Genomic DNA, 1,054,689 nt, shown 5'->3' on the forward strand with positions numbered 1-1,054,689 from the left:
AAAAAATTATTTTCTGTGTTTGTGAATTGTGTGCGCAGTAGCCGCACGTGCATCAACAAAGTAGTGCCAAGTGTGCGCCTGTGTCATAAGTAAAGGGCCGGCTGGCTTGACCGTTAAAGGGTGCTGTAACCCCCGAAAGTACACTCCAGTCCAAACCAAAAAAAAAATTATTTTCTGTGTTTGTGAATTGTGTGCGCAGTAGCCGCACGTGCATCAACAAAGTAGTGCCAAGCGTGCGCCTGTGTCATAAGTAAAGGGCCGGCTGGCTTGACCGTTAAAGGGTTCTGTAACCCCCAAAGTACACTCCAAACCAAAAAAATATATATTTTCTGTGTTTGTGAATTGTGTGCGCAGTAGCCGCACGTGCATCAACAAAGTAGTGCCAAGTGTGCGCCTGTGTCATAAGTAAAGGGCCGGCTGGCTTGACCGTTAAAGGGTGCTGTAACCCCCGAAAGTACACTCCAGTCCAAACCAAAAAAAAAAATATTTTCTGTGTTTGTGAATTGTGTGCGCAGTAGCCGCACGTGCATCAACAATGTAGTGCCAAGCGTGCGCCTGTGTCATAAGTAAAGGGCCGGCTGGCTTGACCGTTAAAGGGTTCTGTAACCCCCAAAGTACACTCCAAACCAAAAAAATATATATTTTCTGTGTTTGTGACTTGTGTGCACTGTGGCTGCACGTGCATCAACAAAGGAGCAGCGCCAAGCGTGCGCCTGTGTCCCATAAGTAAAGAGCCGGCTGGCTCATTTCTTAAAGGGTGGTGTAACCCACAAAGTGCACTACTCTCCAGCAAAAATAAAAAAATATTTTCTGTGTTTGTGTGCGCTTTAGCCGCACGTATATATATCAATATAACATAAATGGAGGACCAAACTTTCTCTGATAAAAATAAAATAGGGAAAGATCAAGAACCACTTCCTACTAGTGCTGTTGCTGCTGCTGGGAGTTGTTCATCATCCCAGAGAGGAAGTAGGAACATCACTACTTTTACTAAACAATTGACCCTCCAACAGTCCCTAGCGATGAGGATGAAGTACGACAGCAGTCATCCTGAAGCAAAACGTATAACTGAGGCCTTGACTGCTATGTTGGTGTTAGACGTGCGTCCGGTATCCGACATTAGTGCAGTGGGATTTAGACAATTGATGGAGGTAGTGTGTCCTCGGTTCCAAATCCCGTCTAGATTCCACCTGCATCCTCAAAGCAGCAGCGACAAGCGTGCGTCTGTCTGTTAAAGGGTGGTGACACCCTCAAAGTGTGCTACACAAACAATTAAAATATTGTTCTTTTTTTTTCTGTCTTTGTGAATTGTGTGGGCTGTAGCCGCACTTGCATCCTCAAAGCAGCAGCGACAAGCGTGCGTCTGTCTGTTAAAGGGTGTTGTAACTCTCAAAGTGCTCCAAAAAATCAAAAAAAATTTTTTAATGTGTTTGTGACTTGTGTGCGATGTAGCCACACTTGCATCCTCAAAGCAGCAGCGACAAGCGTGCGTCTGTCTGTTAAAGGGTGGTGACACCCTCAAAGTGTGCTACACAAACAATAAAAATATTCCTCTTCTTTTTTCTGTCTTTGTGAATTGTGTGGGCTGTAGCCGCACCTGCATCCTTAAAGCAGCAGCGACAAGCGTGCGTCTGTCTGTTAAAGGGTGGTGTAACTCACGAAGTGCTCCAAAAAATAAAAAACTATTTTTTTAATGTGTTTGTGACTTGTGTGCGATGTAGCCGCACTTGCATCCTCAAAGCAGCAGCGACAAGCGTGCGTCTGTCTGTTAAAGGGTGGTGACACCCTCAAAGTGTGCTACACAAACAATTAAAATATTCTTCTTCTTTTTTCTGTCTTTGTGAATTGTGTGGGCTGTAGCCGCACCTGCATCCTTAAAGCAGCAGCGACAAGCGTGCGTCTGTCTGTTAAAGGGTGGTGTAACTCACGAAGTGCTCCAAAAAATAAAAAACTATTTTTTTAATGTGTTTGTGACTTGTGTGCGATGTAGCCGCACTTGCATCCTCAAAGCAGCAGCGACAAGCGTGCGTCTGTCTGTTAAAGGGTGGTGACACCCTCAAAGTGTGCTACACAAACAATAAAAATATTCTTCTTTTTTCTGTCTTTGTGAATTGTGTGGGCTGTAGCCGCACCTGCATCCTTAAAGCAGCTGCGACAAGCGTGCGTCTGTCTGTTAAAGGGTGGTGACACCCTCAAAGTGTGCTACACAAACAATTAAAATATTGTTCTTTTTTTTCGGTCTTTGTGAAATGTGTGGGCTGTAGCCGCACTTGCTTCCTCAAAGCAGCAGCGACAAGCGTGCGTCTGTCTGTTAGAGGGTGGTGTAACCCTCAAAGTGTGCTCCACAAACAATAAAAATATTCTTTTTTTTTTTCTGTCTTTGTGAATTGTGTGGGCTGTAGCCGCACTTGAATCCTCAAAGCAGCAGCGACAAGCGTGCGTCTGTCTGTTAAAGGATTACATCGGTGACAGCATCCAAGTAGGCATGTCAGACAGTCCGTACCTGTACTGGCAGGAAAAAGAAGCAATTTGGAGGTCCCTGTACAAACTGGCTCTATTTTACCTGAGTTGCCCCCCCTCCAGTGTGTACTCCGAAAGAGTGTTTAGTGCAGCCGGGAACCTTGTTAGCGAAAGGCGTAGGAGGTTGCTTCCACAAAATGTGGAGAAGATGATGTTCATAAAATGAATGATCAACTCTTCCAGGGAGACCAGCCTCCAGAACGTACAGAGGGACCTGTGGTTCCAGCAGGGACGAATTAATACTCTGTGAGGATGAGGATGTACATAACACTGAAGAGGGTGAGGAATCTGTGGATGAGGAGGATGAGAACGACTTCTTGCCTCCGTAGAGCCAGTTTGTGCAGGGACAGATTAATTGCCAGCTTGTTTTGTGGGGGCCCAAACGAACCAATCATTTCAGCCACAGTTGTGTGGCAGACCCTGGCGCTGAAATGATTGGTTTGTTAAAGTGTGCATGTCCTGTTTATACAACATAAGGGTGGGTGGGAGGGCCCAAGGACAATTCCATCTTGCACCTCTTTTTTTTCTTTGCATTATGTACAGTTTGTGGCCTAGTTTTTCAATGCCATCCTGTCTGCCACTGCAGTTTCACGCCTAGATGGGTCACGTGTTTGTGCCGCCCACTCGTGTCGCTTAGCATAGTCATCCAGCTACCTCGGTGCAACCTTTTGGACATAAAAACACTATTGTGAGGTGTGAGGTATTCAGAATAGACTGGAAATGAGTGGAAATTAAGGTTATTGAGGTTAATAATAGCATAGGAGCAGAAAAACACACAAATTCTGTGATTTTAGCTGTTTTTATGCTTTTTTTCAAAAAAATACAGATCCAAAACACAAAACCCAGAACCCAAAACACGGAAGGGTGGTTTTGGCAAAACCAATCCAGATCCAAAACACGAAGAAAGATCCAGATCCAAAACCAAAACACAAAACACGAAAAGTGGCCGGTGCACACCCCTAATTCAGACACACACAGACACATACACACACTGCCACAGATACACACTGACACAGATACACACACGGTGACACAGATACACACAGACACGGTGACACAATTACACCCACGCTGACACAGATACACTGACACAGATACATACATGCTGACACAGATACACACATGCTGACACAGATACATACATGCTGACACAGATACACACATGCTGACACAGATACATACATGCTGACACCGATACACACACTGACACATATAATACACACATGCTGACACAGATACACACATACTGACACTGATACACACGCTGACACATATATACACACGCTGATGCATATACACACATGCTTACACAGATACATACATGCTGACAGTAACACAGATACACACATGCTAACACAGATACACACATGCTGACACACATATATGCTGACACATATATACACACACATGCTGACACATATACATACATGCTGACATGCACACACATGCTGACACAGATACATACATGCTGACACAGATACACACATGCTGACACCGATACACATGCTGACACATATATACACACGCTGATGCATATACAGACATGCTGACACAGATACATACATGCTGACAGTAACACAGATACACACATTCTGACACAGATACATACATGCTGACACATATATACACACAAGCTGACACATATACATGCATGCTGACACAGATACACACATGCTGACACATGCTGACACAGATACACACATGCTGACACATATACACACATGCTGAAACAGATACACACGCTGACACATATATACACACGCTGATGCATATACACACATGCTGACACAGATACATACATGCTGACAGTAACACAGATACACACATGCTGACACAAATACTCACATGCTGACACAGATACATACATGCTGAAATATATATACACATGCTGACACATATACATACATGCTGACACAGATACACACATGCTGACACATATACACACATGCTGACACAGATACATGCATGCTGACACCGATACACACGCTGACACATATATACACACGCTGATGCATATACACGCATGCTGACACAGATACATACATGCTGACAGTAACACAGATACACACATGCTGACACAGATACATACATGCTGACACATATATACACACATGCTGACACATATACATACATGCTGACACAGATACACACATGCTGACACATGCACACACATGCTGACACAGATACATACATGCTGACACAGATACACACATGCTGACACATATACACACATGCTGAAACAGATACACACGCTGAGACATATATACACACGCTGATGCATATACACACATGCTGACACAGATACACACATGCTGACACAGATACATACATGCTGACATATATATACACATGCTGACACATATACATACATGCTGACACAGATATATGCATGCTGACACCGATACACACGCTGACACATCTAATACACACATGCTGACACAGATACACACATGCTGACACCGATACACACGCTGACACATATATACACACGCTGATGCATATACACACATGCTTACACAGATACATACATACTGACAGTAACACAGATACCCACATGCTAACACAGATACACACATGCTGACACACATATATGCTGACACATATATACACACATGCTGACACATATACATACATGTTGACACAGATACACACATGCTGACATATGCACACACATGCTGACACAGATACATACATGCTGACACAGATACACACATGCTGACACATATACACACATGCTGAAACAGATACACACGCTGACACATATATACACACACGCTGATGCATATACATACATGCTGACAGTAACACAGATACATACATGCTGACATATATATACACATGCTGACACTTATACATACATGCTGACACAGATACACACATGCTGACACATGCACACACATGCTGAAACAGATACACACGCTGACACATATATACACACGCTGACACATATATACACACGCTGATGCATATACACACATGCTGACATGCTGCCCCCCCAATACTTACCAGTGGTGAAGCTGCAGAGCACTTGGGAAGGAGAACTATCACTATATCCGTGTCAGGTCTCAGCCTCTCAGGATCAGCATGCTGCAGAATACCAGGAGGACTGCCTTGGAGGGGCTGCGCGTCTCTGCTGCAGCTCCCCCTACAGTCAGCACCAGCAGCTTGCTGCTGTAGTCATTCACTACACTGTACTGTGTACAGTAGTAGATTTTGTCGGAGGAAGCAGGGGGGGGGACGGCGAGCGGGCGGCGCGGGTAACAATGCCCTGGCTGGCGCCCCCCTCTGCTGGGCCTGCCACTCGCCCAGGGCACAAGCCCCGCTCGACCCCCCTTAGTTACGCCACTGCCCACTGGGTAGGTGTATTGCCTACAACAGCAGCAGCAGCACCAACATCTACCAAAGACAGTTGATACAGAGGCAGGCTATACACACATGCTGACAGCTGACACAGAGGCAGGCTATATACACATCCTCTTTGTATAACTGGTTTCACTAAGAGGCACACCGCTGAGAACCTCTTTGAAAAACTCAGGGAAATCATTGCTAAATGGCTTACCCCACTTGGACTCTCCTCTGGATTTGTGATTTCGGACAATGCCACCAATATTGTGAGGGCATTACATCTGGGCGAATTCCAACACGTCCCATGTTTTGCTCACACAATTAAGTTGGGGGTGCAAATTTTTTTTTAAAATGACAGGGTCGTGCAGGAGATGCCCTCGGTGGCCCGCAAAATATCCGGACATTTTAAACATTCGGCGACCACTTGTCGAAGATTGCATGACCAGCAGGTACTGTTAAATTTGCCCTGCCATCAGCTGAAGCAAGAGCTAGTAGCTTGGTGGAATTCTACCCTCTATATGCTTCAGCGGATGGAGGAACAGCAAAAGGCCATCCAGGGCTATACAACAGACTATGACATAGGCCATGGAGGGGGAATGGACCTTACTCAAATGCAGTGGAGAATAATTTCCATGTTGTGCAAGGTTCTCAAACCCTTTGAACTTGCCACACGTGAAGTAAGTTCAGTCACTGCCATCTTGAGTCAGGTCATTCCCCTCATCAGACTTTTGCAAAAACAGCTGGAGAAACTGAAGGAGGAGGTGAAACTGAGCGAAAGTATGTCGGACTGGTGGATCAAGCCCTTGATTCACTTCACCAGGATCCAAGAGTCGTCAATCTATTGAAACCTGAAAAATATATTTTGGCGACCATTCTAGATCCTAGGTTTAAGTCCTACCTTGTGAGTTTTTTTCCAACAGACCGAAATCTAAACTATGCAAAGAGCTGTTTTAAAGAAATTGTCATCTGCAGCCGCACGTGAAACACTATCATCTCCTCCTTCAGTTTCTGCAGCTGCCAGGAAAAACTCAATTTTCCTTACAGAATGCCTGCTGGTCATGCAGAGCATTCACCAAAAAATTACATCTGGTCGGGCCTGAGAGAACGGCCTACTAGTGACATGTCTTCTACCATGACTATGTGTGATACAGTCTCCATTCACAGAATGGTGGAAGACTATTTCAGAGATAACATCCTAATAGGCATGTCAGACAGTCCCTTTCAGTACTGGCAGGAAAAAGAGGCAATTTGGTGTCCCATACACAAACTGACTTTGCATTACTTAAGTTGCCCACCCCCCAGTGTGTACTCCGAAAGAGTTTTCAATGCAGCTGGCAAGCTTGTCAGTGATCGGCGTAGGAGGTTACTTCCTCAACATGTGGAAAAGGAGATGTTCATTAAAATGAATTACAAATTCCACGAGGAAGACCTCTACCAACAATTACATGAAAAAATTACAGAGGCGCCTATGGTGGATTGCAGCAGGGACGAATTAATATTGTGTGAAGAAGAGGATGTACACACTGATTGGCATGGCGAGGATGACGATAACTTGTAATGTAAATCCAGTTTGTGTATGGGATCATTTTCATTTGCATGTACAATGCACATTATCAGCTTGTTTTATGGGGGTCCAAACAAACCAATCATTTCAGCCACAATTGGCTGCACCCAATGAATTGTTTTTAATTAATTTATTATCAATTTAACAGCCAGGGGCTGCACCAATGAATTTCTATTTATTAATTATTCAGCCAGGGGCTTCACCCAATTAATTGTTTTTTAATTAATTTATAATCAATTTTACAGCCAGGGGCTGCACCAATGAATTTCTTTTTATTAATTATTCAGCCAGGGGCTGCACCCAATGAATTATTTTTTTAATTAATTTATTATCAACTTTACAAAGAGGGGCTGCACCAATGAATTGTTTTTTAATTAATTTATTATCAATTTTACAGCCAGGGGCTGCACCAACTATCAACTATCAATTCTTCAATCCTCAAGGGTATCCCAACCATCATCTTTGCACAGTCCTCAACTCTATTAATAATTATATCAATCGGGTGGCGTGGCTTGGTGGCCTAAGATGGTGGCTGCTTTTTGTAGAGCTCCACATCCATTATCCCTAAGTAAGTTCCCCTGCTGATCTAGAGGGACAAATCCGCTATTATCCCTTACCTGGTGCCCTGCTGAGGACATAGGGGTTCTGGTGAGTGCATCTGTGGGGCTCCCTGCTGGCGTTTCAGCCCGCAACGCTGCTCCAGAGGCCTGCCCTTGGTGTCCCCCGCCGCCATTAACCCCGCTCACAGCCTCCTCACGCGCCTTACCTGAAGCGGCATCCGTGGCTGGACCTATGCTCCCGATGAGGGGACTGGCTTCTCTGCTCATGGCCGCGGCTGGAGGCTGCTGAAGCTCACAGCCGCGTGACAATCCTCCTCTCCGTCAAGTGCTGCGGCCGGTGCTCTGGGACTACTGCTGCCTGTTGATTGCTACCTCCGGCTGAGGAGCTGTGGACTGTGGGCACATCGCCTCCTGCCCCCCCCGTGGGGTCTCCCGCCGGCGGCGCTCATAAGTGCTGGCCCGGGCTCCCTGCTCTCTGCTGGGCCTGCTGCATGCTGACTGCTTCCTCCTGTTAGCTCTGCAGCCCTCCCCTGCTGACAACTACATACCAGCCCAGGAACTTTACTATTAAGGTCTGTACTGTATGATTGAATTGGAGACCACTCTTCATATGTGCCCATCTACCTGTTACTGACCTTAGATACCTCACAGGATATCTCCATCTTTTTTACCTGGTATCTCTCAATAATATTGGCTGCCTTGCAATATATTTCCAGATGGTCCTCTTTTGCTGAAGCCCCACCTAGTGGACACTATCTACGACTACATCCCAACTGCAACTCCCAGATATGCTCTAGAGATACTCAGATCCGTTATATAATGGGATAACTCCAATCATACAAGCTCCGGGTGTGCCTTGCTGACAAGAAGTTACAACTACCCCTGTCCACCTCCCTATGTGTTCCTATACCCTATGTCCCTCTCCGCTAATATGCCTAGAAACAAAAAATCGGGCTCTCAAGGCCTTGTGTCCTATTTTAAAGCAAATCAGGCCAGCGACTCTCAAAGACCACCTTCTACCCCGTCTCTAGGTGGTGCTTCTGATGTTGATTCAGAAGCAGAAGATTCAGCAGCCCCATCTACCAAAGCAGATATTGCTGCAATCCTCACTGAGATGCAAAGTTTTCGTCAAACAATTCATGACGAAGTCCACAAGGCAATTTCCGGCCTCCAGTCTGAGATTACTGATATAGGTTCCCGTATAGATGCTCTTGAGAGGAAACAAGAAGATATTATTAATTTCCAACAGATGTCTGAACAGGATAATATCCAACTAACGCGAGACTTTGTGTTACTTGCTGACAAACAGGAGGACCTTGATAACAGGGGGCGAAGAAATAACATCAGGATTCATAATATCCCTGAGTCCGTTGAGCTTGCTCACCTCGAAGATTATCTCCTGCGTCTCTTCCGCTCCCTAGCCCCTACCATTCCGGATGATATGCTCGACAGAGCTCAAAGGGCCCTTCGACCTCGCTCCCAAGCATCTGATTCGCCGAGAGATGTAATTCTCCGATTCCACTATTTTAAGGTGAAAGAACAGGTTTGCTCCCAGGCCAGACGTTCTCCAGATATTGCCTTTGAGGGTGCCAAGCTATTAATCTTCCAGGACCTTTGTCCTCTTACTTTATCAAAGCGACGTGAAATGAAGGACATCACTAGAATACTACGTGACCACGACATCTGCTATCGCTGGGGCTTCCCCTTCAGTCTGCAGGTTCGATCAGGAGATAAATTCCTCACTGCTAGGTCTCCAGATGAAGCCCTACGTCTACTTTCTCAACTGCACCTCCCTCTCCTTACGCCTCCCACCACAAATGGTTCTTCCAAAGGCGACATGAGGCCCTCACCCTCAAGCGTCCCCGGATCCCCGATGAAGGACGTGGGGCTCATACCTCAACGAGCCCCGAAGAATGTATGGCATGCAGTTGGCGCTAGCCCTAATCCTTCCGCAGTAACCTGACTTATTTATTGTCCATTCTCTTCTACCTAATATTTTTCCCGATTTGGGAACTAGGTCCTTTTACTGGACTTAAAACTTCATTACGGTTCAAGAATTTATATTGTTGATGCAGATTTCAGGTTTTGCAATATTTTATTATATTATATTATAGAAATAATGTTTTATATTTCGGTTATTATGTACCCCTTGGTAACCCACTGTATTTCTTCAATTGTTTGTCCTCTCATTTATCTAGCAAGTCATCTCCCTATTATGTTACTACCAATATCCCCCATAGCCTTTTACCAATTATTTTTATAGATTTTGGGACAAGTATACTGTAGATCGGAGGTTTACTGTTCTGCTTCTGATGTTCCTATGGGCTACCAAATTTTACAGTCTGCCGTATCTATTTTTCTAGAAATCTCTGTAGAAATTCTATGCTGTTAGACTTCTATTTCTGATGTCGGCCAATTTCCTGACCTATTTTATCTACTGCCTTTCCTTGTCGTATTTAAATTATAAATGTGGCTCCTAGGAATATTTATAGTTTTGTCTGCTGTTATGGTTACTTTATGATGCTACTGTAATAGGCACAATACTTTTTTTTGTTGTTGTACTTACTGCTATTGAGCCTTATTACTTCTATTGTACTCCATCCTTGCCTTGCCTTATCAACCACACTACTTTTAATATGGATTCTGTAGGTTGCCCCCCCTCTCCCCCTCTTAACCATTTGTATTAATCTCCGACCCCTTTTGACCACCCTTCCAGTGGTGGTTATACTGCCACCCTCCTTCCCCTAATTCACCCTGTTGTTAATTGATTCACACCTGGAGCTTGTTTTCCATCCTACTGTATCTTCGTAGATTAGTGCTACTTCTTTGGCACCTTTGACCACTTTCCCCCAAGCAGTCATAATGACCGGCCTCGGACACTGTAGGATTTTTAGCCAACTACTTCCGTGGGTCTGACCACAAGGACGGGGCCTTCCCCGTTCCTCTTTTTCTCTTCCTTTCTTTCCCTATCTTCTCTTTTTTTCTTCTTTCCCTGAGACCGAAGTCCGGACTTTCTGGTACATTACTCACCTATTCTCTTTTGACCATTACACGTTAACCATTTTATACACATCCCCATGACTACCAAACTCATCACATTCAATGTTAGAGGTTTGAATAGCCCACAACGTCGATCCACCCTGTTCCATACTCTTCGCCAGCTTCAAGGCGATGTTATTTTTCTCCAAGAGACCCATTTCGCGGGCGCTCGTCACCCCGAACTGAAATCCAAATACTTCCCCTCCACTTACCATGCTTGTGACCCTTCCCATAAAAAGAAGGGTGTTGCTATACTATTCTCTCGTCGGGTCTCCTTTACCCCCTCCTTAGTTGTTCGGGATCCAGAGGGGCGCTATCTTCTCTTGGTTGGGGAACTAGATGGTACCCTTTTTAGACATTGAATCTCCCTTTCCTCGTAATAACTCTCATACTTGGCGCCTTAATGACAGGCTCCTTATGAATCCTGCCCTGCATTCACAGCTGGCCTCTGAGATTACAGAATACTTCTCTCTTAACACTAATCCTACCATCTCTCCCCAGCTTCTCTGGGATGCTCACAAAGCAGTGATCCGAGGGTCTCTGAATAAGTCTGCGGCTCTTGCTAGGAGGGCCAGAGGCAAGAGGCTTCTTGAACTTATGGATCTTGTTGCTCATCTAGATAAAACCCACAAAACATCAGGACTGGCGGATGATTACCGTAACCTTGTAGCCGCCAGGGGTGAACTTGGCCTCCTTCTTACAGCAAAAGCGGAGACCTCTCTTAAATGGCTTAACCAAACATTTTACAAGAAGGGGGATAAAGCTGATAGAATACTGGCGTCTAGATTACGATCTAAACTCTCGCAGAACAATGTTCTGACATTTAAATCTAGCTCAGGTGAACCTATTAGAGATCCCTCACACATTACTGAGGAATTTTGTAAATTTTATACTAATTTATATAACCTTGCGTCTTCTTCAGGTAGTTCATTACCTATTAAGGACTCAGTACAAAACTTCTTAGCCAGTTGTCATTTACCTAAATTATCCTCATCAGTCCTTGAATCCTTAAACGTTCCGGTTGAGACGCAGGAGATCTCAGAGGTGATAAAGAACCTTAAATCCAATACGGCCCCTGGCCCTGACGGCTTTACAGCTACCTACTACAAATCCTTTGCCTCCCTGCTCTCCCCCCGTCTTGCCGTGGTGTTCAATGGTGTGATGTCTGGTGGTTCTTTCTCCAAAGAGGCCCTTGAGGTGAGGGTTATTGTTATTCCCAAAGAAGGTAAAGACCATTCCAACTGTGCCCATTACAGACCCATCTCGTTGTTGAACGCTGACGTCAAGATTTATGCAAAGATACTTGCCAACCGCCTAAATTCAGTACTGCCTGACTTGGTCCATAACGATCAGGTTGGCTTTATTCCGGGGAGGCAAGCCAGGGACAACACCAGACGAGTTGTTAGTCTCATTCATTCCATCAATTCTACTCGAACCCCAGCTCTGGTGCTCTCCTTGGACGCTGAGAAGGCCTTTGACCGGATCTGCTGGCCCTTCATGTTTCAAACTTTGAGGGCCTTCGGCTTGGGTGGCAATTTTCTCCAGGGCATCTTGGCCCTATATTCTATCCCTTCAGCTAGGGTCTCCGTCAATGGTCTTCTCTCGTCCTCTTTCCGTATAACTAATGGCACTAGACAGGGGTGCCCTTTGTCACCCCTGATCTTTGCTCTTGTCATCGAACCCCTTGCAATCAAATACGCCTTGACTCGGATATTAGGGGTATGTCACTTGGGAAAACTGAATACAAAATATCTCTTTTCGCTGATGACGTACTCCTGACCCTAACTTGTCCTCATACATCTCTCCCGAAACTTTTCCAAGTTTTGACTGTTTACGGCTCCCTTTCAGGCTATAAGGTCAACTTTTCTAAAACTGAGTCTCTTGCACTCAATATAACACCTACGGTCTTGGATCTCCTGCGTCACAATTATAACTTTGCCTGGCGCCCCTCTAAAATTAAATATTTAGGTGTCTATATAACAAACATGACACTTTATACTCTGCGAACATCCCCCCTATGCTTAAAAAAATTAAGCTGGACCTTCTTCGATGGCGTGATCGTATAATTTCCTGTTTAGGCAGGATAGTAGCAGTCAAGATGAACCTTATGCCTAGATTACTCTACCTCTTCCAGACCCTCCCTGTTGCTGTTCCCAAATCAACTTTATTACAAATACACAGGTGGTTTGTCCAATTTGTATGGAAATCGAAACCTCCCCGCATTAGTTTTCTGACTCTTCGTTGTCCCACCACTAATGGGGAAATGGATTTCCTGATGTTAACCTTTATTATTATGCTACCCATTTAAGTCAGGCAATAGCCTGGTTTACATTATCTCAACCACCCCGCTGGGTGGAAATTGAAACTAAGTCGTGTAATGTCTCCTCCATATCTACAATTATAGGCTTGGCTGCACCTGATAGACCCCAACCTGCACGCTCACACCCGGTTATCTCCTTCACATGCTCCATATGGGATTACTGTAAATCCCATTTTAACATCACCTCCTATCCATCCCCCATTACCCCTATATGGTCGAACCCAGCATTTACTCCAGGTTTCGACCTTGCCCGCTTTTCTTCATGGATTAAAGGTGGGGTTAGGGTGTTAGGGTGGTATCTGATGTTTTTGAGTCGGGTGGATGCGCCTCTCTGGATTCCCTACAGAATAAATTTAATATATCTTCTGTCAATACTTTTGCTTATATTCAAATACGCCATTTTATTAACTCTTTTCCCATTAATTCAATTGACAGATCTCTAACACCCTATGAGTCCTTATGTCTCCGCAATCCTCTCATGAAAGGTATTATATCTGTTATTTATAATCTTTTATTGTATGGTAATTTACCAGATACACCTGGCCATGAACTTCAGTGGGAAAAGGATCTGGGGAGCCCACCGGACGAGGGCACATGGTCTGTGGTGCGGGAGAGGGTATCCAAATCTTCTATATCCACCTTAATAAAGGAAAATGCCTACAAGATATATTATAGATGGTACCTGGTGCCTACCCGCCTGCATAGAATGTATCATCTAGCCTCTGATCGTTGCTGGAGAGGTTGTGGCGAGACGGGCACCTACATTCATATATGGTGGTCATGTCCTATAATAGCTACATTTTGGGACGAGGTTGCTGTCCTCCTTTCGGAGATTCTTAAAGTACCACTGACTAAATCTTCCTGGTCTTTTCTCCTTGGCTATCCACTAGAGGGTCTTAACCCACATGCTGATAAACTCTCTTCACACATTTTAAATGCAGCTAGATGTTTAGTTGCAAGGCACTGGAAAGATATCAATCCTCCTCCTCGCCAACAACTCATAAATAAAATCTGGCATGTGGCGGCCATTTAGAAAATTTCAGTTTATCTCCATAACACCTCCCATAAGTTTCTTATAGTTTGGGGTGACTGGTTTCTTTATAATAACACCACACCACATGGATCCCTATCCTCAGGCTTTTCGAACCTACTACTTTGATGTCCATAATTCAGCTATTATTTGTATAAGTCTGGATTCGGTCTCCTCCTTAAATCCCATGTCCTCCCCAACATACTTTCCCCCTTCTTTTTTCCTCTTCCCTTTTCTTTCTTCTCCCTCTCTCTACCCCTCTAAGTAGTTCTGCTTTCCATTTATATATTTTTTTCAATGTTTTATATTTTGCATTGCTCTATATGATTTATTCTAATTAGAATGGCATGTTGATATATGTGTTCATATGATATCACGCTATTCTGTTGGTCTGAGTATTTCATATACCTCTTTATTTGAGTATGCATGTATAGTTGTATTATTTTACTTCTGTAAAATCCAAAAATAAACTTGTTAAAAAAAAAATAATTCTATCAATCAGTTTTGAGCCAGCAAGCTTTTGGCCCTTTAACTAGATGAAAAAAAATCAATATTGTGAGCTGTAAGGTGGTCAAAATTGACTGTAAACGAATGGAAATAAATGTTATTGAGGTTATTAATACTGTAGGAACAAAAAAAGGCCAATTTTATGTGATTTAGCTGTTTTTTTTTATTTTTAAAAAAAAAATCCAGATCCAAAACCAAAACACGAAAACAAAACACGGTGAGGTTTTGGCAAAACCAATCCAGATCCAAAACCAAGGGAGATCCAGGTCCAAAACCAAAACACGGGGTTGGCGCACATCTCTAGTATAAACGTGTATATATTTCTCACATCACAGACAGTCACTGCCTGTTTCTCAGACTCTACTCACTGAAGCAGCCACTGCCTTGCTACCTGATGGATGGTGCTCGTGCACCACACGAGTCCCACCCAGTCCTCCTTGCCTGCTGACTGGAGAGGAGAGAGACCCTGTCCTTTCACTTGCTGCGCTCCCCGCATTCTGCAGTGCTAGCTTTCTCATGATATGATATGGTCATCATCTCGCAAGAAAGCTAACACTGCAGAATGCGGGGGTGTGGCGGGTGGAAGGACAGTGTAACTGAGCGAAACTACAGCCTGCTCCAACACCACCAACCGCCCTCCGCTGCTCCCCCCTTGACCGCTCGCCCGGCCACCTGGCCATTTGCCCGGGGAGTTTTAAAATTGAAAACAAAAAATTGGCAGGGTCCAGGGGGTTGCTTGCTGGGCGGACGGGCGCCACCGGGCCCAAAAGCCAGTATGCCAAGCTAGCTGTGACATGTTTGCGCTAGAGGATAATGACCTATATGCCCTAAACTAAAGCTGACCACACATCTAAAGATGATCTGTCCAACCAGCCAACTAGTTGATTGGTTGGAATGAAAATCTGGTAACATATGGGAGTAAGCAATTTGCTCCTACATGCCAGAAAACAGATGAAAATGGACGTCAGACAAGTTTGTTAAATGTTTGATCTAAACAACTTGTTCAAACAACAGTTTTTGTCCATTTTCCGGCGTTAGGGAGCAAATTGCTGATTGTCATTTGCTTTCATACCTTACCAGATTTTCATTCCAACCAATCAACTAGTTGGCTGGTTGGACAGATAATCTTTAGATGTGTGGCCAGCTTAAAGCTGGGTACACACGTAAAGTACGGCTGCCAATGGAGCAGCTGGTGGATCCAATAAGGATCGGCCACAAGTAGGTGGTGCCGTGTAGTTAGGGGAAAGCCTCTGACGCGTTTCGCCCCTTTCACTCGTTGACTTATATCATGGACAGCCGAGCATTCTTAATAGCATAGCAGGAGCCAAGGGAGATTGTATGATTGTCTGTTCTCAGCCAACCCAGCTGTAGCATCAGCTCACCCCGACTGGAGAGGCCAGCTCCTGTTGCACATTGCGGCGCTATACTGTAATGTATTTACATTTTATTCATTGTGAGAGATCTCTGTTTTTATATTAATGTGTATAATTCATTATCATTTATTAATAATAAAAGACTAAAAATGTAATAAATAAATTAGTTTATATTTCCCAGTTTGGAGCCATGACTGGTTCTTGTATGCATGTGAATTCTTCTACCTCGCAGTAGATTTTTTTATATTAGCGCAGTCTGATACAAATTGTATTTTTGGTCTTTCTATGGGTGTTCACAAATCCCATCACTAAAGACTTGCTGCTTTCGATTAACTCTAAATTTTTGCACAATTGTTTGATATAATTTGACTTTTTAGATTAGCGCCGGGATCATTGGTTTGTTGTGAGAATTTTTAAAAAATAAGTTTAGGGATTTAAAAATATGCTAGTACCCATTTTCATGTACCCCAAATTTGATGGGACCACTTTTTAAAACGAAAAAAAAACCTAAGTGCTCTTCTGCATCACTTCTTTAATGTCGGGAAAAAAACACCTGCCGCGGCTATTTAAAAATGCGGAACACATTCTGCAGGGCTAAACGGGGGTACCCACAGTGATCCCCCATGTCTGGACATCATTAGGGGGGTCCCAGGATTAATTCCCGAAAATTCCCCTATTTTTCCTGATACTTACCTTTCCGCAGGCTCCTGTTTTCGTGGCTCCAAATTGAACATGGGGATAAAGCGGGCAAGCGCCCGATACTTTATCCCCAGAAAAGCTCCGATGTGGATCAAAAAGCCCAGCACTGACTTTTCGCTCTAATATTGAATACAGGCCTTAGATTTTCAAGACCTTTTCTGCGCATGTGCAGGACAAATCCTGCGATCTCGCCCACAGTCCCTCCCAACCCACAGCATGATTGACATGCTGCAGCGTTTAGGGACGGGAAGGGGGCGTGATTGGCCACCATTCCCGGAAACAGGGGCGTAACGCTCTTATCGGGAGACCTGTCCTTTGCGATATTCTTGGTGCATACCGCGGTAATGAATCACGGAATGTACACGAGGACAGGCGGGATGTACCGCATCGCAGATGCCATGCTTAGAACATCCAGCCCTGAAGCTGCAAAGACACCTTTTACTAGGAAGAAAACTGTACGCTTCAGGAATCTTTCTTTGGTTGTAGGGAACAGGACTGGCAACTAGCAACAGCTGGTGGGTGAGGAGGTAAGTATCCCGATTACTGATGGATCAGCTCCTCACACATGTCAGGCTGCACAATTCTTTCATTTTAGGTGCATGTTAGATGCTGGGAGTACAACTGGTGAGAGGCAGAGTTGTATTTAGGACATATCTGGGGGATGTACAACTGGTGGCGCAGCCCAGGAAGCAAGGCCGAGGGGGCTGCATGGTTACTGGCCCAATGGTACCCTGGAGAGGCAGTTCACCACCATATTACACTGTGCGGGGGCCTGCATAGAAAGGTGCATTATGCATCCTTACGTCATGCCCAATGCCCATCTTCCTGCTTCTCGCACACCCACAGCGCTTGTTGTGTGATGTCATGAGGTCACGTAAGCGCTGGGTGGGGGTGTTACAGCACTGCAGGTGATGCTGCTGCTACCGGGCTGATGGTGAGTGATCATCTGCTCCAGAGGTCCCTGATCTGCACTTCTAGACAGACCCTGTTACGGTTATTATCAATCAAGTGCAAATAACTAGATAATAATTACATTGTCCAAGAGTTGTGTCAAAGATACAGGTTTATTTACAGTGTTATAGCAAGTGGCACTGATTATTCATCAAGCGCAGTGTAGTCACAACTGTACATTACACCGAACAGACCAAACTTACATAAACATGTTATTCTCAGCTACAGTTATAGACGGTAACTAACAGGAAATTAATACATTAAACATTTCACCACATTCCAAAAGGCCCAAAAGGCGTCCTGTGATAGGCTCATCTTAGTACATTTCTATTAAAATCATTACCAAGTACAGACAGTTATAATAATGTTATGGTTCCCAACAACACTAATATTTCTTAGAAAAAGATAAGTGAAATTATTCTAATAAGATGCCATTATAGGTAATACCATATAAGGACGCCCACCAAACATCTAAGTCGAAATCATTAAGTTCATTTATCTCCTCCGTAGTGTAAGCACTTTTTCTCAATGCCCTGCAAAAAATATTTGCTGCAGGGCCGGAATAATAGGACAGGAAGCTTAATAAGGATCCGTTGGGGGAACACTACACCTTCATCCACCTTACAGCTCATAAATTGCTCACCAACTACTCCAGGGTTTTAGGGGCATATTTATTTATTGGCGGGTCTTTTGTTAATCCCACCAGCCTGTGATGGCCATCGCCGGGTATTCAAGCAAAGCATGGGCAGCAATTTACCGCATATTAACTATGAATTGCAACTGTACCTATACCGTAGGACGCCCCCTTATATTATCGCTCCAGGGTCTTACATTTATTTATTGTCGGGTCTGTGTGTTAATCCCAATAGCCTGTGATGGCCATCGCCAGGTAATCCTGCAAAGCATTAGGCAGCAATTTACTGCATATTAACCATGGATAGCAACTGTACCTACAGTATACAGTAGGCTGCCCTCTTATATTATCGCAATCCCAGGATAGCGATAGCAGATGTAATAAACAAGAAAATAATTTCTCTATTATTACAGTAAAGCATGTTTTTACTTTTTACATTACAACTATATTAAAAAAAAAATAAAAAAATTTACATTACATTTTTTAATTAGACTTTTTTCATTTTTACAAAATTTGCTTGTAATGCGCCAAGTTTCTGCTTACTGCTGCCGGCCAGTACCACCGGGGATTCTAGTATCGCTCAGCTGCCCCAACAATTTATTTTTTGTTAAATTGCCCTGAAAAATATTTTCTATTACCGCCATGATCAGCGGTAGAAAGTAAGTCTTTTCAGTACTATGTGATCATTTGGTCCCATAATCCTGGACTAAATTTCAATAAGCATAAGCTTTACAGAGATATCAAATTAATAAAGCTAAGAGGCATGCTGGGAGTTGTAGTACAACCCAACTTTGTATTATTATAAATGAGACATAATTCTATTCACCCCCTGCAAACATCTCATCCAACGCGTGCTGGCACAAAATATAATGCCTCTTATTGAATGTGAATATAGCAAATTAGTTTTATTTAAAATGTAGCAAATATATATCTATTTATTCTATACTTGTTAAAAATCACATAACACGTGTTGGTAATAAAACTTGCAATGTACACACAAAATTGTTAAATAAATAAAATACATACAAATAAACTTGGGATGGTATTTCAAAGCTTATTTCCTTTCCTTAATGTGAAAAATAAATTGTTCCTATCTTTGTCCTAATATTGCACAATATGGTTAAAAGGCAGTCCTTTGTGCTTCATAAGAACTGATTTTTTCTGCAAACAACGTGGTTCAAAAGTGCAGGTGTGCAGTAATGGTTTGTCAGGTGTGGTAAGAGCCTGTGGGGCCTATTTACTAAGCAGTGTTAGGAGACAAAGTGAAAGGAGATAAGGTGCCAGCCAATCAGCTCCCAACTGTCATTTTTCAAACACAGCCTGTGACATGGCAGTTAGGAGCTGATTGGCTGGTACCTTATCTCAGTTCATTTTGTCTCCTAACACTGCTTAGTAAATAGACCCCTTAATCTGCATTATCGGAACACAGGCTCTTACCACACCTGACAAACCATTACTGCACACCTGTTGTTCGAACGTTGTTCGCTGAAAAAAAATCAGTTCTTATGAAGCACAAAGGACTGACTTTTTATTTAACCATATTGTGCAATATGTGCAATAATAAGACAAATATAGGAACAATTTCTTTTTCACATTAAGGAAAGGAAATAAGCTTTGAAATACCATCCTGTTTGTTTGTATGTATTTTATAATTGTGATTTTTAACAAGTATAGAATATATATATTTGCAACATTTGAAATAAAACTAATTTGCTATATTCTCATTCAATAAGAGGTATTATATTTTGTGCCAGCACGCTTTGGATTTATATATAAGTTTGCGAGGGGGTCACATTTTTGCTGGCAGCATTAGAATCGAATATCCTAAAAGTGCGTATCCACTTAGAGATTTTTACAGGCGATTGAACGATAACGACGTCGTTAACGTTCAATCACTTGCAAATCTTGCATGTATCGGGCAGGAATCAGGCATTTAAATGTCTAAAACTAACAGCGATACGTGCGCCCGCTGGTCCTTTTAGACATCTATCATCGCCCGAACATGCTGGACAACCTGACGACATCGTCAGGCTGCCTATGTTCGGGGATGATTGATGTGCCTACACTGAATGATCAATCGTTCAGTGAAGGCACTGCATCCCCTAAGGAGACGACGTTACGATTACGATGTCGTAATCGTGCCATCGTCCCGGGATCTTCTAATGGATACACACCTTTATTATACAGCCGAATAAACAACTAGGGGAGTGCAGTAAACACCACAATCTCTCTTTAAAACATCTCAGCCAGTAGGTGCAAGTGAAGCACTGACTGCAGCAATAGGGCATATGCCTGCCGACAGGCAGCTATAACAGCAGCCAATCACAACTACTGTATCAGTATAAAAAGAGATGGAGAAATCCCACATAAATGTATAATTACAATGACGGTTTTTAATACACCAACTTGAGATCACATCCAGGCACACGGGACATCTGGTTACTCTACAGCGGAGGCGCTCATCTGTAGCTCCTCCCACTGTTTCATTCTATTGGCTACATCTACCAATCAGATGTCCCCCCTGTGATGGTGCCAGTCTCAGGTGCGGTTTCTCATGCTCATTTTTCACAGCACCTGACACTCCCATATATCTTACTATCTGTCCCCATACATAATGCAACATGAAGGGGCTCAGTGAAGGTGGCAGTGAAGGTGTGCAAGTGTTTCATCTGTTGACCTGGATCATAGAAGGACAGCTGTCCTGCCTCATAGTCCAGATATATCCCCAATTTTTTACGAGGAAAAGTAGGCGACTGAATCCGTTTGCTGTCATGTATCAGTAAACAATGATCATACCCCCCCTACACAAAGCCCAGGACTTGTCATTATAACCAATGTGTGACTGATCCCCTCTCCTGTCTATACTAGGATAGCAAATCCCTACACTCCACCACCCTGACTCACTGACAGTCACATCCAAGGAATGTCGCCCTGAGGAAAAGCTGGTGGTGCTTAGTACCTGGTTATAATGCTGAAATCTCTCTGGTGTTTCTGGACGGTTCTGACTTTGCACTGACCAGCTTGCATAGTTTATTGTACCATCAATATATTCAATGCCAACTGGTGACATATATATATGATTAGCAGCTGTGTTTATATCCAGTATTATATCTGTAGGTTGGTGCACATAGAGTCCTATTTTTATACCAGCTATAATGTCAGATCCTGCATTACCGGCTGCGTTTCCACCGAGTGCTATGTCTGTAGGCTTTGGAACATTGTTTCCTTTCTTTATAGCTGTGACTACATCACATTCCTCATTATCCGCTGTGTATACACCAAGTGCTATATCTGCAGGCTCTGTCTTTACAGCTGTGATTACATCAAATTCTGCATTACCTGATGGGATTACACCATGCAATATGTCAGTAGATTCCTGCACATAGATCCCTTTCTTTATACCGGTTATTATATCATATAATGTGTGTAATGTCTCTGAGACGTGACCCACATCCAGCTCTCCTACACCAGGGACCTGGTTATCATGTCTCTCTCTGTCCTCACCATCACACCAGTCACCTGTGTCTGGTTCCTGTAAGACAGTCAGTGGATCAGACACGTTACACAGCTCCTCAATGTGACATATCTTCCTGGACAGCTCGTCCTTCTTTATTTCCAGCTGCTGGATCAGATCAGAGACAGGGAGTGAAGCGCTCTGTTCCTGCCTGGAGACCTCAATCAGTACTCTCTTTTCCAGGTCTTTGAGCTGTCTCCTGATGTCTCTAAACAAGGCAGTGACTGTCTCTAGTACACCAGCTGCTTTTTCCTGATCATCTATTCTGCGCTCCTCCAGGCTCTGGACTCTTTTCTCAGCCTCCTCTTTATTTACTGTCAGATTCTGCAGAACATTTCTCAGTTTCTTCTTCTTATTCTCAGAGGCCTCATCCAGCAACTCCACCTGGTGCCCCCGATGTTCTCCAGCCAAACTGCAGGACACACAGATACAGGCAGCGTCCTCAGTGCAGTAATACTCCAGGATCTTCTTATGGATGGAGCATTTCCTGGTTCCCAGTGAAGTGGTGGGATCAGATAAGACATGATCTGCTGACTTGCTGTGTACTCTCAGGTGTCTATCACACAGATAAGCCTCACACAACAGACAGGACTTAGCAGCAGGCACAGGAGAGTCCACACAGTAAGTGCAGGTGATCCCAGTTTCCTCCTGATCTGGCTGAGTAGACCAGAAACTCCCCACTATGTTACACAGAGTTATGTTCTGCATCAGTACAGGACGCTCCTTACATTCTGCTCTGCAGTCAGGACAGGAATAAACTCCAGACCCCTCCTGTGTATCCAACACTTGATCAATACAGACCCGGCAGAAGTTGTGTCCACATCTCAGGGTTACTGGGTCTGTATAAAGGCTCAGGCAGATGGAACAGTCCAGCTCCTTTCTCAGATCAGCAGACGCCATCGCTGACAGCAGAGGAGAGAAATGAAACTGAAAGTCTCTATGATACCAGAGGATGGGGCTGGTGTTACCACTCAGATTACATGTATGTGCAGAGTTATACAGCAGCTTGTACACATAGGAAACATGCTGCACTCACTCAGCAATCAGTGAAGGTCATTTAACCTGCACGACACCAGTTACATAGATTGCAATCAGCTGTGTAATAGTCCTTTTAAACCCCTGCACTGAACCAGCATTCATATCAGTCATTTGCTTATGCAGCGCTCATGCAAATTATACCTTTTTTTTTTTTTAAACTTTACTTATTCCTTCTGACCTGGCAAATTATAATCTACCCATAATGTCCAAAAGAAATAAAAAACTTTTTTTGTTTGTCATTGAAAATGCAAATGAGGAGTGTAGAGGCCCCCATACATCAGAGATTGATTGCAGCAATCGTGCAATTTGCAATCGATTGTGTATAAAAATCATTCCCTTTTCAATCGATTGTGGCATCTCTGCAATCTGCAATCGATTGAAAAAGGGAAAGATTTATATACACAATCGATTGCAGATTGCTCGATTGCTGCAATCAATTGCTGATGTATGCGGGCCTTAAGCTCCACCTGGGGCAGGGAGTGATGTGAATGGCTGATATTCTGTGTAATGCACTGCGGTATATGTGTGTGTTATATAAATAACTGGTAATGAATAAATGCTTTTTTGCTGTGTGGTTTTTGGGCCTGATTCAGACCCACTCGCGAGCGGCTGTCCGCTCGCAAGTGGGTCGATGTTATGGACTGAGCATGCGCACGACGGAGGGAGCTCCGTCGTGCGCATGCGCCAGACGCGACGAGCGAAGGAAAGTCCTTCGCTCGTTGTGTCCGATCAAAGGGGGCGTGCTGTCAATGTTGATTGACAGCACGCCCCCTTTGGTGGGCGTGCCGGGGGCGTGCCTCCCTGACGGGGGCGTTCCCACGGAACGCCTCCCGTCAGAAGCCGGCCCACTGACATCACTAGTGATGTCAGTGGGAGTGATTTTGGCTCTGATAGAGCCAAAATCACTCCGGAGCTTGCGGTTGAAAACCTCAACCGCAGGCTCCGGCTCGCAAATTCGACCATCACAATGCACGCTCGTATAGCCTGTGGGTGGTGACCCACAGCTATACGAGCGTCCAGGAGGACGCTCCATGAAAATGGAGGCCGGCCCTCATTCAGAGCGTGCGCTCTGCTCAGAGCGTACGGCTCTGAATGAGGGCCTTTGTTTGCAAGGGACAATTTGGGGAGCCCAACAAGGCACGCCAGCTATATAAGCTACAGCAAGGGTTTTCCACATGTGGCCATCCAGGTGCTGTGGAACTACACATACCAGCATGCCCTAATAGCAGAACTGTGGCAGGGCATGCTGGCATGTGTTGTTCTGGAGGCCCACATGTTGAATACCCCTGACCTACAGCATCATAAGAGGGATCACTTACCTTTCTAACCCAAGACTGCGATGCACAGTAGTTTCCAGCAGGAAATATTGAGACGAATAACACATTTTCTCCTACATTTGCCACATAAAGATTCAAAAATATAATAATAATCATATTATTTTGTATAGCGCTTTTCTCCGGAAGGACTTAACCTAAAAAATAGTTGCCAGGAGCACCAACATGCCAACTAATACCACTTTCAGACATACGACATTCCCTGCTCAGATCCATGTTTTTCACTTCGGCAAAAATCCTAGATTTTACACTACACCTGACACCCGGGAATTTCCTGGTTCGTCCCCATTCAGACATAAATACAAAAAAGGAAAACAGTGCCTAGAGCGTCAGACTGCTGCTAAATATTATAACCAAGGTTCACCAACCTAAACAATCATGCATCTAAAAATTGGAATAATACATTGGCGCTGTCTAAAATAAAAACAACACAGAGAGATATATGAATCCAACTGTAGTAACTGATCTCGATCCTTCTTATATGAGTTCTCCACCGACTTGGAATGGAGCTGCTGTGTTCTAATTAATGTGGATAGAACTCACCAAACGGAACCCATACCGGTCCTAGAAAGGTTTCTTTTCAATTTTCTCCTTCTTTCTCCTACTCGTAATCATCACACACTTATTGAATAGGACTCACCTATTTGCCCCTTGTCACATTCATATAAAGGTATATTTATCGTGGAGAGGTTACCAACAGATGACACCTCAGTTTTTCCAAAGAAGAGAAAAATTAGCCTCTCCAAATAGATAATTTATTCCACAAAAAACATAAAACATGTATTAACCATGGGTAAACTCAGAACAAAAGATGAAAGCTATTATAAGCTGTTAGACCTCCTTACATAAACCCGGGAAGCAAGGTGATCTCAGTGAGATGGAAACAATAGCCAGATGACAAGTGAGTTCTTCTGTTCAGTTATATACAAAGTCCACCACCATCAACGCGTTTCAGACCACAAGGTCCTTCCTCAGGATGTCAGTTTTCTTTCCTATTGTAGGAGGACGCCCCATTCCCTCCAGATAGCCCTGCCCCATCCAAGCAGCCTAAAAATGGCCAATCAGAGGCCTCTAGGTGCGACTAGAGAGTAAAATCTCGGGTCACACCATTTAGACTTAATCCGGGTTGTCTACCCGTGATTTAAGTCCTGGGAAAAACCCTGGTCAATATCAGGGGTGCCGACCCCGGAACATATTCCCGGGTTGGTGCCTTTCAGATATAAGCGAGACCCGTGTAGTTTGGTTGAGCCCCGGCAAAAACCAGAGAATCTAGCTATGTCTGAAAGGGATATAAAGGACCACATCATCTGAAAGACCAGGCTCTTCTCTTTCCAGTGAGAGTACTGAGTTTATTGAATCCAGGAAGGGGAAAATCTAGAAAGTCAGAAAGACTTTCAAATTAATGAGCCCCTCATTTTTTTCTATATAAATATTTTTATTTTACCCACTTCCAGCCTTAAACAAAACTGAATGCGGGTGGGATCATGTTTTCTTGAAATAAAGGATTTCAACTTCCCCTATACGAGCGGTTCCCAAATTCCGCCATTGCAGTCCACATTTTAAGCATATCTAAGCGACTTAAGGACTTATTTAGTTCCTCGGTCAATTTGGTTTAAGAATCTAAACTCAAGCATGGCTATTCTAAAAACCTGGCCTGTAATGGTAGCATTTGGGAACCTCTGCCCATACCCTACCTGTGCTTCTGACATGTTTTAGTTTACAAATGTGTCCTCACTAACTTATCCTCAAATCGCGCTAAATAGCCCCGTTTGGCACGCCATGAACACTGCGACTAAGCCACGCCGTGCATCCCGTTACGCAGTATTGTATCAATTATGTGCGTTTCACACTGCGAATGTGATAAAGACACCATCACCCTGAGCACCTCTAGCTTCTTTGCATGACACAGCAATGTGCAACATGGATGCAAATAATCTGAGAAAAAGGCATGAGAATGGGGACTGGCATGACTGAGCCGCGTCCTGCATCCCGCCATGCGGCATCGTGTTTAATGCGTGGATTTACACTGCTACGACTAGCATCTAGCACACTTCAATCGCGTTTGTATGCAGCGGCAGTACGAAAAAGATGCTACGCGGTGGAGGATTTAGGTAACAGTGTAAAATTCCGAAACTTGCTACATGTGGCTCAGCGTCTAAGTCACATCATGCATCTTGTGCTATGTGCATACTTGCCGACAATCAGCTCCCACCTTCTGGGAGGGAGCTCAATGACTGCATACTGCGGGGGGCGTGGCCGGGTGATGATAAAGTAATGGGGGCGAGGTCCGGGGCATGACCACGCGATAGCGTCATCGTGGCGACGCCCCCTCTTCACAATACCGAAATTAACGGCGTTGTAAAGCAGGGGACGGGGCCACAATGACGCTATTCAGTGCAAATCGCGTCACCACCCTCCCCCGCTGCGGGGGTTTCTATCAATAGTGCAGGGGGGGCGGCGGCCGCCGGGAGGCTTGCCTGCCTTTCCAGGGGGCCGGGAGCGGCACCCGATATTCGGGAGGCTCCCGGCCAAATCGTGTGGGTAGGCAAGACTGGCTATATGATGTAAAAACAGTTTATAAATAAGGACACATTTGTATATTCAGGGCTGTAGCATCTGAAGGGTCAATGACCAATATTATAATACATTTATTATAACATTGGCCCAGGTGTGATTGGGACACATCCAACAGTATTATGAGTCCTCTCTGGTTTCCGTTCCTAGGGAGCGGGACCCTGCCAATTTGAGCAGAAATAGGCCCCTCCTTCCTCATATCTGCGTTTCCAGTGGAACGTTGCTAATGCTAGCTGTGACTTTCAAACCGCAAGAACGATTTGATGCCTATTAAAGATGGTACCGTGAACATTTTTGTGTCCCTTAAACTTAAGAAACTTGATACAATTTTTAAATGGCTCAAAATTTTATACACTTAAAACGCTAATCACATGCATGTTATTAATTATTAGAGGGCACGTTAAATTCATACCTACTTTTAACAAATCCTCTCTGGGAGCAGCCGGGAGAGAAGATGCTGCTTTCAGCTTCGGGGACGGGGCCAGACTGTAACCGTCTTCAGGCCACGCCCCATTTAGCGGAAAAGCCAGCGATTCATGGGTCCGTGAGGAGGGGGCTGGGCTCAATAGCGCGATTCGCATCATTTAGCCCTGCCCCCTCACTACGGACCCGCAAATTTCCCGTAAACTCTCCCCATCCTGCCCACTTCACTAGGATATACCTACTCTTTCTGGGGTGGAGGGGAATACCTGAAAAATCAGGAGCCTCCCTCCAGTGGCGTCACAAGGGGGGTGCGGGCCGCACCCAGGTGTCACCCGCCAAAAGGTGACACCAAGGTGCAGACTGACACTCCCCCACAGTGACAGGAGCCGGGTGCTGCACTTAATACTACAGTGCAGCACCCGGCTTCTGACACTGTGAGGGAGCCGACACGCAGCCCCCAGTAAAGAGCAGGACCACGGGGGATCGGGACGCAAGACCATGCCCCCATCCCACGAGACCACGTCTCTGGCCAGTGAGGCCACGCCCCTTTTCGGGAAGCTACAACGTCCCCCCCCGCACCGGGTGACACTGCGGGGAGGGACGCCACTGCCTCCCTCTAATTTCAGGAGAGTTGGCGAGTATGATTATGAAAATAAGTTTTGTCCACTAAGTTCTCTCTACTTTCCCTATTTCTTCTCAATGTGTAAAATGAAGCATGACCACACACCCAGCAGACATACAGTATGCAGTAAACAATTGTATAAACTGTATGCAATTTCTGCTAATTTTCTTTTAAAACTTTTTGTTTAATTCCCCGTGAAGAATTATACATTTTAATTACAAGCGCCAAACCAACGCTGTTTACAGATCACAAATTTGTAAGTCGCCTGTCGTCTGCTTTTTTTTCTTTTCATTCTGTTATAGTGCTGCAAATTCTCTTCAGATTAAGGAATATAATTTAAGTATACAAGGTTCTCTTTAAGGCAAAGACTGACCTACTGACTTATTTTCATACCTTGCTCCCACTCGGCTTGTTAATTTGTACTTTAGATATCATTCCCTGCCATCCTGTTATTTGTTAGTGACTGTTACATGTGGAGATAATTACAGTTCAGTTCCAGTAATGTCATTGTTTCCTGCTTAGAAACCAATTTAAAACCATTATACAGAAAAAAAAAATGAAAAAAAAAGACGAAACTCAAGAGACCAGCGTGAAAAGTGATATTTTCTGGGTCCGAAATTAACAAGACAAAATCCGTCACATACCTTCCACCGGAAGAGCAGATATACTACTGAATTGTGATACATATAAAAAATAAAATATATGTATATACTGTATGCAGTATGTATATATATATATATATATATATATTATATACCATAATGTATCATACTGCATCATATATGCCACAATGTATCATACCATGATGTATCATACTGTAAGGCAAGTGTCTAGCAACTGCACATAAGAGAGCTGCAAGAAGGTCCCCTCTCTCCCCTCAAATCTCACTGGCTGCCTGCTAGTTATTGACTCATTTTATCCTCCCCAGCCAGCACTATCAGCGCTTGGAGTTGTTGCTCTCTCCCCCCCACTGCCCCCCCCCCCTCTACACACACACACGGCTGGAGAGACACAGTGTGGCATGGGGCTAAAGAGACACAGGGGGTTGAATGTGGCAAAAGAGACATAGGGGCCTATTCATCAAAATGATGAATGATGGTGTGAACTTGCTGCTAGTTCAAACACAGTTTAGGAGACATTCATCATGCCTCCTGCCCTAAACTATCACTTCCGAAAACTGCTGTTTCTACGAAGAAGTTTTTCGGAAGTGAAAGACTTTTCTCCTAGTTTTCACTGCCTGTCTTCAAGCTGCGCATGCATCTTCATGCCACCGCATCTCCTTAGCCTGGCTCACCTGTCTTGTTTCGGGGAGTCCGGGCCACATGTCTGCAGTGCTCCGGAGCTGAGCTCTGGGGCTAGGCAATGCAGAGTGCAGACACGGCAGGGAGGGATCTGAATAGATCTCTCTGCTGTAGCTGCCATGTAAATCCTCACAGGCTGTTGTGTAAACAGCAGCCTGTGAAGGTTACCGGGGGCTGAACGTCATCTGAAAGTGGCGAACTCGAACCTATCATCATCACTTATTTTTCACAAAAGCATGTGTAAATTAACATTTTCACATACTTTTGTAAATAATAAGTGTCAGGGCTATTCATCAAGTTCCGAAAAAGCATTTTTTTTTTTTGGAAATTGATGGTGTTAACTGAAGGCCCCCAAACATCAAAAATCTCTAGATTAAGAAAGAGGCCGTTCATTGAGTAGTATATTGACACTTTAATTAACAAATCTAAGAATTAAAAACCTCAAAAAAAATGCTTATATTAGCTTGTAACAAAACCTCAGTGAAGACAGATGGAAATCGGCAGCCCATCTTTATCCTATCCAGGGTGTAAGCTCCAGGTGGGCACAGAGATCTCCATAGAAGTCCAGTCAAGTGCAGTGGATCTGGAGCCACCTGATGCATTTTGTTTTTCTCAAAACTGCCGCAGGGATGGAGCTGATACACAGTAAAGCAGGGCCGGTGCAAGGTTTCTAGCTGTCCTATGTGAAGCTACGTTAATTCTTATAAATAATAGTACAGAAATTTCTGGCGCAAAAGAATAAGATTAGAGCTGCCTGTTTCCAAACAGGGTTAACACCCTTTAACCCGAATACAAAATACACCAAACCAGAAAATTGAATGGAGACACCGGCGCTAAACCTTCACCACTAAGTATTCAAAGAAATAACACTTCTCTTCTTTTGATTGTCTTCTCTTCCTTATTCCAATTGGAAGTGTTAAAAGATCATGTGTAGAGATCTGGTAGAAGTATGGACTTCAATAGCAGTCTAGAGCTGGGTTTCCCAAACGCGGTCCTTTAACAGTCCAGATTTTAATGATAAGGAAGAGAAGACAATCAAAAGAAGGGAAGTGCTATTTCTTTGAATACTTAGTGGTGAAGGTTTAGCGCCGGTGTCTCCATTCAATTTTCTGGTTTGAAGGTACGTTAATACCTGCCTTGCTTCCCCCAATACCCTCCACTTCCTAAATACACGCCCACTCCAGACCACCAGTCATACACATTCAAGTCAGACTTGCAGCTGTGTACAGACGTACAATGAGAAAAGACACACATGCACACTAACAAAAATGCAACTCTACCAACCCTAATTCCCAGTACTGGAGTTATAAACAGAGTTACACAGACACACATATAAAGTTACACAGACATACTGATGTGTCCACATATATCTATACTACATTTGCTACAAGTTGGCGCTACACATAACTCGGGAGCTCGGTGTGACTCAGTAGCGCAGTGCGTCTATTCATGTGACTTGTTACCTTCAAATGCATCTTATTCTCACAGTGATGTGAATAGGACATACAGACAGCTTCTGCTGATTAAAATGACATGCGGCATGCCTGTATTCTGTGTGCGACTGCGGATAGAAAGCACTTTGAGAAATTAAATGATGTACTTCCCAGTCAGCAAAGGCAGAGTTTGTATATTGTTATTGCTATTCTGTATCGTGTCATATGCAATATATTATTTATCACATTCAAAAGACTTTTATAAACATATACAGCATATTTTTATATATTTTTGGGGTATTGAATTTTTAAAATTTTTCCTATTTTTCCTTTTCTTTATACTATTAGTTTTCTCTTCAGCATACTGTATAATGAGAATGGTTATACTATACATTAGACAGTATTATACTGTACTATAATCCACCACAAAATGAACACAAATTAGACAAGTAATACGAATCTGTTAATCAAAATGTAACAGTATAACTAAGATTGTCATTGTGAGTGTCTTCACGAGCCATGCTATCTGTCTCTCATGTTCATTCTTCCATCCTGCATTCTCCTCCCAGCTCCTGCTCAACCACCCTCAGCTGTTTCCCCCGCTAGGCTGATACTGTAGTTCAATTTCAACGTCAATTGGTGACATCCACAACATCTTAAAGAAATACATATTCGCTAAGGTGCCTCTCGGGCTAGTGTAATCCAATATTGGATTGCGGGTAATTGTCTCCAGACTGGGACCTGCACACCCTCGCACACCTGGTAGTGGGAGGAGCTTTAAGTGCCGAGGAGGAAAGATGCGACGGTGAACCGCTCGTGTGCAGAAGACGCATGTCGGAGGTTGCGTCTCTGTGGAGAGCCACAGACTGCGCTGGCGGGGTGACTACAGCTGAGCCCCCCAGGCTGGAAGGCCCAAGGCAATGGCCCAGCCAGCCTGTCCCTTGAGCCGTCCCTGCAGCCAGGACAACTGAGAACTATTAAAGTTTTAGAGCATAAATCTTGAGGTCCCTTTTTGGTGATCTTCCCTTGCAGTGCATGACAAACATCTAAGGGGGTGAAAACAGGGGCAGATCTCTATTTATTAACATTATTTTTACTAAAATAAAGTGAAAAGGGTGTTTTCACACTCTTTTCACATTATTTTAGTATCACCTAGAGTTATTACAGGGCAGTTGCAGTAGAATTCAAAAAAATTCTACTCCAACCCCTAAGTATCACTTATTTTTATTAAGCAGATCGCATTTCCCATAATCGTAATGGGAAATGTGATCCGACCACAGTAACTAAAAATAAATTGTAAAAAAATATCGGGGAAAGCCCTGTGATAATGCCACCTGGAGGTGGCGTTATCCAGGGTCTCCCCCAGTTACCGGGCTCCTACTCTGCTCTAAAAGGCAGAGCAGAGCCGGGAGCCGGCCCCAGTAATCAGCTGTGTGGTCTAAACAGACCGCAAGCTGATCTCTGCTAAAAAAAAAAAAAAAAATGTACTTACCTGACTCCATGGACCGGTGATCGGGGCTCCGGTGATGACTCCCCTCCGGTCAGCTGGTCTCCCATGGTGCACTGGGGCCCGGTCAGTATGGGGTATCAGCTGACCGGAGGCATGGAAGACATCACCGGAGCACCGATGACTGCAGGTAGGTGCTATTAAGGGAGGGGGGATCGTGGGGGGTCTGCGATTGTGGGGGGCGGGGCTTAATGACGGGGGTGGTGCTTAGCACCAGGAGGGGCAGCAGCGGCGGCCGGTCGGCGCATGCGCGGGGCACTTGTCACGGTATTTTTTGGTGAAAATATTGTGACTAGTGTGCTGAGGGGATTCGCAGGGACAGAGCTTTCTCGCAAGTTCTGTCCCTTCAAGGGATTTGTAGTAAATCCCTGTGATATTGCCTGAATTCGCAATGCGAATTCAGTCGATAATATCACACTACAATCTGCATTACATATGCGGATTGTAGTAAATAGAGCCCATAGGGAGGAGAGGGCCCGTGTGCAAACTCGGTGAGTATACCTCGGCTTTGTGCACAGATCTCCGGGAAAATGGCCACAGCACCATTTTCCCAGTGACTTTTGCTGCTATGCAGCGCCGGCGGATGTAGGACCCTCAAAAAGTAAGTATTATTATATGGGTGCAGGGTGTGGATCCCCTGGACCCAGGGACCTGTGTGCACCACACACCCTACACCCATTATAGGTACGTCAATGGGTGGGATTGTCAACAGTTACACATAGCCTTTAAATCCTCAGATACCATGCTTAGTATAGAAAGTTTGTACGTGGAGCTGGGGATTTATTGTGCTTTTCTTACAACATCCATTCTATTAGCCCTAATTGACTAAATTCTTGCAAATCACTTTGTACCTCCTCTCCTCACGGCTTGGCAGGTTATGTAATGATGTTGCCATCGCTAGTGCTGGATAATGAATAAACCGCAGGTAACATGTATTAACTGTGTTTATTCAGCAAGTCAGGGCCACTCAGAGTAGAAGGTGGGCGTTTAATACCGACTTTCCTCTAAGGCACATATGTAGCTCTTAGGACCTTGTGATCAGCTCCTTGATAAAGTGAACTCCTAAACCATAGTGGAAACATTTAGCAGAAGTGGTATGCCGGTTCTCTGCGGCAATGTATTTACTTGGTTACCATGGCATAGCACTTACGTTTCTATGCTTACAGAGAAAAAGAAAAAAAGAAACGTCTGAATTGCAACTTTTGTGATTTCTCCTATAAATAAACAACATCTATAATTACATCTACTATATTATTAATATCAGGCAAAAATAAAATGACTTTTTTTTTTTATTTGCAATCTGCTCGTCATTAGAGTTTAATTGGAGTTGAAAAGCATTTTCAGTTAAATAACAGCAGAAAAGTTCTTTATTCATAATGCTAGATTATAGACTATGTGCTAAATTATCAGAGGAAAACAGACACCTTCTGGCTATCAGAAAAGGTGCGCAGTAACCATTACATTACATTACAAGCCAGAAGGGCTGTTCACAAGACCCAAACTACAAGATCAATTAAATAAAGGACTCACAGGGAAATGTACTAAGGGCCTGATTCAGAGCCGGACGCTATTTGCGCTCGCTCGTTCAGAAAAAGGGGCCGGCTATTTAAATTGAGCGCTCGCTCTTTGTGGTCTGTTGACGCCTCTATGTCTGAGCGAGCGAACGAAACATGAGCTCGCTATTTTGTAAAGACGCCCCCTGGCCGCTCGCATCCTACGTCACCTCCGCTATTTATTTGATTAATCGAGTACATCGAAAGGCGTCTGAACTGCTCGCAGTGCTTGTGGTTGGATTTTTCTACCTCAATTATGCGAACAGTTCAGGCTAAGAAACAACCAAGTGACGTGGTCAATGACGCTGCTTTGTTAATTATGCACACCCTTAAAACGCCCGTTTTGACGTTTGGCACGCCTGTGTTCGGATCTCCACTCCCCGTTTTCAAGCACTTTCCCCTGTTACCACCCACAAACGCCTCATCCTGTCACTCAAATTAGCAGGCACTCGCTATTTTGCGAGCGCTCGATTTCTGACCGCAATGACTGGTTGGCGCATGCGCATTACGACCCATACGCATGCGCAGTTGTGCGAACATCGCTCGGAGTGAACGTGCGGCCGCTTACGAGCGGCTCTGAATCAGGCCCTAAGTCTTAAGGTGCGTACACACTGGGCGATTAGGAAAGACAGTACGATTACGACATCGTAATAGTACCGTCGTTCTTGATCACCTGTAGTGTCTGCACTGAACGATCAGTCGTTCAGTGCATGCACACTCCATTATTCCTGAACATGGTCAATCTGTCGTTATCGGCAGATTGGCCTGCATGTTCAGGCGATGGACAATGTCGGAAGCGCGCATCGCTGGTCGTTTTCGACATTGTAGTGCACGATTACTGAGCGATTGCACGATTACGATGTGGTAATCGTGCAATTGCTCAGTAATATCACCCAGTGTGTACGCACCATTAGGGGTATATTTACTAAAGGTCGATTTTGGTCGATTTTGTATTACAGGGTCATAGGGGGGTATCCAATTAGCTGCGCTAAATTACCACGGCTAATTACCTCGCCTGGGGCTATCCAATTAGCCCCGAAGTCAGCCTGACGCCTGCACTTATTGGGGTTTTTTTTTCGGGACCTGATGTGTCCCAAAAAAAATTCCACGATAATTGCCATTTTTTTCACCAGAAAAAAGGCGAAAACACATAGGTCCACAAAGTTATCCTGGCACCAATGTGTTTTCGGGAGAACTATCCTATAATTTCAACCGATATAATAGGAAAGGGTGAAAAAAAACACAGACGAAAATCGGGCATAATCGGAAAAAAATCCCCGTTTTTCGCTGATCACGGGGATCAATTAGCTACTGAACAATGTTCGGGGCTAATTGGATACTGCTCTAAATCCTACATTTACTAACAGATGATTTTGCCATAAATTTTGTAAACAATGTCAAAATAAACGAGTGATTTAGGGCAGAGCCGGCCCTAGGCATAGGCATTCTAAGCAAATGCCTAGGGGCGACTGGAATGCCTAGGGGCATTCCAGGGCTCTGCCGATGCCCTCCCCAGTGTTCGCAAATACGCGCTATAGCGCGTATTTTACCAGTTACCGGGTCCCCGGGGAAGCGCTGTGCTGTGGCCAATCCCTGACAGCTGGCTGCAGCACAGCGCGTCCCCCAGCAGAGACAGACACAACGCCGTCTGTTAGAGCAGCCAATGAGAGTCAGATAGACTCTCATTGGCTGCTGCTGTGGAAAGCCGTGCTGGGATCAAGTATATGATCCCAGCATCGGCACAGCGTCAGTGCCCGGCGCTGGGACAGTGTTTGTTCCCAGCGCCGGGTAAGCCACCGCGGCGGGTACCTGGTGAAGGGACCGCCTGGTCCCTTCCACCAGTGGCGGCGGGAGAAGCTTGGCACCGGGCGCGAGCTGAGCAGAGCTTGCTGCCTGGAGGGAGGAAAGCAAAAGAGCTATCGAAGCTCCCCCCCCAGCCTCTTCCAACGTGCGGGTAGGCGGCCTTAGGCCACCGTTATTTACCCCTCCCTAGACCACCAGGGTTGTCGGGCACTAGGCCCGTGGCATAAATTCAGGCAATAGGCCTGTAGGTATATAGGTGGGCACAAGGCCCGGGCTACATAGGGGGCATTAGGCCCAATTGAAGGAATATGCCCCCCCAAATAGGTGTGTGACCTGGGCATTAGGCCCCAGGTGTGTGACCTGGTGGGTCCCCAGTAGTTGACCCACCAATTTGCCCTTTCGTGATCTGGGCCTAATGCCCAGGTCACTCCTATTTGAGGGGCAGCTCTGGGGGACTCCTGGGGGCACTGCAGAGGGGAACTACTACTGGGGGTACTGCAGAGGAGGGCTATCACTGGGGGCACTGCAGAAGGGGGACTACTACTGGGGGCACTGCAGAGGGGGGACTACTACTGGGGACACTGCAGAGGGGGGACTACCACTGGGGGCACTGCAGAGGGGGGCTACCACTGGGGGCACTAATGTGCAGCATCATTTGCAAGGGGTATTACTGCATGCATAATGTGTAAAGGCTGGGCATTGCTGTGTGGCATAATGTGTAAAGACCGGGCATTAATGTGTGGCATAATGTGTAAAGGCTGGGCATTGCTCTGTGGCATAATGTCTAAAGGCTGGGCACTGCTGTGTGGCATAATGTGTAAAGACCGGGCATTAATGTGTGGCATGTGTGAAGGCTGGGCATTGCTCTGTGGCATAATGTGTAAAGGGCATTAATGTGCGGCATAATGTGTAAAGACCGGGCATTTATCCTTTGATAAATATGCCTATTACCTCCCCCCAGTGGTGCCTAACCCTAACCCCCCAAGTAGCCTAACCCTAATACACTCCGGGGGGTGCCTATCCCTAATCTACCCCCCGGGAGCTCCTAAATCTAACCCCCCCATTCTGGGGGGCCTTAACATACTTACCCAGGTATGAACGTTAGGGGTTCTTGCATCAGTATATGGACAGCTGGCATCCCATCCCCCAGCAATATAACTACATCCGCATTTAAACACTTAGATTGCTGGTGGGATTATCTGCTAGGGGGCACCAGGCAAAATTTTGCCTAGGGCACCAAATTACCTAGGGTCGGACTCGGCTCTGATTTAGGGGTATATATACTGAAAGTTGATTTGGGTCGATATTTGGTTGGTATTGTGTTCCGGGGTCTAAATCACACATTTACTTAGAGTTATTTTTTAACATCGTTTAAAAGAAATTATGTAAAAAAAATCATCTGTTAGTAAATGTTTGATTTAGACCTTGAAACACAAAATCAACCAAATATAAACCAATCATTGACCAAAAATCGACCAAAATAGACTTTTAGAAAAATATAACCCTTGGAGAGAGATAAAGTGAAGAGTGATAAAGTATCAACCAAGCAGCTCCTAACTATCACTTTACAGGTTTGAAAAATTACAGTTAGGAGCTGAATGGTTGGTACTTTATCACTCTCCAAGGCTTTATACATCTCCCCCCTAATAACATTCACAAATACATATAGTAAACAAGAGTGACATTTTCAAAGAGTGGTTGGTGGAATATTCACCCCATAACGCATCTAGCCATAAAAATTTCCATGTTTTGCCAGCAAATTTTTCCCTTTAGTGTTTCCAGTTTTGCTCCAATTACACCACTTACTGTATTCTTCATCACCTTAATACAAAAAATGAACCTTGAATAAAATAACATTTTCTTCGACACCCAAAAATGTACTTAATGAGTCATTGTCCAGTAAGCTCGTCCACTTACTATATGGTCAGAGTTTGAGGAGTGGTTTCTCATCTGTCATAGACATTTTATCGGGAGCTGGAGATCTAGAGAAAATAAAAAGACGAGTGATAAAACTTTATTTATTATACTGCACTGCAGAATTTAAATTTTTTTTTTTTTAATTATTTATATCTTATTAAAAATTGAAACAATTATTTGATATAAAATACACATGGAGGAAAAATATATTGCTATATAATAATGAAAGGAGGCACAATTCTTTAATTTATGATAAATAAGGAGGAGGCAGAGTATTTTATTATATAATACAATTTTTTTTCGAGTGGTATTTTCAGAATTTCTTTTAAAAAAGTGCTTTTAAAAACAAAAACGGGAGAACGATTTTTGAAATGGTGTTGATAGCTGCGCATGCACAATAGGACTCCCGGTTCATGAACCCGGAAGTCTTCTCTTTGCAATGGAAAAACTCTCATTGGAAGTGCTGTCCAAGGAAATAGTTATTCATGCATACTGGTGTTATTAAACGCCAGTATGCATACGATGAGGGGCCGGATGCATCACAAAGGATATATGGTATATACAGTGTCGGACTGGAGCATGAAGGGCCCACCAGGGAATGCAGTGGTAGGGGCCCAAGCTAAGGGGTGTGGCCAGCTACCAAATGGGGTGTGGTGAACCACAATAGATCGACTTGGCCAAACAATAGTGAGGACAGAGGTGTGTCAGGACCACTCACTTTGATTGGTAGAAGGGCTCACCTTGAAGCAAATCAAGCCCAAGTTCATCCATGATCCTGCTCCACACCTAGGAGGGGGTGGGGCCCTAAGGCAGGAGGGCCCACCGGGGATTTCCCCTGTACCCCTGTGGGCCAGTCCAACCCTGGGTATATAGATCCTGCCCTCTGTGCATTGAGGCTGCAACATAAATGAAGTTTAATATGTCCATAAACTTGTCAAAGTCGTGATCTGTCCAACAGTTATAAAGTATTTATCATATAATCACAGGCTTGCCTACCCTCCCGATTTGGTCGGGTGCCACTCCCCAACCCCCGGAAAGGCAGGCAAGCATCCTCGCTGCCATCTGCCTCGCTGCCTTTATTTTCCGCATTGTGAAGAGGGGACAGGGCCACAATGACGCGATTGAGCTGTCCCGCCCCTAGCCCCGCCCCCAATACAGAGTCATTGCCCGGCCACGCCCCCCCGCTGTATGCAGGCATTCACCTGAATGTCGGCAAGTATGTATAATAATATCAAAATGCTAATAGCAGAGATAGCACATGAGGTGATATTGAAACCTAAATTCACAAGTACAAGTTACAAGGAGCTGTTGCTCCTAGCAGCCAATCAGATTCCACCCAATCAGATATCAACTATCATTTACCTAACATGAAAATTAAAAATGAGAATGAGAGCAGACTTCTGATTGGGCGCTACAGGCAAAACCACTTTTCCTGCATTCGCCTGGGAAACAATTTTCATAAATGTGCTGATATTTCAAATTATGCTGCAAGTAGAATATTCATTCCTGTATAGGTTTATCTAGATGGGACGTAAACAGGGTAAAGACTAGGGGAACACAGAACTACTATTTAAGATGTCACATCCATGTCAATAACACATTATCCAGTCCAGCAAATTTTAATTTTAATTAGCACTATGATCCCTTCAACCCACAAGGCTTACATTTCCCATGCTGTAGCCGCTAATAAATATATAGACGCCACTCCAGGAAGAGTGTTCGGTGACATTGATGTATATACCTTTGACATTTGGTTTATGAGGGACAGTCCTCAAAACATAATTATAAATCACCTCTTGTTACAGATCTTGTATAGTTTATTTCACATGACATATTTATGTGGTGATCACTAATCAACATAATTACTGCCCAAAGAAAACTAAAGACAGCGCATTAAAGGCTTGATGAGTTTTTAAGCTTCATAACAATATTAACACTCGTAGTAAACAGTATTACAAGCAGGCAAAATATGGCATTAGCCCAGTCAGGGGGAAGCCCAGCTAGTGAGGCTCCCCCCAGCCTGACGTTATTTGGAGGCGTGCCATGCGGTCACGCCTCCAAATAACGTCACATAAGGGGCGTGGCCTATGGTAATTAGGCCATTCCCCCATGTTTTTTTGCGACGCGCGCCATGTGAGGGCGCCCTTTGTAGAGCTGGCGTAGGGTGCTCCGAACCCTGGAGCCGGCCCAGAGCCCAGTGGTCCCTAAACTCAGTTCTCAAAGCACCCTAACAGTCCAGATTTTCAGGAAATCAATAAATTTGCACAGGTGACTTAATTAGTACCTCAGTCAGTTCGATTATACCATCTCATATACACAAGCATGGATATCCTTAAAACCTGGACTTTTAGGGTACTTTAAGGACCAAGTTTGGGAACCCCTGCATTAGCGGATAAAGGGGACCCGTTAATTGCCCACGGTGGGACAGATGCATTCTACCAACTGCCATGATTTTGTCAAACTGTAAAGGAGTTCTACCCAAAAGTGGGCATTCTGGGGCGCATATGGGCGGGCAGGGTTTGGGTAGATTAGGGACAGGGCCTATTGTGCATTGTTTTGAGGTGTGTGAAAGTTGGGAGGTATGCTGCTGCTGCCAGTCTGGGCATGCCTAGGAAAGTGGACACAGGCATATGCGCCCATACAGACTTCCATAACTGACACGCCTGCTTGCGCCATGATAGGAGAATCAGTAGCGTTTTAATTTAAGATGCAAAAATGTTTACATACATGAGGTGTGTAGATGTTTCTGCTATAATAAAGCTGTATTAAACCAGTTTTATTGGTGCCTATTATATGAGTGTTTGTTGCAAATAAAATAAATGGTTAAAAAGTTTGCCTGGCGTACACTTTATCAATATTATCCTCTATTTAGCCACAAGGGGTCCCTAGCACCTTACAAAGTACATAAACAGAAACAGTATGAACAAAATAAGAAAAAAGATTAATTACAGTACAGAACATTGCAGGTCATGGACAAGGTGTATAAATATTGTTGTATCAGCGGTCATAATACCCAAATAAGCAGAGGGGCGGCAGACCCCAAGGGATAGGGACTGTTGTAGGCAATGGGGAGGAGATGATGGTATAAGTGAGGGAAGGAAAAGCACATGAGGGAAGAGGGCCCTGCTCGTAAGACCTTACAGTCTAAAGGGGAGAGACAGATAGGGGCGACACAGAGGGGAGAGACACTAAGCCAGGAGCATGGAGAGATGGGTTAGGATGAGAGGTGGAAGTCTTTGAAAAAGAAGGAGGGAGAGAGTTCCACAGGTAAGGAGCAGCATGGGCAAAATCTTGGAGGGTGGAGTTGGAGGAAGTAACCAGCTGGGAGGAGAGGCAGCAATCATCTGTGAAATGCAGTGGGAAGGCGAGAATGTAAAGGGAGATAAGGTCAGAGATGTAAATGGGAGAGGATTGGGTGAGGGCTTTGTAAGTGAGTGTGAAATGCTAGAATTGGGTTATGAAGGGGAAGGGGAGCCAGTGTAGGTTTTTTAGGAGAGGGGAGGCTGATGTCATCTATTTGGAGAGGAAGATTAGCAGCATTGAGGACAGATCGGAGTGGAGAGAGGTGGGAGGCCAGGGAAGAGTCCAATTTGGAGATGACCAGTGAGTGGATGAGGGTCTTAGTTGCCTCCGGGGTTAGAATTGGTCTAATCCTGGAGATATTTTTGAGATGGAAACAGCAGGACTGTGAGAGCTTCTGGACGTGTAGTTTGAAGGAGAGAGAGGACTCAAGAATAACTCCAAGATAGTGCACTTGCGAGCTAAATAAGATGGTGGTGCTCTCAATAGATACAAAAAATTGTGAGATCAATTGATAGGCCAATATATCGTTACCTGATCGGCAGGTGTGTACAAACGATATGTCTGTGAACGATGTCGTTCACAGACAAATCGCGTCGGCTGTGCTGCACAGCCGATGCCCAATATATTTGCAGATATATCGTTGCATTGTCCTGTGTGTATGGCTGACCCGTCGACGCACGATAGGTCGGCCGGCTAGTCTGTCAAGTAGGCGGACTGGGTTATGTAAATTTATGCTCACAAGGGATCAGCGATCAGACGGCATCAGCAAGGCACCGGATGAGAGCCGGGTGTCCTGATTTAATCACCGTTGCAGCAGAGGACTCCACGGCAGACAGCTTTGGCACAGGCTGGTGACGAGAGTCGTTTCACCGCGTGGGAGCAGCGTCCTATCAGGAGCCGCCATCAGCATGGGACATGTATGCAGACTATACAGGAGCAGTGATTGTGCACTGTCCGCAGATGGCACACTGTAGAACTAATGGCCCCAGCATGGGCAGCTGGGAGCAGGGGCCACAGTTACTGGGTAGCCCAGATGTAGGATACGCAATACAGATGCATGGGGAATACTGGCACCAGGCTCAGCATAGACCTGTATTATGGTAAAGCCAGCAGTAGGGTGAGAGAATAGGCCAGCCCATTATGTAAATATTTGGCACATATCATGACGGTGATCTGCAAGTGTGTACAGAGGAAAGATTCATTGGCCATTGTCTTTCTCAACAGATATATCTTTAGATGGCAGTGGTGGTTGGTCAGTGTGCATGAACAAACATCATTTGCAGATATATCTTTCAGGTGTGTACCCAGCTTAAGAAATCGCTGAGACATCCAGGAAGAGACAGCAGAGAGATAGTTGGAGATACGAGAGAGGAGAGAGGGGGAGAGGTCAGGGGAGGAGAGGTAGATCTGAGTATCATCAGCATAGAGATGATATTGGAGGTGAAAAGAGCTGACAGTTGTATATGATAACCGGGATGAATATTAAGATAATTGACACTTTTCATGGGCTTTTTTAATGTCAAAAAATTGTGGCAGCCATTTTCCAGAGGATTGACGGCATTTATTAAAACAATAAATAGACTACTTAGGGGCATATACTGTATACCTGCATGAATTAAGTACCCCTCATTGTATGGTCTGCTGCAATCCCTCTTTTTTTAACACAAAATTAGTCCTCATACGTTTTTATGGGGACTGTGAATTTGTAAGATTTTCCAAACTCCAAAAAGCATTTCAGAGCTTGCGCTGACAGCTAAAGGCATCTTTACATGGCATTACCCGTTGTAACCTATTTTTGCCACAATTTTACAGCCACGGATCTGATTGCGCACACGCATTGAGAAATCACTTCCACACCTTCCCACACATGGGTGTAACTACCATAGGTGCAAGGGGGGCAGCTGCTAGGGGGACCCATCTTCCTTGTCAAAGTTCCATGTGTTATATCAGAGATGCCCAAACTCGGTTCTCAATGCACCTTAATGGTCCAGGTTTTAAGGATATCCATGATATCCAAGTCCAGATAGTTAATCAAAAGACTGAGGGCCTGATTCAGACCCGCTCGCGAGTGCATAGCACTCAAAAAGCGGGTCGATGGTCGGCCAGTGCGCACGCGCGGCTTGCACAATGCGCGTGCGTGAGCCCCGGGGCTCGCTACAAAACGGGGCTGTCGATGTTGATTGACAAGTCGCCCGTTTTGTAGGCAGGGAGGGGGGATGGCTGGACAAACGGAGGCATTCCCGAAGGAACGCCTTCCGTTTGTGGGCGGCCCTACTGACATCATTTGTGATGTCAGTAGTGAACTTCCTGCTCTATTAGAGCAGGAAGTTCACTCGGGCTTGCGGGAACCGAGACCCTACCACAAGGGTCTTGTTGCAAGCCCTGTGGTCACCCACAGCTATGTGAGCGGTCTGGAGGCAGATTTTTTTTTTTTAAAATCCGCCCTGATTCAGAGCGAGCGCTCGCAAATAGCGAGCGCCTCTGAATCAGGCCGTGAGGTACTAATAAAAAAGATGTGCACTGTAGACTGCAAGCCCCAGAGAATTCTATGGGGCTGCAATGTGCCAGTATTCAGCAATCTCTAGAAATTGTGGCTTTCCTGAACTTCTGCATGATAGGCAACACCATCAAGAGATGGAATTACCTCTAGAAGCCAATGGATTTATTTACGCTGTAAATCTTCTATCGGATGAGGTGTTGTCATGTGTGCAAACCACTTATCATACCAACTTAAAATAAAGACACTGAGACGTGGATTTGGCAGATAACTTGATGGCGATTTATTGGAGCAAAATAAATTATTATTATTATTATTTATTTAAGGTTGTATGGTGGCAAAGAAAGGACGGCCAGAAATCAGCCAAATCTGCTATGCCAACACACAAACAACAAAAGGCATAGCAGGCGTAGATCGCCAAGAGTGCATACACATAACCATGTAACTCATATCATCAACAAAAAGGTAACGCTCACCCCCATCTTGACTTCCCACCCGTTTAAGTGGTGATACTGCCCCCCGTTAGGTTGGTACAGCCAACTACCAGTCAACGAAGGGAGCGCCCTTAAATCATAATTGCACCCGGACTGGTGACCTGCCGTTCTTTCCCGCCACCCAAGACAAACCTACTGCATACAACATTTATAGGGGAGGGAGGGCGGGAAATCTGGAACAAAGAGGGTTAAGCCCACACTTCAAGCCCATTATATAAAGTTCCTGTTGCAAAAAACGCCCCTAACTGCCATAGGCTAACTCCCACTAGTCATTTGTATACATGCCTGCCCCCATCCTAGAGGTTTAAAACACCTCTTTTCTTATGCAATCTTTCGGTTTCTCTAAACCTTCTATCGGATGAGGTGTTGTCATGTGTGCAAACGACTTATCATACCAACTTAAAATAAAGACACTGAGACGTGGATTTGGCAGATAACTTGATGGCGATTTATTGGAGCAAAATAAATTATTATTATTATTATTTATTTAAGGTTGTATGGTGGCAAAGAAAGGACGGCCAGAAATCAGCAAATCTGCTATGCCAACACACAAACAACAAAAGGCATAGCAGGCGTAGATCGCCCAGAGTGCATACACATAACCATGTAACTCATATCATCAACAAAAAGGTAACGCTTACCCCCATCTTGACTTCCCACCTGTTTAAGTGGTGATACTGCCCCCCGTTAGGTTGGTACAGCCAACTACCAGTCAACGAAGGGAGCGCCCTTAAATCATAATTGCACCCGGACTGGTGACCTGCCGTTCTTTCCCGCCACAGCAAGGTTCTGCTTAAAGATCCGCCGCACCGCCACCATACTGAGAACTACCCCAATAAAGCCAACTCCCCAAAAAGATCCCCAATAAACAAAGACAAACCCTCCACTGTCAAATGTACTCCGTTAGCCTTATACAAATGCCTAAACCGAAATTGGATGTTCCTATGATAAATGACCCGGCCATCATTGGCCATCACAAATTTGGCTACAACAAAGTTAAGCTTCTTCCTAGCCTCGTCAATGGCAGGAAAACTCCTCACCCCACGCCAGAACTGTCGAGGTACAATGGAAGACCACATTAATATACACGAGGGCCAGGCTGAGAGCACCCTCGACAAGTCGTTGACAATATCAACCCGTAATTCCACAGTGGGCTTTTGACCTAAATCATTACCTCCTAAATGTGCCACTAAAATACGTGGCCTACCAAACAACCTTGCATACTCCAACAGTTTGGGACAAAAGGAATGCCATCTCATACCTCTGAAACCTATCCAACGGACTCTAGGTGAATGTTCAAAAGTTGGAGCTTGATCTGAACTCATAAACCTAGCAGCCCAGAAAATATATGAGTGGCCTATCACCCAAATGTCCTTTGTGTCAAAGAGCAATCCTAAAGGTGGAGGAAAGCAGTAAAGAAAAATTAGTATTTGTCATAAAACAATAAAATGTTATGGTGTATTAATGGGATCATAAAGAACATAAGTGAGTATCTGCCAAAAAGAAAAATTTCTATTGATCGCCAACTTTACTATTTAAAGTGGCTAAGACAAACAGAAGACACAAAGGGGAAGAATGGGTGGAGGGGAATTGGGAGAAAACAGGTGAACTCGGCAAGAGGTAAAATAAAAACCTGCTGAGGGATGGACTATGACCTAATTAAATGATTGAGAATAGCCGAATTGAATCCGTCAGGTCAGGTAAAAATTGTAAAATCCCTCAAGACTCCCATTGCCAGCAATGGCTAGTAGCTAATCCCGAGTAGGGTGGACAGGGGTAACAGACCCGACAAGACAAGACATGAGACAAGACAAAAAAGAGGCAAGCATAAAATATAAACGTCACAGGAACAAACTGTGGTATGAACAGAGGACCTTAACGCTGAGGTCGAATGTAACTTTTATAACTATCGGATTTCCAATGCCCGAGGGCCTTAATTTCCGATGCTGAGAAACCCGCAGCTGCGGCTGAAGTTGCGGCTCCGATCCGAAACGAGTGTGTACCAAAGTCATGAGGCGGGAGACCTAAAGCTGATACACATCTCTTCAAAAACCAACCAAACTGGTATTTGGTAAGCGGAGTCCTGTCCAAATGTATGAGCCATGAGCCAGGGACATCCGGCCGTACCAATGCAAAGCGCGTAGCTAGTGTCACAGGGCAGATCCGTTCGTCCTTAGACGGACTCAACGAGATCCACCTGCCCTTACCAACCTGGTCGGTCTTTGACCGCCGAATTCGACACAGCACAGACCTTTCACTGACTGAAACATCCGAGAGGAGCATGGTGGCATCAACCCATTTGGAAGAAGCCACCAGCTCCGATACCCGCAAGGCGCCGTAAAAAGCCACTGAAAATGCCAATTGGATCAGGATCGCCTCATACTCGGTAAGAGCAATTCCGTGAATTGCCCCCAACACTGCCGGCAGCAAATGAGCATCCACAGGCCTCCTACGGTCAGCTACTGGCCGAGAGACCCGTGCCCAACCTTTTAAAGCCTACTTTTCGTAAAGTCAGGCTGACCCTTCAACTTACTATAAAAAGCAATGCCTGCCAAAGAGCGCGTGACAGAAGCCCTGGATCTGCCAGCCAAACGGAGACTCCAAATAAAAGAAAGCATCGAACGATGCTGACCCTTACCTGCTTGCCTGCTGCTACGGGAATAATCTTCCCATTCATGCCAAGCCTGACGATATGCTCGCAATGTGGAAGGAGCTAGAGACTGTTCTGCTAAGCCCTCCATGCCGGCTCGATGACCTGCCAAACATAAGAGGGGCAAAGCACCGCGTCAGCATCAGCACCAGGGGCCAAAGAACGGAATCTAGCCCACTGAAAACGTGATAACGCATCGGCTATCTCATTCTCCACCCCAGGCACGTGTCTTGCCTTAAACATGATGTTACATCGCAGACATGTGAGCACCAGCTGTGCTAGCAAGCGCAAAACCAGCAGGGAAGCCGCGCGTTGCCGATTGATCGCATGGACCACGCCCAGGTTGTCGCACCTGATAATGATGCTGCGATTGCGTAAACGGTCCCCCCAGATTTCAAAAGAAACCATAATGGGGAAGAGTTCGAGAAGGAGCAAATCCTTAGTCAAACCCTTCGTAACCCATTCCTCCGGCCAACGGCCAACGCACCAGGAGCCATCAAGGTAACAACCAAACCCCGTGGCTCCTGCTGCGTCAGTGAACAGCTGAGCCGCAAGTTGTCAGCGGCTGGAGACATCCACAACCGAACTCCATTAAAATCCCGAAGAAACGAAACCCAAACAGAGAGGTCCCGCTTAATCTCGGAAGATAAACGTAGCAAATGCCTTGGCTTAGTGACCCCAGCCGTGGCCTTTCCAGCTTCCGCGAAAAAACTCTGCCCATAGGAATGACCTTACAGGCGAAGTTCAATAGGCCAAGGAGGGATTGCGCTTGCTTTAGGGTAATTCTACTGGAACCCGCGCACTCCGCTATGGCATTACGCAACTTGTCGACCTTGTCGAGAGGCAGGCGGCAGGCGCCCGCCGAGGTGTCAATCTCGATACCTAGAAATGACAAGCAAGAGGAAGGGCCCTCAGTCTTGTCCGCAGCAACGGGAACTCCAAAATGAAAAAACAATGCTTGCAAAGAAAACAACAAAAAACTACATCTATCAGAACCGGCAGGGCCGACACAGAGAAAGTCATCAAGATAGTGGGCTATCCCATGACCACCGCAAGAAAATTCCATGCACCAGTGCAGGAAAGTGCTAAATCGCTCAAAAAATGCACATGACACAGAACATCCCATAGGCAAACACTTGTCTACGTAATATCCGTTGTCCAAGCGAAAACCCATAAATCGAAATGACTCAGGGTGTAAAGGCAAAAGGCGAAAAGCTGACTCAACATCAATCTTAGCCATCAGTGCGCCCGGACCATAAAACCTAACCACGTCCACAGCTTCGTCAAACGACTGGTACACCACCGAGGAATCCTCAACTGGTATAGCATCATTCACTGACGAGCCTGGCGGATAAGACAGATGCTGAATGAGCCTGTACCTTCCTGGAATCTTCTTTTGAACCACACCCACAGGGGAAATCACCAGATCCCCAATGGGAGGTTCCGCGAAAGGACCTGCCATGCGCCCTAAGCTAACTTCACCATCGACCTTCTCCCTAAGAATGTGAGGCAACTCAAACGCAGACCTCAAATTCCTAGGTGAGCCTGTGTGGACTTCCCTGCAAATAGGTAAACAAAAACCAAAACTTAAACCGTTTAACAAAAATTCTGCCTCCTGCGGGACCGGGTACCAATTCAACCATTTTGCTAACGCGGTGACGCGGACAGGGGATGGAGCTTTATTTAGCGCTAGCGCTTTTCGCTGGTTGAGCAGGCTGTTGTTGGGAACCCGCTTTGAAACACTTGGCAACTGGGTGGTTGCCACCGCAACGCAAGCAGAGGTGACGAAAAGGACACTTTCGTCCCTGCGTACAGGAGGCATTATTAAATGCGAAGCATTTCCCCCCAGACGCCTGCTGTTGGCCTTGACGAACCGAGCTAGAGGTTTTGCTTGTGTTGTACCCCTCATACGAAGGACGCAAAGGCTGCGTGACCTCCAGCCAAACCTCCACGTCCTTCCACCCTAAATCCATAACCTGTCTGCCATCCTGCTTGCGACGAAATTCTTCGTCATAAGTGCGCCAAGCCATGCCCCTGGCGGATAACTGCATACTGTGAATTAAATGCAGATATCTAATGACGTTCAGGTGTTCACTAGGACGCGTCTCCAAATAACAAGCCGAGAAAATGCAAAAACCGGCCAGCCAATTATTGTATGATTTGAACGCCTCTAGCCCTATACCGCCTTTTGCCCTGGCCGCCTTAAATGCCATCTTAGCTTTCTCGGTAAGAGCAAAGATATCGACGTAGTCTCCCTTACGTATCTTACTGCGGCAAGTTTCCCTTAAACCTTGTAAAACTGCGGTGTTATCGCAGTGTACGCCTGCGGCACCCTCCGACCCTTTCTCTATATTCTTACGCTTAGGGGTGCGATGCCTACGCCTCGAGCGCCGCCTTGCTTCCAGTTTTGCATATTTTGCCGCACGCTTGCGGGCTCTGCCAGCGCTGTCTGTGTTGGAGATAGAGGAAGCAAAAGAAGTTGTCAAGGAACTAGACTCTGATGAAGACCCACCTGAACTCTCCGATGCCACGGAATCAGAGGAAAATTGGGACGGCCCCTCCCCGACATCCATGTCCACCAACTCCCCTTCCTCGAGATCGTCACCTGAAACAGAAGAAAGAACACCCGCTGCCGCCTCTGCGGCAGGTGACGCAACAAACGCACTGCTCTGATTCAAACTCTGACTCAGTGGTAGGGAGGGTGCAGAAGCGCCTAAACTTTGCGGGGCCAAACTAGGTGCGATAGCCCGCAATGCCTGAACTAACTGTTCCATCTCCGACCCCCCTTGGACCCCCGCAGGGTTAGCGTAAGCGGGCGCAAGAGTTTGGTTAGGCAAAGGGCCTGCAGGTGGGGCTGCTAAAAATGGGGCAAACACAGCAGCCAGGGTAGACAGGGCAGAAACAATGGCTGAGGGTTCTGGCTGTACAGCAGTGGAGGGAGGGGCAGCAACAGGCAACACTGCAGGGGCTGACTGTGATTGTGCTATCATACTAGCACTAGGAGCCTGGGACAAGCAGGCCGCAAGATGGCTGCTCCGTCTACTAAACCCCGCCCCCGCTCACTAACATGGCGGGCGCCCCGCTGCGAGCGGGGAACGGGAAGGGCCCTAGGCACAGCAGAGCCCTGCTGTGTCCTAGATGGAGCTCTGTGCCCCTGGCGGGATCCCCTTTTACCGGAGGTTATGTCCCCAGTGTAGGTCGGGAGCACATGCCCGCGTACAGCTGATGCGGCGTGCTCCCGTCCGCGACTATGAGAGGGAGCTACAGCCGGGCCCGGGCTCAGCCGAGCCGGACGCCGGCGCGAACTCCTCTCTCCAGCCGCAGTGGCGTCAGGGGCAACACCCGCCGCATCCGCGGCAGGGGCCACCCCGCGACGACGAGACCCTGTTAGCCCAGCGGAGGAAGCAGCATCCGCCGCGTCCGCGGCGGAGGCCGCTCCCCCATGCCGACGAGGGACCCGCGGGGATTCTTGAGGGCCGCTGGAAGCAGCAGCCACCGCATCCGCGGCAGGGGCCACCCGGCGACGCCGGTCAGCATGCAGCACAGTGCCGGAAGCAGCGCCCACCGCGTCCGTGGCAGAGGCCGCCCCCGAACGCCGGAGCGGGTCCCTCAACAAAGCGGCTCCATGAGCAGCAGCCGCTGTATCCGCAGCGGGGGCCGCTCCACGACGCCGGGGTGTGCCTTGGTCACCATTAGGGTGGATATAACGGGCAGGAGGGGGCACAGAGCGGCGGGGACGCATGATAAGAGGTAAGACAGAATGTGGCCAGCAACAGGGAGACTAAAATGGAAAATGGACAGGCCAGGAAAGGGAGGGAAAGAAGAATGTAAGGAAAAGAAAGAAGAATATGTATAGGGATAAATAGGGAGAGATAAATCAAGCAAAAAGCACCAATGTAATCAGTATTAACTGTCAAACTCTGTCACTGACCGAAAAATCTGGAACAAAGAGGGTTAAGCCCACACTTCAAGCCCATTATATAAAGTTCCTGTTGCAAAAAACGCCCCTAACTGCCATAGGCTAACTCCCACTAGTCATTTGCATACATGCCGGCCCCCATCCTAGAGGTTTAAAGCACCTCTTTTCTTATGCAATCTTTCGGTTTCTCAAACCGTCAAAGAGGGATCCTGTTCAGTCCCCCTGACGATTGTGCGTGCGCAGACCGGTGGCAGTGCATGCACAAAAGGACTCCGCCGGCTAGAGAGGAGGGGGCACCAGACAGAGACTGCACACATCCTCCTCCCTTAATATGCCCCAGCCACCCCCACAAACTTCGACCTTGTTCCACTTAGCAAAAGGGGTCATAAGTGCAAATTGGGCTTCAGTCGGCATGGGAAATGAGAGTTAAGAAGGTGCACATTCCCTTGAAGAAATCAATACAGCTTGTGGAAGGTGCAAATTGGGTTTGCGCCCAACTCTTCATGAGACCCCCCCAGATGCACATACGTAGGGTACAATCATTAGCTCCTAAAGATCTATTAAATATTGGGGAAATATTTAGCAAACTTCTTGACACCAATTACTTTTAGGAAAAGTTTTCCCTTCGGAGATGAATAATTAGGACCTTCTGTCTCAGGCTGTATCATTATTTTAAAAGTCCCTCATAAACTTCAGAGACGAGAGAATTGTTCCTGCACATAATGGCACAGTAGTTATAACTTTTATTTCAATGATTTTTCTCAGTTAAATGTCACGACCATGATATGAATGTCTACGGTGTCAGAAACGGGTAAAATATTCCAGGATATTATCTCGTTGTTTTCTATTTTTTTTTTAATTAAATGACAAAAAATCTATCAAAAAGTAAAATGTTAAAAAAGTTTCTAAAAATCATGAATCAGTCTTTACGGCAAGAATATAAGGCTCATTCGCAAAGCTGTGAAAATACAGAGAAAGAAGGTGTTCTTCCCAAAACTATGGGAGGTGGTCCTCTGTGCACGGTGCTGACTCCTAATTAGACTGCAAACCGTTTTCAGGCACAACCGTCAATATAAGAGCAAAGTAACTACATTTTTCCAAAAATATTTCCCATATGATTATTTTAATGAAGTTATAGAATATACATTCTTTATATATATTCTTTACCAGTGATGGCTACAAACAGCAGTTAAACTACCTTTTAAAGTTCTTGTCCTTGGATGAGGCCATCACCTATAAGTGTGTGTTAATATATCCACACCTCACCCATGGACAGTGCAAGGTTTCTCGCTGCCTTAGGCAAAGCTTCTGCCTACCGCCTAATACCCACTTCTAAGGCCCTTACACAATTGACTTTTGGAAACTTTCTCTTACCATCTCTTGGCTGGCAAGGCTGCAGTCCAGATGCACAGATGTCTGGTACAAAATGCTGCCCAGTCTCCACTGCTGACCAGAGACAAGTGCAGGATTTCTAGAGGGGAGGAGTCGACATGTTACCTTTGGGATCAAAGCGATGCTCAGCGCGTCTGTGATACTGTCTGTCAGCTGTAAGCAGAGACTCACTGCATCGCCAGCCAGTCAACATCCCTTCTGCATCTGCCTTTTCCTGGCACTGGAAGCTTTATATTTGGCTTCCCACTGTGGAGTCATCCGATGGTGAACGTACATCTCCGATGTTACCGTGTCTGCATCTGTGCAGGACCAGGTCTGCGCATGTGCAGAACGGATCCTGTGATTATGCTCACAGACCCCCCCCACCCCCCCACCTCAAGCCGCAGCATGATTGATGCTGCGGCGTTTGGGGGGCGGAGCAGGGCCATGGCGGGTCACCTTTCCCAGAAACAGTGGCATGTCACCCCCGTTTTCTGGGAGGGACGATTCTGAGTTGCACGCAGGTCCGATTGCAGCAGCTTTCAGAAAGTGGATGGATTGTGAACAGCATGTCAATGTGACTATACACACGTACTAAAGCATAATAATGCATCACACTAGCCCACTTTTTCTGTACGTGAGAGCAGCCGTTATCAGTAACATTGCCACGTACACTTACCCCATATCATAGCGAGGGGGTGGGGCTTGCCAGGGGCCAAGAAGCAGCTGAATGCTTGGAGGGTCCTAATGACACTTTCTAGGCTGCAGTATGCCATTCCAGGCACCATGTCTGCCAAATATCTGCTCAATACCTGCGCCCTGGGCAGTGGCACAGCTCACGCACCCCTAGTTATGGCCCTGACTGAAATAGGTTTCCCATTGGCATACAAACGGCTCAGAATAGAATGTACCGGTGGCAACTGGCTCACTGCACTCCCATGTGACGGATCTTCCCTGTGTACTGTATGCCCAATTGACACCCCAAACCACCCATTTCACAAATGTGAGTAAATGTACAAAGCCTTGGAGACTGATAAGTTTGAGAGAGATAAAGCACCAACCAATCAGCTCCTGTCACCTTACAGGCTGTGTTTTGAAAAATGACAGTTAGGAGCTGATTGGTTGGTGCTTTATCTCTATACACTTTATCTCTCTTTAAGGCTACCCCATGCAGAGAAATGTCAGAGAGCCGCCCGCCTCAGGATCATGAAGATGCAGATGCTCGCTACGGCGCATGAAGCGTTTGCTGCAGTTCGCTAGACGCGGCTGCATTCGGACGCGGGACGTTGCATTCGGACGCGGGACGCCTCTCAGAATCAGGACCATTTTGTTCAACCTGCGGAATTAAACCCATTAGTGAATTTCTAGCTTTGGGTTTATTTGGCATTTTACGAAATTTAACCTAAGTGTTATTCAATAAAAACATAAGTGTCAATGTTTTCTTCGTTTTCATTTTTGCCAATACTTTCATCAGCGGGAAACAGCCAAATCTGATTTAATGATGGTATTAAATGAGATTTTATATCTTCAGAAGTTTCCAGCCTTTCCCCTGCTTATTAATCTCCTCCGTCTATCCTGTAATAGGTTATTGCTGTGAAATTAGACAGGTGCTATGTCTGCTGACTGCTTGCAACACGGATTTTATATTCATTTTTTTCCATCTTCATTATTTTTAATTTGTTTTGTGCTGTAAAACTTACTTCAGTCAGATTAAAATGGTCCTTTCATTTAAAATATATGTAGAGAAAATTAAACAGCAGAAAGTATTTTGTATGTTCTCAGGATTAAGACAAGTGCCTGTGAGTAGTTGAATTGGTCAGACTTATTACGTACTGTGTTATTATTACCTACAGTCATTTGTTCTTTTTAACCCTTTTGCTGTCAGAACATCCTTTGCAAAATTGGATTATTGGAACTCCTGCCGCTTCTTTGTGCTGTGATGGCTTCCTCAGGAAAAGCTCACTGTACTTAGAAAAAGAATACTACAACAGCGGGCATCACAGTTATGATGGCAGACGTGCGCGGTTGCGAATTTAGCGTAGGGGGATCATCTTGCTTACTGGGTCCTGTGCATGCACTGGGGCTGGGAGAGTAAAAGGTAAAAAATAACAGATCTACAGTAGCATAGAGAAAACATGAGCCATGTAAACAGGGGATGCAGTCAGGAAGCCGACTTTCGAAATGCCGACCGCCGGCAAGTCCGGCAGTCATGCATACCGTACTTCTCTCGGTCCTTCCCAGGGAGGGGGTCCTTTCCCACGGGGGGTGTAATTCGGGAGGCTGTGAGATAACAGCATCCCCGTATGAAGCAGGGATGGGGTAAAAACCGGAACGGTCTGGACCATACTGGGAGGCTGTAATCTCTCCCTCCCTGGTGACAGCCTCCCGAATGACACAGACAGCTTACGAATGACACACAATTACCGTGCTGTAAACAGGTCCCGGGTCGGAAGACCTGGGTTACCCATTTCCACTAAGCCTGAACAGGGTTTTACCAGAATAAAACTGCTCGAGACCCGGGAAGAAATACCTGGTCAATCGATCCGGGATTTTTTCCTAGGACCCTTTTCCACTGAGCTGCTACCCGGGTTGACACGGCAAAAGCCCAGGTATTTTGGCCAGTGGAAAAGGGGTATTAGAAGGAAGTAGGGATTCTGAGAGAGGAAGGAGTGTGGTTTGGATCTCTGCCCATTGTGCTGCCAGGTGGTTGCCTATAAGGTTAATGAGGACAGATTCCTTTACGCAGTGCACATACACACCCTGTTGACCCCATCTCTGTCAGCATCACAATGCCTTTTATATGTCTCCATTTATCCTGTTCTGTGTTCTTTTGGGTATCAATGTGTTAATATTTGAACATGGAAGATCCAAAACATCAAAAGCCCAATATAAAGGTAAACTGTAGATACTAAGCTTCAGGAGTGATTCAAAGCAGTCAATCAATGGTTACATGGAAGGGAAACCGCCGTCTTAAACACCTGTGTGTCCAGGGTGAGGCTGCTGTGTACTCTTGCCAGTCCCAATTGTAGGGGCTCCCAGGACTTATACATAACATGTGATTGGTACAGCTCAGCACTACAGAATGCTGATGTAGTCTTACTGGTGAAAAGGCCATAGAAAGCACACATTGGAAATCCCCTCTTACAATAATGTTGATGTGTTCATATCCACATCAAAAAGGTGGGTGAATGGTGCTACCACCCATGGAACTGGGCTTTGGGGGTGTAACTGTGGAACCGGTATGATTTACTGCCGGACCCCTGGCCGGCAGTTCAAATCCCGACAGCGGCAGCCCAACAAGGATGAAAATCCTGATCGTCCCTGTTTAAGTATTCGCTAACCTAATTGTACTCCCTAACCCTCCCTTAGGGGAGCCTAACCTTAACCTTCCCCCCCAGCGCCTAACCCTAATCCACCCTCTAAGTGCCTAAACCTATCCCCCCCTTCCCCGCCGCCTAAACCTAAGTCCCCCGCAGGATGCCTAACCCTAACCTCCCCCCCCCCCCCCCGCAGCTAAAACCTAACAAGTCCCGCTATACTCATGATCGGTGTCCTGCCTGTCGGGATTCTGGCGTCAGGATGTCCACTACTGTCGATATTCCGGCGCCAGTTTTCTGGCCGGCTAGTGGCATTCCGGTGCCGGGATTTCGTCAGCCGGGATGCCGGTTATAGGTATGTTAACTACATCCCGTTTGAGTAGATTTCCTCTTGGTTCTCTGGTTCTTCCCACAATCCAATAACATACTGGTAAGTTAATTGGATTCTAACAAGGAAATTAACCCTGGTGTTTATATGTCTATACAATTCAGAGATGGTTGGTAATGAAGCCGTGATCGCCGCCACTCAATAGTGGTTGTGGCAATATGCAAATGCTAATCTCAGCCTTACCTTTCTGTGGGACGCTGGGATGTACGAGCGCTGAGACGCCCATTTTCAGGCTCCGTGGTCTGTGCATCTGTGATGGAGAATTTAAACACTCCAACATCGGTTACACTATTGACATTTGCGGTAGCGTAGGGTCTAAACATGGTCTCTGAAGCATTGTATTTGCGATTGGGAAGCATCCCGCCCAGTATGCATTGCTCTATGTGACCCCTCACTGCAATGACGCTGCATACACTTGCCTTGAGAATTTATATCTATCCTGAGAGTTATCAGAAGTTGGGAAACATTTTTGTAATATTATACTCTTCCAGGCGAGCGTTGCATTATTGAGTAGCGTATTTAAATTTACATTTCAATGTCATTCCAATCGATGATTGGATTAAGGCACCCACCCCCCTAACTCTTCTATTGACCAAGCATGAGTGATTAGATCATTAAATAAGTTTACAAGTTTGACAATAAACACGTCAATTACTATCTTACAATTTATTCGTAGAATAAACACATTGACATTTTATGGTAAGATATTGACATCCACATTCTGCGGAGGCTGGGGCCAGACTCAATTCTTAAATACATTTAAAATCATGTTTCTCAAAGTCAGTTTATACATTCAGTGGACAAAGCACGATTACTTTGCTGGGTGGGGGTCCTATATTTATTTACAGTTATTTATATAACTTGGTAACGCCGGTATGCATTAAGGAGTGCGCAAAGGACCGCTCTCTCGGTAAAAGCGGTCCTTTGCGAATGAAGGTCTTCCCTCTGGTGTCATTCAGCGCAAACGCACATTGGACGTTGCTGGGAGGGATCCGATTGGATCACAGTCACAGCGCTCTGCGGATAGAAGCCCATAGGCCTCTAGGATATATAGGGTAACGCCATCTGAAGATGGTGTTATCCACTACATCCAAGCCCCGGCTTGGTGCATATGAGAAATGTGGTCAAACCCATTTTCGGGGTTTGACTGCATTTGTCACGTTACTGCATCCCTCCCCTAGTAAACATACACTCTAATGTGAAAAACAACTGGAATTGTAAATATTATTATTACAGCTTATGAATACCGATTAGTCGCTATTTGGCGCTGCAAGTCGCTTAAGAAAGAATTGCTTTCCAGTACAATCGTGTGGTTCCAAAGCACAAAAAGTTATTTATGTAAAAAGGGGTAACAATTAGAGTAAACAGCAATGAAAATAGTACAGCCCGATACATACGCGTGCGCACTGGTCCCAGTATATAGTCATCAATGCAGAAGTCTGTGGTCGCTAGAAGATGTCTGTACACTGAGGTCAGCACACAGCTTATATACCTTACAGGTTTCAGAGTTAACAAAGGGACAAATCGACAGGTTCTCATTGGTTCTTGCTTCTGGTCAATCTGGTCATTGGTCAGTTCATACGGTATCATCAGGGGTATGCCTCAGTCTTCCAACAGTCACATTGTGTAGCTTCCCGCCGGAGAACTGGTTAAAACTGGCTACAACACTGCATACAAGTAATAACATTTTATCCAATAACTCCCTATCATCCATAACTAGCGGACACATGATGCGGCTTCTTTGCCGATAGAAACGGATGTCTGCAAATAAACAGGGATTTAGTATGATACCAAACATGACATGTCCACTGTATTCTGAACCTTAGATCTTTTTTAATTACATCTCACATCATAATTATTAAATAACAATACCTTTAATAACTCTGATTATTATCTATAATGTGTGGGAACCATTTTATATGTATGCGTTCGCATATGTGCGTCTGTGTATGTGTATGTCTATTGTGGATTCGTATTTGTGCGCATTGGATTGCACCGACGCAAAGTAGCATCCTAGTAACACGTCATCCAACCACAGACTACTATATTGTCAGATAATAATTGTAAAGCGATCATATCCAATTATTTGACTTAAAAAAGCTATTAACATATCAGTGGGTAATAGACATTGCATAAATACGCTCAGAAAAGGTTTGTACATTTGCAAAACTCCTGCGTGTACATATGATCTAAGCTCCAGTGGACATAGAGAGAAATTGATATAGTCTGCCACCTAAGGTCTGTGGTTCTACTACCCCTTCATCTGCCTGTCCAGGGGCATAGAACAGGGGATGAGAGAACACCAACCAGACAGAAGGTAAAGAGAGAGAAGGCACTTCTGCTGCCTGAAAGAGTTAACCACAAAATCTTCCTGATACTCGTGACATTGCAGGGGAGGTTAAGTGGACCAGATGAGAGAGTGCCTGGAAAGGGACGGAAAGATACCTGTAAGGTTCAGTTTAAGGGTGCTCAATGTGGCTGCCCCGACTGCGTAGACCGGGTGCAGATGAAAATGCGCATTTCGCCCGCTAAGGGCTTGCTCACTGTCTTGCCTCGAGTAGTACAGTACATAAACAGAAACATTGCATTGAGCAAGGAGCGTGAGTTAAGATGAGAGCTGGAAGGCTTTAATAAAGAGAGGTAATATTTGAGAGCCTATTTAAAGCCTTGTAGAGAGGTAGAGAGTCTCATAGGCAGAGGGAAAGAGTTCCAGAGGTGGGAAACAGCACAGGCAACATCTTAGATACGGAAGTAGAAGCTGGTAATCAGTTAGGAGGAGAGGCGGCTGTCATTGGTGGAGCCAAGGTGGCAATGTCTTATAATTTAAAGATGTTTACTCATTTGTAGAAATGAGCAGTTCGGTTTCGGCTCAGATCTTCCCACCAAGTTCGAATCTAAGAATAAGGCAAAATGTCATCTATCCCAAAATCTCGGCTGATATCCGAACTTGGCGGCAAGATCCGAGCCAAAACCGCGCCGCTCTTCTCTACACATTTGTATCAATGAGGTTCATTGCAGCTATATACACGTGGGGTCTTGCTGCTACTAACCAGCGACATTCTCATGCTATGACCAATCAGAATGAAGCCTTAGGTTAGTTTCTCACAAGCATCCACAAGGAGCAGGTATATTCCTTATGGATTAAAAGACTGAAGTAAGGAAGAAAGAAGAGGATCTCCATGGTTTTAGGTAATAAATTGGTATACAAAATATTGGGGGAATCTGTGTTAGAAGGACCCCATGTGGAGGATTTTGCTATTACATCTGTCTGTGTACTGTGGCTGGCTATGGCTTTTGCTGGGGAACCTCTTTGCAGTTAGTTCTTGGGTATCAGCCTGCTATTTAGGTCCTTTCCATTTCCGATCATTATGCATAAGTATGACATTTTGTGTTACTATTTCTAGTCCTGTTTATTTTAATAAACAGTTTTGCAATTGTTTTTATAGCAAATAGACATTGTGGCTTTCTTTGTCATATTAAACCCCATTAAATATTGTTCTGTCTAGGGTTATTAAACAGTCCATGTGTCAGAAAGACTTTTGTTGTTTATAACACTACCTTAAAGGCATATAAATGTAGGTTTTACAACATCTGACAAAAATAAGTTGAGATGCACAAAGTGAAATGCACTGCAAAAGCACATTTTTGGGGGTTTGATAAATAACTCCAAATAAGTACTGTAGGTTGTCTTTGTTTTTTTGTAACCCCACAGTTTACAGTGCAAGACATAATTCAATGTACAGTATGATGCAATTAGAGTCAAATTCTGTCTGTTAAACCTAAAGCAGATTACAAATAACACTTCCTAAAATTAAAGTCACCACTCAGTAATTTGTTTTAAATAATTGCTTTTCAAATATTACCAAATGAATATTTATAAAATGAAAACCAAAATGCTAAAAAAACTTAAAAAAAAAATTGAGAGAAAGAAGATACTTATCTAATCATTATCTAAAGCCTGGCTGCTTACACTGCAACTAAAGTTGGGTACACACTGGCCGATATATTGGTCGATCAATTGATCGGACGATATATTGTGCCCCCATCGGCCAGTGTGTACAGACGATATGTCTGTGAAACCAGGTATTAGTGACGCATTGCCATATAGATATCGAAGAGGCATCGGTTCCTGATGAGCTGATAGACCTTATTTTCATGAATATCAGGTCAGACAACAAAGTGACTACTCCCACTTTGTATAGTTGAAAAGTCCACATGTGAATGTTGTTATGATATGCCTTTTTTATCAACATAAATATTCTTTAATACTTTACATTTTTAAGTGCTTTTAACTATTATCACAGTAGTCCATTTAGGTCTGTACTAGGCCTTTTTGCCTGCCTCCTCCGAGGCTGTACCGAGCCCTCCGCTCAGCCCCTTGATGAAGCGACAGATCCATGTGATGTATAGGGTTACCACCTGTTCCCCTTCAGATTCCAGGGCAGGGGGCGTGACCATGAGGCGTGGTCAGGGGAGTGGCCAAAACCGCAATAGGATTACCATTTTATATTTCAGATTTCAAGCTATTTTCTTACCACCAAACAAAATGTAACTATAAAATAGCACTTTGAGTTGGAATATAATAAAAAGAGTTGTTTCTTAACATTTCAAAAGTGCACAGATATATATTGGATGAGGGGCGTAGCTATCGTGGATGATGCAGGAGTGCAGTTGCTACTGGGCCTCGCTACTGGGCCTCGCCTTCCCCCCTGCACCCAGTTACGATCCACACTCCTCCCTCCATTAAGGCACTCTGTGGCTTGCAGACAGGGAAGTGGTGCCCCAGCTTGCTCGGCACCTGGTCTCCCAACCCCGCCCCTCCCACCCAATCACGCTGTCCATCTTGAAAGGCATGTGTATCTATATGTACTGTATACTGTATGATTTTTATTGGTGTGCATACGTTTACATTAACAGTGAGTGATTTTGTATCTTTTTTGTTATCAAAATCAGAACATTACATCACAGAGGTTGGGTCAGCTTTCCTGATCTCAGCAGTCAGAATCCCAACATCGGTATTCCGTCAGGGTTAGGATACCGACACCTGACAGTAAGTATCCTAACCCAACCCCTTCCCCTAACCCTCCCTCCCCGCTGCCTAAACCTGACTCTCTCTCCCTAGTGTCTAAACCTAACCTCCTCCCCGCAGCCTAAACCTAACCCTCCCCCCCTAGTGCCTAAACCTAACCCTCCCCCTAGTGTCTAACCCTAACCCCACTACTTAGTCGGGGTTAGGGCCCTCCTCCCTCATGTGATCTTCCTTCCCTCACTTTTTACCAGATGGTCCACATCACACACTCCAACCCCTTTAAATATACTTTCCTTATGGCCGCCTCAGAAGAAATCTCCAGGAAAATGGCACTGGTACCATTTTCCTGGAGATTTGCGCGATAGAGAGGAAAATGCTGCCTCCACCTTTTTCCACAAAGATATGCACAGTAGGCTGCGGCAAGGGGGTGGCACTGCCCTCCTCTCATAAGACTCCTCTATATTTCCATTTAGTGTCTAAAAGTTGCAACAACTTTATTTTGTTAACCCACTATTAATTAGAGATGTGCAGGCTCGTATCAATCCAGATTTTCATGGACAAAAGTCCATGAAAGATGACGTTTTGCCTCTTTCTGAGACACAAAATTTGGCGGGGAAAATCCAAATGTTCCGGGAAAATCTGAACCGATCCGAGCCTGCACATCTCTACTATTAATGCATGCACCCACTAGTTATCCTTGTGCCTCCGGCTCCCACCAACTAGTGCCTTTGTTACATGGTGTGCAGCGATTAAGGGTTCCCCTTAACCTCTGGGCACCTCTAAGCACCGTAGCCCATGCACCCCCAATAACGGTTGTAGTTCGCCACTCTATGTAATATCCCAATATGCATTTTCTGTGTATTATAAGGTACCACCTACTCTCAATTATAATAGAATTCAGAAATCCCGGGATTCTGTGACTGGTATAAAATTAGTCACACAGCCTGCTGCTCTTTCCCATTATCGCTGAACTCATTGGTGACTTCTGATAACCTTGTAATTCAGCGTATTGGGTAATTTATCCCATTTATAAATAATATTATGAGTAATGATTGTTGAAATCACCATGAAGGAAAATAAATGAAGAGATTTTACATTTACAAGCAAAATGCGACAAAGAGCCGTGAAAATAAAAAGGAACTGCTTCAGGTGCCAACTGGCATACACTGAGAGATGGCGAGAGATTTGTAAGGCACACAAGCCTGCTGGCAGTGTACAGAATTAATATGCTTAAAATGTAATGACTAATTTTAGATAAACACGCTCCATTATCCAAACTTATGTTGTTCTGCTACGGGTATAAAAATAATTTCTAAAAAAAAAATTAAATAAAAATATCAAAAGAAATAAAAAAAAAATGGTATGGTTAGACTGTTTTCATTGCAATCTGTACAATAATAGGGCTCATGTGTTAAGTGCAAAAAACTCGGAAGTGCTGCATATTTTATTCTACACGAATTAGCTACTTTTTGCAGCTCACGTGTACGAGGTTCATGATCCCATTTTCTGCTTTTGACAACTATTCCAATATTAACATTTTCAGTGGAATCATTTGTAGGAAGTTCTCACGAGCAGGGCCCTCCTCCCTCATGTTATCTTCCTTCCCTCACTTTTTTCCATCATCTCCTCTCCACTGCCAACAACAGCACCAAACCTTTGGGGTTCGGCCGTCCGGCTGCTTATTTGAATAATATGACTAGAAATGTGGCAAAACTACCCTCAAGTCTTTTGGTTCGGATTCGGTTTTGGATTTCTTATTTATAAAAACACCTAAAATCCTAAATGCAGGGAATCGCGGTTCCGTTGGAGGTGGTGGACCTAAGATGGTGCGATTGTGTAGTTTTAGTCCTGATTCCTCATTACGGGCCGGCAATTCCCGGTAATTATATGTCCATCCTGCCCACTTTACTAGGAAGTGGGCAGGATGTGGGAGAGCCGTCTACTCTTCCTGGTGTTTTCGGGGGACTAGCCGAAAAATCGGGAATATGCCGCACCTTCTGGGAGAGTAGACAAAGATGCACTTTTTACTGTTTCTGGGTTTTTTTTGTATGATTTACTGCGCTGCAGACCCCTCGTGGCCCCATATAAATAAAGGATCATAATAATAATATTAGTATCATTTAGATGAAAATGCGTTTGGTGGAAGAAAGAAATAGAAATGTGGAGTAGAAATGTCGCTGCAACGTCCTTTCTGTTATCATTTTAGGCCCAACCCTTAACGGATTTTACTTTTACTTTTTTTTTCTTAATAGAAAAACTTTGAACAAAAAAAGAAATCAGGAATGCATTAATTTAATGAGTCCCTATTTTTGTACGGAAATGTTTTTATTACAATGGGATCTGGGAGCATAAAAATGCATTTTCCAGTATAATACTGTGCCTGGAAGGATGAAAGAGTAGGATGATTGTTATTATCTAGTGAGAACCTGTATATAAAGTAGGGGTGAGCGGGTTCGGATTTCTGAAATCCGAACCCCCCCGAGCCCCCCCGATCCGAGGCCGATCCGAGTCAGGCTCGACTTTTCCCGCCTGACTCGGATCTGAAATGGAGGCAAAACGTCATCGACCCACCTTCCGGGTCTCGCGGGGTTTGGATCCTATATAAGGTACCCGCGTCGACGCCATTTTCTCACTCGGCTGTGGACAGTGGAGAGGGAGGGTGGGAGTTAGGGCTGGCTGGGCTGTGCAGTGTAGTGTAGAGTAGTGTTGTGCTGTGCTGTGCTGTGCTGCGCTGTGCTGCTGTTGTCCATAGGGGCTGTGTCCACTACTTCAAAGTCCATAGGGGCTGGCTGGACTGTGTTGTGCAGTCAGTTCTCCATAGGGGCTGTGTCCACTCCAAAGTCCTGTACAGTGTCCCAGTCCTAAAGGGGTGCTGTAGTGTTGTCCAGGGGGTGCTCTGTCCATCAGGGGTGCTCCCCCCAAGTGCTAAAAAAAAATATATTTTTTCTGTGTTTGTGAATTGTGTGCGCAGTAGCCGCACGTGCATCAACAAAGTAGTGCCAAGCGTGCGCCTGTGTCATAAGTAAAGGGCCGGCTGGCTTGACCGTTAAAGGGTGCTGTAACCCCCAAAGTACACTCCAAACCAAATAAAAAAATATTTTCTGTATTTGTGAATTGTGTGCGCAGTAGCCGCACGTGCATCAACAAAGTAGTGCCAAGCGTACGCCTGTGTCATAAGTAAAGGGCCGGCTGGCTTGACCGTTAAAGGGTGCTGTAACCCCCAAAGTACACTCCAAACCAAATAAAAAAATATTTTCTGTGTTTGTGAATTGTGTGCGCAGTAGCTGCACGTGCATCAACAAAGTAGTGCCAAGCATGCGCCTGTGTCATAAGTAAAGGGCCGGCTGGCTTGACCGTTAAAGGGTGCTGTAACCCCCAAAGTACACTCCAAACCAAATAGAAAAATATTTTCTGTGTTTGTGAATTGTGTGCGCAGTAGCCACACGTGCATCAACAAAGTAGTGCCAAGCGTGCGCCTGTGTCATAAGTAAAGGGCCGGCTGGCTTGACCGTTAAAGGGTGCTGTAACCCCCAAAGTACACTCCAAACCAAATAAAAAAATATTTTCTGTGTTTGTGAATTGTGTGCGCAGTAGCCGCACGTGCATCAACAAAGTAGTGCCAAGCGTGCGCCTGTGTCATAAGTAAAGGGCCGGCTGGCTTGACCGTTAAAGGGTGCTGTAACCCCCAAAGTACACTCCAAACCAAATAAAAAAATATTTTCTGTGTTTGTGAATTGTGTGCGCAGTAGCTGCACGTGCATCAACAAAGTAGTGCCAAGCATGCGCCTGTGTCATAAGTAAAGGGCCGGCTGGCTTGACCGTTAAAGGGTGCTGTAACCCCCAAAGTACACTCCAAACCAAATAGAAAAATATTTTCTGTGTTTGTGAATTGTGTGCGCAGTAGCCGCACGTGCATCAACAAAGTAGTGCCAAGCGTGCGCCTGTGTCATAAGTAAAGGGCCGGCTGGCTTGACCGTTAACGGGTGCTGTAACCCCCAAAGTACACTCCAAACCAAATAAAAAAATATTTTCTGTGTTTGTGAATTGTGTGCACTGTGGCTGCACGTGCATCAACAAAGGAGCAGTGCCAAGCGTGCGCCTGTGTCCCATAAGTAAAGAGCCGGCTGGCTCATTTCTTAAAGGGTGGTGTAACCCACAAAGTGCACTACTCTCCAGCAAAAATAAAAAAATATTTTCTGTGTTTGTGTGCGCCTTAGCCGCACGTATATATCAATATAACATAAATGGAGGACCAAACTTTCTCCGATAAAACTAAAATAGGGAAAGATCAAGAACCACTTCCTCCTAGTGCTGTTGCTGCTGCTGGGAGTTGTTCATCATCCCAGAGAGGAAGTAGGAACACCACTACTTTTACTAAACAATTGACCCTCCAACAGTCCCTAGCGATGAGGATGAAGTACGACAGCAGTCATCCTGAAGCAAAACGTATAACTGAGGCCTTGACTGCTATGTTGGTATCCGCCATTAGTGCAGTGGGATTTAGACAATTGATGGAGGTAGTGTGTCCCCAGTTCCAAATCCCGTCTAGATTCCACCTGCATCCTCAAAGCAGCAGCGACAAGCGTGCGTCTGTCTGTTAAAGGGTGGTGTAACCCTCAAAGTGCTCCAAAAAATAAAAAACTATTTTTTTATGTGTTTGTGACTTGTGTGCGATGTAGCCGCACGTGCATCAACACAGTAGCAGCGCCAAGCGTGCGCCTGTGTCATAAGTCAAGGCCCGGTTTGGACATCTGGTCCGGACTGAAGGACGTGCCAACAATTTATGACAAGTCTACTGTCACTGCATATGATACTGTCCTCAAAGCAGCAGCGACAAGCGTGCGTCTGTCTGTTAAAGGGTGGTGTAACCCTCAAAGTGCGCTCCACAAACAATAAAAATATTCTTCTTTTTTTTTCTGTCTTTGTGAATTGTGTGGGCTGTAGCCGCACTTGCATCCTCAAAGCAGCAGTGACAAGCGTGCGTCTGTCTGTTAAAGGGTGGTGTAACCCTCAAAGTGCGCTCCACAAACAATAAAAAAATTCTTCTTTTTTTTCTGTCTTTGTGAAATGTGTGGGCTGTAGCCGCACCTGCATCCTTAAAGCAGCAGCGACAAGCGTGCGTCTGTCTGTTAAAGGATTACATCGGTGACAGCATCCAAGTAGGCATGTCAGACAGTCCGTACCTGTACTGGCAGGAAAACGAAGCAATTTGGAGGTCCCTGTACAAACTGGCTCTATTTTACCTGAGTTGCCCCCCCCTCCAGTGTGTACTCCGAAAGAGTGTTTAGTGCAGCCGGGAACCTTGTCAGTGAAAGGCGTAGGAGGTTGCTTCCACAAAATGTGGAGAAGATGATGTTCATAAAATGAATTATCAACTCTTCCAGGGAGACCAGCCTCCAGAACGTACAGAGGGACCTGTGGTTGTGGATTCCAGCGGGGACGAATTAATACTCTGTGAGGATGAGGATGTACACAACACTGAAGAGGGTGAGGAATCGGTGGATGAGGAGGATGAGGACGACATCTTGCTTCCGTAGAGCCAGTTTGTGCAGGGACAGATTAATTGCCAGCTTGTTTTGTGGGGGCCCAAACGAACCAATCATTTCAGCCACAGTCGTGTGGCAGACCCTGGCGCTGAAATGTTTGGTTTGTTAAAGTGTGCATGTCCTGTTTTTGCAACATAAGGGTGGGTTGGAGGGCCCAAGGACAATTCCATCTTGCACCTCTTTTTTTTCTTTGAATTATGTACTGTTTGGGGCCTAGTTTTTCAAACTGCCATCCTGTCTGCCACTGCAGTATCACTCCTAGATGGGCCACGTGTTTGTGCCGCCCATTCGTATCTCTTAGCATAGTCATCCAGCTACCTCGGTGCAACCTTTTGGATATAAAAACACTATTGTGAGGTGTGAGGTGTTCAGAATAGACTGGAAATGAGTGGAAATTAAGGTTATTGAGGTTAATAATAGCATAGGAGCAGAAAAACACACAAATTCTGTGATTTTAGCTGTTTTTATGCTTTTTTAAAAAAAAATACAGATCCAAAACACAAAACCCAGAACCCAAAACACGGAAGGGTGGTTTTGGCAAAACCAATCCAGATCCAAAACACGAAGAAAGATCCAGATCCAAAACCAAAACACGAAAAGTGGCCGGTGCACACCCCTAATATAAAGTAGTATTGTTTTTTTTGCTTTGTTTTAATACAGATGTGTCCTCATATACTGTGGTTCTAGGCAGGGCTGTAACTAGGGTAGTGCGACCTGTGCCATGGCACAGGGCACCGCAGGGCAGGGGGCGCTGTACGGGCCTGTCAGTTTTCCTGTTTATTGTCATTCTCACTTGTAGCTTCCTCTAATTTTATCCCCAGCATCTCCTGGCCTCCTATCTCTTCCCTGGCCCTTCCCCATGAGGCCATGGCCCTTTTTCAGGTGCACTATCTTATGTCCCTAATTAAAAAATGAGAGGGGCGCCAATGCTCTCTCTGGCACAGATCACCAAAAAGTCTAGTTAAGGCTCTGGTTCTAGGTGCATCAAATAGCCTCTCTTGACGAGTCAGCGACCTCAAGACTTAGCCGTGGCAAGTGTTTGTTTTTCTCAAAATTTGTATCTTATTCACACTTCTAAAAGCTGCAACAAGTCACAAAACATCACATTAATACCATACACTGGGCCTGATTCAGAGCCGCTCGTAAGCGGCCGATCGTTCGCTCCGAGCGATGTTTGCCCAACTGCGCATGCGTACGGATCGTAATACGCATGCGCGAACCAGTCAGTGCGGCCGAAAATCGTTTGTTCGCTAAATAGCGAATGCCTGCTATTTTGAGTGACAGAATGAGGCGTATGTGGGTGGTAACAGGGGAAGGTGCTTGAAAACGGGGAGTGGAGATCCGAACGCAGGCGTGCTTAAAGGTCAAAACGGGCATTTTAAGGGTGTGCATAATTAATACAGCAGCATCATTGACCACGTCACTGGGTTATTTTATAGCCAGAACTGCTCGCAAGATTGTGGTAGCAAAAACCAACCACAAGAATAGCAAGCAGTTCATACGCTGGTCGATGTACTCGATTAATCTAATAAATAGCGGACATGACGTAGGATGCGAGCGGCCAGGGGGCGTATTTTTTCAAAAAATGACCGCAAGTTTTGTTCGCTCGTTCAGACATAGAGGCGTGAACAGACAGCAAAGAGCGAACGGTTCATTTGAATAGCCACCCCTATTTTCTGGGCGAACGACCGCAAATAGTGTGCGGCTCTGAATTAGGCCCACTGACCACTGGTGTTTGCTTACGTGTACATCTCTGTGTGAAGTCGCAAATCTGTGTAAGAAAGGTTCCAATGCAAGGAGCCGCGGCTATTCCGCCCTCCGTTATGCCGAAACTACGACTTTGTATGCAAATTGTACTAATTCCTTTGCGACAAAAGTTGCCACCTAGCGGCTGCGGAGCACTGTAAGTGGCTTTGTACTGTATGCAGCCACGATGCCACTCAGACGCAGTATTTAGTGAAATATTCGCTACGCTACAGGTGTCAGAGTGTCTCAATTGCGCCAGGTGCCTTGCACAGTGTGGAGTAAGGACACTTGGTATATGAGGGTAGATCTGTACATTGTTACCCTTTATTTCCCAAAGATGTAATAATGCAGCAATAAGGAATAGGTTTTTGTAGCTTTTTACCAATGCTCTTGTGCCGAGAAACAGCTCCAATAGGAGGTTCTCCTGGCCAAGACCTATAGGGGGGTATTTATCAAAGCTCGGAGAAAGATAATATTGTGAGAGAAGTATTAACCAATAATTTTTCAAACACAGCTAGTAAAGTTAGGAGCTGATTGGTTGGTACATTATATCTTAAGTTTTAATTTCTTTCCGAGCTTTGATAAATAAGTGGCAGCGTTCGCTGTCACTTCAGTGTAATTCCTGTCACTGCGCATGGCCAGCCATAAGGTCAAGCATGCAGAGAGCCGCTTCGCACAAAGTGTACGGAGGATGTCAGTGCGGAGGATGTCAGAGTGGGATTACAAGATCCCTACAACTGAGAATGTCTTCATAGGGACAGAGGGCCTGATTCAGACCTGTTCGCTAAGGTGCGGACGCACTCTATGGGCGATTTTCGCACGTTTGCACATGCATATGCATCAAAGGACGCATGCTCAAACCAGTCTCTGTGTCCGGGTATTGTGCGCTCGTAGTACACAGACTGGACGTAGTGACAGATAGCGCAGTTTGTGGGTGGTAACAGGGGAAGGTGCTTGTGAACGGGGGAGTGGATGTGCGGACGAAGGCGTGTCTGGGCATATAAACGCCGTTTTAGGGGTGTGCATAATTAGCAAAGACAGAGCCGTAACTAGACTTTTTGGTGCCCTGTGCCAGAAAGAGCATTGGCACCCCCCTCATTTTTCAAAGGGACATAATGCACCCAAAAAAGGGGAATGGCCTCATGGGGAAGGGCTAGGGAAGAGATAGGAGAGGCCAGGAGATGCTGGGGATGAAATAAGAGGAAGCTACAAGCAAGTATGATAATAATCAGAAATTTGACAGGCCCAAACAGCGCCCCCTGCCCTGTGGTGCCCTGTGCGTTGGCACCGGCCGCACTACCCTAGCTACGTCCTTGAGCAAAGAAGCACCATTGTACACATCACTTGGTTGTATATGAGCCTGCAGTGATCGCAGTGCTTGCGGTGGGGTAGGGTCTACCTCAAGCGCTGCGTGCAGCTCGGATGGGTCTCGATTTAACCGATTAATCAGACACTTCCAGGAGATGACGTGTGCTAAGTAGAGATGAGCGGTTCGGATTCTGTGGAAATCGAACCGCTCCGAATATACGGGTTCCGAGTCCACCCGAACGCTGTTCGGGTGTTCCCCGCCGGACTCGGATCCCCGTTCAGGGCCGAACGGCGGCTGCCTGATGTCGGATTCTCGCTAGAGAATCCGACATCAGGGCTCCTATTGTGTAGGGCAGACCGCTGTGATAGTGGTCTGCAATACACGGAACAAACACACAGCCGCCAGCGGCAGCTGTGTGTTTGTTATAGCAGCCAATGAGAGTCACACAGACTTTCATTGGCTGCTGCACGGAGGGAGTCGGCTGGAGCTCACTCATGAGCTCCGTCTTCCAGCTACCTCCTCGGCACATGGATGCAGAGCGGACGGCGCGGGAGCAGGGATTCAGGTAAGTTTTTTATTTTTTTTATGTGTGTAAGGGCCGGGGGCGCTACTGGGGGGCACAGCTACTGGGGGGCACAATTACTGGGGGAGCATACTACTGGGGGGGTCTGCTACTTGGGGGGGCATACTACTGGGGGGCCATTCTACAGGGGGGGCATACTACTGGTGGCGCCATTCTACTGTGGGGCCTGCTACTGGGGGGGCATACTACTGGGGGGCCATACTACTGGGGGGGCCTGCTACTGGGGGGGCATATTACTGAGGGGGCCATACTACTGAGGGGCCATACTACTGGGGGGGGGCATAATACTGGGGGCTATACTACTGGGGGGGGCTGCTACTGGGGGGCCATACTACTGGGGGGGCCTGCTACTGGGGGAGGCATACTACTGGGGGGCCTGCTACTGGGGGGGTCTGCTACTTTGGGGGCATACTACTGGGGGGGCCTGCTACTGGGGGGCATAATACTGGGGGCCTGCTACTGGGGGTGCCTACTACTGGGGGGCCTCTACTGGGGGGGAATAATACTGGGGGGGCCTGCTACTGGGGGGGCCATACTACTGGGGGGGCCATACTACTGGGGGGGCATGCTACTGGGGGGGCATACTACTGGGGGGCCTGCTACTGGGGGGTCTGCTACTTTGGGGGCATACTACTGGGGGGGCCTGCTACTGGGGGGCATAATACTGGGGGCCTGCTACTGGGGGTGCCTGCTACTGGGGGCCTCTACTGGGGGGCCTACTACTGGGGGCCATACTCCTGGGGGCCATACTTCTGGGGGGCCATACTACTGGGGGGCCTGCTACTGGGGGGGCATACTACTGGGGGGGCATACTACTGTGGGCATTGTGTAAAAGGGGCACTACTGTGGGCATTGTGTAAAAGGGGCACTACTGTGTGTCGTAACATAAATAAGAGACACTACTTTATGGTGTAATGTGAATCAGGGGCACTATGTACGGTGTAATGTGAATAAGATTGTGCACTGTGACTCCTTGGGCCGTAGCCCACTTTGTAAACAAGTACTCTGATTCTGCTGGCCGTACCCCACGGGTGGGTGCACTACTTTTTATTTCTGTCACTGCTGCGTGGCAATGTGTCATAGATGTGCTTTATACTGTGGTGTCTGTGTCGTTGTGCCGCTGCTTTGTCGCTTAGTAACCAGTCAGCTCACTGCAACCTTTGGCCAATAATGTTGAAAACAATATTATAAGCTGTGATATGGTCTAAATTGACTGGAAATTAATGTTATTGAGGTTAATAATACTCTAGGAAGAAAAAATAGACCAATTTATGTGATTTTAGCTTTTTTTGTAAATGTTTGTAAAAAAATCCAAATCCAAATCCAAATCCAAATCCAAAGCCAGTCACCGCAGCTTGGCAAATCCAAAGCCGGACGACGAATTAGAGCCAAATCCAAATCCGTCAAAAATGGTCCGGCGCACATCCCTAGTGCTAAGTAAGAAAGGTGGGCGGCTTTATCCTCCGGCGTGCGTTCGATCTGCCGTCGCTCTCTAAGGCACAGAGGGCGTCCTTCCACCAGACAATGCTATCTCGGCATTTGCATACCCGGCCTCTTTTAGCTGCGTGACAGCGCAGCTTTGCGTCCGGGTCTGAATGAGCTCCAGAGTGACTAATGCCATCTTCAGATGCCAACGGGGCCTGGTTCAAGTTCTGAGTAAAACATGATCTGCATATACAATAAAATTAAACAGTTCCACACATTTTCAAATGCTGCTTAGATGACCAAACACATCCCTGTAATGACAGAGATTCTGCTGTCTCCTTATAGAACACCAGTTTAACAAAAGGTTGACCAATCAATTCCTCAAGTAACTTAAAAACTACAATCAACTGTACACATAACACTCTCAAGCCCCTATTTACAAAATAAAAAATAATAATACGTTTTTATGGTAATGGTCTGCCAGTGGAAGAAACATTGGAAACTGTTTTAGCTCCATTAGCGACAATTTTTTTTTTTTTAAAGACAGTTTAAAGCATAATTATATAAATAAATTTGTAATTACTGAATAAACTACTTTCAAATATATTATTTGAAAAAATGATATAATAATACGCAAACCAAGTTATATATGGAATACATTTCTTGATCTTAAAGTAGCAATGCGTATTGAGAGTTGCTAAAAGTGCAAATACATTTTAAAAATGGTTTTATATTTTACTCAAAATGTCAATCATTAATAAATTATATTTATTTTATCCATATTATGTGCCTAACTGTATCATTGTATCTAGTATAATTGTCTAAGAGGTATAAGTGAGCACAGGTACACCCCTATACAATCTGTCCCGACTCCACAGCCCTGGGGGTGACAGTAGTATCCGGGACCCGAGCAATCTCTAATGAATTGCCATGGATGAGGACCCACTGTGCTGTTAGTGATCGGCGAATGCTTCTACTAGAGATGTGCGGGTCCGAATTTCTGAAATCCAAACACACCCGAATGTAGGGGTTCCCGAGTAGAATCAGGTCAAGGTTCAGATTCACTTTTTGTGTCCTGGTTCAAACCAAATCCCGGTTCGTATCTGTTGCTCGGATTAAAAAACCAAACCCGTGTTTTGGCCTTTTTTTTATTGATTTTTATCCGAATTCAAAACCAAAACCAAAAACTTGCAACAGCCGGCACCAACACCTGCTCCAAGTGCGGGGTGAATTTACAGGCTAATTTGCTGCTACTCCATTGTCTGAGGACCAGACTACCAATTACTTACCCTTGCCATTTGAGCGGGGCATTACTCTGCCGGCACTTGCACCCACTCCATCAGTCAGTCTGGGATTTTTTTCATATCTCAGGTTATTGGGGCCAGGATATCATCGCTCAAACAGGGCTTTCTGGATTTCCTGCCTGAGGGGGTTCTGACTTTTAGCAGAGGTTATTCACCGTAACAGTCACCAGCAGACCCACTGGGGCGTTATAGGATATCCATCCGCTGCTACGCACTACATCTATCGGATATTGTATATACCAACGACTGCTATAACCTTATGTAGAACAGGCATACGGTGTATTTTATTGTGTTTTATATCTTTCGTATCTCACACTTATTGGGCCAAATGTAATAGGATCGCAACATTGTATCAATGATATAACCACACGATTAAACTCAATTAACCTTGTGGATACGATATAGCGGGACCCAGCATAGACTTCAATGGTGAATTCTCACCATTGATGTCTATGGCGAACACAGGCTGACCGCATTCAGCCAATCAGAGTGCTGCTCCGACGGAGATGCCCACTGATTGGCTGGCGGCCCCTTTAATGACGGGGCACACGTGTACACACACATACCTTTGCTGTGTCCGGCATGATAAATTTTTTTCCCGGTTTGTTATGTTAACCCTTTGGATGCCTACTGTGAACAAAGCGGACGTGAACTACGCATAGGAGAGGTGAGTATGGATTTTTATTTCAGGTACCCCTATGGATTACTTCGGATACTAGGTGAGTATGTGTGAGTGTGAGTGTGCATGTATGTTTTATTAAAATTTAACTTTCATGGTGTGTTTGTTTTTTTACGTATTTCTTTAGTTGTGGAACTACAATTGCCAGCGGGCCCGTAATGCCCCGCATGCTGGTATTTGTGGTTCTCCAAATACCAGCATGCAGGGGAGGCTTGCTGGTATGTGTGGTTCTGCCACTAAAGATAATATTTAACCCTTTAATTTACACAAAACAATAACACTATCAACCCGGCAACCTCCACCCTGGGGTGCTGGGGATAGCCCCGGGCTATCAGTCTAGGCCTGGGGTGCCCTGGAGAGGGGGACCCCTTTATTGGGGGGTCTCCAACTCCCCAGGGATCCCCGGCCTGGGCTGACTAGCGGCCAGGGGTAATGCTTTGGCCGGGAAAACCGGTGAAAGGTTTTCCCTGGCTGCGGCATTATCCCCCCGCTAGAAAGAGCTCGGTGCTGGTTTTGGAATTTTCAGGGGACCCCTACTCGTTTTGTCCCCTGATTTTCCAAAACCAGCACTGGCTCTGCAAAGCCCTGTGCTGGGTCTTAATATTCAGGGGTCCCCTACGCATTTTGGTCCCTGTATTTTTAGAACCAAGACAGGCTTTATAAAGCCCAGGTCTGGTAAGGCTTTTGGGGAGGGGGTGCACGTCATTCGTATTTTAAAATACAGACAGAAGCCATCACGGATCTCACTGATCTGTGATGGCTTCTCTAAAACTCGCACCTTTTAATGCTACTCGCATTAAAAGGTGTCAGTTTACATAGTCCTACACTCGCCTAAACTCGCAAATGCAGTAGCCTCGAGCTGAAAAGTTTGCAGGCTATTGAATTTGCGAGCTTCAGTACAAACTCGCAAAGTGCGAGTTTGTACTGTTACTAAAACTAACTACCTATTACATTTGGCCCATTGTATTCATGCAATAAATTTGTTTATCATAAACTTTTAAAACTGAGGGCCGTATTCGATTAGACGCGAAAAGCCGTTTTTCGCAAAAAAGTATCGCCGATCGTGGGTTTTCACGTGGTCGGAACTTATCTCCAAATTCAATTCCAGACGGTTTTTGCCTACGCAGAAAGTCATGCACTGTAATAGGCGTAAAAGATTCGCCTAAGAATAACAGGAGAAAAGAAGAGCGATATGTTTATTTTGGGGTGCAAACGTGGGAAACCACTCAGAACCCTTGGGACAGCCCCCCCAAAGCACAACTGTGTCAAAAAATCCCAGAAAAAAACTTAAGAACACCCCAAAAAAGTACTTTCATTGTGGGGGTGAAAAAGTACAAAGTGTGGGGACAGGCATAAAAACTAGCGAAATAGACTTCTTAGGGGTCTGCAAGGATGGGTCAGGTGTTTTTGGGATTGCAGGTGGAATGATGGTGGTTTTTCACATTTTTTAAACTTCACTTTAGATACTATAAAAGATGCTAGCACCCATTTCCAAATACCCCAAATTTGACAGGACTACTTATTTTCACCAAAAAATACTGCTTAATGCCAATCTACACCACTTTAACAAGGACACTAATAACAAGGATTGTAAACAACTTCAGTACCCCAAACAGTTTTATTAGGGCTATTCGGACACATCTACATTGATCCCCAATGTTAGTGCATCTTTTTGGGGGGGTTCAGGCTGATTTCCACAATTCTGACAGCACTTTCCGCCTGAATTCGCCGCTTGCTGTTTTCGCCTGGTTTGTAACTGAATAGGGCGAATAGCCGGGACACGCACAATAACTTTCCATGTCCAAAACTCACGATGTCGGCGAAAAGTCGGGCAGGCGAAACTTTTTTGCGGAGGCGAAACTAATTGAATACGGCCCTGAGTCGGATACTATTTTGGGTTAGAAAAGACGCTGACCACACTTTTTTCAAAACCAAAACACTCGAGGGTGGTTTTGCAACACCAAAACCAAAACACGAAGATGAATCCAGATTATTTTAAACCAAAACACGGGGGTCCACGCACATATCTACTTTCTTCAGAGGAAGGGGGAACAAACTTGCCTAATAAAGGAAAAACTTATGCAGCCTGTTCAAACATGTTGGAGACTGGATTTGCAATAGAAACATTTTTAGATTAATATTGGAATAAAGATTAGCATTCTTCAGTGAGGTCATTGCATTTCAAAATATCGAATCTGATTCGCCAACTGAGGTTACACAGATATAACTGGGAAACACTGTACTTGTAAAGAGCTAAGTACAAAGTATTGTTTTTTTTTTCTTTGACAATACCTGGCCCTATATGGGCATTAAGAATTGCCTCCTAGGTTGTAGAACAATGGCTAAACCTGGTACTGGTTACTTTATAACGCATTTACGTCATTTATTATAGTTAGAGGAACATACTGTAGATTCCTCATTTTAGAGGCATTAATATCTAATTACACTATTAGCAGGGTACATTTTATGTGTTCGGCGCAAGTATCATAGGTTCGTCCATTTATGGCACATCTACAATGTAGTACAAACGATTAGTTTTGACAAGTTAGTGAGTCCTGGCGGTATATTTACTAAAGTGAGAGTTTTTGGAAGTGGAGATGTTGCCCATAGCAACCAATCAGATTCTACTTAACATTTATCTAGCACCATCTAGAAGATAATAGCTGGAATCGAAACTGTTGCAGGATATTGTCCAGTTGGTGCTGAATGTAATCTGCAATGAGCTTTGCTGATACACGGGATTGTCAAGCAACATAGGCATCCCAGGGGAGGACTGTTACAGGGATAACACTTGTGAAAGACCCATTGCTATTTATTACTTTGTTTTTATTAACGATTATTCTTTTGAAAGTGTCAAAGCAGAAAAAATTCCTGCCTGCAACATTTTATGTCATATCACCTTGTTTTTGAAGACCAGCATGAAAAGATGGGCACAAAGATCCCGTTACGTGCGGAAGGACATAATAATGATCCCTACAAAGCTTTAGCTAACAGGCAAAATATACGAAAGAGTTGTTAGCGCAAGAGGAATTGAAACGATGAATAAATACTTTGTGCACATGACATGGTTTGCATCTGAGCAACGAAATAAGTCAATTGAATTGTATTTGATGTGGATTATCAGGTTGGAAGATTACCCCCATGTGAGGGCACCTTAAATAGAAGGTTGGCGTGTGCCTCATATTTCTGTTGGGTTGTAGCGGTGTAGGATTAGTGTAATATGATGTAACCTATGCTGTGAGCCATGCTTCTGTGTAGCCAAAACGCTTCTATATCAGATGGCAACAGTCCAATCCAACTAGGTTGTTGGTGATTTATAGAAGTCGTGTGACCTCCAAGTAGGGTTCACCTACTTTTCGCAAACCTGTGAGTCAGAACTGCCTGTTTATATGGACTATCGCCCCCGCCCCCCCCCCCCATCTATTGGACAAGCAAGGTTGATCATCGTCGGCACTGCCATCGATGGTCGATGGTATTAAGTCATCGGCCAGAATCCATTGATGGTTTAATTGTTGCCTGCGCAGATGGCACCAATGCATGGGAAGGCAGTGCCTACACATGTACAGATTGCGTCTGGCACTAGCCATCGGTAGCCTCCCATTGACGGTTGAAGTAACACAGCTTTCCATCGTTGGGCGATGACCAACTCAATTGTCAAGTGAATTTCAAGGTCAACTGTTATTTCACAGTTTTACTGAAGATGGGGCAGATTTTGGTCATTCCAGTTGCACTTCAAGTGATATGTGTAGCAAAGACAATCAATATATCCCTGATCCTCATGAATAATGTAAGCCATATACAGTACTAGCTGAAGTACCTGGCGTTGCCCAGGTTTAAATCTTCTAGTTATGAAGTTAGGCATCCCAGACCAATTGCCACCCGTCTGTGAAGTTTTAATCCAAATCCATGCAGTGAAAGGCCCAGAACAGGCTCCCGGGGTCAAATTTCTACCAAGTGTACATCAACGAGAGGTCCGACCAGGACCCCAACTCCCCTAAAATCTGTCCAGGATCCAACTGGACCACCTTGCGTTTATCAGGAATTGCGTTATTGCGATACAGTTCTTCACGCTGGTACACTGGCCTGCACAGGTCATCTATTCAGGCTAGCTCTCGGGTTCCTGCTCTGCGCTGCTGTCTGCAGTGTACCCCATCTTCCCCAGGCTGCTGTTTCCCCGCTGGCATTCCCGCCATCTCTGGACCTGAGTGCCGCCATGACACCTGCGGTCAGCTGACTGCTGATCCTCCAGTCCCTGAGCCATTTGTGATCGTGTGACTCTGTGCTCCATTCAGTGTGGAGTGACCTTCATCCAATCGGACACATGGTAACGGACACCTGATCCTCTCAGCCAATCAGCATAACCAGGGGGGATAAAAGGATTGAACTGACTAGTAGTCAGTGCCTTGGACAACACGTCTCACTCCTGTGCTATGTTACTAGGCTCCAGACTTCTCCTTGTTTCTATTGTAGAAGTTCTTGCACCATCATACCCTATCCGATACCAGTATCATTGGTTCTTATCCGATACCAGCATCATCGGCCCCTATCCGATACCAGTACCATCGGTCCCTATCCAATATTCAGCCAAGTGGTACCTACTCAAGCACCTATCCGATTACCAACTTACCAGTTCCACATTCATCAGCTGTATCCAGAACCATCAATTCAACATTCATCAGCTGTAAGCAGAACCATCGGTTCCACAGTCATCAGCTATATCTAGAACCAGTGGTTCCACATTCATCAGCTATAACCAGAACCATTGGTTTCTACATTACCAGCTGCAACCAGAAACATCGGATCACTGACATTGGCTATTGCTATCCTTCTCCATTGTGTAGTTCGTGGTCCTGGGGGCTTGCCCTCAGTATCTTCGGAGAGTTATAGTTCAAGTCATAGGGAGACCCTTCCAGGGGGCCGCAACCTGCACATCAGACGCAGTGAAATCCACATCCTCTTGCAGGGTTCCCTGGCGAAAACCGCTGGTGTGTTTAGACTCCACGCACTTGGCTAGGGTATTAGTCAACTTCCTAATCTTAACTAGTTTTCAGTTCCCTGTATCCAGTGCTACCTCCTGAGTCCTGTCAGCCTGTGTCAGCCACTGAGTTCACTCTCGTTGTGTTCTTCCATAGTTCTGGTCATTACCGGGTCCTAGTGTCTGAGCTCAATCCTCAAGTCCTATACACTGCTGCCTGCTCTCCATCTGCTTGTGTATCTGCACATGTGCGGAAACTATATCAAACCAATCTCCAGATGCCGAGTTCCACCACTGAGCCACCAGTACCATGGTCAGGAGCACAAAACACCACAGTCCTGACAGCGTTAGTTTCATCCCAATCGGGGCAGGGTTGTCTGAATGCATAACTTGGCAGATAGACAAACAGACCAATTAATTGTATATATGAGCCTACAGCAAGCAGTATTATAAGGAAATAAATTGGTTATTTTGGATTTCCACTCAAACCAGTTAATTCTTGACTTTGGCTCTTGGATATCTTGAGGTTCACTGAAGGCAATATTTGCAAATTCCTCATAGTATCTCCTTGGTGGTTTTCTAATGTTTGATCTCTCAAACCGGGTACAGACTAGACGATATGTCATCCGATCTGGCGGATTGGACGACATATCATCCACATCGGGCAGTGTGTACCCGTTATGCCACAGACGATGCGTGCTCTCATGTGTTATCAACGACATCGCCCGTCGGACCACTATGCAAATCCGACAGATGATATCATCAGCGGGGGGCCATGCTGCTAATCCAGCTTCGGCAAGTGTGTACGCACTTCACGATGCCAGGACCCGCCACACGAGACATCAACTGGGTACACATGGTTAGCTTCAGAAGTTCTTTCCTATGGTTGGATGTCCATTCTGGGTTTGTCATGGTATGATTGTTTTGTAGATCTGGCTTGGGACCCCTGAGTCTGGCCGACATGCTTGTAAATCGAAATGGTTTAATCCAGCTCTGGCTCATGAGCAAACAGGAGGCTAGATACTATTGTAAGTGTAGGAACCGGATGTTAAACTGGAACCAGCGTGATGCTAGGAATCCCTCTCCTGGTACTTTTTCTGGGTATGAACCCATTGTTCAGGCAATGGTTTGAGCACTGGAGCTAGTTTAAATCGGGAGTGGTCTCTAGCTATTGGCCTAGCATACCAGGTGAGTGAACAGGTGCAGCAATTAATCACAGGGAGACGTCCCTATGATGTTTTGAAACAGCCATGAATGAAAGTCTGCACCTGTCAGCAATGCTAAGACCCAGATTCATGACAGGTAGCCCTTGGTTCAGACATCTCCAGCTACTGGCATATCCAAAGACATGTACTTTTTCTGCATTTCCAACTCCAACATTTCTACAAGTGGTGTAGTTCCTTGAAATATAACAGCTCTTGACTTAACAAACTTTCTAGTATTTGGCTTCTGGAGTCTGAACCCTTTACTCTCATGGCAATAACCCGAGCATGATACACTTAATGGACTTTGAATATAGCTTGCATCTTCTTTCTTGGGGTATACATACATATGCAGTACTCCCAAAAACTCTGAGATGTCTGGCACTTGGCTATCTTCTAGACCACGCTTCTATTGAGGTTTTGTCTTTTAATGCAACTGTGGGAACATAATTCTTCAGATAAACTGCTGTGGACACTGCTTCAACCCAAACTTGCTTGTTTAGGCCTGCATCCTGCAGCGTGCATCAGGTTTTCTCCACTGTGCAATTTATTCCATTCTGTTCTGGCATGTATACGATGGTCAATGGATGCTCAATTATATGCTTATTTAGGTAGACTTCCACATCTTTATTTAAACACTCTCCTCCATTATGAGATTTCAAAGTCTGTGACCAGTTTCAGGGGCGCATCTATAATGTGTGCGGGGCACATCGGCCCCTGGGTCGATGAGGGCCCCGCACTGCACACCCTGCACCCATAGTATTACTTACCTCTCCGGAGTCCCACGTCGGCGCGGGGCTCCAGCTCTGTAAAAACGACTGGAAAATGGCCGCCACGGCAATATTCCCAGTGACCTTCGCATACTCTATAGACTCTGGGCTTAGAGTATATAACTCCGGCACTGGCTGCGCACAGCTCAGTGAGCTGCCGGAAGGAGAGGAGAGGGCCATGTCGAAGACTGCACACGGGCCCCCTCCTCTCTAGAAAAGCCCCTGACCAGATTGGTTTTCTACAAATCTTTTTTAGCCTGTAATTTTCTTTATTACATTTGTCAGATGAAGTAAACGAGGTACTAACCACCTTTGTTTTTCTTTTCTCTTCTTTTTGGGTGGCAGGGGGCTCAAAGCATATCGTTGCACCTGGGCCCACCACTTGCTAGTTCCGCCACCGAGCATATCCCTTCAATTCAGTTTTCCTATCATATCACAGGTACAATACACCTGCCTATCATTTATTTCTGCTAGGAACAGTCATTTCATTGGCTGATCAGAACCAATATTGTTCAGTGTATGGGCAGCTTTAAGATCAATTAATTACTGTCATCTATATTATCTTCTGTCTCCGAATAAAAAATAGTTACAAAATCAAAAAATTCAGCTCCTCTGCAACACGGCAATGTGTAAGGAGACTGTAATAAAATACATATGAGGCGATTTAAAAGCATAATAGCGGCAGACAAGGAAATGTCAAATAAAGAGGTATTTTAAGCTGTAGTGGAAAATACAGTAACACTTGCAAATTGCTGACCAGATTTTTATTAGGCAACACAGAGAGTCCGTTTATGTGTCAGGAAATGAAAGAAAATGTTGTCCTTGTAACATTATATAGAAAATCAATGCTCTATTGGTGCATTTACTAGTGTTATTTTGTATTTATTTTTTTCTCAGGAAATCTGCAAGAGTCATTTCACACCATGGACCGCAGAGCCGCGCCGTTAGAGTACGCCGTCTCGTGATCAGGTTATAGGAAATAAAATGAAATGACCTGGGGTGGTATAGATACAGGCAAATACAGTATCAATTTCCAAACCAAAATAGTTTTTTTGGATGTCTGAGTTTTATATTCTCTCTGAGTTCTTCCTATTGCTGTTGTGACTTTAGCATACATAAAAATAAAAATTATATATATATATATATATATATATATATATATACACACAGTTTTTCTATAGCTCCACCCTGAACCAATTTCTCCCGAAATATAGCCCTGTGTAATATATATATATATATATATATATAAGTATACAGGGGGCACTGCATAGGCTGGCAGGGACTAGGCAGGTACTTATGACATCACTGGTTAGTCTTTATGACATCACTCGCACCTAGCAGGTAACAGCAAGTGTCTCTATAATATTCTGTTTTTCTTTTCAGTAACCTGGAGGAAAGACTGGCATTGTATTTTTAATTATCTGCGACCTGTGACAACCTATTGTCATGTGCGACAGATATCTAGCACAATGAGTGGGCATGTTGCTCATGCTCTTGGAGCATTCGCTGTGGCTGCAGGCGTAAGTGCAGCTCTCCATTGGTTTCTTTCTCGCGTCAGTAAGAAGGAAAAGACAATGAACCTGACCTACAGAGTGACCGAGACTTGACAGAAGATGGACAGTTCCCAAGGGATAGTCCTAAATGGCTTGATGAAGTGCCAGGAGAGAACGTTACGGTACCACAGGTCAGTGATCAGGTCGACATAAAGTCGACATCTTTGCCATTTAACGATCAGCTACCAGGACTCTCAGTAAGTCCTATAGAGTCACCTGGTGTTGCTGATGCTAATGATGATGTCCAAGAACGCCGTGTGGAACAGACATTTGACATGGTTGACACCTTGTTGCCACCGACTGCACCTACAGAAGAGACTGTCCTTGATGGGATTTTTTTTTACTTCCTAAAAGTCTTAGTGATAGTCTAATGTATAATTACTCTTATCAGTTTTTCTGCAGCAAACCCTCATCACAGAGTTGCAAAATTATTCAATTTAAGGAGATGTTTGGTCACGATCAGGGCCACCAATAGCTGAACAGGGCCTGGGTACTGGGGGGGGGGGGATATGTGGCCAAATGTGGGATGCGTGGCTAAGTCCCATCCGGAAAAAGAAAACAAAAACAATATACAGTTCTGCTCGCTGCTGTACCACTCTGCAATTCACCTGGGTCCCTGCCAAGCCCACCCAACAAGCACGGACCCAGCTAAACTATACCCACCCACCTTCCTCTTGATACCTGTGCTTGTGTGTGTGTGTGTGTGTGTGTGTGTGTGTGTTTGTGTACTGTATATGTGAGTGTTCAAATATCAAGAAAGTTATTTACTGGCGCTGGAATGTTCTGCTGTTCCTAGCAGCTATGAATAAAAAGGGGTAATCAAGCCCTTACAATATGGATAAAAAAGTGGTACATAAATAGCGCTATGACAAAAGATGAATGATAATACACAATAAGTAAATGGCAATGCCTGATATATTTAATATAAACATAAATTGATACACTAAAAAATACTTTAGCCTAATCCACATAGTGACCTCACAAGAAAGCCTGTTCCTATAGGCACTTCCGGATGTAAAATAACACCATACAGTAGGCACTGAGTACCTCTTCGTATATAGGGGACACAGGGATTGTCCAATGAAGTATAGTTACCAGTGTCTTTCACCGATAGAGGAATTTTCCTGTTGGTATAATGTCCATATAGGGCGTTCGGAATCCTCAAAGTAAACGGCGTATACGTCCAATGCCAGGCAAAAGAACAAAGTCTTTGTGGTGTATCCGGTAAGCTGGTTCAGGCTTTTACAGGTAAGGATGACAAGTTGGATAAATTCACTTGTGGGTAGGCTGGGTCACCTGACGCGTTTCGCTGTCTCAGTATGACAGCTTTTTCAAAGGAGGTGATGGAGTGTTGTGGTGGGTCCTTCTATACCCCTTTAATTACCATTGCTCGTTTGCACATGGAAAGCAATTATCTAATTAGCTTCTCTAGTCATAAAAACTGTTCAAAATTATAAACGAGGCAGAACTATATATCCAAATAGTTTAACCTATTTCACAAGAAACAGTTTTAATACAGATTTCATTAGATCATATGAAAAACTGGCATGACCTTCTTCCGTTTCATGTTCTTTATCTGGTCACATGATGTACATATTGTATCATGTGAACCTATAAGTAATACTTATTCCGAACCATGTGTCTCCCTGTAACCAAAGGGATTTCATTTTCTCTACGCCAATTTGGTCTACGTAATCACACGCACATAACCAAGTGACCATATCTGTAATAAACAGACTACGTGGTCACATGATCAGGATCACGCGATCATATTCAGCGTCCTCTGTGTACTCAGGTTACCATGGAGATACTGTTTGGGTCTCCATCCACGTCGGGTTCCACGTGTGATCCCACTGGTAACCAATTGTTATTTGGATATGGGAACTATGGGTTATGCAGTTGGTATAATCCTGAAGCATTTATTAATATTTTAGCCCATATACGGAAGGTCATTTAATTTTATTCATATCATGATTGTCATATGGTCATTACAATTAATACACACGTAATTCACAACTCAAAATATTAATTAGATACACCATCAACTGTTATATCGGAACCTCCATGTGATACGAAGTAATCGTATCTATACATTTCTATTTTTCCAAACAAATACATTTGTTTCAAAAAGTAGGTTTCTATCTTACAGTTAATATCTCATATTCAATTAGTCTATAATCATTCTTGTATTTCCCAGTATTCTTTATGTAAACCATCAATTTTAGTACATACTTAGACCTCATTTTTTGCATTATTTTTTTTAATACTTGATATCTTTAGTGTAAATATTTAGATAAAAAAAGAGAAATTATTTATTTGTTTAATAATCATCTATACGTGAAGTTGATTTCTATATACATTTTATTAATGTGATGATCCATCCTATAATATATCATGTAAGACTCTGGGATTAAGCATTTAGGATATTTATTTGAGAACAAATGAAGTCCAGCTCGGGTGGAAATATTCCAGCACATGCCATCACATTAGGGGGCATGTGTTGGGATGGAGCAATGGGAATGGAAAAGTTGAGTGGGAAAAGAATGGAGAGGGTATCGAACAGAGGGGGTCATTCAGACCCGCTCGCGAGCGCAGGACGCTCACAAGCGGGTCGATGTTACCGCAATGCACATGCGCACGACGGAGGGAGCGTGGTACTGTGATAGGAAGCGTGGTACTGTGATAGGATGCATGATAGGAAGCGTGGTACTGTGATAGGAAGCGTGGTACTGTGATAGGATGTGTGGTACTGGGATAGGAAGCGTGGTACTGTAATAGGAAGTGTGGTGCTGTGATAGGAAGCGTGGTACTGTGATAGGAAGTGTGGTACTGTGATAGGATGCATGGTACTGTGATAGGAAGCGTGGTGCTGTGATAGGATGCGTGGTACTGTGATAGGAAGCGTGGTACTGTGATAGGAAGCGTGGTACTGTTATAGGATGCGTGGTACTGGGATAGGAAGTATGGTACTGTGATAGGATGCGTGGTGCTGTGATAGGAAGCGTGGTACTGTGATAGGATGTGTGGTGCTGTGATAGGAAGCGTGGTACTGGGATAGGAAGCGTGGTACTGTGATAGGAAGTGTGGTGCTGTGATAGGAAGTGTGGTACTGGGATAGGAAGCATAGTGCTGTGATAGGAAGCGTGGTACTGTGATAGGAAGCATGGTACTGGTATAGGAAGCGTGGTACTGTGATAGGATGCGTGGCACTGTGATAGGAAGCGTGGTACTGTGATAGGAACCGTGGTGCTGTGATAGGAAGCATGGTACTGTGATAGGAAGCGTGGTACTGTGATAGGATGCGTGGTACTGTGGTACTGTGGTGATAGGAAGCGTGGTACTGTGATAGGAAGCATGGTACTGTGATAGGATGCGTGATACTGTGGTACTGTGGTGATAGGAAGCGTGGTACTGTGATAGGAAGCATGGTACTGTGATAGGATGCGTGGTACTGGGATAGGAAGCGTGGTACTGGGATAGGAAGCATGGTGCTGTGATAGGAAGTGTGGTGCTGCGATAGGAAGCGTGGTACTGTGATAGGAAGCGTGGTACTGTGTTAGGATGTGTGGTACTGGGATAGGAAGCGTGGTACTGTGATAGGAAGCATGGTATTGTGATAGGAAGTGTGGTGCTGTGATAGGAAGCGTGGCACTGTGATAGGAAGCGTGGTACTGGGATACGAAGTGTGGAACTGTGATAGGAAGCGTGGTACTGTGATAGGAAGCGTGGTACTGGGACAGGAAGCATGGTATTGTGATAGGAAGCGTGGTACTGGGATATGATGTCACCTTTGCAATAAGACGGTTCGTGAAATTTCATCCCTGCTGAATATTCCAGGGTCAACTGTAAGTGATATTACTTGAAAATTGAAGTGTTTAGGAACAACAGCAACTCGGCCACAAAGCGGAAGACCACGTAGAATTACAGAGCGGGGTCAACGACTGCTAAGGCGCATGGTGCGTAAAAGTCGCCAACACTCTGCTGATTCCATAGCTGAAGACTTCCAAACTTCCACTGGCATTAATGTAAGCACAAAAAGGTGCTTAATGGAATGGTTTTCCATGGCCGAGCAGCTGCGTGCAAGCCTCACATCACCAAGTCCAACGTCAAGCGTCGGATGGAGTGGTGTAAAGCACAATGACACTGGACTGTGGAGCAGTGGTAACGTGTTCTGTGGAGTGATGAATCACGCTTCTCTGTTTGGTAGTCAGATGGGCGAGTCTGGGTTTGGCAGATTCCGGGAGAACGTTACCTGTATGACTGCATTGTGCCAACTGTGAAGTTTGGGGGAGGGGGGATATTGGTATGTGGCTGTTTTTCAGGGTTTAGGCTAGATCCCTTATCTCCAGTGAAGGGCAATATTAATGCTTCAGCATACCAAGACATTTTGGACAATGCTATGCTTCCAACTTTGTGACAAGGACTATAAAGACAAAGGGCCTGATTCAGAGCCGGACGCAATTAGCGCTCGCTCGTCCAGAAAATAGGGGTGGCTATTCAAATCAACCGTTCGCTCTTTGCGGTCTGTTCACGTCTCTAGGTCTGAACGAGCGAACAAAACATGTGGTCGTGTTTTGGACAACTACGCCCCCTGGCCGCTCGCATCCTACGTCATGTCCGCTATTTATTAGATTAATCGAGTACATCGACCAGGGTAAGAGCTGCTCGCTATTCTTGTGGTTGGTTTTTGCTACCACAATTTTGCGAGCAGTTCTGGCTAAAAAATAACCCAGTGACGTGGTCAATGACGCTGCTGTTTTAAATATGCACACCCATAAAACGCCCGTTTTGACCTTTAAGCACGCCTGTGTTCGGATCTCCACTCCCCGTTTTCAAGCACCTTCCCCTGTTACCACCCACATACGCCTCCTCCTGTCACTCAAAATAGCAGGCATTCGCTATTTTGCGAGCACATGAATTTCGGCCGCACTGACTGGTTCGCGCATGTGTATAACGATCCGTACGCATGCGCAGTTGGGCAAACATCGCTCGGAGTGAACGAGCTGCCGCTTACGAGTGGCTCTGAATCAGGCCCAAAGTTTGATGAGTTTGGCGTGAAATAATTTGACTGGCCCGCACAGAGCCCTGACTTTAACCCCATCGAGCACCTTTGGGATGAACAGAAACATAGATTGCGAGCCAGGCCTACTCATCCAACATCAGTAACTGACCTTCTAAACGCTCTACAGAATAAATGGGAACAAACTCCCACAGAAACCCTCCAATATCTTGTGGAAAGCCTTCCAAGAAGAGTGGAAGCTGTTATAGCTGCAAAAGGGGGCAGCGGCTACGCAGATCCTTCGCAGAGTGTTGACAGGAGCCCCAGTGTGTCTCAACACCATTGCAGGGCCGTGCATAAATTATTCACTGTGATGTCCTACGCAGCCTGAGGCTGAGAGCGTGCGCTGAAGTTAGGAATTCCTGAGTAAGGTCAGAGCTTGTGCAAGTGTGCGCGAGGCTGCGATGGTACTCGATTGTACCGATGATTTCGCAGTCTTGCTAAACATTACGGATGTGTGTAAGGTAAAGTGGGCGTCCTTATGTAGTGCTGCGAGGGCATAGTGATTGCAAATGGATTAGCATATCAACGCAGTAAGACTGCGTACGTAATCGCTATTGCAATCGCAGTTGCAATCCGTAAGGGATCAGGCCCCAAGTCCCATGCGACTCTTCTAGCGTCAGGTGTCTTTTTTATTTTTTTTAACAAAAATGTGTCTTTTTATCACTTGATTATCGGAACAGCGCTCAGCCACATGTCTTCACCATAATTGCTGGTCACATGACCACCGGAACCCGGAAGACACCGCTGCCACCAGTACCAGGTAAGTGACCACTGTGCCCACCAGGGACATAAGGTCGACATTCTATAATACCGACATGCCATCTATGTAAACATGATGAATGTCGACATGCTAAGCATGCCGTCATGATGCATTTCAAACATCCCAACAATCTTATGCTGAACTTGTATATGTCAACATGAGAACCGTCAACCTAACACACCCCACCTGGTAAAATCTATTTGTGTGTAGAAATCTGTGGAGCCACTGATTCATCCACGAATGTCCCCATAATATTCACTTTTTAAAGCTCACCTAGAAATCTCATCCCTCAGCGCAAAATATTGCTTTCGCATTTCAGCACAACATGAAGCAAAAAGTCACAGCGAAAGTACAGTGTGGGCGCGTTCTGGGCGCATAGTCTCTAGTTGATCAAAGCATGGTTTCTGAAACGGCGAAAACGCAGCCTCCTGAATGGGTCTGATTTGTGTCAGCTATGACTCTGACCCTGGTGTAAGTATAAATGTTCACAGTGATGACTGCGCAGCTGCTAATGATTCACTACGGATCACAATATCGCGTACACACGCAGTTCAAATACGATAGCAAGCCAATCCACTGTGATCACAATGCAAACCCAGCACTACATAAGGATGCCCACTCTACCAGTGGCGTAAACCAGGGCAGGACGAGCAGGGCACGCGCCCTGGGTGCCATGGCAGGCCCAGCAGAAGAGAGCGCCGCTGGCCAGGACACCGTACAATCCCCCCCCCCAAACCTCGATTGCTCCCGGACTAAAAATAGAACAAAAAGGTAAGTGTGCATGTTGGTGCTGCTGGGGGACTGTAGGGGGAGCTGCACCAGAAGCGAGCAGCCCCTCCCAGGCAGCCCCTCTCTATACTGAGAGCGCGCAGCCCCTCTCTATACTGATAGCTGCGGGTGCCGCCGGAGGCGACTGTGACAGGGTCATTCTCTGTCCCCGGCGCTCTCTCTGCTCCGGACCAGCCAGATAAGACTATTTTTTTTTTTGCAGGGATATGAGGGGGGGGTCGGTCTGCCGCGAGGGGGGGTCGGACTTCCGCGAGGGGGGGACAGGGAAGGGTGACTTTTACTTGGCTGTCTGGCTGGCTTGTGGTGAATGGTGTGTGTGTATGTGTGTCAATGTGTGTGTATCTGTGTGTGTCAGTGTATATGTATCTGTGTTAGTGTGTGTGTGTGTGTGTGTGTATGTATATGTCAGTGTGTGTGTATGTATATGTGTCAGTATGTGTGTATGTATATGTCAGTGTGTGTGTGTATATGCCAGTGTGCATGTGTCAGTGTGTGTGTGTGTATGTATATGTCAGTGTGTGTGTCAGTGTGTGCGTGTATGTATATATGTCAGTGTGTGTATGCATATGTGTCAGTGTGTGTCTGTGTGTTGAGAGACAACACTGGGGGGAGGTGATGGTGTGTTGAGAGTTGATGCTGGGGGGTGATGGTGTGCTGAGAGTTGATGCAGGGGGCAGTGATGGTGTGCTGAGAGATGAAGCAAGGGGGGCAGTGATGGTGTGCTGAGAGTTGATGCAGGGGGGCAGTGATGGTGTGCCGAGAGATGAAGCAGGGGGGGCAGTGACAGTGTGCTGAGAGATGATGCAGGGGGGGCAGTGATGGTGTGCCGAGAGATGAAGCAGGGGGGGCAGTGATGGTGTGCCGAGAGATGACGCAGGGGGAGCAGTGATGGTGTGCCAAGAGACAAAGCAGGGGGGCAGTGATGGTGTGCTGAGAGATGATGCAGGAGGGGCAGTGATGGTGTGCCGAGAGACTAAGCAGGGGGGGCAGTGATGGTGTGCTGAGAGATGATGCAGGGGGGGCAGTGATGGTGTGCTGATAGATGATGCAGGGGGGGCAGTGATGGTGTGCTGAGAGAGGATGCAGAGGGGGCAGTGATGGTGTGCCGAGAGACGAAGCAGGGGGGGCAGTGATGGTGCACTGAGAGACGATGCAGGAGGGGCAGTGATGGTGTGCTGAAAGACAACGCGGGGGGGTGGTGATGGTGTGCTGAGAGACGATGCAGGGGGGGGCGGTGATGTTGTCCTGAGACGACGCAGGGGGGGCAGTGATGGTGTGCTGAGAGACGATGCAGGGGAGGGCGGAGATGGTGTGCTGAAAGACAATGCAGGGGGGGTGGTGATGTTGTCCTGAGAGACGACACAGGGGGGGCAGTGATGGTGTGCTGAGAGACGATGCAGGGGAGGGCGGTGATGGTGTGCTGAAAGACAACGCAAGGGGGGCGGTGATCTTGTCCTGAGAGACGACGCAGGGAGGGCAGTGATGGTATGCTGAAAGACAACGCAGGGGGGGCGGTGATGGTGTGCCGAGAGACGAAGCAGGGAGGGCAGTGATGGTGTGCCGAGAGACGAAGCAGGGGGGGGCAGTGATGGTGCGCTGAGAGACGATGCAGGAGGGGCTGTGATGGTGTGCTGAGAGACGATGCAGGAGGGGCAGTGATGGTGTGCTGAGAGACGATGCAGGAGGGGCAGTGATGGTGTGCTGAGAGACATGCAGGAGAGGCAGTGATGGTGTGCTGAGAGACGATGCAGGGGTGGGCGGTGATGGTATGCTGAAAGACAACGCAAGGGGGGCAGTGATGTTGTCCTGAGAGACGACGCAGGGGAGGGCGGTGATGTTGTCCTGAGAGACGACGCAGGGGAGGGCGGTGATGTTGTCCTGAGAGACGACGCAGGGGAGGGCAGTGATGTTGTCCTGAGAGACAACGCAGGGGGAGCGGTGATGTTGTGCTGAGAGATGATGCAGGTGGGGGCGGTGATGGTGTGCTGAGACGACGCGGGGGGGAGGTGATGGTGTGCTGAGACGACGCGGCGGGGAGGTGGTGGCGTGCTGAGATGACGCGGGGGGAGGTGGTGGTGTGCCTAAGAAGAGACGACACAGGGAGGGACATGATGGTTTGGCTAAGAGATGATGCTGTGAGATGATGATGATGTGGCTGAGAGACGCAGGGGGCAGGAAGTTACACAGGGGGAATGAGTCTGGTTGAACCGCTATTATATGATGATGACCTTGTTAATATTCCTACACAAACAGGCATCTTCCGGACGATGTGACCTGCATGAATAGTGAATACCGACTAAAGACGCCATCGTCCCAGGGAGGATGTATTTCTTCAGAGGTTCCACATTGTGAGAAACCACCATATAGGTAAGGTGCATATGGAATAGAAAGGAATGTTCCCAGACTAACAAGAAATTGGTGGTGTGTCATGTTGGCCCGCCCCATTTTCAGTAGCCACGTCCCTTTCATTGTTTGACCATGCCCATTTTTTTGCCGTGCGCCTGCGGCGTGCAAAACGTATTTTACTATGGGGAGGGGGGGGCGCAAATCTTACATTTGCCCTGGGCTCCAAAGACCCTAGTTACGGCACTCCGCTCTACCATACGGACTTCCGTAATACTTAGCAGAATAGCGTAACCATCGGTACAATCAAGTACCATCGGACCCATATGCACCCTTGCACAAGCTCTGACCTTACTCAGAAATTGCTAACAGCTGCGAGACCTCAGGCTGCGTAGGCTGTCGCAGTGGATAACTTATGCGCGCTCCTGCAATGGCGTGCAAATGAACTGGCACGCCTGCGTTTGGTCGACCACCCACCTCGTGACCACCCACAGATGGTACATCCTGTCAATCACTCTGCAATGGGCCTGCGTAGCCTCTGCAATTGCAGTGGCCGGCTCGCGCATATCGCACTGCGACGCATGCGCAGAGCACAACAATCGGCCGATTGTGTGCGTATTAGCAACTGCGATCCAAGCTAAATCAGGCCCTGTGTCCTATTGGTGAAAAACACACCCATATATATTCAAATACACATAAACAGCAGGATCGATGCTTAATAAGTAACTTTACACGACATGGAACCCTTGTTCTACATGAATGAAGACTGAGGGCCTGATTCAGACCCACTCGTAAGCGGCCGCTCATTCGCTCCGAAGCGATGTTCGCACAACTGCGCATGCATATGGGTTGTAATACGCATGCGCGAACCAGTCATTGCGGTCGGAAATCGAGCGCTCGTAAAATAGCGAGTGCCTGCTAATTTGAGTGACAGGATGAGGCGTTTGTGGGTGGTAACAGGGGAAGGTGCTTGAAAACGGGGAGTGGAGATCCGAACGCAGGCGTGCCAAACGGTCAAAACGGGCGTTTTAAGGGTGTGCATAATTAACAAAGTAGCGTCATCGACCACGTCACTTGGTTGTCTCTTAGCCTGAACTGTTCGCATGATTGCGGTAGGATGAACCTACCACAAGCACTGCGAGCAGTTCAGATGCCTTTCGATGTACTCGATTAATCAAATAAATAGCGGAGATGACGTAGGATGCGAGTGGCCAGGGGGCGTCTTTACAAAATAGCGAGCGCATATTTCGTTCGCTCGCTCAGACATAGAGGCGTCAACAGACCGCAAAGATCGAGCGCTCAATTTAAATAGCCGGCCCATTTTTCTAAACGAGCGAGCGCAAATAGCGTCCGGCTCTGAATCAGGCCCTGAGTCATGTACTACTGGAAGGGGAAACCAGCACATAAGTGTTGCAATGAAAACAACAACGTATTTATGCTTGGCAGAGAAAATAAGATGCTCCAAGCCACTTGGATACTGATTAGCTGCACGGCCCGGCCGTCATCTTCAATATAATTTCCTCTGTCTGCTGCAACTGTTAACACTTACTGTACTGTCTTTGACGCCATAAACCCAGTGCAATCCAGTCTCACGTCTGCCAGGTTCCACAAGGAGGCGCAGTGGGGGTGCTAGCTCGGGGTTTGAGATTGTGACTGTCTCAGAACAGGTCACAGATGTGCAATTTATTTTTATTTTTTTAAATCACAAACCACGATTGCATTTCAGTCTGACTCTGAATAAAGCCCAATGGGCGTACGTGGCTTTACGCTATCACAACAGGCAGGATATACTGTATAACGGCCATGTTTCACTTTTGAAATGCTACATAATTAACCAAAATTCATGTCTGTGTCTTGTGCTGGAAACTGTCTGATACTTTATAATAGACAGATGTTTTTTTTCTTCCATACTAGGAAGCAGAGTTTCACATTACAAAATAACATTTTCATCTTTAATGTGCATTATATGAAGTAGCGTAGCCGTACACACGCTCAGGCAGTCATTACTGTTTCCCAGGACATACCCTTGATAAATGTTTTCTCATTATACCAGCTCTGGGTGCTGTATTTGTTTGCATCCAGCAGTGAATGATACCGCTGTATCTACCTGTGTGAGCACAGATTACTATTTGTTAAACCTCTTATCACAAAGTCCCAGGCGACAGGCTTCTCTCACATGCTACGCCGGCACCTTGCGCAGGGAATTAATTGATAAAAGTTAGTCCCTTTTTATTCCGAATGTAGAAAATAAATCCCTTGTAATATCATTGTGACACTATTCTGCCTGCGCCCCGCTGGTACTACAATGGCCTCTACGCCCATGTTTGGAAAATAAAGGGAAATGGCTTAAAACACTCCATAACGCATAATAAGGACCATTCTAATCTAAGTACAAATGTCACTTCTCAGTGTCCGCCGCGCTCTGAAATTAATTTAGGACTAATTGTTCTTTGTGAGCTTGTGAACGCACAAAATGCTGTAACCGCTAATAACGTCAATTTTTAAATAAAAATGTTTTGTTTAATTTAATTGCTGTGTTCAATGAAAAGACTAATGATCTGTAGAGCTTATTTATAACATGGCATTTGCAGTCAGAGCCGTAACAGAGCACGATTGCGCCCTGTGCCGGCCCACGAATTTACGTCATTACGTCACGTAGATGGGGGCATGACTGGCTGCTCCGGTAAGTGCAGCGCTTACCAGGCGTCCTGAGGAACAGCTGCATATGCTGTGCAGGGTATATGGAATGTCCACAGGGCGCTTTGTGGGTGCTGCTAGCCAGGAGCAAGGGCCGTGGAGGGGAAGGGGGGGGGGGGGCGACAGTGTCTCTGCGCTCTGTGAGACGGCACTGGTCGCCATAGATGTGCGGTGAGGTCAATGGATGGGGCAGCACTGGCTGGTATCAGAGCCTGATATATATGAACCTGCCCCACTTGCACAGATCTCCCCCCCCCTCACTCAGGTCCCACCCCACGCAGATTCCCGATAGCACAGATCCCCCTCACACATATCTACCACTATCACAAAAGATCCCCCCTGGCACAAAAGATTTCCCTCACACACACAGATCTCTCCCTAGCAGCGGACCCTCCTCACCTTTTTCTCCTTTGTGTGTTCGTTCTGTCTGCATATTCCTTCCCTCCTCGGTGCTGCTGCTGCTGAGCTCCGATGCCTGAGTATTTCCTGGATCGGTCACCTGATCATCAGAGGTGTCTATCAGAGCTCAAGGCACGTCCCCTCATAGTGAGGCATGCCTCCATTAGATCTTTTTCTCTGTATTTTATTGGCTGCTTCGTGGTCCAGCTCCAGGCAGTGTCTGAGCGATCAGAGGAGAAGCTGAGTTCTGACTGCCTCATCTCTCTCTGTATTTCCAGGGAGTGCTGCAAGTTTAGTGAGTTTTGCCTATAAAAAGACGTGATAAAATAAGTTGTAAATATCTTCTATATTATTCTAATCATTTGTATACCTAGTTACAGCCCTGCTTGCACTTAACTACAATATCTAATCAGCTTATATGTAACCCGTGCATGTTAGACAATGAAAGTAAGCGTCTGATTGGTTGCTACTGCTGAGTGCAAATGTTTGTAAAGATGCCCAACACTGGGCCAATTCAGAGGTGGACACAAGGGCGATGTTTAAGCATACTTGCCTACTTTTAAAAAAGCATTTCAGGGAGATTGTGAAAGCAGCACCTATGAGCGCGTGTTACAGTGGGCGTGTACTGATAAATCTGAGAGGCGTGTCATACATGTGATGGGCGTGTACTGATAAATCTGAGAGGCGTGTCCTAAACCTGACTTACATCCACATGTAAACCAGCCCAAAAGCAGTCAGTAAGATCTGTTTGTTAATGAAAACACACTAATACTTTTCAGAAATTCATAGGGATCATTGTGCCTTATAATAACCAATGCAGGGAAATAACAGTAATGATCCCATTTGAATGTATATATCTCTGTTTTATAATATAGCAGCTTCATAATGGGGGTAAGGATGAAATGAGGGAGATTGCTAGACTCTTCAGAGAGACAGGGAGATTGCAACTATTTCAGGGAATCTCCCTGACAATGAGGGAGAGTTGGCCAGTATGTGTTTAAGTAGCTGAACGATTATCGGTTACCTGCGCATGCATCAAAGTAAAATTTCCACCGTTACTCGCGATGAGGATTCATCCACAAAGTGATTGACAGGCAGGGACCCTTTGTGGGCGGCAGTGGGAAGGTGGCGACTCAAACTCGTGTCACAGCTGTAGTTTGGGCATGTCTATGTCTCAGCCTGCCACCGCGATCCCGTACGCAGCATACATGGGCTTTGGCACCTCAGTTCCCATGGCCTCAGGGTTACTCATAAGGCCGATAATCGACTGAGTCTGTGATCGATGCTGCGTGGCCGATTCTGCGTCTTTGTACGCAGTCACCTGGACATGCAAAGCCGCCGGTGGGCATCTTAATACATTGGCGGATTTTTGCACAGCCGCTGCGTATGGATTCACAGTGGCGATGGCATTTGCATTCATCATTGAACCAGGCCCCTTAGTAGTAAATAGGGTTAGTAAATAAGACCTACAGCCGTCCCCTGCAGCATCTGTGTGTCATTACAGAGGCAACTGAGGCGTCCAAAGCACCAGACTGACACTACGGAGAAAGAGCTGTCCTGGCAGATACGTATAATAGGTCAGAGGGTTCTTCTACAACATAACAAAACACGTTTTTGCTAGGTGTAATGTAATGATAAAGTAATAGCAAAGTAACGTGCTATTAGTCTATTTTTATATACAGTAAAGACATAAGGATTGATAACAGATCAAGATTTTGGTCCTGTGAGCCCCTTGATTAGCAAAAATATGGCACTTACCCCAAAATGTAATCATCTCACAACTGGATACCAGATACAAGGGTGGTTCAATAAATAAGGTAACAAAACCTCTCATTGCGTCATTTATTATACGTATAATTAATAGTATGGCCTTGGCACAGATTATTTTAACACATAAGGTCTCATTAAGACCCGGTCACAAGCACCGATGTGCTCGCAACCGGGTCGATAGTTAGCCCTGCGCACGCGAAGCGGCCGCACTGTGCGTGCGCAAGCCCCAGAGCCAGAGAGAAACTCTCTCCGGAGCGCTCTACAAAAGGGGCGGCTGTCGATGTTGATCGACAGCTCGCCCCGTTTTGTAGGCGGGCCGGGGGGGTGGTTTCCAAAACAGAGGCGCTCCTTAAGGAACGCCTACCGTTTTGTGGGCGGCCGCACTGACATCATCAGTGATGTCAGTGGGGAGTTTCCTGCTCTTTCAGAGCAGGAAGCTCTCTGAGGCTTGCGGCTGCCGAGACCCAACCTTAGGGTTTCGTCGCAAGCCCCGATGGTCGCGATGGTGTTCACCATCGCGACCATCAACCTGGTCGGTCGTTAAGCTGTGGGTGGTAACCCACAGCTTACCTAACGACCAGGAGGCCGCACTTCAAAAATGAAGCGGCCACCCTCATTCAGAACTGAATGAGGACCATAGTCCCCATACTAAATGGTACAGCAAGGCATCTGTCCCGGCATAGAATAAATCAGTGTCAAGTGCCTGACGCCTTCCTGAACTTCACTGTCAGTTGTGAATCGCCTTCCACCCAGGTGGAAAGAGATGGAAATCACTCGGTGCCAGGTCAGGGCTGAGGGGAGGATGGTTCAGTTCCTCCCAATGGTAACGCCGTAACAACTCACGCGTGCGGTTGCCTGAGTGTGGCCTGGCGTTATCATGCAGCAATACGATGCCTCCTTCGCAGCAACCCAGGTCGTTTTTGATGAATTGTCCTCCACCACCAGCTCAATTAGCTGACAGCATTCACAGTGTCTCCATTGGTGAGGAAATCAAAAAGAAGCACGCCCTTGTGGTTCCAAAACACGGTCGCCAAGAACCTACTTTGCGGATGGAGTTGTTTTGAATTTCTTTGAAGTTGGGGACAATGCGTGTTTCCATGTCATGGACGCTCGCTTCATCCCCGGCGTCACATGATGCACCCACATTTCATCGCCTGTAATAATATGCTTCAGGAACTGCGCTCCCTCCTCATGGTACCGTGTCAAGGTGGTATCGCAGCCTCTAATATGGTAGCAGCAGAGACAGCTCTAATGCGGTAAAGCAGCAGAAGACGTCACACCTCCTGCATGCATTACTGGTGTGTCCTGCGTCCTTGGATGCAGCATCAGATCACCTGCGATCCCATCGGCCGGCGGAGTGACCATGAGGTCACGCAAGCCGGCCACCGCAGATGAGTAAAAGAGGCCAGGGAATCTCTGTCAGCCGACGGAGATCCTGGCCTCTCCACTCCCCCCCCCCCCCCCCCAACAGCATCACTGTCCTCCCAAGCCAATCACTGACTGTCTGCTCCCGGACTGCGTGCGGCATCGCAGACCCGTTCTGCACATGTTTTATTTCCAACTCCATTGCGACAAAAATACTAATCATGTTACGCCGTATGATGCAGAAAGAATGGTTGAATGAGGACACATCTATAGCACAATTTTGAAGCAGCAGGTTCTAGCAGCAGGGAATCACCTATTCCCTGTATGTAGGGTTTATACTCAGTTAACCAAAATTAGCTAAAGGCTGAAATCTCCTTTACATGTCACTGTGTAGTCAGAAGAACCTTATATTTGTGTTATATAAGCTACACCAGCCAGGAGATCCATCAGCAGTGCAACAAACTTGGCCAAAACTGTCCTTGCATCCACTGAAGTGATAACTATTAGGTTAAGAATGTCCCTCAGCTAATGAGTCACCAGGCCTATAGTCATTCTGTGAATACTGCATTTAGACCAAGTGTACCCATCCTCCTTAATCACCTTGGTCAATTCAGGGCCATCTAGAGAGGGTGGTCATTGGGGTACAGAAAAACCTGGGGCCAGGCTTATTGGGAAGGCCCAGAGTGGTCCCCGGGTCAGCTGTTGAGGGGGACAAATGTATTTTTAATTTTATTTGTGAGGGGATGAGGCCATGCCTCCCTGGTTTGTCTACGCTCTTTCCAGTACCCAGGCTCCGTTCAGCTTTTGGTGGCCCTGGGTTAATGTGCATCATTCCTCATATAGGGGCCTATTCATCATCAATTAATTTTCACAAAAGCAGGTGAAACTGCACATTTTCACCTGCAATTGTGAAAATTAAGTTATCGGCCATTCATCAAAACGGTAAAGCAGGAGATATCACAGATACCTCCTACTTACCTTCCTCTCAAGGAATGGCCCGCTGTCCCCATACACTAGTATCACAGATATCTCCTACTTACCTTCCTCTCATGGAATGGCCCGCTGTCCCCATACACTAGTATCACAGATATCTCCTGCTTACCTTCCTGTGGCGGAACGGCCCTCTGTCCCCATACACTAGTATCACAGATATCTCCTACTTACCTTCCTCTTGCAGAATGGCCCGCTATCCCCATACACTAGTTACACAGATATCTCCTACTTACCTTCATCCTGCGGAATGGCCCGCTGTCCCCATACACTAGTATCACAGATATCTCCTACTTACCTTCCTCTCACGGAATGGCCCGCTGTCCCCATACACTAGTATCACAGATATCTCCTGCTTACCTTCCTCTGGCAGAATGGCCCTCTGTCCCCATACACTAGTATCACAGATATCTCCTATTTACCTCCCTCTTGCAGAACGGCCCGCTGTCCCCATACACTAGTTACACAGATATCTCCTACTTACCTTCATCCTGTGGAATGGCCTGCTGTCCCCATACACTAGTTACACAGATATCTCCTACTTACCTTCCTCTCACGGAATGGCCCGCTGTCCCCATACACTAGTTACACAGATATCTCCTACTTACCTTCCTCTCACGGAATGGCCCGCTGTCCCCATACACTAGTATCACAGATATCTCATGCTTACCTTCCTCTGGCGGGAACGGCCCTCTGTCCCCATACACTAGTATCACAGATATCTCCTACTTACCTTCCTCTTGCAGAATGGCACGCTATCCCCATACACTAGTTACACAGATATCTCCTACTTACCTTCATCCTGCGGAATGGCCCGCTGTCGCCATACACTAGTATCACAGATATCTCCTACTTACCTTCCTCTCACGGAATGGCCTGCTGTCCCCATACACTAGTATCACAGATATCTCCTGCTTACCTTCCTCTGGCAGAATGGCCCTCTGTCCCCATACACTAGTATCACAGATATCTCCTACTTACCTCCCTCTTGCAGAACGGCCCGCTGTCCCCATACACTAGTTACACAGATATCTCCTACTTACCTTCATCCTGCGGAATGGCCCGCTGTCCCCATACACTAGTATCACAGATATCTCCTACTTACCTTTCTCTCCCGGAATGGCCCACTGCCCCCATACACTGGTATCACAGATATCTCCTGCTTACCTTCCTCTGGCAGAATATATATATAAATATATATATACAGTCAGGTCCATAAATATTGGGACATTGACAGAATTGTCATATTTTGTCCTCTATTCACCACCACAATGGCTTTGAAATGAAACAAACAAGATATGATTTAACTGCAGACTTTCAGATTTAATTTGAGGGAAATTACATCCAAATCAGGTGAACGGTGTAGGAATTACAACGGTTTCTATATGTGCCTCCCACTTTTAAGGGGCCAAAAGTAATGGGACAAACTAAACAATCCTAAATCTAACTTTCACTTTTTAATACTTTGTTGCAAATCCTTTGCAGGCAATTACAGCCTGAAGTCTGGAACGCATAGACATCACCAGACGCTGGGTTTCATCCCTGGTGATGCTCTGCCAGGCCTCTACTGCAAATGTCTTCAGTTCCTGCTTGTTCTGGGGGCATTTTCCCTTCAGTTTTGTCTTCATCAAGTGAAATGCATGCTCAATCGGATTCAGGTCACTGAATTGACTTGGCCATTGCATAACATTCCACTTTTTAGCCTTAAAAAACTCTTTTGTTGCTTCGGCAGTATGCTTCGGGTCATTGTCCATCTGCACTGTGAAGCTCTGTCCAACGAGTTCTGAAGCATTTGACTGAATATGAGCATATACTACTGCCCGAAACACTTCAGAATTCATTCTGCTGCTTTTGTCAGCAGGCACATCATCAATAAATACAAGGGAACCAGTTCCATTGGCAGCCATACATGCCCACGCCATGACACTACCACCATGCTTCACTGATGAGGTGGTGAGTTTTGGAGCAGTTCCAAAACACACCACCTCATGAGCAGTTCCTTTTCTTCTCTTCTCTTCCCATCACTCTGGTACAAGTTGATCTTTGTCTCATCTGTCAATAGGATGTTGTTCCAGAACTGTAATGGCTTTTTTAGATGTTGTTTGGCAAACTCTAATCTGGTCTTCCTGTTTTTGTGGCTCACCAATGGTTTGCATCTTGTGGTGAACCCTCTATATTCACTCTTGTGAAGTCTTCTCTTGATTGTTGACTTTGACACATATACATCTACCTCCTGGAGAGTGTTTTTGATTTGGCCAACTGTTGTGAAGGGGTTTTTCTTCACCAGGGAAATAATTATTTTGTCATCCACCACAGTTGTTTTCCATGGTCTTCCTGGTCTTTTGGTGTTGCTGAGCTCTCCGGTGCGTTCTTTCTTTTTAAGAATGTTCCAAACAGTTGATTTGGCCACACCTAATGTTTTTGCTATCTCTCTGATGGGTTTGTTTTGATTTTTCAGCCTAATGATGGCTTGCTTCACTGATAGTGACAGATCTTTGGATCTCATATTGAGAGTTGACAGCAACTGATTCCAAATGCAAATGTCACACCTAGAATCAACTCCAGACCTTTTACCTGCTTAATTGATAATGAAATATCGAGGGAATAGCCCAGACCTGTCCATGAAATAGCTTTTGAGTTGATAGTCCCATTACTTTTGGCCCCTTAAAAAGTGGGAGGCACATATTGAAACTGTTGTAATTCCTACACCGTTCACCTGATTTGGATGTAATTACCCTCAAATTAAATGTGAAAGTCTGCAGTTAAAGCACATCTTGTTTGTTTCATTTCAAAACCATTGTGGTGGTATTGTGATCATAGCTTTCCCATGCACCCTATGTGCAAACTCGTTTATATTAACCTGTGTCAGCTGTCTTTTTGGTAGTGTGATAGAAGCTATGTCAGGTGAGTGCCTAACCTTTAAAAGCCATTAGCTGGCAGGTGAGCTTTAAACCAGGTAACATTTTTTCAGTCTAAACTATGTGATAGCAGCTACCAGGTTTCCATCAGTGTGACGGATAGTGTAGGCCCTGCAGAAAGTGGGATCCCGTGATGGGGGCTGCGGGCTTAAATGCATTGATCAATCCATGAACCAAATCCCCATTATTTATACATCATTGTGAGTGTTTAAACATGGTGAGTGCTGGGTTTTCTGATTTTATTTATTTAAGCAATGTGGTCACAGGCCACTTGCACCCCAGTCCTGGGAATGACGAGTGCAGGTCTGCACCCCAAATCTAGGAGTGGCGAGTGCAGTGGATTTTTGACTTTATATATATATATATATATATATATATATATACACACACATATATACACACATATATGTGTGTATATATATATATATATATATATGTGTGATATGTGTGTGTGTATATATATATATATATATATATATATATATGTGTGTGTGATATGTGTGTGTGTGTGCAAATATATATATATCATGTATCATAGATTTCTACACACACACACACACGCGATCACACACATTATAATCCAAAAACCACATATTTACTGTAACAAAAAAAAACAAGGACATGTTATATGCCTGTTAAGTTGTTGGTCCTTTAACAAACCCCTTCCCTACCCATACATATGGTACACAGACATCCTACACCCAGACACAACTTACCTGGTTCTGGAGATTATGGGGGTAGTTATGACCACAGAAAGAAGGGGTATGCTGGCCACTTGGAGGAGAGGAGTGGGAGGCAGGCAGGAGAGGAGGTGCCAGTCTGTAATGGAACTCGGTGGCTGGTCTCAGGGGAGGAGCCAGCCACTGAAGCATAGTACTGGCTAATAGGGGCTAGCAGGCCTGCAGACAGCCGGGCCCAAGTGACAGGGGGCGTGGCCAAATCGCGGGTGGCGTGACCACACCCCCTTTAAAAAAAACCACACAAACACTTTTGCAGAGCCGCAAACCTCCGATCGCGGCTGCAGCGCATGGGGGGAGATGCAGAGCTGTGGAATACCCCAAGGCATTCCAGATGCCCTAGGCATTTGCTTAGAATGCCTATGCCTAGGGCCGGCTCTGCACTCAGCGTTAAGCCCATTGAAAATGCACTTGAAGAAAAATAAGATGGCACCCGCCTTCCCCCGCCACCTGACACCGCCGGCACCCCCCGCTGCCGACACCGCCGGCACACCCTGGCAGCATCCCCTGCTGCCAATGCCACAGCTGCCAACACTGCCTGCAGCCCTGCACTGCTGCCCCACATACTGAGGACACGGTCAGCGACCCCCACACTGCCGACACTCCCACACTGAGGACACCACCAGCACCCCTGCACTGCCGACACTATCAGCACACATGCACTGAGGACACCGCTGGCGCCCCCGCTCTGCAAACACCGCCGGCACCCTGCATTGAGAACACCCCGCACTGCCGACACAGCCAGCAATCCTGCACTAAAGACACCTCTGGCACTCCCACACTGCCGACATCACCGTACCCTTCACTGAGGACACTGCCAGCAACGCAGCACTGCCATTCCATGTACTGAGGACACCGTCAGCAACCCCGCTCTGCCGACACTGCTGTCACAGTAAGTGCACTATTGGTGTGTCCAACCCACACTGTATAACACACTGTATCCGTGTTGGAAATTAGAAACTGAACTGCCACATGTTAGTGCCGCCCACTGTGTCTCTTAGCTTAGGGCCTGATTCAGAGCCGGACGCTATTAGCGCTCGCTCGTCCAGAAAATAGGGGTGGCTATTCAAATGAACCGTTTGCTCTTTGCGGTCTGTTCACGCCTCTAGGTCTGAACGAGCGAACAAAACTTGCAGTCGTTTTTTGGGAAACTACGCCCCCTGGCCGCTCGCATCCTATGTCATGTCCGCTATTTATTAGATTAATCGAGTACACCAACCAGGGTATGAGCTGCTCGCTATTCTTGTGGTTGGTTTTTCCTACCGCAATCTTGCGAGCAGTTCTGGCTATAAAATAACCCAGTGACGTGGTCAATGACGCTGCTGTTTTAATTATGCACACCCATAAAACGCCCATTTTGACCTTTAAGCACGCCTGCGATCGGATCTCCACTCCAGGTTTTCAAGCACCTTCCCCTGTTACCACCCACATACGCCTCCTCCTGTCACTCAAATTATCAGGCATTCGCTATTTTGCGAGCACATGAATTTAGACCGCACTGACTGGTTCGCGCATGCGTATAACGATCCGTACGCATGCGCAGTTGGGCAAACATCGCTCGGAGTGAACGAGCGGCCGCTTACGAGCGGCTCTGAATCAGGCCTTTAGTCAGCCAGCTAGCTGGATGCAACCCAGATCCAAAATCAAAACACGAAAACAAAACACGGAGGTGAGGTTTTGGCAAAACCAATCAAGATGCAAAACCAGGGGGGATCCAGATCCAAAACTAAAACACGAGGGTCGGCGCACATCTCTAGTTGAAACTAAGTATGAGCAGGTTCGGATTTCTGAAATCCGAATCCCCCCTAGCCCCCCCCGATCCGAGTCGGGAACCGAGTCCGGCTCGGGTTTTCCCGACTGACTCGGAACTGAAATCGAGGCAAAACGTCATCATCTCGCCTTCCGGATCTCGCGGGTTTTGGATTCTATAAAAGGTCCCCACGTCCAGTGGCGGGCTGGGCCGGGGGGCAGGGTGCCATGTGCCCCCCGGGCAGCAGCGTCATGCGGGCCGCGGGCTGCGGGCAGTCTGTGTCACTGTGACGCAGACTGCACCGCGTGTGTAGCGCTGACCGGTCAGTGCTACACAGCACAAACACACAGCCGCCGGATCCGGCAGCTGTGTGTTTGCTGTAATCAGCAGCCGATGAGAGTCTGTCAGACTCTCATCGGCTGCTGCTGCTCCCACTGCGGGAGCCATCTTCCGGCTCCCGCAATGGGTAATGGGAGAAACGTCGTCATGACGACGTCTCTCCCATAATGTAAAGCGGCCAGAGGAGCAGGTAGAAGCGTCGGGACCAGGAGCGGGAGTTTCAGGTAAGTGTTTTTTGTTTTTTTTATTAAGTCTCTCTCTACTGGGGGGGGACTACTGGGGGAACTACCAGGGGGGGGATTACTATGGGGGCACTACCAGGGGGGTAGATTACTACTGGGGGCACTACAAGGGGGGGGACTACTACTACTGGGGGCACTACAAGGGGGGACTACTACTACTGGGGGCACTACAAGGGGGGGCTACTACTGGGGGCACTACAAAGGGGGGGACTACTACTACTGGGGGCACTACAAAGGGGGGGACTACTACTACTGGGGGCACTACAAGAGGGGGCTACTACTACTGGGGGCACTACAAAGGGGGGGACTACTACTACTGGGGGCACTACAAAGGGGGGGGACTACTACTACTGGGGGCACTACAAGGGGGGCTACTACTGGGGGCACTACAAGGGGGTACTACTACTGGGGGTACTACTACTGGGGGCACTACAAGGGGGGGACTACTACTACTGGGGGAACTACAAGGGGGGACTACTACTACTGGGGGCACTACAAGGGAGCTACTACTGGGGGCACTACAAGGGGGTACTACTACTGGGGGCACTACAAGGGGGTACTACTACTGGGGGGACTACTACTAGGGGCACTACAAGGGGAGGGGACTACTACTAGGGGCACTGCATAGGGGGGAGGGTTCTACTACTAGGGCCACTACATAGGGGGAGGGGACTACCACTGGGGGCACTGCATCGAGGGACCACTGCTGGGGGCTCTATATAAAGGGCAATACTGGGGGTACTGCATAGGCGGGAGACTACAACTGGGGCCACTATTTAAAGGGCATTGCATAAGGGTTACCACTATTGGGGGCACTGCATGGGGGGTGGACTGCTACTGGGGGCACTATATAAGGGGCACTGCATAGGGGGTACCACTATTGGGGGCACTATATAAGGGCCTTACTACTGAGGGCACAAGGGGCACTGCACAGGGGGGACCACTACTGGGGGCACTATATAAGGGGCTTACTACTGGGGGCACTGCATAGGGGGATATCACTACTGGGGGCACTACTGGAGGCCTGCATAAGGGTGTTCTCTCCTGTGGCACACGGGGGCACTGCATATGGGCACTACGACAGGGGGCTGCCCCTAATCTTTATTTTTACCTTACATTAATCCCATATGGACCCGCCTCCTCCCTGAAACACTTGAGGGGGTGCGGCGCCTTAGCACGCACGTTCTTCGGGCACCCTGGCTACACGCTACTCCTCTGCCAGGGCCGCCTGCATGCATTTGCCCCCCAGGCTAAAAGTTGCCAGCCAGACCCTGCCCACGTCAGCGCCATTTCTCACTCCGGCTGTGGACAGTGAAGAGGAAGGGTGGGAGCTAGGGCTGGCTGGGCTGTGTTGGGCTGCTGTTGTCCATAGGGGCTGTGTCCACTCAGGGCCTGATTCAGAGCCGGACGCTCTGACAGAGCGCTCAGTCTGAATCAGGGCCGGCCCTCTGGTTTTTTTGAGCAGCCTCCTGGCCGCTCGCATAGCTGTGGGTGACCACCCACAGCTATAGCGAGCAGCAATGATGATGGTCGCGATGGTCAAGACCATCGTGACCATCGGGCTTGCGACGAGAGCCTTGTGCTAGGATCTCATTGCCGCAAGCCCAAGAGTGCTTTCGGCTCTAACAGAGCCGAAAGCACTCCCACTGACATCACTTGTGATGTCAGTGGGGCCGGCCCCAGACGGTAGGCGTTCCCATGGGAACGCCTCCGTCTGGGCAGCCACACCCCTGGCCCGCCCACCAAAGGGGGCGTGCTGTCACTCAACATCGACAGCACGCCTCCTTTGGTACGAGACCCGGAGCGACGGTATGCCCGTCGCTATCCGGGTCTCGCGCATGCGCACGACGGTGCCGGCTCCATCGTGCGCATGCGCACTGGGCCACCATCGAACCGCTTGCGAGTGCATAGCGCTCGCGAGCGGGTCTGAATCAACTCCATAGGGGCTGACTGGGCTGTGTTGTGCTGCTGTTGTCCATAGGGGCTGGCTGGGCTGTGTTGTGCTGCTGTCATAAGGGCTGGCTGGGCTGTGTTGTGCAGTCAGTTGTCCATAGGGGCTGTGTCCACTCCAAAGTCTATAGGGGCTGGCTGGACTGTGTTGTGCAGTGTCCCATAAAGGCTGTGGTCCTAAAGGGGTGCTGCAGTGTTCTCCAGGGGGTGATCTGTCCATCAGGGGTGCTCCCCCAAAGTGCACTCCAAACAAAAAATTTTTATTATTTCTGTGTTTGTGAATTGTGTGCGCTATAGCCGCACGTGCATCAACAAAGTAGCGCCAAGCGTGCACCTGTGTCATAAATCAAGGGCCAGCTGGCTTGACCATTAAAGGGTGGTGTAACCCCCAAAGTGCACTCCAAACAAAATAAAAATATATTTTCTGTGTTTGTGAATTGTGTGCACTGTACGTGCATCCTCAAAGCAGCAGCGCCAAGCGTGCGTCTGTCTGTTAAAGGGTGGTGTAACCCCCAAAGTGCTCTCCACAAAAAATAAAAAATTCTTCTTTTTTTCTGTGTTTGTGACTTGTGTACGCTGTAGCCGCACGTGCATCAACACAGTAGCAGCGCCAAGCGTGCGCCTGTGTTATAAGTCAAGGACCGTTTTTGACATCTGGTCCGGACTGAAGGACGTGCCAACAATTTCTGACATGTCTACTGTCACTGCATATGATACTGTCACCACTGACAGAATGGTGGAGGATTACATTGGTGACAGCATCCAAGTAGGGATGTCAGACAGTCCGTACCTGTACTGACAGGAAAAAGAGGCAATTTGGAGGCCCCTGTACAAACTGGTTCTATTTTACCTGAGTTGCCCCTCCTCCAGTGTGTACTCCGAAAGAGTGTTTAGTGCAGCCGGGAACCTTGTCAGCGAAAGGCCGATTGTTGCATTCTACGCATGCGTATGGATCGCAGTGCACGTGCGTGAACCAGTCACTGCGATCAGGACTGCGATCTCAGTAGCTACGCAGACCTATCGCAGAGTGACTGACAGTAAGTGCCATTTGGGGGTGGTGACGGGGGGGTGGTTAGGCGAAACGCAGGCGTGCCAGTGCGTTTGATCGCCATTGCAGGGGCGTGCATAAATTAGGCACTGTGATGCCATAGGCAGCCTGAGCTATTGCTGCGTACCGGAGGGTTAGAAATTCCTGAGTAAGGTCAGACCTTGTGCTAGTGTGTGTGAGGCTGCGATGGTACCCGATATTACCAATGGTTTCCCAGTCTTGCTAAGGATTACGGATGTGTGTAAGGTAAGGTGGGCATACCTAGGTTGTGATGCGACGGCATAGCAATCGCAGTGGATTATCATATCATCGCAATGAGACTGCGTGTGTAATCGCAGCCGTGATCAGGCCCTCTGTCAGTACATTTACTATGTAAGGTTGGAGGAGCCTGTCTGTGGTGTAGAGAAGTGTCAGGATTACACAGACCTGGTCCATATGATGCTGACAACTCGGCTCCTTTATTCACCTCAGAGGCTTCGATCAGGTCTCTCTTCCTTTATTGCCTCACATCAGTTGGGCGGGTGTGGATTGAAAGATAGACCGTAAAAAGATCGACAATGTCTAGATAGACACCAGATGTTAGACCGTCAATAGGTCGACAGGAACAAAAGGTTGACAGGGACAAAAGGTCGACACACTAAATGTCGACATGTAAGAAGGTCGAAAGGTACAAATGGTCGACACGAAAATGGTCGAGTTTTTTTTTCTAACCTTAATCTTCACCGTAACCCCCCCTCCCCTTGGTGCCTAACTCTTACCCTCCTTCCTGGTGCCTAACCCTAACTGTCGGGGTAAGTGCCCAACCCTAACCCTCCCTCCTGGTGCCTAACCATAATCCTCTGGTAAGTGCCAAACCCTAACCCTCCCTCCTGGTGCCTAACCCTAACTGTCGGGGTAAGTGCTCAACCCTAACCCTCCCTCCTGGTGCCTAACCCTAATCCTCCGGTAAGTGCCAAACCCTAACCCCCCCTCCTGGTGCCTAACCCTAACCCTCCGGTAAGTGCCAAACCCTAACCCTCCCTCCTCGTGCCTAACCCTAATCCTCCTGTAAGTGCCTATCCCTTCCTCCTGGTGCCTAACCCTAGCCATTGGGGTAAGTGCCTAACCCTAACCCTCCGGTAAGTGCCTAACCCTAACAAAAAAAAACACAAAAAACCTGTGTCGACCATATTTGCTTCGACCATTTGACCTATCGACCATTTGTACCTGTCTACCTATTGACTGTCTAACATCTGGTATCTATCTAGACATTGTTGACCTTCTTACATGTCAACCTTTATTGTGTAGACCTTTTGTCCCTGTTCCACCTATTGACTGTCTAACTGGTGTGGATTAACAGATAGACAGTAAAAAGTTTGACAGTGTCAGGCCTGGCCAACCCGTGGCTCTCCAGCTGTTGTGTAACTACAAGTCCCAGCATGCTTTACCAACTGCTCAGTGGGAGAGTATGCTAGGTTTCACAACAGCTGGAGAGCCACGGGTTGGCCAGGCCTAGATAGACATCAGCTGTTAGACAGTCAATAGGTCGACTGGGACAAAAGGTCAACACACTAAAGGTAGACATGTAAGAAGATCGACAGGTGCAAAAATGGTCGACACATGATTTTTTTATATATTTGTTTTAGCCCTGATCTTCACCCTAACCCTACCCTTGGTGCCTAGCCCTAACCCTCCCTCCTGGTGCCTAACCCTAACCATCAGGGTAAGTCTAACCCTAACCTTAAAAAACAAAAAAAGCATGTGTCGACCATTTTCATGTCGACCTTTTGACACTGTCAACCATTATACCTGTGGACCATGTCTACCTTTAGTGTGTCGACCTTGTGTCCCTGTTGACCTTTTCTCCTAGTTGACCTATTGACTGTCTAACATCTGGCGTCTATCTAGACATTGTCGACCTTTTTACTGTCGATATATAGACTGGATCCCCAGCTGGGCACTGACAGCTGGCAGCTACATCATCAGGCCTTCCTTGATGGCTGTCACACACCCTGGGGCTGTCTCTTCAGTGACAGCCGCACCTCCGAACCACCTCCTCTCACTAAGGGCGCTGCCTCTGATACCACCCCACAGAGCTACTGCCTGCCGGGATGCGGCTTTCACACAAAGCCGCCGCCAGACGTCCCTTCAGCAGCGCAGCCAGCTCTCCTCAGCGGTCACCTCAGAACTCCTCTGGGTCAGAGAGAGATGCTATATATAGCCTCTGGCTAGGTGCCAGGATGTTTCCCGCCCACTGCGCCAGCAGGTTTAAATCTTTCTCAGCCCAACTGTCAATGGCTCCCTCAGCTGCAGTGTGTCAGGGGAGAAGGGGGGGGGGGCCTGCAGAGTATCTCACAGAGCCAAGTACCCAATGCAGCCCACACACAACAGTTTGCCTAAAACAGGCAGTATTTACACATGGGAGCCACATGGGTTCCTTCGCAGTCTGAGTGTGATGCCATCATTTATATGATCCTTTGGTGGGCTATAATAATTGTGTTATGATATGCATGTTGGACCACTTTGAAGCGCCAGCTCCAGTTGTCATGTGCTCTTATTTATTTAAATAAGTTTTATATTTGTGTTTTTGCATCGCTAAATGCATTATGGGGAAAGTAAAAAAAAAAAACATTTTCCAGGGAACGTAAATTATTCAGCAAATTTCGGGAGATTCTGGAGAAAAAAACAGAAATCACCGTCACTTGGACAGTAAATTTGCCAATCTCCAACTTCCAGCGCTGTGACTCGGGTTATAATGCAACTCTATGTATAACTTAGCAGCAAAAGCACCGGCCACCAATTTAATTGCAGTAAGCCCAGTTACATATGATTATATACCGATTGTACTAATTATAATTAAAAAAAAATAGGCAATAAACCTAAAATGCAAGTTTCCTCATCTAATATTTTCCATCGTAAGTGTCCCCAATGGGTGATGCTCCCTGTAGTACACAGCACTAACCAATAACTAATGATGCTGAAGTGCCACCTACTGGTCATCATCGATATTGCATTCTACATTGTTATTTACTTGACAGACAAGTGCATAAGAAACAAGGTAAGTTTCCTCTACATATCCTGAGCTAACTGGTGGCGCTATTGCTGTCTGGTGGAAGATCTCATTTGACCTATTATGGACGTAATGTACACTATATAAGTAAGGCTTCCATTAGTGCACAAAAGTCACATTCCCTGTAAATGAAGCAATTGATATCTATACACCGATGAGTGGTGTTTATTGCAGGGAACTATGCACCGAGGCACATACAGTAGTGTTTTAGCAATGAACAGATCAATGATTATCCTAAGCTACAATATTCACAGCTAAACTAATCAGATCTCACATGTCGCACGACACACTCAATTATGTCATTCATGCTCCACAATTCACTGCCACAAAATCTATTCCATACGTAGCATGTTTTACTGGCCAGCGAAGGGCTTCTATTTTATTTATTTTTAATGCAGAAATAAAAACGATTAATTTTGCCAAATCAAAAAAAAAAAACGAAAAAAAAAAACATTGTGGAATTCAGAATTCGTGTATTTTAATGATTTTTTTCCCCCATCAAATAAAATAATTGGTAAAAAAAAAATCTAATGTATTTTTCAATGTTTAGAAATGCACTTGTACATTTGGGAATTAAGAAATGCTTTGTGTATAGTCAGATTTGCACCCTCGTTCAGATATTTTGCACATTAATCATCCTTCCATTGTTTATTACAATTATTCCTATATAGCTGTTGCCTGGGGCTTTGCCCATGATGAAATCGCTTCTGCCAAAGTGTTTTTTATTTGAGTGTCCTAAATGTTTTGCTTTCTATATGGGTCCTGTCATGGGAGTGCCCACGTAACCAGCAGCGCTGTACAGACTGGTGGCGGCAGCGCCTTTACCCACCACTCACATTAATATCACTGTGTGCCCTGCGCACAGACTGCTATGTAGCCTATACTATTCACCCACCACTCACACCAATGTCACTGCGTGCCCTGTGCACAGACTGCTATGTACATTATCCTATTCCCCACCACTCACACCAATGTCACTGTGTGCCCTGTGCACAGACTGCTATGTAGCCTATCCTATTCACCCACCTCACACCAATGTCACTGTGTGCCCTTTGCACAGACTGCTATGTAACCTATCCTATTCACCCACCACTCACACCCACGTCACTGTGTGCCCTGTGCACAGACTGCTATGTAACCTCTCCTAATCACCCACCACTCACACCAATGTCACTGTGTGCCCTGTGCACAGACTGCTATGTAACCTCTCCTATTCACCCACCACTCACACCTATGTCACTGTGTGCCCTGTGCACAGACTGCTATGTAACCTATCCTATTCTCCCACCTCTCACACCTATGTCACTGTGTGTCCTGTGCACAGACTGCTATGTAACCTCTAATATTCACCCACCACACACCAATGTCACTGTGTGCCCTGTGCACAGACTGCTATGTAACTTCTCCTATTCACCCACCACTCACACCAATGTCACTGTGTGCCCTGTGCACAGTCTGCTATGTAGCCTATCCTATTCACCCACCAATCACACCAATGTCACTGTGTGCCCTGTGCACAAACTGCTATGTAACCTCTCCTACTCACCCACCACTTACACCAATGTCACTGTGTGCCCTGTGCACAGACTGCTATGTAACCTATCCTATTCACCTACCACTCACACCAGTGTCACTGCGTGCCCTGTACACAGACTGCTATGTAACCTCTCCTATTCACCCACCACTCACACCCACATCACTGTGTGCCCTGTGCACAGACTGCTATGTAACCTATCCTATTCACCCACCACTCACACCTATGTCACTGTGTGCCCTGTGCACAGACTGCTATGTAACCTCTCCTATTCACCCACCACTCACGCCAATGTCACTGTGTGCCCTGTGCACAGACTGCTATGTAACCTCTCCTATTCACCCACCACTCACTCCTATGTCACTGTGTGCCCTGTGCACAGACTGCTATGTAACCTCTCCTATTCACCCACCTCTCACACCAATGTCACTGTGTGCCCTGTGCACAGACTGCTATGTAACCTCTCCTATTCACCCACCTCACACCAATGTCACTGTGTGCCCTGTGCACAGACTGCTATGTAACCTCTCCTATTCACCCACCTCTCACACCAATGTCACTGTGTGCCCTGTGCACAGGCTGCTATGTAACATCACCTATTCACCCACCTCACACCAATGTCACTATGTGCCCTGTGCACAGACTGCTATGTTACCTCTCCTATTCACCCACCACTCACACCAATGTCACTGTGTGCCCTGTGCACAGACTGCTATGTAACCTCTCCTATTCATCCACCACTCACACCAATGTCACTGTGTATCATGTTATATAGTTAGGTAATGATCATGGTAATACACTTTGCAGTGCTTTAATCTATCAATTAATTCACTATAATTGCTTGTTAATTGCAGTAATTAGAAGCATGCTTTTTTATACAGTAGCAATTCACTGCAAATGATTCATAAAACAGTGTGGATGACTCAGTGATCTCTCGTTAAGAAGATTATACAAAGGCATTTAAGATTTCTTTAGGAGTAAGTTGTGCGATACCTGCTATTATTATTGTGTGATATATCCTATTGTTGCATGAAGCCATAATATTTAAGGGAATAGCTTTATTCGGGAACAATACCGTAAGTAGGGGTCCAGTCGCGCCTGGCACAGTAAAGGACTTGACTAACTAAAACGTCTCCTCAGCCGAGTTGTGACGGTACGAAAAAGACCAGTGCTAGGTTCTGCTGCTGCTCCCCCAGACTCCCGGACTTGCTCCCATGATCTGGAATGGAGCCCTCATCTGAAATAAAAACATTCAGCTCAGGCAGGATGGCCCTTCTGCCGTAACTAATGGCTTACTGAGATCACTGGTCCTGTATATGTCACAATTATTACATACAGTACACTTATACTTGGTATGACGTATATTACAGCTGGTTAAGTGCTGATTGTGCCCTCTTCATGGACTGGCCACATTTGCTCTAAAAGCAAGCATTGGCAAACCCTTCTCTAGAAATCCTGCATTTGCCCCCGTTACTGCACAGGACTATGGTGTATATTCTACAATGCGTGGCTGTTATTAATCTGGTAGAATATCATGCATTCATTAGTACTATTAATATAAATATATTTTATTAAAGGGCCCAGTCCATCCATCTAATGGTTAACCAAGCCTCTGTGAAGACTGGCCACACCCCTTCTGGAGGCTGGCCACACCCCTAAGTATGGGCCCTGTCACTGAATTCCCCCAGTCCCACACTGGTGTACATGTCACGGTTATTTCAGTTTAGGATGGATTACATGTCCCTAGAATGCAGCAACTCAAGAAATATTTCCAAAAGTTACAAGAAAATGAAAATAACAACATAAATAAAAAGAAAAACCTTCTGTATGAATTGTGATAAACAGGTATCACCGTAGAGCCCTCCTAATCTATACATTGTATACTGGAAACCAGTGATGCGCAAGCTGTGACTGGCAGGCCCGTCTGGACACTTTTTGTAGCCTGCAAATGATACAGGACAGAAATACTTTGCTGTATTGTTTCTCTCAGGACTTCCCACTACGGAGCCTCCATGATCTTGAGGACCTGAAATTAGGTCTGTGCACCGGCCACTTTTCTTGTTTTGTGTTTTGGTTTTGGATCTGGACCTTTCTTCGTGTTTTGGATCTGGATTGGTTTTGCCAAAACCACTCTTCCGTGTTTTGAGTTTTGGTTTTGGATCTGTATGTTTTTGGAAAAAAGCATGAAAGCGGCTAAAATCACAGAATTTTTTTTTTCTTCCTACGCTGTTATTAAGCTCAATAACATTCATTTCCACTCATTTCCAGTCTATTCTGAACACCTAACACCTCACAATATTGTTTTTAGACCAAAAGGTTGCACCGAGGTAGCTGGATGACTATGCTAAGCGACACGAGTGGGTGGCATAAACACGTGGCCCATCTAGGAGTGGCACTGCAGTGGCAAACAGGATGGCAGTTTGAAAAGCTAGACCTATGAACTATACTGTAACCGAAGAACCAGGAAGAAGAACCAATGGAATCATGCCAAACTGTTCTATTGTATTGCCTATCCCTGTAAGAGTATATATGTGGGCTCTCTAAACTTGGATGCCAGTCTTCTTGCCTTGCTGTTGATGGAGGTTTCTATATTGATGCCGGTATCTGGGTCCAGAGCGCGTGCGTATGTAACAACTGTACCTTGAGTCTGTATGATTTATTTGCGCTAATTGTATTTAGATCACAGCATGTAACCATCTGTTTTTATATTGAATAATAACTTTTTGTGCTTTGGAACCACACTCAAAGTCTGAAAGCATTTACTTCTTGTGCGACTCATTATGCTAAATAGCAACAATTTTAGAAGGTATAGACAGGTAGGAATTGATAGGTAGGAATCCATAGTTGGGGGCTCGCAGTGTGAATCACGCTACCGGTCACTTAGTAACACTCGGTAGTGATCTCTCAGCAAAAGGGTGGAGGGGCCATAACAGGAGAACGCATTGTGCCTTCAAAAATCTGCTACCACTTTGTTGCTGAGAGTCCGCTACTCATTATTGTGGTCTAAGGAGCGCTGATTAAGAATCCAGGGACAAGGAAGGAAAAAGTTTATTTCCTTCATTGATAGATTTTTATGTTTAAAAGGGGAAGTCGCACAATAGCGTAAGGGTAATAATACGTTTTGTGTAGTAGTCGCATTATTGTGTATGCGACTAGTCGCACAATAGCATATACGTATTTCCTGTATTGCTGCCACGTGTTTTAAACAAAGCCGTTGAGAGTGCACGGTGATAATGATAGATAGCATTGTTGTAAATACATTGATCAGTGTTGCCATAGTCTGGGAAAACGTGTATTTTTCTGCGCAGGAAAAGGGTGTGTAACAGTGAATATTTGTTGGTAGGGGATAACATGTTCCCTAGTTAAGGTTATCGTAGGACCCTAAAGTGCTAGGCGCCTGGTGTCGGCCTAGTGGCTCGGTAGTAGATACCGCAGTCTATACACATAAGCAGGTGTAGTTGTCTTTGTTGTAGTTTCGGCTCTCAGTGTGATTACAGTATTCAGTGATCAGTTAGGGTTATTTGAGCATTGTAATTGAACCACAAAGTTTTGGCTAAATTGTGATTGTGAACTGAATAGAGGGTGGACGAAATCACTGAAAAGGGTAAGTGTTATTGGAATGCCTACATGCTAGCAGTTGAAAGGTAGTCAAAAAGGGATTAGGGGCCTGATTCAGACCCGGTCACAAGCGCTGAGCGCTTGCAACTGGGTCGATGGTGGCCCACAGCGCATGCGCACGACGGAGCCGGCTCCGTCGTGTGCATGCGCGAGACCCAGCCAGCGACGGGCAATCCATCGCTCCGGGTCTTGCACCAAAGGGGGCGAGCTGTCGATGTTGAGTGACAGCTCGCCCCCTTTGGTGGGCGGGCCAGGGGGTGGCTGCCCAAACGGAGGCTTTCCCATGTTGGAGCCGAAAGCTCTCTGGGGCTTGCGAAGAACGAGACCCTACCACAAGGGTCTCATCGCAAGCCCGATGGTCGTGATGGTCTTGACCATCGCGACCATCATCATGGCCGGTCGCTATAGCTGTGGGTGGTCACCCACAGCTATGCGAGAGACCAAGAGGCCGCACCAAGAAAAAAAAAAAGCCCGGCCCTGATTCAGAGCAAGCGCTAGGTCAGAGTGAGCGGCTCAGAAGCAGGCCCTGTGTGCATGGAAGCAGCCTGGTTATTCTTCCATAGGTGTGTGGGCGCATCCTGTTAATATCGTCCGCAGGTAACTGAAAGTATCTTGACTGTCTTTCACCAGTCTAAATCTCTATTGAAAAGCTTAGGGTTCTCCCAGAATGGGAGCCAAGCAAACGGTAGAGATGTTAGATGATGTGCTGCTATTGGAAGTGCCGCTTGGGTCGGCACGGCATATTATGCATACTAGGTACGGTGCAATTAAGTACTGTGATGTATGGTGTAAAATGACGATGAAGAGTGTTAGACCGTTCTCCAGAATTGGCAGCTTTGATAAGGAGGTATTGAACAATGTTCGAGATAACATCTGTATGGTGCGTTCTCTAATGAAAAAGGTTGTGGCAGCGTGAGGCGGATGCATGGCTTAAAGGTGTGCACGCGACGCAAACTAGCATCGCGAGTACGTTACAGGAGAGTGCACGCACAATGCTAAACTGCTGTGTGTGCGCACCATGCGGAAGGTATTGCCAGTGGTTCACATGCACCACCACCAGCCTATGCGGATGGGGGTGCAGGTACAGTTGTTGAAAAAAAACATAAAAATGTAACAAGTAACTTGTACCCTCTATTGAGTAATCACAAAGGAAATGTTTATGATGCGGATGATGAACCTGTTGTTATGTCTGCCATTTCCCATGCTGTACACGTTAGATGCTCCACCACAACAAGCACAAGTGGTGCCGCCATCTTCATCAGTGCTAGTACAGGAAGTGATAACATCCACTGCACACATAGAGAAAGTTGTTAATCACATACTTAGCAGTAATAGACTCAATCCCCAGCCAGGTAACAAGGTCAAAGTAGCAGTGCGGCCGGTCTGCATCCCATCCGTACAATAACTGTTCCGAATGGGAATGCGGATGCGAACGGTGTAGTGCCCACAAGGGAAGTAGTAATGCACTGTCCTTGGACAAGAGCGGAGCTAAATTCCATAATGAATGATTCCCTGATCCTAAATAGGAATTAGCCAAATGCCAAAGATTTTTGAAAAATTTGGGTAGTGCTCATGAGCCAACCAATAAAGACTGGCGAGTGGTGTTAAGGGCTTGTCTTCCACACAATACCGATGTGAATAAGTTTATCACGGATTGCGTATTGGATGGAGATGGTCCCATAACAGACAAGAGTAACCAAGGTAACATTACCCGCATAATAACTCAATTGGGTGTATATTTTTCAATAGTAGTTAACTGGAGTAAAATTTTCACCATAAAACAAAAAGAGAGTGAATCTGCAGAAGATTATTGTAACCGAGCTCTGCAGGCTATCACCCAGTACACTGGGATAGAGGATATTAAAGATAGCACTCATCACAGGGGAATGATCATCACTGTACTTATGGATGGTCTAAAAGAGAATCTAAAGACCAGAGTTCAGACCTCACTACCTGGCTGGAGAGGAGTTACTGTAGACACGCTCATAGAATCCGCTATTGAACATGATAAAAACATCCTCAAAAAGAGAGAGACCCAGAGCAAGAAGCTAATGACTGTTAGTATTCAAGCTCTAGAAGGAATGATTGTAACATCACAACCACCAGACACACCTGCACAGCTACACGTCCTCACGAATCCTGCACCACCACAAACACAACCCTACCCCACTTATCACACACAGCCTCAAAACCCATACTATCCACAGTCACCATATTACCCTCAACATCCTTATCCACACCCACCATCTTCCCCTTCTGCTCAACCCACACAGCAACCCTTTCACCCACCCCACTCACAAAGGTGCTTTAACTGCAACCAAGTGGGACATGTAAGTAGGAACTGTAAGGTGAAGAAGGTAGGATCCCCTAACCAGGGAGTACCTGGATATCCCCATAAGGGATATACACAGAGTACAGGAAATTTACAACAGTCACCAGCTCCAATTGTGGACTTAAATGATGTATTGGAGAGTGAGAGTCAATGCTAGGGATCAGGTCATACCTGTAGTCTACAGATAGTCAGGTTAACGGGAAGTACTAGGGAAGAACCGGTGATGATGGTTGATGTAGCTGGTACTAAATATCCTTTTCTTGTAGACACAGTGGCGACCAGATCAGTGATAAAATCTCCAGCTAATTTACAGGTGACCAGCGAGACAGTACCAGCAATGGGTGTAACGGGTAAAGTGCAACATTATCCTTTAACCAAATCCACAGAGGTCACTATCGGGCCATTGCATACCAGGCATTCTTTCCTCCTGGCAGCAGCGGCTCCTACTAACCTACTGGGAAGGGATTTGCTATGTAAGATGGGATGTGTCATATATTGTACCCCTGATGGTATATTTCTAGATATCCCAGAGAGAGTTGCACACGAGGTGAGTGGACACTCCCCAAAGGATAATGTATCACTCTACCGGTTCAGGAAAAAATCCATCTCAGGTAGATGAAATGTTATCCCAAATTCCAGATTCACTTTGGACCAAGGATGGACAGGACACTGGATTAATAGCAAATGTAGCTCCCGTAATGGCAAATCTAAAAAGCGGTAGGCAAGCTCCAAAAATTCCCCAGTACCCATTAAAACAGGAGGTAGAATTAGGGGTTTATCCCATAATTGAGCGATTATTACAGCAGGGAATTTTAGTCCGTACAGCAAGTGTAGCCAACAGTCCTATCTTTCCTGTGAAGAAGAGTGGTGGGAGGGGTTATTTACCTGGTACAAGGCCTTAGAGGGGTTAATAAGGTAGTAGAGAGCCAATTTCCCGTAGTGCCAAATCCAGCTGTCACTCTTATGTGGATCCAACCAAATGCAACCCATTTCACTGTCATTGACCTCTGTTCTGCTTTCATCTCTGTACCTCTTCATCCTAACTATCAGTACCTATTCGCTTTAACATACAGGGGTGTACAATATAGATGGACACAAATGCCCCAGGGTTTCATAGACAGCCCCAGTATCTTCTCCCAGGCCTTACACTACTGTTTACAATCTTTTCAGCCTGCCAATGTATCTGTTCTAATACAATATGTGGACAATTTATTGTTATGTTCTGATTCATTTATGTCATGTTTAAATGATACTAAACGTTTATTGCTTAATCTCTCGCAAACAGGACACAAGGTTACTAAGGACAAACTACAGCCATGCCAGTCCAGGGTTAAATACTTAACCCTCGACATTGCCTAACCCAGGGGTTATGACATCTGACAAATGACAGAATCCAAGCCATACAGAACATGACACTGCCGCAGAATCAACAGCAAATTCATATCTTCTTGGGAATGTGTGGATACTGCAGAATGTGGATCCCAGGTTTTTCATTTTGGCCTTGCCATTACAGGACTTAGGGTCTCATTCAGAGGCAGTCGGAGGATGCAAGCGGTCGCTCAGAAACTGGGCGGCAACTTGCATCCTGACCACCCGCCTCTGTTGCGGTCGTTAGGCCCTAGACCACAGCTCGGGTGATGGTCGCGATGGTCTAGGGTAGGGTCTCACTTGTCGTAAGCCCCGGAGAGCTTCTGGCTCTGTCTGAGCCGGAAGCTCTCCACTGACATCACTAGTGATGTCAGTGGGGCCTCCCCCAAATGGCAGGCATTCCCATAGGAACGCCTCCATTTGGGCTGCCACCCCCCCGGCCCGCCTTCCAAACGGGGCGAGCTGTCAATCAACATTGACAGCTCGCCCCCTTTGGAAAGAGACCCGCTATGACCAGCGCTGTTGGTCATAGCGGGTCTCACGCATGCGCACGAGGGAGCCGGCTCCCTCGTGCGCATGCGCACTGGCAAAACATCGAGGCGGCCGTGCGGTCATAGACCGTACAGCCGCCTCTGAATAAGCTCCTTAGTCTCTTCCTCAAAGTCTGATCGTGTTATACACACAGAGGAATCAGAGCAGGCTTTCCTTAATCTTAAGGATAGTCTGACAAGAGCACCTGCATTGGGAATACCTAATTATGAAAAACCTTTTGATTTGTATTGTACGGAAGCTGATGGTTGTGCAGCAGGTGTCCTCACACAAAAACATGGTGATGCCAGTAGGCCCGTAGCATACTACAGTGCACAATTGGACACTGTGGCAAGATCACTCCCAACGTGTTTAAGAAGTGTAGCAGCAACTGCTCTATTGGTCAGTAAGAGTGAGGATGTGGTACTAGGCCATGATATGATTGTCTATACTCCCCATGCTGTATCTGCTTTGCTAAACTCTGCCCAAACCAGACATGTCTCCTCAGCTAGATTCACAAAATGGGAACTACCTTAATAGCACTTGGAAACATCACCATCAAAAGGTGCAGTACGTTAAATCCAGCTACGTATTTACCATATGTGCAACATGATGCACAAAGGGTGGAGAGAGGTGAGTCGCTGACGAAAGGTGAGTTCTGCAGCTATATTGATGCACATGATTATATGGAATATCTGAATCAAACCTTTACTGCAAGACCTGACATACGGGATACACCTTTAGGAAATGTAGATGTGACATTTTACATGGATGGAGTTGTCATAGACAAACTGACACTGGAAAGTTATGTACATGTTATGCTGTGGTAAATGACGACATCGTTATAGAGGCCGAACCTTTAGGCCCTCCACACTCAGCCCAAGTGGCGGAACTGGTGGCACATAAGAGAGCGTGTGAATTAGCAGAAGGTAAATCTTCTAATATCTACACTGACTCTAGGTACACCTTCGGGGTAGTACACGATTATGGCGCTCTATGGTGTCTGAGAAAATTTATGACAGCAGAAGGCACACCAATTGCACATTCCAGACATATAAAAGGACTATTGACAGCAATCCAATTGCCTAAAACAGTGGCGGTAATTAAGTGTAAAGCCCATAAATGTGAGGATGATCCAGTGTCACTGGGCAACAACAGGGCAGACGAAGCTGCAAAATGGGCAGCAGGGTTAAAAATGAATGTACCAACTGAACAAATGATGACTTTTCAAACAATTGACATGCTGAAATTACTTGAGATGCAAAATTGGTGTTCCATTCAGGAAAAGGCAGTCTGGAGGTCCAAGGGATGTGGGCAAGAGTCTTCTGGACTCTGGAGAGATGGACAAGGTAAGCCAGTGGCACCCAAGGCGTACTACCCAAGCCTGGCTGAGGCAGCGCACAGTCTGACTCATTTGGGAAAGCAAGGTATGTGCAAATTGGTGAGAGCGTACTGGTGCACACCGGGTTTTTCTTCTCAAGCGGAAAAGAGAGCAATGTCCTGTCTGACCTGCTTGAGGAAAAACATTGGGAAAATGATCCCTAACGAACCATCCCACATTCCTCCGACTGACGGACCATTTCAGGTAATACAAATTGATTTCATCCAATTACCACCCTGCAGGAATCTCAAGTATGTACTAGTGTGCACTGTTGTGTTTTCTTATTGGGTGGAGGCATACCCAGCTGCCACTAATACTGCTGCGTTTACTGCCAAGAAAATTGTTCAGGAGTTTGTATGCAGATACGGTATCCCTAAAATTATTGAGAGTGATAGGGGTACTCATTTCACAGGTGATGTTTTCCAAAATATGTGTAATCTGATAGGTATTAATAGTCGACTTCATACCCCCTACCAACCACAAACCAGTGCCAAGGTGGAGAGGATGAACAGGACTATTAAAAACAAATTAAGTAGAATCATGTCGGAAACTGGACTAGGTTGGCCAGAAGCACTACCACTTGTCCTTCATAGTATCAGGACAACTCCTAGACCCCCTCTTAATCTGTCCCCCTTTGAAATACTGTTTGGAAGACAACCTCATTTGATTATAAGTCCGCAGGAAGATTTGAAAGGTAACAACGAGGTAACTGTAAAGTATCTTATAACAATGAGTAAACAGTTAAAACAGCAACAGCAGAAACTGAAATTGTTGTCACATGATATGCCTGAAGCAAAATGTCATGATGTTGAACCTGGAGAATTTGTTATGATCAGAAATTTCTTGCGTTCAGGTTGTTTGACTGATCGCTGGGAAGATCCATATCAGGTGTTGCTGATGAGTACAACCTCATTGAAGGTGGCGGAGAAAGATACCTGGGTCCATTCCACTCACTGTAAGAAAGTTAACCAACCGGTGGAGATACAAGGTGGAGATGAGGCTGATAACGTGGACCTATCGATCACAAGCTTGTTTTGGGAGAGATAAAAAGGTTGCAGTGAGATACCTGAACTAAATAAATTTGTAGATCCTTGCTAGGGCAATGGACTGGTCTGCTGTGTTAATTTTTGTATTCTCTTCCAGAGTTTCCATCATCCTGGTTTGTTCGGGGATTTCTGTTTTTTGTGATAGGGGACCGTTACACGAGATGGGAGCTAATGGCAGTATTGATGGAGTGGTGTCGAGAGGAGGAGTGCTATGCCAATCAGGGGAGTGTCTGACCAATCTTAGTACAGTAATTGTTAAGAGATCTGCTATTCTGGATATTCAGAGACAGTGTGAAGGTCTAGCATCTGAGGATTATTGTATGTGTGAGTTCTGTGGGTCCGTAGTCAACAAGAGATACATCCAACAGTGTCAACCTAAGTATAACCAGTATTGGGATGGGTATCCTTTAGAGGATTATAATAGCATGGTGGGCAAAATTTTGAATCAAACCGACTGTTGGGTGTGCTCCCACGTGCCCCAATGGCAGCATAATGTAGGATTAGTGCCATTCCCATTAAATGTCTCTGAAATTTTAGAATTACAAAAAGGGAAGACACTGGATGGAAAATTTCTTAATACCAAACCACCCAATTTTAAACTCCACCAGTACCAGGCAGATAAAACACTTTTATGTTTAAACATCACCAACTCCAATGAACCAGGAAGTTGGGAGGTGACTGGGAATGACTAGACGCTGACCTTCTCACAAAGAGCTGACCGTGAGCCTATCAATTATGAACTGTTATGCACAATTAGGTCAGGTGGAAGACACTTCCGGTATAAATGTACACTGAGTAACACCAAAGAAATGGTTGGCTGAGTACCAGAAGGGTACTGTGCTAGGGTTTTACAACCAGAAACATGTATTAGCCAGATGGGAAAACCTGAGATAGGATCATTTGTGAGGGAAATGTGTTGGATGATCATGATGCATTCTATTCCTTATGTTCTCCCCGATGATGTATATTTTATATGTGGAAGGAAAGCAAATAAGTGGCTCTCTCCGAGTTCTGAAGGTTTGTGTTATTTGGGAAGAGTAGTTCCAGAAGTTATGACCCTTATACATAGTGAAATGCTTGGTATTCATAAAAACACACCATCACCATATCTTCACACACGGTATGAACACAGAGACAAAAGAAATATGATACCTGGTGACGTGCATAAAGCCACACAGTTAATTAGTGAGACAACTGGCTTTCAAGTTTTGGTAGCATTGGATCCCACCATGATCGCTCGGGGTACACTTTATTTTTGATATATATTCAAGATCTGGCTAAATGAATAGATAATATCACCGAGATGTATGAAGACACATTCAAGTATACAGGTAGGGAGTTGCAAGCTTATAAGAAAGAACTCGTGCAACATAGACTAGTGTTAAATTATTTAACAGCTGTCACTCTAGGGTAGTGCGTAATTTTGGCCACCCAATTTGGTGTAAAATGTTGCACTTACATTACAAACGATACCAGCGATCCCAAGGAGGTGATAGACCGGAAGATGGATGAAATTCTGTAACTAAAATGGGAATTTCGAAAGAACCATAATGCTTCAGTGGCTGAAGTAGAGAGAAGGTAGAGGAATGGGTTTCATGGTTGAACCCAGTGAAATGGTTCTCAGGTCTAGGAGAGTGGTCCAGGAAATGATTGCGAGCATAGGTAAACTCCTGATCGTCATACTGGTTGTCATCATAGTAATTGGCCTATGTGTCAGGTGTGTTCCTACTGTGTTGAAATTTGGAAAATGTAAAGATAAGGTAAACCGAAAGAATGAACTATGATGGTGGTCAGTAGTAACAATATGAGTACTGAGGTAAATGTAGGACTTCATTACAACCCTGAACTAGAAGGTACTATCGTATAATGTATAAGATTTAGACATGCATGAAATGTGTTATTAAAATGTTATTTTAAAACATCTTAAATAATGTAAGTCCCTATTCCCCCTCAAGACTTCCTTTATAGGATTGGTGCATCCCCACATCTTTCCCATCATCTCCCAAGGTCCGCGGTGTGCGTATAAGGGTAGTTTTATGTCCCCTCCTAGAGACACATTATTGATGGATTAAGAACCACCTTGTGCCATCCCATAAATTAACATTAAATAATATGTCATAATGTAAGCCTAAATTAATTTTAAAATCAGAGTATGATAGCATGTTGTTTGCTATCAAAGGGTGGACTATCGAAGCCGGATAATTGGCTGAGACAGGATAGGTTTAAAATGAATCTTAGCAACGCCTTTTTGCAAATGGCAATAAGACGCCATTTTGCGACTGGCCGCTCAGCGCCATTTTAGTGAATCTCGCCCATTATAAGTACATACGGCGATGCTATTATTTAGCGTCATGCGATTCCCACGCAATAGAAAGAAGTTAAAAGTCCTCACCATATAAATACAGAAAGTCACTAAAACATATACAATGATTAACCCTGCAAAACACATACCATGGTGTACTCCACAAACATGTAGTTGCACAACGCTAACTAACGTCTTTTCTCAATTCCCAAATACTTACACACTGCACACTTACATGAAAAGGTTCCCTAACATTAAAATGTAATATCAAGGTTTATTCAGTGTTCTTAATTATGTGAAATAAATGTTATTTGATATCTAAGGTTTAGTACATGGTAAGCAGACCGTGTTTGGTGTTGTACTGATCCACTGTGTCTTTGCAGATTTCCGGTACCATTGGTGAGAAGATCGCAACATGTGTCTGCAAACTATGGACTATGGAGCGTTAAACATTAAAATGTACTCTGTAATGTAACCAGCTTAGATTTAGTTTGCAGCGGGAAAAAGGACACAAAGGGCTATTGGAGGCTGGTTTGTGTCCATTCGAATTGACCTATGAACTATACTGTAACAGAAGAACCAGGAAGAAGAACCAGTGGAATCATGCCAAACTGTTCTATTGTATTGCCTATCCCTGTAAGAGTATATATGTGGGCTCTCTAAACTTGGATGCCAGACTTCTTGCCTTGCTGTTGACGGAGGTTTCTATATTGATGCCAGTATCTGGGTCCAGAGCGTGTGCGTATGTAACAACTGTACCTTGGGTCTGTATGATTTATTTGCGCTAATTGTATTTAGATCACAGCATGTAACCATCTGTTTTTATATTGAATAATAACTGTAATAAAGTCTAAAAGCATTTATTTCTTGTGCGACTCATTACGCTAAATAGTGACAATTTTAGAAGGTATAGGCAGGTAGGAATCGATAGGTAGGAATCCATAATTTGAATGCCATTGCATGGGTGTGCATAAATTATCCACTGCGATGCCTTACGCAGCCTGAGTACTCATAGCGTGCAATGAAGTTCCTGAGTATGGTCAGAGCTTGTGCAAGTGTGCATGAGGCTGCGATGTTACTCGATTGTTCAGATGGTTTAGCAGTCTTGCTAAACATTACGGATGTGTGTAAGGTAAAGTGTTATGCTGCGACGACATAGCGATCGCAATAAATTAACATACTATCGCTGTAAGACTGCGTGCGTAATCCCTATTGCAATCGCAGTTTGCGATCGGCAGTGATCATTTAAATTGTTTCATGGATGTATGGTCAACCTCATGCCGGGGATACACTATTTTTCGGAAAAAATACAGTGAGAAGTTGTCTGCGCATGCACCCCCCGCTGCTTGCTTGCCTGTCTTCCCCGGCTCGCTTGTCACTGCAGCTGACTGTCTCCTCTCCTGTCCCCACTAGTACCTGCCCTGGCCTCATTGCTGCTGCCTGGCTCTGTGGCCCCCCACTTCCCCCACCGCCACTGATATCATTGCTACTACCCCCACTGCTGCCGACACTGCACCCCACCGCCTCTGCCTTGCCCCCCCCATGCAAAAAAGAAGATAACACCTGCACCAGGGGCTGAGCTGTGACCTCCTCTGACTAGCGGAACAGCTGATGTTGCAGACTGGAGAGACACATGGGGGGGCATAAGGCTTGATAGACACAAGGGTGGCATGAGGCTGAAGAGACATGGGGCATAAGGCTGGTCAGACTCAGGAAAGGACATGAGGCTGTGGAAAGACACAGGTGGGGCATGAGGCTGGAGAGACAGAGGGAGGTATGCGACTAAAAGACAGAAGGAGCATGAGGCTGGAGAGACACGAGGGGGGCATAAGGCTCATACTGTCAAAGTATATACTGTATATTGACACTCATAGGGGTAAATTTCCTAAGATTCGTGTTGGTCCCGATTTGTCCCATTTTTAAACACGGATAGGATCGCCTGCTGGGACATGTAGTTCCACAAGTGCCAAAGGGCAGGCATGTTGGCACCTGTAGTTCCACTATAAAATACAATAGTTTGGAACTATATACCACATTAATACCCACATACCCATAGCGTAGGGGTGCGGGGAAGAGCCCCGGGCTTCAGCCTAAGCCTGGGGTTTTGGGAGAGGGGGGACCTCTTCTTAGGGGGTCCCCACCTCAAAAGCCCCAGCTTGGGCTGACCAACTTGGGGTGATAATGCTTTGGCCATGGAGACCCGGTGATAGGGTCTTCTGGCTGTGGCATTACACCCCAGTCAATTTCTGTCTGTGATGCTGGTTTTAAATATAGGGGGACCCCTACACATTTTTTCCCCCCAGCTCAGGAGATGGTGCATTTGTAACTTTTATTTAGTCCCCGATTTGGCTGCAAAAAGTACCGAATTGAGCAAAACGAATAATGGTAAATTCCCGATTTATGCTGAAGTGAATGAAAAGTATTTCAGATTTCAGTCGATGGTGTATTCATTTCTAGTTAAAAAAAACGGCTGAAAAAACGGCTTTCACTCCAAAAGATGAAAAAATCACCTGAGTTTAATAATAGTAAATTCACAAAAATGCACAACACGAATCTTAGTAAATTTACCCCCTAATGTCAAGTACAGTAATACAGCAATTACAGCAAAGCAGGATAAATTAGAACAAAGTATGTATATAAATGTTTTATAAATGAAACAATTACTTGAAAATGAGACAACTGCATTAACAGACTGCTACCATTATTCAACGCCACAGGAATGTTGTACATGCATAATACAGACAGGTATTTATATTATATGTATTCATTTGGAATGTACTATAATCTAGTCCTTCCATGACACAAGTGAAACCTATTGTTTGAAGGCTTTTTAGTCATGGAAACAAGGCAGGTGTCATCTAGAAACCATAAACCAGGCATTGCAAAGACTTTCTGAATATAAATGACATGTTTACAGGTTAAACATAGCAAATGGTAACGGTCACCCCTACTGTAGTTACACGTTTGTTTGTTCCAAATACTAACCCAAAAAAATTGAGGAAGTTGGTTTACTATTATGCAATAATACAGGTCAAAACAGTATTTCTTTACTGTTACATGTGATGCTGAGTTGTGTCATACATATGTCATACTAATGATAATGATCATTATTATTAGAAATGTGAAGTTAACTTATTCTATGAAAACTTATATTAGTAGAAAATATAACTTAGTTACATTACAGTTGGCAGCTACCGTATGGCTCAAGTCATACCTACAGTACTTTGCAATTTCATGGGAATGCAGTGTGATGGTCCACATTCACAATGATGGCAGTTATGATTTGAACAGTGTTGAAATGGCGACAGGCAACATGTCGACATGTTCACAATGTTGACATGTTCTGAAATGTAGATATGTCAAAATTCTGACATTCTCAAAATGTTGACATTAGGGTTAGGGTGCAGGATGGGTGAGTTAAGGTTAGGCAGTAAGGGGAGGTTAGGGTTAGGCTATGGGGGAGAAGGTTAGAGTTAGGAACTAGGGTGAGGTTAGGATTAAGCTGCAGTTGGGGTTAGGGTTAGACACTAGGGGGAGGTTAGGCTGTAGATGGGGTTAGGCACTAGGGGGAGGTTCGGGTTAGGAACTAGGGGGAGGTCAGGGTTAGGCACTAGGGGGAGGTTAGGAATAGGCTGTAGGTGGGTTGGGGTTAGGCACTAGGGGGAGGTTAGGGAAAGGCACTAGGGGGAGGTTAGGAATAGCTGTAGGTGGGGTTGGGGTTAGGCACTAGGGGGAAGTTAGGGTTAAGCACTAGGGGAGAATAGGAATAGCTGTAGGTGGGGTTGGGGTTAGGCACTAGGGGGAGGTTAGGAATAGCTGTAGGTGGGGTTGGGGTTAGGCACTAGGGGGAGGTTAGGAATAGCTGTAGGTGGGGTTGGGGTTAGGCACTAGGGGAAGGTTAGGAATAGGCTGTAGGTGGGTTTGGGGTTAGGCACTAGGTGGGGGTTAGGGGTATGAAGTAGGGGAAGGTCAGAGTTAGGCTACGGGGAGGAGGTTTGAATTAGGAACAGGGATGAGGTTAGGATTAGGATAAAGGTGGGATTAGAGTTAGGCACTAGGAGGAGGAGGAGGTCAGGTTTAGGCACTAGGGGGGGTTAGGCTTAGGCTACGGCAGAGGAGGTTAGAGTTAGGAACTAGGGTGAGGATAGGATTAGACTGTAGGTGGGGTTAGGGTTAGGCACTAGAGGAAGAAAGTTAGGGTTAGGAAATAGGGGGAGGGTACAGTACAGTTAGGACCTAGGGGGAGGTTAGGGTTAGGAACTAGGGTGAGCTCAAGGTTAGGCACTAGGGGGAGGTTAGTTTTAGGCTACTGGGGGGTTAGGGTTAGGAACTAGGGGGATGTTAGGATTAGGCTGCAGGTGAGGGTTAGGCACTAGGGGAGGATTAGGATATGGGGGAGGAGGTTAGGGTTAGGAACTAGAGTGGGGTTAGGATTAGGCTGCAGGTGGGGTTAGGGTTAGGAACTAAGGTAAGGTTAGGGGTAGGGATTCGGGTTAGGCATAGGAAGACTGTTCTCACCGGAACGCTAGTGCATCAGGTGACTCCGCCGGCACTGCTCATCACATGACTGCTGGGATCTGGAAGCCACTCTGAAGACACTACAGCTGTAAAACACATTCTATCACGTGGACCTTTCAACAGTGTTAACATGATGAATGTCAACATTGTCAGTATCGACATGAGGACCTAGTACACCACACCCATCATTTCATGATGAAGATTTTATTTTTGTCTGTCAGATATAAATACTGGAATGGATGCGTTCACAGTTCACAAGAAGTATTATATATAGATGCTGTCCACATACTGTACATCTTTCATGCATGCGCAATGGCTTACTATTGCTCGATCTACATAAATATCATCATTGCACAAATCTCTGAATCAGATCCTGTGTGTTTACTGCATGACTTATCTGCCTCAATAACATCACATGTCTGAGTCACCAGACTTAAAGGCCAGACTGATTAGACTCCAGGTGCAGGACCTGTTTACATGGCTCTATAAAAGTATCTGCATGTGCCCAATCCTGTCACTGGTCTATTGGAACATCACATGGCTGTATGGCTGTACAGTACTCAGCCCTAGAGAGGTTGATCCCTTATTGTAATGATTGCTGTTTGCCTTCTAACAAGTATATCATGTTACTGTATATTCAACAACATTTTTCTGGTTTGGAATCAACGTGTGGACTAACCTGCTTACCTACATCCGCTATGCACTTACCAACTTATAGGCATCTGCCAATAATTATTTAGTGATTATGCATGGCTCAGGGGAGCACCACTGACTAACCAATAGTTAACTACCAGCGTATTTACACAGGGTAGTTTGGGAGAATATATATTATTTGTCTCTTCAGTGATTATTACAGGTCAGTTTTGGGAGATTTGCCCTACACTTGCATCAAATACAGTATTAGCCTCTTGTTTTTATCCTGTGCGGATTTGCCACAAAAACCCCCTTTTTTTTTGTACGAATAATTATTTAGTAGAAGTTGCAAGAGGAAACGTATAATCATATAAATAAAAGTTGACAGAGGGTGGAATTCCATTTTAATATCTAAAGAATCCACTGTTTGGCTCCAGCAGCTTGTTTGGAAAACATGGAAAATGTAAATATGAAAACAAAAACAAAAGACAAATAAAACAGTAATCTGTCTATGTTAAAGAATATTGAGACTTTTTGGTATCTGTGCTCATAAAATATATTAATTTCATCTGTTTCTTCTTTATTATTTTCATATTTTCTAGAGGTTATAGGAGCTAAGGGCCTGATTCAGAGCCGCTCGCTGTTGGCGAGCGCTCGCTCTGAATCAGGGCGGTTTTTTTGTTTTGTTTTATTTGGCCAGCAGCTCGCAAAGCTGTGGGAGACCTCCCACAGCTTGTGCAAGCGGGCAGGAGGCCGTCACGATAATCACGACCATTGGCCTTGCGACGAGACCCTTTGGTAGGGTAGAGCAGGAAGTCCACTACTGACATCACGAATGATGTCAGTAGGGCCCCCCACAAACGGCAGGCATTCCTAAAGGAACACCTGGGTTTGCGCAGCCACCCCCCCTCCCCGCCTACAAAACGGGGCGAGCTGTCACTCACCATCGACAGCCGCCCGTCTTGTAGTGAGCCCCAGAGCGACTGAACTTCAGTCGCTCGCCGGGGCTTGCGCACGCCGGACGCAGTGCGTGCGCAGAACAGAAACATTTGGCCGCTTATGAGCGACCCTGAATCAGACCTTAAGTCTCTTATACCTCTCTGGACTCTAAGGTCCTAATTTCTGTGTGTGTTATCCTCCGCTGGACTCGGGGGTTCCACATCCGGACTTTTCCCTTGCTTTTCTTTTTCTTGCCTCATCTCTTTTCTTCCCCTCCCTTAGCCTTCAAGAGAGTCGGGATCCTACATTCTTTTATTCCCCCCATATCTAGCCCTGCTCTTTAAATCCACTAAGATCCCTCTAACCTTCGCTTCCATGAATGTCAAAGGTCTTAATAGCCCACAAAAGCGCTCATAGCTATTTCGCTCTATTCGTGGTCTTAAAGCCGGTATTGTAATTCCTACAAGAAACCCACTTTTGTGCCTCCTCCCACCCGTCTCTTCAACCTAAGCATTTCTCTAGTGTGTTTTATTCTTTCAGTCCAACTAAACATAATGGCGTAGCTATACTGATCAACAACAAACTCTGTTCATCACTCTGTCTTTACCGACTCCGATGGCAGGGTCATTATTGTGACCGGTAAATTGGGACACTTAGATTTGACAATAGCTAATATATATGCTCCTAATACAGGCCAAGTTCCATTCTTCAACTCAAGCCCCAGGGAGCTTCCTGCTCTGTTTGAGCAGGAAGCTCCCCACTGACATCGCTGCTGAGGAACGCCTCCGTTTTGGAAACCACCACCCCGGCCTCGCTCCGGGGCTTGCGCACGTGCAGTGCGTCTGCTGCGCATGTGCAGGGCTACCCATCGACCCAGTTGCGAGCACATCGGTGCTTGCAACCGGGTCTGAATGGCCCCCTAAATCTCTTAATAAGCACCTACGAGAATCTGGACTCTTCGACACCTGGCGTGCATTTAACCCCTCCTCTAGTGATTAGACTTTTTTTTTCCTCCCCTCATCAAACCTATTCCAGAATTGATCTGTTTCTTTGTTGTACTCAACTTTCCGGACACTTAATCGACTCCTCTATTCTACCTAATACATGGTCGGTGTCAGGGTTCAGCCTAGGATCGGCTATCTCTTACCTCCGTGCCGGCTTCCCCTGACTTCCTTGTGGTCAGACGCCTGGTGCAGTGAGGGTTGAGATGCTGAGTATTCTACCTTAGGTGCTTTTGCGGACTTCCATGGTCGGCTGTGTGTTTTGGGGATCGGAGTATTAGCTTCCATGCTAAACCTTACTCTGAGACTTTAGCTTTCTCACAATCCTTCAGTGTTTCATGTCCCTTCCCTGTATGTATTTGCATATGTGCTGCTAATTCTATTGCAGCTTTCCTGTGGCTATTACCCTGTATCACTGAAGTGTCAGATTACCTGCTGGTATTAATTAGCTCACAGCTGGACCCTCCAGCACATGTCTGTGTCAATCTGCTCTGTGTCTTGTCAGTGCAAATCTGCACTTGCAGTTAGCACTCTCCCAGTGTATGCCTATCTTCTCTATATGTCTTGTCTGTGCAATCTGCTCCTGTATATATTATTAGTCCCAGTATTTTGCCTTTGCCCAGTACCAGCATTTCTAGCTCTCCCAGTATTTGGCCTTTGCCCAGTACCAGCATTTCTAGCTCTCCCAGTATTTGGCCTTTGTCCAGTACCACATTTCTAGCTTTCCCAATATATTCCTTGAGTCCACTCTACTCTTGTATGTGCAATCCCCAGTATATGTTTGTGTTTTCCTGCATATTTAGCAAACTCCAGTACCTGCCTGTGTCCACATCTCCCTGAGCTGCTGAGCTAGTCAGCTCCTGGATTTCTTAGTGATTCTTAGTACATTCTCAGTAATCTCATGCTAGCCGGTGATCAGGATTTCTAATTGTGTTCCAGTGTATCTCCAGTGTTCTAGCAATAACTTAACGTAATATAGTTTCCGGTCTTCTGCCATTCCCAGGTACCTGTCCAGAGGGCCGCGACCTGCTCACTTGGTGCAGCGGAAAACCAAATCCCAATTGGAGGGGTCACTGGAGAAAACCACCAAGTGAGTTAGACTCCGCGCCTCTGGGCAGGTCTAGCCAAACCTGGGTTCGGCCGCAAATAGGAGACCTAGCCACAGTCACTCCGATAGTCACCTGAACCACCCAGCTCACCGTCCTCCACAGAGGATCACTTTCACCGGATTGTGACAGTTTGAACAGCCTAATATGCAAGCCGCCGGGTTCCAGGTTGAAGAAGGTTTTCAGGATTTACTCTTTCATGTGTCTGCACAGGAGACAGCTTTGCAATCCGTCAGACAGCAGCTGCAAGAACTCTCTAGTCAAATGATGGTTATTCATTCAGTTCTCGCTGCTTTGCCCCCAGACACACCACAAGTTCCGCCAGTGAATTCTCCACAGTTTCGTTCAGAAGTTTCAATTACCCCTACAGATGAAAAATTTTCTGTGCAAGCTAGTGAACCTCTCAAGTGTCCTCTGGTTCCCCAATTTTCTGATATTCGTGACCCTGAACCTTTCAAGAGTTTCTACTGGCTTCTAGAACAACTACAAAATCTCCGTCCCAAAATTTTTCAAGTTATTTCCAAGCTTTCTAGTGCTACTCCTGACTTGACTAACAGCTTTTCCAAGCAAACTAAAGTAAAACATCAAAGTTACCTGCGCCCTAAACTTACTGAGGTTGAACGTCAACGACGCCGGGAACTGCATCTGTGTTTATATTGCGGCTATGACGATCACTTTCTTAAGGACTGTACTCTGCGCCCACTGAGAAGTAGTGACAAGTGTGTGACTCCTAATGTCTGCGTTTTCAGTTCTCCCCATCATCCAACAGTGATTCCCGTTCCTTCAGTTACAGATAAGGAGGTGATGTCCACTAAGCAAAAGAAAGTTCAAGTTTTCGATTGCTACAAGATGCTTCAACCCTCGTCTAAGAAATATTGGGAGGATATTTCAACCTTCTAAAGTCAGGGACACTACTCATTCCACTTCTACTGGTCACGGCCTGGATTCCATTTCCATCAGTCCCAGCCCAGATTCTGCCTGTTCCGGTCCCAGTCCGGATTCTGCTTTTCCCAATACAGGACTCCAGTCAGTAGCCCCTGGAGGGGTCTCAACTTCCTTACCCCAGCAGGGGGTCCCAAATATTGCACCCCAGCAGGGGGTCCCAAGTCTCGCACCCCAGCAGGGAGTCTCAAGTTTCACGCCCCAGAAGGGGGCCTTCGTTTCAAGTTTCATGCCCCAGGAGGGGGTTTCAAATCTCTCACTCCAGAAGGGGGTTACAAGTGTTGTACCCCAAGAAGGGGCTTTCATTTCAAGTTTCACGCCACAGGGAGGGGTCTTTGTTTCAAGTTTCATGCCTCAAGAGGAGGCCTTCGTTTCGAGTTTCACACCCCAGGAGAGGGCCTTCGTTTCGAGTTTCATGCCTCAAGGAGAGGCCTTCGTTTCGAGTGTTATGCCCCAGGAGCGGACCGTAATTTCAAGTGTTACTCCCCAAGAAAGGGTCTCAAGTTCCATACCTCAAGAGGGGGTTCTGAGCCACTCACCCCAGGAGGAAGTCTGTGTTCTTGCATCCCAAAAGGGGGTTTTAGGTCCCATACTCCAACAGGGAGTGTCAAGTTCTGTACTCCAGGAGGGGGCCTTGAGTCTCTCACCCCAAAAGAAGGTTTCAAATCTTGTTTCCCAAGGAAGGGGCCTCAAATGCTATCCCCCAGGAGGGTGTTTCTAGTGTTATACCCCAAGAAGGGATTTCAAGTGTCACGCCCCAAGAGGAATTCTCATTTCAAGTTCTTTACCCCAGGAGGGGGTTTCAAGCCTCTTACCCAGAGAGAGGGTTCCTAGTGTCCTTCCCCTAGAGGGGACTTCAAGTGTCTCACCCCAGGATGGGTTCCCAGTGTAATACCCCAGGAGGGGATTTCCAGTGTTACGTTTCAAGAGAAAGTTCTTGTTTCAAGTTCTTCACCCCAGGACAAGGGTCCAAGTATCCTACCCCAGGATGGGGTTTCCAGTGTTATACCCCAGGAGGGGATTTCAAGTGTTACGTTTCAAGAGAAAGTCCTTATTTCAAGTTCTTCACCCCAGGAGGGGGTTTCAAGCCTCGCACCCCAAGAGGGGGTTTCAGTTTCCTCACCCCAGGAGGGGATTTCAAGTGTCTCACCCCAGGATGGGGTTCCCAGTGTTGTGCCCCAAGGGGGAATTTCACGTGTTATTCTCCAAGATGGGACCTCAAGTGTCTCACCCCAGGATGGGTTCCCAGTGTAATACCCCAGGAGGGGATTTCCAGTGTTACGTTTCAAGAGAAAGTTCTTGTTTCAAGTTCTTCACCCCAGGACAAGGGTCCAAGTATCCTACCCCAGGATGGGGTTTCCAGTGTTATACCCCAGGAGGGGATTTCAAGTGTTACGTTTCAAGAGAAAGTCCTTATTTCAAGTTCATCACCCCAGGAGGGGGTTTCAAGCCTCGCACCCCAAGAGGGGGTTTCAGTTTCCTCACCCCAGGAGGGGATTTCAAGTGTCCCACCCCAGGATGGGGTTCCCAGTGTTGTGCCCCAAGGGGGAATTTCACGTGTTATTCTCCAAGATGGGACCTCAAGTGTCTCACCCCAGGATGGGGTTCCAAATGTTATACCCCAAGATGGGATTCCCAGTGTTAAACCGCAGGAGGGGATTTCAAGTGCCTCATCCCAAGATGGGGTTCCCAGTGTTATACCCCAGGAGGGGAATTCAAGTGTCTTACCCCAGGACGGGGTTCCCAGTGTGATGCCCCAAGATGGGGTTCGTGGTGTTATTTCCCTGGAGGGGACTTCAAGTGTCTCACCCCAGGATGGGATTCCTAGTGCCATCCCTCAGGGTGGGATTTCGAGTATTACATTTCCGAAGAAGAGTTCAAGTGTCTTACCCCAGGAGGGGGTCTCAAGTCTTGTACCCCAAGAACAAGGGTTTCCAAGTGTTACTCCCCAAGATGGGGGTTCAAGCATCATACCTCCAGAGGAGGTTTCTAGTTATGTACCCCGGCAGGGGGTATCAAGTCTCATAGCCCAGGGGAAAGTCTCAAGTTTTACATCTCAAAAAGGGATTTCAAAATCTGTATCCCAAGGATAGATCTCTGGTTCTTTACTCAAGGAAGAATCTTCTAGTGTTGTGTCAAAGTCAAATGTTTTAGTGCCCAATCCGTTAAGAGGTTCACAGGATGATACTACCACTACATTTAAAGGTATACCTCAGGATCCATCTGATGTTTCTATGCCCATTCTTTTTGATGGAGATATAACGCAGTATTATGCCTTGGTGGATCATTTCATCGCTATTATGAAATCCTCTCCATGGTCTGAAATCAAGCCTACTAATGTAGTAAAATTTATAATTTCATCTTTCCGAGGTAAAGCTTGAGCCTATTTATGATTCAAAGGATCCGATGCTGTCAGATTTAGTAGCCTTTACTGCAGCAGTCATTAAAGAATTTGGTCCAACTTATCCTTACAGTTCTTTCGAGGATACTCATCTCAACAAAGTCTCAAGTTCTGGGGTACCACCCTCTGCTATTAAGCTCAGATGCATTTCTTTGAATCCTTCTCAAAAAGATCCAGTTCAAAAACAACCTGTCCCGAAGGATAAGACTCAAGGAGGCATAAGGATGATTAATTATAATACAGATTCTGACTACAATCCTGAGTAAGATGAAAAAATAATTTCGGTAGTTCCCGTGAAAGACACTTTGCAACTTAAGTCTTCTACTTCTAGTGGTTCAAAAAAGTCTCGGAAAAAGAAGAAGAGTCGATGACTTCCTGGTGACCAACCTTTCTATGACAAGTTGACCATTTTTTCCAATTATTTAGTCCCAATTGAAGTTTGAGAGATCATCTGGTAGTTGTGTACATTGTTCTTCTAATCTTCAAAAACATCTTATGTCTTCAAAGATTTTTGACTTTCCTGTGTTTTCAAGGTTTTTTTTTGTCTTTCTGAGGAGTTCCAGCTGAGCTTTTATGGGTGTTCCGTGATCACCCTAAAAGGAGAGGGTACTGTCAGGGTTCAGCCTAGGATCGGCTATCTCTTACCTCCGTGCTGGCTTCCCCTGACTTCCTTGTGGTCAGACGCTTGGTGCAGTGAGGGGTGAGATGCTGAGTATTCTACCTTAGGTGCTTTTGCGGACTTCCATGGTCGGCTGTGTGTTTTGGGGATCGGAGTTCCCATCAAGGGAGCCGCCATGACAGTTCCTCTCATGTGATAGTCCTCCTAACCAATGGTAGCATGATCTCAGTCAGCTGACGCTGTGCTCCAATAATCTGCTACCCCTGGGTATAAATCCGCCCCCAGAACTTCAGGAAGATGCTGTTCAACTTCGTTATTCCAAGTGCCTGTGTTACTCCCACTGTTGCTCTGTGCTAAATCCTTCAGCGTGTTGCTTCAGCCTGCTCACAGTTTCCCAGTTTCCTGTATTAGCTTCCATGCTAAACCTTACTCTGAGACTTTAGCTTTCTCACAGTCCTTCAGTGTTTCATGTCACCCACAGCTATGCGAGCGGCCAGGAGGCCGCTCTGAAAAACAAGAAGGACGGCCCTGATTCAGAGCGAGCGCTCTGTCAGAGCGTCCGGCTCTGAATCAGGGCCAGAATTTGGTTTGTATCTAGAATGGAGTATACTACTAGTTTATTGAATAACACAGTGAATAAATTCCACTCAGTATGGTCTCCCTGGTACTCCTCCAAGCAGTTACTCTTTCCGGCCTTATGTGAACCGTGATTCCTATTTCTACTACTGATTTTTCGATTTATTATTTTATTTTATGTTGTCCCGGCTCGCTTATACTCCCCGTCCCCCTCTTTACGTTCTAGCCTTCCCCTTACCTCAAATATCCTTTTACTGTACTTTATTTTCTACCACGTCATTTTCAATGTTTTTTACGGTTACTTAGGCTGTTTCCTTTTCAATTTCAAAACAGCTGAAGAACTTTTATTATGTTGTCAAAGGTTTTTCTCTCCTATACGGCTTCATGTATTTATACTAGATAGTGTATCTATTGTGATGCCAGATTGTTTTGCTGTTTATTTTTGATAAACTTAATAAACGATATAAAAAAAAATATATTAATTTCCACTTTACGGAGTGGGTCATCGTCAGAGACTGGCACGAAGGCAGTGCCATGAGAAGTGCCATGGCGGTCTGACAGGGAGAGACTGCTAAATCATTTTTGTGGAGCTGGAGACCTGCGGGAATTATTAGTTAGACGCGAGTGAGTAACGAGAGGAACAGTCAGATTACATTTCTAATTTTTCACTCCGTTGACTTTTATGTTTATCCAAATACACTGATTAAAGAAAAACTCTTTCCATAGAACAACATTAACAAAACTAAGGTTGTTCTCTAACCTGCCTCCCAATACACACACGATGCTGATAAAAAAACAGCGGCAAGCACAAACAGCATTAAATGTATGGCAGTGTGGCCCTAAGACTACTAGTCCTGAGCGGAAGTCCTTTTGCAAAGTGGAAATGGCTGTGGGACCCTCTCCACAGCAAAGAACTGCACTAAAAGTATACCCCCTCCACCCCCTTACCACATGACAATAAACCTAATATCGGCACTACAGCACTGTACATACTCAGTAGGAACCTTCATTCCACTCTACTCCCCCCCTCTGGCAGGCAATTGCTGCTCTTCTGTAAACCTGAAGTATGCACTTTGGCGGAAAGCTTGGCACACAGGGGCGTATCTATAATGGGTGCAGGGTGTGCGGGGAACACGGGCCCCTGGGTCCAGGGGGGCCCCACACCGCACACCCTGCACCCATAATATTACTTACCTCTCCGAAGTCCCACGTCGGCACGGGCGTCCGCCGTGGCCATTTTCCCGGTGATCTGTGCATACACTATAGACTCTGGGCACACTCTAGTGCCCAGAGGCTATAACTCCGGTGCTGGCCGTGCACAGCTCATTCCGCTGCCGGCCGCCGGGCGGAGTGGAGGGGGCCCGTGTTGATCACTGCACACGGGCCTCCTCCTCTCTAGAAACGCCCCTGTTGGTACACTTGGGTACATGATGGGCCCAGAGTTGTGTTTGCACAGTGCAGTGTCTGCTTTGCTTTTCAATAATTACCTCCTTAATTTCATAGTTAAATGAGGTTTAAGATATGAAGATTGTGCATTTAAAGTCTTTTTGCCTCTGAATTGTCTTTAGAGGTGTTGGAGATCAGACGTCAAGCTATACTTTCAACATGGGGCGAATATGGAGTTTAAAGTGACCCTGGAAAACAGTCTGATGTTGGGTACATGCGATAAGTTTGGCGGTCAGTTTTTGGGGTAAAATCAACCAGTAGACTGCCGGTGTAGGTGACACTATACAGCTATGGCGTCTGGTTCAGCCTGGTGCTGGTTATTGTAGAATTGGAGGAACCCTACACCGTTTTTTACTTATATTTTCCAAAACCAAACCAAGCTGAGAGGTCCAGGGCTGGTTATACAGGGATGTATCTATAATGGGTGCAGGGTGTGTGGTGCTGGGGGTCCAGGGGAGGGCCACACTGCACACCCTGCACCCATACTTTTTTATACTTACCTCTCCAAGGTCCCACATCGGCCGAAATAGCACTACACAAAACTCCTGAAAAAATGGCCGATGTGGCCATTTTCCCAACTTTTCTCGCATGCGCAGTAGATAAATCGCCAGGAAAATGGCTGCCGCGCCATTTTCCCAGTGTCCTGCGCATGCTGTCAGTTCACTGGCGGCCACCGAGGAGAGAGGAGTGGGCCCTGGACAGGGAATGCATCCTCTCTTAATACGCCCCTGTGGTTATAGATATACTTTTTTGTTTTAATTTAACTATTTCGCTGCTACTAGCAGCATCTAAACTAGCGGGTTTGAAGAAGTGTGTTGGTAATATATTATATTTTCTACTAGGCTTTTGATTTTAGGCTATTAATTATTGATGAAAAGATCCTATAGCATCTATAACATTATATAGTTTATGGAAACCGCCATCCTGTCTGCCACTGCCATGTGTTTGTGGCGCTACTTTGTTACTTAAGCCGGGTACACACGGTACGATCTGTACACCCAACGATATTGGTGAACGATTTTCCTTGAACTATGAGCCGAAAGCTGTCTGGGGCTTGCGATGAACGAGACCTTACCACAAGGGTCTCAGCGCAAGCCCGATGGTTGCGATGGTCTTGACCATCGCGACCATCATCATGGCCGATCGATATAGCTGCGGGTGGTTCACCCTCAGCTATGCGAGTGGCCAGGAGGCCATTCTAAAAAAAAAAAAGCCTGGCCCTGATTCAGAGCGAGCGCTCTGTCAGAGCGACCGGGTCTGAATCAGGGCCCATGTGTAGGAACTTTTGGTTTAGCCAGTAAGCTCACTACAGCCTTTGGCCAATATTTATTTATTTTTTATTTATTTATTTTTTATTTACTAACAGTTTTTTATACAGCGCAGCATATTCCGTTGCGCTTTACAATTTGAATCAACATTAATAGACCAAGACTGGGTTGTAAAAGACATACATAAAAGGTAAGAGGGCCCTGCTCGCAAGCTTCCACTCTATAGGGAATTAGGTGTTGATACACAAGGATAGGTGCTACATATTGCAAATTGGTCCAGCCCGATTGCAGAGGTTATTGGTGAGCTGTATGATCCAGTCACACAGGAAAGTTGGCCTAGGGTCAGGAGGATGTGAAATTGAAGAGAGAGAAAATGTGATAGGTGTAAACTATAAGGGAGTTAGATAGGGAAGCTATAAAGGTTATGTGTGTGGATCTGGAACCTGATAAGCTTGTCTGAAGAGGAGAGTTATATTGGTGAAAACAATATTGTGAGCTCTGAGGTGGTCAGAATTGACTGGAAATTTATATTATTGAGGTTAATAAAACTGCAGGAACAAAAACTGGCCCAAATTACATGATTTTAGCTGTTTTTTCTATCAATTTTGAAAGAAGTTCAGATTCAGAATCAAAAAATGAAACATTTGAGTGTGGTTTTGGCAAAACCAAAACACCATGATGATTTAGAAGCAAAACCAAATCAGGGTGTGCGCACAAAGGGCCTGATTCAGAGCCGAACGCTCTGACCAGAGTGCTCGCTCTGAATCAGGGCCCTCCTCCATGAAAATGGAGCGTCCTCCAGGACGCTCGCATAGCTGTGGGTGACCACCCACAGCTTATGCGAGCGTCCATGATGATGGTCGCGATGGTCAAGACCATCGCGACCATCGTGCTTGCGACGGAGACCCTGCGGTAGGGTCTCGCTGCCGCAAGCCCTGTAGTGATTTTGGCTCTATCAGAGCCAAAAGCACTCCCACTGACATCACTAGTCATGGAAGTTGGGCCGGCCCCAGATGGTAGGCGTTCCCATGGGAACGCCTCAGTCTGGCAGTCACGCCCCTGGCATGCCCACCAAAGGGGGCGTGCTGTCAATCAACATCGACAGCACGCCCCCTTTGGTGCGAGACCCGGAGCGACGGAGAGCCCGTCGCTATCCGGGTCTCGCGCATGCCTCCGTCGTGCGCATCGCAGTGGGGCAACATCGACCCGCTTGTGAGCGTCCTGCGCTCGCGAGCGGGTCTGAATGACCCCCAATGTTCTTTGCTGTGATAAAATCGATATTGCTCTCAGAGGGGCAGGTGCTTAAAACCGCACCCCTACATGTGATGTCATGTGATGTCATGTAAGTGGGTGTGGTCAAATGAAGAAAACAAAAACAAAACAATGAACTCTCTTTGCTTCATTAGATAGACCACAGGGCCTGATTCAGAAACGTAGCACAGCTGCTGAATCTGCGCCTGTGCTAAAATATGCAAAAGTCATCGTAAAAAGACGTCCACTGCCTGGTTCTCTAATCCGATGCTGCATCCGAAGACACAGCCATCATGTGATACCCCAAAGTAGCATCTATTGATGAGTAATTTCTCACCGTTCTAGTCGTACCTGTTTCTTCTAGTTTTCCACGCCACAGCAGACAGGCAGGTGGTTCCCAAACAACAACACAATAAATGACACGATAAATAAAATAGTGTTCACTTTACTAAGTTGGAACTCTTCAACAACTCTTGGTCTCCTTAAGCACACAGTTAGCACCAACACTTAAATATATATCACAATATGTAGCACAATATAATATATTTATGCAATACTTTACATTTATATCACATCACCAATTCTCAGGAATTACTACTTTCAGTTACTAAGTTGACAACCATACTGTACATTATCTTGCTGATCTAATAGTTAACACATGAGATATAGGCAATGTACCCACACAAAATAATTATAACTCTCTAAGAATGTTCCCTGGCCAGTTTTAGACGTTGGTGCACATATATGGGAAATCTACGACCTGAGTTATGTGGGCTCCTTTGTAATTATGTTCTGGTGAGTATGGGTGACTTTAGGGATTGTCCTCCTGTGATAGTCTGGTAATGCAGATTTCATTGTACACAGAAAGTGAGGGCTGCCACTGTCTGTGCTGCTCTGTATTGGTATAACCCTCTCCTGAGGTACAGTTGGAGCTCAGCACTATCTATCTCAGCAGTACTCACTGATTCCTTGTTTTCAGCTCAGCAACACTTTCAGGCTGCCAGTCTATGGAAGCCAGGACTTATTAGTGTCTCTCCAGGGTCTGCCCCCAGTTATGCAGCCACCTCCCTGGGTCTGCCTTGATGTGCCGTCAGCAGCAGGGACACAGCTGGATGCCTGTCTGGCAAGAAGGGGTGGCCAGTCTTAGATCCCAGCTCCACCTGGTCTGTACCTCCAGAATCTCCACCTCACACAATTCTGGTCTCCATCACACTGCAGCGTTCACACCCAGCCATTCTGTCAGCCAGCACTTCAGCAGTGCCGCTCCTCCTTCCCTAGAGGTTACCTCAGCTCTGCCCTGATCAACTGCCACCTCCAACTGTTACTTGCATTACCACCTGACACACTCATGTGACATTGTGCGCCTGACCTCTTGAGCAGTTGCAAAGACTGCTGGGAGTTGTAGCCTGCCTGTGTAATGCATATATGTAAGCGCAATGCACAGTATCAGCGTAATACTAGGCATAGCGGGGTATTACATACTTCCCCGCTGAAAATATGCGTGTGCTCACGCTGTAACATATAGATTCCAACATATAAATACCACCGTGCAACAGTCTTTTACATTTTTTTTCTTACAAGTAAAACTATGTACATCTTATTTTTGTAAAAATATTAACTTCTAAAGACAAATGTTTACAGGGTAGTGTGTATACTGAATAAGCCTAGTACCTTTGTTCCTCTTTCCCGACTTTCCCAAAAACCCCTGCAAAATGATTGCTATCTCACTGGAACATATTTCCGTATATTCATGGTCTGGGAATTTATACTCTGATGGAACAGACATTAAGGGCTCTTTGTTTGAAATATATTGTTCCTCAAGAATAATAGATTCACTCTTCTGTATAATAGAATCTCGGCAATTTGGTTCAGGGGACCCCAACCTCTCCGCTGTGGCTGAGTCGATAGCACTTTCAGTGTCTTCTCTACAATTAGCAGCACACATATCTGGTTGATTATGGTGGGCCATTCTATAATGGGTGTCATTCATCCTGGGTTTAATCTGACATAATGGCTCTGAAGGAGGTTGTGGTTGAACAATTCTATGTAGATTCTGCTTCATCACTTTACCATGTTCCTCTACATTTTGCCCAACTGTTCTTCCCAACAATTCACTTTGCTCTGGAACGTCGGGATACTGTTGTCTGTGTTTATATGGTCTTCTTGGATAGCATAGTGGGTAGTGATGCCTCTGGTATGGCCACTGTGGATTAGCATCCTCTCTCTTGGCCACACTTTCAACTTCTTCTGGTCTCTCTTTATATTCATTGTATTGATAGTAATGTGGAGGACCTCTGAAACGTGGGTAACGCCAATAATGATTGCGATTTACTGAATATTTGCTGCCTTGGACTGGAACACCACCAGGACCAGTTACATTAGCAGCTCTGACACCCTTCTATCGAATCACCACATCAAACTCAACTATCTCTCCATCTCCCACACTGCGGAGGTACTTCCTGGGGTTGTTCTGCTTAACTGCAGTATAGTGTACAAATACATCTTCTCTAGCGTCTGCTCGGTTTATGAAGCCATACCCATCTTGTACACTGAACCACACAACTTTACCCAAAATTTTCCTTGTGCTTGTTCATGGAACATGCTAGCATGTGGCACACTGACCACTTTAACCTGGTTCTGCAATACTGTATTTTGACCTGCATTTTTGGGTTGTTCTTCTTCCAAAGGTGGATCTATTCTCTCTTCCTCCTGTGGGCTGGTCCTCAGCCTCTGGTCTGTGTATTTTAAATCTTCTTGAGGCCACTGTCGTTCTATGTGACTGCTTCTATGATATCCATGATAAAATGGTCTTCGATTTGGATTGAATTGATCTTTTAACTGCCTTTTCATCCTTGGTGAGTTCCTCTAATTACTTCCAAAAGACCTTTGCTCGCTCCTCTGGTTTTCCCAATTTTCTTTTTGTTCTTTTTTCCAAGCTCGCAATTCTTTAGTAAAATCCGCTAAGTGGCTACTTAATACCTCAATTAGCTCTGGGAAACCCTGCTGGATTCCCTGAGTTACTGTGACTGGAAAAGACTCTCGATATTGGTGTTCCAAGACATTGTTAGGGCCTATTAACTGGATATCCATTTCTTTAAAGCCTAAAAATTAATCATGTGGGGCTTGCAGCCGAAGAAGTCACAATTGGGTTTTTATTGTTTCTCCCCTGATGCCTTCAATAAATTGTTCTATCAGAGTCTTTTCGGCTTGCCGGACCTCATCTTCATCTGCCTGACGAATGGCTTTCAAGGCTTCCTGAAGCCCAAAGGCAAAATCTCGTATCGTCTCCCCATGTCTCTGTTCTCGGGCATAAAAATTAATTTTTAATTCCGAAATAAATTTTGTTTCTAAGATAGTGGTTAGCCGATCCAGAATTTGCTCAACCATGCTCCTCGGCCAAGAATTTACCTCTCTTAGAGCAAGGCCACTCAATTGTCCAAGAAGTACTTCTATTTTCTGAGGCTCCATCAAGCAATATAAGCGGAACAATGACCGCATTTTACATTTGAACTCTGGAAGGTCTCCTGTCTCAGGTATGTGAGAATCTCCTGACTAACTCGGCAACCAAGGAGCTCCGAAGTAATAAAGCATGGTTATAGGTGAAGTGGTTGCTATGGAAGGAATTCCTCGACTGGGTCCATCTCCTTGACCAACTGATGCAGCGAAGGGTTGTTGCTCTGACTGTGACATCTTGTATTTACATGGAAGGGAGCCACCTGCTCTTGACTCTGTAGTTGATCCTGTTCGTAGACGCCAAAAATGTGATACCCCAAAGTAGCATCTATTGATGAGTAATTTCTCACCGTTCTAGTCGTACCTGTTTCTTCTAGTTTTCCACGCCACAGCAGAGAGGCAGGTGGTTCCCAAACAACAACACAATAAATGACACGATAAATAAAATAGTGTTCACTTTACTAAGTTGGAACTCTTCAACAACTCTTGGTCTCCTTAAGCACACAGTTAGCACCAACACTTAAATATATATCACAATATGTAGCACAATATAATATATTTATGCAATACTTTACATTTATATCACATCACCAATTCTCAAGAATTACTACTTCCAGTTACTAAGTTGACAACCATACTGTAAATTATCTTGCTGTACTAATAGTTAACACATGAGATATAGGCAATGTACCCACACAAAATAATTATAACTCTCTAAGAATGTTCCCTGGCCAGTTTTAGACGTTGGTGCACATATATGGGAAATCTACTACCGAGCTTTGTGGACTCCTTTGTAATTATGTTCTGGTGAGTATGGGTGACTTCAGGGATTGTCCTCCTGTGATAGTCTGGTAATGCAGATTTCATTGTACACAGAAAGTGAGGGTTGCTACTGTCTGTGCTGCTCTGTATAGGTATAACCCTCTCCTGAGGTACAGTTGGAGCTCAGCACTATCTATCTCAGCAGTACTCACTGATTCCTTGTTTTCAGCTCAGCAACACTTTCAGGCTGCCACTCTATGGAAGCCAGATCTCTTATTAGTGTCTCTCCAGGGTCTGCCCCCAGTTATGCAGCCACCTCCCTGGGTCTGCCTTGATGTGCTATCAGCAGCAGGGACACAGCTGGATGCCTGTCTGGCAAGAAGGGGTGGCCAGTCTTAGATCCCATCTCCACCTGGTCTGTACCTCCAGAATCTCCACCTCACACAATTCTGGTCTCCATCACACTGCAGCGCTCACATCCAGCCATTCTGTCAGCCAGCACTTCAGCAGTGCCGCTTCTCCTTCCCTAGAGGTTACCTCAGCTCTGCCCTGATCAACTGCCACCTCCAACTGTTACTTTCATTACCACCTGACACACTCATGTGACATTGTGCGCCTGACCTCTTGAGCAGTTGCAAAGACTGCTGGGAGTTGTAGCCTGCCTGTGTAATGTATATCCACGGTATCAGCGTAATACCAGACATAGAGGGGTATTACAATCGGATCAACTCTTTGACCATCGGACATCTGAGTAGCCCCCAGTTTACTCAGGATGTCCATGAAAATCAAGCTGCCTGGCGTTTTCTGGAATGCTCTGTGTCGCCACCCCCAAATTCCAGCAGCAGTCAATCATGCTGCGGCGTTTGGGGCGTTGCATCCGTCATCGCAGCCCAATATTTGCACACATGCGGTGCGGCTTCTGCGCAGATCTAAAAACAGCAGAGATGTGTGTAAGCATGGGGTTTACGTGTATCTCTGAATTAGACCCCGAGTCATTTAGATGGAGTTAAAAACTAGCGTGAGACCCAGGGGCTATATTACTAAAGTGCGGGTTTTTAGAAGTGGAGATGTTGCCCATAGCAACCAATCAGATTCTAGCTATTATCTTCTAGAAGGTGCTAGATAAATGATAAGTAGAATCTGATTGGTTGCTATGGGCAACATATCCACTTCTCTAAACCTGCACTTTAGTAAATATACCCACTAAAGTAAATAACAACCAGCATCACTCAGAAAAGGAGAACCAAATGGACAGTACTGCACATTGAACCCATCACCACAGTAATTTCTGAAACCTCTCGGAGACTATTCATACACACATGGCAATGCCAAACATAAAATGGAATAAAATAAAATGAATCTATTCAAAATTTAAAGAAAGTGAATTTTAATATAAACGTTACTTGTGTATCAGTGAATTTGTAGGTGCCTGCAAGGAAGCATAAACGTTTTACCCATAATCCCTCACACTCGGCGTATTGAGACAGCTCTTAGATAATAACTGTGACAGTAATTTTATTTTTTACTTGTATCTTCGGGTTGTGGAAAGTCTCAGGAGACGTCTGGATGTGATGCTGAGACGATCGCATCAGCGCCATCCTGCAGGTTAACAGACACTGCTAAAACTCTACTTTACTGAAGCTTTAAACTGCACTATGTCTAAAAAAATAAATAAATAAATAAATATATATATATATATATATATATATATATATATTTGTAATGTACCGGTATGATTTTGTGACTCAAGATTTCTAGTTGCCACTCACATCTGATCTTCATTGTTCACAGCACATGCTCGACGTTCACGTCTGCCGTTCTAATTAAGAAGACACTTTACATTTTTTTTAAAAAACAAAAGTTTAAATTGCCAAGAAGCATTTTATACATTCACCTGAACAGCAATCATTAGTATGTTCTAATATAAATGTCAATGCGCGCCATTCTCTTCACCTGTTTGAGGTTTGCCAGAAGCACTGGAAACAGGGGCGTATTTATAATGGGTGCAGGGTGTTTGAAGCACGCAGGCCCCTGGGTCCAGGAGAGGCCCACACCACACACTCCACACCCATAAAACTTACCTCTCCAGAGTCCCACGTCGGCTCCGGTGTCTGCACCTATAAAAAATGTCTGGAAAATGGTCGCACCGTCCATTTTCCACCGTTTGCGCATGGGGACAGTGGGCCATTCTGGGAGAGAAAGGTAAGCAGGAGATATCTGTCATACTAGTGTATGGGGACAGCGGGCCATTCAGGGAGAGGAAGGTTAGGAGATATCTGTGATACTATTTTATGGGGACAGCGGGCCATTCCAGGAGAGGAAGGTAAGTAGGGGATATCTGTGATACTAGTGTATGGGGACAGCGGGCCATTCTGGGAGAGGAAGGTAAGCAGGAGATATCTGTGATAGTTTATGGGGACAGCGGGCCATTCCGGGAGAGAAAGGTAGGTAGGAGATATCTGTGATACTAGTGTATGGGGACAGCGGGATATTCTTGGAGAGAAAGGTAAGCAGGAGATATCTGTGATACTAGTGTATGGGGACAGCGGGCCAATCCGGGAGAGAAAGGTAAGCAGGAGATATCTGTGATACTAGTGTATGGGGACAGCGGGCTGTTCCGCCACAGAAAGTTAAGTAGGAGTTATCTGTGATACTAGTGTATGGGGACAGCGGGTCATTCCGGGAGAGGAAGGTAAGTAGGAGATATCTGTGATACTAGTGTATGGGGACAGCGGGCCATTCCGGGAGAGGAAGGTAAGAAGGAGATATCTGTGATACTAGTGTATGGGGACAGCAGGCCATTGCAGGAGAGGAAGGTAAGCAGGAGATATCTGTGATACTAGTGTATGGGGACAGCGGGCCATTCCGGGAGAGAAAGGTAAGTAGGAGATATGTGAGTGTATGGGGACAGCGGGATATTCTAGGAGAGAACGGTAAGTAGGAGATATCTGTGATACTAGTGTATGGGGACAGCGGGATATTCTGGGAGAGAACGGTAAGTAGGAGATATCTGTGATAGTAGTGTATAGGGAAAGCGGGATATTCTGGGAGAGAACGGTAAGTAGGAGATATCTGTGATACTAGTGTATAGGGACAGCGGGCCATTCCGGGAGAGGAAAGTAAGCAGGAGATATCTGTAATACTAGTGTATGGAGATAGCGGGCCATTCTGGGAGAGGGAGGTAAACAGGAGATATCTGTAGTACTAGTGTATGGGGACAGCGGGCCTTCTGGGAGAGAAAGGTAAGTAGGAGATATCTGTGATACTAGTGTATGGGGACAGCGGGTCCTTCCGGGAGAGAAAGGTAAGTAGGAGATATCTGTGATACTAGTGTATGGGGACAGCGGGCCATTCTGGGAGAGAAAGGTAAATAGGAGATAGCTGTGATACTAGTGTATGGGGACAGCGGGCCATTCTGGGAGAGAAAGGTAAGCATTACCTTCTTGATGAATGGTCCGGACGCTTACAGTAATTGCAGGTGAGAATGTTCATTGTCACCTGCTTTTGTAGAAATTAAATGATGATGAATAAGCCCCATGAGCCTTTTGAGGCTTACTGCCCTTTTGTCCTGCAGAATCCAGTAACACCCATAGAAAGACAAAGAGTCTGATTCAGAGTTTGACAATATTGCAGCCATTACTGCGACTTAATGTTAATGACGGATCCAATGGGTATACAGATGCCCAACCACTGCGGTTCTAATCCACCTATTTGCATAAAAAGTCGCACATCGGTGAAACCATCAGAGATAGTCTGAACTGTGGGCACAGTAATAGAACCTATGAACTGGAATACTTTATTGTGGAATAATATGAACTGGGGGAACTATAAAGTGGCATAACATGAACTTTGGGCACATGAACTGTGTTGCACTATATGAACTGGGGGCTCTACAGTGTGGCATTATATCAATTGTAGCACTACATTGTGGCACAATATGAACCGGGGGCACTTTAATGTGGCATAATACAGTATGTACTGGGGACACTGTGTGGCATAATGTGTACTGGCAGCATTACAATGAGGCATATTGTTATCTGGGGCACTACAATCTGGCATTCTATGTACTGGGGACACTGTGTGGCATAATGTGTACTGGCAGCATTACAATGTGGCATATTGTAATCTAGGGCACTACTATCTGGCATAAAATGTACTGGGGGCACTGTGTGGCATAATGTGTACTGGCAGCATTACAATGTGGCATATTGTAATCTAGGGCACTACTATCTGGCATAAAATGTACTGGGGGCACTGTGTGGCATAATGTGTACTGGCAGAATTACAATGAGGCATATTGTTATCTGGGGCACTACAATCTGGCATTCTATGTACTGGGGACACTGTGTGGCATAATGTGTACTGGCAGCATTACAATGTGGCATATTGTAATCTAGGGCACTACTATCTCGCATATGTACTGGGGACACTGTGTGGCATAATGTGTACTGGCAGCATTACAATGTGGTATATTGTTATCTGGGGCACTACAATCTGGCATAAAATGTACTGGGAGCACTGTGTGGCATAATGTGTACTGGCAGCATTACAATGTGGCATATTGTAAGCTGGGGCACTACAATCTGGCATAAAATGTACTGGGGGCACTGTGTGGCATAATGTGTACTGACAGCATTACAATGAGGCATTTTGTTATCTGGGGCACTACAATCTGGCATATGTACTGGGGACACTGTGTGGCATAATGTGTACTGGCAGCATTACAATGAGGCATATTGTTATCTGGGGCACTACAATCTGGCATAATATGTACTGGGGACACTGTGTGGCATAATGTGTACTGGCAGCATTACAATGTGGTATATTGTTATCTGGGGCACTACAATCTGGCATAATATATACTGGGGGCACTGTGTGGTATAATGTGTACTGGCAGCATTACAATGTAGCATATTGTAATATAGGGCACTACAATTTGGCAATAATATGTACTGGGGCACTGTGTGGTATAATAAAAACTAGGGAACTGTTATGGGGCATAAAATGAGCTAAGGCACTACTACGAGGGATAAAATTAACTAAGGCACTACTACAGTATGGGGCATAACATGAACAACTGACAAGGACACATGTGTCTCTCTAGAAGCATTAGAGTGGAGGCCCCATCATGTTGCTATGGAGCCCGAAACATTCTGGCGACGCCCCTCCTTCTAGCTATCATTTTATAGAATGTACAGTACTTGACAAATGATTGGCTGGTTGCTATGGGCAACTCCTCCACCTGTAGTTTTTAAAGAATTTGATACATCTCCTCCTATGTACAGTATAGTTCAGTAATAAGAAGTGGCGCATTTTCCCACTGGGGCATTCTCACTTTGTCCATCAGAGCTGAAGCTCTTATGCTCAGTAGCCAGGGTCCCAGGCAGGTGAGAGCCCCACGGTGACCAACTCTGACAATAGCTGGTTATCTGTGCACAGCCTTAGGGTAGTGGGACTGTGTGACCACACTTACTAGGCAATGTGTCTCCGTCATTCTGCGTATGTGCAAGACCTCTTGTCAGCTCCCACATGTACAACAGAACTGAAATACCTATAAATGAGTAAACATCGCTTTATTTATTTTAAAAATGAAACAAAAAGTACTTAAGAAGTACATCTTTAATGCTGAAATAGGGCATATTAATTATTAATGGCGGTGTGCCTCCGACATCAAAGCTTTGCATTCCGGAGCTAAATTCCAATTGAAGCAGCCTTCATAGAAATCTATAGGGGCCGCTTTTGCGAATGAAAATGAGGATTGCTGCAGATATCTCCGATATTTTGCTGCGGTTCACCGTACATTGGAAATAAACAAATGTTGCAGTTGCCGGGATATATGTAATGTGACGCCCACCGACGTCTTTGCAAATTCAATCATCTGTGTACAAAGACGCAGCATCGATCTCTGATCCTGTAGCAGTTCCGAGTAATCCCGCGGTTGCGTAGACCGGCCACAGGAATTGAGACGCCGGAGCCATATTTTTTGCGTACGGGATCGCAGGTACAGGATGTGACACGCCCCATGAACGGTTGCGACATGCCTGCGTTACTAGCCGACACTCCATGTTACCGCGCCCAGCAGCTCCCTGACTGTCAAGCACACTGCGAATAAATTACTTGCTTCGGTAATGTACTTTGGAATACGCGCAAACTGCAAAGTCTGAATCAGAGCCACGCATTCAAGGGATCCTTAATATATCCGGATACCCCCGAAAACACCGGATAATCTGGAAATATGATTTGATAAATAAGCCCCATAGACTCTTCCCATTCATAAGTGACACTTATGGTAACCCCATAACCCATATGGTAGGTGGTAACCCCTTATAGGGCAGTGTGATGATAACAAGTCCCATCAATGACGAAAGCATGGCTATAAAGAATTTATATTATGCCTATTGTGGCAGTATCACCAGAGGTGGCACTGGTGAGCAGCAGATTCTGTGTGGGCAGGGGAGATCCGCCCACACAGACTAGAAAAGCATTGTGGGAAGATACCTAATGGCTGCCCAGTGGATGCAGTCCATGGAGGACTGAGGCAGAACCGTCAGACAGAGCTCATTGTGCCAGGAAGCCATTGGGGGCCAGTAGGCCTGAGCCTAGACCTGTGAGATACAGGGAAGGCCATCAAACTCTGGGCCTGATTCAGAGCCGGACGCTCTGACCAGAGCGCTCGCTCTGAATCAGTGCCCTCCTCCCTAAAAATGGAGCGGTCTCTTGGACACTCGCATAGCTGTGGGTTACCACCCACAGCTTATGCGAGCATCCATGATGATGGTCGCGATGGTCAAGACCATCGGGCTTGCGACGAGACCCTGCGGTAGGGTCTCGGTGACTGCAAGCCCTGGAGTGATTTTGGCTCTATCAGAGCCAAAATCACTCCCACTGACATCACTAGTGATGTCAGTGGGGCCGGATCCAGACGGTAGGCATTCCCATGGGAACGCCTCCGTCTGGCAGCCACGCCCCCGGCATGCCCACCATAGGGGGCGTGCTGTCAGTCACCATCGACAGCACGCCCCTTTTGGTGCGAGACCCCGAGCGACGTATTCCTCGTCGCTCGCCGGGTCTCGCGCATGCGCACAACGGAGCTCACTCCGTCGTGCGCATGTGCATTCACCCAACATTGACCCGCTTGCAAGCGACCTTCGCTCGCGAGCGGGTATGAATGACCCCCTCTTTGACTGAGCTATGGTACCTGCAAGGAAGCAGACCAGACTGTATGAGGCTGTGGCAGCCAGCCAACTAGAGACCAGGCTGGAGCCTGTGTTAACCTGCAGGAAGCAGGGATAAGCTGACTTTGGACTTTTGTTTGCAGACTAGCTGCACTTTAATAGTGAGGGTTCAAGAAGTGAGCTAGTGCCCTAAGAGAGGGCTAGGTTGTTTTTATTTTCTATTCTTGTTTCCTTACTGTTATGCTGAAGTAAAGCACCATTTCCTTTATTTTACTGGAATGCCGTGTGTGGACCCTCATTAAGCACCTAAACACTGCACCAATCCACCCTCTGCCGAGCCAATTACCCCCAAGCCGTCACACTATGTATAACATAAATTTACTGAATATAAGCAATTTTTGAAATAACAAAGAAAAGGCTGAAACTGCAGCTGAAACTGTGAAAATCAAAATCAGCCATTTCCACACTCAGTAACATTTCAAACTGGAAATAGGACACAGTAGGTACAGTACATGCCTATAGGCACCTGAGCACTGAGGGCCTGTATGACACAAACTCTAAGTGACATTACATTATACATGGTTTCGGCTGCCACAATGCGGCTCCTTCCGGCACATCAGAAGTAACTGTCCTCCTGGTTACTATTCAGAATCCTAATTATCTAATTATGCAGAGGAGTCAGAATATCCACACCAGCGACCCCTAGACACGTCCCTACTTTTATCTGGCGTGAATTCCGGAAACAAGTGCTGATATCGCATGAATATTGTTATATATCACTGCTGCACCTCCAGCAATAAAACTTGTCTTTCTTTCTTGCAAGAAAAATCAACAACGCTAGAACATCACAGTCAGAGTTTCTCAATTATTTGCTGTTAGTTTCCCAACATTAATATATAGGTTTGGGGTTTACTCGCTGCTATCTGGAGATCGACAGAACATTATTCTGTTTCAACTACATTTTGACAGATACATATTTATATATTCCGCCAAATACTTTCCAGAGCGTCTAATTAATGACAACTTCTGCAGCTTTTTTCCCCGTCATTACCGGATGCATTTTAGACCTTAGCGACCAGTACAATTTTAATCGTCTTTGCTGTCGTGTCAGTTTATCTGTGAATCCCATATTAACCACCTGTACTGTAGGGGGTATATTTACTACAGTACAGGTTTTTAGAAGTGGAGTTGTTGCCCATAGCAACCAAACAGATTCTACTTAACATTTATCTAGCACCTTCTAGAAGATAATAGCTAGAATCTGATAGGTTGCTATAGGCAACATCTCCACTTCTAAAAACCCGCACTTTAGTCAGTATACCCCTAAGAGTCATTTGCTAACCCAAAATTTTGTACTTATCATACCTTTCACAATGATCTCATGGTAATATGGGGTAGAGGCATGGCTACTGAACACAAGCAGTGTGGATGCATTAAAGTGGGCATCTTTCACATAAAAACGCTATTTTTATGGATTTTATGGAGATACCTCCCAACCTACTGTAAATCGGGATGAAGATGAGATGGGTGTGTATTGAGGTTTAAGAGGCACAGGACATTTTGTTTCTGTCCAGTATATATTTATATATCCATCAGCCATAACATTAAAATCACCTGCCTAATATTGTGTTGTGTAGGTTCCCCTTCGTGCCGTAAAAACAGCTCTGATACGTAGAAGCATGGACTCCACAAGACCTCTGAAGGTCTCCTGTGGTATATCTGGCAGCAAATCCTTGAAGTCCTGTAAGTTACGAGGTGGGGCGTCCATGGCTTGGACTTGTTTTTAGAGCACATCCCACAGATGCTCAACAGGATTGAGATCTGGGGAATTTGGAGACCAAGTTAAGACCTTGAACTCTTTGTTATGTTCCTCAAGCCATTCCTGCACAATTTTTGCAGCGTAGCAGGGCGTATTCTCCTGGGGAAAGAGGCCACTACCATCATGGAAAACCTTTGCCGTGAAGGGGTGTATTTGGTCAGAAACATAGTTTAGGTAGGTGGCACACGTCAAAGTAACATCCACATGAATGGCAGGACACAAGGTTTCCCAGGAGAACACTGCCCAGAATCACATTGCCTCCGCTGGCTTGCTTTCTTCTCATAGTACATCTTAGTGTCATCTCTTTCCCAGGTAAATGACGCACATGCACCTGACTGTCCTCAAGATGTAAAAGAAGATGTGATTCATCAGACCAGGCCGCCTTCTTCCATTCCTCCATGGTCCAGCTCAGAAGCTCACGTGCCCATTGTAGGCAGTGGTGGAAAAGGGTTAAAATGGACACTCTTACCAGTCTGGGGCTACACAGCCTCATATACAGCAACCTTTGATGGTCTGACACCTTTCTGCCATAGCCAGCATTAAGTTTTCTGCAAGTTGTACAACAGTAACTCTTCTGTGGGGTTGGACCAGACGGTCTAGCCTTCACTCCCCACATGCATTAATGAGCCTTGGGGTCTCATGATCCTTTTGCCGGTTCACTGGTTGTCCTTCCTTTGGACAGTAGGTACTGACCACTGCATACCAGGAACACCCCACAAGAATCTGCCATTTTGGAGATGCTCTGACACAGGTGTCCAGCCATCAGAATTTGGCCCTTGTTATAGTCGCTCGGATCCTTACGCTTGCCCATTTTTCCTGCTTTCAATCAATCAACTTTAGACTGTAAGCTCTCACGAGCAGGGCCCTCTTCCCTCTTGTGCTTTTCCTTTCCTCACTTATACCATCTTCTCCCCACTGCCAACAACGGCACCAAACCTTTGGGTTTTGCTCTCCGGCTGCTGATCTGGGTCTTGTGACCGCTGATGCGGCAATGTTTATAAACCTTGTCCTTATTCTACAATGTGTTGTACTGTAAGTCAAGTTGTTGTTTTTTTTTTGTGCTCTTATATTGTTACTGTTTATGTATATTGTAAGATGCTGAGGACACCTTGTGGCACCACATATAAGAACAGAACATGCAATATGCCTAATATAACCCACCCCTTGACAGCAGCCATTGCGACGGAATTAGTCAATGTTTATATATATATATACTACTGCTCAAAAGTTTGAGGTCACTTCGAAATTTCCTAATTTTTGAAAGAAAAGCACTGTTTTTTTCAATGAAGATAATATTAATCAAAAATACACTCTATACATTGTTAATGTGGTAAATGACTATACTAGCTGCAAACATCTGTTTTTTTAAAGGAATATCTACATAGTAGTATAGAGACCCATTTCCAGCAACCATCACTCCAGTGTTCTAATGGTACATTGTGTTTGCTAAGCGCGTGTGCAGACTAATGGATGATTAGAAAACCCTTGAAAAACCTTGTGCAATTATGTTAGCACAGCTGAAAATGAGTTTGCTCATTAGAGAAACTATAAAACTGGCCTTCCTTTGAGCTAGTTGAGTATCTGGAGCATCACATTTGTGGGTTCGATTATACTCTCTAAATAGCCAGAAAAAGAGAACTTTCATGTGAAACTCGACAGTCTATTCTTGTTCTTAGAAATGAAGGCTATTCCATGTGAGAAATTGCCAAGAAACTGAACATTTCCTACAACCGTGTGTACTACTCCCTTCAGAGAACAGCACAAACAGGCTCTAACCAAAGTAGAAAGAGAAGTGGGAGGCCCCGGTGCACAACTGTGCAAGAAGACAAGTACATTAGAGTCTATAGTTTGAGAAATAGATGCCTCACAAGTCCTCAACTGACGGCTTCATTAAATGGTACCCGCAAAACTCCAGTGTCAACGTCTACAGTGAAAAGGCGACCCTGGGATGCTGGCCTTCTAGGCAGAGTGGCAAAGAAAAAGCCATATTTGAGACTGCCCAATAAAAGGAAAAGATTAATATGGGCAAAAGAACACAGACACTGGACAGAGGAAGATTGGAAAAAAGTGTTATGGACAGAGGAATCGAAGTTTGAGGTGTTTGGATCCCACAGAAGAACATTTGTGAGATGCAGAACAAGTGAAAAGATGCTGGAAGAGTGCCTGACGCCATCTGTCAAGCATGGTGGAGGTAATGCGATGATCTGGGGCTACTTTGTTGCTGGTAAAGTGGGAGATTTGTACAAGGTAAAAGGGATTTTGAATAAGGAAGGCTATCACTCCATTTTGCAACGCCATGCCATACCCTTTGGACAGCGCTTGATTGGAGCCAATTTCCACATCTAACAGGACAATGACCCAAAGCACACCTCCAAATTAATGCAAGAACTATTTAGGGAAAACGCAGGCAGCTGGTATTCTGTCTGTAATGGAGTGGCCAGTGTAGTCACCAGATCTCAACCCCATTGAGCTGTTGTGGAGCAGCTTGACCGTATGGTACGCAAGAAGTGCCCATCAAGCCAATCCAAATTGTGGGAGGTGCTTCAGGAAGCGTGGGGTGAAATTTCTTCAGATTACCTCAACAAATTAACAGCTAGCATGCCAAAGGTCTGCAATGCTGTAATTGCTGCAAAAGGAGCATTCTTTGATGAAAGCAAAGTTTGAAGGACAAAATTATTATTTCAAATAAAAATCATTATTTCTAACCTTGCCAATGTCTTGACTATATGTTCTATTCATTTTGCAACTCATTTGATAAATAAAAGTCAGTTTTCATGTAAAACACAAATTGTCTGGGTGACCCCAAACTTTTGATCGGTAGTGTATATATATATATGTATTGTGGTGAGAAAGGTTGTCTCTCACCTGAATTGCCCACATTCTGGTGGAATCAGCTCCCTCCAAGGGATGCTGGAGTGAAACCTCTTCGTTCTGCGTTAGTAGTGGAAGTGTGGAATTCTAGTTTTTTTTCACATTTACACAGACCCAGCTGGAATAATAATTGGAGCACAGGAAGGGTTTAAAACTCCTACACACCTGATGCTCCTTGCTCCGGATGCTGGATAAGCTAGCCAGGCAATAGGCTTGGGGTGGTGGTTAGCATTAGGGTGCCAGGACCTAGAAGGTCCACAGAAACTGCAATTGTTGACGGCATAGCACAAGGAGTGCTGGGACATTTATTTTTATGTTGTTTGCTTATTTTCTGTTATGTGCCTGTGTAATCCAGGCCTAACCTCACGTATGCTAAGGTGCAGTGTCTGCTACCATTAAAAGACACTGGGCCTGATTCAGAGTTGGGAATAGAGGGCCTGATTCAGAGCTGCTCGTAAGCGGTCGCTCGTTCGTTCCAAGCTATGTTCGCACATCTGCGCATGCGTATGGGTTGTAATGCGCATGCGCGAACCAGTCAGTGCGGTCGGAAATCGTGTGCTCGCAAATTGTCGAATGCCTGCTATTTTCAGTGACAGGATGAGGCGTTTGTGGGTGGTAACAGAGGAAGGTGCTTGAAAACGGGGAGTGCAGATCCGAACTCAGGCGTGCCAAACGGTCAAAACGGGCGTTTTAAGGGTGTGCATAATTAACAAAGCAGCGTCATCAACCACGTCACTTGGTTGTCTTTTAGCCTGAACTGCTCGCATGATTGCGGTAGGAAAATGCTACCACAAGAATAGCGAGCAGTTCATATGCCTTTCTATGTACTCGATTAATCTAATAAATAGCGGAGATGACGTATGATGCGAGCGGCCAGGGGGCGTTTTTTCAAAATAGCGAGCGCATATTTCGTTCGCTCGTTCAGACATAGAGGCGTCAACAGACCGCAAAGAGCGAGCGCTTAATTTAAATATCCGGCCCCTTTTTCAGAACGACCGTCCGCAAATAGCATCCGGCTCTGAATCAGGCCCAGAGTGAGATATCTCTCAACTGATCATCTTGGTGACACCAGGCTGCACTGCAGAGTGGGGCAGATTTAAAATGTGCAGAGAGATTTAGATTTGAGAGGGAGGTGTCCAAACTGACATCTAAATTGTAGAGTAATAATAAAGCTGTGCAGTATTTGTGAGTTACATGTAAAAGCAGCCAGTATTTACCCTACATGCAAAAAAAATGCTGTATTTACACCCCTTGCATTGCAACATGGTTTGCCCAGGTACACAGTTAAGTGCTATCTCTCTCTCTATTCGCAACTCTGAATCAGGCCCAGTGTTTCACCAAGTGCCTGCCTGTCTGGAGTCCTCTATAGTGATTCTGTAATCATCCTGGTTTCTTTACCCTGTGAGACTGTGTGAATCCAAAAGATATAATAAAAAGAAAACAAATAGTTGTCATGGTCTCGGGGGTTTTGTAGATCTGGATCTGGGCGCCTGGGTCTAGCTACGCTTGTAGCAGAGTAGACGAAGCATGAGGCCTTGATAATGTTTCTCGTTATGCAGACTACTTCTATAGGCAGTGCCAGATTAAGGTCCACATGGGCCTGGAGCTGAAATTTATGAATGGCCTATTGTGTGGCGCTGCAGGGGAGTGTGATAACTTCTGTGGCAGTGTGACCAGTGATGTGGTCTACACAGGGGGCATGGCTATGTTCATGGGGGCAAAACTTGCGCCTAGCTTTAACAAATTTATAGTGGAGCTATAACAAAAAAGTTTTGTTTCTTTTGTGAAAGTGCAAACACAGCTGCCATCCGCGGCCTGCGGCACCTCTGGAGGTTATGATTGATCATAATCACCCCTCATAGATGCAGCAGCTCCCTATATGCATACACACAGAGACATATATATATATATATATATATACACACACACTGTATATAAACACTAATATATATATCAATGGGTTGGGTATGGGTTTCCAGCGCCGGCATCCCGCCAGGGTTAGGATAACAACACTTGCTGGTCAGTATCCTGACCCTCCCCCCTAGTGCCTAATCCTATAGTGCCTAATCCTAACCTCTCCTCTCTGCACCCGTAAACCTAACCCTCTCTACTTAGTGTCCAACCCTCCCCCTAATGCTTAACCCTAAGCCCGGTACTTAGTCAGAATGCCGGAGGTCAGGATGCCGGGACCAGGATTCTGACAGGTATGAGGATTCCAGCGCTGGCATTGTAAGCACCGGAATCCCGACTGTCGGTATAATGACCGCATCCAATACCAGTGAAGGCGACACTCTGACTGCAATTGTGGATCACACAAGACCCCCAAGATGCTTTCAATGTTTCAGAATTCTTTACTTAGGTTCTTTAATCATGAAAGAACCTAAAGCCAGGTACACACTAGGTCGATGTTGGACTGACCCGCGACCTGCTGATTTTTAAGTGTATACACACTTGCCAATCATCTGCCCGATGACCCGGCCTTGACAGCTGCACAGCAGATCGGATATGTCTGTGAACCATGTCGTTCACAGACATATCCGCTGTACACACACGGTGATGCACTATGGATATATCGCCTGTTCAGTGAAATGGGGGATATATCTATCAGTGTGTACCCAGCTTAAGTAAAGAGTTATTGTATTTTGAAAGCAATTGGATGTCCTGTGTGGTCCATAATCACCATCAGGGTCGCATTTATTGGCATAATTGTGTGGATGCCAACCTATTGCAGAAGTTGGCAATAAAGGAGGACACTGGCGCAAATTCTATTTACGAGCATGCAGGGGCGTTTTAAGAGAGGAGGGGGCCCGTGTGCACTCCTCGTGCGGGGCCCCCTCCTCTCTCCCTGGTGGCTGGCCGCCGACTGACGCGGCTGGCTAGCCACTGGAGCATTAGTTGACTCCGGGCACTAGAGTGTGCCCGGAGTCTACTACAAATGCGCAGAACGCCGGAAAATGGGCGGGGCAGCCATTTTTCCGGTGTTCTGAGCAGCAGTGACCCCCGACGCGGGACCTCGGACAGGTAAGTTTAAAAAAAATATGGGTGCAGTGTGTGCGGTGCAGGGCCCCCCTGGACCCGGGGGCCCCACACCGCACACACTGCACTCATTATAGATACACCACTGCGAGTATGGGAGTGCCAGGTTCAACAACTGATCTATATATATATATATATATATATATATATACATACATACACACACATACACACACTTAATAGATGCCAGACATTACACTGACCTGTGGGAAGGAACGCTGGTTATGCATGCTGGCTTCTTCTCACAGCAGCTCAGCCTCTGCACTCTGCTCAAAAGGCTAACCTTATAGTTTAATTTCATTGCGCAGGGAGAAGGGGAGTAGTGGCCCCTTGGGTGAAACGGCTGGGCTTCAGATGACCCAGGGAACCGGAGCCAATTTCACATGGTCAGGGAAGCTAGTACGACCGGGGGGCGGAGCTTCGGGCGGCATGGGGGCGGAGCCTCAGACTGCAGGGCCAGGGAGAGAAATTGGACAGTCAGTGACGGAGCTTCGGACTGCCGATGCGCGGAGGGGGGTGAATGGACCAGACTTCGAATCCTCCATCACTGCAATGTCGGATTCAAAGTAGTGCAGACAGTGTTCACAGGGATTTTTTTTCCTGTCTGCACTGCGTTGGGCCTATTTGAATGGTTGGCCTGGAGCTGGAGCTCCACCCGGCCCATTAGTAATCCGGCCCTGTCTATAGGCAGAGACAAGGCAGCTGAGTACGAGACTGATGCAGGTATCAGAAAAACCTGAGGAGGCAGTAGGGAAAATATAGGACAGACTAATGATACACTGGAGTCGGATGACTGTAAGTGAAGTAGGTCAGGCTGCAGGATTGCTGGACTTGGATGCAGTAGCACAGTAGAATCAGGCTGCAGGTGATGTTGGAGCTGAGTGCTTGCACAGTAGAATCAGGGTGCTGGTGATGTTGGAGCTGAGTGCTTGCACAGTAGAATCAGGGTGCTGGTGATGCTGGAGTTGAATGCTTGCACAGTAGAAGCAGTCTGCAGGTGATGTTGGAGCTAAGTGCTTGCACAGTAGAATCAGGCTGCAGGTGATGTTGGAGCTGAGTGCTTGCACAGTAGAATCAGGGTGCTGGTGATGTTGGAGCTGAGTGCTTGCACAGTAGAATCAGGGTGCTGGTGATGCTGGAGTTGAATGCTTGCACAGTAGAAGCAGTCTGCAGGTGATGTTGGAGCTAAGTGCTTGCACAGTAGAAGCAGTCTGCTGGTGATGCTGGAGTTGAATGCTTGCACAGTAGAAGCAGTCTGCAGGTGATGTTGGAGCTGAGTGCTTGCACAGTAGAAGCAGTCTGCAGGTGATGTTGGAGCTGAGTGCTTGCACAGTAGAAGCAGTCTGCAGGTGATGTTGGAGCTAAGTGCTTGCACAGTAGAAGCAGTCTGCAGGTGATGTTGGAGCTGAGTGCTTGCGCAATAGAAGCAGTCTGCAGGTGATGTTGGAGCTGAGTGCTTGCACAGTAGAATCAGGGTGCTGGTGATGTTGGAGCTAAGTGCTTGCACAGTAGAAGCAGTCTGCAGGTGATGTTGGAGCTGAGTGCTTGCGCAATAGAAGCAGTCTGCAGGTGATGTTGGAGCTGAGTGCTTGCACAGTAAAATCAGGGTGCTGGTGATGTTGGAGCTAAGTGCTTGCACAGTAGAAGCAGTCTGCAGGTGATGTTGGAGCTGAGTGCTTGCACAGTAGAAGCAGGCTGCAGGTGATGTTGGAGCTGAGTGCTTGCACGGTAGAATCAGGGTGCAGGTAATGTTGGAGCTGAGTGCTTGCACAGTAGAATCAGGGTGCTGGTGATGTTGGAGCTAAGGGCCTGATTCAGAGCCGGTCGCTATTTGCGGTCGTTCGTTCAAAAACAAGGGGTGGCTATTCAAATGATCCGTTCGCAAATTGCAGTCTGTTCACACCTCTAAGTCTGAACGAGCGAGCAAAACATACGCTCGTTTATTTGTTAAAAACGCCCCCTGGCCGCTCGCACCATACGTCATGTCCGCTATTTATTAGATTAATCGAGTACATCGACCAGCGTATAAACTGCTCGCTATTCTTGTGGTTGGTTTTTGCTACCACAATTTTGCGAACAGTTCTGGCTTAAAAAAAACCCAGTGACGTGGTCAATGACGCTGCTGTTTTAAATATGCACACCCATAAAACGCTCGTTTTGACCTTTAAGCATGCCTGCGTTCTGATTTCCACTCCCCGTTTTCAAGCACCTTCCCCTGTTACCACCCACATACGCCTCATCCTGTCACTCAAATTATCAGGCATTCGCTATTTTGCGAGCACATGAATTTCGGCCGCACTGACTGGTTCGCGCATGCGTATAACGATCCGTACGCATGCGCAGATGTGCGAACATCGCTCGGAACGAGCGTACTGCCGCTAGCGAGTGGCTCTGAATGAGGGCCTAAGTGCTTGCACAGTAGAAGCAGTCTGCAGGTGATGTTGGAGCTGAGTGCTTGCACAGTAGAAGCAGTCTGCAGGTGATGTTGGAGCTGAGTGCTTGCACAGTAGAAGCAGGCTGCAGGTGATGTTGGAGCTGAGTGCTTGCACGGTAGAAGCAGGCTGCAGGTGATGTTGGAGCTGAGTGCTTGCACGGTAGAAGCAGTCTGCAGGTGATGTTGGAGCTGAGTGCTTGCACAGTAAAATCAGGGTGCTGGTGATGTTGGAGCTAAGTGCTTGCACAGTAGAAGCAGGCTGCAGGTGATGTTGGAGCTGAGTGCTTGCACAGTAGAAGCAGGCTGCAGGTGATGTTGGAGCTGAGTGCTTGCACAGTAGAAGCAGGCTGCAGGTGATGTTGGAGCTGAGTGCTTGCACGGTAGAAGCAGGCTGCAGGTGATGTTGGAGCTGAGGGCTTGATTTAGACCCATTCGCTAGGCTGCGTTCACACGTTGCCTGCCAATGTTTGCAATGTGCGCATGTGTATGCAACGCAGTGCGCAAACCAGTCGTTGCAGAAAGACGGCTCGCTAGATTGAGTGACAGGACATGCCGTTTGTGGGTGGTGACAGGAGCTGGTCGATGGAAACGGGGGAGTGGTGGTGTGAATACAGGCATGTCTGTGCATCTTAACGCCGTTTCAGAGGCGTGCATAATTAAAGCGCAGCGTCATAGTACACGTCACATGGTTGAATTACACACTGAAGCACTCGCAGTGCTTGCGGTACGGTATGGTCAGCCATAAGTGCTGCGTACGTTTACGATGTTACCGATTGTTGCATACACTTCCTTAAGATGACAAGTATCACTAAGGGAAAGTGGGCGTCTTAAGACAGGCTGGTGGGTGTCTAAATACATACCGCGATCGCACGCCAAGATATAGTGGGCATGTTAATATCTTGCTGTGCAATCGCAGGATTTGCATACTTTGGCAGCTGACGGCTGCATGCGAACACATCTGGCGAGCAGGTCTGAATCAGGCCCTGAGTGCTTGCACAGTAGAAGCAGGCTGCAGTGAAATATGCTGTGAAGCAATACTGGAGCAGGTTTTCTGGATAAAACTGAACAGAATGATGAGAAGCAAGATTGGTACAGATTTTATTGATAGCACTGAACAGAAAGCAATTGCTGGAGCAGGTATTTTGGAATACACTGAGGCAGAATGCATGTGAAGTAATTACTGGAGCAGGGATACTGAACACACTGAGGCAGAATGCTTGTGAAGTAATTACAGGAGCAGGGATGCTGGAACACTCTGAGGCAGAATGCTTGTGAAGTAATTACAGGAGCAGGGATGCTGGAACACTCTGAGGCAGAATGCCAATGTGAAGTAATTACTGGAGCAGGGATGCTGGACCACTGAGGCAGAATGCTTGTGAAGTAATTACAGGAGCAGGGATACTGAACACACTGAGGCAGGCTGCTTGTGAAGTAATTACAGGAGCAGGGATGCTGGAACACTCTGAGGCAGAATGCTTGTGAAGTAATTACTGGAGCAGGGATGCTGGAACACTCTGAGGCAGAATGCTTGTGAAGTAATTACTGGAGCAGGGATGCTGGACCACTGAGGCAGAATGCTTGTGAAGTAATTACAGGAGCAGGGATGCTGGAACACTCTGAGGCAGAATGCTTGTGAAGTAACTACTGGAGCAGGGATGCTGGAACTCTCTGAGGCAGGCTGCTTGTGAAGTAATTATTGGAGCAGGGATGCTGGAACACTGTGAGGCAGAATGCTTGTGAAGTAATTACAGGAGCAGGGATGCTGGAACACTCTGAGGCAGAATGCTTGTGAAGTAACTACTGGAGCAGGGATGCTGGAACTCTCTGAGGCAGGCTGCTTGTGAAGTAATTACTGGAGCAGGGATGCTGGAACACTGTGAGGCAGAATGCTTGTGAAGTAATTACTGGAGCAGGGATGCTGGAACACTCTGAGGCAGGCTGCTTGTGAAGTAATTACTGGAGCAGTGGTGCTGGAACACTCTGAGGCAGGCTGCTTGTGAAGTAATTACTGGAGCAGGGATGCTGGAACACTCTGAGGCAGTCTGCTTTTGAAGTAATTACTGGAGCAGGGATGCTGGAACACTCCGAGGCAGGCTGCTTGTGAAGTAATTACTGGAGCAGGGGTGCTGGAACTCTCTGAGGCAGGCTGCTTGTGAAGTAATTACTGGAGCAGGGATGCTGGAACACTGTGAGGCAGAATGCTTGTGAAGTAATTACTGGAGCAGGGATGCTGGAACACTCTGAGGCAGGCTGCTTGTGAAGTAATTACTGGAGCAGGGATGCTGGAACACTCTGAGGCAGAATGCTTGTGAAGTAATTACTGGAGCAGGGATGCTGGACCACTGAGGCAGAATGCTTGTGAAGTAATTACAGGAGCAGGGATGCTGGAACACTCTGAGGCAGAATGCTTGTGAAGTAACTACTGGAGCAGGGATGCTGGAACACTCTGAGGCAGAATGCTTGTGAAGTAATTACTGGAGCAGGGATGCTGGAACACTCTGAGGCAGAATGCTTGTGAAGTAATTACTGGAGCAGGGATGCTGGAACACTCTGAGGCAGGCTGCTTGTGAAGTAATTACTGGAGCAGGGGTGCTGGAACACTCTGAGGCAGGCTGCTTGTGAAGTAATTACTGGAGCAGGGATGCTGGAACACTCTGAGGCAGTCTGCTTTTGAAGTAATTACTGGAGCAGGGATGCTGGAACACTCCGAGGCAGGCTGCTTGTGAAGTAATTACTGGAGCAGGGGTGCTGGAACTCTCTGAGGCAGGCTGCTTGTGAAGTAATTACTGGAGCAGGGATGCTGGAACACTGTGAGGCAGAATGCTTGTGAAGTAATTACTGGAGCAGGGATGCTGGAACACACTGAGGCACAATGTTTGTGGAGTAATTAGTGGAGCAGGTGTACTGGAACACAATGAGGCAGAAGGCTTATGAAGCAAATACTGAAGCCTAGTAACTGGAAAAAGCATAGAATGCTGTTGGCAATTCTGGAGACAGATGGCTGGAACAAAGGCAGGATGCAAACAGAACCAAGAGCAAGGTACTGATCATCACTAGTAAGTTGTTCTGGAAATGAACTGTCAGTAGTTCCTGGTTTAAATAGGCCATATTTAGAACTGATAGGTTGGATGAATCATGTGACCGAAGTTGCTGGAGACTGGTTTGTCAGAGAGGATCATTTGATACTCTCCAAGATGGCAGGAACTGCATGTTACAGATGAGTGACCGTAGGTCTCAGGGATGCCGCAGTTGGCCTGCAAGGACGCAGATGGCAGTAATGTGACACCAAGAGACCCCGATGTGTGATAATAGTGTAATATTGGTGGGATAGGGTGTACTAGGAGTGTGCTCTGTGCTCAATAAATGATTCTGCATACCAGAAAAGAGAACTTTGCAGCTTATCTGCCCGGATCATACGATGTTACAAATCAGATCCTCACTTCCCGTTTTTGGTCGATGATATTTCTCTTTGTACCATATTTGAAATAAAGAGATATCCACATAGGGCCTGATTCAGCAAGGAACGCAGTTGCGTATACGCACGCAATCGGTCGTTTAATTTGCACTGTGCATGAGTATGATGGGAACTGCGCAGAGGCTACACACACCCAGAACAGAGTCATTGACAGGAAGTGCCGTTTATGGGTGGTGGCGTGGGGGGTTGGTCGGGCGAACGCAGGCGTGCCAGTGTGTTTCAACGCCGTTGCATGGGCGTGCATAAATTAGCCACTGCAATACCAGATGCCTCCTGAGGTCTCATAGCGTGCACAGAAGTTGGCAATTCCTGACTGAGGTCTGGGTTTCCTTCACTGCGCATGGGTCCGATATTACTCGATGTTACCGATTGTTTCGCTATGTTGCCCTAGTATACGGATGTGAGTAAGGGGAAGTGGGCGTCCTTATGTCGGGCTGCGTACGCAATGTGGATGCAAACATTTACAGATCCCCGCTGATATTAGCAATGAAGTGTCGTGCGTACAAGCAGAATAGCGATCCGTGCTGAATCAGGCCCCCAGTGCAGTATCTTATAATAAAAACATAATCATTTTACACACACACATACAGTAACAAAACGTACAAGAAAAATTTAAATTCTGGACTTATCTGAGTGTTGATTTAATTCAAGACTGTACTGTAATGTCCTCTATATGTATCAGTCCGATGGCTATACATCCAGTTATCACTCCGGAAAAGGGTTGGACTGGCCCACTGGGGTACAGGGGAAATCCCCGGTGGGCCCCACTGCCTGTGGGCCCACCCCCTCTCCTCTAGGTGTCAGGTTTCAGACCTCACATTATAGATTGAAGCCACTACTAGTTGGTCAGCCACGATGTGGAGCAGGACCACTGATCAACATGGGGTCTTGGTTCCCTTCAATAGAAACTACACCAAGATTTGTCCAATGGTGAGACATTAATCTGTGATGGCTGGCCTCACTCCCACTGGTGGAAGACCACTCCCCTTAAGCATGGGCCCCTAAAACTGCATTCCTCCGGTGGGCCCTTCTTCTCCCAGTCTGACACTGCTCCGGAACAATATAAAGAGGTATCTCAGAAGAAGATTTTAATGGTGCTTATACAGGTGGTGTAAGAGGTAACATGTAATTGATTAAATGCTCCATCCCAACGTGTTTTGTCCTTCTTCCAAGACTTCCCCTGATGAAGTCCTAGAAGAAGCAGAAAATTAATGTTTCATTTATTGTAAAGTGACTAATATAACACAGTTGCAGCTGTTGCAGTGTATTCGCAGGAATTGGTGTGTTTTGCAATCAATCAGAAAAAGGTACTTGTCTAGTCTCAAACTTTTGGAGAGTGCTCCCGGAATACTGGGAGTGTAGGTCACTCACACCCAGGATCCCCCTCCTCTTCCATCTGATCAGGGATGGTGAGGACACCACTGCACGATGATGTAAATAACATATAATTTCATGGTAGGGGGTGAGACCAGGTCCCAGAGGGGTGGTACAAAAAATTGCCAAGTATTCCTCAAAGCCGTATGTACAATTGCTTTATCTCCTACCTCTTCATTCATGCTGGGAAGTCATATTTGTAATAAATATTGAATCACACTGTGCGGAAGGGATCAGTATGAAACTCCGATGCTGGAAGACCGGCAGTGAAGATCCCGACAGGTAACTATTTTAACTATTTACTAACCTAACCCCCCCAACCCTCTCTTAGGGTGCCTAACCCCCCCCCAAGTGCCTAACCCTAACCACCCCTTCCCCACAGCTTAAACCTAAGTCTCCAGGGGGGGTGCCTAACCCTAACCTCCCCCCCCGGGGGTGCCTAACCCTAACTCCCCCTTCCTCTAGCCTAACCCTAACCCTCCCAGGGGGTGCCTAACTCTAATTCCCCCTTCCCCTAGCCCATAACCTAACCCTCCCCCCCCCACGGCTGTCCGCGCCTGCCGCCCGGCTTACCTTCGATTGGTATGCCTGGTGTCGGGCTCCCGGCGTAGGTATAATGACAGGTGTCGGGATTTCGATGCCTGTCATTAGACCCCTGCCGGGATTAGACACTCGGAGAGCCGGCGGTTGGCCTATCGACCGTCAGCTCCCTGACTGCATCCTGTATGGAAGGCCATGATTTCAATATGCTTATCCCTCATTGGCCAAAGTGTTCCCATTTAGCAAGTTATTTTTTATTTTATTTTCCATGATCGGACTAAAGAGAAAAGAAGAAATAAGACATGGATGTACACTTATTGTAATTTAACAAAGAAGAACTGAAGTGTAGATATGGAATATTGTTAATTTTACTTTAAGTCCTGTAATTCTTTAGTACAATGTCCCTATAATTACTGACACATTTCAACAAATGATTTCAACATTGAACATTATCTGACATTATCCACTACCGAGTATTACTAATGACAAGGTTACTTGCTACTGTAGATATTATACTGTAACTCTGCTGTGGAGTTCTCAAATATACAAGGGCTGTACATGGAAAAGTTGCTCTCTTGGCACTTAAGTGCTCGCAGTAACTCATATGGAACCTAATAAGTGGCATCTTGTAATGATAATTGAGGTAGGTATGTGGAGCAATTAGATGTAATGCTGAAACACTTTATGAGATCATGTTCTGCAGTATCATCATAACACCATTAAAACAGAAACCAAACTACGGTTCTATTTCTTCACTGTATCTCATATCTATCCAGGGGCGGATTGGGAATTTAAAGCGGCCCTGGAAAAAACTTGGAAAGTGGCCCTATGTGTGCGCGCCAGAAAAGTGGGTGTGGTCTCGCATCAAGGGGTGTGGCCTAATGTGCCATTCCATGCCCGCAAGCCACTCCCCCTGTCTTTATCCATGCATACCCACAGTCCCTCTCTCCAGTGAACAAACACAGCAGGTAAATGAGTATTTTCTTACCTATATGATTTCTCTGCGACGGAAAACCTCTGAGAAAATGGATTCTCCCAGGACACGCAGTATAGTATTCACTATTCATGCAGGAGATCACATGGTCTGGAAACCGCCTGTTTGTGTCGCAATAAAGCCAATGTTATCATCATGCAGCAGAGGTTGAACTAGATAATATACATTGTAACAGAAGTTTTGGGGCAGGACAAAATGTGAGTTTCTCCTATCAAAAATGTTATATTAATAAAATATATGTGCTCATTTGGTACCATTTGCATCAGTGATATGGTTTCCTTAGAATTGTTGTCTTACTGATGAGTACTGTCCCCCAGTCTTTTCTTCTAATAGTACCAGTGGTCCTACCGTCCTCTATGTGTGTCTCCTGCACCACAGCCCTGGTGTGTCTCCAGCCCATCCGCCCCCTGTGTCTCTCCTGAGCCACTCTCCTGATTCACTCCAGCAGCACCCTCCTTTGTCTCCCCAATTCCATCATCCTGCGTCTCCCTAGCGCCACCATTCTGCGTCTCCCCAGTGCCATCATCCTGGCATAGCACAGAATAGCCCCCCTCCCCCACAGACAGATCATCATCTCGCCTTAGCACAGAATACGGTATGCAATCGGGAAGCCGACTGCCTAAATACCGGCAGCCGGCTTCCCGACTGTCATATCCCAGCAAGGGTGAAATGCCGGGCGTCTAGATGTAGACGCCCGGCATTTCCCCGACGCCGGGAGACCGGCGCCCGGCATCCCGATCGTAGTGATGCCAGGTGCCGCGAGCGGACAGCCGCAGGGGGGGAGGGTTAGGGCTCCCGGGGTGGACTTAGGGTTAGGCACCCCCCTGGGAGGGTTAGGGTTAGGCTAGGGGGAGGGAGGGTTAGGGTTAGGCACTCCGGGGGGGGAGTTAGGGTTAGGCACCCCCCCGGGGGACTTAGGTTTAGGCAGCGGGGAAGTGGGTGGTTAGGGTTAGGCACTTAGAGGGGGGATTAGGGTTAGGCACTACTAAGGAGGGTTAGGGGGGTTAGGTTAGACAATACTTACCTATCCACGATCGGGATTTCCAGGGCTGTCGGGCTTCCGCTGCACGGAACTCTGCTGATGTCGGGCTGCCGCTGCCGGGAATCAAACCGTGCGGCCGGCGGTATTTCATACCGATTCCCAGAATACCCCCCTTTCTTACACACAGATCATCTTCCCTTAGCACAGAATAGCCCTCTCCCCCCACAGCCAGATCATCCTCTTATGGCACAGAATATCCCTCTCCCCCACAGACAGATTATCATCTTCCCTTAGCACAGAATAGCCCTCTCCCCCATAGACAGTTAATCTCCCCCTAGTACAACAGATCTCCCCTCCCCCTCAGATAGATCAACTGTCCTTCGCACAGAATAGCCCCTTCCCCTACAGCCAGATCATCTCCCCGTAGCAGAGAATAGCCCCCCTCCACAGATCATTATCTCCCCTCAGCACAGAATGGCCCCCCTCCCACACACAGACAAATCATCATCTCTCCCTAGTATAGCAGATCCTCCCTCCACCAGATTATCATTTTCCTTTAGCACAAAATAGCCCCCTCCCCCACAGACTGATCATCTCCCCTACAGAATATACCCCCTCCCTCTCAGACATTATTCCCCCCTCCCAGCATGCTAAAATCAATCCATGGTGCAAAAATCATCCAAACACCATGAGCATGCTCAGAACAATCCATCAGGGCTGTAGCTAGGGTAGTGCGGCCGGTGCCATCGCATAGGGCACCACAGGGCAGGGGGCGCTGTTTGGGGCTGCCAAATTTCTATTTATTATCATTCTTGCTTGTATCTTCCTGTTATTTCATCCCCAGCATCTCCTGGCCTCCCCTATCTCTTCCCTGGCCCTTCCCCATGAGGCCATGGCCCTTTTTTGGGTGCATTATGTCCCATTGAAAAATGAGGGGGGCGCCAATGCTCTTTCTGGCACAGGGCACCAAAAAGTCTAGTTACGGCTCTGCAATCCATGGTGCAGAAATCATCCTAACACCCTGAGCAAGCTCAGAACAATCTACGGTGCAGAAATCATCCTAACACCCTGAGCATGCTCAGATCAATCCATGGTGCAGAAATCAGTCTAACACCCTGAGCATGCTCAGATCAATCCATGGTGCAGAAATCATCCTAACATCCTGAGCATGCTCAGAACAATCTACGGTGCAGAAATCTAATACCCCGAGAGGAAATCTGTCTAACGCTTTGAGCATGGTCTGTGCTATTACTCCACCCCATCCTGTTGCTGAGTCCTTGCAAAGTGCAGTATATCATGACTTATGACAGCTAAAACAGCCAGATTATTATGCTTCTTTGATCCTGATCTAGAACTACTCTATCTGCTGGTTCCAGTCTGTGATCCTTCATTGTCAGCCTGCTGGTCTTGGCCATCTATTGCTCTTGGCCTAAAGCTTCCTGCCATTGGATATCATTGCTGTCCTGCTTCCTGAAAGTCCCAGCAGATGCCAGCAGAGACCCTGAATATTGCTGTATGTCATTATGAGAGCCCATTGCTGCCTGGGTGGCTATCATCATTATATGCAGTACTGCCCCCCCTGTAGGCATGGTTACTAATCTTCCATGGTCGTATTGATGGTAATGTATTTGGGGCCAGCACCCACTTCTCAAAGTCGTTCCAATCAATAGACAGTAAAAAAAGTTGACAATGTCTAGATAGGCAACAGATGTTAGACAGGCAAAAGGTCGACAGGGATAAAGAAAAGGTCAACATGGATGGAGGTCGACAGGTACAAAAGTTTGCCACAAAAAATTGTTGACACCTTTTTTTTTTGGGGGGGGGGGGGGGGCAGGGTTATGAACTTACCAGAGGGTTAGGGTTAGGCACCAGGAGGGAGGGTAAGTTTTAGGCACCATGTGTCGTTCATTTTTGTGTCACCCATTTTTGAGTCGAACGTTTACCCTGTCGACCTTTGTAGCTGTTGACTTTCAACAATGTCGACTTTTTATGTGTCGACATTTTGTCCCTGTTGATTTATTTTCTGTCTAGCACCTGTTGTCTGTCTAGACATTAGCTATCTAATTCCTGTCTATCCTTTTATACCAAATCCTTTGCATACCAAGGTCACCATAATACAGTATGTTATATATATTTAATTTCCTGCATATTTAGAACTTTTCTCATCACTTAATTGTAGCACAATTATTGCACATAAGAGGGCGAAGTAGATGTGTATATATGTATTAAGTGTCAGACCTGTGAATGGTAAACTATGAATACAGTCTTTGTTCTTTGCGCTCACCTGCATCTTTCCACGCACCTGTGCCAACCCTGCATTTTGGGTCATTTAATTACCATACCTGCTCATCTGTTACTTATACCACAGTTAGTCACCCCTTCTGCCCTCCCCACCCCCCCCCCACCCCCTCCATTCAAAAAGGTGTGCAGGCACATCCCAATCTTAGAGATTGCATAATAGACAATGAATAATTTGCATCTGCATAAGCAAAGGACAGAATGGCACAAATATATCCCAATGTCTCTTGTGCTCTGTGATTATTAAATATATCTTCACATAACTGTGACACCTAATACTACAATTACTAAATGATCTCAGACAGGGCTTATATATAAGCATTCTCTTAATTGAGGGCAAGAGAGCAGCTCTTGTTTATACTGTACTGTTTACACTGTAACATAATTACCCTCCTGTTTCCCTATTTGTCTATGAAACAATAACAAGATGCAACAAACATTGTAACACTCACAATTATGGCGCTAGCGACAGGAAGAAAGTTATAACATTACAAACGTTACATTTATTGCAGAAAGAAGAACAGGATGCTCCTACAGTACCAGCCTGTTCCCTGGAATGCTATTTAGCTATATGATTCTGTATTCTAGGACAATAAGTATTCTCAAGATGTGTATATCAATACTGCAAATGTTGGGATCCTTCACATGTAACTTTTTTTTTTACAGTCGGCAACTCTAGTAGTGATCGGTGAGTCCAAAAAATGTTTGTGAAAATAGTTCAGAATAAAAAATAGAATGCAATGTATTAAATCTGCAGTATAGTCCTCTTCCTACATCTGCCATTAAAGGTTGTATAAAAGTGACATGGAAACACGTGGGGTCTGACAGAGGATTCACTCGCAAAGTGAGTGACAGGTAGACAGCATGTGGGGGAGGTAAAAAACGCTGGCGTGTCACACCAGTTAAACACGTGTCACACCAGTTAAACACGGTTTACTGGGCGTGCGTAACTTAGTCATTGCGCTCTTGCTCGCAGCAGGAGAACCCTCTGCGTGTCTGGAGCCCTGCTGTAGCTGCGACAGGTTAGGTATACTCAGAAGGCTGATGGCCGTCTTATCTGCGTTTGATGTTTGCGGTTTTGCACTTGAGCGACGGATGTGAGATGCTTTCAGAGGGCGTCTCTAAGCACTGGATGGCAGGGGAGGCATTAGCATATTTTCGCAATTGTGATCCGTGAGACCGCAGCTGAGTGGTGTTAAGGTGTTACCGTGGTAGTATATATATATATATATATATATATATATATATATAAATATTAGTGTTCATTCCAGCACCCTGCACCTGTCACAGTTTCTCTTTCCTGCCTGGTGCTTCTAAAGCAACAAAGGAATACATATGATTGACTGGCGGTCGGGATACCGGCTGTCAGAAGACTGACAGCGGCATCCTGATGTTTAGGATCCCGATAGGGGTCGGTAAGTAGCCTAACCCTCTCCCCAGTGTCAGACTGGGGCCCACCAGGAGAATGCAGTCATAAGGGCCCACTAAGGGGTTTCGCCACTCTCCGAAAGGGGTGTGGCCAACCACCAGAGAGGAGTGGCCAGCCATTATAGTAGTATACTGTATAAACAAAAAGTGGACAGCACGTGATGCTGATGTTTACATAGTTGAGCGATTATTTCATACAGCGTATGCATGAAAGTTTCCAAAAACCCATACGGCGCATGCGTAACCATGACTGAACGTTCAAAGGTGCTAATGCAATCTGGACAAATTCCCAATTTAAAAGTAAAAATGTTGAACTTGACATTAATGCTGGGTACACGCAAAGGGCCATATTCAATTAGAGGCGAAAAAAGTCCGTTATCGGCGATAATTTATCGCCGATGATGTCTTTTTTTCGCCAGTTTCACTTATCCCCATATTCAGTTACAAAGACTTTTCGCATGTGCGAAAAGTCTTTGTAAGAAAACAGGGATAAGTTTTCACCACAGAATAGGTGGCGAATAAAAGTGCAGAATTGGGGTTTTGGGGTGCAGACTTTAAAAAAGTAGCCTGCACCCCTTAGAATGTTCCCAAAAGGTATTCTGTGTCAAACAAATTTAAAAAATGTCCTCTGGACACCCCAAAAAAGGTACTTTCATTTTGGGGGCGATAGAAAAAAAAATAGGGGACAAACTTCAAAACTAGAGAAATCGACTCTAGAGGGGTTCCCAAGTGTGCGGCAGGTGTTTTCTAGAATGCGGGTGGTTGTGGGAGGGGTATTTTTGAAGAATTTAGAAAAATGACTTTAAGGACTTAAAAATATGCTTGCACCCATTTTCATGTACCCCAAATTTGATGGGACTAGTTATTCCCCCCCCCCCAAAAAAAACCTAAGTGCTATTTTTCACCGCTTGTTCAAAGCCGCATTTATGCACCTGCCGCAGCTATTTGAAAACCAAAATTACCTTCAGCTGGCCAAATCGGGGGTACCCATAGTGATCCCCCATGTCAGACCATCTTCTAGGGCGTGACAGGCTGATTTCCCCAAAAGTGACAGGACTTTTCAATACTTACCTTTCCGCCGGGTTCCATTTTAGCTGAATCCTAATTGAATACGGAGGTAAGCGGGCACATGCCCGATACTTTATCCCAGGAAAAAAACTTTGAAATGCCAGTAATTGATGTGTACCCAGCGCAATCTGTTGTGCATCGGGGGTGCCGGCATCGGCTAGTGCATACACACTGGCCGATGCCGGGAGCAATGGAGCGACAGTGGGGGCAATGCTGAATTCGGCAGTGACATAGCTGGAACACACTGGCCAATATGGACGATATGTCATCCGATCTGGCTTTAGAATGCTATAGGGAACACTGAGGGCTCTATTCATCATCACTTCATTTATACAAAAGCAGGTGAAAAAATTAGTATTCGCATCCCTCTGCCACTGCTCGGCTCCTACCACCAAGGCCGGCTCTAGGGGTGTTCGAACAGTGTGGTCGCACAGGGGCGCCACCCATAGAGGGTGCACCCCTCCCCAACATCCCTATTTCAGTGGGACAGTCTTGACCTGCTGTTCCACCCGTGGGTCGAAGTGGCCCGCGGCTGGTAAAATCGAGAAGCTGGGGACCCCCACCGCTGCAGCTGTGCGGCGGTGCCGGACCTCGGAGTGTGAATGGATGCCGCGCGGGAGAGGGCTGGGGGAAGTGACAGAGGGCTGGTCTTTACCCCCAGCCTGACGTTATTTGGAGGCATGCCATGCAGGCACACCTCCAGATAATGTCACTTATGGGGGCGTGACCTATGGTAATGAGGCCACGCCCCCAAACAGCGCGAGTCTAGGTCGCTGATTACCGGGCCGGCACAGGGTGCTCAGATCCCTGGAGCCGGCCCTGCCTACCGCCGTGAGTTTCGCTTCCGTGAAGCCAAGTTCACACATGCGCAGTAGCACCACGAGTCAGACTCGGCAGAGCTAAGTTTCACCGCTACTTACAGGGATAGCTGATTTTCGGACCAGCTGTCTCCGACGCTTGTGACTATAATTAACATAATGAATAGGCCCTGAGAGAGTTATAGGGGATAGTGATGGATATATGGGACACAGAAATATAAGGGACACTGAGAGAGGTATAGAGGACAGTGATAGATATAGGGGGCACTGAAATATAAGGGACACTGAGAGAGGTATAGAGGACAGTGATAGATATAGGGGGCACTGAAATATAAGGGACACTGAGAGAGGTATAGAGGACAGTGATAGATATAGGGGGCACTGAAAAATGTATATGGGACACAAGAGATAGAGAGGGGGTGATAGAGAATTTAAGAGACAAAACTGCCATTGACTTTGAGAGTGTGATAGGGAACATAGAGGACACCAGGAGCGATGTAGGATCACAAAGAAAGATATAGAGGACACAAATATAGGTATAGGGGACACTGAAAAAGGTTTAGGAGACACAGAGAAGTAAAGGAGACACAGCGAGGCATAAGGCATAGAGAGCACTGAGATAGGATTAGGGGACACAGAGAAGTATAGAGGACACATATGTATAGGGGATATAGGTATAAAGGACACAGAGGTGTAGTATCACTTATAATAAATAAACTACATAAACAGCATACTTAATGAGTCATTGCTATGAAGAAAGGTACCTCAGTATATAACAAGAGGCATAGGGGACACTGAAACATGTATAGGGGACACAGAGAGGTATAAGGGATACAGGTATAGGGAACACTGAGATAGGTATACAGAGGTATTCAATATGGGAGCGATAACATAGTTTTTTCGTTAATATCGCAATTATGACGTCATTATCGCAGGTTTTAGTTTTACACCGTATTCAATTTCAAAGACTTATCGCAGTTTTGAGAAGTCTTTGATAAAAAACGGGGATAACTTTTCACCATTGAATAGGTGTCGAAAAAAGTGCAGAATTGGGGTTTTGCGGTGCAGGCTTAAAAAAAATAGCCTGCACCCCTGAGATTGACATTTAAAAAAGAACGGTGTCAAAAAAAGTTTTAAAAAAAAAATAGGGACACCCCAAAAAATTAATTAAAGAATTGGGGTACAAAAAAAAAATGGGAAAAAATTGTTAAACAATAGGGAAATAGGTTCAGGGCTATTCTGCAAGTATGCGGCAGGTGTTTTCTAGAATAGATTTATAGCGGCAGGTGCACAAATGCAGAATTTTTAAAAACTTACTTTAGGGACATCAAAATATGTTAGTACCCATTTTCATGTACCCCAAATTTGATGGGACAACTAAAAAAACCGAAAAAAATAACCTAAGTGCTCTTCTGCATCACTTCTTCAATGTCGGGAAAAAAACACCTGCTGCAGCTATTTAAATCCCCGACTTTCAATTAAAGGCTAAAACGGGGGTACCCATAGTGTTCCCCCATGTTTTTACAACTTTAGGGGGGTCTTACAATTATTTTAAGGAAAAGTTTGTAACTTTACGCAAATCCAACTTCGGAGTTTCCCGTTTTCGTTAATTTTATATTGAATACGAGGATAAGCGGGAGCGCGCACCAGACTTTAACGCAGGAAAAAACTCCGATATGAAACGTTAACTTCGACAGTGAAGTTAATGTTTCATATTGAATACCCCTCATAGAGGACACAGAATTATAGGGGACACAGAGAGGCATAGGTACACTGAGATATGTATAGGGGATAAATAGAAGTACAGTATATGGGATACTGAGATATGTATAGGAGACACTGAGAGCATCATATGTATAGAAGTGAGTCTGGGGCCAATGATCAGTTACAGAAGGATCAGTGCTCAGTGTAGTCAGCCAGATCCGCAGCCTCAGTCAGCTGGAAGAGCAGCAGGCACAGACCCACAATGAATGAATAACTCCCATAAGGCTGCGCTGCTGATGAGCACCATGGGTCAGAGGAACATGTGATGGCCTCCTCTAATCAGAGCTCAGCACATGCTCCTCTGGCCCCCTCTGCAGAGTCTCATGGGATTTATTTCCCAGTAGTGCACTGCCCTGGTCCTCAGTAGCTCACCTGCCACCTGTAGCTGCTAGCCAGGTCAGTCAGACAGTACACAGACAGCCTCTGTCCTGGCCCCTCAGTCACTGTGTGTGTCTCCTGCAGCAACCTGGCCTGAGCTCCTCCCCCACTGACGTCACCGCTAAATCTGGTGAATGGAATCAGTGATGATGGAGCCTCTGCCTGCTGGTCAGTCAGCTGCCTCTGATGACTGCCCGGGAAGCAGCTGCTGTGTGCAGCCTGCTACAATGAACAGCGCTGGCGAGTTGGCGATATGTGCTAGGCCCCGCCCTCCCACAATAGAGGGCATGGCTATGAATCACCAGGGCCCACCAGGGAATTCCCCGAATCCCCGGCAGCCCAGTCCAAGCTTGCCTTCCCCCCCCCAAACCTTCCCCTGTAGGTGCCTAGCCCTATTCTCCCCCTGGTCGTGCCTAACCCTCCTCTCCGTGGTACCTAACCCTCCCTGGGTGGTGCCTATCCCTAACCCCCCTACCCGCAGCCTAACCCTCCCCGGTCAGTGCCTAACTCTAACCCACCCGGGAGAACCCTAAACCTAACCCCCCCATCCCCTGCCTAACCCTAACCTGCATACTTACCATCAGGATGCTGGTGATGTTGGTATCTTCATCTCTTCGGGATGGCGGCGTCGGCATTCTGACCATTGTTGTTATATTGACGTCTGGCATCCTGACCATATCCCGAAACAAACAGCTGAACTGCAGACTGGAGTGTGCTAGAAGCACCAGTGCAGAGAGCGGCACCCCAGGCAGGAAAGAGGAACTGCACAAGTTGTGCCAGGTGCAGGGTGCTAGAATGAACAGTAATATAGTGATATAGATAGATTTATAGATATGAGATAGATAGATAGATAGACACACATTGATTTAGCAATTATTTTACCTCTAGCTAATGTATATTTTCTTGTAACAAAACTTCTATTTGCAGTACAGCGGCCATTGTCACGTTTTGCAGGCAGTTGCATTTCCATGTCTGACCAGCAGAGGGCTTCTTAGGGAAAATGTCAGAAGTCTGATTATATGACAGAATAGAGAGAGCAGATCCTAACAGTTTCTCGATGTGAAGCATAATGCATTACAGAAACCCCTGGAGCATCAGACTCGGTAATCAGTATTTTGCATTCGCACAGAAGCCTAAACTGCTTGTGTTGTGAAATGATATATTAAATGGATATAATGCTGGATATCAGGGAAATAAAATGCATTAATCTAACAAATAACTCAACACTTTTGAAAATATTTATTAACAGTGTGATAAAAAGTCTCTGTTGTTATGCACCCCTGACTCTGAATGACGAATAACACGGCATCATGAATATAATGTCCCGGATTGCATTGGAGTGTAAATTAAACCCTGATTACTTTAAATAATGGTGAGTGATTGTTACTAGGTTAGGGACGGGATGCCGGCATCTCGATAGGGTTAGGATACCAACAGCTGTCAGTCATTATCTTAACCATCCTACTCCTACCCCTAACTCCTCCTCTGTGCCTAAACCTCCCCCTCCCCACCTAGTGCCTATACCTAACCCCCCCTCCCCGCACCCTAAACCTAACCCTCCCTGTCTAGTGTATAATCCTAACCTCCCCCTCCTCCCCTGTGCCTAAACCTCCCCCTCCCCACCTAGTGCCTATACCTAACCCCCCCTCCCCGCACCCTAAACCTAACCCTCCCTGTCTAGTGTATAATCCTAACCTCCCCCTCCTCCCCTGTGCCTAAACCTAACCTCCCCCTCCTCCTCTGTGCCTAAACCTAACCCTCCCTGCCTAGTGTATAATCCTCACCTCCCCCTCCTCCCCTGTGCCTAAACCTAACCCTCCTCACCTAGTGCCTATACCTAACCTCCCCCTCCCCGCACCTTAAACCTAACCTCCCCCTCTCCGCACACTAACCCTCCCCGCCTAGTGCCTAAACCTAACCTCCCCCTCCTCATCTGTGCCTAAACCTAACCCTCCCCACCTAGTGCCTATACCTAACCTCCCCCTCCCCGCACCTTAAACCTAACCTCCCCCTCTCCGCACCCTAACCCTCGCCGCCTAGTGCCTAAACCTAACCTCCCCCTCCTCCTCTGTGCCTAAACCTAACCCTCCCCACCTAGTGCCTATACCTAACCTCCCCCTCCCCGCACCTTAAACCTAACCTCCCCCTCCGCACCCTAACCCTCGCCGCCTAGTGCCTAAACCTAACCTCCCCCTCCTCCTCTGTGCCTAAACCTAACCCTCCCCACCTAGTGCCTATACCTAACCTCCCCCTCCCCACACCTTAAACCTAACCTCCCCCTCTCCGCACCCTAACCCTCGCCGCCTAGTGCCTAAACCTAACCTCCCCCTCCTCCTCTGTGCCTAAACCTAACCCTCCCCACCTAGTGCCTATACCTAACCTCCCCCTCCCCACACCTTAAACCTAACCTCCCCCTCTCCGCACCCTAACCCTCCCCGCCTAGTGCCTATACCTAACCTCCCCCTCCCCGCACCTTAAACCTAACCTCCCCCTCTCCGCACCCTAACCCTCCCCGCCTAGTGCCTAAACCTAACCTCCCCCTCCCCGCACCCTAAACCTAACCCTCCCTGCCTAGTGTATAATCCTAACCTCCCCCTCCTCCCCTGTGCCTAAACCTAACCCTCCCCACCTAGTGCCTAAACCTAACCTCCCACTCCCCACACCCTAAACCTAACCCTCCCTGCCTAGTGTATAATCCTAACCTCCCCCTCCTCCCCTGTGCCTAAACATAACCCTCCCCGCCTAGTGCCTAAACCTAACCTCCCCCTCCCCGCACCCTAAACCTAACCCTTCCCTGCCTAGTGCCTAAACCTAACCCTCCCCGCACCCTAAACCTAACCCTCCCCCCTTAGTGCCTAAACCTAACCCTCTCCCTCCCTGTGCCCTAAACCTAACCATCCCTGTACCCTAACCCTTCCCCTAGTGCCTAAACCTAACCTCCCCCTCCCCGCACCCTAACCCTCCTCCCCTAGTCAAGTCAACAGGTATCTTGCACTCCCAAAAGTTGTTTCAGCTGCTTTCTATTTAATATACTCATTAAAACTGACTATACATATGGAGTATTACGTTTGGTAGAAGCGTTTGTAATTATGTATCTATCATGTTGCTATTTGTGCAGTAATGTATCTAAGGACCAGAAATGTTTTGACAGACAATATCAATCAACACATATAAGACAGACACAAATGTTTAGAGCTCTTTTGTGAAAATTAAAATGTACTGGACTGAATCCCCGTCACCTGCAATGCGAGATATACAGAAACATGTGCAAAAATTAATAAGGGATATGCCGGACGCTTACCCTATCTTTCCCTATCGGTATCGTTCTCCGTGTTCCACTTATGTAGCGGGTGTGCGCCGGGTCCGTGGGCTGTAAGTAATCCCCGTCTGGCTGCCACTCGATCTGCGGTCAGCGCACCTGAATGTCCCGCTTCAGTAGCTGCTGGAACTCATTCCGGCAATGCTGAGCGCTCTCTGAGTGCCGCTCGTGGATGGAGACCGCACACGCCTAGAGATGACGTCAGGAGGGGGTCCAATAGTCTAATGGTCACCAACGCGTTTCGTCACTATCGACTTTTTCGGCGCTGGGTGTCTGACAGGTGTTGCATGGCCATTATTGTGCATATAGGGCCTGATGCAGAGATTTATGTAGATTAATTATTTATGTAAATCTCAGACGCTTATTGATCTGCGCATGTTCACGCAGATGATGTGAGGCTGCATCTTCGGATGCAGCAGCGGATCAGAGAAGTCGGCAGTGGGTGTTTTTTTTAAATTAAGGTGCCTCCTGCGCATTTTGCATGTGCCATTTCCGTACAACTGTGAATCAGCCCCATAGAGCAGACTTGTTTTGCATAGATGGCATAGAAGCCGAATTCACAGATAAGGGGATGTAAGTGGGCGAAGCAGGGGCGTTTTAAGAGAGGAGGGGGCACTGAGCGCTGTAGGTTCTGTATTCATGCCAGAATCTACTGCGTATGCGCGGGTCTCCGTGAAAAAGGCACCTGCGCCCATTTTCCCGGGGACATCTTTTCTGCGCATGCCGCCGCCATTTTCCCGGTGAGTTTTTGCTGCTCTGCAGCGCCGGTCCGTGTGCACCGCACACTTTGCACCCATTATAAAAACGCCTATATGGGGCGAAGCGAGTACCTCACAACCTGGCGCATTTGCTTCAAACCAGTAATTGTCGCGTTAAACCAACTGGGGCAATTCAATTCAGTGTGATGTCCGGCTGTGCAGCCTACCGGTTTCCTCCTGCGCACCTCTGCGGGGAAAAGATATTACTAGCAGAGAGCATTTGCCTGATCGCTCCGTCGGCGGTCCTCGCAGAATTGTGTCCACCTGTTCTACAGGAAACCACGTGACCACTAAAAATAGAATAATGACCTTATGTCGTGTAAACTGTCGTTAAGAATAGACATGATGCTTAGAATCCCAGAATAATAAAAATTAAAAAAAAATCTAATTACTGGGGAATGTTCTATACATTTTTTTGGGACACCATATTCCAAAATGTGTTGTCATCAGTTTTTCCACCTTTTATGTTTCATCCTATTCTATGATTAAAAACTGGGCTTTGTTCTGTTAACGCTGCAGTAAAACGTATAGAAAGTACATCTTACATAATAATAGAAAAGTGGGAAATTATACTGTCTGAAGAGAGAGGTTTACTGTAGGAAATTTTTCTTGATAAATCAGAATTTTTATCTACCTATCTTACCATCAGTCTTCTTTTCTTCTATCTATCTCATATCAATCTATCTAGCTCAGATTATTCTATCTATCTCATATACAGTATATCTAACTATCTCAACTATCTATCTCAGATCATTCTATCTATCTACCTACATTAAATATCTCAGATCATTGTATCTATCTAAGATCATTCTATCTATCCCCATTATTTATCTCAAATAATTCTATCTACCTATCTATATCAGATCATTCTATCTATCTATCTATCTATCTATCTATCTCATATCTATCTATCTATCTATCTATCTATCTATCTATCTCAGAACATTCTATCTATCTCAAGTTAATCTATATATCTACCTAACTCAGATTATTATATATCATATCTATTTATCTATCTCATATTCTCATATATGTGTGTGTGTGTATATATACATACATATATACTGTATATATGCTGTATCTGTATACCTATATGTCATATGTCTATCACGTCTACCCAATTTCAATCTCAGCTCTGCCTATCTGTCTATATATCCTATCTATAATATAAATATATGTCATACTATCTATATCTATATATATATATATATATATATATATATAATATATTACAGCGTGCGTATATATAAATGTATGCATGTGTATATATAGTATTCATGTATGTGTATGTATGCATACAGATATGTTGAGATAGATTAATAGATAGATATGCCTGCAGTGTAAATTGTCTGTCTGCTATCTATACATTTGTGCATATTTTGTTTTATTTATTGTACATTCATCTATCTCATTGCTGTTTATGTAATTATATATCTTATATCCAGGACCGGCTCGAGGCACGTGCTGTCAGTGCGGTCGCACAAGGGCACCAGGACAGCAACCAGGCAGCTTCAGAAGAGCCCCGCCCCCACCCATACACTGGAGTTATTGGTATATGCTCATAAGGGGGGAACGGGGGAGGTAAGGGGCGGAGGGGGAGGGAACGAGCGATAGTGTAGCTGCCGAGAAACGTAGTACCGCCCCTGCTTATCTCTAAGTGCCTCACCTGTCTGTCTATTTATCTCACTCATTCATCTCTCAGGTCACAAAATGTTAGATGTTATACATGGAAATACATGTGAAGAGTGACACCGTGTACGTGGTTATTTTTATCACACCATGAGAAAGATGAAAGACTGAGAATTGTCTGTTTAATTACTGTTCATATCAAATTAATAAGACAAAAATATGATGTTATTAGCTTGTAATTGTGACTCGTGTAAGTAGGGGTTCCACCCGTCCGGGAATACTCTGGACAGTCCGGAAATCAGCAATGCCATCCGGAGTCTGGAGGCTTGCTAATCCCGGGTGGTGCACTCTGCAAGGGACATTACTGTCACTGTGTCACTGGCTGGCTCTCTCTTCTGATCCGGCCTGCCAGGGAAGAGAGGTCTGGTGAGTCGAGCCTGCCAGCCTGCTGAGTAATCGGATTTGAATTAAAGCCAGAGGGACTCAACGAGGGCAAGTTATTCAAATGGTCAATCAAATCAATTGTAATTTGTCCCCATAAAGACTTCAGGTTGGGCAACCGGGCCTTCGGAGGTGGTGAATAAGCACTGCAGGTGGGGGCTCTGGTTGTGGGAATCTGGCATTTAGAGCATGAGTGGGCACTGAGGTATATATAAGAGCATTAGGGGCTTGGGGCTAACATATAAAAGAGAATGATGGGTCTCCGAGGCATATACTGTATAAGAGCAGGAGGGGTTTGGTGCTAACATATAAAAGAGCATGAGTGGGCTGTGAGGCATATATAGGGGCATGATGGGGCTCTGAGGCATATATAGGGGCATGATGGGGCTCTGAGGCATATATAAGAGCATGAGGGGCTTAGATATAGCATATAAAAGAGCATGAGTGGGCTGTGAGGCATATATAGGGGCATGATGGGGCTCTGAGGCATACAGTATATAAGAGCAGGAGGGGCTTAGATATAGTATATAAAATGGCATGAGTGGGCTGTGAGGCATATATAGGGGCATAATGGGGCTCTAAGGCATATTTAAGACCATGAGGGGCTTGGAGCTAGCATATAAAAGCCCATGAGTGAGCTATGAGGCATGTATAGGCGCATGATGGGGCTCTGAAGCACATAAAGGGGCATGAGAAAGCTCTAATGCATTAAAGGATATGAGGGGGTCTTTATTAGAATGGATAGATAATGGCCTGAACTTAGGGGGTTATTCAGACCCGCTCGTGAGCGGCAGTACGCTCGCAAGCGGGTCGATGTTCCCCCACTGCGCATGCACACGACGGAGGGAGCTCCGTCGTGCGCATGCGCGAGACCCGGCGAGCGACGGGCTCTCCGTCGCTCCAGGTCTCGCACCAAAGGGGGCGTGCTGTCGATGTTGATTGACAGCACGCCCCCTTTGGTGGGCGTGCCTGCCAGACGGAGGCGTACCCATGGGAATGCCTACCGTCTCAAGCCGGCCCCACTGACATCACTAGTGACAGAGCCAAAATCACTCCAGGGCTTGCGGCAGCGAGACCCTACCGCAGGGTCTCCGTCGCAAGCCCGATGGTCACGATCGTCAAGATCATCGCGACCATCATCATGGACGCTCGCCACAGCTATGCAAGCGTCCATGAGGACGCTCCAAAAAAAGGTAGGAGGGCCCTGATTCAGAGCGAGCGCTCTGCTCAGAGCGTTCAGCTCTGAATCAGGCCCTTAGTCTGCCAGATAAAATGGTTGTGACCCTACTGCTCTTTTGGCCACACCCCTGTCCAGGAAACTGGAAATGAAAAGCTAGTAACCCTACATGTAATAAGATCATTGCATCCCTGCTTATGAATGATGCACTGTAGGAGTGATGGGCACTGGTGATAGTAAGCAGACAGCACCTATAGCCAACGTCAGCATGAATGTACAGTACAGTATTATGTGCAGACAAGTAGTAGGTAGCACCTATGGCCTGTGTCAGCATGTATGTTCAATATAGTAACCTGTGCAGACAAGTGAGCGGGCTGCACCTATCGCCTGTGTCAGTATGTTTGTACAGTACAGTATCCTCTGCTGACAAGTGAGCATGCATCATACCTGTACAGTACAGTAACATATGGAGATAGATGAACGGGCAGCACCTATAGCCTGTGTCAACATGTATGTAGAGTACAGTAACCTATGCAGGCATGTGAGCAGACAGCACCTAAAGTCTGGCAGCACCTATAGCCAGTGTCATCATGAATGTACAGTACAGTATTATGTGCAGACAAGTAGTAGGTAGCACCTATGGCCTGTGTCAGCATGTATGTTCAATATAGTAACCTGTGCAGACAAGTGAGCGGGCTGCACCTATCGCCTGTGTCAGTATGTTTGTACAGTACAGTATCCTCTGCGGACAAGTGAGCATGCATCATGCCTGTACAGTACAGTAACATATGGAGATAGATGAACGGGCAGCACCTATAGCCTGTGTCAACATGTATGTAGAGTACAGTAACCTATGCAGGCAGGTGAGCAGACAGCACCTAAAGTCTGTGACAGCATGTATGTACAGTACAGGAACCTGTGTAGGCAGGTAAGCAGGCAGCACCTATAGCCAGTGTCATCATGAATGTACAGTACAGTATTATGTGCAGACAAGTAGTAGGTAGCACCTATGGCCTGTGTCAGCATGTATGTTCAATATAGTAACCTGTGCAGACAAGTGAGCGGGCTGCACCTATCGCCTGTGTCAGTATGTTTGTACAGTACAGTATCCTCTGCTGACAAGTGAGCATGCATCATGTCTGTACAGTACAGTAACATATGGAGATACAGTAGATGAGCGGGCAGCACCTATAGCCTGTGTCAACATGTATGTACAGTACAGTAACCTATGTAGGCAGGTGAGCAGACAGCACCTAAAGTCTGTGACAGCATGTATGTACAGTACAGAAACCTATGTAGACAGGTAAGCAGGCAGCACCTATAGCCAGTGTCAGCGTGTATTTACAGTATAGAAACGTGAGCAGGCAGCACCTATAGCTTATGTGAGTGTGTATGTACAGTACAATAATCTGTGCATGCAGCACCTATAGCCTGTGTCAGTATATCAGACATAGATGAGCGGACAGTACCAATAGCCTGTATCAGTATGTATGTGCAGTAACCTGTGGAAACAGATGAGAATGCAGCTCCTATAGCCCCTGTCAGCATGTATGTACAGTGAGTACAAAAAACTGTATAGACACATGAGCAGGCAGCACCTATAGCGTGTGTCAGCGTGTATGTACAGTACAGGAACCTGTGTAGACAGGAGGCCAGGCAGCACCTATTACCTGTGTCAGGGTGTACTGTATGTACAGTACAGTAACCTGTGCAGACAGGTGAGCAGACAGCATCTATAGCCTCTGTCAGCATGTATGTACTGTAAAGTACTTTATCCTGTGTAGATGGGTGAGTGGGTTGCACATATAACCTTTGTCAGCCTGTATATACAGTACAGTACACTAACCTGTGCAGACTGGTGAGCAGGCAGCACTTATAGCCTGTGTCAGCATGTATGTACAGTACAGGAACCTATGTAAACAGGTGGTCGGGCAGCACCTATAAACTGTGTCAGCCTGTATGTACAGTATAATAACCTGTGTCAGCATGTTTATACAGTACAGTAACCTGTGCAGACAGGTGAGTGTGTTGCATCTATAGTCTGTGTCAGTATGTATGTACAGTACAGTAACTTGTGCAGACAGGTGAGCAGACAGCACCTATAGCCTGTGTCAGCATGTATGTACAGTACAGTACAGTAACTTGTGCAGACAGGTGAGCGGGTTGCACTTATAGCCTGTGTCAGCATGTATGTACAATATAGTAACCTGTGCAGACAGGTGAGCATGCAGCACTTATAGCCTGTGTCAGCATGTATGTATAGTACAGTAACCTGGGCAGACAGGTGAGCAGGCCAGGCAGCACCTATAGCCTGTTTCAGCATGTATGTACAGTACAGTAAATAGTAAAGACAGAGAGCCAGGGACAGGAGTGAGCAACCTGTGGGTGTATTCCAGCCAGGAGAGGCGAGCTGAAGCATCACTGGAGGATGGAGAGAAAACCAGTCTCCCCCTTCCATCCTTCAGTGGTACTGCCTGGCTTTGAATGCAATGTGTGCTTGTCGTTCCCAGGCATTGCAGGATTGGTCCCTTCTTCCCATTCATGTAACCTGTGTGCGCCTCACTTGCTATGTGCATTTCTGTCAGACACAGGCGGCAGATCCAGGGGAAAACTCCATAGTGGATAGTGAGCGCCTGTTTCCATTGGGCTGAGCTGGACACTGAGCATCTCCAGGGGACATTGCAGACGCTGAGAGCTTTTCCTTGCACAGTTTGGGATTGTGGAAGGAGAGGAGAGCAGTCTGCCTGGGCACAGAGGAGCCTGCAGGATGGTAAGCAATGGCTGGATATGTCTCTGGATAATCCCTTTTACGGTTTAGCAGGATTGCATCCTCTGTATGGAGCAGCCTCATCCTTCCCCTTCCCTGTGCATTCAGCAGCTCCAGCTTACAGCTCTACTGCTAGCTCCCTGCATCATTGTACTGACATCCAGCAGACACTGCACAGTGCACACTGCTCCTGCAAGACATACATGTGGGATTGCGCAGGGATGAGCCTTACAAAAAAATGTTTCTAGATTTTTTTTGGGGGGGGGGGGGGGGAAGGAGACTTGAAAGTGGCTCCTGCTGGGATTTTTTTTCCCCCCACAAACCCATTTATTGCTGTGGTGGCTGTGGGTATGGCAGCTGGTCCTAATAAGACCTGAGCCTGGGGTTTTAAGACAAGTAGGATCATTATTCTACAATGTCCAGGAGCAGATCCTGGGCTGACACGGTGTAGCAGTAGCCGTGCGCCTCCGTGCGTCTCGACTTCCCAGGCACATTCCGTAGACGCCAGCGAGCAGCCGGTTTGCGCCGCGCAAACGCCCAGGCGCAGATTGAGGCGTACCAGCTTGCGTTGCCAGAACAGCCGCCTTGCCATTTTTGTTATGATACCTTGCTGTCCATATTGATCTAGGGCAGAGAGAGGGAGGTGAATTTGGGAAATATTTTAACCTCTTCTATGCCAGACCGCTGTGCTGCAAATCATCATAGGCCTGGCTACCTTAAAAAAAAATTATATTATGTTCATTTCTTAACCCTTTCATGGTCAAAGGTGACCCTTATTATACAGAGTTAAAAGGATTCATAAATAGACAGTTTGCTGGGTCCGATTAGTCTTATGTTTACGGTCTGTGATGGGCTTATTGTCTTTAGGGGGGGTGATGCATTTATTATATGGAAATATTCTGTATATTTGTGGCTGACCTGATTTTTGAGTCCAGTGCTTTCCAAATCCCTATGCTGAAGGGAAAAAAAAAAAAAGTCTGTGACCTGCTTTATAGTAAGGGAAGGAGGACGTGCCAGGTTTGCAGTTCTGTGGGTGTCAAATCTTTAATTCAATGACAAATGCGCATTTGATTTATTTGTTTGTTCTTGGTGACAGTAACACGAACGTGGGGAATTGGCGTCTTATAACTTGTCCGCACCTCTGGAGGTGTCTGAAGATTTCAGTCAACGTGTTCGTAAGAGCTGTCCCTCGTTTGCGGACGATTTGTCTAATTTCACTGTTGCGGGAGGTGTTTTCTTCTTGCTTTTCGTTAGTGTATGTCTGATTTTCTTGCTGTAAAGCTTAAATGAAGCGTGGTATTAAGAAAAATCATTGCAGCCTACCAGGAAAGAAAAATCAGTACTGTGCATCGTACAACGGCCTCTTTGGCAACCTAGAGACAGGGATAGTGACACGCAGAATTGATTTGTAATACAACAGACAGACAAAATGCAAAGATCATCACTTACTATAAACATAGCACAACGTTGGTAAAGGCTCATTGGCCTGCGGTGTACGGGGGACTACACACTGGAGTTCAGATAATGCTAAGATCTGCTGTCTGTCTTCTATTTACATATCTCATTTCCACAAAGCCATGGATCCCACGGCTGCTGGAAAATCAGCGGCTGGAGATATAGAAGCATTTCTCAACAGGGAAGTTTCTATGTAGCGTTTACTAAGTACAGACCATTAATACAAAGCCTACAGGCTTTGCGGCTTTGCATTACGTCTTTTGGAACATGGTAAAATAACATGCAGAGAGGTTTCTTCTATTGTATATTAAATTATATTTTCTTTTCCTGCCTGAAAACCTTGTTGTTTTTTTTGTTCCTGAAGTAGAGGCTCAAATTCGAGGGCAGAAAAATGTCTTTGATTCGAGGATAACGTGCATTGTAATGAAAGTAAATAGAGTATTATATAATGGATTTATAAAGTGCTGTTTAATGCATCTTTCTCCTATAGTAGAATGTCATCTTATGGATGTCACACATCAGGACCAATAGTCAGGTCTATGATAGGTCTGGAACCAAAATATTATGTTTTGCAATGGCAGAGCTAGCTGTATCCAACTCCTTATATAGGAATATTACTTTCTTCAGTAAAGAGTATAATGTTTATAGATTGCGAATTCTAGGCCTGATTTTGAGATTTTCCGCTAAAGTAATCGCAGCTGCATCCTCTCGCGGATCGCAGTTGCTAAAATATGCTAAAGCCTTCCAAAGCACAGCCCGCTGCTGCCTCCTCATATCTGTCCCACGACATGCAACAGCGTAAACATCGGTAACATCAACGCACGTGCGCAGTGCAGCTTTCACGCATGCTCAACATAGTGTTCATCTAGGTCCAGCGCCAGGCAGGAGGCTGTGCCTAGAAAGGGCCACTCCTGTGCACGCGGAAGGCGTGGCCACGACAAAAGGGGGCGTGTCTTTAAGGTACTTATGGAAATGCCGGACTGCCCCCATGTGCTCCTGTCTCCATTCACCGGCGGTTACCTCTGCACCACTATTTTCCCCACCTGCGGGGCACTGCGGCCCGCGGGTGGTGGAGGCACTCGTGGCCTATTTTACTGGTGCGCTGCCAAGAGGGGCAGGGAGCATTCTGGCCTTTAGAAATCAGGCAGGGCGCGGCGTCCCGCTAAAACAGCCTAGCGGTAACGCTATCAATATCAAACAATCACTCCATCTGCAAAAATATCGGCATTGCGTAAATCTGGGAATCGGGCCCTCTACGTACGCAGTATGTTAACGGTTGTTTATTACTTGGGGTCTGAGAGGGTGAACAGTGAAAAGTTATTAGAAGGTTCTGGGCCTGTTGCTATAACTATACCTACATGTTTTATTATATGTTTTTTATATAATTCGGAATACAAGGAACATCCAGTTTTGCATCACAGGCGTTAGCGAGCATTTTAGTTTGCCGTGTGTAGGTGGCACCTTAGTAGGAGAAGTAATAAAATTTAAGTTGTGCAAGTTGTATCATATTTAAGAAAATTACTGCCTTAAAGGGTAATTCCACCCAAAAACAAAAAATGGTTCTGCAAATTAATATTATAAAATAGCATTTATGCCAAATTTGTAATTTTGTATTTATGATCTTCCAAAGTGTGTAATCCATAACTGCTGGTGGACACATTTCATGGATATAAGATATTAGGGGGGAGATGTATTAACGGCAAAATGCGGTAAAACCCCCGAAAATGCAGTTTTTGGGGGTTTTACCGCATTCCCCATTCTGCTGCTTCGCGTCGCTAGGTAACGCCACCTTCAGGAGGCGTTACCCAATAGAAGCCTATGGGCTTCTTAGCGCGACGCTCGGGGCCGGGAGGGATCCGATCGGATCCCTCCCATGAGCCCCCGCGGCCCGCGTCCTTCTGCGCATGCGCAGAAGGACTTCTGGGTGTTCAACCCGGAAGTCCCTCTGCCCGGCCGCATCGCAAAGGACAGCTCTCATCGAGAGGGCTGTCCTTTGCGAAATCCTTGGTACATACCGCGGTAATGAACCGCGGTATGTACGCGAAGTCAGGGGGGATGTACCGCAACGGCGATGTCGCCGTTAATACATCTCCCCCTAGGTCCCATGGGTTTCTGCACCAGAAGAAGAACTGAAGGAGTAAGATAAGACTGATGTAGGGTAAGCCACAAGACTGAGAGGAGGCTTGTGTGCTGGTCATGTGATTTGGGGTAGCCAATACTGTTAGGGGGCGTGATGTTTCATTGAGTTTATTTAAGGCTGTAACTGGAAGGCCTAAGCCACCTTGTTTGGTGTGTTTTTCCCTCCCCACTTCCCATTTTTCTTGTTATGTCATTGTTTTTGGTATATGTGGTTATTGTAGAAAATTTTAGGCAGGAAAGAAATGTCAGATCATCAGTCTGGGTGCAATATTTGTCATTTTGGGTGCACTCCATTTCATTAAGAAGTAGTTTATTTTTACATCCGAACGAGGACAGTATCAACACCCTGCACGAGTGGGTATTCGTGTTAGAGGGTGGAGTTATATACCCTAATTGTAGTATATAAAACTGCATAAACACACAACGATTTTTTGAACGATTATCGTTAAACGATATCATTTAACGATAATCGTTTGAAAAAGTTTCAAAAGAAAGTTTCTGAGTCAAACGATGAACGATTATCGTTCATGCGCATTCACGTTTGTAGTTTGTAGTTCAGTCAGACTTGTCAACTCAACGATTTTCATCAAGTTAATATGCAAAAATCGTTTGCAGTTCAAAAAAATCGTTCATTACACTTTAAAAAATCTGACAGTTAATCGTTCATAAAATCGTTGGTAACAAAATCGTTGTGTGTGTATGCAGATTCAGGCAGTATCCGCCTGCAATGCATGTTACTGTCCTTTTCCATTATTGTTTTAAGTTGCATACACACACAACGATTTTGTTACCAACGATTTTCTGAACGATTTTATGAACGATTATCTGTCAGATTTTTTAAAGTGTAATGAATGATTTTTTGGAACTACAAACGATTTTTGCATATTCCCTTAATGAGAATCGTTCAGTTGGTCAGTCTGACTGAACTACAAACTACACATGTGAACGCGCATGAACGATAATTGTTCATCGTTTTAGCTCAGAAAATGAACGATTGAGCGATAAGCAATATCGTTATCGATAATCGTTCAAAAAATCGTTGTGTGTATAATAATAATAATAATAATAATAGCTAAATTGTGCATTGAGGGCATGAAGGAGGCGCATGCCTACTCCCCACCGGAAAAAAAGGGGAAAAAGAGAGAAGAGGGGAAAGAGAGAGGGAGAGAGAGAGAGAGAGAGAGAGAGAGAGAGAGAGAGAGAAAGAGAGGGAGAGGTGACATAACAGACTCAAAAGTTCATGTTCAAAATAATTCAATCTTTTTCACTACAAGAAGTGTTTTAATGGGCGCTGGTAAATTTCACACCTAGAAGTGGTGAAACTCCTAATTGCCATATGCTGTATGATTCCTAGTGTAAAGCCAGGGCTTATTTATAGCTCCCACCAATGTGTTGATATTTACAGTACATGGACCGGATAAAAGACCTCCGAAGCTCAAATTAAATTAAATAGTGAATAACATTAGTCGTAAAGTTCAGGTAAACTCACAATTTAAGCACAAGCAAATGTAAATGCTATGCACTAAATGAAATAAGTAATATGACTATAAAAGATGAAGAGTGTTTTAATGAACTAAGGACCTGACTCAGCGATGGAGACTAATGCGACCGCAGCCGCGATTTCATACACAACGCAACGGACAGGCACGCCTACGTTTTTTCTGACCACTCCCCGTCACCACCCCCAAACGCTGACACAGTGCCCTGTGTCTTATGTCAGCACCATTGCAATCAATGTACTAGGGTGGTGTGACGTGGCCGGTGTAAATATTGGTGTAGTGTGATCTAGCAGACAGGATCCCAACCATTCTCATTAGGAAATGCTTTATTCAGGCTTTGTGCGAAGGAAACTAAGGGGTAAATTTACTAAAGTGAGAGTTTTCAGAAGTGAGGTTTAGAAGCGATGTTGCCCATAGCAACCAATCAGATTCTACTTAACATTTACCTAGCACCTTCTAGAAGATATCTAGAATCTGATTGGTCGCTATGGGCAACATCTGTTCTAAAACTCACTTCTAAAGACTGTCAGTTTAGTAAATTTACCCCTAAGAGTAATGAAGTTAACAAAGATATTCCGAAAGGACACAGAGCCCTCTTATTAAGCCACAGCATAAGCAGAGTAACTTGTAGTATCGGGAATAACAGGACATGGCGAGATGTACCAATCCTTGGAGAGAGATAAAATGGAGAAGATGCCCATAGCAACCAATCCACTTCTATTTATCTAGTACAGTCTACGAAATGATAGAAGCTGATTGGTTGTTTTGGGCAACTTCTTCACTTTACCTCTCTCCAAGCAGGGCCGGCTCCAGGGCTAATAGTGGCCTGTGCTGGCCGAGTGATCTGGTGGCGTGGCCTAATTACCATAAACCACGCCTCCTTTTGTGACGTTATCTGAGGGGCGTGCCCGCAAGGCACGCCTTCAAATAACATCAGGCTGGGGGGAGCCTCACTAGCTGGGCTTCCCCCAGCCCTCTCACTGCACTGAATGGTCCCACACAGCTGCGGCGGTGGGGGTCCCCAACCCCCCGATTTGACTACCCGCGGGCCACTTCGGCCCACAGGTGGAACAGTGAGAAAGTACTGGATGCTGGGGAAGGGTGCCCCCTCTATGTCGACCGCTCAGATCCAACACCCCTAGTGCCGGCCCTGCTTCAAGACTTGATACATCTCAACCATAGATTCTCATCATAGCTGGACCATTCAATTGCCAACCATAGCTCCTGCCTAGGGCCCAGTGGGCACTGATTGGCCCAGATTGACCTATTAGCCTATGTTTTGATTTTCTTGCTAATCGGTGGGGGACAGGTGACTAAGCTAGTTTGGTAACTATATCTCCATGAGGTCTTAATCCCTCTATAGCTAGCAATGCCTGAGGATAGTGACCGTCTCTGCCGCTCCTCACAAGACATAGGGGCCCATTTATCAAAGTGCATTTGAGGTAAATTCCCCGAAAACACCTGTTTTCGGGGGTTTACCTCAAATACTAAGTATCCCCCGAATGTATGAAGGAGGGACCGCAGCAGGTATCTCCGATACCTGCTGCGATCCCTCCATTGCCGCCGGCAGCCGCCTCCCCCATAGGTTTCTATGGGGGATGCGATGCTGCCAAATGTATCAATATCGGGGATGCGAAGCATTCCCGATATTGACCCCAGCAGCTAACGCTATCTGAAGATAGCGTTAGCCACTGTGTCCTATGGGCACTTCCAGATCCCTCCGCCGACAATGGGCGCCGCTCATGTGCAGTCCTCGGGACTGCGCATGCGCAGCAGCCCGGAATGCGCTCCGGCCACATCGCAGGGACGGGCTCTTTTCGGAGCCCGTCTCCCTGCATGTGCCGGGTCATACATTCGGCCGGTATGATCGCATTTTGCAATGCGATCATGGGCGGTACTGCATGCCCTGATCGCATTGCAAAATGCGATCCTTAATAAATGGGCCCCCACAGCCCCTCAGCTAAACCAAGCTACAACTTCCAGTAGAACGCTCCAGAACTCAGCGATATACTGTACAGCTTTTATAACTTTGCCTTAAAACTCCAAATAAACAGATCAAGCACAATAAATCCAAACTTCTAACCCCCTCATACCACCAACAGCTATAAGAACAACCTACAAACCAATGCTTGACCTATCGTTTACAGATTCCAGACTCTTGAGTATGTGGGTTATAGAAAATAAGTGATCTTCGGCGAACATTATAAAGGCTACTGTATTAGCAGTCGCCAAGGAGTTTTGTGACCTTATGAAAGAAAAGGCATAGATAGAACTCTATGGGGTCAATCCAATAAGGTGCGAATTGCGAGCTGCTAGTTCCTATTTTCTCAGCGAATTTTGCAATCCAATTAGCAACTCCCACTGAACCAGTCAGACTGAATACGCGTTTTACCATTCGCACCTCCCTGTGGGAGAGAGATGGCAAGGAAAATCTTTATGTCAAGGTTAAAATATCGGGACACCATGCAGAATCCCTTGGACCCCCAATAATTTGAGGTTAAAAAAATTACCCCAAAATCAACATTTTAGTATAGACAGCCCAAATTTAATTATTATTTTTTTTTTAATTGAGAAATATATATTTTTTTTTCTTTTTTTTTACATTTTTCAAAACCACCTTTTTTTTTTCCTTATTTTATTTTTTTTTTCATTTTTTTGTTTAATTCTTTTGAGATTAAATGAAAAAAAGTAGTTTTTTTTTATAATTTTCTTGAATTTTTTTTTTAAAAGCACAAATTAGCCATTTGACACCTTCCAAATGCCCACAAACAGCTTTCTATGCCGTCCTGCTAACAAAATAATACATTTTGGGGGGGGTTCAGGATGATCTCCCCCCTTTTCCTGCACTTCTCTCAAATCTCATTTGGTAGTCAATGCGCAAACCTCCGCTACGAGCAGTGCAAATATTTTTTATTGGATTGGAGAATTCTCGGGAGCGCGCATCGATGTGAGGTCTGCGAGTTTCAAGAAACAAACTCGCTACTCGCAATTCGCACCTAATTGGATTGACCCCTATTACTCTAAGGTGCCATCTTATATCTGTAAAATTTACTGAAGGATCTTGTCACCCCTATAATGTACAAATAATCCCTTAGGACCCTGACATAATGACATGATTGGCAGATATTAATTATAGATGATGTCATAGCTACTGACGATGTATAAAACTATTACATATTGGAGTGCATAAATATAGTAATGTAACTTCTAAGTGCATAATTGTCATTAGATTATCACAGTGTTATTTCTGAACTTTGGGAAAATTACACATGTATATTGTAATGAATATAAAATGTACTTTGTTTAATGAATTGGTACAATGGAGCATAAAGGGTACCGGATTGATTTAATGTATTTAAACAGCATGTTGCCCACCGCTGCACGTCTTCCAGTAAAATTAGTGTTTTGTGTTACAATAGTTTTCTGGGCAATTTAGTTATTTCAGCTTCTCTCGCACTCTTCAAGTGGGATGAATTGTATTACACACACATAACAACATTAGTCACACAGTACTCCGTTGAGTGGTATGTTAAACACACGAATATATACTATATATAAAGAACGTATTTGCTATAATTGGGATTTAGGCCCTCATTCAGAGGCGGTCGTTAGATGCAAGCGGTCGCACTAAATCAGGGCGGCTGCTTGCATTCTGAACGGCCGCCTCCTTGTCGATCGTTAAGCTGTGGGTTACCACCCACAGCTTAACGACCGACTAGGTTGATGGTCGTGATGGTGATCACCATCGGGGCTTACGACCAGACCCTAAGGTTGGGTCTGGGAACTCGTAAGCCCCAGGGAGCTTTCTGCTCTGATGGAGCAGGAAGCTCCCCACTGACATCACTGATGATGTCAGTGCGGCCGCCCACAAAACGGTAGGCGTTCGTAAAGGGACGCCTCCATTTTGGAAACCACCCCCCCGGCCCGCCTACCAAACGGGGGCAGCTGTCGATCAACATCGACAGCCGCCCCTTTGGTAGCGAGCTCTGGAGCGACAGAGTTTATCTGTCGCTCCGGGGCTTGCGCACGTGCAGTGCGGCCGCTGCGCCGTGCGCAGGCCTAACCATCGAGTCGGTTACGAGCGCATCGGCGCTCGCCACCGACTCTGAATAAGGTCCAGATTGTGTTAGATTCTAAAGGTGTTTACTCGTTGCAAAAAGTCTTAGGGGATGCAACTGCAATTGCGCAAGCAATCGGGCGATTGTTTCGTTCTGCGCATGTGTATGCACCGCAGTGCGTAGTGCGCGAACCGGCTGCTGCGATCGAGACAGCGATCACAGTGACTACGCAGACCCATTGTAGAGTGATTGACAGGAAGTGCCGTTTGTGGGAGGTGACGTGGGGGGTGGTCGGCGAAACACTGTCGCAGGGGCGTGCATTAATGATCCACTGCAATGCCGGACGCAGTCTGAGGCCTGATAGCGTGCGATGAAGTTAGCAATTCCTGAGTAAGGTCAGAGCTTGCACAAGTGTGCGTGAGGCTGCGATGGTACTCACTGTTACAGGTGGTTTCGCAGTCTTGTGTGAGGTAAAGTGGGATGTGTGTGAGGTAAAGTGGGATGTGTGTGAGGTAAAGTGGGCGTCCTTATGTATTGCTGCGGTGGCATAGCGATCACAATGGATTAGCATACTATCGCAGTTGAACTGCATGCGTAATCGCAATTGCGTACGCAGTTGTGTACGGTAATGAATCAGACCCTTTGTTGCAATGATTCTAAAATCAGCTTCTCACAGTTCAACTGTACAGTATGGGGCTTATTAACTCCAATGAATAGGAGGTGAAAAAAAGTGCAAAAATCGTTATTTTGGGGTGCAAGCATGGGAAACGCCTCAGAACCCCCCACAGGACAAATAAATAAAAAATAAAAATACCTCAGAACACCCCAAAAAAGTACGTTCGTTTTGGGGGAGAAAAAGTGGGAGGACAAGCATAAAACTAGCAATGTAGACTTCTTGGGGGTCTGTAAGGAGGGGTCAGGTGTTTTGGGGATTGCAGGTGCATGTAACAGGTGCGTTTTTGAAGTTTTTTAAAAGTTCACTTTAGAGACATAAAAATATGCTAGCACCCATTTTCATGTACCCCAAATTTGCCAGGACTACTTATTTTCACCCCAAAATACAGTTTTATGCCATTCTTCACCACTTGTGCAAAAACGCTAATAAGAAGCAATTTAAACTACATAAGTACCCCAAACACTTTTATTAGGGCTATTAGTGCACATCTACATTCATTTCCTATGTTAGTGCATCTTTTTTTGGGGTACAGACTGATTTCCCCACTCCTGACAGGACTTTCCGCCTGTTCTGCTTTCGCCGCTTTCCATTTTCTCCTGTTTAGGAATTGAATAGGGAGAAAAGTGGGGACGCGGACGAAAAGTTCCCGCCTCTGAAACAAGCGAAGGAGACGGAAAGTTGGACAGGAGAAACTTTTCCGACTTTTCTCCTCTAATTGAATACGGGTCTTAATTTTAATTCCAGAAAATAAGTAATATATAGATGTTGTCCCCAGCGTGCCTGGGACTCTCTCTCTCTCTCTCTCTCTCTCTCTCTCTCTCTCTCTCTCTCTCCCTCTCCCTCTCCCTCTCCCTCTCCCTCTCTCTCTCTCTCTCTCCCTCTCCCTCTCTCTCCCTCTCTCTCTCTCTCTCTCCCTCTCTCTCTCTCTCTCCCTCTTCCTCTCTCTCTCTCTCCCTCTCTCTCCCTCTCTCTCTCTCTCTCTCTCTCTCTCTCTCTCTCTCTCTCTCTCTCTCCCTCTTTCTCTCTCTCTCTCTCTCTCTCTCTCTCCCTCTTTCTCTCTCTCTCTCTCTCTCTCTCTCTCTCTCTATCTCTCTCTTTCTCCCTCTCCCCTCTCCCTCTCCCTCTCTCTCTCTCTCTCTCTCCCCTGTGTTAGGGTGTTATTGGGTGATTATCAGGAGTGTCTGTGCTTTGAGCATGAGGTGGTATGTGATAAGTGATTAAATGTTTGGAGACTGTAGATGTGTGACATATATAGTACACACATATATTGTTTTGTTTTTAACTAGCAAAACAGACCAGCACTCCACAACGAACCCCGGTTATTTACCTGAGTGTCTTCCTAGAATCCTAGTAGGCAGCCAGTAGTAAGGAGGGACTCAGAGGACTCCACACACATCAATGAAGTGACGAGTCTACATCACACACACATACGTACTGTAAGTACTACATCACACACACATACGTACTGTAAGTACTACATCACACACACATACGTACTGTAAGTACTACATCACACACACATACGTACTGTAAGTACTACATCACACACACATACGTACTGTAAGTACTACATCACACACACATACGTACTGTAAGTACTACATCACACACACACATACATACTGTAAGTACTACATCACACATACATACTGTAAGTACTACATCACACATACATACTGTAAGTACTACATCACACACACATACGTACTGTAAGTACTACATCACACACACATACGTACTGTAAGTACTACATCACACACACATACGTACTGTAAGTACTACATCACACACACATACGTACTGTAAGTACTACATCACACACACATACGTACTGTAAGTACTACATCACACACACACATACATACTGTAAGTACTACATCACTTACTCATACATACTGTAAGTACTACATCACACACACATACATACTTTAAGTACTACATCACACACACACATACTGTAAGTACTACATCACAGACACATACATACTGTAAGTACTACATCACACACACACATACATACTGTAAGTACTACATCACACACACATACGTACTGTAAGTACTACATCACACACACATACGTACTGTAAGTACTACATCACACACACACATACATACTGTAAGTACTACATCACACATACATACTGTAAGTACTACATCACACATACATACTGTAAGTACTACATCACACACACACATACATACTGTAAGTACTACATCACACACACACATACATACTGTAAGTACTACATCACTTACTCATACAAACTGTAAGTACTACATCACACACACATACATACTGTAAGTACTACATCACACACACACATACATACTGTAAGTACTACATCACAGACACATACATACTGTAAGTACTACATCACACAGACACATACTGTAAGTACTACATCACACATACATACTGTAAGTACTACATCACACACACATACATACTTTAAGTACTACATCACACACACATACATACTTTAAGTACTACATCACACACACACATACATACTGTAAGTACTACATCACACATACATACTGTAAGTACTACATCACACAGACACATACTTTAAGTACTACATCACACACACATACATACTTTAAGTACTACATCACACAGACACATACATACTGTAAGTACTACATCACACACACACATACATACTGTAAGTACTACATCACACATACATACTGTAAGTACTACATCACACAGACACATACTTTAAGTACTACATCACACACACATACATACTTTAAGTACTACATCACACAGACACATACATACTTTAAGTACTACATCACACACACACATACATACTGTAAGTACTACATCACACATACATACTGTAAGTACTACATCACAGACACATACATACTGTAAGTACTACATCACACATACATACTGTAAGTACTACATCACACACACATACATACTGTAAGTACTACATCACACACACATACATACTGTAAGTACTACATCACACACACATACATACTGTAAGTACAACATCACACACACATACATACTGTAAGTACTACATCACACACACACATACATACTGTAAGTACTACATCACACACATACATACTGTAAGTACTACATCACACACATACATACTGTAAGTACTACATCACACACACACATACATACTGTAAGTACTACATCACACACACACTGTAAGTACTACATCACACACACACATACATACTGTAAGTACTACATCACACACACACATACATACTGTAAGTACTACATCACACACACATATACATACTGTAAGTACTACATCACACACACATATACATACTGTAAGTACTACATCACACACTCATACATACTGTAAGTACTACATCACACGCACACATACATACTGTAAGTACTACATCACACACACATACATACTTTAAGTACTACATCACACACACACATACATACTGTAAGTACTACATCACACACACATGCATACTGTAAGTACTACATCACACACACATACGTACTGTAAGTACTACATCACACACACACATACATACTGTAAGTACTACATCACACACACACATACATACTGTAAGTACTACATCACACACACATGCATACTGTAAGTACTACATCACACACACATACGTACTGTAAGTACTACATCACACACACATAGGTACTGTAAGTACTACATCACACACATACATACTGTAAGTACTACATCACACATACATACTGTAAGTACTACATCACACACACATATACATACTGTAAGTACTACATCACACATACATACTGTAAGTACTACATCACACACACACATACATACTGTAAGTACTACATCACACACACACATACATACTGTAAGTACTACATCACACACACATACATACTGTAAGTACTACATCACACACACATACATACTTTAAGTACTACATCACACACACACATACGTACTGTAAGTACTACATCACACACACACATACATACTGTAAGTACTACATCACACACATATACTACATCACACACATATAATATATTGGTCTGGAGAAATGGTAATGCTTGTGCAAGGCTAGAAGTGAGCGACCGTGCAACAGTGCTCTTACATAGAAGTCCCTTTGAAGTCCCTACTTGGTTACCTTCCCAGAACAGCCGGGAGGCTCCCAAAAATCTGGTGCTGCTCCTGGCCTCAAGCAGTGCCCCCATCCGTCCGACGCTTGCCACTTTCCCGAGTAAAGTGGGCGGACCGAGCAGCCATGGACGTAATTTGTGACTTTAATATTATCATTGTACAGGAGGGGCATACTCGATGACAATGTATTTCTTCTCCCCGGGAGAAGCCCAGGGAGGAGAAGCAGGTGGGCGGAGTTGGGGGTGGGGCAGTCAGAAATCCTGTCATTAAGCCCCGCCCCTTGCGTGAATTTAACGCACCATTGCCTTTGTGGGGCTAAATGATGCGATTCTCATAGAATCCTGTAATTAGGCCCCGCCCGCAACGCCCAGACCCGACGATCACCGCAAATAGTCTCCCTATTTTGCCTATTTTACTAGAAAGTGGGCAGAATGCGGGAGAAGTGCCTACCCTTCTGGGGGTGCGGGGGGGGGTTACCCGAAAAAACGGGAGCCTCCCGCGAATTCCGGGAGGGTAGGCATGCATGAGATGGGGATGTGGCCACACCCCCCCTGCACCTCTGCCACACCACACCCCTCCCCCACCCCCATTGCACTAACCCGGCTGCCCTCTCCTGGGGGGGGGGGAGCCAAAATGTTGGCAAGTATGCATTACTCCAACCTTTAGCATGTGCCCAATTTATATAGCACTTTCCGGGGCCTCCTTAAGGTTTTGATGGTTTGTCCCCGAATACATTTCTTTGTAATTTCTGAAAATATCTCCCATAGAAATCTGGTAGTTAATACATTTTTAGTAATAGCATAGGTATGATCTCCCTGACTCCCCGAAGAGTCTAGCAACCTCCCTGATTGCACCTTACCCCCATTATATACTTGGGAGAAAATAGAAATCTGAGATATATACACTACATTGAAATGGTATAATCAGTGCCATTTCCCTGCTTTGGTTATGGCACAATGGGGCAGATGTATAAAGCTGTGGAAAGTGATAAAGTGCAGAGTGATAAATGACCAACCAATCCGCTCCCACCTCTCATTTTTCAAACACAGCCTGTAACATGACAGTTGTGAGCTGATTGGTTGGTCGTTTATCACTCTGCACTTTATCACTTTCCAGAGCTTCATACATCTGCCCCAATGATCCCAATGGCTACATGTATTTTTATATAAGGTTTCTCGTAGCCATTTATATAGAACCCCCTGTAAAATACATGAGCAAGCCCCGAAAAGTATCGAAATGTTTTCACCAACAAGTAGATTTTACTAACTATTTTGGGTGTAAGGCAATGTTACATTTGGATGTAAGGCAATGTTATGACACGCCCGTGAGATGTAGCAGTACACGCCCACTTTACCGCCACGCTCATAGGTGCTGCTTTCACTATCTCCCTGACATGTTTTTTCAAACGTAGACAAGTATGCTCCATTACTAAGTAGTCAGCCCGCTTTTCTGATTGGTCAAGGGAAATTTGGCGCTCTACTAAAGTGACCTTGAGCAGATGTGTGCTTATAATGTGGCAACTTGAGGTGGAAAGATTTGGTGGCAACAAAGGCAAAGAAAATTTATTTAAAAAGTAAAATGTTCTTAAATGTAAAACATGTGAATTATGGGTATATAACCTGTTGTAAAATATCCTTAATAAAGATTAATGTGTTTTAAATAAAGATGTGCACAGACCCCCCTGTGTTTTTGGTTTTGGTTCTAAACCACTGTCTTGTTTTGGTTTTGGCCAAACCACCATTAAGAGTTTTGGTTTTGGATCTGAATTTCTTTAACAAAAAAAATATATAAAAAAAAGCTAAAATCATGTAATTTTGAACTGTTTTTGTTTCTACAGTATTATCATTAGCATCAATAACATTAATTTCCAGTCAATTTTGACCACCGCAGAGCTCACAGTATTGTTTTCAGTTTTTAGCGAGCGGACTGGCTAAACTAAGCAACAGATCAGCGGAACTAACACACGCCATTTTAAAAGAATATAGCACATCTATGAAACATAGCAACTTCAGTGGCAGACAGGATAGGGGTAGCCATCGGTGATTACCATCAATGGCACAAAAAAAAGAAACAATCTATGGTGAACCATCCATGATTTGCAACCCTCGATGGCCACCGCTACAGGCCCAATCAAAAATATGGACGGGGCTTAGCGGACGGAACGGGCGGCTAAGCTCCATTACATCAAGGCAAAAAAAAAAACCTATCGTATCCCAGTCATCCATCGATGCTGAAGAACCATTGGCTCTCTGCCATCAATGGTAAAACAATCGGTCATCGACAGTGACAGGATGATCTGAGCAGCTAACGTTATGGCATCACTTGCAGGGAGGGAGTTATAGGCAATCCGACATTTCCGGGATAATAACGTTTTGCCTTGTCTTGAAAACCAAATTTGCTGGCAGCGACTGAGGCATGCCTCTGTTCGATTCAGTACCCCAATATTCAGCTCTGTCGGATTTCTCCAAAGCCGAATCGCTCTTCCCTAGTTTTAAAGTGCCCACAATGAATATACAACTGTGGTACAGTATACTGTGTGTCGTTGTCTCAGACAACACAGAGGAAAACGCTCCTTATTCAGACAAAATAGGGTTAATTTTTCCTTGAAGTATAAGGTAAATCTATTCCCTATAATGTGATAGTGAAAGCGTTAGAGGATTCCAATGCCAGGATCTCATGTACCACAGATAACTACAGAGGATAAATTAATAGATCAATATCCTTTAAGGTATGAGCCTGCCGGCTGTTACCTGTCTGCCTGCCGCTTCTATGTACCGTCAGTCAAGCTGATTCTAAGTAAAAGCCTAAATATTCCACTCCTACTCTGGACTGATAGATTGGCGTTTCTGGGCATTGTGACAGCAAAATACGAACCACCTGCCAGCGAAGTAGATATTTGTACATCACAATCCAGTATATTTCCAGCACTGCCAGGTCTGGGCGAAATACGGTTTGGGAAGAAATATTCATTTATTCCTTGGTCACATGAAATCCTGCTATGGCAATCTGTTCTAGGCCCAATCTCTTTAGCCAAGCAGCAGTGATTCAACAAAGTGTATTCTACCTCAGCCAGTTCTAGGGCACAGTGGCACCGTGGTAAGCACTGCTGCCTCGCACCTCAGGAGTCATGGGTTGAAGGTGAAGTTTTTATGCTCTCATGGGTTTCCTGTTATGTCCCACGCTGCACGGAAAATGTACTGGTGGTAGGTTAATATATTCTCTCTGTAAATCACTGCATAATATGTAGGTGCTATATACTGTAAATAACTACTGATGGCCAATGGTTTTGCCATCGATGGCAGAGATATAATGGTTCTCTGCCATCAATGGCAGACTAAGGGGTCTATTTACTAAGCAGTGTTAGGAGACAGAGTGAAAAGTGATAAGGTGCCAGCCAAACAGCTCCCAACTGTTATTTTTCAAACTCAGCCTGCGAGATGACATTTGGGAGCTGATTGGCTGGCACCTTATCACTTTTCACTCTGTCTCCTAACACTGCTTAGTAAAATAGACCCCTAAGTGTTTATTTATCAAGCAGTGAAAACCTTAGAGAAGTGGACCAGTGGAGAAGTTGCCCATGGCAACCAATCAGCTTTGAAGTAATATTCATCAAGTACAGTCTATAAAATCATAGGTAGAAGCTGATTGGTTGCCATGGGCAACTTCTCCATTGGTCCACTTCTTTAAGTTTTTCACTGCTTGATAAATAAACCCCTAAGACCCAATGTTTCCTCCGCACCCCCGTGTACAGAACTTAGCCCCACCCCTGATGGCCTGCTAAGCCCCGCCTTCAATGCTGATTGGCCCGCGGGTCACCATGCCCCCCTGCAGCCGTGGCGAGTGTGGGGTGTAAACCGTCAATGGTTTACCATAGATGGCTTTGTACCATCAATGGTAATCACAGATAGAACCATGAATGGTGACTATCGATGGACAGCCCCACTGATGGCTGTCCCTAATTGCAGAATGCATGCTATTTTAATGACTAGTATCTATGTATTAATTTTTCGAGGTCTGTCCGAATATGACATGTGCAGAGGGAGCTGGTGGAACGCGTCCTGCCTCCTCTCCACACCAAAGGCTCCAACTGCGGGGGGACAGAGTGATGGGGGTGAGACGGGAGCGGCCTGAAATATGTAGCCTCCAGGATAAGTGCTGATAGTGAGGGTTGACAGGAGACACACACATGACACAGTATTTGCTGAGTATTTTTAGATTTGAGAAAAAGAATGCATAAATCTTAGCTTTCTTAATACATTGGACTATTACTAACATCCTCGGCTTCTTAATTTCGTGTCACTTGTTGGAAGCGTTCTTTGTGTGTGTTCCAGAACATTTATTTTCATTTTGTAAACTGCACTATAAAAATAACAAACTAACACTCGTAGCTAAGTGTATATCTGTTTAAATTACCTCCAAACATTTTAAATGTGTAAAGCGGGAGACGGGCAGGCCTCCACCAAATGGGTATGTTACACTAGATGTGACTGTCCCGCCCCCAAGCCCGCTCTGCAAAAAACACCCGCAGGCACCCCGAGCACCGTGGTGAGCGTGGACATACCTCCTTAATTCCACAAGCGTAAATTACCCTACATTTACCAAAATTGGATTTTCTTTCTTATTTTTTTTAGACTCGTTTCCGATCTTGCGCATGATAAATGTGTTTTTGTTTTTTTTTGTTGCAATAACTTTTTGTAGCTTTCATGCCAAGGTGCTGACAATACGCTTTCCCCTTTTTGACAAAATGCTCTGTATGTGCTTAATAAATACATGCTTCACTGACAATAACTTACAGTATTTTCTAATCCATACATTGCCGGGTTTAAGATGATAACGATGTCCCACATTGTTGAGAAAAACTAAATTCAATTAGAAAAATGAAAAACCATTATCTTTAAGGAATGCTGGCCATACACTAGTACGACCGGCATAAAATGAGATTCATCATACGATTTCCCTAGAACTCCCCGGCAGCTCCCTGGCTGTCCCGGCCGCACGATTTGGTGCTTTTGACACACGATGTACATAAGATCTCACGTACAATCTATAGCCCGATCGATCGTGTGCCTCACTAAAAACATGCAATCATAATAGATTTAAATAGAGGAAAATGTCACTCAAATGACGCTGCTCAGATGGTCACATGCGCAAATGCACGGGACGATCTGCATACGATTATGACGGATAATATGGGCTGCACGTCTGATTATAAGATACGATATAAGAGCGTCAGGAGCGTGCATCGGATCGTATTCCTACCTAAATGCTACACGATTTCCACACAACGCGTCGTACAAGGCGTCTAAAATCGAGCAATCGGCCCGAAATAGCTCTAGTGTATGGCCAGCATAAGGTGAAAGGAGATTTATTTTTCTGTGCACGCCACTAGGTGGCGCTAATTATGTTGCCTGCTACCTTTGATTAGCTCCCATCAGTACATTATAGTAATGCGTAGTGTACATTTCTTTATACAAATTACACGCTAGTTTGTTTTATTGCCCATTTTTACAAAAACAGATACAGTAAGACAGAGAAAATAAACACTTTACAGCTACCACTGATGGGTTTAGCACAGCTGGGTACCTAGAACGTTACATCCTGGTAGCAGACTTTACTCACAAGACGCCTCTATATATCGAATAACCGACTTCACAGGTAATGTCTGTCACTCTGCATCCACTGACTGTCTATCACTCTGCATCCACTGACTGTCTATCACTCTGCATCCACTGACTGTCTATCACTCTGCATCCACTGACTGTCTATCACTCTGCATCCACTGACTGTCTATCACTCTGCATCCACTGACTGTCTATCACTCTGCATCCACTGACTGTCTATCACTATGCATCCACTGACTGTCTATCATCACTTTGCATCCACTCGAAGTTCAGTCCTGTTAACTTAGAATAACTTCCATTCCGGTAAATCAGTCAATGGAATCCGGGTTAGCGCCATTTCACATTTCCCCATTTCCAGAAGAGATTTTCTTTCAATCTTTTGACAGCTTTTCATTTTTTAAACAAGGTTGGTGAAACCAGTGGGAGACGTAAGTGATGGGCAATTTACACGGAGAGACCAGCAGAGCCACTCTCACAAATCTCCATTTAGCAATCTATTTAAATAGGAGGAATCACCTTATTCCCTGATACTGTATTTCCCAGCTGTAGTGGGAGAACAGAGGCCTTATTAGCTCTGCATCACTTACTGTAAGCATTTCCCTGTTTAGCAGGACCGTTAGTCCAATAAACTAATAGGTATTAAAGCTCAGATAGGCAAACTGATACACTTCAGGGGCCACATGAGCGTCCATCTTACCATATAGAGTATGGCATTTTACCCATACTTACCGACATTTGGGCAGGTCGGTGCAGCAGGGATGGTGGGGGCGGTTTAGGCAGGCGGAGCGGGGGAGTGCCAACGCGATTCCGTCCCCGTCCCCTGCTTTATAATTCAGGTATTACCGCCTTATAAAGCAGGGCGTGGGGCTTCGATGATGTGATTCAGCGCGAATCACGTCATCACACCCCCGGACCGCCCACTTTTGCGGCAATCACGGGGGGGGGGGGGGGCGACCGCCATTCTGGGTGGTGGCGCCACTCTTGCGGGATGCCGGGAACGGCACCTGATTTTTGGGAGTCTCCCGGCAGTCCCGGGAGAGTGGGCAAGTGTGACTTTACCCTAAGTTAAAACCAGTAATAAGTCAAAACATGTGTGCACTATATAAATAACCATTAAGAAATAATTCTATCTGAAATTACATATCAGCAGGCATGTTCTAAAAGTGTTACACGCAACAAATATATCTGAAAATAAAGCATAATATGAACTGGGGACACTGCGGCATAATATGAACTGGGGATAGAGTGTGGCATGATGTGAACTGGTGGGGCACTGTGGCATATTATGAACTGGGGGGCACTGTGGCATAATATGAACTGGGGGGGAACTGTGGCATAATATGAACTGGGGGGGCACTGTGGCATAATATGAATTGAGGGTAGAGTGTGGCATGATGTGAACTGGGGCATAATATGAACTGGGGGTAGAGTGTGGCATGATGTGAACTGGTGGGGCACTGGCACAATATGAACTGGGGGGCACTCTGGCATAATATGAACTGGGGGAGGCACTGTGGAATGATATGAACTGGGGGTAGAGTGTGGCATGATGTGAACTGGAGCACTGTGGCATAATATGAACTGGGGGGGCACTGTGGCATAATATGAACTGGGGGGCACTGTGGCATAATATGAACTGGGGGGCACTGTGGCATAATATGAACTGGGGGTAGAGTGTGGCATGATGTGAACTGGGACACTGGCATAATATGAACTGGGGTTAGAGTGTGGCATGATGTGAACTGGGGGCACTGTGGCATAATATGAACTGGGGTTAGAGTGTGGCATGATGTGAACTGGGGGCACTACAGTGTGTTTAACACATTTCTGGCACTGGCAGTATTTGCACATTATACTTTAAGTGCTGTGGGTAAAAACAGGTGCAGGACATTATACAAGGGGTATTATTAATGAAATGTACAAAGAGCAAATGATATGATGTAAAGTAAAACCAACAGCAATGAATCAGATATTCTATTTTAGCAGTAGTGTAATAAGACAAATGAAAGCTGATATTTAGTTGGTGTGGGTTGTAGCGCACGTTCCAATTTATATCTCTGCTTTATTATATTGCACATATTAAATCTCTGTAAAGTACTTATCAGCCACCTTAATTTACAGTATTCACCTTCTGCCAAATTCCTGAAACCCTGCTCACTCTGATCTGATACATTCCATATGCGTTACGCAGGCGTCATGTTACATATTACTTCCGGACGGTACTTGGAACAATTTTATATCATTTTTTATGTATGAAAAGTCAATTCTGACCCAAAAATATTATAACATTTTGTTTAAGTAGAGTAAAGCTTGGTACACACTAGACGATATCTTGAGCGATTTGGCCAATTCCAAATTTCCGACGCACCAGAATGACATCGTTCATATCGTCCAGTGTGTACGCACGACACTGATGAGCGCTCGCGACGGTCGTACGTCGCATCCTCAGATATCTTGTACATACAGAAAGATCTGAGGATGTCGCCAGCAATGCCATGTTGCTGAATGCAGCATGGCCCCTGCTAAACCCCCCCTCCCCCTTCCCCCGCCGCCGCTCCATCGCTGTTGGCATCGGTAAGTGTGTATGCACACGACGTACCCGGCACCCCTGCCAAGTCCGTCGCTGACGAGGTCGGTACACACTAGACATCGCCTAGTCCGTACCGGCCTTGATAAGTAAGAAAAGTTATTTTGGATGTATCTGCAAAATTCAAACTCCGTATACTGGTCATTAAAAGCAAGGATTAATAGTATTATTATTATTATTATTATTATTATAATTTTATTTCTATAGCTCTTTTCTCTCAGTAGGACTCAAAGTGCTTTACATTTGCCTTTAATAAATACAAGAAAAGGGATGGAATGCAATATATACAATATTGGATGGGGATGTCTATAAGTCGGGTACATTAAGTCGACATTCACAATGAATGTCAACGTGGTCTGAATGTCGGCTTTCTGAATGTCAACAAGTACAGAATGTCGACAATGCGATTTGCAATTCACTTTCAATGTCTCAGTAACCCTAACCGCAGCCTAACCCTCACTGCGTGTCGACATTCCTGTGTCGACCTTCTGACTGCCTACCCTATACGTCTATTGGTTCAAGTTCTAATAAACAGCCACATAACCATCTCTCTACAGCATGCCTTACAAATGTGTCAGCATGCTGGAGAGTGAGAAATGATGCTCGCATTAACGTGTTACGCTCCTTGATGTTACGCTCCTTGATGTTCCATGATGGCAGCCAGCGCACATCAGGCAGCATAGATGCGGTCTTCTGACAAAATCACTGCCCATCGGTGCATCTGCCGTAGCAATTGGTGCAGTGTAGGAGACCTGCTCCCTGCCATCACATGTGAATACACTTGACCTGTCTGGAGTACAATCTGTATTAACAATGCATTAGGACTCTGGCTAACTGTAGTAGGGAGGAGGGTGGGTGGAGAGTGGCTGGTAAGCTGCAGTATTTTATTTTTAGCTGAGTGACACAATCTATTTTATCTACGAGACAGCTACAGCAGAGTAATAAATTAAGATTGACAGACTTGCGAATTCAATCAGCAAATTAGTTTGTATTCAAATTTATCGTTTGAAAAGTAAAAAATAAAAAAAGAGAGAGGCAGAGAGAGAGGGAGCCACGCGCATTAATGACCAGCATAACTTATTCATAGTGTTTTGTGTGCTGCAGATTCCCTCTGCTTCCAGGAGACACTGTTTACTGTTGCAGCCGCACAATATATTGTCTAATACAGACAATTACATTCCCCACCTGCTGCCAGTCACCACTTCTTTGCCTCTAGTTAGAGAAAGGGTGGACCGGTCCTAATGCCACTTTGCCATTCTCGAGATTGAGTTAATTATAGCTGGTAATGAAATCATCATTTTCCAGGCCCACAGGGAACTGGCCTGTGGGATGGTTTATCCTAAATTACATCAGAACTCGGTAAGCTGTATGTGATGTAACGTTGTGCCTATATCTGCAATATAACAGCTTTACTTGGCATGTTTCTTACGCAATCGGTGACGCTCGCCCGCTGACCACGTAAGTGTCGGGGGGGAAAGCGTTGCAAGACTTGCAGTTTACGGGAAAGTTTCCATTTCCTTAATTATGGTCATAGTTTTTTTTTTTTAGAAACCATAGAATGTTGCAAGGGCGAGAAAATAATTCCCATAGAGGGAATTATTATAAAGCTGCACCAGGACTTTACGCATGCCTGTATGAATTTAAAACACTGGAGGGGAGATGTATCAAACCTTTGAGAGAGATAAAATGGAGTAGTTCCCCCTAGCAACCAATCGGCTCCTGTCATTTCATAGACTGTGCTAGAAGCTGATTGGTTGCTTTGTGCAAAACCTTCTCTTTATCTCTCTCCCAGGCTTGAGACGTCGTGTTTATGATTCACGTGTTCATTGTATGAATCTTTACATGTGAGAGTTACCGCTGTTTATCTCCTCGCACAGACTCTCACTGCCTGGTTCCCTGGAGCAGGCTCTCACGTCAGGGCTAATGTAAATAAATCTGAATATGGCGGCCATGTTGTTTACTCTAGATACTTTACTGTGTTAAAGCTGTCAGCAGGAAGAATAGGCGGTGGATAAGAACCTAGGGTGAAATTCATATTGTTTGTAAAGCAACACAAAACAATGGGCTCTTTTGTTTATTCAAAAACAATTATATATAGTAATTTAACATGTAAAAAGGGAATAAACATGGAGAATTATTTACAGCACTGTGGTGTTAGATATTCTGTGGCGTAAGATGCAGCATAAATCCACGTGGTAAATATGAGATTTACCAGTGTCAGCAGCAGTGCTAAACTTATCAAACCAAGGGGTATGTTTAAGCAGCTGCTTTTTCAAGCTGACTTACAGGATTTAAAAGGGCAATAATATTAAATGCAGAACCAGGTGTATTTTGCATTTATTATTATTGCCCCTTTAAATCCGGTGTCCAGAACATACTTACAGCCAATTAATATGTCCTCTCCTCCATACGGTGGAAGTGGGCAGTATGCGGGAGATCCAAATACTCTTCTGGGGGTGCTGGAGGCTCCTGAATTTTCGTGTAGCAACCAGGAGAGTAGGTAAGTACTGTATGGTCCAGAACCACCAACATGCAGCGGCTTTGAAAAGCCACTGTTTAGTAAACATACCCCAAGAGTTGTCTGGTAGGGAATTATAGGGGTCTATGTACTAAACCTTGAAGACAGATAAAGTGAAAGGAGATAAAGTACCAATCAATCTGCTCCTAATTGTCACTTTACAGGCTGTGAGTTTGAAAAAGGACAGTTAGGAGCTGATTGGTTGGTACTTTATCTCTCTCCACTTTATCTCTCTTCAAGGCTTAGTACATAGACCCCCTAGGACTGAGAGCTCCAATAGAGCAGGGACAGATATGGATGACTCAAGGGCCCTCATTCAGAGCCGTACGCTCTGAGCAGAGCGCACGCTCTGAATGAGGGCCGGCCTCCATGAAAATGGAGCGTCCTCCTGGACGCTCGTATAGCTGTGGGTCACCACCCACAGGCTATACGAGCATGCATTTTGATGGCCGCGATGGTCGTGACCATCGCGACCATCGAAACTGCGAGCCGGAGCCTGCGGTTGAGGTTTTCAACCGCAAGCCCCGGAGTGATTTTGGCTCTATCAGAGCCAAAATCACTCCCACCGACATCACTAGTGATGTCAGTGGGCCGGCTTCTGACGGTAGGCGTTCCCTTAGGAACGCCCCCGTCAGGGAGGCACGCCCCCGGCACGCCCACCAAAGGGGGCGTGCTGTCAATCAACATCGACAGCACGCCCCCTTTTATCAGACACAACGAGCGAAGGACTTTCCTTCGCTCGTCGCGTCTGGCGCATGTGCACGACGGAGCTCCCTCCGTCGTGCGCATGCTCAGTCCAGAACATCGACCCACTTGCGAGCGGACAGCCGCTCGCGAGTGGGTCTGAATCAGGCCCAATATTCTTTGGAAAGTCATGTATAATATGTTGGTGCAATGCAAATAATAAGTAAATGAAAGTCTCTTAAATGCCTCATCTAAATGGCTGACCAGCCAACCAATCAGATTTGTAGTCAATGGTTTTCAGACCCGTCGTCTCTTTGTAGTTTAGTTAGTGCCATACGTCACTAGTGATGGGGGTTTCTGGGTTTTTTACTTCTTATTTCAGGATCTTGTTTTTGTTTTCTGAGGCTTGGGTGGGTTAAAGCACAGTCAGTGCTAGACTACACGGATCAGGAACAAAACAAAGCTTGTTTTTTTGTGTATTTTGTATATTATATAAGTGTTTTGGGTATGTTTATTCCAATTACAATCATAACAGATTGGACTGTAAAAAAAAAAAGAATAATAATTCAGAGCAGAATTATTCTCTATAATATTGCTGCTCAATAACAAATACTGGGCCTGATTCAGAGCCGCTCGTAAGCGGCCGCTCGTTCGCTCCGAGCGATGTTCGCACATCTGCGCATGCGTATGGGTCGTAATGCGCATGCGCCAACCAGTCAGTGCGGTCGGAAATCGAGTGCTCGCAAAATAGCGAGTGCCTGCTAATTTGAGTGACAGGATGAAGTGTTTGTGGGTGGTAACAGGGGAAGGTACTTGAAAACGGGGAGTGGAGATCCGATCGCAGGCGTGCCAAACGGTCAGAACGGGCGTTTTAAGGGTGTGCATAATTAACAAAGCAGCGTCATCGACCACGTTACTTGGTTGTCTCTTAGCCTGAACTGTTCGCATGATTGCGGTAGGAAAATCCTACCACAAGCACTGCGAGCAGTTCAGACTAGGGGTGAGCGGGTTCGGATTTCTGAAATCCGAACCCCCCCGAGCCCCCCCGATCCGAGTCCGATCCGAGTCAGGCTCGACTTTTCCCGCCTGACTCGGATCTGAAATCGAGGCAAAACGTCATCATCCCGCCTTCCGAGTCTCGCGGGTTTTGGATCCTATATAAGGTACCCGCGTCGGCGCCATTTTCTCACTCGGCTGTGGACAGTGAAGAGGGAGGGTGGGAGTTAGGGCTGTGTAGTGTAGTGTAGTGTAGTGTAGTGCTGCTGTTGTCCACTACTTCAAAGTCCATAGGGGCTGGCTGGACTGTGTTGTGCAGTCAGTTCTCCATAGGGGCTGTGTCCACTCCAAAGTCCTGTGCAGTGTCCCAGTCCTAAAGGGGTGCTGTAGTGTTGTCCAGGGGGTGCTCTGTCCATCAGGGGTGCTCCCCCCAAGTGCTAAAAAAATAATATATTTTCTGTGTTTGTGAATTGTGTGCGCAGTAGCCGCACGTGCATCAACAAAGTAGTGCCAAGCGTGCGCCTGTGTCATAAGTAAAGGGCCGGCTGGCTTGACCGTTAAGGGTGCTGTAACCCCCGAAAGTACACTCCAGTCCAAACCAAAAAAAAAATTATTTTCTGTGTTTGTGAATTGTGTGCGCAGTAGCCGCACGTGCATCAACAAAGTAGTGTCAAGCGTGCGCCTGTGTCATAAGTAAAGGGCCGGCTGGCTTGACCGTTAAAGGGTTCTGTAACCCCCAAAGTACACTCCAGTCCAAACCAAAAAAAAAATTATTTTCTGTGTTTGTGAATTGTGTGCGCAGTAGCCGCACGTGCATCAACAAAGTAGTGCCAAGCGTGCGCCTGTGTCATAAGTAAAGGGCCGGCTGGCTTGACCGTTAAAGGGTGCTGTAACCCCCAAAGTACACTCCAGTCCAAACCAAAAAAAAAATTATTTTCTGTGTTTGTGAATTGTGTGCGCAGTAGCCGCATGTGCATCAACAAAGTAGTGCCAAGCGTGTGCCTGTGTCATAAGTAAAGGGCCGGCTGGCTTGACCGTTAAAGGGTGCTGTAACCCCCAAAGTACACTCCAGTCCAAACCAAAAAAAAAATTATTTTCTGTGTTTGTGAATTGTGTGCGCAGTAGTCGCACGTGCATCAACAAAGTAGTGCCAAGCGTGCGCCTGTGTCATAAGTAAAGGGCCGGCTGGCTTGACCGTTAAAGGGTGCTGTAACCCCCAAAGCACACTCCAAACCAAAAAAAAAAATTATTTTCTGTGTTTGTGACTTGTGTGCACTGTGGCTGCACGTGCATCAACAAAGGAGCAGCGCCAAGCGTGCGCCTGTGTCCCATAAGTAAAGAGCCGGCTGGCTCATTTCTTAAAGGGTGGTGTAACCCACAAAGTGCAGTACTCTCCAGCAAAAATAAAAAAATATTTTCTGTGTTTGTGTGCGCTTTAGCCGCACGTATATATCAATATAACATAACTGGAGGACCAAACTTTCTCCGATAAAAATAAAATAGGGAAAGATCAAGAACCACTTCCTCCTAGTGCTATTGCTGCTGCTGGGAGTTGTTCATCATCCCAGAGAGGAAGTAGGAACATCACTACTTTTACTAAACAATTGACCCTCCAACAGTCCCTAGCGATGAGGATGAAGTACGACAGCAGTCATCCTGAAGCAAAACGTATAACTGAGGCCTTGACTGCTATGTTGGTGTTAGACGTGCGTCCGGTATCCGCCATTAGTGCAGTGGAATTTAGACAATTGATGGAGGTAGTGTGTCCCCGGTTCCAAATCCCGTCTAGATTCCACCAGCATCCTCAAATCAGCAGCGACAAGCGTGCGTCTGTCTGTTAAAGGGTGGTGACACCCTCAAAGTGTGCTACACAAACAATAAAAATATTCTTCTTTTTTTTTCTGTCTTTGTGAATTGTGTGGGCTGTAGCCGCACCTGCATCCTTAAAGCAGCAGCGACAAGCGTGCGTCTGTCTGTTAAAGGGTGGTGACACCCTCAAAGTGTGCTACACAAACAATAAAAATATTCTTCTTCTTTTTTCTGTATTTGTGAATTGTGTGGGCTGTAGCCGCACTTGCATCCTCAAAGCAGCAGCGACAAGCGTGCGTCTGTCTGTTAAAGGGTGGTGTAACCCTCAAAGTGCGCTCCACAAACAATAAAAATATTCTTCTTTTTTTTTCTGTCTTTGTGAAATGTGTGGGCTGTAGCCGCACCTGCATCCTTAAAGCAGCAGCGACAAGCGTGCGTCTGTCTGTTAAAGGGTGGTGTAACCCTCAAAGTGCGCTACACAAACAATAAAAATATTGTTCTTTTTTTTTCTGTCTTTGTGAAATGTGTGGGCTGTAGCCGCACCTGCATCCTCAAAGCAGCAGCGACAAGCGTGCGTCTGTCTGTTAAAGGGTGGTGACACCCTCAAAGTGTGCTACACAAACAATAAAAATATTCTTCTTTTTTTTTCTGTCTTTGTGAATTGTGTGGGCTGTAACCGCACTTGCATCCTCAAAGCAGCAGCGACAAGCGTGCGTCTGTCTGTTAAAGGGTGGTGACACCCTCAAAGTGTGCTACACAAACAATAAAAATATTCTTCTTTTTTCTGTCTTTGTGAATTGTGTGGGCTGTAGCCGCACTTGCATCCTCAAAGCAGCAGCGACAAGCGTGCGTCTGTCTGTTAAAGGGTGGTGACACCATCAAAGTGTGCTACACAAACAATAAAAATATTCTTCTTCTTTTTTCTGTCTTTGTGAATTGTGTGGGCTGTAGCCGCACTTGCATCCTCAAAGCAGCAGCGACAAGCGTGCGTCTGTCTGTTAAAGGGTGGTGTAACCCTCAAAGTGCCCCAAAAAATAAAAAACTATTTTTTTAATGTGTTTGTGACTTGTGTGTGATGTAGCCGCACGTGCATCAACATAGTAGCAGCGCCAAGCGTGCGCCTGTGTCATAAGTCAAGGGCTGGTTTGGACATCTGGTCCGGACTGAAGGACGTGCCAACAATTTCTGACAAGTCTACTGTCACTGCATATGATACTGTCCTCAAAGCAGCAGCGACAAGCGTGCGTCTGTCTGTTAAAGGGTGGTGACACCCTCAAAGTGTGCTACACAAACAATAAAAATATTGTTCTTTTTTTTTCTGTCTTTGTGAAATGTGTGGGCTGTAGCCGCACTTGCATCCTCAAAGCAGCAGCGACAAGCGTGCGTCTGTCTGTTAAAGGGTGGTGACACCCTCAAAGTGTGCTACACAAACAATAAAAATATTCTTCTTCTTTTTTCTGTCTTTGTGAATTGTGTGGGCTGTAGCCGCACTTGCATCCTCAAAGCAGCAGCGACAAGCGTGCGTCTGTCTGTTAAAGGGTGGTGACACCCTCAAAGTGTGCTACACAAACAATAAAAATATTCTTCTTTTTTCTGTCTTTGCGAATTGTGTGGACTGTAGCTGCACTTGCATCCTCAAAGCAGCAGCGACAAGCGTGCGTCTGTCTGTTAAAGGGTGGTGACACCCTCAAAGTGTGCTACACAAACAATAAAAATATTCTTCTTTTTTCTGTCTTTGTGAATTGTGTGGGCTGTAGCCGCACTTGCATCCTCAAAGCAGCAGCGACAAGCGTGCGTCTGTCTGTTAAAGGGTGGTGTAACCCTCAAAGTGCGCTCCACAAACAATAAAAATATTCTAGGATTACATCGGTGACAGCATCCAAGTAGGCATGTCAGACAGTCCGTACCTGTACTGGCAGGAAAAAGAAGCAATTTGGAGGTCCCTGTACAAACTGGCTCTATTTTACCTGAGTTGCCCCCCCTCCAGTGTGTACTCCGAAAGAGTGTTTAGTGCAGCCGGGAACCTTGTCAGCGAAAGGCGTAGGAGGTTGCTTCCACAAAATGTGGAGAAGATGATGTTCATAAAATGAATTATCAACTCTTCCAGGCAGACCAGCCTCCAGAACGTACAGAGGGACCTGTGGTTGTGGATTCCAGCGGGGACGAATTAATACTCTGTGAGGATGAGGATGTACACAACACTGAAGAGGGTGAGGAATCGGTGGATGAGGAGGATGAGGACGACATCTTGCCTCCGTAGAGCCAGTTTGTGCAGGGACAGATTAATTGCCAGCTTGTTTTGTGGGGGCCCAAACGAACCAATCATTTCAGCCACAGTCGTGTGGCAGACCCTGGTGCTGAAATGTTTGGTTTGTTAAAGTGTGCATGTCCTGTTTATACAACATAAGGGTGGGTGGGAGGGCCCCAGGACAATTCCATCTTGCACCTCCTTTTTTTCTTTGCATTATGTATAGTTTGGGGCCAAGTTTTTTAAACTGCCGTCCTGTCTGCCACTGCCACTCCTAGATGGACCACGTGTTTGTGCCGCCCACTTGTATCTCTTAGCATAGTCATCCAGCTACCTCGGTGCAACCTTTTGGACATAAAAACACTATTGTGAGGTGTGAGGTGTTCAGAATAGACTGGAAATGAGTGGAAATTAAGGTTATTGAGGTTAATAATAGCGTAGGAGCAGAAAAATCCTCAAATTCTGTGATTTTAGCTGTTTTTATGCTTTTTTTCAAAAAAATACAGATCCAAAACACAAAACCCAGAACCCAAAACACGGAAGGGTGGTTTTGGCAAAACCAATCCAGATCCAAAACACGAAGAAAGATCCAGATCCAAAACTAAAACACAAAACACGAAAAGTGGGCGGTGCACACCCCTAGTTCAGACGCCTTTCGATGTACTCGATTAATCAAATAAATAGCGGAGATGACGTAGGATGCGAGCGGCTAGGGGGCGTCTTTACAAAATAGTGAGCGCATGTTTCGTTCGCTCGCTCAGACATAGAGGCGTCAACAGACCGCAAAGAGCGAGCGCTCAATTTAAATAGCAGGCCCCTTTTTCTGAACGAGCGAGCGCAAATAGCGTCCGGCTCTGAATCAGGCCCACAGTCAGCGAATTGTGATATCCTCTCATCTCTAATTCTGGATTATCAGCGAAGGACCCCAGTTTCGGGAATCTGAATGACGCTGACTATAATGAGATGTCACAGGCCAGGAACTGATAACGGCGCAAACTGAAGATCTTGAAGCAGTTTTAATAAAGGAGGGGAGAGTAACAGACAATTTACACTGGGGAAGATTAGCATGATACAGTAAGTCATGTTCTGCTTTTAGCACCAGCGGAATGCACACACATAGCCCCGGAATGCTTGAACCCAGGTACATCAGTGACAGTCTCAGGGGCAGATGTACTAAGCTCTAGAACGTGATAAATTGGAACGTGATAAACTGCCAGCCAATCAGCTCCTAATTGTCATTTTTCAAACACAGCCTGTGACAGGAGCTGAGTGACTGGTAGTGTATCACTTTCCAGAGCTTAGTGCATCTCTCCCCTATTTACTAAGCAGTGTTAGGAGACAAAGTGAAATGAGATAAGGTACCAGCCAATCAGCTCCCAACTGCCATTTTATTATACATTCAAAATGTATATAGTTATTCAAATGTACAATACTCACTTGATAATATATTGTATGCATACATTTCTCCAATTAATATATCAATAAATAGCGAGTTATTGATGACATCACTTATAATTGCTGAGTATTTATGTCATAACTTTAGTGTTCAGGTACAATCGTGTAATACGAGGAATAACAATCTATTATGAGCAGTATGTTCCCCCTACAGTACATTATATAGATATTTGAGGTCACCTTGGGGTTCTGTGTCCTGTATAATAACATCCTACCAGCAGATTTCATAGGGTTACATAACACGTTAATTTAAATATCTGATCATTTACACAGAGGAGTTAGTTATGGATCCAGTGATATTGATTTAATATTGGATATTTTAGGTGACAGCTGTAAAACGACAAGAATTATGAGGTGTAGTCGTTGAGGGATGGTCTGCAAATACTTTTATTTGCTCCCACGCCTGCTCCTTACCTCACAATGTGATGTCATTGATACAGTTTGAGTAGATTTTATCGCAGCGAACGGCTCCCTGTGCCATCAAGTATTCTTTGCAGTTACATGGAATAAGATGAGCGATTCACAGTTAAATTAATCATAAAATAGCACAGATTGTACTCTTAATTCTTAGCCATGGCTCTCTGTTTGTTACAACGAACTGTACTCCATCTGTAGGGTGGATTTTACACATTACACGTATAGTGGCATGATAAGGTTACCGCACACTTGCCTACCCTCCCGATTTGGCCGGGAGCCTCAGAAAATATCGAGTGGCGCTCCCAGCCCCCCGGGAAGGCAGGTAAGCCTCCCGGCAGCCGCCGACCCCTCCTGCCCCCCCCCCTTCCTGCCCACTCCGAATCGCATATTTTTGGCCCCACCCCCTGCTTCACAATGCCGAGTATATTGTGTAGCGGGGGGTGTGGCCAAAATGATATGATCGCGTGGCCACGCCCCCACTCCACCCACAACCACGCCCCTGAATTTGCCGATCTGGCTGCCCCCTCCCAGAAGGGGCAGCCAGAATGTCGGCATCTCTGGGTTACCGTAGGTCCTTGGACTTTCTTATTTGCTATTTGAACTTCCCCTTAGCAGGGCTGAAAATTGGATTTTTGTCACCCAGGGCAAGGCCATAATTTGGCGCCCCCCCAAAAAATACAACATAGAGGACGAAAAGGGTGTGTGGTTTTGTGACACAATAATGCCCCTTATAACACATTATACCACACATTAATGACCCTTATAACACATTATGCCACAGTAATGCCCATTACAACACATTATGCCATACAGTAATGTCCCTTATAACACATTATGCCACAGTAATGTCTCTTTCAACATATTATGTAATACAGAAATGCGCCTTACAACATATTCTTCCAGAGTAATGCCCATTACAACACATTATGCAACACAGTAATGCCCCTTATACGTTAAGCCACAGTAATACCCCTTATACATTATCCCACAGTAATGCTCCTTACACATTATGCCACAGTAAGGCCCCTTATTCATTAAGCCACAGTAATGCTTATACATTATGCCACAGTAATGCTCCTTACACATTATGCTACAGTAGTGCCCCTTAAACATTTATGCCACAGTAATGCCCCATATACATTATGCCACAGTAATGCTCCTTACACATTATGCCACATTAAGGCCCCTTATTCATTAAGCCACAGTAATGCCCCTTATACATTATGCCACAGTAATGCTCCTTATACATTATACCACAGTAATGCCCCTTAAACATTTATGCCACAGTAATGCCCCATATACATTATGCCACAGTAATGCTCCTTACACATTATGCCACAGTAAGGCCCCTTATTCATTAAGCCATAGTAATGCCCCTTATACATTATGCCACAGTAGTGCCCCTTAAACATTTATGCCACAGTAATGCCCCATATACATTATGCCACAGTAATGCCCCTTACACATTATGCCACAGTACGGCCTCTTTTACCTTAAGCCACAGTAAGGACTCATCTCCCTTCTCTTACTTGCCAGGGCCGTGCGGTGGGTGAGCTCGGGGTGGCACTGGGACGGGGCTGCTACACACTGGGGAACTGTTGGTACTGCCCTCATTGTAATCTGGCGCCGTTTGCCAACCAATTGGAGCTCACGGACCGGCAGCCTCTGCTGATTGGCTGCCGGTCCGCGAGCACTGATTGTTTGCGACCAGCACCACATTAGACTGACGGTGTCTCTGTGCTTCTCAAGGCTGGGATGCGGCTCCAAATCCACAAGAGCAGTAACCTAGCCTCCTGGAAGCTTCTCCCCGGCACCCCCTCAAGTCCGGCACCTGGATCACGTGCCCCCTTAGCCCCCTCTAGTTGCGGCCCTGCCCTTAGGGAGTTACAGAAGGGAAAGTCCAAGGGATGAGTGCAGTGTTGTGACATTTTAAATATTGCATCTTTATGGCCCATACGGTGCAATGGATGTGATAAGCCCCACTTTTCCACGTCCTGTAAAGACATGCTTCATTTGGGAGAGTAGGCTGCACTCCCGAGAAGACTCCCCAAAAATCCATGTGTGGGCTGGAAATTCCAGGAGTGTAGGCAAACGTCCCCATGGCAGTATCCCCTCTTCCACACAGGTTCAAGGTGGAAAGTGCACAGCAAGTGCATTCTTATACACAGCAAGTCGCTGCTTCGTGTTACTTGCAATAACCAGCAAGAGCATCTACCCAAGTTCATCTGATTATACAGCAAGCACCTCGCCCCAAGACCACATTGTCTTTTGTCAAGGTCATTCTGAGTTTGAATGTGCAAAGCTTTGGCACATTTCTAGCCTTACGTCCCGGGCTACAGCTCCAAGTCCTGCTGCTAGAATTCCCCAGCACACACTGGTCTACAGAAAAATGGATTGGATGCATGTGACACTGTGCAGTTAGTCATGCATGCTCGGGGATGAGAGCGAGGGAATAGTTCTGTGGGCATGCCAAAAAATACAAGACAACACAGAAAAGAATAGAATTATGACTGTGACTAAAATAAGTAATGATATAAATAGATATACATGCAGACATATATAGGCACATGTTTAAACAGGAACAGCAACTGCTCCTTGTTGTGCTTTGCAAAATATGTCTATTTTCTGCGTCCTTGTGAGGAAAATTGTGATTACACGGTAATGTCATCATACAGTACACGCAGCAGCCTCTAATGATAAAAGGACACGTCTTTAGGGTTCTTAATGGCTCGGCATAACGTAATATCATCAGGGACAGTGGAGGTTTTTTTATTTTGTTTTGTTTTCCAGCCTTGTATCGCTGCAGTCTATTATTTTCAGTAGTGTGCTGAAAACAAGAGGTGTAGGAACCTTCCTATTGACTGGAATTGATGTACTCTAAAGTCGCATACTGTATAGTATAAGGCTTGGCAACCACTCCAGCACTCGGCCACAATTATGTTTACATTGCGCTAGGCATTGTGGGAGATTACCGGCCTCAGCAAACGGATTTCATGTTGTATGGATCAATACCTGAATCTGACCTGGCGTGTGCCTCTGGAAGTTCTAGTTTATAAGTCGTACCCAGTAATCATGCACTTGTGACAACAAAATGAAAAACAGCTCGGGAAACGCTAAGCCCGCTGTTATGCATCAGTGCAGTGCTATAGATACTGTACCTTTCACATTCATGTACACAGTTGACAGTGGAAGAACTCAAGTGAGTTTCATTACTTGAAATTATATGTTAAATCCCTGGTGCTTCTCCTGACTCATATGAATAAATACTTTGGGACTGTTGCAGAGACAGGGCCAGAGAAGGGTTCACCGGGCGCCCTGTGCCGACCCCACCCCTGAAAACGTGACATCACATGAGTGGGCGGGGCCACCGTCAGGAGAAAATGCAGGTCGCATGCACAGAGTGTCCTTTGGTTGCTTCAGGCAGCAATGAAGCAATGGCAACGGCCGCCGGGTGGCGTTCCAGGCACCTCGCTAGCCGGATGCAGGAGCCGTGCGGCAGCGATGGTGCCGCTCCCAGGTCCCTGCGCCTTGGGCGACAGCACCATTCGGACACCCCTCCCTACGGCCCTGTGCGGAGGTGAACGCAAGATGGTTTGGCGGATGTATTTCGCCTAGTTTGGCGTACACCAAAACAGGTCATGCGTGTCGTCAGAGGACATGTCGTCAGAATTGCGGGCTATGCAGAATTGTACACGTAATCACGCAACTGATGATAGCTGCAAAACCAACATATAGATATTGGCAGTATGGCCGCAAAAGTGCGTATAACTCTGCAAATGGATGAGTTACATATACGCATTTACATCCATGCATGCAATGCGGGAGCAATTGCGGCCATTTTGTGTTGAATGTTTACATTTTTAATAGAGGTGTGCGCTGGACCATTTTTGAGGGTGTTGGTTTTGGTTCTAATTCGTCAGCTGGTTTTGGTTTTGCCAAATCGCCGTGACTGACTTTGGGCCTGATTCAGAGCCGGTCGCTATTTGCGCTCGCTCATCCAGAAAATAGGGGTGGCTATTCAAATGAACCGTTCGCTGTTTGCGGTCTGTTCACGCCTCTAGGTCTGAACGAGCGAACAAAACTTGCGTTTTTTGGGAAACTACGCCCCCTGTCCGCTCGCATCCTACGTCATGTCCGCTATTTATTAGATTAATCGAGTACATCGAACAGGGTATGAACTGCTCGCTATTCTTGTGGTTGGTTTTTGCTACCACAATTTTGCGAGCAGTTCTGGCTATAAAATAACCCAGTGACGTGGTCAGTGACGCTGCTGTTTTAAATATGCACACCCATAAAACGCCCGTTTTGACCTTTAAGCACGCCTGCGATCGGATCTCCACTCCCCGTTTTCAAGTACCTTCCCCTGTTACCACCCACATACGCCTCATCCTGTCACTCAAATTAGCAGGCATTCGCTATTTTGCGAGCACATGAATTTCGGCCGCACTGACTGGTTCGCGTATGCATATAACGACCCATACGCATGCGCAGTTGGGCAAACATCGCTCGGAGCGAACGCGCTGCCACTTACGAGTGGCTCTGAATCAGGCCCTTTGCTTTTTTGACATTTTTTCCAAAAATTGGCAAGAAAAAGCTAAAAACCACATAATTTTAGCCTTTTTTTGTTCCTACAGTATTATTAACCTCAATAACATTCATTTCCACTCATTTCCAATATTCCATTTTGCGACTGGGTGAGAGCTGTCATACTTGCTTCCCCTTACAAAGGATTGTTTCGTATTCAGTTTTTTTTTTTTTTTTTTTTTTTTAAATAGTAGTCTTCTTGGTCCCCTTGTGGGATGAAGATCCATCCCGAGCAGCAGAAGCAAGCCTAGCACTGAAGGAATCCTGGATAGGGAAGGAGTCACCTAGCCTTAACAAATGGGATGCAGGATTACCTCTGATCATTACTGTGGATACAGGGAGTAGAGATTTCAGGTGCTGGGATCTAGTTGAACTTGAGAGAAGGGAGCTAGCTGATGATGGACTGCTTGTTGTAATTTCTTTTGCACCAGTTTCTGATGTTGTCGAAAACTTTTCATGAGATCGCTGCAAATGACGTAAAAGGGTGGAAGTTCCTAGATGGTTAACGTCTCTACCTCTACTTAGAGTGGTTTTACAAATGCTACAGATGGCTTGACAATTGTTGCCAGGATTTGGGTAAAAATAATTCCACACATAAGTGGTGCATTTGTTGGTCCTATGCCCAGGCATGACAATGGCCTTCCTCTTATCATGGCTAAGAGCTGCTTTCACTGGTGCCTGACTTACACAAACAACATCCTCATCCTCAACATCCTCTTTAGTGCCAGCATCAGCTACACAAATATCCCCCTCAACCTCTTGCACTTCCTCGGTGGCATCCTCAATGTCTATGTCATCAGCTATGTTTGTGCTGCTCATCCCCAGAGGGAGAGAAATGGTGGAAGGCAGCTTCTCTGCGAGTACAACAGTATCAGAAAGGTTAGGCTCACACTTCGCACTCGTGGACACACTTAGACTCTCCTCAGGGATTTGTGACATTTCTGTTTCTGAACGCACAATTTGTTCTACTGCCTTAGTTTTAGATGCGCTGACTTAGACCATCTATGCCGTTGAGCATCACCTTTAGTAGATAATGTTGAAGGACATCATGACTGGGGGCAGAAGCTGCAGTGACAGTATTTGGTTGCTCTTCTCTAAACTGAACGTTATCCATTTTTTGATTCGCAGATTACTGCAAGGCTTATATATGCACGTGAACAAAATGCACCAAACAGTACAATGATTTAATTTTTTTTTTTATGTCACAACTCTATTCCTGCGTGGATTGGAGCCACAGGTCTTATATATGCATGTGAACAAAGCACACCAAACAGTACAAACAATACAATTATTTAATACCATTTTTTTTTTAATGTTGCAGGCCCAGTTCTATTCAAACTGCGTGGAGTGGAGTCACAGGGCTTATATATGTATGCACATGAATGTGTTACTGATGGACACAGCACAGCATACAGAAGTGTGGACACCCTATACACATTCACTAAGTAGCATAGCCAGTTGTGACTTGTGAGTCTGGACACAGACTATACAGCAGAGTAAAGCGTAGCTTACAGAAGTGTGCACCTCCTATACACCTTGTCTAAGTAGCACAGCCACTTGTGACTTGTGAGTGTGGACACAGCCTATACAGCAGAATACAGAAGCATGCACCCCCTATACACACTCATTGACTATGTAGCAAAGCCACCTGTGACTTGTGAGTGTGGACACAGCCTATACAGCAGAGTAAAGCACAGCACATAGAAGCGTACACCCCCTATACACACTGACTAAGAAGTATAGCCACTTCTGACTTGTTAGTCTAGACACAGCCTATAAAGCAGAATACAGCACAGCATACAGAAACATGCACCCCCTATACACATTGACTAAACAGCACAGCCCCTTGTGATTTATGAGTCTGGACACAGCCTATACCGCAGAGTACAGCACAGCATTTAGAAGCGTGCTTCACTAAGCAGCGCAGCCACTTGCGAGTCTGGACACAGCACAGCCTATACAGCAGAGTTAAGCACAACATACATCAGTGTGCCTGACAAGAAAATGGCGCCAAGGCCCATCCGCAGCGCCTTATATAGAATCCAAAGCCCACAAGAATCCAACTCCACTAGGATGCCTCAAAGTGGAATCCAAGTCAGACGGGAAGACCCGAGCCGCCGCTCGGATTGATTCTCATTCCTGATGTTCGGGTGGGTTCGGTTTCCAAGGAATCAGAACCGCTCATCCCTAATTTTTAAATGGTTTGACCCTTGCCAAACAGTATACAGTATACACTCTCCAGTATCTAGGACCATAAAGGTTTAGCAAAGGACACGAAAGTGGTGCACAGTGTCCCCCCTACCATACCTCCCAACATTTCTGACCTGTCAGCTGGGACAGGGACATGGCAACATCTTGTTGGGGGTGTAGCCATGTTGCAGTGGGGCGTGGCCGTGACCAGGGGTGTACAATGCGTTTGTGAAGTACTAACTAGCTCCTAACTGCCATGTCACAGACTGTGTTTGAAAAAATGACAGTTAGGAGCTGGTTGGCTGGCACTTTATCTCCATCTAAGGCTTATCTCCATCCACTGTATCTCTCTCGAAGGCTTAGGGCCTGATTCAGAGCCGGACGCTATTTGCGCTCCCTCGTTCAGTAAAAAGGGGTGGCTATTCAAATGAACCGTTCGCTCTTTGCGGTTTGTTCACGCCTCTAGGTCTGAACGAGCATACAAAACATGCGGTCGTTTTTTGAAAAACTACGCCCTCTGGCCGCTCGCATCCTACGTCATGTCCACTATTTATTAGATTAATCGAGTACATCGACCATCGAGCATTTTCCTACCGCAATCTTGCGAGCAGTTCTGACTATAAAATAACCCAGTGACGTGGTCAATGACACTGCTGTATTAATTATGCACACCCATTAAACGCCCGTTTTGACCTTTAAGCACGTCTGCGTTCGGATCTCCACTCCCCGTTTACAAGCACCTTCCCCTGTTACCACCCACATACGCCTTCTCCTGTCACTCAAAATAGCAGGCATTCGCTATTTAGCAAACAAACGATTTTCGGCCGCACTGACTGGTTCGCGCATGCGTATTACGATCCGTCCAGATGCGCAGTTGTGCAAACATCGCTCGGAGCGAACGAGCGGCCGCTTACGAGCGGCTCTGAATCAGGCCCTTAGTACATGGAACCCTGTGTGTCAGGTTTCTCCACCCTTGCTTCTCTTTCTCTCACCTTTGCCTCATATTTGTCCTTCTCCTCATTCCCCCTCATTCTGCATTTTTTTTCCTTTTAAATTGGGAAATATTCTATTAAAAATGTCTTTTGCTTAATATGAAATATTGTCCCCCCTTCTAAACATGTACATTCCAAGCTGCAGACTCCAACCCCCCCCCCCCCCCCCCCGATAATGGAAAAAAATCATCTGCAATGTTACTGGCGGGTCATGGTTAGCAGGTCACATCGGCAGCGTGATTATTATTACCAGGACAGAATGTGTGATGTGTGTATTGAATGCTGTAACACAGTGAGTTCAGATAAAGAGCTGCAAATCGCTGATGCATTAAATGCTAACAGGCCACGGGCAGGAGGCTGCTGGCGCTGAGTACGTTTCTATACTGTACTGTGTAGGCTGCATTCCTAGCAAATGAACAGAAATACAGAAGAACAAAAATATATAATTTATAGGGTCTACAATTAAAGTCACAGATATCTAAATGATTTATTTAATGATGTAAAATGTGTACGGAATTATATGTCATGAAAACGGATGCCGGACTGTAGATAGACAGAAATTAGTTAGACAATGTCTAGATCGACTCCAGTTGTTAGACAGTCAATAGATCGACAGGTACAAAAGGTCGACAGGTACTAAAGGTCGACACACTAAAGGTCAACATGTAAGAAGGTCGACAGGTACAAAAGGTCGACAGGGTCAAAAGGTCGACATGACAATGGTCGACACAAAAATGATCGACACTTTTTTTTTTGGGTTAGGCACTTAAGATGAGCCAGTGTCTAACGTCATTCCCTACCATCCAACGTCATTCCCTACCATCCTAGTGGGCATGGAGGGGGAATAAATCCATGTGGCGAGCGAAGCGAGCCACCGTGCCCGCAGCGTGGCGAGCGTAGCGTGCCCGCAAGGGTCCGAATGGTATTTATGCAAAAAAATTTTTTTAAAATGTGTCGACCATTTCCGTGTCGACCTTTTCCATGTCGATGTTTTGTCCCTGTCGACCATTTGTCCCTGTCGACCTTCTTACCTGTCGACCTTTAGTGTGTCGACCTTTTGTACTTGTCGACCTTTTGTACCTGTCGATCTATTGACTGTCTAACAACTGGGGTAGATCTAGACATTGTCTAACTAATTTTTGTCTATCTCTTATACCACACCCCATGAAAACATAAGAGAGTAACATTTACCTACTGTAGGTGTGTTTTGGATGCATGACATTTGGACCACAATTCTCTATAGCTGTAGCCAAAGCCTATCAACGTCACCAGAGACCTCCATCAGATCCTGTCTGATATACATACATTACCTGTGTTCATCTGGGATGCAGACATGTAAGGTTTAAGATAGGAGGGGCCCTGTGTGCTGCGCACTAGGCACCATGTTTCCGGTGACTTCTACTGCGCAAACTATCCAATAAAATGGCTTCTGCAGCACCGATGTTGGACCCCGGAGAGGTGAGTATAATTATATTGGTGTGAGGTATGGGCCCAACTGGACTCAGGGACCCATGTGTGCGTGGACCCTCACCCATTATAGATACGCCACAAGATGCAGAGAGGCCAGAGGCTGCCTGAGATCTCTGCATCCCGGTCCAAACTAAACATCCAGCACATGCCACAGACGGACTTGAGTACCAATTATTGCTCCTTTATCTTCCTTGCATTGCTCCACCCCATTCCCAAGATGGATTGTCCATTGGGCTCAGAGGAGACCAGATTGCTTAGTCTGCTTTTATGTACTGGTTGAGGGAAGCAGACTGGGCCGTAACTACCAGTTGGCCAGGAGGTACTGTCCAGGGGCACTGGTTGAGGACATGGGACGTGAACAACCCAACTCAGCCACCCACAATTGTAATGCCTGCGGGGCCCATGGCCACCTGTTGCCTGCAAAGGACCACTGCAAATTACACCAGCCTTGGTTTTCCATCCAAGCTTCCGGGCTCCGTCATGGAGACTCCATGATGTTGCAGCCCAGTTGAGTGGTAGTTTTAGTCAAATCCTTCGTTTTGCCAGGGGCACCTAGACCCCTAGATATGAAGCTGGAAGCAGGTGCCCTAAACCAGTGTCTTGTCTAAGGCCCCATGAGGTCTTAATCAAGTTCTGCCAGCCTGCCCATACCCAGTTTGGCAAACCACTCTCTCCATCTGTGGTTAAGGTCCTGCAGACCTCTTGTCGTGGACTGGCAGCTTGTGAGGGTGAAAAAGTTTCAAGCAGGTGCCCCACTAGGTACCACCGTTGCCAGCTAGCCTCCCTTGGACTGCTGCGTAGGTGAAGATCTCCATGAGCCCTGTACATGTCTTCCAATCCCTCTTCACTAAGGGCCCGATTCAGAACCGGACGCTAAGCGGCGGACGCACGCTATGGGCGATTATCGCCCATCTGCGCACGCATATGCATCGCAGTGCTCGTGCGCGAACCAGTCACAGCGATCGGGAATCGTGCGCTCGTTGTACACAGACTACTTTGAGTGACAGATAGCGCCGTTTGTGGGTGGTAACAGGGGAAGGTGCTTGTGAACGGGGTAGTGGTGCTGCAAACGCAGGCGTGTCTGGGCGTCAAAATGGAGTTTTATGGGTGTGCATAATGAGCATGGAAACGTCATTGTACACGTCACTTGGTTGTATTTCAGCCTGCAGAGATCACAGTGCATGCTGTGGGGTAGGGTCTACCTCAAGCGCTGCGTGCAACTCCGATAGCTATCGATGTTACTGATTAATCATACATTTCCTGGAGATGACGTGTACTAAGAGAGAAAAGTGGGCGTCTTTATACCGGCGTGCGTTCGCTCTGCCGTCGCTCTCTAAAACATAGAGGGCATCCAAACATCAGACAGAGCGATCACGGAATTTGCATACCCGGGCTTTTTTTTGCAGCGAGAGAGCGCAGCTTAGTGTCCGGGTCTGAATCGACCCCTAAGTCCGTTAGCGTAGGATGGTCTGTTGTTTATTTCTTTGTATATGTAATTTGGGTTTGTTAATATTCTTACATAAAGGGTTTGATTCACGGATGTACCTTCTGTGCACTAATGAAAGATAAACTCATAACAGCAATATTTTATTTACAAGAGCCCTGTAAAAAAAAACACATAACAACAGAGACTATACTGCGTACATGACATAAATCTGTATAAATGAAATATGAAGAGGTAAAAGAATACTGATTTGCATTATAATGAAACATTGCATACAGAGCAGATTAAACATACGCGCGTTTTACTAGATTTGTACTAGAAAGGGTAACGCAGATGCTGATAATTACACTTTGCTGGCTGGAAGGGGAACTTGAAAGGGAAGATTACAAAGTAATAAATTAAACGCCAGAAGCATTAAATGCAAAATATGGCGCATATATAAATTTATAGCAGTGAGGATTGAGAAAATGTTTAATATATATAGGTGTACAGACAGGCTTACAAACACACATTAACTTTAAAGTGTGCAGTTACAGCTACAGAGACATTAATAGGACAAAAGTGAGTATTTATGTAACGTGGTGCAAAAGCAAAAGGTTCTGTAACCCTTAGTAACCAGATATTTGTTTTCTAAACTATACTTTGCCTTCTTTTTATACCTACCCACTGAAAGACATCAGACAGGAAGTCCAAGTAGGAAGGCTCTGTCTCCTAGCTGCGCAGTCTCATTATTTATGCCATACTGCACTGGGAGGCGGTATATACAACGACGCGTTTCGCTGTGGATCGTGACATCACACAGTCACTTTTGCAGGAAGGGTTTGTCTACCCTCCCAAAATGCCCCGAAATCAGGGAGTCTCCCAGACATTCTGACGGGGTAAGAAATTCTTTCCCTCCGGGGCTCACTACAAAAGGGGTGGCTGTCGATAGTGATCGACAGCTCGCACCATTTTGTAGGCGGGGTGGGGGAGTGGCTGGCCAACGAAGGCATTCCCGAAGGAACGCCTGCCATTTGGGGGCGGCCCCACTGACATCACTCGTGATGTCAGTGGTGAGCGTCCAGCTCTATTAGAGCCGAAAGCTCACTGGGGCTTGCGGCAGACAAGACCCTACCACAAGGGTCTCGTCGCAAGCCCCGATGGTCGCGATGGTCTTGACCATCGCGACCATCAACCTGGCCGCTCGCTAAAGCTGTGGGTGGTCACCCACAGCTTAGCGAGCGGCCAGGAGGCTGGCTCATTACAGAGAAGTGGCCGCCCTCATTCAGAGCGAGCGCTCGCATTTTGCGAGCGGCTCTGAATGAGGTCCATTGTGCGGTATATCCTGCTAGACATCACATCCCTACTGATCGCATATGTACTGACATATGTGATCAGTAGCGCAAAGGACAGCTCTTCCGATAAGAGCTGTTCTTTGCAATCAGCGCTGCGCCCTGAACTTCCGGGTTTATGTCCCGTGAATCCATCTGCACACGTACAGAGAGATGCAGCAGCCGCGGGGCATGCTGGGAGGGATCCAATTGGATCCCTCATACCAGCGCAATGCGGGAGAAGCCCATAGCTGGCGTTACCCTCCGCATCGGAGCCCAAAGTTCAATTAATTTTTAACCCGAACCAGTACATTTAAAATGAATGTTACCAGCTCTGTAACATAGGTCTTGCAGATATATAATAACATTAATTCTATAGAATGCAATATTTAACAGGGATGAAATCTGCCGTATCACAATTTTGGCCAGGGGATTCACCACGGGCTGCCAGGAGGGGGGTGGTGCAGGGAGACGCAGTCACTTCCAGGGCAGCTCCACCCCTTTCGCACGTCATGTCTGTCATGGCAAAATTTGGGACAGTTGACAGTTGTCAGGTAAGCTGAAGGGGGATAAGAGTGACAAGTGATCTGTTCCCTTTGGCCAGGTAAAGCTAATTATGATGAATATTGCTGGGCAAAGATTTTCTCAACAGCACATAATACATCAGCATGCCCCATATGGGCATTCCATTGCTCCCACTATTAGGATTTGTCTACACACAGAAGAGGCGGCCATTTTGTACCACAAACCATGATGTGTGAGTGTTGTCACAGGCTGCATTTTCATCGATCAGCCTTCATTTGGCTCCCTCCAATCTGGGTAATGTGCCGGGCAACTGAGCGCATACTATAACTTTAAGTTTTCTTTAGTTATATAAGTACCAGCATGGTATATAGGAGACACAGTTATAGGAGACTTTGCAACTGGGGCAGGGGGCCAACCAATGGGCTCCTAACAGCCATTTTTTTCAAACACATCCTGTAACAGTGACAGTTAGGAGCTGATTGGTTGGTACTTTATCTCTCTCCATTTTTATCTCTCTCTATTAGAACATCTCCCCCACATACTGTAATGTTATGAATTGCTGTTTATAAAGCATATGGTTAATATGGTTATTTATACTTTGCATGTAATTATTTCATTCCAGAATGAGAGGCTATTTGTAGCATTAACACACAAACACACACACACTAAAATAAACGTTTAATGTTTATAGATTACTCAGAATCTGCTGAAATGTTTCCCATTCCTATATATTTTACCTATATATTATATTATATATAATTTATCCCCCGCTCCATTCCCGGGTAATGCATTTCTCTCCTGTATTATTACGGGGGCCAGGGTCCTCAGCGAGATGTGGTACGGACAGGTGAACAAAGCCTAGAATTGAGCAGAGGCTCAAATAACAGTGCGGCGTTGTGGCTCTCGTACAATAGCCATTTGTGTAGTAAATGGCCACCTTTGTACTCTGGATCAGTCCGATAGCCATTTTACAGATGACATCGTGTTTTCTGCATACATGGAGGTTTCTAAACTAGAAATTGGAAAACAATATAATTAGATGGTAATGAAATATTCTTATATCATTCCCTTGGTGCACCTTTTATCATTCAGCCGCTTATATTGTTGTAATATTAATCAGAATTTCTATAGCTAGGTAATGACGGGTGTCTTCTGTGACAATGATGGGTTACCACCAGACAACCCACTCCCCCTTTGCGGACACGTAGGACAAAATATCTTAAATTTTTACCTCTCCGATCTGCGTCTCTCATCTACACTCATTACCTGCCCCCATTCATGGTTACAGGACTGATTTCAGGCTGCACCCACTCTGTGGAATGCACTCCCATGCACTAAAAGACTGTCCTCTAGTCTCTAAACCTTCCATCATTCCCTGAAAATTCCTCTCTACGGGCACCTTATCAAGTTCCAGAATGACCCACGTAACCTCCATAAGTTATCCTACCCAATTACATCCGTTCTATACAGTCCACAAATAACTGTACATACTGTATGTTCTCTCTCTACACTCACGGAGCGTACTGACCCCAGGCCAACATTGCTGTGTGACTGGATCATGCTTCCCACCAAGATCCTCTGCAATCTGGCAGGACCAACATGCAATACGCAGCACTTATCCTTGTGTACCACTGCCTATTTCCCTATAGAGTGTAAGCTTGTAAGCAGGGCTCTCGTAACTGTCTGTCTTGTGTTATTACTGTTTTCTTCCCTAATTGTAAAGTGCAACAGAGTATGCCGGTGTTCTATAAGTAAATGTTAATAAATATATACATAAGTTGCTGGCTATTGCCAAACATACTGAACTTATATGACATAGTTATCTGTAAATTCCAGGGACAGTTTCATCTTTTCAAGATTTGTCCCTGGAAATGTCCCTATTTTGGTTTATTGAACATTATGCAATTTATCTGATTCTGCAAAGTGAATGCAATTTTATCATCTCTTCCTATTGTATGGTCTTTATCAGAAATTCCAAATTTGTCCTCCTGGAAATTATTGTTAAATGAATGTTCACAATGACACAGTGAAGCGTCAGAAAAGGAAGATATTATTATTATTATTATTATTATTATTATTACTATTATTATCATCATTATTTTTTATTATTATTATTATTATTATTATTATTATTATTATTATTATTATTATTATTATTATTATCAGCATCATCATTATTATAATTTTATTATTATTATTATTATTATTAATAATTATTATTATTATTAATAATTATTATTATTGATAATAATGATTATTATTGTTACCAAACCAACTATATTCTACCACTGTATAACTCCCAACATTTATACAGAAAAAAAAACAGAGCAAAATAAGCCTGTTCCTCAAATCAGTCCAAACTCCTGATCACCCAAAATTCCCACTTTTGGGCAAAGCTCCCCAAACGTCTGTTGAAACTCCACCCTTTTAAAGGTCAAGACAGCCCCGCCAAACTCGGGACAGCTGGAAGTCAAGTAATTAGTGGAATTATAAATAATAATGAGAGATAGATACAAAGTAACTTATATTTACAAACTGGCTGTAAGGATAAATAGAGGCCTGCCCTTATGAGCTTACAATCTAAAGTCAGACCAAACATATGAGGCTTAGATAACCTCATGTAGAAATATAGACAGGAGGCAGGTACGGATTCAGGGACTGAGAGAGAACAGGAGTCCGAGGGTGGGCGATTATACGGATGCTGAGAGGAGAGAGAGTTTGTGACTTCAGAGAGACAGATCTGAATTATGTCAGCCTTACAACATGCATTAATTCCCCTTATGGTTGTACAAATTATTTTTCACCATTTGCCTTTTTATCTTTGGAAACATTAAGGCCTTGGTACATGTGGAAACGACCGAGCGCCAAGTATTAAATGCAATTACCGAGCATATGGAATAGACTCTCTCCTGATTTATATCTTTTTCTGAACAAAGCAAAATGAAATAATTAAAAAAATATTACATTACAGACTGTTTCCAGCGTGTTACCGTTGAATTGAGATATCTGCTTGCTCATATGCAAACTGCAGGCTGTACGCTGGATTAATGAATGTAAAGATGGGGAAGGAGCGGGGTATTCTGTAGGCTATAGAGCAGCCCGGGGGACAGCTCACTACTAATTCTGCTAAAAAGCAGGCGTGAAATCATACCGGATGCTAACATTGGAGGACATCTGTAAATAGCTTTTAAAATAGTGCCTGAAAGAAAAATGTATCCAAAAATATTTCAGTATTTGTCATAATCAGCACACAAATGTCTTATAAATAGATCATTTGTGTTATGACGTTGCCTTTACATTGTTGCTGGGGAGATGATTATATGGAGATGATTATATCCAAGTCATGACGGCTCCACCCAGGACTTTTTGTACGGGAACAGAGCATTAACAATATAATCCTGGGCGCTTAAAACATTTTTAGGGGTCTATTTACTAAGCAGTGTTAGGAGACAGAGGGAAAAGTGATAAGGTGCCAGCCAATCAGCTCCCAACTGTCATTTTGCATTTCACAGCCTGTGAGATGGCAGTTAGGAGCTGATTGGCTGGCACCTAATCACTTTTCACTCTGTCTTCTAACACTGTTTAGTAAATAGAACCCTTAATAATACAAGTTAGGTTATGCATCGGTGATGTTTCCCTATAGAGATACCCACAGACCTACTATATGTTTATCACCATACATTTTCCCAGACTATAAGACTTCCCCCCTTGTGCACTTCTCTCTGTAACAGGCTGAGCAATATACTGTATATAAGATGTCATAGGTTTTATAGCCTACAGCATAGCCCCCTCCGACAGGTACTCACCATTCTGCTTTAGGCAAAGTCGCTCAAGATACAAAAACAGAGGAGGTTTTGCAGATGATTTTCTTGGAATGGCATCTGTACGTCAAATCTGTACATTACAACCAGACTTTACTTTTAAAGCAACATTTTGCAGCAACATTTTGCAGATACGAACAGCAGGTAGAATTTAAAGAGCAAGGCGACTACTTATGTCGGACCAGAATGCTGTCTTGGTCGGCTCTCTGAGAATTGGTGGATTCGTTCATAGGGGCATAGCCAGTGGTGCTGCTATGAGCTAACTGGCATGATATGCTTTGCAGGTTAAACTTTTTGGCCTGTATCAGACCTGCTTGTGACAGTGTCCGAAACATGTGGGATGTGGTAATGAAAGAGTAAAGATATTACTAATTTACATAAGTCATCGTGAAATGTTACAGCAAGTCTGAATAGTGCATTTTATTACTGTGCTTCAGGAATACAAGTTTATATATAAAGGTTGAGTCTCCCATATCCAAAATGCTTGAGACCAAGACCAGGGGTATTTTGGATAACGGAATATTCCGTATTTTGGAATATTTGTATATCATCATTTAATATCTTGGACCCCAATATACACACAGAATGCAATTATGTGTTATATACACCTTATACACACAGCCTGCAGGTAATTGTATACAATATTTTCAATAATTTTGTGGCTCAAGCAAAGTTTGTGTACAGAAATTAAATTAATTTGTTTCATATACACATTATACACGCAGCCTGGAGGTCATTTTCTACAAGATTTTTAATAATTTGTGCCTTAGACAAAGTTTGTGTACATTGAACCATCAAAAATCAAAGGTTTCATTAACTCAGTCAAGCCAAAAATATTCCGTATTTCGGAATATTTGGATATGGGAGACTCAACCTGTATTGAGTAGTCATTTTAGGCCAAATATCTTTTGTGTAACAATAAGATTCCACTTGCTTATCAGAATTTAACTTATTGTACTTAAGTACGCATTAATCAATAATAGTTTATGTGGCAATAGATAGTGACAGAGGGTAACACTTCATCGCCAGTCACCATAGCTAAATATTAGGGCCCGACGATGTAGTCCATACTCCCTCATCCCTGCCTTCCTGAACATACAACAAGAAGCCCTGTATTATGCACACTGAAGCCCCATTTGTGTTTCATTGCACATGCTGTCCTTAGGGGAGCGAGGGAGCTGGAGGGTATAAAGCACTTGTTAGGGCGTAATTTTTACAGAGGACCTCAGCAGGTCATTGCCACATCCTAGTGCATGGCCACACTCCCCTAGTAACGGGGTCCCTCCGATTTCTTGGAGGCTCTGGTTTTCAGATAACAGTGGGCAAAGGCAGTAACGTAACTACCAGCACCCACTAATCGTGCCTGCACCCACTAATAGTGCAACATTTATGCCCCCAGCCCCTCACCTGTGGGGTGGCCGCCAGCTACCTTTCTAGACAGACATGTACTGCTTTACGTTCTCCATGCCAACAGCAGATTAGCACTTATTGTACATAAAATAAAAAGATAATATCACGGCTATATTTCAGTATTCAGGGTAACAGATCAGGGAGCCAGTAAGTAGGCTGAGAATTGGTTTCTTTTTTTCTGAGGAGCGAGAGCTTCTGTAATATAAACATGTTCAGTGTTGTGTTTTCCAACTATTTTTATACCTACATCAGAATTGATGTTAGTGCCTATGAATTATTTAGCATTCTACTTTCTCAGCAGTACTCTCCAGCGAGTTTCCATGGCAGAGCCTCAGCCGACTAGATAGCAAGATCAGCTGACTGACAACGCTCACAGTATCTGTCCCCATTCCCTGCTTCTCGGGGAGCCGTGCAGGTCCTGCGCTGCGACTAACGAGATAAAAGGACCCCGGCATTATAGCACAGTTACCACCACGGAGGAACGACACAGACAAAGAGCAATTGCAGCACTACACAACTAATTGTTTTTTGTTTTTTTTACTTGCTGCAAAATATGAGCAGATAAAAGTTTGGCCTGCAAAATGGACGAGGCGACCAAGTGCTCGGTTCAGTGTTTGCTCAGACCAAGGCCATCTTAACATATAGGCACACTGGGCAACTGTCCAAGGCCCCACAATTCTATGGGCCTTCGAGCAGGGGCAGGCTGGGCCGAGAGGGGGGCATCTTCATAGAGTGTGCGGCTGTTCACATTTGCATTCCCATGAATGGGTGAGTAAGGGTCCCAGTGCATTGCTTTGCCCCTACAATGTTGTTAAGACAGCCCTGGCTCAGACCTTTGCAGTTTGACCACAACAGCATGGAGACAGCTGTAGCGATGTCCCTCTGAGATGGCCCTTTTAGTACAGCACTTTCAAAAGTGAGAGTTTTTAAAAGTAAAGATGTGGTCCATAACATCCAATCAGATGCTACTTAACATTTAACTAGCACCTTCTAGAAGATAATAGATAGAATATGATTGGTTGCCATGGGCAACATCTCCACTGCTAAAATCTGTTACCCCTATTATATTCAGAGAATAATGAAACTGAAATCCTGAATCTGGCATCGTCAGAATGGGGATGTAATCGGGAAACCGGCTGACGTAACCCCGACAGCCGGCTTCCCGACTGCTTTATCCCGGCGTGGGTTAAATGACAGGCGTCTATATCTAGACGCCTGTCATTTTCCCGACGCCGGGAGACAGGCGCCCGGCATCCCGATCGAAGGGATGCCGGGCGCCGCGAACGGACAGCCGCGGGGGGGGAGGGTTGGGTTTAGCGCACCCATGCGGCCGGCATCAAAATGTACTGCGGATGTGTTGTACTTACGGGCCCCTGGGCCCAGGGGGGGCCCAACACAGCACACCCTGCACCCATATTATTTTATACTTACCTGTCCGTGATCCCGCGGCGGGTGTCAACGCTGCTCAGAACACCGGAAAATGGGCGCCGCGGCCATTTTTCCGGTGTTCTGCGCATGCGCAGTAGACTCTGGGTACCCTCTAGTGCCCGGAGTCTACTAATGCTCCGGTGGCTGGCTAGCTGTGTCAGTTGGCTGCCGGCCATCGGGAAGAGAGGAGGGGCCCCCTCCTCTCTTAAAACGCCCCTGTCTACGGGTACACACCAGCGTTAATTATGGCGGTATGTACTGCTATTAAAAAGATGGCGTTACCCAGCAGGTCCTAGCTACAGAATGTATCGCAATCCGGAGCTTTGTACATATAAGAAATGCGGTCAAACCCCAGAAAACTGTATTTTCGGGGGTTTGACGGCATTTTACCCCTTAAATCCCGCCCTGTATGCGTCAGGACCGCCAGAATGAATTATGTTATGTTATCTTATACTTTCACCAGCTTGCTTATGTTTTAAAACTAATAATGAATTGAAACAAAGCAGTAAATTAAAGTAATGGGTTGTATGCGTCTGTATTCTTGATATAATACCAGCAATTATCATCAGTGCTCACTTGCACCGTCCTTTAACTAGATTCAAAATATGCGCCCGGAAAGCCAACTCTGCGCAGCCCACGGTTAGGATGACACGCCGTCACTGAAACGTGCACGACTCGTGCATCTATATCCGGTGCTTGCGCAGTGGGAAAACGCTCGAGACACGCAGGCATGTATTCAGCTCCGCATCAGCCAGGTAGAAAATGTATGTTTAATATTTTCGTAAAAACTTCTTTAAGGTTCAGGTTTTTTTTTTTAGTGGCTCTTTCACATCAACTATATCTGGACGCAGACGCTACATTATTGTGGCTTGGACTTGTAGGCTTGGCTGGGCACCACGTCTCATTATGGTTCTGACATATCCAAACAGACACAGACATATATTCTGGGAGAGCTTGGAATGTAAAGCATGAGAGAGAATAGCGGCTATGTCATGCTACCCGCTCATCCACGATCACCGGGAAACACTAGTCAGCCATGTTGGCTGCCAATTCCCTGTCAGATATGCAAATGCAGATCGCCCCAGGGCCCCTTCCTCAAACTCTCTCAATATTATTATTATTATTTTTTTGTTAGTGCTCCATGACTAATCTTGTTCAAAGTAAGAAAAAAAAAGTAGGTAATTAAATTACGCTTTTGGTGCTTTGGGAGCGATAATTCTTGACATTTAGTTTAAATCCTCATTGTACTCGTAAGTTGCATCCATTTCATTCCCTGCGCATAAATGGGGAACGTTGTACTGTAATACAAAATTCTGCTTACCTGGCGGTCTGGGCGGGTCCCCTGAGGGCAAGCAGTCGTTACAGAGGTCTGATGCACTGGCTCCTGTATGGGGGTTACCCAGCTGGGCTGCAGATCTGTAATGGAATAAAACATTTAAATGCAGTTTATTTAAAAATAAATAAATCTTGGAATGTTTTTTTTCTGTAAAAAAGGCCACTAGGTGTCGCAGCCATACCCAGTCCCACTTGGAGACCATCGATTTTGGGTGATACGGATGACTCCCTCTACAAGTTTCCTGTTTTTTGACCAGCAACAGGTAACTCCCCAACTTCTCCCCACATTCCTACAGCAAGCCCAACGCCAGACTAACAATTGGAAGGATGAAGCTACAGCCCCAGGCCTCCAAATTAAAAATAGGCCCATCGTCACGACAACATGACGATGAGCAGCTGCCCAAATGGCCACACGGTCGGCCACATTTCATAAGTATTTATATTGTATTTCTATTTTCCTCACAAAATGATGCAATTTTTCTACATTTACATAGTTAGGGAAACATTGGGGCTGATCATGGCACTGGCCACACCCACATGGCACTGGCCACACCCACACAGCACTGACCACACCAACATGGCACTGGCCACACCCACACAGCACTGACCACACCAACATGGCACTGGCCACACCCACACAGCACTGACCACACCAACATGGCACTGGCCACACCCACACAGCACTGACCACACCAACATGGCACTGGCCACACCCACACAGCATCGGTCACACACGGGCCCCATTTATATAGTTTTTGAGGGGGGAGGCAACAACTACAGGGGTGCCTCTCACAACTTTGTCAACCCCTTTTGAAGAACAGTGTCCCAGTCTTCTGTTATCCTGGCAGTCATTATCTTTTCTTGATACCTTACTAAATATCAGCGCCAAAAATGTGGGCCCCAGCACCCGGTGCAGGCAACGCCCCCTCCACATGATGTCATACAGACGGAGCGAGGCCACAATCGCCTGAGGATGTTCCGGGTCCGGGAGCCTGTAAGGGCAGTATGTCTGAAGCATTGTAAGGATGCTGCAGAGAATCTGGCTGTGGCACCCTGCAAGGCAGATGCAGGGACCGCGGGTGAGAAGCGGTGCCGTCCACAGGGGTCTGCGCTCTGTGCAGTGGCACCACTCGCGCACCCCTAGCTATGGCCCAGCTAAAAATTATCACTGCTAGGGGGCAAATACTCAGTTAAGGAGCGTACACACTAGACGATATGCTCCCTGAGCGATATCGTCTAGTTTGTCCCCGGCAGGCTGTGCATGTCGTTCATGACATTGAGCACACCCGTTGAACGATATAATTAACGGTATCATTCAGCGCCGGGCTCTCTCCCACATTCCATAACATGCAGCAACCTGACGACATCGTCTGGTTGGCCTGCACGTTAACATGATGAACGATAATGATGAACGACCCGCGGGAACGGGTTCAGTCATCCACTTTAATCGCCCAGTGTGTACGCTCCTTTAGATGCATCTGTACGGGTGCAGCAGTCTACTTACTGTCATACACTAATGCGAGAATCCACCAGTGTATGCTGATCATCCGTGCGTCTGCGCCTGGAATGCCATCTCGCCTGCTGTTTTTCCATATGCAGTCGTAACAGTCATCATTAGTATCTGGGCATGCACCCACTGTAAGTGGCAATGTGATTCCCTTTATAACGGATCTGTCCTGCTCTGCCTGTCATGATTCAGATCGCCACACAACGGAGGGTGTCACGCTGACACGATTCACATAATCATGCCCAACGGTGCCTCACACAGCGAAACGCGTCATGTCGCCATGCTGTCACTCTCATGGGCATTGGTTCAGTCTCTCGTGAACATGTGAGTTTTCATTCAAAGGGGGCGATTCAATTCAGCGGTAGTCGAATAGCGCCGGGAAGGTGGTCCTGGAGCTATTCAATTCAGCACGCTGTTTAGTCCGACATTTACTAGTTAAGTCGGAGAATGCTGACTAAAGTCCCGGCCGCAAGGCTGTTTAGCGCCATGCTGAGTCGGAAAATAGCCTCGGGGCTGGCACTTTAGTGGGATTTCCCTTCGCAAGAAGAAATCATTTAGATGCCCTAACAGCACGGTCAAATGAATAGCCCGGGAGCTCCTTCCCAGCGTTATTTAACTCCCGCTGAATTGAATCACCCTCAAAGTGTCGACGGTTTAAGTGATTAAGGTTTAATTGCTTCGTACTTGCCCGTATCCAAACATCTATCTTCAAGCTGCTGAAATGAGTTGCAGAAGCAGATTAGTTCTGCCATTATTACAGTAATTTGGAAAATGATGGCGATTTTAATTTACTTTGATTACACTGTAACACAATTTATTACTTTTTGAGATGGAAATATTAATGGCAGCTAGGATGACCCAGAGGTTCACAATTCTCATTATGGATCAATTAGCCAGATTTATTTTCTGATAAGGATGGTTTACTCCAGAAACAGTGTCAATTACATACAGTCGCAAGTTAAATAAAATGTTCCGTTCGGTTTCAAGATGCCTGCTTCACTATTACGCACGGGTTGCAAAGCCTGTGCCTAAAATTTGTAATTAAATAATTGAATTTTATACAGCATTAAAAGTCATTTGCATCACTCTGCATGCTGGAAGTCTCCAATCTTTGCTGGATGACTTTGAATTACTGCAAAACATATCTTGATTTGTTTCAGTATATAGAGGTGTATTATATGGACAGGGCTAACTTGGAATGTTAGAATAGAAAGAAAATCGCTCCAAAGTTGTTTATTGATTACTGCCATATTTCTGGATGAGTTTGTCCCACATCCATAGCTGCTGAAATATATGAATATTGCCTGCCACCGTCATATGGGTTAGACCAAAGCCTGTCACACACTAAGGAAACCATCATAGCATTGTCCTGACATGTGACACTTAATCGTTAATTAATTAGGTGTGTCGCCATTTACCCCCGGTGACAGGCAGGCTCTGCAACAGCGCCCCTAGTGTTATAGCATGTGCCTGACTTCTCAGCCTATGTTATTGCATGTTAACGAAAACTTTACTACGCAAAAAATGATGAAAAAAAATGTAGTATTAAAGATTTATGCCAATGCAAACGCAACTGCAATCGCTTTCGGACCGCAATATGCTGATGTCTTCCAAAGCATAGCCAAGCACAGGGAGGCCCACTGCTGCCTTCTCAACTCCATCCGACGACGTACAACAGCGTAGACGTCGGTAACATCGGCGCAGATTGGGCAGCCACACAGCTTCAACTCAAGTCTGACCTGCCTCAAACACTGCGTCTCTGCTGACACGCTAAGACCTCTCATGCTGCGAAGAAGAGCGCAGTGGCTAATTTATGCACGCCATGAAATGGATTCCAACCAGTCAGACACGCCTGCGTTTCATTTGCCTAGCACCCCATATCTCCCCCCCGCAACGTCCCCCAAACACTGACTACCTGTCACTTATTTTGAGAGTGAATCCTCTGTGGTATTGTAATCGCACAACAATCACTACGAGTGCTCAGAACAGCTTTAATGCATGTGCAATAACTATCAATCGCTCAATCTGCGTTAATATCAGCATATTGGTACAGACTTGCCTACCTTTAGGCTGTCCCTTCTGGGAGGGGACAGCCTGGACGACACTCCTCTCACAGCAGATGGGCGGAGCGGGGGCGGAGCGGCTCAACACGTCATCGTGGCCCCGCCCCTGCTGTTCAGAGCCCGTAATGCAGGCACTGTACTGCGGGGGACGGGGCTTCGATAACGCGATTTAACGCGAATCGCGTCATCTGATCCCCCGGTCTGCATATTAAGTGGCCGGCAACGGGGGGTGTGGGATGGCTGCGGTTGGTTCCGGGAGACTTGCCTTGCCTTCCGGGTGGTCGGGAGCGGCACCCGATTTTCGGGAGGCTCCCGACCAAATCGGGAGGGTAGGCAAGTATGTAGGGTATTGTCATCTTCCGTGTTGTTAATAACAAGCCCTATTATAAATCACTATACTTGCTGGAAAAGTAGGCAAGTATTGCTTTTCATTAATGTCAGAGCGACGTTTTTTTCGTATGAATGCCCAAATCCTGTTTATCCCTAAGGCCCGTACTCAATTTGACGCGGATGATGTCATTTCGCCGGGCGAAACGTTTCCGCCGTATTCAATTCCAAAGACTTTTCGCCTATACGGAAAGTCAATGCAGTGTAATAGGCGGAAAAGTTTTGCCTATGATTAACCAGGGGAAAAAAAGTGCAGAATTGCGATTTTGGGGTGCAAAGGTGGGGATACCACTCTGCACCCTTTGTACACTCCCCTTTGATGCAAACTGCGTCAAAAATGCCAAAAAAAAACCCACAAAGGAGACCCCAAAAAAGCACTTTCAAAATGTTGGTGAAAAATTTCAAAGTGGGGTTACAAGTTCACAAACTATCGAAATAGCCTTTGGGGAGGGGGTCTGCATGTATGGGGGAGGTGCTTTTTTGATTGCAGGTGCTTGCTGAAGGTGCGTTTTTGGCTCTTTTTAATGCTTGACTTTAGCGATTTTTAAATATGCCTGCACCCATTTTCAAGTACCTCAAATTTGCTCAGACTAAAAAACCTGCTAAATGTTATTCTTCACAACTTGTGCAAAGACGCTAATTAGCAGCTATTGAGAGCATTTAAGCATCCCAGATACCTTCAGCAGGACTATTCGGGGGTATCTATAGTGATCCCCAATGTCAGTGTATTTTTGGGGGGGCGTCAGGCTGATTTCCCCAAACCTGACAGCACTTTTCGCCTGCTAGAGTTTCGCCGGGACGCGTTTTCACGTTCTTTGGGATAGAATAGGGCAAAAAGTGGGCGCGCGTATACAATGCAGGTATACAATGGTTGCCAGTTTTCCCATGTCCATTTGGTAGCTAGCTGTCTCTGTGCAGCTGCGGACATCCGGAAGTGGTGTCCACAGTTCAGCTAATGTGTGCAAACTCAAAGCTCCGAGGGGTCTATTTACTAAGCAGTGTTAGGAGACAGAGGGTCTGATTCAGAGCCGGACGCTATTTGCGGACGGTCGTTCCAAAAAAGGGGCCGGCTATTTAAATTGAGCGCTCGCTCTTTGCGGTTTGTTGACAAATAGCGAGCTAATGATAAATGCGCTCGCTATTTTGTAAAGACGCCCCTTTGCCGTTCGCATCACACGTCATCTCCGGTATTTATTAGATTAATCGGGTACATCAAAAGGCATCTGAACTGCTCGCAGTGCTTGTGATAGGTTTTTCTTACCGCTATCACTGCGAGCAGTTCAGGCTAAAAGACAACCAAGTGACGTGGTCGATGACGCTCCTTTACTAATTATGCACTCCCTTTAAACGCCCTTTTGACCGTTAGGCACGCCTGCGTTCGGATCTCCACTCCCCCGTTTTCAAGCACCTTCCCCTGTTACCACCCACAAACGGTACATTCTGTCAATCAAATTAGCAGCCCCTCGCTGTTTTGCGAGCGCACGATTTCCGACCGCAACGACTGGTGTGCGCATGCGCATTACGACCCATACGCATGCGCAGTTGTGCGAACATCACTCAGAGCGAACGAGCGGCCGCTTACGAGCGGCCGCTTACGAGCGGCTCTGAATCAGGCCCGGAGGCCCTGATTCAGAGCTGGAGGCTCTGACAGAGCGCTCGCTCTGAATCAGGGTCGTCCTTCTTAATTTTTAGAGCGGCCTCCTGGCCGCTCGTATAGCTGTGGGTGACCACCCACAGCTATAGCGAGCGGCCAGGAAGATGGGAACGCCTCCGTCTGGGCAGCCACGCCCTCGGCACGCCCACCAAAGGGGGCGTGCTGTCACTCACCATCGACAGCACGCCCCCTTTGGTACGAGACCCGGAGCGACGGCTTGCCCGTCGCTATCCTGGTCTCGCGCATGCGCACGAAGGAGCCGGCTCCGTCGTGCGCATGCGCACTGGGCCAACATCGACCCACTTGCAAGCGCCCAGTGCTCGCGAGCGGGTCTGAATCAGGCCCAAAGTGAAAAGTGATAAGGTGCCAGCCAATCAGCTCCTGTGATCTCATAGGCTGTGTTTGAAAAATGACAGTTGGGAGCTGATTGGCTGGCACCTTATCACTTTTCCCTCTGTCTCCTAACACTGCTTAGTAAATAGACCCCTGAATGCTTCTTCCATTGATGGATAAACGATTGAATGGTTGCGATGCAGTGGCTACAAGCCACACCGGATTTGATGTCGGAAGCCCGGCAACCATTCCATGCCGGGTTGGAGATGTCCATCCCTAAATAGAATCGCCCACCATCCTGCACTGCTGACTCCACTGCAGCAGCCCCACCTTCCCTGGTCTCTCCCCATCCCAGCTAGCAGTGGTTAAAACAAAAAATCTCCCTAAAGTTTTTTATTATAACTGTATAAATCAATTTTTTTCTAAAAATGTCCCCAAAATGTTGCTTTTTTTTTTTTTTTAAAATGAACAAGTAATGTAAATAAGAGTTATCTAATCCTTATTCAGTTTTTATTAACAAATCTGCATGTTTTCAATAGTTCTTATTTACATAATTTGATAATAAAAAAATAGACAATTTGGGGGACATTTCTGGAAAAGTTAGTAGCCAGTAAAGTGGGTAGAAACTCCTTTATTATTATTCATTTAAACAAATCTGTTAGAGATCTTGGGGTATATTTACTAGAGTGCAGGTTTTTTAGAAGTGGAGATGTTGCCCATAGCAACCAATCATATGCTATCGATTATCATCGAGAGGTGCTAGATAAATGATAAGTATAATCTGATTGGTTGCTATGGGCAACATCTCCACTTCTAAAAAACCCTCACCTTAGTAAATATACTCCCTTGTACGTAGCATCTTGCAACCGATTCCACAGCCGTGAGAGAAAGCAATGGTTCACCAGGTGCATTCTACCGATATTCTGTCCAAAAAATGTTTATTTGTTCCACATTTTTTCAGACACACGCAGACTTTTGGTGCATAGCCACTATGTATAACAACGTCGCTAACTGCACACCGCAGCAAATGCGTCCTTATTATTCAACACGTGATGTTTCTTGGCTTCCGTTGCGTCAAACTGCACAGACTGAAGATGGCCTGAGATTAGGAGATTTTCTTGTACCACGCCACCACCAGGATTCCGCTGGTTGTGCCGTAAACAGGTCATTTTGAGATGATTCCCATTACTTTTGTGAAGTGTTTCTGTTCTGTGAAGCAGACGCTGACCTCGGGTCGCACACAATCTCTAGGCGTGCGCAGTGTTTTCAAGACAGGATTAAAACAGTTTGCAAATCACACGGATGGAGTTGGTGTTTTAATGATAAACGCCTCAATGGCTGATTGAACGAGCAGGATCAAGCACTGAAAATACTTATGTTAAATACTAGATAGCTACCGGGCTTATGAAAGAACACTTAAAGGGCAAGCTGTTTGATTAAGGGCCTTATGCTGATTTATCTCACTGAGAGGGGTAGATGTAGTAAGCCTTGGAGAGAGATGAAGTACCAACTAATCAGCTCCTGCCATTTTTTTTAAACCCAAGCTGTAAAGTGACAGCGCTTGAGTGTTAGAGTTACACATTCCCCACTGTTCATAGGCAGTAACACATTCCCAATTGATCATGTGCAGTAGTATTAGATTCTACATTAAGCAAGGCCAGTTCTAAATTACCTACTGAGTATATGCAGTTCCAGGTTTTCCACTGAGCATGTATAGTACCACATCCACTACTGAGCACGGCAGTACCACATTCCCTACTGAATACGTGCAGTACCAGATTACATGCTGACATTGGACAGTACCACTTTCCCTACTGAGTATGGACAGTACCACATTACATTGCAATTAACTATGAACAGTATGACATTCCCTGCTGAGTATGAACAGTATCATATTCCCTACTGAGTACGAGCAGTATCACATTCCCTACTGAATATTGGCAGTACCACTTTCCATACTGAGTATGGACAGTACCATATTACATGCTGACTATGGACAGTACCACTTTCCCTACTGATTATGGACAGTACCACATTACATGCTGACTATGGACAGTACCACTTTCCCTACTGATTATGGACAGTACCACATTACATGCTGACTATGGACAGTACCACTTTCCCTACTGAGTATGGACAGTACCACATTACATTGCAATTAACTATGAACAGTATGACATTCCCTGCTGAGTATGAACAGTATCATATTCCCTACTGAGTATGAGCAGTACCACATTACATGCTGAGTACAAGCAGCACTATATTTTCTTCTGAGTATGGGCAGTGCCATATTACATGCTGGGTATGGGCAGTACCACATTCCATACTGAGTATGGACAGTACCACATTACATGCTGACTATGGGAAGTACAAGATTCCCTACTGAGTATGGGCAGTACATGATTATATGCTGAGTATCGGTAGTACCACATTACATGCTGACTATGGACAGTATCATATCCCCTACTAAGTATGGTCAGTACCACATTCCCTCCTGAATATGGGCAGTACCACATTACATGCTGAGGATGGTCAGTACCACATTACATGCTGACTATGGACAGTACCACATTTCTTCCTGAGTATGAGCAGTACCACATTACATGCTGAGTACAAGCAGCACTATATTTTCTTCTGAGTATGGGCAGTGCCATATTACATGCTGGGTATGGGCAGTACCACATTCCATACTGAGTATGGACAGTACCACATTACATGCTGACTATGGGAAGTACAAGATTCCCTACTGAGTATGGGCAGTACATGATTATATGCTGAGTATCGGTAGTACCACATTACATGCTGACTATGGACAGTATCATATCCCCTACTAAGTATGGTCAGTACCACATTCCCTCCTGAATATGGGCAGTACCACATTACATGCTGAGGATGGTCAGTACCACATTACATGCTGACTATGGACAGTACCACATTTCTTCCTGAGTATGGACAGTACCACATTACATGCTGAGGATGGTCAGTACCACATTACATGCTGACTATGGACAGTACCACATTTCTTCCTGAGTATGGACAGTACCACATTACATACTGAGGATGGTCAGTACCACATTACATGCTGACTATGGACAGTACCACATTTCTTCCTGAGTATGGACAGTACCACATTACATACTGAGGATGGTCAGTACCACATTACATGCTGACTATGAACAGTATCATATCCCCTACTAAGTATGGTCAGTACCACATTCCCTCCTGAATATGGACAGTACCACATTACATGCTGAGGATGGTCAGTACCACATTACATGCTGACTATGGACAGTACCACATTTCTTCCTGAGTATGGGCAGTACCACAGTACATACTGAGGATGGTCAGTAACACATTACATGCTGACTATGGACAGTACCACATTTCTTCCTGAGTATGGTCAGTACCACATTCCCTCCTGAATATGGACAGTACCACATTACATGCTGAGGATGGTCAGTACCACATTACATGCTGACTATGGACAGTACCACATTTCTTCCTGAGTATGGGCAGTACCACATTACATGCTGAGGATGGTCAGTACCACATTACATGCTGACTATGGACAGTACCACATTTCTTCCTGAGTATGGACAGTACCACATTACATGCTGAGGATGGTCAGTACCACATTACATGCTGACTATGGACAGTACCACATTTCTTCCTGAGTATGGACAGTACCACATTACATACTGAGGATGGTCAGTACCACATTACATGCTGACTATGGACAGTACCACATTTCTTCCTGAGTATGGACAGTACCACATTACATACTGAGGATGGTCAGTACCACATTACATGCTGACTATGAACAGTATCATATCCCCTACTAAGTATGGTCAGTACCACATTCCCTCCTGAATATGGACAGTACCACATTACATGCTGAGGATGGTCAGTACCACATTACATGCTGACTATGGACAGTACCACATTTCTTCCTGAGTATGGGCAGTACCACAGTACATACTGAGGATGGTCAGTAACACATTACATGCTGACTATGGACAGTACCACATTTCTTCCTGAGTATGGGCAGTACCACATTGCCCACTGAACATGGGATTTGATGAGGGTTTTATCCATAAACCTTTGAAAATCATCATCTCTGCCTCCATAGACTTAGAAATAGAAATCTCATCCACTGATGCAAATAAGAAAAGGCTAAGGTGTATATGTAATTGGGTGCGATTTTCGGCGTGATCTCAGCGATTAAGGCTGTAGATTTCAGGCGCCAATAATTTAAAAGGCAAAACAAGGCTGGGTTTGCCTTTTAAATGATCGCCGCCTTAAATCTACAGCCTCAATCGCCAAGCTTGCGCCAGTTCACAGAACTCGCACCCGATTACAAATATCCCTAAATGTCCTCTACAGCCAATAATTTGCTATTTACAAACCAGGGTAAATCAGAGTTTTATCAGGGAGTATTGGCAAGCCAACTGATTACTTCCTCCCACTCCCGCCTCCAAGATTTTGCCTGTGCTGCTCCTGACCTTTGGAACTCTCTCCCTCTTCCCATCAGACTCTCCACCTCTCTACAATCCTTCAAACGGGCTCTCAAGACCCCACTACTTCAGCAAAGCCTTTCTACCCCATCTGTGTCACCCCTGTTTGTCTGTCCCTCCCCCTTAGAATGTAAGCTCCTATGAGCAGGGCCCTCTACCCTCTTGTGCATCTCCTTACTATACCTTCATCTACTTCTTACTCTCTACCAGGGCACCTAACACTTGGTTGCTTTGCATTGTTGCTTATCTGGGTGTTATGTCGTGAATGTAGCAATGTATATTATCCATGACCTGTAATGTATTGTATTGTATTGTACTGTAAGTCACTGTAAATCAATCTATTTGTTTATGTACTTTGTAAGGCGCTGCGGAACCCTTGTGGCGCCATATAAATAAACGATAATAATAATAAAAACCGTCGCTGGTCAAACATCAGTCTTACTCTGTAATGTAATAAGGCACTTAATGGCTGATCAAACACGCCATTAAAGTTTTATTCCTGAATGCTAAACTGCGATCGCTGATCATGCAGGGGCCCGATGTCCTTCCTACAGCGCTAGCACCACCATATACGCACCGGTTACAGCTACTATAATACTGTATCTCTGAGCTTCCCCCACGCCTTCCTGATTGTCTTTCTTCATTAGCTCTTATGTCCTTTCCTATCGTATTATTCACGCACTTTGTTTGTTTAGACTGCACCGGCTTCTGCCGAGACTGACTTTGTAGGTTCCCTGACGCTGTAAAAGAAAAAGAACAATATTGGAACAGCAAATCTGTTATTTGAAGTTGTAAAAAAGATTGTTTCCATATGTCCCTAGAAAACATAGATATGGTTTAATAATGAGGGGGGGCATCGTGATTGGTTTTCTACACTTAATCGTCATTATCCCTTCCCACATCCATACTCAGTCGCATAAGGGAGGACACAACCCAAAACTCAATTCTAAGCACTGAATGACATTCGCTCAGATACTAGGTTTGATTGTCTGTCTCTTTGCTATCCCTCCCCCCCACCCCCCATTCACCCTTTGCACGTCATTGTTGATGTCTTGGACGTTCCAAATTTAAGTTCCAGCTTTGTAGTGTCATTCAGATTGCCGATTGCCAGCACAAATGGAGACCTAAATAATAGTTGTAGTTCCCAGATGGTTTAATGGTTGGGGGGGAGGGTCTGTACACACACAGTACAGTATTCCTATGTTGCATGAGCATCCAGGGTGGTCTATGAGAATGATACCACTTTCATACCAAAATATTTTTGCTTTTTGAACACAGTTCCAAGCTATGTTACAGCTGCTCACACCTCTTTCATACCACACCTTGGACCTGGGTTATTCCCGGGTTGACCCGTGTCACACTGGACCCGTGTCTGTCCTGACAAAGGTGTGAGTGATTAGAAGTGGATGCTTGTACTGGCTCTCAAAGATGACTCCCAGCACTCCTCAGCTGCTAATGACACCATTTTACTGCATTCAACATAGGTCGCGCCTTCATCACCGCAGCCAAACCGGATCGAACCCATGAATAACACTGGTCTTGACCAGGGTCAAGACACAAACCGGGTTAACCGTTTCAGACCAAGCCAGGACCTGGGTTGACCTGGCAATATCCCTTGTTTGAGGCTTGTTCTGAAAAGGGTATGAGTAGAACAGGGGTGGGACCCTGGTATAGGAGTTGGGTAGGTGGGATCCAGTGTTGGTTGGGATTGCAGGGGATGCTATCATACAGTTGTACAGATAGACAGTAACAAGTTCGACAATGTCTATATAAACACTAGATTTTAGACAGTCAATAGGTCGACTGGGACAAAAGGTCGACACACTAAAGGTCGACAGGTACAAATGGTCAACATGATCAAAAGGTCAACACAAAAATTGTTGACACATTGTTTTTTATGTTGGTTAGGTTTAGGCGCTTACCGGAGGGTTAGGCACTTACCCCGACGGTTAGGGTTAGACACCAGGAGGGAGGGTTAGGGTGAAGATTAAGGCATAAAAAAAGGGCGACAATTTTTGTGTCGACCATTTTTGTGTCGACATTTTGCCAGTCGATCCACTTGCATGTCAACCTTTAGTGTGTCGACATTGTGCCCCTGTCGACCTTTTGTCCCAATCGACCCATTGACTGTCTAATATTTGGTGTCCATCTAGAACCTGTCGACCTTTTTACTGTATCTGTTAATCCACACCCCATACGGTAAATGATAGAAGATGTTGCAGGTAGCCCATAAGCCTTTACGGGAAGTAGATGCAGTTTTGTGGGATGCGGAATTATTTTGTTACACAAATGACATAAAATGAGCTCATTTAGTGCCAGTATTTAAAAATTAAAGTGAAACATTAGGATAGAGCAGAGATGCATGGTTAATAGGAAATAAAATGTATTACAGCAGCGGTATAAAGTAAGGTTTGTAACGTCTAGACATCCATTCACGTTTATGTCTCTACTTTTAAACCCTGCACATGGGATTAATCATTTGAAAAGTAATTTAAATTATTCACACAGTTTTCCAACTATTAAAGTAATGTAACTACTAAGTAGTGCCAGTTTGGGATCAGGCTAAAACTTATGAGAAAGCAGCATTGCAGAGGAGAGACGGCAGCAGCTGTAGGCCTTTTACTAGGGAGTAACTAGAGGAACACACTGGAATACATGCATTAGTGAACCTCATGGAGTATCTATTAAATGCTGCGATTACCGTGTACAGTATTAGTGTGGCGGTCAGTATAACGCAGCAGGACAACATTTAGGTAGGTCCATTATTGTCATGGTTACTGTCTACGTCGCCACCTTGTGGTTGGAAGACAGTCACTAGATCAGGGGTGGCCAACCATTCAGAAGCAAAGAGCCACAAAATATCTGTTGTCCAGTTAAAGAGCCGATAGCAAAAAATGGGATGTGGCCTATCTGTCACAAGGCCACGCCCCATTTTTGTGCAGGCGCTTTTGGTATGGCATGTGCGGTTAGGCTCTGATTAGTTCACGCTGTTAGCACACATACATTCCCCGTTAAGGTAACTTGAAGAAAAAGCCAGAGCAATATAGAAAACATTGAAAAAGCCAATTTCTCATAAAATACACTGAAACAAGCCAGATCCACATAAAATATACTGAAACAAGCCAGATCACATTAAATATACTGAAACAAGCCAGATCCACATAAAATATACTGAAACAAGCCAGATCCACATTAAATATACTGAAACAAACCAGATACACATAAAATACACTGAAACAAGCCAGATCCACATAAAATACCCATTGTAATCCAGATCCACATAAAATACACTGAAACAAGCCAGATCCACATAAAATATATGAAACAACCCAGATCCACATAAAATACACTGAAACAAGCCAGATCCACATAAAATATATGAAACAAACCAGATCCACATAAAATATACTGAAACAAGCCAGATCCACATAAAATATATGAAACAACCCAGATCCACATAAAATACACTGAAACAAGCCAGATCCACATAAAATATATGAAACAAACCAGATCCACATAAAATACCCATTGTAATCCAGATCCACATAAAATACCCATTGTAATCCAGATCCACGTAAAATACCCATTGTAATCCAGATCCACATAAAATACACTGAAACAAGCCAGATCCACATAAAATATACTGAAACAAGCCAGATCCACATAAAATATACTGAAACAAACCAGATCCACATAAAATACCCATTGTAATCCAGATCCACATAAAATACACTGAAACAAGCTAGATCCACATAAAATATACTGAAACAAGCCAGATCCACATAAAATATATGAAACAACCCAGATCCACATAAAATACACTGAAACAAGCCAGATCCACATAAAATATATGAAACAAACCAGATCCACATAAAATACCCATTGTAATCCAGATCCACATAAAATACCCATTGTAATCCAGATCCACGTAAAATACCCATTGTAATCCAGATCCACATAAAATACACTGAAACAAGCCAGATCCACATAAAATATACTGAAACAAGCCAGATCCACATAAAATATACTGAAACAAACCAGATCCACATAAAATACCCATTGTAATCCAGATCCACATAAAATACACTGAAACAAGCTAGATCCACATAAAATATACTGAAACAAGCCAGATCCACATAAAATATACTGAAACAAGCCAGACCCTCATAAAATATACTGAAGTAGGGGTGAGCGGGTTCGGATTTCTGAAATCCGAACCCCCCCCGTGCCCCCCCGATCCGAGTCCGATCCGAATCAGGCTCGACTTTTCCCGCCTGACTCGGATCTGAAATCGAGGCAAAACGTCATCATCCCGCCTTCCGAGTCTCGCGGGTTTTGGATCCTATATAAGGTACCCGCGTCGGCGCCATTTTCTCACTCGGCTGTGGACAGTGAAGAGGGAGGGTGGGAGTTAGGGCTGTGTAGTGTAGTGTAGTGCTGCTGTTGTCCACTACTTCAAAGTCCATAGGGGCTGGCTGTGTTGTGCTGTGCTGCTGTTGTTAATAGGGGCTGTGTCCACTACTTCAAAGTCCATAGGGGCTGGCTGGACTGTGTTGTGCAGTCAGTTCTCCATAGGGGCTGTGTCCACTCCAAAGTCCTGTGCAGTGTCCCAGTCCTAAAGGGGTGCTGTAGTGTTGTCCAGGGGGTGCTCTGTCCATCAGGGGTGCTCCCCCCAAGTGCTAAAAAAATAATATATTTTCTGTGTTTGTGAATTGTGTGCGCAGTAGCCGCACGTGCATCAACAAAGTAGTGCCAAGCGTGCGCCTGTGTCATAAGTAAAGGGCCGGCTGGCTTGACCGTTAAAGGGTGCTGTAACCCCCGAAAGTACACTCCAGTCCAAACCAAAAAAAAAATTATTTTCTGTGTTTGTGAATTGTGTGCGCAGTAGCCGCACGTGCATCAACAAAGTACTGCCAAGCGTGCGCCTGTGTCATAAGTAAAGGGCTGGCTGGCTTGACCGTTAAAGGGTGCTGTAACCCCCAAAGTACACTCCAGTCCAAACCAAAAAAAAAATTATTTTCTGTGTTTGTGAATTGTGTGCGCAGTAGCCGCACGTGCATCAACAAAGTAGTGCCAAGCGTGCGCCTGTGTCATAAGTAAAGGGCCGGCTGGCTTGACCGTTAAAGGGTGCTGTAACCCCGAAAGTACACTCCAGTCCAAACCAAAAAAAAAATTATTTTCTGTGTTTGTGAATTGTGTGCGCAGTAGCCGCACGTGCATCAACAAAGTAGTGCCAAGCGTGCGCCTGTGTCATAAGTAAAGGGCCGGCTGGCTTGACCGTTAAAGGGTGCTGTAACCCCCGAAAGTACACTCCAGTCCAAACCAAAAAAAAAATTATTTTCTGTGTTTGTGAATTGTGTGCACAGTAGCCGCACGTGCATCAACAAAGTAGTGCCAAGCGTGCGCCTGTGTCATAAGTAAAGGGCCGGCTGGCTTGACCGTTAAAGGGTTCTGTAACCCCCAAAGTACACTCCAAACCAAAAAAATATATATTTTCTGTGTTTGTGACTTGTGTGCACTGTGGCTGCACGTGCATCAACAAAGGAGCAGCGCCAAGCGTGCGCCTGTGTCCCATAAGTAAAGAGCCGGCTGGCTCATTTCTTAAAGGGTGGTGTAACCCACAAAGTGCACTACTCTCCAGCAAAAATAAAAAAATATTTTTTGTGTTTGTGTGCGCTTTAGCCGCACGTATATATCAATATAACATAAATGGAGGACCAAACTTTCTCCGATAAAAATAAAATAGGGAAAGATCAAGAACCACTTCCTCCTAGTGCTGTTGCTGCTGCTGGGAGTTGTTCATCATCCCAGAGAGGAAGTAGGAACATCACTACTTTTACTAAACAATTGACCCTCCAACAGTCCCTAGCGATGAGGATGAAGTACGACAGCAGTCATCCTGAAGCAAAACGTATAACTGAGGCCTTGACTGCTATGTTGGTGTTAGACGTGCGTCCGGTATCCGCCATTAGTGCAGTGGGATTTAGACAATTGATGGAGGTAGTGTGTCCCCGGTTCCAAATCCCGTCTAGATTCCACCTGCATCCTCAAATCAGCAGCGACAAGCGTGCGTCTGTCTGTTAAAGGGTGGTGACACCCTCAAAGTGTGCTACACAAACAATAAAAAAATTTTTTTAATGTGTTTGTGACTTGTGTGCGATGTAGCCGCACTTGCATCCTCAAAGCAGCAGCGACAAGCGTGCGTCTGTCTGTTAAAGGGTGGTGACACCCTCAAAGTGTGCTACACAAACAATAAAAATATTCTTCTTATTTTTTCTGTCTTTGTGAATTGTGTGGGCTGTAGCCGCACCTGCATCCTCAAAGCAGCAGCGACAAGCGTGCGTCTGTCTGTTAAAGGGTGTTGTAACTCTCAAAGTGCTCCAAAAAATAAAAAAAATTTTTTAATGTGTTTGTGACTTGTGTGCGATGTAGCCGCACTTGCATCCTCAAAGCAGCAGCGACAAGCGTGCGTCTGTCTGTTAAAGGGTGGTGACACCCTCAAAGTGTGCTACACAAACAATAAAAATATTCTTCTTCTTTTTTCTGTCTTTGTGAATTGTGTGGGCTGTAGCTGCACTTGAATCCTCAAAGCAGCAGTGACAAGCGTGCGTCTGTCTGTTAAAGGGTGTTGTAACTCTCAAAGTGCTCCAAAAAATAAAAAATTTTTTTTTATGTGTTTGTGACTTGTGTGCGATGTAGCCGCACTTGCATCCTCAAAGCAGCAGCGACAAGCGTGCGTCTGTCTGTTAAAGGGTGGTGACACCCTCAAAGTGTGCTACACAAACAATAAAAATATTCTTCTTTTTTCTGTCTTTGTGAATTGTGTGGGCTGTAGCCGCACCTGCATCCTCAAAGCAGCAGCGACAAGCGTGCGTCTGTCTGTTAAAGGGTGGTGACACCCTCAAAGTGTGCTACACAAACAATAAAAATATTCTTCTTCTTTTTTCTGTCTTTGTGAATTGTGTGGGCTGTAGCTGCACCTGCATCCTTAAAGCAGCAGCGACAAGCGTGCGTCTGTCTGTTAAAGGGTGGTGACACCCTCAAAGTGTGCTACACAAACAATAAAAATATTCTTTTTTTTTTTTCTGTCTTTGTGAATTGTGCATCTGTCTGTTAAAGTATTACATCGGTGACAGCATCCAAGTAGGCATGTCAGACAGTCCGTACCTGTACTGGCAGGAAAAAGAAGCAATTTTGAGGTCCCTGTACAAACTGGCTCTATTTTACCTGAGTTGCCCCCCCTCCAGTGTGTACTCCGAAAGAGTGCTTAGTGCAGCCGGGAACCTTGTCAGCGAAAGGCGTAGGAGGTTGCTTCCACAAAATGTGGAGAAGATGATGTTCATAAAATGAATTATCAACTCTTCCAGGGAGACCAGCCTCCAGAACGTACAGAGGGACCTGTGGTTCCAGCGGGGACGAATTAATACTCTGTGAGGATGAGGATGTACACACTGAAGAGGGTGAGGAATCGGTGGATGAGGAGGATGAGGATGACATCTTGCCTCCGTAGAGCCAGTTTGTGCAGGGACAGATTAATTGCCAGCTTGTTTTGTGGGGGCCCAAACGAACCAATCATTTCAGCCACAGTTGTGTGGCAGACCCTGGCGCTGAAATGATTGGTTTGTTAAAGTGTGCATGTCCTGTTTATACAACATAAGGGTGGGTGGGAGGGCCCAAGGACAATTCCATCTTGCACCTCTTTTTTTTCTTTGCATTATGTACAGTTTGGGGCCTAGTTTTTCAAACTGCCATCCTGTCTGCCACTGCAGTTTCACGCCTAGATGGGTCAAGTGTTTGTGCCGCCCACTCGTATCGCTTAGCATAGTCATCCAGCTACCTCGGTGCAACCTTTTGGACATAAAAACACTATTGTGAGGTGTGAGGTGTTCAGAATAGACTGGAAATGAGTGGAAATTAAGGTTATTGAGGTTAATAATAGCATAGGAGCAGAAAAACCTACAAATTCTGTGATTTTAGCTGTTTTTATGCTTTTTTTCAAAAAAATACAGATCCAAAACACAAAACCCAGAACCCAAAACACGGAAGGGTGGTTTTGGCAAAACTAATCCAGATCCAAAACACGAAGAAAGATCCAGATCCAAAACCAAAACACAAAACACGAAAAGTGGCCGGTGCACACCCCTATACTGAAGCAAGCCAGATCCACATAAAATATACTGAAACAAACCAGATCCTCATAAAATACCCATTGTAATCCAGAACCACATAAAATACCTATTGTAATCCAGAACCACATAAAATACATTGAAAAAGACAGAGCCACATAAAATATGTTTTAAAAACCACAACATAAAATACAGTTTGAAATCCAGAACCACATAAAATAAATTGAAAAAGTAAGATTCACATAATACACACTTCAGCTCCGCCATGTGTCAATTCAGCCCCCTCCCTGCCATTCCAGCCCACATTCATGTGTCAGTGCAGCCCCCCCCCATGCCACTGCAGTGGCCCCTCATGTGTAACTCCAGCCACCCTCACCCCCCCCCCCCCCAGGTATCTCAAGAGCCCCACTCTGCCCCCATAAACATGAAAGCAGGCATCATCCCCCCAGCTCTCAGGCTGGCCCCCCTCCCCCCCACTGATTCTCAAGCAGTAGTGCCCAATATGCAGTGCTCCCTGTATTCGCGCCCCTTATGCAGTGTTCCCTGTAGTTTTGCCCCATATGCAGTGCCCCCTATGCAGTGCCCTCAGCCCAGTACTTACCTGACTACGCTGGCTCCCGCTGCTGCAGTGCCTCTGACTGGATCTAACTAGATCCAGCAGGCACACTGGGCAGGCTCCTCACATCGCGGGTGACGTCATGATGTCACCTGCGCACTGCATCACTGGGAACGCTGGCCTCTGAAGCGATCAGAGGCTTCTTTAGCCTCTGATTGCTTCAGAGGCCAGTGTTATCACAGTTGCAGTGGGGGAGCCGCATCTCAAAACCAAAAGAGCTGCATGCAGCTCATGAGCCGTGGGTTGGCCACCCCTGCCCTAGATGGACACTGCACATATAGGGGTCTAGTTACTAAAGCAGTGTTAGGAGACAGAGTGAAAAGTGATAAGGTGCCAGCCAATCAGCTCCCAACTGTCATTTTTCAAACACAGCCTGTGAGATGACAGTTGGGAGCTGATTGGCTGGCACCTTATCACTTTTCACTCTGTCTCCTAACACTGCTTAGTAAATAGACCCCATAATCCCTGAACATACATATGCTGCTGTAGGTTGCTTTGCTTTCACCCTTCTGAACATCCGTCCATGAGACCTTATACCAGTCCTCAGTAGCCCACTGACGGCCCCTCATGGCCCAAGCAGCCCCTTATTCATTCATTTAAAAAATACATTTTTTGGTCACCTAAACTTTTTTTTTTTCTAGCAGTTTCCCTCTTACCTTTGTACCATTCCATGTTATTCACTGGACTTTCATTTTTTATTTTTTTATTTTTTCAAAAAAACCTGGAAAAATGGGGGTGTTCTAAAACTGTGGACAGTACTGTACTAACCTAACGTTTGGTGGCCCTGTAAGAAAATAGATGATATTGATAACACGAATAACCTTTTAGCCCTTCTGGGACCATCAGACAATTTTTTTAAATGCCAGTATTTTTTGGTTATCTACTCTTCACAGGGATTAATGATCCGTGTGGCTTCTCATCTCTTTTTTTTCTTTCTTATTTTTTTTTTCCTGACGGGTTTGAGAAAACGGCATAATAATATTAGCGTTGTTCAGCTTTTACTTTCACTTTATTTCTCTATAAAATGTGAAGGAATCCGATAGAAAGTCATATTTCTATGCATATTTACATATATTGATTTATTGTATTACAAACTGGAGCTGACAGTTTTGTTCTACTAAGATAAAATAAAATGGAATTGATAGATTCAGAGGAATGGTCACCCCATGGTCAAATGATCTTCATTCAGCTTCATTGTATATTATTATTTCAGAAGGAAACATCTGCAGGCGGCTGCTGGTGCAAAGGGAAACTTTAAATAATTACTTGGACTGTATAGAAATGTAAAATACCAGTAAAGGACACCTCAGTCTAAAACAACTCATGCCACTCTGTCCGACCCCACCTCCCTGCATCGCCCACTGCGTCCCACCCTACCCCCATAGGGGTAATGAAGACGGGACAGTCCTTACAGACTTGTTATATAGGTGCCTCATTTCATGGTTTGCGGCTCAGCTTCAAAGGTAATCCACCTCTTTTTTTCATATAATGTACTGGACAAGCCAGCACTGAGGCTGATGGTTCAGCGAGGGCCCCATTGGTGTGGAGTTTGTATGTTCTCTTTATGTTTTCATGGGTTTTCCTACAGGAGCTGTGGTTTCCTCGCTCTAATATTGATATCCTATATTTTAATACCATCGAAAAAATAAATAAAACTTACAGGGAAGCACCCGGCCGTGTGTACAGCTGGCCCAGTGTCTTAAAGATGACCGGCCACTGCTATACTTCCAAGTAGCTCTGGCCCCTTTGCTCGATATCAGGCGCAAAGGGGAATGGGGTGGAACAGGGTGCTGATAAGCACTGTTACTTCCCTGGGTACCACCCCTGTCCTTCTTAAATATTCATTAATGGCTTCCCCATGCCTTGAATGTGGAAGATATTGCAAAAACGATCTCTGGGTTGGCCAATGCTTTGGGGCTTGAAAAATAGGCAGAAGCGATAACTCCTTTGACAATGTCCCATTTCTGCAGGATTTAAGGCTTAATGCATTTGCTAAATAGACCCCTCTTACTGTAAGCTTTAATGGGACAGGGACTGATGATATAATATTCTCTGTATAGAGCTGCATAATATGTTGGCGATATCTAAACAGTAACAATTATTAAATAATAATGTATTACCTTATAATTATTAAACTACTAGCTGAAGTATCCGGCGTTGCCAGGGTTTAAATCTTCAGATTATTCAGTTAGATACTGTGGAGCTTATTCAGAGGCGGCCGTACGGTCTACGACCGCACGGCCGCCTCGATGTTTTGCCAGTGCGCATGCGCACGAGGGAGCCGGCTCCCTCGTGCGCATGCATGAGACCCGCTACGACCGACAGCGCTGGTCGTAGCAGGTCTCTTTCCAAAGGGGGCGAGCTGTCGATGTTGATTGACAGCTCGCCTCGTTTGGAAGGCGGGCCGGGGGGGTGGCAGCCCAAACGGAGGCGTTCCTATGGGAACGCCTGCCATTTGGGGGAGGCCCCACTGACATCACTAGTGATGTCAGTGGAGAGCTTCCGGCTCAGACAGAGCCAGAAGCTCTCCGGGGCTTACGACAAGTGAGACCATACCCTAGGGTCTCGTCGTAAGCCCCGATGGTCGCGATGGTCTCTGACCATCGCGACCATCACCCGAGCGGTCGTTAGAGCTGTGGGTGTTAACCCACAGCCTAACGACCGCAACAGAGGCGGGCGGTCAGGATGCAAGTGGCCGCCCAGTTTCTGAGCGACTGCTTGCATCCTCCGACCGCCTCTGAATGAGGCCCTGTATCCCATACCAATTGTCTCCTCTGTGTGGAGTTTTCATCCAAATCCATCCAGTGGAAGGCCCAGAACAGGCTCCCCTGGTCACAATTCTTCCCAGCGTACACCAACAGGAGATCTGACCGGGACCTCACCTTCCTAGTATGTCTTCTGGGATCCAATGTTACCACTCTGAAGTTTTCTTCTAAATCCATCCAGTGGAAGGCTCAGGACAGGCTCCCCGGGTCAAAGTTCTGTCCAGCGTACACCAACGGGAGATCCAACCGGGACCCTAGCCCCCCCTAAAACCATCAAGGATCCAACTGGACTACCTCGCGTTGGTTTCATCCCAATCGGTGCAGGGGTGTCTTATATATAAGATCATTTATTATTGTAAGTTATAATTTATTACTAAAATCTCCAAAAGTATGGTCTCCACCAACAGTCTCTATGTCCCCAGCCGGTGTGCTAATCTGGGACATGACCTAAAATGTCCCGATTTCTAAATGTTGGGAAGGAAGCATTCTGAACAATAAAATGTGCTAGGATCTGATTGATTGAAAGTCGAGAGTTGTTTAAGGTAGACTGACAAGAAAGACGGTGGATCTGGCGTATTTTGTGAAATAGACACGAAGTCCCCGACCTAAATGATTAGTTGCTACAAGCGACACCTCCACTTATAAATTTCCCCCAGTGATACAAATACCAGTCCTGCTCCACGCTCTCTGCTACAATGTATCGCTGGGACGCTGACAGCCCATAGCTGATAAGGAGAAAAGGACAATATATTTAAATTAAAAACAATTTAAAAAATGGAATCAGCATTTAATAATAAATGATGGAAGTTTTATACAATCGGATGGTACTTTAACCTGTTTCCTTTGTCTCCAGGTAGCTCTTGTCTTTCCTCTGTGGTTACTTATACCAGTTATTATAACGTTGTTTGAACTGTGGATCAGGGTGAATACATGGTACATGCAAACGCAGGAAGGAATGTAACTACTGATTGCTCTCCTGCGACCCTGGCTCTTATTGATCACACTCAGAATATGAATTGACTGAAAATGCTTTTTTGTCTCTGAGTATTCCCAGTATGTTTTATGCAAGCGTCTTAGTAACCCATAGCAACCAATTAGCCGTTACCTTTTGCAAATTACCTAGTGCAAATTACATAATAAAAGAAAATGCATTTGGTTACCACGGGTGTCTGATCAGTTGCACTGTATTAAGAGATAACTTTCTGTGTCGGAGATTTAAAGGGTTAAATAAATACACACACATATATATATATATATATATTTATATATACAGGTTGAGTCTCCCATATCCAAAATGCTTGGGACCAGGGGTATTTTGGATAAGGGAATATTCCGTATTTTGGAATATTTGCATATCATAATACACACAGCCTGCAGGTCATTTTATACAATATTTTTAATAATTTTGTGGCTCAAGCAAAGTTTGTGTACATACATGAAATTAAGTTATGTTTCACATACACCTTATACACACAGCCTGAAGGTAATTTTATACAATATTTTTAACACTTTGTGCCTTAGACAAAGTTTGTATACATTGAACCATCAAAAATCAAAGGTTTCATTATCTCAGTCATGCCAAAAGTATTCCGTATTTCGGAATATTTGGATATGGGAGACTGAACCTGTATATATATATATATATATATATATATATATATATATTTTTTTTTTACACACATTTTAATTGCTGAACTGTCTCGCAGTGGAAGTCTTTGGAGAAAATATGTTTTTGGACAAAATCCATTTGCCTCTGATATAAAATGACTAACCTCTTCTCTGAATGTGGAGGAGTCGCTCTCCGTCTTGTTTGTATCCCATTATTACACTCTCAATTAGGGACGATAATTAGCAGAGAGTTCATGGCACGTGTTCCGTAAATAAATGTCAACAAGTTTAGTCATAAAATTGCGCCGTCTTCTTGCTCTGCATTCTAGACCTGCGATCATTCATCACGCCGTCATCTAGATACATCAGTACTATGAGACCGTGCAAAATAAATGCGTTACAGCATGTAATTGCGACATATGTCACCGACTGCTGAACAATTTAGAGGGTGGTCTTACCCAAACCTATATTACCGTGGCCGAGGATGTTATTTAAAAAAAAAAAGAAAAGAGAGACAGAAAATACATCCTTTTCAGATATCTTACGCCACTAAATAGTTACTTCGGGCACGATTCTGAGTCGCACGTAATGCAGTCGCCATTCCTGTCGGAAGTCCTATGCAAATATCCGCCTGTATCCTTAGCCGGTTGCATCTATGTGACAGTACCACCCCCATCCCTCCAGCCGTGAGAGCAGTCGTCGTTACTAGTAACTGCACTTACTTCTACCCCATGCTTGGCGCAGGACATACGACTGAAAATGGCGGCCGCTCTGCATGCGCTCAAGTCAGCATACAGTAACACCGACTGCACCTCCACAACACGCCCATGTGCAAATGCCCAAAGGCACCTTAGGGGACTAGGGTCTTCAGTTCCCCTATTACTGAAGATGGGCATAGGCAAACGCAGGGGGGGTTTCCGTCTGCCTGGAAACCCCCCTCCCCAGCCCACACCATGACCACAATAGAAATAGTAATGTAATAGAATTTTACTAGTGCTGCATGTTCTTCACAGTATCACAAATTAAATAATTAGCACCACCTGTGGATCTTTTAACATGTATCAGCCTGTAATAAATAACCTGTGCACCAACTAGGAGATCTGGAAAACATTCACTGTTAGGGATGTGCTGCTATAGAGCCCAATATGTACATATATGTCCAGGGCAGTGCTGGGTTATTCTGCTGCTCCCCCAGACTCCCAGAATTGCTCTAATACTCTAGAATGGTGCCCACATCTAAAATAATAACATTCAGCTCAGGCAGGATGGCCCTACTGCCGCATATAATGGCTTATTGTGATCCCTGGTCCTCTATATGCTGGAATTATCACACACTATATACATTGTATGATGCATATTACAGCTGGTTAAGTGCTAATTCTACCCTCTTCATGGACTGGCCACACTCACTCTAAAATCAAACGATGTGCAAACCCCCCTCTAGAAATCCTGCGTTTGCCACTGATGGGGGCCCCATTACTCCCTGGCCCCTGCCCCAAGAGACATAAGGCTCCTTCAAGGGGGTGGGAGGCAGAGGTCTTCAGCACCAGTACATGATTCTGTACATCAATACTCTGTGCCCTAATGCAAGATTCCTGACCCTCTAGCGTACACTTACAGTAACCCCCAGGCACGGCCCCCCCAGGGGCTCAGCACTGGCACACCGTGCACCAAGCATCCATTGTTCCAGCAGGGAAATTAACTGCTAAGTTCTATGCACTGCTAATCATTTAATGCTTTACTAAATAGAATAACAATTACTGTTAATGTGAGGGGGGCTAAAGGGAACTGAACATCCCTTTTCTGCAAATGACAGCAATGACCTTGTAGTAAATGATTAGGAATTTACATATCGCTCCATAAGGTAGCATTATTTCACAAAATAAAAAACACTGTATATATATTTGGCAGCAGTATTATTGGCCTACACGGATATATAAGGAACAGTTTCTGGTTGCAAACATGAATAGCATCTAATTTCTCTTTTTAATTTTCCTAATTTCATTATAGACACACATAAAGCCTTTGCGAAGGGGTGGGATAGGTCAGCAGATGTACCGAGAGCAGTGTCGGACTGGGGCATGAAGGGCCCACCGGGGGAATGCAGTGATAGGGGCCCATAATTAGGGGTGTGGCCAGCCTTCAGAGGGGGTGTGGCCAGACTCCACAGAGGCATTGCTAACCATTATAGAGAGCATGGTCTGGGCCCCTTTAAAAAATATATATATATAACATACTGCTAGATCATGGATGATAATGTACCAGATTAATAACAGCAATGCATTGTAGGAAATACACCATAGTCCTGTGCAGTATAATGTAATATATGCATAATGCATGATTCAAAAGCACAGGCTGTAACCTGTTTCCTAGAGGAGGGGTGGGCCCTCAGACAGTGGGGCCCACCGGGGGTTTTCCCTGGACCCCTGTGGGCCAGTCCGACCCTGACCGAGAGGGGGCGGCAGTGCCCTCAAACTATGTGATCATGCCCCTATTTCTCATGGGCGACTCTCAGTGCAGTACTTTACAGATCAGCCTTTGATAACCTACAGAAGCCGCGACCCCCTCCCCTTAAACCTTTCCTGACTGACAGCTGTCAAATCAGCAATCAGCCCTATTTGAAGTCTGTCACCTATGTACTGTATCTAGTTACATCTGCTATCTGCCCTAAAGAAACAACATTTTCTATATGGATTTTTTTTATTATTATTTTTTTTTTAAAAGCAGAGAATTTATTTTATGACCAGACAAAAATAAATAAATGAATCAGCTGTTATGTTTTACAGATGTTTGAGCCTGTTAATGCACAATTCGACATAAAAGACTTTCTCTTATATTAAGCCTCTGGCGAAAAGACGACTTAAGACAAAAGTTGTACAGTGTTCATGTGTTATTTCCAAAGTCCACACAGTGAGCCACATTATTCGGGATACACATAAAATTTCCTGTCAGGCTTTCTGCTGAAGGTTTGCCTCTCTCAGAGGAAGTGTAGTATTTATGCTACATTTGGAACTCGCCGGCTTAGGCTGGAATCTCGCTAATGCAATACTGTATGCTATTGATACTAAAGGCCAATTTTCACTGAATGACATAAATGATAACTGAAAAAAATCACAATATGTAACAGCAATACAGGGCAAGACATGGTCCTTACAGCGATGCCAAGGGAGAGGCTGAGCCGGTATGAAGGAGGATTGACCATACCATGTACAACACATATATGATTATACAGGCACTACACATGATTCTTCCAGCATTGCCCCACATACTGTATGATTATACCACCAGTGGGCCTGATTCAGACCCGCTCGCAACCGGGCAATGGTGGCCCAGTGCGCATGCGTACGACGGAGCCGTCTCCGTCGTGCGCATGCGCGAGACCCGGATAGCGACGGGCAAACCGTCGCTCCGGGTCTCGTGTCAAAGTGGTCGTGCCGTCGATGTTGAGTGACAGCACGCCCCCTTTGGTGGGCGTGCCGGGGGCGTGGCTGCCCAGACGGAGGCGTTCCCATGGGAACGCCTACCGTCTGGGGCTGGCCCCACTGACATCACAAGTGATGTCAGTGGGAGTGCTTTCGGCTCTGTTTGAGCCAAAAGCACTCCACGGCTTGCAGCAACGAGTCCCTACCACAAGGGTCTCGTCGCAAGCCTGATGGTCTTGTCCACCGCGACCATCTTCATGGCAGCTCGCTATAGCTGTGGGTGGTCAACCACAGCTATACGAGCGGCTAGGAGGCCGCTCTAAAAATCAAGAAGCACCGCCCTGATTCAGTGCGAGCGCTCTGTCAGAGCGTCCGGCTCTGAATCAGGGCCAGTGTCCCACACTTAACACACTATAACACTAGTAATGCCCCACATATTATATCAGCAGTACCACACACTTGATTACACCAGCAGTGTCCCTCACATGATTCTTCCAGCAGTGTCCCACATACTGTATAATTAAACCAGCAGTGCCGCACACATATGTTTACACCAATAGTGTCCCACTAAGATTATACCAGCAATGCCCTATATATTGTAAGCACTGCCCCACACATACTTATACCAGCAAATGCCCCACATATAATACCAGCAGTGCCCCACACATACTTATATCAGCAGTGCTCCACACATACTTATAAAAGCAATGCCACACACATACTCATACCAGCAATGCCCCACACATACTTATACCAGCAATGCCCCACACATACTTATACCAGCAATACCCCACAAATACTTATATCAGCAGTGCCACACACAAACTCATACCAGCAATGCCCCACACATACTCATACCAGCAATGCCCCACACATACTTATACCAGCAATGCCCCACACATACTCATACCAGCAGTGCCCCACACATACTCATACCAGCAGTGCCCCACACATACTTATACCAGCAGTGCCCCACATACCGTAATGCTAGAAGTGAGCTCCGCAGTATACCATTAGTCGCCCATATTACTTATATCATCATTGAACAGTATTATTGTCAACACATACTGATGTTTTATCATGACATTACCCCAATAGTATACATTTGGATCACCTCCATTACACCAGCACAAGATATGATTAGATCAATATAAATGGTTATGTGAAAGTTCTACGATATTCAGAATATATCAGGGTGAGGGCGATACAATATATAAGCCACCTCGAACAATTATATTTTAGCAAAAGTCTGCTTCACTGCCCTCCCTAATGTGGAAACAGCTGACTGATATACATTGTGTCTCCTGGTTACAATAGTTTAGCATAACCAAGGATCTTACCACTGACACACGGAAATGAATTCCACATCATGCATTTTCATGGTTTTCTTCTGTATCATTTCTCAGTGTGAATCTTTGTCTACTGTTTCTTTACACTGCATTAATCCCGGCTGCAGAACAAATAAATAACAGAACTTTATATAACTGCTTAAAGAGAGTTCTGCATGCATAACTGATTTTTGTTTGGCGACCCGCTAATAAAAATCACACTTATTCAATACAAATTCAAATGTATTCAGTGCTCTTTAGACACAGGGAAAGTGCTCTGACTGTGAATGTTAAAAGGAATAAAATATCTGGAATGAAAAAAATATAATAATGTGTTTTAAGTATGAATACTGATGATAGGGGTCCCTGTACATATGCTGTATGCAGTAACATAATGTGGTTTGTTTTTGTGCTGGACAGGAGGGAGAGAATACAGTGAAATATGGAGATTTAAAGCTATCTATATACGTTTTCACTTGCTGGGAGAGATTTGCAGTACTATTTTGTGAATATCTATATATATAAAAGGCTTAAGTTGCATACATACACAACGATTTTTTAACGATTATCGTTAAACGATATCGTTTGAAAAAATGGTTCACTTTCTGAGTCAAACGATGAACGATTATCGTTCATGCGCGTTCACGTTTGTAGTTCAGTCAGACTGACCAACTGAACGATTTTCATTAAGGGAATATGCAAAAATCGTTTGTAGTTCAAAAAAATCGTTCATTACACTTTAAAAAATCTGACAAATAATCTGACAGATAATCTGACAGAAAATCGTTCATAAAATCGATCATAAAATCGTTGTGTGTGTATGCAGCTTAAGGCTGATCCTCACCTCTATGGGGAAATTCAGGTGTGTTCCACTGGCACCCGACGGAGCAATTCAGTTGTTGCTCCATTCAGGTGCGCACTGCCGCCGCTGACATTTCTACTCGCAAACCCCTGAGCTTGTCGCGCAGAAATGACTGAAAAGTGACCCATTTGAGCGCTCAAACTGGACTTTTCGAGGGCGAGACAATATCACGGCATTTTGACAGGCTGTTAACTAGTGTTTAATAAAGGTGCTCAGTAGAGTGCAATATGAATAAAGAAGAGTGCACAATCAACCTCAAGCCCTTGCACCCTCTGCACCTGGGTGCAATTTATGGGGTAGAGCTTAGTAAATATGAATAGAGGTTATCGGCAATATCCTTAATACGCCACTTATGATAGGTAAACAGGGACTGCAGCATAAAAACTGGCGCTATTGTAATTCGTCAGACCTGGTGTGGGAGCTGCTGGAGTATAGCAACAACTATCTATATTTAGGGGGACAGTAGGTGGCGCTGTATCATAAGTTATCACTGCGCTGTCCCTCTTTGCTATGATAGTATACTGTCTTATAACATTGTCCTGTTAATCCTCCATATTATGATGTTTACATGTACATGAAAAGGTTATTCAACAATATTTCACTGCACTGAAGCGAAATCAAAATGCTAGATGGGAAATCAGTCAGTAATTATCTTCTCATCTATTATAGTTTTTCTCTTTAACTATTTTTTTTTATAAATATCCCAATATATAGTATTGTACGTAGTACTTAATAGGCTATGCTGTTTCCATGGTGTTACAGTCGTCATTAAAATAGACGACAACAGAAGCGTGTCATTAAGCCCCACCCCCTAACGGGGACCCGCAATCACCGCAGAAATTCTACCAACAATACTCACTTCTCTAGGAAGTGGGCAGAATGCGGGAGAAGTGCCTACACTTCCGATGTTGCGGGGGGGTTACCCGAAAAATCGGGAGCCTCCAGCGAAAACTGGGGAGGGGGAGGTCAGGTTCAGGCACTAGGGAGGGGAGGTTAGGCACCAAATAGGGGGGAAACAAACAGGAATCTATAGCCAATGGCGCTGAAGAAGGGAACAATGAAAAATCTTAGTTAAAATTAATAAGTGTTTCCACGCAGCTGTTTGAGGTTGCAAGCCAAAAGAAAACACAAAAAGAAAATGGACAACAGCGCTGTGTGACCCCTACAATCTAAATCAATAATAAATAAAAATATGCCAGAAATAAGAATGAAAAATAAATAGTATAACGTGTATGTATAAAATATGCAAATGTAATAATATATAACAGACATCATTGTCCAACGTGACAAATATAAATGCACATATAAAATATGTCTAAAAACATGACATCAAAAAAAGCCAATAAACACTGTGACAAAATTATGAATATATGTCCAGATCACCACAATTACCTTATATAGCAGGTGTAAACTCGGATGCTAAAAAATGATAAGGGCATAATAAGTAGCACTTCTCGTGTATGTGAGCATGGAACCTAAGGTCTGTTTAAAGTCCCACAAAAAAATTAATAGTGACTTTCAAGAAATGTCCCATCCGGATAGGTGAAACAACAATTTAAACTGTTTAAATTGGGTGGATGCGGGCGCAATCTTCGGTGTACAGGTGCACCCGCATCCAGCCACAGCACAAGCTCCCCTAGACTACAGCCGGCCAGGGGACTATGGAGAACGGCAGCAGAGCTCCCGGGTAAATATCCTCTGTAGAGGAGGGCTGCCTCGGTTCCCAGGAGTCCCGACCGCTGGTGCCCCCTCCCGTGACCAGAGATGCACGCTTGATACGCCGGCGTGGGCGTGTTTCTGGTTACAGGAACATTGCCCATCACCCGTGGTCCAGCAGAGCACCACCACAGTCCAGAGAGATCCCCAACGTATGCTCACACAAGCCATCCCCGAACCCCGAGAAGACATCCAGGACAACACACAAGCAAAGGACTTGGGTAACTTACTAATTGTCCACTATAATTATCTCACTACAAGACTGACAGGACGTCACAGTCATCAGTACTCCTCTCATACCTAGTGACTGCTCTTTGACTTTCAACCACTACACTGTAGGTGTACATAGGACGAGGCGGACATATCCCATCATAGCGGATCTTATGCACAATACTAATACCTGTACTATTACTGTTTGTTTGTTTATTTATTATAATTCAACTATTCTTTTTATATCTATATATACATATATTGTTTTCTTTCAAACAAGCTATCATATACCTACGTATACGCCTGTTTTCCTTGATACTAAGTAAAGATATTTCATTTACCTAACATTGCTTTTGACCTATATCTGCCCGTAACACAGAGATTAGATACCATCAAGATTAGAGCACATAAGGGTTCCAATGTCTCTTAATATAGTCCTCTAATATACACAGACAACACTCTCATCGTAATTAGTGAACAAGTTGAGGCACAGGACAAGGTCTGTAGGTCTGTATGAGATGGGGTTAGCAGAGAGAAGGTGAGATGCTGATCAGATGTACTGTATATCTAAATGGATGAAAGGGAGAATTTTTTGAGATGAGACATGAGATGTATGAAGGGTGCTGCCACTAACGACATTCTAGGGAGAGTAAGTCATTTTAATTGGATTCTGGAAGACATGGGGAACCAGTGCAGGGATTATATATCCCTACACTATACATCTATAGTACAAGTTGCATGAAGGCATAAACCAATAAACTAAAGGATTCTAAAGGTGGACATTTTTTTTAAATCTATATATTGTAACACGGGGTATTGAAATGAGGACTCTAGATAGGCAGGTACTTGGTAAAGCAATGTCTTTTTTAATGGTAGCAGACAGTGCACCTTAGCGTAAGTGAGGTTTGGCCTGGACACACCCAGGCACATAACAGTAAATAAGCAAAAAACATTAAAGTAAATGCTTCAGCACTCCTGGTGCTAATTTCTGTGGACCCTCCAGGTCCTGGCACCCTAATGCTAACCACCAGGGGCCTATCGCCTGGCTAGCTTATCCAGCATCAGGAGCAATGAGCAACAGGTGTGTGAGAGTTTTAAACCCTTCCTGTGCTGCTGACTTCCTGCTGGCTCTGGGCGACCTGGAAAACAAGGAGTTCCATATATCCACTTTGAGCTGTGCATCCCAGAAAACCCATAATTCCAAACTTCTATTGTAACTGCAGAATTTTCTGGTCTTGTTTTCCTCTCCCTTGGAGGGAGCTTATCCCACCAGAATGTGGGCAATTCAGGTGAAAGACAACCCCTCTCACCACAATATATATAATCAAATGTCCTGACTCACTGACTGATTGACTGACTGACTCATCAATGTCCAGCCCAAACCCCTGTACCTAGAAACATGAAAATCCAGGAGTATATTCCCTGCATGACATAGGTGCCCACTAAGAAGGGATTTTCTAAATTTGACTCCTAAGGGGGTGAAAAGGGCTAAAATGTTTCTTCCCCCTGTGCAGTGTCCTGACTGACTCTCTCATCGTGGCTGTAGAACAGTTCATATTCATACACCAAGTGTCATCCCAAGTGCTGTCAAACATCACTGGCAGTTGGTGTGGTTCCCCTATTTGAATAGTGAGGGAAGGGAATGTGTTACTACAGAGGTGAGAGAGGAAAATGTGTTACTACACAGGTGAGGGAGGAGAATGTCAAATGTGTTGCTACAGGGATAAAGGATGGGAATGTGTTACAAAACAGACGAGGGTGGGAAATGTGTTACTACAGGGGTGAGCGGAGGTAATGTGTTACTGCATTGGTGAGGGAGGGGAACGTGTTACTCCAGAGGTGAAGGAGGTGAATGTGTTACTCCAGAGGTGAGGGAGGGAAATAAGTTACTACAGGTGTGAGTGAGGGTAATGTGTTACTAAAGGTGTGAGGGAGGGATTGTATTTCTACACAGGTGAGGGAGGGGAATGTCGACTGTGTTACAACACGGGCAAGGGAGGTTAAGGTGTTACTACTGAGGTGAGGGAGTGGAATGTGTTAGTACACAGGTGAGGGAAGGTAATGTCTTAGTATAGCAGTGATGCATTACAATAGAGGTGAAAGATTAATGTGCTATTGGAGTGGGGAGATGGAAACCGAGAGTACATCTGCTAGTTAAATTAAATAAAAAAAGTATCAGTTTTTTTTTAAAAATGATTCATGATTGCAAACAACATACAGTATTGCTAAATTAAAAAGAAAAGTGACCTTTCTATACATGCAAGGTTCCTCTCATCATCCATGAAATAAATGACAAAAGATGGTGCAAACATCCGTATATTATTATGAAGAGGTATTACAGCAAAGTACCACTGTACCGCTGTGACTTTCACCAGCACTTCCTAAGCTTAATGAGCGTTATTTGAGTGCCCATTAATTGCACTCACTCCATACTATAGCTGGATATAATGGCACATACTGTACAAAGAGATGTGTGCTTTTATGTACCATAAAGAGACCGGGTAAGGTTAACATGATATCAAGGAGAAAATAGTAGAACAATAAATAACACAAAGCTCGATACAAAGTGTTCTTGAGAGTAATGAGGAGGGGGGCTGTTGTGCATTCCGGATAATTTGCAAAGCTCTTCTGAAAGGCTTGTAATGGCCAAGGTCTCAGAGGTCACACCGAGCTTTTCAACATAAAGATTATTAACATGTAAAATGCACTGACAGCCTTAACGCATGGATTTATGACATCCCTCCAAGTGGAAAGGTTACATTTTATGAGCAATGTATTTAGACGCCGCTGTATATGAGGGGGCCGCAGTTATGAAACTGCAAATAAAAAACGTTTTATTTCAGCTATGTGTGTGAATATTTTATATAGGACGTAGCCTTGTACATGATAAATCTATAAGCATTCGCCATCTCCAGAACAGAGCGAGATGAGGTTTGAAATAATGTCGGTGAAATGTCTGAGCGGGGAACTTGTGCGGTGGGCGTCAAGTTATTGTTCTAGAAAAATAATGATACGTTTAACGCTGAACAATGCTTACACTGCCGGTCAAAAGGTATATAACACCCTTATTATTTCTAGGGGTTTTTTTAATTGAAATTTACACAACGTAATGTTTCAATGTACTCTGAAATTAAAACGTAGAACAATTAAACAACGAGAGTTAAAAAAAAAGATGAAAAAAAAAATAATGGAATCATTTTGTTTAACAGAATTTAATCTACATTTCTGACTCGGCAAAGCAGCCGCCTTTTGCAGATGTCACCGCCAAACGCACCCGTGGCGCTCTTCCTGTAATGAAGATCAAATATTGTTGGGGAGCTTCTTCCCAACGCTGCTGCAGAAGTTGCAACAGATATGCTCAGGGCCGGACTGGCCCACAGGGTACAGGGGAAACCCCCGGTGGGTCCCACTGACTGAGGGCCCAATCCCTCCTCTAGGGATCAAGGGCCTGATTCAGACCCGCTCGCAAGCGCTTGAGCGCTCGTGAGCGGGCCGCACTGCGCTTGAGCGCTCGCACTGCGCGTGCACAAGCCCCGGAGTGAGAGAGATATTCTCTCGCTCCGTGGCTCACTACAAAAGGGGCGGCTATCAATGTTGATGAACAGCTCGCCCCGTTTTGTAGGCGTGGCGGGGGGGTGGCTTCACAAACGGAGGCGCTCCCATGCAAACGCCTGCCGTTGGTGGGCGGCCCCACTGACATCACCAGGGATGTCAGTGGGAGAGCTTCCGGCTCTATTAGAGCCAGAAGCTCTCTGGGGCTTGCGGCCACGAGACCCTACCACAAGGGTCTCGTCGCAAGCCCCGATGGTCGCGACGGTCTTGACCATCGCGAACATCATCCTGGCCGCTCGCAAAAGCTGTGGGTGGTCACCCACAGCTATGCGAGCGGCCAGGAGGGCGCACAAAAAAAAAGCCGTGATTCAGAGCGAGCGCTCTGTCAGAGCTTCCATCTCTGAATCAGGCCCCAGGTTACAGACTGTGCACTTGAATTATGTTACATTATACTGCACAGGACTATGGTATGTTTTCTACAATGCATTGCTGTTATTCATCTGGTACATTATCATGCATGCACTAGCAGTATATGTATTATATACTTAAAGAGGCCCAGACCATACTCTCTGTAATGGTTAACCAAGCCTCTGTGGAGGCTGGCCGGCTGAAGGCTGGACACCCCCCTAAGTTTGGGCCCCTATCACTGCATTCCCCCGGTGGGCCCGTCATGTCACAATCCGACACTGGATGCACTGCACTTGTCGGTTGCTTTGCTGTCACCCTTCTGTCCGGTTCAAGTCCAAGCCAGTATAAGGGGTGTGTTCTGCGCTATTTCCAAAGCTGAGGGGGCGGGGAAGGGGAGGAAGAAAGTATGAAATATAGTAGGCTGCCACAGACCACAGTGATCCCTTTCCTGATCACTAACAGTAGCAAAGTGGGTTTTTGGTTTTGGGTCTGTATCGGGCGCACAACTAATATAGGCCCTCATTCAGAGCCTCTCGCTAGCGGCAGTACGCTCGTTCCGAGCGATGTTCGCACATCTGCGCATGCGTACGGATCGTTATACGCATGCGCGATCCAGTCAGTGCGGCCGAAATTCATGTGCTCGCAATATAGCGAGTGCCTGCTATTTTGAGTGACAGAATGAGGCGTATGTGGGTGGTAACAGGGGAAGGTGCTTGAAAATGGGGAGTAGAAATCCGAACGCAGGCGTGCTTAAAGGTCAAAACGGGCGTTTTATGGGTGTGCATAATTAATACAGCAGCGTCATTGACCACGTCACTGGGTTATTTTATAGCCAGAACTGCTCGCAAGATTGTGGTAGCAAAAACCAACCACAAGAATAGCGAGCAGTTCATACGCTGGTCGATGTACTCGATTAATCTAATAAATAGCAGACATGACGTATGGTGCGAGCGGCCAGGGGGCGTTTTTAACAAATAAACGAGCGTATGTTTTGCTCGCTCGTTCAGACTTAGAGGTGTGAACAGACTGCAATTTGCGAACGGATCATTTGAATAGCCACCCCTTGTTTTTGAACGAACGACCTCAAATAGCGAACGGCTCTGAATCAGGCCCATAGTCTAGATATAGAAATAGATTAAGAGAGAGTAAATATTTAAATATATTGGTTTAATAGTATAAAAGTTGGTGAGTTTTAATAGGTATGCAATGTAAAAGGTAAAATGTAAAGGATAAATGCGGATATATAAAATAGATTACAGATACAAAATGGAGTGGTTCACAAGCGCTGTTAGACTCGGATTAATGCATAGAACACTTGATTTCCTCCGTAGTAATTTTCCTACTGTTATAACAAATCAGAAAACAAACAAGGATTTATCAAACACTGTTTCTTCTCTTCTCTTATGTGTTCGTCTGCATATCCAGACTCACCATAGCTTAGTAAAAATGCATGCTTCAAAAGGAATCTTTGATCTTCTCTATGTATACCAGGTATCATATATTCCCCCAGTGGTCTGAAACTCACCAATTAATCGGCTGCTACATCCACATAAAGGTTTCTTTTTTTATCTGAGTAGGTAGGTCGTCAATAGATCTTACATAAAGTCCAGAACAACCAAAAATATATCCAAATAGAAAAGGATTTCCTTTTTAAGATCCAAAAAAATGTATTCAGATATACATAAAAAATGAAAACAATATACAATGTCCCCCATAAATCTGGGTTTGTTCTCCTCTACTCCAGTTGGACTAAGAACATATTCCTCTCACCACTCATATCCCGGACATAGGAATGGGATACGGAACCGTTCTTTATGATCGATATTTAGCCAATTCGAGGGGGGAGTTAGTCCAAAAACTGGGGGGATCCTCCAGCTCACCAACGCATTTCGGAATATGTTTTCCTTCCTCAGGGTGTGGAGGTGAACAATCCTTACTCACTATTTATACACTTAACCTAACCATGTAACCCTCCTCCAATCCAACAACTCTCCCTCCAAACAGTATATTCTGGGGAGCATTAAGGGCTAAAAAGTACATCATATCCTTCATTATTATACAAACCTAATGTTTGTATAACATTAACACATCCAGTCCATTATTGACCATCAACAATTGTGCTGAGCCGGTTCTCCAATCCATGAGCTTTTCTTAAGATAATTGGCAACACGGTATTATCTTGGCGCCTTTTTCTACCAATCAGGAGACATTTAACAACTGGAATTTTAAGAAAAGCTCATGGATTGGAGAACCGGACCAGCACAATTGTTGATGGTCAATAATGGACTGGATGTGTTAATGTGGATTTTAACCATAGGAGTATATATGGTGGTTTTCAGGCACCTGATCCGGATTATGCTCCGTAATTTCTTTATGGCCAATTTGTATGTATTTATGGTTTTTTATGTATATTGATACAATTTTTCTACTTAGTAAAGACCTACACATTAGGTTTGTATAATAATGAAGGATATAATGTACTTTTTAGCCCTTAATGCTCCCCAGAATATACTGTTTGGAGGGAGAGTTGTTGGATTGGAGGAGGGTCACATGGTTAGGTTAAGGGTATAAATAGTGAGTAAGGATTGTTCACCTCCACACCCTGAGGAAGGAAAACATATTCCGAAACGCGTTGGTGAGCTGGAGGATCCCCCCATTTTTTGGACTTACCCCCCTCGAATTGGCTAAATATCGATCCTAAAGAACGGTTCCGTATCCCATTCCTATGTCCGGGATATGAGTGGTGAGAGGAATATGTTCTTAATCCAATTGGAGTAGAGGAGAACAAACCCAGATTTATGGGGTACATTGTATATTGTTTTAATTTTTTAGGTATATCTGAATACATTTTTTTGGATCTTAAAAGGGAAATCCTTTTCTATTTGGATATATTTTTGGTTGTTCTGGACTTTATGTAAGATCTATTGACGACCTACCTACTCAGATAAAAAAAGAAACCTTTATGTGGATGTAGCAGCCGATTAATTGGTGAGTTTCAGACCACTGGGGGAATATATGATACCTGGTATACATAGAGAAGATCAAAGATACCTTTTGATGCATGCATTTTTACTAAGCTATGGTGAGTCTGGATATGCAGATGAACACATAAGAGAAGAGAAGAAACAGTGTTTGATAAATCCTTGTTTGTTTTCTGATTTGTTATAACAGTAGGAAAATTACTACGGAGGAAATCAAGTGTTCTATGCATTAATCTGAGTCTAACAGCGCTTGTGAACCACTCCATTTTGTATCTGTCTGTCTAAAAGGTTTGGTGTCCTTGTTGAGTTGGTATTGAGCTGCAGTTAGGGGGCGCAAGTTACTTTACCCTATCTTTTTCTTTAGCTATATAAAATAGATTCAAATACAATCAAATATATCAAATATATCAAATCAAATATATATTAAAATATAATCAAATGAGTGGACCCTCTCCTGATGGAGTAGGGTTAGTGCTGTATCCTCCGTGGGGTCTCCCCGATCCGAACCTCTGGCGGTGTTAAAGTAGCGCTGTGTCCTCCATGCAGGGTCTCTGAAATCCTATTCAGGGCTGCATGCTGGAGGCCCACGGAGGATACAGCACTAACCCTACCCCATCAGGAGAGGGTCCACTCATGCGCAAGATCCCACAAGTCCTGGACAAGTCTACAGGCACCTAGGAACGGACAAAGGTAGGAGGAGCGCGCACCTGATCTAATGTGGCCACGCTTTTAAACACGATATTTTATGCACGAATCTGTCCATACGGAGTCTCTTCAAAACTGTGGAACTGAACTACACCCTGTTTACTCCTGAAAGAGCAATTAGCTCTTGCAAATATACATTTTTCAAAAAGACTCTTTTAAGAGACTTTATGCATATTTATTATTTGTGTTTACTTTCATATACTTGGATTTGATTGTATTTTAATCTATTTTATATATTCGCATTTATCCATTACATTTTACCTTTTACATTGCATACCTATTAAAAAAACTCACCAACTTTTATACCATTAAACCAATATATTTAAATATTTACTCTCTCTTATTCTATTTCTATATCTAGACTATATTAGATGTGCGCCCGATACAGACCCAAAACCAAAAACCCACAAGTCCAAGCCAGCTCTACGGAGTTTGTCAGTAGACTGTGCTGCATTCCCTGATTTGAAGCCGATTGTCTTGTTCTGTTCCTCAAAGGTTGTTCTGACATTGGGGCTGATTCGGATGCAACTGCGTCCATGTCTGAGTCTATTGGCAGTAGCCCCTTCTGCAACTTTATGCAAATGCCGTTACAAAACCCTTCCCTGGTGTACATCCATGCAAACAAATGTGCAAAGGATTGAGACGCCCTCTGTTAAAATCCGTAGGCTCTGAAATACACATTGGTACATCTTTGAATGCACCATCCATCGGACCATCAAAACTTCCAATTCCGAGTATGGCCTCCTGCGTGAGTGGTTGGGGATCAGTGTACGCCTACTACACTCCCATAACACGTGCCTCTGCCAAGCCACCGCCCAGGAAAGCACAATACATTTCCAAGACATTTCTGAGACTGTGCGCCTCAATTGCAGTTCCAATTCTGTGCGCTCTCTGGGCCTGATTCAGAGCCGGACGCTATTTGCGCTCGCTTGTTCAGAAAAAGGGGCTGGCTATTTAAATTGAGCACTCGCTCTTTGCGGTCTGTTGACGCCTCTATGTCTGAGCGAGTGAACGAAACATGCGCTCGCTCTTTTATAAAGACGCCCCCTGGCCGCTCGCATCCTACGTCATCTCCGCTATTTATTTGATTAATCGAGTACATCGAAAGGCGTCTGAACTGCTCGCAGTGCTTGTGGTAGGATTTTCCTACGGCAATCATGCGAACAATTCAGGCTAAGAAACAACCAAGTGACGTGGTCGATGACGCTGCTTTGTTAATTATGCACACCCATAAAACGCTCGTTTTGACCGTTTGGCACGCCTGCGTTTGGATCTCCACTCCCTGTTTTCAAGCACCTTCCCCTGTTACCACCCACAAACGCCTCATCCTGTCACTCAAATTAGCAGGCACTCGCTATTTTTCGAGCGCTCGATTTCCGACCGCACTGACTGGTTGGCTCATGCGCATTACGACCCATACGCATGCGCAGATGTGCGAACATCGCTCGAGCGAATGAGCGGCCGCTTACGAGCGGCTCTGAATCAGGCCCTCTGTCTGTATGCACGGACTATGCGACTTGGATGCATGCACAGAAGAAAATAATCACTACACTGCTTCTGCTAAGAGGGGAAGGGAACTCTAGTGCTCTCTTCCTCCCTGAGCAGGAAGTAGAGAGGGCCATGGTTAACAACCATCAATAGTTTGATGACGATGGCAAATAGTTTTGCCATGAGTCGGGAATCACAGGTGGCATACATATATATACACCGATCAGCCATAACATTAAAATCACCTGCCTAACAGCGTGTAAGTCCTGATTGTGCCGCCAAAATAGCTCTGACCTGTTTGGGCATGGACTCCACAAGACCTCTGAAGATGTCCTGTGGTATTGGTACCAAGACTTTAGCAGCAGATTATTTTTGTCCAGTAGAGGTAGGGCCTCCATGACTCAGATTTGATTCTCCAGCAGAACCCACCGAAGCTCAATCAGATTGATCACCACCTTGAACTCTTTGTCATGTTCCTCAAACCATTCCTGAACAATTTTTTTGCAGTGTGGCCGGGCGCATTATCCTGCTGAAAGAGGCCACTGCCATTAGGGATACTGGTGCCATGAAGGGGGGTGCTTAGTCTGCAACAATGTTTAGGTAGGTGGTACATGTCAAAGTAACATCGACATAAATGCCAGGACCCAAGGTTTCCCAGCAGAACACAGCCTTCTTTCCGTTGTGCACCCTGGTGCCATCTCTTCCCAAGGTAAACGAAGCACACACACCTGGCCGTCCATAAGATGTAAAAGAACATATGATTAATAAGACCAGGCCACCTTCTTCCATTGCTCTATGATCCAGTTCTGATGCCCACTTTCCCATTGAAGGCACTTTTGGTGGTGGACAGGGGTCAGCATGGGCACTCTGACCAGTCTGTGGCTACGCAGTCCCATATACAGCAAGCTGCCATGCTCTGTGTCTACTGACACCTCTCTGTCACAGCCAGCATTAACTTTCTTAGCAATTTGTGATATCGTAGCTCCTCTGTGGGATTGGACCAGACGGGCTAGCCTTCCTTCACCATGGGCATGATGACCCAGTCGCCGGTTCACCAGTTGTCCTTCCTTGGACCACTCTGGGTAGGTACTAACCACTGCATACCGGGAACACCCCATAAGATCTGCCATTTTGTAGATGCTATGACCCAGCCGTCTCGCCATCACTACTTGGCCCTTGTCAAAGTCGTTCAGATCCAACACCTGCCCGTTTTTCCTGCTTCCAACACATCAACTTCAAGAAGTGAGTGTTCACATGTTGCTGCGAGTGCCACTGCTAAGGGTTTTGTACACCCAGTAATGCCAAGTACTGTGGTCAGGCTCTAGTCATCTCTGTGTATTGTGTGCTTACCAACCACTGTGGCATTTTGTTGGTTCACATACAGTATGTCCACACACTGTAAAGATTTTTGCATGATTGCATTAGAACTGTCGTGAGACTGGCCAGAGCCCTCAAAAAGGGTGTGTTAAAATTGTAGAGGTGCATATTACTGTACCCTCTATGCTATCTGGCAGTTACGGCGTTACAATCAGTTGTTGCAGAATGTGCTTCTTTGTGCAAGCATTAAGCAAGCAGGGAAAGATTGCAGGATTAACATTACTCATACCAGAGTTGATAAACTCATAAAACAACATAAAGCATTAATGATAAGATTATAGAGGAGAGTAAACTATCGCAACAAAGAGAGACTACACAGTGGCAACTTGAGATACAGCACCACCTACTGTCCCTCCAGGATAGGTTTTCAAGTAATACTTAGCCTGTAGCTGGCATTGTATTCCAACAAACATTAAGGGAAAAATCATTAAACAGAGTTACAGAGGCGTCTTCATGCACCTAGCCTCACGTGGCGTGAGACTCCTGGCGCGAGTGACCCACCAGGTCCTGTCTGACTCAGCTTGCACTGACCATCTTTCTCCTCGGAAAATGCATCATAGTCGCAAACGAATGCGACTTACCACTTATATTCAACATTTGTATATATCTGTGCGACTGAATCTGTATATTAAGCGCAACAGAACTTGTAGTGAAAAAAAAAAAGCGTCAGCCGCTACATTGTGGCACTTCGTTTACATATTCACATTCTGTCGCACACAATGTCGCATATCACTTTAATCAATGCATTCTTAGGAACCAGTTTGTCACATAGAAGCATTTTTGGAGCGAGAAATTATACAGAACGGATGCTTGGCGCAAGCCAAGAAAACAGGACCTGCCTCGCCGAAAAAGGGCTGTTTGGTGCGACTGCAGCAATAGCGGATGTACATCAGAGTTGCCTACCTTTGAAGACCTCTTCCCGGGAGAAGCCCGGGTAAGAGAAGCAGGAGGGAGGCAATGGGGGGCGGGGCCTGACGGTTCACATCATTAAGCCCCGCCCCCTCACGGTTAAATTGCCGCGATTGGCTAGAATTTGCATAGGCGGCGGGGCCAAATGACGTGATTCATGTAGAATCACATTTTAAGCCCCGCCCCCTACCGGGAGACCCGCGATTGCCGCGGGTATTCTCATTCTGCCCACTTCACTAGGAAGTGGGCAGAATGTAGGAGAAATGCCTACCCTTCCGGGGGTGCGGGGGGTTACCCGAAAAATCGTGAGCCTCCCGCGAAAACCGGGAGGGTAGGCATGTATGCTGTACATTGAGCAAAAGATTCTTAATGCAGGTCATCTGGGGGAGTTCTTAACTGTTTCATTCCCAGATAACTCACATTGGCTTTGCTTGTTTGGCTGACAGTACAAAGGTTATGTCACACTAGCAATAGAGCATTGAACAAATCTAGAATTCTACCAGTAGAGAGTTGGCAACGGGCAACGGAACCTGGGCGCACGCTCCTTCAATGTCAATATCCACGGCATGTTTTACCTACAACTTTAAAGCTGCCACACCTTTACTTGGAGCAGCAGGGGGAATGTAATCTAATTTAAATCAATATCTCGCTCAGTTCTTCTATTGAGGCAACAGGGGCTGACTTTCCCACAACCTGTAATTTATGTTGTTTGATAATATTAGTGACATTATTTATTCCAGCCTTTGTGGTGTTCCCGCGTACTAAGGCTGTGTGGGTGCTGGATAGATTGCTCTCTACACAGGCCTGTAATTTGTCTCCTGACCCTCAGTGTGAGCGCTCCAGTACGTAATTCATACCGTGCACTTAGTATGTAGAGATGTAACTCATCTGTTCTATTGAAATATCACACGCAGGTTTTACTTTTTTTTATTCCTCAATTTTTAATTACCTGGTTGCCTGGAGCTCGATTGTTTATTGACGGCACCGCGTTCCCGAGGCTTGCACGAGTTCTCTCGCTCTCCCCGCTGGGGCTTAGGAAACAAAATGTTATGGAGAGAGATCACACAAGAGCCGGAGACAAACACATGCGTCTCCCAAGCTATCCACATTGATTTTGTCTACCGGCCAGTCAATCAGACTCTTGTCAGCTCATCAATAACGCTATAGGTATCCATCAGTAATTGTAACTGTATATTCCCAGCTATGTAAAACCGGCTCATGGCTTTAAAATAAAAACAGTACTGAAAGTGGTAAAATACCATTTGATATTTCTAAATGTAAAACTATGATTATAGGGAAGGCAATGGTTTACATTGGTTGTCCTCTATGTAAAAACTGTAAATGTTCCACAAACTCCACTGCAAGAATACGGGGGGTAATTTAGTTACCCGCCAAACTAGCGATGTGCAGTCGGAACGGAGTGGGAACACGCCGCACTGATAATTGTACCCTTTTCCCCTTTTTTGCGGCAAAACTATTAGTCTTCCAGAATTACATAGGTGACATCATCTCTTGCCATGAAGATTTATTGAGGGTGATTTTGTGGTCGAAAAAATGGAGGGGAGGGGGCACGTTAAAATGACATACACAATTTTGAAGACGAAGAAGGGATCCACTTTCAGTTTCTACAATGATACCCTCAACCAGAGTACCCCCAATGACAATCCCCAAAGATCGCCATTCCGTAGAACACTTCTGGTCCATACTGGCAAAGGACCGCACTTGGGGAAGCAGCCTCTACTAAAAAAACGTTTTAACGATTCGTACTGTATGGTTTTTTATATTTGCATTTTAAGATAAATTGTTTGATGTATGATGTATGTATATATATATAAAAACCCCTGAGGTAGTCATACTGGCACTGGCACTGGGAGGGTGCTAGAGATGAAATGCGTTGGGGGTCACCTGATTCTGGGTCTGACAATACATGATGTTCTGCTAGCCTCACGGATTTCCTTTTTATTTTCAGATAAGTACGTGCGGTACTTACCCTTTTAAGGTGCCTATACACTTGGCAATGTGCTCACGATCCGACATTGTGTCCGATTTCCCCTTGAACTCACGATTTGGGCATATTTCACATGATTTGTCGTAACGATGCATCGGAATCGGGCAAATCGTGTAAAATATCGCTAAGTTTGTAGGCTCCTTTAGCGTATTAAAATAGCGTTATATGCATGCTGCCTTATGATGCCTACTTTGCCTTCATTGTGAGCCGCTGCGTTGTAAAGAATTTGGGGCCTGATTCAGACCCGCTTGCGAGCGCATAGTGGCAGTCAATTCGCATACCTCCGCTGCGAGTACAGCGAATAGGCATTTTTATTTTTAATTGGATTGGAGAGTTCTCGGGAGCGCGCATTAGTGTGGAGTCTGTAAGTTTCAAGAAACAAACTCGCAATTCGCACCTAATTGGATTGACCCCATAGTGTCAAGTAAAAGAAGATGAAAGTTCACAAAGGCACAAAAATAATAATAATAATAATAATAATAATAATAAATTATCACTATGATCATAACAATAAAGAAGCACAGAGTCCACGTATTAGGATGAAGCCAAGCATGAAATCGCATTGCAAAGTATTCTGCGTGATAAAATTAACCGAGCCTAAACGATATTGCTAGAAAGAGAACATCCCCATCTTTCCACTTCTAGAAGCAAATGAAGTACAGTGAATAACCAGAAATTATACAAAGGTAAGCGGTAAGTTTAGGTTAACAAAACATGAAAATGTCCTCATACAATGTGGCTTCAGTCAGAGCAAACAGCCTCTCCCGGCGCGCCAGATCCCGCGCAACTAGGCCGCACCGAGCATCTTTATCTCTCAAAATGTGCATCTTATTCACACATACGGTATAAAACAACTGGAAGCGACAGAGCTACTTTGCTAGATTATACTGATCAATGTTTAATATATAAGTTTAATTGTAGTTACTTTTTTTTAATGTGGTCTGTATTTATTATTTCTTTATTTATTAACAGTTTCCTATATAGTGCAGCATATTTCATTGCGCTTTACAATTGGAACATTAATAGAACAAAACTGGGTAATAACAGACAGATATATAGGTAGGAAGGCCCTGCTCGCAAGCTTACAATCTGTAGGGAAATAGGCATTGATACACAAGGATAGGTGCTATATATTGCAATTTGGTCCAGCCGGGAAGCAATCGGGAAGCCGACTGCCTAAATACCGGCAGCCAGCTTCCCGACTGTCATATTCCGGCAAGGGTGAAATGCCGGGCGTCTAGATGTAGTCTCCGACGCCGGGAGACCGGCGCCCGGCATCCCGATCGCAGTGATGCCGGGCGCCGCGAGCGGACAGCCGCGGGGGGGGAGGGTTAGGTTTAGGGCTCCCGGGGGGGACTTAGGGTTAGGCACCCCCCCGGGAGGGTTAGGGTTAGGCTAGGGGGAGGGAGGGTTAGGGTTAGGCACCCCCGGGGGGGACTTAGGGTTAGGCACCCCCCCGGGGGACTTAGGTTTAGGTAGCGGGGAAGGGGGTGGTTAGGGTTAGGCACTTAGAGGGGGGATTAGGGTTAGGCACTTGGGGGGGAAGTTAGGGTTAGGCACCCCTAAGGAGGGTTAGGGGGGTTAGGTTAGTAGATACTCACCTATCCACGATCGGGATTTCCAGCGCTGTCGGGCTTCCGCTGCTCGGAACTCTGCTGATGTCAGCCTGCCACTGACAGGAATCGAACCGCCGTTTCATATCCATTCCGGTCCAGCCAGAATGCACAGTTTCTTGGTGGGCTGCATGATCCAGTCACACAGGAATGTCGGCCAAATGTCAGGAGGATGTGAAAGAAAGACAGTGTGTGAGGTTATGTGTGGACTATGAAAGGGGATGTAATTAGATATGGAAGCTATGAAGGTTATGTGGGGGGTTCTGGAATCTGATAAGCTTGCCTGAAGAGGTGAGTTTTCAGGGAACGCTTGAAGGATTGGAGACTAGGGGGTAAATTTATTATTGGTCGATTTGCAGGTCGATTTGAGGAGTGATTTAGCACTTCTCAAATCGACTTAAATCGAATGTTTGAAAAACAGGGATTTTGCCAAATTTACTAATATTCAATTTGAAGGTCGATTTGGCAAAAAAATTTGATTTGAGTCGGTTTTGAAGAGTGATTTGCAGTTCGAATTGACATGTTCATGTCCAAATCGAACGGCAAATCACCCTTCAAAATGACCTGCAAATCCCTGACACACGAACTGCTTCATGCTTTCACTTTGAGCATGAGCAGTTCGTTGTCACACAGATACATGCAGACATCAGTGAGATGCCTGCATGTATCTGCCTGTAAAAAGTGTGTAAAGAGTTAAATTTAAAAAAAAAAAAATGTGAGGTCACCCCTACATCATAACCAGCCCCGGACTACTGAAACCCAGTTCTGGTTGACTAAGTACAGGAAAAAAATGACGTAGGGTCACAACCAGCACTGGGCTATGGGAAGCAGGGCTGGTTCTGGATTTACAGGAAAAAACTGCGTAGGGTTTCCCTGTAAGATCCAGAACCAGCCCTGCATCCTTTCTAATGGGGGACTGATGCCACAGCCAGGGGAGCCCTATCCCCGGGCCCCCCAGCCGCAGCATCAGCCCTGACCGTTGGTCAGCCCGGGCCAGGGATCCCTGGGGAGTTGGAGACCCCTTCAATAAATGGGATCTCCCTCTCCAGGACACCCCTAGCCTAGGCTGATAGCCGAGGCTATCCCCACCGTCCCTGGGCGGTGGGTGGCGGGTTGATTGTGTAGGTGTTGTGTAAAAATAGATATAAATAAACATTGTCTTTCCAGTAGAACTGCAGGTCCCAGCAAGCCTCCCCGCATGCTTGTACTTGGAGAACCACAAGTACCAGCATGCGGGGCATTAAGGCTCCACTGGGACTTGTAGTTGACCTGTAAAGAAATGTTGCAAGAAACACACACACCTTATACAGTATAACTTTAATACATACATACATACATACATACACACTCACACATTCCCCAGCTCCAGTGTGTGTTTCAGCCCCAGTGTGTGTAAGCCTCATTACCCCCAACCCTAGTGTGTATCTCAGCCCCAGGGCCAGATTAACAATGGGACGGATGGAGCTCCAGCTCCAGGCCTCCACATAAAAATAGGCCCATTGTCATGACAACATGATGTTGACTGGGCATCTGCTCTCCACACAGTCGTCCATAAATCATAAGTAGTAAAATTGTATTTCTATTTACCTCACAAAATCAAGCATTTTTTTTTTTTTACATATTTAGGGAGTCATTGGGACTGAGAGTATAGGGGGTGTACACACCCACATGGCACTGGCCACACCCACACAGCACTGGTCACACCTCCTCTCTTTTGATTATAGGCCCTTGGTAATTTTCAGTTCCAGGCCCATGTAGCCCTCAATCCGGCCCTGTTCAGCCCAGTGTGTCAGCCCCATTCCCCCCCAGCCTTTGTGTGTCTCAGCTCCTGTGTGTGTCAGCCCCATTCCCCCAGCCCCTGTATACCCCAGCCCCTGTGTGTCAGCCTCATTCCCCCAGCCCCTGTGTACCCCAGCCCCTGTGAGTCAGCCCCTGTGTGTGTCAGCCTCATTCCCACCAGCCCTGTGTCTCAGCAGCCCCTGTGTACCCCAGCTCCAATGTGTGTCAGCCTCATTCCCACCATCCCGTGTTTGGGTCAACCTTGCCCCGCCTCCCCGCGCAACCGCCGCCACTTACTTGCAGCTCCGGTGCTTGTCTCAGCTGCTGCTGTCTTGGAAGTATGGACTGGGAATTGGGCTGGGCTGCAGAGGGGCTGGACAGAGGCGGAGCCATCAGTGGTGACTGACAGGCTCCGCAAAGGCTTGTGGGAGGAGCCAGCAGTTCCCCCAACAGCCTTTTTTTGGTCAGCAGCGTTTGCGCATGCGCAGCATAAGTTTAAAAGCTGCCTGATTGCGGCAGCGGGGTTGGGTAAGTGCAGGGCGACAATCGGCCACTGTGGGGACTGGCCTAGTGGGAGCCGGCCCAGTATCCCGGGGCCCAATCCACCCCTGGATAGGCACCAAAAAGCACATATAATATTATGGGTATCGTTCACTACGTTAATTATTGGGGGGCCAGACGGTCCCCGATAATTAAGTATCCAACTCGCTGCGAGTAGCAGTGGTGGATACATTTTCACCGGAGCAATTCAACATTGCTCCGGTAAGGAGACAATTGATCCAAAAATCAGCTGTCTCCGCGATCTCCTTTTGGAGCAGTGAAACTTACTGTAGCACTGCCAAGTCTGACTCGGAAATGCTAGTACGCCTGTGTGATCTGGGCTGCACAAAGCCTTGGCAACCCGGCGGAAAGAGCAGACAGATCTTCGCAACCCGGGACTACGGAGCGGGGGTGCGGGAGGAAACGCCATCTGAAGATGGCGAATACTCCTGCAGTGAAGCTCCGAAAATATTCCATCTTCGGAGGCTGTTGAATTTAGGTCCCCATACTAGTGTATGGGGAGAGCGGGACAGATCAGGGATGAAAGGTACCAGTGATATCTCCTGCATTACCTTTATAATTAATTATGCCCCGATGCTTAATTTCTACAAAAGTAAGTGAAAATTTTAATTTTCACCTTCTTTTGTAGAAATTAAGTGAAGATGAGTGGACCACTAAGAACCAACTCGTATAGTGATAGTAGAGTTTAATTATAGTTACTTTTGTATCATATTTGTTATATTTATTATTATTATTTACTTTTATTATTAAATATATATATATATATATTTAAGTTTGTGCAAGCAGGGCCCTCCTCCCTTTGTCTTCCGTGCACAATTATACAAATTGCATACTGTAATTATGTATTTATTTTATAACACTAACTTGTTTGCATTAATCTGTACCTCCGTAACTTATTCTCAGCTTTACTCCCCTCGGACGGTGCTGCGGAAACCCTGTTGAGCCTTTAAAAATAAAATCTAATAGTAATATGCGCACAAACTAACAATTCATTATAGTTTAGTTAATATCATCTTTATTCTATCTAATTATGCAATTAATAAAGTGTGTGACAAAATTGGAAGGGGAAAAATAAACTAAAATGTTATTACAGTATTTAATACAATTTTTGAGAAAAAAAATGTTGTTTAAAAAAACCTCTGAAAATGATCATTAAATGATAGATAATGTTCGCACCCAGAACAGCACAAGGTCTTTATCATGCTAAATTTAAACATGTGCTTTCAGCACTACCTGTCATACATTTGCACAGCTCTGCCGAGTGAGCACCAGCCAGCTACAATGCCTTTGATACGAGCCTGAAATAGCTGGAGCCTGGGCATGCAAATCAGCTGACTTAGAAAGTGTCGCCCTGAATATTTCTCCTTTGATGCGTGCTGTTTTTTGAGCCAGTTTCAAGCCCCGTTTTCTACTAGTACTGGCAATTTTTTTTTTTTTTACAAATTACCCCTTATTTATATTACATCTGTGACATTAAATATTCACACCCTGTATCATGGGATAGGGAGGAGAAACCTGCGGCTCGGGTCGCTGTTATCTCTGATGCTATCAGACCCGACGGCGGCTGCGGCTCTTTTCATTAATAAGCACCCGATGCGCAAGCGGACAAATTGCTCACTTAGGAAACGCATCTGCAGCTGGTTGACCCAGAATCCTGATAGGCATCATTCATACTCCAGCCTCCTGTAGCTGAGACTTTAATCACACTGCTAACACAATCACACATGTACCACGGTTGTTTCAAGGCTTCGAAGGTGCCCAGTGCCAGTCTTTCTGGACGTGACAAAGGCGGAGATTTATCAAAGCTTGGAGAGATAAAGTACCAGCCAATCAGCTCCTAACTGTCATTTTTTTAAACACAGGGGTCTATTTACTAAGCTTTGGATGGAGATAAAGTGGACAGAGTTAAAGTACCAGCCAACCAGCTCCTAACTGTCATTTTTCAAACACAGCCTGTGACATGGCAGTTAGGAGCTGATTGGTTGGTCCTTTTTCTCTCTCCACATTATCTCTCGCCAAGTTTTGATACATCTCCCCCTAAATGGTGGGAAAACAAGAGGAAGGGATAGTACACAGCACTGTACAGGTTTATTCGCACATGACTGCATTTTTGACATGGACACATGAATTTTAGCGAAGAACATGTGTCCGTGTATCCCAGGGACGTTTTAACAGCTGAAATGGGGAATGTGTAGCACCCACTAATACCTTGTCCTGTCTGCACTATGGCCCTCATTCAGAGGCGGTCGCAAGAAGCGAGCGCTCGTACTGAATGAGGGCGGCCGCTTCATTTTTGAAGTGCGGCCTCCTGGTCGTTAGGTAAGCTGTTGGTTACCACCCACAGCTTAGCGACCGACCAGGTTGATGGTCGCGATGGTGAACACCATCAAGACCATCGGGGCTTGCGACAAGACCCTAAGGTTGGGTCTCAGCAGCCGCAAGCCCCAGGGAGCGTCCTGCTCTGAAAGAGCAGGAAACTCCCCACTGACATCACTGCTGATGTCAGTGCGGCCGCCCACAAAACGGCAGCGTTATTAAGGAACTCCTCCGTTTTGGAAACCACCCCCCCGGCCCGCCTACAAAACGGGGCAAGCTGTCGATCAACATCGACAGCCACCCCTTTTGTAGAGAGCTACGGGGCTTGCGCACGTGCAGTGCAGCCACTGCGTGTGCACAGGGCTAACTATCGACCCGGTTGCGAGCACATCGGTGCTTGCGACCCGGTCTGAATGAGGGCCTATATTTTCAGTGGAATACTCCAATAGATAGCACAAATGAGAGCATAGACTCTTGCACAGTGCCAGTGTGTAGGGATGGACATCGGAAAGCCCACCATCAAATGATGGCTGGGCTTCTACCATTGAAACTTACAATGTGATGGTAACTAACCATCACATCAAACAAATTCAATGGTAAAAACGATTTAAATGACTGGTGACAGGTCACATGGCATCTATTCTCCCACTGCTCACCCGCGACTCTGCTATGCAGAGCAGCGGTGTGTGCTTTACCACCGCAGCCAGCCATCAGATGGGCATCGGAAAGCTGCATCCGATGGCTGGCAACCATTGAATACCGGGTATTCGATGGAAAAAGTGCTTCCATCGAATCGGGAGCATCGATGGTTGCTAAGCATCGGTTTCCGATGTCCATCCCTACCAAAGTGCAGAGCCGACTTTCAGAATATATTAGCAGAAAAATGGCACCACTTGTGGGTACAGGGCCGGGAGGCGCCACATGGGCAGGGTGTATTATACAACACTGTACCTTAATAGTTTTAGCTGTAGAACTCAGTGACTGGTATACAAACAGGTGCGCCGAGAGGGGGGGGAGCGGGTACAGATTACCCGGGCTTCCTGAGGGGCCCGGCGGGGGCCCGGGTCCGACGCCGCCCACCCTCCCTCACAGCAGCCACAGCAGTCTCCTATGCCTGTGCGGGGGATCGATCACACTGATCGCGCCCCCCCTGGCTTTGCGCCGGGCTGAGGGGGCTCAGAGCGCCCCCCTTTGCGGCGCTGCAAATCTTTTTTATTTATTTATTTTTCGGCAAGGGGGCGTGGCCACGCCTCCCGAGATTAGTCCACGCCCCTATTACCGGGGCCCGTCTTGGCTCTTGTCGGCCCTGTATACAGACAGATGTTGTTGCCAGTAAGAAGGGCTATTCTTGCTGTGCCCTGCAGTATATATTAATGGATATATCACTAAAGATAACTCCATTGGAAAAGCCTTTTTTAGTCAAGCATCAAGGTTACACCCTGTTCTGTTGAAGCTATCCTTAGATGGAATTATAGAACAGCAGGATTACATATATATATATATACCTCTCCCAACTGTCCCGCATTCAGCAGGACAGTCCCGTTTTTCTGGGACTGTCCCGCTGTCCCACCTGCGGCCCACACTGTCCTGCGGTGGGGGGAGCAGAAACAGCAGCGAGTAAGTTGAGGTAGAAGAGATGCCCTGCGCATGCTCACCAGTGCAGGGAGATCCTGGGGGCTGCCAGCATCTCGGAAAGCTGCGAGGCACCGCCCCGTTTTCCCAATGCCCCACACCCCTTTTGCGTGAAGCCCTGCACCCTGTTCAGTAACGACCAGCTACACATATACAATGTCTATAGGAAGTTACGTTATCATCATCATGGCTGGAGCTCAATCACTGGAACCTGCAGCCTCTGTACACTACTATATTCAGTAACCACAGATTTCATATTTACTTCCTGATGAACTAATAAGTGTAAGGAGAGGCTCAGTGATGGGATTCTGCTGCCAGAAGTGATGTTATTTGTGGGGGATTCAGAATATTGCCTTTTTATGCTGAGAGTGAACAGTGATTGGCCCTAGCAACCTGTATCTCCAGTGTTGGTCATGGTCAAAGGGGACTCTAAGTCATTTATACCCCTTTCAGACATCTCAAGATTCCCGGGAATTTGGCCTGCCTCAGCCAAATTCCCGGGTAGCCCCGTCTGTCTGAAAGGTAGCTACCCGGGAATACGTTCCCGGGTAGCCGCCCCTGCAATCGACCAGGGTTTTTCCGGGACTTAAGTCCCGGGAAATTACCCTGCTTCTGTCTGAATGGTGCTACCCAGGAATTTACTACTCCCGGGCAGCACCAAGCAGCTTTTACATGTAGCTGACAGCGTAGAGCATCCTATAGGACGCTCAGCGCTGCTGCTTTGAACTGACAGCGCGGAGCGTCCTATAGGATGCTCAGCGCTGCCGCTCACCACCCGCCCACACTCCCGCTGGATCACCACTACTGCCCCTATTTCCCGAACAGCATCGGGTGACGGGGTGAGATGCTGGCTCGCTGGGGGTTCTGCCTGCCCCGGCCACTGTAGAGGTGAGAGGCGGGGAGGGCTGGGTGGGACGCTGCTGCTGCCGCAAATATGGGTGGGTGACGGCTCTTCGTGGCACCTGTACCCGGCCTGTCCAGCCCTTGCACCTCGGCCGCAGCTCTGCTCTTCTCTGTGCCTGTGATCAGTGCCAGGCAGGAGCCTTATGTCCAGGGGCAACCCAGCCAGAGGCCTGGGGATGGTGGCGAGCTGCCAGGGCACCCATGGGAGGTAGTTTTGGGACATGTTGGGAAGTGTTTCAAATGATGTGCACCCCCACATACACAGCATGCCAGTCACAGGGGGCACATAGTTGTGTGTGATCAGGGCCTGGCACCACTCACATCAGCTCCACCTCATCTTTGTGTCCAGCAGTCGCCATGTAATCTAAAAAACCCTGCTCTTGTCTGAAAGGGGTCTACCTGAGAATTTCCCGGGTAGACGTTGTAGTGTGAAAGGGGGGTCTCTACCAAATACCCGGGAATTTGCACAGGAGAAATTCCTGGGTCTGAGCAGGAAATTTCCCGGGTCGTATGTCTGAAAGGGGTATTAGAGGCCAGCTGCTCCCAGTGCACATATATCGACCTGGTGACTACTGGGTTCTGCACAATAACAGCCATATAATCAATAGGTAGTTAATATAGGTCCTTGGAGCATTTACTGGATGCCATCTTAGAATGCGGTGTAAATATGCTGCAACCCATAGCAACTGCTTTAGCAACCAATCAATTTACTTTCATTAGGGACCTACCTTAGAACTAAACCACAGCAGCCAATTAGAAAACTTGCTTTAACCGTCTAACGTACACTAGGCAAATAAAAGCTGATTGGTTACAATTATGGGGCCTGATTCAGTACGGAACGCAACTGTGATCGTGGCTGAGATTATGCACGCAGTCTCACTGCGATGATATGCTAATCCACTGCGATCACTATGCCGTCGCAGCAGAACATATGGACGCCCCCTTTACCTTACACACATCTTTAATACTTTGTAAGACTGCGAAAACATCAGTAACATCGAGTACCATCGGAGCCTCAGGCACACTTGACCTTACTCAGGATTTGCTAACCTCATTGCACTCAGTGAAAGCCCAAGCTGCGTATGGCATCGCCCCTGCGTTTTGCAGATCACCACCCCGTCACCTCCCCCAAATAGTGCTTCCTGTGAATCATTCTGCGATGGGTCTGCGTAGTCTCTGTGATGGCAATCCCGACCGCAGTAGCTGGTTCGCGCACTGCCATACATACGCATGCGCAGAATGCAACAATCGGCCGATTGCTTGAGTAATCGCAGTTGCGATTGTTCTTGAATCAGGCCCTGTACCCTGTATCTATCTGTGGGCCTGATTGAGACCCGGACGCTACTTGCGTCCGCTCGCTGGCTAAAAGTGGGCGTCGCGTAAAGCCGCCCACTAAGTAATAGCGAGCGGCCACACTATGCGCTCGCACCTGTATAAAGACGCCCCTTGGCCACTCGCAACACACGTCATCTCCGGCAGTTGTAGGATTAATCGGGAACATCGAGAGCCATCGGAGCTGCTCGCAGCGCTTGTGGTAGCCTTTTCCCACCACAACATTGCGAGCAGTTCTGGCTAACATACAACCCAGTCACGTGTGTAATGACACTACTTTGCTAATTATGCACACCCATTAAACGCCGTTCTGACGGTCGGGCACGCCGGCGTTCGCACATCCACACCCCCGTTTTCAAGCACCTTCCCCTGTTACCACCAACAAACGGCACTATCTGTCACTCAAAATAGCGGCCCGACTGCGGGCTACGGGCGAGCACTTTCCCATCACAATGACTGGTTTGCGCACGTGCATTGCGAATCATACGCCTGCGCAGATTGCGAAAAATCGCTCAATGCAAGCGAGCGCAGCATAGCGTCTGGGTCTGAATCAGGCCCTGTGTGTGGTACACAAAGAAAGTGTTCATTTAAGAAGCATGATCTTGTAAATTTGGAAAGTTTTTGACTTCTCCATAAGATGAGTAACGGCAACTGTTTGCTGCATTTAGAAATATTTGGTGTTTCATTAACAGTAAAACAATTTTGATAAATTCATATATTTTTCTATTAGTTTGTATATATAGTTACTACAATAAAGAAGAAAAAAAAAACGTTACTATAATTCTGTATTTGTATACTGCTGTCGCTGACGCCAATGCTTATCTGGCGTACCAAGAGGAAAATATGAAAAAAGGGAGATGAGGTGGCTGGATAAGGCCGTCCTTTTGAAATACATCTTTTTTATTCATAGACTGACTCTCGCTCATGCTGGGTATGCCCCCGGGATAAGGATTCTTACTGCAGTATCTTTTGCGTTGTGAGCAAATCGTAAATGGATTTTATATATATACGGTTGATTCCCACTACTCTCTAGCTGTGTGGAGTTTGTATATTCTCCCTGTGCTTTTGTGAGTTCCCTCCGGGTGCTCCGGTTTCCTCCCACACTCCAAAAATATACTGGTAGGTTAATCGGGCCCCCAACAAAAATTAACCCTAGTGTGTATTTGTGTGTACATGTGATAGGGAATAAAGGGCTCAATTCAGATCCGCTCGCTAGGAAGGGTTGGCACGCAGGATGCCGATTTTCGCATTGTACGCACGCGTACGCATCGAAATGTGTGCGTGCGCAAACTAGTGAGCAATCGGGAAGCGTTCGCTCGCCCCGCATTGACAGCCCAGCAGAATGAGTGACAGGAGAAGCTGTTTGCGGACGGTGTCAGGTGCTGGCCGCTAGAAATGGGGGAGTGGATGTGCGAACGCAGGCGCGCCTGAGCATCTTAACACCGTTTCAGAGGCGTGCATAATTAACAGGCAGCGTCATTGTACACGTCACTTGGTTGATTTTTACACTGAAGTGCTCGCAGTGCTTGCGGTAGGGTATGGTTAGCCACAAGCACAGCGTGCTAAGCGCACCCGGCTGCGCATGCGTGACCTCGGGTCATGCGCACGGCCGCCAGGGAGGTAGTGAGGAGGCTGTGGAGGGATCCCTCTTCCCATCCCCGGAACTCCTTCCCATGGGAAAGAGCGGGGATCTTAGAACAAGCGCCATCTAAAGATGGCGCAGTTTTCAGAGTTTGCTGAATATCTACCGTTTCCGCACGGTTACCGGGCCATTTAGTGTTGATGAATAGGCCCCTTCTAAAGAATTGGGATCCTGAAGTTTTCAGGTACATTTCAGCAGGTTTATACATACCGCCAACTGCCTCGCATAGGACAGGACTATCCCATCACCATACCCGCAGGCTGCAGTGTCCCGCGTGGAGAAAAGTTTGTTGGGTGTACTCTCTCTCATGCATGCGCACGGACTCTACACAGCACGAGCAGAGCCTGAGAGTAGCCCAACATTTTTGGGAGTGCTAGTGACGCGGAGCCTCCAGAGTGAAGGAAAAGGGGCGCCCTGCAAGGCCACGCCCTAATTTTGGACTCCATATTTTGGAGGTATGGTTAAAGCAGCTATTGGGGCTGATTCTGGTCTGAATGCACCGGAAGGGGCAGCCAGATTGGCAAAATCGGGGGGCGTGGTCGGCGGTTGTGGGCGGAGCGGGGGGGGACATCATCACGTGATTGTGTCATTTTGGCCACGCCCCCGCTACACAGTGCCGATAATCCTGCATTGTGAGGCGGGGGCTGGACCAAAATGACGCGAATCGCGTCACAGCCCCCCCCCCGCTGCCGGGGATTCTCATGTAATCGCGGGGGTGGCAGGAGGGGTCGGCAGCTGCCGGGAGGCTTCGCGGGAGGCTGGTTCGGGAGGCTCCCAACCAAATCCGGAGGGTAGGCCAGTATGATGCAATGGCTGTGTTTGCATGATTCTATTCGCTTATGGCAAAGTGCGTTCTCTATGACCGCCACGGTCTCAGATCTCGCTTGACCTCATGTAATATGCAACACTAATCTTTAACTTATTGACCCTGTTGAATGCAATTATCACCCTTTCCGTAGAAATATGGGTATCACATCACAGCACCACTTAAATGCAGACAGAATTGAGGTTTTTTCCCCCCACCTTGTTTTATGTGAGACTTACAGTAGGATGTCCTCTGATCTCCTTGTGTATTCATTAGATCTCAGAAAGAGCACAGCCAGTTTTGATAAATTTCTCAGAGACTTTGCATCAATTATTTTTTTTTTTTTGCAGCTCAAAGTGCCACTTAGGAATGTCATCCCTACTCTGTAATAAAGATTCATCAGACCTTCATAATTGCATCTTTAAATAACAGCTATTGAAATATATTAGCATGCTCTTAACTCATGTTACTCACCGAAATTGTTAGACCACTACTCGTGCAATCAAGTAAAAAAGGCTCGGCCAAATTGTAAGTGCTATTAATACAATTTTCTTGATTTGCAGAATCTGTATCAATATCAGTCGGTTCCACTTCATTTTTTTTCTTTCTTTCCAAGCAGATTTCCCAGAGAGAATATTTAGCATAGGCGGCAGTCAATATTTACTGGGACTGAGAGGAAATGCTTGAAGGTCATTATCAGGATATGTCCTCCATGTTACATTAATTATTTCTCTGTGAACCTGAACAAAATGGCCGCCTGTGCTGCTTTATGACAGCTGTGTTGTCAGAATAAGAGGCTGCGAGCATATAGAAAACACAGCTAGTTATCAATTGTATTCCTATTTCTTGAAATTGCAAAAGTTTAGTATAAAACACTGAAAAAACAATTGACAATAGAGGTCAATATCACTTCTGCCTGGCAGCATGCTGATACTTATAGTTCCACAAGAGCAGGAGGGTACAGGCTATCTTAAGGTGCGTATCCACTAACCGATTAGACAGAGCGATTGAACGATAACGACATTGTTCAATCGCTCGTTAATCGGGCACGAATCTGGCAGCAAAATGTTGGCATCGACCTGTGATGCTTGTTCACGCGGGTCGTTGCCGGCATCGCTCATCGCCCGAACATGCTGGTCAACCTGATGATATCATCAGGTTGACCATGTTCGGGGATGAGGGAGGGTGCCTACACTGAACGATATATCATTCAGCGTGGGCACTGTACAGATATCGTTATCGTTCAGTCTTTTCACTGTTGGGTAGTGGATAGTGATACCAGCCTTTGCCTGTCAAGAGCATATCCATTTCCTTAGGTTCACACAGTAGACTATTGCATACAATATGTTGTTTATATACTGCAGGGGAGATGTTTAAAGCCTTGTAAATAGAGTGGAGACGTTGCCCATAGCAACCAATCGGCTTCTGTCATTCAAAGACTGTTAAATGTGCTAGGTAAATGACAGCTAGATGCTGATTGGTTGGTTTGGGCAACTTCTCCACTTCATCCCTCTCCAAGGCTTGGTACAGTATTCCCGATTTGAGGGGAATACAGTATCTCGCCATCCCTACAGTCAGCACTTTTGATATGACTCATGTAAACTTATCAGGTACTGGGCGGGATGTACTAAGGTTGCGGTGACCATTCGGCCAGTCACCGCAACCTTACTAATCGCATATGTACCCAACGCCGGGTGACGGGGTCTCCGTGGGACCCCGCCCCCTCTGATCCCAGGGAGCTTCCTGCTTGTAACCTGTGCAGGAAGCCCCGGGCTCCTCCTCCTCCTCCCTGCACCCAGAAGAAGCTTAGGAGGAGGAGGAGACGGAGGACCCAGGAGGAGCGCAGGCTGACAACCCTGGACAGCAGGTGAGTGGGGGGCTAGTGCTGGGCGACGGCGGGGGGGCGAGGCAGCGGCGAACCGGCGGGAGCAAGGTGCGGGAAGAAGATCATAGGCTTCTATAGGGTAACGCCAGGTTTTTCTGGCGTTACCCTCCGGGCTGAAAAAAGGGAGGATGGGCCTTAGTACATTTGGAAATGCGGTAAAAACCCAGATAAAGGGGGTTTTTACTGCATTTTTCCGTTAGTACATCCCGCCCACTGTATGTTCTCACTTACTATCATGGGGAGCCGGGATATCACCCTGGTGATTGGGGCATTTCAAGGGTGTTTTTAGATGAGGGCTGTGCTAAGCATAACCCCACAGCATGTGGTACATCCCCTTGTCCTGATCCCAGAGGAAGCCAATGTTTTGAGATATGAGCTTACTATGCAAGGTGGATGCATTTAATTGCTTAGGACAGTAATTATCGACACTTTTTCCTCACACAGACAAATTCTCAAATTATGACCTTTACTAATCAGAGCTACTTTCTGAATAGGAACAATGCAGTATTCTGACAGCGCAAATGTTATTTTGCTACATACTGTAATGCGCCTTGTTTTGCAAATGTGCCTGTATATATATTGGGTTGTACAAGGATCAGCAAGCTGAAAAGGCATCAGGTGCAAAATAAAAAAAATTTTGGTAGGAGGAGCTAGGTGAATCAAGGTAACTAAGTATGAGGGTGTGAGTTCAAGTCCTTTCTGTTTCCACAACTGTACTTCATTTCTATATGTCAGAGGTGATGGTCCAGAGAAAGTGAGCAAGGAGTTACTAGAGGATGGGAAGCAGATGAGAGCAGCGGCGGCTACTACCCTCTTGGATGAGGGGAGCTGCCGCCATTGAAGACATAAGGGTACAATCACTCACCGGCTCCTCCTCGCCGGGTCTGTCATCTGCAGCCCCTAGGAGCCGGTTAGGGCTGGCGGAAAACCAGGAGGAAGCCGCTCTCTGCTAATAGCAGCCCAAACTGGCAGTCCCAGGGGGAGGAGACAGCTTCCCCTGTAACTGCCTGTTGTTTATTTGACTGACAGGTAGCGCTTCCCTTAGGAAGCCACTGCCAGTCACAGTGTAGCCAGTGCAGTCACGGACTGCACTGACTACACTGAGGTGGCGGATTTTACTGGGGGTCTGCAGCCCTGCAGCTCCTAGGCAAAATCTGCCACTGGTTGTGAGTGAGTGAGAGACACTGGAGAGGCAGAATAGGGATGGCTGGAGCTGGAGAGACACTGTGAAGTTGGAGAGACATTGGGGAACTGCAGAGGCAGCAGGGGGATGGCTAAAGCTGGAGAGACAGAAAGGAGCTGGAGAGACACTTGGGGGCTGGAGAGATCCTGGGTGGCTAGATAGACTCTGGAGCTGGAGAGACACTGGAGGGCTGGAGCTGCAGAAACATGAGGGGAATGGGGCTGGAGGGACACAAGGGGGATGAGGCAAAAGAGAACTGGGGGGAAGTGGCTGGAGATTATCCACAACTGGCAGGATTACTTGCACATTACTTCATGTTTTGTCCCCTCAGCTGTGCTACGGTGCATGAGATAGCCAGAGCGGCCGGTGGTGCTGGTGGATGTGGGTGTGTGTGTGTAGGAAGGGGGGTCACCACTATCTATTTCGCCACTGGACGCCTGGTATGAACTTACGCCCCTGGGTAGAAGGGAATGTAAGAAGTGAAATTAAGTTTCAGAAGGGGAAGGAATGATGGAGGAGAGAGGCTTTTCTAGTTTACAGTAGTAGAAAGAGCAGTAACTGTAACAAGGTATGTTTCTATAACAGGAGCAAGCTCTAAGATGAGATTTTGCAACTTCACTGTGATTGGATTATTTGTTTGTTCTTTTCCCCACTCCTGTGTTTAATTTCATCCTGCTGCTGCCATTCTGACAGTCTTCAAGCATATTATATCTAATACTGCACTATGCATTTGTGGCAGCAGAGCAGCCAGCTGAGTAAGAAGTATGTAAAAACAAATCAGAGGTTTTGTAAGCAGCAGACAATGTGTATTGTGTGCTGGTTGCGACCTTGCTGTGCTGAACTGATATAACTTTGCTGTTCCTGGAAATTCATTACTCAAGTGTTGGTTAGGGAGTGTTGGGTATTATTAAAACTTCTGTGTAGGATTCACATAAGTCTTTGAATCATGTTAGTCATCGGGTGACAGTTCCTAGAAATACTATCATTTCATTTAAAAAAGAAAAATACATGTCCTGTTGATATGTTGTCACATTCAATGCTGATGGTGTCACATAAAGTCTCTTTAAGATGTAATGCTTCCTTAACTGACTCTATTAATGCCATATATTCTGCCTCAGTGGTAGATAGGACTACTTTGGGTCTGCCAGTAGAAATAGATAACCCATATAGGAATGACATCTTCATCTGTTCCCAATCTGCATCACAAAATGATTTGAGAGCTGATTTACAGCATTAGTAAATTCCAGCTTCAAAGAAGTACCTCTTAGTTATCTTAGGATTCTCTTGAATGGTTTCCAGTGCTGTATCTCAGGATTATTAGCAAATTGGCTTACTCTACTTACTGCATGCTTGATGCCAGGGTAAGTTCCAGCACTTGCGTATATCAAATGTCCAATGGCGTTCTGATAAGGAACTGTCTTCATACATTCCGGTTCTTCTTCACTCATTGGTGACATGGCCTTAGTTAGTTTCAAGTTTTTTTTGTCAATAGGAGTGCCTATTGGTTTAGCATCTGACATTTCATACTCTGCAAGTATATTTTCAATGTATGTTTCCTGATCAATGGATATGATCCCTTTCTCTAGATCTTGGTTGATTTTCAGGCCTAGCAAGTAAGCAAGACCTAAGTCTTTCATCTCTTTGAAAAAAATCCAATTGCTCTTGACTATATTGTAGCTCTCAACTACAGTCCATGTATTGTTATCATTGAGTGATGTTGTTCCCTTGTCTATTGCTGATTTACACTCACATAAGTCATTGCTTGACTTTGCCTCTTGGATATTTTGGGGTTCACAGACTGTGATATTTGCAAACTCCTCATAATATCTCATTGGTGGTTTTCCACTATAGGTCTTTTCTGTGGTTGGATGTCCACACTGATAGTTTCTGTTTCAGATATGTCTCCAGCAGCTGGTGCATCCAATATCACATACTTGTTCTGCATTTCCAATTCCAGTTTTGTTCCCAGTGGTGCTGTTTCTTGGAATATGACATATCTTGATTTAATAAGCTTTCCACTCTTAGAATTCCAGAGTCTGTATCCTTTACTTTAATTTCTTGGCAATACCCAAGCATGATAACTTCATGGATTTGGGATCTAGCGCATGTCTTCTTGCTTTAGTGATGTGTACATAAGCAATACTTCCAAAACTCTGAGATGTTTGATGTTAGATTTTTTTCATATCACTTCTCTATTGGTGTTTTGTCCTTCAGTGCAACCCTGGGAGAACGATTCTTTAAATACACTGCTGTAGATGCTGCTTTAGCCCAAAAACATTTGTTCAGGCTAGCATCTTTTAGCATAGATAAAGTTTTTTCCAGTATTGTACGTTTGCATGCTAACTTACACCACATTTTTTGGCGGTGTATGCAATGGTCAGTTGATGATCAATGCCATGCTTGTTTAGTTAGGCCTCAATGGCTTTGTTTAGATATTCTTCTCCTGTTCCAGAGTTCCATAGACTGTGGGTAGATGGTATCATCACATAAGATTCTTCTGTGTCAAGGATATCAGCATCAGGTACCTGTTTCAATTACAGTACCTCTTTTATTGCGCATGACATGTATTTTCCTCTTGCAAACTGGACTCTGGTCCTGAACCAGAGCTGGATGCTCTGAAAGAGCGTTCGCTCTGAATCTGGGCGTTTTTTTGTTTTTTTTGGAGCGGCCTCCTGGCCGCTTGCATAGCTGTGGGTGACCACCCACAGTTATTGCGAGCGGCCAGGATGATGGTCACGATGGTCAAGACCATTGCGACCATTGGGCTTGCGATGAGACCCTTGTGGTAGGGTCTCGTGGCCGCAAGCCCCAGAGAGCTTCTGGCTCTAATAGAGCCGGAAGCTCTCCCACTAACATCACTGGTGGGGCCACCCAGAAATGGCAGGCGTTCGCTTGGGAATGCCTCCATTTGTGAAGCCACCTCCCCGCCACGCCTACAAATTGGGGCGAGCTGTCAATCAACATCGTCAGCCGCCCCTTTTGTAGTGAGCCACGGAGCGAGTGCTTTTTGCGCTCGCTCCGGGGCTCGCGCACTGGGCCACCATCGACCCACTTCCGGGTGCTATGCGCTTGCAAGCGGGTCTGAATCAGGCCCTCTGTCCCCTCTGCTCCAGGATACTAATGGCTATGACGTTTGTCCCCATATCTGGTACATATAATAAATTATTATTATCCTTTATTTATATGACGCCACAAGTATTCTGCAGCACCTTACAAAGTACATAAATAAGTGTACAGAGAATCAGTGACTTACACTACAATATAATGCAGGACAAGGACATGGTTTATATATACATCTTGGATTTATGTGACTTTAATTTCAACTCCTATTTTTAGGTGAGTAATGACTGTCCCAACTTTTGTAGCTTTAAGTACTTTATCTCCCCTCTGCCTGTGATAGGATCACACGTGTTCAATGTAGTGAACCACTCTTGATTATAACTGAAATGTCTTGTGACATCTGAGTTAATATACCAGCAATCTCCCCTGCGGCTTAAAGCTTACTTTTGCACTTCTTTCTCTGAGCAGCATCCACATTTCTCATTTTACAGTCAGTTTCCTCTCTGATGACATACATACAGTAACATTTGTGCTTGAATTTTCTGGGCTTCACATCTTTATTGTGTAATGCAGTATTCTCAGCACTTAATTCACCAGGCACGTTCTTTAAACTGTAACAGTTTTTTTCCTAACAATCTCTGTAGATACTTTGGCTATATTAGCTTTTAGCTCTACCACTAGGAAATTGAGATGTTAAGTTCTGCAGCATTGCCATGGCAATCTCCTCATCATCAACTTGGACTCCTACAGACATTAATTTCTGAGTTATGGTAATCATTCTATCATACTTGTGCATTTACTCAAATTGGTATTATACAGTATATGCCTCAGATTAATTCTTCTCATCAGAACCTTATCCTCATACGCTGCCTGCAGGGCTGTCCACATGTCATGTGCTGACATCTTCCCATGTATTACAGAATAAATGTGCTGTTCAACACTTAAGCCTATAGTTCCCATGGCCTTATAATTGTCACTTGGACTGTTACCTGGATTAACAGTAACCTTCCACAGCCTCTCACGCTTGAGTTGCATTTACATTGCAAACGTCCATGTGACATAATTCTCTGAGCCCTTAAGTTTAGTGAAAGCCATCATTGATGCAGATACTGAGTGCAAGCTTGTGTGCTGGAACACTTTGCTGCTTCACTGATAAATTCACTGACATACAGTGTTCTATGGCATCTGGTGTATTCAGGTACCTGGGCCCAAAACCTGTTGATATGTGTGCACTATCCTGAGATGTACACAAGATTGTGAATAGTACATACCAGCAGAAAGAACTATTGGAGCACACCAGCCAGATAGACTTCACCAGGAGCTTTATTTATAGCGCTCAGTAACAGTACAGTCATACTCACAGATATACTTGTGGGTTGCGGAGATGGAGCAAAGCATGCATCAGTAGAGCCGGTCATGTATGTAGGTAGTGGCAGCAAGATATCACTGGATCTCCCACTGAACTAAGTTGTACATAGCCGTGTACTACCATGGGGCTCAAACACAGTGAGTAAAACAGCATGGCGGTCTGCAGGCCATAGGCAAACATGGGGGGGGGGTTCTGGTTGCCTGGAAATCCTCCTCCCCAGCCCACACCATGACCACAATAGAAATAGTTATATAATAGAATTTTATTAGTGCTGCATGTTCTTATCAGTATCACAAATAAAATAATCAGCACCACCTATGAATCTTTTAACAAGTGTCAGCCAGTAATAAATACACCCGTGCACCAACTAGGAGATCTGGAAAACATGCACTGTTAGGGGTGCACTGCTATAGAACATCAATAGGGTAAATTATTAATACTGTATAATAATACACTATCCAGTACATAAGGAGACCAATCAGTACATATATGTCCAGGGCAGTGCTAGGTTCTTCTGCTGCTCCCCCAGACTCCCGGACTTGCTCCCATGCTCTGGAATGGTGCCCACATCTAAAATAAATACATTCAGCTCAGGCAGGATGGCCCTACTGCCACATCTAATGGCTTTCTGTGATCGCTGGTCCTGTATATGCTGGAATTATGACACTCAATACGCTATGTATGAGGCATATAATGGGTTACTGTGATCGCTGGTCCTGTATATGCTGGAATTATGACACTCAATACGCTATGTATGAGGCATATAATGGGTTACTGTGATCGCTGGTCCTGTATATGCTGGAATTATAACACACAATACACTATGTATGAGGCATATAATGGGTTACTGTGATCACTGGTCCTGTGTATGCTGGAATTATGACACACAATACACTATGTATGATACATATAATGGGTTACTGTGATCGCTGGTCCTGTATATGCTGGAATTGTGACACACAATACACTATGTATGACATATAATGGGTTACTGTGATCACTGGTCCTGTATATGCTGGAATTATCACACACAATACACTATGTATGACACATATAATGGGTTACTGTGATCGCTGGTCCTGTATATGCTGGAATTATGACACACAATACACTATGTATGAGGCATATAATGGCTTACTGTGATCACTGGTCCTGTATATGCTGGAATTATGACACACAATACACTATGTATGACACATATAATGGGTTACTGTGATCGCTGGTCCTGTATATGCTGGAATTATGACACACAATACACTATGTATGAAGCATATAATGGGTTACTGTGATCACTGGTCCTGTATATGCTGGAATTATGACACTCAATACACTATGTATGACACATATAATGGGTTACTGTGATCGCTGGTCTTGTATATGCTGGAATGATGACACACAATACACTATGTATGAGGCATATAATGGGTTACTGTGATCGCTGGTCCTGTGTATGCTGGAATTATGACACACAATACACTATGTATGACACATATAATGGGTTACTGTGATCGCTGGTCCTGTATATGCTGGAATTATGACACACAATACACTATATATGAGGCATATAATGGGTTACTGTGATCGCTGGTCCTGTGTATGCTGGAATTATGACACACAATACACTATGTATGACGCATATTAAAGCTGGATAAGTGTTGATATTACCTTCCTCGTGGACTGGCCACACTCGCTCGAAAATCAAGCATTAGGAGATCCCCCTCTAGAAATTCTGCATTTGCCCCTGCATTATACTTATCTGGAGGGGACAGATAAGTCAACTTTCTTCTCAAAGTAGGGGGAGTGGCATAGCAATTAGCTACTGTAAAATGGGGGATGGGGCTATGATGATGCAAACTGGCGCGACAGTGCGTTTGAACGCCGTTGCAGGGGTGTGCATAAATTAGCCACTGCAATGCCGTACGCAGCTTGGGCTTTCACTGCGTGCGACGAGGTTAGCAATTCCTGAGTAAGATCAGGCCTTGTGCAAGAGTGTGAGGCTGCGATGGTACTCCATGTTACCGATGGTTTCACAGTCTTGCTAAGTATTACAGATGTGTGTAAGGTAAGGTGGGCGTCCTTATGTTAGGCTGCGATGGCATAGCGATCGCAGAGGATTAGCATACCTTCGCAGTTGCGCCCATACTTCCTTACGGTAAACTGGGTTAAAGTAGCCAGCTGTTCTGACCCGGTACATCCCGTGGGTGTTGCAGGTGAATTTGAGTATATAACTTACTGAAAATTTTAGCATCAACTGAAATGTGCAGTGCTTTAAATGACAGAAAATACATTTGTCAAAACGTTAGTATATTTGTATGTGGACGGTAGCAAATCATTATTCTTACAGATGGAAATAGGGCATTAATGAATAAATGGTTTAATTATTTGGTTTAATAACTGAGGGCCTGATTCAGACCCGCTCACAGGTCTGATGGGCGTGTTTTATTTATTTTTTTCTTCCACCAGCCTGCTCGCAAAGCTGTGGGTGACCACCCACAGCTTGCGCGAGCAGCCAGGAGATGGTCGCGATTATCGCTCTAACGGAGCAGGAAGTCCACTACTGACATCACTGGTGATGTCAGTAGGGCCGCCCACACACGCCGGGCGTGCCTAAGGGAACGCCTGCGTTTACCTAACCACCCCCCCTCCCCGCCTACAAAACGGGGCGAGCTGTCACTCACCATCGACAGCCGCCCCGTCTTGTAACGAGCCACGGAGCGACTGAACTTCAGTCGCTCGCTGGGGCTCCCGCATGCGCACATGCGCAGGGGGCAAACATTGACCCGCTTGTGAGCGCTGTGCACTTGCGAGCGGGTCTGAATCAGGCCATGATTGTTTTGTTGTTGCAGGGGCCTTGGGGGTTAAAAGCAAACGGCTTCTAAAAATATAAAAATGGCCTTTAGTAAGGAAAGGGCCGATAGTAGCTTTGAAGTGTGTAATCAGGCAGTGACCAGACTCAGACTGGGTACTGAGTGGTGAAATAACAGCATTCTGGACTCTGCAAGTGACAGATTACAATCAGTGGGGAACGCTCCTTCCCTGCGACATGAAAGTGCTAAGTTTCTAAAATAATAGCACAATTTCTTGGCTAATTTTCTTCTTCATGTCATGGCCCAAAAAAAAGTCTAAAAACCTTTGTAATCGTATTTGCCAAACCCTCTGATTTACCAAGTAGGGTGTCGCCCACCGAGCCTCTGCACTCAGGGCCTGATTCAGACCCGCTTGCGAGCGCTCGCAAGCAGGTCGATGTGAGCCCAGTGTGCATACGCGAGACCCGGATAACGACTGGCAAGCCGTCGCTATGGGTCTCGCTACAAAGGGGGCATGCTGTCGATGGTGAGTGACAGCACGTCCCCTTTGGTGGGCGTGCCGGGGGCGGGGCTGGCCAGACGGAGGCGTTCCCACAGGAACACCTACCGTTTATGGCCGGCCCCACTGACATCACAAGTGATGTCAGTGGGAATGATTTCGGCTCTGATAGAGCCAAAATCACTCCACGGCTTGTGGCTGGGAAACCCTACCGATGATCGCGATGGTCTTGACCATCGCGACCATCTTCCTGGCCGCTCGCTATAGCTGTGGGTGGTGACCCACAGCTATACGAGCGGCCAGGAGGCCACTCTAAAAATTAAGAAGGACGGCCCTGATTCAGAGCGAGCGCTCTGTCAGAGCGTCCGGCTCTGAATCAGGGCCTCTGTGTGATGGAGTCGGTCGCCCATAGCTAGTTACCGCCCTGGTTGACACCACAATGTCTACAGTCAACATTCTGCACACGCCGGTGGTTTAGGCACTAGCGGAATGGTTAGGCTGTGAGAGGGGAGGTTAGGGTTAGGCAGAGCCGTAACTAGACTTTTTTGGTGCCCTGTGCCAGAAAGAGCATTGGCGCACCCCTAATTTTTCAAAGGGACATAATGCACCCAAAAAAGGGCTATGGCTTCATGGGGAAGGGCCAGGGAAGAGATAGGGGAGGCCAGGAGATGCTGGGGATGAAATAAGAGGAAGCTACAAGCAAGAATTATAATAAACAGAAATTTGACAGGCCCAAACAGCGCCCCCTGACCTGTGGTGCCCTGTGCGATGGCACCGGCCGCACTACCCTAGTTACAGCCCTGGGGTTAGGCATTATGGGAAGGGTTAGGGATTAGGGTAAGAGGGCTACCGACACTAATCGCTGCTGAAACATTAGAAGGCATCATTACCTGACTGCTGTAACCGGATGACACTACTGGAGCCACCATACCAGGTACTGTATGTCACCACTTAGACAACCAGGAACGTTTAGTCGACATTCTCATGTTGACATTATGAATGAACCCAGTTCCTAACAATTTAAAACCTGTTGTGTGTCTGGATTTGTACACAAGCTCATACAAATCGGAAAACACAGTTATTAAACCTTTATGACCCAGTTTCTAAAAACCATCATTGTGCGAATGAAATTGCCGTTGTTTGAATGCTCGGATTGCATTGTTTGTGGGTATTTTCTACCAAGAACAAAGGGTGCCCACGAAATTAAACAAAGCATTTAATTTACAAAGTGCAATAATTGTATGTCATTAATGTACAGTATGCCAAGTTCTTTTACTGTCATGGAACAATGGGCAATTTGTTATGAATTGTAAGTAATATGTTTTCCTCATTGTTATAATATAAATACATTGCAGACCTTAAATGAATTTCAGTTATTTGCATGCAGTCATTTGTAGAGGGTTCCGCTCTTAGCATTCAGAATTGGTCTTATTTTTCTGCAAATCATCTAAAAGCTTTATTTTTATTATCGTATTATATACAGTAGGCAAAGCAGATACAAGTAGACAAGTGCAATGATTAATAATATTATAACAGGAATTTAAAGGTACACTACCATCAAATTATTAAAACATTTTAGGTTTAAAAAGGACCTCTCTGGTTTATGCAAAAGTCTTTTCACATAGCAAACAAAACACAGGCGTTCTATGCTTCGCCCGCCTATTCGGACACGCAAACGCCATATATTGTCTTCATTGTCAGTCATGCTTGTTCATGAGGGGGAGGGGTCTCCCACAGTTATTCCACACTTCATCTCTGCTCATAATACAAGGGAATTGTGGAAGGGAGCACATAGCCACACACCATTACTTAAAAATGCAGAGCAGGTTGTGGAGTAACCCTGTTTCATTTGGTTGCTTAGGGTAACAACAGAGAGTGCCATGCAGCCTGACTGGCTCCTAGTTCACACTTTAAACTTCATTCGGTGTTACCTTCTCTGCACATATTTGCCTACCCTCACGATTCGGCAGGGAGCCTCCCGAAAATCGAGTGCTGCTCCCGGCCCTCGGAAAGACAGGCAATCCTCCCAGCGGCCGCTGATCCCTCCCACCCATCCCCACTGCGATTAACTGTGAAACCCCCGCAGCAGAGGGGGCCGGTGACGCGATTCACACTGAATTGCGTCATTTTGGCCCCGCCCCCTGCTTCACAATGCCTGTAATATCAGTATTGTGTAGCGGGGGCGGGGCCAAAATAATGTGATAGTGTGGCCCCTCCTTCTGTTCCACCCACAAATGACAGTCACCTGTCCAGCCACGCCCCCTTGTGCCGGCCACGCCCCCCTGCCCTGCTGATCTGGCTGCTCCCTCCCAGAAGGGGCAGTCAGAAAATCGGCAACCATGCTGCAACTATTAGTGAACTGCAGATATGATTCAAACAGTATCTTCTGCAACTAGCCTGGGGATGATGTCACAGGTACGGTTTGGCCGTGATGCAATGGATGCAGCACATGATCATGATCAACATTCTGGCTGCCCCTTTTGGGAGGGAGCAGCCAGATCAGCATAGCAGGGGGCGTGGCCAGACAGGTGTGTGGGTGGAGCGGGGGTGTGACTACGTGAGTGCGTAATTTTGGCCCCGCCCCATTACACAATGCCGAGATTACCGGCATTGTAAACATGAATCGCGGGGGTTTCTCTTATAACTGCAGGTGGGCCCGGAGTGGTCGGCAGCCGTTGGGAACCTTGTCTGCCTTTCTGGGGGGCCGGGAGCGGTACCAGATTTTCGGGAGGCTCCTGGCCAAATCGCGAGGGTAGGCAAGTAAGTGCTAGATGTGTCTTTCTGCCAAAGTCACTGTTCAAAGAGCTGTGATGTTACCGGAAGCTGAAAAGGGCTCTATGAAAAGGCAGAAGCTGCAATTGCTTCACCTGTTAACCTCAATGGCTTTGTACTATTCATGTTTGCACACAATGGGCTCTATTTATCAATATTAATTTTACTTTTCACATTATTTTAGTATCACATAAATGTATTAAAGGGCAATAAGAGTCGTTTTTGGGAAAAACTACTCCAATCCCTTCAACTCACATATTTTTAGTTTACAGATCGCATTTCCCATTCTTGCAATGGAAAATGTGATCTGCCTGATATTTACTAAAAATCAGTTGGCATTATCAGGGCTTTTCCCCCCAGTCCCCAGACACTTGTTCCACTCTGGCAGGCGGAGCCGGGAGCCGGGCCGCAGTGATCAGCTCTGTGTTCTAAGTAGACCACAAGCTGATCACTAAAAAAAAAAAAAGTTTACAAAACCATCGCTGCTGCTCCTTCCTGTGCCCTGGGCCCCCTTCTGCTCCTTAGCTAAATATTTTCACTGTGTGGAGGAGGGTTAACGGCTGTGGGATGTGGCGGTGAAGGGAGAGGTCAGCATTGACACACTTGGGCAGCAGCGGCGGAGAGGGGGGTCAGTTGTGGCATACTAGGGTAGTAGCGGCGAGCGGGAGCTACGGCAGGGGGGGAATAGTGGAAATGTTTAGCCAGGCAGCAGGAGCGGGGCCAGGGTAGAGGAGGCAGCAATGGCGACAGTTAGCGACGGGTGGGTGTCAGCAGAGCCGGGCAGCAGAAAGGGGTAAAGAGCAGGCTGGGCGTGAGCACGTGAAGGCAGGGAGCCGGGCTGCAGAACCAGAGAGCCGGGGAAGACAGGAAATTAGAAATTTACATTATAATTTAGCAAATACAGTATGTGTTGTACATTAGACTAGTCCATAGGCTGTTATGGACGAACGCCATCTGAAGATAATCCGCCTTCCAGAGGTCGGTAAATCTCACAATTATTAGCAGCCCCCTATAAAAACCTGTCGATAGCTGCTGCTCCTCCCCTTCCTAAGATACATCCAGGGATACTTGGCTATCACCAGTAATAGGGGACTGTTGGGTGATATGCCGTAAATTAATTTTAATAAATATGCCCCATTATCAGATATGATTAATTTTTAATTTCTGTAACATTTATTATAGGATTCTTTCAGAATGTTTGCCACCATCATCAACCACTATAAGTAATTGCCTTCAGGTGTTAGCAATTATGCTATTACCTCCCTGCAGTCTCTGTGTACAGATAACAGTGCACTCAATAAAGTTTTTTTTATAAAAAGAAAAAACAGCGGCCTCATCTTTCCAGGTAGGAGAGAGACAGGTGCGTTACCTGTGTGTGCAATGTGCCTATCTCCCAACGGTTCTGATTTAGGGCTTGTTTCGGAGGTGCGCGCAGTCGCCGCCGCGGTTACATCTTCTTACAGGGCCGCAGAGGTGATAATATGCAAATGCTAGATTCAGACTTCCCCTTGTGTACTAGCGCGAACCTAAATGTGCAAGTACTGAGTTGCCAATTTTCGATGCCCGTGCACACTGCAACACCGCCGGTGATTCTGGACAATCTATCATTGGCGCACCATGGCGTGCACCATCCACGCTGCAATGGCAGGTGCAGTGTCTCTCGTCTGTACATGGTTTCTGTGACTGCGGCTTCGCAGCTGCTCTCACTAACACGCCCACGCAACGGATTTTATCCAGGACTTACCTATAATAGTGCCCATTATAATATGTAGTACAATGCAGGAAAAAGACAATGTAGGCGCACACTTATTCTTAGTGCTTAGAGTGCGCACCTGCACTTACTTTTTCCTGCATTGTACTACAAGTCTCAGCATGGTAGCACCTCTTATTATGTTTAAATTAGGGTGTGCAGTCCAAGTCCCCTCCCTCTTTCATCTACATTTGTGTATATATTGTACACTTGAAGGCCGAGGCTCCTTCTGCTTGGTGTTAGCACCATACTTGCCAACTCTCCCTCATTGTCAGGGAGACTCCCTGAAATAGTAGCAATCTCCCTGTCTCCCTGAAGAGTCTAGCAATCTCCCTCATTTCATCCTTACCCCCATTATGAAGCTGTTATAGTAAAAAACAGAGATATATACATTCAAATGGGATCATTAGTGTCATTTCCCTGCATTGGTTATTATAAGGCAGAATGATCCCTATGAATTTCTGAAAAGTATTAGCGTGTTTTCATCAACAAACAGATCTTACTAACTGCTTTTGGGCTGGTTACATTTGGATGTAAGTCAGGTTTAGGACACGCCTCTCAGATTTATCAGTACACGCCCATCACATGTATGACACGCCCCTCAGATTTATCAGTACACGCCCACTGTAACACGCGCTCATAGGTGCTGCTTTCACAGTCTCCCTGAAATGCTTTTTCAAAAGTAGGCAAGTATGGTTAGCACCAGTCCCATCTGCCCTTAGGTGTTTTTAATCAGCACAAGTTCCTACATTGTTGTATGCTTATTAGAAGGGACACTATTACAGGTAAGTCCTGGATAAACTGACATAATGAGTTAGTGTTAGGGACCCATCCGATGGGGCTCGCCGTGATGTGGTGGATGGGCACGCATTTTTGGCCAAAACATATACTAAGAAGAACCTCCCTTAGGGCTCTATTTACTACAATCCGCATTTGTAATGCAGATTGTAGTGTGATATTAACGACTGAATTCACATTGCGAATTCAGGCAATATCACAGGGATTTACTACAAATCCCTTGCAGGGACAGAGCTTGCGACAAAGCTCTGTCCCTGCGAATCCCCTCCGCACACTAGTCACGGTATTTTCGCAAAAAATACCGTGACAAAGTGCCGACGCATGCGCCGACCGACCGTCGCTGCTACCCCCCAATGGTGCTAAGCCCTGCCCGCCGGCGCTAAGCCCCGCCCCCACAATCACGGACACACCCGCGACTCCCCCCTCCCTCAATAGCACTTACCTGCAGTCATCGGTGCTCTGGTGCCTTCCATGCCTCCGGTCAGCCGACATCCCATACTGCACTGGGACACGGTCACCTGATGACCGGGCCGCAGTGCACTATGGGAGACCAGCTGACCGGAGGGAGAACATCACCGGAGCCCTGATTACCGGTCCCTGGAGTCAGGTAAGTACATTTTTTTTTTTTTTTTTTTTAGCAGAGATCAGCTTGCGGTCTGTTTAGACCACACAGCTGATCACTGGGACCGACTCCAGGCTCTGCTCTCCCTGTTACAGCAAGGCAGGAGTTCGGTAACCGGGGGAGACCCTGGATAACCCCACCTCCAGGTGGCGTTATTATCACACGGCCTCCCTAGGTATTTTTTTCACTATTTATTTTTAGTAACTACCAGGCAGATCACATTTCCCATTACAATTATGGGAAATGCGATATAATTACTAAAAATAAGTGATACTTAGGGGTTGGAGTAGAGTTTTACGAATTCTACTCCAATTGCCCTGTAATAACTATAGGTGATACTAAAATAATGTGAAATGGGTGTGAAAACACAGTTTTTCACTTTATTTTAGTAAAAATAATGATAATAAATAGAGCCCTTATAGTCCATGTTAAATGTAGAATTTATCAAAATAATTTTGACTATCAGTATTCTTAGTGCTTAGAGCACCTACATTTGCTTTTTCCTGCATTGTAATTATTTTTTTTAAGTAACAAGGGGGAAGATGTAAGAAGCTCAGAAGCGGTATCAAAATGATATGCGCCCGTCATTATCGGTGCTGCTATCTACAAGATAGCTGCACCGATAGCCTGGGCCATGTATGAACGGTCAGATCTCCTGACCGTTCGGCCCGCTGTAGCTGTCTCTATCGACAGCTGCAGCCTGGCGATGCCCTATCCCCACAACAGGGACAGCGCTGTCTCTGCTGCGGCGGCTGCCGGCTCCAGGCTACGTGCGGGGATCTTGCGATACTTGCGAGATCCCGCGCATGCTCAGTGGAGCTGGCCCGAACTGACACACAGCGCGTCAGCACTAGGCTGATGCGCTGCGGTCTCTAGCGGGTAACGCCAAAGGGGGGAGATATCGCTCCCCCGCTCTGGCCGATGAGATGTTTATCATCGGTAGTGCTTCCTGCTTCGCCTCGGTAAAGAGACGAAGCAGGAAGCGATATAGCGGCACTCTATATGCTGACTAAAATGATCTCCTTACTTGTTGCCAGTCTTAACATATTTTATCCACTGTAACACCCAAATTCTAGTTGTTGTTATTATTATAATTATTATTATAAGTATTATTAATATTATTATTAGTATTTTATTTTTTTTATTATTATTATTACTACAAAAAGGAGTACAGAAGAATAAAACATTTTGCACAGTAAGATACAAAGAAGAGCTTTGTTATGAAGGAAATAGATAACCTAATTAGAGAAAGTGAATGAATTCCCTGTACGTACATGCATCTTATTAATTTGCCTTTTTTTTATAAACATGGCAAAAATAATAGTCCGACAGATGAAGCCTGTTTTTTGTTGGCAACACCCGTTTCAATGTCCTGCTTTAGACAAATGTAATGGCAGGTGTTCACTAAATTAAAGGGAATGAACTTTCACCTGTAGTTCTGCTTCATGTGTTAAAATTGAATTATCTTATTAATTGAAGACTTTAATGAGATACTGCTCATTCCAGTAGAATTTTTGATTAAATATGCAAGATCTGATGAATAGTGTACTACGCACAGCTGTCCAACTGGCGATGCCCCCTCCATTGTCTGGTGCATTCGTTTTGTTTGCCACTGTAAAAATAAAAATATATGAAAAATATTACAATTACATATATATATACTGTGTAAAGCGAAAAAGAGGGGCACTCACCAGGCTTTAAAAGAAAAAATTAATCCAGTTTTATTCTAATGATGACATAACTCGACGTTTCGGTCACAGTACGTGACCTTCTTCAAGAGACACAGCATATACATACTGTATATAAGGTAACAGCAACCACCAGGTAGGATACAAGTATATACCGTATATACTCGAGTATAAGCCGAGTTTTTCAGCACATTTTTTGTGCTGAAAAAGCACCTCCTCGGCTTATACACGAGTCATGCCCGCATGGTACGCAGCTAAGTAGCGTACCATGCGGGCCGCGGTGCAGACTGTGTCTCTGTGACACAGCTGCACCGCGTGTGTAGCGCTGACCGGACGGAGTTCGGTCAGCACTACACACTGCCAAACACACAGCCGCCAGAGCCGGCAGCTGTGTGTTTGGTGTAATCAGCAGCCAATGAGAGTCTGTCAGACTCTCATCGGCTGCTGCTGCTCCCACTGCAGGAGCCATCTTCCGGCTCCCGCAGTGGGTAATGGGAGAGACGTCATGATGACGTCTCTCCCATAATGCAAAATGTTCGGAGGAGCTGATAGCAGCGGCGGGACCAGGAGCGGGGTTTCAGGTAAGTGTTTTTTTTTTTTTTTTATTAGGACTACTGGGGGCACTACCAGGGGGGATTACTTCTGGGGGCACTACCAGGGGGGGATTACTTCTGGGGGCACTACCAGAGGGGGATTACTTCTGGGGGCACTACCAGAGGGGGATTACTTGTAGGGGCACTACCAGGGGGGGATTTCTTCTGGGGGCACTACCAGGGGGGGATTACTTCTGGGGGCACTATCAGGGGGGGATTACTACTGGTGGCACTGCCAGGGGGAATTACTTCTGGGGGCACTACCAGGGGGGATTACTACTGGGGGCACTACCAGGGGGGATTACTACTGGTGGCACTACCAGGGGGAATTACTTCTGGGGGCACTACCAGGGGGGATTACTTCTGGGGGCACTACCAGAGGGGGATTACTTCTGGGGGCACTACCAGAGGGGGATTACTTGTAGGGGCACTACCAGGGGGGGATTTCTTCTGGGGACACTACCAGGGGGGGATTACTTCTGGGGGCACTATCAGGGGGGGATTACTACTGGTGGCACTGCCAGGGGGAATTACTTCTGGGGGCACTACCAGGGGGGATTACTACTGGGGGCACTACCAGGGGGGATTACTACTGGTGGCACTACCAGGGGGATTTACTTCTGGGGGCACTACCAGGGTGGATTACTACTGGGGGCACTACCAGGGGGAATTCCTTCTGGGGGCACTACCAGGGGGGATTACTACTGGGGGCACTACCAGCTGCTGCATTTCCCACCCTAGGCTTATACTCGAGTCAATAAGTTTTCCCAGTTTTTTGGGGTAAAATTAGGTACCTCGGCTTATATTCGGGTCGACTTATACTCGAGTATATACGGTATATATAATGTGAAAAAGGTAGCACTCACATCAAACATAGGGCCTGATTCTGACCCGCTCGCGAGCGCTCGCAAGCGGGTCAATCCTGCCCAATTGCGCATGTGCACGACGGAGGCGGCTCCGTCGTGCGCATGCGCGAGACCCGAATAACGATGGTCAAGCCGTCGTTAAGGGTCTCGCACCAAAGGGGACGTGCTGTCGATGGTGATTGACAGCACGCCCCCTTTGGTGGGCGTGCCATGGGCGTGGCTGCCCAGACGGAGGCGTTCCCATGGGAGCCAAAAGCACTCCTGGGGTTGCGGCAGCGAGACCCTATCGCAGGGTCTCGTCGCAATCCATCGCGACCATCATTGTGGTCGCTCGCTATAGCTGTGGGTGGTCACCCACAGCTATGCGAGCGGCCAGGAGGTCGCTCCAAAAAGAAGCAGGGACGGCCCTGATTCAGAGCGAGCGCTCTGTCAGAGCGTCCGGCTCTGAATCAGGGCCATAATCCAAGAACAACTGCTGGGGTGTCCACCACTCAAATGGAATCCAAAAACTCCACCAATTAGATAAAGCATAAAAGAGGGGCACTCACCAGCCTTTAAAGATACCTTCTTCAAGAGACACAGCATATACATATATAAGGTAACAGCAACCACCAGGCAGGATACAAGTATATATATATATATATATATATATATATATATATATATATATATACATATATATATATATATATATACATATATATAATTATATATATATATATATATATATATATATATATATGAATTATTTTTTTGCTGCAAAGAAAAGGGAAGAGGGAGAAGGTGAGGGAGAGGGGGAGAGAGAGAGAGGGGGGATTTACTGCCAATAGTGAGATTTTCAATAATAACGATAATAATTCTGTCCACTCGTTGCAATTAAATGGTGCAAATATCACGTTGCCGAGCAATATATATATTATTATTATATTTGTGTGTGTGAACGGGAATTAAATGTAGTCAAAATTGTTAATTGTGATTTTATTATTTTAGTTTCCACAATTCCAAAATCATTAAAAACAATGAAGAAGAGCTCGTTATGGTTCATTGTTACCTCACACAATGCGTCGGAATTTATCCCACATAGATTCCGGCAGACTGATTTGCAGAACTGTCAAATCTATATTTCACTATAGATTGAAAATAATGAGACCTGCGACACCGTGTGAGTGTACATTTCCAATCTGCAGGTCAGCCAGACAGCGCTGCCCTACTTATACCATCCTCCTCTGCTCCGGACAGTTATACATAGCGAATATAGAGCTTTCATGCCATGCCGCCAGTGCCTCAGTGCCCGTGATTTCACTGAGAGGCGGGAAAGAGAAGTAAAACAAAGGTACAAAACATAATACAGGCCTAATGGTAGTCTTCTAGTTCACCATGTTTTCTTCCAACATGAAGTTATTTATGTAGCCATCTTTCCTTATCACTCCTATTAGTGGGGCTCAGTCTCTTTGGACGCTTACTTTTATTCCTTTACAGCCAGATATGTTTGTGCCCCAGTCACACCTGCCACTTAGATCTCCATTATCTCCCAAATAGGAGATGTGATAAGCAGGAATGTATGCATTCAATAGTAAAGGGAAATTGGAGGAAAAAAATATGCGTCACTAAGAGGGTAGTGGATAGGTACTAAGGGGTCTATTTACTAAGCAGTGTTAGGAGACAGAGTGAAAAGTGATAAGGTGCCAGCCAATCAGCTCCCAACTGTCATTTTTTAAACACAGCCTGTGGGATGACAGTTGGGAGCTGATTGGCTGGAACCTTATCACTGACATCACTTTTCACTCTGTCTCCTAACACTGCTAAGTAAATAGACCCCTAAGTACCTGAGCCCGGGCTTGCTGGAGGGGCCTAGGTCTGACGCTGCCCCCCCCTCCCTTTTACCTGTCAGCAGCCCAGCACACGCTGCTGTGCGCTGGGCTGCAGAGGAAGACCAGGGAGGCTGCTGAAGCTGAGCCATCACACTGACCGTACCCCCCCCTGGATTTGTGCCGGACTGCGGGGATCACAGCGTGTCCATGCCTCCCGCCATTTGGCCATTTATCCTCAATAGCAATAAGGCCCGGGCCCTATGTATATTAATTTATATATACACACACACATGTATCATACCAGCCTACACTCCCGATTCCAGACCCTTGCAATCCCCAAACATAGCCCCGCTGCCATGGGGTCAGATGACGTAGTTCGTGACCCTGCCCCCTGGTTCACAATGCCAGTAATCTCGGCATTGTGAAGAGGGGTCGGGGTCATAATGATGTGATCGCGTGACCATGACCCCCCCCCCCCTGCTCCGCCGACAATGCCGGGAATGCGATACATTCTGGAGCTTGGACCTGGTGTTACCCAATAGAAGCCTATGGGCTTCTTTCTGCAATTCTTCTGGGAAGGATCCAATCAGATCCCTCCCAGTGTCCCACGCGGTGGCGCGCAACATTCTGCGCATGTGCAGAGGGACTTCTGGCTACTAAACCCAAAAGTCTCTCTTATCGGGAGAGCTGACCTCTGCAATTTTAATTGCATTTGTAGGTACATACCGCTGTAATTAACGCCGATGTGTACCTGATAAGTGGCAGGATGTACCGCATCACAGATGTGATGCTTAGTACATCCCGTCCTGTATGTGATATTGTCTGGGCCGGATTAAGGGGGGGGGCGACAGGGGCGATCGTCCCTGGGCCCCCACTCCTGAAGGGCCCCCACACCCATCGGGGTTAATGTGAACCGGAGGAGACGGAACCAGTTCCGCCTCCTCCGGCCAACCTAACCCCCGGCGCCGCAGGGAGGCATTATTTGCCAGATGCCCGCTGATTGTAACCAGCGGGTGCCCGGCTCCCTCCCCGCAGTGTCAGCCGGAGCCGGAGACTGGAGCTCATTCGTGAGCTCCGGCTTCAGGCTCATGCAGTGCACTATGGGAGATACGTCATGATGTGTCTCCCATAGTGTAGAGGAGCAGCCGGGCGGAATGGACGTGGACGGCAGCGGGAGCGGGGCTTAAGGTAAGTATTAGCTTTTTTTTCTTTTAAGTGCAATTGGCTTTTCTACTGGGGGCATTACTCGGGGGGGGTTTACTACTGCGGGCATTACTCGGTGGGGGATTACTACTGGGGGCATTACTCGGAGGGGACATTACTACTGGGGGCATTACTCTGGGGGGCATTACTATTGGGGGCACCACTTCTGGGGGCATTACTCAGGGGGCATCAATATTGGGGGCCTCTACTCTTGGGGGCTTTACTACCTGAAGAGGGGGCATTACTACTGGGGGCACTACTACTGGGGCCACTACAACAGGGGGCATTACTACTGGGGCCACTACAACAGGGGGCATTACTACTGGGGCCACTACAACAGGGGGCATTACTACTGGGGGCACAACTACAGGGCTATTACTACTGAGGGAATTTATACAGGGGGCATTACTACTAGGGCATTACTACTAGGGCATTACTATTGGACACACACAGGGGGCATGACTACTGGGGGACATTACTATTGGGGACACAACCACAGGGGGCATTACTACAGGGGCCACTACAACAGGGGGCATTACTACTGGGGCCACTACAACAGGGGGCATTACTACTGGGGGCACAACTACAGGGCTATTACTACTGAGGGAATTTATACAGGGGGCATTACTACTAGGGCATTACTATTGGACACACACAGGGGGCATGACTACTGGGGGACATTACTATTGGGGACACAACCACAGGGGGCATTACTACAGGGGCCACTACAACAGGGGGCATAACTACTGGGGGCACAACTACAGAGGTTTTACTACTGAGGGAATTTATGCAGGGGGCATTACTACTAGGGCATTACTATTGGACACACACAGGGGGCATAAATACAGGGGCCACTACAACAGGGGGCATTACTATTGTGGGCACAACTACAGGGGTATTACTACTGGGGGTAGTTATACAGGGGGCATTACTATTGGGGACACAACCACAGGGGGCATTACTACAGGGGGCATAACTACAGGGGTCATGACTATTGGGGGCACTACTAATGGGTGTATTGCATAGGGGGCACTGCATAAGGGGCACCACTCCTGGGGGCACTGCATAAAGGGCTCTGCTACTGTGGGCTCTGCATACGGGGCACTACCACTGTGGGCACTGACACTACTGGGGTCCCCATTGCGCATACCCCCAGTTTGTCACATTTAATAGGGGCGCCCACATGTTTGTTGCCCAGGGGCCCCCACAGTCCTTAATCCGGCCCTGGATATTGTTGTAATATATAGAATTTATCTAAAGCCTTTTTCATTCACTGTTTCCAGTTCCTATACTGTAGACATTCTCTGCATTATCTGGTGGCTGCTGTGATGTTCTCTGTATTATACGGCAGTTACTTATGCCCCCTGCAGTATATGGCAGTCACTGCAATGCTCTCTATATGATATGTCAGTCACTGCCATGCTCTCTATATGATATGTCAGTCACTGCCATGCTCTCTATATGATATGTCAGTCGCTGCCATGCTCTCTATATGATATGTCAGTCGCTGCCATGCTCTCTATATGATATGTCAGTCGCTGCCATGCTCTCTATATGATATGTCAGTCACTGCCATGCTCTCTATATGATATGTCAGTCACTGCCATGCGCTCTCTGTATGATGTCAGTCACTGCCATGCGATCTCTGTATGATATGTCAGTCACTGCCATGCTCTCTATATGATATGTCAGCCATTTCCATGCTCTCTCTATGATATGTCAGCCATTTCCATGCTCTCTATATGATATGTCAGTCACTGCCATGCTCTCTATATGATATGTCAGTCACTGCCATGCTCTCTATATGATATGTCAGTCACTGCCATGCTCTCTATATGATATGTCAGTCACTGCCATGCTCTCTATATGATATGTCAGTCACTGCCATGCTCTCTATATGATATGTCAGTCACTGCCATGCGCTCTCTGTATGATATGTCAGTCACCGCCATGCTCTCAATATGTCAGTCACTGCCATGCTCTCTATATGATATGTCAGTCACTGCCATGCGCTCTCGTATGATATGTCAGCCATTTCCATGCTCTCTATATGATATGTCAGTCACTGCCATGCTCTCTATATGATATGTCAGCCATTTCCATGCTCTCTATATGATATGTCAGTCACTGCCATGCTCTCTATATGATATGTCAGTCACTGCAATGCTCTCTATATGATATGTCAGTCACTGACATGCTCTCTATATGATATGTCAGTCACTGCCATGCTTTCTATATGATATATCAGCCATTTCCATGCTCTCTATATGATATGTCAGTCACTGCCATGCGCTCTCTGTATGATATGTCAGTCACTGCCATGCTCTCAATATGTCAGTCACTGCCATGCGCTCTCTGTATGATATGTCAGTCACTGCCATGCTCTCTATATGATGTCAGTCACTGCCATGCTCTCTATATGATGTCAGTCACTGCCATGCTCTCTATATGATATGTCAGTCACTGCCATGCCCTCTATATGATATGTCAGTCACTGCCATGCCCTCTATATGATATGTCAGTCACTGCCATGCCCTCTATATGATATGTCAGTCACTGCCATGCTCTCTATATGATATGTCAGTCACTGCCATGCTCTCTATATGATATGTCAGTCACTGCCAAGCTCTCTGTATGATATGTCAGTCACTGCCATGCTCTCTGTATGATATGTCAGTCACTGCCATGCTCTCTGTATGATATGTCAGTCACTGCCATGCCCTCTATATGATATGTCAGTCACTGCCATGCTCTCTATATGATATGTCAGTCACTGCCATGCTCTCTATATGATATGTCAGTCACTGCCAAGCTCTCTGTATGATATGTCAGTCACTGCCATGCTCTCTGTATGATATGTCAGTCACTGCCATGCTCTCTGTATGATATGTCAGTCACTGCCATGCTCTCTGCAATATATGTCAGTCACTGCCATGCTCTCTATATGATATGTCAGTCACTGCCATGCTCTCTGCATGATATGTCAGTCACTGCCATGCTCTCTATATGATATGTCAGTCACTGCCATGCCCTCTATATGATATGTCAGTCACTGCCATGCTCTCTATATGATATGTCAGTCACTGCCATGCTCTCTATATGATATGTCAGTCACTGCCAAGCTCTCTGTATGATATGTCAGTCACTGCCATGCTCTCTGTATGATATGTCAGTCACTGCCATGCTCTCTGTATGATATGTCAGTCACTGCCATGCTCTCTGTATGATATGTCAGTCACTGCCATGCTCTCTGCAATATATGTCAGTCACTGCCATGCTCTCTATATGATATGTCAGTCACTGCCATGCTCTCTGCATGATATGTCAGTCACTGCCATGCTCTCTATATGATATGTCAGTCACTGCCATGCTCTCTATATGATATGTCAGTCACTGACATGCTCCCTATAAGATATGTCAGTCACTGCCATGCTCTCTGTATATGTCAGTCGCTGCCATGCTCTCTGTATGATATGTCAGTCGCTGCCATGCTCTCTATATGATATGTCAGTCACTGCAATGCTCTCTATATGATATGTCAGTCACTGCCATGCGCTCTCTGTATGATATGTCAGTCACTGCCATGCGCTCTCTGTATGATATGTCAGTCACTGCCATGCTCTCTATATGATATGTCAGTCGCTGCCATGCTCTCTATATGATATGTCATTCACTGCCATGCTCTCTATATGATATGTCATTCACTGCCATGCTCTCTATATGATATGTCAGTCACTGCCATGCTCTCTATATGATATGTCAGTCACTGCCATGCTCTCTATATGATATGTCAGTCACTGCCATGCTCTCTATATGATATGTCAGTCACTGCCATGCTCTCTATGTGATATGTCATTCACTGCCATGCTCTCTATATGATATGTCAGTCACTGCCATGCTCTCTATATGATATGTCAGTCACTGCCATGCTCTCTATATGATATGTCAGTCACTGCCATGCTCTCTATATGATATGTCAGTCACTGCGATGCTCTCTATATGATATGTCAGTCACTGCGATGCTCTCTATATGATATGTCAGTCACTGCCATGCTCTCTATATGATATGTCAGTCACTACAATGCTCTCTATATGATATGTCAGTCACTACAATGCTCTCTATATGATATGTCAGTCACTGCAATGCTCTCTATATGATATGTCAGTCACTGCAATGCTCTCTATATGATATGTCAGTCACTACAATGCTCTCTATATGATATGTCAGTCACTGCCATGCTCTCTATACGATACGGCAGTCACTGCAATGCTCTCTATATGATATGTCAGTCACTACAATGCTCTCTATATGATATGTCAGTCACTGCAATGCTCTCTATACGATACGGCAGTCACTGCGATGCTCTCTATATGATATGTCCATTCAGATTCTCTGGAGTCCGGCACACCACCACGCAGCTGCAGCAATGGGGGTCCCCAACCTCCCGGCCGCCCGCGGGACACTTCGACCCACAGGTGGAACAGCAGGACAGTGAGCGAAAAACAAGACTGTCCAGCTGAAATCAGATGGTTGGGAGGGGTGGGCCCTCTATGGGGTGACGCCCCTGTTTGACCGCACCAGTCAAACGCCCCAAGACCCGGCCCTGTACCTATCCGTGGCTTGACGTCTAAGTTGCGCCAACGCCTAACGCCATATTGCACAAAAACAGTAGGTGAATGAGGACACATCTGTAGTAGAAGCAGAAGATGGATTAAAAGAACATAAGCACTTCTCTAACAAATGTAGTTTTTATATTTAATACATATTTAAATTATTTTAAGGGCATTTCCACTTCTGCCTCTCATTTTATACACTGGTTTGAAAGTGGAAATGCCCTTAAAGTAACTTACAGGATGGAGATGTTAGTTCTGTTACTGTGTTACATTCTCTGCACCCTGCAGATGTTACTTCTGTAACTGATACTGTATAGGCAGGATTGGAACAACCTGCTACAATCAAACCACAGACAGCTCTGTTATCTCTTGCAGGGGAAAGAGACACGAGATGATGGGATGTAGTTTGGAAGCCGACAGTCTAAATCCCGACCGCCGGCTTCCAGACGTTCAAATCCCGGCGTGGTACTAATGACCGGCGTCTAAATCTAGACGCCTGTCATTAACCAGAAGCCGGAAGACCGAGACCCGGCATCCCGATCGAAGAGATGCCGGGCGCCGACAGCCGTGGGGGGGAGGGTTAGGTTTAGGGCACCCGGGCGGACTTAGGGTTAGACACCCCCCCGGGAGGGTTAGGGTTAGGCTAGGGTAAGGGGGGGGTTAGGGTTAGGCACCCCCGGGAGGACTTAGGGTTAGGCACCCCCCTGGTGGTCTTAGGTTTAGGTGGCGGGGAAGGGGTTAGGTTTAGGCACTTAGAGGGGGGATTAGGGTTGGGCACTTGGGGGGAGGTTAGGGTTAGGCACCCCTAAGGGAGGGTTAGGGTTAGAGGGTAGAATTAGGTTAGAACATACTTACATTTTGACGATCGGGACTTTCACCCTTGCCGGGCTGCCGCTGCCGGGCCTACTATACCTGAGATGATTTGTGCTAGTTTGCTGCTTACAGGTCACAATGATGTAAATTTATGCCAGAATCATTGCTCGCAGGGCTGTGATGCCACGGTGGAATGGCGGTGTTGCGTTACAGAACTCGAACTTGTTCCAACTTCCTGAGGATTGGATCATCTGATTCCGGACCCTCCCTACAAGTACATAATGAAACAGGGGAGGGGGGATGAGGGGTATCAACCAGAATGATTTATAAAAAAAAAAAAATGCTGCTGCAATTACAGTTTTAATTGTTTTGTTTGTTTGTTTTATCTTTGCACTCAGATACTGCGTATGGCTTTCATTTTACTGGACTTTTATTTAAATAATCTGTGAAACGTAAAAAATTTGTTTCATACCGTTATCATTCCCTTGCACTACCATCAGTCTGTTTCTTGCGGTTTGCGCTAGAACCGTCTCATTGCAAATCACCTCGCTTCACCCTACCTGAGGTCATCAGAGTCTCTTCGGTTATGTTACATTAAACTACAGATTTCAGGACAATCAGCTGACAGTGAGATAAATGTCTGCTATTGTTGGTGACATCATTCCAACCAAATACGCCCTGTATGAAAAGTTCCCCGTAACTCGGATCCTGCAGAGTGGGTCCAGTCCAGCGCAGCTGATACATTTGTCATATAGATTGTCAATCTGTGAGCCCGGGTAAATGAAGCATTGTAATTGGTTACTATTACTTGCATGATTAATGTATGGAGAGTGTCTCCACGCCAACCAAACAGATACTTAGCAAGCAAAGGTGTTTTTTCAGTGACCAATGTCTGACAATCTACCCTTCATACATGCATTCTGCTGAGTCTCCAATCTGCTGCTTGACGTTTTCGTCATTTAGGGGTCTAGTTACTAAGCAGTGTTAGGAGACATAGTGAAAAGTGATAAGAAAGTGATAAGGTGCCAGCCAATCAGCTCCCAACTGTCATTTTTCAAATACAGGCTGTGAGATGACAGTTGGGAGCTGATTGGCTGGCACCTTATCACTTTCTTATCACTTTTCACTCTGTCTCCTAACACTGCTTAGTAAATAGACCCCTGAATATTGAAAGGTCTGATCGTCAAAAGACATCAACTTATACATGGTAACCCGTGAAGCCCGTGATCTGGAATGTGGGATAGACTTTCGCAGATATATGGCAAGAGTTTTCGGAGTACATTTGGTCTGATATACATTGAAAGAGAATAAATATAGGTCTATATATCTATAGCTATAACCTGACATGCAACATTTGCAAAAAGTCTCCATATGCATTCGGATTATTTTCCTTTAAATTTAAAGAATCTATACTAAAGATGTGACAAGGAAAGGTGGGGGCTTATTCTATAAACATGAAATAGATAATTAAATAAGCTGAGAATAGTATTTCTTGTGTACAAATGACATATTAAATATAACATGTAAGTGTAACTTTTCATGTCATTTGAGGATAACAGCTTAAAACAGAAAGAGATATTCTCAAACATTAGAGTAAATTAGTTTAAAAATAAGTCCTATGTCAGGGGTTCCCAAACTGTCCTCAAGGCAATCTAACAGTCCAGGTTTTAAGGATATCCATGCTTGTGCAAAGATGGTATAATCAAAAGAATGAGGTAATAATGAAGTCACCTGTGCTTAAGTATAGATAGCCTGAAAACCTAGACTGTTAGGGTGCCTTGAGGACCGAGTTTGGGTAGAAGTGCAAAAGACGCGCCTCCTATCGGGTGTATTTTCGCTTATGCGCAGGTCTGAATAAGACGCATTTGTGTGGAAACGCCATTTACGAACATAGCCTAAGTGAGAATGCCCCTTCTCGCTCCTGTTTCGCCTCTCCACTTGTAAGCGTACATGCGGTCAAAAAGTGTTGACTGTCCATTTCCCTTAGTATGAATTCACGCACGATACTCTGTGCAAACGGGCATCATACCCAGTGTGGTTAAATCAGTACTTATTCCGAAAATATGATATACTGACCCCTATGTATCAAGCAGTGAAAAGCGTGGAGAAGTGGATCAGTGGAAAAGTTGCCTATAGCAACCAATCAGCTCCTGTCAATTATTTTATAGACTGTACTTGATAAATGCTACTTCAAAGCTGATTGGTTGCTATGGGCAACTTCTCCACTGGTCCATTTCTCCACGCTTTTCACTGCTTGATACATAGGGCTCTTTTATTAACATTATTTTTACTAAAATAAAGTGAAAAGGGGTGTATTGTGTTTTCACACCCTTTTCACATTATGTTAGTATCACCTATAGTTATTACAGGGCAATTGGAGTTAATTCGTAAAATTCTAATCCAACCCCTAAGTATCACTTATTTTTAGTAAGCAGATCGCATTTCCCATAATTGTAATGGGAAATGTGATCCGACCAAAGTTACTAAAAATAAATTGTAAAAAATACCGGGGAAAGCCCTATGATAATAACGCCACCTGGAGGTGGCGTTATCCAGGGTCTCCCCCGGTTACCGGACTCCTACTCTGCTCTAAAAGGCAGAGCAGAGCTTGGAGCTGGTCCCAGTGATCAGCTGTGTGGTCTAAACAGACTGCAAGCTGATACACTGCAAAAAAAAATATATATATATATATAGCCAAAAAAAAAATTTACTTACCTGACTCCAGGGACCGGTGGTCGGGGCTCCGGTGATGGCTCCCCTCCGGTCAGCTGGTCTCCCATGCAAGCTTTCTCGCAAGCTCTGTCCACGCAAGGGATATGTAGTAAATCCCTGTGATACTGCCTGAATTCACAATGCGAATTCAGTCGATAATATCACACTACAATCTGCCTTACAAATGTAGTAAATAGAGCCCATAGACCCCTAAAAGAGTTATCATATAATCTTATGCATTAGAATCATACTTGCCTACTTTTGAAAAAGCATTTCAGGGAGATTGTGAAAGCAGAACCTATGAGCGCGGCGATAAAGTGACTTACATCTAAATGTAAATGAGCCCAAAGCATTTAGTAAGATCTACTTGGTGATGAAAACACACTGATACTTTTCAGAAAATACATGTAACCATAGGGATCATTGTGCCCTATAACCAATGCAGGGAAATGATACTAATGATCCCATTTGAATGTATATATATCTGTTTTTTTTGTAAAATTCAACAGCTTCATAATGGGGGTAAGGTGTAATCAGGGAGATTGCTGGACCCTTCAGGGAGCCAGGGAGATTGCTGCTATTTCAGGGAGTGTCCCTGACAATCAATGAGGAAGAGTTGGCCAGTATGATTAGGATGTAGATCATTTCATCACACAGCGAATCGTTGGGGCCTGTTAACGTGAATCGTATCACCGTGGCACCGCTCACCACCATTGAAATTGTATTATTGCTTTGTGTGGAGTGGGGCAACGGTAACATGAATTGTGTCATCACAGCCTCAATACGCTATATGTCGCGAGACACCCAGCGTGACCAACCTGCGCCGTGTAATTCTTTAAAATTCTGTGTTATTTCGCATTGCAGATGCATCAAAACATCAATGACAGTGTACCAGAGACACCAGGCTGCGACCACAAAGGATTTAGGGGTCTATTTACTAAGCTGTATTAGGCGATAAAGTGAACGGTGATAAGGTGCCAGCCAATCAGCTCCTAACTGTCATTTTTCAAACACAGCCTGTGAGATGGCAGTTAGGAGCTGATTGGCTGGTACCTTACCTCAGTTCACTTTATCTCCTAACACAGCTTAGTAAATAGACCCCTTAGCTCTAAACACGTACAAAGACGCAGATTAAGCATAACGGAACTTGTAGCACTTCTTATACAGATTCAGACTCAGTGAAATCTTGTTTTTTTTACAGGCAAAACCCATTTGTAGGTTTGTCCTATATACTCAGTGTTACAGAAACCTGACAAAAGCTAGATAAAAGACACACACGCACAAACGCAATTAACTGCCCATGTACATTGGACAGTTGGCTATAGTGCCATACAGCCCTGACTTCATGAGTTCAATTCCCATGGGTTATTTTGACATATACTGACTATAAAGTTCAGCTAACGCCATCAAGACAGAACCCATTGTGGAGACAAAGGTGAATATTTCTCAAGTGGTTGAAAACAAGAAGAGTTAAAAAGTAGCCACCATTTGTGCTCTCTGTACGCTTCCCGCATTCATCCTGGAGACTGAGAGCCTTCTCCACTGAAGTACTCACCTCCGTGCCTCTCCTCCTAGCCATTCTCCTTTCACAGAGAGGGCTGAAAGCAAATAGTAATGGTAATTAAATTAAAGTTTCCTATCTGGACCTGCAGATGCTGTGGTACAACAAAAGGGACCTATTCAGGGAAGCTGAAATGGGCCCTTGAACTTTGAGTTCTGCAACCATTGGGTTTGATAGTGTTGTTTCGCGTTTCCAGAGTATTTCTTTATCACACGTGAGCACTTCAAAGGCATTATGGCTCCTTTATTGATCAGATAGGTACATCGATGACACATGACGGGAAGCCATGACAGACTGAGAGTGCGGTATTGACAACAAGCTGGTTTAGCCTCTGTCAGGATATTTTACCTTAATAACATTGACCATCACATATAATGTGATGTCTTAATAGACAGCATGTAAATAGCATTTTACTACACTGTAAATCCGCGGAGGAACATGCAGTTTGTCACTGAAAACATTTTCCCTTATTTTTTTGTGATAGAAGCAAATTTTGTACAGAAGCAAAAACATGAAATGCATACAGTATGACTGAGCCACTTACTACCAGTTACAATTATTCCCAAATTCACTGCCTCCTGACCATTAAAATACTTGTTACTGACCAGAAGTTATACGCTATTGACGGTTTCTTTGTGAGTTTCTAAAAAAATAAACTTTTCAGATATACTGTAAAAGGGCGGCTTCTGAGTCGGACGCAATTGCGGCTGTATCTTATTCTAATGTTGCGACAAATTTCTTTAAAATTGAGGTGCCCACATGCAGCGCCTTGCGCCTGTGGAAATCCGTCTCAGTGCACCAACGGACATGCCATCAAAACGTGCACCAACCCTATTACATGTTCAATTTCGTCTGTACATGGCGTCCTATGTGAGCGGTTGTGCATCTTTAGACACAGCCACGGGCAGTGACACGCTTGCAACATGCCAGTGCCTGCCTAACCATCCCCTTGTAAACTCCAAGGTACAGGTAAATTTGTCCTACTTCTCCATATAATTTCCATTTGGACACAGTCCAGTGCGACTTGGATGCATGCACAGTACTTATAACATCTGCCAACTGCGTGCATAATGCCCACTCACGCAGCGATTACAGCAGGTCTGACCAGCTGCAGACAATGCAAGTCTTCTCGCACGCAGATTGCTCTTAAGCTGCGTATGCAATTGCAGTAGTTCACTTATGCGCGTCCAGGAAACGGCGTTCAAAAGGACGGACAGGTCTGTGTTTCTCAGACCACTCCCACGTTACCACCCCCAAATGCTGACAGCCTGCCACTCACTTTACGCATACGCAATGGCAAACAATCGCTTGATGTGCGTCCGTAGTTGCACTTGCGATCGGTACTGAATCAGGCCCACTGTTCACTGCCTTTGCTATATGATAATGTTGGGATACGTTCAGCATCCAGGTGTTAGGGATGCCGATACTTACATTACCAGTGCCGGAATCCCAACGCCAGTCAGAATCCCGGCGCTGGTATCCCGACCGCCCGGACACTGAAGGTAAGTAGCAGAGTTGGGGGGAGGGTTAGGGCTAGGTTTAGGGGTTAGGCACTAGGGGGAGGGTTAGGGTTAGTCACTAAGGGGGGAGGGTTAGGTTTAGGGTTAGTCACTAAGGGGGGAGGGTTAGGTTTAGGGTTAGGCACTAGGGGGAGGGTTAGGTTTAGGGGTTACAGTTAGGCACTAAGGGGAGGGTTAGGGCTAGGTTTAGGGGTTAGGCACTAGTGAGATGGTTAGGGTTAGTCACTATGGGGGGAGGGTTAGGTTTAGGGGATAGGCACTAGGGGGAGGGTTAGGCACTAAGGGGGAGGGTTAGGTTTAAGGGTTAGTGTTAGGCACTAGGGGGAGGGTTAGTGTTAGGCACTAGGGGGAGGGTTAGCGTTAGGTACTAGGGAGAGGGTTAGGGTTAGGCACTAGGAGGAGGGTTAGTGTTAGGCACTAAGGGGGAGGGTTAGTTTTAGGCACTAGGGGGAGGGTTAGGGTCAGGTACTAGGGGGAGAGTTAGTGTTAGGCACTAGGGGGAGGGTTGTGTTAGGCACTAGGGGGAGGGTTAGGTTTAGGGGTTAGGCACTAGGGGGGGTTAGTGTTAGGCACTAGGGGGAGGGTTAGTGTTAGGCACTAGGGGAGAGTTAGTGTTAGGCACTAGGGGGAGAGTTAGTGTTAGGCACTAGGAGGAGGGTTAGTGTTAGGTACTAGGGAGAGGGTTAGGCACTAGGGGGCGGGTTAGTGTTAGGCACTAGGGAGAGGGTTAGGGTTAGGCACTAGGGGGAGGGTTAGTGTTAGGCACTAGGGGGAAGGTTCGTGTTAGGCACTAACGGGGAGGGTTAGTGTTAGGCACTAGGGGGAGGGTTAGGGTCAGGCACTAGGGGGAGAGTTAGTGTTAGGCACTAGGTTGGGTTAGTGTTAGGCACTAGGGGGAGGGTTAGTGTTAGGCACTAGGGGGAAGGTTAGGATTAGGCACTAGGGGGAGGGTTAGGGTCAGGCACTAGGTAGAGGGTTAGGCACTAGGGGGAGGGTAGTGTTAGGCACTAGGGAGTGGGTTAGGATTAGGCACTAGGGGGAGGGTTAGGGTCAGGCACTAGGGGGAGAGTTAGTGTTAGGCACTAGGGGGAGAGTTAGTGTTAGGCACTAGGAGGAGGGTTAGTGTTAGGTACTAGGGAGAGGGTTAGGCACTAGGGGGCGGGTTAGTGTTAGGCACTAGGGAGAGGGTTAGGGTTAGGCACTAGGGGGAGGGTTAGTGTTAGGCACTAGGGGGAAGGTTCGTGTTAGGCACTAACGGGGAGGGTTAGTGTTAGGCACTAGGGGGAGGGTTAGGGTCAGGCACTAGGGGGAGAGTTAGTGTTAGGCACTAGGGGGGGTTAGTGTTAGGCACTAGGGGGAGGGTTAGTGTTAGGCACTAGGGGGAAGGTTAGGATTAGGCACTAGGGGGAGGGTTAGGGTCAGGCACTAGGTAGAGGGTTAGGCACTAGGGGGAGGGTAGTGTTAGGCACTAGGGAGTGGGTTAGGATTAGGCACTAGGGGGAGGGTTAGGGTCAGGCACTAGGGGGAGAGTTAGTGTTAGGCACTAGGGGGAGGGTTAGGGTCAGGCACTAGGGGGAGGGTTAGTGTTAGGCACTAGGGGGAGGGTTAGTGTTAGGCACTAGGGGGAGGGTTAGTGTTAGGCACTAAGGGGGAGGTTAAGTTGAGGCGTTTGGGAAGGAGGTTAGGGTTAGGCAGCAAAGAGGGAGGGTTAGGGTAGGGAGAGGGGGAGGGTTAGCATACCGACCAACAAGTGTATGTATGCTAACCCTGCCCGGATGCCGGCGTCGGGACTCTGATGGCTGGCATCCCGTACCCAACCCGATAATGTTTAACAGTGAATTACCCAATGTATAACTAAAACAGCATCTTACCTTGGAACAAGAGTGGACATTTCATTCATTGTTGAAGAACAACACTGTTTCACGCTGTCCCAAAGAGCTTACGATCTAATAAATATATGAAGAAAGAGCTATAAGATGCTGGCAGGATGTCAGTTAGACAGTAGTATGTAAAAGGTCCCATATGATTGGCTAGCCGCAGTTTCAGTAACACCTGTTGCTGCTTCCTCCATTTTTTTTCCCCACACAAATAATACAACTCATCATTAATTAATCCTTAATATGCGGTTTAATCAACCATTTACAATTGCTAATTAATTTGCTTGGTTAATGACTAGATAACACTAAACAAGTTATAGCTAGAGGCATGTAAGGTATATAAGAATGTTGGAGTGCAATTTTTAATAAATAATTAGAGTTTATATATATGTGTGATGGTGTGTGTGGTGTGTGTGACTGTGTGTGTGCAGTGTGTGTGTGTGACTGTGTGTGTTGTATGTGTGATGGTGTGTGTGTGAGTGTGTGTGGTGTGTGTGTTTTTGTGTGTGACTGTGTGTATATTTCTAAACACATTGACACATTTTACCCTTTCGCTGCCAGCTGTTCTATTGCAGAGATTTGCGCCTCGAGTTCCGTCCACCTGCACTTTCCCATTGTCAGGCTAAGGCCGGTATCCTATTAACCACGAACATTTTTCTCCCAAAACAATGGGCTTTTAACACGATTTTTGTTCGATGGGCATTATTGGGCTGTCCAATTAAAGCCCGTTTATTTAGTGAGAAAAATATTCCATTTTTGTGAGAAAACACGCAGGGTCCGTGAAACCTGTGTGTTTTCGCCATCGCGGACATGAAAACGGGGCTGATTTGGGGAATTTTGTTTCGCCTGCCTGAGGCAGATGAAGCATAGTCTCCGATAAGTGCCGGCTTTCAGGGATAATTGGAGGCCCCGTCAGCGGTAAGCAGCAAATTGCTGCGGCGAATAGGATACCGGCCTAAATCAGCTATACTGGGAATTGGTTTATTTATTCCTTCCCAGTTCATTATTAGACTTGCTTTTTTTAGGCCAATAAGGCTTTATCTTGTTATGTAACTGCATTTTACTAAGTGGGGGAATTAGGGTAAAATCTAAAAATTAAATTTTCTGTGATTTTGGCCGGGATGTACTAAGGTTGCGGTGACCATTCCGCCAGTCACCGCAACCTTACTGATCGCATACTGTATGTACTAACATATGCGATTAGTATCGCAAAGGACAGCACTTGCGATAAGAGCTGCCCTTTGCGAAGCAGCCGACGCAGGGTGAGGGGGTCCCGTTGGGACCCCGCCCCCTCCAAGCCACGGGAACTTCCTGCTGGTCCCCTGTGCAGGAAGCCCCGGGCTCCTCTTCCTGCTCCCTGCACTCAGAAGATTAGGAGGAGGAGGAGGACCCAGCAGGAGCACAGGATGGCAGCCATGCAGAGCAGGTGAGTGGGGTCCAGTGCTGGGTGTCTGCGGGGCAGTGAGGAGGCGGCAGCGAAGCGTCAGATGCGGGGTACGGTAAGAAGCCCACAGGCTTCTATAGGATAATGCCATTTTTTTCTGGCGTTACTCTATGCACCGATAAAAGGGCGTCCGGGTCTTAGTACATATGGAAATGCGGTAAAAACACCGCATTTTTCATTTAGTACATCCCGGCCTATTTGTTTAGCTACTTTCACAAAATGAATTCAACTCATGTCATTTCCCCCTTATTTTATTCTACCAATTTTATTTGTGTGTTTAAATAGAGGATATGTACGTTGAAAGTAGAGCTGAGCCGTTCGGTTTTGGGTTGGTTCTTCCCGCCAAGTTTCGATCTCGGAATGAAGCAAAACGTCGTCTTTCACCGACTTCTCGCCATAGATGTCCATGTAAGATGATATTTTGCCATGTTCTGCATTCTGAACTTGGCGGGAAGATTTATATTATATTTATATTAAATTATATATGTAACAATGACCTCTGTATACTTCTAAAATATATAGGATACTACACATAAATGGTTGCTGTATGTTTGCATACTGAGAGTACATCTCATCTTCTATGTATTACGTGTCCTGTATGAAATGGGAGATTGGGCGGAATAAGCCCCCTCCCTCTGTCGCCTGCCTCACGTTGTACACTAACATACGTTACTATATTTAGCGTTACGTAATAGTGAGTCATCTTAGCGCCAGATCATACTCTATCATTCTCACGCGCTTGTGGGAGGTGAAATTGCTGCAGGTTTCTGCCGCCTGTAGCTGATAATTGGGCAAATAGACAGATGTGAAACCAGCTCTTTTTTTGTGTGAATTTTATCAAATGACATGATAAATATATTTACAGTATGACAGCTGCATGTTTCCATTCAGCACATTTACACAACTCGTAATGCAACATCTCCGAGACGGAACCCAGAGCCAGGAGCACGGCGCAAAAAAGCAAGACTGGGGTAATTTGCGGCGAACCCTCCCCGATATCAGGGGTTAAATATTGTGAGAAGCTGAGACGGGAGACAAACCCCCACGGCCACCGCCCCTTGGCAAATACCATTCTGGTTACTGGATCGGTATGTTTTTACGCCGGCCGCACGGACGGCGGTTCAAATCCCGTCAGCGGAAACCCGGCAGAGGTGAAGATCCCGACAGCAGCTATGGTATGATCTGTCAGCGTATGTAATATCGACAGTCACATTATAGGCTGCAGAATGTTGACCGTTACTTCATGGCTACAGAGTACATGTCGACATAATGTTGACATGTATGATGCCAACTTGGAAAATTGTTGGTCTTACCATAATGGTGACTCGGGGCCGTCACTAGGGGTTAGTGAGAGGTGCCATCGCATAGAGAGCAGCGCTCTGGGGAAGACACCCTGCAGCCAGGAGCGTTGCTGCAATGGCGCCCAGAGCATCTTTTGGATGCTCCAGCCAGACTCCCTGAAGCCTGTACAGCCGCAGGGGAGTGTCCTCAGGATGCCCCAGGCAGTGCGTCATCTCCCAGCGCTGTCTGCTTCATCCGTTTTGCGTGACGTCATGTGCTCAGGGAGTGGGGTCGGCACAGGGCGCACTGAAAGCCCTGTTACGCGGCTGGGTCAACAGGTTAAAATGCCGGCAACTCACCCTAAAGCTAACCCTAAGATTTATTTTATTGACATTATTGCTTTAGATACATGGCATGTGTCAACATTTTAACCATGTCGACACGGTGCAGGTGTCGACAAGTAGCATGACATTGTGGTGTCAACGTAATGACTGTCTATATGGTCATTGTCGACATGTTGACTGCTTACCATGCATAATGCATCCATATGCTCCCTGGCACCATGCACGTGACGGGAACAGGCAGAATTTGATGCCTTACTATGTAGTGGGGTGTCTCACTAGGTACCCTGCAAGGTGGAAATTGGTGCCATCAGGGCAGTAACTGTGGTGCACCGGTTGCGCTCCATCCTGCATCAGTATATGTCTACTGACAACACTGTCTAGGTCAGAGGTTCCCAAACGCGGTCCTCAAGGCTCCCCAACAGTTCAGGGTTTAGAGATAACCATGGTTGAGCACAGGTGGTTAAATCAAATTGACTGAGGTACTAATTAAGTCACCTGTGTTCAACCATGGATATTTCGAAAACCTGGACTGTTGGGGAGCCTTGAGGACTACGTCTGGGAACCTCTGGTCTCGGTTACAGATGTTTCACACTATCCTACAAAAGTTCTTCTTTGGGCAAATCAATTAATTTAATACATTAATTCTCTGTAATAAAAAAGATATTTAACAAGACCTTTTACTGGAAAAAGTCTACCAAAGGGTCTATTTTGCAAAGTCACCCTCACTCACCAACAGATGTATTCATCCTAGTATAACAGCCCATCCGTCACTATATAGCTCACCATCTTTCACTATAGCACCAGTGTTGACCTTTGGACTGAGCTGGCGGTATAGAGACGGATCGATGTGCGTCTGGGAATGACACTGTTAAGTTTTCTTCCAAAGGTGACATTTTAAAAGACCGTTTTGTTCCTTTATTAGTGTGAACTTTGCAGACTGATTTGCCGTCCATAAAACTCAGAAATTTGCTTAAACTTGAAATCTATCAAAACATTTCACTTTTCCTAGTCCAGGGACGGTTTATCTACATTCCATCGTTCCCCAGGGAATTACTGGTGGTCAACCTGCGACCTTCAGGATGTATTTGACCATAATCCAAGTCTGCTGTCAAATGACCAGACCCCCACCGTCTTTTTTTCCTTGCTCTCCGCCTGTAGGCATTGCACAGCACAGACAGCTGCTCTAAATACAGAGTAATGACCTACGTAGGTTATTACATTAGGAGAGAAATCTAAATGCTTTACTATACTGCGACAGGCCATTTTACTTTGATTTGTACTCCAATATTTCGCAGCCTAGAGAAAGCGGATTCATGAAAAGTATTACTTTCCGTTTGCAAATTACATATTTGTGCCAGTATTCGCGCCGGACAGATATTGATGTTGATGTGTGAATTAATTTAAATCAACAGCAAATGCAATTTGCAAATGATGTGCGGGGAGCCGAACGGAGCGATTTCCCCCCTATAAATAGAAATATGTTGGAAGTGACTGTGGTGGGAAGAAATCTAACACCGATCTGGTGATTGTCGGGTACACATGTAACGCCGCTCAGCTGGATTTGTTTAATACTTTCAGTGTGTTAAGTGCTGCATACTCCACCATTGGTGACAGGTCTAGTGCTGAGCTCCGCAGTCGTAAACATGACTTCTAAAGCTGCATACACACACAACGATTGAGTTAATGAACGATTTTAGTAAACTATTTTCTACCTTGAAAAAATGAACTAAAATCGTTTACTAAAATTGTTAATTTACTATGTTCATTTAAATGTAATGAATGATTTTTATGAACTACAAACTATTTTTGCATATTAACTTAATGAAAATCGTTGAGTTGACAAGTCTGACTGAACTACAAACTACAAACGTGAACGCGCATGAACAATAATCGTTCATCGTTTGACTCAGAAAGTGAACGATTTTTTGAAACGATTATCGTTAAATGATATCGTTTAATGATAATCGTTCAAAAAATCGTTGTGTGTATGCACCTATAGGGCCTGATTCAGAGCCGCTCGTAAGCGGGCGCTCGTTCGTTCCGAGCGATGTTCGCACAACTGCGCATGCGTATGGGTTGTAATAAGCATGCGTGAACCAGTCATTGAGGTCGTAAATTGTGTGCTCGCAAAATAGCGAATGCCTGCTAATTTGAATGACAGAATGAGGCATTTGTGGGTGGTAACAGGGGAAGGTGCTTGAAAACGGGGAGTGGAGATCCCGAACGCAGGCGTGCCAAAAAGGTCAAAACGGGCGTTTTAAGTAGGGATGTGCAGGCTCGGATAGGTTCGAGTTTGCACGTTGAGTTCGGATTTTTCCCTCCAAAAAAACGGAACTCAGAAAGAGGCTAAACGTCATCTTACATGGACGAACATCATCATTCCTGGACAAAGTCCATCATGCGCATGTGCGAGACCCGCATAGCGACAGCCATATGACTTTATGTCGCTGGCGTTCTTCTGTGATTTGCAGCACTGTCATTTTAACTTACAGGCAAAGTAGTTTACTGCGTTGTCCTGTGGTACAGAGCCCAAAGGGGATACAGTTGTAGAGGAAAGCAGAGAGGAATGGTGGCCATGGGCTGCAATCTGGATAGTATAAATATGTGGATGAAATGCAGGGAAGTAAGATGCTGAAGCTGCTGCTGCGTCATGGACGTGTTGTCCTTAAAGTGGAGCCCAGTTGGCTTGGCTGAAAGTGCCGCCGTTTTCTACCTTATTAACAAGAGAACAAGAGGAAATCCCCATCTATAGCCTACTATGATGGTCAGCCGCATTAGTTATTTGTTTGTGAGCCCCAGATTCACACACTCTTGTTTATACAGCATTCAGATTCTCCATGCATCTGGTCTATTAGAAGTGGATTGCAACCATGTATGTCATGCCACTGCACTGACAAGGTGAGCATGCCTCTTCTGAACTATATTTGACTTTAGGGTCTATTTACCAACCAGCTCTGAACATTTTTCAAACACAGCCTGTGACATGGCAGTTAGGAGCTGATTGGTTGGTACTTTGGACGGGATGTACTCAGGTTGCGGTGACCATTCCGCCAGTCACTGTGACCTTACTAATCGCATATGTACTAACATATGCGATTAGTATCGCAAAGGACAGCTCTTCCCATAAGAGCTGCCCTTTGCAAAGCAGCTGACGTCGGGTAAGGGGGACCCCGTGGGACCCCGCCCCCTTTCAGCCCCGGGAGCTTCCTGCTGGTCACATGTGCAGGAAGTCCCGGGCTCCTGCTCCTCCTCCCTGCACCCGGAAGAAGATTAGGAGGAGTAGGAGGCGGAAGACACAGGAGTAGCGTGGGCCGGCGACCATGGAGAGCCAGGTGAGTGGGGGCCATTGGTGGGTGGCGGCGAGGCGGCGGCGAAGCATCAGGAGCAGTAAGAAGCCCATAGACTTCTACAGGGTAACGCCAGGTTTGTCTGACGTTACCCTCCGCACCAATAATAGGGCGGCCGGGGCTTAGTACATATGGAAATATGGTAAAAACTCTGAAAATGGGGTTTTTACCGCATTTTTCCTTTAGTACATCCCGCCCTTTATCTTCGTTCCCTTTATCTCCATCCAAGGCTTAGAGAGCTCCCTCCTTCGGGAGAAGCCCAGAGGTAAGATTGTGGCTGACTGAGGGTGGGGGTGGGGGCAGGACCCGGCACTACATGTCATTAGGCCCTCATGGGGAATGCTGCAATTCGCGGGTCAACAGTGAGGGGACGGGGCCAATATGACGTGATTTGCATAGAAACACTCCATGTTGGCCCCAGCTCCTCCACATTTACTCGCGAATCGCGACATCAACCTCCCCATAGTGCCCACTTCGTTAGTAATACCCCTTTCGCACTGCCGGCAATAACCTGGGATATTACGCGTGAACGCACAGCAACCCGTGTTATTGCTCAGTGTGAAAGGGCCAGGTCAAGCGACCCAGCATTTCAACCTGGGTAATGAGCAGGCTTGAAAAAGTGAGGCATTCACACCCACCTGCGGCAAAAACTAAAATAGCAATAATATTCATGATTATGTAATGCATCATTTAATAAATTGATAGGGTGCAAATTAATATGACTCACAAATCAGACACCTCCGTTGATTGTTGGTGAAGAGGTGGCCTTAAATCATGGTAATATTACTAATTTGACTGTTATTTCTCCCTGAGATCTAATATTACCAATGTCCATCTAAAACTCTCCTACATATGATATTACAGTTGTGCACAGCAATGCTTTATGGTATACACGGTGGTTCATATAATGTTTTTATTTATCATGTTTTGCTTTCATATGAATACTTTCAAATCACGTCTCATACAGAACAAGTTAAACAGCTTTTACATAATGTATATGTCGTCGTGACTTTTTATATATATATATATATATATATATTATATATATATATATATATATATATATAATATATATATATATATATATATATACATAATATATATCTGTATGATATGCACAAACTTATTTTCCACTGATCATGCATGTAATACACATGTATTTGTTTTATACAGTATGAACCAAGTGCAGTAGGTAAAGAGCATGGGTGTAACTACCATAGGTGCAAGGCGTGCAGCTACTATGGGGCCCAGAGCTGAGGGAGGGCCCATTTTCTTTGTTAAAGTTACATGTATTATATACATTTTTCATCATTTGGTGGTACATAGGGGTCCCTACAAATTTTCTCTTTGGGTCCTTCAAATACCTAGTTACATCCCTGGTAAAGAGCATTTATGAGATGTTCAGTGACCAGTAATTGAGTAGGTCACAATGCTACAGCACAATTGTAGAAAGCACTGCACTCTAGGGGGTATATTTACTAAAGGTCAATTTTGAAGTCGATTTCAAAGTCAATTTAAATCGACTGAAATCTACTGAAATCAACACTGTGTTTCACTGGCCAAATCGTACATTTATTATCAGTCGGGTTTTTGTTAATTTCAAAACCGACTTTGATGTGGGCTGATTTTTAAAGAGTGTAAAGTTTGTGTTTGATTATATCACATAATAAAAAATGTTTACATTCTCTAAAGAGAAAAACATTATAAATGTTGTTTATAAAAAAGGTAATTTGTCAAGAATACATTTTTTTAATTAAATGTTTTTATTTTTCCTATCCATATAGCTCAATATGTGCATTAAAAGCTAACTATGGGGTTCATGTATAAAGCATTAAAAACAGTGCACAAGTGAGGTACTGTAGTGTCAAATTTGCCCATAACAACAAATCAGCTTGGACAGATCACTTTATACGATGTACTTGCTAAATGCTAGCTGGAAGCTGATTGGTCGCTAAGGCCAAATTCTCCACTCTTTTCAGTGCTTAATACATCAACACCTAAATTAAATAGATTACTGTTTCTCTACAAAACAAACAACACTACACAATCAAACAAATACTTACAGGTGAAGTAGTTGGTAAGCACTGAAGCCCTCATCTGCTATCCACTGTCTGTGCTCACAGTCACTAGATAGTAACAAAACCCCTACTTGCTCACTGTCTATTGCATAATCTTGTGAGGGAGGTTGTTGTAATTCCAGATTATGTAATAAATAGCATCAGAGCACAATATCAGACACTTTGGATTAGTTATAAAACAAAATGCCAGCAGTTTTAACAATACACATGAACCTAGTTTTTATAGCCCAAAGGTGCATTCTATCACGGATCTAGTAGCTATATATGCCTTGTTACACTTTTGTTCAGCTGGTGAATGCAGATACGACACTGGAGTCAGAAGCCAGGAGTAACAGCCATAGTCTAAATCCCCTGTTGGGAAACAAAAAACATCACATACAGTATCTCATAATGTATAATTTGCAGCTTTTACACAAAACCCAGGTGATTTACCCAGCAGCCATCCCTCTGGCATTTGAACTACATCAAATTTTGCTGACAGGGATTAATTGCTATGGATATAGGTATCGTGACAAGAACCAGGATAGCCAGTTACAACACTCACAATTTTTTGTTTTGCATAACAGACCACCGGCATATTTATTGAATAGGAATGATGTTGATTAATATATAAGTGTGCACTATTCCTGGGTGGTCTTAGCCCTATGTGTGTGCAATCTATAGTCCCAGGACATTAGGCATGCCTGAGAGACTTTAGAAAGCAACCTTGACTTCATGCCACTGTGACTTCTGGCTGGGAAAGCAGATGTAGGTGTCACTGAAGGAGATGAGTGCTGCCATGAGCTGGGTGAGGTGCCTACTAAATGTAGGCTGCACTATGCTTATGACTTTCCAGACACTGACTGAAAGGAGCCAGTGGCAAAAAAATGCAGAGTACACAGAAACTTGTGCAGATCTGATACGGCATGTGACTGTGCAGTGTCTGGCTCAAGCGAGTCCTGGCGAGGTCATACAGCACCATTAAGTTGGAATGGGTGAGGCAGAACATTTTCCAGCAAACAATGCATTAGGTTTAAATGACCTGCATAGGCTATGGGGTACCTCTAATTCTTCATAGTGCACAGCATAGCATAACCTTCAATAGCCATGATTTCTACAGCCACATTTTGTATACCCTTTTATAGGCATCACAATTAAGTTCCAACCAATAGAATACATTTTAGAAGCTAAAATCGATTGTCTGTTATTTTGAATACTAGAACATGTGAGAGAATACTGGAAATTGGTGCTAATGAGCGGCTAATGAACAACTAACCTCTGGGGTATCACCACACCCCGAAGCTAAAATAAGCAACAATAGAGGGAAGTCATAAAAAAACGCTTAATATAAAATAAATCGAAATCCTGAAAATTAGTAATGAAATATGTGCCTTTCAAAGTCAGTTTTGTGTTCGATTTTCAATGAGACTGTTAGTAATGTAGGGGATCCTGTAGTCGTCTATGTAAAAGTATCGATGTTTGGTCAATATTCAGTTTGGGTTGGGATCCTGTTTTATAGTCCATTTTACAGTCGGTTTTGCCTTTAGTAAATCTCCAAATTGCAAAAAAAAAAAACTAATGAAAATCAACTACCAATAACACAAACTCCCAAAATCGACCTTTTGTAAATATACCCCTAGGTTGGTTATATGCAGTACAGTACACTGGAGGAGTGAAGGCTAGCCCGTCTGGTCCTATCCCAGAGAAGAGCTAATGTAACACAGATTGCTGATATAGTTAATGCTGGCTATGACAGAAAGGTGCAGAACACACAGAGCATCGCGGATTGCTGTGTTTAGCCGCAGACTGAACAAAGTGCCCATGCTGATCCCTGTCCTACAGTAGGCACGTGAGCATCAGCACTGGGCCATAGAGCAATGGAAGAAGGTGGCCTGATCTGATCAACTTCTTTTTCTTTTACATCATGTGGAAGGCCGGGTGTGTGTGCGTCGTTTACCTGGGGTAGAGATGGAACCAGGATGCCCCATGGTGAGAAGGCAAGCTGGCGGAGGCAGTGTGATGGTTTGGCAATGTTCTGCTGGGAAACTTGGGGGGTCCTTGCATTCATGTGGGTGCTACTTAGACATGTACCTACTAGTAATATAAATTCAGCAAAGCAGGCGATCGCACGGCAAGGCATTAGCACGCTTACTATGTCTTAGCGTGCGATCGCTCTGTGTATGTAGGTGCCCACCAGCCTGTCTTAAGATGCCCACTTGCGCACGTCATCTCCAGGAAGTGTATGCAACCATCGGTAACATCGAGTACCGTCGGATGCAATCACAGCACCTGAGGTTGACTATACCCTACCGCAAGCACTGCGAGCACTTCAGTGTAAATTTCAGCCGGGTGACGTGTACTATGACGCTGCCTCTTAATTATGCACGCCTCTGAAACGGCGTTGAAACGTTCATGCACGCCTGCGTTCACACATCCACTCCCCCGTTTTTAGTGGCCAGCCCCTGTCACCACCCACAAATGGCTTCTCCTGTCACTCACTCAGCTGGGCTGTCTATGCGCAGCGTGAGAACGGTTCCCGACCGCTCGCACTGGTTCGCGCAGGTGCATTGCGATGCGTACGCATGTGCAGAAAGCAAACAATCGGCTGGCTGCGTGCAAATGCATTGTAGCGAGCGAGTCTGAATCAGGTCCTAAGTACACCCCTTAATAGCATACACTATAGACTCTGGGCACACTCTAGTGCCCAGAGTCTATAACTCCGGCACTGGCCACGCACAGCTCAGTGCGCTGCCGGCCGCCGGGCAGAGAGGAGGGGGCCCATGTCGGAGACTGCACACGGGCCCCTCCTCTCTAGAAATGCCCCTGGTCAGAGCTGTTTTGGCGACGCAAATGGGAAATACACAACTGTAGACAAGTGGCTTTAATGTTATGGCTGATCTTTGTATGTTTCTTTATGAGAACTTATTAAAACAAACACAGGGTATACAAGACCTTGAGTAAGGAGGCCTTTTTTTTCAGAGTTCCCCGTCATAGGGCAATAACAAATAACTACTCTGGAATATTTATGGCCATTGACCATCGATGGTTGAGAACCATCAATGGTTTGCTACCGATGGTTGATGGTTTTGACATCAATGGCTGAGAAAGAGCAGGGGAACAGATCTTAGCTCCGCCTATATTGTGGCTCAGTCACCTGCGATTGGGCCACCGGTTAGTCCCATCCCATTTAGTCCCGTGCCCTTTGCTGATTGACTTGGCCGCCCACAGCTGAAATGCCCATTGATGGGTGAAACCATTAATAATGTCTTGTCAATTTTTTTATGCCATTGATGCAACGCATCAATGATACCATTGATGGTGCATCCCTACTTCGATGGCTATCAAAGTAGGGATGCACCATATTTAATAAATGGTGTACACGGGTTTGCACGAGATAGAAACTTAAAGTTATCTGAAGGTGGTCTTTAAAAAGAGGTTTGTGGAAAGCCTTAGGGCAGAGGTTCTCAAACGCGGTCCTCGAGGCTCCCCAACAGTTCAGGTTTTAGAGATAGCCATGGTTGAGCGCAGGTGACTTAATTAGTACCTCAGTTAATTTGATTTAACCACCTGTGCTCAACCATGGATACTTGTGCTTCGACATTTTACTTTCCAAGTCAGTAAATACACAACTGTATATAGGATTTAAACAATGCATACAGCTAGGGCCCTAACTAGTGTAGTGCGACCAGTGCCATGACACAGGACACCGCAGGGCAGGGGGCGCTGTTTGGACCTGTCAATTTTCCTGTTTATTATCAATCTCGCTTCTCCTCTTCTTTTATCCCCAGCATCTCCTGGCCTCCCCTATCTCTTCCCTGGCCTTTCCCCATGAGGCCATGGCACTTTTTCAGGTGCACCATCTTATGTCCCTATGAAAAAAATGGGGGGGGGACGCCAATGCTCTCTCTGGTGCATAGCACCAAAAAGTCTACTTACAGCTCTGCATACAGCATATGTAGTACTCTCCTGCATTTAGTCTGACTGGAAGTGACCTGTGAGTTTAATAAACACCTTTTTACTTTCTTGCACAGCTGCGCGGCCTGGTTGCATCATACCTGAGCGCGGTGAAGTGATGAGACCACAGTGCAACTCATATACTGTACTGTATACATTCACTCCCGAGCCCCAGATAGGATCAGACCTGCTTTCCAGATTAATTAACTTGCAGTTTAAATATTGTAGCAGCTGTTAATTACAGCCTCATAACTCATCAGACTACGTGATCATTTAGCCAGGATCTTTTACCGTTTTCTGCAATTCTGCAGGATGTGATATATAAGTGAGTTAATCACACTGCTGTTAATGGGGTTCATATAAAAGTGGTACAATGTCACGTAAAACAATATAGTTCCAATGCGAAATTACATACAGTAAATGTTTTTGTGCTTCTTTGTGACCAAGGAATTACGCGACATGTTGGCGTTGTCTGAGGAGGAGCAATTATTTGCTCTGGATATTGGAAATCTAGTTGGAATTATGAATGATGAATGATCGTTTTTCAGTGGGCGGCCACGGGCCGTGCTTTTAAGATGCACTGGGGTGGTGGTTGCACACTGGTAAGTGAGGCTGCATGGCCAGAGTAAGACAGGGATAAACTATCAGGAACAGTGGCTGATGGCTGCATCATTTCTGCACAATATATACAGGATATGGGGCGCCCACATTCTGTACCAGCTGGCGATCCCCCCTGCAGGAACCAGAGCTACAGGACCCAGGAACACAAGCGTCACTCATTGTGTCAGCTCTAACTGCAAACAAAAAGTTGCTGCAAAAAAGCCACCTCCCAGTCACTGCCCAGGAACACCCAACATATTTTCAAAACCATTTTGTGTGCGTGCGTCTAAACTAGGGGTGAGCGGGTTCGGATTTCTAAAATCCGAGCCCCCCCGATCCGAGTCCGATCCGAGTCAGGCTCGACTTTTCCCGCCTGACTCGGATCTGAAATCGAGGCAAAACGTCATCATCCCGCCTTCCGAGTCTCGCGGGTTTTGGATCCTATATAAGGTACCCGCGTCGGCGCCATTTTCTCACTCGGCTGTGGACAGTGAAGAGGGAGGGTGGGAGTTAGGGCTGGCTGGGCTGTGTAGTGTAGTGTAGTGCTGCTGTTGTCCACTACTTCAAAGTCCATAGGGGCTGGCTGTGTTGTGCTGTGCTGCTGTTGTTAATAGGGGCTGTGTCCACTACTTCAAAGTCCATAGGGGCTGGCTGGACTGTGTTGTGCAGTCAGTTCTCCATAAGGGCTGTGTCCACTCCAAAGTCCTGTGCAGTGTCCCAGTCCTAAAGGGGTGCTGTAGTGTTGTCCAGGGGGTGCTCTGTCCATCAGGGGTGCTCCCCCCAAGTGCTAAAAAAATAATAAATTTTCTGTGTTTGTGAATTGTGTGCGCAGTAGCCGCACGTGCATCAACAAAGTAGTGCCAAGCGTGCGCCTGTGTCATAAGTAAAGGGCCGGCTGGCTTGACCGTTAAAGGGTGCTGTATCCCCCAAAGTACACTCCAGTCCAAACCAAAAAAAAAAATATTTTCTGTGTTTGTGAATTGTGTGCGCAGTAGCCGCACGTGCATCAACAAAGTAGTGCCAAGCGTGCGCCTGTGTCATAAGTAAAGGGCCGGCTGGCTTGACCGTTAAAGGGTGCTGTAACCCCCAAAGTACACTCCAGTCCAAACCAAAAAAAAATTATTTTCTGTGTTTGTGAATTGTGTGCGCAGTAGCCGCACGTGCATCAACAAAGTAGTGCCAAGCGTGCGCCTGTGTCATAAGTAAAGGGCCGGCTGGCTTGACCGTTAAAGGGTGCTGTAACCCCCAAAGTACACTCCAGTCCAAACCAAAAAAAAATTATTTTCTGTGTTTCTGAATTGTGTGCGCAGTAGCCGCACGTGCATCAACAAAGTAGTGCCAAGCGTGCGCCTGTGTCATAAGTAAAGGGCCGGCTGGCTTGACCGTTAAAGGCTGCTGTAACCCCCAAAGTACACTCCAGTCCAAACCAAAAAAAAAATTATTTTCTGTGTTTGTGAATTGTGTGCGCAGTAGCCGCACGTGCATCAACAAAGTAGTGCCAAGCGTGCGCCTGTGTCATAAGTAAAGGGCCGGCTGGCTTGACTGTTAAAGGGTGCTGTAACCCCCAAAGTACGCTCCAGTCCAAACCAAAAAAAAAAATATTTTCTGTGTTTAGCCGCACGTATATATCAAATCGATATAACATAAATGAAGGACCAAACTTTCTCCGATAAAAATAAAATAGAGAAAGATCAAGAACCACTTCCTCCTAGTGCTGAAGCTGCTGCCACTAGTCATGACATAGACGATAACATGCCATCAACGTCGTCTGCCAAGGCCGATGCCCAATGTCATAGTAGAGGGCACATACAATCCCAAATGACAAAGTTCAGGAAAATGACCTTGAAAAAAACATTTAAATCAGCTGAAGAGAAACGTAAACTTGCCAATATGCCATTTACGACACGGAGTGGCAAGGAACGGCTAAGGTCGATCCCTAGTATGTTCATGACTAGTGGTTCAGCTTCACATGACGATGGAAGCCCTCCTCCCACTAAAAAAATCAAAAGAGTTAAGCTGGCAAAAGCACAGCGAAGAACTGTGCTTTCTAAGAAGATATCACAAATCCCCAAGGAGAGTCCAAGTGTGGTGGTGGTTGCGATGCCGGACCTTCCCAGCACTGGACGGGAAGAGGTGGCTCTTTCCACCATTTGCACGCCCCCTGCAAGTGCTGAAAGGAGCACCCACAGTCCACTTGCTGATATGCAAATTGAAGATGTCACTGTTGAAGTACAACAGGATGAGGATACTGGTGTAGCTGGCGCTGAGGAGGAAGTTGGCGAGGAGGATTCTGATGGTGATGTGGTCTGTTTAAATCAGGCTCCGGGGGAGACAGTTGTTGTCCGTGGGATGAAAAAGACCATCACGGTCATGCCTGGGCAGAAGACCAAACATTCCACCTCTTTGGTCTGGCAATATTTCTATCCAAATCCGGACAACAACTGTCTTGCCATATGTACCATATGTAAAGGTGAAATAAGTAGGGGTAGGGACGTCAACCACCTAGGAACATCCTCCCTTATACGGCACCTGCAGCGCGTTCATAAAAAGTTACTGTCAAGTTCAGAAACTTTGGCTAAGACCGTAAGCAGTCCAGGGACACCTAAATCACGTTGTCCTGTTGTATCCAAGCGCCTGCAAACCACACCGTCAACTCCCTCCTCGTCAATTTCCTCCTTAGTCAGGATCGGAAGTAGTCCTGCAGGCCATGTCACTGGCATGACTGACTCTCCTATCCGGGATTCCTCCGGAGGATCCTGCATTGCTACGCCTACTGCTGCCGCTGCTGCTGTTGCTGCTGCTGGGAGTCGTTCATCATCCCAGAGAGGAAGTAGGAACACCACTACTTTTACTAAACAATTGACCCTCCAACAGTCCTTAGCGAGGAGGATGAAGTACGACAGCAGTCATCCTGAAGCAAAACATATAACTGAGGCCTTGACTGCTATGTTGGTGTTAAACGTGCATCCGGTATCCGCCATTAGTGCAGTGGGATTTAGACAATTGATGGATGTAGTGTGTCCCCGGTTCCAAATGCCGTCTAGATTCCACTTCACTAGGCAGGCGATACCGAGACTGTACAGAAACGTCAGAAAAAGTGTCCTCAGTGTCCTGAAAAATGCCGTTGTACACAATGTCCACTTAACCACGGACATGTGGACAAGTGGAACAGGGCAGACTAAGGACTATATGACTGTGACAGCCCACTGGGTAGATGTATCACCTTACGCAGCAACAGCAGCAGCGTCACCAGTAGCAGCATCTCAGAAACGCCAGCTCGTTACAAGGCAGGCTACGCTGTGTATCACCGGTTTCAGTAAGAGGCACACCGCCGACAACCTCTTAGAGAAACTGAGGGAAATCATCGCCCAGTGGCTTACCCCACTTAGACTCTCCTGGGGATTTGTGATATCTGACAACGCCACCAATATTGTGCGGGCATTACATCTGGGCAAATTCCAGCACGTCCCATGTTTTGCTCACACAATAAACTTGGTGGTGCAGAATTTTCTGAAAAGCGACAGGGGCGTGCAGGAGACGCTTTGGGTGGCCCGAAAAATTTCTGGCCACTTTCGCCATTCAGCGACTGCGTGCCGAAGACTGGAGCGCCAGCAAACACTCTTGAACCTGCCCCGCCATCACCTGAAGCAAGAGGTTGTGACGCGGTGGAACTCAACCCTCTATATGCTTCAGAGGATGGAGGAGCAACAAAAGGCCATACAAGCCTATACATCCACCTATGACATAGGCAAAGGAGGGGGTATGCACCTGACTCAAGCGCAGTGGAGAATTATTTCCGTGTTGTGCAAGGTTCTCCAGCCCTTCGAACTTGCCACACGTGAAGTCAGTTCAGACACTGCCAGCTTGAGTCAGGTCATTCCCCTCATCAGGCTTTTGCAGAAGCAGCTGGAGAAAGTGAAGGAGGAGCTAAGACGGAGCGATTCTGCTCGGCATGTGGGACTTGTGGATGAAGCCCTTCATTCTCTTTGCCAGGATTCCAGGGTGGTCAATCTGTTGAAATCAGACCACTACATTTTGGCCACCGTGCTCGATCCTAGGTTTAAAGCCTATGTGGTGTCTCTCTTTCCGGCCGACACAAGCCTGCAGAGGTGCAAAGACCTGCTGGTGAACACACTGTCAGCTGAAGCGGAACGTGACACGTCAACGGCTCCTTCATTTTCTCCCGCAACTGGGGCTGCCAGGAAAAAACTTAGGTATCCTAAGCAACCCGCTGGCGGTGATGCAGGGCAGGCAGGACCAAGTTTGGACATCTGCTCCGGACTGAAGGACCTGGCAACAATTTCTGACATGTCTACTGTCACTGCATATGATACTGTCACCATTGACAGAATGGTGGAGGATTACATCGGTGACAGCATCCAAGTAGGCATGTCAGACAGTCCATACCTGTACTGGCAGGAAAAAGAGGCAATTTGGAGGCCCCTGTACAAACTGGCTCTATTTTACCTGAGTTGCCCCCCCTCCAGTGTGTACTCCGAAAGAGTGTTTAGTGCAGCCGGGAACCTTGTCAGCGAAAGGCGTAGGAGGTTGCTTCCACAGAATGTGGAGAAGATGATGTTCATCAAAATGAATTATCAGCTCTTCCAGGGAGACCAGCCTCCAGAAGGTACAGAGGGACCTGTGGTGGTGGATTCAAGTGGGGACGAGTTAATACTTTGTGAGGACGAGGATGTACACACTGAAAATTGTGAGGAATCGGTGGATGAGGAGGATGAGGATGACATCTTGCCTCCGTAGAGCCAGTTTGTGCAGGGACACATTAATTGCCAGCTTGTTTTGTGGGGGCCCAAACGAACCAATCATTTCAGCCACAGTTGTGTGGCAGACCCTGGCGCTGAAATGATTGGTTTGTTAAAGTGTGCATGTCCTGTTTATACAACATAAGGGTGGGTGGGAGGGCCCAAGGACAATTCCATCTTGCACCTCTTTTTTTTCTTTGCATTATGTACAGTTTGGGGCCTAGTTTTTCTAACTGCCATCCTGTCTGCCACTGCAGTGTCACTCGTAGATGGGTCACGTGTTTGTGCCGCCCACTCGTGTCGCTTAGCATAGTCATCCAGCTACCTCGGTGCAACCTTTTGGACATAAAAACACTATTGTGAGGTGTGAGGTGTTCAGAATAGACTGGAAATGAGTGGAAATTAAGGTTATTGAGGTTAATAATAGCATAGGAGCAGAAAAACCTACAAATTCTGTGATTTTAGCTGTTTTTATGCTTTTTTTCAAAAAAATACAGATCCAAAACACAAAACCCAGAACCCAAAACACGGAAGGGTGGTTTTGGCAAAACCAATCCAGATCCAAAACACGAAGAAAGATCCAGATCCAAAACCAAAACACAAAACACGAAAAGTGGCCGGTGCACACCCCTACTATAAACTTTCTGAAGCAAATAGAAGCTGATATTTTATATTTTGGTGGTATATATATATAACTATTTTGTTGCGTATTTTTTTATACCATCCCTATGTTTTATTTTTGTTTATTTGAAAATATGTTTACAGAAATATTATTATTATTATTATTATTAGCATTATTATTACTACTTTTATTATGGTTGTTATTATTATTATTATTATATAAATATCTGTTTGGTAAGGGCTATAGCTCTAATAAAATGTGAATATTTCTGTTGAACCGAGAACAAATGTACGGGATAGATTTCGTTTGACAGTTATTTTTTTATGTTAAAATATTAATCTAATAATATTTTAAGGAGCACCTACTTAAAATATTGACATGAAGCAAAATATTTCTATTTAATTACATGACTGGAATTATCTTTAGTAGTTTACTTGGGAAACACTTTTATTATATATAAATATATTACTGTTGCATATATATATTATTTATTTATATTGCCACATAAAGCAGGCGTTATATATTTTCTTCCGACATAAAACTGTCATCAAGAAGAAAACCAATTCTGAGCTGTTGCAGTAATTGAAAAACCTTGAAAAAAAACGCGGAATCACAAGGCAGTATACACCCCTATTTCACTGTACACTGAAGAATAGAGGGTGTTGAAAACAGGGCAAAGGGGAAATTAAAAAGTGTCAGCAATTGTCTGGTGGGGAGAGACGTCAGTGTATATATATATATATATATATATAGTCAAAAATAAAATTAGAGGATGTTATGTATTTTTCAGGTCTCAGGGTAATGCACAGCAAGGCTTCCAACATGCGGCAACATTTAGGGGCAGTGGCCTAAATTCTAAACATGATATGATCCCGCCCCCTTCATAACACGGCCCCAAATATCTAAGGGCAGCCGTGAACTGGAATTAAACTGAACCATTGTTGGTATATTTCCAATATATTTCCAATAACAGAAGTCGGTAATGCAATCGCAACTGCAGTCTCTCATGGATCGCAGTTGCTAAACTATGCTAATGCCTTCCAATGCATAGCCGAGTATAGGGAAGCTGACTGCTGCCTTCTCATATCCGTCTGACGATGTGCAACAGCATAAACATTGGTACCATTGACGCACATCGGGTAGTCACACAGCATGTAAGGCAAGTCTGACCATCCACGAACACTGCAGCTCTCCTGACATGCATAGAGCTCTCATGCTGCACAGGAGATCACAATGATATGCACGTTCATGTAATGGCGTTTAAACAGTCAGACACACTTCTAACCCCACCCACTGTTACCACCCCCAAGTGCTACAGTACCTGTCACTCACTTTGCAAATGGTTCCTATGTATGGACGTAATCGTAATGCAATCGCTTTTGCAATGTTACTTTCGCACATACACATTTGCAAACAATCGCTCTATGGGCCTGATTCAGAGCCGCTCGTAAGCGGCAGCTCGTTCGCTCCGAGCGATGTTTGCCCAACTTCGCATGCATACGGATCGTTATACGCATGCGCGAACCAGTCAGTGCGGCCGAAATTCATGTGCTTGCAAAATAGCGAATGCCTGCTATTTTGAGTGACAGGAGGAGGCGTATGTGGGTGGTAACAGGGGAAGGTGCTTGAAAACGGGGAGTGGAGATCCGAACGCAGGCGTGCTTAAAGGTCAAAACGGGCGTTTTATGGGTGTGCATATTTAAAACAGCAGCGTCATTGACCACGTCACTGGGTTTTTTTTTTAGCCAGAACTGCTCGCAAAATTGTGGTAGCAAAAACCAACCCCAAGAATAGCGAGCAGTTCATACGCTGTTCGATGTACTCGATTAATCTAATAAATAGCGGACATGACGTAGGATGCGAGCGGCCAGGGGGCGTAGTTTCCCAAAAAACGACCGCAAGTTTTGTTCGCTCGTTCAGACCTAGAGGCGTGAACAGACCGCAAACAGCGAACGGTTCATTTGAATAGCCACCCCTATTTTCTGGACGAGCTAGCGCAAATAGCGACCGGCTCTGAATCAGGCCCAATATGCGTAAAATCAGCTTTGTGTAAATCTCTGTACAAGCCCATTGGCAATTTTTGGGTTTCAAAGCAAAAAACAGGCTTTCGGCAATGGGCAAACAATTAGATTCTGTGTCATAAGTTTCAGATCATTCCGTTTAACGTTTCTAAATAATAAAGAGAAGCATGTTTGCACCTCTGTCATTATTTCATTAGATTATACAGATAGAATCTAGACTGTTAAATGAGTACCTTGTTGACAAAGCAAGACAAGAAATGAATGTATGACCTTTTCGCTATATATCATGCATACTGTATATTTGCATTTTTATGGTCCTTTTATATGTGTAACAGACTTACCACATGCTTTGATTTACTCTTTATTGCAAGCCATAATATCATTGTATTTCCTGGAATTGCAGTATTTCTTGCACCCAAGGCTTTTATTGCACCAGAAGAAATGCATGTCATGTCTCATATAGAGATATACTATGGCGCAGAAAAGATTATGCACTCGTGAAGGTTTTTATTTCAAGGTCCACAGTCTTAAATGTACTTTGCAATGTTTTTGTTTTGAATAAAATTAATAACGACTTGCAGTATAACCATTGCGGTAAATATTTGAAACCTTAAGTATCGTTTTGTTGCTCGAAAAACATTTCACTATCTAAAGTTAATATACAGTATATCTAAGACGATGATATATTTAGTAAAATAACTAAATATATCCACCATACCTGCTTTCACCTCTCCGCAGCAGGTCGCCATGTCGGGAGGGAGGTTCTTCTGTAACATAACCGATACAAAGTGACTTGCTGACTTGCTTTGTAGAAATGCTCAGTGACCATTGGTCGATTCATAATATAGGGGAGTGTCAGCAGATGTTAGAGCAGCTCAGATTCCTGTAGAATTAACGTTTTGGGCCCGATCTCCTTAAGGCCCTGTCCTTATGATTTATGAGGGGCTGTCACTAATGGAGTGGGTGGAGTTAATAGTTTACTTCTTGATAGAGTTGCACTTGAGTGTCAAGATAATACTGATGGCAGGGCGTGTGTTCTCGTCTGTTACTGGATATGCTGCTTGCCCAGTGTGGGCTTATTGTTTGAAGAAAGTTGCTAAGTGATAGGCCCGCTAGCTCAAAAAGAAATGTGGTCATCGGCACAGTACCACAGGGTCTGCACAGCCTATTGGCGGCTTTTGAAACCTGTGGGTGTATATTAACTAAAGGTCAATTTTAATCGATTTTGATTGTTTTAAAATCGATCAACATCGATATTGTGTTTCTGGGGCTAAATGTAAAATTTACTAACAGACAATTTTATTATTTCATTTTTTTTAAGTATTAGTAAAAATGTCTCATTTAGCCCCAGAAACACAACATCGATGTTGATCGATTTTGAATGATTTTCATAGATTTTAGTTAGATCAAAATCTATTAAAACCATTCTTTAGTAAATATACCTCTTGGGGCTCTATTTATTAAAATAATTTTTACTAAAATAAAGTGAAAAAGGGTGTTTTCACACCCTTTTCACATTATTTTAGTTTCACCTGTAGTTATTACAGGGCAATTGGAGTAGAATTAGTAAAATTCTACTCCAACCCCCAGTATCACTTATTTTTAGTAAAGCAGATCGCATTTCCCATAATTGTAATGGGAAATGTGATCCGACCTAAGTTACTAAAAATAAATTGTAAAAAAATACCGGGGGAAGCCCTGTGATAATAACGCCACCTGGAGGTGGCGTTATCCAGGGTCTCCCCCGGTTACCGGGCTCCCACTCTGCTCTAACGGGGAGAGCAGAGGCGGGAGCCGGTACCAGTAATCAGCTATGTGGTCTAAGCAGACCGCAAGCTGATTACTGTACAAAAAGGAAAAAAAAATTAAACATTTTTTTTTTCCTTACCTGAATCCAGGGACCGGTGATCGGGCCTCCGGTGATGGCTCCTCTCCATTCAGCTGGTCTCCCATAGTGCACTGCGGCCCGGTCATCAGGTGATCGGGCCCCAGTGCAGTATGGGAGATCACCTGATCGGGAAGCCCGGAGAAGATCACCGGAGGCCAGGAGGATGCAGGTAAGTGTAATGAAGGGGGGGGGTCGCGGGTGGGGGGAGGGGGGGTTGCGGGGGTCCGCGATCGTGGGGGCGGGGCTTAGCGCCGGGGGCGGGGCTTAGCGTCGGTGGGCGGGTAGTAGCGGTGGTCGGCGCATGCGCGGGCTCTTAGTCGCAGTATTTTTTCCAAAAATACCGCGACTAGAGTGCGGATGGGATCCCCAGGGACAGAGCTTTATCGCAAGCTCTGTCCCTGCAAGGGATTTATAGTAAATCCCTGTGATATTGCCTGAATTCGCAATGCGAATTCACTCGGTAATATCACACTACAATCCGCATTCAATATGCGGATTGTAGTAAGTAGAGCCCTCGGTCTCCAAGCACTCTAAAAATACATGCCTCCCAGCCCCTCCAGTCCCCCCGCAATGCAGCCACAAACACCCGCAGCGGGGGGTTGATGATGCATTTTACGCTGAATCTCGTCATCATGACCCCGACCCCTGCTTCACAATGCCGGAAATCACAGCATTGTGTAACGGAAGCGGGGCCAAAATGATGCGATCGTGTAACCACGCCACCAGCCCCACCTCTAAATGCTGTGTAATTTGCCCGGCAACGCCCCTCTATGCCGACACCGCCCCCCTGCTAAGCCGACCTGGCTGCTGCCTCCCAGAGGGGCCATCCTGGATGTAGGTAAGTGTGCTCTAAAAAGGGGTCTGACCTAGCGCAAATCCCTACATGGTTGACAGCGTTCCTATGAGCTAGAGATGTGCGCAGACCCTGGTGTTTTGGTGTTTGTTCTACAGTAAATCATCGTCGTTGTTTTTTTGTTTTGGCAAAACCACTCTTAAATGTTTTGGTTTCGAATTTGCTTTTGGATTTCTTTAAAAAATGATAAAAACAGCTAAAATCATGTAACTTGGACCTGTTTCTGTTATTAACATCAATAACATTAATTTTCCAGTCAGTTTTCTCGCAATATTGTTTTCACCCGTATTGGCCAAAGGCGACAGCGGGCTGGCTGGGTAAACTAAGCGACAGAGCAGCAGCGCAAACACATGGTAGTTTAAATGATTTTGGGGCCTATTCATCAACACTAAAATAACGTTTTTAAGGACATTTTCCTTAATTACCGTTATTTTAGTATTCATGAAGAGACTTAACACAGGAGATATCACTGATATCTCCTGGCTAAGGGGCCTAGTCATCAACACTAAAATGACGTTTTTAAGGACATTTTCCTTAAATAACGTTATTTTGGTATTCATGAACAGACTTAACACAGGAGATATCACAGATATCTCCTTGCTAAGTCCCCCTGCGTTAATTTCCACACTCCCCATACATTAGTATGGGGATGTGGAAATTATGGTATTCATCAAATTCCGAAAATTATCGATTTTCGGAATTTGATGCAGTTACTATTCGCCACTGTGAGGTGGCGAATAGCAGAATCCACTAACCTGTATCAGCGTGTGCAGGTCCCCCGACGAGTCCCTCCGGCGCTCTGCTCCGTCCTCAGGCTCCGGAGGCTGGTCTGTCATGTGTGCTCCCCAGCAGAGCACAAGAAAGTTTAGAAAAAGAAAAAAAAATATTATTTTTTTTCTAATCTGTCATGTGGTCTGCTGGGAAACCACATGACAGACCAGCAGGACGGAGCCGGAGGCTGCTGCGTGGACAGGTAAGGTGGGGGTGGGGGGAAGGTGAGCGGAGGTGGGTCGGGGGGGGGTACGAAACTTACCGCATCTGTAGGCAGTGCTGCGCATTCGCTGGTTTTACAGATGTAACAGCGCATGCGCAGCACTGTTTCCAGATGCGATAAGGTAGTGTAGGCAGGAAAAGTATCTGTTTCCCGAAAAGCTGTCATCGCAAAAATGACAGCTTTTCGGAATAGATACTTATGGAGAGGTGGAATGATGAATTCCACCTATAATTATCTAGAACTCCATGAGAGGTCTAAAGCTAATTATCTCCATTGAATTTTTACGTTTAATGAATAGGCCCCTAAGTCTGCCTGTATTAATTTCCACACTCCCCATACATTAGTATGGGTACATTAGCACATTAGTACATTAGTATGGGGTTATGGAAATTATGGTATTCATCAAATTCCGAAAATTATGTATTTTTGGAACTTGATGGAGTTACTATACGCCACTCTGAGGTGGCATATAGCAGGTGACACTTACCTGCGTCAGCGTGGGCAGGTCCTCCTCCTCTCCCTCCAGCGCTCCCTGGTCTCTCCTGTGGCTCCGGTGGCTGTTCTGACACGTGTTCTCCGGCAGAACACAGTAAAGTTTAGAAAAAACTGCCAGGAGAACACAGTGTCAGCACAGCAGACGGAGCTGGAGGCGGCTGCAGCGGGCAGGTAAGTGGGGGACAGGGGGGAGGTGAGCGAAGGGGGGAGGGGGACACACAGAATTACCGCAGCTGTAGGCAGTGCTGTGCATGCACTGCTTTTACGGTTGAAACAGTGCATGCGCAGCACTGATTACAGCTGCGGTAAGGTAGAGCATAGAGGAAAAAGTATCTATTTCCCGAAAAGCTGTCATCGCAAAAATGACAGCTTTTCAGAATAGATACTTATGAGAGGAGAATGATGAATTCCTCCGGTAATTAGGTAGAAGTCCCTGCAAGTTCTAAACCTAATTACCTCCAGAGAGTTTTTAGTTGTGATGAATAGGCCCCTATAGCACATCTATGAAAACCAACTGTATTTAAGAGCAGCTCACTTCAAATTTACTTCTAACTAACATACACAAGAGCCTGTTTGCCCTGGATTGCAAGTGCTACTAGTGTTTGACAAACACACAGTACACAGCGACAAAGATGCCTGCATGATTTGAAGCCAGCTACACACTAGAAGTGTGTAGCTGGCTGATCCGACGGGCGACAGGACCCTGCATTATGCATTGCATACACGGTGCAGGGGACGTCTGCGCTATCTAACATGCCATACTGCATTCGGCGGGTTCCCGACTATAGACAGACAGTAATTAGTTAGGCAATGTCTAGATAGACACCAGGTGTTAGACAGCTAATAGTTAGACAGGGATAAAAGTTCGACACAGCAAAAGTCAGACACACTGTTAGATATGTAAAAAGTTCGACAGGTTCAAAAGGTCGACAGGGTCGATATTAAAACATTTTTTTAGGGTTAGGTTTAGAGTTAGGCACTTATTGAAGGGTTAGGGTTAGGCACTTACCCCCACGGTTAGGGTTAGGCACTTACCCAGACAGTTAGGGTTAAGCACCAAGGGTAGGGTTAGGGTGAAGATTAGGGCTAAAAAACAAAACAAAAAATTGTCGACCATTTTTGTGTTGATCATTTTCATGTTGAACTTTTGACCCTGTCAACCTTTTGTACCTGTGAAACTTTTTACATGTCTAACTTTAGTGTGTCTGACTTTTGTCTGTGTCGAACTTTTTTCCCTGTCTAACTTTTGACTTTCTAACATCTGGGGGTAAATTTGCTAAAGTGAGAGGTTTTAGAAGTGAGTTTTAAAAGTGATGTTGCCCATAGCAACCAATCAGATTCTAGCTATTATCTTCTAGAAGGTGCTAGTTAAATGTTAAGTAGAATCTGATTGGTTGCTATGGGCAACATCACTTTTAAAACTCACTTCTAAAAACTCTTACTTTAGTAAATTTACCCCCTGGTGTCTATCTAGACTTTGTCTAACTAATTCCTGTCTATCTCTTATACCACACCCGCATTCGGCAGCATGGCATAGTTGGCGATATCTTCTGATTGTCCCTGCAGCAGGGACGAGCAGTAGACGTCGACTGCGACCCCGGGAGCACACAGGTCGAGCACACACACTTAACGATGTGCCTGATTTGTCATTCTGATTTTGCCCGGAAAGGACAATTCGTTCATATATCATTTAAGTGTGTACCCACCTTTACCCGCTTCCCACCCCTCTACAACTCTCTCTGATGGAGACTAGTATGTAATATTGCAGCATGAGCTACAGCTCACACCCGCTCCATACACTCCGCTGTGTGTATGGCACCAGAAATCACCAGGGAGGGAGTTATATGCAATCCAAAACACGCAAGATCCGTTTTTGAGATCCAAACTTTGACGAGAAGACCCGAGACATCGCTACATGGCCTCAGAACTCTGTGACAGGGACCCTACTGAAGATGATCATGATATTGTATCTAAGCTGACTGATACTGTTGACTGTTTTGCTAATTAACTTACCTGTGTCAGTATGACAGTATGAGGAGGTTACTGCACTTGTGGTATATATTTATACACAAAGCAGTGGAAGTAGACACATATCAACACATTCTCATTTGTGTTGTGGAACTTCCCTTAATGTGACTTTCTTAAAATCCAGGGTATTTAGACGTAATTGAGACCTGTTACCCTCTAAACTGCTTGTTTCCCAAAGGTGTGAAAACTAAATGACAGACTCCATTTTCTGTCAGGTACTGTACATCACTGATTTGTAAACTTGGCTGCTTACAATGAAACTTAAAGTGCTGGCATTTGTGTGCTGGCAGAATACAATCAGAGTGTGTTTCCTCTCACAGCCTAAAGATGTGCTAGTAGGGTACGTTCTGTGTGCACCACTGCACCGGGAAGGTCCGCCCAGCAAACTTTAAGGTGCACAACTAACTGACTCACCTTGAGGCTCAAGTCAGGTGCAACGTGGTTTTGCACTGCAGATTGGGTTTTATGCTTAGTAAATTCCCTTCTATGGCACTATGTAAATAATAAAGTATTACATTGAGAAAGGGACCACTGATTCATTGCTTTTTTTGTATTCACGTTTGAATGTGCCCTTACCAGAGATGATTCAAGAGAGAGGGGGGTGCTATCTCCTTGCAGGCTCCCGCATCTCTCTTGCCCTGGCCGGAGTCTACTGGGCATGTGTCCATCTCTGAGAAAATGGTGCATGTGCAATTTTTCCGGTGATTGTTTACATGCGTACGCACAGAACCCTGGGGACATGACACCGCTGCCATGTTCTCGATGATATCTGCTGCACCGACAGGGTGTGATGTGTGGGCATACCACTCCCTGCACCCATTATACAGTGGCTATGCCATTGTATAGTCATCTATGGGGGGAATTCAATTGTCGTTTGGCAAACGTAAGTAAATGGCGCCCAACGGAGCTGTTCAATTGTTGCTCCTATGTGGCGCAGGCGCCCAGATTTCTGCTTTCACCATCCGTTTGGGCACACTACACAGTACTTTAGATGGGTGCAGCTAAACCCGGTGCATTTGGGCGCAAGAAATGTGATAACCGATTGGCGCAACTATTCACTAGTTCCGTTGGGCGCTCATTATTAACAGCGCCATTATTAAAAAACTATTGAATTCCTCCCTATATGTTTACTGTTTGCAACAACATAAAGTGTATGTGTGTCTTGTAAGGACCATGAAATAATCGCTACTTCATTGCAATATGTAGTGTTTTGGGTTTTTCCTTTGGAATATACTTTAACTGTTATCGAAACACTGTGTCTCATCACAGCAATAAGCGTAACATTATTTAATTTACAAAGTTACTCTAAAATTTTTGCGCACAGATAGCTTTAAATTCTAAGTACGTAATGTTTAACATGCATGGTCATCAGCTTGGATCATTGCAGCGGGCAAAAAAAAACAACGAAATGGGAATTGTCTATTCTGACGCAGTTCTAACAGAAATGTTATTTCATTAATGTGAAGTAAATCAAGGTGACTACAGTGAGAATGGGTCCCGCTGTATACACACTTATATACAGCCACGGACCATAGTTACCAATTCTAAATTTTATGAAGAAATGGTGCATTATATGATACCAGATATAGGAGTACTGTACCTAACATGGGATATTACTAACATCTTATTGAGTTTGAGTTTACTATCAATTATACATGCACATGGCAATTCTATATTTACGTTTGTATCTATGTTCTGGAAATAAATAAAATTTTATCTAAACGTATTCAGCACATAACTTATTCAACGCCATTACTCCCATTTTTCGACTATTAAAAAATTCGATAGATTGGCACAATGAAATGGAGTTAAGAACATATCATAAATAAATGTATTATGTCTGCTCTTTATAGTAAAGAATAACAATAGTAATAAACGCACAGGATAGTATTATACAGTAAATGCTAAAACCACTAAGAAAAACATGCATTGGGGTTAAAGCCTCCTTGCTAAAATAACCTAACACGCACAAGGTTTTTGCAACATGGGAAAACTTCCTGTCCATCTTGTCGCCCATATAAGGGGTATATTTACTACAGTGAGAGTTTTTAGAAGTGGAGATGTTGCCCACAGCAACCAATCGTCTAGCTATTATCTTCTAGAAGGTGCTAGTTTAATGTTATGTAGAATCTGATTGTTTGCTATGGGCAACATCTCCACTTCTAAAAAGTAAATATACCCCTTAGAGAGCAACTTGTGCTCTGTTTCAGAAATGTTCTTTGGTATGAAACCCACCCATATGAAAGTGCCCCTCCGATTGCTTGGGAATATCTGATTCATGTGTTTCCGTTACTTGTGATTTTGATATTTCCTAACTACCTATGGCCTTCATTCAGAGCCGGACGCTCTGAGCAGAGCGCACGCTCTGAATGAGGGCCGTTCTCCATAAAAATGGAGCGTCCTCCTGGACTCTCGTATAGCTGTGTGTCACCACCCACAGCCTATACGAGCGTGCAGGTTGATGGTCGCGATGGTCTTGACCATCGCGACCATCGCCACTGCGAGCTGGAGCCTGCGGTTGAGTTTCTCAACCGCAAGGCCCGGAGTGATTTTGGCTCTATCAGAGCCAAAATCACTCCCATTGACATCACTAGTGATGTCAGTGGGCCGGCTTCTGACGGTAGGCGTTCCCTTGGGAACGCCCCCGTCTGGGAGGCACACCCCCGGCACGCCCACCAAAGGGGGCGTGCTGTCAATCAACATCGACAGCACGCCCCCTTTGATTAGACACAACGAGCGAAGGAAAGTCCTTCGCTCATCGCGTCTGGCGCATGCGCACGACGGAGCTCCCTCCGTCGTGCGCATGCTCAGTGCACACCATCGACCCACTTGCGAGCGGACAGCCGCTCGCGAGTGGGTCTGAATCAGGCCCTATGTTTGTAGCTGACGTTAACCAATTGTTGTTGGTTTCTTTGTTAAGGTGCCCATAAGCGGTGCGATAAAGCAGTCGATCCGATGGATTGGTACGATTTTGGCTGCTCTATCGTACCGTGTATGGGCATGATATCGGACGGAGCACGCACCCGTGGGGTCGTACATCGCACCCCCTGATCTTACTGCAGGATCAGACGTTCTGGGGATATGATGTGCGATTCTGTGCAGTGCTATGCTGGTGGGGGAGTTGCTCTGTTTTTACTTACATAGGGCTCCATTTACTAACAAACGAAAATACCAGCGGCAATTCTCGTTTAGTATCACTGTGACACAAATGAAAATGCCACACGTATTTATTAATACTTACCCCTCTGGCGAGGTCCCGTAAAGTCCTTGTTATCGGCGAGGTCCTCCGCTGGGCTGCTGGCAACCTAACGCTGCCAGCAACTGGGCTCCAATGTTATGTGCATGAGCAGGGCTGCAACTAGGGGGGGGCTAGAGGTGCACGTGCACCGGGTGCTAGATTGCAGGGGGTGAAAAAAGCTGACTCAAGATGGCTTGGGGGCTGCAGACTCAGAAAATGGCCATCCAAAAATGGCCGCCGCCAAAGAGGGGACAAATGCTAGAGGTCCTTACTGGCCAGGGGGGTTTATGCTCATTGCTAGGGGATTTATGCCAGCCATCCACATGGACGAGCAAGGACAAACTTCAGGTACAGGAAGGGAGGGGGCGCAAAATTGCTGCCTTGCACCGGGTGACAGTTATCCTAGTTCCGGCCCTGGCATGAGTGACGGTCTGTCTGCCGGCGCTGGGGACTGCATCGCTCTCGCCATGTAAAAGTTGGCAAGAACGATGCTGTGAAAACAGCGGTAATCTTAGATTGCCGCTGTTTATTGAATGCAGAAAGGTGGCGTAACCCCTTTAGCGAGCGCTACAGGGGTTATGTTTTATTAGTAAATGCAGGGCAGCAACTAGGGGGGCTGGAGGTGCCGCCAGTGTCCTCCAGCCCAGCGCCGCAGGGGGGCTCCAAGATGGTCGCCCGCTGAGATTTTATTACCAGCGGGCGCCCGGCTCTTTCCCTGCAGCGCCGCGGTAGCCGGAGGCTGAAGTTCTCTCCTGAACTCCAGTTTCCGGCTCTCCCCACGGGCACTATAGGAGAGACGTCATGACGTATCTCCCATAGTTCTGAGGAGCAGCCGGGCAGACCAGGTGGCGGCTGACGCCGGAGCGGGGTTTAAGGTAAGTATTGTTGTTTTTGTTTGTGTAAGCGACACTACAGGGGCATTACTATGGGGGCATTACCATATGTGCACTACTACAGGGGCATTACTATGGGGGCATTACTATATGGGCACTACTATAGGGGCATTACTATGGGGGCATTACCATATGTGCAATACTACAAGGGCATTACTATGGGGGCATTACTATATGGGCACTACTATAGGGGCATTACTATATGGGCACTACTACAGAGGCATTACCATATGGGCACTACTACAGGGGCATTATCATATGTGCACTACTACAAGGGCATTACTATGTGCGCATTACTATATGGGCACTACTACAGGGGCATTACTATGGGGGCATTACTACAGGGGCATTGCCATATGGGCACTTCTACAGGGGCATTGCCATATGTGCACTACTACAAGGGCATTACTATGTGCGCATTACTATATGGGCACTACTACAGGGGCATTGCCATATGTGCACTACTACAAGGGCATTACTATATGGGCACTACTACAGGGGCATTACTATATGGGCACTACAACAAGGGCATTACTATGTGCACATTACTATATGGGCACTACTACTGGGGCATTACTATATGGGCACTTCTACAGAGGCATTACCATATGGACACTACTATAGGGGCATTACCATATGTGCACTACTACAAGGGAATTACTATGTGCGCATTACTATATGGGCACTTCTACAGAGGCATTACCATATTGGCTCCACTACAGGGGCATTACTATGGGGGCATTACTATATGGGCACTACTACAGGGGCCTTACTATATGGGAACTACTACATGGGCATTACTATATGGGCACTACAGGGGCATTACTATGGGGGCACTACTACAGGGGCATTACTGTATGGGCACTACTACAGGGGCATTACTATATCGGTGCTACTACAGGGGCATTACCTAAGGGGGCATTACAATAGGTGCACTGCTGAAGGGGGCATTACTATAGGGGCACTGCTGCAGGGGGCATTACTATGGGGGAATTACCAGAGTGGCGCCAAATTAAAGTCTTGCCCCTGGTGACAAAAATCCTAGTTTCAGCCCTGGTAAATGGAGCACATAGATCTTTATTTGAGCTTACTAATAATTCCATTAACATGTTCCATGTGGTCTTATACTGTAGGCTTAAAAGTCCCCTGGTATCATACATATGTATCTTGGATATAGTGGCTTTAAAGCTGGATATCGCTAAGCTGTCCCGGCAAATGCTTATTGTGCTCAGGTGCAGCCACCTGGCTGTGCAAGCGCTAATGGCCACTATCGGGGAAGGATCCTTCAGATCCCTCTCCGGGCCAATTTGCGGTATTATATGACTGCACCAGTGCAACCTGGACCCTCAGCAAAGAGTACGCTGGGACATCCAGCGATGGACCTATCGTGGGTGCCACTTTGATGCCCATAGGTGAGTAGGCCCTGCAATACAGGAGCACAAAGTCCCTCCTGAGCAGAGCCAAAGGCCTCGTCTTACTGGCACATAAGTACACCTACTGTGTACGTACCGCATGTGCTCAGTAGCGCCCCCCTAGCTCTTTTATTGTGAGGAGAACTGGGAACCTGAGGCCGGGCCCATACCCATATGGTGCCATGGGGCCCAGCAATGCACTCTTCTACCCCAGGGTGCATCCCTATCTATTCCTAGCAATTTAAGCATTACATCAGTATGATTGGAAGATCACAAGGAGGGCGTGTGTAGCTATAACCACACACATGATATTAGATTAAGTAAAAGTACTATACGCCCACACGACTAATGCTGCCCATCCACTAGAAGACAGGCAAAAGACTGCACGATTATGACATTGTAATCGTGCAGTCATTTGTCAGTCTGTGACGAGCCTGCACTGAACGAGCAGTTGTTCAGTGCAGGCTCATCAATCATCTACAAACATGCTCAACCTGACATTATCGTCAGGTTGTACAACATGTTTGCCCGATGATAGATGTCTAAACGACCAGCGGGAGCGCGCATCGCTGGTCGTCTATAGACATTTTTGCAAACGATCTGCAAACGATTGAACGACATCGTCACTGTTCAATCGCTCAATTTTATCTTCTAGTGGATGGGCACCTTAACACTTTGCGACACACAGCGCATCTGACAAGTTTCGTTTCCCTTGATATGTACAGTACAGTTATACTAATCCCCGGCAACGCCAGTTTGGCACCTCTCTCTCTCTAAACCAGTCAGGGCTCTGGCTTTTCCATAATTGCTCTCGTCAACTTTGTAATAAAATTTAAATATTTGCGGAGACAGAGCTAATAAAACGCCTCATACTGAGCTGAAATTGAAATAGATTAATAGAATTATGCTTAAACTGCTCGGTTTACACAGAAATCCCTCTGCGTAAAATAGACATAAACGTGACTGTGCGATGAGAAGGAAGGGGAGGCAATGAGACGTCCGGGCGCGTTACAGAGTAACATTGGTAACACGCCATTGTGTAGGATCCTGGTGAATTACACATAATTGTACTTGTTATTGCTTTTCATGTCTATGTGACATCGCTCAGAGCCTTTCCCATCATGTACTCAGGCCATAGCCCGGCAGGAATATTGGATTAAATACATTCGCTCTGCACCTTCGCGACAACTTATTTACATTAATCAGCAGTTTACTGAACAAATATGTATGGGATTTTCAAAGACCGCTCCACAAGCCAGGGCTAAATTAAAATGTGTTATTCTAATTAATTTCGCCTCATTGCCCTATTATGTATACATTACACTAATAGTTTTCTCTGTAATAAACACCTTTAGAATTTAGTTTGGCTGTTAGAAAATGTAGAGAACGTGCATACAGCTCCCGTTCCTGTGTCTTTATGGGTGGAATAATAACACTTGTCAACCGTTGGTTGAGCGAGAATAGACTGTTTTACCTAACAGCGGTTGTGTTGTGTTTGCTGTCAGTAAGGTTCTGGTATAAAAGATAGACAGGAGTTAGATGTAAGAATCTTACATCTAAGATTAGGGAATTAAGGGCCTGAATCAGAGCCGGACGCAATTAGCGCTCGCTCGTCCAGAAAATAGGGGTGGTTATTCAAGTCAACCGTTCGCTCTTTGCGGTCTGTTCACGCCTCTAGGTCTGAACGAGCGAACAAAACTTGCGGTCGTTTTTTGAAAAAATACGCCACCTGGCCGCTCGCATCCTACGTCATGTCCGCTATTTATTGGATTAATCGAGTACATCGACCAGCGTATGAACTGCTCGCTATTCTTGGGGTTGGTTTTTGCTACCACAATTTTGCGAGCAGTTCTGGCTATAAAATAACCCAGTGACGTGGTCAATGACGCTGCTGTATTAATTATGCACACCCATAAAATGCCCGTTTTGACCTTTAAGCGCGCCTGCGTTCGGATCTCAACTCCCCGTTTTCAAGCACCTTCCCCCGTTACCACCCACATACGCCTACTCCTTTCACTCAAATTATCAGGCATTCGCTATTTTGCGAGCACATGAATTTCGACCGCACTGACTGGCTCGTGCATGCGTATAACGATCCGTACGCATGCGCGGTTTGGCAAACATCGCTCGGAGCGTACGAGCGGCTCTGAATCAGGCCCTAAGGTGCATACACACGGGACGATCTGTACCACCAACGAAATGAAAGATATCTTTCAGTGCAACATCTCTGAACACGCAAAGTTGATGATATTGTCCAGGTTGGCCTGCATGTATGGACGATCACAGATATAGTTATCGTTCATGCGGGAACGCGCATCGTTGGTCGTTCGCTAAATAAAAATTAACGATATATCGTTGAACGATATAGTTATCGTTCATATCGTAACGATATATCTGTCCGTGTGTACGCACCTTAAGATGTAAGATCTAGAATCTAGATAGACACCTAGGGGTAAATTTACTAAAGTGAGAGTTTTTAGAAGTGAGTTTTAAAAGTGATGTTGCCCATAGCAACCAATCAGATTCAACTTAACATCTAACTAGTACCTTCTACAAGATAATAGCTACAACCTGATTGGTTGCTATGGGAAACATCACTTCTAAAACTCCTTAAATTCTCACTTTAGTAAATTTACCCCCAGATGTTAGACAGGCAAAAGGTCGACATGGTCAAAAGGTCAACATAAAAAATGGTCGCCACATTTTTCTATTTTTTTTTCTAACTCTAATCCTAACTCTTCCTAATCCTAACCATCTCTTCTAGTGCCTAACCCTAACCATCCCTCCTGGTTCCTAACCCTAACCATCGGGGTAACTGTCTAACCCTAACCGTCAGTGTAAATGCATAACCCTAACCCTAAAAACACAAAAAAAGCGTCGACCAATTGTGTTCGACCATTTTTGTGTCAACCTTTTGACCTTGTCAACCGTTTTGAACCTGTCAGCATTCTTCCATGTCGACATTTACTGTGTCGACCCTCTGTGGCTGTCGACCTTTTGTCCCTGGCGACCAATTGCCTATTTAACATTTGGGGGAGATGTTCTAAGCTCTGAAAAGTGATAAACTGGAGAGTGATAAACTCCCAGCCACTCAGCTCCCAACTGTCATGTTACAGGCTGTGTTTGAAAAATGACAGTTAGGAGCTGATTGGCTGGTGGTTTATCACTCTCCACTTTATCACTTTTCAGAGCTTAGTACAGCTGGCCCCTGGTGTCTATCTAGACACCGTCAACCTTTTTACTGTCTATCTATAGTCCGGATACCTTTCAGTAGTGTGTGATTAAACACTTGCCACTGGGAAATAAAATATGTGATGTACAGTAGTCCGGGCGTTAAACTGTGAACTTTCAGTCACAATGGACAGGGCCACTGAGACAGCCGCAAGGCCCGGGTACTAAAGGGGGCATGGTCAAATATGGGAGGCGCTCACTCTCTTCGTCCAAATTTGTTCTGCATTTCCCGGCGGTAACAATAGGACGCATGCAAAGTACAAAAAACATCGGAAAATTGCGTAAATATCGGCGCTGCGTCCACTGAATCAGGCCGTAAGTAATGAATTTAAATAAGTCTTTTGTTAGAAAGTGATGCACTGTTTTCCTTATTTTTGTTTTGTTCCTCAAAAGGACTTTCTGGGGGTGAGCAGTACCTTGGCCTACATTTACCTGCGTTATCCTTACTGTCTACTCTACAGGAATAATTTGGACAACGGCGAGCACTTGCCAGACATATGGAGTATACTGCGGGAACTGAGTGAGTGGGAGTATACTGCGGGAGCTGAGTGAGTGGGAGTATTCTGTGGGAACTGAGTGAGTGGGAGTATACTGCGGGAGCTGAGTGAGTGGGGGTATACTGCGGGAGCTGAGTGAGTGGGGGTATACTGCGGGAGCTGAGTGAGTGGGAGTATACTGCGGGAGCTGAGTGAGTGGGGGTATACTGCGGGAGCTGAGTGAGTGGGAGTATACTGCAGGAGCTGAGTGAGTGGGAGTATACTGTGGGAACTGAGTGAGTGGGAGTATACTGCGGGAGCTGAGTGAGTGGGAGTATAATGTGGGGGCTGAGTGAGTGGGAGTATACTGCGGGAGCTGAGTGAGTGGGAGTATACTGCGGGAGCTGAGTGAGTGGGAGTATACTGCGGGAGCTGAGTGAGTGGGAGTATACTGTGGGGGCTGTGTGAGTGGGAGTATACTCCGGGAGCTGAGTGAGTGGGAGTATACTCCGGGGGCTGAGTGAGTGGGAGTATACTCCGGGGGCTGAATGAGTGGGAGTATACTGCGGGAGCTGAGTGAGTGGGAGTATACTGAGGGAGCTGAGTGAGTGGGAGTATACTGCTGGAGCTGAGTGAGTGGGAGTATACTGCGGGAGCTCAGTGAGTGGGAGTATACTGCTGGAGCTGAGTGAGTGGGAGTATACTGTGGGAGCTGAGTGACTAGGAGTATACTGCGGGAGCTGAGTGAGTGGGAGTATACTGCGGGAGCTGAGTGAGTGGGAGTATACTGCGGGAGCTGAGTGAGTGGGAGTATACTGCTGGAGCTGAGTGAGTGGGAGTATACTGCGGGAGCTGAGTGACTAGGAGTATACTGCGGGAGCTGAGTGAGTGGGAGTATACTGCGGGAGCTGAGTGAGTGGGAGTATACTGCGGGAGCTGAGTGAGTGGGAGTATACTGCGGGAGCTGAGTGAGTGGGAGTATACTGCGGGAGTTGAGTGAGTGGGAGTATACTGCGGGGGCTGAATGAGTGGGAGTATACTGCGGGAGCTGAGTGGGAGTATACTGCGGGAGCTGAGTGAGTGGGAGTATACTGTGGGAGCTGAGTGAGTGGGAGTATACTGCGGGGGCTGAATGAGTGGGAGTATACTGTGGGAGCTGAGTGGGAGTATACTGCGGGAGTTGAGTGAGTGGGAGTATACTTTGGGAGCTGAGTGAGTGGGAGTATACTCCGGGAGCTGAGTGAGTGGGAGTATACTTTGGGAGCTGAGTGAGTGGGAGTATACTCCGGGAGCTGAGTGAGTGGCAGTATACTGCTTGAGCTGAGTGAGTGGGAGTATACTGCGGGAGCTGAGTGAGTGGGAGTATACTCCGGGGGCTGAGTGAGTGGGAGTATACTCCGGGGGCTGAATGAGTGGGAGTATACTGCGGGAGCTGAGTGAGTGGGAGTATACTGAGGGAGCTGAGTGAGTGGGAGTATACTGCAGAAGCTGAGTGAGTGGGAGTATACTGCTGGAGCTGAGTGAGTGGGAGTATACTGCGGGAGCTCAGTGAGTGGGAGTATACTGCTGGAGCTGAGTGAGTGGGGGTATACTGCAGAAGCTGAGTGAGTGGGAGTATACTGCTGGAGCTGAGTGAGTGGGAGTATACTGCTGGAGCTGAGTGAGTGGGAGTATACTGCAGAAGCTGAGTGAGTGGGAGTATACTGCGGGAGCTGAGTGAGTGGGAGTATACTGCTGGAGCTGAGTGAGTGGGAGTATACTGCGGGAGCTCAGTGAGTGGGAGTATACTGCTGGAGCTGAGTGAGTGGGAGTATACTGCGGGAGCTGAGTGAGTGGGAGTATACTGCGGGAGCTGAGTGAGTGGGAGTATACTGCGGGAGCTGAGTGAGTGGGAGTATACAGCGGGAGCTGAGTGAGTGGGAGTATACTGCTGGAGCTGAGTGAGTGGGAGTATACTGCTGGAGCTGAGTGAGTGGGAGTATACTGCAGAAGCTGAGTGAGTGGGAGTATACTGCTGGAGCTGAGTGAGTGGGAGTATACTGCGGGAGCTCAGTGAGTGGGAGTATACTGCTGGAGCTGAGAGAGTGGGAGTATACTGCGGGAGCTGAGTGAGTGGGAGTATACTGCGGGAGCTGAGTGAGTGGGAGTATACAGCGGGAGCTGAGTGAGTGGGAGTATACTGCGGGAGCTGAGTGAGTGGGAGTATACTGCGGGAGCTGAGTGAGTGGGAGTATACTGCGGGAGCTGAGTGAGTGGGAGTATACTGCGGGAGCTGAGTGAGTGGGAGTATACTGCGGGAGCTGAGTGAGTGGGAGTATACTGCGGGAGCTGAGTGAGTGGGAGTATACTGCAGGAGTTGAGTGAGTGGGAGTATACTGAGGGAGCTGAGTGAGTGGGAGTATACTGCGGGAGCTGTGTGAGTGGGAGTATACTGTGGGAGCTGAGTGAGTGGGAGTATACTGCGGGGGCTGAATGAGTGGGAGTATACTGCGGGAGCTGAGTGGGAGTATACTGCGGGAGTTGAGTGAGTGGGAGTATACTCCGGGAGCTGAGTGAGTGGGAGTATACTTTGGGAGCTGAGTGAGTGGGAGTATACTCCGGGGGCTGAGTGAGTGGGAGTATACTGAGGGAGCTGAGTGAGTGGGAGTATACTGCGGGAGCTGAGTGAGTGGGAGTATACTGCGGGGGCTGAGTGAGTGGGAGTATACTGCTTGAGCTGAGTGAGTGGGAGTATACTGTGGGAGCTGAGTGAGTAGGAGTATACTCCGGGGACTGAGTGAGTGGGAGTATACTCCGGGGGCTGAGTGAGTGGGAGTATACTGAGGGAGCTGAGTGAGTGGGAGTATACTGCGGGAGCTGAGTGAGTGGGAGTATACTGCGGGGGCTGAATGAGTGGGAGTATACTGCGGGAGCTGAGTGAGTGGGAGTATACTGTGGGGGCTGTGTGAGTGGGAGTATACTCCGGTAGCTGAGTGAGTGGGAGTATACTCCGGGAGCTGTGTGAGTGGGGGCAAACTGCGAGAGCTGAATGAGTAGGAGTATACTGCGGGAGCGGAGTGAGTGGGAGTATACTGCGGGAGCTGAGAGAGTGGGAGTATACTGCGGGAGCTGAGTGAGTGGGAGTATACTGCAGGAGCTGAGTGTGAGTATACTGTGGGGGCTGTGTGAGTAGGAGTATACTGCTGGAGCTGAGTGAGTGGGGGTATACTGTGGGAGCTGAGTGAGTGGGAGTATACTGCTGGAGCTGCGTGAGTGGGAGTATACTGCGGGAGCTGAGTGAGTGGGAGTATACTGCAGGAGCTGAGTGTGAGTATACTGTGGGGGCTGTGTGAGTAGGAGTATACTGCTGGAGCTGAGTGAGTGGGGGTATACTGCGGGAGCTGAGTGAGTGGGAGTATACTGCAGGAGCTGAGTGTGAGTATACTGTGGGGGCTGTGTGAGTAGGAGTATACTGCTGGAGCTGAGTGAGTGGGGGTATACTGTGGGAGCTGAGTGAGTGGGAGTATACTGTGGGAGCTGAGTGAGTGGGAGTATACTGCGGGAGCTGAGTGAGTGGGAGTATACTGTGGGGGCTGTTTGAGTAGGAGTATACTGCTGGAGCTGAGTGAGGGGGTATACTGCGGGAGCTGAGTGAGTGGGAGTATACTGCGGGAGATGAGTGAGTGGGAGTATACTGCGGGAGCTGAGTGAGTGGGAATATACTGCGGGAGCTGAGTGAGTGGGAGTATACTGTGGGAGCTGATTGAGTGGGAGTATACTGTGGGAGCTGAGTGAGTAGGAGTATACTCCGGGAGCTGTGTGAGTGGGAGTATACTGCGGGAGCTGAGAGAGTGGGAGTATACTGCGGGAGCTGAGTGAGTGGGAGTATACTGAGGGAGCTGAGTGAGTGGGAGTATACTGTGGGAACTGAGTGAGTGGGAGTATACTGCGGGAGCTGAGTGAGTGGGGGTATACTGCGGGAGCTGAGTGAGTGGGAGTATACTGCGGGAGCTGAGTGAGTGGGAGTATACTGCAGGAGCTGAGTGGGAGTATACTGTGGGGGCTGTGTGAGTAGGAGTATACTGCTGGAGCTGCGTGAGTAGGAGTATACTGCGGGAGCTGAGAGAGTGGGAGTATACTGCGGGAGCTGAGTGAGTGGGAGTATACTGAGGGAGCTGAGTGAGTGGGAGTATACTGTGGGAACTGAGTGAGTGGGAGTATACTGCGGGAGCTGAGTGAGTGGGGGTATACTGCGGGAGCTGAGTGAGTGGGAGTATACTGCGGGAGCTGAGTGAGTGGGAGTATACTGCAGGAGCTGAGTGGGAGTATACTGTGGGGGCTGTGTGAGTGGGAGTATACTGCGGGAGCTGAGTGACTAGGAGTATGCTGCGGGAGTTGAGTGAGTGGGAGTATACTGCGGAGCTGAGTGAGTGGGAGTATACTGCGGGAGCTGAGTGAGTGGGAGTATACTGCGGGAGCTGAGTGAGTGGGAGTATACTGCGGGAGCTGAGTGGTAGTATACTGCGGGAGCTGAGTGAGTGGGGGTATACTGCGGGAGCTGAGTGGTAGTATGCTGCGGGAGCTGAGTGAGTGGGGGTATACTGCGGGAGCTGAGTGAGTGGGAGTATACTGCGGGAGCTGAGTGAGTGGGGGTATACTGCGGGAGCTGAGTGAGTGGGAGTATACTGCGGGAGCTGAGTGAGTGGGAGTATACTGCAGGAGCTGAGTGGGAGTATACTGTGGGGGCTGTGTGAGTGGGAGTATACTGCGGGAGCTGAGTGACTAGGAGTATACTGCGGGAGTTGAGTGAGTGGGAGTATACTGCGGAGCTGAGTGAGTGGGAGTATACTGCGGGAGCTGAGTGAGTGGGAGTATACTGTGGGAGCTGAGTGAGTAGGAGTATACTGCGGGAGCTGAGTGAGTGGGAGTATACTGCGGGAGTTGAGTGAGTGGGAGTATACTGCGGGAGCTGAGTGAGTGGGAGTATACTGCGGGAGCTGAGTGAGTGGGAGTATACTGCGGGAGCTGAGTGAGTGGGAGTATACTGCGGGGGCTGAATGAGTGGGAGTATACTGCGGGAGCTGAGTGGGAGTATACTGCTTGAGCTGAGTGAGTGGAAGTATACTGCGGGAGCTGAGTGAGTGGGAGTATACTGTGGGAGCTGAGTGAGTGGGAGTATACTCCGGGGACTGAGTGAGTGGGAGTATACTCTGGGGGCTGAGTGAGTGGGAGTATACTGAGGGAGCTGAGTGAGTGGGAGTATACTGCAGAAGCTGAGTGAGTGGGAGTATACTGCTGGAGCTGAGTGAGTGGGAGTATACTGCGGGAGCTGAGTGAGTGGGAGTATACTGTGGGAGCTGAGTGAGTAGGAGTATACTGCGGGGGCTGAGTGAGTGGGAGTATACTGCGGGAGCTGAGTGAGTGGGAGTATAATGTGGCAGCTGAGTGAGTGGGAGTATAATGTGGGGGCTGAGTGAGTGGGAGTATACTGCGGGGGCTGAATGAGTGGGAGTATACTGCGGGAGCTGAGTGAGTGGGAGTATACTGTGGGGGCTGTGTGAGTGGGAGTATACTCCGGGAGCTGAGTGAGTGGGAGTATACTCTGGGGGCTGTGTGAGTGGGAGTATACTCCGGGAGCTGAGTGAGTGGGAGTATACTCCGGGAGCTGTGTGAGTGGGGGCAAACTGCGGGAGCTGAGTGAGTGGGAGTATACTGCAGAAGTTGAGTGAGTGGGAGTATACTGCTGGAGCTGAGTGAGTGGGAGTATACTGCGGGAGCTGAGTGAGTGGGAGTATAATGTGGGAGCTGAGTGAGTGGGAGTATAATGTGGGGGCTGAGTGAGTGGGAGTATACTGCGGGGGCTGAATGAGTGGGAGTATACTGCGGGAGCTGAGTGAGTGGGAGTATACTGTGGGGGCTGTGTGAGTGGGAGTATACTCCGGGAGCTGAGTGAGTGGGAGTATACTCCGGGAGCTGGGTGAGTGGGGGCAAACTGTGGGAGCTGAGTGAGTAGGTGTATACTGCGGGAGCTGAGTGAGTGGGAGTATACTGCGGGAGCGGAGTGAGTGGGAGTATACTGCTGGAGCTGCGTGAGTGGGAGTATACTGCGGGAGCTGAGAGAGTGGGAGTATACTGTGGGAGCTGAGTGAGTGGGAGTATACTGCGGGAGCTGAGTGAGTGGGAGTATACTGCAGGAGCTGAGTGTGAGTATACTGTGGGGGCTGTGTGAGTAGGAGTATACTGCTGGAGCTGAGTGAGTGGGGGTATACTGTGGGAGCTGAGTGAGTGGGAGTATACTGTGGGAGCTGAGTGAGTGGGAGTATACTGCGGGAGCTGAGTGAGTGGGAGTATACTGCGGGAGCGGAGTGAGTGGGAGTATACTGCTGGAGCTGCGTGAGTGGGAGTATACTGCGGGAGCTGAGAGAGTGGGAGTATACTGTGGGAGCTGAGTGAGTGGGAGTATACTGCGGGAGCTGAGTGAGTGGGAGTATACTGCAGGAGCTGAGTGAGTGGGGGTATACTGTGGGGGCTGTGTGAGTAGGAGTATACTGCTGGAGCTGAGTGAGTGGGGGTATACTGTGGGAGCTGAGTGAGTGGGAGTATACTGTGGGAGCTGAGTGAGTGGGAGTATACTGCGGGAGCTGAGTGAGTGGGAGTATACTGCGGGAGCTGAGTGAGTGGGAGTATACTGCAGGAGCTGAGTGTGAGTAAACTGTGGGGGCTGTTTGAGTAGGAGTATACTGCTGGAGCTGAGTGAGGGGGTATACTGCGGGAGCTGAGTGAGTGGGAGTATACTGCGGGAGATGAGTGAGTGGGAGTATACTGCGGGAGCTGAGTGAGTGGGAGTATACTGCGGGAGCTGAGTGAGTGGGAGTATACTGCGGGAGCTGAGTGAGTGGGAGTATACTGTGGGAGCTGATTGAGTGGGAGTATACTGTGGGAGCTGAGTGAGTAGGAGTATACTGTGGGGGCTGTGTGAGTGGGGGTATACTGCGGGAGCTGAATGAGTGGGAGTATACTGCAGAAGCTGAGTAGGAGTATACTGCTGGAGCTGAGTGAGTGGGAGTATACTGCAGGAGCTGAGTGAGTGGGAGTATACTGTGGGAGCGGAGTGAGTGGGAGTATACTGCTGGAGCTGCGTGAGTGGGAGAAAACTGAGGGAGCTGAGAGAGTGGGAGTATACTGTGGGAACTGAGTGAGTGGGAGTATACTGCGGGAGCTGAGTGAGTGGGGGTATACTGCGGGAGCTGAGTGAGTGGGAGTATACTGCGGGAGCTGAGTGAGTGGGAGTATACTGCAGGAGCTGAGTGGGAGTATACTGTGGGGGCTGTGTGAGTAGGAGTATACTGCTGGAGCTGAGTGAGTGGGGGTATACTGCGGGAGCTGAGTGACTAGGAGTATACTGCGGGAGTTGAGTGAGTGGGAGTATACTGCGGAGCTGAGTGAGTGGGAGTATACTGCGGGAGCTGAGTGAGTGGGAGTATACTGCGGCAGCTGAGTGAGTGGGAGTATACTGCGGGAGCTGAGTGGTAGTATACTGCGGGAGCTGAGTGAGTGGGGGTATACTGCGGGAGCTGAGTGGTAGAATACTGCGGGAGCTGAGTGACTAGGAGTATACTGCGGGAGTTGAGTGAGTGGGAGTATACTGCGGGAGCTGAGTGACTAGGAGTATACTGCGGGAGTTGAGTGAGTGGGAGTATACTGCGGGAGCTGAGTGAGTGGGAGTATACTGCGGGAGCTGAGTGAGTGGGAGTATACTGCGGGAGCTGAGTGAGTGGGAGTATACTGCGGGGGCTGAATGAGTGGGAGTATACTGCGGGAGCTGAGTGGGAGTATACTGCGGGAGTTGAGTGAGTGGGAGTATACTTTGGGAGCTGAGTGAGTGGGAGTATACCCCGGGAGCTGAGTGAGTGGGAGTATACTGCGGGAGCTGAGTGAGTGGCAGTATACTGCTAGAGCTGAGTGAGTGGAAGTATACTGCGGGGGCTGTGTGAGTGGGAGTATACTCCGGGAGCTGAGTGAGTGGGAGTATACTGCTGGAGCTGCGTGAGTGGGAGTATACTGTGGGGGCTGTGTGAGTGGGAGTATACTGCTGGAGCTGAGTGAGTGGGAGTATACCGCGGGAGCTGAGTGAGTGGGAGTATACTGCGGGAGCTGAGTGAGTGGGAGTATACAGCGGGAGCTGAGTGAGTGGGAGTATACTGCGGGGGCTGAGTGAGTGGGAGTATTCTGTGGGAGCTGAGTGAGTGGGAGTATACTGCGGGAGCTGAGTGAGTGGGAGTTTACTGCAGGAGCTGAGTGTGAGTATACTGTGGGGGCTGTGTGAGTAGGAGTATACTGCTGGAGCTGAGTGAGTGGGGGTATACTGTGGGAGCTGAGTGAGTGGGAGTATACTGCGGGAGCTGAGTGAGTGGGAGTATACTGCGGGAGCTGAGTGAGTGGGAGTATACTGCGGGAGCTGAGTGAGTGGGAGTATACTGCGGGAGCTGAGTGAGTGGGAGTATACTGCGGGAGCTGAGTGAGTGGGAGTATACTGCGGGAGCTGAGTGAGTGGGAGTATACTGTGGGAGCTGATTGAGTGGGAGTATACTGTGGGAGCTGAGTGAGTAGGAGTATACTGTGGGGGCTGTGTGAGTGGGGGTATACTGCGGGAGCTGAATGAGTGGGAGTATACTGCAGAAGCTGAGTAGGAGTATACTGATGGAGCTGAGTGAGTGGGAGTATACTGCGGGAGCTGAGTGAGTGGGAGTATACTGCGGGAGCTGAGTGAGTGGGAGTATACTGTGGGAACTGAGTGAGTGGGAGTATACTGCGGGAGCTGAGTGAGTGGGAGTATACTGCGGGAGCTGAGTGAGTGGGAGTATACTGCTGGAGCTGAGTGAGTGGGGGTATACTGCGGGAGCTGAGTGAGTGGGAGTATACTGCAGGAGCTGAGTGAGTGGGAGTATACTGCGGGAGCTGAGTGAGTGGGAGTATACTGCGGGAGCTGAGTGAGTGGGAGTATACTGCGGGAGCTGAGTGAGTGGGAGTATACTGTGGGAGCTGAGTGAGTGGGAGTATACTGCGGGAGCTGAGTGAGTGGGAGTATACTGCGGGAGCTGAGTGAGTGGGAGTATACTGCTGGAGCTGAATGAGTGGGGGTATACTGCGGGAGCTGAGTGAGTGGGAGTATACTGCGGGAGCTGAGTGAGTGGGAGTATACTGCGGGGGCTGAATGAGTGGGAGTATACTGCGGGAGCTGAGTGAGTGGGAGTATAATGTGGGGGCTGAGTGAGTGGGAGTATACTGGGGGGCTGAATGAGTGGGAGTATACTGCGGGAGCTGAGTGAGTGGGAGTATACTGTGGGGGCTGTGTGAGTGGGAGTATACTCCGGGAGCTGAGTGAGTGGGAGTATACTCCGGGGGCTGAGTGAGTGGGAGTATACTCCGGGGGCTGAATGAGTGGGAGTATACTGCGGGAGCTGAGTGAGTGGGAGTATACTGAGGGAGCTGAGTGAGTGGGAGTATACTGCGGGAGCTCAGTGAGTGGGAGTATACTGCGGGAGCTGAGTGAGTGGGAGTATACTGCGGGAGCTCAGTGAGTGGGAGTATAATGTGGGGGCTGAGTGAGTGGGAGTATACTGCTGGAGCTGAGTGAGTGGGAGTATACTGCGGGAGCTGAGTGAGTGGGAGTATAATGTGGGGGCTAAGTGAGTGGGAGTATACTGCGGGGGCTGAATGAGAGGGAGTATACTGCGGGAGCTGAGTGAGTGGGAGTATACTGTGGGGGCTGTGTGAGTGGGAGTATACTCCGGGAGCTGAGTGAGTGGGAGTATACTCCGGGAGCAGAGTGAGTGGGAGTATACTCCGGGAGCTGAGTGAGTGAGAGTATACTGCGGGTGCTGAGTGAGTGGCAGTATACTGCTGGAGCTGCGTGAGTGGGAGTATACTTCGGGAGCTGAGAGAGTGGGAGTATACTGTGGGGGCTGTGTGAGTGGGGGTATACTGCGGGAGCTGAATGAGTGGGGGTATACTGCGGGAGCTGAATGAGTGGGAGTATACTGCAGAAGCTGAGTAGGAGTATACTGCTGGAGCTGAGTGAGTGGGAGTACACTGCGGGAGCTGAGTGAGTGGGAGTATACTGCGGGAGCTGAGTGAGTGGGAGTATACTGTGGGAACTGAGTGAGTGGGAGTATACTGCGGGAGCTGAGTGAGTGGGAGTATACTGCGGGAGCTGAGTGAGTGGGAGTATACTGCGGGAGCTGAGTGAGTGGGGGTATACTGCGGGAGCTGAGTGAGTGGGAGTATACTGCGGGAGCTGAGTGAGTGGGAGTATACTGCGGGAGCTGAGTGAGTGGGAGTATACTTCAGGAGCTGAGTGGGAGTATACTGTGGGGGCTGTGTGAGTAGGAGTATACTGCTGGAGCTGAGTGAGTGGGGGTATACTGCGGGAGCTGAGTGGGAGTATACTGTGGGGGCTGTGTGAGTAGGAGTATACTGCTGGAGCTGAGTGAGTGGGAGTATACTGCGGGAGCTGAGTGACTAGGAGTATACTGCGGGAGTTGAGTGAGTGGGAGTATACTGCGGGAGCTGAGTGAGTGGGAGTATACTGTGGGAGCTGAGTGAGTGGGAGTATACTGCGGGAGCTGAGTGAGTGGGAGTATACTGCGGGGGCTGAATGAGTGGGAGTATACTGCGGGAGCTGAGTGGGAGTATACTGCGGGAGTTGAGTGAGTGGGAGTATACTTTGGGAGCTGAGTAAGTGGGAGTATACTCCGGGAGCTGAGTGAGTGGGAGTATACTGCGGGAGCTGAGTGAGTGGCAGTATACTGCTTGAGCTGAGTGAGTGGAAGTATACTGCGGGAGCTGAGTGAGTGGGAGTATACTGTGGGAGCTGAGTGAGTGGGAGTATACTCCGGGGACTGAGTGAGTGGGAGTATACTCCGGGGGCTGAATGAGTGGGAGTATACTGCGGGAGCTGAGTGAGTGGGAGTATACTGAGGGAGCTGAGTGAGTGGGAGTATACTGCAGAAGCTGAGTGAGTGGGAGTATACTGCTGGAGCTGAGTGAGTGGGAGTATACTGCGGGAGCTGAGTGAGTGGGAGTATAATGTGGGGGCTGAGTGAGTGGGAGTATACTGCGGGGGCTGAATGAGTGGGAGTATACTGCGGGAGCTGAGTGAGTGGGAGTATACTGTGGGGGCTGTGTGAGTGGGAGTATACTCCGGGAGCTGAGTGAGTGGGAGTATACTCCGGGAGCTGAGTGAGTGGGAGTATACTGCGGGAGCTGAGTGAGTGGCAGTATACTGCAGGAGCCGAGTGAGTGGGAGTATACTGCGGGAGCCGAGTGAGTGGGAGTATACTGCTGGAGCTGCGTGAGTGGGAGTATACTGCGGGAGCTGAGAGAGTGGGAGTATACTGTGGGGGCTGTGTGAGTGGGGGTATACTGCGGGTGCTGAATGAGTGGGAGTATACTGCAGAAGCTGAGTAGGAGTATACTGCTGGAGCTGAGTGAGGGGAGTATACTGTGGGAACTGAGTGAGTAGGAGTATACTGCGGGAGCTGAGTGAGTGGGAGTATACTGTGGGAACTGAGTGAGTGGGAGTATACTGCGGGAGCTGAGTGAGTGGGGGTATACTGCGGGAGCTGAGTGAGTGGGAGTATACTGCGGGAGCTGAGTGAGTGGGAGTATACTGCAGGAGCTGAGTGGGAGTATACTGTGGGGGCTGTGTGAGTAGGAGTATACTGCTGGAGCTGAGTGAGTGGGGGTATACTGCGGGAGCTGAGTGACTAGGAGTATACTGCGGGAGTTGAGTGAGTGGGAGTATACTGCGGGAGCTGAGTGAGTGGGAGTATACTGCGGGAGCTGAGTGAGTGGGAGTATACTGCGGGAGCTGAGTGAGTGGGAGAATACTGCGGGGGCTGAATGAGTAGGAGTATACTGCGGGAGCTGAGTGGGAGTATACTGCGGGAGTTGAGTGAGTGGGAGTATACTGCGGGAGCTGAGTGACTAGGAGTATACTGCGGGAGTTGAGTGAGTGGGAGTATACTGCGGGAGCTGAGTGAGTGGGAGTATACTGTGGGAGCTGAGTGAGTGGGAGTATACTGCGGGAGCTGAGTGAGTGGGAGTATACTGCGGGGGCTGAATGAGTAGGAGTATACTGCGGGAGCTGAGTGGGAGTATACTGCGGGAGTTGAATGAGTGGGAGTATACTGCGGGAGTTGAGTGAGTGGGAGTATACTGCGGGAGCTGAGTGAGTGGGAGTATACTGCGGGAGCTGAGTGAGTGGGAGTATACTGCGGGAGCTGAGTGAGTGGGAGTATACTGCGGGGGCTGAATGAGTGGGAGTATACTGCGGGAGCTGAGTGGGAGTATACTGCGGGAGTTGAGTGAGTGGGAGTATACTTTGGGAGCTGAGTGAGTGGGAGTATACCCCGGGAGCTGAGTGAGTGGGAGTATACCGCGGGAGCTGAGTGAGTGGCAGTATACTGCTAGAGCTGAGTGAGTGGAAGTATACTGCGGGGGCTGTGTGAGTGGGAGTATACTCCGGGAGCTGAGTGAGTGGGAGTATACTCCGGGAGCTGAGTGAGTGGGAGTATACTGCTGGAGCTGCGTGAGTGGGAGTATACTGCGGGAGCTGAGAGAGTGGGAGTATACTGTGGGGGCTGTGTGAGTGGGGGCATACTGCGGGAGCTGAATGAGTGGGAGTATACTGCAGAAGCTGAGTAGGAGTATACTGCTGGAGCTGAGTGAGTGGGAGTATACTGCGGGAGCTGAGTGAGTGGGAGTATACTGCGGGTGCTGAGTGAGTGGCAGTATACTGCTGGAGCTGCGTGAGTGGGAGTATACTGCGGGGGCTGAGTGAGTGGGAGTATACTGCAGAAGCTGAGTGAGTGGGAGTATACTGCGGGAGCTGAGTGAGTGGGAGTATACTGCAGGAGCTGAGTGTGAGTATACTGTGGGGGCTGTGTGAGTAGGAGTATACTGCTGGAGCTGAGTGAGTGGGGGTATACTGTGGGAGCTGAGTGAGTGGGAGTATACTGTGGGAGCTGAGTGAGTGGGAGTATACTGCGGGAGCTGAGTGAGTGGGAGTATACTGCGGGAGCTGAGTGAGTGGGAGTATACTGCGGGAGCTGAGTGTGAGTAAACTGTGGGGGCTGTTTGAGTAGGAGTATACTGCGGGAGCTGAGTGAGTGGGAGTATACTGTGGGAACTGAGTGAGTGGGAGTATACTACGGGAGATGAGTGAGTGGGAGTATACTGCGGGAGCTGAGTGAGTGGGAGTATACTGCGGGAGCTGAGTGAGTGGGAGTATACTGCGGGAGCTGAGTGAGTGGGAGTATACTGCGGGAGCTGAGTGAGTGGGAGTATACTGTGGGAGCTGATTGAGTGGGAGTATACTGTGGGAGCTGAGTGAGTAGGAGTATACTGTGGGGGCTGTGTGAGTGGGGGTATACTGCGGGAGCTGAATGAGTGGGAGTATACTGCAGAAGCTGAGTAGGAGTATACTGCTGGAGCTGAGCGAGTGGGAGTATACTGCGGGAGCTGAGTGAGTGGGAGTATACTGCGGGAGCTGAGTGAGTGGGAGTATACTGTGGGAACTGAGTGAGTGGGAGTATACTGCGGGAGCTGAGTGAGTGGGAGTATACTGCGGGAGCTGAGTGAGTGGGAGTATACTGCTGGAGCTGAGTGAGTGGGGGTATACTGCGGGAGCTGAGTGAGTGGGAGTATACTGCGGGAGCTGAGTGAGTGGGAGTATACTGCGGGAGCTGAGTGAGTGGGAGTATACTGCGGGAGCTGAGTGAGTGGGAGTATACTGCAGGAACTGAGTGGGAGTATACTGTGGGGGCTGTGTGAGTAGGAGTATACTGCTGGAGCTGAGTGAGTGGGAGTATACTGCGGGAGCTGAGTGAGTGGGAGTATACTGCGGGAGCTGAGTGAGTGGGAGTATACTGCAGGAGCTGAGTGTGAGTATACTGTTGGGGCTGTTTGAGTAGGACTATACTGCTGGAGCTGAGTGAGGGGGTATACTGCGGGAGCTGAGTGAGTGGGAGTATACTGCGGGAGTTGAGTGAGTGGGAGTATACTGCGGGAGCTGAGTGAGTGGGAGTATACTGCGAGAGCTGAGTGAGTGGGAGTATACTGCGGGAGCTGATTGAGTGGGAGTATACTGCGGGAGCTGAGTGAGTGGGTGTATACTGCGGGAGCTAAGTGAGTAGGAGTATACTGTGGGGGCTGTGTGAGTGGGGGTATACTGCGGGAGCTGAATGAGTGGGAGTATACTGCGGAAGCTGAGTAGGAGTATACTGCTGGAGCTGAGTGAGTGGGAGTATACTGCGGGAGCTGAGTGAGTGGGAGTATACTGTGGGAACTGAGTGAGTGGGAGTATACTGCGGGAGCTGAGTGAGTGGGAGTATACTGCGGAGCTGAGTGAGTGGGAGTATACTGTGGGAACTGAGTGAGTGGGAGTATACTGCGGGAGCTGAGTGAGTGGGAGTATACTGCGGGAGCTGAGTGAGTGGGAGTATACTGCGGGAGCTGAATGAGTGGGAGTATACTGCAGAAGCTGAGTAGGAGTATACTGCTGGAGCTGAGTGAGTGGGAGTATACTGCGGGAGCTGAGTGAGTGGGAGTATACTGCGGGAGCTGAGTGAGTGGGAGTATACTGCGGGAGCTGAGTGAGTGGGAGTATACTGTGGGAGCTGAGTGAGTAGGAGTATACTGCGGGGGCTGAGTGAGTGGGAGTATACTGCGGGAGCTGAGTGAGTGGGAGTATACTGCGGGAGCTGTGTGAGTGGGAGTATACTGCAGGAGCTGAGTGTGAGTATACTGTGGGGGCTGTGTGAGTAGGAGTATACTGCTGGAGCTGAGTGAGTGGGGGTATACTGCGGGAGCTGAGTGAGTGGGAGTATACTGTGGGAACTGAGTGAGTGGGAGTATACTGCGGGAGCTGAGTGAGTGGGAGTATACTGCGGGAGCTGAGTGAGTGGGAGTATACTGCAGGAGCTGAGTGTGAGTATACTGTTGGGGCTGTTTGAGTAGGAGTATATTGCTGGAGCTGAGTGAGGGGGTATACTGCGGGAGCTGAGTGAGTGGGAGTATACTGTGGGAGCTGAGTGAGTGGGAGTATACAGCGGGAGCTGAGTGAGTGGGAGTATACTGCGGGAGCTGAGTGAGTGGGAGTATACTGCGGGAGCTGATTGAGTGGGAGTATACTGCGGGAGCTGAGTGAGTGGGAGTATACTGCGGGAGCTGAGTGAGTGGGAGTATACTGTGGGAGCTGATTGAGTAGGAGTATACTGTGGGGGCTGTGTGAGTGGGGGTATACTGCGGGAGCTGAGTGAGTGGGAGTATACTGCAGGAGCTGAGTGTGAGTATACTGTTGGGGCTGTTTGAGTAGGAGTATATTGCTGGAGCTGAGTGAGGGGGTATACTGCGGGAGCTGAGTGAGTGGGAGTATACTGCGGGAGTTGAGTGAGTGGGAGTATACTGCGGGAGTTGAGTGAGTGGGGGTATACTGTGGGAGCTGAGTGAGTGGGAGTATACAGCGGGAGCTGAGTGAGTGGGAGTATACTGCGGGAGCTGAGTGAGTGGGAGTATACTGCGGGAGCTGATTGAGTGGGAGTATACTGCGGGAGCTGAGTGAGTGGGAGTATACTGCGGGAGCTGAGTGAGTGGGAGTATACTGTGGGAGCTGATTGAGTAGGAGTATACTGTGGGGGCTGAGTGAGTGGGAGTATACTGCAGGAGCTGAGTGTGAGTATACTGTTGGGGCTGTTTGAGTAGGACTATACTGCTGGAGCTGAGTGAGGGGGTATACTGCGGGAGCTGAGTGAGTGGGAGTATACTGCGGGAGTTGAGTGAGTGGGAGTATACTGCGGGAGCTGAGTGAGTGGGAGTATACTGCGAGAGCTGAGTGAGTGGGAGTATACTGCGGGAGCTGATTGAGTGGGAGTATACTGCGGGAGCTGAGTGAGTGGGAGTATACTGCGGGAGCTAAGTGAGTGGGAGTATACTGTGGGGGCTGTGTGAGTGGGGGTATACTGCGGGAGCTGAATGAGTGGGAGTATACTGCGGAAGCTGAGTAGGAGTATACTGCTGGAGCTGAGTGAGTGGGAGTATACTGCGGGAGCTGAGTGAGTGGGAGTATACTGTGGGAACTGAGTGAGTGGGAGTATACTGCGGGAGCTGAGTGAGTGGGAGTATACTGCGGAGCTGAGTGAGTGGGAGTATACTGTGGGAACTGAGTGAGTGGGAGTATACTGCGGGAGCTGAGTGAGTGGGAGTATACTGCGGGAGCTGAGTGAGTGGGAGTATACTGCGGGAGCTGAATGAGTGGGAGTATACTGCAGAAGCTGAGTAGGAGTATACTGCTGGAGCTGAGTGAGTGGGAGTATACTGCGGGAGCTGAGTGAGTGGGAGTATACTGCGGGAGCTGAGTGAGTGGGAGTATACTGCGGGAGCTGAGTGAGTGGGAGTATACTGTGGGAGCTGAGTGAGTAGGAGTATACTGCGGGGGCTGAGTGAGTGGGAGTATACTGCGGGAGCTGAGTGAGTGGGAGTATACTGCGGGAGCTGTGTGAGTGGGAGTATACTGCAGGAGCTGAGTGTGAGTATACTGTGGGGGCTGTGTGAGTAGGAGTATACTGCTGGAGCTGAGTGAGTGGGGGTATACTGCGGGAGCTGAGTGAGTGGGAGTATACTGGGGGAACTGAGTGAGTGGGAGTATACTGCGGGAGCTGAGTGAGTGGGAGTATACTGCGGGAGCTGAGTGAGTGGGAGTATACTGCAGGAGCTGAGTGTGAGTATACTGTTGGGGCTGTTTGAGTAGGAGTATATTGCTGGAGCTGAGTGAGGGGGTATACTGCGGGAGCTGAGTGAGTGGGAGTATACTGTGGGAGCTGAGTGAGTGGGAGTATACAGCGGGAGCTGAGTGAGTGGGAGTATACTGCGGGAGCTGAGTGAGTGGGAGTATACTGCGGGAGCTGATTGAGTGGGAGTATACTGCGGGAGCTGAGTGAGTGGGAGTATACTGCGGGAGCTGAGTGAGTGGGAGTATACTGTGGGAGCTGATTGAGTAGGAGTATACTGTGGGGGCTGTGTGAGTGGGGGTATACTGCGGGAGCTGAGTGAGTGGGAGTATACTGCAGGAGCTGAGTGTGAGTATACTGTTGGGGCTGTTTGAGTAGGAGTATATTGCTGGAGCTGAGTGAGGGGGTATACTGCGGGAGCTGAGTGAGTGGGAGTATACTGCGGGAGTTGAGTGAGTGGGAGTATACTGCGGGAGTTGAGTGAGTGGGGGTATACTGTGGGAGCTGAGTGAGTGGGAGTATACAGCGGGAGCTGAGTGAGTGGGAGTATACTGCGGGAGCTGAGTGAGTGGGAGTATACTGCGGGAGCTGATTGAGTGGGAGTATACTGCGGGAGCTGAGTGAGTGGGAGTATACTGCGGGAGCTGAGTGAGTGGGAGTATACTGTGGGAGCTGATTGAGTAGGAGTATACTGTGGGGGCTGAGTGAGTGGGAGTATACAGCGGGAGCTGAGTGAGTGGGAGTATACTGCGGGAGCTGAGTGAGTGGGAGTATACTGCGGGAGCTGATTGAGTGGGAGTATACTGCGGGAGCTGAGTGAGTGGGAGTATACTGCGGGAGCTGAGTGAGTGGGAGTATACTGCGGGAGCTGAGTGAGTGGGAGTATACTGTGGGAGCTGATTGAGTAGGAGTATACTGCGGGAGCTGAGTGAGTAGGAGTATACTGTGGGGGCTGTGTGAGTGGGGGTATACTGCGGGAGCTGAGTGAGTGGGAGTATACTGCTGGAGCTGAGTGAGTGGGAGTATACTGCGGGAGCTGAGTGAGTGGGAGTATACTGCGGGAGCTGAGTGAGTGGGAGTATACTGTGGGAACTGAGTGAGTGGGAGTATACTGTGGGGGCTGTGTGAGTGGGAGTATACTGCAGGGGCTGAATGAGTGGGAGTATACTGTGGGAGCTGAGTGGGAGTATACTGCGGGAGTTGAGTGAGTGGGAGTATACTGTGGGAGCTGAGTGAGTGGGAGTATACTGCGGGAGCCGAGTGAGTGGGAGTATACTGTGGGGGCTGTGTGAGTGGGGGTATACTGCGGGAGCTGAATGAGTGGGAGTATACTGCGGAAGCTGAGTAGGAGTATACTGCTGGAGCTGAGTGAGTGGGAGTATACTGCGGGAGCTGAGTGAGTGGGAGTATACTGTGGGAACTGAGTGAGTGGGAGTATACTGCGGGAGCTGAGTGAGTGGGAGTATACTGCGGAGCTGAGTGAGTGGGAGTATACTGTGGGAACTGAGTGAGTGGGAGTATACTGCGGGAGCTGAGTGAGTGGGAGTATACTGCGGGAGCTGAGTGAGTGGGAGTATACTGCGGGAGCTGAATGAGTGGGAGTATACTGCAGAAGCTGAGTAGGAGTATACTGCTGGAGCTGAGTGAGTGGGAGTATACTGCGGGAGCTGAGTGAGTGGGAGTATACTGCGGGAGCTGAGTGAGTGGGAGTATACTGCGGGAGCTGAGTGAGTGGGAGTATACTGTGGGAGCTGAGTGAGTAGGAGTATACTGCGGGGGCTGAGTGAGTGGGAGTATACTGCGGGAGCTGAGTGAGTGGGAGTATACTGCGGGAGCTGTGTGAGTGGGAGTATACTGCAGGAGCTGAGTGTGAGTATACTGTGGGGGCTGTGTGAGTAGGAGTATACTGCTGGAGCTGAGTGAGTGGGGGTATACTGCGGGAGCTGAGTGAGTGGGAGTATACTGGGGGAACTGAGTGAGTGGGAGTATACTGCGGGAGCTGAGTGAGTGGGAGTATACTGCGGGAGCTGAGTGAGTGGGAGTATACTGCAGGAGCTGAGTGTGAGTATACTGTTGGGGCTGTTTGAGTAGGAGTATATTGCTGGAGCTGAGTGAGGGGGTATACTGCGGGAGCTGAGTGAGTGGGAGTATACTGTGGGAGCTGAGTGAGTGGGAGTATACAGCGGGAGCTGAGTGAGTGGGAGTATACTGCGGGAGCTGAGTGAGTGGGAGTATACTGCGGGAGCTGATTGAGTGGGAGTATACTGCGGGAGCTGAGTGAGTGGGAGTATACTGCGGGAGCTGAGTGAGTGGGAGTATACTGTGGGAGCTGATTGAGTAGGAGTATACTGTGGGGGCTGTGTGAGTGGGGGTATACTGCGGGAGCTGAGTGAGTGGGAGTATACTGCAGGAGCTGAGTGTGAGTATACTGTTGGGGCTGTTTGAGTAGGAGTATATTGCTGGAGCTGAGTGAGGGGGTATACTGCGGGAGCTGAGTGAGTGGGAGTATACTGCGGGAGTTGAGTGAGTGGGAGTATACTGCGGGAGTTGAGTGAGTGGGGGTATACTGTGGGAGCTGAGTGAGTGGGAGTATACAGCGGGAGCTGAGTGAGTGGGAGTATACTGCGGGAGCTGAGTGAGTGGGAGTATACTGCGGGAGCTGATTGAGTGGGAGTATACTGCGGGAGCTGAGTGAGTGGGAGTATACTGCGGGAGCTGAGTGAGTGGGAGTTTACTGTGGGAGCTGATTGAGTAGGAGTATACTGTGGGGGCTGAGTGAGTGGGAATATACAGCGGGAGCTGAGTGAGTGGGAGTATACTGCGGGAGCTGAGTGAGTGGGAGTATACTGCGGGAGCTGATTGAGTGGGAGTATACTGCAGGAGCTGAGTGTGAGTATACTGTTGGGGCTGTTTGAGTAGGAGTATATTGCTGGAGCTGAGTGAGGGGGTATACTGCGGGAGCTGAGTGAGTGGGAGTATACTGTGGGAGCTGAGTGAGTGGGAGTATACAGCGGGAGCTGAGTGAGAGGGAGTATACTGCGGGAGCTGAGTGAGTGGGAGTATACTGCGGGAGCTGAGTGAGTGGGAGTATACTGCAGGAGCTGAGTGTGAGTATACTGTTGGGGCTGTTTGAGTAGGAGTATATTGCTGGAGCTGAGTGAGGGGGTATACTGCGGGAGCTGAGTGAGTGGGAGTATACTGTGGGAGCTGAGTGAGTGGGAGTATACAGCGGGAGCTGAGTGAGTGGGAGTATACTGCGGGAGCTGAGTGAGTGGGAGTATACTGCGGGAGCTGATTGAGTGGGAGTATACTGCGGGAGCTGAGTGAGTGGGAGTATACTGCGGGAGCTGAGTGAGTGGGAGTATACTGTGGGAGCTGATTGAGTAGGAGTATACTGTGGGGGCTGTGTGAGTGGGGGTATACTGCGGGAGCTGAGTGAGTGGGAGTATACTGCAGGAGCTGAGTGTGAGTATACTGTTGGGGCTGTTTGAGTAGGAGTATATTGCTGGAGCTGAGTGAGGGGGTATACTGCGGGAGCTGAGTGAGTGGGAGTATACTGCGGGAGTTGAGTGAGTGGGAGTATACTGCGGGAGTTGAGTGAGTGGGGGTATACTGTGGGAGCTGAGTGAGTGGGAGTATACAGCGGGAGCTGAGTGAGTGGGAGTATACTGCGGGAGCTGAGTGAGTGGGAGTATACTGCGGGAGCTGATTGAGTGGGAGTATACTGCGGGAGCTGAGTGAGTGGGAGTATACTGCGGGAGCTGAGTGAGTGGGAGTATACTGTGGGAGCTGATTGAGTAGGAGTATACTGTGGGGGCTGAGTGAGTGGGAGTATACAGCGGGAGCTGAGTGAGTGGGAGTATACTGCGGGAGCTGAGTGAGTGGGAGTATACTGCGGGAGCTGATTGAGTGGGAGTATACTGCGGGAGCTGAGTGAGTGGGAGTATACTGCGGGAGCTGAGTGAGTGGGAGTATACTGCGGGAGCTGAGTGAGTGGGAGTATACTGTGGGAGCTGATTGAGTAGGAGTATACTGCGGGAGCTGAGTGAGTAGGAGTATACTGTGGGGGCTGTGTGAGTGGGGGTATACTGCGGGAGCTGAGTGAGTGGGAGTATACTGCTGGAGCTGAGTGAGTGGGAGTATACTGCGGGAGCTGAGTGAGTGGGAGTATACTGCGGGAGCTGAGTGAGTGGGAGTATACTGTGGGAACTGAGTGAGTGGGAGTATACTGTGGGGGCTGTGTGAGTGGGAGTATACTGCAGGGGCTGAATGAGTGGGAGTATACTGTGGGAGCTGAGTGGGAGTATACTGCGGGAGTTGAGTGAGTGGGAGTATACTGTGGGAGCTGAGTGAGTGGGAGTATACTGCGGGAGCCGAGTGAGTGGGAGTATACTGCGGGAGCTGAGTGAGTGGGAGTATACTGCGGGAGCTGAGTGGGAGTATACTGCGGGAGTTGAGTGAGTGGGAGTATACTGCGGGAGCTGAGTGAGTGGGAGTATACTGCGGGAGCTGAGTGAGTGGGAGTATACTGCGGGAGCTGAGTGAGTGGGAGTATACTGCGGGAGCTGAGTGAGTGGGGGTATACTGCTAGAGCTGAGTGAGTGGGAGTATACTGCGGGAGCTGAGTGAGTGGGAGTATACTGCGGGAGCTGAGTGAGTGGGAGTATACTGTGGGAACTGAGTGAGTGGGAGTATACTGTGGGGGCTGTGTGAGTGGGAGTATACTGCAGGGGCTGAATGAGTGGGAGTATACTGCGGGAGCTGAGTGGGAGTATACTGCTGGAGCTGAGTGAGTGGGAGTATACTGCGGGAGCTGAGTGAGTGGGAGTATACTGTGGGAGCTGAGTGAGTGGGAGTATACTGCGGGAGCTGAGTGAGTGGGAGTATACTGCGGGAGCTGAGTGGGAGTATACTGCGGGAGCTGAGTGGGAGTATGCTGCGCGAGCTGAGTGAGTGGGAGTATACTCCGGGGGCTGAGTGAGTGGGAGTATACTCCGGGGGTGAATGAGTGGGAGTATACTGCGGGTGCTGAGTGAGTCGGAGTATACTGCAGAAGCTGAGTGAGTGGGAGTATACTGCTGGAGCTGAGTGAGTGGGAGTATACTGTGGGAGCTGAGTGAGTGGGAGTATAATGTGGGGGCTGAGTGAGTGGGAGTATACTGTGGGGGCTGAGTGAGTGGGAGTATACTGTGGGAACTGAGTGAGTGGGAGTATACTGCGGGAGCTGAGTGAGTGGGAGTATACTGCGGGAGCTGAGTGAGTGGGAGTATACTGCAGGAGCTGAGTGTGAGTATACTGTTGGGGCTGTTTGAGTAGGAGTATATTGCTGGAGCTGAGTGAGGGGGTATACTGCGGGAGCTGAGTGAGTGGGAGTATACTGTGGGAGCTGAGTGAGTGGGAGTATACAGCGGGAGCTGAGTGAGTGGGAGTATACTGCGGGAGCTGAGTGAGTGGGAGTATACTGCGGGAGCTGATTGAGTGGGAGTATACTGCGGGAGCTGAGTGAGTGGGAGTATACTGCGGGAGCTGAGTGAGTGGGAGTATACTGTGGGAGCTGATTGAGTAGGAGTATACTGTGGGGGCTGTGTGAGTGGGGGTATACTGCGGGAGCTGAGTGAGTGGGAGTATACTGCAGGAGCTGAGTGTGAGTATACTGTTGGGGCTGTTTGAGTAGGAGTATATTGCTGGAGCTGAGTGAGGGGGTATACTGCGGGAGCTGAGTGAGTGGGAGTATACTGCGGGAGTTGAGTGAGTGGGAGTATACTGCGGGAGTTGAGTGAGTGGGGGTATACTGTGGGAGCTGAGTGAGTGGGAGTATACAGCGGGAGCTGAGTGAGTGGGAGTATACTGCGGGAGCTGAGTGAGTGGGAGTATACTGCGGGAGCTGATTGAGTGGGAGTATACTGCGGGAGCTGAGTGAGTGGGAGTATACTGCGGGAGCTGAGTGAGTGGGAGTATACTGTGGGAGCTGATTGAGTAGGAGTATACTGTGGGGGCTGAGTGAGTGGGAGTATACAGCGGGAGCTGAGTGAGTGGGAGTATACTGCGGGAGCTGAGTGAGTGGGAGTATACTGCGGGAGCTGATTGAGTGGGAGTATACTGCAGGAGCTGAGTGTGAGTATACTGTTGGGGCTGTTTGAGTAGGAGTATATTGCTGGAGCTGAGTGAGGGGGTATACTGCGGGAGCTGAGTGAGTGGGAGTATACTGTGGGAGCTGAGTGAGTGGGAGTATACAGCGGGAGCTGAGTGAGTGGGAGTATACTGCGGGAGCTGAGTGAGTGGGAGTATACTGCGGGAGCTGAGTGAGTGGGAGTATACTGCAGGAGCTGAGTGTGAGTATACTGTTGGGGCTGTTTGAGTAGGAGTATATTGCTGGAGCTGAGTGAGGGGGTATACTGCGGGAGCTGAGTGAGTGGGAGTATACTGTGGGAGCTGAGTGAGTGGGAGTATACAGCGGGAGCTGAGTGAGTGGGAGTATACTGCGGGAGCTGAGTGAGTGGGAGTATACTGCGGGAGCTGATTGAGTGGGAGTATACTGCGGGAGCTGAGTGAGTGGGAGTATACTGCGGGAGCTGAGTGAGTGGGAGTATACTGTGGGAGCTGATTGAGTAGGAGTATACTGTGGGGGCTGTGTGAGTGGGGGTATACTGCGGGAGCTGAGTGAGTGGGAGTATACTGCAGGAGCTGAGTGTGAGTATACTGTTGGGGCTGTTTGAGTAGGAGTATATTGCTGGAGCTGAGTGAGGGGGTATACTGCGGGAGCTGAGTGAGTGGGAGTATACTGCGGGAGTTGAGTGAGTGGGAGTATACTGCGGGAGTTGAGTGAGTGGGGGTATACTGTGGGAGCTGAGTGAGTGGGAGTATACAGCGGGAGCTGAGTGAGTGGGAGTATACTGCGGGAGCTGAGTGAGTGGGAGTATACTGCGGGAGCTGATTGAGTGGGAGTATACTGCGGGAGCTGAGTGAGTGGGAGTATACTGCGGGAGCTGAGTGAGTGGGAGTATACTGTGGGAGCTGATTGAGTAGGAGTATACTGTGGGGGCTGAGTGAGTGGGAGTATACAGCGGGAGCTGAGTGAGTGGGAGTATACTGCGGGAGCTGAGTGAGTGGGAGTATACTGCGGGAGCTGATTGAGTGGGAGTATACTGCGGGAGCTGAGTGAGTGGGAGTATACTGCGGGAGCTGAGTGAGTGGGAGTATACTGCGGGAGCTGAGTGAGTGGGAGTATACTGTGGGAGCTGATTGAGTAGGAGTATACTGCGGGAGCTGAGTGAGTAGGAGTATACTGTGGGGGCTGTGTGAGTGGGGGTATACTGCGGGAGCTGAGTGAGTGGGAGTATACTGCTGGAGCTGAGTGAGTGGGAGTATACTGCGGGAGCTGAGTGAGTGGGAGTATACTGCGGGAGCTGAGTGAGTGGGAGTATACTGTGGGAACTGAGTGAGTGGGAGTATACTGTGGGGGCTGTGTGAGTGGGAGTATACTGCAGGGGCTGAATGAGTGGGAGTATACTGTGGGAGCTGAGTGGGAGTATACTGCGGGAGTTGAGTGAGTGGGAGTATACTGTGGGAGCTGAGTGAGTGGGAGTATACTGCGGGAGCCGAGTGAGTGGGAGTATACTGCGGGAGCTGAGTGAGTGGGAGTATACTGCGGGAGCTGAGTGGGAGTATACTGCGGGAGTTGAGTGAGTGGGAGTATACTGCGGGAGCTGAGTGAGTGGGAGTATACTGCGGGAGCTGAGTGAGTGGGAGTATACTGCGGGAGCTGAGTGAGTGGGAGTATACTGCGGGAGCTGAGTGAGTGGGGGTATACTGCTAGAGCTGAGTGAGTGGGAGTATACTGCGGGAGCTGAGTGAGTGGGAGTATACTGCGGGAGCTGAGTGAGTGGGAGTATACTGTGGGAACTGAGTGAGTGGGAGTATACTGTGGGGGCTGTGTGAGTGGGAGTATACTGCAGGGGCTGAATGAGTGGGAGTATACTGCGGGAGCTGAGTGGGAGTATACTGCTGGAGCTGAGTGAGTGGGAGTATACTGCGGGAGCTGAGTGAGTGGGAGTATACTGTGGGAGCTGAGTGAGTGGGAGTATACTGCGGGAGCTGAGTGAGTGGGAGTATACTGCGGGAGCTGAGTGGGAGTATACTGCGGGAGCTGAGTGGGAGTATGCTGCGCGAGCTGAGTGAGTGGGAGTATACTCCGGGGGCTGAGTGAGTGGGAGTATACTCCGGGGGTGAATGAGTGGGAGTATACTGCGGGTGCTGAGTGAGTCGGAGTATACTGCAGAAGCTGAGTGAGTGGGAGTATACTGCTGGAGCTGAGTGAGTGGGAGTATACTGCGGGAGCTGAGTGAGTGGGAGTATAATGTGGGGGCTGAGTGAGTGGGAGTATACTGTGGGGGCTGAGTGAGTGGGAGTATACTGTGGGAACTGAGTGAGTGGGAGTATACTGCGGGAGCTGAGTGAGTGGGAGTATACTGTGGGAGCTGATTGAGTAGGAGTATACTGTGGGGGCTGTGTGAGTGGGGGTATACTGCGGGAGCTGAGTGAGTGGGAGTATACTGCAGGAGCTGAGTGTGAGTATACTGTTGGGGCTGTTTGAGTAGGAGTATATTGCTGGAGCTGAGTGAGGGGGTATACTGCGGGAGCTGAGTGAGTGGGAGTATACTGCGGGAGTTGAGTGAGTGGGAGTATACTGCGGGAGTTGAGTGAGTGGGGGTATACTGTGGGAGCTGAGTGAGTGGGAGTATACAGCGGGAGCTGAGTGAGTGGGAGTATACTGCGGGAGCTGAGTGAGTGGGAGTATACTGCGGGAGCTGATTGAGTGGGAGTATACTGCGGGAGCTGAGTGAGTGGGAGTATACTGCGGGAGCTGAGTGAGTGGGAGTATACTGTGGGAGCTGATTGAGTAGGAGTATACTGTGGGGGCTGAGTGAGTGGGAGTATACAGCGGGAGCTGAGTGAGTGGGAGTATACTGCGGGAGCTGAGTGAGTGGGAGTATACTGCGGGAGCTGATTGAGTGGGAGTATACTGCGGGAGCTGAGTGAGTGGGAGTATACTGCGGGAGCTGAGTGAGTGGGAGTATACTGCGGGAGCTGAGTGAGTGGGAGTATACTGTGGGAGCTGATTGAGTAGGAGTATACTGCGGGAGCTGAGTGAGTAGGAGTATACTGTGGGGGCTGTGTGAGTGGGGGTATACTGCGGGAGCTGAGTGAGTGGGAGTATACTGCTGGAGCTGAGTGAGTGGGAGTATACTGCGGGAGCTGAGTGAGTGGGAGTATACTGCGGGAGCTGAGTGAGTGGGAGTATACTGTGGGAACTGAGTGAGTGGGAGTATACTGTGGGGGCTGTGTGAGTGGGAGTATACTGCAGGGGCTGAATGAGTGGGAGTATACTGTGGGAGCTGAGTGGGAGTATACTGCGGGAGTTGAGTGAGTGGGAGTATACTGTGGGAGCTGAGTGAGTGGGAGTATACTGCGGGAGCCGAGTGAGTGGGAGTATACTGCGGGAGCTGAGTGAGTGGGAGTATACTGCGGGAGCTGAGTGGGAGTATACTGCGGGAGTTGAGTGAGTGGGAGTATACTGTGGGAGCTGAGTGAGTGGGAGTATACTGCGGGAGCTGAGTGAGTGGGAGTATACTGCGGGAGCTGAGTGAGTGGGAGTATACTGCGGGAGCTGAGTGAGTGGGGGTATACTGCTAGAGCTGAGTGAGTGGGAGTATACTGCGGGAGCTGAGTGAGTGGGAGTATACTGCGGGAGCTGAGTGAGTGGGAGTATACTGTGGGAACTGAGTGAGTGGGAGTATACTGTGGGGGCTGTGTGAGTGGGAGTATACTGCAGGGGCTGAATGAGTGGGAGTATACTGCGGGAGCTGAGTGGGAGTATACTGCTGGAGCTGAGTGAGTGGGAGTATACTGCGGGAGCTGAGTGAGTGGGAGTATACTGTGGGAGCTGAGTGAGTGGGAGTATACTGCGGGAGCTGAGTGAGTGGGAGTATACTGCGGGAGCTGAGTGGGAGTATACTGCGGGAGCTGAGTGGGAGTATGCTGCGCGAGCTGAGTGAGTGGGAGTATACTCCGGGGGCTGAGTGAGTGGGAGTATACTCCGGGGGTGAATGAGTGGGAGTATACTGCGGGTGCTGAGTGAGTCGGAGTATACTGCAGAAGCTGAGTGAGTGGGAGTATACTGCTGGAGCTGAGTGAGTGGGAGTATACTGCGGGAGCTGAGTGAGTGGGAGTATAATGTGGGGGCTGAGTGAGTGGGAGTATACTGTGGGGGCTGAGTGAGTGGGAGTATACTGCTGGAGCTGAGTGAGTGGGAGTATACTGCGGGAGCTGAGTGAGTGGGGGTATACTGTGGGAGCTGAGTAGGAGTATACTGCTGGAGCTGAGTGAGTGGGAGTATAATTTGGGAGCTGAGTGAGTGGGAGTATACTGTGGGGGCTGTGTGAGTGGGAGTATACTCCTGGAGCTGAGTGAGTGGGAGTATACTCCGGGGGCTGAGTGAGTGGGAGTATACTGCGGGTGCTGAGTGAGTGGCAGTATACTGCTGGAGCTGCGTGAGTGGGAGTATACTGTGGGAGCTGCGTGAGTGGGGGTATACTGCGGGAGTTGAGTAGGAGTATACTGCTGGAGCTGAGTGAGTGGGAGTATACTGCGGGAGTTGAGTGAGTGGGAGTATACTGCGGGAGCTGAGTAGGAGTATACTGCTGGAGCTGAGTGAGTGGGAGTATACTGCGGGAGTTGAGTGAGTGGGAGTATACTGCGGGAGCTGAGAGAGTGGGAGTATACTGTGGGGGCTGTGTGAGTGGGGGTATACTGCGGGAGCTGAGTGAGTGGGGGTATACTGCGGGAGCTGAGTGAGTGGGAGTATACTGCGGGAGCTGAGTGAGTGGGGGTATACTGCTGGAGCTGAGTGAGTGGGAGTATACTGCGGGAGCTGAGTGAGTGGGAGTATACTGCTGGAGCTGAGTGAGTGGGAGTATACTGCTGGAGCTGAGTGAGTGGGAGTATACTGCGGGAGCTGAGTGAGTGGGGGTATACTGCGGGAGCTGAGTGAGTGGGAGTATACTGCGGGAGCTGAGTGAGTGGGAGTATACTGCGGGAGCTGAGTGAGTGGGAGTATACTGCTGGAGCTGAGTGAGTGGGAGTATACTGCGGGAGCTGAGTGAGTGGGAGTATACTGCGGGAGCTGAGTGAGTAGGAGTATACTGCGGGAGCTGAGTGAGTGGGAGTATACTGCGGGAGCTGAGTGAGTGGGAGTATACTGTGGGAGCTGAGTGAGTAGGAGTATACTGCGGGAGCTGAGTGAGTGGGAGTATACTGTGGGAGCTGAGTGAGTGGGAGTATACTGTGGGAGCTGAGTGAGTAGGAGTATACTGCGGGAGCTGAGTGAGTGGGAGTATACTGTGGGAGCTGAGTGAGTGGGAGTATACTGCGGGAGCTGAGTGAGTAGGAGTATACTGCGGGAGCTGAGTGAGTAGGAGTATACTGCGGGAGCTGAGTGAGTAGGAGTATACTGCGGGAGCTGAGTGAGTGGGAGTATACTGTGGGAGCTGAGTGAGTGGGAGTATACTGTGGGAGCTGAGTGAGTGGGAGTATACTGTGGGAGCTGAGTGAGTAGGAGTATACTGCGGGAGCTGAGTGAGTGGGAGTATACTGCGGGAGCTGAGTGAGTGGGAGTATACTGCGGGAGCTGAGTGAGTGGGAGTATACTGCGGGAGCTGAGTGAGTGGGAGTATACTGTGGGAGCTGAGTGAGTGGGAGTATACTGCGGGAGCTGAGTGAGTGGGAGTATACTGCGGGAGCTCAGTGAGTGGGAGTATACTGTGGGAGCTGAGTGAGTGGGAGTATACTGCGGGAGCTGAGTGAGTGGGAGTATACTGCGGGAGCTGAGTGAGTGGGAGTATACTGCGGGAGCTGAGTGAGTAGGAGTATACTGCGGGAGCTGAGTGAGTGGGAGTATACTGCGGGAGCTGAGTGAGTGGGAGTATACTGTGGGAGCTGAGTGAGTAGGAGTATACTGCGGGAGCTGAGTGAGTGGGAGTATACTGCGGGAGCTGAGTGAGTGGGAGTATACTGTGGGAGCTGAGTGAGTGGGAGTATACTGTGGGAGCTGAGTGAGTGGGAGTATACTGCGGGAGCTGAGTGAGTGGGAGTATACTGCGGGAGCTGAGTGAGTGGGAGTATACTGCGGGAGCTGAGTGAGTGGGAGTATACTGCGGGAGCTGAGTGAGTAGGAGTATACTGCGGGAGCTGAGTGAGTGGGAGTATACTGCGGGAGCTGAGTGAGTGGGAGTATACTGTGGGAGCTGAGTGAGTAGGAGTATACTGTGGGAGCTGAGTGAGTAGGAGTATACTGTGGGAGCTGAGTGAGTGGGAGTATACTGTGGGAGCTGAGTGAGTGGGAGTATACTGTGGGAGCTGAGTGAGTAGGAGTATACTGCGGGAGCTGAGTGAGTGGGAGTATACTGTGGGAGCTGAGTGAGTGGGAGTATACTGCGGGAGCTGAGTGAGTGGGAGTATACTGCGGGAGCTGAGTGAGTAGGAGTATACTGCGGGAGCTGAGTGAGTGGGAGTATACTGCGGGAGCTGAGTGAGTGGGAGTATACTGTGGGAGCTGAGTGAGTAGGAGTATACTGTGGGAGCTGAGTGAGTAGGAGTATACTGCGGGAGCTGAGTGAGTGGGAGTATACTGTGGGAGCTGAGTGAGTGGGAGTATACTGCGGGAGCTGAGTGAGTGGGAGTATACTGTGGGAGCTGAGTGAGTGGGAGTATACTGCGGGAGCTGAGTGAGTAGGAGTATACTGCGGGAGCTGAGTGAGTGGGAGTATACTGTGGGAGCTGAGTGAGTGGGAGTATACTGTGGGAGCTGAGTGAGTAGGAGTATACTGCGGGAGCTGAGTGAGTGGGAGTATACTGCGGGAGCTGAGTGAGTGGGAGTATACTGCGGGAGCTGAGTGAGTAGGAGTATACTGCGGGAGCTGAGTGAGTGGGAGTATACTGCGGGAGCTGAGTGAGTGGGAGTATACTGCGGGAGCTGAGTGAGTAGGAGTATACTGCGGGAGCTGAGTGAGTGGGAGTATACTGTGGGAGCTGAGTGAGTGGGAGTATACTGTGGGAGCTGAGTGAGTAGGAGTATACTGCGGGAGCTGAGTGAGTGGGAGTATACTGTGGGAGCTGAGTGAGTGGGAGTATACTGCGGGAGCTGAGTGAGTGGGAGTATACTGCGGGAGCTGAGTGAGTGGGAGTATACTGCGGGAGCTGAGTGAGTGGGAGTATACTGCGGGAGCTGAGTGAGTGGGAGTATACTGTGGGAGCTGAGTGAGTAGGAGTATACTGCGGGAGCTGAGTGAGTGGGAGTATACTGTGGGAGCTGAGTGAGTAGGAGTATACTGCGGGAGCTGAGTGAGTGGGAGTATACTGCGGGAGCTGAGTGAGTGGGAGTATACTGTGGGAGCTGAGTGAGTAGGAGTATACTGCGGGAGCTGAGTGAGTGGGAGTATACTGCGGGAGCTGAGTGAGTAGGAGTATACTGCGGGAGCTGAGTGAGTGGGAGTATACTGTGGGAGCTGAGTGAGTGGGAGTATACTGTGGGAGCTGAGTGAGTAGGAGTATACTGCGGGAGCTGAGTGAGTGGGAGTATACTGTGGGAGCTGAGTGAGTGGGAGTATACTGCGGGAGCTGAGTGAGTGGGAGTATACTGCGGGAGCTGAGTGAGTGGGAGTATACTGCGGGAGCTGAGTGAGTGGGAGTATACTGCGGGAGCTGAGTGAGTAGGAGTATACTGCGGGAGCTGAGTGAGTGGGAGTATACTGCGGGAGCTGAGTGAGTGGGAGTATACTGTGGGAGCTGAGTGAGTAGGAGTATACTGTGGGAGCTGAGTGAGTAGGAGTATACTGCGGGAGCTGAGTGAGTGGGAGTATACTGCGGGAGCTGAGTGAGTGGGAGTATACTGCGGGAGCTGAGTGAGTGGGAGTATACTGTGGGAGCTGAGTGAGTGGGAGTATACTGTGGGAGCTGAGTGAGTGGGAGTATACTGCGGGAGCTGAGTGAGTGGGAGTATACTGTGGGAGCTGAGTGAGTGGGAGTATACTGTGGGAGCTGAGTGAGTAGGAGTATACTGCGGGAGCTGAGTGAGTGGGAGTATACTGTGGGAGCTGAGTGAGTGGGAGTATACTGCGGGAGCTGAGTGAGTAGGAGTATACTGCGGGAGCTGAGTGAGTGGGAGTATACTGCGGGAGCTGAGTGAGTGGGAGTATACTGCGGGAGCTGAGTGAGTAGGAGTATACTGCGGGAGCTGAGTGAGTGGGAGTATACTGTGGGAGCTGAGTGAGTGGGAGTATACTGCGGGAGCTGAGTGAGTAGGAGTATACTGCGGGAGCTGAGTGAGTGGGAGTATACTGTGGGAGCTGAGTGAGTGGGAGTATACTGCGGGAGCTGAGTGAGTGGGAGTATACTGTGGGAGCTGAGTGAGTGGGAGTATACTGCGGGAGCTGAGTGAGTGGGAGTATACTGCGGGATCTGAGTGAGTGGGAGTATACTGCGGGAGCTGAGTGAGTGGGAGTATACTGTGGGAGCTGAGTGAGTAGGAGTATACTGCGGGAGCTGAGTGAGTGGGAATATACTGTGGGAGCTGAGTGAGTAGGAGTATACTGCGGGAGCTGAGTGAGTGGGAGTATACTGCGGGAGCTGAGTGAGTGGGAGTATACTGCGGGAGCTGAGTGAGTAGGAGTATACTGCGGGAGCTGAGTGAGTGGGAGTATACTGCGGGAGCTGAGTGAGTAGGAGTATACTGCGGGAGCTGAGTGAGTGGGAGTATACTGTGGGAGCTGAGTGAGTGGGAGTATACTGTGGGAGCTGAGTGAGTAGGAGTATACTGCGGGAGCTGAGTGAGTGGGAGTATACTGTGGGAGCTGAGTGAGTGGGAGTATACTGCGGGAGCTGAGTGAGTGGGAGTATACTGCGGGAGCTGAGTGAGTGGGAGTATACTGCGGGAGCTGAGTGAGTGGGAGTATACTGTGGGAGCTGAGTGAGTGGGAGTATACTGCGGGAGCTGAGTGAGTGGGAGTATACTGCGGGATCTGAGTGAGTGGGAGTATACTGCGGGAGCTGAGTGAGTGGGAGTATACTGTGGGAGCTGAGTGAGTAGGAGTATACTGCGGGAGCTGAGTGAGTGTCTGCATGGCTGCTGGTCTAAATATAAAATAAAATTGGTTTGTAAATTTCTTGTGATAATATACTGCCATGAAACCGCCACCAAACTCCCGGGGTTTAGAACCCTCCGCTTAGTAAATTTGCCCATTGGCAGAAATGGGTCACCAACTGGCTCATTTAGACATAACCTTGGAGGAATAGACGAAGCCTGCAATAATGAACTTCATTGTATTCCAGCCCACTGCATTACAGCTACTGTACTATTGTATTATGGCTTTTTTTCAATTTTCCCCCAGCAGTGATATTTATCATTCACATTTTTATGAGCTCAAATATTTGTTTTTTTGTTAATCTGTTCAGCTGTGGTCCTCGATCTGAGCTTTTCCATAAAATAATGCTTTTTGTTGGTTCATATTATTGGAATTCTTATTAAAAGATAATATTGGTTTAGTAAGCTGCGCATAAGGAACTCGGCTCAGGATGTAAAACAGAGTTTATGTAGAGTCCGGGACTGAATGTTTGATTATCACTTTGCTCTGTTACAGGAGGGAATGGGAATGAGGGTTGCGACATCAGTTTTGCCTGTCTCATTAAACACAATATTACATCCAACCAGAAGGGGCTCCTATCTTCTTAACGGAAGGGGACTGCTGTGGCCGTGGGCTGCCGCTGCCCTGACCTGCAGTGCTGAAGAGTAGACCATAGTCCCAACCAGCTGGGTCCCGGCGCAATGGATCTGGCAGGCACCGGGACTGGCGCATTCGCTCATGAGGGGGTGGAACCGCGCATGTGCTAAACGCGCTCTGGAAACACGCTCTCAGTTAATCGTGGCCCAGACTGGCAGTCTCAGCTGGGGAAAAACACCTCCCCTGGGACTGCCTATCCTCTGTGTGATTGGCAGGTAGCGCTTCCAATGGGAAGTCACTGCCAGTCACAGTGTAGCCAGTGCAGTCACGGTCTGCAACTGGCTCACTGAGGTGGCGGATTTACCGGGGGGGTGGGGTCAGTAAAATCCACCACTGCAGCCTACCAAATAATTTTGGATGCCCCACAAATCTTGTGGACTGCTGCGACACAGGGCATTTCTAAAAAAAAGGCAAAATGTCACTTGTGCTGGTCTCACCCGGTAGAGGTCAAGACGCTGAAGGATTTGTTATGAGGCTGCTGTTGTCCTGGGAGGACCAGGGATCTCTTTCTTCAAAAAGTCCCCTATTTTGAAGGTGCTGCTTCAAAAAGTTGATTCTATGATCTCTGATCATAGTTAAAATTATTGGAAAATAAAAGTAAACTTTATATTAATCTATCGATTCCTAACCCTAACTATATTACTGTTCATTTATTTTTCTTAAAGTGCCAGCGTACCCTGCCATAAACTCCCCATCGCCTGACGAGTGCTCCCTCCTAACAGTGCAGGGTAAACCATCAACCATAATCATAATGAAATAACGACACAGAGACTTGTATAAGGGGAAAGGAAGGACAGCTTTATTTATTTTTAAATTAAACTATTTAATCTATAACTGAACTGACCAATAGACGAATAAAGACAGACAGACAAAGTATGGTGGTGCAGAAAGAACGGCCCCACAATGCCAGATCACCAACTGCATACCCTCATCGATCTTCTAAATGGGAGGTGAGCAGCCAGCCCATTACCAGGCCCAAGGTATCCACCTCCCACCCCAATGACACGACGTGAGGCCCACCTGGTTAGGTGGTTGCCGCTGACCCCAGTAGGGTAGAATCAGCCTAAGCCATGTGTTGGAAAGGAGAGCACCTCAAGCTCCAAAGACAGATGGCGACTGCTACCATTCTTTCCCGCCACAAGAAAAGCCGACACCAAACAACTCAATGAATACGGGAGGGCGGGAAACAGCCAACCAGAGAAATTTCTATGAAATGGCTGCCAAGCAGCAACTCTGAAATAGCACCGAAATAACCCACCCCCTGGCAATCCTATAGGCTAACCAAACCCCACCCCCTGCCAATCCTATAGGCTAACCAAAGCTAACCCCACCCCCTGCCTAATCCTATAGGCTAACCAAACCTAACCCCACCCACAGCACTACCTCACTAAACAATCAGCCCCTTATTGTCCAGAGGCTGGCACACACAGGCTCGGGTGTTTAATTACCTCCTTGCATATGAAATGTTCTCCATCCTACTTCTCTGCATTTACAGAATTGTACACATGAGAAACTGTACCAGAGCAGCTTACAATCTAATTTAATGCTACAGAACAGACAGAATCAAAAATGTTACAGACCACGATGCCCTGCATCCTGCTTCCAAGCGATAAATATAGTGTTGTCATGCAAAACTCATGCAACATGTTCATTTGCATGTGAACCTCTGAAAAAAAGACTGTTACTCGTATTATTGTCATCCCCGGCTACAGCAGAACAAGTGAAGTGCTTGTCACAGGAGCGAGCAATATTTTGAACACATTATACAGCAATTAATACAGCAGCATACTTAAATTCACATTATTGTTGGCAATATCTTAATGTGCTTAGCACCATTGACATACTGCCACTTACATTTTGGAAGGCATGAAATGATTAGTGATTCTAAAACGACTTTTAATCGCTCCTGATTCAAAGTGTCTGTACGGATATACATTGCAACATCTTGTTCGCATTGATTACAGATACGTAATAACAAATCTCCACGCTGGCAGGTTTAACCTTTCAAATGCATTTTCGGTCTTCTAAAGAGAAACAGGCGCGCAGCTGTAGAGTGTTTGTGAACCGGCCATGTTTATAATTACTGCAATATTAAATGTCACGCTGTGATGCTTATAGTTCTTCCAGAAGAATGTAACACGGCAACGGTCGGATTATTTCACTCCTTCACTTGGGGTTTATTTCCTTTCTTATTCGTTATTTCCTTTATGTTGGCAGGCTCTACCTAACGTACCGTTTCTGTTAAAGCTTAGAGGGGCCTATTCATCAACACTAAAATAATGGTTTGAAGGACATTTTCCTTAATTACTGTTATTTTAGTATTCATGAAGACACTTATCACTGGTATCTCCTGGCTAAGTCCGCCTGCGTTAATTTCCACACTCCCCATACATTAGTACATTAGTATGGGGATGTAGACATTAGGCTATTCATCAAATTCCGAAAATTATGTATTTTCGGAATTTGATGATGTTACTAAACGCCAGTCTCAGGTGGCGTACAGCGGGTATACTTACCTGCTTTTAGCTGGGCAGGTCCTCCTCTGGCTCCCTCCGTCACTCCCTGGTCCCCCCTCCGGCTCTGGCTGTTTCGCCGACTGTGTTCCCCCGGCAGAACACAGTAAAGTTTAAAAAAAAATATATATATATATATATATTTTTTTTAACTGTTTTCTCCTCTTCAGACGGGAGTTCGGGGTCCACGGCTGCAGCTGCCAGGGAGGTGGGGTACAGGAAGGTGAGCGGAGGGGAGGACACAGAAATACCGCAGCTGTAGGTAGTGCTGCGCATGCGCCGATTTTGTGAACATAACGGCGAATGCACAGCACTGATTACAGCTGCGGTAAGGTAGAGCAGAGAGGGAAAAATATCTATTTTCTGAAAAGCTGTCATCGCAAAAATGACAGCTTTTCGGAATAGATAGTTATGGGGAGGAGGAATGATGAATTCCTCCGGTAATTAGGTATAACTCCATGCCAGTTCTAAACCTAATTACCTCCATCGATTTTTTTTAGTTATGATGAATAAGCCCCAGTGAGAGATAAAATTGTGAGAAAAAGTAGCAACCAATCAGCTTCTAACTTACATGTTACAGGCTGTGTTTGAAAAAATGACAGTTAGGAGCTGATTGGTTGGTAGTTTATCTAGTTCCAAGCTGTGATGACAGCTCATTTAGGAATCGAGCATTGTGACGAAGAAGCAAACGCTGAATTATTAAACAACGTGAAAGGAATTCTGGGTAGAAACATGCAAATGACCATTCCATACAGGGCCGGTTCTAGACAGTTTAGAAAATTTCCTTTGGTGATCCCTACCAAAAATTTACATATGTCAGTTTGATCATAACAAGGCGCAAGGCATGGTGAGGGTCACTTGCATCAGACCTCTGGCCTTTGTCTTTCTTTTTTTTACCCGGATTATGTACTTTTTTCTTGTATTTTGAAACTTAATTTAATATGAGTGTAATAAATTGTTGGTACAGATGTACTTATTGTAGGCTTATTCTCAACATTATCTAAACAACCAACCAATCAGCTCCCAACTGTCATGTTACAGGCTGTGTTTGACAAATGACAGTTGCCCCTTATCTACATTGGAGCTACAGCGTATGTTAATATACCACCACATTCTTATTCCTTTTTATTGATATTGGTTCGTATGTGAACATTAGATTAAACCTGTATGATATTAACTTCACTCTTGTTGTTTAGATAAGTAATAATATATGTGTAGGTGGTCTCATAGCCAGTGGCATAACTAGAGGGGGTCGAACAGGGCTCGTGCCCTGGGCGCCATTCACGGCACTGGTCAGCGTAGTGCGGACCGCACTACACAGTAACAAACACCGCCGCCGGGTAGTACACGGCTGCAGTGTGTTTGTTTTGGTAGCCAATGAGAGTCAGACAGGCTCTCATTGACTGCTGTGCCCATTGCCAGAGCCGGGCTGGAGGCCACTCATGAGCTCCATGTTCCGGCACCCGCAGAGGGTGATGGGAGAGACGTCATGATGCCATGACGTCTCCCCCATAGTGCAGAGCGGGCCAGCCCAGGAGGACGGAGGATCAGACGGCGGCAGACACAGGAGCAGGGATTTAGGTAAGTGTTTTTTGGGTAGTTTGTGTATGTATCTTTGTCTGCCACTGCTGGGGGGAGGCGGGGGGTACGCATAGGGAGGACTACTACTAGGGGCACTACATAAGGGGAACTACTGGGGACACTGCATAGGGGGACCACTACTAGTGGCACTGTATAAGTGGTACTACTGGGGGCACTGCATAAGGGACACTGTATAAGGGTGCATTACTGGGGGCACTGCATAGGGGGGACCACTACTGGTGGCACTGTATAAGGGGCACTACTGGAAGCACTGCATAGGGGGGACCACTACTGGGGGGCACTGCATAGGGGGACCACTACTAGCGGCACTGTATAAGGGGCATTACTGGGGGCACTGTATAAGTGGTACTACTGGGGGCACTGTATAAGAGGCACTGTATAAGTGGCACTACTGGGAGCACTGTATAAGGGGCACTACTGGGGGCACTGTATAACGGCACTACTACAGGGGACATTGCATAAGGGCCACTACTACAGTGGGCATTGCAAGAGGGGCACTATTACTTGGGGCATTAAGGTGCATATGGAATGGAAAGGAATGTCCCCAGAGTGATGAGAGACGGTGGTGTGTCATGTTGCCACGCCCCCATTTTTCCAGTGACCACACCTCTTGTGGCCTGTGACCACACCCACTTTTTCAGCGCGTGCCTTAGTTGCACGCACATACTTTGTATTTTTTAACTTGCCCTGGGCTCCAAATACCCTAGTTACGCCACTGCTCATAGCACCTGCATTTGTCTATATTGCACCAAAACAAAGTCTGTGTCATTGGAGCCCTTACCACAGCCCATTCTGGCCTACTTTTTATTTATCCTCCCCGGTGGAAGCAGGTGGGCAGCGATGGGGGGGACCGGGCCTGACGTTTTGCATCACTAAGCCTTGCCCCATCATGGTACATTACTGCGCATTTCGTATATTTAAATTCAATTTCACAATTCTGGTAGAATCGCATCATTAAATCCCGCCCCCTACTCGGGGAACCCCGATCTTCGTGAAAATTCTCTCCATACTGCCCACTTCACTAGGAAGTGGGCAGGAACGCGGGAGAAGAGCCTACGCTACCGGGGGTGCGGGGTATTGCCCGAAAAATTGGGAGCCTTGCGCGACTTCCGGGAGAGTAGACATGTATGCCACTGGCCAAAGTTATCACATCACTCCTGAGGTGTCAGTAATCCATGTGGGTGCAATTCAGACTCTTCTGGGTGTCACAGAATAGTTAGAGCTTTTCTATTTATGTTTTTTTTTGTTATTTTCAGTCAGTTACTGTTTTGTAAATTATTGCAAAATGTGACTGATACCTCTTTTGATATTTTCCCCTCAGCTCACTTTAAAATTGAAAGGGAGAGAAGTGAATAAAATCAAATATAGAGTAAGACGATATTCCTCATTCTGCAGATCTATTTATGCAGTGGGTATCCTGTTAGTCGCTTTTCCTTTTACCCTTGTATGTCTTATTTCATGTATTGCTAATCGCACATTGTAACCTATGAAGTACACCCAAGATGGCTGCCTGGCCTTGTACCCTCTATTGTGTAGAATAAAGAATGGATGGTTCTGGTGATTTAACAACGATCCCTCCGAGTAGTTTTTATCTTCCCAATTATGTGTCATCTCTTTCAACCACTGCCTATTCTGCTCAGTGTACAGTAATCCTATGTAGTGCGCCTAAAATGGCTGCCTCACATGGATCCTTTGTGGTTAGGATGAATAATTCTTGGAACTGATGACCCAAAATGGCTGCTCTTTGTATTTTATTCTTGGTTTCTGTATTTTATGCAAATCTAAACCTGTGTATTTATGCTCATAATATCTCTAAAGCACCTTGAGCGGTATTAGAGAAAAGTACTACAGTATATAAATGCAATATTATTATTATTTTGTATTTTATAATTATTATTGTTACTATTTATCAGGACTTTATTGCCTGTATATGATATTATTGACTTGTATTAATCTCTTACATACAAATATAATGTTTCCCTACCAATTCTTGATCACACATTACTCAGAGGCATTGATTCATTCATAATGGGGCCTGTTCATCATCATTTATTTTTTATATAAGCATGTGAAAATTAACATGTTCACATACTTTTGTAAAAAACGAAGTGTCAGGGTTATTCATCAAGTTTTGAAACAGCATTTTTCTTGGAACTTGATGGTGTTACTGAACGCCATCCTGAGATGGCTTTCAGCCTCCGATAACACAGCAGTCTGTGAAGTTTTACATGCCAGCCACAGCAGAGGGATCTTTTAAGATCCCTCACTGCTGTGTCTGCACTGCAGAGCTTCGGGGCACCACAGACATGTGGCCGGCACTCACCGTACTGAAGACAGGTGAGCCGGGAGGAAAGGAGGTGGAGCAGGAGAAATCGGACACCCGCGATGCTATGGGGGTTTGACACCCGTGGGGGGGAGGGGATTTGTATTGGACACCCGTGGGGGAGAGGGGAGCCCGGATCGAACACCCGCGGTGGCTGGTTCGGACACTGGAGGGTGCGAGTGGGTCTTATGGGGTGAAAGACAGCAGGGAATAGAGAGGGGGAGTTGGCGCTGTGTGAGGAAATCCTTGTGGATACCTCAGCTATAGGGAAAAGTATCACTTTTCCGAAAAACTGATTCCACAAAAAGAGCAGCTTTTCGGAACTGATACTTTTGTTAGGGAGGCATGATGAATGAGGCACGATGAATGAGGCACGATTAATGCCTCCAAAACATTTTTTAAACTCGCAGCGAGTTTAAAACATAATTATCACTAGTGATAATTATGTTATGTTGAATAGGCCCCTATATCTGCATACACCCCTCTCATTTGCATTGTCAACACCGGGACCCCCACGCATCCACGTCAGACCCCCGCCTACGTCGCCGGACCCCCAGATATTCTAAATACTGACAAAATTCCATATCCAAAATGCTACTGGTCCCGAGCATTTCAGATATGGGAAACTCTCTACCTGTACATTAGTATATATATTATATATATATATATATATACAGATATACAGTCAGGTGCATAAATATTGGGACATTGACAGAATTTTCATATTTTGGCCTCTATTCACCACCACAGTGGCTTTGAAATGAAACAAACAAGATGTGCTTTAACTGCAGACTTTCAGATTTAATTTGAGGGTAATTACATCCAAATCATGTGAACGGTGTAGGAATTACAACGGTTTCTATATGTGCCTCCCACTTTTTAAGGGGCCAAAAGTAATGGGACAAACTAAACAATCCTAAATCTAACTTTCACTTTTTAATACTTTGTTGCAAATCCTTTGCAGGCAATTACAGCCTGAAGTCTGGAACGCATAGACATCACCAGACGCTGGATTTCATCCCTGGTGATGCTCTGCCAGGCCTCTACTGCAAATGTCTTCAGTTCCTGCCCGTTCTTGGGGCATTTTCCCTTCAGTTTTGTCTTCATCAAGTGAAATGCATTCTCAATCGGATTCAGGTCAGGGGATTGACTTGGCCATTGCATATCATTCCACTTTTTAGCCTTAAAAAACTATTTGGTTGCTTTTGCAGTATTGCTCGGGTCATTGTCCATCTGCACTGTGAAGCGCCGTCCAATGAGTTCCGAAGCATTTGACTGAATATGAGCATATAATATTGCCCGAAACACTTCAGAATTCATTCTGCTGCTTTTGTCAGCAGTCACATCATCAATAAATACAAGGGAACCAGTTCCATTGGCAGCCATACATGCCCACGCCATGACACTACCACCACCATGCTTCACTGATGAGGTGGTATGTTTTGGATCATGAGCAGTTCCTTTCCTTCTCCATACTCTTCTCTTCCCATCAGCCATTGTGGTGGTGAATTAAGGCCAATATATGAAAATTCTGTCAATGTCCCAATATTTATGCACCTGACTGTATATACAGTATACATATATATATATATAAAATTAATAACAGTTGTCAAAAGCAGTACCAGATTTAAGGTGCGTATCCATTAGGCGATGGGGTAACAACAGTACGATTACAACATCGTAATCGTACTGTCGTTCCTCATCCTCTGTAGTGCCTACAATGAACAATATGTCGTTCATGTAAAATATGTATCTATCTATTATCTATCTCATATCTATCTATCTCATATCTATCTATATCATATCATATCTATTTATCTATCTATCTATCTATCTATCTATCTATCTATCTCATATCTATCTATCTAATTTCTATCTACCTATCTATCTATCTCATATCTATCTATCTAATTTCTATCTACCTATCTATCTATCTCATATCTATCTATCTCATATCTATCTATCTATCTATCTATCTATCTATCTATCTATCTATCTATCTATCTCATATCTATCTATCTCATATTTATCTATCTCATATCTATCTATCTATCTATCTATCTATCTATCTATCTATCTCATATCTATCTATCTATCTATCTAATTTCTATCTATCTATCTCATATCTATCTATCTATCTATCTATCTATCTATCTATCTCATATCTATTGATCTCATATCTATCTATCTCATATCTATCTATCTCATGTCTATCTATTTATCTATCTATCTCATAGCTATCTATCTCATGTCTATCTATTTATCTATCTATCTCATATCTATCTATCTATCTATCTATCTCTCTCATATCTATCTAGCTCATGTCTATCTATCTATCTATCTATCTATCTATCTATCTATCTATCTGTCTGTCTGTCTGTCTATCTATCTCCTATCTATCTATGGGGCCTAATCATCAACACTAAATTAACGTTTTTAAGGACATTTTCCTTAAATAACGTTATTTTAGTATTCATGAAGTGTCTTAACGCAGGAGACATCACTGATATCTCCTTGTTAAGTTCCCCTGCGTTAATTTCCACACTCCCCATACATTAGTATGGGGATGTGGAAATTATGGTATTCATCAAATTCCGAAAATTATGTATTTTCGGAATTTGATGGAGTTACTATCCGCCACTGTGAGGTGGCGAATAGCAGGTAACACTTACCTGCTTACAGCTGGACAGGTCCCCCGACGTCTCCCTCCGGCGCTCTGGTGCGTCCTCTGGCTCCGGAGGCTGGTCGGACACTGTGTTCTCCTAGTAGAACACAATAAAGATTAGAAAAAAACAAAACGTTTTTTTTTTTTTTTTCTAATTTGTACTGTGGTGTGCTGGGAGACCATGTGACAGACCAGCAGGATGGAGCCGGAGGCTGCTGCGCGGCAGGAAAGTGTGGGACGGGGGGGTAGTGAGCGGAGGGGGGAGGGGGGGTTGTAGGGGGCACACAAACTTACCGCCGCTGTAGGTAGTGCTGCGCATGCGCTGGGTTTACGAATGTAATAGCGCATGCGCAGCACTGTTTCCAGCTGCGGTAAGGTAGAGCAAATAGGGGAAACTATCTATTTCCCGAAATGCTGTCATCGCAAAAATGACAGCTTTTCGGAATAGATAGTTATGGAGAGGAGGAATGATGAATTCCTCCGGTAATCAGCTAGAAGTCCATGCGAGTTCTAAACCTAATTACCTCCATCGAATTTTAAGGTATGATGAATAAGCCCCTATCTATCTATAAACATACAGTATGTATGACAAAGACGGTCCAATGTTAAATGTATCCTGCTTCACAGCTCAGTTTAAACTCAATAAACCCAGATACATAAATCAAGCCTTTGTTATAGCACAATGTATGACATACAGCATACAATAGACCACCCTGCACAATACATCATGCTCTGATCTATTCAAGAAACATTACTGAGGATAGCACTTATAAGAAGGTCCAGGCTCTGTGGTAGGAAGAATACAAAGGAAAGGGGGACACCAGCCAAAGCTTTGTTGAAGAGGAAGGAGAGGTGGTTTAATTCTATGATGATACAGGGGTCATTCTGTATTGCGTATCACAGCGATGTGCATTATAAAGCACTGCAGCTATTTAACAAGCCGTCACTGTTGGTGAGTCCCAGCGAAAATCCTCCTCTTGCTGGCAGCCTAACGGGGCAGCGACAGGAGGAAGCGGATGTGACCCGGCGAGCTATCCACTCCAGTAATGCCTCTGACCCCTTTTCAGTGTTTCATGAATTGACTAGTTTTGCCATAAAGAAGTGTATGGGGATGGCGATAAGGGCCTGTAAGTAGGTTGGCGTCAGATAAATCTCTGATTTCCCCAACGTTAACTCTTTAGTAAGCTGGACATGGTGCTGAGTCAGGCATTCTCAGCTGTTGTCTATGGATAGGTGGCTGATTGCAGCCTAATAATCTCTCAGCCGGCTGCGGATCAGCCTTTTAAAGTCCTGAACTGACATCTCTTCTTTTTAAGATGATTCCTGGAAAACCACAAGGCCCCCTTAGAATTAGAAGAGAGCACCCTGCACTGTGTCTTTGCCCGGGCAATAGGACCCCCAGACTGCTGGAGGTTTGATCTTCGCCCTTATGCGCTACTGCGTATGCACCACGTGTCCGCACATCTTCTGCTCAATCCTCCATGCAGATTGCAGTGTTTTCTCTCTGCCTAACTCTCCCGAGCAAGCAGCCTGCACATATCAGTGATATATGTGAAGGCTGCTTGTGTTGTACCCGTTAAACAAGGATTAAATCTTTGAAAAAGAAATTACGTAGAGTCCCCCCCCCCAAAAGTATAACCAGCCCCGGACTGCTCAGCCGGTACTGGTTCCTAAAATTAGGGGGAACAAAATGTGTAGGTGTACGTAATTTAGGAACCAGCACCTGGCTGCAGGGCCTGTGCTGGTTTTAAATATCGGGGGGAAAAATGTGTAGGGGACCCCCTATATTTAAAACACAAGACCCAAACCGACCGAGGTGTAATGCCACAGCCAGGAAACCCTATCACCGGGTCTCCAGTGCCAAAGCATTAACACCCCAAGCTGGTCAGCCCAAGCCGGGGATTTCAGGAAAGGTGGGGACCCCCCAAGAAGGGGTTCCCCCTCTCCCGAAAACCCCATGCTTAGGCTGAACCCCGGGGCTCTTCCCTGGAGCGGTGGGTACGGGGGTAATAATGTGGTATATAGTTCTAAACTATTGTAATTTACAGTGGAACTGCAACTGCCAGCAGGCGGCTGGCACCTATACCTGTACCTGTAAATGAAATAGTTAAAAAAACAGTACACACACAGTCTAAAGTAAAACTTTATTACAAACCTACCTACCTCACTCACACATACTTACCTGTAGCCAGCTAGTCATGTCTACGTGTCCCGTAGAACCCGTGTGGAATACCTGGAAAAAAATATCATACTCACCTTCATCCTCGCGCTGGGCTATGTAGCATCCAGGGGTCTTGGCAAAAAAAAAAAAAAACGCCACCCGATCCAGATACTTCCGTTAGCGGTGTATGTGTGTGACCTATCAGCGGCCGTTAACTATAGAGCGGCCACTGATTGGCTCCGGCTCCTGACTGACTGACTGACTAGCCCACGTGGGGACAGTTTAATGGGCATGCATAAATTAACCACTGCTGAGATTGTATACACATGCGCAGAAAGCAACAATCGCCCAATTGAGTGCGTATTAGCTACTGCGATCCAAGCTGAATCGGGGCCCTGAGTTGCAGCTCGGAAGCCTAAAACATCTTAAGTCATTCTCTTATGGTCTTCTAGGTAACAGATCTTTTAATCAGGCAAAGATTCAATTATCCATGTAAGTTCCCAATAATTTTGTAGCATAATACTATAGAGCTATAAAACTTTTTATCCGCAGAAGACACAACCAAGAAGAAAGCTCTTGTCCTCGTCTCTCACTGATTCGGTTGCAGCTGTGTGTAATGTAGTGCAGACATCATGGTCATTTATCAAAGCAGTCCTAGCTGGAACCATATTCAGTCTGTCACTGTTCCTTTTTGTTTAGGACAACATCCTGTCCCTTTGTTCGGTGATGTTTGCGCCAACCCTTTCCATCTGTAAGAGCGTTGGTGGTTAGATCTGCAGCCAAGTAATTAAAGCTGCCTGTTTATTAAAAAGTAAAAAAAAACTGAAAAAACAATAACAATCTAGTGTGACTCATGTAACAATAATCACTTACAAAAAACAATTAAAGGGACATGGCAATAAGGAAGATAATAATTACCCCTCGCAATTTATTTAGCTTGTGCATTTAGTTATTAATATTAATCTTTCTTTACATCATGCCACCATATTACGCAGCGCTTTACAGAGAAGGTTAAACTATACAGCTCAGTCCTTGCCCCAGGGGTGCTTACAGTTTAACTTCTCTACCACGCAAACATACCAGGCATAGGGGGAGATGTATCAAGCCTTGGAGACGAATAAAGTGGAGAAGTTGCCCTGAGCAATGAATCAACTTCTGTCATTTATCCAGATGTGTAACATGGAGCAATGGTGCTTGGAACAAGTATACTACCATGCTCCTCCCACCTTCCATATTTTTTTATTTTAAAGAGGGGGGTAATAGTAGTGACCCATAGTGGTATCAACTTTTCCCATTTATTTTTCAACATACCCCCCTGCACATATTCCCTTCCTGCACACCAACATGCCTCCTCCTGCACACCCACATGTCCCCCTTCACATCAGACATGCCCCAATTCTGCACACCCACATGTCCCCCCTCCTTTACATCAGACATGCCCCACTCCTGCATACCCACATGCCCCCCCTTCACATCAGACATGCCCCACTCCTGCACACCCACATGTCCCACCTCCTTCACATCAGACATGCCCCACTCCTGCACACCCACATGTCCCCCCTTCACATCAGACATGCCCCACTCCTGCACACCCACATGTCCCCCCTTCACATCAGACATGCCCCACTCCTGCACACCCACATGTCCCCCCTCCTTCACATCAGACATGCCCCACTCCTGCACAGCAACATGCCCCCTTGCACACCAACAGATCATCTCTTGACACCCACATGTCCCCCTCCTGTACACCAACATGCCCCACTCCAACACATTATGCCACCTTCTGCACACCAACATGCCCCCTTTCTGCACACCAACATGCCCACTCCTGCCCACCAACATGCCTCACCTGCCCACCAACATGCCCACTCCTGCCCACCAACATGCCCCCCCTTCACATCAGACATGCCCCACTCCTGCACACCCACATGATCTCCCTTCACATCAGACGTGCCCCACTCCTGCACATCCACATGTCCCCCCTCCTTCACATCAGACATGCCCCACTCCTGCACAGCAACATGCCCCCTTGCACACCAACAGATCTTCTCCTGGCACCCACATGTCCCCCTCCTGTACACCAACATGCCCCACTCCAACACATTATGCCACCTTCTGCACACCAACATGCCCCCTTTCTGCACACTAACATGCCCACTCCTGCCCACCAACATGCCTCACCTGCCCACCAACATGCCCACTCCTGCCCACCAACATGCCCCCCTTCACATCAGACATGCCCCACTCCTGCACACCCACATGATCTCCCTTCACATCAGACATGCCCCACTCCTGCACACCCACATGTCCCCCCTCCTTCACATCAGACATGCCCCACTCCTGCACAGCAACATGCCCCCTTGCACACCAACAGATCTTCTCCTGGCACCCACATGTCCCCCTCCTGTACACCAACATGCCCCACTCCAACACATTATGCCACCTTCTGCACACCAACATGCCCCCTTTCTGCACACCAACATGCCCACTCCTGCCCACCAACATGCCTCACCTGCCCACCAACATGCCCACTCCTGCCCACCAACATGCCCCCCTTCACATCAGACGTGCCCCACTCCTGCACACCCACATGATCTCCCTTCACATCAGACGTGCCCCACTCCTGCACACCCACATGTCCCCCTCCTTTACATCAGACATGCCCCACTCCTGCACACCCACATGACCCCCCCCACTCACATCAGACATTCCCCACTCCTGCACACCCACATGTCCCCCCTCCTTCACATCAGACATGCCCCACTCCTGCACACCCACATGTCCCTCCCTTCAAATCAGACATGCCCCACTCCTGCACACCCACATGTCCCCCCTCCTTCACATCAGACATGCCCCAATCCTGCACACCCACATGCCCCCCCTTCACATCAGACATGCCCCACTCCTGCACAGCAACATGCCCCCTCCTGTACACCAACATGCCCCACTCCAACACATTATGCCATCTCCTGCACACCAACATGCCCCCTTTCTGCACACCAACTTGCCCACTCCTGACCACCAACATGCCCCACCGGCCCACCAACATGCCCACTCCTGCCCACCAACATGCCCCATCTGCCCTCCAACATGCCCACTCCTGCCCACCAATATGCCCCACTAACATACCCACTCCTGCACACCAACATGTCCCACCTGCACACCAAATTAGTCCCCACATTACACTTATCAGATTTTCCTGGAGTGCCATCAGCTAGTACAAAGAACCTGGCTGGAATGGCAGAAGCCAGTAGCCATTTTCTATGCAGTATGCCATAAGATCACATAAGATAATCAGCAGGTAGTTATCTGATCGGGAACTGCTAGGCTAGTTCCCAGTGCCAGATTAAGGTTCACAAGGGCCAGAAGATGACATTTATGAAGGACCTATTGTACAGTATGTAACTGCAAGGGAGTGATGATCAGTGATGTGGGCGGGGGGGGTGACCATAGTTGTAGGGTGTGGCCTGTGTTGTGGGGTATGACTAGCACCTACCTTCAAATATTAAAATACAGCTGAATTCAGATGTTTAACATGAAGACCAGCTGCGGGTCCCTATTGCGCAAACATGGATTTGTCCTCATGAGCAATCCATCATAATGTTTTTTTTTAAATTGAATTCTTTTGATGTTGCAGTGGACAAGCCTAGCCATCATTCGATGGTGGGCTTCCGATATCCATCCGTAAACACCCCTAGTTATCGGGACCTTAATATTAAAAAAAGAGATAAATGGCACTTAATGAAGATGTAAATGTAAAACCCCTTCACTAAAGAACATGCGGGTCACTTAGGGGCCTATTCATGATCTCCTATAGGCGCGTTACACATGCTTGTTTCCACATGGGTTTTGTAATGGGCCCATTCATTATTTGGGGCCTGATGAATGCGCCTAGTATTCAGCAAACTCTGAAAACTGAAAGTTTTTGGAGTTTGCTTGCAGGAACCAACAACATCAGCTACAGCTCAACTCTCCCCATTATTAATCCGGCACTGCTAGTTTCTTTCCCCAGGTGTGTATTTACTACTGGGGATACACGGTGCCCCCAGCTGACCCTGGCGCACTGCGTCTTTTTTTTGCCAAAAATGTGTCTAAGCCGAAAACGCGCCTAAGTCACCATGCGATGCGACTAGGATGAACCAGCAGACTGTGCTGATTAATTCAATATGCAACACTTGTAATGTTGTAACACGTGTGCGACTGAGTCTCTGAATCTGTATATCAAGTGCTACAATGTAGCGCCCGCAGCTTTTTTGATTCCAAGATCTGTTGTGGTTCATATACAGACTCTGATGTAAGTGATGATGAGGAAATGATTAGGTGCATACACACGGGACGATGGGCCTGATTCAAACCCGGTCGCAAGCGCTGTGCGCTCGCAACCGGGTCGATGGTGGCCCAGAGCGCATGCGCATGACGGAGCCGGCTCTGTCGTGCGCATGCGCGAGACCCGGATAGCGACGGGCACTCCGTCGCTCCGGGTCTCGTACCAAAGGGGGCGTGCTGTCGATATTGAGTAACAGCACGCCCCCTTTGGTGGGCGGGCCGGGGGAGTGGCTGCCCAAACGGAGGCGTTCCCATGTGAACGCCTCCGTCTGGGGCTGGCCCCACTGACATCACTCATGATGTCGGTGGGAGAGATTTCGGCTCTGTTTGAGCCGAAACCTCTCTGGGTCTTGCGGCAACGAGACCCTACCACAAGGGTCTCATCACAAGCCCGAAGGTCGCAATGGTCTTGACCATCGCGACCATCTTCCTGGCCGCTCGCTATAGCTGTGGGTGGTCACCCACAGCTATGCGAGCGGCCAGGAGGCCGTTCAAAAAAAAAAAATAGCCCGGCCCTGATTCAGAGCTAGCGCTCTGTCAGAGCGTCCGGCTCTGAATCAGGGCCGATGTGCTGTATGAACGATATTGGTGAAAGATTTCCCTTGAGCTTTCTGTAGTGCAGGACAAACGATATTGGGTGTACACACTGAAGGATATATTTTAAAGATATCTTTCAGTGAAGTCATCCTGCCACATCTCTAAACAGGCAATTCTTGACGATATCGTCAGATTGGCCTTCATGTACGAACGACAAAAGACATCGTCATCGCCCAGCGGGAGCGCTCATCATTGGTCGTTCACTGCATACACACTGAACGATATGAACGATATATTGTTGAACGATATTGTTCGTAAAAATTGCCCCGTGTGTATGCACCTTAAGAACTTCAACAAATTACAAGAGATGGCTGAGGGCTGAGCCTTCGAAACGGTGTGGAAGAGGTGGCAGCGACTGTCTCCGCTAATATACTAGCCAGGCTGTTGGGGCAACTGAGATTTTCATGGTATCTCTGCTATGCCCCACACCCCTGAACTGTACCCCTGAACTGCACAGTAAATAAGGCTGACGGTACTTGTACCGGAATCAGTGTGAATGACCGCCGACCCTATGGCGGATCAAATCCTGACGCCGGCAGACCGGCAGCAGTGAAGATTCCGACAGGGGATTTAGGTAAGTATAACTAACCCTACCCCCCCTAACCATCCCTTAGGGGTGCCTAACCCTAACCTCCCCCTCTAGTGCCTAAACATAACCTCCATCCCCGCAGCCTAAACCTAAGTCTCATGGGGGAGTGCCTAACCATAACCTTCCCCGGGGGTGCTTAACCCTCCCTTCTCCTAGCCTAACCCTAACCCACCCGGGGAGGGTGCCTAACCCTAAGTCCCCCCAGGAGCCCCTAACCTAACCCTCCCCCCCCCCGCGCAGCTGTCCGTGCCCACCGCCCGGCTTACCTTCGTTCGGTATGCCGAGCGTGGGCCTCCCGGCGTAGGTATAATGACAGGCGTCGGGATTTCGACACCTAGTACCCTGCTGGGATTTGACAGTCGGGGAACCGGCGGTCGGCATTTCAACCATCGGATTCCTGACTGCATCCCCTTGTACCCCAGGTGGAGAACCAGTTTTTTTTTCTTAGAGGAAGGGGTGGAATATTTCTGTGGGCTAGAAGTGAGTGCAATATTTTGTTGTTGGAAATGAAATGCATACTGTAATGCATACACACTGCTAAGAGTGTAAACAATGGGTAAATATTAGCCTCCAATCATAGACAAATAATTATGAGCAAATGATTAAGGGCCTGATTCAGAGATAGATGGAATTTTGCTAACGCACATGCGTGAAAAGTCTAGGAGACCCTTATTGCACACACTGAGGTGAGCTATGGTAATTGAGTACGACATTGCTATGATTAGAGAAGGTGTCTGCGATCCATGGGCGTGTCAGGATGGAGTCAGGGAGGTGAGCTAGAGTGTTCGCAAAATAAAGCTGTCTAATGGGCGTGTCAAGGGGAGTGTCATGGGCGTGCCAGTGATCGAGGCTGCATTCCCAATTGCACATCCACAGCCTCAGTGGCCATGTTTGGAAGTATTGGAGATGAATAGCTTAAGTAACGCCTAGGCCACCGCAAATGCTGGTGGTGCACCGATGGTGGAGTGTTTACAGTCACTTTTGCAGTTGCACAGTCCGCGGAGCCTTAAAGTGGGCGTCTCAGAGTTTGTATTCTGAAATGCAGGCTGGTGCACAAGGGGAAGGCCAGAGCCAGATTAAGACTAGTGGGCTAGTGGGGGCCCCAGGCAAATCTGAGTTGTGGGCCCCCCTCAATAAAACTGACAGCCCCCATGTCTGCCCACTACCGCTGGCACTGATATTTCCCTTACCTCAAATGCATTCTGCCGGCAGGTGACTGCACTGCAATGCTGCTGAGAGCGGGAATACTTGCGGCAGTATGCTGCTGGTCAAAACTTCCGCGATCTGGCCGGCTTCCAGCAGTATGGCCGTGTATTACATAGTCTGCTGCTGCCTACTGGCACCTGGCTCCAAGCAGGCAGCAGCTGACTATGGGCCTAGTTCAGCAAGGAAGGCAAGTGAGAGAATGCAAACCCACGCACTCTGCCGATGTTTTTGCACTGAGCATGCATTGCACTGCACGCACGCGACCTAGCCAGTGTGATCGAGTAAGGGTACGCAGACTACACACAGTGTGTGTATGCAGACCCTTAAAATATTGTTGACAGGAAGTGCTATTTGTGGGTGGTGATGGGGGGGTGGTCAGGCGAACGCAGGCGTGCCTTTGCTTTGGGACGCCTTTATAGGGGCGTGGATAAATAAGGCAGTGCGGCGGCATACGCACCCAGATGACTCGATGTATGCAGGAAGCAGCCAAAATCCTGCACGACATCAGGTCAAACGCTATTGTGCGTATGGTTCCGATGGTTCTCGATGTTACCGTTGTTTCCGCTGTCTTACGGACTACTCAGGCATTGAGTAAAGGGAAGTGGGCGGCATTGTGTAGTGCTGGGCGTCTGCATCTTATGCGTATGCATTGATTAGCATATACACGGAGCAGCCGAGTGTGTGCGTTCTCTCACTTGCGTTCCTTGCTGAATCAGGCCCCGGAAGCCGGCCAGATCGCGGAAGTTGTGACCAGCAGCATACTGCCGCAAGTATTCCCGCTCTCGGCAGCGTTGCAGTATATTACACTGTATGCTGTCACCTGCCGGCAATCGGGTCCCAGCAGATGACAGCATATAGGACCTTATTCAGAGGCGGCCGTGCGGTCTACGACCGCACGGCCGCCTCGATGTTTTGCCAGTGCCCATGCGCACGAGGGAGCCGGCTCCTTGAGGCGCATGCGTGAGACCCGCTACGACCGACAGCGCCGGTCGTAGCGGGTCTCTTTCCAAAGGGGGCGAGCTGTCGATGCTGATCGACAGCTCGCCCCGTTTGGAAGGCGGGCCGGGGGGGTGGCAGCCCAAACGGAGGCGTTCCCATGGGAACGCCTGCCGTTTGGGGGAGGCCCCACTGACATCACTAGTGATGTCAGGCCCCACTGACATCACTAGTGACAGAGCCAGAAGCTCTCCGGGGCTTACGACAAGTGAGACCCTACCCTAGGGTCTCGTCGTAAGCCCCGATGGTCGCGATGGTCTCTGACCATCGCGACCATCACCCGAGCGGTCGTTAGAGCTGTGGGTGTTAACCCACAGCCTAACGACCGCAACAGAGATGGCCGGTCAGGATGCAAGTGGCCGCCCAGTTTCTGAGCGACCGCTTGCATCCTCCGATCGCCTCTGAATGAGGGCCATAGTGTAATATACTGCAACGCTGTCAAGAGCGGGAATACTTGCGGCAGTGTGGGGGCCCCAATGTGAGGTGGCCCCTGGACAACCACCCCCTAAGCGCTCACTATAATCCGGCCTTGGGGAAGGGTGAGATAAGCATTTGCTTATTACTGGAACCGCTGTTGAGACAACCGTTGCACTAGCGAATGTGTTAGCGTTCATCTCTGGCTCAGGCCCTAAGTTCAGAATATTACTTACAATATTGAGCCAATGGTCCTATTTCCGGTAAATCAGTGGATTGAGCCAAGGCTGTAATAGGCTGATAAGCATCAGTGGCGTCTCCAGCAGGTGGGGCTGCAGCACAGGCCAAATTTCAAATAGAGGGAGCCACACCAACTGCCAGAGATTCCCAAACAGTGATGTTTGGCAGGCTTGGGGTGGCAGTTGGTGTGTGCCCCCTATTTGAATTTTGGACGGCGCTGCAGCCCCACCCCTGTGCCGCCAACAAAACCATGTGCTCCGTGCGGCGGCACTGCTTGCACACCCCTAATTATGGTCCTGGACACAGCAACGATGCAACATAGATGCTAAATTCATAGAATAAGTACGGAAATCCATTAAGAGCTATAAGTGGCGAATCGTCTTCGTTGCGCTATGCGTCTCGTGTCATATAGATCCGTGCCTTTGGACTACAAGACAGTGTTTGATATACTTTTATTAACCGCACATATGCGCTGCACATGAGAACAATTGTATTTATTTAAAAAAATGTGAAATGTTAGGCCGTGTTTTTTTTATAATTATTATTTTTATTTTGTGATAGAGAGACTTTGGGCCTGATTCAGACCCGGGCGCTATGCTGCGCTCGCATTTAGCAATTTTACGCAATCTGCACATGCGTATGAGTCGCAATGCGCGTGCGCGAACCAGTCATTGCTATGGGAGAGTGCTCGTCCGTAGCTCACAGTCGGGCTGCTATTTTGAGTGACAGATAGTGCCGTTTGTTGGTGGTAACAGGGGAAGGTGCTTGCAAACGGGGGTGTGGATGTGCAAACGCAGGCTTTGCCGACCGTCAGAAAGGCGTTTAATGGGTGTGCATAATTAGCAAAGTAGCGTCATTACACACGTGACTGGGTTGTATTTTAGCCTGAACTACTCGCAGTGTTGTGGTGGGAAAAGGCTACCACAAGCACTGCGAGCAGCTCCGATGGCTCTCGATGTTCTCGATTAACTGCCGGAGATGACGTGTGTTGCGTGTGGCAAAGGGGCGTCTTTATACAGGTGTGAGCGCATAGAGCCGGACGCTCTGACAGAGCGCTCGCTCTGAATCAGGGCCGGCCCTCTGGTTTTTCAGAACGGCCTCCTGGCCGCTCGCATAGCTGTGGGTAACAGAGCCGAAAGCACTCCGACTGACATCACTTGTGATGTCAGTGGGGCTGGCCCCAGACGGTAGGCGTTCCCATGGGAACGCCTCTGTCTGGGCAACCACGCCCCTGGCCCGCCCACCAAAGGGGGCGTGCTGTCACTCAACATCGACAGCACGCCCCCTTTGGTACGAGACCCAAAGCGACGTTTTGCCCGTCGCTATCCAGGTCTCGCGCAAGCGCATGACGGAGCCGGCTCCATCCTGCGCATGCGCACTGGGCCACCATCGACCTGCTTGCGAGCGCATAGCGCTCGCGAGCGGGTCTGAATCAGGCCCATAGTGCGGCCGCTCGCTATTACTTAGTGGGCGGCTTTACACGACGTAGTGCGAGCGCGATTTAAATAGGCGGCCCCTTTTAGCCAGCGAGTGGCCGCAAATAGCGTCCGGGTCTGAATCAGGCCCTTTATTTTTTATAATTAATATGTATTTTTTTAAGCTAATAATTTTTGTGCAGGATGGCCGTCTGCTCTTCTAGGAGTCCAGGGGATCTTTCCGAAATGTTGGACCCTTGCAGACATATAAGGGGATGCTGATTACCCGTAGTAAAACTTGCAGCTGATTTGGGATTGAGAGAGTGCATATACTGTATATATAATATATATACATATATATATATATATATTGCCCATTTGAAGTTTAGCTTCTGAGGTTTCCCCCCCCCCTTTTTTTGTCCTTTGATTGTAATTAACTTGCAAATCTATTTGCAGTTCGCAGTACAGCTGCTAATTGTTTCTATTCATCCTGCGTCTTGTGAATGTTGCTGCCGAGTCTTTGCACAATCGCTTTACTATAATCACTCATCCCAGCCACACAATCTGCTGCGATTACCATGTGCCTTTGCCACTGCCTGTAAAATAAATCCTCTCCCCGGTCACCACCGCGTGCGCCTCCATATTTTGCACAGCCCCGGCTGTTTGTATTTGTCATTTCCCTTCCCGTCTCGCATGTTGTGCGGCGCTATGCAATATGGTGACCCCCATCTGAATACACAGCCATAATAAGCAGCATACGAGACAGTGTGAACAGCCCAGCGTGCCGCCGCTGCGCTCTCCGTACCTATCACTGACAAGCGTTTAAATGTTTGATGAATTGCTTGCTCACCATGTTCCAAACACCTCTTCTCTAAGTTAGTTTATAGGCTAAAGAGGAAGCATATATCTTTTCTCCCGACAAAGCTGGTTTAGTTAATATTTATGAGAATTTGTTTATTCTAAGCCTCAACATTTTGCAGCGCGGAAATTCAGCTGCAGAACAGCTGCGCTAAGTGTTTGGGTTTGGGGGGGGGGACTTCGTACTTTCAGCTGCTGAATGCTGGTACAGTAACTTGCCTTATTCAGTTCTGTGACTCCGGATAAGTAGGTGGCGCAGCTCTTATATAATCTGAGAGAAGGGCCCGGCTAACACTTAAATCCACTGTTATAAAGCGATGGGCTGTGGCAACATAGTTGGTGAAGTGGTCAGCATTACATCCACTAGCACTGAGGTCTTGGGTTCGAGTCCCATAAAGGCTCTATATGTGTGGAGTTGATATGTTCTCCCTACGTTTGCGTGGCTTTCCTCCGTGTACTGCGGTTTCCTCCCACAATCCAAAAAAACATACTGGTAGGTGAATTGGCTTCTGACAAATATTAACTCTAGTGTGTATATGTGTGTGTGTGAGCATGTTATAGGGAACATAGGGCTCGATTCAGACCCGCTCGCTAGATCCGTTCGCACACAGCCGGCAGCTGCCAAAGTATGCAAAATCCGCCGATCACACAGCAAGGCATTAGCTCGCCCGCTATGTCTTGGTGCGTGATCGCGGTGTGTATTTAGACGCCCACTAGCCTGTCTTAAGACGCCCACTTATACACACCATCTCCAGGAAGTGTATGCAACCATCCAGGGGCGTATCTACAATGGGTGCAGGGTGTGCGGGGAACACGGGCCACTGGGTCCAGGGGGGGCCCCGCACCGCACACCCTGCACCCATAATATTACTTACCTCTCCGAAGTCCCACGTCAGCGCGGTCGCCCGGCGCTGTAAAATTACTGGAAAATGGCCATGGCGGCCATTTTCCCATCGCTTGCGTATGCACAGTACAGGGAAAATGGCCGCCGCGGCCATTTTCCCGGTGATCTGTGCATACACTATAGACGTTGGGCACACGCTAGTACCCAGAGTCTATAACTCTGTCGCTGGCTGCGCACAGCTCAGTGCGCTGCCGTCCGCCGGGCGGAGAGGAGGGGGCCCGTGTTAGAGACTGCACACAGGCCCCCTCTTCTCTAGAAACGTCCCTGCCACCATTGGTAACATCGAGTACCATTGGAAGCGAATGCAGCACTTGTGGTTGACCATACCCTACCGCAAGCACTGCGAGTGCTTCTGTGTGTAATTCAACCAGGTGACGTGTACTATGACGCTGCGTCTTAATTATGCACGCCTCGGAAACGGCGTTAAGATGCTCAGACACGCCTGCGTTCGCACCACCTCTCCACCGTTTCTTTCTACCAACCCCTGTTGCCAACCACAAACGGCATGTCCTGTCACTCAATCTGGTGAGCTAGCTATGCGCAGCGAGCAAAGGCTTCCCGATCGCATGGACTAGTTTGCGCACGTGCATTGCAATGCATGCGCACATTGCGAAACATCGGCAGCTACGAGCGAACGCAGTCTAGCGAGCGGGTCTGAATCAGGCCCATAGATTGTAAGCTCCACTGCGGCAGGGACTGATGGGAATGACTAAATATCCTCTGCAATGTGCTGCATAATATGTATGTCCTGTCTACTTTAAATAAATTAATATATTATGATAATTATGCTTTTGATTTAAATTGTAGCTTCTCAAATAATCAATATGGTATTGAATCATACTTTTCAGATTCATGAATTTAAGGGGAGGGCATGGCAGCCTGACAATCGGGGAGCAGCAGTGTCCTAATGGGGTTGTAATGGGGAGTGAACACCTGGTGCTCTTGAAGTGTCAGGTTGCCCCTTACACACTTCCCCTACCATGCCAAACACCTGCTCCTTACACCCGTCCTACAATTACAATTACACCATCTTTCAAACGTCTTACAATTACAATTCAGATCAGGGGTGAATGGGACATATCTCCCAACCACCCTTCGCGGGCAGTACAGAGCCCCCGAAATTGAGATTGTCTTGCCTAAATTGGAATAGTCGGCAGGTAAACTGGATACAGCTGTAAATAAATTGTATACCTCACATTTTCATAATCACGATAATCCACACCCCTGATAGGCTCAGGCCACACCCAAGCCACCTAAAACGCATAATCATTTGGCAAGGTTACACCCATAAATATATGGTAACACCCACTCATTTCAGACCCCTACACGGACCTGTAAGCAAATATTGTGAGCTTTGGGCCTGATTCAGAGCCGGACGCAATTAGCGCTCGCTCGTTCAGAAAAAGGGGGCGGCTATTCAAATGAACCGTTCGCTCTTTGCGGTCTGTTCACGCCTCTATGTCTGAACGAGCGAACAAAACTTGCGGTCGTTTTTTTAAAAAATACGCCCCCTGGCCGCTCGCATCCTACGTCATGTCCGCTATTTATTAGATTAATCGAGTACATCGACCAGCGTATGAACTGCTCGCTATTCTTGGGGTTGGTTTTTGCTACCACAATTTTGCGAGCAGTTCTGGCTATAAAATAACTCAGTGACGTGGTCAATGACGCTACTGTATTAATTATGCACACCCTTAAAACGCCCGTTTTGACCTTTAAGCAGGCCTGCGTTCTGATCTCCACTCCCCGTTTTCAAGCACCTTCCCCTGTTACCACCCACATACGCCTCATTCTGTCACTCAAAATAGCAGGCATTCGCTATTTAGCGAACAAACGATTTTCAGCCGCACTGACTGGTTCGCGCATGTGTATTACGATCCGTACGCATGCGCAGTTGGGCAAACATCGCTCGGAGCGAATGAGCGGCCGCTTACGAGCGGCTCTGAATCAGGCCCTTTATCTGCTCAGACAGTTTAAAATATATGTAGGTGACCTGGCAGATAGGTGGCAGAAACTGTACATGGGTCAGACACTGTGGATAAGACCAATCATTAATGGGGAATTAGTTATTTGTGTTTGTCCACCAGAAAGTGTAAGTGGCAGCAGCAGAATGAGACCTGCTGCTCTCCTCTTCGGAGGCGGGCTCAGATGATAGACTGCATTAGGCCCCGTCTCCTTTACAGAATACACCTGCGATTCGCGGGTCCGTGAGTAGGGGGCGGGGATAAATAACGTGATTTGCGTAATTTAGCCCCGCCTCTTCCCTACGGACCCGAAAATTCCAGGTAAAATATCCCCATCCTGCCTTCCTGCCTACTTCACTAGGAAGTGGGCAGGATGCGGGAGATATGACTACTCTTCCGGGGGTGCGGGGGGGTTACCCGAAAAATCTGTAGCCTCCCGCGATTCCCGGGAGAGTAGGCATGTATGAAGTGAATGTGTCTGGTATTGTGATGTGATGGTTATGGAGTGTTTGAAAGCGTCTTTCTTGGTAATTTAAATTAATTTTTCTGGTCACTGCTGTGTTCTTTATTGTCCGAGTTGGCTTGCAGCATTAGAATAGTGGGATTTGGTTGGAAGTATAAGGATAATATATGGCTTCAAAAACATACTATTTATTTTGAGTATGTTAACTCTTTGATACTCTTCAGTTACTTATCATACAAGTAATCCATTGCGCCCTAACCCCTCTCATTCTGTGGCCTTACAGGACAGAGCCGTAACTAGACTTTTTGGTGCCCTGTGCCAGAAATAGCATTGGCGCCCACCCTCATTTTTCAAAGGGACCTAATCCACCCAAAAAAGGGCCATGGCTTCATGGCGAAGGGTCAGGGAAGAGATAGGAGAGGCCAGGAGATGCTGGGGATGAAATAAGAGGAAGCTACAAGCAAGAATGATAATAAACAGAAATTTGATAGGCCCAAACAGCACCCCCTGACCTGTGGTGCCCTGTGTGATGGCACCGACCGCTCTACCCTAGCTACGGCCCTGTTACAGGATACAATATTCTTGCATGTGATTTTTTTTCACACATTATAAAAAAACATCATGTAAGGATTACAAAATCCATTGTTCATTAATGTAACTGTAGAATGATTTTGCATTACAAAAAAGCATGTTCCCGTTTCATCTGTCAGTTGTCATCTTCAGAGCAGGAAATAAGCATGCTACAGTTTCATCTGTCAGTTATCATCTTTTGAGCAGGAAATAAGCATGCTACAGTTTCATCTGTCAGTTATCATCGGGAGCAGGAAATAAGCATGTTACAGTTTCATCTGTTAGTTATCATCGGGAGCAGGAAATAAGCATGTTCCCGTTTCATCTGTCAGTTGTCATCTTCAGAGCAGGAAATAAGCATGCTACAGTTTCATCTGTCAGTTGTCATCTGAACAGGAAATAAGCATGCTACAGTTTCATCTGTCAGTTATCATCTTTTGAGCAGGAAATAAGCATGTTACAGTTTCATCTGTCAGTTATCATCGGGAGCAGGATAAGCATGTTACAGTTTCATCTGTCAGTTGTCATCTTCAGAGCAGGAAATAAGCATGCTACAGTTTCATATGTCAGTTGTCATCTTCCAATGTAGGAAATAAGCATGCTACAGTTTCATCTTCCAAGCAGGAAATAAGCATGCTACAGTTTCATCTGTCAGTTGTCATCTGAACAGGAAATAAGCATGCTACAGTTTCATCTGTCAGTTGTCATCTTCCAAGCAGGAATTAAGCATGCTACAGTTTCATCTGTCGGTTATCATCTTTTGAGCAGGAAATAAACATGCTACAGTTTCATCTGTCAGTTATCATCGGGAGCAGGAAATAAGCATGCTACAGTTTCATCTGTCAGTTGTCATCTTCCAAGCAGGAAATAAGCATGCTACAGTTTCATCTGTCAGTTATCATCTTTTGAGCAGGAAATAAGCATGCTACAGTTTCATCTGTCAGTTATCATTGGGAGCAGGAAATAAGCATGTTCCCGTTTCATCTGTCAGTTGTCATCTTCAGAGCAGGAAATAAGCATGCTACAGTTTCATCTGTCAATTGTCATCTTCCAAGCAGGAAATAAGCATGCTACAGTTTAATCTTCCAAGCAGGAAATAAGCATGCTACAGTTTCATCTGTCAGTTATCATCTTTTGAGCAGGAAATAAGCATGCTACAGTTTCATCTGTCAGTTATCATTGGGAGCAGGAAATAAGCATGTTCCCGTTTCATCTGTCAGTTGTCATCTTCAGAGCAGGAAATAAGCATGCTACAGTTTCATCTGTCAGTTGTCATCTTCCAAGCAGGAAATAAGCATGCTACAGTTTAATCTTCCAAGCAGGAAATAAGCATGCTACAGTTTCATCTTCCAAGCAGGAAATAAGCATGCTACAGTTTCATCTGTCAGTTGTCATCTGAACAGGAAATAAGCATGCTACAGTTTCATCTGTCAGTTGTCATCTTCCAAGCAGGAAATAAGCATGCTACAGTATCATCTGTCAGTTGTCATCTTCCGAACAGGAAATAAGCATGCTACAGTTTCATCTATCAGTTGTCATAGTCAGAGCAGGAAATAAGCATGCTATAGTTTCATCTGTCAGTTGTCATCTTCCAAGCAGGAAATAAGCATGCTACAGTTTCATCTTCCAAGCAGGAAATAAGCATGCTACAGTTTCATCTGTCAGTTGTCATCTTCCAAGCAGGAAATAAGCATGCTACAGTTTCATCTGTCAGTTGTCATCTTCCGAACAGGAAATAAGCATGCTACAGTTTCATCTGTCAGTTGTCATCTTCCAAGCAGGAAATAAGCATGCTTCAGTTTCATCTGTCAGTTGTCATCTTCCAAGCAGGAAATAAGCATGCTACAGTTTCATCTGTCAGTTGTCATCTTCCGAACAGGAAATAAGCATGCTACAGTTTCATCTGTCAGTTGTCATCTTCCAAGCAGGAAATAAGCATGCTACAGTTTCATCTGTCAGTTGTCATCTTCCAAGCAGGAAATAAGCATGCTACAGTTTCATCTGTCAGTTGTCATCTTCCAAGCAGGAAATAAGCATGCTACAGTTTCATCTGTCAGTTGTCATCTTCCAAGCAGGAAATAAACATGCTACAGTTTCATCTTCCAAGCAGGAAATAAGCATGCTACAGTTTCATCTTCCAAGCAGGAAATAAGCATGCTACAGTTTCATCTGTCAGTTGTCATCTGAACAGGAAATAAGCATGCTACAGTTTCATCTGTCAGTTGTCATCTTCCAAGCAGGAAATAAGCATGCTACAGTTTCATCTGTCAGTTGTCATCTTCCGAACAGGAAATAAGCATGCTACAGTTTCATCTATCAGTTGTCATAGTCAGAGCAGGAAATAAGCATGCTATAGTTTCATCTGTCAGTTGTCATCTTCCAAGCAGGAAATAAGCATGCTACAGTTTCATCTTCCAAGCAGGAAATAAGCATGCTACAGTTTCATCTGTCAGTTGTCATCTTCCAAGCAGGAAATAAGCATCCTACAGTTTCATCTGTCAGATGTCATCTTCCGAACAGGAAATAAGCATGCTACAGTTTCATCTATCAGTTGTCATAGTCAGAGCAGGAAATAAGCATGCTACAGTTTCATCTTCCAAGCAGGAAATAAGCATGCTACAGTTTCATCTTCCAAGCAGGAAATAAACATGCTACAGTTTCATCTTCCAAACAGGAAATAAGCATGCTACAGTTTCATCTGTCAGTTGTCATCTTCTGAACAGGAAATAAGCATGTTACAGTTTCATCTTCCAAGCAGGAAATAAGCATGCTACAGTTTTATCTGTCAGTTGTCATCTTCCAAGCAGGAAATAAGCATGCTACAGTTTCATCTGTCAGTAGTCATCTTCCAAGCAGGAAATAAGCATGCTACAGTTTCATCTGTCAGTAGTCATCTTCCAAGCAGGAAATAAGCATGCTACAGTTTCATCTTCCAAGCAGGAAATAAGCATGCTACAGTTTCATCTTCCAAGCAGGAAATAAGCATGCTACAGTTTAATCTGTCAGTTGTCATCTTCTGAACAGGAAATAAGCATGCTACAGTTTCATCTGTCAGTTCTCATCTTCCAAGCAGGAAATAAGCATGCTACAGTTTCATCTGTCAGTTGTCATCTTCCAAGCAGGAAATAAGCATGCTGCAGTTTCATCTGTCAGTTGTCATCTTCCGAACAGGAAATAAGCATGCTACAGTTTCATCTATCAGTTGTCATAGTCAGACCAGGAAATAAGCATGCTACAGTTTCATCTGTCAGTTGTCATCTTCCGAACTGGAAATAAGCATGCTACAGTTTCATCTGTCAGTTGTCATGTTCAGAGCAGGAAATAAGCATGCTACAGTTTCATCTGTCAGTTGTCATCTTCCGAACAGGAAATAAGCATGCTACAGTTTCATCTATCAGTTGTCATAGTCAGACCAGGAAATAAGCATGCTACAGTTTCATCTTTCAAGCAGGAAATAAGCATGCTACAGTTTCATCTTCCAAGCAGGAAATAAGCATGCTACAGTTTCATCTGTCAGTTGTCATCTTCTGAACAGGAAATAAGCATGCTACAGTTTCATCTGTCAGTTCTCATCTTCCAAGCAGGAAATAAGCATGCTACAGTTTCATCTGTCAGTTGTCATCTTCCAAGCAGGAAATAAGCATGCTACAGTTTCATCTGTCAGTTGTCATCTTCCGAACAGGAAATAAGCATGCTACAGTTTCATCTATCAGTTGTCATAGTCAGACCAGGAAATAAGCATGCTACAGTTTCATCTGTCAGTTGTCATCTTCCGAACAGGAAATAAGCATGTTACAGTTTCATCTGTCAGTTGTCATCTTCCGAACAGGAAATAAGCATGCTTCAGTTTCATCTGTCAGTTGTCATCTTCCGAACAGGAAATAAGCATGCTACAGTTTCATCTATCAGTTGTCATAGTCAGACCAGGAAATAAGCATGCTACAGTTTCATCTTCCAAGCAGGAAATAAGCATGCTACAGTTTCATCTGTCAGTTGTCATCTTCTGAACAGGAAATAAGCATGCTACAGTTTCATCTGTCAGTTGTCATCTTCCAAGCTGGAAATAAGCATGCTACAGTTTCATCTATCAGTTGTCATCTTCAGAGGATGATAATAACAAAAATCTAGGTACGGATCCATCTGTCAGCTTTAATAATGACAATTGACCACAACTGCTCAGTGATAAATGCTGTATTTTTATGTTCAATGTATTTTGTAGCCTTTGCATATATATTTATTTACATGGCTGTAACCAGGGTAGTGCGACCTGTGCCATGGCATAGGGCACCACAGTGCAGGGGGGCACTGTTTGGGCCTGTCAATATTCCGATTTATTATTATTCTCACTTGTAGCTTCCTCTTGTTTTATCCCCAGCATCTCCTGGCCTCCCCTATCTCTTCCCTGGCCCTTCCCCATGAGGCCATGGCCCTTTTTCAGGTGCACTATCTTACGTCCCTATTTAACAAATGAGGGACGGGCGCCAATGCTCTCTCTGGCACAGGGCACCAATAAGTCTATTTACGGCTCTTTTTACTTATTACTGAATGCAACACAATGGAGCTGTTGGCAGAGTTGGATGCAAAACTTGGCATAAATGACTTAATAGAAATGCGTATGGGAGAATAGCTTGTTTACGCGCATATGCAGAACTGTCCAGGTCTCCGCATCACAGCATGCGCACCTTGTTTACATCGTCATTGTCCTGTATCAAGTGCAAAAGATCCGCCTCCTCACAGGCGCATATTGCATAATTATCTACTTACTAGCTTCCCTTCCCGCCACTGCTCCATATCCGCAAAGGTTCCTTATGTGCACAATGAGTGCGGGCCTGCGTAGGTACATACCGTATAACATACATACTCTCCAAGACACCCGGAAAAATTGCCATGGCGGGCGCCCAAGTGCAGCGTGCGGTCTGGGCAGCTTGATGACGCGATTCTTGCTGAATACCATCATCATGGTTCTGTCCTCCGCTTTACGACGCCAGTAATCTCCACAACGCCTACAGTACTTTACCCCCACACTGACTGTCCCCTTCTAGAGGGGGCAACCAGGAAGAAGGTACGTATGAGGTACAGTATGGCAATTCGGGACGGATGTAGTTGGTGGATTATCCGCTAGGCAAAGTAAACTCATGCCTAGGGTCCACAGCATAGGAGGGACCAGATTTATCTAAACTTTTAGGCGTTTGTTTTTTTTAGCTTAATATTACCTAGGTTCCAAGGGGGTCTAATTACAGGACAAAGGGCTCCATTTAATAACGAGTGATCAGCTATTTATCACTCTTTTATAATGGTATCTAAATCTATTAAGGCAGTTCCGCAGTTTGTCTAATTGTAGTGAGCAGTGCTCAGCTGTTTCTACCGCCCATACAGACTGTATGAGCTTTGTATTTAACAACAAGTGGTGTCTGCGACCTGCTACTCCTTGTGAAGGTCCAAACTCGCCAGGTACTCCTGGCGTCCATCAGCATCACCTGATCTCATGTCCTGGCGGGGTACCGGGCATCTGGGACATTACCCACAATGCCGTGCTGCAGCTCTGTTTCCTGGCCACACTCCACCGCCTCCCTCCCACTCTCCGTCTCTTCCTTCCTGCTCTCCAACCCCTCCCCTTCCATGGATCCTTTTTCTTCGTCAGCATCCTTGGCGAGGTAGTGTTAAATACCCGATGCATTTTGTTAAATAGCGCTACAAGCGACAATGAGAGCGGCTGCTTTATTGCACCCTGTTTTTTTTTTCTTTTTTTTGTTAAATGTGACCCTTAGATCCACTACTGAAATGCAATGTTAGGGGCCCATTTATCAACGAGTTTTATCATACGCAACAAGTTTTAAAAGTCATTGCGTATGATAATGGTGCTCCGTCCAATCAGCTCCTAACTATCTGTTATCCTATCTGTTTGAAAAATGACAGCTGGGAGCTGATTGGCTGGAGCACCGTTTATCAAAGGCAACGAGTTTTAAAACACACTGCGTATTATAAAACTGGTTGATAAAATGGGCCCCGCAATGTACCGTGAGCACTGGCTGTGTTGCATATACCAAGTTAAACTGTGCCCTGCAATATGTGCTAAATTCACTTTTCGTTACACCGGTAGAATCTCAATGCACTAAAGGGCTGCCCTATGCATGGGTCACAGATTGAAACAAGTGCGCCAGACCTAAAGCATGCCGGAGGTTGTTATGCTGCCATATATAGAGGCGGCCAGGTGATATACACTATGTTCGGGTATATTGCCTAATGAATTCAAAAAACGTTTTGCTAAATTTAATTGGGACAAGATATAAATGGTAGCTTCGTACATATAAAGTAATGTATAAAATTGTAGTTAATCACTGAGTTATAGTAAAACCATGTTCTGCAAGTTTTCCTGAGATTGTCATGGGACCTAATTATTGCAGGTACTGACACCCCGCTGCATTGTGTGAAAAGCCTGTAATATATAGAATAATACATGAACTGACATATATCTTTATCGTAGCAGATTCAATTTATATACAGTACGGGATCTGCAAACAGCATGTCATATAAAATAAATATTATATAGAATTAAATATGTATTGGCCTGACTGCTCAATGTATAATATAACACAATAACTAGCTGGGGAAGAAAATGCCTTTTATTTTCAATTACGACCTTTCACCTCATCAAGGGGCCTATTCATCATCGATAAATGGCCTGGTAACCATGCGGAAACATTAGTTTCCGCATGTTTAAGTTACCGGGCCAGTCATCATCAGGGGTCCGATAGGACCCCCTGATATTCAGCAAGCTCTGAAAACTGAAAGATTTCGGAGTTTGCTCACGAGAACAAGCGCCATCTTCAAACGGAGCTTCCTCTCGCAGCCCCACTCCTTCCTATGGGAAGAAGTTCCGGGGATGCGAAGATGGATCTGAGCGGATCCCTCCGCCGCCTTCTCACGGACTCCCGGGCCGACGGGGAAGTGGTAAGTAACGCAGCTACATCTATAGCTGTGATACTAACCGAGGGGACAACTGCTTTTCAGAGCAGCTGTCCCCTCACCGGAGCAATGATGAATTGCTCCAGTGTACACTAACCCCTCGCTGCGAGTTGGATACTTAATCAGAATAGGCCCCAAGCCTGGTAAAACGCCTCCGAAATACTCTAAGCTAGGGGTGGGCATTAAACGCCACCCCCCCCCCGTCTGTTGTAGAACTATACATCCCAGCATGCCCTGCCACAGTTTTGTTATTTGGCCATGCTAAAACTGTTGCAAGGCATGCTGGAATATGTAGTTCAGCAACACTTTTTGCCCACCCCTGCTCTAGCCAGTCTACTATGGATGCAGTTGCATGAAAAGTAAGATAATTAATCAGCCGTACAGTCAGGTCACTAATATGAAGCCCACTCCCCAGAAATTGCCGCCATCACATCGGATATTGTTGGCTATGACCAGTTCGTTTGCTTTTTTTTGCAAATTCCAGCATTTGGAAATCTTCTAAAAAAAAAAAAACAGTGTCTGACCACATTAGAAAAGGGTCACGGGCACATCCACTGGCGTATGGGTAATGGGTGAGTAAGTGTGCGTTGTGCCCCCACACTGCCCCCACACTGCACCCATGTATTATACTTACTTCCCCTGACTCCCGTGTTGTTGTCGTCGTCGTCGCCGCACACTTAGCATTAGTAGACTCTGGGCACAGGAGTGTGCGCTGCGTCTACTGCGCATTCGCAAAATGCTGGAAAAATGGCCGCGGCGGCCATTTTTCCGGGTTTTCATATAGTGCTGACACCCAGCGCAGGACCTCGGAGAGGTAAGTTTTAAGTAATATGGGTGCAGGGTGTGTGGTGCGGGCCCCCCTGGACCCGGGGGGCCCGTGTGCACCGCACACCCTGCACCCATTATAGATACGCCCCTGGTGGGAGCCAATATGTATGTTTTTTCATAGGTCGCACGCTGCATCGCCGGATAGTGTGCCTTGGCAGTTTTAAGGTCTTGGGCAGTGTGCTTGGCGTTAAAAAAGGTTGAAAATCACTGTTCTAGTAGGTGCTAGATAAATAATAACTGATTGGTTGCTATGGGTAACAACTTTAGTAAATGTGACCCTAGGTGTACAAGGACACATCTGTATACTGTATATTTCATTGTTCAAAGCAGAGAAACTACGGAGTGTTCCCGTTAATATTTTTACATGCTGCTGGCCCTGGATTTGTTTCTGAATGTATTTAGTTTTGCTGTGAAAAACGCCTGTGTCTTCTCTATTGTACTTACCTTTGAATAAAAAACAATATGTGTATTATTGACCTTGGATACACTTTTATATGCGCTCCTACAATTACGATCCACACTGAAGGCTCCTTTGTAACGTAAAGAAACCTATTCAGTTACCATTCCGTCCTAACTAACCCCCCCCCTATTCCTTCATTAATGTTGTCATCTCTGAACACATTCCAGATACAATTTTATTACTATTTTTTTGTTATGAATAGACGCCAAACATGGATTTATTATACACTCTCAGGGTTCATACTAAGGTAAAAATGGGTTACTCTTCTCGTGCATAAAAACACTCATCTACTGTATTACTAAGGGGCCTATTCATCATCCCCAATGGGCCCGATACAGACGCGGAAACGTGGCGGAGGTGCTGATTGCTGGCACCCTGCTCCTTCCTATGGATCCCACCACTACCTTCGCGCAGCGTGCCCTTTGAATGTGCTCATGCACACATTCACAGTTAACCGGCTCCGGTGTCACTGATCGCGGGGACGGCTGCTATTCAGAGCACCTGTCTGCCTGCCGGCGCAATAATGAATTGCTCTGGTACTTTGGTAGCCGCTGCTACAACTTGCGGCGAGTTGCATACTTCATTATCAGGAGACATCACGCCCCTGATGATGAATAGGCCCCTAGATGGGACTAAATTGTATCACAAAGGGCTTTAGGACTGCTGACTAACACCACTGAGCAAAATAAATAATTCTTTTAATATCAGGATTTGTTTGCTATAGAGAAAAGCAGCCATGTACTGTACACCAAAGTCTCATGCTAAGTATTGCCTTACTTTGTAAGAAAGAATCAAACAAAAAATATCAGCTTTTGTCAATCATTTAAGTCTGATGCAAAGTAAGAAGTGGGCCAATTTGCGTAGTGTAAATTACAGTGCGTGAGTTTGGAACAGGGGCATAACAAATGGTTAAAAACATGGGCTAAGGTGTAAGGGACATATGCCTGGCATAAACTAGGTGCCCAGTGGAGGCTTAAGAGGGGAGGGGCCCTGTGTGCAGCCTCCGTGCATGCCCCACAATCTCTCACGGATGGCGCTGGTGTTAGACTCTGGCCTGTGCCACATTCGCGGTGATATCTCTACTGTGCAGGCACAAATCTCCCAAAAATGGCCGTCTCGCCATTTTCCTGGTGATTTGTGTGGCGCTAGTAGGCTGCCAGCCGCCGGGAAGAGAGGAGGGGGCCTCAGACGGGGAATGCACACGGGCCCCCTCCTCTCTAAAGACACCCCTGGCTCCCACATAAATTGGCCTCCACAGGAATAAATCATACATACATTGGCCTCCACAGGAATAAATCATACATACATTGGCCGCCACAGGAATAAATCATACATACATTGGCCTCCACAGGAATAAAACATACATACTGTACATTGGCCTCCACAGGAATAAAACGCACATATAGTGGCCCCCACAGGAATAAAACGCACATATGTTGGCCCCTACAGGAATAAAACACACATACATTGGCCCCCACAGGGATAAAACGCACATATAGTGGCCCCCACAGGAATAAAACGCACATATGTTGGCCCCTACAGGAATAAAACACACATACAGTGGCCCTCACAGGAATAAATCAAACATACATTGGCTCCTACAGGAATAAAACGCACATACATTGGCTCCCACAGGAATAAGAGGCACATACATTGGCCCCAGAGAAATAAAACACACATACAGTGGCCCCCACAGGAATAAAGCGCACATATATTGGCCCCTACAGGAATAAAACACACATACATTGGCCCCCACAGGAATAAGATGCACATACATTGGCCCCCACAGGAATAAAACATACATTACTTGGCCCCCACAGGAATAAAACACACATACATTGGCCCCCACAGGAATAAAACACACATACATTGGCCCCCACAGGGATAAAACACACATACATTGGCCCCCACAGGAATAAAACACACATACATTGGCCCCCACAGGGATAAAACACACATACATTGGCCCCACAGGAATAAAACACACATACATTGGCCCCCACAGGGATAAAACACACATACATTGGCCCCCACAGGAATAAAACACACATACATTGGCCCCCACAGGAATAAAACACACATACATTGGCCCTCACAGGAATAAAAGGCAATACATTGGCTCCCACAGAAAAAAATAATATTGGCTGGCCCCCACAGAAAAAAAAAAAGAGATTGCTGCCCCCCCTCCCAAAAAAAAACACATTGCTCCCCCCAAGAAACAAAGTACACTGGCTCCCACATAAAATATACAGTTTTCAATTATATAATAATAATATAAATTATAAAATTTTTCTGCCCCTACCTGTCCCTCATCGGCAGAGCTGTCAGCAGAGTGCTGCGTGCAGGCTGGCAGGCTGATGGTGCTGGTGGCCGCAGGGCTGGCTGACTGGCTGGGGGTGTTGGTAGAGCTGGTGGCCACGGGCCTGGCTGACTGGTGTGGCAGGCAAGCAGGCTGGCTGGTGGTGCTGATGGAGCTGGTGGGCGTGGGACTGGCTGGCTGGAGAGGCAGGCAGGCTGGCTGACTGGGGGTGCTGGTGGCCTTCATGCAGGGCATCTGTAGGAGCCGCGGGGCTGGCGGGCAGGCTGACTGGAAATGCGGCATGCGTGACCTGTGTTGTCACGCCGCCGCTTCTGCATAGCTGATGGCCCGGGCACACCTGAGACTCCCAGAAGAACTCAGCGCTGCCCGGTCTGCAGTACGGCAAATATGACCAGCGGATCTGACCTTAACACTTAACAACCGCTCGCTGCACGGCGGTTGAAAAACGTTGTTCTAGAAGATAATAGCTAGAATCTGAATGGTTGCTATGGACAACAACTCCACTTCTAAAAGCATGCATCTATATGCCAAAAGTCACAAGACACCTTGCGCGACTGAGACATCCTGGTAGGTGTAGCGTGCCATCTTTTTCTTTACATTTTTTGTCTTATTCGCAAAACACCGCTCACTGCGTTCTAGAGACCCGGGGTGGCGACTTTAATCGCATAGGAATTCGTTTTAAACACGTACAGTACAAAGTCGCAGATAAAGCACAACGGGATCTGGCATGATGAAAAGCTGCTGCACCGTAGCCCTTCTTACTCAGATTCATAGTCATTTGCACACATATGTATGAATGTCGCACATCATATCAATCAGTGTAAATAAGCAAAGTGCTCCACAAGGTAACTGACCCTCTAATAGAGTAACAATGTACAATTCAGTGCACAGTGTGGAAAATGGCACATAGAGGATATAAGTGGGGCCCACCAGTGATTTCCCCTGTACCCCTGTTGGCCAGTTCAACCCTGTCCGGCTACTGATGACTATTTGATAAACAAGTTGTCTCAAATTTAGGCCATTAGTTGACATCTCGGCAACAACCACATGTACTCATTATACGCCAGCGTTCGACGCGAGGATTGAGTTCCAACTTGAGATATAGTGGTGCGCTCAAGGAATTCATTGATGCAGACCAGTTTAGGAAGTTGTGTGTTTGGAAGGTTACACTTTTTATTTTTTATTATTACACAGTCAAGGTTACACTTTTTTGTCATAAAGTACTGTGGCATAGAAATGCCAGAATTTCTGAATAATGTATTAGTGAAGATTTAAACCAAAATAAAATACAGTATATATTTCAAAGGTCTCGAACCAGCGGGACAAGAAAATGGTAGATGCAGTAGGGCTAGGCATTAGCCCCCTAGACTACTGCATCTACTGTACTAGAGCCATGGAATCACTAAATTGTCTACAGTAAGTACGGGACAATGCCGGCAGTATTGTACTTACAATAATACAGACAACTGGGCATGCGCAGTGCTATGAGACTCAATACGCCACAGTGTAGTGCGCGACTAGCAATGCGCTACTGTATATGGCGTATGGAGCAACAAACTACAGTACTGTAGCTGGGCACATCTACAGTACATACAGTATAATTTTTTGAGTTTTGTAAGGGTTGGATAACAATACTGGGACTGCAGAACTATAGTGAACATTTAAAAAAAAAAAAAAAAAAAATTATCAAGGTCTCTAACAGAAGGAGAGAAGTGTAAGCAAGGCGGATCACCTAACCCCTTGCCCACAAGTCCCTCCTAGTAAGAATTGCATCTGTCCTCTACAGTACTTTATGTGACATCTACAGTACCGTACGATGAAGTAATCAGGCGGCTGTAGTGTAGTGGTAAGAAATCGAACTTCTACATTGCAGACGTCTGTACAACCCAGTTCCGGGTTCGAAACCTGGAAGGTTAAACTTTCTTTTTTATTATTATTAGACAGTCAAGGTTACACTTTTTATTTTTTAATATTATTATTACACAGTCAGTGTGTAATACGAAGATCCCACTTTCACTGTGTGTGAATCATGACCCGCTACTGTATGATCTTCCATACTGTACGCCATGGCATATCGCTACAAGGGTATGGCTATGGCACAGTACAGGCAATGCATTGCAACCCCTTCACTGGGCACGCGCCAGAAATCCCATTTGTACCGTAACCCCTCGGAGCTGGCTAACAGTCACCACAGCACCAACTGTGCAGACATTGACGCAATTTTGCGGTTTAAACGCACAGTCAGTTTGTAATGCAGAGACCTCTCTCAAACAGAGCCAACTATCAGTTACTGAACTCATAAAATCACTAAAGTTTCCAAGTCTGGGACAGCATCGACATTGATGCAAGTTTGCGCTCTAATGCACAGTCAGTTTGTAATACAGAGACTTCCCTCCCAAACAAAGCCCACTACTGTAGCACTTTCTGAAGTCATGAAATGACTATTGTGTATACTGTAAGTACTGTAAGTCTGGAACAGTGCAGAATGGCACAAGTGTGAAAATTCAACAGTATTGTACTGTAGGAATGCAGACAACAGGGCATGCGCCATGGCATAGCGCTACTTGGTTTATGGCTTGGCTCCACTGGGCATGCGGCACACATTCCATTGTCTTTGTAACCCCTCCACTGGGCATGCACCAACCGCGCTAACATTGACGCAATTTTGCAGTTTCAACGCACAGCCAGTTTGTAATGCAGAGCCCTCTCTCTTAAACAGAGCCCACTACCAGTTGCTGGTCATAAAAAATCACTATAGTGTCCAAGTCTGGGACAGCGCCAGCATTGACACAAGTTTGTGTTCTAAGGTACAGTACAGTATGTACAGTAATAAAAAATCCAACTTTCGCTGTTTGACTCCCGAAGCACTGGACATGCGCTCCACATGTACTGTATTGAATACTGATTATTTTAAGTGAAGATTTTAAAAATAATAATAAAAAACATATATTTTCAAGGTCTCGAACCCACGGAACAAGAAGAAGGGAGAAGTGGTGAGACTAGGCATTAGACAGCTAGGCTGCACGTTTCACCTATTACTAGAGTTCTGTAGTTTGTAAAGTAATGAAACCACTACAATGTCAAAGTCTGGGACAGTGCCAACAGTATTTACATTTGCGCAAGTGTGCTTTCAACCGCACAGTCAGTGTGTAATATAGAGCTTAATGATTTCAAACTTTATTAGACATTCTTCTACCGCTTTATTATACATTCCTGATTCCATGTGGAAAACGCTGTAATACTGTATAGTGTACCGAATCACCGCTTCTGTCAACCAATCATCGGGCGGTGATACAGAACATACATTGGAAATCAGACGCATGCGCTGTGTAGTTTAGGAAAAGTGACACCTGGTGGGCAAAAAGTTGTATTACACGTAATGACTTTTTTCCAGCGTCACGCTATGCTACATTACTAAACTTTCCTTGTGGCGCGACTCATGGCGTGGTGTGTGGCGCGCCATGCGTGGCGTGAGAGATAACGCTATGATGCAACATAAAACCTGGGCACATCGGTATATGCAAATCTTTTTTATAGGGCGACTTGAGAGCCATGTCTATGCTCCTGTACCACCAGACTCCCTGCGTACTACTTACATGTCAAGAACTGTACAACTGACAGGTACACACTGGTAGGTGGCTTTCGGCAACTTCTCCACTTTATCCTCTCTGAGGCTTGGTACATCTCCCCCCACATGGCGGTATACTGGATAAAATTCAATAGAGATCTGTGCATACATGAAACGGGATGTAGTTTGGAAGCCGACGATCTAAATCCCGACCGCCGGCTTCCAGACGTTCTAAACCCGGCCTTGGTACTAATGACAGGCGTCTAAATCTAGACGCCTGTCGTTAACCAGACGCCGGAAGACCGACGCCCGGCATCCCGATCGAAGTGATGCCGGACGTGGACAGCTGTGTGGGGGGGAGGGTTAGGTTTAGGGCACCCCCCCCGGGAGACATAGGTTTAGGCGGCGGGGAAGGGGGGGTTAGGTTTTGGCACTTAGAGGGGGAATTAGTGTTAGGCACTTGGGGGGAGGTTAGGGTTAGGCACCCCTAAGGAGGGTTAGGGGGGGGGAATTAGGTTAGCGATACTTACCTTAGGGACGATCTGGATTTTCACCCTTGCCGGGCTGCCGCTGTCGGGATTTGAACCGCCGGACATGCGTAATACCTACGACACCCGATGAAACTGGATAGTCTGATATTATCAATAACTGCTGCACTGTGAGGTCATAAAAGATTGCCGGTCCAATAGGCTGACACAATTGCAGTACGAACATTTGTATTGTAAATGGCAGTGCCAGACGTAAGTGTGACTGGACAGTCTGGGGACTGAGAGTCATGGCAACGACATCTAACATACTACATACATGGATCAAACCTTCTGAAGAGCACAAACAGAGGTGGTGCCCATAGTAACCAATCAGCTTGCAGCTATCCTTTATCTAGTGCAATCTACAGAATGATAGCCAGAATCTCATTGGTTGCTATGAGTAACCCCTTTACGCGTGCTCTTTTGAAGGTTAGATACCTCCTGAAATATTGCAATGACTTTCTATGACATTAGCTAATAAAGGTATCGGCTTTTATTCATGTTGTATTTTGTTTGTTTTTTTTCATCTCAGAATAATTCTACACTCTCATGTAGTGTATCTGAACAAACTGGTGTAAAGGAAAAAGATATTATGTCATAGCAACCAATCAGATGCTGCTTTCATATCTTGAAACAGGGATAGGCTACCTGATAGACTTGTCAAAATGGCCACTTATTATCAGTAATACGTTGATAATAGGTTAAATGCGTAAAAAAAATATATATATATATTTCATCAAAGCAAAAGATACCTATCTGTAATAACGGCATGTAGTTATAATCCCGACTGTCGGGATGCCGACATTTAGAATGCCAGACACCTGTCAGAATCCAAGCATCGGCATCCCGCCTCCTACCCATAATAACCTTTCATTAGGCCTTGTAAACGAGCGAGGACAAACAAACCTGACAATAAAGCAGAAAGGAGCCGGGGACTGCTGGTGAAGGCTCAGAGGGGAAATGGTCACATGGTCAACAGTTACTATGGTGACATTTATAACGTCAGGTACCAACAGGCACCATGTCGACATCCTTAGAATGTCGACAAATGAAATGTCGGCATGAGAAATGTCAACATCTTCAGAATGCCGATGACTAGGGTTAAGGCTGGGGGGGCGAGAGAGAGGTTAGAGTTAGGCTGCCTTGGATAGAAATAAAGTGGACGGAGATGAAGCACCAACCAGCCAGCTACTGACTGTCATTTTTCAAACACTGCCTGTGACATGGCAGTTAGGAGCTGATTGGTTGGTACTTTGGGGCCTATTTACTAAGCCTTGGATGGAGATAAATTGAATGGAGAAAGTACCAACCAATAAGCTTCTGTCATTTTCAAAACACAGCATGTGATATGACAGTTAGGAGCTGATTATTTGGTACTTTATCTCCATTCACTTCATCTCCATCCAAGGCTTAGTACATAGACCCCTAGCATACTTCCCAACATGACCCTCTCCAAGAGGGACACAATGCTCTGGTCCTGGTCTTCCCTGGTAATTTATGATTGGTGGTAGCTCCAGAGGTGGGGCTGCAGAACAGTCCAAACTTCAAATAGGGGAGTCACACCAACTACCAGTGAGTCCCAGCCAGTGATGTTCGGCAGCGTGTGAAATGACAGTTGGTGTGACTCCCCTATTTGAATTTTGAACTGTGCTGTAGCCCCGCCTCTTACCAGGGAAGTCCAGGACTAGAGCATTGTGTCTCTCCTGGAGAGGGTCATGCTGGGAGGTATGCCCTACGTTAGGGATAGGGGAAAGAATACTCACTGGAACCGCTCCTTGCGTGACCGCAGAGACCAAGAAGGCGACGCTGCCCCCGGGACCAGGTAAGACACCACTAGACCACCAAGGACGGGGTGTCGATAGTCTATCATATCGACGTTTCACCAGTGTAAACATTATGAATGACTACATGATCACTGTCGACTTGCATGTCGACATTTTGACCACATTTTTGCCCATCAATGTCTTAAACTACTACTAGAAATAGTACAGTTACAGTCTGATGGTGACACCACACTGGTCCCCTATACTTTCACATGTGGATTATCAGGTAGAGATCAGATACTGCTCAGACAGGAATAAACCCCTATACCGGTGCTCAGCCCAAAAGGTCAGATGTCAGCAGCAGCTGTTTTGGGAGACTGCGCACTCCTAAGAGGTGACACGTTAAACAAAACAATACTGAAACATATAAAACTGTACTAATACAATATCCAGACCAATATGCTATTATTATAAGACAGAAATAAATATCATTTTTCTTTCTAAATAAATACCACATACCTATAAAAACAAAACAAAGCAAAAAAAAATAATATATAAAATATGTTTTAAAAATAATTAAAATAAATAAATCTCATCAGTTATACCCCTTTTACACCAGAGCAAAAAAACTGGGTTTTTGCTGGGTCTACCTGGGTCGCAGCTCAGTGTAAAAGGGTGCCTGATAAATAACCCGGGTCAAGTGACCCGGCAATCCAACCCAGGTAACTACCAGGGTCGGACCCAGGATGGACCTGGGTAATGGTGCAGTGTAAACAGTGCAACTCGGGTTATCCGACCTGGGTCATGCCTAAAATGAGCTGATTGGTGGTTGTAGAGCAGTCACCTCCCACTTTTTTTGACCTCACAAGTTTAGCAGGGCCAACACAGTGTAAACGGGGCTGACCTGTGAATTACCCAGATCGATGGTGCTGTGTAAATGGTCTCTGACCTGGGTTGGTACCATGGCCCTCATTCAGAGCCGCTCGCAAAAAGCGAGCGCTCGCTCTGAATGAGGGCGGCCGCTTTTGTTTAGAATGGCGGCCTCCCGGCCCCTCGCTAAGCTGTGGGTTACCACCCACAGCTTTAGCGAATGATCATTTGATGGCCGCGATGGTCGAGACCATCGCAACCATCGGGGCTTGCGACAAGACCCTTGCGGTAGGGTCTCGTCTACCGCAAGCCCCAGGTAGCTTCCTGCTCTAACAGAGCAGGAAGCTCCCTACAGACATCACTGGTGATGTCAGTAGGAACGCCTACAAATGGCAGGCGTTCCTTCGGGAACGCCTCCGTTTGTCCAGCCATCCCCCCACACCTGCCTACGAAACGGGGCGAGCTGTCGATCAACATCGACAGCCGCCCCTTTTGTAGCGAGCCCCGGAGCGAGAGAAACGATGCATAGGCGTTTGCGAGCGGGTCTGAATGAGGGCCCATGTCTGAAAATCCAGGTCGAACCTGAGTTTTTGGTAGAAAAGAGGTATTAGAAAGACTTGTCCTTATTATAACCATAAAAGATAACTCTAAAATGTAACCACTGTGGATCCACTTTAAGCACTAAAAGCAATAAATAACTACTGTATTTGGAAACAATGTATCAGTTGAAGCTATTTAATTGTCAGAGAAATTAAGATAATTAGCAGCGAATTCTGATAAACAATGTATTTGTACATCACTCTCTAATTGCACATAATTACAAACTTGTATACGAGGAAAGATGGTGCACATTAACAACAGCACCAGACAACGTTTTCTAAATGACTAACCTGCCCAGCCCCGATCACCCATTATAGGATTAATTAGAGGCAATCACTATGAGCCAGATCTTAACATTGAAACTCAACGACACAGAACGTCAACCAGAATTCATCAACATAACGCCGGCATGTATAATATGTACCGGTTCTGAGAGCAACACTTTTTATATTTCACTTCTATTAATTCATATGCAGATTTTATTCCACCATAATTGTTTCTCTGTACCTGGAGTCATCATGCCGGGTCACAAGCTATTGTACAAGGCACTGGAGAGTTTTTATCCCCCTCTCTCTTCCCCCACTATCCCATCTTTCTCCCCCTCATCCTCCGTCTCTATCTGTCCCACCCCCTCTCTTTCTCACTAGCTCTCTCTCCCCCTTTTCCTCTCTCCCTCCCCTCACCTTCGCTTAGAATACCAGTGCAGGAATCCCAACACCTGTCAGAATCCTGGCTCCGGCATCCCAACCGCCGGTATCCCGAAGGGAAGTAGCGAGGGTTAGGGGGAGGGTTAAGGCGGGTATCCACTAGACGATATGCTCAGTGAGCGATATCGTCTAGTGTTTCCCCGGGAGTGGATGTACTCAATGTCGTCAACGACGTTGAGCACCCACACTGAACTATATCGTTCACGATATCGTTCAGTGGCGACAACCCTCCCTCATCCCCGTACTTGCAGAACCTGACGATATCGTCAGGTTGACCTGTAAGTACGGGCGATGAAAGAGGTCGTCAAGGACCAGCTGGAGCGCGCATCGCTGGTCGTTGATGGCATATCCAGTGGACGATATTGTGGACGATGAATGATAATGATAGTTTTGCTATTAGGGCATGCTAATACTGTGGCAGGGCATGCTGGGATATGTAGTCCCACAGCAGCTGTAGGACCCAAGTTTGACACCGCTGGTCTAGTGGATACGTGGCAGGCACTAGGGGGAGGGTTAGGGTTATGCACTAGTGGGGAGGGTTAGGTTTAGGGTGTGGGTAGGAGGTTAGGTTTAGGCACCGGGGAGGGAGGGATAGGGGAAGGAGAAGGGTTAGGTTACCTACCAACAGGTGTCCTTATTCTAACCCGATCAGGATGCTGGCACCCCGTACCCAACCCTTTTATTAAAACCCCAATTAATACAGCAGCTCAGCCATGAAATTACACATAATTAAATATGTCAATTTAATTCTCACTTTCTAAAATTAAATTGAATATACAAAAACCTGTAAATAATATTTAAATAATGGGTGATGATGGCACTGCTTCAATCTAGTAGTTGCACTGCGGCAAACTTCAGTTAGTTTATCGTTCGGCTTCCTCTTCTCCTGGGTTCCGCCCCTTGTCTCTGGATCTGTTGTTCCTACCTCATTAGAGGAAGTTAGAGGGAGCTATCAGCAGGGGGCGTGCGTGTGCCGTCTGCTCCACTGAGTATGACTAAGACAGATACAATACAAAACTATATAATATTAGATATATATTTATATATATGAGTGGAGCTAATGTATAATATACTGTAAGCAGGCTAATGTCAGTCTAGCAGCTGAGCACTAGAGATGAATGGGGACCCCACCCCCTCAACGTTCTTAGTGGCTGCTAGACTAATATACTGTACAGTGCAACCCATACAGACCCGTCTCCCCTACTCACAGACACAGGCCCCTCTGGATGCATAGGACTCTTTCCTGAGTCCTATCTCTGCCTGGAGACAACAGCTTCTCACTTGCGCTCCCCAAATTTGCGGTGCCTCCCAGGGTGGCAGATATCAGAGAGAGGGATATAGTGGGAGGGGGACAGAAAAGAGAGAGACACAGGGAGGGACATAGATAAGAGAGACAGGGGCGGTGACAGAGATGACAAAGAGAGGGGGCAGAGATGTAACACAGAAGGTGGGGCATGAGGCTGGAGGGACACAGGGGTGGGATGAGGCTGGAGAGACTGGGGCATGAGGTTGGATAGAAACTGGAGGAATGAGGCTGGAGAGACACTGGGGGGCATGAGGCTGGAGAGATTCTGGGTGAATGAGTCCAGAGAGACTGGGGCATGAGGCTGGAAAAACACTGGGGAGGCAAGAGGCTGGAGAGAAGTAGAGGGGCTTGAGGCTGTAGATACACTGGAGAGACACAAGGGGTGTCATGAGGCTGCTGGAGAGATAGGAGTGCATGTGGATGGTCTCCCATAGTATGATTAGAAGTCACCTTAAATGTTTATTACCTCTATAGAAGCACCCAGCCTGTAGCCTCCTGTGTTTAATGTACACCATGATGACTTGTAATACCCATACATCCCATGACATGTTATGTGTGTGTGTGCGTTTATGTGTGCGTTTGTGTGTGTATCTGTGTGTGTGTGTGTGTGTTATTTTGTGACAGCCATCATTGTCTTTTCCATTCTCCTTTCAATCACTCTTCATCCAGAAAACACAACATATCTTAAAGCTTTCATCTTTGAAAACACACAGCTCAACATGAGTAGCACAGGGAAAAAAAAGAAAAAAGACTCAGTTAAGGTCTCATCTGATGTCTAATTTTAGACATAAAGAGAATAATATTAAGTAGTAAAAGCGTGATAGTTTTGCACGTGTAGTAAAAAGAGGTTGTGTTGCTTAGTAACAGAAAGGAGCTTGCTGTGGATCTCCGGGGACCAGGGAACGGCACGGAATTACAGAACACAGAAAACGGTCGGAATCTGCAAATTTATTAGCAATGCTGGAATACATTTCTCCTCATTTTGTAATATTTTTGTGTTTCCTGTAACAGCCACCTCCACAGAGAGACATAAAAAGAATATATGGCACAAACATAATCTCGCTCTCATCATGCGGTATATATATATACGGCCGGATCACTGGACTTTTGACTACTGAACTTTTGTACTTGCTCAGATATTGCAGTCTATCGACTATGGGGCTGATTTGCATTGTGTATCTGTCCAAGCATGGAGTACGCATAATATGGGGGTAATACACAACTCAGTCGCATCTCCGCTTGTGGCTGTACGGGTGTTACTGGGCGCCAATAGGGCATTTATACTGTAGACTTTGTGTTCTGAGGCGTTGTTGCTGACTACCCTGAGCCGAGCGTGTGCAGAGATCCGATTTTGGATGAATCTCTTGCACCAGGGTAGGGTTGGTGCAAATTTGTGTTGAGAGTGATGGCGGGTACTTCCACAAGCGTTTAGATCAAGCTGTTGCCGATGACAGGAATGTGCAGTTCGGCACTCAGGCGAAAGTGCCCATTGGTGTCCATGCACGCAATCCAGCTGTGCTCGTATCTTCACATTAAACAAAGTGACCTAATTGTTATGTTAGGGCCTGATTTCAGCAGTGTACGCAAGTGCACTGCTGAACGCAGATTCACGATTATCGCAGGACCCATTCAGCGAGGGCCCAGGGTGCGCAGGACCCATTCTGCGAGTGTGCAGAATGGGTCCTGCTCAATCACACGCAAGCCCTTGAATGCCAATTCAATGCCAATGTCAATCAGGCAGAGGCATTTAAGGGGCAGGGCGGCCGACCTTCCCGGAAACTGGAGGTGTACGACCCATTTTCTACGAGTGGCCAGCCCTGAGACTGCAGTCTGCTGGGCTCGCAAGCCGACCAGTCTGAGTAAGCAGAGGCTTACTCAGCTGTCCGGCCACCCGGCACTGTCTGCCATCGCGACCATCGACCACCAAAGATCGCAATGGTGATGCCAGCCTGCGGCCTCCGTCGCAGTGCTGGGATTGCAAATGCAGCAGGGGCTGTCATACACCTCCTTCTGCATTTGCATTATTGCAAGGATCGCAATTGCAAAGCCGTCGTAATCATACTGTCTTTCCTAATCGCCAAGTGTGTACGCTGCTTAAGTCAGTATTGTGGCACGACTCTCAAATGTAGCAGTACGCGTCCACTTTGCCGCCGTGCCCATAGGTGTTGCTTTCACAATCTTCCTGAAATGGGTGGGGGGGGCTAGCTACATTTTGAAGGGGCCCACAATGCTTCTGGAGAGACACCTCTGTCCGTAGTAGTTTCCTGGCATAGGGCCTGATTCAGAGCCACTCGTAAGCGGCAGCTCGTTCGCTCCGAGCGATGTTTGCCCAACTGCGCATGGGTACGGATCGTTATACGCATGCGCGAACCAGTCAGTGCGGCCGAAATTCATGTGCTCGCAAAATAGCGAATGCCTAATAATTTGAGTGACAGAATGAGGTGTATGTGGGTGGTAACAGGGGAAGGTGCTTGAAAACGGGGAGTGGAGATCCGATCGCAGGCGTGCTTAAAGGTCAAAACGGGCGTTTTATGGGTGTGCAGAATTAAAACAGCAGCGTCATTGACCACGCCACTGGGTTTTTTTTTAGCCAGAACTGCTCGCAAAATTGTGGTAGCAAAAACCAACCACAAGAATAGCGAGCAGCTCATACCCTGGTCGATGTACTCGATTAATCTAATAAATAGCGGACATGACGTAGGATGCGAGCGGCCAGGGGGCGTAGTTTCCCAAAAAACGACCGCAAGTTTTGTTCGCTCGTTCAGACCTAGAGGCGTGAACAGACCGCAAACAGCGAACGGTTCATTTGAATAGCCACCCCTATTTTTTGGACAAGCGAGCGCAAATAGCGACCGGCTCTGAATCAGGCCCTTAATTCCTTCATAAACCCTATAGCAGTTATTATTACAGAGTGAGCAGTAGTAGGTTATTAATGCATAATGGATATGGGTGACACACCAGGATTATGGACTGTAGTTGTTAGGATTGGATATGGGGGACAAAATCAGTGATTTTTAAAGGATTCGACAGACATTAGGCGGGGAGAGGGTGTATTACATTGGCACATACAGATCACTGACTGTCCCAGGGGGAGGTTCTTCAAGACTTGAATAGATATGGGGGCTCTATTTACTAAGCTTTGAGTTGTGTTAAAGTGAACGGTGATAAGGTACCAGCCAATCAGCTCCTAACTTCCATGTTACAGGCTGTGTTTGAAAAATGACAGTTTGGAGCTGATTGGCTGGTACCTTATCACTTTTCACTCTGTCTCCTAACACAGCTTAGTAACTAGACCCTATAAAGTGGAGAAGTTGCCTAAAGGAACCAATCATCTTCTAACGGAATGGGTATTGATATACCGCCGGCCGCATTACCGTCAGCGGTAGCCCGACAGGAGCAGAGTGCGAAGCAGCGGAAGCCCGACAGTGCTGGAAATCCCGATCGTGGATAGGTAAGTATGTACTAACCTAACCTAACCCCCCTAACCTAACCCTCCTTAGGGGTGCCTAACCCTAACTTCCCCCCCAAGTGCCTAACCCTAATCCCCCCTCTAAGTGCCTAACCCTAACCACCCCCTTCCCCGCTGCCTAAACCTAAGTTCCCCGGGGGGGTGCCTAACCCTAAGTTCCCCCCGGGGGTGCCTAACCCTCCCTCCCCCTAGCCTAACCCTAACCCTCCCGGGGGGGTGCCTCACCCTAAGTCCCCCCTGGGAGCACTAAACCTAACCCTCCCCCCCCGCGGCTGTCCGCTCGCGATCGTGATGCCGGGCGCCGGTCTCCCGACGTCGGGGAAATGCGGGCGTCTACATCTAGACACCCGGCATTTCACCCATGCCAGGATAAGACAGTCGGGAAGCCGGCTGCCGGTATTTAGGCAGTCGGCTTCCCGATTGCTTCCCCTTCTGTCATTTATCTAGCACAGTATTTGAATGACAGGCACTGATTGGTCCCCACTTTATCCCTCTCCCAGGCCTGACACATCTCACCTCTAGTCCTGCTGTTCTCATCAGTGACCTCTAGGCCTGATTCAGGTTGGTTCGCAAGGCTGCGTTCGCACGCACCCTGCTCGCTGCGAAAATATGCTAATGAATGCAATCGCACGGCAACCGCAGCTCTATACCAAGACGCCCACTCCTGAATAAAGCCGCCCACTTCCCAGGACATGTATCCGCAAGTCAGCGAAAACATCGGTACCATCGAGTAACATCGGAACCATCCGCACAGTTGTGGTTGACCTGACCCTACCGCAGAAACTGCTAAACTTCCTGTCGCCATCTAGCCTTCTGCCAGCGTATGCTATCGCAGGGGCTTAAATATCCATGCCCTCGTAACGGCGTTTAAAAGCCCAGGCACGCCTGTGTTTCTCTGACCACCCCCCGTCACCACCCTCACACGGTCACTTCCTGTCAATCACTGTGTGAGGACTCTGCGTGCTCACTGCGATCACTTCCTGATCGCAGTGGCGTCTTATACGCCTGCGCAGTATGCAAATATTGGCTGGCTGCGTGTGAACGCGGCCCTGTGATCCAACCTGAATCAGGCCCTCTGGCATTACTCTCCGGGCTGTCAGAGGAGGAGCAGCAGTTCACTTGCAGAATGAAGGTACCCGCTCCATTCAAAGCAGAGGAGCGGGTTTTTAGAGGAGGGGAAGGAAGTGGAGGGAGGGACAAATTTTTGATGGGTAACAGCACAAGACATTGGTGATTGGTCCCACCATGAAGTATTGCAGATCAATCGCAAATCAGTCCTTAAGCAATATATGCAATGAGTGCAGGGGTGGGTCGGTCGGGCCCAGGGCGTGCCCATGGAAACAGCACCCTGCACCCACTACAGTTACACCCCTGTAGGCCATTCTTGCCAACATACAGGTAGCCACGTCAGCACATCAGTGGGGAGTGAGGGGGCGTGCTCTAGTATAAGTGGGCGGCACGGGAGCGTGCTAACATTATTGCATCATTGTGGTCCCGCCCCCTGCTACACAATGCCGATTATTACGGGATTGTAAAGCGAGGCTACGATGACGCGATTCAGCGCAAATCACGTCATCATCATCCGTCCGTCTGGCCACTTTACTTGGGGAAGTGGGTGGGCCCTGGCCGGACAGGGGGCACTGCAGGATACTTGTATGACTTTCCAGACGGCCAGGAGCAGCGCTTGATTTTCGAAAGTCTCCTGGCCGAACTGCAAACACTAAAAAATATTGAAATAATATATTTAAACAATATGTTCTGTTGTCATTACTGTACTCTAGGCTTTTCGTAATAGAATGTCATAATGTTACCACCCCTGTCTACTGTAAAATTATTATGAATAGTAGACGTCACATCTATGACCTGTGTAAAAGATCTCGGTGGGTCCACAATCTTATTGGTAGGTTCATAGGCGTCCGACTAAATACCTTGTGCCTGAAATATAAGAATAGATTGCTAGCTCCAAAGGAGCAGACTGACGTGAATGAACAAAGGGCCTGATTCAGAGCCGCTCGTAAGCGGCCGCTCGTTCGTTCCTACCAATGTTCGCACAACTGCGCATGCATACGGATTTTAATACGCATGCGCGAACCAGTCAGTGCGGCCGAAAATCGTGTGCTCGCCAAATAGCGAATGCCTGCTATTTTGAGTGACAGAATGAGGCGTTTGTGGGTAGTAACAGGGGAAGGTGCTTGAAAACGGGGAGTGGAGATCCGAACGCAGGCGTGCTTAAAGGTCAAAACGGGCGTTTTAAGGGTGTGCATAATTAATACAGCAGCGTCATTGACCACGTCACTTGGTTGTTTTATAGTCAGAACTGCTCGCATTATTGTGGTAGGAAAAACCAACCACAAGAATAGCGAGCAGTTCAGACGCCTTTCGATGTACTCGATTAATCTAATAAATAGCAGACATGACGTAGGATGCGAGCGGCCAGGGGGCGTTTTTTTCAAAATTCCGTTCGCATGTTTTGTTCGCTCGTTCAGACATAGAGGCGTGAACAGACCGCAAAGAGCGAACGGTTCATTTAAATAGCCAGCCCCTTTTTCTGAACGAGCGAGTGCAAATAGCATCCGGCTCTGAATCAGGCCCAAAGTGTTGAGTAAAAGCCAGGCACTATAGAAATAAACAGCAATGATACTAGGCAGCCATTTTCCTGGAACAATGCTTTATTTTTTTCAGCAGTGTAACTGGATGTTATTTAGGATGAGCCAAATGGACGAGGCCCAACATAAAATCCTATTAGAAGTCTTGGTTTGGAAAGTAGACATAGATTTCTGTCAAAGCCATGAGGTCAGCGGAAGAAGACTGAGGGGTCTATTTACTAAGCAGTGTTAGGAGACAGAGTGAAAAGTGATAAGAAAGTGATAAGGTGCCAGCCAATCAGCTCCCAACTGCCATCTCACAGGCTGTGTTTGAAAAATGACAGTTGGGAGCTGATTGGCTGGTACCTTATCACTTTTCACTCTGTCTCCTCACTGCTTAGTAGATAGACCCCTGAGGCATTTGCGGAGGAGCAGAAGTTTGTGAAGTCTGAGTTCCGAGCCCACCCAAGCCGTGTGACCCACTGCCCGATGTCACAGAATGGGTGGAGCAAGGGGCCACAGGAACCCTCGGGGGGAGATATATCAAGCATTGGAGAGAGATAAAGTGGATGGAGATAAAGGGCCTGATTCAGACCCGCTCGCGAGCACATTGCGTTCGCAAGCGGGTCGATGGTGAGCCATTGAGAAATCACTCGCTCCGGGGCTATGACCGGCGCTGTCGGTCATAGCGGGTCTCACGCATGCGCACGAAGGAGCCGGCTCCCTCGTGCGCATGCGCACTAGACAAACATCGAGGCGGCCGTGCGGTCGTAGACCGTACGGCCGCCTCTGAATAAAGCTCAGGGAGTGCAGAGTGGGGCGATAGTGCTCCTCGCTATAGTAAGTGGTTTTGCGGAATGGTGCAATTTTAGATTTTATTTTGCTGAGCATCACAGGCTGGAAAAGGCTCCATTTTGGAGGCAATTTCAAATCGCAAGAACACTTGGAGGTAGATTTATTAAAACTTCTAAAGAGAAAACAACAGTGGATGTGTTGCCTATAGCAACCAATCAGATTGTAGCTATTATTTTCTAGAATGCACTAGGTCAATTTGTTTGGTTGCTATGGGCAACACCTCCACCTTTCCTTACACTTGCCGACTTTAAACACGTCAGTTCTGAAGAAGCGATGGGTGGGAGATCCAGGTGGTGGGAAAATGGGTTTAAAGTAGGGGTGAGCGGGTTCGGATTTCTGAAATCCGAACCCCCCCGAGCCCCCCCGATCCGAGTCCGATCCGAGTCAGGCTCGACTTTTCCCGCCTGACTCGGATCTGACATCGAGGCAAAACGTCATCATCCCGCCTTCCGAGTCTCGCGGGTTTTGGATCCTATATAAGGTACCCGCGTCGGCGCCATTTTCTCACTCGGCTGTGGACAGTGAAGAGGGAGGGTGGGAGTTAGTGCTGTGTAGTGTAGTGTAGTGTAGTGCTGCTGTTGTCCACTACTTCAAAGTCCATAGGGGCTGGCTGTGTTGTGCTGTGCTGCTGTTGTTAATAGGGGCTGTGTCCACTACTTCAAAGTCCATAGGGGCTGGCTGGACTGTGTTGTGCAGTCAGTTCTCCATAGGGGCTGTGTCCACTCCAAAGTCCTGTGCAGTGTCCCAGTCCTAAAGGGGTGCTGTAGTGTTGTCCAGGGGGTGCTCTGTCCATCAGGGGTGCTCCCCCCAAGTGCTAAAAAAATAATATATTTTCTGTGTTTGTGAATTGTGTGCGCAGTAGCCGCACGTGCATCAACAAAGTAGTGCCAAGCGTGCGCCTGTGTCATAAGTAAAGGGCCGGCTGGCTTGACCGTTAAGGGTGCTGTAACCCCCGAAAGTACACTCCAGTCCAAACCAAAAAAAAAATTATTTTCTGTGTTTGTGAATTGTGTGCGCAGTAGCCGCACGTGCATCAACAAAGTAGTGCCAAGCGTGCGCCTGTGTCATAAGTAAAGGGCCGGCTGGCTTGACCGTTAAGGGTGCTGTAACCCCCGAAAGTACACTCCAGTCCAAACCAAAAAAAAAATTATTTTCTGTGTTTGTGAATTGTGTGCGCAGTAGCCGCACGTGCATCAACAAAGTAGTGCCAAGCGTGCGCCTGTGTCATAAGTAAAGGGCCGGCTGGCTTGACCGTTAAGGGTGCTGTAACCCCCGAAAGTACACTCCAGTCCAAACCTAAAAAAAAATTATTTTCTGTGTTTGTGAATTGTGTGCGCAGTAGCCGCACGTGCATCAACAAAGTAGTGCCAAGCGTGCGCCTGTGTCATAAGTAAAGGGCCGGCTGGCTTGACCGTTAAAGGGTGCTGTAACCCCCGAAAGTACACTCCAGTCCAAACCAAAAAAAAAATTATTTTCTGTGTTTGTGAATTGTGTGCGCAGTAGCCGCACGTGCATCAACAAAGTAGTGCCAAGCGTGCGCCTGTGTCATAAGTAAAGGGCCGGCTGGCTTGACCGTTAAGGGTGCTGTAACCCCCGAAAGTACACTCCAGTCCAAACCTAAAAAAAAATTATTTTCTGTGTTTGTGAATTGTGTGCGCAGTAGCCGCACGTGCATCAACAAAGTAGTGCCAAGCGTGCGCCTGTGTCATAAGTAAAGGGCCGGCTGGCTTGACCGTTAAAGGGTGCTGTAACCCCTGAAAGTACACTCCAGTCCAAACCAAAAAAAAATTATTTTCTGTGTTTGTGAATTGTGTGCGCAGTAGCCGCACGTGCATCAACAAAGTAGTGTCAAGCGTTCGCCTGTGTCATAAGTAAAGGGCCGGCTGGCTTGACCGTTAAGGGTGCTGTAACCCCCGAAAGTACACTCCAGTCCAAACCAAAAAAAAAATTATTTTCTGTGTTTGTGAATTGTGTGCGCAGTAGCCGCACGTGCATCAACAAAGTAGTGCCAAGCGTGCGCCTGTGTCATAAGTAAAGGGCCGGCTGGCTTGACCGTTAAGGGTGCTGTAACCCCCGAAAGTACACTCCAGTCCAAACCAAAAAAAAAATTATTTTCTGTGTTTGTGAATTGTGTGCGCAGTAGCCGCACGTGCATCAACAAAGTAGTGCCAAGCGTGCGCCTGTGTCATAAGTAAAGGGCCGGCTGGCTTGACCGTTAAGGGTGCTGTAACCCCCGAAAGTACACTCCAGTCCAAACCTAAAAAAAAATTATTTTCTGTGTTTGTGAATTGTGTGCGCAGTAGCCGCACGTGCATCAACAAAGTAGTGCCAAGCGTGCGCCTGTGTCATAAGTAAAGGGCCGGCTGGCTTGACCGTTAAAGGGTGCTGTAACCCCCGAAAGTACACTCCAGTCCAAACCAAAAAAAAATTATTTTCTGTGTTTGTGAATTGTGTGCGCAGTAGCCGCACGTGCATCAACAAAGTAGTGCCAAGCGTGCGCCTGTGTCATAAGTAAAGGGCCGGCTGGCTTGACCGTTAAGGGTGCTGTAACCCCCGAAAGTACACTCCAGTCCAAACCTAAAAAAAAATTATTTTCTGTGTTTGTGAATTGTGTGCGCAGTAGCCGCACGTGCATCAACAAAGTAGTGCCAAGAGTGCCCCTGTGTCATAAGTAAAGGGCCGGCTGGCTTGACCGTTAAAGGGTGCTGTAACCCCCGAAAGTACACTCCAGTCCAAACCAAAAAAAAATTATTTTCTGTGTTTGTGAATTGTGTGCGCAGTAGCCGCACGTGCATCAACAAAGTAGTGCCAAGCGTGCGCCTGTGTCATAAGTAAAGGGCCGGCTGGCTTGACCGTTAAAGGGTGCTGTAACCCCTGAAAGTACACTCCAGTCCAAACCAAAAAAAAATTATTTTCTGTGTTTGTGAATTGTGTGCGCAGTAGCCGCACGTGCATCAACAAAGTAGTGTCAAGCGTGCGCCTGTGTCATAAGTAAAGGGCCGGCTGGCTTGACCGTTAAGGGTGCTGTAACCCCCGAAAGTACACTCCAGTCCAAACCAAAAAAAAAATTATTTTCTGTGTTTGTGAATTGTGTGCGCAGTAGCCGCACGTGCATCAACAAAGTAGTGCCAAGCGTGCGCCTGTGTCATAAGTAAAGGGCCGGCTGGCTTGACCGTTAAGGGTGCTGTAACCCCCGAAAGTACACTCCAGTCCAAACCAAAAAAAAAATTATTTTCTGTGTTTGTGAATTGTGTGCGCAGTAGCCGCACGTGCATCAACAAAGTAGTGCCAAGCGTGCGCCTGTGTCATAAGTAAAGGGCCGGCTGGCTTGACCGTTAAGGGTGCTGTAACCCCCGAAAGTACACTCCAGTCCAAACCTAAAAAAAAATTATTTTCTGTGTTTGTGAATTGTGTGCGCAGTAGCCGCACGTGCATCAACAAAGTAGTGCCAAGCGTGCGCCTGTGTCATAAGTAAAGGGCCGGCTGGCTTGACCGTTAAAGGGTGCTGTAACCCCCGAAAGTACACTCCAGTCCAAACCAAAAAAAAATTATTTTCTGTGTTTGTGAATTGTGTGCGCAGTAGCCGCACGTGCATCAACAAAGTAGTGCCAAGCGTGCGCCTGTGTCATAAGTAAAGGGCCGGCTGGCTTGACCGTTAAGGGTGCTGTAACCCCCGAAAGTACACTCCAGTCCAAACCAAAAAAAAATTATTTTCTGTGTTTGTGAATTGTGTGCGCAGTAGCCGCACGTGCATCAACAAAGTAGTGCCAAGCGTGCGCCTGTGTCATAAGTAAAGGGCCGGCTGGCTTGACCGTTAAAGGGTGCTGTAACCCCCAAAGTACACTCCAGTCCAAACCAAAAAAAAATTATTTTCTGTGTTTGTGAATTGTGTGCGCAGTAGCCGCACGTGCATCAACAAAGTAGTGCCAAGAGTGCGCCTGTGTCATAAGTAAAGGGCCGGCTGGCTTGACCGTTAAAGGGTGCTGTAACCCACAAAGTACACTCCAGTCCGAACCAAAAAAAAATTTATTTTCTGTGTTTAGCCGCACGTATATATCAAATCGATATAACATAAATGGAGGACCAAACTTTCTCCGATAAAAATAAAATAGAGAAAGATCAAGAACCACTTCCTCCTAGTGCTGAAGCTGCTGCCACTAGTCATGACATAGACGATAACATGCCATCAACGTCGTCTGCCAAGGCCGATGCCCAATGTCATAGTAGAGGGCACATACAATCCCAAATGGCAAAGTTCAGGAAAATGACCTTGAAAAAGACATTTAAATCAGCTGAAGAGAAACGTAAACTTGCCAATATGCCATTTACGACACGGAGTGGCAAGGAACGGCTAAGGTCGATCCCTAGTATGTTCATGACTAGTGGTTCAGCTTCACATGACGATGGAAGCACTCCTCCCACTAAAAAAATCAAAAGAGTTAAGCTGGCAAAAGCACAGCGAAGAACTGTGCTTTCTAAGAAGATATCACAAATCCCCAAAGAGAGTCCAAGTGTGGTGGTGGTTGCGATGCCTGACCTTCCCAGCACTGGACGGGAAGAGGTGGCTCTTTCCACCATTTGCACGCCCCCTGCAAGTGCTGAAAGGAGCACCCACAGTCCACTTGCTGATATGCAAATTGAAGATGTCACTGTTGAAGTACAACAGGATGAGGATACTGGTGTAGCTGGCGCTGAGGAGGAAGTTGGCGAGGAGGATTCTGATGGTGATGTGGTTTGTTTAAATCAGGCTCCGGGGGAGACAGTTGTTGTCCGTGGGATGAAAAAGCCCATCACGGTCATGCCTGGGCAGAAGACCAAACATTCCACCTCTTTGGTCTGGCAATATTTCTATCCAAATCCGGACAACAACTGTCTTGCCATATGTACCATATGTAAAGGTGAAATAAGTAGGGGTAGGGACGTCAACCACCTAGGAACATCCTCCCTTATACGGCACCTGCAGCGCGTTCATAAAAAGTTACTGTCAAGTTCAGAAACTTTGGCTCAGACCGTAAGCAGTCCAGGGACACCTAAATCCCGTTGTCCTGTTGTATCCAAGCGCCTGCAAACCACACCGTCAACTCCCTCCTCGTCAATTTCCTCCTTAGTCAGGATCGGAAGTAGTCCTGCAGGCCATATCACTGGCATGACTGACTCTCCTATCCGGGATTCCTCCGGAGGATCCTGCATTGCTACGCCTACTGCTGCCGCTGCTGCTGTTGCTGCTGCTGCTGGGAGTCGTTCATCATCCCAGAGAGGAAGTAGGAACACCACTACTTTTACTAAACAATTGACCCTCCAACAGTCCTTAGCGAGGAGGATGAAGTACGACAGCAGTCATCCTGAAGCAAAACGTATAACTGAGGCCTTGACTGCTATGTTGGTGTTAGACGTGCGTCCGGTATCCGCCATTAGTGCAGTGGGATTTAGACAATTGATGGAGGTAGTGTGTCCCCGGTTCCAAATCCCGTCTAGATTCCACTTCACTAGGCAGGCGATACCGAGACTGTACAGAAACGTCAGAAAAAGTGTCCTCAGTGTCCTGAAAAATGCCGTTGTACACAATGTCCACTTAACCACGGACATGTGGACAAGTGGAACAGGGCAGACTAAGGACTATATGACTGTGACAGCCCACTGGGTAGATGTATCACCTTACGCAGCAACAGCAGCAGCGTCACCAGTAGCAGCATCTCAGAAACGCCAGCTCGTTACAAGGCAGGCTACGCTGTGTATCACCGGTTTCAGTAAGAGGCACACCGCCGACAACCTCTTAGAGAAACTGAGGGAAATCATCGCCCAGTGGCTTACCCCACTTAGACTCTCCTGGGGATTTGTGATATCTGACAACGCCACCAATATTGTGCGGGCATTACATCTGGGCAAATTCCAGCACGTCCCATGTTTTGCTCACACAATAAACTTGGTGGTGCAGAATTTTCTGAAAAGCGACAGGGGCGTGCAGGAGACGCTTTGGGTGGCCCGAAAAATTTCTGGCCACTTTCGCCATTCAGCGACTGCGTGCCGAAGACTGGAGCACCAGCAAACACTCTTGAACCTGCCCCGCCATCACCTGAAGCAAGAGGTTGTGACGCGGTGGAACTCAACCCTCTATATGCTTCAGAGGATGGAGGAGCAGCAAAAGGCCATACAAGCCTATACATCCACCTATGACATAGGCAAAGGAGGGGGTATGCACCTGACTCAAGCGCAGTGGAGAATGATTTCCGTGTTGTGCAAGGTTCTCCAGCCCTTCGAACTTGCCACACGTGAAGTCAGTTCAGACACAGCCAGCTTGAGTCAGGTCATTCCCCTCATCAGGCTTTTGCAGAAGCAGCTGGAGAAAGTGAAGGAGGAGCTAAGACGGAGCGATTCCGCTCGGCATGTGGGACTTGTGGATGAAGCCCTTCATTCGCTTTGCCAGGATTCCAGGGTGGTCAATCTGTTGAAATCAGACCACTACATTTTGGCCACCGTGCTTGATCCTAGGTTTAAAGCCTATGTGGTGTCTCTCTTTCCGGCCGACACAAGCCTGCAGAGGTGCAAAGACCTGCTGGTGAACACACTGTCAGCTGAAGCGGAACGTGACACGTCAACGGCTCCTTCTTCATTTTCTCCCGCAACTGGGGCTGCCAGGAAAAAACTTAGGTATCCTAAGCAACCCGCTGGCGGTGATGCAGGGCAGGCAGGACCAAGTTTGGACATCTGGTCCGGACTGAAGGACCTGGCAACAATTTCTGACATGTCTACTGTCACTGCATATGATACTGTCACCATTGACAGAATGGTGGAGGATTACATCGGTGACAGCATCCAAGTAGGCATGTCAGACAGTCCATACCTGTACTGGCAGGAAAAAGAGGCAATTTGGAGGCCCCTGTACAAGCTGGCTCTATTTTACCTGAGTTGCCCCCCCTCCAGTGTGTACTCCGAAAGAGTGTTTAGTGCAGCCGGGAACCTTGTCAGCGAAAGGCGTAGGAGGTTGCTTCCACAGAATGTGGAGAAGATGATGTTCATCAAAATGAATTATCAGCTCTTCCAGGGAGACCAGCCTCCAGAAGGTACAGAGGGACCTGTGGTGGTGGATTCAAGTGGGGACGAGTTAATACTTTGTGAGGATGAGGATGTACACACTGAAGAGGGTGAGGAATCGGTGGATGAGGAGGATGAGGATGACATCTTGCCTCCGTAGAGCCAGTTTGTGCAGGGACACATTAATTGCCAGCTTGTTTTGTGGGGGCCCAAACGAACCAATCATTTCAGCCACAGTTGTGTGGCAGACCCTGGCGCTGAAATGATTGATTTGTTAAAGTGTGCATGTCCTGTTTATACAACATAAGGGTGGGTGGGAGGGCCCAAGGACAATTCCATCTTGCACTTCTTTTTTTTCTTTGCATTATGTACAGTTTGGGGCCTAATTTTTCTAACTGCCATCCTGTCTGCCACTGCAGTGTCACTCCTAGATGGGTCACGTGTTTGTGCCGCCCACTCGTGTCGCTTAGCATAGTCATCCAGCTACCTCGGTGCAACCTTTTGGACATGAAAACACTATTGTGAGGTGTGAGGTGTTCAGAATAGACTGGAAATGAGTGGAAATTAAGGTTATTGAGGTTAATAATAGCATAGGAGCAGAGAAACCAACAAATTCTGTGATTTTAGCTGTTTTTATGCTTTTTAAAAAAAAAATACAGATCCAAAACACAAAACCCAGAACCCAAAACACGGAAGGGTGGTTTTGGCAAAACCAATCCAGATCCAAAACACGAAGAAAGATCCAGATCCAAAACCAAAACACAAAACACGAAAAGTGGCCGGTGCACACCCCTAGTTTAAAGTAGTAGGGGTAGGTATTTGGGGGGGCTGTATGGATGGGACAGGTGTTTTTGGGATTGCAGGTGCAAGTGACAGGTGTTTTTAAAAAAAAATTAAGTTTTAGGAAACAAAAACATACTTACACCCATTTTAATGTACCCCTAATTTAACTACAGCATTTATTTTTCCTCAAAAATATTGCTTCCTATCACGTTTTCACTATTAGAGAAAAATGCAACAGCCTTGTTACTAGGCAGATTAAGGGCCGTATTCAATTTGAGGTGAAAAGCCGTTTAAACATGTTTTTTTGGTGGAAACTTTTCGCCGATGACGTAATTTTCGCCTGTTTTGATTTTACTCGGTATTCAATTTGGAAGACTTTCCGCCTAGGCGGAAAGTCAATGCAATGTAATAGGCGGAAAAGTTTCCCCTATGAATATCAGGCAGAAAAAAGTGCAGAATTGGGGTTTTGGGGTGCAACGTTGCGGGAACCCTGTGCAGCCTTCTGACAGTCCCCCAAAAGTAAACTGTGTCAAAAAATAAAATAAAAAAACACTTAAGAACACCCCAAAAATATCACTTTGAATTTGGGGGGGGAAAAAAAATGTTGGGGGACAAAGTTAAAAACTAGCGAACTAGACTCTGGGGGGGTCCCCAATTATGCCCCAGGTGTTTTTTTCATTGCAGGGGCTTGCGGAAGGTGGATTTTTCATGATTTTTTAAACTTAACTTTAGCAACTTTTAAATACGCTGACCCCCATTTTCAAGTACCCCAAATTTGCTGGGATAACTTATTTTCTGCAAAAAAACCACCAGAATACTATTCTGCATCACTTATACAAAAACGCTATTTAGCAGCTATTGAGCCCGTTTAAAAAACCACAAATACCTTCAGCAAGCCAAATCGGGGGGTACCATAGGGAACCCCCATGTCAGAGCATCTTTTGGGGGTATCAGGCTGATTTCCCCAAATCTGACAGTACTTTCCACCTGTTTAAGTTTTGCCGGGTCCCGTTTTCGCCTACTTTCAAATTGAATACGGCGATACGCGGGCACGCAAGTGATACTTTTCCGCCTGCAAAACAGGCGAAGTAGGCGAAAAGTCCGGGGAGGCGAAAAAGTTTAAGGGGTCAGGTGGTTGTTAGCTGACCAATGGTGTGAATTGTGGGTGTACCTGTGATTGGGGGTATAAAAGAGGTGGTGTGCATGTGATCAGCCTCTTTGTCAAGTCTGGAGCCCACCCTCCCGCCCAAAGCTTTGCTGTTTGTATTTTGTTCTGCTTATTTTTTCCTTATTCAGGGAAGGCGCAGCATGGCGGCAGAACGCTGCATCTCAGTGGCTTTATTGTGGCGCAAGAGAGTGTTGTGAGGGTGCTGGACCTCGATGTAACATAGCGAGTTTGTCCTTCTCGTATGGGGGGACCCGAGCGCTTTTGTACGGAAGCGCTCGGAGTAGACTGGCCCAGGAGGGAGGCGGGACCTTCGCAGTGTACGTGCGTCTTTAGGGGAAGCGTTTCAGTCGTTCCCCGTGTATGTCTCCAGCTTGAAAGCTAGAACTGAGTATGCAGCGTCTCCTGGCCACCTCCGTTAGGTGAATTAATTAATTAATTCGGAAATAAAAGCTGTGACCTTATTCAAGCTGTTATGGTGTCCGTCTCTTTATTTAATAGATAAGTTAAATGCTTAATTAAGTTAGGATATTTATAAGTTAGTTATTTAATTAGCAATAAGCCAATGGAGATGTTATGGTCACTAATACCCCTTTCACACTACAAGCAATAACCCGGGTTGATGCACGTGAACGCCCAGCATCTTGGGTTACTGTGTAGTGTGAAAAAAGAACAGGTTAAAATAAGCCGAGTCGAGAGACCCGACATTCGAACCCTGGTCACGAGAAGTGCACAACGTTTTTGCATTTCGCATCTAATTGAATTCCCCGTCTACATTTTGTAGTAACTCTTGGCTAAAAAAAAACAAATATCCGCTCATTTTTTTTTTTCATGCTACTGCTGTTCTGTTCAACAAAATGGAGGATGGGTTAATTTTTTTCTTCATACCTTACAGTTATAAAAACCGTTTTAATTAGCATTAGCTTGCAAAAGACAAGACTACGAGTAATTAAGTTACACTGGGATCTAAGTTGGAATAAAATTGATACCAGGGGATAGTGAAACATAAATCAGCATTTAAATAAACTAAAATCAGATTGCTGTAATTAAAAGTAGAATCCAATGGTATTAAGATGTACAATAATTGATACTGATGTAATAAATGGTGTAAGATAATAAGAGGCGGTAAATGTAAATGAGAACATTAGGCTTTTTTTTGCCTAAATCTCAGGAAAAATAATAATAACAATAATTAAAAAAAAAAACAACAACACACACAAGCCAAAAAAAAAAAAGTTTTAACAATAAATGAACATCAGATGTATCAGATCTAGGTCCTAATCACAGTAATACAATGTTTTGAGGAATGAGCCGCCGTTAAATGTAATTACTGCAAACACAATTAAGGACCGAGAAGACGGATGAAACGGTGATGAGAAATGAATAGGATGTTTTGTAATATAGAGTAACGAGACAGAGGTTTTGCTATTGATACTGGTTTCAAAGTGTTTGCTCTTTTGTCTTTTTTATTGCTCTTTATTTATTCATTTATTGGGTGACTGTAAATTATTATTATTAAATTATTAATAGCACATTAGCCTGGATTCCGTAACTGTACAGTTAACAACAATAATGATAAAAAATATATATATATATTTATCGTTGACCCATGAACTGTTACAGCCAACATAAAACCCAGGGCAATAATGAATTAGTATAAATATCGCATGTGCTACTTTTACCACTCAAGCGCCGCACACACTAGACGTTTTTTTTTTAACGATTTGGACGATGATGACGCATTGGAACGACAAATCGTTCAAATCGTCCAGTGTGTGTACCCGCTATGCCGCCGATTATGCGGGTCGTCCGCGACATCCCTGTCGGACCTACATGCAGGTCCGATGGGGGATGTCGTTAGCGAGGGCCATGCTGCCGAAATGCAGCATGGCCCCCGCCGTCGCTGCCGGCATCGGCAAGTGTGTATGCACTGCCGATGCCTGCTCCCGTTAATGCCGAGGTCGGGCTGGGTACACATCGTCTAGTGTGTATGTGTCCCCAGCATAAGATACATTTTAAGTTAAAAGGGACATGACGGAAAAAAATCTGGATAAAAATGATAAATGACGCTGTTCAGTCCACCCATTCTGTGCTTTTAATGACACCGCGTCCCCAATTTTATAACCTTGACCTTATCGGGTGCTGAAAATTGGGCATACGTTTATGATGCCGGCGGTCACAATGCCGACATGGGTGAAATGCCGGGCGTCTAGATGTAGACGCCCGCATTTCCCCGACGCTGGGAGACCGGTGCCCGGCATCACGATCGTAGTGATGCCGGGCGCCGCGACCGGACAGCCGCGGGGGGGAGGGTTAGGTTTAGGGCCCCCGGGGGGGACTTAGGGTTAGGCACCCCCCCGGGAGGGTTAGGGTTAGGTTAGGGGGAGGGAGGGTAAGGTTTAGGCACCCCCGGGGGGGACTTAGGGTTAGGCACCCCCCCGGGGGACTTAGGTTTAGGTAGCGGGGAAGGGGGTGGTTAGGGTTAGGCACTTAGAGGGGGGATTAGGGTTAGGCACTTGGGGGGGAAGTTAGGGTTAGGCACCCCTAAGGAGGGTTAGGGGGGTTAGGTTAGGTTAGTGGCGGCCGGCGGTATATCATACCCATTCCGACGGCAGAATGCCGGCTAGGGATTATTGATAGGCGTGGAAATACCGACGCCTATCATAATCCTGATGCCGGAATCCAGAATGACGCGAGACCAAACAAGGTAAGAACGGTCCACGCGTCCTCATAGCCGTGGTTTAGGCTTAGGGCACCCCTGGGGGATTTAGGGTTAGGCACCCCCCGGGAGGGTTAGGGTTAGGCTAGGGGAAGGAGAGATTAGGGTTAGGCACCCCTGGGGGAAGGTTATGGTTAGGCACCACCCCGGGGTGGTTTAGGGTACGGGTAGGGGGGGTTAGGTTTAGGGGAGTTTAGGGTTAGACACTAACGGGGGAGGTTAGGGTTAGGCACCCCTAAAGAAGGGTTAGGGAGGGGAGGGTTAGGTCCCGCTGTTCGGCCTGCCGGCATCGGATTTTCGACCCGGTAACGGTGTCCGTTGGGGTTTACGGCTTATTTTAGGCACATAAGTAAACTGAACTGTACAACGTTTCTAAAGAGACCAAGCAATGATAAATAGATGCTAAAATGATCTAGAAATTCTTATCATAGATGAAAACTGTGTAGGTGCAGGTGCAAAATGATTCAAGAACATAAGTTAGCAAATATGGTTTCATTTGCATTCCTGCATGATTTTTATTCTTTGCAGAAAAATAATTAACACCGTTTCCCACACGCCGCTCACCTACTGCTGTATAATAAGGCAGTCTTGTGTTTTTGATGATAGATGTGTTTTGTTTTTTGTTTTTTTATCAAAATGAAAGTTGTTCAGAGTATAAAACAGGGAGAAGTCACCGCACTGCAAATGATTGAGAATGAAATGTTCATAATGGTTAGAATGGGGCAACTTCCTGTTCAGGAGGGCAATGAGCCTATTCATTCAAATAGTTTATTGTATGACGTACTTTGCAGCCTACACAAGGACAATATATATTGCATGCATGCTATGGAGGCATGACCGGGTCATGAGTGGGTGTGGCTGTATCGCATTGGCACATGACCTTATCCTTTGTGGGTGTGCTAAGAGCCTCTGAAGCACTAGGACTCAAGCCCCGAAATCGGTATGATTTACTGCAGGACGCAAGTCCGGCGGTTAGAATCCCGACTGCGGCTGCCCGACATGGGTGAAAATCCCGATCGTCCCTAAGGTAAGTATAGACTAACCTAATTACCTCCCCTAACCCTCCTTAGGGGTCTCTAACCCTAACCTCCCCCCCCCCAGTGCCTAACCCTAATGCGCCCTCTAAGTGCCTAAACCTAATCCCCCTTCCCCGCAGCCTAAAGCTAAGTCCCCCAGGGGGGTGCCTAACCCTAAGTCCCCGTGGGGGTTCCTAACCCTCCCTCCCCTAGCCTAACCCTAACCTCCCGGGAGCCCTAAACTTAACCCCCCCCCCTCCTGCGGCTGTCCGCGCCCGGCATCCCTTCAAATGGGATGCCGGGCGTCAGTTTCCCGGCATCGGTAAAATGACAGGCGTCTACATTTAGACGCCTGTCATTTAACCCTCGACGGGATAAAGCAGTCTATATACCCAAGCCCCCTACCCCTTCCTTTCTGTAAACACAGGGCCTGATTCTCTACCGATTCGCAACTGCGATTACGCATGCAGTCGGACGGTTGTTGGTTTATGCACATGCCTATGCATCACAGCGCGTGTGCACAAACTACCCACTGCGATCGCAGAGGCTATGCAGACCCACCACAGAGATTGACAGGAAATGCCGTTTGTGGGTGGTGATGGGGGGGTGGTCCGGCGAACGCAGGCGTGCCAGTGCGTTTCAACGCCATTGCAGGGGCGTGCATAAATTATCTACTGCGATGGCCTACACAGTATGAGGTCTCATAGCGTGTGTGGTTGTTAGCAATTTCTGAGCAGGTGTGCATGAGGCTGCGATGGTACTCTATTGTACCGATGGTTTCGCAGTCTTGTTAAACATTACGGATGTGTGCTGAGTAAAGTGGGCATCCTTGTGTATTGCTGCGAGGGCACTGCAGTGTATTAGCATACTATCGCAATTGAACTGCGTTCGTAATCGCTATTGAATATGTAGTTGTGTACGGTACCACAGTTGGAATAGTCCACGCAGAGCTGGCCGGTGTGTGCTCCACCCTCTATTGATGTAGTCCACAGAATAGTTAACCATCAATGGTCTTCATCGATGGCGCCATCCATACCTACCATTGATGGAAGGAACCATTGACTGGTTCAAACCATTGATGATTGTTACTAGCAGCACCACGTGATAGAGAGGAGCCAATCAGAGGATGAGGGACTAACTGCTGTGAGACAAAAAAAAAACTGTCATGTCTCCATGATCCATCAATAGCAAAGAACACCTGACCTCTGTCATTGACGGCAAAACCATTAACCATCGATAGCAAGCCATTGATGTTTGCTATCCATTGATAGTCAATGGAAAAAGAAAGATAGATAGATAGATAGATAGATAGATAGATAGATAGATAGATAGATAGAGAGAGAGAGATAGATAGATAGATAGATAGATAGATAGATAGATAGATATGAGATAGATAGATATTAGCTAGATAAATAGATAGATATGAGATAGATAGATAGATAGATATATAGATAGATAGATATTAGATAGATAGATATGAGATAGATATTAGATAGATATTAGATAGATAAATAGATAGATAGATAGATATGAGATAGATATGAGATAGATAGATAGATAGATAGATAGATAGATAGATAGATAGATAGATAGTTATGAGATAGATAGATAGATGAGATAGATATTAGATAGATATTAGATAGATAAATAGATATGAGATAGATAGATAGATAGTTATGAGATAGATAGATAGATAGATAGATAGATAGATAGATAGATATGAGATAGATAGATATTAGATAGATAAATAGATAGATATGAGATAGATAGATAGATAGATAGATAGATAGATATTAGATAGATAGATATGAGATAGATAAATAGATAGATATGAGATAGATAGAGAGATAGATAGTTATGAGATAGATAGATAGATGAGATAGATATTAGATAGATATTAGATAGATAAATAGATATGAGATAGATAGATAGATAGATAGTTATGAGATAGATAGATAGATAGATAGATAGATAGATAGATAGATAGATATGAGATAGATAGATAGATATTAGATAGATAAATAGATAGATATGAGATAGATAGATAGATAGATAGATAAATAGATATGAGATAGATATTAGATAGATAAATAGATATGAGATAGATAGATAGATAGATAGATATGAGATAGATAGATAGATAGATAGATAGATAGATATGAGATAGATAGATATTAGATAGATAAATAGATAGATATGAGATAGATAGATAGATAGATAGATAGATAGATAGATAGATAGATAGATAGATAGATAGATAGATATTAGATAGATAGATAGATATGAGATAGATAAATAGATAGATAGATATGAGATAGATAGTTATGAGATAGATAGATAGATAGATAGATGAGATAGATATTAGATATATAAATAGATATGAGATAGATAGATAGATAGTTATGAGATAGATAGATATGAGATAGATAGACAGATATTAGATAGATAAATAGATAGATATGAGATAGATAGATAGATAGATAGATAAATAGATATGAGATAGATAGATATTAGATAGATAAATAGATATGAGATAGATAGATAGATATGAGATAGATAGATAGATAGATAAATAGATATGAGATAGATAGATATTAGATAGATAAATAGATATTAGATAGATAGATAGATAGATAGATAGATAGATAGATAGGATAGATAGATATGAGATAGATAAATAGATATGAGATAGATAGATAGATATTAGATAGATAAATAGATATGAGATAGATAGATAGATAGATAGATAGATAGATAGATAGATATGAGATAGATAGATAGATAGATAAATAGATATGAGATAGATAGATATTAGATAGATAAATAGATATTAGATAGATAGATAGATAGATAGATAGATAGATAGATAGATAGATAGATAGATAGGATAGATAGATATGAGATAGATAAATAGATATGAGATAGATAGATAGATATTAGATAGATAAATAGATATGAGATAGATAGATAGATAGATAGATAGATAGATAGATAGATAGATAGATAGACAATATTATTTTTTTGTAGAGTGATATATTTTGATGATGTTATCTACTGTTTTGCAAATTATTCAGATATTAAATGTGTGGGGCTCTTGCTGGAGTTATATAAGATTTATATTACGTTCAATTACCCGTCTCACATCTATCTATCATTGTTACCTCTCATATGTTTTAGCTTTCACTGCCGCAACTGGTTCTAATTCCGTCGGTGCCCTTACTGTCATCTCACATCTCATCACAATGTGTCCATTAGGCGTTCTGCGGTCTCTTTCTAGTTTGACATTTTTGACATATACGACCTAGTTTAATTATAAAAGGTCCTTTGGATTGTCAGCGACACTTCCGGTGACAATGCTGGACCTTGGGCTTCTCGTGTCCTCTGCTGGTGTCCTTGCGTCATAGGACTGCAGGTGCAGCACCACCTCCAATGCCCCTGGGGCAGGTCCATGCCACACTGTGCCTGGGGCAGTTCTTTGCCGCATTACATTAAAGGACATGAGGTGCTCTGCCAACACTTTCTGTGACAAGATTAGTATTTGACCTCGGAGGGGTGAATTCAAAGGAAATGCTGTCCTGCTGGGAAATCACTCGAAGTCTTCTATACTATGAACAAGCTCTATTTGCCGATGAAAGTGTATTATTGGAGGACACTATTTATATATTTCAGTAATCCAAAATCAAGATTCTAAAAGGACTGTTGCTACAATCAGTACTAGTAGTAATAATAATAGTTAAAAGGAAATAGTAGTAAAGTTCACCTTTAACCCTTCATGACTGATGCTGGGTACAGACTGGCCGACATATCAGCCGTTCAATTGAACGGTCTATATATAGTGTATGCGTCGGCCAGTATGTACAGATGATATGTCTGTGTACGACGTCGTATATCGCGTCGACTGTGCAGCACAGCCGATGGCCGATATATCTGCGCGTATATCAGCACATCCTGCTGTGTGTACGGGCAGTCAGACGACTGCCCGTACACAAGCTGCAGAGGCCGCGGGTGACTGATATCACAACCGGATGGGCACATGTAAATGCCCACCCAGTTGTACCGTCAGGCACAACACATCGGGCTGACGATTGGTAAGTGTGTATGCACTTACCAATCGTCAGATAGGACAGCAGATCGGCCGATCCATCATCCTAGTGTGCACCCAGCTTAAGCTCCTCCTGAGTCCTGTCCCCTGTTACCTCCCCTTCCCTTCCAGTCCAGCAGGCAGAAGACCAGGAGCTGGCAGCTGCTGCTGAAAGAATGCAGACCCTCCAACCAGGGATGGCCATCGGTGGTGTTACCATCGATGGCAAAATAGCAAACTATTAAATGTATGTCCATCGATGGTTTCACCAATCGATGGTCATCACTGTTTTGTGACTGACTGGCCCAGGTGTGGTATAAGAGATAGACAAAAATTAGTTAGACAATGTCTAGATCTACCCCAGTTGTTAGACAGTCAATAGATCGACAGGTACAAAAGATCGACAGGTACAAAAGGTCGACACACTAAAGGTCAACATGTAAGAATGTCGACAGGTACAAATGGTCGACATGGTCAAAAGGTTGACACAAAAATGGTCGCCACATTTTTTTTTTTGTGTAAATACCATTCGGCCCCTTGCGGGCTCGCTTCGCTCGCCACGCTGCGGGCACACCACATGGATTTATTCCTTCTCCATGCCCACTTGGATGGTAGGGAATGACGTTGGATGGTAGGGAATGACGTTGGACACTGGCTCATCTTAAGTGCCTAACCCTAAACCTAGAAAAAAAAAAATGTTGATCATTTTTGTGTTGACCATTTTCATGTCGACCTTTTGCCCCTGTCGACCTTCTTACATGTCGACCTTTAGTGTGTCGACCTTTTGTACCTGTCGACCTTTTGTACCTGTCGATCTATTGACTGTCTAACAACTGGGGTCGATCTAGACATTGTCTAACTAATTACTGTCTATCTACAGTCCAGAACCCGACTGGCCCGTGGGCTAATCAGAAACTGGGTCGGGGCTTTGTGGTTGCTGGGGGCGGAGCTATGCTCTCCCTCTCCCTCTCTCTCTCTCCCCGCTGTGTATCTTTGTTCATTTTTCCTCACACCCCATAAGGGTGAGAGATGATCGCTTACCGTAATAAGTGGTAATGTGCGCAGCCAGACGTCGCTGCAGCACATCATGGAGAGCTGCATTGCACCCTTAGGTTATAAGTTATTGGGGCAGGGCTATCTGTGCCCTAATCCGAGGAATTTTAGGATCCTTAAGGGCTGAACTAAAGCAAATGGGCTCTTTGAAAAAAACTCTTATTTTTCCTGCCTGTCTACTACGATATGCCTATTTCTTTACTCGTCTTCTCATTTTTCTACTGTTCCTCGTTACTCTGCTGTTTCTTGGCAACCTGTGCGTTTGGTCTGTGTGTGGGAGTAACGAGCTGGTTTGGCTCACCTCTTCACTTTCACACCCCACCTATCCAATCACCCATCTGATTGTCACATCTAGTGGTTACTTGTTGGAGGCTGATTGTTGTGTTTCTCCAGCTTTATATATTCATCGTTGTTTCCTTCATGTAGAAATTAAGTAGGAGACGAGCTGAAGACAGTGATGTGCACTTGATGTTTTCCTCTTTTTAAGGCTGAAATATAGTGCAAAACAAAATAACTATGGACCTGATTAATTACGGGTCGCTATTGCGATTATGCACGCAGATGGCCGATTGTTGCGTACTGCATATGCATCGGAGTGCGCGCGTGCGAATGTAACACGCAAACCCATCGCAGAGTGATTGACAGGAAGTGAGCATTTGGGGGGTGTTGACGGAGGGGTGGTCATCGAAAGGCAGGCATGTCGTTTGAACGCCGTTACAGGGGCATGCATAAATTAGCCACTGCGTACTTGTGTACTCACTGCGTGCAACGGGGAGTAAGGTCTGTTGTAATGGTGTGTGAGGGGCCGATGTTACCCGATGTTCCCGATGTATACGCAGGACTGCAAAGTATTACGGATGTGGGAAAGCGGTAGCAGTCATCTCTATGCTGGGTTTGGGCATCTCTGTAATAGCTTTGCAATTGCAGTCAGCATATTTGCGCAATGGACCTGCGTGCGTAATTGCTGCTGCGATCGCAATAGTGATCCGTAATTATTCAGGCCCTATATTCATACACACACACATACTGTGTGTGTGTGTGCATATGTATGTATATGTATTGTTTGTGTATATATATATATATTTATTATTATTATTTTTTATTAGAGATGGCCTATTATTGTTTGGTGACACTGCCGGCCAGACCGCAGTTTATCGTCCACGTATTTGTGACTCTGCAGGTGTTCTAGCAGCACCTCCACCAGCAAGGCCACCTCATTTTATTAGATGTATAAAAATTAAAAAACCTCCTCCAGATCAAAGATGTATTTTAGGAACTGAAGAATTTGATCCTAGATTGATCTTCCCTCATACATTTTTTTACAGAATTAAAACATTAAAATAAATAAATTAAAAACTAATCAATCTTTCCGTCCTTTCCCTGTCTTCAGTCCATAAACATATTCCAACACCGTTGGGCCTCTGACCTAGTTAAGGAAAACATTCTTGGTTTTTAAACTTCCTAGGAGTCCGTATAGTGTATTAAACTGTCATCCTACCACTGCAATGCCACTCTGTGCCATGTTGGAAGCTGAACTGCCATATGTTAGTGCCACCCACTGCTGTCTCTTAGCTTAGTCAACCAGCTAGCTGGATGCAACCTTTTGGTCCTAAACTAAATCAATATTGTGAGCTGTGAGGTGGTCAAAATTGACAGGAAATGACTGGAAATAAATGTTATTGAGGTTAATAATACTGTAGGAACAAAAATAGGCCCAAATAATGTGATTTTAACAGTTTTTATGATTTTTTGTAGAAAAAAATACAGATCCAAAACCTGCTTACTTTTCTCTCCCGGAATGACCCGCTGTCCCCATACACTAGTATCACAGATATCTCCTACTTACCTTCCTCTCCCGGAATGACCCGCTGTCTCCATACACTAGTATCACAGATATCTCCTACTTACCTTTCTCTCCCGGAATGGCCCGCTGTCCCCATACACTATTATCACAGATATCTCCTACTTACCTTTCTCTACCGGAATGGCCTGCTGTCCCCATACACTAGTGTCACAGATATCTCCTGCTTACCTTCCTCTGGTGGAATGGCCCGCTGTCCCCATCAGGGCCGTAGCTAGGGTAGTGCAGCCGGTGCCATCGCACAGGGCACCACAGGTCAGGGGGCGCTGTTTGGGTCTGTAAAATGTTCTGTTTATTATCATTCTCACTTGTAGCCTCCTCTTATTTCATCCCCAGTATCTCCTGGCTGCCCCATAGGGCCATTCCCTTTTTTGGGTGCGTTATGTCCCTTTGAAAAATGGGGGGGCGCCAATGTTCTTTCTGGCACAGGGCACCAAAAAGTCTAGTTAGGGCTCTGGTCCCCATACACTAGTATGGGGACAGAATTTATCAAGCTCCGAAAATACAATATTTTGCAGCCGTGGCAAGTTAGAATGTTAATTATCGAGGTCCGTTCGGACTCTGATAATTAACATCATGAATAGGCCCCTATATAAGATTGACACAAAAGGTTAATAATTATAATAGTCGGATGGTTTTCTGATTTGCATTATAGCTGCTAGATGGCCTTTGCTGATCAGATGGGCCTGTAGTCTTCTATTTGCTTATGACTATTTTGTTTCTACTGTATATAATGAAATCAACTGCTGAAAAAAAATGATGTCATCATGTCGGACTGTAATGACAGTTGGTGTGAACTCTGACCCCTCCCACTTGCGTCAGAGATACACCTGAGAGCGTGTGCATGGGGTAAAGAGTATCAGTGGGGAAAGATAGAAGGAGGGGTGGGAAGAAGGGTCAGTGCTAGGGTTCTAGCACTGACCCTTCCCCCATCCCCCACCAGAACACTATAAATAAATTAAAGCCAGGCAATGTTGAGCATCAAAGCTAGTATAACACAAATGTCACCTACTGTATACAAAATAACATCCACAACCTGGGAAGACATGGCACAACCGCACTTGTAAGTAGGGCTTCAGGCAGCATTAGTGGGTGGAATGTATAAATATACCACATTTAAAATAAATATTTCAGATATTATTGTGTACTTTTGCAACAATTTCCATTCTGTCCAAGACACGTAGTATATGTTTATAGCCATAAGGGTTACTTAGTAAACATTTATCTATATAATGGAGCACTTGGTCAGACATACATATTTTATTGGAAACTTGTTCAGTCTTTGCGGAGATTAGGAAATGTAGAATAAATGTTGGTAAATTAATATTATACTTATTACTCTGACACTCTAAGACCTCTGAGTGGCTAATGATATTAGTATTCACCTTGTATGTTACAATACCATTTGCTGTATAACATTGCTATTCCCACACTGTCCCCCCATTGGTTGGAATGGGGCAGAGAAATAATGCGATTAGCAAACACGTTCCCTTTATCTCCCAATAGCAATTATTTTTCCAGCGTTTGCCACAATGAGCCACCAAGGCATTTAATAAAATGTAATAAAATAGAATTGTTCAGCTTGGCCAAAGGCAGCTAAGAGCATTATAGTCTGTCTTTGGGTCACCGCGCACCACGAGATATGAATTATGATCTTAACATGACTCGCAGTTTGTTTTTCTTCTGAAAGCGAAAGAACAGACCTACAGTGTTCTTGACATATTCACAAGTCCCCTTCCTGTGTTTTTTTTTTTCCTTATATTTTTTTATATATCTATTTCCTCGGGACTTATGCTGCGCGCAATGAAAATTTGTGAACCATCATTACCTAGGGTGGAAATTAGATCTGTTGAACGTTAGGAGCAAATAACTTGAGACCTCTTCTGCCTGTTTTTCAACATATGGTTTGTAGCCAAGAACCCACAGCAATGAAATATTTTAAGGACTCTGAGACGATCACGAGAATTCATGGGTGTTTTTTTGTTTTTTTTGTTTTTGTTTTTTTTTTGTTACTGTAAAGCGCCAATCTCCTCCCAGCCATGTTATGTAGTTCATAAGCAGTTTTCTTAATCCAGAGTTTGTAAATGCGATGTGCATCATTAGCTGGGAGGATTATCGTTTAGGAATAGAGGAAAGAAACACCAATGATGGTTACAGAATTGGAGCTGCTTGCCAAGTCCCATCTGTCTGACTATATGTATTTTTTCTGTGTGTTATTATCGTTTACAGTGTTTATATGCAGTATTTTTTTTTATTTTTTATTTTCGTATCGTGACAGTTTGCAAAGGTGATTCACAGACTCTCTAAACTGCAGCTTACATGCTGTTTTTTTTTACATCTGGCATCTACTGTAGTTTTATGTGGAAGTTTGTGTGTTTTTTTTGGATCAAGGAAAAATTTGCATCATGTGTTGGGATGAGTTGGGTGGATCAGGGAAGGTCCTCGCTAATGAGGTGCAGGAGAGCTCTTGGTTCTGCGCTGGGGCAGAGACGAGATTTCATTATGCTTCATTTAAATGAGAGGATGAGTTTTAGGGTGTAAATGGGTACGGGAGGCTGTTTGCGCAGGGGGGATCCCCGTGTTTTGAAATCGTGCCAAGGCTTTTTTCTTCCTGGTCATGCATTCTCTTATGCATCTGTGGTCCTAAAGATCAGGTATTTTCCCTATACCTGTAATAAGACACATTTTAGGATTTCAATCTTACATTTCTGAGGAAAAGCACTTATCTAGGTCACGGTGCACTTCCAAGATTGGATAAAGAGCTTCAAATTGACACATATAATAACAATAGTCCCTATGGTACCTTAGTCTGTATAATAACGACAGTCCCAACGTCCCCTCAATCTCTATATTAATGACAGTCCCTATGTCCCCTCAGTCTGTATAATAATTACAGTCCCAATGCCTCCTCAGTCTATTTAATAATGCCAATCCCTATGTTCCCTCACTCTGTATAATAATAACAGTCCCTAAATCCCCTTAGTCTGCATTAAAAGTAACAACAGTCCCTATATCACCTTAGTCTGTATAATGATGACAGTCCCTATGTCACCTTAGTCTGTATAATGATGACAGTCCCTATGTCACCTTAGTCTGTATAATAATGAAAGTCCCAATGTCCCCAATCTCCTCTATATTAATGACAGACCCAATGTCCCCTCAGTCTATATAATAATGACAGGCACAACATCCCCTCAGTCTATATAATAATGATAGGCACAACATCCCCTCAGTCTGTATAATAATGACAGTAACAACATCCCCTCAGTCTGTATCATAATGACAGTCACAACATCTCCTCAGTCTGTATAATAATGACAGTCACAACATCCCCTCAGTCTGTATAATAATGACAGTCACAACATCCCCTCAGTCTGTATAATAATGACAGTCACAACATCCCCTCAGTCTGTATAATAATGACAGACCCAATGTCCCCTCAATCTATATAATAATGACAGTCACAACATCCCCTCAGTCTGTATAATAATGACAGTCACAACATCCCCTCAGTCTGTATAATAATGACAGACCCAATGTCCCCTCAGTCTATATAATAATGACAGGCACAACATCCCCTCAGTCTGTATAATAATGATAGTAACAACATCCCCTCAGTCTGTATAATAATGACAGACCCAATGTCCCCTCAGTCTGTATAATATTGACAGTCCCAACATCCCCTCAGTCTGTATAATAATGACGGGATAAGTATGGGGTGCCGGCGCTCGGGATCCCATCGGTCAGAATCCCAATGTCGGCATCGCGACAGGGTTAGGATACCGATTAGGGGTGTGCACCGGACACTTTTCGTGTTTTGTGTTTTGGTTTTGGATCTGGATCTTTCTTCGTGTTTTGGATCTGGATTGGTTTTGCCAAAACCACCCTTCCGTGTTTTGGGTTCTGGGTTTTGTGTTTTGGATCTGTATTTTTTTTTTAAAAAGCATAAAAACAGCTAAAATCACAGAATTTGTGGGTTTTTCTGCTCCTATGCTATTATTAACCTCAATAACCTTAATTTCCACTCATTTCCAGTCTATTCTGAACACCTCACACCTCACAATAGTGTTTTTATGTCCAAAAGGTTGCACCGAGGTAGCTGGATGACTATGCTAAGCGACACGAGTGGGCGGCACAAACACCTGGCCCATCTAGGAGTGACACTGCAGTGGCAGACAGGATGGCAGTTTGAAAAACTAGGCCGCAAACAGTACATAATGCAAAGAAAAAAAAGAGGTGCAAGATGGAATTGTCCTTGGGCCCTCCCACCCACCCTTATGTTGTATAAACAGGACATGCACACTTTAACAAACCAATCATTTCAGCGCCAGGGTCTGCCACATGACTGTGGTTGAAATGATTAGTTCATTTGGGCCCCCACAAAACAAGCTGGCAATTAATCTGTCCCTGCACAAACTGGCTGTACGGAGGCAAGATGTCGTCCTCATCCTCCTCATTCACCGATTCCTCACCCTCTTCAGTGTTGTGTACATCCTCATCCTCACAGAGTATTAATTCGTCCCCGCTGGAATCCACCACCACAGGTCCCTCTGTACGTTCTGGAGGCTGGTCTCCCTGGAAGAGTTGATAATTCATTTTTATAAACATCATCTCCACATTTTGTGGAAGCAACCACCTACGCCTTTCGCTGACAAGGTTCCCGGCTGCACTAAACACTCTTTCGGAGTACACACTGGAGGGGGGGCAACTCAGGTAAAATAGAGCCAGTTTGTACAGGGGCCTCCAAATTGCCTCTTTTTCCTGCCAGTACATGTACGGACTGTCTGACATGCCTACTTGGATGCTGTCACCGATGTAATCCTTTAACAGACAGCCCACACAATTCACAAAGACAGAAAAAAAAAGAATTTTTTATTTTTTGTGGAGCGCACTTTGAGGGTTACACCACCCTTCAACAGACAAACAGACACATGCTTGTCGCTGCTGCTTTGAGGATGCAGGTGCGGCTACTGCGCATACATTTCACACACAAACACAGAAAAAAAGATTATTTTATTTTGGTTGGAGTGCACTTTAGGGGTTACACCACCCTTTAACAGACAGACGCACGCTTTTCGCTGCTGCTTTGAGGATGCAGGTGCGGCTACAGCCCACACATTTCACAAAGACAGAAAAAAAAAGAAGAATTTTTTATTTTTTGTGGAGCACACTCTGGGGGTTACACCACCCTTTAACAGACAGACGCACGCTTTTCGCTGCTGCTTTGAGGATGCAGGTGCGGCTACAGCCCACACATTTCACAAAGACAGAAAAAAAAAGAAGAATTTTTTATTTTTTGTGGAGCACACTCTGGGGGTTACACCACCCTTTAACAGACAGACGCACGCTTGTCGCTGCTGCTTTGAGGATGCAGGTGCGGCTACTGCGCATACATTTCACACACAAACACAGAAAAAAAGATTATTTTATTTTGGTTGGAGCGCACTTTGGGGGTTACACCACCCTTTAACAGACAGACACACTCTTGTCGCTGCTGCTTTGAGGATGCAGGTGCGGCTACAGCCCACACATTTCACAAAGACAGAAAAAAAAATAATAATTTTTTATTTTTTGTGGAGCGCACTTTGGGGGTTACACCACCCTTTAACAGACAGACGCACGCTTGTCGCTGCTGCTTTGAGGATGCAGGTGCGGCTACAGCCCATACAATTCACAAAGACAGAAAAAAAAAGAATTTTTTTATTGTTTGTGGAGCGCACTTTGAGGGTTACACCACCCTTTAACAGACAGACGCACGCTTGTCGCTGCTGCTTTGAGGATGCAGGTGCGGCTACAGCCCACACAATTCACAAAGAAAAAAAAGAAGAATTTTTTTATTGTTTGTGGAGCTCACTTTGAGGGTTACACCATCCTTTAACAGACAGACGCACGCTTGTCGCTGCTGCTTTGAGGATGCAGGTGGAATCTAGATGGGATTTGGAACCGGGGACACACTACCTCCATCAATTGTCTAAATCCCACTGCACTAATGGCGGATAGCGGACGCACGTCAAACACCAAGATAGCAGTCATGGCCTCAGTTATACGTTTTGCTTCAGGATGACTGCTCTCGTACTTCATCCTCCTCGCTAAGGACTGTTGGAGGGTCAATTGTTTAGTAAAAGTAGTGGTGTTCCTACTTCCTCTCTGAGATGATGAACAACTCCCAGCAGCAGCAACAGCACTAGGAGGAAGTGGTTCTTGATCTTTCCCTATTTTATTTTTATCTGAGAAAGTTTGGTCCTCCAGTTATGTTATATTGATATATACGTGCGGCTAAGGCGCACACAAACACAGAAAATAATTTTTTATTTTTGTTGGAGACTAGTGCACTTTGTGGGTTACACCACCCTTTAAGAAATGAGCCAGCCAGCCCTTTACTTATGGGATACAGGCGCACGCTTGGCGCTGCTCCTTTGTTGATGCACGTGCAGCCACAGTGCACACAATTCACAAACACAGAAAATATTTTTTTATTTGGTTTGGAGTGCACTTTGGGGGTTACAGCACCCTTTAACGGTCAAGCCAGCCGGCCCTTTACTTATGACACAGGCGCACGCTTGGAACTACTTTGTTGATGCACGTGCAGCTACTGTGCACACAATTCACAAACACAGAAAAAATATTTATTTTTTTTGCACTTGGGGGGAGCACCCCTGATGGACAGAGCACCCCCTGGACAACACTACAGCAACCCTTTAGGACTGGGACACTGCACAGGACTTTGGAGTGGACACAGCCCCTATGGACAACTGACTGCAAAACACAGCCCAGCCAGCCCCTATGGACTTTGGACTGGAGGAGTGGACACAGCCCCTATGGACAACAGCAGCACAGCACAACACAGCCAGCCCCTATGGACTTTGGAGGAGTGGACACAGCCCCTATGGACAACAGCAGCACAGCACAACACAGCCAGCCCCTATGGACTTTGGAGGAGTGGACACAGCCCCTATGGACAACAGCAGCACAGCGCAGCACAGCACAGCACAACACTACTCTGCACAACACTACACAGCCCAGCCAGCCCAAACTCTCACCCTCCCTCTTCACTGTCCACAGCCGAGTGAGAAAATGGCGCAGACGCAGGTACCTTATATAGAATCCAAAACCCACGAGACCCGGAAGGCGGGATGATGATGTTTTGCCTCGATTTCAGATCCGAGTCAGACGGGAAAAGTCGAGCCTGACTCGGATCGGCCTCGGATCGGGGCCCGAACCCGCTTACCCCTAATACCGACACCTATCATTAGGAATCCTAACCCGCCCCCTCTCCGTACCCTAACCCTCTCTCCCCCGATGCCTGAACCTAACCCTCCCCTTAGTGCCTAACCATAACCCCACTACTTACATTCGGGATTCCGGCGGTCGGGATCCTAGAGCCGGGATTCTGACAAGTGTCACGATTCCAGCGACCGAAGTCTGAGCGCTGGAATCCCCATGGTCGGGATATTGACCGCATCCCATAACAACAGTCCCTATGTCACCTTAGTCTGTATAATAATGACAGTCCCTATATCTCCTTAGTCTGTATAATAATGACAGTCCTTATGTCCCCTCAGTCTGTATAATAATGACAGTCCCTATGTCCCCTCAGTCTGTATAATGAAAGTCCCTATGTCCCCTGAGTCTGTATAATAATGACAGTCCCTATGTCCCTTCAGTCTGTATGACAGTCCCTATGTCCTCTCAGTCTGTATATTACTGACAGTCCCTATGTCTCCTCAGTATGTACAACAGTCCCTATATCCCTTCAGTATGTATAATAACAACAGTCCCTATATCTCCTTAGTCTGTATATTAACATTCCATATGTTCCCTCAGTCTGTATAATAACAAGTCCCGATGTCCCCTCAGTCTGTATAATAATGACAGTTCCGATGTCCCCTCAGTCTGTATAATAATGACAGTCCCGATGTCTCCTCAGTCCGTATAATAATGACAGTCCCTATGTCCCCTCAGTCCATATATTAATGACAGTCCCAACATCCCCTCAGTCTGTATAATGACAGTCCCTTTATCCCCTCAGTCTGTATAATGAATGACAGTCCCATTGTCCCATCACTCTGTATAATAATGACAGTCCCTATGTTCCCTCAGTCTGTGTAATAACAACAGTCCCTATGTTCCCTCAGTCTGTATATTATTTTATTATTTTCTAGACGTCCTGGTGCCAACCTCAGACTCTCAAACTTGACCCTTTCCGATAACGTAATTAACTAATTCAGATGAGGGAAGACCAAGAGCAAAGCATTTTGTACCTGGTGGAAGGGGTCAGGTTGGAGGCTCAGCAACCTGCCCATGTATCGGAATCTGTATGATATCCCGGCGGCTGCATGGCCGGGAGTTCGAATCCCGGCAGCGGCAGCCCAACAAAACAGCAGAGCCTGGCAGCGGAAGCCCGACAGCACTGGAAATCCCGATCGTCCTAAGGTAAGTATCCGCTAACCTAACCCCCCTAACCCTAACCCTCCTTAGGGGTGCCTAACCCTAATCCCTCCTCTGTGCCTAACCCTAACCCCCCCCTTCCCCGCTGCCTAACCCTAAGTCCCCCCCGTGGGTGCCTAACCCTAATCCTTCCTCTCCCTAGCCTAACCCTAACCCTCCGGGGGTTGCCTAACCCTAGGTCCCCCCCCGGGAGCCCTAATCCTAACCCCCCCCCCCCCCGCGGCTGTCTGCTGGCGGCGCCCGGCATCCCTTCGATCGGGATGCCGGGCGCTGGTCTCCCGGCATCTGGAAAATTACAGGCGTCTAGATTTAGTCGCCTGTCATTTAACCCTTGCCGGGATAATGCAGTCGGGAAGCCGGCTGTCGGGCTTACGTCAGCCGGCTTCCCGATTGCATCACCATGTATCACCTTTATCTAGTCTATGGCGGTAGATTATCAATGATTTACAGGCGATCAGAATTCTATGCTATCTGGGGTAACCAGCCAGCTGGGAACTAATCTGCTGCTGCACTGTTATCAGGCTCTCCTGTATCATAAATCAGGGGATATAGTATATACAGCTCCCACAGAAAGCCTGGGCAGGTAGAAACTATGGTACAAATGTGGAGAGAGGGCAGGACTTAAGCACGGCTCCAGGACAGAGATATATGTAATACTATTAAGTGGGCCCCTCGGGGCACATGTCTTGTGTGGGTCCAGCCTATGTCTGCCTATGCTGCTTGCCCATCACACCAGTTGTACAAACTAATAATGGTTGTAGCTACCACAGCTTTGAAGAGGAAGAGAGAGAGAATATTATTGCCTGATAACCAGGGCAGGCTCCAGGGGTCGGAGCACCCTGTGCCGTCTCTGTTAATAGCGCCCTATAGTCACGCGCAGCTATGGTAATTAGGCCACTCCCCTAAGTGATGTTATTTGGAGGCGTGCCATGCAAATAACGTCAGTCTGGGGGTAAGCCCAGCACTCCATCACTGGCTGGGCTTCCCCCAGCCCTCTGCCGGCACTGAATGGATGCCGCACGCATGCGCGAAGCATCCATTCAGCTACTCCGGGGTGCTGCCCAGTCGGTGGGGGTCCCTAACTACCCGATTTGACCACCCGCGGGCCACTTCGGCCCACGGGTGGAACAGCGGGACAGTACTGTCCAGTTGAAATCGGGATTTTGGGGAGACGTGCGCCCTTTATGCGCAGTGGTCGAACACTCCCCACAGCCGGCCCTGCTGATAACCATCTAAGGTCAATGTTGGGCCCAGGGCTGTTACATTTGGGATATCTCACAAACCTTAGCGTTCTCGCCGTATGTAACAAAACAATGGCTTGGGGGAGTCTTCAAAATGTTTTGTGTTCTTTTTCCTGTCATTCAGACTCATTTACATTATCAGGATGTCTAGGTTGCTGTAAGTGCTCCCCATCACAAAACATTTTGCTCCAGGCCAATGGGATACAAATCAGCCTCTGGGTAATTGTGTTAAAAAGAAGGTATTGCCTACAGCACCCAATCAGATACTAGATGATGTTTTGTCTGCTACCTATTACGAACCTAAACAAATGTGTGATTGGTTGCTATGGAAACATAACTGCACTGGTACCCGTGGGACAGTTTTCAAAAATGTCCCTTTGTGTGTCTTTGCTCACAGTACAAACTTCATATACAGATGTATATTTCTATTAGGGGTGAGCGGGTTCGGATTTCTGAAATCCGAACCCCCCCGATCCGAGGCCGATCCGAGTCAGGCTCGACTTTTCCCGCCTGACTCGGATCTGAAATCGAGGCAAAACGTCATCATCCCGCCTTCCGGATCTCGCGGGTTTTGGATCCTATATAAGGTACCCGCGTCGGCGCCATTTTCTCATTCGGCTGTGGACAGTGAAGAGGGAGGGTGGGAGTTAGGGCTGGCTTGGCTGTGTAGTGTAGTGTAGTGTTGTGCAGAGTAGTGTTGTGCTGCGCTGTGCTGCTGTTGTCCATAGGGGCTGTGTCCACTACTTCAAAGTCCATAGGGGCTGGCTGGACTGTGTTGTGCAGTCAGTTGTCCATAGGGGCTGTGTCCACTCCAAAGTCCTGTGCAGTGTCCCAGTCCTAAAGGGGTGCTGTAGTGTTGTCCAGGGGGTGCTCTGTCCGTCAGGGGTGCTCCCCCCAAGTACTAAAAAAAATATTTTTTTTCTGTGTTTGTGAATTGTGTGCGCAGTAGCCGCACGTGCATCAACAAAGTAGTGCCAAGCGAGCGCCTGTGTCATAAGTAAAGGGCCGGCTGGCTTGACCGTTAAAGCGTGCTGTAACCCCCAAAGTACACTCCAAACCAAATAAAAAAATATTTTCTGTGTTTGTGAATTGTGTGCGCAGTAGCCGCACGTGCATCAACAAAGTAGTGCCAAGCGAGCGCCTGTGTCATAAGTAAAGGGCCGGCTGGCTTGACCGTTAAAGCGTGCTGTAACCCCCAAAGTACACTCCAAACCAAATAAAAAAATATTTTCTGTGTTTGTGAATTGTGTGCGCAGTAGCCGCACGTGCATCAACAAAGTAGTGCCAAGCGAGCGCCTGTGTCATAAGTAAAGGGCCGGCTGGCTTGACCATTAAAGGGTGCTGTAACCCCCAAAGTACACTCCAAACCAAATAAAAAAATATTTTCTGTGTTTGTGAATTGTGTGCGCAGTAGCCGCACGTGCATCAACAAAGTAGTGCCAAGCGTGCGCCTGTGTCATAAGTAAAGGGCCGGCTGGCTTTACCGTTAAAGGGTGCTGTAACCCCCAAAGTACACTCCAAACCAAATAACAAAATATTTTCTGTGTTTGTGAATTGTGTGCGCAGTAGCCGCACGTGCATCAACAAAGTAGTACCAAGCGTGCGCCTGTGTCATAAGTAAAGGGCCGGCTGGCTTGACCGTTAAAGGGTGCTGTAACCCCCAAAGTACACTCCAAACCAAATAAAAAAATATTTTCTGTTTGTGAATTGTGTGCGCAGTAGCCGCACGTGCATCAACAAAGTAGTGCCAAGCGTGCGCCTGTGTCATAAGTAAAGGGCCGGCTGGCTTGACCGTTAAAGGGTGCTGTAACCCCCAAAGTACACTCCAAACCAAATAAAACATTTTTTTCTGTGTTTGTGAATTGTGTGCGCAGTAGCCACACGTGCATCAACAAAGAAGCAGCGCCAAGCGTGCGCCTGTGTCCCATAAGTAAAGAGCCGGCTGGCTCATTTCTTAAAGGGTGGTGTAACCCACAAAGTGCACTACTCTCCAGCAAAAATAAAAAAATATTTTCTGTGTTTAGCCGCACGTATATATCAAATCGATATAACATAAATGGAGGACCAAACTTTCTCCGATAAAAATAAAATAGAGAAAGATCAAGAACCACTTCCTCCTAGTGCTGAAGCTGCTGCCACTAGTCATGATATAGACGATAACATGCCATCAACGTCGTCTGCCAAGGCCGATGCCCAATGTCATAGTAGAGGGCATATACAATCCCAAATGGCAAAGTTCAGGAAAATGACCTTGAAAAAGACATTTAAATCAGCTGAAGAGAAACGTAAACTTGCCAATATGCCATTTATGACACGGAGTGGCAAGGAACGGCTAAGGTCTTTCCCTATGTTCATGACTAGTGGTTCAGCTTCACATGACGATGGAAGCCCTCCTCCCACTAAAAAAATCAAAAGAGTTAAGCTGGCAAAAGCACAGCGAAGAACTGTGCGTTCTAAGAAGATATCACAAATCCCCAAGGAGAGTCCAAGTGTGGTGGTGGTTGTGATGCCTGACCTTCCCAGCACTGGACGGGAAGAGGTGGCTCTTTCCACCATTTGCACGTGCTGAAAGGAGCACCCACAGTCCACTTGCTGATATGCAAATTGAAGTTGTCACTGTTGAAGTACAACAGGATGAGGATACTGGTGTAGCTGGTGCTGAGGAGGAAGTTGGCGAGGAGGATTCTGATGGTGATGTGGTTTGTTTAAATCAGGCTCCGGGGGAGACAGTTGTCCGTGGGATGAAAAAGCCCATCACGGTCATGCCTGGGCAGAAGACCAAACATTCCACCTCTTTGGTCTGGCAATATTTCTATCCAAATCCGGACAACAACTGTCTTGCCATATGTACCATATGTAAAGGTGAAATAAGTAGGGGTAGGGACGTTAACCACCTAGGAACATCCTCCCTTATACGGCACCTGCAGCACGTTCATAAAAAGTTACTGTCAAGTTCAGAAACTTTCTCTAAGACCGTAAGCAGTCCAGGGACACCTAAATCCCTTTTTCCTGTTTTATCCAAGGAATCGGTGGACGAGGAGGATGAGGATGACATCTTGCCTCCGTAGAGCCAGTTTGTGCAGGGACACATTAATTGCCAGCTTGTTTTGTGGGGGCCCAAACGAACCAATCATTTCAGCCACAGTCATGTGGCAGACCCTGGCGCTGAAATGATTGGTTTGTTAAAGTGTGCATGTCCTATTTATACAACATAAGGGTGGGTGGGAGGGCCCAAGGACAATTCCATCTTGCACCTCTTTTTTTTCTTTGCAGTATGTACTGTTTGTGGCCTAGTTTTTCAAACTGCCATCCTGTCTGCCACTGCAGTGTCACGCCTAGATGGACCACGTGTTTGTGCCGCCCACTCGTGTCGCTTAGCATAGTCATCCAGCTACCTCGGTGCAACCTTTTGGACATAAAAACACTATTGTGAGGTGTGAGGTGTTCAGAATAGACTGGAAATGAGTGGAAATGAAGGTTATTGAGGTTAATAATAGCATAGGAGCAGAAAAACCCACAAATTCTGTGATTTAAGCTGTTTTTATGCTTTTTTTAAAAAAAATACAGATCCAAAACACAAAACCCAGAACCCAAAACACGGAAGGGTGGTTTTGGCAAAACCAATCCAGATCCAAAACACGAAGAAAGATCCAGATCCAAAACCAAAACACGAAAAGTGGCCGATGCACACCCCTAATTTCTATGTATGTTATCTTTTCTGTAGTAGGTTGCTTTTTATAGTGAGCATTTCACCAATGTATATAATCTCCATGTAATTGCTTCTATAGCCCGTGGCAACCTATGAAGTGCGCCCAAGATGGCTGCCTCGCTTGCCATTTTTGTGGGTGGGACGAACACTTTGCAGGAACTGATGGTTCTATATATACTGTATCTTGTACATTGTATTTCCTATTTTGTATTCATCCACTGTGACTATTGTAGTGCATCCAAGATGGCCGCCCCCTATGTAATATGGTTTATTTAATGTAAATGTAAAGTTTGGAGTCCTTATGGGGAATAGTGTAAATAAACACTATTATTTTTTTATTTATGCCCCAAGGTTTTATGATTCAAAGTGGTACCGTTTATATTGTTATCAATGGGTTTTGACTATTCAGTCACTGTCAATTGATTGAGAGTGATATCTAAAATATCAGTTTATTTATTCATTTTTTTTTTTTCTCTTAACAGGCAACTCCATGAGGGATATGAGAAGAGAAGGCCTGGGGATACCGTCATGTAGATCACTGAACATCGCAGGATGCGCTCGTGATGCTCATTGACCGGTACGATTTAAAATATCTATAAATGGCAACAACCTCACTGCATTATCGTCTTACAGTACATCACACACATAATAATATCATGTCGAATCTGCTGTGTTTGTTCATCTTACTCCATTATAGCATTGATGGGCAACAGGTTGACTTATGTCTGCATGCGACCCCCTCGAGCCATCACCTGTGGACCTGTGGCCCCCCACCTTGTTTGTTACAGCTTGTGGCACTTGCCAGCTGATGCCCATGTGGCCGCTGAAGCCTGTCTGGTTGTCTATACCTGATTTAGGGGGGGGGGATGGGACCAATTTATGTTAATATTTTAATGTTTTTGCAGGATGACTATGATTAAAAACATGTTGTCCTCTAACTAGTCCGTGAAGGATTTAGGGAAGCTGGGGGCTACAAAAGCTGTAGGGGGAGCCCTAGTCGCCACAGGGCTGATTGTTAGTCGGCCCAGGAGCTAATTGTTAGACTGCCTGGGGCTGATTGTTAGACTGCCTGGAGCTGATTGTTAGACTGCCTGGGGCTGGCTGATTGTTAGACTGCCTGGGCTGATTGTTACACTGCCTGGGGCTGATTGTTGCACTGCCTGGGGCTGATTGTTACACTGCCTGGAGCTGCTTGTTAGACTGCCTGGACTGATTGTTAGACTGCCTGGGCTGATTGTTACACTGCCTGGGGCTGATTGTTAGACTGCCTGGGCTGCTTGTTAGACCGCCTGGGGCTGGCTGATTGTTAGACTGCCTGGGGCTGATTGTTAGACTGCCTGGAGCTGATTGTTAGACTGCCTGGGCTGATTGTTACACTGCCTGGGGCTGATTGTTACACTGCCTGGAGCTGATTGTTAGACTGCCTGGGCTGATTGTTAGACTGCCTGGGGCTGATTGTTAGACTGCCTGGGGCTTATTGTTACACTGCCTGGGGCTGATTGATTGTTAGCCGGCCCAGGGGCTGATTGTTAGACTGCCTGGGGCTGATTGTTAGTCGGCCCAGGGGCTGGTTGTTAGTCGGCCCAGGGGCTGATTGTTAGACTGCCTGGGGCTGATTGTTAGACTGCCTGGAGCTGATTGTTAGACTGCCTGGGGCTGATTGTTAGACTGCCTGGGCTGATTGTTAGACTGCCTGGAGCTGATTGTTAGACTGCCTGGAGCTGATTGTTAGACTGCCTGGCTGATTGTTAGACACATTACCAGGCTGTTTATGACCTTTACATATACATAAGAGAGCTCAGAATATATAGATAAAGTAGTTGTTCCATTAATTCATTTTTTCTCCCCCCTGTTTTTAATCATCTAAGCAAAGCCATTATTATAAGAAACCATTGTAATTCTATGTGGGGTAATTGGTGTACTTACGTAAAAAGTCTATTTACTGTACCATGTATTCCTGCTAAGATACTAGAGTGTATAATTGCCAGTATTTTAAATAATTTCCAGGGACATTAGGTGCTGAGTCAGTGCACCTAAGCCCATTACAGTCTCTGGGGACCTAAGTACAACAAGCCCAGTTATGTCCTGTACTGTATGCTACATTTATCATGTTGGTTTTTTTATTTTTGCAATTTAAATACTATTCTTCAATAACATTGACAAGTAATTATTATTGTATATCCTTTAATTTAAGGTTTACAACATAAAATTCACAAATAGAGGAATTTTCATGGTCATTATTGAAAAAGAGCGGTACAGTACATCCAAGGACATACAGTATCTTAAAGAGCGGTCCCTGGAGATTAGGGCCAGGTGGCCACCATGCAAATGGCGTGTTACTCACCAATAGTCAGACATTTGGAATGGAATTTAGGGGTCTATGTGCTAAGCCTTGGATGGAGATAAAGTGAACAGAGATAAAGGACATTATTCAGAGACGGCCAAACGGTCTACGACCGCACGGCCGCCTTGATGTTTTGCCAGTGCGCATGCGCACGAGGGAGCCGGCTCCCTCGTGCGCATGCGTGAGACCCGCTACGACCGACAGCGCCGGTCGTAGTGGGTCTCTTTCCAAAGGGGGCGAGCTGTCGATGTTGATTGACAACTCGCCCCGTTTGGAAGGCGGGCCGGGGGGGTGGCACCCCCATGGGAACGCCTGCCATTTGGGGGACGCCCCACTGACATCACTAGTGATGTCAGTGGAGAGCTTCCGGCTCAGACAGAGCCAGAAGCTCTCCGGGGCTTACGACAAGTGAGACCCTACCCTAGGGTCTCGTCGTAAGCCCCGATGGTCGCGATGGTCTCTGACCATCGCGACCATCACCCGAGCGGTCGTTAGAGCTGTGGGTGTTAACCCACAGCCTAACGACCGCAACAGAGGCGGGCGGTCAGGATGCAAGTGGCCGCCCAGTTTCTGAGCGACCGCTTGCATCCTCCGATCACCTCTGAATGAGGCCCAAAGTACCAACCAACCAGCTCCTAACTGTCATTTTTCAAACACAACCTGTGACATGGCAGTTAGGAGGTGATTGACTGGTACTTTATATCCATAGTATATAGTATTTGAACCTCTTAGTATTTTAGAGCAAAAGTGACTGAACCATTGTGTTACATCCTAGATACTGTATGAACTTCCATTGATGTCAGTTTAGAACAAATTCCAGATAAGCTTCCCCCTTAGGGGTTGAGTCAATTAGCCGTGAGTCGGCTCCCCCTGCGAGAAAGTGCGCATATGCGCCACGTACGGTAGCCCTAAACTCGCAGGGTTTTGTTTGCAGCCCCATGGGGGCTAACATCAGCTGGTCGGGGATAATTGTTGGTGAACTGTTTGGGTGTGGCATGATATAAATCGACAATCATAATGTCGACACAGATGGAATGTCAACTTGATAGAATGTCGAAATAGCTGTCACTTACCTGGTCCCAGCAGCTGCAATGGCTCCAGCTAGTCTTCCGGGTCCCGGTGGTCATGTGACTGTCACTTCCAGCGGAGTCGACAGAAACATAATGTTCTTGATCGAGTCGCGCACAAGTTGGGCACATGAACAGTAAGAGGAATCGCCAGATATGTCCGCAAAACGGACTGTCACTCAACCCTTTATCAGGCCCAATTCGCACATTGCTTACTTCCTAAACAACATCGTATGCTCATAAAATAGTGTCTTATAGAGAGGAGGGGGCCCGTGTCGGAGCCTGCTCACGGCCCCCCTCCTCTCTAGAAACGCCCTTGCGAGTCGTGTCTCTGACCTTCTCGTGGTTCGCTATTTGGATTTTAAATTTCAATTTCTGGTTGTAGATCGCAAAAATGACACGATTTTAGCCCGTTTTTAAAAACTTTTTGACAAATAGTTTTTTGGGTTTTTTTAAACCCAGATTCAAAACCAAAACATGATTCCAAATCCAAAACATGGGGGTCAGCACACATCTCTACTTAAAATATACATAAGTGCATTCATGCAATGCCCATACAGTAATTACATCCCTAACTATAGGCTGCAATAGTGTCCCTGTCATTTGTATTCTGCGGCCTTAACGCTTGGCACATGTCGGATGGCGTTTGGCTACGGACCGCGGAGCCATTGGCAGTTACAGTTTCCAGAGCAAATGTCTCCACAGCAAACTGCTCCCAGCCCTCCAAACAATTGCAAACATCTGAGTATTCTCTCAGCCTTTTGGCCAGGTTTTTTAAATGTAATGTGATGTCCTATTTAGAATACTGGCCTGGTACAGTACTAAGCCCTCTTCATCCCCGTACATTAACAACCTGTGCAAGCGCGGGCCAGATATACTTATCCCTTTATTACAGAGTCCTCCGCGGCACGGAGTTTATTGGAGTTGCCACAGGTTCAGTAAAAATAGTCCAGCATACTTAAAACAGTATATTTGCAGATTTTATATGAAGCAAAAGTAACAAGGATTCATCTGATTATTGTCGGAGCCGCACGCCCTGGTACACCATTATTGTGTGTAATTGTATTATCACGCTCCCGGGAAAAGTCAAGAGCACTGTGTAAACTTTAAAAGGGAACTGATTAAAACGCTGACTGTAACCAGTGGGTACCGCAGAGCATGCAAAATAGGAATTTGCAATGTTCATCTGGCATTTCTTCAGTGCTTTGCTCTATGCATACTTGCTTCATTGTTGTATGGGAGATTTCAGATTATTGGTCCCTATGTACAGTGCATTTACATATTTAAGCTTCGCCTGTAGCTAGTGATTGTTTTTATGTTGAGTGTACAAACCTGGGGACTAGTGGTCACTTTATCTTTTCCTGTATGAGAAGTGAGCAGTGGTTCTCAATCTCGGTCCTCAGGATCCCACACAGGTCACGTGTTCCAGGTCACCCAGCAGGAGCACAGGTGTAGTCATTACTCACTGACACATTTTAAAAGATCCACAGGTGGAGCTAATTATTTCACTTGTAATTTTGTGAGGAGACCTGGAAAACGTGCACTGTTTGGGGGCCTGAGGGCCGAGTTTGAGAACCTGTGCATTATAAAGGTGCATACACACGATCAGATTTTTTCTTCAGATATGGACGATAACGATTTAAAAATCGTTCAGTCGTTCATATCTGAAGGAAAATCGTTCATATCTGACATGCCTGAACGATGGACGATCAACGATGCGCGTTCCCGATGGTCAGATAACGATTTCTGATATCTGATGTGTTTGCAGTCAGACTTGGACGATTCCATTCATTTTAATGCAGTCAAAAATCGTTCAATCGTTCAAAACTTTGGTCAAATCGTTCAAATCGTTCAGATCGTTTAATCGTTCAATCGTTCATCTGACAAATCTGACAAGTCTGACAAATCTGACCGTGTGTACGCTCCATTAGGATTTATCAAAGCTTGAAGAGAGATCAACCAATCAGAGTATCAACCAATCAGTGACAGTCAGGAACTGATTGGTTAATGCTTTATCTTTCTCCATGCGTTGATAAATACCCCCTAGTTGTTCACGCATCAGTTTGGTAATGTTTTTTCTTTTATTTTAGTTATTAATTATTTTATTAACAGTTATTTATACTGTACACACATATTACGCAGCGCTTTAGAGACTATTTAGACATTCACATTACTTACATACAATCTATATTCCATACACACAGTTAACCTATAAGTATGTCCTTGGCTCATGGAAAGAAACCGGAGTACCTGGAGCAAAACCACACAAACACCGGGAGAACATGCAAAATCCACACAGATAGGGGTTTGGTGGAAATTGAACTCAGGACCTCAGTGCGGTGAGGAACCAAGGTAACCAAATGCTACCGTAGTGCCTGAAATAAGTTGTGTATTTAAAAAAAAGATGTTTTCTTTTTGTTGTGAACGAATTAAGAGAAGCGTTCAGCCATGCAGTCTATGAAGTTATGGCACATATAAACATGCAGTGGTAGTACAGTAGTCAGCATTGCTGCCAAAGAACACTGTGGTTATGCGTTAAATTCCTGACCAAAAGTGTGGAGTTTGTATGTTCTCCCCATGTTTGTGTGGGTTGCCTCCCACACTGCAAAAACATACAATGTAAATATTTTTTTAGCATACATGTAATAGGTAGGGTTACTGTAGAAATTTGGGTTGGGCTCAACCATATGTATTTGATACTACTTGTCCAGCTTATCGCAGTTAAACCTCGGTTCTCAGGACTAATCATTCAGTGAACCAAGTGTTCCATATTCTTGTACACATTGGGCCTAATTCAATTCAGTGCGATGTGGGAGGGAGCTCCCAGAGCTATTCAATTCAACGCGCTGTTTGTCTGGTCGGGAAGCAGGTAAGTCTGAGAATGCCGGTTCTCGCGACTTAACCCGGGTGTTAAGGCGTGGTAACCGGCATTCTCCAACTAATGCGCCCCGCGCGTGGCTGCTACTGCCGTGCTAAGCCGGCAAACAGCTGCGCACCCGGATTTTTTGGTGGATCTCTCCTCGCATCCCCAAGGGGGTGCGAGAAGAAATCCTTTAACCGCCCAAACAGCGTGGTGTATTGAATAGCTTCAGGAGCTCCCTCCCGCGGTTATTCAACATCGCGCTAAATTGAATTCGGACCATTGTAGAGATTATTAACTAACCGCTGCTTTCATTATCTAGCTTGCATTAGAATGTTGAAATCTTACTTGTGATCGGTTGCTAAGGGTTACTGTGAATTTCCACCTCTATAGTGGATAATTGTATAACCTGTTATAGAATGTTTAGAACAGGTTCCATCTTTCATGGGGTTCGTGGAGAGGAGAATATAGGCAATTGATGGAAATAACATTCATTTATTGCAGTTTAGAAATTAACAAGTGACGTCCTGTTTTGCTGACTTTGAAGAACATGCTTTTTTGTGTGCGATTAATCAGTGGCAACAATATAACTCGCGCAGACCCCATGCGTACATTGCATCTGACGGCTGACAGCAACCACTTGACCTAGCAACACGTGGCAATTTAACCTCCTTCATGTAACGCTCTAAATGTCACTTGACATTATATTGTCTTCATTGTCTTCTTTTTGCCTTAGCCATCACTTTTCTCACTGACGGTATGTATTGTCCGTTCACATCATATTTAATAGATTTTCCCTTCCATTCAGAGAATGAAATCACTGACAGAGCACCTTCTAGAAATGCGCTTTTTAATAAAAAAAGAGAAAATAGAGCGACTGCTCCCTCTTTGCTGATGATTTTCATCACGTATGTACTCGGTTATCTTTAAAATAGGCTTTCAGCGAACGCTTGATTATTTCAATCGTTACAGTTTGCATTTTAGATAAGGTAATGGGATTATGTAGGTGTCAGTACTGTGTAAGTAGTAACCTTTGGGTGGCCAGGTCGGCACTCCGAGGGGTGTAGGTATCGCTACAGAGGTAGGTGGTGCTGGTGTCATGTTTGACCTGCCAGCTGAACTATGCAATTACCAGCAATGTTCACTGGTGGTCGGGGCCACGATGACTCGACTCAATGTGAATGGCGTCACCAGCCGCCTGTCCTTGGGGAAGAGGACGGGCGGTAATGTGATGTTGTGAGCGCCGAACCTGCAACTCGCAACATCTTTGCCACAAAGTAGCAAGATCTCTATACCTCAACATTTTGGAACTTGTCATGATTGTTTTTATTACGTATTTTGGTAGTATGAGAGACAGTGGGTCTTATGTGACAGCGAGCCAGATGCAGACATGGGCGTGATTCCGGAGAGTACGCACATTTTCACCTGCAATTGTAAATTAACTTATCGGGTCATTCATCAAGAAGGTAAAGCAGGAGATATTGCAGATATCTGTCCCCACACACTAGTATCACAGATATCTCCTACTTACCTTCTTCTCCCGGAATGCCCCGCTGTCCCCATACACTAGTATCACAGATATCTCGTACTTACTTTCCTCTCCCGGAATGGCCCGCTGTCCCCATACACTAGTATCACAGATATCTCCTAGTTACCTTTCTCTCCCGGAATGGTCCGCTGTCCCCATACACTAGTATCACAGATATCTCCTACTTACCTTTCTCTCCCGGAATGGCCCGCTGTCCCCATACACTAGTATCACAGATATCTCCTGCTTACCTTCCTCTCCCAGAATGGCCAGAATGGCCCGCTGTCCCCATACACTAGTATCACAGATATCTCCTACTTACTTTCCTCTTGCAGAATGGCCCGCTGCCTCCATACACTAGTATCACAGATATCTCCTACTTACTTTCCTCTTGCAGAATGTCCCGCTGTCCCCATACACTAGTATCACAGATATCTCCTGCATATCTTTCTCTCCCAGAATGGCCCGCTGTCCCCATACACTAGTATCACAGATATCTCCTACTTACTTTCCTCTCCCGGAATGGCCCGCTGTCCCCATACACTAGTATTACAGATATCTCCCGCTTACCTTCCTCTCCCGGAATGGCCCGCTGTCCCCATACACTAGTATCACAGATATCTCCTTCTTACCTTCCTCTCCCGGAATGGCCTGCTGTCCCCATACACTAGTATCACAGATATCTCCTACTTACTTTCCTCTTGCAGAATGGCGCGCTGTCTCCATACACTAGTATCACAGATATCTCCTACTTACTTTTCTCTTGCAGAATGGCCCGCTGTCCCCATACACTAGAATCACAAATATCTCCTGCTTACCTTTCTCTCCCGGAATGGCCCGCTGTCCCCATACACTAGTATCACAGATATCTCATACTTACCTTTCTCTCCCAGAATGGCCCGCTGTCCCTATACACTAGTATCACAGATATCTCCTGCTTACCTTCCTCTCCCGGAATGGCCCGCTGTCCCCATACACTAGTATCACAGATATCTCCTGCTTACCTTCCTCTCCCGGAATGGCCCGCTGTCCCCATACACTAGTATCACAGATATCTCCTACTTACCTTCCTCTCCCGGAATGGCCCGCTGTCCCCATACACTAGTATCACAGATATCTCCTACTTACTTTCCTCTTGCAGAATGGCCCGCTGTCCCCATACACTAGAATCACAAATATCTCCTGCTTACCTTTCTCTCCCGGAATGGCCCGCTGTCCCCATACACTAGTATCACAGATATCTCATACTTACCTTTCTCTCCCAGAATGGCCCGCTGTCCCTATACACTAGTATCACAGATATCTCCTGCTTACCTTCCTCTCCCGGAATGGCCCGCTGTCCCCATACACTAGTATCACAGATATCTCCTGCTTACCTTCCTCTCCCGGAATGGCCCGCTGTCCCCATACACTAGTATCACAGATATCTCCTACTTACCTTCCTCTCCCGGAATGGCCCGCTGTCCCCATACACTAGTATCACAGATATCTCCTACTTACTTTCCTCTTGCAGAATGGCCCGCTGTCCCCATACACTAGTATGGGGACAGAATTTATCAAGCTCCGAAAATACAATATTCTCAGAGCTTGACTGCGGGGGCATTCGCTATCTTCAGATGGCGAATGCTCCTGCTTCGGTATTGCACCCGCTCGGTCTCTTGTGCGAATGTGTGACCTGTAGGTCGCGCATGGGCACTCCCGTCACTGCTCCGACAGGAGCAATGAAAAGAGAGGAGCAGTGAAGTGGCTCGTGGGGACAGATGATTTCGCACCAGTTGCCACCGCACCAAATCAATGCTAAATTGCTCCGGTAGCCGCGGCGAGTCGGAATGTTAATTATCGGACCCCAATAATTAACATCATGAATAGGCCCCCTGGGCATGATATTTAAATTTAGCTAAGAGGAAACACCTCCACACGTGATGTCTGTGTTCCAGCTGATGAAACTCAGGAATAAATCCGGAAATGTCCCTTAGAAAAATATTTTATGTTATTAGCTGAATATTCCAATTTTAGGGGTCTATGTACTAAGCCTTGGAGAGAGATGAAGTGGACGGAGATAAAGTACCAACCAATCAGCTCCTAACTGTCATTTATCAAACACTGTATCTAACATGGCAGATAGGAGCTGATTGGTTGGTACTTTATGCCCATCCACTTTATCTCTCTACAGGGCTTAGTTAGTCCCAAGACCCCTTAGATTTTAGCAGACAGATCTGCGAGCCGCATTTTGTGAAATATGATCTGCGAGACGGATTTTGTTCTGTGTCTACTCCATTAAAATTAGATAAGCTCTGGTGGGGTGTTTAAATATTTCACAAAAATGCATCAGGCACCTTCCTTGATCATTCGCGGCATCAAAGAACATTTTGGCGGGTTGCTCTCTCGATACCTGGTTACATAATAACTGTTTGCCAGATTACAGTATATATATATTATATATATATATATATATATATATATTATTTTCAGATATGAACCACGAAGGTAAAATATATTGTTGGCTATTAGACAGTCCACTCCAGCTCTGCAGAAAGGGAAATATGATCTTTCTTCTTCAGTATAGACGACCACGACCAGAGGAGGGAAGGTGCACTGGAGGAAGACTGCAATGCAATATAAGCAGTGTCAGACTGGGTTATGAAGGGAATGCAGTGGTAGGGACCCAAGCTTGAGGGGTGTGGCCAGACACTGGAGGGGGTGTGACCAGCCATTAGAGAGTACATGCAAAGAACAGGGGGCCTGATTCAGAGCCGAACGCTCTGACCGGAGCGCTCGCTCTGAATCAGTGCCCCCCTCCATGAAAATGGAGCGGCCTCCTGGCCGCTCGCATAGCTGTGGGTGACCACCCACAGCATATGCGAGCGTCCATGATGATGGTCGCGATGGTCTTGACCATCGCGACCATCGGGCTTGCGACGGAGACCCTGCGGTAGGGTCTCGCTGCCGCAAGCCCTAGAGTGATTTGGGCTCTATCAGAGCCAAAATCACTCCCACTGACATCACTAGTGATGTCAGTGGGGCCGGCTTCAGACGGTAGGCGTTCCCATGGGAACGCCTCCGTCTGGCAGGCACGCCCCCGGCACGCCCACCAAAGGGGGCGTGCTGTCAATCAACATCGACAGCACGCCCCCTTTGGTGCGAGACCCGAAGCGATGGAGAGCCCGTCGCTCGCCGGGTCTCGCGCATGCGCACGACGGAGCTCCCTCTCGCGCATGGAACATCGACCCGCTTGCGAGCGTCCTGCACTCGCGAGCGGGTCTGAATGACCCCCAGGGTCCCTTTATAAAGATGGGGGCAGGGAGGAAGGGGTAGGCCAGTCCGACCTTGCGTATGAGGCAGGAAGCAACCTGGAACTCTCCCAGGGCACCTGCCGCGGCTCTGCTCACACATAGTACAGTCTCCCCCCAAAAAACCGGAAGTGATGGTTATTTGTTCTGTTGTGACATTCCTGTTTCTACCCCTGTGTATGTATCAATCAGCCAATCCACACTGTGCATTTTTACAAAGTAAGACTGTCATGCTGTCATTCACTCTGTGGGCCTAATTCAGACCCGCTCGCGAGTGTAGGACACTCGCAAGCAGGTCGATGGTGCCCTAATGCGCATGCGCACGACGGAGGGAGCTCCGTTGTGCGCATGCGCGAGACCCGCATAGCGACAGCCAAGCTGTCGCTCCGGGTCTCGCCGGGTCTCGCACCAAGTGCTGTCGATGGTGACTGACAGCACGCCCCCTTTGGTGGGCGTGCCAGGGGCGTGGCTGCCAAACGGAGGCGTTTCCATGGGAACGCCTACCGTCTGGGCCCGGCCCCACTGACATCACAGTGGGAGTGATTTTGGCTCTGATAGAGCCAAAAGCACTCATGGGCTTGCGGCAGCGAGACCCTACCGCAGGGTCTCGTTGCAAGCCCGATGGTCGCGATGGTCTTGACCATCGCGACCATCATCATGGACGCTCGCATAAGCTGTGGGTGATGACCCACAGCTATGCGAGCGTCCAAGAGGCCGCTCTATTTTTAGGTAGGAGGGCCCTGATTCAGAGCGAGCGCTCTGGTCAGAGTGTCCGGCTCTGAATCAGGGCCTGTGTCTGCTCTCCCTCCTAGAGCCATATTCAATTAGATGCGAAAAGTCCGTTGCTGGACTTTTCGTCGACATCGGAGGTTTTGGGGTGTGAAGAAGTATCGTCCCCACGTATCCCCGTATTCAATTCCAAATCGGCGATAACGGGACCCGGCGAAGTGAGTGAAAAGTGCTGTCATTTTTGGGGAAATCAGCCTGACACCCCCCTAAAGATGCTGTGACATGGGGGTTCACTATGGGTACCCCCAAATAGCCCTGCTGAAGGTATTTTGGGTGTTTATATTGTCTCTAATAGGTGTTGTTTAGCGTCTTTGAAAAAGTGATGAAGAATAGTATTTAACAAGTTTTTTTGGGGGGAGAAATGAGTAGTCCCAGCAAAATTGGGGTACATGAAAATGGGTGCAAGCATATTTTAAAGTGGTTAATGTGAACTTTTAAAAATCGTGAAAAATCCACCTGCCGCAACCACCTGCAATAAAAAAAAAAAAACACCTGGGGCATACTTGTGGTCCCTGAGTCTATTTCGCTAGTTTAGAAGTTTGTCCCCCAACTTTGTTTTTTTTTCGCCCCCAAAACGAAAGTACTTTTTTGGGGTGTCCTGGATAACTTTTTTTTTTTATTTTTTGACACAGTTTACCTTTTGGGGGACAGTCCAAGGGGTGTTAGGTGGTTTCTGGAATGTACCCCAAAACCCTAATTCTGCACTTTTTTCTGACACCTTCATAGATGATACTTTTTCGAAGGGTTCGAACCATTGACTTTCCCCACTGGCGAAAAGTCGGAAGAATTGAATACGGGGATAAGTCCAGATTGGCGAAAGTGACATCATCTGCGAAAAAGTATTGCCGATAACGGCTTTTCGCCGGCAATTGAATATGGCCCCTAGAGCAGGATTTATTAATGAGGTTAAACACATGGCTTACCATATGTATTAAAAAAGTGTCTGCAGCGGATATCAGATATATCCTCTGCAGACTCACTGCTGGTGCGCAGGCAAAAGGATGTATCACGGTTTTCATCTGAAAATTGACACATCCCGCTCCTATTGTGGCATCTTGCTGCAAATGAGTGCAGAGCGAGAGAGTATGGTTGGCTTCTTTAGTACAGAATAAATCCTCCAGTTATTCCATATATATCATTCAGCTCAGTGATACACAACTTTGTTTTCGGAGCCTCGAGATAATCCCGTAAAAAAGGAATATACTGTAGGTAGCGTTGCACGAATCCTCAGTAGATGACATCATACGGATAGGGTATGCAATAGCGACATCTCAGAGGAAACACTGACGGCTGGTGTAAGGCTCCGCACGTGTTGTTTGTGATTCCGGCTGATGTAACGCAGGGATGGATCTGGAAATGTTGTTTTTTTATTATAAGCTGTTCTGAATGTAAATGTAAGCAGAGATGGCTGTGGAAAAGTAGGCTCTCCGTGTAAACTAAATTGTAGCTGCCTTTTGCTGTAAACTACGTAGGTGGATTTTGTATGTGTATACTGCATTACACGTCAATAAGGTGGTGTGCTTTTAAAATTGCGTTTTTAGGGGTCTATTTACTAAGCAGTGTTAGGAGACAGAGTGAAAAGTGATAAGTTGCCAGCCAATCAGCTCCTAACTGTCATTTTTCAAACACAGCTTGTGAGATGATAGTTGGGAGCTGATTGGCGGGCACCTTATCACTTTCTTATCACTTTCCACTCTGTCTCTTAGCACTGCTTAGTAAATAGTCCCCTTAGTGAGTTAATGTGGGAATGAATAGTTGACATAACACCGTATGTATGTGCTGAGATATGGGCCTATTTATCAAGCGGAGAACAGCCCTAAAACGCCCTATCAAGGGTCAGTGCTATCGCCAGCTGTGCCCACCCCCAAGTGGGGAATAGAGCTGGTATAATGTCTAGGGGCACTGTTTAGTGTTATATGACTGGTAATGGTGCAAAAAAAAAAAAATAAGTAAATTTGCCTAGGGTGCCACCACAATGCCAGGTCTGATCCAATTACCCGCGAGTAAGTGCAAGCATATGTTCCACTTACGGTAGACCTGGGATTGCATCTCTTTATCCAAATACAGTACAAAAATCTGTGATTTCAGGGTACTGACGTGCCGTTGCTGGCGTTTCCATAGACTAATGTCACTTGTTCCTAGTGAATTTTACGACTGCATCTTCATTGGGTCTAGAGGGTCTCTAATCTGGTGAACCCCGAGCTAAGGGGCTGATTCAGACCCGGTTGCTAAGCTGTGTTCGGTCGCTATGGGCGATTGTCGCCCATCTGCGCATGCTTATGCGCCTAAATACGCATGCGCAAACCAGTCATTGCGTCCGGGAATTGTGCGCTCGCAGTACACAGACTGGATCCAACTTTGAGTGACAGAATGTGCCGTTTGTGGGTGGTGACAAGGGAAGGTGCTTGTGAACGGGGGAGTGGATGTGCGAACGCAGGCGTGTCTGAGCGGCAAAACGGAGTTTAATGGGTGTGCATAATTAGCAGAGTCATTGAACATGTCACTTGGTTGTATTTTAGCCTGAACTGATCGCAGTGCTTGTGGTGGGGTAGGGTCTACCGCAAGCGCTGCGTGCAGCTTCGGTGGCACTCGATGTCCCCAATTAATCACACACTTCCTGGAGATGACGTGTACTAAGAGAGAAAGGTGGGCGGCTTTATGCTCCTGCGTACGCTCACTGCCGTCGCTCTCTGAGACATAGAGCCGTATTCAATTAAAGCGGATCCGCGATACTTTTCCGCCTCCCAGACTTTTCGCCTACATCGCGTCTTTTGTAGGCAGAAAACTATCGCGGCCGCGGCCACTTTACCCCGTATTCAATATGGAAGTACGGGAAAACGGGACCCAGCAAAACTTGAACAGGCGGAAAGTACTGTCAGATTTGGGGAAATCAGCCTGACACCCCCCAAAAGATGCTCTGACATGGGGGTTCCCTATGGTTACCCCCCGATTTGGCTTGCTGAAGGTATTTGGTGTTTTTAAACGGGCTCAATAGCTGCTAAATAGCGTTTTTCTATACGTGGTGCAGAATAGTATTCAGGTGTATTTTTTCCAGAGAATAACTTATCCCAGCAAATTTGGGGTACTTGAAAATGGGGGTCAGCGTATTTAAAAGTTGCTAAAGTTAAGTTGAAAAAATCGTGAAAAATCCACCTGCCGCAAACACCTGCAATCAAAAAAACACCTGGGGTATACTTGGGGACCCCCCCAGAGTCAAGTTCGCTAGTTTTTATCTTTGTCCCCCAACATTTTTTTTTCGCCCCCAAATTCAAAGTGAATTTTTGGGGTGTCCTTAAGTGTTTTTTTATTTTTTATTTTGACACAGTTTACCTTTGGGGGACTGTCTGAAGGCTGCACAGGGGTTCCCGCAACGTTGCACCCCAAAACCCCAATTCTGCACTTTTTGCCGCCTGCTATTCATAGGCGAAACATTTTCGCCTATTACATTACATGCGGAAAGTCTTTCAAACTGAATACGGAGTAAAAACCAAACAGGCGAAAAAGACGTCATCGGCGAATAGTTTTCGCCAAAAGCACGCGAAAATGGCTTTTCGCTTCAAATTGAATACTGCCCATAGAGGGCGTCCTTAAGCTAGACAGTGCGATCGCGGGATTTGCATACCCAGACCCTTTTTGGCAGCGAGAGAGCGCAGCTTAGCGACAGGGTCTGAATGAGCTCCTAAGCACCTTACATTGTATACAGCTGTCAGTGTGCAGAGGATCCGCTGTAGTCATTTATCTCACTGCCATGTGTCTGGTCTGACTTGCAGCTGTCTGGAAGCATCACTAGTCTGCCCTTGCAGCAAAGTAATATGGTCTCCCAGGTCTACAACCAGTGCCTCTTATTCCTGCCAAAAGGATCACTATTTTTAATTATCTGGAACCATCTTTTTATAAGTATCTTAGGCCCTCATTCAGAGCCACTCGCTAGCGGCAGTACGCTCGTTCCGAGCGATGTTCGCACATCTGCGCATGCGTACGGTTTTTAGTACGCATGCGCGAACCAGTCAGTGCGGCCGAAAATCGTTGGTACGCAATATAGCGAGGGCCTGCTATTTTGAGTGACAGAATGAGGCGTATGTGGGTGGTAACAGGGGAAGGTGCTTGAAAACGGGGAGTGGAGATCCGAACGCAGGCGTGCTTAAAGGTCAAAACGGGCGTTTTAAGGGAGTGCATAATTAATACAGCAGCGTCATTGACCACGTCACTTGGTTTTTTTTAACTGAGAACTGCTCGCAAAATAGCGGTTGAAAACACCAACCACAAGAATAGCGAGCAGTTCATACGCTGTACGATGTACTCGATTAATCTAATAAATAGCGGACATGACGTATGGTGCGTGCGGCCAGGGGGCGTTTTTATCAAAAAAACGAGCGTATGTTTTGCTCGCTCGTTCAGACTTAGAGGTGGGAACAGACTGCAATTTGCGAACGGATCATTTGAATAGCCACCCCTTGTTTTTGAACGAACGACCACAAATAGCGAAAGGCTCTGAATCAGGCCCTTAATGCGCTGTCTTTAATTTCAGCATTTACCAGCCTGTGGGAACGTGTTGTCAATCAAACCGTTTCAGAAGACTTTAGTAGCTGGTCTCCTGCACAAATCAGCTCGGGAAGGGAGCGCGTGGGTGTGTGTGAGGGGATGGGGATGGGGAGGGGGAGAGTTGGGGAACTTGCATACAGTACCTGTAACTCAATCACCTGAGAAGAGCATGCCATATGTTGCACAAATTGTATAACTTTGTACAGTAAGCGGCATATAATGTATCAAAGCTTGATGTGAGATAAAATTGTGAAATATATATCACCAACCAATCAGCTCCAAAACTATCATTTCTTAAACACAGCCTGCAAAATGTAAGTTAGAAGCTGATTGGTTGGTATCTCACAATTTTATCTCACATCAAGCTTTGTACATACGCCCCATAGTGCGGTCCTTACAATTGCAGCTGGGGTTTATGTATCAAAGGCATTTTAGTAATGATATTTTTATTATTATACATAGAGAGTACGAATTATGTTAAGGACAGAATAATAATTTCACTATAGGCAGGAAAAATTTTAACAAAACATTTCTCTGTGTGTTAATGTGGTTTGGAAGGTAATCACTATTGGCCTCTATATGTACAGTCGCTGCACTGACAGCATCCAATGGTGCCCGTATTGATCTGGGCACTCGGCCCAAGCACCCAATGGCCTAATAATCCAATTGTGCAAATCAACATGACTTTCGCAACAGGTGACTACAATAGAGGTTTTCGCCAACAGTAGATTAACACCTGTGGCGAGCTAAGAGCCAGCAGGGGCAACAATGGAAGGGGGTTGTTTACCTTTTGATACCTATACAGATGTGTGCCAGCCAAAAGCTGGGGGCATCAGGCTGGCGCTCACTTTCCCAGGCAAGTCCCTGAAGCGCCACGAATCTTATCCAGGTGAAGGAAAATGACCGTTACTTACTTTTCCTGCCTTACTTACCAGGAGATGCGGAGATGAGGTGGACGGGGCATCATGCCATGGCATAGGTTGCGCAAGCAAGTGGCATGGGCAATACTGATGTAAGACCTTATGTCATATGCAGATGGGAATTAGCCATATATACAGTATGCCTCTCCACGATGTGTATAGTAGCGTTGGACCTATACTTATGATAATGATGATCGCCAGCATGCACCTTGCTGTAATTGTTAAATAATTTAATACATTTCTAAAGAGAAGCAAGTGCCCCCCTGTACTCTGACAGTGCCACTAGTGTATATAGTGCTATCAGCATAATCAGAGGAGATGAGCAGTGTGGGTTGCCCCGACATTGCCGCTATTTACAATGACAACATCCGTAATGCTGACACCTCAATGTTGACAGTTATGATGTCGAAATTTTTGAAAAACTGATATTGATTGAACATGTCGGCATCTGCAGTATGTTGATATGTTTACAATGTCGACATGTGAAATTATAACATTCTGCATAGACCGTAGAGTGAGGGTTAGGTTACTGCAGCGGAGGGATAGGCTGCGGGATGAGGTAGTGGCGTCACTAGTGAGGTGCAGAGCTGCACCAGGTGACATCTCCGATGGTATCACCGAGCAACGTTGACTCTATACCGGGAGTCAGGAGTCCCCAGCGTGACAAGAACAGCATATGCCAGGGGAAGTGGCCGCGCATAAAGTCCACAGTAGCGTCACTGGGAGGGGGGTTAGGTTTTAGGCACTAGGGGAAAGGTGAGCATTCTCATTATCATCAGTGACACGATGCGAGGCGGGGAATGGAAACAGTAGGAAGTCACAGACTGAGAGTTATATAGTGGAAGGAGCAGGGTCCCCCAGCAGTACAGAGTATATCAGGAAATGAGTGATGTGTTAGTGAGGACAGGGCTGCATGTGACAGGGGCAGTGACATGATGTGAGGAGGGGAATGGAGGCAGCAGGAAGTCATAGACTGAGAGTTATATAGTGGGAGGCGCAGGGTCCCCCAGCAGCACAGAGTATATCAGGAGATGAGTGATGTGTTAGTGAGGACAGGGCTGCATGTGACAGGGACAGTGACATGATGTGAGGAGGGGAATGGAGGCAGCAGGAAGTCACAGACAGAGAGTTATATAGTGGGAGGCGCAGGGTCCCCCAGCAGCACAGAGTATATCAGGAGATGAGTGATGTGTTAGTGAGGACAGGGCTGCATGTGACAGGGACAGTGACATGATGTGAGGAGGGGAATGGAGGCAGCAGGAAGTCACAGACAGAGAGTTATATAGTGGGAGGTGCTGAGTCCCCAGCAGCACAGAGTACATCAGGAGATGAGTGATGTGTTAGTGAGGACAGGGCTGCATGTGACAGGGGCAGTGACATGATGTGAGGAGGGGAATGGAGGCAGCAGGAAGTCACAGACAGAGAGTTATATAGTGGGAGGCGCAGGGTCCCCCAGCAGCACAGAGTATATCAGGAGATGAGTGATGTGTTAGTGAGGACAGGGCTACATGTGACAAGGGCAGTGACATGATGTGAGGAGGGGAATGGAGGCAGCAGGAGGCCACAGACTGAGAGTTATATAGTGGAAGGAGCAAGATCCTATTAATGTGAGAATCTGTCACACTAAAGCGGCCCATACACTTTGCAATAAAGCAGCTGATCCGACGGATTGGTACGATTTTGCTGCTATATCGCACCGTGTATGGGCATGATGTCGGACCGAGCGCGCACCCGTGGTGTCATACATCGCACTCCCTGATCTTACTGCAGGATCAGTCGATCAGGGGATGCAATGTGCGATCCCATGCAGCACTAGGGGAGGGGGGGAGCCGGCTTATTGGGCTGTCGGCAACCCGAGCGCACCGTGTGTGGGGTCCACCCGATATGTTGGACACTGGATCCCCCGTTGCGTCGCAGGGTGCCTATTGCACCGTGTATGCCTCGCTTAAGACAGTGGGGCATATTTGGTGCAGGTTTTTAGAAGTGGAGTTGTTTCCCATAGCAACCAATCAAATTTCACTTATTTATCTAGCACCTTCTAGAAGATAATAGCTAGAATCTGATTGGTTGCTATGGGCAACATCTCCATTTCTGTGTGTCAGATTTACCTCTATGTAAAAACAATTTTATTTTACTTTTACTGTAACTTGTTTTTGTTTTTTACAATCTTCCCTGTGATAGATCTTGAATTTTTGAGGCCCCTGTATTATATCAGTAGGTGAGAAATATCAGCTTTCTTCCTGCATTAATACATGCTGCCTGTCTGAGTTAAAGAAATGGCTTATTATTTATATATATATATATATATATATTAGGGGTGAGCGGGTTCGGATTTCTGAAATCCGAACCCCCCCGAGCCCCCCCGATCCGAGTCCGATCCGAGTCAGGCTCGACTTTTCCCGCCTGACTCGGATCTGAAATCGAGGCAAAACGTCATCATCCCGCCTTCCGAGTCTCGCGGGTTTTGGATCCTATATAAGGTACCCGCGTCGGCGCCATTTTCTCACTCGGCTGTGGACAGTGAAGAGGGAGGGTGGGAGTTAGGGCTGTGTAGTGTAGTGTAGTGTAGTGCTGCTGTTGTCCACTACTTCAAAGTCCATAGGGGCTGGCTGTGTTGTGCTGTGCTGCTGTTGTTAATAGGGGCTGTGTCCACTACTTCAAAGTCCATAGGGGCTGGCTGGACTGTGTTGTGCAGTCAGTTCTCCATAGGGGCTGTGTCCACTCCAAAGTCCTGTGCAGTGTCCCAGTCCTAAAGGAGTGCTGTAGTGTTGTCCAGGGGGTGCTCTGTCCATCAGGGGTGCTCCCCCCAAGTGCTAAAAAAAAAATATGTTTTCTGTGTTTGTGAATTGTGTGCGCAGTAGCCGCACGTGCATCAACAAAGTAGTGCCAAGCGTGCGCCTGTGTCATAAGTAAAGGGCCGGCTGGCTTGACCGTTAAAGGGTGCTGTAACCCCCGAAAGTACACTCCAGTCCAAACCAAAAAAAAATTATTTTCTGTGTTTGTGAATTGTGTGCGCAGTAGCCGCACGTGCATCAACAAAGTAGTGCCAAGCGTGCGCCTGTGTCATAAGTAAAGGGCCGGCTGGCTTGACCGTTAAGGGTGCTGTAACCCCCGAAAGTACACTCCAGTCCAAACCAAAAAAAAAATTATTTTCTGTGTTTGTGAATTGTGTGCGCAGTAGCCGCACGTGCATCAACAAAGTAGTGCCAAGCGTGCGCCTGTGTCATAAGTAAAGGGCCGGCTGGCTTGACCGTTAAGGGTGCTGTAACCCCCGAAAGTACACTCCAGTCCAAACCAAAAAAAAAATTATTTTCTGTGTTTGTGAATTGTGTGCGCAGTAGCCGCACGTGCATCAACAAAGTAGTGCCAAGCGTGCACCTGTGTCATAAGTAAAGGGCCGGCTGGCTTGACCGTTAAGGGTGCTGTAACCCCCGAAAGTACACTCCAGTCCAAACCAAAAAAAAATTATTTTCTGTGTTTGTGAATTGTGTGCGCAGTAGCCGCACGTGCATCAACAAAGTAGTGCCAAGCGTGCGCCTGTGTCATAAGTAAAGGGCCGGCTGGCTTGACCGTTAAAGGGTGCTGTAACCCCCAAAGTACACTCCAGTCCAAACCAAAAAAAAAATTATTTTCTGTGTTTGTGAATTGTGTGCGCAGTAGCCGCACGTGCATCAACAAAGTAGTGCCAAGCGTGCGCCTGTGTCATAAGTAAAGGGCCGGCTGGCTTGACCGTTAAAGGGTGCTGTAACCCCCGAAAGTACACTCCAGTCCAAACCAAAAAAAAATTATTTTCTGTGTTTGTGAATTGTGTGCGCAGTAGCCGCACGTGCATCAACAAAGTAGTGCCAAGCGTGCGCCTGTGTCAAAAGTAAAGGGCCGGCTGGCTTGACCGTTAAAGGGTGCTGTAACCCCCGAAAGTACACTCCAGTCCAAACCAAAAAAAAATTATTTTCTGTGTTTGTGAATTGTGTGCGCAGTAGCCTCACGTGCATCAACAAAGTAGTGCCAAGCGTGCGCCTGTGTCATAAGTAAAGGGCCGGCTGGCTTGACCGTTAAAGGGTGCTGTAACCCCCAAAGTACACTCCAGTCCAAACCAAAAAAAAAATTATTTTCTGTGTTTGTGAATTGTGTGCGCAGTAGCCGCACGTGCATCAACAAAGTAGTGCCAAGCGTGCGCCTGTGTCATAAGTAAAGGGCAGGCTGGCTTGACCGTTAAAGGGTGCTGTAACCCCCGAAAGTACACTCCAGTCCAAACCAAAAAAAAAATATTTTCTGTGTTTGTGAATTGTGTGCGCAGTAGCCGCACGTGCATCAACAAAGTAGTGCCAAGCGTGCGCCTGTGTCATAAGTAAAGGGCCGGCTGGCTTGACCGTTAAAGGGTGCTGTAACCCCCGAAAGTACACTCCAGTCCAAACCAAAAAAAAATTATTTTCTGTGTTTGTGAATTGTGTGCGCAGTAGCCGCACGTGCATCAACAAAGTAGTGCCAAGCGTGCGCCTGTGTCATAAGTAAAGGGCCGGCTGGCTTGACCGTTAAAGGGTGCTGTAACCCCCGAAAGTACACTCCAGTCCAAACCAAAAAAAAATTATTTTCTGTGTTTGTGAATTGTGTGCGCAGTAGCCGCACGTGCATCAACAAAGTAGTGCCAAGCGTGCGCCTGTGTCATAAGTAAAGGGCCGGCTGGCTTGACCGTTAAAGGGTGCTGTAACCCCCGAAAGTACACTCCAGTCCAAACCAAAAAAAAATTATTTTCTGTGTTTGTGAATTGTGTGCGCAGTAGCCGCACATGCATCAACAAAGTAGTGCCAAGCGTGCGCCTGTGTCATAAGTAAAGGGCCGGCTGGCTTGACCGTTAAGGGTGCTGTAACCCCCGAAAGTACACTCCAGTCCAAACCAAAAAAAAATTATTTTCTGTGTTTGTGAATTGTGTGCGCAGTAGCCGCACGTGCATCAACAAAGTAGTGCCAAGCGTGCGCCTGTGTCATAAGTAAAGGGCCGGCTGGCTTGACCGTTAAGGGTGCTGTAACCCCCGAAAGTACACTCCAGTCCAAACCAAAAAAAAAATTATTTTCTGTGTTTAGCCGCACGTATATATCAAATCGATATAACATAAATGGAGGACCAAACTTTCTCCGATAAAAATAAAATAGAGAAAGATCAAGAACCACTTCCTCCTAGTGCTGAAGCTGCTGCCACTAGTCATGACATAGACGATAACATGCCATCAACGTCGTCTGCCAAGGCCGATGCCCAATGTCATAGTAGAGGGCACATACAATCCCAAATGGCAAAGTTCAGGAAAATGACCTTGAAAAAGACATTTAAATCAGCTGAAGAGAAACGTAAACTTGCCAATATGCCATTTACGACACGGAGTGGCAAGGAACGGCTAAGGTCGATCCCTAGTATGTTCATGACTAGTGGTTCAGCTTCACATGACGATGGAAGCCCTCCTCCCACTAAAAAAATCAAAAGAGTTAAGCTGGCAAAAGCACAGCGAAGAACTGTGCTTTCTAAGAAGATATCACAAATCCCCAAGGAGAGTCCAAGTGTGGTGGTGGTTGCGATGCCTGACCTTCCCAGCACTGGACGGGAAGAGGTGGCTCTTTCCACCATTTGCACGCCCCCTGCAAGTGCTGAAAGGAGCACCCACAGTCCACTTGCTGATATGCAAATTGAAGATGTCACTGTTGAAGTACAACAGGATGAGGATACTGGTGTAGCTGGCGCTGAGGAGGAAGTTGGCGAGGAGGATTCTGATGGTGATGTGGTTTGTTTAAATCAGGCTCCGGGGGAGACAGTTGTTGTCCGTGGGATGAAAAAGCCCATCACGGTCATGCCTGGGCAGAAGACCAAACATTCCACCTCTTTGGTCTGGCAATATTTCTATCCAAATCCGGACAACAACTGTCTTGCCATATGTACCATATGTAAAGGTGAAATAAGTAGGGGTAGGGACGTCAACCACCTAGGAACATCCTCCCTTATACGGCACCTGCAGCGCGTTCATAAAAAGTTACTGTCAAGTTCAGAAACTTTGGCTAAGACCGTAAGCAGTCCAGGGACACCTAAATCCCGTTGTCCTGTTGTATCCAAGCGCCTGCAAACCACACCGTCAACTCCCTCCTCGTCAATTTCCTCCTTAGTCAGGATCGGAAGTAGTCCTGCAGGCCATGTCACTGGCATGACTGACTCTCCTATCCGGGATTCCTCTGGAGGATCCTGCATTGCTACGCCTACTGCTGCCGCTGCTGCTGTTGCTGCTGCTGGGAGTCGTTCATCATCCCAGAGAGGAAGTAGGAACACCACTACTTTTACTAAACAATTGACCCTCCAACAGTCCTTAGCGAGGAGGATGAAGTACGACAGCAGTCATCCTGAAGCAAAACGTATAACTGAGGCCTTGACTGCTATGTTGGTGTTAGACGTGCGTCCGGTATCCGCCATTAGTGCAGTGGGATTTAGACAATTGATGGAGGTAGTGTGTCCCCGGTTCCAAATCCCGTCTAGATTCCACTTCACTAGGCAGGCGATACCGAGACTGTACAGAAACGTCAGAAAAAGTGTCCTCAGTGTCCTGAAAAATGCCGTTGTACACAATGTCCACTTAACCACGGACATGTGGACAAGTGGAACAGGGCAGACTAAGGACTATATGACTGTGACAGCCCACTGGGTAGATGTATCACCTTACGCAGCAACAGCAGCAGCGTCACCAGTAGCAGCATCTCAGAAACGCCAGCTCGTTACAAGGCAGGCTACGCTGTGTATCACCGGTTTCAGTAAGAGGCACACCGCCGACAACCTCTTAGAGAAACTGAGGGAAATCATCGCCCAGTGGCTTACCCCACTTAGACTCTCCTGGGGATTTGTGATATCTGACAACGCCACCAATATTGTGCGGGCATTACATCTGGGCAAATTCCAGCACGTCCCATGTTTTGCTCACACAATAAACTTGGTGGTGCAGAATTTTCTGAAAAGCGACAGGGGCGTGCAGGAGACGCTTTGGGTGGCCCGAAAAATTTCTGGCCACTTTCGCCATTCAGCGACTGCGTGCCGAAGACTGGAGCACCAGCAAACACTCTTGAACCTGCCCCGCCATCACCTGAAGCAAGAGGTTGTGACGCGGTGGAACTCAACCCTCTATATGCTTCAGAGGATGGAGGAGCAGCAAAAGGCCATACAAGCCTATACATCCACCTATGACATAGGCAAAGGAGGGGGTATGCACCTGACTCAAGCGCAGTGGAGAATGATTTCCGTGTTGTGCAAGGTTCTCCAGCCCTTCGAACTTGCCACACGTGAAGTCAGTTCAGACACAGCCAGCTTGAGTCAGGTCATTCCCCTCATCAGGCTTTTGCAGAAGCAGCTGGAGAAAGTGAAGGAGGAGCTAAGACGGAGCGATTCCGCTCGGCATGTGGGACTTGTGGATGAAGCCCTTCATTCGCTTTGCCAGGATTCCAGGGTGGTCAATCTGTTGAAATCAGACCACTACATTTTGGCCACCGTGCTTGATCCTAGGTTTAAAGCCTATGTGGTGTCTCTCTTTCCGGCCGACACAAGCCTGCAGAGGTGCAAAGACCTGCTGGTGAACACACTGTCAGCTGAAGCGGAACGTGACACGTCAACGGCTCCTTCTTCATTTTCTCCCGCAACTGGGGCTGCCAGGAAAAAACTTAGGTATCCTAAGCAACCCGCTGGCGGTGATGCAGGGCAGGCAGGACCAAGTTTGGACATCTGGTCCGGACTGAAGGACCTGGCAACAATTTCTGACATGTCTACTGTCACTGCATATGATACTGTCACCATTGACAGAATGGTGGAGGATTACATCGGTGACAGCATCCAAGTAGGCATGTCAGACAGTCCATACCTGTACTGGCAGGAAAAAGAGGCAATTTGGAGGCCCCTGTACAAGCTGGCTCTATTTTACCTGAGTTGCCCCCCCTCCAGTGTGTACTCCGAAAGAGTGTTTAGTGCAGCCGGGAACCTTGTCAGCGAAAGGCGTAGGAGGTTGCTTCCACAGAATGTGGAGAAGATGATGTTCATCAAAATGAATTATCAGCTCTTCCAGGGAGACCAGCCTCCAGAAGGTACAGAGGGACCTGTGGTGGTGGATTCAAGTGGGGACGAGTTAATACTTTGTGAGGATGAGGATGTACACACTGAAGAGGGTGAGGAATCGGTGGATGAGGAGGATGAGGATGACATCTTGCCTCCGTAGAGCCAGTTTGTGCAGGGACACATTAATTGCCAGCTTGTTTTGTGGGGGCCCAAACGAACCAATCATTTCAGCCACAGTTGTGTGGCAGACCCTGGCGCTGAAATGATTGATTTGTTAAAGTGTGCATGTCCTGTTTATACAACATAAGGGTGGGTGGGAGGGCCCAAGGACAATTCCATCTTGCACTTCTTTTTTTTCTTTGCATTATGTACAGTTTGGGGCCTAATTTTTCTAACTGCCATCCTGTCTGCCACTGCAGTGTCACTCCTAGATGGGTCACGTGTTTGTGCCGCCCACTCGTGTCGCTTAGCATAGTCATCCAGCTACCTCGGTGCAACCTTTTGGACATGAAAACACTATTGTGAGGTGTGAGGTGTTCAGAATAGACTGGAAATGAGTGGAAATTAAGGTTATTGAGGTTAATAATAGCATAGGAGCAGAGAAACCAACAAATTCTGTGATTTTAGCTGTTTTTATGCTTTTTAAAAAAAAAATACAGATCCAAAACACAAAACCCAGAACCCAAAACACAGAAGGGTGGTTTTGGCAAAACCAATCCAGATCCAAAACACGAAGAAAGATCCAGATCCAAAACCAAAACACAAAACACGAAAAGTGGCCGGTGCACACCCCTAATATATATATATATATATATATATATATATCAGTCAAATCACTTAGGAATCTCTATTGCTGACACAAAAAAAATATTAGAGGAAAGGTGACAATGAGCAAAAATTTAAACAATGGCGTATTGAGTGTGATAATAATGGCATTATCTGATTGGCACAATGTGGGTGTCCGTCATCCCACATTAGCAGTCAAGACTGACACTGAATGTTCTTCTATTATGTGTAGATCTGATGCTGTCTCTTACTCACACTTGGCTTAACCCTGACAGCTGCCTACAAAGAGGGCGGATTGAAATACAGCAGCTATAAAATTTGTTGCGCACGTCAAGCACCCAGACAGCACATTGTATGACAAAGCCACAAAGGTCCTGCTGACTTGGGAATGCCGGGAAACCATTCATTTCTTATGCTTAAATGGGCATTATCATTAAAATGGTATCATTTAAGTATGTGATCGCACATAACTTTTAGAAGTGCATAGCTGCTAGCTATTGTGGAGTAAGTTTACTATGCAAGCTCTTGTATTTAATATTAATGCCCCTTTAAAATTTAAATCCAGTGTCTGAAACCTCCGAAAGACTTGGCGACTTTGAAAAGCAAAGCATTGTACATTTACACCTTTTTGTTGCTAAAATAACCCCATAAAAATAAAAAATTTAATTACTGTATTATTTTTGTAGCTACAACTTTTTCCCCCATTTATTGTCTCCTTTAGGGGCAGATTGAGCAATCATTAGGAATTGTTTCTGATAATTCTATATTCTTATCTCTGCTGATCGTGGCAATGAGAAATTAATGATCACCGGTATGTGTGGAAAAATATCCCGCAGGGCCAGGGGCTCCAAATGGTGCCCGCCCTTGCGATGCGTTAGAAGTAGTGGCGTAACTAGGGCAGGGCTGCTGGGGCTTGTGCCCTGGGCGATGTGGGACTGGCGGCGCGAGGGGGGCGCCACCAACCTTGGTACAGGCCCGCCCTAGTCACTCAGTGTAGTGCAGACCGCAGTTAGTGCAGTCCGCACTACACAGTTACACACACATCGCCGCTGGCGCTGCGGCGATGTGTGTATTTCAGCGGCCAATGAGAGTCAGGCAGACTCTCATTGGCTGCTGCGTCCACAGCCAGAGCCGGGCTGGAACTCACCCATGAGCTCCGCCTTCCGGCTCCTGCAGTGGGCGATGGAAGAGACGTCATGACGACTCTCCCATAGTACCGAGCGGGAGGATGGAGGAGCAGACAGCAGTGGGTACGGCAGGATCGGGGATTCAGGTAAGTCAGTGAGTGTTTTGTGTGTGTATGTCATGTCTTTGTCTGTTTTGCACTACTGGCCGGGGGCACTGAATAGGGAGGACCACTACAGGGGCACTGCATAGGGGGGATCACTACTGGGCACACTGTATAAGGGGCACTACTGGGGGCCTGCATAAGGGGGACCACTACTGGGGGTACTGCATAGCGGGGACTGTATAAGGGGCACTGCATATGGGAGCACAGTATAAGGGTGTACTACTGGGGGCACTTCATAAGGGGCACTATATAAGGTTACACTACTGGAGGCACTGTATAAGGGCACACTACTGGGGGCACTGTATAAAGGGCACTACTACATGGGGCACTGCTACTGGGGACATTGCATAAGGGGCACTACTACAGTGGGCATTGCAAGAGGGGCACTAATACTCGGGGCATTAAGGTACATATTTAATGGAAAGGAATGTTCCTAGAGTGACGAGAAAGGGGGGTGTGTCATGTTGACATGCCCCATTTTTCAGTGGTCATGTGGCATGTGATCACGCCCCTTTTTGGGGAGGGGGGGTCTCCATTTTCCATTTTGCCCTGGGCTCCAAATACCCTAGTTATGCCACTGGTTAGAAGTAAAGTGGTCGCCAATGTGGCCGCTTTACTTCCACGTTCAGGACCCGGTGTTGCTACTGCGCATGCATGCCCATTCTTTCCCATCTTTCGCCCGGAAAGTTTTGGGAAGTGTTGCCCATAGGCTTACCATGTCTAACACCATTTGAAATAGTGATAGATACCAAGGTCAAGCTGCTTGGTAAATTGGGCATTTTGGCAGCCCACATGGAAACCTATGGGAACTGATTTTGTGGTCATAAATGGGGATTGCAATAGATATTTGTAATATCTGATACAGTTCCCTTATACATACATTCTGGGGATGCTTAATATGTGCCTAAAAATGTTAAGCTCCCCATTGCAGATTGGGCACACTGTTTTTGACATTGCCCATTCCTTATAGTACCTGGGCTGGAGGTTATTTTCTCTTGGGTTTTTGGAATCCTCTCGTAGGGTTACAAAAGGGGGAGATGTATCACACCTTGTAAATTGGACAGGTGGAGAAATTGCTCATAGCAACCAATGAGCTGCTAGCTATCATTTGTCTAGTACTTTCCATAAAATTATAGCCAGAAGCTGATTGGTTGCTCTGGGCAATCTCTATTTGTCCTATATAGAAAATGTAATACATATTCCCCAAAGTCTAACTTGTACCGGTGGCCTCAGTCGAAGCCAGGTGTGGCAGTGATTTGTCAATACCATGTGGCACAAAGCTAGATTACTGAGATCGGACCCACCTGTCTATGGCCTTGTGCACCTCCCGGCAGCTGGGCTGGCTACGGCCTGCGTTGGTATTATATTCTTTCATTATATTGTCAGGAGAATCATATTTGACACAGTTACTCCTGTAATGTTGTTGCTATGTCCCTGCTGGCTGTTTACTGTATTGGAGAACGTATCCTTGATACTGCATACGTCACTATAAGCTGTGGAATTACATGTCACGATTGTTCTATTGTGTTTGTTCAGATGTGTGCTATTGTGCTTATGTTTACTTGTAATGCCTGTTTATGCTTCAATAATAAATATACATTATATACTGTAGTACTGTGTGTATATATATTGTGATAGAAGCACTGGTAAAGTGGTCAATGGCAGGTACATTTGTCCTAGGTTTTTGGCCTATGTGTTCTAAAAAACCCCAGGAGAAGTCTGTTTTGTAAGCAGACCAGAGTATCGGCTTTTGGAAAAGCCAGTTTGGGTCCTGGGGGTGTGGATGTGAGGAGAGGAAGGGCTCCATCCACAGGCCACTCCAGGTTTTGGGCCTTTCAGCCTGGTAACGGGCTCATTAGGGCTTGCAGCTGGAAATGGCTAATATAAGCATGGTTTGTTTGCGGCTGAGTGTCTCACACCTGGGAGAGCAGGCAGACTAGCCTGTTCAGAGACACTTGGTGATAATCCTTGTAAGTACTGTGCACGTGTTTTGTTGATGGTACGGGCAATAGGCCATACCATTATTACAGAGAGGGAATCTGCTGTGTAGCTAGTGCCCAGCCGGGATAGGACTTATGTTTATGTTTTGTTTATGTTTATGTTCATTTGGCACAATAAAGACTGGCGCCGACCAGTTTGTACGTGTACCCCAGACTTGTATCCTGTTTCTACAGCTGCCGTGTGTGTAAAGAGGTAGTCCATCTACCCCAGGAGAGGGACACCTATCTCGACTGTGTCACATTATATATATATGTGTGTCCTCAAGATGTGCCCCCTTTAATCACTGTAGGTGGCGTGCCAAGCATTCACTGAGTTGCTGGGACAGCCCCAAAGCTCTCCCTGCAGCGTGAACAGATGCTGTGCGCATGGCATCTATTCACCCGATGGTGATTGTTTTACCGCATCCCCCACGCGCGGGACACTGCGGCCGGGTGTGTTATAGAGGGGTGCCGTTATAAGGGCAGGCATTTTAAAATCGTCCGCTGACACCGTAACATAGTATTTGGCATGCAGATACACATCCGCTGACACTGTAACGTAGCGATTTACTTGCAGATACAGCCGCAGTCGCACACAGAATATAGGCATGCCGCTTATCATTGTAATAAGCGGAAACGGCTGGTGCGTGCTATTCTCATCACGACTTGTAAGTAAGATGTATGTGGACACATCTGTAGGTCTGTTCACCAAAACAATCACTATAAAGTATAACTCATTTGATATTTTGCAATATGCTCCATTTCATTGTACAGAGTACACCAGTCACTTCATAATTATATAGCTCCTGAAGATCATACAGTATATCATACATATGCAGTAGTAGTACCAACAGTGACAAGCGCAAGATTTCTAGAGAGGGGTTTCCAAATGCTTGATTTTATAGCAAGTGTTGCCAATCCATGAAGAGGACTTAGGGCCTGATTCTGACCCGGTCGCAAGCGCTGAGTGCTCGCAAATGGGTCGATGGTGGCCCACAGCGCATGTGCACGGCGGAGCCGGCTCCATCGTGAGCATGCGCGAGACCTGGCTAGCTACGGGCAATCCGTCGCTCCGGGTCTCGCACCAAAGGGGGCGAGCTGTCGATGTTGAGTGACAGCTCGCCCCCTTTGGTGGGCGGGCCGGGGGGGGGTGGCTGCCCAAACTGAGGCGTTCCCATGAGAACGCCTGTCGTTTGGGGGCGGCCCCACTGACATCACGAGTGATGTCAGTGGAGAGATTCTGGCTCTGTTAGAGCCGAAATCTCTCTGGGGTTTGCGGCCACGAGACCCTACCACAAGGGTCTCGTCGCAAGCCCGATGGTCGCGATGGTCTTGACCATCGCGACCATCATCATGGCCGCTCGCTATAGCTGTGGATGGTCACCCATAGCTATGCGAGCGGCCAGGAGGCCGTTCTAAAAAAAAAAAAAAACCCGGCCCTGATTCAGAGCGAGCGCTCTGTCAGAGCAACCGGGTCTGAATCAGGCCCTAAATCAGCACTTATCCAGCTATACATACAAAGTATAGTGTATGGAATAATTCTGACATATACAGGACCAGTAATCACAGTAAGCCATTATATGCAGCAGTAGGGCCATCCTGTATGAGCTGAATGATTTTATTTCAGATGTGGGCTACATCCCACAAGATGGGGCGGCTGTCCATGTTGATTGACAGCTCGCCCCGTTTTGTGGGCGGGTAGGGGGGGTGGCTGGAAAAACATTAGTGATGTCAGTAGTGGACTTCCTGCTCTATTAGAGCAGGGAGTCCACTCGGGCTTGCGGCAGCTAGACCCCACCCCAGCGTCTCGTCGCAAATCCGATGGTCGCGATAATCGCGACGGTCTCCAGCCCGCTCACACAAGCTGTGGGTGGTCACCCACAGCTTTGCGAGCGGCCTGGAGATAAAAAAAACAAACAAAACGCTCACAGATCCAGCGAGGGGCCAGCGGCTGCGAGCGGGTCTGAATCAGGGCCATAGTACTAATTGGGCTCCTTATATACTGGATAGTGTATTATTATACAGTATTAATAAATGACCCTGTAGATAGTGTATATCGGGGCATGTTTTCCAGATCTCCTAGTTGGTGCACAAGTGTAGTCATTACTAGCTCACACATTAAAAGATCAACACGTGTTGCTAAATATTTCATTTGTGACACTGAGGGGATCTTAAAAACATGAAATATTTAATATTATATGCTATTTCTATTGTGGTCATCATAACATGGTGTGAGCTGGGGAGGGGGTGTTCTAGGCAACTGGAAACCCCCGTGTTTGCCTATGATCAGTTCTGAGAGCTTAGACATCAGTCCTAACCTGAAAAGCAGATATTGTAAAATATATACACTTTCCGATGGAAATATCAACAACACTATGCCAGTTATTTGGAAAATCACACCCCCCCCCACCCCAGTTCATTATATCAACCATATCAATATACAGATGTTCCTCACTTAACGACCTACCAGTTTAGTGACCAATCGGACTTCCGACCGGTGCTTCCCAGCCACTCTACGTCCTCGCTTAACGACCAATTTGTTTAACGACCGAGTCGTTGGAATGGAACTCGGACGTTAAGTGAGGAATGTCTGTATGACCGGGTAATGGATCCTGGGACTCATTTAGAGAGGTACGCAAACCCAACGATGTAATTGCTGCGTTGATGACGTGATTTGCCCCCTGCACCCAGCCTTACAAAACATAGGCAATATGTCTGCCTCCAATGTGTGCAGGTGTGCAGGGATTGTGTCCAGGGTAACCTAGTCCAGGGGCGCCAAGGGGGAAAAACAAAGTACCCAGGCATCTCTTGGAGGCCGGGGCTTGGTATGGTATAGCCATGCCTCCCAATGCATAGTATATGTACAGTGCATCCCGCATGGCGTAATCATGCCCCCTCTCCCCCATTATAGGATCCCCTGGCCTAGACTGCCAGCCTGCCCATGAAATGTGACCCATTGCTATAACCATGTTCTTCGTTGACTGTAAATCCTGTCTAGTATGTGAACATCTAACATGAAAAAATGTGAGTAGAGGTCAAAGACGAATGTCTCCGGTTCAGGGGTCCCCGGTGATGTCTCTATAGACACTGCTAATTAGGGCCCACTAAGCGACGATCTTAAGTTTAGTGTCTCTGAAAATACAACAAGCAGCTGGCGTACAGATCTCTGCGTTATTCTAAGGTTTCACACTGCATTAATTCATTTCATATTCAGATTTTATTCTGCCTCGCTGTTTGTGCCTGCACCACGCTGTACAGCGTACATATACAGTACATGAGCATTGAAGAGAAGATGAAAATATTTCTGTTGTGCCGAAGCTCTTGTTATGTCAGATTGTCGTCTCAGGCAGATGTCAGAGAACAGACAGAGCTGGAGGCTTAATGACGGTTTTACTGTAGAGAATCACTAAATGACATTTCCAGGGTGTAATACCTGCCTCTGTGTGATCCACCCAATACAGGAGAGGCCACCTGCAGCAACGTCACCTGTACTGGGAAACATGTTTTGGTGCTGTAGATTATACTTATATATTATATAATATCATAATTATATAAAGATCATATACAGTGATATAATGTTTACGCTCATCATGCCTTTGAAGACCTGCTTGTTAGATGGGCTAATTAGCATGCTAATTGCCCAATTTACCGAAGCCAATCCAGAGCTAACCAAGTCGGGAGGGGGAGTCTCTTTTTCAATTAAGTAGGTCAAACATGTCATTTTTTTTTTTTTCAAAACATTTTCAGTGCATTTTGCAACCAGAGGTTTATTTATGCAGCCACTGGGGCCTCCGTGCAAAATTTCGAGAGGGGCTTTGCAATGAATTTACAGTACATCCTACCAGAGACCCTCTCAAGGGGCAATCGAGCATGCGTGAGGACTGTGAATGCCCAGTAAAGCCCAGTTGCGTCTCCACTGCGCAGGTGCTATATTCTGCGCATGCCCTGAAGAACATAGGGCCTGATTCAGATTGGTTCGCAAGGCTGCGTTTGCACGCAGCCCGCTCGTTGCGAAAATATGCTAATGAATGCAATCGCACGGCAACCGCGGCTCTATACCAAGATTCCCATCACTGTATAAAGCCGCCCACTTCCCAAGAAATGCATCCGCAAGTCAGCGAAAACATCGGAACCATCTGCACATTTGTGGTTGACCTGACCCTACCACACAAACTGCTAAACTTCTTGTCGTCATCTAAACTTCCGCCAGCGTATACTATCACAGGGACTTAATTATGCACGCCCCTGTAACAGTGTTCAAACGCCCAGGCATGCCTGCGTTTCTCTGAACACCCCCCGTCACCACCCTCAAACGGTCACTTCCTGACGATCACTATGTGAAGACTATGGGGGTCATTCAGACCCGCTCGCGAGTCGATGTTCCCCCACTGCGCATGCGCACGACGGAGGGAGCTCCGTCGTGCGCATGCGCGAGACCCGGCGAGCAACGGGCTCTCCATCGCTCCGGGTCTCGCACCAAAGGGGGCGTGCTGTCGATGTTGATTGACAGCACACCCCCTTTGGTGGGCGTGCCGGGGGCGTGCCTGCCAGACGGAGGCGTTCCCATGGGAACGCCTACCGTCTGAAGCCGGCCCCACTGACATCACTAGTGATGTCAGTGGGAGTGATTTTGGCTCTGATAGAGCCACAATCACTCCAGGGCTTGCGGCAGCGAGACCCTACCACAGGGTCTCCGTCGCAAGCCCGATGGTCGCGATGGTCAAGACCATCGCGACCATCATCATGGACGCTCGCTATAGCTGTGGGTGGTAACCCACAGCTATACGAGCGTCCATGAGGCCGCTCCAAAAACAGGTAGGAGGGCCCTGATTCAGAGCGAGCGCTGTGGTCAGAGCGTTCAGCTCTGAATCAGGCCCTATGCGTGCTCAATCCAATCGCTTCACCATTGCAGTGGCGTCTTATACGCCTGCGCAGAATGCAAGCATCGGCTGGCTGCGTGCTAATACGCAGCCTTGCGAACCAACCTGAATCAGGTCCATAGCCCGTAGCTGTCACCCCCCCTCCATCTGCAATGATTAGACTTCCTCCCCTGTTTGCAACGATTGATAGGTTTAAGATTATTTGCCTTTAATCGCACTCCTCAATGAGCTTCAACCCCAATTCCTTTGAATGAATATATTCCACCTTCCGCATTCAAGCAAAAAATTACTTTAATGCTAACTCTTAATTTTTGCACTTTTGTAAATTACCTCCACTATGTATTTAAATGCAGTAAGATAATACAGTACAACACGTGGATGAATTAGGCCAGTGGTTGCCAAACTGGGTGCTATGGCACCCTGGGGTGTCGAGGGCCTCTTGCACCGTTGCAACAGGTTGATGATCCAGGGCCAAATACAAATATTTATGGTCAATGTGACAGGCAAAACCAGTGCTGGAGGCAGCTAATCATAAAATATGTGGACAAAGGGAAGTGCAGCCCTATCCAACACCACATAACTGAACCTAAGGATGACAGACAGTACAATCACAATTTACTTAGTTTAATTTTTTATTTTTTTTCAAAAAGTTTTTAACATTTTGGCCTAATGGTGCCATGAAAAAATTGTAATACTCTAGGGTCTTGTGATTCAAAAAGTTTGGGAACCACTCTTTTAGGCAATGGATCTTGGACCTCATTCAGAGTCTCTCGCTAGCGCTGTGCACTCACAAGCGGCCCGATGGTTTGCGTATGCGCACGCTTTGTTCTGCGCGTGCGTGAACTACTCTCTGTGATCGCAGGCCGCTCGCTCGCCCAGCAAAGACAGCCCAGTGAAATGAGTGACAGGAGAGGCCGTTTGTAGGTGGTAACAGGGGCAGGACACTAATAACGGGGGAGTGGAGGTGCGAATGCAGGCGTGCCTGCCTGAGTGTTTCAAGGCCATTTTAGAGGCGTGCATAATTAACACGCAGTGTCATAGTACACGTCTGTTTTTTACACTGAAGTCCTCGCAGTGCTTGCGGTAGGGTAAGGCAACCACAAGCGCTGCGATCGCTTCCGATTGTCCTCGATGTACCAATGTTTTAATACACTTCCTGGAGATGACGTGTGCTGGTGGGCGGCTCTGCCTGTGCGATTGGGCGTACGCTGGCCGCTCGCTAAACATGGTGGGCGTTCTTATACCTTGGCAATCCCTTCCCGTGGCGTCACTTTCACAAATTTGCATACGCTGGGGGCGAGCGATCGCATCTAGCGAGAGACTCTGAATGAGGTCCATTGTGTTAAGCAGCAGATTCTGTGGCAATGCGCTATCATAGTTACAAACTGACATATAAATAGCATCATCCATTAGTGTAAAGCTTTATGGTTAAATACTTCATCAAGGCCTTCCAGCTCTCATCCTAACCCGCTGCTATGTGCTCCTTCCTCCCTGTCTGTCCCAACTGTGTCACCCCTACTTGTCTGCCCCTCTCCTCTAGAATGTAAGCTCTCACGAGCAGGGCCCTCTTCCCTCATGTGCTTCTCCTTTTATCTACTCCTTGCCTTCTACAAGGGCACCTAACACTGGGTTGCTGACTCCTCTGCTGCTTATTGGAGTGTTATGATCGCTAATGCAGCAATGTGTATAAACCTTGTCCTTCATTGTATTGTACTGTAAGTCACTGGTTTATTGTTCACTTATATGTTTATGTACTTTGTAAGGCGCTGCAGAAAACCTGTGGCACCATATAAATATAGGAGAATAATAATTAATAATAGTAAATAGTTACTACAAATATTTACTAAGTATGCACCTAATCTCTTATAGGGGGCAATCCAATTAGCTGCCAGCGGTGTGAAACGGGCACATATTGCCGTTGCAACGGCGTACAAATGCCGGCAACGACACTGCATCTCGCATCCCTCGCCGGCCCTCTTTCAGGCTGAATGCGCTCAATTTTGTACGCAGCCTTATGTCACTGTGCACAGTTTTGAGCAAGTTCAGGCTGTTGTCACGGTGACTCGCACCCGCAAGTGCATCACTTTTAATTGGAATGACCCCTAAAGGTTTACAATACACCCCTTTGTTGTATATCACAAGTAAATGTGTGTGAATGTGTATTACTTTTGTGTGTCCTGAATCAATCGAACAGCCTTGGGTCTCACAAAGACGCATTGCATTTAAATGTATGAGGTTGATGTTAAATTAAGCGCTAAATGTTCCAGTATAAAACGCATTTGGCTAATAATCGTCATTTGTGATCCGATCTGCCAAAAGAAAAAAAAAGAACCTATTGGTCCGATATCACGAAGAGGTTTGCTTATCCTCCATCGCTCGTGTTTCGCAGATGGCGAGGGTGCGCTGAAAACAATTTGCGATTTACTGTAGAATAAAATGATACTTAAAATGTGGTGTTTACAGTCCAAAAAAATAGTTTGTGCTTTGAAATGTTGTTTGGAACCTGTATGTTTTACGCGTCTATTTACACCTTTTAAAATGTCTCCTGTTTTCTCAGTAACCCGCAAACAGTTTGTGAATTGATTTTTCAGTTATTCTTAGAACTGAACTCGGTAAAATTCGTTACTCTGACGGCAAAAACAATATCTCTTGTATCCTAACTGGTTAACCCTTGAGGGGACTCCTCATAGGCCTAAGAGTCACTCAACCCATTCAACTTGGTCACACAGAGAAATGGCCTGACAGCATCTAAATGAGTAATGGGCAGGATCAGGGGCGTATCTATAATGGGAGCAGGGTGTGCGGGGAACACGGGCCCCTGAGTCCAGGGGGGCCCCGCACCGCACACCCTTCACCCATAGTATTACTTACCTCTCCGGAGTCCCACATCAGCGCGGGGGGCCGGCGCTGTAAGAAAGACTGCAAAATGGCCACCGAGGCCATTTTTTCCGTCGTTTGCGCATGCGCAGTACAGGGAAACTGGCCGCCGCCGCCATTTTCCCGGTGACCTGTGCATACACTATAGGCTCTGGGTGCACTCTAGTGCCCAGAGTCTATAACTCCAGCGCTGGCCGCGCACAGCTCAGTGTGCTGTCGGCCGCCAGACAGAGAGGAGGGGGCCCGTGTCGGAGACTGCACACGGGCCCCCTCCTCTCTAGAAACGCCCCTGGGCAGGATGTAGTCAGGATGCCGGCGGTCGAAATGCCGACCGCCAGAATCCCGACACTGAAAGCCCCGCATTGAACAAAAGATAGACGTCTAAATACCGACGCCTATCATTAGCCCTACGCTGAAATCTCCATCCACTTTATCTCTCACCAAGGCTTAGCACATAGACCCCCATAGAGCGTTCTGTTTTCCAGTGCGTCAGCAGTTAGTATGACAACACACTTCAGTCCTTGTCTGTGAGACAACAGACTTTCCCATTGCATCCCCATTGGTGGCTGTTCCATTCTGATTATCCCGGCTTTGAACTGATTTTAAAGATGCGTCGCGGCTGTATCAAACGAGGAATCATAACAAATTAATAATGAGATGCGATAACATGACGGCGAGCCCCCAGCTGCAGTAACGATGGATCAGACTTCAAGTTGTGTGATCTCTGTATACGGGAATTTTATCCGACTCTCCCAGGGAACTTTTAGTATTCCGGCCATTACCTGTCTGCTTTGTTTTAAAGTTCTGTCGATGAGATAATTCATCCATACAAAAAAATAAGCTGACAATGATAAACATACAAAACGCGGGCAGGCTGAGATAACTGCTAAGGATTATTTACCGACTGGCTGTTTATGTTCGCCTTAGAAGCGATTGCTTTTATAAGGTGCTTCCGGCATCATTTTTATACTGTTTATTTGGAAAGTTAATCTTTAACCCATGTGGAAGATGCCATGCGGCATTAAGTACTGTGTACACGACTTATAATGCGTCTCCTAAATATAATGCACTCTCTCTTTAGTACTGTACTCTGGGTAAGCGCTGAAGACGCACGTGCGGAAAACTGCCGTTAGCTTTGCACACGTCATTATCGTCACTATGGTGGGGATGCCCAGCACTTTGGGAACTGCGTGGTTGTCCCCCGGTCACTCACAGCCTGGGGTCCATCTCGGCGCTGAGTGCAGCCATTGCTGTTGGCGGTAGCAGCTTCGGGCATATAGGGTACTCATTTCTTAATGGCGAGCCGTACCCACCTGTACCAGCTTACTGAGACTTCTTATTTATAAAAGGGTCACCACCGACGGTGTTGTAGCTATCACTGGGTACTGCAGCAGTAGCCAATGCCGCGGCTCTAGTGCAGGCTCCCGTAAAGAAAACACAGCCGCTGTCCGCCTATTATTATCGCAGGTTTAGAATGCAATAGCAGCACTGGGGCACAAGAAAACATGCTTTATTCCTGTAATACAGCCTTTCTTATAGTTAACATTTTTATTTTTTAACAACAGTGGAGCTGGAAGCCCAAATAGCTTCTAGCTCCACTGTGCATGCGTGAACCATTAATGCAGCTCAGGCATTTGCCCCGGCTCCCTGCGCAGGCCTGGCTAGTGATAAGAGCCCTCTCACCACTGTCGGGCAGTATGGTCTGGGAGCTGGGCGTTACTCAGCTGCCTTTGTGACATTTTTTTTTTTTTTTTTTAGAATTTGGGGTGAAACAAGATAAACAGCTATAGAAAATCTATGTTATCATCACCCAGACTTAATAAGCTGACCCCATATTCGCTTTACATGGAGACTTAGGGGTAAATTTACTAAAGCGAGAGTTTTTAGAAGTGAGTTTTAAAAGTGATGTTGCCCATAGCAACCAATCAGATTCTAGCTATTATCTTTTAGAAGGTGCTAGTTAAATGTTATGTAGAATCTGATTGGTTGCTATGGGCAACATCTCTTCTAAAACTCACTTCTAAAAACTCTCACTTTAGTAAATTTACCCCTTACTGTATGTATCTGACAGAAAACAAAAGACCAACAGGTTCATTTGCTTGCAGTGTAAATTGTCACACTAGGGGCCTGATTCAGCGCCGCTCGTAAGCTGCAGTACGCTCGTTCCGAGCGATGTTCGCACTTCTGCGCATGCGTACAGTTTATAATACGCATGCGCGAACCAGTCAGTGCGGACGAAAATTGTTTGTCGCTATATAGCGAATGCCTGCTACTTTGAGTGACAGAAGGAGGCGTATGTGGGTGGTAACAGGGGAAGGTGCTTGTAAACGGGGAGTGGAATTAAGAACGCAGGTGTGCTTAAAGGTCAAAACGGGCGTTTTATGGGTGTGCATAATTACAACAGCAGCGTCATTGTCACCTGGTTGTTTTATAGTGAAAACTGCTCGCAATCTTGTGGTAGGAAAAACCAACCACAAGAATAGCGAGCAGTTCATACGCTGTTCGATGTACTCGATTAATCTAATAAATATCGGACATGACGTATGATGCGAGCGGCCAGGGGGCGTAATTTTCAAATAAACGTCCGCAAGTTTTGTTCGCTCGTTCAGACATGGAGGCGTCAACAGACCGCAAAGAGCGAACGGATCATTTGAATAGCCACCCCCTTTTTCTGAACGAGCGAGCGCTAGTTGCGTCCGGCTCTGAATCAGGCCCTAGGTTATGTGCAAGCAGCTGTCTGAGATCCTCTGTGCTTATGTTACAGAGAACAGAACAGAAACAGAGCTGGCATTAGGGATCGTTGATCCCAATGCCGTAAACAAAGGGCCTGATTCAGCAGTTATCGAAAACTGCGATTGCGCACGCAATCGGACGATTGTTGCGTTCTGCGAATGTGTATGCAGTGCATGTGCGCGTACCGTCCATTGAAATTGGGACTCTGCTTACGCAGGCTGACAAGCTTGCTAGGCAAGGAAACTGCGTCTGTGGATGCAGCCCCTTGCCTTGACACTCCTGGTAAACAAGAAAACAGGGCCAACACGCCCCCGTTTCCGGGAACGCCGGCTAATGCCGCCCCTGCACCGCCCCTGCCTCTGCTTATCAATCAGGCATAGAGGCATGCAATCGTGCAGGACCCGTTCTGCACATTCACAGAACGTCTCCTGTGCACGCGCAGATTCCCTATAATCGGGAACCTGCATTCAGCACTGTTATAGCGTGCAATGCTGAATCAGCCCCTCTGACCCCTATTTTAAGATTATGGGGCCTATTCATTATGTTATCGCCGTGAACCAGTGGTGGATCCAAGGGAGGGGGGGGGACGATTGGGGCGATCACCACCCCTAACAAACTGCTGATTCCAGTGTGACTGCGACGGGATGCACATACAGTGTCCCAGCGGTTCTTCTCATAGACCCTCTCTCCTGCATCCTCACTGTCCCATCAGCTGTGTACCGCGGTGCCTGCCTAAGCTTCCTGCTGCAGCGTCTCACAGGTCCTTCCTCCTCCCTACTTACCGTATTGGCTGGCAGGGCCCCATCCTGATGCTGCATCTCCCCCCGAGCTGCAGTGCGCACAGAGTGCCATGCAGGAAGGGGCGGCCAGGCACAGGGGGAGGCGGCGTCCTCAGGTTACCCGGAGACCGCTCATTCTATGGAGAGGGAGGAACAAGTATGGCTGCAGGATGGACACTGGAGACAGCGGCGGGCGTGCAGGGTACGGACTACATACGGCAGCGGGGGGCCCCGTGCTCTGAACTCATATTACACAGTCACCCGGACTGTGCACATCCTTCCCGGGCCTCTGACACCCATCTCACTGGTCACTCAAACAGGGCGCTGATACCCATCTCACCCCCAGGGCTGATGCAATATTATCACACCCGGGTGTCAGGAGGTGGGGTCACTTCACCCTATGGGTGAGGAGTGCGAGCTGCTGGGACATCTGGCTGCTGCTGCTGAGGGGTAGGTGGCACATTAAATGCATGGAGTAATGACTGCTGGGGTGGGGGCTCCGTGTAACTTATAGATACCCTCAAATGCCACTCCCCCCTGGGGAGTGAGCCTAACGCTGCAGCTAATGGGGGTTGCTGTCATATTCTCCCGAAGTCATCCTCGCTCCTGCTGTTTATATGGGGGGGGGGACTGGAGAGGGGAGGAGTTGGGACTGGAGAGGGGAGGAGTCATGACTAAACAGTAAGCTGTTCCCCCTATAAGATAAGTCTAGATCCGCCACTGCCAAGAGCGCCGCAGCAATTCATCATTGCTCTGGAACGGAGACAGCTGATCCAAAAATCAGCTGTCTCCCCAAAGTGTTTTCGGAGCAGTGAGACAAGTGCGCATGCATGACCTACATTTCACGTATGAGCATATGCGCACAAGAGCCCCGGCGGAAGGCGCCGGATAAGGGCGGAGGGATCCCATAGGGAAGGAATGTGTTGCAATACACAAGCGGGAGCAAACACCATCTGAAATGGCGAATGCTCCCGCAGTCAAGCTAGGAAAATATTGTTTATTCGAAGCTTGATGAATTCTGTCCCCATACTGGTATATGGGGACAGCGGGCCATTCCGCAAGAGGAATGTAAGTAGAAGATATCTGTGATACTATTATATGGGGACAGCGGGCCATTCCGCAAGAGGAAGGTAAGTAGGAGATATCTGTGATACTAGTGTATGGGGACAGTGGGCCATTCCGGAAGAGGAAGGTAAGTAGGAGATATCTGTGATACTAGTGTATGGGGACAGCGGGCCATTCTGCAAGAGGAAGGTAAGCAGGAGATATCTGTGATACTAGTGTATGGGGACAGCGGGTTATTCTGCCAGCGGGTTATTCTACTAGTGTATGGAGACAGCGGGCCATTCTGCGAGATCAAGGTAAGTAGGAGATATCTGTGATACTAGTGTATGGGGACAGCGGGCCATTCCACCAGAGGAAGGTAATCAGGAGATATCTGTGATACTAGTGTATGGGGACAGCGGGCCATTCCCCCAGAGGAATGTAAGCAGGAGATATCTGTGATACTAGTGTATGGGGACAGCGGGCCATTCCGCAAGAGGAAGGTAAGTAGAAGATATCTGTGATACTATTATATGGGGACAGCGGGCCATTCCGCAAGAGGAAGGTAAGTAGGAGATATCTGTGATACTAGTGTACGGGGACAGCGGGCCATTACGGGAGAGGAAGGTAAGTAGGAGATATCTGTGATACTAGTGTATGGGGACAGCGGGCCATTCTGCAAGAGGAAGGTAAGCAGGAGATATCTGTGATACTAGTGTATGGGGACAGTGGGTTATTCTGCCAGCGGGTTATTCTACTAGTGTATGGTGACAGCGGGCCATTCTGCGAGATCAAGGTAAGTAGAAGATATCTGTGATACTAGTGTATGGGGACAGCGGGCCATTCCACCAGAGGAAGGTAAGTAGGAGATATCTGTGATACTAGTGTATGGGGACAGTGGGCCATTCCCCCAGAGGAATGTAAGCAGGACATATCTGTGATACTAGTACATGTGGACAGCGGGCCATTCCGGGAGAGGAAGGTAAGTAGGAGATATCTGTGATACTAGTGTATGGGGACAGCGGGCCATTCCGCAAGCAGAAAGTAAGTAGGAGATATCTGTGATACTAGTGTATGGGGACAGCGGACCATTCCGGGAGAGGAAGGTAAGTAGGAGATATCTGTGATACTAGTGTATGGGGACAGGGGCCATTCCGGGAGAGGAAGGTAAGCAGGATATATCTGTGATACTAGGGGGGAGAGGCCCAACGGGTTCCAGGAAAGTATTGGGTTTACTCAAGCAACTAAGGTGTGCCAGCAAGGGATTTGTATCTGTCGGTTTCACAGAATTCCAGTCGTAGGAACCAGATCAGCGAGTTCATTCTGATATTTATCAGGAGAGGACGTTATGATGTTATCCATTGATCTATATAGTTTTATTCTTTGGTTTTGTATTGTTTTAAATGACTTGGAGGTGGGTTGGTAGATGCTTATGTACAGGTGTTAACTGGACACGTCTTCCACCCTATACCATCCAATGAACAGCGCTGACTGACGTTCTGGCATAGTGTGGCCTGTGGCTGCCACATGGGAGGAAGTATGGAGGGGTAAGGGGCTTATGCCTCCCAGCTGTACCGACACTCTAGATACCTGTAGGAGCAATATTCCAGAAGCCACCTATGAGTAGCAGGGTCTGGGTTCTGTTCTTCATGGAGGGTGGGCAGAGTGTCCGGGCTTCTTACCAGCACGAGAGCCCCGAATCATATCTATATGTAATAACCAGTCTTTGCCACCTGTCAGTTCAAGGACACTAGGCCAGGGCCATGAGCAAATGACCAGGTTTCCTGGCTGGATTGTTTGTGTACTGTAGGCCATGGACCTCAGATCTGCTCTTTGGGAATCTTCTCCGCAGTCTCTAAATGAAGACTACCTGGGGAGACTCCAGTCTCTTACATGGCAGACATAGCTGCTGGGTGCCCAACACTAGGACCAAGTGGATTGTCCTTTTGTATCAGCGAATAAACTGGACCATCAGTAGCGTCAGCGACTATGGGGGCGGGACCGTAACTGCCCCATGGCAGCTGCATTTGGCTTGTAGGGTACCTGGAAAGACACCCGGTGACCTCTAGAGCCATCCAGACCGTCTTTGGATTCCCTGAGCACTCCTATTCTGCCTGGTTCTGGCATCCCCAATTCCTCGACGTGACATCACATGACATGTTTGGGGGCGGGTGGCAGGGTCGGCATACAGCATATTATAGCCCTGCTATGTCACTGGATTGGAGCTCACAGCTCTCAGGACCTCATTCAGAGTCAGTCGTTGCGGCCACACGGTCGTAAGGGAAAAGGGGCCGGATATGCAAATGACGCACTCGCAAGTTGCGTCCTTAAGATCGGATCGTTAGCTGGCCAACCAAGGGGAGGATGCGGCCGTAAGACAAAATATACGCCCCCTTCTCGTACGCATTACACGTCATCTCCGGCCATATAAGGATTAATCGAGACCATCGGTAACCATCGGAACTGGTCGTAGAGCTTAAGGTTGACCATACCCTCTCTTAAGCACTACGATCAGGTCAGTGTACAAACCACCCATGTCACGTGTGCCATGACACTACTTTGTTAATTATGCACTCCCATAAAACGCCGTTCCCATAATGAGGCACGCCTGCGTTCGGATCTCCACTCCCCCGTTTTCAAGCACCTTCCCCTGTTACCACCCACAAACGCCTCATTCTGTCACTCAAACTACCGACCTGGCTGTGTCCAAGGAGAGAGAAATTTCTGATCGTAGCAGCTAGTTTGCATGCGCGCATTGCGAACTTTACGCATGCGCAGTTTAGCGAACATTGGTGGCGTACGACCGTGCAGCTGCAACGACCGACTCTGAATGAGGTCCTCAGTGTGCTGATATTACATATACCAATGGCTCTCAACACCAGTCCTCACGAATTCCCAACATGTTTTCTGGATTTCTTTTTATCATGCACAAGTGAGTAGAACTATTTTGCTAAGTCAGTAATTGCCCCACCTGCTTCCACTGACAGTATTCCTGAAAACATGACCTGTTGGGAATACCTAAGGGCTACAGTTAAGTTTTCCCAACTCCAGTCCTAAGGGGATAAAAACAGTGCATGTTTTCCAGGTATCCTCACAGAATGAAGTCTTTTAAAATGTGTCAGGTAGGAATGAATACATCCATGGGTGTAACTACCATAGGCATAACCCCAGCATGACCCATTCCAGGGGGGACAGAATGCTCTGTTCCTGGACTTCCCTCTTAATTTATGATTGCCGTCACTAGTGTTGAACTAGTTCATTGATATGAAATGTGTTTAACTTTTAACACAGGTGACAGCAATCATAACTTAAGAGGGAAAGGCCCCCATACATTAGCGACGGAGAGATGCCGTGTCGGCGGATCGGTGAAATCCAACATGTTGGATTTCCCAGATTTGCCGATCACGTTCAAAAAAATTATCGTTATTGGCAGATCGGTGTAATTTAACATGTAGAATTTCACGGATCCAATGACAGATCACGGAACATCGATGTCCGCCGGTCGGCATATCCAACCGGCGGATTGGCGTTTCCGAACTGCGATCAGTCTCTATTGTATGGGGGCCTGAAGTTATAGGTGCATAGCTCCCATTAGGCTGAGAGCTGAGGGGGGCATCTTCCTTGTTACAGTTACATGTGTTATATACATTTTTCACTATTGGGTGGTACATAGGTGCCCTTAAAAGCTTTTGCTATGGGCCTTCAAATATCTAGTTACGCCCCTGAATGCATCTATGCTTCAGCAAAAAGTATGGAAAACATGCACTTTGTTAGTGTTTCCTGAGGAATGTTGGGAAACGCAGATTTGAGGAGTATATTTAACGTGCAGGTTTTACAGAAGTGAAGTTGTTGCCCATAGCAGCCAATCAGACTCTACTTAACATTTATCTAGCACCTTCTAGAAGATAATAGCTAGAATCTGATTGATTGCTATGGGCAACATCTCCACTTCTAAAAACCCACACTACACCCATTAGACTGTCACATTTTTGTTAGAAATCATTTGGGCGGTTTTAAAGTTCAAAGATGACAATTCAAAGATGACAATTGGTTATCTCATGCCCCCTGCAAAACACAAGGACTGTCTGACAGGAGAATTCCCCAAGGATTTTATTGCATTCTGCTGTTAACTAACAAATGAAACCAGTATGACACCAGCAAAAGTACAGATGGCAGAGATAGTACAAATAAACAGAGAATCTAAAAAAAAATAATGTAAAAAATCAACTCCAAACCCACACCCCTAATTATAGCCAGGAAGTTATTCTAGGAAAACAAATTAGAACTTGTCTGGAGATTCCTCTATTTATTTATCTTTGCAATGCAGTTAGCTCATCCGCCTCTGTTACTGGGCTTTACATCAGCCTCGCTGAGAAACCATTGGGGACGCCTGATAATCTGCATATACTGTAGGTTGTACAAAGAGTACTGAGGACTTTGGGAGGGGGTTGTATAAAAATCAAAAACTTGCAGTCTTCCTAGAATGGAGGAGTCTTACGCAACACTCTATAGGAAATATCAACACGTTCTGGTTATCGACTGGGGGTAGAAATGTTGATTTAAAAATATATATATATATTGGTCTTCTTTCCTTCCAATTTTTAAGAGTTTATATCCACTCTTTGTTTCTTCCAGTTTTATATCATTCCCTCCCTTTTTTTAGTGTCTGCAGAAATGTAAAAAACAGAAACCCTTCAGGTCAGGACAACCTGGAATTGTCACTGTGCTAGTAGCATATAGAAAACACTCAACAGTAGAGTCACAGCGAATGTCACAGTAACTGCACTGGGAGAATTGGATGTAATGACATCGGTGAGTCTTACTGGATAAAATTGGCATTGTTATAGCGTGACAAATCTTTTTTTTTATTTTTAGTAAAATATGTTGTAATAAACAGCGCTGGTCTTTTTATAGATATGAGCTTGCATGTTAACCTTTAATGTACACATGTTGCATTATCAGAAATTTATGCCGCAGATCTTTAGTGCAAGCACAGCAGAGGACGCTATTTACTAGGCTGGACCAGTATGCCACAGCCTCCCTTGCCTTTTAAAGACATATTCAATTTGAAGCGAAAAGCCGTTTTCGTGTGTTTTTGGTGAAAACCTGTCGCCGATGACGCCATTTTCGCCTGTTTTGGTTTTACTCCGTATTCAATTTGAAAGACTTTCCGCCTAGGCGGAAAGTCATTGCAATGTAATAGGCGAAAAAGTTTCGCCTACGAATGGGAGGCGGAAAAAAGTGCAGAATTGGGGTTTTGGGGTGCAACGTTGCGGGAACTCCCGTGCAGCCGTCAGACAGTCCCCCAAAGGTAATCTGTGTAAAAAAAAAAAAAACTTACGGACACACCAAAAAAAATCACTTTGAATTTGGGGGCGAAAAAAAATAAAATGTTGGGGGACAAAGTTAAGAACTAGCGAACTTGACTCTGGGGGGGTCCCCAAGTATGCCCCAAGTGTTTTTTTTATTGCAGGTGCTTGCGGCAGGTGTTTTTTCACGATTTTTTCAACTTAACTTTAGCAACTTTCAAATATGCTGGCCCTCATTTTCAAGTACCCCAAATTTGCTGGGATAAGTTATTTTCTGGAAAAAATACTCCTGAATACTATTCTGCATCAGGTATAGAAAAACGCTATTTAGCAGCTATTGAGCCGTTTAAAAACACCAAATACCTTCAGCAAGTCAAATTGGGGGGTACCATAGGCAACCCCCATGTCAGAGCATCTTTTGGGGGGTGTCAGGCTGATTTCCCCAAATCTGACAGTACTTTCCGCCTGTTCAAGTTTCGCCGGGTCCCGTTTTCGCATACTTCCATATTGAATACGGGGTAAAGTGGGCACGGCCGCGATACTTTTCCGGCTACAAAAGACGCGATGTAGGCGAAAAGTCTGGGAGGCGAAAAAGTATTGTGGATCCGCTCTAATTGAATATGGCTCATAGCGTCTGATTCTGTGGAAAATCTGTGCGACTCTATCCCGCTGTTTTTCGGTCCGCGGCCGTCATCAGCCGTATCTGGATTTACACCAGCCCCATGCTGGCTGCAAAGGGCCCGTCTGTAATCGGCGTCCAATTTCTGTCTGCAGGTTTCGATCGAGCACAGGAGCCAGCATACACGCCCAGGACACTCCCACCAGATGGAATAGTTCTGTGCGTCTGCATAGTCGCCGCCCAGTTACTGACCATTTCACAGAAGTGTGGTCCATCGCCAAACCGACCCATCCGTCCGCACCAGCATTCTCCGCCCATGTGCGTGTGCCTGATCCGGTGCCAGCGCAGATGCTGGTTTCTTTCTTTGGTGCATTTTCTGAAATAATCCATGCCCGTTTCCATTTGGGTCCAACCTAGGCCCATAGTCTGCGATGCGTTATACGTCAGCGATATCATCATTAGTATGTAGAGACTTGATATACTTAGGGCAAGATCTACATTAGTAGAGTTTATAGGCACACAGCCTGCCCGTAGCCAGGTTAGGCACCCAAGGGGCCCTAAGCAATACACTGGTTGTGCCCTGCATCGTGGGTCAAGGAAAAAATCCTTATAAAACCAGGTTAGTGTAATGCCCCCAGTTGTGCCCCCTGAATAATGCCCCCAGTAGTAGTGCCCCCTAAGTAATGCCCTCTGTAGTAGTGCCCCCTGAATAAAGCCCCCAGTAGTGCCCCCTGAGTAATGTCCCCAGTAGTAGAGCCTACAGTAGTAGTGCCCCCTGAATAATGTCCCTTGTAATTGTGCCTCCTGAGTAATGCCCCCAGTTGTGCCCCCTGAATAATGCCCCCAGTAGTAGTGCCCCCTAAGTAATGCCCTCTGTAGTTGTGCCCCCTAAATAAAGCCCCCAGTAGTGCCCCCTGAGTAATGCCCCCTGTAGTATGCCCCCCTAAATAATGCCCCCTGAGTAATGCCCCCTAGCCCCGTATTGTGAAGCCGATGCAAAAAATACCAAAACTAATACTTACCTTAAGTCCCGCTCCCGTCTCCAAAAATAAGTGACGGAACGCAGTTCCACCCCGTTCCGGCCCACTTTAACCACTGATCGCATCTTATTTGTTGTTTAATATTCATCCGAATCGACAGGGCAATATCGAAAAAAAAGTGCAGTGTGTATACGCCTTCCACCGATACGCCGAGCGTTCTACACCACCAGCAGTGCCGCCTCTGTGGGTGGCACAATAATGTTCTTTCAATTTTTTTGACAGACAGGAATGAAAAGTCGCAAGTACGATTGTATAGGTGTGTATGCGCATATCGGCACTGGTCGGGACTTTCGATTGGGAGTTAAGTCAATTGAAACATTGCATCGAAAAAGTGTTTGCAAAGAACACTGGTTATATTTTAACTCATATCCTGAATATTATCTATCTTTAACGGAATAAAAATTCTAAAAAATGTGTTCTCCACTAAACTGACAACAGTCGGGGGCAGTGCAGCAGGGAGTTACTATCTTCCAGAGTTTTAGGGGGCACAAATGTGCTATTATACAAATTTCTAAGGGATTAACTCACATGCCATGCTTTGCCATATGACCTTTTTGATCTTCAGCATAAAAATCCTTTTTGGCAATTGTAGAAGCTGGGGGATGAGTCTTTTGATGTTTGTAATCACGAGAGGAAGGATGATTTGATATACTCTTATTGTTACTTTTTTGGGAAACATCTGTAACTGATTCACCTACAGTATGTGTCGGTCTACACTCTAATCTCACAGTCGGGCAGAAACACATCATGATGCATTTATATCTGTCAGATAAGAGCGCCACAGTTGGGTACAAGCAGACCACTCTCACACCGTGATCTCTCTTTCCTCTCCCAATGGCCTCGGCCATGCTACTGAGTGTGATTTTATGTGCAGCTGATGTTCGCCTTCATAGTTAAACTGAATTGAAAGCGGTTGTAGGTTTTTCTGTGACACTGAAAAGTACTTTTTGCATTTTATGTTTGTATTTGGCAGAGCAAGACGGTGGCCTCTTAACACTGTACGAAAATAACTGGAATAAACTTATTGTATTATATGACTGATAATGAACCCGTCCATTGCCCTCGCTGACAGAAAACACACGTTCCAATGACAGTAGAATATGCTGGGATCAGGCAAGCAGTAATATTTACTTAGCCTAATACTTGTTGAGTGAAGCACCGCGCGACTATTGATGCGTTCTCCGCCGGACTCACCTCTCGCAGCTGTTATTATGATCTTTGTGAAAGATAGGAAATGTGATTTTGTGTTGGAATTGGAAATTAAATTGTATAAGAGGCAGACATGCAGTTAATAAAGAGCTGGGACCCATGTCTCTCGTGTGACTCAGCCTCCACTCTCCATCAATTCTAACAGATTTAAAGGATCTGCACATTAATCTCCAAAACTTAGTTATGTTACATATCAATATATGAAAGCGATGTATAATTAAGAGGGTGATTTACCAAGCCCTGCTGCTGGATATAACTGGTTTAATATATATATATTATTTATCAGTTACACCTGTTGCGTTAACACCATCTTAGGATGTCAACGACAGAGGTAAAGCGCTGAGCAAAATTATTTGTCTAATAAAAATAAATTATGTATTCATTTTATTTTTTAAGTGCTCCTCTTTTAAAAATTACTAGGTTATTGCCTCGGACAAAAATAATTGGATGATATAAATTTCATATCTACTGCTATACATTTATTATTTTATAAATATATATTCATGTCAACCTGACATTTTTAATATTAAAAATATATATATATATATATAAATTTATATTAGAAATGTGCTGTATATATATTTTTTTTCAGTATTACATTTTTAATAAATCAGTCCTTAAACATTACATACATTTAATAAATTAGAATTATTTATTTCCGATGTTGAAGATGTTTATTATTTTATCTTAAAATAGTCAATATGTTATTTTGTATCTGTAGGTGTGCCGCTCATATTTAAAATAAGTGTAAATGTTCATCTATAGGAAACCAAGGCATTTACTGTATGACTAGATAAAACCACACACAGGTTAGATTTTATCGTAGCAACGTCAACCCTCTAATTATTATAAGTGATTACCTTGCTGTTTACCAAATCTAATTATATATTTTGTCATATTTTTATTTATTACAAATCTATTTATATATTTTATTTTATTTATTCTGTCTATTATTAATATGATAATATATAGAAATGTGTAGATAAATACTGTTGTCCGTGCTGAAGAACATATACAGTGTACAAATATTTGCTGAACATTTATTGAAAAATATTATGAAACTAATTTTTACTTTTTACTTTGTGTAGCAGAGTCCCTGACAGATAGCAAAATAATTCCACAAAAAGACAAGAATGTAAAACCAACATGCTTGTCGTCAGCTTTCCCCATTATCCATGAAGGTGCCTCATTACATATGTTTCTGAATTACACAGTGATTAATGGCTAGATCAGTGAAGTAAATCCGTTGTGATAATTTAAGGTAAAACATGCATAATTACGCGTAGCATTAGTAAAGAAGACATTCTTCCCTTGATATCCCGCAACTGTATGCATTCTCTAAATAAAGCCTCACATCAGAAGCTGTCTGTATTCTTAGCCTAGTGTAGGAATGTTTAATGGTATAATTCCCAGTATTTAGTAGGTAGTGTTTATCACCCTTAGAGGTTTACAACTTTATAACCTTTTTTCTTTTTTTTTATGTAAAAAAAAAAAAAAAAATCTTTTACAGGAATCTTAATCCTTATTACTATTATACCTTCAGGCATCACAAGGGATGTAGTCATTAACATTTATAATGTTGACAATCATGATGTCGGCACCACCATAACGTCAGTTATGATATTGACAATGTTGATATATCGACATCTGCAGAATGTCAACATGTTCACAACATATTTACCGACTTTGATTAAATCATTTCTGTGACCAGCCTGTTGCAGGTCAGTTCGGGGGGCGGGGTGGGCCCGGACTCGATGTAATTAGGCTCCCCCTTTCATAGGAAAGTCCGCAATTCACGGGTCCGCGGGGATGAGGTGGTACTAAACTATGCAAATTGCGTCATTTAGCCCCACCAACTCCATACGGACCCCGCAAAATCCCCATTAAAGCTCCCCATCCTGCCCACTTCATTAGGAAGTGGGCAGGATGCTGGAGATCGGCCTACACTTCCGGGGGTGCGGGAGGATACCTGGAAAATCGTGAGCCTCCTTGACTTCCAGGAGTGTAGGCAAGTGTTGGTCACAATGTTGCCATGTCGACATTCTGTATGGAGTGAAAAGTTAGGGTTATGCTGCGGCAGTAGAGGGTTAGGGCAAGGCACTAGGGGGGGGGGATCGGTATGATTTACCGCCGGCCGCATGGCAGCCCGACATGGGTGAAAATCCCGAACGGTGATTAAGGTAAGTAACCCTAATCTCCCCCCCCCTAACCCTCCCCTAGGGGTGTCTAACCCTAACCTCCCCCCCAGTGCCTAACCCTAATCCCCCCTCTAAGTGCCTAAACCTAACCCCCCCTTCCCCGCCGCCTAAACCTAAGTCTCCCGCGGGGGTGCCAAACCCTATCCTCCCCACAGGGGTGCACAACCCTAACCCCTCCTTCCCCTAGGCTAAACCTAACCCTGCCAGGGGGTGCCTGACCCTAAGTCTCCCCAGGGAGCCCCTAACCTAACCTAACCCCACGCGGCTGTTTGCGCCCCGGCTTACCTTCGATCGGGATGCCGGGCGTCGGGCTCCTGGCATATGTAAAATTACAGGCATCTGCATTTTTACCCTTGCCGGGATTAGACAGTCGGGAAGCCGGCGGTCGGGATTCCGTCTGTCGGCTTCCTGACTGCTTCCCCTAGGGGGTGAGATCAGCCAGAAGTCATTATAAGCTGGCAGCTGAGCCTTACATGTAAATGTAGATCAGAGGTATTCAAAATGTAAAACTACCCATCCCAGCATGCCCTGCCCTAATAGCAAAACTGTGGAAGGGCATGCTGGAATGTGTAGTTGCACAGCAGTTGTAGGGTCGCATTTTCAACACCCCTGATGTAGATGATCATAATTTACATCTTAGCGGGTACACCTAAAGCTCTTGCACACATGCCTATCTCAACATCAACAATTATGTTGTGTTTACTGCCATGTTACTTCATCTCTTGCACGTATCCAAGATTTTGCTCGTGCAGCCCCCCTTCACTGGAATGAGCTCCCTCGCTTGATTAGGTTCTGCCCGACCTTGCAGAGCTTCAAATGTGCACTGAAAACCCACCTGTTCATCAAAGCATACCCTTCCACCACATAACCGTGTCACCAAGTCTCTGTCCCTCCTGCCTCAGCCATCTCTACCTCGCCTACTTCCTGCACTCAGGTCCCCCTCTACACACTCATGCCTCATGTCATCTGTCCGTCTCCCCTCGCCCCTAGATTGTAAGCTCCTAGGAGCAGGGTCCTCCTCCCCACTGTCTCACAGCCTTCTTCTCTAGCACTTCTATGACAGCCTTCACCTTCCCAGCTGTATTGTGTATGGAGAATTGTGTTGCTAATTGTTACTTGTGTTCTGTTTATAAGTTGGTTACTGTATTGTAATGTAATGTTCTGTGTACCCTTTACTGTATGTACGGCGCTGCGGACCACTTGTGGCGCCCTATAAATAAAATTTTATAATAATAATAGTCATGTTTGATGAATTTGATTATAACATACTTTTTATGCATTTGAAATACCCTTACTTCAAACGTATACATTAAATCCCAGAGAACTTACAATAGACATATTTCTTAACAGTTAAAGTATACATAGTGTTCATTCTAGAGGGGCACGGGGGCAGAGCGGTTGGCCGGTAAAAAGGCACTTTCGAGTGTCCTTGAGGAACGCCCTCTTTGCATCACTGTGGGTGATTGTTTCACTGCAACTTCTCCCCCTCCCCGCTAGACACTGCGGCCCGCGGGCGTGGGCGGCACCCGGTAGGCTGATTCAGCGTAGTGCCGCCATAAGGGCAGGGTGCATTTTAACATCTTTAATTTGTGCCGGGCGCGGCGCCCCTCTACAAGCCTAGCGGGAACAATATATACATATTACATAGAGAATATTATGATAATATAATCTATATTCCTTATCACATGGGCACACATACACACTAGGGGGGTATGATAAGGATTATATTTAATATACAGAAAAAGACAAATTTCTTTGTGGCATTGATCAACAATCAAATTTGAATATTAGCAATAGTGGGTAAGCTATGTACTAATTAAGTTGAGAGGTTCTGTTTAGTTTAAGAACCCCATTTATCCATAAATATGTTTATCTGTGGGTTTCGCACAATTACGTGCAAATAAAACACTTCTTTCAAACAGTTTCACTCTCAGGCTATTTGAAAAGATGTGCCTTATTGTACCTGATATATGTGTACGTAGTACCACAGTACGCCTCATTCTCTCCTTTGTATTCACAACTCGGTGTGAAATTCCTCTTCATGCTGCCAGCGATACAACAGAATAATTTGCCATGAAAGCTAGCCGGCCCGTACCCTCATCATCTTGCAGTCTTCACTCCGTGCCCCCCTATTTGGCTGAGTGCAGGGCCCCTGGCGTGCGGCGTATAAAGTGCTGCTCTCGCATTGACCTCTGTCAAACACTCAAAATCTACACAGGCTAGAAAACTATTACAGGTTGCGGCGTTTCTGCATTAATAACTCCAGTGTTGACTAGACAGGAATGCAATATTGTCTCTTTGCTTGTGACAAGGTATCAGGCACTAAGAGGTCCATTCAAACATCTGCCAATCAAGGGAAGTCTCACTGAGATACACTCACCACGGGGCGCTGACCTTACAGGTAGCAATGTTTGCTAAAAAGGCTACTTGCAATAATGTCTGCCTTTGTATTGCAAATACTTTTATCTATATTCTGTAGCTCCATTATATTACGCAGAGCTGTACAGAGAACAGTTTTAATCATGCAGATCAGTCTCTGCCCCAGCGGAGCTTACAGTCTAAGGGCCTGATTCAGAGCTGCTCGTAAGCGGCCGCTCGTTCGCTCCGAGCGATGTTAGCACAACTGCGCATGCGTACGGCTCGTAATACGCATGCGCGAACCAGTCAGTGCGGTCGAAAGTCATGTGCTCGCAAAATAGCGAATGCCTGATAATTTGAGTGACAGAATGAGGCGTTTGTGGGTGGTAACAGGGGAAGGTGCTTGAAAACGGGGGAGTGGAGATCCGAACGCAGGCGTGCCAAAAGGTCAAAACGGGCGTTTTAAGGGTGTGCATGATTAACAAAGCATCGTCATCGACCACGTCACTTGGTTGTTTCTTAGCCTGAACTGTTCGCATGATTGCGGTAGGAAAATCCAACCACAAACACTGCGAGCAGTTCAGATGCCTTTCGATGTACTCGATTAATCAAATAAATAGCGGAGATGACGTAGGATGCGAGCGGCCAGGGGGCGTTTTTATCAAAATAGCGGCCACAGGTTTTGTTCGCTCGTTCAGGCTTAGAGGCGTCAACAGACCGCAAAGAGCGAGCACTTCATTTAAATAGCCAGCCTTTTTTTCAGAACGACCATTCGCAAATAGCGTCTGGCTCTGAATCAGGCCCTAAGGGCCTAATTCAGCTGTGGACGCAGCGCAGTTTTTTCCGATGTTCGGGAATCTGCGCATGCGCCGAACCCGTGTACTGCACGGGTCTGCAATGTTGCTCACAGTTCGGCAGCATGCTGTCAGTGATTGACCGTCTCCTACCATTTCGGGGTGAAGAGGAGGCGTAGACAGCCTCCGTTTCCCAAAATGGAGGCGTGTCGCCACCGTTGTGAGGGAGTGATGAGGCCAGGAGATTTCCAAGCCTCTTTTCAGCATTTGCGGTGGCCGTTTTGCGCGGCCCACGGGTCACTTAGCTGGCCAATGGTAACGCAGATGATCCCATATTGCGTTCTAGAACGCAACTCGGATAAGTAATGAAACGCCAGAGACCAGATCCGCCAAAGATCCACCTGACTCAAAATCAAATGGAGATATGCAAAATTGCTTAAATTCACATCTGCCCTTGCGCTCTATGCTAAAACTCGCTATTTGCGTCTTTGCAAAAAGATCAGTCTGACTCAGTCTATTTTTTTGTCAGCTGCCAATTAACCCACCAGTATGTTTTTGGAATGTGGGAGAAACCCCTGAAAAAAAAAAAAAAACAGAAACAGTGGGGGAACATACAAACTCCACACTCACTTATATGGTCCGGTTAGAACTGAACACGTGATTATGTGACAGCACAATGTAATTATAGAGATGTGCACTAACCCCCGTGGTTTTTTTTACTTTTTCGGGAGTTTTTGATCTGGGTTCATCTTCATGGTTTGGTTTTGGTTTTGCAAAATCATCCTTAAGTGTTTTATTTATTCTTTTGGATCTGGTTTATTTATTTACATTTTTTTTAATTGCTAAAAAGTTTTTAAAAACAGCTAAAATAATGTAATTTTCGCAATCCAAAATCTAAAATTCGGAATTAAAATCAAAATTCTGAACTGTGGGATTAAGCTCAGCAACGTTTTGGTCCACACATGGACCTTTGTCAAGATAAATAAAATACATAACACACACAATGACAAGAGGTGCAGCACTCGGACCAAATAAATGCTGAAAAGCTGCAGTGTATACTCAACGTTTCAGTGCTTTATTATCGCACTGTCATCAGGAGTACTCTTGATGACAGTGCAATAATAAAGCACTGAAACGTTACGAGTGCCGCATCTCTTGTCATTGTGTATTCAGCTGTTGCTGCTGTGAGGGCACCTGGCACAGTTACAGACTCATATTTGGAGTGCCGGTGCATGCAAATATATATATAATATAATATATAAATCGAATAGCCACGCACTCCTCTGCCAATATAAAAATATGCCACGGTGCCTGCTACTTAATAAATACAAACACCTCCAGGTGCGGCACTCAGTGGACTTATAAATAAAGAGTACTGCCAATACTGCAACGTTTCGGGCTTTAATAGCCCGTCTTCAGGCTTCAGACATATATCTATATATATATATATATATATATATATATATAGCCACAGAACAACCCCTCTACGGTGGGCTGCAAGAGGTCCCGCCACACATCGGGGCGCTTTTTACACATTGCACATGCGCTGCTGGAAAGCCATGCATGCGCATCAGCCACAAGGGGCCCATAGGTGAAAGTGAAATGTTCACGCATGAAATCACTTTACTTTTTCCTGATAGCCGGTCGATTTTATTCATACATTTAAGCCAAAAAAAAAAAGAACATTTATTGCAACAATATGTGGCAATAAAGATTCTTGATATTCGTAGGGCTGGCTGCAAGTGCTGTAAGAATGCATTATACATTACATTATAGGAGCAGAGATATATTTCAGTTGTTCTTTAGCCTAGACTGTGGCACAATATCTAAACTCTGAGCAGAACCATTGGCCGGTAGCCAAAGAAGCTTCAGTCTGAGTCTGTATTATATACCTGGAACTGAGAGCCTCATTGGAGCTAGGCTCACGGGTCTCCAGATGTAACAGATTGGCAGATGTAACGTCACAGCCCGGAGCCTTGTTCCTTTGTGTAAAGCCGCATACGCAGTCTCTGTGACCACTTCTTAACTGAGTCATTGTGACCACTGACTCCTTGGGCATACATGCCTACTCTCCCGATTTGGCCGGGAGCCTCCCGAAAATCGGGTGCCGCTCCCGGCCCCCCCGGAAAAGTAGGCAGTTCTCCACACTTCTTCAGTCCCCCCGCAATGTAGCGCTAAACCCCCGCTGCGGAGGGGCTGATGACGCGATTCGCGTCATCATAAACCCCGCCCCTTATATTCCCAATAAAGTGTAAAAGATTTTATGCTATGGTGGCTACCTCTCTTTGTGTTTTTCATGGACATATATTATAAGAAGTTTGCACAAGAGAAGAGCCGCATCTAAAAGAGGAATAGAACGGAAAAGTTATTGGAATGGTGAATCTGCAGTGAACTGGTTAAAAATATTTCATATACTTCTTATAGACTGTCTGACACAATTTTGATAAATAATTGTGTTGTACCCACATATATAGTGGTATATTACAGCCATTTTTTAATGAAGGAACTGAATGGTGAAATCATCACATCACAGAAATTATAAGGATTATCTCAAAAAACAAAGTGTTTCAAAATAACTAGAGTGGACTTATGGAGTAGTGGTATCATCATGATCTTCATATAGAACTATTGTGAATATATTGATTGCAATTGCTTTTGAAGTTTTTTGAAATCCCATTGGGAGCGCACTGAAACTTTTTTTTTCTTCTGCCTGTTTAGTGTGATTAGGGTGATTAAGTGATAATCACCATTGTTCTAAGTGCTGCCCTATTTAATGTGGATCGCGTTTGTTTAAATTGCCTTTTTGTACACATAACCCCGCCCCCTGCCTTGCAATGCCGGAAATATCGGCATTGTGTAGCGGGGGCAGAGCCTAAATGACGCGATCGCGTGGCTCCGCCCCCAACCCGTCCCTAAGCATGCCCCCTCTATACAGGCCCCGCCCCCCCTGCTAAACCGACCTGGCTGCTTCCTCCCGGAGGAAGCAGCCAAGATGTAGGCAAGTATGCTCCTTGGGGCCATCTGGGATTCATCGCAGGTTTTTCGGCCACGGAATCCCACTTGGTTCATCTCTCACCCCATAGTGGTGCGAGATCACAAGTCAGATCTCTGTTCCTAATGGCTGGAAATTGGCGCAGAAACAGTCCCAACCACGCTTGTAATTGAATCAGCCTACATACTGTATGTTGGATCGGCAGAAGGTCCTGGCAAGACAAATGAGCTAAGGACGGTCAGACAGGGCACATCCAAAGGTTAAAGGACCGAAAGCCATGATTCCCCAGCTGACCTCTGGCCAGTGTTGGACAAGCTAGCACCATCGTATGGCGCATACACATACCCGGTCCCACATACGCCAAACTCACTGGACTGAACCACTGGCGAGGGCAAAAATATAGCCATAGCAGCCTGACTGCCTTGGGACCTGGTCGGAAGGTTGTCTGTAGATAATGTCTACTCTATATACAGTAGCTCAGTTACACGCCTTAGGCCCTCATTCAGAGCCGTACGCTCTGAGCTGAGCGCACGCTCTGAATGAGGGCCGCCCTCCATAATTATGGAGCGTCCTCCTGGACGCTCGTATAGCTGTGGGTCACCACCCACAGCCTATACGAGCGTGCAGTTTGATGGCCGCGATGGTCTTGACCATCGCGACCATCGCCACTGCGAGCCGGAGCCTGTGGTTGAGTTTTTCAACCGCAAGGCCCGGAGTGATTTTGGCTCTATCAGAGCCAAAATCACTCCCACTGACATCACTAGTGATGTCAGTGGGGCCGGCTTCTGACGGTAGGCGTTCCCTTGGGAACGCCCCCATCTGGGAGGCATGCCCACCAAAGGGGGCGTGCTGTCAATCAACATCGACAGCACACCCCCTTTGATCAGACACAACGAGCGAAGGAAAGTCCTTTGCTCGCCGCGTCTGGCGCATGTGCACGACGGAGCTCCCGCCGTCGTGCGCATGCGCAGTGCACAACATCGACCCACTTGCGAGCGGACAGCCGCTTGCGAGTGGGTCTGAATCAGGCCCTTAGTTTTCTCCATATGTAGTCTGTTGCAATATTCAGTGTAATTTATGAATGGAACCGTCGTGTGAGTTTAGCTATAGAATAGAGCTGGGAAAATGGCTCTGAGCAGCCGGGATGTTTTGAAATTTGTCTACGCTCCAGTGAATTTCTTGTTGCGGCCTTGTCTCTGGGCCTACGTGGTAGCATCAGCCTTGTATCCAGGATGCGTCCAGGTAATCTGAGCATCGCTTAATCCGGTCTTGAACAAAATTCAGACTGTACGCACCCAGAGAGAGCAGAATGTACAATGACCGTCTGTAGGGACATTGAGCTCCAGTTAACTCTTTTCATTATCTGTAGCACTAAAGATTATTGCTAATTAATAGGATGACGGACGAATGGCTTTGAGGAATTATAATCCGGATGCAGAAAGTGAAAGGTTAACAGTGTTGAATTACCATTGGGGCTAATGCAGAATTGTTTGCCAAATGGCCGTAATTTACAGTAAAAAGAAAATGCACAGAAAAATTTCATACCTGTGCTGGTATGCTGAGCGGCTCTACATCGACAGTGGTTTTGTATTAAGTGACAATAAAACTTTTAAAAGCCCTTCCTAATACTGTACCGCAGACATGACTGTGCGCGGCGTGTCCGAGGAAGGAAGAACGAAATTGTGCACATGTTACTGTTGCTTTTTATTGGCTTTCTTCTGTGTTTTTTATTTAACCTTTGCCTTTACATCATCAGCTGCAGTAGGTTATCAAACTGACATACATTAGGCTCTGAATTGTGTATAATTGCATCCACGGGACAGCGTTCTGTTGTATCTCTGCACATCACCAGCATAAAACACAGCCTGATGATACGAAGACATGCGGAAAACCAAATAAGACAGCCAGGCAGTACTGTATATAGGGAGTTAGTTGGCATCCCGGCACGCACAATGTCTGCGGTCAGAATCCCGGCGCCGGAATCCCAACGGCTGCGATCCCGATTGTGAGTATTAGGGTTGGGTTAATGGTTAGGGTGAGGCACTAGAGGCAAGGTTAGGCTTCGGGAAGGGAGGGTTAGGGTCAGGCTGCAGAGGGGGGAGGACGGTTAGGGTTAGGCTATGGGAGGGGACAGTTAAGGTTAGGCTGTGGGAGGGGGCGGTTAGGGTTAGGCTGTGGGAGGGGATGGTTAGGGTTAGGCTGTGGGAGGGGATAGTTAGGGTTAGGCTTTGGGAGAGGACGGTTAGGGTTAGGCTTTGGGAGGGGAGGTTAGGGTTAGGCTGTGGGAGGGGACGGTTAGGGTTAGGCTGTAGGAGGGACAGTTAGGGTTAGGCTGTGGGAGGGGACGGTTAGGGTTAGGCTGTGGGAGGGGACGGTTAGGGTTAGGCTTTGGGAGGGGAGGTTAGGGTTAGGCTGTGGGAGGGGACGGTTAGGGTTAGGCTGTGGGAGGGGACAGTTAGGGTTAGGCTGTGGGAGGGGACAGTTAGGGTAAGGCTGTGGGAGGGGAGGTTAGGGTTAGGATGTGGGAGGGGACGGTTAGGGTTAGGCTGTGGGAGGGGACAGTTAGGGTTAGGCTGTGGGAGGGGAGGTTAGGGTTAGGCTGTGGGAGGGGAGGTTAGGGTTAGGCTGTGGGAGGGGAAGGTTAGGGTTAGGCTGTGGGAGGGGATGGTTAGGCTTAGGCTGTGGGAGGGGACGGTTAGGGTTAGGCTGTGGGAGGGGAGTAGGACGGGACGGTTAGGGTTAGGCTGTGGGAGGGGAGGTTAGGGTTAGGCTGTGGGAGGGGACGGTTAGGTTTAGGCTGTGGGAGGGGACGGTTAGGTTTAGGCTGTGGGAGGGGATGGTTAGGGTTAGGATATGGGAGTGGAGGTTAGGATTAGGCTGTGGGAGGGGATGGTTAGGGTTAGGATGTGGGAGGGGAGGTTAGGGTTAGGCTGTGGGAGGGGACAGTTAGGGTTAGGCTGTGGGAGGGGAGGTTAGGGTTAGGCTGTGGGAGGGGACGGTCAGGGTTAGGCTGTGGGAGGGGACGGTCAGGGTTAGGCTGTGGGAGGGGACGGTTAGGGTTCGGCTGTGGGAGGGGATGGTTAGGGTTAGGCTGTGGGAGGGGACGGTTAGGGTTAGGCTGTGGGAGGGGAGGTTAGGGTTAGGCTGTGGGAGGGGACGGTTAGGGTTAGGCTGTGGGAGGGGAGGGTAGGGTTAGGCTGTGGGAGGGGACAGTTAGGGTTAGGCTGCTGGAGGGGAGGTTAGGGTCAGGCTGCGGGAGGGGAGAGTTATGGTTAGGCTGCGGGAGGGGAGGTTAGGGTCAGGCTGCGGGAGGGAAGGTTAGGGTTAGGCTGCGAGAGGGAAGGTTAGGGTTAGGCTGTGAGAGGGAAGGTTAGGGTTAGGCTGTGGGAGGGGAGGTAAGGGTTAGGCTGTGGGAGGGGACGGTTAGGGTTAGGCTGTGGGAGGGGAGGTTAGGGTTAGGCTGTGGGAGGGGACGGTTAGGGTTAGGATGTGGGAGGGGAGGTTAGGATTAGGCTGTGGGAGGTGACGGTTAGGGTTAGGCTGTGGGAGGGGACGGTTAGGGTTAGGCTGTGGGAGGGGAGGTTAGGGTTAGGCTGTGGGAGGGGATGGTCAGGGTTAGGCTGTGGGAGGGGACGGTTAGGTTTAGGCTGTGGGAGGGGATGGTTATGGTTAGGATGTGGGAGGGGAGGTTAGGATTAGGCTGTGGGAGGGGACGGTTAGGGTTAGGATGTGGGAGGGGACGGTTAGGGTTAGGCTGTGGGAGGGGATGGTTAGGGTTAGGCTGTGGGAGGGGAGGTTAGGCTTAGGCTGTGGGAGGGGAGGTTAGGGTTAGGCTGTGGGAGGGGACGGTCAGGGTTAGGCTGTGGGAGGGGACGGTCAGGGTTAGGCTGTGGGAGGGGACGGTTAGGGTTAGGCTGTGGGAGGGGACGGTTAGGGTTAGGATGTGGGAGGGGAGGTTAGGGTTAGGCTGTGGGAGGGGACGGTTAGGGTTAGGCTGTGGGTGGGGAGGTTAGGGTTAGGCTGTGGGAAGGGAGGTTAGGGTTAGGCTGTGGGAGGGGACGGTCAGGGTTAGGCTGTGGGAGGGAACGGTCAGGGTTAGGCTGTGGGAGGGGACGGTTAGGGTTAGGCTGTGGGAGGGGACGGTTAGGGTTAGGCTGTGGGAGGGGACGGTTAGGGTTAGTATGTGGGAGGGGACGGTTAGGGTTAGGCTGTGGGAGGGGAGGTTAGGGTTAGGCTGTGGGAGGGGACGGTTAGGGTTAGGCTGTGGGAGGGGAGGTTAGGGTTAGGCTGTGGGAGGGGACGGTTAGGGTTAGGCTGTGGGAGGGGACGGTTAGGGTGAGGCTGTGGGAGGGGACGGTTAGGGTTAGGATGTGGGGGGGAAGGTTAGGGTTAGGCTGTAGGACGGACGGTTAGGGTTAGGCTGTAGGAGGGCAGGTTAGGGTTAGGCTGTGGGAGGGGATGGTTAGGTTTAGGCTGTGGGAGGGGACGGTTGGGGTTAGGCTGTGGGAGGGGACAGTTAGGGTTAGGCTGTGGGATGGGAGGTTCGGGTTTGGCTGTGGGAGGGGTGGTTAGGGTTAGGATGTGGGAGGGGACGGTTAGGGTTAGGCTGTGGGAGGGGACGGTTGGGGTTAGGCTGTGGGAGGGGACAGTTAGGGTTAGGCTGTGGGAGGGGACGGTTAGGGTTAGGCTGAGGGAGGGGAGGTTAGGGTTAGGCTGTGGGAGGGGACGGTTAGGGTTATGCTGTGGGAGGGGACGGTTAGGGTTAGGCTGTGGGAGGGGACGGTTAGGGTTAGTATGTGGGAGGGGACGGTTAGGGTTAGGCTGTGGGAGGGGAGGTTAGGGTTAGGCTGTGGGAGGGGACGGTTAGGGTTAGGCTGTGGGAGTGGAGGTTAGGGTTAGGCTGTGGGAGGGGACGGTTAGGGTTAGGCTGTGGGAGGGGACGGTTAGGGTGAGGCTGTGGGAGGGGACGGTTAGGGTTAGGATGTGGGGGGGAAGGTTAGGGTTAGGCTGTAGGACGGACGGTTAGGGTTAGGCTGTAGGAGGGCAGGTTAGGGTTAGGCTGTGGGAGGGGATGGTTAGGTTTAGGCTGTGGGAGGGGACGGTTGGGGTTAGGCTGTGGGAGGGGACAGTTAGGGTTAGGCTGTGGGATGGAAGGTTCGGGTTTGGCTGTGGGAGGGGTGGTTAGGGTTAGGATGTGGGAGGGGACGGTTAGGGTTAGGCTGTGGGAGGGGACGGTTGGGGTTAGGCTGTGGGAGGGGACAGTTAGGGTTAGGCTGTGGGAGGGGAGGTTAGGGTTAGGCTGTGGGAGGGGAGGTTAGGGTTAGGCTGTGGGAGGGGACGGTTGGGGTTAGGCTGTGGGAGGGGACAGTTAGGGTTAGGCGGTGGGAGGGGAGGTTAGGGTTAGGCTGTGGGAGGGGAGGTTAGGGTTATGCTGTGGGAGGGGACGGTTGGGGTTAGGCTGTGGGAGGGGACAGTTAGGGTTAGGCTGTGGGAGGGGACGGTTGGGGTTAGGCTGTGGGAGGGGACAGTTAGGGTTAGGCTGTGGGAGGGGAGGTTAGGGTGAGGCTCCGCGAAAAGTAGGTTAGGGGAAGGGTTAGAACACTTACCTGCATGCTTCATGATTTCGCTGCCGGGGTTCTGACCGCTGAGATTATGAGCTCTGGCATCGCGTACCCAACCACTGTATATATAATAAAAGCTGCAGCAGGGTTGCACAAGTTAGGAATATGTACATTTATCCTTTTAGTACAATTTCTTGTTGTGTATAGTCATTTATGCTGTATGGTATCATCAGGGCCGTAACTAGGGGTGTGCGACCGGTGCCGCGTCACAGAGCTCAGGGCTATCTGGGCGGCGCCATCGCCGCCCCATTGCTTTTGCTTCTGGCTAGCAGCTGGTTGGAATGGCACCCTGACGCCAGTATCTCTGCTACAGCCCGCCCTTTAGACGCTCCAAACAGGCACTCTGCAGCCGATCGGAGGGTCCTTGGGATGCTCCAGTCAGCACCGCACTTACCAGCGCTGCCGAGCCCTTTTGGGCGATGTCATGACATTGTGCGTGCCCATTTCACGCAAGGAGAGATCCGTCGAACATCTGTTGCTCGGCTATGCGCGCAAATGCGTAAAGTTGGCTTCTACACATGCGCAGTTTGCGAAAAAGCGCTATTTACGGATGTATATGAGCTGCGTCTGACTGCGGGTCATGGCCCTCAGTGCAGACAGGAGAAGACCCTGTGGTAGGGTCTCGGCTCACGCAAGCCCGAGTGGACTCCCTTCTCTAATAGAGCAGGAAGTCCACTACTGACATCACGAGTAATGTCAGTAGGGCCGCCCACAAACGGCAGGCGTTCCTAACGGCAGAGGGAGGAAATGAGGGGGTGGCGCCAGACCCGGGCCCCTCTGGAAGCTCGGGCCTGGGTAAACTGTACCCGCTCCCCCGCCCTCTCGGCACCCCTACACCCCCCTCCCTGCCTACAAAACGGGGCGAGCTCTCAATCAACACCGGCAGCCGCCCGTCTTGTAGTGAGCCCCAGAGCAACTGAGCTGCCGTCGAACGCTGGGGCTCACGCATGCTCACGCCGAAGGCGGCGCATGCGCAGTGGTGGAGCATCGACCCGTTTGCGAGCGCTGTGTGCTTGCAAGCGGGTCTGAATCAGGCCCATAGTCCATTAGAATCGTGATTGTCCAACCTAAATCAGAACCGTTGAGGTATGATGTTAATAATTTGTATTTCCCAGGTGTCCTTGTCCCTTCTCCAGGTCTCTAAGGTCAGGGCAGCCGTGCCGAAATATGGGATAACGTATTATTGTCATTTAAATCTAAAGCTCTGTTATTTACCTTGTTGGTAGATCTAATAATGATTAAATGTTTGAATATTTGTCTTATAAAGTGCAGAAATATCACCATAAAAATGTCATGTACAGTATGCTTTGTGTAATGGGAAGAGGCCATCTAAGGGAGTAGAATGTGTAAGCAGTGAAGCACCCCCTGCCACTCTCTGGGTAAAATTTACTAAGCGGCGGTTTGACGGCGGTTTCTATTCTATTCTAAACCCCGGCGGTTTGGTGGCGGTTCTATTCTATTCTAAACCCCGGGGTTTGGTGGTGGTTTTGCAGCGGTTTCTAAATGACAGCCCTGTAGTATTCTATTCTAAAATGTGTTTTGATGGCAGTTTTGCAGCGGTTTCGGCCTTCATAAATCTGCAGATAGCAAAACTGCCATCAAACCACAGTCAAAACACATTTCAGAATAGAATAGAAGAGGATAGAAAACGCCACCAAACCGCCGCTTAGTAAATTTTGCCCTCTGTCTGTGTTTAATTAAAGGGAGTGCAGCCAGCCAATCAGGTGATGCCTTTTATTGAGTACAATGTCTCAGACCTCATGGTGTATTATGGTAAGAGATTTCCCATTGGTCAGCCAGTTGACAAAAAACTATACAGTAAATAAATCCGTTTGGGCCCCATTCCTGTAAACACCACGCAAACCCGTATCTATTCAAATATATACTTTTATAAACGTATTATTAGTAACACATGCATTATAAGCCTAGGGGGCCAATTTATCAATGATCGCTTTTGCAATGCGATCAGGTCATGCCAGTAACGCTTCTGATCGCATTGCAATAAGCGTTCCTATCAGCCGGATGTATCATCCGGGACATGCAGGGACATGTGTTCCGAAAAGATCACGTCCCTGCGATGTTCCGGAGTCCCCTGGACTGCACTTCATACTTGCCGACATTCAGCTCCCTGCATACAGCGGGGGGGGGGCGTGGCCGGCTATGACGCCGTTATGGGGGTGGGGCCAGGGCGTGAACGCATGATCGCCTCTTCGTGGCCCCGCCTCCTCTTCACAATGGCAGTAATAAATGCATTGTAGAGAAGGGGCGGAGCCACGATGACGCGATTCAGCACGAATCGCGTCATTGGGCCCCACGGCTGCGCGGCTTTCTAGTAGTAGTCCGGGGGGCAGGCGGCAGCCGGGAGGCTTGCCGGCCTTTCCGTGGGGTCGGGAGCGGCACCCGATATTCGGGAGGCTCCCAACCAAATCGGGAGGGTAGGCAAGCCTGCTGCACATGCACATCCGCCATAGCCGGGGAGGGTTCTGGCGTATCCTTCCACCGGCTAATAGTGCGCGGTGTAGCCCATAGGCTACAGCGGCTGACGCCAGCTTCAGATGGCGTTAGCTGCGGGGGCCAATATCCGGAATGCATCGCAATGCCAGCGGCAATGGAGGGATCACAACAGGCAGGGACGGATTAAGTCATGTGGGGGTCTCTGGGCAACTAAGTTGTGGGGGCCCTTGTCCCCCTCCAATACAGCCACAGTGCCTCCTCCCCCTGATGACACTCTGACAGACCCTGTCTGTCTCTTCGGCACACTGCGTCTCCCTCCCCAGCGCCTAGCCCCCACACTTACCTTATTTGTTTGTCGGCTGCTCGCTGCAGCACAGCTCCTCGGATGCCTGCTCTCTCAATGGGTCATGACGTCACACACGCTGCACTGATTAAACAAGAAAAACTTTATTGCACCGGCCACTGGCACCGCAGGTTCAATAAAGTTACTAAGCGCCGCGGATCCCCAGACTGTCCCCTTACAGGTATCTGCTGATCATGCAGCAGCGCAGGCAGCAGTCCACCTGTGCCCCTAGTCCCCGCGTCGCCAGCCCGGTATGTGTGTGGGCGCCCTCCTGTGTGTGGGGGCCCTGGGACGACCGCCCCTGTCACCCCACCTTCATCCGGCCCTGACAGCAGGTATCAGAGATACCTGCTGCGGTCCCTCCTTAATACATACGGGGGATACTTAGTATTTGAGGTAAACCCCCGAAAACTGGTGTCTTCTGGGATTTTACCTCAAATACACTTTGATAAATGGGCCCCTAGGAGAGAGAGATACAGTAAAGTGAAGAGAGATAAATTGCCAACCAATCAGCTCCTAATTGTCACTTTACAGGCCGAGTTTGAAAAATACAGTTAGGAGATGATTGGTTGGTACTTTATTTCTCTTCACTTTATCACTCTCCAAACACAACAGTCATTCCGATTGTTGCATACTGCGCATGCATATGCATCGTAGTGCGCGTGTGCGAAGGCTCCACTGCGATCGCAGTGACCATGCAGACCAATCGCAGAGTGATTGACTGAAAGTACCATTTGGGGGTGTTGACCGTTTGGGGGTCGGGGAACTGTAGGCGCGTCAGTGCGTTTGAACACCGTTGCAGGAGCGTGCGTAAATTAGCGACTGCGATGGCCATACGCAGCCTGAGCTCTCACTGCGTGCGATGAGGTTAGCAATTTCTGAGTAAGGTCAGACCTGTTGTAATTGTGCGTGAGGCACCGATGGTACTCAATGTTACCGATGGTTTAGCAGACTTGCAAGGTATCGCGGATGTAAGTATGGGGAAGTGGGCGTCCTTATGGTGGGCTGTGATGGCATAGCGATTGCAAACATTAGCATATTTTCGCAGTGGGTCTGCTGCGTAATCGCAGCTGCGATCGCAATAGTGATCCGCACTGAATCAGGCCCTTAGTACATCCCCCCCATCTCTTTAGCACTCTCTAAAGCAGGGGTGGGGAACCTTTTTTCTGCCAAAGGCCATTTATATATATATATATATATATATATATATTATTATTCGCGGGCCTAGTGCAGGCCACTCCCCTTCCTGGTGACATCACACGGGGCGGGGCCCAATGCCGGTGATTACAGCAATGTCTGGAGCATCCTGAGGATGCTCCGGGGAGCTGTAAGGGCAGCAGTGTGACCTAAGGACGCTCCAGGTGGCACTGCTGCATAGATTCTGGCTGCAGGGTGCCATTCTAGGCACCCTGCTAGCCAGGTGAGGCTAGCAGTAAAAAGCTCCAAGGGTCAGACCAAATGATTCCGCAGCCTTATATGGCCCCCGGGCCTGAGGTTCCCCATCCCTGCTCTAGAGGGATTATGTCCTGCGTTCAGTATTTAACGAACAGCGTTAAGTGCGTATCGTGGGCGCGTTATGGGAGTGTCGGGCGCGTGTCAGTGAAAACGTCTGCTCTCTTAGATGTACAGATGCTTTCACAGAGACCATATTCAGATGGTGAAACTGCGCCTGCCACAGAGCTGGTACATGTGGTGACGGTGCACCGATGGTGGCGTGACAAGAATCGCGGTGCAGAGACTCAGAAAGTGGGCATCTCAGTGCTCAGGGGAAAGGCTGAAACTAACATTTGCGTATTATTGCTACTCCAACCCCGGCAGCAGCCGCAAGAGCGGACGCAGAAGCGTCCACCTCTAAATCAGGCCCCTATATGTGTAGGGGCTGCTCCTGTGTATTAGTGTTAGTGCGACCAGGGGTCCCCTGAATGTTGCCTTATGGCCCGTTACATAGAACCTGCAATCCAGCAATAGCTCTGCAAAGAGGCTGTGTAAGATTCAGCAGTGGAGTAATGAGTGCTATCATTAATGCAGAGTTTGACATATGATAATTGTTCAGGTTTAATGCTGCAGATTTCAGAGCCCCTAACCCAAATGCTAGTTACTCTGCTCCTTATAGCCCGTGTCTGCGTCTGAACTCCCAAAGCAGCCATGTTGCTGTGAAATGTCTCTCCGCTGTTTGAAGCAAAACTCTAAACAATTGTATGTTTGTCTGCACAGTGCTTGTAAACCGATTCCGCCAGCGATCATATCAGGATGGGAACTTAGACATATAAATCAGAGTCACATCAGCCTGTCACATGTTTTACAGACTGCCGCTTGTGATGGAGAGTGGATGATGGAGAGATAGAGCTGCGGATGACACTGGCTGTTTATCCCAGCTAGTGTTTTCTAAAATGAGCCTACACAATCGCGGTACCCGAAGTGACCCAGTTGTCAGAGCAGGAGATCCCGGTGTCTGGTGCCGTGTTCCAAGCTCTAGTGTCATCCAATTAGATGCTGAAATATCTCCTGCAATTACCATTTCCCTATCTCTCTGGCACCCGCTCGCCTGGGCTGCCACCCTTCTGCTACACGTTGGGGGTTTATTTCTTCAATTCAATGACCTGCAAACACATTTGTCTAACTACTTCACTAGTGGCAACCCAGTACTGTGATCAGGGGCTGGCTGGCAACTTTTTTGCCTGGGGGTAAACCACAAGCAAGTGGCCCCGGCTTTTCTACCAGCACATTGTAGAGCTTGGCCCCAATAGGGTAACGCCATCTCCAGTGTGATAGCATTATGCTATTACACTGCTTCCAGCTATACCCCACAGCAGGCTCATCGGAGCTCAGGGGATAATCAGAGGGATGGCAGAGAAAAGGGGACAGTGGGAGAGACTGCAGGGGAGAAGGGGACAGTGGGAGAGACTGCAGGGGATAAGAGCTCAGTGTGATAGACTGCAGGGGAGAAGGGGACAGTGAGAGAGCCTGCAGGGGAGAAGGGGACAGTGGGAGAGACTGCAGGGGATAAGAGCTCACTGTGAGAGACTGCAGGGGAGAAGGGGACAGTGAGAGAGACTGCAGGGCAGAAGGGGACAGTGAGAGAGACTGCAGGGGAGAAGAGGTCAGTGAGAGAGACTACAGGGGAGAAGGAGGCGGACCATGGGAGTCCAAACCAATGAGTGTCTTTCTCTCGATGTCTAGGTGGGGGAGTGTAGATGTGTGGGGGGGGTAGATGTGTAAGGGGTTGGATGTGTAGGAGGAGTAGTTGTGTAGGAGGGTAGATGTGTAGCGGGGAGAAGGGTAGATGTGTAGGGAGAAGGAGGGTAGATGTGTAGGGAGAAGGAGGGTAGATGTGTATGGGGAGGATGTATTTGGGGAGGAAGTTAGATGTGTATTGGGGTGGATGTGTAAGGGGAAGAGAGTGGATGTGTTTGGGGGAGGAGGGTAGATGTGTATGGGAGAGGAGGCATAGGGGGAAAAGGGTGAATTTGTAATGGGGAGAATGGTAAAAGTGTAGTGGGGAGGTGGGAGCATGTGTTGGGTGGAGGAAGGAGATTTGTAGAGGGAGATGGAAAATGTGTAAGGGAGGAGGGCAGATATGTAGAGGGGGAGCAAGGAAAAGGAGGGACTTTGACAGAAGCTCTGAAACTTTGACTGCATCCTAAGACTGAGTGCCATTTTTAATCTCACACACACATATATATATATATATATATATATATACACACACATATACAGGATTCTGAAGGAGTCCTTTATTCATGGGAGCAGCCGTCACTCCTCCTCCCCCTCCCAGAGAGAGACACAGTTACCTGCACTGAGGTTACTCCTCTGGATGGGGGGATCTAGCAGCCACCAGCCTGACTACCACTAGTGCCGCCCGGCCGATGCTGCAGCTGTCCCCACTAGCTCCGTCTGGCACCCGGAAGTGCAGCTTCCGGTTTGTGTTCTACAGTGGAACGCAAGTCCTGGAAGCGCACAGCAGGCGGATGTGAGTTGGTCCGGCCGGCTGATGTGAGCCGGCCAGGCTGGCAGTGTAAGCCGGCCCAGCAGAGGGCAATATTGGGCCGGCCGGCCCTAGTGCTGCATAATTGTACCGGCCCGGGGGGAAGGTTGTTCCCTGCCCCCGGCCCAGCCCACCCCTGACTGTGATGCAGGAGAGATTAGCAGGACATGCAGAGGCTGTGTTCTGCAGCAAGCAGCCTACCTCCTAATTTTCCTGGCTTTCGTCAGACAGTGGAGTGGAGCCTAATAACAAAGTAACCAACAGTCACATATGCTATACCCATCCAACCAGCCACCTAATGCCGGGTACACATTAGTCAACCGCCTGATCAGACAGCTGATGGTGCCGATAAATGATATATGGGGCAGTCAGTACACACTGCACGATCCAGTGACCGACCACCCAATATGTCGTTCACCGGCACCATTGACCTTACTGGTGTTGGCAGCTGGGTTGCTCTGTTGTCCATGCACGGATGACGGAATGTCCCCGATGTCGGGCAGCGGGGTCAGGCATAGTGGGATCGTACCGACATATCATTTAGTGTGTACCCAGCTTAACATTCTGTCCCGGTGACCTCCGTAATCAGTTTGTGATAACTATAAAAAATAGGGACAGGAAGCATTCAGGACCGCCACCCAGGCCTGGTCCCAGAGTCCCAATCACCATCATGGAGGTGAACCTCATTTAATCCACAACACAGGCTGTGACAAAAACTCTCACCTTAGTACCCCTGAGACTCTAGTTTGACTAATAGTTACACTAACAGACTCTAGTATGGCTGCCAGTCACAGTAACAGACTCTAGTATGGCTGCTAGTCACAGTAACAGACTCTAGCAGAGCTGCCAGTCACACTAACAGACTCTAGTATGGCTGCCAGTCATGCTAACAGACTCTAGTATGGCTGCTAGTCACACTAACAAACTCTAGTATGGCTGCCAGTCACATTAACAGACTCTAGTATGGCTGCTAGTCATACTAACAGACTCTAGTATGGCTGCCAGTCACACTAACATACTCTAGTATGGCTGCCAGTCACACTAACAGACTCTAGTATGGCTGCCAATCACACTAACAGACTCTAGTATGGCTGCTAGTCATACTAACAGACTCTAGTATGGCTGCCAGTCACACTAACAGACTCTAGTATGGCTGCTAGTCACACTAACAGACTCTAGTATGGCTGCTAGTCATGCTAACAGACTCTAGTATGACTACTAGTCACACTAACAGACTCTAGTAGGGCTGTCAGTCATGCTAACAGACTCTAGTATGGCTGCCAGTCATGCTAACAGACTCTAGTAGGGCTGCCAGTCACACTAAAAGACTCTAGTATGGCTGCCAGTCACAATAACAGACTCTAGTATGGCTGCTAGTCACAATAACAGACTTTAGTATGGCTGCCAGTCACACTAACAGACTCTAGTATGGCTGCTAGTCATACTAACATACTCTAGTATGGCTGCCAGTCACACTAACAGACTCTAGTATGGCTGCCAGTCACACTAACAGACTGTAGTATGGCTGCCAGTCACACTAACAGACTCTAGTATGGCTGCCAGTCACACTAACAGACTGTAGTATGGCTGCCAGTCACACTAACAGACTGTAGTATGGCTGCCAGTCATACTAACAGACTCTAGTATGGCTGCCAGTCACACTAACAGACTCTAGTATGGCTGCTAGTCACAATAACAGACTCTAGTATGGCTGCTAGCCACACTAACAGACTCTAGTATGGCTGCTAGTCACGTTAACAGACTCTAGTAGGGTTGCCTGTCACACTAACAGACTCTAGTATGGCTGCTAGTCACACTAACAGACTCTAGTATGGCTGCCAGTCATGCTAACAGACTCTAGTAGGGTTGCCTGTCACACTAAGAGACTCTAGTATGGCTGCCAGTCACACTAACAGACTCTAGTATGGCTGCTAGTCATACAAACATACTCTAGTATGGCTGCCAGTCACACTAACAGACTCTAGTATGGCTGCTAGTCACACTAACAGACTCTAGTATGGCTGCCAGTCACACTAACAGACTGTAGTATGGCTGCCAGTCACACTAACAGACTCTAGTATGGCTGCCAGTCATACTAACAGACTCTAGTATGGCTGCCAGTCACACTAACAGACTCTAGTATGGCTGCTAGTCACAATAACAGACTCTAGTATGGCTGCTAGCCACACTAACAGACTCTAGTATGGCTGCTAGTCACGTTAACAGACTCTAGTAGGGTTGCCTGTCACACTAACAGACTCTAGTATGGCTGCTAGTCACACTAACAGACTCTAAAATGGCTGCCAGTCACACTAACCGACTCTAGTATGGCTGCCAGTCATGCTAATAGACTCTAGTAGAGCTGCCAGTCACACTAACAGACTCTATTATGGCTGCCAGTTACACTAACAAACTCTACTATGACTACTAGTCACACTAACAGACTCTATTAGGGCTGCCAGTCACACTAACAGACTCTAGTATGGCTGCCAGTCACACTAACAGACTCTAGTATGGCTGCCAGTCACGCTAACAGACTCTAGTATGGCTGCCAGTCACACTAACAGACTCTAGTATAGTTACCAGTCACACTGACAGACTCTAGTATGACTACTAGTCACACTAACAGACTCTAGTAGGGCTGCCAGTCACGCTAACAGACTCTAGTAGGGCTGCCAGTCACACTAACAGACTCTAGTAGGACTGGCAGACTTAGAGGGGCATTCCAAGGCCTCTCTGCTCATTGCATCATGTGCCACGTGACAGCCATAGTGGTCACATGACAATGACCAAAAGTATAAATCGGTAATAGCAGCATGAAGAAATAAACCTCTGAGAGATTAAAATTACCAAGCATCTTCTTATAGCCTGCAGAATTTATTTATGTTAAAATTAAAAAAATAAAATAAAAACACATTGATGCTTTAGTATAAAAGCTAATTTGCATTCCAGTAGCCAGAAACCTTTGTATCATTGTTAAGCAGACAGGTTCTTCTAACTTGCGATAATGCCGATTTTCTGTACTAGTTTTTAACAAAATTTTATTCCCATATAAGCGGCTCTGGTTTTTATTTGTTTGGTTTTTTTTGTAGAATACAAAACTTTTGAGAATACTAATTACCCAATAAACATTCTGCCACTTCAGTGTTCTGCAGACCTATGGAAATTTTTTTTACTGCGCCTCTTTAAAACATAGTTTATGCTCAGAGTTCCTCCTTTTAGATGGTCCGAATGGCGTAAAGCCACGATTGCACAATTGCAGTCGCTCTTTGATGTTCTGGTTTGTTAAACAATTGTTAAACTGCTCTCCATTCCCGGAACAGAACATAAACAGCATTCTCCTGGTGAAATTACCTTCCTTTTTCAATTGTCAGACGGTCGCCAAATACCTGGGATTGTGGCCTATTTGAGAACAGATCAGCAACGGGAACAGATTGGTTTGCAGAAGGCCGGTTACTAAGTCACAATTTCTATTCCGCCCTCTTCCAATGATGGATAGATTGATGAAATTAAAATGCCTACACAACTGCGTAGGTGTTAGCTTCTGTCTTTTCCTCCCTTTTGGCTTATTGTTATTCTCAATGTTTTATTTTGGACCAGGGAAACATTTCATTTAGTGCCTCATGTATTTTCTGTTATGCAAAAAGGTTCTGTCAATAACTTATTTTTTGTACTTCTGTACACAACCTCCAATAAAATATATATTATATACAGTGCATCCGGAAAGTATTCATAACGCTTCACTTTTTCCACATTTTGTTAAGTTACACAGTGACAGCCTCATTCCAAAATGGAATAAATTCACTTTTATCCTCATAATTCTACACACAATAACCCATAATGATAATACGTAAAAAGTTATTTTGAGATTTCTGAAAATTTTATTAAAAAAAACAAAACACCAAGAAACCACATGTACATAAGTATTCACAGCCTTTGCCATGAAGCTCAAAATTGAGCTCAGGTGCATCCTTTTTCCACTGATCATCCTTGAGATGTTCCTACAGCTTAATTGGAGTCTACCTGTGGTAAATTCAGTTGATTGGACATAATTTTGAAAAGCTTACACCTGTCTATATAAGGTCCTACACTTGACAGTGCATGTCAGAGCACAAACCAAGCATGAAGTCCAAGGAATTGTCCGTAGACCTCCAAGACAGGATTGTCTCGAGGCACAAATCTAGGGAAGGGTACAGAAAAATATCTGTTGCTTTGAAGGTCCCAATGAGCACAGTGACTTCCATCATCTGTAAATGGAAGAAGTTCGGAACCACCATGACTGGAGTTGGCTGGCCGTCTAAACTGAGCGATCGAGGGAGAAGAGCCCTAGTCAGGGAGGTGACCAAGAAACTCATGGTCACTCTGTCAGAGCTACAGCATTCCTCTGTGGATAGAGGAGAACCTTCCAGAAGGACAACCATCTCCTCAGCAATCCACCAATCAGGCCTGTATGGTAGAGTGGCCAGACTGAAGCCACTCCTTAGTAAAAAGCAAATGGCAGCCTGCCTGGAGTTTGCCAAAATGCACCTGAAGGACTTTCAGACCATGAGAAACAAAAAAAAAAAGAACTCTTTGGCGTGAATTCCAGGCTTTACGTTTGGAGGAAACCAGGCACTGCTCATCACCAGGCCAATACCATCCCTACAGTGAAGCATGGTGGTGGCAGCATCATGCTGTGGGGATGTTTTTCAGCATCAGGAACTGGGAAACTAGTCAGGATAGAGGGAAAGATGAATGCAGCAATGTACAGAGACATCCTGGATGAAAACCTGCTCCAGAGCGCTCTTGATCTCAGACTGGGGCGACGGTTCATCTTTCAGCAGGACAACGACTCTAAGCCAACAGCCAGGAAATCAAAGGAGAGGCTTCATGACAACTCTGTGAATGTCCTTGAGTGGCTCAGCCAGAGCCCAGACTTGAATCCAATTGAACATCTCCGGAGAGATCTGAAAATGGCTGTGCACCGACGCTTCCCATCCAACCTGATGGAGCTTGAGAGGTGCTGCAAAGAGGAATGGGCAAAACTGCCCAAAGATAGGTGTGCCAAGCTTGTGGCATCATATTCAAAAAGACTTGAGGCTGTAATTGCTGCCAAAGGGGCATCAACAAAGTATTGAGCAAAGGCTGTGAATACTTATGTACATGTGATTTCTTTGTTTTTTAATAAAATTAGCAAAAATCGCAAAAAACTTTTAACACATTGTCATTATGGGGTTTTGTGTGTAGAATTTTGAGGACAAAAATGAATTTACTCCATATTGGAATAAGGCTGTAACATAAAAAAATGTGGCAAAAGTGAAGCGTTGTGAATACTTTCTGGATGCACTGTATATATACTGTATATATATATACATACATACACATATACACATATATATATATATATATATATATACATACATACGCATATATATCTATATATCTATATATATATATATATATAAGATATGTCCTGACTGACTGATCAATGTCCGGCCCAAACCCCTGGACCTAAAAACATGAATATCGGGGAGTAAATTCCATCCATGACATAGGCACCTACTAGGCAGGTTTTTTTGCCGAAATTCGACTCCTAAGGGGATGAAAAGGGCTAAAATGCTTCCACCCCTGTGCAATGTCCTGACTGACTGTCTCATCATAGCTGCAACACAGCTGAATATTCAAACACCAACTGTCACTGGCAGTTTGTGTGGCTCCCCTATTTATATAGTGAGAGATGGGAATGTGTTACTACAGAGGTGAGGGAGTTCATTGTGTTACTATAGAGGTGAGGGAAGGGAATGCGTTACTACACAGGTATACTTTGTAATGTAAAACCCTCCCCTTGCTGCCCCCTCCTCTGCTATCACATGACATGCTCAGAGCTGTGAACCTGTGGCAGACATATTTTATTTTTGTACCTTCAAGAGAGATTTTGGAAAGGAGATAATTTGCAGCAGGACAGCTTGGAAAAATCAGATGAATGCTAACAAAATAACTCAATATTAAAAGAAAAAGAATCTTTAAAAAAAAATGAACAAAATATAACCAAATAAGTAAGTGAAATACTTGTCTACATAACTAAATATGTATAGAAAATTAAATGTAAACTTCTACTTCCTCTTGGATTTCATCTGAAGTCTCTGTCCAGCTTGGCACTTTACTGCGCTCAGAGTTAAGGTGATCGGTTACTATCTTCAGATCGGCAGTCTACATATAATTGCATTGTTGGCAGGTAGCTAAGAAAATAGATACTAGATCACACAGGTCTCTGCTTAATGTAGACGACTCTCCGGCCTGTGGATTGCGGTGGATGGACGGCCCTCGTCGCACGTAGATAATTTACACAGCTGTGAAAATCTCTGTTGCAATTACTGGCGACTATGTACTTAAATAATTTATAAACATTGTATCTCCGGGACAGAGACAGCCAAAGCATTTTATTTTGCTCTGGTTGCTGTCACGATTAATGAAAATAACTATATATATAGGATAAGAACACACACACACCCTTCCATTCTGATATCCCAGCCGTCTGTCTAATGTAAACAGTCCTGATACAATGCAAACAGGCAGTATAGTATTATCTCCGGTGAGTTATACTGTGGGGGCCATTGTGTAAAATAGACAGTTCATAGTGAGTTGAACGCTCCCAGGGGCCCAAATAAACCGTCCTTCCTTCAGACACGAAATACTGTAAATTGAGTTTTCAGCAAATAAATAAATACAGATGTGTCTTCGCTTACTATACGGCCATACGCTATACGGTGAGATCTGCCCGGTGCTACTAAAGCACTCTGAGACTGATAACGTACCGTATTTTTCTTTCATTTTTTTGCATTTTATAAGTGTTACAGAAACCACGGAGAGCCGTTTACCGTGTACCAGAGACGCTAGACTGAGACTTTAAGCGCACAGGAATTGGTTTTACACACGTACAAAGATGCTGATGCAGCACAACAGAACCTAGCGTGAGGAAAAGCCGCGGACGCTCGCATTGGAGCCCTTTTTACACGGATTCAGACCCAGTCGCGCGCAGATGTCGCACAACCCATCGATCACTGTGGGCTAGCAATGCAGTTTGGTCATTTGCTCGGCGGGCGACCTGGAATGCCAAGAGGGGCTATTTGGCGTGACTGAAGCACGCCTGGATGCACCCACCTCTCTCCCCGGCTGCCGTAAGTGAACTGACAGCAGCAGTAGACTCCAGGCACTAGAGCGTGCCTGGAGTCTACTGCGCATGCACAGTTCACCGGAAAAATGGTGCGGCTGCCATTTTCTTGGTGATTTCCTACTGCGCATGCGTAAAAAAACGCTAGGAAAATTGCCGCGGCGGCCATTTTGCAAGCGTATTCAGCAGCGCTATTCTGTGGGACATCGTAAGCATGAAAAAAAAAGTATGGGTGCAAGGTGTGCGGTATATATGTGTGTGTGTGTGTAATATATATATATATGTATATATATATATATATATTTATTTATTTATTTATTTATACAAATAGAATTGCACTTTGCCATGAATTTGCTAAAACTCCTAAAATGGAAAATTGCCCATATTAACCAATAAGATTATAGCTATCATTTATCTAGTACATTCTAGAACATGATAGCTACAATCTGATTGTTTTACTACTGGATCAATAAATATTATAGACTGTTAATTTCACATGAAAACAGCTGCAGCTAATTACAAGTACCCCATGGTTATTGTAATGTAAGTACGGTGAAGCTTCTTTACATTGAACCAGTCAATACACAGTGCAAGCCACTATCTCCAGGGAGTAACACTCGGCCGTCCCAGTGACATCTTATTAGTAAATTGCATCGATAACTGATTTCCAATCACTGCTGCCGCAATGATTAAAAAAAATCTTTGTTATTGCCGCCTAATAATAAATAGACCCGTAAGTGTTTCTTAAATCGCTGGGAGCCTACAGAGTAATTCATGAATTTAAACCAAATAATGTTTTTGTTTCCTGGGTCCCTGAAACTGCTGCTTGACACATCCCAGTGCCTACAGCAAAACGAAACATCTCTTTGCTGCATTGTATTTGCACGTGGCATCATCTCATTATAATGTTACACTTCCGAATCAACGCAAGTTGCAAAGTTCACAGGGTAGAAGACTGCTGCCTCTTAGATGGAACCAGTGACCTTAAAAAGTTGTTACTGTAACTCCCAGGAGGCGTTCTCATATAGAGATGAAACAGAAAAACATAAGTCTTCTCCAGGACCAATATACTGGCTTTTAATAAGCGTCATTAAACTCTTAGATTGCAGCCAGAGGCCATCAACTTTTCAACCCGTACTGAGATGCCAGAATTCCTCCTTACCTTGTTACGGTGTTTAAGGAAAGCTTTGCTAACCTGTCCGCAGCCCCCAGTTTGAATATCGATCTTAAACGCACTCACATCACTGCCTCAGCTCTAAATGCTGTTTATTTCATCTCCGATGCTTAAGCCTTAGTATGCCCAAGCTCAGCAGACTGGAGAAAATACCCAATCTGCGGGGTAATGATCGTCTCTTTTACTATACATCATTATTACTGGTAACAGGGATTCTCGTCTTGTTTTCCTGTTCAAGAATGCGATACATCTTACAAAGATTAAAAGTTGTTTCCAGTGGCGGCTTCAGAGGTGGGACTGTCAAAAATTCAAATAGGGGGCCCCACACCAACCAGTGAGCCGCAGCCAGCGATGTTTGGCAGCGTTTGGGGTGGCAGTTGGTGTCGCAACTGCCACCCCACAGTTGGCAACTATATTTGAGGCGGTACAAATACTGCTGCTGCAATACTTTTTCTGGTAATAAAATTAATGGGGGGAAAAAATAAATAATAACATTTGATTAAAGCATTTTTTCCATAAAACAATGGTTTTCATCTCTTTTTTATATCTAATTTTTAACAAATAGTTTATTCTATATTGTTAATAGTGGAACTGAAGCCCAAGTTGCTGTCATAGATGTGAAGGGGACGCTAAAACATATACTGTGCTGAGAATGAGTGGGGGCTGACGCATGCACTGTGTGGCCCCATTGAGGCTTTCAGTGCCACGTTACGACTAACGGTGGGTACACCCTAAGCCATCCAGCCGATCCGCCATCCTATCTGACGATTGGTAAGTGCATACACACTTACCAATCGTCGACCGGATGTGTCATGCCTGACGTCACAACTGGGCGGCCCAGTTGTGATGTCAGTCATCCGCGGCCTCTGCAGCAAGTGTACGGGTGGTCGGCTGACCGCCTGTACACACAGCACGATGAGCCGATAAATGTGCAGATATAATGGCCATTGGTTGCACTGCAAAGCCGACGGGATATGTACATGAACAACGTCATTCACATACATATCGTCTGTAGACATTGGCCAACACACACACGATATGTCGACCAGGGTGTATCCAGCATAAAGCTGGATACACACTATACAGTATGAGTACCCTGTGATGGAATGACGGAATGTAACAATACATTGCATGCGCTGTACTCAGGTTAAAAGTTAAAAGAAACGAATGTGGGTAATTACTAGGGTGGATACATTTTGCTTTGCCCCCGTAGCAGTTTTAGGATAAGCGGATTCATTATTTCCCCCGCCACAAATGATAACTGAAAACCACAAAAGCATTTACTGCAACATACAGCACTGCAATACACTACAGGTTGAGTCTCCCATATCCGAAATGCTCGGGACCGGGAGCATTACTTGCAGGGGGGTCCAGGAGATGTCACAGGAGGCCTGGCGTGTGCAGCGGAGGCAGGGGCTGGCTGGCAATTTTTAGCCTGGGGGGCAAATGCATGCAGGCGGCCCTGGCAGAGGAGTAGCGTGTAGCCACGGTGCCCGAAGAACGTGCGTGCTACGGCGCCGCCCCCCCTCAAGTGTTTCAGGGAGGAGGCGGGTCCATATGGGATTAATGTAAGGTAAAAATAAAGATTAGGGGCAGCCCCCTGTCGTAGTGCCCATATGCAGTGCCCCCGTGTGCCACAGGAGATAACACCCTTATGCAGGCCTCCAGTAGTGCCCCCAGTAGTGATCCTCCCCTATGCAGTGCCCCTTGTGCCCCCAGTAGTGGTCCCCCCTGTTCAGTGCCCCCAGTAGTAGGCCCCTTATATAGTGCCCCCAATAGTGGTACCCCCTATGCAGTGCCCCCAGTAGCAGTCCACCCCCCCATGCAGTGCCCCCAATAGTAGTAACCCTTATGCAATGTCCCTTAAATAGTGGCCCCAGGTGTAGTCTCCCCCCTATGCAGTACCCCCAGTATTGCCCTTTATATAGAGTCCCCAGCAGTGGTCCCTCGCAGTGCCCCCAGTGGTAGTCCCCTCCCCCTATGTAATGCCCCTAGTAGTAGTCCCCGCCCCCCTATGCAGTGCCCCTAGTAGTAGTCCCCTCCCCTTGTAGTGCCCCCAGTAGTAGTAGTAGTCCCCCCTTGTAGTTCCCCCAGTAGTAGTAGTCCCCCCCTTGTAGTGCCCCCAGTAGTAGTAGTCCCCCCCCTTGTAGTGCCTCCATAATAATCCACCCCCCTGGTAGTGCCCCCAGTAGTAATCCCCCCCTGGTAGTGCCACCATAGAAATCCCCCCCCTGGTAGTGCCCCCATAGTAATCCCCCCCTGGTAGTGCCCCCATAGTAATCCCCCCCTTGGTAGTGCCCCCATAGTAATCCCCCCCTCTTGGTAGTGCCCCCATAGTAATCCCCCCCCTTGGTAGTGCCCCCATAGTAAACCCCCCCTTGGTAGTGCCCCCATAGTAATCCCCCCCCTTGGTAGTGCCCCCATAGTAAACCCCCCCTTGGTAGTGCCCCCATAGTAATCCCCCCCTTGGTAGTTCCCCCATAGTAATCCCCCCCTTGGTAATGCCCCCATAGTAACCCCCCCCTTGGTAGTGCCCCCATAGTAATCCCCCCCTTGGTAGTGCCCCCATAGTAATCCCCCCCTTGGTAGTGCCCCCACAGTAACCCCCCCCTTGGTAGTGCCCCCATAGTAATCCCCCCCTTGGTAGTGCCCCCATAGTAATCCCCCCCCCTTGGTAGTGCCCCCATAGTAATCCCCCCCCTAGTAGAGAGAGACTTAATAAAAAAAAAAAAAAAAAACACTTACCTGAAACTCCCGCTCCTGGTCCCGACGCTTCCACCTGCTCCTCTGGCCGCTTTGCATTATGGGAGAGACGTCGTCATGACGATGGCTCTCCCATTACCCACTGCGGGAGCCGGAAGATGGCTCCCACAGTGGGAGCAGCGGCAGCCGCTGAGAGTCTGACAGACTCTCAGCGGCTGCTGATTACAGCAAACACAAAGCTGCCGGCTCCGGCGGCTGTGTGTTTGTGCTGTGTAGCGCTGACCGGACTCCGTCCGGTCAGCGCTACACACGCGGTGCAGTCTGTGTCACAGCGACACAGACTGCACCGGCCCGCGGCCCGCATGACGCTGCGGCCCGGGGGGCACATGGCACCCTGCCCCCCGGCCCAGCCCGCCACTGAGCGGAGGGGTCCGGCAGGTGTCACAGGAGACCTGGTGTGTGCTGCTGGGGTGTCCGGTGGATGTCGTGAGTGATCCGGCGGGAGTCGGGTGAAGTCCGGTAGGTGTCACGTGAGGCCCGGCATGTGCGGCGGGGTAGGTCCTGCAATAGGGTACATCAGGTGCTGCGGGGGAGTCCAGCGGGTGTCACGAAGTGCCTGGCTTGCGCTGCAGTGGGGGGAGCGCGGCATATAGACCATGCCCACGCCGCTAATGATTGGTCATTGACCTGGGACGTCATGACGCCAGGTCACGTCATGACGTCACGGCTGCCCAAAAAAACTTCGGTTTTTGGAATATTTCGGTTGATAGAATTACGGATATGGGAGACTCAACCTGTGCTGAGAAAAATGTCCAACTTTCAAACACAAATACGTTTATGGAACCTCTCAGCCGCTGATTCAGAGTTTCACGCGGCTCCGCCTGTTATATATAAAGTGTAATTCCACCCGTCATTTATACAGTGCCCACATATTATAATAACTAGAGATGTGGGGGGTCTGGTTCACAGAGAACTGACAACCGAATTTAGGGGTTCCGAGTCCAGGTTTGGATCATCCCGCTGTTCGGAACTTGGATTTTATAACCAAACTCGGGTTTTGCATTGCATGCTAACAGGTCATAATAATGACATCATTCTAGCTTATTTATTTATTTATTTATTACAGATCCAAAACCAAAATACATGAGGGTGGTTATGCAAAACCAAAACACGAAGATGAATCTGGATACAAAACCAAAACACGGGGGTCGGCGCAAATCTCTAATTATAACAGCCTCTTTAAATTGAATCTCTAGGACTGGTACCAGGGCCAAATTAACAATGGGGTGCATGGAGCTACAGTTTTATGTATTTGGGCCATAGTTGCCTACAGTGGCCTAACTTCATCCCAGTTGCCCGGAGGCAAGACAGATTTTGGCGCCCTTCTTGTCCCATGCTGACTCTTCAACTTTGTATAACAAATTACACGCCCTTGACATCCCTATGAAAATGAGTTGTATTATTTGACTCAGTACTCCCCATCCAGTTACAGCCCATTTCCTGCTATCCTGTTACAGCTCACTTCAACCATTGATGCAGACCCATGTGATTTTGGACCGCTAATATGATGCAGGCGCAGAGCGATATCTCAGAAAATGATGCATGTGCAGTAGTGTTAAAAACCGCTCATTCCTTTTGCAATCTTTGTGAATGCCAGACAATACGGAGAGCATTTTAGTGATGCTAGAATATACGCAGAGCATTTTTAAGGAGTACCATGCAATACTGATAGCAATTTAGTGACTGCCATAGACCACTGAAAAGCATTTTTGTGACCGCCAAACAATATGGAGAGCATTTTTAATGAAAACCATATAATACTGATATCATTTTAGTGACTGCCATAGACCACTGAAAGCATTTTTGTGACCGCCAGACGCATTGTAGTGACCACCATATAATGCAGAGAACATCACAGCAACCACCATATAATGCAGAGGATATCACAGTGACTGCCATATAATGCAGAGAGCATCAGTGCTCACCATATACAGAAAGCATTGTAGTGCCCACCATATACTACAGAGACCATCAGTGCCCACCATAAAGCAGAGAGCGTTGCAGTGCCCACGATATAAGTTACAAAGCGTTGCAGTGCCCACCATATAATGCAGAGTGCTGCAGTGCCCGCCTTATAATGCAGAGTGTTGCAGTGCCCGCCAGATAATGCAGAGTGTTGCAGTGCCCACCATTTAATGTAGAGAGCATTACAGTGCCCGCCATATAATGGAGTGTCACAGTGCCTGCCATGTAATATAGAAAGTGTAGCAGTACCTGCCATGTAAGCAGAGTATCACAGTGCCCGCCATGTACTGCAGAGGGTTGCAGTGCTCACCATATAATGCAGAGTGTCCAAGTGCCCATCATATACTGCAGAGTGTTGCAATGCCCGCCAGATTATGTAGTGTTGTGATGTCTTCCATGTAAAATGTAAAGCAGAGTGTCGCAGTGCCCGAGATGTAATGAAAAGTGTCAGTGCCCAGCAGTGACCCACATTTAACACAAATAATATGAATACACCACACAGTGACACATTATTAATATACCTCCTCCACACACACATTAATACATCACTCCGCCATCACAGACACATCACCCAGTTAGAAAAGAAATAATGAAACACACACTCATTTTATAAAACACATGCATACATGCATACACACACAATCACACATACATTACATACCAAATACCACAATGAGGTTGGTGACCGGTCATGTGTAGAATGATTCCGTGATTCGCAGGGGAAACTGGAAAGGGGCGGAGCTAATCATATTGGCTCCGCCCCTGCATGTGAGTATCGTAGGAGGGGGTGTGCCTATCTGTTGTTGCAAGGAGCCTTGAGTACCTGGCTGCCGGAGCTTCTCTTTTTCCCCGTGTATCCTTGGTGCTGCTGCTGCACAGAGTCGGCAAGCAGCTGCACTGTGGTTGGAGGGCTAGTCCAACCCTGGCACTGAGGGCATTTACTAACAGGGGAGTGGACAGAGAAAGCTGGCTGGGACAATGGAGGAGAGGTGCCCCCTGCAGGGCTGGCACCCTGCGGTGACTGCCTACATTGTCTCCGGCAGTTCCGCCACTGGTTGCCTATTCCCCCCCGATTCGGCCAGGAGCCTCCGCTCTGCCCACAAATGCCGGGCCACGCCCCTGATCCATCCCACCAGATGCCTGGCCGTGCCCCCTATGCCGATCACGCCCTCCTGCTATGCCGATCTGGCTGCTCCCTCCCAGAAGGGGAAGCCAGAATGTCGGCGAGCATGTTTTGGGTAGACATTACAGCTGAGAGGGTAGGGGGTATACACGCCCACATGGCACTGACCACATCCACACAGCACTGGCCACACCCACACAGCACTGGTTACACCTCCTCCACTTCTCACAATAGGCCTTTGATCATTTTCAGCCCAAGGCCCATGTGACCCTTAATCAGGCCCTGGCTGGATGACCATGATGATGACGACGCCTTCTAAGATGAAGTACAGACCATTATCATGTGAATATGCCCCTTCAGCACTTCATTGCCGCAAAGGGGACCAAAGATTACAATGTGACTGCCCACCCCTCCTTCATACTGGATGTGCTTTGCACAGATAAACTACAGTATAGTCTTACATATACAATACATATTATTATTTAACAGTTTTTCTATAGCGCACACATATTATACAGCACTTTGCAGGGAATAATCAGTCATTCACATCGGTCCCTGACGCGGTAGACCTTACAGTTTATATTCCCTGCTACATGGACACATACTTGGGGGTTAACTTTTTGTCAGAAGCCAGATAACTTACCAGCATGTATTTAGGGCATACATGCCTACCCTCCCGGTTTTCGCGGGAGGCTCCCGATTTTTCGGGTAACCCCCCGCACCCCCGGAAGGGTAGGCATTTCTCCCGCATTCTGCCCACTTCCTAGTGAAGTGGGCAGAATGAGGAGAATACTCGCGGTGATCGCGGGTCTCCGTGAAGGGGGCGGGGCTTAAGATGTGCTTCTGCATGAATCACAACATTTGGCCCCGCCCCCTATGTAAATTTTACCCAATCACGGTAGTTTTGCAGCGAGGGGCGGGGCTTAATGACACAAATCATTAGGCCCCGCCCCCATCAGCCCCCTGCTGCTTCTCTTACCCGGGCTTCTCCCGGGAAGAGATTATTAAAGGTAGGTAAGTATGATTTGGGGTGTTAAGGAAACTGGAGCACACCCACACAAACATGGGAGAACATACAAACTCCACACTTATAGTACCTTGGTTGGGACTGGTGGTCTAAGGCAGGAATGCTAACCACTATGCCACCACGCTGTCTGTCTGTCTATATATATATATATATATACATATACAGACAGACAGCGTGGTGGCATATATATATATATATATATATATATATATTTATTCCTACCTCTGGATACTTGACATAGGGCTGTGTTAGATAGTCGGGCCTGCTCAAGTAAAAATAGGGACAGCTGATAGAGGACGGCCCTCCCTTTTTTATATGAATCATTTTTAGAATCCAGCAGGTGAATCATTTAATTTTTCTAAGGAAAGAATTCTGTCTCCTTCTCATCCTCCCCTAGAGAAGGGCTTTGAAGTGCTGGTGAGATTCACTATCTTATCTCCGCCCTCCTCCCCTGTTCCTATTCTCTCCAGAGACTCGCACTTATAGCCTATTGCATGTGGAATTGCAGAATGTGTAGCTGAAATGTTTGATCACCGTGCACAACACACGTACCTCAGTGATAGCAAACATGAGAAGCCGCACTGCCTGCCAGCCGAGCGTTGGTCTGTGCTCCAGCTACCCTGATGGCACTGCCAACCTCTTCATCCGCTCTCGCCAATTATGCCCTGAGTCATAATTACCGAGATTTCATTGTCACTTTTGTTTACATCTGCCTACAAGTCCGGCCGAGGGCATGACTGGTCTTCTTAGCCCGGGGACTGTTCCAAGGTTTTGGGGATTACAAGGAGCATGGAAAGTTGCCTGATGCGCTCAGGAAATGCGGGGGCCCATCTTTCTGCGCTGAGACGTCCGTGCGAAAGACGAGCTGGTAATCTCCCAGTAAGTGGTAAGTCTCAGATGAGCGTATACACTTGGGCAGAGGTCAGTAATGGATTTTAGTCGAGTGTTGTGCTATAGTTAGTAGGCGTCACTGCGGAATGTGTTAGGCGGTATATTAGCTTTTAAACAAAGCTAAAAGCCTCTCCAAGGACTGGTGAAGAATGGAATTATCTGTCATTTCTATAAATCACACTTTCCCATGACTTGTAGTAACAGCATTTAACAATTAATGCATTTGCCTTGACTAGGCGCATGGAAATTCTTCCCCTCTAGTGCTGTGTGTGCGGTGAATGTCTTTCTGTGGCTGGAAGCTGTCTCACAGAGAGGGGCAGATTCGGTTAGTTACGAGGTTATGCTGGAACCCTGCCCAATGTGCAGCTCTTCACACTTAAATCTTATTATTGCTCACATCTCTATGGGGCACAAGCAAAAATAAACAAGGTTTAGATCTATCACCCTCACATCCCGGGAAGTGTCATCGCAACCTTGGAGCTAGTGGCATCTGCTCCTACGTAATATATATATATTGGGGCCGCCACATATTTATCATTCAATATTTGCACCGTATCCCCCGAAAACACCGGTTTTCGTGGGGATACCCGCAAATATTAAGGATGCCCCAAATGTACTATGGAGGGACGGCAGTAGATATCCCCATATCTTTCGTGGTCCCTCCGGTGTTAGATGCTGCAGTCTATGGGATCCATTACACGGAACACTCCCCGGCAATGGACCACGCATGTGCTGTAGCTCTGTGGGGGTCCCGATAGAGGAGTGAAGTGACAGCTGATGCTGTTACTACATTCAAAGGCATCGCTGGGACAGGCTCCTAAATCTGATACATTCGGGCAGTATATCATTTCTTATTGCTGTAAATAACAGTCATAAGAAATTACAATTATCGGTTCTACAATCGTCTTTCTGCACGTAGCACTAGGAAAGTACCAGTAACATACTCAGTGGCTGATGTACTAAGCTTTGGAGATACAGAAAGTGGAGGGAGATAAAGGGCCTGAGGGCCTGATTTAGACCCGGACGCTATTTGGGTCTAAATCAGGGTCTAAGGGGCCGGATATTTAAATTGAGCGCTCGCTCTTTGCGGTGTGTTGACGCCTCTATGTCTGAGCGAGCGTCCAAAAAAATGCACTCGCTATTTTGTAAAGATGCCCCTTTGCCATTCGCACCACACGTCATCTCCGGTATTTATTAGATTAATCGGGAACATCGAAAGGCATCTGAACTGCTCGCAGTGGTTGTGGTAGGTTTTTCTTACCGCTATCACTGCGAGCTCAGGCTAAAAGACAACCAAGTGACGTGGTCGATGACGCTCCTTTACTAATTATGCACTCCCATTAAACGCCCTTTTGACCGTTAGGCACGCCTGCGTTCGGATCTCCACTCCCCCGTTTAAAAGCACCTTCCCCTGTTACCACCCACAAACGGTACATCCTGTCAATCAAATTAGCAGCCCCCTCGTTGTTTTACGAGCGCACGATTTCGAACTGCAATGACTGGTTTGCGCATGCGCATTGCGAACCATACGCATGCGCAGTTGTGCGAACATCGCTCAGAGCGAACGAGCGGCCACTTACGAGCGGCTCTGAATCAGGCCCTAAGTCAGGTTGGATCGCATGTCTGTGGAAGCGCACGCAACCGGTCGATGATTGCGTTCTGCATCACAGTGCTCATACGCAAGCCGGCCACTGTAATCAGGTATGCGAACACAGCGGACACGCAGCAACGCAAAGAAATGATTGACAGTAAGCACCACTTGGGGGTGGAGGGGGGGATGGTCGAAGGATCGCAGGCGTGCCTCTGCGTTTGAATGCCCGTTACAGGGTTTGCATAATTAAGCCCCTGCGATGGCGTATGCAGCCAGATATCTAGATGGCGACAGGAAGTTTTGCAGTCTGAGTCAGGGTCAGCTCAACCACAACTGTGCGGATGGGTCCGATGTTACCGATGTTTTCGCTGACTTGCGGATGTGTGTAATGGGCGGTGGGCGGCTTTAAACAGTGATGGGCGTCTTGGTATAGTGCTGCGATTGCACTGCGATCGCATTCATTTACATATTTTCGCAGCGAGCGGGCGCGTGCGATTGCAGACTTGCGATCTGTGCTGAATCAGGCCCAAAGTTCCAACCAATCAGCTCCTAACTAACTTTTTTCAAACACAGCATGTAAAGTGACAGTTAAGAGCTGATTGGTGGTTACTTTATCTCTCCCCAAGGTTTGATACATCTCCCCCACAGAACATGTAATACTAGGAGAGATACAATAATAATCAACATCGACAGCTCGCCCCCTTTGGAAAGAGACCCGCTACGACCGGCGCTGTCGGTCGTAGCGGGTCTCACGCATGCGCACTTGACAAACATCGAGGCGGCCGTGCGGTCGTAGACCGTACGGCCGCCTCTGAATGAAGGCCATAGAGTAACAGTAACGTACAAAGTACTACCTATAAAGTAACAATAGCAAGCACCACTCACAGAGTAACTGTAATGCACACAGTAACAGTACTACTAATATAGTATCAGTAATGTACACAGTAACAGTATTAATTGTACAGAAACAATAATAAATACAGTAACAGGCGTCACTCATAGAGTAATGGTAACATACACAGTGACATTACTACTCATAGGGTAACAGAAGCAAATACATTAACAGTAATGTACGAGAAACACAGAAACACTAGCACTAACATGCACAGTAACAAGCACCACACATACAGTAACAGTAACATACACAGTAACAGTATTGATTATACAGTAACAATAATAAATACAGTAACAGGAGTCACTCAGAGTAACAGTAACAAACACAGTGACATTACTACTCATAGGGTAACAGAAGCAAACACAATAACAGTAATGTACGAGAAACACAGAAACACTAGCACTAACATGCACAGTAACAAGCATCACACATAGAGTAACAGTAACAGTATTAATTATACAGAAACAATAATAAATACAGTAACAGGCGTCACTCATAGAGTAACAGTAACATTACTACTCATAGGGTAACAGAAGCAAACACAATAACAGTAATGTACGAGAAACACAGAAACACTAACACTAACATGCACAGTAACAAGCACCACACATAGAGTAACAGTAACAGTATTAATTATACAGAAACAATAATAAATACAGTAACAGGCGTCACTCATAGAGTAACAGTAACATTACTACTCATAGGGTAACAGAAGCAAACACAATAACAGTAATGTACGAGAAACACAGAAACACTAGCACTAACATGCACAGTAACAGGCACCACACATACAGTAACAGTAATGTACAAAGTACCACCTATAAAGTAACAATAGCAAGCACCACTCACAGCACAGAGTAACTGTAATGTACACAGTAACAGTACTACTAATATAGTATTAGTAACGTACACAATAACAGTATTAATTGTACAGAAACAATAATAAATACAGTAACAGGCGTCACTCATAGAGTAACAGTAACAAACACAGTGACATTACTACTCATAGGGTAACAGAAGCAAACACAATAACAGTAATGTACGAGAAACACAGAAACACTAGCACTAACATGCACAGTAACAAGCACCACACATAGATTAACAGTTACATACACAGTAACAGTATTAATTATACAGAAACAATAATAGATACAGTAACAGGCGTCACTCATAGAGTAATGGTAACATACACAGTGACATTACTACTCATAGGGTAACAGAAGCAAACACAGTAATGTACGAGAAACACAGAAACACTAGCACTAACATGCACAGTAACAAGCACCACACATAGAGTAACAATAACGTACAAAGTACTACCTATACAGTAACAATAGCAAGCACCACTCACAGAGTAACTGTAATGCACACAGTAACAGTACTACTATTATAGTATCAGTAACGTACACAGTAACAGTATTAATTGTACAGAAACAATAATAAATACAGTAACAGGCGTCACTCATAGAGTAATGGTAACATACACAGTGACATTACTACTCATAGGGTAACAGAAGCAAATACATTAACAGTAATGTATGAGAAAAACAGAAACACTAGCACTAACATGCACAGTAACAAGCACCACACATAGAGTAACAGTAACATACACAGTAACAGTATTAATTATACAGAAACAATAATAAATACAGTAACAGGCGTCACTCATAGAGTAACAGTAACAAACACAGTGACATTACTACTCATAGGGTAACAGAAGCAAACACAGTAATGTACGAGAAACACAGAAACACTAGCACTAACATGCACAGTAACAAGCACCACACATAGAGTAACAGTTACATACACAGTAACAGCATTAATTATACAGAAACAATAATAAATACAGTAACAGGCGTCACTCATAGAGTAATGGTAACATACACAGTGACATTACTACTCATAGGGTAACAGAAGCAAACACAGTAATGTACGAGAAACACAGAAACACTAGCACTAACATGCACAGTAACAAGCACCACACATACAGTAACAGTAACGTACAAAGTACTACCTATACAGTAATGATAGCAAGCACCACTCACAGCACAGAGTAACTGTAATGTACACAGTAACAGTACTACTAATATAGTATCAGTAACGTACACAGTAACAGTACTACTAATATAGTATCAGTAACGTACACAGTAACAGTACTACTAATATAGTATCAGTAACGTACACAGTAACAGTATTAATTGTACAGAAACAATAATAAATACAGTAACAGGCGTCACTGATAGAGTAATGGTAACATACACAGTGACATTACTACTCATAGGGTAACAGAAGCAAATACATTAACAGTAATGTACAAGAAACACAGAAACACTAGCACTAACATGCACAGTAACAAGCACCACACATACAGTAACAGTAACATACACAGTAACAGTATTAATTATACAGAAACAATAATAAATACAGTAACAGGCGTCACTCATAGAGTAATGGTAACATACACAGTGACATTACTACTCATAGGGTAACAGAAGCAAACACAGTAATGTACGAGAAACACAGAAACACTAGCACTAACATGCACAGTAACAAGCACCACACATAGATTAACAGTAACAGTAACGTACAAAGTACTACCTATACAGTAACGATAGCAAGCACCACTCACAGAGTAACTGTAATGTACACAGTAACAGTACTACTAATATAGTATCAGTAACGTACACAGTAACAGTACTACTAATATAGTATCAGTAACGTACACAGTAACAGTATTAATTGTACAGAAACAATAATAAATACAGTAACAGGCGTCACTGATAGAGTAATGGTAACATACACAGTGACATTACTACTCATAGGGTAACAGAAGCAAATACATTAACAGTAATGTACAAGAAACACAGAAACACTAGCACTAACATGCACAGTAACAGTAACATACACAGTAACAAGCACCACACATAGAGTAACAGTAACATGCACAGTAACAAGCACCACACATAGAGTAACAGTAACATGCACAGTAACAAGCACCACACATAGAGTAACAGTAACATACACAGTAACAAGCACCACACATAGAGTAACAGTAACATACACAGTAACAAGCACCACACATAGAGTAACAGTAACATACACAGTAACAAGCACCACACATAGAGTAACAGTAAAGTACAAAGTACCACCTATAAAGTAACAATAGCAAGCACCACTCACAGAGTAAAGGGGGGTATCCACTAGGCGATTTTAGCAAGCGATTGTACGATAACGACGTCGTTATCGTGCAATTGCTTGCAAATCGTGCATGCATCGGAAATGTTTTGGTCGGAAGCGACCTGCGATGCGCGTGCACGCTGGTCGCTTCCGACATCTATCATCGCCCGTACATGCTGGTCAACCTGACGATCCCATCAGGGTCAGCATGTGCGGGGATGATGGATGTGCCTGGACTGAACGAGTGAATACTCCACTGTTTTTCTAACAATTGTAAATGTGAGGTTCTGAATTTGTTGTGGACCCGGGTGGTGATAGGAGCAGACACAGAAGCAGACTTAAATGAAAGAGTGGAGTTTTTATTAAGTGACTTAGAAGACATGGGAATGGCAAATAAAAAGTCCAGGTATAGAGTGCAGATATGATGATCTGTAAAAAATGCAGGAATGATGAGCTGTAACGAATGTAGGCTGCGGTAATGAAGTCCAGCTGGGAGTGAAATGAGGCAAGGTGCCGGGAACAGCAGGTTCAGGTACTCAGGCAGGTGAAAGGTATGTGGAGGGTGCAGGGTAAATCCAGCAGGTTGGAGCAGGCAAGGTTCAGGCTAGTAGCGTAACAGACAGGCAGACAGGTAAGGCACAGGTACTCTCTCAGCCGCAGCTGAGAAACACGTTGCACTGGCAAAGGAAGGAAGGCTCTGGACCTTCCTAAATACTCAGTGCCGCGGTGTGACTGGCTGGAATCAGCACATGACCTACCAGGATTTGGACAGCCAGAATCACATGGCCGCAGGCAAGATGGCGGAGTCCTTGCCAACGGAACTGAAACACCGCCAGACCTCACCAGGCCTAGTAACAATCTGCTCGCACAGAACCACGATCAGCCAATGTCCCTCGCCAAACACCAGCACCGCTGCCAGAGACCCCCCCGCTATAACGACCTCACAGGTAATACCCGGTGACTACCATGCCAAGAAACCCTGGCCGTGACAGTACCCCCCCCCCCTTATGGGTGGCCTCAGGACACTCACCAGGCTTCTCCGGATGGGCAGCATGAAATCTCTTGGTAAGTGCAGGAGCATGGACATCTCGGGCATCGGTCCAACAACGTTCCTCTGGGCCATAGCCTCTCCAGTCCAGTAGGTACTGCAACTGTCCACTGCGGAGATGGGAATCCAAGACCTGGGAGATCTCAAACTCTATGCCCCTTTCAGTCTGGACATGTGGAGAAGCAGGCAGAACTCTGTGAAATTTGTTTAGCACCAGGGGTTTCAACAGGGAGACATGGAAGGAATTGTGAATTTTCAGATAAGGGGGTAGTTGAAGGCGATAAGCCATGGGGTTAATGACTTCTATGATGGAGAAGGGCCCGATGAAGCATGGAGCAAATTTCATGGATGGCACTCGAAGTCGTAGGTTCCGGGTGGACAACCAGACCTGGTCTCCAACTTGCATACGTAGTATTTTCCTACGCTTCTTATCAGCTTGAAATTTGTAACGGGATGACGCCTTCTCCAGGTCAGTACGAACTTGAAACCAGATTGAAGCAAATTTCCGTACAGTGTCTTCTACAGCTGGGACATCAGGGACGGGCAGGCTTTGAAATTCATGGACCCGAGGATGAAGGCTGTAGACCACTTGGAATGGTGTTTGATTTGTGGAAGAGTGGTAGGAGGCGTTATGAGCAAATTCAGCCCATGGCAGCAATGTAGACCAATTGTCCTGGGTAGATGTAAAAAAAAATCCTCAGGAAGGTCTCAAGGTCTTGATTAACCCTCTCAGTGGAACCGTTGCTTTGTGGGTGATAAGCCGTAGAAAAATGTACCTGTACTTGCAATACAGAACATAAGGCTCTCCAAAATTTTGCTGTGAACTGAACACCACGGTCAGAGACTATCTCATCTGGAAGACCATGGAGAAGGAAAATATGTTGAACGAACAAGTGAGCCAGGTCAGGGGCAGAAGGCAATTTCTTTAGTGGTATGTAATGGACCATTTTAGAGACTCGGTCTACTACGACCCAGATGGTAGTGAACCCTTGAGAATTCGGCAGATCCGTGACGAAGTCCATGGAGAGATGCGTCCATGGACATGATGGAATAGGTAGTGGCAATAACTCACCAGCCAGTGCCTGGCGTGAAGATTTATGCTGGGCACACGAAGAACATGAAGAAATAAATTCCGACTCGTCTTCCTTCTTTTTAAAAATTCACAGAGTAAAGGGGGGTATCCACTAGGCGATTTTAGCAAGCGATTGTACGATAATGACGTCTTTATCGTGCAATTGCTTGCAAATCGTGCATGCATCGGACATGTTTTGGTCGGAAGCGACCTGCGATGCGCGTGCACGCTGGTCGCTTCCGACATCTATCATCGCCCGTACATGCTGGTCAACCTGGCGATCCCATCAGGTTCAGCATGTGCGGGGATGATGGATGTGCCTGGACTGAGCGAGTGAACGATCACTGTAGGCACATCACTACATATACAAATGAGAGCACGACAGCAATGTCGTATTCGTGCTCTCGTTTGTATATCTAGTAGTGGATACACGCCTTAACAGTAACAGTACTACTGATATAGTATCAGTAACAAACACCACCCAGAGTAACCATAACGAACACAGTAACAGTACCACTTATTGAGTAACAATATTAATTATAGAGTAACAGTGCTTAATACAGTAACAAGCGTCGCTCATAAAGTAATGGTAACGTACACAGTAACATTACTACTCATAGGGTAACAGTAACGAACACTAACACTAACATGAACAGTAACAAGCACCACATTTAGAGTAACAGTAATGTACATAGTAACAGTACTACATATATAGTAACAGTCCCAAACACCACCCAGAGTAACAATAACAAACACAGTAAGGCCTATTTTACACCTGCCGATTAGGCATGGCCGGCAAAAAAAACAGGCAGAAGCTGGCCGTATTTTTTCAGTCTCTCAGTGCCTCTCACATGCAGCTGCTGTACAAGCCGGCCGGTGTGTATAAGTAAGGAGACTTTGTTTCCTACACTTTACTGGCGTGCAGGGACGGCAGGGGCATGGCACGGCAGCCGTCCTTCTCAGTGGATATTCCCGACTGTAACACAGCCACCGTGCCGTGCCCGTTCCATGTTAAAGGACCCACCCGCTTCCATCCACCACTAAGTTTCACACCCAGCAAAAAAACGCCCGGATTTTTCACTACCTGTGAAAAACGGCAGGTGTGAAGTAACCCTAACAGTTCCACTTATAGAGTAACAGTACCATCGATAGCCCAACACTAACATACATAGTAACAAGCACAACTCATAAAGCAACAGTAACAAACACTGTAACAGTAACACTTGTAGAGTAATAGTATTATTATACACAGTAACAGTACTTAGAGTGACAGTAACATAGACGACTCATAGAATCACACTTACCCACTCTCCCGCAATGACCAGAGCGCGAGTCTCCCGGTTTTGACTCCCCCATGCATTCTGCTTACCATCTGAAAGTGGGTGGTCCGGAAGGGGCGATGACGCGATTCGCACAAAATCTCGTCAGCGTAGCCCCGCCCCCTGCTTTGCAATGCCGTAATCTTGGCAAGACGGGGCCGCGATGATGTGGTTCTGCCGCCACGCTCCCGCACTGCCCACCTATGACGCCACTGCTGACCTATGGCACCACTGTACCAACCTATCTGCATAGGATAACAGTAACAAACACACTAACAGTTTCACTTCTAAATAACTCTGGTCCTTTTCTCAGGCACACATTATTCATCATTAGCATTTACTAACATTTATATATGTATACTGCGCCAGCATTGAGGAGCCAATTGTAAACATTCATAAGGTTTTTACTCAGCAATTGTACCTAATAGCCCTGGAAACTCAGGCACATGTCACTGTTTTATTCGATAAGTCTTAAAGGCAGCCTGTGTCTCCAACTGTGCTGTAACTGCAAGTCCCCAGAGAATTCCAGGGCCTGCTGGGACTTGTAGTCCCCCCGGCAGCTGGCAAGCTACAGGTTGCCTATGACATTTCTGCAATTTCCAGCACTAAATTTAAAATTTCAAAGTTTTACTTTCTATCACAGGATTTCATCAACAATTAGTATTTCATCATGTGTTGCCTAATCTTATGCAAGAATGTGAAATTGCAAGTGATTTTCATCATAGGTACATAATTAACCCCTCATGACCGTAAGATGAGAATGCAGGAGCAGATTGCTATACATTGTCTGGGTCGTAGGTGACGGCTTCATGCCAGGTGCAGGAGGGGGTTATTCGAGGATGGAGGAGGAAGTCGGGCCAAGACTGTACAACATGATATTGCATTGTATATTTTAGTTTTATTGAGGCATTAAATGACACCAAGCGGCTGTATATTTCAAGAACAAATTGCTACGCTTGGCTAAAATTTTTATTAAAAGCCACATAGAGTTCTACATTTATAAAGAGCAAAAAAGATCTGTTTCTAAATGGTTCAAAGTAAAGTATGTCATTTAGAGTCGTGGCAGATGATAAAAAAGGTTGTCCAATAAAATTATCATAAAACACTGTTTAAAAGTCCAGTCATTTCTTAGTGGATGGGACAGCGGCATCACCTAGTAAAAGACGTTAGTATGACACCAGACTGCTTCTGTGCTATGTGCCTGCAGGCTGCAATAAGTCTCTACATTTCTGCACGGGGTGGGTGGTGGGGGGGATTCGGATTGGTTTGGAGTATCTAATCTAAGACGAGGAATTGATTTGGGCCGAATAAAGTATATTTTCTGTATTTCAAGATAGCTGTATTATGCGATGAATTGATTTGGCCTGAGTAGTGTATATCTTATGTGGTTCAAGACTGCTGAATTATGCAATGATTTAAGACACAAATCAATATTTTGGGGAGAGATGTATCAAACCTTCCAAAAAGGACAACTGGAAGAGTCCCTCTTAGAAACCGATCAGCTTCTACTGTAGCTTTCATTCATCAAGTACATTCTATAAAATGATAGGTAGGAGCTGTTTGGTTGCTATGGCAACTTCTCCACCTGACCACTTTAGAAGTTTTGATACCTCTCCCCTTTTTGTGTGGTAAACAAATATTAAGGGGTCAATCCTGTTATGTGAGAAGGGTGCGAGTTGCCGTTGCAACGGCATTAAAACGCCACCAACGGACCGGCACCTCGCATCCTTTGCGGCCCGCTCCGAGTTCGCTGAAATTTGATTGGAGCCCTATGGTGCTGCGAGCAAAATTCAGCAAATCCAGGCTGCCGTAAAATGTTCGTCCGCTGCCGCGATAACTCACACCGTCCAGATAATCGGGGGCTAATAGGATTGACCCCTAAATTTTGTATAGTATATTTCATAGTGTCCCTGATTTCACTGGCGGGATCTGACTGGCATTATCCACTATTTTTCTAACAATTGTAACTACTTTCATCTAGTTACATACTATAAAGCAGGGGATAGGCAACATTACAAGCCAAAAAATAAATAATAATAAGATTGTCATCACCACTATTACACCATATAGATGGGCGGTTCGATTTTGCTGAAAAAACGAACACACCAGAACTCAGGGTTTCCGAGTTGAACTGAATCCCGGTTCAGATCATTTTGGGGTTCTGAGTAGAGCAACTCTGCTTTTTCGCCATGTTCGGAACTCAGGGCCTGATTCAGAGCCGGACGCTCTGAAAGAGCGCTCGCTCTGAATCAGGGCGTTTTTTTTTTTTTTTTTTTGAGTGGCCTCCTGGCTGCTCGCATATTGCAAGCGGCCAGGATGATGGTCGTGATGGTCAAGACCATCGCGACCTTCGGGCTTGCGACGAAACCCTTGTGGTAGGGTCTCGTGGCCGCAAGCCCCAGAGAGCTTCTGGCTCTAATAGAGCCGGAAGCTCTCCCACTGACATCACTGGTGATGTCAGTGGGGCCGCCCACAAATGGCAGGCGTTCGCATGGGAATGCCTCCATTTGTGAAACCACCCCCACACCACACCTCCAAAACGGTGCGAGCTGTCGATCAAAATCGACAGCCGCCCCCTTTTGGTGCGAGTCCCGGAGCGACGGAGCGACCGTCGCTAGCTGGGTCTCGCGCATGCTCACGTCGGAGCCGGCTCCGGTGTACGCATGCGCAGTGGCCTAAAATCAACCCGCTCGTGAGCGGGTCTGAATCAGGCCCTCAGATCTAACAAACGGATTTTGTGTATTTTGAATTGCATTTAAGTCTTTCCCTCATTAGTTCAGGTGCTGTGAGGTGGTAAAACATTACCGGAAATTAATAATACTGATGTCAATATTACTACAGGAACAAAAACAGGTCCAAGTTACATGATTTTAGCTGTTTTTGTCAATTTTTAAAGAAAACCAAAACTGAACCAAACAAACGACGATGATTTAGAACCACAACCAAAACACGGAGGTCTACAACATATATAAAAGTTATATATGGGTATTTAAATATGTTAGTGGCTTCCCTTTCATGCTTTATAAAACTTAGTATGCTCAGGTTAGGTTATTCAGCTGTGAGCGCGGTTCACTCACTAGAGGCCCAGGCTTTGCTGGGTAAGCAGGCCGCACTTGGGTTCCTCAGTTTGGCGAGGGTCTAGTGCTCCAAAATTTTCTACTCTATGAGGGAAGGAGGTGGTGTAGCATGGCACAGAAACCATCTATGGTGAACCATCGCTGGTTTGCACCCCCTCAATGGCAACCACTGCTGGGGGCACGGCGGGCCGTGGGACAATCAAAAATAGGGATGGGGCTAAGCGGCTGCCGGGGGCGGAGCTAAGCTCTGTCATGTCGAGGGAAAAAAAACATTGGCTCCCACTCATCCATCGATGGTGGATAACCATTGGTTCTCTGCCATGGATGGCAAAACTTGTTATCATCGATGGTCGATGTCCATCCCTAATAGGAAGGCATGAGGCTCTAACAGGCTGAGGCAGCCTGGCACAGAATTTACTCTGCCAAATCCTATATATATATATAGCCTCTTCTTTCTCTCTCTGCTTTTTGAGACCCGAGGATGTTCGAGATGTTGCTGTGTTTACACACTGTGGAGGCAGGAGTCACCACGACCTCAATCCCGCCACCGAGAGCTCCAGTGTTGGGAGGCACTGTACAGTATGCACTCACTAACATCAATTAAATAACATTAGCTCTTTTGCAGGTAATCTTCCTTTATTCTATTTTACATATAATTATCCATACTGTGTGACCTGCAAAAAGGGCCTGACATTGCTTTTAGCAGTTCCGCCTATCCCACAATGGCCCTAATCTGCGCAGGATCAGGTGTGCCTTTGTGTGTGTGTACAGTACACTTACATTACTCAGATAAGCTTTGTGCTGTAACACCTTTGCCTGCATTGTACACAGATGCTCATGAAATAAAACGGATGTATTACATCTGTTACCTGAGTGAGGGCTATCTTATCAGTAAAACAGTGAGACACCTTCAAATGATGCTCTTGGGATTCAGTATCACAAACGGCAATCACTGTGAAGCTACGAACCGCTATCCCTACAACCCGCAGGCATTTTCCTAATAATTGCACGGATTGCGGTATCGACATTATTAATCTTACTTAATAAAAACCTGCTGTCTTCCATGTACAAGGATCTATTGAATCAACAAGCGTTTTGTCAACACTGTGGAATGTTAATACGGATATGAGTGTGGATTAATGTCCGCGTTCCACCTGCTGATAAATCGGCGTCCTGTCAGTTCAGCTCCCTCAGTTCCTGTGTTAGAAAACCATTTATATGTGTAAACGCGACACGCATGTCAGCTATTGTGTCAGCTCTCGTGTTTCTTGGGAACGGCGGCGTTGCATCATTTCCGTGAACCGCTGCTGCCTGTGCTATTGTGGAAATAATTTTAAAGGTTTCGATGTTTGTTCCCAGCTGGAAAAAATTTTCCCCATCCAAAATTTAAATTGTGACTGTAAGTGGGCTTCCCGCCTTCAAATAACTTTCATTTATTGGCTTCTACTGTACATGCACTTTTGCAAAATGAACTAGAAATATTGCTTGATCATCCCGGCCTCTTGCCATGATTCTCAGCAGGGACGGATTGGGCCGCCGGGAACTCGGGAGAGTTCCCGCTGGGCCGGCTCCATCCTCCTTTATGTGGCATGCAGCCGGGCTGATTGACTTTCCTGCGGGGCCGGCTGCCGTGTGATCGGAGCTCAGCAGCGGTCCCCGTTCGGGTTCCAATGGCAGCTTCTGTGCATGTGCAGAAGCTCTCTATGAAGAGGAGGTAAATGGCTGAGAGGGAGCTGCTGTGTATGCCCGGCCACAGCAGTTCCTCCCATGGGCCATTGCGGAGCCTCCTCATGGCTCCTAGTCCAGCTGACATCTTGGCCCCGCCCCTCCCCTATCTCGGTGCCAACACTCAGCATTGCAGCAACAGGGGAGGAGAAGGAGGTAAGGGCATACTTGCCTACATCCTGGCTGCTTCCTCCGGGAGGAAGCAGCCAGGTCGGTTTAACAGGGGGGGTGGGGCCTGTATAGAGGGGGCATGGCCGGACACATTACCAGTGTTTAGGGGCGGGGTTGGGGGTGGAGCCACTCGATCGCGTCATTTAGGCTCCGCCCCCACTACACAATGCCGATATTTCCGGCATTGCAAGGCAGGGGGCGGGGTTATGATGACGTGAATCGCGTCATCAGCCCCTCCGCAGCGGGGGTTTAGCGCTACATTGCAGGGGGACTGAAGAAGTCGGGAGAACTGCCTACTTTTCCGAGGGGCCGGGAGCGGCACCCGATTTTCGGGAGGCTCCCGGCCAAATCGGGAGAGTAGGCATGTATGGGTAAGGGACGACTCAGACTGGCACCTGGCAGTAACAACAACTGACTGGCTCACACAGGCACAGGGTCTGACAGTCAGTAAAAGTAACATGTATGTATATTGTGAGATGATTATATGTAAAAGTAAAAATGCCATATTCAATTAGGCTGCGTAAAGCTGTTTCGACGATACTTTATCGCTGATGACGTCATTTTCGCAGGTTTGACTTTTTCCCGTATTCAGTTTTTCTTACTTTTCCCCGGAGCGATAAGTGAATGCATCAGACCCAACTAATAACTATCACCTATGAATAGGTGGTGAAAAGCAGTGCAGAATTGGGGTTTTGGGGTACATACTTCTAAAAACCACCGTGCACCTCTTGGACAGTCCCCCATAGGTAATCTGTGTCAAAAAAATGTAAAAAAAAGTTCCACACCCCAGAAACAGTACTTTCATTTTGGGGGTGAAAAAAAAAAACAAGTTGGGGGACAAACTTTAAAACAACGAAGTACACTCAGGGGGGGTCCCCAAGTATGCCCCAGGAGTTTTTTGGATTGCAGGTGGCTACAGCAGGTGGCTTTTTCCCGTGTTTTAAAGTTCACATTAGCCACTTTAAAATAAGCTTGCACCCCTTTTCATGTACCCCAAATTTGATGGAACTATTTATTTTGCAATAAAAACCCTTGCTAAATGCAATTCTTCACCACTTTCTTAAAAATGCCAAACAGCAGCTATTGAGACCCTGCTATTATCAGGAAGACTCCCTGAAATAGCAGCAATCTCCCTGTCTCCCTGAAGAGGCTAGTAATCTCCCTGATTGCACCTTACCCTCATTATGAAGCTGTTATATAAAACAAAAACAGAGATCTATACATTCAAATGGGATCATTAGTATCATTTCCCTGCATTGGGTATAAGGCACAATGATCCCTATGGCTACATGCATTTTCTGAAAAGTATCAGTGTGTTTTCATCAACAAATAGATCTTACTAACTGCTTTGGGTAGATATATATATATATATATATACATATATACACTGTATACAGTGTTAGATGGGATGAGGCTGGCGACATGTAGAAGGGGATGATGCTGAAGAGACGCAGAAGGGGATGAGGCTAGAGAGACGCTGATAGGATGAGGCTGGAGAGATGCAGAAGGGGATGAGGCTAGAGAGATGCTGATAGGATGAGGCTGGAGAGACACAGAAGGGGATGAGGCTGGAGAGACACTGAGAGGATGAGGCTGGAGAGACACAGAAGGGGATGAGGCTGGAGAGACACTGAGAGGATGAGGCTGTAGAGATGCAGAAGGGGATAAGGCTAGAGAGACACAGAAGGGGATGAGGCTGGAGAGACGCTGAGAGGATGAGGCTGCAGAGACGCAGAAGGGGATGAGGCTGGAGAGACACTGAGAGGATGAGGCTGGAGAGACGCAGAAGGGGATGAGGCTGGAGAGACACAGAAGGGGATGGGGCTGGAGAGACGCTGAGAGGATGAGGCTGGAGAGATGCAGAAGGGGATTGGGCTGAGAGATGCAGAAGGGGATGGGGCTGGAGAGACACTGAGAGGATGAGGCTGGAGAGACACAGAAGGGGATGGGGCTAGAGAGACGCTGAGAGGATGAGGCTGGAGACTATTCACAACAGGTAGATTTAGAAGGATAAGGCTAGGGCAGAGTAATCTTTCTGAAGATACCTATCCTAAAGAAACAATGTTACTGATACAAATGGTACCGAATGGGGGCTAATTGTGTTTATTTTCTTGTGAGGGAAAATGTGTTTTTTTTTCATGTGGTGGCCAATGTATTCTATTTTTTTCATGTGCAAGTTTTCCGTCTGCGCATGCGTTTGCGTTGCATCGCATCCAGGGGCGCCGCATCCTGGCCGCTCGCATCCTACGTCATGTCCGCTAGTTATTAGATTAATCGAGTACATCGACCAGGGTATGAACTGCTCACTATTCTTGGGGTTGGTTTTTGCTACCACAATTTTGCGAGCAGTTCTGACTATAAAATAACCCAGTGACGTGGTCAATGACGCTGCTGTATTAATTATGCACACCCATAAAACGCCCGTTTTGACCTTTAAGCACGCCTGCGTTCGGATCTCCACTCCCCGTTTTCAAGCACCTTCCCCTGTTACCACCCACATACGCCTCATTCTGTCACTCAAAATAGCAGGCAATCGCTATTTAGCGAACAATCGATTTTCGGCCGCACTGACTGGTTCGCGCATGCGTATTACGATCCGTACGCATGCGCAGTTGGGCAAACATCGCTCGGAACGAACGAGCGGCCGCTTACGAGCAGCTCTGAATCAGGCCCTTTGTGTCTTATTAAGCCCTCCATGAATATGTTATGGGCATCAATGAGGTCTGATTTTTTTAACCAAAATTAAACACCCCCCTTTCAGGAGATTCTGCAGAGCTCTCTGAGTATGTTACACAGACTATCTTGTAATTGGGGCTGTAAAATAAGTTAGACATGTCACCCTGTGCATTCTGACCTTTTAATGAGATATAACCACCGTACTTGTCACAAAATGTGCAAATTGCTTTTTTATTTTCAGACAGATTAACAGATTCCATTAATGGCGTAGATATGACAGCATCTGCCCCCCCCCCCCCTCTTATATCTTCTCTGCATATTCTCCTGGTTAAACATTTCTTCTCTTACTTTGTTCGGTCCATACTAGTCGATCATCAAACTTTTGAGTAAACCTATGGGCCCTCCGAATGGTGATCAATACCAAGGCGCCGGACCCTTTGCAACTGCGTACAGGATCACGGCCGCAGGCTGAGATTCGCCCTGAAAACGGTTGCGACAAACCAGCGCTTGAGACGCCACATACCCGTGTTTGAGTTGCCAGTCACCCCTCTTGCTGCCCACAAATGGTCCCTGCCTGCCAATCACTTTTGAAAATAAATCCTCAAGACCATCGCAGCACATGCACAGCGCAACTTCGAGGCGTGCGCAGTAGATAAAACATAGAGCTTTATAATGATGCCGCACTGACAAAAAATGTTATGGATATTTTTTAATTTTTTATCTTTATCAGAGAAAATTATATCTCATTAATTCACTATGATGCTCCTCTTAATTCAAACACCAGTGGGTCATAAATATGTACAGTATATGTATAAACGGAGGTACCAACAGACCTTCCTATTTAAATTACTACAGGTATGTCACTTCAAAAAGAAAAAGATAAGAAATATGGTCCGGTGCACAATCATAGGTCCAACATATTTACTGTTGTATTCTCTGGAAAATTGGTAAAACATAACCTTTATTAGTTACTCTACAATATGGTGTACAGATATAGTGGCAAAATATTAAAGTAATATATAAAGAAAAAACATGAAAGAAAAGTATAGAATAAGTGGTTAAAACACTTTCCTGTTGCTGCCGGTCAGTACAATTAATTAGTAATATATAATCAGTAAAGCTGGGCATACACGGCCAGATAAAAAGCCTGTCAGACCGACAGACATTTTATCTGGCACCTTGCCAGCGCAGATGTCCGCGGCATACTCTGTGACATTAATCGCAGTGTATTTGTCCGACATCTGCGCTCCGCCCCCGGGGGAGGAGACATTTCCCTGTTCTTTCCAAGGGAAGGAACACAGGAAATGTCTGTCGGCCGCGGCTGGGCATACACTGCCCGATGCGGCCGACAGTTTACCCTCTAAATATCCGCGGATCGCCCCGATAATTGTAGTGTGTGTGGGCGACTGAGGGTTAAATATTGCATCAGACGGGCATTCTGGACAATCCGGCATGCCCGACCGAGCAATATTTAACCCTCAGTCGCCCACACACACTACAATTATCGGGGAGATCCGCGGATATCTTACAGTCCAAATAATAGTTAATTAATTGCTGTTGCTGGTATCTAAGGGTTAAACTCTCTTTAGACAAGGGTTTCATATATAAAGCAGAGTCTCTGTGGTGGATGATTTGCTGTCTTACAGATCTCTACAATGTCAATATTTGTTTATAACTATTATAAGTATCGTATGTAAGTAGCAAATACGTTGTCTGCAAGACATAGTTTTATTTATAGACTGTAATTATTGTAACCAGTGAGCACTTATCAAGAATTTGTGGTAATACTCTTATAGAGAGAGAGAGAGAGAGAGAGAGAGATTTAATAGACAAGTTTAAGTGCTGTGCTGGTTTCCACAAGCCAGTGTGGTTTTAAGTATCTCCGATCATATACTAGAGATTTTCACAGTCTCTGCAGCTTCATCTGCACATAAAAGGTATGCTAATATACTCAATGTTTAGTCTCACTGTGCATATCCATACTCATACGGCTTGTGTCCTTCTAATGTATATAATATTAGATCTAGCATCAACAATAGATAGTTTTTCTCTCAGTATCCGCATATAGTGAGCGGTGACCGGCTGCACTTAGGGAACGCCGACGCGCGTTTCGCCTGGGGCTGATTTATCATGGCAGTGCAACCAGAGTGTATGCCGGGTCCAGTATTCACTCTGTTCACTCGCTGGTCATTCGTCCGTTCGTATCTCTCAGTCATTGCTCATACCTGATTGGTTGTTAGGGCTTCGTGCGGCTGTTTGGAGCTTTTCTGACAGTATGTCATATATTCCGCAACGGTCCGTTGTGATGTCATAATTGGGTCTTAATACTAATAATCTAAAAATCACCTATATTAATATGGTACTACATGTCTATTCAGGTAGAAATTAAATCCACTCACAGTTAAATTCTTTTTTAATATGGCATTTTGATGAGATGTCATATTCTTCAAGAAATAACCATTAAACAGAGTTTAATTGGAAGATTGTAACTCCAATCCTTAAAATAGGTCTATTGAATACATTGAACATAGTATGTGTGAATATTCCGTTGTACAAGAGTAGCATCTTACTATAGATTGAAAAAATAATTATTATTACCCTTATTGTTACATGTCATTGTTGTTGTACTGTAAGTAAAGTGACATAATAGTATTTTTACCCTTATTGTTACATGTCATTGTTGTTGTACTGTTGTTGTACTGTAAGTAAATGGACATAATATTATTATCACCCTTATTGTTACATATCATTATTGTTGTACTGTTGTTGTACTGTAAGTAAATGGATATAATATTATTATTACCCTTATTGTTACATGTCATTGTTGTTGTACTGTTGTTGTACTGTAAGTAAATGGACATAATATTATCACCCTTATTGTTACATATCATTATTGTTGTACTGTTGTTGTACTGTAAGTAAATGGATATAATATTATTATTACCCTTATTGTTACATGTCATTGTTGTTGTACTGTTGTTGTACTGTAAGTAAATGGACATAATATTATTATTACCCTTATTGTACCATGTCATTATTGTTGTACTGTTGTTGTACTGTAAGTAAATGGACATAATATTATTATTACCCTTTATTGTTACATGTCATTGTTGTTGTACTGTAAGTAAATGGACATAATATTATTATTACCCATATTGTTACATGTCATTGTTGTTGTACTGTTGTTGTACTGTAAGTAAATGGATATAATATTATTATTACCCTTATTGTTACATGTCATTGTTGTTGTACTGTTGTTGTACTGTAAGTAAATGGACATAATATTATTATCACCCTTATTGTTACATATCATTATTGTTGTACTGTTGTTGTACTGTAAGTAAATGGATATACTATTATTATTACCCTTATTGTTACATGTCATTGTTGTTGTACTGTTGTTGTACTGTAAGTAAATGGACATAATATTATTATCACCCTTATTGTTACATATCATTATTGTTGTACTGTTGTTGTACTGTAAGTAAATGGATATAATATTATTATTACCCTTATTGTTACATGTCATTGTTGTTGTACTGTTGTTGTACTGTAAGTAAATGGACATAATATTATTATTACCCTTATTGTACCATGTCATTATTGTTGTACTGTTGTTGTACTGTAAGTAAATGGACATAATATTATTATTACCCTTTATTGTTACATGTCATTGTTGTTGTACTGTAAGTAAATGGACATAATATTATTATTACCCATATTGTTACATGTCATTGTTGTTGTACTGTAAGTAAATGGACATAATATTATTATTACCCTTATTGTTACATGTCATTGTTGTTGTACTTTAAGTAAATGGACATAATATTATTATTACCCTTATTGTTACATGTCATTGTTGTTGTACTGTAAGTAAATGGACATAATATTATTATTACCCTTATTGTTACATGTCATTGTTGTTGTACTTTAAGTAAATGGACATAATATTATTATTACCCTTATTGCTACATGTCATTGTTGTTGTACTGTTGTTGTACTTTAAGTAAATGGACATAATATTATTATTACCCTTATTGTTACATGTCATTATTGTTGGCCTGTTGTTGTACTGTAAGTAAATGGACATAATATTATTATTACCCTTATTGTTACATGTCATTATTGTTGTACTGTAAGTAAATGGACATAATAATATTATTACCCTTATTGTTACATGTCATTATTGTTGGCCTATTGTTGTACTGTAAGTAAATGGACATAATATTATTATTACCCTTATTGTTACATGTCAGTGTTGTTGTTGTACTTTAAGTAAATGGACATAATATTATTATCACCCTTATTGTTACATATCATTATTGTTGTACTGTTGTTGTACTGTAAGTAAATGGATATAATATTATTATTACCCTTATTGTTACATGTCATTGTTGTTGTACTGTTGTTGTACTGTAAGTAAATGGACATAATATTATTATCACCCTTATTGTTACATATCATTATTGTTGTACTGTTGTTGTACTGTAAGTAAATGGATATAATATTATTATTACCCTTATTGTTACATGTCATTGTTGTTGTACTGTTGTTGTACTGTAAGTAAATGGACATAATATTATTATTACCCTTATTGTACCATGTCATTATTGTTGTACTGTTGTTGTACTGTAAGTAAATGGACATAATATTATTATTATCCTTTATTGTTACATGTCATTGTTGTTGTACTGTAAGTAAATGGACATAATATTATTATTACCCATATTGTTACATGTCATTGTTGTTGTACTGTTGTTGTACTGTAAGTAAATGGATATAATATTATTATTACCCTTATTGTTACATGTCATTGTTGTTGTACTGTTGTTGTACTGTAAGTAAATGGACATAATATTATTATCACCCTTATTGTTACATATCATTATTGTTGTACTGTTGTTGTACTGTAAGTAAATGGATATAATATTATTATTACCCTTATTGTTACATGTCATTGTTGTTGTACTGTTGTTGTACTGTAAGTAAATGGACATAATATTATTATTACCCTTATTGTTACATAACATTATTGTTGTACTGTTGTTGTACTGTAAGTAAATGGATATAATATTATTATTACCCTTATTGTTACATGTCATTGTTGTTGTACTGTTGTTGTACTGTAAGTAAATGGACATAATATTATTATTACCCTTATTGTACCATGTCATTATTGTTGTACTGTTGTTGTACTGTAAGTAAATGGACATAATATTATTATTACCCTTTATTGTTACATGTCATTGTTGTTGTACTGTAAGTAAATGGACATAATAATATTATTACCCTTATTGTTACATGTCATTATTGTTGGCCTATTGTTGTACTGTAAGTAAATGGACATAATATTATTATTACCCTTATTGTTACATGTCAGTGTTGTTGTTGTACTTTAAGTAAATGGACATAATATTATTATCACCCTTATTGTTACATATCATTATTGTTGTACTGTTGTTGTACTGTAAGTAAATGGATATAATATTATTATTACCCTTATTGTTACATGTCATTGTTGTTGTACTGTTGTTGTACTGTAAGTAAATGGACATAATATTATTATCACCCTTATTGTTACATATCATTATTGTTGTACTGTTGTTGTACTGTAAGTAAATGGATATAATATTATTATTACCCTTATTGTTACATGTCATTGTTGTTGTACTGTTGTTGTACTGTAAGTAAATGGACATAATATTATTATTACCCTTATTGTACCATGTCATTATTGTTGTACTGTTGTTGTACTGTAAGTAAATGGACATAATATTATTATTATCCTTTATTGTTACATGTCATTGTTGTTGTACTGTAAGTAAATGGACATAATATTATTATTACCCATATTGTTACATGTCATTGTTGTTGTACTGTTGTTGTACTGTAAGTAAATGGATATAATATTATTATTACCCTTATTGTTACATGTCATTGTTGTTGTACTGTTGTTGTACTGTAAGTAAATGGACATAATATTATTATCACCCTTATTGTTACATATCATTATTGTTGTACTGTTGTTGTACTGTAAGTAAATGGATATAATATTATTATTACCCTTATTGTTACATGTCATTGTTGTTGTACTGTTGTTGTACTGTAAGTAAATGGACATAATATTATTATTACCCTTATTGTTACATAACATTATTGTTGTACTGTTGTTGTACTGTAAGTAAATGGATATAATATTATTATTACCCTTATTGTTACATGTCATTGTTGTTGTACTGTTGTTGTACTGTAAGTAAATGGACATAATATTATTATTACCCTTATTGTACCATGTCATTATTGTTGTACTGTTGTTGTACTGTAAGTAAATGGACATAATATTATTATTACCCTTTATTGTTACATGTCATTGTTGTTGTACTGTAAGTAAATGGACATAATATTATTATTACCCATATTGTTACATGTCATTGTTGTTGTACTGTAAGTAAATGGACATAATATTATTATTACCCTTATTGTTACATGTCATTGTTGTTGTACTGTAAGTAAATGGACATAATATTATTATTACCCTTATTGTTACATGTCATTATTGTTGGCCTGTTGTTGTACTGTAAGTAAATGGACATAATATTATTATTACCCTTATTGTTACATGTCATTATTGTTGTACTGTTGTTGTACTGTAAGTAAATGGACATAATACTATTATTACCCTTATTGCTACTTGTCATTGTTGTTGTACTGTTGTTGTACTTTAAGTAAATGGACATAATATTATTATTACCCTTATTGCTACATGTCATTGTTGTTGTACTGTTGTTGTACTTTAAGTAAATGGACATAATATTATTATTACCCTTATTGTTACATGTCATTATTGTTGGCCTGTTGTTGTACTGTAAGTAAATGGACATAATATTATTATTACCCTTATTGTTACATGTCATTATTGTTGGCCTATTGTTGTACTGTAAGTAAATGGACATAATATTATTATTACCCTTATTGTTACATGTCATTATTGTTGTACTGTAAGTAAATGGACATAATAATATTATTACCCTTATTGTTACATGTCATTATTGTTGGCCTATTGTTGTACTGTAAGTAAATGGACATAATATTATTATTACCCTTATTGCTACATGTCATTGTTGTTGTACTGTTGTTGTACTTTAAGTAAATGGACATAATATTATTATTACCCTTATTGTTACATGTCATTATTGTTGGCCTGTTGTTGTACTGTAAGTAAATGGACATAATATTATTATTACCCTTATTGTTACATGTCATTATTGTTGTACTGTAAGTAAATGGACATAATAATATTATTACCCTTATTGTTACATGTCATTATTGTTGGCCTATTGTTGTACTGTAAGTAAATGGACATAATATTATTATTACCCTTATTGTTACATGTCAGTGTTGTTGTTGTACTTTAAGTAAATGGACATAATATTATTATTTCCCTTATTGTTACATGTCATTGTTGTTGTACTGTAAGTAAATGGACATAATATTATCACCCTTATTGTTACATGTCATTATTGTTGTACTGTAAGTAAATGGACATAATATTATTATTACCCTTATTGCGACATATCATTATTGTTGTACTGTAAGTAAATGGACGTAATATTATTATTACCCTTATTGTTACATGTCATTGTTGTTGTACTGTAAGTAAATGGACATAATATTATTATTACCCTTATTGTTACATGTCATTATTGTTGGCCTGTTGTTGTACTGTAAGTAAATGGACATAATATTATTATTACCCTTATTGTTACATGTCATTATTGTTGTACTGTTGTTGTACTGTAAGTAAATGGACATAATACTATTATTACCCTTATTGCTACTTGTCATTGTTGTTGTACTGTTGTTGTACTTTAAGTAAATGGACATAATATTATTATTACCCTTATTGCTACATGTCATTGTTGTTGTACTGTTGTTGTACTTTAAGTAAATGGACATAATATTATTATTACCCTTATTGTTACATGTCATTATTGTTGGCCTGTTGTTGTACTGTAAGTAAATGGACATAATATTATTATTACCCTTATTGTTACATGTCATTATTGTTGTACTGTAAGTAAATGGACATAATAATATTATTACCCTTATTGTTACATGTCATTATTGTTGGCCTATTGTTGTACTGTAAGTAAATGGACATAATATTATTATTACCCTTATTGTTACATGTCAGTGTTGTTGTTGTACTTTAAGTAAATGGACATAATATTATTATTTCCCTTATTGTTACATGTCATTGTTGTTGTACTGTAAGTAAATGGACATAATATTATCACCCTTATTGTTACATGTCATTATTGTTGTACTGTAAGTAAATGGACATAATATTATTATTACCCTTATTGTTACATGTCATTATTGTTGTACTGTAAGTAAATGGACATAATATTATTATTACCCTTATTGTTACATGTCATTATTGTTGTACTGTAAGTAAATGGACATAATATTATTATTACCCTTATTGCTACATATCATTATTGTTGTACTGTAAGTAAATGGACGTAATATTATTATTACCCTTATTGTTACATGTCATTATTGTTGTACTGTTGTTGTACTGTAAGTAAATGGACATAATATTATTATTACCCTTATTGTTACATGTCATTATTGTTGTACTGTTGTTGTACTGTAAGTAAATGGACATAATATTATTATTACCCTTATTGTTACATGTCATTATTGTTGGCCTGTAAGTAAATGGACATAATATTATTATTACCCTTATTGTTACATGTCATTGTTGTTGTACTGTAAGTAAATGGACATAATATTATTACCCTTATTGTTACATGTCATTATTGTTGTCCTGTAAGTAAATGGACATAATATTATTGCTTCCTAATTCTTATCATGTTTATTCAAATAGATTAGTGATTAAATATTTTCTACATCAGATCCCTAAGTATGGGCCTGATTAAACCCGGTCGCAAGTGCTGAGCGCTCGCAACCGGGTCGATGGTGGCCCACAGCGCATGCGCACGATAAAGCCGGCTCCGTCGTGCGCATGCGCAATACCCGGCTAGCGACGGGCAATCCGTCGCTCCGGGTCTCGCACCAAAGGGGGCGAGCTTTAGATGTTGAGTGACAGCTCGCCCCGTTTGGTGAGTGGGCAGGGGGGATGGCTGCCCAAACTGAGGCGTTCCCGAGAGAACGCTTGTCGTTTGGGGGTGGCCCCACTGACATCACGAGTGATGTCAGTGGAGAGCTTCCGGCTCTGTTAGAGCCGACAGCTCTCTGGGGCTTGCGATGAACGAGACCCTACCACAAGGGTCTCGTCGCAAGCCCGATGGTCACGGTGGTCTTAACCATCGTGACAATCATCATGGCCGCTCGCTATAGCTGTGGGTCCCACAGCTATGCAAGCGGCCAGGAGGCCACTCATAAAAAAACCAGCGCCCGCCCTGATTTAGAGCGAGCGCTCGCTTTTTGCGAGCACCTCTGAATCAGGCCCTATGTTCCATAATTAGGATATAATATTTCACTATCGAGGATCTTATATATTACTCATGGATATATACTGTATACAAGGTGCATAATCCCAGTCTTTATTCCTGTGATACTTGTGACTACTTATTAGTAAATTGAACATTTGCGAAAACATCGTCATTGCGTCTTTCTCTGAACCAGGCCCCTAGTGCTGTGTGAGGAGGGATCGGATATGGAGAGGGGGTCTTATGTGTGTATATGTGTGTTTGTGTATATGTGTGTGTATATGTGTGTGTGCATGTATATGTGTGTGTGTGTGTATGTATATGTGTGTGTATATGTGTGTGTGTATGTGTGTGTATATGTGTATGTATGTGTATATATGTGTGTATGTGTGTATGTGTGTGTATATTTGTGTATGTAAGCATATGTGTGTATATGTGTGTGTGTATATGTGTGTGTATGTATATGTGTGTATGTGTATATGTGTGTGTGTGTGTGTCAGAGCCGTAACTAGACTTTTTGGTGCCCTGTGCCAGAAAGAGCATTGGCGTCCCCTCATTTTTCAAAGGGACATAATGCACCCAAAAAAGGGCCATGGCTTCATGGGGAAGGGCCAGGGAAGAGATAGGAGAGGCCAGGAGATGCTGGGGATGAAATAAGAGGACGCTACAAGTGAGAATGATAATAAACAGAAATTTGACAGACCCAAACAGCGCCCCCTGCCCTGTGGTGCCCTGTGTGATGGCACCGGCCGCACTACCCTAGCTACGGCCCTGGTGTGTGTATGTGTGTGTGTTTTTGCAACAGATTGCTCTGGGGACACTCATTTGCAACCCACAGCAGAGTGAGAAGTGAATTGGACAAATACTGTAGGCCCGAGGCTATATCTTTATCATTATTGCACATCATGCCTCGCAGATTGGTAGGAAAGATTTCATTTGATGATGCTGTTGATGCGTTTGCTACTATAAAACCCAGAAGAAAGTCCTAAGTCAGTGAATGAATGCAGGCATACTTGCACTATGCTTGTGTAATGACTTCATGTAACATTTGTTAGAGCTGTGTGTTGCTGTGCTGTGTACTGTATGTATTGAATTTCCTGTCCAAAATGTTAAACTTCAGCGATTTGGTTTTCTTTGGCTAGGTAATGTGTGTTGGACATAATAGCCGGGTGTACTGCATACTGTAAGCTAGAACATTTGTACAAAGCTCAAAGGGCCAAAAAAAATGTTTTACCTTGGTCCCGGCAAAGGTCAAAACCGCCCCTGACTAAAGCTGGCCATACATAGGGCCTGATTCAGCAGTGTTACACGCTAGTGCACTGCTAAACGCAGATTCCCGATGTTTGGTAATCTGCGCAGGTGCCAGACCCGATCTGCGCATGTAATTTGATTATTACACTCGTCTGATCCTTCCGGGAACCACTCAGCCCATTCCACTCTGTGAATGGAGGCCCCCTGATTACTTGACCGTCCTGTTCTTTCCAGTACAGACAGGCACAGTGAGCCTGATTAAGAGGGCAGGGACGGACTGGGGCTCCTGCCCCGGGCAGTCCCTGCACTTGCAAAAGGGTTCTGGCCTCATGTAAAAAGGGGCGTAGCTAAGTCTAAAGGGGGACGTGCCGCGAGTCCCTGGGGCCTGGCCTCGCAGCACGCCCCCGTCTTTCAGTATCCCGGCCGAGCAGAGCGCCAGGAAGCAGAGCCCAGTGTCAGGAAAAGAGGCTCACGTAAAAAGAAAGCCGAGAAAAGAACGCCATGCAGCTTTGTAAAAGACCATTAGTGTAAATATAGGCCATCTGCCTAGCGGACAATTTCCAATCCATCACAGCTTTGGCTCCAGTAAAAAAAAAAAACCCTTCCACTAATAATATAAATTTAGACCGACTGATACATTGTGTTGTGCGTAAGGTGAAGGAAATAAATTCCTGCCGCAGTATAACAGCCTCAAGTTCTGCTCAGGCTTCAGCCGATTGCCACCATTTAATATCAGATTTACTTTACAGAAATCTATTTTCCATAGTGGCCCAAATCTGTATTTATGATCACTGAACCTTGGCAATAATTGGTATTTGTAAATGTCTCTTTCCATGGACCAGTGATTGTGTGTATGTTGTTACTTTAGCAAATGATTGGTAAATTGGAAACATTTTACACAGCAGTGAAATCAGTGTTTGAATATAATATCGGAGATATTTATTTCTCTTTCGTCTGAATGAGGTCTCTAAATGTCGTTGCTGCGCAGCATTTAAAAAGCCCATTTCCTATCCTATAATCCTCAGGGCCTGATATAGAGGTGCGCACTAACTGCACGCCGTTGGCTGATGTTGGAAGTACTGCGCATGCATCCTAGTCGCACTGCGCGTACGCGGCCGCGTCTGCCTGCACGTCTGAATCAGGCCCTCAGTGTAGATATATTTCTAGGCTAACTGGCCCTAACAGATTTATTTACCATACACCAGTTTTTCTGCGATACTTAACATTCTACTGCATCGATACAGAATTTTGTAATGCCGCAGTTCATAAAAGAAGACCATCCATGAGATGGCCTACAAATACCTGCCCCCGCTGCACTTTAAAAGTATCTTTCTACATACTCATATAGTCAATCTATTATTGCAAATGCAAGGGACCGAGGGCCTGATTCAGACCCGGTCGCAAGCGCTGAGCGCTCGCAACCAGGTCGATGGTGGCCCACAGCACATGCGCGAGACTCGGCTAGCAAGGGGCACTCCGTCGCTCCGGGTCTCGCACCAAAGGGGGCGAGCTGTCGATGTTGAGTGACAGCTCGCCCCCTTTGGTGGGCGGGCCATGGGGGGTGGCTGCCCAAATGGAGGCATTCCCGAGAGAACGCCTGCCGTTTGGGGGCGGCCCCACTGACATCACGAGTGATGCCAGTGGAGAGCTTCCGGCTCTGTTAGAGCCGAAGGCTCTCTGGGGCTTGCGATGAACGAGACCCTACCACAAGGGTCTCGTCGCAAGCCCGATGGTCGCGATAGTCTTGACCATCGCGACCATCATCATGGCCGCTCGCTATAGCTGTGGGTGGTCACCCACAGCTATGTGAGCGGCCAAGAGGCCGCTCCAAAAAAAAAAACGCCCGGTCCTGATTCAGAGCGAGCGCTCTGTCAGAGCGAGCGGCTCTGAATCAGGCCCATTGAGCTCAGAAAATAATTGCTCTTGTCTCCAAACATAGCTTTTCACTGTCTGCTAAACTGAACATACTTTGCAAGTTCCCGGGTACTCCAGTACAAAGTGAGAATGGAGGGACCGCAGGAGAAATCTGTGAGTTTTCTGCGGTTTCCTGCTTGTTAAATAAGAAGAAGCAGTGATTTATTTATTAGAAAAAGGGCAGTGGTGCATGCAGGGGGGTTCTGAGTGCCCAGAAGCCTTTCTAATGGACCACATTCGTATTTCAGAGACAGCATTGTCGTCATTTCTATGTTGGCTTTCTCTATTCTACGAGGATCACATCATATTGACCCCACTCCCTCTTCATAGACCTGTGATTTGGGCATAGTCACTCGAAACACCTGGCCCCACCCCATCAGTGATCTGCTGCATCTCTGCTGGAGAGGCTGAGGAGAGTGTGTGTTATATATATAACAAGCAAGAAATCGTGTCTGTCTGTCCTTTATGCACGGCCAGAATTTTGAACCTACAGTAGCTGCACCAAATTTGGCAGGGTGGTGTAGTTTGACCAGAATTAGGTTTTTGCCTAGGTTTGTCAGGGCCGCACACTGTCACGCAATCCCTAAAAATGGGGACACTCTAAATTTCATATGTTCCGGGGCTGGCTCCAGTGGATATTGGCAGTTTGCCAAAATCCTGTGTGAAAGCTACAAAAGTATAATTTTACCTTCACATTCTGAGCAAACTTTATGACTCATACAAGTATACCACACAGTAATGCCCTTTACAGATTATGCCACATAGTAGTAGTGCCCCATATAACTCATTATTCCACACAATAGTAGTGCTCCTTATAGCATTATGCTACACCGTAATGTCCCTTACACATTATGCCCCCCCCTCCAGCAACTCACCTCCCGTGTCCCTCCAGCAGCCTCTTGCCTCCCCCTGTGCCATCAGCAGCCAGCAGGTGGGGATTTGGGGCCGGCCCGCCAGCTAATTACAGCTGGCACACCAGCAGGCAGCGGCAGACATGGACAAGCAGTGCTGGCACTATTTGAATCAGGCGCCTGTCGCAAGCCAATCGGAGCTACCACTGCTGATTGGCTGCCGGTCCAGCCAACAGCAGCTGCAATAGCACTAATATGGTAATGCAGCAGGAGGTGTCGCCACCCCCTCCCTGCCCAGAAGCAGCAGCAGACTGTTGATCACTGACAGTCCTGCTGCCAGACTGAGTTTGGGATCGCAGACCCATACTGCACATAGTACGAGCCAGGCGCATGCACAGATTCTCAATCATCAAGAATCTGCGTGAACCCTGTCACTGTGTCCGCAGCTGAATCACCCTCACTATCCCGTAAAGCTTAACCCATAACCTAACCCTAAAAATTACTCAAAAAATGTACTGTCATTTTTGTGTCTACATATAAAATGTTGACATTATGTGCATGTCGACCATAACGTCCATGTCAACATTCTAAATGTCAACATTCTAACTAAAACCCCACAATTGGGGTCCTTTGCAAATATGTTTTTTTTTGCCCATTTATGGACCTAATTCAGTGATGTACGTAAACCCCATGTTTACGACCATCTCCGATGCTCTCAGGTCAGCTTTTGCGCAGAAGCTGCACGGCGCATGTGTAGATCAGAGGCTACGACGTTGCTCGCCGTGGGCCAAAATACAGCAGCATGACTGACATGCTGCTGACTGTTGGGGGCAGTGATGCCAGGAAGCGTTATGGGAAATGTGGGCATGTCTGTCCCATATTCTGGGCAGGATGAAGCCAGTGGCTGCGTCATTGGATGCAGCTTCACTGGGGCCGGCTGCGTCATTTAACCAGACATCCCGAGTAACCTGAGAGTTACTCAGATGTCCGATGGTGGTCCAGTTGATCCGATGCTGCGTCCTTTGACGCCTTAGCAGATCATAGAAGCGGCAGTGGGTGTCTTTTAACTCCAGACGCCTACTGCGGCTTTTGCTATTTTATCCCGGGGGGGCGGGGGGCGTTGCTAACTACTGTATGTGCGAAAAAAACCCTTTGGGATAAATTTCACTTTAATTAATTCTGGCTAATATACTGTACAGTATAAACGTTTTACCTGTTAAGGTGCATACACACACAGGACCTCATTCAGAGTCGGTCGTTGCGGCCGCATGGTCATAAGGGAAAAGGGGCCGGATATGCAAATGATGCACTCGCAAGTTGCGTCCATAAGATTGGATCGTTAGCTGGCCAACCAAGGGGAGGATGCGGCCGTAAGACAAAAAATACGCCCCCTTCTCGTACGCATTACACGTCATCTCCGGCCATATAAGGATTAATCAAGACCATCGGTAACCATCGGAACTGGTTGTAGAGCTTAAGGTTGACCATACCCTCTCTTAAGCACTACGATCAGGTCAGTGTACAAACCACCCATGTCACATGTGCCATGACACTACTTAGTTAATTATGCACTCCCATAAAACGCCGTTCGCATAATTAGGCACGCCTGCGTTCGGATCTCCACTCCCCCGTTTTCAAGCACCTTCCCCTGTTACCACTCACAAACGCTTCATTCTGTCACTCAAACTACCGACCTGGCTGTGTTTAAGGAGAGAGAAATTTCTGATCGTAGCAGCTAGTTTGCGCACGCGCATTGCGAACTTTACGCATGCGCAGTTTAGCGAACATCGGTGGCATACGACCGTGCGGCCGCAACGACCGACTCTGAATGAGGTCCACAACGATTTTGTTACCAACGATTTTATCAACGATGTTCTGTCAGATTATCTGTCAGATTTTTTAAAGTGTAATGAACGATTTTTTTTTACTACAAACGATTTTTGTAACTTCCCTTAATGAAAATCGCTCAGTCGGTCAGTCAGAATGAACTACAAACTACAAACGGGAAGGCGCGTGAACGACAATCGTTCATCGTTATAACTCAGAAACTGAACGATTTTTAAAACGATTGAACGATAACGACGTCGTTATAGTTAAATCGTTAAAAAAATCGTTACGTGTGTATGCCCCTTTAGGTTTGCTTTCCCTTTAAGCGGTAGAGAGAATAATTTTCTCTTTATTTTTTATTTTTTTGCTTTTAAAGCAATTAAAATTAATCTCTGCACAAGAAAATAAGTGATGTATCAGTTTTGTAACTTGTTTAATATATACACATGGGAATGGTACAGAGGAACAGGAATATTCACTGTAGCAATACAAATTGCAGCCGGTGACCTTTAATGTTGGGTATAGTTATTTAGCAACATTTAACCCGCAATATCAGACTTCAGATGTCACTTTCACTAGTGATGTTTATAGGATTTGTATTTATTCTTTTGCAATATGAGGTGAAATATTTGCAAGTGGCATTTTCACAGGAACTCTCAACCCACTTTATTTTAAAAATATAAAGTTTTTAACGCTGATCCTAGTTAAATGATCATTACAGTGTTAGTCTCTCTTTTTATTTTCCCATACTGATTAGCAACCAATTTATTAATACATGACAAAACAACTCATTACCTAGTAAGGTGCAGCCTTCTCATGTCCCACGTTGAAATTTGGGCTTTGATAGTCAGTGGGGTATTGATACCGCGCAAAAGTGACTTCTGCCTTATCTGCCGGCTAATGAGATCATTTTACTTTTCTCTATAAGGAGGAACCGCTTTATGTAATGCATGTTCTAGGACAATTTTCAGATTATTAGGCGAAAATGTTTATACGTTGTTATGCAAATTCAAGAATACAGATCAAGGATCTAGCATTGCTGTATTAGGCAAATAATCCTGCGTATTCCCAGGGAACAAATTATTAGGGAATAAGCTCTTACAGAACAAAAGGATTAGAAAAAATATGTTTAATCAGCGGTTGAATTCTTAAAATACTCAGGAATACGGTGAATACGGTAAACTAACAAATATGTGTATGTATATCAGTATTTTCTTACAGATCCTGGAACTACCTTCATCTGCCTCTCTGCTGGGCTTGCAGTGCCCAATTATACCCCTTTTACACCTGGGTTATGGCAAGATTTACCCGGGTAGCTCCTTGGTGTAAAAGGTGACAGGGTTGGATTCCCAGGTCGAGTGACCCGACAATCCAACCCAGGTAACTTGCAGGGTTTAACACAGGAATGACCCATGAAACCCTGCAGTGAAAATGGCGCGATCTGGCATGCCTGCCCATTGGCCGGCTTCTGTGGTGCTTGGAGATGACATCATCTCCAAGCGTCCACTTCAATGCCGAAAGAGCCGGGACACTGCAGACCCGCTCCGGTGTGAATGGCGCCAACTCAGGAATATCCTTGGTCGGCGCCAGGGAAGTTCCAGGTCTGATCCGGATTGGAACCCTGTTCCAACCTCCGGGTCAGACCCGGAATTGAGGTATAAAAGCAGTATTACTCCTATCTCTCTTTACCTTTAATGCAGGGGCACCAACAAACTGTGCTGAGTAATCTGATATTTGACACTTATACAGTCAGGTCCATAAATATTGGGACATTGACAGAATTTTCAGATTTTGGCCTCTATTCACCACCACAATGGTTTTGAAATGAAACAAACAAGATGTGCTTTAACTGCAGACTTTCAGATTTAATTTGAGGGTAATTACATCCAAATCGGGTGAACGGTGTAGGAATATCAACAGTTTCAATATGTGCCTCTCACTTTTTAATGGGCCAAAAGTAATGGGACTATCAACTCAAAAGCTATTTCATGGAAAGCTGTGAGCTATTCCCTCATTATTTCATTATCAATTAAGCAGGTAAAAGGTCTGGAGTTGATTCTAGGTGTGACATTTGCATTTGGAATCAGTTGCTGTCAACTCTCAATATGAGATCCAAAGAGCTGTCACTATCAGTGAAGCAAGCCATCATTAGGCTGAAAAATCAAAACAAACCCATCAGAGAGATAGCAAAAACATTAGGTGTGGCCAAATCAACTGTTTGGAACATTCTTAAAAAGAAAGAATGCACTGGGGAGCTCAGCTACACCAAAAGACCCGGAAGACCACGGAAAACAACTGTGGTGGATGACAAAAGAATTATTTCCCTGGTGAAGAAAAACCCCATCACAACAGTTGGCCAAATCAAGAACACTCTCCAGGAGGTAGATGTATATGTGTCAAAGTCAACAATCAAGAGAAGACTTCACAAGAGTGAATATAGAGGGTTCACCACAAGATGCAAACCATTGGTGAGCCACAAAAACAGGAAGACCAGATTAGAGTTTGCCAAACAACATCTAAAAAAGCCATTACAGTTCTGGAACAACATCCTATGGACAGATGAGACAAAGATCAACTTGTACCAGAGTGATGGGAAGAGAAGAGTATGGAGAAGGAAAGGAACTGCTCATGATCCAAAACATACCACCTCATCATTGAAGCATGGTGGTGGTAGTGTCATGGCGTGGGCATGTATGGCTGCCAATGGAACTGGTTCCCTTGTATTTATTGATGATGTGAATTCTGAAGTGTTTCGGGCAATATTATATGCTCATATTCAGTCAAATGCTTCAGAACTCATTGGACGGCGCTTCAAAGTGCAGATGGACAATGACCCGAAGCATACTGCAAAAGCAAACAAAGAGTTTTTTAAGGCTAAAAAGTGGAATGTTATGCAATGGCCAAGTCAATCCCCTGACCTGAATCCGATTGAGCATGCATTTCACTTGATGAAGACAACACTGAAGGGAAAATGCCCCAAGAACGGGCAGGAACAGAAGACATTTTCAGTAGAGGCCTGGCAGAACATCACCAGGGTTGAAACCCAGCATCTGGTGATGTCTATGCGTTCCAGACTTCAGGCTGTAATTGCCTGCAAAGGATTTGCAACAAAGTATTAAAAAGTGAAAGTTAGATTTAGGATTGTTTAGTTTGTCCCATTACTTTTGGCCCCTTAAAAAGTGGGAGGCACATATAGAAACCGTTGTAATTCTTACACCGTTCACCTGATTTGGATGTAATTACCCTCAAATTAAATCTGAAAGTCTACAGTTAAAGAACATCTTGTTTGTTTCATTTCAAAGCCATTGTGGTGGTGAATAGAGGCCAAAATATGAAAATTCTGTCAATGTCCCAATATTTATGGACCTGACTGTATATCTGTGTGCACCTGAGTCTGTATATGAAGCACAACGGAACTTGGAAAGAAAAGAGCTGAGGCCGCTACATTGCAGCATATCGTATACAGATTCAGAGACTCAGAGCCGTATTCAATTTGACCGAGCTGCGTCAAGTTAACTCGGCCGGGACTTAACGCCGACATCGCCTGTTTTGTAGGGGTTAAAGTATCGCGCGCGTGCACGCTTTACCCCGTATTCCATTTCAAAGTACGCATAAACGGCACCCAGCGATACTGTAACTAGCGGAAAGTACTGTCATATTTGGGGAAATCAGCCTGCCCCCCCCTCAAATGATGATGCTCTGACATGGGGGTTAGCTATGGAACCCCCCGATTTGGCTCGCTGAAGGTATTTGGTGTTTTTAAATGGGCTCAATTGCTGCTAAATAGCGTTTTTCTATACCTGATGCAGAATAGTATTCAGGAGTATTTTTCCCAGAAAATAACTTATCACAGCAAATTTGGGGTACTTGAAAATGGGGCCAGCATATTTAGAGTTGAAAAAGTGAACTTGAAAAAATCGTGAAAAATCCACCTGCTGCAAACACCTGCAATAAAAAAAAATACTTGGGGACCCCCTCGGAGTCAAGTTCGCTAGTTTTTAAGTTTGTACCCCAACATTTTTTTTTGCCCCCTTTTTTAAAGTAAATTTTTGGGGTGTCTTTACGTGTTTTTTTTTTTCATTTTTTGACACAGAATACCTTTGGGGGACTGTATGAAGGCTGCACGGGGGTTCCCAAAACATTGCACCCCAAAACCTCAATTCTGAACTTTTTTCCGCCTGCCATTCATAGGCAAAACTTTACCGCCTATTACATTGCATTGACTTTCCGCCTAGGCGGAAAGTCCTTCAAATTGAATACGGGGTAAAACCAGAACAGGCGATAATGACATCATCGGCGGTAACTTAACACGGATGCGGACTTAATGCTTCAAATTGAATACGGGCCTAAGTCGCACACAGATATACAAGTGTCACATATCAAATTAATCAGCACAGTCTGCTGGCATGCCCTACATCGTCACATCATGACTTATAGATTCATTGTTGGCCAAAAAAAGATGCAAAAAAGATGCCCGGCGCTAATCTCATGGGACCTGGCGTCCCGAGAGGGGCTGTTCAGTGCGACTGCAGTAAAGATGTGTAAGGACACTTTTGTACCATATTCCAAGGGCCCTTGTCTGTAATAAATCTGTAAAATGATCAGTCCTGCAAATTATTACATTTAACATTTCTAATGTTTGAAGCGGAATCTATTGAAAAGAAGTTCGCAAGTTCTGTTGCTCGTCCTTCTTCAGACATGTGGAGGCCGATGTATCATTCTCGTTTTGTCAAAAGTACACATGTAAACGTAAACGACGCTTTCCACATTTTTTTCGGGACATTTATGGATCCCAGAGATGTATGAAAGTCTCAGAGCAGGAGATACCACAAATGTCTCCTGCCATAGCAGGCAAACCAGAGAATATTGCATAACATCGCCATGTAACCCTATGGTAACAGCGATGTGCTCAAAATGTATTAATCTCTGAAACTGAGCACCTGGAGAATGGAGAAACAAAAGCATGGAGAGAAAACAGGCGCCTGATAGAGTCATATTTTGATAAATCAGTAATCCCAAAGTCTATATGTTCTTATATGCATACCGAATATACGCTACTATATATGCAAGCATGTCTGAGTATAAATGGAGATGTCTCTGCTCGAAAATTGTCACTTCTTAAATGGTATATAGTAGGGATGAGCGGGTTCGGTTCCCTGAGAACCGAACCCACCCGAACTTCAGGGATCCGGGGCGATCCGAGCCCAAGCTCGGATCTCCCTGTCTGCCCCGGATCCCTCTCCCGAGGCAAAACCTCGAGATCTGCTGTCGGATCTCGAGGTTTTGCCTCGAGCGGCCATTTTAAAAAAAATGCCTTTGCCTTTAATGGGCAAAGTGCTGATTGGCTGACAGAGCCGTCTGTCATGGCTCTCAGCCAATCAGCATTATGGTGCTCATTTGCATGTAGCACGGACTCGTGAGATCCGTGCTACATGCATCTGTGTGATTGACAGTGACACAGAGCACAGATGGGTCAGTGAGACCCGTCTGTGCTGCTGTGTATTTCAATGACACAGATGCACGCACGGACCAGGAGATCCGTGCTACCTGCATCTGTGTCATTGACACAGAGCACTGACGGGTCCGTGAGACCCGTCTGTGCTGTTGTGATAAAAATAAAAAAAAAAACCTGTGTAAAAAAAGAAAAAAATGGCGTGCACCCCCCCAAAAAAGAGCAACCAACCCCGGGCATTAGTGACCCAGTGCTGGGTGTGCTTAAATACAGGGGACAAACGACGTAGGGGTCCCCTGTACTTAAGCACAACCAGCACCGGGCTAGTCAGAACCAGAGCTGGTTGCCAAAATACGGGGGACAAACGACATAGGGGTCCCCCGTATTCTGTGCAACCAGCTCTGGGCTCTGATCCGGTCCTGGTTCTGGAAATACAGGGGAAAAAAATGAGTAGGGTTCCCCTGTATGTTCCAGAACCAGCACTGGACTTTTTCTAGCGGGGGGCTGATGCCACAGCCAGGGGAGCCCTTTCACCGGGCCCCCCAGCCGCAGCATCAGCCCTGACCGCTAGTCAGCCCAGGCCGGGGATCCCTGGAGAGCTGGGGACCCCCCCAATAAAGGGGTCACCCTCTCCAGGGCACCCCAGGCCCAGGCTGATATCCCGGGGCTATCCCCGCCGGGTGGCGGTGGGTGGCGGGTTGATTGTGTGATGTAAATAATGAATATCAAACATTGTCTTTACAAGTAGAACTGCAAGTCCCAGCAAGCCTGCCCCGCATGCTGGTACTTGGAGAACCACAAGTACCAGCATGCAGGGCATTAAGGGCCCACTAGTACCTGTAGTTCACCATTAAAAAAATGTTTAAAAAAAACACAGGACACACATACCGTGACATTATAAGTTTATTAAACATACATACAAACACACACACATGTACACATACTCACCTATGTAACCTGTAGCATCGGTCCACTTGTCCGGTGAAGTATCCATAGTGGACCTGTGAAAAAAAACATACTCACCATCTCCTATGCGAGGTTCTGTCCTCTTCGTTCCAAAGTAGGCATCCCCGGACATGGCAAAAAAAAAAAAACGAAAACGCGATCCACGAACTTAGTGACGTTCGATAGAACGGTACTTCCCGAATGAGAGCTTAGCGGCGGGGTATCACCATGGAAACCCCGCTGCTAAGCGTTCATTGGCTGAGAGAGGCCATCTCCCATCTCTCTCAGCCAATGAACGGCTCCATCCATTGTAGTCAATGGTGGGAGCCGCAAGGTTATTAAAGTTTACCCTGCGGTTCCCACCATTGACTACAATGGAGGGAGACGTTCATTGGCTGAGAGACGGGAGATGACCTCTCTCAGCCAATGAACGCTTAGCAGCGGGGTTTCCATGGTGATACCCCGCCGCTAAGCTCTCATTCGGGAAGTACCGTTCTATAGAACGGTACTAAGTTCGTGGATCGCGTTTTCGTTTTTTTTTTTCCAAGTCCGGGGATGCCTACTTTGGAACGAAGAGGACAGAACCTCGCATAGGAGATGGCGAGTATGTTTTTTTTCACAGGTCCACTATGGATACTTTACCGGACAAGTGGACCGATGCTACAGGTTACATAGGTGAGTATGTGTACATGTGTGTGTGTGTGTGTGTGTATGTATGTTTAATAAACTTATACTGTCACGGTGTGTGTGTCCTGTGTTTTTTTAAACATTTTTTTTACAGGTGAACTACAGGTACTAGTGGGCCCTTAATGCCCTGCATGCTGGTACTTGTGGTTCTCCAAGTACCAGCATGCGGGGCAGGCTTGCTGGAACTTGCAGTTCCACTTGTAAAGACAATGTTTGATATTCATTATTTACACCACACCACACAATCAACCCGCCACCCACCGCCACCAGGGGTGGCGGGGATAGCCCCGGGCTATCAGCCTGGGCCTGGGGTGCCCTGGAGAGGGTGACCCCTTTATTGGGGGGGTCCCCAGCTCTCCAGGGATCCCCGGCCTGGGCTGACTAGCGGTCAGGGCTGATGCTGCGGCTGGGGGGCCCGGTGAAAGGGCTCCCCTGGCTGTGGCATCAGCCCCTCGCTAGAAAAAGTCCAGTGCTGGTTCTGGAACATACAGGGGAACCCTACTCATTTTTTGTCCCCTGTATTTCCAGAACCAGGACCGGATCAGAGCCCAGAGCTGGTTGCGCAGAATACGGGGGACCCCTACGTCGTTTGTCCCCCGTATTTTGGCAACCAGCGCTGGTTCTGACTAGCCCGGTGCTGGTTGTGCTTAAGTACAGGGGACCCCTACGTCGTTTGTCCCCTGTATTTAAGCACACCCAGCACTGGGTTACTAATGCCCGGGGCTGGTTGCTCTTTTTTGGGGGGGTGCACGCCATTTTTTTCTTTTTTTACACAGGTTTTTTTTTTTTTTTTACCACAGCAGCACAGACGGGTCTCACGGACCTGTCATTGCTCTGTGCCAATCACAAAGATGCATGTAGCATGGATCTCCCGGGTTCGTGCTACATGCAAATGGGCACCATAACGCTGATTGGCTTCCTGTCTGCCACTCCTAGATGGGCCACGTGTTTGTGCCGCCCACTTGTGTTGCTTAGCATAGTCATCCAGCTACCTCGGTGCAACCTTTTGGCCTAAAAACAATATTGTGAGGTGTGAGGTGTTCAGAATAGAGTGGAAATGAGTGGAAATTAATGTTATTGGGGTTATTAATAGCGTAGGAACAAAAAAAGGCCCATTTTATGTGATTTTAGAGTTTTTTTTTTTAATTTTTAAGAAAAAATCCAGATCCAAAACACAAAACCCAGAACCCAAAACACGGAAGGGTGGTTTTGGCAAAACCAATCCAGATCCAAAACACGAAGAAAGATCCAGATCCAAAACCAAAACACAAAACACGAAAAGTGGCCGGTGCACACCCCTAGTATATAGTAAACCACTTCAATCAGTCTCAGACAGTTTTGAATCTGTTATATGTAGACAAGAAACTCTATATAACAAAGGTGACCTGTGCTTAATGTGCAGTTCCTCTCAAAGCGACCCAGTGTCCTTATGGTGCAAATATCGGTACCAAAAATAAAACGTTTTCAAGCTTATCTGTTGCCGTTCTTGTTGCCAATACTTCAGTGGTGGATATCGTTCCCACTGTAGAGACAAATTGGTTGTACCTAAAGGGTAATGATTTTTTTTTTCTAAACTAAAATTATACATTTCTTATGCAACACAGCAAACAAATAACACAAAGTTTCAAAACGTCATAACGGCCGTATTTTCCAACAAATCTCCCCTGAATGATTAATGATGAGCCATATGATGATGTGACTTTTGGCCTGCACCCATTGTCATGATGAATAACCATGAAATGGTTCCGCCATCTGCTATACAGTACGGCTCCCAACTGTTTTATTGATGTTCATTAACAAGTAATATTTCAATAAACAAAAAAACAAAATACATAAAACAAATACTGCGCATTTAAATGCAGACATCACTATGATTTACTTGTTCTATTGGAATCGGCTGATTAGCTGCCGGATGAAATACCGACGCCGGAAGCCCAAAGGCTCTACATCCTAACTGGGGCTGGTAAGTACCCTAACCCTCCCCTGTCCCCCCTAACCTTCCCTTAGTGGTGCCTAACCCTAACCTCTCTATGGTGGTGCCTAATCCTAACCTTCCCACGGTAGTGTCTCACCCTAACCTCCCCACGGTGGTGCCTAACCCTAACCCACCCCCATCCTACATCCTAAAACTATCCCTCCCCGGAGGGGTGCCTAACCCTAACCTCCCCACGGTGGTGCCTAACCCTAACCTTCCCACGGTGGTGTCTCACCCTAACCTCCCCATGGCGGTGCCTAACCCTAACCCACCCCCATCCTACATCCTAAAACTATCCCTCCCCGAAGGGGTGCCTAACCCTAACCTTCCCACGGTGGTGCCTAACCCTAACCTTCCCACAGTGGTGCCTAACCCTAACCTTCCCACGGTGGTGCCTAACCCTAACCTTCCCACGGTGGTGCCTAACCCTAACCTCCCCATGGTGGTACCTAACCCTAACCTCCCCATGGTGGTGCCTAACCCTAACCTTCCCACGGTGGTGCCTAATCCTAACCTCCCCATGGTGGTGCCTAACCCTAACCCACCCCCTTCCTACATCCTAAATCTATCCCTCCCCAGGGTGTGCCTATCCCCCCTCCTTCCCGCACCCTAAACCTAATCCTCCACCAGGGGGTGCCTAACCCCAAGCTCCCCCTTTCCACTAGCCTAACCCTCCCCGGGGGTTGCCTAACCCTAATCTCCCCTGGGGGTCCCTAAACCTAACCCCCCCCCTCCTCCCCGCAGCTAATGCTAACCTATGCCCGCTTACCTTCGTTCGTGATGCTGACTGTCAGGATTTTGGCGTTAGGCTAAAGATAGGCATCGGTATTCCGATGCCTATACTTACTCCCAAGTCGGGCTTTCCGCATTGGGATCCTGGCAGCCGGCATTTCGGACATCGGTAACATAACTACATCCCGTTCTACCATAAAAGTGCATCAACAACTGCTTGTGTCATCCCGGGCATTTGTCCCGGAAAGGTCTAACTTTTCAGTCATTTATCTTTGGAGTTGTCTCCTCTGCTTGCTGAAAGCCCTTCCCAGATGCCTGTGGCACCGTAGGAAATGAGTAGGAGATGTCACCGTTAGCCACCATTTTGGCACTGCAAAAAAAGAAAAGAAAAAAAAAAAAGACAATGGCCCCTGTCATTACTCCAGTTGTGCCCTTTTACTAAGACATCGGTATTCCGATGCCTATCCTTACTCCCAAGTCGGGCTTTCCGCATTGGGATCCTGGCAGCCGGCATTTCGGACATCGGTAACATAACTACATCCCGTTCTACCATAAAAGTGCATCAACAACTGCTTGTGTCATCCCGGGCATTTGTCCCGGAAAGGTCTAACTTTTCAGTCATTTATCTTTGGAGTTGTCTCCTCTGCTTGCTGAAAGCCCTTCCCAGATGCCTGTGGCACCGTAGGAAATGAGTAGGAGATGTCACCGTTAGCCACCATTTTGGCACTGCAAAAAAAGAAAAGAAAAAAAAAAAAGACAATGGCCCCTGTCATTACTCCAGTTGTGCCCTTTTACTAAGACATCGGTATTCCGATGCCTATCCTTACTCCCAAGTCGGGCTTTCCGCATTGGGATCCTGGCAGCCGGCATTTTGGACATCGGTAACATAACTACATCCCGTTCTACCATAAAAGTGCATCAACAACTGCTTGTGTCATCCCGGGCATTTGTCCCGGAAAGGTCTAACTTTTCAGTCATTTATCTTTGGAGTTGTCTCCTCTGCTTGCTGAAAGCCCTTCCCAGATGCCTGTGGCACCGTAGGAAATGAGTAGGAGATGTCACCGTTAGCCACCATTTTGGCACTGCAAAAACAGAAAAGAAAAAAAAAAAAGACAATGGCCCCTGTCATTACTCCAGTTGTGCCCTTTTACTAAGACATCGGTATTCCGATGCCTATCCTTACTCCCAAGTCGGGCTTTCCGCATTGGGATCCTGGCAGCCGGCATTTCGGACATCGGTAACATAACTACATCCCGTTCTACCATAAAAGTGCATCAACAACTGCTTGTGTCATCCCGGGCATTTGTCCCGGAAAGGTCTAACTTTTCAGTCATTTATCTTTGGAGTTGTCTCCTCTGCTTGCTGAAAGCCCTTCCAAGATGCCTGTGGCACCGTAGGAAATGAGTAGGAGATGTCACCGTTAGCCACCATTTTGGCACTGCAAAAAAAGAAAAGAAAAAAAAAAAGACAATGGCCCCTGTCATTACTCCAGTTGTGCCCTTTTACTAAGACATCGGTATTCTGATGCCTATCCTTACTCCCAAGTCGGGCTTTCCACATTGGGATCCTGGCAGCCGGCATTTCGGACATCGGTAACATAACTACATCCCGTTCTACCATAAAAGTGCATCAACAACTGCTTGTGTCATCCCGGGCATTTGTCCCGGAAAGGTCTAACTTTTCAGTCATTTATCTTTGGAGTTGTCTCCTCTGCTTGCTGAAAGCCCTTCCCAGATGCCTGTGGCACCGTAGGAAATGAGTAGGAGATGTCACCATTAGCCACCATTTTGGCACTAGAAAAAAAAAAAAGACAATGGCCCCTGTCATTATAACTTATGGTAGGTTATTTAATATACAAACATGTGACCCTTATGAATAATAATCAATTTAATTTATTGACTTCATCCTTGCTGGACATATTGGTAAATATGGCTAGAAGGTGGCAGCAGAGTGTCTATATTGGCCTATATATGCCACGGTGATGCCAGAGGATATCCAAGCGCAAGACCCAAGCTCCATGAGGGTTGATCCTGTCCAATTTGGCCAATTACGGTACGCCGACCATACTTGGCAAGTCCCCCGGAGCTTTGCAGAACGAAGTGGGCGGCCGATGACACCATTCGCACTGAATTGCGTCGTCTTGGCCACGCCCCCGCTTCACAATGCCGGTAATCGGGACATCGTCTAGTGCAGGTGGGGCCACGATGCGTCACAATGCCCATCGGCCCACCGCAACACACCCCTCGCGGAGCCAAACTTGCTGCCCCCCTCCCGCTTTAATTATGCAGACTAACTTGCCAGAATCCCCCCCTTGCCTGCTATACGCAATCTATTAAATAAGAGCCTGATTCAGAGTCACACGCAATGCAGGGGTTCAGCAAAAAAAAAAATTTCTCTATTACTTTTTGGAAACTGCAACAAATTGCAGATAGAAATTTAGAACGGAAACCAGCTAGCCAACAGTTTAGGCAGCCTGTGGTACAGCCTACAGAGTAATGGCATGATCTGGTGATCCCCAAAGCGCGGTGGGCTTGCCAGATCATGCCGCAGTACCTCTGCCCACTCCTTTTTTTCTTTTTGCATTAGAAGTAGGACAGATATTAGCGAAAATCGCACGATCAATGTGCTTGGCGGCTGCCCGAGGGAACGGTGTTCCGTCTGTGTTACGTATAAATTTCACCGCACTCGTTTAATAAGAGAAACGGGACTACCCTGACGTTTTGGGTAAATGCCTGGCACTGACTGCATGAAAATAAAACTTACACTTTCTTCTTTCTCAGAGTTTTGCTTATATTTTTCCCGATATGATGCTGAAATGAAAACCCATCTGTTCTAAAAATACAAAGATATAACATTTGCTAGGATTGGGTAAAAATAAACATTCTAAGACAAGAACAGGGAAATCATTTTTGGTCATCAAGATACAAAGGGCCATATTTACCACAATCTGCTCTGTGGACGCCTCCATGTTTGCTAGCCTACCATCTTGTTACCTTATCTACTGTGCGGGTGTTGCTTTAAGTCTGGGATAGATTAATCTCTCAACAGCAAGACATTTTTCTTCCAACTACTATACTATCCCAGCACCTTCATGGCTGATACCGTATCAACGACTTGGCGAGCTTGTGGCATTGGGACTCGGCGTGATATCCTTATTGGTGGCCCTCTCATCTCTCTTACCTCCCTATAGGTGCAGGACTCCCTTACTCCTCATGATATATTTAAATATTATCAGGTCAGACATTGCTGTAATAGTGCTATCCAGCCCGTGGGGTTGCTTCATGCTCCACCCACAGAATTATATTTCCGCCTGACCTCAGGCAGTGGGAAAAGGTGATATCTCTTACTGGTACCGTTATTTCCTCCAGTTGTGCCCTTTTACTAAATTGCCTTCCCAAGCATGGCCGGAGTTATATCTGGGATTATCCCCTTACTCATAATATAATTCATTGGCAACTAATAGAGATGTTTAATTGCCGCTCAGACTGACCTAGCCCAGTTTTGGAAAAGTTCCCTTCCTCCCTCTCAAAGGTACCTATTCATCATTGGGGGCCGTATGGCCCCCGATGATTAAGTATTCATCCCGCTGCGGGGGGGATACTTTACACCGGAACAATTCATCATTGCTTTGGTGTGGGGACAGCTGCTGCGAATAGCAACTCAGCCCCAGCTGTCCACCCCGTAACTGTAATAGGACTACACAAATCAGACCATAAAAAGGGGGTGCCCCATTTTGCCAGGAATATAAGAGGCTTTCTGTTTTCCTTACATTTATATCTTTTTTTTTTAAACTGGGAGCCCAAGTCCAAGATTCCATTCCACCTCGGACTCATAAGACTGCCAGCCAGGTCACGTAAGCACATATTCCCTCAGACTGGCCCTCCACTCCAGGCAGAGGCATATCTATAATGGGTGCAGGGTGTGCGGGACACACGGGCCCCCGAGTCCAGGGGGGCCCCGCACCGCACACCCTGCACCCTTATTATGTAAAACTCACATGTCTGTGGTCCCACGTCGGGTGTCAGCGCTGCACAGAACATCAGAAAATGGCCGCCGCTAGAGTCTAGTGCCCAGAGACTACTGCTTCTGCAGTCACCGGCCAGCAGCATCAGTCGGCTGCCGGCCAGTGGGGGGGAGAACAGGGGGCCCTGCACGGGGAATGCACATGGGCCCCCTCGTCTCCTAAGACGCCACTGACTCTAGGCTAGTATTGCTTCCTGCACTGGGAAGCGTGCAGAACGAAGCTTTCTCTCTCATGTTTATATATTTAGGGATAAAAGAATAAGATACTGTGAGGAGATTTAAGGGCTTAGACATACAGTAATATTTCTAATATCAGTCTGAACAGCAAAATAGCAGGCTCAAGCTGCTACTCCTAAAAAACAGACATTAATTGAGGCCACGCTGGACCCCAAATCCTCAACATGGGTTTCCGCTATTGCCTTACCTCAGCTAGTAAATACGGATAATAAGAAAAGAAATCTAGAAGGAGCTCAGCCTTAATCTCTTTATGCTGCAGAATAATATGTCAGAGCTCTGTACAAATTTTATAAGGTGATCGGACTGTAAAATTTCCTTCTGTAATGAATTGATGTGAAAGGGCCAATAAATATGTCCGTGCAGAACTAGGTGGCATTTTAAGCGTCCCTGAGGAAATTGTAAAGTGTACGGTACGATAAGCAATCTGAATAAAATAAAATTATATTCTGGAAAATGAACAGCGAGGGGGGGGCCAGGCAGGTGTAGCCAGTGTCGGTGTGGCATGGGCGAGGGAGGCCAGACACCGTGTAGCCAGTGACAGTGTGGCATGGGCGAGGGAGGCCAGACACCGTGCAGCCAGTGCCGTTGTGGCATGGGTGAGGGGGAAAAGGCACCGTGTAGCTAGTGCCGGTGTGGTATGGGCAAGGAAGGCCAGACACCGTGTAGCCAGTGCCGTTGTGGCATGGGCGAGGGGGACAAGGCACCGTGTAGCCAGTGTGGCATGGGCTAGGGAGGCCAGACACCGTGTAGCCAGTGCCGGTGTGGTATGGGCAAGGAAGGCCAGACACCGTGTAGCCAGTGCCGTTGTGGCATGGGCGAGGGGGACAAGGCACCGTGTAGCCAGTGTGGCATGGGCGAGGGAGGCCAGACACCGTGTAGCCAGTGCCGGTGTGGTATGGGCAAGGAAGGCCAGACACCGTGTAGCCAGTGCCATTGTGGCATGGGCGAGGGGGACAAGGCACTGTGTAGCCAGTGATGTTGTGGCATGGGTGAGGGGGACAAGGCACGTGTAGCCAGTGATGTTGTGGCATGGTTGTCTGTTTGGAGATTACCTCAAAAATACAAAATAAAGTTATACTCCAGATAATGAACAGCGAGTGTGAGGGCCAGGCACTGTGTAGCCAGTGCCGGTGTGGCATGGGCGAGGGAGGCCAGACACCGTGTAGCCAGTGCCGGTGTGGTATGGGCAAGGAAGGCCAGACACCGTGTAGCCAGTGCCATTGTGGCATGGGCGAGGGGGACAAGGCACTGTGTAGCCAGTGATGTTGTGGCATGGGCGAGGGGGGACAAGGCACCGTGTAGCCAGTGATGGTGTGGCATGGTTGTCTGTTTGGAGATTACCTCAAAAATACAAAATAAAATTATATTCCAGATAATGAACAGCGAGGGGGGAAGCCAGGCACTGTGTAGCCAGTTCCGTTGTGTGATAGGTGAGGGGGAGGCTAGGCACTGTGTAACCAGTGCCGGTGTGGCATCGGCGAGGGAGGCCAGACACCGTGTAGCCAGTGCCAGGTGTGGCATGGGCGAGGGAGGCCAGACACCGTGTAGCCAGTGCTGGGGTGGCATGGGCGAGGGAGGCCAGACACCGTGTAGCCAGTGCCCGTGTGGCATGGGTAAGGGAGGCCAGCTACCGTGCAGCAAGTGACGTTGTGGCATGGTAGTCTGTTTGGAGATTACCTTAATCATGGAGGGTAATCTCCTACGCTTGAAGAGGAACCAATATGTGCCTTTCATTACAATATAATACATCAGTGACGTGAATACTTCTATAAACAACTGTCTGAGTGACCAAGATAACAATATCTTTCACTCCGGCGTCCATTTTATCATGGATACAAAGATAGTATAGAGATGTGTCCTCATACCTCTGTACACAAAGTGCTACGATGCAACCGCCGCAACTTTTCCTTATGCCAAGTTCTGTAGTGCTTCCTCGCTGCCTTTCTATGTATTTAAAACTAATTCCTGTGTGGTTAAAATTGCAGCTTAGCGTCTCTGGCACACTGAGTGGTGTTTTCCTGTGTCTGCGATGCGAATATGGGAAGGGAGTTCCGGGTCGTGAAGAGGGATCCTTTCGGATCCCTCCTCCCCTGTCCGGCTCCTTCCGTCGGGGCTCATGTGCACATGTGTGACTTGTAGGTCACGCATGCGCACTGCTTTCGCAAGCAGTGAAAATAATCGGCTGTCTCAGTGCAGGAGCAATGATGAATTGCTCCGGTGTCCGCGTCGAGTCAGTGTGTTAATTATCGGACCTCGATAATTAACATCTTGATTAGGCCCCAAGGTAGTAGCGAGCCCCAAGTGGCGTATCTTCTCAGTCCCCAGTGGAGATGTCTCAAGCGTTAGCTAGAGAGACAGGTTCTGGTTCCGAGTTGTACACAATGCTGATATTTTCACAGATCGACAATTGCAAAATGCATTGCGATTACTCTCATACACAGGAATCACTCGCAAAGTGAGTGACAGGTAGTCAGTGTTTGGGGGTGGTAACGGGGGGTGGATAGGAAAACGCAGGCGTGTCTGACCGTTTAAACGCTGTTTCATGGGCATGCATAAATTAGCCATTGCGTTCTCCTTTGCAGCATCAGAGTTCTCTACGTGTCAGGAGAGCCGCAGTGTTTGCTGCGTGACTGCGTCACAAGCTGCGTGACTGTCCAATCTGCGTTGCACGTCATCGGACGGATATGAGAAGGCTGCAGTGGGCGTCGCTATGCTCGACTATGCTTTGGAAGACATATTTATTACTCTAGCCTATACTAATAGATGTAATACATAAGCTGGTACTATAAGACGGAATACTTCAGGCAGTACTAGCGGTACCAGCAGAAGGATAACTTCAGCCTGTACTAGTAGAAATAATTCTTAGGACCGTTTTCAATTTGAGGCGAAATGTCAGAATCAGCGATAACTTATCACCGATGACGTCATTTTTGCCTATTTTAATTATCCCCGTATTCAATTACATTGACTTTCCGCCGGTGCGTAAAGTCAGTGTAAAAAAAGGGGATAAATAATCGCCAGACTTTAGCTGGTGAAAAAAAGTGCAGAATTGAGGTTTAGAGGTGCAGGCTTAAAAAAATGAGCCTGCACCTTTTGGAATGTCCCCTTATAACGAACTGTGGCCCTGATACAGAGCGCTCGCTCTGAATCAGGGCCGTCCTTCTTGTTTTTCAGAGCCGCTCGCAGAGCTGTGGGTGACCACGCACAGCTATAGCGAGCGGTCAGGAAGATGGTCGCGATCGTCAAGACCATCGCGACCATCGGACTTGCGACGAGACCCTTGTGGTAGGGTCTCGTTGCCACAAGCCCCAGAGTGCTTTCGGCTCTAACAGACATCACTTGTGATGTCAGTGGGGCCGGCCCCAGATGGGAACGCCTCCGTCTGGGCAGCCACTCCCCCGGCCCGCCCACCAAAGGGGGCGTGCTGTCACTCAACATCGACAGCACGCCCCCTTTGGTACGAGACCCGGAGTGACGGATTGCCCGCCGCTATCCGGGTCTCGCGCATGCGCACTGGGCCACCAGGCAAAGGAGGCGAAAAGTCCAGCAGGCTTAGCTAGAGAGACAGAGAGACGGGCCTTAGTCGGTACTAGCAGATGGAATACTTCAGCCTATTCTAGTAGAAATAATACTTCAGCTGGTACTAGCAGGACTAATACTAGTAATACTACAATAATAATGTAGTAATAATAATGTAGTAATACTACAGTCGATACCATGAGAATGAATACTTCAGACTGTACTATGAGATCCATCTGTGGATCTTTTAAAATGTGTTATAGTGAGTAATGAAAACACTTGTGCTGGGTGACCTGGAAAACATGACCTGAGGACCGAGAACCTCTGCTTTAACTGGTACTAATAGAAGTAATACCTTCCGCCTTTACTAGTAGAAGGAATTCTTCAGTCAGTACTATGAGAAGTAATGCTTCAGGCAGCACTAGGAGAAGGAATGCTTCAGGCAGCACTAGGAGAAGGAATGCTTCAGGCAGCACTAGGAGAAGGAATGCTTCAGGCAGCACTAGGAGAAGGAATGCTTCAGGCAGCACTAGGAGAAGGAATGCTTCAGTCAGCACTAGGAGAAGGAATGCTTCAGGCAGCACTAGGAGAAGGAATGCTTCAGGCAGCACTAGGAGAAGGAATGCTTCAGGCAGCACTAGGAGAAGGAATGCTTCAGGCAGCACTAGGAGAAGGAATGCTTCAGGCAGCACTAGGAGAAGGAATGCTTCAGGCAGCACTAGGAGAAGGAATGCTTCAGGCAGCACTAGGAGAAGGAATGCTTCAGGCAGCACTAGGAGAAGGAATGCTTCAGGCAGCACTAGGAGAAGGAATGCTTCAGGCAGCACTAGGAGAAGGAATGCTTCAGGCAGCACTAGGAGAAGGAATGCTTCAGGCAGCACTAGGAGAAGGAATGCTTCAGGCAGCACTAGGAGAAGGAATGCTTCAGGCAGCACTAGGAGAAGGAATGCTTCAGGCAGCACTAGGAGAAGGAATGCTTCAGGCAGCACTAGGAGAAGGAATGCTTCAGGCAGCACTAGGAGAAGGAATGCTTCAGGCAGCACTAGGAGAAGGAATGCTTCAGGCAGCACTAGGAGAAGGAATGCTTCAGGCAGCACTAGGAGAAGGAATGCTTCAGGCAGCACTAGGAGAAGGAATGCTTCAGGCAGCACTAGGAGAAGGAATGCTTCAGGCAGCACTAGGAGAAGGAATGCTTCAGGCAGCACTAGGAGAAGGAATGCTTCAGGCAGCACTAGGAGAAGGAATGCTTCAGGCAGCACTAGGAGAAGGAATGCTTCAGGCAGCACTAGGAGAAGGAATGCTTCAGGCAGCACTAGGAGAAGGAATGCTTCAGGCAGCACTAGGAGAAGGAATGCTTCAGGCAGCACTAGGAGAAGGAATGCTTCAGGCAGCACTAGGAGAAGGAATGCTTCAGGCAGCACTAGGAGAAGGAATGCTTCAGGCAGCACTAGGAGAAGGAATGCTTCAGGCAGCACTAGGAGAAGGAATGCTTCAGGCAGCACTAGGAGAAGGAATGCTTCAGGCAGCACTAGGAGAAGGAATGCTTCAGGCAGCACTAGGAGAAGGAATGCTTCAGGCAGCACTAGGAGAAGGAATGCTTCAGGCAGCACTAGGAGAAGGAATGCTTCAGGCAGCACTAGGAGAAGGAATGCTTCAGGCAGCACTAGGAGAAGGAATGCTTCAGGCAGCACTAGGAGAAGGAATGCACTAGGAGAAGGAATGCTCAGGCAGCACTAGGAGATGGAATGCTTCAGGCAGCACTATGAGAAGGGATGCTTCAGGAAGTACTATGAGAAGGAATGCTTCAGTCAGTACTATGAGAAGGAATACTTCAGTCAGTACAAGTAGAAGGAATACTTCAGCCGGTACAAGTATAAGGAATACCCTAGTCTTTACTACCAGAAGGAATACAAGTGGAAGAAATGTTTCAGTAAGTACTAGTGCACAGGTTTCCTAAACTCGGTCCTCAGGACCCCAAACAGTGCATGTTTTGCATGTCTCCTCACATAATCACTAGTGAAATAATTAGCTGCACCTGTGGATCTTTAAAAACGTGTCAGTGAGTAATGACTACACCTGTGCACCTGCTGGGTGACCTGGAAAACATGACCTCTGTGGGGTCCTGAGGACCGAGTTTGAGAACCACTGTACTAGTGGAAGGAATACTTCAGCCAGTACTAGTAGAAGGAATACTTCAGCTGCTACTAGTAGAAGAAATATCTCAGCAAGTACTAGTGGAAGTAATACTTCAGCTGGTATTAGTGGAAGGAATATGTCAGCTGGTACTAGTAGAAGGAATACCTCAGCTGGTACTAGTAGAAGGAAATACCTCAGCTGGTACTAGTAGAAGGAAATACCTCAGCTGGTACTAGTAGAAGGAAATACCTCAGCTGGTACTAGTAGAAGGAATACCTCAGCTGGTACTAGTAGAAGGAATACCTCAGCTGGTACTAGTAGATGGAATACCTCAGCTGGTAGTAGAAGGAATACCTCAGCTGGTACTAGTATAATGAAATACCTCAACTGGTACTAGTAGAAGGAATACCTCAGCTGGTACTAGTGGAAGAAATACCTCAGCTGGTAATAGTGGAAGAAATACCTCAGCTGGTACTAGTAGAAGGAATACCTCAGCTGGTACTAGTAGAAGGAATACCTCAGCTGGTCCTAGTGGAAGAAATACCTCAGCTGGTACTAGTGGAAGGAAATACCTCAGCTGGTACTAGTAGAAGGAATACTTCAGCTGGTACTAGTAGAAGGAATACCTCAGCTGGTACTAGTAGAAGGAATACCTCAGCTGGTACTAGTGGAAGGAAATACCTCAGCTGGTACTAGTAGAAGGAATACTTCAGCTGGTACTAGTAGAAGGAATACCTCAGCTGGTACTAGTGGAAGGAATACCTCAGCTGGTACTAGTGGAATAAATACCTCAGCTGGTACTAGTGGAAGGAAATACCTCAGCTGGTACTAGTAGAAGGAATACTTCAGCTGGTACTAGTAGAAGGAATACCTCAGCTGGTACTAGTAGAAGGAATACCTCAGCTGGTCCTAGTGGAAGAAATACCTCAGCTGGTACTAGTAGAAGGAATACCTCAGCTGGTACTAGTAGAAGGAATACCTCAGCTGGTACTAGTGGAAGGAAATACCTCAGCTGGTACTAGTAGAAGGAATACTTCAGCTGGTACTAGTAGAAGGAATACCTCAGCTGGTACTAGTGGAAGGAATACCTCAGCTGGTACTAGTGGAATAAATACCTCAGCTGGTAGTAGTGGAAGAAATACCTCAGCTGGTACTAGTGGAAGAAATACCTCAGCTGGTACTAGTAGAAGGAAATACCTCAGCTGGTACTAGTAGATGGAAATACCTCAGCTGGTAGTAGAAGGAATACCTCAGCTGGTACTAGTATAATGAAATACCTCAACTGGTACTAGTGGAAGAAATACCTCAGCTGGTAATAGTAGAAGAAATACCTCAGCTGGTACTAGTGGAAGAAATACCTCAGCTGGTAATAGTAGAAGGAAATACCTCAGCTGGTACTAGTAGAAGGAATACCTCAGCTGGTACTAGTGGAAGGAATACCTCAGCTGGTACTAGTGGAAGAAATACCTCAGCTGGTAGTAGTAAAAGGAAATACCTCAGCTGGTACTAGTAGAAGGAATACCTCAGCTGGTACTAGTGGAAGGAATACCTCAGCTGGTACTAGTAGAAGAAATATCTCAGCTGGTACTAGTAGAAGGAATACCTCAGCTGGTAGTAGTAGAAGAAATACCTCAGCTGGTACTAGTAGAAGGAATACCTCAGCTGGTACTAGTAGAAGAAATACCTCAGCTGGTACTAGTAGAAGAAATACCTCAGCTGGTAGTAGAAGGAAATACCTCAGCTGGTACTAGTAGAAGGAATACCTCAGCTGGTAGTAGAAGGAAATACCTCAGCTGGTACTAGTAGAAGGAATACCTCAGCTGGTACTAGTAGAAGAAATACCTCAGCTGGTACTAGTAGAAGGAATACCTCAGCTGGTACTAGTAGAAGAAATACCTCAGCTGGTACTAGTAGAAGAAATACCTCAGCTGGTACTAGTAGAAGAAATACCTCAGCTGGTACTAGTAGAAGGAATACCTCAGCTGGTACTAGTAGAAGGAAATACCTCAGCTGGTACTAGTAGAAGGAATACCTCAGCTGGTACTAGTGGAAGGAATACCTCAGCTGGTACTAGTAGAAGGAATACCTCAGCTGGTACTAGTAGAAGGAATACCTCAGCTGGTACTAGTGGAAGGAATACCTCAGCTGGTACTAGTGGAAGGAATACCTCAGCTGGTACTAGTGGAAGAAATACCTCAGCTGGTACTAGTGGAAGGAATACCTCAGCTGGTACTAGTAGAAGAAATACCTCAGCTGGTACTAGTGGAAGAAATACCTCAGCTGGTAGTAGTAGAAGGAAATACCTCAGCTGGTACTAGTGGAAGGAATACCTCAGCTGGTAGTAGTAGAAGAAATACCTCAGCTGGTAATAGTGGAAGGAAATACCTCAGCTGGTACTAGTGGAAGGAAATACCTCAGCTGGTACTAGTAGAAGGAATACCTCAGCTGGTACTAGTGGAAGGAATACCTCAGCTGGTAGTAGTAGAAGAAATACCTCAGCTGGTAGTAGTAGAAGAAATACCTCAGCTGGTACTAGTAGAAGGAATACCTCAGCTGGTACTAGTAGAAGGAATACCTCAGCTGGTAGTAGTAGAAGAAATACCTCAGCTGGTACTAGTAGAATGAATACCTCAGCTGGTACTAGTAGAAGGAATACCTCAGCTGGTACTAGTAGAAGGAATACCTCAGCTGGTAGAAGTAGAAGAAATACCTCAGCTGGTACTAGTAGAATGAATACCTCAGCTGGTACTAGTAGAAGGAAATACCTCAGCTGGTACTAGTGGAAGAAATACCTCGGCTGGTACTAGTAGAAGGAAATACCTCAGCTGGTACTAGTGGAAGGAATACCTCAGCTGGTACTAGTAGAAGGAAATACCTCAGCTGGTACTAGTGGAAGGAAATACCTCAGCTGGTACTAGTGGAAGGAATACCTCAGCTGGTACTAGTGGAAGGAAATACCTCAGCTGGTACTAGTGGAAGGAAATACCTCAGCTGGTACTAGTGGAAGGAAATACCTCAGCTGGTACTAGTAGAAGGAAAACCTCAGCTGGTACTAGTGGAAGGAAATACCTCAGCTGGTACTAGTGGAAGGAAATACCTCAGCTGGTACTAGTAGAAGAAATACCTCAGCTGGTACTAGTGGAAGGAAATACCTCAGCTGGTAGTAGTAGAAGAAATACCTCAGCTGGTACTAGTAGAAGGAATACTTCAGCTGGTAGTAGTAGAAGAAATACCTCAGCTGGTACTAGTAGAAGAAATACCTCAGCTGGTACTAGTAGAAGAATTACCTCAGCTGGTACTAGTAGAAGGAATACCTCAGCTGGTAGTAGAAGGAAATACCTCAGCTGGTACTAGTAGAAGGAATACCTCAGCTGGTACTAGTAGAAGGAAATACCTCAGCTGGTACTAGTAGAAGGAATACCTCAGCTGGTACTAGTGGAAGGAATACCTCAGCTGGTACTAGTGGAAGAAATACCTCAGCTGGTAGTAGTAAAAGGAAATACCTCAGCTGGTACTAGTAGAAGGAAATACCTCAGCTGGTACAAGTAGAAGGAATACCTCAGCTGGTAGTAGTAGAAGAAATACCTCAGCTGGTACTAGTAGAAGAAAAACCTCAGCTGGTACTAGTAGAAGGAATACCTCAGCTGGTAGTAGAAGGAAATACCTCAGCTGGTACTAGTAGAAGGAATACCTCAGCTGGTAGTAGAAGGAAATACCTCAGCTGGTACTAGTAGAAGGAATACCTCAGCTGGTACTAGTAGAAGAAATACCTCAGCTGGTACTAGTAGAAGGAATACCTCAGCTGGTAGTAGAAGGAAATACCTCAGCTGGTACTAGTAGAAGGAATACCTCAGCTGGTACTAGTAGAAGGAATACCTCAGCTGGTAGTAGTAGTAGAAGGAATACCTCAGCTGGTAATAGTGGAAGAAATACCTCAGCTGGTACTAGTAGAAGGAAATACCTCAGCTGGTACTAGTAGAAGGAATACCTCAGCTGGTACTAGTAGAAGGAATACCTCAGCTGGTACTAGTGGAAGGAATACCTCAGCTGGTACTAGTGGAAGGAATACCTCAGCTGGTACTAGTAGAAGGAATACCTCAGCTGGTACTAGTAGAAGGAAATACCTCAGCTGGTACTAGTGGAAGGAATACCTCAGCTGGTACTAGTAGAAGGAAATACCTCAGCTGGTACTAGTGGAAGGAAATACCTCAGCTGGTACTAGTAGAAGGAATACCTCAGCTGGTACTAGTGGAAGGAAATACCTCAGCTGGTAGTAGTAGAAGGAATACCTCAGCTGGTAGTAGTAGAAGAAATACCTCAGCTGGTACTAGTAGAAGGAATACCTCAGCTGGTACTAGTAGAAGAAATACCTCAGCTGGTAGTAGTAGAAGAAATACCTCAGCTGGTACTAGTGGAAGGAAATACCTCAGCTGGTACTAGTAGAAGGAAATACCTCAGCTGGTACTAGTAGAAGGAATACCTCAGCTGGTACTAGTGGAAGGAAATACCTCAGCTGGTACTAGTGGAAGGAAATACCTCAGCTGGTACTAGTGGAAGGAAATACCTCAGCTGGTACTAGTGGAAGGAAATACCTCAGCTGGTAGTAGTAGAAGAAATACCTCAGCTGGTACTAGTAGAAGGAATACCTCAGCTGGTAGTAGTAGAAGGAATACCTCAGCTGGTACTAGTAGAAGAAATACCTCAGCTGGTACTAGTAGAAGAAATACCTCAGCTGGTACTAGTAGAAGGAATACCTCAGCTGGTAGTAGAAGGAAATACCTCAGCTGGTACTAGTAGAAGGAATACCTCAGCTGGTACTAGTAGAAGGAAATACCTCAGCTGGTAGTAGTAGTAGAAGGAATACCTCAGCTGGTAGTAGTAGAAGAAATACCTCAGCTGGTACTAGTAGAAGGAATACCTCAGCTGGTAGTAGTAGAAGAAATACCTCAGCTGGTACTAGTAGAAGGAATACCTCAGCTGGTACTAGTAGAAGGAATACCTCAGCTGGTACTAGTAGAAGAAATACCTCAGCTGGTAATAGTGGAAGAAATACCTCAGCTGGTACTAGTAGAAGGAATACCTCAGCTGGTACTAGTAGAAGGAATACCTCAGCTGGTACTAGTGGAAGGAACACCTCAGCTGGTACTAGTGGAAGGAATACCTCAGCTGGTAGTAGTAGAAGAAATACCTCAGCTGGTACTAGTAGAAGAAATACCTCAGCTGGTACTAGTAGAAGGAAATACCTCAGCTGGTACTAGTGGAAGAAATACCTCAGCTGGTACTAGTAGAAGGAAATACCTCAGCTGGTACTAGTGGAAGGAATACCTCAGCTGGTACTAGTAGAAGGAAATACCTCAGCTGGTACTAGTGGAAGGAAATACCTCAGCTGGTACTAGTAGAAGGAATACCTCAGCTGGTACTAGTGGAAGGAAATACCTCAGCTGGTAGTAGTAGAAGAAATACCTCAGCTGGTAGTAGTAGAAGAAATACCTCAGCTGGTACTAGTAGAAGGAAAAACCTCAGCTGGTACTAGTGGAAGGAAATACCTCAGCTGGTACTAGTAGAAGGAATACCTCAGCTGGTACTAGTGGAAGGAAATACCTCAGCTGGTACTAGTGGAAGGAAATACCTCAGCTGGTACTAGTGGAAGGAAATACCTCAGCTGGTACTAGTAGAAGAAATACCTCAGCTGGTACTAGTGGAAGGAAATACCTCAGCTGGTAGTAGTAGAAGAAATACCTCAGCTGGTACTAGTAGAAGGAAATACCTCAGCTGGTAGTAGTAGAAGAAATACCTCAGCTGGTACTAGTAGAAGAAATACCTCAGCTGGTACTAGTGGAAGGAATACCTCAGCTGGTACTAGTAGAAGGAAATACCTCAGCTGGTACTAGTGGAAGGAAATACCTCAGCTGGTACTAGTAGAAGGAATACCTCAGCTGGTACTAGTGGAAGGAAATACCTCAGCTGGTAGTAGTAGAAGAAATACCTCAGCTGGTAGTAGTAGAAGAAATACCTCAGCTGGTACTAGTAGAAGGAAAAACCTCAGCTGGTACTAGTGGAAGGAAATACCTCAGCTGGTACTAGTAGAAGGAATACCTCAGCTGGTACTAGTGGAAGGAAATACCTCAGCTGGTACTAGTGGAAGGAAATACCTCAGCTGGTACTAGTGGAAGGAAATACCTCAGCTGGTACTAGTAGAAGAAATACCTCAGCTGGTACTAGTGGAAGGAAATACCTCAGCTGGTAGTAGTAGAAGAAATACCTCAGCTGGTACTAGTAGAAGGAAATACCTCAGCTGGTAGTAGTAGAAGAAATACCTCAGCTGGTACTAGTAGAAGAAATACCTCAGCTGGTACTAGTAGAAGAAATACCTCAGCTGGTACTAGTAGAAGGAATACCTCAGCTGGTACTAGTGGAAGGAATACCTCAGCTGGTACTAGTGGAAGAAATACCTCAGCTGGTAGTAGTAAAAGGAAATACCTCAGCTGGTAGTAGTAGAAGGAAATACCTCAGCTGGTACAAGTAGAAGGAAATACCTCAGCTGGTAGTAGTAGAAGAAATACCTCAGCTGGTACTAGTAGAAGGAATACCTCAGCTGGTAGTAGAAGGAAATACCTCAGCTGGTACTAGTAGAAGGAATACCTCAGCTGGTACTAGTAGAAGAAATATCTCAGCTGGTACTAGTAGAACGAATACCTCAGCTGGTAGTAGAAGGAAATACCTCAGCTGGTACTAGTAGAAGGAATACCTCAGCTGGTACTAGTAGAAGGAAATACCTCAGCTGGTAGTAGTAGTAGAAGGAATACCTCAGCTGGTACTAGTGGAAGGAATACCTCAGCTGGTACTAGTGGAAGGAATACCTCAGCTGGTACTAGTAGAAGGAATACCTCAGCTGGTACTAGTGGAAGGAATACCTCAGCTGGTACTAGTGGAAGGAATACCTCAGCTGGTACTAGTAGAAGGAATACCTCAGCTGGTACTAGTAGAAGAAATATCTCAGCTGGTACTAGTGGAAGGAATACCTCAGCTGGTACTAGTAGAAGGAATACCTCAGCTGGTACTAGTAGAAGGAATACCTCAGCTGGTACTAGTGGAAGGAATACCTCAGCTGGTACTAGTGGAAGGAATACCTCAGCTGGTACTAGTAGAAGGAATACCTCAGCTGGTACTAGTAGAAGAAATACCTCAGCTGGTACTAGTGGAAGAAATACCTCAGCTGGTACTAGTAGAAGGAAATACCTCAGCTGGTACTAGTGGAAGGAAATACCTCAGCTGGTACTAGTAGAAGGAATACCTCAGCTGGTACTAGTGGAAGGAAATACCTCAGCTGGTACTAGTAGAAGGAAATACCTCAGCTGGTACTAGTGGAAGGAAATACCTCAGCTGGTACTAGTAGAAGGAATACCTCAGCTGGTACTAGTGGAAGGAAATACCTCAGCTGGTAGTAGTAGAAGGAATACCTCAGCTGGTAGTAGTAGAAGGAATACCTCAGCTGGTAGTAGTAGAAGAAATACCTCAGCTGGTACTAGTAGAAGGAAATACCTCAGCTGGTACTAGTAGAAGGAAATACCTCAGCTGGTACTAGTGGAAGGAATACCTCAGCTGGTACTAGTAGAAGGAAATACCTCAGCTGGTACTAGTAGAAGAAATACCTCAGCTGGTAGTAGTAGAAGAAATACCTCAGCTGGTACTAGTAGAAGGAAATACCTCAGCTGGTACTAGTAGAAGGAAATACCTCAGCTGGTACTAGTGGAAGGAATACCTCAGCTGGTACTAGTAGAAGGAAATACCTCAGCTGGTACTAGTAGAAGGAATACCTCAGCTGGTACTAGTGGAAGGAAATACCTCAGCTGGTACTAGTGGAAGGAAATACCTCAGCTGGTACTAGTGGAAGGAAATACCTCAGCTGGTACTAGTAGAAGAAATACCTCAGCTGGTACTAGTAGAAGGAATACCTCAGCTGGTAGTAGAAGGAAATACCTCAGCTGGTACTAGTAGAAGGAATACCTCAGCTGGTACTAGTAGAAGGAATACCTCAGCTGGTAGTACTAGTAGAAGGAATACCTCAGCTGGTAATAGTGGAAGAAATACCTCAGCTGGTACTAGTAGAAGGAAATACCTCAGCTGGTACTAGTGGAAGGAATACCTCAGCTGGTACTAGTGGAAGGAATACCTCAGCTGGTAGTAGTAGAAGAAATACCTCAGCTGGTACTAGTAGAAGAAATACCTCAGCTGGTACTAGTAGAAGGAAATACCTCAGCTGGTACTAGTGGAAGGAAATACCTCAGCTGGTACTAGTGGAAGGAAATACCTCAGCTGGTACTAGTAGAAGGAAATACCTCAGCTGGTACTAGTAGAAGGAATACATCAGCTGGTACTAGTGGAAGGAAATACCTCAGCTGGTACTAGTGGAAGGAAATACCTCAGCTGGTACTAGTGGAAGGAAATACCTCAGCTGGTACTAGTAGAAGAAATACCTCAGCTGGTACTAGTAGAAGGAATACCTCAGCTGGTAGTAGAAGGAAATACCTCAGCTGGTACTAGTAGAAGGAATACCTCAGCTGGTACTAGTAGAAGGAATACCTCAGCTGGTAGTACTAGTAGAAGGAATACCTCAGCTGGTAATAGTGGAAGAAATACCTCAGCTGGTACTAGTAGAAGGAAATACCTCAGCTGGTACTAGTGGAAGGAATACCTCAGCTGGTACTAGTAGAAGGAAATACCTCAGCTGGTAGTAGTAGAAGAAATACCTCAGCTGGTACTAGTAGAAGAAATACCTCAGCTGGTACTAGTAGAAGGAAATACCTCAGCTGGTACTAGTAGAAGGAAATACCTCAGCTGGTACTAGTAGAAGGAATACCTCAGCTGGTAATAGTGGAAGGAAATACCTCAGCTGGTACTAGTGGAAGGAATACCTCAGCTGGTAGTAGTAGAAGAAATACCTCAGCTGGTACTAGTAGAAGAAATACCTCAGCTGGTACTAGTAGAAGGAAATACCTCAGCTGGTACTAGTAGAAGGAAATACCTCAGCTGGTACTAGTAGAAGGAAATACCTCAGCTGGTACTAGTGGAAGGAAATACCTCAGCTGGTACTAGTAGAAGGAATACCTCAGCTGGTACTAGTGGAAGGAAATACCTCAGCTGGTAGTAGTAGAAGAAATACCTCAGCTGGTAGTAGTAGAAGAAATACCTCAGCTGGTACTAGTAGAAGGAATACCTCAGCTGGTACTAGTAGAAGGAATACCTCAGCTGGTACTAGTAGAAGGAATACCTCAGCTGGTACTAGTAGAAGGAATACCTCAGCTGGTACTAGTAGAAGAAATACCTCAGCTGGTACTAGTAGAAGGAAATACCTCAGCTGGTACTAGTGGAAGGAATACCTCAGCTGGTACTAGTAGAAGGAAATACCTCAGCTGGTACTAGTGGAAGGAAATACCTCAGCTGGTACTAGTGGAAGGAAATACCTCAGCTGGTAGTAGTAGTAGAAGGAATACCTCAGCTGGTACTAGTGGAAGGAAATACCTCAGCTGGTAGTAGTAGAAGAAATACCTCAGCTGGTACTAGTAGAAGGAAATACCTCAGCTGGTACTAGTGGAAGGAAATACCTCAGCTGGTACTAGTGGAAGGAAATACCTCAGCTGGTACTAGTGGAAGGAAATACCTCAGCTGGTACTAGTAGAAGAAATACCTCAGCTGGTACTAGTGGAAGGAAATACCTCAGCTGGTAGTAGTAGAAGAAATACCTCAGCTGGTACTAGTGGAAGGAAATACCTCAGCTGGTAGTAGTAGAAGAAATACCTCAGCTGGTACTAGTAGAAGGAAATACCTCAGCTGGTAATAGTGGAAGAAATACCTCAGCTGGTACTAGTAGAATGAATACCTCAGCTGGTAGTAGTAGAAGAAATACCTCAGCTGGTAATAGTGGAAGAAATACCTCAGCTGGTACTAGTAGAAGGAAATACCTCAGCTGGTACTAGTGGAAGAAATACCTCAGCTGGTAGTAGTAGTAGAAGGAATACCTCAGCTGGTAATAGTAGAAGGAATACCTCAGCTGGTACTAGTGGAAGGAATACCTCAGCTGGTACTAGTGGAAGGAAATACCTCAGCTGGTACTAGTAGAAGAAATACCTCAGCTGGTACTAGTGGTAGGAAATACCTCAGCTGGTAGTAGTAGAAGAAATACCTCAGCTGGTACTAGTAGAAGGAATACCTCAGCTGGTAGTAGTAGAAGAAATACCTCAGCTGGTACTAGTAGAAGGAAATACCTCAGCTGGTACTAGTAGAAGGAATACCTCAGCTGGTAATAGTGGAAGGAAATACCTCAGCTGGTACTAGTGGAAGGAAATACCTCAGCTGGTAGTAGTAGAAGAAATACCTCAGCTGGTACTAGTAGAAGGAATACCTCAGCTGGTAGTAGTAGAAGAAATACCTCAGCTGGTACTAGTAGAAGGAAATACCTCAGCTGGTACTAGTAGAAGGAATACCTCAGCTGGTAGTAGTAGAAGAAATACCTCAGCTGGTACTAGTAGAAGAAATACCTCAGCTGGTACTAGTAGAAGGAAATACCTCAGCTGGTACTAGTAGAAGGAAATACCTCAGCTGGTACTAGTAGAAGGAAATACCTCAGCTGGTACTAGTGGAAGGAAATACCTCAGCTGGTACTAGTAGAAGGAATACCTCAGCTGGTACTAGTGGAAGGAAATACCTCAGCTGGTAGTAGTAGAAGAAATACCTCAGCTGGTAGTAGTAGAAGAAATACCTCAGCTGGTACTAGTAGAAGGAATACCTCAGCTGGTACTAGTGGAAGGAATACCTCAGCTGGTACTAGTGGAAGGAATACCTCAGCTGGTACTAGTAGAAGGAAATACCTCAGCTGGTACTAGTGGAAGGAAATACCTCAGCTGGTACTAGTGGAAGGAATACCTCAGCTGGTACTAGTAGAAGGAAATACCTCAGCTGGTACTAGTGGAAGGAAATACCTCAGCTGGTACTAGTGGAAGGAAATACCTCAGCTGGTAGTAGTAGAAGGAATACCTCAGCTGGTACTAGTAGAAGGAATACCTCAGCTGGTACTAGTGGAAGGAAATACCTCAGCTGGTAGTAGTAGAAGAAATACCTCAGCTGGTACTAGTAGATGGAATACCTCAGCTGGTACTAGTAGAAGGAAATACCTCAGCTGGTACTAGTGGAAGGAAATACCTCAGCTGGTACTAGTGGAAGGAAATACCTCAGCTGGTACTAGTGGAAGGAAATACCTCAGCTGGTAGTAGTAGAAGAAATACCTCAGCTGGTACTAGTGGAAGGAAATACCTCAGCTGGTAGTAGTAGAAGAAATACCTCAGCTGGTACTAGTAGAAGGAAATACCTCAGCTGGTAGTAGTAGAAGAAATACCTCAGCTGGTAATAGTGGAAGAAATACCTCAGCTGGTACTAGTAGAAGGAAATACCTCAGCTGGTACTAGTGGAAGAAATACCTCAGCTGGTAGTAGTAGTAGAAGGAATACCTCAGCTGGTAATAGTAGAAGGAATACCTCAGCTGGTACTAGTGGAAGGAATACCTCAGCTGGTACTAGTGGAAGGAAATACCTCAGCTGGTACTAGTAGAAGAAATACCTCAGCTGGTACTAGTGGAAGGAAATACCTCAGCTGGTAGTAGTAGAAGAAATACCTCAGCTGGTACTAGTAGAAGGAATACCTCAGCTGGTACTAGTAGAAGGAATACCTCAGCTGGTAGTAGTAGAAGAAATACCTCAGCTGGTACTAGTAGAAGGAAATACCTCAGCTGGTACTAGTAGAAGGAAATACCTCAGCTGGTACTAGTGGAAGAAATACCTCAGCTGGTACTAGTGGAAGGAATACCTCAGCTGGTACTAGTGGAAGGAATACCTCAGCTGGTACTAGTGGAAGGAATACCTCAGCTGGTACTAGTGGAAGGAATACCTCAGCTGGTACAAGTAGAAGGAATACCTCAGCTAGTATCAGTGGAGGGAATACCTCAACCAGTGCTAGTACTTAGATGCTCCTGTCATGGAATGATCAGTAAAGCCGTGTACTGAGCGTCACAGCAAAGTATGTAAAATTATTGAATGATTGTAGTAATCTCTTACCACACCAGGAGAACACAGAATTAAGTAAAAAAAATGAAGTGGGAGGTACTACAGTTGTGTCACCTTGCAAAGCAGCCACAAAATATTGTTTCATCAGATTTTTTGTTACTCCATTATTACTCATCTGTTTTCTCCTAGTACCAGAAATCTTTTTTAGATAGAATTTTGTGATGTTCTTCATGGAGCGCTCTCTATGTGATGTTCTGATCTTTCACCCGATTTGTCCTGCTTGCTTTGCCGCGCCTGCCCCGTAACATTTCAGATGTGTACCCATCGCTCAATTTTCTTTGAACTCCGTTAAATATCTGACCTATACCATGCAGTGCGTTAGTACATTTACTGACACCCGGCTACTTCCTTTTCGTCAGCAAGTGTAGCTGTACAGAAGAGATGTATTACAGGAAGTATTGATTCCGTATAATGTCTTTTTTTTTTAAAAATCATATTGAGCAGTCATTTCAGTTTCTGTTCAGCTAATAAACCACTCAGCTCCTTTCAGAATCGGGCACAATTATAAAGTGGTCGACATCAATTTAGCAAACGAAATTGCGACAAAGACGACTGCTCAATAGGACCGCGGAGTAGAAGGGATCATTACTAAAACTATAAAATGCAAAGTGAATTTTCTGTTGTGATTTGGGGAAAGGATCGATACAAATTCAGCCTCTCTCTAAGCCGCTCAGTTTCTCTAGGTTTGTCACGTCAATACGTCTCTTTATTCATGACGGCCTCCTATTTATTGAAACAGAATAATCGTACACTATATCCCCAGACATCAACCGCCTGGGATCTCCAATGTATTGTGACTCAAAAAAGAGAAGCATCTTTTCCCATTTAGCCGTCCTGCCGCAAATTGTATTTCCCGAAATCAAGCACAATTGCAGAGAGATGGTATTGGAAAGACTGCAGGGAACGCAGACAAAAATTGTTTTTATTTTCCCCCAAAGAAACTATTCATTACATTATTGGCATAACAAAAAACTTTCAGACACAGCTACCGCATCAATACTGTATGTATCTAAAAGACATTTATTGTATTTTGCAAGGGGAACACAGCATCGCTGTCACTCTACGGACTGCGTAAGTCAAAATGGAAGCTCGGAAATGTTTTAGGAATGACTTTATGTATCCTCTCCATTTATAGTTTGCAGCTTTTTATAACTGCAGAACAGAAATATATAACTGGTAAATAGGGGCCTTATTCAGAGACGGTCGCAATGTCGATGTTTTTGCAAATGGGCGATTTTTTTTCGTCTACTGCGCAGGCATATAAATCGCACAGTATGCAGCGATGGTCTTTCGGCTGCGGTCGCAGTGAGGATTTATTATTTATAGGCAGGGACCGGTTGTGGGTGGTAAATGAGGAAGTGGCGACCCAAATGGAGGTGTGTCGCAAACCGTTTCGGTGGCGTCACTGCTTGCAGCTGCAATTCCATAGACAGTAAAAATGGCTCTAGCGTCTTACTTCTGATGCCCATTATGCAAGACCATAGGGTTTACTCGGAGTTTCAATGATCGACCAGTGCGCGGTTGATGGTTGCATCTTCATGTACAAGCGGCGCTTTCAATAGGCATCTCTGTACAAATCCCAGCAGCTGCTGCATTTGCATGTTTCTGCACGTTCGCTGCGACGGAATTTTCGACCATCTTTGAATCAGGCCAATAGTACAGTAGAGACTGAAAGATAACATAGCAGAGTGCAAATGAAAACGAGCTGGGCGCGCAGGGCCGGCGCTAGGCTGAGCTGCGCCCAACGCCGTCCTGTGTTGCCGCCCCTTCCCTCCTCCGCTCCCTCCCCCCTGAGCTTAAATATATCCCATAGCTCTGGGAGGGAGGTGGGCGTTTCCTGTGCCCTCCGGAAACATTAGCGCTCCGGGCGACGGACCGGCTTGCCCGTGCCTGGAGCCGCTACTGTGGGCGCGTGATGTTGGCTTCATATAGAGGCGCGTTAAGCAATGCAACCCTCCCGCGTTGGTGTTTCAGAAGCCTACCGTCACCAAAGTAGCATCGTTCCACACATCAACATACAAGGGCACAAAAAATGGAGACCCACAAAGATATCTAAGGGTTCTATTTAAAAAGAATTGGGAAAATTACCTCTAAAATTTCCCCGCTATCCGCTGCATTTTTCCTTGAAGTTTTCTTCATATTTCTATAATTCTAATGGCAGGACAGGCCTGCTAGGTTAAAAGTCAGCCCTGGCAAAGACTTACTTGTTTGGTGACCTCTTTCGTACATGCAAAAGACAGCAGTATCCGTACTGTGCATGCACCGAGTTCGCGCGAACGCGAGGAGCGGCCGTGTGAAATCAGTCCCTTCCCCGCTTTTCTGCGTGACTGGCACCATGTAAGCATACATAGCGCCATTTTCCGATGACCTTATGTTTTTTATTTTTTCCTTCACCACGCAAACTTTTATGATTTGTTTAAATTGCGGAGGTGCAGACCCCATTGTAAGCTATGGGGTCTGCACTTCTACTGTGTGTGAAACAAAACTGCGTAGATCTGAGTTGTGTTCTCAGCTTTGTGTGAACTGAGGGCCCGATTCAGACCCGCCCGCTAGGCTGCGTTCGCACGCCGCCTGCCGATGTTTGCAGTCTGCGCATGCCTATGCATCGCAAATGCGTGTACGCGAACTAGTCCATGCGATCAGGGAAGCGTTCGCTTGCTGCGCATAGCATGGTGAGCAGCGATGCCCCTGCTCCACCCCACCAAATGCAGCAGTATGTCAATCATTCTGCGGCTTGGGGGCTCTGTGAGCAAGATCGCAGACCCCTAACTATCATAGATGTACGTTCATCAGTAAATTGCCTGTTTCAGGGCTTGTTCTTTATCTAAAATGAATGAAGGTACTCCAAGTATCTGCGGGTGTGGATTAACAGATAGACAGTAAAAAGGTCGACAGACACCAGATGTTAGACAGACAATAGGTCGACACACTAAAGGTCAACAGGCACAACTGGTCGACGGGATCAAATGTCAACACACACAAAAAATGGTCGACATAAGATTTTTTTTCCCTTCTAGCCCTACTGACGGTTTTAGTCTGGCCCTGCCCCCCGAAGATGAGAGCAGCAGGTCCTTTCTGGTGGCTCCCGGAAAGGTGCCCTGCAAAGTAGGTAAGTATGAGCTCGCATCGAGTTCAATCCATAATTATCACACAATTTTTTCATCATGAATAGGACGAGGTTGCCCTCAGCAACCAATCAGCTTCTACTGTACCTATCCTTTATCTAGCACAGCAAAAAGCGAGCACTCGCTCTGAATCAGGGCAGCCACTTTGTTTAAAATAACCTTGCCTCCTGGCCGCTCACTAAGCTGTGGGTGACCACCCACAGTTTTTGCGAGCGGCCAGTTGGTGGTCGCGACCATCGGACTTGCGACAAGACCCTTGTGGTAGGGTCTCATCTGCCGCAAGCCCCCGTGAGCTTACGGCTCTAATAGAGCCGGAAGCTCACTGCTGACATCACTCGTGATGTCAGTAGGGACGCCCACAAATGGCAGGCGTTCCTTCGGGAACGCCTCCGTTTATCTGGCCACCCCGCCTACAAAACGGAGTGAGCTGTCGATCAACATCGACAGCTGCCCCGTTTGTAGTGAGCCCCGGAGCGAGTGAACTTCTCACTAGCTACGGGGCTTTGGCACGTGCATTGGGCATGCCGCACATGCGCAATGCCCCACCATCGACCCACTTGCGAGCGGGTCTGAATCAGGCCCTTTATCTCTCTCCAAGGATTAATACATCTCCCCCAGAGTCTACTAATTATTATAGTGAAAGTTATGCCTGTCTTTGCCAATCTCTAAGCATTATGGCCTGATAAGATTGCTCACGCTGTTACTGCATGTCTAAAAAAAAAAAAAATATAACTTCACCCTCCAAGATTAAATGGTGTCCAGCTTTGCTGATACGATTTATTCTCCCTGTTTAACCATCTTAATTGTCCAGGTGTATTGTGAACCAGATGGGTCCTTCACTAAATCTTTCACATACACATACTTATGAAGTCATTTTCAGTATACTGCTGATTTATGAATCCAGTGATGGTAAAATACATTGCTACTTTGAATATGGAAATTTGCTCATGCTCACAGGTTTAAGTGCAAATTCCAAGGTTCTTTTTGGTGCTGCTGCACAGGCAAATCTGGAATGCAGCCAAACAGGGGCTGGCTGGCAACTTTTAGCCTGGGGTGCAAATGCATGCAGGCGGCCCTGGCAGAGGAGTAGCGTGTAGCCAGGGTGCCCGAAGAACGTGCGTGCTACGGCACCCCCCCCCCCACCCCACCTCAAGTGTTCCAGGGAGGAGGCGGGTCCATATGGGACTAATGTAAAGTAAAAATAAAGATTAGGAGCAGCCCCGTCGTGGTGCCCATATACAGTGCCCCCCTGTGCCCCAGGAGAGGACCCCCTTATGCAGGCCTCCAGTAGTGCCCCCCTGTAGTGATCCACCCCTATGCAGTGCCCCTTATACAGTGCCCCCAGTAGTGGTCCCCCCTGTGCAGTGCCCCCAGTAATAAGCCCCTTATATAGTGCCCCCAGTAGTGGTACCCCTATGCAGTGCCCCTTATATAGTGCCCCCAGTAGCAGTCCACCCCCCCATGCAGTGCCCCCAATAGTGGTAACCCTTATGCAGTGCCCCTTAAATAGTGGCCCTAGTTGTAGTCTCCTCCTATGCAGTACCCCTAGTATTGCCCTTTTTATAGAGCCCCCAGTAGTGGTCCCTCGATGCAGTGCCCCCAGTGGTAGTCCCCTCCCCCCTTATGTAGTGCCCCTAGTAGTAGCCCCCTCCCCCCTATGCAGTGCCCCTAGTAGTTGTCACCTCCCCTTGTAGTGCCCCTAGTAGTAGTAGTTCCCCCTTGTAATGCCCCTAGTAGTAGTAGCCCCCCTCTTGTAGTGCCCCCAGTAGTAGTCCCCCCTTGTAGTAGTAGTCCCCCCTTGTAGTGCCCCCAGTAGTAGTCCCCCCAGTTGTAGTCCCCCCCTTGAAATGCCCCCAGTAATAATCCCCAGTAGTGGTCTCCACTTTGCACTGCCGCCAGTAGTGGTCCCCCCTTGTAGTGCCCCCCCCTGTAGTCGCCCCCCCCTTGTAGTGCCCCCAGTAGTGATCTCCCCCTTGTAGTGCCCCCAGTAGTGGTTCCCCATTTGTAGTGCCCCCAGTAGTAGTAGTCCCCCCCTTGTAGTACCCCCAGTAGAAGTAGTCCCCCTTTGTATTGCCCCCAGTAGTAGTAGTCCCCCCTTGTATTGCCCCCAGTAGTAGTAGTCCCCCCCTTGCAGTGCCTCCAGTAGTGGTTCCCCCTTGTAGTGCCCCCAGTAGTAGTAGTCCCCCCCTTGTAGTGCCCCGAGTAGTAGTAGTCCTTCCCCTTTGTAGTGACCCCAGTAGTAGTAGTCCCCCACTTGTATTGCCCCCCAATAGTAGTAGTCTCCCCCTTGTATTGCCCCCAGTAGTAGTAGTCCCCCCTTGCAGTGCCTCCAGTAGTGGTTCCCCCCTTGTAGTGCCCCCAGTAGTAGTAGTCCCCCCCTTGTAGTGCCCCCAGTAGTAGTAGTCCTCCCCTTGTAGTGCCCCCAGTAGTGGTCTCCCCCTTATAGTGCCCACCCCTCCCCCAGTAGATACACATAATAAAAAAATAAAAACAACTTACCTCAATCCCCGCTCCCGCTCCCGCCGTCGCCATCCGCTCCTCCGTCTGTCCTTCCCGTGCCGGGCCACTCTGCATTATGGGAGAGACGTCATGACATCATGACGCCTCTCCCATTGCCCACTGCGGGAGCCGGAAGATGGGGCGGCTCCTGCAGTGGGCGCAGCAGCAGCTAATGAGAGTCTGTCAGACTCTCATTGGCTGCTGATCAAAACAAACACACAGCTGCCGGTGCCGGCGGCTGTGTTTGTCACTTGTGTAGCGCTGACCGAACTCCGTCCGGTCAGCGTTACACACGCGGTGCAGTGTGTGTCACAGTGACACAGACTGCCCATGGCCCGCGGCCCGCATGACGATGCGGCCCAGGGGGCACATGGCACCCTGCCCCCCGGCCCAGCCCGCCACTGCAGCCAAAGCCCTTGGATGGGGAGGCATTTGTGGGACGGCAGGAGTCTTTACTCGCAGATAATTTATATCTGATGAGGTGGAGAGGGCACATTTTTATTGCATTCCTTGCTGTGCAGATTTCTCTCCATTTCTGTACCCCAGACAGACATGAAAGTTGCCCCAGGTCCAGATCTAGCACGGTCAGTTCTCTTTAACAGGCCACATTTTTGGTTCTCCCATTTGGACTTCATCAGAGATTGAAGCTTTTATTTTGATATTGGTCGCACAGTGCGTAGAAGTTTTAAACACACGAGAGGGGCCACGAGAGGGAGGGCCACATGTGAGGCCTCAAATTCACTGGCCCATTGCCTCTTAACTACTAGACACACTTGGAGACATGTGGCATGCCCCCACGTGGTATGATCACGTCCCCACTGGGCATGGAGGTATAAAGCATAAAGGGTAGGTCCAATGATCTCAAAATTAGAACCCAATAAGTACCATCCCTGAGTTGCCTAAACTCCGCCCCTAACTCTTTTGAAGTCTGAGAATTGGGACATTCCAGCCACATTTTGGGACAGTTGAGTGTTGTGCCATGAACAACAATAAAACCATTGTTCTTAAATAGTCCCAGTTTTCCCTCAATAAAGCAGGAGATCCCAGAGAGAAGCTATTGCAAACTGTGATTAGAACGTTCAGGCGACTTTACTATATAGGCTTGTACATGCAGTGCAACTTTTACTATATACATTTGTTTAGTAATTTGACGTCCTTTTTAGTGCTTTTCAGATATGTATTTAGAAAATCAGGTATTTATTTTATTGTTTATTTTCTGCCCTTGGATATGACGCAAATCTGCTTCCTAGATATATTTGATAACATTGTATCAACTATAGGGACTCCAGAGAGCTGAAAGCATAAATACATGGATGAAAAGCACAGAATGAAGCCAGAAAGATTTAACTTTTTTTTTTTTTCTAAAAGATTTGCCAGAGGGCATACACAAGGCAACTGAAGCTGGCATCTGTCTTTGAGGTGTACAGTAAATCACCTAGAGGTTAAGGAGACAGAATGGGGTTGTGGGGTGCAGAACCGTGGAGGGACAAAGGACCTCATTCAGAGTCGGTCGAAGCGGCAGCACGGTCGTACGCCACCAATGTTCGCTATACTGCGCATGCGTAAAGTTCGCAATGCGCGTGCGCAAACTAGCCACTACGATCAGAAATTTCTCTCTCCTTGAACACAGCCAGGTCGGTAGTTTGAGTGACAGATTGAGGCGTTTGTGGGTGGTAACAGGGGAAGGTGCTTGAAAACAGGGGATTGGAGATCAGAACGCAGGCGTGCCTAATTACGCGAACGGCGTTTTATGGGAGTGCATACGGTTTATGGGAGTGCATAATTAACAAAGTAGCGTCATGGCACATGTGACATGGGAGGTTTTTACACTGACATGATCGTAGAGCTTAAGAGAGGATATGGTCAACCTTAAGCTCTACGACCAGTTCCGATGGTTCCCGATGGTCTCGATTAATCCTTATATGCCCGGAGATGACGTGCAATGCGTACGAGAAGGGGGCGTATTTTTTTTAATTCCGACCGCTTCCTCCCCTTGGTCGGCCAGCTACCGATCCGAACTTAGGGCCGCAACTTGCGAGGGAATCATTTGCATATCCGGCCCCTTTTTCCGTACGACCGTGCGGCCGCTTCGACCGACTCTGAATGAGGTCCAAAATGTGCAGCAGCTTCATATCATTTTTCAGTGCTGTTCCTCTTTAAAATAAAATATAGCCCATCTCAATATACCAGTTATCTCTCTGCCTTGTTCTCATAAATCCACTTTTTCCTGCCAAACAGGCAGTTCCCCCAGTCTATCCCGTGCCTCGCTCGCTATCTCATCTGTTGTCAGCGCTGATAGATTCCGCCTCTCGCTGAATACCTTTTGCATTGTATGCGTGTTTCCAGCATTTTATTGCAATGAATGTATTGATCGCTTCTTGCTGTATTTGTCAACACATGTAGACTTTGCTGAGCTGCCATGAAACAAGAGGGGAAAACCGCCCTCACCTCTCACGCTGGCCGCCACTCAGTGAAAATAAAACCCCATACGCTGGTTGTTTTTCACAATTTCTGGATGTCTGTTTAAATTAAGGCTTAGGGGTAAATTTAATAAGAATCGAGTCTGATCGAGTTTTAGTTTTTTTTCTTAAACTCGGGTGATTTTCCTGTTTTTAGGGGCCTATGTATCGTAGCTTGATGAGAGATAAAATTGTGAGAGAAAAAGTATTAACCAATCAGCTCCTAACTGTCATATTTCAAACACAGCCAATAAGTTATAAATTAGAAGCTGATTGGTTGGTGATTTATAGCTCACAATTTTATCTCTTTTCAAGCTTTGATACAAAGGCCCCTTAAACTCACAAATTTACTAAAAAGTGAGTTTAGCTGAAAGTGAGTTGGCCGATGGTGAAGCAGATCGAGGTTTCTCCCCCGAGTAGCAAGTTTAGATGAGTTTACTCACCCGAGATTGCAGTGTCTTCTCTCAGCAAAACTCTCCTGAGCAAGCAGCCTGCACATATCAGTGAGATATGTGAAGGCTGCTTGTGTGGTCTACCTGTTAAACAATGGTTAAATCTTTAAAAAAAAAAATGACATAGGGTCCCCCCACCAAAATCATAACCAGCCCCGGACTGCTCAGCCAGTCCTGGTTCCTAAAATTTCCGGGAACAAAATTAGTAGGGTTCCCCCGTAATTTAGGAACCAGCACCTGGCTGCAGGGCCAGTGCTGGTTTTAAATATAAGGGGGAAAAAATGTTGGGGTCCCCCTATATTTAAAACCAGTACTGGTCCCAAACCAACCGGGGTGTAATGCCACAGCCAGGAGACCCTATCACCGGGTCTCCAGGGCCAAAGCATTAACACCCCAAGTCGGTCAGCCCAAGCCGGGGAACTCGGGGGAGGTGGGGACCCCCCAAGAAGGAATCTCCCCTCTCACGAAACCACAGGCTTAGGCTGAAGCCTGGGGCTCTTCCCCGCACCCCTGGTGCGGTGGGTATGGGGGTAATAATGTGGTATATAGTTCTATACTATTGTAATTTACAGTGGAACTACAGGTGCCAGCATACCTGCCCTTTGGCACTTGTGGAATTACAAGTGCCAGCAGGCGGCTGGCCCCCGTACCCCCACTGTAAATGAAATAATAAAAAAAACACAGTACACACACACACCGTCTAAAGTAAAACTTTATTACACACCTACCTACCTCACTCACACATACTTACATGTGCCAGCTGGTCACGTCCACTTGTCCCGTAGATCCCGTTTGGAGCACTTGAAAAAAAGAACTTATACTCACCTCCATCCTTGCGTTGGTCTCCGTAGCATCCTGGGGGTCTTGGCAAAAAAAATAAAAAATTCCATTAGCATGCAAAATAAAGATACTTTACTGTTTAAATGGCTTGTGATACCTGTTCTTTGTCAAAGGGTTAAGCTTGTGTATGTATAGCAGGTGTGGCTTCAAGTGCTTAAGTCCACAGTAACGAGCGGATCGGTGGGATGCAGACCCCCGATGGCTAATTGAATTCAGGTGCTTTGCGGATAGCTTGGTGTTTACGTTGCCTGCTGTGGTCAGGAAAACAATATTAGCTGTAATAGAAGATATTAGCTTAATCACTGGTGCGAGCATCTGCAAACAGCTGTTAGGGGAGGTGATGGATGGTGATATGGCTATGGTATCTGGTGTACCCCTTACCTATGCCTTTGTATTGCTGCATTTCATCTCCTTGGGCACCCGTCACATTGTAGCTTGTCTGCAGCTCTGGCACTGAAGCTTTAAACAATAGAGAAAAAACATTTATCATAGTTGTCTATTCTCCGGGAGCGTCCGGGACACCCCTGGGTAATGATGAGACATCATGGGCGCCCGAGAGGGCAAAAGGTTCTTCTGGAAGGACAATTAGCTGTCTGAGTGGTAGGTGCATGCCATGGTAATTAGGGTGAGCGGGTTCGGATTTCTGAAATCCGAACCCCCCGACCCACCCCAATCCGAGGCCGATCCGAGTCAGGCTCGACTTTTCCCGCCTGACTCGAATCTGATATCGAGGCAAAACGTCATCATCCCGCCTTCCGGGTGTCGCGGGTTTTGGATTCTATATAAGGTACCCGCGTCGGCACCATTTTCTCACTCGGCTGTGGACAGTGAAGAGGGAGGGTGGGAGTTAGGGCTGGCTGGGCTGTGTAGTGTAGTGTAGTGTAGTGTAGTGCAGAGTAGTGTTGTGCTGTGCTGTGTTGTGCTGTGCTGCTGTTGTCAATAGGGGCTGTGTCCACTCCTCCAAAGTCCATAGGGGCTGGCTGGACTGTGTTGTGCAGCAGTTGTCCATAGGGGCTGTGTCCACTCCAAAGTCCTGTGCAGTGTCCCAGTCCTAAAGGGGTGCTGTAGTGTTGTCCAGGGGGTGCTCTGTCCATCAGGGGTGCTCCCCCAAAGTGCAAAAAAATATATATTTTCTGTGTTTGTGAATTGTGTGCGCAGTAGCCGCACGTGCATCAACAAAATAGCGCCAAGCGTGCGCCTGTGTCATACGTAAAGGGCCGGCTGGCTTGACCGTTAAAGGGTGCTGTAACCCCCAAAGTACACTCCAAACAAAATAAAAAAATATTTTCTGTGTTTGTGAATTGTGTGCACTGTGGCTGCACGTGCATCAACAAAGGAGCAGCGCCAAGCGTGCACCTGTGTCCCATAAGTAAAGGGCCGGCTGGCTTGTCCATTAAAGGGTGCAGTAACCCCCAAAGTGCACTCCAAAAAAAATAAAAATATATATTTTTTTGTGTTTGTGAATTGTGTGCGCAGTAGCCGCACGTGCATCAACAAAGTAGCGCCAAGCGTGTGCCTGTGTCATAAGTAAAGGGTCGGCTGGCTTGACCGTTAAAGGGTGCTGTAACCCCCAAAATGCACTCCAAACAAAATAAAAAAATATTTTCTGAGTTTGCGAATTGTGTGCACTGTGGCTGCACATGCATCAACAAAGGAGCAGCGCCAAGCGTGCGCCTGTGTCATAAGTAAAGGGCCGGCTGGCTTGTCCGTTAAAGGGTGGTGTAACCCTCAAAGTGCGCTCCACAACAAATAAAAAATTCTCCTTTTTTTTCTGTCTTTGTGAATTGTGTGGGCTGTAGCTGCACCTGCATCCTCAAAGCAGCAGCGACAAGCGTGCGTCTGTCTGTTAAAGGGTGGTGTAACCCCCAAAGTGCACTCCAACAAAAATAAAATATTTTCTTCTGTGTTTGTGAATTGTGTGCACTGTACGTGCATCCTCAAAGCAGCAACGCCAAGCGTGTGTCTGTCTGTTAAAGGGTGGTGTAAATCCCAAAGTGCACTCCAACAAAAATAAAACATTTTCTTCTGTGTTTGTGAATTGTCTGCACTGTACGTGCATCCTCAAAGCAGCAGCGCCAAGCGTGCATCTGTCTGTTAAAGGGTGGTGTAACCCCCAAAGTGCACTCCAACAAAAATAAAACATTTTCTTCTGTGTTTGTGAATTGTCTGCACTGTACGTGCATCCTCAAAGCAGCAGCGCCAAGCGTGCGTCTGTCTGTTAAAGGGTGGTGTAACCCTCAAAGTGCGCTCCACAAAGAATAAAAAATTCTTCTTTTTTTTTCTCTTTGTGAATTGTGTGGGCTATAGCCGCACCTGCATCCTCAAAGCAGCAGCGACAAGCGTGCGTCTGTCTGTTAAAGGGTGGTGTCACCCTCAAAGTGCGCTCCACAAAAATAAAAAATTGTTCTTTTTTTCTCTCTTTGTGAATTGTGTGCACTGTAGCTGCACGTGCATCAACAAAGGAGCAGCGCCAAGCGTGCGCCTATGTCCCATAAGTAAAGAGCCGGCTGGCTCATTTCTTAAGGAGTGGTGTAACCCACAAAGTGCACTAGTCTCCAACAAAAATAAAAAATTATTTTCTGTGTTTGTGTGCGCCTTAGCCGCACGTATATATCAATATAACATAAATGGAGGACCAAACTTTCTCTGATAAAAATAAAATAGGGAAAGATCAAGAACCACTTCCTCCTAGTGCTGAAGCTGCTGCCACTAGTCATGAAATAGACGATAACATGCCATCAACGTCGTCTGCCAAGGCCGATGCCCAATGTCATAGTAGAGGGCACATACAATCCCAAATGACAAAGTTCAGGAAAATGACCTTAAAAAAAACATTTAAATCATCTGAGGAGAAATGTAAACTTGCCAATATACCATTTACGACACGGAGTGGCAAGGAACGGCTAAGGTCTTTCCCTATGTTCATGACTAGTGATTCAGCTTCACATGACGATGGAAGCCCTCCTCCCGCTAAAAAATCAAATGAGTTAAGCTGGCAAAAGCACAGCGAAGAACTGTGCGTTCTAAGAAGATATCACAAATCCCCAAGGAGAGTCCAAGTGTGGTGGCGATTGCGATGCCTGACCTTCCCAGCACTGGACGGGAAGAGGTGGCTCTTTCCACCATTTGCACGCCCCCTGCAAGTGCTGAAAGGAGCACTCACAGTCCACTTGCTGATATGCAAATTGAAGATGTCACTGTTGAAGTACAACAGGATGAGCATACTGGTGTAGCTGGCGCTGAGGAGGAAGTTGGCGAGGAGGATTCTGATGGTGATTTGGTTTGTTTAAATCAGGCTCCGGGGGAGACAGTTGTTGTCCGTGGGATGAAAAAGCCCATCATGGTCATTCCTGGGCAGAAGACCAAACATTCCACCTCTTTGGTCTGGCAATATTTCTATCCAAATCCGGACAACAACTGTCTTGCCATATGTACCATATGTAAAGGTGAAATAAGTAGGGATAGGGACATTAACCACCTAGGAACATCCTCCCTTATACGGCACCTGCAGCGCGTTCATAAAAAGTTACTGTCAAGTTCACAAACTTTGGCTAAGACCGTAAGCAGTCCAGGGATACCTAAATCCCGTTGTCCTGTTGTATCCAAGCGCCTGCAAACCACACCGTCAACTCCCTCCTCGTCAATTTCCTCCTTAGTCAGGATCGGAAGTAGTCCTGCAGGCCATGTCACTGGCATGACTGACTCTCCTATCCGGGATTCCTCCGGAGGATCCTGCATTGCTAGGCCTACTGCTGCCGCTGCTGCTGTTGCTGCTGGGAGTCGTTCATCATCCCAGAGAGGAAGTAGGAACACCACTACTTTTACTAAACAATTGACCCTCCAACAGTCCTTAGCGAGGAGGATGAAGTACGACAGCAGTCATCCTGAAGCAAAACGTATAACTGAGGCCTTGACTGCTATGTTAGTGTTAGACGTGCATCCGGTATCCACCATTAGTGCAGTGGGATTTAGACAATTGATGGAGGTAGTGTGTCCCCGGTTCCAAATCCCGTCTAGATTCCTCTTCACTAGGCAGGCGATACCGAGACTGTACAGAAACGTCAGAAAAAGTGTCCTCAGTGTCCTGAAAAATGCAGTTGTACCCAATGTCCACTTAACCACGGACATGTGGACAAGTGGAACAGGGCAGACTAAGGACTATATGACTGTGACAGCCCAATGGGTAGATGTATCACCTTACGCAGCAACAACAGCAGCGTCACCAGTAGCAGCATCTAAGAAACGCCAGCTCGTACCAGTTTCAGTAAGAGGCACACCGCCGACAACCTCTTAGAGAAACTGAGGGAAATCATCGCCCAGTGGCTTACCCCATTTAGACTCTTCTGGGGATTTGTGATATCTGACAATGCCACCAATATTATGCGGGCATTACATCCGGGCAAATTCCAGCACGTCCCATGTTTTGCTCACACAATAAACTTGGTGGTGCAGAATTTTCTGAAAAGCGACAGGGGCGTGCAGGAGACGCTTTGGGTGGCCCGAAAAATTTCTGCCCACTTTCGCCATTCAGCGACTGCGTGCCGAAGACTGGAGCGCCAGCAAACACTCTTGAACCTGCCCCACCATCACCTGAAGCAAGAGGTTGTGACACGGTGGAACTCAACCCTCTATATGCTTCAGAGGATGGAGGAGCAGCAAAAGGCCATTCAAGCCTATACATCCACCTATGACATAGGCAAAGGAGGGGGTATGCACCTGACTCAAGCGCAGTGGAGAATGATTTCCGTGTTGTGCAAGGTTCTCCAGCCCTTCAAACTTGCCACACATGAAGTCAGTTCAGACACTGCCAGCTTGAGTCAGGTCATTCCCCTCATCAGGCTTTTGCAGAAGCAGCTGGAGAAAGTGAAGGAGGAGCTAAGACGGAGCGATTCCGCTCGGCATGTGGGACTTGTGGATGAAGCCCTTCATTCACTTTGCCAGGATTCCAGGGTGGTCAAATTGTTGAAATCAGACCACTACATTTTGGCCACCGTGCTCGATCCTAGGTTTAAAGCCTATGTGATGTCTCTCTTTCCGGCCAACACAAGCCTGCAGAGGTGCAAAGACCTGCTGGTGAAAACACTGTCAGCTGAAGCGGAAGGTGACATGTCAACAGCCCCTTCTTCATTTTCTCCCGCAATTGGGGCTGCCAGGAAAAAACTTAGGTATCCTAAGCAACCTGCTGGCGGTGATGCAGGGCAGGCATCACCAAGTTTGGACATCTGGTCCGGACTGAAGGACCTGGCAACAATTTCTGACTTGTCTACTGTCACTGCATATGATACTGTCACCATTGACAGAATGGTGGAGGATTACATCGGTGACAGCATCCAAGTAGGCATGTCAGACAGTCCGTACCTGTACTGGCAGGAAAAAGAGGCAATTTGGAGGCCCCTGTACAAACTGGCTCTATTTTACCTGAGTTGCCCCCCCTCCAGTGTGTACTCCGAAAGAGTGTTTAGTGCAGCCGGGAACCTTGTCAGCGAAAGGCGTAGGAGGTTGCTTCCACAAAATGTGGAGAAGATGATGTTCATAAAAATGAATTATCAACTCTTCCAGGAAGACCAGCCTCCAGAACGTACAGAGGGACCTGTGGTGGTGGATTCCAGCGGGGACGAATTAATACACCGTGAGGATGAGGATGTACACAACACTGAAGAGGGTGAGGAATCGGTGGATGAGGAGGATGAGGATGACATCTTGCCTCCGTAGAGCCAGTTTGTGCGTGGACAGATTAATTGCCAGCTTGTTTTGTGGGGGCCCAAACGAACCAATCATTTCAGCCACAGTCGTGTGGCAGACCCTGGCGCTGAAATGTTTGGTTTGTTAAAGTGTGCATGTCCTGTTTATACAACATAAGGGTGGGTGGGAGGGCCCAAGGACAATTCCATCTTGCACCTCTTTTTTTTCTTTGCAGTATGTACTGTTTGGGGCCTAGCTTTTCAAACTGCCATCCTGTCTGCCACTGCAGTGCCACTCCTAGATGGGCCACGTGTTTGTGCCGCCTACTCATGTCGCTTAGCATAGTCATCCAGCTACCTCGGTGCAACCTTTTGGACATAAAAACACTATTGTGAGGTGTGAGGTGGTCAGAATAGACTGGAAATGAGTGGAAATTAAGGTTATTGAGGTTAATAATAGCATAGGAGCAGAAAAACCCACAAATTCTGTGATTTTAGCTGTTTTTTTGCTTTTTTACCAAAAAATACAGATCCAAAACACAAAACCCAGAACCCAAAACATGGAAGGGTGGTTTTGGCAAAACCAATCCAGATCCAAAACACGAAGAGATCCAGATCCAAAACCAAAACACGAAAAGTGGCCGGTGCACAGCCCTAATGGTAATACAAATCAAGCAGGGTCATCTTATTAGGGGCCCCCATTCCTCACGCTGCTGCTTGGGCACAGTAACAGAGTTTACCACGCGGACCCGCATATCATGGTGAAAATGGAGCCAGCATAATTTTCCCAGTGATTGCTTTATTGCGCACACACATATTGTATCTTTGGGACAATGGTGCCATTTTTACGGAAGACAGGCCTGGCTCCGGACACGTTCTGCCGCACAGGGGCGCCGGGTCCAGCTGACAGAAAATCTCCGCCCTCCACCCACCCGCTGCAGGTATAATTTTATGGTCAGGGGGAGGACGCATGGAAGGAGCGGGCAGAGGGGAAGCACGGGATGGCGCTGGGTGCAGAGACACCTAGCGCAGGCCCTGACAGAGGATTCTTCTGGATCATTGACAGCCACCGCAGTAGCTTATTGAATGGGTGCAGCATGGAGTGCGGTGTCGGCCCAAGTGCACCGCTCGCCCTGTACATATTATAGATACGCCACTGCACCTCGTATGTATCCATATATTACCATGCGCATTTTCTATAGCATTTGTCAACCCTTAAGACTAGGTGTAGCAGGGGCGTTTCTAGAGAAGAGGGGGCCCGTGTGCAGTCTCCGACATGGGCCCCCTCCTCTCCGCCCGGCAGCGCACTGAGCTGTGTGCGGCCAGCGCTGGAGTTATAGACTCTAGGCACTAGAGTGTGCCCAGAGTCTGTAGTGTATGCACAGGTCACCGGGAAAATGGCTGCGGCGGCCATTTTCCCTGTACTGCGCATGCGCAAATGACGGGAAAATGGCCGCAGCGGCCATTTTCCAGTCATTTTACAGCTCTGGACCCCCGCGCCGAGGTGGGACTCCAGAGAGGTAAGCAATATTATGGGTGCAGGGTGTGCGGTGAGGGCCCGCTGGACCCAGGGGCCCGCGTTCCCCGCACACCCTGCACCCATTATAGATATGCCCCTGAGGTGCAGGTTGATTCTCCAGAGGTGTTTCCCAAGAGTCGGTGATGCACCCAGGAAATCACGTTGCTGACACGGATACTTTGTACTCAAGCTGCGATATTTTAACCATCTGCGATAGGGCCTATCTGCGATAGGGCCTGGGGAGTAAATGTAAATAAATAAAATATTAGTGTACCAGGCCCCAAGATTTCTGTTGCTGGCCTTGTACCATAGCAGCCAATCAGATCCTAGCTATCATTTATCTAATACATTCTGCAAATATGAAAGGTGGAATTTGATTGATTGCTATCTCTGCTTCTCCATCTATCCTCCTTCGAAAGTTTATCCCTATGCTACATATAACTGGGGGTTGGAGGCACTAGTTAGGAGCATGAGATGCCACCTTGAAGTTCCCAGTAGCTATGGCCTTGCCTTGTTATCTCAATCGTATCACAAAATGGCTGCCCCCACGGTGTATGGTGACTGTACAGTACCGTTGGGAACACCTGGATGGACTTTTTCAAAGTCCCTTTAAAATCATGAAATAAATCCGACAGTGTGTGTGGTTTTGTTATTTATCCTTTGCGTTACCATGGTGCCTCAGCCGCTGCTCCAGTTTATAGAGCGCATTGTGTTCCGCTCAGCCCGTAGTCCGGAGCTTTTACCAGTGACAATGCTGGAAAGGTCTGAACTGTCAGCATTGTGCTATCCGTGAACAAAAGCCGCTCTAAAAATAGACGGAGAACATTTTAATAGGGAAAAAATAAAAGGAAGAAAATCATCGATCCTTTTTCTGTCGGCAACACGGTTTCCTTCCACACAGCCGCCCTGCACGAGCGGAGCGGCCATGTTTACTTGAGGACGTAATAGTGGCAGTGACAGTATAAGCTCCGCTGTTTGTGCCACCTGGCGATACACTGTGCACACAGCTATACTAACATGATGAGGCTTCTCTGAGTGTCTGTCTTCTGGTTACAGCCTCACCGAGGGGGAGATTTATCAAACCTTCTAAAAGAGGAGGTGTTGCCCCACAGCAACCAATCAGCTTCTAGCTATCATTTACCTTGTATATTGTATATAAATGAAAGTTAGATTCGGATTGGTCTCTATGGGGCAACGCCTCCAATTCTCTCTTTTTTTTTTTAGAAGGTTTTAATAAAACTCCCCTTACAGCTGAAATGGGATTTAATATTTTTTTGTCATCAGACCCAGATGATAAATGATTTAATATAAATAACTAAAATAGTCCATACTTGCCTACTCTCCCGGGACTGTCGGGAGCCTCCCGAAAATCGGGTGCCGCTGCCGACACCCCGCAAGACTAGGCAAGTCCCCCGGAAAGCCCCGCTAACCCCCTCCGCCTATTTGACCCGCCTCCATCCTCCCTGCTGGACGGACCTGCCAGCCCCCTTCCCGGATTCCCCTGCTGAAATGTCGGCAAGTATGAAATAGTCAGAGCCTGTGTATTACACACTTCCCAAGACTTCCAATGGTATTGATTTTGGGTGGGTGGGAGAGTGATCTATAGTCTTTCCAATGTTGTGAGGCAAGCCAATAGCTCTCATGTTGTGACCAAGATATCTCAGAGCTGTGTGTGTCAATGGGCCGCTTCTATACATTGAATTGGTTTAATTCAGGGGTCCATTCATTATCCCTTAATTGCTACAAAAGCATGTTTTCAAATGGATCTTTGCACCAGGGACTGCGTTGGTGCCAGCTTGTACTGATAATGATAGTAGGTGTTATTATTATCCCTGGTGCAAAGATCCATTTGAAGACGAGAGCATTTATGCATTCGCACAACTCCACAATTCCGTCAGCGTTCCCTAAGTGGACTTTGCCTACGAGCGAACGTCCCCACTACGACATACTTGCCTACTTTTGAAAAAGCATTTCAGGGAGAGTGTGAAAGCAGCATCTATGAGCGTGGTGGTAAAGTGGGCGTGTACTGCTACACCTGAGGAGCGTGTCTCCTATGCCTGTGGGGGGGAGCGATCACACCGGGCTGAGGGGCTCACAGCGCCCCCTCTCCTAAGAACACGGCACTGAAAAAGTGTGTTGTTGGGTTTTTTTTGCTCAAGGGGGCGTGGCCACACCTCCCGCGATTAGGTCACGCCCCCCTCTTCACCTGGCCCCGGCAGGGCTCATTACGCCCCTGCTTATAGATGAAAACACACTGATACTTTTCACAAAATACATGTAGCCATAGGGATCATTGTGCCTTATAACCAACGCAGGGAAATTATACTAATGATCCCATTTGAATGTACATATCTCTGGTTTTTTTTTATATATATATATAACAGCTTTACAATGGGGGTACAATCAGAGAGATTGCTGGACTCTTCAGGGAGACAGGGAGATTGCTACTATTTCAGGGAGTCTCCCTGACAATCAGGGAGAGTTGGCAAGTATGCACCACGAGCCAGACAGTACCGTAGCTAATGCTCCCGGCGCAGGCCATGCCCCCCTCTGTATGACATCTCGTGGAGGGGGCGTGGCCCGCATCTGGAGCCGGGAGCGAGTGATTACAGCAATGCCGGAGCATCCAGTAGGCTAAAGCTTTGCCTAGAGCACCGTGACACCTTGCACTGGCCCTGGGAATGGCTCTATATATATTTAGGCCAGCCTTATCTTTTGCTCTGAGCTCCTGGCTTTGGCTTTTGTCACAGAGCCTCCATGTTGTTGTGGCCCAGAAGGTACGTACAACGCCAAATGTAGCTGAGCAGAAGTTTTAGTCAGTCAAGTCCATCATTTTGCCAGGGACCCCCCTAGATACAGTACTATTCCCTGGCCTTTATTTTTATCTTATACAGGCGCTTATACAGGTGCTTATACAGGTGCTTATACAGGTGCTTATACAGGAGATACCATTAAAGAGACTATAAATTCCATGAGAAGTGCAGACTGGAATGTCCATTGCTTGGGATGGTAAAGCACGGTGCTTAAAGTGGTTCTAGAGAAGTGGTGGAAATCAGCCGCCCTCCCCTTCCCCCCGGGGCTTTTCAGGAAAAAAAAAAAGCTGCGTGGTCACACAATAGTATTCCCAAATCAAATTACATCACACAGTAGCACAATCTTGATTCACCACTGATTCACATTACACCACACAGTAGTGCCCCTTTTACACAATGCCCACATTTGTGCCCCTTATACACAATGCCCATAGTAGTAGTGCCCCTTATACATTACTCACAACAGTAGTAGCCCTTACACATAATGCCAACTGTAGTGGTGCCCCTTATGCAGTGCCCACAGTAGTGTGCCCCTTATGCAGTGCCCACAGTGGTAGTGCCCCTTATGCAGTGCCCACAGTGGTAGTGCCCCTTATTCAGAGCCCCCAATAGTGGTGCCTCATATGCAGTACCCCTAGTAGTGGTGCCCATTATTCAGTGGTCCTAGCAGTGCCCACAGTGATAGTGCCCCTTATGCAGTGCCCCCAGTATTGGTGCCCTTTATGCAGAGCCCACAGTAGTGGTAGTGCACCTTATGCAGTGCCCTTAGGAGTGGTGCCCCTTATACAGTACCCCCAGGAGGGGTGCCCCTTGTAGTAGTGACCCCAGTAGTAGTGCCCACAGAAGTTATGCCCCCTATAGTGCCGCTCACACACACACAAAAAAATAATACTTACTGCTCATGGGGTGAGCGAAGCCAGAGCTCGAGAATGAGCTCCAGCCTAAGGCTACCGCTGGCGCTGCGGGGAGGGAGCCGGGCGCCTGCTGGTAACAAAATCTCAGCGGGCGCCCGGCAAATGGAGCCCTCCAGCAGCACCGGACTAAGGTGGGTCGGAGGAGGCAGGACTGGTTCCGTCTCCAAATATAAGTGACGGAACGCAGTTCTGCCCCTTTCTGGCCCACTTTGACCCCTGGTTAAGCAAAAGTGAAACATAAACATTGCGTTGCCACATACTTACTGACATTTGAATGGTGCTGTCCAGGAAATGACTCCATCAAACAGGCAGTGAAGGGGGCGGGGACGGACGATCGCATCACTAGGCCCCGCCCCTTGTCACAAAATGCAGCAAATTGCGGACATTTGAATAGGGGCAGAGCCAAATGACGTCATTATCATAGAATTGCACCATTAAGCCCCGCCCCCTCCCAATGGACTGCGCATTTACGGTAAGATTCTCTCCATTCTGCCCACCTCACTGGGAAGCAAGCTGGATGTGGGAGGAGTGCCTACTCTTCTGGGGTCCGGGGGGCTACCCGAAAAATACTGAAACTGAGTTTTCTGGTGCTAAATTCCAAATGCTGAAAGTCTTTCAGAACCCCCCCCCCCCACACTCCTTCCTGTATTTCACAGGCACTATAGGAATCTATTGCTCATAGGCAAATGGAAATGTATTAATAGGAGCGACTTGTGTGACATACAGTATTGTTATTCTCTGAATCCCAGTTATTTTGGTTATGTATTAAAAACGAGTTCCTTCCAGACATGTATTTGATGTGCCAGTTCCCAAATACTTGTTTTCTTATCTCATTTTTTTAATATCATTAAAACAGAACTGACAGCATTGTTTTGCCATCTGGTATAACTATTTTATTTCATGTGTTACAATACAATTAGAGTTGTGTCAAAATTCTTTATAAATATCAATGCAGCATTAAGTTCTATCGCTCTCTGTTGTCACTCTTATCTCTCCCTCTCTCTTTCCATGGGGCCTATTTGTGAAGGGCTCAATGCCCTGAGGGGTCTTTTTACTAATCCTTGGATGGAGATAAAGTGAAAGGAGATAAGGTACCAGCCAATCAGCTCCTGTCATTTTTCAAACACAGCCTGTGACATGGCAGCTAGGAGCTGATTGGATGGGACCAGCGGCGGTTCCTACCCTCTTAGATGAGGGGGGCCGCCGCCGCCGAGAATCCCTTCCCCTACCCTGGTCCTGGTGCCTGCTGCATAATCGCTGTGACAGGCACCGGGGCCTGCGCATGGGTGCCGCTTTGCGCATGCGCATATGACCGGCTTCCAAAGGGCTGCATCGTCTGCTGCCCCAAGGAGCCGGGTAGGGCTGGCAGAAAAGCAGAGAAGCGGCTTCCTCCTGGATAATAGCAGCCCAGACTGGCATTCCCAGGGGGAAGAGACACCTATTAGTAAATAGACCCCTAAATTCTGTGAAAACTGGACGTTGGGGCTAACGCTGGCAGATGCAAGGGACAGACAGTTACACTGGGAGGGGGGCACACGTGGATCAACACATTTCAGGATGGCGTCAGCCGTAGTGCTCATGGGAAAAAATGCCTTATTATTAAAATAGAGTAATCTGTATTTGAGAATGATACATGGGACTGCACATAGGGCCTGATTCAGACCCTCTCGCAAGCGGGTCGATGACCGGGCAGTGCGCATTGCAGGAGCGCAAGCCCCTGAGCCATCGAGAAATCACTCGCTCCAGGGCTCGCAACAGAACGGGGAGGCTGTTGATGTTGATCGACAGCTCGCCCCGTTTTGTAGGCGGGGAGGGGGGGTGGCTGGCGAAACGCCTGCCGTTTGAGTGCGGACCTACTGACCCTACTCGTGATGTCAGTAGTTGAGCTTCCTGCTCTATTAGAGCAGGAAGCTCACTGGGGCTAGCGGAAACGAGACCCTACCACAAGGGTCTCGTCGCAAGCCCGATGGTCGCGATGATTGTGACCATCACCCACAGCTTAGCGAGCAGCCAGGAGGCCGTTCGATGTACTCGATTAATCTAATAAATAGCGGAGATGACGTAGGATGCGAGCGGCCAGGGGGCGTCTTTACAAAATAGCGAGCGCATGTTTTGTTCGCTCGCTCAGACATAGAGGCATCAACAAACCGCAAAGAGCGAGCGCTCTATTTAAATAGCCGGCCCCTTTTTCTGAACGAGCGAGCGGCAAATAGCGTCCGGCTCTGAATCAGGCCCTCTGTCTCTTTCTCGCTCTCTCTTTCTCTCTCTCTCTCTCTCTCTCTGTCTCTCTATCTCTCAAGAAACAAATAGTTAATATACTTTGCAGACTAGTAAAATGAGAGCCTGCATTACATGTACATTGTTTTCTTGTGTTTGTCTGTATCTCGTCTGACGCTTCTGTCCCCGGAGATAACACACATGCTATCCTCGCGTTTGTGTTCAGTCTGGGAATCAACATTAGAAAACTTGAAATAGCATTGGAAGTGCTAATGTGCAGGTCCTTAAAGGAAAATGTCACTGAAAACTATACATGTCATTTTTTCTAGAGTTTGTATGTAAGAATTCTACTTAACATTTAACTAGCACCTTCTAGAAGATCATAGCTAGAATCTGATTGGTTGCTATGGCCAACATCTCCACTTCTAAAACTTCTCACTTTAGTAAATAGCCCATCCTCTGTCCTGTTACTGCTACCTGGGCCAGACAGTGCCCCGCCCCCATAAATGCCGGGTATATACAGGTTACCTACAGATCTCATACTTATGAAAATGTGGCAGCACACATGCAAATACGTTTGCGCCCAACTAGGCGAGAAAATCCATTTTTTTGCACATCATAAATTACCCCATCTAATGCTTCTATTAACACAAAACAACTTTATTATAGTTTTTGAAACTGTTTTAATGTTTTTGGGTTTTTTTTTGGCTTTTATGACTTTTATTTTGCAATCCATAAATAGATTTAGTGCTAATTAATACACGTTGCAAGTATGCTAATTAGGTTCATGCCTATTTTGTGATGCCAGATGTTCCCAATGCTGGGATTCCAGCAGTAAACCCAGTGGTATACATTGAAGCTGATGGTGACAATGTTTTGATGGTATTAACAAGTTAGCCATAATCATTTTAACATTTTTGGATTTTGCATTTGGTGTTGTGTCATTATCTTCTGGAGTCCCAGGCAGAGGCGCAACTAGGGTTTTCGGAGCCCAGATCAAGATGAAGAACGGCGCGCCCCCCCCCACACGCACTAAACTACATGTGCGCGCCAAAGTTGGGTGGGGAAAACGGGCGTGATCACATAACGGAAGGGGCGTGGCCACTGAAAATAGGGCGCACCATCATGACACGCCACCCGTTTCTCGTCACTCTGGGAACATTCCTTTCCATATACACCTTTACTATACGGTGCTTTTTCACAACGTGGAACCTCTGAAGAAATGTATCCTCCATGGGAAGACAGCGTTTTCAGTCAGTATTCACAATTTATGTAGGTCACATCGTCCGGGAGATGCCTGTTTGTGTAGGAATATTAACAAGGTCATCATCATACAACAGTGGTTCAACCAGACTCGTGCCCCCTGTGTAACTTCCTGCCCCCTGCATCTCTCAGCCATACCATCACCCCCCTGCATCTCTCAGCCATACCATCATCTTCCCCCTGCATCTCTCGGCCACACCATCTCCCCCCTGCATCTCTCAGCCACACCATCATCTCCCCCCTCCATCTCTTAGCCACACCATCTCCCTCCTGCATCTCTCAGCCACACCATCATCTTCCCCCCTGCATTGTCTCTTAGCCACACCATCATCTCCCCCTGCATCTCTCAGCCACACCATCATCTTCCACCCTGCATTGTCTCTCAGCCACACCATCATCTCCCCCTGCATTGTCTCTCAGCACATCATTACCTCCCCACCGCATTGTCTCTCAGCACACCCTCATCTCCCTCCTGTGTCGTCTCTCAGCACACCATCACCTACCCCCCATGCATTGTCTCTCAGCACACCATCACCTCCCCCCTGCATTGTCTCTCAGCACACCATCACCTCCCCCCTGCTTCATCTCTCAGCACACCATCACCTCCCCCCTGTGTCGTCTCTCAGCCACACCATCACCTCCCCACCATGTTGTTTTTCAGCATTCCATCATCTCCCCACCACGTTGTCTTTCAGCATTCCATCATCATCCCCATGCGTTGTCTCTCAGCACACCATCATCTCCCCCCTGCATCATCTCTCAGCACACCATCACCTCCCCCCTGCCTTGTCTCTCAGCACACCATCACCTCCCCCTCTCTGTTGTCTCTCAGCCACACCATCACCTCCCCACCGTGTTGTCTTTCAGCATTCCATCATCTCCCCCTGCGTCATCTCTCAGCACACCATCACCTCTCCCTCTGTGTCATCTCCCCTTCACTCTATGTCTGTGTGTGTGTCTCCCAGGTCTCCCTACCCTTCTCCCCCTCTACTCACCATCAGCCGTGCTGGGGAGTCGGGGTACGGTAAGGTAAGGCAGCTCAGGGTCCAGGGTGCATGATGCTGGTGTCGTGGTCACACTCCTGGCAGCAGCCCTAATAAAGTGGGAACTGCTGCAGTAATGCCGCCAAGCACCATAGGCCTTGCGCCATGGCGCAATGGGGACAGAAGGGGGGGAAGGGCGGCTGTGGCAGCATGGTGGTGGGCAGGTTGGTGCAGGTACAATGCCCTGGTCATCTGCGCCCACCTCTGCTGGGTCTGCCACAGCGTCCAGGACACGTGCCCTACTCTACACCACTGGACCCAGGACGTTTGTAACAATTCACTTGCGAGAAAGCTTTGGAAGATTTTGTCCCTGAGATGGTGATATCATAACATACTTTGTGGCGGTAACCTTTCACTTATAGAGCAAAGAGAGGAAAACCCCTATTGACAGCAAAAACATGCTTATCGCCATTTAAAAATCAGCCCATACATTAGTCCTGGGCATCTTTCCAATACCTTGCATAAACTCACAAGGAAGAGGGACTTCATGAAGGAACGTGCCTAGGATCTAGGATGAGACTGTTACTCTTGTTCTTAGGCCGTTTATTCAAATCTCGGCTCTCAAGGGACCCTAACAGTCCATGTTTTGGGGATATCCATGCAAGAGCACAGGTGGCTTAATTAGTACTTCAGTCATCTTAATTAATCATCTGTGATCAACCATGGATATCCATAAAACCTGAACTGCTACGGTGACTTAGGGATCAAGTTTGGGAACCTCTGCACTGTAGCCTGACCTAAAGCCAAACTAGGCAAACTTCATTCAGTGGATGTGACTATGTTTCGCTCTAGAGGTTAACAGGAGATAGATGATCTACGTTTTTTTTTTCTTTCATGCACAGTGCATAGGAAATGATGGAGAAACTTACATTTACCAAAGAGTGAAAGAATATCTTTGAAGCTTCATGACCACCTATGGCACCACCGTTCATGTCACTGTGGGGGCGTGCCCAGCACTCTGAGATGCTGGGATGCCCCAGACAGGCTGATGCGCACGGCATCTATTCTTCAGCTGCTGTGCTCCCTCCATAGGCAGCCATAGGGTGAGCATCGGAAAGCTGCATCCGATGGCTGGCAACCATTGAATTGCCACCAATCAGCGAATCGGAAACATCAATGGTTGCTAACCATCGGGTTCCGATGTCTATATCCCTACTCCTCCTCCCCCCCCCCCCCTTCCCAAACATCAACAAATGGCTGCATGGTGGTGAGGGCTCTGGGTTAGGAGCATATGAATGAGATTGCAATTAATATTACATGACATGTAGCTCTGGTCGCAAGCGGGTTGATGGTCCCTCACTGCACATGCGCACGCCGGAGCCAGCTCCGGCATGCGCGAGACCTGGCCAGTGACGGGCGCTTCGGCGCTACGGGTCTCGCACCAAAATAGGGCGGCTGTCGATTTTGATTGACAGTTCGCCCCGTTTTGGAGGCGGGCAGGGGGGTGTCTGGTCTAACGAAGGCGTTCCCGAAGGAACGCCTGCCGTTTGAGGGCGGCCTCAGTAGTGAGCTTCCTGCTCTTTTAGAGTCGGAAGCTATCTGGGGCTTGCGGTGGACGATACCCTACCACAAGGGTCTCGTCGCAAGCCCGATGGTCGCGACCATCACCTGGCCACTCGCAAAAGCTGTGGGTGGTCACCCACTGTTTAGCGAGCGGCCAGGAGGCCGGCTCACAAATAAAAAAATACCGCCCTGATTCAGAGCGAGCGCTCTGAAAGAGCGTCCGGCTCTGAATAAGGCCCCTCTGTACATAGAGGGGATCATGATGCAAACAAATGGCGCACACTGCGCTAACGCTTTACGCCCGGCGCTGTTTCCTTGTCCTAAAACTACTATAGGTTTATTCCATGTGGCCACGTCTAGTGCTGAAAGTGCTTTTCATGGGCATTTATGGCCATTTGATTGAGAGCCCCGTACAAGGGAATGGAGAGGTTATTATAGGAGCGTTTCTGAAGCATCCAATTGCTTTAAATCAGTCTCCACACAAATACCTATGTGAACGTAGCCTTGAGCGCCCTAGTAATTGGTTCCATGGTATAATTAAATGAAAATAATTATGGAGCATCCTCTTAACCTTCACTTTTCCGTTTGTGTCCTGTTGTCAATAAACCGAGTCAAGGAGAAGCGACAGAGAGCCGGGCGCTGGGGAAAAACATATTTCCCAAGAAAAATACAAAAGAAATTCAAACAATTATTTATTTACATTGTTCAAGTTTAGACTACAAATATACAGTGTGTGTGTATATATATATATATATATATATATATATATGTATATTCAATAATATTGTCAAGGTCACTTAACCCGCATACAGGCTGGTGTCTGGACGAACAGCATTGGGAAACGCCGGTTGGCCCCAAATACCAGATATCGCGGCGTTCAGGGCTGACCCACGACTTTTTCTTTTGTTCATCTGAACAGCAGAGGCGTGCAGACACTGGGGAACGATGATCCCTATTATTCCATGATAATTAGAGCCGTTAGTTCATGCTGTGTTCCAGCCCGGAACCCCTTCTGAGGAAATGCTCGCTAAATGCTCATTAGCCACTCATCTGCATGAGCGAATAGTTGTTAGTCTCCTGGGGCAGCTCGTCTACCTGGTGGCAGGCATTTTCATGCTATGGAACAGATGGGTCAGTGACAAAATGCCTGAACCAGTGAGTGGCACACCTGTGTTCAGCCATGGATACCATTAGAGCTCGCTATATTCCAAGCCCCAGAGAGCTGGATTTGTTCTCCACACAAGCCTCATACACACTCACACACACACAAAAATAGAGTTTAGAGCTAATAGGACAATAAAAACACACAGATGTATATTCTCAGAATAGAGACTTGTGATTCATTTAAGTGCTGCAACAATCATATATGTATGAAAGGTAGGGAACCCCTGGCTCAAACTGTTGTGGATGTAAGTCTCAGCACTCCCTACAAGCCTCTATCTTTGGCCATATTAACAATGTGGCTGATGGAGCTATAACCCCAGGCCTCTACATAAAAATAGGCCCATCATCATGACCGCATGGTGATGACCAATCGCTTAGTACTCCACGTGGTCACCCATAAAGCATTGTATTCCTATTATCCTCACAAAATGATGCAATTTTTATAATTTCATGTATTTAGGGAGACATTGCGGCTAATAGTGTAGGGGTGTACACGCCCACATGACACTGGCCGCACCCCCTTGGCACTGGCCACACCCACACATCATCTCCGCATCTATAGGCCCTTGTTTAGGGGGTGTACATGCCTACACAGCACTGGCCACACCCACACAGCACTGGCCACACCCACACACCACTGGCCGCACCCACACATCACTTGTCACACCTCCGCTTCTCACTATAGGCCCTTGTTTATTTTCAGCCCAAGGCTCATGTGGCCATTATTCTGGCCCTGCCACTATCTGACAGAGAATGCTGAGACTTCTATTTCAGCTGGGGAGATACGGGTCACCTAAGGCATATCATTGAAAGGGTATTTATTGATATTGTTATCTAAAGGTTTTACGCACGCAATCGTTACATAGTAACAATACATGCAGCATAATAACAAAAGCCATTCCGTATTATTCTGAAAATATTATTTAGGTCTTGATTTGCGTCTCTATTCATCTGCCAATCATGTGGCAGGTCAATCGGTAATCGATAAGTGAGTCCTGAATGCAGAGGGAGGCGACGTTTTTGACTGATCAATTTGCACATATTTGGGAGACTGCACTCAGGTAGTTAATGATTCCAAATTAATTGCAGCGATGTGACTGGGAGAGGAATACACAGTTAATAAAATAAAGGTCACCTTGCTGTAAAATGGATTCAGCAAGGGACAATTTATTTGTAGGAAATGTCAATCACCGGCTTTCAATCTGCTTTTTAACTCATCTGTATATGACAATGAGATCAATTCACTCAGAGGAAATACAGATATTTCTGCATAAGAACCTAATAGTTACTGTACACTACTTCTGTGGCATACAGTGGGCTCAGATAATGTGTGGGACAATTATGCATGTGTATATATATATATATATATATATATATAATGTTACACTTTTTCTCCATGCAGGGCTACAGAGACTTACCCAGGGCTTGAGTTTGAGCGCTGGAGGGCATTACCACAGGGCGAGACTCCGTGTTCAGAACTATGACTGTGGGTGTAGGGGGTGTTGTTTATAGATCCTTTGCACTCTTGGACCGTAATGCAGAGGTTCCCAAACTGCAGACCGAGGCACAGTTAGCGTTTTATGGATATCCATGCTTGAGTACATGTGACTTATTTAGAACCTCAGCCAATTTGATTGAAGGATATGGACTCAAACATGGATATACTTAAAACCTGGAACGTAATGGCAGAGTTTGGGAATCTCTGCCCTCATGTAAAGTCATGACGTCAGGATGTTCCAATGATCGATGTTCCAATAAAACCCCGGGAGACATTTAAAAGATCATAATGTTATGTTTTAATTAAATAAATATATATATAAATATATTGTGATATGACAGGGATAGGGGGTCCCTCTCCTGGGGCAGATGGACACCTCCCCACACATACAGCAGCCGGGAAACAGTACACCAGTCCGGGATCTCATGCAAGCTGGTCGGAACCAGATATTTATTGTGCCAAATGGATAAACATAAACCAAAACATAAACATAAACCTAGCCCGTCTTGGCACTGACTAGACAGGTTATTCCCTCTCTAGAAGTGGCAGGGCCTACTGCCTTACCACAAACACAGCACATTCAAATATCACAGTGTCTCTGAACAAACCTCAGTGTCTGTTCTTCCCAGGGTAAGTGAGACAATGAACCAAACCTTGATCCAGCTTATATGAGCCACTTCCAAGTGCAACTACTAATCAGCCGGCTCTCAGACTGAAAGGCCCAACACCTGGAATGGCCTGTGGATGGAGCCCTCCCTCTCTTCTCACATCCACATCCCCAGGACCCATTATCCGTCTTTTACCCAAAAGCCGACACTTCTGGTCTGTTTGGCATAACAGACTTTTCCTCGGGGGTTTTAAAACACATTTGATAGGAATCTGGGACATACATAAATGCCATCCCAGACTTCCCCAGTGCTTCTATCCCAATATATATATATATATATATATATATATATATATATAAATCGTTTTGGATACATTTTAAATAGATGCATATGAACTAATTCAATCATAAAAAAAAACTCCTGACAATAAACATGGAAAATATTAAGTTAAGGGGTTAAGCAGGAGGTCAAAGAATCAAATTTTTTAAAGTTGCAAAGAGGTTGCGATCGGAACCCTCTGCCCCTGCGTCCCCTTCGGCAGGGCATATGTGTGAGGTCAGGCATGTGCACCTACACTGCTGGGTCGATTCATGCAGTATAAAATTCCTCCACTACTAATTAGGGGCAGAATCCTCTGTGGCAAGTGTCGCAGGGATGGCGGTGGTGGCTTTACAGATCAGCCGCCCGCACATTGGAACAATATTTTTAACTTGCTCTGGTATTTTAGTATACACTGATGCAACTGTGATTAGGACGTGGACAGGTTTAGGACTAAGGGCCTGATTCAGACCCACTCGCAAGCGGCTGTCGGCTCGCAAGTGGGTCGATGGTGTGCACTGAGCATGCGCACGACGGAGGGAGCTCCGTCGTGCGCATGCGTGAGACGCGACGAGCGAAGGACTTTCCTTCGCTCGTTGTGTCTGATCAAAGGGGGCGTGCTGTCGATGTTGATTGACAGCACGCCCCCTTTGGTGGGCATGCCGGGGGCGTGCCTCCCAGACGGGGGCGTTCCCAAGGGTACGCCTACCGTCAGAAGCCGGCCCACTGACATCACTAGTGATGTCAGTGGGAGTGATTTTGGCTCTGATAGAGCCAAAATCACTCTGGGCCTTGCGGTTGAGAAACTCAACTGCAGGCTCCGGCTCGCACTGGCGATGGTCGCGATGGTCAAGACCATCGCGACCATCATCCTGCACGCTCGTATGTGCTGTGGGTGGTGACCCACAGCTATACGAGCGTCCAGGAGGACGCTCCATTTTTATGGAGGACGGCCCTCATTCAGAGCGAGCGCTCTGCTCAGAGCGTCCGGCTCTGAATGAGGGCCTAAGATGTTACATTTTAACAATGGAGGGGGGTGATCCTAAAGTGACAGTAGGTGGAACGCTGTAGTGAATTTTTTCCACCATGTGTATTCACACCACAGGCCGCAATCTCACGAGTGATAATTAGGGTGGACACATCCTTAATGAAGAGCGGCTGTACACTTGCGTATGCGGTAGCCGGGCAAACACTGTACACTGCAGGTGCAGTTGCAGTCAAAATAATGGGCCGAACGCTCACATATTTTGGTGTTAGTACTTGTACAGGCAGTTTTGCTAAATACGGAATTCAGTAGCGAATAATTACCCTGACCCACCATGGCTTCACTAAAATAGTATTGATAAAGCTGTGTTGTGGCCTGTTCACCCCTGTGTTCCATTTGCTAAGCAGCATTCACACCATATTGACTGGTCGGTAAATAAGAGGATACTTATAGCATGACTGAGTGGAGCACAAACACGTGATTGTCACTCCTGACCGCTATATATACTGTAGGTTGCAGTGTAAGCAGATTGCTGGCGGGAAATGCACCTATTATTTCAGAGAGATGTAGAGATATTGGCCCTGATGCAGACCCGCTCGCTGCCGCAGGCAGATCGCAGGGTCTGTGGGCTTTTTTTTTTTTTTTTTGGCACCAGGCCGCTCGCAAAGCTGTGGGTGACCACCCACAGCTTGTGCGAGCGGGCTGGAGACTGTTGGGATTATCGCGACCATCGGGCTTGCGACGAGACCCTGGGGGTCTAGCTGCCGCAAGCCCGAGTGGACTCCCTGCTCTAATAGAGCAGGAAGTCCACTACTGGCATCACTAGTGATGTCAATAAGCCCTCCTACAAACGCCAGGCGTCCCTAAGGGAACGCCTGCGTTTGTCCGGCCATCCACAAAATGGGGCGAGCTGTCAATCAACATCGACAGCCGCCCTGTCTTGTTGCGAGCCTCGGAGTGACTGAACTTCAGTCGCTCTGCGGGGCTCGCACATGCACAAGCCGGACGTGGCGTGTGTGCAGGGCTAGAACATCGAGCCGCTTGCGAGCGCTCTGCGCTTGCGAACAGCTCTGAATCTGGCCCATTGTCATCTAATTCATATATAGACAATACTTTTTGGTAAAAGTGCTGTGGAAATATCGGTCTTCGGTGTTTACCTACACGAATAAGAGGCAGTTTAATAATTTCCCAGCATGCAATTATGATGGTTGTCCGTTTCGAATGGTTAATTCCAAATCACTAAGGACTTAATGCAGAAACAGACCCTAATGCAGCCATTGCAGCGGCTTTATGCTCATGCGGAAGACGACGGTCTTGGTACAGAGTTGCTCACCGACTGTGGCGCTAATCCACCACTGTCACTCGGATGCATGCACTGGCTGAATAAAACACCGTCTGCTTGTGTACAGCATCGACCTTTGAATCAGGCCCTAAATATAATTTGTTCCACAGTGGAATGTCGTTTTAATCTGCGCCATGCTGCATGAGGTGGTAGAGAACATTTCTTTGTTGCATGAAACAATGGGGGTCATTCAGACCCGCTCGCGAGCGCAGGACGCTCGCAAGCCGGTCGATGTTCCCCCACTGCGCATGCACACGACGGAGGGAGCTCCGTCGTGCGCATGCGCGAGACCCGACGGGCTCTCCATCGCTCCGGGTCTCGCACCAAAGGGGGCGTGCTGTTGATGTTGATTGCCAGACGGAAGCGTTCCCATGGGAACGCCTACCGTCTGAAGCCGGCCCCACTGACATCACTAGTGATTTCAGTGGGAGTGATTTTGGCTCTGATAGAGCCAAAATCACTCCAGGGCTTGCGGCAGCGAGACCCTACCGCAGGGTCTCCATCGCAAGTCAAGACCATCGCGACCATCATCATGGACACTTGCATATGCTGTGGGTGGTCACCCACAGCTATGCGAGCGGCCAGGAGGCCGCTCCATTTTCATGGAGGAGGGCCCTGATGCAGAGCGAGCACTCTGGTCAGAGCGTTCGGCTCTGAATCAGGCCCAATGTGCGCAGTTGCAGTAACTGCCACTACAGAATCTGCATCTTGCTTTCCAGGACGGAAACCTTGGCCGCCATCAGGAGGGGCACAACTGGTACTAATGTACCGGGCCCGGGCTCAGGGGGAGGCCAGCAGCCTTCTTCTTGTTTGCAGTTAGCTGTCAGAATGATTGACACGCTGTGGTCCCCCTGTAAGTTTCCGATTACATTACCAATTACATCACCACTGTTTTGCCATCTTTTGGGAGGCAGGGCAGGGCAGGCAGGCTTCCATAAATACAGCAGGATATGTGCATCGTCAGTTACATCCTTGTTTATTTAACACACAACATTTCTCAGCAATGTCACGCAGAGGACTCGAACCCAGGACCTCACACATTGCAGTCAGACACTTTGCTACCTTGGTGTTCAAATCCCTTACATGGAGTGTTCTGAAAGTCGTTGCTTGTGTGTGTGTCTGTGTGTGTCTGTGTGTGTGTGTCATGCAGAAAGGGGCATCATAGCATGTACTTCATACTTGCCTACACCCCCTGTGTTGCCAGGAGGTTCCTGAAAATCGTGTGGCGCTCCCAGCTGCCCAGAAGAGAGGGCAAGTCTCCCACCAGCCCACTGACAGTGTGAAGTGTGTGGTACAGACGACCGATCACACAATTTGCACTGCATGGCGTCATCCTGGGCCTCCTATTTACTATGCCGGTAATCATGGCATTGTTTAGCATGGATGGGGCCACGATGATGCAACCATGTCACCTCGCCCACTGGCCCACCCTTGTCACCACGGCTACTAGGGCTTACAAGTAAGTTGGCAAGTATGGTGTACTTGCTCTGGCACCAGGCCTTGTTGGACCTCGGCCTCCAACGAGTTGGAGGCCGAAGTGGAGGATGAGGGGGTCCCTGTCTATTTCATCTGCTCTGGGCCCCCCAATTTCTGACATAACTGCAATGACAGGTGCTGGACCCCAGACTGTGTTATTTTAGTTTTACAGGAAAGGAATTATTTGTCATCTTACACAGTATATTGCTGTACGGATTAAGTAGGCCGTCTCATCGCTTGCTCTACCTCTATGTCTCTCTGCATGTAATGAGCAAACTCAAAGTTTAACAGTATTTCAATTCACCTGATTAGTATTCTGTCCATTCGAGTGGTGCACTGTGTACATGTCATTTCGCTAGAAGTCAGTAAATAAGTATATTTGCATTTCCACACAAGACAGAGACGGTGTGATGAGCTAGGACAGCCTTGCATGTTTATAAAGGGAATATATTAAGAGTGACAGTGAGCTCCCCGGCTGGACAGCTGTACAGGCCTCCGCAGGGGTATTAGACATTCGCCAGGCTTTATTTGATCAGGAAGCAGAACCGTCCCGTCTGCTCACCTGGTCTCGTCATCGGGATCAATCGCTTTATTGATGCTGACAAGCAAATTATCACACGTTTACACCACCTAGGCTCCTCAGACCGTCCGCTGCAATATCTCCACAGGAGGACGCGCTCTACAAGACTGCGCTATTCAGACAGTACAGCTCGAGATTTGTCTTTTTACGTGAAAAGCTGATTCAATCTCTTTTATTATTATTATTATTATTATTATTATTTTACTAATACTCTTACTAGACCTGGCTTATTTTATACTCTACTTGCCTACTTTCGAAATCGTTCTCACATTATTGTAATTTTTTTTTTGGTCAGTATTACTGATTTTGGAATTAGTGCCTCACAGAGCTGGGGCTACGGGATCCATTACGTTCCAAGCCGCATCTCATACTTGACGACTTTCTGGGTGCCCCGCCAGGTCGACTATGTGGGAGGCATGGGACAGCAAAGAAGTCGCGTCATCATCGCCCTCCCTCTCCGCTGTATAATGCCACGATTAATAGTATTGTAATGCTAATCGCGTCATCAGCTGCCCAGGAGATTTGCCCACTCTTCTGAGCGCCCGGAAGAGCCGCCCAATATTTGTGAGCCTCCCTGATGTTCCAGGAGAGTAGGCAAGTATGGCCCTATCTGTGTGGAGTTTGCATGTTGTCCTCATGTTTGCTCCTGTTCTAGCCGTGCACCGGATTGACTCAACTTATTTTTTTTTTACTCTTCTGCCTGTTATTCTCCTGACCTCAGACTGTTTATGATTACTCTGCCCGCCATTTCCCCGAACCTGCATTGTTTATGGACAACTCTCTCTTGCCGCCAGACCTGGACCTTCCCGGAACGCCATTTTGCTCCTAAACCGCCTGTCTTGACCATTTGCTTGTTTCACCTCACTATCAGCCGCCTGTCTGTGATCTCTGCTCCGTTTCTGACTTTGGTTTCACCGTGCAGACTTCCATGTCAGTATATTCTGTTATACTGTAAGTGATGTTGTCAGGGGCAGTATAAGAGAGGAGGGGGGCTTTGTGCACGCCCCCTCCTCTTTGCAGCGCATTAGTCCCATGGCATGGGGTGTGGTATGTTAGGTCGACATTTTATCATGTAAATGGTATTGAAGGGAAACTATGGCCCTGATTCAGAGCCAGACGCTCTGACCAGAGCGCTTGCTCTGAATCAGGGCCCACCTCCATAAATATGGAGCGTCCTCCTGGACGCTCGTATAGCTGTGGGTCACCACCCACAGCCTATACGAGCGTGCAGGATGATGGTCGCGATGGTCTTGACCATCGCGACCATCGCCAGTGCGAGCAGAAGCCTGCGGTTGAGTTTCTCAACCGCAAGGCCAGAAGTGATTTTGGCTCTATCAGAGCCAAAATCACTCCCACTGACATCACTAGTGATGTCAGTGGGGCCGGCTTCTACGGTAGGCGTTCCCTTGGGAACGCCTCCGTCTGGCAGGCACGCCCCCGGCACGCCCACCAAAGGGGGCGTGCTGTCAATCAACATCGACAGCACGCCCCCTTTGATCAGACACAACGAGCGAAGGAAAGTCCTTTGCTCGTCGCGTCTCGCGCATGCGCATTACGGAGCTCCCTCCGTCGTGCGCATGTGCAGTGCATACCATCGACCCACTTGCGAGCGGACAGCCGCTCGCGAGTGGGTCTGAATCAGGCCCTATGTCTTTTTGCAGATGACACAAAGGTATACAACAGGGTAGACACACCAGGAGGGGTAAAACAAATGATTGATGATCTAGGTCAGTGATTCCCAACCTCGGTCCTCAAGGCACACTAACAGTCCTGGTTTTAGTGATATCCATGCTTATGCACAGATGGTTATATCAAAACAACTGAGGTACTAATTAAGTCACATGTGCTCAAGTATGGCTATACTTAAAACCAGGACTGTTAGCGTGCCTTGAGGACCGTGGTTGGGAAACCCTGATGTAGATAGACTAGAGGAATGGTCAAGAATGTGGCAACTACAGTTTAATGCCAAAAAATGCAAGATCATGCACTTGGGTCTCAAAAATCCAAAGGCTAAATATAGTATTAATGGCACTATACTGGAAAGTGCTGAAGAGGAAAGGGACCTAGGAGTCACTATTTCAGGTGACTTAAAGGCGAGTAAACATTGTAACAAAGCAATGAGGAAGGAAAGTCAGATGCTTGGTTGCATAGGGCTCTATTTATTAACATTATTTTTACTAAAATAAAGTGAAAAAGGGTGTTTTCACACCCTTTTCACATTATTTTAGTTTCACCTGTAGTTATTACAGGGCAATTGGAGTAGAATTAGTAAAATTCTACTCCAACCCCTAGTATCACTTATTTTTAGTAAAGCAGATCGCATTTCCCATAATTCTAATGGGAAATGTGATCCGACCAGAGTTACTAAAAATAAATTGTAAAAAAATACCGGGGGAAGCCCTGTGATAATAACGCCACCTGGAGGTGGCGTTATCCAGGGTCTCCCCCGGTTACCGGGCTCCCACTCTGCTCTAACAGGGAAAGCAGAGGCGGGAGCTGGTACCAGTAATCAGCTATGTGGTCTAAACAGACCGCAAGCTGATTGCTGTAAAAAAAAGAAAAAAAAAATTGAAACATTTTTTTTTTACTTACCTGAATCCAGGGACCGGTGATCGGGCCTCCGGTGATGGCTCCTCTCTGGTCAGCTGGTCTCCCATAGTGCACTGCAGCCCGGTCATCAGGTGATCGGGCCCCAGTGCAGTATGGGAGATCACCTGATTGTAGTAAATCCCTGTGATATTGCCTGAATTCGCAATGCGAATTCACTCGGTAATATCACACTACAATCCGCATTCAATATGCTGATTGTAGTAAATAGAATAAGAAAGTAGTGCTAATACCACTGTATAGGTCATTGGTACGTCCTCATCTCCAATACTGTGTTCAGTTCTGGAGGCCATATCTCCAGAAGGATATTAATACATTAGAGACTGTACAAAGAAGGACAACTAAAATGGTGCAAGGTCTACACCACAAAACGTACCAGGAAAGACTAAAAGATCTTAATATGTATAGTTAGGAGCAGAGAAGGGAAAGGGGGGACATGATAGAAGCGTTCAAATATATAAAGGGTTTTAACAAGGTAAAGGAAGGAGACATTCTTCAAAGAAAGAGAAGTATTAGAACAAGAAGACATGTTCTGGGACTGGAGGGTGGTAGGTTCAGGGGACATTTGAGGAAAAATTACTTCACAGAAAGGGTGCTGGACAAGTGGAATAGCCTCCCATCAGAGGTGGTAGAGGCTAAGACAATAGAGCAATTTAAACATGCATAGGATAGACATAAGGATATCCTTCAGAAGAAGTAAGAATCAATAAGGGTTGAGGTAATAATATGTTTAAAAATGGGGCAGACTAGATGGGCCAAGTGGTTCTTATCTGCCATCAAATTCCATGTTTCTATGTAGACGTGCATTAAGTCCAAATGTCGACACGCTTAACATGTTGATAGTGACATGGCAACATGATAATATGAAGGCCTAACGTCCTTGTTGGAACAGCGGTCACTTACCTGGAGGCTGCAGTGGCTCCAGTATCTTCTTCTGGGTCCTGGCGGCCACGTGAGGTACAGTTCCAGCATATACATGTGGGGCAGCGTTCTGCTAAGCAGTTTTCTCCCATTCCCAACCCTACTCCCTAACCGTAATGACACATGTCAGACGAGGTCATATTTGCTGTATGGTGTAACTAGGCTTCCCATACTATCCCTTCAAACCAGGACACTCATGATTCACACAGGTTCTGCGGCTGGCTGACTGCAAGCCTGCATTCCACCTGGTTTTATATTCAGTCACAGAACCTGTGTAATTCATGAGTGTCTCGGGTTTATATGGTAAGCCTATTGGCAACCAGCAATTGAATAAAGCATTCAAAGGACGCCGCTGTCACTCAGAAACGCTTTTGCTGCATTAAAAGAAACTGATGAAACAGCATGGTTTTTAATGCTAGTGGGTAACTGGCCTTAATGTAATAAAATACACATAAGAATCCATTAAATCCCCAGGCTCAGCTATATAAGTCAATTATACCACAATAAACATGATACAATAATAACAACAGATATTGCTGCTCAAATGTAATTGTATCACAAAATATCATGCGGACATGAAGTCAAATAATCGTTAATTCCAGCAATGATCTGAGGCCAATAGACTGCAAGCTGTGCAAATGACAGAACAGAGTTATAATTTCCTTCTGGGAGCAGTAGTCCTTCAGATAACTAAAGGCAAATAATTTGTTCCCATGAAGCAGGTTACTGTAATATTAGGAATAATCCCTCTCTCAGCAAGCGATGCATTGATCCGCAGAGCGGATAGAATAATATAAATCAGCAGTTAGTGGGGGTGATTCAGTGGAAGACACTATTGAAAGCAGCGGCTGCGTCTACTGTCCTATTAAGATGCCCAATAATGTCTGACTGAACATGAACATGCAACTGGGTCTTTAGATGCAGTTGCTGACACCAACACACCCACGACTGTTAGAAGCCCCCTCAGTTACATACCATAAATGCCAGGGGCGTTTCTAGAGAGGAGGGGGCCCGTGTGCAGTCTCCGACACGGGGCCCTTCCTCTCTGTCTGGCGGCCAGCTGCACACTGAGCGGTGCACGGCCACAGCCACACTTATAGACTCTGGGCACTAGAGTGTGCCCAGAATCTATAGCGCATGCACAGGTCACCGGGAAAATGGCCGTGGCGGCCATTTTCCTTGTACTGCGCATGCGCAAACAACAGGAAAATGGCTGCGGCGGCCATCTTCCAGCCATTTTTACAGGCACAGACACCGGAGCTGACGTGGTACTCCGTAGAGGCAAGTTTTATGAGTGTAGGGTGTGCGGTGCGGACCCCCTGGACCCAGGGGCCCGTGTGCCCTGCACACCCTGCATCCATTATAAATACGCCCCTGATAATCACACATCAAAATTGCATGGATCTGTTTTCAAGTGTGATCTGCATCTCTGTGTGGTAAACATCGGGATGCAGAGAGGGAAACCATTGACCATTTGCGCCTGATGACTTCCCTGCGTCCACCGCTAAATCGACCCCAGTGTGACTGTTAGAAGTTCTCCAAGGATACAGGAGTGATGCAAGCTCCAAGGAATGTGTGTGTTCGTGTGTTTTATATATATATATATATATATATATATACTAGGGGTGTGCACCGGCCACTTTTCGTGTTTTGTGTTTTGGTTTTGGATCTGGATCTTTCTTCGTGTTTTGGATCTGGATTGGTTTTGCCAAAACCACCCTTCCGTGTTTTGGGTTCTGGGTTTTGTGTTTTGGATCTGTATTTTTTTTTTAAAAAGCATAAAAACAGCTAAAATCACAGAATTTGTTGGTTTCTCTGCTCCTATGCTATTATTAACTTCAATAACCTTAATTTCCACTCATTTCCAGTCTATTCTGAACACCTCACACCTCACAATAGTGTTTTCATGTCCAAAAGGTTGCACCGAGGTAGCTGGATGACTATGCTAAGCGACACGAGTGGGCGGAACAAACACGTGACCCATCTAGGAGTGACACTGCAGTGGCAGACAGGATGGCAGTTAGAAAAACTAGGCCCCAAACTGTACATAATGCAAAGAAAAAAAAGAAGTGCAAGATGGAATTGTCCTTGGGCCCTCCCACCCACCCTTATGTTGTATAAACAGGACATGCACACTTTAACAAATCAATCATTTCAGCGCCAGGGTCTGCCACACAACTGTGGCTGAAATGATTGGTTCGTTTGGGCCCCCACAAAACAAGCTGGCAATTAATGTGTCCCTGCACAAACTGGCTCTACGGAGGCAAGATGTCATCCTCATCCTCCTCATCCACCGATTCCTCACCCTCTTCAGTGTGTACATCCTCATCCTCACAAAGTATTAACTCGTCCCCACTTGAATCCACCACCACAGGTCCCTCTGTACCTTCTGGAGGCTGGTCTCCCTGGAAGAGCTGATAATTCATTTTGATGAACATCATCTTCTCCACATTCTGTGGAAGCAACCTCCTACGCCTTTCGCTGACAAGGTTCCCGGCTGCACTAAACACTCTTTCGGAGTACACACTGGAGGGGGGGCAACTCAGGTAAAATAGAGCCAGCTTGTACAGGGGCCTCCAAATTGCCTCTTTTTCCTGCCAGTACAGGTATGGACTGTCTGACATGCCTACTTGGATGCTGTCACCGATGTAATCCTCCACCATTCTGTCAATGGTGACAGTATCATATGCAGTGACAGTAGACATGTCAGAAATTGTTGCCAGGTCCTTCAGTCCGGACCAGATGTCCAAACTTGGTCCTGCCTGCCCTGCATCACCGCCAGCGGGTTGCTTAGGATACCTAAGTTTTTTCCTGGCAGCCCCAGTTGCGGGAGAAAATGAAGAAGGAGCCGTTGACGTGTCACGTTCCGCTTCAGCTGACAGTGTGTTCACCAGCAGGTCTTTGCACCTCTGCAGGCTTGTGTCGGCCGGAAAGAGAGACACCACATAGGCTTTAAACCTAGGATCAAGCACGGTGGCCAAAATGTAGTGGTCTGATTTCAACAGATTGACCACCCTGGAATCCTGGCAAAGCGAATGAAGGGCTTCATCCACAAGTCCCACATGCCGAGCGGAATCGCTCCGTCTTAGCTCCTCCTTCACTTTCTCCAGCTGCTTCTGCAAAAGCCTGATGAGGGGAATGACCTGACTCAAGCTGGCTGTGTCTGAACTGACTTCACGTGTGGCAAGTTCGAAGGGCTGGAGAACCTTGCACAACACGGAAATCATTCTCCACTGCGCTTGAGTCAGGTGCATACCCCCTCCTTTGCCTATGTCATAGGTGGATGTATAGGCTTGTATGGCCTTTTGCTGCTCCTCCATCCTCTGAAGCATATAGAGGGTTGAGTTCCACCGCGTCACAACCTCTTGCTTCAGGTGATGGCGGGGCAGGTTCAAGAGTGTTTGCTGGTGCTCCAGTCTTCGGCACGCAGTCGCTGAATGGCGAAAGTGGCCAGAAATTTTTCGGGCCACCCAAAGCGTCTCCTGCACGCCCCTGTCGCTTTTCAGAAAATTCTGCACCACCAAGTTTATTGTGTGAGCAAAACATGGGACGTGCTGGAATTTGCCCAGATGTAATGCCCGCACAATATTGGTGGCGTTGTCAGATATCACAAATCCCCAGGAGAGTCTAAGTGGGGTAAGCCACTGGGCGATGATTTCCCTCAGTTTCTCTAAGAGGTTGTCGGCGGTGTGCCTCTTACTGAAACCGGTGATACACAGCGTAGCCTGCCTTGTAACGAGCTGGCGTTTCTGAGATGCTGCTACTGGTGACGCTGCTGCTGTTGCTGCGTAAGGTGATACATCTACCCAGTGGGCTGTCACAGTCATATAGTCCTTAGTCTGCCCTGTTCCACTTGTCCACATGTCCGTGGTTAAGTGGACATTGTGTACAACGGCATTTTTCAGGACACTGAGGACACTTTTTCTGACGTTTCTGTATAGTCTCGGTATCGCCTGCCTAGTGAAGTGGAATCTAGACGGGATTTGGAACCGGGGACACACTACCTCCATCAATTGTCTAAATCCCACTGCACTAATGGCGGATACCGGACGCACGTCTAACACCAACATAGCAGTCAAGGCCTCAGTTATACGTTTTGCTTCAGGATGACTGCTGTCGTACTTCATCCTCCTCGCTAAGGACTGTTGGAGGGTCAATTGTTTAGTAAAAGTAGTGGTGTTCCTACTTCCTCTCTGGGATGATGAACGACTCCCAGCAGCAGCAACAGCAGCAGCGGCAGCAGTAGGCGTAGCAATGCAGGATCCTCCAGAGGAATCCCGGATAGGAGAGTCAGTCATGCCAGTGACATGGCCTGCAGGACTACTTCCGATCCTGACTAAGGAGGAAATTGACGAGGAGGGAGTTGACGGTGTGGTTTGCAGGCGCTTGGATACAACAGGACAACGGGATTTAGGTGTCCCTGGACTGCTTACGGTCTTAGCCAAAGTTTCTGAACTTGACAGTAACTTTTTATGAACGCGCTGCAGGTGCCGTATAAGGGAGGATGTTCCTAGGTGGTTGACGTCCCTACCCCTACTTATTTCACCTTTACATATGGTACATATGGCAAGACAGTTGTTGTCCGGATTTGGATAGAAATATTGCCAGACCAAAGAGGTGGAATGTTTGGTCTTCTGCCCAGGCATGACCGTGATGGGCTTTTTCATCCCACGGACAACAACTGTCTCCCCCGGAGCCTGATTTAAACAAACCACATCACCATCAGAATCCTCCTCGCCAACTTCCTCCTCAGCGCCAGCTACACCAGTATCCTCATCCTGTTGTACTTCAACAGTGACATCTTCAATTTGCATATCAGCAAGTGGACTGTGGGTGCTCCTTTCAGCACTTGCAGGGGGCGTGCAAATGGTGGAAAGAGCCACCTCTTCCCGTCCAGTGCTGGGAAGGTCAGGCATCGCAACCACCACCACACTTGGACTCTCCTTGGGGATTTGTGATATCTTCTTAGAAAGCACAGTTCTTCGCTGTGCTTTTGCCAGCTTAACTCTTTTGATTTTTTTAGTGGGAGGAGGGCTTCCATCGTCATGTGAAGCTGAACCACTAGTCATGAACATACTAGGGATCGACCTTAGCCGTTCCTTGCCACTCCGTGTCGTAAATGGCATATTGGCAAGTTTACGTTTCTCTTCAGCTGATTTAAATGTCTTTTTCAAGGTCATTTTCCTGAACTTTGCCATTTGGGATTGTATGTGCCCTCTACTATGACATTGGGCATCGGCCTTGGCAGACGACGTTGATGGCATGTTATCGTCTATGTCATGACTAGTGGCAGCAGCTTCAGCACTAGGAGGAAGTGGTTCTTGATCTTTCTCTATTTTATTTTTATCGGAGAAAGTTTGGTCCTCCATTTATGTTATATCGATTTGATATATACGTGCGGCTAAACACAGAAAATAATTTTTTTTTTGGTTTGGACTGGAGTGTACTTTGGGGGTTACAGCACCCTTTAACGGTCAAGCCAGCCGGCCCTTATGACACAGGCGCACTCTTGGCACTACTTTGTTGATGCACGTGCGGCTACTGCGCACACAATTCACAAACACAGAAAATAATTTTTTTTTTGGTTTGGACTGGAGTGTACTTTGGGGGTTACAGCACCCTTTAATTGTCAAGCCAGCCGGCCCTTTACTTATGACACAGGCGCACGCTTGGCACTACTTTGTTGATGCACGTGCGGCTACTGCGCACACAATTCACAAACACAGAAAATAATTTTTTTTTTGGTTTGGACTGGAGTGTACTTTCGGGGGTTACAGCACCCTTAACGGTCAAGCCAGCCGGCCCTTTACTTATGACACAGGCGCACGCTTGGCACTACTTTGTTGATGCACGTGCGGCTACTGCGCACACAATTCACAAACACAGAAAATAATTTTTTTTTTGGTTTGGACTGGAGTGTACTTTCGGGGGTTACAGCACCCTTTAACGGTCAAGCCAGCCGGCCCTTTACTTATGACACAGGCGCACGCTTGGCACTACTTTGTTGAAGCACGTGCGGCTACTGCGCACACAATTCACAAACACAGAAAATAATTTTTTTTTTGGTTTGGACTGGAGTGTACTTTCAGGGGTTACAGCACCCTTAACGGTCAAGCCAGCCGGCCCTTTACTTATGACACAGGCGCACGCTTGGCACTACTTTGTTGATGCACGTGCGGCTACTGCGCACACAATTCACAAACACAGAAAATAATTTTTTTTTTGGTTTGGACTGGAGTGTACTTTCGGGGGTTACAGCACCCTTAACGGTCAAGCCAGCCGGCCCTTTACTTATGACACAGGCGCACGCTTGGCACTACTTTGTTGATGCACGTGCGGCTACTGCGCACACAATTCACAAACACAGAAAATAATTTTTTTTTTGGTTTGGACTGGAGTGTACTTTCGGGGGTTACAGCACCCTTAACGGTCAAGCCAGCCGGCCCTTTACTTATGACACAGGCGCACGCTTGGCACTACTTTGTTGATGCACGTGCGGCTACTGCGCACACAATTCACAAACACAGAAAATATATTATTTTTTTAGCACTTGGGGGGAGCACCCCTGATGGACAGAGCACCCCCTGGACAACACTGCAGCACTCCTTTAGGACTGGGACACTGCACAGGACTTTGGAGTGGACACAGCCCCTATGGAGAACTGACTGCACAACACAGTCCAGCCAGCCCCTATGGACTTTGAAGTAGTGGACACAGCCCCTATTAACAACAGCAGCACAGCACAACACAGCCAGCCCCTATGGACTTTGAAGTAGTGGACAACAGCAGCACAGCACAACACAGCCAGCCCCTATGGACTTTGAAGTAGTGGACAACAGCAGCACTACACTACACTACACTACACAGCCCTAACTCCCACCCTCCCTCTTCACTGTCCACAGCCGAGTGAGAAAATGGCGCCGACGTGGGTACCTTATATAGGATCCAAAACCCGCGAGACTCGGAAGGCGGGATGATGACGTTTTGCCTCGATTTCAGATCCGAGTCAGGCGGGAAAAGTCGAGCCTGATTCGGATCGGACTCGGATCGGGGGGGCTCGGGGGGGTTCGGATTTCAGAAATCCGAACCCGCTCACCCCTAATATATACAGGGCCGTAGCTAGAGTAGTGCGGCCGGTGCCATCGCACAGGGCACCACAGGTCAGGGGGCGCTGTTTGGGCCTGTCAAATTTCTGTATATTATTATTCTTGCTTGTAGCTTCCTCTTATTTCATCCCCAGCATCTCCTGGCCTCTCCTATCTCTTCCCTGGCCCTTCCCCATGAAGCCATGGCTCTCTTTTGGGTGCATTATGTCCCTTTGAAAAATGAGGGGGGCGCCAATGCTCTTTCTGGCACAGGGCACCAAAAAGTCTAGTTACGGCTATGTATATATATTCAAGAATTGCAAACACTGCCATTATAGTCCAGGCTATTTGCATTCAGACCTGGGAAAATGGCTTCAGAGGTGTTTTAAAAAGCTCAGGAATCATTGCTGGGTAACATATACAAAAATACAAAATCGGACCACAGGAACCCCCCATGGACGGATTTCAAAATGGCATTCTGGCTGTTTCCTACTAAAGGCAAAAATAAGCTAATTTACGCTTTCTAGAGAGAGATGATGCTTTTATCTTCAGTACATGTAACAATGTTTCAAATAAAACTATTTTTTAACAATATACTACAACACAACCATTTCTCATGTCATTAAGCTGTTAGACATTATTTGCCGAATTAAAAATCAAGGAAATAACAATTACTTCAATGTTCTGTTACTTACCGGAGTCAACTTAGTAATAGACAACCTGTAATTTATCGTCTTCATCACTGTTACCATATTCACTGTCGGCTGTGGGGTGGTTGATATCACAACCACTGAATTGGCGCTCGCCACCAGCTTTTGAACAGGACAAACCATTACGCTTGCATCCGCATCGCGAAGTAGCACGTTTCGTCTTGCAGGAACAGCGAATCATGTGGAGTAGATAATCCGGAGCTGGTGGCATTTGACAGAGCACAGGGTAGTAGAAATGATCCTTTACATACCAGCCCCACCCTTCTGCCTTGATCCTCTCTGCCGCAGACTTCCACATTCTTAGTTGACGGTATGTGCGAAAGTGCCTGTGCTACTTAGTGGACGAATTGGTAGGTGGCAATCTCTCGGGTGTAACAAATGATGTAACTGCAGCTGCCTTTTCCACTACCATTCGATGACATAGGGCCTGATTCAGACCCGCTCGCAAGCGCACAGCTCTCGCAAGCGTGTCGATGGTCCCCCACTGCGCATGCGCGGTCTCCGGCGTGCGCATGAGCAAGACCCGTCCATCGCTGCGGGTCTCGCTACAAGATGAGGGGGGGGCTGTCGATGTTGATTGACAGCTCGCCCCGTTTTGTAGGCGGGGAGGGGGGTGGTGGCTGCACAAACACAGGTATTCCCATAGCAACGCCTGGCATTTGTGGGCAGCCCTACTGACATCACAAGTGATGTCAGTAGTGGACTTCCTGCTCTATTAGAGCAGGGAGTCCACTCGGGCTTGCGAGAGCTGAGACCCTACCACAGGGTCTCCTCGCAAGCCTGATGGTCGCGATAATCGCGACGGGCTCCATGCCGCTTGCAAAAGCTGTGGGCCTGGTGAAAAAAAAAAAAACGCCCTGATTCAGAGCGAACGCTCGCCAGCAGCGAGCGGCCCTGAATCAGGTCCATAATGCGTTTGTGGATTCCAATGACTTGCAGTCATACAGTAGAAGCCCTGCAATGAGCGGCCTCAGTATCCAAATGTTGGCAAAAGTCAAAACAAAAATATATTTGCAACGGAGCTCAGTCACCTTTGTCAGTTTGTCCCAATCGAAAAAAAATTCTGCGTGTGGTTTCACAGACCGTGGAGGCATGCAGAAACAGGAGCAACTTACAGACGTCACCACCCAACAATGATTGAATGAAGAGGATGTCATATCGTCCACAGGATTGGGAGATGGTCCCCAACTTATGTCACTGTGATAGTACAAGCTGAAACCACTGTCCTTGGCATGGTACAGAAGCAGAATCAGCAAATCGGTGTATTTCCCTATTACTGTTGTACTGATGGTGAATATTATCCACATCAGCATCCCCCATGTGCGTTGTGCACAATACACCCGTGCTTCTTCAACATCTCACCTATGAGGGAAAACATTGCTTGCTGGTTGTTTTCATTAGCCAAGAAGTGTTCCTTCTTGCCGACAAACTTCATGCACAGGCTGAAATGAACATTCCTACCGGTCAGTGCCATATTAAGGTTCATGTGGGCCTGGAGCTGAAATTTATGAAGGGCCTATTGAGTGTCACTCAGTGCCGGCCCGAGACCAATTTTTTAGGTAAGCAAATTTTATTTCAGTGCCCCCAGGGGTACTGGTGCACTTGCCAGAGACACGCAACCAAAAAAGATAAGGGGGAGTGGTCTTGTTAGAAAAGCCGTACACATACCTAAAGCATGTTCATATATACAGTGGTTGAAGTGGGAATTTTGAACTGGGGGAATGGAAAATTTAAGGTCGTACTTATGCGCCGGAAAAAAGGGATGCGGCGACTAAAAAGGACACGCCCCCTCTTCATCAGTGTAGTGTACTACACTGTGGTACCTCTTATACACATTTAGCCACACAATAGTAGTGTTATAACACATTAGGCCATGATGCAGTAGTAGTGCCCCTTATACACTGTAATGCCACTTACACATTCTAGTATAATGTGTAAAGGTGCGTACACACTAGACGATATGCTCCCTGAGCGATATCGTGTAGTGTGTCCCCGGCAGGGTGTGATCAGTGTCGTTCATGACATTGAGCACACCCGCTGAACGATATCATTAACGATATCGTTCAGCGCCGGGCTCTCTCCCCCATTCCCCAACATGCAGCAACCTGACAAGGTCGTCAGATTGTGCTGCATGTTCAGGCGATGGACAATGTTAGAAACGACCAGCAGAAGTGCGCATCGCCGGTCGTTTCCGACATAAAAGTGCACGATTTGTAGACGATTACTGAGCGATTGCACGATTACGATGTCGTAATCGTGCAGTCGCTCAGTAATATCGCCCAGTGTGTACCCACCATAAGGCACCGCATTTCTGTGTGGCAGTATTGTTACTGTATGTTGCCATATGTGATAAATGTTATACGTTGTCATATGTGTTTGTTATAGATGGTAATGCTGCTGATTCAGCAAGGCTTCGTAAACAAGCATTACCATCTATAACAAACATATATGACAACATATAACATATCACATATGGCAACATGCAGTAGCAATAATTAGCCGGTGACTGCAGGGGAAGGGCATGGGGAGCCATATGTGGCCACAGGATCGCCCCTTTCCCGTCACTGGTTGAAACAGTCTCCATGTTTTTAAGTAGTTAATTAATTGGCTGTGTTGGAATTACTAGCAGGTATATGGGGTGTTTTTGTAAATAGTCAGCAGCGTGACCAAGACTGCGAGGCATAACCTGGCCTTCAGCCAAACAGTTAAAGCCCAGTCTGCTGTGATTTGTTTGTGCCAGTCCGTGCAATACAAATCAGCAACCAAAGACCCAGAGTGTGCACTATATATATATATATATATATATATATATATATATATATATAACCACCAGCAGGAAAAAAAAAAAAAAACATGCACACTTAATTCCATGACAGTGTAAAAGTCTACATAGAAAATCACGTAGAAGACCTTATGCATATCCAAATTTGGCTTTCTCGGAATCCAAATAATTAGAGAGTAGCATACCACCTTATTATTCAAAAGTGACTTGTAGCAGCCATATTCAACAAATTAATGCAGGAATCATGTCATAATAACAGGAAGTAAACTTATAGTAATCTTCGCCTGATGACCCATAGCATAAATGTGACTGCAGTTGGATATATACAGTATAAATATATATATATATATATATATATATATATATATATATATATATATATATTATACAGTGTAAATATATATTATATATATATATATATATATAAAATGCATGCTATATACTTTACACACATGAATGTATATTATATACACACATGTATAAAACATTTACATATATATACACATATTCATACTTATAAATATATTGACATACACACGCATAGGTATATATATATATATATATATATATATATATACAAGTGCCAAACATTACACCCACCTCTCGTTATGCAGACATTTTTTTTGCTTTGCTGAGTTTTCTCTGACAGCTAGTAGCATTGCCCACCTGCAGTTGCCTACAGAGGTGGTGATGGTTGAATGGGCGTGGCTTCGGAAGACCTTGGCGGCGGAGCTTCTGGCAATACAGGTTGGAATGGAGAGTTTAATATGAATCAGGGCGGAGCTTAGCGCAACTCAGGACGGGCGCTCAGTTGGCCCGGAGGCGGAGTTTCAGACTGCCCAGGGGCGGAGTTTGGCCGACCAGGGGGCGGATCTTCAAGAAAGCCCGATGGTAGGCGGGGCTTCAGGCAGCGGGGGTGGAATGGGCAATAATTCTGGTGGCCAGTTAGTAGTATAATGGATGAGGCTTCAGATTCAGAATGCTGCGATGGTGACAGAAAAATTGTTTTTCTTTCCCTGTCTGCAGTCTGAGTCTTGTGGGCCTATTTACATGGGAAGGCTTGGAGCTGAAGCTCCACCCGCCCCATTGTTAATCCGGCCCTGGTAATCAGAAGTGATGTCAAGTCCCTCGACTCTTCTAGAGTAGATGTGTATCCATCTCCAAGTGACTTTAACGAAGAAAGTGGTCATGTTTACATACTGTATGAAAAAAGTTTTAATTGTTTTTGATGGCTACAGTGGCTCTCCAACGACGAAGGAGGTGGCCCACAGAAGACGCTGCACCAACACCGGTAGCAGGGCCGGATTAACAATGGGGCGGGAGACTGCAAATTGATAAATTGATATACGGAGCATTCTGGGGTCTAACTAGCCCTGTCAGCAGCCAGGAATTTGCCAACATGCAATGATGAGGTTGGGTGATGAGACAGCCTTATACCCCTTTTACACCAGAGCAAAAACCTGGGTTTTTGCTGGGTTTACCCGGGTCGCAGCTCAGTGTAAAACAGTCCCTGAAAAATAACCTGGGTCAAGTGACCCTGCAATCCAACCCAGGTAGCTACCAGGGTTGGACCCAGGATGGACCCAGGCAGGGCCGGATTAACAATGGGGCGGGTGGAGCTTCAGCTCCAAGCCTTCCCATGTAAATAGGCCCACAAGACTCAGACTGCAGACAGGGAAAGAAAAACAATTTTTCTGTCACCATCGCAGCATTCTGAATCTGAAGCCTCATCCATTATACTACTAACTGGCCACCAGAATTATTGCCCATTCCACCCCCGCTGCCTGAAGCCCCGCCTACCATCGGGCTTTCTTGAAGATCCGCCCCCTGGTCGGCCAAACTCCGCCCCTGGGCAGTCTGAAACTCCGCCTCCGGGCCAACTGAGCGCCCGTCCTGAGTTGCGCTAAGCTCCGCCCTGATTCATATTAAACTCTCCATTCCAACCTGTATTGCCAGAAGCTCCGCCGCCAAGGTCTTCCGAAGCCACGCCCATTCAACCATCACCACCTCTGTAGGCAACTGCAGGTGGGCAATGCTACTAGCTGTCAGAGAAAACTCAGCAAAGCAAAAAAAATGTCTGCATAACGAGAGGTGGGTGTAATGTTTGGCACTTGTATATATATATATATATATATATATATATATATACCTATGCGTGTGTATGTCAATATATTTATAAGTATGAATATGTATATATATATGTAAATGTTTTATACATGTGTGTATATAATATACATTCATGTGTGTAAAGTATATAGCATGCATTTTATATATATATATATATATAATATATATTTACACTGTATAATATATATATATATATATATATATATATATATATATTTATACTGTATATATCCAACTGCAGTCACATTTATGCTATGGGTCATCAGGCGAAGATTACTATAAGTTTACTTCCTGTTATTATGACATGATTCCTGCATTAATTTGTTGAATATGGCTGCTACAAGTCACTTTTGAATAATAAGGTGGTATGCTACTCTCTAATTATTTGGATTCCGAGAAAGCCAAATTTGGATATGCATAAGGTCTTCTACGTGATTTTCTATATAGACTTTTACACTGTCATGGAATTAAGTGTGCATGTTTTTTTTTTTTCCTGCTGGTGGTTATATATATATATATATATATATATATATATATATATATATATAGTGCACACTCTGGGTCTTTGGTTGCTGATTTGTATTGCACGGACTGGCACAAACAAATCACAGCAGACTGGGCTTTAACTGTTTGGCTGAAGGCCAGGTTATGCCTCGCAGTCTTGGTCACGCTGCTGACTATTTACAAAAACACCCCATATACCTGCTAGTAATTCCAACACAGCCAATTAATTAACTACTTAAAAACATGGAGACTGTTTCAACCAGTGACGGGAAAGGGGCGATCCTGTGGCCACATATGGCTCCCCATGCCCTTCCCCTGCAGTCACCGGCTAATTATTGCTACTGCATGTTGCCATATGTGATATGTTATATGTTGTCATATATGTTTGTTATAGATGGTAATGCTTGTTTACGAAGCCTTGCTGAATCAGCAGCATTACCATCTATAACAAACACATATGACAACGTATAACATTTATCACATATGGCAACATACAGTAGCAATACTGCCACACAGAAATGCGGTGCCTTATGGTGGGTACACACTGGGCGATATTACTGAGCGACTGCACGATTACGACATCGTAATCGTGCAATCGCTCAGTAATCGTCTACAAATCGTGCACTTTTATGTCGGAAACGACCGGCGATGCGCACTTCTGCTGGTCGTTTCTGACATTGTCCATCGCCTGAACATGCAGCACAATCTGACGACCTTGTCAGGTTGCTGCATGTTGGGGAATGGGGGAGAGAGCCCGGCGCTGAACGATATCGTTAATGATATCGTTCAGCGGGTGTGCTCAATGTCATGAACGACACTGATCACACCCTGCCGGGGACACACTACACGATATCGCTCAGGGAGCATATCGTCTAGTGTGTACGCACCTTTACACATTATACTAGAATGTGTAAGTGGCATTACAGTGTATAAGGGGCACTACTACTGCATCATGGCCTAATGTGTTATAACACTACTATTGTGTGGCTAAATGTGTATAAGAGGTACCACAGTGTAGTACACTACACTGATGAAGAGGGGGCGTGTCCTTTTTAGTCGCCGCATCCCTTTTTTCCGGCGCATAAGTACGACCTTAAATTTTCCATTCCCCCAGTTCAAAATTCCCACTTCAACCACTGTATATATGAACATGCTTTAGGTATGTGTACGGCTTTTCTAACAAGACCACTCCCCCTTATCTTTTTTGGTTGCGTGTCTCTGGCAAGTGCACCAGTACCCCTGGGGGCACTGAAATAAAATTTGCTTACCTAAAAAATTGGTCTCGGGCCGGCACTGAGCGACACTCAATAGGCCCTTCATAAATTTCAGCTCCAGGCCCACATGAACCTTAATATGGCACTGCTGATTACTGCAGCTTCTGTTACTGTAAGCAAATCTTCTCCATCTCAATATCACATTCTTTCAACTTTTGGTGATACAGTAACTTCGAAGAATGTAATTGGCTATCTCTCGTAGAGTTACCACATCTGCCTTCCCACTGTCACCCGAAATTATAATATTCTCTCCATAATGCTTTAAAAGTTTTCTACTTCATGTGCCAACATTTGTAGGCACAGCTCTGATTCCCTTGAAAGTATTCTTCCATCTCCAATCGGCAATTGTTGATCATTTTCTTCGAAGTAAGTATAGCTCCGAAGGAATGCATGATGTCCTTCTTCATTATTTGGTCGTCCTTTCTTCCAAGACTTGTTGGAGGAAGAGTATTCATGAGGAACGTTTTTTCCACTTGACGTCACTTCTGATTATTCAAGGTTGTGATGGTATATGCAATCAGTAGCACAAAGATCGCCATGATAATACTCCAAACGGCCTCTTACCTTAAATGACCATTCACCAAGGCGGCTTTCACAGCACTTATTTGCTCTGGAGTTCTTACTTTCACATGCTCTCATTTAGGTTGATGTTTGGTGAAGACAAGTCCAAAAAAGTATCACAAAACAAGCAGTGGGTGGCACTAAAACCTGGGCCTTCAATGCTATTGCTTCACCTCTTGTCTGTCGTTTTATTTTTTGCTTTTTATCTGTAAATGTTTTCCGACATGCAACATGAACACTTATCCCAGCAACTGGAACAACATCGGTTCCGTGGCTGCGGCTGGCTTCATTTATACCATCTGCTACTTTTAGCAAAATTTTAACTACCTCTTGCCCACTGGCCAATTTTTCCTTACAAATCAGGCACAATTCTGAGGTCGCCGTTCTTAAAGGCAAAATTCAGTCTGAAACAAATGGAAAACACAAATTATAAGTAATAATACACACACAAAAAATAATGAAAAATTATTCGAACATAAACATAAAATATTATAAAATTCAGCAAGACCGCCATTTTGAAATCCGTTTTTGGGGGGGTGTCTGTGGTCCAATTTTGAATATGTTATTCAGCAATGATTTATGAGTTAGAAACTCTAGAAAAGGCTTCTAAAGCAATCTTGCCCAGGTTGAAGGGATAATTGCTTTAGTTTCTCTGAAGTACAGATGTGTCTTCTCGCATGTTTGCTGCGTACGTGACAAATCTCGCCACACGAGCGGATACGCATGCTGCGTTCGCACCCGTGAGTCCATAGGATTGCATGGCACGATCGCAGTGTGCGCCACAGTGTATCGTAGCGTATGTTGCTGCGGGTAACCGCATGGTGCGATGCGTGCGCACATTTGTAGCGCAATCGGTAAAGATGCAAGAGGACACATCTGTACTAGCAAGAATAGTCATATATACGAGAGAAAACAAATGCAAATACGTGCCTCTCAGTGCAGAAAATCCAAAAGACACCAGTGTGAACTAAATTAACGATCGAATAATATGTGTTGCCCCATAATAAAAATAAATCTGCTTATCTGAACCACGATAATTCTTGAGACATCAGATAAAAATATTTCCAGATATCCAATAGATGGCCTTAAAGAAAAGGAAACCAGGAAATCAAAGTGTACCAAGTATAACAGATACCGGGGCCTATTCATCATATGATAAATGGCCCGTTAACCATGCGGAAATGCTGGTTTCCGCATATTTAGGCTACCGGGCCATTCATCAACAGGGGACCGAATAGGACCCCCTGATATTCAGCAAACTCCGAAAACTGAAAGTTTTCAGAGTTTGCTTGAGAGAACAAGCGCCATCTTCAAGTGGCGCTTGTTCGCGTAGCCCCGATCCTTCCTTTGGGAAGGAGTTCCGGGGATGCGAAGAGGGATCCGAGCGGATTCTCCACCGCCTCCTCACTGCCTCCCTGGCTCAGGTCACACATACGTAGAAGCGGCGATAGGGGACAGGTAAGTAACACAGCTGCGCTACTAATAGCGGGGACAGCTGCTTTTCGGAGCAACAGTCCCTGCACGGGAACAATGAGGAATTGCTTTGGTGTTCAGTAACCCCTGCTGCAAGGTAGATACCTAATTATCGGGGCGCCATACGTGGCCAAAATCAAAATGTAGCAGATATACAGGAGACTCCAAATGCCTCTTAATTGTCTCTGACAATGAGATGTTGTCAGTAAGACTTTATACCCCTGATGACATCTCATTGGCAGAATGCATTGATTGATACCCTGATCCAGTGTATGTATTACTAGGCATTCTGCAGTCTCCTGTATATCTGCTCAGATAAGTAGCATTATGATTTTATCTATTCCGTGTTTGCATTTTTATCTAGGTTGGTTTTGCCTTTTAAATTATTGCTGCTTTAAAAATACGGACTAACTTGCTGCAGTTGCACCGATGCCTGCATAAAACCTAGTTCTGCTCTCTGCTCATCCAGTCTCTGGGCTCCAGCTCCTAGTGTGCTCTCTCTTATGTGTCCCTTTAGCTCATGCTTGCCGACTATCTGGCTGCCCCTTGCGGGCGGAGCCACGCGATCATGTCATTTTGGCCCCGCCCCCGCTACACACTGCCGATATTACAGGCAGTGTGAAGCAGGAGGCGGGGCCAAAATGACACGATTCTGTGTGAATCGCGTCACAGGCCCCCCGCTGCCGGGGAGCTTCTTGTAATTGCGGTGGGGGTCAGGAGGAGTCGGCAGCTGCCGGGAGACTTGCCTGCCTTCCCGGGAGGTCGGGAGCGGCACCCGATTTTCGAGAGGCTCCATTACTGTATACACTCCTCGTCATACACTAGGCTCGCTGCTCTCTGCCAACCGCCACTTAGTTCTCTCCCTCCCACCCACCTGCCTCTTTTTCCGTGGCTCTTATTTGCCTATGAGATCTGAGTCCAAGGAACAAGTGATCCCAGGTGCACCATAAGTCACCTATAGGTTTTATTCCTCCCACTTAATTTACTTGATTAATTAAATGAAAACACAGACAAGACTAAATGTTTATCAATTACTATTCACCTTTCTGAACTATATGAAATAACGATACAGACAACTGAGTCAATTTGCAAAAAGAGAGGTCTCAGCCAAATGTATTAATCTGAATTATTGATTGAATTACTGAATATTGCTTAACCTATTAGCAATGGTGGTGAAAGGCAGTGCACCTCAGCCAAGCTCTATGAATACATGATTAAATAACCGCTGGGGATGGAAATCCCACCCCCTGCGCATAACCGACTTCGGTAGAACCAGTTCCCCCTAAATGGCCCAGTACTGGTCCCTCCATGAGATTGTGACCTGGTCCCCCCCTTTGAGGTAGTGACCAACTCGCCGTTGGGGAAACTCTAATTAAGCCCTGTTGTGCAATATGTTAGCTGCCGAGAAGCACAGCCTTCCGCCTATCGTTCCTCCCATGTTGGAAGTAAACAAAATTGAATTTCCAACAAATCCATCAAAAACATCACAAATTCTAACAACCATTCGTCTTTCACAAAACTGGAAAGAGGACGGTCACTCCTCTACCAGCAACTATATATCACCTACAATACCCGCCTACTAAGAACTATCTTATTGGCTAGACTACTCCCTAGCAACCCAGCAAACCAATCTGCAACTGGAACACAACAACCAATCACTGTCCGTTTTGCTCCCATAAAAAAAACAGGTGCTTATATTCTCTCCAGCTTATACAAGCTCTCGAGTGTATTTACATCGAATGGTATCAGAACTACGGGGTTATAGCATGATGGGGCATATCCACAGCTGGATTGGCCGTACCCCCTTAACGTACAAGGGCCCAGAGAGGCTGGATAGGTTTTGAAACTATAGGAAGGGAATAATGTTCTTCTTTCCATCTGATATTATATTTATACACACACACATATACCGTATATATACACAGGGGCACTGAGAGTGGGGGGGAGCAGGTACTAATTACCCATGCTCCGCCTCCCCCTTCTTCCTACCTGTCAGCGGCAGCAGCCTCTCTCTCTCCAGGCCAGCACACGCTGCTGTGTGCTGGGCTCCTGTGTGCTGCGCTGCTGTGTGCTGGGCTCCTGTGTGCTGCGCTGCTGTGTGCTGCGCTGCTGTGTGCTGGGCTGCTGTGTGCTGCACTGCTGTGTGCTGGGCTGCTGTGTGCTGCACTGCTGTGTGCTGGGCTGCTGTGTGCTGGGCTGCTGTGTGCTGCGCTGCTGTGTGCTGCGCTGCTGTGTGCTGGGCTGCTGTGTGCTGCGCTGCTGTGTGCTGCGCTGCTGTGTGCTGGGCTGTTGTGTGCTGCGCTGCTGTGTGCTGGGCTGCTGTGTGCTGGGCTGCTGTGTGCTGGGCTGCTGTGTGCTGGGCTGTTGTGTGCTGCGCTGCTGTGTGCTGGGCTGTTGTGTGCTGCGTTGCTGTGTGCTGCGCTGCTGTGTGCTGGGCTGCTGTGTGCTGCGTTGCTGTGTGCTGCGCTGCTGTGTGCTGGGCTGTTGTGTGCTGCGTTGCTGTGTGCTGCGCTGCTGTGTGCTGGGCTGCTGTGTGCTGCGCTGCTGTGTGCTGGGCTGCTCTGGGTCCAGTGAGGCTGCTCTGCCTCCATGATGTGCAGGGCGGAGAGATCGCACTGATCACCCCCCCCCCTGCCCCTCCCCCAGATATGCCCCTGGCTGGTGGGTGCACGGTCTCTCCATGGCCATCTATGTATATGAAGTTTAGTCTGAAGATCTTTTTATTCTGAATTAGGAAATATGTATTTGACCAAAGATTGTGCGCCATTCCTTTCCCCTTCTGCCCACCGAACTTGAGAAAAATGGAGAGGAAATACACAGTAGTAGCCCATTTATAGTGTAAATGTAATCAGAAGTTTTCCTACGCTTATAGGAGTGACAATCGGAGAGAGAGGGGCAGGTACAGGGATGCGGCTGGTTTGCTTTGGTCATACATGTATAGAAATGTAAGGGAAAGAGAACTCGGAGCGCAATCAAAAGCCATTGGGCCCTAATATGTTACCCTGGAAGAGTTGATATATTCTTAACATGTTCTAAGGAAAATATTCATTATATGGGCAGGGTTACAATGTCTCGTCGCAATAGGCAGCAGTGATGACCTGCAGTACTTGTTACTCTCTCCCGTTTACCTAACACATGTAGGGCAATTTTGAATGAATATACTGTAACCAAGAATCTATTGTTTCCTTAAAATTATGTTATTACTTTTTTTTCCCCTAAGAATAAAACTCCCATTTCTGAATAAATTGAGGTATTTGTGAGTTTAATAAATGTTTATATAAGATATTGCTTCCGGCCATATACAGAGACTACCTAGCTAGTGGTTGGGGGGGGGGGAGGGGGGACTACTGAGGCGTAACTGTATGGGTAGATTTGTATTGCATTCTAGAAAATGATACACAGAATCTGATTGGTTGCTATGGACAACATCACCACTTGTCCGTTTTAGAAGATTTAGTAAATATACAGCTTAATACAACTTATTATAGTTAAATATTTGAAATTCGCTCACAGTGCATCATCTAATCATATGTATGCTTTTTATTTACCCATAAGTACAAAAGAAAGGACAGGATCTGATTGGGTGCAATGAAATTTAACACACAAGCGACTTTTATCAAACCGCGCATGCGCAGCACCATGCATAGACATGCACACGCGCCTCTACGGAGGCTGTATGCGCGGCCGGTTCTCTCCATCTGTGAAATGAGCGTGTCTTGGTTGACGACTAATAGGCGTGTCGTTGGCGTATTGGCAGAGTTCTGTGCTATTATGAGTTCTGTATGGCTAAGGCATGTGTGTTTCAGGCGGGTCTCTTGCACCCAGTGTAGGGTAGGCGTAAGTCTCAGTACTGTTGGTTGCAGCTGCTGACAGAAAACCAGTGGGCGGTGTAACTATACACAAAAAAGCCGTGTAGATACTCACATTAGCAAAAGTTAGTAAGTCCAGGTGCCGCAGACTTCCACACGTGCAATGGCTTTGCGTGCTACTCAGGATCAGACCTCTGGGGCATTTTGCAATTGATTAAATTCCTGCTTTAAGTCCTGGGACCAAAAAAATGCAGAAAATCTGAGGTCTTTGCAAATGCAGTTTGATACATAGGGCCTCATTCAGAGGCGGTCGGAGGATGCAAGCGGTCGCTCAGAAACTGGGCGGCCACTTGCATCCTGACCGCCCGCCTCTGTTGTGGACGTTAGGCTGTGGGTTAACACCCACAGCTCTAACGACCGCTCGGGTGATGGTCGCGATGGTCAGAGACCATCGCGACCATCGGGGCTTACGACGAGACCCTAGGGTAGGGTCTCACTTGTCGTAAGCCCCGGAGAGCTTCTGGCTCTGTCTGAGCCGGAAGCTCTCCACTGACATCACTAGTGATGTCAGTGGGGCTCCCCCAAACGGCAGGCGTTCCCATAGGAACGCCTCCGTTTGGGCTGCCACCCCCCCGGCCCGCCTTCCAAACGGGGCGAGCTGTCAATCAACATCGACAGCTCGCCCCCTTTGGAAAGAGACCCGCTACAACCAGCGCTGTCGGTCGTAGCCAGTCTCACGCATGCGCACGAGGGAGCCGGCTCCCTCGTGCGCATGCGCACTGGCAAAACATTGAGGCGGCCGTGCGGTCGTAGACCGTACGGCCGCCTCTGAATAAGCTCCATAGTCACTATGGGCAGGGGCGTCAGGGTTAAAGGCCTGGGAGGATACTAGAGAAAGGAGATATGTTAGTCTGTCTGATGTGACTTGTTTAAATTTTGGGTCACTTGAGAATACAATATATTTGGTGCCTGGAGTTGCCAGGTCTAATGCTAATGTGTTTCATCTGATCTGTAACCAGGCGGCCTGATCAGACAGGACAGGGTAGTTATAGGAGAGAGAAAGCTCTGAAAATTGAGATGAAAATTGGGTCAAAATTTTTTATCGTGTTATTGTCACATACAATTTTGCAATGCCAAGAACCATCCTGTTATTCTCCCACTGTTCTCTTTATTCTCAGACATCCATTTCAAAGGAGCATGATCCATAATCATTCTGAATTTTCATCTCAAACGGCAGTACCAGACAGAGGCGAAAAACCTGGGGCATGTTTACCTCCCCTCGGCAGCCTTTCCAGTGATTTTGTCACAATATGTATATATATATATGTGTGTGTGTATAAATACTACTAGGTCCGGCACTCCCATTACGAAATATACTTAGCCGGATGCCCTCACAACAGGGTTTGTACAACAGCGAAAGGTGCAGCACTCCAGGCTTGTTATAATCCACATTAGAGCTGCGTAAAGTGGTCTCCAAGTGACGCCTGGACCCCTAGCGATTATGTGGACCGTAATACCTGTCCTGGGAGTTTACTGCACCTGTGTACACCCATTTATTACATCCCTATCCCCTGGGTTATCAATCAGATTAATGCTGCCCCCTAACCTGGACTCTTCTCTTCTTCTACTGTGTGAGCGACAGATATAAATGAAGTTGCAGGAATGCGGTGAAATGGAATTCATGAACTAGCTTCAAAGCCAGAGATTTCTGTCACCGTACAGTCTTGACAAGGGGCCTCTACGTCTAGTAAGGCTGCTCAGATGTTGGCAAGTCTCTAGATCATATAGTCAAGAACTGATAACAGATATACTGTATATATATAATATATATATATATATATATATATATATATATATATAATTCCAAGGATCCATCTGCATTTAAGATTCCAAACAATCTCCCTGAAAAATCCATTCATGTTTAAATATGATTTAGAATGAGGACAGGAGCATGGTAAAAGTCTCCCCGAGCCGGGGAGATGTCTGAGGGATTTAGATGTTTATTTAGGAAGCTAACGATGGATGTCTGTTGTGTGGAAGTCTTTCTGTTTCATACAGTATTCCCAATCCTCCTAAACATCTTATGACTTATAACTGATCTAAGTGCACATCAATTTCATTCTTACACACTGGTCTGCGCTATTTGTTTTCACTATGAGATAGCCGACATCAACGTTGCAGAGGTTATTTCCCATGCTTAATACACAACATGTTTTCTGGTCCTGCATGATGCAGTTATTGTATGAACCGGGCATTAATCAGTAAACCTGCAGCCGCTGCGCGGAGGAACCAGCAGAAGGTGCGAATAAGATGAACAAATAACCTCCCCCACCCCCACCGCCACCACCAACACAACCCACGGGTGCCTGTAATATATATTACCTAGTAATTTCCTGCTGGGAAAGTGTTAATACGGTGCTGAATGAGGTGACACAACTGTGTCACATTCACACAATACTTCACGTTGATAAATGACGCCCTCATTTGGCTATTTATCTTGTGTACAGTAAATTGAGTGTCCAGCGTACAAACAGCCATCCAGGATTGTACAGCAAGAGAGAGCTTTCATTGACGATCATCTCCCATGCTTTGCCTAATGAAATTCCAAGAAAGGAGTTCAGGTGTTTGTGCGTTTACAATACATTTAAACGCCCATATAAAAATACATGTATCGCATAATAAAAGCCAATAACACCAATTTTTTATTATTTATCTACTGGTTCAAGTCTCAAAAAAAACAATATTTTGCTATTTTTATTTCAATAATAGTATTAACTTTAAATAGTACAAGAAGAGTACAGTATTAGTATATACTTGTTTCCCATTATTGGTTATTTTGTATTTTAGTTTGATGTTCTTTTAGCCACTCACTGGTGTCTATTTATTAAAATGCGATAATACATATCGCTGATACAAAGTAGGGGAATCTTATTTAGGGATTCTCTTATCGCTATTGTTAACTCAGGGCCTGATTCAGAGCGCTCGCTCTGAATCAGGGCGTTTGTTTTTTTTGGAGCCGGCCTCCTGGCCACTTGCTAAGCTGTGGGTGACCACCCTCAGCTTTTGCGAGCGGCCAGGTTATGGTCACGATGGTTGTGGTAGGGTCTCGTTCCCGCAAGCCCCAGTGAGCTTCCTGCTCTAATAGAGCAGGAAGCTCAACTACTGACATCACGAGTGATGTCAGTAAGGCCGCCCTCCAATGGCAGGCGTTCCTTCAGGAACGCCTCTGTTTGGCCAGACAGCCCCCCTCCCAGCCTACAAAACGGGGCGAGCTGTCGATCAACATCGACAGCCGCCCCGTTTTATTGCGAGCCCCGGAGCGAGTGATTTCTCGCTCCCTCCAGGGCTCGCACATGCGCTGTGTGCACACGGCGCGTGCACATTGCCCGGCCATCGACCCGCTTGCGAGCGAGTCTGAATCAGGCCCTCAGTACGGCAATGGCAAGGTTAGGCCACTAAAAACGGTCTAGTTATTTTTATATAGGTATTTTTATTCTAAAACAAAACTATAGATTGATGGCTTTTTTTTGTTTGTTTTTTTGTTTGAAATTATTATTTATTTTGTTAAAAGTGAAACAAGAATCCCAAATCTGTGCTTCCGGGACACTGTACATGTGTGAACCAGAAAAGCTAGTCCACACAGGTGCAGATTATTATTATTAATGTTATTAGTATACTTTATTTTTATGGTGCCACAAGGGCTCCGCAGCGCCTTACAAAGAACGGAAACATACTATAGGATAAAGGGGAAATAGGGGACTGCACAGAAGGATAAGATCAAAAAAATAGCCACACATAAGCTGATATCTACTGATAGCAAATAATCATAGCAATTGAGGAGCACCCTGGAGCAGCTATTGTACTAAGAATAATGACATTGTAAGAAATACACATTTAACCCAGATTAATAATGGTTATTCCATGCTTCCGGCAGCATTACAGTAAAGCCGGGTACACACTGGAGCGATATCTGCCCGATATGTAGTTTCTGGACGAATCGGAAGGACATATCGGCCGGATCGTTCAGTGTGTACGGCCAATCTGCGAGCTCCCGTGGTGGTTAGTGATATCTTCAGGTCGCCCATACTGCACGACCAACCAGACGATATTGCATCCGGCACCATGCAAGGTAATGAAGGAGTGGATTAGGGAACGTTCTGTCCTTCATTATACATCCTTGCCGATCACGCTACAAACGTGCGCACGCATTGCACCATGTGATTACCCCCAACAGCATACACTATGGTACGCTATGGCGCGCACTGCAATCGCACCGTGCAATCCTATGGAGTCGTGGGTGTATCTGCTCACAGGGTGCACGCCTTGCGCCATGCATGGCGCCATTTGCCACGTAAGCAGCAAAAATGCTAGAGGACATATCTGTATATCGTTCTGAAGTGTACAGCAGATACGATATGTTCGTCCGTCAGCCGCCATAATGTCCCGATACACATCGCTCCAGTGTGTACCCAGCATTAGTGAGAATAGTCGGATACAACATACAGGTGTATCAGAGACCACCATCTAGGCCCTGGGCACTTGGATAGGTGGCCTTGTGGGTTTGGGGTCCCCACCCACCTTATGACATTTTGCCATCAGCCTGTCTCAGTTCTGGAGACACACGTTTTAGATTAAAGAGCCTAAAATATTAAAGTCATAAATCCTCCTGAATATTATAAGAAGTTCTAGCTGCAGCGTATAATTCTGTATTTCCCTGCATACGGAAACATGAGATTTATGTATTGGGTACGTATACCACAAAGTAATCAAGCCAATAGATTTCATCTCTGGTGTAGGCTGCCAACCAACTAGAACTGCCGATCTATTATTCATGTATTCATTATATATTGATATACATTATAAAAAATGGTGATGTTTAGGGAGAGGGGGAGGCATGAGAAGAGCTGTATAACATGGTAGCTGCTATTTTTAGAGAAACATGACAGTAACCTTGGACTTTGAGACAGGTAACGTTCTCTAGAAATCGGGAACTGCGCTTCATGTTTAGCAGGCCACGAGTTTTACATTCTGGCCTCCGGGAAATGCGGGGGCCTGGTATATAAAGAAGAGGTAAGCATATTATGACATCACCATTCCTGTCATCAAGGGGTGGGCTGAGGTGTATGTTGACAAAAATGGTAACGCTTCCTGGACCCTTCATATTCATATCAACAAATCTTGCAGGTCAAAGCCTACTATGTTGGACCATCGCAGCACATCACAGTTCTCTTTGCAGACCAGTGCCACCCGTACCCACCAAAAGTCAACGGGTTTCCATCCATTGGCGGAACAGAAAGCCATCAATGGTTGTACCCTCAGTAGCTTGCGATCGCGCATTTGTGGACAAAATGAGAAAATGTCCGCGTGTACGCACAACAAAAAATGTTAATCCTTTCGCCATTGGACCTCAGTCATCGATGATAAAACTATTGGCCATGGCCTGTAAAACATCGATGGATGCTATCTATTTGTGGCCAGGGACCACCCGTGGACCATCTAGGAGCATAGTCTGCTCTCTGGGGAGTCTGGGAGATCTCCCGACTAACCGAAGGTCTCCCGGGCATTTCAGGGGATTAGGCAGATCTGCTTTATTGTCCAGACAGATTTGGGGATTTGTCACCCTAAGATATGACCGTTATTAGCTACAGTTTTATCTATACGGAAGATACATTATCGTAAAACAGGACAATAAAAAAAAAAAAAAACAGATCTGGCTGGACAATCGTATGGTCTGATGGAGGACAGCCCTCCTTGCAATACAAGGGGTTTCTCACCAGGGTATATACTGAAATCGGGGTACACTATAGAACTATATTATAGTTTATTAAAGGGGGCTTATATACCAACCAATATTACCAAATGGGAAAGCAAGGTAAATTAAGCTATGCCAGAGTCTTTATTACATGCCCACTCCCCTTTTCCAGTTAGCTACACCCTTTTTAATGGACAAATATTGAGATTGTTCTGAGAATATCAGAACTATTGAGAGGTGCAATTGATTTATTTCAAGTTCTGTTAAAGAAAAACGAAAATATAAAACAGAGTGATTGCTTTGCATACTTTGTATCACCATGATCTGAAACATTATCTAGAAGCAAACATTCAAATATGTATCAAGCAGTGAAACGCGTGGAGAAGTGACCAGTGGAGAAGTGACCAGTGGAGAAGTGACCAGTGGAGAAGTTGCCCACAGCAACTAATCAGCTCCTACCTATTATTTTACAGACTGTACTTATTAAATGCTGCTTCAAAGCTGACTGGTTGCTATGGGCAACTTCTCCACTGGTCACTTCTCCACTGGTCACTTCTCCACTGGTCACTTCTCCACTGGTTCACTTCTCGCTGCTTCATACATAAACCCCAAACTCATTTAATTACGTTCTAACTCATTTCAGTGATGTTTTTGTGTTTTCTTAGATTTCCCTCTGCTAATTCGGCATCTTCGGGTGGATTTAAAGTTTACTCAAAGTAAATGAAAACTTTGGAAATCTTCCCGGACTTTTCCCAAGTCAATGTAAGTTACCGCTGAACTTGAAATTGTTTTTTTTTTTGTTCTTGTGTGATGCTGTATGCAGGATTTGGAAGCGGTTTTATAGCGGCTACGCCTGATTGCTTTCCAGTTACTGTGTCTTTGCTATACATGAAATGTCATTGCATCTGTGCTGAACACTCTGCTGGCAGTAAACCCTGTCTGTTGTGTTATCAGGCGCCCTGTCTCTCCCACCTGTGAGAAACTAGGTGCTACAGACTGGGAATCAAGACGTACAGTATGTCGGATCTATATTGCAAGGAAGGAATCATTTAATTTGCACTTCCACTGATAGTTTGGCGAGTTGTCTGTGACGCGGACATCTGAACAAGATCAGAATTTGTGTTGTTCTCGGATATTAATCTATAGGGGGAGAAGAAAAAAATGTTGTTACAATTTTGTTTTGTTCTATTTTATTTATGGCACTTGTTGCAGAATAAGCTGTGAAGCTGTCCAGTTGTGATAGCGTTGTACTATAGACACAACTGTATTTTTGGTAAAAATATTGACGTGGTGCTTTGTATGACCTCATGAGGTGCTGGTGTGCAGACTTTGGCTATGATGTGTCCAGTACGTCAGCTGATAATTGGGCATTTGTGCTAATGTTGATGAGGCTTCGAAGCAAATACCAAGCTGGAGGAACTTTGCTTACTGTGCATGGAATAATGGAATAACTGAAACTTGTATTATTTCAATTTAAAAAAAAAAAAAAAAAAAAAAAATTATAAAAAAATAAAACATTTAAAAAAAAAAAAGTAAATGTATTTACAATTGTGGTTTTAGAAATTGGACACTAAATAAAATGTTCTTGTATTTGTCCGCTAAGCATGTGTAAAAAATAAATAAATAGCATCTATACCTTAATGAGCGGTGGCTACATTAATCAGGCAGAAACCAATTATTTTATTTTGTTGTGCAGACTGTACCAGCCAAAGTCACTGAAAATAGTGCTGAAAAAGCTACTCTCTTTTTGAGACACAGTCTCTCTGTTTGAGGCACAGTCTCTTTTTTTTTAGGCACAATCTCTCTATTTGAGGCACAGTCTCTTTTTTTGAGGCACAGTCTCTCTTTCTTGAGGCACAGTCCATCTTTTTGAGGCACAGTCCCTCTTTTTTTTAGGCACAATCCCTCTTTTGAATCTAAACCTTCTTTTCCCTATTGTACATTTGTTTTGGTTTCACAAAAAAATAAAAAAAATAAGGCCACCTTTTACTGAAAAAAAGGGTCCTCTATTTCCTGATTATGACATTACTGCACCCATGCTATAAGGAGAGCCAGCTCTAGGAAATATGTGTGGCAAAATCTGCAGCATTGCTGTGTAATATATAATATCTGGAACAAAAGTGAGGTTCTCAGTGCACATTTGTCTATTGCGACAAGGTGACCCCATTCAGATGGGACCGTGCAATAACAGTCTATTTCTGGATTAAGGCAGGGTTGCCTACCTTTAATATTCTCTTCCCGGGAGAAGCCCGGGCAAGAGAAGCAGCAGGGGGCCGACGGGGGCGGGACTTGACGATTCGCGTCACTAAGCCCCGCCCCCTTCGCGGTAAAATTGCCGCGATTGGGCACAATTTACATAGGGGGCGGGGCCAAATGCTGTGATTCATGCAGAATCACAGCTTAAGCCCCGCCCCCTTCACGGAGACCCGCGATTGCCTCGGTATTCTCCTAATTCTGCCCACTTCACTAGGAAGTGGGCAGAATGCGGGAGAAATGCCTACCCTTCCGGGGGTGCGGGGGGTTACCTGAAAAATCGGGAGCCTCCCGCGAAAACCGGGAGGGTAGGCATGCATGGATTAAGGTGCAGTGTGGCCATCTTACAATAAGAAGTGTGTAACTATTACTGTAGAAAAGCTAAAGCTTTTGCATCAATACTATGATTTTTCCATGAATTTAGGCTCGTGTAGTATGTAATGAAGAAATACGAACTAGTTAATAGCTTTGTTTAACGAGTGCTCCCCACTGTAAGGCTGAATGGAGAATCCGCTGTTCAGTGCAACCCTGCAATTCACATTAACATTTTCATTTTAGAGAGAATCGTGTTACACCTTTCTGTTCATTACTACAAAGCACTGATATGTACGATAGTTATATAAAAGAAAAAACAATTAATTAGTTGCTTGAGAGATCTATGCAAATTAGCAATGGCGCCTTCCTCGACTGATTGGTGGAGACCTAGAAATTTTTTATTTTTTTTTGTTAGTTTTTCTATAAGGAAGTTCATTTTGATCTTCTTGTGCTTCTCCGGCAGCGAATCTGGCAGCCTGCAAGGTAACTCAAGCTTGTCGAAATCCGAATGGTCCGTGCCTCGCAGCAAATACGCAAGGTTTAAGTGAGGTCAGGTACAAATGAAGCACGTGTTGGGAACTTAGGCAGGATTATGCATATAAGAGGCCTTGGTGGTAGCAGCAAGGGAATTAGCTCTGAAACATTTGACCTGAGGAAAAAAAAAAATAAGTCTATTGGGTTATTCCGAGGCTAATTATCTTGTAGTTTATTTCTACTTGCAGTAACCTGTAAGGTCAGGAAGCAGATACGAGACCAGCCATCAGCGTTTCATAGCAAATTATCATTCATTTGCCGGAACTTGTAGCGTTCTAGTAGGAGAATGCAAATTAGACAGTTATCTTAATGCATTTTTAATATTGCACAGTTGTTGCTGGTACATAATATAGCAATATTACTTATTTAAACATTCATATGCTTATAATATGGTGTGCATTTTCACCTGCTTTTGTAAAAAAAATAAGTGATGATGAATAGGCCCCATAATGTCGCCGTAAAAGCTGTTTCATTTGCAGACTCCTAAATTCACAGTGTAAACAGCCGCATTTCAAAACTACATAGCATGAAGTAAACTATATACAGGTTTTAGGTTTTTTAACAATATAATTTATGAATCACTGCAATTTTTTCTCCAGTCTTAAAGCTGCTGTTATGAGTGCCAAGGTTACCCCGTGCAAGCCCCCTAGAACCCAGTCTAGCAAGGTCTTCCGCCACTAACAGCCACCTGTTGTTCCCTTAGAACTAAACATGTTCACCGGTACTTAGATGGCTGCCTGGTCTTAATACGCGGGGTAGTAGCAGTTTGCACGATAAACCAATGGGATCCAGTGGAGATGAGAGGAACAGGTAGGAAAAAGTCAATGGCACGGCAAAGGAGCCGAAGACGTGGCTTGAGAGCTGATGGTGCGGCTTGAAAGCTGATGGTGAGGCTAAAGAGCTGATGGTGCAGCTTGAGAGCTGGTACACAAGTTGGTGTACTGGAGATGCGGCTTTGAGAGCCGATGGTGCGGCTTAGAGCTGGTAGCAGAAGTTGGTGAGCAGCTGGAGTGGCTTTGAGAGCCGATGGTGCGGCTTAGAACCGGTAGCAGAAGGTGGTGAGCAGCTGGAGTGGCTTTGAGAGCCGATGGTGCGGCTTAGAGCCGGTAGCAAAATTGATGAGCTGCTGGAGAGGCTTTGAGAGCCGATGGTGTGGCTCGAGAGCCGGTACATAAGTTGGTGTACTGGAGATGTGGCTTTGTGAGCTTATGGTGCTGCTTAGAGCCGGTAGCAGAAGTTGGTGAGCTGCTGGAGCGGCTTTGAGAGCCGATGGTGCGGCTTAGAGTCGGTAGCAGAAGTCGGTGAGGTGCTGAAGTAGCTTTGAGAGCCAATGGCAGCACGGAAGCTGCTGGTGGCTAGGCAATACAGCTGGAGAACCAGGAGACAGTATAGCGCGAAAGCACAGAATGCTGACCATACAGCAGAGCCGAGAGCACCAAAAGGAACGCTATAGTAGGCGATGCGGCAAAAGGCCAGCATGCACAAATAGAAGGAACCAATCACGCCGTGCTGTGGATAACATGTGACCTCCTGTGGCATGCAGATCGCCTAGCAACTGAGGGAACCGGAACAACAGCGCCAGGAGAAGGTAAATTGCTAGTGGGAGACAAATCGTGGCCGCGACTTATAACAGCTGCATTACCACGTAATCCAACAAACCTTTTAAATTAACTTATGAAAAGGTATGTTGAATTTCTGTAGGAGGAGCAGAAGAAACCTGAGAAAGCGATGGAACGTAGCAGGACTCCAGCTAGGATGAAGAGGCATGTTACTAAAATATTTTCCTAGAAGGTAGTGTAATTGCTGGTTAGGGTGGTGGGGAGTGTAAGCAAGATGACCAGTTAGAACATCTCTGTTATTCTGGCTGGTTTTTATCCAGGGCAGTGACATAGGTTTGTCTTACAAGGCACATGCCATCGATGGTCAATGTTTTTTTTTTATTTTATTGGTAGGGAGCCATCGGTGGTTGGTCACGCACAGAAAGCAGCCGCGCATGCGTACACCTACGCCATCTGACCTCTACTGCCAATGTGCAGCATTGAACCTCCGTTAGTGGTAAACCCATCAACCATAGGACACAAACCATCAATGATTGTAAAACCATTGATGAACAATGGCCACCACCAACTATTAGATGAACCAGAGCTCCAGGAATAACAGCTGCTATGCAGAGCACCCACTGGGATGTGAATGTGCACTAGATGGGACATACAGTGATATTGGCAGCAATATCCAGCTGTTAGACTGATATCTGAGGATGTCTGATTGCAAAAAAAATTTTGATGCCCAATAATAATCCAACATTGTAAAATATGGGCATTATGTCTGTCTATGTCTGTCTGTTATTACCCTGTTTTGTTCTATCAATGTTTCCAATTGTAAAGCGCAACGGAATATGCTGCGCTATATAAGAAACTGTTAATAAATACATAAAAATAAAATTATGTGAGTGTGGTTATCTTCCAACTAAGAGGCCCTGGTGGTACTTGACACGATCCAGCCACTTGGCTCATTTTGTCACAGCAATGTAAAAACTCTTTGACAACTCTGGCGATGTCATCGACTGTGTTTGCAGAAGATAATTTGGGATACTGTAATGACGTGCTGACGTTACTGAATAGTTTTTAATTATAAGTCTAACTTACAGTCTGCATCTCACACTGCAGCAACATACGTCTCACAACCATTTGTTTCTTGTGTCCGGTCTTGTATATCTTTTTTAAAAGGCTTTATTAGCAAATTAGCAAAACACATACAGTGCAGTTGTTGACATACAGTAATATAGGCATTAGACAAGCAGTGGTAAAAGCAAACCAGAGGTCAGGACAGGTGACAGACAAGCAATACTAAGAGGTCGGTTAGACAAGTGGCAGACAAGCGAATGGGAGATCAATGCAGGTGACAGATAAGCAGGACCCCAAGAGAGGCCGAAAGTCATGGGAGGTGACAGACAAACAGGACGAAAAGATATGCTTGAGGTAATGGCAGGTGACAGACAAGAGAAAGATCTGAGGTCAAGGCAGATGAGATAAAAGCAGTATCAGGAGACTGGCAGATGTTAGGATTGAAAATTAGTACAAACATAGAGCATAGGTGTAGATGACAGACACGCTGAACCAAAAGTTGGTCAGAGGTTGAGGCAGATAGTAGACAGAGAAGCCGGACTAATAAGCTGGCTAGAGGTCAGGGCAGGTAGCAGAGAATCAGCACCAAAAGCCTTGCCAGATGTTAGGATGGGAAGTAAATGCCAAAGTTTATGCTACCAAAAGGGGTTATAGAAATCAGGTAAATGTTTGGACTTTATACACTTGGAAGTACATTTCAGGTTGCGGGGGCTGCTCCTGAGGGTATAGAGAAGGCCATGGACCTTAAGATGCATTGGGCGGTCTACAGTGGTGCACTGGTGCAAGACCAAGGTGCAAAGTTTAGGAGGTAATTTTACCATTGAATGAAAAATGCAAACTTTTGTAATTCGATCATATTCTGTTATATCATGAGCCATGCACTTCTCACCACTATTTCATCATCACCCTGTTCATGTCACAATAAGATTTTTACTTTAGGCTAAAAATCTTGGTAACTCAATTTACCGGCTCAACAAAACAGAAAGCCATCAGAAAACACGCCAGCCTGCCCGCTACAAAGTCACACACTGAAAAAAATAAAGGTTTGCTTGTCATGTTTACATATAAACATATTGATCTAATGACTTGACTTCCCTGTTCCCGACGTGATGCGACTGTCAGTGCATCCACAAATCCGGAGCAAAGCAGACGATGCTAAAAAGTTCTCACTGTTAGAGATGCCTTTGAACCTCATTTTCATTTTGACATGCAAGAGATTTCCGTTCCGAAGCTCCGTGAAATTTAATGATTTTGTACTGATGTGAACTAGACAGAGAAATTGTGGAATGTTAATCTCTTAGCACTAAACAGATTAGTGCATCTGGGGGGCTCTCCTGTTAGCAAGGCTGGTTTAAGGCGGTGTTGCCGAAAGGTTCTGTCTTCGTAAATGCCTGCCTCAGTCGCAATTGGATTTGTGGGGGGAGGGAGGTTTGCAGAGATTAGTATTTGTATGGGTTTTTGGAAAAGTCTCTGAATTTCTAAGGAAAAAGATTCTCTAAACACTGCAAACAGTATTATTATATAAGTAAATAATAATAATAATAATAATAATAATATTAATAAATATAATAATAATAAATATAAATATAATAAAAATAATAATAAAGATAATAATAATAATAAAGATAATAATAATAATGAATATAAATATTATAATAATAATATTAATAATAATAATAATAATAATCTGAATAATAATGCTATCTGGGCAAGTCTGGAAACTAACAGATTACTGTCATTTGGGCCATGTCGGCCTAACGACTAAGTCTGAAATATTCCCTGAAGGGAATGTTTTAATTTTCAAGTGTTCGGAGACGGATGCTTCAGTTATAGAGAATACATATGATTATTCCCCAAATTCAAGCTTGAGACTTGGGGGTATATTTACTGAATTGCAGGTTTTTAGAAGGAGAGGTGTTGCCCATAGCAACCTATCAGATTCTACTTTTTTCTCTAGCACCTCCCAGAAGATAATAGCTAGAATCTGATTGGTTGCTATGGGCAACATCTCTACTCCTAAAGACCAGCACTTTAGTACATATTTCGCTAGTAGTAAAAACAGACAGTTGCAGTAAAGCCAAAAAGTAAAATTTTCATACGAGTTTATAAAGGCAAATCTGTTTTGAAAGATTTTTCTTTTGTGCTTCTTTGCGGCGATAGAAAATATTTTTCACGCCAGCTGCCCAGCGACGCTGGCCGTCAGCAGTAAAATAAGTCTTACCGCTTGCCAAACCTTGTTACTGTAGTAGTCACTGAGCGCAGAAGAGAGCTAGTCAGCTCGCACTGAAACTCAGGCTTTTTGATTGCAGATTCAACAAAATGTAAAAAAAAAATAAAGATCGTAAAAAAAAATTTTATTTTGTTTAAAAAAAAAACTTTAATAATTGTAATGTATTTTTTTTTTCAAGTGCCATAATTCAGTACCCTGATGTGGCATTAGCAATGGCACATGATTATCACAACTACGGTTCTCCTGTAAATTGATCTGTCATAACGAACTGTCACCAGGGACTGTTGTGACACTTGTGTGACAAAAATCAACCACCTGGCCTGTTTAAAAATAACTAAAACAACCCTTTTTCCCTCTCACACAATTAATATATGTCCAACAAAGCCCAGACTATTAATGATGTTTGAGATCAGACACTACACTTAATGCTTTACATTTTAGTGTACTGAGTGACTACATGCTGGTGGTCAACATCACTGAAAGAAACAGTTCTAAGGCACGGGCTGGTTCTAGACATACGTGTTGACTTTCTGACTGCTCCCTCCGGAAAATCACACCCAGGTCGGCACAGTGGGGTGGTGCGGGGGAGGGGGAGGAGGGCTTGGGGGGTGATGGCATGACCTAGTCGTTGTGGCCTCCCGCTATACAATGACGAGATTACCGGCATTGTAAAGTGGGAAACAGATCGAGTCATCTGTGGTCTGGATCACCCACTTCACTTAGGAAGAGGTGCCAGACGGACATGGGCAGCTTGGGAAGACTTGAATACTCTTCCCGGGGCCCAGGACCGCCACCTAATATTCTGGAGGGGATCTGGTAAGATGCTGGCGGACGTGTTGCCGGACGCCGGTATACTGACGCCGAAATGCTGACGCCCGTCAGAAAGCTTTCGCCGCAATCCTGAAGGGATCACGATACCGGCGTGAGCATCCCGAACGCCGACATCCAGAAGATAAGTATACTAGCGTTAGCCTGGGGATGGGGTGGTTAGGATTAGGGACCCCCCCGGGGTGTGTTAGGGGAGAGATAGAGTTAGGCTGCGGGGAGGGGGGTTAGGGTTAGGCACCACCAGAGGGAGGTTAGGGTTAGGCACCGCCAGGGGGAGGTTAGGGTTAGGCACCACCAGAGGAGGGTTAGGGTACTTACCAGCCCCTGTTGGGATATTGAAAATCGAGATGCCGCTGTCGGTCTTTTGACCGCCAACATCTCGTGCAGCGGTATATCATACCAATTCCTTCTGGAGCCTCTTGTAGAGTATTCAAGTCTGGTGCTAGACCTCATTTTAAAACCACTCACACACAGACATTACTGAGAAAAAAACATGTACAGTAGGGGTCTATGTATAGTTGTACATACGCCCATTTGTGGGGAACATATTGGGCCTGATTCTGGAACAGACGCAAGTCCAGATGTGGATGCCCCTGCGGACAGCTGCAAATTGTGCATGGGGTGACAGAGAGCCATCTGAGACTGCCCGGCACCATGGGACAGAGATAGTCTGATCACTCTTTCTGTGAAATGGGCGTGGGCCATGTGACCGTAGAGAACTGATCAGACTCGTGGTACTGCCAAGGGCGTGTCACAGGCGTGTAACCAGGCGTCCGTGCTCGTTTGGAGCATGTGGTTACAGATGGAACGCCGGTTTCTGGTGGATCTTTTGCAGACGGCATGGGGTGGGTGTAAGTTGCCGATACTAATGTTAACAGCTGCAGATGGATAAACAGTGGGAGCGGACACATATTCGGCTTAGACGGTTTGATACTCATATTAGCATAAAGCTGCCGTGGTCGAATGTAAAAGTTGCTACAGATGGGTCCAACACAGAATCAGGTGCATTGAGTCTATTCGCTCTACGCATGTCCTGTTACCCAGTATGTGCAACACAGATGACACAGATCCCAAAACAATTCCGTCGCCTCGCCACTTGCATAACTGGGCTGTTATGGAGCATAATCACTTAACACATCCTTTGTACCAGTATAGGCCGGTGAAAGTAAGCACGGACATCGATGACGGATATCAAACCAAGAGTGCGGATAGTGGCAGCCCCCTCGTGCAACTCTGCATACAAGTGAATATGTTCATGTATATAATCTTTTTGTGTGCACGCAAAGCGATGGCATCTGCAGCCAAGTTGCGTTCAAATCTACAACCGGTCGTAGGCGCTCACCATCCAGCCACGCACAGCTAAGAAAATAGGAAACGTTACTTGTTCCCTTTTTGACTGGCAAATAAATGTGTACTGAACAATGAGATGGACTTTCCATCCACTAGGCCGGCAGAAGTAAAAGAGAATATTGACCGTAAAAATAAAATAATAATAATAAAAAAACTTGCTAATACTTTCTAGTAGCAAAAACACATTTTCCAAATCTTACAGATATAGTATATTAGGATAAGGATTATGGTAATCTGCCCAGCAGCATATAACCTATGGCATTAAATATATTCATGCAGCAGAACCGTGTCTTCCGGCGTCGGGATTTGTACCACCAGACCTTTGTCATTCATACCGATCCCATGTAGTTTTAGTTTTATGTAAGAATGGCAGCCAAAAAAATGCTGGTGAATGTTAAACCGGACACATCTCCTATAGTTGCATGTGCATCATATTTTACATCAGGAATGCATGTGCTAGGTAGGTAGGTCGAGCACCTGCAAGACAAGCAACCCCATAAAGACATACAGTATGTGCGTCCAGGTCGCACTCAGTTTCCATCACGTAAACACCACATTATTGTTGCGCTTGCTTGACCCCTTCTCTGAGCATAAGGAGTTGTAAGCGCAAGATGTAACTGAGGGCCTGATTCAGCAAGGAACGCTATTCTGCTTATACGCACGCTACTGCGTTGCTAATATCAGCGGTGCTATTTAAATGTTTGCATTCGCATTGCGGACACAGCCTGACGTAAGGACGCCCACTTCCCCTTACCGACATCCGTACACTTGCCCAACACAGCGAAACAATCGATAACATGGAACCCAGTTGCAGAGTTAAGGAAGCCCAGACCTCACTCAGGATTTATTAACTTCTGCGCACGCTATGAATACTCAGGAGGCGTCTGGTATCAAAGTGGATAATTTATGCACGCCCATGCCACGGCGCTGAGACGCACTGGCACCCTTGCGTTCACATGGCCACCCCCTAGTCACCACCCACAAACGGCACTTCCTATCACTCTGACGTTCGTCTGCGTAGTCTCTGCGTACACAGGGCCTAATTCAGACCCGCTCGCGAGCGCTAAGCGCTCGCAAGTGGGTCGATGGTGCCCTAATGCGCATGTGCACGATGGAGGGAGCTCCGTCGTGCGCATGCACGAGCCCCGCATAGCGACAGCCAAGCTGTCGCTATGGGTCTCGCACCAAAGAGGGCGTGCTGTCGATGGTGAGTGACAGCACGCCCCCTTTGGTGGGCGTGCCGGGGGCGGATGCTGCCCAGACGAAGGCGTTCTCTGGGTCCGGCCCCACTGACATCACTCTGATAGAGCCAAAAGCACTCCTGGGCTTGCGGCAGCGAGACCCTACCGCAGGGTCTCGTCGCAAGCCCGATGGTCAAGACCATCGCGACCATCTTTTTGGCTGCTCGCATAAGCTGTGGGTGGTCACCCACAGCTATGCGAGCGGCCAGGAGGCCGCTCCATTTTTAGGTAGGAGGGCCCTGATTCAGAGCGAGCGCTCTGGTCAGAGCGTCCGGCTCTGAATCAGGCCCACAGTTCTGACCTCAGCATCTGACTCGCACGCTGCGATGCATACGCATGCACAGTGCCAATTAATCGACCGATTGCGAGCGTATACGCAACTGCATCCCTTGCTGAATCAGGCCCTGATCAGCATACAGATGTGCCCACATAATTCTTACTTCCTTGCGCATTAAACAGCCCTTCCAGTCGCACCATCACTTTTGACTTTGTAGTGTAGAGGATCTTTATTTTTGTGCAACTTTTTCCCTACATATGCGCCTTATCGCATAGCGAATAGGACGCACCTTATTAAAATAATATGCAGCATGCCTATATTCTGTCTGAGACTGCGGGTGTATGTGCATGCAAAATGCTACATCACAGTGTCACTGTAACGTAGCATTTTGCATACAGTTTCAACATTTGTGACAATAAAGTGGCAATTTGCATACAGTGTCAGCGGCTGTGACACTGTAACGTAGCATTTCGCATACAGTATCAGCGGCTGTGACACTGTAACATAGCATTTTGCATACAGTGTCAATGGCTGTGACACTAACGTAGCATTTTGCATGCAGTAACAGGGGCTGTGACACTAACGTAGCATTTTGCATACAGTAACAGGGGCTGTGACACTGTAATGTAGCATTTCGCATGCAGTGTAAGCAGCTGTGACACTAACATAGCATTTTGCATACAGTGTCAATGGCTGTGGCACTGTAACGTAGCATTTTGCATACAGTGTCAATGGCTGTGACGCTAACGTAGCATTTTGCATACAGTAACGGGCTGTGACACTGTAACGTAGCATTTTGCATACAGTAACAGGGGCTGAGACACTAACGTAGCATTTTGCATACAGTAACAGGGGCTGTGACACTGTAACGTAGCATTTTGCATACAGTGTCAATGGCTGTGACGCTAACGTAGCATTTTGCATACAGTAACAGGGGCTGAGACACTAACGTAGCATTTTGCATACAGTAACAGGGGCTGTGACACTGTAACGTAGCATTTCGCATGCAGTGTAGGCGGCTGTGACACTAACATAGCAGTTTGCATACAGTGTCAATGGCTGTGGCACTGTAACGTAGCATTTTGCATACAGTGTCAATGGCTGTGACGCTAACGTAGCATTTTGCATACAGTAACAGTGGCTGTGACACTGTAACGTAGCATTTTGCATACAGTAACGGGCTGTGACACTGTAACATAGCATTTCGCATACAGTGTTAGGGGCTGTGACACTGTAACATAGCATTTTGCATACAGTGTTAGGGGCTGTGACACTAACGTAGCATTTTGCATACAGTAACTGGTGCTGTGACACCGTAACGTAGCATTTCGCATGCAGTGTCGATGGCTGTGGCACTGTAACATAGCATTTTGCATGCAGTAACAGGGGCTGTGACACTGTAACATACAGTAGCATTTTGCATTGAGTCAGCGGCTGTGGCACTGTAACAGCAATTTGCATACAGTATCAGTGGCTGTAACACTAACGTAGCATTTCGCATGCAGTGTAAGTGGCTGTGACACTGTAACGTAGCATTTCGCATGCAGTGTTAGGGGCTGTGACACTGTAACATAGCATTTCGCATACAGTGTCAATGGCTGTGGCACTGTAACATAGCATTTTGCATACAGTGTTAGGGGCTGTGACACTATAACATAGCATTTTGCATACAGTGTTAGGGGCTGTGACACTATAACGTAGCATTTTGCATACAGTGTTAGGGGCTGTGACACTGTAACATAGCGTTTCGCATACAGTGTTAGGGGCTGTGACACTGTAACGTAGCATTTTGCATACAGTCACAGGGGCTGTGACACTATAACGTAGCATTTCGCATACAGTGTTAGGGGCTGTGACACTATAACGTATCATTTCGCATACAGTCACAGGGGCTGTGACACTATAACGTAGCATTTCGCATGCAGATACAGCCGCAGTGATTCCAAACAGACATTTGACCAGAATAAAATATTGTAGATAGGAGATGTTACAAGGGGTCCAAATCTGAACTGGTCGTGGTTATGGGAGTGTCACATGGAGTGCGCTGAAGTGGTCTCGGACTGTTATGCAGAATCATTCACATTGGAGGCCATACTCTATCAGAGAATCTGCATCTGTCATTGGGATGGTGCAAGCTTCTATGCTGTGGTCGATGGTGGCGTCTATAGAGACACCAAGCAGTATTTAAACATAACCATATCTTCTTCAGGAGCAACTGAATAAATCTTTGGAGAGGTACAGTGGCTGGTATTCATGCCACACAGTTTGAAGTGCAGGGATAAGTTCAGCAATGCTGTAACAGGTTCAATCAAATTGATTGATTGGTTGGTTGATTGAACCTGTTTTCCAACTTACCTGGATTGTTCCATACATATATTCTGGACCAGTCTACTAAAGAAAAATCTTGCCCGGTCTCACCATCTATTGTCATCTACCAATTGTTGCAAGTAGTCCTTGCCAAGTGATGTCATTTGCGGACCTATGCATTGGGTAATATACTCTCTAAATACTGGATAATATACCGGAATTTTGTGGACTATAATTTATATGGACTATAAGAACTTTACAGGATTGGATTAGTGGTCACTCTATTATTAGCAATTTACACATACGGCTGATCAAATGCCACTTTTTTATTGTGCTTATTGAACGTTTTTTTATATTTTGTTATTGTTTCTTTAATATCAGTACAGAGGTACTTATATTAAATAAATTGTTTTTTTATTATATCAACCAAGCCGTAATTATGATTAATATTTGAATAAACTAATTATTATACCTACTAGCGCTGTTTTCACTATTATTTATATTTCACATAAACCGGGAGGCTAACACTCTCCCACAAATAGCTGCTGATTGATGAGAGCCATTCCTATTTTTCTCTTTGTGATAGTCACTGCAATGATGTTGCATTAGTCAGAGTGTTGATGCCTTTAGAAAATAACCTTGACCTCAATGTATCTTTTGTGATACAGTATTCACAGAGACGGGAAGTACTGTACTGTGACTTGTTGTAATTGTTACAATGTTGACACGACAATAAGACAGCCTGCTGTGTGTTTTATACTGTATTGTACAATCATGAGAAAGTCACGCATCTTCCCCTCCAATGATACTTAATCCAGCCGGAGAGCGTCCTCTTGCATTACCGCCAGGATTATATCTGGAAAAAGAGATCTTTTGTTGAAAGTATGGTGTTAATTATTCAGGCAGAGTCCAGCCCTGGGTGCGTACTGTGTGGCGGCTCACAGATCTCAGTATAGGCTCACAGATCTCGGTATGTGTACTGTACATAGAGGGGCGTCTGGACCAGACCTGGTAAGACACAACAAATTGCTAGATTTGGTGACTACATAGATATGCAAAACTAATTTTTTTTTTTCAGTGTTAAATTTTTATCAATTTCTGACACATAAAAAAATATACATAATAGAAACATATAATAAAAGAGTGCAGAAAATGGGAAAAAATGTAATAAAATAAAATTACATCACATAAACATAAAAAAAAACATAAAAAGGTACATACAGTATTATAGTACCATTAGATCAAAATAGACACTTTATTCAAAAATAGGAAATATAGCACAAATGCTGAAATCATATATTAATTTAGTTATGTTTTCTTACTTATATAGTATCCTTATATTGTCTGATTCAATGGGCAACATTACTATAAAATCTTATCAAAAATTATAACATATCCAGCTTTGAAAAGAGAATGGCATTGTACTTGTTTTATTCATCCAATTTAGTTACCAAGGACATTTTTATGGATCCGATAATCGGACCAAGCCAGCCAGTGGATCATAGGCATAGAAACTGATGACGAGTATTGGACATCTGCTGTTTCGAATTCATAATGAGCCTGAATTTTATTTTCGATAGCTTGTATATTTGTAATAATTTTTAATTTCCACTGTTGGGCGATTAATAATTTAGTGGTAATAAGTATGTGTCCCATTACATAACGGTCATTATTGGAAATGGGTCCATGATAAATGTGGGAAATTGCTAATAAAGGTTCAGGGGTTATAGAGATCTTCAAAACCTGTTATGCAAAACTAATTTTAAAATGAAGTTTTCGGAACTGCGTTCTCTGTTGTGATGTATAAGGGATATATATAAGGCTTTTTGTAAATCGATAATGTTACAAGGCAGGGTGCCTTGTGCGAGCCAATTACACGTGCCGGGGCCACCTCCTAGGCCCTGGGCATCAGCACCTCTTGCACACCCCTAGTTACAGCCCTGATCATGCCAATGACTTTTAACATTATCCAAAGACTAAATTATTCTTTCTTTTGGGGAGATTTATCAAACCTACTAAGAAGGGAAAAGTAGGGGTGTGGTCACATAGCAACCAATCAGCTTCTAGCTGTCATTTATCTACTACATTCCAGAAAGTGACAGCTACAATCTGATTGGCTGCTATGGGCAACACCTCTTCCTTTCCTTTTTAGGAGGTTTGATACATCTCCTCCTTGAGTTGCTAAAATCACTGTGAGCCTCTGATGTTTATCACGAAGCCCAGTCGCCGGTGACATCGGGGGATTTTCACCCCATTGATAAATGTACCCCGACTGTAGATCTTGCTATGGATTTGATAAGCAAAAATGTTCATGTGATGATGTGTGGCAGCATGCGGTGAGTAACTTTGACTTGTAGGGTTATATTTAATAAAGGTTGATTTTCATCTATTTTGATCGATTTTAAATCGTTATACATCAGTCTAAATCAATGTTGTGTTTCTGGAGCTTAGTGGGAGATTTATCAAAGAGGGATAAAGCCTTGGAGAGAGATAAAATGGAGAGAGATAATGTACCAACGAATCAGCTCCTAACTGTCATATTACAGGCTGTGTTTGAAAAATGACAGTTAGGAGCTGATTGGTTGGTACTTTGGGATCTGTGTACTTAAGTCATAGAGAGAGATAAAGTGGATGTAGATAAAGTACCAACCAATCAGCTCCTAACTGTTATTTTTCAATCACAGCCTGTAAAGTGACAGTTAGGAGCTGATTGGTTGGTACTTTATCTCTGTCCACTTTATCTCTCCCCAAGGTTTAATACATAGACCCCCTAATCTCTCTCCACTTTATCTCAACCAAGCTTTGATACATAGGGCCTCTTTCAGAGGCGGTCAGAGGATGCAAGCGGTCGCTCAGAAACTGGGCGGCCACTTGCATCCTGACCGCCCGCCTCTGTTGCGGTCGTTAGGCTGTGGGTTAACACCCACAGCTCTAACGACCGCTCCGGTGATGGTCGCGATGGTCACAGACCATCGCGACCATCGGGGCTTACAACGAGACCCTAGGGTAGGGTCTCACTTGTCATAAGCCCCGGAGAGCTTCTGGCTCTGTCTGAGCCGGAAGCTCTCCACTGACATCACTAGTGATGTCAGTGGGGCCTCCCCCAAACGGTAGGCGTTCCCATGGGAACGCCTCCGTTTGGGCTGCCACCCCCCCGGCCCGCCTTCCAAACGGGGCGAGCTGTCAATCAACATCGACAGCTCGCCCCCTTTGGATCGAGACCCGCTACGATCGGCGCTGTCGGTCGTAGCGAGTCTCACGCATGCGCACGACGGCGCCGGCGCCGTCGTGCGCATGCTCTGTGGGGGGCCATCAACCCGGTCCGAGCGCATCGGCGCTAACGACCGGGTCTGAATGACCCCCATAGACCCTCTAATCTCTCTCCACTTTATCTCTCTCCAAGCTTTGATACCTCTTCCCTTTAATCGCACATTTACTAACACTTAAAAATACAAGTACAAAAATTGTGTTAGTAAATTACTGATTTAGCTCCAGAAACACAACATCGATTTATAACGATTTACACTTGATCAAAATCGATTAAAATTGACCTTTAGTAAATATACCTTGTATTCTACATCTGGAAAACCGTTTTATTGATATAATATTTATTTTATGGAGGCAACATATATCATTCTATGTAATTAATTAAGATTCCAAGCTGGACCATTTAGATTTAATCCGTGACAGCAAAAATAATTTCTGGGTCAACAATTGAACACATTTTCCTAATTTGTGTATTACACATTTATTTGATGACAAAGCATTGTGACATGTGCAAAGTTTGAATGGGTATGCAATCGGGAAGCCGGCTGACACTATACCGACAGCCGGCTTCCCGACTGTCATATCCCGGCGAGGGTGAAATGACCAGCGTCTAGATGTAGACGCCGGTCATTTTACCGATGCCGGGAGACCGGCGCCCGGCATCCCGATCAAAGTGATGCCGGGCGCTGCTGCGGACAGCCGCGGGGGGGGAGGGTTAGGTTTAGGGCTTCCGGGGGGGACTTAGGGTTAGGCACGGGGAAGGGGGGGTTAGGTTTAGGCACTTAGAGGGGGGATTAGGGTTAGGCACTGGGGGGAAGGTTAGGCACCCCTAAGGAGGGTTAGGGGGGTTAGGTTAGGTTAGTTCATACTTACCTGGGGACGATCAGTATTTTCAGCCGTGCCGGCCTGCCGCTGTCGGGATTTGAACTGCCGGACTTGTGTCCGGCGGTAATTCGTATGTATTCCGTTTCAATGTTGTGGTCCTTTTCCTAATTTTGTCAACCCCAACCAAAAATGATTTATGAGATTTTCTTCATTGGAAAATGATTTTGAAGACCAAACATATTGTTAACAAACGAGTGTGTTCTAACTTCTAACACCCATGTACTTCGGAAACTGTATGACATACCCAACAAGGTAACTACACTATCCCTAACCTTCCCTCCCCCCCTAACCCTCCATTAGGGGTGCCTAACCCAACCTCCCCCCTAGTGCCTAATCCCAACTTCCCCCCAAGGGTGCCTAAACCTAACCCCCCCTCCCTGCACCCTAAACCTCCCGGAGGGGTGCCTAACCCTAACCCCCCCCTTCCCCTAGCCTGACCCTAACCCTCCCGGGGGGCTGCCTACCCCTAAGTCTTCCTGGGAGCCCCTAAACCTAACCCTACCCCTCTCCGCGGCTGTCCACTCCCGACGCCCTGCTTACCTTCATTCGGAAGGCTAGGCATGGCGATTTCGGCGGGTGGATAATGATAGGCGTCAGAATTTCGACGCCTATCATCAGTCCCATGCTGGGATTTGACAGTCGGGAAGCCGGCGGTCGGCATTTCGTCCGCTGGTTCCTGACCGCATACCATGTACTTCTGCCCCTTGTCTTTATATGTGGTATTAAGGTTGTATCCTCAATTCTCCATCCAAATTGTAGGAATCTAAATGAGTAATTTTATTTTGTCTATTAGACCACCTTAAATATCACGGTATCACCATTTATATGAAAGGATTGCATCATTCCCCCGATCCCATCCAATGTTCATTATTCCTGGAACACTTTACAAATAGATTTGAATACTGTAGGGTTTCTCAGCTGTATGTTTATGCGAGACAATGAGATGATATATCAGGACAGCAGATTGTGACACAGCCAGCCGGATAAAAAGCAGGATTTTCTGCCCATGACATACAGTAAACATAAATATCCGCTCCGTCTTCCTGTAAGTACAGCTTACTGCCGAGCATTACAAGAAAGAAACCTAACACAGGAGCTGTAGTCATTTGCATGATGAATCTGTGTCTGCCTATGGCTGAGAATAATATTATTTATTGTGTACATTCCAGCATCTTCCTCCTGCTGGTGCACTTATCGTATAATTTCAGAAATTCACACCGTCCCGTTAATGAGATTCACTCTCGCAGTGGTGGCACCATTTCACCCACTGAGGTGATACACCGGAGAATGCAACCTACAGTATCTATTCACTGAGAATTAATGATTGAGGCATGAGGCACTTTGGGCCTGATTCAGAGCCGCTCGTAAGTGGCCGCTCGTTCGCTCCGAGCGATGTTCGCACAACTGCGCATGCGTATGGGTTGTAAGTAATACGCATGCCCGAACCAGTCATTGTGGTCGGAAATTGTGTGCTCGCAAAATAGCGAATGCCTTCTAATTTGAGTGACAGAATGAGGCGTTTGTGGGTGGTAACAGGGGAAGGTGCTTGAAAACGGGGAGTGGAGATCCAAACGCAGGCGTGCCAAACGGTCAGAACGGGCGTTTTAAGGGTGTGCATAATTAACAGAGCAGCGTCATCGACCACGTCACTTGGTTGTTTCTTAGCCTGAACTGTTCGCATGATTGCGGTAGGAAAATCCAACCACAAGCACTGCGAGCAGTTCAGATGCCTTTCGATGTACTCGATTAATCAAATAAATAGCGGAGATAATGTAGGATGCGAGCGGCCAGGGGGCGTCTTTACAAAATAGCGAGCGCATATTTCGTTCGCTCACTCAGACATAGAGGCGTCAACAGACCTCAAAGAGCGAGCGCTCAATTTAAATAGCCGGCCCCTTTTTCTAAACGAGCGAGCGCAAATAGCGTCCGGCTCTGAATCAGGCCCTTTGTGCCTAGTGAATATATGGGATGCAAGATGGGTCGGTCTCGGGATAAGCAACATGTTTAATGCTGTTCAGCGGAGAATTTGCCACGTTCTACAATTGACCGTTACAGTTTGCATGAATGGATTGGGGTGTAGTCAAAATATCGACATTTGCAATGTTTATATTCATCATGTCGACATCCCAATGTGAACGGTTATTAAGTCGGCATGTGCAGGTTGTCTACATTTTCAAAACTCAGACATAATGCATGGACATGCAGCAGGGGGTTAAGGTGCCCACACACATAGCGATGTGCACACGATCAGCCGATGTGTACGATTTCTCTTGGAACTCTCCCCGGCAGCTCTGCACACGATCTCCACACGATCTGCACACGATTTGGTGTCCAATCTTCAAACGATCTCTCCTGCAGTCAGACTATCACAGTGCATCGTGTCCTAGATTGTAAGATCTGCCCTACTGCACGGCTGATCTGACGATGCGATGTGCAACCGGTGGGGACGCGCATCGTGATCGTGAGTGGGGACTCACGATTTACTCTCAATTTGGCCATATTTTACACGATCTGTCGTTCCAATGTGTCGGAATCGGCCAGATCAGGTAAAATATCGATATGTGTGTGGCCAGCTTTAGGCTGTGGCAGAGGAGGGTTGGTGTTAGGTTACATGTTAGAGGTTACGAGTTAGAAGTTGTGGGTTAGGAATGGATACAAACCGCCGGAAGTGCAGATGGATCTGCAGGAAGTCCTCGTCAGCTGACTGCCAAATCCGGAAGACATTGCTGGACACGCCGGCCCCACCAGGTAAGTCCACACTAGGCCACCAGGGCCGTTTTGTCGACATTTCAATATGTCAGCATTTCATCAGTGTTGACATGGTGAATGTCTACGTGGTCAACGTCGACATTGAAAGCATGTATACATACTGCATGCCGACCTTATGACCATGTACAAATGTTAATGTCGACATTATGAATGTCAGAAAAATATACCCACACCCAAATGAAATAAACCTCATCCTCACAGCTCAATTCATAGACTATAAATTCTGCTAAATGCAAATAGATTGTATCAGCGGAACCTTGAACCTGTGAAATTGACTGTTCCACCACAAATGTAAGTTTTGCACAAAATTTCACTGCAATTAATCTCATCTCTAGGTGGACCTACAATATGGCTGCCTTCGCTGGGCATGGGTGTGGGGAACATTAGCATAACTTCATTACAATTCACTCCTAAAATATCTTTGTTATACCTTAGATATCTTATTTATATCAGAAGTCATACATTCCAGCTGCCTGTAGGCTGGAAGGACAGGCTTAATACGTACACCCAAACGTATTTCTGGGCAGTTAGGGTGGGGTTTGGGTGGATCATTCCAGTGTTTTATCCAATTCTGAATGTCTAAATGTTAGCGGGTCTATAAGTGGACATTGGGAATGTCTTCATTTCATGTGACACATTATGATTTTTAAAATTCCCTTAGTACATTGGTAGAATGTACTATCAATGTACTTCCGAGTTTTAAGTGGGGTTGATTTTTTGCAAAAGTGTCCCACTGCAAGTATAAGGTGATCATTGAAGTGCAAAAATAATTTTGTGACACTTTCTCGGGTCTAGACACTTTACAGAGGTCCTGGCTATACCCCTGGGAGCCTTAAGGCCTTAAGGCTCATACTGTACACACTAGACGATGTGCTGTATGAACGATATTGGTGAAAGATTTTCCTTGAACTTTCTGTAGTGCAGGACAAATGATATTGGGTGTACACACTGATAGATATCTTTAAAGATATCTTTCAGTGAAGTCATCCTGCTGCATTTCTGAACAGGCAATTCTTGACCCTATCGTCAGATTGGCCTGCATGAACAGACGACCAAAGACATCGTTAACGACCCACGGGAGCACGCATCGTCGGTCGTTCACTGCATACACAATGAACGATATGAACGATATATCGTTGAACAATATCGTTATCGTCCATATCATTCATAAATATTGTCCAGCGTGTATGTGGCTTAAGTTCTCAACACACAACCCTTAAAATCTTGCAGTGATAATGGACCAAGCTTAAAGGGTGTGGCCAGCCACCTTAGAGGGACTTGACCAACCACTAGAGAGGACATGCAAGGGACAGGGCAACTTTACAGAGGTGTTTTAGGTCCACAAACTTTGATTGGCAGGAGGACTAATGTTGGTGTAGTTTCTGTAGAAACAAACCAATTGCCCAAGTTCATCCATGACCCTGCTCCACCAGATTGCTGACCCCTAGAGGAGGGGGTGAGACCCTCAGGCAATTGTACCTACCAGGGATTTCCTTTGTACACCAGTAGGCCAGTCCAACCCCGCCTACTAAAAAAGAGGTGTTGCCTCATAGCCACTAATCATCTTCTAGTTATCATTTTATAGAATGTAGGTAGATGGATGCTAGCTATATTCTGATTGGTTGCTAGGGACAACACCACCACTTGTCCCGTTTAGAAGGTTTGATACATCTCCCCCTTAGTCATTAATTAACTTGCGCAATAATCAGCACATGAGAAAATCACAAAATGGCTGCTCGCCCTCTATTTGGCAATGTCTATGACCCTTACAGCGTGATCTGTTCAATTCTATTATCCACGCTTGTCATCTTCCTGCTTACTGTGTGAGCACAGGAGTAATGCTGGCAGCGCCGTCATTTAAATATAATGTAAATGTCAGCGAATACGTAAATGTTGCTTAGTAATAGTCTCACACAAATCACGCAGGGGAATGAAGCTGTATTATTGCACTTGGGGTAGTGAAATAATACAGTGAGATATCCGTCCGTCCTCTCAGGCTCAGTTCCCTATGCAAGGCGTGCGGTCCCTGCGGACTACGTGTCGGCCTGGCATTGTCCACGCTGAGTTTGATCACGGTGGCTTAATGATGTGGGAAGTAGGAAAAAATGTCTTGGTCTGTGGGGAATAAAGTTAATTAATCCCAGTGCTAAAACACATAGACAGGAGGTCTGAGGTGTCAGGGACAGGTCTCACAGCATTACTGATAGCCGCACTCTCTCTATAAGATATACTAGACAGCATGCCCTCGTATTTGTGCACCTGCTTTCTGTTTAAATAATGTAGGATTTTGTGCATTATTCTAGTGATACTAATGGGCCAATAAAAAGAAAATATACCTATTGTTTAGTAATATAGCTCAAACTGTGCAATTTGAACTAAAACGTAACAACCAATCATACGCTTGATTTCATGTCAAACCCACTGGACAGATACAAGCTAACTGGCGATTGGTGGGAATCGTTTACCTAGTATACATCCTATAAAATGATAGGTAGGTAGGATCCATACTCACTGACATTTTAATTCTCCACCTCAGGCATAGTGGGGTCCTAGGCAAGATACAGGTTTGGGCCTCCTCCTTCTTTCACAACTCCCCTCTTGGGTTGAGAGATTTAGAGCCCTCAAAACAGCCTGAGAACTGCCAATGAGGTGTTGTCCAGTATGTCCTGGATGAGAGATAACGTGAGTTTGTCATATAATCTAGCACACGTATGGGAATAATATTGCTGTATATGGAGAGATAGTTGCTGGGGCTTGCACTGCCATCATGATGGGATCCGGTCAAAATCCCGACAGATGGGATGGCGGCACTTAGAATGTCGGCACTGGAATCACGACACCTGTCAGAATCCCGGCCCCGGCATTCTGACGGTAAGTACTGGGGATAAGGGGAGGGTTAGGGTTATGCACTAGGGGGAGGGATAGGGTTAGGTACTAGGGGGGTGGGTCAGGTTTAGGGGGCGTGGAGGTTAGGTTTAGGCACTAAGGGGGGAGGTTAGGTTTAGGCACCGGGAAGGGAGGGATAAGGGTAGGGTTAGGATACTGACCGACAAAAGTTGGTGTCCTATCCCTGTTGGGATGCCAGCATCGAGGTTCTGGCCGTCAGGATTCCGAGAGACGGCATCCCGTGCCCAACCCATTATATGACGCCCTTACAAAATGTGCAGTAGGGACAATGCTAGGACTAATAGTTCATTATCTGCGGGGTCACACATCTCTCCGACTGTGCGCGCTGCTTTAGGGGTCCGCAGTGGCTGCTGCACCCACATCCTAAAGGTGGTGCCGAGGTTGCAATTAGTGTCTATGTTTATCATACAGTAATGTATTTGGTACTGGCATTTGCATTTAACTAGGGTCTGAACACCTTATGGCAGACAGTCTTTATCTACTGCTGGCGCAGAATGTCCCTTTACAGTGGGCATGGATCGGGCGAGGCCTGGTGGGTTGACTTACCGTATAGAGAGTTAAATCCATCACTCAGGGGGATGTTGTTATAGAACAACGTTTATCCTGTCTGGCAAAACTTCACACTGAACAGACATCTAACCTTGATGCAGGCTGAGTGGGTGATCGCATTAAAAGCCAGCGACAGAATTAGTCAGATTAATTACTGTTTTGTTTAGCATCGAATATACTTTTATTAGCCATAGAAATAAACCCGGAGAGGAAGACTAGCTTGTGACATTTCCTGAAAAGCCTTCCATTTTATGTTAATTATTAACGTGTCATCTCTCATTCCGATTTCCTGCATTAGCTGGTGCCGAGTCTGGGACCTGACTATTCCTTTTCTGCCTCTGGATATATAAAAAAAAATCTAAATGTAAATGAAAGGGTTGTGAGGTTTAATACTCTGTAATACTCATTTGCATTGACAGGAGATGAGGGGAGGTAGACTAAGCGCCCTTCAATAAATTGGGGTCACAGAGTCTGTACATTGATTTTCTGTTCTATAGTAACATCCGCGACTCTGTGCGCTCTCTGATGCAGCGACCTCTTGTTCGGAATGATCAGGACGGGGGCATTAGAGAAACGCGCTGTAGCTCGCTAACAGATTAGGCTTACCAAACTGCTTTCTTATTATTTTTATGAGATATGTTAATCCTAAACAGATCAGGTCTGTTTATAGACATTGGACCCTATTTAGGAAGCACACTGGATGCACAGTGCAAGGGTCCTTGGTTTTGCCACGGAGACGGCTTCCTCTGTATATACAATGGTGCATGCCGAGTCTGCCGTCTCAGGAGACATCTCTGTAACCAGGTGCACCGTGTGGTCATGCTTGCCGACATTCTGGCTCCCCCTCCGGGAGAGAGCAGTCAGGTCGGCATAGCTGGGGGGCGGCATAGGGGGGCGCGACCGGACATATTACCCGGCATCTGTGGGCGGAGCAGGGGGTGGCCATGCGGTGGTGTCATTTTGGCTCCGCCCCTACTACATAATGCTGAGATTACTGTGAAAAGTGATAAGCTGCCAGCCAATCAGCTCCCAACTGTCATTTTTCAAACACAGCCTGTGAGATGACAGTTGGGAGCTGATTGGCTGGCACCTTATCACTTTCTTATCACTTTTCACTCTGTCTCCTAACACTGCTTAGTAAATAGACCCCACAAAGAGAAAACACCATCTTAACTTGCACTCATAATTACCAGCTTATTCCAGTCACTTTAGAAGTCAATAGTTCAGACTTTTCAAGAAAGGAAGATGTACAGAATTCACAATATATTGTTTCCGATGTGTCTTCAAAATCCCATTCTCCTCAAATGTGTTTCAATATGTGAAATAAAATACAGAGAAGGGACAATGGCCCTCATTCAGAGGCGGTAGCAAGAAGCGAGCGCTCGTTCTGAATGAGGGCGGCCGCTTCTTTTATTAAGTGCGGCCTCCTGGTCGCTAGCTAAGCTGTGGGTTACCACCCACACCTTTAGCGACCGGCCAGGTTGATGGTCGCGATGGTGAACACCATCACGACCATCGGGGCTTGCGATGAGACCCTAAGATTGGGTCTCGGCAACCGCAAGCCCCAGGAAGCTCCCCACTGACATCACTGCTGATGTCAGTGCGGCCGCCCACAAAACGGCAGGTGTTCCGTCAGGAACGCCTCCGTTTGTGTAGCCACCCCCCGCCCCGCCTACAAAATGGGGCGAACTGTCGATCACCATTGACAGCCGCCCCTTTTGTAGTGAGCTCCGGAGTGAGAGAATTTCTCTCTCGCTCCGGGGCTTGCGCACTCGCAGTGCAGAATTCACAATATATTGTTTCCGATGTGTCTTCAAAATCCCATTCTCCTCAAATGTGTTTCAATATGTGAAATAAAATACAGAGAAGGGACAATGGCCCTCATTCAGAGGCGGTAGCAAGAAGCGAGCGCTCGTTCTGAATGAGGGCGGCCGCTTCTTTTATTAAGTGCGGCCTCCTGGTCGCTAGCTAAGCTGTGGGTTACCACCCACACCTTTAGCGAACGGCCAGGTTGATGGTCGCGATGGTGAACACCATCACGACCATCGGGGCTTGCGATGAGACCCTAAGGTTGGGTCTCGGCAACCGCAAGCCCCAGGAAGCTCCCCACTGACATCACTGCTGATGTCAGTGCGGCCGCCCACAAAACGGCAGGTGTTCCGTCAGGAACGCCTCCGTTTGTGTAGCCACCCCCCCGCCCCGCCTACAAAATGGGGCGAACTGTCGATCACCATTGACAGCCGCCCCTTTTGTAGTGAGCTCCGGAGTGAGAGAATTTCTCTCTCGCTCCGGGGCTTGCGCACTCGCAGTGCGGCCGCTGCGCGTGCGCAGGACCTTTACATCGACCCGGTTGTGAGCGCTCAGCGCTTGCGAACGGGTCTGAGTGAGGTCCAATGTCTTATTGTTGGGTAATAGATATCATTCATGTATATGAAAATCAGGTATTCGTGGTTACGTTCCTCCCTCTAGATATAAATATATTGGGTGGCGTACCGTACTCACATGATAGTGCCGAGTTTTCTGCTCATAAGAGTTTCTTTAGTGTCTGTCTCCGGCGGCCACAACGTTCCCACGCCTACAGGTTTGTGCTGGAATGATGTACCCTTGCACAATGGATTGCAATGGAATCCACAAATGTATGGAAATAGAGAATAAAGAAATATATAGTGTGATACGTCTTGTAAAGGGGTGGTGTGCACCTCTGGTGTGGCCTGCTCCTTTCTATTTAAATACTAAGTTCGTGAGCGCAGGTTGAGACAGTGTTTTCTCTATTAATTAGACTTTGTATGTGTATGGTAGGTGACCTACATTGAACACAGTTATACCTGCAGCTTCGGCGGAGTGTAGCTACACATCCTTATCATTTGTTATTTCTTTTTTTTTTTCAAACTATTTTTTGTTGAGACACTGCACATAAATAAACACAATTAAATACATCAAAATAAGTATTACGAAAAGTATGGAGATACATGGAATACAATACATACATAGAGCATTGTCAGTTTGGACACAGGGCCTGATTCAGAGCCGGACGCAATTAGCGTTCGCTCGTCCTGAAAATAGGGGTGGCTATTCAAATGAACCGTTCGCTGTTTGCGGTCTGTTCACGCCTCTAGGTCTGAACGAGCGAACAAAACTTGCGGTCGTTTTTTGGGAAACTACGCCCCCTGGCCGCTCGCATCTTACGTCATGTCCGCTATTTATTAGATTAATCGAGTACATCGAACAGGGTATGAGCTGCTCGCTATTCTTGTGGTTGGTTTTTGCTACCACAATTTTGCGAGCAGTTCTGGCTTAAAAAAAACCCAGTGACGTGGTCAATGACGCTGATGTTTTAAATATGCACACCCATAAAATGCCCGTTTTCACCTTTAAGCACGCCTGCGTTCGGATCTCCACTCCCCGTTTTCAAGCACCTTCCCCTGTTACCACCCACATACGCCTCATTCTGTCACTCAAATTATCAGGCATTCGCAATTTTGCGAGCACATGAATTTCGACCGCACTGACTGGTTCACGCATGCGTATAACGATCCGTACGCATGCGCAGTTGGGCAAACATCGCTCGGAGCGAACGAGCTGCCGCTTACGAGTGGCTCTGAATCAGGCCCATAAAATATTAATATTGCATTTACCAAAAAACTATAAGAATCCGAAAAATATTTTATGATAGTAATTTTTGCGTAAACACAGCATATATCCCAGTTACCAATCCATACAGTACTCCAAAAGAAACTTTCAACATCTAACAAATACAATCAAATATCATTTGTTATTTCTGAAAAACGTTGCTAGTTTGAACCATCGATGGTATGCACATAAACAAGCTCAAAGGAGATATATGGTTTTCACGTGGGTAAAGAAGGACTTCCACTGTCTCAGAGCAGCAGGAATTATATATTTAAAAAAAAAAAATGCTTCTGCACAAAGCGTCAATGGCAGCAGGCCACCCCCCTCACGCCATTGATGGCAAAAACATCTGACATTGCTCTCTGCACATTAATTGTCGGGAAACATTGAACATCGATGGACAACTCTACCTTGAAGGTTCAAGATGCATACTGTATAGGATAAAACCCGATCTCCGCTATCCCAGTACTGGTACCTACATTGCCCACAGACGTGCGCTTGCAATCCTTAAGGGGGTGTATAGTTGTTCTGATAATCATAAGGTGCCAACGTTCTGACTATTTCTCCAGAACTTCGCAGCCACTGGCGTTGCAGATTTTTCCTCACACACAATAGAGGCGCACAGGAAAACCCGCTAATTAAATATGCCCCAATAAATTGAATCCTCTCTGTCCCTTTTGTCTCATTTCAATAACCTCACTCTGAGTTTGAAATCTAATTTTTACTCCACAACGTTAGCTCACCGTAACGATTACTCCATACTTTGCAAGGAAAACCCTCGATCCTCCGGATTTCTCCCAGTGGCCACTGTAAACCTCAACTGATCCACCTCAAGTGCCGTGGGAGACATCTAAGCCCACATTTGTGCAGATTGAGAGCCATGGCAAGTCCAAAGAGGATTTTGCTGTTTGCTTTGGCCATTTTGCTAAATGAGGCTCCTTGAAACTGTGAAAAAAAAAATCCTAAAACCTGCGCTATGAATACCACTTCCGTCATCTTGTGACCACAGAGAAGTCACTATATTTATCAGTAGCTGATGCCTGTGGCTTCGCCCATGTTGACCGGCAGGGTTACCCAGATGGCCACCGCCCGCACCTTCCCCCACCACTCATCCCGGGGCCATGCAGCCTGGTGCACAATTAGGTCTTTTCTTTATTACGGGCACAGTGATATATAGCTTTTCCTATTCCCACGGTAGCCAGAACTTTGTGGGCCCCATAGCAACGTTTTGTGACACCTCTCTTCAGCAGTTGTTCATTTTATACTCCATAATAATGCTCTAGTTCATTTTCTGAACCATAGAAGTGTCCTAATTCACATTATGTCACACAGTACCCCCATTTCACATTATGCCATACTATAGTGCCTCCAGTTCATATTGTGACACATTACAGTGCCCTGCAGTTCAAAGTATGCCACATTACAATACCCCAGTTCATATTGTGCCACACTATAGTCCACATCATACTGTGCCACATTACAGTGCCCCTGCCCATTTCTCTGACACTGCCCCGCGGGAGGTTGGGTATCTCCACCGCCGCAGCTGTCTTGTGGTGCCGGACCACGGAGAGGAGAATGGATGCCGCGCAGGCATGCCCCCAAATAATGTCATTTAGGGGGTGTGGTCTATGGTGATTAGGCCACACCCCTATTTTCAGGCAGGCGTCTCAGTCCCGTTCTGCACAGGGCGCAGCTCCTCCTGGAGCCGGCCTTGTCAGTTCATATTATACCACATTACAATGAGCAAGTCAGATTATGCCACATTATAGTGTCCCCTTTACCATTATAACATCCAATACACACTCACTTACCAGAGGCTACACCGAAGAGGGGCGTGGTCTCTCAGGAACTCTCGGTAGCATCACTCCGGGGGAATGCCAAGCATCCCCGGACATGTAGGGCTGTCCCCCCGGAGACTAGTCCCTGCTCTGTGACAGAAGCCGGGTGCTGCAGGAGAATGTCACACCGCAACACCCGTCTCCTGTCACTACAGAGGAGCCGGCATTTTGGTGTCACCCCCTCCGAAGGTAACACCCGGTGCGGCCCGCATCCTCATAGCAACGCCACTGCACACTTCTCAGTGAAAATGGAATGTCACCCCATTCAGGCTGGGCAACGGGTAGGACCAATTGCTTAGCGGACTAATCCAGGAAATTGGTATGCAATTATATAACCTGGGTCTGGGGCCCCCTAAGCTTTGGACCCTGTAGCAATGTCACCCCCTGCACCCACCCAAGCTACGCCCATGCCTCTTCCTTAATATACACCAAATAGCTCATTTTGTTCTAGATACCCTATAATCTATGCATCTAAGTTCTAATCACTTAAGAATTTTACAATTATTGACCAAGTTACAACTGGAATTATTTTATTGGTTGTGAACAAAGTAAAACAAATAAAGAAAACAATAAAGTATAAAGCTTGCTTAGAAATCCCCTACACCTCCCGACCATCCACTCTGCTCTTCAACTATGAGTAAGTATAAATCGTTATAGGAAAAGTCATCTCTGGCTTCCTTTTCAGCACTGAATGCAATAAAACTAATTGTGTTAGTATAGGTTTCAGAGAACAGGTCATTTAGGTTTGCAGTTCCAATTTGGAGAATGGAGAATGTGAAAAGCACCTGTGTTTGGGGATGTGCACAGCTCTGTGTAAAATCGCCGAAGCTATATAACAATATAAACACCATTATTATCTAGGAAAAAGTCAAGGCAGGTTTTGTCGGATGAGAAACCACTATACGCACAGAAGGCTCTATACATCAACCGGTCCCAGTTATTATTTTGTTCAGAGAAAGTTTATCACCAACTTCAGATCAGGTCAGTTGTGATAGAATTATGCGCAGGTTTGATGTACTGTAGCTCCTGGCTTGGAAGACATCAATATCTTTCCTCACCTTGATTCTTAGGTACAAATACACCTTAGAAAATGATGTGCTCCTGGCTGTGTTCTTCTTTATCTTGCGCTTGGGGTTTCCCTGTGTAGGCCAATTATGTCTAGTCATGGCGGAAATGGTTTAAGACGCTTACTTGGTCGCTGTTTATCATGTCACGGTAGAGCTACACCTCAGAGAGGAGTTCTCATTTTTACCCCACTCGTTTGGTTTACAGTCTCCTATAAAGGTGTTCAATAAATCGCTAGAGAGAACCAAAAACATCTAACGTAAAGAAAACAACGTCCATCAACTTGGAAAATAGCAAGACACTATCTACAAACCATCCCGTCTTGTAATAAAACATCTAGATAGATCCTATAACTTTCTCTTAGTTATTTGTAAGGAAAACTTATTTCTCTGTGTACAGAGAATATACCGTGTGTGTGTGTGTGTGTGTGTGTGTATATATATATAATAAAATGAAAATAAATAAATCGCACTTCATATTTTACTAACTTTTATATAATAATTAATTGCTATAACATTGCTAATGATTCCTCCAGCCACATGTTGGCTGCGTGCACCTTTCTGGCTTGTTGTCTCAAATAACCAGCACCAGTGGCGGCTCCAGAGGTGGGGCTCCTGCGCAGTCCAAATTTCAAATAGATCAGTCACACCAACTGCCAGTGAGTCCCGGCCAGCCGGTGCTTGGCAGCGTTTGGAGTGGCAGTTGGTGCGACTCATCTATTTGAATTTTGGACTTTGCGCAGTAGCCCCACCTCTGGAGCCGCCCCTGGTCAGCACCATTTGTATACTGGAGAGACATTCCAGTGTGGTCCTCTCCCCATTGCAGCATCTTGACCGCTGTCGGTACTCGAGCAGAGTGGATCTCTATTCATCGTTGATTTCAGACTGCTGTTTGCATAGTTCCGTGTTGTACCTTGAGAAGGAAATGGCATTGGTGCGCGGTCTGTATTTGGAGAACTCTTGTTCTTTAAGGGGAATACGAGGAAGAGGAATTCAAGTTAGTATATGGTAATTCTCTGTTAGGGGGAGATGTATCAACCCTTCTAAAGGAGACTGGTGGAGAAGTTGTCCCACCGAGTGGTGACACCAAGGTGCAGACTCACCCTCACTGTCAGGCGCCGGGGGCTGCACTGTAGCATTAAGTGCAGCAGTCGGCTCCTGTCACTGAGGGAGCCGGCCGGCACGCCACACAGGGACCTCAAGCACCCCACCCCTTCCGCCCAAGTAATAGGCACGTGGGTTCAGGTTGCTTGGCCACGCCCCCTTCCCACATGGCTACGCCGCACGCACATTGTTCCTCCCCGCACCGGGTGACACCGCGGGAAGGGACGCCACTGCCTCTGCCTGTCAATCAGGCAGAGGTATAGAAAGGGCGGCGTGCGATCACGGTCATAATACCGACCGTGGGGATTCCAGCTTTCAGAATCCCGACCACCGGGATCCCGAAGGTAAGTAGCAGAGTTAGGGGGATGGTTAGGGTGAGGCACTAGCTGGGAGGGTTAGGTTTAGGGTGTGGGGAGGGGTAGGTTAGGTTTAGGCACCTGGGAGGGTGGCGGAATCCTAGCCCTGTCAGGATGCCTGCGTCGTGTTTCTGACCTCTGGATCCCGAGCGTCGGCATCCCGTACCCAACCCTCGCAGAAGAGGCCCTGCTCACACACAGATTCCCGATAATGCGTGCAATGCTGACTTAGACCCTCAGTTGCTAAATTGGGAAAAAAGGCAAAAGAGAGGGGTTCTGGTCTGAGCGTCTGATCGCTATTAGAGATGAGCAGGTTCGGATCTCAGAGATCCGAACCCACCTGAATTTCGGGGATCCGGGGCGATCCGAGCGCAGCTCAGATCTCCCTGCCTGCCTCGGATTTCTCACCCGAGGATTTGTGACCCCGCTGTCATGAGGTTTTGTATTGAGCGGGTTTAACGCTAATTGGCTGAGAGAGACGTCTGTCACAGCTCTCAGCCAGTCAGCGTTAAGACCATTGAAAATGCAGAAGAAAAAGAAGATGGCGCCCACCATCCCCCGCCTCCTGACACCGCCGGCACCCCCGCTGCCGTCACCGCCGGCACCCCCACTGGCAGCATATCCCTGCTGCCGACACCACCGTGGGTACTGAGGACACCGTCAGCGACTCCCACACTTCCGACACTCCCACACTGAGGACACCACCAACACCCCTGCACTGCCGACACTGTCAGCACACATGCACTGAGGACACCGCTGGCACCCTCGCTCTGCCGACACCACCGGCACTCTGCATTGAGAACACCCCTGTACTGCCGACAAAGTCAGCAAGCCTGCACTGAGCACACCGCTGACACCGCCAGCATCCTTCATTGAGAACACTGCCAGGCACCGCAACACTGCCATTCCATGTACTGAGGACACCGCCAACAACCCCCACACTGCCGACACAGCCAGCAAACCTGCACTAAAGACACAGCTGGCACCCCTGCAGTGCCAACACAGCCATCAAACCTGCACTAAAGACACCGCTGGCACCCCAGCACTGCCGACACAGCCAGCAAACCTGCACTAAAGACACCACTGGCACCCCCGCACTGCCGGCAACACCGGTACCCTTCACTGAGGACACTGCCAGCACCGCAGCACTGCCATTCCATGAACTGAGGACACCGTCAACATCCCCGCTCTGCCGACACTGCTGTCACAGTAAGTGCACTATTGGTGTATCCAACCCACACTGTATAACACACTGTGGGCCTGATTCAGAGCCGGACGCTCTGAATCAGGGCCGTCCTACCTAAAATTGGAGCGGCCTCAATGTTATTGAGGTTAATTATACTGTAGGAACAAAAACAGGCCCATTTTATGTGATTTTAGCTGTTTTTATGATTTTTTTAAGAAAAAAATCCAGATCCAAAACCAAAACACGAAAACAAAACACGGAGGTGAGGTTTTGGCAAAACCAATCCAGATCCAAAACCAGGGTGGATCCCGATCCAAAACCAAAACGCGAAGGTCGGCGCGCATCTCTAATCGCTATACTTAATCTGCAAATGTATACACACCTAATACCAATTCCTTTGTGCTAATCTAGTGTCCCTGGTACAATGCGAGCAACTTTGCATGCGGCTATGATGCGAAAAATATGCACATTGCAATCGCTACACCTGGCGGAGTGTCTCAATCGTGCCATGTGTCACGTACCATATGGCGAAAAAAAAAGGCTTGGTGAATGAGGACACATCTGTGCCCTTTTTTTGGTTGAAAGGACCAATGGGTAGGGGCATTACTGTTTGGTATTCTCCGTCAATATATTAACTAGGGCATATTCCAGCGCAGTGACCTTGGATGCGGATTACCTTCTCGCTCAGGCTTATGACCCTGTCGGCACCGTCTGAGCCACCGGTAGTCTATGTTTCTTACTTGCACTGTAAGCACTGGATGGTAGAAAAAATAAAAAATCTAACGGTTTCTCATGTGGCTTCATTAATTGTAGCGAAAGGCGAGAAGCAAACAACGTGTGAAAAACAAGCATATATCTGTGGAGCCTCTCTAAAAGTTTTCCAGAACGAGACAATTAATTATTCAGAAGACCAATCAATCCGGAGCTTGATCTACTAATCAAACACATTGCAAACGTAAAGCATTTCTCACTTATGCCCATTGATCAGCCCAAGGATGCTCCATAGACCATTTAGCTAGACAGCATGTTTAAACCCTCCGAGGTCAGATCTTTGACACCATTTGCTAGGTCATGGAGAAGGGCCAGTGCCAGACAGTCTGAAGAAAAGTAATTATTTTCCTTTCCGTGGCCTTGTCAAGTAGTCTCCAATGAATCACATTGGAAAGATAAAGGTCTTTACAAGGGCTCCAGTTTCATGAGAAGGAAACGTCACCTCTTCTTCCTGGGCCGGCTAGGCAATGGCTTCAGCAATCGGTGGAAGGCGTCAGTGGGTGAGACGTATCAAGCCTTAGAGAAAGATAAGTTGCCCAAAGCAACCGGTCAGATCCTAGTTGTCATTTCATAGACGGTGCTATAAAAAATTACAGAAGCCGATTGGTTGCTTCGGGCAACTTCTGGTCTGGCCGCCCATGTTGGCCGTTCAGGTGATAATGGATAGTGTGAATCTTCAACATATCCCGTTAAAATATAACGACATAGAACTTTTGTTCAGACACGTCTTGGCGGACTTTGGCCCTCATTCAGACCCACTCGCGAGTGGCTTTCCGCTCGCAAGTGGGTCGATGGTCTGCACTGCGCATGCGCACGACGGAGGCAGTCCGTCGTGCGCATGCGCGAGACGCGACGAGCGAAGGACTTTCCTTCGCTCGGAGTGTCTCATCAAAGGGGGCGTGCTGTCGATGTTGACTGACAGCACGCCCCCTTTGGTGGGCGTGCCGGGGGCGTGCCTGCCAGACGGAGGCGTTCCCAAGGGAACGCCTACCGTCTGAAGCCGGCCCCACTGACATCACTAGTGATGTCAGTGGGAGTGATTTTGGCTCTGATAGAGCCAAAATCACTCCTGGCCTTGCGGTTGAAAAACTCAACCGCAGGCTTTTGCTCGCAGTTTCGATGACCATCATCCTGCACGCTCGTATATGCTGTGGGTGGTGACCCACAGCTATACGAGCGTCCAGGAGGACGCTCCATATTAATGGAGGTGGGCCCTGATTCAGAGCGAGCGCTCTGGTCAGAGCGTCCGGCTCTGAATCAGGGCCTTTGAGGGTAACAACATGTCAGGTCACAGCGGTGGTGAAAGCAACAGCGCATCTTAATTTATGATTAACTGACAGTGACTATTTCCAGACATGTGAGGATGATGAGACGGTAGTGTTGCCATGTGACCGTCATCCCCAGGGGGAAGATGAGGAGGGCACTCTTGTCCCATGTACATAGTTGGTGAGAGAAAAATCTTGCACCAAATGATAAGCCTAAGGGGCATATGTATCACAATCCACATTTCTAATGCAAATGTGACATTGGCGGGAAACAAAGTGTCACCCGGAGGACAGCTATTATAGGCTAATGCCATCTTCAGATGTTTAAGGAGGTTTGTCCTATGGCAGGGCAGCAAGAACAGGTGCCACGTGTACTTACCACTGGTGCGCATGGCAGTTAATGCTTAGGGGTACATTTACTAAAGTGAGAGTTTTTAGAAGTGAGTTTTAAAAGTGATGTTGCCCATAGCAACCAATCAGATTCTACTTAGCATTTAAATAGCACCTTCTAGAACTTGATAGCTAGAATCTGATTGGTTGCTATGGGCAACATCACTTTTAAAACTCACTTCTAAAAACTCGCACTTTAGTAAATTTACCCCTTAGTTGGAGGGCAGCAATCTATCAGCTTTCAGCAGGCACTCCCCCCATTTTGAGGCGGTTACCCTCCTGTCCTGATGGGATTTCCCGTACACAGTGGAACGAGTTAATGAACAACGCAACGATCACTGTTCCGTCCTACATTAACTTACTACAGGTCGCTAGCGATATCGCTAGGTTTGATGTGCAGCACAGTAAACCTAGAGAGCGTCGCTAGCGACCGCGGGAGCGCGCAATCGCCGGTACACACTGAACCATGTTGTTGGCGATTTGTTGTTACGTTGTGGCCAATCGGCCCGACATCACTCCAGTGTGTACCCAGTTTAAGAAACAAATATTATAGAAAAAAGTTGACACTAATATTAGCTTCCAACACTAAATACAGGTCTGTTACAAAATATATTGAAAATATACATTCAGGTGCTCAGATGTTAATATCTAAAGACACCACAAGGATAATCTTACCTATCAGAACATATATCTGTCTATAATCAGTGATGGGTAAAATATACTGTAATTACATGCAGAGTAAAACCATAATAGCCTCTGTCATCAGAGAACAGGCGTTGTCATGAAACATTGGGGTCTATTTACTAAGCAGTGTTAGGAGACAGAGTGAAAAGTGATAAGGTGCCAGCCAATCAGCTCCCAACTGTCATATTTCAAACACAGCCTGTGAGATGGCAGTTAGGAGCTGATTGGCTGGCACCTTATCACTTTTCACTCTGTCTCCTAACACTGCTTAGTAAATAGACCCCATTGCAACGTACAGTCACCTGTTTTTATTAAACGTCCTAATGGGGCTGCTGATTTCAAAAGAAAATGCTCCTGATATTTAATTTAATTCATCAAATTGCTGAATCTCATATTCATATTAACCTTTTATCTACATGACATACAGTCCCTTGTTTATTGTTATAATATTCAGCCATCACATGGTTAGCAATGGCAGATGTACCTGAATTTCCTCTAATTCATCCAATATGCTCATTACCACGTATTTGCACATGTTGCTGTTTGCAGTGACAGGTCTAATCATTGGGAAACACAGCAATCCTTCATCCCTAGTGTACTGAAAGGCACAGTAAGCCTCATGCACGGATTATTTTATAGCAAACAGCAAGAGAACCTTCCCCAGTTCTTGGCATTGGAAAGCAAGCTCCTTGCCCTAACGTAACTTTGGGATCTGTCGTTCAAGGCCGATAACAGAGGAAAACTAATGGGAGAGGCCTTATTATAATTGTGAGTTTAAAATACTTTTTAAGGACTTCTTTGAATATTTTAAATACATTTTTTGAAACTATTTAATTTTTTTTCCACCAAGGGGATCCGGTCAGAATGGCGACATTCAGAGTGCCGACACCGGAATGTCGACAGGTTCTGAATGGCTTCAGGATTTAGTACAGAGGTCATTTAAATTGAAAAACCCTATTTTTTAATAATCTCTGTGTCCATCAGACTTTAGCACCAAATAATGTGCTAGACATTCACATAGACCTGCTGGCGGTGTGTTATGAAGAGTCGGCATTTTGATGGCGACACCAAAATGTCTACAGGTTCCGAAGGTTGACAGCAGAATGATGACATGGACTTTAGGTCGACAAGTAATATATCGACATTCAAAAATATTGTCATGGTTAAAATGTGGACAAGTAACATCCAGAACGTCGTCATACAGTTTTTGCTTATTTTTAGGGTTAGGCTAAAATAAGCAAAAATTTTAAATTGGTGTCAACGTGTCAACATGACTATGTCAACATTTTAGCCATGTAGACATGTGTGACAAGTACTCCAAGCTCTCATGTTTAGCGTCTGCAACATTCGAAGCTGCAACGAGAGGAGATAAATTACCGCTCACCGAACAATCTGACTAGGGAAAATAAAAGCGCTTAGGCGCCCTCAGAACCAATAAGACTTTAAATAATAAAGACCTTGTACGCCCTGGAATGTTTGAACTTCGGAATGGTTATGGAGTGCGGAAAGTTCTATTTCTTGCTGAGAATTAGGCATCTGTTTTCCCATTTGTAGAATAAATATATAAAAAAACAGAGAACATTATAATCTTAGCAGCAGAAATACAGACAGGGAGAATATATACAGTTTGGGATTTGCAAAGCAGTACAAAGAACGAGTTGAACATTTTGATACAAAACGTTGGGTAATATTTATATCCTATTCCTTCCTCATTCTTATTTGTATAACACAGAATTCTACTTACATTATACAACTTTTGACGGCCGGTGCTACGAATCTGGATTATAGGAACAGTATTGTATAAACTGATGATGTGGAAACGTGGCAAGTAAACCGTGCAAAGATGTATAATTGGGAGCTTGCCATCAGTGCTGTAACAGGGCTTTAAGCCGCACTGTGCCGGTCCCGCCCCCTAAAGCCGTGATGTCATGCCTAATGGGCGGGACCGGTAAATTGAGCACTACCTAGCGCTTCCTAAGGTAATATCGGCATTGCATAGCAGGGGGCGGGTCTACGATGTCGTGAACGTGTCATCACGACACAGACACACCCACTTCCACCGTGCCCCACGCGGGATTTCCACTGTCAGGATTCCTGTTCCGGAATTCTGACCGCCAACATTGTGGGCCCCAGGATAGCATATCCAATTGGCCTTCAGCCCCATAATGTGATATCAAAGTCGATATGGTAAATACTATAGCGATAGGATTCGCTGGCGTTCCCCACGTTTGCATGTTTAACAAGGACTGCGGAAGTACCTTGAAAGCCATGGTGATAAACGAAAAAAGCTGCCATGATAATAGTTTATTGATAATTGGCAGCAGCAACTGATTTTCTATCGCAACGATAACCTGCGACAGAAAATCGCAGTTATTGCAGCTATTTAATACTTGCCTACGATCTCAGAAATCCCTGGATGCTCCCGATTTTATGGATCGTTACCTGCCCCTCCGGAAAAGTAGGTGGCTCTCCCACATCTCACCCACTCATACCCCTTTTACACCGGAGTTAAAACCCGGGTTTTTGAAGGGTTAACCCAGGCAGCTCCCTGGTGTAAAAGGGCAGAGGGTTGGATCGCCGGGTCGAGTGACCCGGCAATCCAACCCAGGTAACTAGCAGGGTTTAACACGGGCGTAGCCCGTGAAACCCTGCTATGGGAACAGCGCACTCCGGGTCACGAAGACCTGGAGTGCGCTGCTAGCCGGCCGATTGGTCCGGCTTCAGTGGCGCTTGGAGATGACGTCATCTCCAAGCGTCCACTTTCACTCCGCAATATCCCGAGTCAGCGCCGGCAAAATTCCGGGTCTGATCCGGATAGGAACTTTGGCCCTCATTCAGAGCCGTACGCTCTGAGCAGAGCGCACGCTCTGAATGAGGGCCGGGCTCCATTTTCATGGAGCGTCCTCCTGGACGCTCGTATAGCTGTGGGTCATCACCCACAGGCTATACGAGCGTGCTTTTTGATGGCCGCGATGGTCGAGACCATCGCGACCATCGAAATTGCGAGCCAGAGCCTGCGGTTGAGGTTTTCAACCGCAAGCTCCGGAGTGATTTTGGCTCTATCAGAGCCAAAATCACTCCCACTGACATCACTAGTGATGTCAGTGGGCCGGCTTCTGACGGGAGGCGTTCCCGTGGGAACGCCCCCGTCAGGGAGGCACGCCCCCGGCACGCCCACCAAAGGGGGCGTGCTGTCAATCAACATTGACAGCACGCCCCCTTTGATCGGACACAACGAGCGAAGGACTTTCCTTCGCTCGTCGCGTCTGGCGCATGCGCACGACGGAGCTCCCTCCGTCGTGCGCATGCTCAGTGCATAACATCGACCCACTTGCGAGCGGACAGCCGCTCGCGAGTGGGTCTGAATCAGGCCCTTTGTTCCAACTCCTGATCAGACCCGGAATTTAGGTGGAAAAGGGGTACTACTAGCGAAGTGGGTAGCATTGGGAATCTTGGGTCCGTACCGAGGGGTGTGGCTTAAATGACACAAATCGCGGCCTAATGGCGTTGACAGCCCAGCCCCGCCGTCCTGAAGCTGTCAGCTGCATCACCTCTCCGGGCTTCTGCCGGAAAGGAGTTAATTAAATTAGGCAAGCATGGCCCATCTGTCATTACGTAAAAGCTTCTCTATGAAGGATTGTATTTATTTTTTAGCATCATTTGTTTAAAGCGCTCTATATACTCTCACTCTTTATTTTACTGACGCGACAGCAGCCCTCTAGAATCCCTATATCATGAGACGGAAGGTGAATGCTGCGAGTTCTAATAGAGAGAAACACCAGAAGAGATTAATAATTCATCAAGTTATTTAAAATAAATAAATAAATGTAAAGCAATGATTGCAGGACTTTTCCTAGAAAGCTTTACATGATACATGGAGCAGTCAAATGCTTACATAATTATTGACATTGAGTAAAGATGGTTCATCCATTAATTTCATCCTTAATCTCTTTTACGCCAAAGATTAATTGCACGGGGTTGTTTAAAAGCTGGCATTGACGTTAGCCTCGTGCTGCGGTAAATCTTGTTAGGCAGTAAAATAAAACGGAAAACCTTTCCCGAAAAAACTATAATTGCTTTGAAGGAGATGTAAACATTTTTCTTTTTGTTTAAATCCCTGTATTTTATGTGATGGTCAGTAAATACGTATTTGTGTTCATCTTTTTCTCCTTTCTAGTTAAAAACAAGGTTTAAAATTTTTGGCTTCTCAGGTTGGGGGCATACTTGCCTACCCGCCCGATTCGGTCGGGAGCCTCCCAAAAATCGGGTGCCACTCCCAACCTCCCGGGAAGGCAGGCAAGCCTCCCGGCTGCCGCCGACCCGTCCTATCCCTCCGCAATTACATGTAAAAGTTCCGCAGCGGGGGGCCGGTGATGCGATTCAGGCGGAATTGCCTAATTTTGGCTCCACCCCCTGCTTCACAATGCCTGTAATATGGGAAGTGTGTAGCGGGGGCAAAATTACGCGATCGCCTGGCTCCGCCCCCTCCCCACCCGCAAACACTCAATACCCGGAGCATCCTCAGGATGCTCCGGGGGGCTGTAGGAGGACGCTCCGGGCAGCTCTGCTGCAGAGATTCCAGGCACCCTGCTAGCCAGATCTAGGAGCTGTGGTTGAGCGGCGGTGCCGCCGAGAGAGTGCTGCGGTCTGTGCGGCAGCAGTGCTTGCACTTACGGCCCTGTATGCTGCGTCTCTATTTGGGGGCGGGGAAGGGGTGTCGCTGGCTGGCATTCCCATCTTGCGTTCTCAAATACAATAATTTTTTTAATTCCACATTTATACTATTATCTTATGCGCGGGCGCCATTTTCCCGGTGACATCTTTTCTGCGCATGTGCAGATTACTAGAAAAATATACGCCGCCATTTTCCCAGTGAGTTTTTGCTGCTGTGCAGCGCCGATCCGGCGCTGCGGAGCGGCACATCGGAATCGGCGGAGATGTAAGTATTTATTAACTATGGGTGCAGGGCGTGCGGTGTGGGCCCCCTGGACCCAGGTGCCCATGTGCACCGTACACCTTGCACCCATTATAAAGACTCTTACGCCCCCCCCATCCGCAGCCTAACCTTTATAGCAACGTTCTGACAATATCAACCATTTCAATTGTCGACATTCGTCGAATGCCGAACATGTTGGCTGTCAACATTTTATCAATGTCGACCTATTTACTGTCAACATTGTGGTGTCGTCATAACAGATGTCGAATGATAATGTTGACCCAATAGCTACATCCCCTTCATAGCAGGAGAGGTTGTTTCCAAGCACAAAATAATAATAAATTAGCCAATTAAAACCTGTGTTTTCCCTGCTTCCTAGAACCACAGAAGCACTGGCCAAATCCACCAATCAATGTATTTATTCACATTAAAATCCTTTGTTATGTTTCTAAATCTTGCATTTACTAGTAGAAGTGAATTCTAGCATTAGGCCAATCGGTAAACAAACACCTCCAATGGAGAAAGTCATTTCTATTGATGGGCTGCGTCCCCCAGCGTCGGCAAGTTTCCGAGTGCGGCTTAACCTGTCGCCAGTGGATTTCAAAGCCGTGCCCTGGTGTATTGGGATCAAACAGGAGGCAGAAGGCCAAGGTTAATGACAGCAGTTAGACAATAAATCATATGATTATTATTGCAAGCTAAATTAGCAGCATTGTGAGAAAGAAATGCACATTACAGTGACTGTAGGATCTACGTGCCGCCCCCAGTTCACAGGCTCTCCTTAGATTACTATATCACTTATTATCGTTATGAAATTAAACCTAAGAGCTTTTCTCTTAGTGTAGAAAGCTCTGGTGACTCTGCAGCTGCTATAATTAGGGATTAGACATGGAGGTTTATTTTAAGAGACTGTACAAAACAGTTTTTTTTTCTCTTGCCCTATTTTCTACATTAAAGCAACAAGCTCAGATGAATTCTGCGATCATAAATCGTAGGTCAGTTTCCATCAGGGCCGGAATAAGGTTAGTGGGGACCAGTAAAATTCTTAATAAGATAGGCGGCTGGCTGGGTCATTACAAGTATAATGTTCCCAGCACTACAAATGTGTTAAATGCATAAACCTCAGAGCACATTATGCCACACATAAACCCCAGAGCACATTATGCCACACATAAACCCCAGAGCACATTATGCCACACAGAAACCCCAGAGCACATTATGCCACACAGAAACCCCAGAACACACTATGCCACACATAAACCCCACAGTACATTATGCCACACAGAGACCCCAGATCACATTATGCCACACATAAACCCCAGATCACATTATGCCACACATAAACCCCAGATCACATTATGCTGCACATAAACCCCAGATCACATTATGCCACACAGAAACCCCAGGGCACACTATGCTACACAGAAACCCCAGAGCACATTTTGCCACCCAGAAACCCCAGAGCACATTATGCCACACAGAAACCCCAGAGCACATTATGCCACACATAAACCCCAGAGCACATTATGCCACACAGAAATCCCAGAGCACATTATGCCACACAGAAATCCCAGAGCACATTATGCCACCCAGAAACCACAGAGCATATTATGCCACCCAGAAACCCCAGAGCACACTATGCCACACAGAAACCCCAGAGCACACTATGCCACACAGAAACCGCAGAGCACATTATGCAACACAGAAACCGCAGAGCACATTATGCCACACAGAAACTGCAGAGCACATTATGCCACACAGAAACCCCAGAGCACATTATGCCACACATAAACTCCAGAGCACATTATGCCACACAGAAACCCCAGAGCACATTATGCCACACAGAAACCCCAGAGCACATTATGCCACACAGAAACCCCACAGTACATTATGCCACACAGAGACCCCAGATCACATTATGCCACACATAAACCCCAGATCACATTATGCCACACAGAAACCCCAGAGCACACTATGCCACACAGAAACCCCAGAGCACATTATGCCACACAGAAACCCCAGAGCACATTATGCCACACAGAAACCCCAGAGCACATTATGCCACACAGAAACCCCAGAGCACATTATGCCACACAGAAATCCCAGAGCACATTATGCCACCCAGAAACCCCAGAGCACATTATGCCACCCAGAAACCCCAGAGCACACTATGCCACACAGAAACCGCAGAGCACATTAAGCAACACAGAAACCGCAGATCACATTATGCCACATAGAAACCGCAGAGCACATTATGCCACACAGAAACCCCAGAGCACATTATGCCACATAGAAAGCACAGAGCACATTATGCCACACAGAAACCCCAGAGCACATTATGCCACACATAAACCCCAGAGCACATTATGCCACACAGAAACCCCAGAGCACATTATGCTATTAACTATGGTGACAGCATAACAGCAATCCTTTAGAACTGTATGGGAATGGCCATGTTTTTGTATCAATCTCTGACCCCTTCCCTCCAATTATTTGCCGGTACAGCCGGTTTTCAGAAGAACTTTTTCTCGTCAGTATAAGTGCCGGTAAGGGACATCGATTGTCGGCGCTTTTTGTTTGAAAATAATAAAGAGGCCCCAAAAGACTGAGACATTCTCTAAATGTCCCAGCGTGTCTTCAGACTACACAGATAGGCTGATGGTTTGAGTTGTGGGCCTAAGTGAGAACATTTGCATTTCAACTAGACGGCTTGGGAACAGAAACAAAGCATTTCATTAATATTTTCATTTTCGGACACACTGACACTTAGGGGGTGTATTTACTAAAGTGCAGGTTTTAGAAGTGTAATTGTTGCCTATAGCAACCAATCACACTCTACATTTATCTAGCACCTTCTAGAAGATAATGAGAAGAATCTGATTGGTTGCTATGGACAACAACTCCACTTCTGAAAACCTGCACTTTAGTAAATTTAACCCTTAGGGCAGTGGTTCCCAAACTGTGTGCCTCGGCACCCTGGGGTGCCTTGGGACACTTGCGGGGGTGCCTCAGGTTGGTGGTCCAGCACCAAATCAAATTCTTTATTGTCCATGCAATGTAAATATGTGCACAAACAGAAGCGCAAACCTGTCCCCATCACATAACTGGACCTAAGGGCAGCACAATTTACCTCACTTTACTACTTCACTACATTTTTTCCTGAATTTCTCAATAACAAACGTTTGGCTTAGGGGTGCCGTTATAACAATGCCGATACTCTAGGGCGCTGTCATTCAGAAAAGTTTGGAAACCTCCGGCCTAGGGTCTGGTTCAGAGCCTCCTGCAATGTCAATGTCGATGAAGTTGAGCGTACACGAAAATCCCTAAAAACTCCTACGACGTATGCGTTGCACAGAGTGTACGCACAAAGGCGCTGGTGTGACTTTAAGATGCACGGTATCAGAGATCTTGTGGACAAGTGGCGGGCGTTCCTGTGTAACGAGTAGGAGGTGGCGAAAAAGATGCACTGAGATGGTCCGTATTTATGGGCGTGTTATGACACGGACGTGTCGCTGAAGTGGTTTGCGAACTCAGACGCTTCATCGTTCTCATTGGAGGCCATACTCTGACATAAAATCTGTACCTGGCATGGGGCTGGTCAGTATTTGAGAGGTCATGGGTTCGAATCCCACTATGGCCCTAACTGTGGGAAGCGACATTTGCTTTAAGTCATAGGGTCACTCCAATTTTACGCAATGATCTTCGCAGTGCGAGTCATCACGGCAATGGCCGCACTTTACGGCAGTCCGGATTTTACTAATATTGCTCGCAGCCCCATAGGGCTTCAAACAAAATGATGCGAATCCAGGCTCGGGTCAGGTAGCGTAGGGTGCGAGATTCAATGCCGTTGCCGGCATTTAAACGCCGTGGCAACGGCACATCGCACCCTTCGCACAAAATTAGTTTGACCCCATAGAAGCAATACCGACAAGAGATGCAGACACGTCAGAATCCCGGTGCCGGCAACCTGTCCGCCAGCATTAGGGGGAGGGTTAGGGTTAGGCACTAGGGGAAGAGTCCTGTACCCATCCCGCTTATTATGCCTGCAAAACACAGTGGGGGCTAGCCAATTGTTTATCTGGCGACTGACCAATTCAATTATTGCTCTGAGCGTGATAGCCGCCAGCGCCGGCATTTCTGCTCGCACTCCCCTGAGAAAATTTGTGAGTAACCCGTGGTTAGGGTGCGCTAACCACACTTAGGGCGCCATAACTAGAACTTTAGGTGGGTTTCGAAGTTTTACACGGCTAAACCCAGTCTTATAGGGCATGAAGAGAGCGATAATTAATGAGCACTCAAAACAATTGAATTGCAAAACTGGGCGCTCATTTATCATCGCTGCCCACGCAACATTTGAATCACCCCCACACAGCCTAATTTGAGAAGTACAATACAGTCAATAAAAAAGAAATATAGCTGTGATTTGAAGTCTTCTGTATAGCCTGGTGGTCATAATCGGTACTGCAGGTTTAATCCCCTCATTTTCATCTTGCCGTCTTTAATTGTATTATTATTATTATTATTATCGTTTATTTATATGGCGCCACAAGTGTTCTGCAGCACCTTACAGAGTACATAACCAAAAAGTGACTTACAGAACAATACAATACAATGCAGGACAAGGACATGGATAATATACATTGATACATTGGTGGCCATAACACCCAAAAAAGCAACAGTGCATAAGCAACCAAGTGGTGGGTGTCCTCGTGGTGTGTAAGAAGTAGATGAAAATAAAGTAAGGAGAAGCACAAGAGGGTAGAGGGCCCTGCTCGCAAGACATACAGGCATGATACAGATGGGGAAGACAGGGAGGAGGGAGCATGTAGCGGCAAGTTAGGATGAGAGCTGGAAAGCATTGATGAAGTAGTGGGTCTTGAGAGCCCGTTTGAATGATTGTAGAGAGGTGGAGAGTCTGATAGGGAGAGGGAGAGAGTTCCAAAGGTGGGGAGCAGCACGAGCAAAGCCTTGGAGGCAGGAGTGGGAGGAAGTAATCAGTTGGCAAGAGAGGCAGTATGCATTTGTTGAACGAAGAGGGCGAACAGGAGAGTGAAGGGAGATGAGGTCAGAGATGTAAATGGGAGAGGAATGGGTGAGGGCTTTGCAAGTGAGTATGAGAACCTTGAATTGGGTTCTGAAGGGGAAGTTGAGCCAGTAGTGGGCTTGTAAGAGAGGGGAGGCAGATGTAGAGCGTTTAGTGAGAAAGATGAGTCAAGCAGCAGCATTGAGGACAGACTGGAGAGGAGAGAGATGGGAGTTGGGGAGACCAGATAGGAGGAGGTTACAGTAATCCAATCTGAAGATGACCAGTGAGTGTATTAGGGTCTTAGTAGCATCCTGGGTGAGAAAGGGTCTGATCCTGGAAATATTTTTGAGATGGAAACGACAGGACTGTGATAGGTTCTGGATATGTGGTTTGAAGGAGAGGGAGGAGTCCAGGATAACTCCAAGACAGCGCACTTTGGGGCTAGAGGAGATAGTTGTGCCATCACTTGATAAAGAAATAGTGGGAAGTGTGTTTATGTGGGAGGGTGGGAAGATGTTCATCTCAGTCTTAGTCACATTAAGTTTAATAAATCACTGGGACATCCAGGAAGAGATAGCAGAGAGACAGTTGGAGATGCGAGTGAGGGGAGAGGTCAGGGGAGGAAAGGTAGATCTGAGTATCATCAGCATAGAGATGATAATGGAGGTCAAAAGAGCTGATGAGTTCACCTAGAGAGGACGTATAGAGGAATAAAAGGAGAGGTCCAAGAACAGAACCTTGGGGAACACCTACTGTGAGAGGATGTGGGGGGGAATATAAGCCATGAGAGGAGACAGAGAAGGATCGGTTAGAGAGGTAGAAGGACAGCCAGGAGAGAGCGGTGTCACTTAGACCAAGGGAGTGAAGGATTTGCAGCAGGAGAGGGTGGTCCACCGTGTCAAAAGTAGCAGAGAGGTCTAGGAGAATGAGCAGGGAGTAGTGGCCTTGGGATTTGACAGCAAGGAGGTCATTGCTGACTTTCGTGAGGGCAGTTTCAGTGGAGTGGAGAGAACAAAAGCCAGACTGAAAGGGGTCAAGGAGGGAGTGGGAGGAAAGAAAGGTGGTAAGGCGGGTGTAGACAATACGCTCAAGGAGTTTGGATGCATAAGGGAGGAGAGAGATGGGTCTTTTGTATTATATGTAGTCTCAATGTCTATAATCCTTCCTCCCAAAGTGCTGTGTTTCCCAGGGATACAGAAATAAACAATTGTGCCTTATGGATACTGTAAATAACAGAGAATGGATGTGACATACAGTAGTAATGATTTTGGTAGGAAGTGACAGCGGCTATGAGCAAACCAATGAAATCAGAAGCTGGGAAGTTGCTTTGATTGAACAAGTTTATTAGTATTGATTAGGAAAGTGAGCAGGAAGAAATCCTATAGGAGAACCAGTAAGAACCTGTGAGATGGACAAAGAGGATCGGCTCGCTAAGCACGAATACAGAGGTGCAGCTTCGAGCTGTGGGCCTGATTCAGGTTGGTTGGCAAGGCTGCGTTCGCACGCAGCCAGCCGATGTTTGCATTCTGCGCATGCGTATAAGACCCAGTGCGCATTCACGAACCGGCCACATCGATCGGGAAGCGATCGCAGTGAGCACGCAGAGTATTCACACAGTGATTGACAAGAAGTGACCGTTTGAGGGTGGTGATGGGGGGGTGGTCAGAGAAACACAGGCGTGCTTGGGCGTTTAAACGCCGTTACAGGCGTGTGCATAATTAATCCCCTGCGATTGCATACGCTGGCAGATGTTACTCGATGGTACCGATGTTTTTGCTGACTTGAGGATGCATGTCATGGGAAGTGGGCGGCTTTATACAGTGATGGGCGTCTTGGTATAGAGCTGCGGTGGCCGTGCGATTGCATTCATTAGCATATTTTCGCAGCGAGCGGGGTGCGTGCGAACGCAGCTTTGCGAACTAACCTGAGTCAGGCCCTGTATCCATCCATCATAGATGACTTTTTATATATAATACTCAAAACTAAAATTTTCAATAAGCCCTAACATGGACCCCTGCTGACCCCACACAAGTCACTGGGAAAATGGCGTTGGCGCCACTTTACTAGAGACTTTACTGGAATCTACGTGGTGGATGAGCCAGTGAGACATAGTGGCCTATTCATTAAACCTAAAAATTCTCTGGAGATAATTAGGTTTAGAACTCGCATGGAGTTCTAGCTAATTATAGGTGGAATTCATCATTCCACCTCTCCATAAGTATCTATTCCGAAAAGCTGTCATTTTTGCGATGACAGCTTTTCGGGAAATAGATACTTTTCCCTCTGTACACTACCTTATCGCACCTGGAAACAGTGCTGCACATGCGCTGTTACATCTGTAAAACCAGTGCATGCGCAGCACTGCCTACAGATGCGGTAAGTTTGTGTACCCCCCCCCTGACCCCCACCCACCCCCCTCCCCCCTCCGCTCACCTCCCCCCCCCCCCCGACTTACCTGTCCGCGCAGCAGCCTCCGGCTCCGTCCTGCTGGTCTGTCATGTGGTTTCCCTGCAGACCACATGACAGATTAGAAAAAAAAATATATTTTTTTTTTGACTAAACTTTCTTGTGCTCTGCTGGGGAGCACACGTCCGACCAGCCTCCGGAGCCTGAGGACGGAGTAGAGCACCGGAGGGACTCGTCGGGGGACCTGCACACGCGGATACAGGTTAGTCGATTCTGCTATTCGCCACCTCACAGTGACGAATAGTAACTGCATCAAATTCTGAAAATTCATAATTTTCGGAATTTGATGAATACCACAATTTCCACATCCCCATACTAATGTACCTATACTAATGTACTAATGTATGGGGAGTGTGGAAATTAACGCAGGGGAACTTATCAAGGAGATATCTGTGATATCTCCTGTGCTAAGTGGCTACATGAATACCAAAATAACATTATTTAAGGAAAATGTCCTTAAAAACGTTATTTTAGTGTTGATGAATAGGCCCCATAGTGAGAGGGGGGGTGGCACTCGGAGACTGCACCCAGGCCCCCCCTGTGCTGAGGAGATACCTGAAAGGGCGCCGTTTCCATCACTCGCCAATATTATTACGATTTGTATGCTGAACGTGTGTACTAGAAGAGACGCTTCAATTGTTTTCATATCAGTTCTAAAGTTCATCAATGTGCAATACATTCTGAAACTTTGGATGAAGTCGAATTTCCATGCAAACGATGAGCAATGTTCCCTGTTCAGAAGCCCATGAAGTGAGAGAATCGGATGTTCGAACCTCAACGTTTTACATTTTTTTTCAGTCTATTTTTATTTGTGAGCTGCAAATGATAACTTCATATTCACACTTCAAGTGAGGGCTTTGAAGTAAATTTAAGAGCTTAACGACTATAAAATACACAGCCTGAGTGCATGCTTGCTGAATATTATAAACATCCCGCGCCTGCTCCAATCCAAGCTGTAAATATTAAAATATGCTTTAAACAAATGACAATGGAAAGTGATACTCTGCTGGTTCATCCACTCCTCAAAGATAGAATACTTATTAGGAACTCTCTTGGGCCAGCACGGTTGATATAGAATTACTGCCTCACCTGCACTGAAGTCTTCTGTACAATTCCCACCAAGGTCCTCTCGGTGTGGAGTTTGTATGTTCTTATTATGGGTATCCTCTGTGTCCTCCAGCCTTCTCACAATCCAAAAACATACTGCTAGGTTAATTGACCTCTGACAAAAAATATTAACCCTAGCGTATATGTGAGTGTTCATATCATAAGGAATAGAGGCCCTGATTCAGAGCCGGACGCTCTGACAGAGCGCTCGCTCTGAATCAGGGCCGTCCTTCATTTTCAGAGCGGCCTCCTGGCCGCTCGTATAGTTGTGGGTGACCACCCACAGCTATAGCGAGCGGCCAGGAAGATGGTCACGATGGTCAAGACCATCGCGACCATCGGGCTTGCGACGAGACCCTTGTGGTAGCGCTCGCGAGCGGGTCTGAATTAGACCCATAGATTGAAAGCTTCATTGGTGCAGTGACTGATGGGAATGGTCAGATATTCTCTGTGACGTGCTGCGGCATATGTGTGCGCTATATAAACCTCTAGTACAGTGTTTCCAAAGTTCAGTCCTCAAAGCCGTGTAACAGTCCTGGTTTTAAGGATATCCATGTTTGTGCACAGGTGACTTAAATTGTACCTCTGTCGTTTTGATTCAACCACCTCTGCTCAAGCAAGGATATCCTTAAACCCTAGACTGTAAGGGGGCTTTGTGTACGAAGTTTTGGAAACACTGCTGTAGTGCCTCAGGGGTATCTGTAGGGGGAGTATCCCCCAGACTAGGATACAGGGATAGTCACCACCTGGCTGGCTTTATAAGCAAGGGTAGAAAGATGAAGCACAACAGGGCGGGAACGTGGGTGGGAAGTATAGAGTCATTTGGAAGCCAATAAAAATTAGAGATAAGCGAGACTCTTGCAGTTTACGAATTTGGTTTATTATTTGAATCTGGTTTTCTGCTTAGTGAATCCCAAATATTGTATTCTTATACAGAAATAAGTTGTTTAATGTATATATATAATATATATAAAACTTGTTTCACTTGTGCTGATAAAACCTGTATGACTGCGCTGCGGTTCATGAGTTCATGTCAGGTTGACGATTTTCATCTCCTCCCAATCCTTTCCCAGTTCTTCCTCTCACTTTTAACAATCACCGCACACAAAAAAAAAGCGTCAGATGAAAACCCGAAGGACGAACTTCCAGCGTTAATAAAGTCGACCAGGTAACGATGGGGGGAAAATATAAAAATAATAAAAAAAACAAATGACTCAAAAAAGTTGACTGCATTAATGAACAAACCAACCAATCATTATTCTACGCTGCTGTAGTTTCTGCAAGGAAGCAGCTTGTGTGATCCCTGCTGAGGGGTGAAATTAAACTAAAGCACCTAGATGCATGAAATCCAACGTTAGTGTAGGGAATCTCTGACCTACAATACGGCACGTGGGCAGGAACAATGACCTGCTTTTTCTCTCCTCTCCCGCTGCCTCCTTTGAATGCTGGGACGTCTGCGCAGCGGAGGTGGTGAGGTTACTGAATGACAGTATAATTACCAGGCGGCAGAAAGCAGGTCAGGCCGGCATCCACAAAAATAACAGAGAAATTGCGTTGTTTCTTTAAATTGCCTGTCGTGCTTTTTTTTCTTTCTTTTTTTTCCCTACCTTTAGGGGAAGATAGAGAAAAACATGAAACATCGTTTTCTACACAATTTGTCCCCCAGGCCTGGCTGTCATTGCAGTTAGTCACGGCGATTTGTTTGTTATATATGTCCGAGTCTTTCTACAACGTGACTGTGGAGTTTTTGTTTTTTGCTATCTATTTCTGAACTGTAGTCAGATCCGCTAGCCCACCAGCCCAATCTTATCTCTGGTCTAGGGATGCATATACTTGTACAGCATACAATTCCTTTGGTATAGTAGAAGTCATTTTTAGGAGCGTTTCAATGATACATCAGCACCTATACTCAGTTATGTCCATGTGCTCCCATTAACTGGAATTTTATCTCACATAGGGTTTCAAACCTTCTAAAGATGATAATTACAGGAGTTGCCCATAGCAACCAGAGTAATGTAGCTATCCATAATATACTACATTCAGTGATAGCCAGAATCTGTCCTCTTTAGAAAGTGTAATACAGAATATCTCACTCATCTCACATGTTACATGATTTTGCCCTCAGTCATGAAAGTGCTTTATGCTTAAAATATCTCCCAATCACAACTATTATTATCATTATTACAATTGGTCAATAACTTACAAGTTAAGGCGCCCATACATCAGCAATTGATCGCAGCAATCATGCAATTTGCAATCGATGGTGTTTAAAGATCTTTCCCTTTTTCAATCGATTGTGGCAATTCTGCAATCTGCAATCGAATTGAAAAAGGGAAAGAGTTTTATACACAATCGATTGCAGATTGCACGATTGCTGCAATCAATTGCTGATGTATGGGGGCCTAAACTGATTAAATAATTGATTGGCTAATGGGACCAAGCTGTTCATTTTGTGATCGGAGTGCCCCCAGGGATTGGCTATCATGATTATCTGATATCATCAATGCTCTGGGCTATCCCAGAGACACTGATGGGGGAAGGGGATACTATTGCGTGGTTTGTCAAAGCCACCAATGATTGATGTCTTTGACCGATGGATTTCAAATGGACAATAGTAATTAATGATAAACCACGCTGATTTAGCGCTAATTCCTATTGCCCTTTGAATTTCATTGGTCAAAGCTGGTAAATCATCCCCCAGGTCAGCAGCACAGAAACCTGGATGTGACCATTGTTTTCAGAATGTGCGCTCAGGGCCGTAACTAGCTATGGGCGACCGGTATCAGCGCACAGAGCGCATTGGTTCTGTGGGCGGCACCCCCCCTGGCCCTTGCCCCTGCCTGGCAGGGTGCCTGGAACAGTACCCAGCAGCCAGGATTGCTGCTGCAGCACCAGCGGTGCGCCCCCTGGACGCTGCAGACGGGCACCCTGCACAGTATATGCAGCCGATAGGGCCTCCTCAGGAGGACGCCTGGTCAGCGATGCACTTACCAGAGCAGTTGGCCACGCCCCATTCTGTGCAACATAATGACATGGGCGGGGCCAGCACCGTGCCCTGTGACGGCTCTGTGTGCAATAATGACTTGTAAATAGTAATGACTAGTGAATATAGGCATTTGTGTAAATATATAGGAGTTTGTGTAGATATGTAGGAGTTTGTAGATATATAGGAGTTTGTGTATATATATATAGGAGTTTGTGTAGATATATAGGAGTTTGTGCAGATATATAGGAGTCTGTGTAAATATATAGGAGTTTGTGTAGATATATAGGAGTTTGTGTAGATATATAGGAGTTTGTGCAAATATATAGGAGTTTGTGTAGATATATAGGTGTTTGTGTAAATATATAGGAGTTTTTGTAGATATGTAGGAGTTTGTGTAAATATATAGGAGTTTGTGTAGATATGTAGGAGTTTGTGTAAATATATAGGAGTTTGTGTAGATATATAGGAGTTTGTGTAAATATATAGGAGTTTGTGTAGATATATAGGAGTTTGTGTAAATATATAGGAGTTTGTGTAGATATATAGGAGTTTGTGTAAATATATAGGAGTTTGTGTAGATATATAGGAGTTTGTGCAAATATATAGGAGTTTGTGTAGATATATAGGAGTTTGTGTAAATATATAGGAGTTTTTGTAGATATGTTGGAGTTTGTGTAAATATATAGGAGTTTGTGTAGATATGTAGGAGTTTGTGTAAATATATAGGAGTTTGTGTAGATTTATAGGAGTTTGTGTAAATATATAGGAGTTTGTGTAGATTTATAGGAGTTTGTGTAAATATATAGGAGTTTGTGTAGATATGTAGGAGTTTGTGTAAATATATAGGAGTTTGTGTAGATTTATAGGAGTTTGTGTAAATATATAGGAGTTTGTGTAGATATGTAGGAGTTTGTGTAAATATATAGGAGTTTGTGTAAATATATAGGAGTTTGTGTTTGTTTTAACTGTATTATAATTTATAAATTATGTTAACCAACAGAAAGTAACCTCTAGCAACATCTGTCAGTAATAAACTGTATGGGGTCGATCCAATTAGCATCGAAGGGTGCGAGTTGCGCCCATTGCCGCGATGACTCTCGCTGGCGAGATCATCGCTTCTAATTGGCTCGACCCCCTTTGTCTATAAATAAATACATGTTTATTAATTTAAGAAATATTACTGTTTTTGTCACAGATGAGACAAGTAATACAAAAACGTTCTTATTTTTATTGATGCCTGTTATGAGAGCAAGCAGTGGGAAAGGTTAAATAAAACACAAATGAGTGTAATACACCATAACTAATAATGCCATGTAATAATGCTATAAGTAATCATAATCCTAAACACTAACAAGAACATGGAATGCAAAATGTCCGAAGTAGGCTAGTAAATTAATATTACTCTTCAAAAAAAACATTACTTTATTAATGCATAAGGTTGTATTGCATTAGGCGTGAGTCGCTATCTATATCAGGCAATTATGGTAGCTGATTCATGCTCGCGCCTCCCATTGGCTGCGAGGAGATATCCGCTAGCGGGAGGTGACGTGCAATTCTGGCGGCTTCCGTTGCTAAGCGAATCCGGCCCATGATTTAAGGATATTTGACTCTGAGGTAACTTATTTTTAACTGTTAACTGATAGATACAAGTGAGCAAAATAAATTCTGACTGTAATTAAATAATAATAATAATGTCATCAAAAGTCTGATGGTGAGATGAACGCACTTTCTCCAATAGATTCACTTGTCCAACAAATTCAGATCCTGTCTGTGAAAGGCACCCGTTTTTCACCACTATTGTGAATTTCACACATTGTGAATCTCATTGTCCTATTCTTGGTGCGGTATAAAGACGAACGCTAGACATCCATCTTACCGTACGTTGCTCTGACAGATACCGACATGCAGGACCTGACCTCGCTTCCCTCTGAACTCAGCATCTCAAGAACATAAGCTCCAGGCACGACGTTGTCAGCTTGTACATCTCCATAATTAGTTGCTGGTGGTTCTCTTGCCATGGATCAGCAAAAAAAAAAATACCAGCATCTGTAGAGGTGTCATCCTCTCAAGGCCTGCGCTACGCACATCTTCCTACCGTGAGTGTCTGCTGTGTTGCATTACATTATCCGCATTGGGCATTAGACATCTCATTACAGGTTATCAGGTCCTTTTTGCATGTCACATTTTGACGTTTTGTCAACATGTACTGTATAGGATTCCGATCATGGGGTGCAAAGTGGGGGCTCACACCTCCTCCCGGGAAGTGGCATATATACGTATTTGTCTCTACGTTTTGTAGAAAAATTAGCACATCTTAAATTTCCTCAGATTTCGCACCATAGAATTCAAAAAATAGTCTCCGGCTGGACTGACAATGCAGATACTAGAAATAATCTGAAGCGCGTAATATTCAATAGAAAACAATCAAAAGATGCATACTGTATATAACATAACAACATGTAAGAAAAGCCAGAATATATACAGACGTGTTCTTTTATACTGTGGCTTCAGTCACGTAAAACATTCCCCCCCCCCTTGGTGCGCCAGTTACTGTGCGACTCGGCCGCGCCAAGTTTATTATTTGGTCAAAATGTGCATTTTATTCGCATAACTGGAAGAGACAAAACTGGACTGCTATTGTGCACTGACCACAGAGACTTGCAACATTTGTACATCTGTGTGCGACTGAGTATGCATCTTTATAACGAGGACTCCAATGCGAGCAGTCGCGGCCTTTCCCCACGCCAAGTTTTGTTTTGTTTCATCTGTGACTTTGTACGGGCATAAAAACCAGTTCCTGTGCGTTAAAGTCGCAGCCTAGAGTCTATAGTATACTGTAGGCATACTTGCCTACCCTCCCGATTTGGTCAGAAGCCTCCCGAAAATCGCGTGCCTCTCCCGACTTCCCGAGAAGGCAGGCAATCCTCCCGGCTGCCGCCCACCCCTCCTATCCCCCCCGCAACCACCTCTGAATCCCCCGAAGCGGGGGGGCGGTGACGCGATTCATGCTGCATCGCGTCATTTTGGCCCCCCCCCTGCCTGTAATATCGGCATTGTGCATCGGGGGCGGAGCCAAAATGACGCGATCACATGGTTCTGCCCCCGCCCTACCCACAAATACAGCCCAGCCGGCCCACCTCCTTGAGCTGGCCACACCCCCTGTAATGCCGATCTGGCTGCTCCCTCCTGGAAGGGGCAGCCAGAAAGTCGGCAAGCCTGACTGTAGGCCTCATTGAGCAGTGCACGTTGAATTTGAACACAGATTCACGATTATCATGAATCTGTGCATGTGCAGGACATGTTAAAACTAGGGATGTGCGCCGGACCATTTTTGCCGGATTTGGATTTGGTTCTAATTCGTCGTCCGGCTTTGGATTTGGATTTGGATTTGCCAAACTGCGGTGACTGGCTTTGGATTTGGATTTGGATTTTTTTACAAAAATTGACAAAAAAACCTAAAATCACATAAATTGGTCTTTTTTTTCTTCCTAGAGTATTATTAACCTCAATAACATTAATTTCCAGTCAATTTAGACCATATCACAGCTCATAATATTGTTTTCAACATTATTGGCCAAAGGTTGCAGTAAGCGACAGAGCAGCGGCACAACGACACAGACACCACAGTATAAAGTACATCTATTGCCACACAGCAGTGGCAGAAATGAAAAGTAGTGCACCCACCCAGTGGGGTAAGGCCAGCAGAGTCACAGTACTTGTTTACATAGTGGGCTACGGCCCAAGGAGTCACAGTGCACAATCTTATTCACATTACACCGCACGTAGGGCCTGATTCACATTACACCATAAAGTAGTGTCTCTTATTTATGTTACGACACACAGTAGTGCCCCTTTTACACAATGCCCACAGTAGTGACCCTTTTACACAATGCCCACAGTAGTGCCCCTTTTACACAATGCCCACAGTAGCGGTGTTCTTTACACAATGCCCCCAGCAGTGGTGCCCCCTATGCAGTCCCCTTAGTAGTAGGGTCCCCTATGCAGTGCCCCCAGTAGAATGCCCCCCAGTAGTATGCCCCCCATTGGCAGGCCCCCCCAGTAGTATGCCCCCCATTAGCATGCCACCCAGTAGTATGCCCCCCTTTAGCAGGCCCCCCCAGTAGTATGCCCCCCATTAGCAGCCCCCCAAGTAGTATGGCCCCCAGTAGTATGGCCCCCCCAGTAGTATGCCATCCCCCAGTAGTAGGCTGCCCCCAGTAGCAGGCCCCCCTCAGTAGTAGGCTGCCCCAGTAGTAGCCCCCCTGTAGTATAGCCCCCCCTGTAGTATGGCCCCCCCAGTAGTAGTAAGCCCCTCCAGTAGTATGCCCCCCCCCAGTAGTAGTAAGCCCCCCCAGTAGTATGGCCCCCCCAGTAGCAGGCCCCTCAGTAGTATGGCCCCCCCAGTAGCAGACCCCCCCAGTAGTATAGCCCCCCCAGTAGCAGGCCCCTCAGTAGTATGGACGCCCAGTAGCAGACCCCCCCCAGTAGCAGACCCCCCCCCAGTAGTATAGCCCCCCCAGTAGCAGGCCCCTCAATAGTATGGACCCCCAGTAGCAGACCCCCCCAGTAGTATAGCCCCCCCAGTAGCAGACCCCCCCAGTAGTATAGCCCCCCCCAGTAGCAGGCCCCCCCAGTAGCAGACCCCCCCAGTAGCGCCCCCGGACCTTTGACAAGTTAAAAAAAAAAAAAACTTACCTGATTCCCTGCTCCCGCGCCGTCCGCTCTGCTGTCACACGCTGCGGAGGGAGCCGGAAGACGGAGCTCATGTGTGAGCTCCAGCCGGCTCCCTCCGTACAGCAGCCAATGAGAGTCTGTGTGACTGGCGGTTGTGTGTTTGTGTCTGTGTAGGGCAGAGCGCTATCACAGCACTCTGCCCTACACAATAGGAGCCCTGATGTCGGATTCTCTAGTGAGAATCCGACATCAGGCGGCCGCCGTTCGGCCCCGAACGGGGATCCGAGTCAGGCGGTGAACACCCGAACAGGGTTCGGGTGGACTCGGATCCCCAATGTTCGGAGCGGTTCGGATTCCACAGAATCCGAACCGCTCATCTCTAGTTAAAACGGGTCTTACATGACCGTACACAGAGCGTGAGCAGACTGTCAGTGATTGACAGTCTACTGCCATATGTGGGAGGGGAGGAGGTGGCAACGCCCTCTACGTTTCTCAAAATGGAAGTGCGCTGTCATCGTTGGAGGGGAGGGAAGAGGCCAGGATCTCCATCGACTGACATATCCTGGCCTCTCTCTCTCATCACATGCGACGGCCGGCTTGCGCGACCCCATGGTCACTCAGCCGGCCCGGGGGGACACGCAGATGTTCCGATGCTGCGTCCATGGACGCGGCACAGATCAGTAATGCATGCAGGAGGCATGACGCCTCCAGCTGCATGACCTTTTTAGCAAGATCAAAAATGTTGCATGCTTCACGTAAGTTCAGGCCGCATAGTCTTTCGTTTGAGTCGTCTGTGCGTTTCCGTGGCCCTTTTGCCACTCCAAGATACAATACCGTTGGATTCCAGCGTTGCACTGAAGCGTTGTTCTGCAGTTCAGATTATTATACTATGCGCTGACACTCTGTTGCACAGCTGTTTGAATAGACAAGTAATGGTGTAACTCAGATGGGCTTTTTTTATATTTACTTTTTGGAAATATACTTGAGAACCCAAACAGAGTATTTGGATTCCTTGAAGCCGTTGCCAGTGACAGTACAGGAATAAACATGATTTGCATGCCAGGCACAGCATGGGAATAGAGTTACTCGGGAGCACTCTCTATCTCATCTTGTTCAATTAAGGAATTGTTCTCGGCAAAATATATCTACATCGCAGCTTCACTGCTGCTCGTACACATTCCTCAAAGTAAGACGTTTTTCTATGAAGCAGTTTTAAAGGAGGGCAACTGTTAGTTTCATTCAGAGTACATTACTTTAACGTGGCCGGGTTCTCTGACTTCTGGCGGCTAATCTGCATTCTACCTTCCTTTGCATCTTAATGTTGTGTTCTGATCAGAACGATGGCCATAGTTACCTCCCAAGGAAACGCTCGGATATTTGGGGTGACTTTGCTGGCTCCCCCTGCTGGGTTATATCACTGTGCTCATTGCGCGGACATTAACTGTGTATTTCACCATAAGCGGCCAGTGCCGGGGTGTAGGGATCACTCATCATCCCCCATTAGTTTATATTGGGGATGAATCAGCTGCAATGACTAGCTACAGAAAATCCGTCATATCGGGCTAAATTGGACAAATTGTCCCCATAATGACTGAGGGGAAAGTGCAAAATCCGTCCATATAAGGCAAACACTGCATATTATAACCCGTTGTTTTTCTGTACAGTGTTTTCAGTCGTGTGGTAAATAGTTTTGTGTTGACGATTCATTATTTAACTTTTAAACATCTTCTATTTTTAAATCTTTTTGTCACATACAGGATTACTGATCATGACACAAACTGTCTCTTAGGACATAACACATGGTAAAAGCACTTACCTACTATTATGCTGATATGCTGATCATTAAACAAGAAATGGAGAATCTGTTCTGTCTCTCTCACATATGCAGGGCTGTAGCTAGGGTAGTGCGGTCGGTGCCATCGCACCGGGCACCACAGGTCACGGGGCGCTGTTTGGGCCTATCAAATTTCTGTTTATTATCATTCTTGCTTGTAGCTTCCTCTTATTTCATCCCCAGTATCTCCTGGCTCTCCCATCTCTTCCCTGGACCTTCTCCATGAACCCATGGGCCTTTTTTGTGTGTATTATGTCCCTTTGAAAAATGAGGGGGGCACCAATGCTCTTTCTGGCACAGGGCACCAAAAAGTCTAGTTACAGCTCTTTACATATGCACAAGTGACAGGAATATATATGTACTATATATATATATATATATATATATATAAACGACAGGCTCAATCCACGGCACTCGACCATCTGGTCGAGTGCCGTGGATTGAGCCTGTCGTTTATTTAAATTTTGTGGTCACACTTGCTAGGGCACCCTGTTTTTCAAATGTAAGACAAACTTTTTTTCTTTTTCCAGGTGCTTATTAACTGATAGCCCTGGGTGTGGTCCTGTCTCTTTAAGGCAGGACCCAGTTTTCTGTTTAAAATGTATGCAAGCTTGAGGCCAAGATGGCAGATCAAGTTCATTTATCTGAGAATCAGTGTAGGGACTGGCTAGATGGGAATGACCGTGAAGCGGTGGCCAGCTTAACAAATCATTGCAATATTTTGGAACCAACATTCCCTATGTTCAAAGGAGTTGCAGTTTGAAAAGCATGTGAGTGCCGAGTTTGTATGATATTTTTATATATATATATATATATATATACACAAGCACAGAGCTGGCACTCATCCGTAATCAAGTTAAACTGGCCCTGGTGCCCTTCGAAGTATAGGAATACTTGATACGAATAAGAAACAAGCAGCAGCACTCATGGGTCTTGAAATAAAGGATCACACCACACTGGGGACCTCATTCGGAGTCGGTCGAAGCGGCCGCTCGGTCGTACAGGAAAAGGGGCCGGATATGCAAACGATTCCCTCGCAAGTTGCGTCCCTAAGTTCGGATCGGTAGCTGGCCGACCAAGGGGAGGAAGCGGCCGGAAGACAAAAAAATACGCCCCCTTCTCGTACGCATTACACGTCATCTCCAGCCATATAAGGATTAATCGAGACCATCGGGAACCATCGGAACTGGTCGTAGAGCTTAAGGTTGACCATACCCTCTCTTAAGCTCTACGATCATGTCAGTGTAAAAACCTCCCATGTCACATGTGCCATGATGCTACTTTGTTAATTATGCACTCCCATAAAACGCCGTTCGCATAATTAGGCACGCCTGCATTCGGATCTCCACTCCCCCGTTTTCGAAGCACCTTCCCCTGTTACCACCCACAGACGCCTCAATCTGTCACTCAAACTACCGACCTGGCTGTGTTCAAGGAGAGAGAAATTTCTGATCGTAGCGGCTAGTTTGCGCACGCACATTGCGAACTTTACGCATGCGCAGGATAGCGAACATCGGTGGCGTACGACCGTGCGGCCACTTCAACCGACTCTGAATTAGGTCCTGGGTATCACGAACCTTCTTAATAAAAATCAGCAGTGACTGAAACGTTGAACGAACTACCCAGTGTGGTGTGATGCTTTATTTCAAGACCCGTGAGTGCCGCTGCTTTGTTTCATATATATATATATTTTATTTTTATTTTTTTTACTATATGCTATTTTAATATCTGAATTGTTTTCAATAAATTGGATGATATATATTTTTTAAACACAGTTTTCAGTCATATTACAATGTGATTTGGACACCTACAGTATGGTCACTCTGTGACCCAATTTTTACCTATCTATATATATAAGACCATATTTGATGAGTGCTGATGTCATTACTTGATTTGGACAGTGGTGATGTCATGTCAGTGCTGTAGAATCCATTTATATGTATATACTTGATGAATAGTGATGTCAGTTGGGTCACATGACCTAGAGTTCCGTGGTGGAAAAATTAATGGGCAGTAAAGGTGAAAGACACCTGCACATCATACAAATTGGCTGGATTTCATATGGAAACTTGTGTATTATAAGGCATATCTTATTTTTGCAAACCTGTTACATTACATTTCTTCATACATTGCAAACATACGTCTTGTCTGCTTCATTCTTCATCCTTTCCAGTGGCCTCAGTCAAAAATTACACGGACCACAAATCCACTCTGAATCAACCTGCACCAGGTCTCCCCCATCCCCAAGCATCACCCTGCACCTGTCCCTCTCTCAGTGACCAGCCCTACTGCTGGCACCACCCATCCCCCACTTTCAGCCCTGCAGCAGACTCACACATCCAGCAGCATCAGCTCCAGTCTAGCCACGTCCCTTCCCTACTACCAGCCTGGTACCTTGGCATATGGCCCTCTTCAAACTCCAACATCAACACTGCCATTGAATCCATCCCTCCTCATCCATCAGCCTTGCACCAGACCTGACCCTCCGCCAGCTTGGCCTGCACCCAGGACCATCTCCTCCTCCCCCGATAATAGCCCTGCACCTCGCCTCTCCCCTTCCAAACATACAGTAAGTCCTGACAGCTCTGCACCAGGATTCTCTCCTGCCCCAACATCAGCCCCTGTACCCAATCACCAGACCTGCATCTCGCAGATTGGCGCATGCACCTATTACATCACTCTGTACAGAGCACAGCAGGAGGTCTTGGGGAATGCAGTGGGGCTTGGTGGATATAGAGGCCGCAGAGACCCAGCATTGCTAGGTCACCCACACCCCAGTGCCCTGTAGTGGTCTCATCCCTGCACCCATGGTAGTTCCGCCTCTGCACGTTATACTGTGTCAGTATATCTGACCTCTTGCCATCATTCATCTCCTTCTCTTCTCTGCCAGCATGTGTATAGCCCAAAAAAGAGACTGTACATGTAAAATAAAAAAGAGGCCGTAATATTTCATCCGCTGCTACTGAATAGAGATTTAGGTCACATTGTAAGAGTCACCTTTCACTTGGGGAAGATGCTAATGGTTTATATAAAATCTAGTTCATGATTCCTGTAGACACAAACTAATGGAGCATGCTCTCATTCCGGGGAGGGATGGTTGTGTGTTTTTATATAACTGCCGGAGAATGGCCGGGGTTGCTCATCCCCTTGGTTCAGCTAATAAAATGGGTTGTTGATCATGGCTTTTGCAAAGCTAAAAATGGCTCTTCCGCAGGTTATTCCTCTGTTGTCGTTTTTTTTTTTTTTTAAGGCGACAGAAAATTTGCCGACGTACTTTCTGGAACAGTTAATGTCTAACGCACTTTTACGGCCTCATTATATATATATAATGCTGAGCTTTATCGCTCGGCTGTGTGAAAATACCGGAAAGCTATTGACTACTGACAAGATTGGTAGAGAAATATATTTTGGACCCTCTGCAGACTTCAGAGGGGGTTAATGCTTAGCTCAGTTGCTGTTACCAAACGTTATATTGCAGTGTCATTTCATTAGGATCGCCGGCAGTTTACAATAGCTTGTCCTGAGTTGTGTTAGTCCAATTAACCCTTGATAGATACACTGTACAGCGAAAAGCTGCAGTCATTTTATCGGTATTCAGAATGTCATAATGTCGACATTGATAACATGTTGACATTTTGAAAATGGCGAGATTATGCATGTCTACTTTATGAACATATCAGCGTTATGGTTAGGGTTTGGCAGCTGTTAGGGTTTGGCTGCGGTTAGGGTTTGGCTGCGGTTAGGTTAGGGTAAATCTGCGGTTAGGGTTAACCTGTAGTTAGGTTATGCAGCAGTTAGGGTTTGGCTGCAGTTAAGGTTGTTAGGGTTAGGATGTGGTTATGGTTTGGCTGCGGTTAGTGTTATGCAGCGGTTGGGATTTGGGGCTGCGGTTAAGGTTATGCAGCGGTTAGGGTTTGGCTGCAGTTAGGTTTAGGCAGTGGTTAGGGTTAGATAGTAGTTAAGGTTTGGTTGCGGTTAGGGTTAGCCTGTAGTTAGGGTTAGGCTGCGGTTGGGCTTTGGCTGCAGTTAAGGTTATGCAGCGCTTAGGGTTTGGCTGTGGTTAAGGTTAGGATGTGGTTATGGTTTGGCTGCAGTTAGGGTTAAGCTGCGGTTAGGGAGAGACTGCGGTTAGAGTAAGGTAGCGGTTAGGGAGAGACTGCGGTTAGACTAAGGCAGCGGTTAGGGAGAGACTGCGGTTAGAGTAAGGCAGCGGTTAGAGTAAGGTAGCGGTTAGGGAGAGACTGCGGTTAGAGTAAGGCAGCGGTTAGAGTAAGGTAGCGGTTAGGGAGAGACTGCGGTTAGAGTAAGGCAGCGGTTAGAGTAAGGTAGCGGTTAGAGTAAGGTAGCGGTTAGGGAGAGACTGCGGTTAGAGTAAGGCAGCGGTTAGAGTAAGGTAGCGGTTAGAGAGAGACTGCGGTTAGAGTAAGGTAGCGGTTAGGGAGAGATTGCGGTTAGAGTAAGGTAGCTGTTAGAGTAAGGTAGCGGTTAGGGAGAGACTGCGGTTAGAGTAAGATAGCGGTTAGGGAGAGATTGCGGTTAGAGTAAGGCAGCAGTTAGGGAGAGATTGCGGTTAGAGTAAGGCAGCGGTTAGGGAGAGACTGCGGTTAGAGTAAGGCAGCGGTTAGAGTAAGGCAGCGGTTAGGGAGAGACTGCGGTTAGAGTAAGGCAGCGGTTATAGTAAGGCAGCAGTTAGGGAGAGACTGCGGTTAGAGTAAGGCAGCGGTTAGGGAGAGACTGCGGTTAGAGTAAGGCAGCGGTTAGAGTAAGGTAGCGGTTAGAGTAAGGTAGCGGTTAGGGAGAGACTGCGGTTAGAGTAAGGCAGCGGTTAGGGAGAGACTGCGGTTAGAGTAAGGCAGCGGTTAGGGAGAGACTGCGGTTAGAGTAAAGTAGTGGTTAGGGAGAGACTGCGGTTAGAGTAAGGCAGCGGTTAGGGAGAGACTGCGGTTAGAGTAAAGCAGTGGTTAGGTTTTGCTACAATTAGCGTTAGGCTCTACTTAGAGTTTGGATGCTGTTAGGTTAGGCAGCGGTTAGGGTTGGCTGCAGTTAGAGTTGGATGGAATTGTACATATGCCTGTGCTGTATACACAGCGTATCAGTACAACCCTGTGCAAGTGCGCCCTTTAATGATGATCAGTATCAAAGTGAGCGTATGAATATGATGCATTGATGTTTACAACTCTGTATATGGGTGCATATATACATCTAGTGGGGTAGCAAACCTGAAAAGGATGGGCAGAGAAGATACCCGTACCAACCAATCACATTCTAACTAGCATTGCATATGATGTAACGGATAAATGACAGCTAGAAGTTGATTGTTGCCATGGGAACACCTCTTCTTGTTCTCTTTAGGTTTGGTACACTTCCTCTTCAGAGACAAATGGGCCAAAAAAAACTTTATTTAATGTTCACATCTGACAACAATTTCTAAAGCCTATCATTATTGTATAGAATTTAAGAGGCATTATGTTAAGTTTGGAAGAAACTGAGAGAATTACAATTAAAATTAAATCTGACATTTGACAAGAATTGGACACAGCATTTTTATCCACAAAATATATCAGTAAATAGTCTACCAACATATAAAATAACATTGTTACCATGGTCCATTAGAAGATTCCTGGCATGCCCAGTAATGTCAGCACGCTCTCATGAGGGGTTATATCTTTTGGAACATTCTCTGTGGATGCTGGAGAGGCATCGTCCCAATCACCATTCTTTATTGTGATACCAGATAGCGCCTCTCTCTCTCCTGTGCTCGCCCATACAGAAGCCAGGAGAGATGCTGCAATGCTGCCCTGGGCTGATTTCCAGAGACCATCGCAGCAGCTATTATGGGTCAGCTCGACCTCAGTATGAAAACATTCCACCCCTTCTCCACAGCCAATATCCCCAGAGCTGTGTCAGATTCCAAGCTTCTCCTGCTCCAACATGTCTACCTGAGTCACATTAGCCTGGCCACACACACACAGATATCCATGTACTGAAGCCAATCACCTGTGGCCAAGGCATATCCTGCCTTCACAACTGTAATTACAGTACAACCTTTATATAGTTCTCCTGGCCAGCTGTAGCTATGGAGAGTAGTGGGTGCAGGGGCCCTCCTGGCTCAGAGACCTGTGTGCACTGCACGCCTTGCGCCCATTGTTAATACACCACCGCACCAAAGTGTCCATGAAAATAGTTTTACAAGTTTGGGAGCTATGAGGTACCCTAGTTAATGATATTATTAAGTTACTTGCCCCTTCCCCACTGCAACTTTGATTCTTTGTCTATACTGGAATCGGTATGATTAGCCAGCGGCTGAAATCCCGACAGCGGAAAGCCGGGTGGATCAGAATGCTGGCAGCGGTGGGTAAGTAGACTAACCTACCCCTACCCCCCCTAACCCTCCCTTGGTGGTGACTAACCCTAACCTCCCTAGGGGGTGCCTAACCCTAACCTCCCTAGGGGGTGCCTAACGCCCCCCACAATGGTGCCTAACCCCCCCCCGCAGTGGTGCCTAACCCTAACCTCCCTCCCCGCACCCTTGACCTAACCCTCCCAGGGGGAGTCTGACCCTAACCTCCGCCCCAGTGGTGACTAACCCTAACCCCCCCCCTTCCCCTAGCCTAACCCTAACCCTCCCCGGTTGTGCCTAACCCTACCCCCCTCCCCCCCCCCAGTGGTGCCCGAGGACTTTGCCATTATTTACCCATCCGTATGATCGGGATTCTGCTGCTTCGTGATGCTGGCTTCGGTATCCCGTTTACTGTCGGGATATCGGCGCCGGTATATTGCCAGGCGTCGGGATTCGGGCGTCGGCAATGTGACTGCATACCGTCTATAGTGTATACTAAAAGATGTGCAACTTGTGCAATAACATTTACAGTGTTGTCACGGACAATGACTTGTATACTTTATTTTCCTAATTTTATTGTCTCTATCTCTTTTATTATCTGTGAAGTTTCTGCCTAAAAAGTAAAAACTATTACATTTAAAAAAGAAACAAAAAAACTTTTGATAAACATTTTCTCATTCTGAGCTGATTGACGCTTGTGGCGCAGTCTGATAAACTCATTTACTGTGTTTCATGCTTATAAAGAGATGTTACTTGGGCACTGCCCAATGTCTTTTTCTACTTTTAAGAGGATTGTCTACAGCACTTCATGATTTTTCCGAGTCTTCTGTTTGCTTGGAGAGTGCGTAAAATTCCCAAATTATTGCCTGTGCCAAAGCCCCTCTGTACCGTTTCCTCCTAATCACTTCCCCGCTGTGCTTTTTGCATCCAGACTGTCGGGATTGGTGTGTGCCGTCCGCTGTGGAGATAAGTCCTTTCATATTTGGCTTGGGCTCTGCGGCTTTCTCAGTCGGATGGGGAGCACAGCTTCACAAAGTAAATCTCAACCTAAACACTGCTTGTGTCTAAACACTGAGAAGTGACCTAGTAAGACCAGAATTAGTCACACCGGAACGCATCACTGTAGGGTAATGATGAGCAGAAGAGAAATTACCAGCGAACGATCTAATTCTATTCCTAGCATCTTCAGCTACCCGGCACAATGAATCAAGGAAAGATTCTGTTACCAAAGTGGACTATTCAAGATAGATCTTTAATTAACTGTTGAATGGGAAAGAGAAGTACAGTAAGTAAGCCACACAAATGGTCTTATACAATAGTATAGCGGGTGGTATTCTGCATGGCCCTCTCTGTTCGGTGCTGGATTTATATCTGTAAAAGTAGATGGCCTCGTAATAAAACAATGCGAGATAAACCTAACGCATAAACAGTCCAAACTGGTTTCACCATCCAAACTTGTGACCTGTGGCTCAACGATGTAACGTTGTTGTAACGCTACAACTTTTTCTTGACTTTCCAGGACACAACCTTGGGGACGCACACATTTTTGGGCAGTCATCCTCCTGCATCCCTCTAACTAAATAGTGAAATGGGTGGAAGGGTGAGGGGAGTGCAGAGACGCCATTCTCAGACATTTGCTTAATCATTGCCCTCTTCCTTCTTCACGGACCTGCGATTCGTGGCATTATGCCCCGGTGGGTGGACCCTAACGATGAGAAGCTCTCTGCTCTGACCCCTACAGTGACCAGCTGTATTGCTCCTTCGGGGGACTTTATCAGAGGGTAATATTTTATATTTGGCAAATATGTATTTGGGAAAAACGTAATAGGGCACGATTTTTTGGCTACTGCTTCATACTCTCAGTTCACCTGTTACTTTGGCCTCCACACCACTGGACTTAATACCCAGCGATTTGGAAGGTTAAAATGTAATGTGCCTTTTTCCAGTCTTTGCAAGGTACTAGTTCTGGGGACATGACCATGCAATTGTATTATCATCATGACACTCAGCCCCTCCCCACTGCATAATGGCACAATTTCTGTATTTGCAGAAGACAGCGAGGCGAGACCCTAGAGAATGACTTACTCTGACGAAAATCCAAGAGAGTTCCCCCAGACTTCCTGGGACAATAGGCAAGCATGTCTATTGTAAGTCTGTGGGGTGACCCCGCCCCTGTCACGCCTACAAGCATCAGTCACCCTCCCGACCACGCCCTCTTTTGCCGGCCACGCCCCCCCTGCCCTGCCGATCTGGCTGCTACCACCCGGAAGGAGCAGTAAGAAAGTCGGCAGCTATGATCTAGGGGGGGACTGCAACAGATATCGATATCTTTAGATGGATTTAGCCATTGTAGCCTATAAGTTACTTATAGCCATAGGCGTGCGCAGAAGCCAGCACAGGGGGTGCCGCAGGTCATGAACTACCCCACCAGGGCATAGATGACTCACCAGGGGCAGCCAGGTGAGTCATCTATGTCCCGGAGGGAGGGGGGGTACAGAATAGTCCATAACCAGTTGGAGTGGGATGTGCTGAAGTGGCACCCCCTATTCCGGCTACTGCGCTCACCAATGCTCACCGCATAAGTTACCGGGAGAGGGAAACTCTGGATTCCTCCCCTTTAATGGGCAATCGCGCAATCCACAGCAGAAATGAAAGTGATCTCATCCAGCAATCATTTTGCTTTACATAACGCAGGGACGGGCGCCCCTGTACCCCACATGTGATTATTAATTCATCTGGGCGGTACAGAATGTATTATTGCCGCGAATAGCAGAAAACCTTGTTTATGTGCCTGTTGAAACAAGAATGAACCTTTCTAGAAACTTTTTTAAGCACCTCTGTCAGACGGTACTTAAAATGCACCCCCGATAGTCACCGCTCATTGAGGTGAATTATTAGGCGGCTAGGAATTATCAGTATCTGTGCTATCTTTAGAAGCAGCAGCAGCTGAGAAATTGACTACTCTCACATTCAGTCATATAGACCCAAATACAAATGTTTGCAATAAAAGTCTAGATGGCGGCAAGAAAATGCGCAGAAGAGCACGGTATCTGCAAAGCTCCGGCTCCCAGTCCACAAAGGGGGGAAAAAATAGAAGAAAAGAAAATACCTTCTGGATTTCACTTGTCTTCGGATTGAACGTGTTTTGTAAGTTGGGGGCCGGGGAAATATTATACAACATAAGATATTGTAAAGGTCACTGAGTCAGGCTGAATTATTGTCCAATGAGAATCATTCATGCAGCGCCTGACACACATCTCTTTCCGAAGCCGCTATTTTCCAGACAGCCTGATGAAAACAGGTTTTTTTTTAGATTATTTCTTTTTCTCCGCCGATAGATTGTGATACATATTTCTACATTTATTTTAAACACAATACAGTGCCTTATGCCTTATTATTATCCAGTGCAAAAAGAATTTGCAGCGTATGTTATTTTTAAGCACAATGCCAATGTTTTTAGTACGGCGAATGCGTCTGTTACGCGGGGCATGCGTCCCTATGGCTTAGAGATGGCGGTCATGGGCAAGGAATTGGACGCAGATTGTTTGACAGTCGGGGAGCATTTGTGGTAGGTAACGGGGGTGCAACTCAAATGCAGGCATGTTGTAACCCATTTTCGGGTTGATGCTGAATTGGATGTATGCGCGTCGGCTTCATTTATATATGCAACATGCACGTGTGCATGTGGCTACATCCGTACGCTGATCTGACGCGCTGCTTGGAGAAACAGAACTGGGATGGAAGGGGTGGTATAACGTAGACAGGGCACAGTGAGGGTGTGTTCACATTATGGCAACTGAGGCAGACCCTCCCAAAGATGAAGATAACTAGGGGTGTGTGAGCGGTACAGCTGCACAGAGCGCAGCGCTCTGTGGGCGTCACCGCCACTCACCCACAGCTCCTGCATCTGGTTAGCAGGGAGCCTGTAACGGCATCCTGCTGCCAGAATCTCTGCAGCAGAGCCGCCTGCAGCGTCCTTAGGCCCCGATTCAGAGCCGGACGCTCTGACAGAGCTCTCGCTCTGAATCATGGCCGTCCCTCTGAATTTAAGAGCGGCCTCCTGACCGCTCGCATAGCTGTGGGTGACCACCCACAGCTATAGCGAGCGGCCAAAATGATGGTCGCGATGATCAAGACCATCGCGACCATCAGGCTGGCGACGAGTTCCTTGTGGGTCTCGTTGCCGCAAGCCCTGGAGTGCTTTTGGCTCTTTCAGAGCCGAAGGCACTCCCACTGACATCACTTGTCACTTGTGATGTCAGTGGGGCCGGCCCCAGACGGTAGGCGTTCCCATGGGAACGCCTCCGTCTGGGCAGCCACGCCCCTGGCACGCCCACCAAAGGGGGCGTGCTGTCACTCACCATCGACAGCACGCCCCCTTTGGTGCGAGACCCATAACGACGGCTTGGCCGTCGTTATTCGGGTCTCGCGCATGCGCACGACGGAGCCGCCTCCATCGTGCGCATACGCACTTGGCCAACATCGACCCACTTGCGAGCGAGCGAGTCTGAATTAGGCCCTTAGGACGCTCCTGACGATCACAATGCTGCCCTTACAGCACCCGGGAGCATCCTGAGGATGCTGCAGGCATTGCTGTAATAACCCGCACCCGCTGCAGTGTGCAGGCCATGCCCCCTCCATGTGACGTCATGCTGAGGGGGCGTGGCCTGCGTCAGGAGCACTAGCTACGGCACTGCTGACAGGTGTCAGTTTTCTTTATACAATATGCATCCAACTCAGCATCAGACCGGATTCATTTACTTAAAGACGAAACTGCTGTCAAAATGTTAAATTTACTAATAGACATTTGGTTACTGTCATCTATTTATTGTCATAGTGACCATTTTACCCTGAGTAGCGCTGTTCCCAGTGTGGACCATTAATAGGCAAGTTTATAACCCTGCAGTACTTTAATTCTGATTCTCCCAGGCACACACTTCTTATTATTGTGTTATTTAAGGGGGGTGGGGACCTTTTTTAAGATCTGCTGTCACCCCCGCAGTGAGCGCTGAGTAATATATTGAATATCGATGTCCAATAGCAATGCGCTTCACTAGCACATGTGCTGGGTACTACAAGGGGAAATTCAGCCTACATCAGGTGCCTTAATGATTTCATGTGTTCCTAATAAATTGGTAAACTGTTTTCTCTTTGTCGCAGAAGTGCTTTCTGCTCCTCTGGCTTCTACTGTAAAGGCCCCAACACACGGAATGATGTAGGTAACGATCCAATCTCGTTAACGATTTCCCTTGAACTCCTGAACACTCCCGGACAAACGATATTGTGCATACTCATGGAACGATTGTACAAACGACTGCAAAACATCGTGCGTACACACGGAACCATGTGCGGCAAATCGTGAAAGACAGGTTGGTGATCCTTCTGCATGTTGAAGAGATCACCGACCACGACCAATGGGAACGCGCAACGGCATCGTGCCTACACACGGCACTTTTTAAACTATTTGTTGCAATTGGTCGAAAACAGCAATATCGTTTAAAAAAAAATCAGACCGTGTGTGGGGGCCTTTGCTGTATGTAAGTTTTGTGTGGCAGAGAGTCTCCTGCTCCACTCACTTTTTGCTTTTTTTACCCCAGATTTTATGCATATCTTGATTTATAGCTGCATAAAAATGTTTAATCATTCAGAGATAACTAATACCTTAAAAATGTTCTGCAAAACAGCAGACTAGGTCAAATGGCTGCGTTCATACAATATTTGCAAAAAAAACAAAACAAGTTGTCAGAAATGTATAAATAGAGGCTACTAGATAATTGGGAGGCTACATGGACTCCTGGGAGATCAGGCTAAGCTGAGACACTAGTGCTCATGTAACGCAAAGTAGGCATGAATGTGCCGCAATGATGAAAATTGCATCACCATCACGTGACTTGCTCCACCATCTTGATGAAGTAAATATTGAAACATCATGATGGGGAGTTTTGGGGTAATTCATCATACCCTAGCTCTGCCCACTTGTTAGCAGGAGTCGTGACATCCAGGCACGCCCCTACTATACAGTATGTGGCCTCGGGCATATCCAATTGATAGTAAAATTTTGAAAAACCCTTGGCATGGGGTTTTTCCTGCAGTTGCAAGGTTTTCCTATTCAATTACCTGGTAGAAAATCAGTTGCTGTAATTTCTCTAGCAATTATCGTGGCTATTTTCTCGTAGCCCCAGTGTAAGTCTAAAAAAAACAATAAAAAAAGTTCCTATTTGTCTAAAATGTCAGGGAACCCTTAAGAACCCCTTGGACAGCCCCTAATGATTAATTAGGCAACTAGAAGTTTTCAATTAGCCTAATTGGTCCAATAATTACATGTCACTATGGCTTCAAAATACCGCCAAATTTAAATTTTTCATAAATTTTTGCAACCCAAATTTAAATAATGAATTTATTTAAACAAAAAACAATTGATTTACTATTTTTTTTTTTAATTTCCCTAAAATGACCACAAAAATCGAACAAAAAATTTCATACTTTTATTTTGCATTTTTGTTTCATTTGTTTGTAATAAAATTAAAAAGGTTAGCTTTTTCTAACTTTTTTACTTTAATAAAAATAAAAATGCAGCCATTTAATGCATTCATCAAAAACAATATATATATTTGTGGGCTTTTTTGGGACAAGTAGAAGACTTGAATTTGCTTCACGACTGGTAAATGGAAATGCTTTGAGCTGTGCATTGATTTGTCAGAGCTTTCAGTCCTGAACAGTCACAGACATAAATTTCTTTCATTCGGTTGCGTGCTGGGCAGGAGAGTTTGCTAATTATTCATAGCATTCTTTAATCGTCAAAGTACCTCCACAGGATTCTACTTACTGACTTTGTTGTTCATATTTTTCCTCTCCAACTAACACTAAAACTATTAATCCATCTATAAAATAACTAGTTTAAAAATATAAAATAACAATTATGAAGATGAAGGCGTTGCGTGTGTTTAGGCCACAGCAGAAGTCCTGGCTGTACTGATCTCTTGTACACTGTAGTGACGGAGCCGTGGTACTATACAGCGACCTGTCATATCCCGCAACGCAGGAGTGAAACGGTTGTACCAATGTACAACCGTGCTGTATCTCAGGGCAACAAGGATAAACAAAGTTGCCTGTTCATAAAGCACGCAATGGAGCTTGTAAGGAAATAAAATAAATAAAGGTAGTAATAGTTGCACGAGGGAATGCAAACCAATAAACTAATACCTCTTTTCCACCAAAAACCCAGGTCCGACCTGGGTTTTTGGACATGGTTCCAACCCTGGTCAGACCCAGGTCAGACCCATTTACACTGCACCTTTGATCTGGGTTACTCCCAGGTCAGCCCTGTTCACACTGAACTCAGGTCTACCCTGCTAAACCTGTGAGGTCATAAAAAGTGGGAGGTGAATGCTCCACAACCACCAATCCGCTCATTTTAGGCATGATCCAGGTCAGATAACCCGGGTTGCACCGTTTACACTGCACCATTACCTGGGTCCATCCTGGGTCCAACCCTGGTAGCTACCTGGGTTGGATTGCAGGGTCACTTGACCCAGGTTATTTTTCAGGGACCCTTTTACACTGAGCTGCGACCCGGGTAGACCCAGCAAAAACCCAGGTTTTTGCTCTGGTGTAAAAGGGGTATAAAGCTATGAGGAGGTGGGCAACTGCTTACTTGCATACAATATGCTATCATATTGCTGGCTCCTTTTTGATTAAATACACATTTAACAGTGACTTTTACTTTGAAACTGGGAAGAGATAGAGAATGGTTTAGAAAACAATATTGCGTTTACCAATATTTTACTGTCTCATCTGTATAATTAAATGTATCATCACAGCAATAAAAGATAACGAGCTTTGATAGGGAAAAAAAAAAATACTGAAAGAAGGTCCTGCCGACCCTCCCTTACTGCAATCAAGCAGGTAGCGTTATATTGATTTTACGGGAAAGGTATGACGGGAGATTTATTAAAGCTTGGAGAGAGATTTAAGTGGAGAGAGATAAAGTACCAACCAATCAGCTGTTGTCATTTTTCAAACACAGCCTGTAGGATGACAGTTAGACGTTGATTGATTGGTACTTTAACTCTCTCCATTTTATGTCTCTCCAATGTTTTTACGATTTGACCAAAACATAGCAACATCGTCTCAATGTGTATCCAGCTTCAGGGGACTGAGTGGAGAAGTGGCCAGCTTCTACCAGGGGTGTATCTATAATGGGTGCAGGGTGTGCGGGGAACACGGGCCACTGGGTCCAGGGGGGCCCCGCACCGCACACCCTGCACCCATAATATTACTTACCTCTCCGGAGTCCCACGGTGGCGCATGCGCAGTACAGGGAAAATGGCCGCCGTGGCCATTTTCCCGGTGACCTGTGCAGGCACTATAGACTCTGGGCACACTCTAGTGCCCAGAGTCTATAACGCCGGCTCTGGCCGCGACCAGCTCAGTGCACTGCCAGCCGCCGGTCGGAGAGGAGGGGGCCCGTGTCGGAGGCTGCACACGGGCCCCCTCCTCTCTAGAAACGCCCCTGGCTTCTACCTATCATTTATCAAGTTCATTCTATAAAATGTTAGGTAAAAGCTGATTGGTTGATATAAGCAACTTCTTCCCCTCATTAGAATGTGTGCGACATTTCCCCTGTATCTCTACATTGCTTCAGGCCACAAAATGGCTGCCTTCACCAAGGGCTATTTTTCATGTTCCACAGAATCGATGGATTGCATTATTTTTTTTAACATCCTATCCCCCGTAACCTTGGCTTGTGAATATGTGATTACAAAATAAATAGACTTTTCATTGCCGATTGCCCCTATTTTTCAGACTGAGAATATTTTTCAATCTCCTATGATGGCTGCATGTCACAATGAGCCGGCGGAATTAGAGATAAAAGCAGTAAAAAAGGGGGAAACTTGAAATCAGTCTTCTACGCCTCCATATATACACAAACTGTTGCCTGGTTATAAACGCCAAGCAAGATAATTCAATCAGGCGTGATCATTATACCTTTTGAAGAGAAATCGTTAGAGATGAATGTGGAGAAACTGGATCTGAATGTAAACAGTTGCTTTAAACGACGAGTTGAGCACTCGCTGAATGAGAAAGTATAGTTCACATATAGATTTCAGACTCAATTCTAATTTCATTTATTTACATGTGTGTTACTGACTTACCAATCACTGCGAGAAGACTCCACACGGAACGGGATGCATTGTTGTATGCGCCATTGAGCCAGTTGTTGAGGTATGTCCAGGGGCGCCGAGAGGGGGGGGGAGCAGGTACAAATTACCCGGGCCCAGGCTTGCTGGAGGGGCCCGGCGGGGGCCCTGATCCGGCACCGCCCCCCCTCCCTCCTACATCACAGCAGCCCAGCACACGCTGCTGTGTGCTGGGCTGCAGTGGGAGAGTGCTCGCAGCAGCTGGAGCAGTCTCCTATGCCTATGGGGGGAGCGATCATGCTGATCGTGACCCCCATTGGCTGTGCGCCAGGCTGAGGGGCTCACAGTGCCCCCCTCCCAGTGAAGTGGCGCTGCTAAAATGTTTTTTTTATTCTGTGTTTTTTTCCTAATGGGACGTGGCCACGCCTCCCCTGATTAGGCCACGCCCCCTGTCAAACGGGCCCGCCGCGGCTCTTGGCTGCCCTGGGTATGTCAGCTTCAGTCTGTCAGTGTCAGGAGAAAGAGCCCATACAGTACTTTTCTCTTTGTACATCCAAAACATTAGGAAGAAGTTAAATTCTTTTTATTTGCTAGAGCCAGTACCCAGAGATGCGCAGATTCATTCTTCAAAAACAGGGACTGAACTTGATCAGTTCCTAAACGTATACCCCTTTCGCACTTTAATGCCGGGTCACCCCCTGGGATTATGTGCACGTATCCATCCCAGTTACCACCGGGCTGAGACCTCTTTCAGACTGGAGGCCCGACCCGGCAATGACGTCACCGTCATCCCATGCCGAGCCGGCACTTGGAGATGAGATCATCTCAAAGAGACAGATTCTCCTATGCAGTGAATGGGACCTGGGCCGCATTGACCCGGGTTACCTGTTCACACTGCATCACGAGGCGGGTCGAACCCGTGTTCACCCCTTCTCGTGACCAGGGTTGAAATGCCGGGTCTTATTTCAACCTGGCCCTTTCACACTGCACAGTAATCCAGGTTGCTGCGCGTTCATGTTCAATAACCCGGGTTAGTGCTGCTAGTGTGACAGGGGTATTATACTATTCTGGGCCTGATCTTTCCTCTGGTTCACATAATATCACCTTCAGTTCTTCTACTGATAACTGATATATATATATAATATGATCAATGACAGCAGTCCCAGAAGGAGGACAGTTTGGAAGAAAATAGGTATAGTAATATTGGGGCGGTGAAATGTTAAATGTTCTGTAAAGTGCTTAGGTAACTATTTGTAATTCATTTACCGAATGTTATTTATTAACCTTCTTTTTGTGCACACATTTACGCAGAGAATATTTCAGTCACTCACATCAGTCCCTGCCCCAGTGGAGCTTACAATCTATGGGCCTGATTCAGAGCCGGTCGCTATTTGCGCTCGCTCGTCCAGAAAATAGGGGTGGCTATTCAAATGAACCGTTCGCTGTTTGCGGTCTGTTCACGCCTCTAGGTCTGAACGAGCAAACAAAACTTGCGGTCGTTTTTTGGGAAACTACGCCCCCTGGCCGCTCGCATCCTACGTCATGTCCGCTATTTATTAGATTAATCGAGTACATCGACCAGGGTATGAACTGCTCGCTATTCTTGTGGTTGGTTTTTCCTACCGCAATCTTGCGAGCAGTTCTGACTATAAAATAACCCAGTGACTTGGTCAATGACGCTGCTGTATTAATTATGCACACCCTTAAAACGCCCGTTTTGACCTTTAAGCACGCCTGCGTTCGGATCTCCACTCCCCGTTTTCAAGCACCTTCCCCTGTTACCACCCACATATGCCTCCTCCTGTCACTGAAATTAGCAGGCATTCGCTATTTTGCGAGCACATGAATTTCGGCCGCACTGACTGGTTCGCGCATGCGTATAACAATCCGTACGCATGCGCAGTTGGGCAAACATCGCTCGGAGCGAACGAGCGGCTCTGAATCAGGCCCTATGTTCTCTATCACATGTACACACACACTAAGGTTAATTTTTTTGTCCATCACTTCATTGTGTACCCTGCATTATACGCACCTCTGCATCCCGTGCGCATAGGGCGCACCAGTACCACCCGTTTCCTAGGTGCAGGAGATTCACAACGAAGCATAGTCACCGCTTAGTGCAGCATGCTTATTGTGGTGCTCACCATACCTGCCTCACCTGCACTGATGTCTGGAGATCAACTCCCAACAAAGCTCTAACTGTGTGGAGATTGTATGTTCTCCCCATGTTTGCATGGATTTCCTCTAGTTTCTTCCCACCACACAAACACATATTGATAAAGTAGTTGGATCCTGGCAAAACATTTTACCACAGAGTGTACATGTGATAGTGAATATAGAATCTAAGGGGTCTCGAGCCTTCGAGAGAGATATAGTGGACGGAGATAAAGGGGCCTATTTACTAAGCAGTGTTAGAAGGCAGAGTGAAAAGTGATAAGAAAGTGATAAGGTGCCAGCCAATCAGCTCCCTACTGTCATCTCACAGGCTGTGTTTAAAAAATGACAGTTGGGAGCTGATTGGCTGGCACCTTATCACTATTCACTCTGTCTCCTAACACTGCTTAGTAAATAGACCCCAAAGTATCAACCAATCAGCTCCTATCTGTCACTTTACAGGCTGTTTGAAAAATGACAGTTAGAAGCTGATTGGTTTTTACTTGTCTCCATTTACTTTATCTCTCTCCAAGACTTAGTACAGTACAAACACCCCAAAGCTTCACTCGGGCAGGGACTGAAATTCTCTGTAAAGCACTGCGGATATGTGTGTTCTACATAAATAAATGTTAGCAAACAGATAATAAATAGTCTACAATTCCACCGACCCGGCCCTTGGTAAACTAATATATATTTTAGCGCCCTCTGGTGGAATAAACGCCAAGGCTAATGTTGCTACTAAGGTGGGTTAGCACAGTATTGTTGATGTCCCTCACCTTTAAAAAGTCACATTAGCAAAAATGAGTTGTTCACAGGTGGGGGACTTGTCTTAGGCTAATTAAACTCATGTAGTCCCCACTGCACGCCAAGCTCCCGTCCCCTCTACATCAAGCTCCTGTCACCTCCCAAAGCTGCACTGCATCAGCCAGAACACCCTTTGGGCCACTACTAAATTATATCGCCTCTATTTACTAAACTATGCCCAGCAATAACCTAAATGAAGCTAAAAATCTGCAGATCATTCGGCGACAGTGCACAGCCCCAGGGAATAGATAAAATTAGGCAACAGTGACAAATCTGCATAGAGGAATTTAGTTATATGCAAATGTATCTATACAGTACTTGTGACCACCCACATCACCTGCAAACCATTCATTTATTACGAGGGTACCTCTGCTGCCCGTTCAGTTGCTAGTGGAGATGTAACCAGAGACATATCCATAATAAGTGTCAGAGGCGCAATCTTTCAGGTGGCATCTTCAGAAAGATGGCGCCTTGCAGTAATAGCAAAGACTTTGGAATTGTTTGGCTGCAACATCTTCCAGAATATCACTGGGAAGATGGCGCCCTGGCAGAAAGTAAGGGGGTGCCCGCTGCGCTGAGGGGATTTCCAGCCCGCAGAGCCTATTGTTCCAGTATCAAATTCACCCTGAAATATAGCAAAAAAAAAATCTGTTATTCTCGCCACAAACTAGTTGCCTGAAACTGAAGAAAATGGAGTATTGATCTGGACAGTTGCAGAAAGAGCGATTTGGTACCGAGCTTAATAAAGGCATTTTGCAACTAAAAAAAGAGAAGGTGGAAAAAAAAAAAACCAGTAAGTCGTAGACTAAACATCGCTGTGACGGGTCTGTAAAATAACCTGTGTCTGTAGATGAAGTTTGAATGAGACCAACAAACGCTTGTACCTATTTGCTGCCTGTGGAACTTTACAGAAATTGTTCAATCGCAAAGAGTTCAAATATTCACTGTAAGAATAAAGCTCCTCGTTGTAGGAAAATAATTGAAACCTCTTTCCAGTCAAACCAACAACATCGCCCCCTTATACGCTGCAGAAAAGTTTTGTTACTTGCAGGCGGCCTCTGAAACTTGCGGGACCTTGATGGAATCGTAGAGTGGGGTTTTTTCGATGAGCCAGTGATCAAAAGAAATGTGGCAAGTGTAGGTGAAGCTGGGCGCATAGAATAACAAGCAGTCGGGTAAACCGCTTCAAGGCTTTATATGAATGCAACGAGTTAAAAGATTCCTCTAAAAAAAAAAAAAAAAAAAAAAGATAGACAATAGCCATACTCTGGAGGAGCCTGAAGTGGCAAGTCACCGCTATACCAGTATGGCCTTGGGATATGTGCAGCGCCGTAACAGGGCTCATATGTCTCCTCTCCCTGTGGGGAGGAGCAATCACATTGATCGTGCCCCCCCTGGATTTGCAGGGGGCTGAGGTTCTCACAGCGTTCCCCTCCCCGGTGCAAATAGTGTTTTTTTTCCTAAGGGGGAGTGGCCACGCCTCCCCTGATTAGGCCACACCCCGATATGAATCGGGCCTGGGCCGGCTGTCTGCTGCCCTCAACGGGCCTGGTATGAGGGTGCGCAAACTCTTTACTAGTCAGCATACGGTGTACGGCGTACAGTCTATGCAGCAAAAGCAGACGGTGCTTTTATGACTAAGCCACGTTATTTGCTTGGACTGATCAAAATTCATCATAGGCGGCAATAATAGCTGTTTAAGATTAGGGCCTTTTCCGCAGGATATTAATGGTGGATTTTGAATATTCCCCAAACTTGTGTCTGTCCTAATAATCGGCCAGGTTTTACGTAAGGCCCTAGAGAAGACACTAGCCTTGGCATCGTATTGTGTTGCGGTGACAACTCTATTGCCGAAATCGGTATGTAGTGCTGGCTGTCGGGATGCCTCCTGTCAAAATGTGGACAGCGGCATCCCGATGGTTGGTATCCCGACATGGGTCGGTTAAATATACTTACCCTTCCCCCTTCTCCCCCTAACCCTCCCTTCTTGTAGCCTAACCCTAACCCACCCTGCACCCTAACCCTCCCCGTTAGTGCCTAAACCTAAGTCTCCCCCCTACGTGCCTAAACCTAACCCTCCCCCATTATTGCCTAACCCAAACCCCCCATCAGTTGTGCCTAACCCTAACCCACCCCTCCAAAAACCTAACCCTAATACCACTACACTGCCTAAACCCCCCAAAACCTAACCCTAACACCACTACACTGCCTAAACCCCCCAAAACCTAACCCTAACACCACTACACTGCCTAAACCTAACACTCCTCTTGTAGATACTTTTTGGGATGATGGTATAAAGCGAGGAATGACAAGAATGTATCCATGTAAAACGCTGCGGAATATGTGAGCGCTATATAAAAAACTGGTAATAATTATAATTATATAATAATAATACAGTATCCAGCAGAAGTGCGTCAATATTTCTTAACTTTGCCAATAAGTCAGGAGTGTCCTTGATGTAACTTTTGGACTTGACCATTACTAGTTGCAACAAAGTATCCATATATTGGGCTATGGGTTGTAACACTGAATCCCTGGCAGATACGATAGGCCAGGTGGCTTAGTCAAAGACTTGTGAATTTTCGGTATATTATAAAATAAAATAGGGCATAATGGATTTTCAACAAATTGCTCAAGGATTCATTAGGTCGTCTGTGTGTTATTACCTGATCCAACAACCTATCCATCCTGCTCTTTATTTCATACATAGGGCTATAGTTCATTTTAGTGTATGTTTCTTTTACACTAAACTGTTGAATAATGTCAGCATCGTAATCACTATAATTTAGTACAGCAACAGCTCCTCCTTTATCTGCTGTTCTTACAACAATATGGTTGTTAGATTGAAGGAATGTGTTAGATTGAAGGAATGTAAAGGTGCGTACACGCAGGACGACGGCGTGACGTTCAGATAACGATCGTTATCTGATTGTTCTGCGTGTGTTGGATGATCGTTATCGAACATCCAACACATGCATTAACCTATAACGACTCGCGATTAACGATCGCGGGTCCCTATAGTAAACAGGCTTACATGGTCAAAATCAACCATGTATGCCGGTTTTCCCGGGCAGCAGACGATGGTCGATAACGACCATTCGTGCCCGCGCATCGACCATCGTTTGGTCGTTTGCAGGGGCATTAAAGTGAACGATTTGAACGATAACGATAAGAGCCTTATCGTTATCGTTTAAATCGTTCAATTTATCTGAACATGTGTACGCAGCTTAAGAGCTGTTCTTTAGTTGTTTACTCAAATTGTACTGAACACTGTGATTTTGTGTAGAGGTCAAATAGTCTGGTTCTATCATCCTTAAAAAAGTCTTCATACATGAGTTGGGCGATGGGGGACCAAACTTGCTTGGACTTTTAAGAACGTTTCTGATCTCCATATATGTTAAATCATTTTTGGCTTTTGGTGCCCCAGGTTCCGTCACCTCGGCTTACACCGAGCGTCTTTTATGCCGAGCGTCTTTTAGGCCGAAAAATGCATCTTAAGGCCCCCATAAATCAGCAATTGATTGCAGCAATTGTGCAATTTGCAATCGATTGTGTATAAAAATCTTTCCTTTTTTCAATCGATTGTGGCAATTCTGCAATCTGCAATCGATTGGAAAAGGGAAAGATTTTTATACACATTCGATTGCAAATTGCACAATTGCTGCAATCAATTGCTGATGTATGGGGGCCTTTAGTCACAATGCTATGTAACAGAGATGCACCAGGATATTGCACTGATTAGTGTGATATGCACACTCTTGCCCGTATTCAATTTGAGGCGAAATGTCGGAATCGAATAATTCAATTACATTGACTTTTCGCCGGTGCGAAAAGTCAATGTAAAAAAACGGGGATAAATATTCCCCAGCCTTTAGCAGGTGAAAAAAAGTGCAGAATTGGGGTTTATGGGTGCAGGCTTAAAAAAAAAAATAGCCTGCACCCTTGGGAATGCCCCCTTAAAATGAAATGTGCAAAAAAAAGGAAAAAAAAAATCGGGACATCCCAAAAAAATTATTTTTAATTTTGAGGTGCAAAAAAAAAATAGGGGAACAGTGTTTAAAAATAGGGAAATAGGTTCAGGGCTATGCTGTAAGTATGCGGCAGGTGTTTTCTAGAATAGGCTATAAGCGGCAGGTGTTTTTTGCAGAATTTTAAAAAAAATTACTTTAGGAACTAAAAATATGCTAGTACCCATTTTCATGTACCCCAAATTTGATAGGACCACTTTTAAAAATGAAAAAAAAAAAAAACCTAAGGCCCTCATTCAGAGCCGTACGCTCTGAGCAGAGCGCACGCTCTGCATGAGGGCCGGGCTCCTTTTTCATGGAGCGTCCTCCTGGACGCTCGTATAGCTGTGGGTCACCACCCACAGGCTATACGAGCGTGCATTTTGATGGCCGCGATGGTCGTGACCATCGCGACCATCGAAATTGCGAGCCGGAGCCTGCGGTTGAGGTTTTCAACCGCAAGCTCCGGAGTGATTTTGGCTCTATCAGAGCCAAAATCACTCCCACTGACATCACTAGTGATGTCAGTGGGCCGGCTTCTGACGGGAGGCGTTCCCGTGGGAACGCCCCCGTCAGGGAGGCACGCCCCCGGCACGCCCACCAAAGGGGGCGTGCTGTCAATCAACATTGACAGCACGCCCCCTTTGATCGGACACAACGAGCGAAGGAAAGTCCTTCGCTCGTCGTGTCTGGCGCATGCGCACGACGGAGCTCCCTCCGTCGTGCGCATGCTCAGTGCAGACCATCGACCCACTTGCGAGCGTACAGCCGCTCGCGAGTGGGTCTGAATCAGGCCCTAAGTGCTCTTCTGCATCACTTCTTCAATGCCGGGAAAAAAACACCTGCCGCGGCAATTTAAAAACCTGACTTTCTTTTGCAGGCAAAAACGGGGGTACCCATAGTGATCCCCCTGGTCTGGACTTCTTTAGGGGGTCCTACAATTATTTCCCGAAAATTCCCTTATTTTTTTGCCGATCAAAGTTTCGCCTGTTCCCGATTTCGCCTACTTTGGATTTGAATACGGGGATAATCAGGCACGCGCGCTATACTTTTCTGCCTGGAAAACAGTCGAAGGAGGCGAAAAGTCCAGCAGGTGAAAAGTCTGGACTTTTCGCCTCAAACTGAATACGGGCCCATGTGTGCGAGTCTGAATCTGTGCACGAAATGGCTTTTTTCCACACATTGCACCTAAGACGCATTTTCGGGTGAAAAAGATGCTTGGCACAAAAACGAGACTCATGAGACCTGGGCGACAAACCAAGTGTCTTGCGCCACATGGTGTTTTGAGGCTAGGTGTATGAGGACACATCTGTATGTGTTTGTATAAGTAAACAGACACTGCGACGTGCCCCCTGCTCTGTCCCGACCCACCCACTCTCAGTCTTCTGCTCTGCCACTCTCCACCACCCGCACCCCCTTGGAAAGACTTTAGCGCAGTGGCGTAACTATAGAGGGCGCAAGGGGTGCACTTGCTATGGGGCCCAACGGCTTAGGGGGCACGCCAGCTCAGCACCTGCAGGATCCAGTTAGATCCAGTCAGCGGCAGCGTCTACGTGGGCTGGAGCGGTGTCCAGCGGCCAGCGCGAGAGTTAAGTACTGCATAGGGGAGTGGGACCTGTTCTACATTGGGAGGGGGCACAGTATAAGGGGCATTACTGGGGCTACATCATAAGGCACTACTAGGGGAATTACTTGGGGCACTGCATAAGGGCCACTACTGGGGCCATTTACTGAGCATTGCTTAAGGGCCTCTTATACAGGGGGGCATTGCATAAGGGGTACTACTACAGGGGGTACTGCATGGTGGATAGGTTGACCTATGGGAATTTTGCTATGAAGCCCCCATACCTCTGGTTACGCCCCTGCTTTAGTTGATATAGGCCCTGATTCAGAGCCGGACGCTCTGACCAGAGCGCTTGCTCTGAATCAGGGCCCACCTCCATTAATATGGAGCATCCTCCTGGACGCTCGTATAGCTGTGGGTCACCACCCACAGCCTATACGAGCGTGCAGGATGATGGTCGCGATGGTCTTGACCATCGAGACCATCGAAACTGCAAGCAGAAGCCTGTGGTTGAGTTGATGTCAGTGGGGCCGGCTTCAGACGGTAGGCGTTCCCTTGGGAACGCCTCCGTCTGGCAGACACACCCCCGGCACGCCCACCAAAGGAGGCATGCTGTCAGTCAACATCGACAGCATGCCCCCTTTGATGAGACACTCCGAGCGAAGGAAAGTCCTTCGCTCATCGGGTCTCGGGCATGTGCACGACGTCGTGCGCATGCGCAGTGCGGACCATCGACCCACTTGCGAGCGTACAGCCGCTCGCGAGTGGGTCTGAATGAGGGCCATAGATTTTTTTTTTCCCTAAATATTGACATGTAAAAATATCATAGATGAAAAAAATATAAAGCGTTTTTCATTCATTTTCTTGTGTTATCAGCATCCTGAGATAAGATAACAGAACTGCAGCGACCATGTACTGCCGCCATGCTTGTTATGTAGACTACCCCCTGCTTCTCGTATTCTGCTGTTCCCTTCACAATAAATCATTTGGCATTATCTGTAAAAAAAAAACATCACAGCTTCCAACTTGCAGAGGAAATGGGTTACATATGTATGTAAATCAGGGTTGTTTAAACCTTCAATCCCAGTGAGCATATTTCAAATTAGTTGTAACAAAATATCTCTATCTTACAAACATTATTACAATGGCAAGCCTGCGCCCTCACGCACATTAGTACATGATTCATTTATTACATGTTAGACTGTGTAGAGACATAAATAGGTCACAATAAACTTGCAACTGTATTATCTGCAATAATATATACCATGTTAGGGTAGGATGCCACTGGCAGCGCAGTTTTTTTTTTTTTCTATAACCGCTAGTGAAAATGCATGTGATCACCCGTGTCATCCGCCAAGCATGCGTTCATCAGGAGCGTTTGTAGATCACTTACGTGCATTTACCCATAGCAAACGCATACGGATGATACAATGCATTCCAGACACTGCAGCTAGAATGGAACGCTACCGCAATCCAGGCACATGATAGCATACTCGCCGGCTTTCTACATCTCCTCTCCGGGAGAAGCCTGGAGAGGAGACCCAGCTGGCCACTTCGGGGAGCAGGGGCTCCTATGTCATTAGGCCCCGTCACGGCAAACTGACGCGTATCGCGAGGAGAGGATGGGACTGAAGAGTGCATTTTCATGCCCCCTCCATATGGAGCCGCGATTCCTGGCAAATATCTCCCCATCCTGCCCACATCACTAGGAAGTGGGCTGGGTGCGGAATATCGGGAAACTTTTTCAGGGGTGCGGGGAGCCTCCCGAAACTTCCAGGAGAGTAGGTAAGTATGATGCTAATAACAGTGATTGTGAGTGGAGCCCAGGGTCATATCCATGTATATTCATTTTATTTGCATTATGATCTATCAAGATCCATTTTACCCTCTGATTGCTGCAGTATAACATCCAGGCAATCACACTTTCTATCACCCTTCCCGGCATCATTCACTTATTTGTGTGCCTGCAGCTGGCAATCTATACAATCTTAGGTGTCCATTCTCTATGGGATTCCTAAATTATAGGGGGACACCACAGACTCCAGGGAAAGAAAGTCACCCTACTGCGTCACGCTCCCTTACTAGCGAGATGGGTGGGATGGTGGCAGGGTTGGACTGGCCCACAGGGGTTCAGGGGAATCCCCCGGTGGGCCCCACTACCTGTGGGCCCACCCCCTCCTCTAGGGATCAGGTTCAAGACTGTGCACTTGAACTATACATTATACATATGGTACATTATACTGCACAGTACTATGGTGCATTTTCTACAATGTTATTAATCTGGTACATTATCATACATGCACTAGAAGTATTCACTATATATACATATTTAAAGAGCCCAGTCCATGCACTCTGGGGGTCATTCAGACCCGGTCGTTAGCGCCGTTGCGCTCGGACCGGGTCGACGGCCCCCCACAGAGCATGCACACGACGGCGCCGGCGCCGTTGTGCGCATGCGTGAGACCCGCTACGACCGACAGCGCCGGTCGTAGCGGGTCTCTTTCCAAAGGGGGCGAGCTGTCGATGTTGATTGACAGCTCGCCCCGTTTGGAAGGCGGGCCAGGGGGGTGGCAGCCCAAACGGGGTAGTTCCCATGGGAACGCCTACCATTTCGGGGCGGCCCCACTGAAATCACTAGTGATGTCAGTGGAGAGCTTCCGGCTCAGACAGAGCCGAAAGCTCTCCGGGGCTTACGACAAGGGAGACCCTACCCTAGGGTCTCGTCGTAAGCCCCGATGGTCGCAATGGTCTTGACCATCGCGACCATCACCTTAGGCGGTCGTAAGGCTGTGGGTGTTAACCCACAGCCTTACCACCGCAAAGGAGGACGTCTTGAAAATTCAAGAGGTCCTCCCCTCATTCAGACCGACCGCACGCTCTGTGCGACCGCCTCTGAATGAGGTCCTCTCTGTGGAGGCTGGCCACACCCCCTTTAGAGGCTGGCCACACCACTAAATATGGGCCCCTATCACTGCATTTTCCCGATGGGCCCTTCATTCCCCAGTCCGACACTGGATGGTGAGGTGATGCCTATTCTCCGGGGACATCCGTGGGATTTCTAAATTATGGGGAGACACCACAGACTTCGGGAAGTAGGTCATCCTACAATGCATCACGCTCCCTTACTAGTGAGATTGGGTCGGACGGTGGGGTGATGACAAGATCAGAGAATCCTGTAATATTGGTCTTGTTGATTCGCAGCATTTTGCCGCAGGTAGAGGGTTTTAAATGCAGCAAATCGCCCTGCCCACCACAGTGACCACCTGCATCTCCCCTCTGGGAAGTCTGCTGAAGGGGAACACGGAGATGTTGGCAGTATACTATTCCTAGCGGAAGGCAGTCAGGGCAGTTATGATGTCGACATTTTTTAGATGTCGGCATTGCACATGTCACCAATTAAGTCACCACCAGACCGCCAAGAATGTTTTGCTGACATGTCTACATTTCATCAGTGTCGACTCGATAAATGCCACCGTACTCAGCGTCGACGTGACAAATGTGTCAACATTAAGACCATGTCGTCATTCTCATGTTGACATTATGAATGCCAACATCATGAATGTCGACAAAATATACCTCACCACTAAACAACATAGATAAATTTTGTATGTACAGTTGAATGAGAAAATGGTGATTTCAGTTGAGCCAGGGGAACTTCCACGGTTAATCTGGAGACTGCGAGGCTGGATGGGCTGGTGAGAGAGGGATAGACGAGGTCTACTCCTGATCACAGGCCCTGTTCCTCCCTGCTGTGCATTCAGGTGGAATTGATTGGCGATTTTGTACCACTTTGAACATCGGGATTAAGCTGCTTTCTGAAATCAACCGCCAGAGGTGGGAATTAAGCATGGCCGGAGAATCCAGCGGCTTTGAACACTAGACGTGATAAATCTACGCTGCAAACTTTCCTGCAGTTTAAATGATTTAAAAGTTACAGCACATTGTTCCTCAGAGCTCCACTTCCCCACTTTGCGAGGGATGGAATGTTTAGCCCCGTCTTCATAGAGAGATATTACAAAAAGGAAATTTAAATTCCTGTCCCACTTAGGCAGGATCCTGCGACTTCCGATAAAGCGGGACCAGCATAATAAATGTGACATTCAATATGATAATATCAGACTTTTATCTAGGAATGACAGCTTTGAATAAAATCAATGCATGGTGGCTTTTGTCGGTATCAGTAACTAGATTATGGCACTTCTCTGCATATTTTCAGTATAATAAGAATCTGCGAGTCGGTAACTGTACGGTAATCCCATCGGTGTTTACCAAGGATGGCTCTGGACGGAGTCTGCGGCCACAGAGGACCTGTAAAGAACCACTCTGTCTGACATGAATTAGGAAGTCTATTAAATTTTAATGCCTGGATTACATAAAGGCATATGATGCGTTTTAAAGACTCTCCCTTTTTCTGCATTAATAATGCACAAATATTACATTGCTCAGTCAGTTCAGGGACAGGACTGCAAAACTGTGCCACGACGAACTGCAGAACAGCAGAGCCTAGAGAACAAACATGCGCTGCGAGAATTATCGACCTTTGATTATATCGATCAACAGATGCTGGGAAAATGACCAAACAGTTTGCAATTCGCTCGAACATCACTGACTTGGCGGCCACAGGAATGTTTGCCGAACGATCGGCGGATGGCCCCAATTTTAGTTTGTAGTTCAAAGTTTGTGGCTCACACTTGAGGTTTACCAATTGTGCGTGATGCCTGCGGTTTGTGTAGAAACTATTAAAATATTTATATTTGTAAACGCTAGATGATATTTTTGAATAATGACATTATATTAAAATACACAATTTTTTAAAAAATAATGTAAGACTTCAGAGGTAAGCAAGCTGAAAGGAGAGCGCACTCGTGATTATGTGAAAAATAACAATTTTACTTATAACATTTGATCACGTACATCAAAGTCTAAATCATTAAACTCCACCATGGACGGTCCTCTGGATCCTGGTGTAATCGACAGGCCACGCTGCAGACAGCAATTCAGCGGACCACCGCCGGTTCTGGGAATACCGGATGACGTCACATGTCCACATCAGCAAGCCAGGGGGTGTAGCTAACCTCAAAACTGTGAATGTAAGACTTCCCCTTAAAGGACATTGCAGCTTCACAATGGACGAGACCACATAGGGCAAGTCTAGCAGTTTCTTATACCTCTTTTCCACCAAAAACCCAGGTCCAACCTGGGTTTTTGGACATGGTTCCAACCCTGGTCAGACCCAGGTCAGACCCATTTACACTGCACCTTTGATCTGGGTTACTCCCAGGTCAGCCCTGTTCACACTGAACTCAGGTCTGTCCTGCTAAACCTGTGAGGTCATAAAAAGTGGGAGGTGACTGCTCGACAACCACCAATCCGCTCATTTTAGGCATGATCCAGGTCAGATAACCTGGGTTGCACCGTTTACACTGCACCATTACCTGGGTCCATCCTGGGTCCAACCCTGGTAGCTACCTGGGTTGGATTGCAGGGTCACTTGACCCAGGTTATTTTTCAGGGACTGTTTTACACTGAGCTGCGACCCGGGTAAACCCAGCAAAAACCCAGGTTTTTGCTCTGGTGTAAAAGGGGTATAAGGCTGTCTCATCACCCAACCTCATCATTGCATGTTGGCAAATTCCTGGCTGCTGACAGGGCTAGTTAGACCCCAGAATGCTCCGTATATCAATTTATCAATTTGCAGTCTTTTTAGAACATCATTAACAGTAAAAAAAAAAAACAATACAGCCAATCACACGCTGGCTCTTCCCTGTCTAAGAATGATGTAACAACGAGAAGCACCACCCTCCTAAACAGATTTCTCGTTTCAGCTATATTATTAAACTCAGAAAGACACAGGTTTCCATTTGCAGTCATTTGATATGAAAATGGCTTTACTGTATTTCATTGCAAGAGTGAATAAGTTTAAAAAAAAAAAAAAAACCTGACAGGGAATTGTGGCGCTGTGAAATTAGAAGGTATTCCGTAATTGTACATGATTGTCAATCCAGAAGTGTCTCCAGAGTGAAATGACCATCCTGCCTTACATGTTGCTGCTATACAAGTTAGTGGATTCCAAATGTATTCACCAGCCAATTACATGTACAATCTTGTCCATTTTAAACCGTACATTCGCCCTTCCAGGGGTGGATGTTTAATAGGCAAGCTTTAAGGTCACTTTGCAAATATGAAAAACATGACTGCCTGGGTAATATGGTACCAGGTTGTCTGTCAATGCAGGGCATCCCTGAAAATCTCCTTCCTCCCCCCTCCCACCACTTCTCCAACAAAATTTCCCAGGAATATCCATATTAACAGCTATGAGCAGTTTGCACCATTAAGGGACTTGTTTAGAGAGTTGGCTGCAATTTTCGGCCCAAACATAAACACAATCTTATGGTTCAAAACTTATGGCTGCATCAAGATGTTCTTAAGAATTTCTTGATCCGTCCTAAAGGTGCGCATACACCGGAACGATATATCGTTACCATATGAACGATAATTATATAGTTCAACGACATATCGTTCACATCGTTCAGTTTGTATGCAATGAACTACCAACGATGCGCGCTCCCGCTGAACGATAACGATATCGTCCATCGGTCATGCACACAGGCCAATTTGGACGATATCACGATAGGGGTTTGCGATCGTTGGTCGCTCATCCTTGGTGATATCGTTGGTGTGTGGATGAACAATATCGTCCACCCAGCATGCCAGGAATTTCAAGGGAGATCGTTCAGCGATATCGTTCGCTGAACAGATCGTCCCATGTGTACGTAGCATTAGATTGTATCATGCGAACGACCTGCTACTCCAGCGTATGTTGTTAGAAAACGACCGCAATAATCAATAATAAGGAAATTGAAAACCATCAGTCATTGGACATGTTAATTAGAGCAAAAATGTTTAAAAATAAAATAATATTAATAATAAGATTTTTTTATTTTTTTTGTCACTTGACTGCAAAATGTCACTGACAGAAATTATCCTGAAGTGTTTTTGCTCTATAGATACATGTGGTCGGAGGATGAGTAAGGAGATGCACGTTGGCGTTGGGTCATCTGACATCCACCTGTGTTGTCAAGCTTGAAAGAGAGCAACTGGATCGCATTTGTATGTTAACAGCAACGCAGAGTGTTTCAGCTCATTGCCACAAATGGGAACTGCACTGTGGGCCCCAGGGGGCCTTTTGTATTGCTTTATATACGTTTTTACAGCGAATAGAAAACACGTGAACACAACAGAAGTACCAAGGAGCCCTTAGTAGGGTTTGTAACAGAAATTTAGCATCATTAGAACTAATGTAACAATAGCTTATACTATTCTTGTAAAGATGGATTTAATGACCCGGGACAACCTACTCAGGCTCTGAATTGCCTTTAACACTCATGTGATTATTATCTAGGCAGGCGACGGTAAGTGCTATTTAAGGTACTGGGCAGGTAATTACCTTAAGTTCCAATTAAAAAGCACTTCAAGCCGTTGGAAGAAGGAATTATTTCTCCATAATCTCTGTGAAATAAAACAAAGTTTTCAGCTGTGAAAAATTATGTAAGAAGCCGTAACGGAAAATGGCATTGAGTCATGGATACTGTATGACCTTTACATTCTGACATGAAACTTGGAATTACTATGCAAGGAAAATATTCTATCGTGACACTGCCCCCCAATGGTACAAAATAAGATGACAGTCCCTGACAGACAAGACTTTTGCACAAACCATGGTTTCTTACTCTTCCGGTTTGGCCCGGGAGCCTCCCAAAAATTGGCTACCGCTCCTGGTCCCCCCTATAAGAGAAGGCGACTCTCCCGAATTGTCCCCCTCCCCGTTTGCACCCACCTATCAAACAAAAGTGGGAGGGGCGATGACGTGATCGCGTGATCATTGCCCCGCCCTCTGCATTGCAGTGCCGGTAATATCGGCATTGTAAAACGTGGTCGTGATGACGCCATCGTGCTGCCGCGCCCCCACACCACCCTCTTACGCCGCTGCCACGCCCCCAGAAAGTCGGTAAGTATGGCACAAACTAGCGTGGTGTAGTATGTCCCACGCACTGTGGGCACTGACCACTGGTTCACAGGGCAGTACAGGGGTGTTTTGCAGAGGAGAGGGTGCTGAGGCGTCTTACAGCTTCAGAAGCACTAGGCCTTCTGCCCCTGCGGTACTTGGCGGCATTCTCATCACCCGGTGGCCACACCTCCTCCTCGTGGTGTTCGGATGCTATTAATGTTGGAAGATTCATGTAAATTGCACAGTGCAGCTCCTTGGATGTAATTCTCATCTTATGAACTCATTCTGTGTGCTAAAATAATTATACTGTATAATGTCAGTGGTCATGTTCAAGACTGGAGTCTACTAGCCCTAGGTCCAGCGGCAAAGTGTTCCTGGAACTTGTGCTCTCAATACGAATACAATACAAAGTGCACAAAGCAATGGTGGACAGTGCCTACCAGTGTCGGACTGGTGCATGAAGGGCCCACCAGGGGAAGGCAGTAGGGGTCCATGCTTAAGGGGTGTGACCAGCCACTACAGAGACTTGGCCAACCATTAGAGAGGACATACAGTTCCGCCCCTCAACACCGGCCACGCCCACCTGCGATGCCGATCTGGCTGCCCCCTCCCGGAAGGGGCAGGCAGAAAGTCGGCAACCCTGGTCTGGGTCTCATTAGATAATTTAAAACAACCGCTAAGTTTGATTGATTTCAATAGGAAGGATATTCCACCTACTGTATCCGTCTAGTACCGCAATCACTATATTTAAAAACTTAGAATATTACTTATCCTTAGGTAAGACAATGTTGTCCTCCTTTTCAATTGGATCTTCTAGTTGTAAAGGAAAATTCTTCTACATACAATGGCCATGTGCAGAGAAGATGAACACAATCTAGTGCAACCAGTTCACATTATACTTAATACATTCACATCAAAGAAAAGGATTTTTTTTGTATGACAATTGAAAAATTTCAGTTACATTCAATAAAAAATATTTTCAAGTTGTCAGTATTCCATTAGAGATGTACGGTTCAGTTCTAGAGAAATCCGAATCCACACGAATTTCATGGATGCGAACAGATCTGAGTTGCTGTTACAATCTCCTGAGGAGATCCGGACAGATCCGAGTAGCGGTTACAATCTCCTGAGGAGATCCGGACAGATCCGAGTAGCGGTTTAGATCTTCCCGCGGGTTTGAAATTGGATTTGAAATTCGAATTTTGTCTTTTGGATTGCAAAGATTATATGATTTTAGCTGTTTTTAAAAACTTTTCATGAATTAAAAAAAAAAAAACATCCAAATGAAAAAAAAAAGGAATCCAGAAAAAAAAAAAAAACACTGGGTCAGCGCACATCTCTAATTTCCATGTAGCCTTAAGTTCCTCCTTTACTAGAAATAATAATTTACATAAAAGCCCAAATATAAGCAAGTCTAAATATGGGTGGGGTATCCATTTAGCTCCGAACATTGTTCGGGTGCTAATGGATAGCAGCGATTGTCGAAAAACAGAGATTTTTCATTGATTATCCCCGTTTTCAATTGTTTTTTTTCACCCTATCCTATTATTTTGGTCGATATGATAGGATATTTCTCCCGAAAACACATAGGATCCGAGATAGACTCGCGGACCTACGTGTTTTCACCATTTAGGTGGTGAAAAAACTGCACTTATCGTGGATTATTTTTTGGGACACATCAGGTCCAGAAAAATACCCACGATAAGTGCCGACATCGGGGCTAATTGGATAGCCCCTCTGCGATCAATTAGCAGCTAATGCTGCTAAGTGCTGCTAATTGCATATCCCCATGTCTTTTTAATATAATTCCTTGGTTAAAAATGATTCAAAGTTTTATGTGCAAAACAGGCTATATTCAAAACAGCAGGCAATTCATACATATTACATCAATTATGGTGAAGATGGACTCCTACCAAAATTAGGAGCTTATATGGCCTGTAATTACTGAAGTGATGTTCTATATCCCGAGTAAACCTCAGCTTCCAAACAGGGTCCACCTATCTAATTTGTATTGGCAGGAAGGCGAATCTTGGTGTCATTGCTATAGAAACAAACTAAGCACCCATGTTCCTGCTCTACCAGGTAACTGACCACCAAATGGAGAGTCAATTAATTATTTGAATGCATAGACTGGAACCTTTCTGTAGAGGTGGGAGTGGGAATGGGGCCCACTGGGGATTTTCCCTGTTCCCTTGTGGACCAGTCCGACCCTGCCTATGACTCCCTGAAACCCTTGCCAGGCAGCGGGGAGGTAAACACCCCAATGCATGCAAAGGCTTTCTTGAGACAATATTCCATAAATGAAGCTGTATTGTTTGCACACTGTGATATGCTGTTGAATAACTACGCTGAGAAGTCAATTATTAGCTACGGTGCCATCTCTAAGAAAGGTCTGACAGACCCCGAGCCGAAGATCCTTTGGCCTCAATGTCAATCATGCTGTTGAATTTGAAAGGTGGACAGCCGTGAACTTTGTATGTTTTCATTGTTAAAGATAAAAATAAATTGAATAATGTCAACTGCTGTCCTTTAGAAACATTCTGAACTTTTAGTCAACATTAAATATTTGGATCCGCAAGACAATTTGAGGTTAATTAGGCAACAGGCGGTCTATCTGCCATCACCGAAGACTCTTTGCCGACACCGCACGGCTGTTTATTGAGTGCCAAGTCAAATATCACCTCACAAAGGGGTTACATGATTTACCTGAACTACTGTACATACTATATTCCAGAATAACCAGATCCTCAACATGAACTTGTCTTTTTTCCTGTCCTCTCTATGTTTATATTAATGTCAGCTGAGCTTTTGGAGATCAACTCTTACCCAATACACTGCACACGGCCAGCCTAAGCCCCAGCAAGTATGAAGAGAGTGCTTAGCCCCCTGTACATCTATTTCTTTGACTGATCTGATGGTTATTTCGTCTCAACTTATCTGTCTTTTAAGAACTGTGCCACTCTCCTAACCTATCCAAATATTTATCCAGGCCCCGTCATCTACGGCTTAGAGCTCAATGAAAAGGTCAGACGATAAACCTGAAGGGAATCGCAACAGGAAAATAAGAGTGTTAGGTCAGATATAGTCCATTTATCAAACACCCTTCTAGAAAGCAGTTGATTACTGATAGTAAGTTGTTAGTTTTTACAAAGTTTTTAATAAGACGTTTAAATAGCGAGTAAAAAATAAAATAAAAAAAGTGTGCCTTGACATTTACAAAAGAATAATAAATTATATATTACATGCATCATTTAATTATGGATTGGCCTGGATTAAAATTTATGGGGCCAATACATCAGCAATCAATTGAGGCAATTCTGTGTTTTGCAGATGATTGGGTAAAACAAAATTGTGAATGTTCTGTATGGAGTTTACCGATTGCTGATTCCGAACATAGGGCCTGATTCTGACCCGCTCGCGAGCGCCGAGCGCTCGCAAGCGGGTCGATGGTGCCCAAGTGCGCATGCGCACGACGGAGGCGGCTCCGTCGTGCGCATGCGCGAGACCCGAATAACGACGGCCAAGCCGTCGTTAAGGGTCTCGCACCGAAGGGGGCGTGCTGTCGATGGTGATTGACAGCACGCCCCCTTTGGTGGGCATGCTGGGGGTGTGGCTGCCCAGACGGAGGCGTTCCCATGAGAACGCCTACCGTTTGGGTCCGGCCCCACTGACATCACTAGTGATGTCAGTGGGAGTGCTTTTGGCTCTGATAGAGCCAAAAGCACTCCTGGGCTTGCGGCAGCGAGACCCTACCGCAGGGTCTCGTCGCAAGCCCGATGGTCGTGATGGTCTTGACCATCGCGACCATCATTTTGGCCGCTCGCTATAGTTGCGGGTGGTTACCCACAGCTATACGAGCGGCCAGGAAGCCGCTCCAAAAAGGAGCAGGGACGGCCCTGATTCAGAGCGAGCGCTCTGTCAGAGCGTCCGGCTCTGAATCAGGGCCATAAAGTGATCTAAATCAGTGTTGTCCAACATGTTGTATTTCACTGACCAATCAGGGCTGTAGATTGCTAGTGTATAAAAGCCGATTTTTCAGTACAATCACTGAAAAAGATCGTCAATGTATGGGCGCGTATTGGGGGAGTGGAGAATTGTTAAATCGGGGAAAAAATTGCAGAATCTGTGAATTTTTTCTTTTTTTTGTTATTGCTGATGTATAGGGATCCAGAAGGCCTCTGTGCTACAAGGTATTATACAATATATTCAAGCATTTTGCATTAAAACGTATTGATACGTGACATAACAAGGCATTAATTGAATGAATATAACTACATTCTGCTGCCTATCCGTCCCATTCCCTTGCTGAAAGATGACATCTGTCTGTCTTACTGTACAACTAAGGGATGGGTAGGGAGAGAGTTGATGGGTCTTAGTAACTGGTTAGCAGTAACTTATGAGTTGTTTGAGCAGATTGGTGTATTTACATGCATTCATAAATAACAGGCCATATCTACTCGTATGACTCACATTGTAAGTTCTGTAAGGTCAAGAAGATAATTTAGAACAGTAGAGAATGTTTGAGGAAGATCTGCTGTGTACTAGCCACACATTGGAGAACATTACTGACCAGTATTCCACCCAAATAATTCTGAAACGTTGGTGTCATCCGACCGAACCAATCTAGTTTTCTAACCCAGAGATTCCCAAACTGTTTTGAATCACGGCGCCGTAGAGTATCAGCATTGTTTTCACGGCACCCCTAAGCCAAACGTTTGCTATTGGGAAATGCAGAAAAAAATTTAGTAAAGTAATAAAGTCAAGTAAATTGTTCTTACCTGTCATACTTAGGCTGTGATGTTGGACAGGTTTGAGCTTCTGTTTGTCTACATATTTACATTACATTGACGATAAATAATATGATTTAGGGGTCTATGTACTAAGGAGTGATAAGTGACAGAGTGAATAGTGATAAGTCTGTGATAAGGTGCCAGCCAATCAGCTTCTAACTGTCATCTCACAGGCTGTGTTTGAAAAATGACAGTTGGAAGCTGATTGGCTGGCACCTTATCACAGACTTATCACTATTCACTCTGTCACTTATCACTCCTTAGTACATAGACCCCTTAGTGCTGGACTACCAACCTGAGGCACCCCTGAAAGTGTCCTGAGGCACCCCAGGGTGCCACGGCACACAGTTTGGGAACCACTGTTCTAACCAAACTTCTGTTTGGTTGCTATGAGTTACCAGTGCAGTTTTCATAAAAGTCATCGTCCTGTTCCATTGAGGCACTGGCCTAATATCGTCCATTTTTCATATATAAATTATGTTGGATAAAATTTATACAATCCAACATAATTGTAATTCGCAGATGGCTGACTAAGAAAAATGAGTCCAATTATAGGTTAGTTTACAATTTGGCAGCACCCAATTATCCACCTTCAGACAAAACACCCCACCACCCGCCTTTAAATTCCATCGTCATTGTAAATCGTCTGCTAAAACCGTCATTCGCTGCACCGGACGCCGATGGTGGGCTTTGCCAACGTATGAGACTGTGGATGTATTTTATAATCGGGCAGCGCGTAGCTTTGAACAGTTTTTACAAACCTAATAAATGACTGAATAAAATTGTGCCTGAAGGTTGTAATTTTAAGTAGTTAAAAAAAAAAAACCCTTTGCAGACATCATCATTTTCTCCATTGTGAGAGGAGAGAAATCGCGCCACTTGCTGTAACTTGCCGTGTCATATTCCACAAGGGCAGCTGGGGGGGGGGGGTTAATTGGCCAGGGTGTGCAAGCCGTTACTGCTCACAGTGACCACGGGGAAATCTGCATCAGAATGTATAAATAATACAAAAGGTGAGTTTAAAAAAAAAAAAATGAGCTTTGGCTGCAGAATCCTCCGGGCGCTGTGCAGTCTTCTGACTCTCTGAGGCGAGAAATGTTTCACAAAAAGTAGGGAGAGAACATTGCAAATGGCAGGCAGCAAGTTCAGGAGGGGGGGGCAAATGAAGGCACTTCGAGGCTGATCTGACCTAATGCCATGGCATGATCATTCCAATGTGTGAATAATGTTGCTTTGTTCGGGAGTTCACCCTGGATATGGTCGTTGGTTTACCATGTGCATTCGATGATGCTGAGGGGTCTATTTACTAAGCAGTGTTAGGAGACAGAGCGAAAAGTGATAAGAAAGTGATAAGGTGCCAGCCAATCAGCTCCCAACTGTCATCTCACAGGCTGTGTTTGAAAAATGACAGTTGGGAGCTGATTGGCTGGCACCTTATCACTTTCTTATCGCTGTTCACTCTGTCTCCTAACACTGCTTAGTAAATAGACCCCTGAATCTTAGATTCCCCCCCTTGGATGAGCTATGGGCCAGGATCGGCGCCTCATGTTGAGCGCACAAAGGGCATGATCCTGAGACGGCCGTATCCGCAGAGACGGACGCATGGCGCAGATTTCAGCCTGCTGCGCATGGGCCAGTGAAAGAAAGCCGCATATGCGCCTGCGGCATATCAGGTATCCACACACGGGCTGAGGGCCTGATTTATTACGAATCGCTATTGCGTTTACGCATGCAGGTCTGCTGCGAACATATGCTAATGAATGCAATTGCACAGCCAGCATAGACACGCCCACTAGCGCTCTCTCACATCCGTAATACCTCTCAGTCCTGCGTATATATCGGGAACATCGAGCCATCACGGACAATTACAGGTCTGACCTTACTAACCTCGTCGCACCAAGTGAGCATTCAAGGTGCGTATGCTGTCGCAGTGGCTAATTTATGCACGCCCATGCAACCGCGTTCAAACGGTCTGGCACGCCTGCGTTTACTCCGACCACTCCCCCATCACCACCCTCAAACGCGGACTACCTGTCACTCACTCTGCGATGGGTTCCTGTGTTCTGCGTGATCGCAGTGCGATCGCAATCCAGCTGCTGCACACGCGCGCTGCAGGGCATACACATGCACAGTACGCACTATTAGCTGATCTGCGAACGCTGTTGCAGTTGCGATCCGTAAAGAATAAGGCCCTGAGACCGCCAGTGCCAGATTAATGTCCACATGGGCCTGGAGCTGAAATTTATGAAGGGCCTAATGTGTGTCGCCAGGGCGGTGTGACCAGTGTTGTGTGGGTGTGGTCTACACAGGTGGTGTGGCCTGTGCTCCTGAGTGCCGCCTTTGTTTGCCTCATGTATGTATATCTTTATATATATATATATATATATATATAATGTATATATACACACACAGTATATACGCACACATGGTGGAAGCTAGGCTTTCTGTCACCTGAGGCAAAGACTCAGCTTGGCATCCCCACCCATTGGATAGTAGTCACTTCACTGCTTGAATACAGACGTCAGCATTGTAATTGTAATCTAATACCTCTTTTCCACTGCCCAAAATACCTGGGTTATTGCCGTGTCAACCCGGCAGCGGCTCAGAGGAAAAGGGTCCTAGGAGGCTGTAATCTCTCTCTGCCCGGTGACAGCTGTCACAGACAGCCTCCCAAATGACTGCCCCCACTAGGAAGGACCCCCTCCCCTGGTGCCCGGTTTGCTCCGGTCCGGCATTCAGGGTGGAGTTTCCGGGACTTAGTGATGCCGTCATCGCCAAGCGCCAGCACAGCACCCGGGTGCAGTGTGAACGGAATCGACCGGGTCAACGCCATAATGGAGAAGGGGTAAATCCCGCATCTGACCCGGCTTGGAACCATGTTCCAAATCCCGTGTCAGACCCAGGATTTTTGTTGGGGTATAAGTTCCTAGTGCATAACCAGAACTACTTCTGCTAATAGAGTATACATTTAGAGGGATATGCTTTAAAAATAAACTAATATAACACTAAGGGGTCTATTTACTAAGCTGTGTTAGGAGATAAAGTGAAGTGTGATAAGGTACCAGCCAATCAGCTCCTAACTGCCATGTCACAGGTTGTGTTTGAAAAATGGCAGGTAGGAGCTGGTTGTCTGGTACCTTATCACCGTTCACTTTATCTCTTAACACAGCTTAGTAAATAGACCCCTAAATAGGTCAATTATGAGTAGTTTATCAAATGATGTAGGGGCTTACTTTTCAAATAATATTTGGAGGATATTCCCCGAATACACTAGTTTTTGGGAACTACCCCAAAATATTAAGGATCCCTTGAATGTATGAAGGTTCTTCCATTTCCGACAGCAGCTGCAGCCCCCATATGTTTCTATGGGGCTGTGAAGCTGTCAGATGAACCTTTCACATTTCGGAGCTTTCCCCGATAGGATAACGGCATCTCCAGATGGCGTTATCCTATAGTAGCCTATGGCCAAAAATTACAGGGAGAGGCCACCTCAGAAATGGCCTCCGCACATGCGTGGTCTGCTGACAGTGCATGCGCAGGACGGCCCCGGATATAGAAGGGAAATGATTCATTTTGTGATCATTTCCCTTCTTTACACATCGCAGGGACGAGCTCCTTTTGGAGTCCCAGTTCCTGCAGTTGATTTTTTTGTACATTTGGGGGAAAGTTAATTTCTTATTGCCGCAAATAGTGGCGATAAGAAATTCTAATTATTGGGTCTGAAACCTGATATGCCCCATAGAAATAATTGTAGATCTTATAGTTAAATAAAAATTAGAAATGTATGTTGTGATGGCCTGATACTGGTATACAAATTACACACTTACGACACAACATATAAGATTCATACAAAATTGTCAAATTAAAAAAATTAAAATATAGTTAAAAAAAGGAAAAGTCCACTCAGCCACTCAATAGGATTAGGCAGTGTAGACAGTGCTTAGAAGCTCCTGTAGAACCCTGTTAGTGAATTATACCCTTCTCACAGGTCCCTAATGTATATGTAAAGTGCTCTGTAACTCTGGGCCTGATTCAGAGCTGCTCGTAAGCGGCCGCTCGTTCGTTCCGAGCGATGTTCGCACATCTGCGCATGCGTATGGGTTGTAATACGCATGCGCGAACCAGTCAGTGCTGTCGGAAATCATGTGCTCGCAAAATAGCGAATGCCTGCTAATTTGAGTGACAGGGTGAGGCGTATGTGGGTGGTAACAGGGGAAGGTGCTTGAAAACGGGGAGTGGAATTCCGAACGCAGGTGTGCCAAAAGGTCAAAACGGGCGTTTTAAGGGTGTGCATAATTAACAAAGCAGCGTCATCGACCACGTCAGTTGGTTGTCTTTTAGTCTGAACTGCTCGCATGATTGCGGTAGGAAAATGCAACCACAAGAATAGCGAGCAGTTCATACGCCTTTCGATGTACTCGATTAATCTTATAAATAGCGGAGATGACGTATGATGCAAGCTGCCAGGGGGCGTTTTTAACAAAATAACGACCGCATGTTTTGTTCGCTCGTTCAGACATGGAGGCGTCAACAGACCGCAAAGAGCGAATGGTCACTTTAAATAGCGTCCGGCTCTGAATCAGGCCCTCTGGCCCTGATTCAGAGCCGGACGCTCTGACAGAACGCTCGCTCTGAATCAGGGCCGGCCTTCTTGTTTTTTAGAGCGGCCTCCTGGCTGCTCGCATAGCTGTGGGTGACCACCCACAGCTATAGCGAGCGGCCAGGAAGATGGTCGCGATGGTCAAGACCATTGCGACCATCGGGCTTGCGACGAGACCCTTGTGGTAGGGTCTCATTCATCGCAAGCCCCAGAGAGCTTTTGGCTCTAACAGAGCCGGAAGCTCTCCACTGACATCACTCGTGATGTCAGTGGGGCCGCCCCCAAATGGCAAGCATTCCCTCGGGAACGCCTCCGTTTGGGCAGCCACCCCCCACAGCCCGCCCACCAAACGGGGGAGTATTCACTCAACATCGACAGCTCGCCCCCTTTGGTGCGAGACCTGGAGTGACGGATTACCCATCGCTAGCCAGGTCTCGCGCATGCGCACGACGGAGCCAGCTCCGTCGTGCGCATGCGCTGTGGGCCACCATCGACCCACTGCAGCCATTTTCCCGGTGACCAGCGCATCCTCTATAGACTCTGGGCGCACTCTAGTGCCCAGAGTCTATAACTCCGGCACTGGCCGCGCACAGCTCAGTGCGCTGCCGGACAGAGAGGAGGGGACCCATGTCGGAGACTGCACACGGGCCCCCTCCTCTCTAGAAACGCCCCTGGGTCCAGGTCACCACCCCCACTCGGTCTCCCAAACGCCACAGTATGGGACTGTGAGTGACCACGCAGGACTCGCATGCACACACCCACAAACATCCTAGATGTACATAAACCAATGGGACTCTGTATATCTCTGAATGTTCTTAAAACACAATATGCTGCCTGCATTACAGACAACTACAAGGAATACAACGAAGTACAGTAAGTAAAAATCGGTTGTACCACTGACTCACCCCTCCTGGGTTGCAGAGTTACTGTACAATGCTGTACTTGGTCCAGGGTCCAGGAACTGCTGCTCCCCGATTGCGGGGTTTGGAGGGTTTTGCCAGAAAAAAACCAGGGGACCAGGGGGCTCCCACACTAGTGGCACATTTTCCAGGAGACCAGGGGAGGAGCTTAGCGAGACCAAGGCATAGAAGCACACTGAGGACACAGTGTCGTATGCCGGGGGCGGAGCTTACTGTGGCCAGGGGGCGGAGCTTACCTCGATAAGTGGGCGGAGCTTAAAGTGACAAGGTGGCTCCCCCGCTGTGGGAAAGGACTTCGGAAAGGCCAGGGACGGATCTTAGGGCAACCAGGAGGCAGCGTTTACCGCGACCAGGTGGCTCCTACACTAATGACACAAGTTTGGGGGCGGGGCTTAGCGAGAGTAGGGGGCGGGGCTTTGGTGGTCAATGCTGGGGGGGGGGGTATGGAGTGGACGATGCCTTTGCCGGTCTGGAGGATAATGTGCTGGGCTGCTGGTGGTGACAGGAAAAACTGTTTCTGTCACCACTGTTACTGTGCACTGCAGGGGATCCTGTGTGGGCCTATTTTCATGGGAGGCTTGGAGCTGAAGCTCCACCCGCCCCATTGTTAATCCGGCCCTGGAGACCGCCAGTGCTTGCGGATTGATTCATATATCAATCAAGTCATTCAGTCTAAACTAGATGTAAATAAAAGCCGTATAAAATCAACTAGAACCTTCCTCAATTGAAATTCTGTTTTTATTCATCATTTAGCAAACCAGAAGGTCACGATCATTATCCTCTGCGGTTTGCAGAACTAAATTTAGAATAATCACCGGCACTTTCCCCTCTCTCCTCGTTGGTTAATTACCTGCTCCTACTATGCAGATATTGTTAGTAAACCTCCTCAAAAAATCATCTGAACAGAGCAGGAACAGCCGCTGGTTCCTATAGGCCGAACTTGATCCTTTATAATGTTAGATCTCTTATTGTTTTTATCTAATGCCCGTGTGCGAGGATAACGGAACACGCAGCTGCACGTAATTAATCAGTTCTGTCACATTTAGACCAACGTGAATGTGAGGCTCTTCCCAACATGGCGACAAAATAAAGGCCTACTGATACAGGGGCCTGATTCTGACCCGGTCGCAAGGCTGCGTTCGCAGGCAGTCTGCCGATGTTTGCAAACTGCGCATGCGTACAAGACGCAGTGCGCGTGCGCAAACTAGTCCATGAGATCGGTAAGCGTTCGCACCCTGTACACAGACGCTCCGCAAGCATGAGTGACAGGACGTGCAGTTTGTGGGTGGTGACAGGGGGTGGTCGATGGTAATAGGGGTGTGGTTGTGCAAGCGCAGGTGTGTCTGTGCGTCTGAATGCCGTTTCAGGGGCGTGCATAATTAAGACGCGGCGTCAGCATACACGTCACATGGCTGAATTACACACTGAAGCACTCGCAGTGCTTGCGGTAGGGAATGGTCAGCCACAAGGGCTGCGGATGGGTTCGATGTTACTTGATGTTACCGATTGTTGTATACACTTCCTGGAGATGACGTGTTACTAAGGGACAGTATGCGTCTTGTGACGGCTGGTGGGCGTCTAAATACATACCGCAATCGCACAGCAAGACATAGTGGGCGTGCTAATGTCTTGCTAGCGATCGCAGGATTTGCATACGAACGCAGCCTTGCGAACGGGTCTGAATCAGGCCCCAGGATCCAAGCGATGAAATGGTTATGCATGCTGTATATACAGACGTGTTCTCATGCACTTAACGTCTTTTCACCATATGAAGCGAGGCGCGTGGTGCGACTTAGAGGATTCGCCACTTTTTCCTAAAAATTGCGTCTTAGTCGCACCGTAGCCACATACAGAGCTGCTCACAGTGAACCAAGGATGATAGATTTGACTTTCGTTGCAAATGAATTGGTATAACATATGTACAAGGTCGCAGACTAAAAATGAGACGCAGTCGCTGGTATCGGAATATTTTTGACACAGATTTGTGACTTAAGGGGGTAATGCAATTAGCCGCTATAATGATATAACAATGTACGTTAAGCTATCGCACCCTTTGCAGGTTTTTTACTGCTTTTCCTGGCTATGTGCATCCGCAATTTTCATGCAATCCTATTGCAAAAAAAAAATCGCAATGTGGCATTTGCAAAATAAGTTTTTCTGTATTTTGTAGCGATAAGTATAGGTAAAAATGGGAAAATCTGCCTGTACCCCAAAAAAAAGCCGAACTGATATAGGATAACAATATAATAGTGTATTAGTGACCATAATAAAAGTATTTGAGGTTCTTAAAATGTGTTAAATGGTAATTATATGCATAAAACAGTGAAATAATAGAAAGCAAATGTTCTTTTTAAATTGGGGGTGCATTCAAATGCCTATAAATATATATTCGTGTCATTAAAAGACATTTAAATAAACCTTCAAAATACATCTCTAAAACCCACCTGCAATCTTAAAAAAGCTGTTCAGCTCATAAAGCCCCCCCATATCCCTGTCCCATTCATAAAGCACCCCCATATCCCTGTCCCATTCATAAAGCACCCCCATATCCCTGTCCCATTCATAAAGCCCCCCCATATACCTGTCCCATTCATAAAGCACCCCCATATCCCTGTCCCATTCATAAAGCCCCCCCATATACCTGTCCTATTCATAAAGCACCCCCATATACCTGTCCTATTCATAAAGCACCCCCATATACCTGTCCCATTCATAAAGCACCCCCATATCCCTGTCCCATTCATAAAGCACCCCCATATCCCTGTCCCATTCATAAAGCACCCCCATATACCTGTCCTATTCATAAAGCACCCCCATATCCCTGTCCCATTCATAAAGCACCCCCATATCCCTGTCCCATTCATAAAGCACCCCCATATCCCTGTCCCATTCATAAAGCACCCCCATATCCCTGTCCCATTCATAAAGCACCCCCATATACCTGTCCCATTCATAAAGCACCCCCATATCCCTGTCCCATTCATAAAGCACCCCCATATACCTGTCCCATTCATAAAGCACCCCCATATACCTGTCCCATTCATAAAGCACCCCCATATACCTGTCCCATTCATAAAGCACCCCCATATACCTGTCCTATTCATAAAGCACCCCCATATCCCTGTCCCATTCATAAAGCACCCCCATATCCCTGTCCCATTCATAAAGCACCCCCATATACCTGTCCCATTCATAAAGCACCCCCATATATCTGTCCCATTCATAAAGCACCCCCATATACCTGTCCCATTCATAAAGCACCCCCATATATCTGTCCCATTCATAAAGCACCCCCATATACCTGTCCCATTCATAAAGCCCCCCCATATACCTGTCCTATTCATAAAGCACCCCCATATACCTGTCCCATTCATAAAGCACCCCCATATCCCTGTCCCATTCATAAAGCACCCCCATATACCTGTCCCATTCATAAAGCACCCCCATATACCTGTCCTATTCATAAAGCACCCCCATATCCCTGTCCCATTCATAAAGCACCCCCATATACCTGTCCCATTCATAAAGCACCCCCATATACCTGTCCCATTCATAAAGCACCCCCATATACCTGTCCCATTCATAAAGCACCCCCATATATCTGTCCCATTCATAAAGCACCCCCATATACCTGTCCTATTCATAAAGCACCCCCATATACCTGTCCCATTCATAAAGCACCCCCATATACCTGTCCTATTCATAAAGCACCCCCATATACCTGTCCCATTCATAAAGCCCCCCATATACCTGTCCTATTCATAAAGCACCCCCATATATCTGTCCTATTCATAAAGCACCCCCATATACCTGTCCCATTCATAAAGCACCCCCATATACCTGTCCCATTCATAAAGCACCCCCATATACCTGTCCCATTCATAAAGCACCCCAATATACCTGTCCCATTCATAAAGCACCCCCATATACCTGTCCTATTCATAAAGCCCCCATATACCTGTCCCATTCATAAAGCACCCCCATATACCTGTCCCATTCATAAAGCACCCCCATATACCTGTCCCATTCATAAAGCACCCCCATATACCTGTCCCATTCATAAAGCACCCCCATATACCTGTCCTATTCATAAAGCCCCCATATACCTGTCCTATTCATAAAGCACCCCCATATACCTGTCCCATTCATAAAGTACCCCCATATATCTGTCCCATTCATAAAGCACCCCCATATACCTGTCCCATTCATAAAGCACCCCCATATACCTGTCCCATTCATAAAGCACCCCCATATACCTGTCCTATTCATAAAGCACCCCCATATACCTGTCCCATTCATAAAGTACCCCCATATATCTGTCCCATTCATAAAGCACCCCCATATACCTGTCCCATTCATAAAGCACCCCCATATACCTGTCCCATTCATAAAGCACCCCCATATACCTGTCCCATTCATAAAGCCCCCATATACCTGTCCCATTCATAAAGCCCCCATATACCTGTCCTATTCATAAAGCACCCCCATATACCTGTCCCATTCATAAAGCCCCCATATACCTGTCCTATTCATAAAGCCCCCCGATTTACCTGTCCCATTCATAAAGCCCCCCATATACCTGTCCTATTCATAAAGCCCCCCGATTTACCTGTCCCATTCATAAAGCCCCCCATATACCTGTCCTATTCATAAAGCCCCCCGATTTACCTGTCCCACATGAATTATCCCATTCTCCTGCACTTTGTAATTTTTCACCCCAAAAATAATGTCATTATTGGCCAAATAAAGCTAATTTTTTACCATGAACAGGGTTTATTTTACAGCTTTTCATCGAGCTGGTGAAAACTTTTCTTTTTTGCGACAAATGGTATGGAGGGTTCGCACCCGCAAAAAGTCACGGCTAATAAGATTGCACGAAAAGTTCACATTCTCGCGATAAGCCGTTTCCTTGGAAAAGCGGCTTATCGTGGCTAGTTGAATTCCCCTCTTAGTCGCTCACAGAGGAACAAGTTCCGCAAGCCCAAGTTGTCAGTTGCAAGTCTTAAGGTCCGTGGTGCGTCAAGTGGGGGAATTTGGCGACATTGCAGCAAAGGTGTTTCTTTGAAGAAGACGCATCTGTAAATACGTCACAAATGCAGCGGTTTCTAATAGCCATACGTATTTGTCTCCTTTCCTCCACATTTATAATGTCCTTTTCATGGCAGTCCTTATCAATGATTATTTATTATCCCGGAAAGCCTTGGCTTTGCACCCTGGGCGATGGAACCGGCAGCACAAATATTGGTACAGTCCTGGCCGAATGATTTCAAAATAATATTCATTAATTATAGCGGATGTGTGCATGTGTTTATGCATTGGGAGGGGGGTCATCCAGACAATAGCATTTTATAGTCATCGTAACAGTGGCGGTACCACGCTGCCCACATGGGGACGTGGCTCCTTAACGAGGGGCTTATCCTCTAGTGCTCTGAGCTATTAAAATGGGAATTAATCCTACTTCTGATTAGGGAATAGTTTCCCTTTAAATAATACAGTTTAGCTGCCATCCTAACTTTCACCTCCACGTTACTAGCGTAGTTACAATGAGTCTCTGGTGTCAGATACTCATTATCTCAGCTTCAGCCATGTCATAATGGACTGGCAATAAACGAATGGACCAAAAACTAAATTGGATTATTACAGTAACAGAGACCACGGGAACTTTTCCTGGAAGACTGCGGCTTGGTAATAAGGACAGTAGTCCGAGCTCCGGCTTTCAGAGAACTGCTCTCCGACGCTACGCGGTGCTATTCTTGGATTGGAATATATATATTTTTTTAAAAATTGACAGCTTTCACTTTTCCCGGAAGACGCGCAGGAGCAATAAACAGTTGCAGCTTTGCAGAATTCTCGGCACATTTTTACAAGTAACCTTTTTCTGGCAGCCCACAATTGGCATTTCACTCTGCGCTAGGCTTTTGGCTCATTAAAAATGCCAGTGAATATATATAGTTTGTGAGGCATTCATCTTATGATTACTATAGTTCTCTCAGTCGCTGAACCATTTTATATTAGATGCAAATTCAATATGTAATGCTACATAAACCTTTTATTGTCTGGCTGTACTTTGTCTGCAGTTTAAACACTGTGTGACATAAGGGTTCATCGGGATCCCTGGCGGAAATGCAACGTCTCTCACAATCCTAATACTGTGGATTAGAGGAGGGGATGCTCCAAAGAAGTTGGATGTGCGACCGTGAATTCATCCATATTTGCGTTTGAGCTTTGTTATGGGGCCTTCAAATACCTAGTTACGCCCCTGGATCATACATTTCTTTTCCATGTAGATTCTGTCTGAGTACATAACTGGGGGTTCGTATTTTTTTTTTCTGCACAAGATACATCTCCTGAGTCCTAACATCTTCTTATACCCAGAGATAGGACGGGGGCGTGCAGGGGCATAGGCTGGCACAGAAAGGCCGTGTTCACGACTCATTGAGATGTGGACGTATACTTACAGTACACGACGCCCGCCATGAGGTATATATATTACAGGTGCAGCAGGATTGCTTTTGCAAATACACATAGTGCTGATGACAGTGCTATAGCAGAGCAGTAATGCACCAAGGGCCAGGCCCACTGCCCAGCCCCCTCATCCATGTGACGTCATGACATTACGAAGAGAACTCTGCAACCAGGAAGCTGAGTGGGCAGCTCTCCAGGCGGCAGTGTGCCATTTCAGGCACCCTGTAAACCAGGGACGGACTGGGGCTGTAGATTAGCCCTGGCAAACACCCTGTGCACGTGCCTTAGACGCGCGCTCGGAAAAGTGGTGCGGTTAAGCTTCATGGGGGCGTTCCGCGAGTCACGTGTGCCCGGCCTCTCGGCACGCCCTCTTAGTATTCTGTTTGAGCAGAGCGCTGGGAGGAGGTGCTGCTCGGCAAGGGTTTATGACCACACCGGCCCATCATTGCTGCCAACCCTTCCCTCCCCCTAAGCTCATACCATCAACTTTGGCAGGGGAGGGGAGGTGCTTCCTGAGTCGGGCAGGTGACTTCGACCCTGTACAGCGGCAGCCGCACTCCTCGAGCTGGCCCTGGGGCCATCGGCCCTTCTGGTATTTGCCAGATGGCCAGCCCGGCCCTGCGGCGAACCAAATACAGGTGTCACCGTGGCAGTGACGGTAACACCCCCTCTGCCTTGTGCCCTGGGCTGCAGCGCCGCTCGTCCAGTCCTAGTTGTGGCACTTATTGATGATGACAACCAGCAGCCTATTCTGTCCACTTATGATAACTGACTTATTGCATATTGAGGCCTCTAACTGATGGTACTGAATTCATTAACGCCTCATGTGATATTATCGCGTCTACTATTGGCGTAACTGAATTGACATTTTTATTTGTTCTACGGTAGAAATTAAGACTCTCATTGTTTTTTTTTAAAAGGGAAAAACAACAGCTGTTTGTATTTAATTTAAATGAACTTGATTTAATTTAATTGTTTGTATTTAATTAGATTGTAGATGGTAATGCACCTTTATAAATAACTGAGAATACACCATTCTCCCTCTGGTGTCTATGACGCTTGTCTACAAATAGACTTTAACGCTAGCCGTGGCAATCCTCATCTCCGCGCTGTCCGAACGCTACTGCTCTCTGTAGGTCCAGCGTTTTGCAACTCTTTCCCTTTCTCTCCTTTCCGTAGTAGAACTGTGATGGAATTTCCTTGGATACAAACATCACGAGCTTCTCTTTCTATAATTACAACTTGTTGATTTCCGCTCTCGAGTAGGATTAAGTGAAGTGATCTGATGGATTTCGATGACCTGATTTGAATGAATGAAGAGACAGAGAGAAAAATGATAATAAATTGTAGCAATTCATCAAAAAACAGTAAAATAAGATTAATGCTACAAAGAAAATGCATAAAATATCTCTCTAAGCTGGTAAATGGGTTTAGCTGTTCCACTTTGTAGCAGCAGACATGAATGAAGCATGAAAAGAGCCAGTCTGCATTCTGGTTGGAGGGATTGAACGAGCAGCACTAAAAGTCAGGTATATAACCCTGCATTATCATCAGCTGCGATATTTAGCATTGTCTGGCTGTGGTCAGTGATGATTAACAGATCCAAGCCCTTTACCCTGATATGTTGCTTTTAATAAACTGTAAATTAGCCGCCGAGACATGAGATGGTCCCCAGTCCGGAAGTGGGGGTGTGGTCAGATGTGGAAAGGTGGCGTGCTCGACATCGATACCAATGTGTGTGTTTCTGCAAAATGGCGGTTAGCACTGTCTACCCGCCTGGCCCAGGCTCTGTGGACAGACCCTGTCTTGGATAATCTGTACCCGCCCCACCATACTCTTGGTGGCCATGTCTATAATCAAGTTGATTGACTCCTGCACCCATACAGGAGATATGTGCTACTTCAGTTACGCCCCCCTGTATTTAAAAGAGACATTGCTTAGCAAAGCTTTACCTGGGACTCAAAATCACAACCTCATACACCACAGTCATACACCTTTTATAACACATGGTGCTATATGTTCCTGCACAGGAAGCCTGGTAATTATAAATATATGAAGCTACTAGTAACTGTGAGTTTAGAAGCATTGCAGTTAAGCAGAATCTATGTAGTGTATGGCTGCGGGTGATTGGATGTGTAGTTGCACACTATATATATATATGCTTAGCTGCCTGCAATGGTTTCAAACTGATAATTGGTACTAGCTTCATATAGTTAGAATTACCAGGCTCCCTACCCAGGACAAATAGTGTTAGGTATCTGACTGTGGTGTATGAGATTGTGAGTTCAAGTCCCAGGTGCTCTATAAGAGGTTTGTGTTCAAATCCTTTGCTTGGAGTGTTTTTAAAGTAAGTGCAAGTGCTGGGAAACTTATCATCATTAGAATTACTCTATTTTTTATAAGGTTTAAAAAAAAAGTTCTGTTAGTGAACATATGTTTGCATAGACCCTTACAATGATATAATGCAAGTTACATGGTTTAATATACAATGTGCATAATTGGTTTATCGAAAATACAATCTGTATTCTGCCTAATAATGCTCCTGCAATATTAGGGCCTGATTCAGCACGGATCGCAATTGCAACTGCACATGCAGATCGGCCGATTGTTAGCCACCACGCATGCGTATAAGCCGCAATGTGCGTGCGCTGCGATCACACTGCGATTACGCACGCAGAGAGGTATCCAATGCAGAGCGAGTGACAGGCTGTCAGCGTTTGGGGGTGGTGACGGGGGAGTGGTTGGAGAAACGCAGATGAGCCTGTCCGTTTGAATGCCGTTTCATGGACGTGCATAAATTAACCACTGCGATGGCGTACTCACTGTGTGACGAGACTTGCAGTTTCTGCGGCTGGTCAGACCTGCTGTAAATGTGCGTAATTGGCCGATGTCTGTCAAGGTTAGCAATGTATACGCAGAGGTGCTAGATGGATGTGAGAAGTGGGCGTCTATGCTGGCTGAGCGGTGGCAGGCATTAACACATTTTCACAGCTGCGTTACGTGCGATTTCGCAGCTGCGGTCGCATTTGCGATCCATGCTGAATCAGGTCCTTCATCTTTAAGAGCTACTAATTCCCATCAATAGGCATCCAGAATTGTACATTGCAGAGCTGAATAATTGTAGTGTTTGTGCATGACTCGGCATATAGAGATGAGCGGTTCTGTTCTTCCCACGATTCAGAATACGGATTTTAAATTCCAATTTCAGACCGCAGAAAGGACACGATTTTTATTGGTTTTTAAAAAGCTTTTTATCAATTTTTTTTTTTTTTAAACCCCAGATCAAAAACCAAAACACGAGGATCCGAAACGTACATCTTTTGCAGAGCCGTATCTAGGCTTTTTGGTGCCCTGTGCCAGAGAGAGCATTGGCGCCCCCACCCCAATTTTTTAAATAGGGACATTAGATAGTGCACCTGAAAAAGGGCCATGGCCTCATGGGGAAGGGCCAGGGAAGAGATAGGTGAGGCCAGGAGATGCCGAGGATAAAAGAAGAGGAGAAGTGAGATTGATAATAAACAGGAAAAGTGACAGGCCCAAACAGCGCCCCCTGCCCTGCAATGCCCTGTGCCATGGCACTGGTCGCACTACCCTAGTTACAGCCCTGATCTCTAGTATACAGTATACACAGTGCTGTACTCTAATGTTCTGCAGCAGGCTGCCACAGACACACAGAGAGGAAGAACACAAGGGTGGTATAGTCTATAGAGGTTAGGAGGGTGGTTCAGAATCTGTACTTATATTGGATTTGATACTGTAGAATACTGGCAACTAATGTAGGGACTGGCAAAGCAAAGCAGCAATAGAAGAACATTTTGCAAGGAAAATCAGTCTGGCTGCTGCATTCAAAATAGACTGTTAGGGTACAGGTCTGGGGAAGACTACACTCGCCTACAAAGCCCTCACCCAATCCTCCCCCACTTACATCTCTGACCTCATCTCCCTTCACACTCCCGCCAGTTCACTTCGCTCATCTAATGCATGCCGCCTCTCCTGCCAACTGATTACTTCCTCCCACTCCCGCCTCCAAGATTTTGCCCGTGCTGCTCCTTACCTCTGGAACTCTCTCCCTCTCCCTATCAGACTCTCCACAAATCTTCAAACGGGCTCTCAAGACCCACTACTTCATCAAGGCCTTCCAGCTCTCATCCTAACCCACCTCATGCTCTTTCCTCCCTATCTACCCCATCTGTGTCTGTCTGCCCCTCCCCTTAGAATGTAAGCTCTCACGGGCAGGGCCCTCTTCCCTCATATGCTTCTCCTTACACTTTCTTCTACTCCTTACTCCCCATAAGAGCACCTAACACGCGACTGCTGACTCCCGGCTGCTTATTGTGAGTGCTTTAATATCTATTGCAGCAATGTATATAAATCGTGTCCTTGTCCTGCACTGTAATGTTCTGTAAGTTACTTGTTTCTTGTTCACCTATTAGTTCTATGTACCATGTAAGGCGCTGCGGAACACTTGTGGCGCCACATAAATAAAGGATAATAATAATAATAGTAAGGAGACTATTGCAAAAGCCAGTGTGGAAGATAATGGGGGTGAGATATGGGCGTACCCTGGAGATATATCTTAGATGTATGCGGCAAGATTTGGATACAGAGCGGATTAGGGGAAAAAAGAGCAATTCTGAGTCAAGGAAGCCTGTGGGTTTATTGTCGTGTAATCCCCAGAGATATGAGACAGGTACAGTAACTTCTGTTTGATGGGGAGAATATTATTTCTATTACTAAGTATTTTTTCATTATTATTATTATTATTTTATGAGGTGGCCAGGGACATCCAAATTGATATGTCAAGGAGGCATTCAGTAACATGGGATCATCCAATAGTAAAATGCAATTTTATTTAGAATAAAGGGTCACTTTATATAGTTACTAGGGTGTTCGGAATGTAGTTTGGAAGCCGACAGTCTAAATCCTGACTGCCGGCTTCCGGATGTTCTAATCCCAGCATGGTACTAATGACAGATGTCTAAATCTAGACGCCTGTCATTATCCAGACGCCAGAAGACCAACGCCCGGCATCCCGATCGAAGTGACAGCCGCGGGGGGGAGGGTTAGGTTTAGGGCTCCCGGGGGGGACTTAGGGTTAGGCTAGGGGAAGGCAGGGTTAGGGTTAGGCACCCCCGGGGCACTTAGGTTTAGGCAGCGAGAAAGGGGGGGTTAGGTACAGGGGGGGGGGTGGTTAGGGTTAGGCACCCCCCCGGGGGACTTAGGTTTAGGCAGCGGGGACGGGTGGGTTAGGTTTAGGCACTTTGGGGCCTATTCATCAACACTAAAATAACGTTTTTAAGGACATTTTCCTTAAATAACGTTATTTTGGTATTCATGAACAGACTTAGCACAGGAGATATCACAGATATCTCCTTGCTAAGTTCCCCTGCGTTAATTTCCACACTCCCCATACATTAGTATTAGTACATTAGTACATTAGTACATTAGTATGGGGATGTGGTAATTGTGGTATTCATCAAATTCCGAAAATTATGAATTTTCGGAATTTGATGCAGTTACTATTCGCCACTGTGAGGTGGCGAATAGCCGAATCGACTTACCTGTATCCGCGTGTGCAGGTCCCCCGACGAGTCCCTCCGGCGCTCTGCTCCGTCCTCAGGCTCCGTCCTGCTGGTCTGTCATGTGTGCTCCCCAGCAGAGCACAAGAAAGTTTAGAAAAAAAAAAAAAAATGTTTATTTTTTTTCTAATCTGTCATGTGGTCTGCTGGGAAACCACATGACAGACCAGCAGGATGGAGCCGGAGGCTGCTGCGCGGACAGGTAAGTCGGGGGGGGGGGAGGTGAGCGGAGGGGGGAGGGAGGTGGGGGGGTTACACAAACTTAACGCATCTGTAGGCAGAGCTGTGCATGCGCTGGTATTACAGATGTAACAGCGCATGCGCAGCACTGTTTCCAGACGCGATAAGGTAGTGTAGGCAGGAAAAGTATCTATTTCCCGAAAAGCTGTCATCGCAAAAATGACAGCTTTTAGGAATAGATACTTATGGAGAGGTGGAATGATGAATTCCACCTATAATTATCTAGAACTCCATGAGAGTTCTAAAGCTAATTATCTCTAGAGAATTTTTCAGTTTAATGAATAGGCCCCTTAGAGAGGGGATTAGGGTTAGGCACAGGGGGGGGAGGTTAGGGTTAGGCACCCCTAAGAAGGGTTAGGGTTAGGGGGCTTAGGTTAGTAAATACTTACCTTTAGGACGATCGGGATTTCCTCCTTTGTCGGGCAGTCGTTGTCGGGAATTGAGCCATGCGGCCAGCGGTAATACATATCACACCCACTACTACACCCGGGTGTTCAATCCTTCACTCTCTGTACATCGTTATAACACAAACAGGTTATCACAGGTAGAGGGCGTTAATCTCTTCCGTCTCATAAATAATGTTTGCCAATAAGTAAATAACCTTCAAGTAAAAGTGGATAATAATGAATATAATAATGAACATAAAAGTAAAAAAGTTTCTGAACCAACACATATGTAAAAAAAAAAAAATGGATTAAAAAAAAACTAAAAATAACATAGTTTTAAAAAAAAAACACTTATAAAAATAAACCATAAACTAAATGAAAAAAAAATAAAAGATGCAATTCTCACCTAAAGGGCCCTTGGAACGCGTTTCCCGGTGCAAGGATTTCCGCGCCGGTATTCAGACCAGTCGGCATCCCGCACGCCGAGATGCCGTCTACATCCCCAACTGACCGCATCCTCAGGCAACGTAGACCAATTTGGTTATCCCGTAGAAATGATATATAAAATTTTAGTTTGGTTTAGTGGTTCTTTAAGGTAGACATAATCCAAAATTTTAAAAGAGTGATAATGTGCTGGCACAGTGGGTATTGAGGCTCAGAAATGTACTGAGCGTACAAGCTGACAGTTTTGTTATTCCTGATATAACAGGATAGAGGGACGGCTAGAACAGTCTGTGTACTCAATGTACGGATGAGTAATGTTTCCCTAGTTTCAGTCCTAACTCTGCCGGCAAAAGTTTGCAGAGCTGAGCCGGGGATATTTAGGGGGATGCAATGTCGCAGATTTCCTCCACACACGATGCATCACGTACAGTCAACGCGCAGGTAATTTCCTCGTAATTTGTTCTAGAGTAAAAATCGCATGTTTATCCCTGGTTACTATAAATAGCAGCAGCGCATCGCATGATGTCTGCAATTACCTAATGCTCACACGAATGACTTCTTGTCAGCCAGGCATTAAGTGAATTATTACAAATCTTTGTTAACAAACTCATTTAAAATATAAAACCCAGCCATAGTAACAGGTGGGCGAGGAAAGCACCCTGTCAGTTGTAGAGCTGGAAAATCCAAGTAGGTTTGTAAATAGAAATTCTATCATTCTAGTTACTACACCCTGTCAATTATATTTTATTAAACAGGGAGTTGTGATGTCATCGCTTATTATCAGTAAGTTCTGATGTCATCGCTTAGTAATCCTCCCACTGCTGTCAATTGTGACATGACTCAAAGGTTGTTGAATTAATGTTTAAGTTCCATGGCCCTCATTCAGAGCCGTACGCTCTGAATGAGGGCCGGGCTCCATTTTCATGGAGCGTCCTCCTGGACGCTCGTATAGCTGTGGGTCACCACCCACAGGCTATACAAGCGTGCATTGTGATGGTCGCGATGGTCGAGACCATCGCGACCATCGAATTTGCGAGCCGGAGCCTGCGGTTGAAGTTTTCACTCGCTCCAGGGGCTCGCTACAAATGGGGCGGCTGTCAATGTTGATCGACAGCTTGCCCCGTTTTGTAGGCGGGGAGGGGGGTGGCTGGTCAAACGGAGGCGTTCCTGAAGGAATGCCTGCCGTCTGAGGGCGGCCCTACTGACATCACAAGTGGTCACTCTATTAGAGCCGGAAGCTCACTGGGGCTTGTGGCAGATGAGACCCTACCACGAGGGTCTCGTTGCAAGTCGCGACCATCACCTGGTCGCTCGCAAAAGCTGTGGGTGATCACCCACAGCTTAGCGAGCGGCCAGGAGGCCGGATTTTTTAAAAAAAACGGCCGCCCTGATTCAGAGCGAGCGCTCGCTTTTTGCGAGCGGCTCTGAATCAGGGCCACAGTGTACTTAACTATGTAGGGTATAATATTATGCACTACTAGGTGATTATGTGGGCCCGGAGGAGAGCAGCAGATCTCTGCTACAAAGGGTAGTGGTAGACCTACAGTAGATGAAAGGTTCCATTTGGAACTAGTTGCTGGTGTTATATTTAGTTTAGAATCATTGCATCTCCCAGTGATAGGATTAATTACTATTATGCCACCAATATTTAACATCACTAACCTGTCCGGCGTTGTCTAGTGGTGTCTCGCTCCTCTGCGGTGTCCACTCTAGTGTTTCTGGCAGGCTGATGCTGCCAGTAACGGGTTACTGTCATATGCGCGTGCCAGTTGGCCACCCGTGTATATGAATAGCTCTTCAACCTGGCGGGAAAAAGGCTTTGCTGGAACCCTATTGCCGTCAGTGATTAGACACCTCCCTCTGCACTTGCTATGGAAAGCCATGCCCCTGCCTTTCCCTCAGCCCTACCCAGCATCGGCTGCAGCCCCTAGAATTTTGTGCGCATGCGACAGTCGTGGCCTCTGCCAATTACGAGTACATGCGCAGGCACCGAGCACAACACTAAGTGCCGCTGATTGGCTGCAGAGGCCCAGTGATTTGTCTACTGACTATGCACCTATCCCTGGGAAACTGATGATGTTGTAATTTTCCCTGTGATTTCTGCAGCGTTGGCTGCAAAGTGAGTCCATTCAATGGGTAGAGGGTGTGTAGTGTGGGCCCCCTTAAACCAGGGGCCTGTGTGCACAGCACTCCTTCCACCCATTATTGATATGCTACTGAGGGCATGATATGATTGGATAGCAGTGATAGGTGATTGTCTTATATTGAGGCTTTTGATGCCCTCCTCAACCAGTTCTACACAAAGCCAACTACCCCGTTCTATCCAATGAAATAATGTGATTGGCAGGGCTTGCTCTAGGGGTGTTCACCCAGTGCGGTCGAACAGGAGCGCCACCCTATAGAAGGCGCAGTCCCCCCCAACCATCACGATTTTATTGGGACTGTCCTGCTGTTCCACCAACAGGTCGAAGTGTCCCGTGGGCGGTCGGGAGGTAGAGGACACTCAGGCACCACCGTAACTCTGCTTTGCTAAGCAAATAGCAGCAGTGCCGATGAAGCTGGATGGATACCACGCACTCCAGGGTTGGACGACGAAAAATGGTCACACAGGTCCGGCCCTGGTGATTGGGTTGAGGGAATCTGCACTCTTCAGAGATAAGATGTCACCAGGTTTTTCAGCTGTCTATTTATTAATAGCAGGGCCGGCTCCAGGGGTCTGAGCACCCTGTGCCGGCAAGGTACATAGCGCCCCAAAATTGGGGGCATGGCCTCATTTCCATAGGCCACGCCCCCAATTTCCATAGGCCACAGGGGGTGTGACGTTATTTGGAGGCGTGCCCGCATGGCACACCTCCAAATAACGTCAGGCTGGGGGTAAAGCCCAGCCCTCGTCACTGGCTGGGCTTCCCCCAGCCCTCTGCCGTCAGTGAATGGATGCCGCGCGCCATTCACACTCCGGGGGTCCAGCATCAGGGGTGGGGGTCCCCAACCTCCCGATTTAACCACCCGCGGGCCACTTCGGCCCACGGGTGGAACAGCAGGACAGTACTGTCCCACTGAAATCGGGATGCTGGGGAGGGGTGCGACCCTGTGCGACCGCACTGGTCGAACATCCCTAGAGCCGGCCCTGATTAATAGGACATTAGACCTTTCTGCAGAAGTGAAAGCTTCTCCCTATCTTCTAAAGAGTTAATGCTGGAGAAGCAGGGTTCCTCCAGCCAAAGCTTCTTATTTAGGAAGGACAGTGGCAACACATGGTACTGCTGAAATCCTCTTATTGCTATCGCCCATCTCAGGAAAGCAGCAGCAGGGGTAGCCTGCAGAACAACAGGCTTTATACATTCAAGGAAAGTTTCCTTTGATTTATTTATTTTTTGTGATAAACCACACGTCATGGTAAGAATGTATTTTTGTTATTTTTAATGCTATTTTATCACTTTCTTTTTAAACAAAAGTGAAGCTAGAAGCCTAAAGCTAATTCAAGAAAGCACATATTTATCCAGACTGGTTGGCGTAGGGGTAAGTTCAGCCTTCAGTATCACTCAGCTGTCAGTGTGATCAATGACGACAGAAAAGCTGTGAGGTACAGAGGAAGGAATTATAGGAGCTAATTCTCAGTCGGACGGATCTGAGCGCACTGACGCGAACGGCAGGTCTTTGTATACAGCTCATGCAAAGATGTGCATTTACGCATTTGTGCGAATATCCGTCATCTTCTGAGTCGGATGGAACTGGGCAGGATCTGTCTTTATAAGACATGTCGGCACGGCGACAATGCGTTCACACGGAACCCACTCTGACATGTGAAAGTGTCATGGGAGTGTCGTAGGCGTGCTTTCTAAAGCTCTGTGCAATTCTGATTCGCGTGTAAAAGGAAGGGAAGCATGTCTCTGGCGTATCTCTGGCACCGAGCCTGGGGCTGGTGCATGTGCCGACACTAATGATTGCCACGGCTGGCGTAATACGTACTTGCCGACTTTGAATTCCTCCTCTCCGGGAGATTCCCAGCATTATCTCCCCAGCCTACCCTCATCACTAGGAAGTGGGCGGGATGTGGGAGATCCTTCCAATCTTTCTGGGTCTAGGGAGACTACCAGAAAACTTGTGAGTCTCCCGCACCTTCCGCGAGAGTAGGTGAGTGTGGAGCAAAATCGACGGTCGGCACGGGGGTTTCTGCTTACACAAGAACGTAATCTGGCATTAGCAGAAGGAAGTAAATCCTGCTTCCACGGCTGCCAGCACCTACAGCTATTTGTGCTCCATAGAGCGCAGTGTATACGAACAGCTTGCTACAGACGTGTCCTTCCTTAATGTGGCTTCAGTCGCATCAAATAGCCGCTCTAGTGGAGCCAGGACCCGTGCGACTCAGCCACTTCAAGTGTCTCTAATATACTGTGAGCGGCTTTTCCCAGCATCTCTAATATGCTGTGAGCGGCTTTTCCCAGCGTCTCTATTATACTGTGAGCAGCTTTTCCCAGCGTCTCTGATATACTGTGAGCGGCTTTTCCCAGCTTCTCTAATATACTGTGAGCCACTTTTCCCAGCGTCTCTAATATGCTGTGAGCGGCTTTTCCCAGCGTCTCTAATATGCTGTGAGCGGCTTTTCCCAGCGTCTCTAATATACTGTGAGCGGCTTTTCCCAGCGTCTCTAATATGCTGTGAGCGGTTTTCCCAGCGTCTCTAATATGCTGTGAGCGGCTTTTCCCAGCATCTCTAATATGCTGTGAGCGGCTTTTGCCAGCGTCTCTAATATACTGTGAGCGGCTTTTTCCAGCGTCTCTAATATGCTGTGAGCGGCTTTTCCCAGCGTCTCTAATATGCTGTGAGCGGCTTTTTCCAGCGTCTCTAATATGCTGTGAGCGGCTTTTTCCAGCGTCTCTAATATGCTGTGAGCGGCTTCTCCCAGCGTCTCTAATATACTGTGAGCGGCTTTTCCCAGCGTCTCTAATATACTGTGAGCGGCTTTTCCCAGTAACTTTGATGCGACTAAGTCACAAGTTTTTAGCATAAAATATGGTACGCTACTCCTCTTTGAGTGTCTCAGTCGCGCTCAGGGCCGGCCCTAGCCCAAATTTTTTGGTAAGCGAATATATTTTTTGGCGCCCCCCTATGCAGTGCCCCTTTTACAGTGCCCCCGGTAGTGGCCCCCCTGTACAGCGCCCCTTGTGCCCCCAGTAGTAAGCCCCTTATATAGTGTCCCCAGTAGTAGTCCCCCTATGCAGTGCCCCCAGTAGTGGTACCCCCTATGCATAGGGGCTGCTTAACGCGCAAGGAAGTATGATGTATGCGGGCATCTCTGTATAGCGTGCAAATGCATAATGTATACATTATCAACATAGAGCATTCAAAAATTTGCAGCAACAGAAACAGTAAAAATATGTTTTAATAAAAAAAATAATAATAATAATTCTGGAATACTTTACGCATTTTAGCAAAACCTCATGACAAGCAATTACCCAAAGCAGAGAGCAGGCTTTCATGCCCTCCCCCCGTCATTAGCACCTCACAAAACGTCAAGTCAGATCTTTAAAAGTTCCCTCTGAAAGAGGGATAATAAGGAGCGCTCAGGTGGCAGAAAGCCTTTGATGTTTCTGTCCACAAAAAGAGAATTATTTATGAATCACAATTGTGCGCGGTTGCGTCTTATCACAGGGACATGAGAAGAACGCCATTGTTCCCGGGGAGTCTCGTTCTGCTCCGGGCCCCTCTCCCTCCTCTGCGTATTTATTTCATAGGAACGGCACCTTGTGGCTGGCTCCTTATTTGGTAATGATTATTGTTGACAAGACGCTTCAAATGGGGACACAGCCGTGTCTGCGGACGCAGTTGCAGCTCGTAAGACTTCACGAATGTCAATAAACATTTCAGTTTGTGTTAGTATGCTAATCTGCCTTATCAAAACCTCCCCAAGGCATGGCATCTGCCCTGTTTATCTATACGCCCGGGCGCAGTGCGGATTCTCTCGTGAATTTAAAATAGAGTGGATATATAGATTTCTTTTCACTTATTGCTCGCTTAGCACAAAGACAATGCCGGTGACTTGTGTACTGTTTGTGTATATGTTTTGTTTGGCTGATATTCGTCAGACATAAGAAAACAAAGTTGCATAGAAGAAATTAGTATGTTTGCCCATGTGCATGTGCCTAAGCGCCTTTATAGTCTTGCACCTATGTTAGTATGTGAACAGCGCTGTTTCTGTTTGGGTTCATAGCATACATTCGCAGACTAAGGGGCCCATGTATCGGAATCAGTATAACTAATCCCTTCGAACGGGATTCCGGGCGCCAGTCTCCAGGCGTAGGTGAAACGACAGGCGTCAGGATTTCGATGCCTGTCATTTAACCCTTGCCGGGATTAAGAAGTCAGGAAGCCGGCGGTCGGCATTGCGTCCGCCGGCCGCATGGCCGGCGGTTCAAATCCCGACAGCGTCTGCCCGACACAGGAGAAATCCCGATCGTCTAGAGAGGTAAGTATAACTAATCTTAATCACATTTGTATAAATTGTGGCATAAAACTTATATACTTCTATTTGTTGCTTTGTGTATAGTATAAACGTAAATTTGACATGATACATTTTTGTCGAGGTTTACGTATACAACACAAGGAATTACTGCAGCCTATGTATTATTCAGGGGAGCTATGAAGTACTCTTACAAAAGGGTCTTACAGTATTAATATTCTTAGAAATAAGTCCTGGTGGAGAATGTATAACTCGTCCCCGCCATCGCCAACTGCCTGCCCCCTGGCAGTACCGCTACTAACTTAAAAAACCCACGCTTACCTATCACTCGTCTTTGGGGGGTACCCCCAAATACAGGGTTGGACTGGCCCACAGGGGTACAGGGGGAATCCCTGGTGGGCCCCACTGCCTGAGGGCCCCACCACTTGCTCTAATGTCAGGTTCCAGACTGTGCACTTGAATTAAACATTGTTACTCAATTAGAGGGTCAGTTACAGTAGGGACTGGCCTCATCCGCTGTAGGAACTGACCACACCCCAAAGCATGGGCCCCTACCATTGCATTCCCCCGGTGGGCCCTTCATGCTCCAGTCCGACACTGCCCAAATACTAAGTAGTCACAACATTTTGCCGAATTTAACAGAAGCATGGCCTCAGTAGCTGACGGCATCTCCAGGTGGCATTAGCCATTCCAGCCTACGGGCTACATTCTGCAAGAGTTACAGGAAGAGGCTCCCCGGCCATCTCAACTCACCAGTCCGGCTCGCAAAGGGGAAGTTAGCGGTCACGTCTCTTATAACACACCTTACAAAGGGCCTAACTCAAAGACGTGCGCTAATGTCGCCACGGTTGTGAATTTGTACGCATCCGCTGTCCAAACATATGTAAATGTCGCCGCTGCCAGGATTTTTATTAAGACGCCAACCACCAACTGAGCAAATCCAAGGGACTGACTCCAAAAATGCAACAACGGACGCAGGTCAGTCGCTTATCGGTCTTGTGAGTAACCCTATGCTCGTGCAGAATGGGCGCCAGATCTGAGATGCCAGGGCCATTTTCACTGCTTACAGGATCGCATTCGCAGGAAGCGACGCGGCCTGAAAACTGTCGCGACGCGCCTGCGTTTGGAATGCCACCTCCCCGTTACCACCCACAAACGGTCCCTGCCTGTCAGTCACGTTACAAACGAATCCTCACCGCTAGCGACATTGGTAACGATACTTGACGCATGCGCAGTTCGATTCAAGACACACGTGCACATTAACGATAATCACTCAACTGCTTAAACGGCATTGGGTCCCTCTCTGGATCCGTTCCCGAAGCCCCTGTGCCTGCGTGTGCTTCTTCATACATCCCGGTGATCTATAATTTTGTACTGCTGCCAATACCGGATATAAGAATCTTTGGCCCTCATTCAGAGCCGTACGCTCTGAGCAGAGCGCACGCTCTGAATGAGGGCCGTCCTCCATAACTATGGAGCGTCCTCCTGGACGCTCGTATAGCTGTGGGTCACCACCCACAGCCTATACGAGCGTGCAGTTTGATGGCCGCGATGGTCTTGACCATCGCGACCATCGAAACTGCGAGCCGGAGCGTGCGGTTGAGGTTTTCAACCGCAAGGCCCGGACTGATTTTGGCTCTATCAGAGCCAAAATCACTCCCACTGACATCACTAGTGATGTCAGTGGGCCGGCTTCTGACGGTAGGCGTTCCCTTAGGAACGCCCCCGTCAGGGAGGCACGCCCCCGGCACGCCCACCAAAGGGGGCGTGCTGTCGATGTTGATTGACAGCACGCCCCCTTTGGTGGGCGTGCCGGGGGCGTGCCTGCCAGACGGAGGCATTCCCATGGGAACGCCTACCGTCTGAAGCCGGCCCCACTGACATCACTAGTGATGTCAGTGGGAGTGATTTTGGCTCTGATAGAGCCAAAATCACTCCAGGGCTTGCGGCAGCGAGACCCTACCGCAGGGTCTCCGTCACAAGCCCGATGGTCACGATGATCAAGACCAAGGAAAGTCCTTCGCTCGTTGCGTCTGGCGCATGCGCACGACAGAGCTCCCTCTGTCGTGCGCATGCTCAGTGCAGAACATCGACCCACTTGTGAGCGGACAGCCGCTCGCGAATGGGTCTGAATCAGGCCCTTTATCAGGCCTGGGACCCGATTAGTATTAAATATTTCCCATAATATGTCTCAGACAAACATGACAAATTGTTTTTCCTCAGATGTTCCATAAAAGCCATAACATTAACAGCATCCAGCAAATGTCTTTCTCTCCGGTGAGTGTAGAGGAGGAATTCTGCTCCCCGTGTATTTTCCTTCAAGTGCTGCCGCACTCGGACTGTTGGGTTCTTGACTCCCAGTTTAGACACTTCCAATATTGCAAAAGTCTCCAACAAGCACTGAATGCTCAGGTCATATTGTCCTCACTGTCTGCTGCTGCCGCCGACTCTTATACTTTTCCACTTTGCAAGGACTTCGGCTTCGTGTCTCCTTTATTGGCTAAACCCAATTTTAAATCCAACTGCAGCCTCTCAGCGTCAAGAGACTCCACTATCCCATCTCTTATTACCGGTTTTCAGAGAGAAGTGTTCTGCCAAGTGCGAGCGGCCTCAGCGTCTCCCTCATCCCTCTCCTTGTTCTGTGTAAAATCTGACAGAAAAGCTGATTTCAAGTGTTCTGGGGTTTTTTTGTGTTTTGTTTTAATCTTCATTCCCGTGTGGAAAAGAAAATATATTATTACATTTGTCTTATATCCTCTAACACACAATGAGGGGAATTCAGTATGAAACGTTAACTTCACTGTCGAAGTTAACGTTTCATATCGGAGTTTTTACCTGCGTTAAAGTATCGGGCGCGCTCCCGCTTATACCCATATTCAATATAAAATTAACGAAAACGGGAAACTCCGAAGTTGGATTTGCGTAAAGTTACGAATTTTTCCTTAAAAAAATTGTAAGACCCCCCTAAAGTAGTAAAAACATGGGGGATCACTATGGTTACCCCCGTTTTAGCCTTTAATTGAAAGTCGGGGATTTAAATAGCCGCAGCAGGTGCTTTTTTCCCGACATTGAAGAAGTGATGCAGAAGAGCACTTAGGTTATTTTTTTCGATTTTTTAAGTGGTCCCATCAAATTTGGGGTACATGAAAATGGGTACTAGCATATTTTGATGTCCCTAAAGTAAGTTTTTAAAAATTCTGCATTTGTGCACCTGCCGCTATAAATCTATTCTCCAAAACACCTGCCGCATACTTGCAGAATAGCCCTGAACCTATTTCCCTATTGTTAAACAAGTTTTTCCCTTTTTTTTTTCTCACCCCAATTTTTAAATAAATTTTTTGGGGTGTCCCTATTTTTTTTTAAACTTTTTTTGACACAGTTCATTTTTAAATGTCATTGCCAAGGGTGCAGGCTATTTTTTTTTAAGCCTGCACCCCTAAACCCCAATTCTGCACTTTTTTTCGACACCTATTCAATGGTGAAAAGTTATCACCGTTTTTTATCAAAGACTTTTCAAAACTGCGATAAGTCTTTGAAATTGAATACGGTGTAAACGTAAAACCTGCGATAATGACGTCAAAAGTGCGATATTAACGCAAAAACAATGTTATCGCTCCCATATTGAATACCCCTGAATGTATGATATTATTCTACTGTGGAAGGCAACAATGAAATGTTACCTTACTGCGTCTATCCAAATAGAATAATTGTAATGTAGCTGTTTTATTTCCTGTGTTTTCAAGGAAATAAGGGTTATATTTACTAAAGTGCGGTTTTTATAGGGGAGTTGTTGCCCATAGCAACCAATCAGGTTCTACTTATCATTTATCTAGCACCTTCTAGAAAATCATAGCTAGAATCTGATTGGTTGCTATGGGCAACATCTCCACTTCTAAAAACTCGCATTTTAGTAAATATACCCCTAAGGGCCATATTCAATTTGAGGCAAAAAGTCTGAGGTTGGACTTTTTGCCATCGTCTGAGCTTTTGATGGGGATAAAGTATCGGGCGCGTGCCCGCTTATCCCCCAAAATGAAAGTACATTTTTTGGAGTGTCCTGAGGATTTATAAAAATAATAATTTTACACAGATTACTTATAGGGGACACTCCCAGGGGTGCAGGCTATTTTTTTTAAGCCTGCACCCCTAAACCCCAATTCTACACTTTTTTTTGCCATGTATCACATGGTGAAAACTTATCCCCATTTTTTTAACAAAGACTTTACGCACCTGCGAAAATTCTTTAAAATTGAATATGGGGATAAGTGAAACAGGCGAAATGACGGACTTTTCGCCTCAAATTGAATATGGCCCTAAGTCTTCCTGTTCATTCTCATCTTCACCACGGCATAATAGAAGCACCGTCTGATTGCGGAGCCACATTACGCCATGAGATAAAACACATAACACGTAATGTCATCATTAGGCGATATATTACATTTGTACAGATTGTGAGAAATACTTTTACTTATTTTAATTACTGATGGTCTTGCAGAGATGGGCAACATCCCCTATAGATTGTAAGCTCCTACGCGCAAGGCCCACTACCCCCATGTACTTTTCCTTCACTCACTTATGCCATCATCTTCTCCCCATTGCCAACACCAGCACCGAAAATCTGTTTTCATCCAGCGCTGCTCTTGTGGCTATTATGGGCATGATTATAAGATGGACGCAAATTCGGTCACAGCAGCATATTTGAGCAACCGCATGGTAGCCACGAATGTCCGTCGGAACTGAGATGCTGGGGCCAGTTGCCGGCTCTGAAATGTTCGCGTGGCACGCCATCATTATACTCGCCACCCCGTTACCTTCTGCAAACGTAATAGAGAGAGAGTTTATAGAATGTGAGAGATAAGCAGTAACACTATGACCGTACATCGGTGGAGTTTTATCTTTAAGATGGGAAAACATCTGGATGAGAGTTTAAATCGGGAGAATATTTGGAGTCTAAAAACAGGCGAGTTTCCATGTTCTCGGTCTCCATTACTTTGGGAGAGTTTAAAAAGTGTTTACTGCTATCATTTTCTAAACTCTCACCCTATCACATTTGGCCCTACGACTTCCACCTTAAGTCCATCGCGACACGTGCACAGTACGACTCAGACGCATGTGCAGTGAGAAAAACGTCATCATTGGCCAACTGCAAAAACATCGCCATTACTTCCACCTTTTGTGCCCTTTCCCATGCTTTATAATGTTTTTTGTTTTGTTCTTTATCTTGTCTTGTTTGGACAGTTTCTGCTCAGACCACACACATATGACATGAACAAATGGCCTTCTCCCACAGGCCACACCTATGGTGGCTGTCAAAAACCAGGATGGTCCTTGGAACATGGAGTCCGATAGCCAGTTAGATAGATAGATAGATAGATAGATAGATAGATAGATGGATTTTTGGGGCATTGTCCTGCCATTCTTCCTGAAGCCTGCAGTGTCCCATGGAGGGGAACTTTGGGGAGCACTAATAGGTGATTAGATACCGTGCAGAGGGAGAGTCCGGGGGCAGCCCAACATCTCCAGCAGAGATGGGCATACCCCCAGAATAATGGGAAGATGGGTGTTATGTGAGGCAAGGACCCATACCAAGAGGGCATGCCCCCTTTTCAGGCAAGCGCCTACAGCATGCCCAGACTGGCAGTAGGACATTGTGCGTTTGCCAAAGGGGCGTGGCCATGCAACATGCGGCACGGAGTGTGGATGTGGGTTTGTCATGCTGGGACAGTTGGGAGGTCTGCAGTATGATATTTTTAAGTTGTTATTTTTAATGTAAGTCAACCCCATTTCTCCTGCCTCGCCCTATTTGTCCCTCATTACTTCATTGAAAATAGATAATTCAGGAACCACGACCATCTTTTACCAAAGTCAGACCCATTTCCTGTCACTTCCTGTCTGAAAATCTGTACAAATCTGCCAAAATGGAGACACTGTGAACTTATAGTATTCCACTGCTAGCACAAAGGCGGGTCCATAGGGAACAGAGGAGGATCCAATGAAATCATATCCACATTTAATATATAATTATGAAACACAATACCTATACAATAGAGTGTTTACCCTAAAGTAGTTACATTTTAAATGTTTAACACAATAAACTTCTACTGTGAGCCAAAAAAAAAAACACACGTTATCTTCCCCTTGCCGACATTTCTACATGAAGAAACTTAGGGCCTGATTCAGAGCCGGACACTCTGAAAGAGCGCTTGCTTTGAATTAGGACGTTTTGTTTTTTTGTTGGAGCGACCTCCTGGCCGCTCGCATAGCTGTGGGTGACCACCCACAGCATTAGCAAGCGGCCAGGATGTTGGTCGCGATGGTCAAGACCATCGCGACCATCGGGCTTGCAACGAGACCCTTGTGGTAGAGTCTCGTGTTCGCAAGCCCCAGAGAGCTTTCGGCTCTAACAGAGCCGGAAGCTCTCCCACTGACATCACTGGTGATGTCAGTGGGGCCGCCCCCAAACGGCAAATGTTCCGTTGAGAACGCCTCCGTTTGGCCGGCCACCCCAACGGCCTGCCCACCAAACGGGGCGAGCTCTCACTCACCATCGACAGCTCGCCCCCTTTGGTGCGAGACCCGGAGCGACGGATCACCCGTCGCTAGTCGGGTCTCGCGCATGCGCATGACGGAGCCGGCTCTGTTCTGCGCATGCCCAGTGGGCAAACATCAACCCGGTTGCGAGCTCTCAGCGCTTGCGACCGGCTCTGAATCAGGCCCTTAGTTTAAAAAAACAAAAAAACACAAAGCACAGATTTCCTCGCACGGGTCACAAGTCGCAGCCCAGGAATGAAACCACCATCTAGTATATAGTTATACCAATAATTGTTTCAGTATTTCAGCTCGGGAGCTGGTTGTGATGCCGCACCTGGAAAAATGACTGACATGTGACATTTAATGAGATCTGCTATCAGGCAAACATAATCTGCCGCCTCTGATTGATATCCGGATAACAGTCATCATGCATTTAGAAGCTGGGATGTAATGTGCAGAAATAGCATCCTATTATTTTGTCCTGCTCCGATATGACTGGGGAGGAATTTGGATAATTGGAGATGCGGGGTGTAACGTGTTACTTTGTTAACCTCTTACCTAACTCCGTTTGTCACACTCATTTCACTGCTGAAAGGACCAATGCACCCGAATGTCTGATATTTACAGGTATAAACAACAATGAGCCTGATTCAGATATAGTCTGCGCGCTAAAGCAAACGCAGCTGCTGTGGGAAAATATGCAAATGTCGCAGACCCTGGGATATGTATTGAGACGCCCACCGTTGCCATGGCAAATGGAAGCCGATGTCGCAGATCATTCGATAATCAGCCATCTGAGTGGCTCTATGCTCACGCGGAATGGCCGCCTGCCTGAGACATCGGAATCACTTCATCTGCGTACGGGATCACAGTAGTAGGCTGAGACACGCCCCCAAAAACACAAAACAGGCGTCTGTGTTTTTTCCGCCGCTCCCTGTAGCCGCCTCCCAACTGGTCGCTGAATGTCAATGACTGTGCAAAGAATTCCTTACTGCGAGCACTATCACTTAAGTACTTCAGCCCGCGCACAGTGCGACCATAACGCATGCGCAGTCAGCCGATATTCGCTCAACTGTGCAAATATCGCCACTATATATATATATCTTAATCAGGCCCAAAGTGCGCTGATCAGTAATACCCTGATCATATTTTACTGGTCCTGTTAAAAACACTTTACCTACCTTCACTCCACTACAAACAGCTGTAGCTTCAACCGTTGCATATTTACCAAAAAGTCCACTGTTGTCTCCCGGAAGAGCACAGTAAAGTTTAGAAGAAAAAAAAAAGTTTTCTTTTTTTTTTCTAAACTTTACTTTGCTCTGCCTGGAGAACACAGTGTCAGCACAGCAGACGGAGCCGTAGGCAGTTGCAGTGCCCAGGTAAATGGGGGACAGGGGAGGGGCTGGAGGCAGGGGGGGAGGGGGGGTTGGTTGGGGGGGACACACAGATTTACAGCAGCTGAAGGCAGTGCTGCGCATGCGCTGCTTTTACGGATGTAACGGCGCATGCGCAGCACTGATTACAGCTGCGGCAAGTTAGTGTAGACAGGGAAAACTATCTATTTCCTAAAAAGCTGTCATTGTAACAATGACAGCTTTTTGGAATAGATAGTTATGGAGAGGAGGAATGATGAATTCCTCCGGTAATTAGGTAGTTCTAAACCTAATTCCCTCCAGAGAAATTTTAGTTATGATGAATAGGCCCCTATTCACAGAGAGAGATACAGCAGAGAACTCAGGGCCTGATTCATGTGCGGTGTTTGCGGGGTCGCAGCAGCAGTAATATGCTAATGCTAATTTCAGCACACGCCACTATCGGCGCATAATTGCTTGCATCGTCGACACTTACGACGCCCATGACTGGCGCAGTGTCTCCTTCTGAAAATTCTCTAAACACGGCCCCAGTGGTTGTGGATCTTGGTTTGAGAACACAGCCGCGGTCACTGAGACGCCTTTGACACTCCCATGAGATGGCCATTTTTAACGTTCATTTCATGCCACCTCCCAGACACCGCCCATGGGAGCGATTCCATACGCAACAGCGACCTCTGCGAGCAATCAGTGGTAGGCATGCGCCTTAGGGGTTTCCAAACTCTCCAGGTACGCATTGCATTGGGGTCTATGAAGCTCACGAAGGAGAATAGCCGTATGCAGCCCCTGCAACACCTGTCGTCATTTTCAGGAGAAATAGCTGTGCAGCCCCGCAGGTCCTAACAGCAGCCCCCAGCACAGAACTTTCTCTATCACCTGATATGATATCACATACCTGATACATACTAACCACTATACACAGGTCCATTCCGGAGTCCAGCGGTACGCAAGAGCCCCGCCCCTTTTCCCAGCGGTACTAATAGCAATACTGTCCGGGGGCTACATGGGGGGAGATTCAATTGCTTTTAGCAATTTTGCAATTTCTCCTTGCACCCTCCTGAGGTATCGAACAGAAATGTGCAGAATAAATCGGCCTTTTGAATGCCCATATAGCCATTTGGGCAGCACGTACAATCGTTTAGACGAGTATCGCCGTCTAAACCCAGTGCATTTGGGAGCGATTAAATAATGGGCACTTGAGGCTCCCGTGCTTCCTGGAACAACAATTGAATAGCTCCGTCAGGTGCCCATTACTTTTGGACTTTCAAAAAAACAAATGAATCTCCCCCATGAGTGAGGGTGGGCTCGGGAGCTTGCTGCCACGTCTCTAAATCTGGCTCCACTTGAGGATGCAGCGAGCCGTGTGTCTGTAATAGCCATCACAGTCCTCCTACGATAGTGTTACCTCTTTATTCCAGGCTTTCACTAACAAAGCCATTATTACTATCAGTGACATTCAGGTCATCTCCAAGTCCACCTGTCTTCTCTGTGATTTTATACATAAACATCGGAACCGCCATCGGTGTAGAAGTTTGAGCAGTGACATCTCAGGAGGGGTCGTATCACAATGTGGTTTGAAGGTAAAAGCGCTACAATAAAATTACTGAAGTGATGCTAAAATTGGTGAAACCCTATGCTGTACTGCTGTCAGCAGACTTGGACTTAAAGGGCCAGCAAGGAATGCACGGATGCAGGCGCACGCAATTGGCCCATGTTCGCAGTGCGCATGCGTCTGGGTCGCAGTGATCGTGTGCGAACCGCTCACTGCATCCGCAAATGCGAGCGCAGTGTATACGCAGACCCAGTGAAAAGTGATTGGCAGGAAATACCGTTTGTGGGTGGATACGGGGAGTGGTCGACCGAACGCAGGCGCGCCAGTGCGTTCTCACCCCGTTACAATGGCGTGCAGACATTTGCCACTGAGATGACTGACGCAGCCTGCGCGTCCCTCTGCGTGCAGGAAGTCTCTCAACCCCTGCGGCAGGGTCAGTTCTACCATTAGTCTGCGTGCTGCTCCGATGTTACTCGATGTTCCCAGCCTTGCGTATCAGTACGGACGTTAGCGGAGGGTAAAGTGGGTGGCATTATGTAGTGCTGGGCGTCTGCATATTTGTGCTGCGATTGACGTGCGTGTGCATTCATTAGCATATTCTCGCAGCTGCCGGGTGCGTGCGTCTGCATCCGTGCGTTCCTTGCTGAATCGGGCCCAAAGTTCCCTTAGTAGGGACAAATTTATATATATAATTATTGTAAAAAAAAAATTATTGTTGATTGGAAAGTATCCTGAGACGGCGATAACGGAACAAGCATTCATTTCTCCAGCCCTACAGCTTTTCAACCTTTTAATAAATATGTCCCTAAATAAGGTTACAATATTTGTCTTTCAAAGTGCTCTCGTTGCCAATACACAGGGTGAGATGTATCAAGTGAAGAAGTTTCCCAAAGCCTCCAGTCAGTCATTTCATAGATAACTGACAGAAGCTGAATGAATACTTTGGGCAACTTCCCTACTTTATCTCTCTCCAAGGCTTGATACATCTCCCCTGTGAACAACTATATAGCTATGTATATATCACAACTTGTATAGTAATATATTTTCAATGCCTCGCTTTGGACGGCGCAGCCCTATAACTGCGTGCTTCCTCTCTCATTCAGTACCGGGAGACAACGCTGTTATAGGATATAACCCTGCATGATAAAGTCGTCTACACACTTCTCCGCCCGGTTATGGCTAATTTTGTGATGCTTGAAAGATTGGCAAGCGCTTGTTTACAACGAACAGGTGTTGCCTTGTCTGCCGTCCCCGCTATGAGGTCTGTACTGAGAGCCCGACTTGGCAGCAGAGGCCGGCGCTGGGAGAGTGTTATGATTTGTGAATAGCCAGAAAGTCAATTATCAGTGTGTGGATTCAACATTACATTTCAGGGCTCAGAATTATAGCCTGCCACTTGCCTTTTGCTGGTTATCTTTTACGGGGCTGCAGACCCACATTAAAATGACTTGCAGCTAATGACAGAGCTGATTTTACTGCCAGTTTATCACTCAGTAGAGGGAAGGTGGTTTTATTGTGATGTAATATGTGATTCCTCACTCAGTGTTCTTGCTGTTCACCTGGCACGGGGACCGAACAGCCACATTGCTGGGGCTGGGCATTCCAGAAGGGTGCTCAGGCCGAAGACACCAACATTCAGCCATGTTAGGGCATCAGATAAAAGCGACCCTCATATGATATCATATCTGGTCAGGTGTCATCCTTATCTAACCCTCAGCCTGGTCATTTTCCTTTATATTACCCCCTCCAAGGGAGATAACTCTTATGTTCATTAACATGCCAGACTTCTCTGATGCATTGACGCCCTTACTCTGGAGTATCTCCTCCTGTCTACATTCCCAGTATGGCCATCGTGAATATCCTACCATGTCTAATCTGCTCCCCTCTGTCACCCAGACTATTGCACTCTGGCATCCCTGGCATACTAGACGCAGTAACTCCATAAATGCTGCTTTGCCGTCTCGGCACATGGCCATTTCTGGCCCATGAGCTCCTGAGGCGGTTTCATTTCTCAACGCCATCCCCATCGCCTTCTGACACAATGCCAAGTCAATGACTGGTCCCGGGGTCTCTGTTCATGCAGTAACATTTGGTGGGTATGAATAACTTGGTTGGTTGTGACTAGGCACTGGCTGTACCGTACTTGGTGGATGCCAGTGCTAACCATCGATTGGATGCAATGGATAATTTGTGTTAACTCTCCATTTAATACACTATCTTACCTGAATCATATGCCCTTCCTAAGGTATACCTGTGGAAAATTAAAGGGTTGTCCTCTCCCATACTATCCTGCAGGGCCGGACTGCCTACCTGGCACCTCTGGCAAATGCCAGAAGGGCCAATGGCCAGATGGGCCGGTTTGCCGTCAAACCCTGGCCGAGCAGCTCCGCCTCCAGGTGCTCTGCTCAGCCCGGGATATTGAATTTGGGTGTGTGGCACAAGGCCAGGCCCCCATGACTTGCGGCACGCCCCCATGAGGTGAGGCCATGCCCCTTTTGAGACAAGACCACAACACTTTGAGGGGGGAAGGCAACTGCCAGGGCTGCTCAGCAGTCCCAGTCCGTCCCTGCCATTCTCCCTTCTTTAACAAGCCCCTCCCCCATTGTACGTAGCCACTTGGTGCCCGACCCCCTGGAAGGTTACTTTTAATGAAGCATCATTCCAGTAGCTTCCAGGGTAAAGAAGAGGAGAGGGGGATGCTAATTAGTGGTGACTTAATCCACTCTGGTCTTCCCAAATCACCTGGTGTAATAACCTTTGGCTCGCCAAGCTGCCAGCCATATGCTGCAGGTTATGAACCCACATATTGCTGCCATTCTAGTGTCTTTTCAGCAATTTTTTTTTTCTTGCCCCTCCCCCCCACCACCAAAACAAAAAGTAGAACTAGCACTAGTGCTTCAGCCTTTACTGGTATTAGAAAAATTGGGGGTCAGATAGAAGGGATAACCCCGAAATTTCCATTCCCAGCACCAGACTTTAGAAGGGAGGAGGCCTGTGTGTAGCCTTTGGTCTGGCCTCCTCCTCTCCGACAGGGCAGCAAATTCTGGCTTTGTGCTCGGATAAAGGATGACTGCAAATCTCCGAAGTTGAAGGGTCTGCGTCTGCAGAACAGGTCCTGTGATCTCGCTCGCACCACCCCCCCCCCAAGTCGCAGCATGATTGACATGCTGCAGCATTTGGAGGGCGGAGCGGGGGTGTGCCTGGGCACCGTTCCCGGAAACGTGTCGCCTCCACTTTACAGGAGGTACGAGGCCATGGTCTGCGTCTGCAGATTCCTGGCCTCTTGCGTGACCAGGCAACGTCCAGGCTGCAGGAAGCTTCAGCTCCCGCAGCCTGACAACAACAGCAACCATCGCGATGGTCGTGATGGCGATCCCAACCTGTGACATCGGTCGCAGCGCTGAGATCGCAAATGCAGTAGGGAGGTCTGACCCCTCCTTCAGCATTTGCTTGTTAGATAGATGGATTTGAAGAGCCGCTCGTGTGCAGCCGTGTAAATCTGTCCATTACTGAATCAGGCCGCCATGCCACTTTTCCGGCAATTAGAATTTGCAGCACCGGCTGACTTGGGACTCCAGAGAGGTAAGTTTAATAATTATATGGGTGCAGGGTGTGCGGTCTGGAACCCCTTGCACTCAGGGGCGAGTACTGCACACCCTGCAGAATGCGCAAATGGCTTTACCAGGCAGAGCTGGTGGCACTATTGCAGGGGGGCACCAGCCCCACAGCAGCTATAGTGCCATCAGCACTGACTTGTTATGCCTAGTGCTGGTAATGGGAATTTAAGTGTGACCCCCATGCTCTTTTCCCCTAATTATTCCAATACTAGCCTGGGCCCGGCTGCAGCGTAAAAGCTGTGCTTGCATTGTAATATGCACCTGTGTCACCCGCCAGAAGGACCTCTATTTTACAGATGCATTCCCAGGGAGTTGCAAAGTCAATGCCTATTACACCTGGTGACTTCTATCTGCATCTTTACATTACACAAATTGGGACCGGGACCAGTCTACATTATTATTATTATCCTTTATTATATGGCGCCACAAAGGTTCCGCAGCGCCTCACACTGTACATAAATGAGCACACAAGAAAAACAGTTAATAGTAATACAAAACAATGTAGGACAAGGACATGGTTTATAAACATGGCTGCATAACACAAGCAGCAGGACATGAGCAACCAGGTGTTAGGTGCCGTTGTGGGATTAGGATTAGGAGTAAATTATACTATAAGTAGGGGGAGGAGAAGCACATGAGGGACAAGGGCCCTGCTCGTGAGAGCTTACATTCCAAAGGGGGGGGTAGACAGACAGGGGTGACACAGAGGGATAGATAGTGAGGAAGGAGCATGGAGCAGTGGGTTAGAGGATATGTGCTGCGGAATGTGTGTGTATAAGATGACCTGATGTTATGTCAAAATTAAGTCCTTCATCCATCTATCTCTATGACAGAAAATAGACTTTGATTATGTGTTATAAAGAGATGTACAAAATAAAGTTGTAGCACTTTAATTATTGTGTGTTACATTTTAGCATCTAAATACATCCTGATAAAAATGCAGCTATTATGGGAATGTCCTGCCATCCTAATACAGTGGTGAGTACTTTAGTCCCAGCTGCTGGGTGCTATGCCATGCTTCTGTGAGTGGGTGCATGTCACATGCTAGACCCACCGACAAATGGGTGCAGCCATCCCCAACATGCTGTGGTCCCATTAATTCTTGCCAGCTTATGGTGACTTTGCGGATTCTATGACGTACGGTGACTTGAAAATATGCCCTAAAAATTGCCGAAATGTTACAATTTTCGCAAAATCGGAGCCGATTACACTTCCCAGCACTGAACCCATCTTATCTATTCCAGGAGCCAGGACTGGAGAGTGCAGGGCATAGGGAATCTGATTGGACTGACCATAGCTTGTGTCTGATCAGGTGCCTCATGGAAACTAGGAGGTCTGGACCTCATTCAGAGCCGGACGCTATTTGCGGTCGTTCGTTCAGAAAAAAGGGGTGGCTATTCAAATGAACCGTTCGCTCTTTGCGGTCTGTTCACGCCTCTAGGTCTGAACGAGCGAACAAAACTTGCGGTCGCATCCTACGTCATGTCCGCTATTTATTAGATTAATCGAGTACATCGACCAGCGTATGAACTGCTCGCTATTCTTGTGGTTGGTTTTTCCTACCGCAATCTTGCGAGCAGTTCTGACTTTAAAATAACCCAGTGACGTGGTCAATGACGCTGCTGTATTAATTATGCACACCCATAAAACGCCCGTTTTGACCTTTAAGCACGCCTGCGTTCGGATCTCCACTCCCCGTTTTCAAGCACCTTCCCCTGTTACCACCCACATACGCCTCCTCCTGTCACTCAAAATAGCAGGCATTCGCTATTTAGCGAACAAACGATTTTCGGCCGCACTGACTGGTTCGCGCATGCGTATTACGATCCGTACGCATGCGCAGTTGGGCAAACATCGCTCGGAACGAATCAGGCCCTCTGTTCTGCACAACCTACTTTATCTAACCACCCCTCCATGATAATAGACCTTTTGCGGGACCCTTGCTGATGGACTATTTGTGGAGAGGAAGGATACTGTAGATAAAGATGATTAGCTGCCCTAGATGGGAACGCCATCCTCCTACTATTCTCACATATTATTCTCTAATTCCCAATTTATCTCTGTAAATAAACATTTTCTGACCAATAATTTAGACTATGAATATGATAAACATCTTGAGAACATCATTAGCTCATAGTTATAATAATAAGTCACCTTCAGACATTTCAATCATTTTAAAACTAATCCAACTGTTTTATTTGATTTATTCCTGTTACATCTGACCTTTCACCATTAATAAATATTATAATACATGTTTGAAGTAATGATAATTATGTTTTTTCTTGCAGCAGGAAATAATCTCAGTAAAATGTCAGCTCGTCATTTACAGCTTTACTATTGATTCCTGCTTTTATTTAGTCATTCAATGATGTGTTTTATTTTTCTCTTGGTTATTAATGCTGCTGTCGCTGTTAGCAGGTGGCGATTTCTTCTTCCAATAATTGTGGCACCGTTAATATCGCAGTAAAAGATTTGCGGCTGTCTGTGTATATTTACATTCTGGCAAGAACGTATTAATCTGTAAAATACAACATACTGTAACTAAACACAAGGGAGCGTTGCGTCTCCTACAGCTGCCAATGCGGGGGGGGAATGTAAATGTACACGCAATAACTTCAGCGACACACGCACACGACCAGGGACGTCACACAGGGCGCGATGCCCTGGAGCGGAATTTGCCTTGAGGACCGAGTTTGGAAACCTCTGATTTAGGCCCTCATTCAGAGCCGTACGCTCTGAGCAGAGCGCACGCTCTGAATGAGGGCCGGCCTCCATAACTATGGTGCGTCCTCCTGGACGCTCGTATAGCTGTGGGTCACCACCCACAGCCTATACGAGCGTGCAGTTTGATGACCATCGAAACTGCGAGCCGGAGCCTGCGGTTGAGGTTTTCAACCGCAAGGCCCGGAGTGATTTTGGCTCTATCACAGCCAAAATCACTCCCACTGACATCACTAGTGATGTCAATGGGCTGGCTTCTGACGGGAGGCGTTCCCTTAGGAACGCCCCCGTCAGGGAGGCACGCCCCCGGCACGCCCACCAAAGGGGGCGTGCTGTCAATCAACAGCGACAGCACGCCCCCTTTGATCAGACACAACGAGCGAAGGAAAGTCCTTCGCTCGTCGCGTCTGGCGCATGCGCACGACGGAGCTCCCTCCGTCGTGCGCATGCTCAGTGCAGAACATCGACCCACTTGCGAGCGGACAGCCGCTCGCGAGTGGGTCTGAATCAGGGCCTTAGTCGGTAGATCATTTCTTGAGCTGCATACACACTTATGAACGATTTTCTGTCAGATTATTTGACAGATTTTTTAAAGTGTAATGAACGATTTTATGAACGATTTTCTGTCAGATTATTTGACAGATTTTTTAAAGTGTAATGAACGATTTTATGAACGATTTTCTGTCAGATTATTTGACAGATTTTTTCAAGTGTTATAAACGATTTTCTGTCAGATTATCTGTCAGATTATTTGACAGATTTTTTAAAGTGTTATAAACGATTTTCTGAACGATTTTCTGTCAGATTATTTGACAGATTTTTTAAAGTGTAATGAATGATTTTTTGAACTACAAACGATTGTAACCTCCCTTAAAGAAAATCGTTGTAACTCAGAAACCGAAGGATTGAACGATAACAACGTCGTTATAGTTAAATCGTGAAAAAAATCGTTACGTGTGTATGCACATTTAGTGCTGCGAATAGCGACGATAATAAATTAACATTTTTGGGTCTAAAACCTGTTACTAAATATGCCCCTTAGCCTGACAACCAGCATTCCCTATGAGAACAGGCAGAGGGGGTGTGGTGGCACGATTGTGTCATCGCGGCTCTGCCCCCACTCTACAATGGCGAGATTTCTGGCTTTGTAAAATGGGGAAAGACTACAATGAGGCAACTCAGCGCGAATTGGGGAGACTTACCCTTTCCCGGCCATTGCAGGAAAGTCGACAAGTATGCTGGCGATTCATATTTTGTTGCACTTTCAGAAATGGCGACCAATCGTCGCAAAAACTCGTCTGTTTCCGTTTTCTCCTCCTGTGTCTAATCTTTGTTTTCTCTATAACTTTCACACGTCGTCTTTTGTGCTAAAACTGACAGCGCAGAACCTCGAGCCGAGATGTATTTTATTGTCTTCTCCCCTAACAATAAAATCTGCTTTTAAATAATTTGAAGAAAACAGCAAGAGCATAATCAATAGGAAAATACTCCGTTTAAATGCTGTGAGCTTCTCTCCAGCCGTTATTGATATCGGGTTATTTAGGCACTTTCATTCTCAGTATTAAATATTTAAAATTGCATCAATAGACAATTAAAAGCAAATCTTAAGATAAATGTAGCAATTACAGCATTAAACACTAGCGTTTCCTGGAATGGAAGTTTCTGTATTTTGTTGTTGTTGAACTGATCCTTTAATCATTCACCTCTATACCATCAATAACGTTAGGTGTAGGCATCAAATATTGTCTATATTTTGAGTTTTAGCATAGTAATCTGTACCAGGAACACATTCAGAAATTCATTGGCAAGGCTGCCGAGTCATCGCACAGGCAATGGCAAACGCAGAGGGGGGTTTCCAAATGATTTTAGAGAGTGGCCAGTCCATGAAGTGGACGTAATTAGCACTTATCCAGCTTGAAAACGCGTCATACAAACTGTATTGTGTGTGATAATTCCGGCATATACAGGACCAGCAATCACAGTAGCCCATTATATGCCTCATACATAGTGTATTGTGTGTCATAATTCCAGCATATACAGGACCAGTGATTACAGTAACCCATTATATGCCTCATACATAGTGTATTGTGTGTCATAATTCCAGCATATACAGGACCAGTGATTACAGTAACCCATTCTATGTGTCATACGTAGTGTATTGTGTGTCATAATTCCATCATATACAGGACCAGTGATCACAGTAAGCCATTATATGCCTCATACATAGTGTATTGTGCCATAATTCCAGCATATACAGGACCAGCAATCACAGTAACCCATTATATGCCTCATACATAGTGTATTGTGTGTCATAATTCCAGCATATACAGGACCAGTGATCACAGTAACCCATTATATGTGTCATACATAGTGTATTGTGTGTCATAATACCAGCATATACAGGACCAGCGATCACAGTAACCCATTATATGCGTCATACATAGTGTATTGTGTGTCGTAATTCCAGCATATACAGGACCAGCAATCACAGTAACCCATTATATGCCTCATACATAGTGTATTTTGTGTCATAATTCCAGCATATACAGGACCAGTGATCACAGTAACCCATTATATGCCTCATACATAGTGTATTGTGTGTCATAATTCCAGCATATACAAGACCAGTGATCACAGTAACCCATTATATGCGTCATACATAGTGTATTGTGTGTCATAATCCCAGCATATACAGGACCAGCGATCACAGTAACCCATTATATGCGTCATACATAGTGTATTGTGTGTCATAATTCCAGCATATACAGTACCAGCGATCACAGTAACCCATTATATGCCTCATACATAGTGTATTGTGTGTCATAATTCCAGCATATACAGTACCAGCGATCACAGTAACCCATTATATGCCTCATACATAGTGTATTGTGTGTCATAATTCCAGCATACACAGGACCAGCGATCACAGTAACCCATTATATACGTCATACATAGTGTATTGTGTGTCATAATTCCAGCACATACAGGACCAGCGATCACAGTAACCCATTATATGTGTCATACATAGTGTATTGTGTGTCATAATTCCATCATATACAGGACCAGCGATCACAGTAACCCATTATATACGTCATACATAGTGTATTGTGTGTCATAATTCCAGCACATACAGGACCAGCGATCACAGTAACCCATTATATGCCTCATACATAGTGTATTGTGTGTCATAATTCCAGCATATACAGTACCAGCGATCACAGTAACCCATTATATGCCTCATACATAGTGTATTGTGTGTCATAATTCCAGCATACACAGGACCAGCGATCACAGTAACCCATTATATACGTCATACATAGTGTATTGTGTGTCATAATTCCAGCACATACAGGACCAGCGATCACAGTAACCCATTATATGTGTCATACATAGTGTATTGTGTGTCATAATTCCAGCATACACAGGACCAGCGATCACAGTAACCCATTATATACGTCATACATAGTGTATTGTGTGTCATAATTCCAGCACATACAGGACCAGCGATCACAGTAACCCATTATATGTGTCATACATAGTGTATTGTGTCATAATTCTAGCATATACAGGACCAGCGATCACAGAAAGCCATTAGATGCGGCAGGAGGGCCATCCTGCCTGAGCTGAATGTTTTTATTTCAGATGTGGGCTCCATTCTAGAGCATGCATAATTGCACCATCAGACGTTCCATCAGTGCACAATTACACATGTATGCCTATGGCAGGTGCAATTTCTTTGTGTGACTATGGCCTCCTATGTGAACAAGTCTGATTGTATAGACGCAAAACGCTGTCAGCGACACGCCTGCATCTGCCTAACCACCCCTGTTACCTCCCAGGTACACCCACAAAAATACACACTCCCTGCATCCAAATTCATTCTGCGTCTCTGTGCAGTAACCATCAGGACGCATGCGCAGTGTGACTCGGACACATGCACAGTACTAACAACATCGGCCGACTGCACGCATATTGGCTTTGCGTGCATTTAACAGTCACCTCTGAATCAGACCCAAAATGTCACATAAGCTGTGGGCAGCCCTTTGTTAATGATCCATAGGTGGACGCAAACCATGTGCAACTGTGCATTTATTTGGTACTGCACTTGCGTGAAAACATCTGAAATACGCTGTTGTGTGCGAGACCGCTGGCATTAGGAACAGGGAGGCAAAACCATGGGCTTTACTGGGTAGTACCTGGGAGGTGGTTTGAAATGAATGCAAAAAAAGTTGTCTCATGGGCGTGTTATGGGAGATGGGAGTGTAAGTGTGGATGGTGAACATGATGATGCGCCAATGGTGAATTTTTACAACTCCTGGCGTCGTTGTGGCATCTACGGGCATTAAAAGTGGGTGTCTCAGTCATCAAGTCACCCGCGGACCGCATCACTGGGAGCGCTGGCCGCTGAAGCAATCAGAGGTGTCTTTAGTCTCTGAGACCAGCTCCCAGTTGCACCAGTTACAGAGGGTGCAGCTTGCTGGGCTGGCGGGCCCCCTAAGCCGCCAGGTCCGATAGCTAGCGCACCCCGTGCACCCTCTATAGTTACGCCACTGGCTCTGCTGCTTGCCGAGAGAAGGGGCGTAGCCTCGCGGCCCTAACCTCGTAACAACTCCGGTGGAGGGAAGACCCAGAGTTGCCGACTGCACCAGGGAACGACTCTGTGGGCAGTGCCGGCTTCCTCACTTTGTCAGAAGCCGAGGGCGGCACGTAATGTTACAGTGCAGCACCCGGCTCCTTTCAGAGGGGGAGTCGACACTTTGGTGACCCCTCGGTAACGCCACTGGTTGTAGCTATATTTGCCAGTGAGCATAGCTACATAAATAAGACCTATATAAGCCACCAAGTAAAGGGCACTGAATGATATGAGAAAGGAGAAGACCACTACTAGGTGGCTTTAGTACTGACCTACTGACATCACTGGTGACCGTTACATTACACTGCCAGCAGTCTCGGCCTGATTCAATACGGAACACAAGTGCGAACGTAAAAGTGATTACGCACGCAGTTCAACTAATCCATAGCGATCACAATGCTGCCGCTGCACTACATAGGGACGCCCACTTTACCTTACACACATCCGTAATGTTTAGCAAGACTAAGAAACCATCGGTACAATCGAGTACCATCGCAGCCTCACGCAAAGCCGGCCCTAGACATAGGCATTATAAGCAAATGCCTAGGGCGACTGAAATGCCTAGGGTTATTCCAAGGCTCTGCTGCTGCCCCCTCACCCACCGCTGCCGCGATCAGAGCTCAGCTCCAAACGGGCAGCGCAGCGGTTGGCCAGTCACGTGACCATGAGCCGCCCAGGTCAGAATGAGCTTCTGCACAGAAGCTCATTCTGGCTACAGGAGGAGACGAAGATGGCTCCGGGAAGCCATGCTGTGCATGCCCAGCCGCGGCCTCTCCTCCCATGGGCCTTTGCGGAGCAGAGCCGTGAGTGACAACTCACGTCTCTGCCTCTATACTTTCCTCCCCACAGCGCCATCGGACCAGGCAATTCTGCAGCAGCATCAAGTAAAGAGAGAATCAGACAGGCACTGACTCCCTCTCCAGCCTCTCGGTAAGTTTTCTAGCTCAGGCTGGGAGGCAGGAGGAGAGGGGAGGCAGGGCTTGGCATTGGGCAGAGAGGGGTGCTGGCCTGTGTGCTGCCGTGTCTGACCCTGAGAGGGGCTGTATAATATATATATATATATATATATATATATTATATACACACACTAGGGGGCACCAGACTAGGGCACCGAGTTGGCTAGGGCCGGCTCTGGCCTCACGCACACTTGCACAAGCCCTGGCCTTACTCAGAAATTACTCAGAAATTGCTAACTTCCATGCACACTATCAAGCATCAGGCTGCATAGGGCATCGCAGTGGCTTATTTATGCACACCCCTGTAACGGCGTTCAAAGGCACTGGCACCCCTGCGTTCGGCCGACCACCCCCCGCTACTACCCACAAACAGCACTTCCTGTTAATCACTCTGCGATGGGTCTGCACAGTCCCAATTGCAGTGGCTGGTTCGCACACACGCACCGCGATACATGCACAATACGCAACAATTGGCCAATTGCGTGCATATTAGCAACTGCGTTCCTTGCTGAATCAGGCCCTCAGACACACAGTTTATCCCTAAAAGGTTTACGAGATCTTAAGGAAATATTAAACTTGGTTATGGGCATTAATGTAAATTGTAATTGTTAGACTAATAATGGGGTAACATTTAAATAACTGTAAAACAAAAAAAAAAGAAAAATAGTTTGCTCTGTGTAATAAAAGTGAAAGTAATTATACATCCATTACTTGGTGTGTTTCCCATCTGTAATCTCAAACATGCTATTTGGCTTTGTCTTATATACTGTACATCACTATTTAATCATAACATTCCAGCTGTTATAGTACGGTTGTGCAATTCAAAATGCTGACATTCGTGTTGACATGCTCATAATGTCTGCATTAACTGTGTCGACATTCATCATGATGTCATGTCAACATTGCTGAAATGTCGACAATGTACTTTTGATCTGATTCTAACACTAACCATAATGAAAATGTTGTCGTTTTCGATGTTGACATTCTATGAAAGTCGACATTTTGCAGGTGTCACTATTAATGTCAGCGTTTTAACCATGTCGATCTCCTGCATTCGAAATTGTGAATATTGTAACTGGAAACATTGTGACTGCATCTCATAGGTACCAAGTACTAACCAATCAGCTCCTAACTGCCGTTTTTCAAACAGAGCCTGTACTATGACAGTTAGGAGTTGATTGGTTGGTACTTTATCTCTATCCACTTTATCACTCTCCAAAAAAAATAAATATATATATATAGAAAGAGAGAGAGGATAATAAGATCATTATTTGAGAAATATAGTTATTTTTTTAAATAAAATTTATTTTTTTGTGTTTTAAGTATTTGAAACATGTGGCTCATGAGATGATGCAGTAAAATGTAAGAGCATCAACTTTTTGCACTAAAAATCAACAATAAAATATAATTCTGCTTTCCAAAATATGCCAGATTTGCAACAGAAACTATAAGTACTATAGCAAAAAAAAATAAAAAATTAAACAAAAAAAAAAAGTTTACAGGCCCAGTAAGAAATTTTGAGAATGACACGTAAAAGTTTTTTTTTTATTTTATCTGTGCAATCATAAATAATGTCTTCCGCGTGACAGCACATTAATACTATGATGGATGCATTAAAGGCCAGCATGGTATTTTTTTTTTGATTGGTTGTAAATTTATTATATTGAATGCAGGCCTGTCAGCGGCTTCAGTCGAATCATTAGTAGCAGAACAGCCATAGAAAATAGTTTAAAAAATTATTTATGTATCTGCTGCTTTCTCTGGACTGAGGCAGCAGCGAGGACTTTCTACGGCAGTATATCACTCAGTGGAGTGGATGTGAATTTTTATTTTTTAATTGATTTTCTTTCCTAATTTATCGCATTTGTCCTCTGAATTTTCCGAATCGGAGCAGCCTGGCGCTGCAGCTGTCTCTAACACAAACCAAGGTGTCCCAAACCTTTCCCCTGATCAACAGCTTCTCGCAAAGTGACAAGATTATCGAGTGAAGGTCAAACGGAGGAAAATGATACGGTGTGTGTCGGATAATAGCCGTCTGTCTATTTGGTTAATTACAATTAAGGGGAAAAAAAAGTGTGCGCTAAGTGATCTAATTTTCCAGTGATCTGCAAACTTTATGAAACCGATCCGACGTGCTGGCAGAATTTTTTTTTTCCTGCTCGTGTCACAAGCTGATAGCATTTCCATCTGGTGCAGATAAAAAAAAAATGACAGTAAAGAAAAAAAATAAAAAATTCTAACAAATTGAGGGAAATTGTGCTGAGGCGTCACCGGTTTATCAGATTTTTTTTATATATAGAAATAAATTATTCATGGCGTTTTAGCAAGACTGAGATACATTTAGACAGGAGACATTAGGCACCTGATTCTCAGTGGCACACAATCCGCACACACTGGCGACGGTCACATGGTTGAGCGATTATTTGGAAACCCTTACGGCGCATACGTCACATAGAGTGTCCGCACAAAGAAGCTATTGCGAGCGGGACAGACGGTAATAGAAACGGGACGACGAGCGTGTCAGTGAAAGTGAGGCGCAGCCAAAGAGGCTGTATTCAAAAGGAGAAACTGCGCATGCCATAGGGCTGGTGCAAGTATCAAAGGTGCACGCGATGGTGCGGCGATGATGGCGTATCAAGAATCTAGTAATTGCATATTATCGCAGCTGCGCCTCCGGCAACAGACGCGAGACCGGATGCAGAAGCGGCCACCTCTGGATTAGGAACTTGAGCTCATTTGGGAACCATGCATTTAGGTGCACCGAATCACATCAGCCAATCAGCAGTTAGTTTTCTATCTTTGGCAAGTTAGACATGGAAAGCAAATATCTGATTGGATAATGGTTTTTTTAGTGCAAATTTTGCACCTTTAGTAAATAATCCGTATTGAAGGAACACTTGCTAACTCTCCCAGTGTGCCCGTAAGGCTTCTGGGTTTCTGTGAGTCCACTCAGTCTCCTGAGAAACTCAGCAATTATCCAGGACAGAGGAAATAGTGGGCTGTGACCAGAACATGACGACGCATTTCACATCATCATGGGCAACCTACCTCTGCATGATGATGTCAAAAGACGTAACATCATCAAGCCCCACCAATGCACCATGATGAAATTAAATCATCTATGGAGGTCATGGGCATGATGCAGTAGTGGGAAGACTGTGACAATGGAAATTGAGCCATCAAACCCACCTACCATAACTTTGTAGGCCTCCCCTCTGCATCTCAAGCCAGGTTTGCAAAGTCGGCAAAAATAATTGCGGGTCATTTTTGAACTGCAAAACACACGAGCTGTTTCTTCACCAATGGTGATGTCATAAAGCTGTTCTTGCAGCAGAGCAGCTGTTTCTCCGTCTTTCGTGCCAACAGCAGCGCAAACTTATTTTTTTCATAATATGCTTGGGGTGTGTCATGTATGAATGTAGGATATCTGTATTAATAATGATTCTGACAAACTCCTGTGTGCGCATGTTGGTATGGTCATCTTTAGACATAAAGGTGATAACTACAATTTTATTCTTAGCAGCTTCACATGAAAAAAACAGGATTACCAGATGGACAATATTCAGAGTAGTTAAATTCTTTATCATTCTTTCTAAAAGGAACCGTAGGCGATAGCAGCATAAGGTGAATTTCCAAAAAGCCAATTGTGGCCAGAGGCTGGCCACACGCGGATAATGGCGGCCGCGGCACTGAAGGGGTTAACCCCCGTGCTGTGGCGCCATTTCTAAAAAGAACAATGGGCGCTAGGCATCATCTTTAAAATGTGTAGGCGCCCATTTAAATGTTGCCGGCGCTAGGCGCCGAGTGTGTAAATTATGTTTTATGCTGCCATGGCCCGAACCCTCTCCGACAGCCGTGGCAATGTGTTAGCACACCGAGGGGGACTGGGTGTAGGGAGCCATTGAGTGCTCCACGCTAGCCTGGCTCCCAGCTCCCCAGGGTTGCCGTTGGCCCCTCCGTGCTGGCTGCTTACTGTGGCCAGGCAGCGGAGGGCAAGGCTGAGTGGCCACACACTGGGAGACCGGGCAGCAGCTGAGCACTGGGCACAGAGTAAAAAACACAAGAATACACAATGTTAATATAATGTATATATTACATGCATGTATTTTAAATGTATAATTAAAAGTGAAATGCACTTACCTGTGATTTCTCTGGACGGACAGGGGATCCACAGTCCTCAGTGGGCTGCTGGATCCCCCAGCCCCTTCCAGAGAAATAAAATGTCCTCCTGTGCAGCCTCATGCCTGGAAGTGGTATGAGGGGGTGCATAGAAAGATGGCTAAGCCAGCCAGCTGTTTCAGGGATCATCAAAAGAGCATCCCTTCCGTGGCCAGGAAACCCTGCCCGGGGACCCTGCTTCCACATCTCTGGAGCTCAGATTCAGGCAGAGATGGCAGGTTTCCTGGAAGTCCGTTTTGGAGGGAAAGCTTTTCCCTTGCAGATGGGACGGAGCCGAGGGTGTGCTGAGCTCTGTGGGCGAGTGACCACTCGCTACTGTCCATAGGGGACAATGTTAAATGTGCATGTGGCCAGCACATGCACTGGACATACACTTAAGGTGATTGGTTGGAAACCACAGGGCGGACTTACCCCCTGTGGTAATGTGTATTGGAGTGGCATAAAAGAAGGCTGCATGTCTGGTAATATTGTACATCTTTGTATATCCTTTGTGGAGAAGAACTGCTGTAACATCTTTGTACGCTGATATTCCCCTTCAATCTGAAGGACGAGTCTTTATTAAGACTTTGAGCAATAAACACCTTGCCTGACTACAATTGCATCTGAATCCTGCAACCAACAAAATTCCGCCAAACGCTATTCCGTTCTCCTACTGTTCTGGGTTGAGCCAAGTGTCTCCAAAGCTCAAGCCCTCTGCCAGCTACCGTGCAGAGCCTGGTCCATTGCGAGGGATCAGGCGGGAACAGACTACACCAAACAGGGGGTGTGGCCGCAGCTAGTCGATGCATACGCAGCAGAAGCGGTTCCAGGCGCCGGAGGTAGAAACCTGAGTGTGCCTAAGAAGCGATTCCAAACGCCGATGGTAGATTTTGGTGGTGGTAGCATCGTTACACGCCCATGGTGCAGTGGGCGGAGTCAGTGACAGGCGGTCACTGACGGTAAGCGGAAATCCCTGATACCCCAGGATGTAGTGGGGATCAAACCCCAATCTGTGATTGGGAGTCGGGCTGAGGCAATCCGGTCACACCAATGGTGCGCACAGATGTTATACATCATTAGTATAAAGCCACTGTAGTCTCTTACTTGATCTGCAGTATTGGAAGGAAAGCAGAGTAGCTTGTAGCCGGTGGTCATCCTGGGTAGTAGTTTAAGTGGAACAATTGCAACGCGTTTCATGAACGTTTTTAGAAATTAACCTTATGCTACTATATCGCATAATTTTAGCTTGATGAGCGCACTCATATACATCTTTGTCTCCATAATTTTAGATGCCTTCTTTTTACTAAGAATGATGCAACATTTGTCTACTCCGAGCATTGTCTGGTATCTGGTTGTTGCTGTGAAGCTGTGGAGATGATACATTTATGCCTCCAATGAACCCATCTCACACTATTACTTTCTTCTTTTTGCTTTCTTGGACTTTGCTGAGGGATTATTTGGAGAATGGAATAGTAGGAGACTTCAGGCTGCACAAGGGAAGTTACTCCAGCACTCTAGTGAGCGGCACCTGCTTTCTTCATATATTATACCATAATAATGAGGCCGATTACACATATTAATGTAAAAACATCATTTTGTCTTGTGTCGCTGATCAACCTTCAAAATGAGTTGTAAAGGTACAGACAGCACTTATGGCGGTGCTTACTGCTGTCAGGATGGCTGTAGCTTGGTATCATACACAGGGGCTCCGAAAGGGGCGCTACTAGTATACATGCCTCCCAGCCATGGGCATATTAATGCCCGAGGGGGGCCTGCGTGCAGTGGACCCCCTCCTCTGAGCAGCACCCCCGCCTTCAAGCCCCGCAATTTTACTTTGCGCAGGCAAGCGGGTCCCTCCACCTCCACGTCGCGCTATAGCCCCAGTGATATTTGGGAAGGCGGTGCATTCGTGTAGGAGAGCAAAGTGCCAGAGTCTTTGCTTTCACTGAGCAGTGCCATCTTCCCCAAGATGTCACTGGTAAGATGGCACCGCGTATCAGGAGGACCATCTTACCCGCACCCATAGTATACTATGGGTGCAGGGTGTGTTGCTCAGGGCCCCCCCTCGACCCAGGGGCTTTTGTGCACTATACATCCAGCACCCATTATAAATACGCCTATGCTCCCTTCATTCTGGCAAAAATGGTACAAAATAAGAATTGGTGAGCATAGCACATTTATTAATTTATTTATTAATGGTATGCACCCAGGGTAGTCTAGAGTAATGCTCAGCGCCAAGGGTCTGGCAGCGCTCGGAGGTGTGTCTAGCACTATGTCTGCCCAATCTGTCCCCAACTCCCTCACCCCCACATCACAGCTTCTACCTATCATTTTATATAATGTACTTGATGAATAATAGCTATAAGCTGATGGTTGCTATGGGCAACTACTCCACTTGTCCACTCCTCCCTCCTTAGAGGGCTTGATACATCATTTGCCTGAGTATAACTTTGCGGCAGTTTTTGGCTCTCTTTGGCTGCACGTAACATTCTGCACTCCTGAAATAACTCATTGCATTTGGCCAGGTGTGCGGGAGAGGAATACTGCAGTAGCTGCCCAATGGCGCACGGGCTGGATGCTGCCGGAATGAAAGTGTGCAGAGGGCAGCTAGACAGACACCCAGACGGGGACGCTGCTCTCAGAGACGCTTTGAATGCATCAGAAGATGATTGATGGGCTGTCAGATAAAAGCCTCTTCTTATTCCGCCTGTGCTGTCAGGATTGGCAGGACGTTCAAAACCCCTTTTCTGTTTCTCCTCCATTCCTTCTTTGCAATGCAGATTCTCCCAGGATGGACAGGACTAAAGGGAAGTTTGATCCTTTCAAATACTCCTGATAAATAGAATTGCATGAGGAACTGATAATACCGGGATATGCCAGTTATGGAGGTTCAGCAAACAAATTCATCTATCCACGGAATTTACTGCCTGAGTCATGGCTTTCAGAAATAAATGTATTAGAGATGAGCGGTTCGGTTCTACTCGGTTCCGTTCGGATCTGAAAACCGGCATCTTATTGACTATCTGGCTCTCACGTGTTTTGGATAGCCAATGAGATAAATCCGAACTTGTGGTAACTTGGCAACAAGAACTGAGTAGAACCGAACCGCTCATTTCTACTGTGTATAGCTTTGTAACAGATCACCTCAACACTAACCTTTAGATTTATTAAAGGCTCGTACACACTTGCCGATAATTTGGACGATATGGACGATAACGATATCGTTCATAGTGTTTAATATCGTCCAGTGAATTGTTAACGATGTCTTTCATCGCCTGAACTTGCAGGTTGTCCTCGTCAGGTTGTGCATGTTCAGGGATGAGGGAGGGTGCCGTCACTGAACGATATCGTTAACATTATCGTTCAGTGGAGCATATCGTTAAGTGTGTATGCGGCTTAAAGCTTCTAAAAATTAAAAGTGGTCTTGCCCATAGCAACCAATCAGACTGTATCTATCATTTTCAAAGAAGCAATAGAGAAATGATAGCTATAATATGACTGGTTGATATGGGCAAAACCACAACTTTTCATTCTACCCCTAAAGTTGGGCACACACTATACGATACGTTGCGCAGAAGGACTCCTGGATCATAAGCTCAGGAGTCCTTATATCGCAAAGGACTGCTTATGGGGAGAGCTGTCCTTTGCAATTTTAGCCGCAATTGTACAAGCATACTAAACGTTGCAACATGTTTGCGATCAGTGGCGGGATGAATCGCATACAAAATGTCATACTACATACAGTACATCCCACCCTATGCAAGAAAAGTTGCATTCACTTATCAATTTAAAAAAAAAACCATATTGTCATGTAACCAGCACTTATCTGCACTGCTCTGCCTTATCAGGACACCGCAAAGCACTAACGGGCATTAAGTGGATCATAAAGATTTTACCCTTTATTTAAATATTATAGAGCACTGAAAAAATATATTATTTCAACATCAAAGTAAACTGAAAGGATATATGACAGACAAAGACTCATCTGATTGCACTGTAGGCCTGATTTAGACCCGCTCGCTAGATGCGTTCACACGCAGCCGTCAGCTGCCAAAGTATGCAAATCCCGCGATCGCACGGTAAGACATTAGCACGCCCACTATGTCCTGGCGTGCGATCGTGGTGTGTATTTAGACGCCCACCAGCCTGTCATAAGGCGCCCACTTTCCCTTCGTAATACACGTCAACTCCAGGAAGTGTATTAAACAATCTGTAACATCGAGTAACTTCGGATCCATACGCAGCACTTGTGGTTGACCATTTCCTACCGCAAGCACTGCGAGTGCTTCAGTGTGTAATTCAGCCATGTGATGTGTATTTCTTAATTCCGCATGCCCCTGAAACGGCGTTCAGACGCACAGACACGCCTGCATTCGCAACCCCACCCCCCCATTTCCATCGACCAACCCGTCACCAGCCACAAACCTTTCATCCTGTCACTCATTCTAGCCAGTCGTCTATATACAGGGTGAGAACGCTTCCCTATCGCATGGACTAGTTCGCGCACGCGCACTGCGTCTTACTCGCATGTGCACATTGCAAACATCGGCAGGCTACGTGCGAACGCAGCCTAGCGAGTGGGTCTGAATCAGGCCCTGTAATCATACATTTCGATATTAGTACAGTACATACTTGTCTACCCTCCTGGAACGGCAGGGAGGCTCCCGAAAATCGCATGGCACTCCTGGCCGCCTGGAAAGGTGGACAATTATCCCGGAGGCTGGAGCCTGAGTGAAGTGGATGGTACAAGTAGGCGATTGCGCATCATCGTGGCCTTGCCCCCGCTTTACAATGCCGGGAATTGCGGCATTCTAGAGCGAAGGCGGGGCTATGATGACACAAGTGCGTTATCACGCACCCATTCCCGCCTACTTCCGTCTTCTGCAGTGCCAACCTGGGCAGCCAAAATGTCAGTAAGTATGGTACAGTATAATGAGTTCAAGGTTTTCCACTTATACCAGTACCAGTGGCGGCTCCAGGGTTGGGGCTGGGAGCTACACCAACTGCCAGTCAGTCATGGCCTGTGATGTTTGGCAGCATTTGGGGTGGCAGTTGGTGTGACTGCCCTATTTGAATTTTGGACTGTGCTGCAGCCCCACCTCTGGAGCCGCCACTGGTAAGTACCGCTATCCTGAGACGACAATATATTTCTTTCTCAGAATTTGATAATCTCACCTATCAGGCTATGGGAACGCGATCATGCGCCCATTCACAATACTTACCTCTCCCCCGACACCGCAGATATCATCGAGAACATGGCTGCACCACAGATATCATCATAAACATGGTGCTGGCGACATGTTTCCAGAGATCTGCATACGCACACTACCGAAATCACCAGGAAAGTGGCACCAGCGCTATTTTCCCGGAGATCGGCGCATGCACAGTGCCAGAATCTACTGGGGAAATCCTGCTGGCCAGAGAGGGTAGAGGCCTGTACGGAAGTTGCGCAAGGACCCTTCCCTCTCTTCATACGCCCCTGGATGCGGCAAAGAAAACCTGGGGACAGATTCGGAGTCACTCACGACGCCGATGGTCACTTAATTGAGAGATTCATTGCAACTGCAAATGTTTCGTGAGTCTCCAACGGCGCAGGCGTTATACAGAGTGTACGCACAAAGGCGATGTAGCGATCGGGTCAGTAGGTATCAGAGATGTGGCGGCAAAGTGCTGGGCGTACCCGGGCCCTGACTGGGAGGCGGCTAGCAGTGCGCACAACAATTGGCCGTTCAGTGGGCGTGTTACGGGAGTTTCAGGGACGTGTCAGTGCAAGCGGCTGCATTCCCAGACACACAACCGAAGGCATAGGAGGCGTGGTCAGATGGTGACACTCCCCTGCCACAGGGCTGGTGCAAGCTTCGATGGTGGACGCTTAAAGTTGGCGTCTTGGTCCTTGCACAGTCGACCACACAGATGTAGACAAGGGAGGGAGTTTGTACCAGTATTTGCAGAAAGTTGACGATGTACGAATGCCAACAGACGCTGCTGCGCGCACTTCTGTGTGCGACTCGGAATCCGCCCCCTGTTGCTAAATTCCCCTAAGCAGGGGTTAACTCTTTTTAATCAGAAAACTACGGGAAAAGGGGTTACCACTGCTTTACATAAAGAGCCATAAAGTGGCTGTAGTGGTAATAAGCCCCAACAGCTGTAACGTAACACACACGCAGATAAAAGACATGTAACATAATGAAATTGAACCAAATTAACTGCAGTTACCCTTGAATATTTCACTTTGTCGCACTCAGTTTTCCCCCCGTCTCAGGACATATTGTCGTTTCACATACAAGATGATTGATAGGTTCTGAGTTAATCTCGGCATCTTATCTTTACTGATTCTAATCTGTTTTATGATAAGCAGGGGAAGGTCACTGGGCAGGGTGTCAGAACACAATTGTATTACATTATCTCCTCTAAAAGGAAAATCAGGGCACATCCAAAGTATGCTAAACTGTTCATTAACGTGGCATAATATCTACGGTGAAAAGCCTCCGGGGAGACTTAGTAAAGATTCATTAATCCTGACGAAGGTCCCACATAGGACCAAAACTTTGATATTACGCCACAGTAATAAATTATTTATCGGCTCCTAAGATGAACGCGCTCCACCGTTCTAATTGCTTCGTATTCCAGATGTTCGCAGCGTTCTGAATCATTTGTATCCTGGAACACCTGCCACAAATTCACGCCGGACGTGTGAGGGGTTTATTCCTGAGCGAGTCCTCTTATTGAGATAATATGTCATGTAGACGGGTTTGATTAACGCACATTCCTGGGGCAAAATGTGACCTGGGCTTGGAGGCAGCGGAATAATATTGCTCATTATTATGTATGGCATGAAATGTGCCAGAAAAGTTTTGTGTTGATCACCTGCAGATAAATGGACTGAAGAAAGCGTAGGACAAGTTTGTAGTGGGGTAATCTTAATATTTTTATATTTGTATACATTTGATTTAGAGCGAGTGTGGCCAGTCCATGAAGAGGACATTGGCCGTCATTCAGAGCCGTACGCTCTGAGCAGAGCGCACGCTCTGAATGTGGGCCGCCCTCCATAATTATGGAGCGTCCTCCTGGACGCTCGTATAGCTGTGGGTCACCACCCACATCCTATACGAGCGTGCAGTTTGATGGCCGCGATGGTCGTGACCATCGCGACCATCGAAACTGCGAGCCGGAGCCTGCGGTTGAGGTTTTCAACCGCAAGGCCCGGAGTGATTTTGGCTCTATCAGAGCCAAAATCACTCCCACTGACATCACTAGTGATGTCAGTGGGCCGGCTTCTGACGGTAGGCGTTCCCTTGGGAACGCCCCCGTCAGGGAGGCACGCCCACCAAAGGGGGCGTGCTGTCAATCAACATCGACAGCACGCCCCCTTTGATCAGACACAACGAGTGAAGGAAAGTCCTTCGCTCGTCGCGTCTGACGCATGCGCACGACGGAGCTCCTTCCGTCGTGCGCATGCTCAGTGCAGACCATCGACCCACTTGCGAGCGGACAGCCGCTCGCGAGTGGGTCTGAATCAGGCCCATAATTAGCACTTAAAACACTTATAATATGTGTCATACAAAGTGCAGTGCATGTCATAATTCCGACATATATGGGCCAGCAAACATAGTTAAGCCGTTAGATGTGGGCACCATCCCAGATCATTGGAGCAAGTCCAGGAGTTTGGGGGAGCGGCAGAAGAACCCAGCACTGCCCCGGACATATATGTACACATTGGTCTCCTTGTGCAATGGATATTGTATGTTATACAGTATTACTAATTAACCCTATAGATGGTGCATGTATGTTATACAGTATTACTGTATGTTATACAGTATTACTAATTAACCCTATAGATGGTGCACCCCTAACAGTGCATGTTTTCCAGATCCTCTAGCTGGTGCACAGATGTAATCATTACTGGTTGTCCTAATTATTTAATTTGTGATACTGAGATCTTTAAAACATGCAGCTCTACTAAAACTGAATTGTATACTGTTATTATTGGTCATGGTGTGGGCTGGGGAGGGGGGCTGCCAGGCAACCGGAACCCCCCCATGTTTACCTATGCAAATGATACAAAAAATGTACATGTAGCTTAATGATGTAGAGAATACAAAGGGGAGAGGGCCTTGCTCGCATGAGTTTACAATTTATATATACTATACCCCAACCACACCACTGAGCAGAATAGACACTGTTGTCATCCCAGCTCTATTTATAGACTATACAATCCATGAAATTGGGACTGTAGAATACACAAATACAGTGTACAATGAGCATTTTATGGAATGTGAGACTGGAATTACCACAGGAATTTCTGCTAAATGATCTGTTCCGCCTTGAAATTCAATGTGCGCAATGTTCCAACGCAACTTTGATTATCTCTAATGTAAGTTTTTATACAGTAGCAAGGACACGCGCACGGCAGGAGTGACTACAGATGAGCTGCGCTTGGTAGTAGGGCTGTCTGAGACGTTTGAAAGGCTTCAATGTCCTGTCAGAAAGCGTTCATTTGTTCTGTTGTGTACGCCTTACACAAAGGGCACTACAGCGTATAAATAACCCTACACATACATGCGGTATGTATTCAGTTCTCCCGCTCTGATTCAAACTGCCACACGTGTCTCCCGCTTTGCTGACAGGACTTCTGACTTCTGGCACATGCCAGAGGAGCACCAAGCAGATGCACTGGGGTATGTGAGTCACATTGTGTGCGTCATACTTACCGACATTTTTATTTATGTTTTGCCCCTCCCCTGGGTTATTTCCCTAATGGAAAATGGAGAAGGACACTGGGGAAGCCAGGCAGGTAAATTGTGAAAATCAGCCCCTCAGTGCATCGTGGTTCCACACAGAGGGACAGGGCACCATTCTCACAGTGACTACAGCAGGGTCTTCAGGAAAATGGCACCCGGGCCATTTTCCCAGTGATTACAGCAGCGTCGGCAGAGAGGTGAGTATATAGACTACGGGTGCACCCCCTGCACCCATTATAGATACGCCCATGCTTGTCCATGCCTTTGAGGTGGGAAAACCTATTTAGCAAGCATTGCAGTGTTACTATTATTACTACAATACCTCTTCTCATCTCTACCTCTTCTCCTGTTATCATCACAGCGCTAATCTAAGATTAAGGGGTCTATTTACTAAGCAGTGTTAGGAAACAGAGTGAAAAGTGATAAGGTACCAGCCAATCAGCTCCCAACTGTCACTTTTCAAACACAGCCTGTGAGATGGCAGTTAGGAGCTGATTGGCTGGCACCTTATCACTTTTCCCTCTGTCTCCTAACACTGCTTAGTAAATAGACCCATAACGCTGTTTGTCACAGCATCGTTCTCGCCATCTTTAGATGGTGAGAGCGATGCGGACCCCATTGATGGCAAAGGGGACCCGGCGCTGCCCTTCCTTCTTCAGGTTGGGTACCCGCTGGGTGAATGGATCATGCACATACGCAGACGGGCCGACACGCATACGCATTACACAGGAGCGTTAGGCGAGCGGAGGACCTCACCGACGAGGCGGACCACACTAGACCTCGCCGCAGGGGCAAGTATTGATAAATACCAGTGGCATTTTCGTTTGTATCACAGTGATACTAAATGAAAAATGCAGCTGCTGTGTATCTTTGATATTAAATGGGGCTATATGTTATTAATAAATGTAATCTATTTGTAAGATCATGTTTTTCCACATTAGTGAAACTTTTATTTGTAATGAAGCCGGCTCACTCATACCTCGAAATCTGCATAGCCCGGCCCAGCAGTAGCTGGTGTGGATTGTAAGACAGACAGTAAAAAGGTTGACAATGTCTAGATAGACACCATGGGACAAATGTAATAGGGTGAGAGGTTAGGAAATGTGACAGTTTAGCAGTAAAACTCTGACACTAATACATTGATCGAGGTCTATTTTGAAAACAGGAAACACCTGGATGAGACTTTAAATCTTGAGAAAAATATGCAACATGTTCTGTGACTTTGTCACATTTATAAACTCAGCCAATGTAACAGTTTTCTCTCACATTTTCTAAACTGTAACCCTATTACATTTGGCCCCAGATGTTAGACAGACAATAGGTCGACAGGGACAAAAGGTCTACCCACTAAAGGTTGACATGGTCAAAGGTCAACACAAATGGTTGAGACATATATATATATTTTCTAACCCTAGTCTTCACCCTAACCCCCCCCCCCCTCCCTTTGGTGCCTTCTAGGCCCTAAGCCTCCGGTAAGTGCCTAAGCCTATCCCTCTCTCCTGGTGCCTATCCCTAACCGTTCCTTCTAGTGCCTAACCCTCCCTCCTGGTGCCTAACCCTAACCGTCGGGGTAAGTGCCTAGCCCAGTGGTTCCCAAACTGGGGTGCCTCAGGGCACTTTCAGGGGTGCCTTGGGTTGGTGGTCCAGTACAAATAAAATTATTTGTAATCAGTGTGATAGGCAAAACCAGTGCTCTAGGGTGCCGTGATTCGAAAAAGTTTGGGAACCACTGGCCTAACCCTATCCCTCTCTCCTGGTGCCTAACCCTAACCGTCAGGGTAAGTGCCTAACACTATGTCTCTCTCCTGGTGCCTAACCGTCGGGGTAAGTGCCTAACCCTATCCCTCTCTCCTGGTGCCTAACTGTTGGGGGAAGTGCCTAACACTATCGGGGGAAGTGCCTAACACTATCCCTCTCTCCTGGTGCCTAACCGTCGGGGTAAGTGCCTAACCCTATCGCTCTCTCCTGGTGCCTAACCCTAACCATCGGGGTAAGTGCTTAACACTATCCCTCTCTCCTGGTGCCTAACCCTAACCGTCGGGGTAAGTGCTTAACACTATCCCTCTCTCCTGGTGCCTAACCGTCGGGTTAAGTGCCTAACCATATCGCTCTCTCCTGGTACGTAACTGTCGGGGTAAGTGCCTAACACTATCCTTCTCTCCTGGTGCCTAACCGTCGGGGTAAGTGCCTAACACTATCCCTCTCTCCTGGTGCCTAACCCTAACCGTTGGGGTAAGTGCTTAACACTATCCCTCTCTCCTGGTGCCTAACTGTCGGGGTAAGTGCCTAACACTATCCCTCTCTCCTGGTGCCTAACCGTCAGGGTAAGTGCCTTACACTGTCCCTCTCTTCTGGTGCCTAACCCTAACCGTCAGGGTAAGTGCTTAACACTATCCCTCTCTCCTGGTGCCTAACCCTAACCGTCGGGGTAAGTGCCTAACACTATCGCTCTCTCCTGGTGCCTAACCCTAACTGTTGGGATAAGTGCCTAACTCTAATCTTCCAGTAAGTGCCTAACCCTAACTGTTGGGGTAAGTGTCTAACTCTAATCCTCCGGTAAATGCCTGACCTTAAAAAAAATAAATAAATGTGGCGACCATTTTACGTCAACTATTTTTATGTTGACCTTTTCACCATGTCGACCAATTGTACCTGTCGATATTCTTACATGTGGACCTTTAGTGTGTCGACATTTTGTACCTGTCGACCTATTGACTGTCTAATTTCTGGGGCCAAATGTATTAGGGTGAGAGTTTAGCAATGTGAGAGTTTAGCAGTAACACTATTACATTGGTCGAGTTTAATCTTCAAAAAGGGGAAACACCTGCATAAGATTTTAAATCGTAAGAGTTTTTTGAGTCTGAAAATATGCGAGTTTGCTCTGTTGCTTTGTTCTCGGACTCTGGGCCTGATACAGACCCGGTCGCTTTTAGCGAGCGGCCATGATGATGACAATCGGGCTTGCGACGAGACCCTTGTGGTAGGGTCTCGTGGCCGCAAGCCACAGAGAGATTTCTGCTCTAACAAAGCCGGAATCTCTCCACTGACATCACTCGTGATGTCAGTGGGGCCGCCCCCAAACGGCAGGCATTCTCATGGAAACGCCTCTGTTTGGGTAGCCACTCCCCCGGCCCGCCCACCAAAGGGGGCGAGCTGTCACTCAACATCGACAGCTCGCCCCCTTTGGTGCGAGACCCGGAGCGACGGATTGCCCGTCGCTACCCGGGTCTCACGCATGCGCGCGCCGGAGTCGGCTCCGTCATGCGCTGTGGGCCACCATCGACCCGGTTGCGAGCGCTCAGCGCTTGCGACCGGGTCTGAATCAGGCCCTCTGTTACATTGTCCGAGTTTAAAAAGTGTGAGAAACTGTCACATTATGTAAACTCTCACCCTACTACATTTGGCCCCAGGTATCTATCTAGACATTGGCCCGTACTCAATTTGAGGCGAAAAGTCCAGACTTTTCGCCTGCTGGACTTGTCGCCTCCTTCGACTGTTTTCCAGGCGGAAAAGTATCGCGCAGGTACCCGCTATTACCTGTATTCAATTTCAAAGTAGGTGGAAACAGGAACCGGCAAAAAACGGGAATTTTCAGGAAATCATCCTAGTACCTCCCTAAAGATGTCCAGACATGGGGGATCACTATGGGTCCCCCCATTTTTGCCTGCTGAAGGAAGTCAGGTTTTTGAATAGCCGCGGCAGGTGCATAAATGCGGCTATGAAGAAGTGGTGAAGAATAGTATTTAGGTTATTTTTTTGTGTAAAATAACTATGCCCATCAAATTTGGGGTACATGAAAATGGGTGCAAGCATATTTTTAAGTCCCTTAAATGATTTTTAAAACATCTTCAAAAATGCACCTGCCGCTACTCCCCGTAATGAAGAAAACACCAGCCGCATACTTCCAAACCCCTCTGGAATATATTTGGGTACTTTAGGATGTCTTCCCATTATTTTATTTATTTTTTTTACCCCAAAATTGTAAAAAAAATTGGGGGGGTGTTTCGATTTCTTTTTGTAAAACTCTTTTTTTACACAGATAATTTTTAGGGACCATTCCCAAAGGTGCAGGCAATTTTTTTTAAAGCCTGCACCCCTAAACCCCAACACTGCACTTTTTTTCGCCTGATAAAGGCAAGCGAAAAAATTTCCCCGTTTTTTTACATTGACTTTTCGCACCAGCGAAAAGGTCAATGTAAATGAATACGGGGAAAAAGTCAATATGTGAAAATGACGTAATCGGCGATAATTTATCGCCGATAACGAGTTTTCACCCCAAATTGAATATGGCCCCCTGTCGGCCTTTTTACTGTCGATCTATAGACCGGATCCCGCATTAGCAGTCCCTCCGTACTCCGTACCAGTATCGCCGCACGGTTGACAACTGCTCAACCATCCCAGCAAATTTTTTGATAAAATGCAGCAAATAAATGTTTAAAAAAAATAATAATCAGTTTTATCACAGTAATCAGGGTACTATTATCTAAGGGCCTGATTCAGAGATGGACACTAATGCAGCCGAGTCTATTTGCGCAGCGTAACTGCGAATTTATGCTAATGCAGAAGCCGATGGAATTCGTACAGAGACGCCCACTGGCTGCAGTTTTAATCCGCCGCTTCGCATAATAAGTGGCACCATTGGCACAATGGGATATTAGAGCAGCGCGATTGTTGCTCAGAATGTCCGTCAGACATGGCCGCCATTGCGACTGCAACAAGAGACGCAGTCACTGGCCACAACCAGCCCACGTCCAGCTAATCTGCAACCACCCAGGAGCGCTCACTGAAATTGTCTCTCGTCTCATCCAAATTCGTTCTGCATCCACCGTCGGTAACCAAAGGGGCACCAACACAGTGCAACGTGAACATATGTGCAGTACAAAAACCATCACCCAACTGTGCTGACATTGGCACCTCTGTATCAGACTCTAAGGGCCTGATTCACTATGGATCGCTATTCTGCTTATACGCACGCAGCGCAGTTGCTAATATCAGCGGTGAAATGTAAATGTTTGCAATCGCATTATGTTCGCAGCCTAACATAAGGACGCCCACTTCCCCTCACTCACGTATACTTTGGCAACATAGCGAAACAACATCGGACCCATACGCACAGTTAAGGCAGGTCAGACCTCACTCAGGAATTGCTAACTTCAGCGCGCGCAATGAGGCCACAGGCTGCGTATGGTGTCGCAGGGGCTAATTTATGCACACCCGTGCAACGCCATCCCACCTGCGTTCGGCTGACCACCCCCCCGTCACCACCCACAAACGACATTTGCTGTCAATCACTCTGCCATGAGTCTGCATATCCTCTGCGATCGCTTTCCGGACGCAGTGGCTAGTTCGTGCACTGCGATGTATACGTATGTGCAGTACGCAACAAGCGGCCGATTACATGCGTATAAGCAACCGCGTTCCTTGCTGGATCAGGCCCTGAGCTCGGTAATTAATATAAAAACTGGTGAAATGAATTGGGAGTGCGACTAAAGTGGAAGTAGATGAATTTGTGATGTGATGTTTTTACTCAAACCAAGCCACAAAACTAGGGCTCCAGGCGCAGGCCACACCCCCTCCATGTGATGTCATTGCTGCAATCGCCGTGATTGCAGCAATACCCGGAGCATCCTCAGGATGCTCCTGTGACCATCTGAAGCGTTCTAAGCACACTCCAAGCGGCACTGCTGCAGAGATTCAGGCTGCTGGGTACCATTCTAGGCCATACTTACCAACTTTTATTATATGCTCCCACGGGAGACACAGCAGGCCACTTTGGGGGGGGGGCGGGGCCGTGTTCCTATGTCATTAGGCGTCATTTAGCCACGTCCCTTCCATAGGGAGCCGCGATTCCCAGCAATTATCTCCCCATCCTGCCCATTTCACTAAGAAGTGGGCAGGATATGGGAGATCCGAAAAGTCTGGACTTCCGGGGGACTCCCCAAAAGTTTGCATTGCAACTTCCGGGAGAGTAGGGAAGTATTTTCAGGGAACCCTGCTAGCCAGATGCCCGTGAGACGCGGGTGAGTGGCGGTGCCGCCCACAGAGCGCTGCGCACACCCTAGTTACGGCCCTGCACAAAACAAAGTGTACCTCTGAATACTGTGAACGGGCGTGCGATTGGAAGTGCAGTTTTCATTTAGGCACGTAAAGATCCTATGTGGGTCCTCAGGTTCTGGGCTTCATTGTTTTTTTCAGTCAGCTCATCCCACAGCTACATTTACATATGTGCTCTAATTAAAGCAATTAATCATCTGAAATTGTCAAATGATTTTGGCTGTAGCTAGGCACCGAGAATATGCACAGAAATTTTACAGCAACAAAAAGAAGTGTAGTAATTAAAGGCAGCAGTGAGAGTCGGCCACTGAAGTTACTTGCTACGGCTTTTTGCATGTGAACGCGCATCGACCCGGGATTATTGTCAGTGTAAACGGATCCATTCGGGTCTAGGGGCCCGGGGATCCGACTCGGGTACTTTGCAGGGTTGGCCACGGGTCGTTCCCGTGGCACCCTGCAGTGTAAACGGCGCGATCCGGGTCACAATGACTATTGGCCGGCTTCAGTAGCGATTGGAGATGACATCATCTCCAAGCGTCCACCGCAACGCCGGTAGACCCGGGTCACTGCAGAACCGGCTCCGGTGTGAACGGTGCCGCCCCGGCCATACCCCGGGTTGGCGCCGCAGTCGGTAAGTCTCTGTCCCAGGTCTGTTCCAGGTTGGAAACATGTTCCAATCCCGGTTCAGACCTGGGATTTCGATGTAAAAGAGGTATTAGTAATCGTGCATGCTGCATGTTCAGCGGCTTCTCACATGCCTATAAGAACACATCTGATTTCTGGACCTAGGAACTATGAAACCCCTGTAATAGGACATAGCAATGCTGTCACAATATCTTCCTACTTTGGTGACAGCAGCCGCCAACACAATATCTGCAAACACAGGAACAAAGGTCCTGATTCTCTGCCCAGCAGCAGCCATGGGACCAAAGGATTATACTCCGAGTCAGTGATCCATTCCGCTCATTTTCTCCAACCAGGGGATGTCCACGTTTGTACTCCATTAAAATGGCGCCATCTTGACACTCAGATCCATGTGTGTCCCATGTACAGTATATATGTGCATGTTTATATGGTCAAAAACAGGTGTATTTTGTTGTGATACAGTAAATTCACTGCCGCATTGCCAGAGGGACTGTAATACGTGCGTTATGGTAAAAATGCTTGTTTGCACATTTTGTTAATATTCAGATATCAGCCTAATTATGTATCTCTACTTAATAAAAAATATGGGTGAGCATAGACATTAGGGGTTAGTCTTTTACATTTAGCATGGATAGGTCAGTCACATATAGCATGGATTTGTACATCATGTTTAGCGTAGAATGGTCAGTCACATTCAGAAGTGATTAGCCACGTTTAGAAGGGATTGGTCAGTCACATTTAGCAGGGAGTGGTCAGTCACATATAGCAGGGATTGGTCAGTCACAATTAGCAGAGATTGGTCAGTCACATTTAGCAAGGATTGGTCAGTCACATTTAGCAGGGATTGGTCAGTCACATATAGCAGGGATTGGTCAGTCACAATTAGCAGGGATTGGTCAGTCACAATTAGCAGGGATTGGTCAGTCACATTTAGCAGGGAGTGGTCAGTCACATATAGCAGGGATTGGTCAGTCACATTTAGCAAGGATTGGTCAGTCACATTTAGCAGGGAGTGGTCAGTCACATATAGCAGGGATTGGTCAGTCACATATAGCAGGGATTGGTCATTCACAATTAGCAGAGATTGGTCAGTCACATTTAGCAAGGATTGGTCAGTCACATTTAGCAGGGATTGGTCAGTCACATATAGCAGGGATTGGTCAGTCACATATAGCAGGGATTGGTCAATCACAATTAGCAGGGATTGGTCAGTCACAATTAGCAGGGATTGGTCAATCACAATTAGCAGGGATTGGTCAGTCACATATAGCAGGGATTGGTCAGTCACAATTAGTAGGGAGTGGTCAGTCTTGTTTAGCAGGGATTGGTCAATCACAATTGCCAGGGATTGGTCAGTCACATTTAGCAGGGATTGGTCAGTCAGAATTAGCAGGGATTGGTCTGTGACAGGACCTGATTCACTATGGATCGCAACTGCGATTGTAAGAGCGATTACGCACGCAGTCTCACTGCGATAGTATGCTAATCCATTGGTATCGCTATGCCGTCGCAGCACTCCATGAGCGATATTGTGTAGTGTGTCCCCGACAGTGGGTGTGCTCAATGTCCTTAACAACATTGAGCACACACACTGAAAGCAATATATCGCTCAGTGCCGGTACCCTCCCTCATCCCCGAACCTGCAGAACCTGACAATATTGTCAGGTTGGACAGCAGGTTCGGGCGATGAGTGATGTCGTCAATGACCAGCGTATCGCTGATCGTTAACGGCATATCCACTGGACGATATAATGAACGATTGAACGATAAAGATATTGTTGTCGTTCAATCATTCATTGTATCGTCTAGTGGATACGCGGCATTACCTTACACACATCCGTAATGTTTAGCAAGACTCTGTCCTATATGGGAGTCACTGATGCTGTCTGTATTATACGGTGGTCACTGTTGTCGTCTGTATTATATGGTGGTCATTGATGCGCTCTGTACTATATGGGAGTCCACTGATGCTTTTTGTAGCAAAAGTCAGTAAGGTGGTGGTGGGAGGGACAGGCTCCATTGCTCTGGCATGCTCCAGGCTCCATGGCTTCACGCTGCACCTCTGCCCTTCATTGTGTTGCAGTAATTGCATCTTTGACAATCTAACAGAGCTGCCTGCGCAATATACAGTTATATATAGATAAATAGCAAAAGCGTGGCACTCAGTGGACTTTGCATCAGCTATAAATGAAGACACTTAGAGCTTGATTCAACAGTTAAAGCAGATTCACGATTATCGGGAATCTGCATGTGCGCAGGACCCATTCTGCGAGTGTGCAGAATAGGTACTGCTCAATCAATCGCACACAAGCCCTTGATAGCCTCTGCCTGATTGACAGGCAGAGGCATATAAGGGGCGGTGTGGGGGCAGGGGCTGCCGGCATTCCCGGAAACTGCCGTCCACCATTGTGACCATTGACCACCGATGGTCGCGATGGTGATCCCAGGCTGCGACCTCTGTCACAGTGCTGGGATCGCAAATGCAGCAGGGGGTGTCATACAGGGGGTGTCATACAGGGGGTGTCATACAGGGGGCCATACACCTCCTGCTGAATTTGCATTATTGCAAGGATCCTTGCTGAATCAGGCCCTTAGTTCATAGCTCCTGCAACATTTTGAGGTTTATTCCTGGTCTTCAGGCAGTAAATACAAAATGCTAATAGAAATAAGCTTACCTGTTTGTAGACACCCTGTGAATGTGAGACGCCGCTCAGCTACTGGCGCCTTCGGTCGCGACGGTCGGACTTCCCGCCCACACAGCAACATTCCCGTCGTAACCATGGCCACACAGCATCAACAAAACAAAGTGATAAACAAATAAGTTAAACTGTCACAACAGATCATAGTATTACAGAATGGTATTGTGCTCAATATTTCAAGGATCAATATAAAATAAGAGAACATCACACTCCATATATTACAGGACCAGCATAAGAAAATCAAATCATACAGTCATTGTAGATAAGCTGTAATAGTGCTGATTCATCCTTTCATCATTGTATACAACAAGTTATTGTACTGGCACAAATTATAGGGGTAAAGTAATCATATAAGGTTAAAACTAGTATCTATCTTAATGTTGTATCGGTTGCTAGCAAATATTTGTCTACATGAATACATTCCAATTAAGATGACCATTGAGACCGCCTGGTTTCAATGTATCCAATGTACATCCATTTAGCTTCTACTGTAGTTTAAGCAATTTTGTATGCCTGTCCCCTCCTCTCCTGTTTTCTGTGACCTGGTCTGTTATAATATGCCTAAAAGTAGAAAGACCATGGGCCGAATTCAATTAGAGGCGAAAAGTCCGGTTTGGCAAAAAGCTTTTGCTGATTTGCGCTTTTCGCCTGTTCTCCGCCTCTTGCGCTATTCAATTCCAGGATGTTTCTGCCTAACTATTTTAGCTATAAAATAATCAAGGATAGAATGTCCCCAGATCAACATGTGCAGTAGAAATGCCCCCCCCCCCCCCCCCCTTCACGCTATACTGTATGTTTCCTGCGGGGGGCAGAGAGAAGGGGCAATGTAGAGGCAGAAGCGAGACCACTCGACCTGGCATTTGCTATGTCCAATATACTAGTATATTGTGTATATATGTATAATATATATATATATATATATATATATATATACATATATATATATATATATATATATGTCCTCTGAGTCTGACCAATGTGCCTGATTTAACTACCTGCTGCACATACTTTTTCCTGTGTAGCTGACGGAAGACAGAGATGTCGCAAGGTTATTCTATGCTAAGTTTATTAAATGTTTATTTTTTTTACATACTTTAGGATTAGAAAAAGTAAGTTTTCAGGTGTATCTCAGGCAACGGAGACAATTTCTGATTTTGGCCTGATTGCGTATTAATTCGGAGGAGCGTAGCGAGACCCCCTCTGAGCTTAGCAACTGCTGAGACATTCATTAGGTCGTTGAGGAGAAGTGCCGGACTGGAATGTTCTAAATTTATCTCAAATTATTTTCCTAGAACTCAAAGGTCATCGCTGAGCAATCCTCACAAGGGCAACACAATAATTATTAGCACAGCAGATAAAAGGGGCTGGAAAATGAGTATCAGCCGCAGTGATTATAATGTGGAGCAGATCCAGTGATCAGATTCCATGCGCTACATGTGCAAGGTTATGAATACTAACCTTCCGGAGCACAGAAGGGAAACTTTGCTACATTTTCTTGGATAGTTACATTTACTTATGCGTTAATAGTTAAAACCCTTTTGCTGATTTCACTTAACTGATACTATTGCCGTACGCACAGGAGAGTCAGCCATATTGTTGGCTACAGTAATAGCTTCTAGTCTGGGCTCCCTGTCCACTCAGCATGGGGCCCTATGGGGCCCTAGACAACATGGTGATTTGGGCCCATTTCCATTTGTAATATATATATATATTTTTTCTTTTTTCTCAAAATACTGACGGATTCCTGAATTTTTGGGGAGTTCCACAGACTACAGAAGGAGTAGGTAACCTTCCCACACCCCGCCAACTTCGTAGTGAAATGAGCAGGATGAGGATGCGATGACGCGATTCTCAGAGGAGCACCCAGACTGCCCCCCCAACAGTGATCAGCTACATCTATCTACGAATTCTCCCGTATTCAGGGGTTTATTTATCAAGCAGTGGACAAACCGGACCAGTGTAAAAGTTGCCCATGGCAACCAATCAGCATTGAAGTAACATTTATTAAGTACAGTCTATAAAATAATAGGTAGGAGCTGATTGGTTGCCTTTGGGCACCTTCTTCACTGGTCGGCTTCTCTAAGTTTTTCATTGCTTAATAAATAAACCCCTCAATTAGCGGCGAACACAGATGGGTTTTTTGCCACCGGCAAAAACAGTTGTTTTCCTCGAAAAAAAATCGGTACACTGGCGAAAATGGAAAAAAAACTGTAGAAAAAGCTTTCTCCATCCCAGATCGGGAGAAAAAAAATGCAAAATCCCTACTTTTGGCTAAAATGGGGATTTCTTTCAGAATGCTTTGAACACCCCCACTAATGATAAATGACCCCAAACATTTTTCAGAAGTTGCGTACATTGACGAAAAATGCGCAAATTTGGAGTGAAAAAAAAATTGTTGAAAAATGGTAAAAAAAAGGAGGGGCTGGGCTGCACATCCTAATATTAAACATGATAATAGGGGGGAGGAGCAGGTGCACACTATAAGCACTAAGAATCCTAGTGATTAAAAAGTCTATAATAAACTGCAACAATTAACATGGTTTTAAAAGTAAAATGATAAAAAACAAACTTTTTTTTTCCAGGAAATTAATGTTCCATGTAAATTAGGGGTAAGTTAAAATGGGTGCAAGTATATTTTCATGTTGTAAAAACGCAATTTTAAAACACGCTAAAAAACCACCTGCTGCAACCGCGTGCTATGTTTAAAATACTTGACGCATCCATACTGCCCCCCGAAAAATAAGACCCAATAAGTTAAAACCATTTTTCGAAAAAAAAAAAATTTTCACCCAAAATTTGCGCTGTCATTTTTATTGACAAAGTACACAACTTAAGAAAAATGTTGGGGTAATTTATCCATTGTCCAAAGGGTTCTTAAAGAAGTCCCCACATTTTTAGCCAAAAATAGGGATTTTGTCATTTTTCTGTCTCCTGGTCTGAGATGGAGAAAATTATTCTCCAGGTTTTTTTCTCCATTTTCGCCTGTTTGCCGTTATCGCCGAAAATGGCGCTGTTTTTTTTTTCTTTTTTGGAGAAAAACTGCCATTTTCATCGATGGCGAAAAAAAGAAGTTTTCGCCGCTAATTGAATACGGCCCTAATCTTTTTACATAGGCCCCATAAACTCCCCTATATGCTGTTAATACACTGTGTTCATTGCACTACACGTACAATAGATTGTCCTGATAAAAGCGCAACACATGAGAAACGCAGTTAAGAAGTATAATTGAAATATATCTTCAACACACATTACTTTCTATTAGGGGTGAGCGGATTCGGTTCTACTCGTTCGGATTTAAAAACCGAATCTTATTGGGTATCAGCTGTCACGAGTTTTGGATAGCCAATAAGATTCGGTTTTTAAATCCGAACGGAACCGAGTAGAACCGAACCGCTCACCCCTACTTTCCATGTGGTTTACCTAATTCCCAGCACATGTGTGAATGAGGCCCCTAAGATGTAGACTAAGTTTTTTTGTAATATGAGGACTAGAGATGAGCGGTTTGGTTTTGCCTCGGGTTCTTTTCGCCAAATTAGCACAAATTCAGATTAGTTTGGATTTATCCTATTGGCTCTCCAAAACACGATAGCCGAATAGCCAATATGATGCCGTTTTTGAGATCTGAACGTAACCAAGTAAAACCAAACCACTCATCTCTATGTGCAGATAAGTGCATTTCACTCTGTACTAGAGCAAACAAAAATATTCCTTAGTGTTATAATTACTTTATAAATTTCCATACTTAGAACATAAGCCCAGCATACACATTCGCTCTTCGTGAAATAATAAAATATACTGTATAGAGCTATTTAAAATCTGTGTTTTTACAAATTTTTGTGATAACTTTTAGCTGCCGTGAACAACTTGAGATAGAAATGAAATCTCTGAGTGATAAGAACTCACTGGAGAGGAACAGGCATGAATGGGCAGCTCTCCTCCTCCTTACACCAATTAGATCCCGTGCTGGGGTTTAGGAACGTTTCATTTGTGTAACTAAACTGAAAATGCATGTAAAGTAAGATATAATCACATTAAATATTATGATATCTCCCTCTCTCTCACTCTCTCTCTCTCTCTCTAATAAAGTACCTGGTTTAGGGGTCTGTCTGTTCATTCAGGCTAATCTCTTGAACCATTCATCTGTGACAAAAGGGAGCTGAGCAGTCATGATTTTAGTGAAGCAAGTCACACAAAAAAAACTTACACCAAGCTGCTGTATATGAGCTGGCCAGGGTGCTGAAAAAGAAAGAGAGCATCTGAAACTGAGCCAATCAGAGATAGCGATGTGCCCTGTTGCTTAGCAGCAGCCTACAGAAGGGAGGGAGTCAGGGACAGAGCAGGGTCACATCTGTGGCAGGCAGAGAGTGAGAGACAGTCTCCAATTAACCCATGAAGATGCCCTGATGCAGACAAAGTAGCCAGGAAGGAGCCAGGGGAGGCATAGCTATCAGAAATGTAATAAAAACAAACAACCATCGGAACACCATCAAATGATTTCCATTTCATGGTGGCAAACATCTGACCTCAACCATCAAATAGTAAAAACACTACCATTGGAACAAAAACATTGATGGTTAGTAACCATGGGATTCTGATGTCCATCCCTAAGCTCATCCTGCAAGCGAACTCCAGCCACCACTCCTCCACCGTGAAGTATTTCCATAGCAATGTTCCCTGTTGTTTAGCAGCAGCCTAGAGAGTGGAGAAAGTCAGGGACTGAGCAGAGCCAAATCTGAGGCAGAGAGAGAGAGTGAGAGACAGCCTCCAACAAACCCATAAAGATGCCCTGATGCAGACACAGTAGCGTGGAAGGAGGCAGGAGAGGCAAAGCTATTAGAAATTTAATAAAAAACAAACAACCATTGGAACACCATCAAATGATTTACATTCGATGGTGGTAAACATCAGATCACCACCATCAAATGGTAAGAACACTACCATCGGAAACAAAAACATAGATGGTTAGTAACCATTGGATTCCGTTGTCCATACCTACGCTGAACCTGCAGGCGAACTCCAGCCACCAGTATTCCACCGTGAAGTGCTCCCTCTCCAGCATGATGTTCTCTCTCAGCCACATGCCCTTGGTGGACAGGAGGCACCTCCCACGGAAGTCAGCGATGCTCTCGGATAGTGGCACGACGGTGAGCTAGCTCAACAGGAAGCCCAATAAATACAGGGTATATTGTGCAAAGAGGACATTGCACATCGCCATGTTTGGCAGCTGGGGAGGGGTGCGCATGGAGGCTGCGGAAAGATGCACAGGTGCCCCAGCCCCGGGGACATGCTGCTGATAATGCTTACGGTAGCTGCAATACAAATCTCTCATCCATGATGCTCCTGCCCTTCCCAGCACATCCAAGTGGCCGGGCCCCAGCCAGCTGCAGGACAGTAGCACGGGGGGTTGTGGTGACACTGGTGAGATGCAGGGGGCAGGAGTGAGAAGATTGGGTTCGTGCAGGGCTGGATTGAGGGCCACATGGGCCTGGAGCTGAAAATGACCAAGGGCCTATTATGAGAAGCAGAGGAGGTGTGACCAGTGCCATGTGGGCGTGTACCCCCTATACTCTCAGCCACAATGTCGCCCTAAATATGTAAAAGAAAAAAAATGCTTAATTTTGTGAGGTAAATAGAAATACAATTTTACTACTTATGATTTATGGCTGACCGTGTGGAGAGCAGATGACCAGTCAACATCATGTTGTCATGACAATGGGCCTATTTTTATGTGGAGGCCTAGAGCTGGAGCTCCATCCGCCCCATTGCTAATCTGGCCCTGGGTTCGTGGTGTGATGCAGGAGTGAGCAGGGGCCTGTTGTTAGATGTAAGGGGCTGTGGTGAAATGCAGGGGGCAGTAGTGAAAAGCAGGAAACTGTTGTGAGATGTCGGGGGCTGTGGTGACATGGCGTAGATTGTTATGAGATGCAGGGGGCTGTGGCGAGATGAAAGTGCACCCATGCGAAGCCTGGGTGGCTCGCTAGTTTATATATTTATATATTTTTGTGGATTACTCTGAGTGCCGATCTCTTTTGTGTATTTCTGTGGATTTATTGGATTGTGCAGCGGAGGCAGGTGTGTTGATGCTGGGAGTGCCGGCAGACTGTGAACTATATATATATAATTTTTTTTTATTTTTCATAATTTTGAATTTACGGTAATAGTCTTTTTTTACTCGAGATCTTTTAAGATTGCCTTGTAGACGAAATTTAGACAATTTTCCTTCTGAAGTCAACACGAAAAGATTTACTTTTCACATGACACGCAAAAGAGCCACGTGAAGTCCATGAGCAAAACTGTCTCCACTTTCAGTAGGTCAACTCCAGCCACGTTAAAGTGTCTGTCCCTGTGCTATATTTATTGCCATGCCAAAGCAGACTCTTACCGGGAATTGGACTCGTTTGAAATTAAAGAACCGTTTTTCAAATAAATCAAATAGGAACTGGAAAAAAAAGGGAAAAACTGAAATTATGTATCAGTAAACAGGACTTGATTCAATTTTTCTGGGGAAACCGGATAATACATATCAATCTCTACATGGGTATACAATGAAGTCCATCACAATTGCAGTTGTGATATGATAATATCGTTGATAATTAATATTTTCGCTTACAATTATCATCCTTCGCTCTGCGCTGCCTCAAATCCATAGAGCAGCAGAGACCGGCTGTCTCTAGGCCCCCCACAACTCAGCAGGAGGCCTTACATCCAACGTGCTGCTGTACATGCGCGCCTTGTTGGCACGTCTTTGCACCAGGAGAGTGCCACAAATTGATTAAAGAAAAAATGAGTATGCACGGGTCAATACAAAATGCAATGGGACCGAAAACAATTGAAAAAAAAAAATCACAGCTTATTACAGAGAGCCACATTAATAACAAAGCATCATCAGAAAAAAAATTATATTCCATACAGGGCCGTAACTAGGGATATAGGCCCTCATTCAGAGCCGCACGTTAACAACAGTACGCTCGTTGCGTTCCAATGTTGCTTAACCGCGCATGCGTCGGTGTTACACTGCGCATGTGCGTACGGCAGATTGCGAGCTTTTTTTCTCTCGTTCCTAAAATAGCGTACAGGAAGTGACATGTCAAATGTGATTGACAGAACAGGGCGTTTTTGGGTGTTGACGGGGGTGGAGATGAAAAAACGCAGGCGTGGCGAGGCGTTTTTGGGGCGTACATACATTAGCAGATGCGAACGTCAAATGTGTTCGGACCGTCTCATACGTCACTGGAACATCCGCTTTCCCTTCAAAATGCTCGCACAGCTTAGGGTCAGGATTACTCGACCACATTGGCGATGGCCTTCTCCTCCGTCCCGGGACTCAACGATGGTGCTGCGATTAATCGCGGCTGGTCAGTAAAGTAATTAGTGTTGGATTGAAAACCGGCTTGGTATGTGTTTGGAAAGCAGTTTATTGGGATAGCACAAAAGCGTACGCAGGTGGAAATCAGAGCTGCTAATGTCATGATTACACAATCAATTAGCGTACATTTTGGGTGTTTTATTTTGGCCACAATTTGTTGGTTATGGCCTATTGTAACAATAATGTCATCATGTTTTAATTAGCTCCCCTTTTTTTTGGTTTACTGTGGAATTTGCATCGCTATGTGATTTTTTAAACGTTCCTTAAAGAGGCCTTTTTTTTTTTTTAAGAGGGTCAGTTTTTGCCTTTAGGGCCAGGATTAAATGTAACCCATTTGTACAATAATGTCACAATACAATGTCAGTTTTTTGTTTTAAATTTATTGTTTAAACACAAACAAATTGGCCTAATATTTTTTGGCCTTTTTTTTGTGGCAAAGATATTTGTTAAAATTAAAAACAAAACCCATAACTGGTAACATAAACGTAAATACCAAATGTAAAAAAATTTCACAAGAAAGGAGAGGGAAGTTTTGACCAGAAAGGAATATGAGCCAAGCACAGAAGGAGTGTGGGCAAAGTCGCCATTGCTGTCACCGTTTTCTCGCCCGTTTGGCTGGGTGAGGGTGGGCGCCAGACCGAGTCCGGGATGCCATCGGGCTGGCCTGTCCAGAGGCAGATGTTGTGGCCTCTGGACTAGGCACAGGGCTAGGCACATTTGGAGGATTGGCTGATGTTGTGCCAGAGGTGGAGGATCCGGATGTTCCGGCAGGAAGGGAGGTCGGCTCCACCATGTGCTGGCGAACGAGCTGCTCCAGGGCATCGGCGATGCGGATGTTGGCCCTGGTATTTTCCGCCAGGGCCTGAGCAATGGTCACGTTGGCCGCAGCATTTTGCTCCAGGGCCTCAGCCACCCGTATCAGACTGGCGTCCATCCTCTGCAGAATCTCCGTATGGAAATCCGATTTAAAATTGAGTTCTGTGAGGAGGCCCACTGCCTGCGAGGGGGCACGCCCTGGACTGGCTTCTGCAGGGTCCTCAGCCGGATGTACTGGTTCCTCCCCTGCAGAGCCAGCAGAAATTCTGCGGCCAAGGCTCCCCTCTGGAGCAGACTCATCCGCCTCTGTCTCTGTTAGGAAAATTGCGAAAAGACTCACATTAGAATCTACATATTGGCACAATAGCATTTCAGAGTTGGTGACATCACAAGACTTACCTTGGCCAACATGAGGAGCCGCAAAGTCTGGCATGTCCGTATCCATGTTGGACACGCCAAACACCTCCACAGCCTGCACACACCCCTGTGCCAGCTCTTCTAAGTCTGTCAACTCCAATGACACAGGGGTGGGACCCCCACCTGTCCCCCTTGCATGCCTAGCCCTGTCGGCAAGTTTTTGCTTGAGACGATATTTGAAGTCTGCCCATCTGTGGAATGAAATTGGAACCATTATCCTTTGTTTTACAATGGGGTTTGTTCATAGGATGGGAAAGTGTTTACTTACCGCCGTTTGACATCCCGGGCTAGACGGACATAATCACCCACCCTATTGACAGCAACGGCGACCTCCTCCCACATTCTCCACTTCTGGCTTTGGCTCATAATCCTGGCTGCCTGGGGCAGAATGTCAACGCACTTCTGGATCAAAACCTCCATCTCCTTGCTTGTGAAATGTGGCTGCCTTTTTTTTTTGGCAGCTTTGGCGGGTTGACTGGGGCCAGCAGTCTCTTCCATGTCATCCTCCTCACCTATTTGGGTAAATATGCAGATTTAGCCACTTCACAACTTGCACAATATTATGTTTTAAAAGAATCATTGAGACAAAATGCATGAAGGCCTTACCGCCGGATTTTTGGCCATTGTTTCCCTGGTCTGAAGCCATGTCTCAGCTTCCAGAATGAAATCAACCAGAAATTAAATGTGATATCGTGACGTATTTATACATGCGTCCTTAGTTTGCGGCCGCATCATTGATTGTGCGTCCCTATGATTCATCCTTAATTTGTGCGGGAAAATAAACACTATTTATGGCTTGGTGTGTGTGGAGTCGAGGTTGCGTTGTTGGATTGTTGGCGGTTAAGTTGTTTGGATTTGGTTGTTTGCGGTTGGAGGATTTGGCGGAGTTTGTTTTTTGTTTGTTTTGCTACAGTTGTTTTGGTTTTCCGTTCGCATTTTTTTGTTTTATTTTTTTCCATCGTTTCCTGATTTGGTAAGTTTTGTGCAGTCTAATTTGTGGCCAATTGGTGTCTACTTCTGGTTTTTGGTTTTATATTTTTTTTTTTACACTAATTTCATCTATTTTAGTTTGTTTTGGCTTTCGGACCCAAAGACCTTTTTGTTTGAAATCTTATATATTCGAGTTGGGTAAGTCCATTTTTTTTCTTGCATTTGCGAACTAATTAACGCATTTTTGACTGTTGGTGTAGTGACTTGCATTTGCGAACTAATTAACGCATTTTTGACTGTTGGTGTAGTGACTTGCATTTGCGAACTAATTAACGCATTTTTGACTGTTGGTGTAGTGACTTGCATTTGCGAACTAATTAACGCATTTTTGACTGTTGGTGTAGTGACTTGCATTTGCGAACTAATTAACGCATTTTTGACTGTTGGTGTAGTGACTTGCATTTGCAAACTAATTAACGCATTTTTGACTGTTGGTGTAGTGACTTGCATTTGCGAAATAATTAACGCATTTTTGACTGTTGGTGTAGTGACTTGCATTTGCGAACTAATTAACGCATTTTTGACTGTTGGTGTAGTGACTTGCATTTGCGAACTAATTAACGCATTTTTGACTGTTGGTGTAGTGACTTGCATTTGCGAACTAATTAACGCATTTTTGACTGTTGGTGTAGTGACTTGCATTTGCAAACTAATTAACGCATTTTTGACTGTTGGTGTAGTGACTTGCATTTGCGAACTAATTAACGCATTTTTGACTGTTGGTGTAGTGACTTGCATTTGCGAACTAATTAACGCATTTTTGACTGTTGGTGTAGTGACTTGCATTTGCGAACTAATTAACGCATTTTTGACTGTTGGTGTAGTGACTTGCATTTGCGAAATAATTAACGCATTTTCGACTGTTGGTGTAGTGACTTGCATTTGCGAACTAATTAACGCATTTTTGACTGTTGGTGTAGTGACTTGCATTTGCGAAATAATTAACGCATTTTTCGAGGCTTATTCATCATGTAAACCAGTTTTGCTTTTCCCTTTTCCATTTTTGGGGTCCATTTGACCCCTATTTGACGTACGGTGTGCAATGTCGTTTTCATCGATGGCCAAATGTGTGTTTCGCCTATTTTATGTGTTGGCTTGCACCAATTTGACAAACAAAAAATCACCCTCTAAATTTTTGATGTCTCATTTTTGGCTTTTTTACAGTTTATACGTATCATGACAATACCCCGGCATGTAAGCAGCTATGGATGGTATCATAAAGCTAAGTTGTTTTATGTTACTTTTGGGGTGGCTCAAAAGCCTTACATTGTAAACTTTGAATTTCAGGTAGATCTGGGGCGAATTGTTCTGGCCCTGCTCCCGGAAGACGACCAACCTCAAACTCGTCCCAGGCGTAGGCATCGTAGGCATGCAAGGCCCCAGATATTTCGAACACGTGTCACCCTTTTTGGAATGCCCGATGATGAGGTTTTAAGACGCTACCGTCTACCTCCCAAAATCATCATAGACACTCTCTCATTAATAGAAAGTGATCTTGAGCGGCAAATTGACAGTCCAACAGCAATACCACCACTGACGCAATTTATGGCGGTGTTACATTTCTGTGCCTCAGGATCGTTTCAAACAACGGTGGGAATAGTGGCGGGCATCTCCCAATCCTCCTTTTCCCGGATCCTGAGGGCAGTGATGGAGGCACTTTTCAAGCACCTCCATCATTTTATTAAAATGCCTTTGGATATGGGTGCCCTTAGTGTGGCCAAGGCCAATTTTTACCAAATAGCTGGCTTCCCACACATCATAGGGGTTGTGGATGGTACTCACATACCACTTCAGCCTCCAGCACGGCTGGAGGCAATATTTAGAAACCGTAAACACTATCACTCCCTGAATGTAATGGTGGTATGTGATGCCTCCCTCCAGATCCTGTCCCTGAATGCTAAATTACCAGGAAGTGCTCATGACTCCTTCGTCATCCGGCAATCAGGGATATGGCAGAAATTAACCAACCTACAAGCTGGTGATGCGTGGCTTCTGGGTAAGTGGAGACCTTTAGTACATAACAATGTTACGCTTGATACACAGTGTTCCTGATGTTGGCTATTTTTTTTCACAGGAGACAGTGGATACCCTTGCATGTCCTGGCTGCTCACTCCTTATTTGGCTCCCACACCAGGGCCACAAAGTGCGTATAATTCCGCACTTACAGCCACCAGGCAAGTGGTGGAGCGCTGTATCGGCCTTTTAAAAGGCCGATTCAGATGCCTCCACCGCTCTGGTGGCGAGCTCATGTATGTGCCGGATATGGTGTCTAAAATTGTGGTCCTGTGTGGGATATTTCACAACATTGCCATAAGGAGTGGTGTCCCAATGCAGCCAGAGGATGCCTTACCTGAGGATGGCCCCCCCGAGGTTGGTCGTAGGTCAGTATGTGGGGGGGCCATACGCGATGATGTGGTGGCCAGATTTTTTAGGTAAGTTGTAACAAAACTACAGTGTTTATACCTAATGTGTTTGTGTTTGTTTGCGAACATCTAATTTTGTGTTTTTTTTCTCACCATCTTCTGTTTGGTCACATAATCTTTGGCACTCCAACGCTCACTACTTCCTGCTACCCTTATCAAACCTGGATCTGGTCCTTTTGGGCATATATTCTGGAACCCATATTGCAACGCCATGTTTGTGGAATCATGTTGGCATGGTCCTTCGTCAACCAGTTCTTGATTTTTTGTTTTAATTTAATTATTTCTTGGTATGTGTTGTATTTGAATTTATCACTGTGTTCTTTTTTTGGGAGTGACCACTTTGTTTTCTCTGTTATGTTGTAAATAAATGTTTGGAGAGTGAAATGGTCTTCCTTTTTTGGGACGTTAACAGCAAGTGTAACCAGGTTAACACAAGTTACATTTGACTAAGGGGTAATCCAGTACTGACGCCAGTTGAGCTAAACTGAAATATGTTTTCAGCTTCCCAACCCACACCAAAAGGAAGCCTGGCCCAACCTTGGGATTTGTAAGATTGGCCTAAGCAGCTTGCGCACCAACTAGGAACCTGTAAAATGTAGAAATATGTAATTGACACTACACCCAAAAAGGGAAATGACATTGTTACTGTTATGTGTTTCTTGTGTCTGTTTGACATACAAAGACAAAACACAATCTAACTTTAAAAAAAAGGGAAATCCTTGCAGGAACAGTCTACTTATGTAATGCTAAACTATCTTGGTTTTGGATTTTAAAAATGAGCCAGAACGTATATTTGTCTGAATAAATTTATTTAGAAACGTGAACATAAAAAAAAAAAACTACTGGCGAAGGAGGCCAGACAGCCGGTCGAGGGCCACCAGAATGCCGATTACATGTTGCCGCATCTGGCCAACACAATCCGCCACCTCTTGCCGACGCCTCTGTTCCTCTGTGGGTGAGAAAAGTGTGTGGGTTAATACAACAATAGGGAATCCACATTAAAAAAACAAAAACACAACGAAATCACTCCTAAACCTAAAAAAAAAAAAAAAAAAAAGGGGGTGCTGGCAAAAATACAAGGCCTATGTACAAATTCCCACAGGTGTGATATGTGTATGTTGAAATCACCAGGAAGAGGTAAAGGCAAACTGCAAAATCACCAAAAGTCAAGCCACAAAAACACGAAGAAAGGCACGACACATGATTACATACAAACGTTTGTAATAAAAACATACCGGGAGCCAAAACGGGAGCTCCGGAAATGCCTCCATGATCCTCCTCGGAGGATCCGTCATTCCCCAAAGAATGGGGAGGAGTTATGATGGACTCCGGGGAGGGGGTAATTGGAAGAGGGGTGGGTGGAGGAGAGGGGGAAGTGGGACGGAGGGGAAGGAGGCCCGACATTTCCGGGAGAGGGTCTGGGAAGGATGGGGAGGAGTGGGGAATAGGGGAAAGATTTGGGGTGGAGTGTTGGCTGGGGGTTGGGGATAGTGGCCGGGAACGCCGTCTGGACGGACGGTGACGGCGGAGTCTTGGCTGTCCCCCTAAAATATGACAAAGAAATTGCGGTTAGTTTATGGACAAATCCGGGGACCAAAACTAAAAAAAAAAAAAAACCAAAAAATAAGCCAAATAGGAGTAGAATGAATAAATCAGAAATAGAGGGAAAACATGCACACGCAGATATGAGTACAAATAATAAATAGGACAGACAGGAAAACATGCACACGCAGATATGAGTACAAATAATACATAGGACAGACAGGAAAACATGCACACGCAGATATGAGTACAAATAATAAATAGGACAGACAGGAAAACATGCACACGCAGTTTGCCACACAAACATTAAAACCACAATACATAACACTTACTTTCCAGGATCTCCATGCGAAAGCATGCCAGCAAGCGGGGCGTTCGCCATTGCAGGTCGGACCACCTGCGCTCCAGCTGCCCGATGTTGCGGCGTGAGCCGAAGGACCGCAGGCGGGACCGTGCCTCCGCATACGCGGAGCGCTTCTGCCGGTTGGTCATGGGTTGAGGTTGGCTGGTGATCCGGCGATCCATGACCTCCGTAAGCACCAGCAGCTCGCGCCTGGTGAATGCGGAGGCTCTCATGATGGCAATGGTGTTTTTCTTAAAAATCATTTTTGATAAAGTGTTTAAAAATTTTCAGATTGGCTAATGTATTTTGGAAATTAACAGGAGCAATTTTATTGGTTAGTGTATGAGTCATGTGTTCGACAGGGCCAGAAATCTCTGGAGAGTTATGATAGGCTTGATGCAGTGACATGCGTAAGCAAATTTAAATAAAGAAATGAACCCAGGGAAATATGCGGGGATCCACAGCAATAGAACAATTGTTTAATTGTGGTTCACATGTTTTTTGAACAATAAAAGCGAATGTTTCATCCGTACGTATTCTGCGGGTAAACACAAACACGGACAAGAGTAAAGTTTCTTGCATTGTGTTGAAAAAAAAAAAACAATTAAGCTAATTGATACATTGATTGGCATGATACGATTGAGGGAGGTAGGCAGAATAAAGGAGCAGGTAATCGACATCTGACAAGGCCACTTCCTGTTTATACTTGTGCGTGCGTTCCTTTCAAGCCATTTCGGGGATGTACGCTCGCTATTTCGTACGCTCGTTAGTTAGAGGAGGGGTCGTCAGAGATTAGGGCGGAATTTTAGATGCGAACGAAAATACGAGCGAGCCATTGAATTTAAATATTTTTGTACGTACGCCTAACGTACGTGCGCCCGCTTGCGAGTGGGTCTGAATGAGGGCCATAAATTGCGCTATTCCAATAAACAATGGAAGAGGCGAGTGGATGGAGGTGTTATGTTACGTTTAGAAAAAACTGAGATATTTAAAAGTAACGATAAATTATTAGACTAAAAACTGACTTATCAATTGGACATAACATTAAAATATATCAGTAAATAGACGACCAACATATAAAATATAATTGTTACTATGATCCCTAGGTCATAACACCTTCATCCACTCTCCTCTTCCATTGAAGTTCTGCATAAAAAGTTCTGCTGTGAGGGAACTCTCTTAGGGGGAGATGCACTAACCCGTGGAGAGAAATAAAGTACCTACCAATCAGCTCCTAACTGTCATTTTTCAAACACAGCCTGTAAAGTTAAGAGCTGATTGGTTGGTACTTTATCGATCTCCATTTTATCACTCTTCATGGCTTAGTACATCTACCCCAATACAGAATTAGCTGCAGGTGTGGACTGAACATATGGCAGCACTGTCTGAGACATTGTGGGGCCTTATTCAAACTTGTAACGCAAACCCGATGGTTTGTGTAGAAGTCCGGTGTTTAATGATCGGCACACGTGTAGGATCTGTACTGCTCATCTGCCAATCAGTGACTGCGACAGAATTGACATGCTATGACCGTTTGAGGGTGGGGAAGAGAGCGTTCTTGAAAACGGAGGCTTGTCGCCCCCGTGTAAGGCTTGCCAATTTCAGTGACTTCAAGGTCTTCCGACGCAGCTTCAAAAACATTGGCCATCTTTGCCAGGGCCAGTGATAACATCGCCCATCCTGCGTAACCTGAATGTTGCTCTGATGGCCAATGTTTTGGCAGATGATCCAAAGAAGCCGCAGTAATGCAAATGGCGCCCATCATTGAATCGGGCCCTGTGTCGGAATATTTGAATTATAATTAGAGGACTGAATTATTTTTATACGTTGCGAATTGTTTTGTGCGTTGGAACTAAATCATTATTTTTCTTTACTTGCTTTTATGGAAATAGATGGATAATACCTAAAAAGTTTGATTCTTGTACAACTCATGCTGTAATGTCATTTTTTTTTTAATTAACTCAATTAAAAATGAACTTTATGAATGTTAATGCTAAAACCGTAGAGACCTTAGGAAAAGAAAAATTAAACTTTTTTTTTGTATCAGAATTTTTTTTTAAATTTTTTGGCAGATGTCAAACATCAAATTCCCTGTGAGATATGTATGAATTTAATAAGTATTTTAATGTGAAGTAAAATATATTAATACAATCTACTTGAAACCCGAGCCATCATATATGCCCTTTGTAGGTATAGATTGAACGAAAATGAAAATTTAACTAGTGACTACAAAAAAAAAAAAATCTTTAGTGGATTATAGATGTTTTATATGCTTATTCCCATTATTCTATACAGTGTCCCTGTGCAACCTTCCGCACAAATAATGTATATCGTAAAGAAAAGATGATAGAAATATTTAATAGGGACTTTCGATAGCTGTCTTCCTCATTGAAAGCTAACCTGTGTTTTTGGAAGACGTTACTCCTCATTCGCCGATGTAATATTGCCCAATTAGAGAGCTTGGAATGTCATTCTCTTTTCTTTGCATTTGTGACCAGACACCTCAACGTTGTGCGATCTACTTTTTAAATGGCTTAAAAGATAACAGACTCTATTTAGTTGGGATTATTGTTCCTTATATTTCAATAAATGCTCAGCAAAAAATGTAAGCAGGGGTAATGCTAGGCTTTCTTTCACCCGGCGCTGAGATTCATCCCCCCCCCTTCACACACACGCGCACGCATGCATGCATACATACACACATACACACATACACGCCACCTACTTACCTAAACATATTTGTTCTTAAAGTATATAAGGATAAGGAAGTTCAAACATTCCGACATGTTTTTCTCCCCACATGCCCTTCATCCCAAATAGACCCCCCCCACACACACACACACACACACACACACATAATCACACCTCCCCACATACTCACCAGGTCTTATCACACCAGAATATTAACAAAAACCATAAGCATAGCTATTACCTCACTGCTGTGTCCAGTGACACTTTATGTTTACTTGCACTGTGGTCACATCCACTGTGGAGGAAAATGTTGTACTTAAAAGAAAAAAAAGTAAATGGTCAACACATGCCCTTTAGATCTTCCCCAAATAACATTCATCTAACCACATGACATCAGACTCCCTTATGCACCTACCAGACTCCTCCTGTGCCCCGTACATACCTTCGGATATCTCCACATGCTTCTGGCAAGGCATCAGACATTCCTAAATACCCCATACACGGCATCGGACCTCCCCATATGCCATCAGATATCCCTACATGCCCCTTATATGCCATCAGACCTCCCACAATCCCCTTACATGACCTAAGACCTCCCACATGCCCTTTACATGCCATCAGGCATCCCTACGTGCCCCTTACACGCCATCACACCTCCCACATGCCCCTTACATACCAACAGACATTCCCCATATGCCTTACATGCCAACAGATATCCCACACATGCAATAGGCCCCCTCCACGTGCCATGTGTTATTCTGCACAGATAAGGCATGTGACTGTATTTATATCATACTGTACCTCACAATATTTGTGTTTTATATTGGGACTCCAGGCAGGGCTGGCAAAATGTTCATGGTCCCCTGGGTAATGATCTCCAGTAAACAGCCTAGCAGCTTTGGTTTCATCATTCCCATAAGGGTGCTGAGCACCAGGAATCATAGGAGCATGTGATCAGCTCCTCCAGTCAGAGCTCAGCATATGCTCCTCCAATAATTATCTTCCAATCAGAGCTCAGAACATGATTCTCCAATCAAAGCTCAGCACACGCTCTTCTAAATATCAGAACACACTCCTCCAGTCAGAGTTCAGAACACACTCCTCCAATCAGAGCTCAGCACATGCTACTCTGACCCCTTGTGCTGCGGCAGAGTGCGGATTGAGCTATAGGGCTTTATTTACGAAGTGGTAGATTTTGCAAGTCGCCCCTTCCTCGTGGGTTGGAGGTAAGAGATTTAAAACGGTACTCACAGACAGCGTAAAGCGCACCAGGCCTAACTCTGACTGCGAATGCCGTTTTAAATTTTCACCTCCAACCTGCCAGGAAGTGACGGCTTACAAAAAGTCCCCGGTTCGTAAATGAAATCCGTAGAGGTTTTTCTGCGCCCCTTCATAAATATGATGGTTTGTATTCTTTACATGTGCAAAATTGTGATGTGTAGTGTGGGATCTTGTAAAATGACAGGGTTTGCTTTAGTAAATCTAGTGGTTTCAATACCAGAATAACATAACAAAAATGGTTGCCTTCATAAAACAGTCACTAAATTTCCCCCCTAAGCCTCTTCAGTTGCGTGGCCAGATTCTTATACCACTTCTAACTACACATACAAGCAGGGTCTCCGTTACGCTGCTAACGACCCCTTTAGATGACAATGTACACTGCCCCCTTGTGGCCAGCTTTTCCTTGAACATTTTTGAATACTTCCTTATCTTTGTGGAACGATAACTTTTGAATTATCCAACCCTCCTACACCATAGTATCTTTGTTTTATCCGACACTGTTTATTTTGACTTGACCCTCGTGTACTAAGTTAAAAGGAATTTTTATATACTTTGCTGGGGGTTTTTTTTATTGCCAGTCTCTGGTTTGCTGAAGTTGACTGACGACCAGTACAGAGACATTAACTATATTTATTTCTTCTCTGGGTCCCCCGAAAACACCCATTTCGTGGGTTACCCGCAAATAATAAGTATCTCCCAAATGTATGTAGCCTGATCCTCGGACGCAGCAGTGGATCACAGAAGCTGCCAGGAGGCGTCTATTCAGTCAAAACGCCGCCTGCGGCATAAGCATATATTTGCCGCAGCAGTGGTACTAAAAGCGCACAACTCTGAATCAGGCCTATAGAGATAAAGGCCGTGTGGTCATACAGAAAACGTTACGTGCCTTTCGGAATGCTCATTCTCCACTTACACCAGTTAATTTAAATAATCATGGACAACAGGGGGCGTTTGTTCATGCCAGGTGGCCGGAGGTAAAACAGATGGTGGCTAATTACCATAGGCCATGCCCCATAAATGACATTATTTGAGGGTGTACCCGTATGGCACGCCTCCCGTTAACGTCAGGCTGCGGGCGAGCTCAGCACTGCGTCAGTATCTGTGCTGCCCCAGCTCTCTTCCTTCACTGAATGGATGCTGTGCGCGTTCGCATTCCTCTTCTCCGGGGGCACCCCCGCACAGCTGCGGCGGTGGAGGTGCCCAACTTTGTCCTGTGGATGGAACAGCGGGGCAGTGCCCGAAAAACGGGACTGTCCCACTGAAATGGGGAATGGCTGGGAGTGGTGCGCCCTCTATAGGGTGGCACCCCTGTTCAACCGCACTGGTTGAACACACCCCTGAGCCGGCCTTATGTGGCACATCTGCCTTCCAGCAGTGTGGCGCAGCGTGACGTTATGGTGTTGCACGCAGTGCCTGAGGACAAGAGACAGCGACTTCCCGGACACCACAGATAGATCCATCTATTACCGTTTATGCAGCTGCAGTGATCAGCAAAGTGCAAGCAGAGGTTATAGGTGGATTTATCTGTGCGCCTCTTGTACCCCCCAGTCGCCGGGCCTGCTCTCTGGCACCCCCCACTGACAGTTGGCGCCCAGAGGCCAATGGCTCCCCTGCCTCCAGGAAGCTCCTCCACTGAGGTTCGACAAAGGCCTTATGGAAAGTGATACAGGTCAAAAAGTTGAAATGATAGATAATGAAGTTGTTTGAATATCACCAGTCCTGCCCTTGTGTACGAATCTACCAAACCACACAGTGCATTACTGCATCCCAGCTCTGCAAATTTGTAACTCACCGATGGCTCAGAATGCATATAGAGAAGCACATATTCCCTTACAAATAATCTCAAGGGATAAATAGAGAATGTGATTAATACATTCACAATTCACATCGATGTGACTTAGTCGTTGAGGTTGGATTTGCTTTGTATTGTGTTAAATGGTCCAACAGTCACATATTCCAGCAAATCAGATGCACATGTCGTTCATACATCTAGAAATGCCAGAAGCACAGGTTTCATTTTAATGTAACCCAGTGAATGGGTAAAACATTTGTCCTTCAGGTGACACAATTAAATCGCTGAAAGTACGTTTGCTGTTTTACAAGTCTACGTATATTTTCTCAGTCTCCAACACGGGCGCTGGTCTTGTTTCTTGTGGTTTTATTGGTCTCTCCCTCTATGTTCTGGTGTTTTTTCCTTCCTGCCTTGTTACTAAATGCAGCGTGGACACCAGATGAGAGAACCCAGCTCAAAGTACACAGGGCTGAGGATTAGCTGTCCCCTGGGAAGCTCAGGTTACTATCTGTCTATTTCATGGAATAAAGGTACAGCAGGAACAGAAGAGAGCAAGTCTCCGTATGAGACCTCTGGCCCCAGCAGTAAAATGTATATATCTTCATAAAGGAACATATGCCATGCCATTAATTTGGAATTTTCTTATTGCATATCACTTAAGATCTGCTCATTCAGCATGGTAAAACGTATACGGTCGTAAATCGTCTACACATGGCATTGATCTGAGACACTCTTTAAAGCCTTCCCAGAACCAGAACCCTAAATATGGTGACATTTATTTTCCAGATGCGGCCGTTTCACGCTCACTGACCCCGGTGGTCATATTACACCTGCCTTACATTCCCCTGACTGTATGAGATATATCACCTGCCCTACCTTCCCCTGACTGTATGAGATATGTCATCTGCCTTACCATCCCCTGACTGTATGAGATATGTCACCTGCCTTACCTTCCCCTGACTGTATGAGATATGTCACCTGCCTTACCTTCCCCTGACTGTATGAAGTAAATCACCTGCCTTACCTTCCCCTGTATGTATGAGATATGTCACCTGCCTTACCTTCCCCTGACTGTATGAGATCTGTCACCTGCCTTACCTTCCCCTGACTGTATGAGATGTCACCTGCCTTACCTTCCCCTGACTGTATGAGATATGTCACCTGCCTTACATTCCCCTAACTGTTTGAAGTATGTCACCTGCCTTACCTTCCCCTGTATGTATGAGATATGTCACCTGCCTTAACTTCCCCTGACTGTATGAAGTATATCACCTGACTTAACTTCCCCTGACTGTATGAAGTATATCACCTGCCTTACCTTCCCCTGACTGTATGAAGTATATCACCTACCTTACGTTCCCCTGACTGTATGAGATATGTCACCTGCCTTACCTTCCCCTGACTGTATGAAGTATATCACCTGCCTACCTTCCCCTGTATGTATGAGATATGTTACCTGCCTTACATTCCCCTAAATGTATGAAGTATATCACCTGCCTTACCTTCCCCTGACTGTGTTGAAGTATATCACCTGCCTACCTTCCCCTGTATGTATGAGATATGTTACCTGCCTTACATTCCCCTGACTGTATGAAGAATATCATCTGCCTTACCTTCCCCTGTATGTATGAGATATGTTACCTACCTTACATTCCCCTGACTGTATGAAGTATATCACCTGCCTTACCGTCCCCTGACTGTATTAAGTATATCACCTGCCTTACCTTCCCCTGACTGTATGAGATATGTCACCTGCCTTACATTCTCCTGAATGTATGAGATATGTCACCTACCTTACCTTCCCCTGAATGTATGGGATATGTCACCTGCCTTAACTTCCCCTGACTGTATGAGATATGTCACCTGCCTTACCTTCCCTTGACTGTATGATATATGTCGCCTGCCTTACCTTCCCCTGACTGTATGAGATATGTCACCTGCCTTACCTTCCCCTGACTGTATGAGATATGTCACCTGCCTTACCTTCCCCTGACTGTATGAGATATGTCACCTGCCTTACCTTCCCCTGAATGTATGAGATTTGTCATCTGCCTTACATTCCCCTGACTGTATGAGATATGTCACCAGCCTAACCTTCCCCTGAGTGTATGAGATATGTCACCTGCCTTACCTTCCCCTGACTGTATTAGATATGTCACCTGCCTTACCTTCACCTGAATGTATGAGATTTGTCATTTGCCTTACCTTCCCGACTGTATGAAATATGTCACCTGCCTTACCTTCCCCTGACTGTATGAGATATGTCACCTGCCTTACCTTTCCCTGACTGTATGAGATATGTCACCTGCCTTACCTTCCCCTGACTGTATGAGATATGTCACCTACCTTACATTCCCCTGACTGTATGAGATATGTCACCTGCCTTACCTTCCGCTGACTGTGTGAGATATGTCACCTGGCTTACCTTCCCCTGAATGTGTGAGATGTATCACCTACCTTACCTTCCTCTGACTGTGTGAGATATGTCACCTGACTTATCTTCCCCTGACTGTATGAGATGTCACCTGCCTTTCCTTCCCCTGAATGTATGAGATTTGTCATCTGCCTTACATTCCCCTGACTGTATGAGATATGTCACCTGCCTAACCTTCCCCTGAGTGTATGAGATATGTCACCTGCCTTACCTTCCCCTGACTGTATGAGATAGGTCACCTGCCTTACCTTCCCCTGAATGTATGAGATTTGTCATCTGCCTTACCTTCCCCACTGTATGAAATATGTCACCTGCCTTACCTTCCCCTGACTGTATGAGATATGTCACCTGCCTTACCTTTCCCTGACTGTATGAGATATGTCACCTGCCTTACCTTCCCATGACTGTATGAGATATGTCACCTGCCTTACATTCCCCTGACTGTATGAGATATGTCACCTGCCTTACCTTCCGCTGACTGTGTGAGATATGTCACCTGGCTTACCTTCCCCTGAATGTGTGAGATATATCACCTACCTTACCTTCCCCTGACTGTGTGAGATATGTCACCTGACTTATCTTCCCCTGACTGTATGAGATGTCACCTGCCTTACCTTCCCCTGACTGTATGAGATATGTCACCTGCCTTACCTTCCCCTGACTGTGTGATATATGTCACCTGCCTTACATTCCCCTGAATGTATGAAGTATATCACCTGCCTTACCTTCCCGACTGTATGAAGTATATGACCTGCCTTACATTCCCCTGACTGTATGAGATATGTCACCTGCCTTACCTTTCGCTGACTGTGTGAGATATGTCACCTGGCTTACCTTCCCCTGACTGTATGAGATATGTCACCTGCCTTACCTTCCCCTGACTGTATGAAGTATATCACCTGCCTACCTTCCCCTGTATGTATGAAGTATGTCACCTGCCTTACATTCCCCTGACTGTATGAAGTATATCACCTGCCTTACCTTCCCCTGTATGTATGAGATATGTCACCTGCCTTACCTTCCCCTGACTGTATGAGATATGTCACCTGCCTCACCTTCCCCTGAATGTATGAGATTTGTCATTTGCCTTACCTTCCCGACTGTATGAAATATGTCACCTGCCTTACCTTCCCCTGACGGTATGAGATATGTCACCTGCCTTACCTTCCCCTGACTGTATGAGATATGTCACCTGCCTTACCTTTCCCTGACTGTATGAGATATGTCACCTGCCTTACCTTCCCATGACTGTATGAGATATGTCACCTGCCTTACATTCCCCTGACTGTATGAGATATGTCACCTGCCTTACCTTCCGCTGACTGTGTGAGATATGTCACCTGGCTTACCTTCCCCTGAATGTGTGAGATATATCACCTACCTTACCTTCCCCTGACTGTGTGAGATATGTCACCTGACTTATCTTCCCCTGACTGTATGAGATGTCACCTGCCTTACCTTCCCCTGACTGTATGAGATATGTCACCTGACTTACCTTCCCCTGACTGTATGATATATGTCACCTGCCTTACATTCCCCTGAATGTATGAAGTATATCACCTGCCTTACCTTCCCGACTGTATGAAGTATATGACCTGCCTTACATTCCCCTGACTGTATGAGATATGTCACCTGCCTTACCTTTCGCTGACTGTGTGAGATATGTCACCTGCCTTACCTTCCCCTGACTGTATGAGATATGTCACCTGCCTTACCTTCCCCTGACTGTATGAAGTATATCACCTGCCTACCTTCCCCTGTATGTATGAAGTATGTCACCTGCCTTACATTCCCCTGACTGTATGAAGTATATCACCTGCCTTACCTTCCCCTGTATGTATGAGATATGTCACCTGCCTTACCTTCCCCTGAATGTATGAGATTTGTCACCTGCCTTACCTTTCCCTGACTGTATGAGATATGTCACCTGCCTTACCTTCCCATGACTGTATGAGATATGTCACCTGCCTTACATTCCCCTGACTGTATGAGATATGTCACCTGCCTTACCTTCCGCTGACTGTGTGAGATATGTCACCTGGCTTACTTTCCCCTGAATGTGTGAGATATATCACCTACCTTACCTTCCCCTGACTGTGTGAGATATGTCACCTGACTTATCTTCCCCTGACTGTATGAGATGTCACCTGCCATACCTTCCCCTGACTGTATGAGATATGTCACCTGCCTTACCTTCCCCTGACTGTATGATATATGTCACCTGCCTTACATTCCCCTGAATGTATGAGATATGTCACCTGCCTTACCTTCCCCTGAATGTATCAAGTATATCACCTGCCTTACCTTCCCGACTGTATGAAGTATATGACCTGCCTTACCTTCCCCTGACTGTATGAGATATGTCACCTGCCTTACCTTCCCCTGAATGTATGAGATATGTCACCTACCTTACCTTCCCCTGAATGTATGAGATATGTCACCTGCCTTACCTTCCCCTGACTGTATGATATATGTCACCTGCCTTACCTTCCCCTGACTGTATGAGATATTTTGCCTCCCTTACCTTCCCCTGACTGTATGAAGTATATCACCTGACTTACCTTCCCCTGACTGTATGAGATATGTCACCTGCCTTACCTTCCCTTGACTGTATGAAGTATGTCACCTGCCTTACCTTCCCCTGACTGTATGAAGTATATCACCTACCTTACCTTCTCCTGACTGTATGAGATATGTCACTTGCCTTACCTTCCCCTGACTGTATGAAGTATATCACCTGCCTACCTTCCCCTGTATTTATGAGATATGTTACCTGCCTTACATTCCCCAGACTGTATGAAGTATATCACTGGCCTTACCTTCCCCTGTATGTATGAGATATGTCACCTGCCTTACATTCCCCTGACTGTATGATGTATATCACCTGCCTTACCGTCCCCTGACTGCATGAAGTATATCACCTGCCTTACCTTCCCCTGACTGTATGAGATATGTCACCTGCCTTACATTCTCCTGAATGTATTAGATATGTCACCTACCTTACCTTCCCCTGAATGTATGAGATATGTCACCTGCCTTATCTTCCCCTGAATGTATGAGATATGTCCCCTGCCTTACCTTCCCCTGAATGTATGAGATATGTCACCTGCCTTACCTTCCCGTGACTGTATGAGATATGTCACCTGCTATACATTCCCCTGATTGTATGAGATATGTCACCTGCCTTACCTTCCACCGACTGTATGAGATATGTCACCTGCCTTACATTCCCCTGACTGTATGAGATATGTCACCTGCCTTACATTCCCCTGACTGTATGAGATATGTCACCTACCTTACCTTCCCCTGACTGTATGAGGTATGTCACCTGCCTTACCTTCCGCTGACTGTATGAAGTATTTCACCTGCCTTACCTGCCCCTGACTGTATGAAGTATGTCACCTGCCTTACCATCCCCTGACTATATGAAGTATGTCACCTGCCTTACCTTCCCCTGACTGTATGAGATATGTCACCTGCCCTACCTTCCCCTGACTGTATGAGATATGTCACCTGTCTTACCTTCTCCTGACTGTATGAGATATGTCACCTGCCTTACCTTCCCCTGACTGTATGAGATATGTCACCTGCCTTACATTCCCCTGACTGTATGAGATATATCACCTGCCTTACCTTCTCCTGACTGTATGAGATATGTCACCTGCCTTACCTTCCCCTGAGTGTATGAGATATGTCACCTACCTTACCTTCCCCTGACTGTATGAGATATTTCACCTGCCTTACCTTCCCCTGACTGTATGAGATGTCACCTGCCTTACATTCCCCTGACTGTATGATGTATATCACCTGCCTTACCGTCCCCTGACTGCATGAAGTATATCACCTGCCTTACCATCCCCTGACTGCATGAAGTATATCACCTGCCTTACCTTCCCCTGACTGTATGAGATATGTCACCTGCCTTACATTCTCCTGAATGTATTAGATATGTCACCTGCCTTACCTTCCCCTGAATGTATGAGATATGTCACCTGCCTTATCTTCCCCTGAATGTATGAGATATGTCACCTGCCTTACCTTCCCTTGAATGTATGAGATATGTCACCTGCTATACATTCCCCTGACTGTATGAGATATGTCACCTGCCTTACCTTCCCCTGACTGTATGAGATATGTCACCTGCCTTACCTTCCCCTGACTGTATGAGATATGTCACCTGCCTTACCTTCCCCTGACTGTATGAGATATGTCACCTGCCTTACCTTCCGCTGACTGTATGAAATATGTCACCTGCCTTACCTGCCCCTGACTGTATGAAGTATGTCACCTGCCTTACCATCCCCTGACTATATGAAGTATGTCACCTGCCTTACCTTCCCATGACTGTATGAGATATGTCACCTGTCTTACCTTCCCCTGACTGTATGAGATATTCACCTGCCTTACCTTCCGCTGACTGCATGAAGTATGTCACCTGCCTTACCTGCCCCTGACTGTTAGAAGTATGTCACCTGCCTTACCATCCCCTGACTGTATGAAGTATGTCACCTGCCTTACCTTCCCCTGACTGTATGAGATATGTCACCTGCCTTACCTTCCCCTGACTGTATGAGATATGTCACCTGTCTTACCTTCTCCTGACTGTATGAGATATGTCACCTGCCTTACCTTCTCCTGACTGTATGAAGTATGTCACCTGCCTTACCTTCCTCTGACTGTATGAGATATGTCACCTGCCTTACCTTCCTCTGACTGTATGAGATATGTCACCTTCCTTACCTTCCCCTGACTGTATGAGATATGTCACCTGCCTTACCTTCCCCTGAATGTATGAGATTTGTCACCTGCCTTACCTTCCCCTGACTGTATGAGATATGTCACCTGCCTTACCTTCCTCTGACTGTCTGATATATGTCACCTGCCTTACCTTCCCCTGACTGTATGAGATATGTCACCTGCCTACCTTCCCCTGACTGTTTGAGATACGTCACCTGGCTTACATTCCCCTGACTATATGAAGTATGTCACCTGCCTTACCTTCCGCTTACTGTATGAGATATGTCACCTGCCTTACCTTCCCCTGACTGTATGAGATGTCACCTGCCTTACCTTCCCCTGACTGTATGAGATATGTCACCTGCCTTACCTTCCCCTGACTGTATGAGATATCATCTGCCTTACTTTCCCCTGACTGTATGAGATTTGTCATCTGCCTTACATTCCCGACTGTATGAGATATGTCACCTGCCTTACCTTCCCCTGACTGTATGAGATATGTCACCTGCCTTACCTTCCCCTGACTGTATGAGATATGTCACTTGCCTTACCTTCCCCTGAATATATGAGATTTGTCATCTGCCTTACCTTCCCCTGACTGTATGAGATATGTCACCTGCCTTACATTCCCCTGACCGTATGAGATATATCACCTGCCTTACATTCCCCTGACTGTATGAAGTATGTCACCTGCCTTACCTTCCCCTGACTGTATGAGATATGTCACCTGCCTTACCTTCCCCGACTGTATGAGATTTGTCATCTGCCTTACCTTCCCCTGACCGTATGAGATATGTCACCTGCCTTACATTCCCCTGACCGTATGAGATATGTCTCCTGCCTTACCTTCCCCTGACTGTATGAGATATATCACCTGCCTTACCTTCCCCTGACTGTATGAGATATGTCACCTGCCTTACATTCCCCTGACTGTATGAGATATATCACCTGCCTTACATTCCCCTGACCGTATGAGATGTCTCCTGCTTTACCTTCCCATGACTGTATGAGATATGTCACCTGCCTTACATTCCCCTGACTGTATGAGATATATCACCTGCCTTACCTTCCCCTGACCATATGAGATGTGACCTGCCTTACCTTCCCCTGACTGTATGATATATGTCACCTGCCTTACCTTCCCCTGACTGTGTGAGATATGTCACCTGCCTTACCTTCCTCTGACTGTCTGATATATGTCACCTGCCTTACCTTCCCCTGACTGTATGAGATATGTCACCTGCCTTACCTTCCCCTGACTGTTTGAGATACGTCACCTGGCTTACATTCCCCTGACTGTATGAAGTATGCCACCTGCCATACCTTCCGCTTACTGTATGAGATATGTCACCTGCCTTACCTTCCCCTGACTGTATGAGATGTCACCTGCCTTACCTTCCCCTGACTGTATGAGATATGTCACCTGCCTTACCATCCCCTGACTGTATGAGATATCATCTGCCTTACTTTCCCCTGACTGTATGAGATATGTCACCTGCCTTACCTTCCCCTGACTGTGTGAAATATGTCAACTGCCTTACCTTCCCCTGACTGTGTGAGATATGTCACCTGCCTTACCTTCCTCTGACTGTCTGATATATGTCACCTGCCTTACCTTCCCCTGACTGTATGAGATATGTCACCTGCCTTACCTTCCCCTGACTGTTTGAGATACGTCACCTGGCTTACATTCCCCTGACTGTATGAAGTATGCCACCTGCTATACCTTCCGCTTACTGTATGAGATTTGTCATCTGCCTTACCTTCCCCTGACCGTATGAGATATGTCACCTGCCTTACATTCCCCTGACTGTATGAGATATGTCTCCTGCCTTACCTTCCCCTGACTGTATGAGATATATCACCTGCCTTACCTTCCCCTGACTGTATGAGATATGTCACCTGCCTTACATTCCCCTGACTGTATGAGATATATCACCTGCCTTACATTCCCCTGACCGTATGAGATGTCTCCTGCCTTACCTGCCCATGACTGTATGAGATATGTCACCTGCCTTACATTCCCCTGACTGTATGAGATATATCACCTGCCTTACCTTCCCCTGACCATATGAGATGTGACCTGCCTTACCTTCCCCTGACTGTATGAGATATGTCACCTGCCTTACCTTCCCCTGACTGTGTGAGATATGTCACCTGCCTTACCTTCCTCTGTCTGTCTGATATATGTCACCTGCCTTACCTTCCCCTGACTGTATGAGATATGTCACCTGCCTTACCTTCCCCTGACTGTTTGAGATACGTCACCTGGCTTACATTCCCCTGACTGTATGAAGTATGCCACCTGCCATACCTTCCGCTTACTGTATGAGATATGTCACCTGCCTTACCTTCCCCTGACTGTATGAGATGTCACCTGCCTTACCTTCCCCTGACTGTATGAGATATGTCACCTGCCTTACCATCCCCTGACTGTATGAGATATCATCTGCCTTACTTTCCCCTGACTGTATGAGATATGTCACCTGCCTTACCTTCCCCTGACTGTGTGAAATATGTCAACTGCCTTTCCTTCCCCTGACTGTGTGAGATATGTCACCTGCCTTACCTTCCTCTGACTGTCTGATATATGTCACCTGCCTTACCTTCCCATGACTGTATGAGATATGTCACCTGCCTTACCTTCCCCTGACTGTTTGAGATACGTCACCTGGCTTACATTCCCCTGACTGTATGAAGTATGCCACCTGCCATACCTTCCGCTTACTGTATGAGATATGTCACCTGCCTTACCTTCCCCTGACTGTATGAGATGTCACCTGCCTTACCTTCCCCTGACTGTATGAGATATGTCACCTGCCTTACCTTCCCCTGACTGTATGAGATATCATCTGCCTTACTTTGCCCTGACTGTATGAGATTTGTCATCTGCCTTACATTCCCGACTGTATGAGATATGTCACCTGCCTTACCTTCCCCTGACTGTATGAGATATGTCACCTGCCTTACATTCCCCTGACTGTATGAAGTATGTCACCTACCTTACCTTCCCCTGACTGTACGAGATATGTCACCTGCCTTCCCTTCCCCTGACTGTATGAGATATTTCACCTGCCTTACCTTCCCCTGACTGTATGAAGTATGTCACCTGCCTTACATTCCCCTGACTGTATGAGATATGTCACCTGCCTTACCTTCGACTGAATATATGAGATTTGTCATCTGCCTTACCTTCCCCTGACTGTATGAGATATGTCACCTGCCTTACCTTCCCCTGACTGTATGAAATATGTCACCTGTCTTACCTTCTCCTGACTGTATGAGATATATCACCTGCCTTACCTTCTCCTGACTGTATGAGATATGTCACCTGCCTTACCTTCCCCTGACTGTATGAAGTATGTCACCTGCCTTACCTTCCTCTGACTCTATGAGATATGTCACCTGCCTTACCTTCCTCTGACTGTATGAGATATGTCACCTTCCTTACCTTCCCCTGACTGTATGAGATTTGTCACCTGCCTTACCTTCCCCTGACTGTATGAGATATGTCACCTGCCTTACCTTCCCCTGAGTGTATGAGATATGTCACCTGCCTTACCTTCCCCTGACTGTCTGAGATATGTCACCTGCCTTACCTTCCCCTGACTGTATGAGATTTGTCATCTGCCTTACCTTCCCCTGACTGTATGAGATATGTCACCTGCCTTACCTTCCCCTGACTGTATGAGATATGTCACCTGCCTTACCTTCACCTGACTGTATGAGATATTTCACCTGCCTTACCTTCCCCTGACTGTATGAAGTATGTCACCTGCCTTACATTCCCCTGACTGTATGAGATATGTCACCTGCCTTACCTTCCCCTGAATATATGAGATTTGTCATCTGCCTTACCTTCCCCTGACTGTATGAGATATGTCACCTGCCTTACATTCCCCTGACCGTATGAGATATATCACCTGCCTTACATTCCCCTGACCGTATGAGATATGTCTCCTGCTTACCTTTCCCTGACTGTATGAGATATGTCACCTGCCTTACCTTCCCCTGACTGTATGAGATTTATCACCTGCTTTTCCTTCCCCTGACTGTATGAGATATGTCACCTGCCTTACCGTCCCCTGACTGTATGATATATGTCGCCTGCCTTACCTTCCCCTGACTGTATGAGATATGTCACCTGCCTTACCTTCCCCTGACTGTATGAGATATGTCACCTGCCTTACCTTCACCTGACTGTATGAGATATGTCACCTGCCTTACCTTCCCCTGAATGTATGAGATTTGTCATCTGCCTTACATTCCCCTGACTGTATGAGATATGTCACCTGCCTAACCTTCCCCTGAGTGTATGAGATATGTCACCTGCCTTACCTTCCCCTGACTGTATGAGATATGTCACCTGCCTTACCTTCCCCTGAATGTATGAGATTTGTCATCTGCCTTACCTTCCCGACTGTATGAAATATGTCACCTGACTTATCTTCCCCTGACTGTATGAGATATGTCACCTGCCTTACCTTCCCCTGACTGTATGAGATATGTCACCTGCCCTCCATTCCCCTAACTGTATGAGATATGTCACCTGCCTTACATTCCCCTGAATGTATGAAGTATATCACCTGCCTTACCTTCCCGACTGTATGAAGTATATTACCTGCCTTACATTCCCCTGACTGCATGAGATATGTCACCTGCCTTACCTTCCGCTGACTGTGTGAGATATGTCACCTGGCTTACCATCCCCTGACTGCATGAGATATGTCACCTGCCTTACCTTCCCCTGACTGTATGAAGTATATCACCTGCCTACCTTCCCCTGTATGTATGAGGTATTTCACCTGCCTTACATTCCCCTGACTGTATGAAGTATATCACCTGCCTTACCTTCCCCTGTATGTATGAGATATGTCACCTGCCTTACATTCCCCTGACTGTATGAAGTATATCACCTGCCTTACCTTCCCCTGACTGTATGAGATATGTCACCTGCCTTACCTTCCTCTGACTGTCTGATATATGTCACCTGCCTTACCTTCCCCTGACTGTATGAGATATGTCACCTGCCTTACCTTCCCCTGACTGTATGAGATATGTCACCTGCCTTACCTTCCCCTGACTGTTTGAGATACGTCACCTGGCTTACATTCCCCTGACTGTATGAAGTATGTCACCTGCCTTACCTTCCGCTTACTGTATGAGATATGTCACCTGCCTTACCTTCCCCTGACTGTATGAGATGTCACCTGCCTTACCTTCCCCTGACTGTATGAGATATGTCACCTGCCTTACCTTCCCCTGACTGTATGAGATATCATCTGCCTTACTTTCCCCTGACTGTATGAGATTTGTCATCTGCCTTACATTCCCGACTGTATGAGATATGTCACCTGCCTTACCTTCCCCTGACTGTATGAGATATGTCACCTGCCTTACCTTCCCCTGACTGTATGAGATATGTCACCTGCCTTACCTTCCCCTGACTGTATGAATTATGTCACCTGCCTTACCTTCACCTGACTGTATGAGATATGTCACCTGCCTTACCTTCCCCTGACTGTATGAGATATGTCACCTGCCTTACCTTCCCCTGACTGTATGAAGTATGTCACCTGCCTTACATTCCCCTGACTGTATGAGATATGTCACCTGCCTTACCTTCCCCTGAATATATGAGATTTGTCATCTGCCTTACCTTCCCCTGACTGTATGAGATATGTCACCTGCCTTACATTCCCCTGACCGTATGAGATATATCACCTGCCTTACATTCCCCTGACTGTATGAAGTATGTCACCTGCCTTACCTTCCCCTGACTGTATGAGATATGTCACCTGCCTTACCTTCCCCGACTGTATGAGATTTGTCATCTGCCTTACCTTCCCCTGACCGTATAAGATATGTCACCTGCCTTACATTCCCCTGACCGTATGAGATATGTCTCCTGCCTTACCTTCCCCTGACTGTATGAGATATATCACCTGCCTTACCTTCCCCTGACTGTATGACATATGTCACCTGCCTTACATTCCCCTGACTGTATGAGATATATCACCTGCCTTACATTCCCCTGACCGTATGAGATGTCTCCTGCCTTACCTTCCCATGACTGTATGAGATATGTCACCTGCCTTACATTCCCCTGACTGTATGAGATATATCACCTGCCTTACCTTCCCCTGACCATATGAGATGTGACCTGCCTTACCTTCCCCTGACTGTATGAGATATGTCACCTGCCTTACATTCCCCTGACTGTATGAGATATGTCACCTGCCTTACCTTCCCCGGACCGTATGAGATGTGACCTGCCTTACCTTCCCCTGACCGTATGAGATATGTCACCTGCCTTACATTCCCCAGACTGTATGAGATATGTCACCTGCCTTATTTCCCCTGACTGTATGAGATGTCACCTGCCTTACCTTCCCCTGACTGTATGAGGTATGTCACCTGCCTTACCTTCCCCTGACTGTATGAGGTATGTCACCTGCCTTACCTTCCCCTGACTGTATGAGATATGTCACCTGCCTTACATTCCCCTGACTGTATAAGATATATCACCTGCCTTACCTTCCCCTGACTGTATGAGATATGTCACCTGCCTTACCGACACCTGACTGTATGAGATATGTCACCTGACTTACCGACACCTGACTGTATGAGATATGTCACCTGCCTTACCTTCCCCTGACTGTATGAGATGTCACCTGCCTTACCTTCCCCTGAATGTATGAGATTTGTCATCTGCCTTACCTTCCCCTGAACGTATGACATATGTCACCTGCCTTACATTCCCCTGACCCTATGAGATATATCACCTGCCTTACATTCCCCTGACTGCATGAGATATATCACCTGCATTACCTTCCCCTGACCGTATGAGATATATCACCTGCCTTACATTCCCCTGACCTTATGAGATATGTCTCCTGCCTTACCTTCCCCTGACTGTATGAGATATGTCACCTGCCTTACATTCCCCTGACTGTATGAGATATATCACCTGCCTTACATTCCCCTGACCTTATGAGATATGTCTCCTGCCTTACCTTCCCCTGACTGTATGAGATATGTCACCTGCCTTACATTCCCCTGACTGTATGAGATATGTCACCTGCCTTATATTCCCCTGACTGTATGAGATATATCACCTGCCTTACCTTTCCCTGACTGTATGAGATATATCACCTGCCTTACATTCCCCTGACCGTATGAGATATATCTCCTGCCTTACATTCCCCTGACCGTATGAGATATGTCACCTGCCTTACCTTCCCCTGACTGTATGAGATATATCACCTGCCTTACATTCCCCTGACCGTATGAGATATGTCTCCTGCCTTACCTTCCCCTGACTGTATGAAATATTTCCGCCAGTAGCCACAAGTTTCAGATTTACCAAGTTCCGGAATGCGAATCTGAAAGTGGCGCAAGCCACTGTAGCCTATGGGCTACACATCGCAATACTAGCCGGGAGAGGCTCCCATGGGAACCCTTCCCCGGCAATGGTCGCCGCGCATGTGTGGTCAGTAGAACAGAGTGAAGAGACAGCTGATGCAGTCACATTACTCCCAGCACATGGCAGGAACAGGTTCCTTTTGGAGCCCCTGTCCCTGCGGGTGCAATATGTTACATTCGGGCGCTATGATCGCATCCTGCAACAGGATCATGGGAGCTGATATTGCGCCTAGATCGCATCATTAGTATATGGGCCACTACAATGACTCTGAAATGCTGCTTGTACCGTAAATCAAAGAATAAGCAACAGTGTAGTTTACAGCAAGGTCACATTCTACTATATATACACAAGATAATCAGATTAAAGGGGTCTATCCATTAGCAGATCTTTCTCTACAATGACAAAAGATTTATCCCCTGAAAATTTCTGGGGCCGCGGTGACAGATATATTTTTACGAACGACCAACGATATTGCATGACATCATTCAGGGAGTGGATTTTTTGTTATGTTTCTATTAATTTTCATAAAAAATATCGTTCGTCGTTTACCGCTTATAAACTGACAGATATTTCTAATATCTGGCAGCGATATGCGATAATTGACCAACATGTTGGAGAGACGAAAGACACAATTTGTCGGCCGCAGGAGTGCGCCTCTGTCATCGTTCAGGGCCTATCCATGACAGATAAATTGAACGACTGAACGATATATCGTTCATTGGTCAGATTTATCTGCTAATGGATAGGCCCCTAAATGCCCGGTTTTCCCGTAGCACAAGGGTTAACAATTTGTAAAATAGTAGTTCATTGGGCGGAATTCAATTGATTTCGCGGCCCGCATCTCCCGTCTAAAGTGACAGGAGATCGCGGGCCGCTATTCAATTGTGCCAGCTTTTCACGCTGATCGCGCCCATAGAGGTCAGGTTTAGCCGCGTAAAGCAGCTAAACCCGACCAAAGTGCTGGGCGCGATCACGAAAAGTGATGTTTGGGCGTCCAAACATGTCACTTTTCGCACATTTCAGCTCTCATCCCCCAGGGGCTGCGAGCTGAAATGTAGCGCTTGGCAGCTGATCGCGCCCGACAGGAGCAAGAATAGAATAGCTCCGTCGGGCGCGATAGGGGCTGGAAAAAATTGAATTCCGCCCACTGAGTGATATTATTTTTCCACCGCAACTGACCAATCGCCACATAGAGAACAGTTTTTTCTTCAAAACGCAGCAATCTTACAGATAATAAGACAGAGTAACGTGGAAGCCATTCCCACCCTGTGTCACTGTAATAGAAGTGTATGCGGCTTAGGGGAAAGCTTTCTCACAGTAGAGTGTAGGGGGTATCATACAGTAGAGTATAGGGTGTATCATAGTAACTCATGAAGCACTGGGCAAGCCCCCAGCGTTACGAGAATGCAAACCTGACGCTGGAGCACGTCCCCTATGATGCGATGCCCCCACCCCACACCCCCATGCTGCTGCTGTAGGTAACATCTTTTAATGCTGCTTTTTTAGTCCTAGGGAAAAATTACTAAGCGGCACATAATGGTTGCCCTCATTATCAATGCATTGTGATCCCCCACCTTTGGGGGGGGGGGCAGATTTCTGTACAAAAACATCACTGGTGCGCCCATGTTCAACTGAATTCTAAAGTGTGAATTTCTTTCTGGTGGGTTTACCGCCCGTTTGGGCTTTAGTAAATCAGCGGAATGCAAACCATCAGGAAAGCCGCTAAGAATGCATTCACTCATAGGGAACAAGCCAAGAGGTCAGGGCCTAGTCCTAGAGGTAACTATCCACTTCCTATAGGTACAGTTCTTTTCCCCTATTCGATTTTGCCGTGGATATATGAACCTGTTACCTGTTTGATTTCTAGTCTGGGTCACATGACCTGTCATACAGAAATTGGGACCCCCTGTACGGTTGTGTTGTGTTCACTGTATTGTCGGAGTCCGCATACCAAGAACCATCCAAACTATAATTAAATAACACTATACATGATATAGATAAGTGTAAAATGCTAGCTTATTGATCTGAGGCTATAACAGTATTGATTTGTACAGTTATATTACAGTACAGAGCACATTACTGAGGGTGCATGGATTCTCTCCTGTACACGCCAGGCCGCAGGAATATATGTTTTATTAATACAGCTATACAGAAGTACTGCATGCTACAGAGACATCCTGTTGTTAGGATAACATTGTGCTCATAAACCTGCACTAACCCCAATAAATGAATCGCACATTTCTGCAAATTTCATGTGATGCCGATCTCCAAATACTGCATTTCTGGAGACAAATCTCTATATCCGTGTATATAAGAGGAACTTCATCACAACCAATCAGTGTTGTGCATTGGTATATTAATTAAATGAATGAAAGCATGATAATGAGGGCGTGGAGTAACCTGCGATTTGTGCAATAAGGGTTTGTTTGTTTTTTATATACATGCTTGTAAAATATTGGGCCTTATTCTAAGTTAAGGTGCCCACACACATACCAACTTTTCATCCAATTTGGCCGATTTCGACGAATCGTGACAACAGATCATGTAAAAAATGGCCAAATCGTGAGTTTCTACACTTGATCACGATGCCGATGCGCGTCCCCGCTCGTCGTACATCGCATCTTCAGATCTGCCGTGCTGTAGGGCAGATTAGCCAATCTGGGATACAATGCACTGGCTGCACGATAGATCTTAAGTCAGATTGGACATTTTTAACTCCAAATCGTGACCACGACTGCCTGGGGAGAGTTCAGGGGAAATCGTGTACATTGGCTGATTGGGAGCAAGTCGGTATGTGTGTGGGCACCTTTAGTCTGCAACAGTATCCAACCTTTGAGAGAGGATGATGTGAAGTTGCCTATAGCAACCAATTTCTGAGCTAGCATCTATCTAGCACAGTCTATAAAATGACAATCAGAAGCTGCTTGGTTGCTATAGGAAACTTCTCTACTTTATCTCACTGTTATGGCGGTGAATGAATCCTGCATGGTATGTTTGAACAGCACATGCTGGATACACGGTCTTAATTTGAATAACTGACCCCTAAGACTCCGCCGATGAACTCCCTGCCGCACAGTCACCTCGAACATGAGTGACGCCGCCCTTCTCTTCTACCTGGCTATTAGCGCTTGCAATTTGAAGTTAGATAAAACCCTTTGGTACATATCGAGACGCGATATGTAAAGGGATTTAAATGGAGCCCTTTTTTAAAAAGTCACATCTCTTATTCACAGTCAGCCGCATCCACAAATCTCCAGCTGCGATTCTGAATTGTTCCGCAGACCAGACACAAATATTTAGTTTCACTTTTTTAAATTCATCACTTATCAATGTGCCGTCTTCCCCTTCCCCTTCCCCAGCTGTGCATGACTCAGTCTTCATTTCATTAAAACGATTGCTCCTTTCCGTGTAAAGTTACTTTATAAGAGCAGCTTCTGTTGTTACATGTATTTGAATTGATTAATGGGATGCAGTCATCGCTATCAACTTTTACACGTACTCCAGGGTCACAGCTGACACAAATGAGGCCCCCTCAGGAGGCAGCGTGCGGGTCTTATCAGTGGCCGTGTTTGACTTAGCTTGAGACTATACGCACAGAACACGCCCTTACTATACTTTTGTTACTACTGTATGCCCACTGCAGTCACAGTCATGGCCACTTCCTGCGATTACGCGTCCAGTCCTTCTCCCGTCTCTGTCTCCTAGACTACCAGGCGCAAGTCAGGCTTCAGACAAAAAAAAAAACTGTGGAAAATTAAGATAGTCAAGCACTGTGCAAAAGATCGCAGGTGTTATGTCCATACTTACCTACATTGCTGGGCAGCTTTCCGGGAGCAGCAGGAGGGGACCTGCTGCTCTCCTCTTCGGGGGGTGGGGCCAGATGATAGATGGCATTAGGCCCGCCCCCTTTACAGAACACCCCTGTATTTCGCGGGTCCGTGAGGGGGCGGGGCTAAATGACGCGATTTGCCTAACTTAGCCCCGCCCCTTCCCGACTGACCCGATAATTTCAGGTAAAATCTCCCCATCCCGCCCACTTCACTAGGAAGTGGGCGGATGCGGGAGATATGCCTACTCTTCCGGGATCGCGGGGGGTTACCCGAAAAATCGGGAGCATCCCGCGATTCCCGGGAGAGTAGGCATGTATGGTTATGTCACACTGGTCACTTATGGAAGTGACAGTATGCCATGGTGTTATATACAGTGTAAATTACAAAAACAAGAGATTAGGCGCTAATGAAATATAAGGATATATGTATATATCTATTAGGGGTGAGCGGGTTCGGATTTCTGAAATCCGAACCCCCCCGATCCGAGTCAGGCTCGACTTTTCCCGGATCTGAAATCGAGACAAAACGTCATCATCCCGCCTTCTGGGTCTCGCGGGTTTTGGATCCTATATAAGGTACCCGCGTCGGCGCCATTTTCTCACTCGGCTGTGGACAGTGAAGAGGGAGGGTGGGAGTTAGGGCTGGCTGGGCTGTGTAGTGTAGTGTAGTGCAGAGTAGTGTTGTGCTGTGCTGTGCTGTGCTGTGCTGCTGTTGTCCATAGGGGCTATGTCCACTACTTCAAAGTCCATAGGGGCTGGCTGGACTGTGTTGTGCAGTCAGGTGTCCACTCCAAAGTCCTGTGCAGTGTCCCAGTCCTAAAGGGGTGCTGTAGTGTTGTCCAGGAGGTGCTCTGTCCGTCAGGGGTGCCAAAGTGCTAAAAAAATACATATTTTTTCTGTGTTTGTGAATTGTGTGCGCAGTAGCAGCACGTGCATCAACAAAGTAGTGCCAAGCGTGCGCCTGTGTCATAAGTAAAGGGCCGGCTGGCTTGACCGTTAAAGGGTGCTGTAACCCCCAAAGTACACTCCAAACCAAATAAAAAAATATTTTCTGTGTTTGTGAATTGTGTGCATCAACAAAGTAGTGCCAAGCGTGCGCCTGTGTCATAAGTAAAGGGCCGGCTGGCTTGACCGTTAAAGGGTGCTGTAATCTCAAAGTACACTCCAAACCAAATAACAAATATTTTCTGTGTTTGTGAATTGTGTGCGCAGTAGCCGCACGTGGATCAACAAAGTAGTGCCAAGCGTGCGCCTGTGTCATAAGTAAAGGGCCGGCTGGCTTGACCGTTAAAGGGTGCTGTAACCCCCAAAGTACACTCCAAACCAAATAACAAAATATTTTCTGTGTTTGTGAATTGTGTGCGCAGTAGCCGCGCGTGCATCAACAAAGTAGTGCCAAGCGTGCGCCTGTGTCATAAGTAAAGGGCCGGCTGGCTTGACCGTTAAAGGGTGCTGTAACCCCCAAAGTACACTCCAAACCAAATAAAAAAATATTTTCTGTGTTTGTGAATTGTGTGCGCAGTAGCAGCACGTGCATCAACAAAGTAGTGCCAAGCGTGCGCCTGTGTCATAAGTAAAGGGCCGGCTGGCTTGACCGTTAAAGGGTGCTGTAACCCCCAAAGTACACTCCAAACCAAATAACAAAATATTTTCTGTGTTTGTGAATTGTGTGCGCAGTAGCCGCACGTGCATCAACAAAGTAGTGCCAAGCGTGCGCCTGTGTCATAAGTAAAGGGCCGGCTGGCTTGACCGTTACAGGGTGCTGTTACCTCCAAAGTACACTCCAAACCAAATAAAAAAATATTTTCTGTTTGTGAATTGTGTGCGCAGTAGCCGCACGTGCATCAACAAAGGAGCAGCGCCAAGCGTGCGCCTGTGTCCCATAAGTAAAGAGCCGGCTGGCTCATTTCTTAAAGGGTGGTGTAACCCACAAAGTACTCTCCAGCAAAAATAAAAAAATATTTTCTGTGTTTGTGTGCGCCTTAGCCGCACGTATATATCAAATCGATATAACATAAATGGAGGACCAAACTTTCTCCGATAAAAATAAAATAGAGAAAGATCAAGCACCACTTCCTCTTAGTGCTGGAGCTGCTGCCACTAGTCATGACATAGACGATAACATGCCATCAACGTCTTCTGCCAAGGCCGATGCCCAATGTCATAGTAGAAGCCACATACAATCCCAAATGACAAAGTTCAGGAAAATGACCTTAAAAAAAACATTTAAATCATCTGAAGAGAAATGTAAACTTGCCAATATGCCATTTATGACACGGAGTGGCAAGGAACGGCTAAGGTCTTTCCCTATGTTCATGACTAGTGGTTCAGCTTCACATGACGATGGAAGCCCTCCTCCCACTAAAAAAATCAAACGAGTTAAGCTGGCAAAAGCACAGCGAAGAACTGTGCGTTCTAAGAAGATATCACAAATCCCCAAGGAGAGTCCAAGTGTGGTGGCGGTTGCGATGCCTGACCTTCCCAGCACTGGACGGGAAGAGGTGGCTCTTTCCACCATTTGCACGCCCCCTGCAAGTGCTGAAAGGAGCACCCACAGTCCACTTGCTGATATGCAAATTGAAGATGTCACTGTTGAAGTACAACAGGATGAGGATACTGGTGTAGCTGGCGCTGAGGAGGAAGTTGGCGAGGAGGATTCTGATGGTGATGTGGTTTGTTTAAATCAGGCTCCGGGGGAGACAGTTGTTGTCCGTGGGATGAAAAAGCCCATCATGGTCATGCCTGGGCAGAAGACCAAACATTCCACCTCTTTGGTCTGGCAATATTTCTATCCAAATCCGGACAACAACTGTCTTGCCATATGTACCATATGTAAAGGTGGAATAAGTAGGGGTAGGGACGTTAACCACCTAGGAACATCCTCCCTTATACGGCACCTGCAGTGTGTTCATAATAAGTTACTGTCAAGTTCAGAAACTTTGGCTAAGACCGTAAGCAGTCCAGGGACACCTAAATCCTGTTGTCCTGTTGTATCCAAGCGCCTGCAAACCACACCGTCAACTCCCTCCTCGTCAATTTCCTCCTTAGTCAGGATCGGAAGTAGTCCTGCAGGCCATGTCACTGGCATGACTGACTCTCCTATCCCGGATTCCTCCGGAGGATCCTGCATTGCTACGCCTCCTGCTGCCGCTGCTGTTGTTGCTGCTGCTGAGAGTCGTTCATCATCCCAGAGAGGAAGTAGGAACACCACTACTTTTACTAAACAATTGACCCTCCAACAGTCCTTAGCGAGGAGGATAAAGTACGACAGCATTCATCCTGAAGCAAAACGTATAACTGAGGCCTTGACTGCTATGTTGGTGTTAGACGTGCGTCCGGTATCCGCCATTAGTGCAGTGGGATTTAGACAATTGATGGAGGTAGTGTGTCCCCGGTTCCAAATCCCGTCTAGATTCCACTTCACTAGGCAGGCGATACCGAGACTGTACAGAAACATCAGAAAAAGTGTCCTCAGTGTCCTGAAAAATGCCGTTGTACCCAATGTCCACTTAACCACGGACATGTGGACAAGTGGAACAGGGCAGACTAAGGACTATATGACTGTGACAGCCCACTGGGTAGATGTATCACCTTACGCAGCAACAGCAGCAGCGTCACCAGTAGCAGCATCTCAGAAATGCCAGCTCGTTCCAAGGCAGGCTATGCTGTGTATCACCGGTTTCAGTAAGAGGCACACCGCCGACAACCTCTTAGAGAAACTGAGGGAAATCATCGCCCAGTGGCTTACCCCACTTAGACTCTCCTGGGGATTTGTGATATCTGACAACGCCACCAATATTGTGCGGGCATTACATCTGGGCAAATTCCAGCACGTCCCATGTTTTGCTCACACAATAAACTTGGTGGTGCAGAATTTGGGCGTCCAGGAGACGCTTTGGGTGGCCCGAAAAATTTCTGTCCACTTTCGCCATTCAGCGACTGCGTGCCGAAGACTGGAGCGCCAGCAAACACTCTTGAACCTGCCCCGCCATCACCTGAAGCAAGAGGTTGTGACGCGGTGGAACTCAATCCTCTATATGCTTCAGAGGATGGAGGAGCAGCAAAAGGCCATACAAGCCTATACATCCACCTATGACATAGGCAAAGGAGGGGGTATGCACCTGACTCAAGCGCAGTGGAGAATGATTTCCGTGTTGTGCAAGGTTCTCCAGCCCTTCGAACTTGCCACACGTGAAGTCAGTTCAGACACTGCCAGCTTGAGTCAGGTCATTCCCCTCATCAGGCTTTTGCAGAAGCAGCTGGAGAAAGTGAAGGAGGAGCTAAGACGGAGCGATTCTGCTCGGCATGTGGGACTTGTGGATGAAGCCCTTCATTCGCTTTGCCAGGATTCCAGGGTGGTCAATCTGTTGAAATCAGACCACTACATTTTGGCCACCGTGCTCGATCCTAGGTTTAAAGCCTTTGTGGTGTCTCTCTTTCCGGCCGACACAAGCCTGCAGAGGTGCAAAGACCTGCTGGTGAACACACTGTCAGCTGAAGCGGAACGTGACACGTCAACAGCTCCTTCTTCATTTTCTCCCGCAACTGGGGCTGCCAGGAAAAAACTTAGCTATCCTAAGCAACCCGCTGGCGGTGATGCAGGGCAGGCAGGACCAAGTTTGGACATCTGGTCTGGACTGAAGGACCTGGCAACAATTTCTGACATGTCTACTGTCACTACATATGATACTGTCACCATTGACAGAATGGTGGAGGATTACATCGGTGACAGCATCCAAGTAGGCATGTCAGACAGTCCATACCTGTACTGGCAGGAAAAAGAGGCAATTTGGAGGCCCCTGTACAAACTGGCTCTATTTTACCTGAGTTGCCCCCCCTCCAGTGTGTACTCCGAAAGAGTGTTTAGTGCAGCCGGGAACCTTGTCAGCGAAAGGCGTAGGAGGTTGCTTCCACAGAATGTGGAGAAGATGATGTTCATCAAAATTAATTATCAACTCTTCCAGGGAGACCAGCCTCCAGAACATACAGAGGGACCTGTGGTGGTGGATTCCAGTGGGGACGAGTTAATACTCTGTGAGGATGAGGATGTACACAACACTGAAGAGGGTGAGGAATCGGTGGATGAGGAGGATGAGGACGACATCTTGCCTCCGTAGAGCCAGTTTGTGCAGGAACAGATTAATTGCCAGCTTGTTTTGTGGGGGCCCAAACGAACCAATCATTTCAGCCACAGTCGTGTGGCAGACCCTGGCGCTGAAATGATTGCTTTGTTAAAGTGTGCATGTCCTGTTTATACAACATAAGGGTGGGTAGGAGGGCCCAAGGACAATTCCATCTTGCACCTCTTTTTTTTCTTTGCATTATGTACAGTTTGGTGCCTAGTTTTTCAAACTGCCATCCTGTCTGCCACTGCAGTGTCACTCCTAGATGGGTCACGTGTTTGTGCCGCCCACTTGTGTCGCTTAGCATAGTCATCCAGCTACCTCGGTGCAACCTTTTGGACATAAAAACACTATTGTGAGGTGTGAGGTGTTCAGAATAGACTGGAAATTAGTGGAAATTAAGGTTATTGAGGTTAATAATAGCATAGGAGCAGAAAAACCAACACATTCTGTGATTTTAGCTGTTTTTATGCTTTTTTAAAAAAAAATACAGATCCAAAACACAAAACCCAGAACCCAAAACACGGAAGGGTGGTTTTGGCAAAACCAATCCAGATCCAAAACACGAAGAAAGATCCAGATCCAAAACCAAAACACAAAACACGAAAAGGGGCCGGTGCACAGCCCTAATATCTATATATTTTTTCAGTCTAATGACCAAAATATGATTCATTCTAGGTCACAAATCTTTGACCGTCAATGAAGAGGGGTTTGTTACTCAGGCCGGGATGTACTAAGGTTGTGGTGACCATTCCGCCAGTCACTGCAACCTTACTAATCGCATACTGTATGTACTAACATATGCAATTAGTATCGCAAAGGACAGCGCTTGCGATAAGAGCTGCCGTTTGCGAAGCAGCTGACGCCGGGTGAGGGGGTCTCCGTGGGACCCCACCCCCTCCGAGCCCCGGGAGCTTCCTGCTGGTCACATGTGCAGGAAGTCCCGGGCTCCTCCTCCTCCTCCCTGCACCCGGAAGATTAGGAGGAGAAGGAGGCGAGGGAGCCAGGAGGAGCACGGGCCAGTGACCACGGAGAGCAGGTGAGTGGGGGCCAGCGCTGGGTGGCGGTGAGGCGGTGGAGAAGCATCAGGAGCGGGGTGTGGTAAGAAGCCCATAGGCTTCTATAGGGTAACGCCAGGTTTTTCTGGCGTTACCCTCTGCAAAGATAAAAGTGCGGCTGGGGCTTAGTACATATGGAAATGCTGTTAAAACCACGAAAACAGGGTTTATACCACATTTTTCCTTTAGTGCATCCCAGCTTCAGACCCCCTGATCATTATTATTTTTTTTATAATAAATAGTGTCTTATTAGCGCAAATAGACTTTTCTCTTTGTATGTCATTGTTACATCATATTTTGTGATGGTGTAAATGTGTTTTCACAAGCACGACTGGACAACTGATTTCTTAGTGCATTCCCTACTTTGCCATAACTGGGACTGGTTGCCATATACTTTTTATTGTTGTCGCTGTCCACTTGGGGAATCCTCCATACCATCTGGAATATACAGACTACTGGGGTCTTCCTCCAGCGTCAGCATCTGTGGTCCAAACGGACTCCTGCGGGCGGCGTGCAATTGCAGCCACTGCACCTCTCTTTACAGCACGGGGGGTGTTCAGGACTGCCTATTCCCGCACAGCATACTGAGTGCTGATTACTAACATTAGTGGAGATTATACAAGCTTTCATGTTTCCATTTGCATTTTTATCTGTGGCTTAAAAACACAGGAGCGATATCTTATGAATATATGGACAGAGGACCTGATTCAAAGTTGGGAATAGAGAGAGAGATAGCACTTAACTGTGTACCTGGACAAACCATGTTGCAATGCAAGGGGTGTAAATACATACTTTTTGTTTTGCATGTAGGGTAAATACTGGCTGCTTTTGCATGTAGCCCACAAATACTGCACAGCTTTATTATTACTCTACAATTTAGAAGTCAGTTTGGACACTTCCTTCCCAAATCTAAATCTATCTGCACATTTTATATCTGCCCCCCCTGCAGTGCAGCATGGTGTCACCAAGATGATCAGTTGAGAGAGAATTCTCACTCTGGGCCTAATTCAGACCCGCTCGCGAGCGCTGAGCGCTCGCAAGCGGGTCGATGTTAGCCCAGTGCGCATGAGGCGGCTCCGTCGGGCGTATGCGCGAGACCCGGATAGCGACGGGCAAGCCGTCGCTATGGGTCTCGCTACAAAGGGGGCGTGCTGTCGATGTTGAGTGACAGCACGCCACCTTTGGTGGGCGGGCCGGGAGCGTGGCTGGCCAGACGGAGGCGTTCCCATGGGAACGACGCCTACCGTCTGGGGCCGGCCCCACTGACATCACAAGTGATGTCAGTGGGAGTGCTTTCGGCTCTGATAGAGCCAAAATCACTCCAGGGCCTGCGGCAACGAGACCCTACCACAAGGGTCTCGTCGCAAGCCTGATGGCCGCGATGGTTGTATGTCTTTTTATATGCAGCTTTTGTTGGTATTTATGTATGTGTTATATGTCTAAATATTAATGTTTACATTATGGCTAGTCATATTCTAGTCTGAATAAATATACATTGCATATAAAATATATTAATAGATTTATATGTGTTGTTTAGTGAACATCAGACCCCCTGATTAATATATATTTTTTTTTATAATAAATAGTGTCTTATTAGCGCAAATGGACTTTTCTCTTATTATGTACAGTGTGTCAAGTGCATCAAAACTGGCACAAGGCTAAAGTAGTACAGATGGAGACATAAAATTCTATTAATACAGTTTAAGGAGCAGATTTGTCACAATGTGCTTTTATAGTGCGGAGGTGATAAATATTTTTGGCCCAAATTCACAATGTAAAAAAAGTAATATTGTCACACAAATTTTTTAGAAGCCACCTAACCAGGAGACGGGCGCCAATAAGAGCACATCCTGGCGGTGTGATAGCGTAAAGCTACCACGCTGCTTCCTGGTCCTGGGGAACGGGTTCAGCATTCCAGTGGCCGGGATGCCGATGCTTACATTACCGGTGCCAGAATACCGACGCCGGTCAGGGACTTAAAAATATGCTAGTACCCATTTTCATGTACCCCAAATTTGACTAGACCACTAAAAAAAACGAAAAAAATAACCTAAGTGCTCTTCTGCAATTTTTAGGGGGTCCTACAATTTATTCCAGGAAAATTTCGTATTTTTCGCAGAAAAACGTTATTTTAGTGTTGATGAATAGGCCCCTTAACCTGTAGTAAATTCTCTTTTATGCCAAGCTCATGGGCAAGTCCCAGCACATACCCTCCGTAAGATCTGTCAGTGACTGACATCCCCGATCCTGTGATAGAAAAGGTGACTCCACATCCATCATTATCTCTCCAATAATACCTTTCAGGGTAATATTACCTCTTCTTTCCTATCTAGTTACACAATCTATACTTTACTGCTGCACCGTGTTTGTACTGTACAATTTACCAAGATGCATTTATCTGTTTATTGCTTTGCTGGGTTTTCATAGTTTAGTTTCGATTCAGGACAAAAGTGTTATATACAGGTTGAGTCTCCCATATCCAAATATTCCCGAAATACTGAGTTTTTTTGGCTTGACTGAGATAAGGAAACCTTTGATTCTTGATGGTTCAATGTACGCAAACTTTATCTAAGGCACAAATTATTGTATATACTGTCAGTATAAGGTATATATGAAACATAACTGAATTTCATGTATGTACACAAACTTTGTTTGAGCAACAAAATGATTGAAAATATTGTATCAAATTACCTGCAGGCTGTCTGTATATGGTGTATATAAAGGTGCATACATAGACAACGATTTTTTGAACGATTAACGGTATTGTTTATCGTTCAATCGTTGAAAAAATCGTTCACTTTCTGGGTTAAAACGATGAACGATTATCGTTCATGCGCGTTCACGTTTGTAGTTCAGTCAGACTGACCAACTCAACGATTTTCAGCAAGGGAATATGCAAAAATCGTTTGTAGTTCCCTTGAAAAAATGAGCGAAAATCGTTTACTAAAATCGTATGCAGCTTAACACATAAATGCATTCTGTGTGTATATTTGGGTCCCTGTGTTTGGCAGGCAATAGGCTTTCGCCTTATACATCTTTCTGACAAGTTTACATTTTTGGAGTTCCTTGAATATTCAGCGGCTATAGTGGGCCCTATTGGTGATTGGTTCCGTCACTTAAAGTATGTAGAGACTGGTGTTTCCGCAGGTGTGACGTGCCCACTTAGCTTAATGAATCACCCCTAACTCATTAAATAGCAATGCAAGTGTCCCAGTTTCGTGTTTTTAATGGGTGCAGCATGTGTGGTGCACAAGGGCCCCTGGGTCCAGGGGGGCCCACACCGCAGACCCTGCACCCATTTCTTCAATACTTATCTCTCCAGAGTCCCACGTCAGCGGTAGCAGCACTGCACAAATCACCAGCAAAATGGCGCGGTGGCGGCCATTTTCCAAGTGTTTTGCGCATTAGGGAAATCACCAGGAAAATGGTTACCGTGCCATTTTCCCGGTGACCTGGACATGCACAGTAGACTTTGGCACAGCACTAAAGTCTACCAGTGCCCAGAGTCTACTGCTGCGCTCCGTGGGCTGCCGGCTGCCAGGCAGAAAGGAGGTGGCCCCGGACGGAGACTGCACACGGGCCCCTTCCTCTCTCAATACGCCCATGAATTGCCCATTGGATACTTTTTATTGGTTGGAACACGAACTGGGCCGAGCATGCTGGGAATTTTACTTCTATTACTTAATTTAAAGACTTCAGCTTATTGATGTACTGCACTAATGTGCGTTCTTCTGATGTATGGTTAATCTTGTTGGAAGCAGTGTGCTCCTACACTGCCTCCCTCCAGCACTGTATAGATACAGTAGGAGTGAGCCGGCGGTCACTAGGACCTGCCAGGGCTCAGCTAAGGGAGGTCTGACCTCTGACAGGCGCTACTGCACATGTGCTGTGTCTCCACACGTCTTTCATCCCCCAGAGTCCATGAGGACAGGTCAGACCAAGAGACTCTCACTAACAAATAACCCTACAGTGTCCTACTGTATGCCCTCAAGCATTCTATACCAGTGGGGGGCGAAGTCCGCATCGGGTGACACCACCCAAGGTGGAGACACCAAAATAGAGGAACTGCTCTACGTTGTCACCCCCCCGGATGGTGTCACCTAACAGCAGTGAGATCAGGGAGAGGCTGGGGGCTGCCGGTTGTACTACCTGATATATAATAAAACTATGCCACCAACACCTGCTCCCAGCAATTTCAGAATATGCACTATTGTAACAGTTTTTCACCTGCTGTCACCGCCATCTCTGCTAATAAATCTGACTTAAAATAGGGATCATTAATCCCTATGAAGAACGCATGCACTGTACACACAAGCATTCGTGGCGAACACAGAAAAGTCCACGGACACAGTAAATGACACAAGCTGCACCCGGCAGGCCGGCAGCGATGCATACAAATCCACATTAAACATCGCCAGACCTCAGATAATTGCATTGCAGTGTTCAAATATATTTTCATTTTACACAACATTTCCCAAAAAAAATTTTTAATGACAGATGTTGTTCAACACATGAGAAGTTCTCACAGTGAGTGGCATCACAGTTCAAAAGAGGTAACTTGACAGAAGCAATTCGTTAAGGAAAGGGTTCGGTTGGAAAATGTTCTTCACACGAAGGCTTTGAAGAGTGGAGTTATTCCAGCCAGTGTTTGTAGGACAGCTGTGAGATGCTTAATAGGCTGATGCTGAAGTTCTGACACAAGAAAATAACGGGATGAAAAGTCATCTGAAAACCCTTCATCCAGATACATTCAATGAGAAACAGTGCTTTTACTAGAGGTGTGCAAGTACCTCAGCAGCACAGAGTATATCAGGAGATATACATTACAATAATGTCCCGGTTCTGACACGGTATTTGGAACAAGGCTCCAAACTGGGACAGACCCGGGACATACCCCCTCCAGACTGCGGCGCCAACCCGGATTATTCCCAGGTCGGTGACGTGCAGTGGAACTGGCCTGCCGATGCTTGGAGATGACATCATGATCTGGATGCTGGGACAGGGCCCTGAAATCAGGACTGCCCCACATAAATCAGGACAGTTGGACGGTATCTATATGATGACTTGTGGATTATCCTGTCTTCGTCATGCACAGCTAGAGGCTTGTGTGGCCCCACTCTCTCCATAAACTGCTTCCACTGCAGCAATGAGGATGGGTCAGATCTCCAGGCGAGGACAGGAGGAGCTGTAAGTGTAGCGGGGAGGAGCTAGGAGAGGACGGGAGGAGCTGTAAGTGTAGCAGGGAGGAGCCAGGAGAGGAGGAGAGGACAGGAGGAGCTGTAAGTGTAGCAGGGAGGTCCCAGGAGAGGACAGGAGGAGCGGTAAGTGTAGTGGGGAGGAGCCAGGAGTGGACAAGAGGAGCTGTAAGTGTAGCGGGGAGGAGCTAGGAGAGGATGGGAGGAGCTGTAAGTGTAGCGGGGAGGAGCCAGGAAAGAACAGGAGGAGCTGTAAGTGTAGTGGGGAGGAGCCAGGAGAGGAGGAGAGGACAGGAGGAGCTACGGGGAGGACCCAGGAGAGGACAAGAGGAGCGGTAAGTGTAGTGGGGAGGAGCCAGGAGTGGACAAGAGGAGCGGTAAGTGTAGTGGGGAGGAGCCAGGAGTGGACAAGAGGAGCTGTAAGTGTAGTGGGGAGAAGCCAGGAGAGGACAGGAGTAACTGTAAGTGAAGCGGGGAGGAGCCAAGCCAGGGAGGGGCAGTATGGGACGGAGCCTGGAGGCCAGCATACACTACATATCTATTGCTCCTTAGCCTTCTCCAATGTGTATTTGAAATAATGAATATACCACTTCTTCTGAGATTCTCAATAAATCAAACTATCACATACTGCAGCTTTAAATAATTTCTTGATAAACAGAAATGTATTATTTTTCTAAATAGCATTTACTCAGATTCTCAAGGGATTAAAAGATGTAACTGTTTCTCCGTACATCACCCTCATCACCTCTGTAATATTCATCGAGACCGCTCACCAGGGACAGCTCCAGCCTGTGGCGACACCTCTGGTGACGTGCTGGCTGTGAAGGTGACCTTGGAATGACTGAGGGAGGGATTCCGAAGTACCTGAGCGGCGGTGGAGGAGAGGGCGATGTAGCACAGCATAGATTATTTCATTATTAAAAATAAATAATTCAATACAAATTTGAGGAAAAAGTGAGTAATTATTTCACAGTTCCGGTAACCGGTTGAACTTAGAAAGTTCCCACCATTCACATAAGTACAGTACTTAGTTTTATTTGTCGGAGTCAAATTAATTACGGGGAGATTAATTGGCCTTCTAGAGAGGACCCAGTGGAGGAACCAATTAGATTCCAGCTATGATTTATTTAGTACATTCTATAAAATGATAGCCAAAATCTGATTGGTTACTGTGGGGCGACACCTCCACAAGTCATTTGCCATAAAGTGATGCATTGAGTTACCAAATACTGTAAAATAGAGACTGCAGCTCAGTCCTGGTTAAGTTGCGTCTCTTCATTCTATGCATATCGGCCTGTGCTCTGCTCCAGCCTCGTACTCTGACTTCAGTGGCTGTGGCTTTAATAGCTCCATCACTGTGACAGCCTTGTCAGTCTAAAGCTGGGTACACACTATACGATGTATCATACAATATATATCGCTCAGATGCGGATCGGATCAATATCTATCGTACACATCGTATCGTGTGTACGCCCGTTCCACCGTTCCCGGTCGTTGGAGTTCTGCACATCAGATGGGACCATGCAATGAACGACGTGGTGCTGTTAGACTCGGCATGTAACAACACATCGCACTGTCGTACACGGGATCGTGCAGTGTATACGGGACATGCGATGTATTGGTAGTCAGTGTCGGACTGGGGAATGAAGGGCCCACCGGGAAAATGCAGTGATAGGGGCCCATATTTAGGGGTGTGGCCAGCCTCTAAAGGGGGTGTGGCCAGCCTCCACAGAGAGTGCATGGACTGGGCTTTTAAAAATGTATATATACAGTGAATACTTCTAGTGCATGCATGATAATGTACCAGATTAATAACAGCACTGTAGAAAATACACCATAGTCCTGTGCAGTATAATGTACCATGGCCCTGATTCAGAGCCGGACACTCTGACCAGAGCGCTCGCTCTGAATCAGGGCCCACCTCCATTAATATGGAGCGTCCTCCTGGACGCTCGTATAGCTGTGGGTCACCACCCACAGCATATACGAGCGTGCAGAATGATGGAACTGCGAGTAAAAGCCTGCGGTTGGGTTTTTCAACCGCAAGGCCAGGAGTGATTTTGGCTCTATCAGAGCCAAAATCCCTCCCACTGACATCACTAGTGATGTCAGTGGGGCCGGCTTCAGACGGTAGGCGTTCCCTTGGGAACGCCTCCGTCTGGCAGGCATGCCCCCGGCACGCCCACCAAAGGGGGCGTGCTGTCAGTCACCATCGACAGCACGCCCCCTTTGATGAGACACTCCGAGCGAAGGAAAGTCCTTCGCTCGTCGGGTCTCGCGCATGCGCATGACAGAGCTCCCTCCGTCGTGCGCATGCGCAGTGGGGACCATCGACCCACTTGCGAGCGGACAGCCGCTCGCGAGTGGGTCTGAATGACCCCCCATATGTATAATGTATAGTTCAAGTGCACAGTCTTGAACCTGATCCCTAGAGGAGGGGGTGGGCCCACAGGTAGTGGGGCCCACCGGGGGATTCCCCTGTACCCCTGTGGGCCAGTCCAACCCTGTTGGTAGTAGGTACATCACAGGGTTGCACCACGGTATGGTGTGTACCCAGCTTAAGACCCCTTACTAACAATGGGAAGGGCTTGTGGCTGTCCCACAAATAGAACACATGGAAATGCAAATGCACCATTTACGTACAGTTGTTTTTATTCTGCTCTTAATGAAGGTTGATTAGCTGCAGTGGAGACAGTTATCTGGCCCAGTAGACCCAAAATCCTGGATCCGTATAATTACCTGGCTGGTCTCCCTAACAGTCCGACACTGACTCGGGGACTCCCTTATACAGCTTTTGCCAAAATACCATTTTGCATTTAAGACAAAACATGACTGAAGATTTTTACGCAATTACAAAGGATTCTGGGAGAAGAATACTGAACTTCTTCTACCTATATTTACTAGTAGTTTTATGTTTACCTAGTCAGATGGCATACTCTGTCTCTGGGCATCCGTGTACCAATCGGTGCCGCTAGGTAGGTGTCACGCTGCCTGGCACAAAGGCACAGAGTCTAACTCATCAGTGGATGTTGCCATGGACCCTTGAGTAGGCGCTTACGTTACTTTAGACCAGTGGTGTCAAAATCGGGCCCTTCAGCTGCAATGGAACTACACATCCCAGCATGCACTGCCAGAGTTTTGCTATTAGGGCTTGCTAAAACTGTGGCAGGGCATGCTGGGATATGTAGTCCCACAGCAGCTGGAGGGCCCGAGTTTGACACCACTGCTTTAGACCTTATACCCACCTTTGTTCATTTGATTTAATAGTGTCTAATAGACTTATTTTATGCTCTGGCTAGCGTTAAAAAGCCACTTGTCAAGTGCACAAAATGGACGCCGGTGATGCTGTGAATACCGCCCTGATGGCACCTCACCAACTGTGTCCCTCAGCTCACCTTGCACTGATGTGGAACTGCAAGTCCCAGCATGCCAGCCACCTTACACCTTACATCCTGTGTCATATCGAGACTTGCAGTGCTACCACACCTGGCGAGCTTCCGGCCGTCCTCAGCCTGCCTTGTACAATGTCAACACAAACCGTATCAATTGCACGGTTGATTTTATGTTAGATTGTGGTATTTTGGGTTTTTTTTCTGCACCCCCGCTTGGAATGACAGGTGTTCCATGAAAGTTACCGCCATGGATCTGGTGAAGTAGCTCTATGTTAACGTCACTTTGATTTCGTTAAACGGCCTGAGGGCTCCGCGTTGCACAGCGGGACGCTGCATTACATGGAAAAGACATTTGCTAACTAAGCCTCCGTAGGATTATTTCATTTCGTTGCAAACTTTTATCTGTCTACTCTCTGAGTCGGATTTTCTTTTAGTAAAAATAAATAAATTAATCTAAAAATGGGCTTCTTTAATACATATCTCCTGTCATTGTTCCGTTCAACGTGTGGTGGAAGTGATTTCGAATTTGAGACCGTTGTAACGCGGAGGACAATGAGTGCTCTTTACCTGCACCCCTCCTCTTCTGCATGTTCAGCAGTAACGCTGTATCAGGTTTCCGAGATAATCTGTGTAAGTATTAAGTTCCTGCTGTGGCCTTTTAAACCAGCCATTGATTGGTTGCCAATATTTTTTTTTTTTAACTGATGAACGGGTTATTAAATTTGCAGCAGAAGAGTGCTGAGCTGAAACACTCTGTAATGCTTCCGCCCAGTGTTCCTGTGCCGCTCGGAAAAGGCCAATTGTTATTTAAACAAATGCAAAGCAGACTGAACCGAGGTTAAACGATACACAGCAATGCATAACAGCGTGTATATACTGTATATATGAGGTAGCTTTCATCATTAAATAAAAGCTTGTGCTGTAATTATTGCAACAGCCCAGCTATAATTATATTGGCATAGTATTTATATCGCTTATTCAATTTTATTTTAGCTTCAGTCTCCTTAAAGAGAACCTGCAGCCTACACACAGTGGGACCAGCTGCAGGTGTGTCCTCATTCACCTTGCGTTTTGCGCCATATGGCGCTTTTTACGCTTGGTGTGACGAGTTTTGTCTTTTCACACCCCATAGCGTTTTTTTTCACACTTCTGCCTCAATCGTGGCCGTATAAATTCGTATGATCTTGCGTGGTGCTGCTTAGTTCTACCGGTCCCCGGTCTTTTACCTTTTTTCTCAGGTTAGCGACTTTTTCGCACTGCTATAGCACGCACATCCGCTAGTGGTGTACAGGGTATGTGAACTTTGTGCTTTTGCACTAAGCGAAAAAGACGCCTTCTGCAGCTTTGTCGCATTTTTCAAGGTGCGCCAAATGGGGCTATTTGCTGCGATTCGGAGATAGGTGTATGTGGAGTGGACGCATCTGTATTTGTCAGCTGATCCAGTATTCATGAGAATGTTGCCTCAAATTCCCCATGGAACCGTTGACATCACTACCCTTGAGGCACTTTTCCATTCGTTCCGCGTGAATTAATGAGATGCGTTGTCACTGTCATGGTGATTTTTCCTGGCCTCGTGTGCATAGACAATGGGATACTGTACTCATACAGTACTTGTCTACTCTCCCAAAATGACTAATACATTTCATAGAGTTCTCCAGGGAGAGCAGGACACCTTTGTAGATAGCTGTCACTTACTGAGTGGGTGGGGCTTTGATAACGTACATAATAGGGTCTAGTTACTAAGCAGTGTTAGGAGACAAAGTGAAAAGTGATAAGGTGCCAGCCAATCAGCTCCCAACTGTCATCTCACAGGCTGTGTTTGAAAAATGACAGTTGGGATCTGATTGGCTGGCACCTTATCACTTTCCACTCTGTCTCCTAACACTGCTTAGTAACTAGACCGTACAATAATACTATGGCTCTATGAAGAGGCGACTTGCGGCATTTGCGGATGTGAAAATATAAATCATGTATTAATGTCCCTTGTACAGTACCTCCTGAGGGATCTCCTTGAGAGGAAGTCAAGACAATAGGCAAATGTGGTCATATTTTATAGGAGACCTATTTATCTAATAAATATTCTCTGATTTGCACCATTAACAGAAGTCGTTTTGTGCTGCCGGCTGAATCCCATAGACACAATTAGGCAGGGCCATAGCAGGGCTAAAATACGCCCTGTGTCGGTCCTGCCCCTGATATTGAGGGATATGTACTAAGCTCTGGAAAGTGATCAATTAGATAGTGATAAACTTCCAGCCAATCAGCTCCTAACTGTCATGTTACAGGCTGTGTTTGAAAAATGACAGGAGCTGATTATCACTCTCCAATTTATCACTTCTCCAGAGCTTAGTACATCTGCCCCAATGTCACATTGAGGGGGCAGGGCCGCCGAGACTAGCACAACTATAGCGAGCGGCCAAAATGATGATCGCGATGGTCAAGACCATCGCGACCATCAGGCTTGCGACAAAACCCTTGGGGTAGGGTCTCACTGCCGCAAGCCCTGGAGTGCTTTTGGCTCTATCAGAGCCAAAAGCACTCCCACTGACATCACTAGTGATGTCAGTGGGGGCGGCCTCAGACGGTAGGCGTTCCCATGGGAACGCCTCCATCTGGACAGCCACGCCCCCGGCCCGCCCACCAATGGGGGCGTGCTGTCAATCACCATCGACAGCACGCCCCTTTTGGTGCAAGACCCATAAACACGGCTTGGCTGTCGTAATCCGGGTCTCGCGCATGCGCGCTTGGGCAACATCGACCCGTTTGCGAGCGCTCAGAACTCGCGAGCGGGTTTGAATCAGGCCCAGAGACAATAGCTCTAGAACATAAAGCAAGTTTACATATATATAACATATATATATGTTCATGAGCAAGCGGACCCAACTTATAAAACTATGGCCCTCATTCAGAGCCGTTCGCTATTTGCGTTCGTTCGTTCAAAAACAAGGGGTGGCTATTCAAATGATCCGTTCGCACATTGCAGTCTGTTCACACCTCTAAGTCTGAACGAGCGAGCAAAACATACGCTCGTTTATTTGTTAAAAACGCCCCCTGGCCGCTCGCACCATACGTCATGTCTGCTATTTATTAGATTACTCGAGTACATCGAACAGGATATGAACTGCTCGCTATTCTTGTGGTTGGTTTTTTCAACCGCTATTTTGCGAGCAGTTCTGATTTTAAAAAAAACAAGTGACGTGGTCAATGACGCTGCTGGATTAATTATGCACTCCCTTAAAACGCCCGTTTTGACCTTTAAGCACGCCTGCGTTCGGATCTCCACTCCCCGTTTTCAAGCACCTTCCCCTGTTACCACCCACATACGCCTCATTCCGTCACTCAAAATAGCAGGCACTCGCTATATTGCGTACAAACGATTTTCAGCCGCACTGACTGGTTCGCGCATGCGTACTAAAAACCGTACGCATGCGCAGATGTGCGAACATCGCTCGGAACGAGCGTACTGCCGCTAGCGAGTGGCTCTGAATGAGGGCCTGTGTAAGGCCAGGTACAGACATACAAACAGCATTAATAGATATATAAGCCATCCGATAAAGAAAACACCATGCAACATATAGGTCCATATAGACAGTATAAACACACAAATATTAGATTTGTATCAAAATTAAAGAGAAATAGAACAAGTAAAATAAATTAAAGTTAATTAAAGTTCACTGTGCAGCATGTTTCTACCAGAAGACTCTTCTCTATGGCAATAAAAAATCCCTTATGAATGCAATTGGCCCAAAGCCGTAATGCTTATCTCACCACATCGTCAGGCCAGTCTTAAGCTGGTTACACACTGGGCGATATATATCGGGCGTTCCATCGAACGGCCGATATATGGCGCGCGCCTCGGCGGTTGTGTACACCCGACATGTCTGTGAACTCAGCTTTAGCTGCAAATAATGTAATTATGGGGAAATGGCCATGTCTGGGAGGGTGATCTTCTCATATGTTTTAGGAGCCTATTCCAGTATACATTATACTTTATTTGTTGTTCTACAAAGAACATTCTGTATGTCCTCCAAATATCTTATTACTTTATTTTAATTATTTGCTGACTATTTCTGCAAATCAGTTTGTGAGCTTTACTCGGAAATGATCCACACAAAACAACTGGGAGGTGTTTAGTGGCAAAGTGACAGTTACATGTTCCCTAAGTTATAAAACGCCCGGAACGCTTACTTACATTTTTTTTTTGCAGGCCCAGCAACAGAATTTGTGGGTCCTGGTACACTAATGACACCTGAATACATGATAGGCATACTGGCCATGCGCAGGTAATATGGAGTCTGCAAATGTGACGTCAGTCTCACAACTCATAGCTTGTCACTTCTTCCAGGACTCACTGAGGACCTGTTTCAGGGGTGGCATAACCATCAATGGTTATACTGTGCATAAGCGCAGAATCAACTTATGCACATTACCTTCACTTCAGCATTAGCTGAAGTGGTACCCGCAGCTGATTTCAAACAGCCAGCCATCGGATGAGCATCTGAAGCAGCATCCGATCGCTGGGAACCATCGCAAACACGCTATTCGATGGGAAAATTACTTCCATCTCATCGGAAACATCGATGGTTGCTAACCATCGTTTTCCGAAGTTCATCCTATGAGCTGATGAGCACTGGTGAAAGCTGTCACTGTGTGTCATATATGTACAGCGTCGATGAGTGCCGGGGAGAGCTCCCTCTTGCTCTTTTCATCACCGGAAAAAGTAGTTTCATCGGTGCAAGTTTCTTTCTGGCATCATCCAGACAGGTTCCAGTACACAGTAGTCGTCGCGGCAATAGGTCACTGATCGCACATGTATATATCCCCCCTTGAACCCAGCTGTCGCCGCCCTGATTTATTGTATCTCACAATTATCTTTGAAGTCTCTGAAGATTCCAGGAAACAAACAGCACTGATCTCCCCTAGAATGTGATAATGAAGAGGGGAAGAGGGTGTAGAATTATCTAAAGAGGCGTAGGGGGAGGTGTATGAATAGGCGATATGGGATGGAGTGGTTTCCGCACACGTTATGTGCGCTGATATACCATTTCTCCCCCATGTATTAAAGTGGGGTTGGGTGGTAAATGCACCCCTATCATTATTGGCGCGGCTATCTACAAGATAGCGCACTGATGTCCCAGCCAATGTATAGCTGCGGCTATCGATTTCGAATACTGCAGCTGTCGTTCCCCATCAGCGCGGCAATGACACTATAGTCTCCGGCTGCACTGAGATCTTGCGATGCTTGCAGGATCTCATGCATGCCCAGTGGAGCTGGCCTGAAAAGGAGACACAGCACGTCAGCACTAGGCTAATGCGCTGTGGGCTCTGGACCGCCGGAGGGGGGAGTTTTCACGAGATGTTGTAGACACTAGTGCTTCCTGCTTCGTCTTGGTAAGAGAGCTATAGCTGCACAGATGGGAAATAAGCCTATCCCACTTTGAGGGAGGTACAGTAGCTTGTCTATCATTTGCATCATTATATTTAACTCAATAAGAACTTGAATAATTTAATATTGATAAATAAAAGTATAGCTCTGAAAAAGGGGGCTATTTGGTAAGGTAAGTAGGAGATATCTGTGATACTAGTGTATGGGTACAGCGGGCCATTCCGGGAGAGGAAGGTAAGCAGGAGATATCTGTCATACTAGTGTATGGGTACAGCGGGCCATTCCGGGAGAGGAAGGTAAGCAGGAGATATCTGTCATACTAGTGTATGGGGACAGAGGCCATTCCGGGAGAGAAAGGTAAGCAGGAGATATCTGTCATACTAGTGTATGGGGACAGCGATCCATTCCGGGAGAGAAAGGTAAGCAGGAGATATCTGTCATACTAGTGTATGGGGACAGCGGGTCATTCCGGGAGAGAAAGGTAAGCAGGAGATATCTGTCATACTAGTGTATGGGGACAGCGGGCTATTCCGGGAGAGAAAGGTAAGCAGGAGATATCTGTCATACTAGTGTATGAGGACAGCGGGCCATTCCGGGAGAGGAAGGTAAGTAGGAGATATCTGTGATACTAGTGTATGGGGACAGCGGGCCATTCCGGGAGAGGAAGGTAAGTAGGAGATATCTGTGATACTAGTGTATGGGTACAGCGGGCCATTCCGGGAGAGGAAGGTAAGTAGGAGATATCTGTGATACTAGTGTATGGGTACAGCGGGCCTTTCCGGGAGAGAAAGGTAAGCAGGAGATATCTGTCATACTAGTGTATGGGGACAGCGGGTCATTCCGGGAGAGAAAGGTAGGCAGGAGATATCTGTCATACTAGTGTATGGGTACAGCGGGCCATTCCCGGGAGAGGAAGGTAAGTAGGAGATATCTGTGATACTAGTGTATGGGGACAGCGATCCATTCCGGGAGAGAAAGGTAAGCAGGAGATATCTGTCATACTAGTGTATGGGGACAGCGGGTCATTCCGGGAGAGAAAGGTAAGCAGGAGATATCTGTCATACTAGTGTATGGGGACAGCGGGTCATTCCGGGAGAGAAAGGTAAGCAGGAGATATCTGTCATACTAGTGTATGGGGACAGCGGGCTATTCCGGGAGAGAAAGGTAAGCAGGAGATATCTGTCATACTAGTGTATGAGGACAGCGGGCCATTCCGGGAGAGGAAGGTAAGTAGGAGATATCTGTGATACTAGTGTATGGGGACAGCGGGCCATTCCGGGAGAGGAAGGTAAGTAGGAGATATCTGTGATACTAGTGTATGGGTACAGCGGGCCATTCCGGGAGAGGAAGGTAAGTAGGAGATATCTGTGATACTAGTGTATGGGTACAGTGGGCCTTTCCGGGAGAGAAAGGTAAGCAGGAGATATCTGTCATACTAGTGTATGGGGACAGCGGGTCATTCCGGGAGAGAAAGGTAGGCAGGAGATATCTGTCATACTAGTGTATGGGTACAGCGGGCCATTCCCGGGAGAGGAAGGTAAGTAGGAGATATCTGTGATACTAGTGTATGGGGACAGCGATCCATTCCGGGAGAGAAAGGTAAGCAGGAGATATCTGTCATACTAGTGTATGGGGACAGCGGGTCATTCCGGGAGAGAAAGGTAAGCAGGAGATATCTGTGATACTAGTGTATGGGGACAGCGGGCTATTCCGGGAGAGAAAGGTAAGCAGGAGATATCTGTCATACTAGTGTATGAGGACAGCGGGCCATTCCGGGAGAGGAAGGTAAGTAGGAGATATCTGTGATACTAGTGTATGGGGACAGCGGGTCATTCCGGGAGAGGAAGGTAAGTAGGAGATATCTGTGATACTAGTGTATGGGGACAGCGGGCCATTCCGGGAGAGGAAGGTAAGTAGGAGATATCTGTGATACTAGTGTATGGGGACAGCGGGCTATTCCGGGAGAGGAAGGTAAGTAGGAGATATCTGTGATACTAATGTATGGGGACAGCGGGCCATTCAGGGAGAGGAAGGTAAGTAGGAGATATCTGTGATACTAGTGTATGGGGACAGCGGGCCATTCCGGGAGAGGAAGGTAAGTAGGAGATATCTGTGATACTAGTGTATGGGGACAGCGGGCCATTCCGGGAGAGGAAGGTAAGCAGGAGATATATGTGATACTAGTGTATGAGGACAGGGGACCATTCCGGGAGAGGAAGGTAAGTAGGAGATATCTGTGATATTAGTGTACGGGGACAGCGGGCCATTCCAGGAGAGGAAGGTAAGTAGGAGATATCGGTGATACTAGTGTATGGGGACAGCGGGCCATTCCTGCAGAGAGAGGTAAGCAGGAGATACTGTATCTGTGAGAGAAATGTAAGTAGGAGACATCTGTGATACTAGTGTATGGGGACAGCGGGCCATTCCAGGAGAGGAAGGTAAGTAGGAGATATCGGTGATACTAGTGTATGGGGACAGCAGGCCATTCCTGCAGAGAGAGGTAAGCTGGAGATACTGTATCTGTGATATCTCCTGCTTTACCTTTTTGATGAATGGTCCAAAAGCTTAATTTCTACAAAAGCAGATGAGAATGTTCATTTTCACCTGCTTTTGTAGAAATTAAGAGATGATGAATAGACCCCAAAGTCTTTATTTACTGTAAATTAAAAAAAAAAATTTGTCTATTCCCTGGAATAAATAATAATAAAAAATAACCCCTGTGAGTACCACAGGGGGAAGTTCAACCTGTTTTCGTGGGGACTGATATCATTGTAAAACCCTCCCGAAACTTTTCTAAAGATAGAACTTTGTGTATCTGCTGCCCAAGGAACACGTTTCTCTCTCTGCTCCCAGTTGTTTTGGTTCTGACTTGTGGTGTAACAAAGATCATTTGATTTCAGCCGGCACTTAACTTTGTTTCCTCCGCAGGAGGACAATATAATGAGAACATTCTCAGGGTAAAGCTCCAGGTCTTATTTTCCAGGTTGCAGAACATCATTGTCTCACAGAGTTTTTAGCATAGTGTCTGTGTTACTTATAGGGTTTAAAGCAAAATACCTAACAAGTGATACAACTACATAGCCAGGACTTAGGGTATTTTGTTTAATTAAAATAAAATAAAAAACATTTCTCATAGTTTTAACTTTAATTTTGAAAATGAGTACAATTATTAACTACAGTCTTATGTAAGTTTTAGAAATGTTGGAGATTGCCTCAAAATTCTATTTTTGCAATAATTTATTAAACTTTAGAACAGACTAAAAATGAAAAATGTTAGTCCAAAATTATTGGTAGAAACATGGGCCCTGATTCAGAGCCGGACGCTCTGACCAGAGCGCTCGCTCTGAATCAGGGCCCACCTCCAGTAATGTGGAGCGTCCTCCTGGACGCTCGTATAGCTGTGGGTCACCACCCACAGCATATATGAGCGTGCAGGATGATGGTCGCGATGGTCTTGACCATCGCCACTGCGAGCAACAGCCTGTGGTTGAGGTTTTCAACCGCAAGGCCAGGAGTGATTTTGGCTCTATCAGAGCCAAAATCACTCCCACTGACATCACTAGTGATGTCAGTAGGGCCGGCTTCAGACGGAGGCGTTCCCTTGGGAACGCCTCCGTCTGGCAGGCACGCCCCCGACACGCCCACCAAAGGGGGCGTGCTGTCAGTCACCATCGACAGCATTCCCCCTTTGATGAGACACTACGAGCGAAGGAAAGTCCTTCGCCCTCAATGCCGTACTGCCCGACCAAATTCTGGCCAGTTGGGGGCTATGTTTTGTTATGTGTATTTCTTTAGCTTTGTCTGGCTTTACTGTTTTAGAATGGGATGGGTGGGGCACTTTAGGGTGGTGCAATTTGGATGTTCTTTTGTTTAGAATTTTGTTTTTATGTATTTAATAAATGTATTTGATTTAAGAATAAAAATGCCATTGTCCCCCCTCATTTTCCTGATGATAGAACCCCTTGCAATCTATTAAGATTGGGCCTATTGAACATAAGATAGCACTTTATGCGGACTATGGCCCTCATTCAGAGCCGTACGCTCTGAGCAGAGCGCACGCTCTGAATGAGGACCGCCCTCCATAATTATGGAGCGTCCTCCTGGACGCTCGTATAGCTGTGGGTCACCACCCACAGCCTATACGAGCGTGCAGTTTGATGGCCGCGATGGTCATGACCATCGCGACCATCGCCACTGCGAGCCGGAGCCTGCGGTTGACGTTTTCAACCGCAAGGCCCGGAGTGATTTTGGCTCTATCAGAGCCAAAATCACTCCCACTGACATCACTAGTGATGTCAGTGGGCCGGATTCTGACGGTAGGCGTTCCCTTGGGAACGCCCCCGTCAGGGAGGCACGCCCCCGGCACGCCCACCAAAGGGGGCGTGCTGTCAATCAACATCGACAGCACGCCCCCTTTGATCAGACACAACGAGCGAAGGACTTTCCTTCGCTCGTCGCGTCTGGCGCATGCGCACGACGGAGCTCCCGCCGTCGTGCGCATGCGCAGTGCACAACATCGACCCACTTGCGAGAGGATAGCCGCTCGCGAGTGGGTCTGAATCAGGCCCTATGTTTTGACTCACAATATCTGACCCAGTTCATTCTTTACCCCATCTTTTTCGAGAAATAGAGGATTTTGGTGTATTTTCTGGCTGTAAAATTAACGCACAAAAAACTGAGGGCCTGATTCAGAGCCAGACGCTATTTGCGCTCGCTCGTTCAGAAAAAGGGGCCGGATATTTAAATAGAGCGCTCGCTCTTTGTGGTCTGTTGACGCCTCTATGTCTGAACGAGCGAACGAAACATGCGCTCGCTGTTTTTTAAAAAACGCCCCCTGGCCGCTCGCATCCTACGTCATCTCTGCTATTTATTAGATTAATCGAGTACATCGAAAGGCATATGAACTGATCGCAGTGCTTGTGGTAGCATTTTCCTACCGCAATCATGCGAGCAGTTCAGGCTAAAAGACAACCAAGTGACGTGGTCGATGACGCTGCTTTGTTAATTATGCACACCCTTAAAACGCCCGTTTTGACCTTTTGGCACGTCTGCGTTCGGATCTCCACTCCCCGTTTTCAAGCACCTTCCCCTGTTACCACCCACAAATGCCTCATTCTGTCACTCAAATTAGCAGGCACTCGCTATTTTGTGAGCAGACTTTAAAAATACTCTAGAAGGTCCTTACATTTCCGTTGGAATCAGCGTCAGTTAAAATACCTAGGAATCTTCATCACCAAACATTATAGACAACTCTTTCAAGCTAATTTTCCGCACTTACTAGCACAATTTCAGAAAGACATTAAAAACTGGGGAGGATGTCACATTTCATGGATTGGTCGTGTCAACGCTATAAAAATGAACCTATTGCCACGACTATTATATCTTTTTCAGACACTACCTGTCCGGTTACCTCCCTATGTTTTTAAGCATTTACAACATATCACTGCGCAATTCATCTGGTCCAATAAGAAACCAAGAGTGGGACGTGGGGTGATGCAGAGACACACCTCTGGTGGAGGCTTGGGGGTCCCAAATTTTAAATCATATTACTTTGCTGCTAGACTAGCACAATGTGTTTTGTGGAACGGACCCAAATCTGAGAGGGTATCAGTCATGATAGAAACTAATGAACTTAAGTTGCACTTTATCTCCTCGTTATTATGGCTTCCTAGAGCGTCCCGCCTCGGGACTGTCCTGCATCACCCTGTAATTTCTCATTCTCTGGGTGTTTGGGATATGGCCAACCGATTATATAATATTGCCCCACACCCTAGCCCTATGATTCCACTGTTTGATAATCCCCTTTTTCGTCCGGCCTGTCTTTCATCCGCCTTGGTACGTTGGAAGGACAATGGAATTAAACTGTTAAATGATATTGTGCAGACTACGTCCTTTCCAACATTTTCGGATATACAGACCAAACTTTCCATCCCACACACACCTACTTTTTCCAATATTTACAGATAAGACATTTTCACTCGACAATGACATCACAACTCACCCACAGGTCTCTCACGATGTTAGAGGGCTTAGCCCTTCGAGAGACGTCACCAAAAGGACTTATCTCCACATTATATAACTTACTTTTGCCCCTATCACCGGACGTCAGAGATCCTTATGAGAGGGCCTGGGAGGCTGACTTGGGAGGGACCCTAGACACCGACGACTGGACTGATATCTATTCTAACTTGGTCAAAAGTTCAATCTGTTTTCGCTTTAAAGAAAATGCATACAAGTTATTTTTTAGGTGGTATTATGTCCCTACTCGTTTTAATAAAATGTACCCTGGGATTTCCCCTCTGTGTTGGCGATGTGGCATTGAGGATGGGTTGTTCCTACACATCTGGTGGAGCTGTTCGAAATTAGGGCCTCATACAGAGGCGGTCGGAGGATGCAAGCGGTCGCTCAGAAACTGGGCGGCCGCTTGCATACTGACCGCCCGCCTCTGTTGCGGTCGTTAGGCTGTGGGTTAACACCCACAGCTCTAACGACCGCTCCGGTGATGGTCGCGATGGTCAAAGACCATCGCGACCATCGGGGCTTACGACGAGACTCTAGGGTAGGGTCTCCCTTGTCGTAAGCCCCGGAGAGCTTCTGGCTCTGTCTGAGCCGGAAGCTCTCCACTGACATCACTAGTGATGGGAACGCCTCCGTTTGAGCTGCCACCCCCCCGGCCCGCCTTCCAAACGGGGCGAGCTGTCAATCAACATCGACAGCTCGCCCCCTTTGGATCGAGACCCGCTACGACCGGCGCTGTCGGTCGTAGCGGGTCTCACGCATGCGCACGAGGGCGCATATTCTGTGGGGGGCCATCGACCCAGTCCGAGCACATCGGCGCTAACGACCGGGTCTGAATGACCCCCTCAGTCCCCCTTTGGAAGGAATTGGGCACATTAGCTAACTCTATCTTGGACATACAGATTCCGTTCAGTCCTAAATATTTTTTACTCCCTATATGTATTCCTGGGGCATCCCCTCATCAAAATAGACTATTTACGCAGATGGCGGCCAGATGCGTCATTGCTTCAGCATGGCATACATGTGAAGCTTGGGCTTGATTATAGCTAAAATATGGCATATCCATTCCATGGAATACATCACTAGCATAATGAAGCGCTCATCTAAGAAACTGATTAGGGTCTGGGAACCCTGGACTTCTTATTTTCAGATCCCCCCAGCATTTATCTGAACACTTATTTTTGTGTTATTATTCGATATATAGTCCCTGTATTTTCTTTTATTGGGTTGTCTCGCTATGGCTGTATCCAGTCGGGTTCTCTCTTTACTAATTCTGTTTCTATTTTTTATTTTTATTTTTGGAAATATAAAAAATGGATGAGACTGTTTTGATATATACGTATGTTTATTCTGTGCAAGATTGTACGTTTACATGTTTAGACCTCTATGCAGGTCACTATCTTATTGTCTCTCATTCTTCCAATAAAATATGTTTATAAAAAAAAAAAATGAATAAAAATGCCATGTACATATTTCTGCATTTTTTTTCCTGCATGGATATAACATGATAATCAAAATATACAATATAAGTTTAAGTGCAAAAAGTAAATACTGTAAAAAAAAAAAAAAAAGTTAAATAAATATCTCATACGAGAGCACAGTTACTGCTCTAATTGTTCCACGCAGGCTCATGACAGATTAGAAGGACCCTAATCACACAAGTGTCAGTCAGATCTGTGCGGACTTGAGCTGCCTTTGAAGTGGTGTATTAGTATTTAGCTTTCATTTAAAAAGCAATATTAGGTATTTCACAGTTCTTTGAGGCAAGCTCACGCGTGGCAGCGACTATATGCTGCTCACAGACTTACCGAGGCTCTGGCACAAGTCAGAATTACACCAGGCATCTCACAGCTACCTTTTTTGTATTTTGAAATATTTCAGCATGAAATATTTCGTTTTTCTTGATTATTCTAAGTTATTTCCAAACCATAAAAATGCAGAGCCCCCCCATCCATTTTTATTGCAGAGGGATATTTGTCCTTTGAACCTGGAAGTATTTGCCATATCCACCTCCCACCCCAATGACACGACGTGAGGCCCACCTGGTTAGGGGGTTGCCGCTGACCCCAGTAGGGTAAAATCAGCCTAAAGCCATGTATTGGAAGGGAGAGCACCTCAAGCTCCAAAGACAGATGGCGACTGCTACCGTTCTTTCCCGCCACAAGAAAAGCCGACACCAAACAACTCAATGAATAAGGGAGGGAGGGCGGGGAAAAGCCAACCAGAGACATTTCTATGAAATGGCTGCCAAGCAGCAACTCTGAAATAGCACTGACCCACCCTCTGCCAATCCTATAGGCTAACCAAACCTAACCCCACCCCCTTCCAATCCTATAGGCTAACCAAACCTAACCCCACCCCCTGCCCAATCCTATAGGCTAACCAAACTTAACCCCACCCCCTTCCAATCCTATAGGCTAACCAAACCTAACCCCACCCCCTGCCCAATCCTATAGGCTAACCAAACCTAACACAACCCAACAACACTACCTCACTAAACAACTAGCCCCTTCTTGTCTAGAGGCCGACACCCACAGGCTCAGGTGTTTACTTTAACTCCTTGCATATGAAATGCACTCCGTCCTAATTACATTAGGAGTGGGCCTGGTCTCAGTGTTCTGGGATAGGGCAATTACTGTGCCATGTAAGGGCAGCAAGACGGTGTAATGGTTAGCATTGCTGCCTCACAGCACTGAGATTGTGGGTTCAATTCCCACCACAGCCCTAACTGTGTGGAGTTTGTATATTCTCTCTGTGCTTGCATGGGTTTCCTCCGGGTACTCCAGTTTCCTCCCACACTCCAAAACTATACTGGTAGGTTAATCCCAACAAAAATTAACCCTAGTGTGTATGTGTGTGAGCATGTGATAGGGAATATTAGGCCTGATTCAACAAGGATCGCAACTTCTAATACGCACGCAATCGGCCGATTGTGGCGTTCTGCGCATGCGCAAACCGGTCACTACGATCGGGACTGCAATTACAGTGTCTACGCAGACACCCATCGCAGAGTGATTGACAGGAAGTGCCGTTTGTGGGAGGTGACGGGGGGGTGGTCAGTGAAATGTGGGCGTGCCAGAGCATTTGAACGCCGTTTTATGGGCTTGCATAAATTATCCACTGCGATGCCTTACGTAGCCTGAGGACTTATAGCGTGGGATGAATTCCTGAGTAAGATCAGAGCTTGTGCAAGTGTATGCGAGGCTGCGATGGTACTCGATGGTACCGATGGTTTCGCAGTCTTGCTAAGGATTACAGATGTGTGTAAGGTAAAGTGGGCGTCCTTATGTTGTGCTGCGACGGCATAGCGATTACAATGGATTATCATACTATCGCAGTGAGACTGCATGCGTAATCGCTATTGCAATCGCAGTGGCGATCCGTAAGGAATAGATTGTAAACTCCACTGGGGCAGGGACTGATGTGAATGGCCAAATATTATCTGCGAAGCGCTGCGGAATATGTGTGCGCTGTATAAATAACTGGTAATAAATAAGTACGGAGGTGCATTTCCTTACAACCCATGCAGGGCAGCGAAGACATTCGACGGACACAGCTGCTAGATAGGAGGCGTGGCCTAGCCTCCACGGACAGACTGAGCATCCCAGATGAACACAGCCCTGGGTAATCAATACTCGCTCCACCCCCCTTCCGCCACCCTTGAACTCAGGTTGCGTCATGGGCGGTGCTCCACTCCCATTATGTAAGATTCTGATTGGCTGCTGCCAGCGGGGCAATGCTTCCTTGGCCAACCGTATCTTCTTATTTAATACAATAAACCTGTGACTTAATTTCCACTGATTTCTTGGGCTCATCTGCATAATTGCAGGGCTAGAAACAAGGGCCATCAACTAACAGATAGCTCAGCAGAATCTTGTAAAGAGGCATGGAGACCGTATCTGGCACGCTAGCCTATGGCCAACATGGTGGTACAATTCTGCGCTTACATTACATCTCTAACGCACATTACGATCATGTAAACGTCTGCGGAGATAAATATCATTGTATCAATGTACGACAAGGAACAAATGATCTCTTAAATCTTGTGTTGCACCTGATCAGAAAAAAAGGACAATGTAGTTATTTAAACTGGATATTGTGTGCTTGAAATACTGTATATTGCTGCGCAAACTAAAGTTCTATTTTATATAACTGACCTGAGCCGCTTGTCTTGTTTTTCCTACAGGTAGACTCTTATAATTAGAAGCAGCGGGCTGCCTGTCTCTTGGATGGGTCACTCCTGAATACTGCAAAGGAAAGGTAAAAAGTGTTCAAATATCTCTCTATCTCCAGCAAGTATTAGACGTTTATGTTATACAATGTGCAAATGCAGCATTTAATTATTCCAAACATATTTGCAATAAAACATAGTTAATAATTTGCATTGTGAAATTGCTCAGTCACCAATAGGCCTTTACGCATGGGCAAGCAACCCGTGTCATTGCGACCCATTAATCGTGCTATGGTAGTACACAAACAGGGGTATTCAATATGGGTGCGATAACATCGTTTTTGCGTTAATATCGGAGGTATGACGTCATTATCGCAGGTTTTACTTTTACACTGTATTCAATTTCAAAGACTTATCGCAGTTTTGAAGTCTTTGATAAAAAACGGGGATAAGTTTTCACCATTGAATAGGTGTCGAAAAAAAGTGCAGAATTGGGGTTTAGGGGTGCAGGCTTAAAAAAAAATAGCCTGAAACCCTGGGAATGACATTTAAAAAAGAACTGTGTCAAAAAAAGTTTTAAAAAAAAATAGGGACACCCCAAAAAATGTATTTAAAAATTGGGGTGAAGAAAAAAAATGGGAAAAAATTGTTTAAGAATAGGGAAATAGGTTCAGGGCTATTCTGCAAGGATGCGGCAGGTGTATTCTAGAATAGATTTATAGCGGCAGGTGCACAAATGCAGAATTTTTAAAAACTTACTTTAGGGACATAAAAATATGCTAGTACCCATTTTCATGTACCCCAAATTTGATGGGACCACTTAAAAAAACGAAAAAAATAACCTAAGTGCTCTTCTGCATCACTTCTTCAATGTCGGGAATAAAGCACCTGCTGCGGCTATTTAAATCCCCGACTTTCAATTAAAGGCTAAAACGGGGGTACCCATAGTGATCCCCCATGTTTTTACTACTTTAGGGGGTCTTACAATTTTTTTAAGGAAAAATTCGTAACTATACGCAAATCCAACTTCGGAGTTTCCCGTTTTCATTAATTTTATATTGCATACGGGGATAAGCGGGAGCGCGCCCGATACTTTAACGCAGGTAAAAACTCCGATATGAAACGTTAACTTCGACAGTGAAGTTAACGTTTCATATTGAATATCCCTCAAAGAGGTAAGCGAATGGACCTGCAGCACTAGTACATGGTTATTAGAAATATCAGAAGCCACTATGAAGGTGGGCGAGGCCATGGTGTGTGGGCGTGGCCAATGCACTGTCAGATTGTCCAACACTCAGATGCTGCGCCATCGTGCCACTGAAGAAGACATGGCCTTCCTGTCTGGATGCTTTGGCAGGCCCAGGCATGGACTATGCCCCGGCTCTATGTGTCTCACCTCTCACCACCCCTGTCTGATACACGTGAGGACATAGGGCCCGATTCAGACCCGCTCACATGTTGCGGCCGCTGGCATCCTGCGTATGCTAATTTTTAAAATTGACGTCATGGGATGCGATCGCTCGCCAAGACAAAAGCACACCCACTTTGGCTGTGCGGGCGATCGCCCTGCGTATGCAGCCGCCCATCAGAGTATGCAGAGCCGCCCACTAGCGCACGTCATCTCCTGGAAGTGTCTTAAAACTTTGGTACATCGAGCACCATCGGAAGGCTAACGCAGCGCTTGCGGTTGCCTTACCCTACCGCAAGCACTGCAAGGACTTCAGTGTAAAAACCAGCCAAGTAACGTTTACTATGACGCTGCCTGCTAATTATGCACACCTTAGAAACGGCGTTGAAACACTCAGGCACGCCTGCGTTCGCACCTCCACTCCCCCGTTTTTAATGGACTGCCCATGTTACCACCCGCAAACGGCTTCTCCTGTCTCTTACTCTGCTGGGCTGTTTTTGCTGGGCGAGCGGGCGGTATGCGAACGCAATGTGTAGATCGCACAGTGCGGTGCGTGCGCATGCGCGTACGCAGACCATCGGGCCAAGTCTGAATCAGGCCCATAGTACAAGGTTTATCTTTGATATAGTAACCATTTCTCAGCTTTTCGTGTGTATAAGCCTTTATACTGCACAAACGCTTCTCTTTCCATAAGAAATCACTAACAATTAAGCTCATTTGTTTGGATGACCAGACAAAACTTAATGTTAACGTTGTTATTTGTGTTTTTTTTTTTTTTTAAGTCATTATGCCTTGTGCAGTTGTTAGTGATATTGTTACCACGGGAAATATTATTCATCTGCCGGGAAAAAAATACAAGTTTTTTTGTGTGTTTTCTCAGACAATATTGTGACATAAATGAATGGAAGTACAGTAAGTAGCGTTAAGAGTAAGGAAGAAAAGATGGGATAAATTGGAAGTAATTGCACAAAAAAGGAAGTACTGCGCAAATCAGCGGAGTCGTAGCTAGAGTGGCAGCAGGGGATTCTGTCGCAATGGGACCCGGACCACCTTTGGGGGCCTGTCTCCCCTGCAGCCCACTTATCTCATGCTGCCAAATGCGGCTGCTGTAAGGTGATACTGTTAGGTCCCCAGTGCTAGCCAGTTAGGAGTCGGACAGACGGAGGAGGAGCCGATGGATGGAGGACATGTCTGTACTGTATGTGTGTTTTGGAGTCACTGTGTGGCTGTGGGGGGTCTGTGGCTGTGACACCAATAAGAGCTGATTTTTGTCCTTACCGGTCCATGGAAACGGTGGTTATTCTGTGGTTTGGGGTGCAGCACGGCTTGGAGGAAGCCATCAAGTGTAGAACCCTAAGGGTCTTTGGGCCTCATTCAGAGGCGGTCGGAGGATGCAAGCGGTCGCTCAGAAACTGGGCGGCCACTTGCATCCTGACCGCCCACCTCTGTTGCGGTCGTTAGGCTGTGGGTTAACACCCACAGCTCTAACGACCGCTCGGGTGATGGTTGCGATGGTCAGAGACCATCGCGACCATCGGGGCTTACGACGAGACCCTAGGGTAGGGTCTCACTTGTCGTAAGCCCCGGAGAGCTTCTGGCTCTATCAGAGCCGGAAGCTCTCCACTGACATCACTAGTGATGTCAGTGGGGCCTCCCCCAAACGGCAGGCGTTCCCATGGGAATGCCTCCGTTTGGGCTGCAACCCCCCCGGCCCGCCTTCCAAACGGGGCGAGCTGTCAATCAACATCGACAGCTCACCCCCTTTGGAAAGAGACCCGCTACGACCAGCGCTGTCGGTCGTAGCGGGTATCACGCATGCGCACGAGGGAGCCGGCATGCGCACTGGCAAAACATCGAGGCGGCCGTGCGGTCGTAGACCGTACGGCCGCCTCTGAATAAGGTCCTTTATGCACTAAGCCTTGGAAAGATATAAAGTAGATGGAGATAATGGCCCTGATTCAGAACCGCTCGCTGCCGGAGGCAGCTCGCAGGTCTGAAGGGCGTTTTTTTATTTTTTTCGGTCCGGCCTTCTGGCTGCTCGCTAAGCTGTGGGTGACCACCCACAGCTTTTGCGAGCGGCCAGGTGATGATCGCGATGGTCGCAACCATCGGGCTTGTGATGAGACCCTTGTGGTAGGGTCTCGTCTGCCGCAAGCCCCAGTGAGCTTCCTGCTCTAATAGAGCCGAAAGCTCACTACTGACATCACTGGTGATGTCAGTAGGGCCGCCCACAAACGGCAGGCGTTCCTTCAGAAACGCCTCCGTTTGCCCAGCCACCCCGGGCGAGCTGTCGATCAACATTGACAGCCACCCCGTTTTGCTGCGACCCCGGAGCGAGTGATTTCTTGCTCGTTCCGGGGCTCGCGCATGCGGCGTGCGCACTGCCCGGCCATCGACCCGCTTGCAAGCGCTATGTGCTTGCGCGCGGGTCTGAATCAGGCCCAAAGTACCAACCAGTCAGCTCCTAATAGCCATTCTTCAAACACAGCCTGAAATGTGACAGGAGTTGATTGGTTGGTATCTTATCTCCATCCACTTTATCGCTCTCCCAGGCTTAGTACATAGACCCCTGAGTTTGCTGCCACATCTCATCTTTGCACTTGACTAAGCTGCATTCCGAATGCACACAAACACTATGTACAGTATGTCACCTAAATAGTCCACTACCAGGCAAATATCTGACACAGCCACACTGACGGCGCCTCTAGTGACCTAACAATCCACCTTGGTAAATAATGTGAACTGGGAGCAGAGCATGTCCTATAATGGGAACTGGGGGCAGAGCATGTCCTATAATGTGAACTGGGGACAGAGCATGTCCTATAATGAGAACTGGGGGCAGAACATGTCCTATAATGAGAATTGTGGGCAGAGAATGTCCTATAATGGGAACTGGGGGCAGAGCATGTCCTATAATGGGAACTGGGGGCAGAGCATGTCCTATAATGTGAACTGGGGGCAGAGCATGTCCTATAATGGGAACTGGGGGCAGAGCATGTCCTATAATGGGAACTGGGGGCAGAGCATGTCCTATAATGGGAACTGGGGGCAGAGCATGTCCTATAATGGGAACTGGGGGCAGAGCATGTCCTATAATGGGAACTGGGGGCAGAGCATGTCCTATAATGGGAACTGGGGCAGAGCATGTCCTATAATGTGAACTGGGGGCAGAGCATGTCCTATAATGGGAACTGGGGCAGAGCATGTCCTATAATGTGAACTGGGGGCAGAGCATGTCCTATAATGTGAACTGGGGGCAGAGCATGTCCTATAATGTGAACTGGGGGCAGACCATGTCCTATAATGTGAACTGGGGGCAGAGCATGTCCTATAATGTGAACTGGGGGTGCATCGTGACATGTTATATGAGCTGGGTGCACAATGTGGCATGTTATATGAGCTGGGAGCATAATGTGGTATGTTATATGAGCTGGGAGCATAATGTGGCATGTTATATGAGCTGGGAGCACAATGTGGTATGTTATATGAGCTGGGAGCATAATGTGGTATGTTATATGAGCTGGGAGCATAATGTAGTATGTTCTATGAGCTGGGAGCACAATGTGGCATGTTATATGAGCTGGGAGCACATCGTGGCATGTTATATGAGCTGGGAGCACAATGTGGCATGTTCTATGAGCTGGGAGCATAACGTGGTATGTTCTATGAGCTGGGAGCACAACGTGGCATGTTATATGAGCTGGGAGCACAACGTGGCATGTTATATGAGCTGGGAGCACAACGTGGCATGATATATGAGCTGGCAGCACAATATGGCATGTTATGTGAGCTGGGAGCATAATGTGGTATGTTATATGAGCTGGGAGCATAATGTGGCATGTTATATTAGCTGGGAGCACAATGTGGCATGTTATACGAGCTGGGAGCACAACGTGGCATGTTATATGAGCTGGGGGCACAATGTGGCATTTAATGTGAACTGGGGACAGCATTGCCGCATTATCAGAAGACATCCCAGACCTGTAAGATGCATCGAGCTGGGCACATCTAACTAAGTTGGTTAATTGCTTTGCCTCGGTAGGGCAGAAGAGAAGCAAATCCCACCCACCCGAAAAAAAAACAAGTCGTCCTGTGCTGTATCCAGATCATCCTAATGGTTACTCGGGAGCTGAGAGCTTCAGGGAGAGGGACAAAGGACCTGTTTCAGACCCGTTCGCTAAGATGCGTTCACTCGTAGCTGCCGATGGTTCACATTCTGCACATGCGTACGCATCGCAGTGCGCATGCACAAACCAGTGCGAGAGATCAGGAAGCGGTCGCTCGCTGCACATAGACTGCCCAGCAGAGTGAGTGACAGGGGAAGGCATTTGTGGGTGGTGACAGGGGCTGGCCATTACAAACGGGGGAGTGGAGGTGTGATCGCAGGCGTGCCCGAGCATCTCAACGCCGTATCAGAGGCGTGCATAATTAAGAGGCAGCGTCATAGTACACGTCACCTGGCTGGTTATTACACTGAAGTGCTCGCAGTGCTTGCGGTAGGGTATGGTCAGCCACAAGTGCTGCGATCGCATCTGTTGGTACTCAATGTTACCGATGGCTGCATACACTTCCTGGAGATGACGTGCGCAAGTGGGTGTCTTAAAACAGGCTGGTGGGCGTTTGTATACACAATGCGATTGCACACCAAGACATAGTGGGCGTGCTAATGTCTTGCCGTGCGATCGCCTGCCTTGCTGAATTTGCATACACATCGAACGAGCGAAAGCATCTAGCGAGCGGGTCTGAATCAGGTCCAAAATGTTGCTGCGAGGTCCAGAAATTTTTAGTTATGCCCTTGCAAAACAGCATTTTGCGTATAAATTATGGGAGAGTTGGGAGTAAGACAATAAAAAGTTATAAATGTACAAATAGTAAAACAACATCAAACTTTTTACAAATAGAACATTTATTGATATGTTTTTGGTTTACGCCTTCTGCTAAATAGACTACATAAGCCCAAGTTATACATTTCTTGCAGGATATATTAAACCAAAATAGAAGGAGCCAGGGGCGTATCTATAATGAGTGCAGTGTGTGCGGTCCTCGGGAGGGCCCACACCGCGCACCCTGCACCCATACTTTTTTCATACTTACCTCTCCGAAGTCCCACATCGGCCAGAGTAGCGCTACACACAACGCCTAGAAAATGGCTGCCACAGCCATGCACAGTAGGGAAATCGCCGGGAAAATGGCCGTCGTGCCATTTTTCCGGTGACCTACGCATGCGCAGTATGTTCACTGCCGGCTGCCAGGGAGAGAGGAGGAAGCCCTGGACGGGGAATGCACACGGGCGTCTTCCTCTCTTATTACGTCCCTGGAAGGAGCAATGCCCTGCTCAAGCACAAATCTATAGGCCAGGGGCAGTCTGACAAATGCCCAGTGCGGCAAGAAACACGTAGAGGGCACTGAGTGAACACTCGGTTTGGTGACCTCCTGTCTTATGGTTTTACTGTCATAACAGGTCTAATAAAGAGTATTTCATTGTAATTATTCATCCATCCAATTCTACTATACCTATGCTCATGGAATTACATTGTAACTGTTCCAGAATGTATCAAAAGATTGGTGAATTGTGGCTCCGATGTCACCTTAACATTCTGTAAAGTGTTGTCCCTCACTTTAGGTACTGTAGATCTCTGTCCTCTAGTTAGGACATGTCCGGGGGGAGTCATGCTGATAAGAGCAGTGGCATTTGACACCTGAAGGAGGAGAGGAAATTTACCGCTATGGAGAATCTGCTGGGAGTTTGGAAATGTCCTGGCTGAGAGTGAGAAAGTGAGGATACGTGGGGTGAATGAAGTCACAGAAGTCACGGGGTTCATTCACCCCAGCCGGCACGTTTGAGATTGAACCTCCAGAGGCTTCAATCTGCCTGCACCGATACCTATCTCCTCTTTGCGTTGTCAAAGGCTAGGGTCTGGTTACAGTAGGGTTGGCTTAGGGGGAGGCCACCAAAACTCTGCTGGGTAAGCTTCCCTTCAAAATGTATGGATTGTGATTGTTGCTTTGACTGAATTTTTAAAATGAAGCAAATGAACCTTATATATATATATATATATATATATATACTTTATGGAAAAGGCTAGAAGTAGGACCCAGCAGTAGCAGTAGGTGGTCTTACGTCTAGAGTCGCTGATGATGATGGGGGTGATACTGGAGCAGAAAGAGGGAAAGGGATAATATCTCAAGTAGAAATGTGCGAGTCCACCAAAATTCCGTGAATCCTGACAGATATGAGTCGTGGTTCTGAACTTCCCACGGTTTGGAATTTGGATTTTAAATCCGAATTTTGGGTTTTGGTTGCCAAAAATTACATGATTTTGGCTGTTTTTTTAAAAAAAGGTTTTTCTCAATTTTTTTTTTTTTTTTTTAAACGAGATCCAAAACTAAAACCGAAACAATTGAGTGTGTTTTTGCAAAACCGAGATCAAAAGACGAAGATTAATACAGATCCAGAACCAAAACACTGGGGTCAGTGACGCGTACATCTCTAATCTCAAGCATATCGTACTGTAGAGCAGATGGAATTGTTGGATTTCAAGTGTTTGATTCCATTGAAATATCATTTTGAGATTGGTTTCTTGTCCCTTAATGGATGAGCTGACAGTATATGGTAATAAATTAGCTTCATACTTTCTAAAAAAAAAACAAAAAAAAACAGGAAAGCGTTTTACTATTTTTATCTATAATTTAGAATGACATATACAGTACTCAAAAATTTTACAAATTGGAAAACAAAATAGAAAATGAAAGACACAATTTTAACTTCAAAATGACTTTATAAAAGTGTCTTACTTCTAAAAAATTAATGGTATATATATATTTTTTTTTAAATTAAAATAACGGTTACATTAAGAACATTGTAGTCTACTTTAATATTTGACCATATTTTACTTTACTTACTGCCTGTAGTGCTCTACTTACCCCTTCTAGTAGATTAAGTTTTTTATGACCTAAAGAGTATAAAACATGATGTTCAATCTACCGTATGAACTGCGTGTCCCATTAATATAGTCTCCCCACCAGCGGTAAGCCTTTTTAACAAGTATACCTATTCTGTTATCACCACCTAAGGACCCTTTGATGTATAAAATGGAATTAGAAAAAGCCCAGTTTCCACCGGCAATAGGCTTTTTATTCTCTTTCATAAATCAGCCTCTGATACAGAAAATAAAGAAAAATAAATACAAACCTATAAACTGAATACATACAGGAGAGCAGTAGTCGGGATGCCGGCAGTCAGAAGACCGACAGCGGCATCCCGATCCTCAGAATCCCGACGGGGCTCGGTAAGCATCCTAACCCTCCCCCCTTAACCCCTAAATCCTGACCCTTCCTTCCTGCATCCTAACCCCCCCCTGCAGCCTGAACTGAACCCTCCCCCTTGGTGCCTAAACCTAACCCTCCCCCTTAGTGCTTAAGCCCCTCCCCCCGGTGGTGCCTAAACTTAACCTCCCCTTCCTGCAGCCTTACCTTAACCCCCCCTTTCCCGCAGCCTATCCCTATCCCCCCTGGTGGTACCTAAAGCATACTAAACCTAACCGACACCGCTATACTTAGTTTCGGGATGAAAGCTGTTGGGATTCCGGCGTTGGCATCTCAAGCGATGTCGGGATTCCGGGGCCGATATTCTGGCCGCGGGTCAGGATTCCTGGCTTAAAACAATGCGGGTCCGGTTGGTGGCTTAAAACAACGCACCAAGCGTCATTTCAGTGTCTATGGAGGCTGACAGCGGGCGTCTCAGTCCTGCACATTCTCACGCACGGATGCACGCCAGGGAAGGGTTTTGTAGCGGCACTGACGCGCCTGTGTCCGTCTCAAGGTCAGCCCCTAAATGCTATGGTTACGTTGCTATGATCTTAAATTGTTGCCAACTATATGCAGCTGTCACTGCGAGACCCTCCTATTGTGTCTGCGTCGTGTAGTGATCGTGCGGCGATGGTCACGTGACGGCGCACACAGTAGCCGCTGGTGGGACCGACAGTCACACTTGGCAGACCATCCCCTTCAGGCCTTGAATAGAATATTGCCTCCTCCGTACTCTTCAACCGGTTTGCATGTAGTTTTATGAGGAATGTAGACAAGCCCTGATCACTTTTTTTCTTATTATTCCTCCACGTCCCTCAGTTGAGGCGACTATGGCAAAAGACAGATAATTGCGCTTTAATTGGACTTTGCCTGTTCAAAGGGCTGCCTTTTAGTTCCCATGGCCCACTAGATAAGTTTCCTGCATAATGACAATTAAGCTCAATAAAGAGTATGCAAAGCAGATGACAACGGCGGCTCAATCGGGATCAGCTCTTTGTAAGTAAAACAATGAACTTTTTAGTTCTGACTGCCATTTGCAGCTCATTTCCTCGCTTCATAATAACATTTGCATATAAGCTTCTTTTTTTTCTTTTTCTTCCTTCAGTAGCGCCTGCTCCCAAAGTTAACAGTGTAAAGGTTAGAGATTTCTCTTTTGACTACTGTAAATCTCTGGTCTAAGTTTGTTTTCTTTCTTCAAAGAACTTTTTTTCTTTTTTTTTTTTTATCATTTTTTATTCATTTTTTTTTTACGCCTTCTATTTTTCGATGGGGCGTTTTGTTTATTATTTCCCTTCGTTTGTCAGTCCTCAAAGTAATTAATCACTCACAAACCTTTCAGCTGTCAAGTTCAACAAAAGGTAATCCCGAATCTGTCTGCGCCCCGCGCTCCACACAGATGCTCTTTGTTGGTAGAGATTCTCGTTTCAGAAATTTTTTTCATCTGTGCAAGTTCCCTTGCTGCATTAACGGCGGCGCAAAAAAAAAAAATACAAATTGAAGTCAATCACGTTTGTCTCGTGTGTGCAGTTTATTTTTTATTATGGATTCACAAACCGTTACTATTCCGCCTGCTGGAATTTCTTCCACTTTTCACAGCTGTAAGGAAATCAACCAGGGTTAGAACTTATAGGAGAATTAGCAACCGGCTGCACTATTTACATCGCAGATATATGCAGCATCGAAATACAGCTTAGCAACACTTTTATTTAGCCATTTTGTGTCCGATGACCTCTGGCACTTGCACGGGGCTGGTTGCTGGCTGTACCCGGTGGTCAACGTGTTGCCTGCATGCAAAAAGGACTAGGCTGTCAGTTCTCAGAGCTCTCAACTTGTGAAGCCATTCGATCTGGACATAGAATGGCCTGGGCACTTCACAATAGAGATGAGCGAGCGGGTCCGGTTCTCAGAGAACCGGACCAGCCTGAATATCCCTATTCCTGGTCGGTTCCAAGTCCGGCTTGAGGTTTCCCGTCGGACTCTGATCCTAAAACAAGGCAAAACGTCATCAATTCCGCGTCGGTTTCTCGCGGGATTGATATAAAAGTATTTCCCCGCGATGATCTGCGCCATTTCCTTGCTGAGTCCAGGGCTATGCTGTGCTCCATCCAGGAGGCTGTGTTGTCCATCCAACGGTGTGCTGTGCTCTGTCCAGGGGGCTGTGTAGTCCTTCCAGGGGTGTGCAGGGGTGTGTGTGCTGCCCATCAAGGGGTGTGCTGTCCATCCAGGGGTGTGCCATCCATCCAGGGGTGTGCTGTCCATCCAGGGGCTGCGTTGTCCATCCAGGGGTGTGCTGTGCTCTGTCCAGGGGGCTGTGTAGTCCATCCAGGGGTGTGTGTGCTGCCCATCAAGGGGTGTGCTGTCCATCCAGGGGTGTGCTGTCCATCCAGGGGTGTGCTGTCCATCCAGGGGTGTGCTGTCCATCCAGGGGTGTGCTGTCCCTAAAGAGGCTGTAAAAAAACCAGTCAATAAAAATGTAAAAAAAAAAAAATGTGAAAAAGTAGTTTTTGTGCTGTATTCCATTGCAGGCCATACTCCTCCCCCTCCCCCCAGTGTATTCATATAAGTACTGTGATGCTGCAGGCCATACCCCAGTGTATCTAGATACCATATAAGTACTGTGATTCTGCTGGCCCTACCCCAGTGTATGTTTCCATACCACTATGTATACGTATAAGCACTGTGATGCTGCAGGCTGTACCCCAGTGTATCCATATAAGTACTGTGATGCTGCAGGCCATACCCCAGTGTATCTAGATACCATATAAGTACTGTGATTCTGCTGGCCCTACCCCAGTGTATGTTTCCGTACCACAATGTATACGTATAAGCACTGTGATGCTGCAGGCCGTACCCCAGTGTATCTAGATACCATATAAGTACTGTGATTCTGCTGGCCGTACCCAAGTGCATCCAGATTCCATATAAGTACTGTCACGCTATATGTTATACAAGTACTGTGACGCTGCAGGCCGTACCCCAGTGTAATATTCATACAAGGACAGTGACGCTAGAGGCCATGCCACAGTGTAATATTCATACGAGTATTGTGACGCTGTAGGTAATGCCCCAGTGTAATATTGAATTTCATACAAGTATTGTGACGCTGTAGGTCATACCGCAGTGTAATATTCATACAAGTATTGTGACGCTGGAGGCCGTACTGCAGTGTAATATTCATAATGTATTGTGACGCTGTAGGTCATACTGCAGTGTAATATTCATACTAGTATTGTGACGCTGTAGGTTGTACAGCAGTGTAATATTCATGCAAGTATTGTGATGCTGCAGGCTGTACCACAGTTTAATATTCATACAAGTATTGTGACGCTGTAGGCAGTACCCCAGTGTAATATTCATACAAGTACTCTGACGCTACAGGCCATACCGCAGTGTAATATTCATACAAGTACTGTGACGCTGCAGGCCATACTGCAGTGTAATATTCATACAAGTATTGTGATGCTGGAGGCCATACCACAGTGTAATATTCATACAAGTACTGTGACGCTGCAGGCCATACTGCAGTGTAATATTCATACAAGTATTGTGATGCTGGAGGCCATACCACAGTGTAATATTCATACAAGTATTGTGACAATGTAGGTAATATCCCAGTGTAATATTAAATTTCATACAAGTATTGTGATGCTGTAGGTCATACCGCAGTATAATATTCATGCAAGTATGGTGATGCTGTAAGTCATACCACAGTGTAATATTCATACAAGTATTGTGACGCTGGAAGCCGTACTGCAGTGTAATATTCATAATGTATTGTGACATTGTAGGTCATACTGCAGTGTAATATTCATATAAGTATTGTGACGCTGCAGGCTGTACCACAGTTTAATATTCATACAAGTATTGCGACGCTGTAGGTCATACCGCAGTGTAATATTCATACAAGTACTGTGATGCTGCAAGCCATACTGTAGTGTAATATTCATACAAGTATTGTGAATTTGCAAGCTGTACCGCAGTGTAATATTAATTAAGTATTGTGACATTGTAGGTCAAACCGCAATGTAATATTCATACAAGTATTGTGACGCTGTAGGTCATACCACAGTATAATATTCATACAAGTATTGTGACGCTGGAGGGCGTACTGCAGTGTAATATTCATACAAGTATTGTGACGCTGTAGGTCATACCACAGTGTAATATTCCTACAAGTATTGTGACGCTGGAGGGCGTACTGCAGTGTAATATTCATACAAGTATTGTGACGCTGCAGGCTGTACCACAGTGTAATATTCATACAAGTATTGCGACGCTGTAGGTCATACCCCAGTGTAATATTCAATTTCATACAAGTATTGTGATGTTGTAGGTCATATCGTAGTGTAATATTCATACAAGTATTGTGATGCTGTAGATCGTACCACGGTGTAATATTCATACAAGTATTGTGGCTCTGTAGGTCATTCCGTGGTGTAATCATACAAATATTGTGATGCTGTAGGTCGTACTGCAATGTAATATTCATACAAGTATTGTGACGTTGTAGGTCGTACCCCAGTGCATTCACATAAGCGGTGTGACTCCGCAGTGTCATTTGTGAACAAAGTTTTAAAAAAAGTCTGTTAAAAAAAAAAAATTGTACAAATTGTGGTGTGTGCTGTACCCCACTTAAATCGTGTTTGCTGATATGGAGAACAATCAGTTGAGAGTAGAGCAGGAACCACATATTAGTGCTGAAGCTGCTGCCACCAATCATGACGATACTAGTCCATCAATGTCATATACTAAAGCCGATGCCCAAGGGCATAGAGGGCTTAAGTCAGGGCTTCTAAAATCAAAGAACCAATATTTTACAGTGGTAAATAAAAAAAACATCAAAGGGAAAGTTAGCTACAGAAAGACATGCTGTAAAATTGCCAATATGCCATTCACCATACACAGTGGCAAGGAAAGGCTAAGGCCTTGGCTTTTATTTATGACTGGTGGTTCTGCCTCTTATGATGATGTAAGCCCCTGTAGAAGTGTCAAAAAAATGAAAATCGTACAAGAACCAACACTGTGCTCAGAAACATCACTGAGAGTCTAAGTCTGTCTGTGGGTGCCGTATGTGAGCCTGACCTTTCCAATACTGTACTCGAAGAGGAGCCTCCTTCCACCATTTGTGTGCCCTCTGCAAATGTGGGGATGAGTAGCACAAGTCAGGTTGCTGACATAGAAATTGGGGATGCTGCTGTGGAAGTGCACCAGGATGAAGAGGATATTTACTGTATGTAACTGATGCTAATAAGGAAGTTGACGATGAAGATGGTTTTGATGAGGATTTTGTTTGTGTAAATCAGGCATCAGTGGAACAGTTGTTGCCCATGATAAAAAAAAGCCTATTGTCATGCCTGGGCATAAGACAAAAAAATCCACCTCTTATATGTGGAATTATTTCTACCCAAATCCGGACAATTGTCAAGCCATCTGTAGTGTTTGCAAAGCCAGAGTAAGTAGAGGTAGGAGCCTCCTCTCTCTTGCAGGCATGGCCGCACACACCAGTGACAGGTGCTTGTAACAACTGTTCACGAGTGAACTGCACCAAGAGGGGGGCGGGTATGGATTAGGTGTATATAGATATATGAGGCGCTACTAGAGTCACTCCAGGTGAGTCCCAAAAATATATATATATTAATATTTAAATACCATAAAGATACACTCTGTTATTTGCTGCCGTATAACCAGGGTAGTCTCCCTGGGAACAGAATATCACACACAAAAAGCAAACGGTGCATGTGGTTAATCTATTTTAAAAGAGAGAGTCGTGTCGTGTGAGTACCTTTCTCATATAAAATAATACAAATTTAATAGACAATAAAAAATACAAATATCCATGCGCATAAAGCTGTTATTTAGCATCAGCAACACATAATATGGGGTATAGCGCATTTTTCCACAAAACTGGTTTCAATCACTGTAGATAGTAATTATAGTGTAGTTCTATATAGCATATATATTTACCGGTACCGCTCGGTAGGTGTACGGGAAATTGCAGTGTCCAATCGGGTTAGTAATGTTCTGCAGCCTGTGCAGTCCTTTTGGTCTTCCAATAAGCACTCCCAAAGAGAAAATAGGTCCAAAGCGGCTTCATCATGAAACATCCGGTTAAACTATTGTAGCAAATGGAAGTCCAAATAACAAAGAATCCAGTGTAATATCCAGTGTGGGAATCCTCTGGTAATCAGGCTGACGCGTTTCCCTGTCACAGACAGCTTTCTCAAAGGCAGTAACGTATTATTTTATATGAAAAAGGTACTCACACGACTCTCTCTCGCTCTCTTTTTTAAAATAGATTTTTTTTTTTTAATATTGTTTTACTAGAGCGCCGTGTGCTTTTTTTTTGTGGGAGGGTATGGATCACTTTAGGTCACAGTAAAATAATCTATCATACATGCGCAAAGCATTTGCGCCGGTGGAGAAGCTATTTATGTCCAGTGCATTAAAATCATAGGCCAGAACCCCTGAAGGGGAGTTCTAATTATGAAGTGCATGGGCTAGGGTTGGTGATGCAATTTGCACCCCCTCCCCCCCTGGTACGATTACACAGCAGGGGTGCAAGGCCGCAAGCACGATTCATAGTGACTCTATCATCCAGGCCCCACCCACTTCCCTAGATGTGAGAGTGTGCACACCACAACGATGTGGCCTCACCCCTGTCATTTCTCATCATGGCCATGCACATATCTACTTCACTGCGTATGGCGGTAAGTAGTGAGTAACTTTTTGTTGTACCCAGGACACCAAAGATGAGCAACTCTTCCTGATCTTATTAATACGTAAAAAGCGCAACTTACCTTTGTACGCCCACCCCATTTACACAACTAGTATTAATACAGCGATATAGCTCCATGCTTCAACCAGGTGTTACCGCAGCGCTGACGCTGCATAGTGATCCGTGATCGCTATCAAGAAATGGGCGAAAAGCGTACACAGGTTATTAGGAAAAATGCCTAGCAGATCGATAACATGAAAGCGCCATTTACGCTGCTCTACTGTTTAGATCCATCATGAGTTTTTAATTAGACGAGCTCGTGTACGCTGACCGTCTGTTTTGTTACCTAGGAATGAATGATTATTACGCTATGCTGAGTTAGGGTTACGCTCATGCATGGTTAAACGCGGCGTTCTAAAAAGGGATAAGTGACGTCTGCCAAAATGATCCTCTCATAATGGTTACAGTTCTGTCTGATATGGGAAGCCCTGCCGGACAATCTGATTGCCTGCCTGTGGCTAAGGGACTGTACAATTTACGCACTAATGCTGGGCATCCACTATACAATTATCTGTCAGATATCTGCCCAATCTGGCTGGTTGGAATGAAAACCTGGTAATGTATGGGAGTAAATGACAGTCGGTCATATGGTTTTAAACACTGAAAAAAGGACTAAAAAATTGTTCAAATTGGTTACATTTGTATGTTTTAACCAATTTGTCTAAACAACCATTTTTGGCTATTGTCCAGTGGACGATTATCATTTGCTCCCATACATTACCAAGTTTTCATTCCAACCAGCCAGATTGGAGAGATATCTGACAGAAAATTGTATAGTGGATGCTCATCTCCAGCTGATACATTCATAATGAGTTCTATAAGTCACATTCGTACTTTGGGCCTGGTTCAGACCCGCTCGCAAGCACCATGCGCTCGCAAGCAGGTCGATGGTGGGGCCCTGCGCACGCGCGGCGTGCGCAATGCGCGAGCGCAAGCCCCAGAGTGAGAAATTCACTCGCTCCGGGGCTCGCTACAAACGGGGAGGCTGTAGATGTTGATCGACAGCTCGCCCCGTTTTGTAGGCGGGGAGGGGGGGTGTCTGGCCAAACGGAGGCGTTCTCAAAGGAACGCCTGCCGTGAGCCGGAGGCTCACTGGGGCTTGCGCCAGACGAGACCCTTCCACAAGCCCGATGGTCATCACCTGGCCGTCGCAAGCCCGATGGTCATCACCTGGCCGCTCGCAAAGCTGTGGGTGGTCACCCACAGCTTAGCGAGCGGCCAGGAGGCCGTTTTTTTTTTTTAAAAAGCGGCCGCCCTGATTCAGAGCGAGCGCTTGCTTTTTGCGAGCGGCTCTGAATCAGGCCCTGTGCTCTGTCGTGTTCAAACTGATTTGGTGTAGCCCAAGACTTGGTGGCGGTTTTGCCATTTAATTGTATATACGACATCCTCGGGCTCTTGAGAAGAGAAGTACATATGTTGCTATGACGTTACGTATCAGCATTTTCATGTATTCTCAATGAAGCCTGACGTTGGGTCTCTCCACTTGGCACAACACAGCTCGCACATCGTCTCGTGTAAAATTATGAGTAGCTGATATCATCAGCAGAGTTACTTATACTGAGGTTATACTTGTAACGATTTGCATCTAAAGTCACGCCATACAGAGGGAGATTAATTATCACCGTCACAGCTTTAGGAGAAAAGGAGGGAAAAAAAAAATATATGAAAGATCAGGAAGCCCTTGAGTTTGGCTCCTTAATTTGTCCATCAATCGGAAAGTGCCAAGAAAAAAAGACCCAGCAGGATTAAAGACTCAGTCATTACGGATCTGGCTGCGGGACAAAACATGTTTCTGCGACACTCTGGGCAGCTTTCAAACCCTTCCAATGTCTGGGGAGAGTGACAGCCAGTAAAAGGGGACAGCAATCTTGTCCATCAGATGAAGATGTAATCACCAGCTGCTCGGGCCGGCCTGACAAGTTCCCGGCATGTTCAGCCAAGTTACAGAGTGTCACCGCGCGAGGCTAGCTCGGGCTCACAGAGTGGCACACTGATCAAAGAACACGATAGGATCTGACGCTCAGGAAGGGAACGTAGAGAAGTTCAGCAGATGCAGATTTGTGCTAAAATCGTTGGAAAAAAATGATAGTTAGCTTGCAGAGGACCTGTGAGAACTGCCCCATGAGAACTGCCCTCATGCTATGTCCCATACTTTCACGGTAGGGTCCGCATTTTGTTTTAGTGGGGCTGTAACGACTGATTGCCGATATGTAATGCCTCACACACTTTTATGTATTACTCTTCACAAGTTACTGTGCGTGCTTTTGTTACCAATGTGTGTAGGGGATGTAGTCAAAATACCAACCTTTACAATTCAGACATTCATACTGTCGACATCAAAATGTTAACATTGTTGAAAACGTCGACATTGAGCATGTCAGCATGTGCAGAATGTCGACATGTTCACAGTGTCAACATGTGAAATGTTTACAAGTGAAACGCGGACATTCTGCATGGAACGGCAGTGGAGGGTTAGGGTTAGGCTGTGGGAGGGTTTGGTTTAGGTACTAGGGTGAGGGCTAGGGTCAAGCTACGGGAGGGGAGAGGTAGGCACTAGGGGGAGGGTTAAAGTTAGGCAGCATTAGGGGAGGTTAGGGATAGGCACTAGGGGGAGGGTTAAAGTTAGGCAGCAGGAGGGGAGGTTAGGGTTAGGCACTAGGGGGAGGATTAAAGTTAGGCAGCAGGAGAGGAGGTTAAGGTTAGGCACTAGGGGGAGGGTTAAAGTTAGACAAAAGGAGGGGAGGTTAGGGTTAGGCACTAGAGGGAGGATTAAAGTTAGGCAGCAGGAGGGGGTTAGGGCTAGGCACTAGGGGGAGGGTTAAAGTTAGGCAGCAGGAGGGGAAGTGAGGGATAGGCACTAGGGGGAGGGTTAAAATCAGGCAGCAGGAGTGGAGGTTAGGGTTAGGCACTAGAGGGAGGGTTAAAGTTAGGCAGCAGGAGGGGAGGTTAGGCTAGGCACTAGGGGGAGGGTTAAAGTTAGGCAGCAGGAGGGGGTTAGGGCTAGGCACTAGGGGGAGGGTTAACATTAGGCAGCAGGAGGGGGGGTTAGGACTATGGGGAGGGTTGGTGATACTCACTGCTGGAAGCACCATTGGATCCCTCGGAAGTCCTCATCAGCTGACCACTAGACCCGGAACACAATGCTCAAGCTGACGGACCCACTGCAACAGGTAAGTCACCACTAAACCACATGGGACATTTTGCCAACGTTCTAATCATGTCAACATTTCATCAGTGTCGACATAATAAACGTAAACATGGTCAATGTCGACATTCTGCATGTCAACGTTATCACCATGCCGACATGATGAATGTTGACAAAATATACCAAACCTTTTTGAGGGGAATTAGATTCTGCAATAACTTGTTTAACTTTAAACATGTAAAATAGGTTGAATTCAGTACAGGAAAATTGGAACTTCTTCTCAGGTAATTTTTGTTTCCATGTTAATAAACATTTATAATAATGGTTTATATAATATGATTACATTGGTCCCATTAGAGGTTTCCTGTACACCTATACTTGATTGGCATATGTCAGCACTTTGGTCTTTACTCTGGTACTTGTCTTTAGTTATGACACCATTCTCCCCGAGGACAGAAGCGAGTGCAAGGCTGCAAAGTGAAAAGTAGTGGGTGTGGTTATGTCACATAGGACGTGAGCTATGCCCTGCCCCCAGGGTGTGACTGGCCCACAGGTGTGCAAGGGAAATACCCGGTGGGGCTCACTGCCTGAGGGCCCCACCTCCTCCTCTAGGAGTCAGTAATTGGGTCGAACGGGATCATGGATAAACTTGGGTGCTTGGTTTGTTTCTATGGAAAATACACCAGGGTTAGTCCTCCTGCCAATCAAAGTGGGTGGTCCTGATGCCCCCCTGTCCCCTCCTTTATAAATGGGCCCTGTTTTTTTACCAAGCCCCTCTGTAGTGGCTGGCCACACCCCCTCTGGTGACTAGCCACACGCCTTAAGCTTGGGCCCCTACCACTGCATTCCATGGTAGACCCTACACGCCCCAGTCCGACACTGCCCACCCCTGTAACACATTCGGACCTCCTTACATTTGTACTTACACTGTTGAGTCTTGCCGTGAGTTTCCACATCAACCTTATGAAAGAGTAAAAGTGAGACCAAACTTTCTTCTTCAATTACTGATAGGAAAAACATGTCGACGTTGTGAATATCACCATGGTAAATAACGGCATAATATACCAAAGACACTTAGGAGACTGTAAGCCAGTTACTGAGGGCCTGATTCACAATTGGACTCTATGTTGATTTTGGTACATTACCGTCCACCTCTAAACCAGGCCCTGGGTCACCCTTAACTTTAGGATGGGGTTCCGCGTTTTACACTAGAATCGGGTGATTGGTGTTACATGCAAACCTTCCTTCTGTAATAACCAATAGCCTGCATTATGGATGTGACATACTGTAAACTGTCCCTCTGGAGTTGTAGCAAGCAGACATCTTGGTCCAGTCACTGTGTATAGGACAAATTTGTGATAATAATTCTACTCTATAAATGGCGAACTGTGAATGCAGTATGGTTCCACGTCATGGAATCACAATACTTCCTGTGGAATATTCTCTGGCCTCATCCTGGAGACCTGGCGGTATATTATTTACTACAGTGCGGGTTTTTAAAAGTGCCCATAGCAACCAATCATATTATGCTTAACATTTATCCATACTTGCCTACTCTCCCAATTCGGCCGGGATCCTCCCGTAAATCAGGTGGTGCTCCATGCCCCCCCCCCCCCAAAAAAAAAACAGGCAAGTCTCTCGGCTGTTCGCTAACACCCCCCGGATCTCCCCGTAACTCCCAGACAAACCACCAGTCAGAGGGCCGTTGACACGATTTGCGTCATCGTCACCCTGCCCCCCCCGGCTTCACAATGCTGGCCTAGCTGCTCCCTCCGGGAGGGGGCAGCCATAATGTTGACAAGCATGCATTTATCTAGCACCTTGTCGAGGATAATAGCTAGAATCTGATTGGTTGCTATGGGCAACATCTCTACTTCTAAAAATCTGCACTTTAGTAAATATGCCCCCCTGGACAGGTCTTGTACAACTGAATATGTTACTCCCTATAAAAGGGGTAGGGAACCTTTTTTCTGCCGAGGGCCATTTTGATATCTATAACATTATTTGCGGGCCTGGCGCAGGCCACGCCCCTTCTGTTTGATGCCCGAAGTGCAAGAGCAGCGCTGTGACCGTCTGAAACATCTTAGGCTCCTGGTGGCACTGCTGCATAGATTTTGGCTGCAGGGTGATATTCTACGCACCCTGCTAGCCAAAAGAGGCTAGCAGAGAAAAGCTCCGAAGGCCAGACCAAATAATTCCAGGGGCCTTATATGGCCCCCAGACCTGAGGTTTCCCATCCCTGCCCTATAAGATCAATACATTTTATTGGTTTATTTTTTTTTTGGAACGTTCTTTACGGTCTAAGGCCCTGATTCAGAGCCGGACGCTCTGACAGAGCGCTCGCTCTGAATCAGGGCGTCTTTTTATTTTTAATGGAGCGGCCTCCTGCCCGCTCGCATAGCTGTGGGTGACCACCGCGTCCATCGGGCTTGCGACGAGACCCTTGAGGTAGGGTCTCGTGGCCGCAAGCTCCAGAGAGCTTTCGGCTCAAACAGAAGTGATGTCAGTGGGGCCGCCCCCAGACGGTAGGCGTTCTCATGGGAACGCCTCTGTCTGGGCAGCCACCCCCCCCCCGGCCCGCCCACCAAAGGGGGCGTGCTGTCACTCAACATCAACAGCACGCCCCCTTTGGTGCGAGACCCGGAGCGACGGATTGCCCATCGCTATCCGGGTCTCGCGCATGCGCACGACGGAGCCAGCTCTGTCGTGCGCATGCGCTCTGGGCCACCATTGACCCGGTTGCGAGCGCTCAGCGCTTGCGACCGGGTCTGAATCAGGCCCTAATTTCCTGCTCAACCCATCACCTCCTGATAGAGCCCTTCTTGCAGATTTAATTTTTGTTCATGAACAACCCGATAATGAAGTCACTAATAAGAGTTTGCTCCTGCTGTGATTCTCCTTCAGAAACGCGGAGTGTCCCACAGGGGTCCATCCTGGCTCTCTGCTCTGCAAAGGAAAATTCCTTATTAGCCAAAGTCATGGGCATTTTATGTCATGAACCAGCTAGACCCCACATGTAGAACACTGGGGCAGGAGACAAGGCTTCACAGCCAGAAAATAAGAACTCTTTATATCTATACTTAAAATAACCAAACCGTATCTCAGCTGTCACCGTGTCAGTAGCAGAGAAAGGAGCTATACCGGCTGAGGGATGTACGGTTAGCTTAGGATGATGGTCGGACGCAGCAGCCGAGAAGCTCTGGGTAATTTAGCTATAAAAATATGTTGTCACATGATTACGTTTCTTTAGGGAAAAAAAAAAAATCTACACATTTTCCTTTACTTTGCTTTGAAAGATGAACATATGTTATACTGCAGGAACCTTATTTCATCAGCAATTTGCATTGCTAAATCTAAATACAGCAGAGGCTGAACATGCTTCTTGCATGGCTCAAGGCAAAATTAAACATCAGCGCAAAAAAAGGGTCATTTAGGCAGTGTTTCTGCTTTTAAATGTTCAGATTTCCTGTCTCTACCAGTTTCTTTCCTGGTTTTCCCTGTAAATTCCCTGGCAAATATCGTTCTTGTAATAATTACATAACAGAAGCACTAATAAAACTAACTAAAAAAAAAAAAACTTGAAAAGGTAAAAAATAAATCCAAAGGTGGAAACGCTATACCGTAACATTGCCAGGTTTCCCAGTAAGCGAAGAATCCGGGAAAATTAGGGAATTAAGATAAAAGTGGTGATTAACAACGCATATTTTGCCGTACTACACAAGCGCATTCGCTATTCCGCATTTTGGCGTGCATCCAAGCAGACCATCTGCAAAATTCTCATCCTTCATATAAATGTGCATGTCTCAAACGCCATACAAGTTGCTGGAGGCTCCCGATTTTTCGGGTAACCCCCCGCACCCTGTAGTGAAGTGGGCAGAATGGGGAGAACGTCCGTGGCGATTGCAGATCCCCGCGTAGGGGGCGGGCTTAATGACGTGATTCTGCGTGAATCGCTACGTTTATCCCTGCCCTTATGTAAATTTGTGCCAATTTGCGTCAATTTGCCACGAAGGGGCATGGCTTAATGACGCGAGACATCTGGCCCCTGCCCCCTGTCGAGACCCAATGTAAAAATCGCATTTCCTACTGACCCTTTGGACGACCCTCTAAATTTATGGCAAGTTTTATTTACACTTTTTTAAATAATGCAGACTGGACTCTCATTCTTGTAATAAACCAAACACATGCTGCCATAGAAGCGAAATGTACGTTGGAGTTAGGGCCTGATTCAGTACCGATCGGAAGTGCAAATATGGACGCACATCGGAAGTTTGTTTGCCATTTCATCGCAGCGATTTCAATACTTCATCATCGCAGGCCATACAGCCTTCATTGATGAATAGGCCCCTCAATTTCTACAACTGCAGGTGAAAAAATTAATTTGTCACATGCTTTTGTAGAAATTAAGTGATGATGATGTAAAACTAATGGATGAACATACATCAAAGGTGCGATTCTGTACTGAAACTAAAGCTACTAATCATATATTCGCATTCAGTGTCTACTTAGTGCAGAGAGACGCAAACTAATTGGAGGTAAGTTGTTATGGCTTTAGGGCCTGAGTCAGCATTGTACGCTGTTAGTACCTCTGCTGCATCTTTGGACTCAGATTTGTAAGCCTAATCTTACTCAGAATGACCGCCGGACCTCCAATGCCGGGGCCAGAAGACAAAGAATCTGGCCTTGGCAAATCTAAAAAATGGTAGCCGGCTCCCCCAATTGGCCACAGTCCTGCGTGCGACAATGCAGAAATAGTTCAGCACGGGTTGCGTACGGGATCGCAGCGATCACAATGCCGTTAGCGACATTCCAACAGTCAGAATCCCAACCCAACCCATGGCCCCTCCCCCCCACAGCATAACCCTAACCATCCCCTCCTGCAGCCTAACCCCTAAACCTACCCCTCCCCCCTATTCCCAGTACTTACAGTTGGGAAGCCGGCAGACTGGATCCTGGCGGCGGGATTTTGACTGCTGTCGGGATTCCGGTGCTGGTATTTTTGATTGCTAACTACATCCCGTTCGGCACATGCGTAGAACGGGTAATGAGCAGTCCCCCTGCCGTAGGATGTGCGTACTGCGTACATCTCTGAATTTGCTCCAACAGTGTTAGTAAATAACTTTCAATGACTGTGATATAGGGGTTGATGTATCAAGCAGGAAAAAGAGTGGAGAGTTGTCCATAGCAACCAATCCGATTTGAGGTAACATTTATCAAGTACATTCTATAAAATGATAGGTAGATGCTGATTGGTTACAATGAGTAACTTCTCCATTGGTCCAATTCTCCACTCGTTTCACTCATATATCAACCCCGAAGTGCCAGTGAGCCAGGGAGAACCCCAAAACTTCCTGACCACAAACACTTAACTATATGTGTAAGATCTCACAAACCCAGGTTTTATAGAGAATTATACTATTCAGTCTAATATGCGTTTCTATAAATTATTAGCAAAATATGGGTGTTACTGATGGGTATATTACCTTGTTTGTATATAACGCCCATTGAGACCAAGGCCTGGTCCACTGAACTGAAACCCCCTAAACAACGTACCCGTCTTTTGCTGGAATAAATGAAATGACTTACTAAGGGGCTTATAGAGCTGCATGCATTCCAAGGCCGAGTCACACATCTTGCAGAGCCCACGCTTCCAGGAGGATGAGTTTATAGAAGTGCACTGATGTTTATCTAGGAGGTTTCTGTTAGACAGATGTGTGAGCAGCTTCCTGCAATCCCCTTTCAGCAAATAGGCTAGCATTGTGTCCAGCCGTATCTCACCTTGTCTGTAATAGTTTTCCATCAATCCCCGGAGTGGTGAATCGAGATGAAATGACTTTAAGGCGCAAGGGCTGCTTTAAATCTCCCTAGGTCTATATTTTCTCTGTGAGGTCAAGATGTCTAGTTAAAGAAGATTTGCGGGCTGCCATTTCCTGAACCCCTGGATTTTTATATTTTTTGATTGAAGTAGCACAAAAACATTCTGCCTTTCCCAATCCATTGTCATTATTTTCCTGCTCTTCACCCTGAGTAGTTGTTATGCCATTTGTTATAAAAACTGATGTTCCTTTGTACTTTCTATGTGTACTAGCTGGCGCTCTGCGGCTCTATCCTATAGGCCTCACTAGACCGACCATTCACTCATAGATCAGGCCAATTACCATCCTCCCAGTGACCTTTTCAGAGAGAGCCAACCTGATATTGCCTTTTAAATGATTGCCCCTTTAAAACATCGGGCAGACCCTTGCCTGCATCGTGCAGGGTATTCCATGTACTCTCCAGGCTATTACAACCTGAGAAAATCCAGGAGAAAGTGCTTTTCTCAGTTTCTGCTAAGTTATCAGAAGGTAAGAGGAGCTGTAACCGGTACTTCGTGGGTGTGGCCAGTGCCTTTTGGGTGTGACCAGTACTGCGTGGGTGTGACAACTGCCATGTGGGTGTGTGTAGCCCCTGAACTATCCACCCCAATGTCTCCCTAAATGCGTAAAGTGGAAAATGCATCAGTTCTTAAGAACATAGAAATGCGACATTAATGTCTATGCCTTATTGCTGATCCTAAGGCCAGTTGGGGGGGCTGGTCGCCATCATGCTGTCATGGTGTTGGGACTATTTTTATGTGGAGTCCAATGTTGCCCATTGTTAATCTGGTCCTGTTTAGCATCTTTTACCTGAATCCCCATCAATCGCTGAAAAGCTTTGCGTTTCTCTGCTAGGTAACACCATCTTGAGATATGTTACCCTGTACCTGGCAGTGGGTACCTGCAAAGCCCAAAAGCCTTAGCTTCATCCCTGCTGGTGCCCCCATGCATGCCGGCACTTAGAAGACAACTCTTGCAGAATAGCTGTGTATTTTCGCCGTGATAAACACAAGTGCAACTTCAGTGTGCATCGCTGCGGCACAGATTGTTAGCGCTTGATACTGTCAAATTTACTGATACTGGCAAGTTATAATTTGGTGCCCCCCCTTAAAAAAAAGGGAACATAAAGATGGTGCATATCTATCTATCATCTATCTATCTATCTCATATCTATAATATCTATCTATCTCATATCTATGTCTATCTATCTATTTAATAATTATCTACCTATCTCATATCTATCTATCTATCTATCTATCTATCTATCTATCTATCTATCTATCTATCTATCTATCTATCTATCTATCCAGGGGCGGATTGGGATGGAAAACCAGCCTGGGAAATTTCTGCAGCAGCCCTAAATGGGAGGAGGTGGAGTCTGTGAAGGGGGCAGGATCTGATGACATCTAAATGGAACGGATGGTATATAGGTGGCAAGTGGAGGAGAGAGAGACGAAAGCTGTTTTTTTCTTCATCATTTGTCAATGTACAATTCCATCTCCTCTATATAATAATAATAATAATAATAATAATAATAATGCCACATATCAGTGTATTCTGGGGGCTGTTTTATTCCCTCTCACATCACTGTATAGTGCCTTCACCTCAATATAATATTAATACCACATACCAGTGTGTGCTGGTGGCTGTGTTATTCCCCATTCTATATCACTGTACTGTCCCATGTCACCTATAAAATAATAGTACCACATATCAGTATGCTAGGAGCTGTATTATTCCCCCTCATATATCACTGAACAGTCCCCTCTCCCCTATATAATAATACCACATATCAGTGTGCACTGGGAGCTGTGTCCCCCCCTCTCTTATATCACTGTACAGTGCCCTCTTCCCTATATATTAATAACAATACCACATATCAGTGTGTGCTGGGAGCGGTGTTATTTCCCCTCATATATCAGTGTACTGCCCCTCTCTCCTATATAATAATAATACTGTATATCAGTGTGTGATGGGAGTTGTGTTATTCCCCCTCATATATCACTGTACAGTCCCCTCTTCCCTATATAATAATACCACATATCAGTGTGTGCTGGGGGCTGTATTATTCCCCCTCATACCGTATATCAGTGAACTGCCCCTCTCTCCTATATAATAATAATACCACATATCAGTGTGTGCTGGGGGCTGTGTTATTCCCCCTCATATATCACTGTACAGTCCCCTCTTCCCTATATAATAATACCACATATCAGTGTGTGCTGGGAGCTGTATTATTCCCCCTCAAATATCAGTGTACTGCCCCTCATTCCTATATAATAATAATACCATAAATCTGTGTGTGATGGGAGCTGTGTTATTCCCCCTCAATATCACTGTACAGTTCCCTCCCCCCTATATAATAATACCACATACTCATGCTTGCCGACTATCTGGCTGCCCCTTCCGGGAGGGAGCAGACAGATCGGCTTGACTGGGGGGGCGTGGCCAACAAACGGGGGCGGGGCCAGCCAGACTACAACAGTTTGCGGGGGCGGAGCCACGCGATCGCGTCATTTTGGCCACGCCCCCGCTACACGCTGCCGATATTACAGGCAGCGTGAAGCAGGGGGCGGGGCCAAAATGACGCGATTCGACGTGAATCGCGTCACAGGCCCCCCGCTGCCGGGGATTTTCCTGTCATTGCGGTGGGGGGCAGGAGGGGTCGGCAGCTGCCGGGAGACTTGCCTGCCTTCCCGGGAGGTCGGGAGCGGCACCCGATTTTCGGGAGGCTCCCGACCAAATCGGGAGGGTAGGCAAGTATGCCACATATCAGTTGGTGCTGGGGGCTGTATTATTCCCCCTCATATATCAGTGTACTGCCCCTCTCTCCTATATAATAATATAAATACCACATATCAGTGTGTGCTGGGGGCTGTTATTCCCCCTCATATATCACTATACAGTCCCCTCTCCCCTATATAATAATACCACATATCAGTTGGTGCTGGGGGCTGTATTATTCCCCATCATATATCAGTGTACTGCCCCTCTCTCCTATATAATAATAATACCATAAATCAGTGTGTGATGGGAGCTGTGTTATTGCCCCTCACATATCACTGTACAGTTCCCTCCCCCCTATATAATAATATCACATATCAGCGTGTGCTAGGGGCTGTATTGTTCCCCCTTTTATGTCACTGTACTGTTCCCTCTCCCCTATAGAATAGCAATGTCACATATCAGTGTGTGTGTGTGCTGGCAGCTGTGCTCAGCCCCCCCAGAGGGTCACTTACCTTACCAGCCTTTATCCAATCCTGGTCTCACTGCTCCACCAGCCGTGTTCAGATCGAAGAGCAGTTCAGCCAGTGACGATGCGCAAGCTGTGCTGTCTAATGAGGAGGCCACACTGGAGTGAGACACCTGATGGTGGGGAGAGGTAACTGCAAGGCAGTGTTACTGGCAGCCCTTCGTTCTGCGCGTGCGCAAACTACTCTGTGCGATCGCAGCCCAGTCGTTCGCCCAGCAAAGACAGCCCAGTGAAATGAGTGACAGGAGAAAACGTTTGTGGGTGGTAACAGGGGCAGGACACTGATAACGGGGGAGTGGAGGTGCGAACGCAGGCGTGCCTGAGTGTTTCAACGCCGTTTTTAAGGCGTGCATGATTAACAGGCAGTGTCATTGTACACGTCACATGCTTGTTTTTTACACTGAATTCCTCGCAGGGTAAGGCAACCACAAGCGCTTCGATCACTACCGATGGTGCTCGATGTACCAATGTTTTAATACACTTCCTGGAGATGACGTGCGCTAGTGGGCGTCTCTACATAGGCTAATGGGTGTCAGCATACACAGAGCGATCGCTCGCACAGCCAAAGTGGGTGTGCTTATGCCTTGGCGAGCGAGCGATCGCTCCCCATGGCGTCACTTTGAAAAATTTGCATATGCTGGATGCGAGTGATGCCATCTAGCGAGCGGCTCTGAATGAGGTCCTGAGTTTGAGTCAAGATACTGTAAGACTGCCACTGGTGGAACTACTAATCACAAAATACCCAGTCTACTGCCGATTGCTTGACATGCCGGGAAGTTGCTCCATCAAAGATCTGTCCCCCAGACTCATTCGCTGGTGCCCGCCTCCAATGCCCTCTTACCCTTAGCTCCGTCTGGTGCATCCTTGTTGACCTCCAGCTCCTAGAAGATCATCAGCCGCACTGAGGAGCAGCGTCACCAGTAAGCAGGGAGAGGCTATATAGACGGAAGCGGCATCTGATGGTCTGACACAGAGCCCTCCACTAGAATATGGTTATGGTGGCTTCTCAGTGGCGGGAAGAGGTGCCATGTATTGAGCGACTGTGACGGTTCACGCCGGGTACATATTTACAGCCCTAAGTGGGGTGAATATATTTTGGGCAATGGAGGAGGTGCCCCTTCAGTGCTGGCGCCCGGTGGCAGGCGCCTCCATTGTCTCCCATAGCTCTGCCCCAGCTTTGTGACAATACCCAATTAAAAAATGATTTATTTTTGTTAGCCCAAAGTAAATGCCAACATATTGTAAATGAGTGATAATAACTGGTTATGAGTGAGTGCTATATATAATTCAGCTTGTATTTCCCTGTAGAGTAAGCTGTGGTCCCTGCAGTCTGGGTTATATATAAAATTTGTATTTTAGCATCTCCCTAATTGTCAGAGGTGCCAGCTCATCTTTCAGTTGTAGGAGATGATTTCAATGTTGGTTAATGTAGATTTTGTTCCCCTCTGGGTTTGTGGATGCGGCTAATCTTGTTTGGCTCTACCTGTCGAGGATAGTCCCATGTAGGGGACAGTGGGTTTGCATATTTAAAGAAGAGCTATATCCTAAGCTAAACATGTCATTTCTAGTGGAGTCAGGCGTTGACTTGACATAGAAAACACCGGTACCTTGGCTGGGAACACGCCAGCACGTGAGAGGTCAGGCTTCTGTCTTTACAAGCTTTATTGATTTAATTCTACTAAAATCTACAGCTTCCAATTAGATTGGAAACAAGGTACTGTATGCTTATTGTTCCACAATACAAAGGAAAATGGTAACAGTTAGTAAATATCATCTGACTGCATACGTGGCTGATTTTTTTAATCCCCTCTAGAGACGGGGATATGGGGGTGGGCTCTCTCATCATTGGCCCCCTCGCCCCATCGTGGCAAAATGCTGTGGTTAGCTGGTTGGTATGATGCTTTATTTTAGCCCCGCCCCCCTCCATACGGACCGGTGTTATCTCCCCCATCCTGCCCACGTCATGGTGTATACAGTATGATTTATTAGGGTGACTTTATAAAAAACAATAATATTGTATGTATTATTAAGTTAGGTGTTTTTGTGTGACAAAAGCGCTCTAACACCTATTATTCTTGTAACAGGAGCAGCTGTTGGTATCGGAGGTAACCAACCTCTGGTTATGTATTGATGAACAGATTTGGTATACCGTAGCGCTCAGACCTGTGTGGAATGATCCCTATAAATAAAATGTTGCAGTCAGGATTTCTTAATGAAGTATTCACATGTATTAAAATCTTAGTGTTAACATCAAGTTTAAGAATATTGTTGATCTAATTCAGTTATATTGAAATAAATTGCATACGGGGTATGTGCTCTCTAAGAGCGCATTCCGGGCTGCTGCGCATGCGCAGTCCCGAGGACTGCACATGAGCGGCGCCCATTGCCGGCGGAGGGATCTGGAAGATCCCTCCGCCGGCTCAAATGCGGTAAGTGCCCATAGGACACAGCGGCTAACGGTATCTGCAGATGGCGAAGCATTCCCGATATTGATACATTTGGCAGCATCGCATCCCCCATAGAAACCTATGGGGGAGGCGGCTGCCGGCGGCAATGGAGGGATCCCTCCTTCATACATTCGGGGATACTAAGTATTTCAGGTAAACTCCCGAAAACAGGTGTTTTCGGGGAATTTACCTCAAATGATCTTTGATAAATGTGCCCCTATGTGGCAGCCGGCTCGCAGTGTGTAAGAGTAAGATACCACATTAAACAGGACAATACCGTATGGACAAATGTAACACGGAGGGAAGGGGTGGATGTGTGGGAATGTGTAGAAAACAGGGACAACCGTGCCTGGTGTTGGGGTAGGAGGGGATGGGGAAATATGAAGCCGGATCCTATAATTGTTGTCCCGGTAAAAAGTTAATTGTTGCTGTGTCCAGAATTTGTCCTTCGATGATGTAATAGGGAGCTCTCTGTTAAAGGGTGTCTTTGGGGCTACTTAAACCGTCAGTCGGATGTTGTAAAAGAAGATATGTTCTGGCCGTTTTCAGACCCGTTGGGTATTTAGCTGGGTGAGACACTGGTCTCTCTGTACCGGGGTCATTCGGCGGTTCCTTTCCGGTGTTAAACCGGTGGGTCGCGGTGGTGTCTGTCTGCACTGCATGCTTGTGCCTGCGGCTATGTGAGCCGCTCGTCAGGCTTGCGACGTCTCCATGTGCTGTCCTCCTCCCTCTGTCCGCGGACAGAGCATGCACTCTGTGTAAAGAACTGCTGGATTCCTCGTGCTGATTAGTGTAATGTGGCATATACCAATGCGTTTCGGCTACATATAGCCTTTTTCAAGGTGTGTGTGTTGTCATAGTGTGTACCTGGCTTATATGTACAGTAATAGTCGGCGTACTGCAGGCATCGGTGAGTCCACCCTGATGTTTTAAAGGGGCAATCATTTAAAATGCAAAAAACAACCTGGTTTAGCCATTTTAATGATTGCCACTTTAAAACATTGGACAGACTCGGCGGGAACTAGGCGCCGGATATTGCTGTACATTTACACCTGTATGTTGGACGGTCTGCATAATGCAATATTATAAGACACCCCAATAAATCATAATATATACAATATACTGAACGTAACAAGTACAGACATAAAATAAACCATTTGCTGACTCAACAGCCCAATGGCACACACTCGCCAACTCTCCGAGATCATCCTACGGACCTCCTGCATCTTGCCCACTTACGCATGAAATAGGGGGCATGAGGTGAGCAGTGTCGGTGATTCTCAGAGAGCTACGTAATCTTGGTCCCACAGTGGTCACATGCATCCAAAGCTGGCAAGTGTGCCATGATGAGCTCTCTCAGGGTGTGCACAGTGTTGCTATTTATACTCATAGAAAAGAGTGTTTATGTTAATTCACATTCAATGAGACGTGCCATCGGCCGTATCAGTGGAAATGGCTTCTCTCTGGGTTCAAGCTTATTCTGCAGCTCCCGGCAGTAGCCATCGGACACTCACACGGCGATTATTTTCAAACGTACCAGATTTCTTAACAGTTTAACAGTAAATGACAGCAAATTTTAAATGAGTTTACATTTATTGAGGTAAAACATGGATAATCTACTGTAGGAGTCTTATTGATACCTATCAAATCAATAGATTTTAATGTGGCGATAAAAAATCGTAACTTATTATTAAAATGTCTGCCGAGGCAGCTCAGCGATACTCGGGCGTCTTAGGCGGCACTGGCCCGAAACGGCAAGGGTTTACTCGCCACTTCACCGGCCCGTTCTGTCAGTGGAATCTGGGCCGGCAGCTACACTATTTACAAAATAAAATTACAAAAATAATTGAAAAAAATTATGAAGCAAGAAAATAAAATAAAAAAAAATGTTAATTAATTTTTTTCAAGATGGAGGTAACATTCTTCTTATCCTTCTTATTTCCGTAGGGAAAGCCTACCACGCGGGCGATAGCATCCGTCCGTTAAAAATTAAACCTCCTAGGGGTCTACTTCTCACAATCCAGATCTGAGATGCAAATGGAATGTCATAAATTCACAATGCGATATCTGAATATATCACAAGGATGTATTAAATATAGCATGCACGGACAGATCTTCGCACACTTTTCAGGGTCATTTTTAACAAAACAATACCCTGACAGTGTGACCGCGCATGCCCCGCCGGCTCTCAAGCACCCAACCCCCCTTCCCCGCGCGTTCGCCACAGAGTTCCGAAAACAGTAGGGGTAGGGAGGCTATTCAGCCCGAACTGCCTGATCCTGTAATAATCCCGGTCATTGCATCTATGAGGCTTTTCCACCAGATCAAAAAAAAAAAGCTATAACATTTTTAACTTGTTAGGACAACTGTCCAACCCGTCACTCTTTTTTTTCTGCTTAAAAAAACAAACATATTTTTATTAAAAAAAAAAAGTTCTACATTTTACAGTACCGTCCCATATGGTTTTGAACACATACCACTACATATCACATACCGTAACACCACAACGCTGGTCATTTGCATGTATTTCGTTAAGAATTTCATGGACTAGTGCAGTTTACCGTGAAACAAGTGCAGGTCTTCCATACTCCATTTTAAGTTGCCAACATTTTTGACATGTCGACATTCTGCACGTGTCGACGTTTTGATTGTCTGCATTTTAACTGATGACATTATGACAAATGTTCGATTGATGGATGGGAGAAGGGGGTGTTTCACAGGATAGAGTGGAATACTGTGTTCTGTAAAACATTAATCTGTCTGATAACAAGATGGAATAAAACAATTCCATATTTATTTTTGACATTTTACCACAGTAAACTTCCTACCGCCACTTCTGAAAATATGCCTAAATGAGGTTTCACCCTGTACTCTGCAATATCCCCCCCAAATATTGTTTGTTAGCAGGAAAGTGACAGCAAAGTAATGAAAACCGCCTGCATCATTAGCCGGGAAGATGCCGAGCACTCTATTCTATTAAGTAATAACCGCTAACTGACAGGAAGAAGAATGACTAAAAATATATATATATATCTTTTCATACATATTGTTCCCATGTTTACATCTCATGTCAACATCTGCTGGTGACTTTTAATGTTTGGATTTTTCTCCCCCTGCCGCACGTTTCCACCAAATTTAAATTCCATCCCAAGTCATCAAAGGCACCAGCTGCGTGTCTCCGAAAAGCTACAGAGACCCCAGGAACAAACCCAACACGTCGCAGGGAACCTTCTCAGATCAGGTTTTCAAAACCGCAGCTGAGTTGTGTCAAGCTTTTTTCCTGTTGATTTGAGTCTTGCCAGAGAAAGCAACAACACCGTCTCTGCAAAAACTCTAACGAGCAAATTCTTCATAGGTGCTCCTTGTCTGCTTATTAGCTGCTAAATGATAGGTTGCTTGGGTTATTCTTTTTCTATTATGATTATTTTTATTATTATTACTTTAATTTCCTCCAGATAATCGGGGGGGGGGGGTGGACAGAGGCCCTGATTAAGAGCCGGACGCTCAGGACAGAGCGCTCGCTCTGAATCAAGGCCGGCCTTCTGTTTTTAACCACCCACAGCTATAGCGAGTGGTCAGGAAGATGGTCAAGACCATCGCGACCATCGGGCTTGCGACAAGACCCTTGTGGTAGGGTCCCGTTGCCGCAAGAGTGCTTTCGGCTCTAACAGAGCCGAAAGCACTCCCACTGACATCACTCGTGATGTAATTGTGGCCGGCCCCAGACGGTAGGCGTCGTTCCCATGGTAACGCCTCCGTCTGGGCAGCCACGCCCCCGGCTCGCCCACCAAAGGGGGCGTGCTGTCACTCAGCATCGACAGCACGCCCCCTTTGGTACGAGACCCGGAGCAACGGTTTGCCCGTCGCTATCGGGGTCTCGCGCATTCGCACGACGGAGCCGGCGAGCTAACGCTCGTGAGCGGGCCTGAATCAGGCCCAGAGTCTGCCAAAAGTATCACCGCAAAGTAGTTCTAAACCAAAAATAAAGTCTTTTGTAGTCTTGACCGGTTTAATTAGCTGTTAAGGGCAGCTTTCGATTTCAGCGGTGGGTCTCAGGAAATAAGCACAAACTACTGTATGGCTCTCTCTCTCTCTCTCTCTCTCTCTCTCTCTCTGAAAAAAAAGGACTTTTAATCTGCAATCAATGAACCTTTCCAACAATTTCTAGTCCAGGGCACGCATCAGGGAGGAATCACTTTGAATGATCGGAATGAAAGCCTTTTCCGTTGCCTGGCCTCGGTGAATGACACCTGACACTGTCAGAACGGCCGCTCTTTGCTCGTTAAGTCATGGCATATCGCAGCACAGCAGGGCCCGCTAAGAAGGATAGGGGGTTTTTCAAAATAAAATAAATGTCATTTAAATGCAGCAAGGTCGAGAAGTGCGAAATAAATGTTTTAGGCTTTTTTTGCTTCGGTAAAGGACACAGCGAGTACTTTGCATTTTATTGACAACCTTCTTAACCATTTCCACGTGTGTGTGTGTGTGTGTTACAGTACGTGACCTGACATTTCTTGTCGGTATATATGAAATTCAGACAGCACCACGTGGCATGTCATTATTTCATTGACATTTTATACAATTGCTTAGTAAATATTCATCTTTTTGTTATATTTTATTTTTGGCTTTATCAGAGTGTGAAAGATACCAGAGGAGTATAGGTCAGTGCTGTGGATGCAGTTTTAGAAGCCATGCGTATTAAAATAAAAATAAATTTACAATGTACATGACAACTATTATCCGTTCCCAAAAATCGTACTCATCAAAGATAATAGTAATATATTAGACGCTGGTGACAATTAAAGACTTTTTATGATTGTTGTAAGATTCATACCTGCTGTCATTTAAATGACTAATTTAATTTAATTTAAGGAAAAAAAAAGTACGAGGTGAAGTATACTGTCACAGTGTCACCAAATAATTTTTGCATGATGCGTTAGGAAACCTTCGCTCAGTTTTCTGGGCACCTCCTTTGGGATGCAGGTAAAAATTCTCAAAGATTTTGGACATGGCGTGACTTTGCCGAATGTTGCGTGGGTCCTGCGATCACATCACACTGGATTGAGTTGCCCACGTATAATATTAAATAGAATATCCTACCATATCTATAAATAGCGCTAGCATAATTTTGCATGGACTATGAAATCCTACCCATTCCTCATTTTGGGTCTAAAGGGGTCTCACCCATCTTTTCAGGTGTATTCACCTGAAAAAGGGGTCATCACTGCTTCGTGCTAGTACACACCCCATAAGCGCCAATGGTGTGTCTAACGCCTCTTCTAGTTTAACAACAGGTTTACCTCCGAGGCGTCATTGATCCTCCTGGGGCATCATTGATTCTCCTGTGGTCTCTGTAATTTCGCACAGCACTGTGTCCCGGTATGGATCCTGTGATGTTTTGTCAATTTATGAAACTGCAAAAAGCTCAATTTGTCATTTGAGACATTAAACATTGCACCATTTTCAGCACGGCGCAGGTGCGAGTTGGTAATTGAGTATGGATGAAGCTTAAAGTGTTTGCTGGGTATGTGCTAACTTATGGGCTTACACATGCCAGGTTAAGAGATACATTCAGTATTGCACATACGCTAACCCTCCTGCCTGCGCATGCTCTATATAGAAAGAAACACCGTGATTGGACAGAAGCCTTATGCCAAACCATTCTGCTACCGGCGAGGGATAGTTAGAACTAGGGATAACCATCGATGGTGTAATTGGTGGTTAACCTCAATAGTATGAGTACATCAACAGGGGAAACATTTATGGCTTCACCTACCAATGGTAATCCCTGCTCAATCACTCGCTGGGCCAATCAGAGGTGAGGGCGGGAAATCATGTGTCGCACCAGATGGTGGAGCTAGGCCATTGGCAGCACTGTGCAGCGGGGGGGTGGAGCCACGACATAAGCGTACTTATAATGTGTCCAGGGGAGCTCTGCACGCACAACCTGCCCTCAAATTATACTTACCTTGCTCTGAATAGCGGATTGCTGTTCCTCCCCTGCGCCATCTTCCCAGTGACATCTTCGGGAAGATGGCGCTGCTCAGTTAAGGCAAAGACTCATTGGGCGGAATTCAATTGTTTTCGCGGCCCGCATCTCCCGTCTAAAGTGACAGGAGATCGCAGGCCGCTATGCAATTGTTCAAGATTTTTGTGCTGATGGCGCCCATAGAGGTCAGGTTTAGCCACGTAAAGCAGCTAAACCCGACCAAAGTGCTGGGCGCGATCGCGAAAAGTGATGTTTGGGCGCCCAAACATGTCACTTTTCACACATTTCAGCTCTCATCCCCCAGGGGCTGCGAGCTGAGATGTAGCGCTGGCAGCTCATCGTGCCCGACAGGAGCAAGAATTGAATAGCTCCGTTGGGCGCGATAGGGGCTGGAAAGAATTGAATTCCGCCCATTGTGTGCATGCACCTTCTTCCCGAATATCACTGGGAAGATGGCGCAGTGGAAGAGGAGAACGCGCTTGCCAGAACAAGATAAGATATAGAGCTTGGGGGTCCTGCATGTCGAGCATTAATATGCTCCTGGGTCACAATGACTCAATTCGCCACGTCATGTCATCGAGTTTCCCTGATCACCCTCTTCTCTGGAGAAATGGGCTGATCCAGGAGGCTGGTCTAATCCGGGAGAGCTCCCGAAAAATCAATACCTGGCGCTATCGCCAGTCACTCCTGTGGTGCTTCTGTATGCTGGTGTATCGCTCTTTTTCTCCCTTAGCTAAAGCCATCGCAGGGTGCTGTTAGCCAGGGGTGCTCACTTGGAAAAAAATGCTTAATTTTTTTCTAAATTTTTTTTTTAATTAACAAACGTAATTTGTCTTTGTTTTCTAATATCTGACATTAGAAGCGCAAGTCCGTGGGCTACATGTTGCTGTACATGCGTGGGTGCCGGGTAGCTGGCCCGCGCATGCGATGTCTGACACCTAACTGGCACGGCAAGATGTAACACTACTCTTGCCGTTCCCGGCCTGTGTCCCCGGGGAGCTGGGCATCTCTCATCTACCACGGTTACTGCTTTTTGATAAATTGACCCAAAAAAAACCAAATATATTTGTGTCACCACATTGAGCGGCGATAGACAATCTGTCTTTTCTGGCTGATTCGGTCAATAGGCCCCATAGTATTTGGACTGTATTGTGCATATATTGTCATCTTTAGTCAAGAAGTACAGATGTGTCCTCATACAGCTAGCCTCAATATGGCGTTAGGCGCCCGGCGCGACTGACCGGCTCCGAGAGGCTTACCGTATGGCCTATTCGCATATTTGCATTGCTGATGCAGCGAAAACACAGCTCAGAGTGTACTGGAAACCCTAGGCTGCGACTTTATCCGCACAGGAATTCGTTTTAAACACGGCATGAGAAAAAGGCGCGGCCGCTATTCGTACACAGATTCAGACTCATTCGCACACAGATGTACAAGTGTCACGCATCAAATTGATCAGTGCAATCTAGCAGAGCAGTTTTGTCGCTTACGGATGTTTAACTTGTGCAATTAAGACGCAAATTTTGATTTCAGCGAAAAAAAGACGTTTGATTCAGCCGAGTCGACCCAGAACCTGGCTTGTGTCGATAGACGCTGTTTGGTGCGACTGAAGCCACAGTGCATGAGGACACATCTGTAGGTGAGGAGTCAGGTTTAGCGGGCTCTCATTGGCCTTTCCTAAATTACAGAGCCCAGGGCCTAAACGAAATCAGATGTTGCGATATTCCCGCCAAAAAGTATGAGAAGCCGCAGCACCAAGGGCCTGATTCAGAGCCGCTCGTAAGCGGCCGCTCGTTCGTTCTGACCGATGTTCGCACATCTGATCATGCGTACGGATTGTAATACGCATGCGCGAACCAGTCAGTGCGGCCGAAAATCGTTTGTTCGCTATATAGCGAATGCCTGCTATTTTGAGTGACAGAAGGAGGCGTATGTGGTTGGTAACAGGGGAAGGTGCTTGAAAACGGGGGTGTGGAATTAGATCGCAGGCGTGCTTAAAGGTCAAAACGGGCGCTTTAAGGGAGTGCATAATTAATACAGCAGCGTCATTGACCACGTCACTTGGTTTTTTTTTACCCCGAACTGCTCGCAAAATAGCGGTTGAAAAAACCAGCCACAAGAATAGCGAGCAGTTCATACGCTGTTCGGTGTGCTCGATTAATCTAATAAATAGCGGACATGACGTAGGATGCGAGCGGCCAGGGGGCGTATTTTTCAAAATTACAACCGCAAGTTTTGCTCGCTCGTTCAGACTTAGAGGCGTGAACAGACCGCAATTAGCGAACGGTTCATTTGAATAGCCACCCCTTGTTTTAGAATGAACGACCGCAAATAGCGAGCGGCTCTGAATCAGGCCCCAAATCTGCCTCCCCTGGCCGTGACTAAAGTGATTTGAAGCTATGTTTTGCCCAGTTACACCGTGTGTCATTACTATATACTGCTCTGTGGTGCCATGTGCTGCTGCCTGTTCTACACTTCCAGTGTAAACAAGATTTTATTTTTTTTTCTATTCAAATTTCAGACATCTTGTTGCGGTGCAGTAATATTTGTTGCTTATTCCGTCAGTAATACGGCAACTGACAAGTGGATCATGCAGCGGCTCAGTGATTCCGACAGACCCACCTGCGCTCACTGAGGAACATAACTAAATTCAGGCACCACTGTGGGGATCTGAGGACTGAGGATAAAACCTGACAGCTGGAGCGCATGCATTGTCACTTTCTGTACACTGTATACACTGCTCTGCAGCCGCCATCGCTCTCCAGGCAGACCGCCACCAGCATGCTTCACGACGTGGACTCCGCTACAGAGATTTGTAGTAACAGATTTTGTATATACAGAGAATGGGACCCACAGATCAGCCAAGAAGGTAATGTCTGTAAATGTAATATATCACAGTGTGGTGCAGACCGGCGCTGTAAGAACTGCCGTAAGGGTCAGGAAATAAAATGTGTACTCAGAAAACAAAATTTAAACTTTGTTGTCAATGGTATATCAATGGGATCTAAACACCAGTACCTGCAGGACCTTATATAGAGGTCTGGGGGCCCCTGGCAAAGTAATGGACGTGACTAAGGCCCGTATTCAATTACAGGCGAAAACCTGTTATCTGCGATAATTTATCGCTGATGACGTCATTTTCGCCTATAGTAATTATCCCCGTATTCAATTACAAAGACTTTTTCGCCGGTGCGAAAAGACTTTGTAAAAAAACGGGGATAAGTTTTCTCCAGTGTTTAGCTGGCGAAAAAAAGTGCAGAATTGGGGTTTAGGGGTGCAGGCTTAAAAAAAACAGCCTGCACCCCTGGGAATGCCCCCTAAAAACAATGTGTGTTAAAAACAAAGTTTAAAAAAAAAAAAAAAAAAATCGGGACACCCCCAAAAAAAAATATTTAAAATTTTGAGGTAAAAAATAATAAAAAAAATAGGGAACACACTTCTAAAATAGCTAAATTCAATCCAGAGGGGTTCCAAAGTATGCGGCAGGTGTTTTCTTCATTGCGGGTAGTAGCGGCAGATGCATTTTTGAAGAATTTTAAAAAATCATTTTAGGGACTTCAAAATATGCTTGCACCCATTTTCATGTACCCCAAATTTGATGGGCATAGTTATTTTTTTTTTTAAATTGCTAAATGCTATTCTTCATCACCTTCTCAAAGCCGCATTTATGCACCTGCCACGGCTATTTAAAAACCCAACTTCCCTTCAGCAGACAAAAACGGGGGTACTCATAGTGATCCCCCATGTCTGGACATCTTTAGGGGGGTGATAGGATGTTTTCCCAAAAAATTCCCAATTTTTTTTCGCCGCTCCCAGTTTCGCCGGGTCCCGTTTCCGTGTCCTTTGAAATTGAATACGGGGATAATCAGGCACGCGCACGATACTTTTCCGCCTGAAAAACAGGCGAAGGAGACGAAAAGTCCCGCAGGCGAAAAGTCTGGATTTTGCGCTTCAAATTGGATACGGGCCTAAGTTCAATTTATACTCAGCTGCGTTATTAGGTCATAACAGCGCGTACTCACTGCACTTAGGGGCTATAAAAGGGATGGACATCGGAAGCCGATGGTTAGCAACCATCGATGTTTCCGATTCCATGGAATTACTTTTTCCATCAAATAGCAGGAATTTGATGATTGTCAGACATTGGATACAGCTTTTCAATGCCCATCCAATGGCTGGCTGTTTGGTTTAGCTACGGACACCCGGATGTGGAATCCATAGCTCAGCTGAAGTACGCATACGTGAAGCTATGACTGCTTCTACGCATATGCAAAGTACAACCATCGCGATGGTTATACTATCAAATGGTTGTTTGTGATGCGTTGGCTAGTTGCCATCGTATCGCTGAATTTGATGTCGGAAGCTGGCAACTATTTCATGCCGGGCTTCCCATGTCCATCCCTAGGCCACAACATAAATAGGTTCTCCGTGACGGAGCCCTGAGCCGGGGTCTCAGGCCAAAAGGCAAGTTTGATCTCCGCTGGGGTTAAAATGTGTGGGGGCGGCTGAGCCAGACACTGGCCCCCTCAATTGGCACACCTGGTGACTGCCACCCTGGCCAATCAATAGTAGTGGCCCTGCTAAGCACTCATACACACCTTGGGCCTCATTCAGAGGCGGTCGGAGGATGCAAGCGGTCGCTCAGAAACTGGGCGGCCGCTTGCATCCTGACCGCCCGCCTCTGTTGCGGTTGTTAGGCTGTGGGTTAACACCTACAGCTCTAACGACCGCTCCGGTGATGGTCGCGATGGTCAGACACCATCGCGACCATCGGGGCTTGCGACGAGACCCTAGGGTAGGGTCTCCCTTGTCGTAAGCCCCGGAGAGCTTCTGGCTCTGTCTGAGCCGGACGCTCTCCACTGACATCACTAGTGATGTCAGTGGGGCCTCCCCCAAACGGTAGGTGTTCCCATGGGAACGCCTCCATTTGGGCTGCCACCCCCACGGCCCGCCTTCCAAACAGGGCGAGCTGTCAATCAACATCGACAGCTCGCCCCCTTTGGATCGAGACCCGCTACGACCGGCGCTGCCGGTTGTAGCGGGTCTCACGCATGCGCACGACAGCGCCGGCGCCGTCGTTCGCATGCTCTGTGGGGGGCCATCGACCCGGTCCGAGCGCATCGGCGCTAACGACCGGGTCTGAATGACCCCCCTTGTCTCTAAGTAATACCCTTCATCTACTTCATTTTATGTATCTATTAACAGTTTCTTACACACCGCAGCATATTCCTTTGCGCTTTACAATTTGAAACAACATTAATGAAACAAGACTGGGTTGTAAGAGACAGACATAAAGGTAAGAGGGCCCTGCTCGCAAGCTTACAATCTATAGGGAAATAGGTGTTGATACACAAGGATAGCTGCTACATATTGCAAATTGGTCCAGCCAGACCTATGACCTTCCTCTGGGAAGAATTGCGTTCTGCACCAGAGACCCTAATAGGTTTAAGCCCTCCAATAGAAGGAATGAAAGTAGGAGACATGCCCGCTCAACCACTGAAGTGGCCAATGCTGGCCCACACCCATCACATGAAAGACACCCATTAATGAAACTTCCAGTGCCAGTGGTTTCAGCTGCAGAACTTTCATACTTGGTGACACCGGACCATCCAAGTCTCCGATTGTGTCTCATTGTGACTAGGGAGCTCTGCATGGAGAACGGCACTTGTTTTGTGTTTTTGAGAGCGGCAGGCAAGTCTCCTACAATGCCATACGGCCTCCTATGTCTACGGGTTCTCATTGCTCTGCTTTACTGTATGTAAGCAAAGGCTGAAGCAGGTTGGCGTGGACAGATAGAGAGTAAGGTGAACTGCTGCTCCAGAGGGCTCCATCCAACACAGTTCCTGGCCATCGGGGAACCGGTGAGCAACATGAGGCTGTATCACCTAGGGGCCTATTTATTATTTAATAGGGTTCTTCTCTAATAAATAACAATCCATGGTGCATTATTTAGCTCCAATTTATCAGCGCTATGCAACAATGCAAGCTTGCCGGGAAATCATTTCCAAAAGAGGATGTCCTGGCAAAGCCCTTTCACCAGTGTGAAGGCTTTCAGCCAAAGACTTCACTACAGCTACTAGAGAGGGATCTGTAGGTCCCTCTCTAGCAACTGGGTAACCCATAGGTTACTGGGCCTACCTCCTAAAAGCTATCCTTGTCAGAGCTTCATCAATTGGAATTCACTGCTGTTTCCATTTAAAAAAAAAAAAGGTGACTGCAGGCTTTTCTTAAATAATCTTCAGGCCACCTCCCAGACACCGTCCAGGAATGCACATGGTTCTGCCTCGCCAGTTCTTTTACCATCTCCTCCATACACAACAGCGGACTTCCCGTACACTCTGGGGAACACTTGTCCCTAAGGGCTTTACAGGACTTTTTGCGCATGCGCGTTAGCAAATAATCGGTGAACTGCGCAAACATCGCTATTGTGTTCACATCTGAATCAGGTCCTGTATGAGCAAATTGGTTATAAAAGCCTCTTACATTGTAAGTAATTTGTTTGTTTCATGATCCCCTTACTGTCATACTTACTTGTCAGGTGCGAGGATCGTGCTGTGGGCAAGTAGGCAGTAGGGTGGTGGTGGGTGAAGGTGCAATTGCGTCATCATTTTCCCATCCCCCGCTATACAATGCCACAATTTCTGACCTTTTAAAGCACAATGACACAATTTTGTGCAAATTGTGTCATTGATCTGCTCAGACCACCCACCTCCCTCGGGAGGGAGGGGAGAGTCCAGGAGACCTGCCAACAATTCCTGGCGCCTGGTAGAGCCACCCGAGATTCCGGAGTCTCCCCTATGTTCCGGAAAAGGGATTGGTACAAAATATCTAGAAGAAAAAGACAGACAATGTCTAGATAGACAACAAATGTTAGACAGACAATAGGCCGACAGGGACCAAAGGCCAAAACACAAAAGGTCGACGTGGACGAAAGTCGACCGGTACAAAAGGTCGACGGGGTAAAAATGTAGACAAAAAAAATGGTTGTTGCTAAAATGGTCGACACTTTTTATTGTTTGTTTTCTAACCCTAATCTTCACCCTAACCCTCCGTCCTGGTGCCTAACCTTAACCGTCAGGGTAAGTGCCTAACCCTAACCCTCCCTCCTGGTGCCTAACCCTAACCATCAGGGCAAGTGCCTAATCCTAACCGTTAATCCTAGTGCCTAAGCCTAACCCTCTCCTTGGTGCCTAACCCTTACCCTCTCTCCTGGTGCCTAACCGGGGTAAGTGCCTAACCCTAACTGTCCCCCCTAGTGCCTAACTGTCGGGATACGTGTCTAACCCTAACTGTCCCTCCTAGTGCCTAACTGTCGGGATACGTGTCTAACCCTAACTGTCCCTCCTAGTGCCTAACTGTCTGGATACGTGTCTAACCCTAACTGTCCCTCCTAGTGCCTAACTGTCGGGATACGTGTCTAACCCTAACTGTCCCTCCTAGTGCCTAACTGTCGGGATACGTGTCTAACCCTAACTGTCCCTCCTAGTGCCTAACTGTCGGGATACATGTCTAACCCTAACTGTCCCTCCTAGTGCCTAACTGTCTGGATACGTGTCTAACCCTAACTGTCCCTCCTAGTGCCCAACTGTCGGGATACGTGTCTAACCCTAACTGTCCCTCCTAGTGCCTAACTGTCGGGATACGTGTCTAACCCTAACTGTCCCTCCTAGTGCCTAACTGTCGGGATACGTGTCTAACCCTAACTGTCCCTCCTAGTGCCTAATCCTAACCCCCCCGGGAAGTGCCTAAAGGGGAAAAAAAAGTGTCAACCTTTTTTTATGTTGACCTTTTGACACTGTCAACCTTTTGTACCTGTCAACATTCATCCATGTTGACCTTTTATGTCGACCTTTTGTCCCTGTCGACCTATTAGACATTGTAGACCTTTTTAATGTAGATCTATTGACTGGAACCTCCGGGAAAGTAGGCAAATCTGCTTAATGTACAGTGTATGCGTAATATGTTCGTGCTTTATAAATAAAGCATATTATTAATAATAATAGTAATAATAATAATAATAATAATATATAAAGAATATTGGTTGCATATGAGTCTATATAAAAATATAGTAGTGGTAGGGTGTAAGCCTGTATGGTGAGGATACACTATGTGAGGTTATACAGTATAAAGGCAGAGTTGCCTTTGATGTCTATGTGATTCTTTAGCTATACACTTTGAATAATACAAATGAAAAGTCTATGCATTACTGATGTGAATATTACGGGTAAATGGCTGTCCGTCTGGTCATGTGCTCTAGTTGCTGTGGTAACCAGAAAGCCATCCAGTACCCTTGTTATGTGTGAGACAAACAACCCATTGATCTGTGGTTTAAACAAGAAAACAGCATTGCACTTCTGTTACTGAAGCCTCGCAATTAAGAAAGCCACTTTAAGTATGAAAGCAATCCCACAGGACTCTTTTCAGTTCACTTGTGCCTTGCCCTTTGCATGTAATAATCTAACTTAATTAAGCATGCATCTGACGGTAATGTTTGTGCAATATTGTCTTCAAGGAATCCATTAAACATTGATAATCCAGCTTTCCACCGCTGCCATCGCTGGCTGAAATAAAGAGCCTACTTTTTTTTTTTTTAATGGCAAAATACGTTTATAATTGATTTTTCCTACAGTCTCAGAAATATGATGCAAACAAATGTAGATATGAGCTATTTAGTTTACCTGGGAATGCAATAGACAGGATTGCTGGTCATTTTTATATACAGTATATTGACAATAGTGTTCAAAATAAACCCCCCCAAAACATGATAAGATCCAGTAGAAGTAATTTCGTGACAACGCTGATTTTTATTTACAAATGTTTCACATTTTTGCCGATTACACAACGACCTGCGTCCGGTCGTTGATCTAACGAGGGGGTTGGCAATTCTGTCCTTGCTAAATCAGAAGGATGGAGAGTCAGTTACAATTCAGCAGTTAAAAGTGCAAGATCATGAACTTGAGTTTCAGAAACCCAGGGGCAGAATGGAATAATGAAGGCTACTGTGCTGGCATTACGAGACTTATCGTGGTTCTCTCAATTTTCCAATGAAAGAGACAGGTTTCTATGGCTACCACAATGGTCTCCATAATAACGATATCTGTGCTAATATCGAAGTCCAATGAAAATTTTAAATAAAAATGTACAGCTCAGATGTGTGCTGTGATTCCAGTTTAGCACTCAAAATATTGACATAATCATACTATGTAATGTGACATAATAACACACTATAATTCACAAAGCAGTAATAAACACAATTTATGACCATGCAGATAGCCTGCTGTAGTTCGGCTGGTCATCAACTGTGTTTATACGCTCCGCATGAATCGCATTTTTAATGCAACTGCAAGGCAAGCAAACACATGTGAAAATACAAACAATCCTATTCCATTCATCCATGCCCATATGCTTGTGCCGCATAAATTTGCATTGCGATGGGGTGTTTAGGTGATGCTCGTTCCATTTTAGCTCCTTCAGAGTTGTTGATTTTGAGGACTTCATGTTTCAACAGTTACTAAATTTTTTTCCCCCTCATTCGCATCAACGGTCCATTCATTTCAATGGAGTTGTGTGCTCCAATGGGGAATTCCATTGAAATAAGTGAGACATTAAAATGAATGGGCCATTGAAATGAAAGGAGCTGCACAGCACTGGTAATTGTTTTTTGTTTTTTTCTTCCAAATTGATCAAAATTCCATTAATCTCTAGTAATGAGCAAAGCATTGAGTCCCGGGACACCTCCAAACAATGACAACTGCTTATTAATGGCTAAACAGCTATTGACACTCCCAGCCGATTGAGCCTTCATTATGATGTTGGCTGGGCTCCTAGCAAAGCAACTGTAACGTCTGTTATGGTTTGTCGTTTTTATCCTCAATGGATTACAAGATGCAGAATTTCCCTTTGGATTACACGTCTAGAGCATTTTCCCTTTGGATATCAAAAATAACAATTTCTCTATGGATTATAAGAAGAAGACCCCCATGGAAAACAAGGAGAAACTTTTGTATTATTAATATTTATTGTTGAACAAGGGATTTATGAGTCTTTTTATTTCACTAAATGGTTTTCTAACAATCATGTCTGTGTTTTAGTCTCATTTTATTACAGTACTATGGAATGGGGTCTTATTGATCTCTAGCAATTATACTGGGATTCCCTGGGATGGAAAAGATGCCCGAAAGGACCCCAGTCATCTTGTCAGTTTGAGGCTGGCAATCTTTGGGAAGGGGCAGGTGCATCCTCCCCGATATAGGCTTCAGCATGGACTGGTTCTGCTATGATAGAGGGACCCTAGACCTGTGAGTGGTAGGAACCAGTGCCTAGAGCCGGTTTACACTCCAGCACAGGAAACCAAGGCTGTTACCATGGTATGCAGTCGGGATGCCGATGGTCTAAATCCGACCGTTGGCATCCCGACTGTCTAATCCCGGCAAGGGTCTAATGACAGGTGTCGAAATCCCGACACCTGTCATTTTACCTACGCCGGGAGCCCGGCGCTAGGCATCCCGATCGAAGGTAAGTCGGGCGCCGGGCGCGGACACCTGCGCTGGGGGGAGGTTAGGTTAGGGGCTCCCAGGGGCTACTTAGGGTTAGGCTAGGGAAGGGGGGTTAGGCACCCCCGGGGGAGGTTAGGGTTAGGCACCCATCTCGGAAGACTTAGGTTTTGGCAGCGGGGAGGGGGGAGTTAGGTTTAGGAACTTAGAGGGGGGCTAGGGTTAGGCACTTGGGGGGGAGGTTAGGGTTAGGCACCCCTAAGGGAGGGTTAGGGTTAGGGGGGGTTAGGTTAGTTTATATTTACCTTTAGCGCAGTCGGGATCTTCACCTCTGCCAGGCTTCCGCGGCCGGCGGTAAATCATACCGATCCCTTTACCATAGTTATGGCAGTCCATGTGACTGCCATAGGGCAGACAGCACAGGGGGCTCTGTCACAGAGGAAATGATGTGCCTTAAAGTAAAATGTAAATAAAGCTTCATAACAAGTGTATCTAGGCAGTTATATGAATTGTAAAATAGGATTAAATCACTGTATATATGACTTTGATGCATGTACTAGATTACTACTACAATTGCTATTGTACCTATGGGGGCTGGAGCAGAAATCATTGTGGGTATGACATTATGATGGGGATTAGGTGCACTCACACTCCCAATTTTGCTATGGTGCCTACAAAACCTAGTGAAGCCCCAGGGGCACTGCACCCATAGTGTCCTTGCTTTTGTGGAAACCAGCCCAGGGTGTCAGTCTAGCACTGTTTGTGGAATTTGGGGTGCTGGCATGCTGCATGATTTTATTGTTTACCTCTTTTGAATCCATCGATGTTATTCTCATTCATTTCAGTCAGGTCCGGCATATCGCTCGCACACGCTGGAAACCTCACTGACCTGAATGAGCTGAAATGAGTGGGTGCACCGCCTGCCAACCATATATCAAACGCGTAGCGATTCTAATTGCAATGTTGGCGGGTACTCAGCCTTATAAAACTAGTAGAGAGTTCTAATACAAGCCCACAGAGGAAATGTATTACATTGCATTGTTACTGCTGTTTTTGTGACTTCCGACGGCTATTTTTACTCAAGTGCACCTGTTTTTATGGGGAAGTGAAAAGTGTTGTAATCCAAGATGGCGGCATCGGCGGGGGTGTAACATTTTAGATCATGTGACAGGCAGAGCTCAATGGATTCCCAAGGGTAACGAACGGATGCAAGGTGGCAGGGTCTGCCCGTTTGTTGTTTGTTGATTGTGTTTACTTAAGGTCTTACATTAATTTGTGATACTTTATCTCTTTTAATGAGAGATGTAGTAACGTCTCCATTATTTTACCACTATCCACAGCTTAATACATAATACATTATTTTACCACTATCCACAGCTTAATACCCTTAATGTGCAAATTTGACCTTCAGTACATTGGGAAGACCATGCAATTACTGAGACATTGCTTTGGGCAACATATAAATGGAATGCCACCTAAGGGCTTCTTTATAGGTAGTGATTCAAAATAATACTGATCATTAATGTAGAGATGCAAAGGATCGTCTGAGAAAATAGAACAGAGTTACCTACTATACAAGGACAACGGATGACAGCGGGCTGGTAACCCCTTCACACAAACTGGTGTATAGCAACATTGCACCTGTCTGTGTCTGCTGCACAGACAGGTAGTCGAATTAATAGCCAGCACATAACTGTGGTGTTTAGGAGAGACAGCACATGGGGCAGCCAGAACACAGGACAAGTCGGTGGTGTATAGGAGAGACAGCACATGGGGCAGCCAGTACACAGGACAAGCCGGTGGTTTATAGGAGAGACAGCACATGGGGCAGCCAGTACACAGGACAAGCCGGTGGTGTATAGGAGAGACAGCACATGGGGCAGGCAGTACACAGGACAAGCCGGTGGTTTATAGGAGAGACAGCACATGGGGCAGTCAGTACACAGGACAAGCCGGTGGTGTATAGCAGAGACAGCACATGGGGCAGCCAGTACACCGGACAAGCTGGTGGTGTATAGGAGAGACAGCACATAGGGCAGCCAGTACACCGGACAAGCCGGTGGTGTATAGGAGAGACAGCACATGGGGCAGCCAGTACACCGGACAAGCCGGTGGTGTATAGGAGAGACATCACATGGGGCAGCCAGTACGCAGGACAAGCCGGTGGTGTATAGGAGAGACAACACATGGGGCAGCCAGTACACCGGACAAGCCGGTGATGTATAGGAGAGACAGCACATGGGGCAGCCAGTACACCGGACAAGCCGGTGGTGTATAGGAGAGACAGCACATGGGGCAGCCAGTACACCGGACAAGCCGGTGGTGTATAGCAGAGACAGCACATGGGGCAGCCAGTACACCGGACAAGCCGGTGGTGTATAGGAGAGACAGCACATGGGGCAGCCAGTACACTGGACAAGCCGGTGGTGTATAGGAGAGACAGCACATGGGGCAGCCAGTACAGCGGACAAGCCGGTGGTGTATAGGAGAGACAGCACATGGGGCAGCCAGTACACCAGACAAGCCGATGGTATATAGGATAGACAGCACATGGGGTAGCCAGTACGCAGGACAAGCTGGTGGTGTATAGGAGAGACAGCACATGGGGCAGCCAGTACACCGGACAAGCCGGTGGTGTATAGGAGAGACAGCACATGGGGCAGCCAGTACACAGGACAAGCCGGTGGTGTATAGGAGAGACAGCACATGGGGCAGCCAGTACACCGGACAAGCCGGTGGTGTATAGGAGAGACAGCACATGGGGCAGCCAGTACACCGGACAAGCCGGTGGTGTATAGGAGAGACAGCACATGGGGCAGCCAGTACACCGGACAAGCCGGTGGTGTATAGGAGAGACAGCACATGGGGCAGCCAGTACACCGGACAAGCCGGTGGTGTATAGGAGAGACAGCACATGGGGCAGCCAGTACACCGGACAAGCCGGTGGTGTATAGGAGAGACAGCACATGGGGCAGCCAGTACACCGGACAAGCCGGTGGTGTATAGGAGAGACAGCACATGGGGCAGCCAGTACACCGGACAAGCCGGTGGTGTATAGGAGAGACAGCACATGGGGCAGCCGATACACCGGACAAGCCGGTGGTGTATAGGAGAGACAGCACATGGGGCAGCCAGTACACAGGACAAGCAGGTGGTGTATAGGAGAGACAGCACATGGAGCAGCCAGCACACAGGACAAGCCGGTGGTGTATAGGAGAGACAGCACATGGAGCAGCCAGTACACAGGACAAGCCGGTGGTGTATAGGAGAGACAGCACATGGGGCAGCCAGTACACCGGACAAGCTGGTGGTGTATAGGAGAGACAGCACATGGGGCAGCCAGTACACCGGTCAAGCTGGTGGTGTATAGGAGAGACAGCACATGGGGCAGCCAGTACACAGGACAAGCAGGTGGTGTATAGGAGAGACAGCACATGGAGCAGCCAGTACACAGGACAAGCCGGTGGTGTATAGGAGAGACAGCACATGGAGCAGCCAGTACACAGGACAAGCCGGTGGTGTATAGGAGAAACAGCACATGGGGCAGCCAGTACACTGGACAAGCCGGTGGTGTATAGGAGAGACAGCACATGGGGCAGCCAGTACACCGGTCAAGCTGGTGGTGTATAGGAGAGACAGCACATGGGGCAGCCAGTACACCGGACAAGCCGGTGGTGTAAAGGAGAGACAGCACATGGGGCAGCCAGTACACAGGACAAAGCCGGTGGTGTATAGGAGAGACAGTACATTACTGTGATGTACACAAGATACAGGACATTGGACAGCACTTTATCCTGGTATAGTTGAATGGAGCCTTATTGTAGTGACAACCTGAGACATTTTGTGGTCCTTTGGCAAATATCACATCACATTTCTGATACATACATAAGTGTAACTGATATATAATATACAATTTAGAATAGTATTATTTATGAACTCTGCTCGACCATAGTCTGCTGTCATGATAATAGCTTAATCCGTATGATACTTCAATTTGCTCATGATCTATCCAACTGTCTGACTATACTTTCGGTGCATGGTCTCTTGCAGATCACTCTAAGCAAACAAGGGGTTAATGTATGTTTGATGAAGGAGACGGGCATACCTCAGAGGCGTTGTCTATGTTACCCGGCTTTGATCGTTTGTTCCTAGGTCCTTGTGTCGCAGGTAGTCAGACATTTTTATTGCCTGGTTATGGTCTTCACATGTCACAAAGCACTGGCTAAAATTCTTTTTGCCGGGAAGAATTACACTTGGCTCAGTCCAGGTTCATCAAACAGCATATTCCTTACAGTATAAATATTAGATCAAAGCAATACATGTTTGTGAATACATTCGTATTTGTTTGTAACGGCTGAAAATAACATAACATGTGTTAATGATGTATGCATCCTCCCAGGGATTAGTACAATGTAACCATGCTTCATAATTAGATGTAGGTGCGAAAAATCATACTGTGTTAAGTGGAATTAATTTGAAATGACTACTATGTTACAGAAGAGAGTAATATATCTGTAGAACCCATTGCTAGAACTGTTCTTCCACACAAAGCTAGAAAACAGTTGTAAAAAAGGTTAGCATACCCTATTCATGAGGGGTGTTTTTGTTTGTTTTTGTGAATCTGTCTTCTACTGAGAAATTCTCCATACCTTCTAGCCTTCCCAAGGTGTCAGGTAACAGAAAAGAGTATGCGAGTGCCATTCTTTTATTTCTGTGTTTTATTTAATGAAGCTTTTGCATCGTTATTTCTGTATGTCAATGTGTTATCACCCATTTTATATAGCAATCTGGCTTTATCATATTAAACTCCATTTGCTAATGTGCTGTCTTTGTGCTCTTAAATAATTCACATGTCAGATAGATTTTTTTATATTTTTTTATAACACTACATTTATGCAGGGAATTGTTGGGTTCGTATAAACTCTGATTAAATTAGGTTGTTATTCCATTTTTGGATCAATTGGAAAGTAAATGAAGATTTCCAAAGATTGTCAGCTATGGAACTAAATCTTAGCAGTGGCATAAGTTGTGATTAATAGTGAGTATGACTTACAATTTTGGGGGACTTTAGTCATTTTTAAACATCCTGGGCAGTTTGGTTTTGACTGATACTACTTTTCTATCTGACTGATGGGTCGCAGCAGGGATAATGTTCACGCACCCATCCCGGGTCCGACCCAGCTGAGACCCCTTACAGACAGGCGGAATGACCCAGCACTAATGCCAGGTTGGTGACGTCATCTGGATCACGTGATGAGCCTGCACTCGGAGATGATCTATGACCCGAGTCGTATTGACCCGGGTTACCTTTTCACACTGCATCACGAGCAGGGTTGAACACGCGTTCAACCCTTCTCGTGACCAGAGTTGAAATGGCTGGTCACTCGACCCGGCTTATTTCAACACTGCACAGTAACCTGGGTTGTTGTGCGCTCACGTGCAATAACTCTGGTTATTGCTGCTAGTGTAAAAGGGGTATATCTCTTCCGCACCAACAAATCACTCATGCTCAGATGGGTCTTGTGCAAATTAGAACATGCAATATACTGTAGGTCAGGGGTCTTCAACCTTGTGTAGTTCCACAGCAGCTGGAGGGCCAAGGTTGAAGATATTGATATACCACTGTAGGTATTGTTATTAATTGACGGATTTTCAAATGGCGTCTAAAGGTAAAATACTCACTACAGATGAGCAAATTATAGCGACATCATTAGCGGCGGGCCCGGCAGGGGTACCGGCATCAGCAAGTGTTTACACACTTGCCGCTGCCGACCAGCGACGAACGATGGCGGGGGGGAGGGTGGGGAGCGAGGCCATGCTGCATTCAGCAGCATGGTATCGCTAATGATAGATTGGGCTGCATGTACAGACGACTGGGGATATCGTTAACGACAATCGGGAGCGCGCATCGCTGGTCGTTCAGAGCATACACACTGGACGATATGAACGATATATCATTCAACGATATAGTTATTGTTCATATCATTCAGTTTTATCGTCTAGTGTGTATGCCCCTTTAGAAGCTGATTGGTTGGCCCTTTATCTCTCTCCAGTTTTGCGTATCCATTGCCATAATGCATTATATTTGAATATTCCCATTTTGTACAAATAATAGTCTATGAGCTGGGCCAATGAGACCCATTTCATTCGGTTGTGTGGTCCAGATGGGCGCGATTTGGAAACAATTAAGGCTAAATTGCACCAGCAAGATGTGCAACGTTCTGCGGGCCTGATTCAGCAAGGATCGCTATTCTGCTAATACGCACGCAACACAGTTGCTAATATCAACGGTGATATGTAAATAATTACATTCGCATTGCGATCGCAGCCTAACATAGGGGCGCCCACTTCCCCTTACTCACATCCGAATACTTAGGCAACATAGCGAAACAATTGGTAACATCGAGTAACATCGGACCCATACGCAGTTAAAGTAGGTCAGACCTCACTCAGGAATTGCTTACTTCTGCGCACGCTATGAGGCCTCAGACTGCGTATGGTTTCGCAGTGGCTAATTTATGCACACCCCTGCAGCGCCATCCCAACATACTGGCACGCCTGCGTTTGTCCGACCACCCGCCCACGTCACCACCCACAAACGGTCCTTCCTGTCAATCACTCTGTAATGAGTCTGCGTAGTCACTGCGGTCGCAATCCCAGTCACAGTGGCCGGTTCGCACACTCGCACTGCGATGCATACGCAACAACCGGCCGATTGCGTGCATATAAGCAACTGCGTTCCTTGCGGAATCACGCCCTGTGTCCCAACGCCCAATGTGGTAAATATTCAGCAGAAATGGCGTGAGTGAGGCCCTAAACGCCGACACGGAGCAGGAACATCGAATACAGATTAATATTCCTAAGTAACTAGATAGATGCACAATACATTCCTGTCTTTATCATTATGGGAAAAGAGAAAGTGTGAAAACTTGTTATATTAAATAGTTGGCAAAAGTTGAAGACCCCTAAGTTTCAGATGCCTTGTTAGCAGCTCAGATATAAAAGAGATAATGTATCACAGCATGGAGCCTTTTACAGCATGAGCAAAAATACATTGTGGCAATCGCTGCTCATCGTCTGTGACTGCGGCTCCCTGGGATACACGTTTTTCTATATAAATAAAACGAGTGCGTCTCCAGGGGTGCACACTGTGTAATGTGCAGATTAGTATTTGTGTTATTATTATATTAGGGCAGGACACTCTTTTGTGGGCTTTATCTTGGTGATAACAGCATATGAAAGGACACGTGCACCCACCTACCCTCCTCCACTCTGCGGTTTGCTAGTTTTCCACGCAGCGCGCTGAGCTCGTCCGTCCGCCTGATTTCTAGCACATTATATTGCTCAGTGTCCATGGGGCTACACAGATGTGTTCTATAAATGCCCAATTACGTTAAGTCAGAGGCAAACACTTCAACAACCTGTCCTATTCTGAATTTAAAGGTAATGTATGTAGTAAATCGGTATATATAGATAGATAGATAGATAGATAGATAGATAGATAGATAGATAGATAGATAGATAGATAGATAGATAAATATGAGATAGATAGATAGATAGATAGATAGATAGATAGACAGATAGATAGATAGATAGATAGATAGATATGAGATACATAGATAGATATTAGATAGATAGATATTAGATAGACAGTTAGATAGATAAATAGATATGAGATAGATAGATATGAGAGATATGAGATAGATAGATATTAGATAGATATTAGATAGGGTGATAGATATGAGATAGATATTAGATGGATAGATAGATAGATAGATAGATAGATAGATAGATAGATAGATAGATAGATAGATAGATAGATAGATATGAGATAGATAGATAGATATACAGATATGAGATAGATAGATAGATAGATAGATAGATAGGGCCTGATTCAGAGCCGAACGCCATTTGCGCTCGCTCGTTCAGAAAAAGGGGCCGGCTATTTAAATTGAGCGCTCGCTCTTTGCGGTCTGTTGACGCCTCTATGTCTGAGCGAGCGAACAAAACATGCGCTCCCTATTTTGTACAGACGCCCCCTGGCCGTTCGCATCATACGTCATCTCCGCTATTTATTAGATTAATCGAGTACATCGAAAAGGCGTCTGAACTGCTCGCAGTGCTTGTGGTTGGATTTTCCTACCGCAATCATGCGAACATTCAGGCTAAGAAACAACCAAGTGACGTGGTCGATGACGCTGCTTTGTTAATTATGCACACCCTTAAAACGCCCGTTTTGACCGTTTGGCACGCCTGCGTTCGGATCACCACTCCCCGTTTTCAAGAACCTTCCCCTGTTACCACCCACAAACGCCTCATCCTGTCACTCAAATTAGCAGGCACTCGCTATTTTGCGAACACACGATTTCCGACAGCACTGACTGGTTGGCGCATGTGCATTACGACCCATACGCATGCGCAGATGTGTGAACATCGCTCGGAGCGAACGAGCGGCCGCTTACAAGCGGCTCTGAATCAGGCCCATAGATAGATAGATAGATAGATAGATAGATAGATATAAGATAGATACATAGATTCATAGATAGATATGAGATAGATAGATAGATAGATAGATAGATAGATATAGATAGATATTAGATAAATAAATAGATATGAGATAGATAGATATGAGATAGACAGATATGAGATAGGTAAATATGAGATAGATAGATAGATAGATAGATAGATAGATAGATAGATAGATAGATAGACAGACAGATAGATATGAGATAGATAGATATGAGATAGATAGATAGATAGATAGATAGATAGATAGATAGATAGATAGATAGATAGATATTAGATAGATAGATAGATATGAGATAGATATTAGATGGATAGATAGATAGATAGATAGATAGATAGATAGATAGATAGATAGATAGATATACAGATATGAGATAGATAGATAGATAGATAGATATGAGATAGATAGATAGAATAGGTAGATAGATAGATATAAGATAGACAGATAGATATATTCATAGATAGATACATACATACCTGCAGTACATACATACAAACGCACACACACACACATAATTTGAGGGTAATTACATCCAAATTGGGTGAACGGTGTAGGAATTACAACAGTTTCAATATGTGCCTCCCACTTTTTAAGGGGCCAAAAGTAATGGGACTATCAACTCAAAAGCTATTTCATGGACAGGTGCGGGCTATTCACTCGTTATTTCATTATCAATTAAGCAGGTAAAAGGTCTGGAATTGATTCTAGGTGTGACATTTGCATTTGGAATCAGTTGCTGTCGACTCTCAATATGAGATCCAAAGAGCTGTCACTATCAGTGAAGCAAGCCATCATTAGGCTGAAAAATCAAAACAAACCCATCAGAGAGATAGCAAAAACATTACGTGTGGCCAAATCAACTGTTTGGAACATTCTTAAAAAGAAAGAACGCACCAGAGAGCTCAGCAACACCAAAAGACCCGGAAGACCACGGAAAACAACTGTGGTGGATGACAGAAGAATTAGTTCCCTGGTGAAGAAAAACCCCTTCACAACAGTTGGCCAAATCAAGAACACTCTCAAGGAGGTAGGTATATTTGTGTCAAAGTCAACAATCAAGAGAAGACTTCACAAGAGTGAATATAGAGGGTTCACCACAAGATGTAAACCATTGGTGAGCCACAAAAACAGGAAGACCAGATTAGAGTTTGCCAAACAACATCTAAAAAAGCCATTACAGTTCTGGAACAACATCCTATGGACAGATGAGACAAAGATCAACTTGTACCAGAGTGATGGGAAGAGAAGAGTATGGAGAAAGAAAGAAGCTGCTCATGATCCAAAACATACCACCTCATCAGTGACGCATGGTGGTGGTAGTGTCATGGCGTGGGCATGTATGGCTGCCAATGGAACTGATTCCATTGTATTTATTGATGATGTGACTGCTGACAAAAGCAGCAGAATGAATTCTGAAGTGTTTCGGGCAATATTATATGCTCATATTCAGTCAAATGTTTCAGAACTCATTGGACGGCGCTTCACAGTGCAGATGGACAATGATCTGAAGCATACTGCAAGAGCAACCAAATAGTTTTTTAAGTCTAAAAAGTGGAATGTTATGCAATGGCCAAGTCAATCCCCTGACCTGAATCCGATTGAGCATGCATTTCACTTAATGAAGACAAAACTGAAGGGAAAATGCCCCAAGAACAAGCAGGAACTGAAGACATTTGCAGTAGAGGCCTGGCAGAGCATCACCAGGGATGAAACCCAGCGTCTGGTGATGTCTATGTGTTCCAGACTTCAGGCTGTAATTGCCTGCAAAGGATTTGCAACAAAGTATTAAAAAGTGAAAGTTAGATTTAGGATTGTTTAGTTTGGCCCATTAATTTTGGCCCCTTAAAAAGTGGAAGGCACATATAGAAACCATTGTAATTCCTACACCGTTCACCTGATTTGGATGTAATTACCCTCAAATTAAATCTGAAAGTCTGCAGGTAAAGCACATCTTGTTTGTTTCATTTCAAAGCCATTGTGGTGGTGAATAGAGGCCAAAATATGAAAATTCTGTCAATGTCCCAATATTTATGTAACCTGACTGTATATATATATATATTATATATATATATATATATATATATATATATATATATATATATATATATATACTGTATGTATATATATTGCATTGTCCTATATTACATCAGATCTTTTTAGTTTTTTTTATTATTATTATTTTGCTTTCTTAATATCTTTTGGACAGTTTTACTTGCCTTGGGGGGTGATTGTCAGCACTTGCAATCCCACCCTAAATATGACATGGTGGTTTCGTCCTTTGTAACATCATTATTATTATTAGAACATTGTAATGAAACTCCCCAAATATATGAAAGGAAGCTAAATGACCGTAACATAATTAGGAGTTCCATATTTACTCCTAGGCAAATCGGCCGGCATTTGGTCCAGTGCGCTACTTGTGTGACATTCGTTTCATCAACCTGTTAAAAGCTAAATAGAATTACCTTGCTTATAACTACATTTAATTATGACTGGGTAAACAGAAGGGTTTTCTGAATTTGCATAATTTGCTTAAAGGATAAGTGTTGGTTAATTAGATCTCGTGTATATAGCTGTATGACATGTGGTCAGTAAAGGCCCATTACAGCTAAGCACATTGTTGCTGTATGCTGGTAATGCTTGTAGCTTGGCTTCAGGAGATGTAGGGGATTCTGACAATGGTTGATTAACCCAAATAATACTCTAGACAATATGGTCCCTGTCTTTCAGGACTAATAACGGAATACTGTACATTACAGAATACCAGGTTCAGAAGAAGAAGTGGAGTTAGATTAGATATCCCTGAAACATATACACTATTTAACTTCTTAATGGAATAATAATATGGATAACTATCCATATTTGGACCCTGATTGAATGTGAATGGATAGGAAAAAATGCCTTCCAAATAGAGATGCGCATTAGCGCCTTGGGACCCATGTGCAACTATCTCCATGCTGCGGGCCCTCTCCAACTTTTGCCAGCTGTACTATCTTCCGTGTAATATTTTCGGAAGATGGCACAGTGCCAACGTCTCTTCTATCATCCAGGTGGCGCCATTTTTCTGAATTGACCACACAAGCCCCTGGGTCAAGAGTGACCTTGCACACCCTGCGCCCATTATAGATATGGCAGTGATGGTGGTTATAGTCCAGTTTCAGGATTACCATTTCAAAGAGTGGCGTGAAATCAAACCGCTGAAATCTACATGGTCGAAACTTGTCTGATTTGTGCGAGAAAACAACAGAAGATGCAAATGAGCATAACCAATAGTAATTAAATTACTGTACTCTAAGGATTCAATTAGAGGTGAAACCAAACGATTTTATCGACGATTTTCAAAAAACAAAACAGGCGAAAACTGGAGGGGTGAAAAAAAAGGTGAAAATAGTTTAAAAATTTTGGAATTTGCATCTGTACCGCCAAAAAAATGGCTGACGTACAGCAGAAATTATTTTAGAAGTGTACGATTGGCCGTAATAGTAAATAGTAAAAGTATTTTGGGTACTTAAATTGCATCGGTTGGCGGTAATTTGCATATATGGAAAAACATTAAAAATTGATAGGGTCCATTTTCCCCCCCCATGAAATTACCGTTCCACGTAAACTGAGGGTACGTTAAAATGAGTGCAAGTATATTTTTGTGTCATAAATACGCAATTTGAAAAACAAAACAAATGTTAAAGCGCCTCGTGCGATGTTTAAAACACTTGACGCATCCATATCGCCCCCGAAAAACCAGACCCAATATGTTAAACCCATTTAAAAAAAAAAACAATCCCCTCCCCAAATTAAAATTTGACCGGTAGTTTTTTGCCAAATTACGCAACTTTCAAAAAATGCTTAAGGTAATTTATCATTAGGGGGGGGGGGGGGTCCAAAGGGTTCTGAAAGAAATCCCCACATTTTTTTTTACCTTGTCTTAGGTGGAGAAAACTGTTCGCCTTTTTATTTTCGCTTCCCCCCCACCCGAAAATCGTCTGATTGCGACGCCGCTAACTGAATCCGGTCCTACTGTAAGTATTAAATCCTCTTATTGGGAATTTCATTTTTAGCCAAGAATCCTGACGCCAACCCCAAACATCAGCTACAGGATGGTCACAAAAAGGCCCTTCTTCCTAGGTGGTTCCCATAGGACAGTGCAAGGACATCTGGCCTCTCCTCAGCAGGCAGGATGAGCAGAATGGATTTCCAAGTTGGCCCTGATTGGCTTTAGTGGTTGGGTTTGTGTTACAGGTCTTTTTCTCTACCTCTTCCTTTGAACCCAAAATAAGCAGCCTCCGTTTTGTCTTCCCCTCAGAGGAAATTTTCCAGGAAAGAACATACAAGCTCAAAATGCAGTTCCGGTAGCTGTTATACACACCTATGGGATCAGCTATTCCTACGAACCAAATAGACGGCTCATGATAAAATGTTTTGAAACCATGTAATGAGGGTTTTATTGCTCCGAAAAAATGTTAAGTCTTATTATTAAATTTAGAGGTCAATGTATCTTATTATTCTTCAGGAAACTCATTTTAGCCAAGCCTCATTGCCTAAATATTTAGATAAACATATTTGTTAGAGCCATTAAGCTTCTTCCCGGGAGAGGAAAACAGGTGTGACCTTTCCGATTGAGTAACAAACACCTCTTCATTGACGGTCTAAGATGTGTGACCTCGAATGCAGATCTGTGTTTATTGAAGCCCAGATGTTTGGAACAAACATTTGTGTTATTCTCTATAAATAGTAAATAAACCACTTTGTATGCACTCCAGTACATTTAACATATTCCAGGATTTACTATGTATTACTATCTATCTGATTCCTCTCTCTAATGTTGCACAACTTGAGTTCCTACCAGTATTGTGGTCTGATGACCATCTATCATGGGATATCATTCTGGGCTCTGGTGGTTTAATAACTCACTTCTGGTTCTTTTATTGCTGGGGAAATGAAAAAATATTTCTTGCTAAATTATACTTATGCTCCATATCCTCCCTCTGGCCAGCCTTTATAGAAACTATTAGAGACATTATAATAAATATCTAAGGCTGCTTCCAAAAATGTTTAACAAAGATAATTGCTTTATTATTACGGAAAGTGCAATCCCTCCTCGTGACCCACCAGTCCTCAGGCTCTTGAAAGATAATGAAAGGAGTAGACTAATGGAATCTCCAATGGAAAACGAACTTTTGGAGAAATCAGAGACATCTCTCACTTATATTATACAAAGATGAACAAATCAGATTTGTTTCTAGTGAGAAAAATGAGACATATACCTCACTAGAATAAGTAGGAGAATATATACCGAGGTACCGCGATGGGTCCTCGGTATATGCCCCTAATGATCTCAACATCTATCGTAGGAAGTTAGAGGCAGTTTGAAGGCTTCTAAAGGTGAACAAAGGGTTGTATCTGTAATCAAAGACTTCAAATCAGATGGATTCTGTAATAATTGCTTAAAAAGCTAAAGAAGACTGGTGGCCTCATGTCTCCAGAGGCAGTTTAATACTTTGCTAGAGACACGGGAGTAACTGGGCATTTGTAGACCCCAAAGCAGAATTTTGTAGGGGCACGACCCATGTACCCCACAGTGGAGACCAAATAACATATGTAGTATGGTAGCTTCATCTTTTGTTGAGGGTAACCCCCTTCTCCTCCCCCAATGCTGAAATTCTAGAAGTATATACAGTACTAATTCATAAAGGAGGGAAAGATTCAAGCAACTGAGCATTACAGGCCAGTGTGTGGGATTAATACAGGTTTCAAGATATTCCCCGAGATCCTCGTCCACCATGTCTCTCTCACTCCTCCTGCCTAATTGACGTTCATGTCTTGTTCAGTGGACTAAATAACATTATATCCCACCTCTGCTCTAATCTTTAGATGCCCAAGATGTGGCTGATGTAGACTGGTGTTTTTTATATACACAGTCTTACTAAAAATGAATGTATATCAATAGCAAAAACAATAATTGACTCATTAAGGTCTGTTTAAATAGGATCATGGTACATTTTGTTATCATTCTTCATGTTAAAGTTGGCGTGCATAGGACAACCTGCAAACAATCAGATTATTGGATTGCTCATAGAAGTACAGAGTATCTCATGAGATGTGTGTGCTGATATTGTGTGAAACAGTGACCTATACACTTGTGTGATTATGTTAATGAGTGCAGGACTGCAAGTGTTAGGGACAGTGTCATATTGTGAGGGGTGGAGGGCATGGAGGCAGCAGGAAGCCACAGACCGAGAGTTATATGGCGGGAGGAGCAGGGTCCCCCAGCAGCACAGAGTATATCAGGGGATGAGTGATGTGTTATTGAGGACAGGACTGAATGTGACAGGGGTAGTGACATGATGTGAGGAGGAGAATGGAGGCAGCAGGAGGCCACAGACTGAGTTATATAGTGGGAGGAGCAGGGTCCCCCAGCAGTACAGAGTATTTCAGGAAATATGGGATGTGTTAGTGAGGACAGGGCTGCATGTGACAGGGGCAGTGACATGATGTGAGGAGGAGAATGGAGGCAGCAGGAACTCACAGACAGAGTTGTATAGTGGGAGGAGCAGGGTCTCCAGCAGCATTGAGTATATCAGGAGATGAGTGATGTGTTAGTGAGGACAGGGCTGCATGTGACAGGGGCAGTGACATGATGTGAGGAGGGGAGTGGAGGCAGCAGGAAGCCACAGACTGAAAGTTATATAGTGGGTGGAGCAGGGTTCCCAGCAGCACAGAGTATATCAGGAGATGAATGATGTTAGTGAGGACAGGGCTGAATGTGACAGGGGCAGTGACATGATGCGAGGAGGGGAATGGAGGGCCGCAGGAAGTCACAGACTGACAGGTATATAGTGGAAGGAGTAGATTACCCCAGCAGCACAGAGCATTGCAGGAGATCAGTGATGGGTTCGTGAACTGTGATTTCAAACTGAAAGAAGAAAGGCAATTTTCAAAATAAGTTCCTGATTGATTCTGAGAGAATCCATTTAAATATTATTACAGGAGTTTTATAGCCTGCTAGAATATAAATGGACCTAGGTCACTTCAGCAGCTTCCCCTGTCCCCGCCCCCTCCCATCTCCGCCCCCTCCCATCCCATTGTACTTACACCCTCCACCGAATCCTGGTCCTCTTCTATCCCGTGGCAGTGGCGCGAGTGCACATTGCGGTTAATGTGCACAGCGTGCGCCGTGCATGTTAGCTATACAGTACATGTGCCACAGTCACAATCAGATTATCACGCAAACATGTGTGACGACCTAAATTAGATCAGGGACGAATTTTCTAATAGATGTTAATGTATGTGTACTAATGTATGTGTACTAATGTATGTACCTTCCAAATGTGACTCAGTCTGTACTATTGATGTTTTTGTTTTTTGGTTTTTTCCATGCGGGATAACAGGTGCCCTTTAAATATAATACAATATTATGAATTAGGTACACTCTTTATTTCTGAGAATGACAGTTTTGTCCTCCTGCTTCGGACTACATTGATTTAACATCATCGACAATGTTCTCTAAACGTATCTTACAATTTATTCTGTCTGATTGATTGCACTTAATGTTCTGCAGGTAGCTGAGAATGTTTTGTATCCTGGGCTCTTAGAACCCTTTGCGGCCCTGTCTGACCATTTGCAACATAAAAATGGGTTTAGAAGCAGCAGTTTGCCAACGTGTGCTGGCGGGCGTTTTATCGCTGTGGGCATTTTTATATTTATTGCAAATGCATTATGCAATAAAAAAAAATATCAAACATCATTAAAAGTTAATTGTAGCCCTAATAATTGTTTTTTAACGACTGAGTTTATAGATGGAGCTTTACTGTTAACAGTTGCCTGAGCACCCTATGTGCTATTGATTTTGTGATATACCTTACCGAGAGGCAGGAACTGAGAAAGACTATAATGTTTTACGACTTCTGGTCATCTTTCGATTCCCAAGAGATTAGGGCAATCCTATTAGTGCAGAGAAAAATTCTACAAGTATTCGAGGCAGCAAAAAAAAAAAATATATAAACATTTCAAACCCAGAGTGTTGTTTTTTTTTTTATCTCTTCACTTAAAGGAAAACTCCACGTTCACAGACTTGCCCATAGCAACCAATCAGCTTCTACCTGTCATTTTATAGAATGTACTTGATAAAAGCTGATTGGTTGCTATGGGCAACAACCAGCATGACCACTTCCCCACTCTTTAGAGGGTTTAATATATTACTGCTTTTCTTGTAAGGGTAAAACTGGGGCACATATAAGCAGTGTGCGATTTTTAGCCATTAGGTAGATACGTGCTATAGCGGTGTAGCTAGACCTTATCTGTCCTGTGGCATTTTTTATCCTGCGTGGGTATAGTAAGGGAGATAAGCTGTAAGATCCAGTTGTTTTTGATTTTCCCTCTCTAACAAGCCCTGTGGCCAGAGCAATCCTCTAATCACTGCCTCCAACTCCGGGGGAGCCGAGAGGGGGGGGGGGGGCAGCTACTAATTGCCCGGGCTTGTTGGATGGGCACGGCGAAGCCCCCCCCCTTACATCACAGCAACCCAGCACACGCTGCTGTGTGCTGGGCTGCACTGGGAGACTGTTCGCAGAGGCAGAGCCGGCCCTAGGGATAAGCATAATAAGCCAATGCCTAGGGGCGACTTGAATGGCTAGGGGGCATCCAGGCTCTGCAGCTACCCAGCCCCCCCCCCCCCCCCCCGCCTGCCACTGCTCCTTTATAGCGTGATGCTTTTCAATACCTCCCATGGCCGGCGGCAGCTGCCCCTCACCTGCCGCTGCGTGAGCCAGGTCAGAATGAGCTTCTACACAGAAGCTCATTCAGTCTAGGCCACAGGAGGACACAACAAGATGGCCGCGGCCACTTCTCCCATGGGCCTTTGCGGAGCAGAGACGCGACTCACGTCTCTGCCTCCATACGGCAGCACATAATAGCCGCCCGGCCCAATGCCCGTCACCCAGCAATGGAGACCGGACCAGGCTGAATTTTCAACAGCAGCATTAGCTGCATCAAAGTATTAACATTAGCTGCATCTGACTGGGGGCATATATGTGTTGCAATGTATATATATGCATATGTGTGCATGTATATATATGTATATATGTGTGCATGTGTGTATATTTATATATATATATGTTTGTGTGCGTGCGCTTGTGTGTATATATATATATATGTGTGTGTGCATGTATATATATGTATGTGTGTATATATATATATATATATATATATGTGTGCATGTATGTTATGTATATATATTTATATATATATATATATATATATATATATTTATAATGTGTGCATGTATATATAATATATATATATATATATATATATGTGTGTATATATATATATATATATATATATATGTGTATGTGCAAGTGTATATATGTATATATATGTGTGTGTGCATGTGTATATATGTATATATATGTGTGTGTGCATGTGTATATATACATATACAGTCAGGTCCATAAATATTGGGACATTGACAGAATTTTCAGATTTTGGCCTCTATTCACCACCACAATGGTTTTGAAATGAAACAAACAAGATGTGCTTTAACTGCAGACTTTCAGATTTAATTTGAGGGTAATTACATCCAAATCGGGTGAACGGTGTAGGAATTAGAACAGTTTCAATATGTGCCTCCCACTTTTTAAGGGGCCAAAAGTAATGGGACTATCAACTCAAAATTTATTTCATGGACAGGTGTGGGCTATTCCCTCGTTATTTCATTATCAATTAAGCAGGTAAAAGAATTATTTCCCTGGTGAAGAAAAACCCCTTCACAACAGTTGGCCAAATCAAGAACACTCTCCAGGAGGTAGATGTATATGTGTCAAAGTCAACAATCAAGAGAAGACTTCACAAGAGCGAATATAGAGGGTTCACCACAAGATGCAAACCATTGGTGAGCCACAAAAACAGGAAGACCAGATTAGAGTTTGCCAAACAACATCTAAAAAAGCCATTACAGTTCTGGAACAACATCCTATTGACAGATGAGACAAAGATCAACTTGTACCAGAGTGATGGGAAGAGAAGAGAAGGAAAGGAACTGCTCATGATCCAAAACATACCACCTCATCAGTGAAGCATGGTGGTGGTAGTGTCATGGCGTGGGCATGTATGGCTGCCAATGGAACCGGTTCCCTTGTATTTATTGATGATGTGACTGCTGACAAAAGCAGCAGAATGAATTCTGAAGTGTTTCGGGCAATATTATATGCTCATATTCAGTCAAATGCTTCAGAACTCATTGGACGGCGCTTCACAGTGCAGATGGACAATGACCCGAAGCATACTGCAAGAGCAACCAAAGAGTTTTTTAAGGCTAAAAAGTGGAATGTTATGCAATGGCCAAGTCAATCCCCTGACCTGAATCCGATTGAGCATGCATTTCACTTGATGAAGACAAAACTGAAGGGAAAATGCCCCAAGAAGAAGCAGGAACTGAAGACATTTGCAGTAGAGGCCTGGCAGAGCATCACCAGGGATGAAACCCAGCGTCTGGTGATGTCTATGCGTTCCAGACTTCAGGCTGTAATTGCCTGCAAAGGATTTGCAACAAAGTATTAAAAAGTGAAAGTTAGATTTAGGATTGTTTAGTTTGTCCCATTACTTTTGGCCCCTTAAAAAGTGGGAGGCACATATAGAAACCATTGTAATTCCTACACCGTTCACCTGATTTGGATGTAATTACCCTCAAATTAAATCTGAAAGTCTGCAGTTAAATCACATCTTGTTTGTTTCATTTCAAAGCCATTGTGGTGGTGAATAGAGGACAAAATATGAAAATTCTGTCAATGTCCCAATATTTATGGACATGACTGTATGTATATATATATGTGTGTATATATAGATATATATATATATATATATGCGTGTGTATATATGTGTATATATATACATATATCACACATACACACACACACACATATATATATATATATATATATATATACTGTATACACACAAATTGTTGATCGGCACTCCGTATACTTGTCCAACGTCCGGGGTGCAATTTCCTAAGGAGCCACAACACCTTCCATAATAGATTTTGTTTATATGTATTTTATAGCCATACTGTATGTCATCAGAGACATTCTCCATCAGGACCTGCCGGCATCTGCAAGTGTGTATTGTACTTGGCGATGCCGTCTCCCCCACGGGGTCCAGTCGCTGACTAGGTCGGGTACACTAGACATCGTCTAGTGTGTACCCGACATAAGATTGCTGGTGGGATTATCTGCTAGGGGGCACCAGTCCAAATTTTGCCTAGGGCACCAAATTGGCTAGGGTCGGCTGTGCGCAGAAGTCTCCTATGCCTGTAGGGGGAGTGATCACACTGATCGCGCCCCCCACTGGCTGTGCCCTGGACTGAGAGGCTCACAGCGCCCCCCCCCCCCCCTTAGGGGACGGGACCACGCCTCCCACAATTAGGCCACACACCCTTCACCCGGGCCCATCTCAGTGCAGCAGTAACAGGGGCAGGAGAATGAAATATTGAAAATACATTTAGTTCATTAATAAAAAAAATTCTGAAACAAATTATTACATTATTATTTTATTCCTTCTATTTTATTGCACATTATGGTCCTGAGTCAGAGACATTGGGGCCTATTCATCAACACTAAATAAAGTTTTTAAGCACATTTTCCTTAATTAAAGTTATTTTAGTATTCATGAAGAGACTTAACACAGGAGATATCACTGATCTCTCCTGGTTAAGTCCCATTGCATTAATTTCCACACTCCCCATACATTTGTACATTAGTATTAGTACATTAGTACATTAGTATGGGGATATGGAAATTATGGTATTCATAAATTCCGAAAATTATGTATTTTCGGAATTTGATTGAGTTACTATTCGCCACTGTGAGGTGGCGAATTGCAGGTGACACCTGTGTCAGTGTGTGCAGGTCCCCCGGCGTCTCCCTCTGCCACTCTGGTCCGTCCTCTGGCTTCGATGGCTGGTCTGATACGTGTTCTCCCAGCAGAACACAATAAAGTTTTTTGTTTTTTTCTAAACTGTACAGTGGTCAGCTGGGAGACCACGTGTCAGAGCAGCCACCGGAGGCGCTGCAGCGGGCAGGTAAGTGCGGGGACGGGAGGGAGGTGAACGGAGGGGGGATTGGGGTTGGGGACACACACACAAAATTACCGCAGCTGTCGGTAGTGCTGCGCATGCTCTGGTTTTCCGAATGTAACAGCGCATGCGCAGCACGGATTCCAGCTGCGGTAAGTTAGAGCAGAGAGGGAAAACTATTTAACGAAAAGCTCTCATCGCAAAAATGACAGCTTTTCGAAAACAGATAGTTATGCAGAGGAGGAATGATGAATTCCTCCGGTAATTAGGTAGAACTCCATGTGAGTTCTAAACTTAATTACCTCCAGAGAAAGTTTAGGTATGATGAATAGGCCCCATTGGCAGCGCCTTCTCCATTTGGCTGCGGCAGGCTCGTTACTTTCTTATGTTAATGTGAGAAGCTGCTTTGTATACTACAAATCTGTGTAACTGCATGTGGAAGCCAATCCCATCCACTTTGCTTATAGAATGTCAGTAGCTGTGTGTTCACATGGTCACCGTCGAGACACTGCCCAGATACTGCCTATTTCATAGAAAGTGTGGTCCATCAACAGACTGATTAATTCGTAGGCACTAGCGATCTCTGTCTGTGTGTATATAACTGATTCAGCATATGCGCAGTGGACAATTTATTTTTCTTTGAAGCATGCGCAGTATGCCAAAATCCACTCAATACACCAGCATTTCCACTGAACCGCTGCCCAACCCTAACCGCAGCCTAAATGCAACCTAACCCTAACTGCAGCCTAACCCATTAAACAGCCAACCCCTATCAACAGCCAAACCCTAACTGCAGTCTAACCCTTACCGCAGCCTAACCCTAACCGCATCCCAACTCTAACCGCAACCTAACAGCATCCCAACCCTAACCGCAGCCTAACCCTAACTGTAGCCCAACCCTAACCGTAGCCCAACTCTAACCGTAGCCCAACCCTAACAGCATCCCAACCCTAACCGCAGCCCAACCCTAACAGCAGCCCAACCCTAACAGCAACCCAAACCTAACAGCATCCCAACCCTAACTGCAGCCCAACCCTAACTGCAGCCTAACCCTAATCGTAGCCACACCCTAACCGCAGCCCAACACTAACCGCAGCCTATTCCTAGCAACAGCCTAAGCCTAAACCTAACTCTAGCCTTTCCCTAACCACAGCCCAAACCTAACTGCAGCCTACCCTAACTGCAGCCCAACCCTAACCGCAGCCCAACACTAACCGCAGCCCAACCCTAACAGCATCCCAACCCTAACCGCAGCCCAGCCCTAACTGCAGCCCAGCCATAACTGCAGCCCAACCCTAACTGCAGCCTTACCCTAACAGCACCCCAACCCTAACAGCACCCCAACCCTAACCGCAGCCTAACCCTAACTGCAGCCCAACCCTAACCGCAGCCCAACCCTAACTGCAGCCTAACCCTAATCGTAGCCACACCCTAACCGCAGCCCAACACTAACCGCAGCCTATTCCTAGCAACAGCCTAAGCCTAAACCTAACTCTAGCCTATCCCTAACCACAGCCCAAACCTTACTGCAGCCTACCCTAACCGCAGCCCAACCCTAACCGCAGCCCAACCCTAACTGCAGCCCAACCCTAACTGCAGCCTAACCCTAATGGCAGCCACACCCTAACCGCAGCCCAACCCTAACCGCAGCCTATTCCTAGCAACAGCCTAAGCCTAAACCTAACTCTAGCCTATCCATAACCACAGCCTAAACCTAACCGCAGCCTAACCCTAACTGCAGCCTAACCCTAACCCCAGCCTATCCCTAACCGCAGCCCAACCCTAACAGCAGCCTAACCCTAACTCCAGCATAACCCTAACTGCAGCCTAACTCTAACCACAGCCCAACCCTAACCGCAGCCCAACTCTAACCACAGCCCAACCCTAGCCACAGCCCAACCTTAACAGCAGCCTAAACTTAACTCCAGTCTAACCCTAACCACAGCCCAACCCTAACCGCAGCCTAAACCTAACCACAACCTAAAACTAACCGCAGCCTAACCCTAACTCCAGCATAACCCTAACTGCAGCCTATCTGTAACCACAGCCTAACTCTAACCGCAGCCTAACCCTAACTCCAGCCTAACCCTAACTCCAGCCTAATCCTGAAACCTTAGGTAAAATTGTGTCTGTCGACATTCACAAAAATGGGGATGCTGACATTTTCATAGTCGACATAACGTCCATGTCGACACTCAGACTATCTCGACATTCTGGTGTCAGTATTCTGAATGTCAACATTTTGACTACTTACCTATACAGTACCTTAGCCACTTTTAAAAAAAAATCCAGAAAAACCTATAATAAAGTCTTGTTCTTAATATTATATTTGTGAGTGTGATGAAATGTAGCGTCCTACACCGAACTCTGACAAACGGCGATGAACTTTCTCAAAAAGATCTTTCTTTCAAATCTAGTACTGCCTTATGGGATTTTGGATAAGGCGCATACACACGTAACGATTTTGTAACCAACGATTTTCTTTCAGATTTTCTGTCAGGTTTTCCCTTGAAAAAGTGAACGATTTTTTGAAGTGATTTGAACGATTTTTTGAACGATGAACGAATAATGTTCCTTCCCTTAATGAAAATCGTCATGTTGTACAGTCTGAAATGGACGATGAATGATAACTACAAACTACAAACGGGAGTGCGCATTTGTGATTATCGTTCATCATTATAACTCATAAACTAAACGATTTTTTTGAACGATTTAACTATAACGACAATGTTATCGACAAATCATTAAAAAAATCGTTACGTGGGTACGCACCTTGCGACTAACTTTTTAATATGTGGAAAATTCTTGTGCAAACTCAGGTGTCACGATTGCATTTCACAGACCATAAAAGCAATAGTGCCACCTGGGGCCTGTGACAGGTATTACACTCTATTCAATAAAAGGTTTGACAGGAAGATGATGAACTTCTCCCCACAGTGAGAGCATTCTCATCTTTAATCAAATGGATTGACCTATTAAATTTTCACCCTGAATATAGCATGGTGTCACGTACAACAAATATCAATATGTGCTTCATATGCAATTATGACAGATTTCAATTAAAATAAAAAAACAGCTCATACTTAACTATGACCCTCAGTGGGGCTTATTCTGATTCAGATGCAAAGTGACTGCGTTTGCGTGCTGTCACAGAACTCCAATTTACTTGCGCCAGCCCCATGCTAGATGCAGGAGACCCGTCTGAAGCAGTCTTCCCTTCCCCATACGCACAGCTCAGAATAGCACGACGCAATAACCACACACCCCTGACACTCCCACGACAAGGGCCACTGAGTCTGCTGATTGGCTGGGTACTTTGGGGGGGAGGTGGCCGCAGGAGTGGGTGTAGCTAAGCCCCATCATCTTACATTTCTTAAATGCATATGTTGCACCTCGGCAGCGCTGGTGCGTAGTCACCAGAGACGTAACTAGACTTTTTGGTGCCCTGTGCCAGAAAGAGCATTGGCGCCCCCCTCATTTTTCAAAGGGACATAATGCACCCAAAAAAGGGCCATGGCCTCATGGGGAAGGGCCAGGGAAGAGATAGGAGAGGCCAGGAGATGCTGGGGATGAAATAAGAGGAAGCTACAAGTGAGAATGATAATAAACAGGCAGCACAGACGGTGTAATGGTAGCATTACTGCCTCACAGCACTGATGTCATGGGTTCAATTCAAACCACGGCCCTAACTCTGTGGAGTTTGTATATTCTCCCTGTGCTTGCGTGGGTTTCCTCCGGGTACTCCAGTTTCCTCCCACATTCCAAAAATATACTGGTAGGTTAATTGGCTCACAACAAAAAAAATTAACCCTAGTGTGTGTGTGTGTACATGTGATAGGGAACATAGATTGTAAGCTCCACTGGGGCAGGGACTGATGTGAATGGACAAATATTCTCTGTAGAGCGCTGTGGAATATGTGTGCGCTATATGAATAACTGGTAATAATAATAATAAACAGAAATTTGACAGGCCCAAACAGCGCCCCCTGCCCAGCGGTGCCCTGTGTGATGGCACCGGCCGCACTACCTTAGCTACGGCCCTGGTGGTCACAGAGTCCCTACAAAGACCCGTGACCCACTACACGCTCCCTCTCAGCACCACGGCCCCATGGTACTCCCATTTTTTTATGCCGCTCTTGCCCACCTTACCTCTCTATGGTTCTTTGGCCAATGCATCACATGTTGAAATGTCTATAATAAATCATTTATTTATTTTTTTATATGAAACTAAAGATAACAAAAAAATATGAATAACATGCAGGAGTTCAGTGACGTCCCTGGCATGGGATTACGCAGTGTTACCTAAATCCAGGTCTAAGTGAGACCATTCTGTCTTCTAAACAGAAAAAAAAAGAGGAGAGGTTTCCCATGGCAACCAATCAAGATTATAGCTCATTTAAAAAATAAAAAAAAATCATAGCTAGGATCTGATTGGCTGCCATGGGAAACACCAATACTTTTCCTTTTTCAAACTTGTAGGAAAACTGTTTCCTTATGTAAATTACAGGGGATTTGCACATAGTAGGAGATGATTTATGGTCCTTAGACCTATATCTAGCCCTGCTTCTTCTTATGTGGCGGTTGCAGAGTGAAAAGCCTCAGCAGTAATTGATCTCGCGTTGTCCACATCGCACTACATGCGTATTTTAGTCCGTATGCAGAGCTGTCCCATCTTTGCGGAGTACCAGCCCACTTTCTTTACGCTTGGTTTGACATAACTCCCGCAATCGGTGGTTTTGAAAGTGCCTCCCATCACCCCCTATCCACCCTCACTCCACCCCCCCATACTTCCCCCGACATTAATCGGGTTGAACGTCCTGTTTGTGAGATGGCAGGACGGTCCCCCCACAGTTGTGACTGTCCTGCCAAAAGTAGAACTATTGAGAAGTCGTCATCATCATCAGCCAATGCTTGGTGGTAAAGATCAATCCAAAAAGAGGCATATTTTCGCTTCTATCCATCGCCACATATCCCACAATTCCATCAGCACGCATTCTCTGCCTATGTGGGAACGCCCCACTACAGCCCACACCCTCCTCTGGAGGTCAGTAACTTGGTGGAGCAGGATCATGCATGAACTTGGTGCCTGTGTTGTTTGTTTGGAAACTACACCAAGATTAGCCCTCCTGCAATCAATGTGGTTGTCTTGACACACCCCTGTCCCATCCTTTATAAAGAGGCCCAGTTCTTTGCATGTATTCTCAAATGGTTGGCCAAGTTCCTCTGTGGTAGCTGGTCACACCCCCTCTGTGGTAGCTGGTCACACCCCCTCTGGTGGCTGGCCACACCCCTTAAACTTGGGCCCCTACCATTGCATTCCCTGGTGGGCCCTTCATGCCACGGTCCGACACTGACAGTATAACCCCTCTTAAACACGCATCCGGTGTCCCAAACATGGACGCTCCTCTGAAAGTCAGGTTGAGCCATTTGTGTTCGGAATATCCTGGGAAGGATTATTCCAGCAGCACGTGTGTAAATAACGTTATTGATTTGTTGTGTTTTCGTTCTGTCTCTCTGTATTGTGATTCACACACTTTTACACAGCTGTTTGGAAGCCGGGGGGGATTATAATCCGCAGTATAATGGTTTGAGCGCTCCCCTGAAAACTTCCTGTAGCTGTATTTCATGCTCTCCTATGATTTAGCTCACATTAGTTGAGCGAATGAATTACGGCAGCGCACAGTTTCATCAGCCCCTGCCGATCACGCAGCATCAAGTTAAAAATAAATGATGTTTTGCTAGAACTGAAATATGAGTCAGGCTTTGAGCAATCTGTCCAAACCCCCGGCGCGAGATTTATTATTACAGGTGTTTTATTCCGTCGTTTGAGGAAAAAAAAAATGTAATAAGAATAGATGCGAGCGCAGACTATATGGTGGTCCATAACATGGGAGTGATTTGTGGTCCTGAATACGCAGAGGTCTCTGCTCAGGCCCTGGACTGTATATTTAGCTTTGTGGATGAATCCCACCTAAATAAGTGATTGAGCCCCCCACATTCTCACTGTCCATCTCCCTATCATCCCCTCCTCCATTATTTTACTAAGAAAGGGAGTAGCAAAATAAATACAGTTTAAAGAAATAAATATAATGAACGTAAAACTATTTACTGAATTATCAAACAAAAGTGGGCGCTCCGGGGGGGCCTGATAACACGATTGAATCGCATCATCGTAGCTCCACCCACTGTTTTAAAAAATGACAGAAATAACGGCATTGTAAAGCGAGGGTCAGGGCCGCGATGGCGGATCAAGCGTCAGGCCCCTGCACCGCCCACTTCCGCCGTCACCACGCCCCCTGCTGCACCGACCCGGCTGCTCCCTCCCCTGAGGGGTCAGCCAGAAAGTCGGTAAGTATGTCGTTACCCCTAGAACATGTTCACAGTACAATCAGAAATGGTCCCGATTCCACCGCGCAGATCCAAATTGGCATCTCGGGTTCAAAGTTGACATTCCCTGTTTACATGTGAGGTTCTGAATAACCGTTTGTGTTAAAATGCTTTTTGTTGTTTTTTTTTTTAAATAATTTGGATTTAATAAAAGTAACTTAACTATTGTGTTCGCAGAACGTCTGTACTCACTGCTGAACCCTACAGGTCCAACACAGAATTGCAAGTCAAGGCATATGCTGCCCCAAAACGTGCAATAGGACAGTGTCTACGTGTGCGCCTGGTTTGCAAATGACACTTCCCCTATGCTAGATGCGAAAGATCCAGGCATATCTACTCTTACGCCCTTTTCTGCACCATTGCGCGTCTGCCTACGTGAGAGTGTGCGGTTGCAACCCAGTTACGCTTCTTTTGTCATTTTTGTAGTTGCAAAGGAAATGCGTATTCTGCGTCATCCCTACTTATGTGTGCTCAAATGTGTGTGTGGCATTTTCAAATGGTGGTATGGTGATGATGGCGGCAGATCTTGGGATGGACTGTAAGTCCTACTCATCGACTTTGTAGAGCAGCTTTACGGGAGCAGGCTGGAGAGCTCCTGCAGCAGGCTGCAACAAGGGGGGGGCCCCGGCCGGACTGGTGACGTAATTAGGTCCCTTTCTCGAAAAGTCTGCGGGTCTGCGATGAGGGGGCTAGATGACTCAAATGGTGCCTCCTCATCGCAGACCCGAAAATTCACTAGGAAGTGGGCAGGATGCGGATGATCTGCCTACACTTCCAGGGGTGCGGGGGATTACCCGAAAAATCAGGAGCCTCCCGCGACTGTAGGCAGGTATGCTGTAAGTTTCATGAGTCATCAAAATAAAACAATATACAGTACTTCAAGTACCTTCAATAAAGGACAATCTTTGATTTCCAATCAATAAGCATGATTAGAAGTGAGAAAGGTACTAAGAACTATGGGATATGACCATTACCGATCTAAGGGCCGGATTCAGAGCCGCTCGCTAGATGCGAACGCTCGCACAATGTGTATGCAAATTGCGTAGGCACAGCAATGCATTAGCACGCCCAGTATTTCTTAGAGAGCGATCACATAGTGTATGCAGACACCCACCAGCCTGTCTTAAGACGCCCACTTGTGCACGTCATGTCCAGGAAGTGTATGTAACCATTGGTACATCAGATGCTATCGCAGCGCTTGAGGTTGACTATACCCTGCCGCAAGCACTGCGAGCACTTCAGTGTAACAACAAGCCAGGTGACGTGTACTATGATGCTGTCCTATAATTATGCACACCTCTAACACGCCGGTGAGATGCTCAGGCACGCCTGCGTTTGCACCTCCACTCCCCCGTTTTTAATGGCCAGCCCCTGTTACCACCTACATGCGCACTGCGATGCATACGAGAGGGGGATATAATGATTTATAAGTCAAATGGGGAGTTCTCTGTGATTGACAATGGGCCTGATACAGCAAGGAACGCAGTTGCTAATACGCACGCAATCGGCCGATTGTTCCGTATTGCGCGTGTGTATAAATCGCAGTGTGCGAACTAGCTATTGCGATCGGGACTGCGATCTCAGTGACTACCCAAACCCATCGCAGGGTGATTGACAGGAAGTGCCGTCTGTGGGTGGTGACGGGGAGGGGTCGGTAAAAACGCAGGCCGCTGCAGGGGCGTGCATAAATTATGCACTGCTATCCTATACGCAGTGTGTGGCCTCATAGCGTGCGTGACTGTCAGCAATTCCTGAGTAAGGTCGGAGCTTGTGCAAGTGTGCGCGAGGCTGCGATGGTACGCTATTGTACCGATGGTTTTGCAGTCTTGCTAGATATTCCGGATGTTTGTGAGGTAAAGTGGGCGTCCTTATGTAGTGCTGCAAGGGAATAGCGATCGCAATGTATTAGCATACTATCGCAATTGAACTGCGTGCATAATCGCTATTGCGGTTGTGTCCAGTAGTGAATCAGTCCCATGTCCTTTAAACATGGGTCTATCGTCTTTCTAAGATGGTGGTAGCCAAAATAGGGGCTTTTTTACAGCTTTCATCTATTCAGACTTTGTAGGAGGTCATAGGGTGGGTCTACGTCTACTATCCCGCTGGCCCTCAGACACATGGTGTCCGGTCGCAAAAGGACAGTAAATTACTATAAAACAATACATGCAACAAATTGCGCGCTTCCGCCCATATGCCGAGCTTTAGATGCGATACGGTCGGCAACAGTAACACACGCACCAGGACACACATCACATACACTTACGTCCCACTGTCGTAACAAATGCATCATGTGCAACTCATGCATTCGCTATTAGGAATCAAGCAAAGTAATACAGCAACAAAAATAACTTTGTGTCTGCAATAAAAATAAAAAACATTCTGCTGAAATGTGCTCACAGCCAAGGAAGGACGTAGCAATAAGCGATGCCCGCAAACAGCCAGTGCCAAGCAGTTTTCTATTGCCCTCGACCATCATCATCCACTATTTGCCCCTTCCCACCCCCAAATAAAGCAGCACACACATGCCCATGATGTACCGGGAGGGTTAGGCACTAGGAGGAAGGTTAGGCATAGGCTGTGGGGGGGGGAGGGGCGGGTAGGTTTAGGCTGTGGGGAGGAGGGTTAGGTTTAGGGGTAGGGTACTTACCTGTAGGTGTTGGCATTCTAACCCAGTCAGGATACCGGTGACAGGATTCTGAGCACTGGCATCCCATACCCAGCCCATTTATAAGGGGCTCAAGGTGCATAAGGGCCTCTAAGTCACGTTGGATTCGGGAAGACTAAAGCTGCCCGTACACCTGCACCATTTTGGGCCGATTGCCTGATTTTCGACGAGTCATATGACGGATCTTGTGAAAATCGCGTATTATGATACAATCTGATGCGCGCTCCTTAAACTGGATTTTATGATCAGATGTGCAGCCCATATGTTCCATCCTATCGTGTGCAATCCCGATCATCCTAAAGGTAAGTATAAACTAATCTAATTTTACCCCCTAATCCTAACCCTCCTTTAGGGTGCCTAACCCTAACCTCCCCCCCCCCCCCAGGCCTAACCCTAATCCCCCCTCTAAGTGCCTAAACCTAACCCCCCCTTCCCCGCCGTCTAAATCTAAGTCCCCCAGGGGGGTGCCTAACCCTAAACTCCCCCCGGGGGTGCCTAACCCTCCCTCCCCCTAGCCTAACCCTAACCTCCAGGGGGGTGCCTAACCCTAAGTCCCCCCTGGGAGCCCCTAACTTAACCCTCCCCCCCGTGGCTGTCCACGGCCGGCGCCCGGCATCACTTCGATCGGGATGCCGGGCGCCGGTCTGCCGGCGTAGGTAAAATGACAGGCGTCGAGATTTCGATGCCTGTCATTTAACCCAAGCCGGGATTCAGTAGTCGGGAAGCCGGCTGTCGGCACTGCGTCAGCCGGCTTCCTGAACGTATACCGTTTCAATGACTGATTCTCTAAAGCTGGCCATACACCTGCGCTATCAGCATCAGATCCGATTCAGCGTCCGATTCCCCGGAGCTCCCTGGCAGTCCCGGCAGCATGTTTGTTGTTTTTCTTAGCGCAGGATCTGTCGTACGATCGATCATGTGTCTCACGCGCTCATTAGGAAAACAATCATTGAAATTACATGAATGGACGCACGATGCATCTCATGAACAAAATAAACGTCACGACCAGCACACGATAGGATGGAACATATGGTCGGCACATCTGATCATAAAATCCGATTATAGGAGCTGCGGGAGCGCGCATCGGATCGTATCTTGCTAAAACAAATACACGATTTTCACAAGATCCATCATATGACTCGTCGAAAATCGGGCAATTGGCCCGAAATCATGCAGGTGTATGGCCAGCTTAGCGTATGAGGCACAGGATCGATCATACGACAGATCCTGTGCTAAGAAAAACAACGAATATGCCGGTCGTGACTGCCAGGGAGCTCCGGGGAGTCGGATGGTGAATCGGATCTGATGCTGGTCGTGCAGGTGTATGGCCAGCATAAGCATGTCCTGGCATAAGGGGGTAAGGGTGCACTGAGGTGGAACAAAGCCCCCCTCCTCCCCCGCTCCCATCCTGTCGATCTCAGGTGTGCCAGGCTGACCCAGCATCTACAGTCATGGGAAATACATGTTTTGATTTTGAAAGAAAATGCTGGAACCAGAAAGCAAACAAGCATCTTGGGTGCCTGAAACCCCTTGTTTCTATAGTAATATCAGCATATCTTGCTCCTGTAACCATGTATGTACATCAGAAGACCATAGTTTATACAATTAATTGTGCTCTTCACATGTCACTGGCTCCAGACCTTTATTCTCTTGTACATTGCTGAGGAAATCAATGTTCCCCTGTATTTATTAGCTATATATTGTTTGACGGGAATCGGGGTGTTAATCTTAGCCGTGAATATTGCTCGGCAGCGCAGGCCATCTTCAATCATGTCTTCACCTCCGATCTTGCTGATCTTCGCACTGTCCTCAGCCCCGCCATGTCTGCGGCAGGCGCACAGCATGCTAATGAGCTGCCCTGTGACTTGCTTCATTGCCTCCACTTTGATGAATCGGCCCGCGAGCCTTGCCTACGCCCATCGCTGTGCACAGGGCCTCTTCCGTGTGACTATGATTAATACTTACAGCCAGCGCCATAAACAGTCAGGAGTCTGAAAGTAAAAGTTGGGGAAAGAGTTGAAAAGAACAAAGAGAACACTAGGAGGGGGGTGGGGGGTCTACTCTTTCTTTCTCTCCGTATCTGGATGTATTATGTGAAACGCTATCCCGGCTGTTTTGTCCAGGCTGCAATTTAAAGAGCGGTGAAATAGGGGCTCTTTCATGCAAAGGGAAAAAAAATGAAACTTCTGTGAAAAGCTCATATATTAAATATCAGGGAGCAGTTGGGCCAATTCCAAATTAAGTACATTTGTGTAATGCTGTAACTTCAGGAGAAACTAATAGTTTTTTTTTAATTCGATAATGATTAAACAGGAAAAAACAATAGATGTTGCAATGCCCGTCAGTGTGGACGTGGTATAGGAGAGTGTCCTCAGTGACACCTATCTGACAATGTATCATTATCCAGGGCCGAAACTAGGATTTTTGTCACCCGGGGCAAGACAGTAATTTGGCGCCCCCCTGGTAATTCCACCATAGTAATGCCCACTACTGCAGTGCCCCTATAGTAATGTCCCCTTCAGCAGTGCACATATATAATAATGCCCCCTGAGGTAATGCCCCTGTAGTAGTACCCATATAGTAATGTCCCCATAGTAATGCCCCAGTAGTAGTGCTCATATAGTAATGCCCCTGTAGTAGTGCCCATAAAGTAATGCCCCTGTAGTAGTGCCCATATGGTAATGCCCCCATTGTAATACCCCTGTAGTGGTGCCCATATGTTAATGCCCCTGTAGTAGTGCCCATATGTTAATGCCCCTGCAGTAGTGCCCATATGGTTATGCCCCATAGTAATGCCCCTGTAGTAGTGCCCATATTGTAATGCCCCTGTAATAGTGCCAATATAGTAATGCCGCTGTAGTAATGCCCATATGGTAATGCCCCTGTAGTAGTGCCCATATAGTAATACCTCTGTAGTAGTGCCCATATTGTAATGCCCCTGTAGTAGTGGCAATATAGTAATGCCGCTGTAGTAATGCCCATATGGTAATGCCCCTGTAGTAGTGCCCATATAGTAATACCTCTGTAGTAGTGCCCATATTGTAATGCCCCTGTAGTAGTGCCCATAAGTTAATGTCCCCATAGTAATGCCCCTGTAGTAGTGCCCATATGGTAATGCCCACATAGTAATGCCCCTGTAGTAGTGCCCATAAGTTAATGTCCCCATAGTAATGCCCCTGTAGTAGTGCCCATATGGTAATGCCCACATAGTAATGCCCCTGTAGTAGTGCTCATATGGTAATGCCCCCATAGTAATGCCCCTGTAGTAGTGCCCATATGGTAATGTCCCTGTAGTAGTGCCCATATGGTAATGCCCCCATAGTAATGCCCCTGTAGTAGTGCCCATATGGTAATGTCCCTGTAGTAGTGCCCATATGGTAATGCCCCCATAGTAATGCCCCTGTAGTAGTGCCCATATGGTAATGTCCCTGTAGTAGTGCCCATAAGGTAAGGCCCCCATAGTAATGCTCCTGTAGTAGTGCCCATATGGTAATGTCCCTGTAATAGTGCCCATATGTTAATGCCCCTGTAGTAATGCCCCTGTAGTAGTGCCCATATGGCAATGTCCCTGTAGTAGTGCCCATATGGTAATGTCCCTGTAGTAGTGCCCATATGTTAATGCCCCTGTAGTAATGAACCCGGTAGTAGTGCCCATATGGTAATGTCCCTGTAGTAGTGCCCATATGGTAATGTCCCTGTAGTGGTGCCCATATGTTAATTAGGGGTGAGCGGGTTGGGATTTATGAAATCCGAACCCCCCCGAGCCCCCCCGATCCGAGTCCGATCCGAGTCAGGCTCGACTTTTCCCGCCTGACTCGGATCTGAAATCGAGGCAAAACGTCATCATCCTGCCTTCCGAGTCTCGCGGGTTTTGGATCCTATATAAGGTACCCGCGTCGGCGCCTTTTTCTCACTCGGCTGTGGACAGTGAAGAGGGAGGTTGGGAGTTAGGGCTGGCTGGGCTGTGTAGTGTAGTGTAGTGTAGTGCTGCTGTTGTCCACTACTTCAAAGTCCATAGGGGCTGGCTGGACTGTGTTGTGCAGTCATTTCTCCATAGGGGCTGTGTCCACTCCAAAGTCCTGTGCAGTGTCCCAGTCCTAAAGGGGTGCTGTAGTGTTGTCCAGGGGGTGCTCTGTCCATCAGGGGTGCTCCCCCCAAGTGCTAAAAAAGAATATATTTTCTGTGTTTGTGAATTGCGTGCGCAGTAGCCGCACGTGCATCAACAAAGTAGTGCCAAGCGTGCGCCTGTGTCATAAGTAAAGGGCCGGCTGGCTTGACCGTTAAAGGGTGCTGTAACCCCCAAAGTACACTCCAGTCCAAACCAAAAAAATATATATTTTCTGTGTTTGTGAATTGTGTGCGCAGTAGCCGCACGTGCATCAACAAAGTAGTGCCAAGCGTGCGCCTGTGTCATAAGTAAAGGGCTGGCTGGCTTGACCGTTAAAGGGTGCTGTAACCCCCAAAGTACACTCCAGTCCAAACCAAAAAAAAAATTATTTTCTGTGTTTGTGAATTGTGTGCGCAGTAGCCGCACGTGCATCAACAAAGTAGTGCCAAGCGTGCGCCTGTGTCATAAGTAAAGGGCCGGCTGGCTTGACCGTTAAAGGGTGCTGTAACCCCCAAAGTACACTCCAGTCCAAACCAAAAAAAAAATTATTTTCTGTGTTTGTGAATTGTGTGCGCAGTAGCCGCACGTGCATCAACAAAGTAGTGCCAAGCGTGTGCCTGTGTCATAAGTAAAGGGCCGGCTGGCTTGACCGTTAAAGGGTGCTGTAACCCCCAAAGTACACTCCAGTCCAAACCAAAAAAAAAATTATTTTCTGTGTTTGTGAATTGTGTGCGCAGTAGCTGCACGTGCATCAACAAAGTAGTGCCAAGCGTGCGCCTGTGTCATAAGTAAAGGGCCGGCTGGCTTGACCGTTAAAGGGTGCTGTAACCCCCAAAGTACACTCCAGTCCAAACCAAAAAAATATATATTTTCTGTGTTTGTGAATTGTGTGCGCAGTAGCCGCACGTGCATCAACAAAGTAGTGCCAAGCGTGCGCCTGTGTCATAAGTAAAGGCCCGGCTGGCTTGACCGTTAAAGGGTGCTGTAACCCCCAAAGTACACTCCAGTCCAAACCAAAAAAAATATATATTTTCTGTGTTTGTGAATTGTGTGCGCAGTAGCCGCACGTGCATCAACAAAGTAGTGCCAAGCGTGCGCCTGTGTCATAAGTAAAGGCCCGGCTGGCTTGACCGTTAAAGGGTGCTGTAACCCCCAAAGTACACTCCAGTCCAAACCAAAAAAATATATATTTTCTGTGTTTGTGAATTGTGTGCGCAGTAGCCGCACGTGCATCAACAAAGTAGTGCGCAAGCATGCGCCTGTGTCATAAGTAAAGGGCCGGCTGGCTTGACCGTTAAAGGGTGCTGTAACCCCCAAAGTACACTCCAGTCCAAACCAAAAAATATATATTTTCTTTGTTTGTGAATTGTGTGCGCAGTAGCCGCACGTGCATCAACAAAGGAGCAGCGCCAAGCGTGCGCCTGTGTCCCATAAGTAAAGAGCCGGCTGGCTCATTTCTTAAAGGCTGGTGTAACCCACAAAGTGCACTACTCTCCAGCAAAAATAAAAAAATATTTTCTGTGTTTAGCCGCACGTATATATCAAATCGATATAACATAAATGGAGGACCAAACTTTCTCCGATAAAAACAAAATAGAGAAAGATCAAGAACCACTTCCTCCTAGTGCTGAAGCTGCTGCCACTAGTCATGACATAGACGATAACATGCCATCAACGTCGTCTGCCAAGGCCGATGCCCAATGTCATAATAGAGGGCACATACAATCCCAAATGACAAAGTTCAGGAAAATGACCTTGAAAAAAACATTTAAATCAGCTGAAGAGAAACGTAAACTTGCCAATATGCCATTTACGACACGGAGTGGCAAGGAACGGCTAAGGTCGATCCCTAGTATGTTCATGACTAGTGGTTCAGCTTCACATGACGATGGAAGCCCTCCTCCCACTAAAAAAATCAAAAGAGTTAAGCTGGCAAAAGCACAGCGAAGAACTGTGCTTTCTAAGAAGATATCACAAATCCCCAAGGAGAGTCCAAGTGTGGTGGTGGTTGCGATGCCTGACCTTCCCAGCACTGGACGGGAAGAGGTGGCTCTTTCCACCATTTGCACGCCCCCTGCAAGTGCTGAAAGGAGCACCCACAGTCCACTTGCTGATATGCAAATTGAAGATGTCACTGTTGAAGTACAACAGGATGAGGATACTGGTGTAGCTGGCGCTGAGGAGGAAGTTGGCGAGGAGGATTCTGATGGTGATGTGGTTTGTTTAAATCAGGCTCCAGGGGAGACAGTTGTTGTCCGTGGGATGAAAAAGCCCATCACGGTCATGCCTGGGCAGAAGACCAAACATTCCACCTCTTTGGTCTGGCAATATTTTTATCCAAATCCGGACAACAACTGTCTTGCCATATGTACCTTATGTAAAGGTGGAATAAGTAGGGGTAGGGACGTTAACCACCTAGGAACATCCTCCCTTATACGGCACCTGCAGCGCGTTCATAATAAGTTACTGTCAAGTTCAGAAACTTTGGCTAAGACCGTAAGCAGTCCAGGGACACCTAAATCCCGTTGTCCTGTTGTATCCAAGCGCCTGCAAACCACACCGTCAACTCACTCCTCGTCAATTTCCTCCTTAGTCAGGATCGGAAGTAGTCCTGCAGGCCATATCACTGGCATGACTGACTCTCCTATCCGGGATTCCTCCGGAGGATCCTGCATTGCTACGCCTCCTGCTGCCGCTGCTGCTGTTGCTGCTGCTGGGAGTCATTCATCATCCCAGAGAGGAAGTAGGAACACCACTACTTTTACTAAACAATTGACCCTCCAACAGTCCTTAGCGAGGAGGATGAAGTACGACAGCAGTCATCCTGAAGCAAAACGTATAACTGAGGCCTTGACTGCTATGTTGGTGTTAGACGTGCGTCCGGTATCCGCCATTAGTGCAGTGGGATTTAGACAATTGCTGGAGGTAGTGTGTCCCCGGTTCCAAATCCCGTCTAGATTCCACTTCACTAGGCAGGCGATACCGAGACTGTACAGAAATGTCAGAAAAAGTGTCCTCAGTGTCCTGAAAAATGCCGTTGTACCCAATGTCCACTTAACCACGGACATGTGGACAAGTGGAACAGGGCAGACTAAGGACTATATGACTGTGACAGCCCACTGGGTAGATGTATCACCTTACGCAGCAACAGCAGCAGCATCACCAGTCGCAGCATCTCAGAAACGCCAGCTCGTTCCAAGGCAGGCTACGCTGTGTATCACCGGTTTCAGTAAGAGGCACACCGCCGACAACCTCTTAGAGAAACTGAGGGAAATCATCGCCCAGTGGCTTACCCCACTTAGACTCTCCTGGGGATTTGTGATATCTGACAACGCCACCAATATTGTGCGGACATTACATCTGGGCAAATTCCAGCACGTCCCATGTTTTGCTCACACAATAAACTTGGTGGTGCAGAATTTTCTGAAAAGCGACAGGGGCGTGCAGGAGACGCTTTGGGTGGCCCGAAAAATTTCTGCCCACTTTCGCCATTCAGCGACTGCGTGCCGAAGACTGGAGCGCCAGCAAACACTCTTGAACCTGCCCCACCATCACCTGAAGCAAGAGGTTGTGACGCGGTGGAACTCAACCCTCTATATGCTTCAGAGGATGGAGGAGCAGCAAAAGGCCATTCAAGCCTATACATCCACCTATGACATGGCAAAGGAGGGGGTATGCACCTGACTCAAGCGCAGTGGAGAATGATTTCCGTGTTGTGCAAGGTTCTCCAGCCCTTCGAACTCGCCACACGTGAAGTCAGTTCAGACACTGCCAGCTTGAGTCAGGTCATTCCCCTCATCAGGCTTTTGCAGAAGCAGCTGGAGAAAGTGAAGGAGGAGCTAAGACGGAGCGATTCCGCTCGGCATGTGGGACTTGTGGATGAAGCCCTTCATTCGCTTTGCCAGGATTCCAGGGTGGTCAATCTGTTGAAATCAGACCACTACATTTTGGCCACCGTGCTCGATCCTAGGTTTAAAGCCTATGTGGTGTCTCTCTTTCCGGCCGACACAAGCCTGCAGAGGTGCAAAGACCTGCTGGTGAACACACTGTCAGCTGAAGCGGAACGTGACACGTCAACAGCTCCTTCTTCATTTTCTCCCGCAACTGGGGCTGCCAGGAAAAAACTTAGGTATCCTAAGCAACCCGCTGGCGGTGATGCAGGGCAGGCAGGACCAAGTTTGGACATCTGGTCCGGACTGAAGGACCTGGCAACAATTTCTGACATGTCTACTGTCACTGCATATGATACTGTCACCATTGACAGAATGGTGGAGGATTACATCGGTGACAGCATCCAAGTACGCATGTCAGACAGTCCGTACCTGTACTGGCAAGAAAAAGAGGCAATTTGGAGGCCCCTGTACAAACTGGCTCTATTTTACCTGAGTTGCCCCCCCTCCAGTGTGTACTCCGAAAGAGTGTTTAGTGCAGCCGGGAACCTTGTCAGCGAAAGGCGTAGGAGGTTGCTTCCACAGAATGTGGAGAAGATGATGTTCATCAAAATGAATTATCAGCTCTTCCAGGGAGACCAGCCTCCAGAACGTACAGAGGGACCTGTGGTGGTGGATTCAACTGGGGACGAGTTAATACTTTGTGAGGATGAGGATGTACACACTGAAGAGGGTGAGGAATCGGTGGATGAGGAGGATGAGGATGACATCTTGCCTCCATAGAGCCAGTTTGTGCAGGGACACATTAATTGCCAGCTTGCTTTGTGGGGGCCCAAACGAACCAATCATTTCAGCCACAGTTGTGTGGCAGACCCTGGCGCTGAAATGATTGGTTTGTTAAAGTGTGCATGTCCTGTTTATACAACATAAGGGTGGGTGGGAGGGCCCAAGGACAATTCCATCTTGCACCTCTTTTTTTTCTTTGCATTATGTACAGTTTGGGGCCTAGTTTTTCAAACTGCCATCCTGTCTGCCACTGCAGTATCACGCCTAGATGGGTCACGTGTTTGTGCCGCCCACTCGTGTCGCTTAGCATAGTCATCCAGCTACTTCGGTGCAACCTTTTGGACATAAAAACACTATTGTGAGGTGTGAGGTGTTCAAAATAGACTGGAAATGAGTGGAAATTAAGGTTATTGAGGTTAATAATAGCATAGGAGCAGAAAAACCTACAAATTCTGTGATTTTAGCTGTTTTTATGCTTTTTTTCAAAAAAATACAGATCCAAAACACAAAACCCAGAACCCAAAACACGGAAGGGTGGTTTTGGCAAAACCAATCCAGATCCAAAACACGAAGAAAGATCCAGATCCAAAACCAAAACACAAAACACGAAAAGTGGCCGGTGCACACCCCTAATGTTAATGCCCCTGTAGTAGTGCCCATATGGTAATGCCCCCATAGTAATGCTCCTGTAGTAGTGCCGATATGGTAATGTCCCTGTAGTGGTGCCCATATGTTAATGTCCCTGTAGTAGTGCCCATACGGTAATGCCCCCATAGTAATGCTCCTGTAGTAGTGCCCATATGGTAATGTCCCTGTAGTAGTGCCCATATGGTAATGTCCCTGTAGTAGTGGCCATATGGTAATGCTCTGTAGTAGTGCCCATGTGGTAATGCCTCTGTAGTGCCACTTTCAGAAAAAAAAAAAAAAACATGACTTACCTTAAACCCCGCTCTGACGTCTGAACTCCAGCCTCCGGGAGAGAACTTCAGCATCCGGCTACTGCGTCGCTGCAGGGAAGGAGACGAGCTTCTGCTGGTAATAAAATCTCAGCGGGCGTCCGGCTTGGAGCCTCCCTGCTGCGCCGGGCTGGAGGACACTGGCGGCAGGTGCACCCAGTGCATGTGCATCTCCAGCCCCCCCCAGTTGCGGCTCTGCAGTACCTTATGCTGATGCGAAGGTCCGTAGGGCTAGTGCCGGCCATTGATTTTACTCCATACTGTGCTCCCGAATATCGGGTGGCGCTCCCGGTCACCGGAAAAAGTGATAAGGAGCCAGCCAATCAGCTCCCAACCGTCATTTTGCAAACACAGCCTGTGACAGGGGCGAATCTATAATGGGTGCAGGGTGTGTGGGGAACATGGGCCCCGCACCGCACACCCTGCACCCATTATATTACTTACCTCTCCGGGGTGCCACGTCGGCGCGGTGGTCCGGCGCTGTAAAACGACTGTAAAATGGCCACGGCGGCCATTTTCCAATCATTTTTTGCGCATGCGCAGTACAGGGAAAATGGCCACCGCGGCCATTTTCCCGGTGACTTGTGCATACATTATAGACTCTGGACACACTCTAGTGCCCACAGTCTATAACTCCGGCGCTGGCTGCGCACAGCTCAGTGCGCTGGCACCGTATCACTTTCTTATCACTTTTCACTCTGTCTCCTAACACTGCTTAGTAACCAGACCCCTCAGTCTCTTTCTAGGGGCTCTATTTACTACAATCCGCATATTGAATGCGGATTGTAGTGTGATATTACCGAGTGAATTCGCATTGCGAATTCCGGCAATATCACAGGGATTTACTATAAATCCCTTGCAGGGACAGAGCTTGCGATAAAGCTCTGTCCCTGCGGATCCCATCCGCACTCTAGTCGCGGTATTTTCGGAAAAAATACCGCGACTAAGAGCCCGCGCATGCGCCGACCGGCCGCCTCTGCTACCCCCCACCGATGCTAAGCCCCGCCCCCCACGATCGCGGACCCCCGCAACCCCCCCCTCCCTTCATTACACTTACCTGCATCCTCCTGGCCTCCGGTGATCTTCTCCAGGCTTCCCGATCAGGTGATCTCCCATACTGCACTGGGGCCCGATCACCTGATGACCGGGCAGCAGTGCACTGTAGGAGACCAGCTGACCGGAGGGGAGACTTCACCGGAGGCCTGATCACCGGTCCCTGGAGTCAGGTAAGTAAAAAAAAAATGTTTCAATTTTTTTTTTTTTTTTTACAGCAATCAGCTTGCAGTCTGTTTAGACCACATAGCTGATTACTGGTACCGGCTCCCGCCTCTGCTCTCCCCGTTAGAGCAGAGTGGGAGCCCGGTAACCGGGGGAGACCCTGGATAACGCCACCTCCAGGTGGCGTTATTATCACAGGGCTTCTCCCGGTATTTTTTTACAATTTATTTTTAATAACTATGGTCGGATCACATTTCCCATTACAATTATGGGAAATGCAATCTGCTTTACTAAAAATAAGTGATACTTAGGGGTTGGAGTAGAATTTGACTAATTCTACTCCAATTGCCCTATAGTAACTGCAGGTGAAACTAAAATAATGTGAAAAGGGTGTGAAAACACCCTTTTTCACTTTATTTTAGTAAAAATAATGTTAATAAATAGAGCCCTAGGTGACTAAGCTATACAATATTGAAAATCCAAATTCATCCCGTAGTTATTGGGTGATGCCTGAACGAACAGACAGACAGACAGACAGACAGACAGACAAAAAAATTCAGAAACAAACTTTTTTTTGTCTCCATACTTCATATACAGTCCCATGGAGTACATTTCTCCCCAAAAAATGTCTACAGTACATGCAGACACAACCCTTACAACTTTATTATAAGTATAGATTAGGCAAGTGCAGGAGACTAGAGGTTAATTAGCTGACGGGAAATTAACAATTGCAAATGATGTCCACCACCACCAGCAGCAGGAAGCTTCCTCTTGTGTTTTGTTTTTCCAAATAAAAGGTACATTGCCTGCTTTATGCAAGGTACTGCATTCACGCCTGGTTCCTCCACTGTCATGCGCATTCCTGCGGTAATCACCGGGGGCGGCTGAGACCCTCACCAGGGAGGACGTTCACCGAGTGTCATAATTGCTGCTAAAACACCTGACATTCTTTATTTCATGTTCACTCCCTTTAAGACAGCTGAAAGAACCCTGAGTAGCACCATGAATCCTCCATTTATTGTCCTGCACAAAAGCTCCACGTGAAGGGAAACCGAACAACAACAAAAATAATGAATCTAGCGCGATATGTTTTTGTACGGTCTTGGACTTAACAATCTGAGGTTCTAACAAGCGTTGGCTCTCGCTGGGAACAGATCTTACTCCAGGTGGCTGGCAGACTAAGACTCTTTTCAAGTGCTGTCAGTACTTCTCCCTGCCTTTATTTCTTTGAGGTAGCAAAATCATTCGGCAAGTAACATGATAGCCCTACGGAGGAATATTACAGACTTAGGTGAGAGAAACATGAACCGAGGAAGGAGAAAAGGAGCCTGTGTGGGGAGAAATAGCGATGAGATGTATTCACTGACACAAATGTATTATTTTCCTAATCGCACCTATTTGTTCCCCATTAATAATGTACCGTGTTACGTTTTCTGTCGTCCACGCCGTGTTCTCAAAGAACTTTACTGTGGACCCCTCAGAGACATAAAGTAGAGCCAGACATTTTTGTATGCTGAAACAATGGACCTCATTCAGAGTCGGTCGTTAGTTGCAAGAGGTCGCACTGAATCAGGGCGGCCGCTTGTATCATGAACGGCCGCCTCCTTGTCGATCGTTAAGCTGTGGGTTACCACCCACAGCTTAACGACCGACCAGGTTGATGGCGCGATGGTGAACACCATCGCGACCATCGGGGCTTACGACCAGACCCTAAGGTTGGATCTGGGCACTCGTAAGCCCCAGGGAGCTTTCTGCTCTGATGGAGCAGGAAGCTCTCCACTGACATCACTGATGATGTCAGTGCGGCCGCCCCCAAAACGGTAGATGTTCGTTAAGGAACGCCTCCGTTTTGGAAACCTCCCCCCCCCCGGCCCGCCTACCAAAAGGGGCGAGCTGTCGATCAACATCGACAGACGCCCCTTTGGTAGCGAGCTCCGGAGCGACAAAGTTTCTCTGTCGCTCCGGGGCTTGCGCACGCGCAGTGCGGCCGCTGCGCGTGCGCAGGACTAGCCATCGAGTCGGTTACGAGCACATCGGCGCTTGCGACCGACTCTGAATAAGGTCCAATGTTCTTTTGCTAGATTGTAAGCTCTTAGGAGCACGGTCCCCTCTCTTGTTTTCTTGCCTGCTCCATCCTCAACTGGGTATCACGCTTCTTGCATGTTCTGTTCGTCCCTTGTTTGTTATTTAACTCATCTATGAGTTGAATACAGAGCAGCCGCATACAAGGAAATAAATGCATATATTCGCCCGTACGCGGATTTATTTTATTAATTATTATTATAACTTATGACCAGTTATTTCTATAGCGCACACGTATTCCGCAGCGCTTTACAGAGAATATTTGTCCATTCACATCAGTCCCTGCCCCAGTGGAACTTGCTCAGGTTGGATCGCATGGCTGCGTTCACACACAGCCGGCCGATGTTTGCATGTATGTATCGCAGTGTGCGTGAACCAGCCGCTGCTATCGGGAAGTGATCACAGCGAGCACACAAAGTCTTCACAGCGTGATTAACATGAAGTGACAATTTGGGGGAGGGGAGGAGAGGGGAGGGTGGTCGGCGGAACGCAGGCTTGCCTGTGCGTTTGAACGCTGTTACAGGGACGTGCATAATTAAGCCCATACAATTGCATATGCTGGCAGAGGTCTAGATGGCAACAGGAAGTTTAGCAGTTTATGAGGTAGGGTCAGGGCAACCATAACTGTGCGATTGGTTCCGATGTTACTCGATGTTACTGATGTTTTCGCTGAACAGACAGCAAGGTGGAATATGGTTTTCCTTAGGACTCGTGCCTACTTGCAGTAAAAAAAATAACACAAATTAAAAGCATAGTCATAACCTTGTACACGGTCCCTAGCTTTTAGCAGAGTGTTTAAAGTGCCTTTAGTTTTAAACTAAGTCTACCTATTTGACTATTAAAGTACATGTATCAGGCTTCAAAGACATGCATTCAAAATATAACATTAAGGCCCTGATTCAGAGCCAGACGCTCTGACAGAGCGCTCGCTCTGAATCAGGGCCGGCCTTCTTGTATTTTAGAGCGGCCTCCTGGCCACCCACAGCTATAGCGAGCGGCCAGGAAGATGGTCGCGATGGTCAAGACCATCGCGACCATCGGGCTTGCGACTAGACCCTTGTGGTAGGGTCTCGTTGCCGCAAGCCCCAGAGAGATTTCGGCTCTATCAGAGCCGAAATCTCTCCCACTGACATCACTCGTGATGTCAGTGGGGCCGGCCCCAGACGGAGGCGTTCACATGGGAACGCCTCAGTTTGGGCAGCCACTCCCCCGGCCCGCCCACCAAAGGGGGCGTGCTGTCACTCAACATCGACAGCACACCCCCTTTGGCACGAGACCCGGAGCGACGGATTGACCGTCGCTATTCGGGCCTCGCGCATGCGCACGACGGAGCCGGCTCCGTCGTGCGCATGCGCACTGGGCCACCATCGACCCGCTTGTGAGCACATAGCGCTCGCGAGCGGGTCTGGATCAGGCCCTAAGCCCTTAGTCTAGTAGTTCCCAACTTCATTTCTCCGGACACCCTAATAGTCCAAGTTTTAAGGAAATCCATGCATGAGCACAGGTGATTGAATCAATATGAATGAGGGGCTAGTTAACTTGTACTCAAGGATAGAGCTCCTAAAATGTAGACTGTCGTTGGAGTTTGAGGATCAAAGTTGAAAAAGATTGCCGTAGGCTTTCAAAAACCTTCACTTAACAAAAGAGAATATTCCCATCAAAGTGTACTGTACACCCGAACATAGGACCTGATTCAGACCCACTCGCTAGGATACGTTCGCTCATAGCCGGGCGATTTCCGCATTGTGCACATGCATACGCATCGCAGTGCGCGTGCGTGAACCAGTGCGAAGATCGGGAAGCATTCGCTGGCTGCGCATAGACAGCCCAGCAGAGTGAGTGACAGGAGAAGCCTTGTGGGTGGTGACGGGCTGGCCATTAAAAACGGGGGAGTGGAGGTGCGAACGCAGGCGTGCCTGAGCATCTCAACGCCTTTTCAGAGGCATGCATAATTTAGAGACAGCATCATAGTACACTTCACCTGGCTGGTTTTTACACTGAAGTGCTCGCAGTGCTTGCGGAAGGGTATAGTCAGTCACAAGCGCTGCTGACTATATTGAAATGAACCTCTATATACCCCTGCCTGTACCTTCTAAAATCCTACCTATAAACCTCTAAGGATGACGCCAATTTACATACGCAGTCATACAGTAAATAAAAGACTCCAGACTTGGAACATGTGGTTCCGAAGCACAAAGTATTATTCAAGTAAAAAGTACAGTCAGTTACACGCTATTGATCCATACACAATTAGATGCAAAGGAATTATACAGACCCCAAGTACAGTATACATACGCAGCGCTTCCGGACCAGATGATAGGCATCAGCAAGAAACCCCATCGTCATTCAGCATTCAGCAAGAAGACTAAGAACCCAGTGTTTGAGCACACATATTTATACCCCCCCAGAATAGACAGGACAATAGAGAAGTTTCTTGCTTTTGCCATTGGTTCCCAGGGGGGAAGCATCTGTTACAGAGCGTTTAACAGGCTGGTTCAAATAGACTCATCCCAGCCTTTAACAACTGAGGGTCTCTGCCCTCCCACCCCATGCAATCATCCTAACAGTTGTTCATATAATATACATTTTGTTGCTTGAAGTCTCTGCGGTCCATAAGTTGAGAATGCATGATGCGATCTCCCCACCGATATCACCGGAATACTGTGAAAAGAGTACGCATCAGTACAAAACCAAACACGGCTCTCTTAGCATGTATAAAACCTTAGTTGTCAAATATCTTTATTTCACAGCATTTAAACTAACTGAACCAACTTAAATCTTATACTTTAAAGCTCATTAAACCTTTTATTTGGATATGTAATGTGTGAGTATGCGGGGTGTGATGTAAAGACTCTAGTTAACTTGGGGCAGATGCGTGCGCATGAAGCTAACAACCAGCGTTTTCATACAGGATCTTATGCATTTGCTAATATGCGATTAGTTAACAGCGCAATTGTGCATATTAATGTGTGAAATGGTGAAAGATGCAATCGCATGATGCTAATAAACAGCATTCGCATGCAGGATATTGTGCATTCGCTACTGGGCGTCATGTTAGCAGCTTGTTTATGCATGAGATTCCATCTATGATGGACTTAACATATATATATATATATATATATATATATACATGTACATACATACACACACATATCATTCCTCACTCACAGTTTCAGACTGCAATGCAAATGTGTTACCTCCAGCTGTGAAGCTGGGGCCATTCTGTCTGGGTGTGGGGCTAAAACCTGTTTAGGATTCAGACACATTCAATTGTGTAGATCAATGCCTGGGTTATATTACAATTGCCACAACTATACTTGTCTACATACAGGGATTCCCAATTTGTATGTAAAACACTCACAGTTTCTGGTGCATTGTCTATTCTATTTACTTTTTCTCATGAGGCTGTTCTTCTAGTTGCCCTTGGTAGATTATCAAAAACATTGCCATCTGTTCTTAGCTCGTGAGTTGTAACTTAAAGTGACTCTGGTCGCAAAATGGCGTCTTGCAGATTCTTGTTTCTAAAATGGAGTCTAGCTGCCATTTGCAAGATGGCGTCGCGCACGCTTTAATTTTAAACTGATCTTGTCTCAGCCAATTATCCAGCTTCGACACTGCGTATGCATCCGATGGTACTCGATGGTACCGATGGTTGCATACACTTCCTGGAGATGATGTGAGCAAGTGGGCATCTTAAGACAGGCTTGTGGGCATCTGCATACACAAAGCGATCGCATGGCAAGACATAGTGAGCGTGCTAATGCCTTGCCTTGCGATCGCCTGCCTACCCAAATTTGCATATGCATCGAGCGAGCGAACGCATCTAGCGAGCGGGTCTGAATCAGGCCCATAGTGCCTACTCGCCTAGGGGGTAGTCCATTTGGGAGGTTCAGGAATCCTATCATTGCGACACCACTCCCCACTGTACAATGATCTGCAGGATTGTGCAGTGGGGGTAGAGCCAAGTCAGGATCCGTGAGTCAGGTCTACTGTCATTTCCCCAAAATTTGGCAATCACCCAGACAATCCCGGGAGAGTGGTCATGTATGACTTAATGGGGGATTGGGGGGGGGGGGGTTCTGCCTTTTAATGAGCTAAACTAATATTCAACCTACCAGTTCAATAAGAACTAGTGAGATTTAGGATTAGGAGCGAGGAAGGTGGTCGGTGCTCTCGGCTACATTCTCATGAATATTGGTTCAGTTGACGAAATGGATAATTTTACTGTGTGTAGCTGGCGGGGGGGCTCTTTAATTTCCCCGTGTGGAAAATAATTCGCTTTGGAGAGGTAAATATCTTATTTGAAACGGATTAAATTTAAGCTGCGCAGTTAAACTTGAATTTCACTTGATTAAGACCTTACAGTTTATAGCGCTAGGTTTGGTTAACGAGGGCTTATATGTTGTTATATGAAGTTTAACATGAAATGACCAGCAGAAGGCCTGAAATATAGCTGGGTTACATAAGATCCCAAGGGAAATTAAATGTGTAGTTCTTCCTGCAACCAAATCCTCCTGTACAGTCAGGAAATTCATAGGTGTTAATTGGCCACAAACTTATCTCATGTCAAACCTTGTGGAGAAACAGTAGTTATAATATGAGCTAATGCAACCCCCAGGTTTATTAAACGGCAGAAGTTCTGTTTAAGACTTGAATAAATGTGCATAGGGAAGGGACCTATTTAATGATGGAAGTTGTGCAATGCACGTATACGCCGTACAGCAGGCTCAGGGGGTGTTACGGATAAGTAGACCCATTCATACTGTACAGTATATTGCACATAATCCTGCGAAACCCTCAACTCTCGATACATTCACACATGAATACAGCGAGGTTCCTTGCGGCTACACCCTATGCGGCATCTAGCACCGATGTAACTGTAGCAGTTTTCTCACTCTGTGGCCAATCAATGTGAAGTCACTCTGTATTAATTAGTTGCCCACAGGCTTCCTGGATTGTTATTTGCACCCGGGCTCCAAAACGTCGGCCTCATCCATGTTTTTTTTTTTTTATCATTATTTCATTTAGATTCAAAGGCCCAAATTCAATTAGCCGCGAAAAGTCGGAATCCGCAAAAAAGTATCGCCGATTGCGACTTTTGGCCAGGCGGAAACTTATCTCCGTATTCAATTGCAAACACTTTTCGCGTACGCGAAAACGCAATGCAATGTAATAGGCAAAAAAGATTCTCCTATGAATTGGTGGGGAAAAAAAGTGCAAAATCGCTATTTTGGGGTGCAAAAGGTGGGGAAACCACTCAGCACCCTTGGGACAGCCCCCCGAAGGATAACTGCATAGAAAAAAACATTAAAAAAAAAATTGTGGGACACCGCAAAAGAGCACTTTTAAAATGGGGGCGAAAAAGTGCAAAGTGGGGGTAAAAACTTAATAACTAGCGATATAGACTTTTGGGGGGTCTGCAAGTATGGGGGAGGAGTTTTTTTGATTGCAGGTGTTTGCTTCAGGTGCGTTTTTTATAGTTTTTTTAAACTTTACTTTTGAGACTTTAAACCCTGCTAGTACCCCATTTTCAAGTACCCCAAATTTGACAGAACTACTTATTTTCACCAAAAAAAACTGCTTAATGCTATTCTTCACCACTTGTGCAAAGATGCAGAAATAGACACACCTTAAGTACCCCACATTGCTTTATTAGGGCTATTTGGGGGCATGTACATTCATCCCCAATGTTAGTGCTTCTTTTAGGGGGTGTCTGGCTGATTTCCCCAATTCTGTCAGCACTTTTCGCCTGGTTTGCATTCGCCGGGTTGCGTCTTCACGTCTTTTGGAATTGAATAGGGCGAATCGCGGGTACGCGCGCAATAAGTTTCCGCATTTAAAATACGCAATGCAGGTGAAGTGTGAAACTAATTGAATACGGACCAAAGTTGGAAGATAGAAGAGGATCTCCTATTTCTCGAAAATCACAGTCGAAATTTTCTGGAAATCCATGTTTGAGCACAGGTGATTATATCAAACTGACCGAGGTACTAATTAAGGTATCTGTGCTCAATCATGGATATCCTTAAAACCTGGACTGTTAGGATACCTTGATGAGGGAGTTTGGGAACCACTGCCCTAGGGAATTCAGCCCATGTTGAACAGGCTAGTGGGACACACGCTGCAGGTTTTACTTACCAACTTTTTTAAGACCCTCCCGGACTGACAACACTCTCCGATGGGGGGGGGATCCTAGCTCCGCGCTACAATTGGTCATCCAGCCTCCGGGCCGCCCCACTTTGTCCTTCGGGGGGGCCAGGAGAGCCTCCTCTCAATATAGAGCGCTCTCGGACCTGCCTGGAGAGTTGCAGCGGATGTGCAGGTTCCCCTGTTAATGTGTTGGGAGTCCATCCTGTCCTAGCCTGGTGCTGGTTGCGGCTTGCGCAGGGGACCCCACGGTGTTCTTCCATCTCCTGCATTAGCAGCAACCAGACGAGGCCGAGTACTGCTGCTTGGACGACTAAATGGGGAGGAATATTTGTTTATATAATTTGTTGCTTAACACTAAAACGCCATGCATCACGATGAAGCTGATGTTGAGTAATGGCGTCTCTAGTATGCCGCCACATCAGGATACCTACTGTGATGCCCTTTAAATGTATCTTTGACGCATTTAAATGTTTATGTTGAGATATTTGAAGCTCAAATGAAATTAGCATATTTTGCGAGACGCCTTTCACACCTGCTGCTTAGGCATAAATGCGCGACGCCTCCAACTTTACATGACCCCCATAATGAACTCGAACACGTCACCAAAACAGAGTACAGAGCAGAAAAGAAGTTGAGGAGGGAGAGAAATTCTGCTTTGTTTCCCCCTTGTCACTGTCCCATCGCGCATTTTGGTGAAACACTTGTGTGTACCCCTCCTCACCCTCCAGCTTTTCACCCCACTGCTAATATGTAAGCTATTATGGGCAGGGCCCTCCGCCCTCTTGTTCATCTTTACCACACTCCATGTCACCGGTGCTCCATTCCCTTGTCTCCCTCTCACGCATACGTTGGGTACAGCAGGATCATTGAATTGACTCTCATGTGACTCACCACCGCCTGCTTCTGGTGTACTAATAATGTTTACAGTATGTGATCCATGCAGGGGTGTAGAGAGCCACGCGGGGCCCCGGTAAAGAGGGGGCGTGGCCTAATTGCAGCAGACGTGGCACGCCCCCTTGAAAAAAAACGGCGCTGTGCGCCGGGGAGGGGGCGCTGTGGGCCCCTCAGCCCGGCGCAAAGCCAGTGGGGGGCGCGATCAGTGTGATCGCTCCTCCCTTGAGGCATAGGAGATTGCTGTGGCTGCTGCATAGGGAGGGAGGAAGTGAGGGGGGGGCGGCGCCAGACCCGGGCCCCCGCCGGGCCCCTCTGGAAGCCCGGGCCCGGGTAAACTGTACGCGCTCCCCCCCCCCTCTCGGCGCCCCTGGATCCATGGGCATATCTATAATGAGTGCAGACATTTTGCCTCCTTCTGAGATGCGAACTTGGCGGGAAGATCTGAGCCAAAGCCGAATCGCTCACCCCTAACTAATATGTAATAATAAATGTAAGAATGCACCTCACCATAGAGAGCCTGGTTCCGCAGATTTTGCATGTGCAGAACGGGCCCTGCGTGATCACACAGGCAGAGGCGTTTACTGGTCATGCGGGGGCAGCCTGCGTTCCCGGAAATGGGGGCGTGTTGCCTCTGTTTTTTGGGTATGCAGTCAGGAAGCCGGCGGACCTAATCCCGACAGCCGTCTTCCCGACTGTTTAATCCCGGCGAGGGTTAAATGACATGTGTCTAAATCTAGACGTCTGTCATTTTACCGATGCCGGGAAACCGGCATCCCGATCAAAGGTATGCCGGTCACCAGGCGCGCATAGCCGCGGGGGCGGGGGGGGGGGCCTTTTAGGTTTAGTGCTCCCGGGGTGGACTTAGGGTTAGGCATCCCCCCGTGAGGTTAGGGTCAGGCTAGGGGAAGGGGGGGACTTAGGGTTAGGCACCCCCCTGGGAGGGTTAGGGATAGGCTAGGGGAAGGGGGGGATGGTTTGGCACTGGGGGGAAGGTTAAGGTTAGGCACCCCTAAGGGAGAGTTAGGGGAGGGAATTAGGTTAGTCTATATTTACCTTAGGGACGATCGGGATTTTCATCCATGTTGGTGCAGCGGCTGTCGGGATTCCTAACCCCGGGTGTGCCTAACCCTAACCCCCCCCTTCCCCTAGCCTAACCCTAACCTCACGGGGGGTGCCTAACCCTAAGTCCCCCCCGGGAGCCCTAAACCTAACCCTCCGCCCCCCCCGTGGCTGTTCGCGCCTGGTGACCAGCATACCCTCAATCGGGATGCCGGTCTCCCGGCGGTAAATCATACCAATTCCATTTTCTGGGAGTGGCAAGGCCTCCTGGTCGCGATGGTGATCCCAGTCTGCTACCTCGGTCGCAGCGTCTGGGATCGCAGATGCAGCAGGGGGTGTCAGATGCCTCCTGCTGCATTGGCATTTTTGGCAAGGACAGAATTGCGCAGCGGCTTGTGTGCGGCCTTGCGGTAGCGCTCTCTGCTGAATCACTCCCAGAGACCTGTAATCTATTCAGCATCTATCTCTGGGGGCCTGATTCAGAACTGTACGCTATTACATTCTTAACGTCGCTCGCGCTCGCAATGTATTTGCGAAAATATGCTAATGCCCGCTAACAGACCCCCAGCCGGAAATAGCGTGCGATGGGCTGAGCAAATGTGGCTACACCCACTTCCCCCATCTGCGTTGTGTGCAGATCCTACGGGGTATAAGAACACACCACCAACCGCGCAACATTAGACGCACATCGTCTCCTCGCGTAAGTCCTGGACAGCGGAGATTCTGGGTCAACTGTTTGTGTGAAACTGGCCCGTGAGACTGAGGTCCTGCGATTGGTGATGCAACCACGAGCACCCCAGGATCTCCCATAACACGCCCACGGACCGGCCTCTTTTTGCGAACACTTTCGCCTATCTCCCCAACTCCACACAGGGACGCCCATGGATTGCAGTGGCCTGCTCAACGACCTTGCGATCACGGAGGCATGGCGAATGCCGTCTCAAGCTTTAGTTCTTGCGCGTGCAGTGGGACTGTCCACGGCGTTTCACGAATGGGGCAGCAGCAAAACAAAATTGCTGAACATCGGCATAATATACAAATCTGAATCCGGGCGCTGGACCAGCTGCCAGAACGATGCGCAAATGTTCCTAATGATCACTGAAGTGATGACATCAGAATTCACAGCTCATAGAGATACCATATTATTCACAGGAGTTTATCCATAAACGGAGTTCACTTGTGTATTAATTACTATATTAATCTGTCCCGTATCTGCTCTGATTTTAACCTAGACTTTTAACCGCTCTAATCATCATGTAGAATTTAGCGCAATTTCAGATCTCCCGTACAAATGTCACCATGCTCTGGATACTTAGAAATAGCTATAATTTCCCTCACACAGTGAAAGAATATTTCAACCTTTGTAAGGGAGAGGGAGGCGATGGAACAGGGAAGTCGTTTCATCGGAAGGAACTCCAAAAATAACCTGGTTTGTTGGCGTTCACAAGCCAAACACCTTGGTGCCACAAATGTTGCCTTTGGAGTTTACACATAAACATTTCCTGTATATCATTGCAGAAATGATCACGCTGTCTCTTGCAGCAGAGAATCGGGGGCCCATCTGTCAGGGCAGTAATGACACCAGAATGCCTCCGGAGCCGTGTACAGATGATCAGAGGCTGGAGGATTCTGCTGAATGATACCCTGCGGTCACTGGGGCTTAGTTTTCAGGGGTGTAATTAATGAGAGGGATGAGAAATGGTAGGGGGCCAGGATTTCAGAGAGACATATGGCTTATGGTTGTGCAAAACCAAGAGCGGCACTGTCCAGTGTAACCCCCTGACATATCACAGCTATAGCATATAGACCCGAGATAGTCGGGCAGATATGTTTTCGAGGGGGGTATAGATTAAATTAAAGATTTAAGCTGCAACCAAGATCATATTCATATTTACGCTATTGCCACTCAGTGGCATCAGCTTTCTCCATGTATCAGGTAGGAAATAAGGGCCTGATTCAGAGCCGCTCGTAAGCGGCCGCTCGTTCGTCTGAGCGATGTTCGCACAACTGCGCATGCGTATGGGTCGTAATGCGCATGCGCAAACCAGTCATTGCGGTCGGAAATCGTGTGCTCGTAAAACAGCGAGGGGCTGCTAATTTGACAGGATGTACCGTTTGTGGGTGGTAACAGGGGAAGGTGCTTGCAAACGGGGGAGTGGAGAACCGAACGCAGGCGTGCCAAACGGTCAAAAGGGCATTTAATGGGTGTGCATAATTAGTAAAGGAGCGTCATCGACCACGTCACTTGGTTGTCTTTTAGCCTGAACTGCTCGCAGTGATTGCGGTAAGATAAACCTACCACAAGCACTGCGAGCAGTTCAGATGCCTTTTGATGTACCCGATTAATCAAATAAATACCGGAGATGACGTGTGATGCGAATGGTAAAGGGGCGTCTTTACAAAATAGCGAGCGCATTTTTCGTTAACTTGCTCAGACATAGAGGAGTCAACAGACCGCAATGAGCGAGCGCACAATTTAAATTGCCGGCCCCTTTTTTTGAACGACCGTCCGCAAATAGTGTCCGGGTCTGAATCGGGCTCTAAGTGTATTATACTAGTCATTTAATATTAACATGTTTCTTTTTATGTTGGCCGGTATAATTTAAAAAAAAAAAAAAAAAAGGTTAACAGAAAAAAATTAGGTAAGATGATGAAACTAAGAGGCGAATAGGGAGGGGGAGGCAATGGACGTCGGTGCTGTGTCTTGTCACGCAGTGGATCTGAGAAGTTATGCAAATGTCATCAAAAGGTTTGTAAAGAGATGTAAAAAGACTCGCAGCGCTGACATCTCAGATCCACCACTTGCATCCGCAGACAAAGCATCGGACGAACATCGGAAACATTGGTCGCGCCATTGGACCACTGCTAATATGGAGGTGGAGCCGTGAATTGTCACATGGGAGGAGTAGCAGCGGCTGGGCATGCACAGCATGCCGTCCCGCTGCCATCTTCCTTGTCTTCTCCTGTAGCGAGAATTAGCTTCTGCGCAGAAACTCATTCTGACGGACCTGGCTGTCACCGTGACCCCACAGTCACCTGACCAGCTGACTGCTGCGCTCAGATCACGGCAGCAGGTGTACAGGGGAGCTGCAGAGCCTAATGCCCCTAGGCATTTCAGTCACCCTAGGCATTTTCTGAGAATACCTATGCCTAGGGCCGGGTCTGGCAGGAATCAGCCAGCCACACAGTCACCCGAGCAGTATAAGGGGCTGTCTTGTGACTCCTGGAATTCGGCAGGGGATGGACATATACTGACGGGAGGGCGGGCCGAGGCACAATGCCAAACTCTACAGCGTGAATGTGGCAGAGACCTTCTGGTAGGGGGGGACGGTGGGGGGGGGCAGTGGCTGGGGGGCAAGCACCAGCAGGTGGCGACACACTGCCAGGATCCAGCATTTACACAGAGTCAGCCGCACAACTGGTTTTAGGGGCTGTCCTCCTGTGACAGCCTGACAGGGGCATGCAGCTTGCCCGCCCAGCACTGAGCCACGCCTCCGCCCAGCACTGAGCCACGCCTCCGCACAGCACTGAGCCATGCCTCCGCCCAGCACTGAGCCACGCCTCCACCCTCTGTCCATGCAACTTAGAAAAAAAATAGTTCAGTGCTTGAAGTGCCTGTATGCCATACCGTTACATACCGGCACACTCTGGACCTCATTCAGAGCTGCTCGCAAAATGCGAGCGCTCGCTCTGAATGAGGGCGGCCGCATCTAAAAAATTATCTGGCCTCCCGGCCGCTCGCTAGGCTACCACCCACAGCTTTAACGAGCGGCCAGGATGATGACCATCGGGGGTTGCGACGAGACCCTTGTGGTAATAGAGCCGGAAGCTCTCCCACTGACATCACTGGTGATGTCAGTGGGGCCGCCCATAACTGGCAGGCGTTCACTTGGGAACGCCTCAGTTTGTGAAGCCACCCCCCCCAGCCACGCCTACAAAACGGTTCGAGCTGTCGATCAACACCGCAACACAGCTGTCGAGCCACGGAGCGAGAGAATTATCTCTAGTTCCAGGGCCTGTGCACGCGCAGTGCGGGCGCTGCGCGTGCGCACAGCCAAACATCGACCCGCTTGCGAGCGGGTGTGAATGAGGTCCTCTGAGCACTGATTAGAATGCTATATTGATTTTAGATATTTTATTCTTATACTTGTTTTATAGCAACATGTTGCTAAATGTATAATACATTTAAAATGTAAACATATTTTTGTTTTATGACTTTGCTTCCATACCAGTTTTTACTTGTGAGCATAGCGCAGGATCTCTTGAGAATTTTTGTTACATCCTATCCGGGTAAGGTATAGTATATTATGAATGCATCCACAGGCATACTCTGATCTCACTTCTTTTAGTATATTATTTGATATTTGATCATTTAAAAATGACGTGTCAATTTAATTAGCGCCTGATATTTTTGAGATTATTTCTTTTTTTTACATTAATATACGAGTCAGTCCTTACTGAGAGCGGATTAACAACGCACTTTAATGTGTAGTGCTGATAGTCTGCCTTTTTGTGTATGGCTGAGTGGCTATGCACTAAATCATTAATCATATTAGCACAGATGTCAGAAATTAGGAAGATTTAGGGGCTCTGGGCTGGAAAGTAATATTTTATGGGAGGGTTCCGGATTTGATCAGGAAGAACCATTGACGCGCTCGATACCAGCGAGACCCAGCTGCAGAACCAGGACAAAACACGGCATTAAGTTAATCACTCAAGAAAATCCCATTAGTTTTGGCAAGAAAGGATTGTACAAGATAATGTTATTTGGGATTTGCAGAGATGTCGGTGAGTGCTGATATAACCTGGCGTATAAGCATCTGCAAAGTCTTTCTATTACTAGTGATGTCAGAGGGTGACAAAGTTCATGTCTCCCACATCTGTTCCTATAGGGCGTTTGGGTTCCCTACCACTTGTCTGGTTCAGTCCTCGCTCATCTATCTTAGTTACTGCAGCCGGAGTTTGCACAGTACACCCAGGGGTGCTCCTAAGTATCATTAGTGCAGCTGAACCGCACTCCAACACAGCCCCTATTCCATGTACGGGAAGACAGAATCCTCTCTAGCACAACACAGCTCTTTTATACAGATCTCCTTTCTTGCATGAATAAAATAATATTATTATAGTAAATGTAAGTATGCCTTAACGTGAGCCTCTGACCTGGCAAAGCATTTAGGATCTGATTCTCAGTCTCATGCTGCTGAGACCTCGTTAGCGCCTTTCGCTGGAGTCGCGCGCCTGCGACTTTAGGCTGTTGCTAACATCAGCCCTTCCCCCCGGTGTAAAACGTGCTTTTGACTGTGCAAGGACTGAGACACCCACTCTGTGCGTCTTTAAACGCCACAATCCTGCTTGGTGCGTCTTTAGAAGCAACCATTGGGTGCGCCATCGAAAACCTGCACCAGCCCCACGCTAGGTGCAGGTTCACTATCAGGGTATTGCCTCCAATATGAGCGATTAAGCGTCTGGGGGCCTGATATAGAGATATACGTTATCTCACAGCTGCTGCGACATTGTACTCGTCGGCTCTGTAATAATATGCTCATGCGGCAGGAAATGTCTAGAGTAAATAGACACCTCCTTCCAGCTTATTTGGTCCCCAGCTGCCTCCGAAGACTTTTCAGACACATGCGCAGTTGAAAAACATCGGCCATTTGCGCGAATATCGCCACTGCGTCTAACTTGGGATCTGGCTCTTTGGGTCGTAGCTGCACACAAGTCCGTTTTGAGGGTGAATCTTGCGATTTTTTTTCACTGCTGAGCATACGCAACTGCGGGCGATTTAGGGCCTCATTTATTAACGAGTTATCACCAAAACGAGTGATAAATTTAATTCAGGGGTATTCAATATGAAACGTTAACTTCACTGTCGAAGTTAACGTTTCATATCGGAGTTTTTACCTGCGTTAAAGTATCGGACGCGCTCCCGCTTATACCCGTATTCAATATAAATTTAACGAAAACGGGAAACTCCGAAGTTGGATTTGCGTAAAGTTACGAATTTTTCCTTTTTATCAAAGACTTTTCAAAACTGCGATAAGTCTATGAAATTGAATACGGTGTAAAAGTAAAACCTGCGATAATGACGTCATACCTCCGATATTACCGCAAAAACAATGTTATCGCACCCATATTGAATACCCCTGATTGTGTATAATAAATGGTGCTCCAGCCAATCAGCACCTAACTGTCAATTGTTTGAAAAATGACAGTTGGGAGCTGATTGGCTGGAGCTCCACTGATCATACACAGTGACATTTATCACTCGTTTTGCTGATAAAACTCGTTAATAAATGGAGGCCTTAGAGTCATACACAGTTTGTCCACCTTTATTACAGCAACAGATCAAGGGGTATATTTTTCAAAGTTCGATTTCGATTTTATGTTCAATTTAGCTGAAATCGAAACAAATCGAATGTAGAAATCCCTCTCAAAATCCCACATTTACTAAAATTCTATTTTGGAAGCCTTTTCTAAATCGAATTCGATTTGGTTTGACTGTGCATGCCCATGTCCAAATTGAACACCAAATCGAACTTCCAATCCCTAAAATAATAGACCTGCTTCATGCTGGGATTTTTAGCATGAGCAGGTGTGACTTACACAGATGCATGTACAGATCAGTGAGATCCGTAAAAAGGTTGTAAAGTGTTAAATTGAAAAAAAAAATATTATGTGGGGTCCCCCCCTAAAAGCACAACCAGCACCAAGCTTTTCTGAACCGGTCCTGGTTGTGAAAATACGGGGGACAAAAGACGTAGGGGTCCCCCGTATTTTCCAAAACCAGCACCGGACTCTTTCTAGCAGGGGTGTAATGCCACAGCCAGGGTACCCTTTCACCGGGTCCCCCAGCCAAAGCATTATACCTGACCGCTAGTCAGCCCAGGCCGGGGATCCCAGGGGAGGTGGGGACCCCCCAATAAAGAAGTTCCCCCTCTCCAGGGCACCCCAGGCCTGGGCTGATAGCCCGGGGCTATCCCCGGCACCCCTGGCCGATAGGTACGGGTTGATTGTGTATAAAAGTGTGGTGCAAAAAAAACATGTGATAACATGTCTTTTACAGGAGAACTAGAGGTCCCAGCAAGCCTCCCGCGCATGCTGGAACTTGGAGAATCACAAGTACCAGTGCCCATTGGTATCTCTAGTTCTCTTGCAAAAGAAATATTAAAATAAACACATGACACACACACTTTCCTGTACACGTCCTCTTCTCCATGTAGGTATCCACGTCTTCGTAAAACAAAACAACACTAAGTCCCGACCCACAGTACCATCCTCTAATGGCGGTACTTCCCGAATGTCAGCTCACTGAGCTCAGCCACGTAATTTCACTTAGAAATGCCTGGGCTAAGTGCAGAGCCGGCCCTAGCCATTTTGGTGCCCTAGGCAAAATTTTGTCTGGTGCCCCCTAGTGAGTGGGCGTGTGTATTAATATATATATATATATATATATATATATACATACACACAGACACACACTATATATATATATTAGGGGTGAGCGGGTTCGGATTTCTGAAATCCGAACCCCCCCGAGCCCCCCCGATCCGAGTCCGATCCGAGTCAGGCTCGACTTTTCCCGCCTGACTCGGATTCTGAAATCGAGTCAAAACGTCATCTTCCCGCCTTCCGAGTCTCGCGGGTTTTGGATCCTATATAAGGTACCCACGTCGGCGCCATTTTCTCACTCGGCTGTGGACAGTGAAGAGGGAGGGTGGGAGTTAGGGCTGTGTAGTGTAGTGTAGTGTAGTGCTGCTGTTGTCCACTACTTCAAAGTCCATAGGGGCTGGCTGTGTTGTGCTGTGCTGCTGTTGTTAATAGGGGCTGTGTCCACTACTTCAAAGTCCATAGGGGCTGGCTGGACTGTGTTGTGCAGTCAGTTCTCCATAGGGGCTGTGTCCACTCCAAAGTCCTGTGCAGTGTCCCAGTCCTAAAGAGGTGCTGTAGTGTTGTCCAGGGGGTGCTCTGTCCATCAGGGGTGCTCCCCCCAAGTGCTAAAAATATAATATATTTTCTGTGTTTGTGAATTGTGTGCGCAGTAGCCGCACGTGCATCAACAAAGTAGTGCCAAGCGTGCGCCTGTGTCATAAGTAAAGGGCCGGCTGGCTTGACCGTTAAAGGGTGCTGTAACCCCCGAAAGTACACTCCAGTCCAAACCAAAAAAAAATTATTTTCTGTGTTTGTGAATTGTGTGCGCAGTAGCCGCACGTGCATCAACAAAGTAGTGCCAAGCGTGCGCCTGTGTCATAAGTAAAGGGCCGGCTGGCTTGACCGTTAAGGGTGCTGTAACCCCCGAAAGTACACTCCAGTCCAAACCAAAAAAAAAATTATTTTCTGTGTTTGTGAATTGTGTGCGCAGTAGCCGCACGTGCATCAACAAAGTAGTGCCAAGCGTGCGCCTGTGTCATAAGTAAAGGGCCGGCTGGCTTGACCGTTAAGGGTGCTGTAACCCCCGAAATTACACTCCAGTCCAAACCAAAAAAAAAATTATTTTCTGTGTTTGTGAATTGTGTGCGCAGTAGCCGCACGTGCATCAACACAGTAGTGCCAAGCGTGCGCCTGTGTCATAAGTAAAGGGCCGGCTGGCTTGACCGTTAAGGGTGCTGTAACCCCCGAAAGTACACTCCAGTCCAAACCAAAAAAAAAATTATTTTCTGTGTTTGTGAATTGTGTGCGCAGTAGCCGCACGTGCATCAACAAAGTAGTGCCAAGCGTGCGCCTGTGTCATAAGTAAAGGGCCGGCTGGCTTGACCGTTAAAGGGTGCTGTAACCCCCGAAAGTACACTCCAGTCCAAACCAAAAAAAAATTATTTTCTGTGTTTGTGAATTGTGTGCGCAGTAGCCGCACGTGCATCAACAAAGTAGTGCCAAGCGTGCGCCTGTGTCATAAGTAAAGGGCCGGCTGGCTTGACCGTTAAGGGTGCTGTAACCCCCGAAAGTACACTCCAGTCCAAACCAAAAAAAAAATTATTTTCTGTGTTTGTGAATTGTGTGCGCAGTAGCCGCACGTGCATCAACAAAGTAGTGCCAAGCGTGCGCCTGTGTCATAAGTAAAGGGCCGGCTGGCTTGACCGTTAAGGGTGCTGTAACCCCCGAAAGTACACTCCAGTCCAAACCAAAAAAAAATTATTTTCTGTGTTTGTGAATTGTGTGCGCAGTAGCCGCACGTGCATCAACAAAGTAGTGCCAAGCGTGCGCCTGTGTCATAAGTAAAGGGCCGGCTGGCTTGACCGTTAAGGGTGCTGTAACCCCCGAAAGTACACTCCAGTCCAAACCAAAAAAAAAATTATTTTCTGTGTTTGTGAATTGTGTGCGCAGTAGCCGCACGTGCATCAACAAAGTAGTGCCAAGCGTGCACCTGTGTCATAAGTAAAGGGCCGGCTGGCTTGACCGTTAAGGGTGCTGTAACCCCCGAAAGTACACTCCAGTCCAAACCAAAAAAAAAATTATTTTCTGTGTTTGTGAATTGTGTGCGCAGTAGCCGCACGTGCATCAACAAAGTAGTGCCAAGCGTGCGCCTGTGTCATAAGTAAAGGGCCGGCTGGCTTGACCGTTAAAGGGTGCTGTAACCCCCAAAGTACACTCCAGTCCAAACCAAAAAAAAAATTATTTTCTGTGTTTGTGAATTGTGTGCGCAGTAGCCGCACGTGCATCAACAAAGTAGTGCCAAGCGTGCGCCTGTGTCATAAGTAAAGGGCCGGCTGGCTTGACCGTTAAAGGGTGCTGTAACCCCCGAAAGTACACTCCAGTCCAAACCAAAAAAAAATTATTTTCTGTGTTTGTGAATTGTGTGCGCAGTAGCCGCACGTGCATCAACAAAGTAGTGCCAAGCGTGCGCCTGTGTCATAAGTAAAGGGCCGGCTGGCTTGACCGTTAAGGGTGCTGTAACCCCCGAAAGTACACTCCAGTCCAAACCAAAAAAAAAATTATTTTCTGTGTTTGTGAATTGTGTGCGCAGTAGCCGCACGTGCATCAACAAAGTAGTGCCAAGCGTGCGCCTGTGTCATAAGTAAAGGGCCGGCTGGCTTGACCGTTAAAGGGTGCTGTAACCCCCGAAAGTACACTCCAGTCCAAACCAAAAAAAAATTATTTTCTGTGTTTGTGAATTGTGTGCGCAGTAGCCGCACGTGCATCAACAAAGTAGTGCCAAGCGTGCGCCTGTGTCATAAGTAAAGGGCCGGCTGGCTTGACCGTTAAGGGTGCTGTAACCCCCGAAAGTACACTCCAGTCCAAACCAAAAAAAAAATTATTTTCTGTGTTTGTGAATTGTGTGCGCAGTAGCCGCACGTGCATCAACAAAGTAGTGCCAAGCGTGCGCCTGTGTCATAAGTAAAGGGCCGGCTGGCTTGACCGTTAAAGGGTGCTGTAACCCCCAAAGTACACTCCAGTCCAAACCAAAAAAAAAATTATTTTCTGTGTTTGTGAATTGTGTGCGCAGTAGCCGCACGTGCATCAACAAAGTAGTGCCAAGCGTGCGCCTGTGTCATAAGTAACGGGCCGGCTGGCTTGACCGTTAAAGGGTGCTGTAACCCCCGAAAGTACACTCCAGTCCAAACCAAAAAAAAATTATTTTCTGTGTTTGTGAATTGTGTGCGCAGTAGCCGCACGTGCATCAACAAAGTAGTGCCAAGCGTGCGCCTGTGTCATAAGTAAAGGGCCGGCTGGCTTGACCGTTAAGGGTGCTGTAACCCCCGAAAGTACACTCCAGTCCAAACCAAAAAAAAAATTATTTTCTGTGTTTGTGAATTGTGTGCGCAGTAGCCGCACGTGCATCAACAAAGTAGTGCCAAGCGTGCGCCTGTGTCATAAGTAAAGGGCCGGCTGGCTTGACCGTTAAAGGGTGCTGTAACCCCCGAAAGTACACTCCAGTCCAAACCAAATAAAAATTATTTTCTGTGTTTGTGAATTGTGTGCGCAGTAGCCGCACGTGCATCAACAAAGTAGTGCCAAGCGTGCGCCTGTGTCATAAGTAAAGGGCCGGCTGGCTTGACCGTTAAAGGGTGCTGTAACCCACAAAGTACACTCCAGTCCAAACCCAAAAAAAAATTATTTTCTGTGTTTAGCCGCACGTATATATCAAATCGATATAACATAAATGGAGGACCAAACTTTCTCCGATAAAAATAAAATAGAGAAAGATCAAGAACCACTTCCTCCTAGTGCTGAAGCTGCTGCCACTAGTCATGACATAGACGATAACATGCCATCAACGTCGTCTGCCAAGGCCGATGCCCAATGTCATAGTAGAGGGCACATACAATCCCAAATGGCAAAGTTCAGGAAAATGACCTTGAAAAAGACATTTAAATCAGCTGAAGAGAAACGTAAACTTGCCAATATGCCATTTACGACACGGAGTGGCAAGGAACGGCTAAGGTCGATCCCTAGTATGTTCATGACTAGTGGTTCAGCTTCACATGACGATGGAAGCCCTCCTCCCACTAAAAAAATCAAAAGAGTTAAGCTGGCAAAAGCACAGCGAAGAACTGTGCTTTCTAAGAAGATATCACAAATCCCCAAGGAGAGTCCAAGTGTGGTGGTGGTTGCGATGCCTGACCTTCCCAGCACTGGACGGGAAGAGGTGGCTCTTTCCACCATTTGCACGCCCCCTGCAAGTGCTGAAAGGAGCACCCACAGTCCACTTGCTGATATGCAAATTGAAGATGTCACTGTTGAAGTACAACAGGATGAGGATACTGGTGTAGCTGGCGCTGAGGAGGAAGTTGGCGAGGAGGATTCTGATGGTGATGTGGTTTGTTTAAATCAGGCTCCGGGGGAGACAGTTGTTGTCCGTGGGATGAAAAAGCCCATCACGGTCATGCCTGGGCAGAAGACCAAACATTCCACCTCTTTGGTCTGGCAATATTTCTATCCAAATCCGGACAACAACTGTCTTGCCATATGTACCATATGTAAAGGTGAAATAAGTAGGGGTAGGGACGTCAACCACCTAGGAACATCCTCCCTTATACGGCACCTGCAGCGCGTTCATAAAAAGTTACTGTTAAGTTCAGAAACTTTGGCTAAGACCGTAAGCAGTCCAGGGACACCTAAATCCCGTTGTCCTGTTGTATCCAAGCGCCTGCAAACCACACCGTCAACTCCCTCCTCGTCAATTTCCTCCTTAGTTAGGATCGGAAGTAGTCCTGCAGGCCATGTCACTGGCATGACTGACTCTCCTATCCGGGATTCCTCCGGAGGATCCTGCATTGCTACGCCTACTGCTGCCGCTGCTGCTGTTGCTGCTGCTGGGAGTCGTTCATCATCCCAGAGAGGAAGTAGGAACACCACTACTTTTACTAAACAATTGACCCTCCAACAGTCCTTAGCGAGGAGGATGAAGTACGACAGCAGTCATCCTGAAGCAAAACGTATAACTGAGGCCTTGACTGCTATGTTGGTGTTAGACGTGCGTCCGGTATCCGCCATTAGTGCAGTGGGATTTAGACAATTGATGGAGGTAGTGTGTCCCCGGTTCCAAATCCCGTCTAGATTCCACTTCACTAGGCAGGCGATACCGAGACTGTACAGAAACGTCAGAAAAAGTGTCCTCAGTGTCCTGAAAAATGCCGTTGTACACAATGTCCACTTAACCACGGACATGTGGACAAGTGGAACAGGGCAGACTAAGGACTATATGACTGTGACAGCCCACTGGGTAGATGTATCACCTTACGCAGCAACAGCAGCAGCGTCACCAGTAGCAGCATCTCAGAAATGCCAGCTCGTTACAAGGCAGGCTACGCTGTGTATCACCGGTTTCAGTAAGAGGCACACCGCCGACAACCTCTTAGAGAAACTGAGGGAAATCATCGCCCAGTGGCTTACCCCACTTAGACTCTCCTGGGGATTTGTGATATCTGACAACGCCACCAATATTGTGCGGGCATTACATCTGGGCAAATTCCAGCACGTCCCATGTTTTGCTCACACAATAAACTTGGTGGTGCAGAATTTTCTGAAAAGCGACAGGGGCGTGCAGGAGACGCTTTGGGTGGCCCGAAAAATTTCTGGCCACTTTCGCCATTCAGCGACTGCGTGCCGAAGACTGGAGCGCCAGCAAACACTCTTGAACCTGCCCCGCCATCACCTGAAGCAAGAGGTTGTGACGCGGTGGAACTCAACCCTCTATATGCTTCAGAGGATGGAGGAGCAGCAAAAGGCCATACAAGCCTATACATCCACCTATGACATAGGCAAAGGAGGGGGTATGCACCTGACTCAAGCGCAGTGGAGAATGATTTCCGTGTTGTGCAAGGTTCTCCAGCCCTTCGAACTTGCCACACGTGAAGTCAGTTCAGACACTGCCAGCTTGAGTCAGGTCATTCCCCTCATCAGGCTTTTGCAGAAGCAGCTGGAGAAAGTGAAGGAGGAGCTAAGACGGAGCGATTCCGCTCGGCATGTGGGACTTGTGGATGAAGCCCTTCATTCGCTTTGCCAGGATTCCAGGGTGGTCAATCTGTTGAAATCAGACCACTACGTTTTGGCCACCGTGCTCGATCCTAGGTTTAAAGCCTATGTGGTGTCTCTCTTTCCGGCCGACACAAGCCTGCAGAGGTGCAAAGACCTGCTGGTGAACACACTGTCAGCTGAAGCGGAACGTGACACGTCAACGGCTCCTTCTTCATTTTCTCCTGCAACTGGGGCTGCCAGGAAAAAACTTAGGTATCCTAAGCAACCCGCTGGCGGTGATGCAGGGCAGGCAGGACCAAGTTTGGACATCTGGTCCGGACTGAAGGACCTGGCAACAATTTCTGACATGTCTACTGTCACTGCATATGATACTGTCACCATTGACAGAATGGTGGAGGATTACATCGGTGACAGCATCCAAGTAGGCATGGCAGACAGTCCATACCTGTACTGGCAGGAAAAAGAGGCAATTTGGAGGCCCCTGTACAAACTGGCTCTATTTTACCTGAGTTGCCCCCCCTCCAGTGTGTACTCCGAAAGAGTGTTTAGTGCAGCCGGGAACCTTGTCAGCGAAAGGCGTAGGAGGTTGCTTCCACAGAATGTGGAGAAGATGATGTTCATCAAAATGAATTATCAGCTCTTCCAGGGAGACCAGCCTCCAGAAGGTACAGAGGGACCTGTGGTGGTGGATTCAAGTGGGGACGAGTTAATACTTTGTGAGGATGAGGATGCTGAAGAGGGTGAGGAATCGGTGGATGAGGAGGATGAGGATGACATCTTGCCTCCATAGAGCCAGTTTGTGCAGGGACACATTAATTGCCAGCTTGTTTTGTGGGGGCCCAAACGAACCAATCATTTCAGCCACAGTTGTGTGGCAGACCCTGGCGCTGAAATGATTGGTTTGTTAAAGTGTGCATGTCCTGTTTATACAACATAAGGGTGGGTGGGAGGGCCCAAGGACAATTCCATCTTGCACCTCTTTTTTTTCTTTGCATTATGTACAGTTTGGGGCCTAGTTTTTCAAACTGCCATCCTGTCTGCCACTGCAGTTTCACGCCTAGATGGGTCACGTGTTTGTGCCGCCCACTCGTGTCGCTTAGCATAGTCATCCAGCTACCTCGGTGCAACGTTTTGGACATAAAAACACTATTGTGAGGTGTGAGGTGTTCAGAATAGACTGGAAATGAGTGGAAATTAAGGTTATTGAGGTTAATAATAGCATAGGAGCAGAAAAACCTACAAATTCTGTGATTTTAGCTGTTTTTATGCTTTTTTTAAAAAAAATACAGATCCAAAACACAAAACCCAGAACCCAAAACACGGAAGGGTGGTTTTGGCAAAACCAATCCAGATCCAAAACACGAAGAAAGATCCAGATCCAAAACCAAAACACAAAACACGAAAAGTGGCCGGTGCACACCCCTAATATATATATATATATTAGGGGTGAGCGGGTTCGGATTTCTGAAATCCGAACCCCCCCGAGCCCCCCCGATCCGAGTCCGATCCGAGTCAGGCTCGACTTTTCCCGCCTGACTCGGATTCTGAAATCGAGGCAAAACGTCATCTTCCCGCCTTCCGAGTCTCGCGGGTTTTGGATCCTATATAAGGTACCCACGTCGGCGCCATTTTCTCACTCGGCTGTGGACAGTGAAGAGGGAGGGTGGGAGTTAGGGCTGTGTAGTGTAGTGTAGTGTAGTGCTGCTGTTGTCCACTACTTCAAAGTCCATAGGGGCTGGCTGTGTTGTGCTGTGCTGCTGTTGTTAATAGGGGCTGTGTCCACTACTTCAAAGTCCATAGGGGCTGGCTGGACTGTGTTGTGCAGTCAGTTCTCCATAGGGGCTGTGTCCACTCCAAAGTCCTGTGCAGTGTCCCAGTCCTAAAGAGGTGCTGTAGTGTTGTCCAGGGGGTGCTCTGTCCATCAGGGGTGCTCCCCCCAAGTGCTAAAAATATAATATATTTTCTGTGTTTGTGAATTGTGTGCGCAGTAGCCGCACGTGCATCAACAAAGTAGTGCCAAGCGTGCGCCTGTGTCATAAGTAAAGGGCCGGCTGGCTTGACCGTTAAAGGGTGCTGTAACCCCCGAAAGTACACTCCAGTCCAAACCAAAAAAAAATTATTTTCTGTGTTTGTGAATTGTGTGCGCAGTAGCCGCACGTGCATCAACAAAGTAGTGCCAAGCGTGCGCCTGTGTCATAAGTAAAGGGCCGGCTGGCTTGACCGTTAAGGGTGCTGTAACCCCCGAAAGTACACTCCAGTCCAAACCAAAAAAAAAATTATTTTCTGTGTTTGTGAATTGTGTGCGCAGTAGCCGCACGTGCATCAACAAAGTAGTGCCAAGCGTGCGCCTGTGTCATAAGTAAAGGGCCGGCTGGCTTGACCGTTAAGGGTGCTGTAACCCCCGAAAGTACACTCCAGTCCAAACCAAAAAAAAAATTATTTTCTGTGTTTGTGAATTGTGTGCGCAGTAGCCGCACGTGCATCAACACAGTAGTGCCAAGCGTGCGCCTGTGTCATAAGTAAAGGGCCGGCTGGCTTGACCGTTAAGGGTGCTGTAACCCCCGAAAGTACACTCCAGTCCAAACCAAAAAAAAAATTATTTTCTGTGTTTGTGAATTGTGTGCGCAGTAGCCGCACGTGCATCAACAAAGTAGTGCCAAGCGTGCGCCTGTGTCATAAGTAAAGGGCCGGCTGGCTTGACCGTTAAAGGGTGCTGTAACCCCCGAAAGTACACTCCAGTCCAAACCAAAAAAAAATTATTTTCTGTGTTTGTGAATTGTGTGCGCAGTAGCCGCACGTGCATCAACAAAGTAGTGCCAAGCGTGCGCCTGTGTCATAAGTAAAGGGCCGGCTGGCTTGACCGTTAAGGGTGCTGTAACCCCCGAAAGTACACTCCAGTCCAAACCAAAAAAAAAATTATTTTCTGTGTTTGTGAATTGTGTGCGCAGTAGCCGCACGTGCATCAACACAGTAGTGCCAAGCGTGCGCCTGTGTCATAAGTAAAGGGCCGGCTGGCTTGACCGTTAAGGGTGCTGTAACCCCCGAAAGTACACTCCAGTCCAAACCAAAAAAAAAATTATTTTCTGTGTTTGTGAATTGTGTGCGCAGTAGCCGCACGTGCATCAACAAAGTAGTGCCAAGCGTGCGCCTGTGTCATAAGTAAAGGGCCGGCTGGCTTGACCGTTAAAGGGTGCTGTAACCCCCGAAAGTACACTCCAGTCCAAACCAAATAAAAATTATTTTCTGTGTTTGTGAATTGTGTGCGCAGTAGCCGCACGTGCATCAACAAAGTAGTGCCAAGCGTGCGCCTGTGTCATAAGTAAAGGGCCGGCTGGCTTGACCGTTAAAGGGTGCTGTAACCCACAAAGTACACTCCAGTCCAAACCCAAAAAAAAATTATTTTCTGTGTTTAGCCGCACGTATATATCAAATCGATATAACATAAATGGAGGACCAAACTTTCTCCGATAAAAATAAAATAGAGAAAGATCAAGAACCACTTCCTCCTAGTGCTGAAGCTGCTGCCACTAGTCATGACATAGACGATAACATGCCATCAACGTCGTCTGCCAAGGCCGATGCCCAATGTCATAGTAGAGGGCACATACAATCCCAAATGGCAAAGTTCAGGAAAATGACCTTGAAAAAGACATTTAAATCAGCTGAAGAGAAACGTAAACTTGCCAATATGCCATTTACGACACGGAGTGGCAAGGAACGGCTAAGGTCGATCCCTAGTATGTTCATGACTAGTGGTTCAGCTTCACATGACGATGGAAGCCCTCCTCCCACTAAAAAAATCAAAAGAGTTAAGCTGGCAAAAGCACAGCGAAGAACTGTGCTTTCTAAGAAGATATCACAAATCCCCAAGGAGAGTCCAAGTGTGGTGGTGGTTGCGATGCCTGACCTTCCCAGCACTGGACGGGAAGAGGTGGCTCTTTCCACCATTTGCACGCCCCCTGCAAGTGCTGAAAGGAGCACCCACAGTCCACTTGCTGATATGCAAATTGAAGATGTCACTGTTGAAGTACAACAGGATGAGGATACTGGTGTAGCTGGCGCTGAGGAGGAAGTTGGCGAGGAGGATTCTGATGGTGATGTGGTTTGTTTAAATCAGGCTCCGGGGGAGACAGTTGTTGTCCGTGGGATGAAAAAGCCCATCACGGTCATGCCTGGGCAGAAGACCAAACATTCCACCTCTTTGGTCTGGCAATATTTCTATCCAAATCCGGACAACAACTGTCTTGCCATATGTACCATATGTAAAGGTGAAATAAGTAGGGGTAGGGACGTCAACCACCTAGGAACATCCTCCCTTATACGGCACCTGCAGCGCGTTCATAAAAAGTTACTGTTAAGTTCAGAAACTTTGGCTAAGACCGTAAGCAGTCCAGGGACACCTAAATCCCGTTGTCCTGTTGTATCCAAGCGCCTGCAAACCACACCGTCAACTCCCTCCTCGTCAATTTCCTCCTTAGTTAGGATCGGAAGTAGTCCTGCAGGCCATGTCACTGGCATGACTGACTCTCCTATCCGGGATTCCTCCGGAGGATCCTGCATTGCTACGCCTACTGCTGCCGCTGCTGCTGTTGCTGCTGCTGGGAGTCGTTCATCATCCCAGAGAGGAAGTAGGAACACCACTACTTTTACTAAACAATTGACCCTCCAACAGTCCTTAGCGAGGAGGATGAAGTACGACAGCAGTCATCCTGAAGCAAAACGTATAACTGAGGCCTTGACTGCTATGTTGGTGTTAGACGTGCGTCCGGTATCCGCCATTAGTGCAGTGGGATTTAGACAATTGATGGAGGTAGTGTGTCCCCGGTTCCAAATCCCGTCTAGATTCCACTTCACTAGGCAGGCGATACCGAGACTGTACAGAAACGTCAGAAAAAGTGTCCTCAGTGTCCTGAAAAATGCCGTTGTACACAATGTCCACTTAACCACGGACATGTGGACAAGTGGAACAGGGCAGACTAAGGACTATATGACTGTGACAGCCCACTGGGTAGATGTATCACCTTACGCAGCAACAGCAGCAGCGTCACCAGTAGCAGCATCTCAGAAATGCCAGCTCGTTACAAGGCAGGCTACGCTGTGTATCACCGGTTTCAGTAAGAGGCACACCGCCGACAACCTCTTAGAGAAACTGAGGGAAATCATCGCCCAGTGGCTTACCCCACTTAGACTCTCCTGGGGATTTGTGATATCTGACAACGCCACCAATATTGTGCGGGCATTACATCTGGGCAAATTCCAGCACGTCCCATGTTTTGCTCACACAATAAACTTGGTGGTGCAGAATTTTCTGAAAAGCGACAGGGGCGTGCAGGAGACGCTTTGGGTGGCCCGAAAAATTTCTGGCCACTTTCGCCATTCAGCGACTGCGTGCCGAAGACTGGAGCGCCAGCAAACACTCTTGAACCTGCCCCGCCATCACCTGAAGCAAGAGGTTGTGACGCGGTGGAACTCAACCCTCTATATGCTTCAGAGGATGGAGGAGCAGCAAAAGGCCATACAAGCCTATACATCCACCTATGACATAGGCAAAGGAGGGGGTATGCACCTGACTCAAGCGCAGTGGAGAATGATTTCCGTGTTGTGCAAGGTTCTCCAGCCCTTCGAACTTGCCACACGTGAAGTCAGTTCAGACACTGCCAGCTTGAGTCAGGTCATTCCCCTCATCAGGCTTTTGCAGAAGCAGCTGGAGAAAGTGAAGGAGGAGCTAAGACGGAGCGATTCCGCTCGGCATGTGGGACTTGTGGATGAAGCCCTTCATTCGCTTTGCCAGGATTCCAGGGTGGTCAATCTGTTGAAATCAGACCACTACGTTTTGGCCACCGTGCTCGATCCTAGGTTTAAAGCCTATGTGGTGTCTCTCTTTCCGGCCGACACAAGCCTGCAGAGGTGCAAAGACCTGCTGGTGAACACACTGTCAGCTGAAGCGGAACGTGACACGTCAACGGCTCCTTCTTCATTTTCTCCTGCAACTGGGGCTGCCAGGAAAAAACGTAGGTATCCTAAGCAACCCGCTGGCGGTGATGCAGGGCAGGCAGGACCAAGTTTGGACATCTGGTCCGGACTGAAGGACCTGGCAACAATTTCTGACATGTCTACTGTCACTGCATATGATACTGTCACCATTGACAGAATGGTGGAGGATTACATCGGTGACAGCATCCAAGTAGGCATGGCAGACAGTCCATACCTGTACTGGCAGGAAAAAGAGGCAATTTGGAGGCCCCTGTACAAACTGGCTCTATTTTACCTGAGTTGCCCCCCCTCCAGTGTGTACTCCGAAAGAGTGTTTAGTGCAGCCGGGAACCTTGTCAGCGAAAGGCGTAGGAGGTTGCTTCCACAGAATGTGGAGAAGATGATGTTCATCAAAATGAATTATCAGCTCTTCCAGGGAGACCAGCCTCCAGAAGGTACAGAGGGACCTGTGGTGGTGGATTCAAGTGGGGACGAGTTAATACTTTGTGAGGATGAGGATGCTGAAGAGGGTGAGGAATCGGTGGATGAGGAGGATGAGGATGACATCTTGCCTCCATAGAGCCAGTTTGTGCAGGGACACATTAATTGCCAGCTTGTTTTGTGGGGGCCCAAACGAACCAATCATTTCAGCCACAGTTGTGTGGCAGACCCTGGCGCTGAAATGATTGGTTTGTTAAAGTGTGCATGTCCTGTTTATACAACATAAGGGTGGGTGGGAGGGCCCAAGGACAATTCCATCTTGCACCTCTTTTTTTTCTTTGCATTATGTACAGTTTGGGGCCTAGTTTTTCAAACTGCCATCCTGTCTGCCACTGCAGTTTCACGCCTAGATGGGTCACGTGTTTGTGCCGCCCACTCGTGTCGCTTAGCATAGTCATCCAGCTACCTCGGTGCAACGTTTTGGACATAAAAACACTATTGTGAGGTGTGAGGTGTTCAGAATAGACTGGAAATGAGTGGAAATTAAGGTTATTGAGGTTAATAATAGCATAGGAGCAGAAAAACCTACAAATTCTGTGATTTTAGCTGTTTTTATGCTTTTTTTTAAAAAAATACAGATCCAAAACACAAAACCCAGAACCCAAAACACGGAAGGGTGGTTTTGGCAAAACCAATCCAGATCCAAAACACGAAGAAAGATCCAGATCCAAAACCAAAACACAAAACACGAAAAGTGGCCGGTGCACACCCCTAATATATATATATATATTAGGGGTGAGCGGGTTCGGATTTCTGAAATCCGAACCCCCCCGAGCCCCCCCGATCCGAGTCCGATCCGAGTCAGGCTCGACTTTTCCCGCCTGACTCGGATTCTGAAATCGAGGCAAAACGTCATCTTCCCGCCTTCCGAGTCTCGCGGGTTTTGGATCCTATATAAGGTACCCACGTCGGCGCCATTTTCTCACTCGGCTGTGGACAGTGAAGAGGGAGGGTGGGAGTTAGGGCTGTGTAGTGTAGTGTAGTGTAGTGCTGCTGTTGTCCACTACTTCAAAGTCCATAGGGGCTGGCTGTGTTGTGCTGTGCTGCTGTTGTTAATAGGGGCTGTGTCCACTACTTCAAAGTCCATAGGGGCTGGCTGGACTGTGTTGTGCAGTCAGTTCTCCATAGGGGCTGTGTCCACTCCAAAGTCCTGTGCAGTGTCCCAGTCCTAAAGAGGTGCTGTAGTGTTGTCCAGGGGGTGCTCTGTCCATCAGGGGTGCTCCCCCCAAGTGCTAAAAATATAATATATTTTCTGTGTTTGTGAATTGTGTGCGCAGTAGCCGCACGTGCATCAACAAAGTAGTGCCAAGCGTGCGCCTGTGTCATAAGTAAAGGGCCGGCTGGCTTGACCGTTAAAGGGTGCTGTAACCCCCGAAAGTACACTCCAGTCCAAACCAAAAAAAAATTATTTTCTGTGTTTGTGAATTGTGTGCGCAGTAGCCGCACGTGCATCAACAAAGTAGTGCCAAGCGTGCGCCTGTGTCATAAGTAAAGGGCCGGCTGGCTTGACCGTTAAGGGTGCTGTAACC

The 1,054,689-nt window shown here is 46.3% G+C and overlaps 2 long non-coding RNA genes and 1 pseudogene across 2 annotated transcripts; 2 read left to right on the top strand and 1 right to left on the bottom strand.

The window, feature by feature from the left end:
- Positions 1 to 20,298: 20,298 nt before the first annotated feature.
- On the bottom strand, positions 20,299 to 23,071 carry LOC148516616 (E3 ubiquitin/ISG15 ligase TRIM25-like; annotated as a pseudogene).
- Positions 23,072 to 187,165: 164,094 nt separating this feature from the next.
- LOC148516617 (uncharacterized) lies at positions 187,166 to 702,845 on the top strand. Its single transcript, XR_015879403.1, has 3 exons — positions 187,166 to 187,401; positions 488,064 to 488,158; positions 702,816 to 702,845. It is a non-coding gene; the product is annotated as an uncharacterized LOC148516617 (long non-coding RNA).
- LOC148516618 (uncharacterized) lies at positions 702,838 to 974,533 on the top strand. The gene is made up of 3 exons (XR_015879404.1): positions 702,838 to 702,912; positions 935,827 to 935,900; positions 974,513 to 974,533. It is a non-coding gene; the product is annotated as an uncharacterized LOC148516618 (long non-coding RNA).
- The last annotated feature ends 80,156 nt before the right edge of the window (positions 974,534 to 1,054,689 follow it).

This window comes from Taudactylus pleione, unplaced genomic scaffold (assembly GCF_031769625.1).
Source record: "Taudactylus pleione unplaced genomic scaffold, aTauple2 ptg000245l, whole genome shotgun sequence".
In the NCBI taxonomy this organism is placed as follows: Eukaryota; Metazoa; Chordata; class Amphibia; order Anura; family Myobatrachidae; genus Taudactylus; species Taudactylus pleione.